We start from the raw sequence: 1153433 nt of genomic DNA, 5'->3' as shown, positions 1-1153433 counted from the left end.
GTGAAACGAAACGTTTCCTTTAAGAAAATATTTAAAGGCAAGGGGGCTATTAATAATATCATCTGCCTCAGTTGGTAGAGATATCGTGGTGTTACTGATTTTAATTGAAGTGCTTTCTTAGCAGAACTAATTTTGTAAAGCATTTCTCTAGAATAATCCAATTTTGCTCAGTGTTTATGGTTTTGACAAAGGAACAGGCAGGGTTTGTGTCAGTATTTATGGATGGTAGCCTTGTAGGAATTACACTGCCTAGAGGATATTGCTATAAATCTATAATGATGGTTGTTTTTGATTCCATCTTTAGTTTCTGAATTCTAGCCTTCATAATTAGAATTCCATATCATAAACTATTGGCCTGTGACAATTTTATTTTTCTTCTGGGATGCCTGGATTTTCTGAGGTATGACACGCTTGGCCCTCTGTGAAGGATAGAGGTCTTCATGGTTCCGAGCCAGATGTTTGAAGCCCACCTTCCTAACAGAGATTTGATGTGCAAGTTTGAGTGCTACCTTCAGAAAATCCGAATCCAAGCCTTTGTTGGATCCCTGAGGACAATTCCGAGAAAGTTACTACCCCTTGTGCTGGTTTCTCAGTGCTGGAGTATTCTCAGTTTCATAAGACTAAATAAATTGATAAATTCAGCTGATTCAGAGCGTTTACATAATCTTTCCAATGTCAACAGTCATTTAAATTATCCTAACTTTATACTGAATCTCCAAAATCCAATTACTAGCTAATAATAATTGTCAGTTTTAGTTTAAACCTTTAATGATAGGTCACCAGGGATGTGTAGCAGCAGGATTAAATCGCTGTAGACTGTAGCTGTGCCCAGCCTTAAATTACTCGCCTCTTATCTCTGGCTAACAGAGCCACTATATGTTTTGTCATCGTTTTTGCTAAATAGAATAAATGTCACCAAAATTAATTTTGTCCCCCTTAAATTAGCTTCTTAGTGTGATTTCTCACTTCAGTCAAAATTTATTTCTTCAAGAATTTAATTCCCTTCTTCATCTCTTTTATTTGAGACAGTGAGACTGTTTCAGAGCAAATGTCTTTTAATCACTGGCTGGGAAGTTTTGAGGCTTTCTTTTCATTAATAATTGCTGACCCTTTAGGGAGACTGTTGGAGGATATTTTTGTTTTATTTAAGCTATTGTATGCTTTTTAAGCAGAGTAGGCTGGATCTTTCTGAAAAGTATCCGAGAAAGTTCTGAACCTTGTTATAGACCAGGAAAGATAAAGTTACCACACAAAAGTACTTTTTTTCCACATAAGAGATTTGCAGGCAGTTTGCAATTAGGTAGTTTAGTTGCTTTTACAACTTTTTAATCATTTTCCAGTATATACCTCTGGCAATAGTTATCCTTTAAGTGAGGCATATGTTTGGAGAGACTGGAAGGATTTTTGAAGTTAAACTTCTCATAGCACACAAGAAAAATACAGATGGGCCACCTAAGTCTAAAATATATCCTAAAGACAGGATGATAGCACCTGTAACAAATTCTTTGGTCATCAAGGAAAGTCCCAAGGCATCAAAAGAGTTGAGGGAAGGGAAATTGTTTTAAAAAAGGACACACACAGGTATCCATTTCCAGAAAGGCAGTGTGAGGAGACCTGTGACCTGCTTCCCAGTGAAACAAACACAAATGGTGAGGATTATGAAAGAAAATTAACATCTCTGGATACTGACTTAAGGGAATACAGCAAATAAAGAAACATCTATTTGAGAAAGCCCAATGAAACTAAGACAATGAGATTCGGTGGTACTTGAATCATGACCCATTCCTTCCCTCCCCTCCTTGGCTTAGTTTGAAGAAAACTCCACAGTGAGCATGTGTGCCAAGAAGGTATGCATCCCTAGTCCTCATCTACCAGTCAAGAGATATGGTATCTTATTAAGAGAGTCAGCCTGCCTTCAAGCCAAATTGTAGAGGTCAAATTCCTGGTAAGCACAGCCATAACTGGAGGGGTTCCTTTCTCTACTCAATACCACTTATGGTGTAGATGCTTTATTCTAAGTGAAGCAGACTAAGAATACCAGGGCTGTAATAACTCTATGAGAACAAAAATCTAAACAAGAGGCTAGTAAAGTTACCATAGAGAACAACAGGAAAAAAGACAGCTAAGAAGAACTGTCCTGCATTCAAAATAGTCATTAAAGACTAGACTCAAAGATACTCCTGCCCATGTGCAATTCAGTGGCATTAATTATATTAACTGTATTGCACAAGCATCACCACTGTATATTTCCTAAACTTTTTCATTACCCTGAGAAGAAAATCTGTAATCATTACAGAATAACTCCTCACTCCTGACCCCCAACCCAGACAGTCAACAGAAATTAACCAGTAATTTACCAGAAACAAGAGACAAAAAAAGCCAAGTAGTGGGACATATTCAAAATGCTTGGAAATAAAATGCTTGTCAAGCAAGAATCTTATATCCAGCAAAACTATCTTTCAAATATGAAGATGAAATCAATACATTCATTTTGTTTACTAAACAAAAACTGAGTGTTCATTGCTAGCAGACATGTGTTACAAAACTACCAAGTGAAATTCTTCAGACCCAAAGCAGAAGACCCACAATAAATTCAAAACCGCATTAAAATACAACAGCAAAATAGATAATTATATAATAACAAATGATAATATAGATGCATATTACTTTTCTTTTCTTCTCTTAACTGGTTTTAAAAATAGTATATAAAATCAATGTAGAAAAATCTATTGTGTTTCTACATACTTGCATTGAACATTCTGAAAGTGAAATTAAGAAAACAATTATATTTAAAATAGTGTGGATGTGAGGATGGCACTACTCTCCCAAATTGATCTTTCAGATTCAATGCATTGACTTTCTTTCCAATTTCAAAACTTTCACAAAACTATAATAATCAAGACAGTGTGATACTGGCACCAGGATAGACATAAAGATCAATGGGATAGAATTGAGAGTTTGGAAATGAGCCATCACATTTACAGTCATCTTGAATGAATCAGTCAGTCCTAAAGGAAATCAGTCCTGAATATTCATTGGAAAGACTGATGCTGAAGCTGAAACTCCAATATTCTGGCCACCTGATGTGAAGAACTGACTCATTGGAAAGGACACTGTTGCTGGGAAAGATTGAAGGCAGGAGGAGAAGGGGATGACAGAGGATGAGATGGTTGAATGGCATCACCAACTTGATGGACATGAGTTTGAGCAAGCTCCAGGAGTTGATGATGGACAGAGAAGCCTGGTGTGCTGCAGTCCATGGGGTCACAAAGAGTCAGACACCACTGAGTGACTGAACTGAACTGATTTACAGTCATCTGATTTTTGATGAAGGTATCAAGACAATTCGATGGAGAAAAAATCATTTCAATAAGTATCATTGGAAAAATTAAATAGTCAAATGAAGTAGAATGACGTTGGAACACTTACCAAGATTTACTCAAAATGAATCAAAGACCTGGACATAATATCTAAGAGTGTAAAAGTCTCAGAATCATGTATAGGTATACATCCTTGTAGCCTTGGGTTAGGCAGTGGATTCTTAGATACAACACCAAAATCATAAGGGACAAAAGAAACAAAAATAAGTTGGACTTTATAAAAATAAAAAATCTGTATTCTTCAAAGAATACCATCAACAGCATGGAAAGACAGCTCATAGAATGGTGGAAAACTCTTTGAAATTATATATCTCATAAAGGACTTATATTCATAATATATAAAAAACATAACTCAGTAATAAAAGGCAAATATCCCATTTTTGAAATGGGCAAAAGATTTGAATAGATATTTGTTCAAAGAAGATACACAAATTGTCAGTAAACACACAACCAGATGCTCAACATTATCAGTCATCAGGGACTTGTAGTCAAAACCTCAGAGATACCAATTCACACCCCCTAGGTTGGCTTTAATTTTTTAAAAAAAGACAATAACAAGTATAGGCAGGATTGTAGAGGAATTGTAGCCCACATTCACTGTCCCTGGAAATACAAAATGGTGAATGTCCTCTGAAAACAAAATTGTTTTCAAATTACAAACGTAGAGTAACCTTGTAATCTTGCAATTCCACTCCTAGGTATATACCTAGGAGAACTGGAAACAGTTGCCCACTCAGAAAAATTTGTGCATGAATGTTCATAGATACGTTATTCATGAGAGCTCCCCTAAAGTGGAAATAAATGATGGAACTTGATTAAAAAATATTATCCACATGGTAGTGTATTTGACAATTAAAATAAATGAGTTATTGATGTATGCTATGACCTGGATGAACCTTGAAAACATTAAGCTAAGTGGATGAACCCAGTTACAAAAGTCCACATATAGTATAATTATACCATTGATATGGAATCTGTATAAATAGATTAGTGGTTGCCTACAGCAGAGGGGATTGGGAGAAAATGAAGAATGACTATAATGGGCATGAGATTTCCTTTTGGACTGATGAAGATGTTCTTAAATTGTGATGATGACTGCATAACTATGCATATGTAAAAGAACTTCCATATATACTTTTTAAAACAGTGAATATTATGCTGTGTTTATTATGTCTCAGTAAAGTTTTTATTTAAAAAACAGCTAAAATTTAGTCAGAAAACATCGATTTAATCCTCTATTTGCATTTTTCTGCCAGTATGACTTTAGACAATGTGCATTATTTGTAGGCGTTAATTTCATTATCTGTAAGACAATAGCTTGGACTAAAAAGTTCTAAGGAAAAACTTGATGAAGTGGGGCAGAGGAGAGGGGCTTAGTAAGGAGTTACAGTAACCAAGAAGGTTCCTCCCACACAGAGCCAGCTTCATAAGTCCAACCCATGTAGTCACAGAGGGCCCCTTACTCAGAAGGTCCAGTGCTTGGCTTAATTCTCTGTTGTTTCCATCTTGAATTTCTTATTTTGAACCCTGAGTCGTGCATTTTCATGAGGCACTGGGCCCCACGAATTATGTGAACAGTTCTAATCCTACAGGTAATGAGAAAGGGCTGGGGTTCCTTTAACATCCTGCAGGGTACAGGACAGCTCTGTGTATGGTGAATTAATTTCCTTGTCCTGAACACCCTGATGAGAAACACTGATTGCTAAGGAATGGTTGAACTCTGAAGTCCTGTGGTTTTTAACTAGCCTACTAGAAAATAATCTGAAAATTTCAAGCATAGCATGTATTCTTCAAGAAAATCACCTTGATTTATTTCATGTACCTAAAAGAAAAGTGGAGAGGGTCGAAGGCACTTAGGGGTTTTGTACCTGGTTTTGTTTCCTGAGATTGATGATATACCCTATATGAACCATCTATGCTTAGCCCTGCTTCTCTTCCATGAACTGGCCTGTCAAAATTTAGACAGTTATAGCATCCATCAGCTTGTTCTATTTCTGATATTAGGAGATCTCTTAAGAAATTCCCAACTTGGTAGGCTCTGTGGCAGAAGCAATTCTGATTCCCAGAGAATTTATTTGTCGTTGTTGTTGTTGTTGGGGTATAATTGCTTTCCATTGCTGTGCTAGTTTCTGCTGTGCAATGAAGTAAACCAACTGTATACATATATCTTGTTCCTCGTTTCCTATACATGTTCTTCCCTCCCCTCCCCTCCTCTCATCCCACCCATCTAGGTCACCTCAGAGCGCTGAGCCGAGCTTCCTATGCTGTGTAGCAGGTTCCCGTGAGTATCTGTTTTAACATGTGAGTGCACATACATCATCTCCCAGCTCCTCTCACTACCTCCCACACCCACCCATCCATCCTCTATGTTTTCATCTCTATTCCTGCCCTGCAAATAGGCTTATCTATACCATCTTCTAGATTCCACATATATGCATTAATATACAGTATTTGTTTTTCTGTTGAAGAATGAAATTCTAAGCTGATGGCTTTACTCAGGTTGTTTCACCTGATTTTCCCATTGGTCTTTAAGGTTGATTTTGATTATCCCAACTTTTACAGGTGAGGAAACAATCTCAGAAACTTTAACAGGGAAAGATTAGAAAAATATAGTGTGTCTTCTTTTTTCTCAACTGCTGTTAGATGAAATATGAAATCTGTAGCTAGCTCTTTCATTCACTGTCTTTTTCCCAAACATAATAGGTCTTACTAGAAGAATTGCTATTGGAATCAACTGACATATGATTATAATACTATTATACACTTGTACAATTGTAAAACCATACGGTGGTATTTTCATATTGCACCAAGACTTACTGTATGCCCAGGTTGAATATTTTAATACTGTATTTGGGACAAAAATACTGAATTGAAAAGTGAAAGATTTACCCACTCCAGCACTCTTGCCTGGAAACTCCAATGGACGGAGGAGCCTGGTAGGCTACAGTCCATGGGGTTGCTAGGAGTCGGACACGACTGAGTGACTTCACTTTCACTTTTCACTTTCATGCATTGGAGAAGGAAACGGCAACGCACTCCAGTATTCTTGCCTGGAGAATCCCAGGAATGGGGGAGCCTGATGGGCTGCCGTCTACAGGGTCGTACAGAGTCAGACACGACTGAAGCGACTTAGCAGCAGCAGAGTAGCAGAGTAGTATATTAGATATGGAAGAACTTTTAAAGAGCTCCAGTGCCAGCTCACACATTTCACCAATGTTGTCGAATCTAGGTAGGTTTAATATCTTACCTAGTTTCACATAATTGATGCATGATATTAATGACAAAGTCAGGGATATAATTATGAAATAAAGCAAATTCTGGATTCATTAGTCTTTCTAAACATAACCTTTCTCTCTGGTCAGTTATCTCCACTTGAACTGACAAGAATAACCAATTTGATGGCTTGACAGATTTCTTCTTTGGTAGAAATAACTTGTGTGAGATTTACACAGGATGTGAATATCGTGTATGTGTGAGTTGTAGCCTTTTGAGCATCATCTCAGTGCAGAGTTGTCTTCTTTGAAAAGGACTTCAACTTATATAGGAGAATCCAGGAAAAATAATTTCCCCACAAGTTAAAAGGACAGATTACAGACAATTCATGTGTGTTGAAGGAACAAGGAATTCTACCACTGGGGCAGGGATGGTAGAACTAATGGGGAGGAAATTGAACTAAAGTATTTAGAAAGGTTAGAGAAATGTTCTAATTCCTGCTAACAGACCAGGTTAGAGCCTTGTTTTTTTCTTACTGGCCTGTACTTTGGGGATTCATCAAGATGTGAAGAAGGGAAGTTTATACTTCACATGGATTTGAAACACTCCTTGCTCTCTCTCTTTTTTCTACAACTTTATTAAATGGTTAAAACCTGGTAGTTAAAACTTGTTGGTGCTTTATTTAGTTATACACTTTTTTCCTTTAATTCTATAGGACACATCTCTGATACTGTGTTTGATTCTAAGACTGTAGCCCTGGTAAGTTCAGCCTTAGGGGTTCCTTCTCCAGCTTCAGTGCAGAGCCTGAAATAACCTTTCCTCGGCCTGACTCCTTTGATGAGTGAACTTAGCACATTTATGACAGAAATAAAGACTGGCTCCCCCAACCCCCCCCCCCAGTTTACTGAGATATAATTAGCATATTACAAGTATTAGTTAAAGCTGTATAATATAATGATTTGATATTTGTATAAATAGTACCAGAGCAACTTTAGTTAAAATCGATCACTTCGTATAGCTACCATATTTTTTCTTGTGATGAAAACTTTTAAGATCTACTCTCTCAGCAACTTTCAAATATACAATACAGTAATGTTATCTACAGTCACCATGCTATGCATTACGTCACCAGAACTTATTCATCTTATAACTGCAATTTTGTCCCCTTTGACTACCTTTACCCATTTAGCCCATCCCCTAACACTTCCCCCACCTCTGGTAACTACCAATTTGTCCTTTGTTTCTATGAATTCAATTTTCTTAGATTCCACATATAAGTGAGATCATACAGTATTTTTTTTTTTCTGCCTAGCTTACTTCACTTAGCTTGATTTCCACAAGGTCCATCCATGTTGTTGTGACTGGAAGAATTCCCTACTTTGTTATGGCTATACAATATTCCATTGTTAGATACAATATACCATATATATCAATATATACCATATTTTCTTTATTCATTCATCCATTGATAGACAGCTTGCTTCCGCAATTTGGTTGTTGAAAATAATGTTGCGGTGAGTATGGAGGTAATGTAGTCATTTTATTTCCTGTGGTATATATCCAGAAGTAGAATTTCTGAATCATATGGTAGTTCCAGTTTTAATTTTTGAGGCATCCCCATGCTGATCCCCACAGTGGCTGTATCAGTTTATATTCCTACCCGCAGTATGCGAGGCTACCTTTTTCTCCATGTCCACCCCAACGCTTGATATCCTTTATCTTTTTATGACAGACATTCTGAGAGATGTGAGGTGATACCTCATTGCTGTTTGGATCCGCATTTCCCGGGTGATTTGTGATATCGAGCACCTTTTTATGTATCTGTTGACAATTTTTATGTCTTCCTTAGAAAAATATCTAGTTCCTCTGACAAATTTTAATTATATAGTGTGTTTTGTTGTTGTTTGTTTATTTGAGTCCTTCTTATATCTTGGATAATAACACCTTTTCAGATATATGGTCTGCAAATATCCATTCCATAGGTTACCTTTTCATTTTATTGTTTCCTTTAAGGTGCAGAAGTCTTTTAGTTTGATGTAGTCCTATGTATTTATTTTTGTCTTTGTTGCTTATGCTTTGGTATCATTCAGAAAGATCTTTACCAAGAGCTACATCAAGGAGCTTTTCCCTTACGTTTTCTTCTAGGAATTTCATGATTTCAAATCTTACTTTCAAATATTTCAAGTTAATATTTGTATGTGGTGTATAAGATAGAAGTCTTGTTTCATTATTCTGCTTGTAGTTGTCTAGTTTCCCCAACAGCATTTATTGACAAGAGTATTATTTCCCTTTTGGGTATCATTAACTTTCTTTATCTAATATTAGTTGATCATATATGCAGGGGTTTATTTGTGGGCTCTTTATTCTGTTCCATAGGTCGATGTCCTTTTTTTACGCCAGTCGCAGTACTGAATATGAATAGCATGTGTATGTAATAACAGGATATTTATACTCATTTCTACCTGTCCCCTGTGAAATTGCTATCATTTATTTCACTCATGCATATGCTATAATCATGTGTGAGTACATAGGAAGTCACCTCAGTGGTGTCCTACTTTTTGCGACTCTATGGCCTGTAGCCCGCCAGGCTCCTCTGTCCATGGGATTCTCCAGGCAAGAACACTGGAGTGGGTTTCTGTGCCCTCGTCCAGGGGATCTTCCTGACCCAGGGATCGAACCCATGTCTTTTATGTTTCCAGCATTGGCTGGCAGGTTCTTTACCACCAGTGCCATCTGTTAGCTTCTTTTAAGTCTTAAATACAGATCAGGTCTCCAAAGGTATTTTAGCTCTTTTAGGTCCTTTTCATTTATGTGTAAGTTTTAGAATTTGTCAAATTCTCAAAGAAATCCCTGCAGGGATTTTGACTGATGCTTTGTAGATCAGTTTGGGTAGCACTGAAATATTAATGATATTGATTCTTCAAATCCAATTGCAAGTTTTATATTTCCAATTATTTCAGTTCAGTTCAGTCTCTCAGTCATGTCCGACTCTTTGCGACTCCATAAATTGCAGCACGCCAGGCCTCCCTGTACATCACCAACTCCTGGAGTTTGCTCAAACTCACGTCTATCGAGTCTATTTAATTTTATTAAGGAATGTGTGTTTTCAATTTCAGGTCCATCCCTTAGTATTTCAAGTTTTTATGCTATTGCTTAATTTTAATTTCTGATTGTTGCTTTTATGTATAAATTCAGTAGATTTTTGTATATTCATCTTGTACATAACTACTTTTATAAACCCATTTTTACTTCCAACAGCTTATTTCTGTATATACTGTGTGATTTTCTATATAGATGGTCTTGTCTTTTGCAAAGGCAGTTTTACATATTCTTTTTGTTTCTGTTTCACCCCTTAAAACACTAAATGGTGAATAGAATTTGTAAAAGTGGCCTTCCCTGGTTCCTGATCTTAGGGAGAATTTTTAGTTCACATTTATTTTATTTAATATATATAGTGCTATTCAGGCTGTACATTTTTTCTTGAATGAACTTTCATGTTTTGTATTTACCAAAGATTTAGTTATTTTACTTCCTTTGTTGAAATTATTGGCATTTATAAAGTTCTATTATCAGTATTAATCTGTATTACTGTTACTTCTTTCATTCTTGGTATTGCTAATTTAAGTGTTCTCTCCTTTTTTCTGATTCAGTCTGACTAGAGGCGTATGGTTTTATTGATCTTTTTCAAGAGCATCTTTGATTTTCTTTTCTTTTTTTTTGTTCTCAATTTTATTAATATTTGCTCTTATTTTTATTATTTCTTTGCTACTTGCTTTCCTTTTAGTTTTCTCTTTTTAAAGTTTTTTTTTTTAAGTTAGTGAAAGTGAAAGTGAAGTCACTCAGTTGTGTCCGACTCTTTGTGACTCCGTGGACTGTAGCCTACCAAGCTCCTCTGTCCATGGAATTCTCCAGGCAAGAATACTGGAGTGGGTTGCCATTTCCTTCTCCAGGGGATCTTCCCGACCCAGGGATGAAACCCGGGTTTCCCACATTGGAGGCAGACACTTTAACCTTAAAGTGAAGTGAAAGTTGCTCAGTTGTGTCTGACTCTTTCTGACCCCATGGACTATACAATCCATGGAATTCTTCAGGCCAGAATACTGGAGTGGGTAGCCTTTTCCTTCTCCATGGGATCTTCCCAACCCAGGGATCAAACCCAGGTCTTCCACATTGCAGGCAGATTCTTTACCAGCTAAGCCACAAGGGGAGCCCTGAGTTAGAGGGGAAGGTACTGATTTGAGACCTCTTTTTTCTAATATTGATCTTTAGTCCTATAAATTTTGTTCTAAATAATATTTTAGATCCATTCCCCAAATTTTGATATATTGTTTTAATTAGTTTTTTAAATTTCCAGTTTGATTTCTTTCTGAATTACAATTTTATTTAATATTTTGTTTCTAAATATGTTCAGATTTTTCAGTTAGCTTTATCTTATTTACTTCTGATTTAATTTAATTTTTTGCCACATAGTGTACTTTTTCCATTGCATCTTTAAAAAACAAAAGCTCTCTCATTGACCAAACAATTTTAATTTTGATGGGGTCTAAAATATCACATTTTCCTGTTATGAATTGTGCTTTGGTCTCAACCCTATAAATTCTGCCTAGTTCTCTATGCCAAATATCTTTTGGGGAAATTAGGGAGTTTTATTACATGCTAAATTTAAGCTGATGATTCCCATTGTTGAATTTGTATACAGTATGAGGTTTTGAGGCGTGTGTTTGTTTGTTTGGGCTAGTGAATGTCCAGTTGCCTTCAGCATCTTTTATTGTAAGTTCTATTCTTTCTCCATTGAATTGTTTTGCTCCATTTAAAAAAAATCAATTGTGCATATTTGTGTGGATCTTTTTCTGAGTTGTCCATACTGTACCAGTGATAAATCTATCTTTCCAGCAATAATACATATTTCCATAATAAGCTTTAATATTCAAAAGAGTGACTTCTCCCATTTTATTCTTTTAAAAATTGTTTTAACTATTCTAACTCCTTCCCTTTTGGATAAATATTAATGTAAGCTTGCCTATGTCTATGAAGATATTTGTTGAGACTTTTATAGGTATTAAACCTATAGATCAGTTTAGGAAGAATGACGTTTTAACCACAATGGGTCTTCAAATCCATGAACATGGTATCCATCTCCAAGTGAACAGAATTTTTAAAAATTACTTCTTACAACTTTTTGTAATTTTCATCATAAAGATCTTTTACATATATCATTAGACTTATACCTAAGTATTTCATATTCTTTCAGCAGTTTTAAATAGCACTGAATTATTGAGTTTGGATTTCATTTATTCATTTTCAGCATGTAGAGAATGGTATTGATTTTTCCATGTCAGTCTTATACCTGCCACTTTATTGAACTCACTTATTCGAGGAGTTATTTTATAGATTCAGCGGGGCTTTCTAAATAGCCAGTCATGTTGTCTGCAAATAGAGATGTTTTATTTCTTCTTTTCCAGTGTATATACCTTTCATTGTTTCCTTGATTTGTTGCCTTTCAAGATTTACTTTTGAGTTTTGCTAGTTGGCACAAAAGCTGCCTTAATCTAGAGATAATTTTGCCCTACTGTTGAGCCTATATCCTCTGGGTACTCTATCGATAGCCCCATGATTGAATAGGTTTTCCATTCTAGGTGGTGGGAATATGAACTCTTCCCAGCTCTGTGTAATGTCTTGGGATTATTCCTTGTGTTCCTTTCAGGTGGTTTTCTTCCTAGATGCATGTAGTTGCCTTATACACATGCCCTGGTCAGCTAAAGACTTGAGGCTGATCATCTGCCATTTCCCAGAACTCTTTCAGTGCAGCTCTTTGCTCTTCAGTAGTCTACCCTTTGGATTTTAGCTAATTTGACCTCTTGCTCCTAGCACCACCTCTTCTATTCAGAGAAACTGTGGGCTCCACTTGGGTCCCTGTTTCCTGTTGTGTGACCTGGAAATTCTCTTTGGGCAGTAAATTAAACTGGAAATTACTTCATCTGTTTCCCCTCCCTTAGTGCAAACCGTCCAGCACTACCATATGCTGAATGATTGAAAACTCTTCTTTCATACATTTTGTTCAATGTGTTAGTTGTCTGAGGTCATACATTTTGTTCAATGTCTTAGTTGTTTGAGGTGTTGAGGGGTAAATTCATTCCCTGTTATCCTTCTTGATTGGATTTGAAAGTATCAGAAAACCCTCTTTTCACCCAGCATCTCCTTGATAGCTCATTGCTTATCGATTATTATGCTTCAAAGTCTACCATGTGCCTGCAAGCAAGAGAGATCAGCCAAGCCATCTTTGTAAGGAAACCTTAGTGTTTCCTTTGGGGGACAATGCCTACAGGATCTAAATATGGATGTTTGTTCCACCAAGAAGAATATGCATATCTGGCTAAGAAGTTTATGTTTAAAAAGGTCTGGGTGTACTCTGCTAAGTATAGAAACTAGAGAGAGCACTGAGTTGGCAAGCATAACAGAGAGAAAGAGGCTTTGATGTTGTATAAGTAAGTAAGTAAGCGTTAGTCGCTCAGTCGTGCCCGACTCTTTGCGACCCCATGGACTGTAGCCCACCAGGCTCCTGTGTCCATGAGATTTTCCAGGCAAGGATACTGAAGTGGGTTGCCATATCCTTCTCCAGGGGATCTTCCAGACCCAGGGATTGAACCTGGGTCTCCTGCACTGCAGGCAGATTCTTCACCAACTGAGCTAAACTGACTTTTAAATTATCTAAGAAGATATTCCCTCTATTCATTAACTTCCAGTTGGTGGTGGGTTGGGGTACAAGCTTCTTCCCTTCCAGTGCCCCGAACAGATTCATTATGGTGAGTTTGATGGATTATATGAGAAGAAGAATAATTTGAAAGAAACAAGTAAGTATTTTGATAACTATAATTATATCAGGAGCTTTAAATGGTCCCCTTTTCTTCACCCAATTCCTTAACAACACCCAACTGCAATTCCTGGGGTCGCAAAGAGTCGGACATGACTGAGCAACTGAACTGAACTGAATGGGAGGGCACACTTCCATGGCCCTAATCCTTTTCTTTCTTATAAAAAAAGTTCAACCTTTCTTTGTATATATTTATCTTATATATTTTAAGCAAGCAGATGGAACGCAATGTTGCCTACAGTCTTACAGCCCACATGTACCTAGGCCTATATTTATGGTAACACAGAATCCTGATCTGGTTTGACATTCCAGCATTATACAGGAGTTGCCACTCCTCATACCATTGTTTCTGGTGGGACCCTTAAAGACTAAAACAGAAAATGCTGCCTTTCTCAAGGCAATTCAAGCCCCACCCTGCCCTTCATGTCTTATCTTCCAGCCTGCCCACAACTACAACTCAAGTAAATCCTCCCTGGTTCTGTTCCAGTGTTGTGATGGTGAAGGTGTCAGACTATATTCTCTTCCTTCTACTTCCATCCTGTTTTTGAAGAGGAGATGGATCAACCAACTAATTTACATCTTGAACTGGCCCCAAATAATGTATTTATAGTTGGAACCAAGTCTTCGTGCTTTCTTAATGAAAACCATGCGGGGAAATAGAGGCAGCTCTGGAGCTGACATTGCATTTGAGTTAAAATCTGGCATCTCCACACCATTGACAAGTCTGACAGCTGGACCAGCAATCACCTCATCACATCTCTCAGTTGTGTCTCTCCTGGTTTTTGGCATCCTTCCTGTCTAAATTTTTATCAGATGAGCACTTTTCCTTGGCAAGCACTTTAAATGCCTTCAACTTGTTTTATCTCTGAACTGTTACCCCTTGCCCTCAGATGTCATTTCTCACATGTATGACTGGAGGAGATTCGGAACAAATTAGTTAAGAATGTAGCTTCAGAGAGCAATTCCCTTTGGCCTTCTCCCCCCCACCTCCTTTTTTTTTTTTTTCTTCCAGAGTATCAGAACTTCCTTTTGAGGAGAACTCCATGGACATTTATTAATTTCAGAAAAGCCTGCTGCATGGGCTTGTACAGTGGAATGACTGTTTGTGAGTTTTGATTGTGACACCTCAGGGCTAGCTCTGACTGTGCTCAGCCATCAGCATTGTTTTCTTTGGCTTTGCTTCATTCACAATAATCAAGGATTGGAGGCTGTGAGCAGCAAGGAGCAAGCCTCAAAGTCCTCTCATAAATTCCAGCCAAATACTATGTTTGGAAGCTCCTCAAGATTAATGACAACCCTCAGCTGTTTAAGGCTGATCTGAGACCCAAGAAGAGGTGGTATTCATGCTCTCTTCAGTATTTCCATTTGTAGAGATGGGAGATGGTCTGCAAGTCCCGAGGGCTGGAATGTGGGCCTGTACAGTGTGCCACCTGCCTGTGTGATCAGCTCCTCCCACCTGGCATGCAAAGCCCTCTAAAGTTTACCCCCAGTTTCTTCCTCTAAAAATTCACAGCTTTTTGTCAGCCTTATCAAGTCTTAGCACCTGCAGTAAACATAGCTGGAGTTTTTCTTACCTGATGCATTGGGAACTGAACAACGATGCATGGCAGTAATGCAGCCCTTTGAAAGCTGAAAAATGAATTGATTATTTAGTAAACAACAGAGATAATTAAAAAGAAATCCATAAAAGCTAAATAGATGGCTCTGTCTCTCCTGGGTCACAGTTTGTCCTGGAATTTTGGCATCTTCATCTTTGCATCTGTGCTTGCAGCTGAAATGACTCCTCCTTCAACCCTTGTTTTTTCCTCAGTTAGGGGAGAGACAGAGCAGAGAAGGCGATGGCACCCCACTCCAGTACTCTTGCCTGGAAAATCCCATGGACGGAGGAGCCTGGTAGGCTGCAGTCCATGGGGTCGCTAAGAGTCGGGCATGACTGAGCAACTTCACTTTCACTTTTCACTTCCCTGCATTGGAGAAGGAAATGGCAACCCACTCCAGTGTTCTTGCCTGGAGAGTCCCAAGGACGGGGGAGCCTGGTGGGCTGCCGTCTATGGGGTCGCACAGAGTCGGACACGCCTGAAGCAACTTAGCAGCATCAGCAGGGGAGAGAGAGATTGTCTGGCTTCCCTATGGAGAGGAAAAGACAGTTAAATAAGTAAGTCATTTTCCCCAGCCTATTTATAAGCCTTACAAGTTGATGCTGGGCAGGCCACAGCTCCAGAGAGAAAACAACAACAGTATCATCACCAGCAATCACTGCTGTCATCGGCAGCAGCAGCGTGTGCCACGCTTTTTAGAACATTTGTATGTGCCAGACACAATTCTTTTAAAAATAGTTTTATTGAGATATAATTCACATATAATAAAATTCACTCATTTAAAGTGTAACAGTATAGTTCTTTTTAATAGATTTACAGAGTTGTACACTTGTCACCATTATGTAATTTTAGGACCTTTTCCCTATCCCAGAAAGGAATCCCCTACTCATTTGAAATCACTCTCCATTCCCCATATACTCTCCAACCCCTGTCAACCAGCCATCTGCTTTCCATCTCTATAGATTTTCCAGTTCTGGATTTCATATGAATAGAATCATAGAATGTGGTCTTTTGTGACTGGCGTTGAATTTCACTTAGTATGATGTTTTCAAGGTCCATCTATGCTATCATATGCGTTAATACTTCAGCCCTTTTTCTAGATAATAATAGTCAATTTCATGAGTGTACTACATCTTCATCCATGGATATAACCTAAGCTGAGTTATCACCTAAACTGGGTTATCCAAATTAACATCACAAATTAATATTATGTACCTCCTGATATAAAGCAGTGAAGAAGCACCAGCATGTTATTCTTTTCAAATATGCGTTACCTTAATTTACTTGTGAAGAAACGTCTAAAAAGTCCACATTGAGGGATCTTTCATAAAAATAAATACCCAGTAACTTTTTAAAAATATGCCTTGTAAAACAAAGAAAGAATGGGCAGCTGTTCCAGATTAAAGGAAACTAAGGAGATGTGATGACGAAGTGAAATGAGTGACCCTGGGTTGGATCCTTTACCAAAAAAAAAGAATATTGGTGCAACGACAGGAAAATTTTGAGAAAGGTATTTAGAGGAGACAATTGTATTGTGTTAATGTTTGATAATTATGCTGTGTTTATATAAGATGTTAATATTGGGGGGCTCTGAAGGAATTCTTTTGACTAATTTTTCAACTTTTTGTGAGTTAGAAATTAATTCAAAATGAAAAAAATTTTTTTAAATTATAGTGCATGATATCTAACAAATCTCTAACAAGGTGAAATCCAAATGTCTATCAATTAATGGATGGATGAACATTCATGAACTGCAGCGTGCCAGACTTCCCTGTCCACACATGTTTATATCAGCATTATTCATAGTAGCCAAAACAAAACAAAAGGAAACAACCCAACTCCAAATAGATTGGTATATCCATACAATGGGATATTACTGAGTCAGAAAAAGCACTGAACTACTCATACACAAAACAGCATGGAAAAATCTCAAAAATATATACATAGTGGAAGAAAGTGTAAAAGTGTTCTTCGCTGTGTTATGTATGATTCATTGCCACCCTCTGGACTGTAGCCTGCTAGACTCCTCTGTCCATATATCTATTTGTGAGTTTTATCCACTTTAAAGTTGTGGTTTTGCCTTTGAATTTAATAATTATCCTGTCTGAGGATACTTTGAGACTATCTAAGTAGTCTGTTTCTCATCAGAGCCTCATCATCAGTCTTAGCATCTATTGGTGGTACTTCCCTGCAACAGTATTACTATGGTTTTGCCAAATGGTTGTTTTTCCACTTCCATCACTCCTTCCATATTAGTTAAAATTTTGCTGTAAGGAAAAATGTACTGTTCTCTTCTTACTATCTATGAATGTACCTATGTATCTTTATATTTACTTCATTATGCTCTCAGGTCCTTACTTTATCTATGAATTATAATCCATTACTATCTTTATTTTGTCAATTGACTTGTCTAAGATTTTCCCATTTGGAGACTCTTTCATTTGACCTTGTATTTTTTATGTTCTCCCATTATTTATTGTACTGTTCCTTATTTTTCTTCTTTTCTTCAGACTTATTTTTCTTGTCCTAACCCTGAAATTAACCATTTGCCCAAGGAAAACTGATTACTTTGACCGGATAAAGATATTTAGAAGTCATGGTGTGGACAGTATTCTATGCACTAATATGATTTTCTCCCCGTGAGTTAAGTACAATTACCAGCCCTATTTCCTGAAAGAACTGGGGTTTCACATAAACAGCACATCCAGTGTCACATGGCTATAGGTGGTGGAGCTGCTATTTGAACTCAGGTGTCTTCATGCTGATGCCCCCAGTTAAATTTAACTTTACACGAGGACTGGAAAATTTGTCTCTGAGCCTTCATATCCTTATCTTCAAAATGAATCTAATGCTATATGCCTCTCAGGGCTGTTGTGGTGACTGAATGCAGGGACACATGTGACATTGTCTAGCACAAGATTTGTTCCATATGAGCACTCAAATACTAGTTAAATCTGAGTTATTTACTTGGCAAGTGTGTGTATACACCAATATTGCTTTTATCTCTGAGGTGGAAAATATGCAAGTTACAAAAAGTAAAAATATATGATCCCTCTCCTGGATGAACTTGTAATTGAGAAGACAGAAGTATAATTCACAAAATTTCAGGTGAATGTTACAAATGCTGTGATTGGGGCGGTGGAGGAAGGGGTGTATAGTCTAAGATTCTGCAAAATGGAAAGCTTAGTATTACATAGTGGAGGCAGCATTTTTCAGCTGAGCTTCAGAGATGGTGGGATTTAAATAGTTATAAAGGAATACGAAAGGTGGGGAGATTGGCATATAGACTCAGGACCACCTGTTTCTACATCAGAAAAGAGTTTGGAGATAGGGGACAAAATTCACCTTCCACGTGCAGATCAGTCCTTCTGCAAGAGCATAGTCTTCCATGGGAAGGTGGCATCCATCCTATCAGATATCCAAAAGCTGTGGGCACCTCTGTACTTGCCTATATAGGTTTTCATATCCTACTGGCCTGATCAGTGTTGCAACACATATCATTGGCAACAATTGAGGGATATTTTAAAATGGGGACAGATGTTCTTAGTCAAAATTATTCTAAAATTTTGTAAAATTTTGCTGGGGTTTGTAGTGTTTGGCATCACAGCTGTTTTGGGGTCCAGAAAATTGATTTGGTGAAATATTTTTGAATACATGTCTTGGACCTCAATCTGTGTTAAACTGTGTTTTCATTGGTTTAGAAAATAAGTTTTTACATGATATATATAAAGATGATTTATTTTAACAGTTTAACTACAACTTGTAAATTGTAAATTCTGCTGGAAATTTTGAGAGTGGATACTTAATGAATTCTTTTGAATGCTCTGCAACTTCCTTTAACCTCCAGAAGCTGTTTACCAAATTTTGTTTATTGGAACAGGTGCATTTTTTCCTATGGATAGGTTTATAGACTTCACAAGATTCTCAAGGAGTTCTCAGAATATTTAAATACTACCAGCCTAGAGTTACACTATCTTGTATATTGGCCACTTGCCACATATGCTTAGGTACATGTAAATTTATTAAAATTCAATAAATTAAAATTTAAATTGCTCACTTGCACATTTCAAATGCTCAGGACTCTCATGTGGCTAGTGACTGTGAATAGTATACAGTACAAACATAGGACATGCTTTCCATCTTTGCAGAAAATGCTATTAGGCAGCATTGCAAGATGTTGATTTTCAAATGTTGGCATGCATCAGAATCACCCAAGTGATTGTCTCAAAAATAAATTGCTGCACTCCAATTTCAGAAATTCTGATTCAGTAAGTGTGAGAGTGAATGGAGTAAATATGAGTAAGTGAGTATGAATAGAGTAAGTGTGAGAGCAAGTATGTAAGTAGGGTTGAGATTTTAATTTCTTACAAGTTCCCAGGTCAGACAGATGTTACTATTAATAGTCTAGGAACCACTGGGGTAGATGAGGTTGACTGGGTTAGTGGTGGGTTTCATTTGGGTCATGAAGGAGACAAACTTCTACCATAAACTTTATATGGCAATCAAATCATGGGTCTGGACCATGCCCATGAGTCTATCTTTATTCTATATCCATTCAAGAGCCTTTGTATCTGAGTCATAATAAATAGACCAGACATGAACAAAGGAAAATAAGCCTTTTGGAATGTTTCCTTCTAAAGCTTATCTTCAGAAGAAATATGTATTTTATAGTGGCTTCCAGCTCGTCTAGAGTCTTAAGAGCTGCTCAGGCCTTGTTATGGAATGTTGTCATGTTACAAAAGAGAATGGTGTTTTTAGTATATAAGGCAAGAGACAGAGTGGGTAAGGACAAGGCCAGGTATGTGTTTGACTGCCAAGTCACTGTTGTTTCCGGGGGACAGTGGAGGCCTAGCTTAGGACTCACAGAGAGCATGCCTCTCCCTCATCCCCACCTTTAGCTGCAGTGTCATATTCTACCTAAATCAAAAACTCAAACCATGCTGGAGACTTGCTGATTATTTTCCTGAAGCTCAGGCCATCATACAGCACTAATGTATTATGTCTCTTCTTCCTTATGAGTCCAAACAAGACTTTAAGTTCCTGCCTGAGATAGGACGTGGAAGCTATTACCAATCAGATCTCTCTGGGATGTGAGTGATGAAGAACTGAGAGGACAGGTTTGTCTCCACCAAAAAAAGAGGCAAAGAGCATTCACCCACATCTAAAGCATCTTACAACCTTAGTTTTTAACTATTTTCTGGAATTTCTTGAAATTAGCCTGAAGTGGGAATGTCTAAGCAACACAGAGGGCTGGGTGTACAGACTAACAAGGAAAGGACGTGGAGGATCCTCATTTGTCAAGATGTTATGAGATGATAAGTGCAATCCCTACAAAATGCTAAATTTGATTAATTTGGGGAAATGAGAACTAGTTTATTCTTCCCCTGCTGGCGCTGAATGATGGTTTGCAGAGTTACTGCGTAAGCGAACAGAGAGTGGCAGCTTGACTGGAAAACATTGAGGCTGCTTTTGTGAAGACAGAATTCCATTAGCTCCATGATTCCTGGATGGTTCCCTTTTGGCCTTGTGGTGATTATAACATCCAGGTCACAGGTGGTACAGGCAGACAAGCTTAAGCCAAGATAAGTGATATTGAGAGGGAGAGACAGGGTGTGTGTGTGTTCGTGTGTACACACCCATGTGCATGTGTGTTGAGGTAAGGGGTCAGTGATGTGTTCAGTCTGGATTATCTCAAACTCAGACCCCTCGCTGAGTCCCTGGGCTGCTCAACAGGGATGGAAAAGAGATCCCTGAGCTGAGATTTAGGATCAGTCTGCTCCAACCACAGTGCAAAAGTAGCTGAGTGCCTCAAATCCTTTCATGTGTAAAGTTTCAGATACAAACTTGTACCATAAGGTTTTCAGGAGACTCATGTCAAAGTCCCTTTTTTCCCTTATCAGAGAGCAGAACAGTGAGCAGTCATGACTGGGATCGTTCTGTGGGTAATGAATCATTTCCAGAGAACTGCAGGAGGGGCTGATCTTACATGTGCCAGTGAAAGTATTAGTCACTTAGTCATGTCCCCAGGACTCTTTGCAACACCATGGACTGTAGCACCCCAGGCTCCTCTGTCCGTGGGATTTTCCAGGCACAAATACTGAAGTAGGTTTCCATTCCCTCCTCCAGTGGATCTTCCTGACCCAGGGATCGAACATGGGTCTCCCACGTGGCAGGCAGATCCTTTACCATCTCAGCCACCAGAGACGCCCTGGTCTTACATGTAGAGTAAGTGAATGTGGTGGGAAGGGCACACACAGGAAGTCTAGAAGAACCCAGTTTTAATCCTGCCACAGGATTTTGGCATGACCCAGTAACCTGAGAAAGCCACTTGATTTCTCTAGGGACTCATTCTTCACTTGTACAGTGAGGAAGACAGATTAGAGGATATTATAATTCCTTCTGGCTCTAAAATTCTGTTGCACAAATGGAAAACTCCTGATCACTATTGAGGTCTCCCAGAGTCTGTGACCCCAAATGTGATTGCCCACCTTTCCACAGCTTCAGCCAGTATCCTATCTGTGAGAAAGATCCTATCACTGTTACCTTCCTAATCTGTCCTTACACAGCCCACGTTTTCTATCAGTCCAGTCTTCTTCAGGTTAAGCTTTACAGTTCAAAATTTTTAAAACTATTAACCTGTTTTCCAGTGTATTCCTTCTTTGAAGACCAGGTTGTACAATAGGAAAAAAAATAACGCCTTTTGATAAAGCAGGAATGAGGAGATAACCTCCACCTGCCTTGCCAACATTGCCTCCCCACAGAGAGACAACCTCACAGAGATGACAGGGGTCAGAAAAGAGTTAAAACCACAGATCTAGAGGAAGACAGCATGGAAGACCAATGACAAGGTGATCGAAGGAAACATTTCAAAAATATTATCCTACCACACAAGTTGCTAAAGAATCTGCCTGCAAAGTGGGAGACCTGGGTTCAGCCCCTGGATTGGGAAGATCCACTCGAAGAGGAAATGGCATCCTGCTCCAGTATTCTTGCCTGGGAAGTCCCACGAACAGAGGAGTCTGGCGGGCTACAGTCCAGGGGGTCACAAAGAGTCAGACACGACTGAGCACACGTGCTTTGCTATGCTATGTGGATGGAGACAAATTCAGAAAAGACAGTAGAAGAAACACTTGATCAGAAACATGAGGCAGATGCAAGGAAGAAAAGATATTCTGGGCGAAGAGCTTTAGTAGAAGATAAAGCAAGAGTCACTTGTTGAAGAGTTCTCTCTGCCTTGAAAATTTGAAATGTTGTCAGGGCTATAAAATAGCAAGGGCTGTATATTCTACAGGTATATCTCTGCAAGCAGTCTTCTTGGGAGATCTAAGAAACAGACAGCAGAATTAGAAAAACATTGAGTAAAGTTCAGTTCAGTTCAGTCGCTCAGTCGTATCCGACTCTTTGCGAACCCATGAATCACAGCATGCCAGGCCTCCCTGTCCATCACCAACTCCCGGAGTTCACTCAGAGTCACGTCCATCGAGTCCGTGATGCCATCCAGCCATCTCATCCTCGGTCGTCCCCTTCTCCTCCCGCCCCCAATCCCTTCCAGCATCAGAGTCTTTTCCAATGAGTCAACTCTTCACATGAGGTGGCCAAAGTATTGGAGCTTTAGCTTTAGCATCATTCCTTCCAAAGAAATCCCAGGGCTGATCTCCTTCAGAATGGACTGGTTGGATCTCCTTGCAGTCCAAGGGACTCTCAAGAGTCTTCTCCAACACCACAGTTCAAAAGGATCATTAGCAATGGATAATAACGGTGAACTGAGACTATAGCTGGAGAATGAACATGGGAACAAAGATGTTATGAAAGATGAATCTGTAAATACCAAAGCTAATCAAAAGCTCTTGCAAGAGATTGTTTCCTTCCTACTTCCTTTCTTCTTTTCCTTTGTTTCTTAAATGTGTTTATTTTGTAAATGTTATGCTAACCGCATGCTTTCCAGAAGAAAACTTTTCCTGAGCTTTATTTTTATTTGATGATTAATTCAGCACCAATGGAAATTATAATTAAATAGATGCAAAGGCCTACCTAAGCTAACTAAAGACAAGCATCTCAGTAAAAGTCTCAGGTATCTGTACTTCAGCCAAATCAAGCCACCTAGTACCCAGTTCTGTTTTCTTAAATTCATTTTTATTGAAGTATAGTTGCTTTACAATGTTGTATTAGTTTCTGCTGTACAGCAAAATGAATCAGCAATATATTTACATATATCCCCTCATTTTTGAATTTCTTTCCCATATACATCACCACAGAGCACTGAGTAGAGTTCCCTGAACTATATAGCAGGTTCTCATTAGTTATCTGTTTTGTATATAATATCTGTATCTATAGTGTATATATGTCAACCCCAGTCTCCCAAATCATCCCAGCCCCACTTTCCCCTTGGTATCCGTGCTTGTGTTCTCTACGTCTGTGTCTCTATTCCTGCTTTGCAGATAAGATCATCTGTACCATTTTCTAGACTCCACATATATCGCTGCTGCTGCTGCTAAGTCGCTTCAGTCGTGTCCAACTCGGTGCGATCCCATAGACGGCAGCCCACCAGGCTGCCCCATCCCTGGGATTCTCCAGGCAAGAACACTGGAGTGGGTTGCCATTTGCTTCTCCAGTGCATGAAAGGGAAAAGTGAAAGTGAAGTCGCTCAGTCCTGTCCGACTCTTAGCGACGCCGTGGACTGCAGCCCGCCGGGCTCCTCCGCCCACATGTGTTATATGCGTCTATATGCAATGCTTGTTTTTCTCTTTCTGATTTGCTTCACTGTGTGCGACAGTCTCTAGGTCCGTCCACGTCCCTGCAAATGGCATCATTTCACTCATTTTCGAGGCTGCGTAGTATTCCATGGTGTGTATGCACCACACCGTCTTTTTCCTTTCCTCTGCTGATGGACATTTAGGTTGCTTCCATATCCTGTGACTGTAAATAGTGCTGCCGTGAACTTTGGGGTGCATGTGTCTTTTTGAATGAAGGTTTTCTCTCGGTATACGCCCAGGAGTAGGATTGCTGGGTCACATGGTAGTCCTATTTTTAGTTTTTTAAGGAATTTCCATACTATTCTCCATAGTGGCTGTATCAATTTACATTCCCACCAACACTGTAAGAAGGTTCCCTTTTCTCCATACCCTTTCCAGCATTTATTGTTTATAGAAATTTTTTTATGATAGTCTATAATTTTAAATTAGACCTATGACTCCCTGGTAGGATTTTCAGCTCGTATTTGTATTTATTAATGACAAAATAAATAATAAACATTCTTCATCAAAAGCGTGAAAAATACACAACATTAAGGAATAAAAAGAAACTTGTGATCCCACAACCCAATAATACTTCTAACATGTTTTCTCCCATTCTTTCTTCTACATACGTCTGTGTGTGCATATATTAATATTCAAAATGAAAACTGAGATTATCTTGCATATTGATTTTTATACTTTTTCTCACAATATTATATTGTGAACATGTTCCTATGTTATTAGTTCTCAGATATATAATTTTAATGGCTGTATTTGATCTTGTCCCTACTGTAGAATGTTTGAACTGTTTCTGTTTTTTGCCCTTTTTCTTATTGTTGCCCTGTAGTGGGTAGGATCAATATTTCACTTTCCCACTTGGTTCAGATATCAAGACTATTGATGCCACGCATGCACCAAGAGAATATGAAAACATTTATTACTTACATCATGAGGCTTTCTGACCCTGAGTGGGGAAGGGGCAAATGACTTTTGCTTTTATTGCGGCTAAGGATAGATTGGAATGTTGGTTCCTGTGTGCAGGCGAGGGCTCATGGATTTGAACTTCCAGCACCAAGGGAAGGAATACCTGGACTTTCTTATTGGCTTTCCCAGATGTGGGCAAAAGGAAATGGGGAAGGATGAGATCTGAATGCTTTCAGCTGCCTGATGGTGGAGTCAGATGACCTTACACATCAGAAAATCCCAAAGAATGCACTGAAAATCTACTAGAACCAATAAATGAATTAGCAAGATTGCTAGATACAGATCACTATACAAAAAACTTATATGTAATAAGCAATCAAAAATGAATTCAAAAAAACTCCATTTACCATAGTATGTAAAAGTATTAATTACTTAGGAATAAATTTAACAAAAGAAGAACAAAAGTTACACTACAAAAACTCAAAACACGAGAAATTAAAGAATACCTAAATGAATGGAAAGACACTCCGTGTTTATGGATTGTATGACAATGTTATTAAAATGAACATTTCCCCCTTCTTGATCTTCAGTTTCAACACAGTCTCTATTAAAAACCCCAGGTGGGTCTTTTGTGGAAATTGACAAGCTGATCTTAAAATTCATATGGAAATGAAAGACATCCAGAATAGAAGACACAGTCTTAAAAAAAGAAGACAAGGTTGGATTCATACTTCACAGTTTCAGAGTTTACAGCAAAACTAGTCATGAAGAAAATATGGTACTGGCCTAAGGATAAGCATGGCGATCAATACAATAGACCTGGGAATCCAGAAATAAGCCTTATATATAAGGTCAATTTATTTTCAACAACAACATCAGAACATTTCAGTGAGGAAAGAATAGTCATTTCAACAAATGGTGCTGGGACAGCACAATGTCCATATCCTAAATAAATAATAAAGTTGGACCTCTTCCTTATACTTCACTGAGAAATTAACTCAAAATAGATTGTAGATCAAAGTGGAAGAATAATATAAAACTATCAGAAGAAAACATAGGAATAAGGTCCTTGTGATCTTGGGTTAGGAAAACTCTTCCTAGCTATGACTCCAAAAGCACAAGTGACGAAAGAGAAAAATAATGACACACAATATCACTATTAAATGGGAGGATGGTAAAAAAACAAAAACAAAAACACAGCCGCCTCCTTCCTTAAGTACTTCTTGTATGATGAATCTTAAATTTCTGTAGACTTTTTTTTATTAATTTTTTTTATTTTTTAAATTTTAAAATCTTTAATTCTTACATGCGTTCCCAAACATGAACCCCCCTCCCACCTCCCTCCCCACAGCATCTCTCTGGGTCATCCCCATGCACCAGCCCCAAGCATGCTGCACCCTGCGTCAGACATTCTGTAGACCTTTTTAAAATCTATATTAGGCTATATGAAATATTTTAACCTAGGGAATAATGTTCCCATTTTGATCAGTGAAGTCTCATTTTCTCAAGCTGAGTTTAAGTATCAGAGATTTATTTCTTTTTCAAGTTATTATCCTTAGGTCAGAGTATCCATGTCCCCTAGAGAACTTGTGAGGACAGTGGGCACTTAGGTAATGGGGAGTTTAGATGCGGCAGTAGTTCCACTGAGGAAGGTAAAGCATACCTGTCTGTCCCCGGTTGTACATTTGATCACTCTTCTAAGAGTATAGTGTTCCTTTATATTTAGTGAAATCCCCAGTTATAGATGTAATCTGAGCCCCAGTGCTAGTTGAGGCCAAGGATGTTTGCCAATTTGTGCATCCCAGCAGAGATGCGAGTTAATTTAGAACCCATGTCTTAAAGACGCAAAAACCAAATCACAATCTTTTTAACTTTTCTATTGCTAAATTCTTTCAGGGAATTTTAGATTTCTAACTGGGTCAAATTATGGAATTCTATTTTAGTTTTCTCCACCCCTCACCTTTTTACTTTTGGTCTTTGATGCTGGATATACTTTCAGGAAATCGTCTTGACCTTGCCCAGTTTTACATAAATTATCTTCCTCCAGAACATGCCAATTCAGTATCATCAGGGTTAGGTGCTTCCCCCAAGGCAGTGATTTATTGGATGTAGAAACATTGCCTTAAGTAGTGTTTGAATGAACCATTTGGCATGTTGATGAGCCACAGCACTCAATATGATGGTAGTATCTTTATCAGTCAAGTTTGCAGTTGTCTGGGTGATGCTGTCCTGTGACTCTTTGAGTTGTAGGGATAAAGCATTCAAGGTCATCTTTTATGAGGGTCTGAACTATGCAATGCATGAATGTTCTTCCCCTGTAACTCTGAAGCTCAGATTTGGTTTTGGTGACAGAAACATGGGCAGCAGCAGTAGAGGCTTTTAAAGCTTTGTTGGGACCTAGTGAGTGATCTGTTTCTAGGATGTAGATCTCAGCACACTGCATGGTGGCTGTTCTTTGCAGGAGCAGTGTCACCCAATGGGCCTGTATACTGCACAGGTTATCAAGGTTATTTTTTCTCCTGATTATATAATAGGGGCCATGCCTGGTTGAGAGATACAGTCAGTGGTCTTGGGGTATGATGATTTTCCCTGAACAGAGCAAAAGTCACAGCTGATGCTGGAACTGAGATACAAATTCAGTCTGAGGTACAAAGATAGGTCTGGGCTAAGGCTACTTTAAGGAGAACTCCAATCTCTATTCCTGTCCATAAATACCAATATTGAAACTTTGACTTAGGTTGTTTCAATCTAAAAGAAAGACTTGTGGTACTCAGCAAATACAGCTCAAAATGTGCACTGGTGTGCTGACTTCAAAAATGCACACTAACCGGCAGGCAACACAGCCTAAAAACAAATCAAAAGCAAAAGAAGAAAGTCTCCTAGATGGTGGAGGTCATCACTCTGACCATCCGGCACGGAGGGCCAGTTGTCTTTTGGTTGCTCAGCAAAGGGCAGAACCAATCACCCCTTCCCATAATTGGATCCCATGTCAACACTCATGACACCACACATAGATCAAGAGGATATGAAGACATTCATTACACATGAGGCCTTCTGGAGAGAACAGGACAGGCATCCAGGCTGGCCCATTTGGCTTCAATGAAGTGGCTAGTTTTTGTTGTGGTTATCAGTAGTGTCAGAGAAAGGTTCCTGTATGTGCACCAGGGTTTGCATGATTTGAACTTTCCCACTTGGGCCCAGGGAAAAAGGAAACACCTGGGCTTTCTAACCAGCTTGCCTAGCTGTGGATCAAAGGGAAACCAGTCAAATATCAAAACTAGAGTCAGATGCTTTATTACACCATTATAAATAATTCTGTAATAAGTATCCTGGTGTACACATTCCCATGGGACTCCAAAGAAATGGACTTTCAGAAAACTGGAAATATGGAGAATAGGGTATCATTCAAATACAGTTGGCTACTGACTACTTCCCCACCTGTTCAAGAATCAGAAGAGTGCTATAACTAAAATTTCTCCAACATGGAAGCACATACATCAATTCTCCTTTTGGAATGATTGTGCAGAGTTCGAGAATTAAAATGGACTTTTCAATACCTTGCATGGACATATCCCAAGTACTAAATGTGCTCATTAGGGGCTCTGAGAAGCAAGAAATGCTATGCTGTGATGTGCTGTATCTGCTCCTGCTCTGTGTGGCCATCTCAGTTATGATAGAGTTTTTTAGGACATGGTTATTAAATTGCAAACTTAATAAAATCTTAAAGTTTGAGAGCCTGTGGAGGGTGTGTTTTTGCAATTCCATAGGCCACCTTCGGCTTCCCAGGTGGCTCAGTGATAACGAATCTGCCTGCTAATGCCGGAGACACAAGAGACTTGGGTTTGACCCCTGGGTCAGGTAGAACCCCTGGAGAAGAAAATGGCAACCCACTCCTATATTTTTGCCTGGAGAATCCCCATGGACCAAGGAGCCTGGTGGGCTACAGTCCATGGAGTCACAAAGAGTCAGACATGCCTGAGTTCCTGAGCTTATAGGCCACCTAAATTCAAGTTTACAATGTTTCTGAATATCTCCTTAAGCTAAATTTCTAAAAGATAAGTGAAAAGATCCAACAGTCTATCTACCAAAAATTTTTTGGGAAAACTTTATTAGTTAAATTTCATTATTTGGGGGCAGATTTTACCTTGAATTTAGTCCTATCATTTCCACTAACTTAAGTGTTTTTATTTTTGTGTGTGTTGAAAATAATGTGTATTAGAAAGCATAACAGACAAGGATCCTTAATACCATCCTCTTTAAGACATCTTGTTTTTAGATAAATAGTTATTGTGAATACATTTCTCGGTCAGCTAGAAATAGTAATTTCACCAAAGGGGGAAAAAATCAACAAAAACATTAAGCTGAAGTAGTGAAGGAAGTCGGTATTTGCCTGAAATCCAAACAGTGTAATGTAGAAATAAAGACTTGGACCTACCACAAGACAGGGGATATAAGCATAATACTCCTTTATTAAGTCTGGGATCCTCAAAATTTAATCAAGTGGTCTAGGTCTGTAGCACAGATCCGTTCTGGAAGAAAGTATCATCAATTTAGGCTATCAAGATTTCCACAGGTTGAGAAAAGGAAAATACGAGTGCACAGTCCAAAATTACCAAAGTCTCAAAAATATGTAAGCATAAAGTCACCAAGAAACAGAAAACTCCCAGTGACATCAGTTATTAGAATTACCACAATCTGAATGTAAAGCAATGTTGTATAAAATGGTAAAGAAATGAAATGAAACAGAAAAAAAACAGTAAGACTGAGATAACCAATTTGAAAATTTTCTATTTAAAATTTTTCATACAAAATATAATTTGTATATTTAATAATCAAATTGTATGAAATATATTAGATCATTGAAGGAAAGTATTCGAAAACTAATGAGAAGATCTTCAAACCACTTCGGCATTCTTGCCTTGCGAACCCCATGAACAGTATGAAAAGGCAAAAAGATAGGACACTGAAAGATGAACTCCGCAGGTCAGTAGGTGCCCAGTATGCTACTGGAAATCATTGGAGAACTAACTCCAGAAAAAATGATGAGACGAAACCAAAGCAACGCCACCACCCAGTTGTGGATGTGACTAGTGATAGAAGCAAGGTCCGATGCTGTAAAGAGCAGTATTGCATAGGAACCTGGAATGTTAGGTCCATGAATCAAGGCAAATAGGAAGTGGTCAAGCAGGAGATGGCAAGAGTGAACATCAACATTTTAGGAATCAGTGAACTAAAATGGACTGGAACGGGTGCATTTAACTCAGATGACCATTATATCTACTACTATGGGCAAGAATCCCTTAGAAGAAATGGAGTAGCCTTCATAGTCACCAAAAGAGTCCGAAATGCAGTACTTGGATGCAATCTCAAAACCAAAAGTATGATCTCTGTTTGTTCCCAAGGTAAGCCATTCAATATCACAGTAATCCAAGTATTCCCTGACCAAGAATGCTAAAGAAGCTGAAGTTGGTTCTTTGAAGATCTATAAGACCTTCTAAAAATAACACTGGCCCCCAAAATTGTCCTTCTCATTATAGGGGTCTGGAATGCAAAAGTAGGAAATCAAGAAATACTTGGAGTAACAGGAAAATTTGGCCTTGGAGTACAGAATGAAGCAGGGCAAAGGCTCATAGAGTTTTGCCAAGAGAACACACTGGTCATAGCAAACACCCTCTATCAACAACACAAGAGAAGACTCTACACATGGACATCACCAGATGGTCAACACTGGAATCAGATTGATTACATTCTTTGTAGCCAAAGATGGAGAAGCTCTATACAGTCAGCAAAAACAAGACTGGGAGCTGACTGTGGCTCAGATCCTGAACTCCTTATTGCCAAGTTCAGACTTAAATGGAAGAAAGTAGGGAAAACCACTAGACCATTCAGGTATATGACCTAAATAAAATCCCTTATGATTATACAGGGGGTATGACAAATACATTCAAGGGATTAGATCTGACAGACAGAGTGCCTGAAGAACTATGGATGGAGGTTCATGACATTGCACAGGAGGCAGTGATCAAGATCATCCCCAAGAAAAAGAAATGCAAAAAGGCAAAATGGTTGTCTGAGGAGACCTTACAAATAGCTGTGAAAAGAAGAGAAGCAAAAGGCAAAGGAGAAAAGGAAAGATATACCCATTTGAATGCAGAATTCCAAAGAATAGCAAGGAGAGATAAGGAAGCCTTCCTCAGTGATCAGTGTAAAGAAATAGAGGAAAACAATAGAATGGGAAAGACTAGAGATCTCTTCAAGAAAATTAGAGATACCAAGGGAGCATTTCATGCAAAGATGGGCACAATAAAGGACAGAAATGGTCCTAACAGAAGCAGAAAATATTAAGAAGAGGTGGAAAGAATACACAGAAGAACTATACAGAAAAGGTCTTCATGACCCAGATAACCATGATGGTGAGATCACTCACCTAGAGCCAGACATCCTGGAATGCAAAGTCAAGTGGGCCTTAGGAAGCATCACTGCAGACAAAGCTAGTGCACGTGATGGAATTCCAGTTGAGGTATTTCAAATCCCAAAGGTGATGCTATGAAAATGCTGTGCTCAATATGCCAGCTAATTTGGAAAACTCAGCAGTGGCCACAGGACTGGAAAAGGTCAGTGTTCATTCCAATCCCAAAGAAAGACAATGCCAAAGAATGCTCAAACTACCACACAATTGCAGTCTTCTCACACACTAGTAAAGTAACGTTCAAAATTCTCCAAGGCAGGCTTCAACATTGCGTGAAATGTGAACTTTCAGATGTTCAAGCTGGATTTAGAAAAGTCAGAGGAACCAGAGATCAAATTGCCAACATCCGTTGGATCATCGAAAAACAAGAGTTCCAGAAAAACATCTATTTCTGATTTATTGATTATGTCAAAGCCTTTGACTGTGTGGATCACAAGAAACTGTGGAAAATTCTTCAAGAGATGAGAATACCAGACCACCTGACCTGCCTCCTGAGAAATCTGTATACAGGTCAGGAAGCAACAGTTAGAACTGGACATGGAACAACAGACTGGTTCCAAATGGGAAAAGGAGTATGTCATGGCTGTATATTGTCACCCTGCTTCTTTAGCTTATGCAGAGCACATGATGAGAAAGCTGGACTAGATGAAGCACAAGCTGGAATCAAGATTGCCAGGAGAAACATCAATAACCTCAGATATGCAGATGGCACCACCCTTATGGCAGAAAGTGAAGAAGAACTAAAAAAGAGCCTCTTGATAAAAGTGAAAGAGGAGAGTGAAAAAGTTGGCTTAAAGCTCAACATTCAGAAAACTAGGATCATGGCATCAGGTCCCATCACTTCATGGCAAATAGATGGGGAAACAGTGGAAACAGTGACAGCCTTCATTTTTTTGAGCTCGAAAATCACCACAGATGGTGATTGCAGCCATGAAATTAAAAGACCCATGCTCCCTGGAAGAAAAGTTGTGACCAACTTAGACAGCATATTAAAAAGCAGAGACATTACTTTGCCAACAAAGGTCCATCTAGTCAAAGCTATGGTTTTTCCAGTAGTCATGTATGGATGTGAGAATTGGACTGTAAAGAAAGCTGAGCACCAAAGAATTGATGCTTTTGAACTGTGGTGTCGGAGAAGACTCTTGAGAGTCCCTTGGACTGCAAGGAGGTCCACCAGTCCTTCCTTTAGGAAATCAGTCCTGAATATTCATTGGAAGGCCTGGTGCTAAAGCTGAAACTCAAATACTTTGGCCACCTGATGCAAAGAACTGACTCATTTGAATAGACCCTGATGCTGGGAGGGATTGGGAGCAGGAGGAGAAGGGGACGACAGAGGATGAGATGGTTGGATGGCATCACCAACTCAAGGGACATGAGTTTGAGTCAAATCCAGGAATTGGTGATGCACAGAGAGGCCTGGCATGCTGCAGTGCAGGGGGTCACAAAGAGTCAGACACGACTGAGCGACCGAACTGTTACTGATGCTGAATGATTAGATGTAAAGAAAGCATACAAACACAACACAGAAACGCAAGGAGATAGAAAGACCGAGAGGGTATATGACATGGAGGCTAGGATGAAAAGGGTTTGCATTCATGAAGTCAAAGGCCTAGAGAGAACAGAAAAGAATTAGGAGAGGCATCTTGAAGAGATGAGAATTGAAAATTCCTCAAAATAATGAAAGGCATGAAAACATACAGAAAGCACATGAAAGAGGAGATAGTATAAAGTTTTCAAAGCTGCATCTAAACAAAATTATTACAGCTACAGAGTACTAAAAACAGGATGTTTAGAAGTTAACCTTAAAAGTAAATAGACCAAAAAAAAAAAAAAATCCCCTACAAAGAAATGACAATTAGAATGAAAGCAAAAGGCGAATTTCTCGCATCAAAATGGAAGCCAAGAATCACTGGAGTTATTTTTTCAGAAAACTGATAGAAAAGTAAATGTTAGCCTAGAACTTTATTAGAAGTGAAACTATTTTTCTAGAATGAGTGCAAAATAAAGAAATATTGACATGGAATGGGAAGAACTTACTACCAGTATAGTCATCTGAAAGAACTTTGAAAGCATGTACCTGAGAAAAAATGGAAATAATCCAGGAAGGAATATTTGGAATGATGTTCAATGTGAAAAAAAAAAACACATGTGTTTTAGAATCAACATGCTAAGGTCCCCTCATAGCATATAAAGCAAGTGTTTACATAAAAATAAGGGATAGAAAAATCTATATAATATTCAAAGATTTCAAAATATTTCTCTCAATTTGTCATAGGTCAAACAGACAAACACTAATGAAATAGAAAATCAATACCATTAACAATCTTGATATTTTTGTTCTTTTTAAAAATTTTTGTTTTTCTCTTTTATTGATATATAATTGATTTTCCATGTTGTGTTAGTTTCAAGTATGCAGGAAAGTGATTCAGTTATGCATTTCTTTTTCAGATTCTTTGCCTTTATAGGTTATTGTAAAATATTGTATTTTAAATAATTCCCTATGTTATACAGTAGTGTTTGTATTCTAATCCCAAACTCCTAATTTACCAGCCTGTAATTTATCCCTTTGGTAAACATAAGTTTGTTTTCTATGTCTGTGGGTCTTTTTATGTTTTGTGAATCAGTTTATTTGTATCAATCTTTTTAGATTCCACATATAAGCAATATCATATGATATTTGTTTTTATCATCTGTTTTCTTCGCTTACTATGAAAATGTCTAGAGCCATCCATGTTGCTGCAAATGGGGCTCATTCTTTTTTATGGGTTAATATTCACATATATATATATATACACATACATACACACCACATCATCTTTATCCATTCATCTGTTGATGGACACCTCATACATTTGGATGTTTTCAAAACACCAGAGCTCATAAAATAATAGAAATTTAAAACTCCTAATGATAATAAAATGATATGATAATTAAAAACATAAAATGATATTAACGGCATGCATCCGTTTGTAATTAAAAAAAAGTAAAAACTCTCCTGGAACAAGGAATTGAAGGGAACATCTTAACTAGATAAGGAGTGGCTACAAAAAATAACCAAAACCAGAACAAGACTACTACTGGTTTGTTCTTAATGATCAACAGTTGCAGCATTTGTTTTTTAATTACAAGTTTATTCAGTAGAAAGTAAATTGTCCTCCTAACCCAGACAGTATTTCAGAGGCAAAAAACTATCCATATGTGTTTAGGGGTAAGCCATCCCATAAAGCTGTATCAATTTAAACTTTTACCAGCAGAGTGTGAGAGGGTTCATTTCACTCAATATTACATTTGAAGTATGAACAGCTGTTTTAAAAAATATTTATCTTCAGCCTTGGGAGGCTGGAAATAGTTTATTGGGTATTTTTATTTTCTTGTAAACAGTTGTTTGTATTGTTTTCCCAGTTAGCTAAGGAGATGTTAGTAATTTTCATTTTGATTTGTAAAAAATATTTGCCATGTTAGCGATAGTAACCTTTTGCCTGTCTTGGAAAATAAATCTAAGACATCTGTGTATTTGCAGTTTGGGTTTTCCTTTTTTATGATGTTTTATTATGTAGAGACTTTTAAGCTTTTACATGGCCAAATCTGACAATATTTTCCTGTGTTATTTCTGCCTCTGACTTTATGCATATCCCTAGAGACTGGAGAGTCTCCAGTCACTTTCTGTTGTTATTGTGCAGTTATTTTTTTGAATATCTGGTTAGGACTACAGATTTATTTTGCCCCTTTAGCATTTATTAAACAGGTTTTCATTTCCTCACTGATATAAACTATCAACTTTATGATGGTTCAAATTCCTTTATAATAGAATCTTCTTTTTCTTGCTTTCTTTCTTGTACCATTAATCTCTTTCATTTTTTTACAAGTTCCATGTTTAATTATTGTAGCATTGTTATTTATGAGGCAATGATAATTCTCATCACCCACCCCATTCTTTTTCTTTATCTTTTTTCCTCCATTTTATTGGACACTTAGTGAAAAATTGCAAACATTATTCCTGTTCTTCTATTTCAAAATGATCTCAACTATCCTTTTTTTAATTTATTAGCTAAGTGGAAAGTCACTTCCTAAAGTTGAAAACTACAAACATAACCAATCCTTTTGATATATTATTTTTAATTTCATTTATCCCATATACTTAGGTAGAGCTGAAGTAGGATTGTAAAGTCAGAAATACATCTATTAGTTTGAAAAAGAGAAGGTCGAAAGGAAATAGTTACATTCTGACATAACCAAAGTTTTTAAAAATTATCCAGTGTTATTTGTCTAACACTATTTCTCCAAAGTATCTCGTCCACTCTAGCCAGACAAATCTCTTCATTATTCCTTCTTCAGGTCATGCACATTTCAAATACTTCGCTGAGAATATTCCTTTCCAGGGATAGTCTTTCTCTTCTTTCCTATGTATTAGTAATCGTTTCTTTAAAAAAAAATTTTAAAGGCCAAACTTTAGCTCCTCTAGCATGAAGCTTCCTTTCAATATTTATAGCTTTTGTCATCTCTTCTCTACAGTTTAAATATTTTAGAACTTTTTCTAATTATTGAAACAATAAAACAGACTCCCAGAACATTTGGTAAAGAAAGAATACATATTTTGTTAAGCTTTAACTCCCTATTTTGAGTTGTATATATTCCCTTACACTATTTTAATATGAATACATAGCTGTAACCTGGTGAACTTACAGTTTTGTAGCTTATTTTAGCATAGACTTAAGCTTCTCTCTGTTGCTTCATTGTATTCATTCTTACCGTTTTAATAGCCACCCAATATTCTATAGAGTCAGTGTACTATTATTTACTTAATCTTTGCTTTGCACTCTGTTCCTTATAACAGAAAACTCTGCAGTAAAATCTTTGTTGTGTAGTTTTCCTTTCTTTGGGAATGATATCCTTAAAATAGGAATCAAGAATTGAAATTAAAGAGAGAAAGCATACGAGTGCTTTCAGGTGTCAATATATGTTGTTGGATGACTTTCAGCCATCAGTTTTTTGTGTGTGCGAAGTTCTGGTATCCCAGCAACTTTGATGTCACTAGACATAAATATTTTTCTATAGGTTATTTAAGAGAAGAGGAAAAAAGCATGTGAAATCTGTTTGTCCCCGATTCTCCTTTGTATTAGTTAGGTTTCTTGAGTTAATTTTTGTCTCCCCAAAGACATTGTAAAGTCCTTGGTGAGAGTAGAGATAATAATTTTTGTTTATTCTTTATGACCTATATCCTCAAAAAAAAATGTAGTAAATGCAGTTGTCTTCAGTATTTGTTTCTTAATTGACTGAAACTTTAACAGAATTTCTTTTTGCTCCTCAAACTCAGGGTCAGTAGTGATAAATGCATGCAAATTTGTGGTGCATCATCTCCAAAATCAAACTGTATGCTAACCTCACCTAGAGACATTATGCTTATCCTTAGAAGTTAATTGAAATTTCCAGTAAACATGTATTTTGATTTTTTTTTCTTTTAGAATTTCAGATTCATTTATTCTAGCTGTTACTCAATTAACAAGGGGTAAGCTGTCCAAGCCCTATCATTTTCAGTGTTTGCCCATAGAAAGGTTAGGCAAAACACAGGGCTTTGCTCCTCTAAACCCACGATCATGGGTGGGATTCAAGAATAAACCTTGGCCCCACATGAAAGTAAAAGTCGTATGTGATAGAGAAGTACCCTGTTGCTGAGAGTTTGCACCTGTACTTCCTCCTCATTTTACCTTTGGTCTAGAACAGTGTTGGAGGTATGATAGACGGTCCATACACATGGCTTCATTGAATGGTTGAATGAATGAATCTGTGTGCTTTAGGTTGATTAGCCAATCACTCTACAAATATGTATTGAGCTCCTGTGAAATGCAAAGCCAAGGGTACTCATTACTGTGAAAAAAAAAAAAAAAAGATTAAGTTGACAGATCCTATACATAGCGGAAGATGGATCTAATGACCTTGAGGTTCTATCCAGTGCATTTTTCTCCAGTTCATGTGCATTCCTTTTGACACATGTCACATCCACAGGCCAAATAAAACTCTTCAAGCTGCATTTATATGATGTGTGATGATCCCACCCCACCCCCGCCACACATACCCATCTCCCCCAACGGCCTGAAAAGGAGTTGTATGATGAGGATTCTTAGTGCTGGCGACTCCTGGGTTGGGACAAGCAGGGCTCCAGATGGAGCCTTTTGTGGAGGGCTCCCTTTCATCCTTGGCTGTAAGCAGCCTGAGCTGTTATATTATAAATGAGTAATTTACAGCCTCCTCCCCAAGCTCTTCTTTGTAGGCTGTTTCATAGACTTTGTTACCAAAGGTTACCAGCATCCCTGGTGCCTTTGATTTTTGTGGACACTCTGGACCAGAGAAAACAGTTGTCGCCTTGAGCATCTGCACGTTGCCTTTCACACGTCCTGCAAGTGGGTACCTGCCAGTCCTCTTCCCCAGATGTCCTGACCATTGATTTTTCACTGCTCACTCTCGCAGTTATTAGCCAGTGTGAGGCCAGGATGCTTAGCTCTCCACTTTAATTATTCATCCTTATGAAGAAAAATTTCCCTTGCATGCTTTATCCTCCTCCAGCCCCGACCTGAGCGCACGGGGACTCCTCCTTCCTTCCCTCTCCGAGTGCCTGGTGTGTCGAAGGGCCTTTAACCAGGGCTCCCATTCCATTTATGCTTTTAATATGCATTTTGTGTTCTGCCAAGGGGGTCAGAAGGGCACATGGAGAAGCCAGATGGCTTACCTCTTCCCTCAGGAAAAGCACTGCTATTTGGTTGGGCACCTTCCCAGCGCAAGGCGGGGGAAGAGTTTCAGGGAGAGTGGGTCCAAATGCCACCGTCATCTGAGGGTGCAGCTCCAAGTTCCTCTCAGGCTATGCTTGTCTGTCCTCCTCTGCCACTTTCAGAAGTTTTCTGCCAGAAACAGCATTTTAGGAAATTAAAAAAAAAAAAAAAAAAGAGGGGTGGGGCGGGGAGGGAGGGATGGGAAAAAGCAACCCGTTTTATTGATGACCTTTGCTCAGACACAAATTTCTGTTATTTTTATCCGACTGAATTAAGAAACCATAATCCATGGATGAAAAGACAGTGGACAAACTCCGTGAAGCCATGAGCACCCCGAGGATGTATTTTTCCCCCCATTTCTGGTTTTTAATGTTCCTTCCTGGCTGCCGTTTCCCAACTTCAACTTTTGAAAAGCCAAGCAACTAGCCAGGCCCGGGGAGCTTATTTGTATGCAGCACAAATTTCGGAATCTGTTCTCAGCCTGTGCCGAGTGAAAAATGGCCTGCATTTTCTTGATAGCCCATGTGGTTGTAAAGAATAAATGGCTAATGAATTACAGATGAACATTGACGCAAATTAATCTTCCCGCTGTCCCTGGGTTATATGGCAGCCATTTAAAAGTTTAATCAATACACTAAAGTTGAAAACATGCAGGCACTGCAGTTGTTTGGATGTAATAAACATCAGAGGGAACCGGGAGGTTTGCACTCAGTCCATGTATCATAATGACAGCTATTTATGTTTAATGGACTAAATATTTTTTATTGGAAGGGAGCAAATGTCAGCTTAACTTTGTGAGCCCCGCATTCAACTTTCCTTTGAGGTTGGTGAAAGACGGCTGACGTGTCATTGGAAATGAAATGTTAAGGGGGGAAAAAGCGCAGCAGAGACAAAGCGAGGAGAAGGCATCATTTGGAGACGTGATACAGCGCAAACATTCTGCAGCAATTCATTAAGGAAAACGTAAACTCTGATATTTCTAATGTTGCTGTAAAATGGTTTATAGGAACAACCTTAATGGTTATTAGGGAAAACAAGTGCCCAGATCTGACAGATATGCTGTTCTGTGCAGGCTTTTGTTTGAAAACTCTTTACCAGGTCATATTTGCTGGAGATTTATAATTAGTCCTTTTTCTTAATGTGAGAAGTGGGGGAGAAGCAGCATGATGGCTCTCAGCCCTTGGATTCCACAGATCTTTCCTTTTGAATGGTGTCCAATGACTTTAAATAACCATGTGTTCTCTTTTGGAATACTTATATCTTAATTACTTTTCAAGTCGATATTTTGAAGCTCTGCTGTGAGTCTGGTAGGGCCATGGAGGCTAAAAGATAGAATGGACTTTGCCAGTAGCCGTGCCATCACGCTGGACAGAACAGGCTGAAATAAAAGGAGGGAAAGAGCTTTGTCTAAACAAACAAACAAGCAAAATGTGTGTGTGTGTATATACACACACAGTTCAGTTTTGCATTTTCTTTCTTTTTTCTCCCAAAGTAAAATTGACAAAGTATGTTATTCCTGTGGAGCATGGGGTACTGGAAAAAGGCATACACTTTATAAAAATAATTAGAAACATTTTAGACAATGGAGAGCATGTTTTTAATGTCCCTTTTGCATCCAATTGCTAAAAGTCCTCACTTTTAATGGAAGAGTTTTGAAGAAAATAGTTATCAAGGTGGAGCTGTGAGATACCTAGCTATCCAGTATTCAACTCTTTAAAATATCTATGTATGTGTGTGTATATATATGTACATATATTTTAATGTATAAGAAGATGCCATATGTATGTATATATGTACAGTCATGTATATACATGATGCACATGTACATGTGTGTGTATATATACATATATGTGCCACATGTGTGTATATATACATCATATATGTGGCATCTTATGCATTTATTTATATATTATATGTATACATTAAAAATTTTAAGGACAAGAATTTTTACTCTAACTGGGACTGATTCAGAAGAAATCAGTACTATGTGACATTAGGTTAGTCAATGAAACTAATGGATTCTCTGACCCTTCATCTTCCTATCAGCAAAATGATGAGATATTTTTCGTTCTGAAGACCAAAGCATCACTCACTGTTCACCACGATAATGTCCCACCCTGCTGCTTCTCATGCCTCCCTCCCTTGTGGCCCCTGAACTCTGCTTTATCTTTCCTCCTAGTTCTTTTTCTCCTAGGTGATTCATTTATTTGTCTGTTCATTTTGTGTTTCCACTGTGTTACTCTACAGTCCATGGTGTGGGAAGGAGAGCCGGAATGGCAGGAAGAAGGAACGTGATTTTGGTTTTTTGTTTTTTTTTTGCTTAGCTTTTAGAATTCCAGGGTTTTGCCCAGAGTAGGTTCTTATAACAGAGAAGGCAATGCACCCAACTCCAGTACTCTTGCCTGGAAAATCCCATGGATGGAGGAGCCTGTGGGCTGCAGTCCATGGGGTCGCTAAGAGTCGGACTCGACTGAACGACTTCACTTTCACTTTTCACTTTCATGCATTGGAGAAGGAAATGGCAACCGACTTCAGTGCTCTTGCCTGGAGAATCCCAGGGACGGGGGAGCCTGGTGGGCTGCCGTCTATAGGGTCGCACAGAGTCGAACATGACTGAAGCAACTTAGCAGCAGCAGCAGCAGGTTCTTATAAATGGCAGTTAAATCAATCTCAGGCATTTTATTTATCATTTTATTTATTATTTTAGTTATTATTTTAAAGGCAATTCTTATTTTGGGATCATCTGTTATGATTTCTGAGCAGTGTTAGTCTTCACGTTCTCAAAACAGCTACAGCTCTGCCTGGAATCATTTTACGAGTCTGGACAAGATGAAGAGGGCGGGTCTTTTCCTGCTCGGCATTCACTTTTTATTTGCAGGTAGACAGCTTCCTAAAGGCATCTGCCTATTCCTCATTGCCCATACCACATCATTGGAAGGCTGGAAAATCTAGTGTTTTAGTTTTCATACTCGTACTTCAGAGGAAGGTATGATAAAAGAGAGTCAATCCATAGTGTCTGCTTCATAAGGTAAATCACACTCTCCGTGTCCCTACAAAAGGCTTGGAAGTTTGTTAGATGTCCATTTGTAGAGCAATTTACATCATCTTTACAACCCCCTTGTTACAGAAGAGTATTTATTCACATTATTTTAGGCGGTGGCAGAGCTGAGATCTGAAGCTACATTTGTCTGAAGTAGAAACTCTAGGCCTTTTCTCTAATGCCCTGTTATTTTAGCTGCCATTTTAATTTCAAAATGAAGGATGGCAGGGCTACCAGTTCACAATGAGTATACTGTCTTGTGAATTCACTTAGTACACTGAGTCTCTTTCTTTGACAGTTAAGTAGGTGGCATCTTCTATTCTTTTATATTCAACCTTTGAACATTTTATACAAAATGGTTAAGAAGGTGGGCTCTGGTATCTGTCTTGATTCAAATCCCGGCTGCATCACTTACTGCCTAGAGCAAACTGCATAACCGCTCTTCGTTAGTTTCTTTATCTTTAAAATGGAAATAATAATAGTATCTACAGCATGAGTGTTTTCAGAGGATTAAGTGCTTAGAACAGTGTCTTGCACTCAATAAATGTGGCTTATTATTATCACGGTTATTATCCACGTTTACTGTCTCTGGTTTTGTCTACAAGATCACATTGAATTTTGAGGGGACAGCATCATGTTTTTATCCCCCTCTTCATTTCCCCAAAATGCTTAACAAGTTTCCAGGCACATTTTTACTGAGTAAAAACTCATTCTAGAACAACACGGCATAAGTTAAAATCCTTGTTCCTTTGATTTAACATCTCTTTGCCTCAGCTTCTAAATCTGAAAATAGGGAGACTAACACTATCTACCTCACAGGGTCATTGTGAATATTGGATGAGATAATACACTTAAAGTTTTTAAAGTAGTGTGTAATAAATAGAGAACACTCAGTGTTAGCTATAATTATTGTAATCATTCATGGATTACGAATACTCAAAGAGTGAAACACCATGGGATCTAATCTAATGTGTAATGATTCTAAAGGAAATTTCTCTCAGTCAGTTTAAGGTGCATGATTATTAATGAATAACCATAGCTTTCTGGTATAGCCGTGTTGAGTCTATCCTGTGATCCAGGACATGTGATACATATGGGAGATACAAAAATATATAAAACACAGTAGGAAACCCAAGTGGTGATGAACATGAGCAATGTCCACCCTCAAAAATAACTTAACACTTCCAAAGTAAAACTACCCTGGGATATAACTTTTTCATTTATTAAGCTAGCTAAAATAATCAAATAAACCATACTTTGTGCCATTGAATGGATTGGGTATATGGCAGTATGTTTTGGAAAACCATCTTGACCCTGCGCATTGAGGCTAGAAAATATTTAGATCCTTTACCTAATAATGCTACATTAGAAATCTGCCCAAAGGAAAGAATCTGAAATACATAAGCAAATCATCTTTATACATTAAAATGTTCAATGTAGTAATGTCTATAACATCAAAGCACAGAAAACAGTCAGTATCATAGGAAAATGCTAATTCTGACACATCCACAGAGTACACTGTTATATAGCATTCAGTGCTGCGATCCAAAAATCTGCAAGCAATAAATGCTGGAGAGGGTGTGGAGAAAAGGGAACCCTCCTACACTGTTGGTGGGAATGCAAACTAGTACAGCCACTATGGAGAACAGTGTGGAGATTCCTTAAAAAATTGCAAATAGAACTACCTTATGACCCAGCAATCCCACTGCTGGGTATACACACCAAGGAAACCAGAATTGAAAGAGACACATGTACCCCAATGTTCATCGCAGCACTGTTTATAATAGCCAGGACATGGAAACAACCTAGATGTCCATCAGCAGATGAATGGATAAGAAAGCGGTGGTACATATACACAATGGAGTATTACTCAGCCGTTAAAAAGAATTCATTTGAATCAGTTCTGATGAGATGGATGAAACTGGAGCCGATTATACAGAGTGAAGTAAGCCAGAAAGAAAAACACCAATACAGTATACTAACACATATATATGGAATTTAGGAAGATGGCAATGACGACCCTGTATGCAAGACAGGAAAAAAGACACAGATGTGTATAACAGACTTTTGGACTCAGAGGGGGAGGGAGAGGGTGGGATGATTTCGGAGAATGGCATTCTAACATGTATACTATCATGTAAGAATTGAATTGCCAGTCTATGTCTGACGCAGGATACAGCATGCTTGGGGCTGGTGCATGGGGATGACCCAGAGAGATGTTATGGGGAGGGAGGTGGGAGGGGGGTTCATGTTTGGGAACACATGTAAGAATTAAAGATTTTAAAATTAAAAAAATAAAAAATAAAATAATTTTAATGTAGTAGGCAAACATTTATTCAATAAAACAAATGAAAAAAGTGTATATATGAACTCATCAATATTTATGACATAGGGCTAGAAAAAAGACTAGAAGTCAAAACATCAAAAGGTTAACTGCATTTTAGTTCTGGGCATTGAAGTTATGCATGAGTTTTATTTATTTTTCTTTGTACTTTGTTGTTTAGCAATGAGCATATAGATATAATAAAACTTAAAAACAAAGTCCCCTAGAACAGTATGATTTTTATTAAAATAGTTCTAGAAAAAAAGTAGTGCTAATACAAAAAAAGGATTTATATAAGTTAGGAATTGTATTCAACTGCAACTAACAAACACCCTCAAATAGCAGTCGCTTTAATAAGATACTTTCATATAACATGAACCCCAGATGTATACTATCCATGGCTGGTATGATACCACTCAAGCTTGTTTATTTTTGTTCAGTGTTCCAATAGACCAGCTCCAACCTCTAGTTTGGTTTATGGTCACAATATTGTTGCTGTAGCACCAGCCTTTATTTCCATGTTCCAAGTAGCAGAAAGAAAGAAATATCAAAATAAGAAGGCTATTGCTCCAAAGCAAAGCAATTCTCTTTTAATAAGATGTGCCAGGTTTCTTCCATAACATCCTGCTTTATCTTATGCCCGCCATCAGTGAGCATGTTCCTTTGCTCAACAGCCTAGGGTGTCTGTGTGAGATAAAAGAGGAAGATGGATGTTAGGTAGCCGATCTTACTTTCTGATTTTATTTTCAACTCTGCCATTATCAGCAGGTTGGTTTAACTAAGTCTGTTGCCTCGGTGGTACCAAGGAACCTTTTCAATACTGCACCATAGGCAACCATTATCTTCAATTGTGCTTTGTATACAGGATGAATCCTATTTGCCCCTCTATGCCCCCGGTTTCTCTTGTGCTTTCATTTCCTCCCCTTTAAAATAGACATAATGAAATTTTTATTGCCTTTTAGTAGTGTTGTAAAATAATATGTTTTTATAATTGTAAAAGTCTTTTTGGAAAGGGTGACTCTGTTATGCAAATGTAAGTTTTATAAGACTAGTAGCTAATAGAAATTGAGTGCTCACTCCATGCTAGTCACTTTGGGGCTTTTTATATACAATATCTCATTTAATCTTAGGAATTAGATATTATGAATATCCTCATTTTTCAGGTATAGGTATTAAGACACAAAGAGATTTGAACCCAGGTTGTTTGGCTCCTGAGTCTATTACACTGGTTCTCAAACTTGAGTGTGCTTAAGGATCACCATATACTTATTAAAGATACAGGAATCTAGGATCAGAAGTCAGATTCTGCAGGTAGGCTGCCACTATACTTAGCTGGTCTCAATCCTACCAACTGTAAAGTCTTGATTTTCCAGCAGTGTGGCTGTGTACCTCAGAGACACACTGCTTCCAGCTCCCGAATTCTGCTCTAGCCTTTCCCTGATCTTCTCTGTCAAGGAGACCACATCCATTTGAGCAGCTCTTTGAGTAGCATGCCAAGTATCTGGGAAGCTTTGTTATTTCACTTGGGGAACAGAGCACTCACTTATGAGGCTACCCCTTCTACAGTATTTTGGGTACCTTCAGAAGTGACGAGACTTGGACCAATAGGTTTGATTTTGTGGATTGAATTTTCATTATTTTTCAAAGAGAATGTCTTTGAGGTCAGGCATGAGGACTGATGGACCAAGGAAAGATGAGCAGTTAGTTTCCAGGAAGATCAGGAGTGTATACCAAGCTTTCTTCTTGGCCCATGAGTGATAGATGTGCAATGAGAAGTTCTGTGTTTGCCATTGGACAGGTTCCTCAGGACAGAAGACAAGGACAGTGTCATTTAGAGATCTCAGGAGACTCATTCCCATACTGAATTCGGGAAGAATATCAGAGCAACTGAATTTGGGGAGCATTTTCAGTTCTTTTTAAAACTGTTCTGTCTTGCCATGGATAAAAACCATCAAGTCAAATCATATGTTGTGATATATTTGAGAATTGAGGGCTGTAGGGAGAGGGAATGGAAGTTATGGATAAGAATTTATATGAACTATATTTTAAACCAGATTGGTAAGCTTCAGGGAGAACACAAAGTCCCTTAAGGACTCACAGATTTGAATTCTGTTTAGATCCATTTTGTAGGCAATGTGTTAAAAAATGAGGGGGCAAGAAATGATACTAGTTATCTCATAAGATTGTTTACAGGATCAGGTGATGACATAATCCATGTAAAATGCTCATTACAGTGCCTACATATAGGAAACTCAATAAAGTTTGCTATGATGGTGATGAGAAGGAGGGCAAGGAATCTGCTAAGATTTTCTTCATAAAGTGTCTTTCAATTGAGGATTCCCATTGTCAACAGAAGCTATCTTTATAACTAGAAAATTCATTTTTAGAATACTATCATGACCCTGTATGCAAGACAGCAAAAGAGACACAGATGTGTAGAGCAGACTTTTGGACTCTGAGAGAGAGGGAGGGGGTGGGATGATTTGGGAGAATGGCATTGAAGCATGTATACTATCAGGTAAGAAACAAATCGCTAATCTATGTTTGATGCAGGATACAGGATGCTTGGGGCTGGTGCACAGGGATGATCCAGAGAGATGATATAGGGTGGGAGGTGGGAGGGGGGTTGATGTTTGGGAACTCATGTACACCTGTGGCGGATTCATGTCAATGTATGGCAAAACCAATACAGTATTGTAAAGTAAAATAAAGTAAAAATAAAAATTAAAAAAAAAATACTATCATGAAATGAAACAAAAGACTTTATTGAAATAAGCCCAAAGTCACAGAAACATTGCTCATTGCATACTTCGCTGGTGCATCAGTCCCTTAGGTGATCTTTGGTATAATGGAAGGAGCACTGAATTGTAATCAAAAGAACTGAAAGCTAACTGTAGCTTTTCATTATAATATTTGTGTCTCTTTGAATATATTAGCTACTCTTTCTAAGTCCCACTTTCTTCTTCTGTGGACTAGAGATAATAAAGCCTACCTAGTGGTCATAGTGGAGAAGGCAGTGGCACCCCACTCCAGTACTCTTGCCTGGAAAATCCCATGGATGGAGGAGCCTGGTAGGCTGCAGTCCATGGGGTCGCTAAGAGTCAGACACGACTGAGCAACTTCACTTTCACTTTTCACTTTCATGCACTGGAGAAGGAAATGGCAACCCACTCCAGTGTTCTTGCCTGGAGAATCCCAGGGACGGGGGAGCCTGGTGGGCTGCCGTCTATGGGGTCACACAGAGTCGGACACGACTGAAGCAACTTAGCAGCAGCAGCAGCAGTGGTCATAGAGAATATACAAATTGATGTATTTTAGAGTACTGGATATAGCGTCTTATACATAGGAGGTGATCAGATAAATAATCGATGGTGTGAAGGGCTATGACAGTTCTCCAGAATGAGATGTGCTTCTGGGGAACAGTCTCCATGTTTGGGAGCGGGCCTTGATGCAGAAGACAATTCTACAAAAACAAGATTCAGAACTGAGAACTCCCTTTTTAATGTTAGATTAGCTGGCCTAAGGACTTACTGTTGCATGTTTGGGGGCAGAGATTTTGCTATGATGTTCTTCTTAGTGTGAGAAAAAAAGGCTTCCAGTCCACATTATCACCAAACACAGTGCTGCTCAGCGAGTCCCAAGTATTTCCTGCCCTTAGGAATCTACCTCATGTTTTTCCAGTAAGAAGAAGTCTCTGCTCTGTACTGCAGCTATCAGGAACTTAGATTGTCTTTAATATCCAAAAAATGGATTGCTAGATATCAGACTACATGTGCCTATAGCATGTGAGCAAGGGTAATTCAGGAGGAGAAGATTATGCATATGTGAACTGAATAACAGGAGTGACAGTGAGTACCATATCTCATTCCTGATGGAGGGAAAGCACTCACCTTTTAATAGTGTGTTAGCTATCGGTTTTCTTTTTATAGGTGATGTTTGTGAGGCTGAGGAGTTTTTCATTTATTCCTTTATTTCAGAAAGTTTTCATTGAGATGAATAAATGTTGAATTTTGTTATTTTATCCTGCATTATTTGATATTATATACATTTTGATTGCAAACACCCTCTTCCAACAACACAAGAGAAGACTCTACACATGAGTATCACAAGATGGTCAACACCAAAATCAGATTGATTATATTCTTTGCAGCCAAAGATGGACAAGCTCTATAGAGTCAGCAAAAACAAGACTGGGAGCTGACTGTGGCTCAGATCATGAACTCCTTATTGCCATGTTCAGACTTAAATGGAAGAAAGTGGGGAAAACAACTAGACCATTCAGGTCTGACCTAAATCAAATCCCTTACGCTTATACAATGGAAGTGGAAAATAGATTTAAGGGACTAGCTCTGACAGACAGAGTGCCTGAAGAAATATGGACAGAGGTTCATGACATGGTACAGGACACAGGGATCAAGACCATCCCCAATAAAAAGAAATTCAAAAAAGCATAATGGCTGTCTGGGGAGGCCTTACAAATAGCTGTGAAAAGAAGAGAAGTTAAAAGCAAAGGAGGAAAGGAAAGATATACCCATTTGAATGCAGAGTTCAAAAGAATAGCAAGGACAGATAAGAAAGCCTCCCTCATTGATCAATGCAAAGAATTAGAGGAAAACAATAGAATGGGAAAGACTTAAGAAAATCAGAGATACCAAGGGAACATTTCATGCAAAGATGGGCTCAATAAAGGACAGAAATGGTATGGACCTCACAGAAGCAGAACATATTGAGAAGAGGTGGCAAGAGAATACACACAAGAACTGAACAAAAAAAGACCTTCATGACCCAGATAATCGCAATGGTGTGGTCACTCACCTAGAGTCAGACATCCTGGAATGTGAAGTCAAGTGGGCCTTAGGAAGCATCACTACGAACAAAGCTAGTGGAGGTGATGGAATTCCAGTTGAGCTATTTCAGATCCCAAAGGTGATGCTGTGAAAGTGCTGCACTCAATATGCCAGCAAATTTGGAAAACTCAACAGTGGCCACAGGACTGGAAAAGGTCAGTTTTCATTCCAATTCCAAAGAAAGGCAATGCCAAAGAGTGCTCAAACTACCGCACAATTGCACTCATCTCATATGCTAGTAAAGTAACACTCAAAATTCTCCAAGCCAGGCTTCAGCAATATGTGAACCGTGAACTTCCAGTTGTTCAAGCTGGATTTAGAAAAGGCAGAGGGACCAGAGATCAAATTGCCAACATCCACTGGATCATCAAAAAAGCAAGAGAGTTCCAGAAACACATCTATTTCTGCTTCATTGACTATGCCAAAGCTTTTGACTGTGTGGATCACAACAAACTGTGGAAAATTCTGGAAGAGATGGGAACACCAGACCACCTGACCTGCCTCTTGAGAAACCTATATGCAGGTCGGGAAGCAACAGTTAGAGCCGGACATGGAACAACAGACTGGTTCCAAATAGGAAAAGGAGTACGTCAAAGCTGTATATTGTCACCCTGATTATTTAACTTATATGCAGAGTACATCATGAGAAACGCTGGGCTGGATGAAGCACAAGCTGGAATCAAGATTGCCGGGAGAAACATCGATAACCTCAGACATGCAGATGATACCACCCTTATGGCAGAAAGTGAAGAAGAACTAAAGAGCCTCTTGATGAAAGTGAAAGTGGAGAGCAAAAAAGTTGGCTTAAAGCTCACCATTCAGAAAACGACGATCATGGATTCAGGTCCCATCACTTCATGGCAGATAGATGGGGAAACAGTGGAAACAGTGGCTGACTTTATCTTTTTTGCCTCCAAAATCACCACAGATGGTGATTGCAGCCATGAAATTAAAAGACGCTTACTCCTTGGAAGGAAAGTTATGTCCAACCTAGACAGCATATTATAAAATGCAGAGACATTACTTTGCCAACAATGGTCCGTCTAGTCAAGGCTATGGTTTTTTCCAGTGGTCATGTATGGATGTGAGGGTTGGACTATAAAGAAAGCTGAGTGCCGAAGAATTGATGCTTTTGAACTGTGGTGTTGGAAAAGACTCTTGAGAGTCCCTTGGACTGCAAGGAGATCCAACCAGTCCATTCTATCCTAAAGGAGATCAGTCCTGGGTGTTCACTGGAAGGACTGATGTTGAAGCCGAGACTCCAATACTTTGGGCACCTGATATGAAGAGCTGACTCATTGGAAAAGACCTTGGGAAAAAAAGATGCTGGGAAAGATTGAGGGCAGCAGGAGAAGGGAACAACAGAGGATAAGATGGTTAAACGGCATCACTGACTCAATGGACGTGAGTTTGGGTAAACTCTGGGTGTTGGTGATTGACAGGGAGGTCTGGCATGCTACAGTTCATAGGGTCACAAAGAGTTGGACATGACTGAGCAACTGAACTTGACTGAACTGATACCTTTTCAAGCAGTGTGATGAGTTATAGTTATTCTTGAATGTTGAACCAACCTTGCATTTCTAGGATAAGCCATTCATGGTCATGATATATTATACTTTTGATGTATGTTGACATACACATATTTATTATGGATTTTTATATGCAAGTTCATGAGAAATGTTGGTCTCTAGTTTTACTTTCTCACATAATGCTGGACTAATAAAACACATTAGTAAGTATTCCTGTCTCTTCGATTTTCTGGAAAAATTTTGTGTAGATTTGGCATTGTTCTTTTTTAAAGAGAAAGTTGACTCACTTGCTCATTTGTGCATTCATGTATTTGTTCATTTAGCAAACATTATAACTACGATTTAAATTCTAGGACCTGTTATTGGTTCAAAGATGAATCAAAGGGTTATAGATTCAAAGATGAATAAGTAAGCACACCTGAGTATCTCCAAGTTCAAGTAAATTAGAATTCAGTCAGTTCAGTTACTCAGTCATGTCTGATTCTTTGTGACGGCATGGACTGCAGCATGCCAGGCCACCCTGTCCATCACCAACTCCTGGAGTTTACCCAGACTCATGTCCATTGAGTCAGTGATGCCATCCAACCATCTCATCCTCTGTCGTCCCCTTCCCGTGCCATCTTCAATCTTTCCCAGCATCAGAGTCTTTTCAAATGGGTCAGCTCTTTGCATCAGTTGGCCAAAGTATTGGAGCCTCAGCTTCAACATCAGTCCTTCCAATGAACACCCAGGACTGATCTCCTTTAGGACAGAATGGACTGGTTGGATCTTCTTGCAGTCCAAGGGACTCTCAAGAGTCTTTTCCAACACCACAGTTCAAAAGCATCAATTCTTCGGCACTCATGAAGGTCTTTTTTGTACAGCTCTTGTGTGTATTCTTGCCACCTCTTCTCAATATGTTCTGCTTCTGTGAGGTCCATACCATTTCTGTCCTTTATTGAGCCCATCTTTGCATGAAATGTTCCCTTGGTATCTCTGATTTTCTTAAGTCTTTCCCATTCTATTGTTTTCCTCTAATTCTTTGCATTGATCAATGAGGGAGGCTTTCTTATCTGTCCTTGCTATTCTTTTGAACTCTGCATTCAAATGGGTATATCTTTCCTTTCCTCCTTTGCTTTTAACTTCTCTTCTTTTCACAGCTATTTGTAAGGCCTCCTCAGACAGCCATTATGCTTTTTTGAATTTCTTTTTATTGGGGATGGTCTTGATCCCTGTGTCCTGTACCATGTCATGAACCTCTGTCCATATTTCTTCAGGCACTCTGTCTGTCAGAGCTAGTCCCTTAAATCTATTTTCCACTTCCATTGTATAAGCGTAAGGGATTTGATTTAGGTCAGACCTGAATGGTCTAGTTGTTTTCCCCACTTTCTTCCATTTAAGTCTGAACATGGCAATAAGGAGTTCATGATCTGAGCCACAGTCAGCTCCCAGTCTTGTTTTTGCTGACTCTATAGAGCTTGTCCATCTTTGGCTACAAAGAATGTAAGCAATCTGATTTTGGTGTTGACCATCTTGTGATACTCATGTGTAGAGTCTTCTCTTGTGTTGTTGGAAGAGGGTGTTTGCTATGACCAGTGTGTTCTCTTGGCAAAACTTTGTCAGCTTTTGCCCTGCTTCATTCTGTACTCCAAGACCAAATTTGCCTGTTACTCCAGATATTTCTTGACTTCCTACTTTTGCATTCCAGTCCCCTGTAATGAAAAGGATATTTCTGGGGGGGTTTCAGTTCCCAAAGTTCTTGTAGGTCTTCATAAAAATGTTCAACTTCAGCTTCTTAAGCATTACTAGTTGGGATATAGACTTGGGTTACTACTGTGATATTGAGTGGTTTGCCTTGGGAGTGAACAGAGATCATTCTGTTGTGTTTAAGATTGCATTCAAGTACTTCATTTTGGACTCTTTTGTTGCCTATGATGGCCACTCCATTTTTCTAAGGGATTCTTGCCCATCTTAGTAGATATAATGATCATCTGAGTTAAATACACCCATTCCAGTCCATTTTCGTTCACTGATTCCTAAAATGTCAATGTTCACTCTTGCCGTATCCTGTTTGACCACTTCCAATTTGCCTTGATTCCTGGACCTAACATCCCAGGTTCCTATGCGATATTGCTCTTTACAGCATCGGACCTCGCTTCCATCACCAATCACATCCACAACCGCATGTTCTTTTTGCTTTGGCTCCGTGTCTTCATTCTTTCTGGAGTTAGTTCTCCACTGATCTCCAGTAGCATACCGGGCACCTACGGACCTGGGGAGTTCATCTTTCAGGGTCCTATCTTTTTGCCTTTTCATACTGTTCATGAGGTTCTCAAGGCAAGCATACAGAAGTGGTTTTCCATTCCCTTCTCCAGTAGACCACATTTGGCAGAACTCTCCACCATGACCCATTCATCTTGGCTGACCCTACATGGCAAGGCTCATAGTTTTCTTGAGTTAGACAAAGCTGTGGTCCATGTGATTAGATTGGTTAGTTTTCTGTGATTGTAGTTTTTGTCTCTCTGCCCTCTTGCCCTCTCTCAGCGCCTACCCTCTTACTTGGGTTTCTATGACCTTGTACGTGGGGTATCTCCTCGCGCCCCTACTGACCTTGGCACTGAAGTGATGAGCATCGGTTACATGGTGCTAGAGCAGCCCGCGGCTGAGAGGAGATACCCTACATGCAAGTTATGTTGAAGTGGGAATAATAATAATAATGAAATGATGGACTATGATGCAATGAGATATGGGGTGCTGGTTGTATAATGAATAGCGCGCAGGAAGAGCAAAGAAGAAGCCACCAATTCTGCCTGAAGGAAATCTAGGTTAACTGTCTAGATCTTTGCCGTATAAAGACCCGAGTTCATGTTTGTTGTTATTGTGGTTGCGACAGCTTTTGTTCCCTTTCCACAGCCATGCTGGCCTCCTGAAACATTTCACTGTCATCCAGGAGGTTACAAATTCATTGTTTTAGTTAATTAATGGAGGCTTTTGGGAAATTAGTGCTCTCCTGTTATTAATTTTCAGTTAAAGTTATCTATTGTGATTTCCATTTTAAAAATAGATGCTGTCTACTTGATTTGCTTGTTACTCTTTGGTAGTAAAATATAGCTATAATGGCTCTGTGGAGTTGTCAGTTATTTAAGTATTCATGCATATTTAGGTAAAGCCTGGATGGCTTGGAATTATTTTAACATGACTAAATGTGTCATAAAAATTTCTGCTCCAAGAGTATGCTGTAAATGCATATGCTCAATTTGGGGAACGAAATAGAACTTTAGGTTTCAAAACATAAATGCTTAGCACATATTGTACTTATTTTTCCCTGTATGTTAAGCACAATGCTAGGACCTCAAAGACTGCATTAGACACATCAGATTACCTACTCTCATGGAGCTTGGAATCTAGTGGATATTCATTTATTCATTAACCTATGAATATATACTGAAAGGCTTCTGGTGTGCCAGACGCTATTGACAGATGCTCTGTTTTGCCATACAGATGAAAAGATCCATATACTATTGTATCTGGTACATAGTCAGACCCTAACAAATACTTAACTGACTATAACATTACCCTTTCTACTCTCTATAACATAGGAAAATATTTTATATTAAGGAAAAATATGGAAGGAAAAACTGTGTTGTTTTTGCTCACTCAGATACATGTTTTCTTTCTGTTTGGGGACTGCAATACTAGTCTTCATTTCATTCAACCCTTACAGTTATATATGGTTAAATGAGTATGTTTTAGTCAAAGCAGCGGAGGTGGAGTTAGTGAAGGTGATGGTGTCATTTCTAACCAAGGCTTTTGAGAAGTGGCTGTGTGTCCTTCACTTTTTCTTCAGTGGGACTGATACATGTAGCAGGACAGGCTAGGAGATGGGAGAACTACAAGAATCAAGCATGGCAGAAGATTTCTGCAGGAACTTTCCTGAGTAAGGAAGATATAGACTTCTGTTGTGTTAAGTCGCTGAAATTGTAGGGCTTGTTTATTATAGCAGCTTGCCTAATTCTTTTAATATAGTAGTAAGACAGTTATAAGATGGCTCATTCCTGTAACAATTATGACAAATTGTCAAGGCATATTCAAGGTAGGTTATCATTTGCCAATGATAACAACATTATTCAGTAGCGGGTATTCCTCGAAGTTATCTTACTGGGCATGAGGGTTGTGTAGACAAGGATGATTATTCTCATTTTAAACATGAAAACTGAGGTTCATCAGAGTCATGTGACCTGCCAAAATTCTGAAGCCTAGAATACAGAAGAATCAGTGCCACTGAGATACTGTTTCTTATTACTGTCCTTTTACTCTCTACTACCTTCATTATAGAGTTACCACCTTTGTTATTATTTACCACCTTTGTCAGTGCAAATAAAACTGTGGTTTTGGGCCACAAATTTTAAATCATTATAACTAGGCTCAAACACATCTTTACTAATCAGAATAGGAACCATTACAATCAACACATTTTTGCCAATGAGAAATAAGTTTGCTTATTCCTGTAACATAAAAATCCATGCCTTGGAATTCAGTGAACTCTTGGAAAACATTTTCTACATCCTGCAATTGTGAAAATATTTTCCCTGCAAAAAGTTGTTGAGATGCTTGAAGAAGTGGTAGTTGGTTGGCAGGAGGTCAGGTGAATATGGTGGAGGAGGCAAAAATTTGTAGTCCAATTCGTTAACCTTTTGAAGTGTTGGTCATGTAACGAATGGTTTGGCGTTGTTGTGGAGAAGAATTTGGCCCTTTCTGTTGACCATTGCTGGCTGCAGGCATTGCAGATTTCAGTGCATCTCATCGATTTGCTGAGCATACTTCTCAGATATAATGGTTTCACCAGGATTTAGAAAGCTTTAGTGGATGAAACGGACAGCAGACCACTAAACAGCAACATGACCTTATTTTGGTGCAAGCTTGGCTTTGGAAAGTGCTTTGAAGCTTCTTCTCAGTCTAACCACTGAGCTGGTTGTCCACCAGTTGTCAGATAGAATCCATTTTTCATCACACATCACAATCTCATTGAGAGATTGTTCGTTATTGTTTAGAATAAGAGAAGACAACACTGCAAAATGATTGTTTGATTTGCCGTCAGCTCACAAGGCACCCACTTGTCAAGCTTTTTCACCTTTCCAATTTGCTTCAAATGCCGAACAACCATAGAATGGCCGCCATTGAGTTCTTTGGCAACTTCTTATGTAGTTGTAAGAGGATCAGCTTCAGTGATGCTCTCGGTTGTTGTCAGCTTCCTAACTTCTGATGACCAGCCACTACTTTCCTCATCTTCAAGGGTCTTGTCTTCTTTGCAAAACTTCTTGAACCACCACTGCACTATCCATTCATTATCAGTTCCTGGACCAAATCTGTTGTTGATGCTGTGAGTTGTCTCTGCTGCTTTACAACAGATTTTGAACTCAGATAAGAATTTCACTCAAATTTGCTTTTTGTCTAACATCATTTCCATAGTCTAAAATATAAAATACACAGCAAGTAATAAATCATTAGTAAAAAAAAAAAAATGAAGTGAGAAATGCATATTAATGTATAACATAATCACATCTACTTAAGAATATATTCCAATATCAAATGGCAAAGTTCAACACACAAAGCCTCAGTTACTTTTGCACCTAATATATTTGTATCTAAAATTATTGGAGGTTTGTTTTTACATTTTATCTATTTGCTTATTGCCTTTCTTCTGCCACTAGGTTGTAATGTCCATGGGCTGAGTGTTTATCCACCACTATATCACCATCCGTGAGAACATTAACTGGCACACAGTAGGATCTCAGTAAATAACTGTGGGACGGAAGAAGCATGACTCAGTAATCGCTAATAACCTTTATTACTCAGGCATATTATAATGCAAATTAAACACGAACCGTGTGCATTTTTGTGAATGTATGATGGCAGGAAGGAAGGAAAGAAGGGATTAGGTTGGTCTAGTATCGAATCAAAGTTTAAATTTGCTTGTTAAGTCTTTTTCTAATCCAGTGCAATGGTTCTCAAGGGTAACCTCCAAGATCAGCAGCATCAGCATGGCTAGGAAACTTGTCAGAAATGAAAACACTGGAGCCCTCACCCAGATCCACTAAATGAAAAGCTATGTGGGCAGCCCCAGTGATCTGCAACAAGCAGTCCAGGTGATTCTGAAACCAGAGAAATCAGTGATCTAGAACATACCTCCCACTCTTCCTAGTTTTCATGACGTTTAGTTTTTTTTTTAAAAAGCCTGGGTCAGTTTTCTTGTAGAATGTCCCACATTCCAGATTTTTATGATTGTTTTCTCATATTTGGTTCAGGTTTAACATTCTGGCAAGTATGAGAATATTTCATCATGTTGCGAAGCACATGATATTCAGCCATTGTTTTTTTGTAGTAAATGCTAAGATTGATCATTAGTGAACATGGTTATCACAATATTAATGTAATGTAAAGGTATATGTTCCCCTTTGTAATGAATAAGTAACCTAAATAGTGGCAATTCAACACTGTGTGAATATTTTCTTCCTTGAAAAACTTTCACCCAGTAGTTGTCACATCAATTGATAATTTTTGCCTGAATCACTACATTGGAGTGTGGTGATTTTTCTAATTTTGCTTTCTTTCTGCATTAAACAGTTGATGTTCTTTAAATAAGAGCTTTCTGTCTTTTCTTGCATTTATTTCTTTATGTGTTTAAGTATCACTATGAATTTAAATTTTTTAAAATTCGATGTGGCAAGTTAATTACTATCATTATTCTCTTTGATATTCGAATAGTGCCAAATTGGGTCAGAGCAAGCCTCTTCGAGCCACTGACTGTGTTCTTCTCTGCATTCTGGAACAAGATGTTCCAGGCTCACTTGTACATTTCCTGCCCACAAACTGAATTAGAAACCAGGGTTTCTTAAAGAAACCTGATTATTGGTAGAAAATACTTTTGGAAACCAGTATCCAGATGCTAGGTATCCTACATAAATATGTGCACACATGCATCCATAATGTATAATTTTTAATTGATTTCTTATAAATGCCCCAAATTTAAATTCATGAAGTCACCTTCATCTTCATCTTCTTTATCTTCATTTCCTTCTTCTTTTTCTTCTCCTACCTTGCCTTCCTCCACCCCCTTCCCTGTTTTCCTTCCCCTCCTTCCTCCATCTTGCTTCTCCTCTTCCTTCTTCCTCTCCTCCATTTAACTGGCATGGCCTCTCTATGATTGTTATTCCATATCTCCCTCTTTAACCACAGCCTTTAAAATTTTCCCCTTGAAGGACTCACATATTTAGACTGAGCCCACCCAGAAAGAACTGGGTGTCTGCATCCTGGGTCTGTGTCCTTAACCACTTCTACAAAGTCCCTTTTGCCGTGTAAAGTACATGTTCTGAGGTTCTTAGCACGTGGACATCTCGGGGACCATTTTATGCCGTCTACCTCTTCTCTCTCTGTTTTGTTTCCCTTTTCTCACAGTGAAAACTCTGACTTCCAACCACTTCAGTATATCTGCGCATTTCCTCTGCCCTACAATACATGCAGCGTACCTTGAGAATTGTAGCAACACTAACACCAATGACAGTAAGCCTGCAAAGTGACGCTCAAGCTTTCTTTTCAGTTTTGTTAGTGATGGCGGTATGCTCGGATACCTCTCACTCAGGTGTACGGTGGAAGGACTGTCAATTTGGTATATGGTTAGGTTCATTTCTGTTTGTACCCAGTTTTCAGGGTTTTTTTTTTTACCATCTTTTTAAAAAACTTTATTCATTTATTTTTAGCAGTTCTGGTTCTTCATTGCTGTGCTGGCTTTCTCTAGTTGCAGCAAGCAGGGGCTACTTTCTAGTGGTGGTACGCAGGTTTCTTAATTACTGTGGATTCTCTTGTTGCAGAGCATGGGCTCTGGGGTTCATGGGCTTCAGTAGGAGCAGCATGTGAGCAACTTATAGTCATGGGGCATAGGCTTAGTTGCTCCACAGCATGTGGGATCTTCCAGGACCCAGGATCGAACCTGTGTCTCCTTTGGCAGGCAGATTTTTTACCATTGAGTCACCAGGACGCCCCTTCCCATCCTTTTTGATTTACTATATTTTTGAATAAGCAAAATACATATATGTAAAGGGAGATATATCCAGAGGAGTCCCCTCCCAATATCCTTCCCCTGCTTTCACCCATCCACCTCATACATCATTCTTAGTAGTATATGGTTTATGCTTTCTGTGTTTCTTTTTGCAAAACACGTATGAAGATGTGTGTTTATTTTTTAATCTTATTTTACTCCTTTCTTACCTAAAAGTCTGTGTACATTTTTACTCCTTGCATTTTCACTTAGCCCTGTGTACTAAATCTGTTCTGTACCTGTATGTGTCCAGTAGTATATCCTGGGAGTCACTCACTATCACATGGGGTCATAGAAATTTTGAAAGGAGTAATAATTAAGCTTTTCAGTGTGCCTCTGTATTGTTTAACTTATAACAAATATAATATTTGTGACTTAACGTGGCTAAGAAGAGAAATAGATACAGAGAAAATGCCCTTTTTAATGCCTTCTGCTTACACACCTCATCACTAATCTTTTTTGTTCTTGTTTGTAGAACATTTTGTAGATAATGTTATTATGGAAAATTTTATTGCAATTATCTGACAAGTTATTGCCTTTCTGGCCTGTTAGTTGCTCAAATGTAGAAACCTCTCCCATTTCTTTCTTTCTTTCTTTCTTTCTTTTTTTTTTTTTTTCTTGCATTTTGGCTTTCATTAATTGCCCCTGACATATAGGGCTTCCCTGCTTACTGCCTGAAATTCTGTTAGAGATTTATTCAGTTGGTCTATTTTTTAGTGTGTGTATTTTTTAAGTAAAATATTTGGTCTGAAGTTATGGATCTCATTTCATTGTCAACTTCTGCCATCCTAATGTGAATTAGTTGGCAGAGAACTAGTTGTTTCTTAGAAAAAGTGTGAAAAAATGATGTGTACAGGTTTCTGAGAGAGGATAGTTCTGTTTTGAGAGTGGAATTAAAGCCCCCATATAGGCAAGAGGGTATATGACGTTCATGCATATTCTAGGAGCGAAGGAGACACACCAAGGAAACAAAAAGAGGGAAATGTAAAAAAATTATATCCATGTGTTAACTATGTGAGCAAAGCACAGGATAGCCAATATGCTTAGATGAAAATAGACATTATATTCGGTGGAACAGAAACAGCCTTCATAGAGAATTTTCTCCAGATGCTGAGAGGCTGAAGCCCAGAAGTTGACTCATTGCACAGGACAATTGCTACAACCCAGCAACTAGAACCTGACCTTTGGATTCCGCCGCACTTGCAAGAGTTGATATGCCCTTTCTCATGCTTCCAAAAGATACTTGGGGAACCAGAGACCCCACTTCCCTGAGTGTCCTGAGCTACCTCTCATCTTTGAGCTCATCAAAACTGGGCTGCCAACCTCAAGACTAAATGTACTACATCTCCATCCTTCCCGACGCCCTTCAGTCAGGTCCTCTGTATTTGTGGAGGTGCATAGTTCAGCCTCAGAGCTTTGTTGAAATTTCAAATCAATAAAGAAAAGTGAGCCAGTAAGAAGCACAGTATTAAGTGCCATCCGTATGAAGAGGTATACCCTCTACCACATTTCTGTCGAAATCCTGAGAAGTGTGAAGAGGCTGGAGCAAAGTGAAAACAGACTAAAAATTATGTCAGAGACCAAAATGCAGTAAGGCAACTGAATCTTTGGCAGTTAATCAAGAATTGCTTGACTTTGAGTTCTGATGTGGCCTAACGATGTCAACATATTCACACTAACACACACAGCATGTACATACACAACACACTTGTGTGTGAGATACACACAAAAAGGGCCCACACAGACAATTCTCAGCAGACACACAGAGCATGCACATAACAGTGTATGTACACGTACCATGTGCCCATGTGTAACTTTCATGCGCATAAAACACACAGGTGTGCATACATACATACATGCGAATTGGTTCTTAACTGGTTCCTGTAAAGATGTAACCCTTCCATCTGCCACCTTATCCATACATTTTTATTTTGATGACAAAAGTAACAGTAGAAGGGAGAAAATGTCTCCATCAGAAAATTCAGAGGGAAAAAATTCCCAAGACATTGTCATGTATTTCTGGTTATTTTTGGTGGGTAAGAGAATTATTTGAAAACAAAGAAACCTTTCACAAAGCCTCTAAAATACAAAAGATTTAATAACATTTACATCTGTGTATCAGCCATGTCTGTAATGCAAGTCATGAATAACACATAAACCAGAGCACGGAGAGAACAGAAGTGCTCACACATCATTTAAAATCCAACCCACCCCATCGTCGGTGGAATCAAATACACAGCAGGAGCAGTTCCAGTTGACACACACACAATATAGTCATTGAAAATGAAAACATATTAATTATGTTCCTAAGGTTAGGAGAGAACAGGCAGGATCCACTACCTGTTCAACTCTGTTGCAATTCTGTACTGAAATGTACATCATGAGTTGCTTCCTTATTTTTCTTAAGAAATTACAAAATGAGGGTTTGTGTGTATTTGTCTTGTTTTATTGTTTATTTGAAATCTGCACTTGCGGCTCTGTCCTGCCTCCTTGCCGTGCTGAAAATGGTGAGGGAGTTAGCGTAAGAAGATAGATCCTTGTTGCACTGAGTAACTTGCAAAAAAGGAATTCATTGTTGAGCAACAGTATTGTAAAACAATACCTGCATAACTCCACGTGGTTTATATGGAAACCCATGCTGCTGGAGAATAGCTGTCTGTTACCAAAACCTAGAGCACACCACACAGCAACATGTTTGAAACGCAGGGAAATCCTTTCATTCCAATTTGGAGAATGCTCTGGAGCCCAAATTTGGAACTGTACCTTTCTGGATCAGTTTACCTGGCTCCTGTGAATTTCTAGGTGTCTCCTAGACTCTCTTGTAAACTGTGAGATCCTCACATTCTGCAACATAGAAGCCTGTGGGGCCATGATGCAGAAGGACTTATAGAGGGATGTGATTTTTGTTGGGTGTTCACATTTGGTATTTGTTTATATTTATTCTCCCAGTGTTTACTTCCAAGAGTCAAGAGAATATTCAAATAATGTAAATTTTAAACCAGTACTTTTGTTGGCTGGCTTTTTTCCCCCCGAAGTATAGTTGATTTACAACATTGTGTTAATTACTGCTGTATAGCAAAGTGATTCAGTTATACATAAATATGCATTTTTTTATGTATTCCTATCCGTTATGATTTATCACAGGCTATTGAATATAGTTCTCTGTGCTCTAGAGTAGAACCTTGTTGTTTATCCATCCTGTATTATTCCTGGCTTTTGCTCCCATGTTTGTTGAGCAAACCTTTCCTCCTCTGGTTGCTCTTCCACTTTCTATCTCTAGGCCACCTTCCGTCAGTGCCAGACCATCTCTTGTTGCACCTGAACAGCTTAAGATGAGCTCTACAAATGTCAGGGAACCCCTTCCTCTTTCACTTTGTATCTCATTTCAGAGGGAATTTTCAAGCGTCTCATAGCCTTTGCTGCCGCAAAAGGTTAATAGTTCTCTCTTTTTTTATGTACTATCAATGGTCAATTTCTAAGGACAGTGTTTCAGGGCGAGTTGAGTGTAATTGCTAAATAATATAGTCATTCTCATTGTGAAAGAGTAATACTTTCATTCCGAACGCTTCTGCCTGCACGTGTGTCTGTGCGTGTGTACAGACAGGCATGGGTGAGACTTCCTCCGGGGAGAAGCCACAGTCGTTCCATAGGAGTTTGCACATTTAAGCATGTGGATTCTAAATGTTGCGGCACATCCTGGGCCTCTTAGGCGCTGCAGATTATGTATAATAGATGACCTGCATTTACAGAGATGTGTGCTATACAGATGTAAATGTTATTATAGCTTTTATATTTTATGTTCTTGTTGAAAGATCATTTTGTCTTTGAATAATATGGCCGTTCAATTTTTTTTTTTGGAGGGGAGGGGGTTATCTTTAAAAGAGGATATTGCACATCATATATTTCTTAAAAGTAATTTGGAATTTTAGGGTCTGGGATTGGGGCTGACTGATACGCTGCCATGATGAGATATAACCCCTGGAAAATAACAGCACCAGCACATGCCTGCATCTGTCCAATCTCATAATTCACTTTCACATTGGATTATGGATGTCTGCGCTCAGTGAGTCTATCTTCCCTTTAGGTATTATTTCAGCCCTTTGAGATAATAAGGAAAGTTTAATTGCGTTGTTAATTGATTTTTTGCACAACATTATTACCTTGATTGATTGCAGAGTTGATGAAAATGTTAGACACAGGCAGCGTGGAGTATCAGCCCGGGAAGGAGTGGGAGCCTTGTGGAGAATAGATAACCTTGATGTTAAGAGCTATATCCTTCAGATATGTCTTCCCTTGACATATTGATGGCCCTTGAAAAGGGAAAAGCTGATTGTATGCAGAATGCAATCATTAAACCCACTTCAGCTCGCTGTTGATTAATTTGTTTTTTCCTGAAGGATCTAGTTATAGGGAAGGCCTCACTTGTACCAATAGAAGCCATTTTCTAGGCTCTAGCCTGTATTCTTAACCCTCTGGGTGCAGAGGAATAATGAGGCTGGCATGGCCGATACAGGAAGATGGTCTCAGGATGTGTATAAGGTGGACTTGACCCTCACAAACATCCTCACCCTCAGCAGCACAACTCTTTTCCCCACCACAGTGCTTATTTCCCCTGAATACCAATTCTTTCAAAATGCCGAGGTCAGGCAGCCTTTTATTGAGACCTGGGAGTAGGATGAAATGGAAGCTTTGGATGCCCAGGAGGGCTTACTAACCAGGATTCCAGTGGTTTCTGGAGAGGACATGGCACTTAAGAGTTGTGTTGCACATTAGATAAAACCTTGCATAAATTTGCTCCAATGACTGGAGGATTTGGTTTCTTACTGGGGTGGGTGGGTGGGTGAGTGGGTGTGTGTGTGTGTGTGTGTGTGTGTGTGTGTGTGTAGGAGGGATTTGTATGTAGAAAGATATAAAGGGATTTTTGGAATCAATCTGTTATATTTTCAGTTACTCCTCTCTCTGGCCTTATATAACTCTTACCAAGAAATGTTTATTGAAAGCTGTCATGATAACTATAGTTCAGAGCCGTCCTGATGGTACCAAAAATCAGGTTGATCGATTGATTGATCCATTGGACTCCTGCCCTGTTTCCCTCTCCCAAACTCACCCCACTTCATCCATGGCTGACCAGTCCCGGACAGAGAGTGAGGCTTCATGGGGAAAGGAGTCAGCTTGGCCAGCTACAGGACAGAAGCTTGTAGGTGTGTAGTGATTCTAGAGAGCCCCTGTCTTCTAAGGAGAATAGCAGAGTCCCCCTTCTCTCCCCACCCCTACTACTACACATCTGGAGCATTCTGACTTCTTTTTCCATCTTCTTCCCTTTGTGGCTGTCCCAATATTCATTTAAAGCAAATTTTAATTGTAGAGAATTGTTGGAGACCTACCAGTAATTACATTATCTTCCTGGGGTCCTGAGCCCCCCAGGGGAGGTCACATGGGCTTCAGGGCAGAAGAGAGACAGCTCACAGGTCTCCCAGAGCCACGGTGTAGCCTGTAGATGGAATTCACACCATGGTCCAAAGCACAGTAACTCCCCAGTCCACCACATACCCCCTCCATTCAGAGCCTTTCTTCTGCTGAACTAATGACTAGCACTCAGGGAGTCTAATATCCACAGAGTCCGGGCCCTCAATTACTGTAATGGCTTATAATGAGATTTTGGCCAAGTAGCAGGTAGCAGGTTATTACTTCCTGCTCAGCGTGGGCAATGTCTATGCTGTTAATTTGTGTTGCTGAATGTGGCTCAGAGTTGGGCATCAAACTGTCAGAGCCAGATGTATTCTATTAGGTGGAAGGCTCACAGTAGCCCATGGGCAATTTTTTTTTCCAATATGGAGGCATGTTAACTCACCACAGGGTGAATCCTGATAAACTCAAGCCAGCCAAATAAAAGGGGTAATATTCTAAGCCATCAAAGTAGTATGTTCCAGAGACAGATAACACCTGGTACCACCCACTGTCAGCAATGTCTGTCTAACCCAGGCCGTTCCATTGATAGGCAAAACGTATACCCCTCTTAATACTGAGAGACTCTGGTGCCTTCATTAAGATCTAATGAGCCTGACTCTAATGAAGACGCTTATAATATGCTTTTCTATTGTTTACATTGTCTTTATTTTGGGCAAAAAAAAAAATGTACACGAGGTTCATATTGCTCTTATAAACTGTGTCCTGCTATTAATTTTTACTTAAACTATAGTTTCTTTGGCATTAGCATATATATATGCATATATGCACTTTTTTTCAAAGCAAGTTAGAAGATGAGGAGTTGAAGATTAGGAAGTAATGAAAACCATTTTGACATTTTGCAGTGAGAATTGCTAGTGCCCAAGAATTATGCTGTGCTCTCTGCAATGACATACTTCTGGTTATTTTTTTGTACTGGAAACTTCTTTCTGTTAGATCGTATATCAGCGGATTCCTTTTGTTTTCTTTTTGGAGAGAGCAATTCAGAGTGTCCTGGAATTAGGAAAGATTATGGTAATATCAGCACAGGAAAAGTTTGTTTGGATTCTAATGAAGGGCAGATGGAGGCTGGACTAACGGGCCCAAGAAGGAAGGTCTTTTCCTCAATTCTTGCAGTTTGAATTATGACAAACTCAGTTGTTATTGGGTCTGCTTAATTTTATTTGAGAGGTTCTTTTTTTTGCAGCTTGAAGAATGAAAAAAAAAAAAAAAAGCAACTTGTCTTTATTTTCAATGGCTCTCTTGAGAAATTTTAGCCTGAAGAACCAGACAGAACTGTGGATGCTTTCCCCTCTTTTGATGTGAGCTTTCTAATAGGAACAGACCTGAAACCCAAAAGCAAATTTCTGCTTGAGAGCAAAGCCAAAATTCCCATTCAAACTCTGCAGGGGGACCCCCGCTGCTCACATTTGTTCATATAAGATTCTGTCATTTTAGAGAAAAGCTAAAGACTTTCTGGGAAATTTTTTCTGCAATTTTTTTTTTCCTTATGCTTCATAAATTATGGTCTGTAAATTCAGTTCCAATCTACTTATCCAAAAAACTCTTTTCTTCTGTTAATGTAATCTGCACATCACTTAAATTTAAACTTTTGTGTTTTTCATTTTGTATTAAAGTGCTGGAGCAGTCTTCTGTTATTATTACTTTAGGTAAGGTTTGTTTTTAGACTGTTGTTAGGAAGACAGTAAAACCTCCATTTGCTAAAACTCGATACACTGGATTTTTATCTCTGAATTTGAGTGATCTTGATTCTACATGAAGAAAAGCTAATGTTAAAGGTTTTACTTTTTTAAAGGGGCAGGGGAGGGCCCTTTTAGATTGTCCTAGAACTTTGTTGCTCAAAGTGTGGTTCCGTAATCTGTAGCATCACGGCCACCTGGGAACTAGCAAAACTGCAAATTCTTGGCTCCAGCTCAGACCCACTAAACCAGAAACTTTGAGGCGGGGCTCAACAATCTGTTTCAACAAGGCTTCCAGGTAACCTGGGCTCCAGGGCACGTTGGAGAATTGCTGTTCTGGGGGCAAGCCATGCAGTTCCTCCACCTGCCAATGTCTAGGAGTGTGTATCGAACTCTGCGGTTCAGAAGTATCCTGAGATCCTTTCACCCATTCCACAATAACTGTCTATCTGTTGAGTATCTCAGGAAGCAAGGATGAAAAACTTGTCATCTCTGCCATTGGGGAGTTCCTATACAAAAAGAGGTCTTACGACCTTGAGAAATGTTCACCGAACAGTTGTCCCGCCCTAGTAAAACCTCTGAACTGTGTTATCCTCGCTATAAATCCTCATGGGTGGTCATCATGAGGTACCTAGTAAAGTACCTACGTATATATATATAGTAAAGTAAACTGTGAGGCACCTAGTAAAGACAGGTACTCAAAAACTCAAAAAAGGTTCCTAGTGAAACATGAGTTAATAAGATAATTTAATTAATTAACTGGAACTCAACATTTCCCGAGTGGCAAGTCAATCCCATGACTGTTATACTGGGAAAGTCTGAGGGAAGAAAGCATGAGAGCCATTTTATTTTTGCTTCACTGACCATTTAAGTGGACTCTCAGCTCACATGCAGAACCACGCCTGGACTCCACTTTCCTCTAGTCCATTAGACCCAGTCTTTGTTTACTCCCTTTTTCTGGTGGAACCCACTCACTTATTTGAATTCTAAAAAGTTGTATTTTAAAATACCAGCTCTTTCAAAAATAATGATATGTTCAAGATCCCTGGAAGTCCATGAATACCTCATTTCTCTTCAAGGGAGGTGGTCATTTGTTGCTCTAGGCATGAAAATAACCACTGGCCCATGTGCCAGAGGCTAGTGATGGGGGGCTACACAATGATCCAACAGGAGCTGGAATAAGTTTTATTTTTACTTGAGTCATTTCTACCTCTTTTTACTACTTTTTCATTAATTTTCGTTGGCGTATAGTTGATTTACAATGTTGTATTAGATTTAGGTGTACAACAAGGTGATTAAGTTATGCATATACATGTATCTACTCTTTTCTTTTTCGGATTCTTTTCCCATATAGCTTATTGCAGAATACTGAGTAGAGGTCCCTACCTATACAGTAGGTCCTTGTTAGTTATCTATCTTATACATAGTGGTGTCTGTGTGTTAATCCCAATCTCCTAGATTTGTCTACCTCTCTTTTCCTGGGCAGATACTCTAAGAAGGAAGACAACCTTTGGGTGGAAGGCAGCCAGGATTTGCATGGATGGAGCACACATGCTTTTTGTATGTTTTATTGACCCAGTTTTTCTTTAATTTTTATGTTTTTCACGTTGTTTTTTTTTTTTTTTGCTATCAAATGATGATTAGTAACTCCATGCCATTGAATGGCTTATTTCCTTGTATACATCCCTGATAAAAACAAACTTTTTCTAAGAAGTATGGGAATCTATCTGTTTATCTTTGCATATTTCTTTACATTTATACAGGTGATATGCAAATATCCCCAAACCCTGAGCCTAGAAGACTAATTAGAGCAATTGATGGGAAAGAAAATTAGTCCCTGAAATCCAGACCAGAGGCATCCAAAAGGAGGGGTGAGCAGTAGGAGGTGTCTGGTAACCCCATTCCCAGGAAGCATTCAGCACAGATTGAGCAAACATGACGTATTGATCATTACAGAACCTATAATTGGTGACCAAAAGCCCAGTGTGACTTTAATGGCCCTCCCCGAATCGTTGCCATCAGTTATTTATTTATTTATTTAAGAAAGCAGCTGTTTTTCCTAAATTCATGCTGCCCTCTAGTGGCCACACTCCCAACCTCACGTAAAAGGTGGAAAAGATGAATGTGGAAATCACGGTAGGGATGGCAGAGGTGATAAAGGGGTGAAATTTTATTTTTTTTCCTTTTCTCTCTCCTATCTGAAATATTTCTGAGTTCTTCAGTCAAAAACTTAATAAATAAAAATGAAGCCGTACCACGTGACCACTGTCCATTTTGACTGACAGCCTGGCTGGTGGGCTGTCCATCAGCGAGGAGCGCAGAGGGATCTTCATGAATCTGAACTCATTTGCATCCCATCTTGGCGTGCACTTGGAATGCAGCCCATCTCAGATCCATTAAACCCTACTTAGAATAGGGAGGTGGGGAGAGGGGAACACAGACCAAATACTGGCTTTACTCTGGTGGAAAAGTAGGTGTGAATCAGGTTGTGTATCTTTGACATTCTTCTATCCTAAGGGCAGTGTCCTATAATTCAGAGGGATTTGTCCTGGAAAGATAGCATTGCTGGGACTTTGGAGGTTCAGTAGTCAGGAATCTGCATTTGCACTGCAGTGGGGCATGGGTTTGATCTCTGGTCAGGGAACTGAGATCCCACAAGCAAGCAAGAAAGATAGCACTGTAGTCGTATCGTGTCTGGTCTGCTAGTGTGACCTTGGGGAAGCCCCTTAGAACCTCCTCTTGGTCCTTTACTGAAAATAAAGATCTTTAAATTCTGTCTCAGTGAGAATTCTTCAATACCTTTAAAGAAATACTTTCAAAGAAAGATTTCCTATTCTGTGTTCGAGCTGACTAGAAAGCACAGCAAAATAATCAAGTATCATAGGAGTGAATGAGTGAATCATTGTTTAGGAAGTCAGAGTGAAAACCATTTCTGGCTTCATTCTTAACTGGCACACACACAAAAATATGTAACCTGAAAAGGAAACTCAAATTTTGGGTTGCTGAGAAGATTTAGCAACGGTGGGTTATTGGTTGTTATTTTTTGTGTTTGGTTTGGTTTGATTTGGTTTTCTGAAGAGGGGATGTAATGGGAGCATGGAAATATTTACTGTGGCATTTGATCTCTGACATTTACATGTTCCTCTTTGATTGAAATATAGCATGTATTGAGGTAAGAGCCAATCATGTTACCGATGTTTAAACAAGGGAGCAAGGGAGCCCACACTCAGACCTGGGATACTTTCCTGTCCATCTCTGCCTATGCACACGACCCCCAGTACAAAATAATTTAAAGAGCATTGACATCTGAGGAAAAGCATGTTGACTGTTTCTCTGCCAGGATTCACATCATGGAAACATCCACCGCCAGATAACTTTTAAATCTGTCAGCTTCGTACTTCCTCAGTGCGGAGAGGACACTGAATGATCTGGTCAGGTCTGGGAAGGGCTGCAGCCTCTGCAACCTGGAGCACAGGGCCTGGGGGCTCACAGTGAGGCTGCGGGTCTGGTTACTAGGGATCCACTCAAAGGTGTGCATGTCTCTCAGGCCTGCCCCTGCTTTCATGCTTCCCACTAACAGGCTCTTTGAGGGAGAAACTGGCCCTGCATCTTTTTAATCCTCTCCTTCCTCCTTCTCTTCTAAAATGACAAGCCTCATTTCAGCTGCCCTGGGAGCCCGAGTGCATTTTCCACAGGCTCTGGCTTGTCACATGTCAACTTGTCTGCCTGCTCACGTGACTGTTCCTGCAGCCTCGTCAGGCTGGCGGGGGTGGGGAGGTGCAGCGGGGAGGGCACTAGCTTCTCAGCCTTGCATTCCTCTCACCTTCAGTAGTGATTTTGCTAAGATACTTTCCCCGCTGACTGGTTTCCTTCCCCAGCTTTTCTCTTCCTTACAAACACACGGGTGAGACTTGACAAGGCCCAGCATTTGTCTAAGGAGGCTGTATAATCTGTTCTCTCTCAGTAGAAGGTTTAACCTTCCTTCAGGCCTCACTGGAGCGGGCTGAGCATGTGGCCAAGTGTCCTTTTCTCAAAGGGAGGTGATGCCCAGCATTTGTGCCAGCTTTCTTTCAGTGTACAGATGTATCCCAACCTTTGATGAGATGACCCCTACTGTGGTTTTTCGGATGGTATTTGGTAAGAAGCAGAGGATTATAACCCACGGTGTAGATCCTCTTGTGCATCCAGAGTATTTACATATGTCCTGCGTACTCTTTCTGCTAAAAATAAATACAAACTGCCATTTACTTAATCCAGAATAAACTGACAGCAGCTAAACCTGCACACAGGGCAATTTATGATGGATGAAAAAGTGACCAAAGGTGTATATCTTGTCGGCATATTGAAAACTGCATAAATTCATGGAAAGGAATTAGCCTTTGTAGCAATAATGAAAACAAAATAAACCTGAAGTGAGCTAACGTGACACACAATACAATGTGTCGTCTAAACTTCAGCAGAGGACTGAATTCTTCCTGTCACAATTTACATCTGCAAAAGTTTACTCAAGGAAATGTAACCTTGTGCAAATTAATGACTTAAAGAGATTTAGAAGGTATAACCAGTAAAATTTGATATTTGCCAAAAGCTGGTGGACGATTTCACCTTAATGTACAAAATTACATGGAAAAGAATTAATCCCCTTTGAAAATAATTTCAATAAAAGAAAAATGAAAATGTTAAAAATAGAATATGGCTTGACTTTGAATTTAAAAATTAAGAAATTAAATTGATGAAATGTAGTTTTCTCTGAATAATTAATGTTTCCCGAAAGAAAAAGTACCAGGCTAGTTTGTGTTATATTCATAAGCCTTCAGCCAGAGCACCTTGGGGGTCAAAATGGCAGCATTCAGAGGTTCACCATGGCAAAATATCAGAGTCAGGAGAGCAGGGTGAGAATATCCCTCCTGGGGTTGATTTATATAAGAAAGGAGAAGAGATTAAAACAGTGCACTCATTTGAGAGGCTTGAGCAGCGCTGTTTGAGGTGGCCACTTCAGTGCTTGGCAAAGATGGCATGCCCACCAGTCCTGGGAGAGGAGAGCAGGAGCCTGGCTGCGCCTTCTGGAGTTTAGTGAGTGCTTCATCATCACGGCACCCTGCTCCAAGCCAAGACGCAGGTTACAGGCCAGGACTCTGGCCTGAAAACATGCTCAGATAGTTTGGGAGGAAGTCTCACTTTGTCTTCTCTCCCTTCCCAGGGGTCCGGTGGAGAGCCTGTCCCCATTTTATTTCCAACCTAAGACTTCCCAGATGGGTCTGCAAATGAAGGGAAAATATGCTCCCCACAGAAGGTGGACTTTGTCCTTCCTGCTTCCCCTAAAACTGCTCCCAAGCAACCCCTTCCCTTAATACCATTTTGAAATCTCTCTTCTTTTTGTTTTCTTTTAAAATCTTTTCTTTGTTCTTAAGTAGCTTATGCTGAAGGAGGCTGTTGTGCTTGGAGCCTGCAATTCTGCAAGCTCTGCTGAATCCTGTGTGATGTCCACCGTGGAGCCGATAGTCCATCACACAGGCTGACCTCAGAGTATTGCTCCAGCCACTTCTCAAGACCATAAAGCATAGCTGTTTATGCCTTCTAGTTCCCGGTTTACTTAGGACCTGCACAGAACAAAGGCCGAGGAATGCGCTTTCTGGGGAATGTCCTTTCCCCTGTATGATGTTTACAGCTCTTAAGGCTGGATGATAATGTTCCTTCAGTCCACTGCGCTCTCTCTAACCAGACGTCCTGATTGCTTTGTTTTTGTGGGAGGAAAGTGTTGAGCTTAAAAACAACATCAGTGTTGAGGAATTGAGGCTGTTGCCTTCTGTTACTTTGCAAATATTTAATCTGTGTATATTTTAAAAACATTTCAGATGCCTGTCATCTTAACGAAGGTTAAAGTATGAGTGTTTAACAACTGAAATTCCTCACTTTCTGGATTCTGTTTAAATTGTGTACAGATAATTTGAATGGTATTAAATTTATCTATTCAAATATTTATTGAACACCTCCTTAGTACTAATTACTGTTTGAAGCACTGGGTATTAGAAATTGAGGAGGAGGGATTATTGTAGAGGTGACATGTTCACACTATGGATAATGTCATACAGAACCTTCCATAATGAACCAGAAAGACTCTCCAAATATTCTTTCCATCTCTGGGCCCACCCACATCTTCACAATATCATCATCACTCTTCAGAGGCCACAAAGAGTCTGGTTCCTTGCTTTATCCATACAGATGGGAGAACAGGAGTTGAATGAGGAGTCCTCTGTCCCTTGCTTACACTGTAGCACTGATTGGAAGGTGCTAGTGATCACAAATAGATTACAATCTATTTGTCATTACACAGTTACACCTACATATATTTGTGATAATAGCATTTAAAGCAATGACTACCAAAACTAACATTATTAGTGATAATAAAATCTATACTTTCTCCATGTTATTGGTTCAGCCGGTATTCCATCATCAGGTGAATTTTTGTATGAGGAAAGACTATTATTCTTCCACAGCTAAAATACAAATGGTAGACCGTTTACTCTGATATTCAGTCTTCAGTTCTATCAAACATAGAGTTAGGAGACCCGAGCTATGTCAAAGCTAGGGGGACATGAGCTAATTAGTGGTGAGCATGTCCCAGCTCTAGGTATGAAATGCAGGGTGCAAGAAAGTGAGTGGAAATTCTTTCCTTGGGTGTTTGGAGGTCCAGCAGAGCTCCCTTTTATGTATTATAGGAAAATGGACTGGATGGGTTTCAAGAGCTGACTTAGTCCAAATCAAATTTTGATTAACAATTGGCTCTGGCTTCTACATCAGGCAGTATAGTACCTGGCATCCTTCGTAAGGGAAACATTCAGAAATGCTGAATCATCTATTTCACAAGCAAGGTGGAACTGTGGAATATCTGGCCCCTTGCCCTCATTTTACAAATGGGGAAACCAGCCCAGTGAGGGAACGTATGTGGGTATGTGTCCTCAGCTGTTAGGGGCCAAACTGGATTTAAATACAGGTCTTTCCCCACCTCCCCTTACTAAATAGATGGTAAGACAAGGCCATATGAGATGTCAGCAAGTCCTGGGGTGTTTGCTCGCCTCTGCAGGGTATCTGAAGATGTCCTTCCCAGGACACTTGGGGTTTTCCTCAGTCCTATCTATACCGTGGCCACACTAGTGCAGCCAAGAAAAGATGCTGAGTCCCAACCCCCAGGCAGCTCCAAAGTCATAACCTAACCTGCATAATTAGAACACCCATCCGAGTGTGGGGGCGGGGGACATTTTAAAGATAAAGGACCTCTTTAAAATAGATTTTCCCCGACATATCCTTTCCAGAACTAAAGTTTTAAGAGCTTACAGTGATGGCAGAGCTGGCTACTTAAGAAAAATTAGATTGTCTCATTTGGTAGGAGAAGATTCCCAAGGGGACAGGGGCACTGTCATTTTTCAGGGCTCCCCAAAAGAAACCCCCGCGCAGACTACACGTCAGCCTGATTCGTGGCAAGCCTGCTTCACTTATTATAGGCAAAGCCAGATATTTTAATTAGAAACACTACATACACCATTAAATGTGTTGTTCCCCATCTAGTCCCAAGGCATTTAGAGTTTGAAGAGATACAAACAAGTGAGTGCATTGCAGATGTACACAGAGACCACCGCCTACCGAGTCACCACCAGCAGCTTCCTGAATTCCAACCTCGGAGCGCCTCCCCATCAAAACGTTCTTTGCAAGCAAGCTGTTTCCTCCATAGTTTTCACAGCTTATGGTAGTTGCCATGATGGAGAAGGAAGGCCGGGGGAGAACAAGAGAGAGGGAAACACACAGTCACCGTGTCGCTTCATTTATGAACAGATCCTATTAGGTGACAAATAACCTTCATGACAAATGAAGTCTTAGGGCTGGCTTCCCGCCCCCACCTCCCCCCGCCATGTTAATGTTATTTACTTATTTATTTATTAAGCATGAACATCCTCTTTGGGGGCAGGGTTATCCATTCCCAGCTGTGAGCTCAGGTCAGCGGCTCAATGGAGGCTACCGCTTGGTCAATTTAAGCAGTCGTTGGCGATGCAAGTTCAGAAATCTCATCTGACTTTAACTGTCGCTAGCCGTACCACCTTTCTCCCCAGGGGAGCAGCAGCAGCTGGATTTCATTGCCGGGCTGCCAGGCTGTCCCTGCGCCTTCCTGGAGGAGCCCGCAGACTGAGGGCCTTCCTTTCCGGATTTTATTCAAGGTGACAGCTCCTCGCACCTTGGCGCTCTGACCACCTCAAGTAGCCAGGCTACCAGGGGGTATGAGTGTGGTCCTCCTGCAGAGTCCAAATTTAGATGGACTGAGGTCATCCTTGGGCCTCATGACCCCAGTGTTCTAACGGAACAGGGCTGCTAGGAACTTGGCCGGGGTAGCAAGTTTCGTAATGATGTCTGGGGAGAAACGCTGTGCAGGAGCAGGCAAAGAAGACCCCAAGTGCCGGGGAGTGATGTCAGCTTTTGTTAGAGCAGCAGGCAGTGTTAGAATCTCCTTGGCATAATACGGCTCTGGTATCTCTGTCAGCATCTCTGTTTTCTGTCACCGCACACAGTCCTGGGCCTGTCTCGAGCCCTGACAGTGTCTTTTCAGATCCGGTTATGCCAGCCCGGAGACTGGCTCTGCTCCCCACCACACAGCCCCTTTGTTTGAAGTCGGCCCTCTTGTCATTAACGCACTTGATGTCTATTTAAATCTGAGGGTGAGCGCGGTATCTGTTTTCCCGTCAAGAGATCACTGACAATATTAATACCTCATGTCCTTGCCTCATTTTCCAAGCTCTGACACTTTGCCACAAACTCCTGCCTTCACCACACAGCCCTTTCTCACCGGGGTGTCTGTAAACATTCTCACTTTCAGGCCCACAGGAACAGGGCAGGCCTTAAAAAGGACTTTTATCAGTGCCGACCAGAAGAAGGGCAGGGTTGTGCGTGCCTCAGAACACATCCCCTCCCTCCACATTACAGCGCACGTTCAGGAATATCCAGCCTGTTTCTAGAAGGGCAGTTGCTATCCAGGTTGTCTATAGGCAAGGTCTGCAGTTGAAGTTTGCCGTGGAGAGAGCGCAGAGAGAAGAAATTCAATCCCCAATGTGCTGGAGAGTTTCCTGCAGTAAATGCGCCTGCTGATGTTTTGTGTGTGCGTGTGTGTGTGTGTGTGTGTCTGTGTCTGTGTCTGTGTCTGTATCTGCCTTTCATTCTTTCACTCAAGAGAAAGACTATGTTCTTTATAACATCTGACAGCCCTATTCATTTCTTTTTATAAAACTTCTTGCTGTCCTGCTGCTGTAGAGAGAAATTAACATCCCATAGCCTCATCCGTCCACATTCTTGAGGATTTCTTGGAATCAGTTATGTTTAAGGAAGCCCCTTGTGGATTTTCAGACTTTTGAGACACTCCCACCCAGGCCTGTAGGGGGTGCTGTTTCAGGACTGCAGCCTCAAGAGCTATGCCCACACACCTGTCCGGGCTCTGATGACCATCTAGCACAATTCCAGGTGCTGTGTAATTCAGCTCAGTAAAGGGAACAGCTCAGTGTCAACAGCCAAAAGAATAATTTAGGCCCCAAGAAGGGTCTCAGGGAGGTTTCATCCAACCTCAGTGTTTCCAGGCACCAGACCAGTACTGGAAAGCAAAACTCGGGGACTGGCGGCCAAGGAGAAAGCATGCCCAGAGGTGAGGAGTGGTCCACAGTGAACTTTCTCAGGGGACCCTGGCAGGAAGCAGAGGTGATGACAGCCAGCCCAAGGCCCATTCTGAGGCCATGAAATGATGTCATCCTCTCTCGACTGCAAAATTGCAGAGATTCTGTGACCCCAGCAGTTCTCCATGTTGTCCCAAGTCATCCAAACCAAGGAACATCTGCCTTGTCTTTAGAAGTTTCTAAGTCATTTTTAATCCATGTTGAAGAATACAGTCTACAGTTCTGTAGTGGAGAAATATCTCCTGTTCAGTGACCCAAGTATTTACCACATAGGACTTCTGATGTGAAGAACCTGCTCGATTTTCAAGTGCTGATTTATCCCTGATGAATAGTAGATGGCGGTTGTTAGTTTCACACTATCAAAATAATGGGGAAAAACATGTATAGAGGTAACTATTTTTACAGACAGATTTGTATTTCATGAATTTATGTGTTATGGACACCTTTTTTTCTGGTTATGCACATTTCAGAGACTCAAGTACTATTAGTAATAAGATAATTCCATGAAACTGAGTTTTAAGTTAGTTTTTCTAAAATTAGAAGGAAAGAAACCAAAGGTAGCAAAAATCAAATTGTAGTTATAAATATTTTCATGTAAAAAACTGATGTTTTCTTAATAATCCTTCAACGCTTTCAAAATAGCTATAGCAAGTGATTGCTTATGGGTATTTAGGATAAATGATGAGTTGATTGAAAGATCTGACCTTATTCTAGGGGCATCATTTAAAGTCCTCTTATAATCTCTGTAAGAGAGAGAAAAGCTGTATATGGAGCCACAAAATTATTTAAAATAAAACTGAAGATGAAAATCAAGTGCATCCGAACCTGAGAGTATAGTTCAGGACCCCTGTAAGAAGAAACCATTCACTGTTGGAGGCACCGTTACTTTCCATGTGGCGTTTTGTGAACACCATCCTTCCTTAATCATCCATTATGTACTTGATGTCTGCTGTGATTTGGAAGCTTCTGTCTGGATATTAACAAAATTGATTCATGATAAAGGATTTGAAATTCCACATTCTAGAAGGATTGTTTTATATCTTGTGTTTGGGCTGAGCCCATCTTTCAATTCTTAATTTTCCATTTTTAGAAAGTCCACTAAGGGAACTTGGAGAGAGAATGAGGGTTTTGCTTTGTTTGGGGAAGTAACTGGCCTAACTAGAAAATTCTTTAAAATATAAACAACAGATCGTTCAGGAAAAATATTCTTCCTAGGAGCCTGTGCTCTGCTGGCATTTTATTTGAATGTCAACCCTGAGGACGAGGAAGTAGGGTCCTTCTCTTTGGGGGCTTAATCCATTTGCCACCGCCCATGGGCTTTGTGATTATATTTGTGCCATGCAGCACCAGTGTTTTCTTGCTATAATACTTGTGCCACCAGTAATAATTGTGTATCTTTTAATTTGCAGGTGTCCTGGGGAAGTGTCGCTATATTTACTACGGGAAAAACTCAGAGGGCAACAGGTTCATCCGTGATGACCAGCTCTGAAAGGCAAGTTCTCTATGCCTTAGCCAGTGACATGAGAGTTAGAAAAAAAAAAAAAAAAAAGCAGAAATAAAGGAAAAGCAAAATGAAAAGACAATGGCCTACAACCCTTCTCTGTGGGAAAGCTATGACTTTAGCTTTTGGTACCTTCTGCTGACTTTGCCAGGCCTGTCAGGATCATCCTTCTGCCTTAGACTGAGTGGTCACATAGAGATTGACGTGATTGCCCTTAAGCAGGTCTCATCCACTAGGGTGACAGACAGTGGTGGCGAAGCACCAGGGCTGACAGGATGAACACCATGATAGATTGCCTGGCCCCTCCACTGCTCACAGGGGAGCAGAGGTCACACCTGGGGCCTCCCCGAGCATGCTCAGTGGCTGTTGTCAAGTGCGGGAGACTGTGTCTTCAGCTTGCCTATCCTTCTGAGCAGAGATCCTTCTGATACCATTGTGCTGTGGGTTGATTTCTAGTGACAGAGTCAGTTTAGAGGAAGCCTCCCTTCTGTTAGTTCCCTTAAACCTTAATCTTTTGTATTCTGTAGAGTCCCCTCCCACCCCATCCTCATCATCCTTTAGCATATTTATCACGGGCAATTCATTTCAGTTTGCAGTTTTTTGAAGAACAGAAGAGGTGAGTTCTTAGCCATGTTGTATTTTTATGATGAGCTTTGTGCTCTTACAATTTGTTGTTCGGAGTAAATTGCTGTCACTAAACCTTGTCTTCGAAAGCATGGATTTTACCATGTTTTTGTTCATTGCTAAATCCTCTTGCCCTGAATACCAGGCAGTGTCAGGCATCTTTCCCAACACCAGATTCTATCCAAGGACTGTTATTTATTTATTTTTTAACCACATACCCTCCCAGCTATGTCTATGCCCATATGTGTGTTTGGAGCTTGCTTGCTCCTTTGGGTGCTATATAAAGGTAGTGAGATGATAAAAGATAGAGCAGGTCAGGAAGTTAAAAAGGAAAGTGGAGGCTGTTGAAAACACTCATGAGACCAAACAGTTTTTAATAAAAGGCACAAATCCTTTGAATTTAATTTCTCAGAATCTCTCAGAAATGAAATCCACAGCTTGTGAGATGGTCTTTGTATACCTTTGTTTATATTCCAGCCCTAATGTTACAAGGAAAATGAGCATGATCATGCTGGTTGGATGGCTGTAATTCCATGTAATATACTGGTGCACCAGTAGAGGATGTTTGAAAGGCTCTTTGCTCTTGACACAGTAGCATTTATGTTTATTTTTATTTAGACCAAGTGTTCATTGTCCAGGGTCTCCCAGTATTCAGTTAGTTTAAGGACAACAAAACATAAATGAGACTCGTGCCTATTTATGGATACCAAAAGACTAGAGAGCTGCTATGGTAAAGGTCTCTAAGTCTCAGAACCCCCGAGACACCCAAGAAGAGCCCGCTTTCTCTGTTCAAGTCCACTTCCATGGCCTCTGGCCTACTGAGTTAACACAGTCCCTGAATGACTTGCAGTGGTGTTGGCAGGAGTCCCTCTTGTAGATTACACACAGCATTCAGTAATCAGTTATTGAGACAAATTTAGATCAAAACCCTTAAGACCATTAATATTAGAGAATATTAAATGTTTGGCTTTATCTCTCAAATCCATTAATAACCAGAGTCAGGTATCCTTACTCTTTTTGACCTACAAAACAGCATTGAGATGATGCTTTAAATGGGCTGTATTCAGCCCCACCCTGGTTCTTTGTTTGAAAGCACCAGCGCACAGTTCGTCCGTGGCATATTACGGGCAGCCGGAGTCCTGTGCAAGGGCAGCTGGACTAGGCCAATGTCACGTCCAATCTTGTGGCACATATATCCTTGTCTTTATAAAAGGCTTTAACCCTGCCTCAAACAATAAAAAAGCACTTGTGAACTGACCACAGAATTTTTCCATCTTTATTTTTCTTACTTGTTTACTTTTCTTAATGTCAGAACCATTTGTATCATGCACAAGAATGTCTCCCTCAATGCGAGCTTTGGAGGCAAAAAATATTTTTGGAGCGAGTTATGGACCACATTGTTTCCCTCTCTTTGGGTTGTTTATTTTCTTTCAAAATGGTGTAATAACTTTCATTGAGATGAGCTTTAATTATAATTTACGTAAAGGCCTTAAAACGGTATATTCATCTTAATGATAGAATTATAGTGAGTTCTGTTTCTCTTAAAGAGGGATAATGATAACAAATTAGTGTTGGATTGTTTACAGTTCCACTGTTTGTTAAGGAAGATTTGCTGTGCTTGAGCGAGATTTTGGTCTGAATTGGCACAGAAGGGAGCGATGCGGCATGCTTAGCTTAAATCCCTAGGAATTTCCCAAACCTTGTTTTTCAAAGTAGAGAATTAGAAGGTAATAAATTTAGTCCAGGCTCAGACATACTTTATACCGCCTTTCGCCACTTGGTCTTTCTACTTTTGACCCTGTTCCACTGAGTTTCTTCTTCGGGATTGTGGAGCCGGGTAGCCCTCTGTCCTTCCAGAACACCCATTTGACTTGAGAGTCCCTGAAATAAAGGCCATCCTGGAGTCCTCTGTCGCCTCAGCAAAGGCAGGGCGGACTGTCTCTTTCCTAAGTAATGTAATTTTATAGAACAATTTGTTCCTTGGGGAATAATGTTTTTGATTGCGGGGAATCCTATTAAAAGTACAACTATTACAATCATTTGCTTTTACTTTTACCAGCCTTGCTCATAAACCCTCCATCTGTTTGTTGCTTTAAATAGAGGAACATTATAAGAGATTATCACTCGATCAAGCTGCACGTCTGAATGCTGTGCATTTTCACATATTCGTGTGTACTGAGGAATACAAGAAAGCGAGCCACAGATTCTGGATAAAAGGATTTTCATTTTTTGTTTGTTTGTTTTGTGTGTGTGTGTGTGTGTGTGTGTTTTCCAGCAGGGATGTATCTTGCACATTTTCAAGGGAAAATGTCTTTCTTGTTGCTTCTAAGAAGTAACCTGGCTGTCTTTCTTGTCTTTGTTAATATGCAGATCAAAAGCAATCCGCAGGGCTCTTTACATCAAAACAATGAGTGTTCGGTGGTTGTTCATCATAAAAGCAGCCTAAGTCAGATGTGCATTGCTGTCTAAAGCCCAGGGTGGACAACACAGAGTCCACTGAGACCCCTCCATTCTGCCCATACAGCACAGCTGATCCAATGTGACATTCACCATCTGCTTTTCCTAATTCTCTTTCCAAGAAGAAGCCTTTGCTACAGAAGGCTGTGAGTATGACTTGACTCTGGCCTCTATAACTTGTCTAAATACCATGCTGTAAAGTACCACGACTAAGACCTAGAAAGGGGAGGAACACTGGAAGGGCCCAAGACATGTTAGTTACTTGTTTGTGTGATGGACCATCAGCCTTTGATGAAGCAGTGTGTTATTTCTAGTACATCAGCAAATACTTAGAGGATCTCAAGAACATCCAAAGACAGTCACCTCTCTGAAATGATTATCTTGCTACAAATTTACCTGAAAATTTCCAGCAGTGGTAGTTCTCCTTTGGGTAATTATAATCCTGAATGTTAAGTTGCCACTTGGTGAGTGGGATAGGCAGTGTTATTACATATTAATGTGTTAGCATATGCTGGTTTTTTTCTAGAGTAGCATGGAATGTGGCAGCCTAGGACAAGGGAGGTTTCCTAAGAAAGAAGAGAAAATTCTAAGTTTGGAATATGTCTAGGGATGAGTGGCTAAAGTAAGAATGATGTAAGTGGTAATACATGGAATCATGGCAAAGGAGAGCTTGAAGCAGATCCTGGTGCAGAATTAACATGTGAACCTTAGTGGATAAGGATATACAGTGCTGAGGGAATAAGGAAAAGAAAGGGAAAAGACAGTTGATGCCAATTAGAAAACTTGCTGATGTTCAGCACAAAAATGGTGTTGAGCAGTTTTTTCTCATCAAAATGGAATCATCTTTGATCCGAGTCGTTTATATATGTTGGATCAGTTCAGTTCAGTCACTCAGTCGTGTCCAGCTCTTTGCGACCCCATGAACTGCAGCACGCTAGGCCTCCCTGTCGATCACCAACTCCCGGAGTCCACCCAAACTCATGTCCATTGAGTTGGTGATGCCATCCAGCCATCTCATCCTCTGTCGTCTCCTTCTCCTCCTGCCCTCAATCTTTCCCAGCATCAGAGTCTTTTCAAATGAGTCAGCTCTTCACATCAGGTGGCCAAAGTATTGGAGTTTCAGTTTCAACATCAGTCCTTCCAATGAGTGTTCAGGACTGATCTCCTTTAGGATGGACTGTTTGGATCTCCTTGCAGTCCAAGGGACTCTCAAGAGTCTTCTCCAACACCATGGTTCAAAAGCATCTTTTCTTTCTTTGTAGTCCAACTCTCACATCCATACATGACTACTGGAAAAACGTTGGATACTAATCCTTTATTGGTTATATCATTTGTAAATATATTCTTCCACTCAGTGTATTGTCCTTTCATTCTGTCAATGGTTTCCTCCACTGTGCAAAAGCTTTTAAGTTTTATTAGGCACTACTTGTTTATTTTTGCTTTTATTTCCTTCACTTTAGGAGACAGATTCAAAAACTATTTCTCTGATTTATGTCAAAAAATGTTCTGCCCAGGTTTTCCTCTAGGAGATTTGTAGTATCTGGTCTTATATTTTGAGTTTACTTTTGTGTATGATAGTAAAGAATGTTCTAATATAATTCTTTTACATGCAGTTGTCTAGTTTTCCCAGCACTATTTATGGAACAGACTGTCTTTTCTCCATTGTGTGTTCTTGCCTCCTTTATTGTAAGTTAGTTGACCATAAATGCATGGGTTTATTTCTGGGCTGTCTATTTTGTTCCACTGATCTGTGTCCATTTTTATGCCAGTACCATACTATTTTGATTCCTGTAACCTTGTAATATAGTCTGAAATCAGAGAGCATGATTCCTTTAGCTCCGTTCTTTCTCAAGATTGTTTTGGCTATTTGAGATGTTTTGTGTTTCCATACAGATTTTAAAATTGTTTGTTTTAATTTTGTAAAAAAAATGCATTTGGGATTTTCATAGGGATTGCATTGAATATGAAAATTGCCTTGGTAGTATGGTCATTTTAACAATATTAATTCTTCCAGTTCATGAACACAGCATATCTTTCCATCTGTTTGTATCATCTTCAATTTCTTTGATCAGTGTCTTAATATTTTTCCATACATAGGTCTATTACCTCTTTAGGTAGGTTTATTCCTAGATATTTTATTCTTTAGATACAATTGTAAATGGGGTTGTTTCCTTAATTTCTCTTTCTGATGGTTAATTCTTAGTGTGTAGAAATGCAACAGATTTCTGTATATTAACTCTATCCTGCAACGTTACTGAATTCATTAATGACCTCTAGTAGTTTTCTGGTGGTGGTGTGTTTAGGGTTTTCTATCTATAGAATGATGTCATCTATGAACAATTGTAGTTTTACTTCCACCTTTCCAACTTGGGTTCCTCTTCTTTCTTTTTAGTGCTTTGATTTTTAATATTTCTGCTACTTCCCTGGTGACTCAGATGGTAAACTATCTTCCTGCAGTACGGGAGACCTGGGTTCGACCCCTGGGTTGGGCAGATCCCCTGGAGAAGAAAATGGCAACCCACTCCAGTATTGTCGCCTGGAAAATTCTCTGACAGGAGCCTGGCATGGGGTTGCAGTCCATGGGGTTGCAAAGAGTCAGACACAACAGCAGCTAACACAATGCAACAATACTCTATTTAACTCAGTCTTTCATTAAAAAAAATGTACTCTTTTACCCTGTATTTAAAGTTTCTCAGGCTATCTATTATAGCATAATTGCTAGAAAAAAAAAATGTCCTGGGCTTGCAATAACTTATTTAAAACAATAACAACATTTCTAAAATATTTTAACTAATTAATTGGCTTATCAAAAAGAGTTGTCAAAAGTCATCCTAAATAGCCTGAAAAGTGTGTGTGTGTGAGAGAGAGAGAAAGAGAGAGAGACTTTAGAATCTGTGCAGAGAACTCCTATAATGACATTGTAAATAGCTTTCTAACTTGCCTGTGAGCTCCACAGTAAGTCAGCTTTTACTCACGTTACAGTGCTACATAGAAAAATGTATCTGTATCATACCTCATTAATTAATATCTGCTTTGTGCCTTCTTTTCTTATAAAACAGTTACCTACTTTCCGTGACTTGCTTAGGCTGTGGTGTCACAGAATCATGATGATTTTGGTTTTTCCCCATCTACAACCTTTGAGACCTAATTTGAACATAGTGAGACCACTGTTTAAAGTATAACAGAGCAGTTTTGTTTCAATTAGGAGATACCATTTTTACTAAGTGAAAAATAGTACATGAGTTATTTCAGAAAGTTTATATATAAAACTAAGTTTCATCAAAATACTATCCATATTTACCTATTTACAAAGTTTCATTCCCAACATCCATATTTGCCTATGTGCATATAAAGACAATCTCCCCCAAAACTCCATTATCTGCAGAGCCATAGTATATAATCCACTTTCTGTAGCCACATTAACTTTCTCTATGTTGCTCAAACATAATAAATGTAAGAGCATGCCTCCAAATGAAATACTCTCCTCTCCCTCCTTTAAAACTTTACTTGATATACCCAGCTGAGAATGATACATTGTCAAAGAATTGCACTACACTGTAAAAGGTTTGCACTTAAATAGTCCATGCATTCCTTGAAGTTTAAAGAGGTTATGATGGGTGGAGGTTACTATCATGAGAGTCAGTGTACATCTCTTCACAAATCAAGCTTAACTGCTGCCTAACAAATTAAATTTAACTGAAAAAAAAATTAGAATCTTAACTCCAATTTATTCAGTTCAGTTCAGTTCAGTCACTCAGTCGTGTCCGACTCTTTGTGACCCCATGAATCGCAGCACGCCAGGCCTCCCTGTCCATCACCAACTCCCGGAGTTTACTCAAACTCATGTCCATCGAGTCAGTGATGCCATCCAGCCATCTCATCCTCTGTTGTCCCCTTCTCCTCCTGCCCTCAATCTCTCCCAGCATAAGGGTCTTTTCCAATGAGTCAAGTCTTTGCATGAGGTGGCCAAAGTATTAGAGTTTCAGCTTTAGCATCAGTCCCTCCAATGAATACCCAAGACTGATCTCCTTCAGAATGGACTGGTTGGATCTCCTTGAAGTCTAAGGGACTCTCAAGAGTCTTCTCCAACACCACAGTTCAAACGCATCAATTCTTCAGTGCTCAGCTTTCTTCACAGTCCAACTCTCACATCCATACCTGACCACTGGAAAAACCATAGCCTTGACTAGACGGACCTTAGTTGGCAAAGTAATGTCTCTGCTTTTGAATATGCTGTCTAGGTTGGTCATAACTTTCCTTCCAAGGAGTAAGCGTCTTTTAATTTCATGGCTGCAGTCACCATCTGTAGTGATTTTGGAGCCCCAAATATAAAGTCTGATACTGTTTCCACATCTATTTCCCATGAAGTGATGGGACCAGATGCCATGATCTTAGTTTTCTGAATGTTGAGCTGCAGGCCAACTTTTTCACTCTCCTCTCTTACTTTCATCAAGAGGCTCTTTAGTTCCTCTTCACTTTCTGCCATACGGATGGTGTCATCTGCATATCTGAGGTTATTGATATTTCTCCTGGCAATCTTGATTCCAGCTTGTGCTTCTCCCAGCCCAGTGTTTCTCATGGTGTACTTTGCATATAAGTTAAATAATCAGGGTGACAATATACAGCCTTGACATTCTCCTTTTCCTATTTGGAACCAGTCTATTGTTCCATGTCCAGTTCTAACTGTTGCTTCCTGACCTGCATACAGGTTTCTCAAGAGGCAGGTCAGGTGGTCTGGTTATTGGCCAGACCTATAGGTTTACACTACAAATATTTTATGTGTCATATAGTATATTGACTTATCATATATTAAAATGGATTTTGCAATGCTTTTTCGGCAGTTTGGTCAGTGGACCTCTTAATGGGCAATATTTATTCCTGGATTCTTTGCTGTTTCATTCATACATATGTGCATAAGCACATATGCATATTATAAACATATAAATGTTTTCCCTAGAATTATTTTATGATATAACATTTAATCAAGCACAACACCTATTTTATTAAAGTACAGTAGTCAAGAAACTAGGCACACATAGGAGGACATTTGTGAGTGAAAATTGGGCTTAATTATTTAATTGAAAAACACTAACATTTGCATGTACTTCTTATTTCCTCCCACCCCTACTGGATCAGTGATTTCTCTAGAAATATTTTCTAAGTAATTCCATAGTTCAGGTTGCCCTCTCTGGTTTTGAAACTGACTTTAAAACCTATGCTAATCCATATCCAGAATGACACACTTGGGGATGCACTCACTCTAAAGATGTTTGCTGGGCACCTTCAATATCCTAGAAATTAGAAATAAAAGAGTAATAAGAGGTTGGCTTACTTCTGGATCACTTTTATCTGGAGGAGACTGATATCAGTTCAGTTCAGTCATTCAGTCGTGTCCAACTCTTTGTGACCCCATGGACTACAGCACGCCAGGCTTCCCTGTCCATCACCAACTCCTGCAGACTGCTATACATATAAATAATCGTTATATGCTATGATGGGCACAATGTTAAAGATTGCACGAAAGAACTACATGAATTAAGGCCCAGAAATGACAGTGAGAAATTAATTCCAGATGCAACCATATTCCCACCACATCTACAGTTAACATCTTGATCCCGGCTGCTGTCATTTCTCACCTGGATCATTCATCCCGACTCCACTGCTCACCAGTCTCCCGATTTTACTCTTGCCTTTCTTCAGTCTATTCTTCACAGGAAGTCAGTGCAATCCTTTAAAAAATGCGAAATCATAATCTGTGTCTCCCCTGCCCATGGTTTCCCATCTCATTAGAGTAAGAGCCACAGTCCTTTCAAGACCCTATATGGCCTTGTATGATCTGTTCTAGAGAAATCAATGTCCCAATGGCTATGAGAATGAAGCAAAAGTAAATGCAAATACCATTCCCTATCGCTCTCCATGCATTCTCCTTACTCCAACCACACTGGCCAGTACTGGACTTTGTACTCACCATTCAGGTCTTTGCTCAAATGTCAGCTCCTTAGAGAGGCCTTCCGAGACCACCCTATCTGAAGAAGCATTCCCGCCCCCCATTGCACTCCACTTACCCTGCTTAGATTTCCTCTGCTGCGCTTGTCACCCCCTGACATGTTATATATTTATGGAAGCGTGTATTTTTCGTCCAAATAAAGGGAAGGACTTGTTTTGTTCTGGGCTAAAGGATACCTTGCATGCACAGATGCTCAATGTATAATTGTTTTATGAATGAAAGAAAGAACGGTTCCAATACACAGAAGTCTATTAGGCTGTGTTTACAGACATATTGTTGCATATTAAACAGGATGAGTCTCTTTCATCAAAGAGATTTTCACTTGAAAAATCCACCCTCCCACTTTCTTTATCCTGGATGAAGCAAGCAAACTACTTCATTCTGTTTTAGAACGATGTAGAATGTGGAAACATGAAAAATGGGCAGTGGAAATGGGTTAACAAGCAAACAGGAAAGGAAGGTTAATGTCAAGAAGCAGAATGACAAGGTGATGTGCAGCTTGGATGGATTTGAGAAGGTCTGCCTTATAGGAGCTTCTCTAGTTACACCTCAAGCAACCAGCAGGCTGTATGAATTTGGTTGTGGACACACCTGGCTGTCTATATCAGAGACTGCATACCTGGAGATAGAAGGCCTTGTCATTCATTCAGTTGAAATTTTCAAACAGAATCTAATCTTTATTCTCAGTGTATAATTCTTATTTTTTTGTGATTCAGCCCCTAAGTCATGTCTGACTCTTTGCAACCCCATGGATTGCAGCATGCCAGGCTTCCCTGTCCTTCACTCTCTCCCAGAGTTTGTTCAAACTCATGTCCATTGATTCAGTTCTTATATATACTCACATATGTATGTATATGTGTGTGTGTGTATGTGTATATATATATATGTTCTTAAATATATTTATATATGTGTGTATATATGTTATATATACTTATATAATTCCTACATATTATATATACATATGTATATTCTTAGTATATAGTTTTTATATATGAAATGAGATTTAAAGAGAAATTCAAAGGGAGAGTAATATTATTTATAAAACAAACTCTTGTCAGACATAATTAAATTATTATTTATCCATGATGAATAGAACTAACACACTTTAAGTTTGTAGCTTAGCATCACAGTCTTCTCAAAACTTCAGATAGGTGACTGTAAATTAATGAGGTATTTTTCCTGTCAGGAATGAAGTTCAGAATTTTATGAATCTAATTAGGTAATGATAATTATCACTTATGCAAATACTGTAAAAACATTTTATAGCTATCAATTAATTTAATCATTCAACAATGCCATCAGGTCAGTGCTCTCATCCCCATTTTAAAAATAAGGAAAGTAAGGCCCTGAAGGGCTCAGTCATGAGACTGGGTCACATAATGGTGCAAGTGATAGTTGTTTAGTCATAGCCCACTCTTTGCGACCCCATGGACTGTATGTAGCCTACTAGGCTCCTTTGTCCTTGGAATTCTCCAGGCAATAATACTTGGAGTGGGTAGCCATTCCCTTTTTGCCTAGAGAATTCTATGGATAGAGGAGTCTGGCAGGATACAGTCCATGGGGTCACAAAGAGTCAGACACAATTGAGTTACTAACAGTTTCACATATAGGTAGTAGCTGTGAGTAGCTGTGAATTCCATGATGTTAATTCAAGCTCTCTAGGCCCAAAGTCCATGCTTTTCTTCACTGCAATATCTCAGTGAAAGGCATTCTCTTTGTAAAATTCACATTTTTCTGATGATGATGTTGCTCAAAACATGTTTGAAAGTCCTCTTTTGGAACAAATCTTAAAAGTTACAAAATCTTTAACAAGTGGTACTGGGAAAACTGGTCAACCACTTGTAAAAGAATGAAACTAGATCACTTTCTAACACCGCACACAAAAATAAACTCAAAATGGGTTAAAGATCTAAATGTAAGACCAGAAACTATAAAACTCCTAGAGGAGAACATAGGCAAAGCACTCTCCAACATAAATCACAGCAGGATCCTCTATGATCCACCTCCCAGAATTCTGGTAATAAAAGCAAAAATAAACAAATGGGATCTAATTAAAATTAAAAGCTTCTGCACAACAAAGGAAAATATAAGCAAGGTGAAAAGACAGCCTTCTGAATGGGAGAAAATAATAGCAAATGAAGCAACTGACAAACAACTAATCTCAAAAATGTACAAGCAACTTATCCAGCTCAATTCCAGAAAAATAAAGGACCCAATGAAAAAATGGGCCAAAGAACTAAATAGACATTTCCCCAAAGAAGACATACGGATGGCTAACAAACACATGAAAAGATGCTCAACATCACTCATTATTAGCGAAATGCAAATCAAAACCACAATGAGGTACCACTTCACACCAGTCAGAATGGCTGCGATCCAAAAATCTGCAAGCAATAAATGCTGGAGAGGGTGTGGAGAAAAGGGAACCCTCCTACACTGTTGGTGGGAATGCAAACTAGTACAGCCACTATGGAGAACAGTGTGGAGATTCCTTTAAAAATTGCAAATAGAACTACCTTATGACCCAGCAATCCCACTGCTGGGCATACACACCAAGGAAACCAGAATTGAAAGAGACACATGTACCCCAATGTTCATTGCAGCACTGTTTATAATAGCCAGGACATGGAAACAACCCAGATGTCCATCAGCAGATGAATGGATAAGAAAGCAGTGGTACATATACACAATGGAGTATTACTCAGCCATTAAAAAGAATACATTTGAATCAGTTCTGATGAGATGGATGAAACTGGAGCCTATTATACAGAGTGAAGTAAGCCAGAAAGAAAAACACCAATACAGTATACTAACACATATATATGGAATTTAGAAAGATGGCAATGATGACCCTGTATGCAAGACAGCAAAAAAGACACAGATGTGTATAGCGGACTTTTGAACTCAGAGGGAGAGGGAGAGGGTGGGATGATTTGGGAGAATGACATTGAAACATGTATACTATCATGTAAGAATCGAATCGCCAGTCTATGTCCAACGCAGGATACAGCATGCTTGGGGCTGGTACACGGGGATGACCCAGAGAGAGGTTATGGGGAGGGAGGTGGGAGGGGGGTTCATGTTTGGGAACGCATGTGCACCCGTGGTGGATTCAAGTCAGTGTATGGCAAAACCAATACAGTATTGTAAAGTAAAATAAAGTAAAAATAAAAATTTTAAAAATAATAATAATAAAAAAATAGAAGTTACAAATCATTCATAAAATGAGGCTTAGGGTGAGCAAAAAGAAAAAAAAAATAGCATTCCATAACTCTGTGACCCAATTCATTCCCTGAAATAAGTTTTTTAAAAGTACACTATAAATAAACCCAAGATACCTTCAAATGAAAAACATTTTCTATGATTTAAGATTTTTTTTGAAGCCTTTCTATGAACACTTAGCATAGTGACTTTAAAGAATTAATTGCCTGGAAAGCTCACATCCTGGTTTCTGCTTTCAGTCAGGAAATCATTAGTTATGTTGAAAATTTGGGAAAACTCCATCTTAGGGGATGGTTATGAATGGAGCTCCAGAACCTAAGGGCCAGCTTCTCCTTCTGTCCTGCTCCCTGCTTTGCTCCTTTGTCTGGCTTTCACTTCCTTCTCAGGTAGGGGAGGAAATGAAACTGTCCAAAGGCAGCTGAAGTGAACAATCACCGAAGGCAAAGGGGACTGCAGTGTTTCTTGAGACGTGAAATTTAGTGACTTTGTGAGATACGATGCATATGAAAGTGCTTTGCAAAATACAGTGATACCCAAGTATAAATAACTATATGGTGAACTTAAAAACTCTGAAGGCATTTTCAGAAAGGAAGTTTTGGAAATGTTTTAGGTGATCGACTTCATTCCTGGAGTCAGAGCAGTCTCTCAAGTTGGATACTTTGAAACAGACCAAAGCACAATATCTGCGTCATTCCTAGAGTGGGGACTCTAAAGTTAGTCACCTTTTTATAGCTGAGTCTCATCTACTCAGTTATCTATTGCTTGTAAGCTAGACCAATGTCTTTCTAGGTAATCACTCAGAAATCTCTTTCCCCTCCTGCTTCCAACATATTTCATCTGTTGTTATCTCTCTGACCCTAGACTCCTTGTTCTATGTCTGACATCAGTGCCACTTCTAATTCTGATCATTCATTCTCCTTTGGTTTTGCTAATTTCTCAGACATTCCTTCTGGCTTGACTCGTCTACCTTGGGCCTTGACACTTCTACCCAGACCTTTACTTTCTTTAAACCTTTGATGTCCCAGTTACCTTGGATAAGAAATTTCATTTTAGACTCCTGTAATCCCAACCCTGACTAGGTCATACCCCTTGGGGAAGATCGGAGGAAATTTGGACATCACTTATTTGATGTATATTTAAAAATCCTTCATCTTGTCAACACTCAACACTGGCTTAATTTATAACTAAAAATCCTAAACTGTGGCTTGAAGCTAGCCTCATTATTGCAGGCTAAGTTTTATCTCTGATGGTTTCTCTTATCTTTACATTTTCCCCATTTAGCTATTAAAGCAATTCCCAGTGGTTTTTAGTTCTCACTAAAATTGTTTTCCTCTCCTACACTGTTTGGCAGAAACTGGGAAAGACTACCGCCTTTTGTTCATCAGTGCCTGTATTTGCTTCTAATTATAAAGTGCTATTTCTCACCACCTAAGGAGGACTGAGAACTTGTGTTTCTATATGTGTATGTACATACATGTGTATTTATATACTTAATCTCTTCTTTTTACACAAATGGTTTCACATGCAATGTCCTGGACTGTCTTTTTTTTTTTTTTTTCATCTAACCTCCCTAAAGAACAAAATGGATGATGTGAGGGTCAGTTTTATGTGACAACTTGACAGGCCAAAAGTGCCCATGTTAAATGCTATTTCTGGATGTCTCTTTGAGGGTGTTTCTGGATAAGATTAGCATTTGAGTTGGTGGACTCTGAAAGTAGATTTCCCTTCCCAATGTGGGTGGGCATACTCCAGTCTATTGAGAACCTAAATAACACAGAAGGCAGAAGGAGAAATTTGCCTCTTTTATTTCTGCCTCACTACTTAAGCTGGACATCACATCTTATCTTGTACCCTTGGATTGAGCTTCACACCATTGGTTCTGCTAGTTCTGAGACCTTTGGATTTAGGCTGAATTACAGCACCTGCTTTTCTGGGTCTCCATGGCAAAGTTTGAACTTCTCTAGCTCGTAATCTCATTAACCAATTCTTCTTAATAAATATTCATCTATATCAATATCTTATTGATTCTGTGTCTCTGGAGAACCCTAATACAGATGGTATGCTGCTGCTGCTGCTGCTGCTGCTGCTGCTGCTAAGTTACTTCAGTCGTGTCCAACTCTGTGCGACCCCATAGGCGGCAGCCCACCAGGCTCCCCCCTCCCCAGGATTCTCCAGGCAAGAATACTGGAATGGGTTGTCATTGCCTGCTCCAATGCATGAAAGTGAAAAGTGAAAGTGAAGTCGCTCAGTCATGTCCTAGCAACCCCATGGACTGCAGCCTACAAGGCTCCTCCATCCATGGGATTTTCCAGGCAAGAGTACTGGAGTGGGCTGCCATTGCCTTCTCCTCAGATGGTATAGTATTGCTAAAAGACTCACTAAATCAAAAAGATATGATCATGCACGCATATATGTCTATCAGAATAGAGCCACATATTTTTAAAAACTGCTAGAACAGTATGGAGGGGAGGAAAAATAAGCAATTTTGGTTGGAAACTCATAGGCATGCGGTCTTCAGTGTGTTTCAAGTCTTAGTAAAATTTTAAGATTTAGTAACTCTATAAGTTTAAGTGCTTCACAGTTACACAGACATCATTTGTCAGAATAACTATTTACATTGTTTCTCCACTTATTTGTTTTTGTGGATTTGAAAAGTACATTTTTAATTTTAACTCATTTGAGTGCAGTGGTTTGTGATGGCACTTTTGCAGACAGTGGCTCAGTGGAGGAAACCTCTTGCCTGGTCACTTAGGTCACCTGATCTGTCTCTACTGGATTTATGCTCACAGGGTCACATTCAAACTATCTGTCATGTGCTCATCAAAACCTCCTTCTCTGGAGGACCTTGAAGCCAGAAATAAATGTAGTTCTTTCTATCACTGAGAAGCAACTGAGGATTTTTTACAAAGTTTGAAAATCAACTAGAGTGATGGGTAGCACAAGACAGTAGTTATGTTGAATTAAAAAAAAAACATATCAATATGTTTAAATAGTTAACTTTTCAGATAGTATCTTTATAAGGTAGTAGCCTGTGCAGTTCTGAAATGATTGAAGCTTAACCCTGCAGTAAGACTCTTGGGACTCCCTTAATACTCTAGATATAAAAACTTAACTTTAATGTGTTTGCAGAGCATCTTTTGTGAGTCTTTGGCTTACCGTTTTCCTTTATGGTCTTTTGATGTGATCAAATTCCTTAGTATTTATAAAATATACGTACTGGAGAGTGCCGGGGCTGTGATATATTTGACGAAATTCTTCAGTACCTTGAAATCATGAAGTTATTCTATATTTTCTCTTTAAAACTATAAAATGTTGTCTTTCACATTTAGGTGTTGTATCCATCCAGAATTTCCCAGGTAGTGGTGCAGTTTGGGATAGCATTAAACTTTTTGACTACATGGCTAGCTTATTGTTCCACTTTAAACGTTCTTTCCTTTTCAGAGCTATCTGTGACATTGCCAAATTTGTGTATATATGTGGAGTTATTTCTGGGCTCTGTTATATTCAACATGGGTAATTACCTTCTCTTGTGCCAATATTGCCGTCTACTAATTTTCCACTTGCTATAGCTGTGATTGTTTTTTCTCCTTCCTTTTCCTCCTCCCTCTTTCCTCCTTCCTTCCTTCTCTCTATTCTTCTTTTCTTCCTTCCATCCGATGATCTTCCACCTTCCTTCCTTTCCTCAATTTTATTGAGGTATGATTTATATACAATAAACAGTCCATGAGTTCATTTTAAGTTCAGATGAATTGTGCCAAATACCTGAAGCTGTATATTCACAATGCCAATCAAGATATAAAACATTCCCATTACCCCTAAAAGTTCCCTTATACTCCTTTACAGCCAGAACCCCCAACCCTACTCAATGACTCATTTATTTTTGTCATTATAGGTTAGTTTTGCTCTTTCATAAACTTAGCATAAATGGAGTCATGTAGTTCGCAAAAAGTTGGACATGACTGGGTGACTGAATAACAGCAACAAATGTACTTCTTTTGTGTCTGGGTCATTTGCTTAGTATTATATTCCTGAAGTGTACCTACGTTGTTGCTTTTCATTACTGAATGGCATTTCAGTATATGCAGATACAACAATACCACAGTTTGTGGCTCCATTTTCCTTGGTGGATGTTTGCCTTTTACCAAGTTTGGGGGTATTTTTTCTTATTCTTGGATACAATATAAAATTCACCATTTTAGCCATTTTTAAGTGTACAATTTAGTGGCATTAAGTATGTTCACCATCTTGGGCAACCCTCGTCACTCCATTTACAAAACTGTGTTTTACCATGCTGAACAGAAATCCCAAAGCTATTAGACAATAGCTCCCTGTTTCTTCTTTCCCCAGCCTCCAGTAAATTCATTACCCTTCCTGTCTCTGTGAATGTGCTTATTCTACGTACATCAAGTGGAATCATTAGAGTATATATCTATCCTTTTTGTGTCTGGCTTATTACACTGAGCATAATATTTCCAAGGGTCATCCATGTTTTAGCTGTATTAGAATTTTATTCCTTCCCTTTTTACAGATGAATAATATCTCATTGTATGTGTATGTCACCTTTAGTTTATTTATTCATCTTGCTGGCTATGTGCATCGCTGTACCCTTTTGGCTATTGAGCATGATGCTGCTATGAACATGGATGTACAAGTATCCGTTGAGGTCTCTGCTTTTAGTACTTTTGGATATATGCCTGAAAGTAAAATGACTGCATCGTAAGGTAGTTCTATTGGTTACCTTTTTGAGGATTTGCCATACTGTTTTCAAAAGAGTTGCACCATTTCCATCCACAATACGTAAGGGTTCCAATCTCTGGTGTTTTGGGTTTTTTTTTTCTTTGTTTTTTTTTTTTGTTTGTTTTGTTATATAATGCCCATTTAGTGGTATGAAGTGGTATCTCACTGTGATTTTGATTTGCATTTCCCTTATGACTTGGGACGCTAAGCACCTTTTCATGTACTTGTTGGCCATTCACATATCTTCTTTGGAAAAATGTCTATTCAAGTCCTTTGCCAATATTTGATTGGGGTTTTATTTTCTCATTTATTTTGAGTTGTAGTATTTCTTTATATATTCTGGATCCTAATCCCTTCCAGATATATGATTTACAGATACTTCACTCCAGTCTGTAGGGTGCCTCTTCACACCCTTGACAGTGTCCTTTGTTTCACAAAAGCTTTAAATTTTGGTGAAGTCCAGTTTGCCTGTCTTTGCTCTTGTTGCCTTTGGTGTCATGTCCAAGAAATTATTGCCAAATTCAATATTTTAAAGATTCTCCTTAGTGTTTTCTTCTAAGAGTTTTATAATTTTAGCTCTTTCTCTACATCTTTGATATATTTTTTGTTAATTTTTGTATGTAACAGTAAGGATCCAATTTCATTCTTTCACATATGAATATCCAGTTTTCCTATAGTCATTTTTTGAAGCAACTATTTGAAAGGAATTGTCACCCTTGTTGAGAATCAGTTAACCATACATGTGAGGGTTTATTTCAGACCCTCTCTTCTGTTTCATTGCTGAGTATGTCTGTTTTTATGTCAGTACCACACTGGTTGATTATTACTTTTGGTAAACAACTGTATTAGCTGGGTTATATGCTAAGAGTATGTTTAGCTTTGTTTAAAACTTCTAAATTATTTCCAAAGAAGTTGTATCATTTCATACTCTCAACAGCAATGTATGAAAGTTCAGTTATTATATTTATAAGCCAACATTCAGTGTTAACGGTCTTTTAAAATTTTAGCCATTATATTTCAAAGGTAGTGTTATAGTATTATAATTTTATTTGCATTTCCCTGATGATTAGTAATTTTGAGCATGTTTTCATGTACTTGTTGGACATTCATAATTCTTCTTTCATGAAATATCTGTTCAAATCTTTTAATTGGCTGTGTGTCTTATTATGATAAAGTTGTAAGAATTCTCTATGTATTCTTGATACAAGTGTTAGTCAGGTATGTGTATTGCAAATATTTTCTCCCAATCAGTCTTGCCTTTTTGATTTCTTAACAGCATCTTTCAAACAACTTAAAATTTTTTTCTCATTTTAAAGATAATTTCATACCTACAAAAATTTGCCAAAAAATAGCACAAAGTATTCCATTATTACTTTGTCATTTTCTCCCTTTCAGTTACTTTGAGTGACTTTTTCGTTCCTAGTTTGATAATACAGGAATTTTGATCATTGGCTTCTAAGCTATCTTCTAAATAAAAGCATTTAAAGCAACACATTTCTTGCTAAATACTGTTTTAGCTTCATCCTCACATTTCAACATGTAATGATTTTAGGTCATTCCTTTAAAAGTATTTAATAATAGTAGCTATAATTATCCAAGGAAAAACCAGGAGCATATCTGTGTAAAAGGCCTAAAAAAGGAGTAAGCTATTTTAAGAATAAAATAAAAGCAACTGGAAACTCCAGGGAAAATGTAAAACATTTAGAAAATGGCATTACTTTGTTCTATATTGAACCACAGTTACATAATCAAAATTATTTAAACAATAATAAAGGTCCTTACAAGTGACACTTTCTTCCACTATTTACTTCTGCTGCTGCTGCTAGGAACCTTTTTTTACTAAGGTAATTACTAAAGTCATTAACGTTCTTCAGGATGCAGTTAAATGCTGATCTTTCTTCATGAACTTATCTTCTATGTGGTGTCTTTGTAAGTCCACTCTTTAAAAAACACATATTTATTTATTTGGCTGCACCTTAGTTGCGGCACTCAGATCTTTTATTTTTTGTGTGTGTGTAGTGTTTGGAATGTTTAGTTGCAGCATGTGAGATCTTTTTTTTTTTTTTTTCTAGTTGTGGTATACAGAATACTTAGTTATGGCATATGGGATCTAGTTCCCTGATCAGAGATTGAGCCCAGGCTCCCTGCATTGAAATTGCAGAGTCTTAGCCATCGGACCACCAGGGAAGTCCCTGTAGGTCCATTCTTGTTCAGCTTGAGAATATATTTTTTAAATTATACATAGATTATTATATATATTCCACTGATTCTGATAATTTCTTCAGGAGTGTCAATTATAGCATCTTACAAATCAATAGTTTAATTCAATAAGTAAATAACTTAATAATAGCACTTTTAACCTTTTTAGTTTACTTGTCTAACTACTGTCTTTTCCACTATACTGTAACTCTTTCGGTCATAGAAACAGTACGATTCAGTTCCGGATTTCCAAAACTTAGCCCACCATCAGGCTCATTGTAACTGCTCATGCTTACTAAATGGATTAATCTGAAGAAACTTGATCTGGTTATTATGAGAACATGTTACTTTTTGGCTGTTTCCTCGAGAAAGGAGAAAAAAAGAGAAGAGTGAGAGAAGATGTGATTGAAGAGGAAAGGAGAATACTGAACACGTTTAATAGATGTCCCCTCTCTAAAGCACTTAAGCAGCAGCAAGCACACCCTTGGAGCATGTCTGATGATATTTCAGAGCCTCTCATCCCAGATCACCTTGCAATCCCAGGTCACAAGGTGGGAGCTGCCAGCAGTCCTGGTATTAAACCACCGCACTGGCTTCCAGTCCTCCTCTAAGTGAGGTGGCTTGCGGTGGACTAGCCTAGGGTAACTATGCCAACTTACAGCTGTCCTGTCCCTGTCTCCCTGCCAAACAGACTTAGATTTCAAGTGAGTAGTTTCACAAGCCTGCAAGGAATGGATATTTATAAAGACAAGTTATGTCGTGGTCATATTCACATAGCATCACCATCAGCTCAGCATCCAGGCAAACCAGTCATATCCTGTGAACAGTTTGCTTTACGGGATGCAGGGAGCTGGGCAGACAGACACATGGGGAAAATAGGGACAAAGGGGTCTGACCAACTTAACTACAGGGACGCATGCAACCTTTCTTCTTTTCATTAGAGCTTTTCTCAGAGGCACTTGACCTACAGTGGAAGGAGCATGCATCTTAGAATTGATGGATCTTGTTTTGGGTTCAGGGACTGCTACTTACTTTCTTGGTGTCCTTGAGCAAGTACCTTCCTATCTTCCTATCTCTGGGTCTGGTTTCCTTATTTGAACAATGTAAACCTCATAAAAGTATTTTGAGGATTATAAAGAAATAATGGATGTGAGCATTCTTTGAAAAATATAAATTATACTGTGCTTTTTCTTACTGGGATATGCCTCAAGGCCATTCAGCATATTGTGTTCAGCTGTTACATATATAATATTCAAGGGAAGTATTACCAAACCAGGAAAAATTGCTTGTGTTAATTACCAGTATGGCAGGAAGAAGCTTCCCGAATAGTTAGTTTTCTTGTTTGTTAACCCACCAGTCAAACATTATTGAACATGTCCTCCCCATCATAAAAAAGATTTGAGCGTGTACTATTCAGTTATCCAGACAACACTTATCACGTGCTCAGGTGAAAGACACTAGGTTAGCTCCCATGAGTGAACTCGTAAGGAAAAGGAAGAGAATCCACATTCAGAATCAGGTAGTTAGAATATGTCAAGGCTGCATTGGATAAGTGTTATATTTCTAGTAGTTTCTAGAATCACAACACATCGGACATGTATGCCTGTATAATATCTCACTTCCTTCAACTATTACCTAAGGTATGAATTTTGTCGACATTGTATTTTGATAACTAAAAAATATCATACTGCAGGAGATATTCTAAATATTTCAAGTAGATATAATTGTAAGAAAACTCTTCCTTATAATCACCATCTGGTCCTGTCTTATAGCCATGCAGTTGCTTCCTCTTATACTTGATGGTCACCACTTGGACATTTAAAGATGCCCATCATGCTTCTTCCTGCTTTCTCCACGATGTATATATATGGCCCCCAGTCCCTTCCCTCTCAATTCTGCTTGGGCTCTTAGGAGCCTGCTTAGTCTTTCCTATGTCCTACTCAGCATGTCAGATTCCACCTGGCCTCAGAATTCCAGAAGTGGTTCTACCAGGGCAGAATAGGATGTGACTGTAATCTCCATGCTGAGAGCCCTCACTGACATTTATAGTCATAGAGATACTGGCAAACCCTAAATTTGTTTTCATGTAGTGTATCTCCATTTCCATGTAAGTATATTCCCTCATTCTGTATTTTTGAAGTTTATTTTTCAGAACAACATTCACAACTTCACAGTTGTATATACTAAATTGTATTTTTAGATGTTGGCATAAGCTACCTCTAACACAAGTCATCTCCATTATAGTACAGTCCCCACTAGGATCAGAAAGAGAATGATTCAAAGGTTGATGCACAGTTTATAACTCATGCTTTGCCCCAGAGAGTTTGCCTGGGATTCACTTTTAATCACTTCCCACAGTTCTGTTTATGATGTCAGCGTTCTTAGACGTCCTACAGAAGTTCCCAGGACCCATATGATTTATACCACCAAGACTCTCCCATTAAAATTGTGAATAACCCTTTCTTCCAGGAGTCAAAAAACAATTAAAACTTGACATAGGAGTCAGATAGGGATAAAAATTGCAGCTTTATCATTGATATAATTAAATGCAAGTATGTGGAATGGCCCTGGTAAGACTGTACAGCCCTTTTGCCAGTTGGCTGGTGGAGGTGCTCTGTGCTCCTGTAAGCTTCCCTCCCTCCCAGCAACCAGAACGAAATAGGAAATCAGAACCTTGCAGGCAGGCAGATGGACAGCGTAGAGAGTACTCAGAGGGGCAGACCTGCACACACTAGGCTGGGGCACAGGTTCCCACAGCACGTTAACTCCTCTCTTGAGGTGGGGAGAGGCGCTTCTTCTGAAGAGTGACTGTCTGCATTTTCTCAGCCAAAGAGGAATACTGAGCGAGGGGGAGAAGGGTTCCCTCACATCTCCTTACACTCACACATAGGCGCTGAGTCCCTTTAGTGTCATCAACTGCAGGATGATGGGGCTGGCTTGTATGGGCGCAGGGACCTCTTCCAAGGCGACCTACTTGTCCACACTCAGGCCCAGGGGCCACTCCCCTTTGTCCATGGCCTGTGAGATTTTGTTTGCGGGGCTGACAGCCCTGACGTCAGCCTGGGAACTGCACGCATCTGACCCAGCACATCATTTCATCTCTGTGGAATGTCACACTCTGTGAGGGCCGGTGTTACTTGATGTTGGACACCTGGGCGTGGAGCGAAACATTCTGCTCCACGGCTTTGCTTTTCTCTCCATGAAGTTCCCGTCCTCCCTGTGCCACCCTGGGTGTGAGCCTGGTGGAAAGACCCCTGACTGAGATGGGGAATGTTGCAACTGACAGGCCCTCCATCTGCTCCTTGGGGTCCTTTTAGACTTGCCTGTTTATATTTCTCTCCCTTCCAGATTTCCCTTTTATCCTGGAGACAAAGCCCAAAGAGGCTCCTCCACTTTCACTATCACTTGTTATGAGTCCTCTTCTCTCTCCTAGGATCTAATAGTTCTATCTCACGTAAGCTACCTGGAAGCTTTTGCAATCTCCTGTTCCACTCAAGAATTATTAAAGAAGGTAGAATGTCATTTCAGTCTCCCTACTTGAGCTGTGTGTTTCTACTTCTTCACCTTCTAGAAGGTAGCCACCACCCCATCATACAGATGTGGCTCCTGGGTCCATTTGCTTCTTAGGTGTGGTGATTGAAGAAAAGCTTGGTTGTAGAACTCCATTCGCAATATTTGGAAGATCTGTTTGTATTAATTATCCAAACTTTCCCTATATACCCACCTACCCCCTCTTTTTATTTTTTATTTTTTACTAGTAATACCTTTATTCTTTTCAAAATAATTCCATAACCAGTATCTCATTTGGACCTCAAAAGGATCTCATGAGTGAGGCAAATCATGATTCTATCTTTCCATTCTATACTCCAGGACAGAGGCACAAAAAGGTGAAGTCATGAACCCAAGATTTAGGAAAGAGTGGGGGCAAAATCGGGACCAGACACCACATCTGGCCCGGAAGTCAGCACACCTACTGAATCTGGGTGTACAGACCTCACAGGGTATTAGCAGTCAGTAGGGCTGCGTGATTGACAAGATCCCCACGAGAAACCAGTCCCATCAGCCCCTAGTGGAATGTCCTGCTTTGAGAAGGCACATCCCCTGAGTAAATGGAAAGAATTATTTATTGTGGGGGAATAAAATAAAACTAAGCCAAATGAAGCATAGAAGGTTTGGGTGACATTTAGGTGGCAAGAGCCAGAGTTTAAGTGAACTGGAAACTGATGGGAGATGAGGCAGTGGAATGACACAGTTTAACTCTTTGAAACCTGTTTAGTGTTTTAATGGCTCAGATGGACTAAAGGAAAAACAGAACACTCAGTTAGTCGTTAAAGAACCCTGGTACTCTCTGTTAAATCCATTGGGAAAAAATTTGGATGGACCAGAAACAGCAGTTTCTCATTTACATATTTGTCTAAATTATGTTAATAAGAAAAAAGAGTGAATTATAGACACACATCCACACAGAGCTTGCAATACTGTGAAGCTTTGACTTTAATTAAGACCTGTGTTTTTGCCCCTCCATCCTTTATTAAAATGAAAGCATCATTAAAGAGAAGAAAAACAATAGACAGCTAAAACCTCCCACCAAGAAAACTTCTGCTATTTTGGATAGCTCATATGCCAAATTATTCCACTTTAATGGAAAGAAAAAACTAATGCAAAGGAATCCATGTGTACAGATGACTGGAGTGCATCCACCCATCTCCCAAAGCAGCACATTTCCAAAGGGCACGGATAGCCTCCTGCGATGCCTCTTTTGTTTGTTTAATTTCCTCACGATGCATCATCCTCTAAGGAGATGGGCCCAAGTTCTCCCTCTCTCTCACATTGTTTTCAAATCTAGTTACCACTGCATGCATTTCTAAATGACAGAGCGACTGGGTCTAAACCTTGACATGTCCAGCGAAAACCCAAACTGACAGTTGGAAGGGGCAGAAAGAGGAAGGCGCTGCCCACTCTTCCCTCATCCCAAATGTCAGCCCTTCCTTGTCCAGGCTGCCCAGGCAACCCTGATGAAGAAACGAGCAGACACTTGAAAGTTTCTGACAGGTGTCATGGGCACAGGCACTGAGAAACCAGGAGTGATGGAGCTTGGCGTGACAGTGGCAGAGATACTGAGGCTGGCTCCAGGACATGCAGAGTTTGGTGTCTGTCAGTTCCAATCCTTGTCACGCTCCTACTCCATAATGGTAACTGCAAACAGACAGTGCCAGCGGGAAGTGTTCAGAAAACTTAAAAACATCTTTTCCTGACCAAGTGATGTTGCCAAGCTGCAGTAATGTAGGATCAGCTACCCAAAGTGGGTGCACTCCAGCTAAGCATGTCAGAAGCGGGTGGCAGGGCTGATCATACTGGTGGGTTCACAATTTGCTTGCTGTCTTTCTTTGTACTCTGCCTTGCCCTCCAAAACTAGAGTCACAGTCTCCCATTCCTTTCCACATTTGTGCATGTGATTTTTGTTCTGCCAGCATCTTCCTCCACCAGTAACTTCTGATGACTCTTAATTCCTTGCCTATAATGATCTCTGCAACAGATCCTGCTTGATCTAAATATTTGGCAATCCTGCTCTTCTGACCTGGCTGGAGAGTGATTTATAATGAGAGAGGAGGGCCAGCTTCTTGGTAACACCATGCAAATAGTTTCATAAATATTGCTCCATTGCATTGCTTTGAAATATTACTTCTTTTAACAATCTGCAAAGTCAAATAATTGTGCTAAATAAAAATCCATGGCTGGGCCTCTCACCGAACCAAACTAACAGGTGGTAACCAAGCTCACCTGGTGGGAGAACCCAACTTGATTAACTCCAGCCCAGAAGTGATGGTTAACTGGCCTTAAGGCATGATAGATAATAGCAGGTGTGTGTATAATCTTTTACCTGCCTTCCAGCTTTCTAAGAGGGGATGTATTTATTTAATAGTTCTTAACCCAATACATTGGCTTGCGGTTAAGCATTTTCAAATAACATAAGGACTTTATAAGTGCATTTATTTAAATAAAATAATTATTTGACAAATAATTATTTGACCAAATATTATTTGACAAAAAGTCAGTGGCGCATGTAGTCTCTGAGTCTGGTTTCTACCGAAAATTCCACGGGGCCTCAGGCAGAGTGATAAATCAACCATGGTGCGACTGTCTCCCTCTCCAAATGCCAAGAGTCAATGCTGAAGTGGAAAGAGTTCTGGTGTCACAGTGATCCAAGGTGAGCCTGAAATTTGAGAATGGCAGGGGACCAGGCTAGATATTTTTATCACAAATTGCACTGTGAAGTGTCAGGATGAGTTTAGGCCACAGGTGCTATTATATCTTAGCTTCAGCCAATTTCTGCTCTGGTTTTGTGCTCGGTGACTGGAGGTGACCTTTTTAATAGAATATCTCCTTTCCAGGGGGCCTGCATGAAAACAGTGATGGTGTCAGCTTGTGTCACCACTCTTAAAATCTCCTCCTTTTCCATCTCTCCAGCTCATGTGTCTGCAGTGTTGACTCCTACATATGTTTTTCTAACCAGTTTTATCTTCCAGCCTCTAATTTTGCATCTCTGTACAGACGATAACCCCTGGAACACGTGTATACTAGGCTGAAGGAACATGCTTGCTCCCATCAACCACGTTCTCTGCTGGATTTCCTACTCTGTGGCTCTGCCCCTCTCCTTGGGGCCCTGCCTCCAAACCTTTGAAATCGCCTCTTCCTTTGCTCCCTAGAGTCAAGCAGTTATGCAGGCCTGTCAGTTTTTTCATATAAAACCTACATCTGCCCCCCACATTTAGTTTTGAAAGAATGTTTTTATAATTTGTTTTATAAAATTACACATGTTCATCATGAACTTTTCAAACAATATATCAAAGCATAAAGAAGAAAGACAAGTAAAACCAATTTTTTAAATTAAAAATAATATCCAAAATCATATTGTCCATAAATAGCTCATAAAATTAGATAACATTCTTCTAGATTGCTTTCGTGCACATAGATGAATAGACGGATGGATGGATGGAAAGAAATCTTACAAAAACTGTATTATGATACCCATGTTATTTTGACAAAAACATTAAATGTAATTTTATTTGATTTTGACAGGAAAAAGGTAAAAAAATGAAAATGAAGGGAATTGTTTGACTTTATTTCTTTATGTAAGAGATAAATGCCCGAATTATCTGAAGATGAAAGAAATGAGCTTACAACTTTAAGAGACTGTGAAAGTATTATTCTTAAAATTCCACTTCAATTTTCATCAGTAGTGATCGAATTCACCCTAAGGGAAGTAAAAAGGTCACCCTCTTATACTTCCTGTTGGCTGTTCATCCTCCACCTCCCAAATTTACTTACCAAGACGCATAACATTTGTATTCTGTAATCAAACTGTCCAGAGTTTAATGTCTCAATTCTTCATTTGAATTACTTGATTGCTCACACTCGCCACCAGTCATTTCTCTGAAGCTTCTCCATTTCTGTGTGTTTGTTTTTATTCTCTCTGCTTAGTGAGATTTGATTGTGCGGTACTTTCATCTAGAAAGAATTTCAGTGCTGCTTACATTGTGTTCTTCACTTGCTGAAGTCATACTTTCATACTGTAGCGAGATGCAGACATTGTACTATTATTTCTGACTTTTGAATACTATGTGCTTATAATGCTACATCATCACCGTTCCTTTTCATTAGCCTGGATTTCATCATGGTGTGATTTTACTCCTAACCCTGCCCCGACCTTTCCCCCTCAAAAGAAAAAGGACTAAAGGTGGTTATACACTCAAGTTCTGTCACGTTTGAAAATATCTTCAGTTTGTTCCTGTACTTGAATAACAACTTGACTCCTTACTACATTCCTAAATCTTGGGGCTCCCCCAACACACAATATTTATTGAAGATATCTTTTTCTTTTTATCCATTCTCAATCATTATTTATTTATTTGTATGTTTTTATCCCAAAGTCAATTTAAAGAATACAGAAAAACACCTAACAAGTTTGGTGTAATGACCAACATCATTTTCAGAAAATTTTAGCATGATGATTATTTACTTTAAATATCTTTACCCTATAAAATAAAACATACAGACTTACGTTGCTGTTGTTAGTCACTAAGTCATGTCTGATTCTCTGAGACCCCATGGATTGCAGCATGCTCGGCTTCCCTGCGGAGAAGGCAATGGAGCCCCACTCCAGCACTCTTGCCTGGAAAAATCCCATGGATGGCGGAGCCTGGTGGGCTGCAGTCCATGGGGTCACAAAGAGTTGGACACGACTGAGCGACTTCACTTTCACTTTTCACTTTCATGCATTGGAGAAGGAAATGGCAACCCACTCCAGTGTTCCTGCCTGGAGAATCCCAGGGACGGGGAGCCTGGTGGGCTGCCATCTATGGGGTTGCACAGAGTAGGACACAATTGAAGTGCCTTAGGAGCAGCCGCAGGCTTCTCTATCTCCTTCACTATCTCCCTGAGTTTGCTCAAACTCGTGTCCATTGAGTCGGTGATGCCATCCAACCATCTCATCCTCTCTTGTTCCCTTCTCCTCCTGCCCTCAATCTTTTCCAGCATCAGGGTCTTTTCCAGTGAGTTGGCTTTTCATATCAGGTGGCCAACGTACTGGAGCTTCATGTACCTCATCTTAAGTGTTCCTTGCTCATTTTATTTTCCAGTACTCTTCCACAGAGAAATCTCCTGTCCTTAATTTGGTGTTTTGCAAGTTCTATACATGTTTTTCCTGGCTTCCCTGGTGGCTCAGACGGTAACGAGTCTGCCTGCAATGCGGGAGACCCAGGTTCGACCCCTGGGTTGGGAAGATCCCCTGGAGAAGGAAATGGCAACCCACTCCAGTATTCTGGCCTGGAGAATTCCATGGAATTCCAGAGGAACCTGTTAGGCTACAGTCCATGTGGTTGCAAAGAGTCAGACATTACTGAGCAATTTCAGAGATACATGTTTTTATAGCATTCTTACATATGTATGTAGCTAAGAATTATGGATACATAGTATAATATTTTACAGACTGTTTTAGATTTATTTAAATGCTATCATAGATAATTTATCGTTCACACCTTGCTTTTCTCCTCCAGCATTACTTTTGCAAGATTTCTCAATGTCAGTACAAATAGTTTAATGATTTTCATATTTTTCCTGTTGATGGATATTTACTTTGTTTCCAGCTTCACTATGAAAAGTATTGCAGTAGCAAATAAAACTTGTTCATTTGTAGTCTTTGACATGTGTGAGAATTTCTTTACTATAAGCATTCAGAGGTGAATCTGGGGCCATGTGTAGACTATATGTGTCTTTAACTTTGATATTTCTAAATAACTAGATAAATTTCATATCACAATCAGGGCTGTATTTTACTTCCCAATAATTTACATACTCACAGGCCATTTAAATTGTCATTCCTTCTTTCATATATTCCCATGTAATAGATTTTAATTGATACCTTAATCTTAGTCTCTTTTCCTTCTCTGATGCTCCAGTGCTTAAGACACTATGCTTCCAATGCAGGGGATATAGGTTTGATACCCTGGTCAGAAAACTCATATCACACACGCTGTGTGGTGTGGCAAAAAATTAAAAAAACTAATTTGAAAAGTATTCATCCCTTTTACAATTTTTGAGTACTGACTGCCAAAGAGATTGAGCATATTTTCAAATGTTTAATGGCCTTCTTGTTTCTTCTTTTATGGTTCAGTTCAGTTCAGTCACTCAGGCGTGTCTGACTTTTCGTGACCCCATGGACTGCAGCACGCCAGGCTTACCTGTCCATCACCAACTCCCAGAGCTTACTTAAACTCATGTCCATCAAGTTGGTGATGCCATCCAACCATCTCATGAAAGAGGAGAGTGAAAAAGTAGGCTTAAAACTCAACATTCAGAAAATAAAGATCATGGCATCCAGTCCCGTCAATCACTTCATGGCACATAGATGGGGAAACAATGGAAGCAGGGAGAGACTTTATTTTTGGGGGCTCCAAAATCACTGCAGATGGTGGCTACCACCGTGAAATTAAAAGACGCTTGCTCCTTGGAAGAAAAGTTATGACCAACTTAGACAGCATATTAAAAAGCAGAGACATTACTTTGCCAAAAAAGGTCCGTCTTTTATGGTATAGCTGTTCATATCCTTTGCCAGTTTCTCTACTGGCTTGAGTTTTCTCTTATTGATCTTTAAGGGTACTTTATATAAGTTGTTTTCAATTCATTAGCAGTTTTATATGCTGCACATATCTTTCCTAATTCCATATTTTGTGTGATATCTTCTGTAATAAGAAACATTTTAATGTGTTAATGGTTGAATTTATTTTCTTTCTTTGTGATCTATGGTTTTTGTAGGAGAAACCAATGGCACCCTACTCCAGTACTCTTGCCTGGAAAATCCCATGGACGGAGGAGCCTGGTGGGCTGCAGTCCATGGGATCATGAAGAGTCGAACACGACTGAGCGACTTCACTTTCACTTTTCACTTTCATGCATTGGAGAAGGCTGTGGCACCCCAGTCCAGTACTCTTGCCTAGAAAATCCCATGGACGGAGGAGCTTGGTGGGCTGCAGTCCATGGGGTCGCGAAGAGTCGAACACGACTGAGCGACTTCACTTTCACTTTTCACTTTCACGCCTTGGAGAAGGAAATGGCAACCCACTCCAGTGTTCTTGCCTGGAGAATCCCAGGGACAGGAGAGCCTGGTGGGCTGCCGTCTCTGGGGTCACACAGAGTCGGACACGACTGAAGCGACTTAGCAGCAGGAGCAGCATGGCTTTTGTATCTTTCTTTAAAATCTTTTTGAATCATGAGGCTGTAAAGTTAATCATGTACATTCTTCTAAAATTTTAAAATTATGGTCTTTTGATAATCACAGCCTGAATTAATTTATTTTATATACAAATCTGGAACCATATTCTAAATAATTTAATATTCTGATCTTGTGAGAATTTTCTCTTGATTCCAAAAGTTTTATTTTTTATTTCTTTTTCTTGAACTATAGTTGATTTATAATATTGTGTTAGTTTCAGGTATACAACAAGGTGATTCATATGTTGTTGTTATTCACTCACTCAGTCGTGTCCATCTCTTTGTGACCCCATGGACTCCAGCATACCCAGCTTCCCTATCCTTCACTATCTCCCTGAGTTTGCTCAAACTCATGTCCATTGAGTTGATGATGTCATCCAACTATCTCATCCTCTCTTGCCCCCTTCTCCTCATGCCCTCAATCTTTCCCAGCATCAGGGTCTTTTCCACTGAGTCAGCTTTTTATATCAGAGGGTCAAAGTATTGGAGCTTTAGCTTCAGCATCGGTCCATTCAATGAATGTTCAGAGTCGATTTCCTGTAAGATTGACTGGGTTTGATCTCCTTGCTGTCCAAGGGAAGTCTTCTCCAACACCACAGTTCAAAAGCATATGTATTTATATTCTTTTCAGGTTCTTTTCAACTTTAGGTTATTACAAGATATTGAATATAGTTTCCTGTCCTTGTTGTCTATTTTATATACAGTGGTATATATCTGTTAATTCCATACTCTTAATTTATCCCCCTGTTTCCCCTTTGGTAACCATAAGTTTGTTTTCCATGTCTGTGAGTCTGTTTCTGCTTTGTAAATCAGTTCATTTGCATTATTTTTTAGGTTCCACATATAAGTGATATCATATAATATTTATCTTTCTCTGTCTGACTTACTTCACCTAGTATAATAATCTCTACATCCATCTGTGTTACTGCAAATGGTAATTACATCGCTCTTTTTTATGGCTAAGTAATATTCCCTGTATATACGTACCGCATCTTCTTTTTTTTTCTTTTTTTAATATAAATTTATTTATTTTAATTGGAGGCTAATTACTTTACAATATTGTATTGGTTTTGCCATACATCAGCATGAATCTGCCACAGGTATACACGTGTTCCCCATCCTGAACCCCCCTCCCTCCTCCCTCCCAGTACCATCCCTCTGGGTCATCCCAGTGCACCAGCCCCAAGCATCCTGTATCATGCATCGAACCTAGACTGGCGATTTGTTTCGTATATGATATTATACATGTTTCAAAGCCATTCTCCCAAATCATCCCACCCTCTCCCTCTCCCACAGAGTCCAAAAGACTGTTCTGTACATCTGCTTCTCTTTTGCTGTCTCGCATATACATACCACATCTTCTTCATCCGGTCTTCTGTTGATAAACATTTAGGTTGCTTCCATGTCTGTAAATAGTGCTGCTGTGAGCATTGGGGTGCATGCATCTTTTTAGAGTTTCCATCTTTTCTTGTCATATGTCCAGGAGTGGAGTTGCTGTAACTTTATTTTTAGTTTTTTAAGTAGCCTCCATACTGTTCTCCGTAGGGACTGCACCAATTTACATTCCCATCAATAGTGTGTGAGGATTTGCTTTTCTGCACACCCTCTCCAGCATTTATTATGTGAAGACATTTTGACGGTGGTCATTCTGACTAGTGTGAAGTTATACATCATTGTAGTTTTCAGTTGCATTTCACTAGTAGTTAGTGATGTTGAGCATCTTTTCATGTACCTATTGGCCATTTGTATGTCTTCTTGGAAGAAATGTCTCTTTAGGACGTCTTCCCATGTGTTATTGGATGTTTGTTATTTGATATAGAGTTGTATAAGCTGCTTATATGTTTTGGATATTAAGCCCTTGTTAATTGCATCATTTGCAAATATTTTCTCCCAGTCTGTAGGTTGTCTTTTCATTATGTTTATGGTTTCCTTTGCTGTACAAAAGCTTGTGAGTTTGATTAGGTTCCATTTGCTTATTTTTGGTTTTGTCTCTTTGGCCTTGGGAGACTCACTATTAGATTTTAATTGCTGAAATGACAACCTAAAGGGATCATAGTCACATAATTAATATCTCAATCATTGTTGCAAGATAGTAACAAAGATGATGGAATTGTGAAGGTGATTATTATAGACATGACTTCTTGTCAGACATCTGCCACATTTTTCTCTGATTGGAATTAAGAGTTGTGCATATCATCTCATAGACCTCTCCTGGTTAATATAACATAGCTAGTTGTTCATCTTCAACTGGGTTTTTTCCCTGACATGTTGTTTTACTCCCTGAATGTTGTTTTAAGTTTGGGCTAAAGTATGATCGGCCGCTTCTGCCATTAATTGTCAGGTATTAAAACAGAGGAGAATTTTAGGCAATGGTAATTCCAGATTATATGTGCGTACATACATGTGTATGTGTTGCTTTTTTTCTTTTGTCTTGGGAGCCTGATCTAAAAAAATATTGTTCTAATTCATATCAAAGAATGTTTTGCCTACATTCTCTTCTAGGAGTTTTATGAGGTTATGTCTGTAAACTGCTTTGGGTAGCATGGCTATTTTAACAATATTAATTCTTCCAATCCAAGAGCACGGGATATCTTTCCATTTTCTTGAATCATCTAAAGTTGGAAGACTATGATTTTTATGCTCATGTCTTTAATCAACTGAAAAGTGAGACTAGGCAGATTGGCAGGAGCTAAGAATCAGGTTTTTTTAAATATGGAAAAACAGTGGGAAACATTTTTCTTCCCCCACTAATTGTAGACTCTTTATTCTGTTACATTTGTTGACTTACCTATTCCTCGGCTAGTTGTTTGAATTACTGTAGATCTATTATTTTCATATAAAATGGGGTAAAACTCGAACCTGTTTTTCAGTAACCTGCTAACTGTTATTTACTCTGACTTTTGTTGGCTTTATATGGTACAAATGTCTTGTCCCACACGGGGACTTGTCTTTTTATCCTCTTAAGTGTGTCTTTGGATGAGTGAATATATTTTTATGAACCCTAATTTTCTAATCCTCTTTCATGGTTACTATTGTCCTTTCCCATTACAACATCTTTGCTGCATCAACATCACAAATATATGTTGATATATATTACCTTCTAGACGCTTTACTGTCTCACTTTTTATATTTAGATCTTTATTCCACCTTGCAAATCAACTATTTTTATGGTGGAAGGTACTGAGCAGATTTTTTTTGTTTTAATGCGTGAATATCCAGTGACCAACATCACTGATTAGAATGACCATTCTGTGATATCATCTTTGACACAAAGTGTCTCCATATGTGTAGGCCTGTTTCTGGACTCACTGTTGTGTTCCACCAATCTATTTGTCTTTCCTTGAACAAGACCACATTGTCTCAACTAATGCAATTATATAAAAAATCCATATCCATTAAAAAAGTTTTGTACTTCTTTTTTTGTCTTTAACATTATCTTCACTATTCTTGGAGAAGGAAATGACAACCCACTCCAGTACTCTTGCCTGGAAAATCCCATGGACAGAGGAGCCTGGTTGGCTACAGTCCATGGGATCACAAAGAGTTGGACACGACTGAGTGACTTCACTTTCACTATTCTTGGTCCTTTGAGATTCCATCTAAACTTTAAAAATCAACTCAAAATTTCCACAAAAAGCAACCTGCCAGAATTTTGATTAGGATTATACTGAATCTGTATATCTTTTTAGGAAGAAATTATAATCTTTGCCATATTAAGTCTTCAGATCCCTAATGATTATGTATCCCTCAATTTATTTTCTTCCTTTAAAATATTTCTACAGATCTGCACTTTTCTTTGTAAATGTCTTCCATTCCTTTTGTTAGATTTATTTCTATATATTTGATATTTTTATTAAATCATAAATTTAAGTTCTGCATTCAGCAGTACATTCCTGTTTTACTGAAAATTTTAAAATACAGAAATTGATGCTTAATTACTAAATGCTTTTTCAGCATCTGTGGAAAGAATTCTAAAATTTATTCCTGTAAGTCCATTAATACATTAAGTTATATTTGTTGTTCAGTTGCTAAGTCATGTCCGACTCTTTGTGACCTCACGGGCTGCAACACTCTAGGCTTCCCTAGAGCAAACTTCCGTTTCATCCTCTGTCACCCCCTTCTTCTCAATCTTTCCCACCATCTTTCTCACCATCAGGGTCTTTTCCAATGAGTTGGCTCTTAGCATCAAGGTGGCCAAAGTACTGGAGCTTCAGCTTCACCATCAGTCCTTCCAGCGAATATTCAGGATTGATTTCCTTTAAGATTGACTGGTTTGGTCTCCTTACTGTCCAAGGGACTCTTAAGAGTCTTCTCTACCACCACAGTTCAAAAGCATCAATTCTTTGGCACTCAGCCTTCTTTATGATCCAGCTCTCACATCCATACATGACTACTGGGAAAACCATAGCTTTGACTATATTTCTATATTTAAAATATTATGCCATCTTTGCATTTCTGGAATAAATTCCACATTTTTATATTATGTTATTCTTGTAATATACTTATAAGTTGAGTCTGAAACTATTTAACTTTAGAATTATCACTTGATATACATGAGTGAGTTTTTAAATGGTTTTCTCATTGCATTTTCTTCATTGGATTATGATACCAATGTTATGCTCACTTCATAAGATCAATTTGAATTTTCCCCTTTATTAATAATTTTAAATGGTTTATAGAGATTTAAAATTTTTTCTTAAAGGTTTTCCTATGAAACTTTCCTTATGAAATCATCTAGAATTGGAAGTTTTTAATAGTGGTGTAGAGGTAAAAGTTAATTAAAAACAAAATGGTAGATATTGAGCCCAAGCTTTGCATATTTACCCAAATACATGTACTTTCCATCTGTATTTTTCCATTTATATTTCTACCATGTAAATGGATAGGATTTGATCTTTAGAGTTTTCAATTCATTCTCTTCTAGATATTCTGTGATTTTAGTTTGAATTTTATATTTGACTGCTTATAGGACTTTATCGTATTATTGTTTTGTTATTAGTATTTTGTAATACTAATTACTGGTGTTGCATGATTGTGAGCATAGAACATTTTTGTTACTATTTAGAAATTTATTGGAAGCTTCAAAATAATCTTGTATATGGGTAAGCTTTCCAAATATTGTATTCCTTGAACAAAGGGTATATTCTTTATTTTCAGTGTTGAAGCTAAAAATATGTCAATTAATATACCTTCTAAGGAAAGGTGAATTAAGATCTTGGACTAGTATGTTTCTGTTTATCCATGTAGTTTTCACAGCTGTGATTTATGCTTCTGAATGCATGTAATCATAGTAGTGTATTGTACTTAGCCTGATAAAGTGACTTTTTCTTTTTTTTTTAGTTTTTTTTTAAAGATTCAACATTATGTATTGAGGTTGGCCAATCCACTCTCTTTTTATCTTTCTGGTTTATATTTGCCCTTCTTTTTTTTTTTTTTCCAAATTTTTTGTCTCATGTACCATATATGGAGCAAAGACTGGTGTTTTGCTTTTATTTTTCCCTATCAATGTTGATGTACAAATGTGTCATTATGAAAATTTTCTAATGATCAGCAAAGTTGAAAGACTTTTACAGTGAATGGCCTACAAGTTTCGCTTTTTAACCCAACCCAAAAGTATGTCTTAAGAGACAGATTTAGTTCATGTGAAAATATTGATATGTAAGTGCTTTTGGTTTATGTTATTCTATAGTTCACTTATTTGTTTATATCACTTAAATTATTTCAATATATATTCTTTTCTCTCCTTTTTGATTTTGTGATTATCTTGATATTTAGGAAGTCTTGTACTTTTGCTAGAGATTACTTTCATATCTGTAACTATATGTGAAAGTGAAAGTCACTCAGTGGTGTCCAACTCTTTGCGACCTCATGGATTATACAGTCCATGGAATTCTCCAGGCCAGAATACTGGAGTGGGTAGCCTTTCCCTTCTCCAGGGGATCTTCCCAACCCAAGGATTGAACCAATGTCTCCTGCATTGCAGGTAGATTCTTTACCAACTGAGACTCAAGGGAAACCCAAGCACACTGGAATGGGTAGCCTATCCCTTTTCCAGGGGATCTTCCAGACCCAGGAATCAAATTGGGATCTCCTGCATTGCAGGTGGATTCTTTACCAACTGAGCTATTAGGGAAGCTTTAACTATATATTATATCCTTAACCATCTTTTTTTTTGAATTATCTATTATTTTCTGTGATTGTCAGATTTGTGTGTCAACTTGTCTAGGCTATCATACCCAGTTATTTAATCAAACTCTAGTTTAGGAACTACATGAAAGGTATTCAGCAGATGTGATTAACATCTATTAATCAGTTAACTTTAAGTAAACGATTATCCTTAATAGTGTGGGTGGGGCTAATCTAATTAATTGAAAGGTCTTAAGAGCAGGAAACCTGACATTTTCCTGAGGAAGAAGAAATTCCCATTGTGGACTGCAGTCTTAGTCCCTATCCAAGAGTTTGTAGCTTGCCTTTGCTGTGGAGTTGTGTATTACAGCTTGCCTACCCAACTGTACAATTACAGAAACTAGTTCTCTGCTCTGTGTGTATGTACATATATATTTTCTCACTGGTTCTGTTTCTTTGGTAGAAATACAATGTCTAAAGTGGGCAATAAATAAGCTAGCTTTAATTTTTTTCTCCGCTTCCTCTGCTATCTGACTTTATGCAGTCATGTATTCTTCTTATCATTAATGTTTTAATGTTTTAATTTTATTAGAGTATAGTTAAATTACAATTTTGTGTTAGTTTCTGGTGTGCAGAAAAGTGATTCAGTGATACACATATTCATTCTTTTTTATATTCTTTTCTTATGGAGATTATCGGACAATATTGAGTAGAGTTTCCCCGAATATTGAGTAGGTCCTTGTTGGTTATCTATCCTATATATAGTATTGTGTGTGTGTTCATCCCAAGTTCCTGGTTTATCCCTCCCCACCACATTTCCCTTTTGTTAACTGTAGGTTTGTTTCTAATAAGTTTAAGTCTGTTTCTTTTTTGTAGATAAGTTCATTTGTATCTTTTTATTTATTTATTTATTTTTGTTGTTTCTTTTTTTTTCTTTTTTTATTTTTTTTATTTTACTTTACAATACTGTATTGGTTTTGCCATACATTGACATGAATCCACCACGGATGTACATGCGTTCCCAAACATGAACCCCGCTCCCACCTCCCTCCCCATAATATCCCTCTGGGTCATCACCATGCACCAGCCCCAAGCATGCTGTATCCTGCGTCGGACATGGACGGGCGATTCGATTCTTACATGATAGTATACATGTTACAATGCCATTCTCCCAAATCATCCCACCCTCTCCCTCTCCCTCTGAGTCCAAAAGTGCATTATACACATCTGTGTCTTTTTTGCTATCTTGCATACAGGGTCGTCATTGCCATCTTTCTAAATTCCATATATATGTGTTAGTATACTGTATTGGTGTTTTTCTTTCTGGCTTACTTCACTCTGTATAATCGGCTCCAGTTTCATCCATCTCATCAGAACTGATTCAAATAAATTCTTTTTAACGGCTGAGTAATACTCCATTGTGTATATGTACCACCGCTTTCTTATCCATTCATCTGCTGATGGACATCTGGGTTGTTTCCATGTCCTGGCTATTATAAACTGTGCTGCGATGAACATTGGGGTACATGTGTCTCTTTCAATTCTGGTTTCCTCGGTGTGTATGCCCAGCAGTGGGATTGCTGGGTCATAAGGTAGTTCTATTTGCAATTTTTTAAGGAATCTCCACACTGTTCTCCATAGTGGCTGTACTAGATTGCATTCCCACCAACAGTGTAGGAGGGTTCCCTTATCTCCACACCCTCTCCAGCATTTATTGCTTGCAGATTTTTGGATCGCAGCCATTCTGACTGGTGTGAAGTGGTATCTCATTGTGGTTTTGATTTGCATTTCTCTAATAATGAGTGATGTTGAGCATCTTTTCATGTGTTTGTTAGCCATCGTATGTCTTCTTTGGAGAAATGTCTATTTAGTTCTTTGGCCCATTTTTTCACTGGGTCCTTTATTTTTCTGGAATTGAGCTGCATAAGTTGCTTGTATATTTTGAGATTAGTTGTTTGTCAGTTGCTTCATTTGCTATTATTTTCCCCCATTCAGAAGGCTGTCTTTACACCTTGCTTATATTTTCCTTTGTTGTGCAGAAGCTTTTAATTTTAATTAGATCCCATTTGTTTATTTTTGCTTTTATTACCAGAATTCTGGGAGGTGGATCATAGAGGATCCTGCTGTGATTCATATCAGAGAATGTTTTGCCTATGTTCTCCTCTAGGAGTTTTATAGTTTCTGGTCTTACATTTAGATCTTTAATCCATTTTGAGTTTATTTTTGTGTGCGGTGTTAGAAAGTGATCTAGTTTCATTCTTTTACAAGTGGTTGACCAGTTTCCCCAGCACCACTTGTTAAAGAGATTGTCTTTACTCCATTGTATATTCTTGCCTCCTTTGTCAAAGATAAGGTGTCCTTAGGTGTGTGGATTTATCTCTGGGCTTTCTATTTTGTTCCATTGATCTATATGTCTGTCTTTGTGCCAGTACCATACTGTCTTGATGACTGTGGCTTTGTAGTAGAGCCTGAAGTCGGGCAAGTTGATTCCTCCAGTTCCATTCTTCTTTCTCAAGATTGCTTTGGCTATTCGAGGTTTTTGTATTTCCATACAAATCTTGAGATTATTTGTTCTAGTTCTGTGAAAAATGTGGCTGGTAGCTTGATAGGGATTGCATTGAATTTGTAAATTGCTTTGGGTAGTATACTCATTTTCACTATATTGATTCTTCTGATCCATGAACATGGTATATTTCTCCATCTGTTAGTGTCCTCTTTGATACCTCAACATAATAAAAGCTATATATGATAAACCCACAGCAAACATTATCCGAAATGGTGAAAAATTGAAAGCATTTCCCCTAAAGTCAGGAACAAGACAAGGGTGCCCACTTTCACCGCTACTATTCAACATAGTTCTGGAAGTTTTGGCCACAGCAATCAGAGCAGAAAAAGAAATAAAAGGAATCCAAATTGGAAAAGAAGTAAAACTTTCACTGTTTGCAGATGACATGATCCTATACATAGAAAACCCTAAAGACTCCACCAGAAAATTACTAGAGCTAATCAATGAATATAGTAAAATTGCAGGATATAAAATCAACACACAGAAATCCCTTGCATTCCTATATACTAATAATGAGAAAGTAGAAAAAGAAATTAAGGAAATAATTCCATTCACCATTGCAATGAAAAGAATAAAATACTTAGGAATATATCTACCTAAAGAAACTAGAGACCTATATATAGAAAACTATAAAACATTTGTATCTTTTTAAAAATTAGATTCCACATATGGGTGATATCATATGGTATTTGTCTTTGACTTATTTTGCTTAGTATGATAATCTCTAGGTCCATCCCTGTTGCTCTACATGGTATCATTTCATTGTTTTTTGTGGCTGAGTAATATTCCATTTTTTATTGTACCACGTCTTCTTTCTCCATTCTTCTATCAGTAGTCATTTAGGTTGCTTCCATGTTTGGGGTATTGGAAATAGTGCTACTGTGAACACTGGATTGCAAGTTTTTCTTTAGGGTTATGGATTCCTCTAGATATATGTCCCTTGAATGGGATTGCTAGATCATATGGCAGTTTTTTAAGGAACCTCCATACTGTTCTCCATAGTGGTTACACCAATTTACATTTCTACCAACAGTGTAGGAGGGTTATCTTTTCTCCATACCCTCTCCAGCATTTGTTGTTTGTAGATCGATGATGGCCATTCTCAGGTGACATCCCATTGTAGTTTTGATTTGCATTTTTCTGATAATTAGTGATGTTGAGCATCTTTTCATGTGCTTTTTGGCCATCTGTTATTAAATTTTCATGTCTGCGTGTTATTAAGGTTTGGTGTTTGTGTGCATACTTAAGAAAGCTCTCTCCTAAATATAACAAGCTTTGGGGAAAATGGAGTTAGGATCAGACCGTTCGAAATCTAGACCCTTGCCCAATAATCAGGCAGTCAATCAAAGATGTTAAGTTTTTAATAAATAGAGGAATGAACAATAAATACCGTATTAAAAAAAAATGCAAGTAGTTTGAGGGGAGGAAGTATGAGCAAGTGTTGCAGCTGTTGATTTCTGGAAGAAGGGCAGCAGTCACGGTGGCTGGGCAGTAACGTGCAGGAAGCCATCAGAGACAGCGCACATGGAAAAGGTGAGCCAAGAAGGGCAATAAGGAGTCGCTGGGCTTTAGGTTCAGTTTTGAACTCCTCTGGAACTTACTGCCATTCCCTTGTGATTTGAAATTTAACACTCTGATAAATATTTTCATGGATAAATGTGACTTCCTCAATATGCCAGCCTCATCACTACCAACTTCAAATCAGGTACATAGGATCTAATTCATGTAGCAGAAATAGGCCCTGGGAAGAACAGACCATACTTGATTTATGTGCTTTAAATGATGTCCTTTGATTTCTAGCTTTTAAAGATCAGCAGACTTTTCTGTCTCCCATTCCCCCCCCCCCCCGCCATTGCTCAATTGTCATTTGCATAATTTCTGTACTATTGTAGCATGTATTGTTTGCATTCTGTACTGTTATAATTGCCTATCTTATTTGTTTACTTTCAGTCCTAATTTTAGAGTTTAAGCTTTGTTATAGAATCAATGCTTAGCTATTAGATGAAAGAATGAATGTCTTTTTTCCCTCTGTGCCTGTCATGGGCTAAACATTTGTGTCCCTTAAAATTCATATGTTGAGGTCCTAACTTCCATTGCGATGGTATTTAGAGATGGGGCCTTTGAGAGGTAGTTAGGTTTATATGAGGTCATGAGGGTAAGGCTGCCATGGTGGGATTAGTGTCCTTATAAGAAGAGGGAGAGAGACCTGGACTCTAGTTCCCTCTATGATGTAGGAATACAGTGAAAGGCAGCCATCTGCAAACCAGGAAGAAAGTTATCACCAAGGGCTGAATCTGCCAGCACCTTGATCTTGGACTTCCCAGCGTCCAGAATTGTGAAAAATAACTGTCTATTGTTTGTGCCACTCAATCTATGTTATCCTGTTGTAGCATCTCAATTTGATTAAGTTAGTTACCCTCCCCATTTAATAAAGAATCTACAATAGCCAAGAGAAGGTACTCACCCCAAGCCCACATACACGTATCTATGCCATGTTCTGATCAAACCCTCTAGAGTTGTCTGCCCAAACTACCCTGAATTCACTTCCAGGACTTGATAAGAGCCAATATAAAGATGCATTACCTTTAAAAGAAACAAGAATATAACAGACTGCTGAGGTCCCAAGAGAAACTATAGCAGCTTACAAACAACAGAATGATATATTTAAGGTGCTAAAAAACAAACAAACAAAAACTGCTACCATGTAATTACATTATCATTGTTCATTTGCTAAGTCATGTCCAGCTCTGCAACCCCATGAACTGCACTACGCCAGGCTTCTTTGTCTTCCACTATGTCTTGGAGTTTGCTGAAATTTATGTTCATTGAATTGGTGATGATATCTAACCATCTCATCCTCTGCCACCACCTTCTTCTTTTGCCTTCAATCTTTCCCAGCATCAGGGTCTGAGAAAGCATCAGCTCCCTCCAACGAGTCAGCTCTTCACATCAGATACTTCACGCCAAAGTATTGGAGCTTCAGATTCAACAGCAGTCCTTCCAATGAACATTCAGGGTTGATCTCCTTTAGGATTGACTGGTTTGATCTTCTTGCAGTCCAAGAAATTCTCAAGAATCTTCTCCAGCAGCACAGTTCAAAAGCATCAGTTCTTCAGTGCTCAGCCTTCTTTATGGTCCAACTTTTACATCCGTACATGACTACTAGAAAAACCATAGCTTTGACTATATGGACCTATGTCCTCAAAGTGATATCTCTGCTTTTTAATACACTGTGTAATTCCAAACCTAACAGAAATATCTTTCATAAGTGAAGAGAAAAATAAAGATACTTTCTAGATATACAAAGATTGAGTGAATTTGCTATCTGCAATTCTGTGTTAAATAAACACTAAGAGAGCTCTGATAGAAGGGAAATAATCTGATGGCATGTGGCAAACCACACTGTGTCCATATGGTCAGCTTCATCTTAGCCTGGCTGTCCTGAACCCTCTCCTTTCCCTGTGACTGAGCAGTAACCTAACTCACAAGGAATGTGCCTACACCAGATGAGTTCCCCATCAGCTTCTACCTTTGGAATCTGGAAGAATGCCTTTTTCTGTTTCAAATGGCTAAATGGTCATGAGACCCTCAGGGAGAGGGAAAAATCTTTGGTTCCCATCTTGCAGACATGCTTCTCACTTGGTGAAAGTGAAAGTGAAGTCGCTCAGTCGTGTCCAACTCTTTGCGACCCCATGGACTGTAGCCTACCAGGCTTCTCTGTCCATGGGATTCTCTAGGCAAGAATACTGGAGTGGGTTACCATTTCCTTCTCCAGGGGATCTTCCCAACCCAGGGATCAAACCCAGGTCTCCCGCATCGGAGGCAGACGCTTTAACCTCTGAGCCACCAGGGAAGCCCCTACTTGGTAGCCCAATTCTATTTTTAGCTTTAGCCTGTTGTACCCCTTTCAGCTTCTCCAAGGACAGCTGCAAATGCCTTTGGATCACTGTCCCCTCCTCCTGCCTGTGTGTAAGTTCCCCGCAATAAACTTCATAATTATACTTTATGGAGTCGCCTCCTTCATTTTTTAGCCTCAATGTTTCTTCTCAGTTCAGAGGATATTATTCAATACCTCCACCTCCCAGCAGACGGAATCAAGGATATGTAAGAAGGAATGAAGAACACAAAGGAAAAGGTAAATAATTGGATAAACATAAGGGCAAACTAACTGTACCAAAAAAAAAAAAAATGTCTTGCAAGGTTACAAATATATACACAAAAGGAAAATGTATGATAGCAATACAGAAAACACCAAAGATACCAAGGAACAAACGGAGGTTAAGTAGTCTAAACTCAAAATTATCCAAGAAGAGGTGCAACTGCTAACTTATGTTGGATTCTAAATAGTGCATTATGTAATATCTAGGATAATCACTAAAAGAATAGAAGAAAAATTCACTTGTAGTAAGCAAGAAAATGAAGAGGAAAAAAATACTAAAAATATTTGATTAATCAAAAATGTCTAAAGCAAGGAGAGAAAAAGGAACCAAAAGTAGGTGATGCATGAAAAATATCATTAAGAGATGATAGATGTAAATGTAAATACATTAGTAACAATATTACATGTAAATTGCTTGTTGTTGTTCAGTTGCTAAGTTGTGTCTGACTCTTTGCAACCCCATGGACTGCAGCACACCAGGCTTCCCTGTCCTTCACTATTTCCCAGAGTTTGCTCAAACTTGTGGCCACTGAGTTGGTGATGCCATTCAACCATCTCATCCTCTGTTGCCCCCTTCTACTGCTGCCCTCAATCTTTCCCAGCACGAGTCTTTTCCAATAAGTCAGCCCTTCTCATCTGGTGGCCAAAATGTTGGAGCTTCAGCATCAGTGCTTCCAATGAATATTCAGGACTGATTTCCTTTAGGATTGACTGGTTTGATATCCTTGCAGTCCAAGGGACTCTTAAGAATTACATGAATATTTCAATAAAAAGGCAAATACTATTAGACTGGATAAAACCCCAAACCTAATGATATTATGCTTAAAAGGAACAGGACAATTTATAGAGGAGTTGAAAATCAAAAGGATGGGAAAAAAGATATGGAAACATTAGCCCTAAGAAACCTCATATAATATCATATAATGCATGAAGCATTACTAGGAGGAATTTTATAATGACAAAAACTTAACTGCCTGGAAGATAGAAAAACATTACATTTTTATGAACCTAAAAACTACTTTAAAATATATAAAGCAATAATTGAAAAACTAGAAAAGAGAAAGAAAGAAATCCATAAGTAAATATGGGAGATTTAACATACCTCTCTTCTGATAGCACAAGCAGACAAACAATTAATAAGAATACAGAATCCATTAAAAACAGAATTAACAAACATGAATGTAACAGAGGAATGAATCAGATAGTGACAGAATCACATTCCTTTCTAGTAAGTATGAAACATTTATCAAAATTTGTGAAAAGCTAGATTTTGAGGTTAGGGTCAACAGATTTCAGAGTTTCTCATCCTGGACACTATTAACATCTTGGACTAATTCTTTGCCGTGAGGGGCTCTCCTAGGTATGCATTATAGGATGCTTAGCAGTAGTCCTGTTCTATTTCCACTGAATGCTAGAACCAGCTCCCCTCCAACAATTTTGTCAAAAACGAATGTCTCCAGATATTGCCAAATGTGCTCTGGGATGAGGAAAAGTCAAGACTGATTTAGAATTTTCTCTTTTAAAATGCTTTAATGAGGCCAGTAATCAATAATAAAAGATTTCTGTAATGTACAGTTAAACAATACAGTTATAAATGACCATCAGGCAGATAATCAAAATGGAAATCTTGAAGTATTTCAAAATGAATTATAATGAAATAAGACATATCAAAAAGTATTCAGTGCAACTTAGGCTATTCTTAGAAGAAACTGTGTAGAATTAAATGTGTATATTAAATAGAAGAAAGTTTGAAAGTCAAGAGTGTGAAGGTCAAGACTCCTGACTTTGGCCAAAGGAGATCAGCAAGTCCTGTCCTCAAAAAACTGACCAAAATTGACAAAGCTGATCATGTCATCACTCTGGAATTGTACCAAAGTCATATGACAGTCTTTGATAAGCTGCTGAGCTTAGGACAACAACAGTAGGAGTCTGGCATGCAGGCTTGCTGCTAGAACTATTCTCACTACCCTCTCCTCTAACAGGTAATGGGATGTTGTGCCCAGGTGAGGCAGACCATGAGGACTAACACGGTTGAAGGGGGACTCCTTCCATTTGGGGCAGTGGTAACGCTCATGTTAAATGGAAATGATTTCTCTGAGACAAACAAATAGAAAGGCCAATGGCTTCACTCTAGTACTACAAGATTATAGGTACTGTGTGACCTTTAGTCCGTTCAGGTCAGCTGAACTGGTCAGTCGTGTCTGACTCTGTGACCCCATGGGCTGCAGCACACCAGGCTTCCCTTCCATCACAAACTCCCTGAATTCACTCAAACTCATGTCCATCGAGTCGGTGATGCCATCCAACCATCTCATCCTCTGTCGTCCCCTTCTCCACCCACGTTCGATCTTCCTCAGCATCAAGGTCTTTTCAAATGAGTTAGTTCTTCACATCAGGTGGCCAAAGTATTGGAGTTTCAGCTTCAGCATCAGTCCTTCCAGTGAATATTCAGGACGGATGTCCTTTGGGATGGACTGGTTGGATCTCCTTGCAGTCCAAGGGATTCTCAAGAATCTTCTCCAACACCACAGTTTGAAAGCATCAATTCTTTAGTGCTCAGCTTTCTTTATGGTCCAATTTTCATATCCATACATGACTACTAGAAAAACCATAGCTTTGACTAGATGGACCTTTCTTGGCAAAGTAATGTCTCTGCTTTTTAATGAGCTGTCTAGGTTGGTCATAACTTTTCTTCCAAGGAGCAAGCATCTTTTAATTTCATGGCTACAGTCACCATCTGCAGTGATTTTGGAGCCCCCCCCAAATAAAGTCTTTCACTGTTTCTATTGTTTCCCCATCTATTTGCCATGAAGTGATGAGACCAAATGCCATGATCTTAGTTTTCTGAATGTATTGTCCCAGCTGGGGCAAACATATTCTTGGCTGAATCTGTATATGTGCTCAGTGGAGACCCAAAATCTCCAAGCTATTTTTATGCTCCTTCCTTACTCTGAGGCTGCATACATGAACCATGAGTCTCAAAAGCGACTATAAGACAATAAAACCCAAGGCAGACTGAAAACATCCTGGATTTTTATTGCCTCCTATTTAACATATTTACATCATCCCTATAAGTCAATAATAAGACAAAAATGCAATTAAAATATAAAGTATTTGAATAGTCATTTTATCAAAGAATTTGTAAAAATGGCTAATTAGTACAAAAAGTACTTACTATTACTGTTAGAGAAATGTAAATTAAAATCACAATGAGATATCACTATACACCCACTGAAATGGCTGTAGCCAAAAAGAAATGTAATAACCAAGTATTGGTGAGAATGTAGCAAAAAATGGAAGCTGTGTGCATTGCTAATGATAATGTAAAATAATACAGAATCCTTGGATAATAGTTTGGCAGTTTCTTTAAAATGTAAAGGCAAATTTACTATATGATCACTATTTCTATTCCTATTAATCTATTCAAGATAAATAGAAAAAAATGTACTTTAATATTCAGAGCTGCATTAGTCATTAATTCCTGATATTTCTCATTTATGCATTCTTGCGTTTTTCTCAATAAGCCCCTAAGAAGGTTGATCAAGAAAAAAAAAGGCACAAATTGCAAATATCAGTAATGAATAAGGGGATGAAAATACTGATCCTGTTAACACAGAAGGAGTAGATCATGAGCACCTTGTGCCAGTAAATTTGAAAAACTTTATGAAACATTCAAATTTTTTAGAAAGCAGCTGACTAAAACTGACAAGAGAAGAAATGGAAAATATGATTATTCATATACGTGATAAAGAAATTGAATTTGTAATTAAAATTTCTCCCAAGAGAAATCTTCAAGCCCAAATGGCTTCAATAGTGAATTCTTTCTATACTATATGGAAAAGAGAATCAATAATAATCTTATATAAACTTTTCAAGAGATGATAGAAAGTTGGTATTACTCTCAACTTATTTTTTTGCAATAAGCATCCTTGACATAAAACATGACAAAGACATTAAAAGAAAGGAAAATTATATGTCAATCTCATAAGAAAGATGCAAACTGTAACCAAAACATTAGCAAATAAAATCTAAAGATATAAGGAGGCAAAATATATTACAATCAAGTTAGGTTTTTAAGTTTGTTTCAACATTCAGAAATCAACCCAATAATGGAAGGAAATTTCCTAAACAAAAGTGTCTGATGAAAATGTACAGCTAACACAATTTTCATGTATAGTCAACGGTTGAAAGTTTCTCTACTGAGATCAACAACAGAAAAATGCCACCTACCCCTACTCCTATTTGGCACAGTAGGTAAAGTTATAGACAGTTCAAAAAAGGAGGTAAGTGAGAAGATACAAGGAATGAGAAGTTTGGAAATTAAGAAATAAAACTATATTATTTGCAGATTATATTTTGTGGAAATTTCAAGAAATATCCACAGTAAGAACAAACTTTAGCATTAATAAGTGAATTTTGAAAGAATGCAAGAAACAAAGTTGATATAAATAATTATATTACTGTATATCAGCAACAAGCATTTAGAAAATGAAAATTTTAAAATGCCATTTAAAACAACATCATAAAACTTCACATTCTAAAGGATAAGTCTAATGAAAGATGTACAAGTTCTCTACACTGAAAAGTACAAAGAAATATTGAGAAAATTTTAAATAGGAGTAAATAAAGATAGGGATGGATATGCCCATGGATATATGGGATGGATATATCCATATATTGAAAGATGTAGTGTTGTAATAATGTCAGTTCTCTTCAAATTAATCTCTCAGTTTAACAGTGCCAAACAAATATAGACTATATCTTTGACCTATAGACTTATTTTTTTGTCACTGAAACTGAAAACCTTCTTCCAGAATTTATATGGAATGGTAAATGGCAAGAAGAGCCAAGATACTCTGGAACAAGAAAAACAAAACTTTATGGTACAGTTTCTTACAAAGTTTAGGTAATTAAAGCACACTGTACTTGTGCAAGGGTAAAATATAGAGTGACTTATAGGAATAGTAATATAAAGAGCGGGAGCAATTGCTCTCACAGGTAACAGTCGAAGCAGCTGGACCAAATTATCTGAAGGCATGAGAAACTGACCAGTGACATAATAAACACTGAGAGGAGCTGACTCTTGCTAAACTGCCTCTGCATCAGGTGAGCCCAGGTTCTCTTGCCTTGGAGTGTCTCCAAGTACCATCTTGTCCTTGGGTCTGGTGGTGGAAATCCACAGCCTTGCTGACTTGAGATGACAGGTGGCAGAGCCCACAGCAGCAGAGCAGGTGGGCACTGAAGCACTGAGTTAGGAAATGAAAGCCCATGTAAGGGCTGAGATCCACCATCTTACCAGGAAGATATAACATCCTAATTAGGTATGCAACTAACTATGGAGCTTTATTTTTTTATTTTTATTTTTTTAAATTTTAAAATCTTCAATTCTTACATGCATTCCCAAACTCCCTCCAAAAAATGTGAGTAAGCCCTAATCCAGTATTAAAGCTGTCCTTGTAAGACAAGGTAAAGAGACACAGTGTGATAGATATTTTAATAGTTGTTACCTTTGGAGGAGCAATGACTGGAATGGGTCATGAGGGACTTTGGGTGGTGCTAGTCAAGTTCTGTTTCTTGGTCTGGGTTGTGGTTATATGACATGGCAGCTTCCATGTTATGGAAAACCCACTAAGCTCTACTCTGTTATGTTTTGTGTAGTGTTCTGCATGTATATTGTATTCCTATAAAAATTTTAGTCCAGATATCTAACAATAAATAATATGCCTGTTGTCACCATACCTGCACAGTCCTTCACCATACAGTCCTAGAATTAATGTTGACTTCTAATACTGCGCTCCAAACCAGTAAATAGACTGATAGGTGATAGAGGATAGTTACATACACACATGGATGATAGATAAGTGATAGAGGATAGATAGAGGGATAATGATAGATAAATAAAGAGATAGATGATAGATAAATGAATAGTTGGATGGATAGATAGAAAGGCAGATACCCCGGGCTGCTTGGAGGGCACTCATTACTGCATGTTTGGGCCAAGAGAGAATACTTGTGATGTTGACATAAAGCAAGAATATCTTTAGCAGTTCCTGGCAAGAGTGTTAAAAAAAAATAATAAAGCAGTCAGCCTGAAGAGAAGGATGCTTTGTTGCCCTATGACAATTGGAGGTTTTATAACATAAAAAAGCAATTCTTACAAGTACTAAAATCTGTTAACCCATGAAACATTATAGAAAATGATAACGTAACCAACTCGTTTGCTTGATATCTAGTTTCTCCTCATTGTGTAGTTCAAGTGATAATTGTATACTACTCTTAATTTTTTTAGAAAAAGATATTTTAGGAAAACAAGACAAAACAACATAAAAACACAGCAAAAACCACAAACAAAATTTTTTTAAATGTGCTGAAATGATACTATGAGAGTATTGACTCTCAGATCAGAGGGTACACTTCAGGAATGACTGCTATGCATGCCTGAAGCATGGGCCTGCTGCGATCCCCTAGATGTGGGAAATTAACCATTTATTTTTGTGGTTAATGCAGCACATTTATGCAGCAGAGGGAAATGTGCTGGAATGCATAGCATTCATCACTTGCATCCGATAAGCAAGCAAGACCACAGTCAAGAGACCTTGTATCAGGCAGGTAAGGGTTAGGGAAGAGGAAGACAGGAGGCTCTTTTTAAGAAAAGGAGAGTGGCAAAAGCAGGCTTCTTGCAGCTGGCTGAATCCTCCTTCCATGAGGCACTGTTCACCATAGCTGTTTGCTCTGTGAGGGACTTAGGAACGAAGAAGCCCTTCTCTGTATCTGGTATGTGGGGTCAAGCTCTCGTCTTATGCTTCGTCAGAACATCATTTCCCATCCTTGACTCTAGAAAAAGCCATATTCTCTAGCCATGTTTGTTGATGTCTTCCACTCAGTGTTGTCATCCTGCTGGTCCACCATGCATGTAGATACAAGTTAAACCTTGCCAGTTAATAAAACCCTATTGCCATACTGAGGATGTTGCTCTCAATTTAAGTGTAAGAGGAGTCTGTTTAAAGTTTGTCTTGGACTACAATGATTTATGTTTTGCAATGAATACTCTGTCTCTAATGTGGCATCAGATTGTAGGTTCCATTAACAAATGTGGGATTCATCAGGGGAAGCTCTTTCAGAAGTCTAGTAAGAGATGGTTTAGCCTAGGATAGAGGTCAGCAAGCCTTTTCTGTAAAAGATCAGGTAATAAGTAGCTTATGCTTTGTCAGCCCTGTGATCTCTAGCAAAAGGACTCCACTCAACATAGCTATAGACAGCATGCTAGTGAGTGGGGATGGCTGTGGTCCAATAACCCATGATTCACAAAAGCAGGAGGTAGACTGGATTTGGCTTGCAATCTGAAGCTTGCTGACCTCTGGACTAGAATGCTAGTAGGGAGATAGAAGATTTTAAGAGATAGTTAAGAATTAATCAGGTCTTTCGCAGGGATTGGATGTGAAGCGAGAGAGGGGTGGCCACTGACTCACAGATACAAGTCCGCTTCCTAGAGTGATCCTGCTGCTGCTGCTGCTGCTGCTTCTAAGTTGCTTCAGTCGCAGAGGCCCTGAAAGCTGTGTCTCCAGCTCCCCTATCCATATCTTGTACTCATTAACTATTGTTTTGGCTGTTTTTCACATTTGAACACTTTTCCTAAGCTTCCAACTTTTCCACCTGTGAGTCGACAGCACCCTACAGCAGATGCCAGAAACTTGATTTGCCAGTTTCTCTTGCAGGGCTGGGATGTGACCTATGCTCCACTGACCAGATGCCCCTGCGTGAGGCTCTGATTAAGAAGCAAGGGACTCAGTAAAGCAGACATTGCTCTGAGGGGATACAGGGAGAGATGTTCTGAGGGCAGCAGTGACTGACATGCTAGTGACATGTCCTGACTCAGCATAAGGGTGACTGTGAGCTGCAGGGTCTGAGCCAAGTGATGCTCTCACTGATGTAGCCTGTGGTAGAAGTTGTGAGGTTCTCTGGTTTGGAGGTTCTCTGGTTCTCTCCCAGATAACTCTGTGAGTCACATAATGTCTTGGAGGAAATGTCTTTCCTTCTTGAACTAGCCAGACTGTCCTGCTGTGCATAGCCAAGAACCCTCATTGGTACCCTCCTTCATCTCTCTCAGTCCTTTAATCCAAGCAGAAGAGGATTCTGTGGAAATGCCCAAATAATCCCTTCCATGAGACATCTTTTGGCCGCATCGAGCCTTAAGGATTACCCAAGAAAATTGTTTTTAAAAACCTAAATGTACAAAGCAAAATCACTACCAATTAAGCATTGTATTGTACAAATTGAGAGGAGAAAATAAGCTTGAAATCAAGCTTTTGAGAATAAAATAAGGATAGCAATTGATAAGAGAAGAGAAGCGTGCTATAGGCTGGAAAGCACATACAGAGCCTCAGAAGCAGCAGGGAGATTTGTTTACATTTATATGGGGAGGTGGATCAGGAGGGGTGTGGATGAGCAAGGCCAGGGCATGCTACCAAGGCCTGGGATGTCATTGTGAGAGGTGGGATCCTCTCTCATAACAGAGCAATGTCTACAATCCAGTGCTTCTCTTTCTAGGCCTTTGCGACTGCTGTCCTCCCTGCCAAGAGACACGTCTCCTTATTCTTTATGCTGGGATGATCCTTCCTCATGGGATGGGTTATGTCATAGGTCAGGTATTCAGGGAACCAGATTCCAAGACCAAGATTTGCATGCAGGTTCCTGGGAAGTGTCCTCAGGAACTAGTCCTTATAAGGAAGCAAGAGGAGCAGGACTGGGCAGAGAAAGTAGCTAAACTGGATGGAGCTGTCCCCAATCCCATCAGCAGCTCTGGAGCTGGGACCTGCTTCAGAGTTGTCCTGCCTTGAGGCAAGGAACTCAGGCCTTGTATCCCCTTGTGGACCAACCACTGGCTGTAAGTGCTCCAGAAAAAGTATGTTTTCTTAGGTTGAGGATTTTTCAGCTTAGGGAGATTCTCAAGGATGGAGAAGGGGAGGATTAGTTCCTTGGCCCTAAAGTAAGGATTCTACAGACTGACTCCCACCCACCCTTCTCAAGTAGGTCCTGTGTTATTCTTTTTTATAGCATGCTATTATTTTTCCTCCTAGCACTTATTATGATTTATAATTGCATATTTATTTTTATATACTAGGTTACTGTCTATCTCTTCCACTAAGCTCTAACAATCGTAAATGTAAGGACCGTGTCAGTCATAAGTGAAAGTGAAAGTCACTCAGTCATGTTCGACTCTTTGCAACCACATGGACCATACAGTCCAGGGAATTCTCCAGGCCAGAATACTGGAGTGGGCAGCTTTTCCCTTCTCCAGGGGATCTTCCCAACCCAGGGACTGAACACAAGTCTCCTGCATTGCAGGCAGATTCTTTACCGGCTGAGCCACAAGGGAAGCCCAAGAATACTGGAGTGGGTAGCCTATACCTTCTCCAGTGGATGTTTCTGACCCAGGAATCGAACTGAGGTCTCCTGCATTGCAGGCAGATTCTTTACCAACTGAGCTATCAGGAAATGTCCCCAAGCCTCACTGTATCCCTAGCATCTAGCAGAGTGCCTGCACATAGTAGATGCTGAACCAGTATTTGTTAAATGAATGAGTGAATATAACAAAAAAGAAGTAAAGCCATAAAGCAGACATGGTTGGCATTGGTGGTTGGATCAGAGCAGCAGGTGGGCGTGCAGCCTAGACCAAGGAATGAGGGGCTGGTATTGGTCACCTGAAGCCCCCAGGAATACAGATGTAGAGGTCACGGTGAATGAGGTAGCAAGAGAGAGTGTGAGTCAAAGACGTACCTGGCCAGCCTTTGCTTCATGGAAGACCAGCCACCTTTGACTTTGCTGGCAATACTGAGGAGCTCACACTAACACGGTGTGAAGCATGAACCCTAGACCGGAAGAGCAATCATGAGATGCTTCACAGAGGCTGGTTCATCAGCAACAAATCTCCAGGGGAATGCAGAGGACTTCCTGTCAAAAGATGGCTCGTCTCTCATATCATGGGGCTGACTAGTGGTAAAATTAAATGTCAGCCAAATAACTTCCTGTGTGGGTGAGTGGTTTCTCAATCCGTTATGCATGTTCACGTGGCAATACACTAAGGGTGAGATCTGACATCCAGGCTAAGACACCAGGTAATTAATCAAAACCCTAATTCATTCCCACAAACCTCTGAGCAATGCATTCAGCTGCACGTTGCGGTTGATACAAGACTTTTATTCTAATGGGAGAGACTATACAGCTTAAGACAAGGTGAGGTGGGAACATGGAAGTCATGTCATTTCGGGGGAGGCGCCTTAAAGACTGAGGCCACAGGCCTCACACCCCATTTCACACAAACTTGTGCCGTAAATCACAGATTCAGCCTCCTACTTAGGGACATGTTTAAACAAAATATTTCAAAAAAAAAAAAATTTAACCAAGCTTATCTGCTAAGTCACTTCAGTCGTGTCCGACTCTGTGCGACCCCATAGATGGCAGCCCACCAGGCTCCCCCGTCCCTGGGATTCTCCAGGCAAGAACACTGGAGTGGGTTGCCATTTCCTTCTCCAAGCTTATAGACAGTGTAAATTCATAGCTATTATCAGCTTGGATATAAGACAAAGAATGGAAGAGGGGCTTTTCATTAAGCCCATAGCTCAAGCACTGGAGAGCAACTCTGGGTACCTAATTGGGGCCTTTTGATTGGAGGCAGTCTGAGCAGAGAAGTTCATGGTATATAGCCAGCACACACACCATGGGTTGTAGAGTGTTTGTGCTCATAATTCTTCAAGGCAGTGTCTGTGATTCACAGAATCACCATCTTGATGTCAGAAGAATAGGTGCCCAAAATGGTAGCAGTCCTAAAAATGTACTTTTCTGGACATGTTGACTTCCTAAGCATACCTTTCTAATGAGAGCGACACGGGCTGTGAGCATCACGGGCTGTGAGCATCACAAGGTCTGGGAAAGAAACTGAATGTCAAGGAAAAAATCAAAATGGCTTGATGTAAACTGCAGAAAGGGCTTTCCTGGTGGCTCAGAGGTAAAGAATCCATCTGCAGTGCAGAAGATGCAGATGCAGTCCCTGAGTCTGGAAGATTCCCCTGGAGAAGGAAATGGCAAATCACTCCAGTATTCTTGCCTGAGAAATCCCATAGATAGAGGAGCCTGGCAGGCTACAGTCCATGGAGCAGCAGAGTCAGATGTGACTTAGTGACTCAACTACAGAACAAACTGCAGAGATACCACTGAAGGGTTCTGCACGGGGTTCACGTAGCACCGTGGCAGAAGCGCAGGTGCTGAAATCAGACCTGCTTAAGTGCAAACGCTGTATCACCTTGGCTGTGTTACTTGACATCTCAGAATCAGTTTATTCATCAATATGATAGAGTGTTAAGTCCAATCTCAGAAGGACATGGGTGATGCCACACACCTATTTCATAAGAATGATAGATCTTATTATTTTTATTTTTACTGCTGTTACTATTTCTGCCATCTTGCCTAAAATAGAGCTATAGAACTGGGGCTCTCCTCTCAGCAGGTACCCCAGGACATGGAGCTGATCCAGAACCCCTAGCCTTTTTGCTGTCAGGCTCACGTGTGGTGTCTTAGCCTTAGAGCTGAGAGGTCCATTTCCACACCAAAGCTACCCTTTTCAGAATTCTGCTTTGAACGAAGTTTGCACTTGTCCCTGGAGACACGTAAAGGAGTGAGAACAACGGGGCTGATAATCACTGAGGGAAGAGACAGGAAGCAGGCCTCTCCCTGTGACATGTAGTGGAGAAGGGATTACAAGTGCAGCCAGGGCATCAGGGGGAAGCCTGAGGAGGTCAGAGAATGCTTTCTGGAAGAGGAGGACTCAGAAGGGTTTGCCTGCCTAAAAGTTGGCCCCAGCTCCATTGTGCCTTGGTGCCCCAGCAGGTTCCTGTGGGCAGCCCCTTTCCTGCCTTAGTCAGGTCTTCAGATCCCAGGTGACCCAAAATTCATCATTCCTTCAAGAGTCTTGCTCACAGGATACTTGCAAATTTGATGAAAACTTGGATGATTTTGACTCAAGTCACCCTAGCCAAGAGCAGTGGTAAAGCAGGATTTGAGTGGCCTGACAGCGCTGTGTAGGAAGCGTGGGAGAGTCACCTGTCTTATAGGCTTCCTGGTCCACCACACTGTTCCCTGGGTGCCTTGCCAGTTGCTGAAAGGTGCGCCATACATTTGGTACCCTGGCTCTGGGTCAGGAGGAGGTAACAGGTTGCCTCAAAGAGAAAGTTCCCCACTACCATGGTGCTCTTGACTTTGTGGATTTTGCTGGAAGAATGTTTCCCATGACTAGGGCAGGTACCTCTGAATCCTACAGCAAATCCCCTAGAAGTTGATTCCCCTCTCAGCTAGATCTTAGGCATCTCTTCATGAGGTTCCCAGAGAGGGACCTCACTTCCCTCCTCCTTCTTCCAATCCTTCCACCCTTCCGTGGGTGCTCAGGGTCTCAGGATAGCCAGGGCCTCTCCCAATGCGCCCACACTGCTAGGGCTGTGGCCACCCCCCTTTTTATTCAGGGTCCATGCTTCTCCATTCCTCACATCCTAGGATTTTGGCATCTTTCAGGGTAAGTGAGTGGTCTGATGCCAGCCAGAGTCTGGGAAATGAGGCATCCACCCCAGTGTTGGGCGTGGGAGGAAGTGGACGGGGATGGGGATGCGGCAGCAATCCCATTACTGGTTCCACAGGCAGCACTCGCCCCCTCGCCACATTCTCAGCATAGTTGCACTGGTCAAATATTATAAAATGATAGAGTACAACATGCCTAAATACATCACTGATTTGCCAATAATTGGTATCGGTGTAGAAGTCTAACTGGCGGAGCAGCCACCCGAGGGATTGATTTTACTGTCTAATGGTTGAAAGAGATGTTATCTTGATTAATTAGGAGTCAAAAACAAATGCATCTTCTATTAGATCTCCTTTGGCATTCACCGGAAAAAAATTCTACATGTGTCTCAAAAATGTTGGAAACCTAAAAGGACAGGGTGAGGAGGGAGCAACCCACCCCTTCCACAGCCTGTCCTGCAAGAAGATAACATTGTGAGCACTGGGCGAGCTGCTGGGAGCTTATCGACCCACAGGCAAGGGGGTGCCCATCTTTCTCTTCTTTCTAACTGCAGCCTTAAATTCAGAAATTAAAAAGAGAAGGCACCACTGAATGCAGAGCTTCCACTGGAATTGATAGGGTAGCCTTCCCGATCTTGGCTGGATGTCAGTGTTCCAGTTACCTTGCTATCCCAAAAACTGGTGAGCAATCAGGTGCAGGATTACAAAGGCATTCAGAAGCACCTAAGGGATAATTTCCAGAAGTCATGGATAGAATGCTGAATAATGTTATCCTTGAAGATGAGAGACATACGCATATCATCTGTATGATGGCTAAACTGTGGTCAAAGAATACTTGTACAGAAAATCCCAAGGAATTTAAAAAGAGAAATATTACTTGAGCATTTTTAGTGAACTTTCAAAAAATATTCATTGACTTTAAAATACCTCTTCATCCAAGATGATAAGCCATCATATGAAACAAAGCTATAATGAGGGTCGATTTTCTTTTGGATTTGTGAGCTAATTTCCAACAAGCAATCTACATTAGGTTGGTTTTTTTTTTTTTCTTTATGATCTGAAATTTTCTCTGCTCTTCAACTTGAACACTATCTGAGTTAGTGAAGCTGGAGGTGAATCTACCTGCCATGTAGGTATGGCAAAAGGCTGAGTTATGAGCACACTGGAAAATATTGTGAGCTCCCTGTGCCAAAATATAAGTGCTCTGCTATTCAGGAGCTGTTTGCCATTGGAGAAGTGATGTGATATTTCTAAACCTCTACATTCTATTTGCTGTCACTGGAGTTACTCAACAAATGTCCATTAACAAATATTTATCAAACTGAGAGACTACAATGAGATTCAAAAGGTGCCTGGTCCCTGCCCTTATTGGAGCTTAGTGGTAGCTGTGTGATTTTAAATGGGATGGTGTATGTAAGAGGATTCTGAAGTCTGTGATCTGCTTACTAACTGTAATATAGTATATATATATATTTTTATATATATATGTTCAGTTCAGTCGCTGTCGTGTCCGACTCTTTGTGAGCCCATGAATCGCAGCACGCCAGGCCTCCCTGTATAGATGTATAGTAATCACTAGATGATTTCTGTGTTCATCAGGCCTGAATTGAAGCCATCCCATCATCCCATGAGATGTTTATTCAAAAGTCTATACTACAGGTTTGAAAGACTGTCTGCCAAGTTAATTTCCTGAATTTACCTTTTTTAAAAGGACATTTTTCCTACTAGGAGAATAGTGTTTACCTGCAGAACTCAGATTAGAGAACAAGACCCAGGTCAAGGTCACCTTGATGAAGGCATCCTTCCCCTACAGCTAAACAGAAAGTTGGTGTTTTTTTTTTTGCTAATTGTCAGGACACTAGACTTTCCTTAAATGCTTCCCCAGTCTCCTTGCCATTCTTCAATTTCCACATTAGGCAGATCAGATTAAACCAAATCTTGACCTGAAGTTCAGTTTTCTCATCAACTGACAGTGCCTGGATGCCCACTTTGGGCTGGACTCTGTACCACGGGACAGGGACACGATGGACTCTTCTGCCCTTGTGGAGCTCACTGGTTTATCAGAAGGTCCTCAGAGAAGTCCCCACTTTCTCCTTTTTAGGCAATTTTGAGGAAGAGGCACAGAAATGAACCCTCAGCTGCTTGAGGATGAGGTGGGAACTTGTGTAATGATCTTCCCCTGCCCCACCTATTTGAGCAGCTGTACACTCAGTGAAAAGAATGGCCCAAGAAAGCTGCCCTCAGCACCACACAATTTATAGGCAGAGAGTGGTTTAAAGGAGCCAATTTTAAAAGCTTCATGTTAAATTTATGTGGGTTTTTCCAAGGAGTTTACCAGGAGAAAAAATATATATATAGTGTAAAATGTCCACAGTTTAGCTATTCAATTATCCCCTTCTTCCTCATGGGGAAGGGACTTCACAATGGGAAACCCCTTTTCGCTGACCCACTGAAATCATTCACTGAAAATAAGAATCTCAAGTTCCTCCCCAAAACGCTGACACATTTATCAGACCTGCTCCTGGGCAGGCCAAACTGACACCCCTCATCTATTCAAGTCTTTACATCTTGGTCCATTCAATGAATGGGCAGTGCCTATAACAGCCATGGAAACTCACACTTTTCTTCTGATTCTGATGGGATGTGTGTGTGTGACCATAGTTAATAGCAAGTGGCTTTTGATTCTTAATATGTTCCTCTTTTTGAGCAGAGTCAAGCCTAGCAACATAATTCCTCCACAGAGATCATTCATTTAAACATCTTTATTTCATGGAAGAGGAAACTGAGGCCTGGTGATGAAAAGACTTTTCCCAGAGTCAGCAAACAAGTAGAAGGGCCCTTAATAGGCCTGATTTCTGTGTCCAGTGAAACCTTACCCATTCTTTAAGACCCATTTCAAATCCCACTGCTTCTAAGATACATTCTCTGGGCCTTGTTTCGCCCCTTTGTGGGCTATACTTTCTCCTACTTGTTGTCTGGCTGGCTCCTTCTCATCCCTTAGTACTCATTCTCAATGACCTTCCATCAAAGAAGTCCTCTGTTGTTACCCAATAAGGATTAGATTACCAACCCCTCCACCCACCCACCCCCCCAGCTGTACCAGCTGGACAGTGAGTAATCCTGAAGTTTAATAATAATAGTAATGCTGGTATATAATGTGCTTAGTTGCTCAGTCATGTCCAACTCTTTGCGAGCCCATGGACTGAAGCCCACCAGGTTCCTCTGTCCATGGGATTCTCCAGGCAAGAATACTGGAGTGGGTTGCCATTCCCTTCTCCAGAGGATCTTCTCAACCCAGGGACTGAACCCAGGTCTCCTGCGTTGCAAGCAGATTCTTTGTCATATGAGCTCCAGGGAAGTTCCTGGTATATTATATATATATATATAAATTATATTAATACTAGTATGCATATCATACAAGTGTTGGCGTGTAAAGTCCTTGGCAGACAGCCAGCAAAGACAGATTTGACTTGCAGAAATCAAGGACAGGCTGGAACCTACAGACTGAACTGGAACTAAGGAGGACAGCCGGGAGCCCATGTTGGTCTCTTACCTCAGATAGACCTCCAGCTTTGAGGACCAGTGGGCTATAGGAGAAGCTAGCCCCATTTGTCAAGCTGGCCCTTCTTCCAGGCATTAGGAAAGCTGAAGTAGAAGACCCAGCAGGAGCTTGAGATGTTCTGAGCCCAACTTCTGTCCCAGACCACTCAGAGGAGCCAACAGATAAGTGTTAATGGGTGAGCTGCCTCCACTGACCTCCCAAGAGGAAAGGAACACATTCGCACCTCCACTGCCCTCTTCTAAATCTCAGAGGCCATATCTTATGTGGCCCACATTAGCCTGACTCTGTGAAGGGGAAGGAATTCTGGGAAATATTCCAAAGTAACTGAGTCCATACAATTGAAATTCACTACAGTGTCCTCTTCCCCCTACCTTATTGAATTGGCTTCCATAAACAGCCTTTTCAGCTGTAAATAAAGACAACAGCAAATTAAGGGAAGGATCCCAATGTACCTAAAATTGCCCTAAGAATTACACAGTCTCAAAGGCTTTCTAAGATCTTTCTTGAAATAAGCCATGTCCAGTGACTTTCCTGCTCCAAAACTCTTATTTTACCCTTGTTCTCATCACTCTACTTTGTAGCTACAGGACAGAGTTCTTTATTCATTTTTTTTATAACAGTTCTCAATTTCTGCCAACCAAACTTCGTCTGGGAGGCAGGTTGGGGTTATGTAGCAGATTTGGATTTTGAGAGCTAAGTCTTGCCCAAGGCTGAAGTGGAGGGCCTTGAACTCTAGCCTCCTGACTTTCCTCTTGACTGGGTAACAAAGCACAGATGAGCCTTTCTTTTCTGAAATGCCTTTGTCTTTTAAAAGGAGAATTCATTCTGTCCCCTTATTTTGGAGAGCACAAAACAGAGCAAAAGTCCCTGTGGCAGAAAATAAACTCGGTGGTATTTCCAAAGGGGAGTTACACTTTGTAACACCTTCCATCTTTCTTGTAAATATGTGACTTTCGTGTGCACCTAAGGCTTTGTGAAAAGACTCTACATGCCTGTTTCTGTGCATGTCGTATCTTCCAAATTAGCAGGCGTGCTCCTAAAGCAAGAGAATCCCATCGCTCCTGGTGCCTCCTCCATGTGTCACACACCAGGGTGCCCGCTTTTCAAAGCAATGCCTGATGGAGAGGGAATAAGGTGTCATGCCTCCAAAACAGTTTACTAAAATTGCATGCAGGCGAAACTTTAAACACAAGGATGATTCACACAATTAAACACAAAAGAGCTTTTGGATAAGAGGTGGCCAGGGAAATGATCCACCTTGCCTTTGAGTATCCCCCAAGTGACCCCCCAGAGCAACTGTACAAAGCACAAAAGACATTCCCCCAGCTTCTGTATCATCACCTGAGCTGCACGCGGTTGATGGTTAAGAAGAGCTTGGCTAATTCAGTCGGCTTGGTTCTCTCTGCCCTGCTCTGACTGACAGGCCAGGCCCCTGCTCATCCCTGAAAACTAGCATCAGGGAATGACATACAGTTTGATAACATAAGATGCTTAGGTTTTTTGGCTCAAGTGAGATGTTCAGAGCTAATAGCCCTGTGAGCTGAGTTTTAGCTGCGATCTGCACCTTGAGATATCCGTTATGTCTGGCTCAGGAAAAAGGGGAAAGAATGAGAGCTTATTTCTAGAAAGGTTTCCGATGAGCAGCATTTGTCATTGAAGGGGAAGATGGGTATAATTAGCTTGTCAGTCTAGTTTGGGCTGAGCAGGCTGTCTCTGCTAAAAAAGATGGACTAACTGCCATAGCCACTGACAGGCAGTCGATAGCGCAGCAATTAATGTCATAAATAATTCCAGAACCAATTACATCAAAATGGACTCGGAGCTTTAAAAAGGTACAGAATTCTCTTATTCTTCCTGCTAACAGCAAGAAACAGCTTTCATTTTTCTCTGTAATTACTTTTCATTGTATATAGCAATACAGCTGAGCTTTTTCTGTCCATATTTAAGCCTTGTCTTTCTCCCAGCCTCTTCCCCCACCGCCAGCCTCCCTCCTTCACCCCACAGGACAAGGCTGTTAAAGTCGATCTTCCCTGCCAGAGCAGTGGGGTGAATGTATAATCTTTTAACTTGGCTGTTGCTGGAGAACTCCAGCTACACCTAAATGATTAAGAGCCAAGTTTTCGAAAATGTCATGGACAATGACAGCCGAGTGCCCCAAACAATGGCATTTGGAAATGAAGACATTTGTGAAATAAATGGATTTGTCTTATTATTTTAAAGGTTGCTGTGACTTTGCTTACACTGAATCTATTGATTTCTTTTCCCCTTCTCTTCTTCTTCTTCTTCTTCTTCCCCTCCTCCTTCTGTGTAGCTGCAAGCATAGAAGCCAGGCCAAACTATTCCCTCTACACTGCAAGCGCAATTCAATACCACCCATGTGTGCTAATGGGCATTTTTTTTTTTAAGACGGACGATCAGTCTCTTTAGCATAGCATTTTGCTTAAAAGCTATTCTCTTGAGCTGTCTCAACTCTTGGTCTCGTTCTCTGTGCGTTATAGCACATATGTAGATAACACAAAGGCTATTATAGCCATAATCGCAACGACATAGCAGATACCACTGGTGCTAATAGTCTTTTTTTTTTTTTTTTTTTGCTCTAGCCCCATCAGTTGCTTCTCTGGCTGCTTTAGAGATAGGAAGGAGGGGATTGTGGGAAAGCAAATTACCGTAGTGTTCATTCACAGCTTTGTTCCTGGCCTGACAAACATTTCCAACTTTTCAGCCATGGTGGCATTCGCTCCGGAGGGACCAGAGGAAATGGCTTATGAAGCTCCCACAGCTTCGAAACCAGAAACAGCTGCTGGTGTCGCTGGCTGTTTGCTGAGTGTGCTCTGGCTTTGAGCTCCTGCAGCTGACGGCTCTCCCTTTAGCAGGAGGTGTCACTGCGGCGAGTGGTAATTACCGCGCAAGATTTTAGAGGACACGGGATAATTAGGCCAGCCCGCGCAGGCATAAACACTGACATTTACCATATTAAAAACTGGCGATGTTGGCATTTTCCTCCCTCCTAAGACCACAACAATAGCAACCTCACCAACAAAGACACATTTTCAAGAGAACAAAGGGTCTTTGCATTTGGGGGAGTTGGGACACCCGGTGTTCAGCAGTTGGTATGGAAGGGATTCTGCTGACCTCTTGGGAGAGGGTCTGGCTGAGGTTATGTGACTCACATCCTACCCTCATAATCCTTGCCCCTGGATACACAATGCCATATCCTAGGTTTGGATGATGGAGGAAGAGGTATATGTCATAAGTGCTACCATCCAGAGAGCACCTCTTGTCTTCCACTTCAGGTGGGATATTGGTAGACTTTCCCCTTCACCTTGATGGTTCCATGGCAATGACATTAGGTATATTTCCTGGCTCTTTGGCAAGTGACAGGCAGGAGGAAGGTAGGAGACTTCCAACAATAGTCCTGTAAAACCAAACCACCTCTCCATGGTCTCAAGCTGTAGGGATGCTCCTCACTTTCCATCCCAAGTAGAAACAGAAGAAATGCCACCCTCCCCAAATTCACTGCTCCCTTGGGTCCAGCTGAAACCACAGGAGGGGTCACCAGCCTGCTTCCACCTCTGAAGGGTACCAGTCTGCTGTTAGTGTGATGCTGTAGAGCCAGGACCTGTGTTTGAATCCCAGCCTGGCCACTTTCCTATGAAAGGACCCTGGGTGACTCCGATCTGCAGTTTTTCCCTTTATAAAATAACAAAATAGAACTATCTAGCCCATTGGGCTATTGCAAGGATAAAAACATATAGCCGTATATGTACAGCATTGTGCGCACTGAGTTTAGTAAAAATGATAGGAAGAATTTGATGAAATGATTTATGGTTGCAGAAGTTCATTTGCCCAAAGTAGGAACTGTGTTTGAGCTTGATTTTCCCAAGAAGAAAGAAGGCTCAATCAAGTCATGTGTCCTATGCTTGGGAGAGACGGCAGTGGTTAAGTGAGGAGCCTTAGATACTCTCTGGATGCGAGAACGGGAGAAATGTTTGGCTGGTGATGAAGTGGTGTGAGTCACATCTGCTCCCTCACTGACCCTGCAGATGTAGGGGAGGCCTTTCTTCAGGCTGAGACCAGACTCCAGCTTTTTGGATGAGAACTTCTCAACATGGTCTCTATTTTTAAAACATACTCCTGGCCATGGAGGCCTTCATGGTATATCAGAACGTTGGCCTTTTCTCTGGTGAGGGCTCAGGACCTGTATCCCCTGAAGTAGGTTGTTGGGAATGGGGTCATGGAGGCATGTGATCTGGAGGGAAAGGCACTGTGGATCTGTGGAAAGACCTGGAAGCCTTGATTTAGGTGGCTGTGTGCTAACTGTATCACTCTGGACAAATTACTTCAACTCGCTGAACTTGAATGTCCTAACTTATCAATAGGAGAAAATAGCTTGCCTCCACTCACCAGTGCTGTGGGCAGAATAAATGAGCCATCCCAAGTGAAACACCTGCCTACTAGATACTAAACCTTTTGCATATTCCCTTTCTCATCTGTCAGACACCTGGCCCATCTCACAAGGAGTTTGTGAGGATCTGGTATCAAATGTACGTAAATATGAAGTCATTTCTTGCTGTTATTATTCATGGTACCCTGAGGAGCTTTCTCTATATGGCCTTTGCCTCTTCAGGATGTCTGACTGCGTGTTCCTTCTCCTGATCAGGCAGCAATGCAACCCTTCTGGGAGATCAGCAGCAACAGATGCCAGCAAGCTGAACTGGAGATGGGTCCTGCTCGATTAGCTATATTTTCCAAATTAAAAATAAGCCCTGTAAATTTATTTCAGCTATTTTTAAATATAAAAGTTAGGCCTTAAGAGTGTTTTGGAAACATAAAAATCAGAATTTCCAGAATCTTATAGTGACTTGTGAAAGTCACTTGTAAAAGGATCACATATTTTAAATGGTAGCTCTCTTGGACAGTTTGGTCCCACTGAAGATAAGCATCTCCACAGGAACTGAGCAGATGGTTCAGCACCCATCTGTACCAAGCAAGAGTTTGCTTGCACAGGAAAGGTCAAGGCAAGATTTGTGGTTAAGCCAACAAGAGAATATGACCTATGAGCAGCTTTCAGCACTAGGGTGGTCTCTCTGGATTTTGTCTAATATGGTCCCAAAGCTGTGTTCCCTGTGGTTTTCCTTGCCTTACTGAGAGTTTTTTCTGCTGTTTGGTATCTTGGGCATCCATTCTTCTTCTCCTTTTTTCCTTGGCCTTGCTGCTGCTGCTAAGTCGCTTCAGTCGTGTCCGACTCTGTGCGACCCCAGAGATGGCAGCCCATCAGGCTCCCCCGTCCCTGGGATTCTCCAGGCAAGAATATTGGAGTGGGTTGGCATTTGCTTCTCCAATGCATGAAAGTGAAAAGTGAAAGTGAAGTCGCTCAGTCGTGTCCAACTCTTAGCGACCCCATGGACTGCGGCCTACCAGGCTCCTCCATCCATGGGATTTTCCAGGCAAGAGTACTGGAGTGGGTCCTTGGCCTTAAAGAAGCTGAATTCTTATCTACCTTGTAGGTATTGTGGGTTATTGGACAAGCACATAAGGTTTTTGAATCAAACAAACTTGAGTTTAAATAATAAACCTGATGCTTTCTTGTTCAACATTGTTGGACAAATTAGCCAATAGTCTTGCTATTTCTTTCCTTTTCATTTCTTTCTTGTTTTCTCTTCTTGGTATAATGGGTAGAGTAATACCTGCTTCATAATGTTTTAGGGTGGGTTACATAACATCCAACAAGCTAATCATGAGAGTAGTAGAAAATTAATATTTGTTAAGTCTTAGTGATATTAAGGAGAAGGAAATGGCAACCCACTCCAGTGTTCTTGCCTGGAGAATCCCAGGGACAGCAGAGCCTGGTGGGCCGCCATCTATGGGGTCGCACAGAGTCGGACACGACGGAAGCGACTTAGCAGCAGTAGCAGTAGCAGTGATAATAATACTAGTAGAAGATACTATGACTTACACTCTTACTCAAGTCACAGATAAAAATGATTGTAGCTAAAATCCCAACTCATTTTCTGACTTGAAAGTCCCTTTTGAAATCACTGTAAGATGTGTGCAAAGCACCAGGCACACAGTAATCTGGGATTACTGGCTTCCTTATTGTTTGAACTGGAGGACAGTCCTTAGGTCCTCACACTGAATTTTGGACTCACTTGAGACATCTGAATTCTGTGTTGCACTCTTTTTCCTCCCAAGGCACTTCCAGGGGGACAGATGACCTCTCAACACTGCTATTGCCAATGTTACTCTGTGGATTGGAAACAGGTTTAGTGGAGATGGCTGTGATGTTCCCAAAGAAGCATAGAAGTGGGTGGAAATCTTTCTAGCCCAGGGTCAAAGATACTGTAGAGTATTAGACATTTCCTAAACTCTCGTTTACTGGATATTCAGTAAACTCTGGTTTGTTTTATTTTCTGTATGATTCAGAAAGTACTCAGAGCCTACTTCTGCCCCCACCCTCAGCCAGTATCTCTCTCATTTTTCTCATCATCCAAGTCTGTCCCTTCTTAATTCTCCTGCTAATAAAAGTTTGTCCCTCTTGGTATGTTCCAAAGTTATCAGTTCTTCTTTCCTCTTGATTGTAAGACTGAGAAGCATAGGAAACTTTACCATTTGTATCTATTCATATATTTCTGCCTCTTGGAATAGTGAATGGAACTCAATGAATGGAACTCAGTAAATATTTGTTGAATGAATGAATGAATGGCTTTAACTAGAGCCCTTTAAAATTTCAGATGCTCAGAGAGCTTCTTTTCTAAAAATGAGGAAAACCAAGTTTTCTAAGAAAAAACAAAACCCAACCTCTGAAATTTCAGGTTAGATTTCATTCTCTCAAATGACCAAGCTCTTTTCTTGTCAGAAATGATGCAAGTGCCTCTACCTGGTAGGCTTTCCATAATCTTAAACAGCTGGTGGCTGACTTAAAACCACATTGTATGTCATATATATTCCTAATTCTGAAGACTAATAGAAAAGGCATTGTAGATATCTCTTCAAATATAGATTCCTTCAACAAAGCTATGTGTCATCTATAGATCTGATAAGCATGCCTTTGTTGTCATCATCCAGGTCTTTGTACAAGAAAAATATCAACAAAAACATTTTGAAAAGTTATCTTTTTGTATCACCTAAGATATAATACTTATAAGTATGTTAAATATAAATATTACTTAATATGAGTACTACCTACATAAATTTTCTGTGCTTCTTGACTAGGCAAAAGTTCACTTCTGTGGGGTTCTTTTTATTTTTTTAAGATGATAACTAGCCCCTTCTCACCATCACCACCCATAAATAATCTTATAATAGTCCATCATAAATACATTTATTTCTCTTTTAATAGAACCACCTCTCTGAATGGACACCCTTGAGTGACACTTGAGTTTATTAACCAATGAAAATATCACCATGAGCAGCACCCAAGAACAGGAGCTTGGGTATTATTGAGTAATGCATCTGAAGAATGTAGGCACAGTAATGAAGAGAGACAGCCTTTTTTTGAGCCTATCATTAATAAACAGAATGCAGAGTTGAATTCTGGGCTTTCGAATAGTCTATCTGCCACTTCTTATTTGACCCGACTGTGCTGCTGCTCTTGGATTTCAACCTGATTTTAACACATACATTCAAGACTTAAGAGACATCATAAAAACCAAACTTAGAAATTTTGTATTTCTTACACAGAAAAAAAAAACTGTGTCCAAGTTTGAAGAGTAAAGAAGATGCATTTAGTTGGAAGCTCTATTAAAAGGAGCATAGATTCAGGGAAGTACAGAATGTTCACTCCTCTGGTCTTGCAGGGAGCAAACATTTTAGACTTCTTATGACATAAGAGCCCTTAACCCAGGAGTGTCTAAAGCCAGTCATGTGAGCTTATAAATTGACTTGAACTGGATTTCTGTCTCTTAATAGCTGAAAAAGGCCTAACCATTTGATAGTATCAAATGGTTCCATGTTCCATTTAAGTTACATTATCTTTCTTACTTCTTTTCTCTTTCCTTGTTCAACTCACAGGAATATCTCATCCTTTACACCTTTAGGGAGTTTGCCATCTCATTTGTCACCATTTCATATTTTATAATATTGATTTTTATGTAGTTGTCTGGTTTTTATCAATACATTGCAAGTTCATAGAAAGTAAGATCCTAAACTCCTTTGAATAGTATAACTTCTTTGCACACAATAGACGTTCAGTTAGTATTTGGAAATGGGAATGAATGGCAGACATGGAGAAATTCACATGCCATAGGGTTAATAAAGTCATCACTCATTAGTTCATTCATTAAATATTTATTAGATATTTACTATATATATGGGAATGAACTTAGTCTGAAGATACATGTATTCTTCAGAAATGTCACAGATTCCTGGCATGTTAGCATGGATCATTCAGGAGAAGCTTTTGGAAGAACCAAATCTAAGTTATCATTTCATGTGCAAATACAGAATACAGCTCAGCCTACTGGAGAAAATATAGATACAAATTCCCTGTGTTTAATATCTGTCATTAAAATGACAGCAATAAAGCCTAAAACCCAAAAAGGGAAAATCAGCTGGGTCCTTATAGATTGTTGCAGCCAAGAGCAATAAAAACTAAATCAATCACAAATTGTGGCAATAGATAATTTAGCTGGTGCTGGAAATTAAATGAAAGGACATTTCCAGCATTCAGCCCCATTTGTGGGAGGATGAACATGCCCTCAGAATTCAGATGGACTTCACTGAACAGTCAAGGGTGACTACAGGAGAAAGACGAGAAAATTATTTAAATGAGATTTAAATTGCTTTGTTCCTTTATTCCTCCGAAGGTTGCCTTTGTTATTACATTGCAATATTTAGCCATCAAGATTTCTGACACACTGTGGGTTCCTTGGCATTTTAACCCTTGTTCAAGGGAAAGAAATGTAGCTCCCTGATAGTGGGCCTATAGACTGGGCAGCTAGAGCCCAATCATCAGCTTCTTGATAGGGCTGGTTCTGGAGAAGGGACTTTTGGTACAGAAACAAATATGGAGAGAGGTGAGGAGTACTCTTAGGAGCCAGGAGGTCTCTGTTCCAGGCCTGTTTCTGCCAATGTCAATCACAGGTAGACAAATCTGGGCTTCTAAATTGTCACTGGTAAAGGGAAAAGATCAAACTCAGTGGCCTCTTAGATCTTGTCTAATGGTTAGATTTTGTAATTCCATTATTAACAATCAGTATAAGTCCCAGTATCATGGCCTTGACCTTGAGAAGTTTGGCTACTAGACTGAGTGAATGCCTTGAGTTTAGGAACTGCTCATCCCCACCACCCCAGAAAACATTACGTCTAGAATTAATGGATGGATGAATGACCAATGGACAGTCTACCATTATTTGTGAATTGGCTCTCTAGTTCACTGCAGTATTCCCAGTGAAGGATCTTTTTTTTTTTTTTTTTTTCTTATTCCAAATACGGTATCACTTTTTCCTTTGGGCTGATGCAAGAATTTCTGCATTCATTTCTTTTTTTTTCTCTCAGTTTTTTATTTTTTAAATTTTAAAATCTTTAATTCTTACATGCGTTCCCAAACATGAACCCCCCTCCCACCTCCCTCCCCACAACATCTCTCTGGGTCATCCCCATGCACCAGCCCCAAGCATGCTGCACCCTGCGTCGGACATAGACTGGCGATTCAATTCTTACATGACAGTATACATGTTAGAATGCCATTCTCCCAAATCATCCCACCCTCTCCCTCTCCCTCTGAGTCCAAAAGTCCGTTATACACATCTGTGTCTAAGCATTTCCCCTAAAGTCAGGAACAAGACAAGAGTGTCCACTTTCACCGCTACTATTCAACATAGTTCTGGAAGTTTTGGCCACAGCAATCAGAGCAGAAAAAGAAATAAAAGGAATCCAAATTGGAAAAGAAGAAGTAAAACTCTCACTGTTTGCAGATGACATGATCCTCTACATGGAAAACCCTAAAGACTCCACCAGAAAATTACTAGAGCTCATCAATGAATATAGTAAAGTTGCAGGATATAAAATCAACACACAGAAATCCCTTGCATTCCTATACACGAATAATGAGAAAGTAGAAAAAGAAATTAAGGAAACAATTCCATTCACCATTGCAATGAAAAGAATAAAATACTTAGGAATATATCTACCTAAAGAAACTAAAGACCTATATATAGAAAACTATAAAACACTGATGAAAGAAATCAAAGAGGACACTAATAGATGGAGAAATATACCATGTTCATGGATCGGAAGAATCAATATAGTGAAAATGAGTATACTACCCAAAGCAATTTACAAATTCAATACAATCCCTATCAAGCTACCAGCCACATTTTTCACAGAACTAGAACAAATAATTTCAAGATTTGTATGGAAATACAAAAAACCTTGAATAGCCAAAGCAATCTTGAGAAAGAATGGAACTGGAGGAATCAACTTGCCTGACTTCAGGCTCTACTACAAAGCCACAGTCATCAAGACAGTATGGTACTGGCACAAAGACAGACATATAGATCAATGGAACAAAATAGAAAGCCCAGAGATAAATCCACACACATATGGACACCTTATCTTTGACAAAGGAGGCAAGAATATACAATGGAGTAAAGACAGTCTCTTTAACAAGTGGTGCTGGGAAAACTGGTCAACCACTTGTAAAAGAATGAAACTAGATCACTTTCTAACACCGCACACAAAAATAAACTCAAAATGGATTAAAGATCTAAATGTAAGATCAGAAACTATAAAACTCCTAGAGGAGAACATAGGCAAAACACTCTCAGACATAAATCACAGCAGGATCCTCTATGATCCACCTCCCAGAATTCTGGAAATAAAAGCAAAAATAAACAAATGGGATCTAATTAAAATTAAAAGCTTCTGCACAACAAAGGAAAATATAAGCAAGGTGAAAAGACAGCCTTCTGAATGGGAGAAAATAATAGCAAATGAAGCAACTGACAAACAACTAATCTCAAAAATATACAAGCAACTTATGCAGCTCAATTCCAGAAAAATAAAGGACCCAATGAAAAAATGGGCCAAAGAACTAAATAGACATTTCTCCAAAGAAGACATACGGATGGCTAACAAACACATGAAAAGATGCTCAACATCACTCATTATTAGAGAAATGCAAATCAAAACCACAATGAGGTACCACTTCACACCAGTCAGAATGGCTGCGATCCAAAAATCTGCAAGTAATAAATGCTGGAGAGGGTGTGGAGAAAAGGGAACCCTCCTACACTGTTGGTGGGAATGCAAACTAGTACAGCCACTATGGAGAACAGTGTGGAGATTCCTTAAAAAATTGCAAATAGAACTACCTTATGACCCAGCAATCCCACTACTGGGCATACACACCAAGGAAACCAGAATTGAAAGAGACACATGTACCCCAATGTTCATCGCAGCACTGTTTATAATAGCCAGGACATGGAAACAACCTAGATGTCCATCAGCAGATGAATGGATAAGAAAGCAGTGGTACATATACACAATGGAGTATTACTCAGCCATTAAAAAGAATTCATATGAATCAGTTCTGATGAGATGGATGAAACTGGAGCCAATTATACAGAGTGAAGTAAGCCAGAAAGAAAAACACCAATATAGTATACTATACAACACATATATATGGAATTTAGGAAGATGGCAATGACGACCCTGTATGCAAGACAGGAAAAAAGACACAGATGTGTATAACGGACTTTTGCATTCATTTCTAATGTTTGCTTTCTCTGAAAGGGGATTTCCGTTGGATGTTAAGCCATCTTTTCTGATCCATCCAATATGGGCTATTGGCTTTGTATTACAACATGCAAGAAAGAAGGGTCCAAGCCACTTTCAGGAGAAATGGATGGGGCGCAGAGGTATTCCAGCTACCTTTGAAGACCCTGAAGGCAGTATTTTAAGGAACAAAATGCCTGCCCCCTTCCATTGGCATGAAGAGTTGATGTAGGCCAGTCACATAAATACAGATGAATGAACTTAGATGAACGTGTTACCTGTAAGGTGGGAAGTCCAAGTGACGGGACAGTGTCAAGAACAAGGGATGAAGAGGACAGAGTAGAGGAGCGATTGGGAAGACTCCTTGGAAAGTGTCAGCTGATCAGTGGATTTTATAACCATGTTCAAGGCCATTCTAAAGGCCTCAAGAAATTTCTTTGGATATGAAAGTTAATATTTAGCAAACTATTGATAAAGGGGCATGGATAGCTTCTTGGAACTTTAGGAGGGAAACCCAGTTTGGAAACAGAAAACAAGTTAAGCTCTTAAACATCCTGACTTTCATTTCTAGCATCAGGATGCTACCTGTTTCTGGAACCCAGCAGGCTTTCTGTTCTTCTAGGACCCTGTTCTCTCTACCAACCTCCATACTCCTTTTTTCCTTTTTAACTTCCATTTCAAGTTCTTTCTAAAGCATAAAGATCTGCCAGATGTTCTCAGCCATCTCTTCACCACCTACTCCCAGAATTTACAATAATGACCAAATATTTGGGGAGCATAGCAGACTGAGTTAGGCATATTATGTGTATTACCTTAATTGACCCTATCAAGAGGAAAGTATACTTATTATCCTCATTTAAAAATAGGAAAGCTGAGGCTTAAAGAGCTGAAGCCAACTTTCCCAGTGGAGCTGGGAGTCACAGTCACGCATCCGAAATCCGGGCCCGCATGTTGAGCCCACTACAATACCGCATGACCTCTACTGTAATGATTAGAACTGGCCCTTCAGAAATAATCATCCACTGCTTGCTTTTGATATGGTTTTTATTTCTGTATCCCTGGAATGCTGTTTAGACCTCTTCTGCCAACCTGGCCCTAAGGTCTGTAGACCCATGCTCATGCCCCTGCCCTTCTTTGCTACGCCCCCTCTGTCCCCTCCCTTCTACAGAAAGAGCACAATGGCACCAGCATGGCAGGTCTCTCCAAGCCCGCTGTCTCCTTGGGGCCCTAACTAATTGCTTATTCAAGACCAATTTCCTACAGAATTGTCCTTTTGTCCACCTCCTTCTCTCTGCTAAGCTGTAAGAAGCCCAGGAGGCAATGTAAAATGATTAGTCCCCCTGAGTACACACAGCCTCAGCGCAGCTGGGCTGCAAAGCCAGTTTATTATCTTAAGAAGAGGATCTGGTTTAGCCTGAGTTTACATCTCATCTGCCTCCCATTCATTAGATGAGCTCCGGGGCTCAGCTTACATTGCATAAACTCAGCTGGTATGTATACAATGCCAGCAATATGGAGGAGGCTAACATGTGTTGAATACATCTACTGCATCTCAGGTCTCTGAAGGTCACTCACTAAAGTAATATATGGTGCTAGTGTTGGTGGCTGAAGGTCAAGTCATCTTGCTTTTCATAATGCATAAACCTGAAACTCACTCAGACACCAATCATATGACCTAAACCTTGGAACAAATATTTTACTAAGTAAATCAGTGAGCATGCTGGCATTTCTATTAACCTTCAATGCACTGCTGACAGAAAATGAATAATGATAAATAATAACTCAAGCCTGTAAATCATGCTTCGCATCAGAAGCAAGACAAAATGCTCATGTGTGCTACCATCTGTTAGGAGGAGAGCAGCGGGGACTGGAGGAGAAGGGTGGGAGAAGAGAGAGCAGGCTGCTAGTGGCTGGGGTAAGCACCTTTTGGATTCAGTAAACTGACCCAGGACGGGTAAGCCACTCAGAGCAGGATTGATGGGTTAAGAAAAAATCCCTTTTCCTCCCGTCTTCTATTTGATGGACATCAGTTCTTGACTTTGATCTGCCACCCTTGGGTCTTTCCTCTTTTCCCCATCTTCTGCCTCATTAAATCCATTTCCACTTTACCCACTAGGTTTCAGGGCCATTAATAAAGGAGCCCTCTAACTGAGCAAAACCCTCTTGGTGACACTCCTCTCTTCCCCTCCCTGAATCTCAGTTATAGCAATTGGTTTTCCTTGCCCCATGGGCAGGAGTAGAAGCTGAACCGTTGTCCCCAAGTGGTCACCCTTCCTTATAAACACCTTTGCAGAAGGAGGTCCCAGGCAGAAGGGCCTCCAGCCTCCCAGCCCAGAATGATTCACTGTGATTCCAAACAATTTGACACAACCCTAACCTGACCCCTAGGTCTTTACATGTGAAATGGTAAAGGTTCCATGAAATGTTTTCCCTGTAGGGAAACCCTCAGTTCATTTGGATGGGGAAGTTCTAGAAGTTGATGCTTGGCACCGAGGGGACCTCTTCCTGGGGCTTCGTTTGCTCGTCTCTGTCTTTCAGTGGAGCCAACATTTGCCAATTTATCATTGCCTTCACATGCATTCTGACCAAAAGCATGGTCTATGTTCAAATTTCTTGGAATAAAAATCCCCCCTTATCATTTTCTGCTGACCCTGGGGGTCCTGACCCTGGATTCACTGAGAAGCCTGTCTCGAGGTCACACTGACCCCTTCTCTTTGCCTTATGACCCCAGCCTGCCCAGACAACAGGCTGCTAGAGAGGAAGCCAGGACTTTCAACAGACTTTCCATCTCAGACCCCATGTTTTTCCTCCATGAGAAATGGGGAGCAGCCATGCCTGCAAAGGTGCCAGCTCATTGGGTTGAAAAGGATATTACTGAGCATAATGTGTGGCCCTGGGGCTCTGTCCATGCTGGCTACTTTGTGAGTTGAGTGTGTTCTTCTCCTTGGGAATTGTATAATCAAAGAGAGAACGCTTTCCTTTTATTGTCTGAAACATGAGTCTTCTCTGAATGCCAGTAATTTGAAGTCTTTCTGTACCCCTCATCAGAATTATGCTAAGTGATAATAACCCAGATAGTGTAAATGAAAGAGAAGCAGTGCCAGTTGCTCATATTTGCCTTGGCCTTTCCTTTACTAGCTTTTGGATCTGTTTCCCCATTTGGATTTGGGGCCTCAACAGCGAATCGGCAGAGAAATGCGGCTGAAGAGCACGGAGTGTTCAGTGGGAAATGTGCTGTGAAGTCCCCTCCACTCTGAGTAACTGTGGGCCTCACCCTCTGGGCCTCAGTTTCCCTTTCCATTAAATCGTGGATTTGTGTTGTAGGTTGTCTTATCACTGTCTGTTTGCCCTCCCTTTCTTTTTATTTCCTTACCATCCCCATTTTTTTAATTAGAGGGGAAAACACATGAAAGAAAAAAATGAAAGGAAAAGCAGAAAATTAGCATTTCCTTGGCTGCACATTTTGGTTATTAATATTGCAATTTGGAGTAATGAAATTCACAAAATGCAAGAGGTTTAAGGTTTTCCTGGTGGGGTGAACTCCGTCGCATAGTATATGGCTGGAATTTCAAGGTAAGGTTCATTATGCAGAATGCACAAAGTGGGCAAGCTAACAGTGCCGTAAACCCTTCACTTTTGCATGTCTTGACTTTAATGTTGCATTAATGTAGGTTTTGAGTTTTAATATGTTGTATAAATACAGAATACCTATTTGTAAGTATAGGCACCACACAAGGGAGGATTTTTCTGTTTTAAATCTCAGGCTTTGAAAGCCCAACTGTGTTTGCTCTCTGCTTGACTTTGTTAGAAAGCAGGTGGGAGAAAGTAGGGCAGGGTGAGTTACCTAGGAACAATCCTCATTTATGTCCAAATCCATTATGAAAGGCAGAGCCTCGTGTTTTGCCCTCACTGCAGTTTGCAGAGGATTTAGTAATGGAGACCGAAGGCTCCTGGGAGGGGAAGCTTCAGGATAAAGGAGAGATTCTGCTTGGCTCATCCCTGGCACCTGCCCAGGCCATCCCTTCCTTTGGCTCTGCTGATCGTCAGAGCCAGCTCCCTCTCTTGTCGTCTCTCCGATTAATGATGTTGTTCGCACTGAGCAGTGGGTGGAAGTCTCTGGGCAACAGAAAAGATGAGAGTAGTTGCACAGTTTATCTCTAGCAGAGGACATGGTAAATTCCCTGTGCTTTACATGGCCCATCAGTGAATGTGGGATGGATGTTCTCCAGGGGATAATGTTGGGTTCCCACTGTCAAGAACCTCCCAGGCCCTCAGCCAGTCTCACTAGGTGCTCTCCACCATCAGAGTCACCAAAGGGACTACTCTTTTCTCTGTTAGGGGACATAGTCAGTCTCAGCACTTATGGTTGTCTGATGGGAGGCCCTTTGACTCATGGCTGGGCTCCTATTGATCTTATTGGGCACGGACTGAGCTGGGTAATACCTTGATATTATAGGAGAGACTAGTATTGTTGGAGAGGCAGGATTGGGAAAGAGAGCAGAAGTAAACTTTCAGAACTCAAAAATCAAATGCTTTATACCCCAGGACTTCATTTATGAGCCCTTCTGCAGGACTCACCAATCTGCGCAGAGCACCATTCTGATGCACACCATGCCCCTAAGGTGACCGCATCTCGGCACTGTACATGCTTGAAGGCAAGGGTAGCCCTCAGGGAAACACAGCTCCTCCCAGATCTTTTCTCCTCTAAACTGCCACAACCTTAAGGCCTGTGCCCCTTCTAAGACGCTTGACACCTTTGCCTTGACCACTGGTTTACTCTATCTCCTCTACTTTCCTTTGAGGTCAGATTTTCTCATGTCATAATCAGTTGACTCAGCGTTTCTACCATATGCCAGATGCACTAATGGTAATGAACCCATCTGCCAATGCAGGAGACACAGGAGACTTGGGTTTGATCCCTTGAAGTAGGAAAAGGCAACCCACTCCAGTGTTCTTGCCTGGAAAATTCCATGGAGAGAGGAGCCTGGCGGGCTACAGTCCATGGGGCCAAAAAGAGTCAGACACGACTGAGTGACTGAACAAACACACACCCACACCCACACCCACACCTACACCCACCCACCCACCCACCCACCCACACACACACACACAGACACACACACACCCCCACACACCCCCACACACACCCACACACACCCACCCCCCCACACACACACCATGTTCCAAGCCCTTGATGGCTATTGTATCCATTTAATAATACATAAGACCATGGTCCCTGCCTTCAATAAAGGCTATTACATGAAAAAGGGGCTCACTCTTTGGGATGGTGCTGTGATAAATAGGCACACCCAAAGGGAGAAGAAATTCTCTCTGCCTCAGGCAGTGGAAGCTTGGAAGAATGAAAGTACATTCAGGGAATGCCAAGCAATGACTATGATTGTTACTTAGGACAAAAGGGCGGTCCCAGTGAAATTGAGATTGAAAAGTAGGTTGAGGCCTGGAGGTCAAGGGCATGTCTATGTCCTTGCACATTAACATTTGATTATTCCAAGACTGGAACTAGAGGCCTGAGGGAGTCTACATCTGGAGAAAGTCTTCACGAGACCAAGCCTGAGTCTCCTAGCATCTGCAGCCAAGCCAGGGCTACTGCAGTTAGCAAACTTATATGGGTGTTCTGAGGTCTACCTGCTACATTTTGAAGAGCATGTGAAATCTCCCCTTTCCTGAAATACTCTTCTATCTCAAAACTCAACATCATTGGTATTATTCATGTGGGTTCAAGTATGGTGTTCTGAAGGCATAGGTTAAGCTCCAAATATTTCACCTGGTGAAGACAACATGTTTTGATGTTACTTGTCATGAAAACCTGGGGCCGTTCCAGAATCACAAACCTAGCAGGCATCTCAGAACATCTGAAACTAGAAGATACTAAGTCCATGATAGAAGCCCTCTTGAAGGGAGTAGAAAAGTGGTTCTAGAAGCAAAGCTTACTCTCTGTCCTGACCTAGAACAACCTAGGTTCTCTCAGAGCTCTTCTTGCCTAAGTCAGAACTGAGGACTTGCACTAACCCACCTTGGGGTGTGTAAGTGAGGATTGAGGACTTTCACTAAACCACCTCAGGACGTGGGCTCTTGTGTCTTTGTGCTAAAAGGAAGAAAATTACCCTCTCTGTGCTAGGATACAGTGGCGCCAGCTGATACATTAGCATCCTGATCTGACATGGCTGTCAGAAAAATTATCCATGACCCAGAAGGGCCACACTAAAGGTGATTTATCCCCTTACTTGGCTTAGGCTGAGCTCTCCCCAGAGAAGGCCACACCAGTTAGGCAAAAAATAAGGCAAATTGTGTGTGTTGTGATGCCTGGTGTTGCCTGCTCCCCCAGAGAGGCTTACAAATTAATTTCCTCATCGTATCCTTATTCTGAAACCAGTTCCAAAATGGAAACCTCAGCACTTTATCTTCTTAATCTCTTATTCCCTTCTCATCCACTTTTTTTCAAAACAAAATTAAATCATTTAGCAACGATTTTAATAAGCACTAAAAAGTGTAATGAACCAGATAATGAAGAAGAACTCATATTATTTTCTTTATCTACTTTGTACTTAATTTATTTTGTATGTTTCCTTTGCATGCCTCTTCCCTGAGAGGCTTTTCAACATTAGGATTGTATTGTAGGTAAATGTTTCATTTAGTTGCACTGAAACCTCATAAAAAAACAAAAGAAAAGAAAAGAAAAAAATCCAGATTTGAAAGCTGGATGGACTCCTGTCCAGACCACCCAGGACAGGATTTCAAAGGTCATGCCCAGGACATAGTGCCCCCTTTTGGGACTTGGTGTCACCCAGGCCCCAGTGAATTCCCTCTCAAAATTAATCCAAATATTGGTCCCTCCTGAGACTAAGGAAGCCATGCTAATTTCTACTTTGAGTGTGAAGTACAGCTGGAATAAGAGGTATGGCCCATGCTGGACTGGACTTCTCCTAGTCTAGAGTTATGATCCTTGGTTGAGAGGGTCCAGACTAGGAGTTAACGGAAGCTACAGAATCCAAAGTCCAGGCACTCCTGTCTCCTAGCAGTTCTTCCACGTGGCTGAGCATCATTTGCCCATTCTCTGTAAGATGCTCATTACTATTCCATAACCCATTAAGCATGTAGATTAGGTAGGGAAATTAGGTGGGTATTCTTTTCAGTGGCTCCTCATAGGAATGGTCCAGGTGACGAGACAAGCAGAGTGGACTACCTAAAGACTACTTCTCTGACACTGCATCCACAGTGCTTACAGCCCCCAGAGTGAAGTAGACCAGCCAACCTGGGGATATTAGACAGAATGGATATACAGAATATACAGAAAATCCATCTTCCCCCACCCCAAGTACAGAGGATTTCCATTTAAGTGAAAAGAAAATACAAGTGTATTTGTTAAACCCAATCCCCAAGTTTAGTGTAAAGGAAAGTGGGAAGAGAAAAAATAAGAAGAAAAGAAGAAAGAAGGAAATTCACTTATTTAGTTGCACATCAGGACATTTTAGAAGGAAAAATACATCTATTAAATGGCAACAGGCATGATGCAGATGGCTCAGTGGGTAAAGAATGCGCCTGCCATCCAGGAGACACGGGTTCGAATCCTGGGTTGGGAGGAGAGCATGGCAGCCAACTCCAATGTTCTTGCCTGCAGAATCCCATGGACAGCGAGCCTAGTGGGTCACAAAGAATGTGACGTGACTGAAGCAACTGAGCGCATGACCCTGAAGATGAGATTGAGGACGAGGTTCCTGGAGACTGTTTAGAGTTTAGGATTACTAGCCTCTGGAAAAAAAAAAAAAACAGAAGGAAAAGGGATCAATGGTGAGAGATATTGGCCTCCCAGAGAGGCAATCTGGGGGTATGTGTGAGGAAGGGAATTCCTTCCTACACAGAATGAATCTGTGTAGGAGGAGGACCCTTAAGCTTCTGGACGCTAGGGAGAAGTATGGACTGAATGATAGATGAGTATCACTCGGCTCCCTCCGAGTCCCTCATGGAAGCCCGGGGTGGAGCAGAATGAGCTGTACAACCTGGCTATGAACCCTGACTTTGCCATGACGGGTACATGTTGATTTCTCAGGGCCTCACTTTCCTCATCTTCACAGCTGATATGGAGATTGGGCCTATCCCATGCCTAGCTCACCAGCACCACTGGGAATTAGACCCAGGACTGTGAATGTTGGCAGGTCCTCACAACCCCTGGGCTTATTTAGATGCATCCTGTGGCTCTGAGCCCATTCCTTTCACCCAACCCTCTTGCTTTGCTGAAGCTCTCCTCCTCCCCTGCAAACTCCTGATGTCCTCGGCTCTGTGCTAACAAGGGGTTTTCGGGAGCGGGGATGGATTAAAATGTAGTGGCATACCCTCATTTTGCGTCACCGCGTGTGTGACTAATAGTCATGGAATTCATGCCACAGATAAATAATTGGCCCTTCAGCCATCTTCCATGTCTTCAGAGACACGCAGCCATGATGTATCACAGCCACAGACATCTCAATGAGCATCGTCTCTAGATCATAATAGATCATGTTACATTTGTATATGCTCAGGAACATAATTTACTATTAAACAGGGCCAAGATCAGCTCCGAAGAAATTATTCTTCCGCAGAAGCGGACTCTTCGACTGCATTATATGCACGGTACGCTTTTTAAAATATTAATTATATTGTAAACTAAAGGTTTACTTTACCTATCGTAAATCTGAGTGTCTCTTCTTTCTGTGTGCCCAATAAATATACTTCTCATCAACTTTTAATTATGTTGTTTGCCTTATTCTGTCCTGAGGATGAGAGGGCATGCTAAATCATGGCCTTCTAATGTGGACTACAGCATAAGTTTAGTTAATTAAACCATATATTTTATGAGTTCTTGCACCTTCATCTTGTAAAACTATGCATTATTATGCTGAAGGGGGGGGCATAAAATAACATAGCAAGGGTGTTTTTATGATTGTTGTTGTTATTATTAGTAGTATATCTGAAGAGTCAGATAATTTAGAAAAAGTTGAATTGTATTATCTCTGTATGGTCCTGCTGCCCTCTGGACTCTAGCCGTACTTTCTTTCTGAAAGGTGGACATATTATCAAAAGGCCAGGATGCAGTTTTGAGATCAATCTCAGACCTGAGGATGAAACTCAAGCTTGTGGGATACAAACAAGGCAAAGAACAGCTCCCCAGATAGACTCATCCAACCCAATTCTTCTCTTCCTTTATTTTGTGCCTTTGGGCAAATGACCTTTGATATTTAGGAGCATTTCTCTCTTTAATTCACACAGAAAAATCATAGAGACTTAGAAATATTAACAGTTCTCATTCCAGATTTTAGAGAGGTTAGCTGTGGCTTCTAGCATGGATGTCTGAGGCATCCCTAAAGGTAGGAAGCTTGAGAAGGAGATGAAGCGATAGAGATCCAAAGCCCGATTGGGTGATATTGAAGGTCTGTCTCTGTATTATAGGTCAGGAGTTGCTGATAAGTAGAAGCTTAGGAGCCAAAAAAAATTGAGTTGAAATCTTGCTTTGCCATTTACTAGCCAAGTGACCAAGAAAATAGACACATGATTCCAGACTCAGTTTCCTCATCTGCAAATGGGGTGCATAAAACTACCCCTTAAAATTATTATGATGAGTGAGGGAGCAATGTCAAGGGTTTGACATAATGCTGATACATGTGTAATAATTGGGTTACCTGTTGCTGCTACTGCTGCTTCTACTCTTATTGTTGATATTCCCGGAATCTGTTAGGTCTGATGAGTGGCTGCACAGCCCTGACCTGAATTGCAGGCCCCCAGGACCGAATCTGCAGGGTCAGTCAATGGCTGTACCATAACACAACTTGACCCAAGCCGCTCTAGAGTGAAGACGGCTGACGCTGATAGCTAAAACTCTTGTTTCTGGCATATTCTCTATGTTCTCTCATAAGGCCATGTAGACCACTGATTTGCATTGTCCTGTAAGGTTCCGATTGCTCTGTCAACCATCCCTTGGCTACAGACTACTGTCTGTAGTCTTTGTCCTGACTTTCCCATGGGGACATGCATCGCCATCCTCTTCTCTGCAGGAGTAGAGGGAGGCCTGCTCAGAGAGGCAGAGGGCTGCCACCTCATTCAACAGAGAAGGTCCCTTTCCATGCCTGCTCCTTTATAACCAACTCCAAGGAATGTGTTGCCTTTATCAGCTACCACATTCTCCTCCCCTCTCTCCTACCACCAAAAAAGTAAATAAACAGCAGAAGCAAGATCTGTTTTATTTCAACTTTTAAAAGCCTTTGAAGGCACAGCTATTTGAGAACATTTTAAAAAGTGTTTCGTTCCTTAACTGCTGCTCAGGTGGTGAAGCCCCCCTCATTCTTCCCACAGGGAAGGGAAGAAAGGGAGGTTGTGTTTTATGGTTGGTTCAGGCTTTTCTCCTACCCCTCCAACCCACCCCCCTACCCCGGAGGGTCCTCCATTTGTGCTGCCCTCCAGGACAGAGTCCTCAGCAGAATGTGCAATAAACAAAGGCAGTGAGTCACAGCAACATGGCCAGGGGTGACTGGAGGAGCCTTTGCTCAAAGCCCCCTCCCCTGCAGGAATGTGGGTGGGGACCAGGGCAAGGAATTCCCAGAGGAAGACTTCTCGCCCATAATGGATTCCATATGCCCAGGGCTGAGTTCTGATATTCTCCAGTCCCGAAGCACCTAGGCTTTGATTTTTATTTTATTTTTGGATGGATGGAGGGATAGAATCACTATGCTTGGGCCTCAGATCTCAAGTCAACTGTTAGGCATTAAATAAAGTATTAAACACAAAAGTGCATTCTGCCTCCCCCACCCCTGAATGTGCCTGTGTGTGGTCTTACCTCCTCCTGCTGCCCTGAGTGACTCTCAACTCTCTTCCCTTTAGACTATCTGTATCTACCTGTTTTAAAAATTGCAGAGAGGTTCGTGCTCTTAACTATGAAAGTGTCACTTGCATCTCCCTCATCTAAGGACTCTCAAGGGAAGTTGACACTTTCCTCCATGTATCTTCCTGTGGATGGGATAAAGCTGTGAAGAGCAGAGGAGTGGAACGGAAGAGATTTCAAAGGAGGTCTCATATCTGAGTCAACGATTCTGGTCCAGTCAAGTAGCTGAGAGCATGAAAATCTAATTAGAGAATTTTTGTGCCTTGAACTAAATGTTACATAAGCTTCTCCCCTATTTGTTGCTATTTTGTAGAAAGGAAAGCAAAGAAAGTTATAGCAAGATCTACCCTGTTGACAAAAAGAAATTTTCAACCATGGTCTAAAAATCTGTAATGTAAAAGGCCAAGCAGGGGCTCCCCAACTCTATTTTTTTTTTAAATCTAATGTCAAGTTCACACCCCTTGATGAGTGTAAGGAATTTCAGTACTCAGTGACTACAGGCAGGGAACTTCTGAGAAGACATAAGCTTGAATCATCTTAGACTGAATCCATTGACAAACCCAAGAGCATCCGGATGGAGCACAGACCTGGAGCAATTCGTGTTTGATCTGATGGACTCCTTATCTCCGTCAGGACAGGAGGCTTTGCAGGAAAGCAGAAGCCAAACTAAATTCCAGATGGAGAGGAAATCCAAGTGTCACCCTGGGATGCCGATGATCTGGTTTAGTCATTAAGAATGCCACAGCTAACAGAAAGCTCCAATCTGAGCCGTTAAGAATTTACTAGTTTTGTCTCTCAACCCCTACTGCGGGAGACCCCTGAACCTTTATTTTCCTTCGAGGCTGTCCTGGGTTTTCTTCTTTAACATTGTCCCTGATTTATGGTACGTCCACATTTCCCTGGATAGTACCATCTTTTGAGTTATACATCATCAGGGTGACTCATTCTGATGATGTATGGCCCCAATACATCATCAGAGCTCCTTGCTCTGCCGTTGCACTAATGATATGTTAGTGTAATACATCTCCGGGCTGAGCTGCAGCTGTGATGGATGGTGCTGAGGGTGATGGGAGCCCATGGAGAGGGGACTGAGGAGCAGGCTCTGGGTAGGAACAGGAGGAAAATCAGTCAATCCCAAGTCTGCCTTCTTTCCTGGTACCAATGCCCATATTGAATTAGTACTGTGACATGCATCCTGCAACCTTAAAGAAACACAGAAGCATGTATTATCTGCAAAAGGCGTGTTGGCTCAGAGCTCATGCACCTTAGAGGTACCTTGGAGGTTTTATATATACACACCACCTAATGAAGAGGTAGGAGGTGTCTGTTGAATGGAACTAGGCAGAGGAGCAAAACTGAAAGCGAGCTCTGCTATAAGAACTTTTTTTCAGCAGGAGGAAAGTGAGTGCTTATAGAAGAATGCAGGATCAGAAAGCTGCTACCCTTACTCGTAACTCCCCAGTGGAGTTTGGATGGGAATGCCCTGTGGTTTCTCAGCTGCCTTTCTCTCTGCCTTGTTGTCAGTGCTTACTCCTGCCCAGAGCTTCTGACTAAGCTGTAAACTATTTGCCTTAAGGGAACTTTGAAGCAGGTGTGTTTGTTGGTGGACAGACCCAAGCGCTGGACTGAACCCATGTCATCCATTAAATAGCTGGGACTCAGTTTCCTTATCTGTAAATAAGATTAATAATATAACTCCCTAATAAGTAAAATAAAAATAACACAACCTCTTTTTGAGAGTTGTTGTGAGGGCTGTGGGGTGAACAGCTCTAAAGTGCTAGGACAGAGTATGGAATACATATTCACTAATATTAGCTGTTACTGCAATGACTGCAAATTTCATGTCCCACCCACTATAATCCTGTATATTCTCTTACTTGGAAGATGTCAGTGTACATTAATTTATTTAAGAAGTTGAGGGATTCTGCAGTTAAGAAAATGAAATGCTACCTCTAATTCTGATGGACTGAGTACCCTGACAAATCCCCCTGTTAAAATACACCTAGAATAGGGAAAATTACAACTAATACATATTTTTGAGCTGAAATTCACATAACAGAAAATTAACTATTATATAGTACAATTCAGTGGTATTTAGTGTATTTCTAGTGTTATATACCACCACCACTATCTAGTTCCCAATTTTCATCATCCCAAAAGAAAAAGTCTGGATTCATTAAGTAGTCACTGTCCAGTCTCCTTGTTCCCATTCCCTGGCAACCACCAATCTTCTTTCTGTCCCTATGGACTCAACTATTCTGGATTTTTCCTATAAATGAATCATGATAGGTAACCTTGTGTGTCTGACTTCTTGCATTTAGCATAATACTTTTGAGATTTATCCACATTGTAGCTTGTAATGGTACTTTTCTTCAAAAATTTGAAATTGAGTTGATTTACCCTGTTGTGTTAGTTTCAGATGTATAACAAAGTGATTCAGTTACATAGATATATATACATACGTATGTTTATATTGTATATGTATATATATATTCTTTTTAAAATTCTTTTCAGTCTTAGATAATTGAATATAGTTCCGTATGCTAGACAGTAGGACCTTGTTGTTTATTTATTTTATATATACCGATGTGCATCTGTTAACCCCAAACTCCCAATTTATTCCTCTCTCCCACTTCCGTTTTGGTAACCACAAGATTGTTTTGTCTCTGAGTCTGTTTGTGTTTTGTAACTAAGTTCATTTGTATCATTTTTTTAGAGTAAACGTATAAGTGATATCATGTAGTATTTGTCTCTGACTTTACTTGGTGATAATTTCTAGGTCTGCCCATGTTGCTGCAAATGACATTGTTTCTTTTTTATGGCTGAGCAATATCCCATTGTGTATATACGTGTCTTTACCCATTCATCTGTCAGTGGGCATCTACGTTGCTTCCATGTCTTGACTGTTGTAAACAGTGCTTCCCTTTGAACATTGTCATGCATGTTTCAAATTAGAGTTTTCATGTTTTCTGGATATATGCCCAGAAGTGGGGTTGCTGGATCATATGGTAACTGTCATTCTAGTTATTTAAGGAGCATCCATAGTGGCTGCACCAATTTGCATTCTAACCAACAAGGATCTACTATGTTGCATATGGAACTCTGCCCAATGTTACCTAGTGGACTGGATGGGAGGGGAGTTTGGGAGAGAATGGATGCACGTATATGTATGGCTGAATCCCTTTGCTTTTCACCCGAAACTATCACAACATTGTTAATCGGCTATATCCCAGTACAAAATAAAAAGTTTTTATAAAATAGTGTATATATGTCAATCCTGGGGCTTCCCAGGTAGCACTAGTGGTAAAGAACCAGGCTGCCAAATCCAGGAAACATAAAAGTCACAGGTCCAATTCCTGGGTCAGGAAGATTCCCTGGAGGAGGGCATGGCAACCCACTCCAATATCCTTGCCTAGAGAATCCCATGGACAGAGGAGTCTGGCAGGCTACAGTCCATAGGGTCCCAAAGGGCTGGGCACGACTGAAGCAGCTTAGTGTGTATGGATGCATGGCAGTCCCAGTCCCCAGTTTATCAGCCTTCCCCTCTTGGTGTCCATGTGCTTGTTCTCTAGTCTGTGTCTTTATTTCTGCTTTGCAAATGAGATCATCTATACCATTTTTCTAGATTCCACATATATGCATTAATATATGATGTTAGGTTTTCTTCTTTCTGACTTCTCTCTGTGTGGCAGTTTCTGGGTTCATCCGCAACTCTGCAAATGACCCAGTTTTGTTCCTTTTGTGGCTGAGTAATATTCCATTGTGTATACTCTTCTTTAGCCATTACACTATTGATAGACATTTAGGTTGCTTTCATGTCCTGGCTATTCTGAATAGTGCTGCAATGAACATTGGAGTGCTTGTGTTTTTTGAAACTATAGTTTTCTCTGAGTATATGCCCATTAACGAGGTTGCTGGGTTATATGGTAGTTCTATTTTTAGATTTTTATGGCAGCTCCATATGTTCTCCATAGTGACTGTCCCAGTTACATTCTTACGAACACTGCAAGAGGATTCCCTTTTCTTTATACCCTCTCCAGAATTTATTGTTTGTAGATTTTTTTTAGTAATGGCTATGCTGATCAATGTGAGGTGATACTTCCTTGTAGTTTTGATTCGCATCTCTCTAACGATTACTGATGCTGAGCATCTTTTCATGGGTTTGTTGGCCATCTATGTCTTCTTTGGTGAAATGTCTATGTAGGTCTTCCACCCATTTTTTTGATGGAGGCTTTTGGGTTTTTGATATTGAGCTGCATGAGCTGTTTGTATATTTTGGAGAGTAATCTTTTGTCAGTTGTTTCATTTGCAAATATTTTCTCCCATTCTGAGGGTTGTTGTTATTCATCATTTTTGGCTTGAATTATCAGTACTACTTTTATCTCATATCACTTTTAAGTGTCTGATTTTTCTCTTTCACTCTTTTTAAGATCTTTTGCCTTTAGTGTGGATACAGGTTTTATTATTGTATGTCTAATGTAAAGTTCCTACAATTTAGTAACGTATATTATGTCCTATATCTCTGAATTACATTAAAGAAGATTAAACATGATTATTAAAGAAAATCCCATGATGATATCAATAGTTACAGAAAAATCATTTGAGGAAATTAAGCAACTATTAACAAAAGGAAATAAAATGAGTCTTATGAGTCTTAAAATCAAAAAGTCTTATGAATAGAAGTGTTCCTCCTTAACTTTACAAAAAAAAAATCTAACAACTACAGAAAATAGCATTATAAATAGTGAAGTTAGAGTTATTCCCTGAAAAGGGGGAATAAGGAATTCACAATATCATCACTTCTATTTAATAAATGGTGCAGTGGAAAAAGGTTATCAGGATGGATATGAGGAAATAACATTGACAATAACATATTGTCTAATCAATTTACTGTAAACTCAAAAGAATCTAAAGATAAATTATAAAAATTAGTGAGAACTTTCCATGGTGGCTGGATATAAGATCCATATAAAAATTAATTGCATCTTCTATATCAAAAATAAACATTTAGAAGATGGAACAAAAATAAAAGTACACTATTTGTAATCATAATAATATACCTAGAAATAAATTTAACAAAATAGCTGTAATTCCTTGATACAAAAACATTAAAAGTAAATACTATAAGACATTAAAGAAACTTAAGCAAGTTGAGAGTATTCTTTGCTTATGAGTTGAAAGACTCAAAATTGTAAAGATGTCAGTTCTCCTAAGTTGACATTGTAGAATCAATGCAATTCCAATAAAAATTCCAATTGAGATTTGTTGAGAAACTTGATAATCTATTTCTAAAATGTATATAAAAGAACAAATGTGCTCAGATAGCCAAAACGCTAACTAAGGAAGATGAATAGGATGAGGGGACATTCTCTGTTAGATATCAGGACTCATTTTCAACCAAATAATTAAGGTATGTCGCTACTTTGAAGAGAAAGTTAATTTGGAAGAAAATACAGTCTAGACAGAATTCCGTGCATAAATAAACACTTGATAAATGCCAGAGGAAACATCCCATCACTGAAGAATCAGTAAATAATTGGTTCAGGGACAGATGGCTTTAGTTAGGGAAAAATGAACTAAAATTATTTACTTACCTCATCCCACACAATCAATTCCAGATGAATCAGATGCTTAAATATAGATATTAAACAATTAAAATTTGGGAGGATATATAAGAAAATATCTTCTTAAAACTGAGTTAGGCAATGATTTCTTAAACACAACTCAAAAAGGGCTAACCAAAAGAGCTAAATCCAATGACATTAAACTAATAATTTTGTTCCTCCAAGGACATCATAAAGAGAATGAAAGACAAGCCATAATCCTGGGAAAAGTGTTTGTGGTGCATGTAACCAAGATTAGTATCTGAAAAAAAAATAAACTAATCAAAATGTTTTTTAAAAAGGCACATTTTTAAAAAGAAAATAGTTGAAACAAACTCTAATGATCCTCCTCTCCCCAGAAAGATTGTTAGAACTAAGAAATGACGGCAACAAAGGAGCAGGATACAAAATCAGTGTACGAAACCACTAGCGTTTACATACGCTAGCAGTTATACAGCCAGAAAAGGAAATGAAGAAAATTCTGTCTATAAGAGAGTCAAAAAGAATAAGATGTTTAGAAATAAACTTAGCAAAGAAGACAAAAGACTTGTACAGTGAAAACTACAAAGTGTTGCTGCAAGAAATGAAAACAACACAAATAACTGAGAAAATATCCATGTTCATGGATTGGAAGATTTTATATGTTATGCCAATACTATCCAAAGTGACAGATTTAAGACAATTTCTACAAAGTCCCATTCGCATTTTTTTTCCCAGAAATATCTATTCAAGTTCTAGAAGAAAACATAAAGGAAAAGCTTCATGATACTGAATTTGGCAATGATTTTTTGACTATGACACCTAAAGCATAGGCAACAAAATTTAAAATAGTTATTAAACTTGGCTATATCAAGACTCAAAACGTATGTGCATCAAGGGACACAATCAACAGAGTGAAAAAGCAACCTACCGAATGAGGGGGAATATTTGCACATCATATATATAGTGAGAGGCTAATATCCTGAATGCATGAAGAATTCCTACAGCTCATAACAATAACAGCAATAAAATAACTGGGTTAAAAATGGACAAAGGACTTGAACAGACATTTCAAAGAAGATACACAAATAATCAAGCATATAAAAAGATGCTCAATGTCACTAATCTTTGGGATAATGCAAAACCGCAATAAGAAGATACATGAATAGTCAACAAGCATATAAAAAGATGCTGAATATCAATAATCTTTGGGATAATACAAAACCACAATAAGCTATCCCCTTACATCTATTAGTATGGAAATCGTTTTTTAAAGTTGGCAAGAATTTTAAAAACTTAAACTCTTGTACACTGTTGGAAGAAATGTAAAATGCTGTGATCACTATGGAAAATAGTATCATGGTTCCTCAAAAAATGAAAAATAGATTACTATATGATCCAGCAACTTTACTTCTGGGTATACATCAAAAGAGTCAAAAGCAAGATCTTGAGGAGATATTTGCACACTTGTTTGTCACAGCATTATTCACAGTAGTTAAAATGTGGAAGCCGAAACTCAAGTGTCCATTGATGGATAATCAAACTTGGTATATAGACAATAGAATATTATTCAGACTCAAAAAGGAGGTTCTGACACCTGCTATAACATGGATGGACATTAAAGAGATTATGTTAATTGAAATTAGTCACAAAAAGACAAATACTATCTGACTCCATTTATATGAGCTATCTAGAATAGTTGGATTCTATTAACAAAAATAGACTTGTAGCTGCCAGGGGCTGGGGAAAGGGGAAAATGGGGAATTGTTTTCTAGTGGGTATAGAGTGTCAGTTTTGCAAGATGAAAAAGTTTTGGAGATGCGTTGTACAATCAAGTATATAAATATCCTTGACACTACTGAACTGTACACTTAAAAAATGTTTAAAATGGTAAATATTGTGAGTATTTTACCACAATTTTAATGAGTGGTTAAAGGACTTAAAAAATTTCATAGAAAAATTGTTATAGTGAAAAGTAAAAATAGGAAAAATGATCAAATTAGTAATCAGGGATATGCAAATTACAACCACAATGAGAGCCCATCTCATACCCACTAGGTTGCAAAAATTAAGACATTTGACAGCACTAAGTGGTGATGGGATTGTGGAATTTGAAAACTCTTCATCCTAAAGTGAGTGAGCTTCCAAGCAAATATATTTTTCAGAGACTGTGTCTATATGAACAATTAGAATCACCCAAAGCAGCTCATCACCTCTCTGCTAGCAGCCCAATCTCACTCAATCCTGCAGAAGAAATACAGCCTCAGGCAGCAGAAGCAATGTGCTGAGCAGGCCAAACCCTGGAACAGAGACCCCACCTCTGGGCCACAGGACAACCCCACAGATGAAAGCCTGCGAACGCCGCATGGTGGTTGGGGCAGGTGGGTTGAGGTGGAGTGGAGTGCTAAAGGGACAGAGAGAACCCTAAAGAAACTAGACAAGCCCTAGAATGCCCTACCCAGTCACTGCTCCTGCGCAGGACCAGTCTTAGTTGCACATGGGAAACAGAAACTTTTCAGAAGGGCAGTTGGAAGCGTACCAAACTTTGTGGTACAGAACTGCCTGGGCAAAGACTTCTTGCTGAATTTAAAGTCAGTTTGTATACTATCATGTAAGAATTGAATCGCCAGTCTATGTCTGACGCAGGATACAGCATGCTTGGGGCTGGTGCATGGGGATAACCCAGAGAGATGTTATGGGGAGGGAGGTGGGAGGGGGGTTCATGTTTGGGAACGCATGTAAGGATTAAAGATTTTAAAATTTAAAAAATAAAAAACTAAAAAACTAAAAAATAAAAAAATAAATAAAGCTGAAAAAAATAAATAAAAAAAATAAAGTCAGTACTGTTCCTAGAGAGCACAGCAACATAAGCACTTTAGGAAGCAATGTGCTTTTATCTTGTCAAGTCAAACGTGCACATTACTTATGATGCAGGAATTCTCCTCATAGGTGTACATACTAAACAGTTTCTTGCATATTTTCACAGACGTCTTTTATGAGGCTATTTATTGTATTATTACTCACGCTAGCTAAAAACTAGAAACAACTAAATTGTCCATCCTAGTAGTATGGATAAATAAACAGTAATATTTTTACATCATGGGACATTAGCAGTTTCATGATCGATAGTTACGTATAATGACATAGATATATCTTAGATGTATAATGATGAATGAAAAAAAGCAATGGTATAATTCAATTTTAATATAATTACACGAAAAGCAAAATTAAATGTCTAATACACACACCCATGTGTGTATTGTATATAAGTAACATATGTATGGAGGGAAGTTGAGGGAAACAGGGAGGGATTCACAAGCTGATTCAGAGACAGTGGCATTGTTTTCATTCTCAACTTGATGGAGGTTCATGAGTATTTATTTTACTATTAAGTTTCATAGTTTGTATACGCCATCTATTCTTTTAATGCATCAAATATCACATATTTATGCACCTACTTTTTAAAAAGGAAATCCATTTAGAAAACCCTTTAACTAAGAATTTCCCAAACACATTTGAGGACAGAACATTCTTTCTAGGGGACTTGATCAGCATGAAGAAGTACTGCCCTTGGAATGCTCTGAGTGCCTGATTTGAGAGTAAGCTGAGCTTTATTAATGTGGTTTCCCAAGAGAGCAGGCGGAGACGATGTGTGGTTTTGCGTCTGCTCATTTCAACAGCAGTGCCACCCAGGAGGGGACCATGTTCAAACTTGCAGCTCTCCAAAAATGAGAGAGGAAAATATCTGAGGCAATGACAGATAATCCGAACCTGATTGTCCTCAGTGCTTGACTTCTTTATTTTACCTTCCTTGTGAGTCTAAATTGTTTGCTATTTAGAGAAACATCAGTTCACTCTGAAACAATAAGCGTTTTCCGCAGCTGTCCGCCTGAATCCGATCCATCATGTCCTTACCCACAGCCTATCTCTTCTTTCAAAACCTAAACTGTGAATGAGAAATTATGTGTAAATTGCCCGCCACACCTTCATGATGAGCAGCCCTGGTGTTTGAAGAGCCAGTGATGTCAGCCTCGTGCTGGATAAGAAGGTGTTTTGACTCTTTGATCAACATGTAACTAAAGAAACTAGTTAGGCACAGTCATCCTCCTCCTCTTCAGGAGAGCAGAAGGCCTCCAGGGAACATGGCAGTCATATTCTCTTGGCTGAACAGTCTCAGAAATCTGGTTCTTGGCCTTGTAACCAACGCTTACTCATTCCCAGCTGAAGTCAACAAATATCTATTGAGATTTATTGAGTGTTGGTTACAATTCTTGGACTGTGTGACTAAAGAAGAAAAACAGGAATTCGAAATTATCCCCTGTCCTCAAGGAAGTTAAATGAGAGACGATGGTGAAAAGGAAAAAGATTCTCATCTCTGCTGTGAACTTGCTGGGTGGGCCCAGGCCGCTCATTTTCTTTGTCTGAGCTTCTTTTTCTTTCATAAATTAAAGTGTTGGGATTGGATCATTTTGAATATTCCTTCCAAAGTTAAAAATTGATGCTTTTGTGAATCTTCTTGAGTAGATTAGACAAATCAGACAAATTTATGATTACAAGCCATGAAGGTCCTGTAGTGAACCAGTTCCTTAGGTTTCCCAACATGGAAAGATGTTTCTAACTCGTTCATGGTCACAGCTACAATGTAGGAAGATGGTGATCAAGGAGGAGGTGTGACTGGGTGTTCCAGAGGCACATCTGATCTTTGTTTAGGTTGTAATGTAGTCTGTGGGCTATTTCAGAAAACCAGTGGACAATGGGAAGTTGAGCTGACCCTCCTCCCTCACATTTCTGCTTTAGAAGGGTAGAAAAAATTGACCACATAGATGGAATTACATGATGAACTGTGTCCAAAGGGCCATGTTGCCAGAGAGAGTTTGCATTTAGTATAATGCAACATCCTACAGAGAATTAAAACAGCAAATGAAAAGGTCTCAAAGAATTGCTCTCCTCTTAACCACAGCCAGGGTGCTGGCTCCTCTTCTTGGCCTTGGCAACTCAAGAGCACTTATGTTCTATTACCATCTCACTTCCATTCTGCTAATATCCTCTCCTGAAATTAACCCGAGTGAACAGAAATCTCCATTTCCCGTTTATCCTGCCTACAATCATTTATGAGTCATGCTCATAGGACGTGAGACAGAGTGGGTAAGGAGAGCTCACTACGGAACACTTACGGAACACTTACAGAACAGTTCTAGAGGAAAACCTTGGGGCCTTATCCCCAAGCCTTGTGTGGGGACAACAGAGGAAAGTTATCAAAGATTGGACTTGAGACCATGTCAGCATCGGTGAGAGTATCAGATCCCAAATGACCTTTCCAGAGGTTTACTCTTCTTAAGTATTGAGAGGTGACTCAGTTAGCTACTGCTGTGTAACAAACTTTCCCAAACTCAGTGGTTTAAAACAACAATCATGTATTATTATAGTATGCATATCTGTGGTCAACTGGGCGTTCCTACTGAAGACTAGATTTGCTTCATCTCAGCTGGGCTTGCACTTGTGTCTGAAGGTTGTCTGAGGGCTTTGCCCTGAGCTGGGCTTTGTTGAGGCACCTTGGTTATAGTACCTTAGGATTCCTTATCCTCCTTGTGGGATCAGCAGGCTGGCCTAGGCATATCTATCCTGTAGTGATGACAGACGCCAACAAAACCAAGCAGAAATACACTTTATCTCCTGATGCCTACACTTGGAACTGACACACTAAATTCGTCATTCCATGGGTGAAAGCAAGTCATGGGTCTGAGCCCAGATTCAGGGAGTACGAACATAGACACTCCACTTCTTTAGCAGCAAGAATTGCACAGTCCCATGAACAAAGTGTACACGGAGAGAAAGGTGAAGAATTTGAGTCATTAATGAAAGCTACCACAGGAGCCTGGAAAGGGCAATGGTTTTTATTTTCATTTATTTATATATTTATTATTTGTTGATTGAAGTATAGTTTGCTTGCAATATTATATTAGTTGCAACTGTATAAGATATTGATTTGAGACTTTTATTGATTTTTCACCATGTAAAGTTAGTATAGTATCATTTACTATATTCCATACTCTGTATGTTATATAACAGTGACTTATTTATCATATAATTGGTAGTCTGTACCTCTTAATTCCCTTCATTTTTTTAGCCCATCTTCCACCCCCATCCCTTCTGTCAACCACTAGTTTGTTCCCTGTGTCTGTTTCTATTTCATTATATTTGTTCATTTGTTTTGTTCTTTGATTATACATATGCATGAAAACATACAGTGTTTGTCTTTCTCTGTCTGACTTAGACTTCATTCACTTAGCATAATACCCTGCAGGTTCAACTATGTTCTCACAAATAGCAAGATTTCATTCTTTTAATGGCTGAGTAATATTCTATTGTATGTGTATGTGTGTATATGTATATATGTGTGTGTGTGTGTAATTATATAGATAACACAACTTCTTTATCCAACTCATCTGTTGGGTCCTAATTATCCATTTATAGGTTGGCTCTGTATTCTCTGTTGAGTCCATCCTATCCATTCACCGGCTGGGTCCGTATCTCAACTATTGTAAATAATGATGCAATGAAAATTGGGGTGCTATATCTTTCCAAATTAGTGTTTTAATTTTCTTTGGTTAAATAGCCAAAACACTCTTAAGAAAGAAGAACAAGGCTGGAAATATCATGATCTCAGACTTCAAACTATTCTACAAAGCTATGGTAATCAAAACACCATGTTATTAGCACATACCTAAAAACAGACATATAGATCAACGGAAGAAAATAGAATTCCCAAAAATAAGCCCTTCCCATATGGTCAATTAATCTGCACCGAAGGAGGCAAGAATATACAATGGAGGAAAGGTAGCTTCTTTATAAGCACAGATTCTTGCAGGTGGATTCTTTACCAGCTGAGCCACAAGGGAAGCCCAAGAATACTGGAGTGGGTAGCCTATCCCTTTCTCAGCGGATCTTCCTGACCCAGGGATTGAACCAGGGTCTTCTGCATTGCAGGCAGATTCTTTACCAACTGAACCATCAGAGAAGCCCTTTATAAGCCGAGTACTTTTAAAAACATGATTGAAAAACTGATAGATCATTTTGAGGGTAAAATGAAAAGAATTCCTCCTCTCCAAGACAAATCTGTGGTATGTAAAATGTACTTGTGTCTCTGGGGTTTATTAATCCTTTGAGTCTATCCATGGACCTCAAATTAAAATTCCTGGCCCAGAAGGTCAACATGGCTGACTAAGGGGTGGCACGCATTTCCATTATGGAGAGAAAGACACTGCCGCCCAAGTGAGTCCAGGTGGTTCTCCAAGTTTAAGATATGCTAATCTATTAAGAACAGGGATTTTTCTATCAAAGAGTTGAAAGTTTTGAGATCAATAAGTCTAAGATTCAATGCCAAAGTATGTACAGAAGAAAGAGCTCTGTGTGGGTGGCTATTCTAGAATGTAGCATATTGACACTCTATCTTGGCAGTGTTTTCATTAAATACAGTACTTTATGAATTCTAACTTTATTGCTTCATTAGCATAGTGACAGGAAGTTATATTTCACTTTTCAAAATAAGATTATTTGTCTCTCCTTAATAGCCTACTGCTTCTGGAGAGAATGCAAGCAGCGAAAGGCAGTTAGGCCTGCAGAGTAGATGCCAGGCCTGGTTCTTGAGAAACAGAGCTCTTTTCAGCACTCATCACCTTTGCAGTTCTTATTTTGTGTCGTCACCTTTCCCTGAATGGTGAGCACCATAGAGAGTTGAACCTGCACCTGCTTCTTATTCCCTGTGGTATTTCTAGCATCTACACAGTATCTAGCACACAGTGAGAACTCAACAGATTTGTCAAGTGGTCAAAAAGAGTGTTTCCAAAGCCCTGGGAACAGTTCTTTCCACACAGTAGGCACCTTATTGCATATTAGCCATTTAAGACACAAACAAACCTATGTTTATAGCTGAGATCACTGTCCCTGGGTTTGGCTGTAACTTCATGATTCCTTGGGGAGGAATGGTAACTTGAAAATGTGGCATTATAATAGTATAATTTGGAGTCAAAAATTTTATAATGGAGCTAAATTCAACCAATGATTAAAATGCAAAATTTGAAGGCTGTTTTCCCACAGCGGCTTTTTATGATGAAAATATTTTTAAGGAACTTTTTTCTTTTGATTCTGTTTAATCAGGAAATTTTAACATGTTCTGTTTTACATAAAAAGTTTAACATATTATTAACAATAGGAATATTAATTGATAGTCACTGTGAACTATAATACTGTCTAGCCTTTGGGATGAACAATTAATTATTATCACTTTTTTGTTTTTATTTTAATTAAGCACTTATGCAGCACTTTACATATTTGATGTATTTTATAACCATTAATTACAGAATTAATGCACAAACATAAATTATACATGTTCAGAAAAAAGAATCATCTCTAAATTACGAATAAAGGAGCTGTTAAGTTTGCCCAGTATTTCTCTTTGGGGAGAAAACTCTCCCATACATAATTAGGAGGTTCAAAAAGCATTTTCCTATAAAGAATGACTGGACTAGTAAATGTTAACTAATTGTTTTGAAGAAGGACTTGTGGCAGATACTAAAATATAAGTGGTTTAACTTTTTAAAAAATCTGCTGTTTTCAGAAATGCATATTTTTAAGAGCTTAGTGTTTTCTAAGTGTGCCCAGTTACCCTTGTTCAGCTGAGTGATTAAAGGAGGAGTGTTTGTTCATTTTTCCTCCTCAGGAGAGGACTTAGGGAAGACAATTGCAGATATAAGATGGAGGGTAAGGTGCATTGTGCCTTTAGAAGCAGGGGAGAAACATGGGTTATGGATACAGAGATTTGCTTTGTGAGGATTTTGAGTATGAAACACGGAGAAGCAGGGGCTGAGGGCTGCTGAGCTGAGGAGTATCTATCATGAGCCTGACAGCCTACTCAGTGGACCCAGGAAGGAAAAGGAAGCTTCTCAGAAGAAACTGTGTTGATAAGGGATTGGCCTTGGCTGGTAGAAAACAGACTTTGGAACTACCCTTCATGAGATAATAAAAAAAATACTTTAAGAGGTGAAGTGTGGTCTCTGGAACAAGACTGTTGAGATCTGGTTATCCAAATGACTTTGAGCAAGTTCTTCCGCCTCTCAGAACCTCAGTTTCCTCATCTGTGAATTGGGAACAGTATCTCATAGGTTTGGTGTGAAGATGAAATTAGTTAAGTCATGTGAAGTGCTGTGAACAGTAGCTGATGTATAGTAAATTCTCGATATTAGTCATTTTTGTTTGTTATTCTTTGTTGTTAAACTAGGCAACTGTTTAAAAATGATGTACCAGAGTCCCTGTCATAAGACAGCTTCTTTGAGAAAGCTTTCTTTTGAAGGAACAGGGGGCATTTTGATTAAAGAAGAACAAACTTAGCAGGTTCAGATATCTGCAGGAAATAGAGTTGTTGTATAACCCCAGGCAGCAGATCTGGAAAATCTGTATTTATAGAAACATACAGTTCAGTACTTAGAACAGAAAACTCAATATGTTTATTCAATGGAAGAATGGATGAATGAGAAAGTGAATTTGTATGAGAAAGAACTTAAAATCACCGCTTAAAGAGAATGAGCCCCTTTCACTGGAGGTGGACAAAAACAGCATAGGCGAGAACAGTGACTAAGAGTTGGACTCTTTGGAGTCAGACTCAGTTTAAAATTTGGCCAATGCCATTTAACATCCATGTGGCCCTGAGGGTTTTACCTAACTCTTCTCAGATCTTGCTCCTTTATCTGTAAAATGTATATATTGGCTGTACCCATCTCATAGGGTTGTTGGGAAGCTTAAATGAGATAATGTGTGCATCATAGGAATTCCATGTCACAATCATGACAGCAATGAGGGTAGTTATTATTGTGGTCAGGCTGGGAAAATACAGGTCAAAGATATTGTAGATGGACTTGGGGGATCAGACCGGTGATGAGAATGACTTCTTGCTTTACTTTCAATTATAGATCCCCTGCTTCTATTTTCAGTAACTTATACTCTTCTACTGAAACTTTTGAGAGTAGAAAGTGTGAGTCTGTATGTTAAAGAGAGAGAGAGAAAAATCTGTCTGGTAATAAAGAGTACAGCTTGTGGTCAGGGAAAAGAATAACAATAATAGGCACATCTGAGGAGGGATTACCTATGTGACCCTTGTTTATTGGTGCTGCGCTCTATGTACTAAAGTAATCAACATAAGAACTAGCCACAAGAGATCAGAGGTCAAAAGAAAAGAACTAAGAATGATTTCCCAACAACTATGAGCTGACAAGCTCTGGGTCCCTCTGATTAGGACCATTCTCCATGGTCCTCCATTTTCAGCATAGGGTCAACTAGAAACACCTTCCTTCTCTTATTGATTTGATGCTTCAGTTCTCTTTGACACTAGACTCCAAGCTGAAACTTCTACTGCCGGAAGGAATCCCTTCATAAGACTGATACAACCTGTTATAGGTGGTCCTAGACCTCAGAACCCAGGTTCAGGATGTGAGGACCTAGCAAAGTTGGGTAAGGAAGAAATTTCTCATAGCCATATCAAGGCCACCACATTGCATAATTCCAGGAAGTCTCATTAATGTTGTGATTCTGTACTGCAGCCTCCTGGACCAACATGGCAGTCTCCAAAATTACTATGTACCCTGTCACCAGAGATGGTCAAGGGGAGGCTAGGAGACCAGAGAGTTCTGATGGATACACTGTTGGCTCTTGTCAAACCAGAACCTTTGGCTGTTAAACCATATGAAGACATAACTCTTTTCCTCCTTTGGAGAACTTATATCCTCTCTAAGGAGAGGAGTCAGTTAAGATATAGTCCATCATCAGCTATGATTGAATACAATCACAGTTCCACAGGTAGTATACTATGTATTATCTCATTTGAAATAAAATGTTATTTTCATAATCTGGCCAAGGCAGGAAATAGAGACTTTACCAATGATATTGCAGATTTTTCTTTGCTTGTTTGTTTGAGGGAAGGATGCTTACTAACAAAGTCATATCCTCAAAGAGAAAGAGAGATGATCTTTTCACACTTAAATATTTGTGTTTTAAAAATACAGATTTATAAGACTTAAGCAAGTGTAATCTGGCACAACCTCTGAATCAGAATCTAAGATATTGAGTGAAAAAATAAGAAAAAAAAAAAAGATAAAATGAACTTGTTCATTTTGGCATACGTTAACCGGATTTGGGAATGGAGCTCCAACATTCAAACATGAAGGTAGTACTTTCAATATGTGGAATTTATTTAGGGAGGCCTTTTGAGGAATTCAGTAAACTATGGCTTATTATTCGCAGAGAAGAAGGCGTATATATGTGAGTGTATTTCTGTGCCTGTAAATATCTCACACATACATATGCACATAGATGCTCTTACATACAGAATCTCCTTTGTGGACTCTGAAATTCCCGGATGCCACATAAGGAATTCGTGTGTAGAGTGACCGTCATTCCTTGGCAGCTATGCTCCTGCTCTTTCTAGGGTGACGATTTTACTTCTGCATTTTGTCCGGAATCTCCCCAAGAGTAAGAACTTCATTTTCCTTTCTAGCACCTTGGTACCTAGTGAAATGCCAAATATAAGCGTAAGTGTTTAATAACTTCAAGTCAAATGAGTAAATGTGGAAAAAGACTGATTCCAAAGTTAGACCCAGAACTAGCATTTTCTCCAGCTACCCCAAGCCTAAAGAAACAAAATTGTGGTTTTGGTATGCTTTTCTCCTCTCATAGAAGGTAATCACTGGAAAAACAAGACCTTTCAACAGTTCTGCTTGAAGGAGCACAGAGATTTCTTCTCTCTGAAAAGAATCTAAAACCTGATCCCCAAAAAGAGTTTTCAAAGCAGGAGAAACAGCCCCAAGCCTGCAAACAAACATCACAAAATGTCAAAATAAAACGACATTAAAGAGTGACTGTGCCAGGAATGCCAAGGAGCTTAAGAAAGTTGTCTTGGGTGGGTGAGGGTGGGGGTGGTTCTAAGGGAGGTCTTCCACCCAGTTCCCTGCAGTGCCCTGCTCACACGGGCTGAATTTTGGAAATGTTTGTTCCAGTGTTCACCTCCTTGTTCTTGGCCAGCTATGCCCTCAGCCAAAACCAACTGGGACACAAGGAATGTGTTCTGAGGGAGTGTGAATGTTACAACTGGCCCCTTTATGAGCCTTCCTGGAAGCCCGGCGGTGCTGCAGCCCCACTGCTGGGACAGTCCTTTGACGTGAACCTGGAGGCCCTTCCAGGCCATGCCTCAGCCTCTGGAAAGTGAAAAATGCCACTGAAACCACTGGGAGCAGTTCAGAGAAGACAGGGTGAGAATGCTGCCGTGGGCCAGGCCCCTTCTGTGGAAGGACCAGCACAGGGTCACTGATTTGGCATGAAATAAGAGAAAAGATGCCTACTGGTGGGTTTCAGTGAACAACAACGGGCCTTTTGTGGGGAGAGAGACACAAAGAGGGAATTCAACGTCCCAGCTGCCCAGATCTGCCCTTTTGGGTCCTGGCTGGGTAAGGCTTCAGTCGCCTAGGGCCAAGATGCTGACTTATTCATTGGTATTTCTCCCAAGATTGGGCTCTGGATCAACCCTTGCAAGGCATATTTGTGATTATTTGAGTTCTCAGAATCTGAAAGACCAAAGTTTTGTGGTCCATATTAAGCCTTGGGGAAATAATCCACTTAGTTATATGGTTTACTCCTCATTTATGAATTCAGTCAACATTAATTTAACATTGGGTTTGAACAGAAATGAGCAAAACTCAGTGCTTTTCCTCTAGGCATGTACAGTGTGGATAGGGGAGATGGATGTGGACCCAAGCAATTGCAGTGGCGAACATGGTGCTGTGCAAAGCCAAATGGGACACAGAGCAAAGGGTGCGAATTTCAATGATAAAAATCAAGAAAGCTTTAGGGAGGAGGAGGCGTTTGAACTGAAATGTAAATCGGATGGTATGAGAGGAAAATACCACATTCTCCACCCAACCTTCAAAAGTTCTAAGAGTAAACTTAATATATACACAATTATGTAGTTACAGAACTGAGATTTCCCTGGAAGAAACCACTGAAGACGCTGGTCTTGGATAATCATTTAATGCAATGATGACATACTGTTTGTCTGATACACCTCGATAGTGTTGCATTAGCCCATCGTGAGGAGCCAGCTGAGGTCTGACAAATACGACATCATCCCTGAGAAGAGAAGACACAAAGGCAAGACTTAAAAAGTGGCCACACTGACTTTCAGACAGAAAGTGTCCAGAGTGTTAGGTCAAGTGAACATCTTCAGGATCCTCAAGACAGTGTCTTTCAGCAGGATGGTCAGATTCACCCGAGTACAAATCCTGACCCTGCCAATGCTATATGCGTGATCTAGGGCAGGCCACAGGTTAGACTCTCTGAACCTGAATTTCCCCAACTGGACAATGAGTACAGTTTTACTCACCACACAGTGTTCTTATAAACAGTGATGCTTCAACTAAAGCAGTGACGCTTGAAAAGCACCTATCAGGCCCTCAGTGGAGGTTAATACCCCTCCCAACACGTCATAGAGTTATGCCTTGATAGGCCTGATTCAAGGTACCCATTCATGATCCCCGAATTATAGTGATAATTCTCTTACTTCTTACTCCAGCTTCCAGTGGTATGAAGTAAAAACCAAACTTCTTGGACCTGCGTACATTTCATTGTACCTGGACTTACAGCTAATTGAACTAAAGATAACCACAGGGAGGCTACAGTTAGTGACACCATTAGGTGCCCCACTCCCCTCATGCTGTCCCCTGTCCATTTCCCACCAGTCTATTCCCTAGATATTTTCTCAAGCAAGGGCTTTAAATTTGTCGATATGATACATCTTTACCACCTTTGATAGCCAGAAGTTTAAAGTAAAGATATCCAGGGGCTTTTGATTTTCACAGGCTTAAAGCAAGCTGTGGAAAAGACCAGAATTTTGTACGGTATTAGAGGAGTCTGTTCTCAGAGTGTTGATCCCTCGTTGACTACCGCATCTGTCCACATCACCCTGTCAATAAATGTTTTAGTGCAGACACTGCTGCCAAGGATGAGGGACCTGCTGGAGATAACTAGACAAGTGGCAGCCTTGATTCTTACAGTGTGGACCCTGGACCCCTTTTGTCGAACATGACGATACCCTGTGCTGCCTGATTCATGTGCCAGCAAAGTCATGGGACTCAGCGCAGACCTAATGGCTGGGTGGTGAATTGCAGGCTTGACCCGTCCTGCAGTTGAGTCTCATGCCCACTATAGTTTGGTATTTACCATCCAGAGGAGGATGCCACAGCTTTCCACAAATTCATGGAAAGATGCTATGGCTGGGATTGAGGAAGCCTGGAGGGGCTGGTGGAGCTGTGTTTGGTATAGTGGGATAGAAAAACAAGACAAGTGGTCAGAGTCATGATGAGGAGACATAGAAGAGGAAATGAAGGGTCAGAGCAAGCAATAGTTAAATAGGGAGGTGGCCAAGAGTAAGAAAAACATACTGCCATTTCTGGAGAGTTGTGGATTCTGTGAGGATTCTCCAAGGTGCTTGCCTGGCCTCTTTGAGGAGAAGAAAGCAAGATATCAGCTGTCTAATCAGAGAGGAAGAAGAACATCTTTGGCTTTTGTTTACAAAGTTCTCCAAACAGTCCTGAAGCCCAGTGTCCAGCTCTCGTCTGTCATTTAGCTCCAATCACGGGACATTAAACACCAGCCATGGGCCACATCGGTGCAAGAAGCAGAGCCATACATCAGACAGTGTCCTGCACATTTTGGATATTAATCTTGACAGAAAAATCTTTAGCATTGTATGGATTAGTCAATGTAAATTCATTAACTACTTGTCATGACTGTAATATAATCTGACCTGACCGTAAAGACTCGACAGCACGGTGTTAATCAAATCTATGCAGAAAACAACGCATTTCTGTTTAGACTCAACCCCTGCTCCTCTTGCCAGATCACAGGCTGGTGTTTCAAGGGAAAGAAAAGGGTGATCCTTCACACTTCCCTAGGGGTGGGGGGCCTTCCTACCTGCCCATGAGCATCACAAGCCATGACAATTTGAAGGCACCTCCCGTTTCCAGCAAACCTCACATCCTCCATGTAATGGAAGGCCGTCAATCTCCCGTCCCCATCAGTGAGAAGTTCACAGATAATAAAGCTGAATGTATTCTGCAGGGTTGAACATTTACTCCCAGGATGAGTCATTACCAGGGTTTAATCATGCTCATTAGCCAGCCATTACAGTCCTGTCCAGCTTTTCACTGCCAGAAATGAGAGCAGCGAGTGATTGTGGTTGGGGGCTGCACCCTACCTGGTGAAATACTCACCATCTGTTCCCAGTTGTAACTCCCTGTATGAAGCATCTTGGCTTATGGCTACAGCAGTCTTAGATCTCCTTATTTCTCCGGATTGAGCCAGGCCTGAGCCTGCCAGAACTTGAAACAGTAAGAATCGGACATTCACTGAAATCAAGGGCAGGCCAGCACCAACTTATCAATCTGGAGGTTTCCTTTTCAGCAGAAACACGCATTTTAACTTCTATAACTTGATACATTAAAGATCCAGTAGGAATGTGGGTTTGAAACAAATAAGCACAACTAGATTGAATAATACGCCTGTTTCTTTTCTGTTCTGGAAGCAACTGCCACTGGATAAACCAACATACGGCTTATAAATGCAGAGAGAGTGAATTTTTAAGATTTCTAATGTCTTACTATTTGTACACAATTCTCTGTTGCTCCCCAGTTGTACTTTGTCTCTGGACTGTTCTATGTTATACAAATCTATGTTCTATTTGAGTAGAAAAGTTTTGCTGAATGATAGAATATATTACATCTTTATTTTCTTACCTATAAATTGTGAATACAAGGTGATTTCATCCATTTCCATCATGTGTGTTTTTCTTTCTGTGCTTCGGTCTAATGCCCCCAAATATTCTGCCTGAATGTTACCTTACCTATTACCTTACCTTAGCCTTTTCAGTTATTACCTGCTAATTTAGAATTGTGTCTGTACCATAGACTAGCAAAATTAGTTAATTAAGGTTTTCGCTTTCCTTCCTTGTTGCAGCAGCTGTGAAATCTCTTCTTCCCACTTGTGCCTGTTCCTTAGACTCGGATTCTAGTCCGTGTTAATTTCAGTGGTGAGTTTTCCTGCCTTTCCTCCTTGCTCCTCATTTAAGCTCCTGTAGTGCTCAGTGCAGTAAAATGGGGCAAGTGTGTAAGCCCTTGACCTCTAACTTGATGGCCCCCCTTTCCAGTGTTAGAAGTCCAGGCAGGTGGTGAAATAGAGTATCTCAAACAGGGATGCTCCAGGGAAGAATTTATATATTCCTGCAAGTGAACAGGTAGAGTCTGCTAGTGGGAAGGAAGGGAAAAGTCAAAGAATGAATCAGGAAATTAGCCCCCCTGAGTGGAGAGCAGCCACAAGAACCTGAGCTCCACCTACAGGGATAGGATACCTCAGCAAAGCTGGAACATAGCTGCAGTTCCAAAAGAATGTGGTATTAAAGCACAATCTGATTGTTAGAACTGGGCATTTGGCCTCTGAAATGAGGTAACCAGAAGCAAACTCCACGCCCAGAGCCAGTGTTTTCTCTGAACATCGAGTTTGAGCTCTTAGTTACCTCCTGACCTAGAACAGAAGTCAAGAGCTCAAGTAGGGGACAAATGGCCCCAGCAGGCGACAGAACCTAGCTGTGAAGACTCCAAAATTAGTTTTCTTTCTTTGAGGACAAGCTGCATTCCAAGAGATAAATGTTGCAAAAAAAGCCATACTGAAACCCCATCCATATGGCTATGATTGCTGTGAGTTTACTGGGGTCATTGACACAAAAGTACCCCCATTTCTACTTTTGGCCAAGAATTGCCTCTCTCAATATTAAAATATGTTCTTAGCAAGAATCAGTTTTTTCCATATCTACTTTTTTCCCAGTGCCTATGGATTCTTAGATACTATGATTGACACCCAGTTTTTATTTTAAGGACAGTGCTATAATTAATTTTCTAGAGAAAACTTTAAGTTCCTCATTAAGAAGAGAGACAGAATTTTTTAAGCACGAGAAGGGAATGTCGAAGCCCTCATCCCTACACCTTTTACTCTACAGCAGACTCAGCATCCCAGTAGGACTAGGGGATGCGAGAGGTTGGGATGGTGACTAAGACATGATGGACGAGGTGTATAATGAGGCAGGTATGCTGGCAGCTACAGGTTGTGCCTTTGCACTTATGGTGTGGGTAGCTCTGAAATCAGACAGTGGTGGAACCCTATCACTGCACTCACTAAAGGGTTAACAAATTCATGGATGTAATAAGGCATTCAGAACAAGACCAGATCGTTTTTCACACCTGCAATTATTGTTGGTTGGCACATTTATGATTATCATTGTGATTCTTGTGTTATTCTTCATGGTTCCTTTGTTTGGCAGGAAGGTATTGTGGATGTGGCACCAGGGAGGGAGAGAAGCCTTTTTGGTAGTAGATCTTCTGGAATTAGCAGGACTTTCAGCAGAATCTTGAATTATTTTGGAAGCTGTTGAGGGAATTGGGAAATGATCCTGTTTAGGTACTGAATTCTGCAAGTGATATATTTTTTTTAATTAACTGAAGTTTCATTCATATTAGTAATAGAGTCACAGTGTTATGGAATGTTGAAATTCTTCCTTCTGCTCATAAGGAAACCAAGGCACAGAGGCAAAGTACCTTCTCAGTGGTTTGTTATGTTTTCTAACACTTTCTTAAAAACTTCTCACTTCTCACTCTGCACATCCATTCTCCTCTTGAGCTCTTTGATCATCTTTACGATCATTACTCTGAACTCCTTCTCGGGTAGACTGCCTGTCCCCACTTCACTTTGTTCTGGGATTTTATCTTGTTCCTTTTGTTCCTTCTTCTGCCACCTCTACTTGTCTGAGTTGCTATTAGTATTTTTATGTATGTGGTAGGTTAGTTATGTTTCTTGACCTTGGAAAAGTGACCTCGGTAGGAGGCATCTTATGCATCATAACTCTGCACTTGCCTCTCATCACCCAAGCTGTATGCTCTAGGGCAGGGGTCCTCAACCTCTGGGCAGTGGATTGGTACCTCCTGTCAGGTCAGCAGTAGCATTAGATTAGAATTAAAGTGCACAATAAATGCCAGATCCCGGGGTTAGTACCAGACTACTGGCAGGCAGAGCTGGTTCCTGGAGTCTGGCTGCAGGGCCCAGGGATCCCAAAGTCATGTCAGATTTTGGTGGGAGTGCCAGTTCTTGACACAGTTGCATAGAGGATTCATGGTGTCATGAAAGTCGTGTTGGCCTGTTAACGGGTAGGGCCAGGCCCCAGGTGGTTCCCAGGAGAGGTCTAGCCCACAGTGCCAGTCTTACTTTTCTTGCTTCCTGGCCTGCCTCCTCCTTGTGGTTGAGGCTGGCCTAGAGACTTCTGTAGGCTTCCTGACAGGTGGGGCCAATGTCTGTCCATTGGTGGGTGGAACTTGGTTTTGGCTCACTGTGGGCTGGACCCATGTATATGCACACACCTAGGGGCAGGTGTGGGCTCTTTATTGTTTAGCCTGTTGGCTGATGGGTGGGGCACAGTCCTCACTCACTTAGTTGTTCAGACTGCAGTGACCCAGCACTGGCACCTGGAGGCTGTTTGGTGGTGCCAGGCCTTGGCGCTAAGGAGCCAAAATGTTAGTTTCCAGTAGCAGCAGTGTTCATGCAGCTGAATGGCCCCCAACATGCCCGACACCAGTGTGCACATCCACAGCCACCCTGCCTCTCCAGGAGACTCTCCGCAACCAGCAGGTAGGTCTGGCCCAGGTTCCTATCAGATTACTGCTCTCACCCTTGTCCCCATGCCTGTGAGAGTTTGCACGTGTTATTTAAGAGTGAAGACTATTTCCTGTAGTCTTGTGAGCTCCCCAAATTAAGGCCCACTGGCTTTCAAAGCCAGAGGCTCCTGGGGCTCATGGAAAGTGCCTTCTTGTCCTTGCTGTTCCCAAAACTAGAGCCCAGGTCTTCTGGCTCCTGCTCTGAGCACTTTTCTCAATTGTTTTGTAAGGTGTGGGCAGGCCCTGGGTGCCAGTTTTTCTGCAGAGCCCAGCACAGCCCTGGACAAACAGAAATGCTATGTTGGACCTTGCCATGTGATCAGGTGTTTGATGCAAAGCCTCTGCAAAGAAGGCTCCTCATTTTCCTTCCACACCCCAACTGCTTAAGACACCTGATCGCTTCAGCGTAGCTTCCCCTGCAGCTCAGTCCTTGAGTCTGGAAACCTGTTCTCCCTTTCTGAGACCGCCTTCCCACGAGCTTGTCATTCACTTTCACTTTGCTTCTGGTGCCTGAGCAGTGTCTGGTGGTGGTGAAGGGCCTGGACTTTCGAATCAAGCCAGCCTACGTTCAGCGCTCACAGTTTAGCTCTGAGACCTCTGGCAGGTTATCTGACTGCTCTCAGTCTTGATCCTTTCATCTGTAAAATGTGGGTAGCAATGTCTATGTGTTTGGGGCGTGGGGAGGGGTAAGTGAGAATGACAGAAGATGATGTTTTAAATTGAATTAAGTTAGATGAAGTATGAGGAATGTCAGGCTCATGTGAAGTGCTCAGAATCTGACAGCTGTTAATTATAATGTGCACCCATATCATATGAGTGGTGGGGGCAGTAGGTGACAGAATTCAGTGCCCAAAAGCTATATATTTAAAGATGCCTCATTCTTTTTTTTAATCCTGTTTCCCGATATCTAGTATTCCATGTTGCCAATGAATTTTTCTCATATCATCTTGAGCTAAGAGTTGGGAATTCGGTACCATCCGTCATTTTTCCACAGTGACCGAGCATCTGCTCTATCAATCAAAGTGATGGACAATGGACCCCCTGCCTCAGCCTGCTTTCTTTGCAAAGCTGTGTTTGCTGGATGAAGGGTAGTTCACAGATGCTGCGATCTGAGGGTTCTAGGAGTGAGATATGACATTTGTCAGAGGTATGGGAGGGAGTTTGTCTGAAGGTCTTCCCTGAAGGCACAACAGGCTCCCTTGTCTCCCTCTGGAGGGAATCGCAGTCCAAACAGCAATGTACTTACGCCTCCATAGATATGGAGTTCGATGCTTATAGCAAGAGTGGGGCAGTGGGGGCTTTTCAGTGGCAAAAAGAGGAAAACCCTCCTTTTGCTGAGCCTGCATTTCCATGACAACACCCCATCCTTCCACTGGTCATCTATGGACTAACCACTTGAAAGCCATTCCTGTTCTCTAGTCAGACCTTGGGGCCAGGACTTCCGCTGGCTGCAGAGCCCAGGGGTCGTGACAGCCCTAATCGGAATAGCAAAGAAATATCACTTAGGAGACATCACCAAACACAGGAAATAAGCTATTCTAATAAATAGTGACCTTTACCTTTTTATGTAATTTTGTATTTCCACTTGAATAATGTGAGCTCCATGAGAACAAGGATCCCGCCCTGCCTTGCACTGATTTTACATCCATAGTACCAGGTATAGTAGCCATTCAGTAAATATTTGTGGAGCAAATGCTTTTCAGGCGTCCAGAGGTGGCCTTCCAACACTGAAGAGTTTATCATATGCTCAATACTGCTTTGTACACCTTACACAACGTAACATCTTCATGCCTCAGTTCCCTCATCAGTAAAATGGGTATAACTTTAGGAACGAGCGTTACTGTCACATGTTATAAATTAAGTAACTTCTCCTGGGTCACAGGGCTAACAAATGATGAATCCAGGCAATCCAGATCTTGAGTCTAGGGGCTGAGCTGACAAGGTCATAGAGTTACCTTCTTGGAGAAGTCCGTCTGGGCCTGCTACCCTTGTAGGTGCTTATGTTTCCTCGCCTTACACAATGGGCTCTGATAAAATAACATTTAAATGGCTTGGTAGAGTGGAAATGGGTACCAGATTACAAACTTGAGGGAGGAAGTTAATGCCAGCCTTGCCATGTGGCAGTCCTATCGAGGGAAACTCCGGATCATAACTAATCCAGGGCTTGTCCCTCTTCTCCAAAGCACACTTCTCTCATCCATCACAGACACAAGTTCTGAGCTAGACTAAGCTCCGCCAGGACAAGGGCTAAGTCTGTCTCATCCATCCTATAGCTTCCTTGCCCAAAAGAGTACCTGACCATACCTGTGGCTATAAACAAGTTTGTGGAATGAATGAATGATGAGATTACTATGTAATGGGTAAGGATTTTTTTTTTAAAACAAAGAGCATTGAGTGTAACTGTCCAGGGTTCAGGGAGGAAAAAAAAAAAAAAAAAAAGCCAGTAGACATAGTTTTCTTTTTTGGGGATTCAAGTTTTGAATCAGATCCCAGAACTCAGATTCCAGAAGAGATGACAAAAATAATTATCTTTAAAACTCATATTGTACACTGTGACTTTTCCTTGGAAATATTCAGTACACAATTTTGAGGATGCCAGTTGGGAGGGAGGATTTTCTTTTTCCCTAATAAAACAGTACAGACCACTTCAATTATCCTGGGAAAAGAGACGTTTGTTCTTCCCTCTGCCTGTCTGTGACTGGTCTTTGCCTTCCTCCTGAGGAACTATGGGAAAGAACGGGATGTGTCTGCTTCTTTCCTTTCCTCTAATAAAGTTTGTCATTTACTGAGAACTAAAGTGCTGTCCTCTTCCCTGCATGATCCGCACCCAGCCAGCCTCTCCAAGTTGGACCTCTGAGCCACCAGTGAGGAATGAAGCCCCACAGCCTCCCCTCTGCCTGGAGCCTTCTCCGTGTTTGTGTCCATGCAGGCCAACACGCTTAGCCGAAAGGGAAAGATCCCTGTTTCATGGCCCCTTAACCAGGCCCTCCTGGTTGTTTTCTGGCTCTCTGCAGATGGCAACAGCTGAGATCAAAGTTGGCCTTTCTCTTCTTTGGGGACTCTGGGGAGATACAGAACCCACCACAGCTAGCTGTCTCGGATAAGGGGGACGAGGGGGCCATCCCAGCATAGAGATACTGTTCAGTCTTGCTGAAGCGAAGGCGGCAGCCATGATGTGCTCACAGCACATAAGTGCCAGAGGGACAGGGGTCCTTATCTGTTGACTTTACTGATGTACCCTGCTGCTGCTGCTGCTGCTGCTGCTGAGTCGCTTCAGTCGTGTCCAACTCTGTGTGACCCCAGAGGCGGCAGCCCACCAGGCTCCGCCGTCCCTGGGATTCTCCAGGCAAGAACACTGGAGTGGGTTGCCATTTGCTTCTCCAATGCATGAAAGTGAAAAGTGAAAGTGAAGTTGCTCAGTCGTGTCCGACCCTCAGCGACCCCATGGACTGCAGCCTATCAGGCTCCTCTGCCCATAGGATTTTCCAGGCAAGAGCACTGGAGTGGGGTGCCATTTCCTTCTCTGTGTTTCTAGCATCCAATAAAGTTATAACCAGTCACTCTGGCACAGTGACTAAAATGCTGCCTCTGGAGCCAGGAGAGCTTGGTTGGAATTCCAGTTCTGCTATTTGCTAACGGTAAAGACTTGGCCAATTTCTAACATCATGCTTTTGTTTTCTTTTTTTTGTAAAGTGATAATATTAACAGTATTACTTCATAGAAGTTGTGAGGCTTTTAATGAATTAATGCACATAAAGCACTTAATGGACTTCATAGATGGCACCAGTGGTCAAGAACCTGCCTGCCAATGGAGAAGACATAAACACAGGTTCAGTCCCTGGGTCAGGAAGGTCCCCTGGAGGTGGGCATGGCAGCCCATCTTGCCTGGAGCATCCCATAAACACAGGAGCCTGGCTGGCTATAGTCCACGGGGTTGCACAGTGTCGGGCACGACTGAAGCAACTTAGCGTGTATGCACAAAAGCACTTAGAATGCCTTTCACATGCTTTGTGAAAATGAAGCACTCAATAGATACTCACTTTTATTTTTTAATTAAGAGTGGTACTTATTTTAGAATCTATTTTTATTTTTAAAAATGTACTTGTTTTTTGCTTGTTTCCAATTCCAGCAGTCTTTTACCAATAGTAACCTTTGCTTTTTTCTTTGGGAGCTCATCTCACCCTAAATTCTAAATCTCAGTGTTTCTAGTTTTCCCAGAGCTCCATCCACCCTTTCCTTCCCCAGTGCAGTGGGTTTATGAATCAGGTCTGGTCAGTAATTTCCCTGGTTCCATGATTGGGTCAGAGATGTATACCTGACCTTACTATAGACAGAAAAGTCGTTTGAAGCTTTTGTTGGGATTCCTGGGACAAAGGAGGAGACCTTTCTATACCTGACTGATCTGCAAAGATTTGACTCATTCTAGTTGTCCCACCTCCAGAAAGTTAGAGAGTGTTGAAAGCATCAACAAAGAAGAGCTGGACCAAGAGATAGAGAGGAGAAAGCTGGGGCCTTGATGACTTTGTTTGAGTCCTGATCAGCCTGTGCCAGGAGCCAGCAACATTCTTGGACATTTCCTTTTATGGAGTCCTGTTCAGATGATGATGGCTGCATAACAGTTGATCCTCAGTGTAGTAGTTTAGCCTGTAGAAGACTGTATTTTGCTCATGAATCTGCAATTTGGGGAGGGTTCAGCAGAGACACCTCAGATCTCCCCCACGAGGCGTCAAAGGTGGTAGTCCTTTGGGCTGGGGGCCAGGGAGTCTGAGGGTATTATGATTGATGCTGGCAATCAGCAGTGGGGTGGGGAATCAGCTCCTTTCTATATGGTTCCCTTCCTGTGTGTTTTCCTCATGAGTTAGTCTGGGCTCCCATCATCAGGTTCAGTTCAGTTCAGTCATTCAGTTGTGTCCCAATTCTTTGTGACCCCACGGACTGTAGCACACCAGGCTTCCCTGTCCATCACCAGCTCCAGGAGCTTGCTCAAACTCATGTCCATCACGTCGGTGATGCCATCCAACCATCTCATCCTCTGTCGTCCCCTTTTCCTCCTGCCTTCAATCTTCCCCAGCATCAGGGTCTTTTCAAATAAGTCAGTTCTTTTTTTTTTTTTTTAAATTTTAAAATCTTTAATTCTTACATGCGTTCCCAAACATGAACCCCCCTCCCACCTCCCTCCCCATAACATCTCTCTGGGTCATCCCCATGCACCAGCTCCAAGCATGCTGTATCCTGCATCAGACATAGACTGGCGATTCAATTCTTACATGATAGTATATATGTTAGAATGTCATTCTCCCAAATCATCCCACCCTCTCCCTCCCTCTGAGTCCAAAAGTCCATTATACACATCTGTGTCTCTTTCCCTGTCTTGCATACAGGGTCGTCATTGCCATCTTCCTAAATTCCATATATATGTGTTAGTATACTGTATTGGTGTTTTTCTTTCTGGCTTACTTCACTCTGTATAATCGGCTCCAGTTTCATCCATCTCATCAGAACTGATTCAAATGAATTCTTTTTTACGGCTGAGTAATACTCCATTGTGTATATGTACCACTGCTTTCTTATCCATTCATCTGCTGATGGACATCTAGGTTGTTTCCATGTCCTAGCTATTATAAACAGTGCTGCGATGAACATTGGGGTACATGTGTCTCTTTCAATTCTGGTTTCCTCGGTGTGTATGCCCAGCAGTGGGATTGCTGGGTCATAAGGTAGTTCTATTTGCAATTTTTTAAGGAATCTCCACACTGTTCTCCATAGTGGCTGTACTAGTTTGCATTCCCACCAACAGTGTAGGAGGGTTCCCTTTTCTCCACACCCTCTCCAGCATTTATTACTTGCAGATTTTTGGATCGCAGCCATTCTGACTGGTGTGAAGTGGTACCTCATTGTGGTTTTGATTTGCATTTCTCTAATAATGAGTGATGTTGAGCATCTTTTCATGTGTTTGGTAGCCATCCGTATGTCTTCTTTGGAGAAATGTCTATTTAGTTCTTTGGCCCATTTTTTGATTGGGTCATTTATTTTTTACATCAGGTGGCCAAAGTACTAGACTTTCAGCTTCAACATCAGTCCTTCTGATGAATATTCAGAACTGATTTCCCATCATGGTTACAGCTTTTCCCCAAGTGAACGTCCTACTCTTATACCCAGTGAAAGAGAGAATCAGGCAAAAACTTCATCCTTTTAATAGAAAGTCACTTAGCACCAGTTCTGTCATCTTGCTTTTTTGGAATACTCACAAAGCAATTTAGATTCAAGAGGAGGGGAAGGGCAATGTTCTGGAAAAGCATGTGGGATGGGAAATATATAACTGGCCATTTCTGGAAAATATTTGTGTCATAAGTCCTTCTTGATAAAGTTTGTTTTCCCCTTTAATCAAACCACAATGTTTATCATCTTCTGCTCCACATTTTGTTTAGGAAGAAAAGGAATATTGGGTTGTAGGAAAACCCAACAAGACTGGCATCTCAATAGATTTATTCAACTATTTATTCAACTTTTCCAGTCAAGGCAGGCTTACTCTGCAAGCCTTACAGCATGGCACCCAGGATATATTTGTGCAGACATTCTAAGCCTCTCAAAACATTTCTATACCCATGAAATATCTTGGCCCATCCAATAAGGCTGCTGCTGCTGCTAAGTCACCTCAGTTGTGTCTGACTCTGTGCGAGCCCATAGACGGCAGCCCACCAGGCTCCCCTGTCCCTGGGATTCTCCAGGCAAGAACACTGGAGTGGGTTGCCTTTTCCTTCTGCAATTCATGAAAGTGAAAAGGGAAAGTGAAGTTGCTCAGTCGTGTCCAACTCTTAGCGACCCCATGGACTGCAGCCTACCAGGCTCTGCCATCCCTGGGATTCTCCAGGCAAGAACACTGGAGTGGGTTGCCATTTCCTTCTCCAATGCGTGAAAGTGAAAAGGGAAAGTGCAGTCGCTCAGTCATGTGCGACTCTTAGCGACCCCATGGACTGCAGCCTACCAGGCTCCTCCATCCATGGGGTTTTCCAGGCAAGAGTACTGGAGTGGGGTGCCATTGCCTTCTCTGATCCAGTAAGGAGGTGCAGGTATAGTTGATTTTGAGTCACCCAGTTTAAAGATGAATAGAATTTGATAGCTAGAGGGAAAAATCACAATACTGTATAGTAGACTGTAATGATTTTAATAGATACCTACATAAAATTGCTATAGGCTCATAGATATTTGGGGGAAGTTAGGATGAAACAAAATGAAAGAAGCGTGTCTTTTTAATTTTTAGACTGACTTTCAAAGTCCTTAACATGTCATTCACCACCAGGGACTAAAGCACAGACTATTCTGAGCCAATTGGACCCTGGAATGTTGTCTTCTAAGACCCTCTTGCTCAATTCTGATGTTCCTAGGAATGTTATTTGAGAAATGATGGCATTGCTAAAATCTTGGAGGCAACTACAAACCTTTTGAATTATTTTTTCTACTTGTTTCTTTTTTTTTTAAATAAGATTTTTTTTATTATTATTTTCTCCCGCCTATTAAATTTCATAGATTTTGTATAAACACTCCACAAATGGTGTCCATATGAGAATGACATCTTCTGATTTATTTGGGGGAGTGACTGCTATCTTCCTGGGTGGGATAATGTCTTTCATCTGTAGAATGTGAGACTCTATGGTGTGTGGTAACACTGACATGCTATTGAGCAAGATAAGTCTTTCTGCCACCAAGAGAAGTGCCTTTTCCCAATTCAGAGGAGCTCTGATTCTTTTTGACAGTCTCATGGGCACACTGTGTCTGGTATATATTTCCCGACTCTGGAAACTGGATCTCATCCTTCAAACCGGGACTTCTTTTTAAAGACAACACTATGAGCCGACCAACAAATAGTGGATATCCCCTTGTCTTTCATGGCAGTGTTGCTTTGCTAACACACATTTGTTGTTCTCTAGCTTTTGTTTGCTTGGAACTTGGCCTTGTTGTGATTGGTTCTCCTAAGCAGAAAGGAGGGTAAAGCAATTCTCGAAATGTTGGCTTCCTTTCAACTCTCTTCACTTCCCAGTGAAGTTCCCTCGTACTTGCTGCCCTCTGAGCATTCTTATCAGGAAACTCCTCTGTGGTTTCATGTGGCATTCGGTACCTATTGTTGTCAAATATTTACAGACTGCCAGCACTCAATCCATGACATGGAACGGATCCCAGCTAGATCAGTCTAGTGAGCATCTACCCAACTATTTACAATTCTTTTGTCGTGGGTTTCTGATGGAGAGAATATTACAAACAGCAGGAGGAAATCTTATCCACCAGCTGACACTGAAGTGTTACGTTGTTCCAGATATCTCTCTCTTTAAGAGAAAACTCAGCCCAGTAATACAGAGGTCTTTAGAAAAGAGACTATGGTTCTTAATTAGATCTCCTGGGTGATGATAATTGAAAAGGACAAGGAAGTAAACAATGGGCAGAGAGGGATGATGTCTGAGTCCAGCATTACTCAAACTATTTACAATTAGCATCCATTCTGGAGAATATTAATAGTCATTAGTTGAAAGAGAAAGAGGTTGTTTTAGTCAGATGAATTTTTTAAAACTGCCATTAAGAAAACTTTTTAGTATAGGACTGAGCAAAACCCTTAACAGTGGTCCCCAATCTTTTTGACACCAAGGACTGCTTTCCTGGAAGACAGTTTTCTCATACATTGGGGATGAGGATATTTTTGGGATTATTTTGGGATATTTTTGGATGATTCAAGCACGTTACACAAGAGAAGACTCTACACATGGACATCACCAGATGGTCAACACCAAAATCAGATTGATTATATTCTTTGCAGCCAAAGATGGAGAAGCTCTATACAGTCAGCAAAAATAAGACCAGGAGCTGACTGTGGCTCAGATCATGAGCTCCTTATTGCCAAATTCAGACTTAAATTGGAAAAAGTACAGAAAACCACTAGACCATTCAGGTATGACCTAAATCATATCCCTTGATTATACAGTGGAAGTGAGAAATAGATTTAAGGGACTAGAACTGATAGGTAGAGTGCCTGATGAACTATGGACTGAGGTTTGTGACATTGTACAGGAGACAGGGATCAAGACCATCCCCATGGAAAAGAAATGCAAAAAAAAGCAAAATGGCTCTCTGGAGAGGCCTTACAGATAGCTGTGAAAAGAAGAGAAGTGAAAAGCAAAGGAGAAAAGGGAAGATATAAGCATCTGAATACAGAATTCCAAAGAATAGCTAGAAGAGATAAGAAAGCCTTCCTCATTGATCAATGCAAAGAATTAGAGGAAAACAACAGAATGGGAAAGACTAGAGACCTCTTCAAGAAAATTAGAGATACCAAGGGAACATTTCATGCAAAGATGGGCTCAATAAAGGACAGAAATGGTCTGGACCTAACAGAAGCAGAAGATATTAAGAAGAGGTGGCAAGAATACACAGAAGAACTGTACAAAAAAGATCTTCACGACTCAGATAATCACGATGGTGTGATCACTCACCTAGAGCCAGAGATCCTAGAATGTGAAATCAAGTGGGCCTTAGAAAGCATCACTATGAACAAAGCTAGTGGAGGTGATGGAATTCCAGTTGAGCTATTTCAAATCCTGAAAGATGATGCTGTGAAAGTGCTACATTCAAGATGCCAGCAAATTTGGGAAACTCAGCAGTGGCCACAGGACTGGAAAAGGTCAGTTTTCATTCCAATCCCAAAGAAAGGAAATGCCAAAGAATGCTCAAACTACCGCACAGTTGTATTCATCTCACATGCTAGTAAAGTAATGCTCAAAATTCTCCAAGCCAGGCTTCAGCAATACGTGAACCATGAACTTCGAGATGTTCAAGCTGGTTTTAGAAAAGGCAGAGGGACCAGAGATCAAATTGCCAACATCCGCTGGATCATGGAAAAAGCAAGAGAGTTCCAGAAAAACATCTATTTCTGCTTTATTGACTATGCTAAAGCCTTTGACTGTGTGGATCACAATAAACTGTGGAAAATTCTGAAAGAGATGGGAATAACAGACCACCTGACCTGCCTCCAGAGAAACCTATATGCAGGTCAGGAAGCAACAGTTAGAACTGGACATGGAACAATAGACTGGTTCCAAATAGGAAAAGGAGTGCATCAAGGCTGTATATTGTCTCCCTGCTTCTTTAACTTCTATGCAGAGTACATCATGAGAAACGTTGGGCTGGATGCAGCACAAGCTGGAATCAAGATTGCCGGGAGAAATATCAATCACCTCAGATATGCAGATGACACCACCCTTATGGCAGAAAGTGAAGAGGAGCTAAAAAGCCTCTTGATGAAAGTAAAAGAGGAGAGTGAAAAGGTTGGCTTAAAGCTCAACATTCAGAAAATGAAGATCATGGCATCTGATCCCATCACTTCATGGGAAATAGATGGGGAAACAGTGTCAGACTTAATTTTTTTGGGCTCCAAAATCACTGCAGATGGTGACTGCAGCCATGAAATTAAAAGACACTTTCTCCTTGGAAGGAAAGTTATGACCAACCTAGATAGTATATTCAAAAACAGAGACACTACTTTGCCAACAAAGGTCCGTCTAGTCAAGGCTATGGTTTTTCCTGTGGTCATGTATGGATGTGAGAGTTGGACTGTGAAGAAAGCTGAGCGCCGAAGAATTGATGCTTTTGAACTATGGTGTTGGAGAAGGCTCTTGAGAGCCTTGGACTGCAAGGAGATCCAACCAGTCCATTCTAAAAGAGATCAGCCCTGGGTGTTCTTTGGAAGGAATGATGCTAAAGCTGAAACTCCAGTACTTTGGCCACCTCATGCTAAGAGTTGACTCATTGGAAAAGACTGTGATGCTGGGAGGGACTGGGGGCAGGAGGTGAAGAGGATGACAGATGATGAGATGGCTGGATGGCATCACCGACTCAATGGATGTGAGTCTGAGTGAACTCTGGGAAATGGTGATAGACAGGGAGGCCTGGAGTGCTGCCATTCACAGGGTCACAAAGAGTTGGACATGACTGAGCAACTGAACTGAACTGAACTGAAGCATATGACATTTATTATGCACTTTATTTCTATTATTATTACATCAGCTCCACCTCAGATCATCAGACATTAGATCCTGGAGGTTGGTGACCCCTGCCTTGATACATTAATGTGTTTATGCATCTCCAAAAGGAGATAGTCCAAAAGGACAGTGTTCTAGACATTTCACATGAATTTATTTAAATCTTCATAATTCCATGAAATAGGTAATATTACTATAACTCATTTTACAAATGGGAAAGGCAGGGCACAAAGATAGGACAATTCTTGCCCAGAATCACTCAGCAAATTGGTAGTGGAATTAGAAATTAAACCCAGGCCATCTCACTCCAGAGCTATGGCTTTGACCCACTATGTGATGTGTGTGTTCACCCACTCAGCCATGTCAGACTCTTTGTGACCCCATGGACTGTAGCCCACCAGGCTCCTCTGTCCATGAAATTTCCTAGGTAAGAATACTGGAGTGGGTTGCCATTTCCTCCTCCAGGGGAACTTTCCCACCTAGGAATCGAACACGTGTCTCCTGTGTCAGTGAGCGAATTCTTTACCGCTGCGCCACTTGGGAAGCCATACTGATTTTATGAGTATTGAAGAGAGTGAATGCACCATGAGAGTTACTTCAAGGAAATGAAAAAGCATCTCCCTTAAAATGGTTCTGCAGCATGTGTCAAGGAAAGAATCGGATGGAAAAATACCTGTACTTTTTCATGTGATAATCACATTCCTGACTCTTTCTAGTGATACCAGCTTCTCCCACTTACATCACGTCCTTAAGTGTGCAATGCGTGGCTTATGAGAGCACGTGTGAATCCTGGCTCTGTACCAGGTGGCTCCTTACTGACCTTGGAGAAAGGTCCTGTTGCTTAAGATGTTCTTAAATGATATTCCAAAGTTTCATGTGCTTTTTAAAAGATAATAGACTTTGTTAAAGCCGACTTAGGTTTTCATAAAAATTAAGCATGAAGTATTTACAATTCCCATGCACCCCCTTCTTCCCACTCCCATAACCAGTTTTTCCCATTATTAACATTGCTGTCATACATTTATTAGAATTGATGAACCAATATTGATATATTATTATTAATTAAAGGCTATAATTTACTTTATGGCTCACCTTTTGTGTTCTGTAGGTTTTGACAAACGATCAATGTCATGTATCCACCTTTACAATATTATGCAGAATAGTTTCACTGCCCTAAAAATCCCTTTCTTCAATTGTCAACCCTTCTCTCCCTAGATCCAAGCCCCTGGTACTATCTTTGCCAGAATGGCATATAGTTGGAATCATATAGTATGTTGCCTTTGTAGATTGTATATAAATTTAAGATTACTTCAAGGCTTTCACAGAATGGTAGTTCATTTCTTTTTATTACTGAATGACATTCCATTATATGGGTATACCATAGTTTCTTGATCCATTGACATTTTGAAGGGCATCTTGGTGCTTCCAAGTTTTGTCTGTTTGAGTATAGCTGCCATAAACATCCATGCACAGGTTTTTCAACTCATTTGGGTAAATAACTAAAAGTGTGATGATAAAATCATATAGGAAACTGTGAGGCTTCCAGATCACCTTCCAAAGTGATTGTACTATTTTGCATTTCCATCAGGAATGAATGAGAGTTCCAGTTTCTCCACACCCTTGGCAGTATTTGATGTTGTCACTGTCTTAGGTTTCAGCTAGTCAGGTAGGTGTGTTGTAAAGGACTGTGATGCTGGGAAAGATTGAGGGCAGGAGGAGAGGGGGAGGACAGGGGATGAGATGGTTGGATGGCATCACCGACTTGATGGACATGGGTTTCGGTAGACTCCGGGAGTTAGTGATGGACAGGGAGGTCTGGCGTGCTGCAGTTCATGGGATCGCAGAGTCAGACATGACTGAGCAACTGAACTGAACTGAACATCTCACTGTTTTAATATGCATTTCCCCAGATGCTGAACATCTTTCATGTGCTTGTTTGTTATCTGCCTATCTTTACTGAGGTCTATTCAGATCGTTTACCCATTTTTAAATTGGGCTGCTTTCTTACTGGGTTTTAAGAGTTTTTTGTATATATTGGTTATGAGTCCTTTATCAGACTTGTGCTTTGAAAGTATTTTCTCCAAGTCTGTGGCTTGACTTTTCATTCTGTTAATAGTTGCCTTCATGGAGAAGATTTTTTAAAGTTTTAATGAAGTCCAGCTTGTCAGTTTTTCTTTCATGGATCATGGTTGTGATTGTTTTTTTTTTTAAGTCATTGACAAACCCAAAGATTTGTTGGTTGTGTTAGTTTTATGTATGTAGCTGTAATGGTATTTTGTTATGGCTTAAATTTGCATTTCCTTTGTGAATAATGATACTGAACACCATTTTTGTGAGCTCAGCCAACTCAGTCATTTTTTGTAATGACTTTTTCAAGGTACTGTTCAAATAATTTTCAAATTTTAAATTGAGTTGTTTTATTTTGAGTTGTATAAGTTCTTTACACACTTTGGATGTGTGTATAGTTGTATATTCTGTAAATATTTTCTCATCGGTGATTTGCCTGTTCCTTTTCTTAATGTCTTTTGACAAGCAGATTTACAAATTTGGTAAAATCTAAAAGAAAAAAAAGTAATTGACATAGCCAATGTGTCACCTAATTTCTCCTACATTAGTTTACAGGAGTCTCATATTTTTGGATTTTGCATTTAGTCTGTGATATATTTTTAGCTAATTTTTGTGAAAGATGTAACATCTGTGTCTAAAGTCATCTTTTTTCCATGTGAATATCCATTTGTTTCAGCACCATTTGTTAAAAAGACTATACTTTTTGCATTGAATTGCCTTTGCTTCTTTGTCAATGATCAGTTGACTACATTTATATGGATCTATTCCTGGGCTCTCTATTCTGTGGCATTGATCTGCTCATTATTTCACCAATAACATACTGTTTGATAAGTGTAGCTTTATAGCAGGTCTTAAAATTGGGTGGTATGAGTGTTTCCAATATCTTCTCCTTCTTTGATATTGTATAGGGTATTCTGGTCCATTGCCTTTCCATATCAATTTTAGAATCAATTTGTAGATATCCATGAAATAACTTGTGGGAATTTTAATTCGTATTGCTTTGAATCTAATAGGAAACCCTGACAGCTCTACAATATTGAGAGTTCTTATCCATGAACATAAAATATCTCTCCATTCACGTTGAGATTTTTTTATTTCTTTTATTAGTGTTTTATCATTTTTCTCATATATTTTATATGTATATTAGATATTTGTGTATGTGTGTGTATGTAGTATATATTTTGTTAGATTTATACCTAAGTATCAATATTTCTCTTTCTTTCATGGCATTGTAAATGATGTGTTTATAAATTAAAATTTTAATTCCAATTGCTCATTGTTGGTATATAGGAAAGTAATTGGCTTTTTTATATTAATGTTATATTTTGTAACCTTGCTATAATCACTTGTTAGTTCCAGGAGTTTTTTTGTAAATTCTTTGCAATTTTCTACATAAAACATAATGTCAGCTGCAAAAGCAAAGTTTTTATTTCTTCCTTCTCGATTTTATACCTTTTATTTTCTTTCCTTGTCTCAGTGCATTAGCTAGGAATTCCAGGATAATGTTGAACAGAGTTGGTTAAAGCAGGCATCCTTGCCTTGTTCTGATATTATGAGGGAAACTTCTAGTTTCTCATCATTAAGTATGATATTAGCTGTAGGTTCTCTGTGATGTATAGTTGTGGAAGTGCTCCTCCATTTCTATTTAGCTTGGTGATTTTATCAAGAATGGGTGTTGAATTTTGTCAAAACTTTTCTGCACCTATTGATATAATCATCTGATTTCTTTACCCTGTCAATGTGATAGATTATAATAAATGACTTTTGAATGTTGAACTGACTGCTTACCTGACATAAATCTCATTTGGTTGTGCTGTATAATTCTTTTTATATATTGTTGGGTTTAATTTGCTAATGTTCAATGAGGATTTTTGTATCTGTGTTTTATCATATATATTTTGTCTGTAGGTTTTTCTTTTTTTTAATGTCTTTGCCTGGTTTGGGTGTTAGGGAAATGCTGGCCTCATAAAAAGCAATAGGAGGCATTACCTCAAAATGTTTATTTCTGTATAAGGTTGAAGATAAATGGCCCAATTTCTTCCTTAAATGTTTGGTAGAATTCCCCCTGGTAAAACTATTTGGACTTCACCAGTGAAATCATTTTGGTGTCAGGAGTAAAGCCATTTGGGCCAGGTGCCTTTTGTTTTAGAAGTTTACTTATTTACTTTACAACCACCACCTATTTCACCCTTCCTGTGGCAATCACTAGTCTTTTCTTCCTGTCTATGAGTGCAGTTTTTTGTTTTGTTTTCCAGATTCCACATATAAAGAGTTCATACCATATTTGTCTTCCTCTTTCTTGCTAATTTCACTTAGCATAATGCTCTCAGAGTCCATCCATATTGTAAATGCAAGCTGTCCTTTGTATTGCTAAATAAATATATTGCCACACAATATGGTGTGGATATATATGAATATATATCACTTTTCCTTTATGTGTTCATATATATGTATTTCTTTTATTCACTTATATACAATATATATGAATATTTATCACAGTTCCATTAAACATTTCATCTGTGTATAAACGCTTATGTTGTTTAGCTTGTTTTGGTATCTTGGCTATTATAAATAATACTGCAATAAACTTGAGGTACAGATATATTTTTGAGAGAAGGATTTCATTTCCTTCAGATAATATACAGAAGTGGAATTATTGGACCATATGGTAATTCTATTTTTAATATTTTGAGGAAACCCAGAATGTTTTCCATAATGTCTACACCAGTTTATCTTCCTACCAACAGTGTACAAGGGTTTCTTTTTCTCCACCTCCTTGCCAACATTTGTTACTTTTTGGCGCTCTTACAGATTTGAGATGACATCTCTTTGTGTTTTTAATTCACATTTCCGTGTGTTTCCCATTATTCATTATTTTAGTTTCTTTGAATAAGTCTATTTGAGTTATCTATTCCTGTTGGTGTGAGTTTTGGTATCTTTTATAATTCAAGGAATTAGTCCATTTCATCTCAAGTGTCAAATTGGTGGGCACAGAGGTGTCAATAATACTCTTATTATCTTCTTAATGTCCATGGAATTAGTAGTAACGATTCCTCTTTTGTTTCTAATATTAATAATTTGGGTCTTCTCTTGTTTCTTCTTGGTTAGTGTGACTAAATGTTGTCAATTTTATTGACAAAATGAACAAACTTAAAATAGTTTATTTCCTATTTTGGCAGCGTCAGGCCTTAGTTACCGTGCATGGGGTCTCTGTTGCAGCATGTAGGATCTCTTGTTGCAGTGCGCAGACCCTCTAGTCATGGTACACGTGCTTCAGAGCCTGAGTGCCCAGTAGTTGCAGGTCCCAGGCTTAGGTGCCCTGTGGCATGTGGGAATCTTAGTTTCCTGACCAGAAACTGAGCCTGTGTCCTCTGCATTGCAAGGTGTATTCTTCACCACTGGACCACCAGGAAAGTCCCAGTGAACCAGCTTTTGTTTTCCCTGATTTTACCTGCTGATTTCCTTAGTTCAATTTCATTGATTTCTGTTCTAATTTTTATTTATTCTTCTCTTCTTATTTGGAGCCAGTTTACTCTTCTTTTTCTAGTTTCTGAAGGTGGAAGCTTCAGATACTGATTTTGGTCCTTCTTCTTGTCTAATCTGTGTGGTTCAGTGCTATGAGTTTCCCTCCAAGCACTGCTTTTGCTACATCCCACACACTTTGATAAATTGCCTTTTCTCTCTACCTTCACTTTGGAAGATTTCTGTGGATATATCTTCCAGTTCACTGATTCTTCCTTTAGCTATGTCCAGTCTACAGATGAACCCTTCAGAGACTATCTTAATTTTTATGACAACGTTTCTGAATTCTCACATTCCTGTTGATTTTTCCCTAGGGTTTCCATAGTTCTGTTTATATTATCCGTTTGCTCTGTAGTCCACCTATTCCATTAGAACTGTAGCATGTTAATCAAAAGTTATTTTAAATTCCTGGTCTGAGAATGCTAAATTTCTGCCATAGTTGAATCTGGCTCCAATGCCTGCTTTGTCTCTTAAAGCTGTGTTTTGCCTCTTCACATTTTTTTTTAATGATTTTTTGTGTATAATAAAATTTTTTGTTTATAATTAATGTGATATATTGGGTTAAAGAAAGTGAGGTAAATATGCCTTTGCTGTGAGTTTCTGTGTTTATCTAGCTAGAACTTAGGCTATATTTGCTGCTTGTTGGAGCTGTAGGTATTAGAGACTAATTTATTCTCTTTTATTCTTCTTTTTGCCTTCTCTAGTTCCTCTGGGTTCCCCTCAGTAAGTCAGTTTAGTCACTCAGTCATGTCCAATTCTTTGCCACCCCATGGACTGCAGCACGCCAGGCCTCACTGTCTATCACCAACTCCCAGAGTTTACTCAAACTCATACCCATTGAGTTGGTGATGCCATCCAACCATCTCATTCTCTGTTGTCCCCTTCTCCTACTGCCTTCGATCTTCCCCAGCATCAGGATCTTTTTCAAATGAGTCAGTTCTTCCCATCAGGTCGCCAAAGTATTGGAGTTTCAGCTTCAGCATCAGTCCTTCCAATGAATATTCAGGACTCATTTCCTTTAGGATGGACTGGTTGGACCTCCTTGCTGTACAAGGGACTCTCAAAGGTCTTCTCCAACACCACAGTTCAAAAGCGTCAATTCTTCAGTGCTCAGCTTTCTTTATAGTCCAACTCTGACATCCATACATCACCACTGGAAAAACCATAGCTTTGACTAGATGGACAAGACTTCTTAAACAAACTCTTAAGCCTTGAAGTTTGTTTCCCTGTAAAGCACTGTTGACAATACAAGAGTCTGATAGATGTGGTAGAAAATGTGGGCATCCTATAGTTCTGTAATTAATTCTCACTGTTTGAGTGAGACTGTGGTGTGAACTGTGACCTTCAGAAGAACTTCTCAGCTTTTTCCCCATTAGGTGTACCAGGAAGCCTAGAGCAAGCTGTACCTGGGCAATTCCTTTCTCCTACAATGAAGGGTAGATGTGCCTAGAGTTGGTTATTTTCCTTCCTTTAAGTCTTTCTCTCTGGTAAAACCCACATCATTAGGCTCTGATAAAATGTTGCTTTTCTTATGCTTTATTTATTTACCTATCTATGTATATACTTAGAAGTATAACTGATATATAGTTTCAGGTGTACAACACAATCATTTAATATTTGTGTATATTGTGAAATGATCACCACATTAAGTCTAGTTAACATCTCTCACCTTACATAGTGGTTTCTATGTAGCACCGTTCATAAAGGACCTCTTTTAGGGAAGTCCTTTTCATTATTTAGTTAGTTTTTATTGGGATATACTTGCTTTACAATGTTGTGTTGTTTTTTACTCTACAGCAAAGTGAATCAGCTCTATGCATACATATATCCCTCTTTTTAAAAACCTTCCTTCTCGTTTAGGTCACCACACAGCATTAACTAGAGTTCCTTGAGCTATAAAGTAGGCTCTTTTTAATTATCTGTTTTATACATAGTATCAGTAGTGTATATATGTCAATCCCCATCTCCCAGTTGATCCTATCACCACCCTTTCCTCCTTGGTATCCATATGTTTGTTCTCTACATCGATGTCTCTATTTCTGCTTTGTGAATAAGATCGTCTATACCAATTTTTTCAGATTTCACATATATGTGTTCAGTTCAGTTACTCAGTCGACTCTTTGATACCCCATGGACTGCAGCACACCAGGCCTCCCTGTCCATCACCAACTCCTGGAGAGTACTCAAACTCACGTCCATTGAGTGGGTGATGCAATCCAACCATCTCATCCTCTGCCGTCCCCTTCTCCTCTTGCCTTTAATCTTGCCCAGCATCAGGGTCTTTTCAAATGAGTCAGCTCTTCACATCAGGGGGCCAAAGTATTGGAGTTTCACCTTCAGCATCAGTCCTTCCAGTGAATATTCAGGACTGATCTCCTTTAGGATGGACTGGTTGGATCTCCTCGCTGTCCAAGGGACTCTCAACAGTCTTCTCCAACACCACAGTTCAAAAGCATCAATTCTTCAACTCAGCTTTCTGTATAATCCAACTGTCATATCTATACATGACTACTGGAAAAACCATAGCCTTGACTAGATGGGCTTCTGTTGGCAAAGTAATGTCTCTGCTTTTTAATATGCTGTCTAGGTTGGTCATAGCTTTTCTTCCAAGGAGCAAGTGTCTTTTAATTTCATGGCTGCAGTCACCATCTGCAGTGAAAATAAAGCCCAAGAAAATAAAGTCTGCCACTGTTTCCACTGCTTCTCCATCTATTTTCCATGAAGTGATGGGACCAGATGCCATGATCTTTGTTTTCTGAATGTTGAGCTTTAAGCCAATCTTTTCACTCTCCTCTTTCACTTTCATCAAGAGGCTCTTTAGTTCTTCTTCACTTTCTGCCATAAGGGTGGTGTCATCTGCATATCTGATATTATTGATATTTCTCCCCACAATCTTGATTCCAGGTTGTGCTTCTTCCAGCCCAGTGTTCCTCATGATATACTCTGCATATAAGTTAAGTAAGCAGAGTAACGATATACAGCCTTGATGTACTCCTTTTCCTATTTGGAACCAGTCTGTTGTTCCATGTCCAGTTCTAACTTGCTTCCTGACCTGCATATAGGTTTTTCAAGAGGCAGGTCAGGTGGTCTGGTATTCCCATCTGTTTCAGAATTTTCCACAGTTTATTGTGATCCACATAGTCAAAGACTTTGGCATGGTCAATAAAGCAGAAATAGATCAAATTGCCAACATCTGCTGAATCATCTAAAAAGCAAGAGAGTTCCAGAAAAACATCTATTTCTGCTTTATTGACTATGCCAAACCTTTTGACTGTGTGGATCACAATATATGTGTTAAAATATGAATTTTATTTTTTCCCTCTATGAGAGTCTCAGGTTCCATCTGTGGTCTCCACATATGAACCAATTTTGTTCCTTTTTATGGCTGAGTGATACTCCATTGTGTATATGTACCACATCTAGCTTATGCAGCCTTCTGTTGATGGACATTTAGGTTGCTTCCATGTCCTGGCTGGGCTTCCCGGGCGGTGCTAGCAGTAAAGAACCCACCCACCTGCCAATGCAGGAGATGTAAGAGACAGGGTCAATCCCTGGATCGGGAAGATCCCCTGGGGGAGGGCACGGAAATCCACTCCAGTGTTCTTGCCTGGAAAATCCCCATGGAAGAGGAGCCTGGTGGGCTATAGTTCATAGGGTTGCAGAGAGTCAGATATGACTGAAGTGATTTAGCACAGCACACAGCACATGTCCTGGGTATTGTAAATAGTGCTGCAGTGAACACTGGGGCTCATGTTTCTTTTGAATTATGGTTTGTTTTTTTTTTTTTTTTTTCCTGGGTATATGCCCAGTAGTGGGATTTCTGGGACATATGGTAGTTCTATTTTTAGTATTTTAAGGAACCCCCATACTGTTCTCCATAGCGGCTGTATCAATTCACATTCCCACCAACAGTGCAAGAGGGTTCCCTTTGCTCCACAACCTCTCCAGCATTTCTTGTTTCCATATTTTGTGATGATGGCCATTCTGATCAGTATGAAGTGATAGTTCATTGTAGTTTCTATTTGCATTTCTCCAATGAATTAGTGATATTGAGCATCTTTTCATGTGCTTGTTGGCCAATCTTTTGTCGTCTTTGGAGAAATATCTGTTTAGGTCTTTTGCCTGCATTTTGATTAGGTTTTTGTTTTTTTGATATTGAACTGCATGAGCTGTTTGTATATTTTGGAAATTCACTCTTTGTCAGTTGCTTCATTTGCCAATATTTTCTCCCATTCTGAGGATGAACTCCCTTATTAGGTTGAAGAGAATAAGCAGAACAAAATATTCTGGGAGTATTTCAAAATGGTTATTTCTTTACTTCTATTACCCACCCACTCCCACCAGAAACAAGAGAATGTTTCTCCAAAGTACGTCCTGAGAACCTCGTGAGGTCCTGGAGATAAAAGTCCACAGAAGTACATGGTCATTCCACTTAAGACTTTGTTTCTCATACTAGTCTACACTGAGTTTATAGAAAATTTTGAGTTACACTCTAAGTATTCCTACCATAACTGGCTTCATTGACAATTTCTATTCCTGGACTTCTGCTCTAAGTAAACTGTGATTCTATGTATCTACCTCCCTCCAGTTTTCAGGGCAATGATTTATTCTATGACCTCCATTCTCTGATGACTCAAGAAGTGTTGATTTTTCACTTCAGTAGCTTTTTACTTGCTGTGAGGTTGAGTGTGGTAACTTCCAAATTCTTTACACGTCATACCAGAAGCTAGAAGTCGATTTCATATGCTTTAGAGGAGAAATATTTCCCGCATTCCATATGCTGTCTCTTTGGATTAATTTTCCTGCTTCTGCACCTTCTCTTGTGTGGAAATTCTCTTACCACCTGTAGATAATGATAAACATTTAGTACTCATTCAAGGTCTGGATCAATTGATTCTGCACCAATGCCCAGTAGATTCTCTTCACAGAAAACATTTGTAGTACTTATTCTCTATGCCTTTTCATACTGTTCATGGGGTTCTCAAGGCAAGAATACTGAAGTGGTCTGCCTTTCCCTTCACCAGTGGACCATGTTTTGTCAGAACTCTCACCATGACCCATCTGTCTTGGGTGCCCCTTACAGGGCATGGCTCATGGTTTCATTGAGTTAGACAAGGCTGTGGTCCATGCGGTCAGTTTGCTTAGTTTTCTGTGATTGTGGATTTCATTCTCTCCGCCATCTAATGGATAAGGATAAGAGGCTTGTGGAAATTTCCTGATGGGAGAGACTAATTGAGGGAAAAACTGGGTCTTGCTCTGATGGGCGGGGCAGTGCACAGTAAATAAAGACTTTAAAATTTAAAAAAAAATAAAATAAAAAATAAAACATTAAAAAAAAATTTTTTTTTTAATCTTTAATCTAATTTCCCACTGAAGAGCAGGGCTATGTTCCCTCCCTGTTGTTTGACCTGAGGCCAGACTATGGTAATGAGGACAATGGTGACCTCCTTCAAAAGTTTCCATGCCACACTCAGTGCCCCAGACTCTGCAGCAGGCCACCGCCAACTCACCCTCCACGGAGACTCCTGAATACTCACAGGCAAGTCTGAGTCAGTCTTTTGTGGGGTCGCTGCTCCTTTCTCCTATATAAAACTTTCCTATGCAAAAAAGAATTATGTAAGAACTATACAAAAAAGGTCTTCATGAACCAGATAATCATGATGGTGTGATCACTCACCTAGAGCCAGACATCCTGGAATGTGAAGTCAAGTGGCACTTAGGAAGCATCTCGACAACAAAGCTAGTGGAGATGATGGCATTCCTGTTGAACTATTTCAAATCCTAAAAGATGATGTTGTGAGAGTGCTGCACTCAATATGCCAGCAAATTTGGAAAACTCAGCAGTGGCCACAGGACTGGAAAAGGTCAGTTTTCATTCCAATCCTGAAGAAAGGCAATGCCAAAGAATGTTCAAACTACCACACAATTACACTCATTTCACACACTAGCAAAGTAATGCTCAAAATCCTCAAGCCAGGCTTCAACAGTATATAAACCATGAACTTCCAGATTTTCAAGCTGGTTTTAGAAAAGGCAGAGGAACCAGAGATCAAATTCCCAACATCTGTTGGATCATTGCAAAAGAAAGTTCCAGAAAAAACATCTACTTCTGCTTTATTGACTATTATGCCAAAGCCTTTGACTGTATGGATCACAACAAATTGTGGAAAATTCTTAAAGAGATGGGAATACCAGGCCACTTTACTTGCCTACTGAGAAATCTGTATGGAGATCAAGAAGCAACAGTTAGAACTGAACATGGAACGACAGACTGGTTCCAAATAGGGAAAGGAATACGCCAAGGTTGTATATTGTCACCCTGCTTATTTAATGTATATGCAGAGTAAAAGTGAAAGTGAAGTTGCTCAGTCGTGTCCGACTCTTTGCGACCCCATGGACTGTGTAGCCTACCAAGCTCCTCTTGTCCATGGGATTTTCCAGGCAATAGTACTAGAGTGGATTGCCATTTCTTTCTCCAGGGGATCTTCCCGACCCAGGGATCAAACCCAGGTCTCCCTCACTGTAGACAGACTCTTTACCGTCTGAGCCACCAGGGAAGTCTACATCATGTGAAATGCCGGGCTGGATGAAGCACAAGCTGGAATCAAGACTGCTGGAAGAAATATCAATAACCTCAGATATGCAGATGACACCACCCTTATGGCAGTAAGCAAAAAAGAACTAAGTAACCTCTTGATGCAAGTGAAAGGGGGTGGCTTAAAACTCAACATTCAGAAAACTAAAATATGGCATCTGGTCCCATCACTTCATGCCAAATAGATGGAGAAACAATGGAAACAGTGGCAGACTTTATTTTCTTGGGCTCCAAAATCACTGCAGATGGTGACTGCCGCCATGAGATTAAAAGACGCTTGCTCCTTGGAAGAAAAGCTATGACCAACCTAGACAGCATATTAAAAAGCAGAGACACTACTTTACCAACACAGGTCCATCTAATCAAAACTGTGGTTTTCCCAGTACTCATGTATGTCTCAGAATTAGACTGTAAAGAAAGCTGAGTGCCGAAGAATTGATGCTTTTGAACTGTGGTGTTGGAGAAGACTCTTGAGAGTCCCTTGGACAGCAAGGAGATCCAACCAGTCAATCCTAAAGGTAATCAATCCTGAATATTCATTGGAAGGACTGATGCTGAAGATGAAACTCTAATACTTTGGCCACTTGATGTGAAGAACTGACTCATTGGAAAAGATCCTGATGCTGGGGAAAATTGAAGGCAGGAGGAGAAGGGGGTGACAGAGGATGAGATGGCTGGATGGCATCACCGACTCAATGGACATGAGTTTGAGTAAGCTCCAGGAGTTGGTGATGGACAGGGAGGCCTGGCGTGCTGCAGTCCATGGGGTCACAAAAAGTCGGACACGACTGAGTGACTGAAATGAACTGAACTGAACGGATTCTGTATACCAACCATCTGACCCAAACTTCTCTTTTGCTTTGACTTTTTCTGATTATTTTGTGACCTGATATTTCAAGAGAGACATGTAAAAGCCCTTAGGTGAAATATTTTTCCATAATGTCTTAAACCCAAACTTTTTGGCCAACCCAATAAAACAGCCTGAGAATTGATGTGATTCCTTTTACCCTAAGGGTCTTCTGAGACCTTGCTGAATGAATTCAGAGACAAGAGAATTCATGAATTCTGACCATAAAGGACGTGTTCTCCCTACCTCTCAATCTCAAGCTTCCAATCACCCATAGGGTGATTTTGTAAGAATAAAAAAAGACATTCTTCCCTTAAGAGGTCTACTTCTAACACTCACTTATTAGCATAGTAATTTTATGAGAGCAAGGTACTTTACTACCATCTGCAAGGAAATGTAATACGTGCACATCTATGATGCTCACCCTGTGAATGGAGCCTTCTTGGATATGCATGTACAATCTGCGCATCCAAACCGGGAGGCCCTGCCTCTGATTGCTTAAGACATTTAAAAGGGATTCTCAGTCAGAACCATAAAAAAGCAGACCTCCGAATCCCTCTTATTAAATTCAAAAGCCACCAACATTTTGCTTCTTTAAATGTTCTTTTTATGCTCAATTAAATCTCTTCTCTGTTCATTTGACTATTATATGTTCTTCAAAACCCAGCCTAAGTCCTATCTTCTCTAAGACAATTTCAGTAACTCCTGCAAACCTCATTGTTCTCCCACATCTCTTAAAATCTAAACCACTAATCTACCCCATAGAGTTCATTATATATTGTCATGTCTAGTTCAGGATTATGTTAGAAATGTTAGCTTTTACTCTTAAGGAGGTTGGGGTGGCCTGAGCACAGAAACAGAACTTTTTACTTTGTCTTATGTCCTCCATTGACTTTATTTGGAGGCATTGGGTGGTCTTTTGGTAAACACATTCTAGTTGGATGATAGTATCATTAAGAGACAAATGAACTGTCTCCTAAACTTTTGTTTCTGTAGCCTTTCATAGTCCACCCCTTGCATCTCAGCTATAATTAATCCTCTCCATTTTTTGCAATTTGTACCTGAATAAAGACATAAACCACGAAAAACACACACTACCTTAGATTGAGAGTGGGAATGAAATGACCACAAAAATATAAAATAAGGAAAGGGTGGTTCATATACATTTTTAGTGAATTTTGGGGCCTTCTTTTTTGTTCGTTTTTTTACATTTTTATTGGAGTATAGTTGATTTACAATGTTAATTTCTGCTATATAGTTATACAGGTTTCCACTTTTTTAGATTCTTTTTCCATATAGGTTATTGCAGAGAATTCAGTTGAGTTCCCTGAGCTAGAGTAATAGGTCCTTATTAATTATCTATTTTATATATAGTATCATGTATATTTTGGGGATTCGAACTCCTGACCTCCGGACCCTAGACTGCCTGCCTGCCTAACCGCTACACTACAGTCCTGGAAGATGATGCTGTGAAAGTGCTGCACTCAATATGCCAGCAAATTTGGAAAACTCAGCAGTGGCCACAGGATTGGAAAAGGTCAGTGTTCATTCCAATTCCAAAGAAAGGCAATGCCAAAGAATGCTCAAACTACCACACAATTGCACTCATCTCACATGCTAGTAAAGTAATGCTCAAAATTCTCCAAGCCAGGCTTAGCAATACTTGAACCTTAGCAATACTGATGTTCAAGCTGGTTTTAGAAAAGGCAGAGGAACCAGAGATCAAATTGCCAACATCTGCTGGATCATGGAAAAAGCAAGAGAGTTCCAAAAAAACATCTATTTCTGCTTTATTGACTATGCCAAAGCCTTTGACTGTGTGGATCACAATAAACTGTGGAAAATTCGTCAAGAGATGGGAATACCAGACCACCTGACCTGCTTCTTGAGAAACCTGTATGCAGGTCAGGAAGCCACAGTTAGAACTGGACATGGAACAACAGACTGGTTCCAAATAGGAAAAGGAGTACGTCAAGGCTGTATATTGTCACCCTGCTTATTTAACTTATATGCAGAGTACATCATGAGAAACACTGGACTGGAAGAAACACAAGCTTGGAATCAAGATTGCCGGGAGAAATATCAGTAACATCAGATATGCAGATGACACCACCCTTATGGCAGAAACTGAAGAGGAACTAAAAAGCGTCTTCATGAAAGTGAAAGTGGAGAGTGAAAAAGTTGGCTTAAAGCTTAACATTCAGAAAACGAAGATCATGGCATCCGGTCCCATCACTTCATGGGAAATAGATGGGGAAACAGTAGAAACAGTGTCAGACTTAATTTTTTTGGGCTCCAAAATCACTGCAGATGGTGACTGCAGCCATGAAATTAAAAGACGCTTACTCCTTGGAAGAAAAGTTATGACCAACCTAGATAGTATATTCAAAAGCAGAGACATTACTTTGCCAACAAAGTCCGTTTAGTCAAGGCTATGGTTTTTGCAGTGGTCATGTATGGATGTGAGAGTTGGACTGTGAAGAAGGCTGAGTGCCGAAGAATTGATGCTTTTGAACTGTGGTGTTGGAGAAGACTCTTGAGAATCCCTTGGACCGCAAGGAGATCCAACCAGTCCATTCTGAAGGCGATCAGCCCTGGGATTTCTTTGGAAGGAATGATGCTAAAGCTGAAACTCCAGTACTTTGGCCACCTCATGCGAAGAGTTGACTCATTGGAAAAGACTCTGATGCTGGGAGGGATTGGGGGCAGGAGGAGAAGGGGACGACAGAGGATGAGATGGCTGGATGGCATCACAGACTCAATGGACGTGAATCTGAGTGAACTCCAGGAGATGGTGATGGACAGGGAGGCCTGGCGTGCTGCGATTCATGGGGTCACAAAGAGTCAGACACGACTGAGCGACTGAACTGAACTGAACTGAACGTGTATATGTCAGTCCCAATATCCTAATTTATCCTTTCCCCTAGTAACCGTAAGTTTGTGTTCTGTTCTACACCTGTGACTCTATTTCTGTTTGGTATTAAATAAGTTCATTTGTACCGTTTTTTTTAGATTCAACATGTAAGTGATACGATACTTATATTTCTCTGACTTACTTCACTCAGTATGACCATTTCTTTTCCATCCATGTTGCTGCGAATGACATTATTTAGTTCTTTTTTAGTTCTGAATAATATTCCATTGTCTATATGTGCCCCATTTTTATTCATTCCTCTGTCAGTGAACATTTAGGTTGCTTCCATGTCCTGGCTTTAACAGTGCTTTAGTTGAACAGTGAAGTGCATGTATTTTTACAAATTATGGTTTTCTCTGAACATGTACCCAGGAATAGGATTGCTGGATCATATGGTAGCTCTGTTTTTAGTGTTTTAAGGAACCTCCATATTGTTCTCCATAGTGGTTATACCAAATTACATCCCCACCAACAGTGTAGGAGAGTTCCCTTTTCTCCACTCTCTCTCCAGCATTTATTTGTAGACTTTCTGGTGATAGTCATTCTGACTGGTGTGAGGTGACAGCTCATTATAGTTTTGATTTGCATTTCTCTAATGTTGAATATCTTTTCTCATCTGTATGTCTTCCTTAGAGAAATGTCTATTTAGGTCTCTGCCCATTTCTTTTATTATTGTTTTTTTTAATTGGGCTGCTTGAACTGTTTGTGTATTTTGAAGATCAATCCCTTGTCAGTTACTTCATTTGTGATATTTTCTCCCATTCTGTGGGTTGTCTTTTTGTTTTGTTTATGATTTCTTTTGCTGTGCAAAAGCTTTTGAATTTCATTAGGTTTCATTTTTTTGCTTTTATTTTTACTACTGTAGGAGGTAGGTTAAAAAAAAAAAACTTTATGTCACAGAGTGTTCTGCCTATAGTTTCCTCTGTTTCATAGTATCCAGCCTTACATTTAGGTCTTTAATCCATTTTGAGCTTATTTTTGTGTATGGTGTTAGGGAGTATTCCAATTTCATTCTTTCACATGTAGCTCTCTAGTTTTCCCCACACTGCTTATTGAAGAAACTGTCTTTTCTCCATTGTATATTCTTTCTTTGTCACAAATTAATTAACCATAGGTGCATGGGTTTATCTCTGGACTTTATATCCTGTTCCACTGATTTCTATTTCTGTTTTTGTGCCAGTGGCATGCTGTTTAGATGAGTATAGCTTTGTATGTATTCAGGGAGCCTGATTCCTTCAGCTCTGCTTTTCTTTCTCAAAATTGCTTTGGCTATTCAGGGTCATCTGTGTGTGTGTTCATACAAATTATAAAATGTTTTCTTCTAATTCTGTGAAAAATTCCTTTGACACTGTGAGAGAGATTACACCGAATCTGTAGATTGCTTTGGGTAACTTCATGATTTTCATAGTATTGATTCTTCTAGTTCAAGACTCTAGTCTGTCTCTCCATCTGTTTGTGTCATCTTTGATTGCTTTCATTAGTACCTTATAGTTTTCTGGGTACTTTTGCCTCCTTAGGTAAGGCTATTCCCAGGTATTTTATTCTTTTTGATGTAATGGTAAATATGATTGTTTCCTTAATTTATCTTTCTGATCTTTTGTTGTTAGTGTATAGGAAGGACTACACAAGATTTCTGTGCATTAACTTTGTATCCTTCAACTTTACCAAATTCATTGATGAGCTCTAGTAATTTTCTGGTAGCATCTTTGAGATTTTTTTATGTATAGTATCATGGCATCTGCAGACAATGACAGTTTTACTTCGTTTCAAATTTGGATTCCTTTTATTTCTTTTTCTTCACTGACGGTTGTGGCTAGAACTTCCAAAACTATGTCTCGCTAAGAGGTGAGAGTGGACATCTCATCTTGTTTTTCACCTTAAAATAAATGCTTTCAGTCTTTCACCACTGTGGATGATGTTTGTTGTGGTTTGTCATATATAGGCTTTATTGTATTGAGGTCAGTTCCCTCTATGCCTACTTTCTGGAGCGTTCTCACCATAAATGCATGTTGGTTTTTGTCAAAAGTTTTTTCTACATATATTGAGATGATCATAGGGTTTTTTTAGTTATTTTTTATTATATTTCTTTTAGTTGGAGTATAGTTCCTTTACAATGTTGTGTTAGTTTCTGCTGTACAATGAAGTGAATCAGCTCTGTAAACATATATCCCCTCCTTCTTGACCTCCTTCCCATCATCCCCCATCCCATTCATCTAGGTCACAGAGAGCTAAGCTGAGCTCCCTGTGCTATACACTAGGTTCCCAATTATTTTACAAAGATTATATGGTTTTTACTCTTCATTTTGTTCATGTGGTGTATCACATTGATTGATTTACATATACTGAAGAACCCTCACATCCCTGGGATAAATCAAAATTGATCATGGTCTATGATCTTTTTAATGTGTTGCTGAATTTGGTTTGCTAGTATTTTGTGGAGGATTTTTGCATATATATTCATTGGTTATACTGTGATTTTCTTTTTTGTGGTATCTTTGCTTTTAATGTTGGGGTGATAGTGGTGAATGTTGGGTGATAATGTTGGGGGGGGGCGTGTTCCTTCTTGTGCAATTTTTTTTTTAGTTTCAGAAGGATAGTGTTAACTCTTCTCTAACTGGTTGATAGATTTCACCTGTAAAGTCATCTGGTCCTGGACTTTCGTTTGTTGAAAGTTTTTAAATCACAGTTTCAATTTCATTACTTGTGATTGATTTGTCCATATTTTCTATTTCTTCCTGGTTCAATCTTCCTGTACCTTTCAAAGAATTTGCCTGTTTCTTCTAGGTTGTCCATTTTATTGGTGTATAGTTACTTATAGTAGTCTCTTATGATCCCTTGTATTTGTGTGGAATTCACTGTAATTACTTTATCATTTATAATTTTATTGATTTGAGCTTTGCCCTCTTTTTTATCTGATGAGTCTGGCTAAATGTGTCAGAGAACCAGCTTTTAGTTTCATTCATCTTTTCTATTGCTTTCTTCATCCCTATTTATCTCTGCTCTGATCTTTATGATTTCCTTCCTTCTACTAAGGGTTTTGTTTGTTCTTCTTTCCCTAGTTGCCTTAGGTGTAAGATATGGTTGTTTACTTGATATTTTCTTGTTTCCTGAAGTAATATTGTATTTCTGTACATTTCCTTCTTAGAACTTCTTTTGCTTTGTCTATAGGTTTAAGATCATTTTGTGTCTTCACGTGTTATTTGTCTCTAGATATGTTTTTATTTCCTCTTCGATTTCTTCAGAGATCCATTGGTGTTTAGTAACGTTGTTTATCCTCCATCTGAGGAACTGTGCTCCTGTCTTGCTGGATTTTTGGCCTGAGGCTTTCCAGCACTGGAACCTGTAAGCTGTTGCGTGCGGCCAGGTCTTGGTGTCAAAATGGGGACCTTTAGAAGAACTTATACAAATCAGAAGCATGGTGGCTGTGATGGACCACATGGGAGCGCGGTGGCTGCGACGGACCTCATAGGAGTGTGGCTGAGAGGAGCTACCCCTCGCCCAGGGTCAGGGGCAGCGACCGAGAGTGCCAGGCTGCAACGGCACAGGAGCGGCCTAGAGGAGCTACCCCATGTCCCAGGTCAGGGGCGGTGGCTGAGAGGAGCAACCCCACATCCAAGGAGCAGCAGCTGCACAGGCCCAGGAGGGCCGGTCCTCCACCTTACGGTCAGGAGGGGCAGCCGTGAGGAGATACCCCTCCTCCAAGGTAAGAGAAACCAAAGTAAGACAGTAGTTGTTGCGAGAGGGCATCAGAGGGTAGGCACACTGAAAGCATAATCACTGAAAACTAGCCAATCTGATCACATGGACCACAGCCTTGTCTAACTAAATGAAACTAACCCATGCTGTGTGGGGCCACCCAAGACGGATGGGTCATGGTGGAGAGGTCTAACAGAAGTGGTCCACTGGAGAAGGGAATGGCAAACCACTTCAGTATTCTTGCCTTGAGAACCCCATGAATAGTATGAAAAGGCAAAATGATAGGATACTGAAAGAGGAACTTCCCGGGTCGGTAGGTGCCCAATATGCCACTGGAGATCAGTGGAGAAATAACTCAAGAAAGAATGAAGGGATGAAGCCAAAACAACAACAACACCCAGTTATGGATGTGACTGGTGATAGAAGCAAGGTCTGATGCTGTAAAGGGCAATATTACATAGGAACCTGGAATGTCAGGTCCATGAATCAAGGCAAATTGGAAGTGGTCAAACAGGAGATGGCAAGAGTGAATGTCAACATTCTAGGAGTCAGCGAACTAAAATGGACCGGAATGGGGGAATTTAAGTCAGACGACCATTATATCTACTACTGTGGGCAGGAATCCTTTAGAAGAAATGGAGTAGCCATCATGGTCAACAAAAGAGTCTGAAATGCAGTACTTGGATGCAGTCTCAAAAACGACAGAATGATCTCTGTTCATTTCCAAGGCTAACCATTCAATATCACGGTAATCCAAGCCTATGCCCCAGTCAGTAGCACTGAAGAAGCTGAAGTTGAACAGTTCTATGAAGACCTACAATACCTTTTAGAACTGACAACCAAAAGAGATGTCCTTTTCATTATAGGGGACTGGAATGCAAAAGTAGGAAGTCAAGAAACACCTGGAGTAACAGGCAAATTTGGCCTTGGAATGCAGAATGAAGCAGGGCAAAGGCTAATAGAGTTTTGCCAAGAAAATGCACTGGTCATAGCAAACACCCTCTTCCAACAACGCAAGAGAAGACCCTACACATGGACATCACTAGATGGTCAACAGCAAAATCAGATTGATTATATTCTTTGCAGCCAAAGATGGAGAAGCTCTATACAGTCAGCAAAAACAAGACTGGGAGCTGACTGTGACTTAGATCATGAACTCATTATTGCCAAATTCAGACTTAAATTGAAGAAAGTAAGGAAAACCACTAGACCATTCAGGTGTGACCTAAATCAAATCCCTTATGATTATACAGTAGAAGTGAGAAATAGATTTAAGGGACTAGATCTGATAGACAGAGTGCCTGATGAACTATGGACGGAGGTTCATGACATTGTACAGGAGACAGGGATCAAGATTATCCCCATGGGAAAGAAATGTAAAAAAAGCAAAATGGCTGTCTGAGGAGGCCTTACAAATAGCTGTGAAAAGAAGAGAGGTGAAAAGCAAAGGAGAAAAGGAAAGATATAAGCATCTGAATGCAATGTTCCAAAGAACAGCAAGGAGAGATAAGAAAGCCTTCCTCAGCGATCAGTGTAAAGAAATAGAGGAAAACAACAGAATGGGAAAGACTAAAAACATCTGCTTTATTGACTGTGCCAAAGGCTTTGACTGCATGGATCACAACAAACTGTGGAAAATTCTGAAAGAGATGGAAATACCAGACCACCTGACCTGCCTCTTGAGAAATCTGTATGCGGGTCAGGAAGCAACAGTTAGAACTGGACATGGAACAACAGACTGATTCCAAATAGGAAAAGGAGTACGTCAAGGCTGTATATTGTCACACTGCTTATTTAACTTCTATGCAGAGTACATCATGAGAAACGCTGGGCTGGAAGAAGCACAAGCTGGAATCAAGATTGCCAGGAGAAATATCAATAACCTCAGACATGTAGATGACACCACCCTTATGGCAGAAAGTGAAGAGGAACTAAAAAGCCTCTTGATGAAAGAGCAGAGTGAAAAAGTTGGCTTAAAGCTCACCATTCAGAAAACGAAGATCATGGCATCTGGTCTCATCACTTCATGGCAAATAGATGGGGAAACAGTATCAGACTTTATTTATTTATTTATTTTTGGCTCCAAAATCACTGCAGATGGTGACTGCAGCCATGAAATTAAAAGATGCTTACTCCTTGGAAGGAAAGTTATGACCAACCTAGATAGCATAGTCAAAAGCAGAGACATTACTTTGCCAACAAAGGTCCGTCTAGTCAAGGCTATGGTTTTTCCAGTGGTCATGTATGGATGTGAGAGTTGGACTGTGAGGAAAGCTGAGCACTGAAGAATTGATGCTTTTGAACTGTGGTGTTGGAGAAGACTCTTGAGAGTCCCTTGGGCTGCAAGGAGATCCAACCAGTCCATTCTGAAGGAGACCAACCCTGCGATTTCTTTGGAGGGAATGATGCTGAAGCTGAAACTCCAGTACTTCGGCCACCTCATGCGAAGAGTGGACTCATTAGAAAACACCCTTATGCTGGGAGGGATTGGGGGCAGGAGGAGAAGGGGACGACAGAGGATGAGATGGCTGGATGGCATCACGGACTCGACATGAGTTTGAGGGAACTCCAGGAGTTGGTGGTGGACAGGGAGGCCTGGCGTGCTGCGATTCATGGGGTCACAAAGAGTCAGACACAACTGAGTAACTGAACTGAACCGAACTGATACCAATCAGTATTCCCTGGGGCCTCTATTCTTGCCTCATAGCAAGCTACAGCCAATCCCTGCCCCCCTGCCCCAGGAAATCTCTAAGACCCCTAGGTAGGTCTAGCCCTGGTTCCCTGGAGGTATTGCATTGTGCTGGATCCCAGTGCACATGAGACCTTTTGGGCACCCTCCAAGACTGGAATCTCTTTATCCCCCAGCCCTATGGAGCTTCGGCACTCAAGCCAAATTTTAGTGGTTTTCTGTCAAGGCTGCCTCTCACAGTGTCTGCCAGTATTTATATACACAGACACACATGCAAACATACCCACACTGCACTGGGTCCTGAGAGAGGTTATTTGCAAGAGATAAAAATGGATTCAATGCAGTGTATGCCCTCAAGGAGGCTCTGAGTCTTGCTGGTGCAAAAACCAAACTCATAGAGTACAGTGAGTGCAGGAGAGTAAATGTGGTTTAAGTGGTGTGCAAGAGCTCATAGGAGGGAGAGAAGGTGAGCTAGAGAATCAGAGGGAAAGGGGCTTTGACCTGGACAATGAACTCAGAAGTTTATTTGGAAAAAAGAATAAAAGAAAGTATTAATGATGGGCATGGAAAAGACACTGGAAGCAAAGACACAGTGAAGGGAGGTAGAGAGATGTGCTGGATTCCACTAGCAGGTACATTTATAGTAGCACTGTGAAGATAAAGGAGACGTGGAAAGAGGTCAAATTTTTAGAAAGTTGGTTCAGTAAGTTGTATCTTAGAATACTTTTTATTTGAACGTTCTGCAATCCCAACTCAAACTTGCTTAAGTTAAAAAAAGAAAAAAGAAAGGGAAAGATGGAAGATGGATGGAAAGGAGAGAAAAAAATTTACTAGTGTGCATATCTTTCAGTTCAGCTCAGTTCAGTCACTCAGTCGTGTCCCAACTCTTTGAGACCCCATGGACTGCAGCACGCCAGGCCTCCCTGTTCATCACCAACTCCTGGAGTTTACTCAGACTCATGTCCATTGAGTCAGTGATGCCATCCAACCATCTCATCCTCTGTCATCTGCTTCTCCTCCCACCTTCAATCTTCCCCAGCATCAGGGTCTTTTCAGATGAGTCAGTTCTTCACATCAGGTGGCCAAAGTATTGGAGTTTCAGCTTCAGCTTCAGCTTCAGCTTCCACTCCTTCCAATGAATATTCAGAACTGATTTCCTTTAGGATGGACTGGTTGGATCTCCTTGCAGTCCAAGGGACTCTCAAGAGTCTTCTCCAACACCACAGTTCAAAAGCATCAACTCTTCAGTGCTCAGCTTTCTTTATAGTCCCACTCTCACATCCATACATGACTGCTGGAAAAACCATAGCCTTGACTAGATGGACCTTTGTTGGCAAAGTAACGTCTCTGCTTTTGAATACACTGTCTAAGTTGGTCATAACTTTTCTTCTAAGGAGCATGCGTCTTTTAGTTTCATGGCAGCAGTCACCATCTGCAGTGATTTTGGAGCCGAAAAAAATAGTCTTTCTCTTTCCACTGTTTCCTCATCTATTTGCCATGAAGTGATGGGACCAGATGCCATGATCTTAGTTTTCTGAATGTTGAGCTTTAAGCCAGCTTTTTCATTCTCCTCTTTCACTTTCATCAAGAGGCTCTTTAGTTCTTCACTTTCTGCCGCAAGGATGATGCCATCTGCATATCTGAGGTTATTGATATTCCTCCTGGCAATCTTGATTCTAGCTTGTGCTTCATCCAGCCCAGTGTTTCTCTTGATGTACTCTGCATAGAAAAATAAACAGGGTGACAGTATACAGCCTTGACATACTCCTTTTCCTATTTGGAACCAGTCTGTTGTTCCATGTCCAGTTCTAACTGTTGCTTCATGACCTGCATATAGGTTTCTCAAGAGGCAGGTCAGGTGGTCTGATAGTCCCATCTTTTTCAGAATTTTCCACAGTTTGTTGCGATAATAGCTTTAGGTGTACCTGGATCCAGGTGTTTTAAGGTAGCATCAAGAATGTCGTTCTCCAATTTTAATTGCATCCTCTTCTCTCATTATGACTAATGACCACCAACACTTCATATTTCCATTGTTAATTCAGCAATCCCAATGGAAAGGGAGCTTCACTTTTATAATGACCCCAGCAAGTGATGCCGTGATTGTCTCACTGGATAGATTCACTCCGTGTGTCAATCTCTGCACCAGTTACTGAGGTCAGAGGGACAAAATGCTTCGCTTGGCTCACTCCCAGTGTGCAATCATAGAGTCCCGGGATAGAGTCAGCTATACCCAATCCACTGAATCTAGTGTAGGGGAAGAGAAGAGACAGGTTTCCAAAGAAAACTGGAAAGCTATTTCCTGAAGGGACATGCATGCAGGGCAGAAAACAATGAGACAAACCGCCTGCAAAGGCCTTAGAAAACTCGGCCGAGGGCAGCTTATGAAGTAGACATCAGTGAAGAATAGCTAGAAGCCAGAGGGAACAATTTAAAGACACCTTGGAGAGCACAAACTAGACAGAACCCTTCAGGAGAGTGTGTAGCGTGGAGGCAGGCAGGCTTCATAGCAATGCAGCCCCAGCACCAGTACTCTGAAAGCATGATGATATTCAATAGACTTTGCTTTTACTGTGGTCTCTTACCTTCACTATTACAGAAGTCACTAGCTATATGTGGCTATTTATATTTACATTATGTAAAATTTAATTAATTAAATTAAGAATTCAGCTCCTCACCTTCACTGTGCACATTTCAAGTGCCCAGGAACAACATGTGGCTGATAGCTACCACATTACATAATGCAGAGCAGAACATTTTCAGCATTGCAAAATGTTCTAATAGGTAGCATTGGATTAAACTATCGCTTCCATCACTTCAGTTAATTTACCCAAGAAACATATGTGCTCAGACATCACAGTTTTCTTTTGTTTGCTGGCCAATTTAAAATAATGGGAAAAGGAGTAGAATTATTCTGCTTGTGATAGACCCAATATAGAATCTCCGATGAAAGGCTTAAGTTCAAACCTGAAATTCAATTAAAAATGTTGATTATCTATGCGTTGCTACACTTATCCCCCTGTGTGCTCTCTTTTTCTCTTCCTCTAAGCATGTCCTGTCAAGTTGGAAAATAAATTGTGACTATTGGAAGCCAGTCAGGCTGATTAACAGACACCAATTAAGAATCTATTGAAAGGAACAAGCGTGATGCTGGTTAATTCTGGCTTTGGGACTCCATGGCCTTCTATTGGGATTATGCAGGCCTCCAGCAGGGTTTAGGATAAGGCCTCCAAATCCTCTGTCAGCCACCCTCCAGGCACCCTGGATGCTCCTGATGACATCAAGGGAAGCCTGGTGTTCCAGGACTGATTCTTGTAGTTGATGAAAATTATTTACAAACACTACATCCTGAAACTGTAACATATGTTGCTTATCATAAAGGAAATCTTATGGCACATATAAGATGTCTTTTTGATTTTATGAATGAATTGGAAGTGTTTTGAAGCATCACTTTACAGGCAAAAGGGAATGGGATGGTAGCCATCATAACCAGACTCTATGCCAGGGTCCTGACAACAAAAAACCCTGTCATGTAGGAATTCTACCCATTGTTACTGATGAGGAAGCTGAGGCTTAGTGAAGTCAAGCAAGTTTACAGACATTTCAAATGTTACCATTAAGTGGCAGAGACGGGACATAAACCCATCATTGTCGGATACCACCTTATACTCCAGCAGTGTTTGTGCTGTACAGACAAGAAAGCACAGCCTTCGACTGGGACGGCCTCCTCCGCAGTATCAGAAGTCTCCACAGGCTCCATCTGTAAAGCCTTAAGAATTTGAGCAGTGTTAAAGTTTCAAGTTTTTACTTTTGTCATGGGCCTATATGTGGGGATCTTGGCCCATTTCTTGTATGCATGTATTCATTGAATCATTCTTCCAGCAAACAGTTATTAAGAATCTAATTGTGTATCTATATGTTGGGGATATAGAGATGAATAAATAACGCCTTTCTGCCTTCTAAAGCTCAAAATATCCTATATGATATAGACACATCAATAAACTATTACAAAGCAGGGTGACAGAGGTAATGAAAAAAGGAAACATAGGGTGTTCTGCAGTGGCATTCCCCAGGTAAGAGGAAGGGAGGAGCAGCCAGTGAGGGGAGGCATTGTGGGGAAATTAAAGATAATAACAAAAGCAACTAAAAGTTACATTTCTTTTTTTAATATCTCCATGTGATGATAAATTCTAGGCAATGTCAGCAATAAAATTCTCCTTCTTTCCAAAATAATTTCTTGGTGTAAATTCTAAGAAATTGCTGATATTACGGTCTAGTTTAAATAATATATACATAAACAAGAAATTGGCACATTTTTTATGCTTTTCCTTTAGGAAATACTTCACTCAGTGGCGACCCACTCCAGTACTTTTGCCTGGAAAAGCCCATGGATGGAGGAGCCTAGTGGGCTGCAGTCCATGGTGTCGCTAAGAGTTGGACACGACTTAGCAACTTCACTTTCACTCTTCACTTTCATGCATTGGAGAAGGACATGGCAACCCACTCCAGTGTTCTTGCCTGGAGAATCCCAGGGACAGAGCAGCCTGGTGGGCTGCTGTTTATGGGGTCTCACAGAGTCGGACACGACTGAAGCGACTTAGCAGCAGCAGCAGCATCTGTAAGTTAATTCAGAGAACTCTCAGTTACACCGTCAACTCACTACCCCCAACTCCTCCATTCCCCAACACACACCTGATGCACTCACTGCTTCCCACAGTCAGTTCATAACAGTATAGATGCCTTCTCCTCTGATGTTGTCTCCACCCTCTATAGTACAGTGTATTCCTGAATTTAAACAATAGATTCCGAATAAGCACAATGGTTGGGAGGATGACAGGACAGGTTATTTCCTGCCAAATGACCTCTTATTTGATTCAAAATTGAAAACAAAAACAGTAAGAGTTTGATTACAAGTAAGAAGAGATTTTAATTTCTACGTGAAATCTTTAAAGATTGTGTACAAACCTTTGAAATTGACACCTGTTCTTTTAAAATTTTGCATTGTTTTTAAACTAGTGAACACAATAGGAAAATAACAATTATAATATTATGAATTCTTATGCAATTTCAACTGAAAATAATTTCATCATTTAGGAGAGGTGCTAAAAAGTATGCTCTATATTATCTGATACACTAGGTCCAGCACTGGTCTTGTGGGTTCGGAGGAGGAGGCTCCTGAACCTCCATAGACTCAAGGGAGCTCCGTGCATTTGAAGAGTCGGAGATGGTGGAAATCTAGGCTAGGTGTTGTGAAGAACAAGAGCCAAGTTTGATGAGGCCATCAGGGACCAGGTAAGGAAGGCCAGAGGCTCAGAAGGTTTTGAACAAGGAGGGAATTGGTTACATTTGTGCATTGAAAAGTCCATTGAGAAGTATGACCACTGGCAGCAGCCTAGTATTTTGTCATTTTACTTATCAATTTTTTTACTTAAAAAATTCTAGCAACTTATTTTAAATTAATTTTAGGCTTACAGTAAAGTTGCAAAACGACTTTTCAAATATTCTTTGCCCAGAATCCCCAACAGTTATATTTCAGTAGGACTGATTCAATACTACACATATAATATACTACTGTTATCTGATCTATAGACCTGATCTGAATATCACCAGTTTCCCACTAATACCATTTCTTTTGGTCTAGTATTCAATACAAGGTATCACACTGGATTTAGTTATTATGCTTTTGCTTAGTATCTCCTGGAATTTGGGACAGTTCCTTATTCTTGCTTTGTTTTTCATGACCTCAGCACGTTGAGAAGCACTGACTGTTGATTTCATAGCCTGATCCTCAGTGGAAGTTTGTATGCTGTCTCTTCATGATTTCTTTCTGATTTTATTTTTTTGCAGAAATACTGAAAAATTGATATTTTCTTCCTTTTAAAACATATCAGGAAGCACTTGTTGATTTGTGACATTACTGATAATGTTAACATCACTTTAAGGGGACATATGCTTGCTTTCTTCACTGTTCAGTAGTTCAGTCACTCAGTTGTGTCCGACTGTTTGCGACCCCATGAATCACAGCGCGCCAGGCCTCCATGTCCATCACCAACTCCCAGAGTTCACTCAGATTCACATCCATCGAGTCAGTGATGCCATCCAGCCATCTCATCCTCTGTCTTCCCCTTATCCTCCTGCCCCCAATCCCTCCCAGCATCAGTCTTTTCCAATGAGTCAACTCTTCGCATGAGGTGGCCGAAGTACTGGAGCTTCAGCTTCAGCATCATTCCCTCCAAAGAAATCCCAGGACTGATCTCCTTCAGAATGGACTGGTTGGATCTCCTTGCAGTCCAAGGGACTCTCAAGAGTCTTCTCCAACACCACAGTTCAAAAGCATCAATTCTTCAGTGTTCAGCTTTCCTCGCAGTCCAACTCTCACATCCATACATGACCACAGGAAAAACCATAGCCTTGACTAGATGGACCTTAGTCAGCAAAGTAATGTCTCTGCTTTTGAATATACTATCTAGGTTGGTCATAACTTTTCTTCCAAGGAGTAAGTGTCTTTTAATTTCATGGCTGCAGTCACCATCTGCAGTGATTTTGGAGCCCAAAAAATTTAAGTCTGACACTGTTTCTACTGTTTCCTCATCTATTTCCCATGAAGTGATGCGACCAGATGCCATGATCTTGGTTTTCTGAATGTTAAGCTTTAAGCCAACTTTTTCAATCTCCTCTTTCACTTTCATCAAGAGGCTTTTTAGCTCCTCTTCAGTTTCTGCCATAAGGGTGGTGTCATCTGCATATCTGAGGTTATTGATATTTCTCCCGGCAATCTTTGATTCCAGCTTGTGTTTCTTCCAGTCCAGCGTTTCTCATGATGTACTCTGCATATAAGTTAAATAAGCAGGGAGACAATATACAGCCTTGACGTACTCCTTTTCCTATTTGGAACCAGTCTGTTGTTACATGTCCAGTTCTAACTGTTGCTTCCTGACCTGCATACAGATTTCTCAAGAGGCAGGTCAGGTGGTCTGGTATTTCCATCTCTCTCAGAATTTTCCACAGTTTATTGTGATCCACACAGTCAAAGACTTTGGCATAGTCAATAAAGCAGAAATAGATGTTTTTCTGGAACTCTCTTGCTTATTCTATGATCCAGAGGATGTTGGCAATTTGATCTCTGGTTCCTCTGCCTTTTCTAAAACCAGCTTGAACATCAGGGAGTTCATGGTTCATGTATTGCTGAAGCCTGGCTTGGAGAATTTTGAGCATTACTTTACTAGTGTGTGAGATGAGTGCAATTGTGCAGTAGTTTGAGCATTCTTTGGCATTGCCTTTCTTTGGGATTGGAATGAAAACTGACCTTTTCCAATCCTGTGGCCACTGCTGAGTTTTCCAAATGTGCTGGCATATTGAGTGCAGCACTTTCACAGCATCATCCTTCAGGATTTGAAACAGCTCAACTGGAATTCCATCACCTCCACTAGCTGTCTTCATAGTGATGCTTTCTAAGGCCCACTTGACTTCACATTCCAGGATCTTTGGCTCTAGATGAGTGATCACACCATCGTGATTATCTGGGTCGTGAAGATCTTTTTTGTACAGTTCTTCTGTGTATTCTTGCCACCTCCTCTTAATATCTTCTGCTTCTGTTAGGTCCATACCATTTCTGTCCTTTATCGAGCCCAAGTTTGCATGAAATGTTCCCTTGGTATCTCTAATTTTCTTGAAGAGATCTCTAGTCTTTCCCATTTTGTTCTTTTCCTCTATTACTTTGCATTGATTACTGAGGAAGGCTTTCTTATCTCTTCTTGCTATTCTCTGGAACTCTACATTCAGATGCTTATATCTTTCCTTTTCTCCTTTGCTTTTCGCCTCTCTTCTTTTCACAGCTGTTTGTAAGGCCTCCCCAGACAGCCATTTTGCTTTTTTTTTTTTTTTTTTGCATTTCTTTTCCTGTACTTATTATTTTTTTCCACTCTGAGTATATTGTGTGGTGATATTTTGAGATAATATAAATATCCTGTTTCTGTCATACTTCCACCCACTAATTTTAGCATTCACTAATCAATTTTGCCTGAAACAATTTTTACTGTGATATTTCTCAAATGATGACTTTCTATTTCCACAATTTCTTCTACATGACTTAGTTGGAATTATGCTATAAAGAAAAGCTGTCTTATTTATTTGTTCATTTCAGCATATAAATGTATAAATGTACATTTATATAAATATCAGTATATATAAGGATAAAGCCATGGAGTCTTATTTTAATCTATGGGTTATAACTGATTACTGTCATCATTTTGTTCCCTAAAATTTCCTAGATTTGGCCATTGGAAGCCACTTTATGTTGAATTCTGAGTCTTTGCAACATTTCCTAATGTTTTTATTGCTAAAACAGCATATATGTATTGTGAGGGCTTTTTAGGGAAAAAAAAAAAAAACCCACAGAATTTGGATATATTAGGTCTCTTTTTCCTGTTACTGACAGATGACTTGATATTGTCTCACAACTCTAGGATACTCTTTTGTGTCTCTGCACTTCCATTCTTTTTTCTTCTTATGTTTCATTTGGATAATGACTTATACTTCACCTTAGCTGATTATTTCCTCAGCTGTGCCAGTCTACCAATGAGTCCAACAAGAGTGCTATTCAAGAGTGCTATTACCAATTTTTCTTTCGAGGATTCATCTAGGAATGGATATTTCCTATAGTTTATTTCTTCCAAAATTACCCATGTTTTTATTCTTTTGAATGCTGCTTACCAATTTACTGGACCCTTTGGCATGTTAATTATATTTATGTTTGATTCCCTCTCTGATGTTTTCAACATCTGGTTTACCTTTGAGCATTATCCTGCTGCTTGCCTTCTCTCTTAGCAGTGGGTGCATTTTCTGCTTTTTAGCATCTTGTCATTTTTGATTGAATGGCAGACATTGTGTATAGATCAGTTAAGGCTGAGGTAAATAATATTTTTGCCTAGAAACAGGCATATATTTCTTCTGGCAAGCCATTGAGGTGTTTAGTCAGTCTAGTTAGGTCTTGAACTGAGTTTAGGTTGTATTGTTATATATAATGTATTCCATCTGTAAATCCTTTAGCATTACCTGTGTGTAGGTTGGAGTCTCTGTCATGGGATAGCATGCTTTAACTGTCAGCCTTTCCCATGCACCTGTGCAAGAATGATTTCTCTCTGTGCTTTTGCCATTCTGTACTTTAGTAACTTCTGGTTATATCTGTGTTATTTTCTCTTGTGCTTTCTTTTAGTCTGTTTTCTTATATATTTTTTATATTTTTGTTGAGCTGAATATTTAAGGTTTTAACTTTCATTGTTTCATTTTTATTTTGAGAGTATTTTTGGCTATTCAGTTTCTGAAAATCATTGCTTTAAGTGTATCCATAGATTCTTATAATCAGTGTTTTCGTTATCATTAATTTTTTAGATTCTGTATTTTCAATGTGTACTTTCCTTTTACATGAGGTAGTGTTCAATTACAGGTGGAAGGGAGTTTGGAATTTTTTATTTTCTCAGTGATAGCTAAGTGCTCATTGGTTTCTTTGCATAGTAATCAGACAGTAAGTTATATTTCTATTTTATGAAACATATTACTATTTTCTTTGTAACTTACTGCTACTGCTAAGTCACTTCAGTTGTGTCCGACTCTATGCGACCCCATAGATGGCAGCTCACCAGGCTCCCCTGTCCCTGGGATTCTCCAGGCAAGAACACTGGAGTGGGCAGCCATTTCCTTCTCCAATGTATGAAAGTGAAAAGTGAAAGTGAAGTCGCTCAGTCGTGTCTGACTCTTGGCGACCCCTGCAGCCTACCAGGCTCCTCCGTCCATGGGATTTTCCAGGCAAGAGGACTGGAGTGGGGTGCCATTGCCTTCTCCATTTGTAACTGAATATGAGATCAATTTTTTGATGACCCATAAGTCATCAAGAAGAAAGTATAATACATGCTTTGTTATCAGTGTGTGATGTGTGTCTGTGTTATCAGTGTAAGACGTGTATATATTCTTGAAACCATAAGGATTTTTCTTTTATCTTTGAAGTATAATAGTTTTATATTATTATCTCACTGAGATAATAATCCATGTTTACTTTCCCAATAATTTTATGCATCCTTTCAATATGTAGATTTAAGTTTTCTTTTGTTTCTGGAAATAGTATTGAATTACAGTTTTAAAATATTAAGTACACTAAATTACTTTGGTTTTCTTGCTCTGGCCATCCAATTATATGTATGTTCTTTCTTCTTTGCCTGTTTCCCATTACTAACAGTTTTTCTCTGTCTTTCTCCCTTCTTGATGTATCTTATTTCCATTATCTTGGATATTTCCTACCTTTATTCCATACCATTTATTAAATTTTCATTTGAATCTATTTTTTGCCTGAGAATCTTGCAGTTTAGCCTTAATTTCTGAAACAACTTTGCTTATTTTAATCATTTTATTTCATTGGTTTGATGGACCATCCTTTCTTTTTTTTCTAATATTTTTGTTTCTGCCTTTTGGATTTCTGATTCAAGGTGATTGTTCATATTTCCAAAGGCTTGCTCATTTATATGTAATTAACTCTTCAGTGTTGTTTTGCAAGTTATTTCTACTTTATGATTATTTTTGAGGGAGAATTTATACCAGCTTGATTGAGTTGACTCTTCCTTTCTGATCCATATTAAAATTTGTAATAGATTCTTGTTTCCCATGGATTTTTTAAGGATTTGATAATATTTAGGTTTCTAATTCAGTGCTGCCCTCTTCTGCCAATTCTGAAGTCCATTTCTTTAGTGGTGTGTGTGTGTGTGTGTGTGTGTGTGTGTGAGAGAGAGAGAGAGAGAGAGAGAGAGAGAGAGAGAATGGGAGGGAGGCAGAGGGGTGAGGAATATGTCCATGTCTTTTATTTTTTGTTAGTCTTTTCGTTTTGCTTGTTCCCTTCCAAAGCTCTAAACTTTTCCAATTTGTTTCTTTTCTCCTTTTCTGTTTGTCAAGGGAATCATCTCCCTTTCCTTTTGTTGTCCCTCTCCCTGAAGCCATGCCTTTCGAAAGCTGCCATTTGAAATCGTGTGTACTTTTAAGCATCTTTCTTGTCATCAATAACTGTATTTGTCAATAGACATTTTTAAAGTACTTTCACACTTAAGGTCAACTTTCTCTTTTCGGCTGTGGTTTTGAGAAATCTTTGGGTACCTTTACCTCCCACCTCCTCATTTTCTTATAGTTGGTTTCAAACTTGTCGGCTTTGGGTAGGAGTATGAGTGAGAGATCACCAAGATTCGATGAGTACTATTTCTCCGGTTATTGTCAAGTTTGATAATCCTCTGTGTTTTAGTTATGCTGAGATTGCAGGGTTTATGTAGCTTCATTTGTTCCTCTTATTGTTCTTCCTTATTTTTATAGGATATATTCAAAGTGTAGACCTAGCGAGCTGCTGTTATTTTCAGCTCTCCTGAAGTCCTCAAAGTGTCACTGTAGAACAGCAGACCGGTTTTATAATCAAAGATTAAAAAATGTTGAGGTTCTATGGGTAGTATACCCAAACCTATACAGCTCATCAGTGACAAGATCTGACAATAAAGTAGTTATTTGAAAGCAAGTGTTCCATTAAGCCTTTCTTCCCACACTATGGAACCTTCATTGTTTTGGTGGCTGATTCTTCTCTGTAGAAACAACTAGACTTCTGCATGATTGTCCCTAAGGTGGGTTGTAGGATGGTTTTCCCTATTCACTAAGTGTACCAGGCCCCCTCTCAGAAATGTGCATTTTGGATCTTTTCTAGATTCCATTCCTTCCATACAGAAGAACATCTGTAATAATGATTTCTGCCACAGATGCTGAAGTTATAGGATATAGACGCATGCCCAGCAGGACTCAAGACCAGTAATGAAAGCTATCATTTCTGATTTTTCTCTGATGCTTTCTCTGATTCAGACTTTTTCCTTTTTTCTTGCAAGGGGGGATGGATTCTCTCACTCTCACTCTTACTCTCCCCCCGGCAGCATTTTATGGAGTATGATTGAGTAGGTCAGTAATATAAACTGATAAGTTGCATAGAAATGTAATGCAAATATAAAGGTAGATTTCATCAAACAAGTTTAGAATGGCTCCAAGTTTTAAAAATAGTTACAAATGGACTTGTCATCAAACCTCAATTTAGCAGCAAACATGACAACAAAATAGAATACTGTCTTAAAAACGTGTCACCTGTATATCTGCCTTGCCCATCATGTCTATTATAATGTCCTAATTTCAAATAAATATTTTTTTACCACTTTAGGTCACATATGAAAATTTTCATTTAGTCGACACAATTGCCAAACCCCTAAAATATGTGATATTCCTGTTTCCCCAACTCAGTGATTATCATCCACATAACTGTAGTATTGTTAGTAGCTGTGGTAATAATAATGATAGATAGCTTTTATTGAGTACTGTATGTCCAGTGGGTTAAGCACTTTGTTGTTTAATTTAATCATCATAAAAATCCTGTGGAATGTTTGTATTCTGTAGGCCATGCCTTTCCCTAAGATTGCTATAAAATATCTTTCTTTTCACCAAACTTCTTGGAAGAGTCTCTACTTCACGACTTTCCTTTGCATTCTCATAGCATGTGGCTCAGCCCTCATTCACTCTGTTGAAACTTATCACCAATAATCATCTTATTGACCAATGAAAGGCTTCTCTTTATTTCTTATCTAGGTGGACCTTTCCTAAAGCCTTTGATATTGTTGACCACTCAACTTTTTATGCAGTTTTATTTATTATTATTTATTTGTTTGGCTGCATCAGGTCTTAGTTGCGGTACATGGGGTCTTCATAGCAGCATGGGATCTTTCTTTGGTGCTCAGCTTTCTTTATAGTCCAACTCTCACATCCATACGTGACCACTGAAAAAACCATAGTTTTGACTAGACGGACCTTGTTGGCAAAGGAATGTCTCTGCTTTTTAATATGCTGTCTAGATTGGTCATAGCTTTTCTTCTAAGAAGCAAGCATCTTTTAATTTCATGGCTGCAGTCACCCTCGGCAGTGATTTTGGAGTGCAAGAAAATAAAGTCTTTCACTGTTTCCATTGTTTCCCCATTTATTTGCCATAAATTGATCGGACCAGACACCATGATCTTAGTTTTCTGAATTTTGAGCTTTAAGCCAACATTTTCACTCTCCTCTTTCACTTTCATCAAGAGGCTCTTTAGTTCTTCTTTGCTTTCTGCCATAAGGGTGGTGTCATCTGCGTATCTGAGGTTATTGATATTTCTCCCAGCAGTCTTGATTCCAGCTTGTGCTTTATCCAGCCCGGCATTTCTCATGATATACTCTGCATATAAGTTAAATAATCAGGGTGACAATATACAACCTTGACGTACTCCTTTTCCTATTTGGAGCCAGTCTGTTGTTCATGTCCAGCTCTAACTGTTGCTTCTTGACCTGCATACAGATTTCTAGGAGGCAGGTAAGGTGGTTAGGTATTCCCTTCTCTTTAAGAATTTTCCACATTTTGTTGTGATCCAAACAGTCAAAGGTTTTGGCGTGGTAAAGCAACTCTTTTGCTTTCTCAATGATCCAACGGATGTTGGCAATTTGATCTCTGGTTCCTCTGCCTTTTCTAAATCCAGCTTGAACATCCAGAATTTCACAGTTCATGTACTGTTGAAGCCTGGCTTGGAGAATTTTGAGCATTAGTTTGCAAGCATGTGAGATGAGTGCAGTTGTGCAGTAGTTTGAACATTCTTTGGCATTGCCCTTCTTTGGTATTGGAATGAAAACTAACTGACCTTTTCCAGTCTTGTGGCCACTGCTGAGTTTTCCAAAACTGCATCATCTTTTAGGATTTGAAATAGCTCAGCTGGAATTCCATCACCCCCACTAGCTTTGTTTGTAGTAATTCTTCCTAAGGCCCACTTGACTTCACACTCCAGTATGTCTGCCTCTAGGTGAAAGATTACACCATCGTGGTTATCTGGGTCATGAAGATCTTTTTTGTATAGTTCTGTATATCCTTGCCACCTCTTTATATCTTCAGCTTCCGTTAGGTCCATACCATTTCTGTCCTTTATTGTGCCCATCTTTGCATGAAATGTTCCCTTGGTACCTCTAATTTTCTTGAAGAGATCTCTGGTCTTTCCCATTCTATTGTTTTCCTCTATTTCTTTACATTGATCATTGAGGAAGGCTTTTGTATCTCTCCTTCTTATTCTTTGGAACTCTGCATTCAGATGCAGAGTAAATTTACATTCAGGTTTGTTCTCTGGCCCTCTACAAAAAAAGGAAAAAATTGATGATCCTTGCTTTTGGTTATTGAAGAGTATACTTAGCAAATGTTACGTGTAATTATATATATATACACACACATATATATATATATATATTTTTATCTTTGATATCACTGTTTTAATTCCTTCTAATTTGTTCACACTAGAGCCCATGACTTTAATTGCTTCAAGAAGAGAATGTTCCAGTAAGTGAGGAAAAAAAAATAATTTCTATTCAAGAGTCTCTTACACTACTCATTTCCTTCCTCAGGAGTTCTGTTCTGCCATGAGACACTTCTCTTATTTTGCTAAACCATTGGATGGTTTGGAGAAAGAATTGCTATGAAATCATAGTCTTAGAAGATTTAAAATAAGGCAAAATGTTTCTCCAGGGAAATATATTTTGGAAAAAAAAAAAAACTCTGTGTATTTATGGCTTTCTTCAACCCTGATTTATAAGTCTAAAATAATCAGCTAGAGCCACTGGAGAGAGTAGGCTTCCTGGCTGATGCAGAGAGAGGCATATTCAGTGAATGCCTTGTGTCCTTACATGTTGCTTTGGCAGGGTGTTAATGGGATTACCCACGCTTCATTTGGACAAGGCTTGGCCCAGAATGCATATCTGGATCATACCTGAATACTAAAGGAGAGATTCCTCCATCATAAACATCCCTGAGCCCCTGCATTGATGTTAAAACCTTGGATGCCTTTGTTATGGCCCTTAATTCTGTTAATCGCCCTAGGTAAAGATTAGCTGCTCTTGTCAATTTAATTCAGCTTCAAACAAAGCAACAAGGTCACTATTTTTTCCCCTTCTCTCCCTCTCTCCCTTTCTCTCTCTCCCTCTCTCTCTTTGCCAGCAAACAGGATTGAGTTGTCATGTAGCTCTAATAGGCAGCGTGGGGAATCGTTAGTCCACCTCAACGCCCTGACTGATGGGCACTTCACTTCAATCATCTGCCCGAGCAGTAGTGGCCCAGTACTATTGACACTGTGTCAGCTGCAAGAGAAGATGCCTTAATCGGCCTCGACACCCTCTGCATTGATTTGACAAGTTGCTGTAATGACCTTCTTGTTTTTCTGAAGGATTACTGTTTACTCAGGAGGTGCTGCTGACTAAATGTACTGCATCGTCATGGAAACGCTGCTGGTGGAGGCTGCCTCCCCACCAGGACTGGGTGGAGGGTGACATTGATAGGAGACTCTGAATATTTCAATGAACTGGTCTGTCCCAATAGTACTAATTCCAGCCCATTAATCAGACCTGCTCGAAAGAGCCAACTGGAATTAGGGACCAGCCTTGTCAGGTCCCCTGTAAAAGACAGTTTGCTACAAAACTCATTTTTCCCCCCAGAATCCATGTTGAGGTTTACTTATAGTGAGAAGGCACTGTTCACTGTGGCTACCTCCTGAGTGCACCTGGAAATTATGATCATTTACATATTATTGAAGGAGGCTGCTTTCTCCTTCACAGACACACCCTTGCATTAGAAGAAGGGACAAGAATGGAGGAAAGGAAACAATACCTGTAACTGGCAATGTGTCAGCACCGTTACCTTTATCAATAAGAATTGCTCTATAAATGGTAGCTCTTGTTATTATTTTATTTCATTGATTCTAAGATAGAAAATGTGCACCCCTACCATTCCTGAAATCAAGCACGTCTTATAAATCAATCTGCACATTTGTTGTCAGCCAGGTGGCACTTCTGACACAGGAGAAAATGTTCCATTCACGTTTTCTAGTAAGAACAAAAACAACAGCATCAAAGTCTCTTAGATTCAATATTGCAGATTTTTGCAGTGAGTGCTTTATACAGATTACTTTTTTGAATTTTTAGCAAAACTCGTGTAATTGCATATTGTATTTGGCTGCAAGAAACAAGAGCCCTGTCTGCAGAGGACTAAATGCAAAAGAATTTATTATTATTTTTTTTTCTCATTAACAAATCTAGAAGTAAGAGTTTGTTGGCATTGTCTCGGCAAGTCAAGGATTTTGGATCCAAAGTCTCAGCAGTTCTCTTTATCTTTTCCTTGTGAGTCCAAGATAGCTGCTGAAGTTAAAGGCATTGCATCCTAACTGCAGTTGAAGGGAGGAAAAGGGGAAAAGAGTGTAGCTCTCATCGGCCCCCTTCAAAAGGATTCCTGTACATCACTCTTAACCATTTCCACCATCTTCCATCCAGTGGTAGATGAGGGGTAAATCTCACCTACCCTTCCTATATTCAAGAAACGCTGGGTCTTTTAAAAATCATGGCATGTTTGCATCCCTACCAAAACTGGAATTATTGTCACTAAGGAAAACGAGCAGGAAGGATATTAAATAGGCAACTCTAATGTATCCTATGGAGAAGGCAATGGCATCCCACTCCAGTACTCTTGCCTGGCAAATCCCATGGACAGAGGTGCCTGGTGGGCTGCAGTCCATGGGGTTGCTAGGAGTCGGACACGATGGAGAGACTTCACTTTCACTTCTCACTTTCATGCATTGGAGAAGGAAATGGCAACCCACTCCAGTATTCTTGCCTGGGGAATCCCAGGGATGGGGGAGCCTGGTGGGCTGCCGTCTATGGTGTTGCGCAGAGTTGGATACAACTGAAGCGACTTAGCAGCAGCAGCAGCAGCAATGTATCCTATGAGCAAACTATAAGTATACATATGCCCATTGGACATATCATGAAATGGAAGCTTAAAGAGGTTAAATGATTGAAGCTTCACAACTGTCCCATGAAAGAATATTAAGAATATTCTTATTCCAATACTACAGATAAAGGGTAAGCCAAGTTAACAGAAATTAGGGAATTTGCCCTCAGTATCACACATCTACCTTATTCTAGAATTTTGGCACCATGTACTATACCACAAGTCATTGTAGGGAAAGCTTTGATTCAATGGCAAGACAGCTTGAAGATGGAAAGAGGAACTTGCCTAGGAAACATGACTGAGACTTTGTTTTTCTTCTTCCAGCGATTCAGCCAGTGGTCATGAGCAGAATCTATTTTGTGGTTGCGTGTGATTTGTTTGATGTCTATTAAGTGAGCACAGAACGTCTGGCTGCTTTTCCAAGACTCTTGAATGGAGACCATCTGCCCATTTTTACTGCTTATTTTGAGGCTTATTGGCCATGGGAGTGTTTTATCTCTTGGGCTCCTGTTGACTCCTGACTTCCCTGGCAAGTCCTGGGCAATGTCAGCTATAAATTAAAGACTACTTAGAGGAAAAAAAAAGGAAAAGAAATTGAGACCTAGGTGGAGGGTGAAGAACTGCAGAGTCATGGTGAAATAAGGAGAGATGACCATATGAGGTGATCCTGAGTCACGGCACCTGGGTGGGTAAGGAGAATTCAAATTCCCCTTTCCTATGAAAGCTAGGCTGAGCGCCAAAGAATTGATGCTTTTGAACTGTGGTGTTGGAGAAGACTCTTGAGGGTCCCTAGGACTGCAAGGAGATCCAATCAGTCCATTCTAAAGGAGATCAGCCCTGGGATTTCTTTGGAAGGAATGATGCTGAAGCTGAAACTCCAGTACTTTGGCCACCTCGTGGGAAGAGTTGACTCATTGGAAAAGACTCTGATGCTGGGAGGGATTGGGGGCAGGAGGAGAAGGGGACGACAGAGGATGAGATGGCTGGATGGCATCACGGACTCGATGGACGTGAATCTGAGTGAACTCCGGGAGTTGGTGGTGGACAGGAAGTCCTGGCGTGCTGCGATTCATGGGGTCGCAAAGAGTCGGACATGACTGAGCGACTGAACTGAACTGATGAAAGCTACTCTTTCCACTCACACCCCAAGCCCCAGCACACAACATCACATGTAGTTCTGATGGGGCTGTTTATACTGAAATTCCACTTTTAGTCCCCTGGTCCTAAGCTGTGCTCTGTCTCCAGCTAGATCTGGAATTTAAACAAATACAGTGATTAGTCCAGGGATTGGCAGTGTGAACCAGGTAGGGCCATTTAGAAATCTCCCTGAGATTCTAACTCTTAACAGTGAAAGAATGTCCCTGTCTTTTCCAATGATGAGCCATTAGTATAAAGATCTAGAGATTCTAATACTATCTCTCAATACTGGGAAGAGAACTTATCTGCGAATGATACAGTCATTCAGCAGGGAATGAATCCAGACATGGCTACATAGCCAGAGCCCTGAAAATGTCGTTGAGCCCCTGGATCTATCATTGCCTGACCTGTGACCTATTTCAAACTAAGTTAAACAAAGGAACAGCAACCAAAGAAAAACAGCAAGAAATCTGTCATCTGGTGTAACTGGAAAGGCTCTATCACTTTTGATAACAGTGATCCTGACTAAGACTCTAGGAATGAAGCACCTTGCTAAATAAAATCAACTAAAAAGTTTAAAGAAACATAATCAAGGCAATAATCCAAGACTATTTGAAGGACAAATAAGGAGTGAGTTGAGAAGAATGACTGAAACTAACTTTGAGAACATGGAAGGTGAGATATTGCTTTTCTTCACACAGTGAATGTATACATACAAGTACATATATGAATGTACGTACATACACACATACATATATTTGTATGTACACAAGCATATGTACACAAATGGACGTATATACCTTGTATTATTTCATGGATGTATGTGTCTACGTACAGGTGTATGTAGGTGTATATACAGTTATTTTTCAGATCTATTTAAGTGCTATTGTGATTGAGTTGATAGTACTTATAGACAAATCTGAAATTTCTCCAAGGTCCTTTTTATCATTTTCTATAAGCAACAAATAAGAAAAAAAAATGTTCCTACCCCATTCACAAAAAGGTCAATGAATTTTTTGTGGTTTTCTATGGTTTAGCGGCTAACTGAAAATTCTCCCCATCTCTTACCCCCCGGCAAGAGCTTCAGAAACAAAAGCTGATGCAGTGTCCCTAGTTCTTAAAGCCCCTCCTCCAGACTTTTTCCTTTAATGAGTTTAAAAATTCAATAATAACTATGCATATGGGAGTAGAATCCATTGTGTCATCCTTGTTTAAGTGTTTCACTATTAACCTCTTACATTTATAAATATTTTCAAGGGAGAGCGCATGCATATTTCATATGCCATGCTGAATGTGCTTTCTACACAGGTTGCCAGAAGGCAAAATACAAACACATGAAATGTTCAACTAGATCACATGCAGCTCAGTTAAATAAATACTAAGATGACAGACTCTAACAGTAATTCACTATAAAATTGTTAATAGACAGTACATTGTCTGTTATGCCCAAATTGTGTTACCAGTGAATCAAATTAAAGGGTGAAGAAAGTTAGATTTGTGTGTCACTTTAAATTGAAGCCTGCTTCAAAATGCTATCGAGCATAATGAAAGAATACCTATAGACCATCCTCTGTTGGCATGGTAATGTATTAAGCTAAGATAAATGGGGCAGTCATCTGAAGCAGGAACTAATGTTGACCAAACCAGCAGTTAACAAGCTGGGTACCTGACATATATCAGATTTTGAAAGACAGAAAACATTAACAGTCCTGCTGATCAAGAACTGATGAGGGTTTTTTTTTTTTTTTTTAAGTTCACTGGGTCTTGCTAACCACATATCTAAAAGAAAGAGTCTCTATTAAAAATTTTTAATTTGTCATTTCATGTATTTATTTTTGGCTGTGCTGGGTCTTCATTGTCGTGCAGGCTATTCTCTAGCTGCTGCAACCGGGGCTACTCTTTGTTGCTATGCACAGGATTTCTCATTGCAGTGGCTTCTCTTGCGAAGGAGGATGAGTTGTAGGGCACACGACGGTAGTTCGTAGCACGTGAACTCTGGTTGTGGCTCAAGGGCTCTAGCGCACAGGTTCGATAGCTGTGGTGCACGGGCTGAGTCGCTCTGTAGCACGTGGGGTCTTTCCTAATGAGGCTGAAGCCATGTTTCCTGCATGGGCAGGCTGATTCTTTTACTGCTGAGCCTCCAGGGAAGCCCAGAGTCATTTGACATGAAGGCAAGTCGAATTTCCAGAAGTGTGGTATCACTGTTTGTAGTAGCAGGGTTTTCAATGGTGGGGAGGATTAGACCTCATTATCCGTACCACCACCTCATGCCACCACCCCAGCTATGTCATCTCAGCATAACAACCAGATGGCTTAAGTTCCTCAATGAAGTGTACGTCTTGGCAGGAGAAAAGAAAATTCAAACTGTGATTTATGTTTCAGAGCTTAAACGATGTGGAAATTTCTGCTGTTGTTATTATTTCTTGATATTTGGGGGTTCTTTAGTCTGCTTTTCTCAGTTTACACCTTGAAAGATTTGTGCTACTCTACCATTCGAGGCCAAAATGCTATCTTATTCAGAGAGTAGGTTAGTACCATCATGCCTCTGCTGGACCACAACCATGTCTCCTCAATGGAGTCTTAGGCCACAAGCCTGGGAGGAAGGAGCTGACCTTCAGTGCCCCAGTGCTGCCCATACGTTTCCTTCTCTGACCCCTTCTCCCCGATCCAGTTTGAGTGGTCTCCACTCCTCTCTTTTCTTTATGCTATATTTCACTTATTCGTAATGACCACATACTGAGGTACCCAACTCACATTCTACCCCTAAGCTGCTGCTAAGTCGCTTCAGTCGTGTCTGACTCTTCGCAACCCTATGGACTGCAGCCTACCAGGCTCCTCTGTCCATGGGAGTTTCCAGGCAAGAGTACTGGAGTGGGTTGCCATTGCCTTCTCCGTCTACCCCTAAGATGTGCCTCCTAAAATTTGTGTTGTCTGTTTGTGATTGGGACCATACAGCAATTCCAGAGACAGTGTGTGTACATATATATATATATATATCTACCTGTATGAGTCCCAAGGCAGCTGTGACATGGACTGAAATGAACTGGTCAGTGAATATCAAACTGAACAAGTGTACATCTGAGTGATCCTGGACATGTCTGTGTGTGCATGTGTCTGTCAGTCTGGGGAGCATAAAGAACAGTGACCTCTGTGCTGATGGAGACATCTGTCAGGGGCTGAGATATATACCTCTCTGCTCCCCCAACCCAGCCATGGATAAGTAGATACCCTGATAAACCCCTCTCTACACACCTGCATTCATGAGAATTTGATAGTTAACAGATAACCTTTCCTGCATATAGTAATACACGTGCGTGTTAATAGGAGTCACATGGTGATTGGATACATTGGTGAGAATGCTAAGATGGTAGGATTTGGAACCTCTTAAGCAGCCAGTGGACCTTCCAGTTCGTCTCAAAAGCATCTGCAGAAGTAGTCACCTTTGTGATCTCTGTAAAGAGCTGGGTCTTACTGTGGACAAAGCCCCATCATTAAGCTGTGCATGTTTTTCTCGGGCAGCAACAGAAACATGAGGTCAGTCCAGCCTGGGGCAGTTTCTCTCCAAGAGAAGATGGAGGAAGGACAGCTAAGTGACTGGAAATTTGACTTGCCTTCATGTCAAGAGATACCTGCACCTTTTGGAAACAACAAACCCTTTGTGGTACCTCAGTGGGATCATCAGTGGGGCATGGCCCTCTCCTGGATGACGTAAGAGCTCTGTTATGTTTACCTGGCCCCTGAAGGGCCTCTGAAGCATCACCTCCTTTCCCTCACCAGCTTTACACTCCTGGTTCTGCCCATCATATCCATTTCCCCAAGTGGCATCTGCCTATTGCCTCCAGGTCTGTGGAAATTGTCTCCGTCTGCATCTTCACCTGGAAACCTCTCACTGACAATCTAAGTCTCTGCTTCTCTTCTCTTCATACAATACCATCTCAAAACCAGTGGTCCTTAAAACGTGCCCCCCCCACCTCAACTCCCCAGACCATCAACACTGATAGTGTCTGAGAGCTTATTAGAAATGTAAATTCAGGTGTGCTTGTTTATCTTTTTAAGAGTATGGAAACAAATAACTGTGCAGTTCCCATTCATTGTGAAGTCTCAACAATCAGACCCATTGTCCTTCAGAGCTGGGAATGTGCCTGTTCCTGCCTGTTCTTTTGTGTCCAGGTGTTGTTGCTGGGGGAGGTTCTGAGCCTGACTGCGGGGGAGCTCAGTAAGTGTTTATTGAAATGAATAGATGATTTACAAGTGAACGGGAAGCAGAATCATAAGGCAGTAGAAAGTCCAGGCTCTGAGGCAAGACTTTCTCAGAACAAATCCTGGCGCCTATATTCCTGGTTCTGTGGCCCTAGACAGTTACTTAGTCTCCTTTGCTTGTTAGCAAAAGAGGCATGGTAGTGGTGCCGATTCTGCAGGCAGTGTGTGGATCTGATACATTAACACTGATAATACTTTGAACAATGCGTGTCATCTAGTTGCTGCTGTTATTGTTTAGTTGCTCAGTCGTGTCCAGATTCTTGTGACCCCATCGACTGTAGCCCACCAGGCTCCTTTGTCCATGGGATTTCCCAGGAAAGAATACTGGAGTGAATTGCCATTTCCTTTTCCTGGGCATCTAGTAAGCACCCCCTATTGTGAGTATTAATTAAGAAGGATTTTAATTCTGACATATTCCTGTTGAAGGATTTCACTGGATTTCCCCATAGGATACTTGGAATTAGAATCTGGAATATACATACAGACAGTCTGTGACTTATGATAGTTCGACTTATGATTTTTCAGTGTTATGATGACGTGAAAGCAATGTACATTCAGTAGAAACTATACTTTGAATTTTTCATTTTGGTCTTTTCCTGGGCCAGTGATACGTATTGCAAGACTCTCTCAGGATGCTGGAAGTGGCAGCCATAGCTCGCAGTCAGCCCCGACTGACAACCAACACACTGAGAACCACTCGGCACCCAGGCAACCATTCTGCTTTTCACTTTCAGTGCAGGGTGCAGTAAGTTACTCAAGAGATTCAGCACTTGATTATAAAATAGGCTTTGTGTTAAATGATGTTGCCCAACTGTAGGCTAATGTATGTGTCCTGAGCATGTCTAGGGTGGGCTGGGCTAAGGTACCATGTTCCATCAGTTGGATATGCTAAATGCATTTCAATTTGTTATGTTCTCAACTCATGATATATTTATAGGGACATAACCCATCATAAGTCAAAGAAGAGCTGTATATATATTATCTTCTGATTCTATTTCTTGGCACATCTCAACACAGTGTCTGGAGAAGAGCTTTATTTGGTGATGTCATTTTCTACCCATTAAGTGTTTATAAATTTGAGACGGAGTTGAAGAGAACAGAATTTGCTGAAGTCCCTCTTCCTCGCTTTTCCCCTCTCCTTTTCCTCAGCCCCCATCTTCTTTTGGGCTTCCCTGGTGTCTCGGTGATGAAGGATCCACCTGCAATGCAGGAACTGCAGGAGACGCAGGTTCAATCCCTGGGGCAGGAAGATCCCCGGAGGAGGGCATGGCAACCCACTCCAGTATTCCTGCCTGGAGAAGCCCATGGACAGAGGAGCCCGGCGGGCCATAGTTCATAGGGTCGCAGAGTCGGAAGCAGCTTAGCACACATGCACCCTCTTTTCTCTCCTATTTCCTGCTTTTCCCTTTCTTTCCTGCTGTCTTCCTGTGCCTCTCTCTGCCTCCCCTTCCTCCTCTGACTTCCTCCTTTCCTTCCTTTCTCTCACCCGGATGCTTCTGGAATCATCACAGTTGGTTTCTGCCAAAACCATTAAATGCCACAAAATATCTGAAATATTATACATGACCCTTAACAGCCCTGATGAACATGCTAGGAAAGTGTCCAGGGAAAAGAAACATTGTTGCAACTGAAGTACTCAAAGTTATCTTTCCACTCTACCTGAAATTGAACTTCTTTGCTGTTCTTTCAGCTGAGAACATCTTGTTACAAACTACCCCCAAAGCAAAGGCCGGAAGGGCTGCCTGGGGACCACTTGGGTACCACCTGGTATCCCGGCCCACCAGCAGAATGCCAGTCTCACCCGCCTTGCAGAGCAGACCGACCGCAGGTCTCATGGCTGCTCTCTTACATCAGATGCTTCATTCACCCCTGCAGCTTGGAGGGGGCCTAAAATGGAGAGTTCATGATCCCCCTGTGTTCAGAGGCTGAGTATGCCCCTCACGTGTACTGAGGAGAGGATTCTGATGTTTGGTGGGAGGTCAGACACGATGACCTCAGAGATCCCTTCAAAATGGAAATTCTGTGATTAGGGTCAATTCTTAACCTCCGAACTGCTGAAGGTAACTGGAATTCTGCTGGACGGTGAGTCACCCCACCTCAGCCCTCAAACCACAGAGGCCGTTTTTTAACAGTCAGCATCCCCTCAGCCCTCTGACAGTCATCCAACACAACTCCTCTGAATTCCACCTTAGCTCTGTGCTCTTTCTCAGATATAAACAGTAAGTCGAACACGTCTCTCTGAAGTGGCTGCAAAGATGGGGTGTTGCCCAGCCAGGCCGGCTGATTATGGCCTTTTGGTTCAGATGGGGGGTGGCTCAGCATAGGAGTGAGTGATGGTAACAGTGGACCCTGCCCTTCCTTGACTCCTGCCTCAGCAGAAAAGCCCTCTCCTCCTCTTGGGGGTGCATCCTCCTCCCTTTTTAAAAGTCAAACCGAATTTATACCCCCTTTTCTCTCCCAGCCAAACAGGTGACTCCTGCCAGGCCAGGAAGAGAAAAAGGGCATTGTCTGCGTCTACCTCCGGCTCCACTTCATTTCATTGAGCTCACGCGTTCCCTCTTCATGTCACTGAAAATGTTATTTATCGATCCTGCTGACAGCGGCAGTAAATAGAGCCCAGGCTGTTTTACATCGCTGATGAGAAGGCAGGCTCCATAACTCATCAGGCCCAATCTGATTCCACATCAGTCCTCTTCCCCTTTTTTCTCCTCTGTATCTCATTACAGAAACAGGAATTAATACACATGGGCAGAAGAGAAATGAGTCCGGCTGCTCTTAAGGCTTTTGTGGGAAAGCAGACATCCTCAGTGGCTCTTTAAGAAAAATGGACGGGGTCAGCCCAGTTGCTCACTGTGGACCATTAGCTGTGCCCTGATGATAACAGACTGAGGGGTCCTCATACCCTTGGCCTGGAGCTGAGATTTGGGGATTAGCATAGAGATGGCTTCCCAACCATTCTTTTTGAATCTCAATGTACAGCTATGGCCCAGGGATGCTATGAACTGTAAGATAAAATGATGCATTTTCTTGGAATGCCTACTTTAGATTTAAGGAGTAAATGTATATTAAAATAAACACAAATATTTTAATGTGGGGTTAACTCGAATGGACATGGAGTTTAGTGTGACACTTCAAAGAAATTTCGCTTTTGTGATGAGTTCCATTGGAGCTATGCTTCAGACCGCAGTGGCGAGCAATCCCTTCATCCCTTCGTTCTGGCTTTGGGCCTTCTCAAATAAAACACTTCCAGAAATGAGCCAACCTATTCATCCTACTCTTCCATCTTTTAATGTGTATTTATTTGGCTGCATCAGGTCTTAGTTGGGGCATTCAGGATCTTCACTGCAGCCGTGGCCTCTCTAGTTGTGATGTAGAGCGCTCAGTAGCTGTGGTCCTTAGGCTTAGTTGCTCCGCGGTATGTGGGATCTTTGTTCCCTGATCAGGAACTTCTGCAAACACCATCCTTACTTTGTGTTGAACCCACAGTAGTAGACAGTAGTCTACTCTGAGACAAGTGGTACTGAGTGGAATCCGTGCTGAATGGACGGTGGGAACCCTGAGATTATTCTCCAGGCCTATCCCTTTGTTGCTGGACTTCAGGCACAAAGCTCCCCCTTGCCCCAAGCTCACTATCCTCCTCTGTTAAATGGGGTTGATGATATCTGCCTGTCTGAGCCTTTGTGAGCATTCACTGAGACAGAGAGAGGAGCTTTGCTTGTCAGTAGTCTTGTACCTGGGATTAAAGCAGTATTAGAACGCAGAATCAGCACCAATCACTTTTCTTTTATCTTTTTAATATTTATTGATTTGTCTGTACCAGATTATTTAGTTGCGGGGTGCAGGATCTTGGTTGCCACCTATGGGATCTTTCAGTTGTGGCATGCAAGATCTAATTCCCTGACCAGAGATCAAACCCAGGCCCCCTGCATTGGGAGCAGGAAACCTTACCTGCTGGATCCCCAGGGAAGCGCCAATTTCTAATGGCAGGTACATCATCATCATAAGGGCATGTGAAAGGACTACGTGTTATAAAATGTCCCACCATGTGAAACAGAATTCTTGTCATTATTGAGCACCCGCTAACTGAATTAAGGTCAGGCACGGAGACTACTCTGTGGAAGTACAAGAGGACTCTGATCTAAGGAAATCCATGTCTAACTGAGAAAAGTAGACAAATGTCACAATGGGCAAGCAGTAGCTAGACTGTGCAGGTGAACTGTCTGTTCAGACTCTATAATAAAAAAACAGGACTATCACTGAATGGTTATGAGTGTTTAGTATCTTCTAGGCATTGTCCTAAGGACGTTGCTGCTAAGTCGCTTCAGTCGTGTCCGACTCTGTGCAACCCCATAGACGGCAGCCCACCAGGCTCCCCCATCCTTGGGATTCTCCAGGCAAGAACACTGGAGTGGGTTGCCATTTCCTTCTCCAAGGCGTGAAAGTGAAAAGTGAAAGTGAATTCACTCAGTTGTGTCCAACCCTTAGTGACCCTATGGACTGCAGCCTACCAGGCTCCTCCGTCCATGGGATTTTCCAGGCAAGAGTATTGGAGTGGGGTGCCATTGCTTTCTCCACCTAAGGCCATTACCTGTAGTTATCTCCACTAAACCTTCTAACAAACCTCCAAAATGTATCTTCATTTATAATGAAAGAATCCAGGCTTAACCAGATGAAGAGGTTCTCCCATGACCCTGCAGTGTTTGCACCAGATTTGTTTGACTTCAGAGCCTCTGATGAAAAGGCTTTCTCAGGGAGCTGTGACCATGCAGGGCAGGGGTGCATGAACATTGCCAGATAAGCCCAATTTTGTTCACTTTTATCCTCTGGGCACTCGGGCTCCTCAACCCATCATTGTGCCTCAGGTTCTTCATTTGCAAGAGAAAAAGGACTGACTTAGTTGATCTCAATTCTGAGACTCTGGATATACTTGTGAAAAGGGGAACTAGACAGATTAAAGTTCAATCTATAAAAGCTTGTGATAGGCTTTGAAAACGGGCATGATACAACCCTAAACTAGGACTTGGTTATTTCTCAGGAGATGGTTCCTTTAATTTTGGAAAAATAGATGCACAATTCATCTACTTGTTTGAAATAAATTTTGAACTTATGTGTGTACATGTATGTACATACACATATATATTCATATGTAAAATGTTTATACATATATATTCATATGTAAAATATAGGTGTTTATATATATATGTACCACATATATAAAAACTATCTATGTATATGTATACAAACACTATCATTATTATTGCAACCTTTATTAACTTGCTTGAATTTTAGGTTGACTCTCCCTCTCCTATACTCAAAGTTTAGAGCTCTGAGTATTGAGATATCTGAAAATCCTAGCTTTTATTCCTTTATTTGCCATCTTTAGAAGTTACTGCTGCTTGTTTTCTTAGCTATTTCATAGTTCCTAAGCTTTGCTTAAAAGTATTTCTAATTCTTCACATTGAAAAGTGGATTGCAAATGCAGTTTAATATGGAATGTTTTGTACCAAGAAAACTAATGCCCCGTTTTCCCCCCTAATGAATGCCAAAATCATCACAGACTCAAGGCTCATGAATAATGTATATCATCCAATTAAGTACAAATGCTGTTCAGTTCTTGCAAGTGGTATGTGATACCAGTTCTGGCCTTAGAATGGGCACTGAGGCTAGGGATGGAAGAAGGGCTTGGGGACTGTTGTGGTTGTGTGCCTGTGTGTCTGACAGCTAAGCCCCCACAACTTGTCATGCTCGTTACATCCTGAGAGCTAAATTTCCCATGCTCAAGTCCACGGAGAGGTGTTTTTTTTTTTTTTTTTTCCTAACCATAAATAGAACTTATCTTAAAATTTTAAATCCTCAGGCTCTAATGGCCTGGGAGCTCTTGTCTGGTCATGCCCTCTGCTTGTGAAACCATCCCCTCTGATTGGCCAGCAGACCCTCTCCCCAAGCTGAACTGCTTCAGGGTCACCCTCTAGAGGCTGACCCTCCGAGGGAGATGCACCAGTGATTCTTTGTCCCCAAAGAATACACGTCACTCTTTTGGCTCCTGACCAAGATGTCCTTCTCACCAAGAGATCTTGGCAACCCTTCTGAGGCTGCTGATTTGGGTATTTGTTTGTTTATTTTTGTTTTAGCATTTGTTTATTTATTTGCACACAATGCTGTGGTCAGGAGCTTGCTACTTCTCCAGGGAAGTTGTCTACAATGCATCATTGAGGCAACAACATAACAGTTCACACTGATCATTCCCAGTGGTCTGCCATGGAGATTCCAGAAAGCATGAACTGGGTGTGTTCTTTATCTTCCACTACCAAAAACACAGAGCCCGGAGGACATGATATCAAATCAGCGCTTTCAGACAGCCAGTAAAGGTGATTATATATCTGAACCTCAGTTCCCTCATCAGAAATAGCAGACAGTAACTAACAAATGTTTTATCCACGTGGGTGTATAGAGTAAAAGCGTTGTTACCTATAAATCCTGAAGCCTCGTGCAAATGTTTGTAATTACCCTCTTCGCTATGAGTGTATAGACATCCCCATTAGGACTTCATGACTGGACATGACAAATCTCCAGGACTTGGGCTCACCCAAGTCGGATTACTGTTCTTCATAAAAATATTCATCTATCAGGGTTTCCATTTGTAGCTTTTAGTTGTGCCAAATAACAGAGCCAGCCAGCGGTTTCTTAGAATTACACCGTCTAATAATGAATGCTGGAGACAGAATTTTTTTCAGCCTAAAATCTCTTCTTATAACTCAGGGTTGATGAGTGCTGCCCTACATTTCTCGATGGATCCAATTTAACACCAGACGAAGCAGTGACTCAGACTAACTTAAATATCTCAAGACGAGTTTCACCTTTTCCTCTGAGGCCGTATCAGTTCAATTGCATAAGTGCAAATTTATTGAAAGTGGTTTGGTGCTTAGCTTTCCTCTATTGGCAGTAATGGAGTTTAAATTTATAGCAGGCTGATGAATTTCAGATAAGAGAACCATTACCTTACAACAACATTAAGGAAAAATATATAACTCCAATTGCTGAACCTCAAATGCGTATTGTTTGAATGAGGGGAGATGGATGAGGTAGGCTGACATTTGCAAATGCATTTCCTCTCCATCCTCATGGTGCTAGCCCAGGAGTTTGAAAGCATGGCATGTTCCAGAAAGGGCTCAGGATAGTTATGCATTACAAGTGCATTATAACAAAATAGCAGAAGTAGGACATGATCTAGAGGTGAGGAATTTTTCCTTCTCTTAATTAATATAATTGGAGGTGTCTTTTGGCAATGGACCAAGGCTGTCACAGGGCTTGGGTGGTTCACTTGGTACTTGTGACATCCTCTCCCATATGTTATTTTCCTTTTATACTGGGCTTTGTCTTCCCGCAGGGTGGAACTCTGACATTATATAGACTAAAATGAAGGACGCAGTACTCGTGTGAGGTCCAAAGAGGCCTGGGCTTCTCCATTTTCTTGAGACTTCCAGTATATGGGGGAGGGGGAGAGGAATGAAACTAAAACAGCTTTATACAAATTATACAGCTTTATATTTATATGTTGTATTTTTAAATGTTTATGCTGAGTAAATGAATTCTTTACCTTAAAAAATATAATATTATTTGCTACATTAAGATTATCACAGAATTGATAAAATGGGGGCTAGAGACAATAGTCTCGCACAATGGAACACAAATTTTGGGTTGTGTGATGTACTTTATCTTTTCCCCATTTCTGTCATGCATCTTAGAAATTGTGTGAATGACATCATTTAGAGATAGTCTCTTTTTAAAATAATTTATTTTGATGGTAGTTGATTTACAGTGTTTTAGGTGAACAATGTGACTCAATCATACATATATATCTATTATATTTCAGTTTCCAGGACAGGTTATTACAAGATACCAACTATAGCTTCCTGTACCATACAGTAAGTCCTTGTTTATCTTATGTAGTAATGTGTATCTACTAATCCCAAATTCCTAATTTATCTCTTTGTCCCTTTCCCCTTTAGTAACCATAAGTTTAATTTCTAAGTCAGTGAGTCTGTTTCTGTTTTGTAAACAAGTTCATTTGTATCATTTTTTGAGATTACACATATAAGTGATATCATATGATACGTCTTTGTCTGACTTACCTCACTTTATATGAATATAAAGTCTTAACATGAGATGCTTTGTGGGTTTGTGTGTCAAATAACGCTTTCTGCTTTTCCATTTCCACCTCATTCCCCTATAGACCATAGCTTTCCAAAAAATTTCATTCTTGGGCAGGTTACTTACTTTTCTGGCTCTTGTTTTCATTGATAAAATGTATGTGTGTCTGAGGCAGGAGTAGATGTATGGGGGTCCCCAGCACCACCAAGTTGCTGGTGGTAAGACCCCAAATTTCCCCAGGATGAGAGGGATTTTCCCAGCTTTTAGAGAGAAGGTCACTTCAATCCCCAGGGAAACCCCACTTGGGATGAGTTCTCTGTGGTCCTCTCTCAGTCCAAGGCCGCTTCTTTGCAGTTCATGTTATCCATGGGGGACCGGCCACTACAAACGCCCCAACCCTTCTGAGAAGGGAGCGGCTGAGGAATGAGCCATGAAAAGTGTCATTTTATTTATTTTATTGATGTTTAGTTGACTTACAGTGTTGTTATTTTCACGTGTACAGCAAAGTGATTCAGATAGGTAGGTAGGTAGATAATTCTTTATCCATTTCTTTCCCCTACAGATTATTACCAGATCTTGAGAGTAGTTCCCTGTGCTATACAGGAAGTCCTTATTGATTATCTATTTTATATAATGTGTATATTTTAATCCCAGGGTCCTAATTAATCCTTGCCCACCCTCACCATTTCCCCTTTGGTAACCATAGGCTTGTTTTCTATGTCTGTGAGTCTATTTCTGATTTGTAAATGAGTTCATTTGTATCATTTTTTTAGATTTCACATAAAAACGATATCATCTGACATTTGTCTTTGGCTTACTGGAATTAGTATAGTAATCTCTAGGTCCATGCATGTTGCTACAAATGGCACTGTTTCATTTTTACGGCTGAGTAATGTTCCATCGTATATATATACCACATCTGTTTTAGGCATTCATCCATTGATGGACACTTAGGTTGCATCCGTATTTTGGCTGTTGTGACTAGTGCTGCAGTGAGCACCGGGGTGCATGTATCTTTCGGAATTATGGTTTTCTCCAGATATATGCCCAGCAGTAGGATTGCAGGATTATTTATGGTAGTTCTATTTTTAGTTTTTAAGAAACCTCTGTACTGTTCTCCGTAGTTGCTGTACCAATTTATATTCCCACCAACAGTGTAGGCACGACCCCCTTTCTCCACACTCTCTCCAGCACTTATTATTTGCAGACTTTTGATGATGGCCATTTAGAGTATTATAAGGTGGTTGCTACCTCTTTATAGTTTTGATTTGCACTTCTCTACAAAATAGCAGTGTTGAGTATTTTTTCATGTGCCTGTGGGCTTTCTGTATGTCTTCTTGGAGAAATGTCTATGTAGATCTTGTGCCCATTTTTTTATTGGATTATTTGGGGTTTTTTTAATACTGAGCTGTATGAACTCTTTGTATATTTTGGGAATTAATCCTTTGTTGGTTGCATCATTTGCAAATAGTTTCTTCCCTTTCATAGATCGTCGTATTATTTTGTTGATGGTTTTCTTTGCTGTGCAAAAGCTTTTAAGTTTCATTAGGTCCCATGTGTTTCTATCAACGAATATTTAGGTTGCTTCCAAGTCTTGGCTATTGTAAATAGTACTGCAGTGAACACTAGGTACATGTATCTTTTTGAATTATACTTTTCTCCTGTGTCATTTTAGACACCACTCCTCTGACCTTTGTCTCAGCACTGTGGGCAGGGAATGGAAGTTCTACACATTCAGTGTCTTTCCTGTTTGGCTTGTAATCTCTGTCCTACAATACCAGAGTCAGCCCAGCACTTCAAACACAGTTCTCTTTAAGAGAGAATCTTCAGTTTTCTGTAAATAATACCAGAGGGATTTGTGTAGAATGAGACATTCATTTTGTAGTTATTCACACAGCGCATTTGAAAGAAAGGGAACTGAATTCAGTTGGCTGGTGGTTTATTATGAAAATAACTGGCTATTAACTGACCTCAGGAAAGTTTGAATGAAGTTAAATAGTCAAACACATGATGTTTTGCCAGCATTTTTTTCAGCCAAGAAACAGCTTTTGGTGTGGCCCAGTCTTAGAAAGGTTGATACTGTCATTCTAGGCCAGAGCAACTGACTCTGGTCCCTTGTTATAAAAGCCTGTTAGAAAACACCCAGACTAATGTGGCCTTGGGGGGAAGATTACATTTCAAGTGCAAATCGCAGAGCAATGTCCATAGCTGATCCAAGAACATCGATTATAACTTTAATACGGAGCCTTTGAGGATCTAACAGTAATCCCAAGCTGTTTGTTTTTAACATAAGGCACACATCAAAATCATAAAACTGAAAGTGACCACAACTATCATATTACATTTTGATTCACAAACAGAACTTTGAAAATAAGAGATTATTTAGTTCAGCTTTCTTATTTTACAGATGAAGAGACTGCGACCTATAGAAAGGACCCACGTGCCTCCCCTGGGGTAGATATTCTAGTCCCATCTCCTCTTTGTAGTGTCTTGCCTGATAGAAATTGACATTATGGAGCTTCATGAATTAGGAAGAACAGATTACTCTTTTTGGTCCTATTTTAATTTTTCTCAAAACTCATAAAATATCATTAGAGTGCTTTTTAAATTTTTCTGGAAAGCAGGAAATCGTAAGATTGATAAATAGTTTAATGTGAACCTGATGGCTTGATTAATTAATCACCAAGCTGAGGAACCACTACAATTCATATGTCAATTCAGACTATTTTCGGGAAATGATTTGAATCAATTGCTAATGAAATTGAGAAATTTAGGAGCCACTTTCTGACTTCCAAATGACAGGGCTCATATTTAACTCAAGAGACGTGACAGTTAATGACAACATAAAAAGTGCCATGAATTATTTTCCAGATCATGGGAAAATTACAGCATCTCCCCATTGAAACAGCTCGCAGCTCATCAGCATGAAAATAAACAGCCTTAATCACATGCTAAGAAATCTTCGATGCTGTTTAAAATCTAGGTTCCTTTTTGAAATAAACAAAGACCATAATCCTCAGGAATAATTGTAATATTTCATAACGTCTTCCTTAATACAGAGTGATAGATGAACCTAGTCTAACGGATCTTACTCCTGAAACCCTACAGAAAAAAACAGTATGGATCATTGTAATTAATAAATCTAATTACTTTAAATCCTTATACTAGGTAGAGGTTAATTTCTCTTCCCTACTTTAATTCATAGGCTGAGGTTTCCAACCCTGTTTATGTATAAAAGGGCTTGCTTTGTATATCTTTCCATAACTTTTCACTTCTAGGCAGACTCTTTAATGAGCTTAACATTACATCGAGATATAACAAGACAGTTGTTATGTGTTAATGAAATATCAGTGGCAATGGGAAAATGCACTGATCAATATTTAATCTAATTAAGGTGTATACAAGGCAATATTATGTAATTAACTCAAAAGAGCATAAGTGATACATGCATGTTTAAATTTTTATTAATATATTTGTTAAGAATTTTTACATCATGCTGTTTTATGGGCTTACTTGAGAGATATAAAATTAAAATGTTTGTCAAGATGCTACTGGAGCAAGTATTAAATGTGGCTCTTAATCATCTTAACAGTCTTTAAGGTTCCCGTGCAGTTCTGATAGTCTCACTAAGGATGAAAGATGAATTTTCCAACAAACAAGAGTCCATATATAAAACCTTTCTGGAATGGTCTTTTAATTTTTTTTTCTTCTAGGTTCTCATGCTGCTTTGCAAAGAGAATGTATAACAGGATTTGTACAGGTAAGAAAATTTGAAATATGTTTACTATTTTTAAGAATATTCTTTAAAGAGCTATATGTTGCCAGGGAGAAAATATATGGAACTGTAAATATCATTGGGTTACTCTACATATATCTTTTGGGATTTTAATACCACAGCCTCACAAATTCCTGTAGAATTGCAATTTGTGGGGGTGAATTTTGGTGGGACGGTGATTATGTATCTCATACAAAGAGCAGAATAGACTGTTATGATTTTCTACTTTCCAAATATACAAAGCTGCGATATGGGGAAACACTTATATGGGATCTTGAAGCAAATCCAGAAACAGGCCGCTGTGCATAGACCTTGGCATGGACGGTGCTGTGGGGTGTACTTTTGTGCTGAGTAAGAACAAGTTCAAGGTTACAAAGTCTAAGCTCCTTGTTAGGTCACTTTGCTCAGAAAGTTTGTAGTGTCTCATGGTTCCCTAAACCCTGCAGGCAAATCTAGCTCTTGAACCAGAGAACCATCTACTTAAATGTACTCATTTCATGTGCAGATATAATAGATGTGGTTAGAGACTCTTTGATTGCTGTAGCTGCTGGAACACCAAAACTATAGGAGAATTTTTATCCAAATAAATGTATAAAGACTGACTGTGGTTGCACAGTGACCTTACTCTAAAAGCTTTCATTGCTTCCCTCCATCCTACCATTTTATTGTGGAAAGAATATTGGAGTCACTGGGACAATTTATTGTTCTCATACATTCCTGGTATGTATATCTTGCCTAAACGTTGGGCTGGCATTTCTGTTTTTATCTCTGTGAATGAGGGAGTGAGGGATAAGTCATATCTTATGACTCCCCATCTCTCCTGTGAGTGATGATAACAACAGGGTGAGTCATCATATATTACACACACAACGTATTTTTCTTCCTCTCTCTTGAGAAGGGCTGCAAATGCTGAAGATGACAGTTAAGGAAGATGAAAACTCCATAAAAGGTATGGGATAAAGATGTTCCAAATAGAAGTAAACTTTTAAATACTTGTGTGTGACTGTGTTAGTAATGAAGCCATTGACAGGTGCGTGGCAAGCTAACAAGAATGGCTGAAAAGGATTCCCTTCCCCCCTGGGCTTTTTTCACTGTAGTTAGAATCATCCTGAGTCCAAAATTCTTGTTGTGCTAAAAACCTTTTATAGCCAGACAGTTTTTAGGCCTAAGCAACTCTTAAGGTGAGCAAGGGAAAGATTCACAGTGTCCTTCCTTGTGTAGGCTCATGTCTGAGCCCATCATGGTGAGGCAGGACAACCCATCTTGGAGTTTGTGAGGGAGCAGGAGGACTGACTAACCCAGATAATCAAAAACTCCCCTACCTCATACTGTCCCTAGAAGGAAATGTGCAAATGAGAATTCTGGCATTTGATTACCCTTTTCATATCAAAACTGAAAATTTAAAGGTTCTTTGCCTGTAAAGGAACAATTGATCCTTCATCTTAAGGCAAAGGAAATGAACCAGCAAAGAACACAGCTAAACTCTTTAGGAGAGTTTTCTAACAGAGTCATTTCTAAATTTGATGTGATAAAAGTATTCCAAGTGGCCTATTACCCTCAACTCTTAATTTGCCAAGAAAAATGGTTCTTTAATTCCTCTGTCATTTCTGAGCCTTTCTTTTTTATCAGCTTTGTTGAGGCGAACTTTACATACCAAACCAAAAAAAAAAAAATCGCGAATTTTCAACTTACAACTTTATGAGTTTGGCAAATATGTAGTCATTTAACAACAGCAGTCAAGACACAGAATAATTCAATCACCCCTACAAGTTTCGTCCTGCTCCTTTGCAGTCAATACCCTTCCATGACAGTTAGAGGCAACCACTGATACTATTTCTGTAATTTTGCCTTAACTGGAATTTTATTCTTATGGAATCATAAGATTGTCTTTTGTGTTAGGCTTCCTTTACTTAGCATACTGCTTTTGAGATTCATCATGCGGCTGGTTATTTCAATAGTGTGCTTTCATACTGGTGAACAGAATTCTTTGAATGGATATGCCATAATGTTTAATTCACCGATTAATATATTTTTGGTTTAGTTTTTAGCTATGAAGACTCAGGCCCATATGAACATTTGAGTACAAATCTTTCAACAGCCCTATGTTATCATTTGCCTTAAATAAATAGAATTGGAAATGCTGGATCAAATGGTAACTGTGCATACATGCTGTCATGTCCAACTCTTGGCAACCCCATGGACTGTAGCCCCCCAGGCTCCTCTGTCCATGGGAGTCTCCAGGCAAGAATACTGGAGTGGGCTGCATGCCCTCCTCCAGGGGATCTTCCCAACATAGGGATCGAACCTACATCTCTTGCGGCTCATGCATTGGTCGGCAGATTCTTTACCACTGAGCAGCCAGGGGTACACAGAAGTGGGAATGCTAGGTCGAATGGTAAAGGTAAGCGTGAGTGCTTAGAAACTGCCAAGATGTCGTTTATAGTGACCATATAACTTTGTACTCACACCAGCAATGTATGAGAGATCTATCTATTTCAGATCTTCACCGAGACTGAGTTTGGTGGTCTTTTCATATATACCACGCCTTTCTTTTTCCGTTCATTTGCCAGTGGGAATTTGGCTTGTTTGCATGCCTTGGCTATTGTAAGTAGTGCTACTAAGAACACTGAGATGCATGTATCTTTTTGAATTTGAGTTTTCATCTTTTCTAGATGATTGCAGGATCATACAATAACTCTATTTTTATTTTTTAAGGTGCCCCATACTGTTTTCCAGGCTTCCCTGGTGGCTCAGAGGTTAAAGTGTCTGCCTGCAATGTGGGAGACCTGGGTTCAATCTCTGGGTTGGGAATATCCCCTGGAGAAGGCAATGGCACCCCACTCCAGTGCTCTTGCCTGGAGAATCCCATGGATGGAGGAGCCTGGTAGGCTGCAGTCCATGGGGTCGCAAAGAGTCGGACACGACTGAGCGACTTCACTTTCTATACTGTTTTCCATGGTACCTGTACCAATTTACATTCCCAGTAACAGTTTAGGAGTTTTCCGTTTCCTCCACACCTTCTCCAGCATGTATTATTTGTAGACTTTTTGAGATGACCATTCTGACTGGTACAAGGTGATATGTCATTATAGCTTAGATTTGCATTCCTCTAATACAGTAAGCCCCCTACTTAGAAACTGTGGAATTGTGAACTTTCAAAGAGGCAAACATCCATTCGCATGCCCAATCACATAAGTTAGTTCACACGTCTGGCATACACTGCCAGAGGCAAGCACCCTATACGAGCGATTGTGCTTTTGTGAACTTTATAGTACTGTATGTAGGAGCACAGAATCTTTATTTCAAGCCCAGATGTCCGGAACCAAGCATAAAAGCAGTGGTGATGTAGCTGGTACTACTGTACATGTCAAGGCACTTTGCTGTAGGATTAAAAGTGTCTTAGGGTTGGTTTTTTTTTTTTTTTTTTTGTATTATTTGTATTTTTTTTGTATTATTTGTATTTTTGTATTTATTTTGTATTATTTTGTGGAAAGTATTATAAACCTACTACATTACAGTTCCTATACAGCTGACTGTGTTAGTTGGCTTTCTAACTTCATTGGACTTAAAAACATGCTCTCAGAATGGAACTTGTTCATATGTAGGGGCTTACTGTAATTAGCAACAGTGAACAAATCTTTCATGTGCCTATTGGCCTTCTGAATGTCTTCTTCGGAAAAATGTCTATTTAGATCTTCCACCTATGTTTTGGTTGGGTCACCTGTCTCTTTGAAATTGAACTGTTTGAGCTGTTTGAATATGTTGGAGTTTAATCCCTTGTTGGTCACATTGTTTGCAAATGTTTTTTCTCATTCTGTACGTTGTCTTTTCATTTTGTTGCTTCCCTTTGCTGTACAAAAGCTTTTAAGTACCATTTATTTTTGTTTTTGTTTCCATTACTGTAGGAGATGGGTTCAAAAACTATTGCTGTGATACACATTGTAGAGTGTTCTGCCTATGTTTTCCTCTAGGGGTTTTATAGTATCCAGTCTTACATTTAGGTCTTTAATTCATTTTGAGTTTATTTTTGTAGATAGTGTTAAAGAATGTTCTGATTTTATTCTTTTACATGTGGCTGTCCCATTTTCCCAGCACCACTTTTTGAAGACACTGTCTTTTCTCCTTTGTATATTCTAGCCTCCTTTGTCATAGACTAGGTCTAAGGTCCGTCTAGTCAAGGCTATGGTTTTTCCTGTGGTCATGTATGGATGTGAGAGCTGGACTGTGAAGAAGGCTGAGCACCGAAGAATTGATGCTTTTGAACTGTGGTGTTGGAGAAGACTCTTGAGAGTCCCTAGGACTGCAAGGAGATCCAACCAGTCCATCCTAAAGGAGATCAGCCCTGGGATTTCTTTGGAAGGAATGATGCTAAAGCTGAAGCTCCAGTACTTTGGCCACTTCATGCGAAGAGTTGACTCATTGGAAAAGACTCTGATGCTGGGAGGGACTGGGGGCAGGAGGAGAAGGGGACAACAGAGGATGAGATGGCTGGATGGCATCACAGACTCGATGGACGTGAGTCTGAGTGAAGTCCGGGAGTTGGTGATGGACAGAGAGGCCTGCTGTGCTGCGATTCATGGGGTTGCAAAGAGTCGGACATGACTGAGTGACTGAACTGAATTGAGGTGACCTTTTCTGTCCTATTCCATTGATCTGGTTTTGTGCCGGTACCATACTGCTTTGATCACTGTACCTTTTTACTGATAGTACAGTCTGAAGTCAGAAAACCTGATTCCTACAGCTCTGTTTTTCTTGTTCAAGATAGTATTTTATAGAGATTGTACTGAGTCTGTAGATTGCTTTGGGTAGTATAGTTAACAATATTTTTTCAGTACAAGAATGTGGCATATCTTCCCATATGTTTGTGTCTTCAATGTCTTTTACTAAGTCTCCTACAGGTTTCAAAGTACAGGTCTTTTGCTTCCTGAGTTAAGTTTATCTCTGGGTATTTTATTATGATTTATGCTTTTTGTGTTTGCCAAAAAAGCTTTGCTTAATTCAAGGCCACTAATGTTTCTTCATATTTTTAGTTAATAATTTTAGACCTATGATCCATGATGAGTTATGTGTGGTGTGAGATTAGGCTTGAGGTTCATTTTTTCCAATATGAGGTCTAGTTGTTTCAGTACTATTTGTTGAAAAGGAACTTCTTTCATCCACTGAATTTCCTTGGAAATATTTGTTCAAAATCAATTAACCATATAGGTGCAATACTATTTATGTAGCTGTCTATTCCATTAAACTGTATGCCTATCACACTGTTTTAATTACTGTAGCCTAATAGTAAGTCTTGGAGAAGGCAATGGCACCCCACTCCAGTACTCTTGCCTGGCAAATCCCATGGACGGAGGAGCCTGGTGGGCTGCAGTCCATGGGGTCGCAAAGAGTCAGACACGACTGAGCAATTTCACTTTCACGTTTCACTTTCATGCATTGGAGAAGGAAATGGCAACCCACTCCAGTGTTCTTGCCTCGAGAATCCCAGGGGCGGTGGAGCCTGGTGGGCTGCCATCTCTGGGGTCGCACAGAGTCGGACACGACTGAAGCGACTTAACAGCAACAGCAGCAATAGTATGTCTTGCTAAGTTGCTTCATACACTGATGATTTACACTTTCAGAATACGCTTGACTGTTCTAGCCTTTGTATTTCCATAACTTTAGAATAAAATTGTCAATGTCTTTAAAAATCCTGCTGGGAATTTGATTGAGATTGCATTGAGGCTCTAATTTTGTAAAATTGGACACTAACATTTAGTCAATCTTTAGATGTGTGAACACTGTATAATTCAGTAACATTTTTCAGTTTTCAATGTATTCATCTTTTATAGCTTGTCTTATATTTATCTGTAAAAATTTCATGTTGACATTGCAAATGGTACTTTTAATTAATCCAATTATTGATTGTTGGTATAAGATCTCCACCCTGCGCAAGTGCGGGCGGCTGCAACGGCAGAGAAGGAAAAGGCTACCCACTCCAGGATTCTGGCCTGGAGAATTCCATGAACTGTATAGTCCATGGGGTCACAAAGAGTCGGACACAACTGAGTGACTTTCACTTACAGTATATAGAAATACAATCAGTTTTGTATGTGAACATTTTGTCCTGCCATCTCACTAAAGTCACTTGTCAGTTTGCATAGCTTCATGTTTTATGCAACAGGTCTTCATTCCTTTTAAATCTGTTTATTTAAATAAACAGATTCTTACCTTATTGCACTAGTTAAGATTTCCTGTGTGTGTGTTAGTCAGCCTGTCGTATCCAAATCTCTGTAACCCCATGGACTGTAGCCTTCCAGGATCCTTTGTCCATGGAACTCTCCAGGCAAGAATATAAGAGTGGGTTGCCATTTTCTTCTCCGTAAGATCGCCTAAACAACATTAAATAGAGTTGGTGAGATCACATATTCATGTTTCCTATCATGGACATAGAGCATTCAACATTACGATGATGTCTGCTATAGGTTTTCATCCGGTTGAGGAATTTTCTTTCCTACTGAGAGAAATTGAAAAAAATGTAAATAATTGGAGAGGTATATTATATTCATGGACCTGGAAATGCTAAAAAAAAAAAAAAAAAAAAAACCTCGGAAAACTTTGAAAAGTCAGAGAGCTTATGCTATCTGAGTTCAAGATTTGTTCTAAACCTACAGTAATTGAAATCTGTGATGTTAGGATCCAGGTAGAGGGAAAATGAAATAGAATAAAGAAACTAGAGATAGATATCAGATTAGTTTATCTTCAACAAAGAAGGAAATATTAATGGAGAATAAATAGCTGTTTTAACAAATGATGCTAAAAAAGTTAATATCAATATTCAAAAATGAGAAATAGTCAATGTCATGTCTTACAATATTTTAAAAAATAATAAATTGGACTTTATCCAAATTAAAGACTTCTGCTCATCAAGTAAATGCCCTCTAAGATCTGAGGTTTTCTAAGATGTTATATTTTCAAGCAGAAACCTTCACCAATTTACTAGACACACTTTCTAGCCAGAGACTGTCATATGGAACAAATTTAAACTGCAGACCATAGCTCAATGAACAACGTTTTTATTTGTGAATACGTGGCAAATGAGTTGCTTCCTCAGCTCTTTAGTCTGTGCGCTGTTTTCAAATGTTTCAATGTGCTTCTGCTGCTAAGTCGCTTCAGTCGCGTCCGACTCTGTGCGACCCCGTAGACGGCAGCCCACCAGGCTCCCTCATCCCTGGGATTCTCCAGGCAAGAACACTGGAGTGGGTTGCCATTTCCTTCTCCAATGCATGAAAGTGAAAGTGAAGCCGCTCCGTCGTGTCCGACTCTTTGCGACCCCATGGACTGCAGCCCACCAGGCTCCTCCGTCCATGGGATTTTCTAGGCAAGAGTGCTGGAGTGGGTTACCATTGCCTTCTCCGTCAATGTGCTTCTAGACCTACCGTTATTTTGTCAAAATCGATGTTTCCTCCTCTTTGATTTTATTTATGTGTCCAAAACATAAACTCCAAAATGTTAACTAAGAAGGAGGTGCAAAATAGTGAATGCATCTTCCAAAGAGTGAGCTCTACCCTTCTCCACCAAACAACACCTACTCTGAAATTTTCTCTTTGCTCCGTGGAGAATACAATAAATTTGTATTACATCAGGTATTTATTGGCTTTAAAATTATTATCTCACAAAGTTCTTTACTTATTCAGTGTACATAGTTATTATCTGTGAGATTATGTGGGGTCTTAACACTTAAAATGAAGCACATCTAATTTTTCCCATTCCCAATTGATGGAGAAGGCAATGGCAACCCACTCCAGTTTTTATCTATTTCAGCTTTAACATGTAAAAGAGATTACAAGCCATCACTCTTGACATTAGAAGAAAAAGCTAGGAAAAGTGAAAAATAATAAATGTTCTTAAACTTCTCAAAGAACTGGGGTCACAGGGCAAACTGACCCTTTAAAATCTGGAGACATTGGTTACATACAGAGTGATACAGCACTAGACATTTGCTTACCTGAACGCGAAGCCACCAGAAGCCACAAGTTGTATAAATGTTCCTTTACTAGTAATTTTGACAATTTGCTGTAAGCTAAGTGGTAACTAGCTTGATTAGGATATTCCTGGGAGCTGCAGTCAAAGGAGACTTTGGGGATTTTCTTCCAGGAACTCCACAATTTCACACAGTATGCGTTCAGAAGAATCTCCTGTGGCTCTGATAGGGGAAGCGCTACAAGGGTAACCCTCTCATTTTCTTCTCCAAAACAAAGACTGACAATCTGCAATACATGAACCATGAATGTCCAGATGTTCAAGCTGGTTTTAGACAAGGCAGAGGAACCAGAGATCAAATTGCCAACATCCGCTGGATCATCGAAAAAGCAAGAGAATTCTAGAAAAACATCTATTTCTGCTTTATTGACTCTGCCAAAGCCTTTGACTCTGTGGATCACAATAAACTGTGGAAAACTCTGTAAGAGATGGGAATACCAAACCACCTGACCTGCCTCTTCAGAAACCTGTGTGCAGGTCAGGAAGCAACAGTTAGAACTGGACATGGAACAACAGACTGGTTCCAAATAGGGAAAGGAGTACATTAAGGCTGTATATTGTCACCCTGCTTATTTAACTTCTATGCAGAGTACATCATGAGAGACGCTGGGCTGGAAGAAGCACAAACTGGAATCAAGATTGCCGAGAGAAATATCAATAACCTCAGATATGCAGATGACACCACCCTAATGGCAGAAAGTGAAGAGGAACTAAAAAGCCTCTTGATAAAAGTGAAAAAAGAGAGTGAAAAAGTGGGCTTAAAGCTCAACATTCAGAAAACTAAGATCATGGCATCCAGTCCCATCACTTCATGGCAAATAGATGGGCAAACAGTGGAAACAGTGGCTGACTTTATTTTTCTGGGCTCCAAAATCACAGATGGTGATTGCAGCCATGAAATTAAAATACACTTACTCTTTGGAAGGAAAGTTATGACCAACCTAGACAGCATATTAAAAAGTAGAGACACTACTTTGCCGACAAAGGTCCATCTAGTCAAGGCTATGGTTTTTCCAATGGTCATGTATAGATGTGAGAGTTGGACTGTGAAGAAAGCTGAGTGCCAAAGAATTGATGCTTTTGAACTGTGGTGTTGAAGAAGACTCTTGAGAGTCCCTTGGACTGCAAGGAGATCCAACCAGTCCATCCTAAAGGAGATCAGTCCTGGGTGTTCATTGGAAGGACTGATATTGAAGCTGAAACTCCAACTTTGGCCACCTGATGCGAAGAGCTGACTCATTTGAAAAGACCTTGATGCTAGGAAAGATTTGAGGGCAGGAGGAGAAGGGGACAACAGGGGATAAGATGGTTGGTTGGCATCACCGACTCGATGGACATGGGTTTGGGTGGACTCCGGGAGTTGGTGATGGACAGGGAGGCCTGGCGTGCTGTGGTTCATGGGGTCGCAAAGAGTCGGACACAACTGATTGACTGAACTGAATACTGAAACCTTATCTCACATAGGGAAAGAGATTTTCTTCCCCTTGTAATCCTTTCTAGGATTAGTATTTCATCTAAACAGGGGAAAGGAAACATGAACAGGGACAGTTTCAAGGAAATATATCAGGAACTGGGTACAAGGAAGATGGGAGGAGCTATATGCCTTGAAAAGGAATAGAAACAGAGGTGAAGGCCACACTCTGAGTCCAAGTTCCACTAAAAGGCTTTCTTACCTCCTCTGCACCCAGCCCCCACACCAACAATCAGTGTAGCAGAGAATTTACAACTGAAAATCTGTATAACACAGACCCCTCTGAGAAACAGTGTAACGAGAAACCTTAAAGCCAAAGAGGAAATAAATACTCACACTAGAGAAGTCTGGACTCTCTAGCCCTTATAGCTACTGCAAACATTAAAATACAGCCCAACGCATGTGTAGATTACCATAAATCCTGCCCCCTACAGGTCTGTTTCCTGCAGTGACTATTGACACTTGTCAACTTTGAATTTTTTATTAAAAGGCATACTAAAAGTCACAGTTTGGGGAGACTTGGCAATCATAACCACATTCAGATATGTGAGTTAACAGATAAGGCATTTCAAATAACCATGATTAAGATGTTAACAAATAGCATGTAAGATTAAATGGGTAATGTCAGCAGAATTGTAGAAATTTCAAAAGAAAATGTTAGAAATCAAAACAGTTAAAGAAGGCCTTCAGGAGGCTCATAAATAGACTTACCCTTAGTTAAGCAAAGAACTAGTAAACTTGAAGATAGATCAGTAAAGACAAAATTAAAACACAGAAAAAAAAGAACAAAAACCTGAGAACTGTGTGTGTGTGTTACAACACCAGAAAGAATGGGGCAGAAGAAATGTTTGAAGTAATAATTGCTGAGATGCTACCAAAGTTATTCCCAGACACCAAGCCACAGATTGCAGAAGTTCGGAACACCAAGCAAGATAAGTACAAAAAGCAACCACATCTAGACTTCTTATTGATACGTTTACCTATAGGAAAACCAAAGACAAGAGAAAATTCTGAAAGAAACTAATGAAAGAAGAAAACCTTCCCAATATTGGGAACAAGGCTATGAACACAGCAAACGTCTCGTTGGAATCCATGCAAGCAAAAGCAGAATACTGCAAAATATTCTAAGTGTTGACAGAAAATGACCAACGTAGAATTCAATGTCTAGCAAAAGTATTTTTTAAAAGTAGACGAGAAATAGACTTTCTAAAACAAAAACACAGCAAGTTTGTTACCAGCAGAACAGTCCAATTAAAAAACTAAGAGTTTCTTCAGATAGATGAAAATTTTCTAGATCAAAAACTTGGATCTACCTTAAGAAAGGAAGTGTGTCAGAGAAGGAACAAAGGTAAAAATAAATATTTTTATTATTCTTCATTCATCTAAAAGCAATGAAGTAGTAATGTACTGAGTAACTGTAACTTATGTGTAAGTGAAATATATTACAGAAATTTCACAAGGGAGAGTTGGAGGAATTAATACTCTGTTAGGTCCCTGCACTATACATGAAGTAGTATAATGTCATTTGAAAGTTGATTTATATTGTTAACCTATATATTGTGAGCCCTAAGGAAATCACTAAAAACATGTTAAAAGGAAATAAAAATGATATACCAAGGGGAGACAATTGAGAACAATGGAGAATCATATAAATTATCAATTAAAAACCAAAGAAGACAAACGAGGTCAAAAGAAGCAAAGAACAAATGTGATGTTTAGAAAACAGTTACAAAGATGGGAGAATTCAATCCAACTATATCAAAAGCCACTTATAAATGGACTAAACAATTAAAAGCCCAAAATTGTCAGACGAGAGAAAGAAACCTAATTATCTGTCATCTAGAAGAAAGACATTTTAAATATAAAGACTGCAGATAAAGGAAAGCAGTGGTAAGTGATGTAAGATGCTTAACATCAAAATTAAGCTGGAGTAACTGTATTAATTTCAGATAAAGTAGACTATCAGAGATAAAGAAAGATATTACATAATGATAGAGGGAAGTCAGTTCTCCAAGAGCACACCAAAAATTATAAACCCATTGCTACCTAACAAAAGAGCATCAAAATGCATGAGGCAATAATTAATAGAATAGAAAGGAGAATAGATTAGTCTGCTATTATATTTGCAGACTTCAACACAACTCTGTCAGTAATTGATAGATTAGGCAGGCCAAAAATCAGTAAAAACGTAAGTGACCTGGACAGCACTATAAATCAATTTGATCAAATTGACATAAATAGAATACTCCATCAAAGAACAGGAGAATACTCATTTTTCTCAAGAACATGTGAAATAGTCACCAAAATAGAATGATACACTAGGCCATGACATACATCTTAACATTTTTAAAAGAATAGAAATCATGCAGAGTATGCTTTTAGATTACTACAGAATTAAACAAGAAGTCAGTACCAGAAAGATAGCTGGAAAACACCCAACTATTTGGATATTAAACAGCACACTTCTAATTAATCACTAGGTCAAATAAATTTCCAAGAAATTTTAAAATATGTTAAACTACACAAAAATATAACATGAAAATGTTCTTAGTGATTTATAGCATTAACTACTGACATTAAAAAAAAAGAGAGAAATTTACAGTTGATTTCCGAAACATCCACCTAAGGAAACTACAGTAAGAAGAACAAATTGAACCTAAAGCAAGCAGAGAAAATAAATTATAAAAACTAGAGGAGGGATCAACAAAAGTTAAAAGAGGAAAACACACGAAAATGAATAAATCAAAGTGTTTATTTGAAAAGATTAATAAAAGTTGATAAGGCTCTACCCAGCCTGCACCTGAAAAAGAAAAATGATGCAAATTACAAATATCAGGAATGAGAGAGAGAGCATTACTACTACTCTCAAGGACAGTAAAGGGATAAAAAGAAGTACTATGAACAACTATATGTCCAAAAATTTGATAACAGATAAAATGATCTACAAAGGTCCGTCTAGTCAAGGCTATGGTTTTTCCTGTGGTCATGTATGGATGTGAGAGTTGGACTGTGAAGAAAGCTGAGCGCCAAAGAATTGATGCTTTTGAACTGTGGTGTTCGAGAAGACTCTTGAGAGTCCCTTGGACTGCAGGGAGATCCAACCAGTCCATTCTGAAGGAGATCAGTCCTGGGATTTCTTTGGAAGTACTGATGCTAAAGCTGAAACTCCAGTACTTCGGCCACCTCATGCGACGAGTTGACTCATTGGAAAAAACTCTGATGCTGGGAGGGATTGGAGGCAGGAGGAGAAGGGGACGACAGAGGATGAGATGGCTGGATGGCATCACCGACTCAATGGACATGAGTTTGAGCGAACTCCGGGAGTTGGTGATGGACAGGGAGGCCTGGCATGCTGCGATGCATGGGGTCGCAAAGAGTCAGACACGACTGAATGACTAAACTGAACTGAAAATGATCTGTCTTAAATTATAAAAATTTCCATATCTCACTTGAGAGATAGATATTCTGAATAGTACAACGTAACTATTAAAGAAACAAAGTTCACTATTTACAAATTTCCAAAAATGAAATCACCAGGTCCAGGAGTTTTACTGGTGAATTCTATTGAACTATTAAGGAAAAAATGATACCAATTCTCCACAGTATTTTTTAAAATGTTTTCTTCATGAGGAAACACATCCCAACTAGTTTTCAGTTCAGTTCGGTTCACTCGCTCAATCGTGTCCGACTCTTTGCGATCCCATGAATCGCAGCATGCCAGGCCTCTGTGTCCATCACCAACTCCCGGAGTTCACTCAGACTCACGTCCATCGAGTCAGTGATGCCATCCAGCCATCTCATCCTCTGTCATCCCCTTCTCCTGCCTTCCATCTTTCCCAGCATCAGGGTCTTTTCAAATGAGTCAGCTCTTTGTGTCAGGTGGCCAAAGTATTGGAGTTTCAGCTTCAACATCAGTCCTTTCAATGAATATTCAGGACTGATTTCCTTTAGGATGGACTGCATGGATCTCCTTGCTGTCCAAGGGATTCTCAAGAGTCTTCTCCAACATCACAGTTCAAAAGCATCAATTCTTCAGTGCTCAGCTTTCTTTATAGTCCAACTCTCACACCCATACAGGACCACTGGAAAAACCATCGCCTTGACTAGGTGGACCTTTGTTGGCAAAGTAATGTCTCTGCTTTAAGTAATAAGCTGTCTATGTAGGTCATAACTTTTCTTCCAAGGAGCAAGCGTCTTTTAATTTCATGGCTGCAGTCACCATCGGCAGTGATTTTGGAGCCCAAGAAAATAAAGTCTGTCACTGTTTCCACTGTTTCCCCATCTATTTGCCATAAAGTGATGGGACTGGATGCCATGATCTTAGTTTTCTGAATGTTGAGTTTGAAGCCAACTTTTTCACTCTATTCTTTCACTTTCATCAAGAGGCTCTTTAGTTCTTCATTTTCTGCCATAAGGGTGGTGTCATCTGCATATCTGATGTTATTGATATTTCTCCCAGCAATCTTGATTCTAGGTTGTGCTTCATCCAGTCCAGCATTTCGCTTGATGTACTCTGCATATAAGTTAAATAAGCAGGGTGACAATATACAACCTTGATGTACAATCTTTTCCTATTTGGAACCAGTCTGTTGTTCCATGTTCAGTCTAACTGTTGCTTCCTGACCTGCCTACAGATTTCTCAGGAGGCAGGTCAGGTGGTCTGGAATTTCCATCTCTTTAAGGATTTTCCACAGTTTGTTGTTATTCACACAGTCAAAGGCTTTGGCATAGTCAATAAAGCAGTAGATGTTTTTCTGGAACTTTCTTGCTTTTTTGGTGATCCAACAGATGTTGGCAATTTGATCTCTGGTTCCTTTTCCTTTTTCTAAATCCAGCTTGAACATCTGGAAGTTCATGGTTCACGTACCGTTGAAGCCTGGCTTGCAGAATCTTGAGCATTACTTTGCTAGCGTGTGAGATGAGTACAATTGTGTGGCAGTTTGAGCATTCTTTGACATTGCCTTTCTTTGTGATTGGAATGAAAACTGACCTTTTCCAGTCCTGTGGCCACTGCTGAGTTTTCCAAATTTGTTGGCATATTGAGTACAACACTTTCACAGCATCATCTTTTAGGATTTGAAATAGTTCAACTGGAATTCCATCACCCCCACTAGCTTTGTTCATAGTGATGCTTCCTAAGGCCCATTTGACTTTGCATTCCAGGATATCTAGCTCTAGGTGAGATAACCACACCATCGTGGCTATCTGGGTCATGAAGATCTTTTTTGTATAGTTCTGTGTATTCTTGCCACCTCTACTTAATATCTTTTGCTTCTGTTAGGCCCACACCATTTCTGTCCTTTATTGTGCCCATCTTTGCATGAAAAGTTCCCTGGTATCTCTAGTTTTCTTGAAGAGATTTCTAGTCTTTCCCATTCTATTGTTTTCCTCTATTTCTTTGCACTGATCACTGAGGAAGGCTTTCTTATCGCTCCTTGCTATTCTTTGGAATTCTCCATTCAAATGGGTATATCTTTCCTTTTCTCCTTTGCCTTTCACTTCTCTTCTTTTCTCAGCTATTTATAAGGCCTCCTCAGACAACCATTTTGCTTTTTTGCATTTCTTTTTCTTGAGGATGGTCTTGTTCACTGCCTCCTGTACAATGTCTGTATATAGTTCTTTAGGCGTTCTATCAGATCTAATCTCTTGAATCTATTTGTCACTTCCACTGTATAATCGTAAGTGAAGTTGCTCAGTCGTGTCTGACTCTTTGCGACCCCATGGATTGTAGCCTACCAGGCTCCTCCCTGCATGGGATTCTCCAGGCAAGAGTACTGGAGTGGGTTGCCATTTCCTTCTCCAGGGGATCTTCCTGACCCAGGGATTGAACCCTGGTCTCCTGCATTCCAGGCAGACTCTTTAACCTCTGAGCCACCAGGGAAGGATTTGATTTAGGTCATACATGGTCTAGTGGTTTTCCCTATTTTCTTCAATTTAACTCTAAATTTGGCAATAAGGAGTTCACGATCTGAGCCACAGTCAGCTCCCAGCCTTGTTTTTGCTGACTGTATAGAGCTTTTCCATCTTTGGCTGCAAAGAATATAATCCATCTGATTTCGGTATTGACCATCTGGTGATGTCCATGTGTAGAGTCTTCTCTTTTGTTGTTGGAAGAAGATGTTTGCTATGACCGTGCGTTCTCTCAGCAAAACTCTTGTTAGCCTGCTTTGTTTTGTACTCCAAGGCCAAATTTGACTGTTACTCCAGGTTATCTCTTGACTTCCTACTTTTGCATTCCAGTCCCCTATAATGAAAAGAACATCTTTTGGGGATGTTAGTTCTAAAAGGTCTTGTAGGTCTTCATAGAACCGTTCAATTTCAGCTTCTTCAGCATTAGTGGTTGGAGCATAGGCTTGGATTACTGTGATATTGAATGGTTTACCGTGGAAATGAACAGAGATCATTCTGCAGTTTTTGAGATTGCAGAACTGCAATTGGACTCTTTTGTTGACTATGATGGCTATTCCATTTCTTCTAAGGGATTCTTGCCCACAGTAGCAGATATAATGGTCATCTGAGTTAAATTCACCCATTCCAGTCTATTTTAGTTCACTGATTCCTAAAATGTCAGTGTTCATTCTCGCCATCTCCTGTTTGACCACTTCCTATTTGCCTTGATTCATGGACCTAACATTCCAGGTTCCTATGCAATATTGCTCTTTACAGAATCAGAGTTTACTTCCATTACTAGTCACATCCACAACTGGGTGGTGGTGTTGCTTTGGCTCCATCTCTTCAGTCTTTCTGGAGTTATTTCTCCACTGATCTCCAGTAGCATATTGGACACCTACCAACCTGAGGAGTTCATCTTTCAGTGTCCTATCTTTTTGCCTTTTTATACTGTTCATGGGGTTCTCATGGCAAGAATACTGTAGTGGTTTGCCATTCCCTACTCCAGTGGACCAAGTTTTGTCAGAACTCTTCACCATGACCCGTCTGTCTTGGGTGGCCCTAGATGGCATGGCTCACAGTTTCATTGAGTTAGACAAGGCTGTGGTCCATGTGATCAGATTGGTTAGTTTTCTGTGATTGTGTTTTCAGCCTTTCTGCCCTCTGACTGAGAAGGATAAGAGGCTTATGGAAGCTTCCTGATGGGAGAGACTGACTGAGGGGGAAAGGGTCTTGTTGTGATGGGCAGGGCCATGCTCAGTAAATTTTTAATCCAATTTTCTGTTGAAGTGGAGAAGGAAAGGGCAACCCACTCCAGTACTCTTGCCTGGAGAATTCCTTGGATGGGCAGGATTGAGTGGCTTCGCTTTCACTCTCTGTTGCAGGGCGTTGCTGTGTTCCCTCCCTGTTGTTTGACCTGAGGCCAGACTATGGTGGCGATAATGAAGATAATGGTGACCTCCTTCAAAAGGGCCCATGCTTGCCCTGCCACGCTCCGTGCCCCCAGTGCTGCCACAGGCCACCACCGACCCACGCCTCTGCCGGAGACTCCTGGGCAAATCTGGGTCAGTCTCTTGTGGGGTCACTGCTCCTTTCTCCTGGGTACTGGTGCATACAAAGTTCTGTTTGTGCCCTCCCAGAGTCTGTTTTCCAGTCCTGTGTAAGTTCTGGCAGCTCTATGGTGGGTTAATGGCAACCTCCTCCAGGAAGGCTTATGCCAGCCCCAGGTCTGCTGCACCCAGAGCCCCTGCCCCCGCAGCAGTCCACTGCTCACCCGTACCTCCTCAGGAGACACCCAAACACAGTTCTGTCTCCGTCTCTGTGGGGTCTCTGGGTCCTGGTGCATACAAGTACGTTTGAGCCTTCTGAGAATCTCTGGCGGCTATGGGGTTTGATTCTAAATGCAATTTCGCCCCTCCTACCATCTTACTGGGGCTTCTCCTTTGCCCTTGGATGTGGGCTATCTCCTCAAAGTCATTCCAGCACTGCATAGCCACCAGTCAAGTGCTTCAACCTGAGCCCCATGCAAATATCTCAAACACAGATAAAAGATTTTAATAAAATATGAGTAAATTGACTCTCACTTCAGTTCAGTCGCTCAGTCGTGTCTGACTCTTTGTGACCCCATGAATCGCAGCATGCCAGGCCTCCCTGTCCATCACCAACTCCTGGAGTTCACTCAGATTCATGTCCATCGAGGCAGTGATGCCATCCAGCCATCTCATCCTCTGTCGTCCCCTTCTCCTCCTGCCCCCAATCCCTCTCAGCATCAAAGTCTTTTCCAATGAGTCAACTCTGTGCATGAGGTGGCCAAAGTACTGGAGTTTCAGCTTTAGCATCATTCCTTCCAAAGAAATCCTAGGGCTGATCTCCTTCAGAATGGACTGGTTGAATCTCCTTGCAGTCTAAGGGACTCTCAAGAGTCTTCTCCAACACCACAGTTCAAAAGCATCAATTCTTTGGTGCTCAGCCTTCTTCACAGTCCAACTCTCACATCCATACATGACCACTGGAAAAACCATAGCCTTGAAGCAACTGACAAACAACTAATCTCAAAAATATACAAGCAACTTATGCAGCTCAATTCCAGAAAAATAACCCAATCAAAAAATGGGCCAAAGAACTAAATAGACATTTCTCCAAAGAAGACATACGGATGGCTAACAAACACATGAAAAGATGCTCAACATCACTCACTATTAGAGAAATGCAAGTCAAAACCACAATGAGGTACCACTTCACACCAGTCAGAATGGCTGCGATCCAAAAATCTGCAAGCAATAAATGCTGGAGAGGGTGTGGAGAAAAGGGAACCCTCCTATACTGTTGGTGGGAATGCAAACTAGTACAGCCACTATGGAGAACAGTGTGGAGATTCCTTAAAAAATTGCAAGTAGAACTGCCATATGACCCAGCAATCCCACTGCTGGGCATACACACCGAGGAAACCAGAATTGAAAGAGACACATGTACCCCAATGTTCATCACAGCACTGTTTATAATAGCCAGGACATGGAAACAACCTAGATGTCCATCAGCAGATGAATGGATAAGAAAGCTGTGGTAGATATACACAATGGAGTATTACTCAGCCGTTAAAAAGAATTCATTTGAATCAGTTCTGATGAGATGGATGAAACCGGAGCCGATTATACAGAGTGAAGTAAGCCAGAAAGAAAAACACCAATACAGTATACTAACACATATATATGGAATTTAGAAAGATGGCAATGATGACCCTGTATGCAAGACAGCAAAAAAGACACAGATGTGTATAACGGACTTTTGGACTCAGAGGGAGAAGGAGAGGGTGGGATGATTTGGGAGAATGGCATTGTAACATGTATACTATCATGTAAGAATCGAATCGCCAGTCTATGTCTGATGCAGGATACAGCATGCTTGGGGCTGGTGCACGGTGATGACCCAGAGAGATGTTATGGGGAGGGAGGTGGGAGGGGTTTCATGTTTGGGAACACATGTACACTTGTGGTGGATTCATGTCAATGTATGGCAAAACCAATACAGTATTGTAAAGTAAAATAAAGTAAAAATAAAAATTTAAAAAATAAAAAATAAAAAAAAAGGAAAAACCATAGCCTTGACTGGATGGACCTTAGTCGGCAAAGTAATGTCTCTGCTTTTGAATATACTATCTAGGTTGATCATAACTTTTCTTCCAAGGAGTAAGCGTCTTTATAGCTAACACTATAAGATACTGAATACTTTATTCCTAAGTTTTGGACCAAAAAAATGATGCCCTTTGTTACTACTTATGTTGAATGTTATAAAAGAAATCCCAGGTAGTACAATAAGAGAAAAAAATAAAATTATAGAGCTTGTAAAGATTAAACTGTTCTTATTCACAATCACATGTCTATGTAGAAACTCATAAAAATCAAACCCTTGGAATTAAGAGTTTACAGGATACAAGGCCAGTATGCAAAAGTCAATTACTTTCCTTTATATAAGCAAAGAGCCAGTTCATTGGAAAAGACCCTAATGCTGGGAAAGATTGAGGGCAAGAGAAGGGAGTGACAGAGGATGAGATGGTGGGATGGCATCACTGACTCAAGGGACATGACTTTGAGAAAACTCAGGGAGATAGTAAAGGACAGGGAAGGCTGGCATACTGCAGTTCTTGGAGTCACGAAGAGTCAGACACGACTTAGTCTCTGAACAACAGCAACGACATAAGCAAAGAAACAACAAATTTAAAAAAATTTAAAACACCATGTAAATTAAAAAAGTATGTACAGGATCTATATGTATAAAACTATAAAACACTGAAAAGATAAATCACAAAAGATCTAGATAAATGAATAAATGTTTGACATTCATACATTAGAAGTTTCATAATTGTTGGTTCTTTCTAGCTTGTTCTGTAGAGTTAATACAATCCCAAAGTCCCAGCAGCTTTTTTGGTAATTAATTCTAAAATTTATAGGGAAAATCAAAAGACCCAGAATAGTTCCAAAATACTGAATCAAGAAGAACAAAGTTGCAGTGATCACATACTAAACTTTAAGACTTAATAGCAGGAGGAGACAAAATGTCAGTGTAGAAGGACTTGCGCTCACCTCCTCTTGTGAAAACATCGAAGTCACACCTAACTGCAGAATAATCATCAACAAAAATGACTCGAGTCTACCAACAAGGATATGCTACATCCAAAGAAGCCACAACAAGGTGGTAAGAAAGGGGCTCTCTTGATAGAATCAAATCCCATACCAGGGTGGGTGACCCACAAACTGAAAAATAATTACATCACAGAGTTAATCCTACAGGAGGAAGTTTTGAGCCCCATGCCAGGCTCCCCAGCCTGATGTTCGGGCATGGGGAGGAGGAGCCCTCAGAGCATTTGCCTTTAAAGGCCACTGGGGCTTGAGTACAGGAGCGGCACAGGGCTGGGGTAAACAGGGAGTCAGCTCTTAGAAAATACGCAAGGTTTCACATGCACTGAGACCCAGGAAAAGCAGTGACTCCACAGGAGCCTGGGACAGACCTACCTGCTGGTCTTGGACAGTCTCTTTTGCAGGCAGGGATTGGCTGTGGTTTACAGTGGGGACAAGGACAGTGGTGTAGAGGACCCAGGGACGACTCCTCAGTGTGAGCTCTCCCAGAGGTTGCCATTTGGCACAGAGATGGAGCACCACCCACTGCCAGCAGGCTCCAGTGCTGGGAAGCCTCAGGTCAGATGTCCAAAAGAGTGAGAACACAGCCCCACCCATCACCAGAAAGGCTGTCTAAAGTCTTCCTGAGCCAACAACTGCCTATCAGAACACCTCTGGGATTAAGCCAATAATACAGACAAGCTAGAAGAAATGGACAAATTCTTAGAAACAACCCTCCAAGACTGAACCAGGAAGAAATAGAAAATATAAACCAAGGCAATCACAAATAACTGAAATTGAAACAAACAAGAATACTGGAGTCGGTATCTTATCCCTTCTCCAGGGAATCTTCCCAAGCCGGGAATCAAACCGGGGTCTCCTGCATTGCAGGCAGATTCTTTACAAGTTGAGCTGCCAGGGAAGCCCAAACTAAAGTCTAAGAGAAGATAAAGTCTATTCCCCAACCAAAGAAGCTGAAGTTCAACAGTTCTATAAAGACCTACAAGCCCTTCTAGAACTAACGCCAAAAAAAGATGCGTTTTACATCATAGAGGATTGGAAGGCAAAAGAGGAAGCCAATAGATACCTGGAGTACAGGCAAGTTTGGCCTTGGAGTGCAAAATGAAGCAGGGCAAAGGCTAATAGTGTTTTGCCAAGAGAATGCACTGGTCACAGCAAACCCCTCTTCCAACGACACAAGAGATGACTCTGCACATGGACATCACCAGCTGATCAATGCCAAAATCAGACTGATTATGTTCTTTGCAGCCGAAGATGGAGAAACTCTACACAGTCAGCAAAAACAAGACCAGGAGATGACTGTGGCTCAGATCATGAACTCCTTATTGCAAATTCAGACTTAAATAAAGAAAGTAGGGAAAATCACTAGCAATTCAGGTATGACCTAAATCACATCCCTTACGATTAATACAGTGGAGGTGTTGAATAGATTCAAGGGACTAAATCTGGTAGACAGAGTGCCTGAAGAACTATGGATGAAGGTTCATAACATTGCACAGGAGATTGCGACCACAACGATCCCCAAGAAAAATGAAAGAAGCAAAGTGGTTGTCTGAGAGGGACTTAGAAATACCTAAGAAAAGAGAATTAAAAGGCAAAGGAGGAAAGGAAAGATATACCCATCTGAGTGCAGAGTTTCAAAGAATAGCATGGAGAGATAAGACAGCCTTCCTAAGTGATCAGTGAAAAGAAATAGTGGAAAACAATAGAATGGGAAAGACCAGAAATCTCTTCAAGAAAATTAGAGATGCCAAGGGAACATTTTATGCAAAGATGGGCACAATAAAGAGCAGAACCAGTATGGACCTAATAGAAGCAGAACATATTAAGAAGAGGTGGCAAGAACTATACCAAAAAAAGATCTTAATGAGCTGGATGTGCATGATGGTATGATCATTCACCTATAGCCAGACATCCTGGAGTGTGAAATCAAGTGGGCCTTAGGAAGCTTACTATGAACAAACCTAATGGAGGTGATGGAATTACAGCTGACCCATTTCAAATCCTAAAAGATGATGCTGTTAAACTGCTGCACTCCATATGCCAGCAAATTTGGAAAACTCAGCAGTGGCCACAGGACTAGAAAAGGTCAGTTAGTTTTCATTCCAATCCCAAAGAAGGGCAATGCCAAAGAATATTCAAACTGCCACACAATTGCACTCATTTCACATGCTAGCAAGGTCACACTCAAAATCCTCCAAGCTAGGCTTCAACAGTATATGAACTGAGAACTTCCAGATGTTCAAGCTGGATTTAGAAAAGGCAGAGGAACCAGAAATCAAATTGTCAACATTTGTTGGACCACAGAAAAAGCAAGAGACATCCAAAAAGATCTACTTCTGCTTCACTGACTACACTAAAGCCTTTGACGGTCTGGATCATAACAAACTGGAAAATTTTTAAAGAGATGGGAATACTGGACCACCTTACCTGCCTCCTGAGAAACCTGTTTGCAGGTCGAGAAGTAACAGAACCGGAGATGGAACAGCAGACTGGTTCAAGATTGGAAAAGGAATATGTCAAGGGTGTATATTGTCACCCTGCTTATTTAACTTGTATGCAGAGTACATCTTGTGAAATGCCAGGCTGGATGAAGGACAATTTGGAATCAAGATTGCTGGTAGAAATATCAATAACCTCAGGTATGCAGATGACACCTGCCCTCAATCTTTCTCAGCACCATGGTCTTTTCCCATGAGTTGGCTCTTCACATCAGGTGGCCAAAGTATTGGAGCTTCAGCTTTGACAGAAAGTGAGGAGGAACTAAAGAGCCCCTTGATGAAGGTGAAAGAGGAGACTGAAAAAGCTGGCTTAAAACTCAACATTCAAAAAACTAAGATCATGGCACCTGCTCCCACCACTTCATGGCAAATAGATGGGGAAACAATGGAAACAGTGACAGACTGTTTTCTTGGGCTCCAAAATTACTACAGATGGTGACTGCAGCCATGAAGTTAAAAGATGCTTGCTTCTTGGAAGAAAAGCTATGACAAACCTAGACAGCACATTAAAAAGCAGAGATGTTACTTTACCAACAAAGTCCCGTATACTCAAAGCCATGGTTTTTCCAATAGACATGTATGGATGTGAGAGTTGGACCATATAGAAGGCTGAACACCCAAGGATTAATGCTTTTGAACTGTGACATGAAAATTAATGCTTTTGTAGTCCACAGTTGGACTGCAAGGAGATCCAACCAGTCAATATTAAAGGAAATCAATCCTGAATATTCATTGGAAGGACTGATGCTAAAGCTGAAGCTCCAGTACTTTGGCTGCTTGATGTGAAGAACTGACTCATTGGAAAAGACCCTGATATGGGAAAGACTGAGGGCAGGAGAAGAAGGGGATGACAGAAAATGAGATGGTTGGATGGCATCACGGGCTCGATAGACATTAGTTTGAGCAAGCTCCAGGAGGTGGGGAAGGACAGGGAAGCCTGGCATGCTGCAGTCCAGGGGATCGCAAAGAGTCAGACATGATTGAGCTACAAAACTACAAAGGATAAGATGACTTCACAGGTAAATTCTACCAATCATTTAGAGACAGTTAGTACCAATGTCTCTGAAACTGTTCCCAAAAAATTGCAGAGGAAGGAACCCTCCCAAACTCATTCTATAAGGACAAAAATCACCCTGATACCAAAACCAGGCAAAGATACCACAATAAAAGAAAATTACAGCCCCATATCACTAACACAGACATGAAAATTCTCAACAAAGTACCTACCGAGCAAACCAAATCCAACAATACATCAAAAAGAACATATACTATAATTAACTGTGACTGATCCCAAGGATGCAAGGATTTTTCAGTATTTATAGATCAATCAGTTTGTTACACTACATCAAAAAATTTAAGAATAAAAACCATAGTATCATCTCAAGAGATGCAGAAAAAGCTTTTGATAAAATTCAACACCCATTTATGATAAAACTCTCTCAAAAGTGGGCATAAAGGAAACCTTAACATAATAAAGGTCATATATGATAGACCTACATCTAACATCATACTCAATGGTGAAAAGTTAAAAAACATTTCCCTCTAAGATCAGGAACAAGAAAAGAATGTCTACTCTTGCCATTTTTATTTAATATAGTTTTGGAATTCCTAGCCATGGAAATCAAAGGAGAAGAAAAAAGGAATCCAAATTGGAAAAGAAATAAAACTGTCACTGTTTGCAGATGACATGATATATATGATACATAGAAAATCCTAAAGGTGCTACCAGGTAACGTCTAGAGCTCATCAATGAATCTGGTAAAGCTGCAGGAGACAAAATTAATGCACAGAAATCCCTTGGATTCCTGTACACTAACAATGAAAAATCAGAGAGAAATTAATGAAACAATCCCATTTACCATTGTAACAAAAATAATAAGATTCCTAGGAATAAACCTACCTAAGGAAGCAAAAGACCTGTATTCAGAAAATTATAAGAGGGAGGCCTGGCGTGCTGCAATTCATGGGGTCGCAAAGAGTCGGACACGACTGAGCGAGTGAACTGAACTGAACTGAATGACAGAAATCAAAGACAACAGCAATGAAAAGAAATGCCATGTTCTTGGATTGGAAAATCAATATTGTCAAAATGACTATACTACCCAAACTAATCTACAGATTCAGTGCAATTCCTATTAAATTACCAGTTACATTTTTTACAGAACAAAACATTTTTAAATGTGTATGAAGACTCAGAAGAGCCTGAAGAGTCAAAGTAATCGTGAGAAAGAAAAATGGAGCTGAGGAATCAGGAATCCTGACTTCAGTATTCCAAACAGTATGGCGCTGGGACAAAATCTAAATAGTGGTCAATGGAACAGGATGGGAAGCCCAGAAATAATCCAGTGTGCCTGTGGTCAATTAATCTGTGACAAAGGAAACAAGAATATACAATGGAGAAAAGACAGTCTCTTCAGTAGATGCTGCTGGAAAAACTAAACAGCCATGTGTAAAGAATGAAAGTAGAACACTCCCTGACACCATACACGGAAGTAAACTCAGAATGGATTTAAGACCTAGATATAAAGCTGAACACTGTAAAACTCCTAGAAGAAAACATAGGAAGGACTCTTTTTGACATAAATCACAGCAGTATCTTTTGGGATCCACCTCTTAGAGTAGTGAAAATAAAAACAAAAATAAACAAATGGATCCTAATGAAACTTTTGCTATGCTTTTGCATAGCAAAGGAAACCGTAAAATGAAAAGACAATCCACAGAATGGGAGAAAAATTTGCAAAGGAAGTGACCAATAGGGATTAATCTCCAAGATATACAAGCAACCCATGTGGCTCAATATCAGAATGGCCATCATCAAAAAGTCTACAAACAATATCTGCTAGAGAGGGTGTGGACAAAAGGGAACTCCCCTGTACTGTTGTTGGAAATGAAAACTGGTACATTCATTATAGAGAACAGTATGGATGTTCCTTAAAAAAACTGAAAATAGAGCTACTATATGATCCAGTAATCCCACTCCTGGCATATATCCTGAGAAAACTATGGTTCTCAGGGATGCATGCATCCACCGTTCATTATAGCGCTTTTGACAGTAGCCAGGACATGGAAGTAACCTAAATGTCCATTGATAGATATGAGTGGATAAAGAAGATGTGATACACACATACACACAAACACACACGATGGAATGTTACTCAGCCATTGGAAATGAAATAATGCCATTTGTAGAACATGGTTGGATCTAGAAATTATCATACTACTTGAAGTAAGTCAGAGAAAGACACATATCCATCACCTATATGTGGAATCTAAAAAGATGATACAAATGAACTTATTTATAAAACAAAAACAGATTCACAGACTTCAAAAACAAATTTCTGGTTACCAAAGGGGAAAAGTCAGGGAAAGGACAATTTCAGAGGTTGGGAGGCTGGAATTAACATATACACACCACTGTATACAATGTATAGTCAACAAGAACCGACTATATTCTGCAAGGTACTCTGCTCAATCTTGTGTAATAATCTATATGGGAAACAGAACTGTAAATCAGTGGATATATATGTAACTTAACCAGTTTTCTATATACCTGAAACAAAAAACATTGTAAATCAAATATACCCTAATATAAAGATTAAATTTAAAAAAGACATAATATGTCTTACGCTTCATTTTAGAGACAGTACAGTTTTGGTGAAAAACACATAGATCAATGGAAGGGAATAAAGATACCACAGGAACCTAATCATCTGACTTTTGACAAAGATGCAAAGGTGATTAAGTGGGGAAAGAATAGTCTTTTCAACAAACTACTGAAACTATTAGACAGCTCTCTATATAGACACAGATCTCACAACTTATATAAAATTAACTCAAAATGTATACAGACCTAAATGTTAAATGAAAACTATAGAACATCTAGAAGAAAACTAGTATGATATTCACTGGTTTATGACTTTTTAGATACAAAAACACAAAGAATAATCCATGAAAATATGACCCCAAGTTAGATATTATTAAAATTAAAAACTTGCTCTGTGAAATACATTGTTAAGAGAATGAGAAGCCATAGACTGCTAGAAAATATTTGCAAATTACATATCTAATAAAGGACTTGTATCCAGAATGTACAAAGAATTCTTAAAACTCAGCAATGAAAAAAGAAACAGTTTTAAAAGATCAAAATATTAAGCACACCAGCAAAATGGATATGGAAATGACAAGCATATGAAATAACCCTCAATATCATATTTCATTGTTGTTGTTTAACCATTTAGTCAACTTTTTTGCAACCCCATGGACTGTAGCCTGCCAGGCTCCTCTGTCCATGAAATGTCCCAGTCAAGAATACTGGAGTAGGTTGTTGCTTGCTACTCCAGGGTTCTTTCAGACCAAGGGATCAAACCCACATATCCGGCATTACAGGCTGAATCTCTACCATATGTCATTAGGGAAATGAAAATTAAGACAATAATGAGATGCCACCATCAAAACAATGAGATATCACTACACACCTATTAGGACAGCTAGAACAAAACCCAAGACAAAGTCTGACCACTAAATGCTAGTGAGGATGTGGGAAAACACGAGCTCTCATTCATTGGAAACACGTTGTAAGGTTTGTGTTTGTTTTTCAGATAAAGCATATTTCAATTGTGGTAAATATACATTATGTAAAATTTCCCATGTTGATTATTTTTAAGTGTGTAGTTCAGTGGCATTAACAGAGGATGTTCACGTTATTATGTAATCATCACCACCATTCATCTCAGGAACTTTTTTCATCTTCCTAGACTGAAACTCCATATCCATTAAAAATTTATTCCCCATTCCTCCCTCCCTCAAACATCATTCTCCAATAAAGGAAACTAGGACTTCCAAGAGAAATGACAGTTTTGAAAGCCGAAGCAAGAATATACAGGATGAGTCTGGAGCATCTCATAGTGTCATAAGGTAAGGAAAAATAAAAACCAACAGGATATGTCAGAGGGACATAGAAGCAATAGAAAGAGCTCCGAATGTCCTAAGCTGAAACCTTGAGCAATAAAATAAATAACATGTATTAGAATATAACCCAGTGTATAGATCTAAACCTAAATATCTTTGAGCCTATAGTGATGTAATAAATAATTTAATTAATAAGAACAGGCAAATCTCCCATACAGAAGAATTCCTAACAAAACTACCCTCTCATGAAATAGGTGGATCGTAATTCCTCACTCCCTTAATTGTGGGAGGGACTGACTTCCTTCTAAATAACACAGTATAGAAAAAGCCAAGGACTAACTTTACAGTGGAGAAAGTTGACAAAACTGCCTCAGCCATGTGATTAAATTTCGCATCTTGAGTGATAAGTCATATGGGTAGCGTGTGCACTTATGATGTGATAAAGCTAGCGCTTTACGGATACTGTGGTCTTCTAAAGACCTGGAAGTCCTGTTTAATCATGAGGGGGATTAAAAAAAAAAATCAGACAAAGCCCAATTGAGAAACATGCTTCTCAATACCTGACCAGTATTCCTCTAAAGTGTCAAAGTCATTAAAAACAAGAAATATTTGAAGAATTGTCATACTCTAAAGAGCCATTATTCTAGACGGCATCCTGGGACAGATAAAGAACAACAGGTACAAGCTAAGTAAACCTGAGTAGTTTGGATTTTAGTTAGCAATAGTGAGTCAATATTGTCAATCAGTTTTTAAAAACATGCTAATGAAAGATGACTAGTTCTGTTCTAGAGCATGAATGATTAAGGTCTATAAAACATGACACAGTAATACTAACTTTCTGTATTCAGCCCTCAGAAGTTTAATAAATGCAATAAGCTATCAAAAATATTTGATCTTTTCTTTCTTTCAGAATCCCATTTCTCATTTCCTCAAGGTCCAATCCTCACAAGCCAGGACTATTCAAGCACATCCCATAGTCTTTTGTACTGTGACCCAGTTAAGCTGAGCTATTGGTTTTCCTACAGCTTTTCCTTCCAGAGATCTTTGTGAAAGCTTGAACATTAAGCTTTGTGAAATGACTCTGATTCTTCATTATCTCTGTATCTTGCTCAGTGAAGGACATGCAATCCTAGAACTGATTCTAGAATCCATTTCAAAAACAAGGGAAGAGAGAGGAAATGACTGCAAACAATATGTCCCTGAAGTTTCTTCATTCCCAAGAGGATATTTTTTACCAGATGAAGGCATTGTAGATTACATGAAATTAAAAGACGCTTACTCCTTGGAAGAAAAGTTATGACCAACCTAGATAGTATATTCAAAAGCAGAGACATTACTTTGCTGACTAAGGTCTGTCTAGTCAAGGCTGTGGATTTTCCTGTGGTCACGTATGGATGTGAGAGTTGGACTGTGAAGAAGGCTGAGCGCCGAAGAATTGATGCTTTTGAACTGTGGTGTTGGAGAAAACTCTTGAGAGTCCCCTGGACTGCAAGGAGATCCAACCAGTCCATTCTGAAGAAGATCAACCCTGGGATTTCCTTGGAAGGAATGATGCTAAAGGTGAAGCTCCAGTACTTTGGCCACCTCATGTGAAGAGTTGACTCATTGGAAAAGACTCTGATGCTGGGAGGGATTGCGGGCAGGAGGAGAAGGGGACGACCGAGGATGAGATGGCTGGATGGCATCACGGACTTGATGGACGTGAGTCTGAGTGAACTCCAGGAGATGGTGATGGACAGGGAGGCCTGGCGTGCTGCGATTCATGGGGTCGCAGAGAGTCAGACACGACTGAGCGACTGAACTGAACTGAACTGAAATTGGAAAAAGCCATGGATAAGATCCTTGAACAAGAAGTGAAGATCGAGCCCTATAGAGATTACATGACTTGTCCAAGGTCGTAGTTTGTTAGTCTCAGAGAAGAAATAATGCATTTTTCTAAAATAGGATGCTTCTCACATTTTAGGCTTTTAGCAAATTTAACCTTTTCCATACAGCTGTTGAGATAACCTACTGGTTTTACAAGCTAAATCAACACAAGGGACATAGCTCAGAAAATGCCCCCAGACTGCCTCCCTTTTCATTATTGAAAACCATGAGATGAAAGTCTTTAATAACTCACTGCACAAGAGGACCATTACTGTCAGCATATACCACTCAGCCATATATTATAGCTTTTTACTTCTCCACACAAAATTGCTTTGAAATTTACATTTGCTATAAAGGATTTAAGTCCATCACTATTAATTTTCTTCTACAAATTATGTTTAATTATCACCTCTTTCTACCTAGAAAGAAGCCCCTCTTGTACTGCCATCTCCATATAGCTCTCAAGAAGAGTGTCCTCAGCATGAATCTTTGATGGTGATTTTACACTCCTTACTTGCCCTTCCTTGTCAAGCGCACACAGCCCACTTAGAGATATGGAAATGAACTCTTCGCCTGGCTCTGCATTTCCTGCATACATATGAAATCTGGTCTCCCTAAGCAGGAGGAAAAAGGAACATTTTCCAGCTTTAGCCTGTGGAAAATTAGGCTAGAAACATCCCATTTTAAGATTCAAAGCAGCTTTGAAAGTCCATCCGTGATTGATTGCTTAACAGGTCATATATTACATCTAATCTTTCTGGTGCTTCAAGAATCATCTTATTTCCTCAGTTTTGGAGCCCTAGAAGAAACTAGTTGAAGAGTTATAGAAATCCAAAAATTGTACTTTACTATTTTTTTCCAGTTAATTTCTGTGCTTCCTTACTACACGGTAGCATATAAATAGCATAGGCTTCGGAGTTAGAAATACTAGCAGTCCAATCATAACTACCAAAAATTTACGTAACTTCAGGCAAATCACTTATCTCTGAGCCCCTGTTCTCTCAACCTTAAAGATAAAGCCATCTTAAGTTTAACTAAGATTAGCATGTATTATGTTTGGCACATTCAAGGGATTCAAATGCTAACTGTCCCCTTCCAGATTCAGTGCAGAAGTATTTTTGTCTGTAGTCAATCTTCTGTCTGCAACTGATAGAAACTCAACTCAAACTAGCTGAAGCTAAAATGGAATTCACTGACTCACATAACCAGGAAGTCCTGGCATGTTTCTGACTTTAGACATAGCTGGATTAAACTTCCCAAACAGTGTTGCTATGGCTCTTAACTCTGTTGATCTCTGCTGGTGTTGCTCTGAACATAAGCACTAACCAAAATGACTGGCAAAATATAAGTTACAGATCTCCAGCCCCCTGTCTTACTAGACCCTCAGTGAAGAAATTGCCTCCTACTAATTACATATCAAGTCCAGGGCAGATTCCAATTGGCCTTGCTTGAATTGTGTACCTGCCTCCAATCCAATCATTGTGACCATGGGGAAGGGACAATTCAGTTTGGCCAACATGGGTAATGTCCTACCATTGTGGTAGAGAGCAAAGTGGCATGATTTATAGTCTTAAGATTAAATGGAGTTAGGGGCCCTGAAGAAACCAGAAGAAGGACTATTAAAAATAATATTGAAAGAAATTAAAGAAATGACAACTATAAATCAATAAATAAGTGCTTGGCGCCTTTATTCAAAATCTGATTTTCCTTTTCACTCTAGGTTGTCTTGTTTGGGGATCTACAGTCTATGTCAGGGATTAGCAAACTACAGAGACCAAATGTGACCCACTACTTGTTCCGTAAATAAAGTTTTACTGAAACCCAGTCATACTCTTTCCTTACTGTGTTGTCCATGGTGGTTTTGACACTACACTATCAGGGTGGAGTAGTTGCAACAAAGTTCACAGAAACAGCAAAGCTTAAAATGTTTACTCCCTCAATCTTTTCAGGAAAAGTCTGCTGACCCCTAATCTATGTCACAATAACAAGATAACGAGGCAGGGAAACATGCTTATTTAGAATATTTACTTGAAATAAAATAGAAATATTGATGACAATCTTACATAATTTGCATCCACAATCTGTTAGAAGTTAGAAAAATGTATCTTGTCCAAAAAGGTATCCTTCACACAGTAGATGCTCAGTATATATTTTTAATACATATTTAACAGCACAACCATCCACTAAATTCACTCATGCTCCCAAATTTGTATCTATCCGTAAAGCATCCTTTTCCCTCATACTCCACTTCGTCCATAACTTTAAATCCTCTTAGCTCTGCCTTCATGATACATTTCAAATGCCTCTACTTCTCTCCATCTTTCAGCTCCATCTGTAGTACAAGCCAACACCATTTCTTGTCTAGACTAATGCATTCATTTTTAAAAAATTAATTTATTTTAACTGGAGACTAATTACTTTATAATATTGTGGTGGTTTTTGCCATCTGTTGACATGAATCAGCCACGGGTGTACTTGTGTCCCCCATCCTGAACCCCCTCCCACCACCCTCCCCATCCCATCCCTCTGGGTTGTCCCAGTGCACCAGCTTTGAGTGCCCTGTGAAACCAGAATTGAAAGAGTCGCGTGTACCCCGATGTTCATCGCAGCACAGTTTATAATAGCTAGGACATGGAAGCAACCTAGATGTCCATCGGCAGACAAATGGATAAGGAAGTTGTGGTACATAAACATGATGGAATATTACTCGGCTATTAAAAAGAACACACTTGAATCAGCTCTAATGAGGCGGATGAAACTGGAGCCTATTATACAGAGTGAAGTAAGTCAGAAAGAAAAACACCAATACAGTATATTAATGCATATATATGAAATTTAGAAATAATGGTAACAACAACCCTGTATGCGAGACAGCAAAAGAGACCCAGATATAAAGAACAGACTTTTGGACTCTGTGGGAGAAGGCGAGGGTGGGATGATTTGAGAGAGTAGCATCGAAACATGTATATTACCATATGGGAAATAGAGGACCAGTCAATTCAGTGCATTCATTTTTTAAACAGTCTCCCTGCTACTGTTCTTGTTGAAGTAGCAGAAGTAATGCTGAAGTAACATTGAAGTAATCCCTTCAACACCCAAGAAGGAACCTTTTAAAAACAAATCAGATACTATTTCTTTCTTCCCTACAGCCCTCCAGGGATTTCCTACTTTGTTTAGTCTGAAACCCAACTTCTTGTCCGTGGACCGAAAATCACTACGTAAACTGGTCCCTGCCCACCTCTTAACCAGATTCACTATAGCCCTTCTTCCCCATTACAACTATGAAAGACTCGTTTGGTTCCTAGAATATACCATGCTCATTCCCTCTTTAAGAATTTTCCTGTCCCTCCTTCTGCCTGGAACTTTCTGTTCCCATCTCCACATGGCTGGCTGATCTTGCCTAGTAATTCAGGGATTCAAAAGTCACCTCTTCATTGGAATAAAATATATTGTTACATAACTTTTATAGAATACATTATATTGTAGTATTAGAAGTTATGTGGTGTTGAAGCTGAAACTCCAATACTTTGGCCACCTGATGCAAAGAGCTGACTCATTTAAAAAGACCCTGATCCTGGGAAAGATTGAGAGCAAGAGGAGAAGGGGATGACAGAGAATGAGATGGTTGGATGGCATCATCGGCTCAATGGACATGAGTTTGGGTGAGCTCTGGGAGTTGGTGATGGACAGGGAGGCCTGGCGTGCTGCAGTCCATGGGATTGCAAAGAGTTGGACATGACTGAGCAACTGAACTGAACTGAACTGAAAACTTATGTTCTGTTTTCTAACTGATTACCACATAAATTATGAGGTTTATGTTATGTGTAATTACAAAGTGATTGACATCTATAGCCTATTGCTTATGACTAATCATCATATGTCAGTAGCCTGACTTTCTAACATGATCTTGGTGGTGATTGGAGTGATATGAACATGATTATATATGCTAGGCAAATGACCATTAATGAAATGTAGCAATACAATATTCATATATTTTCTTATTTTCAAAGACTTTGACTAACTGTTTTATAATGAGCTCTAACTCATTTACAAGTTTTGTGAGGTTGCTGTTGAAGTTGACAATCATTGGCTAAAATAGATTTGACACTGACATGTACTATGAAAACATGTTTCTATATCCAGTTTAATAACTCAATGAAGCTATATATTTTGACCGAAGAGCTTTTGATGTCAGGTAATGCAGGCAAAAAAACAAACAAACAAACAATCCTTCATCATGATCAAAACATCAAGTCTCATAAATCTCATGTCTTTTTAGAATAATGTGAGGCAGGAGGTATTTACAGGTTTTCCGTTCTAGGACATAGTTTTAAATGACCCTGAATATGACCTCGATCTAACAGGGTATTAGCACTACATTAAAAAAAAAAAAAAACACTTCTGTTGCACTATGACTAACCTCTGCTGATTCATAGTTATTCTGAATAGCCACAAGTTGAATATATTAATGCTGGTTAAAATTGAAAAAAAGTGAAAGTGTTAGTCGCTCAGTCATGTTTAACATTTTGCAACCCCATGGACTGTAGCCTGCCAGGCTCCTCTGTCTGTGGAACTCTCCAGGTAAGAATACTGGAGTGGGTATCCATTCCCTTCTCCAGGGGACCTTCCCAACTCCAGGGTTAAACCCAAGTCTCCCACATTGTAATCAGATTCTTTACCATCCAAGCAACCAATCCATACCCTTTAGACACAATCCTTCCAGAAAGTACTAGCCACCTTACTGAGTATGTCAATCCCATATTTGTCCATAAAACCATTTTGAGGTCAGTCAGTCAGTTCAGTTCAGTTGCTCAGTTGTGTCTGACTCTTTGCAACCCCATGAATTGCAGCACACCAGGCCTCCCTATCCATCACCAACTCCCGGAGTTCACCCAGACTCACATCCATTGAGTCCGTGATGCCATCCAGCCATCTCATCCTCGGTCGTCCCCTTCGCCTCCTGCCCGCAATCCCTCCCAGCATCAGAGTCTTTTCCAATGAGTCAACTCTTCACATGAGGTGGCCAAAGTATTGGAGTTTCAGCTTTAGCATCATCATTCCTTCCAAAGAACACCCAGGACTGATCTCCTTTAGAATGGACTGGTTGGACCTCCTTGCAGTCCAAGGGACTCTCAAGAGTCTTCTCCAACACCACAGTTCAAAAGCATCAATTCTTTGGCACTCAGCTTTCTTCACAGTCCAGCTCTCGCATCCGTACATGACTACTGGAAAAACCACAGCCTTGACTAGATGGACCTTTGTTGGCAAAGTAATGTGTCTGCTTCAATGCCATTTTTAAAAAATCCAGATACAATGTATATATATGCTTGATCTACAAACAGTATCAGAAACAAGAAATGGGATTTATCTGTCAGAATTTTTCTTGGTGACCCCACCTTAAGTCCTGGTGGGAACTGCTTTCTCTCTTCAGTACTCATAAAGCAGCTTATAATTTTCATCTAAAATGTCTCAGATCAAGAGTGCATCATGCTTTTCAAGAAAACCAAATGCTGCCTCTCTCTTATTCTCTAGCACATCTCTTAATGTTAAGGGATCTTATTTGGAAGATGCCTTCATAGTTCAGCATGTAAGGGCAGCCATTAAGGAGCTATGCACTCAAGTAGAACCACAACTGACCTCCTACCATCTTGCTAATTACCTAGGGTGTTAGTTGCCGCACACTCAGTACCAAAGACTTCAGTATGAAAAAACATTTCTTTAACCAAAAAGACCAAAGGAAAAGTGAGTTTTACCCATTATATACATTGTTATGATAGAGAAGCGTCAAAGAAAGACATCTAGATATTCAGGGGATCAGCTCCAGGGTGGTCAGTGGCAGTGGTGAGGCCAGGGGGGCCCTCCACCCCTGGGCATCTTCCAGCATGGGCTCCAACCTTCCCCGGAACTTCTTCCCGGCCACTCTACCAGGGCCTTTGCCTCGACCCCTGGCAGCATATTAACTGACAGCCAACACCCAGTGAAGGTTTACACACTCAATGAGAACCAGTAGTGGGACAACCAGACCACCAGACATGTCATCCAACTGTGTTGAGTGGCTGAAGGACATGTCCCTGCTGGTTAGGAACTGACAAAACATGGTTCACTGGAGAAGGGAATGCCAAAGCATTTCGATATTCTTGCCTTGAGAACCCCATGAACAGTATGAAAAGACAAAAAGGTATGACACTGAAAGATGAACTCCCTGGATCAGTAGGTGCCCTATATGCTATGGGAGAAGAGTGGAGAAATAACATCAGAAAGAATGAAGAGGCTGAGCCAAAGTGAAGCCAACACCCAATTGTGGATGTGATAGTGATGGAAGTAAAGTCCGATGTTGTAAGAACAATATTGCTTAGGAACCTGGAATGTTAGGTCTGTGAATCAAGGTAAATTGGAAGTGGTCACATAGGAGATGGCAAGAGTAAACATTGACATTTTAGGAATCAGTGAACTAGAATGGACTGGAATGGGTGAATTTAGTTCAGATGACCACTATATCTACTACTGTAGAAAAGAATCCCTTAGAAGAAATGGAGTAGCCATCATGGTCAACAGAAGAGTCCAAAATGCAGTACTTGGTTATAATCTCATAAATGACAATGATGTTGGTTTGTTTCCAAGGCAAACCATTCAACATCACAGCAATCCAAGTCTATGCCTCAAACCACTAATGCTGAAAGACCTGAACTTGAATGATTCCATGAAGACCTACATGACCTTCTAAAACTAATACCAAAAAAAATATGTTCTTTTCATCATAGGGGACTGGAATGCAAAAGTAGGAAGTCAAGATATAGTGGTGTGTGTATCAGTCACTCAGTCGTGTTCAACTCTGTGACTCCATGGACTGTAGCCCACCAGGCTCCTCTGTCCAAGGGATTCTCCAGGCAACAGGACTGGAGTGGGTTGCCATTTCCTTCTGCACAAGAGATAGTGGAGTAATAGGCAAGTTTGGCTTTGGAGAGAATGAAGCAGGCAAAGGCTAATAGAGTTTTGCCAAGAGAACATACAGGTCATAGCAAATACCCTCTTTCAATAACATAAGAGACAACTCTATACATGGACATCACCAGATGGCCAGTATAAAAATCAAATTGGTTATATTCTTTGAAGCCAAAAATAGAGAAGCTCTACACAGTCAGAAAAACAAGACCTGGAGCTGACTGTGGCTCAGTTCATCAGTTCCTTATTGCAAAATTCAGGCTCAAATTGAAGAAAGCAGCAAAAACTACTAGGCCATTCAGTGGTCGGATGACCTAAATCAAATCTCTTATGATTATACAGTGGAGGTGAAGAATAGATTAGAGGGACTAGATCTGGTGGAAAGAGTGCCTGAAGGAGAACTGTGGACAGTTTCATAACACTGTACGGGATGTGGTGACCAAAACCATCCCCAAGATAAACAAACTCAAGAAGGCAAAATGGTTGTCTGAGGAGGTCTTACAAATAGATTAGGAAAGGAGAAATGAAAGGCAAAGGAGAAATGGAAAGATATATCTAACTAAATGCAGAGCTCCAGAGAATAGCAAGGAAAGATAAGAAAGCCTTCTTAAGTGAACAGCACAAAGGAATAGAGGAAAACAGTAGAATGGGAAAGACTAGATATTTCTTTAAGAAAATTGGGGATACCAAGGGAACATTTTGGGAACTGACTTCCCCAGTAGCTCCTACACCTGCACCGCAGAAGCCATAGGAGATAAGGATTCGATGCCTGGGTCGAGAAGGTCCCCTGGAGGAGGGCTTGGCAACCCACTCCAGTATTCTTGCCTGGAAGATCCCATGGACAGAGGAGCCTGGCAGGCTACAGTTCATAGGGTCGCAAAGAGTTAGACATGACTGAACCGACTTAGCATGCACACGCGTAAGGGAACATTCCATGCACAGATAGGTACCATAAAGGACAAAAAGGTCAAGGACCTAACAGAACCAGAAGAGATTAAGAAAAGGTGGCAAAAATACACAAAGCTGTACAAGAAAGCTCTTAATGACCCAGATAACCATGATGGTGTGGTCACTCACATAGAGCCAGACATCTTGGAGTGTTAAGTCAAGTGGGCCTTAGGAAGCATCACTATGGACAAAGCTAATGGAGGTGATGGAATTCCAGCTGAGCTATTTCAAATCCAAAAGATGATGCTATTAAGATGCTGCAATCAATATGCCAGCAAGTTTGGAAAACTCATCAGTGACCACTGGAAAAACTGACTGGAAAAGGTCAGTTTTCATTCCAATCCCAAAGAAAGGCAATGCCAAAGGAAGTTCAAATTACCCCCACAATTGCATTCATGTCATATGCTAGAAAAATTATGCTCAAAATCCTTCAAACTGGGCTTCAACAGTACATGAGCAGAGAACTTCCAGATGTACAAGCTGGATGTAGAAAAGACGGAGGAACCAGAGATCAAACTGCCACCATATGCTGGATCATAGAAAAAGCGAGGGAATTCCAAAAATATATCTGCTTCTGCTTCACTAACTGGCTAAAGCCTTTGACTGTGTGGATCGCAGCAAACTTTATAATATTGTTAGAGATGGGAATATGAAACCACATTACCTACCTCCTGAGAAACCGGTTTGCAGGTCAAGAAGCAACAGTTAGAACTGGACAGGAAACAATGGCTCATAATTGGGAAAGAGGTACGTCAAAGCTGTATATTGTCACCCTGCTTATTTAACTTATATGCAGAGTACATAACACGAAATGCTGGGCTTGATGACTCACAAGCTGCAATCAAGATTACCAGGTGAAATATCAACAACCTCAGATATGCAGATAATACCACTTTAATGGGAGAAAGTGAAGAGAAAGTAAAGAGCCTCTTGATGAAGGTAAAAGAAGAGAGTGAAAAAGCTGGCTTAAATTTCAAAAAAGTGGAAACAGTATCAGATTTCATTTTCTTGCACTCCCAAAGTCAATGTGCACAGTGACTGCAGCCACGAAATTAAAAGACACTTGCTCTTTGGAAGAATGGCGGTGACAAACCTAGGCAGTATATTAGAAAGCAGAGACGTCATTTTGCCAACAAAGGTCCATGTAGTCAAAGCCATGGTTTTTCTAGTAGTCATGTATGGATTTGAGAATTGGACCATAAAGAAGCCTGAGCACTGAAGAACTGATTTTGAACTGTGGTGCTAGAGAAGTCTGGAGAGTCCCTTGGACAGCAAGGAGATTCTAAAGGAAATCAGTACTTAATATTCATTGGAAGGACTGGTGCTGAAGTTGAAGTTCCAATACTTTGGCCACCTGATGCAAAGAACCAATTCACTGGAAAGGACCTTGATTCTGGGAAAAATTGAGAGCAAGAGGAGAACGGGGTGACAGAGGATGAGATGGGTGGATGGCATCACTGACTCAATGGACATGAGTTTGAGCAAATGCCTAGAGATGGTGAAGGACAGGGTAACTTGGCATGCTGCAGTCCTTGGGGTCACAAAGAGTCGGGCATGACTTAGCAATTGAACAATAAGATATTTGGGGAAAAACCTTAGCCTTGTCACTACATAGCATTTGTAGCATTTTCCCCACCAGGAAGTCTCATCAGGTGATTGCTTGATTGACATGAACTGAGAGCAATGTGTCTATCACTTGCTGATAACTGCAGAGACAGAGATTTAATGGTAGACATTCCTGGAATTTAAGTGACGTGTGTGCGCGCGTGTGTGTGTGTATGCATGCAAATATGTAACCAGTTTGGAGCAGAGAAGAAGAGAATCACTCAATAGATTTTGAATCCAGTTTCCATAAATGGATCAAAGGAAAATTGAAAAAAGCCGGGCAAGTTTGTTTGTTTGTTTTTTTGCCTCACCTCTATTGCCTCTCCTTATATGCTCTAGCCCCTCTTTTCTCCCAAGGCCTGGATTGTGTTTCTCCCTAGTGGTTGCCTCAGTTTCCCAAAGACCACTTCCAAACCCCATACACAAAACTTTGTGCTTCTAATTTTTTAATGATAGACTCTTAGAAACGAACTACTAGAAAAGGTTGTGAAAGCAATTTTAAGGACTTTTCAGTTCAGTTCAGTTCATTTCAGTTGCTCAGTCGTGTCCGACTCTTTGTGACCCCATGAATCGCAGCACACCAGGCCTCCCTGTCCATCACCAACTCCGGGAGTTCACTCAAACTCATGTCCATCGAGTCAGTGATGCCATTTAACCATCTCATCCACTGTTGTCCCCTTCTCCTCCTGCCACCAATCCCTCCCAGCATCAGAGTCTTTTCCAATGAGTCAACTCTTCGCATGAGGTGGCCAAAGTACTGGAGTTTCAGCTTTAGCATCATTCCTTCCAAAGAAATCCCAGGGCTGATCTCCTTCAGAATGGACTGGTTGGATCTCCTTGCAGTCCAAGGGACTCTCAAGAGTCTTCTCCAACACCACAGTTCAAAAGCATCAATTCTTCGGCCCTCAGCCTTCTTCACAGTCCAACTCTCACATCCATACATGACCACTGGAAAAACCATAGTTTTGACTAGAGGGACCTTAGTCGGCAAAGTAATGTCTCTGCTTCTGAATATGCTGTCTAGGTTGGTCATAACTTTTCTTCCAAGGAGTAAGCGTCATTTAATTTCATGGCTGCAGTCACCATCTGCAGTGATTTTGGAGCCCCCAAAAATAAAGTCTGACACTGTTTCCACTGTTTCCCCATCTATTTCCCATGAAGTGATGCGACCGGATGCCATGATCTTCATTTTCTGAATGTTGAGCTTTAAGCCAACTTTTTCACTCTCCACTTTCACTTTCATCAAGAGGCTTTTTACTTTCTCTTCACTTTCTGCCATAAGGGTGGTGTCATCTGCTTATCTGAGGTTATTGATATTTCTCCCAGCAATCTTGATTCCAGCTTGTGTTTCTTCCAACCCAGTGTTTCTCATGATGTACTCTGCATAGAAGTTAAATAAGCAGGGTGACAATATACAGCCTTGATGCACTCCTTTTCCTATTTGGAACCAGTCTGTTGTTCCATGTCCAGTTCTAACTGTTGCTTCCTGACCTGCATACAGATTTCTCAAGAGGCAGGTTAGGTGGTCTGGTATTCCCATTTCTTTCAGAATTTTCCACAGTTTATTGTGATCCACACAGTCAAAGGCTTTAGCATAGTCAATAAAGCAGAAATAGATGTTTTTCTGGAACTCTCTTGCTTTTTCCATGATCCAGCGGATGTTGGCAATTTGATCTCTGGTTCCTCTGCCTTTTCTAAAACCAGCTTGAACATCAGGAAGTTCGCGGTTCATGTATTGCTGAAGCCTGGCTTGGAGAATTTTGAGCATTACTTTACTAGCATGTGAGATGAGTGCAATTGTGCGGTAGTTTGAGCATTCTTTGGCATTGCCTTTCTTTGGGATTGGAATGAAAACTGACCTTTTCCAGTCCTGTGGCCACTGCTGAGTTTTCCAAATGTGCTGGCATATTGAGTGCAGCACTTTCACAGCATCATCTTTCAGGATTTGAAATAGCTCAACTGGAATTCCATCACCTCCACTAGCTCTGTTCATAGTGATGCTTTCTAAGGCCCACTTGACTTCACATTCCAGGATTTCTGGCTCTTGATGAGTGATCACACCATCGTGATTATCTGTGTCGTGAAGATCTTTTTGGTGCAGTTCTGTGTATTCTTGCTACCTCTTCTTAATATCTTCTGCTTCTGTTAGGTCCAGACCATTTCTGTCCTTTATCGAGCCCAAGTTTGCATGAAATGTTCCCTTGGTATCTCTAATTTTCTTGAAGAGATCTCTAGTCTTTCCCATTCTGTTCTTTTCCTCTATTTCTTTGCATTGATCACTGAAGAAGGCTTTCTTATCTCTTCTTGCTATTCTCTGGAATTATGCAGATGCTTATATTTTCCTTTTCTCCTTTGCTTTTCTCTTCTCTTCTTTTTACAGCTATTTGTAAGGTTCTCCCCAGACAGCCATTTTGCTTTTTTGCATTTCTTTTCCATGGGGATGGTCTTGATCCCTGTCTCCAGTACAATGTCACAAACCTCATTCCATAGTTCATCAGGCACTCCATCTATCAGATCTAGGCCCTTAAATCTATTTCTCACTTCCACTGTATAATCATAAGGGATTTGATTTAGGTCATAGCTGAATGGTCTAGTGGTTTTCCCTACTTTCTTCTATTTAAGTCTGAATTTGGTAATAAGGAGTTCATGATTTGAGCCACAGTCAGCTCCTGGTCTTGTTTTTGTTGACTGTATAGAGCTTTTCCATCTTTGGCTGCAAAGAATATAATCAGTCTGATTTCAGTGTTGACCATCTGGTGATGTCCATGTGTAGAGACCTTATTACATATTGCCAAAACAGTTTTCTATTTCTTCATCTCAGAACTGAGATCTGTAGTTACAAAGTTTAACTCCCAGGACTGAGACCTCAAGACAGTTCTTTGAACTTGATTTTACTCTTTCTTCTTGGAAGTTGTTGCCCATGAATATAAGGCTATAAACCAATAAATCGCTTTCATTGTTAGCTTCAGAACTTTTCTGGAAACAAAGTTTTATGAATAATTAGCTTGCCCATCTAGATAAACAGAAGTTCTTGTGAAAACAATAGATTGTTCACATGAGCAAACAGCTCACATATCAAACTATTTTTACTTAGAACACTTGCTTGAAGATCCTTATCTTGCAATACTCACCAGTCTTAAACTCTTGTATCATATTTTGGCCATTCCTTATCAAATCTTTAACACTAAAGCCTGCCTTAAACCACTCAATCCTCAAACTGTATAGATTTCTACCCATGACCACCCTCTTTTGAGACATAACTAAAACTCTCGAGGTTTGCTTTCCCTTACTGCAGTAGGTTTACTCAAGTTAGCTTTGCTTAAGACTCAGTGTATTCTAGTGACATTTTGGGAGGTCAAAGTCAAAACATCCAACAAATATGTATTAACTCTCTTGTCTTTTTGGCTAGATACAGGGGATTCAATGCAAAGTCAAAACATCCAACAAATGTGTATTAACTCTCTTGTCTTTTTGGCTAGATACAGGGGATTCAGTGTTGGCTAACTGTGACAACAGCCCATGTAGTCCTGGGAGGAAAAACATGTTAGTCAGATCATTATAAATACATACATTCTGACTGTGATTAGTGTCACGTGGCAGAGAAGGCAGTGGCACCCCACTCCAGTGCTCTTGCCTGGAAAATCCCATGGATGGAGGAGCCTGGTAGGCTGCAGTCCATGGGGTCGCGAAGAGTTGGACACGACTGAAGCGACTTAGCAGCAGCTGCAGTGTCATATGGGCAAGTTATAAGGTGATGTGAGAGCAAATAACTAAATAATGTGACAACTTTCAGGGAGAATAAGGTGAATGCACTGAGCAGGTAACGTTTGATCTGAGACTTCAAGGATGAAAAAGCCTCAACTAGGAAAAGATGCAAAGAAAGTGGTAGAGGAAGAGAAAGAATGGAAGGGAAAAGGGATAAACAGGGGAGAAAGGGAGGAGCAAAGGAAATGGAGGAGGGGAGCTGAGGAGGGGGCTAAGAAATGAGGAGGAGGAGTGGGAGGGAGGGAAGAGACAGGAAGTCTCAGAACCCACTAGGGGTACAGAAAATCTGTGTGAGAGCAACTGGGGAAAAAAAAAAAAATCCCCTCATCCTAGAACAGAGAGCAAAGGGAAAGCAATATGAGATACAACATATAGGCATACAGACCAGAAAAATCATACAATTTAACCTTCATCCTTGAGTATACGAGAGTGTCAGCTTTACCGTATTATCACTAACATGAAGTATTACCCTATGTTTATCCTTGCCAATATGATACATGAAAAATATTCTACTATCTTAATTTTTAATCCTTTGTTTACTGGTGAATATACAAATAAAAGTCTTCCCTGGTGGCTCAGATGGTAGTCTGCTTGCAAAGCAGGAGACCCAAGTTCGATCCCTGGGTCAGGAAGATCCCCTGAAGAAGGAAATGGCAACCCACTCCAGTATTCTTGCCTGGAAAACCCCATGGATGGAGGAGCCTGGCAGACTACAGTCCATGGGGTCGCAAGGAGTCAGACACAACTGAGCAACTAACACTTTTTATACAACAAAAAGCCAGTTTAACATTTTTATTTCCTCCATTATAACACATCTCTTCATTTCTTGACCTCAATATAACCATTGAGATTCCTGTTTCTTACCTATTTGAACAGAATTTTATATATTGTGATCTTAGCCCATCAGCATAAGTTTTACAATATTCCCCCTAGTTCACTCTTGGTTTTTAATCTCCGTATTGTTTTATAAAGACATAGCAGTTTATTTTTATGCACCAAATACATGAACTTTTTCACTTGAGATTTTTTCTTTGCTTTTCTACTAAGAGTTTTTCTTAATCCAAAGAGTTAATCACCTAAATATTTCAAACAGTTTTATAATTTGCATTTCTACATTTAAATCTTGAAATATTTGGTATTTATTTTGGAGCATATCGTCTGTTAGGGATCTAAATATACTTTATCCCCTTAATAAGTTTCCAGTGATTGCAGAGTCATTCGTTGACTAATCTTCCCGTTCTCTCTTTACAAGTCCTTGATATCTCCTTTATCATATTTTGCCTTCTCAAATACTAGCTGGAAGCTTTTGCAAGGTCACCTATTCTACTTTGTTTATCCCTGGGGCCAGTGATTTAATTATTTGAATATTAGACTAAGTTTTAATATCTGATTGTAGCCTGTCCCAGCCCTCACCTGGTTATTCCTCCAGAAGCACTTTAGAATAACAGCATCAAGTTCTGAAGAAATAAATCCTTTTGAAATGTTAATTTGGAGGTTGTTAACAGGTCCACCTTCTTATATTCGAATGCCATTCCAGACACTTCATGTAAGCACATATATTATTTAGCCTGCTAATTGAGGCTTCCAGAGCCATAATTAGATATACTAACACCCAAAGACCTGCATTTGAGGTCAGATTTCACGACTTTCAGCATCTACTTAGGGGTGCCTTGTGATAACTTCTGCTTCCCCATATAATAGATGGTGGTCCCTGTGCATTACATGAAGCTATCGCAAGGATGAAATAATGTATGAAAAGGTTTTTGTGAGCAAGACGTCAAGATAAGTGCTAGAGTCTGGAGCTAGGCTAGTCCATCCTCTTGTGGCCATGACTGCACCACAGTTACACCAACCTCTTCATCATCTTCCCTGCCTTCTTCATCCTAAAACCTTCCCATTGTCAGGATCAAGTTTTGTAATTTTTGTAATTAATATTGTAAAATCCAATATTGCAATGCTTAAAAAGGACCACAGTATAATCAGGCTATAAAGAGAAGAGCCTAAACAAACACCTGAAAAGATGCTCAACATCACTCATCATCAGAGAAATGCAAACCAAAACCACAATGAGGTACCATCTCACACCAGTCAGAATGGCTGTGATCCAAAAGTCTACAAGCAATGAATGCTGGAGAGGGTGTGAAGAAAAAGGAACCCTCTTACACTGTTGGTGGGAATGCAAACTAGTACAGCCACTATGGAGAGAAGCATGGAGATTCCTTACAAAACTGGAAATAGAACTGCCAAGTTCAGTTCAGTTCAGTCGCTCAGTCGTGTCCGACTCTGTGACCCCATGAATCGCAGCACACCAGGCCTCCCTGTCCATCACCAATTCCTGGAGTTCACCCAGACTCTTGTCCATCGAGTCAGTGATGCCATCCAGCCATCTTATCCTCTGTCGTCCCCTTCTCCTCCTGCTCCCAGTTCCTCCCAGCATCAGAGTCTTTTCCAATGAGTCAACTCTTCGCATGAAGTGGCCAAAGTACTGGAGCTTCAGCTTTAGCATCATTCCTTCCAAAGAAATCCCAGGGTTGATCTCCTTCAGAATGGACTGGCTGGACCTTCTTGCAGTTCAAGTGACTCTCAAGAGTCTTCTCCAACACCATATTCAAAAGCATTAATTCTTCGGCGCTCAGCTTTCTTCACAGTCCAACTCTCACATCCGTACGTGACCACTGGAAAAACCATAGCCTTGACTAGACGGACCTTTGTTGGCAAAGTAATGTCTCTGCTTTTCAATATGCTGCCGTACGACCCAGCAATCCCACTGCTGGGCATACACACTGAGGGAACCAGAATTGAAAGAGACTGTGTACCCCAATGTTCATCACAGCACTGTTTATAATAGCTAGGACATGGAAGCAACCTAGATGTTCATCAGCGGATGATTGGATAACAAAGCTGTGGTACACATACACAATGGAATATTTCTCAGCCATTAAAAAGAATACATTTGAATCAGTTCTAATGAGGTGGATGAAACTGGAGCCTATTATACAGAGCGAAGTAAGTCAGAAAGAAAAACACCAATACAGTATACTAACGCATATATATGGAATTTAGAAAGATGGTAATGATGACCCTATATGCAAGACAGCAAGAGAGACACAGATGTTAAAAACAGACTGTTGGACTCTGTGGGAGAAGGCGAGGGTGGGATGATTTGAGAGACTAGCATTGAAACATGTATATTATCATATGTGAAATAGATCGCCAGCCCAGGTTCGATGCATGAGGCAGGGTGCTCAGGGCTGGTGCACTGGAATGACCCTGAGGGATGGGCTGGGGAGGGAGGTGGGAGGGGGGTTCTGGATGGGAACACATGTACACCCATGGTGGATTCATGTGAATGTATGGCGAAAACCACCGCAATGTAGTAAAGTAATTAGCCTCCAATTAAAATTTAAAAAGAGAGAGAGAAGAGCCTAAAAACAAACAAAACCCAGGGGCCTCTCAGATGGTAAAAAATCTGCCTGTGATGTGGGAGACATGGTTTTGATCCCTGGGATGGGAAGATCCCCTGGAAAAGGGAATGGCCACCCACCCCAGTATTCTTGTCTGGAGAATTCCACGCACAGTGGAGCCTGGCGGGATACAGTCCATGGTGTTGCAAAGAGTAGGATACAGAGAGTCACGAAGAATGACTAACACTTTCACTTTCTCAAACTGAAAGAGCTTGAATTTGAGGATATGGAGTTTTTTCCAAGATCAGATGGAGAAAAATGATGGTTTCCTGTGTGTTCATTCTATGTGAAGAAATAAAGAGAGATGGGTCTGCCATGGGGTCAAGCAAATAGCTAATGGAAAAAAAGAAAAGAGGAACAGGAGAGGACCCTTTAAAATTCATCCAGGCCCCCTCATCTAGGTGGTAGAGATGAATTTCAATGAGGATGAAAATCCCCACTCTTTCCTAGATGGGATCTCTCTTCCTCCAGCCCAGAGTGCTGTTTGCCCAGGTCCAGACTTACAGGAAGGTAGATCCCAGAGAGGCCTCTCTGAAGGCACAGCCACCCTCCCCTCCTCTGTGGCTGGGCTCCAGGTTGTCACACAGCCCAGCAAACCCCAACAAGTTAATTTGTAATCTTAGGAGGAAAATGATGGTCGCTCTGCGTCTGTCACCGAGCACTCTCCCTGCCAGTTTAAACAGCTGATTAGTTAGCACCACTGGAATCGATCCGCATCAGTTCCACCTGCATGCACCCACCAGGAACCACTTTATTGTAAATCAATCATTCTGCAAACATCTCACAAAGGGACCAGGATTGCTAACAAGCCGCCCCTTCCTGCTCCCGCTTGGAAGCGCCCAGCAAAGGCGACCAACATATATTCAAAAATTATCTCTTCAGGTTCTTTTGAGCCTGAGCAGGGAGCAGAAAGGCAGAAGAGGATTGAGGCTTCCTAATACAAGCACATGCACAAGGTGGTGGGTTTGTCTCTCTGGAATCAGGGCCAGTGTTTGTCCATGCCCTCCCTTTTAAAAAAATAAAAAAGTGTCTGGGCAAAAGTTTTGAGTAGACGTTTCACAAAAGAAGAAATATGGATGGCTGGAAGGACATGAAAAAACATTCAACATCACTTGTCATCTCAGAAATGTAAATTAACACCTCAGTGTTAACACCACTACCAGAAAGGCTAAAATTAAAAAGACAAACACTTGATGTCAGTGAGGATAAAGAGCAAACTGAACTTTCAAACATGGTAGGTGAGAGCGTAAGATGAGATAACTACTTGGAAAAAAGGTTTACAATTTCTTAATAACACTAAACATATATATACCCTATCACCAACAATTTTACCCCTACTTATTGACCCAAAGTAAATGGAAGCATATGTGTTCATGAAGACTCATGCACAGATATTCACAGCCACTTTATGCTCAACAGCCAAAGTCTGGGAACAGCCCAGGTTAATCATAACCAGGTGAATGGATAAACAAACTGTGGTATATCTACACACAGGGAATAATACTCAGCAATAGAAAAGGAATGGATTACTGATACACACAACATGGATGAATCTCAAAGAAGATTATCCTGAGGGAAGAAACTTGCCCCAAAGAATTATCTACTCTTATGATTCCATATATATGACACTCTAGAGTGAACCAAACTATTCTATCTATAGAGGGGAAAAGATTGCCATATTGGATACCTCTGGGGAGGTGGGGTCATAGGTTGACTGGAATGTGACGTGAGACTTTCTGGAGTAATGTTTATATTTTATACCATGATACGGGTTTGGATTCCACAGGTATGTGCAGATGTCAAAACTCAGTGAAGGGTCCACTTAAAATTTCTACATTATATTGTATGCAAACTTTACTTCAAAATTCAAAGGTAAAGAGATACATAAATATTAGATTTAAATAAGGATATGTATGCTGAGGTATTTTGAGTGAAATGTATCAAAGTCTGCAACTTATTTAAAATGTATTAAAATAAGATGGATTGGTAATTGGACAGAAGGATGGACGGAGAGATAGATGTGGCATAAAGCAAGTACAATAAAACCTAATAGGGGTGAGGGGGTTATTCACTGTGAAATCTTTTTTACTTTCTGTATGTTGGAAATGTTTCATAATAGTATATTGTGAAGAAAACGAGAGAAGAGAAAGAGAGTGTCTTCCTCACCTGGTCAGCATTAATAGCACACCAGGGCTTTGTGCCTTGTCAGAGTGTTCCCACAGGTCTCTAAAGCAGTCTTTACCGTATCCATTGGCTAAATGAAATTATTACATTTTGACTACCCAGAAGACGAAGCTGCCAGGTATAACACTGGAAACACACTCCTTAGTGAAAAAAAAAAAAAAAAAGTGCAGGAAATACTGTAATTGGTTTCCAAGAGCCTTCTATAAAACAAGTTCAAATCTGTAATTAAGGAGGTGGGACAAAAGCGTTTTGTCTGGAGATATTTTCCCTCTGCCTCTGAGGCTTCTGCGTGAATCTCAGAATGTGTGCAGGAAAGATAGAGAAAAACTGTGCTCCCATTCTGGGTAATGGAGAGCTCTGTTGTTTGCATTTGGTTAGAAGGCATGAAGGTAAGTCATCTGATTTTGCCAAATATGGCCCAGACAGCCTCATGCAGGAGCCAGTCAGCTCATTTGCTGACAGATGACTGCATTGTCAGCGCTGCGTGGCTGGGGGTGACTGTGTGATGCTGATACTCCCCTATAGACCTGGCATCAGAAGGCAAGTTCCGGGTGTCATTTGAGCAGTGGAGAAGAGGAGAGCCGGACTGCAAGGGCCTGTCGCCCATTGCCTGTGGCCACATTGACTTGGGTGGGGGTTTGTGGAGGCACAAATAGGAGAACTGCTGGCTTACCGGGGAGACAGTTACAGTAAGGCAGTGTTAGGCTTCAGACATTACTCTCTGTTGCTTGGCTACTCTCAACCCCCCATTCAGGCTGGATATTCTTGTTCTGGGCATGGGCCATAACTTATCACAGTAAGCACTATAAATGCAAGTTATGAGCAAGTCTTTTTAGGCTGAGCAAGTACATCTTGAGGATTCTTTTAAAGAATTAAGGCACAGGGTCCCTATACTTCTGGGTGGTTATCAAATATTTCTAGGCCTTAGCTGTCTCTTGTTAGAATAAGGATGATACTGCCAGTTTTTGCAGAGTTATTGTGGCGGTAAGAATAATAAATGTAAAGTGCCTGTAACCATATATAACTCATAATAACTGCTAGATAAATCATATTTGCATATATATGTGCATTTATTGAATAATTAACATATGCATGTGTAAAATAAATATATACACACATATAGCTGTAGTAATTATTATCATATGTAGTTATAATCAGATGAATGAGGGCTGCAGGTGAATTATCTAGATATATGAGTATCCTTTTTTTCAGAAGTAGGCAACTTGGAAAGTAACGTTCTAGCAAATGATTCACCTCGAGATGTTTGGTAAATTTTACTTCTACCTGACTCTATTTTAAAGCTATATATATCATAGTAATGAAACTTATGAGCTATTTAATACTCCATGTAGAGCAAAGGTTAAAAGAAACAATTTTCTGTGACATACATATTAATAGTAATAGATTGGTAGAGGTGGTTCTGATGTTGATAGTAATAAAAAATCCACAAAGTGTTTCCCAGTTTAGCAATGTATGTTGTTTCAAATCGTTCTTCTAAACATGTTAAAATCACCAAATAAAATAACATGTAATCTTAATTCTACATATCACAGATAAGCAGATTGAGAACTCGGGAAAATACATAACTTTAATCATTCTTTCATTAACTATGTTTGATAACCCAGCATGTGCCCAGCCTAGTGCTCTGAGTTTAGGGCATAAAGAGGACTAAGTCAATATAAGTGTGGATAGAGGATTAAAATCTAGGTAACATATTGTTTTTCCAGGTCCCATCAGATACATCCCCAAAATAAAAGTCTTCAGCTAAAAAAAAATGTGAATTTCAACCCTCCTACATATGCCCCTGATGGAGATTTGTAATGCATGTGGGCATATTAAATACTCTAAGTTTTAGGAGAAGTTCACTAACACTTCACTTCAATTATTTGACCACAGAATCATTTTGCCAGCAAGACATGTGTTGATATAATTTGGAAATTCTGTGCTAGAAGAGAACAGATGTACACACACATGTGATAACATGCGATAAAGGCTGGGACAGGTTGGTGGCCTGAGCAGCCTGAAAACAGAGAGGATAGGGGAGTCAGATCTGCCTCGCTCTGTTAACCAATGGGTCAAGGAAGACTTCCACATTTGAGCCAAAGTTCTGTAGCCAAACGATGGAGGTACCAGGACCATCCCAGAGCACCTTGAACTAGACTACAGTGCTTCTAAGAAAATACACATACTTTATAGAGATACTCCAACAAATACAATGTTTTTAAGGCTTTTGCTGTCTTTGAGAAGTTCAGCATTGACTTCCCAATATATAAAACAAAGAGATTGAACTTGGTCATTTCTAATTGCATGCCAGCTTTCCAGGATCCTGTGCTTTAACTAAAGGTACACACATTCTGCAGAGTTTCATTAAAGGCCAGTGGCCTACAGGTCAGCAGAGCAGGGCATTCTGCCCCAACCTCAACCAAGTTGAAAAACCAAAGCTCTTTACAAAGAGGTTGAACTCTTTAATGATGAAATGTATTGATTTAGGCTGCAGAGGATAACAGATCACATCATAACAGATATAATGAGAAAGAAGCTTCTAGGTTAGATTTGATTGTAATATAGGCTTGGGAAGTCAGAAAGCCATAAGATAATCGCTTTGACCTCTCCACTGATGAAGGACTTCATCATACCAATGGGTAACTCTGGGTTACTCTAGAACCTAGAGTTCTGTTCAAAAGAAAAACAAAGAAGAAATAGACTCACACACATAGAAAATGAACTTATGGTTACCAAAGCGAAAAGCATGGGAGAGGAGAGAGAAATTAGGAGGTTAGGATAAATATACTATATAATAAAATAGGTAAAAAAAAAAAAAAAAAAAAACAAAGACCTAGCGTATAGCACAGAAAACTATACTATTTTGTAATAACCTATAATGGAAGAGAATCTAAAAAAGACTACATATACATTATACATACATACATACATACATATATATATATATATATATATATATATATATATATATATATACACACACACACACACACGAGGAGGAGTAGTTTTAGTCACTCAGTCATGTCTGACTCTTTGCAACCCCATAGACTATATATAGCCTGCCAGGTTCCTCTGTCCATGGAATTCTCCAGGCAAGAATACTGGAAGTAGGTAGCCATTCCATTCTCCAAGGGATCTTCCTGACCCAGGCATCTAACCCAGGTTTCCTGCATTGCAGGCTGATTCTTTACTATCTGAGCCACTATATATATATATATATCTGAATCACTTTGCTATACATTTGAAACTAACACAACGTTGTAAATTAACTATAGTTTAACTTAAAAAAAAAAAGAAATACAAAAAGAGGTGTATGTGTGAGTACCTTGTAACCCCACTTGTATAAATAGCACTCTCATGCAATCATCCTCCCATGTGGGTTTCACAGAGATCACTAGCATATGGGATACCTCCTTACTCAAACTAGAGTCTCTAACTCCATGGGTTGAATACAGTCTCAGCAATTCATATAGTTAGAAGAAGATAAAAAGAAGATGGCAGAGTCAGTGAATATTTTAGAGAGATTCTTGGCCAGTTAAAGTATGAGGACAAAGACGTAGAAACGTGAATGGCCTCCAAATTTCTGACTTGAGCAACTTTGCAATTTAGAGAACAATTTTGTGTGGGTTTCACTAATAATGTAGTGCTGATATCTTTAATTAAAATTGGCATTCTAGGACTTCTAACAAGTAAACTATTGACAGAGAATGAGGTCTGATTTTCCTGACCTAGCAAACAAGGTCTGGATAGTATTTGCCTCATTCTGAAAAGCGTCCTTTGCATGCAAATGCCCTGTGCATTCACATTATTAAATTCAAAATACAGGGAAAACAAGTTCATTATAGAACCAGATCTGAGGCTCCTTAAAGAAACAATGACAACTTCTATGAGTTAGGGTTAATGTAAACAATAATATCTGTCACACTGAATTAATATTTTAAATATGATTTGTATTGCTTTAAAAAATTTTTTACTAAATTTTCAAATCTGCTCTATAGCTCACAGCTTTTGTTTTATTTTATAGTTAAGGAAGAGCTATATGCATAAAGATTTCATTACTAGTTTTATATTTATACATTTATAGAAAATTTTATTTAACACATATAACACCTAATATATGACAGGTTATCTGTTTTTAATGCTTTGCCAAACCTAATCCAGCAACACATCATAAAGATCATGTGCCACAACCAACTTGGATTCACGCCAGAGTCACAGTGTGGTTCAACTTTCATAAATCAATGGGATGCGTCATGTCAACAAAAGACAAAAACCACATGATAATCTCAATAGATGCAGGAAAAGCATTTGATAAAATTTAACATCGATTCATGATTAAAAAAAAACCTTATGAAGGTGGGTATAGAGGAAACATATCATATCACAATATAATAAGATATATTCATGACAAACCCACAACTAATACAGCGAAAAGCTGAAAGCCTTCCTGCTAATATCTGGAACAAGACAAGGATGTTCACTCTCACCGCTTCTCTTCAAACAAGTATTGGAAGTCTTAACCACAGCAATCAGACAAGAAAAAGAAATAAAAGGTATTCAAATGGATAGGGAAGAGGTAAAATTGCCATTATACAGAGATGACACGATACTATATATAGAAAACACTTAAGTCTCCACACAAAAACTACTAGAGAGTTTGGGATTAGCAAATACAAACAATTATATATAGGATGGATAATCAAGAAGGTCCTACTATATAGCACAGGAAACTATATTCAATATCTTGTGATAAACCATAATGGAAAAGAAAAGAATATATATGAGTCATTTTACTGTGCAGCAGAAATTAAATGCAATGTATTTTTTTAGAAAAGAACCTAATAAAACAAATATTAGCTACTTTAATTCTTATAACAATATTATGAATATAGCTATTATTATCCCCATTTCACAGATGAGAAGACTGGGGCAAAGAGAGTTCAATGATTTGGTCAAGGTCAACACAACCAATAAATGGTAGATCTAAGATTAGGTTTGAACCCAAGAAGTATCACTTTTGCATCTATGCTCTTATATAACATTAATAATTCAAGATAACAAAGGAGGATCTGTGAATTCTTTTAATATATTACTCTAGTTTGAGAAACACTGTCACAGACCATTTGATCCCTTGAGCAGAATGTAAAGAAGATTCAGTATAACATCCTTCTTTTTAGTCAGAGGGAAAGAGGCAAGTATTCTTTGGAGCTATTTATTTGTTGCCTGATGGACAGGGAGGCCTGGTGTGCTGCGATTCATGGGGTCGCAGAGTTGAACACGACTGAGCGACTGAACTGAACTGAACTGAACTGAATGTTACTCCAGTTATTTCATAGTCTGAATTTCCTATTCAGTTTATTCAAAGAAAGGGTTAGTGTCTTTCTGTCTCCAAGGACCTTAGGACAGTACTACACAGACTACAGAATTCACCACCATTTAAATAGGCTTGAATGAGATTTAGATTAGTTAGGGACGTAACTGGCTAAGAGTGACTGGGACACATTCCTCTCCTCTCAAGCATCACAGGAGGTCCTTAATATGAGACAGCACTGGCCTACATGAGCCACTGAGTTGACCCTAAATATCCACCCATATCAAATGCCCATTTCTTTCCTCGTCCTTCCCCATGACCTGGAGAACTGCTACAAAGATGGCAAGACCCAGTACAAATGCTGTCTCCCTCCTGCCCTTTTCTGTGAATTAAGGCAACTTGACTTGCTGATTCTTCTTGGCGCCCTCACTACACTCAGCATCCCCCTCTGTTGCTACATGTCTTATTCTATAGCGCAATTAGTTTTATTTGTTTCAATGACTGGGTCCTCTGGGGCAAGGACTATGCCCCATTTGCTTTTGCCTCTTTGCTTCTAGCGTTCTCGGCTGAATTCTGTCCCAACCCCCAATATCTCCAAATGTAACTGTATTTGGAGATAAGGTCTTTAAAGAGGTAATTCAGTTGGAATGAGGCCATTATAAGGAGAACAGTTGCCAGATGAACACACACAGAGGAAATGCCACATGAAGACACAACCAGAGCTCAGCTATTCTCCAGGAGACTGGCCTCAGAGAAAGCCAAATCTGGAGCACCTTATTCTTGGACTTCGGGCCTCCAGAAACGAGGAAAAATAAATTTCTGTTGTTTACCACCTCATCCGTGGTATTTTGTCATGGCGGCCCTAGCAAACTGATACAGTTAGTACAGGGGGGTCGCATACGATTGGTGCTAAAGATACAGGTGTGTATGTATTTGTATTTATAATTTCATTTGTATCTATGCTTAAAAATAAAAGTGACTTGTCCAAGGCCAAGTAAACTGGTAAGAGATTGTGAACAGAAAACCAGTCCTTTGTTCATCGAGCTCTCAACCCTGCTTTCAACCCCAAGTTTCTGTGATGATATGATTCATGTGATTTCCAGTTGCTGTGAACTGACTGAAACCACCTACCTTGGCCAGGCATCATAGTAACCATTTACATGAGTTATTTTATTACAGGAGATCCTGGTAAGGAACATGGAACTAACAATCCAACACCAACTGGAAGAATTGGTAATGGTCAAAAGGAAATGCCATATGTCCTACCAATCTCCCAGAAATCTCCTTGCTGGAATCCATCTTGGCTGAGCAAAGTGTGTACCATCAAGAAGGACCTTGAGCCAGAATGATTGGCCAGAGGCAACCTGGAAACTAATCCCATCACCATAAAGCCTGAGACTGAGCAGCCCTCCTGGGATCCCTCATCCTCCTGCTCTCCGCCCTTCTCAATAAAGTCGCTTGCTTCATCAGCATCTGTGTCTCCTTGGACAATTCATTTCCGAGTGTTAGACAAGAGCCCACTCTTGGGGGCAGGAAGGAGTCCTCTGTCCTGCAAAATGAGGACCTTCCAAGAAGTACAAAGTTTTAGTTGTGACGTAATAAACTGGATTAAAATTTTCTTACATTTTTGGAGAAGATGCCTGATTGTTTCAATTAGGATCGACTGAAGTAAAGAACAAAGCAGCAAAGTGTGTGTGTGTGCACGCACGCACACATGCACCATCACACCACATGATTAAATTTATCAGAATCCTCATGGGCCCTTTTTGGAACCATGATCTCATTCATACTTTTAATATTTCCCCCCAATAAATGTTTATACTTTAAGCAGCCACTGGAGACAGGAGGTGTGGAAGGCTATGATAACCCTCGAAGAGTTGAAAAAGAGATGGAAAATCAGCAAATGCAGACATCTGGGTTCCCGGCTGGAAGCTAGAGCCAGGACAACCAAATGCCTAAGGCCTGACTCAAAGGAGGCAGACATGGAGAGAAACATTCGGAGACCGAGATGTGGGAGGCAGCACAGCCCATTTAAGGATCTTCTCCTTAGCCTGTGGCTGAGTTCTGTGCTGCCCTTTCTCAGACTTCAAATGCATTCTAAGTCCTACACTGCATGCCACTGAGTCTCAGTAAGTATGTGTTGAATGGATGAATAAATCAAAGGAACTGATTTAAACTGGGAACACACTTTAATGTTGATTATAGGAAAAGGAGGTGGGCTCAAATGCTACTAGCCCACAGTATAGAAAGCAATTCAATTACCAACACTAACAGACAATAAACTCAGGCTAAAATATGGCAATCTGATGAGACAGTTGGCTGCAACAACTTTGCCTTTCTTGTCTTAGTTTCTCCTTTCCCTTTCCACCCCCCATTGACTATTTGTAAGCACCACAGCATGGTATCCCAGCTTTTTTTGCCCCCTGAATCTCCCCATCACTGTGTGGGCTATGGGAAGCCTAAAATGGCTGATGAGTCATTTGTTTTTCTTTTTCCTTCCCGTATAGTTGAATAACTCATATGGTCTACAGGCTTAGGTATTTGGCATTACAAACACTGCCCACACAATGAATGGGTACCTTATTTGTTGAGAACTTGGAAATAGAGTTGGGAAGGAGTTTAAAGCACTGAAAGGCTAGAATTTGTCCTGACTCCCTGGTGGTTGAGTAGGTCAGAGAATAAATGTAACCTTAAGATTTCTGGGTCCCTGAAAACAGGGCAAAGGCATTCAGTCCAAGGGATTAGCAAGTCTGTTAGTTAACACATGAAAATTCCTTCACAGTCTTCCCTGCAGGAGGTCAGAGAAGGGGTAGGGAAGAGGGATTAGTTGCTGGGAGGAGAACCAAGAGGAGAAAGAAGGATGCTGATTTTTAGACGAAAAGAGAGGACAAAGTCAGACGCACGTTGGGATCTGTCTTTTGGATGATGCAGGGTAGGATGGGGCTTTGATCTATATTTAGTCCCCAAAGCTCAGAGCTGCACGGCAACCTTTGTTATGCAAGAGAGACTCATGTTGGACACCAGAGCAAGGGCAAGAGAGGACGGTGGGAGAGAATTACAGGAGGGAGATGAGGGCTCACAAGGAGGGGGCTACACGGGGGAAGGGGAGCCCTCTCCTCCCCTCCTTTGTGAATATACAGACAAGTCCATCAAGCCCGTGGCAGGCGGCAGTGATGAGAAAGATACATAATATGATAAAGCGTGGTAGCAGGCATGTGTGATTGAACAGACCAATGAAGAGATAACATTTGAAAGCTTTACTGCTCGGAAAGCTGTTAGCAAGCTGGTGTCCCCTTCATCATGTTTAATTTTACTTTTACTACCCTTCATTTGCTTTGACGGGTTGATGTTGCCATGGTGCGGTTGGAATTCTCATAAAAGTGCTGTTACCCTTTCAAGATGGCCATTTTTTTCTAGGGTTTATACCACATTTTATAGTTATGTCAGAAGGTTTACTTGGTTTATGAATTCTCCAAGCTCTAAGATTGCTCTCAAAAAACTCCGGGTTGCCTTCCATTCTTGCCGGTTAATTTGTGATCTTTTCACAACAGTCACATCTTTGGATGATGTCCCGACATAATTAGAAATACACACACACACACACACACACACACACACACACACACACACAGAAACCAAGCCCAGTTTTCCGAGGTCGTAAGTCCCTGAATTTGTGCAACTGTCTATATGTGTCTGAATATTGCTTTTGATGCATAAAATGGTAATAAATAAAAGAACTATGACCAACTATAAAATCTAATGATTAATATGTAACCATATAATGATGACTTCTTGATTTCCTCTCTAACAGTTCAAGGCTGGTAAACCATGTGAGAGGAAAACACTATTAAATCCCTGAGAAGCTCAGGCTGTAGGTTATGACTAAGCCTTTGAGTAGGTCTTCAACTTCATCAATGAAAACAGTCTATTCACTTATTTAAAGAAATTTAATTACTCATCAGATCTGTGTCTAAGAATTTTGGAAACCGCAGGAATTCAAGGCATAGTGTACCATCACGTGTGAGAGGTCATCCAAACCAAGACTGTCAAAAGCAGCATATAATTACAAGACAGTATGCTAAAATCTTTTATGTAAATTCAATGAACTGGAATGTGGTTTTATGTTAAGATTTGAGGTGAGACTTCAGAAATATATTTTAAAGCCCATCTTTCAGGTATATCCTGGTCAATAAATATTTAGTCCATTGTTTCCACATTGCCTTGCAAGGCCTGAAATATGGAAGCAGTTTAGAGACACAGCAAACTATCCATCTAGCTCAGCGTCCTATGGGTGCTCTAACTAATTACCACAAACTTAGGACTCAAATTTATCATCATAGAGTTCCAGAGGTTAGAAGTGCAAAAGGGGCCTCACTGGGCTATAGTCACATTGTCAGCAGGGCAGCATTCCCCTGCAGGCTCTAAGGTAAAATCTGTCTCCTTGCCTTTTCTAGCCTCTATAGGCTGCCTGCATACCTTGGCACATGGTCCCTCTCCTCCATCTTCAAAGCCGGCAGTGTCCCCTGTCCTCTGACTGTTCTTCCAGTCACATGTGCTTCTGACTTTCTCCTCCTACTTCCCTCCTTCACTCTTAAAGACTCTTGTGATTACACTGGACCCACCCAGATAATCCAGGAAAGTCTCCCTTTTGTAAGGTCAGCTGGTTAGCAACCTCAATCCTCCCTGCAAACTTAATGCCTCTTTGCCATGTATAATCACATGTTCACGGGTTTGTGGATTAGGACATGGACATCTGTGGAGGGGGGTCTTTATTCTGCCAATCACACCATCCATGTAAAGACAGCAAGCAAGTCAAAGGACTGCTTCAAGCAGTGTGGAGAAGACTCCCACATTAAATTAGAGCTGAACTAAAGGACCAAAGGGCAACTTTCCAGCACAGGGATCATACGACACTTGAAGACTGTACAAGGAACAAATCTGTGTTTAGCTTCCTCACTGCTAAAATGGGTGCAGTAACGTTTTACTACCAACAAGCAAGAGTTTCAAACACTTCAGAGTGTTGAGCTTCCAAACTGTAATCATACTTGGTCCAATGGTATGCACATTTTTAGGGATCTTGATACTTTCCAAAATGGCAGCATAGTTGCTAACGTACATCCCAAGGAACGGACAATACAGGACAGACAAATGAAACTACTGATGCCCACAGTCCATGCCCACAGTCCATGGTTCTTAAGGCATGTAGTGAAAGGCTTAATGATGCACAATTTTATATATCATGGCCAATAAATTCAAAGGAGTTAATTTTACAGTGCTCAATGAAACTCCAGAAAGAAAAAAACCTGTTTCAATTATTATGTAGAAAAATGGCTTAGGATGTCAGAGTTCAGAGAAATTTACAAAGTGCCCCATGATATTCATCATGTGGTAATTTTTATGACACACAGCTCCCAATTACAATGAGATTGAAATCAAACCTCTGGGTGGGACGTAGTTCACTTATACCAGTGAACATATGTACCAGACAAGTCCATTCAATGCATTTATTCAACCACATTTATTGAAAGTCAACTATGTGCCAGGCCTTGTTCTAGACACTTGTGATACATCAATGAACCGAAGGGTCCTGACTTCATGGGGCTTACATTCCAATGGAATAGAGGTGGCTACTGCTGAGTAACTACTGATTAAGGAAGGCATACTTAGAGCTGATTCAACTAACCCTAACTTGACCATAAATAAGGCTATTGTGTGTGTGCTAAGTAGCTTCAGTCATGTCCAACTGTGTGACGCTATGGACTGTAGCCTGCCAGGCTTCTCTGTCCTTGTGATTTCCAGGCAAGAATACTTGAGTGGGTTGCCATGCCCACCTGCAGGGGATCTTCCCAACCCAGGAATAGAATCCACGTCTCTTACATCTACCTGCATTGGCAAGCAGGTTCTTTACCACTAGCACCACCTGGGAAGCCCTTAATTAAGGTTAGTGAGTGAGTGAGTGAGTGAAAATCTCTCAGTCGTGTTGGCTCTTTGTGACCCCAGGGACTATACAGTCCATGGAATTCTCCAGACCAGAATACTGGAGTGGGTATCCGTTCCCTTCTCTAAGGATCTTCCCAACCCAGGGATCGAACCTAGGTCTCCCGCATTGCAGGTGGATTAAGCCACCAGGGAAGCCCTAAATAAAGTTCGAGACCCAGCTAAATCACGCCTAGACTTCTGACTTCCCCCCACCAAAACTGTGAGATGATAATTCTATAGTTTGTTAACCCACTAAGTTTTGTGAATAACATATTCCTAAGTTATCTCCTAAAAATGTCCATCCTTTAAACTGAAAGTAATGGTGTAAATTGCTTTAAACTACTCAACATCACCTTTTTTCTGGAAATGCTCTGCTCTCATCACTTGTGATTTTGATGAGCCCGGAAATCATGACTCTTTCCCTTGACTGTGAGGGTATCATCCTACCCCCACAGTCAAGGGAAAGCATTGATGCGTTTAAACTGTGGTGTTGTAAAAGACTCTTGAGAGTCCCTTGGACTGCAAGGAGATCCAACCAGTCCATCCCAAAGAAAATCAGTCCTGAATATTCATTGGAAGGACTGATGCTGAAGCTGAAGCTCCAGTACTTTGGCCACCTGATGCAAAGAATGGACTCATTGGAAAAGACCCTGATGCTGGAAAAGATTGAAGGTGGGAGGGGAAGGGGATGACAGAGGCTGAGATGGTTGGATGGCATCACCAACTCGATGGACATGAGTTTGAGCAAGCTCTGGGAGTTGGTGATGGACAGGTAAGCCTGTCATACTGCAGTCCATGGGGTTGTGAAGAGTCAGACATGACTGAGTGACTAAACTGAACTGAATCAGAATCTTTTCCTTGTGATTTAAATATTAGCTTAATCAGAGAAGACACAGGGGAATATAAGCTATGTGGTGCCATGCCACAATACGAAGAGGGCCCAGGGAGGTGGACCCACTGCTGCAACCCCTGGAGGAGGCTTGGTTACTTCCCTTGCTGTGGCCTAGTTATTCTACTCTCCCTGTCAGTCCATGAGCCCCCAGGATCCTTCCAACAAATTTTCTTCTCCCTCAAACAATGATTTCAAACTTTAGTGGGTGAGAGTCCATTTCTGTTGCTTAGAAGGGAGAACCCTGAGAGTCAGACACCAGACGCATTCAGCTGGTGATTGCATTTCGACCATAAAGAAATCCTGTGAGGTTTTCATCGTACTTTGTTTGATGGGCCCCAAATAAAAACACTTAATGATGAAACTGTAGGGAGCTTAGTCCCCGTCTAAAGTAAACTTATTGCTTTTTAGGGAAGCAAATTTAGGCTCATAGTGAGACGGCAACCTGCCTAAGTTGCCACAAGGAATTATTGGTAGATTCAGAACAGTTTTATATACTTTAGGTCACACCCATATCAATAGCCAGGAGACCAAAAGAGTTGCTATTTTAAATTCTGAGAGAAATAAGGCAACAGTGTAACTTGAATCACTATATAGGAAAAGATTCCATTTCGAGCAGTAACCATGATGATCACACATATGTAGGTAGTAGTAGAAATGGAAAGGAGCACCTATAACTCATGATTCTGTCCTTTTTAGAATGATTTTGCTCTAAAAAATGGGAAGGGGGCTATTAATTAGACCTTGGCCTTTCATTACTTGTATGAAGCTTGGCCAAGCCTTGAAACCACATTTGTAGTGGTTGACCTTGGAATCATATCTATTTCTAGTGGATGACCTCTAGGATGACTCCCATTGGTTCCCCACCTTCCTGGTATGCACACCCTTGTATAATCTCCTCTTGAGTGTGAACTGACTGGCCTAGTGACATATTTCTAACCAATAGAACATGGAAAGGCAATGTGATAACACTTTTATGATTAGGTTACCAAAGATTGTGACTCTGTCTTGCTGGCCTGGATGAAACAAGCTGCCATATTGGAAAGGCCACATAGTAAAGAACGGAGGGTAGCCAACAGCCAGCAAGGAACTGAAGTCCTCAGTCCAATAGCCCTCAAGACACTGAAGACCAATAGCAGCCAGTGAGTAAGCTGGGAAGCAAATCCTACTGCCTTTAAACCTTGACTGCAGGCTTGCAGGAGACTGTCAGATCAATGTACAGTACAGATCTGTACAAGTACAGATCAATGTACTTTCCAAGCTGTACCCGAATTCTTACCCCCAAAAAAAACTGAGAGACAACAGTTTTGTATTTTTTTAAAGCCACTAAGCTTTGCAGTACTTTATTACATAGTAATAGATTATTTATACAGACCTTGATGGAATACAATTTTTTGCTCAGTCCTGGGAGACTAAGGCTTTCTTATCATGGTTACATAAGAAAGGAAGTTGGGCTATGGGTTTTGAACACAGTCACCCTAATGGCCCCCGTGCATAGCAGCAGGGAGTGCCTTATGTCTGTTAGAGCCAACTAACTCTAGAGTAACTAAGGACCGTGGATCAGGGAACTAGAAGTGCAACACATCTTGAAAGAAACTTTTACCACACCTTGAAAGAAACCGCTGCAAGAAAGAAAAAGAATCAAATAGCACCGGTAGGAGAGAGAGTTTTTGAGATATAGTCAGTCTCACCAGTGCCCTTAATTGCACATTTTATTTCGTTTTAGCCAACTGGCAGTTAAACACCATTTTAATTACGTTAGCACTGGAAGAAGAAGAGCACCTAGTTTGAGTTCCTTGTTCCAACTGCTGTTCTTAATTGCCTTTTCATTCAAGCCAAAGACTTACAGTGGCAGCCACAGCCCAGTTGGAAAACAATTCATTGTGTCAGTGACTAGGCCTCATAACAGAGCACCTTAATAAGGCCAACTTCTGTACTTCCTGGCTCCCCAAGATGGATTATGTTCATAGTCTATTATTTGAACAAGGGTATCTGACTTATGGCAAATCTATCTGAAACAGCATTGTAGTACTGTATTTTATCTTTAAGAAATGTATTTTATAAAAGTAAGATATTTACTTCTGTTGCAGGAAGGAATTTAAGCAGAAAAATATCTCTCTAATGTTTGTTGAATCATAGGAGAATGATGAGGGGGAACAGAGTGATACATCAACCAACTAACTTGAAAAACTCAGTTGTATTTTTATTTTAGGAAGAAAGGCTGAGCTAAAGGCGCCCTATGGTATTGCATGAAATACCTTTCTTCTTTCTCCAAGTCATGCATATCACCCAGGAATCCACAAGGGTAGCATCTCTGTTCTCTATTACTTAAATTTGCACAAGCATGCGATCAATTCTTCTTTCCCATTCCTTCCTCTTTAGGGCTTGTGAAAGGAGTTGAAATTTATAGTCTTTGAGGATGGCAACCTTTGTTTGGAATCATAGAATCGCAGACTGTAAGAACCAGCAAGGACCTCAGAGATTATCTGGTCTGACCTTCTCATTTTACAAGCAAGGTAACCAAAGCCCTTTAGTGAAAGACCTGGCTGTGATAGATGATTTTAACAACACCTGTAGCCCTGAACTGGGTGAAAACCAGGGTCAGGATCCACACAGAGCAAGGAAATCATACATGCCAGGTAGGAGTTTTAACTTCATCTTCATTTTTCCTTCTTCTTTGAAGGAAATTAGAACAATAGTAGAGGGCCAGAGTCACACAGACCCTGGGGTCTGTTTGGCTCACCCACTCTCTGACTCTGTGACCTTGGAAAAGTCACTTGACGTCTCAATTTCAGCCTTGGTAAACTGGGAGAAAAGCAAGGTATGACCAGTGTCTTGGGTGGTGGTGAGAATGACGCAATCAAATGTATGTAAAGCTCTTTGCACAGGACAAGAGCTCATAAAATGTATGTAATTATTATTAGCTTCCACTAGTATTATTGGAAAAGATACTGATGCTGGGAGAGATAGAAGGCAAAAAGAGAAGAGGGCAGCAGAGGATGAGATGGTAGGATGGCATCACCAACTGAATGGACATAGACTTGAGCAAATTCCGGGAAATAGTGAAGGACAGGGAAGCCTGGTGTGCTGCAGTTCACAGGGTCGCGACGAGTTGGACACGACTTAATGAGCAAACAACTAGTATTATACCGCCTTGACTGTGCTGACCCTTGCCAATTAATTTTACCTGCTGGGCCCCCCCCCCACTTTGGGCACATATAAACTGAAAGAATTTCAGCATTGCAACTCTTTTGATCTTGGGTCATACTCTTCCATTGACCTCAGTTTGAAAGTTATCTCCTCAGCCTTGAACGGTCTCTCCCATCAGCTCCCACCCTAGCTACCTCTATGCCACTGGACCACAAGTACCTTGAGGGTAAAGCTCACAGCTGACCTTTTCCTGTTTTTTGCTCAGACCTAACACAGTGTCTTTGCCTCCTAGGTTCCCATTTTAAATAAAAGCTTTGAATTTTTATTGCTTCTAGAGACAAGCCAAGCTGGACAGCTTCGTGCAGATGCAAAAGAGAAGATTCTAGCTAAATAACAGCTGAGGATAATATAAGAGAGCTCATAATTAGTGCCAAGAGTTCTGGGAATAGCAGGCTATCAAACGACACAAGGCTATGGGAAAACTGGTAGGTGAAATATGAAACAAGAACCCAACCAAGTCATCAATTTCAGACTTGGGGTTGAATAGAAAGATCAGTTTTATTGGAGGGGGAGTCTATCATGGGCGGTTAGAACAGGTTTAGTGGTGGAAAGGGATTCACAAATATTTATTAGTTATTTTTAGTCACTTATCCCTGAGGCAAAAGAAGCATTGGTGCCTTAGTTGATTTTTTTTAAGTACCTGAACTGTAGCTGCAAGCATGAGGATCTTTAGTTTACCAGCATGCCTATTCCACAGAGTAGCCCCGCTGTGATTTTTCACACTTCTTTCTTGCCTTCCACAGAGTTTCCATGACAGGCAAAGGTTTTGGAGAGAACAAAGTGCAGTGTGTCCCCTGTTGTCAGGACTTAAATTTTAAATCTTTCTTGTCCGCTCAGTGTGGTAGCCGGCAAAGAGTCTTTGTCAGGGAAAGGTCAGAGGCAGTTATTAACACAGAGTGACAAGTGTACTTCAGAAAACAATTGCCCTCATCCATCCCTACAACCTTCACAGAAGCCTTTGCTGACAATCTCTTCATGTCTATACAGTGTCAGCAAGACATTTAACAGCACTTTGTTGTCCGTCTTGGCTCTCTCAGAAGTATGACTGAGAGAGCGCAATGTAACTTGGGAAAATAAAGGAGAGAAAGAACATTTTAATCTCTGGCCGGGTCAGTTCAATGCCACTACAGTGAACATTTTTTTGTTTTTCCTTCTTGGCTAGCAAGACAGAGCCAACTCTAGGTCATAGCCTTTGAGTTTGAGAGCTGGGAAGAGTTCCACTTACCCCCTGAGGAACCCCAAAGAACTCCAGGAATCTGACCCTGTGACCAGTGCTGTCTCTATGGGACCTATTCTCCGTCACTCTCACTGCCTGAGATCTCAGTTACTAGTGGACGTTCTTGGTTTCTTGGGACCCCAGTCATGCCAACCAATATGTGGCTGTGATTTCTCAGCACTGTGCATCCTGGCACCGTTTGATGTTCTCTGCCATCATGAGGTTTAACTAAACCTGTCTTGAAAGGATAAATCAATGGATTTCTCTAGACTTTTAGGACTGGGTCAAAATGATGAAAGCTGAGAGGATACTTTGTTCTACAGATGATGGAGAAGCAACAGGGTTAACCCTTCTTGAACAGTCTATGTGTAAGAGAAAGGCTGCTGCTGCTGCTAAGTCATTTTAACTGTGTCTGACTCTGTGAGACTCCATAGACGGCAGCCCACCAGCTCCCCCATCCCTGGGATTCTCCAGGCAAGAACACTGGAGTGGGTTGCCATTTCCTTCTCCAAAGGATGAAAGTGAAAAGTGAAAGTGAAATCGCTCAGTGAAGTCATGTCCGACTCTTCGCGACCCCATGGACTGCAGCCTACCAGGCTCCTCTGCCCATGGGATTTTCCGGGCAAGAGTCCTGGAGTGGGGTACTATTGCCTTCTCCGAAGAGAAAGGCAGTAATGCAAAATCTCACAGCCTTCTATGACTTTGAGTTATGCATCTGGGTCCAGCTAAACAGGGATTACAGATGCACAGCAGCACACCGTATTGATAATGTCCTGTCTAAATATGTGTCTGTGTGTGTGCAAACATGCCTGTGATATGCTCATGGTCCCAAAACCATGTTCCCAAAGCTTTGCGTATGAAGGGAGGAAGAAGACTGAAAGGGTAAAGAGGACTGAGATGGGAATTATTGGCAGTATTATTTTTCATAAGTTCCCAAGTCAGGTAGTGATCATGAATCACCAATGTCTGGTCCAAATATTGCTGCTGCTGCTGCTAAGTCGCTTCAGTCGTGTCCAACTCTGTGCGACCCCATAGATGGCAGCCCACCAGGCTCCCCCGTCCCTGGGATTCTCCAGGCAAGAACACTGGAGTGGGTTGCCATTTCCTTCTCCAATGCATGAAAGTGAAAAGTGAAAGTGAAGTTGCTCAATTGTTTGACTCTTAGAGACCCCATGGATGCAGCCCACCAGGCCCCTTCATCCATAGGACTTTCCAGGCAAGAGTACTGGCGTGGGGTGCCACTGCCTTAGTATGAGTCAAATCCCTCTTCTCAGTGGAGGAGGGCCTCTGTGGGGGCCTCTGTGTCTCTCTGTTTTGTTAGCATGCTGCTACTACAGATTCCTGAACCTGGCCAGCCCTGTCTTAGGTAGATTTTATAGAAAGCAATTTCCCCTTCAGATTGATGCTGAAGCTGATGCTCCGAAACTTTGGTCACCTGATGTGAAGAGCCAACTCATTGGAAAAGATCCTGATACCGGGAAAGATTGGCAGGATGAGAAGAGGGTGACAGAGGATGAAATGGTTGGATGGCATCACCGACTCAATGGACATCAGTTTAAGCAAACTCCAGGAAATAGTGAATGACAAGAAAGCCTGGTGTGCTGCAGTCCATGGGGTTGCAAAGAATCGCACCCAACTGAGTTTCTGAACAACTTTCCTCTTCAGAGCCTATAGAAGAAAGGAAATCTGCTCTGGAGAGCATGTTGAGACTGAACAAAGCTGCAGCATGTGATAAAAAGATGAGTTCCCCAGGAAAATCCCCACAGGCATGTCACTAGCTCTATAATTAATATTGTCCTCATCAGGGGATGTACGTTGCCTTTTTCCAGCCTTTTGGAAGGAACAATATATGATTTGGATATTTCCCTGCTATTGACATATTGGCATTTCAGCTTTTAAAAATTTTTAAAGAAACAAGTAGGAGTTTACAGTGCTGGATACTTAATAATCCTGGAAGACAGCTGAGGGTTGCATGGATGCATATTACGTTTTTCCCCAGGCTTCTTTAGGCCGTTAAATGTACCCCAAGCACTTCATATAGCAATTTCACTTATCTATACTCAGATAAGAAGAAGGAGATGGCAACCCACTCCAGTATTCTTGCCAAGAGAATCCTGTGGACAGAGGAGCCTGGTGGGCTGCCATCCATGGGGTCACACAAAGTCAGACACGACTGAAGCGACTTAGCAGCAGCAGTAGCATACTCAAATAATAATTGCTGATGAGGTGGATTTTCATGGATTTTCAATAGATGGGGTCAAGAATTTAAAGTCAAAATCCTTACCACCCTGATTCCTTCCTAAAGATTGGAACTTTATTGCTCTAGTGTGGTATACAGAGCTGATTTGTTTCATAAGGCTTTGGTGTCAGGGACCATAATTTCTTCCAAATCTGCAGAGTGATATGTTTTGCCAAAAAATGGGTTCATCTTTGTTCTATCTACAAGAATTTAGACATAGACACTGCAGGCAGAGGTCATAGTTTTTAAATCACTTTTCAGAGGTGTCATTGGTCATCGCCTCTCATTAGCTCCTTATTCTCTAATTGATTCTGAACCACTTCAGGTCAATGGCAGGAATTTGTTTCCATTTCCGATCTGGAGGGTGCCAAATGAGAAAACGCTGAGTTGAGGTAGGATTGAAAAGTTTACAGCAAAATTCAAAGAAATTTGTCTAGTTTGCAACAATGTTGATGCTGTGATGGCATCATTTTTTATTCGACTTTTTAAAGCAATGAACTTGTTCCTGTTTACGAAGTTTAGACTCCACTTCTTACACATTAATGATTGTTTGTTTGCTTTGGTTTGGCGTAAACACTGAGACCAAAACCAGGAATCCAGTGGCTGTGAGAAAGTATGTAATTTGGGGTGTTGCCGAGTCTAAATAGTACCCAATTCCAATAGCACTGCATTCCTCTATTCTTGAAGATGTTATCACATGCCACGGAAACCCAAGGCTTCCACCCAAGGTGGTATCTGTTGACACTGGTCTGTCTTGGCACTTGAAAGCAGGTTCATAGCAAACATTCTTGACCATTTTATCTGCCATCTGCTTTCTAGCATTAATTGAAGTTATTCTCCCTCACACATATTTTGAGTGAAATTGCATGTAATCTATACATAAATTTAGAGAAAATTTTAAAATGGTGAAGATTGAAACTTTTCGAAAATAAACACAGTGTATCTCTCGATTTATCTCTCATGTCTATTAATAAAACTCTTTTATACATGATGTTCTAAACCTTTGTTGCTGTTGGGAATTACAATTCTTAAATTGCATTTTTTAATTGGTCATTATCAGCATGTAGAACTCATTTACTAATTTATGACTTAATCACTATTTCTAAAAACTATTACTACTTTTTATGTTGATCTCCTATTTAAAAATATGTTACTTATAATAGTTTGTAGATTCTCCTGAACTTTTTACTGTAGAACAAAAAATTCTCATAACAGGGTTTGCCCCCTTTCTTTCCAATAGTTATACTTTTTGTTGCTTTTTCTAAAGCCGCAACAAGATTGAAGCCCAAGCGCCACAACAAAAGATGCTGCATGTCACAGCAAAGACCCCACATTCACAACTAAGACCTGACACAGACAAAATAAATATTTAAAATCCTATTATAATATTACTAATTGTATGTCAACATATTTTTTAAGAAAGAAAATAAAATTTCCCTTTAACTCCTTGAATACATATATCATTACTTCTTTTAATATATGTATAATAGTTGCTTCAGAGTTCCTGCCTGCTAAATATAACATCTGGGCCAACTTAGCTGTTTCCTATTTCTATATCTTTTTCCTTGACTGGGAGCTAAACTTGTCTCCATTTTCCCATATCTGGTGGGTTTTCATTCTCTATTAGATACTGTTGATAATACTTTGGAAAGATTCTAGATTGTATTATATTCTTCTGCAGAAAGTTGCTTTTTATTCAAGTATACAGTTCAATTCTGGTATGACCTAAATCAAACCCCTTATGATGATATAGGGGAATGAGAAATAGATTCAAGGTATTAGATCTGATAGACAAAGTGCCTGAAGAACTATGGACTCGCAACGTTGTACAGGAGGCAGTGATCAAAACCATCCCCAAGAAAAAGAAATACAAAAAGGCAAAACAGTTGTCTGAGAGGCCTTACAAACGGCTGAGAAAAGAATAGAAGTGAAAGGCAAAGGAGAAAAGGAAAGATATATCCATTTGAATGCACAGTTCCAAAGAATAGCAAGGAGAAACAAGAAAGCCTTCTTAGGTGAACAATGTAAAGAAATAAAGGCAAACGATAGAATGGGAAAGACTAGAGATCTCTTCAAGAAAACTGGAGATACAGACACCAAGGGAATATTTCATGTAAAGATGGGCACAATAAAGGACAGAAATGGTATGGACCTAACAGAAACAGAAGATATTAAAAAGAGGTAGCAAGAATACACAGAAGAACTGTCCAGGAAAACTCTTAATGATCTGGATAACCTTGATGGTGTGGTCACTTGCCTAGGGCCACACATCCTGGAGTGTGAAGTCAAATGGGCTTTAGGAAGCATTAATACGAATAAAGTTACTAGAGGTGATTGAATTCCAGCTGATCTATTTCAAATCCTAAAAGATGATGCTGTTAACATCCTGCACTCATTATGCCAGCAAATTTGGAAAACTCAGCAGTGGCCACAGGACTGGAAAAGGTCAGTTTTCATTCCAATCTCAAAGAAGGGCAATGTCAAAGAATGTTCAAACTACCGCACAATTGCACTTATTTCAATGGCACCCCACTCCAGTACTCTTGCCTGGAAAATCCCATTGGGGGAGGAGCCTGGCAGGCTGCAGTCCATGGGGTCGCAAAGAGTCGGACATGACTGAGTGACTTCACTTTCACTTTTCACTTTCATTCATTGGAGAAGGAAATGGCAACCCACTCTAGTGTTCTTGCCTGGAGAATCCCAGGGACGGGGGAGCCTGGTGGGCTGCCGTCTATGGGGTCGCACAGAGTCGGACACGACTGAAGCGACTTAGCAGCAGCAGCACATGATAGGAAGGTCATGCTCAAAATCATTCAGGCTAGGCTTCAACAACACGTGAGCCAAGAACTTCCAGATGTACAGGCTGGATTTAGAAAAGGCAGAGGAACCAGTGCTCAAACTGCCAAAATCCACTGGATCATAGAAAAAGCAAGGAAATTCCAGAGAAACATCTACTTCTGCTTCATTGACTATGCCAAAGCCTATGACTGTGTGGATCACAACAAACTGGAAAATTCTTAGAGATGGGAATACCAGACCACCTTACCTGAATCCTAAGAAACCTGATGGAGGTCAAGAAGCAACAGTTAGAACCCAGACATGGAACAACAAACTGGTTCAAAATTGGGAAAGGCTACATCAAAGCTGTATATTATCACCCTGCTTACTTAACTTAGGTGCAGAGTACATTTTGTAAAATGCCGGGCTGGGTGAAGCACAAGCTGGAATCAAGATTGCTAGGAGAAATATCAATAACCTCAGATACACAGAGGATACCACTCTAATGACAGAAAGTGAAGAACTAAAGAGCCTCTTGTTGAAGGTGAAAAAGGAGAGTGAAAAAAACTGGCTTAAAACTCAACATTCAAAAAACTAAAATCATGGCATCTGGTCCCATCACTTCATGGTAAATAGAAGGGGAAAAAATAGAAATAGCAACAGACTTCATTTTCTTGGGCTCCAAAATCACTGCAGATGGTGACTGCATTCATGAAATTAAAAGATACTTGCTCCTTGGAGGAAAAGCTATGACAAACCTAGACAGTGTATTAAAAGGCAGAGACATCACTTTGCTGACAAAGGTCTGGATAATCAAAACTATGATTTTTCCAGTAGTCATGTATGGGTGTGAGAGTTAGGCCATAAAGAAGGCTGAGCACGAAAGAATTGATGCTTTCAAATTGTGGTGCTGGAGAAGATGCTTGAGAGTCCCTTAGCAAGGAGATCAAACTAGTCAATCCTAAAGGAAATCAGTCCTGAATATTCATTGGAAGGACTGATGCTGAAGTTGAAGCTCAAATACTTTCGCTCCCTGATGCGAAGAGCTAACTCATCCTGAAAAAAACCCTGTTGCTGGGAAAGATTCAGAGCAGGCGGAGAAGGGGACAACAGAGGATGAGATGGCTGGATGTCATCACGGACTCAATAGACAGGAGTCTGAGTAAGCTCCGGGAGATGGTGAGGGACAGGGATGCCTGTCTTGCTGCAGTCCACAGGGTTGCAAAGAGTCAGATACAACTGAGCGACTGAATAACAATAACTGTTTAATTATGGGTCAATTTGATTTTATATAGGCTTAGTTTTGTACTTTCTTGGGGAAGACCTATGAAAATCCTAATCTCTTCTTTAATTAAAAAATTTCTACTTGGAAGGACTCATCTTTCAAACTCTGCACTCTCTATAGATTTGTGTCAGGTCTTGGCTTTAAACTTTATCAGGGAAGATTAGCGTAGGCCCGTGTTCTTAGGTTTGACCTTTTTGGTATCTCAGTTGGATGCGTGAGATGGCAACAAGGAGTTAATGAGAACTTTTCACTACAGCTGAACTTGCTTTGTTCCTAGATTTGCATGACCTCTAGTTTCTTTGTTCTAGTCTCATCTCTGATGAACTTTTCGGAAATCCTCCACTTGTCTTGAGCAAATATAGTCCAACACTTGGTCACAGACTTCTAGGGAATTACTGTGCATACCTATGGGGTCTCATCTCTGCACAGCTTCCTCCTATCTAGGATCTTTCCCACAGACTTCAGCCTCTTCAGCTACCCCAAACCCTTATCTCCACCTCCTTGATTCATCAGGATGACTGAACTTGCTTTGAAGCTTAGCTTACTGCACCATAATCTAAAACTTGCCTTCAGGCAGAGGGCTAAGACAATCATTAAGTGTAGCTTGCTTCAGTTTCTCTTCTTCAGGGGTCAGTCTTGAGCTCCCTGTTGTCCAATGCTTTATAAACTTTTGTGGGGTTTTTGTGTTTATTAAAAATGAGAAGGCAAATTCAGCACCAGTTTCTCTAGCATAGTTAAAAGCGAAATCCAGATATAGTATTTTTTTTTTAATTCTAGAAAATTTTTTGGATCTTTTAAATAGATTCTAATACTCTAGCGAAATTTTCCTTCTTTTACTTTGGCCATCTTTATCTCTATTGTCTTGAATAAATCCATCACATCGATTTTAGGACTTTGTCACCCAAAGCACAATGGATCTATTTCTATTTTATGCATTATTTTCTCTTTGTTTTTGGTTAGATGGCCCTGTATTTTAGTCCTGTATTTACAAAAGAACTAATATTCTTTTGAATTGATGTACAACAAAAAATTCAAAAATCTTAAGTTCACGATTAAATGAATTATTACCTATGTGTATAACAGCCATTTAGATCAAGATAAGACTATTTCTGGATCCTGGAAGACTTGGTTATGCTTCCTCCCAGTCACTAGTCCCCTACAGTTAGTCGTTATTCTAATTTTCTGTCTCTACAGATTAGTTTTTAACTTTCATATAAACATTTTTTGTACTCTTCTGTGCCTAATATCATCCACTTTATGATGTCTTTAGATTCATCCATGCTAGCCTGTGTATCAATAGTTTGTGTTTTTCCCCATAGTGTGTATTATTCCACTGTCTGAATTTACCATGCATTACTTATCCCATTCTTGGTGGACACAACAGTTCCTTCCAGGTGGGATGTTTAATTGTAGTTACTATGATTATTCCTGTATATTACTTCTGATAAATATATAAGCTTTCATCTCTACTGGGTTCATATCAGAGAGTAAAGTCATTGGGTTATAGTGCATATGGAACCTTGGTTTTAGAAAATACTTCCAAATAATTTACCAAGAATTTTATTCTTATCACTGTAGAATGCTCTCTGGAAACTCTCAAATAATCTTGTCTTATGCGGGACAGCCCAGTTCTCTCTAACAGACCTTCAGGGAATCCCTGTACATAAGGCATTCCATTTGTTCCACATCCTTTCTAACACCTGATATTATCAGGTTGTTTTAATTTTAGCCATTCTCGAAGGTATGCCAAAAAGATCCTCCTATCTTGGAAAGGAGGATATATATATATAAAATAGTATCTCATAGTGGTTTTATTTTGCATCCCTCTGATGACTAATGATTTGAGCACCTTTGTACACTTTCCTTTCTGTTTACATGTTCATGTCCAATTCCATCAATTTATTTAATGAATATATAACAGAAATGTAGACATCCAAGCTGACAGTAACTTCTTATAAAGAATTCCTTTCCCTTCACAGGGAAGGTAGAGTGGAATTTAAAGTGATGATTTCTCTTATAGGTGTTTTCTGGGTTCCTCTGACTATAATCCTGTGATGTGAGAAATATACATCTTCCTCCAGGCCTTTCTGCAGCCTTATTTTGTTGGAGAACTCCTCTTCCCAGGCCTCTCTGCTGGAATCCTGCCACAACTCTAAGAGGTGCTCAGTGGTCGTGGTGGGTTAGTCACTAAGTTGTGTCCAGCTCTTGCAATCCCATGGATTGTAGCCTGCCAGGTTCCTCTGTCCATGGGATTCTCTCGGTAAAAATACTGGAGTGGGTTGCCATTTCCTTCTCCAGGGAAACTTCCTGACCCAGGAATCAAACCCAGATCTTCTGCATTGTAGGCAGATTGTTTACCAACTGAGCTATGTACTCAGTGGTAGAGTTCTTAAATGGTCCCAGGTTCACTCTTTCCCCTGAAGACTTACTGTTGATCCATGGGAAACACACAACCCCATGCCTTGTCAGGGGCAGGGTTATTTTCAAATGCAGACTTACTTTTACTTTCCCTTGATCCCAGTGCTCAGATCAGCAGCCACACTTCTTTTCAATATTCCTCAGACATGGATCTGACAGTGGTCAAACTCCAGGGGCATATATCTATTCCCCAGGTGGTTTCCCATCAGGCATTATGCTATGGAGAAGGTATTTCCTCTCCTTTATTTCTTAGGACTCATAGCCCAGCTTCCACCAAAGAAATCCTCAGAATCCACTCTTGACAATTTTATACCCAGAAAGCGGTTGAGGGTTTCAAGGGCCATGAAATCAGCTCAGTTATTTCCCTTGAAGATTTCCATTTTGGTGTGTCAATTTACTTTAAAATTTAATATCTGTGATACTGTCATAGGCTGAATAACCTCCCTGCAAATGTTTACATGCTCATGCCCAGAATTTTTAAAATATGTTACTGTACCTAATAAAAGGAAGTTTACTGGAGTGCAGAACCAACATGGCATAGAAAGACCCTGAGCTCATCTCTCATGAGCACTCCAAAACCATACTACCTGCAGAACCACCATCAATGAAAAAAACTAAAACTTACCTGGAAAGATCTTCTACGTCTAAAGACACAAAGAAGGAACCACAGTGCGATGGGTAGGGGTGCAGACTCATGATATAATCAAGTCAAGTCCCATACCTCCAGATGGGTGACCCACAAACTGCAGAGGTTCTGCAGGAATGAGTGTTCTGAGCCCAGTGTTGAGTTTCTTCAGCCCGGGGGTCCTGCACAGGAAGATGAGCCCCCAGAGCATTTGGCTTTGAAGGCCAGCAGGGCTTAATTTCAGAGGTCCCCAAGGACTAGGGGAAAGAGAGACTTCGCTCTTGAAGGGCACACACAAAATCTCACATGCACCAGGACCCAGCTTAGAAGCAGTGACTCTATAGGAGCCTAGACCAGACCTTCCTGTTGAACTTGGAGGGTCTCCCTGAGGGTGGGGTGGGGTGGCTGTGGCTCACTTTGGGGACAGAGACACTAGCATCAGCCATAACTGAGAGTTGGTTCTACCACCTGGAAGAAGCCGGGGCTGGTGGGTGCAATCTTAGAATTCTTCCTCTACTTCATTTGCACCCAGACCTGGCCTCATTCCACAACCTGTAGATCCACAGTGGTGAGATTACAGGTATCCTCCACGTCTCAAAAATTTGCTTTACATCGCTCCAATTTTAGGAAAGATCCTACTTAAGTATCATTTTTCAAAGTGAAAGAAATCCGAAGATTTTTGCATATACAGAAAAGGTGAAAAACACAGATACCATCAGCATTTGTTTTGCAGCAGGCCCTTATAGAGGCATTGCTCACCCCAGGCCATGAGAGTGGTACCACCGAGCTCCTCCAACAACTATACTCCACACCTCAGTGTCAAGCTGCCAGGGCCTTGAACTGTATCTGTGAGCATCTGTGCTTCATCTCCACTTATTTAGTGCATCAATTTGCAAGAGGTGCCTCAAGGTAATAGCTGTTTCACTTTACACATTTTGGCTCATGAAAAATTTCATAGGCTGGCTCTACTTTCGGATAGTGGAGGAAACCGGTATGCTGATGTATGGGGAGATACCAGCGTAGGCAGCAGTCATTGTTTTGAGGTCTCTGAAGGCCTTAGGTATGTTTTCAATAATTCAATTACCCTGGTTTTTCTGTAGAAAGAATGAAAAGACAAAGGATTTCTCATGTTCTTGCCTAGGCCTGCCCTTGGCTAATTGCATTTGGGCCGTTTCCTAATAACTCTCTTCATCATTTGTCTAGAAAAACCTTTAAAAATGCATCCTCGTTGTGTGGAGATATTTTCCTAAATATGACTGCCAGGTAGCCTATTAAAAGCACTTCAAACCTGTGTGTGTATAAATTTATGTATGTTTATATGTGTATGTCCTATGCACATGTTTCATGTATGTTTGTATATACATGTAACACTTTGCTTCTTCCTACCTCAGCTACTCACTCCCAGTGTCACACTCTTAACTTTTGAACAATCTACTAACTTCAGAATCTTTCTTATAGTCTGTTCGAGAAACTGTTCTATATTTCCAGTCCTCACTTTTAAAATTCCTTAGCTCTCATCTGACCTCAAAAGTTCAGTCTCCAATTCATGAATCCTACCATTGTCTCATAATCCTTTAGTTCTCTGTTCTGATATTCTCTCTTCATGCAAGCAAGAGCCTGTCATCTATTACTATAATTCAGTGTTTGCAATCGCAGGAGTTTACAAGGGCAGGCAGAAAACACAAACAAATGCAACAGGCAAGACAGAACACGGCAAGAATGTATACAAACGTGGTGAACCAAACTGACTGTTCTATCAAAAGGAATTCAAATGCCTAATTTTAATACAATAGGCAAGCCAAGTAAATCTGTCTCCAGGCTAAATGTGCCCATTCACCTCTTCCCTTATTTCCGTTTATTACTATCCTCTAAAACCTCAACTTTTGTTGAACTCACTCTCTGCTTTCTCCGTGTCTGCATCCAAGTTGCTTCAGATAGAGAGGAGAAAAATCATACAATGAGGCTGACCATTGACTTTCAATTCACAATCACACCGTGAGGCAGGCAGGAGCTCTGAGCAGCCATCCTCCCACACTCCCTAGAAGGCTTTCTGTTCTGCTGTCAGAGGTGACAATTTCACACTTTCTCCTCTCCATGTATCTACTTATTGAGATGCTTTTAGCTGCAGTAATAGTCACAGTGAGATTTATTGTGAAATAAAGTTATAAGAAAGCCCCTCTCTAACTTCAGTTACTTGTTATTTCTTTCTTTCATTGCTGTCATTATAATCTACAATTACTTGGTTTTACTTACTGATTTTTGGTGTGTGTTTTTTTTTTTATTTCCCTCCACCAGAATAAAAACTGCCTGAGAGTCTGAAGCTGGGAGGGATTGGGGACAGGAGGAGAAGGGGACGACAGAGGATGAGATGGCTGGATGGCATCACTGACTCAATGGATGTGAGTCTGAGTGAACTCTGGGAGTTGGTGATGAACAGGGAGGCCTGGCGTGCTGCAATTCATGGGGTCGCGAAGAGTCGGATACGACTGAGTGACTGAACTGAACTGAGAGTAAAGACCATGCCTTTCTTATTTATCAAGTAGCTCCAATGTCTAGAACACTGGCTGCCATAAATTAACTCAATAAAAATTTATTAAATAAGGAATTGACAAGGTTCAACATATGTGAAATTCTAAGAAATTTAGTAAAAGTGTTTCAGATAAGATTAAAAACAAGACTTTGCCAACTTTGTTCTACCAAGGGACAGAAAATAAACATTTTCAGCTTTGTAGGCCATACAGTCTGTCATAATTATCTCATTCTTCTGCGATAGTGTAAAAGCAACCGTGGTAATACACAATGAATAGGAGTGTCCAGATTTGGACCACAGTCATCATTTGCAAACCCTTGATCCAGATGAACAGATTCTTTGTACAAACCAAAATCCTGGGCTCATACGGGAGCGGACGGGACGCGTGGTGGTCTGGCGGCACGTTGGTTAGCAGGAAGAGCTGGGCCCCTCTGTCCAGCCTGACCTGGCAGTGGGCCCTGGAGGACGAGGAACAGGAGCGAGAACACCGTGGCAACTCTGGAACCTGAGATTCACCACGGATGACAAGGACCTGCCGGCCCCCGAGAGGCGTGAGGTGGAGAGAACTATGCAGGCAGCTCTGGACGGAGGGTCGGCAAGCAGAGGGGCTTGGAGCAGAGTCCATATGGAGGCCAGCCAGCCAGCACGGCAGCATGGGGAGCAGCAGGTTCAGGAGGGCATCAGACCTAGCACCAGCATGAGGCTCCCAGCCAGATTGGTCAGATTAGGCCCGAAGCTGGAGCAATACCTCTCAGCCATACAGAGATCAGAGTCTGTCAGGTATGCAAACTGATTCCACACTGAGTTCCCTGTGGCTCCCGTGGATGTCACCAGCAAGCATCACCTCTTCTAGAAGGAGCTGGTGGGCCAGAGCCGAGAGGGCCCAGCCGCCAGCTGCAAGAACTTGGAGCTCTCAGAGGTGGTGAAGTCACGGCTCAACCTGTAGATCAGCAGGACCCAGGAGTCAGCACAGCAGGGCCCACAGAACCAGGAGATGCAGAGGGAATTGGCAGCTGGCAGGAAGCCCCAGTGGAGGAAGAAGCCAGAAGCCCCACTGGGTGCCAAGAAGATCTCTGTGGAGGAGAGAGCTGTCTCAGGAAAGAGGGCAGTTCCAGACAAAGCCAGTGACCTAGAGAAGAGACCGGTATCTGAGAAAGCCACCATCTTCGAGAAGACCCCAGTCCCCAAGATGTAGCCGGCCCCAGGCAGGGCTATGGCCCCAGTGCAGCCCCAGGACTGGGAGCACTCGGCCTCAGCAGAGTGCCCGTCCAGCCCCAGGAGGCAGTGGGGCGCTTGGCCTGAGAAGGAGCCTGAGTCCTCGGTGGGGCCTCTGCCCCAGGCTGACGGCCTCCCACCCATCACTCTGCAGGTGAGGACCCCCAGCACAGAGGTGGAGGCCGAGGCCCCCTCACCGACATGGGCCTTGCCTACCTTGAGCAGCACCCTACAGTGCTGCAGCCCCCGCACCATCTCCTTCAGGATAAGCCCCCAAAGAGACAGCTCAGAGGCAGCCTTAACCCACCGTGGGTGTTCAAGAAGTGATATATGCATGCATAAATTACATCTGTACTATCTACTGAGCAGCATATCAGAGGGATTGAGGGTGGTAGACACTAGAACCAGGTTACTCTGTTTAAGTCCTGATCTTCACATATGTATTTTGTGACCATTGGTAAGTCACTACCCTCTCTGCACTTCTGTTTACTCATCCTTGAAATAGAGACGAAAATACAGTCTACGTCACAGAGGTAAATGAGGATTAAGTGAGGTATGTGAAAGACTTAGAACAGAGCTTGGCACCTGAATACTAGGTGTATTGCATAAACGTAGAATAGGTTCTTGCAAACAACTCTGCATACATAGTCACATACCCTTCTCACAGAAGGCTGAGTATTATTTCCATTTTATTATCTCAGGGATTTAGAGACACTAGGAAAGATTCCATGGTCACACAACTAATAAGTGATAGTATTAGGGGCAGATAAACACATTTAGAAATAAAAAGCTCTGAGAAGAAAGTACAATGTATTTCTCATCTGCAGTATCAACTCAAAAATCAGTTCACTTCAGTCACTCAGTTGTGTCTGACTCTTTGCAGCCCCATGGACTGCAGCCAGACCTCCCTGTCCATCACCAACTCCCAGAGCTTTCTCAAACTCATGTCCATCGAGTTGGTGATGCCATCCAACCATCTCATCCTCTGTCGTCCCCTTCTCCTACTGCCTTCAATCTTCCCCAGCATCAGAGTATTTTCCAATGAGTCAGTTCTTGGCATCAGGTGGCCAAAGTTTTGGAGTTTCAGCTTTAGCATCAGTCTTTTCAGTAAATATTCAGGAATGATCTCCTTTAGGATGGACTGGTTGGATCTCCTTGCAGTCCAAGGGACTCTCAATAGTCTTCTCCAACACCAGTTAAAAAGCATCAATTCTTCTGTTCTCAGCTTTCTTCACAGTCCAACTCTCACATCCATACATGACTACTGGAAAAACCATAGCTTTGACTAGAAGGACCTTTGTTGGCAAAGTAATGTCCCTGCTTTTTAATAAGCTATCTAAGTTAGTCATAACTTTTCTTCCAAGGAGCAAGCATCTTTTAATTTTTGGCTGCAGTCACAATCTGAAGTGATTCTGGAGCCCAAGAAAATAGTTTGTCACTTTTCCCACTGTTTCCCCATCTATTTGCCATGAAGTGATGGGACTAGGTGATGGAATTCCAGTTGAGCTATTTCAAATCCTAAAAGATAATGCTAGGAAAGTGTTGCACTCAATATGCCAACAAACTTGGAAAATTCAGCAGTGGCCACAGGACTGGAAAAGGACAGTTTTCATTCCAATCCCAAGAAAAGCAAAGCAAAAGAATGCTCAAACTACTGCACAATTGCCCTCATCTCACATGCTAGTAAAGTAATGCTCAAAATTCTTCAAGCCAGGCATCAACAATACATGAACCATGAACTTCCAGATGAACTTCAGGCTGGTTTTAGAAAAGGCAGAGGAACCAGAGATCAAATTGCCAGCATCTGCTGGATCATGGAAAAGGCAAGAGAATTCCAGAAAGACATCTACTTCTGCTTCATTGACTATGCCAAAGCCTCTGACTGTGTGGATCACAATAAACTGTGGAAAATTCTGAAAGAGATGGGAATACCAGATCACCTGACCTGCCTGTTGAGAAATCTGTACGCAGGTCAAGAAACAAGAGTTAGAACTGGACATGGAACAGACTGGTTCCAAATAGGAAAAGAAGTACGTCAAGGCTGTCTGTTGTCACCCTGCTTATTTAACTTATACAGAGTACATCATCAGAAATGCTGGGCTGGATGAAGCACAAGCTGGAATCAAGATTGCCAGGAGAAATGTCAATAACCTCAGATATGCAGATGACACCACCCTTATGGCAGAAAGTGAAGAGGAGCTAAAAAGCCTCTTGATGAAAGTGAAAGAGTGAAAAAGTTGGCTTAAAGCTCAACATTCAGAAAACGAAGATCATGGCATCCAGTCCCATCACTTCATGGGAAATAGATGGGGAAACAGTGGAAACAGTGTCAGACTTTATTTTTTTGGGCTCCAAAAATCACTGCAGATGGTGACTGAAGCCATGAAATTAAAAGACACTTACTCTTTTGAAAGCAACTTATGACCAACCTAGATAGCATATTAAAAAGCAGAGATATTACTTTGCCAACAAAGGTTTGTCTAGTCAAGGCTATGGTTTTTCCAGTAGTCATGTATGAATGTGAGAGTTGGACTATAAAGAAGTTGAGTGCTGAAGAATTGATGCTTTTGAACTATGGTGTTGGAGAAGATTCTTGAGAGTCCCTTGGACTACAAGGAGATCCAACCAGTCCATCCTAAAGGAGATCAGTCCTGAGTGTTCATTGGAAGGACTGATGTTGAAGCTGAAACTCCAATACTTTGGCTACCTAACATGAAGAACTGACTCATTTGAAAAGACCCTGATGCTGGGAGAGATTTAAAGTGGGAGGAGAAGGGGATGACAGAGGATGAGATGGTTGGATGGCATCACCGACTCAATGGACATTAGTTTGGGTAAGCTCCAGGAGTTGGTGATGGCCAGGGAGGTCTGGCGTGTTGCAGTCCATGGGGTTGCAAAGAGTCAGACACGACTGAGCAACTAAATTGAACTGAACTGAAGCAGGGTGATAATATACAGCCCTGACATACTCCTTTCCCAATTTGGAACCAGTCGGTTGTTCCATGTCCAATTCTAACTGTTGCTTCTTGACCTGCATACAGATTGCTCATGAGGTAAGGTGGTCTGGTATTCCCTCTCTAAGAATTTTCCACTGTTGTGATCCACACAATCAAAGGCTTTGGCATAGTCAAAAGCTTTTTTTTTCCTGGAAATCTCTTGCTTTTTCTATGAGCCAACAGATGTTGGCAATTTGAGTTTTGGTTCCTCTGCATTTCCTACATCCAGCTTGAACATCTGGAAGTTCATGGTTCACATACATTGAAGCCTGGCTTGGAGAATTTTGAGCATTACTTTGCTAGTGTGAGAAGTGTGCAACTGTGTGGTAGTTTGAACATTCTTTGGTAAAATTCAAAATAAAGGTAGCTAATATAGATTAGGGTCTGCACAGGTTTTAAAATATGGCTGCAAATACCCCCTTACTAGGAGGAATCCCCTCTTCTTGAATCTAGGTGGATTTGAGACTACTTTAGCCGATTAGCACAGTGAAAATGACACTGTGCCTCTTCCAAAGGGCTGCTCAGCTTTTGCCTTGTTCACTGGCACATAATATCTCAGAACTCTGAGCCACCTTGTAAAAATTCCCTGATGCCCACATTTCAAGGATGTCCAAGTCAGGCTCCTGCCATAGGGTCCTTGGGGCTGGAGCCTGGAGATTCATGAGGTCACAGAGAGGGTGTGACTACTGGTTGACTTGGAAGCTAGTCTTATGCACTTGGAGGCACCTCACATACTCCCGTCTTGGAATGTCCTTCTGTCCATTGTTCCCATAGTGGGAGGTATTCCAAGGATACAGCCTTGAGAGACCAAGGTGTTTTTGAGACCATCTGGACTGACTATTTGACTGAAGCCAGGGACAAGAGACAAGCTGGCAGAGTGGAATACCTGGGCTCACCTCCTCTCACGAGGACACGAAAATCACATCTAACTGCTGAACAATCATTAACAGAAAAGACTGGAACCTACCACAAAATATTTTGCACCCAAAGACAAAGAAGCCACAATGATAAAATAGAAAGTTTATTTACATGATATAATCAAATTCCATACCCATCAGATGGGCAACCCACAAATTGGAAAATAATCATATTGGAAAATAGATATATTTTCCCACAGGAGTGAGTTTTGAGCCCCACACCAGGTTCCCAGCCTGAGGGTCTGGCATTGGGAGGAGGAGCCCCCAGAGCTTTTGGCTTTGAATGCAGGAGTGCAGGAGCTCCGTGGGAATGGGAGAAACAGACTCCACTCTTGGAGGAGTCACACAAAGTTTCATGTACACTGGGACCCGAGACAAAGCAGTTGACTTCATAAAAGCCTGAGTTAGACCTACCTGCAGGTCTTAGAGGATATCCTGGGGAGGTGGGAGTCAGCTATGGCTGGCTCACTGTGAGGGCAAGGATGCCGGTGGCAGATACTGCATGGAATACTCATCAGCATGAGCTCTCCTGGAGGTTACCATTTTGGCAGTGAGACCAGGCCCCACAAAACAGCCTGCAGGCTCCATATCTGGGACACCTCACACCAAACAACAAACAGGATAAAAACACAGCCCCACCCATCAGCAGACAGGCTGATGAAAGTAGTCCTGAGCCAACACAGCCCTTGACAAACCCTGCTCAGAGGGATAAGACCTAGCTCCACCCACCAATGAGAAGACACCAGTCTTTCCCACTAGAAAGCCTGCGCAAGCTCCTGAACAATCTCACCCACCAGGGAGCAGACACCAGAATCAATAAGAATTATAATCCTGCAGCCTAAGGACAGGGAACACAAACACAGAAAGTTAGACAAAATAAGATGGCAGAGAAATTTATCCCAGAGAAAAAGAACAAGATAAAACTCCATAAGAAAAATTAAAAGAAGTGGATATAGGCAATTTGCCAGAAAAATAACTCAGAATGAAAGTAAAGATGATTCAGGGTCTCAGAAAAAGAACAGAGTCACAGATGAAGAAGATACATGAAATGTTTAATAAAAAGCCAGAAGTTTTACAAAACAGATGAACAATGCAATAATTGAAATGAAAAATATACTATGAGAAATCAATATCAGAATAAATAAGGCAGAAAAATGAATAAGTGAGCTGGAAGACAGATTGATGGAAATTACTGTTGCAGAATAGAAGAAATGAAAAGAAATGAGGACAGTCTAAGAGACATCTGGAACAACATTAAATGCACCAACATTTGTACTGTAGGGGTCCCAGAAGGAGTCGAGAAAGGGAAAGGGATTGAAGAATATTTGAAGAGATAATAGCTAAAAAATGTTCTTAATATGGGGAGGGAAACGTTCACTGAAGTTCAGGAAGAAAAGAGTTTCATACAGGATAAACCAAGGAGGAACACACCAAAACACATGTTAATCAAAATGACAAAAATTAGAGAAAGAGAAAATATTAAAAGCAAGAAGGGAAATGCAACAAATAACATACAAGGCAATCCCTATAAGGTTATAAGCTGATTTTTCAGCAGAAACACTACAGGCTAGAAGGCAGTGGGATGATATAAAGTGATGAAAGGGAAGAAGCTACAACAAAGAATACTCTGACCAACAAAGTTCTCATTCAGATTTGACAGGGAAATCAAAAGCTTAATAGCCAAGCAAAAGCTTAGTGAATTCAGCACCACCAAACCAGTTTTATGCAAATACTAAAAGAACTTCTCTAGTTGGGAAGAGAAGAAAAAGAAGAAAAAGATCTACAAAAACACCTCACACCAAACAACCAAAAGGGTAGAAATTGTCCCATACAGTTAAGAAAATGGTGATAGGAACATATATATTGATAATTACCTTAAATATAAATGGATTAAATGTTCCAACCAAACCAGCTGAATGGATTCAAAAACAAGACCTATATATATGCTGTCTATCAGCACATACAGACAGGGAAATATACAGACTAAAAGTAAGGGGGTGGAAAAAGATATTCTATGCAAATGGAAAGAAAAAAGCTGGAGTAGCAATATTCATATCAGACAAAATAGTTTTGAAAATAAAGACTGTACAGTCTTTATAAAAAATTAGGAGACAAGAAAGGACACCACATAATGGCCAAGGGATCAACCCAAGAAGAAGATACAACAATTTAAAATATTTATGCACCCAATGTAGGAGCACCTCAATACATAAAGCAAATGGTAACTGTCAGTAAAGGGGAAATCAACAGTAAAAAAATAATAGTGGGGTATGTTAACACCCCTACTTGAACCAATGGACAGATCATCCAGACAGAAAATCAATAAGGAAACACAAGCTTTAAATGACACATTAGACCAGAAAGATTTAATTGATATTTATAGGACATTCCATCCAAAAGCAGCAGAGTACTTTCTTCTCAAGTGCAACTTTCTCCAGGACAGATCACATCTTGGAACATAAATCAAGCCTCAGTAAATTTAAGAAAATTCAAATCATGTCAAGCATCTTTTCTGACCACAATGCTATGAAATTAAAAATGTAAAAACACAAACACATGCAGGGTAAACAATATGCTACTAAATAAACAAGAGATCACTGAAGAAATAAAAGAGAAAATCAAAACATACATAGAAACAAATGACAACCCAAACAATGACCCAAAACCTATGGGATACTGTGAAAGTAGTTCTAAGAGGGAAGTTTATAGCAATAGAAACCTACCGCAAGAAACAAGAAAAATCTCAAGGAAACAATCTAATCTTATACCTAAAGCAAACTAGAGAAAGAAGAATAAAACCCAAAGTTAGTAGAAGAAAAGAACTCATAAGAATAAGAGCAGAAATAAGTAGAGACAAGAAACAATGGCAAAGATCAGTGAAACTAAAAGCTGATTTTTTGAGAGGATGGATAAAGCTGATAAACCTTTAGTCAGACTCATAAGACAAAAAGGGAGAGGACTCAGATCAATAATTAGATATGAACAGGAGAAGTTACAACTGATACCACAGAAATAAAAAGGATCATGAGAGACTACTACAAGCAACCATATGCCAATAAAATGGACAAAACCCAGAAGAAACGGACAGATTCTAAGACTCAACCAGAAAGAAATGGGAAATAGAAACAGGCCAATCACAAGTAATAAAACTGAAACTGTGAGTAAAAATCTTCCAACAAACAAAAGTTTAGGACCAGATGGCTTCACAGGCAAATCCTATCAAACATTTAGAGAAGAGCTAATACCAATCCTTCTCAAACTCTTCCAGAAAATTGCAAAGGAAGGAATACTCCCAAGTTCATTCTACCAGGCCACCATCGCCCTGATACCAAAACCAGGCAACAATATCACACACATAAAAAAATTATAGACCAATATCACTGATGAACATAGATGCAAAAATCCTTAACAAAATACTAGCAAACAGAATTCAACAACGCATTAAAATGATCATGCACCATGATCAAGTGGAATTTATCCCAGGGATGCAAGGATTCTTGAAGAGACACAAATCAATGTGTTACACCATATTAACAAACTGAATAAAAACCATGTAAGCATCTCAATAATTACAGAAAAAGCTTTTGACAAAATTCAACATGAGTTTATGATAAAAATGTTCCAGAAAGTGGGCATAAAGTGTACAAACCTTAATGTAAAAAGGCTATATATGACAAGCCCATAGCAAACACGATTCTCAATTGTAAAAAAACTGAAAGCACTTCCTCTAAGATCAGGAGCCAGACAAGACTGTCGATTCTTGCCAGTACTATTCAACATGGCTTTGGAGGTCCTAACCATGCACTCTAAGAAAAAGAAATAAAAGGAATCCAAATTGGAAAAGAAATAAAACTGTCACTATTTGCAGATGACATGGTACGCCACATAGAAAATCCTAAGGATGCCACCAGAAAACTACTGGTGCTAATCAATGAATTTAGTAAAGTTGCAGGACATAAAATTAATGCACAGAAATCTCTTACATTCCTATACACTAGCAATATCAGAAAGAGAAATTAAGAAAACAATCCCATTTTCTATTGCAACAAAAAGAAATACTCAAGAATAAACTTACCTAAGGAGGCAAAAAACCTCTACAAAGAAAACTATCAATATAAAATTCTGATGAAAGAAATCAAAGACCATACAAACAGATGTAGAGACATACCATGTTCTTGGATTGAAAGAGCTAATACTGTGAAGATGATGAGACTATCCAAAGCAATCTACAAACTCAATGTAATCCCCATGAAATTATCAATGGCATTTTTCACAGAATTAGAACAAAAAATTTTATAATTTGTATGTGGTGTGTGTGAAGTGACAACAAAGTCACTTCAGTTGTGTTTGACTCTTTGTAACTGTATGGATTGTAGCCCACCAGTCTCCTCAGTCCATTGCATTCTCCAGGCAAGAATACTGGAGTCGGTTGCCATTTCCTTTTCCAGGGGATTTTTCCAACCCAAGGAGTGAACCCAAGTCTCTTAAGTTTCCTGCATAGGCAGATGCTTTTTTTTACCACTAGCGCCATCTGGACCCTAAATAGCCAAAGCAATCTTGAGAAAGAAAAATAGAGCTGGAGGAATCAGGTTCCATGATTGCACACTATACTACAAAGCTACAGGAATTAAGCCAATATGGTACTGGCACAAAAAACAGAAATACAGGTCAATGGAACAGAATAGAAAGCCCAGCGATAACCCTCCACACCTATGGTTACTTATCTATGACAAAGGAGGCAAGAAAATACAATGGAGAAAAGACTGTCTCTTCAATAAGTGATGCTGGGAAAACTGAATAGCTGCATGTTAAAGAATGAAATAAGAATGCTCCCTAATAGCATACGTAAAAATAAATTCAAAATGGAGCAGAGACCTAAATCTAAGGCCAGACACTATAAAAAGTCTTAGAGGAAAACACAGGCAGAACACTCTTTGACATAAAATCAGGGCAAGATCTTTTTTGACACACCTCCTAGAACAATAATTGGGCTTCCCTGTGGCTCAGATTGTAAAGCATCTGCCTGCAATGCAGGAGACCCAGGTTTTATCCCTGGGTCAGGAAGAGCCCCTGGAGAAGGAAATGGCAACCCAGTCCAGTACTCTTGCCTGAAAAACTCCATGGACTGTCTCCTGAGGAACCTGGTACGTGACAGTCCATGGAGTCGCAAAGAGTCGGACACGACTGAGCGACTTCACTTTCACTTTTTTCCTAGAACAATAAAAATAAACAAATGAGACCTAATTAAACTTAAAAACTTTTGAACAGCAAAGAAAACCATAAACAAAAAGGCAGCTTTCAGAATGGGATACAATATTTGCAAACTAAACAACTGACAAGCAATTAATCTCCAAAATATACAAACAGCTCATTCAGCTCAATATAAAAAAAACCAAACAACCCAATCAAAAAAATGGATGGAAGACCGAAATAGACATATCTCCAAAGAAGGCATATAGATGACCAATAAACACATAAAAAGACCAATATCTCTAATTATTAGATAAATGCAAATAAAAACTACAATTAGGTATCACCTCACATCAGTCAGAATGGCCTCATCAGAAAGTTTACAAACAGTACTGGAGAGGATATGGAGAAAAAGGAACCCTTTTACACTGCTGGTGGGAATGTAAACTGACACAGCTACTATGGAGAACAGTATGGGGTTTCCTTAAAACACTAAAAACAAAACTACCATATGACCCAGAAATCCCACTCCTGGGCATATATAGAGGGAGAAAACAATTATTCCAAAAGATACACACACCCAATGTTCATTGCAGTCTTATTTACGATAGACAGGACATGGAAGCAACCTAAATGTTCATCAGCAGAGGAATGGATAAAGAATTTGTGTACGTATATACAATGGAACATTACTCAGCCATAGAAAGAAACAAAATTGTGCCATTTGGAGAGAGAGGGATGGACCTAGAGACTGTCAGAAAGAAGTCATAAAAAGAAAAACAAATATATATTAATGCATGTATGGAATCTAGAAAAATGGTACAGATGAACCCATTGGCAAAGTAGAATAGAGACACAAACAGAGAACAAATATATGGACACCATGTGGGAAAGGGAGGAGGGGGATAAACTGGGAGATTGCGATTGACATATATACACACCACTATGTATGATATAGCTAATTAGAACCTACTGAATAGCACCGGGAACTTTATTTGTTGTTCTGTGGTAACCTAAATGGGAAGGAAATCCAAAAAAGAGGGGATATATGTATGCATATAAATGATTCACTATGCTGTATAACAGAAACGAACACAAATTTATAAAGCAACTATACTCCAATATTAAAAAAAAGAAAAACTTAATGACAAACTATGCAAGCGTATGAATAACCATATCTACCACGAGATTATACAAGTGACCAAAATGTGCATGAAATGATGGTCAATATTATCACTCATTAGGGAAATGCACGTCAAAACCACCATGAGATACAACTGCACACCCACTAGGATGGTGCTGGAAGCCAGTGTGAGGAATCCCGCCCGTGACAAGGTCATGAGGAAGGAAGCTGACATACGCAAGGCGTGCTCAGACCTCAGGGACCCCTCTGGAAATTCCTAAGCATGTACCCCAACAAAAATCTGCCGGCTTTTGTGCTCTGCTTTTCCACTCTTCTGACATTCTCTGGAAAAAGTCAATTCAGGGCTTTAGTCTTCTGCATTTGAAAGAGTGTTTCAATCCAAAAACCCCTCCGATGGCTTTCTAGCCTGCCTGCAGGACTCGTACAGCTGCCCCTGTGATTGTTTGAGGCCTCCTGACCGCAGGAGGCACAGGAAGCTTAAAACATCCTAGGAATGTAGGGGCTTCCGAGGAGTCAAAATCTTTAGAATAGGACTGATTAAAAGTTTCATTTGTTGAGTCAATGCTTGCTGCCAAATTTTCATATCCTTTATTTTTAGATATAGTTGGTATATAGAAAAACAAGTAGTAGACCTGGTATTAGCAACATTAGATCTTTGAGTTAAGTACCTTCTTTGTTATAACCCACTGCACCTTTGTTCTATAGAGATGTAACTTTTTAGTGCTTTAAGGAGATGCAGATTAAAGAAAAACACTTCAGGGGAAACAAAATTAACATTCATTAAGGAAGAGAGCCAAAAAGTGTTAACAAGCCTCTTGGCCAGAAGATAATGTAAATCACCTGAGACATTTTGTATACAAAATGATATACAGGAAGAGTCTGGGCTGTGAATGCTACGTAATTTTTGTGTTACCCGTTGATCTCCGTGTTTCATCAAAAGTATAAAAGGCCTTCTGAACAATAAAGGATGGGACCAGCTTCTCGGACCAGTCTCTCGGCCTGGTTTCTTGGGAATCTGGCTCCCCCCGTGTCTCTCTCTCTTCCCCTCCCTCTGCTCTTTAATTTCAGGCTGAATCTCCACCTGGGGTGCGGAGGCCTGCCAAGTCTACTTACTTGCCCTGGCTGTTAAGACCCGCGCGAAAGGGAGCCTAAGGTGAGGCACCCTTAGATATTCAAGTGAGCGTCGGTGGCCCAACGTAGATGGTGCAAATTCCTTGTCTGGAATTTTATTGGTCTTCCAATAAACCAAGCTATTCAGCCCTCTTCCTCCACTTAATCTTATTACACTATAGTTTTTTAATCTAATCTTATATCAATCAATAAACAAGTCTTTCCACGCCAATGCCGTCCACCCTTCGAATTCCCTGGATCCACCGGGGCTGGACCCCAGCAGGATGGAATAATCAAGAACACTGGAAATAAAAAGTGTTAGCAAGGATTTGGAAAAATTGGAATCCTCTTATACAACTGACTTGCAGTAATGCAATCATGGTGGTAAACTCTCTGGCAGGTCCTTAAGAATTCAAACTTAGACTTTCCATATGACCCAACAATTCCAGTCCTTGGTATACACCCAAGAGAACTGAAAACATGTTCACACAAAAATATTATCCTCAAATGTTCTTAGTACCATTATTCATAATAGTCAGAAAGTAGAGACAACCTAAATGTCCATCAGTTGATCAATTTGTAAACAAAGCAGTCATGCAATGGAGTGTTACTCATCCATGGAAAGGAATGGAGGGTTCACACTGCAACATGCTCATCCTCGAGGACACTATGCTACACAAAAGGAGTCATACAAAGTCACAGCTGCTATACAACTCCATGCATATGAAATGTTCACAACAGGCAAACCCAGGAAGTCCTAAAGTAGTTAGTGCTTTTCAGGTAAAGGAATAATGGGAACTGAAAGTGACTGATACGAGGTACTGGGTATCATTTCTGAGGTGATGGAAATATTCTGGAATGAGATAGTGGCAATGTTTGAACAACATTGCACATATACTAAAAACCAGTGAATAATAGTTAATACAACTAAATTACATACTGAGTCGTGCATTTTTAAATGTTGGCATTTTAGGTATTAAATTACATCTCAACAAAAACTGTAAAATAATAAACATTATCAAACTAGAAAAGACCAGAGTGAAGTATCACCTCACACTGGTCAGAACGGCCATTAACACAATGTCTACAAACAATAAATGCTGAAGAGAATGAGGACAAAAGGGAACCCTCCCACACTTTCGGTGGGAATGCAACTTGGTACAAGAATTATAAAGAACAGTATGGGGGTCCTTCAAAAACTAGAAATAAAACTACTGTATGATCCACAAATACCAATCCTGGACATACATCCGGAAAAAATCATACTTTGAAAAGATACAGGCACCCCAATGTTCACTGCAGTGCTATTTACTATAGCTAAAACATGAAAGCAACTTAAATGTCCATCAACAGAAGAATAAAGATGATGTGATACATACCTACGATGGAATATTACTCAACCACAAAAATGAATGAAATAATCAAAAAGGATCTACTGTATAGCACAGAGAACTCTAATCAATAATCTACAATAACCTATATGGAAAAAGAATACAAAAAGAATGGATATGTGTGTATGTATAGCTGGGGCTTTCCTTGTGGCTCAGACAGTAAAGAATCCGCCTGCAATGTGGGAGACCTGGGTTCAGTTTCTGGGTTGGGAAGATCCCCTGGAGGAGGGCATGGCAACCTACTCCTGTATTCTTGCCTGGAGAATCCCCATGGATAGAAGAGCCTGGTGGGCTCCAGTCCATGGGATAGCAAAGAGTTGGACACGACTGAGCAACTAAGCACAGCACATATGTATAGCTGAATCACTTTGCTGAACACTGAAGCTAACAACATTGTAAGTCAATTATACTTTAATATAAAATAAAAAAGTTAAAAAATGGAACGCCCTAGCCACCTTGAGAAACCATACACAGGTGTGTGTAAGTCAATAGTCCCATCTGAGCCCACGCTGGAGTCATTCCTTTTCAGGGACCAGACACGTAAGTTGAAAGTCTTCAGTTCCCAGTAATGGAGTAACTCAAACATTTAACTCTTCCCAGCTAGGCCCCACGTATCATAGAGCAGACAGACCATCCCTACTATGACCTTCGTTCTTGAACCACAGAATACATGAGCATGATAAACAATTGGTGGCTTATGTGACTAAGTTTCAGGGTGATTTATTATCACATAGACACACAGAAGGGTCTTTTCCCAGATTTTCCTAAGCTAGAATTATAGTTCCATTTATCAATACTGGTCTTCCTCCTACATTTCAGTGGCCTCGCTTCAAAGTCTTCTGAGTTGCCCAGCATTAGAAGGAGCTGGGATCTGAACCCAGAAGTCTTCCTTTGGAGCAGGGCTGCTGACTTTCACACACTACAAGCAAATCATTTCATTTTGGGGTCAGTTTCCTCTTCTAAAATGGTGAGCCAAGCCTGCTTTGCAGGACTGCCATGAGAATCATATGATAACCATGGGCATAAAAGTACTTTCAAGGAATTTAGATTTCAGATCTATGGCAAAAGACCTGGGGCAGAGGGTAGTTTTAATCTTCCTGGAGTTCCAGTCTTAGAAAGAAGCATATTTGCCCCAACAAATCGACAGTGCTGATGCCACAGCCATCAGAAGAGCAAGCATGCTTCTCACCATACACTGGGGGCTCCTGAAAGGTCTGCATGTGAACGTACGTATGTGCAATTGAATACCAAACCAGTCTGGTGATTTTGAAACAACTCAAGTGTCTGACATGAAAGCAAGTGACAGTACTTGGAACCAGGGCCATGAAATGCAAGTACATTGCAAATCACTCAGTCGTGCTGTCAAGGGAATCATAGTCACCATATATATTTTCTTAAATGTAGTTTCCCAGCAAACCTTTCATAAAATTCACGACTGTGGCTGACCCCTGCTGCACGCTTGCCTCCACAGCCTCCCCTTTCCCCTCCAGCGTAAGACACCTGTGGCTGATTGGCTGCTGAATCACCATTACCAGCACCCTTCTCCCTTTCTACCTCCTTGCAGATGGTCCTCAAAATTGATGCTTGCCATCCCAGCTTCCCAAGCAGCTGGGGTAGCCAGTGTCTGTGAGGATGACGCAGAATCATTTGGGAAAGGTCATTTGTAAAATATTTTTCTTTTCTGCTACAAGGGTACATAAAGTCAGAGAAAGCCAGCGCAGGCTTTCTCACTTATCCTTCCTCCTGCCTTGAATGCATAATGGATGCAGCTGCCACAGCCTCCATGGGACAATGAGGGAGACCCCAAAAGGGGCATCTGCTTTGATTCCTTTGAACCAACCACTTTTCTTTGGGGAGCAGGGCAGAAATTCCAATTCGTGTAAGCCACTGGAGCTATATTTTTTCACTGGCAGATGCAGAAAGTTCTAATATAAAACTTGTGTCATGAGCAATTGAAGCCTTGTCCTGTGTAAGCAGGTAGCTTTCCCTTCCCTGACCTTTGTGATGAAGGTAAAAGCCCTTGAGCGGAAAGTCACACTAAGAGGCCATGGGTTTCTCCGAGTCTGCTGGCCCAGGACCTCACGAACAGTCCCTTCCGTAAAGTGTTGCCACTCTGCTGAGAGCACTACCAAAGCCTCCCTGGGTTTCTTTGGTTCCTAATTCCAGCGCCCTCCCATCCTCTACACTGAAGCCACAGAAGTCTTCCCAAAAGCAGATGTCCATCCAGGTACTCCTGCTGAAGGCAGCGTGCCAGTGCTTGCTCAGAAACGCCTGAACTTCCCCGCTTTGCTGAGAAGACTCGCCCTGACCTGGCCTCTGTGTCCCTCTCCAGCTTCTGCTTCAGCCAGCTCCTCTGCAGTCTCCCCCCTTTATTCTTAGCTCTTCAAACTCTCAGCTTGAATTTTAAAACCCCTCCTCTGACTCTTCTAATCCCTCTGCCTGGGTACCTCAGTCTCACCCAGACTTCTCTGCAGTAGACACACACACTCTCTCTCGCTCTCACTCTCACACACTCTTTCACACTCTCACTCTTTCACACTCTTTCCATACTCTCTCTCACACTCATTCTCTCTCACACACACTCTTTCACACACTCAATCACACACACTCTCATACTCTCACCCTTTCTCACAGTCTCTCTCACACACACTCTGACCCTTTCACACTCTCCCATACTCTCTCACACTCATTCTCACAGTCTCTCACACTCTTTCACACTCACACTCTTTTTCACACACTCTTTCTCTCACACGCTCTCACACTCTCACTCATTCACGCTCTCTTTCTCATACTCTCACAGTCTTTCTCACACACACACTCTCGCACTCACACTCTCTTTTTCACACATCTCTTTCACACTCTCTTTCTCATACTCTCTCACACACAGTCTTTCTCTCACACACGCACACTCTCACTCTTTCACACTCTCTTTCTCATACTCTCTCACACACACACTCTCTCACAGTCTCTCTCACACACTCTCACACACTCTTTCTCACTCTCTCTCTCCATAGCACCCTACACCAGTACTTGGAGCAGCAAACACAGAATACAAGCAAATACCTTTCCCACAAGATGGTAAGCCCCCTAAGGACAAGGCCTGCATGTATCTTGTTCTCTGTTGTGGTATCAGCACAGGTATTCTGATCAACTTCTATGCACCCCACTGGTGTGGGATGATTCCTTCATTCTAAACAGTAGGTGGCTGAACATACACCACCAGACGCCAGGCAGATCACTAGCCACATGTACTCACAGAGAAGAGGAGGAGGATGCTGCAAGCCAGGCAGGACCACGCGAGGATTGTACCTGGGAGCACAGAGAGCCAGCCACGGCCTGAGGAATCGGGCTTTGCAGTGAAGGGAGCGAGGTAACCCTTTGTTCACATGGAGGGATGTGATTGGCTTATTTATATAAGTTCACGATTTGACAGGGAGGTGAAACTTATTAGGCTGAAGACCAGGTGAAGCACAGCTGATTCTGCTGATTGGGGAACTTTCCAGGGAGCGAGGCTTTCCTGCTGGGCTTGGAGTGGGGTTGTAGGTGGCTAAGGGTGGAGCAGAGGGAGGGCGTATATACAGGAACAGGGAAATACAGCTAGACATTGAGGAGCAATGAGCCTCAAAGCTACTAAGGCATCCCTTGACATTTTACATTTTATAATACAAAAGAGAGAAGAGGGGAAGAGAGCAAAGGAGGGAGGAGGAAAATTTCTTTTCATAGTCTGGCTTGGCTTGATTCCTATTTTAAGATCAAAAGTTAAACAGGGTGACTTTTCAATTACCACCTGGAGTTAATTATTGATTGACTGATCCCAGCTGCAGTCCCAACCTCCTTTTTCTGCGTCTATTTCCCAACCAGGTCTGGTCATGTGTCAAAGTGCTGGTCAATGGGACACGTGTAGAATCATGCTGTGGGATTTCTGGGAAAGTTTCTGCTGCTTGATTTAGGCAACGTCCTCTTCTCCTTATTCTTCCTACTTAGTTTCTGCTGGAATGTAGATATGATGGCTAGAGCAATAGCAGCCAACTTGTAGCCATGAGAAATAACCAGGAGAATCATAAAGATGTGAGTATCTCAAATAATTTACCTTTTATTTATTACTTTTTAGGAAGTTTTTGTGTAATTGGGTTTTACTTTTTTCCATTTAGGATTTAATTATAAATATTTTTCTATGCCGCTAAATAGTCTTTCTAAGTGTCAGTTAAATTGTCCACATGGCAAGAATGAAAATAGGAAGTGAGAAATAGAGTCATCAGTAGGGAAAGCTGTAAAGCGTAAAGTATGTTATGTGGTTGCAATCCATGATGAAGCCACGGACACCGAGTCGATGCAAGGCACCTGTTGCAGGATGCCTGCCTACAATGGTGGGAGTGGATACAAGAGAACTAAGGGACCCTTTTCAGCTAGATAATCCTACTTTTCATTTTTCCTAGTTATTTTGCCAACTTTTGTGTAATTTAAAACTATTTCTACATGAAAAAATACATTTTAAAAATTGCTCTTACTGAAGTTGGTGGGGGTAGGGGTGGAATTGCCCTATATTCTCTGTTCAGGTGACTTGGTGGTAAAGAATCCACCTGCCAATGCAGGAGACACAGGAGACTTGGGCTCAGTCCCTGGGTCAGAAAGCTCCCTGGGAGGAGGAAATGGCAACCCGCTCCAGGTTTCTTGCCTTGGCAACCCCATGGACAGAAGAGCCTGGAAGGCTACAATCTATGGCGTCACAAAGAGTCGGACACAACTTAGAGACTAAACATCACACAGACACCCCACCACCTCTGCCTCTTTCTTCCCGCCCCCAGTGGCAGCCATTGAGAAGGCTCAGTGGATGTTAAGGGATCATAGAACAGCCCACATCATTCCTCTGAGCAAAGCCAGGTAAGGGCAATTCACAGTCTTCTGAGAATCTGAGGAAATCTACTGACCCTCTTCTTAGAGATTAAAAAAAAGAAGAAATGCCCACATAAAACTGCTCACAATTTCAGAGGGTTAGAATCTCACTTTAAAAACTGTAACACTGAAAATCAGGGGCCATAATTGCCACTTTCTCATCTCTTTCTGCCTCTTTCCCACTACTCTTTCTCTCTTATCCATCCACTCCTTACAATTGTGTTCTTGGATCCCAGCCTATGGCTGAACATCCAGACAAGCCAAAGGCTTCAGGAAGTGCAGAGGCAGTCTACAGCACACTTGCCTCCCACCAATGAGGCTTGAAGTTGCTTATGTTCTACAAGAGTTAACAATTAGAGATGAAGAAGTACGGTAAACATTTCTACGGGTGGTCCCCAACTATGTTGATCATCCCATAATCCACAAGGGAACTCTGTCGCCATCCAGGTGTGATGAACCAGCGCCTTCACACAACTTCCCCCCCAGAGTCTTCATGCTCTAGGGGACTCCCCACACTGTAGAATATGCCCCCCTTTCTTTGGAATAGCCATCAGGAACTCACCTCTTCCTCTCCTTTCTGGGCTTCATTCTGCTTTTCTTTCTTTTTTTAAAATTTATTTATTCATTTTTAATTTTACTTTATTTTACTTTACAATTCTGTATTGGTTTTGCCCTCCAAGGATTCTATTCATCTTTCATCAGGCCTCACTCTAACTTTGTGAAGTGAGTTTTTCCCCCTGCATTGATCTTCATCCAGACTCAATCTCCAGCTCCTAATTTGCTCTGGGCTCCTGTGCAACTATATTTCTCCATGGGTAAAGTCAAAGGTAGAGATTCATGAAATAACTGGCAAAGGAAGAAAGACTACCAAGTAAATGAAAAAGAAGCCAAGACCTAAACTTGATAGAACAGACAATAAGTACTGCTGATTTCAGAGGAAAATATAATTAACCAGGACTGTGTAAAATAGGGTAAGTGTCACAGTGATGCCTGGATTTAGGCAGAGAGCCTTAAAGCTTCTACATCTGTAAAGCTTAACTTGTGTTAGGAAACAGCAACCTACTCCAGTATTCTTGCCTGGGAAATCCCATGGACAGAGGAGCCTGGCAGGATGCCATCCATGGGGTTGCAAGAGTTGTACACAACTTAGTGACTAAACCACCTTCACCACCACCAAATATCTCCCTGCACAAGCTCTTGTAATCCTCACAGTATCTCAAGGGAGGAATTATGCTAATTTTGCATATGAGGAAACAATCTCAGAGATAGTAAGGAACTTAATTTCACAGAGCTGCGATTTGAACCCAGATCCTTCTGATGCCAAAGCTTTTATAGGACTCCAGAACCTGTGACTGATAGAGCCTGGCACATAGGAACTGCTCTACCAATGTTTGTTAAATGAGTGAACAGAATGAATAAATGAAATAGTCGTGTGAGAATGAGAAAGCTCATATTTGTAATGTGAATTACACATCCATGGTGGAGGGGGGCAGTTTAAATGGAGGAAGCGGTTGTTCAGCTACTGGATCACTGCTATTTACTGAGCGCTTACTACGTGCTAAGTGGTTTAACACTCTTCAGGACAATCCTCTGGAAGTCAGCAGAAATATACTGAGCATGAGACATTTTGGCTGGCCCTGTATTGGGCCCTGAGGATGGCAAATTATTATCAGGCATCCTCAGGCCATATGTAGAAGAAAGATGTGTAAAATGCTTCACACCACAGATAGGGCTATCTGGGGGTTTAATTTACCTACTCTCTTCTCACCCTCCTCAACCATGAGCAATCCATCAGGAGTTAGGTTTCTTTGGCTGTGGGGGTGTTAGGGTGATCCATGGGTTCTGAAAATAGTTGGAATCCACCCCCCTTTCCCAGTTCTCACAAACTCCTTGTAATAGACTCCATATAGCATGAGCAATTTACAGTATAATGAATTTGTTTTATTCTGGTTCAGTCTGGGCCCCGCGGCCCCCGGCTGCCTTCCTATTGTTTCATTTACTCCTCAGCCACTCTTATCTTTGCAGCCATTCCCTCCAGCGCTCCTGTTTCTCTAAGGTCATTCTAAGGACAGGATGTTGCAGTGGGCAAGATGAGTTGTGAACAAGTGCAAGCTGGGTGTGTGTTGGTGATTCTCTCTCTTCTGGGGAGCTCTCTGAAATCTGGTCCATAAAGAAAAAACATCACGTGCTCAAGATTGAAAGCCCAAATTCCGATTTTGAGGTTGGTGTCATTCAGATGAATGCCCCTGAGCCCAGGCACAACAGAGCAGTTACTGGGAGAGATACGGTGATTCAGCGTCACACCTCAGTGAGCTGTAACTCACCAGGGGTGGGGGAGACATTTTTGTAACCACTAAAATGTGTAAGGCCAGCCTCAGCCCTATATATCGCGGTTTTCCACAATGGCTGTTTCCTGGAGAATCCATCTCTTTCACCACGGGGTGCTAGGAGCATTGAGAATTAGTCAGTTTGCAATACTGGCCTTGTTAACACTTGTGGCAGAACATTAATACAGGATAATAGTCCTCACATGGGTGTTAAATATTTGCAGTGTGAGGGCAACAACTTTGAATCTCAACTCACTACATTTAATTAATAGTAACACTGATGGTGGCACGTAGGAAGATGGACTTCTCAGCCTTCTTGTTCAGACAGTATAAACACTCCCATACAAAATGCTTCATTTATATGTGAATGCTAAGTAAGATTAGCTTCTAATTATTTCTGGCACATGCTCTTTAGTGCCAGAGCCTTTAAGTCACAGCGGTCAAAGGGTAATGCATCATAACAGGTTACAACATCCCGAAGGACTTCTTGATTGACATAAAAAATTTTTTTCCTCCAACTGATTGACACTATGGCAGGTGTGAAGTGATGGCCAAGCTTCTAGATGTCCATTAAAAGATCTCAAATCAAGGAGAATGTGACTTCAATAATTAGCTTCCACATTTGAGGGTTGAGACCAGCTGGGCTATACGTAGCATTCTTTTAGGAGTTAGGATACCTCAGGAATGGTGGGACAGTCTTTCAGTTGAGTGCCAACAACTTGAGAAAAATTTCTAAAATTTCTGGAGTTGTCTTTTTTTTGCAGTTTTTTGTTTGTTTGTTTGTTTTACTTTTCTGGAGGATCATAAATTGTAGTAAAGCAACAGGATGATCTTGAGCAAGAAGTAGGAAATTTGCCAATAAGAATTTTCCTTTGTCTTTGCAGAAACCTTGTGCAAACAGATGGGAAATGTGTTTACCTTCAAACATTAGAGCACGTATTTCAGCCACTCATTGGGAAAATGAGCAGGTGTTGGGTCTCAGGAACTGTAACATACTGTAACCAAACGGGTATATTTGGGAACAGTTGCAGGCCTGGCACCTCACTGTGTTCTAAAGCTCTGTGTGCCAGGATGACAACACTCCCTTGACCTTCCACAGCTGGTCTCCCATTCTCCTGCAACTTGATCTACATCACTGCTTTGGTTTGGAGAGAAGGTCTTCAAATTTATGTTTGTTCACTGGAACGTGGGAAGTTTTGGAGGCAAGAAATCCATGGATTTGAAACCTGCTCGCCTCTCAAAAACTCCTGGGGAACAAGGACCTGGATTTTCCTGATGTCTGGGACAAATTAGCCAATAAGAAGCAGGAAATAATACTAAGTAAAGATGATTCAAACATCCTGGAAAGGAAACCATTATTATTATTATTTTGCTTAAAAATTGAATCTAGGCATACCTGTTTAATGTGTGCAATTGAGTTAACAGTTCTTAGTCTTCTTGCTTTCAAGTTCTCTACCCAACTAGACCAAATAAAAAGTCAGTGTTTCCTAAGCATGCTGATGCTATAATCAAAAGAACAAAGGCTTTTCAAGGAGTTCAGTTTGCAATCAAAGAGTAAGATATAATACATATACCAAATGATGAATCCTTAGTGCTAAAGCACTTGGAATCTGCATTCACCAAGGGGTGTGGAAGTACAAAGAAGGAAAGGATTAACTCCTCGGGGAAGAGAGAGTTGATCTACAAACTCAAGGAAAGCTTAACAGAAGAGCTGATATTTAAGCTGAGCTTGAAAAACGACTATGATTGTGCCAGGTACAACATAATGGGAAAGTGAAAATTCCCAACAGCATGCCCAAGGGGGACCCACAATATCATCGTCACCCAGCAGGATGTGCCAGGAGGGCAGAAAGGAAAGCAGCAGCAAAGCCTCTAAGGGCATATCCATTCACTCAGGAACTGGTTGTTGAGAATCTTCTATGTTCCAAGCTGAACTTGGATAAACACTTTTGTGATGTTGTTTTTAAAAAGAGAGAGAAACCTCAATTAAATAGAATCAGGAGACCAGAGGGGAAGCCCAGCAGGAAGAAGAAAAACTCTTTTTTCCTGGCAGGCACTTGGTTGATGAAAAGCTATGAACTCTTTTACTCTGGTCCCCTCAACTTCCTCCTTCCCTCTATAAAAGAGTTCTCCTTTTCTTGACCTGCAAAGACTTGGATATGGCTCATCATGGCTCACCATGGTTGCAGATGCCAAATTGTAATTATTTGCTGATCCCCAATATATCCATCTTTGTTGGAGAAATATCTGGCAGTCTATTTGCTTTTAGTTAACATCTTGGCAGCCTGTACAAGGAACAGAGAAGACCCTCAAAGGCTCCAGCTGGTGAGCTAACAGGTACAATATCCACAAGTGAGCCCATTGTCACTCACTGCTTTTCTCACCAACCCTGAAGTCTGAAGGTATGTCTTTCTTCAGAATCCCAGTTCATTCCCTCTTTGCATTTGAAGCTCTCCAGACTTCTTTCAGGATCTATTTTAAGGTCTTTCTGGTTAAGGTCTTGTTCTGTATGCAATATTCATTTGGCACATCAGTCGGATTTCAAAATCAAAAAAATTTTCAATGGAAGCTGAGAAGCCATCAGTCCATTTCTTTAGAACAGAGGTTGTTGTCTGCAACCTGGCTGAAAAAGTCTTTGACCTGGCTTCTCCAGGACCAAGCTATTTCCTCAGAACTGGCTGGTGTTAGCTTGCAGACTGTTTGAGTTGCAAGCTGTTGAAATTAAGTTGTTTGTGCTGTAAGCTGTAACCCTAACTCTATTTGAAAGTTGCTCTTTTACTCTGGAGAGAAATTTATGAGATATGGAATTTCAATTATATAAATACTTTCAGGGCAACTCTCCTATAGAGACTCGGACTTCTGTGTTGGCTCAGTGATAAGGAATCTACCTGCCAAAGCAGGATACACAGGTTCGATCCTTGGTCCAGGAAGATCCCACATACTGGAGAGCAACCAACCCTGTGCACCACAGCTATTGAGCCTCTGCTCTAGAGCCTGGGGGCCGCGATTATGAAGCCCATGAGCCACAACTACTGAAGCCTGTGCTCCCGAGAGCCTGCGCTCCGAGACAAAAGGAGCCGCCGCGATGAGAAGCTCGAGCTCCACAGCTGGAGTGGCCCCACTCACAGTGACTAGAGAGAAGCCCAGGATCCAGCAACAGCCCAAAGTGCAGCAACAAGGATCCAGCCCAGCCCCGAATAAATAAACTGCAGCCCTGGGCTTCCCTGGTGGCCCAGTGATGAAGAATTTGCCTTGCAATTCAGGGACCACTGGTTCCATCTCCGGTCCAGGAAGATCCCACATGCCATGAGGCAGCTAAGCACCACAACTACAGAAAGCCTGTGTGCAAAGCAAAGAGCCAGCACAGCCAAAATAAACATAAAGAAATTAAAAAAAATGTGTTAAAAAAGTCTTTAAAACCACAGTCCTTCCTCAGGTGCAGTTCCAAATAAACGGACCACCCTGAGCAACAACAATTTAGAATATCAATGAACATTATGGGGAACTTCTGAAATTCCTAAACTTCATTTCCTTAAAACCAAATTGGATTACAATAATTTTAAAATTTCCAGAACAGAGTGGAATGCCTATTTTAATTGATAGTTTGAGGACTCCAAACATTATCAAGAGCCTAAAATTGCCTTTCTATAGAGTAAGATTTTAAGATTAACTGAAGCAAACAAACAATTAAAGAAAAATAAAATGCCTCCTGAAGCCCCGGACTCCTCTTCTTGGCTTGTGTGTCTCAGGTTCTGCCTCCAGCACCATCTGGTATCTCTCCTGGGCCCCCATGGCCAGGCTCTACCTCTGGAACCATCTTCATCTTCCCTGCCTATGCATCCTCTATACCCTAAATTCCCCTGGACTAATTTTCTCATCAGAACTTCCCCTTTCCTATGAAATTGTCCCCATTCCCTCTTCCTTTGAACTTGTTAGACCCTATCCCTTTAAAAATAAGCCTTCTGGAGAAAAGGGAACCCTCTTGCACTGTTGGTGGGAATGTAAATTGATATAGCCACTATGGAGAATAGTATGGAGATGCCTTTAAAAACTAAAAATAGAGCTACTGTGTGATCTAGTAATCCCACTCCTGGGCATATACTCTGAGAACACATAATTCAAAAGGATACATACACCCCGAAGGTTCACTGTAGCACTATTTATGATAGCCAAGGCATGGAAGCAAACTAAATGTCCATCAGCAGATGAATGAATAAAGAAGATATGGGGTGTGTGTGTGTGTGTGTATCTATATCATATATATAGGAATGAAACTGGGTCATTTGTTGAGACATGGATGGACTTGGAGTCTGTCATACAGAGTAAAGAAAGTCAGGAAGAGAAAAACAAATAACATATATTTATGCATAAATGTGGAATCTATTTTTTTAAAAAGGTACAGATGAACCTATTTGCAGGGCAATAAAAGAGACACAGATGTGGAGAAGGGACCTGTGGCCACAGAGGGGGAAGGAGAGGGTGGGGTGAACTGGGAAAGTGGCACTAACGTGTATACGCTGCCGTGTGTGAAAGAGCCAGCTAGTGGGAAGCTGCTGCAGAACACAGGGAGCTCAGCTCAGTGACGACCTACAGAGGCGGGAGGGAGGTCCAAGAAGGAGGGGATCTGTGAACACATATAGCTGATTCACTTTATTGTACAGCAGAATCTATCACAACACTGTGAGACAACAATAATCCAATTTAAAAAAAAAAAGCCTTCTGAGGATCTAGATGCTAAACCCTTTATTTTTTATATTCCTTGGATTGAAGCTGGATGGGGAGCCATAGTCAAAGATTTTTCCAAAGTAACTGAATATTTTCATAGATTTGTTTAAGGACTTAATATAGTCATTCAAACTTATCAGCCTAGTCTCTCTGAATTATACTGGCTAGCTCATGTGCTTATTGATGAAGTCAGGGATCAGTGTTGGATGAAAATCACTGGGAAAGTCCTGGAAGATCGCTAGAATTTTGACTGTTTAGCTTACTAACGTCTGTCACCAAGGCCAGGCAATTGCTAGGAGACTTCATCAAGCAATTCCTAGAATTGTCTACAGCCTGTTGTTGGAAGAGAATTCAGGCTTGCACACAAAAATCTTATGAACCTGTTTATGACTATTATAACACCACTGCAGACAATTTTTAAAGAAAACTCTGGTCTTCCTTCAGGTGTTGATTCTACCTGCATACCTTTCAAACTATGCTTATTATTGGGCTGAACTGAGACATTCTCTTCCATTAAAAAGAACCAGGATGGAATGGTAAACTATGTCCATTCCAGATTTTACTTAGTTTGGCAAACCAGCTCCCTCCCACTCTAGATGGGTCACCCAGATGGAAGATCACCAACATTCTGGGTTTTTCAACTCTAGCAGATGAAGCTTCCCAAATAGAACCAAACCCTTATAGCTTCTGCTATTATTGCAAAGAACCAGGACATTGGGAAAGAGATTGTTACAAATTTTAGTGTTTCAGGTACCTTCACTCCTCTAATGAACATTAAAAAAAATTATTTTATAATGGAGTATAGCTTATTAACAATATTGTGATAGTTTCAGATATACAGTGGAGTGACTCAGCCATAAATAAATATACTTGTATCCATTCTCCCCTAATCTCCCTTCCATCCAGGCTGCCACATAATATTGAGTTTTCCATAATATTGAACAGAGTTCCCTGTGCTATGCAGTAGGTCCTTGTTGCCTACCCATTTTAAATCCTAATCAGCCTTTCCAACATCCCCTCAATTCTTATGCTAGGATTCTGAGGAAGTACAAGGCTCCTCTCAATCCTTCCTCTTAATTGGTTTGGGGAAACACTTCTCCAGGATGGGAGTGAGTCTATTCCAGTCCTAACTGACACCAGAGCCACACACTTGGTGCTCAACTCCACTATTATAAAGCAGTTCCTGCCACTGAGTTAAAAACAGTTCAAATAGTGGGATCTCCATTGTGCTTCAAGAGGTTCCTGTCTTTGAGCCTATCCCATTTTATTTAGATCCTTTAAGAGATACACAACTTTTTCTCTTTTGTTCTTCAGCGCCCATGAATTTATTAAGCTGAGATCTCTTAGAGAAGTACCATGCTAGAATTTCCTTCTCTCAAAAGAGGAAACTATTCCAGAACTTGGTAGCCTGCAACGCAGGAGACCTGAGCTCGATTCCCTGGAGAAGGGAATAGCTACTCAATTCAGTACTCTTGCCTGGAAAATTCCATAGACAGAGAATCCTGGTGGGCTATAGTCTGTGGGGTCACAAAGAGTTGGACACAACTGACCAACCACATGAATTAAATGACCCTTTGACATCTTTTTATTTGTTCCATCTTGGACTGTACTAGAGCTGATTCTGAAAACACTGGCAATTTGTCCCTTATCAAATCAGGTACCTTAAAGGCAAAATTAAGGTGCCTTAAAGGCACATTCCTTAAAGGCAAAATCTCCCAGGACATTGGCAAAATTCACAGTGTGAATCCCATCATGATTCAAATTAGATCCCTCAAACCTTCATCCGAGGATTAATCAATAGCCAATGAGTAAAGAAGCCTTCAAGGCATAAGGTCCATAACAGGAGACTACAAGGCTCAAGGTCTCATTTTCCCTTGTAACACCCTATTTCACTGGTGAGAACACTGACTGCCAAGGGTGGAGGTCTGTCAAGGATCTCTGAGCACTAAGCCACACTGTCGTCATGGACACCCTGCTGTCTCTTACACTCCTGTGTCACCGGCGTCCATTCCCGCTGAAAGTACATTTTATACTATTGATCTATGCAATGCATTCTTTAATATTTCAGGTGATGCAGCTCAAAAATAACCTTTTGCCTTCATTTGAGAGAAAAAAATTCATCTGGACAGTAATGCCTCAGGGTTTTACTGAGAGTCCTTTGTATTTCTCACAAATCCTAAAGGCCAATCAGGACAATATAAAGCTCCCTAGAGGCTCTATTTTGTTGCTATATATGGATGATTTGCTTCTTTGCTCTACTTCTCAAGCCTCCTCACAGGAAGACAGTGCCCACTTGTTAAAACTTTTCGCCTTAGAGAGATATAGTCACCAAATAAAATTTTCAGTCTGCGTTAATGCTGGTTTGCTATTTAGGGCATCTGCCATCAGAGTTAGAGATACATCTAGATCCAGATAGTCTTCATGACGTCTTAAATTTCCCAAAACCCACAACTGAATGTCAACTATGAAGTTTTCCTGGGCTATTTGGTTATTGCCAAAATTGGATCCCAAATTTCTCTCTTATGGCCAAAACTTGCTATGTTTTTGCCAAACAATAACAACAATAACAACCATGACAAGCTATGACAAACAGTGTGTTGAGAAACAGAGACATCACTTTGCTGAAAAGGTCCGTATAATCAAGGCTATGGTCTTTCCAGAGGTCACGTATGGCTGTGAGAGCTGGACCATAAATAAAGCAGACTTCCAAAGAATTGATGCCTTTGAACTGTGGTGCTAGAGAAGACTCTTGAGAGTCCCTTGGACAGTAAGGAGATCCAACCAGTCAGTCTTACAGGAAATCAACCCTGAATACTCACTGGAAGGACTGATGCTGAAGCTGAAGCTCCAATATCTTGGTCACCTGATGCAAAGAGCCAACTCATTGGAGAGAACCTGATACTGGGAAAGATTGAGGGCAGGAGAAGAGGGCATCAGAGGATAAGATGGCTGGATGGCATTACTGATGTAATGGACATGAACTTGGGAAAACTCCAGGGGATGGTGAGGGACAGGGAGGCCTTGCATGTTGCAGTTGGGGTCGTGAAAAGTTGGACATGACTGGGTGACTAGGCAGCAACCCTGACCCAATTTGATGGGGAAAACTGGACAACATAGCTTTCTAGGCCTTAAAAGAGGATTTGATGAACCCACCTGCTCTTGGGCATGGCAATTATCACATTCCATTTTTCCTTTTGTATATGAAAAGGATGGAAAAGCTCTCATGGTACTCACCTGAAAACGCAGGGACCACCATCAACCCATATGATATTGTAGTCAGGAACTGGACTCTGTGGCACTGGGACACTGCCCTTGCCATAGAACCATTAGGACCAGGGCCCTTTTGATTAAGACCTCCAAGAAATTGTGGTGGGATCCCCTTTAACCATGTTGTACCTCATGTGGTGGAAGCCCTCCTGAATTCTCATCACACTCAACATCTCTCAGTCAGCCCCCTCGTTACCTATGAAGTCCTTTGGTTAACTGCTCCTCACATAATCCTTTTCTATTATAGTATCATTAACCATGTTACTCTTCTCCCCTCCATCACTAACTAACTTCCTCATGACCGCTCACCACTGACAGATCACCTCCTGACTCCTCGTTTTGACCTACAGGAAGCTCCTCTGCGTAAACTGGCTTCTCCTGGCTCACTGATGGTTCTTATTGAAAAGGCGACAATGGCAAATATTGTACCAGGTATGCGATTGCAACTTCTTTTGATGCTGTTAGGCAGCATCTGTACCTCTGGCTGTGCTGTGCCGAGTCACTTGGTCATGTCTGACTCTTTGCTACCTCATGGACTGTAGCCTGCCACACACTTCTGTCCATGGGAATTTTCCAGGTGAGAATACTGGAGTGGGTGTAGGGGATCTTCCCAACGCAGGCATCAAACCCAGATCTTTCGCATTACAGGCAGATTCGTTACTGTCTGAGCCACCAGGGAAGCCCTTCAGCCCAAAAGGCTGATTTACACACTCCTTTAAAAAAAAAATTGATCAGTTTTATACCTAACCTCTGTATCTTAGTCTAACATTCTGTTTCTTTTTTTTTTAACCCCCTTGCCTCTAAGTACTTCGGATAGTTTATTAGCCTTGCCACCCTACTGGTTCCCTTAGTATTTTTTAGTTGCTCAGTTGTGTCCAACTCTGTGCGACCCCATGGACTATAGCCCACCAGGCTCCTTTGTCCATGAAATTCTCCAGGCAGGAATACTGGAGTGGGTTGCCATGCCCTTCTCCAGGGAATCTTCCCAACCCAGGGATCAGACCCAAGTCTCATTGCAGGCAGATTCTTTACCATTTGAGTCACTCAGTATTTTTAAAATTTTATTATTGGAATATAATTGCTGTGCGTTAGCTTCTGCTGCACAACAAAGTGAATCGGCTCTGTGTATACAAATATCTCCTCCCTCTTGAGCCTCCCTTCACCCACCATCTGACCCCTCTAGGTCATCACAGCACTGAATTGTACACTCTTACAAGGGCTAAAAGCCAAGGACAAAACTGCCAGATTTATACAAATGGTAGATATGCTTTTGAAGTAGCTTATGATTTTGGAATATTGTAGAAGCAGTGTTGCTTCCTTATTTCCCACAGAAATGAAATTTAGCACTGCCCCTGTGTTCGGGAATCATTGGATGCAATACTTTTCCATGTCACTTTTGCTATTAGGGTACCAGGGCATTCTACACTTGACTCTCTGGGAACTGAAGGAACTCACCTTGGTAGTATTTCCTCAAGGAATGCCGCCAATAAAAGGGATCTCCAGCAGCTAAACCTCTGTCATGGTTCAGGGGGATCTTTCCTCAAATTATATTTTAGAAAACTAGCTAGAGAAGCCAAACAATTGGTCCCAGAATGGAACAAGAATAGAAATTCAACAAAAACAAGAATGGAAATTCGACAATTGTTGGTTTGATAAAAAGAGCAAGCTCTAGTTTAATCCTAACCCAACCCAGTCCTGCCAGAGACTAAAATCCCTGCTTCTCATCACTGCACATCCATTAATTAACCACCAGTCTATGGACAAAATCACAGAATTCACAAATCAATATTGATGGGGAAACACTACCATGGCCGCAAAAGGTCCTTACCTCTGTGGTTCCTCAGGGAAGTTGGTACTACTCTCAGACACGTGGCCGTTTGAAGTCTGGCAAATGGATTTCCTACAACTCCCTCAGTCTCATGTACATAAATATAGTTTAGTCACTGTCTAGACTGAAGACCTTCCTTGCAGACAGGCTACTGGCTCTTTGATAAATAAAGTCCTTATGGAAGAAATGATCCTTACCGGTGGAACTCCTCTGAACTTCACAGTGATCAAGGAATTCATTTTATTAGCCAGGTTCTTGGAAAAGTCTGTACTATTTGCCCAACTTTATAGCACTTTTATTGTGCTTCCCACCCTCAAACCTCTGGTTTATTCTATTGCACTAAAGGTATTATTAAGACTCTATGGGAACAGTTTGTAGAGGCCCTCCAAATACCTAACCCCCAAAACAGTGCCATTGGTCCTTCTAAATCTCAGATTTACCCCTTTTGGGACCCAAACTCTCACTGTTTGAGACAGTCAGGATGCTCAATACACTTGGTTCATTCTTCTTTTGATCCATAGCTTATAAAAGGAGAGATACTACAACAGTATAAAGGCCTAATCACTTCTATTAAAAATAACCATACCTATCATAGTGGAGTCAGAGAAAAAGAAATAGTGTATGATAGCCCTTATATGTGGAACTAAAAAGAAACTATGCAAATGAATTTATTTACCAGAGAGAAACAGATAGACAGAGAATGAATTTATTGTTACGAGGGGGCAATGGTGAGGGGATAGGATAGTTAGAAAGTTTGGGATCTATGTGTACACACTGCTGTATTTTAATCGAATAACCAGCAAGGATTTCCTGTGTAGCACAGAGAACTCTGCTCAATGTTATATGGCAGCCTGGGTGGGAGAGGAGTTTAGGAGAGAATGGATACATGTATATGTATGGCTGAGGTGTTTTGAAGTTCACCGGAAACTATCAAAACATTGGTAATCAGCTATACTCCAATATAAAAAAAAAGTTTAAAAAATAATAAGTATAATCAGTCATCACCTGTTATACAAGAGATGTTGCTAGGGAGGAGATGGAGAAAAAAATAACCATGCTTTGGTAGAGCAATCTTTTCACAGCGCACTCTGTGTAGACCAAGAGCTTAAGCATGACACCTTGCATCCTGGAGGTTTTGTCTATTGGAAAAGCATCTCCAGAGTTAACTCTCCTCAATCTTGCTGGAGAGGCCTCTATCAGGGACTGTTAATGAACCCTTAGGCCATCAAACTACAAGGAACAGACTCTGGGATTCACATAGCACACTTCAAGACCACACCAAACCCTGACTGGCCTGCAAACCATGCAGTGACCTAAAGGTACAGATTTCCCAGGGCTGAGCAGATGACATCTGAGGAGATAGCTTTCCCAAGATATCCAGGCCAGGCCAGTTGGAAGTTTGCCACCAAATTTTTGACAATGATATAACACTTCATTGATCTCCAACGTCTATAATAAAAAATGCCTGACATTTTCCCCTCTTCCCCTGTCTTGTCACTCAAATGTGACCTCAATAGTTTTCCGATCTATACACTTTCCCTGCAATGTGAGACACTACACCAATGAAAGGTCCTTTCTGGCATTGAGGAACTACTGAAACTGGATAAACTGACTCCCCATTACAATGCTTTTAGAAAAATCTTGATTAAAAGGGGAAAATGCTCGAGAAAACCATTATTGAAAAATACACATGTACCCCAATGTTCATAGCAGCACTATTACAATAGCTAGGACATGAAAGCAACCCAGATGTCCATTGGCAGATGGAGGGATAAATAAGATGTGGTACGTATTTACAATGGAATATTAATCAACCATAAAAAAGAATGAATTTGAGTCATTTCTAGTGAAGTGGATGAACCTAGAGCCTGCTATACAGAGTTAAGTGAAGTGAAAGTCGCTCAGCCATGTCCAACTCACTGAGACCTCATGGACTGTACAGTCCATGGAATTCTCCAGGCCAGAAACCTGGAGTGGGTAGCCTTTCCCTCCTCCAGGGGATTTTCCCAACCCAGGGATCAAACCCAGGTCTCTCACATTGCAGACGGATTCTTTACCAGCTGAGCCACGAGGGAAGCCTAGAGTGAAGTACGTCATAAAGAGAAAAACAAATATCATATATTAACAAATATATATGGAATTGGGAGGGTAGCAGGCAGGAAGGCTAGGGGTCCCCAAGTGGAGGAAATGGACTGCAAGTGTTCCCCTCTCTCTCTTAAGTGGCAGGAGGAAACAAACCTCAAGTGTCAGATATTTTTCCCCCCTTCTCTATACAAAATTGAAAGCTTAGTTTTTAAAATTCTGTGTTGCTACAACTACACCTGGTTCCACCAAAACTTAATTTTCTCAAACCTTGAGCTAACCTCTGTGTTTTTCATATGGAAATGTTTTTCTTAAGCTATGTTAATGAAACTACGTATGTGCTTGGAAACCTGCCTTTCTTCAAGATTCATGTTAATTGTTTTATGGCTCTGGATGATTTACTTTATGCAAATGCTATCTCAAAATGTGTGTTGTGGGTGAGGGGTCTGGTGCCACTCTCTCAGTTTTGAGATACTTCCTGTCTTAATTAGCAGCTTGCTAATAGGTATATAACTTCTTGCTATAAACTAGCAAGGGGGGAACACTTTCTGCTCCCTTCTGATGTCTATGTCGGAAGCTTTCTAAATCTCTTTTGTACTTTAATAAAACTTTATTGCACAGAAGCTCTGAGCAATCAAGCCTCATCCCTGGCCCTGGATAGAATTCATTTCCTCCAGAGACCAAGAATCCCAGTGTCTTTCAGGGCTCATAGCAACAACCTTTCAGGATCTAGAAAAATGGAATTGATGAACCTATTTGCAAGGAAGGAATGAAGATGCAGATTTAGAGAATGGATTTGTGGACTTAGTCGGAGAAGAAAGGAATTGGACCAGTGGAAAAGCTGGTAAGAAGTAGCTGTATAAAACAAGCCCATCACAGCCTGGTGCTCTGTGACGACCTAAAGGGGTGGTATGGGGGAGAGGGGGAGAAGGAGTCTCAAGAGGGAGGTGATATATGTATAATATGGCCGACTCATGTTGTTGTATGGCTGAAACCAATACAACATGGTAATCTTCCTCCAATTAAAAAATAAATTAAAAAAACAAGAAAGGGGAAAATGTAAAAACAAACAAACAGAAACCTCTATTAGAGTCAAGAGAGAGAAGCTCTCATACCCTGTGAGGCTAGCAGAGCCCAACAGGAAGAAAAAAGATGCCTGGCAAGAAGTCAGCCAATCAAAAGCCAGGAGCTCTTTTATTTACTATAGACTTCCCAACTTCCTGTTCCCCTCTGTGAAAGTGCTCTTCCCTTGCCATGCAAGGACTTGCACGTGGCTTGCCATGGTTGCAGACCCTGAATGGCAATTCTCTGCTGATCTTAAATAAACGACATATGTATTTTCAAAAATGCCTCAATTGGCTATTAATATGCACACTGAACTTTACAAAGGACTGTTATGGAAATAAGAAAAGAAACTGACCAGACATGAGTAAATTGGGCTCAGGTGAACTAAAGCATGTAAAGTAGCCCATCATCACAATTACCAGATTCTTAACATGAGCTTGGAGATAGAACCCAAAAGAAGGGAGACTATGTTGATCCAGAATACGTGAAATTTACAGGAGCAAAAGGTGAAGACGATGACAAGACTACGGAGAGTAAGAGGGTGCAGCTGATTTGACGGAACCACGTTAACCACACAGTTATGCAGAAGTACTTGCAGAAATGGAATGATGAATGGGGAGTCTTATCCAAAGTTGAAGGATTTAAGGATGCTGTTCTGTCCCAGTGCCACTTTCCTGCAGTGAATGACAGGAGAGGTGAAGGGAGATGGTCAGATAAAGGTATGGTGGTACAAGTAGGTTGCTGAAGCGGAACAGAGGTAAATGACAGTGTTCTACTCACAATTGATTCCCTGCTTCTCCTGATATAACAAGGAAGTCTGGTCACCAGCAATATAGGGACAAATTACTGGTAAAACAAACAAACAAACAAACAAAAAAACTCCCATCCCCTTTCTGTAATTTCTTTATTGGTTTTATTCATCCATGTCTCATCTCTCCCTACCTTCCTCATATTCTAGTGTTTCCTGAAGGTGAATAAATCTGCAATTCAGCTCCATCTCCCCAAACTGCAAATTAAAATGGAGCTTCAGGATATGCATACACACACAAGCCTTGATTTTCCATGGAAGATTATTTCTTCTTTTGCCTATCTAGAGAAATCACTTGACTTCTATGTGTTGCGTTAAGCCACTGTCATTAACAACAGTGGTGTCATTTTGACATGCTCTGTGAGGCAGCGGTCACTTTGAAGTTGAAAGATAGAACAGACATGGATAAATAGTACTCTGAGCAGACTGCTATTGCACCATTATTGCCAGCAATTATTTCACCAAGTGACATATCTGATAAAAAGTCAGCCACCTTCCTTCAGGAAGTGTCTCAGTAGCTTCAGCTAGGCACTTCTGCCTGATTTTTTTTTAATGGACAGAGCTTATTAATTCTCTAGCTGGAGGTCTGTGCTCCCTCTTCTTTTGGTTCTGTCTCCATTTCTGGAGATCAAGGTTTTAGATCCTGGCTTCGTGGGAGCTAGCATGGATTCAAGGCTAGTTCCTGGGATGGGACGTGTAGTGCCCTTTTGATCGGTCCCTTCCAGGTTTCCCTTTTGCGCAGTTCCTCTTCTGCCTGTCGTAATCCTTGACAGCTTTCCATTTCTGGCTTTGGAAAGGCAGATGTGCTGGCTTAGAAACTAACGGCTATGTCTAAAGAAGACAGCATTTGCTGGGCTGTGATTTTGATCATCACGTATAGCATGACGTGCATGATACTGCGTTAAGCAAGGCTACCAATATTAACTCACACAATCTCCATAATGATGATTGGAGGTACTTATTATCCGTATTTTGTTCAGACAGGGAAACTGAGGAACAGAGGTGAAACAGAGGCCAATAGCTCATGGACACCAAAGCAGGATTCAAATCCAGGCACTTTGGTTACGGATTACCCAGCTGCCTTCCTGGCTGTGCTGTACTCGGTGGACGATGTGACCTGGCGTCAGTATGGGAAGAGGGAAATACAGTGCACGTAGTGATGAGTTAGAGGGGATGAAATTGGTCCAATCACACAGGCCACTATGGCCGGGACTGGGACACCTGGCTCCTGATTAGAACATTGTACAGGGGAAGGCCTGGATGTCCCATTGATGGGGAGGTAGTTCCAGTGCCAGAGATGGAGGATTGAATCCATGCCGTGAGCCCATGTAGCTGAGAAACATTCAGGAGTGGGGAATATGACCTGAGGCTGGGGTGGTTGTGTCAGAGGCTGGGAAGAGAGCTGCTGGCAGATATTCCTTGGAGCTGGCTGTCTAATGGTTGGTTCTGTAGCCACAACGAGTGGGCCTCCATTCAAATGGGAGTTTCCTGAAAGTCCTACATCTCTTCTCCAAACGTGATGCCAAAGGTAGTCAGTACTTGTGCGCAATGTCTTTTTTTTTTTCTAACAAACTTGTTATTTAGATTGAATTCTTGCTTTAAGCAAGAGTAGCAGGACCTGAGGATTTTTCCCATGCCAGTTCCCTGCATGGGAGACTGTGTGGTCTAATCAGATGGCATATTAATGACAATAGTGAAGGTTGAGCACTCTCATCCCATTATCTAGAATTGAGGACATGTGCCTTATAAAAATAAGCAGAAACCTCAGTTAAAATGGTCAGCAGTAGATAACTGGCAAGAACCTACTGTGTAGCTCAGGGAGCTGTATTCAGTGTTCTGTTGTGATCTAAATCCCCAAAAGAGTGGATATACGTATACAAATAGCTGATTCACTTTGCTGTATGGTAGAAACATAACATTGTAAAAAAACTATACTCCAATAAAAATACTTCGAAATAAATTAATAAAATAGTGTTATAGAATGAAAAAAAAAAAAGTGAGGAGGCCAGAAGGGGAAACTGTCATGTCCTACAATGACAGAAGAGTCCAGCTGAAAGAAGAAATGCTGCTGCTGCTTGCCTGGCAAGAGCTCAGCCGATGAGAAATGCCACAACTCAGCCAGTGAAAAGCCACTAGACTTCAAACTCTCAGTTCCTCCAATGGACTCTCTCAACTTCCTCTTCCCCTTTTTAAAAAGAAGTTCTTTTTATTTTCACTGGGGACTTGTTCTTGACTTGCCATGATTGCAAACCCTCAATTGTTATCCCTTACCGATCCCAAATAAACCCATTTTATTTTTTGCTGGAGAAATAACTAGCAGTCTACTTGTTTTAGGTCAATAGTCTTTAGCCAGATTTCACTATAAAGTGGCAGAATATTTCTACTTCCTCACCTCTTTCTTTCCTTTCTCTGTTCCTGCTAGGTGGAAACTGGTCTTTGGTAAAATTGGCTAAAGAAGTGGATTATCATCTGAAACTTTTAAATTTATGTTGAACACTAGCAAAATAAAGTTAATTCATAGTATAGGTATTTCAAATTATCAGTTCATTTGAGGTTTCGGTGCATGTATCATAATTCCCACTAATTTTTTAGCATGGATAGAAAAGGAGAAACATATTAAAGAGTTGAAGTTTCAAGAGAGTTGAGAAATCAAAGCAAGAAAGTCATTGAGTTACAAGGCAAATGTGAAGTCAAAGCTTCACAGTGAAAGTAAAACAGAGTTAATCCAAAATCTTTGTGCAACAAAAAGTAAGCAGACTAGATAGGAAGGGTATGAAGAATGTATTATACCCAAAGAACAGGAAAATCAGTTTATCATCAGTCTTGGGATCTTGAGGCAGGAGGGGGAGGACAGTGGAATAGCTGTGGGGTAAAGAAATACAGTGTCTGCCAACCAGCACTGAGGGTCATCTGAATCCATTCTTGCTTCTTGTGGAAAAGTCTTGCAATTTTCTTGCTCTTTGGGACCCTGTTATCCAAGGAGACACTCTAGCTCCTGATCTAGGGGTGGACAGGATAAGGAATATGTGCCCTCAGACTTTTCTTGGAACAATCATGAATGACAAGTTGCACAGCTACTCGATTATAAGCCTGGAGCTGATGTTGGCCATTTTTCCATCACAGTGGGAGAGCTTACCTGTTAATAAAGTCAACCCAGAGGAAAGAGGAGTCTAGAGACACAGAGACAAAATTCTCGACACCATCTGATTATGTGAATTACACTCCACCTGAAGACATTAACCCTGGACTTTCAGACCCATAAGCAAATAGTTCACCCTTTATGTTTAAGCTTGTCTTAGTTCTATTTCTGTCCTTTGCAACTAATCCAAACCTGCGCTTACTCCCTTAAGACCATACGAAGTTTTATAACTAAGAGTGTTTTCTGTTTCTGTCTCAGAATCAGGAAGATACACCAAGAATTACTAGGAAACAGCATTTAAAGTTTCAAGTGTTGATAAGCAACAGTATATACTGTATAGCACAGAGTATTAGAGCCATTATCTTGTAATAATCTTAAAAAGAGTATAATCTGCAAAAATATTAAATCACGATGCTGTATACCTGAAACTCACATAATGCTGTAAATCAACAATACTTCAATAAAAAAAAGCTTCAGGGATTAACAAGCGTTCTCTTCAAGTGTGTATGTGGTGTTTAGCCGTTCCAACTCTTTGCAACCCCTTGGACTGTAGCCCACCAGGCTCCTCTGTCCATGGGGTTCTCCAGGCAAAAACACTGGAATGGGTAGCCATCCTCCTCCAGGAGACATTCCTGATCCAGGGATTGAACCCGTGTCTCTTGCATGTCCTGAATTGGCATGCATATCCTTTACCACTGTGCCACCTGGGAAATCTTTCTCTTGAAAGTACCAGATAGCAAATATTTTAGGCTTTACTGAGGCAAAACTGAGAACAGTATTTAAATACTTATATAGCTACTTAAAATGTAGCCATTAAACTGTAAAAATCACTCTTAGTTCCTCTGCTGTAAAAAGAAAAAAAACAAAGTCAGGTTCCTTAATTTAGCCTGCTGGCCCAAGAAAAAAAAATGGCACATCTTACTTTGAATATTCTTTCTGTTTCTGCTTCACAGAAGAATGCATTCTTTTTATTTTCATCCTTCAAGACTCAGCACAATGGTCTCCTTATCAGGGAGCTTCCTATGAGCACCTTGGCTGGGTCTGTTTCCTCTTTTACGCTCATAGTCTACCAAGCTCATAACTTTTATTTTATTCCTTCATTATGCCTTCACACACTTTGACATTTTTAAAATTTTAAACTTCAGACCAAAAAATGATATAAGTTAAAATACACATGTGTGTAATGTGTAAAACCAAGCATAACACTTAATGTAGTTCCAATATATTTGAAGCCCATGTCGTATATTTCCAAAACATGTTTCCTCCCTCCTCTACAGGTAGCTACTATTCAAAATTCAGCACCAGCCATTCGTTTGCATTTCATTATAATTTTATACAATCTGCAATTAATCCTTTTTAGGTGAATCCTTTATATGTGAGTATAGCATTGTTAAATATGTTTAAAACTTTGTATAAAATATATGGGTTCTTCTAAAATTTGCTTTTTTCCTTTTTCTTTGTCACCTCAAAATTGTGTCTGTGAGTTGTCAAAGTTAATTTATGTAGTTATAGTTCATTAACTTTTACGGCTCTATTGAAATATATTTGATGAATGTACCATAATCCGTCCAGTTTCCTGTTGATGGACGTTTGTAGTGCTTCCAACTTTTTTCACATGCAAAAGCGTGCTGCTCTGAAAGTATTTTGCCTGCCTCCTCGTATCCTCCATCTTTGACAGTACCTCTACAGTATATATGCAGAAGAGGAATTGATTTGTGGTACATTATGTTCATCTTCAAACATACCTGAGCCTGCTATGAAAGTGAAAGTGTTGGTCACTCAGTCTTGTCTGACTCTTTGTGACCCCATGGACTGTAGCCCATCAGGCTCCTCTGTCCACGGGATTCTCCAGGCAAGAATACTGGAGGGCATTGCCATTTCCTTCTCCAGGGTATCTTCCTGACCCAGGGATCGAACCCGGATCTCCCGCATTGCAGGCAGATTCTTTGCCATTTGAGCTATCCGGGGAAGCCCAAAAGTGTACATCGCTCAGCTATGTCTGACTCTTTGCGACCCCATGGACTATATAGTCCAGGGGGACTGTATTCTCCAGGCCAGAATGCTGGAGCAGCTAGCTTTTCCCTTCTCCAGGGGATCTTCCCAACACATGGATCGAACCCAGGTCTTCCACATTGCAGGCAGATTCTTTACCATCTGAGCCACAAGGGAAGCCCAAGAATACTGAAGTGAGTAGCCTATTCCTTCTCCAGTGGATCTTCCCAACCCAGGAATCGAACCAGAGTCTCTTGCATTGCAGGCAGATTCTTTACCAACTGAGCTATCAGGGAAGCCTGAGACTGCTCTATTTCTACCAAAAAGTGTACCAGTTACCTGACTTAATAGCATCTACAAGTATTTACTCCAAACCATTACTAAAACTTGGTGTTGTCAAAAAGAATTGGTTTTACAGAGAATTTCAAACATATAAAGAAGGAACAGAATTGTATAATAAACCTTATGTATCCATCACCCAGTTTTAATAGTCACTATCTCACAGCCAATCTTGTGGTAGGAGGGGTAGGCTCATGATAAACTCAATTCCCATCGGACTCCTCAGTGGTAGAGTCTGCAGGCTAGTGCAGAAGATGCAGTTTCGATCCCTGGGTTGGGAAGATCCCTTGAAGGAGGAAATGGCAACCTACTCCAGTATTCCTGACTGGGAAATACCCTGGACAGAGGAGCCTGGCAGGGAGAGCTACAATCCATGGGGTTGCAAAGAGTCAGACATGGCTTAGTGACTAAACCACCACCGCTGCCCCCGCCACCCTGCGGTAGATGACCACAAACTGGAGAATATTTTAGTGCAGAAATTATCTCACAAGAATGACAGTTCTGAGCTGCACAAGAGGCTCCCCAGCCTGGGGGTCCTGCACCAGGAAGACAAGCCCCCAAGAAATTTGTTTTTATTTTTGGAAACCTGGTTTTGAAGGCCTGTGTGGCTTCACTTTGGGAGCCCCACAGGACTGGGGGAAATAGATACTTCATTCTTAAAGGGCACACACAAAACCTCACACACACCCAGACCCAGGGCAAAAGCAGTAATTTAATAGGAACCTGGTCCAGACCTACCTGCTGGTCTGCCCTCTGGAGAGGCAGGGTGGTGAGGTAGGGGGCTGAGTCTCATGCTGGGGACACAGACACTGGTGGCAACCACATCTGGGAGCTCCTTCTAATGTGAGGAAACTGGTGCTGGTATGCTATCTTGGGCTCCTCCCTTTTGCTTATTATCTCTGAGACCCGGCCCCGCCCACCACTGCTGGGATGCCTCACAACAAACTGGGCAGGGACATGGCCTGTGCACAAGCAGATAGGCTGTAGCTATTTCTAGACCTGATTCAAGACATGTCCCTGCCCACCAGGGCGCCAGGACACAGCTCCGTCCCCCAGCCTTCCCACCAGGAGGCAGACACTGATGCAAGAAAGCCATACTTTCCCCATCAGGCCATACCCTACCTTGTGACCAGCTGGGCCTTGGCCCTGTCTGCTAACAGGCCAATACAACCTTAGGATAACCCCTAGACCCTGCACTCAACTGTATCAGAAGCTAGCCCCGCTGTCCCCCCAGCAGAGATCTGATACCAGCTCTGGGACCACTGGGCTCTGTAACCAGACTCCGGGACCCAGCTCTGCCTGCCAGTACTCTGGCATGAATCTAGGACCTGGCTTCACTTACCAGTGTGGGGGCAACAGCCCTGGAGTTTTCTGGACCCTCACCTGGCCCACCAGTGAGCCAGCACTAGCCCTGGGCTCCCTGTGGTTCTGCCTTGTGACCAGGCCCCAATAACCAGCAGCTAGCAGCATCCCCACAAAGCAGGGTCCATAAACCAACCTGGCTGAGGGTATTTAAAATTAAGAGATCAGAAATTTTAAACTGTCATGGATATATATGACTGCTGTACAAAAACCTCATGGTAACCACAAACCAAAAATCTATAATAGATACACACACACAAAAAAGAAAAAGGAATCCAAACGTAGCATTAAATATAGTCATCAAATCATAAGAGAAGAGAATCAAAGAAGGGGGAAAAATAAAAAGACCTACAAAAGCAAGTCCACGGCAATGAACAAAATGGTAATAGAGTATACACATCAGTAATTACCTTAAATGTAAATGGATGAAATGCTCAACCCAAAAGATACAGAGTGCTTGAATGGGTACAGATACAAACATATGCTGCCTACAGGAGACTCACTTCAGATCTAGAGACACACAGACTGAACGTGAGGGGATGGAAAAAGGTATTTCATGCAAATGGAAGTTAAAAGAAAGCCAGCAATAACAATCACTCCAATGTTCATAGCAGCATTATTCACAGTTGCCAGTGTATTAGTGTTGTGTGCTCAGTCGTGTCCTACTCTTCGCAACCTCATGGACTGTAGCCCGCAATGGAACTCTGTCTGTGGAGTTCTCCAGGCAAGAATACTGGAGTGGGTAGCCATTCCCTTCTCCAGAGGATCTTCCTGACCCAGGGATTGAACCCAAGTCTCCTGTGTGCAGGCAGATTCTTTACTTTCTGAAGCACTAGGGAAGCCCAAGGTATGGAAGCAACCGAAATGTCCATCAATAGATGAATGGATAAGAAAATCTGATACATATACTCCCTGATATTGGAACAACATAGCCATACTCACTACATCTTTTCTGTTAAAACACTATCCTAAGAGGTTTTCACTAAAGCAATGAGGCAAAAAAAATTAATAGAAGTATAATAGTTGAAAATAAATACTTCCATGTTGCTAGATATAATTGGGATTGTGTACATAGGACATACAAAAATAAAACCAAATTATTAGAATTGATAAGTAAATTTAGGAAAGTCACTGAATATCTGGTCAATAAACCAAAATGCATATGGATCTCTATGTAAGAAAAACAAAAATAAAAACTATGAATTAAAACAATGAATCCATTTAAAGTCACAAGAAAAAATACTAAATACAAAGTCATAAATATCTTTTGTCACTGTATTTGTAGCTCACCAAGGCCCACAACAAACATTTCGTCTTTGAAATAGATAGCTTTCCTAGTCGTTCTTCCTGGAATATTTGGAACAGGTTACTAAAAATACAAATATTTCTTAATTTTCCCCCTCTGCCTCCTGCCCTTCCTTCATGATCATTGTTTATGGCTTGGGCTAATTTTCTTCCAAATTTTAATATACGTATAAATATATCTAATCAGTTAACAGTAATGGAGTCCTTCTATACATTATATTTTCTCCCTGTATGTAGTATGGGCCAGGAGTCAGTAAAAGGTAAGATAGTAAATAATTTAGACTTTACATGCCATACAGTCTCTGATGAAATTACTCATCTCTACCATTTATGGCAGGAAATCAGCTAGAGATGATACATAATGAAAAGGTATTACTATGTTCCAATAAAACTGATTTACAAATAGGCCTCAGGCCTTTGTGATACCATTTGCCAACCTCTGATAAACATGAATCTACTTCACCCTTTGTCCTGAGTGTCCAGTACTTCACCAAATGAATGAATACCTTCGTTTAACTCATCTCTCATTCATAGAAATCTGCAACTGTTTCTGTTAAAAATCCTCTCGGGATTTCCCTGGTGGTCCAGTGGTTAAGACTCAGCACTTCCAATTCCGGGGGCATGGGTTCGATCCCTGGTCAGGGACCTAAGATCCCACATGCCACACGGTGCAGCCAAAAAGCAGAGATGGAAACCTTCTGAACCAAGTACTGCTTATCACCCAGCTGGGTTAGCTGCCGCTGGCTCTCCCTCCTCCTGTGAGCACACTCCCCGCTCCCTGCATTGCACTGGCATTTTACGCCTGCGGGCTGCTCCTGGGCCTTCATCAGCTGACATTACTAGTAGTTCCCAAGCCAGCTGAAACATGTGTGCTTGTTATCGTAGCATGCCCCTGAGGTAAAGAGCATGTTAACCAAAGAAACAGAAGGACCAGAAAGAGATCATTGATCCTACAAAGTTAGTTACTTTTTGAAAGAAGTGATTAAGGTAAATTGCTTTTTACAAAAATCTTTTAAATTAGAAATGGATTCACTGACGTAGGAAACAAACTTTTGGTTACCAAAGAGTGGGAAGGGATAAATTAGAAATGAGGGATTAAAAGATGCACCTTACTATATATAAAATAGATATACAACAAGGAACTACTCTATCGCATAGGGAATTATGTTCAATATGTCGCAATAACCTGTAATGGAAAATAACTCAAGAAAGAATAGCTACATATAGATCTATAGGGGTATACCTGAACCGTTAGCTATGCACCTGAAACATTTTAAATCAACTATAATTTAAAATTTAAAGAAAGATTATTTACAAAACAGACCTGTCTGTTAGGTATGAGTAAGGCAATTCAACAGACTGAAAAGTGGGAGCGTGAGGTGGGCAGTGAGAAGACCCCCACTTTAGCTCTTGGATGGCACAGGTCAAGCTATGGTGAACGGCCATGGTGAGTCTGGGGCAGGCACAGCCCTGTCTCCTCCTTTCACAGTTTTCAGAAGCTGGCCTGGGCAGGACAACTGTCTACCCAGTGCCCCCACCTTGTCCAATCATTCTTTCCAGGTCTCGGTGGACCTCTTATCTCTGATTCTTGGCCTACATTTTCAGACTCTTTGAACATGAAAGGTGAGTAAGCATAAGATCCTGTTTCTTCTCTCAGAGGCCCGATCCATTAACATTTAAAATAGTCCTGAGCCCATATTTACATTTTGATATCATTCATGCTTTATTTCCTTTCGCACCCTATTCTGTTTCCCCACCTCACCCCCAGTTTTTCTTCCAGGCAGAATCTATCTCATCTGACGTGGCAAAGCAGTTAACATTGATTCTGGTGAAAGGTCTACTTTGATTTTTGCTACAGGGAGATTTTAACACAAATTCACATATATTGTTTTCTCAACAAATAGAAAAATACACTCCACATTCACTGTGCTGTGTATGCCAAGCCTGCTATCCTGTAACTCACTGTCTCCTCACTTTTATTTGCTTTCTCCATCACTGTCGATCTCTTCCTAATACTTCATCCTTTATGCAGACTCCTTCTTTGGAGCCGAATTTGGCAGTGAAGTTTGCCGAACTAATGAGAACCATATGCTCTGCAATTACATTCCCCAACAACGTTCAGATTTGTTAGCAAATATTGGAGAAGGCAAGTTGAGAAACCAGAATCCAAAGGCTGTCAGGAATTGGCACATTCTGACAGGTGAACCTGCTTTTGCTGGAAATGAGTTCCAGTTTGGGCTAGTATTGGCTTATGGAAAACCGGGATTTGTTTCTCAAAGTATCAGTTAGTTGGCCGACCGTTCTTGAAATGGCTAAATGCTTCTCTCATGCCTTCCCATTGGCATACCATACTAGCCCCTATAGGTTAATTTTTAATATGTGACTATTTCCTGTTGATTTGTTGGTTCTATTCCTCCCCAGACTAGAGACTGGAGTCATGATGCTACTCACTGTTGTATCCCCAGCTCCCAGTAGACGAATGTGAACATAATCACTATTCAGTAAATACAGCTCATAAACAAATGAGCTCATCTCTCGAATATATTAAGTGCCAGTCATCATGCCCGTTACATACATACAACTTGAGTGGCTTTTCTCCATTCTCAGCTCCTCCTCTTCTTCCAGGCTAGATCAGCCTTAAGTTTGGGAGTCCAGTCTCCCTAAAACAGTTCAGACTTAGTATTCTGAAGATGATTGAAATCACGGCTCAGAGACCACAGCATCAAGTTTTAAGAGATTTTTGTTTGTTTTGTTTTGTTTTGCCTTGTGATAAAGTTTCATCGATTGCTCTGTGGGGGTGAGCACGGGGTGGGATGAGTGAAAACGTCTGATGGTTGTCTGGATATGCCAAATGCATGGGAAAGGGGCACTGTTTTGCTGTGCAGGTATCAGGAAAAGAGTAAATAGCTTGGGTACAAGTGGCTGAAGACACATATGTTCTGGCTTCCCATGGGCTACCCAAAAGCTGTCCATCTCTTTAGCAACCTGCATGCTGAAGGTTTCCACAGGAGCGTGTGTGCCCTCTGGCCATGGTGTGATGCTGGAGGGACTGGCTCCTAGGCACCACGTCTAACGACAGAGGCTCTTCCTCTCCTCTGCCCTCCGTTGCTGTCTTGGGCTGGTACCTACTGACAGTCTCCTGGGAGGTGCAGGGCTGTTTGCACGTGAAGCTGCAAAGGCAATGGGAAGGGCATTCCCATGGCTCCAATCAGTCCACACCTCTGCCGTCACCAGAGAGAGGCACAGCAGCCTGATGGGGACCCCCAGACTCCACTCTCCCCTCCCCCACCCCGCCCATGAAGTGTGGGTGCTGGAGACAAAAGGCACGCTCGCCGATTTAGAACACAAATACATAAATTTTTAATCTGCGAAAAATACAAAATGAAACCATGTACAAGTTATGTACAAACCCTTTTTACAAGACAAGAGAGTTATCACTGGTTGTTACAGATGACAGGGTAGATCATTTCAGAGCACCAGCATTTAATCTCTCCTCCGATTTGGTTAGGTCCTAGTAATCCGCCATCAACATCATCATGCCAACGGTCAAACATTTGAAAGACAGATGAATAAGCCACGCTCTTTTTCCTTAATGAACAAGTAGGCTGACCTCTGTGTAAGCATACTTTTCTTTTTTTCTTTATCCCCTGAAGAAACATTGAGTGTAGGTTTTGGTGTTAAGTAAGGGACGGTTTCTTTTCAGCATCTGGGGGGTGGGATGTGAGCCAGAAGTTTTACGCAGGATGTGATTGTGCCACCTGGGAATGGAACGTTTTTAATTAGGATTTCCAGGCAGACCTTGGTTTATGTTTGAAATGTTGCAGTTCTGGTCGAATGTGTCAGGCTGTACTCAGTGGAAGGCAGGGAGGGGGCAGGCTGCTCTGGGGTGGGGGGATGGGGTGCTTTGGAAATGGGGCTCCATCAACCTTGGCGGGGCTCCCCTACCTGCCGGCTGCCTTCTCACACTGACCCTGAATCCCAGCTGACAGCCGCTCCGTTTGCCCTGGCAGGCACGTGTCGGTGCCGTGCGTACATTTCCATCTAAGATTCTGAGCAGCGGGCCCAGGCATGCTTCCCAAGGCAGGCCCACTGAAGACCTTCGGAGTCACTTCTGTCCCTACTCTGCCAAATAGCAAGGTGGAGGAGAAGAAACACAGACATCCTCAAGGGGATAAACAGACCAAAGGAAAGCTTTTTAAATTTGAAATCTACCTAGAAATTAAGGTTGGTTTCACCGAGTCAAAGACCCTCTCTCCTCTTGCTGTATGTCCAGAAAAGCCACTGAAGCAAGACTGTCGGTTCTGTTTCAGCAACGCTGAAACCAAAGCCGCCAGGATGTGGGAACGGGGGACAGCGGAATGACAAGCTCAGGGAGGCAACAGGGAAAGCACACCTCAGGGTCCCTCCCTTTGGGTCCTTCTCTGGGAAGAGTTCCAGTGGCCTAAAAGTCCTGTGCAAGCTCCCTACGGCATCCAAAGTAACACAGAGCACAGCCCGACTGCCTGCCAGAGCCAGGCACCCTGACAAACTCCACAGCAAACACGCAATGTCCCTGCCCTCTTCAACTGAGTCCTTTTACTTCTTACTTCCAAGTCACTGTCTCCTCCATCTCCAGCCTCATATATGACCCACCCTCCCTTTCTCTTAATGTTTCCATCTCTATTAGTTCCCCTTTTGCTGATTCTGGAGTAGCTGAGATCTCCTTTCCCAGCAGCTTCTACTTTTTTTTTTTCCTTTTAGCCCGTAAAAGTACAGTTGCCCTTGCCACATTCTGCTGCCTTCGAAAACCCCTCCACACTCATCCTTCCTCCTTTAGAGACCCAGCCACACTGTGTACATATCTCTGTGCTTCTGATGTCCAGATCCCACAGGACCTGCTGTGACCCTCTTCCCAGCTCCATTTTCCTCCATGCCTTTCGACTGCCAGACCTGCCTATATAGATAACGTTCAGCTTCTTCCACTTTGAACTAATTAATACAACAGTTCTCAGCTACCTGCATTCTTTTCTGTTCCTCCACAAGTTTCTTGTATTGAGGTCCAAATTAAGTGTTCCTTTCACAAAGGATCATTCCTAGGTTCACAACCATTGCCCCAACCCCCAGCCCTCAAACCAACCTCTGTACTGCCAGCAGAGCTTCTACAGCTATGAGTATCAGTAACACTTATTTGAGGAAGGTAGGACTTCACATGCCGAGTTTTCACTTGGAGTTTGTTTGAGTTGGACGCTCTGACTTTGAGAACTCCATGCTGCTGAGAAAATGTTCAGCATATCTGCCCTTGATGACTTCCAGGAAGAAGTGACTTCTCAAAACATACGATCTAAAAATGCACAGGTTCATTTTTGCACAAGTTCAATTCATCACTCTTTGTTTAAAACACTGAGTGACTTTCCATGACTTTCTAGATGAAGCCTCAACATCTTAGCTTGGCCCTGAAGACAAGTTAGTTTCTAGTGCCTCCTCTGAAGTCTCATCTTTGTTTCCCTCCGCTTCCATAGAGAATGGACAGATTCTGCAGTGGAATACCATGTCCAATTTGAATGACTGGTTTAGTCACTTATAAGGTAGGGTGACTCATATCCCAGTTGGTTTGTATTTTTTTCTCTCTTTCTACCCCTCTGCCTTCTTTCGCCCCTTCTTTTTTTTTAAACTGAGATTCTTTTTGACAAAGAAAAATGGTAGAGAAATGTTAGAAATGTAGCAAAGAAATACCTGGTTTACTAATGAGAAGGAAAAAAAAAAAATCAAATCAACAGAGGACAGGAAATGAAGTGAGAAGTAAGACTAGTAACAGACTAGCAACTTCCTAGTGCCTGGATTCATATCCAGAATCTGGGAGCTGTGAGCCTCTAACTACATATTGGAGATATGGGTTAGAGAGGAAGGGATTGATGGAAATTGAGCCAATAAAAAAGGCAGGCTGGCATGAAATTGAGAAGAAAATCCTAGGAATACACAGAAAAATCACATCAAAGTGACTCAGGTGACTTTAAATTTTGAAATTTGTATTTTGACCCTAAAGAGATTCCGAAATGTAAAGCAGAGGAACAAATCTAACTACCGTGTGCCCAGAGTGGAAGGGGCACCACCCTCAGGAGCCCTGCTTGGGCAATGCTGCAGGACGGACAGAACGGGGTTTTCTCCATGCTCCCACTTTTAACTCAGATCACATCCTCTCGGATCTGAAAAGGACCTTAGGAGTCATCTAGATGAATCACTTTCATTTACAAATGAGGTCACTGAAACTCAGAGAGTTTCAAGAACATTTTCTAAGTGTAGAGCTAGTTATCTGCAGATGTAGCTTGTTGAACCATCATAATTAAAACGTAAGTAGGAAACTTGGATTCTTTTGCTTTTAGACATGAAAACATCCCCAATGTTATTGCTTTCTCACTTTCTTCCCTTCTAACCCTAACCAAACAGTTCTAATTCCCTGTTTGTTTAAAGTCCTCAATTAAATTTTTTACAAAGTACATCATAAGATGGCCCAGGCTTTGGAAGGAAAGAGCTTCTGGGTGTTCCGTGTATGCCTTAGTCACAACCACTTTTACTGAAGGTGTTTTATCTTGGCTCAAGACTATTTTAAGGTACAAAATTGCTCAGATGAAACTGCGAGTTATCTTAAGGAAAAAGATGATGATGATGCTTTGATAAGTAGGTGCTTTCTGCTTTTGCAATAGATTGTTGGAGAGTCTGATTCCCAAAGCACTTGAGTTATTAATTTAGAAAAATGGCTTTTCTGGAATCCTAAAGTGGGATGAGACATCAGAACCTTATAACACAGACTATACTAATGATAGCCATCAGTGGTCTATGCTGAATGTAGCCAGGAAGAGGGGTCTGTCAGAGGGTGGTGAGGACTTCCTCCAGGCCAGAGAGCTCACCAAATAGAAACAAACCAGGAAGCTCTGGCATTCCTCCAAGCCCTTCAATGATCTCCTGATCTTGTTTCTGTTTTCGTTTCACTTTCCATCTACCAGGTATGAGTTTTTGCCAAAGGAGCCAACAACCAGCCATTTTATAGATTTCCTTTTTTTAAAAAAAATGCATAGCTGTGTTTTCTGGCCCCTAACAATTCATTATGAACAAAGGCAAAACAGCATGACTTTGCTCTACCTTAGAAGGAAATGGATTCTTGCCAACTGAAGGGAAGCCCTTGGCTTTAGGAAACTATCTTTGCCATTTTGATTTGAAAAAAAAAAAAAGTTTATATTCAGACCTCTAGTTGTAAAGAGCATGGAGTTTGTACTTGCGTTTCCACTGTGCCTCGGTTTGGAGAGATGGGGAAGAGAGGGCAGCGGGCATGGGACATTGTGGCCTAACATTCTCTAATGGAAGGACATTTAGGTGGTGGCCATCACTGCCTGCCAGAGGAGACCAAATAGTTAAGACAAATTCAGAAATGGTTATCAAGTTATCAGTAACCCACTAGGGTTCATGAAGGAAAGAAGAGCGTGGGTTGATGTACTAAGAATGTACACGAAGGTGACCCCAATGCAAAATTATTATGTATAATAGAAGAAGTCCTAGCTTTCAGAAAAGTTGTTAAATCTTAGCAAGGGATCCACCCCCACAAACCCATTTAACTTCTGTTGGAAACCAAGAAATGTGTATAAGCCTGAATAGAGACTGCTGACGTCATTTTAGTCTGCTGAGTAGACTAGTGATTGGTTATAAGTAGTTTTTAAACAATCCAATTGGACATACAGTATATTCACAATACTTTTACAGAACTATTTCTACAAAATGTGACGACAGGGTAACCACAGTCTGACAAGTCACTTCAGGACGACGCCTACAAGGTGGAAACACGACATTGGCTCTGCAGGGACCAGACAGAGTTGGAAGCTCATTTTGCCTATGGTGGTAATTGGAGTACTTAGTGGACATGTTACCATGATGGTTTCATTGCTTGGCTCTGATCTGATTTGCAGTAACATAGTATGTGCCACGGGGTCATGGCCTAATGGAAGAGATAGCATGGGACTTCGGGGGGATATTTTGGTTAGTTAGTTTTGGGTTTTTTTTTGAGTGTCCACAATTAACATTTTTAAGAAAATAAAAATCATACTCATGCTGCTCCAGAGACCCTGATGATTCTATCAAAGACTTATCATTTCGAAGTTGAAAATCGTTTGGAATGGAATGATTGCTGGGATGCTGGGACACTGAGCATGCAAACACCAGAGCTCAGACACGTCAGAATTGTGTCTGATGGCTAGAGAAATCTTTTTTGACCACAGTTTGAAGTGGCTGATACATAAAGTTTCATCGCTGGTAATTTTCGAAGGCCTTTTCTAATAGCCTGTATTAAGTGTATCTGTAGCTGTTCTTGTGTTGTTATTTTTAGGTTGCTGTAACAAGTTTCTGTGTTTTGTCCCAGCAACTAAAGGAAAGCCTGCAAAATTTAGATCTGGGCAAAAGTCGTCTCCTCAATCATAAAACTTTTCTGGCTTTTACACAAAAACTCAGTGCATCGCATATATGTGTTATCCCATCCTATTGTTAAGTAGAACTATTAATTGATGTTTACAAACTTTCAGGCTAAAAGCCCTGGACCTGGGAGATGGGGAGAGAGTCCACCAGACCTTACCAAAGTTGAAATTACTTGCTTGGTTGGTTTGGAGGTATGAAATGAGAAGCATAACAGCAGGTAGGAGTCCCCGCCATTGGGACAACAAACAGAGAAATGTCTTCTGTGCATCTGGTCCTCAACTTCCACATCCCAGGCATGCTCACAACCCTTCTGGTATTGTTAGTTGACAGGGTAAACCCGATCTGGCATTTGTAGAAAAGCTGCAAGAAGGTCTTCCCTTTAAATATACGAACAAAAGGATAAGAAATACAGGATGAAAACTAAAACTACAAAAATATGACTTTTGAAAGTGAAAATTAAGTGTTTCCATTTATTAAGAGCTGGTGTCAGTGTAGCCAAAATACACATCCATCCAGGAAATTCACCTGCCCCCTTTTGTCTTTTTTTTTTTTAATTTACTAAAATACATGTTTACATTATTGGGTCATTTTAAAATTGTCTTAATAATCCAGTATCCTTAATTACAAGTAATTGTGGTGGTGACCATCACTCTCCTCAAAGAAAGAGATAAAGAAGAGAAATAATGCATTAAGGAGTCTGGCCACTTAGGCATTTTGATTTTGCATTGTTAGACATAGGGAAGATATTTGACAATGAGAAAAAAAGAAAAAATATATATTTTCTTTCTAATAAATAAAAATAATTTAAAATGCTAGAGGCTATACAGGACTATTTTAGTATGTTCATTTATAAATGAAATCATTTTCTTTTCCAAAATACATGGAAGCAATATTCAAGGCAGACAAGGAGAAAGATCTGTCTATTTTTCTTGCAATTCTTGCTTATCCTAACGTTTCCACCAGTGATTCAGCATGTTAAGAGGAAGAAAAGTCACGTCACCATTTATGAAGTTTGTCAGGCTTTAAAAAAAATAGTTCTGGTCTCCTGGGAGTCAACATTCATCTTCAACTTCTCTGATTGGTGGAATCAAGCTGCTTGTGGATTTATATTGGTTGATCTGGTTAGCCATGTGGGTACTCATGGGCTTGATTTGAATGTTTCTGGGATAGGCATTATCCGGTTCATCTGTAAACCATTTCTTTTCTGCTAAAGGGCAAAACGGATAGAGAACAAGAAGGAGAAATTAGAAGCTTAATTAGTCCTAGGCCAAAGATTTTGGAAAGTTCATTGAAAAATGCAAAAAGGTAATCAAGAGAAGCTGACAGTGAGTAGTTGCTAAAAGAGACGGCAAGTGTAGGGAGAACCCCAGAACCTGAAACATACCTCTGTAGCAAGTGACGAACCAACGGGCTATTGGGACCTGGAGGCACCAGGGGTGGACTTCAGAGAATAAAGAGGGGTTGGAAGATTAACTCTGGCAGTGTTCTCTGGGGTTCCTTTGGTGGCCTGAAAAGCTTTGGTGGTGAGGAGATGACGAATATAACAAGAATTAGGCATGGGTGTTGCACCTAAAGACAGACTTGTGCATCCATTGATTTGAGTGGAGATGAAGGGTTACTGTCCCTTCCACAGACTGAGATCAAGAATCCGCTGCAGGGTTTCCTCCTCCCAGCCTTTAACTGGTTTTGCTTGTACAAGCTCACTTAGAGGTATATCTTAATTACAACACTCCTTTATTTCTTCTGAAGCCAGTTTTGGGAGTCTTAAAGTAAGCCCACAGATTTTTGCTGGCCAGTGAGGGTGAAACATTAGATTAGCAACCAATGTTTTAAAAGGCTTTTGAGATGGCTTTAATTTCAATAAAACTCTCTGTTGGTATGGAGTTATGAAAAGAATTCCTAGTGGCACTATCTTAACTGACTATAATCACCCAAGCTGTCAACAAGGGAGCTTGACAGAGCCTTGGCATTTCATTCTCACCCTAGATCCAGAGATGGCTGAAGAGAATGCTGAGTCAGGGCATTCAGAGGCTGGGGTGAGGATGAAATGGCCTAGCATCCTCCCGGCAGTTAGTGCTATTTCACAAGACTCAGCCCTTATCCCTACCTCTTTTTGCACTGGAATATTCTGGGAAAACAGCCACGTGTATAGATACAAAGTAACTGGGGCAAACAGTGCATTCTAACTTGAGAATCATATGCCTCATTTTAGTGGCTTTTAGGAAAAGCAAAGAAAAAGGAAAAAGCTTTCATGCATGCCCACTGCTATAGAGACGATGGCCTCTCTGGCCTCCTCTTCTGTCTTTCAGAACAATTCATAACTGCCTTGTCGGTGGTCCTGGCTGGATATGTTAACAAAATTGCTCACCTGGCTTGATCCTGATAGAGGACCATGTGTATGTGTCCCTGTATGGCTAATGGTCTATGGGTCCGACACCTACGATCAGCTCCTGACCACTCTGCTTGTCTCTCCTTGGTCCATGCTTCCTCTTGCTGTGTCCAGGGCCCTGGGTCCCCAGTGTAGACACTAAACTAAGTTGAGCCTGGAGAAAGCTCACTCACTACCCTTTGTTCAGCAGCTCGGTGTACCCCCTCCTCAGGAAACTTCCTGCCTCTTGCATCATTCTCCACCCCCCTCTCCTTCCTGCACTGGCTCTCTCACCTATTATAATTAAGTTCACTTTGATTTGAACAGATTGGACGATAGGAATTCATAATGCTACATCCTCACAGTGAAGCTAACTGATTAAGTGCTTTAAATTATTCCCCCTGACAGAATGATAAAGTTACAATCTGTTCTGAGATGATCTACAGCTTGCCAGACTCCTACAGCTTCTTTCTACATTCATTTATCTTTTTGTCAAGCAGAGTTTTTTTTTTTTTCCTCCTAAGCTTCAATTCCATAGATCTTTTAAAGTCATCAGCACATCTGAATTATTAATGAGGCTTTAGAGGCAAGGTTCCTGATGGGCTGGTTAAAAAAGGTTGTATAGAAATCCGGGACTATGTACACATCAAAATAATTTCAGCTCCATTTAAAAAACCATTTAGTTGAAGTGAGACATAGATGAACCATTACGCATTTGTGGAAACCAATTTTTTTGTGATCTATGATTAAACTAACCTTTCAGAGAGGAGTAAAGTATGATGGTTATCATGTTTTAAAAGCATTGCCAGGCCGATGAAACAATTTCAAACTCTGACTTTTTCCAATGGTTTGTGTGTAAGGATGATTTTCAGAAGAGCTGAACCCAGTGTCTGTGCTGTTTGCCTGAGCTGCCCTTGGTTTTGGCTGTACCCTTCTGTGGACTGATTTTGCAAAAGGATTTAGTGCTAGGTTGGACATGCCAGGTTGGAAGGGAGAGTGAACTCTGCTGATGGAAACGAGTAGGTCTTCTGGGTGAAAGACCTAAGACAGCTGCAATTTGCTGAAATTTTTACAACTGGTGCAGAGAATAATTGTTCAGAATTTAGTCTTTACAGTTCAACTCAAAGTTGGCATTTTGACCTTTCACGGCAGAGAGAGTATCAATTTCCTTCTGCTGTCTGTAAGAAAGAGAGCATTATTTCCCCATTTAAGTGCCTTTCTCTCTTTCCTTTTACATTTCTTGCCATAAAAATAATCTAAGCAGAGTCATCCCTGTGTTGGCCATTCAGCTTCTGCACAGAAAGGAGTTGTTTTAAAGCATATCCTGGTGATGAGCCTGAGAAACAGGCTTTTTAATTCAGGTGCCTTGTAAGATATAAACAGCTGTGTTGTTGGAGACTTGGTTAGATAAGATGTTGAAGACATGGAAACAGATGAATGCTAAAATGGGTAGGGGCAAAGGTGCTTCTCCCAAAAGGCTTGATAGGAACCACACTTTAATGACTGCCGGTCATTCTGCTCCAATGGAGAGAGCCTTGCTACAATGACACTTTGGGTTATCGAACTTTCCAAAGAAGGAGCTGCATCACTGGGTGCTTACAAAACTGGCCATAAGGAAGAGTACTCAGGCAAGGAATTCAAGAGAGTGCTGGAGTGGTCCAAGGTCAATCCAAAGCCCTGAGCTGGTCTCCTATTCCTGTCATATCCCACAAGCCAGAAAGATTTCTGGGGGCTTTATTTTTATCCCTAGAATGAGAAGGGCAATGGATCTGGTTTTGAGGCCCTCCTCCCTACCAAAGAAAAAGAAATTCATTTGTTAATAAGGTCTTGAAGATGTGGTACATGGTGTCATCACTGTGAGTAGAATGACTGACGTGCCTCAAGTCAAGGAAGAAGTGGCATTTCAGTCTGTGACAAGCAGGCTGATAATAAGATCAAACCCAGAAAATAACTGCAGAGAGTCATGACCCTGCCACTGGGAGGCATCACCTATCAAGACCAGACAGGCCACAAGCCATCCACTGCAACCAAGGAGATGGCAGAGGACCGCGGGTAAGGCCAAGGGCGTCTGGCTCGCTCACATACTAATTCCTGGCTCTGAGTGGGTTGTTACATAACTTATCTTAACTTCAGTTTCTCTTCTGTAAAATGAGGCTAATGATCTTTCTAATGATGTTGTTTGGATGAAAGGGGTTAGTGTCCATGAAGCACTTATCTACATACACGATACGTCAATGGGAGCTGTTAAGGCTATCAGTATTATTGGTAACATTAGGGGGCATTAGAGCATAAAGTTCATGGACTTTAGTTTTAAACACCTGTCTGGTATTTCCTGGCTGAGTGACTTCGAACAAATCTGTCCCTTGAATTCTGTATCTTTCAGATGGAAATACTAACTGCATCTACATCTGAGGCTGTCTGGAGAACTGAATGAGTTAATGTACATAAAGTGCTTAGAAGAATGTCTGACACACGGTAAGCACTTGGAGGGTGTTAGTTTTTAGTTATGGTTAGTTAACCATGCATAAGGTTAGCATGAATATGAGTACTCTCAGTGCCAAAGGACATAAGAATAGGTGATACTTGGTGTGATTACAGGGGTGGAGATTACAGTGTGTGATTACGGTGTGAACTAGGGGTGGAGAACTGAGGTGTGTAAACCTGGGTGCTGCCCAGAAGACTGGGGATTGTGCAGCAGAGATGGTGAAGAAGGATTTGACTGGATATCCCTCCTTAGGAAGAGGAGGAAAGGAAGGGGTGACAGCATTCAGGGGTGCTTGTGTCTTTGAAATATTGGCTTTCAACTTGGCAGGTGCCCTACCCCACCTGCAAGCCATCTGTGTCTTCCATTGCTACTTTCATCCCTGACATTTGAAGGTCTAGAATAAGGGTCAGGACTTCCTCCAGCCATGACGGATCCCAGAGGAGTGGGCTATGGCAGAGAGGGGCTCGTGATCTGGGCTGACGTAACTGCTGGGTTTTCGGCCAGCTGTGGGTTGTCAGTGCTGTGGGATCTGGCCTTTTCTCTCAACACTCCCAGGAGAAGAGCACATGAAAGGGGAGATGATGATACAGCAAAGGTATGTGGAATAATTGGGCCTTTTCTTGCTATACCACTAGCTGAGGTTGAAACAGAAAGGGTTTGAAAGGGAAAGATTCCATTTGGATAGAGATAATAATTGAGAACAGTAAGAGCTAACAAAGAGCTCAATCCTTCAAAGGTAATATTGTGTGAGAGCTTCTGAGAGCTAGTCTGGCCTTCACCCTCTGCCCAGCAGACCCCAAGGCCCCAGTGGACCCCACCCACCCCTACTGTCTCCTTTCCTTTCCATGGATAAAGTATGGCTCGAAAGGAAAACTGCAATAGAATCAGAGTAATTTTCCCTTATAAAAGCTGTCTTGCTCCTTTGCAGTTGTCCGGTGTGACCCCTTTTAACTGTAAGTCTGATGCTGGCGTTCCCTAAGCAGAACAACTGCTCCCTCCTGGCACTCCATAACGACTGACTTTCACTCCTCCCTTTCAAGTGGCAGGGGAATAATCCCTCTTACCTCCCTAGGTGATGGATGTACAACCTCCTGGTGGGACATAGTCTCTACCAGGTTAGTGACAGGTGCCCACATCTACTTCATCATCTTATGGCAAAGCAGTGATGGGCTGAAAGAAGCTGATTGAGACACTGATTTTTTTTTTTTTTTTTTACCCTGTCTTGACTTCTGCAGTCCCTGAAGTTTCTGCACCCTCTTCTTTCTCCTTCAGGAGCCTGTTGCTATAGAAACCTGGCAGGTTGATTTAATTGTCTCTATTGGGATACAGACACCTTTCAGCTTTTCCCATGCTGAAGAGGAGCCAGTCAAAAGGTTTTTCTGGTCATCTGGGATCTTGATGATGCTGGCAGAAGGCACAGTCACGTCTCTCCTCTCACTGAACTCACAGGACTGTTCCCTTCTCTCAGAAGCTGTGTACTCAGCCCAAGAAAGTGCCAACGGCATGATTGCACTATGAAACACCTCTAGGCATTCCTTGGATTGTTGTAAGATAAGCCAAGGAGGTGAAGATAATTTATCTAATGACTAAAGATAGAACAATATTTAAGATCAATTTATTTCAAAAATACTTATTGAGCACATATTGAGAATAGGGTTCTGGGTCATAGCCTGAATGGTCTTCCCTGGTGGCTCAGATGGTAAAGAATCTGCTTGCAATGCAGGAGACCTGGGTTCGATCCCTGGGTCTGGAAGATCCCCTGGAGAAAGAAATGGCTACACACTCCAGTATTCTGGCCTGGGAAATCCATGGACTGAGGAGACTGGCAGGCTACAGTCCGTGGAGTCACAAAAGAGTTGGACACTACTTATCGACTAAACAAACTCAGAATTTGAAACCTCTCCTAATCATGGTAGAAATGTCACTGTAAGGGTCCAAGTCTCTCTCCATCCATTTGAACTGGCTTCAGGAAGGGGCCTGGGTAGCAGCCATTAGGGATGTTGATTTCATGATCACCTGAGTGTTGAAGCTGAGGTTTCACTGGGCCTCCTGGTCTATCCATTTACTTAAGCTTTACCCCTTTCAAAGCCTAAAACAAATTGAACTGAATGGCTTACAAATTGTTTCTCTTTTAGAATGGTGCAGATAATTGAGTTTCTAGCTGTTGTTCTCTTTAAGTACACATACTTTCTCTTCAAATAACCTTTAACTTTCCACCCTGACCTACTTATTTTTTGGGTGGGGAGGGGGAAGAGGAGAGGTATCACATGAAAACCTTGAATACCTCCTTCCTAAGAGAACCTGAAAGAAGGATGAGAAGTTTGGGAGTCACATGGAAAACAATGGAAGAGAGTCTTCATTCAACTGAGGAAAGAACAATATAGTAGTTGGACTCATAAAAAACAGAAGTAATAATGATACCTTTTTCATCACTGAATATATCATTAGCCAAGTACAATTAGCTTTCAATTGTATGCCTGAAGTCCAGAGAACATCCCCAAATTTCACTGCAAGTCAGTCTGTTCCCACTCCATTCCCATCACAAGATCATCTCATCATAGCTGCTAACAGATTGTATAGAAAACGCATTTTGGATTTACTTCTTTCTATCTGCCCAATCTCTGGTTGGGATTTCACAAATGTCTGAAAGGCAGGTGGGAGAAGAGACCCAGGTAATACAGAGGCTGAATCATCAACCCCCAGATAACTGGGTATGGGCTATTGGGGTGATACATATAGCTGAACAGCTTTAATTTGGGAGTCATTCTGATCCAACTTCAAGAAGACCAATTTTTTTTTTTTTTTTTTTTTTTTACCATTAATAATCCTCCTGGTTTAAATCAAAAGGAGGGCAAACTATTCACCAAGAAGCAGGTTTGCCAAGTGGAAGAGCTGCAAATGTTTTCCAGAAAAGTTTATCACTTGGCATTATCACTTGATTTAGTTGGTCTTGCCAAGATAAACACAGAGATGTGGACAGACTGACGGGTACTCGGTTGGGGTGATGGTAATGGGGGGAGGTGGAGGAAGCTGGGTTTCTTGATGGGAAAATGCTTTTGGACTTGGAGCAAGGTACCAAGGTGGGCAGGGAGGCCACGTGCAGATTGAAAGGCAAGCCAGATGGAGAGAAGTTCCCCCCAGATTACCCAACCCCAACCCCAAGAACATCAAAACAAACTCTAAGGGGTCTAGCAGTAGCAGCAGGACAGCCTCATTGCACTGAGCAATTTAGAAAGTGGAGGAAGGGGGAGAAGAAGGAAGGGGAGAGGAGGGGAGGTGGGGAGGGGAGAAAAAAAAAGCAAAACGAAATAAATAAACCCACAAACAGAACAATAAAAATAAAAATAAACAAACCAATAACAGAATAAAATTTGTAACTCCTTTTTTTTTTTTAATTTCACAAAAGTTTTCACAAGGACAACGTTATAGAAGAAAACCCCCAGCAGTGGCTAGGTCATGCAGAACCATTAATTGTCATACCTTGGCCCATTCTATTCATCCTTGTTGCACTTTAGAGAGAGAAGTAAGCTATGTGAGTTTTACAACGCTTTTAAACTGTCATATTTCCTGTTGAGCACTTTAACTGGCACATTCTTATAGTTATAAATGTTCTGAGGGCATAACTTTATAACCTCCTTTGCAAAGAATGCATGAATAGCTCTTCATGATCCAAACCTAGGGGATATGTGTGTGTATGTATATATATACATATACATATATACGTATATATGTGTATATATATAATTATATATAAAAAGATAGTTGTATGTAATGTATAAATCAATACACAGGGACAAAAATAATTTGAAAAAATCTTCCACTCATAGGGCTTTTTAATATCCATGTATACAATGACTGCCCACTCGAATACTGATTGGAACACTGCCTTGCCCTGTCTTGGGTGTGGGGATGGAGATTTTGACTAAGCCTCACTATTTCGTCAGTAAAAGTGCTTGTCAATTCACACAGCAAGCAGATCTCAAAAACTATCATGCTTGGGGGGACAGGGGATTCAAAATCTAAACCCAAAACATTCACCATAAAAACACCTTTTTAGAGATGGTTACAGCTGTGACATTTTCCTCCCGCCCCTGCCAACACCTGTGCTGTTCAGTGAAATTTGTTTTCAAATAAACATTTCAAATATATATATATATAGCAGCCCAAGGCTAGTCCATCCTCACAAGAATTTGATTATGGTGGAGTTGGCCAATATTTAAGAACTACTGTACTTTGCCTAAAGCATGGTTTGCATGCATAAAATATCTGAAAACTGTATCTTGAAAAAAGGGTATTTCTCTACTTTTTTGCTCATGCTTACTAACTGTTTTAAAAAAGAAAGAAAGAAAATGAAAGAAAAAAAAGAAGTATACCAAAATGTATTTGGCTCACTGTTGCACTCTTTTTCTTCTCTCCCATCTGTTAATGACAAGGGGTCCTTCTCTATGACTGTCATTCACCTGCCTAAGTAGATTGGCTACGTTAAAGAAACTGACGATGAGGAATTTCTCCCACTGGCTTTCTGCTCTGGAACAGCCAGCATCATGCAGCTGTGCCAACAGTTGAAGCTGGCTTTTGTCTTTGTGGAGTCAACTGTGGCTTGATCCTCCTACATTCTGATTTATTTAGCATGCTGGCTTCTAGAAAAACATGATCCGCCGCTGGGTTTATCTTCCGCTCTCTCTACCACGGCCCCAGCCCTTGCTCCTCCATGGCACTGGGGCCCTAGCTGATCAAACAAAGGGGAGTAAAAAGGTCCCCAGAGAATGCGTGGAAAAATACTTGCTCTTTCCTGAGCATTATTTATTCTGTACATAAGGTAGGTAATTCACCTTTTAAAAGATGTGAAAGTCCCAGGAAGGCAGTTTTTAATGACTTACATCTGATATTTATGATACATATGGCTTTTCATCCCAAATGTCAAAAGTGAGAGAAAAAACATAGCTATTCATATGGCAGCATAAGGAGACAGAATAACAATATGCAATCAAACCTCTTTTCACTTAAATGAAATGACTTGCATTTGATACATCCAAGAGGGGAATACTAGTCTTTCTGCCACAGTAAGAGTAGAAATGTTCCTGTAGACTCTCAAAGGAAGTTAGCTCTGGGACAAAAGGCCTTGGTGAGTAACTAAAAAAAAATCTCCGATGTTCTAACAAGCAAGTGCATTTCATCACCTACCCAAATGGCAAAAGACTTTCAAATGCTTTGAGATACTTCGGCCCAGAGAGTAGAAACAACCGGTAGATATGTTTCTGTTGCTTTTGGGTTGCTTGTTTCAAATACGTGTGTGCGTGTATATATATATATATATATATATATATATATTATTGTGTATATGTAAAAAAAATCAAGAGAAGGAAAGAAAGGAAAGCAACAACAAAATTAAAACCCAAAGCACCCTGATAAAACTGATACATCAGAATAAACTTCTCTTCTACGCTAACTAAACTTGCTCTGCATACCTGACATGGGGATCACAAGCACTCCCTTCTCATCTGTGAACTCATTCCTGCAGTGAGCTATTTATGTCTGGAGCCATGCCTTTGGGTTATTTTTCCCCTAGAATCATAAATAACTTTTGGTCCGTCTGCTTATTTGCTGTTGTGCTCAAGGGTTTTATGGTGGTGGAATAAAAATGACAACCACATGCACACTATCATACATATGCAAATATGTGTAAAAAAAAGGGAGGGACTACAGGGGAAAATGGGGGAAGTTACTGTTGGAAACACCCACTGGGGAAATGAGTGGCAGATACAGTTTCACACACGGAGGCAGTGGATACACACATCAGAGCCGCTCTTCCTGCACGTACTTCTGTTTGTCTCGGGACTCCCGGGACTTGGGCCGGTTCTGTCGGTTTGCCGTGGATGGGATGGAGTGGACGGAGGAGCTCTTCTTGCTAGAGGACTGGGACGAGTGGGAGGAATGGGAGAGGCTGGCCCGGGACTGGCCGGCGTTGTGGTCAAACTGCATTAAGCAGAAGATCAGGTCCGTCGGCACGAGCTCAAACTCGTACGGGGGGTTGGTGATGACATACCTGGATGCGGAGAGCAAAGAAGTCACAGAATGAGGATAATGTGGTGGAGATTTCCCCTCTCTGAACCAGACCAGGTCTACCTGAGGATCCCAGCCAGCCCAAGGCCTTAGACAGTATCTTCGTAGTGGAATCTGTTTAGCTCCACAGAGGAAGTCAGCCCTCCCAGAGATTCCGAATTGGCTCTAGACAAGCGAGAAACAAGCAGTACTTCCTGCGGTCTATACACCCACTTCAGTACAGCGTCCAGTTCCCTTCCGATCCTGAGACGCACAAGCGCAAGCAGGAGGCTTCAAGGGCTGCACTGCATCTCCCATCCTAGACTGTTACACCCATCTCATACCCGTATCGCAGTATCTTTGCTTACCACCATCTAGCAGAACCTTAGTCCTCTCTCCCTCTTTATCTTTTAAAAATCAACGTTGGTGAAGGATTTCACTAAATGGAAAGCTATAAGACACCTCCCTGCCTATGTGTCCCTCAGGCTTTAACTGTTCTCCTCAAAGATCACCTTTTTCCCTGATTAATAGCAGATATGACTAAACAATCACCATTTCATTTCTAGTAATGGATCTCAAAAGTGTGGCTCTCAGGCCAGATAGACAATGTAAATTCTTTTTTGTAGCTGATGTATACTTGATTTACAGCAAGGTGTACAGCAAAGTGATTCAGTTATATATATATAAATATATATATTTCATATATAATTATATATATATTTATATAAAATTATATATATATATCATCCATTATATATATAACAGATGAGTCTCATATTCACCTAACTTTGAGAATCTGCTAGACTACAGAAATTATGTTCAATTCTGGCTCTATTGTATAATCTCTGGGCATTCAAACTTCATATTTTATATATATGAAGTTTTATATATATAAATATATATATTTATATATTTATATATATTATATACAATATATATTTATATATAAAACTTCATATTTATATATATTTATAATTTATATGTGTATATATATATATTCTATTTCAGATTCTTTTCCATTTTAGGTTATTATAAGATATTGAATATAGTTCCCTGTGCTATACAGTAGGTCCTTGTTAAAATGCAAATTCTTAAGCAACTCCACTCAAGTCCTACTGAGTGAGACACTCTGGATTGCGGATCAAGCAATTTGTGCCAACAAAGGTCCATCTAGTCAAGGCTATGCAGTGGTCATGTATGGATGTGAGAGTTGGACTGTGAAGAAAGCTGAGCACCGAAGAATTAATGCTTTTGAACTGTGGTGTTGGAGAAGACTCTGGAGAGTCCCTTGGACTGCAAGGAGATCCAACCAGTTCATTCTGAAGGAGATCAACCCTGGGATTTCTTGGGAAGGAATGATGCTAAAGCTGAAACGCCAGTACTTTGGCCATTCATGTGAAGAGTTGACTCACTGGAAAAGACTCTGATGCTGGGAGGGATTGGGGGCAGGAGGAGAAGGGGACAACCGAGGATGAGATGGCTGGATGGCATCACCAACTCGATGGACGTGAGTCTGAGTGAACTCCGGGAGTTGGTGATGGACAGGGAGGCCTGGCATGCTGCGATTCATGGAGTCGCAAAGAGTCGGACACGACTGAGCGACTGAACTGACTGAACTGACCTGAACAGATGAGTCTCATATTCACCTAACTTTGAGAATCCGCTAGACTACAGAAATTATGTTCAATTCTGGCTCTATTGTATAATCTCTGGGCATTCAAACTTCATATTTTCATTTCATACCAGTTAAGTCAGGGTAATCAGAGTACTTTTAAAAAGCACCCCCAGAGGTTCTACTCTGCAAGTAGGTCTGAGGAACACTCATCTATCTCATGGCACTGTTTCCTGAGGTATATTATACAAACATACTGACTTTGACAATTCTAGGATGTACTTTTAATTTTAGGCTGCTGTGAATTTAGTTTAGAACTGTAATCTTTTTTCTGCTTCAGGCAATAATATACAGTTTTCTTTAAAATAAATATATAAAGTAAAAGAGTGAGTCAACTGAAAAATACATTAAGTAAAAATATATGTGTCCATGAAAATAGAATATATATATATAACTGAATCACTTTGCTGTGCACCTGAAACTAACACAACATTGCAAATCAACTATACTCCAATAAAAATTAAATATATATATATGTGTGTGCTTGTGTGTGTGTGTGTGTATATATATATATATATATATATATATAGAGAGAGAGAGAGAGAGAGAGAGAGAGAGAGAGAGAGAGTGAGTGAGAGAGAGAGCTTCCCAGGTGGTGCAGTGATAAAGAATCCGCCTGCCAAGCAGAAGACGCAGGTTCAGTTCCTGGCTCGGGAAGCTACCCTGGAGAGGGAAATGGCAACCCACTCCAATATTCTTGCCTGGGAAATCCCATGAACAGAGGAGCCTGGCAGGCTATAGTCTGTGGGGTTGCAAAAAGTTGAACACTATTGAGCAGCTAAACAACAATGACAGGTATATATGTATGTGTGTGTGTGTATATATATAGGTATCTATAGATACATATATATGTAGGTATCTATCTGTCTATCTATCTATCTATCTATATATGCCTAAGACAGGGCAAAGGATCCATTTACCTTAAACAGTAGCAATATGAAATATTTCTATGTGAGATACCAACAGAATTATCCCAGTAGCAGGAGTTTGGAAGACATGTTTTCCTTCAGACTTGTGTAATTAGGTGATAGATGGAACTATCCCATAAAACTTGAATTCTCCCCACAATGTCTTTATACTTGCTATTGTAATTAAAGAAAAAAGCATCCCATAACCACCACCAAAGTCAGCATTGGATTTAATATGGGCAGAGCAATTTGCATGTTGAGAACACACATGTAGACTTTTGCCCTCATTGTGGGAGACAAGAGAGGGCATTTCTGTCTCTGCCTTTGGGAGGGCAGAGTGGAAACATACTCACCTCTTCGTGCATTGGCTGGGGGTGCTGAGGTGAGCATCTCTCAGCCGATAAATTCCAAAACAAAGCATATTGTATGTTTTCAGAGCTTTGCAGAACAGATCACCATAACAACCACCATCCTGGGAGACAACAAAAGAACAGAGAGAAAAATCATTGTTATTTGCCTGAAAGTAAAGGTCCTGGGAGTGGGAGGGAAGGGCCTTTTCATGAAAGCTCATATTAGTGTCTCCTGAGTCGGAAGGTCTGTGCCGAGGACCAGTGGCTGAAGAAGTTAAATGTGCTTTATAGCCTACACCCCAATGTTGGTGACTTTTTAGGATCAAATAAGAATGGGTTTTCCTCTGGTTCTCTCCAGTTTTCCATCTGCAGGAATGAGAGCTCTAAGGAGCTGGTGCCTCTCCTTACTTTAAGGTATGATATAAGCTTGAAAGTCTCAGATGTCTGTTTGGCTAAGGAGAAGAAATCAGCTCTGCAAAATGTTGATGATGTTTAGCCCCAGCTCAGTTGCAACCACAGTGATCTGACCGTGTTGTCAAAACTGCTCAAGTGATAATTAAAATCACTACCAGAAGAAAAGACCCCACCAGGTACTATGGTGACAGGCTCTTTCAGAGAAGGACTGTGTGAAAAGCACAATTTACAGACCTTGGAGATGGCAAGGGTGGAAGAGAATGTGTTTCCCCAGGAGCTGGAGGTCTGCAGGCTGAATAACTGGGATTCACAGTTCTAATCAGTTCACAGTCATTTGCCAAGGGTCTGGGGCCAGATGAGGAATGTGAAAGCAAACTCATCCAGAAGCACTGGCTTCCTGCAGCCAGCTAGCTTCAGGTATTAACACAGGAAGGGCACCAAGGGCTGACTTCACTGGGAATAAAGTGACTCCATCTGTCCTTCCTGTTACTGAAACTGCCAGATGGGCCTCATGCTAGAGAACATGACTGGAACCAGATCTTACCGTTATTTAAAGTCTTTGTTCTTTTAAAATGTTGTTGTTTAGTCGCTAAGTCATATCCAACTCTTTTTGCTACCCCATGGTCTGTAGCCCACCAGGCTCCTCTGTCAATGGGATTTTCTCAGGCAAAAATACCGGAGCAGGTTGGTTGCTATTTCTTTCTCCAGGGAATCTTCTCAACCCTGGGACTGAACCCACATCTCTGGCATTGGAAGGCAGATTCTTTACCACTGAGGTGTACCAGTGAGTAAATGATAGATAAAAAGAGCCACTAGCTATGGAGATGACCTTTCAAAGAAGCTCTAAGTCTAACACAGATTTTTGTCCCTCACCAAACTAAAACATGGTGCAAATTAGCATCACGGTTTCGGAAGTCATGGAGAAAGTGACCCTTTCCTTGGCTCCTTCTCCACTATTTGGACTTTCTGGGTGACAGGCAGTACTGTTCATACAATAGCTTACTGGCTCCTAAGACTACTGGTCCAGCCCTTGAATACATTCATGGAGTTGGGCTGGGAATAAAGGTCAATTAACACTTCATACTTTTGCCAGAGTGCCTGAAGCAGGCTGGTGCGTGGAGCCCAAAGGGAGGCCGGGGTCACCTCTGTAGCAGGGAGGGCAGTGGGGGAGTGGCTGAGTCCACATCCAGAATTAATAGCCCGCGTGCATGTGTGCTAAGCCACTTCAGTCCTGTCTGATTCTTTGTGACTCTACGGACTGTAGCCCACAGGCTCCTCTGTCCATGGGATTCTCCACGCAAGAGTACTGGAGTGGATTGCCATGTCCTCCTCCAGAAATATAATAGTCCACAGGAGCTTTTAAAAAACAGTGATGGCCAGGACTCTGGGCCTGACCGTGACATTAGTGGTTTTCAGAACACCATAGCTTATTATGTGCCTCTAGACCCACTGGCCCAACCAAGTATCTCATGTGGATTCTTTATGTCTCTAATTCCAGACTGAGGTCTCCTAATTCTGAGGCTGGAACTAGTCACTTTCCCCTAGCCCCGCTCCTCGCTGCAGAGGTGGCCCGTGCCTCCCTTTGGGCTCCACATTCCAGCTTGCTTCAGGCACTCTGGCAGACCAGTTAACGTGCAGTTGGGGTTAAGTAGCCCTGATCCATGCTAAGACCTGCAGAATGGGTTCCCTAACTTGTGTGCATCTGAAAACACCTGATGCCTCCCGTCTTGTGGCAGAAGATACTCTAGGAGAGTCAGTAAGCGCATGGACTCTGAAGCCAACATTCCTGGTGCAAATTCCCTGACAGGGCCAGTCCTCAGTTTCTCTGAGCCCCAGTTTCCTCAGAGCATCTGATAAGAGAACCTATGCCAAAGGGTCACCGTGGGGATTAAATGAATGAATCCATGTAAAGAACCGAGCCTGATACACAGTAAACCATGAGCATCACCTCTGATAGCTCTTTTCATGTGGAAAGAACCAAAGGCAAGGGTCTAGCCTGACACATTCAGATCTGGTCATTTCCAAATAACAGGCTCAGGTGCCCTCTGCCCCCTGAACTCACCCCCAGGTCTGCAAAGGGCCCGTCCAGCAGCGCTAACTGGGCCACACGGCAGCGGTCCCTGTTGGCCAGCGTCTGGGGGGTGCTATAGCCCCCACGGAGTGCATTCTCCTCGGCGATCAAAGCCTCCAGCTCTGGCGTGGCTCCTCCAGTCACCAGGGTCCGTATCAGGGTAAGGATGTTGTCATTGAAGTATGTCTGGGAAGAGATGGGCGCAAAGTCCTTTAAGCACACACCCTAAAGTCACGACAACCGACATTCAAATTACAACTTCTCTTGATGTCTCCTGTTTAAAGTTCTGGCCTGTCTCTTCAAACAGTTTTATGTGGGAAGTGAAGACAGCAGCCTCCAATTATTTCATGCTTTTCTCTCCTACTTGGTTCTGCCACGAGAGCCTGACTTTAAAACCTGAAATTCAATGGATTTTTATTAAAGGGCTAAAATTGAAATGGTTGGTGTTTATCATAATTGGTGCTAGTAGGGATGTAAATACGGCTTCCTCTCCTGCTTGCTAAGGGACTCTGGGCGTATGTAACAAAATGCAGCCTGACCCAGGCAGGACGGCCTCTGAGTTTCTGCAACCCACATGCCAGGAAGCTGCTTCCCCCGACAATGGGAGAACTTCTCTCTTTAGAATGAGATGCCAACAGCATCATTAAGGCCATGCGTTCAACAATTTATCACATATTTTGATAATAGGCTAAACCGGAAGTTTCTGTTAATTAAATATGCCAGATAAGTGCATGACAAGGTGGATACCCTGGTATTTTTGTCTTTAAGTAACCTCTGTGGTCTGAGACGAAGATAGCTTATTAAGGAAGTTTCCCTCAATGTGTACATTTGTCTCCCATCTGAAACATAACAGGTCTGTCAGGAACAAAACAATAGGAGTTTTAAAAAATTAATAGGATGTCAAATAAAAGAGCTCAAAAAGGCATTTTTCACACAGCCTAATTCAAGGGAAATCTCAGTTAAGGGTCTGTTTTCCATTTTCCAGTGTAAGAAGAAATCAAACAGGCTAAATAATATCAAGCTAAAGTTTGCCTGTGGCTTTTGAAGATGGATGGACCTTTTGAAGCAGGTTAGGCAAGACAGCTGCATTTTTACTTCAGCAGTTTTTTTGGACAGTTCACCTGGTAAAAATCCAGTGGGTAACAAGCCAGGTAAAGGATGAGTTCTCTACAGCTTGGCCATCATGGTTCTATGTCTCGGAGGAGGTTGCCTAATCTTTCTGGGCTTTGATTTTCTCATCCGTGAAATAAGCACCATCATTAAGATCAAGTTTATATGCAAAGAATTCCAGGAGGATTTCTGAGTTAAAATCGTAGCTGCTAGTGAGGCTAGAATCCCTAGGTTATTGAAGTACTCACAAAAGCACCCAAAGTGATGCAAAATCTCAACAGCAACAGGAAACTAGGAATGTGATTCAGAACCAATCAGGCCCTAAGGAGAAGGTATCATCTGCCAGAGCTTAGATGCCCCCTGGGGGGCAGAGAAGCTGAATGAGAACAAATATAGCAGGAACCACTGCTGGTGTGGTTAAGGGGTGAGAGGCAGGCTAGGGGTTCAGCGCTGACCTCGCCACTTAGTAGCTGCATGACTTTGGAAAGTTATTTCTCAGTTTTGTGCCTCAGTCATGATCTGCAAAATATAATAGAGTGGGTTACAAGGACTATATAACTGATACATGTGAGGCACTTAGAAAAGTGTTTTGTGCACAGGGAGCACTGAGAAATACTTTCGGGACTGATATCAGAAACTCAGGCCTTTGTCACCTACTGTTTAGTACACAGAACTCTGCTCAATGTTACATGGCAGCCTGGATGAGAGGGGAGTTTGGGGATGAACAAATAATCATAAATGTATGGCAGAGTCCCTTTTCTGTTCACCTGGAATCATCACAACATTGTTAATCGGCTCTACCCCAGTACAAAATAAAAAATTTAAAAAAGAAACTTGGGCCGTTATTGATGAAAAGACAGGTCAATTCATGACCAATTTTCCCTTTCAAAAAGTCTTTTCTAGCTTTTTTTTTTTTTTTTTGGTGGGGTAGTGGGGTGGGGTTGCAAACCAAGGCCATTCATTTTACCCTTGAATCTGCACTTCCCAGACTGCCTCCATGCTAAGATTCCATTTAGACTTAGCAAAGACCCAGCAAGGGTTAATGGGGACTAGATGCTGAGCTGTGACCAGAGCCATGTGGGCCACCACAGGTGAACTCTCATGGAAACTGGTTCAGGGCACACATGTAAAAACTTTTCCCAAAGTCGTCAGAGGTAAATTGTCTTCTATATAGTTCAATAGACCATCGTTCGAAGCAGAAGCCCCCTCAGCTCTGTGGCACATTAAATGAGGGAGTGCCAGACACAGAACTTTGACAAAGGCCTTTGTGCTATAATTACCCTTCTAGATCAACACCCAGGGAGGAGTTCGCCAGCGTGCGGTATGGACGGCAGAACACTAATGACCTCATGGTGAAACACAGACCTCTGTCAAATGTACAGACAGAAATAGCTACTATAAACATTTTTTAATATTTACTGGAAGAAGTAAAAGAAAAATTGAGGAAGCATACGTTTTAGCATCAGAATCAATTTTAAAAAATAGTATCTCTAACAAACAAAAGATCAGATGATAAGAAAGCTGACTTCATACAACTTATTCAATTCTTTTAAAATGTAAGATATTGAAATTTTTAAAAAATATAATTTTAAAATGCCTGATAAGGATCCAATGCGTTTTCATGATAAACACACTCAAAAAACTAGAAATGGAAGGGAATTTCCTCAATCTGAAAAAGGACATATATTAAAACATCAGACTTATAGGTGAAAGATTGAAGCTTTCCTTTTACATTAGGAACAAGACAAAGAAGCCAGCCCTCACCACTTCTATTAAGCATAGCACTGGAGGTCTTAGCCAGGGCTAGAAGGAAATAAAGGTATCTATATAAAAACTGAAGAAGAAAAATTATCTCTATTCAGAGAGGACATGACCTTGTATATAGAAAATCCTAAAGAATCCACTAAAATAATATTCTTGGTAATAAATGAATTCACTAAGATTGCAGAATACAAAACCAATCATTTGTGTATCCATGCACGTGTTTATGTTTATGAAAAACATAAAAATGAAATTAAGAAAACAATTCTAATTACAATAGCATCACAAAGAATAAAATACTGAGGAATAAATTTAACCAAGGAGGTATAAGTTTAATACACTGGAAACTAAAAAATATTGTTGAAATAAAGAAAATCTAAATAAATGGAAAGACATCTTATTTCATAAATTGTAAGACTTACTATTCTTAAGATAGCAATATTCCCCCAAACAATCTATAGATTTATTGCAATTGCTATCAAAATCCCAAAGACCATTTTTATAGAAGTGAAGAAGCTCACTTTAAAATTCTTGTGAAATTGCAAGGAACCCTAAATAACCAAACCATCTTGAAAAGGAAAAACAAAACTGGAGGACTCACACTTCCTGATTGTGAAGCACACCACAAAGCTACTATAATCAAGAGAGTATGGTATTGCCCTAAGGATAGACTTATGGACCACTGGAATCAAATTGAGAATCCAGAGATAAACTCATATGCTTTGCATCAATTGATTTTTCAACAAAGTTTCCAAGATCATTCTACAGAGGAAGAATATAGACTCTTAATCAAATATTGCTACCACAGCTGGGTATCCACATTCAGAAGAATAAATCTGGATCCCTACCTCACACCCTATGCAAAAATTAATTCAAAATGGATTGAAGACCTGAATATAAAAGGCAAAACAATCAAACACTTAGAAGAAAACATAGAAGTAAAGCATTATGCTTTTGATTTGAAAACTGATTCTTAAATATGATACCCAAAGCATAGGCAACAAAAGAAAAAAATTGGTAAATTAAACATCAGAATGAGAACTGTCTGTGCACAAATTACACTATCCAGAAAGTGAAAAGAAATCCTACAGAGTGAGAGAAAATATCTGCAAACCATATAACCCATAAGGACCTAGTATCCAAAGTATATATTTAAAAATATTACAATTCAACAACATAAAGAAAAGTAACCCAAATTTTAAAATGGACAAAAATGAGCAAACTTTATTTTAAAATACCAGTGAAATGTATTAAAACATGGAATTTTTGAAGAATATATTATTATCAAACAATGTAAATTCAAAAGTAATTCTTGAAAGAAAAAATATGACATAAAATTATCTATCAGTAATCATCAAATCATTTTTAAAAGTCAGAAAAATGAGGTAGGAGAAAGGAGGATGGAAGTAAAGACACATGTAATCTCCCTGATCTTATAAAGGAAGAAATCAAGAACTACTAAATTTTCTAGATAATAGTATAAGCAAAATGTAGCTTCAAATACATTTATAGAGTATCTGGTATCCACTAACTGGAGTTAAAAACAGAATATATAATTTGCAAATCATTAGAGAAAATAAGCATACAAAAATAGACCAATGCCCAAGGATAGATAATAAAGGACACAATTATCAAAGCATAAAGTATAATGCAAATTTTAGCATTATAGATTATATAACTAAATATAAATGAACTAAATGATTTGATAAAATGCAAAGCTCTCAAACTTGTTCAAAAACTAAAATCAAAATCAAACTCTGGTGTCTTCAGAGACAGGAAAACACACACACACACAGAGCAAAGGAAGGTATATTTAAAGGGAAAACTTTTAAAAAATTTAGTATCAAATTAACTACATGTTCATAGTTAAAATTTACAAAAAGTATATAACATTTATGGAGAAAATATTATAACTAAAATATAGACAACAAAACTAATTAACCATTATAGTAAAATAAATACGGACTGAGAGTCATATGTAAAAGCGATATGTGAAATATCATTGTGCTTCTTGTTTTCACAGCTCAAACAGGCCAAAAGCATAAGGAAATGAAGGATATAATAATATGGGTACCCCAAACACAATAAAGTTATTTTCCCAGGCTCAAAAAAAAAAAAAAATGGGCATTTAGTACATTTGTGCTAAACTTTATAACATTTTTAGTTAGCTTCCAAGTAATGCTAATAAATCATGATCAATGGCCCGAAGTATAAAATCTCAATATACATACTAAAATATTAGATGTATGGCCTATATTTTAAAAATAAACATAATAGTAGAAAGAAAAGTAAATAACCCAATACTTCAAACTTCTTTTAAAGTATCCTAAATAATTACAGATCAAGATGGAAATAAAACTCAAGAATATAGAGTATTAAAAAATTAAAGACTATTTGAAAATAACACACAAAAGTGTCATGGATTGAGGCCAAAGCTACGAATTCAGAACCTTAAATGCTTTTATCATTAAATATAAAAGAATGTCAACTAATAATTCTTAAAATAATTGTTTTTGGTTGTCCTTTTTTATCTGAGAAAAATAGAAGGTTGAAATAATAAAGCATCAATTAATGAAGTAGCAAGAGGATATTTAGTACTTGATAAAATTACATAAATTACCTCTGGAAACAGTTTATGAAACTGTCCTTCAAAGTTTTGAGAACCATACTCTAGTAGTTATAAGGAGTTAGCAAATCAAGGCCATGGGAAGAATGTAGACTGTCAGCTGTTTTTGTTTTTTTAATAAAGTTTTATTGAGATGCACACATGCCCACTTGTTTACTAATGGTTTTTGTGCTATGATGGCAGAATTGAATACTGTCAACAGAGTCTATATGGCTCTCAAAAGCCTAGAATATTCACCATCTGTCCCTTTATAAAGAAGTTTGCTGTTCCATTTCTTAATACAATAAGGAGAGCATGACACACCCCGGAGAAGGGACGTTTACTCAACAAATGATTCAGGGGAAATTGCTATCTGGAAAATGTTTTCAACAATATGGAAATGATTAAATAAGTAATGATATATTTATGTGACTTACATTGTACAGATATTAATATTATGCTTTCAGAGAGTATTTAACGGCATGGTAACAATTACATGACATAATATTAAAATATATTAAAAAAGCAGGATCCAAAAATCACTAAGATCTAAAACTCATGTTAAAGTACAGACCTCCAAAGATATATAGTCATATAAAAATATTTAATATTATGTAAATACTAAATATTTAGTACCTCAAAATTTGACATGGAAATTAATTCCTGGTAACAGAATTCTGATTCATTTTCATTTTTTTCCTGGAATTCATTTTATATATTTCCTACTATGAAAATACATTTACTTAAATTTCTAAGACAGAAAGCAAAGGGAATTTATACAACTCAGTAGCAAAAAAAAAAATAAAATAAAATTGATTAAAAAATGGACAAAGGAATGGAACAGACATTTTTCCAAAGAAGATATTCAAATAGCCAACAGGTACTTTATAAAAGATGTTCGACATCACTAGTCATCAGGAAAATGCAAATCAAAACCGTGGTAAGACATCATCTCATACCTGTTAGAATGACTACTGTCAAAAATATGAGAAATAAGTTTCGACAAGGTTGTGAAGAGAAGGAAACCTTGTAAACTGCTAGTGGGAATGTAAGCTGATACCGCCACTATGGAGAACAGTGTGCTGGTTCCTTGAGAAATTATAAGTATAGCTACCATATGACCAAGCAATTCCACTTCTGGGTATATATCCACAGGAGAAGAAATAACTATCTCAAAGAGCTATCTTTTTCACCCCTGTGTTCACTGCGGCATTGTTTACAATAGCTAAGACATGGAAACAGTCTAAGTGTCCACTGGGAGATGAACCGATGAAGGAAACGTGGTCTATACTTACACAATGGAATATTTAGCCGTGAAAGAAGGAAATCTTGCCCTATGCAACAACATGGATGAATTCTGAGAGCATGAAGCTAAGTGAAATAAGTCAGAAAAATATAATTTATACTCTCACTTATACGTGAAATCTAAAAAACCCCCGATCCTATAGAAACAGAGAACAGACTGGTTGTCACCAGGGGCAGGAGGTGGGGGCTGGGAGAAATGGGTGAAGGTGCTCATAGGATATAATTAATAAATTCTGGAGATACAACACACTATAACACTGTGCATAAAGTTAACAATACTGCACTATACATTTGAAAACTGCTTAAGAGAGTAGATTTTTACAGTTCTCAGCAACAGCAAGAAAAAATTGTACCTGGGAGGTGATGGATGTAGTAACTAACTTTACTGTTGTAATCATTTCACAATATATACACACATCATTGTACACCTTAAACTTTATAATGTTATAATAATGATATAAATCAATGATATCTCAATAAACTTGGGGAGGAAGGGGGTAAATGTTATAAATGGTATAAAATGCTGCTGCTGCTGCTAAGTCACTTCAGTCGTGTCCAACTCTGTGCGACCCCATAGACGGCAGCCCACCAGGCTCCCCCATCCCTGGGATTCTCCAGGCAAGAACACTGGAGTGGGTTGCCATTTCCTTCTCCAATGCGTGAAAGTGAAAAGTGAAAGTGAAGTCACTCAGTCGTGTCCGACTCTTTGCGACCCCATGGACTGCAGCCCACCAGGCTCCTCCGTCCACGGGATTTTCCAGGCAAGAGTACTGGAGTGGGGTAGCAGTAGCAGCAGGGAAATTCCATGGACAGAGGAGCCTGGTAGGCTACAGTCCATGGGGTAACAAAGAGTCGGACACAGCTAAGAGACTAACACACTGACAGGATATCTGATGACTTCTCTTGTTCAGGAGGCAGGATTTAGGCATAAAATCTATAGAAAAATTCCCAAAAGACCATATGCATTTACATGGTTATAGACACAAGTTAAAATTATAGATACTTCAGAACTACCACCAACTCAGTTGAAGGACCCCCTAAGGAAGATGATAATCACTGCTCACCAAAGTGCAAGAGACGGCATGTACACACCAGTGATGGTGGTGCAATGGTATAATTGTTTCTGGGGGATAATCTGGCAATAGATACCAAGAGTTTTAAATATGTTCATATTTGTTTAAAACCCAGTAAGTTTACCTCAAAGTAATGTTTCTTCTTGCTCAAAGATTTATGTACTATAATACTTATCACAGGGTTAGTTATTTTTATAATAAAAATGATTAAAAACTGAAATGCCCCACAATAGATAATGTTTATCAAGATTCTGGGACATTCATATGTTTGAGTCTCAGGAAGTCCTACATGGAGACCTTACAATGATTCCCAAGAAAATGACATGATTAGATACTCTGATAAAAATACTAAGTCTGAAAAGGAAAAAAAACCCAAGATATAAAACTGGATGATTCCATATTTATCTAACCATCTGGAAGGAAATATACCAAAATACTAGCCAGGCTGATCTTTGTGTGTTGGGAATATGGTTTATTTAAATTTTCTTCTTTATACATATCTGCACTTTCCCAAGTTTCCCATGGAACATGAATTCATTTTCTAAGGAAAGCAGCCGATGGTTCTTAAACAAAGAACACTCCAAGTTCTGCTTTGCAACAATAAGTCAGGAAGGTCAACATGAAAGGTTATTGTTTTGTCAAATCTTTAAGATTTGACCTTAAAGTGTTTCCCTTTCTGTGCTGAAATCAGTTACACTGAAACAGCTTAATCTTTTTGATCAATCAGTCACTGACATTTATTGAGCACCTACTAATCCCTGGCTCTTGGTTTGGACCGAAATTGTATGCTATTCCAAAAGTGTGTCACTTTCAAAATTGCCCATCAAGGGGTATAATTTCAGGGTGGGTCAGAGGGTTTCAGAGGTCCCTGTACAATTCTAGAACCACTCACAACATTGAACACAATTCTCTGGCCCCTGAGCTGGCACTGTACCCCAGATCTCTCTCCTTGATTTTTTCATACAGGCATCAAGGAGCGGAGCCATAGGTAACAGTCTCTGCTGTGACGGAGTATAATGACGCCTGTCAGGGAGCACTCTTGCTCCCATTTTGGTGCCTCAGTATTCAGCTGCAGAGAAGTCCTCTGACATTACATACAGGTGTGCTCTGAGCACGTTTCAAGGTCTCTTTGTGATCTGAGCAACTTGGTGGAAAGACAATGCTTCCCCTGATAAAAGATGTCCAGTCGTTCTGGGGGGGGCAAATTTCTTTATGGGCCTGGGGTACCACTCACAGAACATAGACAGGTCTGCCATTAAGCATTCCATCCAGTGCTTTCTGCTTAGGAAGTGACAGTTTAAGCATCACGAGGGCAAACCAGGTGCTAGGACTTCAAATGCCAGTTCAAAGACCATTACTGTGGAGGATGCGGCAGCTAGAACAAACCCCTCCACAACTCATCTGGCCCAGAAGGCATCATTCTTTCCTTGGGTAACAGAGACACCAGATGGAAGAAACACAGAATTCTGTAACACACAGGTGTGTGCCTTAGCCTCCTAAGCTTTTGTACTCCCAGTCTTTCCTGCGCTCTGCGTGGGCTTGTTCACTATACTTGTGCAAGAAGGCTTGTGAGGAAGTCTGGCATGGACTCTCCAAACCAGGCAGGACTAGTCTCCAGGAATGCTTTCAGGTCTGACTCTTTGCAACCCTATGGACCATACAGTCCATGGAATTCTCCAGGCCAGAATACTGGAGTGGGTAGCCTTTCCCTTCTCCACGGGATATTCCCATCCCAGGGATCAAACACAGTCTCCTGCATTGCAGGTGGATTCTTTACTGTCTGAGCCACGAGGGAAGCCCAAGAATACTGGAGTGGGTAGCTTATCCCTTCTCCAGCGGATCTTCCTAACCCGGGAATTGAACTAGGACCTCCTGCACTGCAGGCAGATTCTTTACCAACTGAGCTATCAGGGAAACCACTTTCAGCAGAAGTGAAGTGAAGCGAAAGTCGCTCAGTCGTGTTCTACTCTTTGCGACCCAATGGACTATATAGTCCAGGGAATTCTCCAGACCAGAATACTGGAGTGGGTAGCCTTTCCCTTCTTCAGGGATCTTCCCAACCCAGGAATTGAACCAGGGTCTCCTGCATCGCAGGTGATTCTTTACCCACTGAGCTGTCGAGGAAGCCCTCATTTTTGGCAGAAGCCTTTGCAGTGGCTGTTCCTGTGTCACATGTTTTTTGGGGCCCTAAAGAGAACAGAATTCTCCAGGGTTCTGCTCAGTGCCTGGGATCCAGACACGGGTGTAATCTGAGTAATATGGGAGTCCCTCTCCCCAGTGCCAAGGTCCAGATTCCACGTCTGGTCTGGGCAGACTTTCACCCAAGTATGGCAACATGGCACCCCTAGATCTGTGTACAGACTTCAGAATTTAGTTGCTATTATTTAAAATCCCTTGCAATAGCTATGACAATAGGAAAGTTGCCTAACTTTTCTGGGTTTTGGATTCCTCATCCATATAACAGGGATTAAAAACAAACAAACCCAGATTATTGGATAGTGTTAACTGAGATACTTTGTGTAATTTTAATGAACAACAAATTCGGTGTTCTCAGTCATGTCTGACTCTTTGCAAGCCCCTGGACTGCAGCCTGCCAGGCTCCTCTGTCCAAGGGATTTTCCAGGCAAGAGTACTGGAGTGGGCGCCATGCCCTCCTCCAGGGGATCTTCTCGACCCAGGGATGGGACCCGTCTCCTTTCTGTCTTCAGCATTGGCAGGCGGGTTCTTTACCACTGTGCCACCAGGGAAGTCCATCAAATGCTCAGTAAAGGGTAGCTTATAAAAAGAGCAACCAGCTGACAATGCAACCAGTTTGGGACACTGCTTTCTGCATTCTCAGCTCCAGTATCAGCTGGCCCAGGTCACTTGAGTGGCCCCTTAGCTTCTAAACTTTGGGGAGTAAACCCAGAAATGCTAGGGAAAGGACCAGCGAGTTACAACAGGAAAATCTGAGCCCACAGCGCCATCTAGCCTGTTCCATGGAGGTCCCTCTGCGCCCATGTCTCCAACACGCTGGAGCATCTTTCTCTTTTTTATTTTTTTTAACTATAATTACCAGAGCTTATGTTTCACAGTTAATGCTGTCAAGCCTTTTAAACTAATTGGTCTTTTATAGAAAATTTAACTGAAAATTAACACATCTTTTAATAACATTGCCTTAACTTTAATGGCACTTTGCCTTTCGTTTATAATTGCTCTAAAATTGTCATTTTCCATGTCATAGCTGCCATTTTTTATATTTGCTAGTTTTCATGGTGTAGATTTTTATTTTTGGTATTTTTCTTTCATGAGGGATGAGAACTATTCGATCTTTTTTTTTTTTTTTTTTCCTATCCCAGCCCTGCCTGGCCTGATTATGATGGCAGTGTTCTGAGTTCATCCATCATGCCCACAGTGGTGCTGGCTCACCTGCCACAGCGTGGGTCACGGGCTGCCTGCCTCCATGTGAACAGTCTACATGGTGACTCTGGAATGGAGTTCAAGGAGGAGAGGCATAGAGGAGGAATTTGTTTATGTAACTAATATCACAGGGCACTGGGCCGCCTGAGAACTCAGCCTTTTCCATAACGCACCTCAAGGGTTCAGCACTTCGTGCAAGTACAGTTTACAAAGTAAACCGTGTGGTTCCCTCTTCCAGAAGGTCCTCTTCTCCAGTCTTAACAACGTAAGTTCAGTTATTTCTGGCAAACAGAGAAGTCAGCTCTCTGCCTCACAAAGCTAAAGATCCTCACCCTCAGCTGTCCTCCTCTGGTTTTTCAGTGTAGTTCTCCACAACCATTCAAACTATTTTGTGTTCTTCAAACTAGTTATCCCTATCTGCTATAACTCAGGTATCCACTGACATGACTGGCACTAGGTGGTGACTACCCATTAGAATGACAGTTCAAACCCCAAGAGGGCATGGGACCACAATCATTCTTCTTCCAGCAAATACTGGATCCTCAGCATGAACAACAGTGCCTAGGCTTTAGTAAGTGCTCCAAAATGTACTGATTAATAACACTAAATGCATATGGAGCTTGCCATATTGCTTTGACTGTGTGGCTCACAACAAACTGTGGAAAATTCTTCAAGAGAAGGAAATACCAGACCACCTTACTTGTCTCCTGAGAAGCCTGTATGCAGGTCAAGAAGCGACAGTTAGAACCAGACATGGAACAATGGACTGGTTCCAAATTGGGAAAGGAGTACATCTGGGCTATATATTGTCACCCTGCTTATTTAACTTATATGCAGAGTACATCATGCAAAATGCTGGGCTGGATGAAGCACAAGCTGGAATCAAGATTGCCAGAAGAAATTTCAATAACTTCAGATATGCAGATGACACCACCCTTATGGCAGAAAGTGAAGAGGAACTGAAGAGGCTTTTGATGAAGGTGAAAGAGGAGAGTGAAAGAGTTGGCTTAAAATTCAGCATTAAGAAAACTAAGATCATGGTATCTGGTTCCATCACTTCATGGCAAATAGATGGGGAAACAATGGAAACAGTGGCTGACTTTATTCTTTGGGGCTCCAAAATCACTGCAGATAGTGATTGCAGCCATGAAATTAAAAGACGCTTGCTCTTTGGAAGAAAAGCTATGACAAACCTAGACAGCTTATTAAAAAGAAGAGACATTACTTTGCCAACAAAAGTCCATCTATTCAAAGATACAGTTTTTCCAGTAGGCATGTATGGATTTGAGAGTTGGACCATAAAGAAGGTTGAGCACCGAAGAATTGATGCTTTTGAACTGTGGTGTTGAAGAAGACTCTTGAGAGTCCCTTGGATACCAAGGAGATCAAACCAGTCAATCCTAAAGGAAATCAGTGCTGAATACTCATTGGAAGGATTGATGGTGAAACTGAAGCTCCAGTACTTTGGCTACCTGATGTGAAGAGCTGACTCATTCGAAAAGACTCTGATGTTGGGAAAGATGGAAGGCAAAAGGTAAAGGGGGCAACAGAGGATGAGATGGTTGGATGCCATCACCAACTCAATGGACATGAGTTTGAGCAAGCTCCAGATGGTGAAGGACAGGGAAGCCTGGTGTACTGCAGTCCATGGGGTCACAAAGAGTCAGACAAGACTGAGTGACTGAACAACAATGAACAAATCACTTTACAACCTTAGCTCATTCAGTCATCTCAACAGTCCTATGAGGTGAGTGAGTGAGTGAAAGTCGCTCAGTTGTGTCTGACTGCGACCCCATGGACCATATAGTCCATGGAATTCTTCAGGCCAGAATACTGGAGTGGGTAGTCTTTCTCTTCTCCAGGAGATCTTCCCAACCCAGGGATTGAACCCAGGTCTCCCACATTGCAGGTAGATTTTTTACCAGCTGAGCCACAAGGGAAGTCCTCCTATGAGGTAGGTACTATTAGCAGTCCCATTTTACAGATGAGAAAAATAAGACTCAAAGAAGTTAAGGCTATACAAACAGTAAGTGGCAGTGCTGGGATCCACATGCAAGCATTCTGGCTCCTGAGGCCCTCATTTTTTTGTTTCTAGGGTAGGTAACTCAAATTGAGGCGAGACTAGGAGAAAGTGGGGGCTGTGTGAAAAAGAAATCTAAAAACCCATGTGCCAGTTTCACCAAGAGGCTTCCTTTCATCTTTCACATATGTATGAGCAACAAACTGGATGATTCTGAGAAATACATTTCTTGTGATCTTCTTCTCAGAGGCATATATCCATAAGCATACTTTTCCCCTCTCATCATGTGTTTCTGCTGTGGGTTCACAGGAGAAAGCCAGGAGGATATCATCGCTATCTGTTCTGGGAATGCACGTGATGAATCAGAACATTGTTCTTTTTCACAAATGAAGCAGTAAGCAGCAGGAGTTGAGTTATGAAGGACAATATTCAGGGAATGTTTAGACACGTGATTAAATGGCAATTTGGAGAGGAATGCTAGAGAAAGGAGATCATAGACAACTAAACAGATGTGTGTACAGACGTTGTGATGTTGCTCATGAGCAAGTGCCTGAGATGGAAGCTTACCTCTGGCTCCTGCTGTTTGGATTCTCACTTTCTCAATTTATATTCCAGTTACTGCCTTGGTACTAGATAATCCTGTTTTTTCATAAATTACAATTGTGGTGGAAGGCTAAGAAATCAAAAGCAATCCGTTATCAGAAGGTCTAGATCCAACTGGGTCTGTTGAACCAGATCCAATTTGAGACCTCACTGTGGAACTTGCTTATCCCAGACAAGGAAAACAAAGCCTGGAATAAGTGGACAGGCATTCTGTTTTATGACTTGAGAAGTCACAGCAGTGGATCAGTTAAATAGGTGTTGCCTCCACACTTAAACCAGGTTGACTCACATTACCGCCTAAAATCATATTGTCCAAAATAATAATAATGAAGTGCTCTGTACAGTTCTGGACCCTCAATAAATTATGCTGCTGCTGCTCATTACAATGGCGTTACTAGATTCCTGCCACCCCTTCTTCCCAGGGTGGCATTCAGAAGAAGTGCTGCTTTGCTGGCAGGCTGTTGTATTCCTACATACCTTAGCCATGCTCTGTCAAACATTTCAGTTTGCATTTCAAAGGAGATTAGAGACAGATTTTTTTTTTTTAATTTCACACTTTGATTTCTCAGCTGAGTTTCCAAGAACTGACACACTAGTGTTGCTGTAGAGAGAGCCATGTACCTCAAATCTAGGGGTACCCCCACTCCTATCCCATGTGCCCCCTTGACTGTGTGGAGGTGAAGTTCTTGAGTCCGTTCATTCCTTGTCACCCGGGCTGGTTTGCTGGGTGTGTGGCCTGCATTGTTGCCCAAAGTGCATGCTCAGAAGAGCCCCTCATTTGGTTCAGTGCCCTGCTGTCATCATTTTGAAATTCTTAGTAACTTATGGAAAAGTCACCTTTCAAATTATGTAGCCGGTCTCACCTGGAATATCCTGCATGTTTGATCTATAGGAGCAATTTTGTAAATTTGGATTTTTAAAAAAATTTGGATCAAGTATTTCTGAAAAAAATCTACTATAAACGGTTTCATCATCTTTTTTTTTTTTTGGTAAATGCTTAACACTTTTATTGAAACCTCATTGTCTTTTTGTGAGAACAGTCTTCTGAAATCTGTCTGATTAGGATCAGAAGTAAAATGAAACTTCTGAGGAGCTACCAAAATCTGTTTGGTAACTGGATTTGGAGAGTGCGTGGCCTATTACAGAGAATACGGCACCGTAATGAGCATATCCTGCTGCTTCCATCAGGCCCTCTGGCCAGTTTGGGGAGTTTGCCCAAACAGGGCCCAACAGGTAGAAAGATGAGGCTCAGTATCCTCACACCATCAGAAAGGTCATGAGCCCTGGGAAACCAAGATGGCCTTCTCTAGGGATCTCTTGCTCTCTCTCCTCTTTGGCTTGGCAAGTGGTGAGATGGCATGAAGCCCAGTCAACCTTAATTCAGATGAATGTTGCTTCATGTTTATTTTTAAATGCATAATTCTGATTTTTCACTAAGATATGCTAGTAGTTGGACCACATTCAGGAATATAGAATAACTTAAATTAGTCTTAAAAAGCTTTATGATTTTTCTTTCCTCAAATAGAGGTCCTTCTGGGATTAGTTTTAATGAATAGATGAGAATAATGCATAATTAGCACATCAGTTGTTTAACACATGCAGGAGAATAGCCTTCTTAAGCTCTTGAAGAAATGTATGTATATAAAAACTCTCTGGGCTATGTTTACGGTTTTAATGAGTCCAATAAAACTCTTTTTTGTGTATGTGTGTGGATTCTCCAAAGGTCAGTTATTATCTAGCCTATGTCGGTATTTTTACAAATGGTGAAGTTGAAAATTCCAAAAAGAAGACTTTTCTGTATAATAAATAAAGCCACTCAGTGGGAACGCTTTATAATCCCCATTCTAGTCTGCTTTGCCTTTTGTAGTTCAAGACAGCTTCTTTAAGATGGTACCTAATATTTTTTTTAATTTAGATATGCTGGGTCTTAATTGTGATATGCGGGATCTTTAGTAGCTGCATGAGAACTCTGAGTTGTGACATGATGGAGCTAGTTCCTTGACCAGGAATCGAACCTAGGCCCCCCAGCATTGGGAGGGCAGAGTTGAAGCCACTGGACCACAAGGAAAGTCTCAAGATGGGACCTTTTTGTCATTTGATTCTGGTCTCACAAGTGAAAACACAAATGCCTTGAGTGTTCGATGCATATCAAGTTATAAAAGAAACTGAAGATGCTCTGGATCCCTCGGCCAGCCCACCATCCTCTCTCTGCCGCCAGTCCACTCCTGCCCTGTGGCAGAGCCCGGCCAGGCCTTGCCTCCCACCCGCTCCTCTCCCAGGACTCCATCTCTATGGCTGACAGTGACCTAGGAGTCACCCTTGACTCTCTGACACTCTGTCCTCTTCTGCCTTTTGCTTTATTCAGTCTGTTCCCAAGTCCTACAGCTTTTGCTGACAAACACCACTCAGACGCATCCACCTCCCCCCAGCTCTGCAGGCTCTATCCTACTCCACAGGGCAGGACAGCCCCTTTCTCAGACTTCCTGTGGCCATCTTGCTTCCTAAGCCACCCTCCACACACCTGCCTGGGCAATCCCACAAAACATAAACCTGATCACATTACTTGCCAACTTAAAACCCTTCAGTGCCTCTTCACTGCTGTCAAGAAAAAGACCAAAAACGAGAGATGGGTTTTGAGGTCCTATGGGTCCAGCTCTGCCTTTCCCCCACTTTCGCTCCCTCAGGTCCTGCTACCCAGGCTTTCCCTATCTCCTCTGAGCCTGGCAGGTACCCTTCTCCCTAGCGGGTCTTTCCCTTTACTGTCCTTCTTTGGGGGGTTACTCTTCCCCACAAGAGCTCCCCTCTCCATTGTTCAGATCTTGACATAAAATAGATACTCTTTCTTTGGAGAATTCTTTCTCTAGTTTCGAGACTGGGTCAAGCGCTCACCTATATTTACTCATAAGTTTCCTTGCACTTTCAAGAATTTATAATCAGGTGTTTATCTGTGTACTAGTTAGATTAACAGCATCTCCTACCAGATGGCGAGTTTGGATGGTTCTGCTCTCCAGTGTGGCTCAAGCTCCAGCCCATGCCCCTGACGCACTGGAGGCACCCCATCCCCACATCCCTGTGTCCCCCACTTACTGCGCTCATGAGTGAATCCAGGACACTGACGGCAAACGCTGTCCCACATGCAAACGGCTGCGTGAGGTACAGTTCTGTGTCGGGGTCATCGTCATCGTCTTGGTCCAAAAACTGAACATTAGTATCGTTCACTAGGAAAAGTATAAAGTAGGAGTTAGCTTGAAAAACTACATGTGGGCAGTAAAGTCCGAGGTTTAGAAACACTGGGGTCACTGGAGAGGAAAGAAAGGCATGGGAGAAGCTGTCGATGGAGCTCAGGGTAGGGGTCGGTGGGACTCAATGGACTGCTCTGAGGCGCTTGCTCAAGGTTCCCAGACCTGGAGAGCAGAGACATCAAGTGGATATGCTCCACGGCAAGCTGGTGGAGCTAGGGTACACTGGTGTTGGTCAATTCTTTGGTATAGCTTTAGGATCATGATGAAAAACACTCTGAAGTGTTTTTTGGTAGCCAAGTCCTTTGAGAAATGGACATCGTTCAAAGATGAGGAGCCATGAGTAGCCATGCTGGGATGGGAAGGTTAGCCACAAGGAAAAGAAAGCCATTTAGATAGGAGCATAGCAAAGAAACTAGCAAGGGATCCGCCCTCAGGCACCACCATGCCTCAGGCATGGATCTGGGTGGTGCCTGGTGTCCAGCCCTGAATCCAGGCCCACACCCAACAGATCCTGTTCAGTATAAAGGGGACTCCAGGTGGGATGTACCCCTGGCTGTCTCGGGCTGCGGCTGACAAAGACTTGCTCTGCGTCCCAAGGTGCACAGGCACGCCCGCGTTCTCCCTTTCCCCTTCTAAACAGCTCAATCTTTTATGCGCTTCAGCTCAAGCAGACACGGCGTTTGCTGTTGTATTTCATTTCCATCTGAGGATTCCTCAAGGCCTCCTCTGGCATGCACGTGCAGACTGATTGGTTGTGTCACTGAGATGTCTTTAACTTATTAAAAATTAAATGACAAATTAATTTCCATTCCCATCTTGGCTTCAGAAATTATCAGTTTTGCAGAGCAAGTAACGGGGAGGGGGAGGGTGTGAGGTGGGGGAGGAGATGAGCACTCGTGATTTCTGGAATAATTATCATGCTTTTAGGAAAAGAATAGATGAGGTTTCCTTTTTCTGAATCCTTTCTAAAGCTGATTCTCTTTTCTAGAGTTATTGTTTTAATTTTTTTTTTTCCAAAAGGAATTTTTGAGAGAACTTTTCTTTTTTAAAAAGCTTTTATTTATGGTATGAAGCAGAATAAATGATAATAGGATAAAAGGCTGGGCATGGAATTATTTTTAAATGACAGCATCCTGTTTCCTTGGAGAAAGATCCTAAAGGGGAAAAATTGTTGCTCTCTGTTCTTCCAAAGTTTATCATGTCTGGCTCCCCATTGTCTTAGCAGCACTCAAGTTACAGGCTAGTGAAAATGCAAAATCCAGGATCTAACAAGTGGACTCTGATTCAGGCTTTGTCACTAATTCTCTTGAGCAAAGCATTTTATCATTCTGCACCTTAGTTTCTTTCTCTGTAAAACGGGGGGACTATTAGCAACTTTCCTGATAGGCCGTTAGGAGGTTCCCATGAGATTCTCCTTGGTGAGCCCAGTTCAGCATCTTGATAAATAGTAGCCTTTCTTGTGATCTCATGAAATTATGAAAATTCCCAGCCTCCCTCTGCCCCTCTCAGAAGACACAAGGAAGGCCTTGCTCAAGGATCCTACCAGAGTCACGTGGAAGCCAGAAGTATTTTGTGGGTCCAGTTTAGAAGACTAAACTGCTTTGTGAATGGGAAAATGTGAACTCAATATTGTATTGGTTTTGCCATCCATCAACATGAATCCGCCACAGGTACACACTTAGAGCTGAGGAGGGCGTGTGCATGGACCCTCCCTAAAGGACCTGTTGGCTACCTCTTCTCAAGATGATGGGGAGGGTCTGGTTCTAGACCTGACAGATGGTGAGATTGTCAGCCAGTTAGGGATTCAAATCTTTGGGAAAAAACTCCAGGGCACAAGCCCACGTTCAATATCCTAGGCACCCTTCTGGGTTACCTAGCCAGTATTACCTGAAACATATTTCACAGAACAATAATTATGTGGGTGTTAAGAGATGAAAACAATCACCCCCAAGCGCTGGTAATCAAATTCAACCAAGAAATGGATTAAAGAGCTTCAAACAAATTTCCTTCATGTGGACCTTCTAGAATCCTTTGACCTGCTAACATCAATTGGGACTCAAGTACACAAAGACTGGAACACACTACCCAGTTTAACGAGTTTGTTTGACGTTGGCACCTTTTGTGTTTTGGAACCTGTCCTGGTGCAATGCAAAGACATCTCAGAATAAGTAGGTAGACAGTAAATATTTGTGTGGATAAGGAAGGTGAGGTGGTCAGAGGATGATGGTCTAACTGCCAAAAGTGGTATGCCCAATAGGAAAACTGGTCTTAAGGCAGAGGGTGAAGGTGAAGTGAACACATGGAAGGTTCTCTGGGTTCATAAAAGAAATCTGGTAAGGGACAAAGCCTTTAGGGTACTCAGTTATGCTGACTGAATACTTGAACTGTTGGACAGATTGGGGTATCAAGCCTTTTCTTTTCTACTAGTCGCAAATCAAGATATTCCAGTTATTTGGCAGTGCATCAATTCCAAACAAATTCCTGGCATTGATGATTTTGAAACACTGCTGAATTTTTCTGAGACAGAGATGTCTGGATGAATCTTCCACCTAGAGGTCTGGGCCACACAAGCTCCCTGGGTCTCTTACCTAAGGTTCTGAGAAGAGCAATACACCCCTAGGCTTTTAACCAACTTCTCCAAACCTGAAAAAGACACCTGTCCTACTGTTAGAAGCATAAAATAGTGTGCTGCTCCTTGACCTGAGTCAATTTGTCCTGAAAAATAGCCCCATCGACAATAATACAGTGCTGAATGGTGGACGATTTATTCCTTTGTTTCCAGACACCTGGCAAGCAAGATTACTGTGTTAAAAGCCTGCTCTCTTATTTTGAAATATATTTTGGGGCCAAGAAAATGGCATGTGAGTTTCATTTGTGAGCCATTTGAAGGCAGGTGCTCCCTACCTCTCAATTCACCCTCCACTGAACAGCACTTGCTGTCTTTATCTAGAAGATCAATCCCTAGTTCTGAGACCTGCTGCTGATGGGTGCTTTTCATTGAGTTATTAACCAAGTTATAGGGAATTGTGGAAAAGTTTGACAAATGCCGTCATGACCAGAGCCCTTCATCTTCTGGATGAGTCCTCTCTGAATCTCCCAAGGAGGACTCTGGGCCAGTGGGGTGGGGGTCAGAGTGCAGGGCTGGGCCTTGGTGATTGCTAACCTCATCCTCTGCGTCCTTTCTGAAGACCTGGCGTTAGCAAGAAAGGGTCCCCTAGGAACTCGCTGCTTTTATGGCTTCAGAAACCAGAGCTTCTGAGAAAGGGCCAAGTAGGGGGGAAAAAAAAGGCAAATAAAGTCAGAATAAAGGAAAATAAACAGCTGCAGGGAAGGCACCGTCTTAGGTTTCTTATCTTAAAATTTTTATATTTCTCCTTTGACTTCCTCTGAGAGTTGTGAAGACATGTCAGTCAAACTGACAGTGTGTTGGAAGAGGAATAGAAGGGAGAAGGTGGGAGGAGGAGCAGGGGGACACATAGGGGGAAAAAAAGAAAAGGCCCAAGCTAAAGGAAATGAATTAGAGCAAAGATGCTTTGGAAACAACTGCCAGGTCAGATGGGTGTGATCAAAGGTTTACTGATGCTGTGCGGGGAAAAAAATCATTAAGAAAGGCCAGAACAAGACAGTCGATTGCAACCAGAGCCACAAATAAAACACATTCAAAGCAGTGCCATGGGGTAGCCGTTCTGCTACAGCCGGTGAAATAAAAAACAAGCTGGTGATAGTCGGAAACACCAACCACAAACAAAAGGAGATACTGATGTGAAAGAAAACAGTGCTTCTTACCCAGTTCGGTTATCATTAGAATGTGAGTCCCACTGTTTTTTTCCTGATTGACTGATACCAAAGGCAACTTGCCAGGTTTAGCTAATTGGATACAGCATTTAGGGTTGGGGAAAGGCAGCGGAGGAAAGTACAAAAAAAGAAAAGAGTGAGGGAATAACAGAAAGCATTCTGAAGTAAAGGGACCCAGGACCATAGGTAGTTAAGTGTTTATCTTCAGGGGAAGAGACCTTGTAGCAGTTTTGCAAATTCACAAATAATCGCAGGAAATGCCAAGGCCAGGTTAAAAGCTGGATCCCACCGGTCAATGGTCGTGGCCCTCAAAACCCTGTCATTTTTCTGAACCAGCATGACAGTCACTGAAAATGCCTTTTAGCTGAAGAGTTTAACTAGAATAGATTAAATGTAAAATTATCACACATCAGGCCAGTGTTTCTAAGCAGTTCTCAGAATGGGATTGGCTTAGACCTGAGGCTTTGTACCTCAGGGGAGGTAACTTCCACAGACACTTCCAGTGAGAATCACTGGGAAAAAACCCTTGGACTATACCTATCCTCCCTTCCTCCCCATTCCCGAATGTATGTCCCAGTCTCCAACCCATCATCTCATGACTCTTTGCAAACAGTGACCAGCACGCAGGAAACTGTCTATTCATCTCAGAGGAAAGATGGATCAGTTTTCCTTTGGGTCATCTGCCACATTTGTAAAAAAAAAAAGCTTCCCTGGTGGCTCAGACGGTAAAGCGTCTGTCTGCCTGTAAGGTGGGAGACCCAGGTTCGATCCATATTTGTACTCATACTCTTCTCCAGTGTTCCCCTAAAAAATACTCGTACTCCCCCCAAAAAGTACACCATTAGAGCCTACCACAGAGAGCTAAGAGACAGGCCAAACTCCTCATATCCTGCATGGTTGGAAGAGAGGACCAAAAAAATCCACCCAAAGCTGACGTTCACTCCTACCTAGTTCAGTGATGATGGGGATGTTGACCCCAGTCGTGATGGAGGGCTGGCGTAACATCCCATGTACCGGGCTGTTATCTGGTGAAGATCGGTCCATTCCTGGAGGTGTGAACCCTAGTGGGAAGGAAAGAAAAGAAGGAGAAAAATCAAAACCATGCAAAACTTGGAAATAATGAGAGTACAGTATATATATGCAGTTAAAAAAAAAAAGCATTATTTATAGGTCAAAAATTAACACTCCCAGGATAAACTCTGATGAGTTGTTTTCAAAAGAACAAAGTATGAGACTATTATAAATAATTCTAACCCACATTGACAGATCCCTAAAAACCAGTCTCTACACCAGTTATTGGTCTTGCTCACAGATTTCTGCTCCCTCCACACAGATTGCACCTCTGTGCTTCTGAGAAGTTGGACATGACCGTGTAACACAGGAAATGCTCTGGCCCATGAAAAGCAAACAGACCATGCATATCATCACTCCTGGTATAAGTATTTGACTTGCCATCCCTCTCCCCAGGCTGTGGCAACAGTGAGAACATGGGTTACCATGGAGATGAAGGCTGGGCAGCAGCCCTGGAAAATAACCCAGACACACAAAGCATTCTGAGTGAAAAATCAATCTCTGCTGCTTTAAGCCACTGAGATTTGTTTTGTTGAAGTTTGTGCTGTTGTTGTTACCACAGCATATCCTAACCTATCCTGACTGTTATCTTAAACCAAATGATTATTTATTCTCTTGCCAGTGAGTGACTTAAACCTGGGTTCTGCCCAAGAGAAAGTGGGAGGAAATCTGCCTGGGGCCTTTTAGGAAGTCTTTCCTTGCCCTTAAAAAGAATCATATGAGAAGAGATTCTCTTTTATCCACTGGGCATTGCTTCTGTGCCTGTAGTGAGTGGAACTGTAGCAGACACTTTGTAACTTGGGTGGGAACTAGCCAAGGACAATCCAGCTTAATGAGCTGGCTGAAGCCAAAGATAAAAAGTTTGAAGGACAGGAATAGTTTTCCTTACTGCCTGAATTAACCAGCCCTAGAACCAAAACCAACTAATCTCAGGATTTCTTTACTACATGAGATTTTATACATTTATAAATGAGGTTATAATATGAAATGCATAATATATATAAAGAGATTTCATATATATTATATACATAATAATGAGATTGTTGTCATTGTTCAGTCGCTAAGTCATGTCTGACTCTTTGTGACCCCATGGACTGCAGCACACCAGGCTTCCCTGTCCCCCACTGTCTTCTGGAGCGTCCATTTATGTCCATTGAGTCAGTCATGCTATCTAACCATTTCATCCTCTGCTGCCCCCTTCTCCTTTTGCCTTCAATCTTTCCCAGCATCAGGGTCTTTTCCAATGAGTCAACTCTTCACATCAGGTGGCCTAAGTATTGGAGCTTCAGCTTTAGCATCAATCCTGCCAAAGAATATTCAGGGATGATTTCCTTTAGGATTGACTGGTTTGATCTCTTGTTGTCCAAGAGACTCTCAAGAGTCTTCTTCAGCACTACAATTTGAAAGCATCAATTGTTTGGCATTCAGCCTTCTATATACTCCAACATCTATACATGACTACTGAAAAAACTATAGCTTTGATTATACAGACCTTTGTCAGAAAAGTGATGTTTCTGTTTTTAATATGTATAGGTTTGTCATAGGCTGTATAGGTTTGTCATAGCTTTCCTTCTAAGGAGCAAGTGTTTTTTAATCTCATGGCTACAGTCATCGTCCAGTGATTTTGGATCCCAAGAAAATAAACTCCATCACTGCTTCCACTTTTTCCTCTTCTATTTGCCATGAAGCAATGGGACCAGATGCTGTAATCTTAGTTTTTTAAAATGCTGAGTTAAACAATGATATTTTATATGTGTATATTTATGTACTTTGTATTATGTATTAAATATTTACATATATATACATATACTTCCCATGGCGCAAGTGGTAAAGAATTCCCCTGCTAATGCAAGAGCTGCAGGTTTGATCCCTGGTCAGGATGACCCCCTGGAGGAGGAAATGGCAACCTACTCCAGTATTCTTGCTGGGAGAATTCCATGGATAGAGGAGAGTTGACAGGGTACAGTTCATTGGCAGGGTAGAGTTCACTGGCAGGGTACAGTTGCAAAGAGTCAGGCACGGCTGAGCACACATATACTATATATATATATATTTCCCCCTTCTGTTTAAGCCATACTGAAGACTTTACTTGCAACTGAAATAGTCTTGGTTGATGCATATGCTACCTTTTTAGAGTGGACCCTTGAGCTTCCCAATGTGCCTGACGCAAACTTCACATGGTAGAACGTAGATGTGGGCACGGTAAACAGAAGAGTAGCCTACTTGGTTTCTGATTTTTGCAGTTTTGGCTTTTTTGGGTTTCAGACCGAAATCTCAATACATATTAGAATGAGTTTGGCACAACCGTATCTTCAATATAGGGAAGGTGGGAAAGCATCCCAGCTAGGCCAAATGGCTGCCTCTTTAGTGATGTATGTAGCCATACAGACATGAGACATTATTTTCTTCATACACTCATTTGGTGAAAATTAATTTTACCAAGTGAAGCCTGTGGCAAGTGGCACCACCAGCACTATGCTGGCCACCATGCCCAACTTCCTCCTCCACCTTCTAGAACAGGCCGACAGAAGTTCAGTTCAGGTCAGTTCAGTTCAGTCGCTCATTCACTTTATCTTCTCTGCCTTTGGTGGATGGCTACCTGGGCTTATCAATGGATTAGGGAATTACAAAGTCACTTGCTAATTTTCCAAGAACAAAATTTCAAAGATGATGTGACCCGGTTCCTTACTTACTCAGGAATGTGACAAGATTGGGTTGATTTTGGCATTAAGACATGTGTAAATCTGTATCTACCAGAAATGAAACGACAAGTGCATGTAATTGCCTGTTGTTTTGGAAGTGCATCTTGCCTGAGATGCCAGAAAAATATAAAAGACTTTTACTATTTTCTGCTCTCCTGTATATAAATATCATCCAACTGAGTGCCATACTTTCAGAAAGAAAAAAAAAAGTTCCACTTACCATTCACTCCCTGATTGCACTTAATTTTATTCTTTATATTGATACACTGTGCACAGGTAAGTAATTTTGAATGACAATATAGGGTCCGTCTTTCTAAGCTTTGGAAAGTGTTTGTTTTCAGCCATCCACATAACCAAGAACATGCAATTGAAATGCTACCTGTTTTCTTCCCCAAGAATAGTGAAGGGGAAAACTAAACTGTTTTCATCAGAAGTTTCATTCAAAAGCATGAAAAACTGCAAGTGACAGCTGTGCAGATTCAGTGGATGTGACGTTTTTGAATTTCTTCAACTTGACAAGTAAACACCTTAAATCGGTAATGCTATATGCATAATACATGGCCTGTATTTTGACATCCATCATCAAATGCTGACTTGAGAAAATACGGGTTTGTACATCAAGGACTAGCACCCATAAAACAGGGAGAAATGCAGGTCACACGGTATTAGGAAAACTGTATTTCATTACAGAACCTGCAACAAACCAAAGCATCCTTTTATTTTATCTTATTTAAAGATTCCATTTTCAGCTGTGAAAACACTCAATTCCTTTGCATGAAACCTTCATTTAGAAATGACATGCTTGCCTCTTAGGCTTCTTTCATCTTGCTTTCATTTTCCATTTTCCCCTTCAGTCACCAAGCCTGGTTCCATTAGCATCTGCAACTGACAAACTATGGTGGATGTCCAAAGACATCTCTCCATTAAAGGTCTTTTTCTCTCCTACACGTGACCCCAAGAACGAGGTGCTTTTGTTGGAAAGAAAACTTCAGCAACGATAATGTCACTTATTATTTGCTACTTTTATAGCCACATGTTTGTGGGGAGGGAGGTGGGAGGGGGGTTCATGTTTGGGAACGCATGTAAGAATTAAAGATTTTAAAATTTAAAAAATAAAAAAAATTAAAAAAAAAAAAAAGAAAAGAAATAGATTTTACTTAATTTTTTCAACCCTTCCTGGAGAGTTGTGTTAAAGAGGAACAGAAAGTATTAGCGTTGTTTCTTTATTACAGATTCTAATACAGGAAAATTGTGGCTTGAAATGGCAGGATTGACCCAGATTCCTGAAGTGACCTTGAAAAGAATAGAAAAGCAGGCACTTTCCTTCCTAAGGGATGAGTGAATTTGGCCTTTGGTATCATTTGTTGGCAGCTACCCAGCAGCTATTGATCAAGGGGCAAGTCTAAGTTGTATCCAGTTCTCTGATTGTCTTGCGCCTCATCCCCTTGTTTGCTGCAGTGGATAACACCTTTGGTTGAACTTTAAGGCCCTCCACATAAAGCAGTTCTCTGGTCCTACACATGAAAGTCCTTGCACATGGAGTATCCTCCAGGGACCCTGATCCACACCTAAAGGATAGTGAAACTGGGAAACGCTCCTTCCGTTAGCTGAACTAACACTCAGGAAGTTAATTTTAGAAACACACTCATTTTGCCAGAAGAGATGATGAGGAATGTTCGCACTGGATGGATAGAATGATAAAGCTCTCAATCAGGAAAAGATTCAAGTTAAGTAATCACAGCCACAGCCCATGCTCTTACCAAGACGGCCTCCTGGTTCTTTAGATGTGTTCCCATTTCTCTCTGTTGAGTGTGGACATGAGAGGCAGGTTCTGGGCCAAAGATAACTTTAAAGACTACCTAATCTCCTTACATTGAAAGCCCTGCCCCATTTCAATCTTCAGGTGCAGATATGATGGGCTTACATTAATTGTTCTATCCCTTTGACATCAGGCAGAAATGGGCCCAACATTGCCCTCTGCCAAGCATGCTTCCTCCATATGCTGTAGAAGAACTTTAGGTTAAAGCCTGAATTTTCTATATATTTAAGCATCCCAGACTGTCTACAAATTGCCTGGCCCACAAAGAAGGAATGGAGTGGAATAGGTAAGAGCATGTGCACTGGAGTCTTAGGTTTAAATTCTGGCTCATCTACTGATAAGAAATATAACCACAAACATAGCACAGACTCTCCAAACCTCTGTATCTTTGTCTAAATTTGAACTACCTCTTATACAGGGCAGTTGTGAGAATAAGATGAAATAGTATGTTCAAAACATCTAGTACAATGTCTGGTATGAACCAAAAACTTTAAAACGTTGACTACCAATGTTACTATTTTACCAAGTACACAGTAAATATCTGTAGCAGCTTCCCCCTTCCCTATGGATAAAGAACTGAGGTAGCTTTTGGTAGAGATTTTTAAAAAAGAATTTTCACATTGAGGAAAATCCTTAAAAAATTAATGGGAACATTAATTAGTTAACATTAATTAGCATTAGTAGTGTGAACATATTTTAGTAGAAATAATCAGACCAATTCAGTGATTAAAAATATGGCCTAAAATATTTAAGGAAGGAGTATTTTGGATATCAGATGGCTAAGATTTTTTTAGTATGTTGAAAGACTGGTGTCCAGTCTCACGAAAGAGAGCTTCTTAATTCATTATAGCAACTGCAAGGTCTCTGGAGTCTTCTGTTTTCTAGACTTAATTTCTACTTCCTCTATTTATTTAAGGACATGAACTTTCCTATTTTGCTTCCTGGGCTTTTGAAATGGTTTTCACTACTCTCTACATTCTTTTCTAACATTTGTGTCCTCAATCACATACACCACTGTTGGGTTCAGCTCAACAAAATCTGTAGTACTTGATGTTCTTTTTATGACTGGTTATTCATTGGTGAGCAGCACTTGGTCTGTATCAGGGAGGTTACTGGAAGATTAATTGACCTCTAGTTAAATATGACAAGGGCATTTCTGTTTGGATGGCTTCACGTGAAAGAATTTAATACAAACACTTGGCCTATGCCCAAAAGGTTCAAGGAGGAGAGACTCGGTAATAGCAAGATTATTAAGGTTTCATTTTTTAAAGTAACTGTTTTGGGTACCGGCTGCATGTATGCATAAAGACGCAGCATCCAAGGAGCATCCGTGGTTACAAGCAATCACAGGCTCTGACTCAGATAAGATCTACCAGAGGGAATGGCTAGAAAAGGGTTCCAGGGTAATGAAGTTGTGAGTACATTCAAAAATGAGAAAGACCAATGTCATGTTCCTTATAGAACTCAAAGCAAAGGTAAGAATGTTCTAGATCTAGACTAAGATAACTGAGAATGAAGAAGGCAGGCTTAAAGAGAACCTTAAGGAAAAAATAGTAAAGTCCAACACTTACTGAGTGTTCAGTATGTACCAAAACCTGCTCGTGTTTCAACTTTCAGTCTCACCAACATCCTATCCCTACAGATTGGGATTATAAGGTGTAGCTCAGTCAGTAAAGAGTGCCAGCAATGCAGGAGACTTGGGTTCGATCTCTGGGTCAGGAAGATCCCCTGGAGAAGGAAATGGCAACCCATTCCAGTATTCTTGCCTGGAGAATCCCATGGACAGAGGAGCCTGGCAGACTACAGTCCATGGCGTCATAAGAGTCAGACATGACTAAGCGACTGAAATACCATGTACCAAAACCTGCTCTTGCTTTCACTTTAGTTCTTACCACCATGCTATCTAGATAGTGCTGTATTACAGATGAGGAGATTGAAGAACAATGAGTTAGGCAACTTGCCCCAGAGGATACATCTAGGCCTGCTGCTGCTGCTGCTAAGTCGCTTCTGCTGCTGCTAAGGCACTTCAGTCGTGTCCGACTCTGTGCGACCCCACAGACGGCAGCCCACCAGGCTCCCCCGTCCCTGGGATTCTCCAGGCAAGAGCACTGGAGTGGGTTGCCATTTCCTTCTCCAATGCATGAAAGTGAAAAGTAAAAGTGAAGCCACTCAGTCGTGTCCGACTCTTAGCGACCCCATAGACGGCAGCCCACCAGGCTCCCCCATCCCTGGGATTCTCCAGGCAAGAGCACTGGAGTGGGCTGCCATTTCCTTCTCCAATGCATGAAAGTGAAGTGAAGCCGCTCAGTCGTGTCCGACTCTTAGTGACCCCATAGACGGCAGCCCACCAGGCTCCCCCGTCCCTGGGAGTCTCCAGGCCAGAGCACTGGAGTGGCTGCCATCGCCTTCTCTGACATCTAGGCCTAAGCAGATAGAATCTGCACCTAGGTAAATGGACTCCAGGGCCTCCTCTAATGGAGGCCCTGGCATATTCTTTCTTATTACATACCAAAGCTGAGCTGAGGGGTTTTTTCACAGGCCACCTCATTTATTCCTCATAACAAACCTATAAGGAGAAGGCAATGGCACCTCACTCCAGTACTCTTGCCTGGAAAATCCCATGGACAGAGGAGCCTGGTAGGCTGCAGTCCAGGGGGTCGCTAAAAGTCGGGCACAACTGAGCAACTTCACTTTCACTTTTCACTTTCATGCATTAGAGAAGGAAATAGCAACCCACTCCAGCATTCTTGCCTGGAGAATCCCTGGGACAGAGGAGCCTAGTGGGCTGCCATCTATGGGGTGGCACAGAGTCGGACACGACTGAAGTCACTTAGCAGCAGCAGCAGCAGCAGCAACCCTATCAGTACAGGAACTGCTAATACTACCATTTCGCATATGAGGAAAATAAGATTCAGAGGAAGTCAGATAACTTCCTTCAGCATCCCAGCTGGTAAGTGGCACATCTAGGGGGCTATAGCCAGACAGTCTGACTTCAGAGACCAAGGATTAGCGTGTTCCAGGCTGCCTTCCCTCCGTGTGTGATGGCCTCTGTTTCTGTGATGGTCTCTCTTTCTCACGTGCCGAGCTTGGCAGGCAAGTTGGAAGCCTGAGCCAGTGTTACTCTTTTATTGTTTTCACTTTTAAACAATAGCAGATAACAGCTGGGACCCACTGCAGTTATGCTTAACTTGCTTTGGTATGGTAGCATGCACAACTCAGTACATATAATAAATGCTTTATTACAGTACTTTTCCGTGGGGGAAAACACAAAGTACTTTCTAAATCTTCCCTGGTTAAATCCCCAAGCTTTTCCAGGGAGAGAGGGAGATGGAAATTCTTATAAATCACCTCCCCTAAAATAGATGGAGAAAGGAAGGTAAGTGCCTCCCCCGCCCCCATAGATTTAACATAAAGGAATTGGTTCAAATGGTGGGGCAAATTATCTTTTATTGTGTGCATATAAATGATGGTTAGAAATCCATATGCTACGTTAAACTAGGGAAATAAATTAGGCAGAGTCATCTAGGTTTGCTGAGACAGGTATTCAATATGAAGTTGTAAAAGGGAAAGATCACCATTAAAAATGATCTATAAAGACATGTTAAAATCAAGAGAAACATCTCATATTACATCATCTAGGAGATGAATTAAATTTCCTGTTAATGCCAGGGGAAAAAAAAAACCCAAAGCCAAATGTCAGATGAAGTGAAGATCAATAAAAATATTTTGATAAGTAAATGCAACAATGTTATTTAACACATGATTGGCAACCACTGAAACATAAATTATCCAAATTTCCCATTGCTGCTTATGGGAAAATTATGCAGATTAGAACTTGATTAGGCTTATATCATGAGACTCAATTTGGACTTTTAATCTATTAAGCTCCAATAAATGAGGCATCTGAATAGCTCCCCTGAGCAAGTACAGTAATAGCCACAGCAGTCATTTTTGCAGTATGTATTCCAACAAATTCTTCAGCAGCTGAAGTAAATTCCATATATAGAAGCATGATTGCTTTTTAACTTGTGGGGGGGAAAAGTCCACATGCATAGGCTGATTAGGAAATAGATTTTTTTTTTTTTTTTTTAGAAAAGTCTGCAAGAGAAATCTGGCCAAGGGAAAACCCCAGTTGAACCTTGTAATATTTTTTCATAGTCGTTTTTAGTGGTTTTCCACAAAGTTGGAGCCCTGAGTCATGACAGCTAGGAGCTGACCAGTGTTGACTCAATAAAAAATGATTATTTGACAAGGCAGCAACTTCTCCTGACACTGGTCAAAGGCTACTCTGACCACTCTCCACTTAGAAGCAGAAGATGGTGCTGGCCCCCGACAGGTTACTGGAAGTCAATACTGGGGAAGAAGGGGGATGAGAACACCCTTGCTAGTTTCAACTGTGTTATTTTTGCTTTATTCCAAGAAACTCATGAGCTTGGAGCTGATAATTCTTCCCTACCTAGAGCCTAAAGTCAAAGTTTTATAAATTATATTAATAGAGAGCTCTGAGAAAGCTACACCAGTTGGGTCTCTTTTTGCCTCTTTGCCAATCACTCTGTTAGAGATGGAAGAACTTTGGAAACCCTCTAATCATTACTTCTGTTTTACAGATGGAGAACACTAAAGCTCAGAGCAGAGACGTTACTACGTCCAAGGTCACGGACCAGTTGGTGGCAGAGCCAGAATAGCTGATTTTGTTGTTACTTGCTCCCTTTAAACCTTGTCTGAAGGAAAGTTATGACCAACCTAGACAGCATTTGAAAAGCAGAGATATTACTTTGCCAACAAAGATCTGTCTAGTCAAGGCTATGGTTTTTCCAATGGTCAGGTATGGATGTGAGAGTTGGACTGTGAAGAAAGCTGAGCACTGAAGAATTGACGCTTTTGAACTGTGGTGTTGGAGAAGACTCTTGAGAGTCCCCTGGACTGCAAGGAGATCCAACCAGTCCATCCTAAAGGAGATCAGTCCTGGGTGTTCATTGGAAGGACTTATGCTGAGGCTGAAACTCCAATACTTTGGCTACCTCATGCGAAGAGTTGACTCATTGGAAAAGACCCTGATGTTGGGAGGGATTGGGGGCAGGAGGAGAAGGGGACGACTGAGGATGAGATGGCTGGATGGCATCACTGACTCGATGGACATGAGTTTGAGTGAACTCTGGGAGTTGGTGATGGACAGGGAGGCCTGATGTGCTGTGATTCATGGGGTCGCAAAGAGTCAGACATGACTGAGCGACTGAACTAACTAACTAACTACATGAGAAACCCATTCCACAGTGTTTGGTATGTGTGTGGTGGTGGTGATGGGGTGTGTGTGTGGAAACTCTGTTCCCACCCTGTCTACAACAGTGGCAGCAGGAAGCCAGGCAGTCTGACTCCAGGGCCAGCAAGATCGACCCCATCATCCTGGACATATGGCTAGTGTCCAAGCTGGGGCCAAACTGTTTTCTCCTCAAGACCTGATGGAAAAGATGTTAAAGAAGGATAAAAAATATGAGGCTGTTGGTGACCATTTAGCTCACCAGGGGTCAAAGGCAAGCAGAGGTAAAGAAAGTGAGACAGAGCTCTGACATAGGCTCCTGGGCTCAAATGTGCCCAAAGTCAGAGGCACCCCAGTTATAACACTTTCTTTTTATTTAAGCCTTTGGGGGTTGGATTTCCACTACTTGTAACAAAAATGCCAAAACAGTACAGTAACTGAGAAAAATCTCTATTTTTTTCTTGGTAAAAGGGTGCATGAATGTCTGAGTTTCTATTGAAACAAGTGACTGTATCTTCACTGAAGCTTTCTTGTTCACTTCCAGTGACCAGGGATGAGACCTGGGTCAATACTTCCCTCTCCATTTCTTTATTTATAATCGGCAACATTGATATTTTTAACAATACCCTTTTCTAGAGACTGTAATTAATGAAAGCCTTGGGAAGCTGCACAGGGTACTTAATCTTTTTTGGAGTTTCTGCTTGGGTCTAAATTAAACCAAAGGAAACTGAACCAACCAACCAATCAACCAGCCAAAGTTCTCCATAGCTATTTGCCCATGAAGTTTCGTAAGATATAATCAGCACTTAGGTCTCATGCACTGAAACAAATATGTTTGCAAGAGTTGTCTCTCTAAGCAGTCTCTTTCCTTAAACTTAAAGAGCTTACTCTTGTTAATAATACCTGTCTTTCAGAGGGGCTGGTGTAGAAAGGAAGGGAGAAAAGGAGAGAAGGAATGAAGGAGGGAGGGAGGAAGGAGAGGAAACTAGCTACAACTCAAGCACAATTAAGACCACAGATTTGGAAAGAAACTGAATATCCACCTGGTCTACCATCTTCATTTGCACAAAAGTTCATGGTGTCTTGATGAATTTTCCACACCTTCTCAATCACTTTTTACCTCCTCCAAATTCATCTTACAACTTAAAAATAAGACATACTTTGGCTGTACAGATCAAATGACTTAACATCTGACATACCCTTTGGCTTAAAAAATTTCATTTCTAAAAATATATGTAGAGCCAATATTTCTGCGTATTAAAGATTTGGTTATGTTCTTCATTTGTAGTTATTAAGTAACAATGTTATAATGAAAACAGCATGGCTATCCAGTTTTAGGAAACTGATGTCAAGTCTGCATCCACTAAAAATAATGCAGAAAATCATTTTATGCATGGAAAAAATGGCCATGATAAAATTGTATGGGGGCAAAAAACAGGTACATACTATTCTGTGTGATCCATTTTAGAGGAGTAACATATTTATATCTGCAGAAACAAGACTAACATTAACTTTTTTATGTCCGAATGCTAAAATGATAAGCAATGTGTATTTGTTTTCTCTTTGTTTATGCATAGTTGCTAAATTTTGTAAAGTAAATATGTTTTATTTGTGCAAGGAGGAAAAAATTACCAAAATTATAAATTAATGAAAGAAAAAGCATGAAACCTCACAACTTCATGTCATCTTCATGGGCTGAGAACAGTTGATTGACACAGTGGAGGGACTCATACTACTGAGCTGTATCAATCCTAAAAAGGTCATTTTGATCTACTTAAATTTGGGGAAAACAAGATTCGGGGATAGATGTGACCAAAAGCGACAGATTAAGAGGCTTTAGGAAAACACTGTCAAAATAAGAGTTTTCAAGGTTCCCAGTTCTCTACTATTTCAACTTCCTACCATTTTATGAGCCATTCAATCTCAGAGCAAAGGATGCTGAGAGCTTACATGGGTCCAAGGCTTCCTTGGTGTCTCAGATGATAAAGAATCTGCCTGCAATGCAGGAGACCCAGGTTTGACCCCTGGGTCAAGCAGATCCCCTGGAGAAGGGAATGGCTACTCACTCCAGTATTCTTGCCTAGAGAACTCCATGGACAGAGAATCCATAGGTTGCGAAGAGTTTGGGCATAATTGAGTAACTGATACTTTCACTTTTCAAAGAACCCCTGGAAACGTATAGCGCTCTGTTCTTTCAGCCAAAGAGAGGAGTGGTTAGAGCTGGTTTCTAACACGGAAGAGTGGCACTTGCTGATTCCCATCCCTGCTCCCACCAAGTCTTAACCACCTAAGACATGCTGTCCCCTCGATCTGCCCTCAGCTCAGTTCCCACCCTTCCTTCACCACCTCCAGGAAGCCTACCTCGACCAGCTTTCCTCCCGCTATGTAGTTACTTCATAAAGATATCTTCAGCTGGACTTTTTCCTTTTCCTTTATTCATTATATTAAAATAAGAATTACTACTGATTATTTACCAATTACTATATACCAGCGGTTAAATTTGTTTTAAGTATCTTTCATGTTCTCTTTTCATATAGCCATACCTATTGGATTCATTTCAATATGGCATGAACTATATCAGCCTTCTGTATCATTATTATTATTGACCTACATGGAAAATTCTATTGTTTCTACTTTATTATTATTATTACTTTTTAGTTCCTTTTCTGGACCCTCCCACTTTGCTGCCATCACAAGGGACAAAGGCCATTTTGCCAGTAACATAGAATCTTCTCTTCCATGCTGGATCCCATTTCCAGTAAACTAGAGGCATACTATGCCAGGGAAAAGGCAGATGTACACATTGTGAGGCAGCGATACAGAGTGGATACTAGTAAAACACACAGAAACCCTCATGCTGCCAAGACTATATACCGTTTTGTTTCCATTACATCAATTTTTTCTCCCACTTTTGTGAGCATTAATCAAAGAAATGCAAAGAGCTCATTAAAGTGATAGATTGACTGAAAATGTAACCACCTTCACATTATAAACAGTTTCTTTATGTTCTCAATGCTGTGGGCTTTGTTTTTCAGCATTTGTCATGTAGTTCAAATGTCCTTTTACATTTAAAACACCAAATGCCAAATGGGCCCCAGTTGTTTGGTTTAATACAAACCAATGGCCAGCTAAGCAAAAACCAGGGCTAGGAAATCACGAGCAAACTAAAACACCCGTATCTTAAGCGCCCAGAAAATTAAGTAGCTGTAAAAGATGGATTTGCCAAGTAGTCCAAGGCATTGCCTTGCAATTCAGGAAGAACAGAATCCCATCACTGACAACTCTCTGCCAGCTGTCTCCGACAGGTTCTAGAGACAGGACGCCTGGCTGGGGATAGCAGCTAAGGTTCCAAACATTTGATAGTCGTTTAAAAGAAAGCACTGTAAATGTTTTCTTTGAAGTTTTAAAGGCTTTCCTGCATATATGTTGATGCTGGCAGCTGAATATGTAACTGGGATCTGGCATTTTGAGAGGGCGGCATTCCCCACACACAGATCTTCACTAAAGAAGGGGCTGACTGGTGCTAGTTTGATTTTGAACATCTCTGTTTACGCCATGATCAATATCCTTGGACCACATCCTGAAATGAGCCCTAACACCACGGAACTGGAATTCTGCAGTTAGACTGCTTAGGTTGAGTGCTGCCTCCTTCAGCTTCTAGTTTTGTGATCTGGGGCAATTTAATTTTATGTCTCAGTCTTCTCATCTATAAAATGGAAGCGTAATATGACATGAAGATTAAATGAGTTAAATAATACAGTTATATAGCACAGAGAACTCTGCTCAATATTACATAACTACCTAAATGGGAAAAGAACTTGAAAAAGAATAGATGCATGCATATGTATACCTGAATCACTTTGCTGTACGCCTGAAACTAACACAACATGGCTAAGCAACTAAACTCCAATATGAAATTTATAACACAATAATATTAATACAATTAATAATAATTCAATGTATATTATTATTATTAATATAAAATTAAAAGTTTGAAAAATACAGATAAACTGCTTGCAACAGTGCTCAGCACAGAGTAAGCACTTTATAAATACTACTTTATTTTTGATGATGACAATGTCAATGATAGAGTGGTGATATTGACAGAAAAACAGAGAATCAAAAGACATGGGTTTTAGCTCCAGGTTATCCCCTAAATCCCTGTGAGAATTTAAAGAGATTCAACATGTTACCTAAACTCAGTTTGCCCATGTGTAAAACTGGGGCAGATAAAGCAATGGCTTCCCAATGGCTTCCCAATGGCTTCTGGCTCTCAAAAGTCTATCATCCTAATTCTGGGGAGCTGTATGCAATATCAGAAGCATGACAACTGAGTTTGATCACTCAGTATTCAGGAATGTCTGCAGTCATTCCTGGGGTCATCTTTTGAAAAAGTGAGAGACAGTAGCCTTCCCTTCTAGTATCCTGGCATATGTGCTGTGTGCTCAGACACTCAGTCATGTCTGATTCTTTGTGACCTCATGGATTGTACCCCACCAGGCTTCTCTGTCCATGGATTCTCCAGGCAAAAATACTGAAGTGGGTTGCCATGCTCTTCTCCAGGGGATCTTTCAGACTCAGGGATCGAACTCGTCTTTTATGTCGCCTGCAATACTTCACATCAAAAACACATCAGTACAGGCATATGAGAGACACGTACTAAATGCACGTCGCAGCTCTAGGCATGAGATAATATGGGAGTAGCCCATAAAGCTAGTCCTCCCTCCAGGAGCCCTGCATCCAATCCACTCATTAACACACAGTCCGGTTTCATCTCCTGTCATGTGATCACAGTCAGAGAGGCCACTCTGGTCCTCAGTTTCTTCATCTATAAAATGGGGATGACTCTAAAGTTTCTTTCAGCTCTGAAGTTTGTCTCTTTTAAGACCCTAAATTTAAAAAATTAGCTCCTAAGAAACTAACAAGAAGAATCAAGAGGATCTCTTCTCAGAGGCCCTCACACTTTGTAGAGTAGATCCTGCATTTCAATTCTGTTTTATACCTCTGCCAGGAGAATGAAATTTCAGTGCCAAACCAATGAGAAGGATGTACTTTCTCCAAAGTTGCTATAATGGCTGAAAAGGCCATAAATAACCATTTATTAAACAAACAGTGTGGGCTGAAGGAAGAGAAACTGCCACAATTAGGCCCCTGGGGCCTGCAGGCACAGTACAGAACAGTGGGACTAGCTCATAATCCTGGCAATATGTTATCAGTTGTTCCATTTTCTTGAAGTTATCTTCATAATCAAGATGCTATCCCAGTCATTGTGGGCTTTAGAACTATTTTTAATTTTAATTTAAAGAGCAATTAAAGAAAGACAATGGATATGCGGGATAATAAAGTAAGTGATTAGCAGCATGCAAATGACAGAGGCTTAATGATAATATGGTTCTAGTCTCCAAAGGGCTTGTTGAGAGAAAGCCCTTTCTACATGTGGTTGTTCAGCTAATGTGTCTCAACCCACAATTACAACATTGCTGACACCATTAACCAGTGAAACAACATCACTTCGAGAAATCCTTGTTGTCTCATTAAAATGGAAAGGGTCAGGTAATTTACCAGCGTTGTATGTCTAGTTTTGTTGTTGGTAATTAGCGAACATTACCCAGCATGGACTCCCGCTGGGAGCTGGAGAAACTTTGTGAAATATTAAAGAGGGAAGTCTTTATATTTCACTGGAAAATTGAAAAGAGGTGCAGTAATAGTCTCCCTGTCACTTCTTTGCACTTAGGAAAAGGAGGGAACAAGTCGGGACTCTAACATGGAGAGAAATGTCCAGCCTGTATCAGGAAGGCACTACCCTAGCCTGTATCAGGCAGCATACTGGCCATCAGGGTCTGTGTCCCTATGAAAGGGGGTGGGGAGGAAGGGAAAATTGCAAACTACATCTTCATTGTTCTGACTGAGGTTCTCTGAATTAAACTCCTTGAAATAGAGGAAAGGGGCTATAAAAAGTTTTCTCTCTGGAACGCTTTAATGATTTAAATAAGCACCAGAATTGTTTATTCAAAAAGTTATTTATATATAGTTTTAAATGTAGAGATGGGGGAAATATATCTCAGGGCCCTGACTTCCTGCCTTCCTGCTTCCTAATGAAAGCCTCTACAGACACTGGGACTGAGACCCCCGCCCGAAACGCCAGCCAACACTTGGGTGTGTTGTCAGGAAGCAGAATGGTATCTTATTCTTTAAATGGAACTTTTGGAACATAAAACACATTCCAATAAATGTGAACAGAAAATTACGAATTCATTAAACTACTTTGGTATCTTGTGCAATATATAATATTTATATTCCGACTACTGTAAAATATGCTTTAATATCTTTAGGCAACTATAAGGACTTAAATATTTATAAAATGGCTAAAGATAAAGTATGGCCCTCTTATTCCTACATACAGATGATGTAAGGCGTGCAATCAAAGACAATAACACTCTCTGCCCATTTGTCATCTTAAAGGAGCCGATCAACACGCCATCCCTCGTGTACCATCTACATAAGAGTTGTTGCCGACACAGGCAACTCCAGAGGAGTTTGAGCCTTAAAAACTACCTAGAGTGCTATACTTCACAGAAAACAGGGCTTTCTGAAAATGGAGACAAAACAATAAATTTGCAGGCAAAACAGCTCCAAGAGGGGCTTCAATATACTGCTGTATTTATCTCTGGGACATCTGGGAATGGGAAGCATTTTGATTTAATATTTCATAACGTACAGGCAATTGCTTCCTAGCATGGTATATAATTAATGTTCATAAAAAAGAGGGCTTTAAAAAAATTCTTCAATATCCTAAATGTAAATAGATAAATAAATAAGTGGATAGATAAATAAATAAGAGACACACCTGGGCTGCCTTTAGAAATGTGGAACAGCCTTATATAATCCAATAAGAAGAAAGGTATCTGAATTTATAAGCACCCAAGGGCCTATTAAAAGTAGGTTTATAGATTAAGTGTGAAACTTCAACCCTGACGTTCTCTCATTATTTACTGTCCTTCCTTGTCATTAGAACCAGAGTCTGATTGATTTTCAAAAATTTCCCATTTCCTCTGCCGATTAGGCATTCTGAAAATTACCTGCCCCCACCTGCCTTGATCTCTCCCATGCACACTCCCCTACTTTATCTCCTCTGCTCTTTCTGGACTGGAATAGAGTAAGGCTGGAAGTTCAAGAGTCAGTTAGGTGCCCTCCAAAATTCCCAGATATCACCCTTAGGAGGCTGCCAGTCCATGGAGATTTGAGCTTAGTAACTCTGCAGCCCTGCTAGGAGGCTCAGATAGCCACTTTGCATAAAGAAGAACAGAGGCCTGTGCTTCTCAGCTCTAGTTGCCCCTTGGAATCTCTGATGCTCAGAGTCTGACCTAGTCGCTCTGGGATGTGGCCTGGACTTGGCAGAGTTAAAAAAGTCACAGAGTTGATTACAGTGTGCAGCTAAGGTGAAAAGACCTTAAAGGCCTGGTAAATTTCTTGAATGCATATGCAAATATTTCTGCACAGACCTATGGCAGGGGTTCGCCTGGAAGAGGGCATGGCAACCCACTCCAGTATTCTTGCCTGGAGAATCCCATGGAAAGAGGAGCCTGGTGGGCTACAGTCCATGGGGTCACAAAGAGTGGGACACGACTGTAGTGACTGAGCGTGCACGCATGTGGTGGTGGTGGTGGGGGTTTGGAGGGGCACTAGGGAAGGGACCCATTATTTTATTAGGCACTTAAAAGGATGCAAGACCCCTTTCTCAATGAAGAACAAATCATTCCCTGGGGTCTCAGGCTGAGAGCCTAAATTATACTTTTTGAAGAAAAAACAGGTAAAGGAGGAAGGCTGGATAAAACCTACCATCTCGCTGGAGCAGCATGGACTCCACTCAGCCAGCAGCAGCTCTGGATGACGTCATTCCACCCAATCGCCAGCGCTCCTCTATAACCAGCTGCCACAGAGCAGCCGTGTGTGAGGGCGTCTATCACTGAGCGGAGGCCCCGCCTTTCTGCTTCCTAAAAGAGCTCCACTGAGGGATACCACACTGCCTGTCTGTGAGGGAAAACTCCAGTGGTCTCAATCAGTCTGCCTCGTTCTTCTTCAACACTCTGTAGGCTATTGTAAGTCTCCCTAACCTTGATGGCTCACTTCCCAAAGGGGTCTTGGTTTCCACCACTATCAGTGTCCCATGCATATCTACTGATGAACAGAATTAACAACAAATCTGGTTGATGCAAACAAATGGCTAACCCTACCTTGCTAATTGCTATTTTGAGTGAGCAAATGAAAGAAAATGAAAAATGATCAAATATTAATAGCAAAAATAGAAGAAAACAACAGAATGGGAAAGACTATAGAGATCTCTTCAAGAAAATTAGAGATATCAAGGGAATATTCCATGCAAAGATGGGTACAATAAAGGACAGAAATGGTATGGACCTAACAAAAGCAAAAGATATTAAGAAAAGGTGGAAAGAATATACAGAAGAACTATTCAAAAAAAGAGCTTAACGATTGAGATAATCATGATGCTGTGATCACTCACCTAGAGCCAGACATCCTGGAACGTGAAGTCAAGTGGGCCTTAGGAAGTGTCACTACGAACAAAGCTAGTGGAAGTGATGAAGTTCTGATTGAGCTATTTCAAGTCCTAAAATATGATGCTGTGAAAGTGCTGCACTCAATATGCCAGCAAATTGGCAAAACTCAGCAGTGGTGACAGACTGGTAAAGGTCAGTTTTCATTCCAATCCCAAAGAAAGGCAAAGTCAAAGAATATTCAAACTACGGCACAATTGTACTCATCTCACACACTAGCAAAGTAATGCTCAAAATTCTCCAAGCGAGGCCTCAACAATACGTGAACTGAGAACTTCCAGATGTTCAAGCTGGGTTTAGAAAAGGCAGAGAAAGTGAAGTCGCTCAGTTGAGTCCGACTCTTTGCGACCCCATGGACTGTAGCCCACCAGGCTCGTCCATCCATGGGATTCTCCAGGCAAGAGTACTGGAGTGGGTTGCCATTTCCTTCTCCAGGGGATCTTCCCAACCCATGGATCGAACCCCAGTCTCCCACACTGCAGACAGATGCTTTAACCTCTGAGCCACCAGGGAAGCCCAAAGGCAGAGGAACCAGAGATCAAGTTGCCAACATCTCTTGGATCACAGAAGAAGCAAGAGAGTTCCAGAAAAAGATCTACTTCTGTTTAATTGACTATGCCAAAGCCTTTGACTGTGTGGATCAAAACAAACTGAAAAATTCTTCAAGAGATGGGAATACCAGACCACTTTACGAGTCTCCTGAGAAATCTGTATGCAGGTCAAGAAGCAACAGTTAGAACTGGACATGGAACAATGTACTGGTTCCAAATTTCGAAAGGAGTAACATCAAGGCTGTATATTGTCACCCTGCTTATTTAACTTATATTCAGAGTACATCATGTGAAATGCCGGCCTGGAATCAAGATTGTTGTACAAGCTGGAATCAAGATTGTTGGGAGAAATATCAATAACCTCAGATATGCAGATGATACCACCCTTATGGCCGAAAGTGAAGAACTAAAGGGTCTCTTGATGAAAGTGAAAGAGGATAGTGAAAAAATTGGCTTAAAATTCAACATTCAAAAAATGAAGATCATGACATCCAGTCCCATCACTTCATGCCAAACAGATGGAGAAACAATGGAAATAGTGACAGACTTTATTTTGGGGGGCTTCAAAATCACTGCAAATGGTGATTGCAGCCATGAGATTAAGAGACACTTGCTCCTTGGAAGAAAAGTTATGACCTAGACAGCATATTAAAAACCAGAGATATTACTTTGCCAACAGATGTCTGTCTAGTCAAAGCTATGGTTTTTCTAGTAGTCATGTATGGATGTGAGAGTTGGACTATAAAGAAAGCTGAGCACCAAAGAATTGATGCTTTTGAACTGTGGTGTTGGAGAAGACTCTTGAGAAGACCCATGCAGTCCCTTGGACTGCAAGTAGATCAAACCAGTCAATCCTAAAGGAAATCAGTCCTGAATATTCATTGGAAGGACTGATGCTGTAGCTGAAACTCCAATGCTTTGGCCACCTGATGCAAAGAACCGACCCATTGGAATAGACCCTGATGCTGGGAAAGATTGAAGGCAGGAGGAGAAGCAGATGACAGAGGATAAGATGGTTGGCTAGCATCACTGACTCGATGGACAGGAGTTTGAGCAAGCTCCAGGAGTTGGTGATGGACAGGGAACCCTGGCATGCTATAGTCCATGGGGTCACAAAGAGTCTGACACAACTGAGTGACTGAACTGACTGAACTGAATAGCAAAAAGGCTAATTGTACTTGATCTCTAACTATACCCTTGATACTGTTTTATATCCATCCACTCAAGCCATGTATGGTTATGAAGGTCAGATACTGAGCAACAGCTTCCAAGTGGGCATCACTCATACTGTGGACACATTATATTTGCATATTTATTACGATGTTTTTTTTCCCAGCAGATGGTAGAAAAGCATACTGTTCAAAGATAATCAGTGTATTATGAGAAGTTTTCAACAGATGGAAGTAAAGTATATCAAGAAAGAAGTGACTTTTTCTGACTCATGTAAAGGTAATATATGGACTAGAGAAAGTCCTGTATCTCATTTATATCTCAAAGAAATTTGATGAACCAGGTACAGTTAGTGTTCTCAATGAGAAAACTGAGGTACAGAGAGGTTAAATAATTTGTCCCTGCCTAGTAGGTAACAGAGCTGCATTCAGATCAGAGCTTTCCGTTCTAGAGCCCACACACACCATGGTTGACTTGACTGCACAAGGCAATCTCTAAAGCCCTTGATGCTTTATGAAACCACTCTGCAGTCATCATCTTCTTGGATTCACACACAGTCCCTCAGGATATTTTGGTGGTGCCACTCTAACAAACCCCATTTCTGGGATGAAGAAGTGAAATCAGAGTGCTTATCCAAAGTTAAATGCCACACGACTGACATAAGTAGGATTTAAAACTTGGTTTCTTGACCCTGCACAATGGCGTCACCCCTCTGACAGTCCACCTGAGATTCACCATTATTGTGTTCAGTCGCTCAACCATGTCCCACTCCTTGTGGGCCCCATGGACGGTGGCCCACCAGGCTCCTCTGTCCACGGGGTTCTCCAGGCAAGAATACTGGAGTGGGCTGCAGTGCCTTCTCCGGGGACCACACTGACCCCGGGATCTACCCTGCATCTCTTGTATCTCCCACATTGGCGGGGGGATTCTTCACAACTAGCGCCACCCGGGGAGCCCTCACCATCAATAAGCAGAGCAACAAAACCCGTCTGCTGGACTGCCCCTGCCTACTCCCCACCCAGGTGATAGAGCACAGTTGGCTGCCCATCAGCTGCTGAGAGGAGACAGCATCTATCTCCACGTGGCCAGGGAAGCTCCGAGAAACCATTCCAAGCCCCCTAGAGCAGAAAGTAGAGATGTTTTCTGGATGTTACCGAACTTTGAGGCTTTCAATGCTACAGCCTCCTCAGGCCTTGGGCTGGTACAGTGGAATATACCTGCAGTGAGGCTAGTAAAATGTTGAGGATCAGGAGCTATTAGCATAGATTAAAACAATGGGATGATTTGCACTAGAGAACTCTTAGACAAGTCTGACCATGGCTCTTATTAACAAGTTCAACATCCTTGATCTTTGGGATGCTTGCCCAGTGCCCAGCTATCAAATGAATGGACAGTGGCTGAAGCCTGGAAGGAAAGGATGTAGTATTTAACAGAGGGATTGAACTGCTTTATCTCATTGGAGGGCAAGCTAAGGCAGAGCAGTCTGCAAACAACAGATATGGGGATTAAATCATGTATCTACTCACTCCACCAAGCTTTACTGAGTATTTACTAGGTGTGAGGTGCTATGCTAAGCATTTAAATGCCTGACAATGCAGGAGAGGGGAGGTCAGCAAGATGCTAGAGAAGGCCATTCTTCGAGAGCCTATCCAAGTTAACAGTGATCTCCCCTACAATCATTTTCTTTGACACTCTGAGATCTTTAAGCCCCTCAGCTATGTCATCAGTAGACATATAGCCAAGTGCCCTGTTGTGAATAAACTTGACCTTTCCTGCGCGTATGCCTTTTCTCACTTTGCCCCAGCCCTTTCCATCAGCCTGCAGCCCCTTTACTTACAATAATCACACCTATTTTTAAATTCAACTCCACTGACTCCGGAGCATCACAGCCCAAAGCAACTAACGCCTTCTCATAACACACTGTGTGATGATGGCCATGTGGTACTTAGGATATCCAGAAGAAACTCTTTACAGGAGATATGTAACAAGATGCTCAATGACTACTCTACTGCTTTTCCAGTGGGGTAATAATTTCCTCCAGAACATTCCTTGAAGTATAACCACTCATACCCTTAAATATTCTGTCAGTCCAAACCTTAAGTCATTTATAAGTCACTTGACTTCTTTGCAGGGCCATTTTTTTAAAAAAGGAAATAAAGATTTTAGGACTTCACATGAGTTTTTGCCTATAAAAGGATAAGTAATGAAACTTCCCTGGTGGTTAGGTGGCTAAGACTATGTGCTCCCAATGCTGGGGACCTGGGTTTGATACCTGGTCAGGGAACTAGATCCCACATGTTGCAATCAAGATCAAAGATCCTCAGTGCTGCAACTAAGAACTGGCACAGCCAAATAAATAAGTAAATAAAAAAGTTTTTTTTAAAGAAAAGGATAGGTAGAGACAATACACAGGATAATTGTACCTGTGTAATTCCTGGGTAATTCCTAGGATCATTTGATAGCCTGAGGCATGCATGCTAATGGTCTCATTCATGCCTCAGCAATTACAAAGGACTCATACCATGCGTTTTGCAAGGTACTCTGGAATGTTCCAGCCCTCGTATCATTAAATATATACATTCAAGTTGTGTCTTACAATTCACTGTACACATCTATGTCACTTCTGCCTAGAAATCCCTATAGCGTCTTAATGGCATGGACCACGGAAAGAGCAAGGACTAACCTCAGGCAACTTAGGAAACTAATGCTCAGGTAAAGATGCTCATACAGAATCTCATCAGGGGCTTCAGTGAATCAGTGAAATGAGAAGATTTCTTTTATCTTCTTTGATTATACAACCACTCTTTCCAATGCAAATAAATAGGAGGAAAACAATAGAATGGGAAAGACTAGAGATCTCTTCAAGAATATTAGAGATACCAAGGGAACTATTCATGCAAAGCTGGGGACAATGAAAGACAGAAATAGTATGGACCTAACAGAAGCAAAAGATATTAAGAAGAGGTGGCAAGAATACACAGAAGAACTACTCAAAAAAAGATCTTCATGACCCAGATAACCACGATGGTATGGTTATCTGGCTCACCTAGAGCCAGACATTCTGGAATGCGAAATCAAGTGGGCCTTAGGAAGCATCACTAAGAACAAAGCTAGTGGAGGTGATGGAATTCTAGTTTAGCTATTTCAAATCCTAAAAGATGATGCTGTGAAAGTGCTGCACTCAATAAGCCAGCAAATTTGGAAAACTCAGCAGTGGCCACAGGACTGAAAAAGATCAGTTTTCATTCCAATCCCAAAGAAAGGTAATGCCAAAGAATGCTCAAACTACCACACAATTGCACTCATCTCACAAGCCAGCAAAGTGATGCTCAAAATTTTCTAAGCCAGGCTTCAATAGTACATGAACCAAGAACTTCCAGATGTTCAAGCTGGGTTTAAAAAGGCAGAGGAACCAGGGATCAAATTGCCAGCATCCACTGGATCACTGAAAACGCAAGGGAGTTCCAGAAAAACATTTACTTCTTCTTTATTGACTATGCCAAAGCCTTTGACTGTGTGGATCACAACAAACAGTGGAAAATTCTTCAAGAGATGGGAATACCAGATCATCTTACCTGCCTCCTGAGAAATCTATATGAAGGTCAAGAAGCAACAGTTAGAACTGGACATGGAACAATGGATGGGTTCCAAATTGGGAAAGGAATATGTCAAGGCTGTATATTGTAACCCTACTTGTTTAACTTCTATGCAGAGTACATCATGCAAAATGCTGGCCTGGATGAAACACAAGCTGGAATCAAGATTGCCAGGAGAAATATCAATAACCTCAGATATGCAGCTGATACCATCCTTATGGCAGAAAGTGAAGAACTAAAGAGCTTCTTGATGAAAGTGAAAGAAGAGAGTGAAAATGTTGGCTTAAGACTCAACATTCAGAAAACTAAGATCATGGCATCTGGTCCCATCACTTCATGGCAAATAGATGGGGAAACAATGGAAATAGTGACAGACTTTATTTTGGGGAGCTCTAAAACCACTGCAGATGGTGATTGCAGCCATGAAATCAAAAGATGCTTTTTCCTTGGAAGAAAAGTTATGACCAACCTCGACAACATATTAAAAAGCAGAGTCATTACTTTGCCAACAAAAGTCCATCTAGTCAAAGATATGGTTTTTCCGGTAGTCATGTATGGATGTGTGAATTGGAGCACAAAGAAAGCTGAGCACTGAAGAACTGATGCTTTTGATCTGCAGTGTTGGAGAGGACTCTTGGGAGTCCCATGGACTGCAAGGAGATCAAACCAGTCAATCCTAAAGGAAATCAATCCTGAATATTCATTGGAAGGACTGATGCTGAAGTTGAAACTCCAATACTTTGGCCACCTGATGCAAAGAACTGACCCATTGGAAAAGACCCTGATGCTGGGAAAGAATGAAGGCAGGAGAAGTGGATGAGAGAGGATGAGATGGTTGGTTGGCATCACTGACTCAATGGACATGAGTTTGAGCAGGCTCCAGGAGCTGGTGATGGATAGGGAAGCCTGGCGTGCTGCAGTCCATGGGGTCGCAAAGAGTCGGATACGCCTGAGTGACTGAACTGAACTGATTACACAACCACACTTTCCTCCTATAGGACAATTTATCTGGGCCATTTTTCAGCATAACACACACCCTGAAATCCTAGATTCTGAGAGCTACAGTAATCTGTTCATTCTCTGCCTTCCATAGAAAATTCCACCTGGAAAGTGGGATAAGTAGATAAAACCTGGAAACATATTTCTGAACAAAAGAAAGCAATGTCTGGTTCAAACTTTCCAGCTTCTTTCTGACAGCTTCAAAATCAAATGTATATTAACAGGAAAATAAGTTCAACAACTATATTGTTCACAGAGGCAGGTAAGAAGTCTTCTCCCATCTCTGCTCTTGTCTGTCCTTGGGTACCAAGAGGGTCCTAGTGTCTCTGATTGCTGGGGTAGAGAGAGTCAGGGTCACACAAAATGAGGATGTCCAGAGACAAGAGCGTGCAGAACAAAGTTAGCCCTTGAGCACAAGAGGCAGTTTGGAAATCTGGTGTGCCTTGAATGCTTTCATTTCCCTGAATGCTTGTCCCCAGGGATGCTTCCATGAGCCCGAAAAGCAGATGGATAGATTCAGGCCTGCTTTCATCAGAACACTTGTTCTCTTTTGAGAACAGACTGATGTGGTAAGAAAAAGCACAGGCTTTGGAATCAGACAGTTTGAGGATCTGAGCTAAGAGGCTCTGGTCAAAGTGGCTGTATTTTCCCGAGTCTCAGTTTTCTCATCTATAAAATAGAAAGAAATCACATCTGCTTGAGCAGGTTACTGGGGGGATTAAATGAGATATTGTCTATGAACGTGCGTGGTACATGATTCATCTGAAGATAAAAGGGGGGATTGTAGTGTTTTTAAAAAGAGCATTAACTAGGCACGTGAGTTTTGAGTAGCTAAGCAGCTCATGCAAGCCTGATGCTGGGACAATGAGTTCAGCCACACCCCAACACCTCCCCACATCTGTTTTCTGTCTCTGAAGCTCAGATTTCCTCTCACTGCAATTGTCCCAAGCTGGGCACAGCTTGAGTCAGGAAGCAAATTCTGCTAAGCAGGCCATTGGAAGGAATAAGTGATACTGTCCATTCTGACTTTCTCTTCCCCATTTCCACTCGCCTAATTAGACCTCCTTTTACGGAGGGTCTAAAAGCCTCCATAGGTTCAGAAAGTATCCCTCCTTCCTCGATCTCCTGTTACAGATTGTGATGGTGGTGGTTTTTCCTTGTTTCCTTCACTGTCAATCAATTGCCAGAATAGTAGATGGCAGCCTTCAGAGCATCTCTCATGTGGTGAAATACGCTGTGTAGGAAAAATTCTCCCAAGTTGAAGTCATTTAGAAAATGGCTGCAATGACTGCTTTGCTGAAACACATGTGCCCCGCTGTGCTGAGATCCATCTCATGATGTCCACGCAAGAAATGGGATGGGGCAGGCCCCTTTCTGTACTTGAGACCCGCTCAGAGCCCTAAGCAGAGTTTCTTTATTGTTTAGTAAGCTCTTTTAATGAAATGTACTCCTCTTATTATAGAGGACTCAAAATAAGATCTAAATCACAAACCAATAAAAGAAAATTATTGGGCTGGGTATCTAAAGTTACTACCTAGAGGCTACTCCAGTGTGGTATTTATAAATCTCTAAACAGTTAAGTATAATTGTCTTTCTGGTTTTTGGGACGGAAGCCAACAGCCATTTCAGTTACAACTGAAGAAAAATATTTTAGCGCTGAGCTTTGTTCGTTTGGTGGGTATAAAGAGAAATGGCTTCTCCCCCACCACCAGTTCAGAATTGAGAGAGAATATTGTGGTAATGAAATGTTATATGGGAGGCTGAGAAAAAGGCTTCTCTGGTTTCAGGGAGGGAGAATGTGTATGGGATATGTGTATAGGTACACTTGTAAGCAAGAGAAGTCCTGGTGTGCAGGGTGGGAGGGGTGCTTGGGGGAGGGGAGGAGGGGAGAAAACTGGAAAGAGCAGGTGTTCAGGGGCGACATGGGAGTTGAAGATGGGGGTGGTCCGTCAAATTAATGCAAAAGCCAGATGTGCAGCTGCTCACCCCAATGCAGGCCACTCCCCATCTTAGACACAAAGACAGGGCCATTCTGGAAGGGCATGGAAGTTTCCACGAAGAGATCTGGTACGACCCCAATTCTGCCAAAGAGTGTAGCTCTCCTTCTGGAGGAAGACCTTCTAAAACACAGAGCTCTATATCATCAAAATCAAGAAAATAACAGAGACCCACAGTCATAATGGACCACAGAACTCATCTCATTCAATTTCCCTGCCGTCAAAAAGATCATGCCAGGAACTTGCCTTTGGCAAATGGTCACGTGGTGATAGGACTCTCACCATCGTTTTAGGCAGCCAATTCTGTGCTGGACATGCCTTTCTCCTGCGAGGTTAAAATCTGATTCTCCTTAATCATTAGCCATCAATCCTGGTTTTGTTCCATGCAGCAGAGGCTAAAATCACCCTTTCAGGCCCTAGCCTCATTCTCTTAACTGCTGGGCAAGTGACACGTAGCCAAGCATTTCCCCATTCTGGTTGTCCCCTTGGCAGCATTCCCTGTCTGTCAATGCCTTCCTTCAGATCTTCATAGCTCTTGACACACTCCCTCTCAGACCAGCCAGGATGAAACAATCACTGCTCCAAACAAACTGCACCTCTATCAGCAAGGTTTATCCAGCCTGTCTTGACTAATTATTTGAAACTTAATGCTGAGTGGTCTTCATTCCATTCCATTCCATTCTGTGGATTTTGTCCCATAGTTCCAGTTTAGGAAGCTCCCTTTTGAATCCGGACTCCTGTTGTCCAATATAATTTAGAGATCTCAATTCATATGATCTCCCTCATATATAAAGCAGAAGTCACATTTTCTTCTCTGGAACAGTAAAAGCTATCTCAGACTTTAGGATGTACCCTGTGCCCCCAATTAATGCTGGCTCTCCAAGGACTGCAGCCATACTTCCAAAGAAAAATGTCATTCCCTACTTGAGGCTCTTAACCTTTGCTGAAATTCAGACAAAGGAGAGTATCTGCTTCTACATGGATATTACTTAGTGTAACTGTGCCTGAGGGTCATGGAGGGCTGAAGGAACCGCAGTGTGTGTGTGAGTGTGCACGCGTGCATGGGTCTCAAGCTTGTGTGCCTGCTGGTGTGTTTATGTTAGTCCATTATAATTTTTTTAAAACTTGTGGCTATAAGGAGGCATAAAACATAAACACATCTATTTAGAGGAAAATAGGCAGTGGACGTTTGTTCCTAGTTTGTGACCCGTGTTCCTCCTTCCTCAAGGACATTGAGAACTCAGCTCAGTTTGTGACTCTCTGGCTTCACCAATGGTTTCCTCTGTCCTTTCTAATTTGGTCTTCAGATTTCTGTATTTCAGCTTGCTTTCAGGATCCTCTCCCCTGAGGCTCTTCTCCACTCCTAGAACATGAGCAAGGGGGTGGATCTCTAAGTGTGACCCTCTCCTGGATTCAGGATTTCATTTCCACCCACCTTCAGGCCCACCTGGACTTTTCCATTGAGCCCATGCAGAAATGAATCATAACTGAAACCCAACACAACCAACTGACCAACACTGCTTCCTCCTACAGCCAGTCTCTCCTTTCCACAAGCTTCTTCTCATGCATGGGCCCTGGCTTCCATCACCAGGAAGGAAGCTCGCATTCATTCATGGAGTCCGTTTTACCATCTCATCTCACATGAGATTCTCCCCTTCTTTTTCTGATTCAAGGTTCCTGATCTCCTCCTGGGTAACCACTGCTCCTACACAGTATCTCTGCATCCTCTTCTTTCCAGGCAAAACAATGCTTCATACGACTGCCAGGTCAATCTCTCTAAAGCTCAGGTCCGATCCCATCACTCTCTTGCTTTGAAATCTTCTGTAGCTCCCTAGTGCCTACTGAATTACTTATAACTTCCTAACTCACAGACTCATAAAAAATTATTTATAGCTTCTTAAGTAAAATAAAAAAGTTCTTCAATGCCCAACCCACTCTTCAGCCTCATGCCTCCCTGCTCCCTAATACATACACCGTGTTCCTGCCAAACTGCACTGACTGCTGTCCCTCAAACACATCCCCCTGTACCGCTCTCCTCCTTACTGACATTCTGCTCTCTGACCACAGCCAGTTCTATTTGTTTCCAACTACTGAAAGCCTGTGCACTCGCACTCTTTCCCAAAGTGTCTCTCAAACCCACTCTCTTTCTCTTCTTGCCCCCAGTGTTAGCCTCAATAGATGGTAATTCTCTCACAGGAATCAACCGGCATCCTGAAGAAGAGTTATATATTTGCTAGGAAGTTGCAAAGACTGAGAATGAGCATTATGACTCTTGACTCCTCAAGAGTGCCTGCCGTGCACAGTCTGGGCACATGACAGATGCTTAATAAACGTTTGTAGGACTGAATTGACAACTTCAGGACAGATAGCATGAATCAGACGAATGCAAAGTATATAACAGGAAGAAGAACAAGAGAGGAACCCTAACACCAACAACCGAATTTAGCCCAGGCGTGAAAATATACCCCCTCCATCTTCTTGAAGAGATCCAGACACTGGGAGAAGCATGCTGCTGGCTTTAAGGTAAGTAATGTTGCTATTCAATAGCTATGTAGTCCTAGATCTCAGCCCTGCCACCTTTCAAAAGCTGTGGTCAAGAAGAAGGTCTGTCTACTGAGCAACTAATATCCTTACCTTGGCATTTTGAAACATACGACAGAAAGCAGATGACAAACATAGCCAGTTGGGCAGAAGACAGAGCCTGATTGCCCACAGCATTCCCTCACCCCCTTTTTCCACTTGAGGATTTTCAGTGCTGGGAAAGCTAATGATCCCCCAAAAATATACAAAAGGAAGACTGTAGACCAACAGGTCAAGACAACATGCATGCGTGCTTAGTTGCTCTGCTGTGTCCGACTCTTTTCGACCCCAGGGACTCTAGCCTGGTAGACTCCTCTATTCATGGGATTTTCCAGGCAGGAAGTATTGGGGTGGGTTCCCATATCCTTCTCCAGGGGATCTTCCCCAGCCAGGGTCATATCTGAGTCTCCCGTGTGAACCTGCATTGGCAGGCAGATTCTTTACTATTGAACTACCTGGGAAGCCCTATCAAGACAACAGAATTGTTCGAGAGAAACAAAGTGGTTTAAAGGTTAGGATTTCAAGGAAAGCAGGAGATTCAGGTTAAAATTGTTACTTAGCTTCTCTAAGCCTCAGTTTCTTCCTTTTTACAATCCAAATGGTAACCTTCTTATTTCATGCATCTCCTCTGAGGACTGACAAGAGGAGTGGTTCTGGACAGTGGTTCTCAACCCTAGCTGCACCTGGGAAGCATCAGGGAGCTTCAGAAACTCCTGATGCACAGGTTATGCAACCTTCCACCAGCTAAATCACAATTGCTAAGGGGCAACCCAGGCGCAGATATGTATATATATATATATATATATATATATATATATATATATATATATATATATATATATATATATATATATATATTTAACATTTTTCAAGTGATTACCACGTGCAGCGAAAGCTAGAAACTGGTGCTCTAAGAAATACTTATTGTCTTGGTTGACAAAATACCTACCACAGAATGGCAGGAAATGTTCATAAAGCATAAGCATTATTATGGTTGTTGTTACCAGGGTGATGGTGGTAGCGATGGTGCTGGTGGTGACCAAGGGATCTTTGCTTTGGGCTCAAAGTCCTTGTGGAGGAGAACTGTTTTCAGGGCAATACCACCAAGCTCTGTTCTGGCTCTGCAAGGAACACTTCATTCTCTGAGGTCATCACATATTCCTCTCTCTGTTCAAACCTCCCACCCTTTGGCTCTCCACTTTTTACTTCACAGTCCTGTTCTTTGACCTCACAGGGATTTGTTTCTTGCTTCATTTTTGGCCTATCTGCCTCCAAGCCCCCTCTAAATCCAATCATCTCCTTACATGTTTCCCATGATGTCTGCGCTGACCCTTGATTACCATCAGTTCCCTGTCCAAACTGTCCAACTCCTTAACTCCTCAAGGAAGGCCAAGCTGGTTGCTTCGTAAAGAAAGGAGGAGCCATCAGACTGAAGCTTCCTTCAGCTTCATCTTCCCCATCCAGCCCTCTGACTCAGAGGAACAGGAGTCATTCTTACCCTTTTAAAAGTCACCTGATCTCTCCTGCTTCTCTCTGATTTCCTCTTTATCATTTAACAACTCTGTCCTAGAGCTTCAAACTCTCTCCCTCTTTGGGGCTTCAGCCTAGTCTTATGTAGTAACAACTATGGCGTATTTTTTCCTCTTCTAAAAACAAAAAGGAATTCCTTTCTTTGAGCTCCTCTGAACTATCCCATTTCTCTCCCTATCTCCACTTGAAAGAGTAATAAAGGGTCTCCAAATCTTACCTAACATTAAGGCTTCCGCCGCCTGAATGATGGCTTCTACCAGTAACAAGCTACAGCAGCTGCTCTTGTTAAGATCATCGGGAACTTCCTGAGGGTCAAATGCACTGCTGTCATTTTTAGGCCCTTGTCTATTTGACTTTTCTGCAGTATCTGACAGTGCTAATCACTGTTTCCTTTCAAATCAGTTCAGCCCAGCAAATTCTTCTGGCATGCCAACGCTCTGTCAGGTCCTGTGCTTAGAGAAACTGGAGACATGAAGATGAGCAAGATAAGGAAGAGTCCTTGTTTCTCAGAGAGCCCAGAGTCTACTCAAGAAAGCACGTATTGGGACAGACAATAAGGACACTAGATGGTGGCTCTGGAGTTTATTCAACTCTCTTCTCATTTACCTTCCTACCACCTACTCCTATTCCCCTAAATCTTTGTCCTCAGCCCTCTCACTGGGTTCTCTTCCTCTGTTCGTCCCTTCAATGTTGATGCTTCCCAACGTTCCATATGGAACCCTTTTCTCTTAATTGCCCTGCTTGTCTCCCTGAGAAATATCCATCCTCAAGTCCTGTACACTGTCTATCACCAATGGCCCCCAAGTCTATAATTTCAAACCTAATTTTATCCTTATAACCATATGTTCTTATTTCTTGCTGGATATTATGCAGAAAATTTCAACACAAATGAACCAAGACAAAATGTTTACCTTCTCTCCCAAGCCTGTTTCTTCTTCTGGGTCCTTTGCTTAATCACTTTTACATTTACTCAATGGCCAACCTTGAAATGCATTCCCAATTCCTCATCCTTGCTCATCCACACTTCCTTCCCATCAACCAGTCTTCAACCTTCCTTCCTATCAACCAGTCTTCAACCTTCCTTCCCATCAACTGGTCTTCAACGGCCGTTTTCTCTATTTCAGATCTATCTCAATTTCTGTCATCTTCACAACTAACATCACTAACCTGTCCTGTCGGACCTCATCTGATCCCTTCTAGTCCGCTGAAGCAGTCTTCTTATGTAGCTCATGCCACCATCTCTTTGCACCTCTAAACCATGGTCATATTTTTGCTATCATCTTTTTAAAAGATAGATTTAATCATCACATTTGTATAAATCCAAACACTTAGCAAGGCAACAAGCCTATACTTGAGATCTGCACTGTTGAGTTCGGTATTCATTTGAGTTCTGGAAGCTATAGTGCCTGACATATAGTGGCCACTCACTTACTCCTCTTTCTTTCCCTTAAAACTTACTCTTACTAGAAGGTTAAGCAGGAAGAAACTACAGATGCTCATTTCATAACTAGATATAAATGCATAATAGCAAAAACCTAAAAACAGAACTACTACATAATATAGCAATTCCACTCCTAGGTATACATCCAAAAAAAAAACCACAAACACACACTAATTCAGAAAAATGCATGAATCCCACTGTTCACAGCAGCATTATTTACAATAGTCAAGATATGGAAGGAACCTGAGCATTCACCAAAAGATGAATGGATAGAGAAGATATGGCCCCAACACACATACACACACACACACACACACACACATGAATATTAGCCATAAAAAAATTTAATTCTGCCATTTGCAACAACATGGATTGACCTAGAAGGTATCATGCTTAGTGAAATAAGTCAAAGACAAAAATAGTATGTTATCACTTACATGTGGAATATAAAACATAAAACATGTGAATGTATACAACAAAACAGAAACAGACTTAGAGATACAGACAACAAACTAGTGGTTATCAGTCAAGAGAGGAAAGAGAATAGGATAAGATAGGAATAAGGGATTAACAGACATAAACTGCTGCTGCTGCTGCTGCTAAGTCGCTTCAGTCATGCCCAACTCTGTGTGACCCCGTAGGTGGCAGCCCACCAGGCTCCCCCGTCCCTGGGATTCTCCAGGCAAGAACACTGGAATAGGTTGCCATTTCCTTCTCCAATGCATGAAAGTGAAAAGTGAAAGTGAAGTCGCTCAGTTGTGTCCAACTCTTAGCAACCCCATGGACTGCAGCCTACCAGGCTCCTCCATCCATGGGATTCTCCAGGCAAGAGTACTGGAGTGGGGTGCCATTGCCTTCTCCTAGACATAAACTACTATGCATAAAATAAATAAGCTATAAGGATACATTGCAGAGTACAAGGAATAAAGCCAATATTTTATAATAACTTTAAATGGTGCATCATCTATAAAAATATTGAATCACTCTGTTATACACCTGAAACTAATATAACCTTGTAAATCAACTCTACTTTAGCAGCAAGAAACACATAATGGGAAACTCAATCGCATGATCCTTCCTTTCAGGGTCTGACTCAAGCAGCTCTCTGAGAATAGACCCTTCCTCCCTCTGCTCACCCTCCACTGAAAGATCAGACTCTGTTCCTATCTTTTAGAACCACAGGGAGAGAGTCTGGCAAGAGCCACTGTTGTACCAGCTGATTTAAATTGAAGTGTTTTCCCCAGATAAATGTGTGCTAAATAATACACCAGCTCTCCAGCCAAAGGGAAGTGACAGGCGCTCTGTAAATAAAGGCACTTAGTTGCTGGTAAAGAGCTGTAAAGTGGTTCTGAGCTGATGTTTGCTGACCAGCAAGAAGCGGCTTCACCTGCTTTATATAATTGTCACTGCAGTCTTGCCTGCTGTATATTAAAACTGCATCTCATAGACCCAACTGTCACATTGGATATACTGTCCAGCATACAGTATGCCGCCTTTCTCTGTAATTGTTTCTGACAACCAGCCATCACATTTCAGATCTTTTCAGAAAGTATCTGGTCCTGAATCCCTATGCTGGCCCAGTCCTGACACCATGTGGGCTAGAACAGTGACACAAAAAGGGAATGTGAAAAGAGAAGAGGAAAAAGAGCTTTTGTGAGTCTAGGAGAGCAAGTAACACGCAATGTCAAGTGTCTGGACACAAATCCCAGGGAAGACTCTGCCTCCTCAATGTTAAGACACATCTTGTTTCATTTCATGTTGGAACAACTTGCCGTAAGGCTGCATGAATACTGTGGCCTCAGAGGACACATGTCTGTCCTGGGTCCACAGTTCTGACCTGCTATGTTCTGGAGAGATGGAAACATAACTCTCAAGGTGAGACAAAGGAATGGATCTCATAAGGACTACAAAATAAAGAGTGAAGAAAGTGGGGAGTGGTGATCAACCTCAATAGCTCAGTTGCGTCCAACTCTCTGTGACCCCATGGACTGTAGCCCACCAGGCTCCCCTGTCCATGGGATTTCCCAGGCAAGAATACTGGAGTGGGTTGCCATTTTTTCCTCCAGGGCATCTCCTGGACCCAGGGTAATTCCAATCCACTTGGAGCTTGGTCATGCCAAATGCCCAGATGAAAGGTAACAAAAGTATCTGAGACCAGGGGGCATTCTAGTGGGTCACCGGGGTCTCAAGGAGGGGGAACAGTTGGCATCTCAGTTTGTCCATTTGATCCCATGGACTGGGATGAACCCGAGAAGTGGGCTATACAGTGAGCAACCAGAGGTGAATTTATAATACTCACCCATCAAGGAGGAGTGACTTCCTACGTTGATAGCCACCACAGGGCCACTGCTTTTAGAAGGTCAGAGGGTCATCAGGGAAGTGTTAGAAGATCAAGAACAAGAGAGGAGCAGGCGGAATAAGAAAGCAAGGGGGAATATGGACTCAGTGAGGCTACAGCTTCAACAGTCCTTCATTAAGAGTTAAATGAAATGCTTGCTGGTTACTGGGGGATGTACACTCCACTCCAGTGCCAACCAGGAGTCTCTGAAGACGACCACCAGCCATAGAGCACATCCTCTGCCTCTTCTGGGGTGTGTATGTGTGTGTATTTGTGTGTATGTGTGTGTTTACACAAAAGAAGAGCCCCTCTTTATTGCAGAAAAAAAATGAGTTCCCTTATTCTTCCTTCTCTCCTTCCAAAATCTACTTCTCTTGCTTATTGCTGTGATAAAAACAGTAAAGAAGGCTTTTGAGGTTGAGTGTGTATCTTAGAGGAGAGGGGAAGCATTTTTTTTAAAACCAGTTAGGCCATTAAGTAGGATCTCAGAGTCTGGGAAAAAGTTTAAGAGAGCTGGAAGGAACACCGACGTCAGATGCATATGTGACTATACTGTATGTCAGGATTCTAAACTAGGACCTTGAAAATCATGATTACTGAATAGGGAGGAAACTGGCATGCCGGGGAAAGGGAGTCTTTTCCTGCCCACCTGCCCCCCAATTTGGTTCCTTCTCCACCTGAAGGGAGCACGTCCCCTGCTTCTACTTTTTTCCATTCCCTCTGCTAGTTCCTGCCAGGAGAAGAGGGGCATCTAATTGGGTTGGGTCGTGTGTTCACTGGACCCCATGCTATTAATGTGAACATTTATTATACCTTAAAGTACTGCACACAGTCACCTGGGGATGCTGTTAGGATGCAGATTCTGACCAGGTAGGTCTGGGGGTCATGAGTGTCTGCATTTCTGCATGGTCCCTGTGTGATGCCCATGCTGGGGTATAGGTGGGAAGACACGCAGTGAAGATCGACTCCTTGAAGGCAGAAACCAAAACCTAGCTTGCCTCTTCCTTCTCCAAAAAGACAAGCTCACTGCTTCCTCTCATCCTTTGTCATCTCAGCTCCCTGAGCAGGCTGTGCAGGAGGCGGGAAAGAGTTTAGGCTCTTTCTTAGGGCCTTGGCACATGTCCAGCAGGCATGACTGAGCAAATGGAGACCAAGATTTGAACTGGGGGGCAAGGCAAAGGAGGGTGGAGTGGAGAGGCCAAAACCAAGCTACAGGCTGTATCAACCAGGGTATGTCAAGAATAGAAGCTGTTCTGCTACAGGTAAGAGGAAAATTAGAAGCTGACACTGCCTAGAGAAGGGCTGGAAGAGCAGCCAGAGAGGCCAGTATTATCCATTTCACTTGCAACGCCAAGGGGGAAGTTCTTCTGAACCTCACCAGAACCTCAGGACCCTCAGGGAAACTCGCACCCCAGTCTCCATTTCAAGTAGCAAAGTCAGCGCTTGTCAAAGTTTCCGCTGAGAGTGGCTTCGAACCTTGCATCTGTTCGAGGTCTGGCTATAACTGCCTCCCAAGAATGAAGGCTTCTTCTTCTCTTCTACCATCTAGATAGGCCCCAGAGTCCGCTCTCATTGGTAGACTCCAGCCCAGAACCGTGCAGGTAAAGGGATTCTAGGAACTAGTGTTCCTGGCTTCAGTGCGATGTTGAGGAGACCTCAGAAGGGGGCAGTGGTGATGCTGAGTGGCACGTGGGCCGAGGCTGCAGGATGGAGCGTTATCATACCACTAAGATGGTGCTTCATGGCCCAGTGGCTACAGTTCTCATGGGCTGTGCACCCTCCCCCTTTACTCTCGGGGTGCTTGTGTTCAGGTCCCCATCAGGCACCCAATGCCACCCAGCCAGCAGACTGTGTGTGACAATGATTTTCCAGCTCATGGCAAAGCCACACAAGAGGTGCTACTTGGCAGAAAATACTTCCCATCCTATCCTGTCCAGGCCATGACGAGTGAGGTTGTTTGTTGGAGGGTTTCAGCAGTGCTGCTTCTCTGAGACTCCTAGACAACATCTTTACTTGTTACCATCTGCCCAGGATCCCAGAGCAAATGACAAGAAAGACTGGGGCAGAGCAGAGATGGCAGATGTGTCGTTTAAAGCCGTCGTGCCTCCTACAGAGAACGCTTTCCGGGCTGACAAGTGTCACCTCTTGCTAAATGACTTTGAGTGTCCATATAGTCCTCACTCTCCACAGACCACCATCCCCTGATCAGTTGATAACAATGCAAAGCTTAACATCCCCATGCAGCTCTGTCAATGGCAAAAATATGTGTCAAGCAGAAACACTGGAACTGTTTGGCCAGCATCGTTTCGGTGCTCTGACATTTAGCTGGCGACCTTGGTCGTGAAGCCACTGTTTGGGAAGGCTGAGGGGGTGGTGTTTTAAAAGCTGGATTATTCTCGGGAAGGCAGTCTATTGCGAGTGTGGGTGTTCAGGTCTCAAGCCCGCTTCCTGGGCTGGCAAGAAGAGGCAGGAGATGCCCCTTTGAAAGCTGTGGCAGCCACAGCAGGTTTCACTACCAGGCAGGCTGATGTGAGCCTCTTTGAATTACTGAGTGAAGGATATCCCTCTTGCCAGCCCCTGTCCCCTGTAGGCACAGCAGAGAAGTATTACAGGCTGTCCTTACCTTGGGAATTAGCCTGCAAGACCCCGATGCTGTCATCAAACTGCATAGATTTGATGTTGAGTGACGCCAAGATGCATTCCTTGTCCTGCAGCGAAGTATCATCAATATTATTCTGATTGGCTGACAGGATAACGCACATGTCACAGAGGTTGATGTTGACGGCCCTTAAATCAGCCCGACTTAATGGCGTACCCTTTGGCATAGAGGAAAGAGAGAGAGAAAAAAAAAAATGGAGAAGCAAAAATGAGACTGAGGGACGAGAGGGAAAGAGGGGGAAAAAATAAAAACAAATTAAAGATTGAGCCGGAGCTCTGGGAAATTATTTAACAAGTATCTTTTTTATGCCTTGACATTAAGCTGGCCTAACTACATTCAAGGGAATAGGAGCTGTGTGCTAATCTAAAGGGTAGTTGGTGCTGATGGCAGCATTTTAGGCTTGCTCTCAATACTCAATCAAGCTATTACTAACTAACGAGGGAGAGGAATAATGCCAGGGTTCTACATCTTCTTCCTGCCTGGAAATTGTCTTGATTTAAGTAACTGTCCTGTGGCAACCTCTGGCTTTCAGAATGTAACAAAGGGGTAGATTTCAAATGCCTGTTTATTTAATAGCAAGTCACTTCTGTCTCAGGCAAAAAGACAGCAGGTCCAACTAGAATTTCCAAGGCGGCCAAGGGGAAATAGGCAGGGAGCATGGTGTGATGAGGTGGGACTGAATGCAGCGCTCGATTTGGAAGAGGTGGGAGAGAGGGCAATTAATGCGCATCTTGCAAAGGGCGGGTAAAGCTTCACGTCATATCATTTCACTGCATATTTTCAGCAAAAAAAAAAACCAAGGAAGTCGAGTAATTGTCCAAGAACATAGGCATGGTTAAATACACCATCAGATAGATTTACAGTGGAAGTCTATATAGTAGCTAAAAGGACTGAAAAAGAGTTCTCCGTGTAGGTACTGCTTTGGAAGGATCTCAAAGAGAGAGGAGCAAGTAAAGCAAACTAACACAAAACAAGTTCTAGACAGTCAGAAAGTATGATTTCATTTACGTAAAAAGACACCCACAAAACAGAACTGTACGTGCATGAGTGTATATACAAACTTTCAGAGAGAAAGTTCAGAAAAAGTACACACTAAATTAATAACAGGAATTACCCCAGGGAGGGGAACAAGACTGGAAGGAAAAGTTTGGTTTTGACTTTACATACTTCTTTTCTGTTTGAATATTTTATAACAAGAACGTATTTGTATATTACTGGAGGAATTAAAAATAAATAAGCCAGTAAACAGATTTTTTTGAAATGTCCCATAACAACAGAAAACAATGGGGAAAAAATAAAAACAGATCAAGGAGGGATGACAGAGAGGTCATAAATGCAGCCACTGATAAAATATAAGGGTTAGGATTGAAGGAATGGGGCATGACCCCCACATGCTCTGTGTCCTCATAGAGGGCTATGGCCAAATAATCTGGCCATCCCACGTAAGAATGCCCCACAGGCATCATTTTGGAGTTCACGGCCAGCTACCAGCCTCCCTCATCCTCCAGGCTGGATCCAGCTTCTGATGTGCCTTCATAGAGATCCGAGTTACCTTCAACTCACTGAGCCAGTAGGGAGAGGGTCTGCCAACTGCCTTTATCTCTGGATGCCTTCCTCTCGTTCTCCTTCCTGGAAAGGGGACTTTGAGAATACTAGACTTGGCCACAGAGATCAAGGCCATCAGCCCTCTTTTTATGACTCAGTGGCAGTAATGATTCTATTCTCAGTCTCCAAAATATTGCTTCAATGTGAAATTATGGAGGAAGAGGCCTATAGGGTGGGGAAGCTGCTAGTTGCAAGCTCTGGAGCAGGATCTTTTGAGAGAAGAACTCTCCCCTCTTTTCCTGGGGTCTTTGGTGCAAAATAAGTCTGACCAACTTCCTGAATCATTTCACCAATGCATAAGCTTCAACTGCTTACATCCATATTCTTTTAATTTTCACCTTGCAGAAAATCCAGCAGTAATTGTGATATAAGACAATCCCTGTACAGCTGTACACACATGATTTCAAAACTCAAGTAATACAAATGACATACACAGAAACACTTTGTGTTTCTCTACTTGTGCTAAGTTGCTTCAGTCATTTCTGACTCTTTGCAACCCCATGGACCACAGCTCTCCAGGCTCCTCTATCCATGGGATTCTCCAGCTAAGAATACTGGAATGATTTGCCATGCCCTCCTCCAGGGGATCTTCCTGATCCAGGGATTGAAGCCACACTTCTCAAGTCTCCTGCATTGGCATGTGGGTTCTTTACCACTAGCACCTTCATGCATTGGAGAAGGAAATGGAAACCCACTCCAGTGTTCCTGCCTGGAGAATCCCAGGGAGGGGGAGCCTGGTGGGCTGCCGTCTATGGGGTTGCACGACTGAAGTGACTTAGCAGCAGCAGCACCACCTGAGAAGTCCGTGTTTCTTTGGGATGGCCCTATATGTGGGGCCCTGTTTAAGGAATGAAATAGGTGAAGAAAAAGGTGAGGACCCATTTTGTTCAAATATGCTGTCTTGAGTGTGCTAAATTTTGGAAGGTTTGGAAAAGGAGAAGCTGCAAACATGAGAACTAGTTCATATAGACATAGGCAGATGAGTAGACGTGTGCAAGGGCATGACGAAGGAAGCGCTCACAACAAACATCCATACATAGCAAGCATTATACACAGACCACCAACATATACATGGACTCCTGTATCCCAGAAAAACAATAAGCCCTTTACAAAATACTCTTATACCCCAGTCTACTGCTCCCAAGGACATGTAGGAAGGCACATGTAGGAAAAATAATGGTGGAAATATATAATCACAACTATCATGTTCCTGAAATTAGCAAGGTATATCTCTGCATATGCTCTTCTGTGTAAGACTATTTGCTTTTCTGCAGGTGACTATTTTTCACCACATTGTGTTCATCAAGTCAGTGAGTTTGGGGTCCAGCATTCAAAAGATCTCTGTCTATATTTTTCTCACTTATTTATACATTTATTGTCTATATTAACTGTCTATTGTGCTAGGTATATATAAGGATACGTGGTAGCTACAAATGGCATTGCTTGTGGATAGATTTTTGTCATCCTTATTGAATTATCTTACTTGATTCTTCCCCTTTCTGAGATTCTAGAAGCTAATAACAGAAAAAATGAATTTTAGCTTCAAAAGTGGGGAAAAATCCAGACTTCTTGAAATATAGAATCAAATTTGTATTCCTCAGTTTTAGGGATACGAACTTCCAAGAAAAATGTTTGGAGAATAAGTAGCATTTGCATGGATTTGTAGCTTGAAGAACTATAGGAAAGGTTAAAATGTAAAGTGCTCTCCAATTATTTGGGAATTTATAGAAAATATATTGATTACTAATTAAGGAAGTAGTTACATGACTCTCAAATCATGAATCCCGTGCCCTCACATTAAGTTGTGGAGTCCGAAACTGTTCCTTTTATGTTTTATAATCAATAATATCACAGGCACACATGGGCACAAGCGTGTTCACATGCAATGGCATGAAAACATTACAGGGTTTCTAAATGACTATGATGGAAGGAGGGGTTGGCCAGCAGAAGGGGTTGGTCCTCTGCACAGCAGAAATAAAAATTCTGTTAAATACATTTAGTTAAAAACAGAACAAGATAAAATAAGATTTCTCCAAGCAGTTATAATGCCATAAATAGAGTGATAGAAATAGTTCCATATGTAAATTGCACTATAAGCATTATAATACTGCAAAGCACTGGGTTTGGGTAGGTAAGAGAGAAAGTGTTTAGACACTGATATGGTTAATACATTTGATACCAGCTAAACTCCATGTCTGGTGAGCGACTGAACTTGGCTGCAAATTCCTTTTAATAAGGTCTCTCAGGGTTTGGATATTGCTAGACAGAGTGTAAGGGAAGGGCTGAGTCCTCAGGCCCATAACCAGATGAAGAAGCAGAGGCATGATCAAAGCTACAACCATTATATTCATCTGGGATTTCTCTTTTGTGAATAAAAAGGAGAAAACAGCATTGATAACGCGACCCTGGACTTACAGGCAAGATGGAAACCTTGGGGAAGTTATGCAGCGTCTCCCATTCCCGCTTGAGGTACTCGATGGAACCCACAAACACAATGTGCTTGAGCTCGTGGTAGTGAAAGTTGCTGGCACGGAGTGGCATCACCAGGTTCCGAAGGCCAATCAGGGCAGAACTGACATCGCCAAAGATGCAGACCACCACGTGGCCGCTCAGGACGGTCATGGCAGCTTCACTTCGGGTCTGCCGAGGGAGAAGAGCACAAGCATTGGAACAGAAGACCCCACGGGGTTGTGGAAGGGACGAGAACATCACTTTTGTAAAATAGCAAGTAAACAATCACGGAGTGCTTACTATGTACTATTACTTTTTATTCCTTCAATGTTATATTCATGCCATGTGTTAATCACTCACTCATGTCTGACTCTTTGCAACCCCATGGACTAAAGCTTGCTAGACTCCTCGGCCCATGGGATTCTCCAGGCAAGAACACTGGAGTGGGTAGCCATTCCCTTCTCCAAGGGGATCTTCCTGACCCAGGAATAAAACCTGGGACTCCCACATTGCAGGAAGATTCTTTACCATCTGAGCCACCAGGGAATACACACCTATAACTCGAGTATATGTATATAAACTATACTGATGTAATAAATATGAAGCCCGTGGGGTTGCAAAGAGTCAGACACGACTTCATGGTTAAACAACAAGACAAATATATATTCACACACATCACTACTTTCTTTTAAAAAATATTTAAGGAAGCTATGCCATACATACATATGGACAGGATTCAGGGGGAGAAATAAGAAAGAAGAGCAATACTGACGTCATTTGAAAAAGGAAGTCTTAGTTTCCAGGAAATTGTTGATAAAACTGTTTTCCTTTGTTGCTGAGATGATGATAAAATAGTCAGACTCATGCTGGCCTTGGCTCAAGAGACGAGTTTTGAATTCGAGACTCATCAATGGGATCTCACAGGACATTACTACATCAGAAGGTAGAAAATGATACCCAAAGCCAGGGGCTAGCAAACTATGACTCACAGGCCAAATCTAACCCACTACCTGCTTATCTCCGGCCAGTGAGCAAAAATTGGTTTTTATGTTTGAAAATTATTGGCAAAAAAATCAAAAGAAAAATATCTTTTACTACGTAAAAATTACATGAAGTTCAAATTCCAAGAACGTTTTATCACAGCATGGCTGGTCTTACTGATTTAGGTATTGCCGATGGCTGGTTTTACATTACAGAAGCAGAGGTGATTAGCTGTGACAGAGACCCTATGGCCAGCAAAGCCTAAATTCTTTGTTATATGACCCTTTATAGAGAGAGTTTGCTGACCACTATCCACTGCTGCCTTAGGGTTTCCAGGGACACAACTAGAGTGACCACTTGTGTTAAGTCATCAGAGGAAGACTCCCAAACAACCACGAGAAGGATCATAACAGCAAGAGCAACAGGCCCCCATCTTCCCCCAACTCCAGGCCTATAATTCACAAAGGAAACAAATGAAAGAATAAAATCACCAGTTAAAGCTTCCCAGGACAATTAAACCATCAACCCCTGCTGGCCCCTCTGCTTACTGCGTTCGTGCAAAGAGCAACCCAGGAGGCCAGTTGTGGGTCTTCTCTGCCTCTCTTTCTGGTCCAATGCCTCCCAACTTCCTTTCTTCCTCCCAGTCCACCCACTGCATGTCTGGAAGGCCCCATGTGGCTTACAATGCTTTGGGGAGGCATATTAATGTCCACTGCACATATCAAACTCTGCTCAATTTAATCTCTGGAATTGACCAGTGTATTGATTGTTTAAATGCCAATATTGCAATTCATGACAATGTCAGGGTTATTATAGCAACCCCCAAGGAGAGGAAGAAGCTAGCTTTTACTCCCTGATCGTTAGAATAAAGCAGAGGCTGTCACCATTATTGGTTTCTCTCTGCAACAGTACAGGGACATCTAAGATGCAGGCCATAAAACATGTCTTATAAATGGTGACCAAGGAGAAGCCACTAGGGAGTCACATCCCCATCGCTGCTTCATGGATGAGTGAGTTATCTTGGCTGGATGGAGCATGCACGTCTAGGTATCAGCAGCAGAGGGTCAACCTGTCTGTAATGTGCTGTGATGGGACTCCTGATCAGTTTTATTTGGCCAGGTCATTTGGGAGGCTAGCTCCCTTCAGGAAGCCTGGGAAATACAAACTAAGTTCAGAATAGGGGCCGGAAATCTAGACGTGGAAGCTAGGGAAAGCACCAGTTAGCAGACTGGCTGTTCACTGTGCTAATCCCAGGAGCTTAGATCTGGTGTCCAACACACCAGATCCTCAGACTAACCAGAGCAGTATCACCTGGAGAACCTGGTAAAGACCCCAATTCCCAGGATGTAGCCCTGGGGAGACTGATTCAGTCAGACATGAGACCCAATGGAGAAACTACTCGAGTGTATCTTCTTTTTCCTATGTATCCTTCAAGGCCTAGTCCATGTGGGGCCTTCACGGCCATTAACCCCTTCTGAACTCAACCTGTTTGTATCTAATGAGATTTCCCTGGCTACTTAAATACATGCTAGAGTGAAACAACATTTTGTGTCTTGTCACGCTTAGTTTTTAATATATTGTTTCATGGTACATTATATCTTTTAATTAGATGGTCATTTTCTCAAAAATGATAGCCATCTCAAATTTTCTAACTCCCAAAGCAGGTAGTGTCCTACATCCACAAACAATCCTCATGTAGCTGGCTCTTGCAAGCATTCTCATCTCTTTGGGAGGGTTATTTGACAAAGGGTTTTTTGGACCACACTGTCTAAACAGCACCTACAAGTCCCTTTCTAGCCCATGCATGTGTGGGTGCTCCATTGCATCTGAGTCTTGTAACATGGACTGTAGCCCTCCAGGCTCCTTGGTCTGTGGGATTTCCCAGAAAAGGATACTGGAGTGGGTTGCCATTTCCTTCTCCAGGGTAGCTTCCTGACCCAGGGATTGAACCCATGTCTCTTGCATCTGCTTTATTGGCAGGTGGATTCTTTACCACTGTACCACCTGGGAAGCCCCTTCTAGCCCACATTGCTGCTGTTGTTCAGTTGCTAAGTCCGGTCTGGCTCTTTGCAACCCCATGGACTGCTACAGCATGCTGGGCTTTCCTGTCCTTCACCATCTCCTAGAGTTTGCTCAAACTCATGTCCATTGAGTCAGTGATGCCATCCAACCACCTCATCCTCTGATTGCCCCCTTCTCTTCCTACCCTCAATCTTTCCCAGCATCAGGGTCTTTCCCAATGAGTCGGCTCTTCACATCAGGTGGCCAAAGTTTTGAAGCTTCAGCTTCAGTCTTTCCAGTGGATATTCAGGGTTGGTTTAGCCCACGACCTCATTTTTTTTTTCTTCATAGCATTTTATCAATATCTAAAATGTTATTACATAGTCATTGTCTATCTTGAGATCTGATCTTTGTCCCCACTAGAGTACAAGAGCTATGAGACCAGCTGTTGTCAGGGGTTGTATCTTTAGCAACAAGAACAAGTGTCTAACACGTAACAGGTCTGTTATATAGGTTTTGTTAAATGGTCCTATTTTTCAGATGAGAGAAGTAGTAACTCACCTCATTAAACTCTTTGGTGCTGGTAGGGTGCTTTGAGTGTCAGCCATGCACTTCTCAGAATTATCTAGGCAAGCCATTGAAAAAGCTTGCATCCCGAAATGTCAATCCAGCTTCTGACATGCCCCAAGGTGGGTAACACCAGGATGAGTTTATATCCCCAGAGCAAAAGTGGGGCAGATACACCATCAGAATATAAACAAAAGCAGCAGCTTTGTAATGAGAACCATTTGTACTCCTTGGAAAGGGTTAGTTCCTGAGAATTCTGACTTTCTATGCTTTTGTCTGCCACTTTCACACCTCCCAAACAGCCTCCAGAACAGAGCTGTATTGGTTCTTAATGCTTGATTATAATTAAATTGAAAACTCACACACATATTCAGATAAAACACAGGGAAAAACCTAGTGGATTAGAGCACAAAGGCATTCTGAGGAACTGGAACCTTCCTTTCTTAGGAACAGTGGCCATAACATCAGCAATGATAGGATTTTCCTGGCTGACATAAAGGAGCAGGCCTCAGCAATCTGAGGATTAGAAAGCACAAGGGAGGAAGAGCCTTTCCATCTGACCTTCCTGATTATTAATCCATTTTGCATGGATTAGCAAGACAATAAATGGGTAGGAAAGCCGATGTAGGCGTAAAACCTTAAGCTGTTAATCGGACAAGTCTAAAGAATAGCATGGATTATTATCTATCCTGACATTCCTGAGACAGACCAGAAGAAGCCCACTGCTGCTACTGAGATGAGTCAACCAGGAAACAGGGCGATAAGCTCCAGCCTTTCCGAGGTGGATCATGGTCATCCTTGCTGTCATCAGCAAGTGGGATTTGCCTGCCTACCTCGTGAGCTAAGAAGGATCACAAATATGCAAATATATTATCTAGAAAGATACAAGACACTATTATAAACAAACGATGATACAGGTAGCATTCAGATTTCTTCATGGCATTTAATATATAATAAAAATAGGTAAGTTTATGGAGGCCTATGTTGAGTTTTAATCTTCACTACAATTCTATGAGTTAAGGTCATTCTTATCCTATCTTCCTACATATAAGTGACGAAGTGCAAATCCTTCAAGGGACTGGTCCAAGGCCACGCAGCTAAGCACAGGCGTGCTCTGGCCTGACAACCACGCCTGCAGGGGTTATGGTACATACTGCCTCCCTCGATGGCTTTCACACCCTAAGGTAATGAGCCAATACATATTCGGAGATCAAAAATTCCACTCTTGGGTCATGCTCTGATATGAGTTCTAGCTGCTTCAACATATGTCCTGAATATTAATTACCAAAAACAATTAGGGCCAGGAACAAACACCCCACCACCCAGCTAGGAAAACTTCATTCACAGCAAATATAATTTGGGACAGAAGCGGATGGCACAGATTCTGCAACCTGTCACTCACCAGGATGACTTTCTCTATCTCCTTGGGCGCACACCAGTGAAACATCCCAGTAGAGTCATATTTCTTCACATTGGAGTCCATGTTGTCAATCTGATCATTGCCAGGAATTAACAAGGGGTCATGCCTGGGGAGAAAAGCACAGGAAAACCTAAGTGGAAAATGTGATAAATTATAAATGGAAAGTGCCCCCTGAGTTACATCTCAGAGGAGGTGGGAGAAGCGGAGGAAGCGCTTGTCACTGAAGGCCAGCCTTTTACTTGCAGAACCCATCCTGTGAAAGATAACTGCCCCGAACCCCCATCACCTCCTGGACATGCAGGTGACCTGTGCTGGGTGGTAATTCCGCCTTTCTCTCCCATTCCCCTTTCTCTACAATGGACTTCACATCACTTTGTGGATTCAGTCTCCCTTCTTAGGGATGTCTCACTCCTTCTATTCTCATTTACCAGCTATCCAGTCTCTCCATGACACACACACGCGTGCACACCCAAAGGGTTGTTATTAGCATTGGCAATGAAGAGGAAAGAATAGGAATAGAGCCTCATGCTGACTGACTGGCATGAGGATGGAAAGCCAATTACTCGCTCTTTCTGACTACAACTTCTGACGTGATGCTCTTCGCAGTAAAAGCTTTAACAGGCTGCACTTTAAATATTTTAGCAATTTGCCCAATCAGATTTTGCTCTCCCTGGCTGAAGCCCTTTAAAGATTCAGCAGCATGTCACTTCAGAGCAGATTGACTACCAAATGCCCACATCTGGAATACATGATTTCAATACTAAACAACGCCCTCTCTCCTTGCCTTGACAACTGTATTTGCACGCACTGTCCAATGCTGCACTGCCCCCACCTGCGCCTTCACCTCCCACCTGCCACACTCCCTCCATAGAGGAGAGCCTCGAGCTCAGAGGCATCTTAATAAACTTGTCTTGAATTCTCAGAGCTACATTCACTTGCTCTTGCCTTATTTACTGGTGGAGAAAAAAGATGTCTCTGTAGAGGCCTCCCCTCCAGCGGACTGGCAGAGCCTTACCAACGACCGTACGAAATACAATAGAATCAGGCAGCTCTAATGAGCTTACAGCATAAGAAATATAAATCCTGCATCTTGGCCCGTATCTGTTGTCTACATTCTATCTCTGATAGAGATTCTGGACCTGCATTTTGAGGGAGGTATTTGAGTGTCTAACACAATGACCATGTAAAATTAGGATAGTATCCCAGGCATTGCTACCTATCTGTACAGTGGAACTATTTCTCCTGAATAATCTCATCAATTTGAAATAGAAAATATAAATAAGTTGAAACATCAAAAATTTAAAGTTATTTTACCTTTTGAACCATCTATTTCAAGCGTAAAAGTGAACTTTCAGTTCTTAACATTTCCTCCTCTGAAATTTCTCTGACGTTTCTCATCTGTATGTTTGGAACATAGACGGTATAATAGCAGTCCCTCTGATACGGTCCAGAGACCCAGAATTGAACATTTAGGATTCCTACCACGGCCCTCCTAGCAGGCCTCCCAATCCCACTTAAGGCTGCATTTATTTATTCCTGCGAATTTTCTTTTAGGCTGCACCAAATGACAAATATTGTGCAGGGCAATCCTACAAAGTTATCTTCCATGAACATGCTAGATTACTACAGGAACTGTCATATCTGATCTTAAAAGGAGAACAATCAGCTTGGAATAACATCTCAGTACCTGGGTTGCTGCAAAGTCTGGAAGTGTCGTAAACCAGCAGGTCACCTTTCAAACACTGAACTCAGCCCCAAATGCTAAAATAAAGAGGCAGTTGCTGATAAGAATGGGTTACAGATCATAGCAAGAGAAAACTTGAATATTTTTGTCCTTGAAGAATTTTTTAAGAGTTCTATAGATATCCACTACTCACCATAAAGAAGGAGTCTGAGAAAATGAACAGAATAGATTCTTTCTTCCTAGCCCTAGAATGTATTTTAGTTGGAAGAGAGTCTTAACAAATTTTCCCTGAAGATACGGAGTCAGTTTGTTTATTGGTTGGAGAGGAAGTATTATCTCAAGGAATACTTCTGAGTATTCCTGCCCCCAATATTCAGGATTTATATTCATATAATATTAGAAAGCAAGCAAATGATGTAGCAAGCTGGCCAAAATTCCTTTTGGAAAGTATGTGCCTTGAAAGGGAGGAGTTACATTTTGATTTCCTATCTTTCTTGGGAGGAATCATCCCTTGGTTATACTGGTCTCCAACTCTCATCTTAGAAATGTAAACAAGCAAGCCTGATGATCAACTGCCCCTCAATGAGAAGAAAAAGACAGCTTTTTAATGTCAAGCCTCATTAACTAGGGTGAGGATTTGGGTACCCCATGTATTATTTGACACTAGAGCTGCAAGCCAGGATTTGTGCTGAAACATTTAGAAGCATCAGGGAGGTCTCAGAGGTAAACCACGTTGCACTCTGTGCTTCCTGCAAGCCTCTCAGCCTGCCCCAAGATCATTTAAATATAAGTCATCCAGGATGTTCCTAAAAGAAGATCATCTGAAGACTGTCAAAAATCTCCCTGAACAAACATATTTCCTTTTCTGACTAGTCATGGTACCTTGGTTTGACCTTTGGTTTCTTGAATCAGTAAAGCAACCAGTAAACCTGAACCCCCTCTTCTGTGCCAGGAATGGAGGAGACTATAATGATGAAGGCTCCGGCCCTTGTTAAAGAAAGGGTTATCATACACTGAGAAAGAGAGAAAATGCCCACCAACAGTGGTGATAACACTGCAGCAAGTGTTATAGCAAAGTAATGTACAAGGTGGCCTGAGAATACCAAGAAAGTTGTCAGTTGCCTGGTATTTGAGTGATCAAGGAGACCTTCACAAAGAAGGTAACATTTGCTCTGAGCCCTGAAAGGTGAGAAGGAATCTCAGCCTATTAGTCATGATCCACTAGAAGCCATTCAGAGGACTGAGGCCCCAAAGAAGATCCAAACAAAAGATGTTATCTTGGAGATGTTGTATTGCCTGACCTAAGGTGCAGAAGACTCAGGCCAGGCTCCCAAGTGGCACTCAGACGTGCACTGGGAGTCAAGTGGAAGAGATAGGTTCAGCTGATTGAATGTGACCGATGGAGCTCACACTAGGGTTTGGATAGAGCCCAACTCAAGTTTCCAAAACAGAAGAATGTCATACAAATGGGAAGTATTTTTAAAATGACATGAGTTGTTTCCCAAGGCAGTAGATCACTCATCATTTGAGACATTCCTAAGAAGCTGTGGAAACAGAGGGGATTTCATTGTAAATGTTGGGTGAGCCTCGAAGATCTTTAAGATTTGAAGCACTGTTCTCTCAACGAACAAGAGGTGCCTGGAGAGTTTATATTTTTTAACCACTAGTGAGTATCAATAGGCTGGAGGGCACGCAGTAAGCATAGAAAAGTTGTTTTTGGAGCAAAGATGGAGGATAAGTAGCACTAATCCTGAAGACTGATAACTAGAACTACTCCCTATTAACTAGATTCACCAGATGTCTGGGAGGAATCTTAGAATGTGAATGAGAATCTTAGCATGAGACTCTGTCACTACTCTGGGCCAGACAGGATATGTTTCTTCACCATGTCTGTTCCTGCATCAGGGCAAGTGACATAGGGTGGCTTAGGCTACTGAGAGATCTCTGACATAGGTGAAGAGTAAAGAGTCAGTCATTCCACAGGAACTTCTGCTCCTTGAGCATGTCAATCAACAGTGCTTTAGTTAGGGGAGGCCCAGGAGAAGAATAAGGCAGTTTGTTATACGTGGAAAGGAGGACCATCAGAAACCTCCCCGAACAGAGAATCTCATCTTTATTAGTTTACAAAATGAGGAAGAGAGCCACTTTTACAAGTTCTCAGAAAACTCTTTTAAAGACTTAGTTGGAACCAAGGACCAATCCTAGATACCGCCCTTTGCATCTGAACTATCTTATATGCTTCCTCAACTCACAAAGTAATCCCAACTCCCACCAAATGGACCATAATTGATTCAAGGCTCATTTGTTACTTACCACCTACATGCCTTGTTTTAGGGTGAAACTATGAGGGAAGGATATCTGCTGTGTAGTTGTTACGGACTAAATTGTATCCCCCTCCATCCCACAAAATCTGTATGTTGTAGCCCTAACTCCTAGCATCTCAGACTGTAACTGTATTTTGAGATATGCTCAAAATTAAAGAGGTAGCACAGTTAAACTGGAGTCACTAGGGCAGGCCCTAATTCGGTATGATTGTTGTCCTTGCAAAAGGAGGAACTTCAGGCAAGCACATTCAGAGGGAAGAAGATGTGAAGTCACAAGGAGAAGAGGCCATCTACCAGCAAGAAGAGAGGCCTGAAACAGATCCTTCCTTTATGGCTTCAGAAGGAACTAACCCCTCCAACAGCTTCATCTTGAACTTCCAACCTCTAGAGCTATAAGAAAATTAATTTCTGTTGTTTAAGACACTCAGTCTGTGAACTTTGTTATGGCAGCCTGAGCTAATTAATACAGTTGTGTACCTTGAATAAAAATGGGCACAATTGACCAGATGTCACTCCATTGATCACCCCGGCTGTCCTCTTGCACCTTAGGGCTCAGCTGTTCATTCAAAGGAAAGAAGTATCCTGCCATCAGTTTAGGAATACATGGAAACATACCAGAAATACACAGTATCTTCACGAGAGAGTTTGGGCCACATACATCCCCAATTAGATCTGCTCTGCCTGGGAGGCTTCCTGGTCTTTAACTTATGCATTTGAAGATCAATACCTCTGACAACCCCATCCAAAGAAAAAGAAGAAGCCAAGATACCAACCCGTTAATTTGTTCAGTGGAACCAAGAGAGCTGATCCTCCAAGGGAGTTTTTGGAAGTGGATACCACCGATAGAAGAAAACCAACTACTTCTTTAGCATAGTGCTTGTGTATACTGGCTTCAGAGCCAAAATGTTTGTCTTCAAATTTTGGCTCATCTACTACTTGCTACATTGTGCAAGTTTCTTCATTTGTAAAATGGCAGTGTTCAATGTCATCATTAACTAACGGTTTCAATTTAAGGACAGTCTGAGTAAAGACATGGTGTGCACCTGGCACAGAGCATCCCTCACTAAATGTTAACTACTATTATTCTTATCATTCTTTATACTTTGCTTACACATCACCAGACAGTCAATACCGAAATCAGATTGATTATATTCCTTGCAGCCGAAGATGGAGAAGCTCTATACAGTCACCAAAACAAGACCGGGAGCTGACTGTGGCTCAGCTCATGAGCTTCTTATTGCAAAATTCAGACTTTAATTGAAGAAAGTAGGGAAAACCACTAGGCCATTCAGGTATGACCTAAATCAAGTCTCTTATGATTATACAGTGGAATACTGTATAATCTATTTGTAATATTACAAATAGACTCAAGGGATTAGATCTGATAGACAGAGTGTCTGAAGACCTATGGATGGAGGTTCATAACACTGCACAAGAAGTGGTGATCAAAAACCATCCCCAAGAAAAAGAAATACAAAAAGGCAAAATGGTTGTCTGAGGAGGCCTTCCAAATAGCTAAGAAAAGAGGTGAAAGTCAAAGGAGAAAAGGAAAGATATACCCATCTGATTGCAGAGTTCCAAAGAATAGCAAGGAGAGATAAGAAAGCCTTCCTCAGTGCTCAGTGCAAAGAAATAGAGGAAAACAATAGAATGGGAAAGACTAGAGATCTCTTCATTAGAGATACCAAGGGAATATTTCATGCAAACATGGGCATAATAAAGGACAGAAACAGTATGGACCTAATAGAAGCAGAAGATGCTAAGACGAGATGGCAAGAATATATGAAAGAACTGTACAAAAAAGATCTTAATGACCCAGATAACCACGATGTTGTGACCTAGAGCCAGACATCCTGGAATGTGAAGTCAAGTGGGCCTTCGTAAGCATCACTACAGCAAAGCTAGTGGAGGTGATGGAATTCCAACTGAGCTATTTCAAATCCTGAAAAATGATGCTGTTAAGGTACTGTACTCAATATGCCAGCAAATTTGAAAAAACTCAGCAGCGGCCACAGGACTGGAAAAGGTCAGTTTTCATTCTAATCCCAAAGAAAGGCAATGCCAAAGAATGTTCAAACTACTGCACAATTGTACTCATTTCACATGCTAGCAAAGTAATGCTCAAAATTCTCCAAGCTAGACTGCAACAGTCTGTGAACCAAGAACTAGCAGATGTTCAAGCTGCGTTTAGAAAAGGCAGAGGAACCAGAGATCAAATTGCCAATATTTGTCGGCTTATAGAAAAATCAAGAGAATTCTAGAAAAACATATACTTCTGCTTCATCAACTATGCCACAGCCTTTGATTGTGTGGATCACAACTGTGGAAAATTCTTAAAGAAATGGGAATACCAGACCACCTTACTTACCTCTTGAGAAATCTGCATGCAAGTCAAGAAGCAACAGTTAAAATCGGATACGGAATAAAAGACTGGTTCCAAATTCAGCAAGGAGTATGTCAAGGCTGTATATTGTCACCCTGCTTGTTTAACTTATATGCAGAGTACATCATGCAAAATGCCAGGCTAGAAGCACAAGCTAGAATCAAAGTTGGTGGGAGAGATATCAATAACCTCAGATATGCAGATGACACCACCCTTATGGCAGAAAGCAAAGAAGAGCTAAAGAGCCTCTTGAAAGTGAAAGAGGAGAGTGAAAAAATTGGCTTAAAACTCAGCATTCAAAAAAACGAAGATCATGGCATCCAGTCCCATCACTTCATAGCAAATAGATGGGGAAACAATGGAAATAGTGACAGACTTTATTTTGGGGGGCCCCAAAATTGCTGCAAATGGTGACTGCAGCCATGAAATTAAAACATGCTTGCTCCTTGGAAGAAAGGCTATGACAAACCTAGACAGTGTATTAAAAAGCAGAGACATAATTTTGCCAACAAAGGTCTGTATAGTCGAAACTGGTTTTTCCAGTAGTCATGTATGGATGTGAGAGTTGGACCATAAAGAAGGCTGAGTGCCGAAGAACTGATGCTTTTGAACTGTGGTACTGAAGAAGACTCTTGAGAGTCCCTTGGACTGCAAGGAGATCAAACTTGTCAGTCGTAAAGGAAATCAATCCTGAATATTCATTGGCAGGCCTAATACTGAAGCTGAAGCTCTAATACTTTGGCCACCTGATGTGAAGAGCCAACTTTAGAAAAGACCCTGATGCCGGGAAAGATTGAAGGCAGGAGGAGAAGGGACGACAGAGGACGAGATGGTTGGATGACATCACCAACTCAACGGACATGAGTTTGAGCAAGCTCTGGGAGATGGTGAAGGACAGGGAAGCCTGGCGTGCTGCAGTCCAAGGGGTCACAAAGAGTCAGACACGACTGGACAACAACAACAAAGAATCCAGTCATGTGTCTGTAGCTCTTATAATGGTGGAAAGGAGACAAGAAGGAGAGAGTGGTTCCATAATAAAGACGGGTTCTCCTACTATTCCACTGACTACTATATTACTACCATTGCTACTAAGATGAACAGCCCTCCTGGGTTGAGCTCTTACAAATGTTGCTGTGGTAAGACTTTTACCTACATTTCATGATGTACTCATCACAACGACACCAGCAGTTTCTGTTATTACGCTCCATTTGCATGGATGGGAAACAGAATGTGGGTAAGTATGTGGCTAAGATAACACAGCTAGAGGGAAGAGAACGAGGCTTTGCCGAGAGAAGTCTTCTTAACTGGAAGTCAGTGGTGCTTGGTCCCTATCTCAGGCCTTCCCACTTGCAGGAAGCAGCTGGGTCATGTTCATTCCCCACGGCAGTACCCCAAGCCGCAGTGCCCTATGCTGCAAAGAGAGGAAAAGCAGCATGTCGGGCAGTTATGAAATGCACAGCTGGCGTGAATAATCAGTAGAAAATTTCCCCATGAGCCCCTGTCAGGACAATGTGCTAAGGAGAGCCTCAATAATCAATTAAGGCTAGACATGCTTTTGTCTTGTCCTGATATCTGAAGACTGCATTTAGGAATACCCACATTTTTATAACAACTGAGGTGCCCCAGTGAGAAGCCCCAGTGAGTTAAATTTTTCATAGCTATGCTTCTTGAATCTCAGCTCATACCTCCATAGTCCACAGCTAGAAATTAAGCATGCCTGACTTCAAAAAAAGAATAAAAGATCATTGTTTTGAGGATTTACAGAGCAAGGAATGCCACTTGCCATCAATTAATCTCAGGAAGCGAAATAAATGCCCAGCTACAGCAGACACACAAAAAGCTTGCCTTGAAGACAACAGCCTAAAGCAAAACCACAAATCCCTTCTCTAGCAAACCTGCTGTGAGGAAGCTGGCATTATATTTTAAAGAGCACAGTTCCCCTAAGAAGAGAATCTGAGTTTTTTCCTGTGGCAGTGGGTTCTGTGCTGGACTTCAGAAATTTATACTAAAGTACAAGGAACCAAAACCAACCAACCAAACAAAAGGTATTAAAGAGAAAGTTACCACATGGCTTTTAAATTGTCTCCTTTCCTTGCTTGATTTTCAAGACCTCATTTCTACTCACATGATGCAGCCTTTCCTATCATTACAGGCATCCCATCTAGATTGAGGCCAATCCTGCGGCGGTCCTCCTGGGAAATGGGAGTCTTGATAACATTGGGTGATTTCTCCTGCCTTTGTAGGCCTTTCATCCCAGTGGTGAGAGTGATTTTATTGAGTATCTATTATGTCCCATAGTAAGGGTATCATGACATTTCTGAAGCCTCATAATTTGCATCAAATGCTCCTCCTGAGCTGTCCTCCTCCATAACCTCAGACAGACATGGCTAGGAACTCTTACAGAAGTGAGATGATCTTTCAGAGATAATAATTTGCATGACTGTCTTATCCATTAGTTGGTGATGTTCTTCAGGGCAGGGAACTCATATTTTACTCTCCCACACATTTCTGGAACCCAGCAGAGGACTTAGTAGATGCTCAATAAACAACCAAGTACCAAGAGAAACTGATGATGAATGATCTCTAGTCTCTGACTATCTCTTCAACAGAGTACTCCAGACCTTCCAAGCAGACCAGAAGAAGTCCCCAGAGAAAGCCCATTCAACTTCGATTTCCTATAACAGTTTGTTTGGGGAACAGTCAAGGCTCTTGGGCTGTTTCCCACTTTACAGGAACAGCGTCTGTAATAGGGCATGGTGATTGGGAGGAAGACCCTATGTCTGTAACCATTCAAGCTACCTGGAAGGTACCCAGAGCCAGCTGCTGTAAGTGATCAGCACAAAGTACTCATGTTTGATGTCCAGTGGTGGTCAATACAGATGTTCTTAACTAAGCAACTATTTAGTGCTCCAATGCCAGGTCTGAATATTTCTGTGAGAAGGGGCCCCATTACATGAAGTTTCTCCCACTGCTCTGATTCATGTAAGGAGCAGTTCTCAAAGTGTGGCCCCACACCAGCTGCCTCAGCATCACCTGGGAGCTTTGAAGAAATGCAATTCTCCAGTGAAGCCCAGACTTACTCTGTCTTAACAAGATGCTGTATATCCCTCTGACGCATGCTTAAGTTTCAGGATCGTTGTCAAGTTTCACCCAGATCGATAGGCTTTGTGGTTCAAGTCAATCCTATTATAGTTAACATCTATTTGGAACATACAGACTGGAAGGTTATAGTCCTATTCAACAAGGACAGGACCAGAGCAGGACCATGGAAGGGAGTCAGTGCAGAGTTGAAGGAGATACCTCACGTGCCTCACTCTAGTCCCTGCTTTTCAAATGGAGAATGCAGATTTGGGGACAAAAGCAAATCCAGGTCACCAGCTCTGACTCTCTTTCTGTGACTCTCTGGAACTTTAGGGGTTGTGTCAACATTTGATCGAAATTTCTAACCCAGATGCAAGTGACTCTCTCTTGCTGAACTCTATCTCCAAGAGCTAATCAGCAAATAAGCATAAAAAAGTAAATGAAATATTCATTCTTATTAAGTACAACATATAGTTCAGTTTTTTACCCTCCTTGGTTTCCATCACTTTCACGCTACAGAAGGCAACCTGGCAGGTATTAACTAAGTCCTTCAGAGCCACATTCAGGAGCAGCAGGTCACACACACGCCTCTCTGGCTGCACCAGTCAGAGATGACTGGAGGGGGTCTCAGGTGGTCTCCTCTAAAGGGGCCATACTTGGGTTTTCAGTACCATAAATGGTTCTAACTCAATGGATCTGCCTCTTTCTTGGGTACATTTTATTTCTGGGTGGGTTCTATTTCCTGCTATGTTGCAAGGATCCTGACTTTGAGATTCTGGCTCCAACCTTAATTCATCCTTCACCACTGCCTCCACCATCCTGGATAATACTCATCTCTCCTGAGACACGGCTGCCCCTGCCCCCACTCCCAAATCCCACCAGATAGGCATCCTGGGAGCCACCTTGAGAAAACCTTCAGGCCACTCTGGCCACACTTTCTGTATCTCTACTTGCACTTTTTTTTCCCCCTACCCAACAAATAAGCAATCAAGAACTGTTGCTCCTGAGTATGTCATCTCTTGCTAGGCAGCCACTGTTCTCAGAGGAAGAAGGAAATTCGTGCCTTTATGTTTGGGAGACAAGCAAGGAGATTTGACATGTTCTTCAGTCCTGGAGGAGAGTGGACAAGATGCTCTTGAAACCAGGGGATGGGATAATGACCCTCTGCTGTGCATGCTCTGTGTCTAGGGAGCTGTGTCCAACTCACCCCAGCCCTGGGACGGTGAGACTCACCATTTCTTTCCTCTCCAGTCCTGTGGGGGCCTGTCACTTGTGATTTGTTTGTGCATTAAGAGGTGAATTTACTCAGCTAAGCTGTCCTGGCTTTCCTTCTTCATTCTTCCCAGTGGATGGAATTGTAAGAATGGCATTCTGTCTCCAACTCTGAGTGGACTCAGGCCACTTTGCCATTTTCTGTTACTAAAACCTTTCAAGCTGGCAATCCTAACAGAAAAGACCCAGTGAGAGGTATGAATCAAAAGGGAAGGGATGGAACTTAACAAGCAGATGAGTTTATTTCACTTAACAATCTGTTAGTGCCCACAAGGAGGATAATCTGTTTTTCTCCAATCATATTTCCACTTTCATTCAGAAAACAAGCCGCTCATGTTTCCTGGGTCTTAGGATATGAAGCTCCTTTCACAGTGTTCAGTTTATCTCTGGGGCACTGTCATTTATCCTCACTAGCCTGGCTGGGGGCTATCTCTTTGTGGAAAGTGTCTACTCAACACACCCTGGGTAGATCCTCAGGGCCCATGGCATCTCATCCCAAGTCCCCCAGCACCTGAGGGAAGTGGTGTAACTGATGTAGGGAATGCTATGTCCTTCTTGGGAAGATTGTTTAGCCCACATCTGGCCCACGGTTCGACAGCAGACCCTGAATGATTTGGTACCCAAAGGACTTTGGCAGAGGCCAAGGCGGGGATAAGCCTTCCCTTCACACCTCTGAATTTATGTATCATGTGTCTCCAGAAGGCCCAGATGCAGGCTTCTAAACCCTTCCTTATGCCATCATCAGTGATCCTCTCAAAACACAAGTTAGGGTACCACTTCCTCAAAAACCTGCAAGGTTCTAGCCTACGACAGGAAAGGCCTTCATGACTAAGTGCTAGAACGCTCTCATATTGTCAACTCTAAGAACCTCTTTCTCCAGCCACTTGCAATGGCCTAAGCACTATCCTTTTGCCTCTAGCAGGTGCAGGAGTGAAGCAGTAAATAAAATGGATGTGGAAACTAAACCATTTAGGTTCATGTCGTCCCAATTAGGTAAGACTTGTTAGATTTACAACTCTTTATATCTCTGTGATTCAATTTCCTTATCCATAAAATGAAACAGTGGCCCCTCCTCATGTAGTTACAATTCCATGAAATAACAAGCATAATGCTCTAGAAATGATGCCTGGCACCTGGTAAACAGTGGACAAGGGTGGGTAGTGCTATTAGTCAAGAGTTCTCCTCAACCTTCACAGCCCAGGCTCAGCCTCCCAAACTAGAGGCAATGAGGGCTCTCTGTTCTCACAGCCTGTGTTGGTGGGTCACCACCCTGCCCTTACTTTATTTTGCTGTATATTCTTGTCTGTCTCCCACATTAAACCATCAGCCTTCTGAAGACAGGCCTGAGTTCGATCCCTGAGTTGGGAAGATACCCCTGGAGAAGGGAAAGGCTACCCACGCCAGTACTCTGGCCTGGAGAATTCCATGGACTGTATAGTCCATGGGGTCACAAAGAGTCAGACACGACTGAGTGACTTTCACTCATTTCACTAAATCCATATACTCTGAAGACTATAACCCACTTTATTTTCATACCCTCAAAGACCTGCAACATCGTGAGTACAGCAGATTCTCTCTAAACCTTTCCCAGATAAAAATTAATCCGAGAAAGGAAACAGAAGTGGGCAGATGAAAGGCATAACCTTTGGGGGTGCATTTGAGGACAGAGCAAAGGAGCCAGGGCATCTTCCCCATACCAGTCTATCCACTGAAGATATCTTCTCAACAGCCAAAAAGCATCTGTGAAGGCAACCACTTGAAGGTGGTCATGAAATAAAGTGAATGTGATTGTACATGGGGCTGGAATTCAGAGAATCCAAGAATCTCCTTCAACTGTAGTCAAAATGGTGTCCAATGAGCTTTTTTTTCCCTAGAAAGTCTTTCTAGATAGATTTCATAGAACAGTCAATGGGTCTGTGTACATGCTAAGTCACTTCAGTTGTGTCCGACTCTTTGCTACCTCATGGGCTATAGCCCATCATCCTCTATCCCTGGGGATTCTCCAGGCAAGAATACTGGAGTGGGTTGCCTTGCCCTCTTCCAGGAGATCTTCCTGACCCAGGGATTGAACCTGTGTCTCATATCTCTTACATTGGAAGGGAGGTTCTTTACCACCAGCATTACCTGGGAAGCCCTAATGGGATCTGGCAGCACCCTAATGAAGCCAGAACACTCTCATATTGTCTACTCTAAGAACCTCTTTCTCCAGCCACATCAAGCCACTTGCAATGGCCTGAGCACTACCCTATTCCCTCCAGCAGGTGCCGGAGTGAGGCAGTGAATAAAATGGGTTTGGAAACTAAACCATGTCGGTTCATATCTTTCCAATTAGGTAGGACTTACTAGAGTAAGATTCCTTACTAGATTCCTTACTAATTAAGAACCCTTGACTTGGTTATTCAGAGACAAAGTGCTTTGCTCTAGAGCCTTAAATGGAAGGAAGACACAGCTTTCCTTACAGGGCACACAGACACTGAGCAGGGAGAACCTGCTTGGTGATTTTAAAGGGAAGCTAGGAGAGGCTCCTTGAACCATTCCATGTTAAGAGACCAACACTGAGAAGAATAACAGGGCCCCGGTCACCTCCTCAGTCCACTCCCTTGCGGGATTTGAAGCCAAAGGTCTCTATCAGGACGCACAGACCCCTGACTTGGAGCACAGATGCTTGCCATTGGCTCGGTCTGGTTGTGAGGGCTGTTTTCTGAAAAAACATACTGCCCCAGGATCCAGACACACCGAGCAAGGCAGCTCATCTAATGATGGTGCAGAGAGAAGTGACGCTCGGAAGCCAGGGTAGGCCTGCTACCAGAACAAAGGGGAGACAAAGACCATTAGTACGGAGTCCCTGCTTCAGTTCCTGCTGGCAGATGGCTTGCAAGGACCCCTCACGCAGGAGCATGTGTTACTTGCAGAGGCCACAGTGGTAAATTAGAGCCTAGCCTGGCCCATTCTGGGCTCTCCAGTTTCTCTCGGAAAGTTTCCTATCACTGCCCATAGGCCACTAAAACCTGCCTGCATTCAGAATGATTGATTCTGCTCAAGCAGCAAGACACAAACTCATGTCGAAACACCACTTCAAATGAGTCATTAGCCTCCTTTATGGATGTTTCAGGTCATAAGGAATAGGACCTGCGAGTCCCATCTCCTGTAGAGTAGATAGGGAGTGTTTGCAGATGTGGTTTGGGGTGGGTGGGTGGGTGGGGGGGACTCTGTTTCCTGTCAATCAGCAAGATGAAGCTAGAAAAAAATAAGCCCTGGCAACCTCATGGCCAGAGTTGGTGATTCAAACCCAACCACCCATGGGCTCTTCATTCCTACCCTGGAAATGAAGGGCAACAGGGCTCCACAGAGTCTGTGGAGTCTCCACGGACAGACTCCCATCTTGACTCTGTAAAGAACCCGGAACACAGAAAGTTGCAGTCAAGGAGAGGAATGTCGAAGACTTTCTGACGTGTCATGGGACAGCCCGTTCCAACTGAGCACCGATTGAGGTCGTCATGGGCTGGCGGGGTAAAGAGCTCCAGTAACAGCAGCCCCAGCAATAGCAGCAGCCCAAAGGCAGCAGCACCAGAAACCTGAGTTCTGTAGCTCGGCAAGTTTCAGCTCACCGCCTGACCCACGTTTAGCAATTCTGATGTACCGCAGAGTAGACAGCCCCAGCCCGGGATGACTGCCTCCCTCAGCCCCTCTCCGACAGGCAATGAAAGCAAGACCCACTTTGAAAATTCTCCCCCATCATGCAAACTGACACAGGCGTGCTTTTCAAAAACCCACAGCCAATCTGTTGATCATTACTTATTTACAAAGGCCTCGGGCAGAAAGTCCTGTAAAAACCATGCTTGATACGGTATATACTAGCTTTTTCTGCTTGTGGAAAAAAAGTCCCCCCAAGGCTACCTCAAACCATCACTTTCTATTGCACATAAAATGTAGCGTGTAACACTAAAGTATTTAATATATAGGGTATAATATATCTACAGGAAAGGCATTTGTGTAGAAGTATGTTACCCCGGATTTGGTAATTTGATGTTTTGCTGAAGGCTACGACTTAAAAAAGCTTCCACCTCATACAGAAGACCTGTCATCTTGGTACCCAAGAGCCAACAGAATAAAGAAGTACCCTTAAGCAGCAAAACTTTGACACAGCTTTGAAGCATATGAAAACAGTATAACTCCTCAGAATTATTATTACTCAAGATCAAAGAAAGGAGCCATACTTTACATAGCAAACAGGGACAGGGAATTTGGCTCCAAAGGTTTCAGATTTTTCAGACTTCTCTTTATTTATTTATTTGCTTCTCTAAATTTAGGCAAAAGAAAGCGCCTGGGCTTCTGTCTGTTTTCAGTGGATAAAACTATTAGCATGAGATAAGGCGATCACCTAATGGTGAGTCAATAGAGAATGGATGGGAGCATGACAAGTGGCATTGGAAAAACAAGGGCTTGGCAGTGGGCACGTTTTATTTCTCCTCATAAACTGTGAACAAGCAGGTAAATCAGCAGCACCCAAGCAAGACTGAGCAAATGGGAAACAGGAAGCACTGAACAGCAAGAGGGGATTGTGACGGAAAAGGACATGGGGCGGGGTGCGTCTTCTGGGACTTGCGTTCTCGACCGCATGAAGAACTTGCCCTGTCTCCAACCTAGAAAGGTGGCTGTGGAGAGGCAGGAAGAGGCGAATGCTAGGAAAAGGTGGGGAGGGAGAGGAATTCATCCTGATTTTTGTATCAATCATCAAAGGGAGGAGAATGGCGAATGGCAATGAGAAGAAGAAAGCACCATCAAGATGGCAGGTGTTTCCATGGCAGGGAACATTTAGGGAAAGCAGTGCAAACCTGAAATCATTCCTGTTTCACTGAGATGCTGGAGAGTGAGGGTGATGGGGGAAATAAGCACTAGTATTGGCAGACGAATCAGAGACAAAAAAAAAAAAAAGGGAGAAGAAAGATGAAGAGGCCAAGAAGAGGAACCAACAGAAGTCTATTGAAAACTGGCTTCACCTGCCTTTTCCTAGAGGAAGCTGCAGTCAAGATAAAGAGAGGGGAAGAAAGGAAAGAAAGAAGGGAGCAAGGGAGGGGGCAGAGAGAGGGACAGAAGGAGGGAGGGAAGGAGAGAAAGAGAGCAAAAGAGTGCGCACAAGCTCTATTTCATAATTAATATTGCTTTTAGCCTGAGCAGAAGCGGATTACTTTTGAACTTTGCTTTGGCAAGTCCACAGATTATCAGACTTTTTTATCAGTCAAAATCAATTAACAGAAATTTGATTTCAATCGACAGGATAAAGAGAAGGTAATCTTCAGGTTCATTTTTGATTGTGATGATACATCTCACATATGGCCTTAAGTACAGAAAACAGTCCTCGGAGGGACTCCAGCGGGAAGAGACTTGCCGGAGGCAAACTAACCACACGCGCCCCTCTGATTGGCTGCTGCCGTCATTAGTGCCACTGTTGTTTAGGAACTACACATAGACAGGGCATGGTGACAGCTCAGACTTTAAAGCCTATGTATTTTTCAAACAGCTTTTCAAACTGTTTTTCATGACAGAATTTTTTCAGCTCTATCATTAACTGCTGACAAGCTGACAGAATAAATACTCCAGCCTTTAAGAAGCCATCTAACGATCTCGTCCCCTCCTCCCCTGCGAGCTTGCTAGGGAGGGGAGCTGCTGGGCCCCTGAGGGTTGGTGGTGGGGGGGGGGGCGGCGATGAGAGGAGATGGAGCAAGAGAGGGACCCGCCACCAGGGGACCCGCTGCACAGCCCAGGCCCCCATCCATCCTTACCTCATCAGCTTGGGCGAGGTGCTGGGTGAGTTCCGCATGCCTCCGTTGCGCTGCTTTTTTTTGGGTGACAGTGTCGACGGCTGCTCATCTTCAACTGGAAATACAGGCAGCTCATGAGATTATGAACAGTTTGAGGGCAGACTGTGAAATACAGGCAAGATATCAAAGGACACACACTTACGGCTCAGTCACTCACTAGGAATTCGTGGCCGTGTCTTAGGACCCAATGACAAAAATAATCAAAGAGCCCGGCTTAGAGGAGGTGAGAGCATCACCTCTCAACACTCTAGCATTTGAACATGCACTTTCAAAGACTAAAACAGTTTATAAACACCCTGCCAATAGAAAGAACAGAAATTGCAAAAATATGGATGTATATATATATATATGGGAACACGCCATCATTCTGCTTAGAATTCATTTTTGTTCCTTTGCCTTGCTGGATGACCAAAAATCGCAGCAGCATGAGAGCTGCCAGCTGGCTGCTTCTGCAAATGAACCAACAAAACCGGTTCCTAATTCCTGCACGCCAGAGGAAAAGAGCCTTGGAGAGGCAAGGACTGGAGGCCTTAACAGCCAATGTTTCAATCCATCAGGACTGGGAACATTGGTGGGTTCTGGCCCAAGAATCCCAGCCCAATGCAGCTCTTGTCCCTCCACCTCCCAGGAGAGAGGGCCTGTGGAGCTGTGCATGTGGGGTCCTTTCTCAATTCATTAAGACACGAGAAAGGGGCTGCAAGCACCCAAACGAAGGAGCAGGTTGCCATTGAATGATATCTCTGATGATGCGGGGGGTTGCAGGGAGAGGAGTGGTGGGCAGGAGAGCAGGGCAGCAGAGACTATTGGAAACCACAGGTTGTTTTCCAAATGTTTAAACCACACAGATCGCTAAGCAATGTGAAGCTCTGCTCACAAACAACACAGCATACGCTATTGCTTTTGCCCAAAGACACCCACTAATAAGCTCTGGAGATATAGTAGCCTGCATCGTGCCTCTTTTTTAAGAGAGCTGCTTCATAATTAGCAGATGCATACCCAGCCTGTCACCCAAGGGCACCAGCAGCAAAATCCTAGTCTTCCTCTCCCCACCCCCATGATTCAGGCTAAAGCTGTAATGTCAAGAGGGAAAAACAGGATCCTTGGATTCTTATTGTTGACTGCAACACAGACTGGGAGGAAGCATCCCTGAAACTCAAAATGACATGCAGTTACCTTAAAGCTAAGAGGAGAAATATTAGCAGCGACAACATCAAAAGAAGCTTGATAGGTGTTAAAGGTGCACAAGGCTTAAGTGGGGGAGGAGATGCCATCTCAGCTGCTTGATATTATCCAGGAAGACCCATATCAGAACGTGCATGATATGGTACTTCTCTGAAAACACTAGACACATTTAATTTTATGATATATGGCCTCAAAGAGTTTATAATAATCCAGTGCTAGTGTTAGTCACTCGGTCGTGTCTGACTCTTTGCAACCCTATGGACTATTGCCCGCCAGGCTTCTCTGTCCATGGGATTTCCCAAGCAAGAATACTGGAGTGGGTAGCCATTCCCTTCTCTAGGAGGATCTTCCCAGTCCAGGGATCGAACCCAGGTTTCCAGCACTGCAGGCAGATTCTTTACAGTCTGAGTCAACCAGGGAAGACCATGATAATACAACTACCCTCTAAATCTGCTTCCAAGTATCACCCTTGGTACACTCCTTTATTCTACTGTTAGTCTGAGGTTGTCTAACTTTTGGCTGACACAAGGAAATGGAACAAGAATGTAGCTGGAAGTGAGAGCGTGACTGGAAGAAATAAAGGCAGATCAATCACCTGCAAGTGCCCTTAGCCCTTACACTCTGTCACCTGCTGCTCCCCCTGCACAGGCTCCCCTCCCCCACCCACCCCGCCTGCCTCAGGCCCAGGCTCAGGTTGTGACCGTTATCAGTCACTTAGGTCTCCAGGAAGGACTATGTGGCTGGAAGGATATCGCATCTTATCAGAAATGAGTATCCACAAGCAAATCACAGAGACTAAACAGCACTTAAAAGATTAAAGGAAATAAATACAAGCCACACAAATGGTATTGAAAAAAATCACTTAGAGGTGATATGCATCTCTCAGTAAGCAAGCAGGCACTCTGTTCTAGACCTGCATTTATCTTCCTTTCATAGGAGAGGGGCCAGGCATCCCAGGCAATGATGGAGTAGAAAAGGAGTAAGATTAAGAGACAGAGAGAATGTGTATGGGTCTAAGTGTACTTTTGCACTTTCCCCACCTTGGGATGGGGTAGAAAGTCCTGCGCTGACTACCCATGTAATACAAAGTCATCTTTTAATATGGGCCACTTGCAAGGGTTGTATTTTGTTCAAGATGACCTGGATTAGTTGAGTAGCATGATGCACTAAATAACACATGTGCATGTGAGTTGATCTAGTAGGAGGTGGAAATTCTTTTCTTCTTATCACACAAGCCTTCTTATGGTTAGGATGAAATGTCCAGAAATGTTTTTTACCTACCCTAGGCTAGCTTTATTCAAGCCCACCAGATGTTGCCACGGTTTTGTCCAATTACACAGTAAGCGTGTGTTTGTAGGAAGTCAGAGTCTCCGGCATTTCTGCTGGATTCTTTTGCTTAACTTTACTTTCCTCATTTACACTGGCTAATGATACATAACCCTCTCTTGTTAAGTGCCCATTAACCTGGCGCCTGGTCTATCTGTGTACCTGCAGTGATCTTCAGATGGAAGACTTGCAAGTTAATACTTGTTCGCCAGCTCCAGGGAAACACCCAGTTCCGGTGCTAAAGTCAGGCCTCCTACTATGCAAGGAAACGATTTATTTTCATCGCAACTCAGAGAGCTCATCCATCATAATCATACTGCATTTAAACTGGGATTTGTTCTCTTAAATGAAATGCATGTTCAAAGGTTTCCTCGTATACTGGAAATGCAGATCTGTTCCCTGAAGAGATGGGGCAGGGTAGGTGGGGGTGGGGGGCAGGGAAATGTCTCCAGCTTAAATATACGAATGCTGTGTAATGGAGGCCATTACACGTGGCTTGGATCCCACTAGAGGAGCCGCGATCACTTCTGCCTCCTAAGTAGGATATAAACCATATTTAATTATTATCCTTTTATATGGATTCCATCAATTTCTGCATATATAAGGAAAGCAGATTGAGGAAAACTTTTAGTTAAGCTATAAAATATAATTTTCATTTCGTGGCTTCTGTGACTACATGAGAGGAATAAAAATTGAATTAAAAAGGGAGACTTACTTTGGTGAAAGACAAGTATCAAAGGAATGGGCTACTACCTCATGCCAACACACATGTCCAGGTTCCCAGTTAGTCTGGTTTCTGGCTAATTATAATACACCTCTGTCTCCAGCATTTCCACCAAGGTCCTCCTGCTGCGGAAGCAGTAGGAAGATAAGATCTTTTAAAGGAACCTGACTTACCAGCTTCTTTAAAACACAAACAAGTTCAGGAATCCAATGTGGAATTTTTATAGGCGCTGAACTCCATCCAGTCTCTGAGTACTCATAAAATTCAAGGGCTTGTTTTTGCACATCCCTAAGTATAACACTTAATGTGCTGTTGTAACTTCCCAGTGCTCGCTTGTCTAATAGGCACTGAATCTAACAGTTTTACAGTTTGGGAAGACTCCGTGCTAGAAAAATGTCAGGCAAATCTAATGAGCCTTCAGATCCCTTGGTTTGCGCTGGAGTTTAATTTAAAGTTACAATGATGTTTTAACATGTTTGCTTATACTTGACTAAAGAGGATTCATTATTTCAATGACATAACCTCCAGACAATGTTCTGGGAATTGATTTAAGATGTGGTGGTAATTCCAACAGCCTTAATGCAGAGCCGAACATCTGTAACAACATTTTACTCAACTTTTCATCGGCACTCTTTTCTAAGCAAAACCAAGGCAACGTCTTCCAGAAACACTGGCCAGAACTCCGGGCTCCCTTCAAGATGATCATATACTTTACTGCATTTTTTTAAAAAAGAGAAATCCCTTGCTTTATTGGCCTAGCCAACTTGTAAACACTGTGTCAAGGTTCATCAGTGCCTCTCCATGGGCACTTTGAGTAAAATGGGGCAACAACTTCAGCTTGCCTACATAGTCCAGAGCTGACCCAACTCTCAGCTCCAGCCTGGGGCACATTCCTTTGTCCCAGTTTCCTCAACAGGGTTTAGGGGAATGATGCCCTCCGAGACTTAAAGGTGAGTTTGTTGGCTGCAGTTAAAAAATAGTTCAAAGCAAATAAACTCGGAAATGTAATAAAAGGCAAACAACCCATAAACATGAGTCAACTGGCTATCTCCATTACGTTATTAATCACCACATCTGGCGAAACCCACATCTGCACACACTTAGCAGATCATTAGTAATGTCATATTCACACTGGAATCACTCAGAGTAAGAGGCATGCAAAGTGGTTTGAACGCAGAGGCATAGAACTAACAGGGCTTCCGACTGGAGTCCTGTGCAAGCTGCTAGTTTGAGGGGAGGGTAGTTTTAATGATTATTTATCATTTTGTATGGATTTTCTCTTTGGCATTTTGCTGCCCAACAAGCTAGATGCATGCTGAAATCCACAGTAGCACATCTTCCTTCTCCCCCTGAGCTCAGCATGTTAAGGTAGAACATTAAGGGGTGCAGTTATTAAAAAGTGGGATAGATTCCAGAGCTCCTTCACCTGGCTCGGTCACAAGCTGAGAATTGTGAGCTGTGTTCTTGAACTCAAATGGGTCTTTGGAATAGCGTGATCTAGCTCCAACCTTGACTGCCAAACAATAACAAGAAAAGAAAACTGAAATTAATCCTTTGTGAAATTTTTCATTGGAAAAGCTCCAAACCAGTTTTCACACTGAACAAAATTATAGTTTTAAATTAAAATGGAAGTTTCTTCCCTCACAGCTAAATTGCAGGGTTTTTCTCTTTTCCCCCCCAATGACTTCTTGAAATTCTTTTCACTGCATTATTGTCATTGATGTCAGATGGGATAATGTGTCAGCAGACAATCTTGCTTGTGTCATCATTTCCCCAAATATACAGAGTTCCTTTCTCCCCCCACGATATATACACAGACACAGACAATTCAGTTTTGCGGAAAGACCAAACTCATTATCTTCCAAAACCTGCTAAAATGCATCCTACTGAATAATCATTAGAGTCCAAGTTATCAACCCTCAGTGTGAAACTATCATTTTCATCTCAAACCACTGGCTTGGTTAGCTCCCTTGGTTGTGAGATCGCTGCTTAACTTGCATTAAACGCCAGGGGTCTGCCACTCCTAAGAAAGGGTGATGTGTCGGTCGCATCTCCTTGTATGGTGAGTGATGTCAGTGAGAATCGGATGTGTGTTTTCAGCCTTTCAGGACGTGAATGTTGTTTTACTAAAAATGGCAACTTATGAAATTGTGGGACTAGAGATTGAACAAGTGTGCTTCCTGTTTCCTGGGTTTATCAAACTTCCCTTCCTCCCAAGAAAAATCAAGTAAGTTGTAGTAGTACAGTCACTTTTCAACAAACTGATTCATGATAGATAAAACTCTCAGGCTGATTCAACCTCTCTATAGGACGACTGCCTCAGACTTTCACTAGGAAATCTGGGCTAGCAAACTCCAAGGTCTTATAGTGTAGCCAGGAAAAAGAAATCCCTGATTTGCAGCACATAATGGCACCTGTTTTACAAAGAGATGTTTCCTGTCTTACAATTATAGACCACCAGAACCCTGGCTGTCTGTCACTCAAACCAGACGGGTGAGAGAGTATGAATGTTCCCAGAAGCAATGAAGGCAAAGTAAGAACAAGAACAACAAACGCCAGATAAATAACCCATCCTGTGAGTCTGGTCCTATAACTGCTAAAAAGGAGCACTTAATGATTGTTTCAGGATAAATCTTGTGGTGGGAATGTTACGTGCCATCAATGAGGCTGAGCAGCTACAATAAAGTAAGACTGGCATCGGAGCCAAGTTCTATGCCTACAAGGTCAGCAGGCAGCTCAAGAACACGGGGAAATTAAAGTGGGTGATATCCTGGAAGTAAGAGTTTCTGGTCTGACAACCTAGTGTGTGCGTGCATGCGTGCGTGCATGCGTGCGTGCATGCGTGCTCAGTAGCATCTGACTCTTTGTGACCCCATGGACTGCAGCCCACCAGGCTCCTCTATCCATGAGGTTTCCCAGACAAGAATACTGGAGCGGACTGCCATTTCCTTCTCCAGGGGATCTTTCCAACCCAGGGATCAAAGCCACATCTCTTGCTTGGCAGGGTGCTTCTTTACCACTGCGCCTTATTTCACCAGGAAGTTTGGTGAAGATTTTGCAGTATTATGGATAAAATCAATCCCCCAAAAGCTGACTTGTTTTGAAACATCATGGTGAATATTAATACAGAGATCATTAAAAGATGAAGGCTGCTCCCTACCCAAAGCAATGTGAACACTAATAATATCACCAACACAATATACATAACTCTCTACAACTGGATAATCACTTTACCATGTACAGTATCAGGCAGGATCATTTTACAACTGCTAGCTGAGAAACAGTAAATACATTTATTTGGAAAACCTAGAGGATGGAGGCTGGAAACAACAATGACCTGTTACCATGCAAAATGAGGGTGGGAAGTCCCCAAGCTGCCTGAGTCCAGGCGCGGGGAGCAGCACCCCATGGGAGAGTGAGGGGTAGGGAAGGGGAGGCCTGTTAGAGCTTTTTCATTTCTGGCTTTTGTGGAGCTAATAGGAGAATGGGGAGGGAGACTTTAAGGAACAATGGGTTATGTAGAAGTTAATCATAGGGTATATTTCTGACTCTATTCACTGCCTAGGAAACCTGAATTGTGTAAGTTTGAGGCCATCAACACAGAGTAATGAAAGAATTCAGCTCTGCATGGGAGAGAGAAGAAATACTATATAAATATATTAACAGAATCCGCATGACCTGGTTTGTAATGTTCTCTACAGAAATACTGTGGCCTAACAGATCCTCAAGAATCAAATTTGGTGGAGTAGATGTACCTTCTGTACCGACACACCCCATCTCAAACCATAGCCTCCTGTTCTATATGCATCCTGGTTAGGGTCCAACATTCCCCAGTCGCCTCTATCTAGAATCACAGCTCAAATACCTTTACTAAAAACCTGACCTGTCATTACAACTTGCCCAGCACTCTTGCCCTGCTCAGTACTCAGTAGACAATTTCTCTTGGCAATCCAGTTGCCTTTGGTACTTTTCTTTTTTTTTTTTTTTGGAATAACTGTCTCCATCACCTCAAGGGCAAAGAAGGATCTCAAGAAAAGATTACCATGTATAAGCTTCTTAGAGATGAAGACAGAGAAAACAAGGAAAGTTTAAAAGCAAATACACAATGGAAATGAGAACTGCAAGAACGTCTTTGAAATTTCACTATGGAGTTGGGAGTTGGGAAGACAGTAGAAGAAAACTTTTACTCTGAATCAAACAAAGAAAGTGTATAGGAGTTCAACCAAAACAGCCTCTTCTCAACTTCCCTCTCCTTCTCTGCTTGCTACTCCCAGCGCCAATATGATGGTAAAAGCTTTGAGGTCAAAAAGTGTGTCTCACTTCTTTCTGAAACCCTGACACATTGTAGTACATGTTTTGTGGGGACAAGCTTCAAAATAAGGATGAAATCTGCCAAGTTCCTGGCACCAACAGCTGCCATCTTTCTTTTTATATTTCTCAAGTTCTGGGATCAGCAAACTATACTGTGGAACATATTTATGTAGTGCTTATAAGCTAAAAATAATTTTTACATTTTTAAGTGGTTGAGGAGAAATCTAAGGCGAATAATATTTCATAACACATTGAAATGATATGAAAATTTCAGTAGCTCTAAATAAAGTTTATCACTACATGGCCACAGTCATTTGTTTACCTAGCATCTCTGGCTGTTTGCACTCTACAACACAGAGATAAATAACTGCAATTGAGACTGCGTGGCCTGCAAAGTATAGCGTATTTACCCTTGATAGCAAAGGTTTGCTGATTCCTGCTCCTATCTTCTCACAGTTTCCTAGCTTTCCAGTTTTCAAAAAGGACAATGCTCTTTCCAATCTGCCAAGATAGCCAGACAATGAAAGCAACACATACGGAACTCACTTCCAGTGCACAGATGTGGAAAAGCCAGGAGGGAAGTCAAGTCAGGAGGGAAGTCGGGAAGGATGGAAGTATAAATAGTTTAGAGCCTCCAATGTCCTTCCCACCACATCCGCTATTTGTCTGGCAGGCTTCTTTGCCTTGGGGGAGACCAGCCAGGTGAGTTTCTCATTTTCCCATGCAAGCTAAGTTAGAGCCCTCCACCGTGCACTTTGAGAATCAAGGCCAACCACATCCACCATGAGCAATTCCTCGGAGCTGTCAGTGTGTGCTCCAAGTCCACCCGGCAAGAGCCCATCCAAGACAACAGATTAACCATTAGACTAGATATGTTGAAAATATATAGCGTCAACCTTTCCCCAGCTAGCTCAGAGCGATATATAGATGATTATTTCAACCGTCAGCTGCCGCATAGATTTAAACCCCTGCACAATAACTCCCGGATTCATCTGCCCCTTGTCAAACTTGCACAGCTTTACTTGGAGGATACGTGGTGTGGCAGTTTCACTGTGAACCCAGAATGATCCAGACGGCTGCTGTCTTTTTGTTAACAGGAAGCCAAACTGATGAGTTTGTAATGCATTTCTTATCAAAAGTACTTTCAGAAGAGAAAATGTGCCCCATACATTTGGCTAGAATTTCACATCAACTAGATTATGGGCTTAATCAGAACATCTCTGTGATTTTCTTGGGGAAACAGGTAACTTCTGCATTCATCCCATTCAAGCCACCTTATGCCCATAAGAGACGTATATATGAATTTATAATTATTCTTGATTCTTCCCCCTCCTGCAGTATACTTAATAAAAATCATCAGCTGGAGTCTACGAAGCTATGGTGCTTAATAGGTTCAAGCGTGCTAGTATATTTTTTAAAGTTAATGCTGTTCTTTTTGAGCTGTGTGTCTGAAATGATCATTGTGAATAAAGGGATTGTAATTTTCAACTCAAATGTTTAACAAAGACAAAATGAACCGTAATGGAATTTATGGAGTCTGTGAAGGAACTCTCTAATATGGTTTATTATCGAATAGATTTGGATTTACTGTAGGACAAACTGGTCTCTCTGAAATGTATCAAGAGAAAATGCCTGGAAGGTGCTGAACACTGTTCCTGGAACAATTCAAGTGCTCACAGATGGCAGAGCTGCCAGTTGTGTTGTGTTTCTTATTCTAACCCCTACTGACTTCTGAAATTCAGTGCTTACATGCCAACACTAAAATCACTATTTGTCCTGCCTTTATTTGAAATTCTAAGATTTTATTCATCATGCACTTTTTTGCATTCTGATGCTTTAGAATACTGCATGCACCTATTATTTATCTTGGGGCTTCCCTGGTGGCTCAATCAGTAAAGAATCACCTGCAATGAAGAAGATGTGGGTTCAGTCCCTGGGTCAGGAAGATCCCCTGGAGAAGGGCATGGCGACCCATGCCAGTATTCTTGCCTGGATAATCCCATGGACTGAGGAACTTGGCAGGCTACAAGCCCACAGGGTCACAAAGAGTCGGACACGACTGAAGTGACTGAGCTCACATTATTTATCTTGATGACTAAGGTTTTTGGTGACTTCTTAAATTTGGTGCCTCAAGCAAGCGTCTCATTCTTCCCACTCTGGCCACAGCCCTGCCCGGCCATTTCTCAAGAGTGTTCTAGGTACTGGACTCTGCCTGTGGTTATAGAGAAGTTATCTTAATTTGCCCTGCCTGTGTGTATACATGCCCCCTTGTTCGGAACTGGACAGGCAAATGTAAAATATGACTCATTCTTTTGATCACTTCATGCTGTCTGTATAAGACTGTTCAGGAAAATCCTTGCAAGAAAGGCTTCCTTGTGGATTTACAGATTGTCAGACACCCAAAGGAGTGGAGGAAAGATCATGCTGCCTCCGGAATCTGAGATATGCCACCAGCCCAGGGTGAGAAGCAAAGGGTCAGGCCTCTCCCGGACTTAATTTCACACCTCACATCAAATTCTCCTGCTGAACACAATGTGTATTTACATTTCCACTTTGAGGCAGAAGTTTCTATTTGCTTACATGTGTTGACTCAGTGGTTACCTTCCTTCTCTTTTTGTTTTTCCTCCCCCTAAACGGCTTCCAGTAAACAAGACTGGCAGAAGATGTCAATCAGATTTTCTTTTTCATTTTCACTTTGGTATTTATGTCTTCAGAATTAATGCTTGCCCCAGTGATTCTATTTGAAGATCAGCCTAGAATCTAATTGTGTGTATGTTAAATTATTTTCTAAACCATAAGATGCTGTACAGATAAGGACCATTATTATTATTAATATCATTATTATTATTGGTTCATCCATAAACACCATATCTGCCACTGAGCCAGTTTTGTCAAGAGCCCCCTAGCATTCTAACATGTATTCCACATGACTGCTCTCTGAACCTCAGATAAAGGTAAAATGCATGGGTTTTTAGTGCAACCCAGGCACACTGCGTGGCCTGATGAAGAATGCCCTGCCAGAACACTTTAGAAATACTGTATGCTTTTAACCTTGGGAGGTGAGGACCAGTCTGGATTGTGACTTTACACTAAACATAGCATTTAGTATATTTCCTAAGGGCATAGTCACCTTCTAAAGATGTTCTCAAACTATAAAACCATCATCCGTATTCTACTATAATTTATCTTCAGACACAGCCCCTGCAACATTTGAAATTGGTAGTGCACGGTAGGACATTGCTGGTCAACACAGAGCAAGTGGGATGCAGGCACAGGGCTAGACTGGGTTTAGGCATGAGCAGGCCTGACCCTCCTTGGGCTCAAGGCTATACTAATAATACCAACCCAGGAGCACCCAGGTCTGTGGACTTCTCCTCCAGATCATTACTGCCAGAAGTCTGTTAGTGAGAAGAGCATGAAGACATGGGTTTGTGGAGTAAGGTGACCTGTTCAAGTCCTAACTCTGATCTTCATTAGAGGTCTCATCTTACACAAGTTCCTCAACACCTCCAATGTCACAAGATCCATGCTGGACAGATGAGAACACCAAGATCTGGAGATGTTGTGGGCTTAAGTGAGATAACCAGTGACCATATGCTGAGGACAAATACTGTCTTGGTGTGCTCTGCATAGCACCATCCGGCTGCTCCATCAGATTTTATATGTAGGACAATCTTTAAAGATTATCTGTAAAAATATGGATTTTAACTGTTTAAAAACCTTGCAAAAGACTGGACTCCCATCCTAGGAAGGTAACTGTCTCACAGGACATGAGCTCACCAGCTCCTCAAATACCCCCAGGCTGCCTCCTGGACCCCCAGTCACATGGCAGGTACTCCATGTCAGCATCTCGGGCTCTGACTCCAGTGACACTCAAGTGTGCTATTCCTGAGACAAGGAGCATTGGGATGGAAGATCCCTCTACATATATCAACTACTACTGAGCTGCAATGAGGATAATGGTTAAGCACACAGGCCTTGAAACCACTCTGCTCGGTCTGAACTTGAGTATCTGGTAAATTACCTAAATTCATTTTTCTCACCTATAAGCTGGGAATAATCTTTCCTCACGGGGTGGTGGTAAGGATAGATTGGAAAAAAATGAAGAAAAGGGAATAGCTTGAAAAGTGCTAAGAAGAGTTCCTGGTAGGCTCTTGATAAATGTTACCCATCATTATTATCTTGGCTTTGAGAAGTCAAAGTAATTAGAGCTCTTTCCCATCACAAGGCCAATCTGCTTTCTTCTGATTTTGTTCTACTCAAATGCATTCACAGACTCTCCTCTTTTCAAAGCAACTGAGCTGGTATCCAGCCACTGGAATGGGGTGAGATTCACCACTCCACCCCCATTCTCTGCGTCCTGTCGACAGTCACCTTTGGCCCATATTTCATATGGCCCCAATGAACTGCTCAGGTCAAAATAATTAGGCTATGCCAAGTGTCATAAAAACAAGAAAAGCCAGAAAATGTTTAAATGGGCCTCAATTGAAGAAGGCTGGAACCATTCAGAGCAACAACAAATGAAAGTCAGATGGAAACATGGAGAAACCCCACCGTTTGCTCTAAATTACAGGAAATTCATGTTGCCTGATTGTGAGGGGCTTTTCCTTGGATTTCTCGTGGGAGGTCATGGGATTGGGGCAAGTGCCTGGGAGATGATAGGAGGGGAAGGGGGATGATGAGGCAAAGGGGTGGCGACTCCTCATCTGTTCCTTCCTTTCACCTCCCTACTCTAACCACCCTTCAAGAAACAGGTTAGCTTGCTTCTTCAAGCGAGCCTTCCCAGATGACTGTAACAAGGTGGAATCGTTCATTTCTTTAAAAGTCCCTTGGCACTTCTCATCTCACACCCCTTTGATTATCTTTATTTTTTTTTGCATTATAATTTGTTTCCCATTTTCCATGCATTCTCCCCAACTAGACGTGTAAGTTTCTTAATGCAATCTACAAATCTCTGAATCTCTTATAGTGCTGAGCCCCTAGTAAAGTTTCTGAGAAATAACTCCTAGTTACCAAGGAGGTGTCATTGCATAGGGAAAAAGCACAGCCAAGTGGTGAGGAGCCCAGCTCTAGGTCCAAGCTTAGACTCATTGTGTATCCTTGGCAAGACCCTTCCCCTTCTGCAGGACTGGCATTAATTAAGCATAGGAGTTTTTCAGCTCTGCTTTGTAATGGTTCTGGGCTTAACCTTCTCTTCTGTTACTTGCCAGATATCACAGGAGCCAGCCATGGACTGAAGGCCTCATAACCCTACAACCACAAATAATTATCCACAACTTCCTACCCAAAGACTCAACCCAAAGCACGAAAGACTAGGAAAAGCAGGATTTCTGGTCCAAGGGAAATGGTTCTCAACTCCTCCTTTCAATAGAAGAAACTGGAGAACTCTACAGAACACCAAAGCAATTCAACACAAATCCTGAGGGATCAGAGGTTAGGCATTTCTTTTTCTTTTTTTCCAAAATCTTTTTCAAGATGTACAATAAAATAGATCCCCAAGTCTAGCTGGAGTAACAAGCCAACTGTATTAAAGTTATCTGTAATTGGGTAAAATTCACAAGTTGTATGAAATAACAAGGTTGCATGATAATATCAGGTGAGGGCTAAATGATACCCTCTAGAGAGAAAGGGTGAAAAGGTCTGGGAGGTCAGGGAAAACAAGGCTGGAAACAAGAGTTGGATGGAGAGAGATGTCAGCCTCATTCACCTGTGTATCCCCAGAACCAAACACAGGGCCTGGCATGCTAGGGGCACTCAAGCTGTGATGCTGAATAAACCAGGGGTGGGAAGAGCATGCTGGGTGGGGAGGTGAGCTGGAGCAAAGGCAAGGAAGTGAGGGGTCACTAAGCCTAGGGACTAAAGGAAAAGCAGTTTGGCTAGAGTAGGAAGGTTTATTTAAAGGCACATTTGGGGGACATAGGAACACAGATAGTATACAGGCTTTGAAATCCAAATGGTGGGATTTGGATAATACTTGGTGATAATCTGAATCCTCTGGAAGGTATTTTTCCTTTGATTTCAATACTCAGATCCAGAGAGGACAGTATGAGGTTTGCATTCTGGAAAAGTCTATCAGAAATCCCCATAATTCAGTTTACTTTCTTTCTGGCCACTTAGAAGTTATAAAGGTTCAAGACAAGATGCACACGCATGTGCACAGAATTGATAAGGAAGAGGCCCCTGGCAACGGTCCAGGTCTATTGGAGGCCTTGATTTTACTCTAGAGAGTGAAATATTTCACAGGAAAATAAAGTAATTTAATGCCAGGGAAAGGGGTCCTGTGAAACCCACAGGCTGCTTCCTCAAAGCCCAGCCAGGTAAATCTACCCTTGACCCTGGGTGGTTATTTCCTGTCTTCAACTATACATGTTGATCCCAGTCCATAGAAACAGAACTTGAAGCTACAAAACTGATTGCAATCAATACTTTGAAAAACATTTGCAACAAAGCCAGTGTTTTCAAGTGGATTCACTGAGAAGAAAATGTTGCCCCCAATCCTATACTTCATGGTTTCACCTAACCAATAACACTTCAGGATTTTCTCTGCCAAAAGCATATAAGTGGATAAAATAAGAATGTATATGATGTCATCTGGATCCTTAACCCACACCCCTTTAGATCAGTACGCCTAGAAAAAGTTTTTTTAAAAACTCAAAAGAGAAAAATTCCTATAGGATTCCCAAAATTAATGGTTTCAAAGTTCTAAATTACAAAAAGAGTAAAAAATATTTGCATTGAAATGTCTCCATAGTCTGATAGATAGCATTTGACAATGAAGAAAATAAACCCAATATATAAGTCATCCTGGAATGTATTTTAATTCCCCCCTTACATAATCTCAATAAATCCATTAGCTCCTAAATAAGCCATGTTTATAGCAAACACCCTGTAAAAAAGCAATACTGTAGATTAAGGAAAAAAAAATAGTAAAAATATGTAGTTATGTCTTTAAACAAATTTAAAAGATTGAAAAATTACCTGTGGGTGGATTGAAAACAAAAAACAAGAGTAAGTTTTACCTGTACATTTGTTTTTCCCCCCTCACTGTTGACAAACTGATCAGCCTTTGTGTGGATAATCTTATCAGAGAACAAAACCAAAACACCCTCTGAGCCTGTTTGTCAGAAATTTAGTACTGGCCCAAGGAGGAAAGCAACCTTCTTTGGTTAACTTGGATTCCAAAGTAATTCTCGATGAAAGAGCATTACGTTAAAATCATTTTTATATAGCACATTAATCCAGAACAAAAGCCCCCTTTATAAAAATGACCCTCATTATCCTGGTATGGAATGAAGCCTAGGGAATTAATTTGTATAAATAAACATTAGTTAAGAATTAGACTTGCTGCATAACAATGATCAGATGGCAGAGGTAATCCAGACTTAGGGGTGAGAATATGGTGTTGCTTTTAACAACAGCAACAGTTATTTAACTAGGACTTGTTCCAAATGAGACTTAAATCAAGCAAGTTGGATTTAAGGAAATCTTTGCAGTTTAAAGGTGTCGCCTTATTTGAGGGCTATCTCCTCAACAAAAAAACAAATGAACATAGTTTTAAAAATTCATTGCGGAGAAATAAAGGAGAGAGAATCTGTAAAAGAAAAAGCAGGGAGTGGACGGGCGAGGGTAGGACCTAGAGTGAGCCAGGAAGCTTTCATTTATAGAAGAGCAGCGCCACCTGCTGGTAGACCGGCATTTCGAGGCCCTCTGCAGTGTGGGGGCCATCATCTATCTTGCAATCTATGCATAAATATACAGCAGTATTTTTCAGCTGCTGTTATACATAAGAATTTTATTACCAGTCGGCAGATTTCTAACACACTGGTTGCAGTTTAATAATCCTCTATTACCTGAAGTATGGGTTATATAAAAACCTAGAATGTTAATTGTTGACAAACCAATTCTAATACGTAAAGCGCTGTAAGTCACCCAGTAAATATTCAAATAAATCAAAAGGGATAGCTCTTTTTCCTCTAACAACGTGTTATTAAACACCACAACTTGATCACTTATATAAAAATAATGTTCATACATTTCAATGTACTAAGAAACAAGGAAAAATGCATCATAATCTTACTAATGGAGAGTTTTCCCTTCATTTACAATTTAGAGGAAAATGTTTTTGCAGGGAATACTTTTCTTATCTTTAAAAACTGGACTTAAACCAATGTGTCACTTAGGGAATTTTCTCATATAACAAAACCTGAGTTATAAACAACTAAGATTGCATCTATAAAAGGTTATATTTTTTAAATGGCACTATAGGAGTCACAGAACATGTAAGTCACTGATAGAGTGAGAAACAGTACCTGTCATTTTTTCCAGGAAAAGATCATACAAACGTGATAGCAAAGGAACGCAATAAAAGGAAGAAACAGGAATGTGATTGGTGACTCTGATTATATCAGCAAAGGAAACTGTGAAATAAATTAACACCCAAGCACCCAGGAAAGGCATATTGCGGCTTTACTGAAAGTGATCGGTATGTAACAGAGAAGGCTGGTGATTTTGTAAGAACAGAAATAAAGTGTAGGCTGTGAAATCTGGTGGTGATAACTAATGACCGCACTACTTACAACTCTGATTTGATCTCTAACAGAAAAAAATAAAAAAGCACTCTACAGGATAGATGTATCCAATATGAACCGAATTTTTCACTTGAAACGAAAAAACCCCAAATGGGATCAAAGGGCCCCAGAAAATGAAAAATGACACTTCCTATGTTGCTTTGATTTGATCTCAAGCCAAACGACCATGCTGATAACATTCCATAGCTTAAGAAGAAGCTTGGATTATAATGGGAAGTGGGTGAGTGCCACTGCCCATTCAGCTGATGGGAAGCCTGCTCTAATTTCAAAACCTTATTGAGATTTAATCTGTAACAACTACAGTGAAAAAGAAGCTGGTCCAGCAACCAAAGGGGCATCCCTTAACACACACACACACACACACACACACACACACTCAATTTTGTTATTTCTGATGGGAACTGTGGAATCCCTCCACATTCCATTCTTCCACCTAAGTTGGGTAAGACATATGTGTAAAGAGAATCAAACGTCAGAGTGCCTCCTGTAAGCCTACAGCATCTCCAGTTACCTATCAAAAGGGACTTGAGGAGGAGGGTCTCGAGCATGAGCAGAGAGCATCTTCTCTCCCGTTTCAGCTGGTTCCCACTCATGGGGAGAGACAGTGTTGCCAGCAGCAATTCCAGGCAGATGTGGAGGCTGTGTGGGACTCTGCAATCTGGGGCTGTCGAGACTTGAGTGGGTCATCCAGTGTATTAGCACAGCGAGAGAAGGTCCCTGCAGCTGACTGGGGTCTGAGTGATTAAAGGTACAAGCCCTGCCTTCAAACCAGTTGAGACAAATTCAATTAATGGGGGATCAGAGTTCGATGAAAGCAGCTTGTTTGAGTCAGAAATGTACTGCAGGCCTGAAGGGCTTTGTGAGGTTACTCCAGGAGTGAAACAATGGGTTTGCCATGCATTCCCAAGTCACACCTCGACCACCCAGACTCAAAGGCCTGAAAACACAGAGAAGGGACTGTATCAGCATCCTCAGATCTACCGCGGACTCCAAACACTGAGCCCACCAGAGAAGCAGTGGAAGAAAGAAGAAACAGTGGTCAATTCTGGATCCAGCTCTTCAAGAGTGCTCCAGCGGCCAAAGGAAGCAGCTGCTCAGAAGCAAATGTTTTGGCCAAGATGGCACGAGGAAACGAGAAGCAAGACCTCTAAGCTCAAGCTCCTCTTGTCTCTTGAGATTCGTGCCCAATAAACTGTGGAAACATAATCCCAACACCGTGTATATGTTATTCAGCAAGTCTGTGTTGAATCCCTACTGTGTGCCTTGGCTGCTGTGAGTAATACACTGGGAATCCAAAGACCAGTGAGAGTTGTGTGTGCTCATCGTTTATTTCTATAAAGCTCAGCATGAAAACTGCTCTAAATGAGGCTTATAGCAAACTAGATGTCCATCAACAGATGAATGGATAAAGTAGTTGTGGTACATATAGACAATGGAATATTACTCAGCCATAAAAGGAACACATTTGAGTTCATTATAGTGAGATGGAGGAACATACAACCTTTTACACAGAGTGAAGTACGTCAGAAAGAGAAAAGCAAATATCGTATACTAATGCATATATACATGGAACCAAAAAATGGTACCAATGAGCCTATTTTCAACGAAGGAGTGGAGGATAGAGAACAGACTTTGAACACAGCAGGGGAAGGAGAGGGTGGGATGAACTAAGAAAGTAGCATTGATATATATACACATTGATATATATGTGTAAAATAGCTAGCTAATGGAAAGCTGCTGCATAACATAGGAAGCCCAGCCTGGCACTCTGTGATGACCTAGAGGGATGGGATGGGGTGGGTGAGAGGGAGACTCAAGAGGGAGGGTGTGTGTGTATATATACACATACATACATATATATAGTTATGACTGATTCACACTGCTGTATGGCAGAAACCAACACACTACTGTAAAGCAATTATCCTCCAATTTAAAATAAATAAATAAATAAGGCATACAGGAACTGTTAACAGAATTGGAGAAGATGCATCCATCTGAGGGGGGTGGGGCAGTGAAGAAAAGTCTTCACAGAGATGGCCATATTTGAACTACGTGTTTAAATCAGGAGTTTTTCTGTAAAGGTCAGGTAGTAACTATTTTACTTATGCTCTCTGTTGCAACTACTCAACTTTGTGGTTTTGACTTGAAGGCCGCCATTGATAATACGCAAATAAATGGCTATGACTGTGTTACAATAAAACCTTATTTACTAAAACAAGGAGAAGGGCCACAACTGGCTGGCCTCTGCTTTAAAGGATCGGTAAGCTTCTATCAGCTAGAAAAGCAGAGGAATCACAGGCAGGGGAAAAAGTTATAGAAATGTGTATATAATGAAAACAAGACATTTTTTAAAAGAAAAGTTAAATGAAAGATACATGGAGAATGGAATTAGTAAAACAAGTTGAGGTCAAACTGTGAAGGGCTTTGAAGGCTGGAGGTCGCCCTATTGAAAACAAGAAGCCATCAAAAGTTTATTATTTTCTCCTTTAAATGGGATAACAACATGATGGAATCTGTGCTTTAACATAATAAATGTAGTGGCAGTTTAGTAGCAAGAGAGACTAATTAAGTGGAGGGCAGCGGTAGTCTAACAGATGAGAAAAAAAAATGAGGGCTTGAGGTTAGCAATGCCACTAAGAAGAAGAAGAGAGGGCTTGAAATGTAATCTGGAGATCAAACTAGATGGCTTGGCCATCAGTAGGATGGAGGAGAGAGCAGGATCACAGGACCCTTAGGATTTCAAAATGTGTATCAATACTCACTCAAGCCATTTCTAGACTGTCCCCACATCAGGTCTGCTCAAAGAAAGAGGCAAAGGCGGGGTGTGGGTATTTGGTACTATTGACCCTGATCCTTGCACTAATCTTACTAACAGGGAAATCAACAAGCAGAAGAGCCCAACTGCTTGTAAAGAAATATGGAAGAGGTGATGTTATGAAAACTCAACACCACTCAGGCCTCAAAGATCAGCTGAGAAGCTGAGACCAAGATCACCATCAAGAAAAGAAATTTTGATGGAATTTAACAGGAAAGAAACGTTCTCTCTCCCAGTCCTCTGTTCCCCTCGTTTGCTCTCCAACCTTGTTCCAAAAACATACTGAATTCACTGTCTCTACATCTACTTTAGAGACAGAAAAGTCATAAGGCAACTTCAGCAAGATAAAGAATGACGAGAAGCAGAGTCACAGTTGGTCCGTGAGGTCCTATTACTGTCTCCCTTTTTCAGAAGAGGAAGCTAAGGAATAGAGAGGTTCTAGAGCTGGTGCAAAGGCCCATGAGAGCAAGGGATGATGTCGACTCTGGGACTACCTTGATAAAATAAGACAATGTTGGTGCCTTGAGAAGTGTAAGGACTTACACATGCATAAGGCGTTATTCTTATGGTAGCAATCAGCATCTGCCAAACATCCATTTGGTGAACAGATCAAAACATGACTGCATCAGGACTGTTCTCTAAGTCCCCAGAAAATGTACAGATCTCACCCCTTCTCTCTTTTTCCCTGCCTTAAGGTTCCCAAGAATTTCAAGCTTTAATTGCCAAGGAGATCAGTTAGTTCACTACACAGTGAGTGGGAATAGCTTGGGAGTTCCCTGCTATAATGCAGAGAAAAGACAGGAGATGTTAGCCTATCAGAGACCCATCTTTGTGTTCAGGGGAGAATTCTGTGAAGGAGCAGCCCTTCCCGAAACTAGCACCTTGCATATTTCACGTCTACATCCCCAGGCCTCCAGGCCACGTGACCTGAGTCTCTGCCTCCCCCCTGTCTGCGTTCACAGCAAGCTTCATTCTGTCATTCTCACTGTGCATCTCTTTTCTCTGCAGGTCATGGTACCTCCTTTTTCAGCAACACCTGTTTAGGGCTTGGGCTTTGAAGAATCCCTGTGAATGAGTTCTCTCAGTTGGATATGTTATAAGCCATATGTGGAAACTGACTCATCTGCACTGAAGAAATGACCAGATCAACCTTGACAAAATGCAGAGAGCAATTCAAAACCACTCAAAGGTAAGGGAATGCTTGGTATATCCTGAGAGAGCTCTGTGAGCAATGGAGAAAGCTCCCTGCCCACTTCTTACCTTGAGCAGAACACACAGAAATATGATACAATAGAAAATAATCCATGAGACATGAAGCCTTCGGACACTTTAAGGTGGGAGGAATTGTCATTCTGGTGCTGTAGGATAGGATTTGCCCACCACAAGTCAGTGTCAATGATCTTAAAAGTCATGAAGCGAAAGTGTTAATCGCTCAGTCACGTCGGACTCTTTTCAACTCTTTGGACTGTAGCCCAGCCTTCCAGGCTCCTCTGTCCATGGAATTCTCCAAGCAAGAATACTGGAGTGGGTAGCCATTCCCTTCTCCAGGATATCTTCTAAAGCCGGGGATAGAACTCAGGTCACCAGCATTGCAGGCTGATTCTTTATTATCTGAGCCACATGGAAGCCACGAGTGGCCTTAGATGTGTCTCCACATTTCAGCAGGTTGACCAGGTCACCTACAAATAGTCACAGCTCTCTACAAATGGGCCCATTTCTCACATGACCCCACCTGATGCATTATTATTTTTGTGTCACCCTGACTCGCATGAAAATGATCAAGTTCATCAAAATTAGTAAAACTGAACGCAAATACCACAAGTCCTTGATTTTCTGGGACAAACACGCTACATACATGAGCATACTTCGTATGGTGGTGTCCCTGTCTTTCCTCATTTGAAACATTGGTGGGTTTTGGCTACTGTGATTTCTTTTTTTTTTTTTTTTTTTGGTATTTGTTTCTAGATCTTCTTTCCCAGTATTGAACTTTCACAAAAAATATGGATTGTAACTCCTAGCTGATGATCTTTCAAGATCCTTCACTTATGTCCTAGTTTTTCTTGTTCTTGCTGTATTATTCCCTCTGAATCTTCTTGTATCCTGATTGTGGGGTATGAGAAGATTGTACACCACACACACATTGCATCTGTATACCTATATCTGTATAGACGCACATATTATATTGTAAGCGGCTTAGAAAGCTTGAGGAAACTTCCAGATCTGGGGCCATCTGGCTTCGGGCAGACCATCTATCCCTTTAGCCGATGGCTCAGACTCTTCCATTCATTCATTCCTTCATTCATCAGATATCTACTGAACTGGAACCCTTCAGGCCACCTCCTATTCAGGTATTCTCGCCAAAACACAAACTCAGCCAAGAACGCGAGTGTAGTATATTTCTGACCCTGGAGGGAAGGCAGGCAGTCACCCAGGTCTTTTCTTGACTGAGTGGCAATCCAACTGGCTCCAGCCCAGAAAGCTGGCAAGGGCCCGAATGGAGATTACATTCAGGCAAGCAGTCGGCTCCACTCCCAGAAGACAGCCCTTGCTTGGTGGTCTACAGAGCGCCCCTGTAGCTACCATCTTATGTGGCTCCAGCTCCGAGGAGCAGTCTTTCTCACTTCACTTCAAAGTCTTTCAGTGTAGCTCATGGTCCCCGACGCAGACAGGCCTCAAAAGCTTCCACTTTGTGCACAGGGTTTCCTCTTCAGGAGTATTTGTGGAACTCATCCTATCCTACAGAACGGGATAAAACCAGGACTTTCCGTTTTATGAGAAGAGGTTGGAAGAGTTTTCCTTTTGCTATTTCCCTTGGTGGTGGGAGGGTAGCTCCTCCTATGGATGACCAGATGAAATGGTCAGAGAAGGAAGGCCACTTTGGAATCTCCAGACCCTTTTTCCCCAGCTCATCTGAGCTAGACATCAGAAGAATGCCTCCTCAGAACAAAAATCTAGGGGTTTGTCTGGAAGCTGTCTGCAAACAAGGCACTATTTATCAAAAAGTCTTTTTGATGCTATCTGAAATTTCAACTGTGTGGATCTGACAACGCTGAACTTGTTTCTGTCCATGCAGATTCTCTTTGAAAAAATGTTTGGCTGGAGAAGCAAAATTTTGGTAAGCAAATGTGAGGATGGATGATTCCCTGGTTATCTAGGTAATTCAACATGATGGAGCACCCAGTGGTTAAGACTCTGCACTCCCACTGCGGGTGGTGCAGGCTCAAGATCCCTGGTCAGGGAACTAAGATCCCATCTCATGTAGCACGGCCAAAAAAGGAACAATGCTGGTTTAGGAGTAGACCTCTGAGAGCATGGCATTCTCAGCATGCACGCTCTACCACTGCTTGAGAGCTCAGGATTCGTGTGCTTTTCTGTGCTGTTTCAACTACCTTTTGGGGTTGAAGGTGTGCATAAATCCTCCAGTCCTGGATGCTCGCATACACACACAGTGAACTCAGATCAAATTCATGTGCACTGAGAAATGAAAAAGAAAAGAAAATTGCACCATGGTACTCAGAAATGCCACACGACTTCTTGGATTTCGTGTGGCCATACTTCACAGGAAATGTGTTTTGTATTTCCACTGGAGTCGGATAAGTGGTTGGAAATGACAGTGGATTCTCAGTGAATGGGACGTGAAGCACTTGATTATTTTCTTCCCTCCATAGATGGAAGGAGACGTTCTGTCTTCCTGAGAAAGACGGGGAGAGAAAGAGTTGCCTTGCCATACACAGGGATTTTTAAAAAGAATTCCCAAGAGCTCTAACGGGAGCCACTGCAGGCAGCTTGAGCCACGCCCCTCAGAGCTGGTCACACGCCCCTCTGGTGGCCCTCCTTGGCTTTGCTTCTGCTGCTCAGCCTGGGTCAAGGCCATTCATGCCAGTGATTCAGAGATGCCTGGCTCTATCCCCATCGACACACTCAAGACGTGGGTCTTGCTGGAAAATGGGAGGCTGGTCAGGGAGGAAAAAGAAATACTGATTCGAAAAAGAAAATTGATGGAGTGGATCCCCAAGACCAAGAGCAGTGGAGGCGACCCAGTAGGTCTCTAGTCCCAGCCGTATTGTTATTGTCGTCCAGTCACCAAGTGGTGTCTCTTTGCGACCCCAGGGACTGCAGCATGCCAGGCTTCCCTGTCCTTCACTATCTCCTGGAGTTTGCTCAAACTCATATCCATTGAGTCAGTGATCCTATCTAACCATCTCATCCTCTGCTGCCCTCTTCTTCTTTCCCAGCCATGACTTCAGGAAATTCCCTAGAAGACGACTTCACAGAGCCCCAGTTGGAATCACAATAACTGCTGGGTCAGCTGGGGAGAATTAAGCTCGAGAAATTCAACTAATGTGGAATTCAGCCACTTCAGCGCCATTAATTCAAGTTTCTTTTAAAAGGATTTAATTTCTTGGAATTGTATCTGGATAATGTGCTTCAGCTGTGAGTCCTAGAGGCTGTTAGATTGAGTCTTCCTTCTTTGGGCTTCTGAGGGGAGCTTGCTCCCTCCTCCTCCTGGCATAGCCCCAACTCACTGGTCTTCTTCACTCTCACAGAGGGGTTACTCAGGACCTCCTCAGGCCCAGTCCTTCCTTCCGTGGCTGCCATTGAGGTCTTCCCAAGACAAAGCCTCTATGGCCCATTCCCCTGTCAAATACCTAGAATGCTTTCTATGCTAATAAGAGGGCCCTACTCAACCTGTGATTTTTCCATTAGTCATGGACAGATGTGAGAGTTGGACCATAAAGAAGGCTAAGCACTGAAGAATTGATGCTTTTGAACTGTGGTACTGAAGAAGACTCTTCAGAGTTCCTTGGACAGCAAGGAGATCAAGCCAGTCAATGCTAGAGAAAATCAACACTGAATATTCATTGGAAGGACTGCTGCTGAAGCTTCAATACTTTGGCCATCTGATGCGAGGAGCTGACTCACTGGAAAAGACCCTGATGCTGGGAAAGATTGAAGGCAGGAGGAGAAGGGGGTGACAGAGGATGAGATGGCAGCATCGACTCAATGGACATCAGTCTGAGCAAACTCTGGGAGACAGTGATGAACAGGGAACCCCAGCGTGCTGCGGTCCATCGAGTCACAGAGAGTCAGACACAACTGAGCAACTGACCAACAACTCACTCTTGAAGGCTCTTCTGTTGGCACTCCCAGGCACAGGTCTCAAGCTCCAGCCAAACGGGGTGGCCAGCTGTTAGGAGGCACCGGCCCCCAGCCTCTGCTGCCACACCCTCTTATGCTGAGGCAGGACACTCTCTGCCTCCCATTCTCTGAAGCACATCTGAACTGGTCCATCCTATGGAACCTTTCCTCAGCTGACCAACAGGAGGTGGCCTCCAGGCCCCTACACTGCCCTCCCTCTCTCACAACAATCTCCACACTACCCCCAGCTTGCAGGACTGGAATCCTCGTCTTTCTTCCCCTTCCTTGGAGACAGACCGACCTATCCATCTTCTTCAGTAAGTCAATCTGTTCCACAGGCTGCAGAACTAACCATCCAGCCTGACCTCAAATCTAGCTCCACCACTGACTCACTGTGTGACTCCTGGCAAGTCTCTTAACCTCTCTGTGCCTCAGTTGCCCCATCTGTCAATGCACAGATGTGTCCATTTCCAGTTGCTTCAGCTGAAAATAAAGATTACTACCTCATGGTAAGGATTAATATTTGTAAAGGGCACAGAACAGCGCCTGCAATGCAGAAAATGCTACATGGCTGTTCAATTTAACAACAACAACAAACACACACGTATACACATACCCCCTTGCAGTGTTAGCAGAGTCCCTTGCATATAGCAAGGGCCTCCCTGGTAGCTCAGTGGTAAAGAACCTGCCTGCCAATGCAGGTGACATAAGAAATGTGGGTTCGACCCCTGGGTCAGGAAGATTCCCTGGAGGCAGGCATGACAACCCACTCCAGTATTCTTGTCTGGAGAATCCCATGGACAAAGGAGCCTGGCGGGCTACAGGCCACGGGTCACAAACAGACATCACTGAAATATATAGTGAGAGTAGATATTATACTAAGGCTAGTCTTAATGTGAATCCAAGTTAAGCAACTGGCCATTTCCCAGCACTGCTACATAAACAAGCCTTGGTTCCCAGATGATGGAAGACATCTACACTAAGAGAAGAGGTGTCAGCGTTGCTTCAAAAGGGGAAAGTGATCTTGCAGCAAATCTTAGTAGCCCTCACTCTTCTTCCCTCCTCACCAATGAGTATGACTTGTTTGTGCTCTCTACATCCACTCTATTCTGAAAACAGTTCCCATTATGCCATTCTGTGCTTCATCGCTTGTAGGCTTAAACACAAATCAAAGAGACCCCAAACGCTGAGAACTTTCCTATAAGCATGCTGGCAAATGTCCTAAATCTGTTGGGCCAGATGACAAACGTCCATCTCAGATCAGGGAAGCATCCAACTCACATGATGGGCACCATATGAGAAGAGAAGTTCCCAAAGCCTGATTGAGACCAGAGCGCTCAGATCAACTGCTCATTTCCGTCTGGATGGGATTTGCAGTGTAGCCCGGGCCGCCGCCCTGCAAGCCTCTCTCCAGTGGCTTTACACCATCCTTGGTTTGATGCTAATTCAAGACAATGCCTCATCGCATCACAACAAATTAGCCACAGACACGTGATAGCAATCAACTCAGGGGGCTGTCCTGAATGCGGGCTGGGGGATTCCCTGTCTCCACGAGCCGCACGCTCCCACAGATGTTTCTAAAAGCCTCTTCCCAGAGGCCCATTTAGAGAGAAATTAAACGCAACTTTGACTTAATTAACGTTTTAAATGATAATGAATACAATGTAGATTCATAGAAGGCATTTACATTGTGTTGTAAAATTGATAAAAATTTAATAACTCTTTGTTAATAAGTTATGTCTCCCCAGACCCATAAAAGCCTAAGGCACTGCAAACTCCAGCCTGGGTCTAATCCAGGCTCCTGGTGCAGGTGGAGGAGGGAGGCAGAGATGGACTTGACATTTGCTCCAAGCCTGCTCTAATTCAAACCTCTGCTTGTTCATCAGGACTTTATTTCATACAGTAAAGGTCAGGATTTGGGCTCAAGGCACAGCCTTGACAAGAAAGCTCAAGTGAAAGGCGGGCTGGCCCTGGCATCTGTCGCCTGTGATAGGGGAGGAGCGGGGAGATGGCGAGCCAACTGGCCACATCTGCCCTCCACCATGGAGGTAAGAGGCAGAGCCCACTGCCTGGTGGTAGGAGCTGTCAGGGTGAGTATGGTGACAACTGGCCACTGTCCTGAAATAAAAATGCAAACATAATTTCCATGTCACCTTGCATAAGGACTTCTGTTTAGCTTCCTTGTGGCACACATGCCAATGCCTTTTCCGGTTTGTCCTTGAAGAGCCCAGTCCCTTATTAAGGCATCATACGCCTGGGAAGCAAGGAGTCCCACACAAAGCTCCCTCTCCTCTCCTCAATCTGGCCATTCTACTTCCTGTCTCCCAGCTCTGTTTCAAAGGATTTCTTTTAAAAGCTTGGTTGCTGTTTGCCTACTGTTCCCTTTCTCTTTCATCCACACGTAGTGCCTCTTCACAGCATATTTATCTTGAAGAATTTGATGGCACTGTTTTTGAGAGAAAGAGGAGAGCACATCATGGTCCCCAAATGCAAGTCAGTTGCTTCTAGACCTGTGTCATAATAGAAAAAGCAGCTATTTATTACAAATAAAAAAATGATTTGTATGGAGATGTCCTTAGAGATGGACAATTAAAAGGGTTCATTTCGAAGGAAACTTTGCCCAAACATGATGGTTGACTAATAAAGTGCAAATTGTCTTACAGGGAGCTGACCACTGTAGGAAAGAATATATTGCATCACCCTGCTGCTGAATGTGGCTACCAGAAAATCAAGGGACAGACGTGGGCTTCTGCAGTCTTACCTTCTACCAACAAAAGTGCCCTAAGATTCCCACTGAGGTCCATTATGCATGGAATGATTAAATGGTTTCCCAGGCTGAGTTGCTTTCCTGTTTTTCCCTTCCTGTGATGAAGTGCAAATAGCCAAATCAGGGCACATGGGCCAAGCCTAAAGAGGTAGGGCAGAAGCCGAAAGTTGCTGTAGTATTTGTAGCTGTAAACGGACACTGGGGAGAGAGAGAGGGATAAGGGAGAAAGAGAGATTCCACCAGCAAGTGTGAATAAATGGGAGACACTGTGGACCCAGAATTAATGGGTTTTAAAAAATACAAGGCAAACCATGATTTATATTGATTTGGGCTGAGTGTGCTTTGACTGTCCTTTTCCTTTCTACTGCTGATGGTGGTCGTGGGAAAAAAGAGCCTTTGGTTTCAAGGTCTAGAGTAAAATAAACAAAATTTAGGATTGGGGAGCTTGAGGAAGTCACCCAAAACTATACCTACAGAAACTGACTGAGATAATTATGTGCTGTTGATTTTTAAAGGCAGCTTATTAAATTAGATCTCCCTGCAACAGGCATTGGTGACAGTCAGCATCGAGTGTGTCCTATTTCAGACACTCTTCTAGAGCTATTTGCACCCCTGCCCTAGTATCTGATTTTACATACTTCAAAATGTCATTAGTGCAGTCGAGTGACTTTAGTTCTACTGACAACATTAATTCTCTGCCTGTACAAACCAAAGTCTACTTTGGATAAGCTGATTTTTGTTTATTATCTCACAAGACTCAAGATTACACTAAACTGATTTTGGTATTTCTCCCGTCAACCTAATCGTATTGGACTTCTCTTGACCAAACCATTAGAGTTGAATGCCTCCTTGTATTATATTTACACCCAAAAGAAAAGTTGTGCACCATTTAAAATTAGCTACAGCAATGCACAAGTGGGTGTATGTAATTGTGCAGGCTTAAACTATTAGTAAATTGAAAGGCTAGTGTGAGTGATCATACATGTGCTCTAGCTGAATCTATTTCTGAGTGCAAGTCTAAAGATCTATTTCTCTTTGAGCACATGATTAATTGTTCATGCCAGGGTTACTGATGGTTGCAGCCAGTACCATGTCAGGCAGACCTCAGCAGGTCTGAATCAACAGGGTCTTATATTGTCACTGTATCATAATTTGGATTGTCCCTTTTCGATTAGATTTAACAATCAGATATCAGGCAAGGCTGAAATAACAAGAATAAATTCTAAACAGAGAAAAGACACTATTTTACAAAATTATATGGAAGAGAAGTGGAACCGATTAGAACTTCAATCTATATTTATGTGTGTGTGTGGCTACTGTCAGACATATATATGTATGTTTGAGAGTACTAGAACATAGCTACTTGTGAAAAGTCTCGGGCCCATACCATCTGAGCATCTTTTAAGATAGCTGGTACTTCTGTTTAGGATCAGGCAAAGTAGAAGCAGAATCAGAATGATCCAAAAATGGTGCACAGCAATTCTAACCCAGCATATTGCATGGTTCATTCCTGCCAAAAATAGAATAGTCTCGTGATGCGTCCCTACTGGTCACTCCTTGTCTAACTGTTCTGACATTGCTTGTTAGGTCTTTTGTAAAGAACTCTTCCTTCTCTGCAAGTCTTTTTGTCAGCACGGTGTTCACGGACATCTCACAAGTTCAATAGAAGGAGACATCTGTGAGAAAAGCATGTGACTTAACAACACAGGGAATGTGTAAAGGGCCACACCTCCAAGGAGAGGTCCACGGAGCAGGCAGGCCCTGCTGTTAGGAGGCAGATTTTTAAAACTGTGTGAACACTTTTAATATATCGCTGCTCCTCTGGGAACTGGCTACTTCTTTTCCCACTTCAGAAAACACATAATGGGACTTTGCGTTTCAATTTAATGTCCCTTGAAAACAGAAATCTTTCCCCTTATAAGAAAAAAAAAAAAAAGTAAAGAGGTAGAGGAAAGGCAAAAGAGAGCAAATCAGCGAGTCTCCAAAATACACCGGCTCAACTAGGAAACTGCGACCAAAGCAAGCTCCATAATAGTATAATGACCTTTAATGACTGTCTTGGGAAACAATACAGCCCCAGCATAAAAGACAAAGGGCAAAACCCATCATGGTTCTGCTGACAGTAATTCAAGATGATTTTCAGAACAACTAAAGAATGTAAGAGAAGTAATCTGATCCGCCCATCTGACCTCACTTTGATGCAAGGGCCCTTCTGCTGCCATTTCTAATTGTCAAACCCTCTACGTCTCACATCTGTTCATATTTAATGAAAAGCCCACTCTCACCACTGCTTTTTGAGGCAACCAGCCCTGTCCAATGGGCACCACCCAACCCCACCACTAGCTAGGGGAGGCCGGGGATTGCTATTGGAGCTCTGCCAGTGGAATTCTGCATAGACATAGACATCCTTTAATTGGAGAAGAAGGGCTTACGTGGGCCCACAGAGGGGCTCAAATTGGAATGGATTTTTCTAACTTATTATTAATGGTCAAAGGTGAGTGGACTCACACAGGGATGGATGAAATCTGCTTTTGTTTGATGGAGTGACGACGGCGGGGAGGCTAATGAAACAGAGGAGGCAAACCGCCCCCCTGAGCTGTCAGTACCAGTTACGCCTTTGACATACAGCCCAGAGCACCACATTCGCAATAGTGGGGCTGATGCTGGATGCATAGAAAGACAACAATCTCATGCCCAGGATGTTTCTGAGTAGGTGGGACAATCCCACCCTTAATTCTTCTCCTGGTCGCCATCAATACTTGGATTAAATTGCAGAGCTGAGAAATCCCCCCAATTATGGTTTTGCCTGCATAAGATGGAAATTGCACATACTAGGCATCATGGGCCTCAAGCAGGGGACATAGATTTGCTGTGATTGGTAGAGGCGGCCAGTGCCAAGACATGACCACAGGCCTGAGTTTAGAGCCCGAGTGGCTCCTTCCTTTTCTCCACTTGATCTCTGGCCAAGGTTTTAGAGCTCGGTGGTTACTTCAAAATAGAAGTTGTGCCTTAGGTGGGTAACCAAGGGGGCTGGTGCTTACATTTGCTGCCATCAGTCAAAGAGACGTGGTCAAACTGGAGCTCACTAGAGCTCACCCCTCCACCACCCCTCCTGCCCAGCTCCTGTCTTTGAACCTGGTGTCCTGCCACACATCACAAACAGGTTCTTTGCATGGTTGTGACCCAGTTCACCACCATGGTGTCATATGAACTGGAGAGATCTGTGATGAGAAGAATGGAGTAAGGCCACATACTGTGGCATCTGAAGATTTCAAAGGAAATTTCCTTTTGAGGATGTTAGGCCACTGTGATTGGGACAGTCCAAAATTCCTCTCACACTACATCTATTCAGTGCCACTGCAAAAACAATTAATCCTGTCCCTTGGCACTGTTGTGAAGAAGCAGTGAATCACAAACCAGAGGCAATGATGATTCTCTGGTCCTAGATCAGACTTTTTCAAAGGCTGCTAAGACTGCTCCCAGCACAGATAACGTCTCAGACCTCAACTGTGAGTTCAAATATCAGCACCGGGCTTGCCACACTCCGATGTGTACAGTGGGATGAGGGCTCCCTCGGCCCAGGACACCCCATGGGCCACAGCCATACAAGCACATCATGCTGGGCTCACCTTCAACACTAGCATGTAAGCCAGCTAACTTCGCATGGGGATAAATTCTCAAGAGCGAACTGCTCTTCCCCCCCCCCCCCCCCCCGCACCCCGGTGCCAGTATGAAGTAACTGCTGCTGGTGAAAATTTAGTTGAACCAGCTCTGGGCACTTAGAAGAAAAGATAATGGATAATATGGTTACCAACAAATATGACGGGTGCTTCCAAGAGGAAGTGATGAACACAGATGGAAGGATCAGCTTCTACCATTCATGCTACCTAATAAGGTGACAGCCACCCTGAAGGTATCCAAGTCCTCACGCAAACCACAACCTCCTCTGCCCTTAGAAGAGGACCCTCAGTGAATAAGCTGGAACTTTCAGTAATATCACCTACGAACTGTTTCAGTAAAACACCAGCAAAGTCCACGCTGAAGGCAAGGAATGGGGGTGTGGTGAGGCTCAGACGTGCCAACTGCCACTATAAGACCACGAGAGACTCTGTAACACCTCTGAGCTTGTGGGGGGCAAAGACCGACCCCAAGGACTGCACAATGGACACAAGGAAACCAGGGAGATTCTTGGCTTATGATTCTTGCTGTTATTCAGAATCACCATTGTGACAAGACAGCTTAGTTAAACGGGGGAAAAGGGCAGTTAATAATGAACTGATCCTTTGAAGGAATCATCACTGGGAGAAAAAACTCTAGAATCTACCAGCCTGTAAGGGTTGGCAGATTCAGAATATTCTTTTTCAGAGCATCAGGAGGCAATCCGGTACTAGAGGAATGAGATACAAGTTAGGGAGACACTGTAAAGAAAAAAACAACAAAAAAACCCATCTGCATGGAAACCCTGTTGTAGTTTGGAAAGTATCTAAGCTCACTAAAAGCACTTTTATGCCAGAGCTGGCTTGTTCTCTCTACATCGTTTTCCTACCTCCTTTCAACCCAATCCAATGTCTAACGCCTTTCCCCAAAGAGTAAGGCATACATTTCCATGCATCTCTGTATCAATTCAGCATCTGATGTGCTGTCATATTAATTTCTTTAAAGGAGAGAGGAATAATGTCACTGGATTATAATATCACAGCCTGCACGCTCTTACAAGAAACGCAAGTTCACAGAACAGGGAGGGAAGCCTCCCCAGCACAGAGGGGGACACGTCACCACACACAGCGGGAGGGAACACAGCGCCACGGGCACGCCACGAGACGGGGATGACGCCACGGACAGCACAGACATGGGACTCTGTGTGTTGGGGTTGAACTTACAGGCACGGAAAGTGGTGGAGCAATCACTAACAGAGAGAGAAGAAAGTGGGAAGGCTCTCTCAAGGGTGTCCACGTTACCACGCACACGGCCTGACATGCACGAGCAGTCACGCTCAGAACGTCCGCAATCAAAACAACATGCCCGTCTCATTCTCTTGTAGATGGACATCTTGGCTATAACCACAGGGGTCGGATGGGAGGAGAGGAAGAGCGGTAGTTAATGGCAAAGTCACACACAGCGAGGCAGCTGGAAGGGAGCTGAAGGGATTGAACACAGGTCTTAGTTCACATTAACAGACTTGACCCAGAAAAAATAAAATGCAGAGAGATGGTTGGTAACAGTTTGGTTGTACATCGAAAAGAGCAGAGAAAGTATCAGTGGCCTGTCGAGTCCTCCAAGGCTGCTGCGTATTATTTCTCTCCCCTATGTAAAGCAAGTGACCAGAGGAAGGGCGTGGCTGATGACCATAGTGTTGTTGGATAAGAAGCAGCACATGTTAGAGACAGCAAAAACGTAACCAACATTTTTTTCCCCTGGCATGATGAATATAGGAGGACAAAATAAACACACAGCCAATCAATTAACTCCTTATGGGTACAATAAATGTTTTTTTTTTTTTTCTGCAAGATGCAAGAATATCTAATATGTAGGCTTTCTAATTTCCATCCATTTCTGGGCATTAGGCAGAGGCCGGGACAAGCTTTCATCAAATTAGATGTGAAACGATTACATGTTAATATCGAATCTGAGGATGCCTCTGTTGAACTTCCCCAGAGTGAATTTACATGATGCCTATAGGAATTTAAATGTACTCTTGACAGAACAAATATCCAAATCTGTCCATGTAAGAAATGCAGCTACTCCAGGCGAACGCTGCATATTTGACATTAAAAGCATTTCACAAATAAGAAATCACCAGAAGCATATGAGATGCTGGTCTGTTGAAATGCACTGAGCTACTCATGGGTGTATTTTCTGCTTACAGCTCAGAGAATGAAAATCGCATCTGCTTTTCTCTCCCCACCCACCAAAAATTCAGAAAGCTATAGGGTTATTGGTTAACAATAATTTTTTCCTATACAGAAAATATTGGCTAGCATAGATGAGAAATTATAAAACATGAGATGAGAGAATAGATCCCACGTAAAATATCTTACTGAGATCTGCATGAGGCCTTGAGAGCTTGTCTTAAGCTACTATCATAGGTTCGGCACTGCCTGGGAATCCAACTTGAGTGCTAATCCACAAAACTTGTTGGACCCCACAGTTATAGTTCTCAAGGCGCTTCACCTCCACCCTTCAAGCCAATTTAGATTTCAGTACAACGAGAAGCTTTTGTACCTCATTTTGATGCTACAGCAGGCAAACATCATGACTTATCCTTAGCGCATGCCTGCCTGCTCCTCTCACAAGATGGGAGAAGAATTCATGTTTATTCCAAGCATCACAGCCAAATAGTCAGCTAGATTGGAGAGGTGTTATTCCCTGTGCCCATACGTTTCATTTTGAAAGTCATTTTTACCCCATTTTTTTTTTCTTAGTGGAGAAATGGTTGCACTCTTACTTTAAAATATGGCTCGTGGTTTTGCCCTCTTTGAATGTTACCGTCACCAGGAAGAGAGGTTTAAATCTCTCCAATGGGTCAAGTCCTGTTCTAAGACCTTTATGACTTGCCATCCAGTCTATTTGTCAAGCAGGGAGAACGTTATGATTGTGAGGAACAGGCACTGGGGGAGATGAATGAGAGATCTCTTCAGCAGCAACTCCATTCCCGTGATCTTGGCTCACACTTCTAGCGACAGGTTCTGTTAGCATCCTAGCTAGCCAGTTGTTCAGGTCATCACCATGCAGCCCCAGCCCTGTTCGATGCGTCATTCCTGAGCTTAGCTTTTACAAAGAAAAAAAGAAAAAAATTCCACTATAGCATTTGAATCAGAAGAATTTAGAAGGCACGGTATGATTGCCCAGACACCCCAAACAGCAGTTGTTGAAGTCAAGAAAGGGAAAACAGTCTTCGGTGGAAGACATGAAAATCAAGTTATTTTAAATGCATCCAGATCCGGTGCCCAACTCACAGACCACTTGCTTGTTTTTTCCTTCTCAGTTCTTTTACTGGAAATATTGACTTGTTATTTACACAGAGGAGGGAAACGAAGATGATTTTTTGTTTCGCTGTAGATAAATTGTTTTGAAAAAAAATTTTAATCAAATGCTGTAGCAGAAGAGAAGCCCATCAAACTCTGAAATGCTATGCTTCTCATTAGCAACAGTGCCTGGTTTTCGTTTTCATACTGCCATTTTGGGTTCATACACAGTAATAGACTCTGACACATTTATAGGGAAAAAAAGTTCTTATATGTATACTGTCTTTAAGGACAAGGGGAGGGCGGAGGGGATGGAATAACTTTTGAAATGGTTTTGTCAGGGGTAAACCCATCATAATGGGTGATTGAAACCTCCTACTTGATAAGAGTTCAGGAGGAAACACAAACTTCAAATCAGTGCCTCTCGGGGACTGTTTGCAATTGTTACTGTTAGCTCTTCTGGAGACCATGCATTGTTCTAAAATTTCATAGTGTTAGCATGCAGGAACAGGCTGAAACTAGTAATCAAAGCAGCAAAAAGAAAAAGAAAAAAAACTTGTGCTATAAGAAGATTAAATGTTAATTGTCAGCACTCACATTCCAAAGCAGCATATGCATAAGAAAGAAAACATGCCATTTCTCGTCATTCCTTCCCAGTCATCAGTTTTACAGTCACACCAAATCCAAAAGAGAAATCTCAGGAGACAAACAAGCACCGCCACACACACACAAAATCAGCGAGAATGATCAATGAGAGGCTGAAAGACAAGACAAAAACAGTTAAAAAAGACTGAGCGCCACACGCTGATAGACCTTTGTGAATTACAGCGTCTAGACCACCAATTAGGAGGTTGGCACTTTTGCTTTACTTCTGAAATAGTCCATTTTCACTGATCCCCCATCGGGTGTCTTCACCTATATACTTCTGGGTCCACTTTGTTAAAAGGTAAGGCCCATTCTGACCTCCTTCTGGTGATTGTGATTCATCGAGCTTGAAGGATGTTATGTCCCAGCCAGGAAGAACCTTCCACTGGGCCATGTTATGAGTCACAAACAGGCTCTTTAATTAAAAATGGATGAGGGTGCGTCTCTCTGGTAGTAGCCGTTCCAAGAGAAGTAGATACTCTGTGTGTAAAATTATACTTTCAAGTTGTAAAATAAAATTCTATCAAAATTAAGTCATGGATCTCCAACTTTAGAAAACACCTTCCTTCCTCATCCTCCTTGACTCTCTCTCTCTCTGCTTCCTAATCCTTTGTTTTTGTTTTAGTGAATTGAGGCTGTTCAGAATTAACTGGTGTTTATTTCCATGTCTCCAAGACTGTTTCCTCTTTTAGAGCTGATGTAGGTTCGAAGGTTAATTTCAGATATCAGAGTGCCACTTAAAACTCCCAAGGTTAGGTTTCAAAGGGCAATTGTGAAAGTTTCAGTATTTATTTAAAACAGAAGTTAAGTTTCCTATCTACTCCCTGGCCACATAGAGTGCCCTCTCTCCTTTGGTGTTTGCTGATTTTCTTTTTTTATCTAGTCACCTAATGCTCTCTTCCCCAATCTCCATCCTCAGAAAAGGGAGTTTTCCACAGGGTCTCAATGGTAATGCTAAGTAGACCTGTGAGGACATCTAGTGGATCTGTGTGGAAGAGCAGCTAGTTAACAGACCACCCAAACAAGCTGGGTGAAGATGCTGCGTGCCTCTAAGAATTGAATCCTGCGGTGCATTTCAACTCAATGGCTTCTCCCAATCCACAGAAGATTTTTAAGGAAGAGCCAGGATGAAAGCGAGAGAGGTTCCAGGACAGGGTCCTAGAGTGGTCAAAAGTGGCAGCTTGCATGGGCTGTGCAGTCATGGCCCATAGAGCAGGACCGCTTCGGCACCGGCTGGCTGGGTCTCCTTAGAGCCCGTTACAGCTTCTTGAGACAGGGAACAGACAAGAGTGTCGTGGAGAGGTGTCCATGATGCGGCTGCATGTCATTCCATTTCAGCGTTCTTGGAACTTTATGCTCAATTAACTGTCCCCATCGGCTGGCTTAACTCTGGGAAAGCAGAGAAATACAAGCCCCTGGAGACGCCGTTTTCTCTTTGGCCCACATCATAAGGTTCTTGTTCTTGGACTAGTGCCACAGATTCAAAGAGGTTGTGTGGTTGCCAAGAATTAGACCCTAGGTCTCACCTTTCTCCTCTAAGAACTTTGTCCTAGCAGTTTTACAATTTGAGAAAAAGCTGTTATGTCCTTTCCTTCACCACGATGAAGTGCACATTCATCCAAGACTTCCATTATGACTTCCTAGTGCTATTTTTAGAGACAAAAGCATTTTCCGCATGGACATCTTCAAAGCTGTTTATTCAAGTGTTGAAAACTGGAAGATTTCTCAGACATACTCTTGGACAACTTTTCCTATACGTGCAAAGGTCTCGATCATGCAAAAGGAAACCTGTAGAGAAGGGGCCGCTGTAGATTAGCTTGGTTACTGCTCTTTCCTTGTGTCAAGCTGACAGTCAGTTGTCAAGTTCAGGTTCTCTGCTGGTTAGCCCTTCAGAGCCAAGCTTGGAATGGAAGAGGGAGTTGGACTCCATCCCGTTCTCACACCATCTGCCTCCTGAATCAGCAACCAAATTGTCAGCCAATTTCCAATTGTAGAATCTTAATTTCCAGGGTGGGCTGGGAGGGGCAGGAAAAGCAGTGCTCGACTGAAAGGCTCAGGTGGAGTTTTCCAACTGCTGGGAAAAAATATTGTAGGTTTCAAATGGAGCAATTCGAGGCAAGACTGGAGTGGAAGAAAAAACAAAACAACAAAGCCCTGCTCTTCAATCAGATTGCAACTTCATGTTTAAAATCAGTCCAATGAAGGATGGATTATTTGCTGAAGGCAGAACTCTAGAGCTGCTCCTCGTATGCTTGGCAGCAACTAAAATTTTAAGTCAAAATATCCATGGAAGAAAAAGTCCACTGAGGTGTAAGATGGAGGCATTTGATGGAACGATGGAAATCCGAGAGCATTCTTTCAAGTCCTATAAACGGGGAATGATGTCTTCACTTGGTGAGATTCTCCAACCAGCTTCTGGAGGGAGGAGAAAGACCTTCCCAGGTAGTTTTCCAGGAATGGAAAGAAGGGAACAGAAAAGCTGGTTAATGATAGCAGCAGAGAGCACGCTGAGCTAGTAGGGTGATCCTGCCCTGAACGCTGTACGGTGGCTGGAGAAGACAGAACAATTTGGCACTAGAGTTGTTTGCGGACTGACACCATGGTTTCCCTCCACTAGATACAGTAGGCAGCTTGGCAGGAAGGAAAGCTGTCCATGTCCTCAAGCCATTTTTCAAGATGTTCTGCAGATAAAGGGAGCCATGGAGCCAATTCTGGCAGAATTTTGCCCCAAATTGAAGGTCACTTTTGTTTTGTTGGTACACAGAGTATTCCATATCCTCCAACGACTAGCCCAAACCCGATGCCAACTTTCTTCTTCTTCTGCAAAGGAGTAAGGGAGAGCCAGGTGCAGAAACATCTCCTCCACATTCCAGGGCTGCTGTACTGAACTGGTCTATAGGTTGGGTCTCTTGTACATGAGTAAAGATGAATGCTTGTTGCTGGTGCCATGGAAAGTAGCACTGTTCGAAGGCATGCATGGAAACACTGGCCTGAAAGGTCATCATCAATTACCACATCTTGCTGGGAGAGATGGTCCCATTCTTTGAGCAACTTAAGGCTCAAAGACTTACATTTACTCATCCAGGCTTCTACACAGCTCATTAATAAAATGGAACATATTCTTTGAGCCATCCCATTCTGCCTTAAACAAGTAAGCAGATCTTGCAAGATGTCTAGGTATACAGGAACTAGGTATGTCCTAGTGGGTATTGCTGAGGGAGAAATTTTATTTTAAAGCAAAGGTATTTCACAGACTATAGAAAATAATTACCACTGTGGAAATACTTGTCTCCAGTAAGGCAATTTAGGTACTTACAGTCCCAAAGTTGGGTGTCCAATTAATTCTCTCTCAAGCACTTACTCGTGTAGAGAGGCTCGTATGGTGTAATAAATATATCACCCTCTATATATCTCTATGCTTATATATAAAAATGTACATTTTTACATATAAAGTACTGGTACATATCATATATATATATCTCAACATGGGAATATATATGCAGCATATGTGTTTCCTTCAGGATAGGAATTCAAGCTTAATAGTAGAGGAGACCAAGTATAATTTATCAAAGGCAAGCATGACAATGACCTCCAATTGATGAGGCTTCTAGAGCTAGTGGTAATTACCTCAGCCGACTCAGTGTCCGCTCAAGGTCCCTGAGACAAGGCCTTCAAGAGAAACACTGTTGTCAAGGTCTTATTTTCAAGTGGAAAAATAAGACAATGCCAGAAGCTGGCAAGAGGTTGGCAGGGAGGGGGGAGTATGGGGGGCAATGGAAGGGGTGGGAGGTGGATGAACAGAGAGGGGTTCCCTGCTCGCAGGGTTCTCCAGCTCCAGGCTACTCTGCAGACCAAGTTGGGGCATGATGTTACTGCTACATGCAACATGAATACCAAAAGAAAAAAGAAGCTGCAACTGTACAGAAAATAAAAGAAGTATCTCTTCTAGAGAAAGACAGGGGGAACTGGACTCTGGGCTGCTGGGAACCCGTTTTACTCACAATATATCACTACCAGTGTGCAGTTAAAATAGAGTAGGGGCCGTATTCCAAGGCAGCAATGAGAAAAAAAAAAATAAATCAAAAATATGTCAATGATTAGAAGTTAAAGAAAATTCCTTCAAAATACAGCAATTTAGAACATGACTTGTCCCCTAGGAGTCCACCTTTTGGCAAACTTTTAGAAGCTGGGGGAGAAAAAAGGAAATCATTAGACCGGATTTGTTACACAGAAAAAGAAAATGAGTAAATAGCAGATTTTGAGAACTTGCTCCTTGGCCAGACAGCTGAATTTGACTCTCTTCCTGGATGGAGAACTATGAAAAAATGGGAAAAAATGCAAAAGTTAAACTATACTACCACAGAATTTCCAGAAACAGAGTGTCCACACTCAATATTTCTCCAGGTGGTATGACATAAGACGTTTAAGACTGAATGGAGGTGAATGGGGACGTTGGGGATGGGGTGGGGAGATTTAGAAAGGGAAAAGCGAGGTTGGGAGGGGAGGGTTAGAAAACAATAAAATCCAGAGACGTCATCAGCTCTGCCCTCCCAGAGACATATCATTCCAGGATGAATTATTAATACTAGGCCTACCAGGTTTGGACAATGGAGCGTGGGTCTGCTGCCCTCTCCAACTTAGGGTTACAGCCAATGTGTATTCAAAGGCAGGAAACCACCCCGACTTGCATACATTATTAACACTTCTAGCTCCTTCTAATAAAAGTTTCTTTGCAACCCTAATCTATCTCCCCCAATTTCCTAACCTGCCCAGTATGCCCAGGGAAGTTCAAGTTTAATCATTCATTTTATTCTAACCACCCTGCACACATATGCATCGGCTGCTACGGCCTTTTAATGAGGAAGAATGGTATGTGGACAGTTCTGACCGCTATCAAGCATTAGCCTCACAGCTGAAGGCCTCCATGAGGCCCTCGAGGGGAGAAGGGTGCAGAGAGAGGGAGCGAGGCCCTATCTCACTGCTTGGCTCTGCAGGGACAGTCCTTTTGTAGCAGTCTGTGCTGCCCTGTAGGATGGGAGATCATTCGATTCACTAGCTGAACTGATGTTAAAGGTAATGAGAGTAGAATTATTTCAAACAATTAGGTCCCTCTGTCTCAAGGGTGAAGCTAAAGCCAGCTGCTGCTTGCTTGCCTGGAATCAAGATGGAAAGATATCCTAGAGGTCAAATCTTCATTTCCAGGGACTTAAAAACCTGACTGCTGGGTTCCACGTCAGTGCCCAGTGAGGAACATGTCAGCATCCAAGCAAGAGTCAGCATCCAAGCAGAAGTCATTCCCTGCCATTTCCATTCTTGGCTCCCTAGAGCCTGTTCTCTGTCTAGTCACCAGGGAGATTTTTTAAACAAGAATGGATGATATCATTAACTTGCTGAAACTCTTGCAATGGCTGTATTTATTATAGGAATAAAACCCAAGTTTCTTCCCATGGCCCCTGCCTGACCTCATCTCCTACCAACGTCTCCCTGGCTCCACCAGCCACACTGGCCTTCCTGCCTTTGCTCAAACACCACCAACTTATCCCTGCCTCTGCCCATGCTGTTTACCTGGACTGGATCTCAGCTTCAGCATCATCTCCCAAAGAACGCCTTCCAGACCTTTCTGGCTAAAGCAGCATCCCCTACAAGATCCCTCACACTCTCAGGTCTCCTCTCTCTGCAGAGCACTTGTCTCTCTCTGAAGGTATTTAATTATTTCTATCTCACTGCTTATCTCCATACACCAGAGTGAAGACTCCAGGAGGGCAGGGATTGTCTTATTCACTGCTCCCTCCCTGGCACCAAGAATCGTGCCTTGCACAAAGAAGGCACTCAAACACATGTGAATGAGTGACCAGCAAGTGAAAGGCGCCTTGCCATTTCACTGATACCCCATGGGGCCAGATTCTCTGGCAAGTATCTAGTTAAGGGTTATTGGCATTAAGACTCTCCTGCATTCCCCAAACCCCTCCACTACAAGGGTTTTCTGACAAGGGTTCATCCTATCCTTTCTCTCCCATGTACTTCTGCCTTGGGATGTTGTGTTCCTTCTGATGGAAGCGATCCAGGCAATGCCTGGTCAACTGAGCTGTGTTTCTATGTTTCCAAACAACCGAGCTGAGCCGAGTGGATGTACTGCCCAGTGAGAAGGGCCTTTTGAGTTATGGAGTGTGGGGGACTGGATGAGAAGTGAGTTTGTTCTGTGTCTTTACAGGATTTTAGATGCTCTTCCTGGTAGGCTGTCAGAATTAGAGAATTCTTAGGCCCCAAGAAGTTAGAGGTATGGATACTCTGCATGGTGAGGTGTCAGAGATGGGTAAAGGAGATCGTGTGTTAAGTCAGTAGACCAAAGCTGCCCCAAGCTTGGGAATCAGCCCTAGAATGTTTCTGAAGAAACTTCTCTAGCCCAAGAGTGCTTCCCAGGAGCGTTTGCCACAAGACTGACATAAGCCCATGTGTGTGCTTGTGAAAAAGCGTTGTGTGGGGTGATCTTTCATCACTGGGTTCTTACTCTTCAGACCCAAGATCACTCACCCTGTCCTTCTCTCTTCCAAAAAAGACTAGGGAACAGCATCAAGATAGGTCTTCAGGTGAGCCTGAACCCCTGTCTGTCGGATCTGTGTGATCTCATCAATCTCATCCTCCCACTAAACTTGGAGCCTCACTTTCCTCTTTCTGTAAAATGGGATTAATAATACCCGCTGACAACTACGCAAGGTTATGCTGAAGATCAAAGACAATAATGATCTTAAAGAGCTCAAGAGCTCTGGAAACATTAAAAACACCACGGGAAGGAAGGAATCACTATTGCTGTTTTCTCCAGGGTTGTGAACAACTTCTATTAAACAATGCAATGTAATGACTGCAAGCTTTACGTGACGCCCTAGTGCTTTAGGTCAAGAGTTCACCATCCACCATTCCTGATTTAACATATCCTCCTCAAGAAGTCCCACTGGCTGCTTTGAGCCCAACCTAATCCATCCCAAACAGCAATGGTGTTTGAGGTTTGGTCACTAGGCAATGGTATATAAAGTTCACTGGGGATGACCAAGTTCTTCCCTTAGGCCAGTCTGAAGGTATCACAGCTGAAAACTCTGACCTCTGGTAACCAATCCAGCAAAGATCCCAAGTGGAAAGAGAGTCAGCTCCCAAACCCTCAGACTCAGTTTCCCTTCAGCCGTAGCACAGCCACCTTTACAATTGACAGCCCCTAGTCCACTGAAAATCACCAGGCGAAAACACTCCCTCCTCCAGGGCCTCGGCTGCCCTCCATCTCAAACATAGATCGCATTTACTGTGTTTGATGGACACAGCTACCTAGGCATCCCTTTAGAGTCAAGAAGTGGGGATTAGGCGTGAGGCTCACACCGAAGTGTTGATGGTGGCGATTTTCCATCCTCTGCTCTGCTCAAGTGAGGACAAGCATTTATTTCATGTCTCTTTAAACTGTGGGGTGAAACATAAACATATTCAAGAACCCTCTTGATGTTTAGTGTTTCTTTAAAAAGAAAAGGAGAAGGGAAATGAATTGGGGAAAAAGAGGAAGGAGAGAGGGAGGGGAGGGGGAAAGAAACACTACTTACGCCGTTTGCAGCCGCATTTTTTTATCCTTTTGGGATCCGTGATGTCATCATGACAGGCCTTGCAGTAAAAAAATGCCCTGGAGAGAGAGAATGGAAAAACTGACACATTTCATAATCCACCCAAGTGAAATGAGGACCACATTTCCTCCACCATGGTGCCAAATTAATGAAACACGCCAGCACTAATTTCCTTTAATCTTCTGAAAGGTTTAGACATTCATAGACGGAAATGTTTGTTGCTAGACCATTTACTTCAAACACAGGATTCTGCAATTTGAGTTAGTGCTTCTTTTCATAAACTTTTATTTGAAAAGGAGCTGGGAGAGGGTTTGCTGACGTGACACACCACGTCTGCCCTCCCTGCTTTCATTTTGGAGAACAGCCCTCAATGCTACTCATCAGAACACTTGGGCAACCAGCTCTGGGCCCTCAGTGGGAGGTTAAATACATCCCTGACATCCCCATGGTCTGATCAAATAGGTATGAAAAGGGCACAAAGATGACATTCCTCAGTCAAATAAAAATATCAGCCTTGTCACTGATATTTGAAAGCACATTCTCTTGTCAGCCAAGGTAAGCAAGGTTGAAGAAGAAGGGAAAGTCGTGGGGGTCCTCTGTCAAATTCCTTCCGGGATTTCATAGCCCATATTTACTCCCAAACAGGCCAGACTCACTCCCACACTCTCCGGACCTGAGAATACTGCATCAGTGAAGGTTTTCTTCATACTAAGGAGCACAGTTCATTTGACCCCAGGGATGGGTTGGGTAGAGGGTGTTATAGGGTTAGGGTAGAGGACTAAACTTGGGTGGAAAGGTGACCCACAGGCAGCAATCAACAAGAAAATCCCCTCAGGTGACTCAAGTGTCAATATGTGATTACAAGGTGCATTGGCTGTGTTGGAGATATTCTGGATGAGACAAAGCAAGGTCACTGGAGCACTGTTTAAAATGTACAGGGCCTGGAAAAACAGCACTGGGGGCCTGTATCCTTTCAGTACTGGGGAGAGGGGTGGGTACTGTGATAGTGATAAAATTCACCGAAACAACCTTCTGAATAAGGAGACTAACAAAATTTCTGGCTCACCACCTTCATCACTCCCAACATGCAACTGAACGCCAAGGATAAACATGGTCTTTCCTTGACCTAGACTATAAAGAAACAAACACATTTCTTGACCATGTTATTCTCAGTTCCTTTTTGTTTTTCATAGGACTTCATTTATGTTTGGCACTGGCTGGAAACCAACTTTAAGGCTTTGGGATCTGGAAGAGATTGTGTAGATCTTGCAGCCGAAGTCCCTGGAACTCAGTGTCCTCATCTGTAAATCGAGGAGGTTGTCATGATCTGCCCAAAGCCATCCTGTCTAGACCTTAGCCAACTCCAGGACTTCTAAAGTCAAGCCCAAAGCTCTTTCTACCTTAGCAGCTCAGCCACTGGTTAAAATGCCAGTTCTCAACCATCTTGCAAAAAACAAAAGGTAGCTGATTGCTTGGCTGAGTGACAGTGTGGCTAAGAATCCAATCAGTGATGACTTGCCTTGAAAGGGGAAGGACAGGAAAGGAGGAAGCAATTTTTCTTTCACTTCCCTTGGACATTTTCTCCCCCATTTGATGTTTCTACACATAATAATAATTGTAACAAAAATGCATTTATAGAGCACAGATTATAGCCCAGGAGCTGTTTTAAGCATGTTATAAGCATTAACACATTAACATATTTGATTCTCAAACAATCCTTTGAAAGAGATATGATTATTATCTCTGAATTACAGATAAGGAAACTGAAGCACGGAGAGGTTAAGTGGCCTGCCCAAGGTCACAAAGAGAAGAGTAGCAGAGCCCAGATTGGAACTCACACAGTCAAGTGGCAGAGCCCAAGGTCTTAACACATCTCCACTAAAGAGATGGTGAGACAATGATGGGTCTGAATAGATGAGTAAAAAGGTAAAGTATGATTATTTCACGAATTAAAGCTGGATTCTGAAAATGAAATATGCAAAGGGCCACACATGTAAACTTAATGAGTGAAATGGGGGTGCAGGGGCCTGTGGTGACCTGGAGATGCACTCCCCCAACCGAGGGCAGAGTATCTAAGCTCCAGCTGATTCTTGCTAAGAGGCACTTCTCTGCACTTCCCCACCCATCTCTGCCTTCCATGCTCACCTGGCAAAGCCCTGCCGCTCAGCAGACCTGTACTCAAGCAGCTGAGCCTTGCTGGGGAAAGGGACACACCTCTGTGCCAACTGATTTTGCTTTAAATCCACGGTTGTGCATGCCAGGGGCCTTTTCACACTTCTCAGGATCCCCTGCCTCATACCTCCTCCTCCCTGTCAACCCCCTCGCCACTCCCTCTCCTCCTCACCGCACCCCTTCTCCAGTTGGTGACCTTGCCCTATCCATCATCAAGACCAGATCTGCATTCTGCAAAGCTGGCCTTTGGGTCTCCTTGTCCTCAGGTTTCCTGTCGTGTTTGGCCAATGGGAGGGGCCGGCAGGAGATTGGAGCGTGAACAGTGGTAGGAGTTGGCAGTGATGAGATTCCTTTACTGAAGGACCGAGCTCCTGCCAGCAGTGTCTCCTACGCTGCAACCTTTCTCTCCACGTTCTGACAGCCCTCCTTTGAGTCTGAAGATCCAGGGCTAAGAGTGGCTCCAGTCTGTTGTGAGCTCTGAGGTGCTTTTTCATCCCTTGCTAGTTTTCCTTAACTCTGTGCCCACAGCTATACATGGTCCCTTCATAAAACTCACCTCCCTTTTCCCATTTAAGCATGTCATTTGTTTCTTGCCAGGACCCTCACTGATACAGCAGCCACCCAAATGTACCTCTCCAGCCCTCACTTTTTCCCAGAATGCAAGAATCTTAGGTCCTACTGGCTGTATGACATCTCGATGTGTATGTTTAGTGCGTATTGCCTGCTTATCCTAGTCTGGATAAAATTCTTGATTTCCTACCACCCTGAACTTGCTCCTTCCCTATTTACCCTATCTTGGTAAGATGGAGCCATCATTCCCCTCAACAGTGTAAGTTCCAGGTCTAGGCTCCATTCTTGATTCCTCTTTTTCCCCTCACTTCTTATATCCAGTTCATTAGAGGGTCCTACGGACTCTGTAAAATGTATTCTGAGTTGGTCTTACTTCTTTCCACCTCTACTCACCTCTTGCAGCAGCCCCCAAGTCGATGGGCCTCTTCTCCCTCCACCCACTTACCTCCCATTCTCTACCATCCAGATGAAACACCTTTTACTACATCATCTCCAGCTTAAGACCATCCATGATTCCATGTAATAACACAGCCTCTGTATAAAGTCCTATGGAAGCCAGCACCTGGTGTTCCCTCTAACCTCATCTCACCCCCTCAGTTCCCTAAACACGACAAAATTGTTACCACCATGTCTCCTCTTCCCTTCTGATCCCTGTTCAATGGATTCTTTTTCATCACCTCCATCTCTGCTCAAATATCTCTCCCTCAGAGCAGCCATCACTTTAGTTCAGTTCAGTCGCTCAGTCGTGTCCGACTCTTTGTGACCCCATGAATTGCACCACGCCAGGCCTCCCTGTCCATCACCAACTCCTGGAGTTTACTCAAACTCCCGTCCATCGAGTCAGTGATGCCATCCAGCCATCTCACCCTCTGTCGTCCCCTTCTCCTCCTGCCCCCAATTCCTCCCAGCATCAGAGTCAACTCTTCACATGAGGTGGCCAAAGTACTGGAGTTTCAGCTTCAGCATCAGTCCTTCCAATGAACACCCAGGACTGATCTCCTTTAGGATGGACTGACTGGATCTCCCTGCAGTCCAAGGGACTCCCAAGAGGCTTCTCCAACACCACAGTTCAAAAGCAGCAATTTTTCGGCACTCAGCTTTCTTCACAGTCCAACTCTCATATCCATACATGACCACTGGAAAAACCATAGCCTTGACTAGACAGACCTTTGTTGGCAAAGTAATATCTCTGCTTGTTAATATGCTATCTAAGTTGGTCATAACTTCCTTCCAAGAAGTAAGCATCTTTTAAAATTTCATGGCTGCAGTCACCATCTGCAGTGATTTTGGAGCCCCAAAAATAAAGTCTGACACTGTTTCCACTGTTTCCCCATTTATTTCCCATGAAGTGATGGGACCAGATGCCATGATCTTTGTTTTCTGAATGTTGAGCTTTAAGCCAATCTTTTCACTCTCCTCTTTCACTTTCATCAAGAGGCTTTTTAGCTCCTCTTCACTTTCTGCCATAAGGGTGGTGTCATCTGCATATCTGAGGTTATTGATATTTCTCCCGGCAATCTTGATTCCAGCTTGTGCTTCTTCCAGCCCAGCGTTTCTCATGATGTACTCTGAATATAAGTTAAATAAGCAGGGTGACAATATATAGCCTTGACGTGCTTCTTTTCCTATTTGGAACCAGTCTGTTGCTACATGCCCAGTTCTAACTTCTGCTTCCTAACCTGCATATAGGTTTCTCAAGAGGCAGATCAGGTGGTCTGGTATTCCCATCTCAATAAAGTATTTTCCACACTTTATTGTGATCCACACAGTCAAAGGTTTTGGCATAGTCAATAAAGCAGAAGTAGATGTTTTTCTGGAACTCTCTTGCCTTTTCCATGAGCCATCACTTACCCGCAATCTAAATCAGTGACAGTTGCATTAATTCTTTGCATCATGAACAAACAAAACTGCAATTCTCTCCTCCCTAGAATGTGAGCCCATGAAAGCAGTGTCTCCTCCCCACTGTTCACCACTGCTTTCCTGGCAACTAGTACAGTGTTCTCAAAAGTGAGTGACCTGCAGATGTTTGATGAGTGAAGGAGTAAGATAATGCTTGGAGGGTTTCACCCCTCTTTTCCTAAAGCACTGCATCTGAAAGTTTCTCGGAGCTACAATCCATTAACTTTTTCCCAACCCTTTTTTGCAACAGAGGGTGTAAACTCAATACTAGATCATCATAATCTACTTTTCCATTTTAGAAAACTTGTTTAGTTTCCTGCAAACCTCCAATGTCCTTTCTGTGGTTTTCAGTTCCCTAACTGACAGCATTTGCTCTTGACACATCACACACCACGGAAAATTACAGGCTGGTGTTGAGGCTGATTGTGTCAGCATGTATTTGTGAACACCATAAAGCACTGAAATGAGACATATTGTACTCCCTAACACAGGAGGTAATTTGTTTTTTGGACTGCCTGGTATCTGTGACATTCATTAGTGAGAGATGCAATAGGAAATAGAATTACATAAATAGGAGCTTCATGTTATATTTGCTATCTGGGAGGTACATGCGATCAATGGTACACTGTGTGCCCCCAGCCCCCTAGGCATGCTCCAGCTTTTGTGTCTTGTGTCTGGTCAAGGGATCAACCTTCTCTCCCAGGAGACCTGGAGGGGCTTCAGTCCCACTTAGCCTCGCTTTCCTCTTGCAGGTGACCCCAGTTTGGCGGGTATTCCTAGAAAAGGTGAGGTTCTGTGAACTGGATAAGGAGCTTTTCCTCTTTCGCCTGAATAATGACAATCCTGTCCCAATTTGCAGAAGTAAATTTAAGTCATTAGATACCTCAGTCTCTAAAGGAGTTTTTTCTTTAGCTTCTACACCCCATTTTTTTTTCCTGAGCTTTTTTTTTTTTTGGCTGTACCACAAGGTATGCAGGACCTTAGTTCCCCAACCTGGGACTGAACCCATGCCCCCTTCATTGGGAGCATGGAGTCTTAATCACTGAACCTCCAGAGAAGTCCCCCTAAAAGCTTTTATAACTAGTAGGGCTAGTTTTTAAGAGGGGATGAAGAGGAAGAAAATAAGTGCCAGTTGTCAAATCTCATAGGTCTGTGCTCAACATGGCAGATTCACCTCTTGGCAAATAAGAATGTAAGCTTTGGAATGGGACTTACTGGTTTTAAACCCTGGCCCTATGACTCAGTAGCCATGTGGCTTTGGATGAGTTAATTAATCTGTGCCTCAGTTTCCTCACATGTAAATGGCAGTAGCAATGCTCCCTGTCTCACTGTTGAGAGGATTAAATGAGTTGATCAATGTTTGGTATCTGGAACTTAGAACACAGCTGGTGCACGTGGAACTCTGCATACAAATTCACGAGTGTTTCTAACTGTGGTCAAAAATTTCCTTAGAAAAGGAAAGACCAGTTCCAGTTGGGCTCTGCCACTTGCTTATATGCTGCATCAGTTCAGTTCAGTTGCTCAGTCGTGTCCGACTCTTTGCAACCCCATGAATCGCAGCACGCCAGGCCTCCCTGTCCATCACCAACTCCCAGAGTTCACTCAGACTCACGTCCATCGAGTCAGTGATGCCATCCAGCCATCTCATCCTTGGTCGTCCCCTTCTCCTCCTGCCCCCAATCCCTCCCAGCATCAGAGCCTTTTCCAATGAGTCAACTCTTCGCATGAGGTGGCCAAAGTACTGGAGTTTCAGCTTGAGCATCATTCCTTCCAAAGAAATCCCTTCAGAATGGACTGGTTGGATCTCCTTGCAGTCCAAGGGACTCTCAAGAGTCTTCTCCAATACCACAGTTCAAAAGCATCAATTCTTTGGTGCTCAGCCTTCTTCACAGTCCAACTCTCACATCCATACATGATCACAGGAAAAACTATAGCCTTGACTAGATGGACCTTAGTCGGCAAAGTAATGTCTCTGCTTTTGAATATGCTATCTAGGTTGGTCATAACTTTTGCATGGCCTTGTACAAATCATTTGTCTCAATTTCACAGATGAGGAAACTGAAGCCTGGAGAGTTTCAGAAGACCAACCTCACCAGGTTGTTTTGAGGGCTAGCAACAAAGACTGTAGAATACCCAGCACCAGCCTGACTTTGAATAGGAGCTCACTGGATGAAGACAATATTCTTATGCTCAGTGGCTAAGTCGTTTCTGACTCTTTGTGACCCTATGGACTGTAGATCACCAGGCTCCTCTGTCCATGGGACTCTTTTAGGCAAGAATACTGGAGTGGGTTGCCATTTCCTCCTCCAGGAGATTTTTCCCAATCCAGGGATCAAACCTGTGTCTCCTGCATTGGCAGGCAGATTCTTTGCCACTGAGCCCCTGGGAAGCCCAGTGAAGACAATAGGCTTAATAGAAAAACGACACACCTGAACAATTAATCATTTATTTAAGATATTTTATGTGACACTGTCCTTGAGCTGAGTGACCTTTCTGACCTTCTGAGTCACATTTTTCTATCAGTAAATTTTTTCTAGTTCACAGGCTAGAATCAAATATAATAATACTCCATGGTATTCTGCAGAAAGCCCCATGATTTCCTGGGCTGTTTAAACAGGTTTGAGAATATGAACAAAAGTGTCATGAAACATTGAGGCCAATGAAATCCTGGATTGTACCTACAGAGGCTTAAGAATTAAACCTGACAAAGTCAGCCACTTATCTAGAAAGGCCACCGATTGAAATACAGCCAGTTTGGCATGTCATCTGAAATTAATCCAAACTTTTTTGAGATTCCATTTGACACTTAAAGTAGAAAATGGAGACTTCTTGAGTAAATTTGCCTGGATAATGTTAAGAGCACTAGATGAGGGGCCATTGTCCTATGTTGTCCTGGGTCATCAGGAATTGGGGTGATCGTTAACAATCGCTTAATCTCCCTGAGACTCAGCTTCTTCACTTGGAAAATGCAAGACCAGGTATCTAGGGTCTCCTAGGTCTAAAATGTTACTATTCTAATTCAAAGGTATGGAACTCATTGTGTGATGAGGAGTCCATGGAAGCATGTCAAAGCACAATCCTTTTTTCCTAAGGTTCAGCACCATCTGATGGAAACAGACATGTTAAGCACTTCTGGGGTTAGGGCCCAGTACACATTGAAAGCATATCTCAGTGCATGGAGATAGGTACAGCTGAGCCAAAAAGGAAGGCAAGTGAAAATAAACTCTTACCTTTTAACTTCTTTGGCATCACTTGCGATGAAAAATCCTAAAGTACCTTCTTGGATCTTAAGATGGTTTCCAGGATTAATTAATATACTGCTCAGTGAAACAAAAACAAACAAAAAAGATGTAGTTATGAGGTCATGTTCTGAAGAAAACCTTAAAGGCTACACCATATTGTTAACTTTATAGGGGGCCCACTAGTCTAATGCTTTCCCCAAAGATTTTGTCTAGAGCCTGATCTCCACGGCCCTACACATCTAATTGGATGATGCCATCATAAAGTTCTGCTGCCAGGTTCCCAGGCTGGCACACTCCCAGTTGCAGATATCAAAGCAAATCCAGATTTTAGGGCTGAGTTTGTACAATGGGATTGCCATGGGCTTCTGGTTTGAGGCAAAGTTCCTAATCATGTATTGTTTGGGAAATTACTGTTGATGGTGTTATTGGTCTAACAGAGCTATGGCTACACTGATCTTCCATTAGATGGCAGGGTATTAATGGGACCCCTATATGCATACAGAAACATACATGTATACACACTACATATTACTGCAGGGAATGGTACGGGATGCCTGTAACCAATGTAGAAGCAAGTGGAATATCTGCATAACATTGATACGGACCTGGAAGTGGATTCCATGTGCAGCCTAGGTAGAAAGAATTGCATCTACCCTGACAATGAGAGAAAAAACAAAAAATGCCAGCAGTTGGAAATACTTAATGATTCCAGTCTGCTGTTTACAAAAAGGTATGAGAGTGTTTGAATAACATATGTATCTAGTATAACCTGATTGGGGCCAACTTGTAATTAGAAAAAACAAATGCAAATTATCCCTAAAAAAAACTTCCCCCATGGGGAAGTTTTATAAACCTAAATATACACTGTCCTGTTTCAAAGTGGTATAAATAGATTAGCTGACCAAGCTGTGTTTGGACTGACAGAAGAGATAAATGTATCCTAATCTAATAAATGGATGAAACAAACAAACTTAACTGTCTTCAGATCAAAAGCAGAATACAGACTATTTTACACAGAGACAGAGATGAGGCTTTGAGCTTAATGGACACAGAATTGAGGCATTGTAAATGCAGCAGAGTTATTTTTTGATCTGAAAAGTTGGTGTTTATGGTAATAGATGTCTGGAATCAGGCTAAAGGAACTCCTCCACTGTCTAAAACAATCCAAACGGAGGATGGCATTTAAGATGTCATCTTTTACTGCTGGTAAAACCATTCCAGAAAAGTGCCGTGGCTAGCACAGCAAGGCATCCGTAGCAAGACAGGAAGGACCCAGGTGAACTTTTGTTCTCTTTGGGGAACTCAGAGCGGATCATTATTGCAAAATGTTTGCAGTCACAGAAGCATCGACTATTACCAGTAACAAGGCCTGACAGGAGGAAGCCAATCCTGTGAGGTCACTGTGATTAACACTAAATGGCAGCAAGTGTCCATGAAGATTTGAGTGTTCTGCCCTAGAACCATAGGCAACAGTGAGATTCCTCACCAGTCAGGAAGCAGCAGGTCACACTAAAGCAGTTTGCAAGGGGCAGGAGCTCCGTACAGGCACCTCCTGAACACACCCTTCAACTACCCTTCACCTTGGTGTAGCAGCCCTCTGAGTTTTCACCATTACAGAGGAAGAGGGTCAGAGCTTATGACAGTTTCGATGGGTCCCTGTTTCGAAGTCAGTTAAATGGGATGTTTTAGAAAAGCAGAAGGCTGGATTTTGCACACTTTCTTATCCTCATGACTGTGCTGTATGGCAGTTCTTCCATGCCCTAGTTCGGCAATAAGAAATTGGGTCCAAATTCCAACCCCACCATTCAGTTACTGCCTGACTTTGGGCAAGTTACTAATCCTCCCTACAACTCAACTTCCTCACATTACAAGATGAAAATAAGCATAGTCTGCTTTACTTTTTTCAAAGGATTAAGGGAGATGATGCATAGAAAGCTAATGTATATTAGCTTTTCTTATTTATTATTGCAAAAAAAGCCAAAAGTGTATTTCACTTTTAATGAAATCATCACTTTAGCTGGCCCTGTAGAATGGAACATAGAACTTCATACCAAAATACCATGGCCATAATTAGATAAAGTTATTATAGGGAGAGGAAAATGTACACTCCAGAATAATATTCAGGAATATACAGGAAAATTCTGGAGTTTAAAGGAACTAATTTCTTGAAGTTGAATAAGCCTACATTTTGATGTGTATTCATATAAGGATGTAAAAGCTTCTGAGTGAAAAAGAAATCCTATCATAGTTTTAACAATGCAATTCAAAAGAGGAAATTTGACACTCATCAATGTCTAGGTGACACATAGGAGCAAAACAAGCCTCACACAAAACCTGTTTCTTTTTTTTTTTTTTGCATCATATGCTTCATTAATTGCACTCCAGTGATCAAGCCCATTGTGTCATGGTTCCTATCAATGGAAAGTTTCTTTTCATTTCCTTTGTTCTTTAGCAACAGTGAATAAGAATTGGTGTACAGTGAGGATTTGGGACTGTCATTCTGAAGACAGCAGGTTGAGATAATTTATTACAGCCTTCAAGCTTGCTTTAGCCAAGTCAGTGCGGCGGAGAGGAAAGCTTTTGGGCCCTGATGTCGGGTACATTAGTGTTCAAATCTCAGTTTTGATGCCTGTGTTGGTTGAGCGAACAGGTGTGTGTGTTGGACAGCTGAGCTCAGGTCCTGGCCTTGGGCATGGACCTGCTGATAAACCTCACTCTCCTCATCTGTAAAAAGGGGGGAATAATTGCTAGCTTATAGTGTCACAAACAGAATTAAAGTACATACCATACATATTATGTCCTGAGTGAGGGGTCACAAAGCAGGTCCTTAATACATGGTCACTATTATTAGTAAGCAAGGTAATGACAACAACTAGACAAGATGCAGACAATCTCTCAGAGCATCACTGCTCTCCATTTGATCTTTGGTGCTAATAAACTACCTAGGAGGCATCTTACTGGTACTGGAAGACCTCTGTACTGACTGAGATATCCAAAGCATTTTTATCTCCATGCCATATCTGGAGATGGGCTCATCTGGACCAGCTTTTGGCTGCACAGTGGAGTATCTCCCTGTTCCTTAAACCTCATGGCTGATTGTGTAAGGCACTGTAAGCACCTCCATGGGCATCACTGACCGTGCGACTCTAGGATGCCCTCTTGTTCTCTTTTGGACAGGAGGAGAAGCTTCACATCATCTCTGCGTGACAGCCAAGGCTGCATCGTTTGCAGTATCCTGCTCAGGCTAGGGCACCCTTCTGGGTGGGAATCAAAAGACTGAGCTCAGCTCTTGAGAATAACGAAGGAAAGAAATCTAGATACACAAAGAAGTTTGTTGTGATGCATTCCACTCATAGATTTAAGGGTTTGGTAAAGAAGCATGTGCCCCTGATTTCAGGGGACCATTGCATATAATAGTTCCCATGTAAGGGTACAAAGTTTTAAAGTCTCTTTAAGGAAACCTATTACTCTTTTTGATATTTTAGACAGTGAGTCTTCTATCCACATTCCAAATCTAGAACGTTTAAATCCATTAAATCCTTTCTTTGAAACTATAAAAAGATAAGGATCCTAGACAGAAGTAACTCTTTTTGCTGCCAAATGCTTGCTACCCTTAGAATACGCTATTGACCTTCTAATGGGAATATGTAAATCTTTCCAAAGATCTTTGATCTCAAAAGACGTTAAGTTTGTTTGGCTTTTATGGCTGCCAAAAGTCTCCCTCCTCGTGCCTCACTTTAAAACAGGCTTTTGCTCCAATTTTGTCTAATTCACCAGCTTATCAGAGATAAACGTCAAGATGTGTCTCATGAAGAATCAAGGAAACCTCTAAGAAAAAAAAGCCTAAATACCACTTAGCAGAATTCCAATAGGGACATCTTCTTGGCAGGGGTGGATTTTTTCTTAATTCAAGGAACTATAAATGATTCTCTTTTTCTTCTATGACCTTGTTAATTTCAACTGAAAACATTCAGTAACAGCTGGAGGCAAAGGGCTGGTGTGACCCCTTCCCCAAGGATTCTTACTCTCCCTCTCTTTTTCCTAGTTTTGTATTTAGACTTATTTTCTAGTTCCTTATACACCCTATGGAGCAAATATTTATTTTCTGTAGGGAAACCATAATTAAATAAAAGACTGAAAACCATAATCCTATTTTATTTACTTTTATAGGCAAGTTTCTCATAGTAATCAGCTTAAAGCCCTGCCTGCAACAGGCACATTTCAACTCTCTTGAATGAGTGAAAACCATAAGCAGTGGCCTCAGTTACAGAAGTGTCTCTTTCCTTCTCTAATAAAGAGAAAAGTAGTCACAGATGTTCTTCCAAAGACCAAGGTGCAATTCTCACCAGTTGGGTACCAAAGGAGTGACCACACTCCTGGGGATTTGTTGCTTGATAGCAAAATGATTCGGAGAAGGCAACGGCACCCCACTCCAGTACTCTTGCCTGGAAAATCCCATGGACAGAGGAGCCTGGTAGGCTCCAGTCCATGGGGTTGCTAAGAGTCGGACACGACTGAGCGACTTCACTTTCACTTTTCACTTTCATGCACTAGAGAAGGCAATGGCAACCCACTCCAGTGTTCTTGCCTGGAGAATCCCAGGGACGGGGGAGCCTGGTGGGCTGCCGTCTATGTGGTCGCACAGAGTCAGACACGACTGAAGCGACTTAGCCGCAGCAGCAGCAGAACGATTCGTTCCCTTTCTCCACCACTTACGCATAACAACGGGGAAACATCTAGTTATCCCTTCTTCAGTCATCATAAACTTTACTTGGTCACTATTTTTGGAGACAACCAAGGATTAGTCATTCAACTGAAACACATTTTTTTAAAGCGAACTTTTTATCCATTATGGATAAATATGACAGGTGTGTATTTCTCTCCTCCCTCCCCTCAATTTTGATAGGTGTAGCGTACCATTCCCTGAGCAATTACAAAAAAATATCACTCACATGAGAAAACAATTTGTACTTGATAACATGGTAATTATATCTGTGTCTAGCAAGCTAATGGGACTTCATGAACTAGGGCAAAAAGATAAAGACGTGTAGCTCTTTAGTTCACGCTGTGCCCAGATGAATCGTGCCACTGGGGGGTGGTCTTTCTGACCACATAAGGTCACAGAGATTGCTATTGGGTGGGACTTTGTTTGACCAGTGGTTGCCCTGCAGTTTATGGGCTATGTTCAGGCACAGTCTAAAGAAACCCCAAATCACAAATCTTATTGACTTTCTGGAACTTTTCGTTTCTTCTCGGGTTTAAAATATATTCTGCTAGCGTCCCACACAACTAGACACACACACTTTTCCTATGAAATGTATGTAAGGGCACGGTGGGTATTCCATGCTTCGACATGTTTGAGCCCAATTCACTTACACAGAGACAGCATAATAAAGATTGCTCCCAGCTGATCACACTCAAATGACCACCTCTGTGGTCTGCCAATGACAGCGGCAAGGACTTGTTTAGCCTGAATCCATCTCAGTAATTTTAGAAATGTCATTTTAAAATCTATTTTGCACATAAGGAAACGAGTAGCGTTATGGGATGGGAAAGAGAGTTCGTTTGGGAAGGATATGCTGGATATTTGGTTCTGGGAGCAAACCGTGTCACTTTCTGATACACTTCAGGACAAGCCATGCCTATATCACAACATGCCTCACCACAAGATAAAAGGGCTCAAAGGCCAAAAGCCAACAGCTTAGGTGCAACCACTGTGGGCCTTTGAAGATGCAAAGTGTTGCAGTAACTTCTTGCAGTTGGATCATATCAATAATACCAAACTGACAGGAAGCCACCTCTACTCAAGAGAATCACTGAAGAATCTGATTTTGGAAAGAGTTTCAGATAGATAGACACACACACACACAATTACAAACAAAAACACGTAACAGTGATTACAACCACAGAACAAAACAACTCTAGAGAAGATGAACAAGGAGGCATCTCAATAGTATGTTTTCAACAATACTGTCTTGGAGAAAACAACACTGCAAATATAAGCCCAAAAAGTTGGAGGGGGAACAAAAATCTATCGATGAGGATTTGGTCGTGCTTCATGCAACATAAAAAGCAGCAAAACAGGGTGAGGTCACATGGTGAAAACTGAGGTACTTCACATTGAGAAATACGCCCAAACACATTGGGAAGAAAGAGAAACATGAGTTCATCGCAATAAACAGTACTCATTCAGTAAACCAAATGTGATGACCTAGCAATTGAGTAGCAGCATTCTAAGTCTGTACTGAGTACTGGCCCAGGGAGAAAGTACATCAAATGTTATCATCAGAATTAGCATACGGAAAGAGAGTTAAGCGTAAGGGCTTGGTCTCTGTTTTGTGGATAAAAGGACACAGATTTGTCTCTACAAACTGGAAACCGGACACAGGGCAGAGGAGGTCACCGGGAACGTGGATGTGGTATGCAGACAAACGGCACCAAAACACATCAGGACAGGACAGAAACAGACACCAAGGGCTGGAGAGACCCGTTCTGCTTTATCAGCTCTACTAGCGTTTGTTCCCATCGCTGGTGCCATGACTGAAAACAGGATTGGGCCTTTGTTTTGTGTAGGTTTCCTGCAAAGAAGTTAGTGCATGATCCAAAAGAATCGCCAAATCAAACAAGAAAAGCAATATGCTACTTCCAGTTTTTATGGACTCTGGTTGGAGAGAGGTTTGTATATAAAAACACATATATACACACATATATATAATATATGTATATACGGGGTTAGACAAGGGAATGAGATTATATATATGTATACACATATATATAATCTCTATCTTCCTGAATTCTTGGCAAAGGGTTAGTCCTGTGGTTAGACGTGAAGACGGAGGGTGGAAGTTGGGAGGAAAGTTAACGAAGAGAGCATACCGCTTTCGGCTTCTGCAAAACGACAAGAAAAGAATTGAAAATCAAACAATTGGATAATTAATTGACTGACACCAGAAGGAAAGAAGGAATAAAACCTTTGTTTCAAGTTATGTGAAGGATGCATGTGAAAACAAGGTTTTCTGGCAAAGCATGGGAACAGTATCATGGGGGTGAAGCAGCAACAAAGGAGGCGGTTCACACAGGTCAGAGGCACGGGGCAGGGGTGGAAAAAAAGAAGGGGGGCGGCCCTCTGAATTTTAGCACCCAGTCACTTGGGAAATGGGAGAGGAAGGCAAATGGGACATTTTTAAATGAAGAACAAAATCAAAATGATTATCTCAGGAAGGGTCAGCAGCTCAGTTCTTTTTAACACGAATATTGTGTGTGAGTCCTGTGTTTTCTTGGAGGCATGATCCACATTCCCTCCAACAAACCTTTTTCCACAAGAACCAATGTGCTTCCACACTGAGACCAAGCCATGTTTGAAGATTAAAGCTGGCAGCTATAGACAGAAAGCTAAACCCAAGTCTTACTGGTTCTTTTCTCCCTCTTCTGAAAAAGGAAATTCTAAAAGCTTTCTGTATGTACAAATATGGCTTTGTTGGAGCATCTATCAAATAAAAGATTGTGCCTTCAGGGAGAGCACTGAGTTATTTTTCTTAGAACGGTGACAGCGGATTCACATTGAAACCTTTAACAGTCTTTCTCTCTCCCTCCTTTGTGACCAAGAAGTGGCAGGTGGGAGATGGCTGGTTAAGGTACAGGGTGCAGTCTCCTGCCATGGAATTATTCCAGAATGGCTGAGAAACACTCTTCAGCATCACCCACATGATGACATTTTTTCCCTTAGAGATGCACAGAAGTGATAGAGAGCACTAAATTATACAAAGATTTACTAACTTGGCAACATGAGAATATCATTTGCAGAAACCCAGGATACACATTTTCCTCTACACAGGTACAGGGGTATATTGGCAACAACATGGGCAAGCAACAATCCCAGAAACATCCACTTTATCTGTTGAACAGCAAATAGCCAAGAACTCTCAGGTGTTTTGCAAATAATATTCTTCACTTTGGCAGCACAGAGAAGAAAAACGTTTATCTACATAAATAGTTGTCAACTGCTAAGACTATGGTCTACCATGTGATCACCAAATCTACCATTTTGTCTTCCTTTTGGTGGATTTGGATATTCAAAACTAGTTAATATGTGATCAGATTGACTTTGTGAGCAATCTGATCTTGTGGTTAAGGTAACAGAGAACATTGGATTGACTGGCTTACAATCCAGTGTTTGATTTTGTTTGTTTGCTTGTGTTTGGCTCATAGAGACACGGGCTACATATTTGAAAGTCTGGCTTTATTGAGTCATGCACTCAGAAAATGGAAACTTCTTGAATGATGATAGCAGGAACCTTCTAGTCTTGCCCTGCAGTCAGTTAATAAGGCATATGTTGGAGGATATTTCCACCATTCCCATAGACACTTACAGGTAAACTTTTTAACATGGATGTCAGTTCAAGGGACATAAGCCTGAGCACTTCTCAGTAAGCTCTCCTTCTTCTAAAGCTATTGATAAGAATTGAGGAGCAAAAAAAAAAAAAAAGAATTGAGGAGCAAAAAGTCATCTCTCTTTTATCTGTAATGCATCCAATACTCCAACAAAAATTCCTTGTTAATGGCAATGCTTCCTCCTTCCAGCACAAACTCATATATTGACTGGAGTGTTATCTATTTTGACCAGACCCGGTCCCTCATCAGTCTGATTTGCACATAATTAAGTACAAAATAAATAAATAAAGAGGGCTCCTGCCTCCAAGCCCTGTTCTCTGGGCTAATTTACATGAAGCTGATATTTTGCCACCTGGATTTCAGTTGCACCGGGAGAAACACATATGGTACACAATAGGCTGCTTGTAATTTGGCTCCAAGAGAGCTGTGATCTCCCATCACGGCTCTGCCCCATGCCTGCTTTGAAGGAGGCCAGAGTCCATCTGCTTTTTGCTCACAGCAGTAAACACAGGTTTAAGGACAGAGTCTGTCCATCATTTTATATTTATATTTTATATTTAGTGAAAAGTGTAAGTTGGTGTGATCAGGTGGAGATCTGGATGCCTCATTCCTTTCCCCTGGAGAGGCAGTCTCTCCAGTGGGGTTTGGGATGCCAGGTGTCTCTGGGATAGAAGTGGCAGGGTATAGTTAAATACACCTTGAAATGTGACTTCAAGTCAGAGAAGTGTTGCATTAGGATTCCAAACAAATAAATAACACGTTAAGAAAGAAGTGAACTGAATGTTCCCCGCCTGCATGCTCACCATCATAAATGTCAGCTGGGCGCTGGGTCATGGCGAACTTACCGGCTCTCTCGATTGGCAGACTTGTACTCAATGGCTATCATGAGAAGCTTGAGCTTCACAAAACACAGCCTGCAATGAGACAGAAAGTGCTTCCCAGTCAGTGGTTCCAAATGACCAGAGCCACACAACAAACACTGTTACGACCTTTCCATCTCCTGATGCGGTCATTATCCAAGGGACCCCTATTCGACAGTCTGTGTGCCAGAGGGAGAGGGCTAGGAGCCACACCTCCGCATCCTCCCCATTAAACTTGATTTCTCACAAGTGATAAGGTGCTGAATGTTCAAAGTGCAAATTGCACTCAGGTCTGGATGTCTAGACACACACCCCAAGCAGGGATTTCTGTCTGGGGATTTATGCTGGGCCAGATTCATTAGTTACTCGGTCGGGTAGTAAAATGTTAACTGCAGGGGGAGGGAGGTATTTGGAGCAGCTGGACCTGTTATTTGGATTCCATTTCGGTCTTTTGTACAAATGGCTCATATTGTTGTTCCGAGCAGACCCCTGTGCGCTTGGAATGATGGTAATAACCCTTAGTCTCCGCGTAAGTGCCCAGCACATGATGACGGGACCGCGACTCCTGGCTCCATCCAAGCTCTCTCACCGCATCTGCCGGGCGTTCCTACCCGCAGCCCAGACTGCACGGAGGCCGGCTGGCTCCTGCCTCCAGGTCTTCACCCACACGGTTCCTACCGCAGAAAGCCTCCTCTGCTCCCAACCCAATCTCCAGGCCCAAGTCAAACTGGACCTTCCGTGTAGGCCTTCTCAGACTACTGTCACGCTCTGATTTTCTGTCTCAGAGCACCTCCAGCACCTTGTGTGCAACCACGTCGTTTAGCCTTTCGTTGATTTTATCCCGGCTGTGGCTGCCTCCTACTGTTTCATGGTCTGAACTTTATCTCCTCAACAAGTGCAACTTCTTCAAGAGTTAGGGACTTGTTTGGAATTCCCCACAGTACTGTACATTGAACCTGCTACAGAAAACTCAAGAAATGAATGAGTTCTGCTTACTCATGTTCAGTTCTAAGAGAACAGAAAAAAAAGTTCAGTAAAATACTTATGCATAAAGATGCTCATGGAAGTACTAATACACAGTAAATTAAAAACAAAACTGAAAGTAACCTAAATGTCCAATAAAAAGGCAAAGATAAAATAGCATACAGTATAGTATTTGCATTCAAAATGACTTTTTGAAGAATACTTCAAGGTAGATCAACGAACGTTATTTTGTAGGTACAAAGATGTAAATAACCTAACACAGTGAAAATATATATTTATAAACTCATAGAAATAAAAGCTCACATAAACTAACAAAGAATTATACACATTATGTATCACAGGTTTCCTAAATGGGCATTATCACTCATGCTTTAAGGATTTTTAGATAGAAAAACATTGGTCGACTGACGGATTGAGAAATGAGTTGATGGTTATTCAGCTTTAGCATTGTGATGGGGAGGAGGTGCTGGGTCACAGGTCAGGCTCTTGGTGTTCTCATTTCATCCCCATAATATCCCTAAGAGGGAGATATGACCCCAGTTATTCAGACTTCCATTGGTGTTTCTGGGCTTCCCTAGTAGCTCAGATGGTAAAGAATCTGCCTGCAATGTGGGAGACCTGGGTTCGATCCCTGGGTTGGAAAGATCCCGTGGAGGAGGGCATGGCAACCCACTCCAGTATTCTTGCCTGGAGAATCCCCATGGACAGAGGAATCTGGTGGGCTACAGTCCATGGGGTCTCAAAGAGTCAGACACGACTGAGTGACTAAGCACACACTGATGGCTCTGTTTTACAAGTGATGAAACTAAGGCTCAGAAAGCCCATGTAACTTGCCCTAAGTCCCCAGCTCATACCTGGCAGGATATACAACATCTTTGTCCCCAGTGAAGCCTATTTTATACTGGGGTAGACAGGCAATGAGCAAATATACCAGTGAATACATGAAACCTTTCCAGATAAGGACAAATACTGTGCAGAAAATAAAACACCTAAGAGGTTAAAGCAGAGACATTACTTTGCCAGCAAAGGTCTGTCTAGTTAAGGCTATGGTTTTTCCTGTCGTCATGTATGGATGCGAGAGTTGGACTGTGAAGAAGGCTGAGCACCGAAGAATTGATGATGCTTTTGAACTGTGGTGTTGGAGAAGACTCTTGAGAGTTCCTTGGACTGCAAGGAGATCAGCCCTGGGTGTTCTTTGGAAGGAATGATGCTACAGCTGAAACTCCAGTACTTTGGCCACCTCATGCGAAGAGTTGACTCATTGGAAAAGACTCTGATGCTGGGAGGGATTGGAGGCAGGAGGAGAAGGGGACGACAGAGGATGAGATGGCTGGATGGCATCACCGACTCGATGGACGTGAGTCTGAGTGAACTCCGGGAGATGGTGATGGACAGGGAGGCCTGGCGTGCTGTGATTCGTGGGGTCGCAAAGAGTCGGACACGACTGAGCGACTGAACTGAACTGAACTGAACTGAAGAGGTTAAAGAGTAACTAGGGAGGTGTGCTATCTGTGATGGTCCAGGGGGTCCTTTCTGAAAAAGTAAAACAAGAGCACAGAGCGCTGGAGCATGGTGATCAGGGGCAGGCAGTGAGGGGATCTGGGCAGAGAGCTTTCTAGGGAGTGGAGACGGCAAGTGCAAAGGCCCTGAGGTAAAAGGGAGTCGCAGTGTTTAAGGACCAGCACTACGGCCAGTGAGGCTGCAGCTGAGTGAAAACAGCAACAGTGACAGAGCGAAGTGACAGCAACCAGGTCAGGGAGAGAGGTGGGGACAAGGTCGCGAAGACTTCGCCGGCCACAGCTAGGAATCTGCAGCTTCTTCCAAGTGGACTGGGAGGCTCTGGGTTGGTTCTACACAGAAAGGTGCCATCATCAGATGCACTGAACCTGTGGAGGCGCTGCTTGCAGGTAACGTGCTGGGGAAGGCCTCCGGCTCTCTGGTGGGAACAAGGCCAGCTGTTCATTCCTGCCTAGGAAGCCATGGTCCCCCATCCTGCTTTCAACAGTCAGATTTCAGAGGACCACTTGCATCCAGGCACTTTGGGACTCTCCCGGTGATTTGCGGGTTTCCTGATTCCTGCCAACAGACTCGAATGACCTGGGCTCTGTGCTGATCATGCAGGTTGCTGAAACACCAACCCACATATCCAACTACAGCTGGAAAAGCGCTCTTCCTAAGTTATGTTTGATAGAGCATCACACTAACACACACCGTTTATGGGGCTGTTACCTCTGGAGCTTAAATTGTTTAAAATATCAGATGGCTTATGCAATATTTGTTGAAATAAATTACCAGATTAAGTAACCACTTTTTAATGTAAATAGCAACCCAGAGCCAAACTTGAGGAGAAGGCTGATCTTAACTCAGTACAGACCATGAAGAGGTTGATTTGCTGAAATCCTTCAAGCCATAGCCACTCCCATTTGGGATTCTGATGCTTCTTGGAATCAAGGACCTAAATTGCTTTAATGACCTGATTGTATTGGTGAGAAGGGAAGAAACAGTTCATAGTTAGGGTGAATCATGTCTGCCTAGCTACTACAATACCATTTTCCAACTCTATATAAAAAGAAAGCCGCTTTATAACTCAGAAAAGTCATTAAAATCTACATGGCTTTGTACATATTCCTCACCTAGCCCAGGGCGGACCAGCAGATCTGAGTCTTCTTTTGTAACTTTCAAATCCATATCTAAAATGATTCTATGTGGCCGTAGAGAGGCCTCTTTGAAGAACTCTTGGACTTAAAATAAGCCTTTGTTCACTGGCCAAAGGGACTAAGAAGGCAGGGACTAAGTGATACAAACAAAGTGATCACAGGGAGATCCTGGCTTCTGTGTGCTTGGTTCCAAGCCACCTCAATAAAGCAATATCACAATAGAGCAAGTCACATGAAATGTTTTGTTTCCCAGTGAATGAGAAAGTTATGTTTACACTATACCATGTCTATTAAGTGCACAATAATAGCATCGTGTCTAAAACATAATGAACATACTGTAATTAAAAAAAAAAATCCATTGTCAAAAAAACAAAACAATTTCAAGAGTGACATCAAAGATCACTAATCACAGATCATTATAACAAATAGAATAATAATGAAAATGTTTGAAATATTGTGAGGATTAGGAAAATCTGACACAGAAAGATGAAGCAAGCAAATACTACTGGAAAAACGGGATAGACTTGCTTGAATAGGCTTGCCACAGACCTTCAATTCATTAAAAAAAAAAAAATGCAGGGTCTGCAAATGGCAATAAAGACAAGCAAAATAAAAAGAGGTGTGCGTGCAAATGCAAACAGTGTCACAACCATAGATTTTTCAGACTCAAGCACTTCAAGATTGACTGGCCCTGCCCTTCTCACACAGAGGACAAACTGAAGTTCAAAGAGGGAAAAGCAACTTGTTCAGGGTCAAGTGGCATTTAAGAAGAAAAGCCAAAAGCAGAAATCAAGCAACTTGTTCAAGATTAAACAACTTTCATGTAGAAATGTCAAAAGTGGAAACTGAGTCTCAGTGCAGTGTGCTACACAATTGCTTCTTAATAAAGCAGAGGAAATGAAGCGGTTGCCAAAAGCACAAAATGCAGACATATGCTGTTTGGTCAGTACAGCGTTTAAAAAACAATAACAATGGCAAACAAAACACCAGAATTAGATACCAATAAGTGACTTCATATAAAAGCTAGCTTTCAGTTTTCCTTGAAAATCAGATCTGGCCATATTAGAGCTGCATTCCATACGGCTAAAAGGGACTGGACTTTCAAAGCACTTACCCCTCTGGACAGGACATGTGCTCTCCAATGTGCCACAGTCCCCATCACTCCCTAAGGCCCCGGACCTCCTCTTTCTAACTGTTGCTGTCTGTCCCCTATAGACACTGTAGTTGTTCAGTCGCTCAGTCGTGTCTGACTTTGCGGCCCCATGAACTACAGCATGCCAGGCTCCTCTGTCCTCTCCTGTCTCCTGGAATTTTCTCAAATTCATATTATTGAGTCAGTGATGCTATCTAACCACCTCATCATCTGCTGCCCTCTTCTTTTGCCTTCAATCTTTCCCAGCATCAGGGTCTTTTCCCATAAGTTGGCTCTTTGCATCACGTGGCCAAAGAGTTGGCGGTTCAGCTTCAGTAATAGTCCTGCCAATGAATACTTAGGGTTCATTTCCCTTAGGATTGACTGATTTGATCTCTTTGCAGGCCAAGGGACTCTCAAGAGTCTTCTTCAGCACACAATACGAAAGTATCAATACTCTGGCATTCAGTCTTCATGACGATCCCAACTCTCACATCTGTACGTGACTACTGGAAAAGCCACAGCTTTGACTATATGGACCTTTGTCACAAAGTAATGTCTGTGCTTTTCAATACGCTGTCTAGGTTTGTCATAGCTTTCCTTCTAAGGAGCAAGTATCTTTTAATTTCAAGGCTGCAGTGACTTGTCCGCAGTGATTTTGTATATCACTGCTTCCACTTTTCTCCCTTCTATTTGCCATGAAGTGATGGAACTGGATGCCATGATCTTAGTTTTTTGAATGCTGAGTTTTAAGCCAACTTTTTAACTCTCTTTTTTCACCCTCATGAAGAGGGTCTTTAATGCCTCTTTACTTTCTGCCGTTAGAATGGTATCATCTGCGTATATAAAATTGTGATATTTTTCCTGGAAATTTTGATTCCAGCTTATGACTCATCCAGCCTGGCATTTTGCATGATGTACTCTGCATAGATGTTAAATAAGTAGAGTGACAATATAGAGCCTTGACGTATTCCTTTCTCAATATTGAAGCAGTCCATTGTTCCATGTTCAGTTCTAACTGTTGCTTCTTGACTTGCATACAGGTTTCTCAGGAGACAGGTAAGATGGTCTGATACCCCCATCTCTTGAAGAATTTTCCACAGTTTGTTGTGATCCACACAGCCACACGCTTAAGTATAGTCAATAAAGCAAACGCAGATGTTTTTCTGGAACTCCCTTGCTTTCTCTATGATCCAACAAATGTTGGCAATTTGATCTCTGGTTCTACAAATCTTGAGTAATTTACAATTTACACTGGAAACAGAACTACATCTTTCCCTGTTTAAAATGACAGTTTTTCGTTAGTTCCTGCCACATAAAACTGGTGAAAGTCAGGGTATAACCTCTGTTGGGGTCCAGGAGGAAGGGCAAATCAAGGTGAGTAAACAGTGGGTGGCATGTGGTCATACGTGTTTACTTGTCTCTCTGTCCTCAGACTGAGATTCTTCAGTGTACGACATATGCTTTGTCTCTCTGGCATTTTTCAAAGTGCAAAGAGTACGCTTTCAGTAAATGCTGATTAAACAAAAGTATGAAACAATAGGAACCAAAATCTCATGAGCTGCTGGAATGATCCACAACAGATAAAGTGGTGAACTAGACAGAAAAGGATTAGAAGTGAGTCTAGAATCATGAAACAAGATGCTTTCTAACCTGTGGGTTAGAAGCAGACAGGAAAAGAAAGGTATAGAAGGAACTAACAACAGAAATATGCTCTTGGAATCTAATGTTTGCCTTCAATCTGCTGTGACTTGAGGTAAGCACAATTCTAAGGTACAGACAGTGATTTCTCCTTGGAAACCCCCACAGATCCTGTTACAAAAGATGTGCCTTTGGACTACTTAGAATTGATGTCCTAAAATTAAATATTTACTTGCATCATTTGACACCATTTTTTTTGTAAAGCAAAATAGGCTTTGCTTATCTCATCTTCAGAGTCATTCTTATGGCTTGAGCATATACAGACCTGGGGTGGGAAGAGAAAGGAGGCTTAGTGTGAGGGAAAGAACAAGAAGGAAGCCAGGAAGCTTCCGCATTGAGATATACAAGATGAAATCATCCATAAGATAGCAAGAATTCAATTCTTGTTTTCTAAAATAAAATGTCCCAATATGTTCAAGGCAGGAGGTTGCCAGTGGTTGCAAAAATAATTACAGGGGAATCAAAATGAATTCTTTTTTCAAGGGGAAAAAAAAAGCACTACTTGTCACAAAAAGGTCTTAAACCAGCAATCTGCAATAAAACTGTTGTAATAACAAGTTAGATTGCTTTCTTGATAATTATTAAGTAGAGGTCTACCAAATTTGACAACATTATACAAAGCCTTTTTTTTAATTTTAACTGCCAACATCATCTGTTAACTACAGTAGTTTCAACCCAGATGTTCCTGAACAAAGGCTCTTAAGAATTAGAGTCCAACTGTTTCCACCTACCCAGAGGGAAATAAATTGTTCTTGCTATTAAATCAGCCCCCTTGACTAGAAAGACTGCTTGCTTGTATGAATTAAGCATAGAAACCTGTTGTAGAATTGATACTTTCTAATGTGTTCAGGGAGGGTATGCAAAGATGTTGTTTGGGGCTACTGAAGATGATTCACCCAGGAGTGATGGGGCAAGGACAGAAGAGGCAGCTTTCACTATGCCCTCCAAACCTAGCTCCACCCTGATGCGCCAGCCTCTGTTCAGTTGTCCAGAGGCACCCTGGGAATGTCAGGCTGATACACGTAATCAGAGTAGATGAGGCTATGAACACTATGCAATGGGAAACCAGATCTTTAGGATCTAGGGGCGAAAACGAAGAGAAAAAAGAGAGATGCACATTTAGGAGCTCTGATTTAAAATGATAAGCTCTCAAAATGAAAACATCTAGTTAAAGAAGGTTTGAACCAGTGGGATTTGTGAGACTCAGTACCAGGAAAATGGAAGTGATTTAAAATGCTCATGAAAAATGTTGTTCAGATTTCCCAGTAGCTTTGATAAAGATGGAGTGGGGAGGCTTTAGAATACCCACCTTCAAACATACCCAAACTCACAATATTTCTACTGCACACCTAAGACACTTGAATGTAAATATAATTATATTCTTTCATGTGGGCATTTAACATCTGCCTAAAAATCAGTAAGTGCATTTTCAGAAAGCATCAGTAAGTGCATTTTTAAAGAAAGCTTTGCAGGTATTATTCATCAGGAATATAAAACATAAACTGTGTGTTTCTTATGTGCATCCAGCATCAAGTCAAGTCCAGGCATTTTCTGGTGGACTGCCTCCCTAACCTGTCCTGTAGAGAATTCTAGACTTGTCGTTGCCTCTGTAGCTTTTAAAAGTCTTAATAGATTTTGTGGTCACTGGTTTATTCACATATTGAAGGATCGCTAGTCAGTTTCTGAGTCCCTGTAGTAGAAATAATCATCAATGTTGCATTCCTGTCATTATGTGCTCAGTCCTAATTATAATACCCTCAGATAATTGAATGAATAGGGCTGGTTCTTCAAGGAAAAATATTTTTTAAAGATGAAACTTGAGCTTCTCCATAAATTCTCACAAAATGTTCATTTCTGCAGGCTGGCTAAATAAATCTATCACATAACAATAGAGCCTACTGACTTCTTTCTGTTCCATGTTCAAATTCTGATGTCTTTCTCTAGAAATCACCTCTAATGATTTCACAGAACTCAAGTTAAACTAACTGTAGCTTTCACTGGGCAAGAGACCCAGCTTCCTCTAAAAAAAAAAAAAAGTATGTATGAATAGCTCAGTCATCTCCGGCTCTTTGCAACCCCACCGACTGTACCCTGCCAGTCTCCTCTGCCCATGGAATTCTCCAGACAAGAATACTGGGGTGGGTAGGCATTGCCTTCTCCAGAGGATCTTCCTGATTCAGGGATCGAACCCATGTTTCCTGCATTGCAGGCATATCCTTTACTGTCTGAGCCATCAGGGAAGTTCCAGCTTTCTCTTTGTTGTTGTTGAGTCACTCAGTCGTGTCCAACTCTGAGACCCCATGGACTGCAGGCTGCCCTGTCTTTCACCAACTCTTGGAACTTGCTCAAACTCATGTCCATTGAGTCTGTGATGCTATGCAACCATTTCATCCTCTGTCATCCCCTTCTCCTCCTGCCTTCAATCTTTCCCAGCATCAGGGCTTTTTCCAATGAGTCGGCTCTTAGCTTCAAGTGGCCAAAACATTGGAGCATCAGATTCAGTATCAGTCCCTCCAACAAATATTCAGGATTGATTTCCTTTAGGATTGACTGGTTTGATCTTGCAGTCCAAGGGACTCTCAAGAGTCTTCTCCAACACCACAGTTTAAAAGCATCAATTCTTCAGCACTCAGTTTTCTTTATGATCCAACTCTCACACACATATATGACTACTGGAAAAACCATAACTTTGACTACATGGACCTTTGTCGGTAAAGTAATGTCTCTGCTTTTTAATATGCTGTCTAGGTTGGTCATAACTTTCCTTCCAAGGAGCAAGCAGCTTTTAATTTCATGGTTGCAGTCACCATCTGCAGTGATTTTTGGAGTCCAAGAAAATAAAGCCTGTCACTGTTTCCATTTTTTCCCCATCTATTTGCCATGAAGTGATGGGACCAAATGCCGTGATCTTCGTTTTTTTGAATGTTGAATTTTAAGCCAACTTTTTCACTCTCCTTTTTCACTTTCATCAAGAGCCTCTTTATTCCTTTTCACTTTCTGCCATAAGGGTGGTGTCATTTGCATATCTGAGGTTGTTGATATTTCTCCAGGCAATCTTGACTCCACCTTGTGCTTCATCCAGCCCAACATTTCACATGATGTACTCTGCATATACGTTAAATAAGCAGGGTGACAACATGAACCTTGACATACTCATTTCTCAAAATGGAACCGGCCCATTCTTTCATGTCTGATTCTATCTGTTGCTTCTTGACCTGCATACAGATTTCTCAGGAGGTAGGTAAGGTGGTCTGATATTCCCATCTCTTTAAGAATTTTCCACACACAGGTTTTTGTGATCCACATAGTCAAAGGCTTTACTGTAGTCAATGAAGCAGATGTTTTTCTGGAATTCTCTTGCTTTTCCTATGATCCAACAGATGTCGGCAATTTGATCTCTGGTTCCTCTCCCTTTTCTAAATCCAGCTTGAACATCTGGAATTCCTCAGTTCACATACTATTGAAGCCTGGCTTGGAGAATTTTGAGCATTACTTTGCTAGCATGTGAAATGAGTGCAATTGTGTGGTAGTCTGAACATTCTTTGGCACTGCCCTTCTTTGGGATTGGAATGAAAACTGACCTTTTCCAGTCCTGTGGCCACTGCTGAGTTTTCCAAATTTGCTGGCCCATATTGAGTGCAGTACTTTAACAGCATCATCTTTTAGGATTTGAAATAGCTCAGCTGGAATTTTATCATCTCCACTAGCTTTGCATTTGACTTCGCCCTCCAAGATGTCTGCCTCTAGGTGAATAATTACACCATCATGGTTACCTGGGTAATTAGGATTTTTTTTTTTTTTGTATAGTTCTTCTGTGTATTCTCACCACTTCTTCTCAAAATCTTCTGCTTCTGTTATATCCATATCATTTCTGTTCTTTTTTGTGCCCATCTTTGAATGAAACGTTCCCTCGGTATCTCTATTTTCTTGAAGAGATCTCTATTCTTTTCCATTCTATTGTTTTCCTCTATTTCTTTGCATTGTTCATTTAGGAAGGCTTTCTGATCTCTCCTTGCAGTTCTTTGGAACTATGCATTCAGATGGGCATATCTTTCCTAGCTTTCTCTAGGCAGTCTTAAATTTAAGTTTCCTCAAGTGGCTTCCCTGGAAAGATCTGTCCATGCCAAACAGCCCAGGATGACAGCATGACTTTTTCAGTGTTAGGGTCCCTGAATGCCTGTGGATGAGGGAATGGAGAACTACACCCTGCAGCCCTCACAGTGTTTTAAACCAGCATAGAAGCCTCCAGGCTGGTACCCAGGCTGCAGTGCAAAACTCCAGGTAACATCTGGTTAGAGTTCCTCAAGTCACCCAGGCATGAAATACTCCACATCAAATATGACTTTTAACTGTTCCACCAGCTACAGGGGGACACAGAGAAACACGCAGTATTTTAAACACATCCTTTGTCCTAACCCTTCTGAGCTGTAAAACCGGATACAATTAAGCATCAATTAAGCATTTATATTTTGCTAGTGAGGAGTGTTACATTTCACAGGGGATGACTGACTGGCTAATCTGCCCACCGTGAACTTTGGAACCTGGCACACAGTGTTCCTGCAGTACCAACCTGGGAGCGTGTGGCTTCCTCCACTCCTCTTTCCCCCATCTTCCTCCTCTGCCCTCATTTTCCTACCTGGAGGTGGGGTGAGTGCATCCTCTCATTTGCTAGTTCTCATGATAAAAAAAAACACTATCACAGTTTCTCCATGAAAACATCACGTCAGAAGAACTCGGATTTGTCTCCTTCTCCCATCTAAAGGGGAAATCTATTTGTTCTTGTTGGAAAATCTCAGATATCTAAGGGCTGAGAGAGTTTTGTGTGGCTCTCAGCCTCCTAGTTCCTTACCGCTTAGAATTCCCTCTTCCCTCTCTTTATTTCTTCTCTGAACCCAACCTCCATACAAGGCACACCTCAAGTGTCATCTCTTACAAGAAGCCTCTTCTGCACCTCCAGCCTACAGGGACCTCCCTGTCCTTGTAGCTCTGTCTCAGATGCCTGGTTGTGAGCACTCGTCAAACACTCATCAATGGGCGTACTCATCTCTTTCTGAGGATGGGTATTGCTTTCTTTGGCCAGACTGCCAACTTTCAGAAGGCAGTCGCTGTAGGGAAACAAAATCCTTTCCCTGGCATTTGAAAGTATTGGTATTAATCTTTTAAAGAGTATGCATGCATACTAAATCTCTTCAGTCATGCCAGACTCTTTGCAACCTATGGCTCCTCTGTCCATGGGATTCTCCAGGCAAGAATACTGGCGTGGGTTGCCATTCCCTCCCCCAGGGGATATTACCAACCCAGGGGTCAAACCTGCATCTCTTACGTCTCCTGTATTGGTAGGCAGGTTCTTTACCACTAGCGCCACCTGGGATGCCCTTTAATGAGCACAGCAAAAGTGAAGTGAAGTTGCTCAGTCGTGTCCGACTCTTTGCGACCCGTGCAGTGTAGCCCACCAAGCTCCTCCGTCCATGGGATTCTCCAGGCAAGAATACTGGAGTGGGTTGCCATTTCCTTCTCCAATGAGCATATATTTAATCAAATCTAATTGCAGATTCTTCTAGAGACAGCATCATGCCTACACACTGGCAAAAATATCCCAAGATAATTAAATATCTAGCTGATTAACTGGCTGGTGACTGAGGGTAGAGTTTTCTAAACAATAGAGTAAACAAAACTTGGAAATGCCAGGATATATTTCTTTCTTTCTTTGTGCTTACAGTCTATTCAGTGGGCCAAAATAGAAGGATGGTGGCAAGAAGGCAGCAGAAGAGGGGAAAAGGACATTATCTGGTACTGAGAAAAGTCCCATCATTTTGATTTCAGAGACAGTCAGGCATCCGACCATCTAAGGTCAGGCAGTTGGTAACTATCAAGAGAAGGATAGGCAGAAATCAAACATCTTGTCCAAATCACATATCCAGCAAGTCGTTGATCTGGGGTGTGACCCTTGCAGCCCCACAGCTCACACTTCATGATATCACCAGCACCCTACTATTCAAACTACTCAAAAACAGGACCCTGGGGTGCAAACATAGCCTCATACCCTAGCCCCTGGCTTCCTGTAGGCTTGGCTGGCCCTGGCCATCTGCACCCTCCACAGTCCTTTGCTGAAGAAGATGAGGAATATGAGGGGAAATGGAGCGGCTTGTTTTCTGATGTTTAGAGAGCAGTGGATGGCACCCTCTCCTTCAGATCCCCAAAACTCCTCTGCCTTGACCTTATTCCCACACAGACCCAGGGGAAAGCCAGCCATGCAAAAACCAAGGGCAGGTGTTCAGGAGTTGCTGGTCCTTAAAAGGAACATGTTAAGGGTATTCTAGGAACGGCCACCATGATGCCCTCAAGGTGAAGAGGTATCTAGCCAGCTGTATCCTAAATTTTCTTTCTCTGCATTTGGTGCTTATCTGAAACTGCTTTATGATCCCCAGTGGACAGAGAGCATTAAAGGGCTCAGTACCCCCATGCCTTTTTCCTATTCTGATTTGGATTAGGTGCAGAGAGTGGGGAGAGCAGCCGCAGGTTGCCTGGCATGGTAGTGGGTAGACTCACTTCTAATGTCCACAGAGATTGCAGAATACCCTTTCATGAAAAAGGAGAGATGGTAAGGAAGCTGCCAGAAAGACACAAATGTTAACATTAGCTTATAAGATGTGGCCCACCTACAATTCTATGATTTGGCTAAAATCAAAGAAAAGCATCCCCATAGCTAAGCCCAGAGTGGGGTAGTTTAGTCTCTAAGTTGTGTCTGACTCTTATGCCCCAGTGAACTATAGCCCACCAGGCTCCTCTATCCATGGGATTTTCCAGGCAAGAATACTGGAGTGGGTAGCCATTTCCTGCTCCAGGAAATCTTCCCAACCCAGGGACTGAAGTGGAAATAAGAGGTTATTTCAGCCTGTGTGTGGAGGAATGGGGTCTGTAGGGGTTTTGAGTCATCAGACTTTGGATCAGAATCACCTGACTTACTTGCAAAACAAATGCAGATTTGGGAGGCTTATCCCAGATATAAAAATCTAGAGATGGAGTCTAGAAATCTCCCTATTTAACAAGCTCCCCAGGAGAGTCTTAATTAGCTAGCCTTCAGCTAGCAGCTCCTCCAAGCTGTTCTCAATTGTGTAAGGCCCCAGTATTAGAGGCCTGGCTCTGTTATTTGTCTGCTAAATGTCTTTGGAAGGGAACACCAACATCTGAGTCTCACTGTCCTCCTTTACAAACCAGGGATGGTGATATCACACCATCACAGGATTGTGGTGAAGATTCATTGAGAAAATGTACATGATATTTATATTTAGAAATGATATTGCATTTTGTCTAAATTATTGTTTTTGGAACAAAGCTGTGACTTCTGGTGATGCGCACGTGGAGGCCAATGGCTCATGCAGGTCTCTCCTGAGCCGGAGAAAGCATCACTCCGCTTGAAATGCTTAAAAGAGTTAACCTCGGGGGCCTCCTGCCTTTGCTCTCTTCTTTCCACATTCTGTTCTCTTGGGGAATGACCTCAAATTTCACCTATTAATCCTGCCTCTTTATCTTTTCACTGCATGACTCTCCCAGCTTCTGAGAAAACTCCAAGCTTTCCGGTGTGGTGATCCTACCCTGCAAGGGGGCACTCCGCCAGCCCAGGGGAAGAGCAAATTTATTTCTTTTCATGCTTCAAGACGTTATTGGCTGCATATTGTTTTAATGCCGTGCATAATTACAGAAACGGCTCTGAAAATCTGTATATTTTATCTGTGTTTTATTATACCCGGAATATTCCCCAATTCTTTTTCTTTTACATGAACCAGCTGAAAATATATTTTGGCATCCTTTATGTCATCTTGAAATTGAATAGCCAATTCTTACTGTAATGAAAATACTTATGCGCCAGCCCAGTGATATACAGCCCCACACTCTAATTACAGCTGTGCTTTAATTAACCTGAATTGAAGAGTCTTATCATTAAACTGCTGGTAACTTTGAGTTATGGCTTTTCTTTAATTTAAAGTAGAAAACACAGATAATTAAGCCTCCAGATAATCAAATGCTTGAGGAGAGCTTCAATGTTTTGGGATGTTCCTAAATCTCATTAAATGTCCTTTCTTTATTGATTATTTCTGCCTCTGTTGTGTCATTGTGTTAAAGGAATAATAGCAGTAAGTTGAGCATATTCTCACTCACAAGTTTTTCATCACTTTTTTTTTTTTTTGTATTCTAGAAGCTGTACCAAGCAAATACTAAATTCTCTGACAACAAGGTATGTCTAAAGGATTTTCTCCTTCTCAGAACATGTTGTCAACATGAAAATCAATCAAGGGGAATATTTACAGACTGGTGTCCAGTTCTTGAGCCGGCTCCAGTGGGCAGAGAAGTTTCACACACCCACTATGTCAGAGAGGGCTAGCTCACCCACGGAGGAGGCCAGGCCCCGATGTAAATGCAAATTTGGCCAGTTTAAGACATCAGGGAGGGGAATGATCCTTCACTAAACCCCTCCTTACAGTGAACTGGAGCTACTTAGGCCTCAGTAGAAATGCAGGTCCCATGTTGGTTTATCAAATTCTCAAAGGAGGTTGTTAATCTCGCTTTTATGTGAAAAACCATTTCTTTGAAACATTGGCGACCAAGTTTGAAGAAAGTAAACACTGTGTAGGACAAATATGTGAGTCAAGCTGACCCCAGAGATACCCCAGCTGGAACTTCCAGACAGAGCACTCTTAAACCCCCAGGTTAACACTGTTAAAATGAACTGCCTCAGTTCCCAGAAGCAAAAATGAGAAGCAGTCGAAAAGCAGGGGGCCGGGGAGGGGGGCAGCATTGGGGGCCACAGATGAATGGACTTCCAAGGGAGCACTCAGGGTGACACCAGTCAAGTCAGGGAGGCTCAAGAGCCAAAGAAGGGGCTTCGCATAGTCCCCCGTCAGGTCCCCAGTGCCACAGGGGACTCCAGGCCCTGGCAGGTCTGCTGTGCGCTCAGACCACCCCTACATTAGACAGAGGAGGCTTCAACTGCCTTTTCATAGAACCAGTTTCTAATACAAGTCCTAAATCCTCCTGGGCTTTCTATCCTAGGCAGTCCATGTTCCAAGGTAGAGAAAACCCCCTGGGACCACCTCAGGGCTCCAGGACCCAGTGCCTCTGAATGGTTAACTCCTTTCTACGGCGGAATGAGAAATAGCTCTCAAAAAAAGGAACACATGGGAGTTACAATAGGGCATCCATTTTCAGAAAATAACTCCTTTGGAATCAATTACCTATTCGCTTTTCCAGTCCATTTAGCATTTAAACTTCCGCATTGAGACAGGGTGAGAAATCTCAGTAAACAGTCAAACGATTTTGGATTGCTCAGGGTCTGGGCCCAGGGACAGGCAGGGTGCACCTGCTGTGCTCACTGATGGAAGCCACTGACAGGTAAACACCAAGCTACTGGGTGCTCTGGCCCCTCTCTGCTGTTCAGAGAACAGAAAGCTGTAAGGAGCCCAAGAGTCCCCAGGACTGTCCTCAGGTCGTCTTTTCGAGAAGGTGGCTTTGGTTTGCAGGCATGCAGACAACACAAAGGAATCTCTTCTTCCTCAGCCCAATGAGTTCCCAGATTTTCCTGTTTCGTCACAGTTTTTATCAGCGAGACTGAGTTTATTAAAGTCTTTGCTACAGTGTCAAAGGATGGGCCTGCATGTTGCAGCATTCCCAGTCTGTGTTTTCATGGGGACCAAGCATCTGTTTGAATTCTGTCCAACATCTGAGCTTCCAGGTGGGGAATCTGAGCCATTGTCCTGGTGAAAGCTTCTTGAGGTCTGGGACACCTGGAGCTCCTGACATCACAGCCCTTAAATGATCACCTGTTCTACCTTAAACGGTCATGGAGGCTAGGGCTACCCCTTGCTCAAATCCCCCCTGTAGAGCCAGTAGAAGGAGACACTAAGGCTTTTTATTGTTATAATGTGGCAGATGTCCATCTTGAGGCTAAATTGCTCAGGACTATTAAAAGCCTCTTTGCATACATTTGGCTCCATGTTCCCTCAGCAAATACTGAAAGCACTTTGACCAGCAGCTTCTCTAGCATCTTTATGATCTGACTTGATTGAAAGAAATTAAAATTTCTTTCATCAAGGGGCTAGCACGACTTGGTCTTGCCCTGGTAAAATCAGAGGCACGGATTCGTGCCACCCTTCATACAAGTGTCTATATCACAGGGGCATAATTCAAGACATGCAGGGAAAACTGCAGTTTATAATTTAGTGCATATGAAGGATCCAAGCCTAAGATTCTCAGAACTGGGGGCGGGGGGAAGGAAAGTCAGCAGAAACCCCCAAAGCAGGGGCCATATAAAGACCAACTTTCCCCTTCGTTGCAGAAGGCTGAGCACAGGACACTAGTAATTGTCAATGGCCACACTGTGCTGGCTATAGGTGAGATATTTTTCCTGCAAGGGACACAATGAATGTTCATGAAAGCCAGAGAGCATATGGTTAATGGTCACTTACTCACAAACAGTAGGGAAGGACAGACCCACGAAGGCACTGGAGAGATATTCTGTGTACATTTCATTTGAGACTCCTTCCAAGTAGTATTTCTGCCATGTGTCTTCCTCAATCTAAGGGAGAAGAACATAGGAGAAGGGTTTAAGATAGGATAATAGACTGTACAAAGGAAACCAGGTTGTCCCATCTGGCAAACAAATGAATTGGTTGGGCAATGGTGACTCGCTTCGACAACCAGGAACACAACCAAAGGGCCACGTGACGCTTTCCATAGACTAGCTAACCACTCTAGAGCACCACAGTTTCCAGTATGATTTCTAAGAATGTGGAGGTATGGGCACTCACCACAATTGGTACACTTTTTTGAGAGCAATTTTTAATTGTTACCAAAATTTACAAAAGTGCATACTCTTTTTTGTTGTTGTTTAGTCACTAAGTCACATCCAACTCTTGCGACCTCATGAACTGCAGCACTCCAAGCTTCCCTGTTTTTCACTTTCTCCTGGAGTTTGCTCAAACTCAGGTCCATTGAGTTGGCAATGCCACCCAACCATTTTATCCTCTGTTGCCCCCTTCTCCTTCTGCCCTCAATCTTTCCCAGCATCAGGGTCGTTTCCAGTGAGTCAGCTCTTCACATTAGGTGGCCAAAGTACTGAAGCTTCAGCATTAGTCCTTCCAGTGAATATTCAGGGTTGACTTCCATTAGGACTGACCGGTTTGATCTCCTTGCAGTCCAAGGGACTCTCAAGAACCTTCTCCAGCGCCACAATTTAAAAGCATCAGTTCTTTGGCACTCAGCCTTCTTTATGGTCCAACTCTCACATCCATACGTGACTACTGGAAAAACCATAGCTTTGACTATACGGACCTTTGTTGGTAAAGTAATATCTCTATTTTTTAATACACTGTCTAGGTTTGTCATAGCTTTCCTTCCAAGGAGCAAGCATCTTTTAATTTCATGGCTACAGTCACCATCTGCAGTGATTTTGGAGCGCAATACTCTTTTTACACAATTCCAATATAAGTATTCATAGCAAAAAAAAAAAGTATATAAGTATACACATACATATGTATAAGAATATCCTTCTATCTGTAAAAAATCAGAAACCACAAATGGTAAGTTTATACCATTGGATACAGGAAAGCAATTAAAAATTATGATGAAAGTTTCTTCATAGAGAAAATTACATTAAAAGACACATTACTAAATAGCATATATAGTCTGTTTCTATTTTTAAAATATCCTATAATTAACTAAATGTTTGTAAAGCCATAGAAAAATACAGAAAGCTCTATACCAAAACAGTAACAGTTGTTATCTTTGAGACATAGAATGACTATGAAATACAGAAATATATAGATTTCTGTATAGTCTGAAGGCTTTTTCAATAAGCATTATGTATAACACAAAACAATGTATCTATTTTTGCTTTGGGGAAAAAGTAAATTTTTCCAACCCTAACTTGAATATCAGTAAAAGTTAAATGTAGTTTCAGAAAGGTCTCAATCCCAACTTCATTTAAATGTCTCTTTTCCATAATTAATCAAGTTCAACTGGTTTTCCCAACAGCCCTCTTCATGCTAGGCATTTCTGGAAGGGATTTACCATGGCGTCAACCATTTAAAACTATATAAAGTGAATAGCAACAAGAACACTGAGCCCCTCTGGGACCTTGGGGATGTCATGGATTCCCATGCCAGGAAAACAAGCAGTCTGTGTGGTTCCTGGGTATCTGTAAGCTGCCACCTCCTAAGTTCACTTCCAATGGAGGTTACATTAGGGGAAGGAAGAAAGAGAGCTTCCCAGCCAATCAGGGAAGTGACTCTTAATAATGTCCTGCACTGGTAATGAATGAAACGTATCTTGCTTACGGCTCAATAATCAGTTAACTGGGGGAGATATAAGAGACTTGGAAACAGTAGGAAATGCACACCTACTATCTACTTGGTGACACTCTGAAATACAAAAGCGAGGAATCATGTAGAAATAAATGGACTGCTCCCTGCTTCTCTGCTATTTGTCTGCTTTGTGCTAGGGCTGGGTGATTAAATCATGTGGGTTAACCCCATTAGTTTGAGCTGCTTCTAACCTACTCTCACACATTAGACATGTACTACGCAGTATTGCTGGGTATGTTTATTCATCTACACATTAGTTTTCCCTAAAGTGGGGTCTTTTAAAAAAAGAAAGGATTCAACCTTTTCTATTGCTAAATTTTATGATTTACTTAAAATTAACTGCTATGTGTTTAGCTAAGCACAAACTTTTTAATCTCTCCCATTCACAAGACTTCAATTTATTTTTTCAAAAACATATTCTTGACTTCATAAGCAAAGGTCATCAATGCTAACTAATCTGAAGAAAGCTTACTCTGCATTAGTAAATAGTTTGAAATATATAATATTTGGGACACTATATTATCATAATTTTTATTGGTAAATAGGATACTACCTGATAGATTGCCAGTTATAAATCCTTACAGTTGAATTTCATGGGCAAATAGTTTTCTTGAAGTAGAATTCAGCTTATTCTTTTAGCAGGGATATTCCTTTTATAATATATTGCTTATGTTGCTAATTTAAATATTCTACTTGATTTTTTAAAATAATGAAAATATGAAACTTTATCTTAATTATTATTCATTATTGACACTATTCCTAAATTAATATGGTTTTAATTTGGCTCTTTTGGTTATGATCACTATTTTCATGCTTTTATGGCCGAATGGAACTACCCTTGAGACCAAATTTTATTGTAGGTTCATCATTAAAATTCTTAAATTTAAGTAGAAACAAATTCTTTGTACAGTATCACTATTACTGTTTTTTTAAACTTAGCATACATTTTTTCATTGATTCATCCTTTCAGCAAATATTTATTGAGCATATTCTGTGTCTTAAGAGTTGTTCCAGTTACTGATTGAATTTTATTTAAACTGGCATACTTTTCTATTTGCCAGAAAAAGCACAACATATACCTAGAAGCTGCCTGCAGTGCAGGAAACGCAGGAGGACCTGCGTTCAGTCCCTGGGTCAGGAAGATTCCCTGGAGGGGGGCATGGCAATCCACTCCAGAAGGGGCGACAGAGGATGAGATGGTTGGATGGCATCACTGACCCTATGGACACAAGTTTGAGTAAGCTCTGGGAGCTGGTGATGGACAGGGAGGCCTGGCGTGCTGCAGTCCATACGGTCACAAAGAGCTGGACATGACTGACAGACTGAACTGACTGAACTGACAGACATGTGCAGATTCCCACATGGTATTTACAGTGTGAGATGGAGCAGCATTGAATGGACAGTCTAAAAGCTGAGGAGTTTAATGTCATTGTCATAACCCTTTCAGATTTCTATATCTTTAACACAGTCTCCTTACTGATAACAAGTTTTTCAGGTTCTAATAAATGTCCCCACAAAAAAGAAAACCCCACTGAAAATGGTTAAATGGTAAAATGGTAAATTTTATGTTGTATGTATTTGTCCACAATTAATTTACAAGATGATACTATAACATAAGAAGAATCAGTAATTATAGTAAACACTTACACCTTTTAATCCTTAAGGGCAAGAATGACAAGTTGTGACCGAACAATGACAGGAAAAGGCCAATCACATCAGGAGAGTCAGGGAGCCAGCACCCAGCCTTATGACACTGGAGCATGTCACAACTGAGACAACAGAACATCAATCTTAACCCCGAGGCAAGGGCTTCAGTTACCCCATCGTATCAAAGTTTACTTTTGTAAGCCTCAAGCATGGCACCTTTCACTTACTTTGAAAAGAGCCAAAGCAAAAGTCCACGTTCCTTTTACTTTTGTCAGCAGTAATACGGTATATTATTAGAAAGGGAAAAATTAGTATGAGATACATTGAGTTTAAAACTTGGCACTGTTCAATGACAGTGAACAAAGAGATCTAGAGAGAGTACAGTGAGTTACTGTCATCATGAGTCCCTTTAACAGATGATAAAACAGAGGCACAGAGAAGTAACCCACCAAAGGTCACAAAGCCAATGAGTGGTATAAACAGGATTCAGAGCTCATGCTATTAACCAACCCCCAAATTATCTCTTGCTAGAGACTGAAGAGGTAAATGTATAAGGAAGCAATGGTACTAGGATTTTGGTGGACTACATATAACCTAAGAGGAAAATACCAGAACAGAAGCTCCTCAAGCACTCAATATCTTAAACCCTGGAGCCCCTGACTTTGTCAGAAGTCAGTGAGAAGTATTATTGATTTTCAGTTGAGCTGAAAGGAGAGTTCAGGCCTCCTCTCAGAGCATGACGACATCATTTCTATTCTGTAAAATGGAACCATCCCAGCCTACAACTTCTTTCCTGAAATAGTACATGCTGTTCTCCACATTTGTGTTGTCAACATATTTTTAACTGTAATGTGAATACATACTTTCCAGCAGAGAAATGGAGGAATGGGAGCAAAATGACTTAGGTAAAGGTGCCAAAATTAATTTGCCAGCCATTCAGCAATCAGTCAAAGGCGAAGCATTTCCTGAGGCAGCAATTTCTCCTTTGGCTGTCACATCAAACTCCTGCTGCTTTAGAAGATCACCTAGCAAAGCTGAGCAGGTGATGTGCTCTGGGTCCTTATTCATCAAATACTCACAGATCTTCAGTGAGAAAAGAGAACCGAGCCGTGGGCCTCGCTCGTCCACACTTCTCATGGTCTTATTTATCTGCCCTTCATTATCCAATTTTTCAACCAGCCTAGTTCAATCCCTTAAGTAAATGGTCGTACACCAATCCGTGGGCTGATGGCTCCATCAAAAAAGGTACCATCCAACTGGAAACATCAGCCTTGGCTCTGGGGGAAGTAACACCTTCTTGATCCCAGATTCTGCATGTGTTACTAACGGTGGGTCAGTAATGGCACCTTTTATATTTTATGCTTTCTCTGATTAGAGTGAAACTGTGTTTCTCTAATGCTAACAACCCGGTGAATGTGAAAAATCAACCTTCCCAGCTGGGGTATGTTATGATCCCTGTGATTTCTGTTTCCAGTGAAGAGTCTGAATAACCATGTTGATTACAGCTAAATAATTTTGCAAAAGTCTGTCCCTATCTCCAGAGTCATATAAATGATTCCAAAGACTATCATACCTCAATCCTTATTTAATTGAAAACAAGTACATTGTTTTAATCCAAATATATGTTATGTTGTGCACATCAAAAATAATGAACTAAGAGGAAATTATAAAAACCAATGACCATTATGTTAATAGCTGCAATAAGAAGAGGTGAGTCATAACAAACACACCAGCATCACCTAAAATTGAGAGAAGAAAGCTATTGTAATAGCAGGTATTTATTACATTTATGATTTTTTTTAAACCTATCCAAATTCTCAGTATTTTTCCTTTAAAAGATGCACAGCTTTCAATCATAAGTCTTTAATTAGAATTAACTACATCTGAATATTTGTGCATATAAATTATACTTTATCTCTGTCCTTTGTAATGTAACAGTATAAAACACAGTGCTGAGATAGGAACTGGCCAGTGTATCTTTAATCCCACAAAACATATTTATTCCCACAAAAAAGAGGGAACCCCCACAGAATGTGTCAAGCTCTTAATTACAATTAAAAAAAAAATGGGATCAGCATTGGTGGGCTCTAGGCTGGTTACTCAGAGGAGGCAATGGCAACCCACTCCAGTGTTCTTGCCTGGAGAATCCCAGGGACGGGGAAGCCTGGTGGGCTGCTGTCTATGGGGTCGCACAGAGTCAGACATGACTGAAGCGGCTTAGCAGCAGTAGCAGCAGCTCAGGTCCTCATGGGTGCCAGAACAGAGAATGCCTCCCTGCACAGCTTTCTAGGGGTGGAAGAAACACGTGATACAGTTGAAATGACAGGAAAGAAGCAGAAGAGATGGGAAACCAATGGTGATTTGCACCTTTTCAGAATATATCTCTCCTCTGTGCCAAATTGCATATCAACGCTGTACTTCTTGGATGCGGACTCAGGCCGGCTGCCCTTCCTAGAATGGCATTGGATTTCAGGGACCCCATAATGATTTGGCATTCCACCATTATGGCCTATTTCAGATTGCATTTTCCAGAATGAGAGGATAGGAGCAAAGGATCTCAGATTGTCCAAAGGCTTCGGTATAATGTCAATTAAAATACATTATTTGGGATTTGATGGAATGCCAGATAATTGGTTGCTTCGGCATTGAACGAATAAATAAACAACTCCAAAGATAAATTTTGGGGTGGACTTGAGCCAAATCTCTTATTCCCAGACTAGTGGACTGCAGACTATCAAATGAGATTTCTTCCATCAGGCATTATGGGAAAAAAAAAAAAATCAGTCCACGTGAAGTTTGCAGAGAGAGGTTAACAGACCACAAAGTACAGGGCATTTCCCACCTCCACACCCCCTCCCATGTTACTCCAGTTCAGGTTATTTCTGAAAACACAAAGAATGCCAGAGGAACTGCAGTTAAAGGAAGAGTTAGCAGAAAGAGTGCTATGAGAACTTAAAAAAAAAATTACTACTTATAATTTCAGAAAATATCACCTATGTGGCAGGAAACTAGTAATTTTTTCAATATGTAGGTTTATCTACCCTTTCCTTCTTTTCCTCTTCAATGCAGAAAAGGCATTTATGCTTAAGTGATGTCAGACCTTTTTAAAGATGGGCCTATTCACTATCTGTCCAAATAGAACTTGGTTTTGCAATCCTGATAATAGTTAAGAACATTCTCATTTGTACTTCAAATAATAAGGCTCTTAAAATACTACTAAAAATAATTCTCATCTGGGTAGCGCAAGCAGCAAGTGAGTGTTCTCAAGCAGACACCTGCCAAGCAATTCTCAGAAGAGTAATCCAGCCCCTGGCAGGCAGGGTTTTCCAGAACAGCCTCTCAACCCATTTGGGGTAAGAGACTGGGTTTTATTTGTATTTCTAATATTCATTGTTTGGCAGACTCAAAGTTCTGCAAAAATCTAACAGAAATGAATTTCTAAAAAAAAAAAAAGAATAGATAAGAGATGCAAAGTACAAGTCCAAAACTTTTATCATTAGATTGAACCAATATAAAATGAATTTGTCAAAGATTTAGGAACTTAGAAGTTCTTAAGCACTTCCTCTCATTTCCTGTACTTGACTTTTCCTAGAGGCAAACAGTTCACAGCACCCATCCACAGACTGCATTTGCTGTTACACTGGTCCCACTCTATCTTATAAACCTTACTTCTCACAATTTTCCCCAAATTCCAGTAAAGCGGGATTATTCCCAACCAAGATTTCCCCAAAGTAAACTCAACAGAACTTGCTAACAAGTGTCACCTTGGACACAAGAGAGTGAACAGGGAGTCCTGTTAGTCACCACCAAAATGTAGGTTTTTTTAAAGGCAGAAAAATTCATCTAGTGCCTTGAACAGTGAATGGAACACAGCAGTAGCTCAATATTTGTTGAATGGATGATGAAATACATTTGGGAAGCAGTGGATTTCACAAAGCCAAACTGGGACTTTTCTTAGTGCTATGCAAAGTGAGTTTTAAATCTCCATAGCAGGAAATGTGATACTTAGTTACAGAATCCTTTATTTTAAGGAGGAACTGGTGGAGACCAGGATGCTATTCTTAATATTCTCTCTCCCTCATCTGCCCACCACTTTGTTGCCCTGATTCTACGGTCAGAATCCAACTCTTATTGTGAAATTCCCATCATATGCCATCTCACCTGTGTGGTCTTCCCTGGGTTCCCCCATTTGATGTGCTCTGTCCTGCCTTAATAGGAACACAGTCATGCCCACCTCTGGGGAGCTTGGGAGGGCTAAATAAGTTGATGGATAAAGAACGCTTAGAACACTCCCTGGCTCACAGGAAGCACTGAGTACACATTAGTTATAGTTAGCTACCATCACAGCATCTGAGACTTCTAATGACTGGCAAGAACTATAATAAAGTGGAATTTGAAACACAAGCTCCTGGCTAATGCATTCAACTTTGTATCTTCTAGAACAAGCAGCATACTACCCTATCAGGTGCTTATAAGAAGTGCTTAATTAATATTTGTCTACTTGAACTGAGCAAGACAAAACTGGAGGAAGAGAGACAAAGAAGTCTAATTTTTCTAGGCATCCAATCACAAGTCAGTACTGATAACTTCATAACATTTAGTGTAACCATAAAAGAAACCAATTTGTGCCTCTGAATGCTGAAAAATTCTACATTCTTGGTATGTCATAGGCAATGTGTATAATTGGGTGATTTTTAAACTTCCCAGAACTTACTGAGCAATACATTTTTGGGGAAATTTTGTCATCACAGAACATCTTGGGCTACTTAGTAAGTGGTTTATGATTTTCTAAATCTTAGATCCAATACCTTAGAGACTTGGCTATGAAAGGAAGGACTCTCAGGAACTGGTGTATTTGCCACCAATCTAATAGAAGTTCTTATTCTTACTAGCTACAGTCCCACCACTCTGCCTGCAAAAAGGAGCCCTCTTTGCTCTGTCCCTGACTATGCTCTCTTTCCCAAGTGATCCAGCCCTCGGTCTTCTTATTTTACTCTCTGAATTTCAATGTAGGATCAAATAACAATTCAGCAGGAAATAGAGTCCAGCAAAGGCTGTACTTGGCAATCCCATTGCTCCTAAAACTGAGACCAAAAACAACTGTTGGCTATTAATTAACTAACTAATTAATTAAGAACTGGGAGAAAAGGAAGGAGTTAGAGAAGCACTTGAATCAGCACAGGAATCATAAGGCTGCTTCTGATGAGACAAATCACTGGAGAATTACCTATGCTTTTAGAAAATCTTTAGTATTTTAGACAGTTTGGGGAGAATCTCACTGAATTCACTGATGTTAATACAGGATAATTTCTTACCAGTGGGCACATTTAAGGCTGTGAATCCAGTGCTTCCCAGACTCTGATGAAAATGTGTTGTCTGTAGTCCTAGAGTAAGGTCTAAGAGCCTACATGTATAACAAGCTCACAGATCGATACTCCCCAAACATGGACCATACTTAGAGTAGAAGAGGTACTCCCAAAGAGAGTGAAGAACAGGGAGCAAGTATTCCCCATCATGCCTTTGAGGACCAGGGAATCAATCATGGCCTAGCAGATTTGAGTAAGAGATGAAAAAGGGTGCTTTCTACAAGTATCACTAAATACTGGAGCCAGTTACAGTGAAAGCTCATGGATAATTAAACACAAGATGGGTATCCCAGTGTTTTGGTTGTTGTGGTCATTAGTCTAAACAATATTTCAGGAATCCAGATTTATCTACGTAGTCTCTCTCCATTGATCCAGGGACCCCAATGATAGCTTAGTCTCCATTTCAACGTGGGCTGTGTAAAGAGGGAACAATGACATGGCTATATTTAATTCAATTAAAATGACACTTTCAGAAAATGGCTCTAATTTGTATCCCTAATTTTTATTTAACTTTTCCATTTTAGGACAAAGTGTTGAGTGTGAGAATAAAAATGCTTGCCAACTCAGTCCTGTTTTAGTGACAGCAGATTCTGGATACTTATGTCTCCCATCGCTGTACAATACGGCCTAATAAAGTCGGGCCAAAGAGACTAGATTTCATTTCAGAGCAAAGGGTTTCAGCCATAAACTTTGGCTTTCTGGCTGAACAGAGCCATTCAAGCCACAAGCATAAATTCTGCTAGTTTTAGGTATCAGGATGATTGGGAAGCCAAATGGGTTATTTGCGAGCCAGGTATCCAGGGCAGAGGCACCCGGTTTATTGTGTATTCATTGTTATCTAGAAAATCTCTTGCCAGCTAGAGAATATTTTCACAGGAAGTTAAAATGACTTCAGAAATTCCCCTCTGTGGCTTCCTAGAGTGGATTTTGGGCCTCATCAAAAAGACATTTGGTTCAGAGATTGAAGGTGGACAGCTTATAAAATTGCTTAGGTGTTTAGCTGGGCTTAGCAGTTTCTTTTTAAGAGGAGCCCTGATCCCGAGTGCAGTAGCAAGGCAGGAAGTAAGGCAGCACATGCAGCCTCTGAGTTCAAATCCCATCTCACTGAATGCCCCAGGCCAAAGTGCATAACCTTTTCTAGCCTCGATCCCCTCACCTGAAAAATAAGAACAACAACAGTATATACTTCTTAGGGAGATGGATGGAATGGAGTGATCCCTGTAAAGCACAAACGTGCTGCTAAGTTACTTCAGTCATGTCCGACTCTGTGCGACCCCATAGATGGCAGCCCACAAGGGTCCTCCGTCCCTGGGATTCTCCAGGCAAGAACACTGGAGTGGGTTGCCATTTCCTTCTCCAATGCATGAAAGTGAAAAGTGAAAGGGAAGTCGCTCAGTCGTGTCTGACCCTTAGCATGCACTGCAGCCTACCAGGCTCCTCCATCCATGGGATTTTCCAGGAAAGACTACTGGAGTGGGGTGCCATTGCCTTCTGCATAGTACCTGACAAATAGCTAATGTTTGCTGAGTGGTTCCTATGTGATAGGTACTCTGGTGGTTTAATCATATTAAAAGATGGCACTTATTGGACGTGTACCCTGTAGATGTTCTATCAATGTTCTAGCATTATAAATAATGAATGTTCGTGATGGTAATGATGTTGGTGATCGTGATGATGCTGATGCTATTGATGATGATGGTGATGATGCCGGTGCTGGTGATTATGAGGAAATCTCTATCACTCACACAGAGGAACATAGCAAGTTAGATGCAGGGCCACTGATTCATGGCTTAGCTGCCGGGAAAAAAACCTGGAACATCACTAATCATCCAATGATCCCCTGGATTGAGGAGAAAAACTAAGTACCTTGAGTATATCCCCTAAAGATAGCAGTGTTCCCTGGAGGTCCTCCTTCCTCCTCCCCTTCCCGGGTTCACTCTGAATAGATAGGATGATAAGGGAGACATTAGGCATTTGGAAGAACTGACTGTCTCCCCAAATGGGAGAAAGGTCATATGTGATCAGAAAGGTCATATGTAATCTGATATAGAAAGACCCAGTCTAGTCTCCTGAAAGGACCCCGAGACAAAAAGACCCTGATGAGTTGACTGGATTAGCTACTTCTGGTTTCTGGGCTTGACTTCTGCCCACATCCCTCTACGTAGAGACTTACTAGATTCTACTCTTGTTATAGTTCAGTATTCCCAGAAAATTTCCAGGATGATGTCATCTAGTTGGTATAAGATGAGAAGAAAAAGACTTGTGACTATTTTTTTTGGTCAAGGAGAGGTCTGTCCCTATGCTCATTGGTCCATGAGCAAGTTCAAGTCCATCAGTTCAGTTCAATTTCTCAGTCATGTCTGACTCTTTGTGATCCCATTGACTGCAGCCCACCAGGCCTCCTGGTCCATCACCAACTCCCAGAGTTTACTCAAACTCATGTCCATTGAGTTGGTGATGCCATCCAACCATCTCATCCTCTGTCGTCCCCTTCTCTGCCTGCCTTCAATCTTTCCCAGCATCAGGGTCTTTTCAAATGAGTCAGCTCTTTGCATGAGGTGGCCAAAGTATTGGAGTTTCAGCTTCAACATCAGTCCTTCCAATGAACATTCAGGACTGATTTCCTTTAGGATGGACTGGTTGGATCTCCTTGCAGTCCAAAGGACTCTTAAGAATCTTCTCCAACACCACAGTTCAAAAGTATCAATTCTTCGGTGCTCAGCTTTCTTTATAGTCCAACTCTCACATCCATTCATGACTACTGGAAAAACCATAGCCTTGACTAGATGGACCTTTGTTGGCAAAGTAATGTCTCTGCTTTTTAATATGTTGTCTATAGTATATATCAATACTCCAGGCAGGACCCAGGAGGTTGCTATACTCTCAGATTTCTCCATAGGTGACACAGCCCAGCATTATAGCTGTTCTTCCAGAAACTGCCACTGCAGGGCTCTGTCCTGGGCAGGGCTGCTCTTGCTAGTTGGAATTTCATTACATATGGGAAAGAACAGTCAGCAAATCTCCATTCACTGAGATACCTGGGAGAAGCCAGACAGGCACACACAGGTTTCACATGTATATGCAGATAAAAGCTTCTGGCTTTGGGGCAGGGGTGGGTTTTGACAGAGAACTGAGGGATTTAAAGGACCCAGTGTCACTTAGGCTAATGAATAATGCTGCAGTCCTAGAAAATGCATTCAGGCAAATCATAAGTAATCTAGGGCGGGCTGCCTTGACACCACCCTAGGGGATAGTTTTAGATAAAGTTCACCCCTCTGTATTCTCCCACCAGTGGCCCAATCCTAATCCAGTATCAGGTCTCATTGCAAACCCAAACCATACCACCTTAAGAAGGATAAAGAGGGTGAGTGCCATCATATATTGGTAATTTTTCAACAGTCTGTTAGGCTCTTCCACTTCTTACAGTGGGTAGTAGGAAGCCCAGAAAGCTTAAGCAAGTAGTGCAAGGTCTTACAACAAATCATGTTCTAAATCAGAGACTTACAGCCACTCCCTCTAACCTAGGCCTCTGCCCACCACACCACTTCACAATTCTGTTCACATTCCGTGAGTGAGGGAGAGCAGGCAGGGTGAGGATGCGGGGGCACACTTGAATAACAGCACGTTCCATGAATCTACTTGGACAGGGAGACACCATCCAAGATTTGTGGATAATCAAGTCTAATACTTCATCCAAATTCTGAAAGAGGCCCCAAATATTCCTCTTTCTCTGGTACTTTCCTCACTAAATTTAAGGAGAAGAAAAATATACCCAACCATTGAAATAAAAGGACTTCTCATTGCCAACAAGAAACCAATAGAAAGTCCTTAAGAAATGATATTTATTTTGTCACAGTCTATGCTATGCTATGCCACTTCAGTTGTGTCTGACTCTTTGCGACCCTTTAGACTGTAGCCCACCAGGCTCCTCTTATCCATGGGATTTCTCCAGGCAAGAAAACTGGAGTGAGTTGCCATGTCCTTTTCCAGGGGATCCTCCTGACCCAGGGATTGAACCCGTGTCTCTTACATTTCCTGCATTGGCAAGCAGGTTCTTTGCCACTAACACCACTTGGGAAGCCCCATTGTCACAGTCTAGGGGGAAAAAAAGAAACTGATTAAATCCACTGTCTGAAAAAGAAATGCCATAAATATGGAGGCTCAGCATAAACAGACTTTTCTTGGCAGACTGATCACAGCAAAGAGCTTCTGCACACCAAGGTCAGTGGGCATAGAGCTATATGCTAGTTCCTGGTAGGCAGAGATACTCTACCTGCCAACAGGAAAAGGAAAAGGGAGGAAGTGATATCTCTCACTTATATACCATCAGTTAATTCCATTCACTTCCTGGTCTACTTCCAAACCCCTAGCGTACGCAAAGCACAGTGTTGAGGCAGGACCCCCATATTTCTTTGTACCTGAAACTCTAATCAGTGGGCCTGCATCATTCTTGCTACCATGGGATATGTGTGACAGCTAATGATAAAAACTACAAAAATTATACCCAGTTGAAAGGTTTTATTACATGGTGTTTTTCAAGATGGCAGATGGATGCCTAAAATGATCTCAGCATCATTTTACAGGTGTCCCAAAGTTTCTCTAAATCAGCCAAATGAGTCTGAAGTGGAAACAGCTACCTCCTATTGTTCTACCAGGAAATGCATAGGATTCCATTGTAATGCAGCCTGCCAGGTTATGTTATTCATAGTCACTGATGAAAAAGGCTGATTACCTCAAACTCACCCCTAAAGACAGTGACTGCTGAATATGCTAAAAAGATATGATGATGATAATGATGACACTGCCTTAGAGGCAGTATTCCCCCTGGTCCAGCTATAAAGGACAAACATAGAATATCATTTCTAAAGTGATATCTGGGTTTCTGGCTCTGTATAAAATAGAATAAGGACATTCCATCATGTGTCTTTCATTGAATGCATCTATTAGACCCGGAAAAAATGCATACAGCTGATACTTGAAGACTCTGAGAAATAAACAGTAAGCAGCTTAGGAGAAACGACCAGAATTGGAAGTACTATCTGGTATCCTCTAGCCTGACTTCAAGGAAAACCAAAATCTGTAAATGAAGACAAGGATATGAAAAGAGAAAGCTCCAAGAGAAGCTCTTGCTCTGACTCAAGACCAGTAGAAAGGGTTCTTAATACTCAGAGGAAGAGTGGGGAAAATCATGGCTTAGGATATTTTTTCTTTTCTTCTCTTCTCTTGGACCCCAACCCCAGTGGTGGCAGTAGCAGTAGTGGCAATGGGAGATACGAGGAGGTAGGAAAAACTTTTCTGGCCTGAGGATCTGAGGTCCCAAGAGAGTCTCTCTTTGTTCTCCCCCTGGTTTGCCCAGGTGAGGAGCCCCAGCTTTCTGGTCAGAGGATAAAAAAGAAGACCCCATGGAAGCTCAAATTCCCCTGGAGATCACAGAGAAAGAGAACTTAAAGTAGCTCCTTACAATTAGTTATGAACTCCTGGGCTTACCCTGAGCTGTGCAAGGAAGAAACTGACCCTACACAGTATATATAGATTTTGAAAACCAAAGCATAAACTATCACCCAGCTTGAGATTGATGTGGGACACATCCAAATAGCCCTGTCAATGTTTTGAAAACTCAACTCATATTGGAATTACAGCCCATAATAGCTTGGTCAGGACTTGCAGTCTAAAATAAAACAGGGCAATTATACATGCTACCATAAAATTATCAATGTGTTTGCAAGATTTAAACAAGACCTACTACTAACCCTGGGGTTCTCCATTTCTTCTTTTTCTAGTTGCTTTAGGTGTATAGTTAAGTTATTTATTTGATTTTTCCCTTGTTTCCTGAGGTAAGCTTGTATTGCCATGAACCTTCCCCTTAGCACTGCTTTTACTGAATCCCATAGGTTTTGGGTTGTGTTTTCATTTTCATTTGTTTCTATGCATATTTTGATTTCTTTTTTTATTTCTTCTGTGATTTGTTGGCTATTCAGAAGTGTGTTGTTTAGCCTCCATATGTTTGTATTTTTAATAGTTTTTTTTTCCCCTGTAGTTGACATCTAATCTTATCACATTGTGATTAGAAAAGATGTTGAATGATTTCAGTTTTTTTGAATTTACCAAGGCTAGATTTATGGCCCAGGATGTGATCTATCCTGGAGAAGGTTCCATGTGCACTTGAGAAAAAGGTGAGATTCATTGTTTTGGGGTGAAATGTCCTATAGATAACAATTAGGTCTAACTGTCCATTGTATCATTTAAGTTTGTGTTTCCTTGCTAATTTTCCATTTAGTTGATCTATCCATAGGTGTGAGTGGAGTATTAAAGTCCCCCACTATTGCTGTGTTACTGTTAACTAGAAAAAGAAGAAATGAAGAACCCCAGGGTAAGTAGAAGGAAAGAAATAAAAATTAGGGCAGAAATAAATGAAATAGAAACAAAGGAGACCATGGCAAAAATCAACAAAGCTAAAAGCTGGTTCTTTGAGAAGATAAATAAAATAGACAAAACATTAGCCAGACTCATCAAGAAACAAAGGGAAAAGAATCAAATCAACAAACTTAGAAATGAAAATGGAGAAATCACAACAGACAACACAGAAATACAAACAATCATAAGAGACTACTATCAGCAGCTATATGCCAATAAAATGGACAACTTGGAAGAAATGGACAAATTCTTAGAAAAATATAATTTTTCAAAACTGAACCAGGAAGAAATAGAAAACCTTAACAGATACATCACAAGCATGGCAATCGAAACTGTAATCAGAAATCATCCAACAACAAAAGCCCAGGACCAGACAGCTTCACAGATGAATTCTATCAAAAATTTAGAGAAGAGCTAACACCTATCCTACTCAAACTCTTCCAGAATATTACAGAGGAAGGCAAACTTCCAAACTCATTCTATGAGGTCACCATCACCCTAATACCAAAACCAGACAAAAATGGCACAAAAAAGAAAACTACAGGCCAATATCACTGATGAACATAGATGCAAAAATCCTCAACAAAATTCTAGCAAACACAATCCAACAACATATTAAAAGGATCATACGTCATGACCAAGTGGACTTTATCCCAGGGATGCAAGGATTCAACATTTGCAAATCAATCAATGTGATACACCACATAAACAAATTGAAAGATAAACACCATATGATTATCTCCATAGATGCAGAGAAAACCTTTGACAAAATTCAACATCTATTTATGGTAAAAAAAAAAAAAAACAAACCCTCCAGAAAGCAGGCATAAAAGGAATATACCTCATCATAATAAAAGCCGTATATGATAAACCCACAGCAAACATTATCCTCAATGGTGAAAAATTGAAAGCATTTCCTCTAAAGTCAGGAACAAGACAGGGGTGCCCACTCTCACCACTACTATTCAACATAGTTTTGGAAGTTTTAGCCTAGCAATCAGAGAAGACAAAGAAATAAAAGGAATTCAAATTGGAAAAGAAGAAGTAAAACTCTCACTGCTTTCAGATGACATGATCCTCTACATAGAAAACCCTAAAGACTCCACCAGAAAATTACTAGAGCTAATCAATGAATATAGTAAAGCTGCAGGATATAAAATTAACACACAGAAATCCTTTGCACTCCTATACACTAACAATGAGAGAATAGAAAGAGAAATTAAGGAAACAATTTCATTCACCACTGCAAAGAAAAGAATAAAATACTTAGGAATAAATCTTCCTAAAGAAACAGAAGACCTATATATAGAAAACTATAAAACACTGACGAAAGAAATCAAAGATGACACAAATAGATGGAGAAATATACCATGTTCATGGATCAGAAGAATCAATATAATGAAAATAAGCATACTACCCAAAGCAATGTATAGATTCAATGCACTCTTTATCAAGCTACCAATGGTATTTTTCAGAGACCTAGAACAAATAATTTCACAATTTGTTTGGAAATACAAAAATCCTAGAATAGCCAAAGTAATCTTGAGAAAGAAGAATGGAACTGGAGGAATCAACCTTGCTGACTTCAGACTATATTACAAAGCTACAGTCATCAAGACAGTATGATACTGGCACAAGGACAGAAAAATAGATCAATGGAACAAAATAGAAAGCCCAGAGATAAATACATGCACCTATGGACACCTTATCTTTGACAAAGGAGACAAGAATATACAATGGAGAAAAGACAATCTATTGAACAAGTGGTGCTGGGAAAACAGGTCAACCACTTGTAAAAGAATGAAACTAGAACACTTTCTAATATCATACACAAAAATAAACTCATAATGGATTAAAGATCTAAATGTAAGACCAGAAACTATAAAACTCTTAGAGGAAAACATAGGCAAAACACTCTCTGACATAAATCACAGCAGGATCCTCTATGACCCACCTCCCAGAGTAATGGAAATAAAAGCAAAAATAAACAAATGGTACCTAGTTAAACTTAAAAGCTTTTGCACAATGAAGGAAACTATAAGCAAGGTGAAAAGACAGCCTTCAGAATGGGAGAAAATAATAGCAAATGAAGCAACTGACAAAGAATTAATCTCAAAAATATACAAGCAGCTCCTGCAGCTCAATTCCAGAAAAATAAATGACCCAATTAAAAAATGGGCCAAAGAACTAAACAGACATTTCTCCAAACAAGACATACAGATAGCTAACAAACACATGAAAAGATGCTCAACATCACTCATTATCAGAGAAATGCAAATCAAAACCACGATGAGGTACCATCTCATGCTGGTCAGAATGGCCGTGATCCAAAAGTCTACAAACAATAAATGCTAGAGAGGGTGCAGAGAAATGGGAACCCTCTTACACTGTTGGTGGGAATGCAAACTAGTACAGCCACTATGGAGAACAGTGTGGAGAGTCCTTAAAAAACTGGAAATAGAAGTGCCATACAACCCAGCAATCCCACTGCTGGGCATACACACCAAGGAAACCAGAATTGAAAGAGACACGTGTACCCCAACGTTCATCGCAGCACTGTTTATAGTAGCCAGGACATGGAAACAACCTAGATGTCCATCAGCAGATAAATGGATAAGAAAGCTGTGGTACATATACACAATGGAGTATTACTCAGCCATTAAAAAGAATACATTTGAATTGGTTCTAATGAGGTGAATGAAACTGGAGTCTTATTATACAGAGTGAAGTAAGTCAGAAAGAAAAACACCAATACAGTATATTAACACATATATATGGAATCTAGAAAGATGGTAATGATGACCCTATATGCAAGACAGCAAAAGAGACACAGATGTAAAAAACAGACTTTTGGACTCTGTAGGAGAAGGTGAGGGTGGGATGATTTGAGAGAATAGCACTGAATCATGTATATCACCATATGTGAAATAGCCACCAGTCCAGGTTTGATGCATGAGGCAGGGTGCTCAGGGCTGATGCACTGGGATGACCCTGAGGGATGAGATAGGAATGGAGATGGGAGGGAGGTTCATGATGGGGAACACACGTACACCCATAGCTAATTCATGTCAATGTATGGCAAAAACCACTATAATATTGGAAAGTAATTAGCCTCCAAGTAAAATAAATAAATAAATAAATAAATAAATAAATAAAATGGATAACCAACAAGGACCTACTGGATAGCACAGGGAACTCTGCTCTATGTTATGTGGCAGCTTGGATGGGAGGGGAGTTTGGGGGAATATGGAAATATGTATGTGTGGCTCAGTCCCTTTATTGTTCACCTGAAACAATCACAATATTGTTAATTAATATACTCCAATATAAAATAAAATGTTTAAAAAATAAAAACAAACAAGACCTAGAGTTTTATAATAAAATTAGCAAAGTGTCCAGAATATAATAATAATAATAATAAACTTGGCATATGAATAAATAAAAAAAAGTCTCAACTTGCATCCAATGCTTATATGGCACAAATATTAGAATTATCTAACAAGGGCCTTAAAGTAGCTAGTATAAAATCTTCCAATAACTAAGAACACTTTTTTTAAAGAACTGAAAGACAGAAAGCCTTAGTAAAGAAACAAGATAAAAGAAAGAATCATATGGAAATTTTAGAATTGGAAAGTGTAACAACTAGCACACTCACTGGATAAGCTCAGTTGCAGAGATGAAAAAGGAAAGAACCAATAAACTTATTGTTGCTTTACTCACTAAGTCATGTCCAACTCTTTGTGACCCCATGAACCGTAGCCCACCGGGCTCCTCTGTCCATGAGATTTCCTAGGTGAGAATACTAGAGTGGGTTGCCATCTCCTTCCCCTGGGATCTTCCTGACCCAGCAATCAAACCTGCATCTTCTGTGTCGGCAGGCAGTTTCTTTGCCACTGAGCCACCAGAGACTGCAAAAATGACTAGAGGCTTAGGGCCCTGTGGTATATTTAAAAGTCCAACATTTGCGTTATCGGGATCTCAGAAGCAGAGCAGGAAGAGTATGCTGCAGAAGATATATTTGAGGAAATAATGAATGAAAATGTCCCAAACTCTGCCAAGGATGAAGCTAGAAATTCAAGAATCTCAGTGAGCCCCAACAGAATAAATCCAAAAAAATAATGCTTAAACCCAGTGTAATCAGATGACAGACAACTAAATACAAAAAGAAAATCTTGAAAGTAACCAGAGAAAAATGACTCATTACTTACAGGTTAGCAATTCCAATGACTACAGATTTCTCACCAGAAACAATGGAGGCAAGAAGGAAACAAAACAAAAATTTTAATTACTGAAAGAAAAGATTTCAGCTTGATTTCAGCTGGAATCAAGATTACCAGGAGAAATACCAATAACCTCAGGTATGCAGATGACAACACCCTTATGGCAGAAAGCGAAGAGGAACTAAACAGCCTCTTGATGAAAGTGCAAGAGGACAGTGAAAAAGTTGACTTAAAACTCAACATTCAGAAAACTAAGATCATGACATCTGGTCCCATCACTTCATGGCAAATAGATGGAGAAACAATGGAATGTTTATTTGGGGGGACTCCAAAATCACTGCAGATGGTGACTGCAGCCATGAAATTAGAAGATGCTTGCTCCTTGGAAGAAAAGTTATGACCAACCTAGACAGCATACTGAAAAGCAGAGACATTACTTTGCCAACAAAGGTCCATTTAGTAAAAGCTATGGTTTTTCCAGTAGCCATGTATGGATGTGAGAGTTAAACTATGAAGAAAGCTGAGCACTTAATTGATGCTTTTGAACTGTGGTGTTGGAGAAGACTCTTCAGAGTCTCTTGGACAGCAAGGAGATCAAACCAGTCCATCCTAAAGGAAATCAGTTCTGAATAGTCATTGGAAGGATTGATGCTGAAGCTGAAACTCCAATACTTTGGCCATCTGATGCAAAAAACTGACTCATTGGAAAGACTCTGATGCTGGGAAAGATTGAAGGCAGGAGGAGAAGGGGACAACAGAGGATGAGATAGTTGGATGGCATCACTGACTCAATGAACATGAGTTTGAGCAAGCTCCAGGAGTTGGTGATTGACAGGGAAGCCTGGCATGCTGCAGTCCATGGGTCACAAAGACTCAGACATGAATGAGTGACTGAATTGAACTGAAATGAACTGAAAGAGAAGATTAGTCAACCCAGAATTCTGTGTCCACCAAAAATATCCTTCAGGAATGAAGATGAAATAAAGACATTCTCAGATGAAGAAAAATCGTTTATAGGGAAGACAGAATGGAAATGATTCCAAGGGGGAAGTTGGAACATCAGGAATGAAGACAGAACAACTGAAATGGGAAATATTATAGCACTGTCTGATGGAGTTTTCAACAACACAACTACAACAAAAATGGGGAGGGTAAAGAGATCCATAGGTTAGTAAGTTTTCCACATTACACTGGTATACCACTGAATCTAAGAAGATCTGGAAAGTTAAGTATGCACATTATCCCAAGGGTAATCAGTTAAATACTATATAAAGTTATATAATAAAAAAAATACTACAAATAAAATGAAATCTAAACTGTTTATAAGAAGAAAATAAAGAGGAAAGAGGAGAACTAAAACAGAGGAAATTCACAGAAAACAAATAACAGAATATTAGATATAATCCAAACATATCTATAACTATGTTAGATATAAATGGTCTAGAGATTCACAGAGTAATTTTTTAAATGATCTAAGTATAAGTTGGCTACAGGAAAATCACTTAAAATTTAAAGAGGTAGTTTGTTTCAAAAAAAAATCATCAGAACCTATATATTTCTTCATCAAAACATTAATCAAAAAGAAATCTTGGATGGGTCTATTAAATCAGATCTGAAATCTACTGGACTTTAGAACAAAGAAAATTGCCAAGGATATAGAGACAAAATATAATAACAAAAAGTTCAAGTCATCAATAAAATGCAACAATCCAAATATATATATATACTTAGTAGAGTTTCAAAATTCACAAAGCAAAATTTGACAGAACAAACAAATCCAAAATTATAATTGGAGACTTCAGCATTCATCTCATTGTAATAGGTAGACTCAGTAGACATAAAATCAGCAAGGGTATAAAACTGAACACCTTCAGCCAACTGGCCCAAATGAACATTAATAGAACATTGTACCCAACAATAGCAGAATATTCATTCTTTTTAAGCTTGCATTCACCAAGATAGATCATATAAAATACACTTTAACAAATTAAAAAGAATCAAAATCATACAAAGTAGGTTCCCTTACCATAATGGAATCAGACCATAAATAATAATAGAAATATAACAGGAATAGCTCCAAATACTTGGTGATTGAGCAACAAACATTTAAATAACCCATGGGTCAAAGAAGAAGCCTCAAATGAAATTATAAAATATTTTAACCATATGAAAATACATCATTTCAAAAATTGTGGAATGTACCTAAAGCAGTTCTTAGACTGAAACAGATGGCCTTAAATGCTTACACTAAGAAAGAAAAGTCTCAAATCAATAACTACACTTCGTCTTTAAAGTTAGAAGAGTAAAATAAACCTAAAGCAAGCAGAAAGAAAACAGAAAAATAAGGAAAATAATACAAGCAAAAACTTTGAAAAGATCAGCAAAATTTATGTGTCAAAAAAAGAAAGGAAGAGAAGAATGAAGGAAAGAACAAGACAAATCTAAAAATCAAGAATGAGCAGAGGTCATTTTATAGACCTTATTATAATGACCTGAAGACGTTAAATGGACAACAGAAAACTACGAACTTATATATATAAATTGAACAACTCAGATTAGTTCAACTAATTTCTATTTTTTAGAAAGTTCAAACTGCAACAACTCACCCAAGATTAAATAATCTAAAGAGATTTTTAACTAATTACATTAGTCTTTAAAATTTTTTGGTAAAATAAATCTAATGAATTCTACTATACATTTAAGGGAGAAAAAAAAAAACCCCACCATTTCTACATAATCGCTTCTAGAAAATAGAAGGGAAAGATTTCTCAACTTATTTTATGAAGTCAACTTTACCCTGATACTAAAGACAGACAAAGATCATATAAAAAGTCTATAAAAAATATCTACTCACAAACACAGACATAAAAAAATGCTCATAAATATATTAGGAAATCAAATCTATATATCTACCTGTAGGTATATAGCTATAGAAATAGATAACAGACATATATAAATCACACTATGAGCAGGTGGGTTCTGTCTTGGAATGTACAGGGTCTGGTTCAAACTTCTCAAATCAGACAATGTAATCCACAATATTAACAGTGTAAAGAAGAAAAGCAACATGATTTATCAATTGATACAGGAAAAGCCTTTGGCAACATTCAAAATCCATCTACAAAAAAAAAAAATTAAACAAAAAACCTCTCATTATATTATGAATAGAAAAGAACTTCCTCAACCTTAGGAGAACATCTACAAAACACTTACAACTAATATTATACTTAATGGTAAAACAATGAATATTTTCCCCCTAAGAGCAGGAATAAATCAAAGATGTCCACTCTCACTCCACCTATTCAACATCCTGCAAGAAGTGCCCACTGGTGGAATATAGTGAAGGAGTCAACGTCAACATAGAAAAATAATGTTTACTTCTACTTACCACCAATGAACAACTAGAACCTGAATGTTTTTAAAACACCACTTAAAATATCTCCCCCCAAGTGTAATATTTACATACAAACCTAACAAAAATATAGAGAATCTATTTGCTGAAAACCACAAAACAATGATAAAAGAAGTTTAAAGACTATCTATCTAAGTAAATGGAGACACCATGTTCAAGGATTGGAACAGAAGTTCATGAATGCTAATGTTCCCCCAAACTTTTATCTATAGGATTAACACAATTCCAACCAAAATTAGTAGGTTTTTTTTTTAATAGGTATAGAAAAGCTGATCCTAAAATATATATGAAAAGCCAAAGCACTAGAATAACCAGAGCAGTTTTGAAGAAGAACACATTTGGAGAAATCACATTACTGATGGCAAATTTTAAGCCACAGAGGATTATTCCCAGATCTAAAAACCCAATGGTATTTATTTGGTTGGATTTTGAAGGTACTTGGGGCTAGTAGCTCCTTTCTTCCTCCCATTTTTTTTTCCATTTGGAATGGGAATGCCTATAACTGTTATGGCTGTCCTGCTATTATATTTTGGAAGCAGAATACCTGTCTCCTAATTTTAAAGATCCATAGATGCCCTGAAAACACTTCAATTTTAGTCCAGAGAAACTGAATTCAGACTTCTGGCCTCCAGAAAAGGAAGAGAAAAAAAGTCTGTTGTAAGTAACTACCTTCGTGGTAATTTATTATAGCAGCCAGAGGAAATTAATACATGTGGTTTCATTTCTCTTGGGTAGATACTTAACAGTAGAATGGCTGGATCATATGGAAACTCTCTAACATTTGGAGAAAACCTCTGAACTTTCAAAATTAAAAACGTTACCTGGGAAAGACAGTGTAAGAAAATTTCCTTTCTTCTTCTCAGCACTGTTTAGCTCTTCTGGATCTCATGTCCTTTTATTGATATGATCTCCATGTTGGAAATCCAGCATCTTCATTCTGACCCACTGATACCCTCCTTTAGAGGGTTGGGACTATGGTTTTTAGCTTTTTTACATCCCCGTTCAGCAAACTGGTCATCATCTCCCTCCCTGGATCCAATGCATCACTTGACTTGAGCAACAAATTCTCCCAAATGACAAGGCATTATGGTCTTATCAGTCTTGCCTGGCTCTTTTCCATACTAAGGTGCCATGGAGGGAATGAAGGGAGATACATGAATTTCCCACCTTTGAAAAATATCTTATTGTTCGTATCATGTATTTAGGCATGCTTGGAGAAACCTAGAATACTACTTTTGCAAATACTGCAAAGTGATTTCTGTTCTTAGAAGCCATTACTTTGAATACAAAACCAAGCAGTGTTTACGGTTAAAGCAAAGTGTAATTGTCAGGAAAGTACTGAGTGAAGAACATAAAGATCCAGCAGCGATCTGGTCTTTGAACTATCATTCCCATTGGCCATCTTCTATTTTCCCTTCTCCTGTTTCTTCCTACCCTACAGATTAAATGAAAGTATTTTAACTGAAATGCATATCTTCTAAATTCTAAAGTACTATGCACATTTAGGATGCTATGGTAACTTTAACGATCTTGACAAAACAGCTCCCTTATCAAATCAGTGGTGGTTTCTTCCTTCACACCCCTAGATATGTAGAATGGTCATCTCAGAGGTCCAGGTCCCTCTCATCATTACTCTGGGCATAGATTTATATTTGATACCACTTTATGGCAGGGATAACCAAAAGCTTTAGTAAGGGAATCTGAGATTTTATTCCTAATAGTTTAACAGCATTTTGAGATTTTTGCTTGAAAAGTCAGTGATGGTGGTTAGCACCCATAAAACCTAAAAGTTAGAAATTGTAGTGGGTGGGGGGAAGGTGAGGAAGATGTCCAAGTGTACTCAGAAATGCACTCAATTAATTAAAAGCCAATAATCTCTGAAAGAGCTTGTTTTGATGTTGTACCAGAGGCTTGGTCAAGAGGGCCTTCCTTCATGTTAGTGACAATATCCTACCAGCTGATAAGGGCCAGGAGGAATGGCAGCTTCTCCTGGGTTTCACACTGAGTCCTGGCCACTGCAGTTTCTGGGGCTCCATCCTCAACGGGCACAGGGCTTTGCATATTATGTAATCTCTCTATGTTACTTCCCCTTTGCTCAGCCCTTGCCAAGAGCCAAATAAAAGAATCCATATGTGATTACAGCTATAAAACCAAAAGGAAAATATTAGACAAAAATATCACATGTTGGGGTTTCTAAGTTTGTTTTACCTTTAATGCTAGGCAGACAGTTTACACAAATCATTTTGCTGCAAAGTAAAGAATAATGAATTAAATGTGTTCCCTGTCACCATCAATCATGTTCGTTTGCCTTTGATTGACCAAACATATAAGACACATGAAATGACTTTCTAATCATGTTAGGGGGAAGAAAAGAGGGAGAAGGGGAGAAGATGGGGAAAGGGCGTTTCAACCTTTTTTATTTTATTCAGAAATTCCATTGACATTTTCTGGCAATCTTCTAACACGCTGTATGGGCTTCTCTTTGCTAATAATGTTTGCCTTGAGAATTTGTAAAGGTCTGAGAACTCTAATTCAATGTTCTAGAAATTACCAGGGCCAGAGGGGAACAGAATCCCTGTTAATAGTTCATAGATTAATTTTCTCTTCATTTGAAATCGTTTCCAGGGAAGTTGTTCTGCATTCAGGTGGGTGTTAGTCATCTTGGGCAGAGTCAATAGCAGCGGGGGAGGCAGGTAGAGCCCCTCATCTAATGAGATTAAAGTAGGAATGGAAAGAGGGTACACAGTGATGTTGACCCAAATGAGATACTGAAGTTCAGCAAATTCATTTCAATTCATGGGCATGTATTTTGATTTGTGAATTTAAACAACACACTGACTGGATTTTCTGGCAGTCAAAATGGTTTATAACCAAATCTAACCAGACTCCATGCATCCTCACTAAGCATTATAAAGCTTTGAATTTCTAGTTTATATATGGAGTCAAAGCTCTTTAATTTGGCAAAGGAACCACATATAGTAGCAGAGGAAAACGTTTTCAGCACCATAATCACCTCAAATTTTAAGTCTCTGCTGGTCCTGCCCCCACCCAGCTATCTGTAGTAAATGCTGGTAAGACAAGGATCAGACCATTCATTCATTCAAAACGCATATATTGAGAACCTACTGTGAATCAGATGCTGTTCTAGGCACTGGGGAGAAGCAAGCAGCTCTAGGCTTCAGAATGCTTACACTGTTTCTGGGAACAGAGGCAATACACAATAAACGCCATGGAGAAAAACAAAGCCAAGACAGTCAACAAGGATGTGGATATATGGGGTGTGGAGGGAAGGGGGATGCGCATTTTGAAAACGCAATTCGGATGTGTTTCTCACATGGAAGCTTTATTCTCCCCATGAAGCCTAAGAGAGCATATAGATCCTTCCTAGAGAATGAGGTAAAGTAGGACATCTAGCCCTTGTAGGGACCCTCAGAAGCTCCACAAAAATTTGTGAAACTTGGTCACTTTCTTCCTGTTTTTCCTACATTTTCCAGGGAAACTGTCGATTCATAAAGCATCCCTTTATTACGTAAAGCATCCCTTTATGTATATATATCCCTATGTATACCATCTTCATAGACAGGAGAACTCAACATTGTAGAGATGTCAATGCTCCCCCTAAAAAATCCCCAAAACAGACCCACACATACACTGTCATCTGGCTTAAAAACAGTGGTTCCTAGGGGTACTAATAATGTACTGTTTCTTAATCTAGGCCCTGGTAACACAGAAGTGCAAGTTTGTGACTATTTAACAAGTTGTCCATTTATCAGATGCACACTCTGATTTGTATATTATACTTTAACTAAAAGTCTGTTTTTAATCCCTTTTTTAAAATGTGATTTTAATGTTCTAGAAAAAGGTCTCCCTGAGAAATTAACACTAAACAAGGACATGAAGGATGTGATAGAGGGAAATCAGAAGCTATCTAGGGGAAGAACATTCCCGTCAGAGGAAGCAGCCAGTGCAAAACTCCCGCTGCTGCTGCTGCTGCTGCTGCTAAGTCGCTTCAGTCATGGCCGACTCTGTGCGACCCCACAGATAGCAGCCCACCATGCTCCCCCGTCCCTGGGATTCTCCAGGCAAGAACACTGGAGTGGGTTGCCATTGCCTTCTCCAATGCATGAAAGTGAAAAGTGAAAGTGAAGTCGCTCAGTCGTGTCCGACTCTTAGCGACCCCATGGACTGCAGCCCACCAGGCTCTGCCATCCCTGGGATTCTCCAGGCAAGAGTACTGGAGTGGGGTGCCATTGCAAAACTCCTAGATTAGCTAAATGGAGTGTGGATGATGTTAAGGAGCAGAAGACCTAGGAGACAAGGTCTGTGAGGCCACAGGAACCTGATTTCATGGGACCTATAGACATTTGTAATAACTTTATCCTGATGAGATGGGACACCATGGAGAGATTTATGCAGAGGGGTGACAGGATCTGACTCATGCTTAAGGATGCTGTATGAGAATAGACCAGAATAGGAGAGGGATAAGGCAAGGCAGGGAGGTCAGTTAGGATGCTGACCTATACTTTAGGAGATAGATGATGGTGGTTTAGATATGATAATAAAGTGGAGGTAATGAGAAGCGTGCAGATTCTGGGCTTATTTTGAAAGTTTAACCAAGTGGATTCTTTGCTGAATTGAATATGGTGCATGAGAGGAAGAAAGGAGCTAAGGGGGAATCCCAGGACTTTAGCATGAGCAATGGGAAGGATAATCTTGTCAACAGTGCAATGGGAGAAGATCAGGTTTACAGAAAAAGAACAGGAATTCAGCTCCGGATAGGTTAGGTCTCAGAGGAGATGAAACATTCAAATAAAGATGTTAAGCAGCAATTAAACAAACAACACTGGGGTCGGGTTCTGGATGGAGATATGAATCTGGGAGTCATCTATAGGACTTATGAGAATAAATGAGATTACTGAGAAAGTGAATATACGTGTATTAGGAGCAGCTCTCCACTGGTGACGGATGTCTGTAGAAGTCCACTGTTAAACCACTTGTGATCAGGGAGGCGTCGCTCTTGGGTATGGAATAAGCAACAGTTTGCATCTCACTATCTAACACCCCAAGTAGGTTTACTTTGCCAAGTGAACCCTCTTCTCTGGCACCATTAGGATTTCCTCCTGGAACAGAAAGCTGCTTGGATCCCAGCCTTATCAGTTGGAGTCTTGGCCCCATTTCAGACACCCTGTCACCCACCTCTCTCCCAATCCACACAGGGTTGAGCCCTGCTTCTCACATGCCTCCCTCACCTAGATGAATACTTCTGGTTTCCAGAGCTTACACACCCATCAGCCAATAAGAATTGCTGGCTATCTCCCAGAAGCATCTACTTAAGTCAATCAGCTTCACCTCCTGAATAGGCCATGTGTAATGTCATTTCCTTCTTGAGAGCCTGTTCATTTTCCTACCTTGACTCATCTAAGCCTAAGTTAACCCCTCACCTGTTTTAATGCCATGACTTCTGCCCCTATAGAGCTGACCAAAGAGAAAAGCCAACAAAAGCCACACGATAGAACTGTGCAAACATGTGCCCAGACATCCCAGTCAGAACAGAAGCTTCTTGAAGCTTATGAGTACCTCTTAGCCATAAGGATAACAGGGTTATTACCACACTGCTTGGAATATGGTAGGTGCCTGGGGAATCTCTATTGAATCAAGAGTTCCCATAACATAAACTCAGAAAGCTAAGGTTCCCTCTTATTGTTTATCTTATTTCTTCTAGAAATACTCAAGGATGGACTTGGAACCAGCATTCCTGGTTTGACATGTGAGTTTGCCAATTCCGAGCTTTACTTTCTCTCATAAGGTGCTAAACTTTCCTTAACCCACAGAACCTGTCCCTGTACAGAGGTAATGAAAATAATGCCAAGTTTGGGTGGTTTGTGAAAATTAAATGAGACAAAGCCCATACTGCATTTAGCATAGGGCTTGGCACATAGTTAGAACCCAAAATAGTCTAGCTATTACTAAAGATTCTTGATTTCTATTTCCATCTCCTAAACCATAATGTTTTTATATATGCATACATACAAACACACATATATACATAAATATAACCCAAAATAAAGGTACTGAAAACAATTCCCTTGGCTACAATTAGTACTTGGACTCTGCACTGCTGACAGTTTATCTCAGTATGACAATGGCAATACTGAACAAATGGTTTCTACATATGGCAGAGTCCACCTCGGCCAAGATACAGTCTGAGGGACTTCCCTGGCAGTCCAGCAGCTAAAAGACTCCACACCCTCAAAGCAGGGAACTAGATCCCACATGCCACAGCTAAAGATCCCACATGCTACAACTAAGTCCTGGCGAAGTCAAATTAATAAATATATATTTTTTAAAAAGATACAACCTGAATAACATGGGCCTGATTTCCCTAGTGCTTCCTTATTCAGAAATAGACAATGTGATAGAAGAAACTGTTATGTAATCAATCTTCAGTAAATTTCACCCATAAATTCCAAATCTTGTAAAACAGGGAAAACAAAAGAAGTGCATCATGTGTTCCTCCAATTTCATAATCGATTTATTCAAATAAGAAAAAGTTATGGAATACATACCATGTTTTAGGCTGTGCGTGTGTGTAAAACAGTAGATTAGCAGAGCTAAAATCATCGGTGATCCTGAGAACAAATTAAATGTGCTAAATTCGAAGGCAGCATGGATTGAAAAGAAATATCAAGAGTTAATCACTCTCTAAAATACAACACCCACACACATAATTCAGCATGCCCAAGGACAGCTAATCCTAGTAAAAATAATAGCACAATTCACAAAGACAGCAGGTCAAGCCCCAGCTTGAAACCAGGTATTTTGAAGACAAAGTTTAATATTACATGGCAAAACTCTAAAAAAAAATTTTTTTTCTAAATCAATGGATCTTAATTACATCCAAGTGAGGATGCCAAGGAGAGGATACACGTGGCCACTTATCCATGGATGAGGCAACGGCAGATAAGCTAAGCAGTTCATTTGTCTTGGTCGGTCCAGAAGATGTTAGGAAGATACTCATTTGAACCTGACAGGCAGGTGGTAGGAGATCAGATAGCAGTCAATGAACAGGATGTTCTGAGCCCGATTGATAACGTAGATATTGACAAGTCACAGGAATCAGGGTATTTGCCTGCACTCCTTCAAGGCATTCAAGGGTGAGAACTGGGTCCTGGTAGACAAAACGCTTCACCTGCATCGTAAGCAACAAGCTGCTGGGCCACAAGACCCCTGAGTGACCAGTCTGAGCTGCTTTCATAAAAGGTACTGACTTATAAAGTTAGGGTGGATTTGTTCAACAAATCCCAGCACACAAGAAACTACACAGGCCATGTCTTGAAGGTTAAGTGGAGCAAATTAAGGACAAATAGTCAGAAATAAGTCTTTAACAGCAGTTAGGAATTCTTAAGGGAACTTGAGGGCTTCCCCAGTGGCTCAGAGGTAAAGAATCTGTCTGCAATGCAGGAGTCACAGGCTTGATCCCTGGGTCAGAAAGATCCCCTGGAGGAGGGCATGGCAACCCACTCCAGTATTCTTGCCTGGAGAATCCCATGGACAGAGGAGTCTGGTGGGCTACAGTCCATAGGTGTCAAAGAGTCAGACATGACTGAAGCGATTTAGCACACACACACACACACACACACACACACACACACGGAAACTTAAGGAATTCATTAACCCCAAAGATATAAGCTTGGAGAAGGCAATGGCAACCCACTCCAGTGTTCTTGCCTGGAGAATCCCAGGGACGGGGGAGCATGGTGGGCTGCCGTCTACAGGGTCGCACAGAGTCAGACACGACGGAAGCGACTTAGCAGCAGCAGCAACAAAGATAGAAGCTAAAACTATAAACAGATTCCCCAAAAGTTTAGATCAATTCAGAGGAAGGCTTTCAGGGGCAATGACTTGGCACCCTAGGGCAAAAGGTCTTTGAAAGTGCCCTTGCTGAAGGGATAAAGAGGTGCTCCCCTATATTTTCTGGTACCCCGGGGGTGGGTCTCTTTGGTATCTTCCATTTATCACCTTCACGGTCAGGCTTGGCTTTTTGGCCTCATGCATTCCGAAAGCCTGGTGGACAGTCACTGTGACACATGATTCCTGTTTCAGTCTTGTCTTATCTTCTTTCAGCAGGGTCAGGCTACAACGGATTCCACAGGAGGAAGGAACAGACGTCATATCTGTCCAGGGCTAGGAAGAGGGTGAGCTCACACTCCACCTTCAGCTTCCAGACATGCTAAGCTTTCTCAAGGGATCAGGTCCTGCCGAAGCCTCATCCCACCTCCCTCCATCCCTAGAGGCCTGCCTCTCCCCATGGAAGATACACTCTCTACCACAGGACCCAGGGGACACTGCACAAGGAAGCCATTTCTGCAAACAGTAATCCAGGTATAGATTTTCTTTTCCATCCAACACCCTAAATAAGACTTTGTGACCCCTGGAATGTGAGACAATATATAAAAGATGCCAAAGAGAGCATCATTATGGTGTTTATTATGACCTAAAAGAAACAAGGATCTGGAATGTGGAGGATAAGAGATAAGAGCACGGAGACAACACTGCAGAATTGGGAGCATGTGCTTCAGATTGTCCTTATTTCAAAAGAAAAAAGAAAAAATATCGTTTGCTATATACACTTGTTATATACAGGTCATGTGCCTTTGCAAATTCCATCACAAAGATCACCTGAATGTCAGAAGGTGAAGATCATATTCAAAGAGCTACCTCCGAACATGGAGGGGTTGGCCCTGGACACAAATAACACGATAACATGACCCTGGGAGGGAAATGTGTTCTGAGTTATACCAGGGCCCGACGAGGCCTCTTCCGCAGGCTCTTCCCAAATAGGAGCTTGGCAGTGGGATTAGCAAGGGCTGGAGGGGACATCCTTGGCTACAGAGGTGAGGCCCTTTAGGGTCTTGAGGAAATTTGGACAGAAGTTCTTTCTCCCTGCTGGTAATCACACTGAAGGATCAGTGTCACATCCATTTTATTAATTTTCTTGACAGGCAGATCTAGTTTCCACGCAGGCACCACAAAATCAAAACATACGCATGTCAAGTGCCCCATGTGGGGTGGGGCCCTGCCAAGGCCGTGTTCCATCAACACCAGGAAGCAGAGCACAAGTCCCCAGACCATGTGTGCTGGTCCTGTGGGTAATTCCCTGCTGGAAGAAACCACCAGAGCTTTGGACAAGCCAGAGGAGCTCGCTTGGTGACAGTCCTTTATCCTGGTCTGGACTCCTTGTGTTGAGTGCAAGGGCCCTGGGAGACGCCAGGCTACATCTGGCTTTGGGGCTTGTCTCTGAGTCCAGCCACAAAGACCTCCCTGCTGCCTCTATTTGCCTGCATTCAGTTGTATCCAGGCGGGGACTGGCAGCCTGGATTAAAGGAGCCATTTAAAGAAAAGCAATGTCCTTATTTGTGAGCTGGGTCTGAGCCAGGATTCTGCAGAGTTGAGGTCTCTGGGCACATAGTAAAGTAAAGGATATTTTCATCAAGGCATCTGTCACTAAAGTGATTGAAAGGACTCCAGGATGATTTGTTCTTTTCTGTAACGTTAACTATAAATTGGCTAAATAATGTAAATGAGTTGGGCAGAGAGTGTGAAGTCTGAGATGAAAATCCTATTCTAAGTCACACAACTTATGGATGCTGAGGGTGAGCCCTGACAGGGAGTTAGCTCATCACCTGCATCCCCATCCTCCCTACCCACCCCTGTCTCTGCATCCAGGGTCACCACCAACTGCTGGTGGTGGAGGCAGCAACAATGGCAGCAAAAGGCTAGAGAGTTCACACCTTCGATTTCAGAGTTTCTGGCCCTTTTGCAGGATCTCCTAGTGACTGACTCATTTCCTACCTCAACCATTAGCAATTCAGGAAGTGGAATGTAAATAAACGAATAACAGGGAGGGGAATATAAGGCTAGATCTTGAGCTAATGGCCACCAATGCCAAATCAAGGAGGCCCAGTCTAGACAGGATTTACTGTGCTGGTTTGCTACCTTGTCTGTCTAGGTTAAGCAATCCAAGGATAAGGATCACCAAGAGCTCTCAAAGCCCACTTAGCAGAGTCCTGGGTCCTCAACCCAATGTCCTAGAAACACTCCTCGCCTGGCCTGTGAGGACAGAGTTGGGTCTTCCTTTTTCTGAATTAGTCCAGTGGTCAGGGGCCACCTTAGGGACTTTGGAGAGGCTGCCCAGTCATCCTAGGGGGTGAATTGCTGACCGCCCGATGAGTATATCCAGACCGCCCATCTCATGGTGTAAAGGGCCCTGTGGCCTAGAACTCAGTTCCTCCCTTGACTCTTCATTCAAACAACCATGGCATGTCGGCCCTGCTGGCCTCCTTGATTGTGCAGAAATAAATAAATGAATTATGTTGTTGGGGTTTGGGCTTCAGCACAAACACATGGTCTGCATTTATCCGCACAGTGAGAGGTCCAGCAGCCACTTGATGTAAAAGAGCAAAATGATAATTCTTTTCTTTAGGCGCTCTGGTGCCATATGGAATGTATATAAATCATATTTTTGTTTTAACAGCGGAGGCTTTGTTGATAGATAAACATGTGGTTTATCTAAAAAAAGAGAGAGGATCGTGCTTTGAACAATCATTTAATGGCCATGGATGTGCCAAATAAAAATAAAAACATAATTTTGAAAGAAGCTGGCCTTGTGCCCAAATCTGTAACAAGGAATTTCTCCTTAACCAGAGTGGTTAAAGCCCGTCGATCTGTTTTGAGTTTAAGTTGTGCTCTCTACTCAACCCCACGACAAATTGAATCCGGGGCTAATGCGCTCTAATCGGACGAGACGTTACCTTTATGAATGACCTCATGGAGAAGAGGTTGGCGAGCATGGTGGAGAGCCCTTGAGCCAGGCAGCTCTGGGCGATGAACCCCAGCTTCAGTTCTGCAAGGCAGATTGCATCATCCCCCTCTTTCCAATTCCAGCTCGGGATGTTTAGCAGATGGGCCTGCGGAAACAAAAACAGGTATGAGACCTCACTTTGTTAAATGTTCAATTGTTTAAAGTCTCCTCCGGGAAATGCAGCATTTCCCAACTGCTCAGGGTCATCCAGACTCCGCCTTCCTTTCCCTTGCCTGGGTCTGGCGTTTCCTGGTTTATTCAGTTCTTCTGTGCATTAGATCTCAGTCTCCCTGCAACTCTGCTTTTGCACCTACCAAGTACAAGTCTTCCCCTTGGGTTTGTCACTGAGCCAAACAGAGTCCAGAGAGAATTTCTTCTTGTGACAGACACGTCAACCTGTGTGCTACTAGAATGTCTGGCTAGGTTGTTCTAGATTGGTTCTCCGAAAAACCTTAAGACTGTCAGACGCGCGTATATTTTAGATTTCTGTTTTATCTGCCTTCCCAGATTTCTTGCTCTATGGCTCCTGAGCTTGAGTGGGCATCCAAATCAACTGAAGGATTTACAAACTGCCACCCTTGCCCCTACAGGTTCTGACTCTTTGGGGGTGGGGTAAGGTTGGAGAATTTTCATTTCTCACAGGTTCGAGGTAATGCTGAGCTAGGAACCATTTTTTGAGACGCGCTGCCCTAAATTATCAGGCATGTCACAGTGGAGACATGTTACAATCTCTTGCAGATGGACTGATCCTATTCACCAGTGAGGTCAGACCCTGAAATGAGGACCCAGTGGCATAATTATCCAATTATTTTTAAGTGGCATGAAGCAGAGGGCCAGAGATAAAACACTAGATGAAAGAATTAAGGCTCAAAAGTTCTCCAGAGTTGGAAAATGGGCCGAAGAAACAACCAGAAAAGATTCAAAAGGCCTTAATGTCAAGTACAGCACTTAGGTTTAAAAAAATAAATTATATAAATCCAAAATGAGAAGCCCTTTTTTGGCAACAGATATGAGGGGACAGGAAAAAAAAAAGTGTTTGGGTAAACTAAAAATCTCCAAAAGAGGCCAATCTGTGACAGATTACGGAAAAATCCAACGGTAGTTCGTCAGAAACTGTCTCCAGATCATGGGACATACGAATGTCCTCTTCTGCTGTGAACTGGCCAGGCTACTTCCCCAGCAGTTGATCCAGCTGTCAGATTAAAACAGTCAGATTTAAAAAGAGAAGTTGACAACTGAATAACTCCCAGAGAAAAATGACAGGCTTTAAGACGAGACATGGTTCCTAAAAAAACATCTTTTGAAGAACAGTTAAGGGAGCCAGCAGCATTCAGCCCGAAGAAGCGCCACACCTCCAGGAAGACAGGATGGTTAGCTGTACATAGCTCAGGTGCTGCTGTGATGAGAAGAGACCAGGCCTGTCTTGCTTTGGTCCAAGGGCCAGAATTAGGAATGACTGACTGGTGTCTATTATAAGAAAGAAGCTTTTGGGCTTGTTTCATAAAGGTAGTTTTTAAGGATGTAATTTGCCTAATCATTGGAGAAAGTTACCTCCAAAATTGCAAGGTCTTTGTCCCTAAAACTCAGCATTTCTCTAAGACTCAGTAGATAGACTTATGCTCTGCACAGGAGGCTGAGTCAGGCCCTTCTAGGCTTCTATTAATGCCAAGACTCTATGGCCCTGAAATGACTATTTCTCTCCAGGTATCAGCAAACACAAGGAGCACAAAGGAGGAGCCCCTTCACCTTCAGGCCAATATACGACAGGCATGTTACTAGAAAGAGAAGACCCCACTGTGGGGCCACGACCAAGTCCAACGGCTCCAAGCCTGGCCTTCAGAAATACCACTCTTGTGAAATTCCCTCCTACAAAATCCTGTTCTGTAACAAACTTGTGAATCCTAGCCCAGCGGTGTTTACTCCTGGGAAAGCTGACTGTATCCTCCCCAATGAAAGCAGTTAAAATAGTCCCATGTGTGGGCTATAGCAGATGGGAATTTCTGTCAAGCTAAGTATCAGAGACCTTCGCACATCACAGACTCAATTCCATTAATTACCCTGCCCTTTATCCCATTTCTCTCCCTATACTTCACTGGCTTAAGAAGCCCATTTTTCCCCTTTATGTCCCTGGCATCATAGAGAATACATCAGGCTAAGTAGAAAAACACTCATCTGCACAAGCATCATCTGAGAAGAATGAGGAGAAATTAAATCTAAGTCATGAACAAATAAATCATCAAGTGTGAAAGGCGATATGGGTGGTCCAAGCCCCAGACAGACACCATGTGACCTTCATGGCACCTTCAAACAAATAAAAAAATATTTTTAAGATGGTCTCTCACATCCCCATGTGCCAGTTTTAGGATTTTAGGTCTTGGGTTCCTCGTGTACCCATCTGGTATTGAGTTCCTTAGACATGTTGTTACACAGAAATGGCAAGTTTGTGTCACTTCTCAGCCTTATTTGGTTATCATATCTTCTCCAATTGTGAGGCAGGGAGCCACCCAGGGACCTGCTAAAGGTTGGAAGGACTGTGTTCACATCCCCGCCCCCGCACACAAAAAGAGACTGATCTAGGAATTCAACTTGTTTGCTTCTGGTGACTCCATATTTTTTCATTTTAGGGAAAGGTGGGTCCAGTGGGAGATGCCAGCATATTACTATGTAGGAGTCTAGAGGCAAATCCTTTCTCATCTGGAAAACCAGCCCTGCTAAGGCAGCAGGATGAGCAGGACCAGTGCTTTCCTCTGTTTGAGATGAAAGGAACGTGAAAATAGGCTGTTCTGGAAACCAGAACAAACAGATTCCAGCCCCAGTACCATCTCTCACTACACATTCAAGTTTGGGGAAGCCACCATGATGAAGAAGGTCATCTCAGAGCAAACACTTAAACATTTCTGCTCAAATATAAGGATTTACAGTGAGAAAGCTCAGCGAACTTCCATCTCCATTGGGCCACTGGGACTTGGCTTCAGGTCATAGACAAAGATCTCTTTTTCTAGAGTCTGCTGGGGACGTTTTAAAAGTCCGTTGATAGTGAAATCATCAGGAGTGATATTTTTCCGAGATGTCATAAACCATCCTTTCCTTCAAGAGTTTTAAGCCATTTGCACTCAAATAAGAAAAAAAAAAAACAACAACCCTGCACCATCTCCTTTCCGTGTTGGGGGATGGTGAGGTTGAGGGTTTCTCTCCTTGAATTCTACTGGGGTAAACAGATGGACTTTGGAGACCCTCAGTCCTTATGTAAGTCCTACTCAGAGGAACCACAGTTTGGTTCAAATGCCTGTTACTCGACTGAATGAGAGGATGGCAGTTAACAGTTCTGCCTCTTAGTTCACTGTCTGCCAAGTGACCATGAGTTACACCCATCAGAGATGCTCTGTCTGAGACAGAACTTAGACCCACAGTCTGCAGTGACACTGGGATACTGAAATGCACAGATGGTTAACTGAGGGTTAAATGAGATAATGGAAGTCAAAGCTCTTTTAAAGCTGTAAAATATGACACAAATATCTGAGATGATGACAAACTCAGACCCAGTTTTATATGGAAAGAAGACCACTTCCCTACATCCCTAGATCCTAGAATACCACCATCAACAGATCATGGGGAAATGAAGTTCTTCCTATTTTAAGGTTGGTATTCAATTATGGAATTAAGTATCCTCTGGAATATGCTGACAGTCATGTAAGTGTACATGCATGCAACAGGTTCTTTCCCAAAAGCAAGTTTGTTTTGTTTTGGGTTTTTTTGAAAGCAAGTTTTAATGGATGGAGATCTATTGGCATCTAGTTGTGGGTAAAGAGAAAGTGCTAAGAAATGAAGAAAAGTAATATTATAAAGGTAGCTAGGAGGATCTTAAAAAACCAGCAAAATTGTAAAGCAAGGTGAAGAATGCCTATTTGCAATTCTGCAAGGAATGAGATGGCAAATAATGACCAGTGGACTTCCTGTTCTTTCTCTACAAGAGGAAAAGGCAACGAAAAGAGCCCTATAACAAAGTCACTATGCCCCATTCACTCTCACACATACTACGAGAACAAAGTCTTATAAGTGACTTTTCCTAAGTGTGAAACCCAAATAGATCGGGGTGGTTCTAAACAAAGTGTGTTTTAAGCAATTAATCGTTGCTTAAACATTGATTTGATGTGTTCATCACTGTTTCTGAATAATGACAAGGCACAGGCTGTAAAAGACGTTCAGCTTGCCCTGGTCATGTGACTACTGACCAGTGGCATCTGGACCCTAGGTCCACAGAACTACTTCTGAGTTTGACAAGAATCACAGAACTGAAATTCTCCTTAATTCCTTGAAGATGCTATATCAGCACTCATTGGAAGGAGAAGAAAAGGAACTGACATCCTTTTCTAAACAGACAACATTCATTTTCCTATTCAATCTAAATTCAGCCCCAAATCTAAACAATGGCTTAAGGCACTCCCACACTAAATGAAATTTCAAATCACAGAGGAAGGAGGGAGAGTTCACAGCCTCGAGAGTTTTCACCAGCCACAGTCTTGTTCATAAACTTCACCTCCACCTACAGGGGCTGCTGTCTAAAGACTTCTCCAGATTGGTGCCGATGGGTTACCAGCATCCTCACTTTCTCTTTAGTGTCCTGAGGTTTCCAGAGACAAAGAAGTCACTGTGACTTTGGGTGTCCACCACCCAACCCACTGGCTGGAGCCCAGTATAGTCTGCAGGGGAACCACCTGGGAGGGCTGGGTGGCAGTGGGCCGTGGGCAGCATCCCAGTCACTGCCAGCAGGCTCCGGTCCACAATACCTCCGACGGGCTTCCACACAGCGAGAGGGGACAGCACTTGCCAGCAATTAAGAAATAATGGCACGGCACTGGCACATTTGGCAGAATAGAGTCCTCTCTGGGTCACCTGACTGCCTATTTCGTAGGGAATATGGCCCATAAGACGGGACAAACGCTCACTCACAACCCAGCAGGGAGTCATTCTGCCCAGACAGGACACCTGGCGGCAGGTACTGAGCAGCCTCCAGTTTCTCAAAACTGGTTCCACATCAAACACAGAGAGACGCCACCTTCCCTCCCCCAAAGCTGTTTTCCTTGGAGTCTCCTGACAGCCAAGCAAAGGAGTATTGCCTCTGAATGAGAGACAGGATTGTGGTTTATGGAGAAGGAATCATAAGGAAAACAGCGTAGACTCCAACACTGGTTTTCTTTCTGATCCCCTCTAAACTGTCACACTAGGAAAATCCCTTTATGTTTAATCTCTGGAGAGCCAGCTGTTTTCCTGAATTCAACTGTGCACATTCTCACCTTGAGTTTGAGAACTCCGTGTTCCACATTCTCCACCCCATGCACAGTCAATCCCCCCAAGTCCACCTGGTCTCAGGGAGAAAAGTGCCCTCACTCACCTGGGGCACTCTCCACCGTGACTGCAAAATCCCTGAGCACATACCATTTCCATGCGGGCTTGGAGGAGTCAGGCCAAGTGCTCACCAAGCAGTAGGTATTCGTTAAATACCGATGGGAGAAATGAGCGCAGCACACAGGAGCGGAGGTTGTTGGAATGGAGTCTAAGGACATATTGATATTTCTGAACCCAGGGGACCAACAAATGTTTCCTGAATAAATGAGTCACTACGTGAAGACGTTTCCCTCCAGGGACCACCTGCAAACAAGGTGTCTGGACTGCAGCAATGTCCTGGGAGGCTTTCACCCGTCACTCCTCCTTCTCCTGGTCTCTGGACGGCACCGGTGTGTGTGTACATGCATGCGCACACACATGTGTGCAGCTGGACCTCATGCTCATGAGAGCTTGGACCCCGTCTGGCCCTCTGAGCCTGGGACAGGTTGCTGCCCTACCTTATTGTGATACTGCAGCATCTGAGTGATGATCCTTATCTTCGGGTGGTAGTTCTTTATGGAGATGACTCTGAAAGAGAAGAGAACAAAAGCTGAGCCCGGGTCTGCCTCACCCTTGGAGTCTGATGGGGAGATTAATTTGATTACATCCAAATGCAGTGACTATGGGGCCAGCAGCCAGGGCCTTCAGAGGGGCTACAGGCACCGGGCCAAGTTAAACTGTGTTTCCACCACCATATCCCATGGTCGTGTGAAAAAGAAATCGCAGAGCAGCCATAGACATGAAAGAAGAAAGAGATCCTGTGATGCCGTGGTGAGGGCGTGCGTGTCCTGGGCATGGGGGGTCTGGGGCAGCGTGTCACAGGCTTACTGCCTACCTAGGCATCTAAATAAAGCAAGTTCTACTCGTGGGGCCAACAGAGGTTTGCCATCTCACATACCCTAGGGAGGAGCCCAGAAACGATTTGCTCTGAGTTCAATATTCCAAGTTAACAACACGAGGCAACGTGACAAATCAGACAAGCAGCTGACAAATGATTCTAATTGCCACGCACACATGGCCACTCTCACAGAAATGGTTTCTGAGCAGGACTCTTAGGAGGGGATCCATGACTCAGCCTTTGATAGTTAATAGCATCTAGATGACGACTTTGATGCTGGTTAGATAAGTGCCAAGGCCTAGAGGAGGTCGTGGTCTGCTGGAAAATTCCCCCGAACTGCTCACAGTCCATATTTAGTATTAACCACTGCCTGCCCCATCTCAACCCTCCCTTCTGTTCCCCATAACAGTCATGATGCTGAAAGGGGAGGGGCTGGGAACAGAGGACTAGAAACACCTGCATACTGGTCCCAGCTGCTATACTAACAAACGGGGTGACCTCCAGGAAATCCCTGGGCACTCTGTGACTGTTTCCTCATCTGGACACTGGGGGCAAGGGTACCTGCTTTATGTATTTCACAGGCTTTGGTATGAGCAGCACATGAAAAGCCAGATGTGAAAATGCTTTGAAATCATTAAAAGCTCTCTCCATGTGTAAGTTATGGTTTTTGTCATTACCAACTCTGTCAGAGGTGACATTGTACATTTCCTTCTGTGACAAGGAAGGCTAAAGAATGGAATTCCACAAAAGGCCCACCTCCGAAGCCTAATCAGAAATGCAAGTGCATTTATCATGACCACCCCCACAAACTCCCCACCAGGAAGCGCTCTACGCTTCATCCCTTTTTGTGCAAAGATGGAGAGAAAACAGCCAGGAAGCAGCTTTGTCTGAAAAGCGACCACTTGTGAATTTAGGAAATGGATCATGCAGAAACCTCTCCCTGCACAAATTCACCCTGGGCTTTTACACTTGAAGGATTTCATTTTATTTTTGAAAAAGTGTTGTGTTGGCCCATGCTTATAACTCAAGGACTTTGAGCCTCTGTCAGCTCTCGGAATTCAGTTCACAGCATCAGCCAGTTTTCTGCATTAGCTCATTTCAAACGGATCTTTGACATTTTAATTTCAGAAGGGGCAGATTGGTCTCATTAAACTAAGGAGAAAGGAGGATTATACAAATAAGGGAAAGACAGAGCCCATTTTTAACCCTGAGCTTCCCACTTCCTTCAGCTGGCTGGGCCTTAGTTCTGATTCTGGTCAGCGGACGGCTTAATCACACTTCTGATAGTACCTTCACTCAGTCATTTTTATGCCTTGGCATAAGGTGCCCTATATGTCTTCATGTTAACCCTACTGTCGTCAGGACTTAAACAGAATATTGTGAAAAGAAATGCCCACTTTGAAACTATTATCAATTATTCACTTTAAAAAGTAAAATAAAAGGTAGTATCAGCCCCAAGTTTCTCTACAAGGTCAAAACATTAAGCTTCATCTTCTTTTGGTTTTCCACTTGACATTTTGAAAAACAGTATTCTTTAAAAGCTATAATTTTATCACTTTAAATGACACAAAAATGTGAAGGCTAGAAATGCTAGCTCAAGGAAACAGTCAAGTGATGCACCTTAAGCTGGGGCCACTGTGGTCACTTGGAGCTGTGACTGGTTAGGGGACAGGCCCAGATGTGGAAGCAGGTCCCCATTGCACCAGTTCCCTGCAGCCTGGGAAGCCCCATGCCTACAGCAGTTTGCGCATTGACTCTCTTAAGATGACTGCACTACGCACACTGTCAAAGAAAAGGGAGCAGAAACAGCACACTGGGCCAGATGCCACTTGCCAGACACAAAGACCAGATGCCGAGAGGAGGACGGACGTGCTCCCGAGGAATTCCACCCCCTCAGTGATGGGAAAGTTCATGGCCCTTGGGACCACTGAGGAAAAGCCAAGCCACGGAGATGCGAGCACTGTAGTGGTGCAAAGGCAGCTTCCCTAGCCTCCACCCCAGGTAAATTCCCAGGACACAGGAAGCCAAGCTGCAGGGAGAGGGCGATCTGGGTCTAGACCCAAAGGATGGCTGTTCACAATTAGCCAAGAGTTCCTGGGAATCTAGTGGGAGTGAAATGTTTCCTCTTAGTTCATCTCTTCTCCAGAAGATTCTCTTTATGATCCCCGCCCAGTTCTCTTAACTACTCTGCAATTTATGCTCCAGTTGAGAAGAATCCAAAAAGAGCTTTGACTGTCTGGAGCAAACTATCTTATCTTTCTGGTAACTGCATAGCCCCGAGATGTCTGGAACATGGGTCTATGCAAAGAAAAATACGGAATAATTTTCTCCTGAAATGATAAAAAAAACAATAAGGAACAGAAGTTGGCCTGAAAATGGGCTTAGATGAGCCCAGCCTATTTACAACAAAGGCAGTGGGCAGCGTTTTCCAAAGACTGACCACCACTCCCCCACCCCCACCAGGAGGCACTCTGTTAAAAAAAAGGCAGGGAGGGGATTGTAGTCAAATAGGTTTGAGAAACTCTCTACAGAACATTACCTTAGAAATTCATGTGAGTATTCAAAGCACTGAGGAGGCTTTCAGTAAAGAAAACTATTTCATTTGGGGAAACTGGTTGAAACAAGCCAATTGCTCAACAAACCCCTCTTTGTGGGAGATATTAATCAGTGTGCTGTGGATGCACTTGGAATGCTCTAACATGGGGCTCCTCATTTGCAGCCGGACAATTTTCTGCTACGGGGGCCATCCTGTGCATTGTAGGATGTTGAGTAGTAACCTTGGCCTCTATCCACCTGGCATGAGCGGCACTGTCCCCTAACCAAGAACACTTCCGGATATTCCAAAAGGCCCCCCTAGTTTAGGCATCTTCCCAGTGAAATCTATCTTTCCTTTGCTAGTCCTGCACCCCAAGTCTGGTTGTGAGCCCTCATATCTTTTAAGGCTGAGCTTTTGGTTGGTGATGCCTTGTGTCATTGCCTTCTGCACCCATCACAGCCTCAGTTCCCCCCACCCTGGGCCTATGCAGGTGGTGAGCTAAGGTGGCTAATGAGGAAAGAAGGTCCTGCAGAGACAGTGCTCTGCAGAGGGACCCAACAGAACAGCAAGTGGCCACGGAGCACCCAGCCCAGAGCCCTCCCTGCCTCCCTGAGATTACCTCATGATGTTGGAGGCATCTTCGGCATCAGGGTCTGCGCAGTACTTATTGGCAAGGATGAGGCACGCATCTGCTGACTCTATCTAAGACACCAAAGAAAATCACAGAACACAAAAATATGAATAGCCATCCTTGGTTGCAGTCTCTCTCTGCTGACAGCTCTGGGGGAACCTGGTGCTTTGCAAGGAAAAGAAAAAATAATAATCCTGAGAGATTATAGTTTTTGTCAAAAGTGTAGGTTGCAAGTTCTTGTTATGGTATAAACATTTCATCTTGTTGCTGCTGGAAGGGACAACGTGTACCTTGGTAATTACACTTTTCATTTTGCCTAGCCTCTTACACAGAAGCTTTCTGTCTTGAGGTAACAATTAATTAAGGCTTTCAGTCCCTCTCCACCTACTTTCCCCACCATCATCCTAACTTTTCCAATCGGGAAGTGGTGTTAGGCGGGTGAAACCCCTTCTCTCAGGCTACCAAGTTAACTGGGTCATTGAGGATTCAGAAATTTAGACTCTTAAGTCCTTCATCTAACCTTTTTTTCACATCTTAAATGCGGAAGAAGAAGAAATGAGAGCCCTAACTCAGATAACGGCTAAGTACTGTTTAGTATTCAGTTAGCATTCAGATATTCAAAAGACAACAAATCTGAGTGTGAAATGATATGTTACAGATGACCTTGAAAGACAACCTAAAGACTTAGCTAAACATGTGCCAACGGAAACTTATTCCTTTGAGAGGATCACAAGTTGTGCTAAGAATTGCTTGCAACTAAATCAGGTCCATGGACAATAATTATTTCCCCCAAGCTCTCATAAGATTTCACATTAGACATAACTTGGGCCATGTCTGGATAATAGTAACTAGACTCTGTATGCGAAAGAATTCCCATGCTGGCTCTGGTCTGTCCTACTTGGGATGTTGTGCTTACGACAGCCCATTTCTGCATTTGGTGGGAGGGCATGGTTTCCTCCATGGTATGTCAGAAGTTGTCTCCAGTTTTCTTTCTTTCATAAAGCAAAGAATTTGCCCAAATTCTTTTGACTTATTCATGCGTGCCAATTACATTATTTACTGAATTATGTAGTGACCGCAGTAAGCACTGAGATGTCAGTGGATTCAGAATATTAATCTATCCCCATTGGCATGCAAATACTGAACATGCTTACAAAATCCATATAAAATGAGTAAAGCAGTGGATGCCATTTTGCTATATCCCTTTAGGCGTGTTTAGAAGAAGATTCTAACTTAGTAGGCTCTAGACAGAAAGACTAGCTCATTACCAAGTGCTGCCAGATATCTGCATGCTTAGTTTTACACCTTTAGTCTTCGGTGAGGAAAAAAAGGAAGCTCAAAATGTTTGATGGCTTGGGTAAACTTTATTTTATACTTTCTCCTTAATGTTCCTTCCTGATATAAATAACAGATTTCAGAGCTACGCTGAGTGCAATTTAAGTATTCAAAATGGGGATGAGTTGATTGCTATGTCATGCATGATACCACTGAGTCCACACAACTGGTCTGCTTCCCTTAGCAGCGCTGATATTGAGGGGCCCAGTGATGTCTAGCATGTTATGTACAAGCAGTCCATGTATGGAATGCTCATAGCTGGTCTACCAAGTGCCAGCAGAACAAAGTCCTGGGACCAGGGCAAGGGTGATATCAAGGTTGGTAGCAACTGATTTATTTTCTAAGGGCTTTGGAAGGGACTCTTGGCCATGTGAGGAGGCATGTCCTGTCACCCCAGAGTCACACACCGCCTGGATGGAATAAAAGCAGAAGCCACTCCTTCCTTCTTACCTTGACTCTCGCGAGATCATGCGGATTGAGGACTGAACCCTGATAAAACTCCACCTGGGTAAAATGTCGTTTGAACAGAGCTTCCAGCTCCAGGTTAGGGGAGATGCTGTGCAGGGAGAGAAGAGACAGCTGTTAATATAACAGGGTCAGGTATTCAGCCTCCATGGCCTCCCTTCTCTCCAATTTCCACAGAGAGAGAAAAGGCTTTCACCTTCAGAGCACCCTCTTTCTTGCCATAAATAAGAGGCTCACACTGAAGAGAAGTAAAACCCCAGCCCAACTGAAAATCAAAACCAGTACCAAGCTAAAATGAAGAGTTTCACAACCTTTAGAGTCTGAGGCCCATGCGGCAAAATGTCAACTTCATCACAAATGGAATCCCTACTTTTTAACATTGTATTTCACTCACTGTTTTCTTTTATTGATTGGTTTATTGTCTCTGTCGGGCCTCAGTTGCGGCACGGCGGGGTCGACCTTGCTTCATGCAGGACCCTTCTTTGTGATGCATGGACTCTCCTGGTTGTGGTGCACAGACTCAGTAGTTGCTATGTGTGGTATTAGTTGCTCCACAGCTTGTTGGATCAGAGTTCCCTGACCAAGGATCGAACCCCTGTCCCCTGCATGGCAAGGCGGATTCTTAACCACTGGCCCAGCAGGAATCACTATTTTATGAATGAAGAACAGAGGCTGTGACATCAGGGATCAGCCAAAGGTCTTCCTGGCAGAGCTTCCTGCTGTTCCTTTCACCAAAAGCCTTTTCCCTCCTTTTCCACCTCATGGACTTCTCAGCCTCAGAAACTGGATCCAAAAGAGTCTCCTCTGAGTAGACTGACACAGGGTCAGTCCACTCCCAGTATTGTTTTTGATTCAGCATGTGGACACTATTTATCCTTCTTAGCCTTGAGCTACACCCTGCAATCTTTCCCATCCCAGGACAAGGATTAAAACATTGGTTAGCCTATCCATTCATTTATTAATTCTTCAGAAATGAGAAACACCTAATCTCTGTTAAGTACTTCACTAGGCCCTGGGAGATCACATTCAGTTAGAACCTTCTAGGTGCCAAGGACTGAGTTAATCAACTCTTGCCTAACATAGTACTTAGCAATGATGATAACTGCTAATGTTCTCGAGCATTTGCTATGCAGCAGCCACCATTCTAAGCACTTGACAAATATTAACTCATTTAAACCTCAGAACAACTCTCGAGGAAGGTATGTTATTAACCCACAGCTTGGAGAGGTTAATTAACTGGGCCATGGACGACAGGGCTGACGATGATAGATGCTGGGGACACAAAGGTAAATCCTAGCAACTGAAGCGTTAGCAGCCAGCTTGTCGATCTGGACTAAAGCAACGGGTGAGAGAAATACATCTGCCTGTGCAAGTCCAACCGGTCTTCCAGATCTGTTACAAGCAGGGCCTTCTTCCAGAAGCCTGCCTGCCCTGGTAATACAAGGAGTGGTGGTCTCTCCCCAGTACAGATGTCCCGTGTGATTCTGCCATTGATTAAACTGACGTCAGTACATCAATAGAACTATTTCGTGCTCTAATTGCTGCACACGTGCTCATTTTGAAATGCCCAAGGATGGCTTGTCTTCAGCCTTCCGCATGCTCAGCAGAGGATGGGCCCCACAGCTGGTCATCAGTGGCTGAGCAGTTAATCGGGTCTATGGGTTGAGCTCCTGTGTCCACGGTGTGCCCAGCCCTTTCAGAACTTGGAGAAGTCAGTGAGAAGAAGGAAAATGCTGGTGCTCAAACATGGTTGCCAGTTCCATATTCACAGTGTCAAAAGGAAGGAGATGTACAGGATAACTGCAGGGAAGTCAACCTCAGTGAGATCTCAGAGCAGGACTGAGTCCTGGGTGGTGAATAACGAGTGGAGCCAACACCAGCATGTGAGCTTTGTCCCTTGGCAATGTGGGGCTAAGCCTTGCCCCATGATGACCCCGTCTCCATAAAAGAGGAAGACAGTGCCACCCACGTGAACACGCCTGCGTTCTCCATCTCTCCATCCCTGAGGTGGGCTACCTTTTACCTAAAAGGGGACCAGGCAAAAGATCTCAACAGCACTGAGTGGAAGGGAGATATCTTGGTTTCCTCCCCTATAAAACAAACTTGATTAAGTCCTACCGCCTAAGTCCGCTGTATAGCCTAATATATTTTCTCTCACATGGTAACAGCTAACATTTACTGGGCACTTACTGGGTGTCGGATTCTCTTTATATGTGTGCACGCTACGTCGCTTTAGTTGTGTCCCAACTCCTTGCAACCCTATGGACCGTAGCCCTCCAGGCTCCTCTGTCCATAGGATTCTCCAGGCAAGAATACTGGAGTGGGTTGCCATGCCCATCTCCAAGGGATCTTCCCAACCCATTGAACCTGCATCTCTTACAACTCCTGCATTGGCAGATGGGTTCTTTACCACTAGTGCCACCTGGGAAGCCCACCTCTCTGTATACTTGGAATGAATTTGCTTTTCATTCTGATAATAGCCCAAGATGGTAGGTAGAAACCATTCTGAACTTCCCATCTTATGGATGTGGAAACTGAGGCCCAGGGACTTAATTGGTTCGGGATTTAGTTGAGTCAGGATCCAGATCGTCCTCTGAGCTGAGCATGCACTCTTACTCCCTCTTCTGATTTAAGGAGAGACTATGGTGACCAGCACTGTGTCCTAAACTGAAGGTTCCTAGGAATGACGGCCGTTGTTACTGTTGTTATCGCCTTGAACCCTGCTTCCTGTTACTTCTGTGTCTTGCTTGGGCACTGTGTTAGTCCTACGTTCATAAAGAATCCACACCAGACACTGTGGATACACGTGGACTGCACAGATCCAGACAGCTTCAGGGACAGTAATGATGTGTTTGACCAATAATGAACCTACTGCCATTTGCCAGAGAGAGTCACCTCCACAGAGGCAGGTGCCACTCTTATCACCGAACGAGTGGGTTGCTTCCTTCCCATCGTTTCTAGGACATCCTCTCCAATAAGCCCAGCAGAGACGGTGGCTAAGTCAACTCTGCCCTGCCCCCCAGTGCCACCCCCACATCACCCCACCTACAGACACTCAGGGGGGCCCCCTTGTGCTGCCTGGTTGGGTGGAGGGTCTCAGAACTGTGGGGGCCTCTTACTTGTGAAGGAAGACGATCTCCACATTGACATCATCCCGGTCCTTGTGCAGAAAGTCCTTCAGGAAGTTGGAGACGCTCTCCAGTGTGATGTGTCCGCAGACCACTATGTGCCTGAAGGGGAAAGGCCAGTTAGATGAGGCCATTCCAGAGATGCCCTGGCACCCGCCCCCAGCAAGACAAGAGAAAAGCGCACAGCTGCAGGGAAGCACTCATGTCCTCCGAGGAGACTTGGTAAAGCCCAGCTCCCTTCCCCAGAGGGCTGTGAGGCAAAGCAGCAGGGCCAGACGGTGCTCAGAGACTCCTCGACAGAAGAGCATACGGCTTCTCACCCGATGCTACACAAAATCCTATTAAAAGCCCAACTGCTTGGCCAAGTGGTTTTATGCATTTAACAATAAGTGACATTATGCTTGCGCTTAAACGCTGCATTATCAAGCCCCTTGCAGATTCATATCTCTCCCTTTCTGCCCACAAAGCGTCCTCCCGGGAGATTTACCGAATGAGTCTTGGTTTATGACATAGAGCTTATCAGGTAATGAGATAACAAATCTTGCTGAAACGATGATTTTGTGTGTAAGAAAGCGGACTTTTATCAGGGTGGCTAATGTGCGGCTTGACACGTTATGGGCTCTGCTGGCCATAAGCAGTAAAAAGGAAATTTTGCATTTTTCTGCCATAACTCCTCCGACAATGGGAGCATGTAACACTTTACAGTAAGTGAGCATCACTCAGGGCTAAATGTGGGATGGGACACCTATGGAATCTGAGATGGTGCTGCAGGCAGGCTGTGCATCCCCAGACAGCTGCTTCCTTAGGGTGCCTGAGATTTCCACAAGAGACAAAGGAATTTACCTTTGGACAGGGGATGAGGATGGAATGGTCTGCCTTTGTTTCGGGGTGCTTTGGACTTGTCTCCGGAAATAGCGGCTCCCATTGAGGAGATGAGCCCATCTTCCAGGACTCCTGGAAGAACAGTCCTCACCCCCCTGCACCCCGCCAATATCTTTGGCTCCTGGACCAATCTGACTTTGACACCGGCTATACTGTGACCTCTTTCATTCGCTATCTATGATGCTCAATCAGGAGTAAGCTCTTTGATACAAAACTATCAAAGAGACTGCGGAGATGAAACCTGCCAGCTTCTAGTAAAGAGACTGTAGCAAAAGGCTCACTCAGCCCAGGTCCCTGTGCCTCTCATGTTGACGGTGACAGAGGCTGACTCCCTGGCTGGGCTTTGAGGCATGGGCAGGTGGTGAGCATGAAGCACAGTAATTTTGTGGGAGAAATTTAGAATGGCCAGGCCCCTTGCACTCCATAATTGCTCTGTGCACATTCCAGTAAGGCAGAGAGCTCATTGGCTGGAGGCGACTCCTAAGAGGAGGCGGTGATGATCGCTTATGCGATGTTCCATTAGATGCCATTACAAGAGCCTGCCCTTTCGGTGTAATTTGGTGCTTGACTAAGTATGTGAGAATAATACGGTAAACTCATTGGTGAAAGGATAATGATGCAGAACAAACAGTAAATCAATAATATGCGCCATGCAGTTAATAATATCGCCATTATGGACTGTTATTGTTACGGTGCTGCACTGAGCGATCGGGCAAGTGGAGGCCCTTGTTGGGGCGGGGGGTGTCAATGGGCCTCCTCAGAAGAGACGTTTTAATATAACCACTTGACTCTCAAGCCAGTACCTGCTAGGTTAAGGGAGGTCCCCTGGCCACTGATCCCAATCTGATGTCCCCAAATGCATATGAGTAACTCCCTTCTGAAATGCACAGTATGTCAGAAAACATGATGCAAATTGAACAACAGGATTATACACATTTTTGTCGGGTCATATCTTGAAAAAATGATTCTTGCGGCAAATGCGCATTTATATGGACAAAAGAGGCTGCAAATGAATGTGCATTTTCTGAAAAAGATTTCTGATTTTGAATTTGCCAAGCATGTTCAGAAACTGACCAAAAAAACAACATCTCCCTCCTAATCTGACATCTCCACAAAAGACAACAGGGCTGTTTGGAGGACAATTCTAATGCTTTCTGCCTACAAACTTCCATGATTGAGAATGAGGCCAGAATGAATTCAATGTACGGGCACCTCTGCCGGACAGATGGGTGAGTGCAACTCTTCCTGATAGTAAGGTAGGTTTGATTCCCTGCTCTGCCACCAAGGATGTGTGTGATTCTGGGCACGCTACTTATCCCCATTCAATAGATGAGGGAGCTGAGAGGTTAATACTACCCATCCAGCCTCCTGCACCAGGCACTGCAAAGCTCAAAGTTCTTTACCCGCGTAAGCCTGGTTATCATTCAGAGCAGGACTCAAATCAATGATCAGTCCAGGGAAATGCCAGAACATTCATCCTTCCCTATCTGTACGCAAAGAACCGAATGAACATCTGCCAGCATTCCTTCTTCCTCTTGTGAGATCATTCATCTCTAGGACAGATGTGTGAGAAGCGGAGGGGAAGGAGGTGAGTCCATCCTCTCACCCTTGAATCAAAGACTCAGGCAGCTGATTTATTCAGCCTTAGAAAGAGTCAGGGTTCTCTTAGTTGAAAATGTGCTGGGTACATATAAAATATATTCCAATGCAATCAATATTATCCCCTAAGCCTTTAATTAGCTTTCACCTCTCTTAAGAAGCAGACAAATGTTGGCAGGAGAGGGGAGGGAAAAAAAAAAAGGGGCGGATTGACTTTTCTCATTTGATGCTGGCCTATCCAATACCATTCTAGACAATTGAAAAAATATATATCTTTAAGCTACAGCATGATTTCTGAGGTGGAGAGCAGTCTTTATCAAAAAAGGAAGAAAAAAATCTCCCTTCAACATAATTGGTATTTTTGCTCAGGAAAAAAGCAAGATTGATTGAAAGCAGATTGCCTTTTTGCCCAAGAAGAGTTATTAGGTACATTATCATGGCAACCTTGGAGAACCCATATTGTTCCAATCTGTCCTCTATCTGAGTTGAAGATTTACGGCTTCCCCCTTTTGTGCCAATAATCATTTCCCTCCACTTTGTTTTCCATGCAGTGGAAGTTATCAGGGAGCCCACATATTGAAAATGTTTGAATGCAGTTAGAACTGATGGGTGGGGTGAAGCTGCCTCTCTGACTCAGCACCTGCATTAGGAGATCTGCTCCTCAACAGCCCGTAACTGAGGGAGTGAGCGCCAGGGGCCCTGCAGGAGTACAGGGAATGGACGGTGAACTGGGAAACATTCTTTTTCCAGTAATATTTTCAGGATTCTTGAAAATTCCAGAGGCACTAGTTTGAAGAAGGCTGTTATTGCTAGGGAGAAGAGAAGCAAGAATGTCTCATACCTTCAGTGACTAAAAATATAATTGAATATTGTGCGATTGAGAGCAGGGTGTGCCCTCCTTGGAAGCATAGTGATGGTTGTTCACCGTGTATGATTTGAAGAACGTCAAAAAGTTCCTCATCCAAAATTATCTCTGTCGGGTTCCTTGACACCTACAAATCTACCATGTGAGATTCATATGTTGATAGCCCTGTGTCAGCTCAGTTCAGACACTAAATAACTAAACAGTCTTGGGCAAGGTACCAATTCTGCATTTTACAATCATAAAGTCAGAGTCTCTGAGGGGTTGGAGCTAGTACCTGATTCATGAGGTTATCTTGAGGATTTATTTAAATAGACAATACATGTGAAGGGTCTACTAAAGAGTCAGGGCCATTGTAAGCATGATTAAACGGTAGGATTCATGTGATGTCTGTAAATCAGGATGTAACAGATATGGAGTGCTCTGTAGCTCCTGGAGTCTCATCTGATCCTCAAACAACCCCACATTCCTACTCTCTGCATCTTTTCAAATAACCTCTCCGAACCTCAGTTTCCTTAAGCCACATGCCTGACATCTCACCGAAGGTAAAGTCCCTTGCCCAGGACATGATCCGGGTCTCTAACTCTCTCACAAAGACAAAGGTGAAGACATGGAGAGAGAGCAGAGGCTTGGGTATTTCAGCCTTTACAACAGACAGGAATAGGTCAATGAGAGGTTCCTTCAGACATACAATGGAGGGGATATTGGAGGGTCCTCCCGGGACAGGAGAGAGGCCCTCACTTAAAGCATCGTCGCAGCATGGTATCAACAGATACTAGCTGCATCTAGTCAGCCAGGCCGGCAAGCTCAAGACAGCAAAGGCTGAATGACAGCAGAAACTCAGAACCAAGTTGTTAATTGAAGGCATGCAATTTGGCAAGCCAAAGGGCTGCTGCTGCTGCTACGTCACTTTGTGTCCAACTCATAGCGACCCTATGGACTGCAGCCTACCAGGCTCCTCCGTCCATGGGACTTTCCAGACAAGAGCACTGGAGTGGGTTGCCATAGCAAAGGGCTGCAAGGTGATGTAAATACTACCTTTATAGCATTTTATACTATGTCCAGCCCAAGGATCCCACAAGAGAACAAAAAATCCAATAAGAGATTCACTGACAATAGAGAACATTCAGGAACATTGGCTGTGAAGGGCTCTAATGCTCTTCCCATCTGTGGCTCTGGATTCAAACTTTTCAAGACTACCAGTAATCTTAATGATTGATGTCATTAAGGGCCTGGACACTTGGTTTGTGAAGATGGCTAACAAATCACAAACCATTTCTGGTGGAATGACTTCTTTGGTTTTTAAAGTTCTGTCAAGTCCTATGAACAACTCTTTCTTGGGATAAACTAATTTTAGCAGCTTGGATTAAAAGATCCATTGAAGTCAGATACATGAGGAAGCATCTTAAATGCTAAAATAGTAGTCAATGGCACTTCGTGGGAAGAAGTTACTCATCCATTGTAAGAAAGCATGCCTGGTTTGGATAAGGGCTCCAGAAAGAGGGGATGGATTGAATTAGAATGGGCAACATGGAGCAGGCTTGGCATCAAGGGTGGAGTGTGACTTCATCAGAGGAATGATGCTTGAGTATTACAGGCTCTATCACAAAAGTGCTAATTGCTTATTTCATGGGCACATCCTCATTCAATATTTCCCTCCCATTAAGACACATCTCCACTTTCGGAATGAAATCCCACACAGTGTCCTCACTCTCACTACTCTCTTCTTGGAGACGGGCCAAGCATGCTGGAATGCCCCAGTGGAGTTGGAAATTCAATTTTAGAACTCAGTTCCACTGGTGTCTTTCTGAATGGATCACTAAGGGAAACTGACTTATGGCAGAAGGTAGAAGATGAGGACAGAGACGGGTCTCCCAGTCAAAGGTTCCAGCGAATGAGGCATCTGGAGATGGAATGAGGTTGAGTGTAGCTCAATGAGAACCAATGTCTACACCTTTTGAAAGACTCAGGTAACGTTTCTTAAAGCCAGTGGCCTTTGAAAAAGAGATCTGCAACAACGATAGGCTCTTTTCCACGTCCTCCGTCTATCTTAGCATCAGGACAGCCCTTGGTGAATGTTTAGTCTGCTGTCTGCATTATTTCAATGTGGAAACCGAGGTCCAGAGCTCAGTGCAAGGTGAATGCCGGAGGAAGGGCAGACCTATCCCCTTGGTTTGATGTCTGCAATACCAAAGAAGCTGATGCGCCTGAAAGGAGCCTGGGCTAGGACTCAGGAGTCGGGGGACCTACGCTGTGTGACCTGGGGCCCAGTCACTAGAAAATGAAGAGACCCAGACTGCTGAGGCTGCACCCACTCAGTATTCCAGCTCTCTGCCCCACCCTGTTCACACCAGCCTATCTAGTCTAGACATCTGCCATAGCTTCCCAATCCAGTTCCCTGTTACCAAACCCCCACTCTAAAAAAAATTTTTTTTAAAAAGCTCTCAAGAGTGAGGACTGAGAATCTGACTGCATCACTTCCCACAAGGGCAGGGAGGTCTCAGATCTCTCTTCAGCTGAGCCTCACTCTAGGAAGACAATGTAAAATGCACAGCTCTGGGCTGTTTATTTTTTAAGATACTATATCCATTTTTACTGGAACAAGTATAAAGAACTTAAAAAACCCATAGCTATCCTGTCACAATAAATCATACAGAGTAAATTGAAAATCCTATACAGCTTTCCCTGAATACATTGCGCTCACTTTGTCAAAGAGGTAGATGAAATGTGGCGTATATTGATCTAGATGTCTCTGTAAAACTATAATATTTATATCAAATACATATGCTAGAATCTTTCCTGTCTCTCTGCTGAGCCTTCTAATCATGCTTGGCTCGTCCTCGCTCTCACCCCCAACACCTCCCACTACTGGAGACTGTGTCTGATGGGAATGAATTTTAAGAAGGACTTGTCAAGGGAATTCTGCAGCATTTTATCACATAGATGGCAGGGGTGATAAAAGACGGCACATCCCAGATCACACAGTGGTCAGTACCCAAAGTTCACGTTGTCCCTCCTATGTTGAACTGAAACCATCAGGGTTAACATAACTCTCTCTCCAAGACTGTCTCTTATGAGAAAGAGATTCAGGAAGGTTCTGAGTTTTCTATTGTTTCTCACCTGGTAGTGCATCCCCTGATTCGGGGCATGTCCTTTAGAGCAACTATTACCCAGATTTCCCCTTAAGGCTCATAATCCCATTGCCTGAAGGAAGAAGGGTAACCCTAGTCCTGCCTTCCCACTGCCTCTTATACTGGGAGCCCATCCCAAAGGAACTGCCTCCCAGTGGGATGGTCATCTTCAGCAAACAGCTGCTAACTCTGGGCTGCCCTGAGACCCAGCTCAGAACCCCTAAAACTTTCTGGGCTCTCAAGAATTAACTGTTGATCAGTGGACTGGTTGGCGAAGTATGCTTGGCTTGGACACTCTATGTCATGGGACGTGTAGAAGACATTTTCTAGTTAGTTCATTGCAAGCCTGCAGGTCATTGGCTGATTCTGCCACCTCTGACCTATCACTGTGTCTCAAGTTTGTAAGAAAACAGTGCATGCAAACAAGACAAAAATGAAAACAAAACAGTTGTGAGTGTGTATGGAGCTCAGGACCCCATGGTTTTAACCATCGCCCATTAAAGAAGATGAAAAAACAAAAGCAAGCCAACAACAACCAAAAAAAAAAAAAAACCCCAAGGAGGTTCAGAGATAATTGTCTACCCAGGACCCACATCTAGCACTTTGCTAATCACAAAGGAAGGGAATATCTTCTCCCCCCCCCCAGTGAGGAAGAGAATAAAGTAATCATCTTATCCAGCTGTCAATAGAGCTGTTCTGGAGGAGACAGGCTGTTTGGTTGTTTCCATAAATGGGGGCAGAAGGCTGAGCAAATAGATTCCAGCAGTGTACCAAAGGCACCTCTGTAAAACACAGCCCCAAGGTCAGAGGACAGACTACTGGCAGTCCCAACAGAGAACACTGGGATGCCCTGACCGGACCAGAACTTTCTGCAGAAAGAGGGCACATCTCATCCTACACAGACAGTCAGGATCTAAACTACCCAGAGGGATCTGTATCTGTACCTCCATCATCCCAAATCACAATTAGACCTCCACAATTATAACAGGCATGAAAGAAAGTGAAAGTGAAGTCACTCAGGCGTGTCTGACTCTTTGCGACCCCATGGACTGTAGCCTGTGAGGCTCCTCTGTCCATGGGATTTTCCAGGCAAGAGTACTGGAGTGGGTGGCTATTTCCTTCTCCAGGGGATCTTCCCAACTCAGGGATTGAACCCGGGTCCCCTGCATTGCAGACAGACGCTTTACCAGGAAAGCTGAGCTACCAGGAAAGCTACCAGGCAAGAGGAATGGCCAACACCTTGTGTAGCTTGTTGCCAAAAAGGAACCTCAACCCAAGCCTTAAAAATAAATACTAAGAACCTCAGAGCAGGAGATATTGACTGTGTTCCAGTCTAACATGCACCCTCCTTTCAATAGCACCTCATTTCTTAGGAAAAAGTAAAGTAGTCTACATCTAAATTTCAAAATGACATCAAATGAGGGAGTTCAGGGTTTAGTAATTAATTTTTGATCTTTATTCATTGGATTTGGCTATAGAATGAAATCTGCAGTTACCTAAATGTATAGATATTTTTTTAAAAAAAGATTTTTTTGATGTGGACCATTTTTAAAGTCTTTATTGAATCTGTTACAATATTGCTTTTGTTTTATAGCTTTTGGGCTGCAAGGTATATGGAATCTTAGCTTCCCAAACAGGGACTGAACCTGCACCCCTTGCACTGACAGGTGGACTGCCAGCAAAGTCCCTAAATGTACAGATTCTTAAATTAGGTGCTAGGTTTGTTTTGGACACACAAACATTCACGCTTGTGTGCACACACACTTTTTTTTTTTTTTTTGGTAACAATGTCTTCAAAGTACTTACAAAGAAAAATGCAATGATCGGGACCATGGTGAGGTCCCAGTTCTCTGGTTGTCTAGAATGGCATTCATGCTAAAATTAAGCATAAACCTAAACCTTGGACTGGGGAAAGGAAGGAGGGACATGGGAGTGAGGAGGGGAGATGCAGATAAGCCTGCTTCCGCTGCTTGTCCGCATAATGAAGAAGCCACCCCTCCACCCCTATCTGGAGCATAGGTTCTGTCCAATCTAGAGAACAACACCTCGTTTTAAATTTGGGGAGCCACTCCTCCCCAATCAAATACAGTCTTGGGACCTTCAGTCATGGTTCCTGCCCAGACTAGGACAAGCAGTGCTATCCAGTCTTAAATGAAGTGACACTAAGTTCATGGTGGGAACTGACTGATCCTCATGGTGAAAGCTTGTGAGGACTTTCTCTGAGTCTCTGCTTACTGGACCCCAGTGCTGCTTCTCAGCCTCACCTCTGTCCTTTCTGGCATCTTCAGCTTTTGTCTGAATGCTGTAAGATACTTAAACCTTCCAAAAAAAAAAAAGCCTTTTCTGCTGAAGTCAGCAAGAATAAATTTCAGTTGCCTACAACCAAAGAACTTTAATTGTAGATTTGTTTACCTTTAGTTTCTCACTGAATTCTCACAATAACCCAGTATGCAGGTATTATTAGCACCACTATTATGGTTTTATCTCTTTCCTCCTTCCTTCATGGAAGAGGACTTATATAGCTTCTTAAGCAAGCAATTCTATAATTTTCCAAATCTCATAAATAACACTGGTCCTTCCTTGTGTCTCTCTACAACACCCTCGCCCTTCTGCCTTTTATTCATCCATTACTGCAGGGTTTTGTGGCCTTTGGTCATTTTCAGTAAGCCATTCTTCCTTTGACCTGATTCTTCCAATTTTAGGTGGTTCTTTGCAGTAACAGAGAAATCCAGGCACTTGAACAGCATTTTCCTCTATTCCAATCAAATCAGATCTGCCTGTTTCCACTTGATAATGCTGCTTCTGAACACAAGGCACCAAGAGAAGAGAAGATGAAAGACAAGATCAGCTACACCCTCTGGGGATGAAGACAGAACAGAGGGAGAATGAGTCCAAGCAAAGAAGTGGTTCTTAATTTTGCCTGGAGGAGGGAAAGTATGCTAGCTTTGATGTGCAAACTGACTCCACTGCCTTCCCAAATACCCCTGCATGCCTCATGGCCCTAGAACAGAAACTGTTGGGATATGGCCCTCCCATAACAACAATTAAGTTGACATATCCTGACACATCCTTGGGTGTGGCCTCACTCCTCAGCCACACCCAAGGTTGTTGCCCCTGCTAGCTGTGTGCTGCTAGCCATCCACTGTAAGTAGACCCAACACCCTGAGCCTCCAACTTCTGTCTGACACACACACAAGTACTGGGAGAAGTCCACAGGTTCCAGAGCTTGATAAGGCATAAGACACCACAGAGGGATGTTCGCTAGATTGGAAAGGCCCAGAACTCCACGTGGCATTAGCAGCCCCTCTACTTCCTGAATGTCTCTGCACCCCTCTTTTACAGGGTCCGTCATTAGATTTGTAGGTTTTTAGGTCCACAAGTCATCTCTCTGTTACCTTTGCCCTAAACTACTCCAATGGAGACATCTACCAATGTGAATTATCTAATGCTTTTAGGAGCATTCCCTCTAAAAGGCTTGCAGTCTTCATGATTGCCTTATACCTTCATGATTTTATTGAACGAAATTCTTGCCAAAAGAGCATTTCACAGAGACAAGGCTCCTCTGTAATCCAGCTTCTACATAGCTGCCACTAGCTCTTGGGTGGTTCTGATTGATCAAAGTCTCAGGTAAGGCGCAGGGGAGCAAGAATCATATCTTCTTGCTCATCCTTTAACCCACAGCACCCAGCACAGTGCCTGGAACATAACAGGGCTCAAATAATTATTAGTTGAGCAAATATATTGGGATGGGAACTTTCCTAAATCTGTTCTATATACTAGCTAGCATTTGCCTTTGAAGTCAGTGGCTAGGGCCATAAAACCTCTCACGAGATGGGCATACATCTATCTCCGAACATGTGTCCTTATTGACAAAGTATTGGAGGTGAGAGAAGTTTGCTTTTACTGACAACTGGTACTCACATTTGAAGAAGCCCCTATGGTTTGGGGGGTTATGCAATACCAGTACCAGATGTGGAGGTGCAAACCCTGAGAGGCACAGAATCAAGTTTCCATGAATTTCATGCTGCATCAGCTTCTAAAGTTCTTTTATAATAAAAAAGAGACACTGGACTTGGCCAGTTAGAAGGTTTCCTGGTTTATTTTTAGTGTGTGATGGCAGCAGTGGGATGAAACCCCAAATCTACTAGTAATTGCTTTGCACAACTCCGGGAAGATGGCTATCAGAATGAATGACACAGCGGAAAGAGAAAACACAGCGCAACTTAGCCTCGGAGGGTTGTGTTTGTCCTTTAGATTTAGAATCTGCCCAAAAGTAAAACAGGAGAGTGAAAAAGTTGGCTTAAAGCTCAACATTCAGAAAACCAAGATCATGGCATCCAGTCCCATCACTTCATGGGAAATAGATGAGGAAACAGTGGAAACAGTGTCAGACTTTATTTTTGGGGGGCTCCAAAATCACTGCAGATGGTGACTGCAGCCATGAAATTAAAAGATGCTTACTCCTTGGAAGAAAACTTATGACCAACCTAGATAGTATATTCAAAAGCAGAGACATTACTTTGTTGACTAAGATCCATCTAGTCAAGGCTATGGTTTTTATAGTGGTCATGTATAGATGTGAGAGTTGGACTGTGAAGAAGGCTGAGCGCCAAAGAATTGATGCTTTTGAACTGTGGTGTTGGAGAAGACTCTTGAGAGTCCCTTGGACTGCAAGGAGATCCAATCAGTCCATTCTGAAGGAGATCAGCCCTGGGATTTCTTTGGAGGGAATGATGCTAAAGCTGAAACTCCAGTACTTTGGCCACCTCATGTGAAAAGTTGACTCATTGGAACAGACTTTGATGCTGGGAGGGATTGAGGGCAGGAGGAGAAGGGGAAGACCAAGGATGAGATGGCTGGATGGCATCACTGACTCGATAGATGCGAGTCTGAGTGAACTCCGGGAGATGGTGATGGACAGGGAGGCCTGGCGTGCTGCGATTCATGGGGTCGCAAAGAGTCGGACACGACTGAGCGACTGAACTAAACTGAACAAGGATTCACCCAATCAAATGTGAGGTTAGGCCGAAAGAATCTTCAGGGATTATAATTAGAAAAGTTATATTCAGAATTCTTTTTCTTTAATGGAAGAAAGAATATATGAGGGCGAAAGTCAAAGTCTGAATATGACTTTTTATTTTTTAAGGTACACAGTTCATCTCCCACCTACATGTCTATTCTTGTTTTCAGAACAATAGCTGGAACATTTTGACAAGTGTGTGGAAGGGAAGAGAGACAGCAGAAAAGTGGTGGGGGGTGGGGTAGGGGGGAGACAAGCTTTCATTCCATTAGTATTATCAGGAAATAGATTTAATATGCATCCAAGTCTCTCTAAATAGAGCTCCAAGTTTGAAAAGGACTGAAGACGTGGCTTATAAGAATCCAAAGCAGATGCAAAGAAAGAAGTGCCCACATCCACACCCATAAAGACCCCTCTCATTGGAAAGGAATACCTGGGCCTTTACATGATATAGCATCTAATAACACTCGTTTTCAGTATCTGCCCCTTGGTACTGAATTTCAGAAGTAGTCAAGGGGTCATTTTTCCAAAGTATTAGGGCAATCTCATTTTTTTTCTTCCCCCCAAAGTTTAATGCTAATCAAAGCAGAATGCCTAATCAGTCCAACATGGCCTGTCAACTTGAATTATCTGTTTGTCTTCCTATTTACTGTAGCCGTCTGTCCACAGTTCTTCATATCTCTGTGAAGATCAGTTATTGGGGCCTGTGTTTTCTTCGGACTAGAATGGCTACCAGATGATCCTTCCTGGTGATATGTTGACGATTTGCTAATTTATGGCTTTTAAAATCTAGGAATCTGAAAACACTGCTGAGAGTTTAGGCTGGGGATCACGTGGGCCCCATGACTAGAGGGCTGAACAGCTTACTTGTTGAGGGATTGAAGTTTGCATAAAAAGCAAAGCAGCAGTCACATTTCAGCCAGAGGGATGTCTGTGATGCAGAAATCTTAGAAACACCATCCCTCCTAGGAATAGCACCCCATTCACAGGCCGAGGAGGAGGCGGGGGAGTGTTGTCTGCGTTACACACGGACAGGAAGGAAAAGGACATGGGGCTCAACCCAAGACAACACCCTAGGAATTAACCCCACATCCTATTTCTAAGGACTGGGGTCAGACCATCTCAGAATGAGTAGAGGAGAAAGTATTAGTGTAGGAAGGCTCTGACCCCTGGGAACCAAGATGGAGGTTTACACAAGCTCTGAGTTTGAACTCCCCAACCACTTTGGCAGCCAGATAATGTAATGTATTGCTGAAGATAGATGTGGCGAATTTGAAGATTTTCATGAGCCTGTACAATGCATCTGGCATGTTGCAAGCACTCAGAAGACAGACATAGATGAGATGAAGATGAAGGCAGGACTCACATTAGTTCTTTTGAGGGGCAGGAAATGGACAATGGGGGTAGATTAAATGAGTTTTTTTAAAGAAATAATCCCTATCCTGGTGCAGCAGGACATTTAAGATCCCAATTCTTTTTTTAAACGATGGTCTAGAACCAGATGGGCAAAATCTGAGCAGTGGAGACAGTGGAATTTCATGTTGATACAAAAGAGCTGGGCAGGAGGGAATAGAATGTGGTCTCAGAGAAGAACGAAAGATGTGAGGGAGATGAAGGGCTTATTTCTGATCAGAGGAAAGACACAAAATTAAATGACCTCATCATCAAGAAGCAGGATGGCCTCCCCTGGTAAGCCAGTGGACAGCAGTACTGTAGGCAAACGAGGGCCTGAAACACAAATGAGATTTTTAAAGACCTAGTTCCTTGGAGGTAGTACTAAAGACCAAGAGTGGCAGGAGGGGTTCCCATAATATTAATTTTAAAACCTAGAGTGTTAGTGCCCCTCTGTCTAGGCAGTAATGAAAGTTGTTGAGTAGGCCGTAGCAGCCCTTTCTCTGGGGCGTCACCTCCCTAGACCACTTTATCCCTGAAAACCATCCCTGTTTTGCTCTATAACAGAATCTTAGATCATTCTTGCTTGTGCGGCATGTATTAAAATCTGTACTTGGCATTTCCTTTCACTCCTACCCTTGCCATTGCCTGTCTGCTTCCGGACATGTAGCCTCCACGTGACAGATACCACGCATAGCTGCCTGGCATGTGGTCCTGAGAGAGGGTCACAGCCTGAGCAAGTGAGCCAGTGGCGGTGACAGCGAGAGTGGAGAGCGAGGCAGGCAGCTCACTGTGCCCTGTGTTCTTCATCCTTGCAATTCTGTTCTAAATCATTGAATGCTTTATGAAATATGAGCACTGACATTAAGGACGTAATAAAGTACTCTGCTTCATCTTTAAATGGAAAAGCCTGACAAAGTCTTGACATTGTTGTTGTTCTTTAGCCATGGGGGACTCTTTGCAACCCTATGAACTATAGCCCGCCAGGCTCCTCTGACCATGGGATTCTCCAGGCAAGAATACTGGAGTGGGGTGCCATGTCCCTCCTCCAAGGGATCTTCCCAACCTAAGGATCAAACCTGGGTCTCTTATGTCTCCTGCATTGGCAGGCAGGTTCTTTACCACTAGCGCCACCTGGGAAATTCCCTGATAAAGTTGGCCAACCTCTATGGTATTAAGGCGGCTTCTTACAACCCTGAGGCCACACCTAGATTTGAAGGTAGACCACCCAAACTCCTTCCAGGAGGACACTGCCTCCTGAGGGTCAAGATTTTCACTCAAAGCTATGAAATAAACCCAGAGAACCCACCCAGGATTTTCCAAGACGGGCAACTGCTATTCAAGTTCCCACTGACAGTTAAGAGACCACTATTACGGAAGTGCCCCCAGCTCTGCAGACCAGCTGGGGAAGAGAAAGGCACAGGCAGATATGTTTGCCAGGGCAAAGAAGGCCCTTCTTCAGATGACAAGCAGGTAGGCTGTGCCCAGGAGAGAGTCCAAGTCTGGCAGATCACGACAATCCCACCACAGCTGGCCCCCTAGGAAATGACCTCCCCAGGAAGGATGGAACCAGGAAGCAGCAAGCAGAAACCCACAAATCTCATTTTGGCCAGTGATCTTTCTGCCCATCCTTAAAAGCCCCTCATTGTTAGACATGTTCAAGAGGTAAATACTTTGACAATCTAACCAAATGAGAAAAACTAGGAAGAAATGGTTCTGTCCCCTCTCCACCTTTTTGTCCTTGACCCTAGGGCCAGGCTCCTTAGAGGCACTAGATGAGTAGAAGGGGGAGAAGGGACCAAAGTGATGCTCAGGCCTTTTCCTTCCTCACCATCTTATACGCAGTGTTCTGGCCCCACTGTGGGCAGAGGTGGAAGAAAAGTTAGTGACAGGATCACTGAGTTTAGAGCAGAAAGGAGTCTCAAGGGATGATCTAGAGAAGTGGCATGGCCCAGTGGAGCAGACTGCACCCAGGTTAAGGTCCCAGATTGACCCTTTACTAGTGTTGTGATGTCAGGCAAGTCACTGCAAATGCAGATGACGGTGACAGCTTCCTCGCAAGGCTGCCGTGGGGCTGCAGAAGGATGGAAGCACCTGTAGATATTATCATTGCCACAGAAGCCAGTCACAAGACTTGGGATCTGTTGATTCGCGCTCTCATTTCCAGAAGTATGTGGCACTCCTCCACCTATATAAGGAGGTCTAAGAGAATCCACTGTACATTTCTGTTTCACAGACAGATTTCATGAATAGGAGTTAGAGCCTATTCATGAAATAGGGGTTCCCCAGCTAGAAGGGGACACAGACTCCTCACCCAGCCAAGGACACTCCTCCCAGTAAGTTACATTCAGTTCTTGGCCCCCTTTCCATATTCCTCGTCCTCAACTGTCCATCCTTCTCTCTATGTCCTCTGAGCCTTTAGCTACCAGGAATCAGTAGAACAATCCAAACCCATCTAGCCTCCTATCTCCCAACCACTTGGCCTGGGGCTGCTTCAGCTTCAGGCCTCAGGAGCCCCATCCTGGGAAGCCCATTGTCTGGATGGCTCCCCAGTCCAGCTGGCTCTGACAAGGGGGTTACCGCAGATGGATTCTTCTCCCTGGCTGATTATTTTCCATGGCCCTTGGCCATGTGACCTCAGACCATGATCTTGTCAGTTCTCATAAACTAACCAGGAGTGGGTTGAGTCACAAGCAGAGAGGAAACCTCTGGGGAAAACAGCAGGAGCTGTGGGAGGAAGGAGAGCAAGCTGGGATCCCAAAGGCCATGGGAGCCTCACCCGTCCACTCTACCACCTCTGAGAGGCTTTGAACTTACAGGAAGGGAAAGAAGTGGAGACAGTGGCCTCGAGGCAGGCTGGGCTACAGGAGGGCTACTCTTCTGAATAAGATCTAAGGTCTCAGCCCAAAGAGACTAATTGTTCCCAAGACCTCAACTCGAGAGACTACCTGACGAGATACTGATTAGACCTTTGGTTATTGACCAAGTCCCTATCTTAGGGACTACATCATAATGGGTAAACTAGAGAATGACTCTCCTTCTCACACTCACACGCACACCCCTATATCTACTGTTGGCTCTGGGTGTCCTGTAGGAGGTCAGGCCAGGGATGTTGATTAGAACGTGAAAGTGAGCAACTGTGAGCCCTGGATGCTGTGTTCCTCGTGAGGATGTTCTGGGGACCCTACATGAACTGTTTCTATTCTGCCAACATAGATTAGAACTGAAAATGAGGTGCCACTGAAATTTTCATATTCTCCAAAACCCTGAAATTGAGTGTTGTGTGAACAAAACACCATGGTTCTCTACCCAAATTTTTTTGACTTTAAATAATCTTTCAATTTCCAACTCACGTGTCTCCACGGCTTTGGGTCACGTGTTACCTTGAGTTCTCTGACAAGTCAATCGCATGTCAGAGAAGTTATATTCCGGGCAAAATGCGTACACATAAACAAATCCCTTAACTATGTATACGTTTAAGTTACTTTCTGGGCATCCATCTGATGAAATCTTAGGGAGAACTGATACATGGACATGTGTCCATGGGTACAGCACATATATTTACGCACACACAAAAACAGAGGGCGAAACCACTCTTTTAAGTACGAATTCTATCTCTCAGCAAAGTTTAGCTGCTTTTCTTTTGCAAATGCATTTAATTTTATCTGGAAACTTTTTGACGTTAGATATAGAACAACTGTAGTTTCTCATTATGTTTGCTGCCAGAATCCATGCTTGGTTGCTCAACTAAAGGCCTTATATTGCTAATTACTACCACATGCCCATATCCCAAGCGAAAGAAAACTTATTGATTCTGACAGCCCATTCTCTCAACACTGAATTCCAAATGAAAACTCAAATTTTGGCCAAACATAACATTTCATCAATCTTGTTCTACTGACTAGAAAAACAACATCAAACAAAGGGTGCTAATGGCCCTTTATTACCGTTCCTTTCCCAAGCTTATATTTTCTGATGAAAGATCTAAGTGACCAAAGGGCTTCTTTAAACTACTTAGTAATTAGCTTTTGAACCAGGAAACAATGCGTAAAGTAAAGCGAACAGCCCCAGTACTGATGACAGAACCTATTTTCTGTCCGCAGGGTCGGGGGACCTCAGAGACCCAGAGGAACATTAAAGGCGGAGTGTGCATTTCCATAAAGGGAGAAGAGAAAAGAGGAAAGACCAGGGTAAAAGTAGTGATAAAAGATGATGGAGATGGAGCCAGAACAAAAGCCACGGGAAGTCTGTGATCTAAAGCCTTCGACGCGGGGGTTTGAGCAGAGGTGCCAAGGCCAAGGGACAACCGGATGGGACTGGAGTGGGTGAGCAACGTGGGTCTCAGGGCCTCATCTGGGTCACCCGTCAACAAAAGCCCCCCGCCAGCAGGCCCACCCACACTGGACTATGGCAGCTATTTAGGAGGGGAGAAAAAAAATGTACCTGGAGTGAGAGTCGGGAAATATTTTCAACACAGACATCAGGGCAATTGATTTTACTGACATTTTCAGGGACGGTGAGGGAGAGGGGAAGGCTGGCTGAGACAGTGGCCTGGGGAGGACATAAAGGCAGCCCATGTGCCCCGAGTGCCTTCTGCTTTATGGTGACCTGTCCACACCTTCAAGGCAGAATGAACCGAGAGGCTGTTTTCCTCTTGGCATGGAATAAATGACCAGAGGAAATCTCTGGACTTATTTGGCCTTTTGGATCTAACCAATGGCCCAGAAATCGGAACAGCTTGGTTCTCATCTCATCCAGGGCTGTTAGATAATAGGAGGAGGAGGGCTCCATCAGAGGGGAGGTGGGAGAACGGCTGCCTCTCCGGAAAAGACGCCAACTGGCCTCCTCTGTCCTCCGTGCCTTTGAAAGGAAACGGGTGTCCTGTGGGTAGTTCAAGAAAATGAGTCCTTTTCCCCACCTCCTCATTTTCCAAACAGAGGACTGGACACCTGAGCTCAGGATGCAGGGGGACCACTGATGGGAGAAGAGGTGGGCTCCTTCCAATGTGACTGTCAGGCAAGGAGGAGGTGGTGGGTGGAAACACGATGCTACTGCTTTTATTTTTCTCTTAAAGAGCAAATAGGCTATTCAAGAGTTCATTTGAAAATGCATAATCATGGCTGAATGTGTTGTTGTATAACAGAAACCAACACAACACTGTAAAAATTAACAAATATGTATTTAAATTTAATCAAAAGCTCTGGCTCAGATGGTAAAGAATCTGTCTGCATTGCAGGAAACCCAGGTTTGATGCCTGGGTTGGGAAGACCCCCTGGAGAAGGGAATGGCAACCCACTCCAGTATTCTTGTCTAGAGAATTCTATGGACAGAGGAGCCTGGGGGGCTCCAGTCCATGGAGTAGCTAAGTCAGACATGCCTGAGTGAAATTTTTTTAATGTATGGGATAAGAACAAAACAAACAAACAAACAAAAAAAAACCCCCTAATTCCATAATAGGAACTTCCATGACTGGGGAAGGGGCAAAGTGATAAAAATATTCTGTATCTTGGTCTGGGCAGTAGTTACTGGGCATGTACACAGGTACAAAATCCTTGAGCTGTACATAAAGATGTGTATATCTTACTCTATGGACGTTAAAATGAAACCAAAACTCAAAAGCAAACAAAATTCAATGCTCAACAAAAGCTTTGAAAGAAAAACAGTACAGAATGCAGTCCACCCTGCCTCCCTCCAATCTTCGCCTTCAAGACAGAGCAGTCAAGGCCTTATATCTACTTAGGAGTAAAACTTCCAGCTGACAGCATCACCACACACTGACTGTGACGCTGACAAAATGATGTGAGCACAAATCGAAACAGTCCCCGAGAAGAAAGCATTCACGTATGGAAAGCCAGACAAAAGATGCGTCAGGAAGCCCGCGCAGTGCCCTGATAATACTATAAACATATTTCTTGTCCAGAAGGAATTTCAACTGAGTAATGAGTCCCTTTGAAGACCAGCTTTGTGCCTCCTGGCTAAAGAGACTTGGTCTCCTGGTGACCAGCGTGCCAATGTGACCTTGATCTTGCCCTCCTTAGGACTTCCCTGCTGGAGTATGAGCCCATGGTTTGGCTACACAAAAACCTCATAAGATGGCACCTCTTTAGTCTTAGGGACCAGAATGTAATCAATCATCTAATTAATATAAAGAATGAATAAACTGGGCCTACACATTAGGGATCAGAATAGAAAATATGAGTTCAGTAACACATGGACTCCTTCCAGGACAAATCTATTATGTCTCTTGGAAAGATGGGTGGGGAAGAGAGTTGTGAATGGGAACAGGTCTCAGCAGTTTATCCTCGTGATAACTTGGAGGGGTCATTCTGACATCATGCCCCACACAGAATGTGGCCCTTCAGGTGGGGTGTAAGGGGGGCAGGACTCGGCTGTCACTGCCAGAGGGGCTCTGAAAGTCACTCAACCACATCTCTTCTGATGCAACTGACTTACTTTCTGCCTCCATGTTTGTTAAATGTCCCGCCGAATTTATTCCGATTCAGGATGAGAGCAGCAATTTCGGGCACGTAGCGGGCAAACATTGCCTACATGCATGAAACAAAGAAACAAGAGCCAAAAAAAAAAATGGCATGCAGAGAGGATTCTACCGCAGTGGAGGCAGCAACACCTCTTGGCATACTTACTTTCTTCCACTAACCGCACTATAGGAGCCCCCGTATTTCTTGCGGTTTCCTATTAACTCTATGATTTCAGGGACGTAGCTGGCAAACATGGCCTGAGAAGAAGATAGGAAACAGAAGAGAGACTAAAAAGACAGGCCGGAGAAAGGGAGCGACCTCTTCAGAAGGGGGAGGGGGGAAATACTAAGATCTGGAAACACAAAAGGGCTAGAGCTGCAAAGGTACGTATTCATGGGCTGGATTGTATTTAAAAAAAAAAAAAAGCAAGCTTCTGAAGTTACACAGGACAAAAAACAAACATTAACCAACCTAGACAATTAAAAAAAAAACAGAAAAAATCAGTTAAGAAAAATGTAAAGGAGACAGGAATAAATAAATTGACATCTAGCTCTACTAGAGAAATAACACACACACACACACACACACACACACACGGTCATTCATAAATTTACACACAATTTTAAGAGAAAACCTTTCTAATTAAAATTCAAATGAGAATCCATGCCTTTATGACTGATTAAAGACAATAAACACCAAGAGGAGATTTAAAATATATATAAACTTTTCCATTAAAAAAAAAATCACTAAAAAGCACACAAGGTAAATTTAGGAAATCACACGGGAGGAAAGAATAGTGAGGAGAAACACAAATCTGCCATGTTTTGTCCAACAAACATTGTGCTTGTGGCTGGATAATGAGGTCGTGTGATCTGCAGGGACCTCACGGTACCGTAGGAACGCGGTGAGCATGTACACACCACACGTACATTTACATACATTTCTCAAATGTATATGCCACATGCATACAAAACAGAGAGTGCGTATGCATGAGATAAACGCATGTGTGGTGTACATATGCGAAAGCTGTGTGTGAGTTTAGGTTTACCTTACACACATCAAAAATCTAAACATCGCATGGGCTACTCTGAAAGACAAAATGCAGTCCCCGCCGATGAGTAGCCAGAAATCCCCCTTGAAAAGTACATGGTAACCCACCGAGATGATCTGCATAGCCCAGAAAAGCAAACAGTGCGACTTTCTGACTTAGAGAGTGAGGTCGGAAACACCCACCCCTGTCGCTCTGCAAGGGAGCTGTGGTCTGTTTGCAAAACCACACTCAGCTCACGTGGTGATGTCCACCTGGGGACCAGTGGGCTCTCTGTCCTCCCGGGTGGGGACCCTCCTGTTTAGGCAAGGGCCCAGCCACAGCGTTTGTTGGAAGTTTGGGGAGGACCGGGATGGGGGTGGGGAGCTCTTGAAACCGCAAATTGTCTACAGTATCAACATTATCTTCCGGGTCAGGTGACAGCCCCGTCCTTGCAGAATATCAGAGGCTGAATTCCATTATGAAGGCACAGACCCTCTCACTTGATAAGTGAGCATTCCTTTCTTAAGACAATTAGGCTTGCTCCGGGCTAAATGGCCGTCCCTCACAAGGACATGGTGCCTGGGTCTCAGGGAAACAAACTCAGTACTCAAACAAAATAGGCAGAAAAGGCACCGTGGCATTTGGGATTGCCTTAACTGGACTGTAATACTAAGGCGGTCACTTGCTTCTAATGCAGAAATACAGGCTCAAATACACAGCCTTCAGAAAATGGATAATAGAAAATATTAATGATCACAAAATCAACATTGTAAGAAAGCGTTTTTACCAGTCCCCCGAGGATGAAGAAGACCATGAAGAGACGCCCGAGCGTGGTTTTTGCATAAACATCCCCGTAACCAACAGTGGACATGGTCACCATGAGCAGATAGACACATTCCCAGTAGGTAAGAGCCTGGTTGTTTTGGAAATTTTCCCATGGGTCCCCTGAATTCTCCACCTAAACCAAGGAGACAGGGGAGAAAAAGGAAAAACATTATAGGCGTAATAAACCAGGAACACCACAACTCCAGCATCTAGGCTACTTTTGGATGTTATCTTCAATCGCAGGAGTTTGCTGCCCCAAGTGGAGCTCTGTAAGTTGGGCTCACAGCCTCTGAACAGGTAGTCGAAGAAGTGGAGTGAAAGCCACATACCCACGAGGCTGATGGGGGCAGAGAGGGAAGGAACTGATGTACATACCCAGAGTCCATTTTCTTCTCATTGTTAAAGATCTGAGGCCAGCAGAATTTTAGGGCACTGCCTCTGGCCGTGTGTTATAGCATTCTTTTCCAGGAAAGAGCCAGAGAGTCCTGCCCTGGTCTAGAGTTTGCTCAGTCCCAAAGAAATCCTGGACCCTCCCACAGAAAGCCTCCTCCTTTCATCCTTTTGACCAAGGAGATGCCTGGGGGACTCGCCTCCTTCAGATTATGCGCCCAAACCCTGAACAGCATCTCTCAGAGTCTGACGAGGCTCTCCCTGCTTCGCAGAAGATCAGGGACCACTCTGCCCTGCAAACTGCAGTAGCCTCCCTCGGGAGCACAAAATGTGAGCTCAGGAGAACTATCCCGAACCGTACACTCTGTAGACCAAGGACCAGCAAGCTTAGTCTGTGCAGGGCCAGACGGTCAATATTTTCGGCTTTGCGGCCCATAGGGTTTCTGCTTTCTGTGGGGACAACTCATCTCTGCAGGTGTAGCAGGAAATCTCTCAGAGGCAATGGGTGTGGAAGGCTTCTGCCCCTAACTTGTGTCAGTCGCTCAGTCGTGTCTGACTCTTTGCAACCCCATTGACTGCAGCACGCCAGGTTTCCCTATCTTTCACCATCTTCTGGAGCTTGCTCAAACTCGTGTCTTGAGTCGGTGATGCCATCCAATCATCCATCCTCTGTTGTCCCCTTCTCCTCCTGCCTTCAATCTTTCCCAGCATCTGGGTCTTTTCTAATGAATCAGCTCTTTGCATCAGGTGGCCAAAGTACTGGAGCTTCGGCCTCAGCATCAGTCCTTCCAATGAATATTCAGGGTTGATTTCGTTTAGGATTGACTGGTTTGATCTCCTTGTAGTCCAAAGGACCTTCAAGAGTCTTCTCAAACACCACGGCTCAAAAGCATCAATTCATCAGCATTCAGCCTTCTTTATGGTCCAACTTTCACATCAATACATGACTGCTGGAAAAGCCATAGCTTTGACTGTATGGACCTTTGTCAGCAAAGTAATGTCCCTGCTTTTTAATATGCTGTCTAGGTTGGTCACAGCTTTTCTTCCAAGGAGCAAGCCTCTTTTAATTTCATGGCTGTTGGAACTATCTGCAGTGATTTTGGAGCCCAAGAAAATAAAGTCTGTCACTGTTTCCATTGTTTCCCCGTCTGTTTGCACGAAGTGATGGGACCAGATGCCATGATCTTCTCTTTTTGAACGTTGAATTTTAAGCCAGCTTTTTAACTCTCCTCTTTCATCTTCACTTGCAGTTGCCCATCTCTACTTTAGATTCACAAAACACTTCCTGTCCTCCCATCACCTATGATCTGCCAACAAATGTGAGGCAGGTAGGAGAGATTTTGCAGAGGAGAGGGGCGCAGCCTTACCATACACCCAAAGGCCAATGCCTGTGACCTGCCAGAATGGTCCCTGTGGATGGCCTGCCCCAAGCCTCCCGCCAGCCCGCCAGCCTGCCTCTGCAGAAAGTTTCCAAGACCTGGCCTCTTTCACACATCAGTGCCTGTCCTCAATGTGCCCTTTCTCGTGGAGGTTTCCTGGTGAAGCAGAATGTACTGGGTTGGCCCAAAAGTTCATTCGGGTCTTTCCATAAAATGTTATGAAATGAACTTTTTGTCTAACCCAGTACTTCACACACCAGTAAGGTGAGGTCACTGCTGACTGAAAACAACCAACTAACCCTCCATATCGGTGCTTTTTGACATTTGGCAGAGTTAGAGTGATTATCTAAGGGTGATTTCATCCAAGAATCCCATCAGCGTAAAAGGGTGGGTAGGGTTGGGAACCATCAGATCCGGTAACTGAGTGATAGCTCAGAAGTTTTCCTTTGAATGCTAATCACAAAAATCCCAATGGGAGGTAGGTAACAATGCTTCCTTGCATCCATTAAGAAGACTGAAGCTCAGCAAGGGAAGGGCAACTTTACTCAAAACTTCCGTTAGATGATGCTCCTTCCAGGTGTAACAGTTTGTGTTTGTATGAAGCACACATCTCAAAATAGCTATACTCTCTAAAAGCAGGCAGAAATCTGCCCTGGGACTGTGAGTACAGCTTGACTTCACAATATAAGGCTTTCAGTGAGTTGTTAATTTAAAAGAATTAACATTTTTGAGATGTTAATTGACAGGTAATCAAGCAAAAGAATCAAAGAGGACTTTTTGTACAGGGGAGTGAGTGAAAGCCACTCATTTGCGTCCGACTCTTTGCGACCCCGTGTACTATACAATCCACGGAATTCTCCAGGCCAAAATACTGGAGTGGGAAGCCATTCCCTTCTCCAGGGGATCTTCTCAACCCAGGGATAGAACCCAAGTCTTCCACACTGCAGGCGGATTCTTTACCAGCTGAGCCACAACGAAGCCCTTATAAGGAGAAAGTGAAGAGAAACTGAGGAATCTGTTATTTGTTACTTACTAAGAGATGTGTGGCTCAGCTGGTAAGGAATCCACCTGCAATGTGGGAGACCAGGGTTCGATCCCTGGGCTGGGAAGATCCCCTGGAGAAGGGAATGGGTGGGTAGGGTGGGGAACCATCAGATCCAGTAACTGAGTTAAAGCTCAGACGTTTTCCTTTGAATGCTAATCACAAAAATCCCCATGGGAGGTAGGTAACAATGCTTCCCACTCCAGTATTCTGGCCTGGAGAATTCCATGGACTACATGGTCCATGGGGTCGCAAAGAGTCGGACACGACTGAGGAACTTTCACTTCACTTCAAGAGATGGGGATCAGACTTCCAACCTGGTCGCCAACCTTTTCCAGTGATTGCTTAGGAAGCACCGCCATCTTGTGGTTTTCCGGGGTTATTGCAGACAGAATAAAAATTTAAAAAATCTACGGAAGCCCCTGCCCCAGCTACACAGGTGAGATGAAAAACACAGGTTTAGAGTGTGAACATGACTCACCATTTGGAACTAATTTGGGGTAAAAGGGTTGGAACCTAGACAACTTGTGTGGTTGTTTTTCCTTTTTATGCATTCTCCAGCAGGGCTGAAGTTTGTCTCCCAGGTAATAAAATGCCTTTGAGAGGGTTTTCTTCCAGAAAAGTCAGAACGGAAGCATCTTCAAGGATACTTACCAAATGGATGAACCCGGCTGCTGTGAGCCACGTGCTGATGAAAATGGAGAGCAGATTCACCAGCTTGATGGAATTACTGTGCAAAAGAGACAAAAAGCAAGATCCCCAAGTTACAGAAGACCTTGTTGGGAGTGGCTTCCAGAGCAACAGCGCCCCTTTAAGGAGGAGGCAGCCCACCCCCAAGCCCCCAGTGTTCCTGCGTTATAAAGCAGCAAATGTAGTTCAGGCTGGAGCCTGTAGGAAGATGACATCCGAGTTGCTGAAAGGAGTCCCTAAATAAACCCCTCTGGTTGTTTAAAATTTTTTTTATTAATATTTACTTTGAACATTTTTATGTCTACAGAAATAGTGAAAGACGGGTGTAATAAACACTGAGATGCCCTTCACCTAACATTTTGACACATTGGCTTTATCTGTATATTTTCTCTCTCTTTCTCTTTTTTTTCTGGATGAAACCATTTACAAGCACGTTGTAGACATCACGACACAACCTTATAAACTCTTCAGCGCTCAACACCTAAGAAGGACACAATGTAAAATAATCATAGTCCAATTGTCCTACCCAAGGAAATTCACACATTCAGTAATGTCATCTAATATTCACTCCCAAGCTAGATTTCTGCAGCTGCTCCAAAACGAGGCTTATTGACGCTCTCATGTTTTCACCCTAAGGAAGTAAGAGATAATAATGTGCTGCACTTGACTATTATGCGGCTTTAATCTAGGAGTCAGGAAACTTTTCTAACAAAGGGACAGACAGTAAATATCCAGGCTTTGCTGGGACATAAAGACTCTGTTGCAACTATACACAGGAGACCTGTAAAGGAATTAGTTGTGGCTGTGTTCCAATAAAACTTTATTTACAAAGACAGGCAGTGGGCTGACTGGCCCATAGGCTATGTATTTTCCATTCGCTGCTTTATTCTCCTTTAATCTGTATATAACACGCCCCACCTCCGCCCGCCCCCCCCCACACCCCCCACACACATACACACACCCTTTTTATTATGTCTTTCTGTGATTATTTTATTTTCTATGCAGCCAAGCCTGCTATTATCCAGAAAGTTCCATATTCTGGATTTGTCTGCCTGTTGCCCCCTGACAAGATCCTGTTTCAATACATCTGTTGCGAATACCTGCCTGGGATGGCATCACATCAGGAAATTTCAACTGTTACACTAGGTTCAGTCGCTTGGTATCTGTGGGAGCCCCAGGTGGCACCACTGAGAGGCACCAGGTTCCCTTTGTAATCAATATGCCAGCCGGGGAGTGGGACTCTGGGGCTATAGGCATATCCTATTCCCTAGCAATCTTACACCTAAAAATTTCAGCATCCACTGGTGTTCTTTGAGAAGATCAACTGGAACTCACTAGATATCTAGCTCTCTGAGAGTAGAGGCCTTGTCGGCCAGAAGCCGGGGAGTGGAGAGTCCCTGGCACACAGTAGGGCCTCTAAGAACTTGCACAGAGTGAGCTGGTCTCCCCTCTGCATTCTTCCTACCTGCCTTCACCCCGTTTACTCCCACTGGCTGTACAGCTCCTCAACCACTGCTGCCAGGGGGTTGTTCCCCTGTCCAAGGGCCCTCTTGGACTAAAACACTATGTCTACACTGCCTCCGTCCACACCCGCTGAAGTTTCAGATTCTCCCACCACTATTCTTCTACATAAACTCTTGCAACTCCTATCCAAGCCAAAAATATCTGCCAAGTCTTTGTTCACGCTATGACTCAGCTTGAAAGCCCTCCCCAGCTACTGAATATTTCCCTTTCTCCAAAGCTTGGTACAGCCCGTGCCTCCTCCTTAAAGCAACTCTACCCACTGGCAATACAAGGCGACCTGTGGCTCTTTCATCTCCAGATAATCATTGGACGCCAATCCCACTCTCTTAAGCCATCGCTTTTACACTTCTAGTTGACTCTCTTGTGTTCCCAACTGCATCGTGCAGAAAAGAACTCTATTTTCTTTTTCAGTCTTCCCAGAGGGGTGTAACACTGCCCACAGGCTGGTTCAGCCCATTGGACTTCATAGATTGATCTCTGACCCCTTCCACCTCTTTCTCAAGGGAAAACGAACGACTGGAATTCTGAGAGTTTAAGATCAACCCTAATAAGAATGGCTAGCACAGCTCTCTCACAGGATTTACCATGCGCACTGCCATGTTATTAATTCATCTAATCTTCATGTATATTAATTCATCTAATCTTCATAAAGACTCTATGAGTTGGTCCCAAGGTTAAGAAACTGACCCAAGTTCACACAAGCAGGAGGCAGCAGAGTTGGGATTTGAACCCAGGCAGTTCAGCCCCAACGACTTCCCTTTTGCCCACTACATTGTACAATAAGAGTCACAGACTGGGGTCCACCAGAAAGTCCTCCTTGTCGTGAAAGCAAAGCTGTGACTCCCCCACACTCTTGCATAGGATATGAAGAGGGTCAGAGGGCACTGCCCCAGAGAGGAGAGAGGTTACCACCATATCCACTGCCCAACCAGTTTCTCAAGGGGAGGCCAGAATAAAGTAAAAGCCTCCTCTGAGGTACATCAACACTGCAGAGTGAGAGACTCACGAGGAACATGCAGTCAGTAGGAAAGAAAGAGATCTCAGGGATGCCTGTGTTGTTCAGCTTCTCAGAAGATAATTAAGTGCCGAAGTGACTCACTTACATAGTCCTGGATGCTGGAACAAAGCAGTGTCCCAACAAGAACCGTGCAGAGCCCTCTTGAGATATTAAAACTATGGGAGTCTCCAGGCCTCATGGTGCTTTGGAAAATGACCTAATATGGTGATTATTAATCTCTAAGTGATTGTCACAGTGATATTAATAGCACTTAAGGGAGCTCTCTGTTGTGTAGAGAACATTTAATCATTGTTGCTGAAAGAGTCTATTAAGCACTGAAATCTGATTATTTTTATGGCATCTGCATTATTACAGATCCCCAGTATTAGGATTTGCTTTTCAAATTAACCTCTATGACCAGGCAATCATCTAAAAGCTCTATGCAAGAGATACAAGATTACCTCTTGGTGCACTCTCTCCATATTCTAAAATTGAACCTCACCAGGTTGCAAAGAGCTCCCTGGAAGGAGGAAAAGGGTCGCAGGGCAGGTCTGAGGGCTCTGCGTGGACACTGGAGATAAAGACTTGAGGGCCAAGTCCAGAAGTCTGGACTGAACCCTAAGGGCCTAAGGATGAGAGTGATTGGAACAATTCAGATTCTAGCATTCTCGTGATAAGGGATAAAAAGTGTGATCTCTGCCTGATAGCCTAACTTCACTGTTGCGTTTTCTGTTACTGTTTCTGGGACCCTGGCCCATGAGTTCTCACTAGCCACGAAAGGAGATTATGAATCATTATACACGGGCAGACACAGAGACCATCCTGTTTTTACAGATCAGAGACCTTTCTCAGGACTCCGTAGATACTGGGGGAGAAAGAGAAAGAGAGAGAGAGAGATGGTGTGTGTGTCTCTGTAGATACTGGAAGAATGAACGTCCATCTCTTTCTAAGATCATCACTAAAAGCATAGAACCACGGGGGTTATCTTTGCTCAGTGAATTTACCAGGACATGTTTTGGTTGACACTGAAAATGTCAGCCTCCTTCCAGAGAGAAACACAAATTCGTCCCAGTTCCGGTTGATTAGTATCTTCCCCTCTGCTTCTGGCTGAGAATACAGATAGGTACCAATGTCTTTAGTTTGTTTCATTGTTACATTTGCCAGGCAGGTGTGAAGCCCCCTCAAAGTCAACTGCACTGTATCCCACAGGGACGAAGGGACTGAGCTATTAAGACACAAGGTGAAGCCAATTCAAGTTCTGTCAATTCTACGCCTTAAATATAGTTCAATCTCTCTCGCTCTTCAAAGGCCAGTCCCTGTTACCAATGCCTGGACAACTGCCCCCCTGACATCTAAACATCAATGGCTTAGATGTTTCAAACCCACCCACCTTCCACACAATTTCCACGTGGAATTCATGACATCTGAGAGCCTTCATGATGTGGCCTCTGCCTGCAAGTCTCTGTACTGAATACTCTTTTAAAGGACTTTAAACTTGGAGCCATTTCTGAGGCCATTTAGGTAGTACAGTGGTTTCAGTTTCCAAAATGTAAAAAAAAAAAAAAAGTGTGTTGTTTAGGTAAATGATGGTAAGTATTGTACATACCATGGAATACTATGTGGGAAATAAGTGACATGCTAGAATAGTTGTTGTGGTTGTCTAGTCACTAAGTCGTGTCCAACTCTTTGCGACCCCACAGACTGTAGCCCGCCAGGCTCCCCTGTCCATGGGATTTCCCGGGCAAGAATATTGGAGTAGGTTACCATGCCTTCCTCCAGGGGATCTTCCTGACCCAGGGATTGAACTCACATCTCCTGCACTGACAGGCAGGTTCTTTACCACTGAGTCATCAGGGAAGTTCCTCCAAGGGCTCTCTTCTCTCACTTACTTTCCTTTTGCAGCTGCCGTGACTGGAAGTCAGCTGCACCCTCCCTCCCTCTCACACGCCCAGTCTCCAGCCTCACCAAGATGACACCTGTCTGTCTACAAGGCTTACTGAAGACACCTTCTTTGCCTTGAAAAGATCCTTGACTGCCCCTCATTCAAGCTGAGCCTTACTTAACTATTCTCCGCTATGCCTCCCAAGGTCTGCATCCCAGTACCAACCATAGTTGGCTCTCCCTCCCTCAGGGGCTCTCAGAAAGCAGAACTCAATCCTGGCACCCTCTCACTGCTGCACAGATGGGTGCTCAATTCGGGCTTGAACTGACCTACTCACATGGTTGTGACCATAAGCCAAAGGAAGTGGGACAATTCCAAGTGTGAGGCTGAGATGGAAACCATCCTCCAATGACAGAGGAGTTTAATTCCGTGGGAAGTGGGATGCTGGGAAAATGTTTGGGGCTTAGGATGGCAGACTCCACGGTAGCCCGCCACCTCATGACTCTCCCAACTTAGAAAGTCACCTCTTACCCTCACTCATCGCTTCAGTTATTCCCCTCCTCTGCACTGGGAGAAGGAACCGCCTTAATTGTAGAGTTCTCAGGAGGACTGTTTCCCCAAGGGATGCCAGTGCTATTTCCTACATCTAAAGGGAAGTTTGCACCCCCTCCCCCACCCGCCAAGAAATGGGAAATTGGTGGATCTCTTGGCAAAAGCTCAGAAAAGGATATTTAAACAGATGGCTTATCATTCTCCTAAGTCCAGAAAGGATTTGCATGGAGTACAAGGAAGGTGAGAACATAGTTCTTTCTGTGTTATTCCTCGGAGTGATGGCACCTTCTTAAAATGCTGGGGTCCCAGGATTAAAAGACTCCTGAACAAGTAATCACGAAACAGGGAGACAGAGGCACTCTACCATGTTAGACAGTGTGGATAGCTCCACATAACACCATCCCCATGAGTGTCTCTTAAGTACAGCCCCTGTGATCGGCACTGGGTCCTCACCAAGTCTACCTTTAAAAACCAGTGTAGCAAATATGATATAGGCAAACCTGAGGGATGGCTAGCTTTGTCAATCATTTTAATTTCAAGAGTAATATGGGTCCATTGCACACAAGAGTCATAACATGGTAGAAATGAAGGTTACTGTCACTCAGAAGAAATATGAAGACTAACAATATTCATCCTATATTAATAGCAGTACACACAGTGGAGCACCAACAAATTCTGAGCCCAGGATTATGAAAGTAAGGGCGCTGGAACACGCTGTAGAAGACGTCCACGCATTCGATGCTCATTTTCTTTTCAACTTGACTAACAGAAAGTGAATTTATTCCCCCATTCACATAGACGAATAGTTAGCAAGGGGAAATCAATCTGGAATTAAAACAAACAAAAATAAACGAAAACCACTAAGACCCTAAGAGGAAAGCCAATAGCCTGTCACACTTGTTGGAGGTGACATATTCCGGAAGTTGAGTCCCAGCCTCAGTTACTGGGAAAACAATGCTAAGTCCAAGTTCCCCTTGCCCCCCACCCCCCGCCCCGAGTGCAGGTGTATTAATTATAAATCACAAACTCGGAGGTGTCCTGTTTTTCATCATTTATCAAACACGCTAAGGCCAACCGAAGAGGAAATGGAACATTAGCAGTGAGTTTCTCAAAGTGTAATTTCCTATGAGAGAAATTTATGACCTGTACTTATTCTCCATTAAAAGACGTCCAACCTCTTTTATTAGTTTATTCATCAAGGCCGCCCTGGTTTCAGGCCAGCTCTGAGAACCTGCAGGTCATCAGGAAAAGGGTCTCTGGGGAATTTTTTTCTCCTGGTCCAGTAGTGTTTTCCAGATCATAACACAGTTAACAGAAGTAGTCATGGTGCCTTCAGCAGGAGGTTTTTAGGTATTCCCCAGAAGGCAATTCACAGAGCAAGCCCCAGGGGCTACACGGGCTATAAAGTGAACATCTAGAATGTACTTTGAAATGAAATGATTTTCTGTTTGCCGTATGAGGTTTGTGATCGCCTCTCAAAGAGCATTGCTTCCCCTGCTTTTATAGCCAGGTTCAATTTCTTATTTAGTGATGTAATAAAGGGGTGATTTAAAACCTGTGAGCAAGGACTTCCCAATCAGTGAGTAGACCTATCCCTCACCCACTGTGCTCCTCTCTCCCCGATGCTGTGGCTGGTGCCCAAGCAACCCCACGTGGTGCCCCCAAACTGTCTCTACTCCCCACATACACGGCCCTTTCTCTTCTCTTCACCACAGAGTTCCCTGCCCCACACAAGATCCAACGCTAGGCTCTCCCTGGATTTCTGGATTGGAGCATTGTCTCTCTGCACAAAAGAACACTAATTTTATCGTAATGAAAGCAAATACACCTTATATTTACAGCTTAGCACTGGGGACCAGAAGGAGGAAAAAAAAAAATAGGAGAAAGAACATCTCACCTTGTTTTCAGGATATTCAGAAACTGTAAAATTTCTGAAAACTGGATCAGCCTGAGAGCTCTTAAAAATCTCAAACCTGGAAAGAGAAATGAAATTAGAGCTGCGTTATTTCCAATGTGTAGTTTTAATGGCCACACTCTGCTGCTGGATTTCGAGCTGCCAAGGTTGCGGGGACACGAAATTCCTGCAGAAGACTGAATCACCCAGTACCTTGGATGTAGTCCTTCATCCTGATCTTGACTGGCTTAATCTCAGCTGGTAACCTGACATTCCCATTAAAGGGGGCCTGGGTGGAGCCACAGCAGAGGGCTTTCTGGTGAGGAGAACCCAGTTCACTGAGCTCTCTCGTGTCCATCTCCGATTTAAAGCTCTATGTCTAAGTTACATGGCTGTTTGAGAGGATTCTGTCTCTGAAAAATACTGGGAATAGCTCAGCGTAACCCTTGTGCTAAGAGCAGATTAGGAACAAATCGGATAACCTCACCTCTTTGGTGAATTTCTTTTCAATTTTTATCTTCAGTCCTGATAAAATGAAGAGCACAGCCCATGGTGTTATCTGTTTCCCACAAAGTTCTATATTTTCCTCCCAATCAAAAAAAAAAAACAAACCTCAAATCAATAAGATCTCACACCCCATAACTTCAGGATTCAAAACTTCTATAATTCCATTTTACTGAATGTCAAGATAAACGTTTCTTCTTCAGAAATCAGCAACCTCTCTTGAATGAAGAAGAAGCAGTGTTTCTACATGCGAAGAGAGAGAGGGAAAAGGGGAAGGAAGACCCAACTGAAGATTCAAGGAAATACAAATTATTGTTGGGTTTTAATAGCCATGAGTAAAATGTATTTCTGTTGAGATCAAATTAGCGAGTCAAAAGCAATCTGAGTGGCACAGGACTTTGAAGCTTGGCAGTCTGGCAAGAGTACTGTTCACAAAATACTGATTATCGCAGCTCTGGGACACTTTCCACATCACACCTGCTCTCAAGGGGATAAGTTCTTGTGCGTATTTTCTGAGAGCATTTTATTAAGCTGCCCCATATGTCATGCGTGGAGCTGTGCACAGAGTGGGCTGAACTGTGAATGGTTAGCTCAGAGCCAGTGGGTGAGACTTTATTTGGCGCCTTATCTGCGGCAGCAAACGGGGAAGGTGTACAGAGCAGAGAGAAGAGGCTGTGTGATTCTCTTATGACCCCAGGGTGAATCAAGGAAAGAAGACAGATCGGAGGTGTTCTCCTAAATGGCTCCACACTGGGCCCAGATAGACGATTCTTCATTCAAGCATAAGGTGAAAGAGAAAACTAACATAAAGCACACAGACAGAAGGACGAAAGGATGTGGCTCAAAAGGAAAATTTCTCATCTAAAAGGATTTAACTTCATGGACAGAGGATTTTTCAGAAAACATTGGCCTTCTGTTCTGAATGATATTCATCTTACTTTTATTAAACAAGAAAGTGCAGAGATGAGAAGGGATGTGGATGAAATAAAAGGCTCCAGAGCCCAAAACACAGTCCTAACTGAGCTGATGAAAGGTGGACTTCACACTGCTGAAAACTGACGCAGAGGGCAAAATGGAGGCGCCGTCTCACGAGGCAGAGAACACAAGAAAAGGGAGGGGAAAAGATGAAACGTAAGGGAACAGAAACGAAGTGGAGATTACAGAGACCCAACCTACGAGTGAAATGTGTTCCAAGGGGAAGTGCAGACAACACGCAGATCATAAATAATGGCCAGGACATCACAGGAGTGCAAGGCAAAATGCATGACCGGCTCTGTAAGACTGACACCAAGAAATCGCTTGTTCGTATCCTTCAAATTGTAAGCATTAAAATAAATGAAAATATTTAAAAAATCAAAGTGATGAGGGTGGGGGAGAGGGTTACAATTAATGCAACTAAGATTTCATTATATATCAGTAAGTGTTAAATGACAATTGAGCAAAACTCAGAATTTTAAAACAAAGAGAGTCTGACCCAAGATTTTTATACCCTGTCAAGTAGCTGTTCAACAGTAATAAAGGCAACAAAAAATACTTTCAAATATCCAAGTTTTCAGAAAATGTACTGTTTGTATGAAATGTTTGCAAAGATGTTCTTAAGTCTTATTAAATCACAATGGGCAGAGGGGCAGGCTGAAAAGTGAGTTTTTAAAATAAACGTTCCCGCTGGTTCTAAGCACCCAGCCCAACCTGGATGGCTGATCTGACTCCAGCATCACTGTCATATACCGCTGGGAGATAAAATAACACATTCAGAAGCTCGACATGGGCAAGGACTGGCAGTTAGCACTGAAACCAGTCAGGATATAAGGATGTTTCAGTAATGTGTTAGCCACTGATAATTTCATCCTGAAAAATTTGTGTGTGAGTGAATTTTCATTTATGGAAACAAAAAAAACGACCCACACTTTCGACGGCATATCTTTCTTTATCGTGAAGCAATGCCTTTTGTCACCTATGTTATTTGTTGGTCGCTTGTCACATTTTAAAGCAACTCAGAAAAATAAGTGTGTGAAAATACAGGTAAGGAAAAAAAGAATGCAGCAGTCACTAGGCCCTGTCCTCTCGCTGGCTGCAAACTGGAGACCTGGGTTTGAGCACTTTCCCAAGGACAGCAAGCAGGAGGACACTCTAGGATTAATAATGTACGAAAGAGGAAAACAAGCTGATTCTCAGGAGAAGAGGAGAGCCCAGGATGGAGACGCAGGGCAAAGGTCTCCCTGTCAAAGGGGCTCAGGGTGATGCAGAACCAACATTCTCACATACTAAACAACTGTGGGCTTTGGTTACCTGACCGCCTTGTGCTGGTCACCATCACAGCACGAGGCTTCACTAGTGCAAATGAGAAAAAATATTCTACCCAGGTTAAGAAACAAATCAGTGTTGGGACTTCCTGGTAGTTCAGTGGTTAAGAGTCTGCCTTGCAATGCAAGGGATGCAGGTTCAATCCCTGGTCTGGGAACTAAGATCCCACATGCTGCAGAGCAACTAAGGCCATGTGCCACAACTAACCCCTGAGGCAGCCAAGATGAATAAATAAAATAAATAAATATTTTTAAAAAATCAGTCTACATGCTCTCCTCAGATTACGCTAGACACTCTGGAGAAATGCATGGTCTGGAGTGTTGATCTTCCAGGCCACATATCACAACAGCTCCCTAACTGCTTTCCCCGCTGGACACTTTGTGGTCAGTCCTCAGCAAGCAGCCAGAGAGCCTGTCACCAGCTAAAATGGGTCATGCCGCCCCTCTGCTCAAAATCCTCCAATGTGCCCATTCCACAGAGAGTAGAAGTCAAAGTCCCTCAAGGACCTAAAGCAAGGCCAGTCTTAATTCTTTCCAGACCTGCTGACCCCCTCCTCCCTTTTATGCTGTTAATATCAATACTTAACCTCTCCTCTGAATGTCTTCCTCAGTGAACCTGCCTCAGGGCCTTTGCACACACTCTTCCCTCTGCCTGGAAAGTTGTTGCCCAAATGGTGCACTCACTCACCTCGTTCAAGTGTTTGATCAGCGTTAACTTTCTCAGTGAGACCTTCCCTGGCTATGCTGTCTAAAAGCACAATTCCCCCTACAACCCTACCCACCCCCAAAAAACTCTTCATTCCACTTGCCTGTTTGACTTTTCTCCCCAGCATGAAGCACAACTACTTATTTACATAATTCACCTTCTGTCTCCTTATCCATAGCGCCACCTCTAGGAGGAGAGGGAATGATGTTTATTTTGTTCACAGCTGTATCCCACATACCTAGAATAGTGCCTGGCATAAGGTGGATACTCAGCAGATACTTGCTTGAATTGAACTGGATGAATCAGACTTCCGAGAAAGAATTAGACAGCAGAGAGCTAAAGATTAGCTGCTCCACTTGTGGAACCCTGAGATTACACACTGTCTACTAGAGGGAAAAGCCATGACCTCTGAAGGTTCACTTGACAGAGGCCAGGGCTGGCATTTAGGAAGTAAGAAGGAGCCCAACCAGGAAAGAGCCTTGACCCACGGTCATGCTGCTGAACCCAGAGAGGTCCTGAAAGAGAACGGACAGCAACCTCACATTCCATAAGGAGGCCAAGAAAAGGAAACAGTGGAAAGGGCAATGCCTAAGCGACAAATATTCATCTCCTTTGCTTTATGACATTATATTCTTATAATTTAGTCTATATAAGTTAAAATTTCTCTGAAATAAAATTATATTTTTAGGAGACAGAAAACAGCCATAACAGAGTTGTGAAGAAAATGAAATGTTAATTATGCCCTCCAAAAGTCTACATTGTTTCACGAGCCAGTTCCTTTAAACTATCCAAATACAGTAAACTTCTCTACATACTCCCTAGTATATACTTGAGTAGTAAAAATGGGCTTTTCTTTTTCTGTACTCTGTATTGGTTAGGAAAGGGGCATTACCTAGACATAGGTACCCCACATATTAAAAGGAAAAAATGGCAAGCTCATCACACTAATGACTAACCACAAGAATCCTATGTAAACTCTGAGACTGTATTAAATGAATAGCAAGCATGGGCAGTAGAGGCTGCTGTGGGGCGCAGCCCAGATCCTTTTTCCAGGGATCTTTATTCACCACTGGCTCCTGAAGAGTGACCTTGCCCACAGTCACACCCATCACCAGGGTGGCCCCCACGGCTGGTGGATGTGGGGACAAAGGTCTGCCACCTCGCCTGGGTCTGGAGCGATGCTGAAGGGCTCTCCAGCTGCAGGACTGCAGGGGGGTGACGAGGCCTCTGATGCAGCCGCACGGAAGCCTAGCCCCCCTCCCAGTCCTAGCTGCCTTCTCTCCCAGTGATAGCACTGAAACCTGCCCTGGAGGCAGGGTCCAGAAGCCCAAGGACTCTGCAGAAGCCTGCTGAGCACACTGGAAATCCTAAACCAGCAGTAATTTCATCACATGAAGCTGTGGAATTGTGAAGCAGCACATTACTGTTCACAATTTCAAAGAAGAGTAAAGAAGAGAAAATAGAAAGCTGATAAAGATTCACACACACACAGAGTACATAGCATTCCTGTTACTTTCAATTATTTGGCGAAATGATGATGTTGGCAATGAGGTAAATCTATTATGATTGATCGTATGTTAGTTTTAATTACTTCTGCATGCCTAACCCTTTAGCTGTATCTTATTTAATTCACAGAACATGAGAAAACAGCTAAGAATAAACAGACAAGAGAGTGTGTCCGGTACACACTGTGTAAGTAACACAGCCAGATTTCATTCCACATTTGTGTAATGCCATATAGCCCAAGCTTGTAACCACTGCCCTGAAACAGGCGTGGTCGGCCAACCGGTTCCACTTGTAAATATCAGCACTCAAGTCCGCACTTAGAGCGCTTGTGATCCTCCTGCCAAACTCTCCCAACAATTCACATTTCCATCAGAGGGGAAACGCTCTTTGCCTACAATCCCACCAGAGTCAGTGTGTTGATAAAGAAAAGACAAAAGGAAGGAAATAAAGAGAAGGGAGGAAAATAATGAAAGTAGGAGTCTCAATTTGACAGGCGCCAACCCCAAACAGAGGGGCTTCCCAGGTGGCACAGTGGTAAAGAATCCACCTGCCAATGCAGGAGACACGAGAAGATGTGGGTCTAATCCCTGGATTGGGAAGATCCCCTGGAGGAGGACATGGCAACCCATTCCAGTATTCTTGCTGGGGAAATCCCATGAATGGAGGAGTCTGGGTGGGCTACAGCCCATGGGGTCACAAAGAGTTAGACGTGACTGAGTGACTTGAGCACGCACACATGTAACCCCAAACAGAGTTTATTGCTGTTTCATTTTGTTTTTCTAAGTTAACAAATGAAATTAACTGTGTTCTCATAGAACCATTAATTGTTTTACTTTCTTTTTCAAAGTGGTTTATAGTAGTCTCTGCCAGATTATCTGTGTACTCATCTTATTACTATATTTGAACTGTCATAATGAGAATATATGTTGTATATTTTCTCCCACAGTTCACCATTCTTTTAACTTTGCTCAAAGTTTTTTTTTCCCCTAAGTCTAAAATTTATTTAAGGTGTCTTTTCCCCCGGAATTCCAAAGTTTGCTATATGGTCAAATGTATCAGACTTCCAATATTGTTTCTTTGATATTCAAAAATTTCCATTTCCATCATAAAAATAGATTTTTTTAAAATGCATGCACATTTTCCCTCTGTACTTTCAGGGTGCTGGTTCTGAACCTTGGCTGCATATCTAAATCCCCTGGAAAGCTTTAAGAATTATTGATACCCGGGTCTCATTTCCTTCTCCTCAATTTTGACTTGATGGGTCTGAGGTACAGTCAGGCAGAGGGAATTTGAAAGCTCTGAGATGATCCAAATGAGCCATTATGGTTGAGAAGGATTTCAAACTTTTTCTATAAATGGACGGATAGTAAATATTTTAGGTTCTATCACAACTACCCACTCTGCTGTAAATGACATGTAAATGAATGCATGTGACTATATTCCAGTAAAATTATATGCAAATAAATAAGCCATGGAGCCTAGCTTGCTATGCCAGCTTTAGAGACCAGCTATTTAAATTCCATGTGCACATGTATTATCTAGGGTTTGTTAACATTCACACTCTATTCCTTGAGTCTGAAGTGGCGCCTGATGCTCTGCAATCCTAACCAGCTCCACGATGTCACCGATGCTTTTGGTCCAATACCACACCAGTTATGAGACTGCACGTCGTGCTTCCCAGACTTTGCTGCCATTAGAATCACTTGGAAATTGTGGAACAACACTGGTGTCTGCCTCCCACCCTCAGATATTCTGATTTAATCGGCCTCGGTGACAACTTGGGTGTAGACAATTCATATAACTCCCCCCTCTTGAAAGTCCCCTGGACTGCAAGGAGATCCAACCAGTCCATTCTAAAGGAGATCAGTCCTGGGTTTTCTTTGGAAGGACTGCTGCTAAAGCTGAAACTCCAATACTCTGGTCACCTCATGCGAAGAGTTGACTCATTGGGAAAGACTCTGATGCTGGGAGGGATTGGGGACAGGAGGAGAAGGGGACGACAGAGGATGAGATGGCTGGATGGCATCACGGACTCAATGCACATGACTTTGGGTGAACTCCGGCAGTTGGTGATGGACAGGGAGGCCTGGTGTGCTGCGATTCATGGGGTTGCAAAGAGTCGGACACGACTGAGCGACTGAACTGAACTGAACTGAGATGATTCTAATGTGCAGTCAAGTGTGCAAACCACCCATTTAGGGTATCTTTTCTTTTGACCTTTAACTTGCAAATCCATCTTGACATATTTATTTATTTTAGTTAATAATGTGCCAAAGGGACTAGACTAAATTTTATTTTTTCCCCAAATAGTTGGCAAGTTTCCTTTTCCCTTAGTAACCATTTGAATATTCTAAAACCAGTAATATATCCATGAAGCACTCTGCCTCTTCACTTTTAAAGAACATACTAACTATAAACTAGAAGAAATCAGCAGCACAGTAAGAGACTACTTATAAAATAATACATTCAGCTCAAGATCTTAGGAAAAAAGTAGTCTTTACAACCCTAGAATAAAAGATGATTTCTACTTTAGTGTTTATACTTGAATAGTCAAAGAACTAAAAAAGATTAAAAGTGATAAAAATTGTCAAATCATTTTGCGGGGGTAAAAAATAACAATAATAAAACAAAATAAAAACCAATAAAGCAACAGATAGAAAAGGAAATCATGTACAATTATGGACTAATAAAACTTGAAATCTGCAGCGAGAAGGACGACTTTTCAAAAACGTAAATTTTGTAAGTTCATACACACAAAAAAGAAAATTACAGGATAATAATTGAAACATAAATTGAAATTTTTTACAGATCGCTTCCCCTCAGAGACTTTGTTCCCATATAATTTATTAAATTTTTAAAAACATGTACATTTTATTGAAATTCTAAACTATTCCATAATACACAAAAAGATGCAAAACTTTGAAACTTGTTATAAGATAATCATAAACCTGGTACCCAAAACTGCCTCTCAAAGCACAAAAGTAAAATAATCTCCCTAAGATTAGTGATACTAAAGTTCTACATAAAATACCAATTATATCTAATTCATCCCTGAATTATAATAATAACCTAGAGCATTGTGGTTAAACTTAACAAATTGGACAGAATAATTTATCTCTGCCTCCTCTCAAAATCTCATTAAAATAATACTAATAATAGCATAATACTGAATGGGGAAAAATAGCAATATTCCATGCGGGCAAAATGAAAGGGAGAAACACTATAGCATGTATGAGAAAATCACAAACTGCTAGTAGATGAAAAGTGTATATTCTGTTGGAAATTTCCTTGACAGAGCTCAGAAACCTAACTTAACATTTGTATAACATATATAGGTAGAAACATATATGTCTATACTAATTAAAAAAATATATCAGAAGTGTCTTTGGTCAATAGATTTGATAAGGAATTTCACAAAGATTGCTGGGGTCATTCAGTTCAGTTCAGTCGCTCAGTTGTGTCTGATAGAGAAGGAGAAAGAAACTGTTCAAAAGATAAGATGAGGTGACTGACATTGGGAAGAGGGAGGCTGAGACCTTCACTGAGAGACCAGGGTACCAAATAGGAGCAGCCAGGACAAAGCAGTAAGTGTGAGCTTTTTAGTCATCAAAGCAATATTGCACGAAAGCTGGTGACTCTAAGAAGAAAGAAATTGTCTCCACAGCTGCAAGACCAGTTACTGGAACAAAACACACTTCCACATCCCCCATCACTCTTCAGACTAGGCACATTAAGCAAAGACCACACTTGAATAGAAGCTAACAGACAAATCCCAAATCCAAAAAAAAGAGCACAAAACTAAGAATCACCAAATATTTGAGGAAAGTCAAGCTTTCCTTGAAGAAAGGTACACAGTCTAGCAAATTTCTACTTAATGCTACATTAACAGATCAACAATTTTAGAAAAAGCTTGATTGAAAAATAGAGAGTTGTGAGAAAATATGTTAACTCAGCAAGATAAACTTCAATTTTAAACATTAAAATGTTAAAATGCCAACTATTAGGAGAAAGGACACAGTTGCATACAATCTAGACTGTCAAGCAGAGGCCTCTTCATACAAAGGGGAGAAGGAATGAAAAGTACAAAAGGGAGGTTCAGAGACAAGGAAGACAGGTGTAGAATTTTCAGCATTTATGTGATTCAGCTTCCAGAAGGGGAAAATAAAGGGCAGCAGAAAGCAGGAAAAATTCCCTGGCAGTCCAATGGTTATGACCCAGTGTTCCCACAGCTGGGGAACTGGGTTCAATCCCTGGTCAGGGAATTAAGATCCTACAAGACATGACGTGCAACCAAAAAGAAAAAGGAAAGCAGGAAAACTTTCAAACATTAAAATAAAGTTTCCCAGATCAAAAGGATGCCCTACATCTTCAGACTGGAAAGGTCTGTTAAGTGTCCAGCAAGCTAAATTTCAAAGGACCCAAACAGAGGCATATTACAGAGACATTTCAGAACCAGTTCAAAGATATATACTCCCAAAGCAATGCAAATCAAATTATTGTCAGAATTCTCCTGGCTGCACTGGATGTAAGAAAACAAAGGAAAGATACTGTCACAATTTTCAGGAGAAATTATTCTGAACTAAAAAAGATCGGTAAAGAATCTGCCTGCAATGCAGGAGACCTGGGTTTGATCCCTTGGAGAAGGATATGGCTACCCACTCCAATATTCTTGCTTGGGAAATCCCATGCACAGAGGAGTCTGGTGGGCTACAGTCCATGGTGCCGCAAGAGTCTGACAGAACTTAGCGTCTAAACCACCAACAGGTGAGGAGGGCTAGCACAGGAAGGAGCTCCCGAAGAAGCAGTAGAATCTGGAAGAGAAACTGCTGAGTGACCCTGAATGTTCCTCCTGAAGCTTTCTTTTTTGGACTTCCCTCATGGCTCAGATTGTAAAGAATCTTCCTGCAATGCAAGAGAGTCAGGTTCTATCCCTGGGTTGGGAAGATCCCCTGGAGAAGGGAATGGCAACCCACTCCAGCATCCTTGTCTGGAGAATTCCATGGACAAAAGAGCCTGGCAGGTTACAGTCCATGAGGTCGCAAAGAGTCAGACACGACTGGGGTGACTTAGCAAGCACAAAAAAAGATATACTTAACCAGCTGAAAGAAAAATAAAATAAATCCCAAAGAAAAGTGAGATACAGGAAGCAATATGGGAAAAAAGTAAAAGTAATTAGTTTATGTGTTGATTGAACATTACAAAAACTAATAAATAATAATAATGATCTAAAAGTAAAATCTCAAGATGACACCATGTGAAAGATGGAGGAATGCAGGAGAGAAGGTAAGAAAGTTGCACTAAGGTTCTAGTCTTGCTTCAGGAGAAAGTACTATTAATTATAAACATTAATAGAAAAATTTAAGTATGTGTATCAAAAACTTCAGAGTTCTAAATCTCAGTGGGGAAAAAAGAGCAAAAGAATTTTATCAAGCCAATTAAAGAAAAACAATTGTGAAAAAAGAAAAGAGTATATTAATTAGTATTAATAAAATACTATTGCATCAGCAAATACAACCTAGTTATATTAGTAACCACTACAAAATTGAGTAAGTTAAAATTAATCTGCTAATTAACATACACTCAGATAATATAAAAAAGCAATAATACATTCCACGCGAAACTCACTGAAAACAAGGAAAGTTGGAAATGAAAGGCTGAAAAATATGTACCAGACAAATGCTGACTAAAAAAAAAAAAAAGAAAAAGACTGGCGGGGGCAAACAAACCAATAATGATATCATATAATTTGGCAGCTACTGTGAAAACGTAGAAAATAAACAGTAATACTTCGTACTGACATGAAGGAACAATTCGCCAGGAATATGTAACACTGAAATAAACTTTACACAACTAAGACTATATCTTTGAGGTTCATATACAACAAAATCTGGTAAGAATGTATCAAACAAAAAACTGACAATGTCACATCACAGTGGGGAGACCCTAATGTTCACTTTTCAGAAACTAGCCAAAACAGAAACACAAAAAATGTTCAAATAACATTTAATTCCTTTGGATATATTTGTACATCTCTGTCTGGGTGGATGGATAGATGGACACATGCATATATTATACCCAGTAAATTAGGAATACAATGTAGAATAGCAACCTTTGAACAGTCATGAAACTGACTATGTATTAGGTCACAAAGAAATTTTACCAAATTCCAAAGTACTGAAATCATATAGGCCACATTTACCACAAAGCCCTAGGATAAGAAAAATCACAAGAGGAGAGGCAGAAGAGATTATATAGAGAAGCATTTAATACATGATAAAGAAGTCATCACAACTCATGGAGAGAAAAGCATTATATAACAATAATGAAACAGCTGGTTAACAATGAGATTAAACAGTCACCTCATCCCACAATTGAAATCACATTGAGATTAAAATTAAATGTAAATAAAGCCATAGGAAAACTAAAGAAAATAAAATTATATACTTATTAGCCCTCTACAGAAAGCAACAATTTCTAGACTCAGATGTGACAGGAATCAAAAAAATTTTAAATGTCACCATAAAAATATCAAAATTCTATATGTCAATAAAAGAAACGAAGAAGACGATCTATTAGAAAAATCAAATATTACATAATAAGGATAAATTCTTTGTAATGTCAAAAGGATGCACCACATCAGTAGTCCATAAATAGGCAAAAAGTCATAAGCAGACTTATCATGAAACAGGAAATATAATTAATAAGCAACATTAGAAATTATTACACTTGATTGAAATAAAAGACATGCCAATTAAAAATGTAGTGACTTTTGTTTATTCTACTTAACTAGCAATATGGATGGAGGAGCCTGGTAGGCTGCAGTCCATGCTAAGGGTCAGACACGACTGAGCGACTTCCCTTTCACTTTTCACTTTCATGCATTGGAGAAGGAAATGGCAACCCACTCCAGTGTTCTTGCCTGGAGAATCCCAGGGATGGGGGAGCCTGGTGGGCTGCTGTCTATGGGGTCGCACAGAGTCGGACACGACTGAAGCGACTTAGCAGCAGCAGCAGAGATCCCTCTACAAGGAGACAGTCTTATAATATGATGGGGGAATTGTAAGTTGATATAGCATTTTTATATAATATCAAACAGCACTTTCAGGGGCTTCCCTGGTGGCACAGTTGATAAAGAATCAGCCTACTATGCAGGAGATTGCCTGCAATGCCAGAAACCCGGGTTCAATCCCTGGGTTGGGAAGATCCCCTGGAAAAGAAAATGGCAACCCACTCTAGTATTCTTGCCTGGGAAATCCCATGGACAGAGGCGCCTGGCGGGCTACAGTCCATGGGGTTGCAGAGTCAGACACAACTTGCGGACTAAACCAGAAATAGCATTTTCAGAAAATAATTCCACATTATAAATCAAAGTAATTTCATTTCTAGGAAAGAAGCCTAAGAAAATATAAAAAAAAATATGGAAAGATGCTACAGAAACAAAGATGTTCATTGCAAAATTATTCATTAAATAAGAAAAACAGAAAGCAGCTTGCTATCTAAAAATAAATCTTCTTAAATATAGCCCCTCTCTTTTTAATGGGATATTATGGTCAAAAAATAATGTAGCAACACAGAATATGCTTATGATACAACGTTAAAGTAGATACAGAAAGTATAATGGTGGTCACCAAGGGCTGAGGAGTGTGGGGAAAGAGTAGCTGCTTAATGTGTCAAATTTGCAAGATGAGAATATTCTGGAATCGGTGAAAATATTCACAATAGTGCAAATATGCTTAACACTACTGAACTGAGCATTAAGATGGTTAACATGGAAAAGTTTGTTATGCATTGTTATCATAATAAAAAAATAGCAAATTGGAAACATTTAAAAAATGTAAAGCGTATGTACTCTCTGATAAAACTATGAAAACTATAGGTATATGAAAAATAAAAACTAGAAAGTGCATAAAATAATGACAGAGTTATGACACCAAGGTAGGATCGAGTTTTTTAAATTATCTATAATTATATAAAATTCCTATTTTATGCATAATTTTTTGTTGCTGTTGTTATAAAGTTAATGGCAAGTCAAGACTGAGGACAGGTCTTCTGATTATGAGCTCTATATCCTTCTCAAAAATTCAGGAACCCACAGCCAGTGGCTCCAGGCAGGGAGGACCGCTGGCTACTGCTGGTTCTTCAGAGTGTCACACTTGGCACCTGGGACCTGATCCTGAGATCCAGTGCCATGTAATTTTAGTGTTGCTTGGCCAGAAAAGTTAAGGGATTTAGGACTTCTTTCTCAGATGGATGTAGAATTTTATACTGACAGAGACTGAGGGACACGCAGGTAAATGATGAATCATTCACCAAGCAGGGTCCCCACCATCCCAGGGCAGAAAGGACTCGAGCAATTTCTGTAAGCAAGGTCCCACTGCAGTACAAGACTGAGAAAACACAGAAGCAAGCATACCCCAGCCTGGGGTGGAAAGTCGGCCAGGGTTTTCCAATTTGCTGTTTTCTATTCCCTTTAACTTCTTAATCTTTAAATCCAAAAAGCTGAAAGGTTCAAATAAACCTCTGTCATTTCCAATCCCTCCGCCCCCACATAAATCCCAAAGAGCAATTATTTTTGTGGTGTCTGACAAGGTCAAAGTCATCTGGCCTTGAAGCTTGAGAGCTTACACTAAGGATAAGAATCATCGGGGTAAGGAGGGACAGACCCAAGCCCAGGGAGACTTCTCCAGGGTGGTCCCTGCACCCTGCTCGCATCCTTGGGTACCACCTTCCATCCCTCAGCTCCATCACTGCCCGGACCAAGTTCTCTCCCCACCAACACAGAGAGAATCAGAGCCTCTTTTTTCCTAGCTGGAGGAAGAGGACTGTCTTTCCTGTTCTCAAATGCGCCTGGGATTTTGTTTCTCCAGTCCGAATTTGTGTTTTATAAACAGTGCTTGCTTGTCTGACCTTTTCAAAACTTTTCCCTCGATAATTGCTCAGGCTGTTCTGTACCCTACCTTATCCCAGTCCTGCTTCCTTTCTGACAGATACTAAACATCAGTTAATATTCAAACTGGAATTCTCTCCTATTCATTCATTTCTTCATTCCTTCATGCATACACATGCAGTGAGTTCCTCTCTGCACCAGTCACTCGCTGTCTTAGACCCTGAAAGCACAGAGATGAAGCTGCACTTTGAGAGTCTTCTATTTGAATACAGGAACCAGAAAGGAAACATTTAAAATAAATGAATAAACAAATAAGTCTTGTTGATCCACCTCTTAAATATATATGTTTAAAAACTCATTTTTTTTTTTTTTTCGTTTTCCAACGCCAGAATCGTGGTCCAAGCCAGTGTTACCTCTAATTTGGCCAGCAGCTTCCAAGCTGGTCTTCACTTTTATTCCTTCAGCCCACCACCCCCCACCATCCATTTCCTAGAAGCAGCCAACATGTTCTTTGCAGACATCAATCAGATCACAACACTCCCCGCTAAAAGCCCTCAGGTGGCTTCCATCTCTCTGGAAATGAAGTTCAAATTCCTCACCCTGCTCTGAAAGCTCTCCATGACCTAGTCTGTACACATGTCATCTCTTCTCTCCCCATCCCCACACCTTCTGCAGCGTAACTCTGCTCCAGAATATCTCCCAGTTTATACTCAGCTCAGGGCTTTCCCTTCCATTCCTTTCTGGAATGTTCTTCCCCTAGATCATTGCAAGGCTGGCTCAACTGACACTGCCTCAGAGAGGCCTCTTCTAGCCACCCAACCTGGACTCCACCTCCCATTACACTGTTCTTTTCTACAGTATTTATCACAATCTACAGTGATCATACTTGCTTGTTTATTTGCCTGTCTTCCTCTAGAGAATGTCAGCTCCACTGCAAGAGCACCCCATCCCCCTGTTCACCACCATGTCCAGCATCTTCCCAAACAGCGATGCCAGGCACACAGTCAGCACTCACTGCTGAAAATGAATGAATTCGTGAGAACCCCTTTCAAGGGTAAAGTAACGAGACTAAATACTAAGTTAAAGCTGTGGTTTTACTTCCTTGACTCTTTCTCAGGAAATGCTCTATTTTCTCTCAGCTTAATAATCCCATCATTTGCACTCATCTCTCTAGCAGCTTTAACATTGGCCCCTGGCAATGCTGGGTGTTATAAAGCACAAAGTAGTTCTTTCTTGACCTGAAGAAAGAGGAAACAGAACAATTTGGTCCGCAGATCTAGGGTCACAGACATGGGGGCGTGAATGCTTAGATTCCAAATGAAGTTCATGCAGATGTTACAGCTCACAGAGGTCTTTTATGCCAGTTCTAATGAAAACGATTGACTGGGACTCACCTATCCCTTGCTTGCTAATTGGAATTTTGCTCTACATAGTTATATAATGCAGAGACAGTCGAGCTGGGCCCATTCACATCAGAATCTTAAGCTGGGTTTCAAAGGGACTATACTTCATTTTAAAGAAGCTGCTTGTAACACTAACCTTTCTGGAAATAAAAGATATCTCTTCCTACGACTGGAATTTTTAGATCCAGAAATGCAAAGTTAAGCCATTTATTTCAAACCCCCATACATTATAGATGTTCGAATAAAACCAAATCCCTACTGGAAGGCAGTTGAGACAAGAAAATCTGCCAGAGAATATTTCTTATGATCTCTGCTGGGTGAGAATACTGAAATACCAACCAAGACAGGCAAGAAAGCATTACCATGGCCCGATTTGAAAGCAGAAGAAAGCAAACCAAAACAGCATTGCTACCCCTGAAAAAAAAAAAAATACTGTCGACAACTTCAAATGCTTTTCTTAAAAAATGCTGACTCACTGTAAATTATTATCACTTAATAAATAAAAAAGGAAGCTGTTTCTGTCATTTGCCAAGCTTTCTCCAACATTTCTAAAATATATTTTTTAATAGCTCAAAAACATTTAGTCGCTCTAGAGACCAGTTATATTCATCTAAGAAGGACGGACCAGGTTTCTGCTTGGCCCAGCACATCTGTGCTCAGGGGGTATGCTAAGCACAGAGGAACTGGAGAAGCCTGTCACCTGTCCACTTGTCCACAGAGAGGCCTCTTCTTTCCTGGGCAGCCTCTCAGAACACAGGATGCTTTTGAGGGGATTCTTACCCCAAGAGGTGCAAACTCTGCAGCAAGACACCACTGACTGCCTGAAGCTCTGTGGTTCCTCCTTCTCAGCAGCGCTGGGCCCAGACCTCACCCGGAAGCCGTTTTGGAACAAATCTCCCAGGGACTTTTTGCGGCGCCTGGTAGGTCTGTAGACCTCTGTGTTGGAGCTGCTGGGTGGGTAATGGTAGACCAGAATCTTGCTGGAGATCATGGTGGAGGCAGAGAGCTGGGCTGGGCTCCAGGCTCCCTTTAATCACTTGCCCAAGCTGATGCTCTAGACCTGTGTTTCTCTGACCTGTGCTGCAGACAGGTCCTCAAAGCCAGCCCAGTACAGCTCACCAGTATCTATGTTCTCCCTTACCCACCCGCCAAACTGCAAGAATCTCAGAGCATCAGCGACATGAAGCACGTCAGAAAGGCAGTCAGGAGGGGAGGGAGGCACATGCTGATCCATGATGTCCTACAAGCTGATCCATCAGCTTCATTCTGTAAATTACCACATAAGCTCCTTTGGACATGATTTAGGGTAATGGAAGGAGGAGAGGCTGTAATTCCTCAAATCAGGGGGTAGGGAATAGAGTGTAGGAGTTTGGGTCCCTGGGCCTTTTTTTTTTTTTTTTAATTTTAATGATCCTGTCTAATGATGGAGAGCTCAAAGGAAGGGCTTCTTTATAGGATGTGATGCCCAACTAGAGAGAAAAACCAATGGCCGCCTCCTCCCATCCCACCTCCCACTACCAACATAACCCCAATATTCAAATCCTCTGCTAATCCTTTGCATAGGACTGAGGCAGAGAAGAAACACTGGTCTGAGTAGAGGCAGACAGGAGGAGACACTCTTGTTATGCCCACCCCCAACCCCCTCGCTCCACTCTCTGTCTTGTACTTCTTAGCATCTTTCCTCGTGACCGGGGGTGGGCCCCTCTATCCCCCAGGGCACTAAGTGTAAACAAAGATGTAGGAGGGACAGAAGGAAAATATGAAAACTAAGAACAAAGAAATATCTAGATTCTGTAACTTGTTAGTCAAGGCTCCCCATAACCTGATCTCTACCTGTTTTTCCACACTGCCTTCTAGCAAAACTAATATTATTAGATGGAATTTTCAAAGAGAACAACTTATTTCTCTTCAGTGTAGACTAGTGCGTTTACCCAATCAGGATGTCTCAAGGATCTGTTATGTGCCAAGCATTGTGATAGGAACTAAGTATTAGCTTCCAACAGGAATAGTACAAGTCCAGCCTTGATGGTGCTTATCATCTACAAAGCGAAAGAAGCAATATAAAGGTTCTATCACAATTTTAAGAAATTAGTAAGGAAAGGAAAGGCATTAAGTAGCTAGCTATGTGAGTGTGTGTGTGGTGTAGGCACATGTGTAGCTGGATGCGTGTGTGTGTGGAATATATTATGATGCGCCTATCAGAAGGGGGTCCACATTAATTCTGAATCCTAATGGTTGACTAGCAAGCAGATGGATAGGTGAGAAGAAATAAAGGTTGTGGTGAGGGGAATTTTTTCAGCTTGTGTCAAAACATAACAAATATACTAAAGAGTGAAGAAAATGATCTGTTCCTTTCTAACACCCAGAGTCCTCTAAAAATGAGAGACGTAACTACAGATCCCACAAACATTAAGAAGATAATGAAGGGCTATAATGAACCCTGGGGCTTCCCAGTGGCTTAGGGGTAAAGAATTCGCCTGCCAAGCAGGAAACACAGTTTCTGGGTTGGGAAGATCTGCTGGAGAAGGAAATGGGAGCCTACTCCAGTATTCTTGCCTGGGAAATCCCATGGACAGAGGAGTCTGGCAGGGCCAAAGTCTGTGGGGTCACACAATAGTTGGACATGACTCATGACTAAACAACAAAAATGAACAATATTATGGCTATAAGTTTAAAAACTAAATGAAATAGAAAACTTTAAAACAATGACATGAGAAGAAACAGAAAATCCAGACAACCATACATCTGTTAAAGAAATCAAAACTTCAATTAGAAACCTCTCCACAAAGAGAAAATGGAACCCTCCTACACAGTTGGTAGAAATGTAAATCGGTACAACCACTATGGAAAAAATATGATGGTTCCTTAAAAAACTAAAAATAGAGTTGCCATACCATCTAGCAATCCCACTCCTAGGCACATACCCAGACAAAGGATAATTAACTCAAAAAAATACATGCGCCCCTATGTTCACAGCAGTGCTATTCACAGCAGCTAAAAGATGGAAACAGCATAAACATCCATTGACAGATGAATGGATAAGGAAGATATGGAACATATATACGACTGAACATTACTCAGCCATAAAAAGAATGAAACAATGCTATTCACAGCATCATTTGCAGCATAAACCTAGAGATTATCATACTGAATGAAGCCAGAAAGAGAAAGACAAATACCATGTGATATCACTTATATGTGGAGTCTAAAATACAACGCAAATGACTTTATCTACAAATAGACTCACAGACACAGAGAACAGACATGTGGTTCCCAAGGGGAAGAAGGGTTGGGAAGGGATGGACTGGGAATTTGGGATTAGCAATGCAAACAATTACATATAAAATGGATAAATAACAAGGTCCTATTGTATATTACTGGGACCTATAGTCAGTATCCTGTGATGAAAAAAATGGAAAAGAATATGAAAAGAGCATATACATATGTATAATTGAGTCAATTTGCAATATAGTATAAATTAACACATTGTAAATCAACTATATTTCATCAAAATAAAATTTTAAAAAAGAGAACTTTAAAAAAAAATTCTTCTCTCCAATAAACTTTATTTTGAGGGGAAGAAAAATCTCTACAAAGAAAATTTCAAGTCTAGATGGTTTTCACTGGAGACTTCTACCAGCATTTAAGAAGGAAATAATATTGATATTAGATAAATTCTTTTACAGAGTAAAGGAAGGGGAAACAATTCCCAAATTGCTTTATGATGTCAGCATAGCCATGACTTCAAAACCCTACAAGGGCATTACTTAAAAAAAAAAAAAAAATTAACAGACCCATACACCTCATCAACATAGGTACAACGATCCTTAAATATATACTAGTAAAATTAATCTATAAGTATGTAAAAAAAATCATTTATCAAGACCAATTGGAGTTTATTCCAGGAATATAAGACTAGCTTAACAAATGAAAACCAGCAATGTAATTTACCACATTAACACGTTAAAGAATTCATATGACCATTTTGATAGATGTCAGGGAAAAGTCTGACAAAATACAACACTGTTTTCTAATAAAAACTATAAGCCTACATGTAATTAAGTGTGTTAAGACAGCGTTTTATGGCCTAAACAAAGACAAACTGATTAATGAAAGAGAAGAGGCCAGAAATAGACTCACATGTATACAGAAAGTTGATTTACAACAAAAGTACCAATGCAATCCATTAGACAGGGGGCATTTCTCAATAAATGGTAGTGGAAATTTTGTATATTTATAAAGGGAAAGAAATGAATCTCAACTCTTTTCTAATAATATACACAAAATTAGTTTGAGAGGGATCACAGACTTAATGTAAAAGCTAAATATAAATCTTGTAAAAAGCAGCAATGGCGAGGATCTAGAGGACAGTGGGGTAGGTAAAGATGTTTTAGGAAACAGAAAGCGCTGTTTTAAAAGGGATAAACAGCATTAAAATGTGAAACTTCTCATCAAGACACTTAAGATCATTAAAAGATAAGTCACCGATTGGGATAAAATATTTGCAATACGCTTATCTGACAAAGAACTTGAGGAAATGCACACTGAAACCTCAATAAAACATCACTACAAATCCATCAGGATGGCTAAAATTTAAAAGTTGACAATACTAATTGTCAACAGAGAAACAAAGGAGCTACCACTCTCAGACATTAACGGTGGAACTGTAAAATGATACAGTGTCTTTTGAAGTTAAACATACATCTATCCTACAAGCCACATATAAATCTCAAAAACCTGACTGTGAGTGAAAGGGGTAATACACAAAAAAAGAATGTCCTATCTGGTTCCACCTAAATGAAGTTCAAAGGTAGGCAAGAATAAGCTAGAATGGCAGACATCAGGATAATGATCACCTATGTTTGAGGGAAGAGGGCAGATATTGAGAAGAAGGGAGCATGAAGAAATTTTCCAGAGTCATGGAAATGTTCTGTATCTTGAGATAAATGACAGCCTATTTCACACTGCTGCATACATCTGTCAAGACTCACTGAACTGCACCATTAAGGTCCATGTGGTTTATGGTATGCCTAACATACCTTACTGGAGAAGGCAATGGCACCCCACTCCAGTACTCTTGCCTGGAAAATCCCATGGACAGAGGAGCCTCGTAGGCTGCAGTCCATGGAGTCGCCAAGAGTCGGACATGACTGAGCGACTTCACTTTCACTTTTTACTTTCATGTATTGGAGAAGGAAATGGCAACCCACTCCAGTGTTCTTGCCTGGAGAATCCCAGGGATGGGGAGCCTGGTGGGCTGCCATCTATGGGGTCGCACTGAGTCGGACACGACTGAAGCGACTTAGTAGCAGCAGCAGCAGCGACATACCTTACCAAAAATATTGAGAAAGCCTGCCTCCTAGAAGTCAGCAGAGGAATTCAAACAGAGGTGTCTAGTACAACTTGGGGACCACTGATCTTGACGTCTCACACACAGGTCCTCTGCTTTAACCCTCTAAACTCCCTCCCAGCTCTGAGGGGACAGGATGGAAGGGAAACCCCAATGACTACAGAAGACAACTGTTTTAATGGACAGCAGAGGATTTGCACCCAAGCTGTACCGTGATAGCCGAGGAGTAAAACAAGTTACGTGACCCATTCCCCTGCCCCAACCCCAGAGCCTTGCTTTCCTCATCTCTCAAACAGAAGGGTTCAAACTACTTCACAGGCGACTGTCTAGATTAAATAATATCCCTGCACAGAGATTGACACGAGGTGCTAAATGACAATTCCCAAACCAATCTACCCTAGTCTTAGGGCCTAGCCAGACTGATCTATCTCCCACCCACAGACACCCTATCATTAGCAGGCAAGATGGCCTCCCAGCATCAATAATCAAACCCCTTCCTCTCTCCACAGAACAGGTCTGCCACCTTCTTCAGAAGACCCCATTGATGTGGCCTCTAGAGCCAGACTGCTGGAATTTGGGTCCTGGCATCTCCATGTATGATCCACATGCTCTTGGAAAATTTCCCAAACTCCGCCTCAAGTCCCTGACCCTTAAAATTGGGGAAAACGTCTCAAAATAAAACTGTCTGCCATAAAACAGGGTTTTTTAATGATAATTTTTTTAATATTAAAAGAATTCTATGCAAACATATGCCTGTGTGCTTGTTCAGTCATTCAGTTGTGTCCAGCTGTAGCCCCACAGGCTCCTCTGTCCATGGGATTTCCCAGGCAAGAATACTGGAGTCAGTTGCCATTTCCTCCTCCAGGGAATCTTCCCAATACAGGGATCAAATCCACACTTCCTGTGTCTCCTGCATTGGCAGGCAGATTCTTTAACACTGAGCCACCTGGGAAGTCACGCAAATATATGCACACACTCAAATGAATTTGGTTGCATTTTTCTGGGCATCTAAGTATTATGAAAAATGACCCTGAAAAATGGTCCAGTGTGTCCCATGGCTGCTACCCTATGGGATTCAGTAAGGGTTTTGTTTCTGAAGGCCCACTGTTGCCAACACGGAACATCATCCTTGATCAACAGAATGGGGTTGGGGGTAGTGAGGGAATCAGTAAAGAAAATCATAGGAATATTAATCCATTCTTTCAAAAATACTGACCAAGCATTTAACTGACACAATTGAACCCTTTGGTGAAATCAACAAATACCTAATTCCCTAGATTCTATACAAACTGATGTGATAGCACATTTATTCAACTACAGATTTTAATTAAGCACCTGTTGGGAAGCGAGGCAGATTTTGGACCCAGAACGATGGGATACAAATTTCAGCTCTGCTATTGCTTGGGAGTGAACATTTGCAAATTCCTTCAACTCACAGTATCTCAGTTTCCTCAACTATAAAATGGGAATAGTAACAGTAACCTACCTACAGGGTGCTTGTTAGGCATAAAACAATGTATCTATAACAGTTAAAGTCATCCTTGGTACATACTGTTAATGAGTGTGTGCTATTACTATAACTATGAGTCACTTACTGAGCTAAACACACTGCTGATGCAAGTATGATTAGTTATAAATCCGTCCCCAAGGAATCAACCCTTTTGTGGAGCAGTTTATGCTCTACAATTGTATTTAGCTGGAGAGGAAAGATGACTACCTATATACCGTATTTTAGCAGAAGACCCCCCAAATGAATACTTTTCCCCTCACTCACTCGCTAATGACTGAAATTTTGCCGTTAGAGCAGCAATATTACATGGTAAGAATGACCTAAGTATCAGATAGATGTGGGTTTGAACCCTGGCTTCCTTCCTTATGCACTGAGAACCTCGGTGCATAAACCCAGGTTTATGGGTTTAAACCTGCAAGCTTATCACTTCAGGTTTCATAAAATATAAAAAAATAACTTTGCCTCTAAGGGGTTGTGAAAGTAAATTGATTTAACATATGTTTTTCAATGCCTAACAGAGAATATGTCACAGAAGCAGTGCCCATTCCTGGTCTCTGAAGTCCCCATACTTGGTCCCTCTTCCTTGACTCTTATGATCTGGTCCTATTAAAACGCATGCCTGCCTAGGAATCATAATCCACAGGTTAGAAATAAGGAATTGTTGGGGGTGAAAAAAAAACTAGAGTATTACCTGGGCATGGGGGAGGGGAGAGGGTGCAGAGAATAAAGAAGAAAGGGGCAAATTGTGAACTAAAACCAACTCCACTTGTAGGCAAGTCATGGCCCTATCTTCACTTGGCAAAAGAGCCAGCCCCTCTCTTAAGGATGGATTTATGACCAGGTACATATTATTTGTACTATAACTTATTTCCCAAATGCCAGACTATTTGAATGAAGTGTCTCCCAGGTCATCTCCCCACAGCCCTACTCTTTTAATATTGGAGATTTGAAGTTTGTGGTGTTTTCAGAGGCCTCAAATTACAAGGAAAAAGGGTCCTTTGCTTTGGTCTCTGGTTCTGCTATTCAAGAAAATTCTGCCCGATCTCCAGCCCATCTGCCTCCCTGCACTGTACACCGTCTTCCTGCATCCCTCCCTCCCTTCTTTTCCTTTCTTCCTTCTTTCCTTCTTTCTTTCCCTCCTTCTTTTCTCCTCCTCTCCCTCCTTCTCTTCTTTCCTCCCAAGAACTAAGCATCTAAGGGGCAGAACAGTCTGAGATTCAGCTTGCTCTGCCCTCCCCAGCCTTCTCATCACCACCCACTAGCACTGAACTTCCTAATCCCTGCAGTTTCCTCCACTTCCGAAATCACAGGTTCCGTCTGTCCTGACACACCACGTGATACTACAGACAAACAGATCCAGCTTCATCCAATATCCCCTTCTCTTTCTCAACATGAAAACCTGAGCTCAACAAAGAGAACTGGCCTAATCCTCCCTAATCCTATGTCCCAGGCTGAGCCCCCACCGGGAAGCTGACACATGGTCTGTGCCTCCCTCTTGCCTGACATTTGGACCCAGAGGGGACAGATGGCAGTTCCTGGTCACTGAAGTACACGCCAATTTGATTTTTGAGGTCTGTACCCCTTCCTACTGCAAGGAGAACCCAAATCAATTTGTTGTTGCTTAGTTGCTAAGTCCTATCTGACTCTGCAATTCCATGGACTGTAGCCTGCCAGACTCCTCTGTCCATGGGATTTCCCAGGCAAGAATACTGCAGTGGGTGGCCATTTCCTTCTCCAGGAGATCTTCCTGACCCAGGGATCCAACCTGTGTCTCCTGTGTCTCCTGCATTGGCAGGTGGATTCTTTACCACTGAGCCACAGGGATGCTCTGAATCAGCTTATGTGATCAGAAAACATTCAAAACCTACATAAAGGGATAAACTAGGACAGGGCACCTGCTTTCTGGAAGTAGAGGGGATGGATGCCACCAGGCACCTGCCAGCAACGTGGCAAGAGTAAGGCTGAAGAGGCACCTAGGGCACAAAATTTAAGGAGGTACCACATTTTAAGGCCAACTCCACCTTTCATTGCCCTGAGAATGAGTACCTCCTTAAATTTTGCACCCTATGCCTCTCGCCTCATCCTAGTCCCAGCTCTGGCACCTGTAATGAGTCCATTACCAAGTTCCTCTCTGAAATTGGCTCTGCATTTATTCGGTCACCTATGGCAAGAGAGAAACATACCAGGGTTGTGATTGTGAACTGGGAAAACCTATAAAGTCAATTCAGAGATCCACGTTGTCCTAAAATTAAGTTCAAGCAGAATTTCTGTGCCAGAGGCTTTGAATAAAGTCTGAGGAACACCGTGAATTATATCTTCAATTATAGTTTACAAAGAACAGAGGCATTTCCTCCAAACAGGCTCTCTTGATTTACCTCTCTATAAAGGCAGAAAGCAGAACACTGAATCTCAGGTCAGTAAAAACATTTTCATAAGGGCCTCAGGTGCCTTCGGGATTTGGCTATGTTTAATTTTGATGCTCAAAATTAATTTAAGGTAAACTCAGAGGATGAAAATGAAGTGTTTGGTTTGGGGGGGATTAATTTGCCACCAGCTATGCTTTGTTCTGATGCTTTAAATTAACAGCAGGATAAATTTGGATAATTGAAATCAGGGGTGGCAACATTTTTTCGATGAAGGGCCAATAATAACTATCTCTTGGGCTTTGTGAGCCACACAATCTTGGCTGAAACTACTCAACTTGCCCACTGTAGTGCAAAAACCAGCCACAGACCATAAGTAAGAAAATGAGCTTGGCCGCCTTCCAATAAAACTTTATTTCAAAGATAGCTGGAGGGCCAGATTTAGCCTGCAGGCCCTAGCTTGCCAGCGTCTGATTTAATGACATTTTGGAGGGAGGAAGGAATAATTTGCCAACAGGTGCTTTTTCAAGCTAGTAACTCTTGGTATTTCCTTCTGTTCCCTGTAACACTCATTGCAGTGTCTGATATCATGCTGGTTTTATTTTCCTAGCCTAATTCATGTATTTAGACATCATTTTGGACCATGAACTCCTCAAGATCCGGGGTTGTGCCCCTCTTCTTTGTGTATAATCCGTAAAGCACAGCCAGGCACATTGCTTTTGTTTAAAATGATTTTTCCCTTGATGAACAAGGGTGATTCACATCCCTGGTTTTGATACGCAAGGAGCTGGAAATCTTCTTAACCTAAGAGGAGAAAAAGTTTCTACCAAAGGATGGACTGTCATGCCCTTCTCCACGTGCATCATGTTTCTAGTAAGTTCTGAATAAAGCTATGCTAAAGGTATAAACCAATTTGTCCAGATCAAAAGCAAGTCCCACTTTGTGATTCCAAAGTCCTTGGCTCACGTGCTTTCATCAGCATATTCTTCCAAAAAATAAATAGCAACATAAATTATGTCTCTTTCTGCCCATATCCTCAGTGTCCAGCATATGGTAATATTTGCTAAATATTGTGTTGAAGAAATGAGGAAATGAATATAAGTTGGGCTTAGCTCATAAACCCTTTGTTCTGCTCAAAACCTTTGCCAACTGGTTCAGGCAGTTACAGTATCTATTAGGCAAGACCTTGAGCTGTGGGGCTGCCCAGTTCAAATCTACATTTAGCACTGCTTAGTGGAATAATCCATCTCCAATCTCAGCCTACATCCCCTAACCCTGATTTGTCCCTGAGCACAAGGAGGTCCCTGATATGAGTTTGAATGGCAGGCTTCATTGACCCCCACCAGTTCCATGGGCCTCACCCATCTCTGCCTATAGGCTCTGAGTGACAGGAGCTGAGGACTGAAATCGTCATCCTTTCACAGAACCAGGGCAGAAGGCACAAAACCATCTGCTTAATGGTCACGTGGCAACAGATAGCATCTCAAAAGTCCTTACAGTATATTACTTCACTGATGAAGATGGATCACACTTAAGCAGCGATTCTTGATCTCTACGAAACAGCTCATCCACAGCAGGACAATCTCAGAGATAAGAAAAACAGCAGCAAGCTGGTCTGGGACTATGAAAATGCCTGCCGAGATGTGATTTATGTGAAAATAAATAAGGTGGGTCACTCCTTTATCATCAACAATTAGTGGATTCTTCCTGCCACAGACAAACTGAGGATGTAAACAGACAACAAACGCACTTGCATTATTACTTACGCTGTTTTTCTTTACCAATGGCCTGCCTGAAATGTGGGTTTGCAAATAAAATCAACCCACTATTATTCTGCACTGATTTTTCAATTGGGGGGGGGTGGTGGGTAAAAGAGGACAGACAGTCTTGCCCTCTTCTTCCATCAGATACCTTCCTTGTGGCTATTTCACTGACTGCATGAGGGGACAAGAGAGGAAATCAACGGGAACCAGTTTCAAACCCAGCAAACCAAGGGGAAGAACATTGATTTAAAACATGAATTAATCAGCAATAATTCACAGCATCCCTACCATGTTCGGTCCTTTACAGGGAGCTGTTAGGGCCAGAAACATTGTAAGACATGTTCCCTCCTCGAAAGGAGCACAAACAATAGCAAATAAATAAATAAAAGCGAAAGTGAAAAACAGCAAATAAATAACCATTTATTGGAACTGACTATGAATATCTTAAGAGTGCTGAGAGCAGGGTTCACAAGGCAGAAATCCAGAGATGATGTGAAAGCGATACATTGTTTGATAATGCAGACTTCCTGTCAATAGAATTCTTATGTCTGAAGTGCTGAGAGAGGGAAGAAAAAGCATACAGACTTAAGATTTCTGGTGGGTATGGAAAGAATGTCTGTACGAAAGTTTGAACTAAGTGGGTTCTAGTTTCAGGAATGTTCCAGCATACCCTGTCACCTTAGACAAGTCATTTTCTCTCCGTATGATTTAGAATTCTCACTTGAGGAAAGAAAGGAAGGAGGAGGAGGGAGGGAGGGAGTGGCAGGCAGCAGAGGGAGGAGGAATCAGGAAACGTGAAGAATTGGTAGTAGATAATCTGAAATGTTGGAGAAGGCAATGGCAACCTACTCCAGTACTCTTGCCTGGAGAATCCCATGGATGGAGGAGCCTGGTAGGCTGGTAGTCCATGGGGTCGCAAAGATTCTGACACGACTGAGCGACTTTGCTTTCACTTTTCACGTTCATGCATTGGAGAAGGAAATGGCAACCCACTCCAGTATTCTTGCCTAGAGAATCCCAGGGATGAGGGAGCCTTGTGGGCTGCCATCTAATGGGGTCGCACAGAGTTGGACACGACGGAAGCGACTTAGCAGCAATCTCTAATGTCTCTTTCACATCAAATTTCTGTTAATTATGTCTCTGTGCTTCTAGAGGTCATTCATGAACAAAGAAAGAATATTTTTTAAGTTGCCAAAAAGGAAAACTAAGAATCATTCTCATAACTCTATAGTTTCTGAAGCTACTCGGTAACCATGAACAGAGGCTACTGTCTGCAGAGCAGGGACTCACTCCTGTAAACTTCCACGTGTCTGTCTTAGAGCCTGCCTGCCCAGCTGGACCAGATGCATTGGATGCTGGAGCTTATTAAGATGCCTAATTTCCAAATGATCCCACTCACACCAGGAGGACAGCTTTGGAACAAGTGTTACATCTCAATGGCCTCACCTTATGGAACAGTTTCTTTTTATAAATGCTAACTGCAACTCATTAATTGAGAAAGATGTTACACTGAGCAGGAAAATCATTGAGTTGGGAGAATCTTGCAATTTTCTCCAGCACTTATCATGAACCAAAAGCCTTTAGCTGATACATTTTGGGGTGGCCTAAAGGGCAGTATAGGAGCTGAATATCACAGCTTCTGACACAGGGGTCTGATATGAAAAAGGCCTCCTAGATTAGAAGGGGTCAAGCATCTATGCTTAGAGAGTATGTAGAGTACTCTGGTTAAGGGCAGAGACTCTGAAGACAGGTCTGGACTAATTTATTTCTGTTTACTGTTCAAGACAGAAGGTTCTTTTTTCCCTATCATCTCAGCATCTAGGCTAGTTCCAGGCATATATTAGGTGCTCAATAAATTCATTCATTTAATTTAAATCCTGGCATTACCATTTATAACCTGTGAGTTGGGCTACCTTATGCAACCTCTTGGAGACTTTCAATTTTTCTTTTTATTGTATTTTTGTTTTGCCTTTTTTGTGTGTGTTGGGTGGGGGGGGCATGTAAAATGAACTATTTCAGTTTGGCTTTCCCCAAAGCAAAACATGAGAAAAGAATTTGGCTGCCCGTTATTTATTTGGGAGATGATCTCAGGAAACACCAGGAGGGGAGGGGAGACATTGGAAAAGGATGGAGGAAAAGGCAGCAATGAAAAGTTATCAAGCAAGCATCATGGCGGACTATGTAGAAGGCAGCATTCGAAGCTCTCCACTGGCTGAGGGGACCATTAATCCCTAAGTGCTCATGACCTAGAGGCCCCCAGGCAGGCTTCAGTGACTGGAGAAAGACCCCAGGCAAAGACATGCTGATGCTGGCAATTCAAATTCCAGCCACCTCCACCTGCAGGATAGGTAAGAGGAAGGGGATGTGGATGGGAGTATCAACAGGGTCTGTTCACCAAGGAATAAGAAAACCTACCTCCTGGGTTGTGGAAAGGCTTAAATGAAACAGTATACAGAAATGATGTTGTTGGTTTTAGTCACTAAGTCGTTTCTGACTCTTTGCAACCCCAGGGACTATAGCCCACCAGGCTCCTCTGTCCGTGGGATTTTTCTGGCAAAAAAAACAATGGTGAAGTGGGTTGCCATTTTCTTCTCCAGGGATCTTCCAGACCCAGAGCAAACCTGCATCCCCTGCACTGGTAGGCAGATTCTCTACCACTGAGCCATCTGGGAAGCCCACATAGAAATGACCTGGCGATAGCACTGCTCTCGGTACTGTGCCTCCACTTCCTGAGGGCTTGTTCCTGCTATGTGAGAGCAAGGAGATGCTGCGGCTCTCCCCTAACACCCCTGGAAGGCCATGCCAAGCAGATGGACACTATCCCAAGGCCATCAGAAGAGGTCCAGAGAGGTGCCATGTACTGTTCTTGGAAACTGACAATGAGTACCAGTATATTAAAGGCTCTGAGAATTCCTGCAGTTAAGAAATCCTTGAATTAAACTAGAAATCGCCAAAGTTACTCAACCATAGTGCTCTTTTTCTGTAATGCTTACCAACTTTCTCTGTAATGTAGAATTCCATGAAGCACATTTCAGGAAAAGAAGGCCTGAGACTGATGAATTTTACCTAGGAAACCATTCTATAATTTTTTGCTCACCCACCCCCACCAAATTCTGCTGACAAATATGATGCTTGCTTCCTTCCACCCAAATCCTCTGATTTCACCTCCTTTCTTGGTGAACTCAAACCCACACTGATGATTCCCTTTCTTTTCATTTCTTAGGCTCATGCTGGTATTAGCTTTCAATTTGAAATTACTCTTTCTGACACCCATATGTTCAGCTCATGCCTCCAAAGAAAGGGCTCCTTGCAAGCTGTCTGAGGTTGGTCGGTGGTTACATCATCCTCCTTTAACTGGCAGTTACCTCCAGTCCTGGCTCTGCCACTTATTACCTGCGAGAGATTAAATAAACTTTCCAGTATCATTTGTAAATGGGAAAATGACTCCAGCCCATAGGTTGCTATAAAGACTGAGTAAAATACAGCACAAAGTATCCAACACTGTGGAGCACACAGCTGACACTCAATGAATGTCACCTGCCTCTCAAATCTCCTGCGTGAACCCCTCCCACAAGGATCCTGACTTGAGTGCTTATTGACTCATAATTGTTATGTGAAGAGAAAAATGGATGAGAGCAGGTAGGAATCGTGCCTGAATAAATCAAGCTATTTGGTGATTACCTATATCTATATGGGCATAAAGTCTGCCTGCTACTTTCTGAGCTCTCAAAAGTGTGTGACTCCACTCAAATCCTCTAACACCAGAATAATCCTGTGAAATGAAAAGTAAGGTATACATCAGTAGGTAGGTTGTTATTGTTCAGTCACCAGGTTGTGTCCAACTCTTTGCGACCCCATGGACTGCAGCACGCCAGGCCTCCCTGTCCCTCACCATCTCCTGGAGTTTGCCCAAGTTCATGTCCATTGAATCAGTGGTGCCACCCAGCCATCTCATCCTCTGTTGCCCCCTAACTAGTTAGGCAGGTAGGAACAGAAAGGCAGATGATTGATTGGTAGGTAGATCTATTTTTGCACAGCTATCTGTAGGTACATAGATAAATATTTTGTTCAATAACTGTATGCTGAGGGCCTGTTGGTGCCAGGCATTATACACTGTTTTGTGTAGCAATGAATAAGACAGACATGATCCTAAGCCTCAAGGAATTACCATCTAGAGGGACAGACAGACTATAAGAACAACCAACCGACCAACCAAACAATTACAAATTGCTACCCGTGGTCACAAAGCAAACAAACTTCTATGGGGGCCATATTAGAATGTGGCCAGCCAGACATACCAGGCCTTTCTAAGGAGGTGAGAGATGGGTGAGAACTGAAGGTGAGGAAGAGCTGCCCCAGGTGAAGCAGCAGGCACCTCATCCAGCGTGGGGAGGGGCAGGTGCAGTGTTCAGAGCCAGGAAGCGGTGAGGACACCTCCTGCCTGCGGTTGGCGGGGCTGGAAGAGGGAAGGAACACCCAATGGCAGGCCTTGGAGGCCATGTGGAGAATACTGGGTTTTAGTCTAAGAACAAGGGAAGGCATAAAAGAGTTTAAAAGCAAGTGAATGACATGATCAGACTGAAAGAGATTTGACATTTTAAAAGATTCCTGAAAATGGTTAGAGAAGGAAGATGCCTGGGAGGTTCTTAGAACTGACTTGACCACCAGCTACATACTGGTCTCCAAAAAGCATGATTTTCTAATAAGAGAAACACTTACAGTGGGTCAGATACCTTTGTAAGCATTTTTAAGCAACTCATTTCATTCCCTCAAAACTATATAAGAGGGGGCAGTAATTTCTCCCCATTATACAGATGCAGCCGTTGAGGCACAGAGAGGTTAAAGTTTGCCCAAGCCCACCCAGCAATTAGGTGATGGAGCAGGGTTCACGGCTAGGCAGTCCTGATCCTGAGGTCAGCAACACTCCTGCACTGTTTTACTTCCCCTAGGTCCATGACTGGTAGCCGCTCAGGCCTCCTCTCCCTTTTCACCCCTCCCACCCGAGAGATTTCATCCTGTATAATCCTCAACCTCAGCTCAAGGATCTTCCTTCCCCATACCATCATCACTAAACCTGTAAGAAGAAGCTGTGCAAAAACAGGACCTCGGCTAAGTATCTCACATCTTAAAATTCTTAACTAAAACCAAATGAAAATGGGAACTCTAGTTCTAGAAAAGAATATTATAAAACCTTGACAAATTACAAATAATAACATAACTAATCTATGAGGGGAAAGGATGTGGGAGGAAAGGTAAATGTGGCAATTTTCACTCCTTTCACAGCAGAAAGTTCATCCTTATTACATCAAATTAAAAAATAAAGTTAAAACATGACTCTACTTCCACCAGTTTTCCTAACTGCTTTCTCCTAATCATACCCACAGCCTTAAGGAACTAAAAGTTACCATGTTTAGCAATTCCTTCACTTCAATTTTTCCTATTATATTCAAATAAATTTAAATTTGACATTTTTATTTTTAAAGCAGCCTATGCAGTATGAGCTCATTTCATATAATTTCTGTTTGTCTAACATTCATCTATCTAATACACAGAGATGTCTAAAATGATCTTCACCTAATGTTGTCAAAAATTTTATGATGCTTTAGTTTGATGTATTCTTTGCATTTTCTCTGTTGCTTCCATTTCTCTTAAGTGACAGTGTGTCATTTTTATAAAAATTATTTTAAAAATATTTTGGAAGGATATAATTAAGCTATCTCGACTTCTTTTTCTCGACCTCATAAAATAAGATCTTCATGTTGGAATAAAATAAGAGCTTATCTTGGAGGGACTGGAAGCAAGTTCAGGGTTTCTGGGGAAGCAACATGCAAACCGAAATCAAAGCCGGTTATCCTAAGGTCAAGTTCCTCAGGGATGGCCAAAGGCTGGAAGGTTCTGAACAGGACACTGCAGTGTCCTCCAAGCCCCAGTGCCCTGCCCGTCATCCTAAGGTCAAGTTCCTCAAGGATAGCTAAAGCCTAGGAGGCTCTGAACAGAACATCTCCGTGCCCTCCAAGCCCCGCTGCCTTTAATGGGAACAGCATCCTGGCACCTTCTCCAGGACCAGTGCAGTGCGCCATAGCCTCTGGTCACCTGCATCCCAAATGGCCCAGCAAGGTCCTTCTGCTCAGCAACGAGCTGCCTCTATTATCCTAGCTTCTGGTGCCCCATGGGTCGGGGGCAGGCAGGAAATGAGCTAAGGGAGAAGGATCTGGCTAGAGAAGCGTGTGGTCACATCAAGGGAGTACAAACAGGCCCTAGCCAGGCAAGAGACCAGATTTTTAACAAGCTCAGAGAAAACAATCAGGAATAAGTGGAAAGACAGAAATGAGACTAAACAAAAGAAAAAGCACTGAGAGAGAAGGAAGTCTGAGTCAGGTCACTGTCCTTGAGACTCTTCACTGAAGTAAAAGGGCTGTGTGCAACGAGAGGAAAACCAAACAGGCAGAACAAGGGAAAAATAATCCGAGCCATAGGCTCAGGACTAAAAGAGGTATTTCCTTTGATCTTTACAAAAACTCCCTGAGGTAGCAAGGGCAAGAGCTCCTGTCCTTTTTACAGGTGAGTTGCTTAAGGTCAACCAGACTGGCAGGGGCCCAGCCTGGACCACAGCGGGGTCTCTGGACTCAACTTGCAGGGCTTCTCACCCTTGATTACTGGGCTGTGGGCTCTCCTCTGCCATCACCTTCTCACAGAAGGAAGCCTTGGATGGATCCGATATTTCCCACAGTCCCTGCTCCACAGGTCCTAGCCTACTCCTGGCTCCTTCCCTTACACCTTCACAGGGATCAAAACCATACTGACTCAAAAAACATGTTGAAAAAATCCCATTTATGGTTTCCTGACAAGCTGTCCTACAGAAACAATTCCCAGAAAAAGTTAAGTTTCTTGCTTGGGTTTAATGCAAGTCAAGATGAAGCTTCGGTAATGCTTAGTATAATTTCATGGGAAGAAGGGGTTCGAGGGGATGGCTCTCTTTAGGAGACAGTGGGTAGGATTCTGTGTTCTGGATATTGTAGCCCAGCCCCAGTGAATAAGTACTGTAAGTACTCCTCATACCCCCACCCCACCCTGCAAGAACTATGTCAATAACCTTGACCCACAGAACACCGCCCCTCCTATCACTGCAGGGTTAGATGAAAGAATTATACGTTAAAAATAACAACACTGTATAAATGTTCTGCTGTGCGAGTATTTCCCCCATTCCTTTTTAAAGCAACTGACTTGGTACCTAAATCACACTGTATGCTAAGGACTACACGACACAGCTGTGAATTACAAGGTCACAACTGTGCCAGCAGTTTAAGAAGCTACCATAAGCCATCTAAGGCCTGAAGAGAGCTCTCATACATTTTGATTTTTTCCTAAGCCCCCAGAATGGCATTCTAGCTCAGTTTTTAAAATATATGACATTTCTTGCTTTTATATTAGGAAAAAACAAAAACAGTCCAGTAGCTCCATCTCCTCCCTTTCTTCTTTTCTTCGACTATATCTCTGCCTTTACGCTTTCTTTAAAAAAAAAAAATTATTTATTTAGCTACACCAGGTTTAAGTTGTAGCATGTGGGGTCTAGTTCCCTGACCATGGATTGAACTCAGGCTCCCTGCATCAGGATCACAGAGTTTTAGTCACTGTTCCACCAGGGAAGCCCCCTCTCCTTCTTCTTACATTACTGTCCCATATCTTTTGTTCACTCATTCATATATTAATTCGCCTAACAATGAGGGTTTCTTTTACTAACTTCACGAAGACCTAACATAGTGCCTGCAGCACAGTAGGTACACAATAAAGGTGTGTCAAGTGAAACAAAACGAAGTGAAAGGAAGGAGGGAGTCAACAAGTAAGCGATGAATTCCATCTACTGTGCATCTGTAGGAGGTCGTCAAAGAGAAGGAACGGAATAGGGTTAACAGGGAAGGCTGTCCTTGAATTTCCTGATCTTTCTCAAAGAGGGCTTCAACCAGCCTGCCTCACTGGGAGTAAATCCATCTGAGTTGCTTTTGCCACCAGCGCAGATCCATCAGCTACCCCGCCCCCCACACACACATACAAATACTCAGAAATATCCACTCGTCTACTTGCTGGCTCCCCAAAGAAGCAAGCAAACTCCTCCCCCAGCTTACCTTATGCTCTTTTCTGGAACACCGCTCCCCTTCCACTCTGCTGAGTCAGACTCCAGCTATGCTTTAAGGCTCAACTCAAATCCCATTTTCCCAGCAAGTTCCCACGGAACAGGCACATCTCTCTGCTTTTAACAGCCGCACAAAGGGGGCTCCCTAACCAGAGAATAATTCCCCTCATCTAAACACAAACTGGTCAACAGTTAGGAAAGCAGAGCCATGCTATGGTTCTCATATCAGAGCAGGGAGGTGACTGGAAAAAAGAGCCTTAGCTGCAGCCCTAGCCATGTCACTTTCCAGGGGTGAGACACGGGACCAATCACAGACCTCTTGGAACATCCTTATCCACACCTGCCAAACTAGGGAGAGAAAGAAGCCCTGCTCAAAGAGTTGGTTAAACACAACAGCATTCACAAAATGCTTTCATGCAGCGGGACAGTCAGAGAAACGTGTTTCTCACAAAGACACACCAATGGAAGCCATCCTGCACAGCCCAGTCTCTGTTTGTCATCGAGGCCACTCCTCCCTATATACACTCCTTCGGCACTGCGACTTCTTTCAAGCTGAGAATTGAATACTCAAGCAGAAGACTCAACAACTCATAATTCAGGCCTGCTTTCATTCCTGCCACCAAATTCCGCAGGGAGCTGCCACCTTGCTCTTGACTTACAAGCCTATTTTTCTAGGAGGCCCAGTCTCTCCAAGGCTCTTTCGTCCACTCGGTAAGGCCGGCCGCGGGCTTGGCTGGTGCCGCCTGATGACGGAGACATTGTCTGCCCGATCCTCGCCCACGTGATGGTCTTCAAGGACAGATGTGCAGTAGGGACATAAACAGCAGCTGTTCTGCTGATGCCGCACTCATTCACTCAGGGCAAGGTGAGCAGGACAGGAAGAATTTGTCCATTTGGACCCACCGGTGTCTTCCACTGCTTTTACTATTAGTTACTGCCTTGTGCTCAGACCAGATACCTGATCTGAGAAAGTCAGGCACATAGGTTTCTATCATTTAGTTACTCTCTTCCTAAAAGCTGAACTCAATGATGTGTGTGTAGACATGTGTGTGTCTCATGCAATCAACATATGGGTAACATGTGAATCAAATCAAGTAGAAAATGTGTATTTACATTTCAATGCACATCTTCTCATGGCTACTCTCCAGTGCTATTATTTAACTGTTTATGTATTCCTCTGCTCTACACAACCATCAGTACACAAAGTGAAAGCGTTAGTCGGCTCAGTCATGTCCAGCTCTTTGCGATCTCATGAACTACAGCCCACCAGGCTCCTCTGTCCATAGAATTCTCCAGGCAAGGATATTAGAGCGGGTAGCCGTTCCTTTAACCAGGGAATCTTCCCGACCCAGGGATGGACCCTGGGTCTCCTGCATTGCATGAAGATTCTTTACTGACTAACACTTTCACTTACTAATATGTTAAGATGTAAATTTAACCCAATTACTTATTTATGGACAAATTTTACTCATTTACATATTTATGTATAAATGTGAGGGTATACTGATATACATTTTACCAACATATATTTAAAATACACTAGGTTCAATCCCTGGGTCAGGAGGATCCCCTGGAGAAGGAAATGGCAACCCACTCCAGGACTCTTGCCTGGAAAATCCCACGGACAGAGGATCCCAGTAGGATGCAGTCCATGGGGTCGCAAAGAGGCGGACACAACTGACGACTTCACTTTCACTTGCATATATTAAACTATATTTAATATATGTTAATCTGTTATATATATTGTTATATGTGCATGCATGCTAAGTTGCTTCAGTCCTGTCTGACTCTATGTGACCCTAGGGACTGTAGCCTGCCAGGCTCCTCTGTCCATAGGGTTCTCTAGGCAAGAATACTGGAGTGGGTTGCCATTTCCTTCTCATTGTTATATATATTGTTATATATCTCATACTCATCAAAGACTTTAAGACTTTACACTCCTGTTGAAATGGGTATTTTTAATTCCCCCATTCATAACCAAAATAAGCTACTCTAGGCTGAAAGTGTGTTTTATGTTGTACAGTATCCCATGCAAGGCAGGTGCAGAGCTAAGATTAATACATTATCTGTTGAATCATGTATTAATCTCAAATTGCATCCCCAAATCCTGCTTTCTCTACCTTTTTCCAGGCTCTAAGAGGTACATGGAGTCTCCTCAAATTGTTATTACTTTGGTCCCAGTTAAAAGCACCCAAAACCAGCACTCTGAGTAGCCGCATTCCAAGTATCCTTTTATGTAAAATGAACCATAATCCTATAAGCGAGGAACTGTAAAACTGACGGCAGCAGGGGAATTACTCCCCCATGCAGATAATGCTGTGGACCCAACGGTTCTAACAAGCAAAGAAAATCTCTCAGACAATTAAGCTGATGTTTAAGGCCATTTGCTCTGAAATCCCCAAAAGAATTTTGAAAGGTGCAAAATTGTTAGTGATGGAGAAATAAACCATTAGTTAGAATATAATAGATTATTGTATTAAAACTGGCCAGAAACAGACAAACAAGAAAAGTATTATGCAAAACCTTTTAGTGTCTAACCTTATGTTACCTGTATCATTACTAATATTTTCCTGGACGACTTTTCATTGTCAGAAATTAAGACAGAGTTTTATTGTTTTCTGACTACAATGGACAGATAGTGTCTTTGCCTCTAGTTTTGATCACGATGGAGACGGAAAATCCAAGCCAACTGAGAGGAGCTAGGAATGGTTTTTTCTAAATACTTTTACTCCCTAAGGAAATTATCTAAAAACTCAGAGAAAGACAAATATCATGTAATATCGCTTGTATGTGGAATCTAAAAAGAAAGATACAAATGAATGCATTTACAAAGCAGAAATAGACCTATAGACATGGAAAAGAAACTTGCTGTTATCAAAGGGGAAAGTGGAGAGGGTGTGGATAAATTAGGAGTCTGGGATTAACATACATGTGCGTGTGTGCTAAGTTACTTCAGTCGTGTCCGACTCTGTACGACCCTAGGGACTGTAGCCCACCAGGCTCACTCTATCCATGGGCTTCTCCAGGCAAGAGTACTGGAGTGGGTTGCCACGCCCTCCTCTAGGGGATCTTCCAGACCCAGAGCTCAAACCCACGTCTCCTGCACCTCCTGCACTGCAGGTGGAGTCTTTACCACTGAGCCACCTGGATAGTCCCCTTCACATACACACACTGCTACATATAAAATAGAGGACAAACAAAGACACACTGCATAGCATAGGGAACCCTACTCAATATCTTACCCTGACCTATAACGAGAAGGAATATGAAAAAGAACATATATGTATTACTGAATCACTTTGTGCTATACTGGAAACTAATACAGGGATTTCCTGGTAGCTCAAAGGGGAAAGAGTCTGCCTGCAATGTGGAAGACCCAGGTTTGATCCATGGGTTAGGAAGATCCCCTGGAGAAGGAAATGGCAACCCACTCCAGTATTCTTGTCTGGAAAATCCAAATCAACTATACTTCAGCAAAAAAATAAAATGTAAGAAAAAAATAGAAAATAAAAAACATAAAAAAATAAAAGTCAATGGAAAGGTTATTTTGGGGGCCTCTACCTAGGTTTCCCTGGCGGCTCAGACGGTAAAGCGTCTGTCTACAATGTGAGAGACCTGGGTTTGATCCCTGGGTTGGGAAGATTCCCTGGAGAAGGAAATGGCAACCCACTCCAGTACTCTTGTCTTGAAAATCCCATGGATGGAGGAGCTTGGTGCAGGCTACTATACATGGGGTTGCAGAGAGTCGGGTACGACTGAGCGACTTCACTTCACCTAGACTTCCATGACAGCTCAGTTGCACAAGAGTCCGCCCACAATGCAAGAGACCTCATTTCAATTTCTGGGTTGGGAAGATCCACTGGAGAAGGGATAGGCTACCCACTCCAGTATTCTGGCCTGGAGAATTTCAAGAGTCAGACACAACTGAGAGACTCTCACTTCACTTCACCTAGATGAGAAATATCTGGAAATTTTAAAACAATGGCTCTTAACAGAATTTGTGAAATTTGCATGGAAAATAAAAACAAATTCCATTCTGCAGTGGGCAAAGAATGAGAGAGAGAACTCTCAGGAAGTTTTTGAGCACTAGCGAGGCAAACTGACAGTGCGAAAATCACTCCATCTATATGGATTTTCCAATCTGAAAATGGAGAATGTTGGAAAGATGCTTGTGACATTTGAAAGCTGTGGGCTGCAAATCCCTAATTAATTCGAGAGTGCCTCCCATATATTAATGAAGTGGACGGTGTGGTTCTTATTTTCTACGCAGTCATGACTCATCCTTCAGAGATCCGACCTGCTGAGGGTAATGATCTTGTCTCTACACCGGTGAATAATCATCATTCTGGCTGCCAAGAGAGGCTGGTCATTCCAAGTCTTTCCCCACTTCTTTCCCCAAAGAAGAAGAGAAGTAATTATTCCTGTTTTACAGACACAGGAATTAAACCTTATGATGAGAACTCTCTTAAAATTCACCAAAGAAGGAAGAACAAAAGATCCATTTACCCTCTCCGAAAACACATCCTCCTTCCTATTGTCTGTGAGGGGGATGGTACCATTCATGAGGGGACATCCAAAGCAGTCATTCTAGACTTTTTCTACCTCCCTCATCCTCCACACATCCATCAGCCACAAGGCCCAGCAGGATCTTTTCCCTTAATATTTCTCTTGATCTCCCCAACCCCTCCATAACTCCTGCTTCTGCATTAATGAACACAAGACTTCTCCGCGAGATTCTGATTCTCAAGCAGACCCTATCTCCAAGCTAACTCACTCCCTACTTCTCTCCACAGGGTGCTCTCCACATGCTTCCCTGGAGACTGTGGACTCTAAAAGATTTTCAGAGACAGTTCCAAGATCAGATGTGCACACTGCAAACTACTTCACCCAAGACCAAGTCCTGGCAGATACGATCCCTTCCTCCTAGCGCTGCCTTTCCAGGCCTTTGTCATCACATCTACCTGAAGGAGAGGGATTTGGGGCCGACAAAATAAACCGCTTCCGAGCCTTTCTCCATGTGGCTCCTTCCTTGTCTATTTCTAGGCATCGTTCAGACCATGATGTAAAGAACTCCATCTCCATGAACAGAGCTCATGAGCCTTTCCCTGTGCTGAGCTTAGGTCACTGCACTACAAATGTTTACTGCATTTTTATTTTTAAAAACTTTTTAAAACTTTCCCTGTGCTGAGCTTAGGTCACTATAAATGTTTACTGCATTTTTATTTTTTAAAACTTTTTACTTTATATTGCAGTATAGTCGGTTAACAATGCTGTGGCAATTTCAAGTGCACAGCAAAACGATTTAGTCAAACATAAACATGTGTCCATTCTCGCCCAAACTCCCCTCCCAGAGAGGCTGCCACACAACAGTGAGCAGAGTTCCCGGTGCTCTAGAGGAGGTCACTGCTGGTTATCCATTTCAAATATAGCAGCGTATTACACTTTTATTTTTTAGAAGTATCTTCTTTAATTAGATGCTAAACCGTCTGAAGACAGACACTGCATCTTATTTCTGTTATATGTACATTGGTTGGTACACAGCCTGGCACAGAGCAGGTCCTCAACAAATGCCTGAATGGAAGAACCAATCAATCAATTAAAAATCTCCTAAAACCTTTACTCTAACCATTAATCTACTCCTATATCAGGGGATGCTAAGCTATAGCCTGCGGGCTAAATCTGACCTTGTACCTCTTTCTATACAATCTTCAAGCCAAGAGGTTTTTTTTTACATTTTTAAATAATTCAAAAATATTACAATAATATTTCATGGACATGAAATTAGATGAAATTAAAATTTCAGTGTTCTTAAAAGTTTTAGTGGGATATACCCAGGCCCATACTTTCACGTATTGTCTGGGAGAACTTTTCTGCTGGAAGGCAGGGTTGAATAGTTGTGACAGAGACAGCATGCCCATCCCCATAAAGCCTAAAACATTTAGTATCTGACTCTTTATAGAATTTTGCTGATCCTTATCTTATAGAATGGAACTTGGGCAGCCTTACCATTTTATTATTTACTTAATGAATATTACCTTTCCTAAATTATTCATTCCCTTCTCTAACATGTGTATAGGTGACCCAGATGCAAGACTGTGTACATAGCCTTACTACAGCATATCACATGGTATGGTAATTAGCTTCTTATGTTAGGCTCCTCCTCTAGGCTGGCTGAGTAGGGACCTTGACTCCTGGTTCAGTGGGAAACATGATTTATCCATCTCCATTTTCCAGCCCTCATCCTTTTGGGTTTTTATTTAGTCTGAACAAAGAATCCTTGGTGGAATAGAGAAAGAAAAATGTTCTTCCCTTTGGGGTAACTATTGTTTCACTGTTAGGAATTTTAGACAATATCAGTGAATGTGTACAAATTACTAATTCTGTGGCTATTCTCTGAAATGGAACTTTTTAGTGCACTTAAAATTGTTCTAACTAGAGCTGGATCATTATCATTATCAAGTGTTTTGGAGGGTGCTAGGGATAAAAATAATTAGGACCCAAAATAGGTACCTGCATGGTGAGACTCATAGTCTGGGTCTGGAGCAGGATAAAGAGACTAAGAAATAACCTTCCAAGCACCATTGTGATGACAAGTCTGATGGGTGCTAAGAAAAGGCACGCAGGCTGACTTACCATTATATACTGATAGTTACTATCATCATTACAGATTTTCAAATCAGTGCCCAAACTGTACAACACCAAGGTGGATCTCTTTTTCTCCTTTCCCCCTTTTCCTGCCCCTAGACTTTGTTTCACAATCTGGTTTCACTTTCAGACTGACTTGTGACAAGCTTCTGCTCCTTGTGTGACACTCATAATCCCAGTGTGGAGAACAAAGCCTGACCCCTGAGAGGCATGCAGGCGTCAGTGCTGAATACAGGGAAGAATTAACTAATTAGGAGAAGAAACGTGGGCAAATTCCTCGGCATCCCTGGGCCTCAGTTTTCTCATACGTACAATAAAGGACATGTTGTTCCCAAGTCCCTCTGGTTTTGCTCTCTGCGATTCCTCACATCCTGAGAGCCAGCCCCCATCTGGCTTTCTGATTCACTCATTTCCGTGGACATAAGGCAGCCTCCGTCTGCCTCTGCAGCCTGATGCATCGTCTCCTGAATGACACATGAACTCTGCCCAAGGCGATGCGGCCCACACCAATCCATTCCACAGATCACTGCTGACAGAGCACAGGGAATATACCTTGGGGTTTCAGCCAAGGTCTGCTCAAGGTCTTCAGCATAAAGGGTGGCCGGGCTGAACACACACCAGCAGAGAAGAGAGACGACGCGGGCTTCATAAACTGGCCCATGAGAGCTAGGAATCATGAAGATTTTCTTTCCACACACTTTTAGATCACAACTTTGACATGGGCGGCTATTTTAAAACACACACAAACACACATGAATCAGCCCCCGCTTGTCCTCCTGGACACACACACAGACACACACACATTAGTGATTGTTTTTACAAGATACTGGAACCAATGGGGCTCTCAAAACCTAATTCCAGGATGACTCCAGAGCTCTTTCCCCACTGGAAGCTGTTGTTTTCCTCCGCTACCTACATCCTATGGAAGCAGTTTGGTCAAAAGGAGATTTCCACCCATGGGTACTTGTTTTCCTTGTACTGTGAACCATCTCCTTCGACAGCAGACAGAGCCAGATAACTGAAGTGCCCCTTCACCAACCACAAAGCACCCAGGATTTCTGTTAGCCCTGGAATAAAATGGCCAACTGCTCCAATGCATTTCCCCCTTGAAAACTCCAAATTTTCCATAAGGCAAGAGGGCAACCAGAATTCTGCTTTTCTTTCTGTTGTAGCTCTCACTCCTTTATGGTTTCTTCCCATCTTTTTTTCCATCTAAAATATATATATTTTTCCAACTTGGCTGAGATAGTCTAGCTAGAGAGTCAACAGAAATGACATAAATGTCATAACAGGAGGAAAAAAAAAAACTTTCTCTTTCCTGAAATGAGTTGATGCAACTCACGATAAAAAAATATTCACCATTTTTTCAGTCTCTTTTCATATTATTCTGCATCTACGAGAGGGACCGAAAGCACATTATATGAAAAGCTCTACTCTCTTTTATAGAAATGACCTATGAAACCCACCCAATGGTAATCAATGGTAATATTCTGCCAACTCACCTCCCAGGAGGAAAGAATGAAATAATAATAGTTACTAACACAGCAGCGTCTCATTTCAACCCTGCAGTTCTGTTTCATGTATCAGTGCCGCTATGTTAAAGTATATGTATTATGACTACACTCAAGTTTATTAATAAAGCTCCTATTTCTGTTTAGGTTTGACAAACATGTATATTCAGAATCTGTGCATTCTTTCATTTTTGGAAGCTAGCAGCTTGATGTACAAAAAGGAAACTGACAGATCTTTTCAATATTTCTTTCAAATCCCAAACCAACTCAGTCAAAAGATGGGAGGAAAATATCCTCCTGGGCCTAACAAGGTTATATAGACAATTGAAGATGGGCCTTCCCTTTCATGAAACAGATAAGATATTCACTCTGGAATCAGGCTAGAATTTCTCTCCTTGACCTGCCCTGGATATCCACTGAGATTTGGTTTTTTAAGGTGAGTGGTTGTAGCACATGCTTAGCCTAAATACATATGCCGCCTTCTCAAAATCCTAGCTATTGCACTGACTGTCATCTTTTGGGGGCTCTCCACACAGTATAGAGACTCTCTGAGGAATGGGTTATCTTTTCGGCATTAAAAACGTTAACACCTCATTTCAGCCAAGGTTAGTTAACCAGGATTCAGGAAAGAGCCGATTCTGAGGACAGCAGCTCCTGTGGCGTCCATTCCTACTTACCCTCACTAGGGGGCAGCACTGCACAGCAAATCTTTGCAGAACAGGGACCTGGAAAAGGCAGCGGTGCTGAAGTGAAGGGCTGCAGAGAGCCTGAGTTGCTGAAAGGACAGACCATATGGGCAAGCGAGTGCAGGGAAAAGTGTGTGGCATCTGCATTTCTCACAGGTCCCTTTGTGTTTGCAGTCCCTGCCTCTTCACCAGACTAGGAGTGCTTTGCCTAATGGGAGGGAAGCAAATGCGTTATCACCTGAGATGAAATTTAAAAAACCCAAAACTCAGAATAAGAGGTCTTCAAACAATGTACTCATTGCTCCAATAGCCATAACATTTGGGAAAGGATTTCTGACTTGGTTTGCAAAGTCAAGTTATGATGTCTTAAGCTACCTAAGATGTTCACCCACCATATTAAGAATATTTAGTTGCGAATCTGCTATAACCTGGTCAGCGACACCACGTCATGGGCTTTGTAATGATACAGGTCAAGACATGTCGTAAAAGGGAATAAAGTCTGAGAAGACCATTTTGAACAAAGAAGACACCAAAACTCCTTGTGTCCCAAGCAGAGAAATAGCCTATATCAGTTTCTAAAAGGCAAGTGGCTGTGGTCAAAAATAATTGGTCCAGAGGAGGGGAGGGGAGAGGAGGAAGGGGGATGGACAAGAGAAGGAGGAGGGGAATGAGGAAAGCGGGGTAGGGGGGTGCAGAAAGAGAAGGGGAGGGGGAGGGGAGAAGTTGCCACTGAACATGGGAAGGTGTCAATACAGCAAGAATCGGTCAAAGAATCAGCAGCTATGCTTCCTTCAAGAAAAGTATTCACTCTGCAGCTAGAGACCTCCTTTACCTGGCAGGCTTCACTCATCTGTCATCTTCCTGTCCCTGTAAACATTTGGGTTTACAACCTGGGCTCTATGGACTTGGCTTTCCCACCTTAGGGGAAAGACAATTTACTCAGCTTAAACTCCAAGGCCAACACAGCAACATATCACAGTTGTTTCAAGGTTTGTTGAGTGGATAAGAGAAAATAAAAATAATAAAATAATGGCCAATATAATAGTCTCTTAACTAGGGCTGAGATTAGCATAAGGCAAATGAAGAGCCCAGTGAACAAAATCTAAGAAGGTGCTGGCTTTTAGGGTGACTACCTCCTCCTAGCTCTTTTCACCACATGCCAGCTTTGCTTATGAGCCTTATCTCCCTGAATGGGTTTTTGAAGATTTCCATCTCTCATCACATATAAAGGTTAGTAGTGAACAGAGATTGAGTGTGTGTGTGGTGGGCGGGGGGCTGGTGAGGGGAGAGGCGCCTGCACGTGCACTCCATCACTCAGTCATGTCCAACTCTTTGCACCTATGCACTATAGCTCACCAGGTTCCTCTGGAATTTTCCAGGCAAGAATACTGAAGTGGTTGCCATTTCCTGCTCTAGGTTATCTTCCCTGTCCAGGGATCGAATGCCGCGTCTCCTGCATTTCCTGTATTGGCAGACAGATTCTTTACCACTGCGCCACCTTGGCAGCCAGAGCAGTGATTACCTAGTAGTAATTAAAAGCTCGGGCTCTGAGATCACAAAGTCCTGAGTTCAAATCCTTACAGTATCACTTGCAGAAGTCATACTGCTAAGGAGACGGTGCACCTCCCTCAGTTCCAGGTTCTTCTTCCTCGCAGGGCTGTTAAGAGGATGAAATGAGACAGGTGCAGAAAGAGCTTGGGCTTTTACCTGATACAGAATACATGGTACCTCTAATGAAAAGAACAACAGCAAAAGCAAAATTTCACATCATCACTAGAACGTCACTAACTGATATCAGAGGCAAGTTCATGCCTCGTTTATCAAAACTGATTATTAGTTTACCATGTGCAAAACTGCACGAGAACTTTAGAGGAATGTACAAGGATATAAAATGTAGCTCCTGATCTAGAGGGGTCAGATCACAAGCTTTCTGTAAAAATCCAGGTAGTAAATTGTTTACAGACTTTGGGCACCATTAGTCTTTTGCTGCCAAAGACAATACGTGAATGAATGGCTGTGGCTGTGTTTTAATAAAACTTTATTTACAACAGGCAGCAAGCCAGATTTGTCCATTCCAGATCTAGTTTGATAAGCGAGGACTTGTAACATTCCTTATAAAAACACAGCCAATATCCGAAGATCACCCATGCAAGATTCAGATGTTAATGGTTTTAGAAGAGGCCAGATCTTAACTGGTTGAGTTCAGGTAAGTGTTTAGAGAGGACAGCTAGATAGCTAGTGTTTAGAGAGGACAGCTCCTAAGTCATGGAGTCATGGAGTCATGGAGTCACTGGTCTGGGGTGGCACTCAGTAGTTCTGGTTGGAGAAAAGAGGGGAGAAATTCGTAGAGAGGCAGACAACAGGAGTGGAAAGGGAGGATGGATAAGAATAAGGGTCAAAGACTGCAAGACTGAATTTTTACAAAAAGGAACAGTTTGCTGTGCCCCTAGTCTGTCCAGGAGGCTGTTTTTCAATCCGCCCAGGAAATAATGAAGTGAACAGTACCCTTTGTGGGGTAGGTTGCTAAATTTTCATCTGGGAAGACAGAAGTTGAATTTAGTCATTGTCATATGGGAGCAAAGCGGTGTCATGCTGGTATTTGGTATTTATTTCTAGTAATACAATGTGTTTCATTTAAAAATGGAGCTCCGCTCATTTGCCTATTACCTGCCCTTAACTTTTGCCAGGAGGCCAAAGTCTAGGCCTGGGCATCTTAGTATCTCCAGGTAGGATGACTTGGAAAGAATATATGCTAAAATAAATCATCCTGGAGGGTGAGGAGAGGCAGGCCCTAAAAGAATCCTTCCCTGGAGAAGGGAGCTGAGCTACTGTATCCCACAGGAGGGAGAAGGACAGGCTTGAGGGAAAGGATGAGAAATGAACCTGGGATCTCTCTCACCACCTCTTCTTTCCAAATCTCCAATACATCCTCAATTTTCCTTAATGAGCCAACTCTACGCCAGTTCAAGGGAGTCTAGGAAGAGATATTAACCCAAACTGGCTCTGGGAGAAATATGAGTGACTAATAAACACAAACAAAGGTCCTTATGTCACTAGTAACACAGGACTTGAAATATCTTAGCACAGAGTCACACATGAATGATCAGAGGTCTTTCTAGAGAGGGCCCCTCTGTTCAAGCTGAAATTATAATGTGGACTATAATATGTTGGGTATATCTCATGATATAAATGATTCTGATTCTAATTCAACAAACATACTAAAATAAGGGATTACAACAATAAAGAAACTGATATTTTGGTACATAAAGATAGTGAGGTTTATTAGAATACAAGAATCCTGGAAACTGGCAGAACAGCCAATACCAGAAGTCAAGTTAGTCTCCTACGAGGCTGGCCTAGTGGCTCTCAGTGTGTGCGTGCGTGGGTGTGTGATCAGTCGCTCAGTTCTGTCCAACTCTTTGAGACCCTGTGGTCTATAGTCCGTCAGGCTCCTCTGTCCACGGGATTCTCCAGGCAAGAATGCTGGAGCAGGTTGCCATGCCCTCCTCTAGGGGATCTTCCTGACCCAGGAATGGAACCTGCTGCTGCTGCTAAGTCGCTTCAGTCTATACGACCCCACAGACTGCAGCCCACCAGGCTCCTCCGTCCCTGAGGTTCTCCAGGCAAGAACACTGGAGTGGGCTGCCATTTCCTTCTGCGATGCATGGAAGTGAAAAGTGAAAGGGAAGTCACTCAGTCGTGTCTGACTCTTAGCGACCCCATGGACTATAGTCCACCAGGCTCCTCCGTCCACAGGATTTTCCAGGCAAGAGTACTGGAGTGGGGTCCCCTTGCCTTCTCCGAGGAATGGAACCTACATCTCTTGAATTACAGGTGGATTCTTTACCACTGAGTTACCAGGGAAGCCCCTCAGGGTGTGACCCCAGACTAACAGGATCAGCCATTCCTCTGGAATTTGTGAGTGAGGCACGTTCTCAGGTCCCAACCCAGATACACTGAATCAGAAACTCTGAGAATGGGGCCCAGCAAGCTGTGTTTTAACCATCCCTCCAGGTGATTCTGATGCACGCCAAAGTTTGAGAACCACTGATCTATTAATATCCAGAATATGTCATGTGAGTGTTCCAAAGCAACTATCCTTTATCATGATCAAAGGCTCTGACTCAGTAGATCTGGGAAGGGGATCACATGTACTTGCTCTCGTTTCCTAAGGTTTTCAGGCATCCAGCTATGTTTCTGATTACCACTCCTGTGGGGGGCTTCTCAAACCTGGCTGAACACTGGAATTAACCAGGGAATTCTTAAGCATTACCATGGCTGAGTTCTACCCCAGCCACTCACACTTGGTCTGAAGTACAGCCTGGCTTGGCTCAAAGTTCCCAGGCAATTCTCATGTATATTGCCAAGTTTACTATAATATACACTCATGTACACTAATACATTAGTGTATCTAATATACAGTTCAACATGTATTAAAATCACCTGGATAATTCATTAAACCAAATTCCTCAGCCCCCCTGCACAAAGAATCTATAGGTTTGGGTACGGGCCCTAGAACTTTCACTTCTAAGGAATTCCCAAGTGATGTGCTAACCGATACCACTCTAGAGGAATCTGCTTACTTTTTAGATGCCTGGGATCTACTTTGGGCTGGGATGGCCAACTTTCTATCCTCTGTTCCTCCTCCAAACTCTTATGCATTTATCATTCATTCTTCCTTATAAAGTACCCATCCAGTTAAATTAGCAACATTTTTAAGGCAGAGCTATGCTCTCCCCATCTGTGGGCCACTCATAGGAATCAGTGAGTTGCACTCAGTAGGTATTCAGGTGAATAAGTGCACAAGTGTCTCAGCACCGCGTTCCAATGCTTCTTTTCTCCCTGCTGGGTAAGCTAGCCAGGCCAATCCATCAGGGGCCCTGATCTCATCAAGAAGAATCGAGACATCTATTTTTCTTTTGAGATGACGGGAAGGTAAATATCCGTCCAGTCCTAGAGATTTAGGTTGCTTGGGGAGACTGTTCCAATAATACCCCAGATGAAGTACAGCCATCTGGAGAGTGTTTGGCATCGATGGAAACCTACTGCTGAATTTGTTCCTGGAAGACATTCATTTTAGAATGTTATTTCCAATTTGGCACATCACAGAGCTGTACAAGTCAGAGAGGATTTAGAATCCCTGCTACCTACAGAGGGCATCTTATTTAAAGCATGTCCCTGACAAAGCAATATCAAGAAAGCACAACTGGAAATCTCCTACAGGAGAATAATCTCTCTACAGCTATAGCAGCTACTGGGACAGCAAAGCTTCCTAAAAAAAACCCTAAACTTTTATCATTGCACTTTGCTGGGGTTGCCTTCTTCAGAGCCCAGTCACAGGAACAGAACTTACTAAGACCATTTCTCTTGTCCCACAACAGCAATCCAGTCTCAATGCCATTGCCAAGATGCATGGAGCCACTGAGGCTTCCCCCACCCCACAAAACAAAAGCTCAGGCAAAGAGTAGAGCCCAGAATCTCTAACAGGATGGTCCATTCAAGATGGACTAACAGCAGGTAGCGCCGTGGTGAAGAATCTGCCTGCTAATGCAGGAGACACAGGAGACTTGGGCTCAGTCTTTGGGTCAGAAAGATCCCCTGGAGCAGGAAATGGAAACCCATTCCAGCATTCTTGCCTGGAAAATCCCATGGACAGAGGAGCCTGGATGGTGGCTACAGTCCATGGGGTCACAAAGAGTCAGACACGATTGAGCACCACCACCATAGCGCCAAAAGCAATAGCATGGGTTATTTCTACTTATTAGGGTACTCATATGGAATAAAGCAAGAAGCTCAGAAGAGGGGGCTGAGTACTTTGGAAGTAAAAAAAAAAAGTTTAGAAAAGTACTTTGGAAGCTGGTAAGTTACAGAAATTATCATCAACTCAATTTTTCCAAAGAACAGAATGAGTTACTTTGCTTCTCAATTTCCTTTCCCACGGGAGAACCAATCAATACTGATAGGGAGTCTCTCTGCCTTTTGCCAGGGGACTGGAGCAAGGAAGGAGCTGCATTTTAGTCTTCGATCTTATTGGACAAGACTGCTAGGCTAATTTTTAAGGTGTAACTATCGTGGCCACGTACACTTATATCTTGAGCATAGTACATTATTAAGAAACACGGACCTTGAAGGTAGATTGTCCAGGTCCAAAGTCACTGTCACTTACCCACTCTGTGACTTTCAGCAAGCTACTGAATCTCTTCACGCCTTGGTTTCCCCCTTTATAAAATGACACCTATTTCACAGCATCATTTGGAATACTACCTGAGATAATGGTCCATATGTACATGACATACATACATGTACATATACAGATAATATGTATAATATAAATGCGTAATATGAATGCATCCATCTCTACTCTGGTTACAGAAGAACTCTCTTTTACAGCATGTTCTTTCTCTCCCCCCATTCTCTTTCAACCTCTCTCCACTCCCAAAACACATCTGACCCCAAAAAGAGAAGCTAAACAAAATAACCCCAAACTTTTCATTTTCTTTATTATTATTATTTTAAATAAAATCAATGACTACAGGGAAGAGTTTGCTTCGAAGGCTCTGAGCTTTAGAGACTCTACATGTAAGAGTTAAAAGTCCAGCAATCTCAGTTTTGGAGTAGGTGACCTCTGGGGACTCTCAAAGGCCCTTTCTTCCAGACCTTGGGCACTGTGACCTGGAACCCCCTTGGCCATGGTGGTTGAGTCAAATTATCAGCTGCCAGGTACCTTACGGCAGGGCAAAGTCAGTCTGCCCTTCCCTCTGCTAACCATGCACTGCCCGCTTGAGGGTGAGCTCATTCGTCCCCCTTCCCTCTTCTATCAGACTTATCTCACGCTAATCCAGCAAACTCCAGGACAGTCCTGTAGGGGGAGCCAGAGTCCTTTCTTTTCAGAGCTTAAAAGCGCGTTCAGAGTTCTGGAGATAAAGGTGGGGCTGGAGCCAGGGCCTCTATTACAGTTTTTTTGCCTACACAAGCCTTAAGTGCATTTAATTCAGTTTGGGTAGGCTAGTGAGGGGTTTCATTTCATTCACCATATTAATGAATTCCCTAGCATCCATCTAAGAAAGCTATTTAATTCTTTTTGATACAGACTTTGTACCATTAGTATCCTTCCACTAAAAATAACTTCAATAAACATTTGCTAAGCTTCCACTGCATGCAAGTGTCCCAGCTGTACAAAAAGTGAAAAAGTTCATAGTACTTTCCATCATAAGACTCACATTCTGTGCAGTGGGGTCCAGGAGAATTTCTATGATGATGGAAACTTTATATCTCCGCTAATATCTTAGCCACTAGCCATGTGAAACTCTCAAGTATTTGAAATGTGGCTAGCATGACTGAAAAATTGAGTTTTTACTTTATTTAATTTTGATTGGTCTACATATAGATAGTCAGATGTGGCCAGTGGCTACCCTATTGGACAGCATGGTCTAGACTGGAAAACCATGCTACTTAAGACTGGTCCCCATGATCCCCAGGCCAGAGTATCTGCATCCCCTGTAGCCTGCAGAAAGCAGAGTCTCTGATCTCACTCTATACTTCCTGAGTTAGAAACGGCACTGGAATAAGATTTCCTGGTGTCTCATCTGCACATTGAGTCTTAGGAAGCACTCTTCTAGGGAAGCATCCATTCAACAGTCATAGAAGATATATCTCTTCTATATCTATATATATCTCTTCTATATATGTACATATATATGTATGTGTATATGCAAGTGGGTCTCTCAATCTCTCGCAGTTCCTCAGAGTTTTTGATTTGTTGGGTCTGGGTTGGGTTCTAAGAATCTGTGTTTCTTTACTGTGCTTTTAGATGCAACTGGGGAGTGTTAAAAAAAAAAATGCTGAGCCTGGGCCACTGCCTGCCCCTTAACCTAGATCCTCCAATTTAATTTGTGGGAGGTTTGGCCTGAGCATCGAGAGTTTTAAAAGCTTTTCAGGGATTCTAACGGACACCGAATATGAGAACCTTCCCAGCACAGCCTAGGACAGTGGTTCTCAAAACTGGGTGGATGTCAGGATGACCAGGAGGGCTTATAAAACACACATTGCTGGAGTTTTTTTATTCATTGGGTCTGGGGTGGGGTCTAAGAATCTGTGTTTCGAACAAGTTTTCAGGCAATGCTGATGCTGCCTGCTGGTCTGGCAAGCCACTCACTCAGTCATTTTTCTTCAAAGCACAGGTTTTAGAATCAGACTGACCTGGGCTGAGCTCTCGATCCACTATTTACTACCTGAAGAAGTTAACTAATCCCCAAACCATAGCTTTTTAAATTGTAAAACTAGATTTTGGGTTGCCGTGAATGCTATTAAATAACTGAGGTAATGCATATGAAGTGTTGAGCCCAGTGTCTGCTCTTAATAAGCAATCAAATTCATTATTCATTATTATCATTAGTGTAAGAAGAGATACCCATTCACTCATTCATTCAATAAGCACAGACTGTGTCAGGCACTGCTCCAGATGCTGGGAACATGGCTAAAAAGACCCAAAACAAAACAAGATGGTCAAGGTCTCTGCCACACTATCCATACGACTGGACTTTTAACTGAGAGGAGAAAATGGACTGATTATATAGCTCTTACAACACAAATCACAAGAACGAAGGAAGTAAAGGTCAGGGGAGAATTCGTACCAACTGGGAGAATGGGGAAGCTTCACCCAGGAGGTAGGGTTAGAGCTGTGTATTCATGCAGAGAGAGAGATGACATTCAGACTGAAAGGGAAAAACTCACTCCTGAGGCAGGCGTGAGGGAAGATGAGCAAGACAGATGCAGCCTGGAGGGGCCAGGGCGGGAAGGCTAAGGAGAAGGGAAGCAGGCAGGTAGGACTGTGTGCTGAGCACTGCCTCCACTCTCTGCCTAAAATCACACCCTGCTTTTGTTTTTTAAATTTCAGTATGCTAAAAATTACCGAAGTCTAGAAAGTGAAACCAGCCAAATGCTTTCATTCTTTTTATATATATATATATTTTTTTTAGTTCTTGGACTTAATTTTTTAGGAAGTATACTTTTTAATTGGAATATAATTGATTTATAATGCTGTATTAGTTTCAGCTGTACAGTGAATCAGCCGTAAGTATACATATATCCCCTCCCTCTGGAGGGTCCCGCCCACTCTCTCCCACCCTCTCCCACCCTACCCCTCTAGGCCCTCTAGGTCATCACAGAGTGCCAGGCTGGGCTCCCTGTACTATGCAGCAGCTTCACATGAGCTATCTGTTTCACACGTGGCAGTGTAAATATGCCAATGCTGTTCTCTCAATATGTCCCGCGCTCTCCTCCCCCTGCTGTGTCCTAAGTCCATTCTCTACATCTGCATCTCTATTTCTGCCCTGCAAATAGGTTCATCAGTACCATTTCTCAAGATTCCATATATGTGTGTGTGTGTATTAACATATATTTGTTTTTTTCTTTCTGAATTACTTTTGCATGACAGTTTCTAGATTCATACACATTACTACAAATGACCCAAATTTTGCTCCTTTTTATGGCTGAGTAGTATTCCATTGCATATATTTACCACAACTTCTTTATCCATTCATCTAGTGATGGACATCTAGGTTGCTTTCATGTCCTGGTTATTGCAAATAGTGCCACAATGAACACAGGGGTACATGTGTCTCTTTGAAGTACCATTTTCTCAGGGTATATGCCCAGCAGTGGGATTGTTGGGTTATATGGTAGTTTTAATGAATGCCAAAGAACTGATGCTTTTGAACTGTGGTATTGAAGAAGACTCTTGAGAGTCCCTTGGACTGAAAGGAGATCCAACCAGTCAATCCTAAAGGAAATCAGTCCTGAATATTCGTTGGAAGGACAGATGCTAAAGCTGAAACTCCAGTACTTTGGCCACCTGATCCAAAGAACTGACTCATTGGAAAAGACCGTGATGCTGGGAAAGATTGAGGGCAGGAGGAGAAGGGGACAACAGAGGATGAGATGGTTGGATGGCATCACCGACTTGATGGACATGAGTTTGAGTAAGTGCCAGGAGTTGGTGATGGACAGGGAAGCCTGGCATGCTACAGTCCATGGGGTCGCAAAGAGTCAGACACAACTGAGCGACTGAACTGAACTGATACTAGTTTTCAGTGTTTTAAGGAACCTCCATACTGTTTGCCATGGTGGTTGTGCCAATTTACATTCCTACCAACAGTGCAAGAGGGTAAGGCTTTTATTCTTGACTACTCTCCCCCAATGCAGAGGGTAGTCAATGAAGGTCCTGATATGAACTTCACCTTGCCTTTTGTGGGGTTCTTCAAGCAAGGGAGGGGTCTTGGGACCACATTATAAAGTGGATGGATGACACAGAGACTCCTGGCACTTCAGTAAAGCCCCTGGAAGACTGACTGCTAAAGGGGAGAGTGTCTGACCCGACACATGGTTTTCCTTGGAAGAATGGTGACAGGCCATTGTGCCTCACTCATCTGGTACTCTGCAATTCCATTTCTCTCCACCCTTAAGTAAACTCCCCCAAAATCAAGAAAGCATGAGATGTAAGGAAAGAGGGCTTTTAAGCAAATGATATGCAAATTAAATAGGTTCTTCTTCTCTAGTACAGCCTCAAAGGAAAGGGAACCCAGACCTCTCTAACTTGCTTACATACAATGATAACAAGCACATCTATCTGGTAATTCATCTGTTCCCAGGAAAAGAAAGAAAAGACCCAATGTTCCATAGAAATGCAGGGAGGAGAAAGTCTCAAGCTCCAAACAAGATCTCCCCAAGGGTCTCCTCCCATGATAAGCTGGAAAAATGCAGAGTCAAGGGCCCAGAGGGCCCTAAATGCCTACAAGAGTTTATGGACTCCAACGGACTATGGAGAGCCACTCGCCGGTCTGAACAGCACATTGGTCCCAGCTCTAAATTTTTCTGGCTGTCTATGACTTTGGGCAAGTGACTCACTCCCTCTGAGCCTCAAAAGTTCCTATTTGGCAAAATGGGAATAATAATAATAATAATACCGCTTTCGGTAGGCAGAAAGAAAAAGTTAAGTTGCTCAGTCATGTCCAACTCTTTGCGACTCCATAGACTATACAGTCCATGGCATTCTCCAGGTGAGAATACTAGAGTGGGTAGCCGTTCCCTTCTCCCTTCTCCAGGGGATCTTCCCAACCTAGGGATCGAACTCTCCCACAGTGCAGGCAGATTCTTTACCAGCTGAGCCACAAGGGAAGCCCAAGAATATGGGGATGGGTATTCTTTCCCTTCTCCAGGGATCTTCCTGACCCAGGAATCAAACCAGGGTCTCCTACACTGCAGGTGGATTCTTTACCAACTGAGCTATCAGGGAAGGCAGAGTAATGGCCCCTCAAGAATATTCATGTTAATCCCCAGAACCTGTGAATCTGGTAACTTACATGACAAAAGGCAATTCAGGTAGCAGGGGAATTAAGGTTGTCAATCAGCTGACCTTGAGATGGGAAGGGCATCCTGGATTACCCCCCAGTGTAATCATAAAGGTCTTTAAAAGTAGAAGAGGGAGGAAGCAAAGAGAGGCAGAGAGGGAGGTGGCAACAGAAAGCGAGATCAGAGAGATGCATTGTGAGAACTCCGCCCTCTGTGGCTGGCTCTGAAGATGGAGAAGTGACCACAAGGAATGTGGGTTGGTTCTGGAAGCTGAAAAAGGCAAGGAAATAGAATCCTCCTTGGAGCTTCCAGAAAGGAGCACAGCCCTGAAGATACTGTTTTGGACTTCTAACCTACGCAACTATAAGATAATAGATACGTGTTGTATTAAGGCACTACATTTGCGGCAATTTGTCACTGCAGCAACAGGGCGCTCTCTGTCTGGCAGGGTTGTGAGGCTGATCTGATGCCTGGCAAACTGTAAAGCTACTTTCTTATCTCGGGTGGTATTACCATCCGTGGGCACCTGCCATTCTCTGGACGTGGTAAGCGCCTCTCCCTGCAGAATGCTCACTTCTTCCTGCTCTGCCCATCTCACTGAGCATCACAAGCCTCAGCTGGGCCCCAGCCCGTTGCAGAAGCCTCCTCTCTTTCCTCTGCCCACGTGAGCTTTCTCCTCCGAACTCCCACTGCCCTGACAGCCCGGACCTCGCAATTTCGGACGTAATTATACAGCGGGTAGTGCTACCTGCTGTTGCTGCATGTGTGTTTATTTCGGTTCCAAAACTAAATTGAAACCTTGGTCTCAAACAGGAACTGTGTTTCATCCTGTCGTTGTTTTCAAGGACCTGTACTTTTTTTTTTTTTTACAGTCCTGTTTTAACCACCTTTGACACAAAGAGTCACTGCTCAGGCATACATTTCTAAGCAGATACTCAATCATTTTAATTGTTCCATGACTGGACACTAACTCATTTTTCTATTTTTTTAGCAAAGTTTTCTATTTTCTAGCAGAGTTTACTAAAAGGCCTAAGGCCAGGTCTGACACAGACTAGGGAAGCAGGTTCAGTTTTTGACCAGTGATTGGAGCTCCTCGTCATACCCTGATCTCAGCAGTCAGAGAGGAGGTGGGCAAGGTTGGAAATCACAGTAAAACTAGGAAAGAAGGCGGCCAAGCATGTGTCCCTCTTACTCTAGGACTGAGCACACAGCAGGTACTCAGTAACAGTCAGTTAGATGACTGACTGATGTCTGTATATCATTTTTTCCTCTACCGTCTGCCTTTAATTCTGTAAGATGCCCCTCAACAAAGACATATCCATAAACCAAGGAGGTACACCCACTGACCCACGCTGGGGACATAGTTCCCACAAGAATGAGAGAAACAGACAAAAGAGTTCTCCCCAGAGCATGTTTTTTGAGTCTCAAAATAAGATCCATCTCTCATTTCAAGGTACATTTATTTTAGGGAGGCAGGATAAGGGTTTTGTGAATAAGCTGGTGTGTGGGAACAAGAATTAAAATAAGCATTGACTTGCTGCCTGCCGACGTGGATGTCCTCACATCCCACTGCCTTATTTTTGGTTCCATTCTGGTTTGTTTTCTTCTCTGGGGCTTTAAAATATGACAGGGAGGTTAGAAAGAAAGGCTGTGGATAACCATGGCTTCTGTTCACAAAGCTGGTCCCGTGTGCCTGGTCACTTGTAACACTTCACCGAATCCCCACTACACTCATCTCAGGTGAGTGCTATCATTATCCCCATTGGAGAGGCGAGAAGACTGAGTTTATGGCAGGGAAAATGACCGTGCTCAAAGCAACCCATGAACAGTGGCTGAGCACAATGTGAACTGAGGCGGTGGAGCCCGAAACAGGGCTCTGAGCCAATCGGCTCTACTGATCAAGGACCTGCCCCCAGTCTCTCTCTCTCTGTTCAGGCGGAGCAGGCCCAGCCCCCGGGTTGCTAGAATAGTCTGAGACTCGGGAGCCTCCACGCTAGCTCTAGTTCTAGAAATTGGCAGTCGATAAGGGAGACTGAGAAGAGGAGCTACGAGCTGTGCGTTTTTAAGTAAGACCTCTTCCCCTCCCTGCCTGCCTGAAGCAATAGGATGAGTTAGAGAGATGCCAACATAAAGCACTAAACGTGGCTCAGTTATTCCCAACCCAGTCCTCAAAACCCCAAACCTCTCTAAAGGGTCAGAACAGAGGCAGAAGAACAGCATAAGAAAACGGGCATGAAGTCAGACTAGATTTTGGGTAAGGAAGGCCTTCCCCTACTCCCAAGCTACAAAATCCTCAGGAGAGAGAGCTCCTCTGAGCCTGCATCTCCTTATCTGTAAAATGGGAAAATAATTCCTACTTTACAGGTTTGCTCTAAGAACCAAGTTCACATATGCAAGGGTTTAATCACAGGGCCCAGTGCATAGCACAACCGGAATAAATACTAGCTGTTTTTATTAACAGACTGTCCAATGGACTAAGATGATGCGTGCAAAAAAATAAAGACTGTACTATATAATATGCAAACATGTGTTAAGAGTAGGAAGTCAAATGTGATGCAAGTTATGCTCCAGAAAAGGTAAAGGCAGGGGATGTGATACTTCACTTTTTATCCCCCATGGGGCCAGCTGCAGCACAGTCCTCTGCTCTCGGCTTCTGAGGTGTTAAGGAACCCACTTGCCAATGCAGGAGACATAAGAGACGCAGGATCAGTCCCTGGGTGGGAAAGATTCCTTGCAAGAGGGCATGGCACCCCACTCCAGTATTCTTGCCTGGAAAATCCTATGGACAGAGGAGCCTGGCGGGCTGCAGTCCATGGGGTCATATAGAGTTGGACATGACTGAAATGTCCAACACGACTTACCGTGGGCTCAAGAAGCATGTCAGAGAAGGCAATGGTGCCCCACTCCAGTCCTCTTGCCTGGAAAATCCCATGGACAGAGAAGCCTGGTGGGCTGCAGTCCATGGGGTCGCTAAGAGTCAGACACGACTGAGTGACTTCAATTTCACTTTTCACTTTCATGCATTGGAGAAGGAAATGGCAACCCACTCCAGTATTCTTGCCTGGAGAATCCCAGGGATGGGGGAGCCTGGTGGGCTGCCGTCTATGGGATCGCACAGAGTCGGACACGACTGAAGCGACTTAGCAGCAGCAACAAGCATGTGCAGATTTGGGACAGACTTCAATTTTCCTGCATTTTGTCCTAAACCTCTGCCAGCAAAGGCAGTACTTTTCATTTACTAAGAGGAGGGCAGCGCTTTCTGAAATGCCCTACTTAATAGAATTATTCCTTTTACTTTATAAGCCACATCTCATGGGAATGTTCATTTTATCTCTGGCAGCTCATCAGAACAATAACTGTTTCACGGTGCAATAACCTATGTATTAAATCACAATGGGGACCTCCTTGAAATATTACTATACTGAATTCTCTTCCATAATAGGCAGACCAGTTTTGGATTTCACCCAAGAGGCTTAGTCACCAAAGAACCAAAAGTATTTCATTAAATGTGTTTTCTCCTAAAAGAGGAGAAAGGTTATTAGTAGTTATTATTATCTCTTAGCCTCAAAGGTTGTTGGTCTTTGTTTCCAGTTTCAATAGCACTTGAATCCCACAGAGGTGGAAGCTAAAGGGCCGCAGTCCATAGCATCACAGAGTTGGACATAATTGAAGTGAGTGAGCACTTATGCTTCCGAACATACTATATAATTTACTTATTTATTAGGCTCTTTTTTTTCTGTTCTTCCCCCACTGCAATGTCGGAGGGTGGGATGCTGCCTACTTTATTCACTGTTGTTTCCTAATCATATGGAAAATGTACCTGGCACATAATAGCTGCTTTATAACATTGTTCAATTCATGAGCAAATTAAAGCATATTTTAGAGCATTTTTTTTTTGAAAAGCAACTACAACTGAAGCAAAGCATCTCTCACTACTCTTCTCTTTTCCGTCCCTGCCCCTTTTTTTGTTTAATTGAAGTATAGTTGATTTACAATGTTGTACTCATTTCTGGTGTACAGCAAATTGATTTATCAGCACACGTGTGCTAAGTCACTTCAGTTGTGTCAGACTCTTTGCAACCATGGCCTGTAGCCCGCCAGGCTCCTCTGGATTCTCCAGGCAAGAATACTGGAATGGGTTGCCATGCCCTCCTCCAGGGGATCTTCCCAACTCAGGGGTCGAACCTGCATCTCATATCTCCTGCGTTGGCAGGCAGGTTCTTTACCACTAGTGCCATCTGGGAAGCCATATACATAATTTTTCATATTATTTTCCATGATAGTTTATTACAGGATACTAAATACAGTTCCTTGTGCTATATAGTACGTGTGTGAAAGTGAAAGTAAAGACGCTCAGTCATGTCCGACCCTTAGCAACCCCATGGACTGCAGCCCACCAGGCTCCTCCGTCCATGGGAGTCCCTGAGTCATGTCCAACTCTTTATGACCTCATGGACTGTGGCTTGCTAGGCTCCTCTACTCATGGGATTTCCCAGACAAGAATACTGGAGTGGGTAGCCATTTCCTTCTCCAGAGGATCTTCCCGAAGCAGGGATCGAATGCACGTCTCCTGTATTACAGGCAGATTCTTTACCACTGAGCCACCTGAGAAGCTCTGCGCTATATGGTAAGCCCTTGTTATTTATCTATTATATATATAATAGTTTGTATCTGCCAATCCCAAATTTCTAATTTATCCCTCCCCCAACCCCCTTTCCTCTTTCTTCCCTTTTCCTGTTTGCACAGATAGATTTTTGCTAGATCAGAACCCCTCCAAAAGTCAGAATGACATCATCCACAAAAAGGAATGGGTTTTTACAAGATCTAAGTCCTCCTGATGGTGACTATTCAGGGAGACTTTCACTCACTCAAAAAAAGGAGACCTGGCTCCACACCAGGGGTGAGCCCTGCTAGCTGCAGAGTGGAGATGTCTCCCCCGCAATCAGGAAGGGGTCCCCTCCATCTTCCAGGAGCACAAGGGACCCTGACATCAAATTCAGGTTTGGAAAGCGCGTGGACTGGAAGGTAGGTTAAGTCCAAATCCCCCATTTTTCCAGTGGGAAAACTGAGGGTCCAGAAAAGTAGTGTCTGTTCAAGTGCACAGAGGAAGTAGAGCCCAACCAAGAAGAGAAGGAAGATTCCTTTTCTTCCTCCTCCCTTATTCTCTTTTCCCTTCCATCCTGCTCTCTCTTTCCCTCTCACTCTCCCACTCTCTTCCTTCTCTCCCTCCCTTTGCCTGCTTGGGTGTGTGTGTATGCGTGCGTGCGTGCATGCGTGTATGTGTGTGTGCTGGTTTAGAAAGAGCTCTGGCTAGCAGTCCATACATAAGTGTGACCCAGGTGGGTGGGTGTGTGTGTGTGCGTGCGTGCATGTGTTGGTTTAGAAAGAGCTCTGGCTAGCAGTCCATACATAACTGTGACCCAGGTATGCTGGTGATTAATTTCACTAACTTCCTGTCCTCTACAACAACCAAGATCCCAAATTTTCTCAAAGTGCCCATGAACAATGCAAGAGGTTTAGAAATTTTCTGAAATGAAAGAATCTTCGAGATCATCTAGCCCAACCTCTATTTTATAGGTGAAAAACAGCAGGTAGAGGGAAGAAAAGTGACTTCCTCACATCACAAGGCAGGCTCAGAGCTCAGCTGAAACAGCCAGGATCTTGGGCATCAGAGCCACGAAAGGACACTCAGAACGCTTCTCACTTGGGTGTCTGGCTCCAATGGTCTCACCATGCTGGCCAGAAAAATCCCACCTGAGAGAGCACATCTCAGATCAAGGGCAAAAACATTCCCCTTGAGAAAGTAAATACGACTCAAATGAGAAAACTAGCAGAAAATAGAATCCACATGAGAAACACACATACCTACATACATGTATGCGTTACTGCACACACCATATACGAAAGATTCTTGTTTTAAAAGTACTTGATACTAGGTAGAATGAAGTTACAGGACTAGCAAGGACATCAAAAGTGCTAGCAGAAGCATATTTTGACACAACATTTTTAAAAAGTTATCTGTTAACATCTATAAACTAAAATACACATACTCTTTGATCCAGCAAGTCCTCTTCCAGGAACCTGGAATTCTCTCTAAAGCTAGAACTGTATGGATACATGGATGAGAGTGCTTACTAAACCACTGTTGATAGCAGAAAAGTAAACAGTCATGTGGTGCATCATTTGGGTGACGGCTGAATAAATGCGCTGGAGCCATGTATGGGATTTTGTACAACTGTCATAAAACGAGTCATTACAGAGCTGAAGGGACGGCCGTCACTTACCAGCAGTAAGAGAGTCAACTGCAGTGTGATGTGACTGATAACAATGATTTCATATGAAGACCACCACCTCTAACACTGTGATGTGTGCACATCTGCGTTTGCTGGTGGTGAAATCAGCACAAAGGAAAGATGTGGAAGTCTGTAACTCTAAGCATCCTGGGGAGACGGTAGTGATGGATGTGGGCGGAAGAGGTACTTAATATTTTCTTTATACATCTTTCACTATTGATGCTATTATATATATATTACTTTGAAGAAATAGGTTAAGACCAAAAATCTCTGAAAATAAAGACAGAGGGAACCCACAAATAGTCCTCCAAGTCCTATTTCAGCCTCCCCTCTTCCCCTGTAGACTTGTGACAGCAAGAACATTGTGAGGAAATTCCTCAGTGTGGCAAAAAGAACCCAACAGCTGCCTCTCTAAACCTTTGGCCCCTTGACCATCCTCAGAGTTAGTTACTTTTCCCACTAAATTATCCTAGACTTGATACAGGAAGTGACCTGTCAAGCAAACACAGGAAGTGAGGTGTGAACACAGCTCCAGCAAAAGCTCCTCCATTAACACCGGGAAGAAGCTGGATCTTCCTCAAGGTGAAGGTGTCTTATCCCACCCCACAAAGGAGCTCACAATTTTAATTAAACCACACAGGGTCCAGCCATCACGAAACTGTGAAGCAGACAGAAGCTAACTCTGGCAGGCAGGCCTCCTGGGGCACCTGAAGCAGTTACGTGGAAAGCTTTGTGCCCATTCTCTGTTGAATGAAGAGTAAGAGGACCGTGAATGTAGAGGTTCTGGCTGGACCATGATGACCACTGGGCTTCAACAATGATAGAACTGCATTCTCTGAAGCATCCACTGTTCACATTCTTCTTGGCCAGTGCTTGCTTCTGAGAGAAAACTCTCACCATCAACTTCTAAAACTCTGAGCGTTGTTCACAAAATCCAGGAAGGTTTCTTTCCATGCATTCTCAGACCTCCAATGCATCCCAGATGCACCACCTTATATATTTCAGCCATGGCTCAGGAGCCAGCAAAAAAGAAGGGAGAGAGATCGACTTACCAAGCCAACTTCTGTTTAAGTACACAGACACAAACACAGGGGGGACCGTGAAGAAATCTACTACAGAGTTCACTTCAAGCCAGAACCATAGCTTATCGTTGGCTGCAATAAACTGGGGGAAAGAAAAAACAAGAGAGAGAGAGAGAAAAATGAGAAGCATGGTGCTGGCATGCAAATTACACTCTTTCTCCCCCCCACCCTCCCAAAAAAAAAACTTATTTATTTTTAACTGAAGGCAAGTTGCTTCTCAGCATTGTGTTGGTCTCTGCGAAACATCAAGATGAGCCAGCCATAGGTATACATGTGCCCCTCTCCTTCTTAAGCCTCCCCTCCACCTCCCACCTCTTCCCACCCTTAAATTCTAGAAAGTTGATTCTGATGAACCTATTTACAGGGCAACAATGGAGATGCAGATACATAGAGAACAGACTTATGGACACGGGTATGGGGGAGGAAGGAGAGGGTGGGAGGAATGGAGAGAGTAACACGGAAGTATATATACTACCATATGTAAAAGAGATGGCCAGTGGGAATTTGCTGTATGACTCAGGGAACTCAAACTGAGGCTCTGCAACAAACTATACTCTTTCTTCCAAAGGGTACATTTCAGTTTTTCACGGGGGCCTAGAGGGAGATGTTATGTTCTTATATCTACGCCAGTCCCTTGCTATTTCTGCCTTAGAATTTGGATCTAGTCCTTTCTAGAGAGTGACTATATGCTCTGAGAGCCTTGGAGAAAGATCAGGGCGTACATTTTTCTGTGGTTTTCAAGAGCATCAGAGGGCAGTTTGAGTGACCTCACCTTTCTTAAAGTCTCTACTGTAAATACTCATCCACACAGTCTGTGTATAGGTCCCTTTATAGACATGGTTTGGATAAATCCTCCACGCCCTCAATTCTGCCAATCCACCCCCTTGATTCAACCCTTACAACTCACTGTTCTCTCAGGATTCAGTTAAGTGAGCACTGATGGACATAATTTTAAGAACGGAAGGTTTTTCCTCCTGTTTAAGGCAACCATGCATTCGTGCGTGAACGGATGAGGAACAGTACACCAGTAAGGGTGTAATAGTCCTTTCAATCCTTATTTCTCCTGCTCAGAACAAAATTAACATATATACAAGGAAATGCTGACCTAAGGAAAGGGCTCTCTCACAAAATGAAAATCAGAATTCGGTCTCTCGTCTCCCCTGCAAACACTGGGCTTCATCTTGCCTGCGGGAGCAGATGCTGATGGGGAATGGTCCCTATGTACAAGACTCACGCGCTCCACTGTGATACTGGGCAGTGTCATTCAAACTTACCCGCAAGCCAAAGTAGAGAAGGAAGAATACGTTGAAAGCCATGTCGATCTGTAATGTGAAATCTTTGTAGAAATTCTGGCAGGATTCTATTGGGCTATTAGACAGGAAGAAGAGAAAAGCAAGAGGTAAATGAAAAGCATCATCACATGTTCCACATCGCTGTGCAGTGACGGTGCTTAGGGAAGAGGACGAAATGAACGTTCAAAAAATAAAACATTTGGTCTTTATATCCCCTGTGATCATCAAGCAAGCATTGCCAAGGGGTCTTTCCATTCAACCATACAGTCTTTTGTTCTTTGTTTTTGTCATCTGATACATGTATTGTTTCCATCATCATTCAACAGTTGAGCTAAGAATCTAAAGAGGATCATGCAGACACCTTGAAGGAAGGACAAGCAGAAGAGACCAACGAATTCCTCAATTTCATATTAACCCTTAAAGAACTGACTTCTTTCTTTGAGAGGACACAAACCTAAGCTAAAAAGCAGTCCCTCCCACTCTCCAGCACGTTAGAAATGAAGTCCATTTTCAATTAAACACAGTAGTTGTGTTTTGGACCTTTTAAAAGCCATTGGTTGATTAATGATAAAGGACCAGGAGCATCTCGGGAAAGCCGTGGAGGAGAGGCTCCTGGTGGATGTTCTGGTGAAACTAAATATGGACCTTTCTGCAGCACTCTGATCTGGGGAAGAAGCATTGCCCAACTGGTAGAATTCAAGACCATTAAATCAATCTATTGAAGCAGTACTCTAAGGGTTAATTTTTATTTCTTTGGCATGCAGGTTAATTGCCCTTGTGTGTGTCAAGCAGCAAATGCGAATCCCCAGCACATTCTACTTTGCTCGAGAGGAGGCAGTTCAAAAGGGTACAACTACACAAACTGGTACGTGGCTTCCATGTGCTTCCCTGCATCAAACTGATCAGAGGATCAGAGTGTGAGAAGTCCCAAAGTTTGGGCTGGATGGGAAGTAGGAAAGCCTCATAAGCCTTTCAAAGCTGTGAATGAAAATGTATAGGACAGTGTCATCAGTAAGCCAGTGGAACCACTCAGGCCAGGAATGTCAAGAAGGAGGGAACGGATAGGGGAGGATGGGGAGAAGTAAAATACTTTCCCCAGATGGGAAGCAACATGGACCTCCAGGGTGGGAGAGGGCTAACTTGAGAGGTGCAGGATGGAGGATTTCCAAGTATCACCACTTTGGAAATTGCTGCACACAATACCAGTTAGTATAGTTGTACTTCAGTAAGGACAATTCTTGGTTGTTCAACAGGCAGGAGTCTGTGCAGTACAGATACGCAGGGCCCACTTAAAGGGAGGGTGATTCAGTCTGTGGGACTCTCCGATCGTGTTACATGCACTGGATTTATCCATTCTTCACCTGTATGACAAGTCAAACATGCCGTTTGTCATCTCCCAAATCACATGTGTGGAAAACCCTACAGACAAGCCTGAAGAGGAATCTACATTTGCATTCACAAACTAAGCAGACTGAACGGAAAACGAACACTGCAAACCATTGGTATAAAGGAAACGGCAAGTACTCAGTTTTCACTAAGGTAAAGGGGGAGGAAAGACGGCGTGGAATTTGCTTCCTCCAATGATGAAAGCAGGCAGGAGCAACAGAGACTGGACACCATAGCCTGCCACTGCTCTTGGCCTGCTTTCTTACTCAGATTCAATGCAAAAAAGGAGAATCCAGGACAGGAGTTAACAAGTGACACTTCTGCAGTCCTCAATCTATGATGGAATTTTGTTCTGTTTTAAGAGCAAGACCCACAGGGTCCCACAAGTATTAGAGTTCTTTGCTACTCTAGGTGCAGTGGAAAGAAGTATATGAACTAGGTTGACCAGAAGTCCACTATTGATCCCAAGGGATGAGGAGACTCTGTATCTCTATACTATGTAGGTTACAGGTATGATGTGCTACCAAAATATTGAAGAGTAAGTGGTATATGTGTGGGTGTAGGTGTGGGTGTAGGTGTGTGCATAAGAGTGAGCAAGAGATTGAGGACGGGGGTGGGGATCCTGCAGGGAAATACAATTTGTACTCATGTCTTCCCTTGTGCCAGCAGTGACTTAGCTGTACCTTATAAACTTGTCCATATCAAGATTGATGTGTATATTACCAAGGGGACAGAGATGTCCCAAGTCTGTTATGGAAAACCCACTATCACTTCACCGAGGCCAAATGATCACCTTACTTATTGCCCTCACAATAGTCACTGGTGGCATATTTGGGGGTCCTTGTGAGTTCCTTAACTCCTATTAATTTCATGGCTTCTGTGATCAACTGCATAGTAACCTGGAAACACACTGAGTAGGGGAAGTATTTGCTAGGCTGTGGGAGAGAATGGGACAGTGGGGGAAGAGATGCTAGCTCAATACCATTGAAGACATTTTGGTTCAACATAAATGGAAGCAGATAATTAAGAGAGTATAAGGAATTAGGCTGTAGCAACTAATTTCCACTATCCTTTGCCTTCCTTGTCATTTTTGCTGCTGCTGCTGCTAAGTCACTTCAGTTGTGTCCAACTCTGTGCAACCCCATAGACAGCAGCCCACCAGGATCCCCCGTCCCTGGGATTCTCCAGGCAAGAACACTGGAGTGGATTGCCATTTCCTTCTCCAATGCATGAAAGTGAAAAGTGAAAGTGAAGTCATTCAGTCATGTCTGACTCTTAGCAACCCCATGGATTGCAGCCCACCAGGCTCCTCCACCCATGGGATTTTCCAGGCAAGAGTACTGGAGTGGGGTGCCATTCATTGCCTTCTCCAGTCATTTCTGCTACTTCCTCCTATATTGCCCAACCCCAAAGGCAGCCATAAGAGAGCTTGATGGTAAAGAACACTATGCTGAAAAATATACCTCTACAACACCCTGATTTACCGAAAACAACGTTGAAATCATAATAGACCTTTTCTCTGGTCTTTCAGAATTTTAAAGAATTAATTTAATCATCCTTTTATATCATTCCTTGAGACTTATACTTTGAGCTGAAATAAAAAAGGGAGTAAATTATGCTGCTGGGGCTGGCAGCTTTCCCTCTGGCTGAAGCTCACCAGTAATATGAGCCACTCCGCTAAGATGAAGTAGGAGAGAGACAGGAAGTTCTGAGATGGAAGAGGCTGGCCCCTGGAACCCAGATAGGACCAGAGTGATCAGTCTATTTTCTATCCCTCTCAGCTCTTTCCTGGTGGCATGTGAGCCCAAGGAGAAAGCTCCTGCCTCGTTTTCTCAAGAGAGATCAGAACTGTTTATCAGGATCCCCTCTGAGATAAATCCTCCAAGTGCCTTTAGTCCACAGACTCATACATCAAAGACCACAGAGCAGAGACTCTAAAGCCCCATCATTTCATTCCTCAAATGGAAACAACCCCCAGAGAAGTTCATTGATCTTATAAAAAGAAAACACAGAATTCAACAACAAAAGGGTTGGCCATACTAGCCAGGATTTATTTCCCTCCCAACGAGACTTTATCTTAATGATTAATGCTCATTGTAGAATGGAGAATGAAATATAAACTATTCTTCCTTTTTGTGTTAAATAGAGTTCCTTGTCTAGAAGTTTTAGGAGTTAGAAATCACTTTTTCTTCTTCCCTACAAAGGGAAGTGACTCTGAATTACACACTTAAATTTGGATTGCCATTCTGATGAGGCATGCCCACATTAGAATAGGATTTTTGTAGATATGTTGCCAACAGATAAAAAAGAAGGGTTTTAAAAACTGAAAAACAAAACAAAACAACACTAGTCCAGTGGTAGAGCTGACTTTCTGTCAATTGTTCTTGGTTAACTAGTAACTTACTAATTAGAGGACCTAAGATACTTGGTAAGTTGTTAGACTGTTAATTACTAGGCTCCTACAGTCCATGGACCAAGCCTGGTACTAAAACTTTAGGCAAATTTAGCATTTTGATCAGGACACTGTGATCGGGGCACCTTCAAAAGAACCTCAATAAAAAGCTCCTTCCGATGGGATAAACATTCAATGTAGAACAGAGACTGAAATACAAACCTCTGTTTCCTCTTGACCATCAAGTAAGCATATTCTTAGTATTCAGATGCCGCTATAGAGGAGAATGAGACTGACCAAAGTGGGAAATATATCTGTTTCTCCACCTATTTAACAATACAGATGAAGACCTTTGAGCAGGAAGATCCAACAGTCCTTGAAGACTGACTTAAGAACTTGTCTTTCCAAAGCATGAAGTAAGCAGTGACTGCCCAGGTTGTTTTTCAAAGGGTAGGGGACTAAGGACAAAGTCTCACTTCTGGCAGTTGTGATGTCTGGACTATCTCCAAGAAGGAAGTAATTGCCTCTCTTCTCAGCCTCTACACTTTTCCTAATGTTTTCTGAAGTCTGTTTCCCTAACTCTCTGAGCCTGGCTGCCCAAACCTTTCAAAATATTTCCCCAGAACCATGTTTCTAAAACTTTAGCATGTACCTAGAGGGCTTGGTAAAACACTGGTGGACCCCATTTTTCAGAGCTCCTGATCCAGTGGGTCTGGTATGGGACCCTAAGAATTTGCATTTCCCAGATGCTGCTGCTCATCCAGGAGCCACACTTTGAGAATCACAGCTCTTGAAGAACTCTTCTGCAACTACACAATTAGGGATAGGTGTTGCTGCTCGAGGTGATTCCCATTCAGACCTGAATAAAGAGGATTAAGCATTTGGGCCCATCCCTGGACAACCACCTGTCTACTACTTAAGTGCTGTGATCAAGGGGTTAAAAGGAGACCTTCAGTTTCAGATGTGAACAAGGTGGGTGGGGGTGGAGCGGAATTAAGACAATACAGGGAAGTAATTATTGGGTTGGCCAAAAAGTTCATTCAGGTTTTTCTGCAAGATTTTATGGAAAAACCCAAATGAACCTTTTGGCCAAGCCAATAAATACACCACCACCATGCAAGCTTCACCAATGACATTCCAGTTAACAACCAGAGAGTGCCTGAGGAGCATATTTTTTGTTTAAGATTAGAAGGAAAAATAATGAGGGTTGGATGGGGAGAGGTTATGGAGACTGTCATTTATAAGAGATAAAGAAATGTTAAGCATCTTAGGAACAACAGCAGCAGCAGCAGACATTCGAAAGGATTTAATAAACAACTGCATGAGAGGGAAGGGACTAGCTGAGGAACAAAATAGCACTTTGGGAAATAATTTCCAACATTTACATTCTCCTCACTCTTGTGGCTAGTCCCTTTTTAAATTGGATGAAACCATCTCAATTCCCACCAGGATTATGGACCACGGGAGTTCAGGCCCACAGAACTGCAGACATGAATGAATACAATAAGTTTAATGGTTCCAGACTCTCCTCCTAGTCTCACCTCTGCAATGTTGCCAGATTAATTTAATTAAAAGGTGTCATCCACCCACCACTGCGGCTCTCTCCTGCCTCATGCATCAACTCCAAGTCTGACTGAGAAAAACCTCTGAAACCCAGCCTCAGTCTACATCTCCTGTTTTATTTTCTACCAGGCTCCAGGCCAAAGCTCTTCCTACCCAGAGCTGGTGCCTTGGCCACTTCATGTATGTGACTCTCTTATTCCTAATTCTAACTCGATGCTTTTGCTGTGAACTCTTCAAATGCTCCTTCCTCTGAGTTCAGGTCTCAGGCAGTCTTCAAGGCCAACCAGAAGGCACGCCTTGGCTTCTGCCATCGCTGAACTTCCCCATCTTGAATTCTCATAGCACTAAGAAAGAGTAAGGAATTCTAAACTGCTTTGGAATGTTGGTTCTTACTCAATATAATAATACTTGGCAACTGCATAGAGTTTACACATACTATTGCACTTGTCCTCACAACTTGGCAAAATCAAGTAGCAGATATTTTGGTCTATTCCTCATTTTTCATACAGAGAAGCAGAGGCTCAGAAACCTACCCAAGATCATGCAGCTATGCGGTAGAGGTGGGATAGAAAACCTCAGTGCCCTTCTGTCATACCACCTCCCTTCTCCAGACCGATTGCAGTATCCTTGGAGAGGAAGAAAGAAGCATAAGGCATAGTATCTGCCATCCACAGGGCCTGGCATGAAGCTTATATAAATCAATAGGAGTTGACAATGGGGGTGTGACTGATTCATGGAGGAGGTAAAACTGTCCTAGAAAAACATGTATGTGTTTGTGGAATGTTCTGGGAAAATTCAGAGGAAGCTGAACTGTCCAAACTGTATCTAACCCTCCTCTGTAAAGACTGACATGTGAGATATTACTAATCCCCAAAAGGCCTTCCTGGGACCCTGCACAGTCGTGGTGTCATGGAGCTTGACCTTAACTGCTGAGGTAAGTTCCTCTGCTTATAGAGAAATAAATCTAATTTTCCACAGTCTTAAAGATGGATACCTCTATTTTCTCTCAGCCTCTCTTATTCTAGAAGAACAAGAATGCATACAGCAATGGGTGATAATCCTTAGATACTGTTAATACTTCTAATCATGGATTAGACAATGAATAAGTTTTGCATTCCATTCAATCAAAATATAGAAAAGTTAATCATATAGTCATGGATATTAAGAAACCTATCTGTGATGAAGAGGGAGTAAATCTAAGTGAACTGTGATTTTTTAGTATTGTTAGGATATATGGGATAAGTAAAATGCTTTGGTTTTCTTGCCCACAAAATAGAAATAAAAGCACCCAGCTAATCAGAATATTTGAGACCAAGAAATTTTAAAAGGGAGGCCAGACGTTACAATATACTCCAAATTAGAAATCAATGTTATTGTTCATATAATTTTCTGTCTCACAAAAGAGACCTAAAATCCATGCACTATTGAGGCTCCCTCCTGCCTCATGCATCAACTCGAAGTCTGGCTGAGAAAACCCTCTGAAACCCAGTCTCAGCCTGTATCTCTAGTTTTATCTTCTACCATGCTCCAGGCCAAAGCTCTTCCTACCATGAGCTGGTACCTTGGGTCTCTTGCAAGAATTTTAGGTCTCTTGCAAGCTAATCACAATAGTGGATTTTGTGAATGGTCTAATACTTACTAGTCAATGATAAAGCAAGAATCTTTATGTAGAACATGGTCTTCTAAACTAGACAGCACCTCAGGAGTGCCCAGGTCTTGAATGGATCCAAGGTGAAGGCTTTCTATCTGTTTGCTTTTCTCAGTGTCAAGGCAATCGCTAATCTTTCCAATTTTGGTGCTTTGGTGTTTATACTGGGTGGGGTACGTATTAAGTAAGTTGTGTAGTTTTCATGAGTTTAACCAAACAGAAGTTGACCTGTTCTGTTCACCGTCATGGTGACTTTATCATCGAACATCTTGAAGTTGTTACCTTCTAAGATATTGTTACTGTTGATGGGTAAATGTGCTCATTTATTCATTCATTTATTCAACACTAACAGTAATAATAACATCAGAATAGGCCCTTTGTTTCATCTTAAAACACTTTTCTTAGATCTTGCAATGGCTCTGATGTGCACAGAAAACATTTTTTGTTACTTGCAGTACTGCCGTACCATGATCTCAAGCCAGCTGGTTAAATGGCTTTGTTGGGAAATCTTCGGTTATGGGTTTGTATCAATCGGCCTATTAATCTTTCTGACAGCAGCAGGCTTCTAATTATGCCTCTGCTCAACTGATGAGATGTAATCCAACAGCCACAAGCATATGCCTCATTAGGGTCACGTTGAAATGAATTGGAACAAATGGAGAGGTAGTATATAAACCCTCACTACTCGCTGGAATCCTACATGCTCTGTCTTCTTGAGCTTTGAGTGATCCGAGAACCTTCAACAATGGTGGCAGTAGGCTTCAGTGTGGCTGTACGGCTCAGGGTGCCTACCCGAATGCTTAGCCCTAATAATTAAGCATTCTTCTGGAGACAAAGGAAGTGACACAGATTGCTGATGGAGAGAACAAAACATGTCAGTTCCTTACACACTGGATTCTTCAGTGAAACACACAGACAATTTGCTTTCAGGAAACCCCTGTCACTTTCTTATGGAGCTCTTCTGAATTTTCTCACAAGATTTCAATATGCTATCTGAGTTTAGGTTTTCTTTCTCATCTTTGTCTCTCCCGTCTTCTAATCCACTAAAGCACTTAAATAAGTAAATCAGAAGTGAAATGTGGGCATTATAAATTGACTTCAAGAGTGGTTAGCAGTTGGGTAGTTTTAGACTTCAACAGAAGAGTTAAGATACCAACTCTCCCTTGCTAGCCATACAGAATGGTGAGCACATGATCTGACCTTTCCAAGCCTTGGTTTTCTCATCTGTAAGCTGGATATAAGGCACAAGCCTCAAAGGTTGTTGTGAGAATGAAATCAGATAATGAGTGAAGACTAATTACTGAACAAGTGATAGTTATCTTAAAAACAAAGATAGTAGTAATGATGATAATAAGAAATGTTTGTAGAAAAATGCCCCAAAAGGCAATTATCCAAATGAACAAAAACAGACAGAATTAGTTATTTCACACTCTTTTTTTTTTTTTTTGTATCTGCTTTATTGCCTCCTTATCAGGTGTTGCAATATAATTCAAATGCCCATTAGGATTTGCAGTGAGCTGACATCTGGTGTGATTCTATATATTACAACATTAAATTTGGGTAACATTGAAAAACAGAAACACCGGCAAAAAGATATTTCCATGAAGGCAGTCATACAAGTCTCATAAATACTAAATAATTAACCAAGATTTCCCAGCATAGAAGACCATGAGTCACTTTAATAAGGGGCCACAGGACACGTGTATTCTCCTTTTTTCGGGTCTTGAGCAGAGGAAAGAGTTTCATTTGCCTGGATGGCTTAGCATGGATCTGGAGGAAAGGGAGGGGGCTGAACCAGTCACAGGTCTTCTGAATATCTCTTCCAATTCTACGTCCATAAGATTATGTATTTCTTCAGTGCTGGACTCTTGAAATGATATCCAAGACAACCTACCCACTAATGCTTGTTTTCTGCAGTTTATTTACAGACTACAATTATTTCAATCATAGTTGTTACCAGAGTGGAATTACTATTTGTCTTTGCCAGAAACTTTTATGTAATAAATCAGAGTTAAGCTACTGTGTTAAACAAAGTCTTGCCAAATGAGCACTGCCTCAGTTTTCACCAAACTGTCTGAAGAGGCTGATTGAGTGATTCTTACTCCCTTGTTTCTCTGCCTCCACTGACTCGAGTCAGCTCCTCTGCAGCGGAGCTCCTCTTATTTTTCCGGTAGAGGAACGTGATGGAGTACATGGTTGAAACAGCCCTTGGTGCACAGACACTCACACAGAGATACTGCGAAACAGAGTTCTTCAAGGGCTGGGTCAGTGAACCACGCACAGGCGTGGGGTGGCGCCCGTGGATGGGCACACGCTTGTGCAGGTACCACAGCCTTCCAGCAGCATGCCTGCTCTCTACCCAACTCCAGCTTCACTCTGGGACCATCCACAACACCAGACAGCCTGGATGAGGTGATTAGAAATGGGGAGAAGAAAGGGGGAAAAAGAAGTCCTGGGTCTGCATGGAGAAGAAAGAATTCAGACATAGTGCCTGGCAGAGGGGAAAGGGGATGGTCAGTAGCGCCTCTGACTCCTGGAGCGCTATTCCGCTCATGTCTACAAAAGCTTAGACTTGAGGAAGGAAAAAATGAGCAGTCATCCCACCACTGCCTTCTGCGTCCAACGCCTTTTTATTTTTTTCTGGGTGTTAAACGTTTCAACATGTTTTAAGAGGCCCATAAACAATCATTTCTAACTAGTAATAACCAATCATCAGCTTTGAGACACCGGGGAGCAATTGTCTGGTGTGCCTGCTTCTTAAAGAGAGAGCAAGATTGAAGAATAGCCTGGGATAGTCTCAAGGCACTTCAGCCTCAAGGTTGCCCACAGAAGAAACTCTCTGGATTGCCAAAGTCTTCTAGAAAAAGCATGAGCCCTCTATTTACAAAAGCTGGCTCATCGGGGCAAGGTTGAGAAGGTGGGTTGGGATTTCCACTGTACAACAGGTTTTCAAATCATCGTGGAATCTCTTTCGGCTATTATTGGATATAGACTTCAAAATTCTTCTCTCTGACCCTTCTTCTTATATTTGTCTTAGACACTTCTTGGTCATTCATTTGTTTCCTACTTATTCAGCTTATGCCATATGCTTCCATCACTATCTTCCTCCCTGACATAATCCTGATGCACCTGGACAGCCTGACCTTGGCAATGCCTCCTTGCTATGGGTCTACCTGCCAGGATTAGGGTGGCGAAGCCTGTACTGGGTACCAGCCTGGCAGTCTCACTTGATACATTTAATAAGGGTGCATGAAATAGCTCCCTTTCCTATTCTCTTTGACAAAACTGAATATTCTATCAGCAGCCTAAAAGAACTACTACAGTTTCAACCCTGCTATTCACCCCAGCCACATCAGGACCCAAGCAGAATGGCAAGCACTCCCCTCAGTGGTTTCATTCAAAGGGCTACCCTGATGAAGAATGCTAACACTGAGGGCCTGCCTGGCACTGACTGTTGGCGGTCCAAGGCCCTTTGGGGGACAGTAATGAGAAAAAATAATTATTTAAAGAAACAGCTGCCCCCTTTACCTGCAACTTGGCTTTGAAGAATAGAAAACACTGTCACATAACATATATCCTCAACACCAGGACCCTGACATTTGTTAAAAGCTACATACGAATTTTAAGTGATACCAAAGTATAGTGATAATAGCTTTGTTTCTGACAACCTGAGTTTTTTTTTTTTTTTTCCTCTTTCATTTGTTTTTTGGTGTTTGATTTTTAAGAAGACACAGAGAAAGACCTGGTACAAGTCTTTCTGACATCTGGCATACAGAACAATTATACCTTTATTACAAGGAAATAAAATAGCTGTGTCTTAGCTCTGTCTTTGGCTGACAGCTGAGGCATGAAAGTTTCGCAAGTATTCCTATTTAGGAATTTTGTTGAGAGCTCAGCAGCCTCACAGCCAAAAAGGAGAGTCTGAGATGTTGCCGATTAGAAGTCTCGAGTCTGCTGAGTACAAAGCAAGAAGAGTCACTCCTTAGGAATGTTATAAAGTGACCTGGGCCATGGAGACCAACCTCTCCATAGAAGTTGCCTTAGAAACAAACCATCATCACTAACAAGGAAAATGGTAACTTGTTAAATCCCATGATTTTACAACCGTATCTTCAAGTATACGTTCTTTTATACTATCCTTAACTACTTCATGAAAACAACTTATCTCTTAGAATATTTCTTTATCTTCATTTAGTTTTCTTAGCATTGGAAATCACTTATTTATCAAAATAGTCCTGCTCATGCCTCAGAAAAAAAAAAAAAAGCTCTTTCTATCCTATCAATCAATGGTGCCCCCATGATTTTGGATCCAAATTTAGTAAAGAATACCATGAATGACATGTTCTATGGGGCGAAGTTTCTTTTCTGCAGGTCCTCTTTTCAATTATATTGCTACATCTTTGATTTTTCCTTGAGAATTGTTTTCCCATCACTATAAAACCATCTATGGGAAGGACTCAGGAAGACCCTGGAAATCTGATTCCTTATAATCTTCTCCTTTGTCTCCACGAATGGACCCACTTATCCTCCCACGGTGTTGGGTTTCAGAAATTCTTTCATTTTATCCAGGAGCACTGTGGTGTTCAGAGAAAGAGGAATTAGCCTCTTTGCTGAAGAACCTAAAAAGAAGGATCAGTTGTTGCATTTACAAACCCCCAGATAAAAGCCCTGGGCAAGTGAGAGCATTTCAGCATGCTGGGGGGCAGCATCACCTGCTCTGCACAGGTCTGTCTGCACAGTAATGCCATCTAAGCTCCTTTCAGAAAGGGAAAGGCCTCCATTCAAAGGACCTTCACACTGGTGACCAAAAGGACATGTTGTAAAATTCTAAGCTAAGCCTATTTACATAGGGTGACTAGGGTATGTTTAATAAAACAGGAGAAAATAGAAGTATGGTAAGAGCTTCAATCTACTAAATCCCCCAGATATAAAGAACTCACGATTCATGAGGGAAAACTAAAAACAAGATACAAAGCCTTCAATTTTGTGTTATTATGACTGCTCAGCACATAGTTTTAATCTAAGGGGTGCCGCCAAGCTAGCACTGCCAAGAATCTCTAGGAATTATTATTCTTACCCTAGGATTATCAGAAGTCTGCTAATGCCCACCTGTCATCCTACTCAATTTACAGCCACTGAAATCTAAAATGTCTCTATTTATATACCATAACAAAAAACTCTAGTAAGAAAACAGTTTCTGACAAGTACGCTTTATAAAAGTCCATTCTGAGAATAAAAGGGAGTGAAAAAGAGGAAACAAAACCTGCTTTTTTAAAAAAAGAACACATTTAAAGAAAGCCCTAAGGCAAAATATATTTCAAAGAGAGACAGCGATTGCAATTACTAATTAATAATGCAAATACAGTGTCAACATGTTTCAATGGCTATGATCGTCCTTTTCAGTGCTACCAGTCCACATCTTTTAAAGTTGAATTAGTGGTATTCCTGTTAATACAATAATCTAAGAGAAAGATCCATGATCCCAGGATGTGTAGCTTAAGAGGTATTTTTTTAATTAGGTATATAAATTTAGATCTAAGCAAAAGATTAGATCTAAATGATTAGATCTAAGCAAAAGCAAATGAGCTAACACTCTTCAGAAAAATGTGATAAGGTATTGTAACTCTGGTCACTTTGGGCACATCTATGCAGAGGTGGGCATCTGTAGGACTGTAGGTAAAACGCTATTTGGAAAAATGACTCTCACTTCTAAATTCTTTGTCATTAACTTTTGCTCAGCCTATCCTTAACAACAGCAGATTCATTTCTCTTTCCCAACTTTCTAGGCTTGATCTTTCAATGGACTGCGTGGCCTTTGTGATATCACAGCAAACTGGGGGCCCTCAATGATAGGCAAAGAGAATCTTAGATCCTAGGACTTCAGTGTATCAGAATGTTCGCCGCTTCGATTCCATGCATGCACCCAGTGCTTACTACATTCAGGTCCGGGCCTGGCGGGGAAGCATGTGACATGCATGGGCAGTGCAGGGAAAGGATCTGGTTAACCTGGAGGCGACAAACCGAAAGGGTGAGGTTGCATCATGCAATGAAAATCACAGCTTGGCCTTAGCTGCCATGCAGAAAAGACCTACATCAAAGAGTCTGCAGTGCGGCTCCTGGGTAAGAGTCGATATGAGAGAGGTGAGTTACTTCAGCAATGAAAGACACAGGCAGAAAAATGTTCAAACCACTCTAAACAAAACACTGTCCAGAGCACTGGCATTACACGCGAGGAGAGGCAGCTCTGGGGCCAAGGAGGGGACAGACAGAGCGGGGAAGTTGGGGACAGAACGAGTCGTTACTCAGATGAGATGGTGTCCCTGGCCCACCCAATATATGCAGGTCTTTTTATAATGTATGTTGCATTGAACAAATAACTCATTGGACTCTTTAACATCATCTGTAATTATCAATTCAACGCTTTGAAAATTCAGGAAAAGCAAGGCATTGGTTACATGAAGATACACACCATGATTTCCTGGGTTACTGTTCGTTACAGATGCAGAGCTGAGCTGGTCAGATAAATATAGATGGTTAAATGACAAAATCCTTAACATACTAATTACAGAGCTCACGGTGACTTCCAGTGTGAAGCATATCAAAGGAACCCATCAGTTATGAAAACTCGGGTAGGTGCAAGGGTAGGTAACCCTGTGCTACTATGTATGATCCCCGAAAGCCACCTATGAGCCTGACTTTAAACCCACTCCTGAGGGGAGCAGTCTTTTCATCATCTCAGCATGCACAACAGGTCAGAAGTGAATTCACCCCATGTGTACCTTGACCACTTCACAGAACCTTCGTTACAGGTGAGATTTCCTAAAGGTGTTTCTATCAAAATCAGTTGAATAGCAAAAACAATAAAAACAGAAGTTTAAAGTTGCTTTTAAAGAAACAAAAATACTACTGACTCAGCAGGGGCCTATCATGCCCCTCTCTGATATCAAGGCCACAGGCGACAGGAATGATCACTGACAGATTGAACACAACTCAAAGGATGGTGCAATCTAGCCCCAACTCACACTTTCTCTCTCCTGGTTCTGACCAGAAATAGTAGTCCTCTTAAAATGTTCTAGACACATGAGCTCAAACTTCACCTTCCCTGCACCTGTGATTACAGCCATGAACGGGCAGGGCATGCCCTCAAGCTGACACGCTCAGAGAGAGCTGGACATCCGCCAGGATCCCTGGAATGTGTGGACGGGGACGGATGCCGGTAGAAATGAAATCCATTTTCCTCCCAGCACCTCTCCTCATGCCTCAAGGTGTAGCTGTTGCCACTTGATTGCAATTGATTCCATTTTATTGATTACAAACTTGAACATTTAAGTTGAATGTTTTCTAAAAACACTACAGTTTTGAACAAAACTATAATAGTCTGTAATTTGGCAATTTTCTCGGAGGTTTTCCTTCTGTGACCTGCACTCTGCTGGTTCCAGGGACACAGACTGATATTCTCTAAAGTAACTGCTACCCGGCTCTTAGCAGACACTCAGGAAATGGTCAGGTACAGTTGGGAAGGCATCACAGTGGGGCAGCCCCTGGACCATGATCTCATTTCAAAAGATAATGTGATAGGTCTGTGTTCTTACTGTGAGTTTAGCTAATCATGTTTTCTTTTTCACAAAGTCTGAGGGCAGAGGGTTCATTTTCTTCATATTAGCATTTGTACGCCTGTCCTAGCTTCATGGAAACTCCAAATTAGAATGAATTTGGAACAAATGAAAATCCACCAGACAAGCATGATCACATGGTCACAATGGTATATAAACAAAACGTGCCTGTTTCTGCTTCATCATCTGAGAGTACCAAGTCCCCACCATCCTTCTACAAGAAAGTTAAGTGAGCATCGAACATTCTGGGTAACTTCTAAAGGGAAAGTATACTATCAAAAGTGGTGTATTTTCCCTCTTGCTATCTTGACTCAAACCAAAAGAAAACTACACAGTCCCCTCCCCAGAATTAACATTCTTGAGCAACTTTCTGAGAAACCAACTGGAAAATCACAAGAGATAAGAGCTCCGACCGACGTTCCCAAGTATCTTCCCCAGCAACTCAGTATCTCTGCTTCACCTCCTCCTGCCCAAACCTGTGTTCCAGCCAAGAAGTAGTGACGCCCAACTGTGTGCACGCCCATATGCGCCCATCCACCTGTGGTATCAGATCAACAGGACACAGTGAGAAGAATTTTTCTGTAGATAGCAAGTTTCCATATTGATCAACAGAAGTGACCAAGGTTTTATTTGGAGAGGCTAAAAAAATGATTTAAACAAAAACCCACATATACCGTATTCACAAGTAGTCAACTAATTACAATAGTTTTTAGTGGGATTTTAAACCTCAATCTGCCGTTTTGAAACAAGTACCGTTTTAAAATTCATTAATGTGACCTTATGAAAACGTTGGTGTATATTTTTCAATTTATTGATCTTTTTTTAAAGTTTGGCTTCTCTCAGTGGCATTTCTTTGTACTGATGGAAGAATTCTGTATTCTTACTGGAGAGGTTAAAATATAAAAACATGCAATAAAATATCCTCAAACTATACAGGAAAAAAACCAACAGAAAGCTAAAAAAGGTAGTATGTGAGTCAGCAATATTGTACCGATGTCAGTTTTCTGGTTTAAATAGCATACTATAGCTACGTAACATACAGTACTCAACATACGGTACTCTCATTGGAGGAAATGTGCTCAGTAACTTTGTATTGCTTTTGCAACTCCTTGAAACTATTTCAAAATCAAGTTATAATAGCAAAATAATCAGTTATTTTTGGTTGCTTGCAGTTATCTCACCCAGGTGTCAGGCAGGTATTCTATTTACGGTGATCAGTTCAGTTCAGTTGCTCAGTTGTGTCTGACTCTTTGCGACCCCATGAATCACAGCATGCCAGGCCTCCCTGTCCATCCCCAACTCCCAGAGTTCACTCAAACTCATGTCCATCAAGTCGGTGATGCCATCCAACCATCTCATCCTCTGTTGTCCCCTTCTCCTCCTGCCCTCAATCTTTCCCAGCATCAGGGTCTTTTCCAATGAGTCAACTCTTCACATGAGGTGGCCAAAGTATTGGAGTTTCAGCTTTAGCATCATTCCTTTCAATGAACACCCAGGACCGATCTCCTTTAGGATGGACTGGTTGAATCTCCTTGCAGTCCAAGGGACTCTCAAGAGTCTTCTCCAACACCACAGTTCAAAAGCATCAATTCTTCGGCCCTCAGCTTTCTTCAGAGTCCAACTCTCACATCCATACATGACCACTGGAAAAACCATAGCCTTGACTAGACGGACCTTAGTCAGCAAAGTAATGTCTCTGCTTTTTTAATATGCTCCTTAAATATATATATATATATAAATTGATTTCTTTAGAAGTCATTTCTTTGGCACCTGTTGTCTGTGTAGTAATGTGTTCAACTCCAAAAGATACAAAAGAGGTACAAGAGAAGCTTGCAATGCCCATCAGTATTAACCAGCTTTCTCCCTTTCTCAGAGGAATATCAATTGAGGCAGAGATGTTGTTTATCCACTATGCAAATATTCACAGACGATCCCTCAAGACAAAATCAACTGTCAATAGACATAGGTCACTAATGTGATAGGGAAACTCCTAGATTAACCAGCAGGAATCTCCTCAGGTAAGCAGATGTTGGATGACGAGCTTTGTTGAGTGATGCTGCTCATGTTATGATGATCTCCCCTTATTTAAAGCTGCTCCTGGACTAAGCTATCCTTTTGTTTGTTTTTTTTCATCCTCATTTCCCCTCCTGGAGCTCAATACTTCCCATACTAAGGAGCCAATAATTGAGACCTGATTAATTATGGTACAAGGTGATATGAAGAGATCAGTTCAGTTCAGTGGCTCAATCGTGTCTGACTCTTTGTGACCCCACGCCCCACTTTCCTGTCCATTACCAACTCCAGAGCTTGCTCAAACTCATGTCCATCGAGTCAGTGATGCCATCCAACCATTTCATCCTCTGTCATCCCCTTCTCCTCCTGCCTTCAATCTTTCCCAGCATCAGGGTCTTTTGCAAGGAGTCAGTTCTTCGCATCAGGTGGCCAAAGTATTGGAGCTTCAGCTTCAGGATCAGTCCTTCCAACGAATATTCAGGACTGATCTCCTTTAGGATGGATTGGTTTGATCTCCGTGCAGTCCAAGGGACTCTCAAGTCTTCTCTAACACCACAGTTCAAAAGCATCAATTCTTTGGTGCTCAGCTTTCTTTATAGTCCAACTCTCACATACATACATGACTACTGGAAAACCATAGCCTTGACTAGATGGACTTTTGTTGGCAAAGTAATGTCTCTGCTTTTTAATATCTTGTCTAGGTTGTGCATAGCTTTTCTTCCAAGGAGCAAGCATCTTTTAATTTCATGGCTGCAATCACCATCTGCAGTGATTTTGGAGTCCAAGAAAATAAAGTCTGTCACTGTTTCCATTTTTTCCCCATCTATTTTCCATGAAGTGACGGGACTGGATGCCATAATCGTCATTTTTTGAATGTTGAGTTTTAAGCCAGCTTTTCAACTCTCCACTTTCACTTTCATCAAGAGGTTCTTTAGTTCCTCTTCACTTTCTTCCATAAGGGTGGTGTCATCTGTGTATCTGAGGTTGTTGATATTTCTCCTGGCAATCTTGATTCCAGCTTGTACTTCATCCAGCCCGACATTTCACATGATGCACTCTGCATATAAGTTAAATAAGCAGGGTGACAATATACACCCTTGATGTACTCCTTTCCTGATTTGGGACCAGTCTGTTGTCCCAGTCTAGTTCTAACTGTTGCTTCTTGACCTCCATACAGATTTCTCAGGAGGCAGGTAAGGTGGTCCAGTATTCCTGTCTCTTGAAGAATTTCCCACGGTTTGCTGTGATCTACACAGCCAAAGGCTTTGGTGTGATCAATAAAGCAGAAGTAGAGGTTTTTCTGGAATTCTCTTGCTTTTTTCTATGATCCATCAGATGTTGACAGTTTGATCTTTGGTTCCTCTGCCTTTCCTAAACTTAGCTTGAACATCTAACAAGACCTATGAAGAGATACTTAGATTTTTTAAAAATAACCTAAAACACTTTAGGAATGAATTTATAATTGTAGAATTATAAAATTCTAAATTGCAATTTAGAAAGAGATATTTTGGAGTAAAGGTTTTTGCAGAATCCTCCAAGTCACCCAAGCGTAACTATCCACTCTATCTACCAAAATGATGTTGTCCTAGGTCATTCTTCTGGAAGTAAACTCAAGCCAAAGTAAGGCAGTAAAGATAGATCCTTAAAATATCAATGACTTTTCAAGAAATATGTCATCTGTTTTATCTTTCTAAGATGTTTTCTCTAAAACAAAAGAAAAATGGAGAAACGCGCAAAGAATAAAATCTCCTGGAACTGAAGCCTCACAAACGAATATCCAGGAAGAGCCAATTCAATCCTTACTGAAATAGAAGATGTGGCCCTGCTGTTAACCTAACACTGTTATTACCTGCAGGTGGTTTGGGCTTATGAAGCGTCTGAAACTTCCATCTTTCCCTAGTTGTTTAAAAGACAATCAGAACAGCTCAAACTGGAAATACATGAGTTATTCAAACCATTCCCTGAGGAGCCAGAAGCTCCTACTATGAAAAAGGTAGTTAACTTAACTTAACTGTGTTCTATATATATTTTAAGAATTTTTTAACCAGTGGAAGACAGAAGACTCACAGAACTATCCAGCATCCATAAGAATGAACGCCAGCTAAGAAAGAATGCTCTGGTGAAGTCAACTGTCTCTTTCATGCTGGTGCTATTCACTTGAAAGCTCTTTCTCATTCACCTTGGAACACAGCTCAGTGGTTACCTCCTCCAGGAAGCTCTCCGTAATCCTTCCCTCACCTGGAAGGAGGTTAGCCATTTTCTGGCTTTCCCGTGCTTCATGGGTGTTTTCACTGCAGCACTCCTAACTCACTCAGTGGTCATTCATTTGTTTTCTCATCTCTCTCCCTTTTTTACTATAGATCGTGAGTCCCCTAAGAGAGACTGTGGGGTCATTTTTTTGTATCTGTGTTCCTGCTAGCAGAGTGCCCAAGAAGCAGGCCCTCAACAAATGTTTACGGAAGAGGAGAAGGATAGAACCAAGAAATGGATGGATCTAGGGACAATTGATCACAATCCATTAGCACCTAGATGAGTTGCCAAGGCTTCTAGAGAAACCCCAACCTCTCACTTAACTTTAAATGGGCCCAGAGCTCCCATATGGACTGAGAACTTAACAGTGCGACAATAACTATTGTAGCCATGATGTTACTACAATGCCTAGTGGATGCAGTATCCGCAAAAGACTAATTTATGGAGGCCTTCCATGTCCCATGAGAGTTACAGGTTATCTCCCCTAAGATGTATAAGGAGATTTTAAGCCTTAGAATGAGACTGATCTTGGAGATAGCAAGGTTCACCACTCAGTGAGGCCAACTGACCCACTGGCTGTGAAAAACCAAAGCTCCAAAAGGGACACAGGAGATTTTGAATCCTATAATGGGAAGGATCTCCACGGGGGCATTGATTTCTCTGTGTCACTCAGGCATCCCCAAACGAAATGCCTAATGCCAGATTAAACCTCATTTCTCTCAAACTAATGAATCGGTATTTTTCTCTTCATAGAAGGATTGTCTTCTGTCATACGGAGGCCAGGATGAAAAGAATACATAGAGACGACTGGAGTCTCAATTCATTATTCTATTTTTTGTGCTCTAGATTAAGAAGGTGATCCAAACTTGGCATTAGCATATTAGCAGCATAAACTGAAAATCTAGAGACGTCAATGCAGGTCACTCTGTCTGATCCACTTCTCTAGGAACCCAGTAAAGCGTTGAAGTAACAACAGACACAAATTGAGGATCTCTATAAAAACACAAAGCGGGGGGGCAAGAGTTGAGATGAGGATTTGAACCCGAAGGGTGTGTTTGCAAACAGATCAGTCTTACTGGATATGCAGCAACACTCTCTGCTGCTGCCGCTAAGTCGCTTCAGTCGTGTCTGACTTTGTGTGACCCCATAGACGGCAGCCCACCAGGCTCCCTCGTCCCTGGGATTCTCCAGGCAAGAACACTGGAGTGGGTTGCCATTTCCTTCTCCAGTTTGTGAAAGTGAAAAGTGAAAGTGAAGTCGCTCAGTCGTGTCAGACTCTTCGCAACCCCATGGATTGCAGCCTACCAGGCTCCTCCATCCATGGGATTCTCCAGGCAAGAGTACTGGAGTGGGGTGCCATTGCCTTCTCGTAACAACATGCTGTACTATTCAAGTAATGCTGAATGCAATGCAGTCTAAACTTTGAAAAATACAATAACATTTAATATAGTCTTACATCGATGAAGATGGGGCCTATCACAGCTACTCCTCAATACTGCACATCTGGTAAAGGTCCACTTAGAGACTGTCTCTGAACCAAGTGTTCAAATCATTTAACACTGACTTTCCCTTTAATTTGTCCTCTCAAATCAGCATATATTTTGATGGACAGCTCCTTCTAGCCATGACTCTCCCTGAACAGTAAATTGATTTTAAAAAGTCAGGATTATCTTCTAAAATTATATGAGATTTCCCCCCCCCGCAAAATTAAGCTGTCACTAGCTTCTGAAACATTGTGCTTTGTGTAAGTAATTCTAAAGACAATCTGTAGTTATGCATGAGCTAACAATAGTGAAGCAAAGACATGATATTCATTTATTATGAGCCGCAGCAAAATTCTATGAATCAAAACACCACTTTGGTTCAGACAAAACTATGAACAGCATGATATCATAGTGTGAACAGAGCAAACACAATAAACGGATCCATTTAGTAAACCCATTTGCAAATGAGCCAGTTCCACCATAAAGAGGGAGAACACTGGTTTAATTTCAAGCTTAAAAACAATCCTATTAAGTATAAAATACTTGTCTGCACTGAGAAAAAAATATATGTATGTATGCGTGTATGAGTGCTAAGGCCATTATATTAGAACAGCATCACCACTGTTTAAAACTGGAAAGAAAAAAAAAAGTCTTAATGTCATTGTGTCCTAACTCTGTTAATTCAATAAAAAGGATTTTTAGAATTATCAGTCTGACATTGAATTCATTGCTTTTCAACTTGATAGAGATGTTTTAAAATCCGGTGAACGGAGTTATAAGGTTTCAATGAGTTAAAATGTGACAAGCACTTAGACAGTCACTGGAACCTAGTAAGCGCTCACTAGTTTACTTCTGTTGAAGATGTTAAACGTGAAGCCAGGAGCCAGGCCTCCATCTGCCTTGGGTAGGTTTCGCCGCACACTGGGCCACCTCTGCTTCTGAGTTAAGTTTCCTACTCCACATACCACTCTCTCTTGCCCACCAAGATCCAGTCATAAGCATCTTCTTTCTGTCTCCCCAAATCCCCATGTTTTTGTCCAGTCATTGAAATGCAAGCTCCATGAAAGCAGGAAACGTATTTGTTTCATCCTTTGCTTCATCAGAGCCCGAACAGTACCTTGAACACAGTACATGGTAGGACACAATAAACTTTGCTGCATGAATAAACAAATAAGTGGAGGCCCAAAGGGAGGAATTAAAGGACTGAAAAAGGGGAGGGAGGAAAGCAGCAAGTGAAGAAAAGAAGAGGAAAGTAAGAGCTAGGAAGAGCGAGGGAGAGGGAGAGGGGACTGAAGTCCTAGATCGACCTCAATAAGATTAAGCCTCTGGTTAATAATAGTGTTTCCCTTGTCACACCATGATTATTAGCATGAGATTGCTGCCACCTCACTTCCCATGTATATATGACGTTCGTACCCACATCAAAGGCTTTTCATCTCTCTTATTCCAACCTAAGGAGTTTCTTGATAATTTAACAGTCTATAATATATGCACCTGGAAAGATGTTTGACACCTAATTTTTGACTTACACTTAACTACATACTTCCAGTCTCACTGGATGGCAAAACAGAACATTTCCTTGTCAACTGCTTTCCTAGGTTATGTGAAGAAGAAATTGCCAGGCTGCCCCAAAGCTCATCTTGTTATGTTCATTAATAAAGGAGTGTCCCAAAATAAATTTGAACCCACCCATGCAAATCTCCCGTACTTTGAAAGTATGCTTACAATGATGAATTATCCAGGATTCCACAGATATTGGTATATAACAGGATGTATCATCTCGGACTTAAGATAAAGAACTCTGGATTCAGACCAGGAGCTCACATTCTGGTCCCAGTTAGTAACTGCGTGACTTCAACTAAGTTATTTAAATTTGGTGAGGCTCCCTTTCTTCATCAGTCAAGTGGAAAACATCACAATAGTGCTACTGAGTAATACAATGAGATCAGTTCGTCAAGGGCTTATCTTTGCACATAGTAAGTTCTCAATAAATACAGAAACCACTTACAGGCCTAGAGAGAGAATATAAGGACTAATGTCCGAATCCCTTAATGACAACAAGTTAAGTGGGTGCCTGACACCCTGATTTTGGAAGGACTGATGTTGAAGCTGAAACTCCTATACTTTGGCCACCTATGTGAAGAACTGACGTATTTGAAAAGACCCTGCTGCTGGGAAAGATTGAAGGTGGGAGGAGAAGGGGACGACAGAGGATGAGATTGTTGGATGGCATCACCGACTCAATGGACATGAGTTTGTGTAAACTCTGGGAGTTGGTGATGGACAGGGAGGCCTGACGTGCTGCAGTCCATGGGGTCACAAAGAGTCATACACGACTGAGCGACTGAACTGAACTGACCCCCTGATTATCTGATACATATTGGCTGAAGGAATGGCTGCTTCCTTGTGACTGGCCAGGTGGGGGCCCTCTCTTCTTTTCTTTGCTGATACCTGTTAAGGTTGTGTGGTGCTTCTGTGCTTGTGAGATGCCTTTTTGCAGACTCTTTTCCCTTGAGCCGATTATCCCAGAATTGCATACTAACGGTAGAAGCCTAGGTGGGGCAGTCTCTGTAAGACTCTGATGCTGGCTCCTTCTCAAGCCTTTAGCCATCAGCACAGTGCACTTTAATCTCTGAACTGGCATTTCTGGTTAGAAGAACAAACCAGGAGTGGCTAGTGCTGGGCCAAGAATCTGGAGTGCAGATTATGACAGTTCGGCAAGTTGATTTGTGCAAACAGCTTATGTTTCTTTGGCTTTCATTTAGAAAACAGCTTTGGCTGCTTAATATCAGCACATCTTCCATTTCACACACTCTTAAGTTTCTGAGGGTGGAGAGTAGAATATCACACTGCTGCAAACCTGCTGATCAGCACTGCTGTAACCATATTGGAGCTGGTGGGTTGGGGAGATGTAGAAGAGAGATTCGGAGAAGGCAATGGCACCCCACTCCAGTACTCTTGCCTGGAAAATCCCATGGATGGAGGAGCCTGGTAGGCTGCAGTCCTAAGAGTCGCTAAGAGTCAGACACGACTGAGCGACTTCACTTTCACTTTTTACTTTCATGCATTGGAAAAGGAAATGGCAACCCACTCCAGTGTTCTTGCCTGGAGAATCCCAAGGACGGGGGAGCCTAGTGGGCTGCCGTCTATGGGGTCGCACAGAGTCGGACATGACTGAAGCAACTTAGCAGCAGTAGCAGCAGAAGAAGAGAGATTTGGGCTCCAAAGTTCGAGCATGACTCCACTCTCTTAATTTCCAACATAACTGTACAGCCCTTTCCATAGCTGAGGGTTGAACTTACCTCCCTGGTGGATCAGACAGTACAGAATCTGCTTGCAACTTGGGACACCCAGGTTCGATCTCTTGGTCAGGAAGATCCCCTGGAGAAGGGAATGGTCACCCACTCCAATATTTTTGCCTGCAGAATCCCATGGACAGAAGAGCCTGGTGGGCCACAGTCCATGGGGTTGCAAAGAATTGCACTAACACTAGAAACTAGAAAACCTCCATGCAGGACGGAATGCCCACCACAGCCACATAGAAAGTAAAACACATTGCTGGGATTATCTAGAAACCAAAGGACAGACGAATATGTCTAGGTTAAGGTCCCTTAGATTCCACTGTATATATGGAGGCTTCCATAGAAGAACCCACAAGAGAAGAAAATGCATGAATATGCCTTTGTTTAGATATTAATGCAAATTTCCCTCCTCATTTGTGCTACTATTAGCTATGCAGTTTGTTCATTTTTAATGCACAGGCAAGAGCTAACCCAGCACACTGATCCCCCAATCTGACCTGCAATAGCATTAAGACTTATTTTTATAGCAGTGTCGACTACACGCACCAGCCATTATGTGTACGTTTGAAGTAATCCTCATCCTGTCAACCACTGTAAGATCCCAGAGCAGATGCTAAGCAAGCCTGGTGCTCAGTGGTTATGCAGTACTCAGCCAAGCCCAGCGGATAATTTTCCCTAAGTATACATGTGCTTAAATGGCACCTACCAATTATATCTCTTTGTTGGAGCACAAAGGCGGCGAGCCCACCCTCCCAGATGGGAGCAGTTCCCACCTCCACAAAGCACTCCCTGCCTCTCCTGTCTAGCAGCCCCAGGGTAGCACTTTTCCCGGACACAAGAGAAGCTGGGAACACTGTGACATTTACCACTGTTCTCTACTCTGGCTCTGAGACGTGAGCCAGAGGAAACTTACTTTCAGACATGGCCACTCCTCTGGGGTATCTCCATAGAAAGAAAGCTGGCCCCATGTGATACAGCGACCAGTTCAAGTAGACCTCGGCACCCCAGTTCAAAACTACCCAACTGCCCGAGAAAAGGCAAATGAAAAATGATAATGAGTGCCATATTTATTCCATAATCCATATTCCAAATATAGGCTATCTCCTCTATTAACCTCTGGTCTCACAAGTCTTGAAACGACCAGGCTCCTGTCTCTAAAGTTCTAACTTCAAATAACACTCTCAGGATGAGTTTGATGAAACAAAATTAAGGGTGAAGGAAAGCAAAAGTCACAAATGCCAGAATGGAGCAGGCAAGGAGTAAGGTAAGATTCAAATAAATTGGAATTGTTCAAATTTGTTTGATTCTGGGCTCTTTAAGTCATATTGCAGTGTTTTTAATCACTAAATGTCAAAATTGCTATAGTCTCTCTCATCAATCTCCTCCTCTTTGCTCCCTCTTCCTCTCTCCCCTTCCCCCTTTCCTTATTAAAGAAATAAAAACTACCTGCTCTTAAAGACACGGCAGAGGCAGATAAATATTCTTGCTTTTGACATCCTTAGTTCTTACCACCACACTTTGTTAGAAGAAAAACAGACAGGACACTTCTAAACAAGGGGCTGCCCTGCCATGGTTCTCAAAGATCTGTCCCGACCACATCATTCCTTTCACTTGCTGACTGGTTTCATAAGCCTTCTTCCTTCTCATGTTTTCTTATCTTGTTTTTGGGGCAATTGCCAATGTAGGCACAGTTCTGGATTTTATTTTAAGTAATTTGTAGTTGACTATCGTTTATTTGTGCAATTGGTATAATTAAATCTAATTACATAATTGGTGAGAGCTTGAGTAATCACATAATTAGAATGTACAATAATAACTGTTGAAATCCCATTGTCATGACATGCAATGATACAATTATGATGTGCAACAATGTGGCCTGATTCACAGGGCACCCTGCAAAAGAGCAAAAAGCTCTGGTCCTACATGCGTGGAATGCAGCTGAGGTTGGAGACCAGGAAGGTAGCTTTCAGCATCTAGGCTTGCACTTTCTATTCATTTTTCTCTTCTTAATCAAATCCTTGATGTTTATGTTCTATGCAAATTGAAGGCAGCAGCAGAAGAGGCCTGGAGAAGGCTCATGTGAGGGTAGAGGCACCCACATCTCCAAGGACAGGTCACCCAAACAATCACCCTTAAAATATTAAAATAGGAGCTATAAGAGACTATCTTGAATTTCTGAAACTTTGATTCCTGTACATTGATATTAAATTTGAAGTTGTATTCAAGGCACAAGAAACAGGGTGGCAAAATGTATCCTGATCACACACACAATTACAAGCGGGCGCAAAGGGAACTAAAAACCCAACTCCTGGCTCACGGTCTTCCCCATCCACGCCACTGCCTCTCTTCTTGTAATTACGACACGGACGGATCATCAGAAGAGCTAGCCTCTCAGTTCCCTGCTGTGCTCACACCTGTGACCTCTCCCTGTATGGCATGCCCCCCGCCCAACCCATGGACACCACTCTGGACCTGGCCAGTGACAGCAGCTATGGCATGTCTGATACCTGAACCCCAGCCTCTTACCTCCTGGGCTCACTCGCCCGAGTCCCCACTGGCATCATTCTTCAACCTCAGGGAAACCTCCGAACCCCCAGCCCCTAGCCAGCCATTCGCTCCTGCCTCACCTCATCTAGCCTAATTTCCACAATCCAGCCTTACCATCTGGAGCCACCCTCCATCCGTAACAAAAATGCTCCCCATGATGGCCTTAACTCTTCCTCTGCTCTACACAGGCTCCTGGGCAGCAAAATTTCCTGGATAAAAACTACACGAGTGAAATGACTAGGTTCACTTTACACGCATGATCTCATAAATCAAACTGGCACTCATTATTAACCGACAAATGGCTATTTCTCTTAAAATGGTTTGTTTTCCAATTTCCCATTATTCATAGTTTCTCTTCCCCCTGTAGCCTCTCATATGCTTTTCTGCACCATTATCCTCAACTGAAGGTCTCACTTCATATTGTCATTAACAATAATACATGACATCAGATCAAGTTTCACTCTTTCCTACCAGCAGCCCTCCACGCCTGCACCCCCAGGCACCCAGTCCCTCTTCTTTGCCTTCTCATTCAGTGGAGCAGGTTCCTCTCCTCCTACAAAAGGCCGTGCCCTCCTTGAATGCTCTTTCAGCTTTGTTCCGTCTGTGCTTCCTTAGCTATCTCTCCGTCACTATTGGAACATGGGCACGAAAATATATACTTGCTCAGATATCTTCCATCGCATAAAGCAAAACTTCCCTTGAGCCCAGATCCCACTCAGATTCTCACTTCATTGTCTCTACAGACAACTTTCCAAAAGCGCTCCATCTTGGTCCCCCCTCTCCCTACCACTTGCTAAGTCTGCCCCTGTCAGGGATACCAATGACACCTGTGTAGTCAACTCTGCAGATGACTGTGAACCCTAGTCCTCCCCGGTATCTCAGTAGCATCTGGCAGTAGACCATCTCCTCCTCCCTGAAAAACTCACATCCCTTGGCTTCCATCATCCTACCCTCCTGGGTCATGTTCTTTTCTCAGTTTCCCATCCAGGCTGCTCCTACTTTTCCAAGCCTCTAAATGTTGGCAGCCCTCCTCCCTCCACTCTGGGCCACTTTTTCCTCTTTCCTCTGCATGACCCCACCCATTCCCATGAGTTCAAAATCATATTTTTACTTCCTGATAGTATAACTTCAATTCTGAACTCATTCATGAGAAAAAAAACCCCAACATTTATCAAACAAGTGTTATTGGCTGGACACTAGCCTCATAGGTGACTTTGACTTTGAACACATCATTCATTTAATCTTCTACAGCTACCCTTCAGGATAAGCATTATGCTCCATTTTACACAAGAAAATGGGCTGTGGAAAATTCCCATTGTTAGTACCTTGCAGAGCCAGGATTCTAAGCCCTGTGTCTAAGCCTTTTCTCTCCTGCAGCATCATAAATGAAAAGTTCAAAGTGAAAACCTTCAGAGCAGAGGCCTTCCTTATGCTGGTGTTATTGATGTTTTAATAAAGCCTCCTTTCTCAGTATTGGCTATAGAGGTGTAGGGGGCTTCCGCGGTGACTCAGCAGTAAAGAACCCATCTGCAATGAGGGAAACACGGGTTTGATCCCTGGGTCAGGAAGAACCCTGGAGGAGAGCATGGCAACTCACTCCAGTATTCTTGCCTAGAGAATCCCCATGGACAGAGGAGCCTGGCGGGCTATAGTCCATAAGTAGTCGGTCTGCAAAGAGTCAGACACGACTGAAGTGACTGAGCTTGTATACATAGAGATGTAGATGCCAGATCAATCGCCACCATTTCATCCCCCACTTTTTCCTCGACCATCTCTTTCCAGCAACTGGTACATACTAAAGAAAGGGGAATTATGATTCATTTATGATCCACTTATTCAATTATGAAGATTGTTTCTGGCCATTGTTGGGCTTCCGACACTTAATTTGTGGGTTTGCTATGAAGTCTTCCAAAACTGTAAGGATACAAACACAGAGATACTTAAAGATGACACAGAACAAAGCAGAAAATGGAAAAAAAAAAGTGGTATGAAGTACAGCGGTGCACCTCAATTTATGCTGCAGGTGTTTTGCTGAAAATTATGTGTAGATCAAATTGATTTATAAACTAAATCCTATCATAAATTCAACAAGAATACTGTGATAGAACCTTGGGATGGAAATTTTTATAATGAGAAAAATCCTTTTGTGTTGGGGATAGTCAATTCCCAATCTCCATTTTGAATTCTGGTTTTGTTTCTTTTTTTTTTCAAGGGGGGGCTCATCTCTACATAAATACCCTGTAACTCCCTTGGATCCTTAATGGACAGGAATGTCATGAGACCAAGAGAATTTTAAAAGACTCTGAAAGTATGCCCATCTACCCTATTTATAATAGTAATTTCCATAATGTTTTAATGGGAGGGATGCAGGAATGCTATCTGAAAAAGGATGAGAAAGTGTAAGCCCTGGGTAAGATTCTAGGACCACCGCTGGAGGTGATGAGATGGAAAGGCTTGGAGAATAAGAGCACCTCCTTCAGATCCCCCAGAAGCTATGAGCCCTTCTCTCTTGACAGCTGAGAGGGCTGTGATGGAAGTTGAAGGAGTATAGCCCTCTGTCCCCAGGTGACACCTATGACTGCCTTGCGCTTACAAAGTAACAAGCTCCCTGGTTTTCCTCTATAGTCAAAGGTTACCAGCCACCCATGTGGTTTTTCAAAATCAAAAGTACTGCATTAAAAAAAAAAAAAAAGACTGTATCTTCATAATCAGTGGAATCAAAAGATCTGAAAGACTTGTTTCATGTTCCTACTGGGGATTTACTCACTACAGTTGAGTGCGTGTCCCCTATAGACAAGTGACCCAGTCCCCACCACTCCTTATTGGATTACATCCCACCTGATTCCTATGGGCATTTTCTGCTCAACCCTGGAAGAAGGAAGAAGGCCCTTCAGAGCTAAGCCCCACCCTGTGGTTCAACCACATCATGAGAGAGGCAGTTCAGCTTTGCCCATTCCCACCAATAGCCCACAAACACCTATGATCTCAAAAATCTTGCTCTACTCTGGGTCAGATTTCAACACTTCTAAGACTGGGTTTTTGTTTTTGTTTTTGTTTTCCTTTTTGTAAAAAAACAACAGTTTTTTTTTTGTTTTTGTTTTTGTTTTTTTAAGATCCATCCCCAAATCTTTCACACCCTCTGCTCTTGAAGTGCCTGCCAGGGTCTCTCCGTCTAGTGATCATCATTACTCTACATGGCTGCTGTCACCAGAATCAGCAGTGAAACCACGTCTCCAAAGCTTCTGCTTCACAGACATGCTTAATAAATTAACTTTGTCCTTTTAGAGCGCAGAGCCTAGAGAGGAGCACCGATTTTGTTTCTTCTTGCTTTACGTCAGCACAATATAATCTGAAAATCATTCTTCAAAACGAACCCTACCCAATACACTCATTTCTTCAAAGCACTATTACCAGAAGCTTAATCGACAAAGGATGCAGACACTCGGGCCCGCTGTGCCCAAACTGGGAGGTGGTGGATGGAGACGTAAACCCCATACTCAGGCAGGCCTGGCACCTTGGGTACCAAGATGAGTGACATGCTGCCCCAGGCCTTGTATCTCAGGCACTGCCTGAAGCCACCCAGGACAGGAGAGGTCAAGATCAACATTTTAAGGGTTCTGACCCGCTACAAGGTTTCTCAGCAACCACAAGTCTTAATCCGTGTGGGAACTGCCAAGACCTGCTGATCTGTTTCTTGTCACTGGGGTTATGACCACTGCTGCGAGCCCTGATGAACACGAATGCCCCACCCAGCACTGTTCTACGCACACCGGCTGTATTTTCTCATCCTCAAGACAGCCTCATTACCATCAGTGCCTTTCTATAAGGAGAACCTGAAACTTAGAGTCTAAAGGATAATAATAAAACTAGAATTCTTTAAGAACACTGTTCTAATCCTCTAAACACAGCAGGCACTGTTCTAAATGCCTCCATATGCTGGTTCAATTAATCCTCATAACAGCCTTAATTGTGTTACGATTTATGTCATTATCTTCCTATTGTAGGGGAGGAAAGTGAGGCACAGGGAGGAGGCCAAAGCCAAGCTCACCAAGCCAGCAAGTGATCAGGAAGGATGCGAACTCAGGCAGTTGGCTGTCAAAGCGGTGTTTTAATCTCTAGCCTGTTTGGTCAAGGTCATATACTGGTCAGGGTGAGAGCAAAGTGTCTACTCCATGTGGTCAGAATCTAGACCCACAGCATAGCCATGTGCTCTGCAACTTCTCAAGATCATTGCAGTCAGGTCTCCTCTGCAGTTGTCTCCACTGACTGACGCAGAGGCTCTGGGATGGACGCTCTGCCTCCTCAGAGCCAGGCTGAAAGATCTTTCCTAGTCTCATTTATTTGTGAAATCTCAGGAGAACCGCTAGCAGAGGAGATAAGCCATATGAAAGAATTCCGTGTCATGATGGCGCCTTTTACATGGGCCACTCTCATAGTAGGGGACCCTTTCAAGGTGTCGTCTCTAAATACAAGAAGCAGAATTATATTAAGTTTCCTTCCTAGGGGGTTGGAATTCTATCTAGTACTGAAACCTGATAGCTCAGTTGGTAAAGAATCCGCCTGCAATGTGGGAGACCTGGGTTCGATCCCTGGGTTGGGAAGATCTCCTGCAGAAGGGAAAGGCTACCCACTCCAGTATTCTGGCCTGGACAATTCCATGGACTGTATAGTCCATGGGGTCACAAAGAGTCGGACGCAACTGAGTGACTTTCACACATCACACACTGAAATCTAAAACTCCCCAAGCTCTTGGGTCTAACCTTTCTTACCCTCTTTTAGCCATATATTCCAGTTTCTGTGGAAAAAAAAAAAAAAAGTGTGCCTGAAGACATATAACACACCCACACTCACAACGTTACCTGTTTTCCCTTTCAAAGGAACTAGAAATTCCGGGCTCTGAGAAGCCTCTAGTGGCCTGTGACATGGTCACAGGCATCTGGGTCCTACAAACACTGGCCTGAGGAACACAATCAAATCATCAGCCACTCACTCCCAATGACATTAATAGAGAGTGGATGGGGGAAAGTTTATAAATCAGGATGAATCATTTGGTTCACCCAGGGAAAAGATAAATAAACCAACACTCCAATTAATTTTAACCTGAAGAAGAAAGTGCTTGTGAATGGTGCTTCAGCCAAGTCCTTAGGGTCTGAACAACCTTAATTATTCACAATGCAAATTGCTTCTACTGCTTGTTGGATAATTCCTTAATGCGGTCTATCTTTCTTCCTCTTCCCTTCTCTCATCCCCTCTGCATCTTCCCCTCTCCTTTCTTGCTCTTTATTCCTGAAGAACCAATAGGAAATTTCTGGAAAAGGCCTTCCAATCACCCAATTGTTTTCTCCAAAAACTATTAATGAACCTTTTGCCTTCTGTATCTTTGGCCACGCCCCAAGGAATGTGGAATCCCAGTTCTCTAACCAGGTATCAACTTCAGTCTCCGGCAGTGAACGCACCTAGTGCCAACCAATGGACTGCCAGGGAATTCCCACAAATCTTTTAATGACGTTTTCTAACCCCTAATCAGCTTATCCTGACATCCCAAGGCTCAAGGAGGCCTAAATAATCCACAGATGAGGTCCACAGCCCCTTGGACTGCTGGAAATGGAGTGCAAAACTGTAGAGTCTAGCTGTTTCCTGACTCTCTGCCTATCCAGGGGTCTACAATTTTCATAAAACTTTTCAGAAAATCTATGTTCCCCACCACCTTCCAAAAAAGAGCATTAAGCATTAAAGAACTACTCCATACCTACCTAACCACTGTATCATAAGGACATTTAAGATGCAGAATGGAAGAGTCTGGATTTTGGAGCCAGGCAGACTCAAATCCCAGCTCTGTCAGTTACAAGTTGCATGAATTTAGACCAGTGTCCTAACTTCCCTGAGCCTCCTTTTCTCATCTCTAAAATGATGATAATCACATCTTCATTGCAGGATTATTGCTTGATTAAACAAAATAATACATGAAAGTACATAGCATTCATCTACAGAAGAAGCAAAACAAAAATCTTCTCTACAGGAGAAAAAAGGTATATCTAGGCTCATTCGTGGTAAACTTGCTCTCCTGTCTTTGGGAGGCGCATCCCAGGCTTTGTTACAGATAAAGGTCACTGCTCTAAAGAGACAATCAGGCTGGGATGGTCCCTAGGAAATCCACAAGAATCAGATAGTAGGAGACATCTTTTCTGAGCCTCATATTAGATTGTAATTCCTTTTATGGATCTCATAGTGAAATGCCCAATCTGAATTAAAATAAACTTCCAACCTTCTGCTTCCCCACCCACTTTAATCTACTGCCCCTGCGCCCCCCAACATGGTAAGCAAGGTCTGAATATTTCAGTCGTGTAAAATGTGAAGCTGTATCACTGTAAAGACACTAGCGTGAGTTGGGGGAGTCTGCACAGCCAGTCGCCAGGGGTCCTGCGGCAAGATTCGCATCTCCTCCATCCCAAGGCAGCACGGTCCTACCTGGGTCAGTTGACTCTCTGGGGTGAATGCCAATTGAATGATTCTAGATCCTTTGGCTGCTGGGGCTTCCAGGACAGCAGCAGTAGATTCCAGAAATATCTTGATTAGTTGGCTCCTGTTTTACTGGCCAGATTCCAGGGAGAGAGGGCGAGGAAAACACTGGGGATAAGAAGACCCCACCTCTGCATTTCTGCTTCCCAAAACAAACTTGTCCTGACCGCCAGGAAAAAAACAAAAAAGTCAACATCAACCTTCAGCCTAATTAGCTGAGACTAGGTCAGGGACTGGAACTGATGACTATTCTCTAGATACTTGATTTTATATTACAAACTGGATCCGGTGTGCGCTACTGCAGAGCTGAACGGCATTTAAACACCTATGGCATTTCTCTTTGGCTGTGAGGAACTGTAATTTGGAAGCCCCTTATGGTGGTCACAGTTCTTTCTCATCAGACCATGTTGTGACAGAGACTGTGTCAGTTTTCTGGATTACACTGACCCTGCCACTTGCTCATCTTATACTTCTCAGGTGATCCTTGTCCACTCGTATTGTCATCCTTAAAGTGCTAATTATCAGCCTCACTCTCCAGCTAAAGAAACCGTCTTTAACAAAACAAGTTTAAAAGAGAGTACAGGAGAGTGAGAGCCTGCCTAGAATAAATCAAGAATGAGAACCACGTGCTAGTGGTGACCTCCTGGGATACTTTCTTGACTGGACATGCATACGTGGTGGCAGGAAACGCAGAAAGCAGAAGGGTCAGGCCAAATGTTCTAAGAGCCACTGCCGGGGGAATACCATGTTTCCCTTCCTTCCTCAGTTCTAGGGGTTGTCCCCTGACCAAGGGTCACTTCCCTAAGGCAGCACAGTTTCACAGAGAGTGAGCTTAGGCAGAGGTCATGGACAAAGGGAAGAGGAGCACCTTGGTGATGCTGACTCACTTGCAGAAAGAACCAAACAGTCCAATGAGCCAGAGAACCGGGGCAGTAAGTATACGGAAAGCGTCACTACTTGGTATATCCACCTGACATCACACAAGTTCCAGAAGAGGGCAGTCCTTGAGCATACCAGCTGCCTCTCCCAGCACAAACCTGGTGCCCACAGAAGGATTTGGATAGCTTTTTCTGCCATGCCTCTGCTATTGGCCTGCTGCTAACACTGGGGCACAGAGCTCTCCAAAGGGGAGCTTTCCATGAGTCAGTCTGTCTCAGTCTCAGCCTCTGCCTCTCTTCTTTGGCCATATTTGCTATACATGTGGGATGTTATGGTTCCACAGACCCAGACACACCTGGGGTTCTGCTCACCTAAGTGCTAGATGAGTCTGTTCCCAGAATAGAAAGTCAGTGATCCCAAGCTCCATTCTAACCAACAAGGCATGGTCCAAGTTTGTGACTCTTAATCCCAAATTGGGAGAAGAGTCACATTCCTTCTGAAAGGTTCCTAGAAGACTTTTGATCCCACATGACAGTGACTCAGAAAGCCTGTTTTGAAAACAGAGCTGAGCACATGGGTATGCGGGTCTCCTCTCTGCATACAGCTCCCAAGTCTCTGGATCTAAAGGGAGCATACAGGGAAGCACATCTCTTTGCAGGGCCTCACACCACTAGAAAGGCTATGGGGTAATCCAACGTCTAGAGCCTGAGCCTAGAGGATGAGCCTAAAGACCAGGGAGCCTTGGGGAGACTCAGCACCCAGTTCAAGCATCAGCTCCCTAGAGCAGCTTTTCTTCACCCACCGAGTTGCTGATTGCTCCCTCCTCTTATGCCCATCCTGCCCTAGACCCACCTCTGCTGGAGTACCAATTAGAGCATCTAGCCCTGGAGCTGGAGCTCCTGAGACTCAGATGCTGGTGCTGGCCCCATTATCCACCTAAGAAGCTTGTGACACCCCAACAGTTGGTCACAGACAGCTCACAGAGCTGGCCTGGGCTGTTGGCCACCATGTAACCACCACTAGAGAGACATCGTGGCCCTCCTCCTGTGACTTCAGGAGGAGCCTAGGGACTAAGACCCAGGAGGCAGTCAGGTAGCCGTGGTGGCCACATGTCCACAAAAAGGAGGGTAGCAACCTCCTTTGAAACCGAAACTGCTGAGGTCCCATTCGCAGCTCAGACAGCACGCTGGACCCCTCCCAAGGGATCATTATCTCAGTTATCTCACCTGGGCCATGACTAAACAACGCCGTGGTGCTACCGCTGAGACCCCAGATTCTAGCTTGGAGGTAACGTCCTGCTGGTGCCCTGGGACTTCTGTTGCCAAGAGATATAAGACTATCAGGCAGGAGGCCCACGTTCTCCCAGAATCTAGGGGAGGAAGGAGGGCTCTGAAAGGCTGGAATAGGCATGCTCTACCTGCCCTTTGTGATTTCAGACATGGTATTCAATCTCTTTTGAAATGCCAAATCATACTGAAGGAGCACACGCTATTTTTATGATTTTTCAGGAAGGGTCACGGACTAATAAGAGGTTGAGAACATTGCCTAGAGGGTCCATGCCCCCGCTGAGTACATAGTGCTGTTCTATTTATAACTGATATTAGTGGCCTTACTCCTAACATGGCAACAACAGCAGAATCCAGAACTAGCAGATGTATCCACCCCTGCAGACTTACTACTTCTTCTCTCAGGTCTCGAGGATTCTGGATGTTCAGCTAAAAGGTTGTTCACATCAGGAAAAAGGAACTGACCAAATGCACAGTCCAGAAATAAAGGTCTCTGGCCTTCTTTTGTCTTCACGTAGGAGATACCCAATTGGACCCATCCTGCCTGAAGACCCCAGCATCCCACACCCCTCCTGCCACCCCGTCCCCAAGCAGGAGACAGCAACAGAAGATCCCCGGCAGCCACAGACATGTGTCAGGGTGATTTGGTGAGATCCAGCGCTGAAAGCAATTTCTTACTCAGAAAATCATTTATCATGCACAGTCTGTCGAAAACAATCTCATTTCAAACCCTTCCCAGGGAGAGAAGAACTGACAACTAGCACTAAGTAATCTACAGCATGGCCACTGGGAGTCATTTATCTTTCCTTCTCTCAGCCCAGGACTTGATGCATTCAGGAGAGGAGACGACGGGAATGAGTCATACCAACTCTGAGGACACCCGTTCACCCTGTAAGGAGGGGCTTCAGATAAAAGGGTGGGATGCTATATTAGGACTCCCGGGTGCATAACTGGAAATTTCTTATTTTCTCCATTTTACTAAGTCAATGCCCAGAAAACAATTTTAGTATCCTAAGAGAGAGTTGTACCTCCCTCATTGCAAAATATGCTCTTTTTGTACTTTTAGTTCATCTTAAGAGCTAGAATTCTCCTTCTTAAGGAGTAATTAAGGAAAAGCTGGTTGCTTTTTCTATATAATCTGACTTTCCTTTTGCCTAGGGCAGTGTTTCCTTTGCCAGACCATAGCATGGCGTTTATGGCATATTAGATCATTATTCTGTGCATGCCATTAGCACTGACGTCAACACCCTGGAAACAGACAGACTATCAAGCAATTTGAGGTCCATCAAGAAAAGCAGAAGGTGGAAAATTTTTCGTTAAGTTCCTGGCATTTTTTGGTAATTAGTTGCAGATGAGAAAAGCGATCAATCACTTTCCTTGCAGAGTGTCTGACTAAATGAAGGTTCAGATTTTGAGGTTCACTGGGCCCACAAAGATGCCTGTGAACTTCAGAGTTCCATCCTTTTACAGCTGTGATCAACCAGTGACTTGGAAAGTCCTCCGAATGCAAATTATGACAGGGATGCTAACTTCCTAGGAAGCAAATTAAAACAGAAACACCTTTTTAGATGCACCAGTTCTCAGAAAGATTTGCGGCACAGATACTTCATGACTGTAGCGATTTTGATTCTGAAATAAATCACAAGGGTGTGTGTATGATCTGTTGCAGGATGAAACGGTGCCAACGCTGTTTTCATTTGCTATCATTGTCAGAGCATCTGAAATCCTGACTTTGAAAGAAATAATATGTAATTTTGCCCAAGACAAATGTAGAGATTAAAGTTAAAAATCTGGATTCAAATCCTCCTTGTGCCATATCCTAGCTGCCATTTCCAAACCTCTCTGTGCCCTGGGTTCCTCACCTGTTACTGGCGTGAGTTGCCATTTCCTACTCCAGGGGATATTCCTGGCCCAGGGATCAAAACCAGGGCTCCTACATTGCAGGCAGATTCGTTACTGTCTGAGCTTCCAGGGAAGCCTTCCTCGCCTAATGTTAGGGGGGTAATACTGGTGCCTACCTTACAGGCTGCTATGAGGATGAACTGAGGTGACGCAAGCAGCTTAGCACAATGCCTACCACAGAGTAAGTGAGCATTTCATTAAAAACTTTCTGGAAAATTCTCAGCCAGAGATGAAAAGGTAGGCCAACTGGCCAGTTTCCTGGAGGTCAATGTATAAGATGCCCAAGAAATCACTAGAAACATAACAAGATCAAAAAATGGGATTTTCAACAAGAGTACTTACCACACATGATTAGGAAGAATGCTGGAGCAAACCACTTGTGAGAAGGTAAGACTCTGTAAGGATAAATTCAAAGACCAACAGAGGGTCTCTGAATGCCTGGAGCAAGTGGCCAGGGCCTTAGGGGTATCTCTGTAATAGTTTCCTTCCTCCCCTTTCCTCTCTTCCCCAACAGGAAGCTCAGTCTCTTCACTAAAGAAGTATGTAACAAATTATAAAGAATGCCAATCTGCAGGCATGAACATTTATTAGCCTGTCCAGGTGTCTCCTTGGTCTACCATGCTCTGAGCTATTTGGGCACTGGACCTAAACACTCTCTCTGCTCTTCTCATTCTCTCTCATTATTTAACCACCCATCAGTGGTCAGAAATTCCAGTTCAAGCCACCTGTAGTCAAGTCACAAGGCATCTCCCTCCACTGGGGCCAGACTCCAAGGGAGAAGTGACCCTCTGCACTCGTGTGAAGACTTACAGCACTTAAGACCAAGAAAAGAAAAATTCACTATTAAAATATTGTTGGGACCTATCAGTGTTATTTAGAAGGTGTGGCTGAAATTTTTCTGTAGGGATGTAAGTTTATATCGTGAATGATATAAACAGTTGCTGACTTTTCCAAAGTTAATATAGCAGCCTGTGGTCCACAGTTTTTTTCATTTTGCTTGAATGATAAGAAGGCTATGGTCTGATCAGTAACTACTCCAAGTCCATCCTGAACCATGGACACTGTGGAAAGTAAACCAAAGGTGGGTCATCCACCTGGAGAATCTCAAAATCAAAAGGTAGCCCAGTTTATCTTCCTGATTTCATCATGAAGATTTATCTCCTTCACCCCCATCAACAGGTATACACAGAGGATCAGTTCAGTAGAGTCGCTCAGCCGTGTCCGACTCTTTGCAACCCCATGAATCACAGCATGCCAGGCCTCCCTGTCCATCACCAACTCCAGGAGTTCACTCAGACTCACGTCCATCGAGTCAGTGATGCCATCCAGCCATCTCATCCTCTGTTGTCCCCTTCTCCTCCTGCCCCCAATCCCTCCCAGCATCAAAGTCTGTTCCAATGAGTCAACTTTTCACATGAGGTGGCCAAAGTACTGGAGTTTCAGCTTTAGCATCATTCCTTCCAAAGAAATCCCAGGGTTGATCTCCTTCAGAATGGACTGGTTGGATCTCCTTGCAGTCCAAGGGACTCTCAAGAGTCTTCTCCAACACCACAGTTCAAAAGCATCAATTCTTCGGCACTCAGCCTTCTTCACAGTCCAACTCTCACATCCATGCATGACTACTGGAAAAACCATAGCCTTGACTATATGGACCTTAGTCGGCAAAGTAATGTCTCTGCTTTTGAATATGCTATCTAGGCTGCTCATAACTTTTCTTCCAAGGAGTAAGTGTCTTTTAATTTCATGGCTGCAGTCACCATCTGCAGTGATTTTGGAGCCCAGAAAAATAAAGTCTGACACTGTTTCCACTGCTTCCCCATCTATTTCCCATGAAGTGATGGGACTGGATGCCATGATCTTCGTTTTCTGAATGTTGAGCTTTAAGCCAACTTTTTCACTCTCCTCTTTCACTTTCATCAAGAGGCTTTTTAGTTCCTCTTCACTTTCTGCCATAAGGGTGGTGTCATCTGCATATCTAAGGTTATTGATATTTCTCCCGGCAATCTTGATTCCAGCTTGTAATTCTTCCAGTCCAGCGTTTCTCATGATGTACTCTGCATAGAAGTTAAATAAGCAGGGTGACAATATACCGCCTTGACGTACTCCTTTTACTATTTGGAACCAGTCTGCTGTTCCATGTCCAGTTCTAACTGTTGCTTCCTGACCTGCATATAGGTTTCTCAAGAGGCAGGTCAGGTGGTCTGGTATTCCCATCTCTCTCAGAATTTTCCACAGTTTATTGTAATCCACACAGTCAAAGGCTTTGGCATAGTCAATAAAGCAGAAATAGATGTTTTTCTGGAACTCTCTTGCTTTTTCCATGATCCAGCGGATGTTGGCAGTTTGATCTCTGGTTCCTCTGCCTTTTCTAAAACCAGCTTGAACATCAGGAAGTTCACGGTTCACGTATTGCTGAAGCCTGGCTTGGAGAATTTTGAGCATTACTAGCATGTGAGATGAGTGCAATTGTGTGGTAGTTTGAGCATTCTTTGGCATTGCCTTTCTTTGGGATTGGAATAAAACACAGAAGATAGATATATTAAATTTTCAATTGTTAATTTAATCAAGCATGATTTGACAGGGACCTACTGCAAAGAGGGCACTCTATGATGAAGTCCAATACCAAAAATAGTGAGAGTTTAAAAGCAGATTATTTGAAATCCATCCCATTCCCATTACTCGCATTCATTGTTGAGAAAGAAGATCATTTATTCAGTCTACTATCTTCTAGGCACATGGAATGAAGTGGCTCATTATCTTCACTCAGTGCTAAGGCAATATCATGGCCAGTGTACAGATAAAATGGTCCAGACATACAGAGATCATAATTTGCCCAAGGCTGCACTCCTAGAAAGAGGCAGACCTGCGCTTCCCACATTGCCCTGCTGGCCCACTCCTAAACCTGTCATGGAAGATGGAGCAAACTGCCTCACATGAACCAGGGTGGGTATCAAACGCTGAGCGCGAGCTGCTTCTACTCTAGAAATCAAAGAGGAATGACTATACGCAAACAGAAACAAAAACAAAAGAATTGAAAATAACAAGTGTTGGCGAGGATGTGGACAAACCGCAGTTTTCACACCTTGTTGGTAGGAATGTAAACCTGTACAGCTACCATGGAAAATACTTTAGTGATTCCTCACGAAGTCAAAACTGTTAGATAACCTAGCAAGTCTACTCCCAGATATAAAAGAATTTAAAAAAGGAATGAAAACAAATGCTTGTGTACAAGTGTTTACAGCAGCAATTAGTCACAATAGCTAAAAGGTGAAAACAACCCAAGTGCCCATCAGCAGATGAAAGGATAAATAAAAGGGGATATATCCATACAACGGGATATTATTCAGCCATAAAAGGGATGAATCACTGACACAGGCTACAGCATGAATGAACCTTGAAAATATGCCCCGGGAAAGAAGCTAGACACAAAGGTCATATCATTCTATTTATAGGAAACATCCAGAAAAAGTGAATCCACAGGGACAGAAAGTAGACCTGGAACTGTCAGGGGCAAGGAGGACAGGGAAGCCGGAAATGACTGCCTAATGGGTATGGGGTCTCCTTTTTAGGTGATGAAATATCTTGGAACTAGACAGAGGTGATGACTGAATAACAGGAAATAAACTGAATGCCACTGAATTGGACACTTTCGTATGATTAACGGCTAATTGTATGTTATGTGAATTTTACCTTAATTAAAAAAAAAAGACAACCAAGGGTGGTAAAGTGTAGAAAATGATCCCTCAATTTCTCTATCCCATTCTGTCCTCTGTGAATGAGGAAACGGAGCCATGCAGACTTGCCTAACCTACAGTAAAGTCCTACAGTAAAGTTCCATTGGTGAACTTCACTGGGATTAGAAATGAGCCCTCTGTCAATTAATTTAACACAGCTGGACAATGCAGCTGGATATTCCTGCTCCCCAAGGGCACTAGAGGGAAAGGAGAAAAATATTAAGGGAAATATATCTTCTTCAAGCATAACTGATTGTATCCCAACTCCTGTTTCTCTGGCTCAAGGCTAAGGTTCTCCAGGAAGGCTTTCTCCATCTCCAACCCAGGGAGAGAGGCCTTCTATTTCTAGGTAAGCACCATGCTTGGAGAATTCAGCATCATGAAACACTCTTGACTCTCCTCAATAGAGTGATTTACATGCTCAGAAAGAATCTGTTTCATTTGCTTTTGCTTGAAGTAAAGTGGATAATCTCTATTAACAAAATGATTACTGCTTTAATTTCCAGAGCTCTCATCCATTACTGAAGCCATGCTGTCTCTAGAGAAGAACCCTAAGTAACTTGGGTTTTAACACACCCAGGATTGATGATTTACTAAGCCTGGGCTTTAGCTGGGGCCAAGTGACTGGAGAAATCATGGTTGTTTTATCCATTATTCTGCTGACATCAAAATCTCATAATAACCCAAAACCCTGAAATGACACTTTTCTCTCCTTTACTATTTGTACATGTGACTAGGAGAAAATTATGCTTGATGGACATGTTTAAGATACATACATTCTCAAACAGCTTCTTTCCTGCTTGCTCCGATCTGTTTCCACTGAACAAATCTGGATTGGCCTGAGAAGTCATGAGGTGCAGGGCTCATTCTCTCCGCGCTGGCTTGGCTTTCTGAAGTGTGTGGTTTTTACGTCATCGCCTTGAATGCAAGCGTGTGCATGTAAAGATTTATGAGTGCGTGCATGTATACAGTGAATACTTTTCCCTGTTAAAGGTACAGTGAAATTGATGGTGGTAACACCCTGCTGCCCAGCTCCCTGAAAGTTTGTGGTCTTTAGGTCTGCCACTAATCCTCTCAACATTTCTACAGACTGGAACTGAAACTCTGGTCCTCTAGGAGGAAAATACGAGTTATTAAGATTCACAGCCTAGAAGTCATTCTTGAGTTCTATTTTCAACTAAACAGCACGTTCTGGCCATGACACCCCATAGTATGTCCTCACCACCTCTATCCCTCCTAGCCCAAGAGATAACCTTCTCAGCTGGGACTAATGAAACATCAGCCTCCCAAATATTCTCTTTGTGAGATAAAAATCTTGGGCCTTACACTCTATCATTTGCATCATAGTCAAAAGTACTATTTTTGACAACAGCTCTATTGAGTTACGTACCACACAATTCGCCTATTTAAAGTGTACAGCTCAATAGATTTTAGTATATTCAGAGTTGTGCAACCATCACCACAATCAACTTCAGAACATTTTCATGACCTAAAAAAAAACCCTCTGTGTCCTTTAGCTGTCAATTGCCAATCTTCCCACTCTATAAGGCCTAAAGCTAACCCTAATCTATCCTCTGTCTCTATACACTTGCTTATTCTGAACTTCAACATGAATAAAGTCATATAATCTGTAATCTTTTAGGACTGACTTCTTTCACTTAGCATAATGTTTTCAAGGTTCGTACATGTTGCGGCATCTATCAGTACTTCATTCCTTTTTATGGCCTAATATTCCATTGCATAGATATACCATGTTAGATTAACCCATTTGTCCATGGAGGAGCATTTAGGTTGTTCTCATCTTCTGGTTCTCATAAGTAATGCTACTGTGAACATTCAGGTACAAGTTTTAGCTCAGTCGCTCAGTCGTGTCTGACATATATTTTCATTTCTTTGGGGTATATACCTAGGAGTGGAATAGCCATGTCTTATGGCAACTCCACGTTGAACTTTTTGAAGAAATGCCAGACTGTCTTCCAAAGCTACTGTATCCTTTTACACTTCCATCAGCAGTTTACAAAGGTTGCAGTTTGTCCATATCTTCACCCTTGCCAACACTTGCTATGAGCTCTCTTTTTTATTACAGCCATACTATTACGTGCGAAGTGGTATTTCATTGAAGTTTTCATTTACAATTCACTGATGACAAATGTGTTGATGAATCTCTCTTTGGCTCATTGTTTCATTGTCTTTTTATTACTGAGTTGCAGAGTTCTTTATGGAGTCTAGATACAAGCCTCCTATCAGATATACAATATGCAGATGTATTCTCCCATTCTGTGCTGTCTTTTCACTTATTGATAGTGTCTTTTAAGAAACAAAGGTTTTAAATTCCGACGAGGTTCAATTTACGTATTTCTTTTCTTTTCTTGCTTATGCTTTTGGTATCCTACTCAAGAATTAACTGCCAAATCTATTGTCACAAAGGTTTACTCTACTTTCCCCTAAAGGTTAACAGTTTCTGCTCTTACGTTAGGTCGTTGATCTATTTTGAGTTAATTTTGACTATGATGTAAGGTAAAGGTCAAACCTCATTCTTTTACATGTACCTATACAGTTGTCCCAGCATCTTTTTAAAAAACATACTACTCTTTCAACAGTGAATGATTTTGGCACCTCATCAAAAATCAGTCAACTATAAATGTATGGGTTTTATTTTGAACTATGAGTTTTAGTTTGTTAACCTATACATCCAGAATGACTTTCAAAAGTAGAAATCACATGATTTCTCTCTCAATAAAACAGCTCACCCCCCATCACAAATCACACTCTGTTCCAAAGGTTCTTGCCCAGGGGCCACAAATTCCCAAGAGGTCCTAGGATAATATTCAGGAAGTCCACCAATTTGGATGAGAAAAGTTACACCTTTACTTTTATGAACCTCTAACTCAGATGTGGCATTTCTTTATATGTACATAAAAATGTGAGCAAACTAGAAAACTATTCATCATACTTCTGACTTTGTTTGTTAGCAATAAACCCCCCAGATATTCACATGGAGGATTATAACTGATGCACATATCTCAAAATATCATTTACATTAATCCTACTTTAAAATTATAGGAGTGTATTAGAACCATTGCTCTTGATCTTCATAATAATGCACTAATCAAGAGGCACATTCAACAATGAACTTTTTTATATTATGATAACGGTATTTCAATATTATTGGTTTTCTTACAATCCAGTGTTTTTATACTACGCATTTATAAATATTCTGAGAGATGGGGTCATAGTCTTCACAAGACCACCGAAGGACTCCTCAGCACATAACAAGCTAAGGAATCCCAATTTTTCCATTACTAGTTTTACCCTCTCCACAACAAGGATCATCAAGTTAAATTATTTATTTTTTGGTTGACGTGTTTATTGCCTGCATTCCTCTGACACTACAATTGGTTAGTGCCTAGTACTTAATGTAGCGCCTGGCATATTATAGCCACTCAATAAATATTTATTGAGCTAATTACTGAATCATCAGTCATTTTCTAAACAAGAGTGAAACCATCATCTTAATGAAAACAAAAATTACTCATACCAAGCTAGTGATGTATAATTCATACTGAAAATAATTTCACATTTATATTACCATCATCAGATTTAGTAAGTGCCATTGTGTCCTCTGTCCTGTAGCAAATGCTTTATGTTCAGCGTCTGCTTTATTGTTCTCAGAACTAAGGAGCCAGAATCATTATTATCCATATTTACAGTTGTGGAAATAAAGGCTCAGAGCAGTTATATTCTTCCCAAGGTCACAGAGCTAGTGAGTAACAGAGTCAGGATTTTGTAACCAGATCTACCTGCCTCCAGATTATCAGTTTTTTGGTTGTTTTAAAAAAAAAAAATAAAAAAAACTACAAGACACTTGTAGGGGGACTAAAATAGGAATTTCAGAGAAAAAGCAGGGGATATTCCTGATTGTCCAGTTGAGAAAGCTGAGATCCTGGAAAGTTAAGAAATATGCCCTAGGACGTAGAATTTAGCAGAAATTTTCAATAAAACCGTTCTTTCCACTGTCCTGTTTATGAGCCAGAGCAGAAAAACCCCTCAGCAAAAATATAGCAAAACTAGGTGCTGATGGATTGCCTCACATGAAAGGATGAATTTTTGAAAAGGTTTATTTTGCAAGCACAATTAATACTAATAGGCATTAAGCTGAAGTCTGTTCTTTGCTTTCCTGGGGTCCAGTTTGCTTCTCTAAATATTAGGGCTCGGCCTCATTCGGGACATTAAGCACTTCATTAAGCTGAAATCCAAGTTAATTTGATTGCACAATTACAGACTGTCCCTGGCTGGGGATTGTCTCATTTGTCAGGTGGCAAGGGGGCAGCATGGCCTGATGAAATGCCAGATCCACATTTTATCCCCAGCTTGAGGTCTCGGTGTTCTCCGGTTTTGACCTCATCAAGCCTTATGGTAAGGAAGTGAAACTGGAGCAGGAAGACAGATGCTCTCCTTACCAAATCTGCTGAGGGCACCTGGAGGCCCATCTACCAGGTCTGCAAAAGGACAGGGCACTGGAAGACTGTGGTCACTTTGAGATGGCAGCAAAATGGGGTCAAACCAGGGGCCCCCTGTGCCCGGGGCAGCTCAGTCGCGCGAGGAGCAAGCCTCCAGCAGCCCCCTTCCTCACCCCTGTGCCTAGTCTCATTTTTACCAGCTGCAGCCTCACCAGACAAATTATTCAGCTTGGGTGTAGGTGGGTGCTAAGGAGATGGATAATCATGTTCAGTGGTGATTTGCTGACATTAACAGACCCTGGAAACACCACATCCTGTAAAGTAGTATTTCCTTCTCCTCTGCTATTCATGGATGTAGTCAAAGGACCCACTCCCAGCCTTCTCCAAGAGAGACCCCTTCTCCAGCCAGCCCAATCCCTCCACTGACTCAGCTGCAAAGATGTCAGCCTTGCCCAAGAGACGTCTGCCCTTGGCCATCAGCTGCTGGGAGGCAATCTCTCAGCCCTTGGGATGTCATATCTGAACAAAGTCTTTTGAGGGTCTTGGGTCAGCTGGGTAGGAACAGTGAGATTGGAAATAGAGAAAGGGTGGTAAATCACATGAGAAAGTCCAACAACGTGATATATGGTGGAGGCTTTGGGTCAGGTGGAAGCTGTCAAGCTCCAACGTGGCTGAAGAAGGTCAGCCAATATAAGTTGATGTGATTGAGTCCCAGTAAAAACTCTGAACACCAAGGCTCAGTGAGCTTCCCAAGTTTGCAGAATTCCTCACATGTTGTCACACATCAATGCTAGAAAGGTACCATGGTCATGACTCCAAAGGGAGAGAACAGTGTGGAAGCTCTGTGTTTAGTACTTCCCTGGGTTGATCTGCCCTGGTTGCCTCTTCCCTTGGCTGATTTTAACCTATACCCTTTCCTTGTAGTAAATTGGTTGTGAGCATAACAGCGTTCAGTGAGTGCTATGGTCCTTCTCACAAGTCAGGGGTGGTTTAGGGAGCTCCCTGAACTTGCAGTTGGTGTCAGAAATGAGTGGTCCTGTGGACAGCTCACCTTCCCCCCCTTCTTCTGTATCATCTAAGCTCCACCCATGCCTGGGGACCCAGATCCAGTCTTCTTTCCTACCTGAAGATGTCCTAAACTACTGCAGCCCAGAAAGCATGCCCTCTTCTGGACTTAAAGCTAGTGTTTCTCAAACCACTTTTTAGCAAAACCCAAATGAAGAAATATATCTTACATCACAAACCAGCACACACCTATGTTTATATATTATATAGCGATCTGTGTACATAATTGAGAGAAAATTTTCATATGATCAACATTGACCTTCCCAAGCAGTATTTTTATCTAAGTCGATTCAATCTCTTTAAAAAAAAAAATGCTTACTGTGTCCCACTCTATTGCTTTTACAAATTAGTAATGAATTGAGACTTGCAATTTTAAGCAACTCAGGTCTTGCCCACTACCTCAATAATTAACCACATGGCTGCTTTGTAATACATCTTGTTTTTTTCCCTTAACTTAGTGTTTACACCTTGTCCCTTTAAAGAAATGCTTAAAAGTTTCAAAATAAACCTCACAAGGGAAACAACAATATTTGATACATTTTTGGCCACATTCATGCTAGGCAGCATACTTAGAGCTTTTACACGCATCATGTAATTCTTTCCGCACACTACCCCAAGGAAAGTAATATCATCATCCTTCATCACCATTTTCACCCCATTTCACAAGTTTGGAGAGGTTAACCAGCTTGCCCAAAGACACACAGCAGTAAAGAGGCAGAGCAAATGAAGCCCAGGAAGGCCAGATCCCAGAGCCTGCTGCTAACGACCAGGAAGTACTGTCTTTCCTTTTCACTCATTCTCATTCCCAGCCAGAGCTCCCAGCTAACCCTGCTGCCCCTCAGTGGACAGGGCATTCATACACACATGAATGCCGAGTCCTGGCCCGGTCGGCTCAGGGAAGAGAGAACTGGCAAAAGTTTCCTCCTCAGTCAATGCTCTTTTTAAGCAAGGGTCAGGAACCTTCTGCCTGCATGCAGCCCCACATGCAGGCCTGTCCGTCACGGTTCCCCTCATTCATCTCCAGGAAATCTCTGTCTTCCAGAACTCCAGTCACCCCTGCCTGCTTCTCCCCACCCCTCCCGCCTTCCCCGCACCAATTCAATGGTCATAGTCGACCAGCGTGGAGACAGGTTAAGGCAGCAAGGAATCTGAGGGAGGCAGGGAATTCAAGGGAGATGGGGCTTCTCCAAGAAGCTGCTCTGCTGTTCTCTTGTCAAACTGGTCTGAAGATAGGTTGTATGTGTCCACAATGATCCCCAGTGACTCTCCAGTAGTAGGGAAGAGTCACAGTCTCGCAGAGAGGTGGCAGCTGTTTTCTGCGTCTGTTTGGGCACCCCAATGATGCCCAGGTCCTGTGCCCCAGAGCTGTACCTCAGAAGGAGTGGTTTTGACTGGAGATTATTTGCATATTTGACTCATAGCTCAAGGAGGAAAACTGCCCCTAAAAACAGGTGCTAACTCAATGCGTAAGAGAGGCAGAACACACAGTGTTTAGGCTCTGCCCTCTAGATTCATCTCACTTTACATACTGCTTCCTGAGTTGCTTGGCATTAGAGGAATAGCTGGGAAGTCTAGGGCCTCCCTTCCCTAGTCACATCAGCATTGCCCCTACGTTTTCAAGATTTCAAATGCAATGAGGGAAGGGGTTTGACCCAAGGAGAGGTATACACGACAGACAGACTCACACTGAGACTTGTCTTGTATGCCCAGGAAGGGGAGGGTTCCCAATCAATCTTGACTTTGGGTATGAAGACTGCCCTCTGCCATGTGATCTTAATGGCAGGAAAACAAACAAACAAACAAACAAAAAATGGAGTGAGTGAGCAGGTAAGAGTACCCTAACAGAGCAGGAATCCTTAACTTGGGTCCACGGACTAACCTGAGAATCCCTGACAAGCAAAAATTCCTATAGCACTCATCAAATCCCCCAAAGGGTGCTTGACCCACAAAAGAACCACCACCATCACGCACGGCAATGCACACACGCTTTCTATCATTTGGTTTGCTGCAGCCCCCAGCTCTCACCCATTTGTGCCTCCTTCAAGCACATACACACCCTTGCACAAGACACACAGGCACCAAGTACCCTCTCCTTGCCTGTCTCCCAGCCTCATCACGTACCTGATAACAGATCGTGCTCGAAGGCACAGACAGGCTGCATGGCTCAATTATTAATGCTACTCTTTACAGACCTTGTCTTATTATTGCTGTTCATGCTATTAGGAAGAGGGAAAAATCCTTAATGCAGTCCTCGCCCATTTCCTCCCGCTGCTAGAAGAAAAAGCATGTGCCAGGTGGAGCCACCTAATAGCATCATGTTTTCACCTTTCTCTGCAGACAGTACCTGCAGTTTCCTCTAGGGCATCAAGATCAAGTGTACCTCCAACCGGGCTATGGGCTCATTTTCTGTGGGGACTGGGAAGGCAAGGTAAAAACACCAGCTCTCAAAGGAAGAAATGGGGACTCTGAATAGGATGTCTGCATGAACAGGAATGTGGATACAGTATGTTAACAGGTCGACCCTGGAGCCCTACCTATGGTTTCCTCCTGAGAGAATCACAATCAGTGAAAAATCAGGAGATGGAGCCACAGCTCAGACTTGAGACTATATCTGGAGAGGAAGGTACAGAGATGCTATGCTGTATTTTGTCCTTGAAGGGGTCACAGTGTAAGAATTTCATGAGCTGCCCCTAATGCTCAGCAAATCGGGAACTTTAAGGTTGATGAAACTACACCCAGGGTTTATCTATGTTAACCCATGCTTTCATACCAACATATGTTAAAGATTAAACTAAGTTTCAAATGTGTCCATTTAACCAAGTAAGTCAGAAAATAATCGTGAGCAATTATCACTGACACACTTAGTATAGCCAACTCTCTTTTGGTGAAGTAATACACTAACAGAACAGACAGATTTGGACCTTTATTTCTTATAAATAATCTGACAATTTAAGGGGGTTATGTTCGTTTCCATTTATGTCCTGGAAAATAGACTCTTGTGACTTAGCAACCATGTTTAAAAAGCTCTTGCAGTTCTTAAATAAACAGAGTGTATGTTTATGAGGTCCTAACGATGTTATTTTCAGGGATGACGTAGACTTACTGATATGTGTCTTTGGGGATTTACAGTAAGTTGTGGGTGATTTGTTGCCGCAACATACAGTATTTGTCTAGAGAAAGGTGGACATTCACTTATGCAGCGTTTGGAAACATGTTAAATGGGAAACAAGCTGGGGCTTGTTCACCATGGAAAGAGAAGGGCCCCTTTTTGGGAATCAGAAGGCCAAGAGTTAAGAATATTTTCTGGCACTCAGGGACCAGAGCTAATTCAAGACCAGAAAGAGAGACAGTTTAGAATAGAGATTGAAAACGACCTACAGAGATGTTTTGTTTGGCCTGTAGAGTACTTTTACAAGTGGTAGAGTCATGGGCAATATTTTAAAACTGGTGATTCAACATGAAAGCCCAGTTTCTTCTCTTTTCCTTGAAACAGGGAAGATTTGCCCGCACAAGTCTGCATTTTTACTTGGGGACAATCAGTTGGAAAATTATTTCAGGGATGGCTCAGGCTCTCGGCTCATCCTGGTCCTCACATATCTGCTAGCCTCATTTCTAACATCTGCCCACCCCTTTCCGCTTGAGCCTCCACGCCTCAGTACAGGAAATGTTCTTTTTTGACTGTGGCACTTTCAGTGAACAGATCTCTTATACTGGCAAGACTCATTTTCAGATATAAGGATGGACAAAGCACATGCGTCTTCAAAACTCAACAGAAAAGCAAGACTATTAGGTTTTTTTTTTTTAATGGACATATCTATAGGGGTCATTTTTATTAAATGATATAAAATGACATTACTATTTCCCAAAGCCAAGTCATAAGACATGGTTTGAAATGGAATGTTTGTTTTTATTTTCTCATCTGAAACAATTAGATGACACCGGGAGGGCTGTGGTATAAAGCATCTGTCTCTGGGCATGTTTTCTTATCTGCGAAATTTTCCAGACGGTTGGGGCTGACAGGGAGGGAGGGAAGGGAGCCAAATTCTCCATCAGGCGCTGCAGACACAGTGACGAGGGCCCACCATGCTTCCAGCGACCCACAAAAATGACTGAGTTCCAATTTCTTCAAAATCAGAAGAAAAAAAAATAAGAATATGTCATAAGGACTCTAGCCTGGATTATACTTATCTTTATAGAAAAACAGTAGTAAACTATAACTTTTAGTATTCTTTATAGAGAAATGGACTTAAGAATGCGAAAGCACCCAGAGCCCGTGGAAATCACAGGGCAGCCCTCCAAGCAAATGCTAGTCTCCAGGCCAGCATCTCAGGTGGAGCCGTGGTGGGTCTGCCCACAGCCCCGCCTCCTTAGCCATGACTTTTGTCTCCCACCTCCCCTATGGATGCTCTGTGGCACATGGCAAATTCATACATGAGGCCCCTGTAGGGAACGTTACACCCAGACCTCAGTTTCAAAAAGCTGGAACAGATGCCTTTCATCCAGTCCTTTCTGGAAATTTCTAAGTAGAAGTGTCCAAAGGTTTTTCACCACACACAATTGGAGAAGAGTATTACTGCCACCAGGGACAGTTTGCTTTTCCGATTCTGTTCTGCCATCCTGAAAGCATTCTCAATTCTTAATCTCAGTGGCCAATTTTGAGGCAGGGCTTCACTGGACTCAGTACATACTGAAAAGAAAATCCAAGAAGCCCAAAAGCACGTGCCATAATAAGAGCCCCTTTTATGGATCACTTGAGTTGGTAGGGGGGACTGAGCTTCCTGTTTCCTCAACACAAAATCGCCCCAGAGCCAAGCACCCTATAAAACCCAGCTATCTTTTCAGCTTCTGAAACTTTAGCACTTGTTGTTAACAAAGCTCATTATTAGAAACTGATGATATATAGCCTAGGGATATCTCACTGGTTATCTTGTTTTGTTACCTTATTTTTCCTATATTTATGGCCGTCCCCTCGTGAAAATATTTATAATTTAAAAATCTCAATGGAAAATATCTAGCTTCATACATAGTATTTGAAAACACCAGTATCTAGAAAAATACCTCACGTACAATCAGTACTTAATAAGACATCTATTGCTTGATCAATGGGCTTCCCTGGTGGCGCAGATGGTAATGAATTTGCTTGCAATGCAGGAGACTCAGGTTTCATCCCTGGGTAGGGAAGATCCCCTGGAGAAGGAAATGGAAGATCCCCTGGAGACAGAAATGGCTACCCACTCTACTATTTTTGCCTGGAGAATTCCATGGACAGAGGAGCCTGGTGGGCTATATTCCATGGGGTCACAAAGAGTTCCTGATTGATAGCTTTAAGTTAGGTACATGGCTTTCAGCCCCATCTCTGTTATGATGATGAGACTGGGGGCTAATCCGTCCATGCTATACTTTCCCATCCATTTATAAGTGAGACAAGACTGTCTCTGATATACACACGTGTGTGCACACCCACACACAAACATATACACTTCCTTCTCCCAAATTCTGGGAACAGTGACATGTATATCCAAAAAGTCCCAAGGGCATCCTTGCTGCAAGGGACTCTATTTTTATTCCACAAATGACTCATCACTGACCAGGGTCTCCCCAAAGCTTCCTTTTGTCAGGCTGTCAGGAAGAAGGACAAGAGGAATAAAAGAAGAGGCAGAGGTCACATCTCCACTCCTGTCTGCAGCCCATAAACCCCATGATGAAGCTGTACCAGTCAACACCACACCTCAGAACAGCCATGGTTGTGTTAAGCATGCGATCTCCCCCTGCATTTGGATCAAACTGTTCTGAACTCTAATCTTTCCCTCCAGCTGGCTTTCATACTGAGCTCTCAGCAGTTGCTGAATGCATGCCTGGCTGCAACTTTAGGTAAAGGACCAGAGCTGGGCAATGGGGAGACGATCCAGCCCTCTGGTGGTATAAACACACACTAGTTGCAGAAGACATAAATAAGTAACTGGGTCTGAAAGGGAATGCATCTTCTTCATTTGCCCTAAAACAATTCTTCTCTTTTTTTTTTTTTAAGCCAGAGGCCTAAAGGAGGGTCAGATAATCTGAGGTTTTCTTTTAAATTCCAGAGAGTAGTGAAAAGAGAAGAAATACTTCATTCTAATTTTGCTGAGTCGAGTACATATGGATTTATAGACACAGTTACCAGATAGTGTTTTCACAGAGGAAACAAATGAGCAGTGGGGCAACATGTACTCAAAAGTTATGTGTAACAAATTCCAAACAGGCCAGACCAATGCATTCAGCCTTGCCAACCCGCCACAGCAGAGCTGGACTCCCACCTCCTCTCTGAAATAGTACACACGCACGCACAAAAAGAAAAAGCAGGATCTTAAATTGAAAAAAACACTCAAAGCCTCATGCCAATGAGAATGAAATAAACCAATCCCAAGCACCCACCGGGCTGGGTTTGCTCTTTTCCACCTGGGATTATCTCTGTTCTTTTCCACATCCCTAACATTTCCCCCAAGATGACAGCCTGAAAGTCCAGAATTGTGTAAAAAGTCATTATTGCTTCTGCTATTCAATGGGTAATACTGTCACATCTGTATCTTTTATTTAGAAACCAAAAGATCAAGTAGAAAAGAGCCTGGCCTGGGAGGGAAGGACTTTGACTTCCGGCTCTAGTTCTGTCTGTGGTTGGTGGGGTGACCTTAAGAAGGTCACGTAGCCCTCAGTCGGTAGGAGAGGATGCTGAGGCACAGAGAACAGTGAACTCTGTTCCGGGTGAACTCTGAAGCCTCGGCAAGTTCCAGCATTTTGCTCTAAAGCTGTCTTTTGCAGCAAACCTGGAAGGTCTAGCTCCATCTTTTCCCACTCCTAATAGCCCTTGATTTTTGCCTCAGGAAATGCTGAAGATGAGCAGTTGCCTTGATGTTTCTAGCTGCTATTGCCCGTGGTACCTCTGCATCTCCTACACAGTGAGTAGCAAGCGAGAAAGCCTAGACCCTTGTACAGGGTGAAGGATGGAAGGCACAAGGTCGCTTACCCTCTCAGCATATTCTCCACCTGTCTTCTCTACCAGGCTTACAGCCCACTGATATAAAAAGGGCAATTTGCAAAAACCATGTCTGAGAATGGAGGGTTGCTATTAAGGTTAAATTGCGAACAGGACTTCCCATTGGGAGTTATTTACAGCCTCTTTGCCCCTAAGGCGTCTCCTCTCCCCCAGCCCTCTTTTTGTGGGCTGGCCCCTCCACCATCTGACACGCCATTCTTTCAACAGCTGCTGGCTCTCCTGTTGTGTTCCCTTCACAGATGTGCAGCGCTATTCTGAACATCCTGCCCTTGAACTTTCCCTACCCATAATTTTCCAAACCAAAGCCTGGCAATAAAAATGTCAGTGAGGGATGGAGAAAATTGAGGGGAGTATTTAAAAAGGAAAAGGGAAAAATAGGGAGATGCTTCACACACACAGGGATCTGTGTTGACTTCCTCCACAAAGGTTTAAATGCATGCTACGATGTCTTGAAAAGGGCACGAAGGTGGGGAGCTGGAGCCAGTTTCTCAGAACGTTACCTAGAAAGACCAGGTTCCATAAAGGAGCTGGGTCCAGAATAAATGGTGAGCTTCCTTTGTGGTGCCACAGGCTGCCCAGCTGCTCCTGCTGTGGGGATGGGGGGTGAGCTACTGGCGACAGGGAAAGTGGCATTCATGGCCCTTTACAGGTTCCAGCTACTGTTGTGGGAGTAACGTACATGGTCCTCACAGGTCTGCCAGGTGCCTGCTCGAGGTCAACACCTGTGTGTGTGATGGGCAGTAACAAGACCAGAGCTGGAGGCTAGATATCTTACATGGTTTCGAAGACCTACACAGAAACCCACTTGGAATCAAATTTTCCTAAAGTCAACCAGTTTGATGTACACACAGTGCTCTAACGAACTCTGAAGCACACAACGCAGAACTGTAACAGATTAACTCTATCCTGAAACCCTCTAAAGAGATAAAAGAAACTAATGGGGAAGCAGAGCCTCTCCGGTTATCTCCTCTTAACCTGCCAAATAACAAGCTCAGAGGCCTAGGTAAGGATGGGAAGGCAAAGGGGCTAGAAAGCCAGGGAAGAATTCAATTAGTGGGAGGGGTCTTTAAGAAACAATCAGCTTTCCTTGTTCTTTGCTAACTTGATCTTATTCCATCACAAAATGCTGCCTCGCGACTGAAAGAGAAGACATTCTTTTTTGAGCCATAGTTTAGAAAGAAATGAATCAAGGCTCAAACAGACATCAGACAGTGCATGGTCCAAACACCCCATGTCCCATTGAGGAAGCTCACAGGACCCTTGTAAGCCTGGCTGCCTTGCAGACTTGGCCCCAAAGGTGCGGAACAGGGAGATGGAGAAAGAAACAAGAAACAGATGAGTTGGCAGGACAAGGCGATGTGAACTCTCCTGTAACATCTACTGAACCCACGGAGACACTTCCACATCTGGAATTTTACTCCTTAACTTGGAAGTGAGGTGACTTTAGACGTGTGGATTCAAATCCACTAGCTACGTGGTTTCATCTGTAAAGGGAAAAAGGTCACAGTCCCCATCCTATCAAGTTCTCAGGACAATTCAATGAGACTGCACATATAATTAATTCTGAAGGCTGCTAAGTCACTTCCGTCATGTCCGACTCTGTGCAACCCCATAGACGGCAGCCCACCAGGCTCCGCCGTCCCTGGGATTCTCCAGGCAAGAACACTGGAGTGGGTTGCCATTTCCTTCTCCAATGCATGAAAGTGAAAAGTGAAAGTGAAGTCACTCAGTCATGTCTGACTCTTAGCAACCCCATGGACTGCAGCCCACCAGGCTCCTCCATCCATGGGATTTTCCAGGCAAGAGTACTGGAGTGGGGTGCCATTGCCTTCTCCGAATTCTGAAGGGCTAGCACCATACCTCAGCACACAGCCCAGGATCAGTGAATGTTCCTCCGCCCTCTCTCTCCTTTTAAGGAGAATTTCTAGGCAAAGGGATTAGAGGCCTGGCTGTGTAAAGATTCAGGTAGGTAGGTAACTAGCCAGTTCTACTAAAGCTCTGGGTATCCCCATTACATCAATGATGCCCGTGCTATTTTTAGAGACTATGAAAACAGTCTGGTCAATTTCTACTGCAGTCTAGTTTTCCCTAACCATTACCTAACCATAAGCAATTTGGCCATGTGGAAAATATTCATCGTGATCACAAAGAAGTTGTCTCGAATGAATGAACTGAATATAAAATGAATGAATAACTGAGTACAAACAACATTCTACGGACTGGGGGAAGGCCATTTTCACATCGTAACACCACTGTTTTCCTGGAATCTGGCCCTTGGATCAGATGTTCTCCAAAACACATGCCGCTGTCCCTACCCCCTGCTGCCTAACGTCCACAACCCTCCGGAACAGCACTTCTGACACCAGAAGCAGAGAGCAAAGACCGATGAAATCAGCAGGTGCCCCCCACTGTGCACCAGCCATTCTGGAACAGATAAAGTCATTAAGGAAAATTTTAACAATGCATAACCTTTCAGCCTTACTCTGCTCACGGCAGGTAGCCTGCCTTTTTAGAGACACAAGCCAGCAGTGAAGTTACCAGTGAGCAGGACTTGACCTTCATTTTCAGTGTGTGCAACGTTAAATATTCATAATCCACCTAACTGCAACGCAAGAAGTAGTGGAGTTTACACACGAATCGAAGGAATAAATACCTTCACACCGGTTGTGTCATCTTCCCAAGAATGCTCTTGGAAAAAATGCAAATACCCAGGCCCCTGAGTCTCAGCCTCAGTTCCCTTGGAATTCTAGAAGCAGCAGGAACTTATACATTATGCACTCCGTGGATCCTGCCCTCACACTGACATCTTTGGGTCTTTTTTTTTTTTTTTTAGAGAGAAGAATTACTGTTCCCATGTCAAAGGGAGGAACTAGACAGGGATGGGACCAGCAACAGTGACATTATCACCCATGGGAGGTCTAGGGGCACTTTTGACTACGTTGTGCAATTTTTTAAAAAATCTTTGCTTCACAGATGATCAGAGTGTGTAGGAGTAAAAGGGATGTGGGTATGGAGAGACATCAGAATTAGGAGCTGAAGCGCCTTAAATCAGGTACCTTTTAAAAAATGAAAGTCATTAACAGAGTCAATCCTAAGAGTGCTCATCACAAGGAAGAAAAATGGTTTTTCTTTAATTTTGTATCTATATGAGATAATGGGTGTTCACTAAACTTATTGGGGGTAACTGTTTAATGACATACATTAAGTCAAATCATTATGCTGTATACCTTAACTTACACAGGGCTGTGTGTCAATCATACCTCAATAACACTAGGAGGAGAAAAAGAAGGAAAAAGAAATGGAGTTCTCTGGGACAGTATCTGCCTCGTGTGGCCATTTAATGTTTTGAGGGGAGGTGCAATTACTGTGTGCAATGGGCTTAATGCTTCTCTGTGTCTGTTCAGGAACTGACATCTGTGTCCATCCAATCATTGGGTGGAACATCTCCCTCTGCTTGGGTGGTTTCTTAAGAGACTGTTGCTGGGGTAATGAAACATCTTAACACAGTTTCATGTATAATTCTCTTTGGCTTTTCAGACCAGGAGCTCTGAGCACAATCTGTCCCAAGCAGATAGTAATCACTTGAGGCTGCACAAGTGATTCTCCTGTGGTGACCACTCTAAGAAAATTACACTTAAAGAAGGGCTTCCCAGACCCCTGAGTGAAAAAGACCTGTTTGAGGCTCCATCTTGGCTTAACAATGGAAAAAGAAAGAAGTGTAGAAGTCATCTTTGGAAATGACTTACCCACTGCTTCTTGATGGTGCTTACTGCTTTGAAAGGTTAAGAAGATCATAAACCCACCAATGACGACATTTATCTGAACTGCCTGTTTATTCATACCACCTGCACTGACGGTCCTGCCTTGACACCGAGTCAGCCACGATGACCAGTGGAGCCTGATTTCTATGTTAATGTGTATTTCTTGCATGATTTAAAGGGCCAGGTGCAGAGACCCACACATCTTGAACTTGAGCATCCCCCAACATTTTGGTTAAAACTCACTCAGACAAGCCATTTTATGGACCATTCATTGTCTCCCCAATTAGGTTCACACAAGGGAAAGCCTATGCATTGTCTTTCATTTACTTGAAGGCTATAATAAATGCTATAACTGAAATTCATCTGAAGAATACGAGGCACTTTTTTCCAGGGTGATGATTTAGCGTAACTTCCAAGAGATGCTTAAAGCTCTCTTTCCAAGATGCCCAGATGGCCAGCCAAACCATGAGTATGTAAAACTGGTGACAGTTTTGAATGAAAGGGATGCATTTTAAGAATTTATATTCTGCTTTCTTACTCGCTTTTCATTTGCATCTTATATGTGGATAGAACTTTTTATCTTGCTTACTATGCTTAATTATAATTTGTCTAATGGACTTTCTTTTTATTCTTGGGAATGAATCTGTGGCTTATCATGGAGGTTACCTTATAGCTTCTGCTTTAATTCATCCCCCTACTTACAGGGAGCATCTTTGCTGACTTTCCCCAGGAAGAGTAGACCCTTGGTATCGACTATACTGATGAGGTCACCCATAGACAGACTCCTGAGGTTCGACTTCAGAACCCGATGCAGTAATTCCAATGAAAAGTAGAAAGGGCTACACAAATAAACATTAGACCGTCTTATAAACAAAGCCTCGCTATGCCAACCACACAGTTTAGTGACAGAAGAAAGACTGAAGTTAGGATGAGGCTAAAACAGTCCCCAGGGAGAGTGAGGACGGTCTTGGTTCTAAGATTCTTGGCACTTTCGCTTGGAAAAACTGAGCACAGAACCAGAGGTCTATCCATGGAATAGACTCTTTGCAAGTCCATGAAGAAAACCAGAACCAGAGAGGGTTCCCAGGGCTGGCTTTCCCAGGCTCAGCAGAATCACAGCTAAATCCAAAGGAGACTGAGGTGGTGCAGGGGGCATCCAGGAAAGAGGGCTTTGCCTTGGGGAATTCTATTCCCTTCTATCCTTTCACATGGAGCTGAGAACAACACACCCAACAGAGCCAAAGACCACTCCACAGTGGACACTGTTAAAAAGGACACAGTTCAAATCAATTTTACAAGAGCATTTTATTTCTGAGAAATACAGAGGAGCCAAAAAGGAGAGACAAGGAAAGAAGGCGCCAAGGTCCTTCTGACCGATCACCCCATTCCCTTCCACGTAAGGGTCTGCCTGCCTGGGGCTCACAGACTACAAGCCTGAAACTGTTTCCTGAGCCCTGGCACGGAAGCTGACACAGGGTGCACTCCAAGACTTTTGAGAACACTCCTCAGCCCTGAGGGAGAAAATGCAGAAATAAGACAAGCGGCTCTAGAGGATATTCGGTTCAATTCAAATATGATCCAGAATTCTGAAGAGGAGATATTTAAATGAGGCTTACCTTCAATGACATACCAGTTGGAGTTTTCCAAACTTAAAAAGCTCTTCTCTTTCTTGGCCAGGAAGAGCTGATGGAAAAGTGCATGGAATCTCAATCCTGGAGAACATTTAAGAGTCCACCTGCAGTGGGCGAGGGCAGTCCAGCCTTGTGCATGTAGATGGGCTTAGGACTGCTGATACTCCAGGTATGGCCAATTCCCAGAGACAGGTGATGAGAGGAGATGTTTTCTTTATCTTCCCTGACATGATTTTGGCTCAGCACCCAAATGCACAAAATCCTTTGGCTGGTGACCAGTAACTCTGAGAAATTCAGAGTTTAGGCATGCATGAAATTACTACCATCCCGAGCCACAGAAAAAGAACACTAAGCTCAGAATTCAGGCACACCAGGCTCTGAGCCAAAAGGGACACCAAGTAGGTTTCCTCAGATCAAACTCTAGCACCGAGGCGTACTAGGCTGAGAGTTCAGGGAATCAAAAACACTCTCACAGTGGACAATGCAGACAAAGAGCCTAAGGCCACCATCAGGTGTCAGGCTCATGTCCCCACAGAAGGGAGTCAAACCAGCTCAGCTCCAGTTTCCCAGATGCTGTCAATTTCAAGCCTGCAACGGAACAATTGCAACAAATGACGTACCAGTGGGAGTGGGGGCGACACCTGCAGGAACCAGGGCAGAACTGGCCACCACTGAGCAGCTTTGCTCAGCGCCCTCTTCTGCCTCAAACAAAACCTTTTCTCTGTGTGACACAGACAGACCCCACCCAGAGCACCAGTCCCCTCAGCTGGCATCCCAGGCGTCTGCATGAGCGTCCACTCTAGGAATTCTCAGATAGCCATGGGCCTCCACTCTGGGAGTTAACACAAACTCCTCTGTCCCGTCTCCTTACCTTCACAGGTCAAGAAGCACCAGCCAGCGATGCTTCAGTTGAATATTCAACTACCAGTGCAAAGGATGGCATCATGCTTTCTAAGCTGACCTCCAAGAAGAGTAAGGCATTGGCAACCCTAATAAGGAAAGGATTCTAAACCGCCACGGCAAGCATGGCTCATGCCCTCACTGGTTGGACACCATGACCCTCTCAGAGGTTGCAAATTCACATCAGAGCCCTCTTGACTTCTTTCCACCTTCAGCGCAAATACTGCACCAGGAAACAGCTATTTTAAAAGCAGTAACAGCCAGCGAAAAAGCTTGATGACCCCAGATTCCTCTCTCACCCTCCTAGGACAGTATAATCAAAGTAATCTTTCTCATGAGAGCTTGCTTTCCCGTTCAGAAAATTAACACAGACAGCCCTGCCTTCCTCCAAAAGTCTTCCACACTCAAGGAGGCTTTTCCAAAGGCTGGTGTTAAAGATCAGTGTAAAAGTTTGTGATTGTTTTAGAAAAGAGGGCAAGAAAACATATTGAATACTCACTTTGACGAATCTATGAAGTATATTACAAGTGCACCAATGCTGAGAGCAAAGACTAAGACAACCTGCAAAAGAAGAGAAAAACGCCGTCACTTAAGAGCTGACCGCTGGGATGTTTACTTATTTATTTTGTGGAGCACCCACCTGCAGCTTGGAAACATGGTGCTTTCGGGAGCCTGCTTAGCAATGTCGTCCCCTTGCTGCACCCACAGACCAACCCCCTTGCTGTTGGCTCCTCACATCACAGTGGAGAGCAACCTCGCTGCTGGCCAACAGAGGTCAGGGCAGACTTCTGTATCCCCTGGCACCAGGTTTTATCTGGCCCTGTTATCTCAGAGTCCGACTTCTCCACAGCTGAAGTCAACAGACCTCAGTGGGAAAAGAGCAGGTAAAAACAACTGCAGTGATACAGTTTTTCCTATTATATGTAACCTAGGCCCCAAAGGAAATCAAAGATAGGGATATCAACTTTTAACAGCTTTGCTGAGATAATCTGCATACCATAAACACTCCCATTTTAAGTGTACAATTCAATAACTTTGAGTAAATTTACCAAGTTGTGCAGCCAGTATTTCATCCACTTTCAGAACATTTTCAACAGCCCAGAAAGATCCCTCATGTCCATTACATTTAATACCTGTTCCTACCCCCAATCCTAAGTGAAGTGAAAGTGTTAGTCACTTAGTCGTGTCCGACTCTGCAACCCCATGATTTGTCCATGGAATTCATTAGGCAAGAATACTATAGTGGGTTGCCATGGCTTTCTCCAGGGGATCTTCCCAACTCGGGCGTCAAACACGGGCCTACTGCATTGCAGGCAGAGTCCTTATCATCTGAGCTACCAGGGAAGCCCAATCCCTAACAAACAATAATTTACTAACAAAAAAAAAATAATAACAATTTACTGACTCACTTTCAGTTTCTATACAAGAAATTTTAATCAAAAAGCACAAATTTGGTGTCTGTACAAATGTATATACATGCGTGCTCGTATGCATGCATATTTATATCCACTGCCTCTGTGTGTGTGTGTGTGTGTGTATGCGCGCGCGCGTGGTTATACGACTTCTCAAGTGTCCTGGAGATAGTTTAAGTGCAGGAAGCCAACTTAGGTAATATGATCGGCCAGGTATATGACAATCCTTGTTCTTCTTTATACTTTTCACTCAAAATTAATCACCATGGATTCAAAAGACGGTTTTGGCATCTCCTTCAAAGAATACCTGTCACGCTAAAGTCTATCAAATGAATATGTAGCAGATGAGGCTGATGCTGATGCTTCTGTCCTCACTCAACATTCCAATTTATTTATTCTTTCATAAAGGAGACTAGGAGTGCAACTAAAAGGATGTACAAAAATAAAAAAGATGCCAAGAGCCAAGAATGAAGTTTGAGAACAAAAAATAAACAACACCATCACATACAATGCCTGAGGCGGGGGTGGGGGTGGCCTGTAAAATAAGTACCTGGCAGATGTGCTGATGTCCTAAAGGGACTGTGGGGTGAAGGGTGTCAAGAGGTGTCGGCCTCCTCAGCCTATCTACAAACTGACATCCCCGTAGCATTAGCAGGTGGATGGATGTGAATCTAGGTTTACATGATGATGAAACATAATTGAGTCATGTGTGTGTGTGTGCACGTATGCATGTGTCAAATAGGCTGATAGAAACTGAACTCTGCATACATATTCACTTAAAACATTATAAAGTTTTGTGGAGCTATGTCCATTCATTCCATGGATGGTGGGCTACAAAGCAGACAACTGACAGCTGAAACAACCAGACGTTATAAAAGGACTGCGTACTTTCACAGCATCTGACGAATTCTCCTTAGGAAAGGAAGCATTTAAATAATACACTACTGGGGCTATCTTTATTCTTCCATTTTGTTTTCAAAACTAAAACAGGCTCCAGTTGAATTGAAGGAAACTCCTGCAGTCTGTCAGTAATGACCCACGGCCCAGGGCTAATCCCCCTGCCCCGCCCTCGCTCCGCCCCGCCCCTGCCAGCAGACTCACTTCAGTCCCCTCACACATTGATTCATTCATTCCTTGCACGGTTGTACATAAAAACAAAAACACCAACGGGCCTCTGCTCTTCCCTCTATTATCCGAATGAGGCAGCGAATCAAATAGCTTAAGATTAATTTTGATCTGTGCTGCTATTTCAGAGACATAAGCAGTTAGTTCCGGGCCCTGACCTCATTCTCATAATGCTGCAAAGAGAAGGGGCGTGACCACATGAGAGGGAAAGGCCCTGCTCTTCATTCATAAACAGTTGACGCAAGACTAATTTCTATCAATTTTTCTGTGCTTGTGTGTGTGCGTGTGTGTGTGTGTGCGCACCTATGAGTGCAGAGCTTCTGTCAGAGTGGCTGTCCAGGCCTAGGCCATTAAAGCTGGAGAGAGGATGAGGGGAAAGGATGGGAGACACAGGAAGAGAGGAAGGAAAGAGGAAAGAAAAAGGAAAGGATAAAATTCTCGCAAGTCGTTATCTACATCATTCTGAAATAAGCTCAATATCTAAGCTCTCCTGCAATGGTGATGACTTCCCAGCATCAGGGCAGAGGAGGTGGGGACAAAGTAGCCGACACTAATGTATCCAAGATACCCCAGCTTGGCCTCTGTGATGTGGAAAATGTGTAGCTTATTTAAGCAAATCAGCCAGTGAGTGACTGGAGGGGAGCACTCTTCCTAACCTCTTCATATGCAAACTCAAGTATCAGCATTGCTGTTAGGATCAGGGAGAGAGAAAAATTCAAAAGCTCCCAGGAGCTGAAGATTCTGAGAAGTGGACCTATTCCTGCGTCCACATGTTCAGCAGGAAGGCTTTAAGACTTTCTCTCAATGAGGTTCTGGGTGTCCAAACTGCCCCACCCTGCCATCCCCCACCCACCTGCCTCCAGATACAGGTGGGGGGAGGATCTGCTTCTCTCTGATCAATTGCCTCTATTGAGGCAACCAAGCATGCAATTTTCAAACTTGCTAAGTGGCTCTTTGTCAGGCTTGATTACACTGTCATCCCAGATCCAGGTGCTGCAGAAAAGGAATCAACCCTTTGGATGTGGCCATGAAAACAGGAACCCAACAGAGATGAATCTTCACCAGGGCTCCAGCAAAGGGCTAGTTCTCTCGCGCATCTTTCATTGTCTGAGAACCCTACTCTAAATATGAAAAAATTCAGTCCAACTACACAAAATGACTAGATTTTAGCCTAAGTGGTAATGGTTATGTTAGAGAGTACACCCAAATATTCATCTAGGTATTTATTTCACATTTGCTATGCATAAGGCCTTAGGAAAAATGAAAGATGCCCACTTAGAGTCACAAAATAATGCTCTTTTTCTGGAGAAACACTTAAATAGATGAATCCTAGGCTATTTTGTAAGTCAGGAAGCAACAGTTCAGACATGGAACAACAGACTGGTTCCAAATAGGAAAAGGAGTACGTCAAGGCTGTATATCATCACCCTGCTTATTTAAGTTATATGCAGAGTACATCATGAGAAACACTGGGCTGGAGGAAGCACAAGCTGGAGTCAAGATTGCTGAGAGAAATATCAATAACCTCAGATATGCAGGTGATACCACGCTTTTGGCAGAAAGTTAAGAACTAAAGAGCCTCTTGATAAAAGTGAAAGAGGAGAGTGAAAAAGTTGGCTTAAAGCTCAACATTCAGAAAACGAAGATCATGGTATCTGGTCCCATCACTTCATGGCAAATAGATGGGGAAACAGTGGAAACAATGGCTGACTTTATTTTTCTGGCCTCCAAAATCACTGCAGATGGTGACTGCAGCCATGAAATCAAAAGATGCTTACTCCTTGGAAGGAAAGTTATGACCAACCTAGATAGCATATTCAAAAGCAGAGACATTACTTTGCCAACAAAGGTCCATCTAGTCAAGGCTATGGTTTTTCCAGTAGTCATGTGTGGATGTGAAAGTTGGACTATAAAGAAAGCTGAGCACCAAAGAAGTGATGCTTTTGAACTGTGTGTTGGAGAAGACTCTTGAGAGTCCCTTGAACTGCAAGGAGATCCAACCAGTCCATCCTAAAGGAGACCAGTCCTGGGTGTTCGTTGGAAGGACTGATGTTGAAGCTGAAACTCCAATACTTTGGCCACCTCATGCGAAGAGCTGACTCATTTGAAAAGACCCTGATGTTGGGAAAGATTAAGCGCAGGAGGAGAAGGGGACGACAGAGGATGAAATGGTTGGATGGCAACGCCAACTCGATGGACATGGGTTTGGGTAGACTCCGGGAGATGGTGATGGACAGGGAGGCGGGGGTCACAAAGAGTCGGACACGACTGAGCGACTGAACTGAACTGAGGCTACTCTGCAATTAGTGCTCAACTGTACGGTATATGTAGAGTCAATATATAGTAAGATATTGAGTAGGTGGTCCATACATAAATGGAGTAGCTAGGGAAGGGAAACAATAGGAGTTCTTGTCTCAACAGACAGTTCTTTCTCAAAGCTTCCCTTCTTCCGACATGTTATGGCTACTTTAGTATCTCTTCAGTGATGAGGAGGGCTGATGGGAATTCCTCCATGAACTTCTATAGTTCCAGGGACCAGGGCCCTGCAGCCCAAGGGACGTGGTAAGATGAGACCAAGAAAAGCACAAACATTGATATCAGAAAACACTTGCCCTTCAGCAGCTGAGTCACAGAACACTCCTTACAGTGAGCACGCACTTCACAGAGAACCATCCCAAACAAGAGTGTGTGGACACAGCCTGACACACGGGATGAGGCGAGTTGTCCCTCTCAGCATAGCTTACGCCTGCCACGAGAGCCCGATCAGCCTTCCTAACTTTTCAGGCTGCAGTCACCAAATCACCTGGACTACCTTGTGTAGTGCTAATTGCTGTATTCTTAGGTTTACTGCAAACACCCATATGCTGTGTTGTGGTAGAGTCCTGAGTGATATTTACATAGCACCAGATTCCTAAAAACAAAAGCGGTCTGATAAATGTCACCGGAACAATGGTGCCCGTGAGTCATCTATTTTCAAAATTCCAAGATCAAACATGACGTGTGTTTGCACAGAAGAACGCTAGGAACATACACAAAGAGTGTACTAAAAGAATGTCTATCCCCTAACACCTGACCCCAGGAGTCTGATGATCCATGGGGAGCAAAGAGATGGAAGCCACAGCCATTTTCATGGTGGAAATTCTAGCGGGCCCTGATGACCTTCCAAATGTCTCAGGAAGTGCAGAACAATGCAAAGCAGTATGACAAAGCACGTGAATATCCTCTCAGGTCACCAGAACTCCCCAAGGAAAAGACAGGCCCATGGGTGTGGTATGGAGGAGAATGAAGCTGGAAAGCTGGCTCTTCAGATACGTTGTCTGTTCTTGAACCTGGTTTTCAAGCTGTCAGGTTTAGGCCCAAAAGCTTTGAATCCACATCTGAGGCTACACAGGCCTTCAGACATGGATTTGGAGCAGAGTTTCAGGAAGGTGGCTGCCACTCCAATCTGATCACCCAAGGAGCTTTCCTTGAAACAGAGATGCCCTTACCTCACCTGGGGAACAGAGGGTTGATAGCTGAGGGGAGGAGAAAACTGGGTATCTCTATTTTTAACAAGCTCCTCCAGTGAATCTGATGTGTGGCTAAGAATGGGAGTCATTGAATTAAACCCATTAGGGAAAATCACTTAGCTCAAGTCAGAGATTAATTTACAAATGTCCCCTTAAACAACTGGCCCATTAGAACATATGTATGAGGCCTGCAGGCTTTGAGAATCGTGCAAGGAGTACTCTAAAAAGTACAGAGAGGAGAAGGCATTAATTCTCTCCTGAGCAGCTTTTACACATTCTGCTCAGCTCATGGCAGAACAAATGACCCTAATTAATGATTCTGCATGTCTGATAGGGGCCTAGCCAGCTACTGGCAGCAGCGACCCCTCAGAGAATGAACAATTTTCGATATAGGATCCCAAAGGCACATTACTTTTTTTTTATTATTATTGAGATATAATTCATACACAATAAAATTCACTGTATGTTAAAAAAAAAAGACGTAAGGACTTCCAAAGCAAAACAATCTGGGGACGGTTTGTTTATGAGGATAACATCATTCTAGCATCCAAATTATAATGTTTGGTCTGGCGAATTTAACAACCCTACAATCAACCTTTATTGAACTCCTCTACAGAAGGCCCAGAGGGAGAGAGAGGGATACAGAAAACCGAAATTGCTAAGTCAGGCCTGATCTTTGCCCTCAAGGATCATGGAATCCAGAAGTTTAAATTGCTCAGGAGTCCTTGTGAATTTTGTAAATGCAACACATATAAATAGACCCTTTTGCAATGTCCAAGGAAGGGGAGGGTGGCTAGAAGTAACACCACTGCCAACTCCCACAGTGAAACGGGAAGAAGGGAATGGAAAACCAACGAGGAGGGAGAATTCCTGACATTCCAGGCCCACTTGGCTGGCCCGGGGAAGGACAGGCACCAGCTGTATTGGGTGTTTGGCACAGGACTCCAGTCAGGAGACCCTCCTGGGTTTGAATCTCAACTCTGCCACAACAAGCAACACACTCTTCAGCATATCATACAACGTCCCTGGGACTCAGCTTTCCAATCTGTGAAATGGTGGGATCGCAACAGCTGTATCCAATGGGGACCTTGATAGGTTACTCTAGATGGTGAAAGAATGAAAAACATTTGGCTTGAAAAGGTGGAGCTCTTTTATGCCAACTGCATGTCCTTTGTGCCTAATTATAATTCAGCATGATGTCAACAGTGTGTGACACTGATCTGTGTCAGAGAGGCTTGCTTCCTTCAAAACACCACAAGCGAGGACTCCACGGACACGCAGGTTCAGAGTCTGCATTTCCAATAGCACGGTTAGTTGTCCCTGTAGCTTTTCCTACCACAAAACTAACATCCTAGAGCCAGCCTCTGCCATCTCCTGGCTCTGCCACCTTCATGCCCAACCCTGCCATTGTTACAGGGCACTGAGTGGTGGTTTGCTGCAGCCCCTCTCCTCCTGCCTCTGTGATTCTCTAGAAACTCGTTTCTGCCAGTTTTACCCAAAGAAGCTCACACCCTGAGTCTCAATGTTTTCTCAAGGGAGAGGGGGATGGATTTCTTTTTCATCACTGTCTGGCAAGATTAGGAGTATATTTTTCTCATCCCAGAACTATTAGTGGTTCTCAGTAGAAGACATCATCTTGCGACCAAAAAAGGTGTTTTTGTTATTTTAAATAACAAAAGATTTGTCAAGTACAAAACCAATATTTTGACAGTGCCAGTTAAACAGCTGAAGAGCCCCCTAAGTTTCCAACCTAACATTCTGGCACATTACATCAGACTCATGCAAGTGCTTACACAAAAATGCCATAAATGGGTTCACTGGAAACCAAGACTCCAAACAATGGCTGAAGCATAGACGTAGTCAAGATCAAAGATAGGAAGGAGGAAAAGAAAGCTTTCAGGAGTTGGTAATTAGAATTACAGCATTAAAATAAAATACATGGGACTGCCAGATAAGAGTGAAACTGTGATTTATTCAAATGTAAGGAAACCTAGTAAAAACACCTGTGATTTTTGAGGGGATTCAAAGGTGGTGTCTCAAAAAATGCAATACATGAAGTGTAGAATGAACTGGATTTTCAGGACACATAATGGAAAATTCCAAAGGCCTCCCTCAATTACTGCAAACGACTTTCACAGCTTTTGGTATGAAGAAAAACATCCTTGGCACAGCTTAGAAGACCCTGAAAACTGACCATTTTCCTCCTCTCTGACTTTATCTCATACGCTTCCCCTTTCTAAACTCCAATTAATAGAAACTTGAGTTCTTATTCACACATGCACACACACACACCCCAAGCAAAGGGTCTTTGCACAGGTACTCTCTTTCTCCTGGAAGACTTACTTCCGCTCAGGCTATTCCTCATTCAGATCTCAACTCCACTGCCACTTCCCTGCTCACATAAGGGGAGACGGTCTGCATGAGTACAGTCTGTACCTGGTGGCACTTATCACAGGGGCAATCTGAAATTGTATGTTTCTTTGTGTAATCATTTGATTAACTCCTCTCTCCTCTACTGGAATGCAAATTCTATGAAGACAGGGTCCATATCCATTTGTACTCATGACTAAATTTCCAGGAGCCAACAAAGCATCTCAATCAACATTTGTTCAATAAAGCAGCACAGGGAGAAAAGACTGAAGAATGAGCTGGAGACTGGGTGCAGTGAAAGCGAAAGAAAGCCAGAAGATAGGAACCCTCACCTAGTGGGACTCCAGAATTTAAAGTCCTCCCTGCAATGGCAGCGTGTGGGAGCCCTGCTGAAGGGGAGTGGGGCTGAACAGCATTGCAGCAAGGAGGTGATCTGGGATGCCCAGGAGCCAGCTATGACATTCAAGTGCACAGACTGGAAGGTGATGGCCAGAGGGACCTGGAGGTAGGTAGATGGCAGCAGTAGGGAGAGTGAACAGAATGAGGATTTAGTCAGATGGCCGGGACCTCAAGAGAAAAGGTTTGAACAGCATGGAAGAGGCAGTGGAGGACCAGAGTGTCCAGTGATTCCTGGGCTATAAAGAAACAAGCCATCTCCACACAGAAAAGTGGGGGACACTACAACTCCAGGGAAATCCAGTTTGTTAGGAGTGTTACATGAAGAGGCTAAGAATTAAGATTAAGGCAAGGATTAGGAAGGAACCCTGCAGAAACAAAGGGTAGCCCATGTCCTGAGGAGGTGTGATACGGAATAATATCAATGTACAAATGGCGTTAGTCACTCAGTCATGTCCGACTCTTTGTGAAGCCATGGACCGTAGGCCACTAGGCTCACCTGTCCATGGAATTCTCCCGGCAAGAATACTGGAGTAGGTGGCCATTTCCATCTCCAGGAGATCTTCCCAAGCCAGGGATCGAACATGGCTTTCCCACACTGCAGGCAGACTCTTTACCCACTTAGCCACTAGGGAAGCCTTGTCCGTGAATATATGTGCATGTACTGCGTTCTAAAAATCACCGTGGACAGTGACTGCAGCCATGAAATTAAAAGACATTTATTCCTTGGGAGAAAAGCAATGACAAACCTAGACAGAATATTAAAAAGCAGAGACATTACTTTGCCGACAAAGGTCCATATAGTCAAAGCTATTGGTTTTTCCAGTAGTCATGTATGGATGTGAGAGTTGGACCATAAAAAAGGCTGAGTACCGAAGAATTGATACTTTTAACACATGGTGCTGGAGAAGATTTTTGAGAGTCTCTTGGACAGCAAGGAGATCAAACGAGTCAATCCTAAAGGAAATCAACCTTGAATATTCACTGGAAGAACTGACGCTGAAGCTCCCATACTTTGGCCACAGATGCGAAGAGCCGACTCATTGGAAAAGACCCAGATGCTGGGAAAGATTGAATGCAGAAGGAGAAGGGGGCGACAGAAGATGAGATGGTTGGATGGCATCAATGATCAACGGACATGCGTTTAGCAAATTCCAGGAGACAGTGAAAGAGAGGGAAGACTGGAATGCTGCCGTCCATGGAATCGCAAAGAGTCGGACACGACTTAGCAACTGAACAATGCCAACAATGTACACATACACAAACACACATAAGCAAATTGCAAAGAATCCAGAGACAAAGGGACAGTCCACAGATCAGTCACAAATGCTGGATCTCTACCAATATTAATTAAGCAACTACATTCCCAGCAACGTGTCTCTGTCCATTTTCATATTAGGTAGTCATTTCAAAACGACTGTAGATACAGAGAAGCCCTGGACAATAATAGGGTTCCTTCTCAGTGTAAGCTAAGAACACATTTAATATAAACTATGTGTCTGCTGGAAAACAGACAAATTAAGTACAATAGTGGGTTTTCTAGAGAGGGTGGAGGAGAAATTGATTAATACAGTAGTATAGAGGGGCTGGGTTCTCCTTGGTTTGCTATGTTCTTCAAAGAAGAATCTGGAATGTAAGTGATAAGTCAACTGCCTCCTCTCTTCTGCTCTGAGGATCCATGTTGGGGGCCAGTTCTGTGAACTTATGGAGGTTAGTGTCCTCAGCTGTCACAGGAGGATCATCTGTCTTATATCCTGGATTTTACTGACCATACTCATCTCATTCTGTGCAACTTAAAAATACAGAAGAGTTCAATGTGTTCCTCTAAGGTCTAAATCTATTACAATTGAAACAAGAAACTGAAATGATGGAAAGCAATAGTAACAATAAGACAGAAAAGTTTCCCTAAACTGTCTTCTTCCTGAGAGTTGAGGTTTAATGACATTGAAACTTTAGGTCACTGCATCATAAAATTCAAAAGGTTGATTTCTGCATATTTTTACCAATGGCATTAAAACTGATGTCTTAACAAACAGGACAAAAATCTTCCATTCGAGGCCTAAACTTTGAAAGAGCTTTCCTGTCTAATCACTGGAAAATCCAAGGGAAAACCTTCCATCTGCTTGTGGAGTTTCCAATTTTGCAGCTAATGAGCTTTTTAAAAAATTGTTTGGCTTAAAAGCATGTGAGTTTGGCCAATTGGACTGTTAATTTAATTAGGTGTACAGGATGAGAAAACCTCTGGGGCACTATCAGGTCACCAGTTGCCACTTATTGTCACCAAAGACTAAATTTATGGCCATCATGCGAAGAGTTGACTCATTGGAAAAGACCCTGATGCTGGGAGGGATTGGGACAGGAGGAGAAGTGGACGACAGAGGATGAGATGGCTGGATGGCATCACCATCTTGAAGCATATGAATCTGAGTGAACTCCGGGAGTTGGTGATGGACAGGGAGGCCTGGCGTGCTGCGATTCATGGGGTCACAAAGAGTCGGACACGACTGAGTGACTGAACTGAACTTGCCCAACTTTTCAAATTTTGCCAGTTTTTATGGTATATTAAAGACAAAAATAGAAATGAAAGCAGGGACTCTAACAGATACCTGTACACTCAAGTTCATAGCAGACAAAAGGTAGAAGCATGCAAGTGTCCACTGATAGATGAATGGATAAACATGATGAGATCTATGCATACAACAGAATGTTATTCAGTCTTAAAAAGGAAGGAAATTCTAGGGGACTTCCCTTCTGGTGCAGTGGTCAAGATTCCATGCTTCCAATGCAGGAGGCATGGGTTTGATCCCTGGTCAGGGAAATAAGATCCCACATGCTGGGCAGCACAACCAAAAAATTTTTTTAAAAAAGAAAGCACAAAGCAGCAATTTATAGCCATAGCTGATTATTATGGAACACTGCATATATTGGAAATTCGTTGGACATTAAGTCACCCTTCAACCAATGAGGTATCAAGCATAAGCCACTACTTTGAAAGAGAAGTCAAACATCTGGAATACGTAGAACAGCGCAGAAAAATTCGTGAACAGGAAGAGAGAGAAATGGAGCTGGAACTGGAGAAGAAAAAAGTCAAACGTTTCAGAAGTCAAAAGAACAATTGGAGGCTGAGTTGAAAATGGACTACGAGAGTTATTTGGGACTGGAGAAGAACATCCTCAGCAATCTGGGTCTAAGCAAATAGAAAGAATCAATGTCATACATGGAATTAATATAGAAAAGTTTTCTGTAGAGGTGTTTTGGGGGTCTCTTGGACTTTTCTTTTTGCTCACTATTTTTCATGTAAGGTGAACTAGCGAACTAAACATTAAAAAGATTTACTTGCACATATTAAAAAAAAAAAAAAAGCAAATTCTTGCACATGTTACAACCTGGATAACAATTGAGGACATTCTGCCAAGTGAAATAAGCCAAACACAGAAGGACAAATTCTGCATGATTCCACTTATCTGAGGTACCTAGAATAGTCAGATTCACAGAGACAGAACTGGGATGACAGTTGCCAGGACCTAGAGGGGGTGGGGATGGATATACGTGGTTTAGTGTGTATAGAGTTTCTGTTTGTTCTTCTGTAAAGGGCTGAATAGTCAATATTTTAGGTCAGCAGGCTACATGATCTCTTTTACTACTACTCAAGTCCGATACCATAGTGCAAAAGGCAACAGAGACAGCACATAAATAAATGGGAATGGCTATTGCCAACAAAATTTTACTTATGAAACCAGGGGATAAAAAGAGTTTCTGTTTGTGTCAATGAAAAAGAAATTGACAATGATAATGTTTGTAAACACTGCTAATGTACTTAAGCCACAGAACTGTAATAGCTAAAATAATATATCTTATTTTATATGTATTAAAGGAAAAAATGGAAGAAAAATCCAGAGAACTTGCAAGTGGAATCCAGCGCTATATTTATATTTCAAATCTCAAACTTAATCACCTTCTCAGGGGGATACAAATATCTCTACTTTCAATAGCAGTGGCTATCTCCAAGAAACTTGTATTCCATACATAAGATTCTTTCCTCTCTGGGATGTTTGATCTTATCCCTTAGTTAATTCAAATTTCTCCTTTAGATTCCAGAATCTCTCCCCATTTAGCCATAGAGACCTTATATGGGTCCCTACCTTCCCTTTCTTCTCCCATCCTCATCGTTAACTGATACACAAAGTGGGCTATGACTTTCTTAGGAATCAGGGGCTAACTGCTGAACCCATTCTAGAGATTCTAATTCTGAGGATCTGAGGAGTTGAGAATTTGCATCTTTAAAGATCCAAGTGAGGGCTTCCTTGGTAGTTAAGACTTCCTTCCTGTAGTTAAGACTGCCTTCCAAAGCAGCTGGTGCAAGTTCAATCCCTAGTCGGGGAGTTAAGATCCCATATGTCTCATGGCCAAAAAACCAAAACATAAAACAGAAGCAATATTGTAGGAAACTCAATAAAGATTAAAAAAGAAAAAAAAGACCCAAGTGATGCTGAGGCTCTCAGTGTAACAGATGCTGAGAATATTTTGACCCTATTTTGAGAATCCCTGCTTTAAAATCCTCATCAAATAAAAAGTTTTCCTTTTCAGGACATTCTTTCTTTTTGAATATGGATGTAAAAACACCTTAGATTAATTATTTTAGGTATGCACTATTTGCACAAAATTCCCTTAAAATATCTATAAAAACATACTTCAAAGACTTCTGGAAGGGAAAATAAATGGCTAGAACTCTATCTTGAAACATTATTCAAAACCACTTTCACACTCTAGTTCGATGAACTAGACAATGCCAGAAAGATATTGTTGTTGTTTTTAAATTAAGGTGATATATCTTGCCCCATAGAAAGCTACCTCATGAATTTAGATATAATGTCACTACTGCTAATAAGAAGACTGAGTGCCAAATAACTGATGCTTCTGAATTGTGGTGCTGGAGAAGACTCTTGAGAGTCCTTTGGACAACAAGGAGATCAAACCAGTCAATCCTAAAGGAAATCAACCCTTAATATTCACTGGAAGGACTGATGCTGAAGCTCCAATACTTTGGCCATCTGAATGCGAAGGGCCAACTCACTGGAAAAGACCTTGATGCTGGGAAGATTGAAGGCAACAGGAGAAGCGGGTGACAGAGAATAAGATGGTTGGATGGCATCACTGAGTCAATGGACATGAATTTGAGCAAACTCTGGGAGATGGTGAAGGATAGGGAAGCATGGTATGCTGCAGTTCATGGGGTTGCAGAGTTGGACACGATTTAGTGACTGAACAACAACTGCTAATAAAATGATTAAAACCCTCATTTCCAATATACAGGCTTAGCTATCTGAAGTCCTAGTTCCACACAGGAGTACAGATTTGTAAAGGCTGAGGAGACTTGGTTTCCAAAGATAGTACCAAATGGAAGATGGGAGCTCATCAATAAATGTGCAAAAGAAAAAGCCCTCATAGCCTCTAAAACAAAGAGACCAAAGGCTGTGGTTCTGTGCGTTTTCTCCCTGGAAGTGTCTAAGATAGAGGGAGGCCAGAACAATGCCTTCTGTTTGGGCTCCACCCCTGCAAGAACTTTCTGGAGGTCATTTGGGTGCCCTATCTTCATTAGAATGCAGGCCTGCTTGGCAGCATCTCTCCAACAGCAGTCACTTTATCATCTTGAGTCGCTATTCTAGATTTTGTTGTAAATGCTATTCAATAACACAGGATGGTTGAATGTTTTTAAGCCTTGTATCTTTTTCCTTTTCTTTTTTGCCTATTTCTACTACTGAAAAATCAAGCCACTCAGATGCACGTGGAGTGACAACTCGTAGTCTTTCGTCCAAAAGTACCTTCCTCTGCTGCTCTGTTGAGGGGGCCTTGGAAGGAGCCTGTGGAGATGGCAAGCATTTTTTCCTGTTCTGTACTAATCACTAGTTTTCTTCTGTCTCCCAAATACAATTTCCCTGAGGGTATAAAGTGTGCTGTTCACATCTGAGTCCTCACCATTCCCTTATTTATTCCACAAAGATGTAATGAGTACAGTAAACATTTCCTGCTGCAGAGCAAGCTTTGCACAATGCCTGGACTTACAGCAGAAAATAAAAACGGGCCCTGCCCTCATGTAACTCTTTGGTAGAGTCAACCAGCGGTCACATGAATGAATGAGAACTGCACGTGGTAAGAAGGGCGCTAAAGAGGAGAGATGAGCTCTGTTGATTGTGGGGTCCGTGAAGATGTCCCCAAAGAAGAAGGATGAGAAAGAATTAACTACAGTAAGATGAGCATTTCACACACAGAAAACAGCACAGCCTAAGGTTCTGAGCAACCATCCTATTTGTGTTTGCTGAGTGAATGGACGGACCAAGATGGTGCTACTCACTCAGCATGACAGCTCGAGGTAAGGGCAGAGGAAACACTGACTGCACTGAGTTGAATGAAGACCCACTGTCCTCAGGAAGAAAGAGGGTAACTCCATTCTGCAGGTGGACAAACTGAGGCATGGGGAGCTTAAATGCCTTGTGCAATAGGCAGAGCTTTAATGAGGCATAATTGACAAAATTATATATATTTAAGGTGTACAACATAATAATTTGATATATATGTGCACTGTCAAAATGATTACCTCAGTCAAACTAACACATCTATCCCCTTATATAGTTACCATTTTCTTGTGTGTGTGGTGAGATCACTGAAGACCTATGCCCTCAGCAAAGTTCAATATGCAATACAGCATTATTATCTATAGTCTACATGCTATACACTGTGTCTCAAGAAGCTTTCATCTTATAATTCAAAGCTGTACTCTTAGACCAACATCTCCCCCAGCGTCACCCAGCCCCTAAAAACTATCATTCTACTCTCTCTGCTTTTGTAAGTTAGATTTTTTTAGGTTCCAGGTATAAGTGAGATCATGAAATATTTGTCTTCATGGGTCTGGCTTATTCCACTTAGCAGTGTCCTCCAGATTCAGTCATGTTATTAAAAACTGGCAGGATTTCCTTCTTTTCTGTGACTGAGTAATATTCCACTGAAGACAGACATTTACATACATTACATTTTCCTTATCCGTCCAACCATCAATAGAGATTTCAGTTGTTTCCACATCTTGGCTATCATGAATAATTCTGCAATGAGCATAGAGGTGCAGATATCTCTTTGATTCACTGAAGCTGTTTGTTAAAAATACACTTCCAAATATTCTGATTGGACCATTTGCTGCCACCTGAACATCAGAAGCCTGAGTAGTTTCAGCAAATTGGTCCTTGGCTCTGCAGGGTCCTTTGAGCAAGCACAGCCATCTCATCTGTTGCTTCTTGGCACCTCTGGGTCCAGGTACAGGGTTTGACCCTCAAGTATTCAGATGGATAGACAGCTGTTTCTTGCCAGTGGCAATGCAGGCCTTGTTCAGTCCTTCCCAAGAAACAGGCAAGAGCAGAAGGTATAAGTTGAATCTGGTTCAGAGATCCCACAACTCAAACCAAATCCACATCTTTCTCAGCAAAATGAAGGTCATGTAAACGCATGAGTTCCCACAAACTCCTAACTTGTGTCACGACCTTGGCAAAACTTTAGTAACAATATCATATGTTGATCCCTGAGAACCTGGGACAAGAAACAGGATGGAGAGGACCCAGAAGTCCCTGGAGGACCTGTCACTGGGGTGATGGCTCAGTGTCCATCCAGACACAATAGCTAGTTCCTATCTGGTCAAGCACCCTATCCAGTGGCATGAGGGCGAAATGTAGGCCAGCACCATGCAACAGAAATAGAATTCAAGCCACATTTGTAACTTTTAACTTCCTAATATCCATTTTAAAAAATTAAAGCAATATTCACATTTTAAATATTTCATATTTAACTGAATATATCCAAAGCACTTAAGGACATTAAGAGGAAAAGTGAAAGTAGCTCAGTTGTGTCCGATTCTTTGCAACTCCATGGACTCTACAGTCCATGGAATTCTCCAGGCCAGAATACTGGAGTGGGTAGCCGTTCCCTTCTCCAGGGGATCTTCCCAACCCAGGGATCAAACCCAGGTCTCCCGCATGGCAGGCGGATTCTTTACCAGCTGAGTCACAGGGAAGCCCAAGAATACTGAAGTGGGTGGCCTATCCCTTCTCTAGCAGATCTTCCCAACCCAGGAATCGAACCGGGGTCTCCTGCATTGCAGGCAGATTCTTTACCAACTGAGCTATCAGGGAAGCCCTATTAAGAGGAATGTAACATTCAAAACAGAGCCTCAAGGACTTTGTGGTATTGCAGTGACTGTGTTGGGTGTATAAGCTGTGTTAGTAGTCTAGCTGGGAAGATAAAACATATACACAAAAAATAATTAAACATATATATTAAATTGTATGGAATAGAGTGTCCTCAAAATGTGAAAAATGATATGTGCTTTGGAACATCAAGCAAGGAGAAGCAGGGAAATCTATACATCAAGGAGGAAATTCATTCATTCACTTATTCATTATGTCAACATGAACCCGGGTCTCCTGCACTGTAGGCAGATTCACCAGCTGAGCTACCAGTGAAGCTCAACAGGCAAGTATTATTAAAAATGATTAATGAGATACTAAACACAACCTGTGCACCCAATACACCCACTTCAATACCACAATGTCTTTTGTGACGCCGCAATTGTTGCATTTAGTGAAAAGCTGTCCCACTAAAACAACAAAGTAGTGCTTGGCAGAAAAACATTTTGTATTGCCTTAGTTTTGAGTTTATATGAAGATTAATTGAGGTTAAATAAAATTTGAAAATGCAGTTCTTTGGTGGTACTAGCCACATGTCGAAAGCTCGATAGACACATGCTATCACTTTCACTTTTCACTTTCATGCATTGGAGAAGGAAATGGCAACCTACTCCAGTGTTCTTGCTGGGAGAATCCCAGGGACGGGGGAGCCTTGTGGGCTGCTGTCTCAGGGGTTGCACAGAGCTGGACACAACTGAAGCGACTTAGCAGCAGCAGCAGCAGCAGCAGCAGTATGCACTGGATTGGGCAGCACCCAGATGGAACATTTCCTTTCTTGCAGAGAATTCTTTGGTGTAGCACAGCTCTAGACTTTTAAACAATTAGAAAAGGTCCCATTCTTTTTCTACCAGCCCGGATGACAATGCTTGGACGTATCCTGAGTGATATGGATGCTCCCTCCTATCATGGCAAGGAGCCTGAAGGTTAAGGGCTAGAACTGTGCACTCACTCACCACCACGTGACCTTGAGCAGATCCTGCTCTGTGCCTCAATTCCCATATCTGCTAGAAGGGAATAAGAAGAGCAGCTACCTCAAAGAATTATGAAGATGAAATAAGCTAATAACTGTAAGACACTTAAGTCTTTACCTTTACCACATAGTAAGTGCACTATAAACAGATGTTAAAGAAATAACTTTTTAGCACGATGTCCACTGATTGGGCAGTAAGCACACTGATACAGTGCATTCCAGGATGCTCTTACTAAAGACGCAAAAAATATCTCTCACCTGCCAATAGCTACTAACCTCCTAGATGGCAGTATCATTCATTGATTCACTCAAGGAATATGTACTGAGTTCTTACTTTATACCAAGGACAGCAACCTCAGGCTCAGATGTGTTCCAGATTGTGAGTCCCTTTCCCATCCTCCAAACTATATCCTCCTAGCTCTCCAAGGCCAGGATAGAATGCCACCCTCTTCAGGCTCCCTTCCTTATCCAGGTCTGAGCTCAGGTAGGCTCCTCCTAGAAGCCCTTCCTGACTGTACTTCCTAAAGCTGTGTCATGGGTGTGCAAGCAAGCAGGCCTGTGCGCACAGGTACACACAGCCTGCCCCTTACACCACTCATATCCTTTGTTGGCTTATCATTCCCTGCAATTACTTTGCCTGTTTACTTCTTTACTCGTTCACTGCTTACCTAACCTCAAGAGAAGATAAATTCTATAAGAGAGACCTGGTCTGTTTTGTCCTTGCTACACTCCTTGACACAGATCAGTGGCTGAAAAATAGTAGCTGCTTTATGTAAAATTGTTGAATGAATTCCCCCCTTGATTATAGATTCTCCTGCTTCTTCTAGCTTGATGTTCCAATGCACACATTTTTCACATTCTGAGGACACTCTATTCCATACTACTTGATAGAGACGACCAACTATTTTTGCGTAAATGTCTTGTTTCCCCAACTAGAGGTCAAGCCCCTTGAGGCTGCGTACTGAATGTTACATTCCTCTTAATGTCTAGCATAAGGCACACCCTCAGTGAATACTTGTTGATGAATGAACGGGAAGGACAAAGCACAGTCCCTAAACTAAATTTTTTGGTCACACAGAGTGGACTATTTCTACAAATAATAATTTGTAAAATGAAGTAAATATATATATGCACACAGCTATATGTGTGTTATGTTTCACATTCTAATTAAAGGAAGCTATTTTTACAACTGCTTTCCAGTCCAAGAGTAAAACTGTAAAGAATAATATTAAATGTTAGATCATTAAGTCGGCTTTCTTTAATTATATGGCAGTGTTTCAAAAAAGCTTTGAGTTATCTTTAAGATTCTTTGCCAAGGGTACAGCACGCTACATTTAAAACGGCATTTATCTTAGTATACGCACTTCTACTGCAAATGATTTGTTCCAACAAAGCAAATCCTTGGCAAAGAGCTGCCATTCCTTTCAAACCCCCTATCAAGAAGAGATCCATGGGAACATTATAAGGACCAGAGATGAGAAAGCTTGGGAATTTCTCTTTACCAGAAATTACCAGGATACACTTTTAATAGAAGCATCAGTGTGTCCACCCTCTTCAATTTCCAATCGTATGACACTTATTTTTTTGTAAATATTTTCTATAAGATAGCTGCAAGTCCTCAGAACTTATAATAAAAGCTTAAGGATAACAATATACATGCATATTTCCTTTCTCTCTCTTTCATTCCCTTTCGTCCATTTTTCTTCTCTGTTTTTCTAAAACCGAAATCAGGAGGTCAGTCCCATTTGTTCTTGAACAATTAAGCGCACAGACCAATCATTTGAAGCAGAAAAAAAAATCCCATAAAGGCTAAATTATGTTCTGATGTACTTATTACATGAAGAGTCTATTATGATTAACTGTTATGCATGGGAGATGAATTGAATTCACATTTATGCACCTCATCTATTCCTAGAGAAAAGCAAATAAAAATTTTATAGCAACCTGAAACGTTTGTGAAAATGGATCTTAAAAAAGATCAATACCATAAGGTTTTAATGTCAAATTGAGACCAGGGAAAAGATGGTCCACAGCAAGGGCTCAATTTCTAACAAAAAAAGTAAAGAGTTAATCAGGTGAGCAGAGGAGAGCGTGGTCATTCAGGTGGAAGCTGTTGAGAAAGGAGCTGGCAGAACCCTGGTTAAGCTAGTAAGGAATAATGGGCGGAACTGGAGGGCGGGAACAGTTCACCTGTGATTTCATTTATCCATGCCTCTGTATTGACCTCCTGTTATATTTGAGATAACACTTCCAGCAGAAGGGACATCACATAGAACAAGGGACAGACAGAGGCCCCTTTCTAGAAATTATTTTTGACAAGATATGCACAATGTGCTGTTTACATGTGCATACAGGACAGGGAAGGATTTTTATTCATTTAGATTTTTACGTTGCCTTTCTCTTGAGTACTGAAGGTTTACCTTTATGATGACACCTAGAATTTCTCTAGGCTTTGTGAGATTTGCATTGCAACAAGGAGCTTCCTCTCATGGAGCCTATCTCATCCTTTCTCCTTCCCTCTTGCCATTATTAATCAGGGGATACAGTTAATGACCCTGACAAATCATAAAAGATTTCTCCTAACTTCTTCAAGTGTGACTACCCTGGTCAGAGCCTGCAAGTACACCCAGCTGTGAACCACGTGCTATTTATAGGCTTAAAACCCAGGCAGAATTTTATCACACACGATGAAAATGCCAGCCTCTCACAGGACCCAGGATCTGAAACAAATCGCTTCTTTCCTAAACCTCCAAAGGATGCCCACATGGTTCCTCCCAGATATGTGTTTAATCAGAATCCCCTTCTCCCCTGCAATCAAGGAACACACAATTACTGAGCTAATCATTTAAATGATGCTAGTGAGAAACAAAGCCATTTTCCTTGTTAAAAATGTGTTTGCTGTCCTATCCATTTATCTGTTTTCTTGGCAGTGCTCTGCATTAATTTATTGCTCAATAAAGCACAGACACCAGCAGACTTGCTGAGCCATGCCTAGTAGAAAGCCCACTATTTCATCCTACAAAGACAGCCTGCGAGCCAAAGGCAGAAACAAAAGTGCACTGGGCCTCACCAACCCTGGCTGGTTAATCCTGGCTCCATTTACTCTCCAGAGACGCGAAAAGAGGCAGGTGTACAGCACTGGGGAGAAGGCAGCTGACTAAACAGTTATCGATTGTCAGAGGAAATGGAGTTAAGTTTGGTCTGTGAGCCAAATGCCATTGGGTTTCCTTTCTGTTGGATGGTAAACCTCACTGTCACAAGCGATCTCGTGGTGAGCTCTGATGGGAGAGAAGCTAAGAAGGGAAATGATGAAGATGAAGACGGGGTGGGACTTGGCTTGCCAAGGTGTCTGTCATTCCAGGAGATTCTCCCTTTAAATGAAAGTGATGCTTGTGGCTTCCTTTGCAGTTAAGGTACAGGGACTAACCACAAGGCTACTGTTCAGATCTTTGCTTCATTGCAAAACCTTGGCCATGATTAGCCTGCGTATGGAAGGGTTTATCATCTAAGAATCTCTTTCATGGGTGATCACTGGATGATCAGGTATGGTCAACCACATAGACACAGGTACTTTCTATTTGAAGGCTTTGACCTCAGAGAGCCTTTATCCACTAAAGATTCATCAACAGAGAGTTGAAGGGATGGCCACAAGTGACAGGATTCCCTTCCAGACTTCTTATCGAGCACCAGTCTAGCAGGAGGTTTCCAAGGAGACTGAGCCCAGGAAATCTGGGCTCTGGCTCAGGAGCCTAATAGTGAAGGAAGATGTTTCAGAGCCAAGAAAACTGAGCACCAAGGGTAATTCCAAGGACTCAAAAGAGTCATTGTTAACTTTGATCATCTTGTCCTGGGCCTGAAGTTTAGGGGAGAAAACAGGGACCGAGAGAGGAACTGATTTGTGCAGAGTCCTTCTCTGAGTCAGTGGTAAAATTAGGAGGATGGATGACAAAGAAGGAGGGGAAATGCACAAAGGGTCTGCCTTCAACTCAGTGGTTGCTGCCCCAGAGAGGGCACACCTGGCCAAACTACTCACAAGCAAGAGACACAAAACCATAACAAAACCCACAAAACAGATGGACACCCTTCCTCTCTGCAGGCAGTTCTCAGCAAGCTACACTGTATTATCATTACTCAGCAGAAGTACAACAGGGAGAAGAGAGCCACATATAACACTGTCACCAGGAAAGAAAAAATGCTAAGGGAGGTCCCGCACGGGCCCAGCTCCAATCCATGCAAGCAACCCCGTTTCTGCACCTTGCTGCATTAATAGTAAACGTGAGGAGATGCTGCCTTCTGTCTCTGCCCAAGGGGGCCCTTGGTGAAGGCACAGGAAGGCAATGAGAAACACACTGAGTTTGCAAGGTCTTCAGTTCACCAGAGAGAGGGGGGAAATGCCAGCAGGGGTCCTCACCGCCCCAGTCACATGCCATAGTCCTTTCGCCTCTGAACCTTTCTCGAAGGGTGCCCCCATGCACACTGTCCTCGTCGCTCTCCTCCACAATCACACACCCTACCAGTCTGTGTAGCCCTGTTCATGAACCTTCCTCTAGCCATTCCTGTCCCCACGACAACATCCTCTTCTGAGTGTGGACAATCTCATTGGTTAACTGGGCTGCTTTTCAGAGCAGACACGGCAGACATACACAGAATTTGTACCTGCTAAGTACTTTTATTTAATAAGATGATCACTTCCACAATCAGACTGCTTGGGACCTGGGGTCATCCTTTATATGCCTCCCACCATGTGCCTGGAGTAAGCTCTGAAACTAACATGCAGATACTGCAAACAGAATCTGCATCCAGGTCGGGAATGACAGCCTCAGAGTGCCCCCCACTGCAATGGGTGGACAGAGGACATGAGAGAACACTCGCTGACCTCGCATAGGCAACACTGACCGCGGAGAGGGGCCTGGGGGTCAGGAGACCTGGTCTTAATCCTGCAGATACCACAGGCATACGGCTCATGGATGTGAAGTTTCCTGCACATATCCAGGTTTAAGTGGTACTCACTTCCAAGGGTTTGTATGAGGAGTGAAATCTGTGTAGGATACACAGAGATCAATCCAGGAACTCCCTTGAACCAAAACCACAATGAAAGGCTAGTGACAGCCTGATATGGGAGTATACTAACAACATAATAACCCTATAATAACTTAATATAACAAATATAAAACTGATGACATAATAAATTAATAATAGAGTATTACTAGCAGCCACCATATATATGATATATATTTTGTGCCAGGCATTCTTCTAAATATTTTACTTGTAATAACTCATTTAATCAAACCAAAATATTTTAGAAGATAAGTACTATTACTATCATATCCACATTATAAGCTGGGAAACTAAGGCCCAGGACCGTTGGGTCATCAGCCCAACATCCCGCAGCAGTTAAATGGCACAGAGGTGATGTTCTGATAACCGCTCCTCCTTCCTGAAACAGAAGCTGGCTGCATGGTTCATCTCCTCTCTTTGGGTCTCTGCCGTGAGATCTGTAAAGATGTTCTCAGCAAGCAGTCCCTGCCAAATAGAGAGCTCTGACTTCCCCTGGAAAAAGCCCTCTGTCCCCCAGGGGAACAGAGGAGGAGGTGAGAAGCTGCTATCTCAGTCTATCCCACCCACCAGCAGGGTTTGCAGGGCTGGGCTCCAGGCCATATCTTAACAGGAAGAATCATCCCTGGACCTCTACGCCAGGAGCACAGAGTCCTAGCCCCACCCAACGAAGAAGGTGCCTAATGCAAAACGCAGAGGTGGCACCTGGTAAGCTTTCCCATGATGTGGCCAAGTTCTGGATGAAGGGACTGTCGACTAGCCGCTGAGTTTTTAAACTTCTGAATGATTTATGTTGTCTCCACAAGCAGAGGAATTATTAATAGAGGAAACGATCGCACTGTCCACGTGCCAACCCGACAAAGAACCTGGGACCACAACACGGACACCGGCGCCCAAGATCTGCCCCTGACAGCCCACCTCCATGAACAGGGAGTGTCTTCAAAGTGAGGGTGATATTCCTCCTCGGGCTTATTCTCTGTGTCCCAGAATCACCACAAAGGGCCTGATCACTGTTCACCACATAACTGGCTCTACCCTTTAAATACATTCAACAGATCGCATTTCTCACCACACATTGCACCAAACTGAGTTCAAGGCACCAGATTCTTCCACTAATCTACTAACGAGTCATCCTAATTCTATGCTTGACTCCAAGCACTATGGGTCACTGGGCCAGTATTGATTTTCAAAGCTGCCTGAGAAATTGACAGTTATCCCTGTGGAAATGAGTTGTCAAGTCCTTTTGGTTTCTAAGGGTCCCTCCATGGGACAAAAGGATGTTGGAGATATTTCCTTTCCATCTAAACAGTTGAAAAAAGGTTATAGCCTGCCATTGAAGGGTGGCATCACCAATTCAATGGACATGAACTTGGGCAACCTCCAGGAGATGGTCAGGGACAGGGAAGCCTGGCATGCTGCAGTCTATGAGGACGCAAAGAGTCGGACACGACTTGGTGACTGAACAACGAACAACCCTTTGGTTAAGCAGTGCCATCCAACTCAATCACACAGGCCCCAACACCATTCAAAAATAAGCATGGCTTATTTCTCAAGTCAGTCTTGCCGATCATACGTGTATGATCAGTGCGCTTTGACCTTTGGGACAGACAGTCTGCTTAACTCAGTGCACATCTAGCCAATGCAATTTGCAGTTAAGAATTTGAAAACAGTTGGCTCAGCATCTGTGGTAACTTGGGCTACCTGCTAGGTGCTGTAGAGAACAAAAGGGAGACATAAAACATGATTCTCTCTTAATGAATACATAGGTCCCATGGGCTGACAAAATGAATACTCAACAAACAGCCTGACAATCAGATTGCGTACAGTTAAAAGGAACTATCGGTAGGAGAGATAATAAAAGGCTTAGGAATTGAGAAGCAGGTGATCAGTGTGGCTACAATGGCTGGGGAAATAATCTATCAGAAGTAACAAAGGTGATAAATGCGAGAAATGTAATCCTAAGTGCACTGTGTCCTGTAAAGCAAAAACATTCAGGGCACTCGATTAAAATGCTGCTGCTGTTCCTCACTCCTGCGTTTGTCTGGAAACCACAAAAAGAAAGTGAAAGTCACTCAGTCGTGACTGACTCTTTGCAATCCCATGGGTTCCTCTGTCCATGGAATTCTCCATGCAAGAATACTGGAGTGAGTAGCAGTCTCCAAAATCTAGCCTCATCCGAGCATTAGGGAAACCTGTCATGGTGATGAAGATAAAAAAAAAAAACCCTCCCCACCACCATATTGGGTCATCCAAAGCAATTCAGGAGCTAAAGCCAGGTACAAGGGATTGGATGTGGTACAAGTTAAGAATCGTGTGACTCAATTTGTAAATGAATATATCCTCAGCTTCCCACGTGGCACAGTGGTAAAAAATCCTCCTGCCAATGCAGGAGATGCAAGAGACAAGGTTTCCATCCCTGGGTCGGGAAGATCCCCTAGAGCAGGAAATGGCAACCCACTCTAGTATTCTTGCCTGAAAAATTTCATAGACAGAGGAGCCTGTCCATGGGGTCACAAAGGGTTGGACAGGACTGATCACGCACACACGTGACCTCAGTCCAGTGGGAAAATTGAAGGACAGCAAAGTTACTAAAGCTGCACAGCTAAAAGGAAAATAGCCTTCCAGCCACTATTCTCTATCCCATGGCTAGTCCACTTTGTTAGTAGAAGCTGATTGAGTAGACACACCACACATGAAACTGTGAGTGTTACGGACATTCCTAAATCCTTTTTCTCATAGAGTAAAAATGGACCTGAAGACTCCCTGGTGATTTATAGGAATGGAGTCAATTCTAGGCTCACAGATCTCAGAAATGTTCCCTTTTTTATTTTTTGGAAGCTTCAGCATTTTCCTTTCTACCACCTGCAGCACCAGGGCAGGAGAGGCTTGCCTGGTAGAGCTGAAGAATTCCATTAAGCTGTGACAAGACTAATTTTGACTTTATAGCAAGTCTTCTAAGACAACGTGACACTCTACTACATTTAGAATAATTATCCCATCGACTATTTACTTAAACATTTTAAAGGAAAGGAAAGAAACTGAGGTGGGTGTTTTAGGCTTTATTCTAACAGATTTTTTTGAGGGTAAATAGAAAAATCCCAAAGCAGTCACTGAAAATATTTAATCCCATGATGGGGGCCTCACTTGCTACAGTGGAAATTAATGATAGAGAGAGAGAGGCAATGGAAGACAAATTGACCCAGCAGGAATACAAAGGGCAAGCCTGGACAAATTAATAACACCACTTCCCAGCTAACTGGTACTTTTCATCAGGGAACCTCAACGCACTTTACAGAGAATACTTATTTTCCTGTCTCAGAGAGGCAGGGAGATAAATGGCAAGCCCAAAGGTCACATAGGAAGTGTGTAATGATTTTGAGAATAAAATTCAGCCTTATTGCCCAGTCTCTGGTCTAACAGGTTCCTCCCTTCAAACTCCCCTGTGCCTTTCACTCTTGTTCTTTCAACCAACCACAGTGTCTTTGAAAACATCCCAATTCTTGTTCCTCTAACAAAGGACACTGTACACCAGGGGCCACTTGAGACCTAAGAAAACATTGTCCTCATCTTGGAATCTAATCTATACTCACCAATGTCCCAGAGATAGCATGAATCACCAGTGGAGGGGGAAATGTGTGGCTCCTTAGAAGAAGATGCATTGTCAGACCCTGGAGAACACCCCTTTGTGTTATCTGATTCTGATTGTATGGAAGCCACTTTGCAATTCTGTAAATTGTAGATAAGTGATAGCAATGCAAATACAAGTGATAGCAATGCAAATACTTCTTGTCCATAGACATGCAAATTCTGTCCTGTCCAAGAGAGGTCCAATTGACTTCTCCCTCCCCCTGTGGAGAAAACAGTTTTTGCACATTTGCACATTCATTCTAATATTTCTGATCTACAAAATATGTCTGTTCTTTTCAATAGGTTATAACATCTGCCTGATTCCCTGATTAGGAAATAGAATAAAATCTTTAGCATGTATTCATTTTGCTATCTGACAGTCATGATTTTACCCTTGTTGTGAAAATTATTTTTTAACACCAATTCAACCACAGAAATGATGTACCCCAAAGTTAGAAACACAGATGGGAACAGCATGAGATGTCAGAACTCAGATGAGAACCGATGAAAAAAATAGAGAGGTTGAAAATTCCTCTTGCTCATGGTACAGCTGTAGAGCTCTAAATATTGGGTTGATCAAAAAGTCTGAGTTTTCCATAAAATCTTAAGGAAAGACCTGAACAAACTTTTTGGCTAATCCAATATAGATTAAGGGATGTTTTTCTTTGGGGAACAAATCCATAAATTTAAAAACCCCTAGGGACTTCCCTGATGGTCCAGTGGTTAAGAACTGCCTTCCAAAAATAAAAAAGACTCACCCTCCCAATGCAGAGAACACAGGTTCAGTCCTTCATCAGGGAACTAAGACCACATCTGTTGCCAAGCAACTAAACCTGCACCTCAAGGCTATAGTTTTTTCCAGTGGTCATGTATGGATGTGAGAGTTGGACTGTGAAGAAGGCTGAGCACCAAAGAATTGATGCTTTTGAACTGTGGTGTTGGAGAAGACTCTTGAGAGTCCCTTGGACTGCAAGGAGAGCCAACCAGTCCATTCTGAAGGAGATCAGCCCTGGGTGTTTATTGGAAGGACTGATGCTAAAGCTGAAACTCCAATACTTTAGCCATCTCATGCGAAGAGTTGATTCATTGGAAAAGACTCTGATGCTGGGAGGGATTGGGGGCAGGAGGAGAAGGGGACGACAGAGGATGAGATGGCTGGATGGCATCACCGACTCGATGGACATGAGTCTGAGTGAACTCCGGGAGTTGGTGATGGACAGGGAGGCCTGGCGTGCTGCGATTCATGGGGTCGCAAAGAGTCGGACACGACTGAGCGACTGAACTGAACTGATATATATAAAATATCTGAGGATCCAATATTTCATCCTCTATCTTATCACTACCTAAATCTTAACTCAAATATAAGCCATGTTAACTGGGTCCAAGAACTCAGCACTGACAAATGTCGATTGACAGGGCAGTCCTGCTAAAAACCTAGACACAGTTTTATAAGGGTTAGAAAAAGCCCCACCACACCCCACCCTCACTGGATGAAACACAGTCCTATATTGGAGTTTATGGTTTGGCATATGGGATGCAGATTTTATGTGAGCCCTTTCTTGTGCCTTCAGCTGGGTACCTCTGGGCAGTGCTCAACCTATAAAACTGTACTCAGTGACCCAGACAGAAGGAATACTCACAGCCCAAGACCCAGAACCATTAGCAGGACAGTACAGCTAGAGAATGGCTGCTGCTCAGCAGGGCAAGAGAGAAACCGAGAGGCCTATGTCCAAGCTGACCCAATCAAACCAGACCACTGAGATCCAACAGACAATCACTAACTCTGTGGCACCCTGCTCCAACCACACATAGGACTGGCTGACAACTGCCCCACGACTGGATGCTTTCCCTGGGGGCTGGGGGTGGGCGGTGGTGGGGGAGCCGTTCAAGAAGTAGTTCAGCGGCCATAAAAAGGAATGAAGTGCTGATATATGTTGCAACGTGGATAAAATTTGACATCATGATGCTAAGTAAAAGAAATCAGGCACAAAAGATCACATATTGAATGATTCAATTGCTATTCAGTGTCAGAACAGACAAATCTATAGAAATAAAAAATAGACTCATGGTTGTCTAGGGTTGGCGGATGGTGCGGAGATTTGAAGGAGGTTCCCTAAGACATCCCAAGCTGTGTGCCTGGGTTGTGACAGTGATAATGATAAGACGATCATCGGGCTTTCTGGGAAGGGAGACTGCAGTGCAGGTTCACAGGAAAGCTGGCTTCATTCTCCCCACGCTTATTACTGGCTAGCGCTGCCTCTATCCTTTAATATGCTCTTAGAAACACATTTTTTATTACTATCAGAGCCGGTTTGCCTCAATTTTTTCCACTTTCCTTCCACCGCTAAGACCTCATTCCTCACCCCCTTTATTCTTTGCTTGACAGATGGCAGAATAGAATCTGTGCAGACTGGGTCCCTTCACTGTCCTGACATCCAGGTCAGGCTCCAGCCCCCTCTACAGCTCAGCCACAATAGCCTGTCCTCAGTGACTCAGGTCTGCCTTCCGCCACTTCCCACCAGGCTCAGGCAAATGTGACTGCTCTGTCTGAAACATTCTCTCTGATCCTCTTCATCCAACTCCTTTCTCATCAGGTCACTTATTCATCCCTTCAGATCTCAAGCCAAGGGCCACTCTGGGGAGCCTTTCCTGATCTTTAATCCACTGGCTCTCACAGCAACACTTCTCTCGTGTGTGTGTGTCGGGGGGGGGGGGGGGCGGTGTTCGTGTGTGTGTGTGCGTTCACACAGGCAGAGTAGGTGCATTTGAATTCTCTAAGTTAAACTCACACATGATCAGATTCTGTTGACCAGATAATGGTCAGGGAATTGGAGGAGGACAGACTCCTGCTGTGGAATAATTTTCGCCTGTTTTGCCTTTCTCCATTGCCTCCCAGTCTGCAGCCTGTAGCAACAGACTGATAAGAAACACAAGTGGCCCCAGGGCCAAACACATTCCCACCTCTGTCAGGATGAGCTTCCTTCCCTACCTTTGGAATCAGACCAGGGAGAACAGAAGTTTGGAACCATGTTGAGTGGAAAATATATAAACTTTGGAGCACATAGGCCTGAGTTTAAATAGCAGCCCTTTCCTTCTTTGTTTGTCATCCGCTTACTCATCTGTGATGAGGGATGAATGAAAAGAAACAATGGCTGTGTGTACAGCCTGGTCTCTGCAACACTGGTGAGCAGCTTGTAAATGTCTGTTTCCTTTCTTCACTCACATCTTCTTTGTTCTTTATCAATAATTTCAGTAAGACTTTATTTCCTCTTCTGGGTTGTCTCCAGTTTGTCTAGATAGAACTTAAAACCACCACTGTCTGACTCGAGGAAGAAGGGAAAAGTGCTAGGATTCCATTTCCCTATCAGCCAGTGCACTGCAGCCTGGCAGTCCCGCAGCCCCAAGGAAACCTGAGTGGTCCCCCACCTATCCAGGATGCTGCTCATCAGGAAAGTGACTCATGGTGTACAGACTGACTGGGACGGACAGCCTCCTCCCTGTAAAGCTCTTGATAAATCCCAGCAAATGCCAGGAATGCTCTGGCCCCTTCACATACTTGTCATATTAGGTCAAAATTAGAAGTCACATTGGTGAAAACTGAAGAAAGATGATGGAGAACAGGATTCCTTGACACTGAGGGCAGAGGGAGAGAACATGCTGATTGTCCAACACTTCCAGCCACTTTCATATTCCAGAAATACTTAACTGAGTGCTTATTATGTGCTGGGCACAGAGTGAGACGCTGAGGATGGACATAACTGTAGCAAAAGCTAGACTGCAGCTGCTCTCAAGGAACTCAATTGATCAACATAGGTAGACACTCATCCAGTAGTCACCCTCAACAAATGAGTGAACCCAAACGGAGATAAGAATGTGAAAGAGCACAGCAATCCCCCGGCACTCCAGTGGGTAGGACTCGGCCAAGGGCCCAAGATCAATCCCTGGTCGGGGAAGTAAGATCCCACAGACTCCACGATGAAAGAAAGAGAGAGAAAGAGGAAACGCGAGAGAAAGAGAGAAAGGAAGGAAGGAAGGAAGGACACAATTCTAGGAGAGCAGCTAACAAAGGAACAGGGTGAAGGGAAGTATCCCAAGAAAGTTGCACTTAAGTTGACTTCAAAAGGAGTTGGAAGTGCTATCCATGTGAAAGATGTATGTTGGAAGGGATATGAGAAAAAGAGAAAGAATTCTCCAAACAGAAAGAACAGCATGTTTAAAGCCCAGCGACAGCAAACAAAGAGAAGGGTACAAAGTCAACGTGACGGAGCCCAAGCACCGAAGGGAAGAATGAAACCTGGGGCTTATGACGAGGACCGTTCCTGATGACTGGAGGAGGCGACTGGGGGTACACTCTGGGCTAGAAATATACCCCTGCAGTAAGTGCCTAGAACTAAAGTACCGGGACCAAAGTCCTGTAGGCCTCTTGGAGAGCAGAATAAAATGCGACTGAAGACAGGTTGAGATTGACCATCAATAATTTTTTTACAATTCTCAAAATGAGCAGGGTTAATACAACCATATTAAAATGTTAACATTCAAGCAGAACCAACTTAAAATATATCTTTGACAAGGCACGCTTTTGTAATTTTTTCAGGGGAGATTGTTAAGCTGAAAATGAACTAAATGGCAGCGGTATTTCTCTGCAAACATATGTAATTGCCTTTTAAAGAATTCTCAAATGAAGGTTACAGCAGTGAGTGATAAACATTCATTTATTTCTCACAATATCAGAGAATGGGACCAGTATTAACAAGCTGCCTTTTCCTGTTTTTTTCTAAAACGGTCTCATTTATCGTGAGTTTCTGTAAGCATTAACAATTTGTAAAATGAGTTAATTATATTCTTGGAGGTTTAATAAAATCTACCAACTTGAGTAACATCCTGAAGCTCTTGAAATTTACCCACAACAAAAAAGGAGTAAATGCATTTAGCTGAGCAGAACAGCCCGTATATTTATAGATAGCATATATTATCCTACAATGGCCAAGCTAACTATATAAGAACACTGCTGACAGATTCTCAATCACGCTAAGCTGCAAAAGGATCTCTCCTTTAAAGTTTAAAAAATGTTCATGTCAATGTATAAATACTGACAGAGCGCCAAGCCAAGCATTCCGAATCCAAAGAGTTTGGTGGTTCAGACTGAGAGAGAGAGACAATGATCGAGTTGAATCGTTGAAGAGCAAAGCGGGGATTTCAAGACCATCCATTGATCTTTAACAATCATTGGCATGGGGGAAACAGGGAAGGGACCGTGAAGCAGAGGTGAGAATTAAGATGCCCCATGGATTACATACAGGAAGTCTTCCCTGGTGGCTCAGAGGTTAAAGCGTCTGTCTCCAATGCGGGAGACCTGGGTTCGATCCCTGGGTCGGAAAGATCCCCTGGAGAAGGAAATGGCAACCCACTCCAGTATTCCTGCCTGGAGAATCCCATGGATGGAGGAGCCTGGTAGGCTACAATCCATGAGGTCGCAAAGAGTCGGACACGACTGAGCGACTTCACCTTCATGACTGAGCGACTTCACCTTCAGCTGTTAATTTTAGGTTGGTGTTTTGTCTCTCTCTCTTCTTTTTAAATGTTTTTGTTTTTTTTTTTCCCTCACTAGCAACTCAGTTTGGCAACAGGTAGTAAACTGAATGGCTCCAGTTTTCTCTTGGTCCGTGTCCCTGGTCATTTGCCTGAAGTGTTACTGGGTGTGCAACGGGATGTGGGGTAAGGGTGAAATACCAGGATCTGGAGCCCAGTTGCCTATGTGCGAATGTTGAGTCTGCCCTCTTCCCAGTCATGTGTCTTTGGAAAGTCAGCCACAACCACATCTTCGAAACAAAGAGACTGAAGCAATACACACCTCATGGGGTTGTTGGAATGATTAAGTAAGAAGTACGAAAGATACTTAGCTGTAAAGGTTAGTGATCAGCGTCCCTCTGCTGGAAAGAGTGGCAGTATTTACAAGGTGGGAGAGGAGCTCGTCCCCATCTCCTCCCCAGCCCCCTGAAATCATCCTCGATGGAAGGGTCTCTAACGTCCATCACATCCTATCCCAAGAGACAGCATGTTATAACTGGGTCCCACCTGCACAATTACTTATAAATATGTTTCTCTTGAAACGGCATCTTTCTAAATTTGTTTCTTAAGTGGATCTTTATATTACTGCCAGAAATGGAAAGCCTGCCTTACTTGTCATAACTAGGAAGGAACCATAAACATACAACAACAACAACAAAAACATCATCCAGATTCTCTTGATACTGTTACCCCAGCAAAGACTCAGAGCTTGAAGCTGATGACTGCAAATTAGAGAGGTCCCAAAGAGACGACAGAACCAAGTGGACGGCACACGATGTAGAAGGAAATGCACCCTCTCACCACGTGAGTCTGCATCATCTGATGCTGGGGCGACCCGCCATGTGAAATCCTGGCAACGTCCATCTCACAATGTCATCTAGAGTGATTTCTGTCACAATTTGTGGGGGTTTTATGGATAAACAAGCAGTGTCACATGGCAGGTGAGAATAATTCCAATATTCCCTTGGAAGGAAGGTTCCCGATGAATCCTAGCCCATTCATTTCTAGAGCAGCAGAGTGAGACATTAGAATTTGTGAAATTTACAGACCTGTGAATTCCCCTGGCAAGCAGCAATGCATCAGCATATATATATATATGGGAGGTGGGCTACTTAAATTACATGCATCCTCAAATCAGACCCCCATCTCTCTTGAGGTTAGACTTCTAAGTTGATGGATCCTATTTCCCATCTCTGCCAATCATCTCTATCAATGCCTTCGACCCAAATATCGTGTGAGTCCACCAGTACACATGTCCTTTAAAACACCCCAAGTGGGAACCACTACCCCTTGAGGATTAAAGTAGACGTGTAATCACGTTTCATCCCAAGCTACAGCCATCATCTAATATAAATGCCACAATCACTTAGGAAGGGTGTCTGTACACTGTAAATAGCAGGGGAATAGAAGACGCTTTCCTGAATCAGCCTGCTCAGCAAATCTGAACTCATTCAGTCACAGATCCAGCCAATTCACGCTTCAGGGTTTGTACCACTCTAATAAGATGAATGAAAAAGCAAAGACATACACATGGAGGGAGTCCCTTTGCTGTGCATGCAATCAACTTCTGCTTCATGGGAACGTATTACACAGATAATTCAGAAGCACCCGACAAACGATCCGTGCACTTCTGGAGTCTGCCCCAGGAAAGCACACACTCTCTATGTGCACAGAGAGGCGCTTAATCCATGTTAGTTCCTCCTCTCCTGCCTGTCACATTCGCTTTAGCAATGATGGATGATGTTGTCTCACCCAGAAACTCCGTCAGCAACAGGAAATCCCAACCTGGGATTCTAAATTTGACCACAGATCATTCAGATGGACAATGGGAGTTATCTGATTTGTGGACTAAGCAAAAGCCAAAACCTTCTGTGCATCCAAGAAAATGTATTTGTAAGTCAAAGGCATTTATTTCTTAGATGGAAGCTGGCATGAGTACTGTCTGCGAGGAGAGGGAGAGAGAGAGGTTTCCTGGAAGGGGGTGGCAGGCTGAGCGCTGAAGCACAGGAACACGTGTACGAACTGAAAGCACGTCAAGTGCTTTTCCCCACTCCCATCACCTCACACATCAGCTTGGAGGGCTGACAGGTCCCTGATCACTCAACAGGCAGGCAGCAAACTCTGAGGGCAGAGGGAGTTAACTCGGCCTTATCTTGAGCTCCTCTATTAACAAACTTGTCAACACTTAACCAAGTTGTTAGTCACTGGAACAACTGGATGGAAAGAAATTTGTGTCCCAGGGAGAAACAAGTTGACCCAGATGGGGTGGCCCATGGGATCAAGTGGCAATAAACTCTGTTATCTCTCCTAGTCAGCAAACAAAAAGCTAAGTAAACACAGATCATTATGAACAGCTCCACATATCACATATGGTGGTCATTATGCAGATGAATAAGCACCTTAAAAATACACTTAACCTGAAAACTCCACCGGAGTAAGTGACTTCTTTCACTAGTGACTTGGGTTTGTTGATCTGAAAATTAATTACTCTTGTCTTGACAAGGCATGAGCGGACAAGTTAATAGAGAGTTCCAGTTAACCAAGTATCCAGTTTACACAGATCATCAGTTGTCTGCTTTGCACTGGGAAGAAAGGGATTAAGAGCCAAGGGACATCTCTAGTCCTGGTTCTGCCACTGGACACATTACTAAGCCTTTGTAGATCTCAGCTTTCTTCTCTAGCGTGTGAAACTATTAGACTGATGAGCAGTTTTCAATCTGAATGTAGCAGCACTCTGGTAAAGAGCCCAGATATAGTCTTCAAAATTAACTTATAACAAAACACTGGCATTTATTAGTTTCCTTAAATGTACTGACTAGCGAAGGAGACACTATTGTCACCCCCATTTTACAGACAGGAAAACCAAGGCTCAGAAAGGTCGACAACTTGCATTAGGGTCACCCAGCCAGCCAGAGGCCAAGGTAGGACTTGGAACCCATGTGGTCTGGCTCTTAACATCTCCACTATATGCCTCAATAATGGTTAATAGCAGGTATTTGTTGTTTAGTTGCTAAGTCATGTTTGACTCTTTGTGACCCCATGGACTATAGCCCACCAGGCTCCTCTGTCCATGGGATTCTCCAAGCAAGAATCCTGGAGAGGTCCTCCTCCAGGGGATCTTCCCAACCCAGGGACTGAACACCTATATCTCCTGTGTCTGCCAATGGTCAATCAGTTTTAGCCAGTCAATTGACAGACTGTCAGCTATAGGAGATTTGAAACTTGAGATGAAAGTCTATTCTCACCAAACCAATTCAACAGGGTTTTGCTTGCTTGTTTTCTTGAGAGACCAAGAGATGGGATTATATAACACAACCTGAGGCTGTGTCACAAAAGTGAACTCAATCCACTGGCTAAACCAGAAGACAGATTGATAGGCATCTGCTGACCGGAAAACATGCTGGTTCATGCAACTTAGCCATGATTCCTTGGGGCTTTGAGAAAGCAGACTGCAATATGCTCACTTCCCTTCTGGCAGTACCAAAACCTTGTCTTGAAGCAGTGACAATCCTGGGCCTAAAACAGCTGGGAGGATCTTGACAGGTTTATCTCCTCCAGCTCCTGGGATGTCCCCTGCTAGCTGTCAGATTGAGATCACCAAGACAATTCTCTCAATTACCTCTTTGGCAGGCGATCACACCAGAGCAGCGCATTCTCCACCCCGAACCCAGCAGCCTCCTGTCCCCATGCAGACAGCACATTGTTCTGGCAGAGCCCAACTCCAGAGGTGTGGGGCTCCTGAAGGCATTCATGCGGTTCCTGCATGAATATGGTTGGTTCCTCCATGTGGTTGGTCACCACAACCACGTGTGGGCTGTGTTTGAGCAGCCCCATGGCTCCAGAACACTTGGCTAAGCGGATAATATTCCAGCAGGTACCTGGAATTCCAGCCAGCCTCCCTCCAGGCACACAGCCTACACTTGACTTATGTAAGAGAAATGGACAGCAGCCAGAAGTTACTAAGGGCCTCTTAGGTGTCAGTGTCTGGGACAGAAATGAAGGTCTCAGAGCTGTCTACCAGTCCCTGTTGCTGATTTCCTAAGTGCTCCTTTAGAGAACCACTCAAATTCTTCCAAGCTTATACAGGACTGATGCTGATGCTGGAGCTCCAATACTTTGGCCACCTGATGTGAAGAGCTGACTTATTGTTAAAGACCCCGATTATGGAAAAGATTGAGGGCAGAAGGAAAAGGGGGTGACAGAGGATGAGATGGCTGGATGACATCATCAACTCAATGGACATGAGTTTGAGCAAACCCCAGGAGATAGTGACAGGCGTGCTGCGGTCCATGGGGTCACAAAGAGTCGGACACAACTGAGTGACTGAACAACAATAAAATGAAATGATACAGGATGAGTATGTACTTCAACCAAAATAGGCCCATAAGAGAAGGCAGCCTCAAAATATCACATACTATGGATTCTACTCATCTGATGCTCAAAAAGACAAAATTATAGTGATGGGAGACAGATCAATGGTTGCCAGGGGCTATGGGTGGAAGGCAGGAGCTTTACAGAAATAAAGGGACACGTGTGTGTCCTGATTATGAGGGTGATTACAAGCAGCTATGCATGTGCTAAAATCCCTAGAACACAAAGAAGCAGGGAGCCCATCTTACTGTTATGATGTGGGCTTCCCTGGTGGCTTAACAGTAGAAAATCTGCCTACAACGCAGCAGCCACAGGCGATCTGGGATTGGTCCCTGGGTCAGGAAGATCCCCTGGAGGAGGTCATGGTAACCCACTCCAGTATTCTTACCTGGAGAATCCCATGGACCAAGGAGCCTGATGGGCTACAGTCCATGGGGTCGCAAACACTGAATCGACGCAGCACACACATAAGCAACGTAAAAAATAAAAATGTGGAAAAGACCCATGAATAGGTTTTCTTCCAGAAAATGACTTTTCTGCATCATTTTTTTTTTTTCTAATTTGAGTCATACTTAGAATACTATTGATTATCTCACACATTTCAATGGTTACAATTGCAGGAGGGATGAAATAACACATGAAAATGATTTTAGAGTAGAAAGGACAGGGAAGATGTCATAGGCCTGGTAGTGCTTGGAGAAAGAAGTCAAATTAGGCTTTACAACCTCCCGTTAGACAAGGGTTTGAGGGCCTGGGTGCCCCCAAGCCCTGCAGCCAAGGGCCGTTGCCCTTGGAACTTCATTTCCTTCATGTGTGGAAAGAGGCGTCTAAGAGGGGATTATTTCTTTGTGCCCTTCCATGCTATTTCACAATTCCTTAAGTGCACAGACCCATAATTGAGAGTTAGTTGTTTTCCTTTAATACTTAAAATAGAACAAGTTTGTCCTTTAAAACTGAAAGTACGAAGGTTATGAATGAAAGCTGATGAAATTCTGGTCTTGTGGGAAATTCCACTTTCTGACAGTCCTAACAGTGCCTCTGACAAAGGAAAACACGATGACTCTGCTTCTGAAGAGCAGGGTGCAAAAAACCTCAACCAGCACTCCTCAAAGCCCGGAGAAGCCTGCGTCATCCGCAAGCTTGACTAAGCCCCGTCCTGTGAATTGATCAGGGAGAGGCTAACTGCTTGGAAAGCTGCGGCGTATTTTTTAGCAGTGTCTCATGAGGCAGACTGGGAGTGGCTGTGGAAAGATGATGAGATTCGACACGCAGGATGTTCACCAGACAACATTTTTAAAATACACCCTTCACCTACCGCCATATTAGCGATTTAGACAGATCTTGGAAAATTACACATATACACTCTCCACCACTCTCCACCAGAACCACATCTTCCTATGCATTTCTTTCTCATGAATTTAGTGCCAGCCCCCATGAGCTGCCACCCTCCAGCCTGCAATTCAATTGAAGTAACTTCCAGAAATGTCCTAATTACAGCTGGGCACCACTAGTACATTAGAGTCTGAAATAAAAGTCTCTGGACTTGAACCTGCAGAGATTTCCAGTAATAAAAGGTACTTAGGAAGTTTTGATAAAGCACCAGTCAACCCTAACACTTAAATGGGGAAAACTGTTGCAGCTCAAAATTCAACCCTTGTGCAAAACTCTGAGGGCGAGGCAGCAAAAGGCACCACCTCAGCAAAAAAGAAAGAGCAAAAGAGGAAGTAAAGACAAAGGAAAAACATGTACTCCACAAATTACTCACATAAATCAGTGTAGGCAGACTACAATTATTTTTAAAGGAAGAAAACCCTTAAAGACAAATTCATAGAAAACCTACAATTACTCCTTTACCAGGGAAAAATGTCACAACAACAAGGAGATATATTAATAACTGGTCAAACACTGCCTTTGTTCCAACCAAATCCTTCCATGTCAGCAGGAAGAAATCTGAAAATCAAGGCTGAGGCTGGTGTGAGCCATGGGTAGAACCTGGAATAGGGGCCACCTGGGCCACCTCCCAGTTTGGCTGGGGTAGGAGAATGGGGCTTCCCTCATGGCTCAGACAGTAAAGAATCTGCTGGCAATGCAGGAGACCCAGGTTCGATCCCTGGGCTGGGAAGATCCCCTGGAGAAGGAAATGGCAACCCACTCCAGTATTCATGCCTGGAAAATTCCATGGACGGAGGAGCCTGGTAGGCTACAGTCCATGGGGTTGCAAAGAGTCGGACACGACTGAGCGACTTCACTTCAGGGGAATGGGAAAGGAGCCTCTGGTGTTTCTTTCATTATCTCATGTTCCTTCCAAGGCATTCCACACTCCAGACAAACAGCTGTTCCTACAAAAGTGAAAGTGAAAGTCACTCAGTCGTGTCCAACTCTTTACAGTCCATGGAATTCTCCAGGCCAGAATACTGGAGTAGGTAGCCTTTCTCTTCTCCAGGGGATCTTCCCAACCCAGGGATCAAACCCGGGTATCCCACATTGCAGACGGCTTCTTTACCGGCTGAGCCACAGGGGAAGCCCAGATGTTCCTATGTGTTCAATCAGTTCCCCAAGGTCACCAGATAGAGATCATAGGGAATGTGGGATTCAGCTCTCGTCCCTTAACAGCCTGCAGCCGTGAATAAATCCAGGATGCTGGGAAGAGTCTCAAACGTCACATAGGAATGAAAGTTGAAAACTGTCTTCAAAGGAATTCCTCAAGTAATGCAACCCTGCGTATATAAAAGCATCAGCAGGCTCAGATTAAAGGACTCAGGAAAGAGAGTTATTTTCAGAAATAAAAATCCTTGTCCCTTCCTCTTGGCTAGGGCAGCAGAGAGAAAAGAAACACCTGGCATGGAACCCATCTGGGCCACAAGGAGCAACGGTCAGGCACAAGCCCCAGAGCTGCTCCCTCTTGGGTTCTGGCATTTTAACAGGGATCCACCCTATGAGAAATGATGTCAGGAGTGATTTATGTGGACTCACGTATGCCGCTCATTCATCCATTCACTGCTTATTGAGGACCTATTAAGTGCCAAGGGCTTCAAAGATGCTGGTGATGGAGCAAGGTGCCAGTCACAAGGGTCTTCTTGGATCTATTCCCTGCTTTTCCCCTGCTGTGTTTTGGTGACAGGGATAACCTCTGCAGGCTATACGTTTCCCTGGGGGCAGCCTTGACAACTGGCTCATAGCTGGCTCCAGCCAGTGGGAGCACTGGGGGGAGCTGGAGGCCAGAGGGCAGGAGAGCTTGCTTCTCTGCTGACAGCCTCCCTCTCCCTCTCCTCTCCCTCTCCTCTCCCTCAGGTGGTGCCTCCAGCAGCGATGGGATCTCCTCCAAATCACCACCTCCATCCCTGGACCCTCCAAGCCCAGGTTCCCTTCTCTTTCTAACCTCTGGGTTTCCCTGAGGTGGCCTAGTTGACCTTTCCACTCTTCCTAAACCCAGGTACCTAGTTCCCCATACTCAATTCCCTCTCTCAATCCACCCTGTTTTCCTGATTGGATTCTGACTCCTACAGGCATTGAAGACGACTAACCAGATCCCCACCCTCTTAGAACTTATATTCCAGTGGGGGGAATCCCAAAGGGCAAGAAAACAACAAAATAAACAAAGAAATAATAGTTCTTGACTATGTTAAGGGTTATGAAGAAATTAGCAGCAAAGTGGCAGGAGTCGGGGGCACAGGGTGTATCAAATGGCAAAGACACACCTCCCCAAGATCTGAAGAACACAGTAGAATCCACCCATGAAAGGAAGGGAAGAGCACTCAGGCAGAGGAAGGAAAATAGAAGTACAAGTGTTAGTCACTCAGTTGTGTCTGACTCAGAGACCCCACAGACTGTAGCCTGCCAGGCTCCTCTGTCCAGGGAATTCTCCAGGTGAGAAGACTGGAGTGGGTAGCCATTCCCTTCTCCAAGGGATCTTCCTGACCCCGGGATCAATCCCACGTCACCTACATTGCAGGCAGATTCTTTACTGTTTGAGCCACCAGGGAGGCCCAAACAGCATGACAGAGGTTGAGGTGCAACAACCCGTGCGGTGTGTGTTCAGAGTCAGAATCACTTTGGCCAAGGTCTAGACAAGGTCCCTTACTTGTCCGTAGAGACAGAGATTCTCAAATCCCCCTCCTTCAAATTGCTTCCCTGCCCAGATATATCACCCCTTCCAAGAGACAAATAACCATTGTCCCAGCCAACCTGCACAAAGAAGGACAGAGGGGACAGCCACAGCTCCTGAAGTGTGGGTTTTGGTCCCCCTGATAACAGCTCTAATGTGTTCTGAGGTCAAAGGAGAGGAGAGGTTAACACGTGTGTGCATAGTAGCCCGTCACTCAAAGGTCTTAATGAGCCCTCCCTCCCTTAACCATTTTGGAAAGTTGCCAGCGGAAAGATAAGCGCACCTCAGCATACCCTCACATGCTGAGGTGGTCCACCAGACTGTCCAGACTCTGGGGCTGAGACTCTCTCCCCTGCCTCCTTGGACTAGCAGAGAGCTGCAAGCTTCCATGCTTTGCTCTGCTTCTCAGTTGTTTCTCTGCTACATCAGCCAGGCTCTCTCTCATTTTTCTCAAAGTGGCAAAGGTATGCTGCCAAGCAAAGCTGAGGGAAAGGAGAAAAATAGAAATGTAGTCCCCATCGTGCTTTCTTCCCTGAAATGCTACTAATCTGGCATTTAGGTTGTTTGCTCCTTTCATCAGAATGCCATTAAGAAATCTCTGCCGGGTTTCTGTACACAGTTTTTCTCTAATGAAGCATCAAATCTCTTTCACAAATAATAGCTGTGTCACACCCAAGCACTCTGGCCCCCGCCAACCAGCGGGGCTGCAATCCCCAGCAAATGCAGTGCCTCTTCCAGGGCCATTCCTTCCAGAATGGCCAGCCACCCGGGCCCTTGAGTCAAAGTCTGGAACCTGTCTGGCTCTGGCAACTTGGAGAGACAAGAGCAACCAGTGGTTTTCAAGGAGACAGTGCTGTGTCCCTGGCACCTGACATAGCATCATGGAAAGTGACCCTTTATGAATATACCTTTGAATGTCCACATCCCTCCTAGTTGCAACTCTCGGTCCAAATCTGCCCCCCAGCGAAGAGACTTGTAAATCCTGGACTGAACCCCTGGATAGTACGGGTGGACATGGTCAGAAACAATCCATAATGCAGTGGGCCGGGAGCAGTCAGTGCGGGTCACAGCAGGGCCCTGCTAAGCATGACATTTAGCTACACCCAGAGGCCATGGTCTCCAAGCACGCATTGATATGCTCCTCTTGGAAGGCAATGTGGCGACAGCTATCTAAGTTTAAGATGTACATAACCTGGCACCCATCAATGACACTCATTGGGGATTATGCCATAGATAAACTGGCACACATGTGCAAAATAAAAAAAGTAAGACAGTACTTGCTATAACATTGTTTATTACAGCAAAAGATTACAAACAACCATGAGGTCTCTGAACAAGGGCCCGGCTGGTTGCGTATATTCTGATATACCAATACAATGGAAAACTATGTAGCTGTTAAAAAGGGTGGGTATAGAAATCCTGCTGTGAACAGATCATTAATTGTACCATTTGCAGAGACGAGGATAGATCTAGAAACCGTCATACAGAGTGCATTAAATCCGAAAGAGAAAAACAAATATTGTATATTAATGCATATATGTGGAATCTAGAAAAGGGGTATAGATGAACCTATTTGCAGAGCAGAAATCGAGACACAGATGTACAGGAAAAACGTATGGACACCAAGTGGGGAAAGAGAGGATGGGATGAATTCAGAGATTGGGACTGACGTACCTACGCATACTAGAATCTATAAAATAGGTAACTAATGAGAACAGACTGCACAGCACAGAAAACTCTACTCAGTGCTCTCTGGTGACCTAAACGGGAAGGAAATTCAGAAAAGACGGGCTATATGTATATGGGTGAGTGACTCACTTTGCTTTTCAGTAGAAACTAACACAACCCTATAAAGCAACTCTACTTACTCCAATAAAAATTTTCACAAATGAAATACAGTAGTGTGAAAATGAGCTATCATTTGTGTTTTCAAAAATAGGCAGTTATACATATATACACATGTATGCGTGCATGTATGTTTATATACTCATCGATTCTCACTAGAAGGGTACACTGGAAAATAAGGATGAACACAGCTTCCACCTCTGGGAAGAAGAAATGGGGAAACGGAACACTAGAAACCAGGGGGGAAGACGTATTTTTCAGTAGTTTTTTTTTTTCTTTACAATTTCTCTCTTAAAAATATTTTTTTAAAAAGAGCAAATGCAATGCTCCCTGAGGCTTTGGTGACTAAAACAGAGAAATCATTCATTGGAAGTTGGGGTAGACAGGATAACCATCTCCCAGAGACATCCACATCTTAATCCCCAGAAACTGTGCATGTTACCTTACACGACCAAAGGGCCGTTGCTGGTGTGATGAAATTAATGCTCTGAAGATGAGGAGAGGGTCCTGGACTATCCAGGTGGACATTAATGTAATCACAGAGTTCTTATTAAAGGAAAGCAGGAGGCTCAGAGTCAGAGAAGGAGATGGGACAACAGGAACAGAGGTCAGAAGAACGTGAGGAAGGGGCCATGAGTCAAGAAATGCAGGTGGCATCTAGAAGCTGAAAAAGCAAGGAAAAGGATTCTCCCCATGAGCCTCCAGCCTGGCCAGCACCTTGATTCTAACTCAGTGAGACGGATTCTAGCCTTTAAACTTCCAGCATGGTGAGATAATAAATTTGTGCTAAGACATTAAATTTGTAGTAATTTGCTATAGCAGTGATTGTAAACTAATACAGACGCATACCTTTAAAACAGTCTAATTGCTGTGTCAGAGGGGGGACAATCAGACAGGCTTACTGCAAGTGGTGGCTCATTGGCCCTGACTGATCCTTCTGCTGGAGACAGGTTTTCCATAACTGTCAGTTACAATAAAGTCTGATGGATGACAAACATCTCCCTTAGTCAGCCTGCTACAGCAGCCCCCCCAGCCCCACACACGAGTAAACTTAGCATCCATCTGCCCTAATTGCTACTCTCTCAACAGGACGGCATCTCTCCCCTAACACGTGTCGATCCCACTTGTCAGGCAAGAAGAAAACAGATGAGAGGTCCTGCTTAACAGGAGTTATAAAACGCAAGAAGAACGTCCAGGGGGCTCATGTGGAGAAAAACACAAAGCTCTTTCTGGGGCCCTGGTATAGCCCATTGTGAACCTGAACTTCCCTCTGCCTTGGAACCATTCGGCTGACTGCACCCAAGACATCTCAGGAGGATGTAGAATGTTTTCAGAAATTAAGACCACCCCCTACTGTGTGACTGAGGACCTAGTTTCTGCCAAGAAGACTTTGCCAAGATACAGAGGAAACTATGAGAGGTAAAGTGTGTAACCACAGCCTCTGGCTTCCAGAGAACCACAGAGCCCAAGACAGAGTCCCATCATCTCCTGTCCCAAGAATAGAGTCCAAACAGGTGGCCTGGTCACACCCAACACAATGTAACGTGGAGCCAAATCTCTTGCCTCGATTGACATTTCACCTACAGGATGCTGTCACCGTAATTCTTAGATATCTTAAACACAAGATTATTAAAGAGCTAAAGATTTAATAGCAAGAACCTCAATGGAAACATTATAGCTATTTTTCCCCCCTCTGTTTGAAGAACACAAGCCTTTATCATGTTCTTTCATTCAAGTGACAGCTTTACCCAAGCCCTGGGGTTGCAGTGCACGGCTCTGCTCTGGTGATTTATAACCCATTGAATCATCATCTCATTAAGTCAGAGGAGATTAGTATGTGAACCTATTTTGTAAACTGTGAAGCACCACACACAGGTCTGGTGGCAAGACTAGTTAAGCCCTAAATACACACAATTAATCTGGCGGCACAATAAGACAGATGGTAGACAGCCTTTACCTATGTGAAGAGGGGAAAAAAAATAAAACCCATTTTCTTGTTCAGCCAGGTTGTATCTGCTCTCCCATCCCTCAGCCTCTTTATTGCCAGGATGATCTGAAAACCACAGGTGTGGAGAAAGGAAAATGCGCTTCCTCTCTTTGTTAATTTCTCCCGTCTGGACTCCAAGAGGGGAACACAAATGAGGAGACCTGGGCATTAACTGGCCCCCAAATGAACGCACACAGTAGTCCCAGCCGTGACACCAAGTGATGATGACTAACCCTCAGGGCAGCAAAATCAGTATCCATCCCAAAGGCCTTTGGCTTACCATTTCCTCCCAAGGCAGGCCCTCAAAGTTGTTGAAAAAAATTAGCAACATCTACTCGTGATCCAGACCAGCAGCATGAATTTTCTCGTAAGAATTCAATAACAGTTGTAACCCGGTTCAGTTTGGAAACCAGAGAAAGCTTGTCAACAATGAGAACTAACTGGCTACAGATGCCCAAGAGTGAGGAGGAAGGCGCTCTCAGAGGGGCCTCAGAAATAACCAAGAGGACTTCCCTGTTGGTACAATGGGTAGGAATCCACCTGCCGATGCAGGGGACAGGGGTTAGATTCTGGTCCAGGCAGATTCCAGGAGCAAGCAAGCAAGCCTGTGCACCACAGCTAATGAAGCCCGTGTGCCCTAGAGCCCACGCTCCACAAGAGAAGCCTGTGTACAGTAATGAAGACGGAGCACAGCCAAAAACTTAAAAAAAAAAACAAGAAATGTATTAAATATGCATACTTAGGCACTATGAAATATCTTGTAATGAGTAACAGACATGTAACTCTACTGAAAAATTTAAAAAAAATCCCCAGATGCTTTTAACACCCATCTGAGTTCAGGCCCTACAGAGTCAGGTGATCTGCCAAAGGTCCCCTCAATTAAGGCTCCCTGCCACCCCCTGCCTGACAGTCGGCAAGTCTAGAGAGGAGTGGGCCTCAGCATCTAGGGCTGCCCTTTCCAGTGCTCACAAAGCCCCAGCCACTCTGGGCTTCCATTGTGTATAGGCAGGGAGGACCGTCTGTAGGAGGTCCTCACCACGGGCAGCTGAGCAGAGATGATCCTCAACACCCACTCTCCAAGCACCAAAGAATCTGTACCCAGAGCTTCAGATGATGCTCCCATTTGAGGAGTAACAAAGCTGTCTTTGAGCAACAGATGTGGTGGCTGTTGTAGCTCTTTCCCCGCAAATATCTGCCCTCCAGCGAGCTCTACAGTCACACAGGCTTATGGACAGGGGAGCCTGGGGGCTTTCTCATCATGCACTTGCCGAGCTCGCAGACTGTGATCATTTATACTGCATGCTTTTGGGGCTGTGATATGGTCTACACCTTCCAACCTTCACCCACCCCCACCCTCCTTACTGCTGCCACCCACATCCCTCATTTAAACATCATCATAGTGCTAGCTAGACGCTGCACCTGTTGAGTAAACATTCCTCCTAATCTGAAATTCTCCCCAAAGAGCCACATTTTAAGGCTTTCAGCGTGGGTCTTAAGGAACTGCCACTCTGGCAGCCCAAATGAGCAGCAAAGAAGACCTCCCTTACCAACCCGGTGTCTGGATTTCCCATCTGGCCCATGCCTGGAGCTGCGTAACCCTCTGGCCCTCCTCCAGCGAGCCGCAAAATGTGATTTCATATTCTGGGTCCAAGTGGACACTTTCTGAGAAGCCAGCGTAACCCATCAGGCTTTGGAAACGAGTTTAGGTTGTTTTTATACTTTCCATTACCCAGGTTGCTCTGGAATGCAGCTCCTAAGGGGTGCAGTCTGCCTTCCCGTCAAGGAGCTTAAGAAAAGGGGAAAACAAAGGAGACAATATCTGTGCCAGAGGCCTGGGGTCAGGAACGCAGAGCTGTCTGTTTCTGTGGTTCCCAGCCAGCCCGCCACCCTCCTCCATTTCCACAGTGCTTGTGGATAGAGCAAACTGTGTGGGAAAGCAGAGACTTTCGTCCTGAAAGCTCAGTCGCAAACACCCCAGAGCTAGAAGGACCTCAAGTTTCTTCTGCCTTGTCCTTGTCCATCAAACAGGTCCACTGCATCCTCCATGAAGCTGTGCACAGAGGTAAAAAAGCCACCAGAAAGGTAGGCAGAGCCCCGCTCACTTCCACCGGCTCCTCTCCGAGGGCAGGGCTCCACCATCTCACACCGAGCCCCTGTGGAATTAGAAGAAACAAGCCCCTTGAGCTCAGGGCCTCATGCCCTCTGGCCAGGTATCCTTGTGCAGCACACAAAAGGAGCAACTATACGGTACAATCCTGCCTCATCAAGGGAAAGCCACCTCCCCGGGCTCTGGAGTAAGAAAGAACCCCGGAAAAGTGCAGCTTTGGCTCTCATTACATTTTCTGGACTACTTCTGAAGACCAAAGTTCAGTTCAAATCCCAGTTCCGTCACCAATCTGTTCTGTGACTTGGATCAGCTTATTTAACCTCTCTATTCCTTAACTCCTTCCCCATAAAATGGGAAAATGGTAGCACTTATTTAGTAGGACTCTCGAGAGGATTAAATGAGCACATGTATTTAAATCACTGTCTCATTATGTTATCAGATCAATTCCAAGAGTCACATTTTCCAACACAGAATGATTATGAAGCCAAGATATATTTTACCTTCAATGAATATTTTAATACATACCTAATATAGCATTTTCTTCTATGCCTTTCATCCAAAAAAGCAGTTATTAAATTGGTGGTGCATCTTACTAAGCATTATATTTTAGAATCAGGGAAAGATAGGAAGGAAATATTTTCATGACCATTTCATGCACAGCAACAGATGCAATGTTCGTTCAAGACTCGCCCCTTCTTGGGGAATTTTGCAGCTTAGTTCCATGCCCCTGGGGAGAAAGGTGCCACCCTAGCCAGCACCTCCTTCCTTCCCCAACCCCTGCAGACCCTTTTCCATGCTCTCAAACCCAAACCCTGAGAAACCCTGTAGGAGGAGCAGGGTGTCCAGTGGTTACCCACCCTGACTGCTCCCTGGGATCCTAGGGAACTGGGCCACCCTAGAGGTTCTGATTTAATTAGTGGGAGTGTGCCTGTAAAGCTCCCCAGAGGATTCAAACAGAATGCAGTCAGGATTGAGAATTATGGCTCGACTTAGTCTCATCACCATATGATGTCTGAATCCACCCAGGCCTGACAGTTAACAATAGCTGGCAGCCTCCTCCCTAATTCCAGGAGAATGGAAGCGCTCACTAACTTAGGTCACACAACACTACGAAAAAAGACAGGCTCTTCCTCAGGCAGAGCCTTTGTTGTTTTGAGATGAGGTGAAGTCCTTAAAGGCATTTTTAAACTCAGAAATGAGGAAACCTACCCTAAAAAAAAAAAAAAAAAAAAGATTCCTTCTTTCTAGCCAGCTAAGCTGAGATACCTGGGTATTAACCTACTTTGAATTTTGACTTACAAATGATCTAATTCTCCAAATCAACCATGTTGAGAATGCGAGAGAACTTTAATGCTGGCTGGATGCCGTAAAAAATGGTGACTGGTAAAGATAATTGTTAGAGGCCAATTTCTTCTAACATGTTAGGTGAATCGGTTTCCAGGTAAACTCGATCCACTTTTGAGGGGTTCTGCCTTCCCTCTTCGGAGAAGGCAATGGCACCCCACTCCAGTACTCTTGCCTGGAAAATCCCATGGACGGAGGAGCCTGGAAGGCTGCAGTCCATGGGGTCGCTAAGAGTCTGACACAACTAAGCGACTTCACTTTCACTTTTCACTTTGATGCATTGGAGAAGGAAATGGCAACCCACTCCAGTGTTCTTGCCTGGAGAATCCCAAGGACGGGGGAGCCTGGTAGGCTGCCGTCTACAGGGCGACAGAGTCGGACAGGACTGAAGCGACTTAGCAGCAGCAGCAGCCGCCTTCCCTCTTGCATCCATGCCAAGCTTTTCTTTCTATAACACACCTTGTTTCCCCTCCATGTTCTCTTTTCAGAGCTACACTCCAGCAAATTATAAACGTTACTCATTTCACCGACCACAGAGATACTACCCAACGTTGGAGAATTAGTATGAGCTAGCTTCAACTGCACTTTAATTGACCCCCTAGAGGGGGTGTGCATACAATTCCACGTGTATCCAACATTAGAAACTCTGTGATTGGGCAATAAATGTTTAATTCTCTGAGAAATTGGCAAAAGCTACACGAGTCATCCAAGATGCTTTTAAATCACAATAATGGGAGCACCTCACAACAGCTTAATGTTTTCAACCAGTCGGAAGGTAGAGTCCCAGACAGCCAGGAGAGCTCGGTGGCAAATCAAAGCCAATTAAAGTTAGGCAGGGTGGCCTCTCATCCTGGATTCCAAGGCCTGGGAGCGAGGTTGCAAAGGGCCAAGTGGAGAAGAGCTGCTGAAGGCACACTGAGCCAGGAGGAGGGTTGGGTCCTGCCTATACTTTCCCACTGAACGTCCTTGTCACAGTCGCCGGGAGGCAGGTCATAGCAGACCTGGGATTCAGTCCTGCTCCCTCTGATTTCCAAGCCTCTTCCTACAAAATGGTGGGGCAACTTGCTCCCCATCCACAGATCCAGACCTGGGGAACACGGTGTTTCGATGATTCCAGGAGCTCCTGGTTGAGAATTCTGGGGTTTTTTTGCATCTTTGTATTGCTCCCCACCTACACTGCTCCTTAAGCAACAATGTCCTGTGACCAATCTTGTGTATAAACCCTCATTCCACCACTGAGAAGCTGTGTGACCTTGGGCAAGTTATCTAGCCTCTCTGACCTCAATTTCTTCATCTTCAAAATGGAAACGATAATACCCAGGATGCAAACATTAAATGAGCTCACCTACAGTGATGGATTACTGCTATTCCCTTCACTGGCTCTGTCTTTCACTGCTCCATTATTTACCTTTTCAAAGGAAAGTGTCTTGTAAACCCCTTAAGGGCAAGTCTTGCTTCTCTTTTATCCCCTCAGGGCCTAGTTCACTGTAGGTGCTTAATAATCATTGTCTTATTCTATATTTGGAAGTCTAATGAGGTTATTTTTCTAAACTGAAGGGAATTTTTTTTAAAAAACAAAGTTTGCATTTTTATTTAATTTAATTAATTAATATCTTTATTTTGGCTGCGCCTCAGCATGGCACGCAGAATCTTAGTCCGCCAATCAGGGACTGAACCAGTGGCCCCTGCGGTGGAAGTATGGACTCTTAGCCACTGGTCCTCCAGGGAATTCCCTAGGGACTTCTGACAAACTACTAAAGCCAACTGTAAACCCCATCCTATAAAAATCCATAAGAGAGGTAAGTCAGTCGAAATCTTAAGTTGCCACTAGGCTCCCACAACTCTGCAGTGTGGACCAAAGAAGGCACATTCCCTCCAATGCTAGGCTCTACCTGCCACTCAGTGTGACCTGCAGACCAGGGGGATTGGCACTCCCTGGGAGCTGCATAGAAATGCCAGTGCTTGGGCCCACCCATAAAAGCTGGGGCTGAAAGACAGAGGCTATTGCAACAAGGTGACAAGACAACCTTTATAAGGCTTATGAAGCTGTGGACCCCAAGTTCGACACCCTGACTGCCCATCAAAATCACCTGAGAGAGACTGTAAAGATACTAAGGAGCACGTCCCACTCCCAGAGATTCTGATTTAATTGTTATGGGGGGTGGGGGGTGGGGGTGGGGATGGAGGGCCCAGGCACTGGGATTTTCCAAAGTTCCCTGATGTGCTCTGACATAGAACTCTCGCCATCAGTCCTCCTTGGTCCACACCATACCACTAAAATGTCTTGGCTGCACAGCTTTCTATTTAAACAACTGGCTTCTAAAAATCTCAATTTCAGGACTTCAAAGACTAGCTGTAAAACTTTGGGCAATAGAATTTTAGCAAACACTTATATAATACCTACTTTATTCCAGGAACTGTTTAAGTATTAATATATGTTAACCAAAGAGTTTTATCTGTTAACAACTCTAAGGCACAAGTACTCATACTGTCCACATTTAATATATGAAAAAACTAAGGAACAAAGAGGCTGAGTAAGTTATCCAATCTAGCAAATGCAGACTCTGAGCCCACGTGGTCTGTGCTCTTAACCATTATGCTAATACTGTTTCTTTATCAGCAACAATACTGAGAATTATACTCACTCAGTCCACTCATTTTCAGATCTGTGGACTCCAACACATTATTAGCTTTTAATATTATATTAGTTTATCATCCTTTCTTATTTTCATGTCGGAGATAACACTGGCAGTTGTCTTCATGCCTGGACCCAAAGAAATAACAAACTAAACACTTCAGTCTAATGCTAAGGAATCAATGGGACATATTGATGGGCCAAAGGGCCATAAAAGATCTATGAACTCACACCTCATTTGCCCTTCTCACAGAGCTGACTACCTCACTACTCAGAAAGATAGGAAGGGGGAAATGCAGAAGGGAATGTGGGAAAGAGAAAGAATGAGGCCACCTTCTTTACCCTGTGAGAATCTTCCTCAACTAAGGAGTTATCTTAGAATGACTGAATGTTATTAGCAAGGGACTGAAAAAATAATATTATCCTGCCATCTGTTATGCCTTAGATATAGCTAACAAGCATGTCTTAGAGACTCTGAGGTCTCTGGAGAGGACCCCACTCAGGACCCTCATTCACAATGAGTCTTATCTCCTACCTTCACCCCCACAAGAGAAGGAACCTGAGTGCTAGGGTCTCCACACCTTCTCTCCCCTAGTCCTTCAGATCTCAGCATTCAGTCCCTGAGGCCAGGAGCAGGGAATACTGACAGCCAACTGGGGAAGGGCTCTCTCCTTGTTTGCTTGGTTCTTCCAGACAAGGTCATTGCTGCAATGGTAAAATGACATAGGGAGGACATTTTGCGGTAGGTACATGGTCAAAGAAATATTTGCCTTTGTCTTAAGTCACCCACAGGTGAGTTACTGGTTGGAGCTGCCTGATCTGGTTCTTCTGGTCCCTGAAGGATTAGTACTTGAATCCAGCACAGCCCCAAGAAATTAACGTTTGCCCAAAGGGACCTCAGCTACTTAAAGATGTTGCTCCTGCTTTTCTGGTTCTAAAATGAGTGGTAGAGTAATTTCCAGAAATACCAATTTATGTTTGTGCTCCCTATGGGCTGCTCATATCTAGCAAATGGATTTTAGGAGAGAATTTTTGTAGATGGGAAAATATAGGTAGCTTGATGACAAAGGCTTTTCTGGTTCAGTGGGGTTCATGGAAGAGATGGTGGTGGAGAGGACCTTTGGGAGCACCACGGAAGAGAGACAGGAGAAGACGAAGGAGAAGGTAAGCAAGAGATTCACATCCTCCTGGTGGCAGTGAGACAGCCAGATCTCAGACAGGGTGGCTTCATGGGCCCCTGGCGAGGATGTACCACTGGTACAAGTTCCATGTCTGTCCAGAGACTCCTACTCCCATGCTCCTTCGGCAGCACAGGTGAGGCAGAGGCCCAAACCCAAAGAAACTCGATGTCACAACAATTTCAGCAAGGACCAGGTGGGCATACATTAGTGACCAGATGCCTGTGACTGGGTGTTTCCTTAGACCCAACAGCTTTGACCAACCCAGAGGAGGGGCAACTCCTCCCAGCAAACATGTGGAGGAAAACTTGGTCACATTTCAGTTGATTAGAAGATTAAAAATTAGAAATGATTTTGTTTATACATCTACACTGGTAAACTGAGTCACCCACTACAAGTGCTAGTTATGGATTAACCAACCATCCCATGTCCACTTCCTGCCTTGAAAATTTCCATCCATCAGGTCCAGCTACAGTGCTATGTCTTTCACGGAGCCCTCCCTTATCCCAAGCTTGTAAGGTTCTCTCCTTCTGCCTATGCCACGCAAACCATAAATTACACTCCACCTCGTGTAAATGTGGCATTATTTCTATGACTTCAACTCAGTTCACCACTACTTCCAAACTCCTGGAAGGCAGAGCCCATGACATCATTTTTTCTCCTTCTCGGCCTAGCGAAGGGCTAGGCCTAGGGCAGATGATCAACAAGCCCTAGGCTGATGGAAGGAACAGAACCCTGCTCGAAACTTGAACAGAAGGTTCTCTTTGGAAAGTGAGCTGGGGCAGTGTGGCCCTGAAAGGTCCTTTTCTCAAAAGAAGCTGAGTTCTTGCAGACCCCAGAGACTGGCAGGACTGCTGCACCTTAAATGCAGCATTAGGGGAAATGTCATTACCTCCCTCCTCTAATTGCCCAGAGAGTTAAACCACAGGTAGACCTCATCTGGACATGGGCAGGCTGTGGGCAAAGCCAAGTACAATTTCCACAGTAAATGGGAATTTAAACTAAATGTTTAAAGCCCCTTCTCAAAGGGAAGTCCAACCACCACCACCTAAAGGACCTTCCCTCCCATCCCTTGCACCTCTGCAGCTCCAACCTCCCATTTGATGCAAAGACTCCAGAGCCACCTGAGGCACAGATGCCCCTAACTGGGTCTCCAAGATAGAACACATTCAGGCAGAGAATGAAGACTTCAAAGAAGACATGGTAAAGGCAGATGTTAGCTCACCTCTGCAACAGCTTTTGGAGGAATGCCTCCAATGACTGCTCAAAACACGGAGGGGGAGCCCTCCAGGTGGAGGGTCCAGGAGTTGGTCAGGCAATCAGAAAGCAGGTGTATCCAGGGCTGTCTGGACAAGGCCTCCTCCTCCTTCTAAGGGGTCTATCAGCACAAGAACAGAGTCAACACTGTTTAACTCCAATACTTTGAGTCTGTGTTTGTCAAACGAGGACGATTAACAACCACGAGAGGCTTTCTCATGGATGATCTTGCCAAATTCCTCAAAAATCTCAAGGCGTGGAGACGAGAAGACAGGGGCCACATCTGCCCACCGCAGGCTACACTGTCTGGGCCTGGCCCAGTATCAGCACATGACAGACACTCAACAAATATCAGCAGAAAAAAATAAACATTCACATTTTAGCGATGAAGACATTTTACCTTCTAAGCTTAAACGACTCGCCCAAGGTCACAGAGCAAATTAGGAAACTTGAGTTCTAATCTCTTACTTGCCATTTTCACTCAGAGACCTAGGTAGTTATATTCTTGAAGCCGTGATGAGGAGGAGGAAGGGGAGGAGGATGCTAACGGTGGTCTCTGCAGCAAATGCACCCAGTGATGGTGATGTACGGGCCCTAGAGATGCTTTTCTCATGTAACTCATATAGTCCCCACAGCAACCCTATAAAATAGGTCCTGGTATGCTCCCCATGTACAGAGAAGGAAAATGAGGTCTGATAAATACAAATAACCTGTCTAAGGTCAGTAGGCAAGGAGGCGACAGAGGCCGTACTGTAAGAATGGCTCCATCGACAGATGCTGCATCAGGCGACCTGGGTTTAAATCCCAATAGAGTCTTGATTTAGAATCCTGTGCTCTTTCTCCTACTTCACTCTGTTCTCCTCTTGCCAAAGACCACTGTGGTTCAAGATCCCAAGGAGGAACGCCCTAGAAGTGACTGCTGCTTGGAAGCCAACATTGGGTGTGATATTAGGACTGTGAGCATGGCGTGTTAGAGCCAGAAGTTACCAGCGAGCAATGCTTCCCAGACTTCACTGTGCCCACCGACCAGCTGGAGAACTTGTTAAAACACAAAAGGTTTGGCCATCCCCACAGAATTCTGAGTTGGGGAGCTGGGGTGGAGTCTGAGAATCTGCATTTCCAACAAGTCACTGAGTGATACTGCTACACAGACCACACTTTGAGTCTCACCACTTTCAAGATCAAATCTGTCAGAATCTGAGATGAGAAGGAGAATGCTAATGGTAGTATCAGCACTGCCTAGGACAGGACCTAAGACAGAATCTGGGATCAGAGAGGCTGACTAATTTGCTCAAGGTCACCCAGCATGTTAGTGACAGAGCTGGGACCAAGTGTCCTGATGCTTAGTTTATACTTTTTTCCTACTGAACCAGGCTTACTTCAAAACAGCAACAATCATAATCATATTATTACTTCTAGTTCTTTTTGAATACCACGTGCTTTTCCTATTTCATCTCCTTTATCTTTACAATCAGCCTTTGAGGTTGGGTGGGGGCAGTGGTCAAGATTTACAGAAGAAGAAAGGAAGGGCAAAAAATTAACCAATTCAATAAAAATTGGCTCAAGATCACAGGCCAAGGTGCAGAACTGTATCCCACCTGGTTCTGTCCAACCCAGAGCAGCTTCTCCTTAGGCCTCCTCAAGCTCTCAGAAGCGAGGCTTTCTCCACCAAGAGTTGAATGGGAGATTCCACACTGCCACTTAGCTAGCAGGAAGGAGGGCCCCCAAAGACTAGAGTAAAATTAAAATAATACGACAGTGAACAAAACTTTTTTAATGTTTTTAAACAATTACGGCTAGGAAGAGAGCTAGAGGAAAGACACTGGAGTCCCAACCACTCAAAGACTACTTATCCTTCTCTTTCCAAAACCTTTTTCAGAGGTTGAAGGCCTGGGTCCACATCTGACACCCCACACAGCTCTGTAAATCCTGTCCCTAAGAGTCCTGGCTCTCTGCAAATAAATTTAATAGGCTGCAAACTCTAAATGGGTGATTACAATCTATAAAGCAGCCCATAAAATGACATCACGGGGATTCATATTTATTCTCTCCCACCAATTTCCACTATAAATTTGCCCGGTTTATGAGTCAACATAGTTCCTTCTGCTCTGCGTCCAGGCACAAAACTCATCTAAAGGAGAAACATCTGTCCGAGTTGCCTGGAGTTCATTTCAGTTTCCGCGGTTCCCTGGCCTGCCAGGACACACATGGCAGGAACCTGCGAGGAAGCTCTCAAAACTCCAAAGGCTCCAGCACCTCTGTACCCATGCACCGAATCATGCTGAACTGCAGGCTGGAGCTGGGTCCTGAGCCAACAAGATGGGGATAGGTCCTGCCCTCAGGGAACTTGTGAGGGGTCAGGAGGAGGAAAGGAAGGGGAAAACAGACATCAAATGTCAAACAAGCAAACAAACTAAAACCTAACACATGGTAATTCATGAGGTGCTACAAAGGAAAAGTTCAGCAAGCTGAGGGGTCTGGAATGAGAGGTGCCCTCTTGGCCTGGTAAGGGATGAAGCTCATGAAGGATGAACAGGAGGGAGCTAGGCCAAAGGCGCACAGAGAAGGAGAGGAGACACTCCGAGTACAGGGATTCATGTGTGTAGAGGCTGGTTTTTTGTTTTTTCGTTTGTGAGATCTTAGATCCGCCTGCAGTGGAAGTGCAGAATCCTAACTACTGACTGCCAGAGAACTCGAGGCCAGTAGTTTTTTGTTTTGAAGTTGTATTAAGAGAAGCGCACAGAGAATGACAAAAGTTCTGGAGCAGAAAATACGTGATAAGGAGATAGGATTTTAAGTACAAGGGGGACAAATGAAGAGCTTCTTAAAGGGAATTAACATTATTAGAAAACCATTTTTATTTTTTTTATTTTGTAATGTAAGTTTCCATGTGACTCTTTCCATATATCTTACCCTCTCCTCCCCTCTCTCCATGTCCATAGGTCTGTTCTCTATGTCTGTTTCTCCATTGCTGCCCTGTAAATAAATTCTTCAATACCATTTTTCTAGATTCCGTATATGTGTGTTGAAAACCATTTTTAGAAATGTCCCCTGGCCTCTGTTGGAAGAATGGATTGGATGGGGATAGGGGTGTGATGAAGAGGGAATGTCAGGTTTTTAGATCATGATCACTGTTGTCAACACAAGAAGTGTTGGGGGCCTGAACTAGGTGAGGAGCAAATGGACCACAGAGACACCGAGGAGGTTGGGCTGATTGGGGTCAGCCTCAACCTGGGCTCCATTGGTGCTCAGCACGACACAGGGCACTGCTCCAGGGAGTTGCACAAGAGCTAAATGGCCATCAGTGACTTGTAACATACTTTGAATGCAATCTCATTAGAGTTGGATTCTAATCCAGAGTCATAGCTGGAAACCACTCGGCAGCCAGTTTTGGTACTGAGTCAAGTGACCACCTATCCAGGCCACGATGGCACTTGTACGGCCAATCCAAGCAGTCCCCAAGCCAGGTGAAACTCTCAGCTTGCAAAACGAAGAGGAAGAGCCACCCTCCTGCTATTAAACCCAGGCTCCGTTACTGCCTCAGGCTCAAGTGCGTCAAGCGCAGAGTTAGCAGAAGGGACATGGCCCCCCTGCAGTAGGTCCATTTTCCAATCAGCTGTGCAGGCCTCTGGTTTTATGCCTCATCCAAAGCCAATCATTTCCAGACTTCAGAAGTTTCTCCCTCTTCTAAACTCTAAGAACATTTACATTGGTCCTACATATATCTATCTTGCTTCGATTCAATTCATATCCATAATTTATACTGTCTTATTTTGATCTACAATTGAAACACTTATGAATCATATTTCCCCTAAAGACTTTAAACCACTAGAAGATAGGTATAGTATGCCCAGCAGCATGATGTCCCATGGGAGTGCCCATATCAGGGAACGGAATTAAAGCAGAAGACACTGTTGGACACTGGACACCAATGGCTATTGTGACACCACATGAACTGGGAAAGGCGAGTAGGAAAACAGGCTCAGAGCACTGTGCTGTCCACAGCTGCTCTCATGTACTGCCCAAGACGGCGGCCACTCCCTAGGTGACAGTGGCTTCCCTGAGCAACGGATCTGAAAGGAGATCCAACCAGATCCAGTCATCATTTTCACACACTATCCAACCGAGTACCATGCTGAGCACCGCCCAGATGAAATCACTACTTATAGGTTTTACTTAGAGCACGATCACAGGTCAATCCTTTCCACGTCTCACCCCCCAATGGAAGGAAAGGCCTTGTTCTCTCTTACTCAGACATTAGCTGGGCTTGAAGAGATGCATCTCCATTTCTTATTGCCTGCTGTGATTCCAGGTAATTCCTCTAAGTGCACTATTAAGTCCCAGCAGCTGTTCCAGATCCCGGCAAAGAAGAAGATTCCGGCTGCTGCGTTGTCGGAGCTCAGGAAATGAAGCAGGCCAGCTGGCAGCCTCCTAGCCCTGAGATGTGGCCAGAAGGGCAGCCCAAGGGGTCGCTTTATATACAGGTCTCTCCACCACCACGTGTACCTCTTCATGCTATGAGCCTACTCTGAGGCTGAGACTGAGAAGCTCAAAGCTCTGGGCCATTTTCCTCTGAGCTACCCAGCTGTGTTTATCCCTGAAAGCCCATGAGAATGACCCCAGAATTTACACGGAGCCCCTACCCACAAAGCAGCCTCAAGTGTTGTAGAATTGCCCAAGGTCAGTCAGCTGGAAGGCAGCAAAGTCAGGATTTGAACTCTAACCTTGGGTATGCCAAAGCATCGGGCTTCGCTATCCTACTCCAGTCCCTACCGTCCCAGGAGCCACTGTGTGTCCCTTACCCAAAGGAGCCTGGCCATCTCAACTGTCTTTCTTCCCCATCTGGGCCAATCACAGGCCAACCCAGTGCATAAACATGGTTCCCACATCAGCATCTTTGCACCTGCCACTTTCCTCCAGAAGGATTTTTCCATGATGAAATGATAGAATTTGCAGCCAGCAGAGGGGACCGTAGATACACAGGCATATACAAACACATTTATCTCATAGCCTCTTGGCCTGAATAACCCCCTCCAGGTGTTCCTATAATCCAGACGCTTGGAAGGCCCATCAGCAATTCCCAGACAGCAGAACAAGTTTGTCTAAGGAATTTACATTTGAAACAGGTTCTCTAAAACCTAAGCCAAGCAGGTATCTTACCAACAGTAAAACTTCACCTAGCATGTGGGTGAAAGTTCACCCCCTTGCCCAGGTGAGTAAGAAAGAAAGACATCAATGCTTTTCATTTCCCCAGCACTCCGATCCCGGTGTAAAATATGGGGCAGGGGACCTGGATGGGAGACCTCACCCACTCTCACTGCCTGGCTCCAGTTTTCCCAACTGGTGCCTGCTATCTCACCCCAAAAGCGTGCTTTCCCCTTATCCGCCTCCCATCCAAGTGACTCAGCAAGCATGTGCTGGGGTAGGAGGGTGCTACACAGGGTGGGGGCTGACTCTGTTCTAATTCCAGGCTAAAGGAACAGCTTCACTAGTGGGGTACACAGTGGGGCTGGAGAGGGAGGTTCCAGATTTGTTCCAGATGACTGGGACGGCCTGGGAAAAGTCCCTGCCCGCTCTCTGGCCCAGTTTCTTCATCTATATTTCTCAGGCTAAATGCTCTGCAATCCCCTGACTCAGCCAATGGTTCAATTATCCATGCACCAACAACTTTCCTTCCTCTTTCTTCCCTCCTGGAGTAAGGAGGCAGGGCATGAGAGTTATGGGTTTAGGGCTGAATTGTATTGGTGTATGAGGTTGAATTTGAGCTGGGTCTTCCTTGATGGGCGGGATTCAAAAAGGCAGTGAAGGCATGGGTGGGGGTACCAGTGGCACAAAGACATGGATGTGGGGATTTGCTTGGCATCTCTGAAGGTACCACCAGGGCTCATACTTTAGATAGGATGCGCTGGTACCACCAAACATCCTTCTAAAATACTGAAGCCTTTTGTGTTGGTTGGCAAACAATCAATGGCCAAGCTCCACAAACGTCCTCTCAGCTGCCCCTCCTGCTCCACTTCTCGGTACCCCCAACAACCCTATCATCCAACAACGAAAAGGTTAATAGTCATACTTCAGGTCTTTTTTTAATATTTATTTTTAATCAATGAATGCTTTACAATATTGGTTTGATTTCTGTCATACAGCAACATGAATTAACCATAGGTGTACATATGTCCCCTCCCTCTGGAATCTCCCTCCCTATACTGGATGTATTGATCCAAAAGGTGCCCGCACCATGGCACCCACCTCCCCAGGCCAAAAAACACAGCACCTTGGGTTGAGCATCACTAAATCTCAGGTGCTGTGTTAGGCATATTTGTATGTATTACTTCCTGTAACCTACACATTGACCTCTTTTCATGAAGAAACTGAATCTTGGAAGAGTGAAGTGGTTTGTGTCCAAGGTCATTTTACCTATGAGTGGAAATGGCCAGACTTGAATAGTGACGAATAGGCCCAAGTTCACACTCATTTCATAAAAATCCCAGCTGCTTCTGAGAAGCGCTGGACCACAGACAGAGAAGCTTTGGAGGCAGCGGGAGGAATTTGGCCCTGCTATAAGGAAGATGGTTTTAAGATCAAGAATTGTTAGACAGTGGAACAAATTATTATGTGGGCTGATGAAGTCACCTTCTCCAGAGTTTTATACACAAGAGGGATTAGAATAGGCTTGGAGGCAGAGGGATGGATGAGCTGACCTAATAAGGCCTTTTCCAACCCCTGAACTCTTCTGTCTCACACAAACATGAAAGCCTATCGATTTTTAAAGTCCCAACTTAACTCCTGGCACATTTAGGAGGTTTAACTATGTCTGAAAGCAAAATAAATTGTTTTCTTTTTTTCTCTTTCCCCCAAATCCAACTCTTCATTTTAAATATTCTTCTGGCAGGTCTGACAAACAGAACCTTCCAGCCAGAGCTGCTGTCAGTTCAAAAGTTTAGTACTGGTATCTGAAGACCAAACTCAGCTCAAGGCTGAGCTCTTTCTAAAAAGATTCTTAAATCCTGTTAGAAGTCACTGACAGAGGGGACGCTGATGTAAGAAAGCAAAAAGAATGGCACCAGGCACTGTGGCCCACTTTGCTAAGCCTCCACAATTTATGTTAGATGAGTTCCTCCAGTTTTCTTGCCTAGAAAATACAGTGACTGGCCGTGGTGCCCCCAGCGAGGCCTAGCAGCAGAATCAACATCAGCACCTGTTAAAGCAGCTACAGTTAGTGGGGAGAGCAGCCTGCTCATGCTCTGGGCTGGTTTCCATGGCAATAGATGCTTCTTCCTCTCTGTCTCCTGGCTCCAGGGAAAGACAAGGACACCCAAGAGAAGGTGGTGGCAATGAGCGGGAGGAGAAGTATCAACACATCCCACTTTCTCATAGCCCACGTAGCTGCCACCCCACATGCTGGCAGTGACTGCCCTCAATGACTTTAGGCAAGTCACGCCCTAGCTCTGGACCTCAGTCTGTTCATTTGTAGAGAAGGGGCTGGACTACAGGTGATCCAGCAAAACCTTTCTAGATTCAAAGCCACAGAATTCAGTGGCTTATTGAACCAGGCCAGTCTCTGGGAATGGCCTCTTGTCTTGTAGACCTCAGTGTAAAAAAACAAATACAGCATTCCACGGGACAGGAATCAATTTGTCTCATTCAGAGGCTCAAGGCTTATTCGTTCCCTAAACCATGCTGCCTCCCTGACAATGGTCTGCTCTGGAGATCATCTCAGTGAGCTTATCTCACATGTCTAGGGTGCACGGGTCTCCTGGGGCTCACTCAAGCCATGGTCTAGTAGCTTAGTGGGAATGTCAACCCACCCAGCCATTTGCATCCCATCTCAATGACATTATTAAGTTCAAACCTCAAATTCAGCTCCCTAGTGATGGCCCCTCTTGTGACTATGCAAGTGAAGGAACTTAGGCAAGAAGAACACGTAAGAGGTCATTCTATTCAGTATGGAGAGTGCCAGGGTGAGCTGACTGCAGGAGTGTGAGGGAAGCCCCAAGGCAAAGCAGGAGGGAGCCCGAGTAGAAGCAGGGGGCCAGGAACTCCAACAGCCCCTTGGGTTTGGGGAAGTATCTGTAATTCTGGCTGAATGACCTAAATGAGAGGGGCCAGCATGTGATGAGGGTAAAGTGGAACAACAAACACGGAGGAAGACTGTCTGGAGGTCTGAGGACACAGTGGTGTTTCCAGAGCCGGACTGAGGGGAGAAAAGGGAGTTCTTGGGTTGGAGGTACAATCCATGTGCCCAGTGCTGACTTTCTTCAGAGTGGCAGAGGCTGAAGGGAGAGGGTAACGGCCCTTCCTGAGAGCCATGGGTGGTCACTTAGCCCTCCCCTCGAGCCTACTGGAGAGGTGGGGGTGGGCTGATTTGCTCCCATTTTATGTATGAAGGATGAGTAACTCAGAGTCACGGAGTGATGGAACGTAGGCAACCAGCTGCTCCTTTCCAGGAGAATACAGTCTCGCAGGGCAGTAAACTGATCATAAAAAATTTGGCACGTGACTCTAAACTGACATGTGGCCACCCTATCAACTGCCCTCAGAAGTCCAGAGCAAGGGAAGGATCAACCCTGACTGGGACGTCTAGGATGAGACTCTCATCATGGTGTGGGCGGGGCGGCCTTAAGGACCATCCAGTGCCCCCTATTGGACCCAGTTCACCTCTTACCATCTGGCAGATGGTTAAACAGAACATTTCTAGTATTCGAGTCAAAGAGTCCTTCCCTAGCATAAGCTGGTCCACATGAAAGACATCTGAGCCGTCTTGGGCTTGCCAAGTGGCGCAGTGGTAAAGAATCTCCCTGACAATGCAGGAGATGAAATAGACGTGGGCTCAATCCTGGCTTGGGAAGATCCTCTGGAGTAGGAAATGGCAACCAGCTCCAGTATTCTTGCCTGGAAAATTCCACGGACAGAGGAGCCTGGCAGGCTACAGTTCATGGAGTCGCAAAGAGTCGGACATGACTGATCGACTAAGCACGCACACACACTGAGCCATCTTATTTTGTTAGTCCCTGCAAGTCAGCTCACAGGATCAGTGGTCTCCTTAGGAAATCAAGTATTTAGGGCTCCCAAGAGACTGAGAGGGAAAGGACCGCCTCAGCCAGCCTTCGTTTGCTAATATGTGTTCGTGGTGAATTTATTTTTTAACAGCAGCATGTTAAACTCTGCTATTGGACTAAGACTTTTGGGCCAAATAGTTCACTCAGTAACATCAAGGAAAATGTGCTGGAGATGAAGTTCAAGGGTCCTTCCTCCCAAGGGTAATGCAGGGCAAGCAGCTCTTGGGACTCTTATAACCTCATCAAACCTACTAAGTGTCCCTATTAACTTTAAACTCCTTGAAGGCAGGAGCCATGTTTTACTTACTTTACATACCTCACATTACCATAGCCTAGCACAGTAGCTGGTAAATAATAAATGGAGTGAATGAGCAAATGAATCAATAATTGATTAAAAGCAGATGGTTTTCAGTCAATCAACAACGTAGGGAAAGCAGCCAAGATGCTGGAGTAGAAAGAAGACCCCGAATTGATGTCCTCTCACGGGCACACAAAAATCACAACTATCTGTGCAACAAATCTTCGATGAAAAAGACCAGAACCTACCAGAAAAGATCTTCCACAATGAAACTCAATAAAGAAAGGCCACAAGGAGACTGGTAGGAGGAACAGACGTGCGAAATAATTAAATCCTGTGCCCTCTGGGTGGGCAACCCACAAGCTGGAGAGGTTCTCCCCACATTGGGCTCCCCAACTCCCCACCCACCGGGGGCAGGGGCTGGTCCTGCACCTGGGGGACGAGCCCCCCAGAGCATTCAGCTTTGAAGGCCAGCAGGGGCTGGTCCTGCACCTGGGGGACGAGCCCCCAGAGCATTCAGCTTTGAAGGCCAGCAGGGCTTAACTGCAGGAGACCCCACAGGATCGGGGCAAATAAAGACTTGACTCTCTTATTTTTATATTTTTGGTGAAAAAAAAGAACCATTCAAAATTTATTCTCCAACAGGCAGACAGCATCAGCAGGTAAAAACTACAGGGGTTTCTCTGTAGATGATACATTCACAAGGCATTATTAAGCTTAACAAGTGAGAAAGTCTTTGGTCTATTTTCTGTAACACTATCCGCTTCACAGTGTAAATAAGTACTATTATTGTGTTCACTTACAATTCCAGAAGGAAAGGCACAACTTGGCAAAAAAAAAAAACCAAAAAAAAACTTTTTTGGGGGGAATCCTAAAGTCAGGTGCAATTACCAAGAGACAGACTTGAAAACAGCCATGATCCACTCTTCAAAACAGAGGGGCAAAGCCTTCTCCGCCCAGAAATGTGGGTCTTTCTCCTGGCTTGTTAAATCTTTCAAGAGGAACGCGTCATCGTCTGCTTAATATCTCATAGACAAAAGGGGGAATTAAGAAGCAAAAAAAAAAAAAAAAAAAAAAGAATCACGACAACATCCTGAACTTCCAGCTGCTCCCATCAATACATCAACTCTTAGGTTTAGGACACGGTCTAGGAACACTTCACTCTTAAAGGGCGCACACAAACTTTCACAGCCCCCGGACCCCAGGGCAAAAGCAGTAATCTGATAGGAGCCTGGGCTAGACCGACCCGCGGGTCTTGGGGAGGCTCCTGGAGCGGCGGGACAGGCGCAGCTGCATCTCACCCTGAGGGCGTCAGTGCTAGCGGGGGAGTGGGGAGGGGGCGCATATTTGGGAGCTTCTACCACAGACGCCCCTGCTGGCTGCAGCTCATTAGCAGTACCTGTTACCTGGCCCCGCCCACCAGCCTGAAGGCACACGTGCTACGGCATGTAAGGCCAAACAACTAACTTGGCGAGGACACCAGCCCCACCCATCAGCAGACAGGCTGCCTAAAGACTAAAGATCACACCCGTCCCTAGACACACGCCAGCCCACCCGAGGGGCCGGGACCCAGCTGCACCCAGCAGGGGACAGGCGTGGCCCCGCCCACCAGGGAGCTTGCACAAATCTCTAGACCAGCCTCACCCAGTAGGGGGCAGACTCCAGAAGCAAGGAAACTACACCCGCGCAACGCAGGACACGCTCTAACCTGGGACCTGCTGGGCTCTGACCCTATCCACTAGCAAGCCAATGCAACCTTCCTGACCCCCTAAACCCCATAGCCAACTGTATCAGGAACCCACCCCCCTAAACAATCTTAAAGGAACTTTAGGATCTTTGAGCCCTGCAGCCAGACTCCAGGAACCAGCTCTACCTATCAGTAGTCTGGTACTAACCCCAGGATCTGGCTTCACCTGCCAGTGGGTGGGCAACAGCCCCAGAATCTTCCAGACCCTGACTCTGCCCACCAGTCAGCTAGAAATAGCCCTGGGGACCCTCTAGGATCCAGCAGCCAGCCACCAGGCACCACTAACCGGCAGCATCCACGCAAGGCAGGCCTGGCAACCAACCAGACTAGGCAAAAAAAGAAAAGGCCACAACTAGAACAAGATAATTATGGAAGGAAAAGAATCACCAGTAAAGGCAAATACACAGTAAAGGTAGTAAACATTCCACTCAAAGCTAGTAGGGAGATTAAAACAACTTTAACTAAGAGCCTGCTGCACACTGAATTTAACACCCGAATACAGCGCTGATTTATACTGGTTTTACAGCATTTGAGGTGGAAAGGGAATCTGAATGTAACCTAATCTGGTGGGGTTCTTTTTAATTGTAACCCATTGGTGGGTCATGAAATTGATCAACTTAATGAGTTCTGACAAACATTTTATAAATACCATGGGAATGGAATGGGTCAGAATGCATCACATGCAATAAAAGTAAGCATACTGGGTGTATCTTGTCATAAGTCCAAACCCACTAACAAATCCAACATCCATCCAGTGGCTTCACTACCTCAGAGCCTACATCTGGGATGTGCGATTATCTAGCCTTTCTAGATTCCTTTTGTCCTAGGAAATGAATTTCATCCAGAAGTTGGCTGTTACAGAGAGTCTGGCTGTGGGGATTCCAACATGGTTCAGAACAAATCACATCAGACACACCCACATGCCCATACACACAAACCAAAATACAGTTTAAATGAAGCAATACTACGAGTAATATACTGAGATAAAATAATATTTTATCTCATTCTTTTTCATTTTTTTTAGTGATGTTGGTGATGACCCATTAACTACATTTCACAAGCATACTAACACATCATGGACTATGATGTATTGCTGCTGCTGCTGCTGCTGCTAAGTCGCTTCAGTCATGTCTGACTCTGTGCAACCCCAGAAACAGCAGCCCACCAGGCTCCCCCATCTCTGGGATTCTCCAGGCAAGAACACTGGAGTGGGTTGCCATTTCCTTCTCCAATGCATGAAAGTGAAAAATGAAAGTGAAGTCACTCAGTTGTGTCTGACTCCTCGCGACCCCATGGACTGCAGCCCACCAGACTCCTCCACCCATGGGATTTTCCAGGCAAGAGTACTGGAGTGGGGTGCCACTGCCTTCTCTGTATGATGCATTAGGCAGTGCCTAATACTCTGAAAGTGGCAGAAAGGGGCTAGGGGAAGAATTTCACATCGATCCCCTTTCTTTTCATTATGTTCATCTGCATGCCCATATTTGTGTGTAAAGGAAGCTAACTGCCCAGTGAGCTGGAGCCCGGCCACTCTGGGGGCTCACAAAGGAGGGGTCACAGTCCCCTGCTCCCTCCTACTGCCCCTGTGGGCAAACTCACTGACAGAAGACAACGTGAGTCTTTTACGGAGCATGCTAATGGCTATTGCAAACACATAATTATTCTTGGTTCTCTTGCTGATAACAACAGGGTAGCCATCACGTGTTTCCTCTTAAGATTTGAGAGCAAAAGCATCTCAAAGATTAAAACTTAGAAGCGAAGTTTGAACGGTGATTCCCCCCCAACCCCACTGACCCAACTTGGAAGAACCTGTCTTTGGAGAACCAACTTAATCAAATAAAGTGGAATCAATTTACTGGAGACATAATCCAACTTGCAATAATTGTCCTAGCTGGTTTATATCACGGCTGTTCACAAGGACATGGTTCATTAAATAATGAAGTCTTCATCAGACTCTCCTTCACTGATCTCCAGTGCTTCTATCCCACACCACCAAAAAATGCCGCCTTCATTAGTACGCAGTGCCACCAATCACCAGTGGGGTAATTGGGGGAATTTATTTTTATGACACTCTATTAACTAGACATCATCAAACGAACAACGAAAAGCCATTGTACTTTCCCCAGTGGAGAATAGCACCGCTAGATAATCACGCTAGACTGTGGGTTCCTATGAGCAGGGGCCACATCCTTTCATCTTTCTATTCCCAGTCCTAAGCAAAATGCCTGGCATTTGGTGGGTGCAAGATAAATATCTGTTGACTCAAGAAGAAAACATCTCCAGTGTGGGATTCCTAATGGCTTCAAAAGAGCGATGCTTAGAAGTCTGGCAGCAATGAACATTTGGTCCCAAATCATATCCCCTTCCTTTCAGGTTTGTTAATTTTCCACTTGACTAGACCAAATTGTCCAAGTTCACATGGAAGCAGACGGGACTCTCAGAATCCCCTCTGGCCAACAGAAGGTTCAGCAATGATAATTTTGCTGTCTTCAAGCCCAGAGGCACTGTTAACCCCTCTGGGTGGTGGAAAACCTATGCCAATCCCAGCATTTTGGAATAATTCCACTGTTAAAAGAGGACACGGGAAGCTGGGCTGCTGAGAAGTAGCAGTGACCTTGTAAATTTCCTCAGGTGTGAGAAGTCAGCAATCTGGTTTACAGGGCATGGCAAGGAAGACTTGCTCTAAAACTGGGAAGATTCATGGCTTAAATAGTTCAGACCAACTCAAATGTATTCCAACACAGATGGCCAGACCCAGCCCTAGAGTTTCTGATTCAGGAATTTGCACCTTTAATAAGTTCCCAGGTTGATACTGCTCTTCCAGGCACCCCACTTCGAGAAACATTGGTTGAGACTGAGGATTATAAACACCACTCTGGAGCCAGCTGGCTAGGTTTGGGCCTTGAAGTCCACCACTTACTAGCTTGTGGCTTTAGGCAAATCATTTAAACTCTTCCAGCCCTGTGATGTCAAGTGTCAAAAGAAAGCACAAGAACATCTTTCTCCCAAGGTTGGTGTGAAAGTCAACGAAGAATACCCCCTGCTTAACAGGTAGAAAGGGCTCCATTAAAGTTACTCGAATATGGAAGAGAGGTGGGAATACAGTCTGATGGAAAGACTATTCGACAGGGGAGCCAGATATCCATTCCAGTTCTAGCCCTGCCACCAGAGACTTACTGTGTGATCCTGGGCACGTGGCTTGTCCTCTCTGGGCTTCATGCCCTCATTAGTAAAATGAGGGCATGTGACATTTTATAATGGACTGAGGATGCCTTTGAGCTAGAACGATTCTAAAGCATTTTGCTCCTCCATTCAGCTCCATACATCAGATCAGCCTCTCCAAACACTCCCTACCACTTCCCACTGCCAGGTCGTCAGCAGGACAACTCAAGACTGCCTTGGACTCATGACCTGATCCTCTGCCCTGGAGTCCTCCCGCTTAGCTATACCCCATCTGACTCAGCTAACACAAGCTAAAAGCCCCAGTTTCTCAGCAGTTCAACCTGGCATTTTTCTTGCTGAAGCTCTATTATACTCCTCCAAGATGTTTTTCCTCCTTCCATCTACAACAAGCTCCACTCACTGATAATTCTTTTATGGTGGCATTCTAGACTGGAAGATGAACGGGGGTACATGAATACGTTCAGAGGGGACAAGTATGGTTTCATCCAGAGTGCTGCATTCAAATGGGTATTGGAGGGTGAGGCATACACTCTGAGAGAGAGACACAGCTCTGAGATTGATTTTTCACAGCCCAGTTTGGGGGAGGGACCTAAAGGAGCTTTGAAGTCCAAGTTCCGCATTGAAGATAGAAAACTCATTTCTCCTCCCCACCTACATTTTCATCAGCCCCGTCGCAGGCTGCTGCACTAGCTTTCTGCTAACAGCTGATGACAGAGAAAGGGCTCTGGTTGGCACAAGGCCACTGTGCATTTTGCTTTTATCAGATGCTGACAAAATTTCCCCATCAAGGAAGATAAATTCGAGGTGATATTAATAAACCTCCGAATGCAGAGATCAGATCTGGCTGGCACTCTTAATGATCCCATCAGCGGCAAGCCATTTCCAGCCTGGGGAACCCAGAAGTTTATGATTCTGTGTAAGGCAATCTGAAGGCTGGCATCTCTTCGCCTGGCTCTTGGCGGAACCTGGAGCCCAACTGGGGCTCCAACTGGAAGGTGGGGCTCCTCCAGGCCCCCAAGTGAGGTAGGAGCTGAGAGAGGAGGGGCACTGATGAAAAAACGCCCAGAGTAAATGTCACCGGGCAGTGTTTTGCACCCAGAAAGTGCTAAGCGTTTTGTACCTATCTTCTCATTTATCATAAGCTGAATGACGGAGGTGCTATTTTTAGGCAAGGACGCTCCCACTTAGAGGGGTTATCCTTAGCAATATCAGTGTCATCATACTGGCTGTCACTTACTAAGTGCTTTCTGGGTGACTGGGCTTAGGATTTTGTCTGAACTGTCACAAGTCTACCAGCTCAGCCCCATTTTTGAACTGGAACTTGAGGGGTAGAGAGGTTGGATGTGTCGCTGAGGTCACAGAGCAAAGATGCTCAGTGGGCACCAGAATTCACGATTGGATTCCAAAGTCTATGCTGCTGTGTGTTGCCCTCATCACAGAGTACTGCAGGAACAGCACCAGAGGGGACCCTCCGGCCTCAGTCATAGCACCCACCACTCCAGGCTTCAGCAGATGGCTCACTGTGCTTCCACCTTCCTGGAGGAAAGCTGTGTGCAGTCATGAGCCATGTCTGCCTGGAGGATGCAGCTCAATGGCTACTGTAGGGCCTGGCACTTAGTAGGCATTCTTTAAATGCTCAATATACAAGTAGAAAAATGGGACGTCCCTACACACATCCCCTGGTGGCTCAGTGGTAAAGAATCTGCCTGCAATGCAGGAGACCTGGGTTCGATCCCTGGGTTGGGAAAATCCCCTGGAGAAGGGAATGGCAACCCACTCCAGTATTCTTTCCTGAAGAATCCATGGACAGAGGAGCCTGGTGGGTGACAGTCCAAAGGGTCCCAAAGAATTGGACACAATTGAACAACTAACACACACACACACACACACACACACACACTTACATCCTAGAAGACTGCAAAGGTACCTCACTCCACTCTCCTTTGGGAGAGGTGAAACTTGGCTCAGAGAAACGTGAATTTCAAGTTCACTAAGCTTGGATTGAGGCGGTGAGAACATAAAAGAAAAAAGAACCCAGCAAATCCTGAAGGGGAAAGCTGGGCCCTGAAGCAGCCATCTTCACAGCAAACACTTCCTTTCACAGCACAAACACATCAAAGTCCTTAAGTCCTTTATTGATGCTACTCTAGTTAATCTTCACAATGACCCCATTTTACAGATAGAAAAAGTGAAGCACGGCAGGACTGAAGTAGTTGCTCAAGCGTCCACGGGTTATGAATAGTAGAGCTGGGATTCGAACCCAAGCCATCTAGCACCAGAGTCCATACTTTGGGTGTCTCCACTTACTATCTGCTGGCTATGGCTGCGTGCAGGGGTGGGGAACCTCAGGGGTCCAGAGAGCCCACCCCACCAGGCCTCAGGCTCAGGCTGAGAGGAGAATGCTCTGCAAAGGCAGCAGCTGGAGGTTAAATTCTGAGTAATTAACATGTTTATCCATCATAGCAGAATTGTTCCCCAGAGAATTCAAGTGTCATTTCACTGTGCCTTTAATCCAGGAATGCTTTATACTGTGTCTTGCCAGCAAATACTAAGGGGGAAGGGGCTGGCAGCTCCTTGACGCAACAAAGAGGGAGCTGGGCTTCTGTCTGGACCCGGTGGAGGATTACCACCGGGCCTGTTCTCAAAGAACCCGAGCTAGGGATGTGGGGGCAATGTGCGTCTGCTTCAGGGGTCCCAAGTCTTGGAGCAAACAGCACCCGACTTATAAGTCACACTCAGAGGCCGAGTAGGGACTGCACAGTCATGACAGGCAGAGACTCCGGACCTGGGCCGGGTTCAGTCCTGGCTGTTCCACTTACCAGCTGTGTCACCTTGGCAAGTCACTTCTTTTACTGCATATATAAAATGGGGATAATAATAGGAATCCCTCCTAAAAGCAGCCCTGAAGTCCAACACCTGGTACAAGTAATTTATCTGGAAGACAATCCAGGGAAACAACGTGAGGTGTAAGTAAGTGAGACAGGCAAGGGAGGGGACCCGTGCTGGGTGCAATGAGCAATTATTCCCATAGTGGTCCCTGTCCCTCCAGGGGGTCTTCAAAGGGGGTGTCCCAGTGAAGGTGAGAGCTGGGTTATCTATTCCACTAACCCACCCATCATTGCTAGAGGGTCACTGCTGGCGCTTCTGGCCTGCCTCTCTGCCTAGAGACGAGCACCCTAGGGCAAGAGAGGCAGGGAGGCACCTGTGTAGATGGGGTCTACCTTCAGGATTCACCCTCAAGCAACCCCTGGGATTGGGCGAGGGGATATGGGTGGGCACAGGAACATCTGCTTCGGAGCAGGTAAAGTAGTTGACATAGTGCCCGGTAACGGAGGAACACTCTGCCTTAAGTGCCAGCTTCTGTTATGGTGATGATGATTGTGATGCTTATCATTACTACTTCTGGCCTTGGGAGGACAAGCAGGAAAATGAGCTATCCCAGGATAAAGAAACAACAGCTGATGAGATGGATGCCCCTCCTCAGCGAGTCCAGCCCCTGCTCCCACCCATCACCTGCCATGAATCAAGGGGTATCCTGCTGAGAGCAGACCCCCTCCCCCGGCCCCTCTGTGCCCTGGGGGAGGCTCAGAGAAAGACCAGCAGCCAAAGGTGGGTGGTGGCATGACATTCAGTAGGTGGGGAAGCTGGAGGAATACAAGGATTTCTAGGCTGCCAGACTACTTGAGCAGAGAGTCTGGGGACCTGGAAGACAGAGGCTGGATCCTGAATAAATAGACACAGAGTCCAGTGACACGGATGAAAGGCTATTCGTTGGTTCACTGAACAATCCTGGCATACCATCCATCTTTCCAGCATTGTGCTAGGTACTGGGAACGAGGAGGTGAATCAAGATACTGCCCATAGGCTGGAGATTGCAAAAAAGACAGAGGAGGGAGAGAGACAGGCATGAAAGAAGGAAACTAAATGTCTCCTTGAGGAGGGATACCTAAGTGGGCTCTCGCCTACCCGTCATCGTTCAGTCTTCCTCAGGACTCTTCTCCGTGTAGCCAGCCACACCTTTCAATGTGGACACCCCAACACCACCACCCCACTTTTATTCATGCGCTGATATAACACACTTACATAGAGTGATCGCCTGCATTTGCTAGTGCTCCAAGAGCTTCGCAAAATATGAATTCACACCAGCCTTATGAAGCTTTACAGAGAAGGAAAAGGAGCTCAGAGAGGCTAGTTAACTTGCCCACAGCCACAAAGGCAGGAAGGGGAGAACGGTCTGCAGTCAGAATCCACTCTCCTCTACCCCTCACCCCCATCCCACCCCCAGCAGAGCCTTCCCTGCCTCCCCACCCTTCCAAAGCTTGCAGCCTGCTATGAGCACCCCTCACCAGGGGGTCTGACAGCCCCACCCACCCAGCCCTTGGGGCCTCATCGTGTTTTATATTTCACATGCCTATGTTTTGTCTCCCACTAGTTTTTAATCTACCTCAGGAGGAAAACCACACTGTCAATTTCTGTGATTTCCTAGAATAGCATAAATACTTCCAAGTAATAACAACTCCATTCATCCACATGAATGCAAGCTCCCTGAGAGCAGAGACCTCTTTATCTGTTCTTCACTCTATGCCCAGGGTCTGGTGGAATGCTTGGAACAAAACAGACACTCTGAAAATACTGCTGATGATTGAATGAACAAGCATGTTTAGTTGCATTTATCACATGCCAGGCATTGTATCAGAAGCTCCATATGCGTTATCCCACCTTATCATCGCAGATGATAGCAGGAATGGATAAAGTCATAAATATGTGCGTAAAGGAGTGAGCAATAAATGAATGAGGAGGTAAGAGAAGGAAGGGATTCCAAGGACAGCCTCTTGTCCATTACCCTCAACACCCAGATATTTCACTCCACTGCCTCGCATCCTCCAACCAAGTCCTGTTCCAGGGCCCCTGCACTGCCATGTGCCTCCCAGCATATCAGTGGAGTCACTCTCCAGAGTCGAATATCCATCGGCATAAGCAAGAACAGTCGAAGAAGCTTTCTGTTTCCCACTTGAAGAGCAGTGGGAGCCTACACTGCTTTAACAGACTTAGAAGTCAAGGCTGGGTGTGGAGTGAGGAGAGCTGCTCGCTGAGTGAAGAGCTTTTCTGGTCCACCCAACATCGTCCTCTGGCTGCAAGCCTACAGCATGGCTTCAGAGCTCAGGGTAGAGAGGGATGGACGTATTCACTCACTCATTCACCCACTAACAAGCCTCAAGCAGTGGAGCACCTACTGTGCCCAGAGTAGTTCTATGTTCTGCAGGGGACATGCATATAAATAAGAAACGGTCCTTGACCTTGAGGAATTTATGATCTAGGAGGAAAAACAACAGTGATATTAGCTCAGATGTCGGCCATCTCTGGTTTATCCAGTACCCGGTGCCATGTATACAGCCTCTGCTTTTGCCCTGAATGACTTATACCCTGGATGTGGCACTTGTTTGAGGCCTCCCCTCCTGCCCTACCCTCCAACCCATGCCCTCAGACACAGGCAGCAGAGACCAACACAGACTGTTGAAGATTTCACAGGTAAGGTGGAGAATGGATTTAAATCGAGCACCTCAGGACAAGTGGGTCTCATAGCAGATTTTGAGTTCACCCAGTTTCTTCAAGGCCATGGTTCGACCAAGGATTTCTTCCCCAACCCTTCCCCATATAGCCCTTAAGGTAGAAACATGGGCCTAAGAAGCCTAAGTCTCTCACTGTCTCTCTAAAAGCCCCTTGACCCTCATCCTCCCACTAGATAGGGGTTCACCTCTATGGACATCATTAGGCATATTTATAAATATTGCATTTTTTTCCCTTTTCCTGGGCAATTGGTAGTATATCTTCTAGTCTCCTTTGAAGTTATGTGTTGCCAGCGGTTTGCTCTGACCAATAAATCATGAGCAAAATGAAGTCTGCCATTTCTGGATGGAAGCTTTCCATCCAGAGGTACACCACTGTCTTGAACCAGGATGATCCTAGAAGTAAATGCCAAGTTGGAGTTTCTTTCAGCTTGGTTCACTGAGTGACTTTAATAAAGAGTCTTCCCTTCTCCTCCTTTCTGTCCCGGTGATATTATATGTGGAAGGAGCAGGAAATAAACCTTTCCTGTGTTATGCCACTGTTGGGGTTGTTTGTTACTGTAGCATAGCATGGCTTAACCTGACTGATGCAGCCTCTTTGATACAGGACAATTCAGCCCTGCCTTGATCTACAGGCAAACTCATACGCAACTAATTCTGGTGCTCACCATTAAAAAAAGATCCTCTAGATAACAGAATCCGCACTCTGCAAAAGGAAGTTGATGGCGTCTTTTGATAGCTAAAGCATTCTCCTTGAGGTCTCACCCCTCATTCTCAAGAGACATTCATCAACATATTTTTTTCCTAAACAAAATGGCAGATGCTCCCATGGGGAATTCTGGAGAAGGAGCTTCTAACTGGCACAAAAGAAATACGGTCTGGTAAGTGCCATGAGAAAATGGGTGTCAACACCACGGGGACACAAGAAATAGTGGGACTTATTTGGATATGAGATACCTGTAAGAGGGAGGTGATATCCCCAAAAAACTCATGAAGGTTTTTCTGCAAGAAAGGAAGGAAACAATTCCCTAAGAATTGAATCTGAATGTGACTCTGAACTCTGAAGCTGATGCCTGGATCCCAGACAAACTTGCAAGAACAGAAGGAAGGAGGTGCTCTGGTGGCTTTCCAGTGGCCTGTGTCACTGGGCCAAACCCCTCTCACTACACAAACGTCAGAGCTTTGGCAGGCCTGCCCGCTCCTGCCATCCTCCAGGTCACTCACCAGACCAGGATGCATGAAGGAAAGCACTTTCTGATTTGGATTCTGTCTTGCTTCTCTCTCCTCCTTACCTGCCAACCCCACTACATCTGAGACTAAGCAGACAGATCATATGACTTACGTACAGCCTGAAAGTTACTGGAAAAACCTGAATACAACTCTAAAACATTCAGGAAGCCTGCGTTTAATGTGAAAGAAATCAACCTCACAGGACTTTTATGATACACCAAGGCAGGAACCCACGATCTACCCTGAAAAAATCTGGACTGCTCATAATCCAAATGTACTTCATTGTCCAAGGACAGTGCTCTCGGGCTGCCTGGGGCCTCCACTGCAGCCTCCTGCTCACCTCCCCCAACCCCTGCCACACTCCATCTTTAAGCAGCTCTCCACCTGATTTCCCATCCTCCATAAGATAGATCTGATGGGAGAGGAGCCAGTTTAACTGAGCCAGTTTAACTCACCACCTCTGACAGATGCATCAAAATCACAACTGTTTGCAGAACAACCATCGAGGAAAAAGACTGGAACCTACCAGAAATGATCTTATACAACTAGAGGCATAAAGAAAGGACCACAAGGAGATGGGGAAGACGGGTGGACTCGTAATACAATCAAATCTCATATCCCCAGGTGGGTGACCCACAGACTGGAGAATAATTCTAGTGCAGATGTTCTATAGAAGTGAGAATTCTGAGCCCCGCACTGGGCTCCCCAGCCTGGGGAGTCCTTCACCTGGAAGGTAAGCCCCCAGAGCATTTGGCTTTGGAGGCAGCAGGGCTTAATTGCAAGCAGCCCAGGACTGGGGTAAATAAAGACCTCACTCTTAAAGGGTGCACACAAAAACTTCATATGCCCCAGGCCACAGGGAAAAAGCAGTCATCAGATAGGAGCCTGGGCCAGACCTACCTGCTGGTCTCAGAGACTTGTGGGGTTGGTTGGGGCTGTGTGTGTGTGAAGCTTACCCTGGGGACACAGACAGTGGCGACAGTCATGTTTAGGAGTCCCTCTGCCTCAGTAGCTGGCACTGGTGGTGCCATTTGCTTATTAACACCAAGACTCGGCCCTGCCTAACAATCTGTAGGTGCCAGTGCTGGGACATCTCAGGCCAAACAACTAACTGGGTGAGAACACAGCCTCACCCATCAGTAGACAGGCTGCCTAAAGACTACACTGCTCATGCCAGCCTCTAGACATGCCCCCTAGCTGTGGCCCAGCCCACCAGAGGGCCAGGACCCAGCTCCACCCAGCAGGGGATAGGAATTGATCCCTCCTACCAGGAAGCCTGCACAAGCCTCTAGACCAGCCTCACCCACCCAGGGGCAAGCTCCAGATGGAAGAAAACTACACCCCACAACACAGGCCAGACCCTACCCCTGGGGCCAGCCGGGGCCTGGTCCTACCCACTAGCAGTCCAGTGCAAGTTGCTGGACACCCTGGCCTCATTCCCACTGGACACCCCAGCCCCACACCTGGCAGTGATCTGACACAAACTCTGGGATCCCTGGGCCCTGCAGCCAGACTCCAGGAGCTAGCTCTGCCTCGCCAGTAGTCTAGGACTAATTGGAGAATCTGACTTCACATATCAGTGGATGGGCAATAGCCCCAGAATCTTTAGGACCTTGACTTTGCCCACCAGTCAGTCAGCACTAACCCCAGGGCCCCCTGGGATTCCATGACCAGCCACCTTGTGACCAGGCCTGGAACCAGCAGCGAGCAGCATCCATACAAGGCAGCGCCTGACAACCAACCAGACTAGGAACCAACCAAGTCTACAGACCCCGCACAGCCAGCCTGCCACAACAAAAGGGCCCACACAGCCCTCTTAGGGGGAGCCCCTAGAGCACACAGCTTGCGTGACGAAAGGGGAGTGTACAGCTAGAATGCACAGGACACCTCCTACAGACGCCACTTCTCCAAGGTCGAGATACATAAAAACACCTGCAACTCAAATAAAGGTGGCAGAAGAGTATGTTCCAGACGAAGGAATAAGATAAAGCATCAGAAAAGAAGTAAGTGAAGTGGAGGTAGGCAATCTACCCGAGAAAGAGTTCAGAGTAAAGATTGTAAAGACTATCAGAAAGCTCAAGAGGAGAATGGATGCACAGAGCAAGAAGCTAAGTTTTCAACAGAGTTGGAAAACATAAAAAACAACCAAAGAGGATAAACGCAATAACTGAAATCAAAACTAGAAGAAATCAATAGTGGACTAAATGGTGCAGGAGAACAGATCAGTGAGCTGGAAGACAGAGTGGTAGGGACCACTGCTGCTGAACAGGAAAAAGAGAGAGACAGGAAATTAGGACAATTTAAGAGACCTCTGGGATAACATTAAGTGCGCTAATTCCCCTTTATAGGGTTCCCAGAAGGAGAAGAGAGAAAGACTCTGAAAAAATATTTAAAGAGAAGAACCGATCTGATGGTATCCATTCTCTCCGGTGTTTTTCTAAAGAAATTTCAAATTTATGCTGTTAATGACTGACAATTTTGCTGTCTCCAGGAAGGAATTAGGCACATTACTCACAGTGGAAATTTTTGCTGTGTGATGGATCACAATGGAAAGGAGACCATTCTGACGTCATGATGCACAAAAGTCCTCTTCTTGGGTACCTTACCCTAAACGTCATTCTATCATATACGCCAAATAGGCCTCTTCCACACAACTCCGAGAATACCGCATGAGTATCCATTTCTAAATAAGTGACCTTTGCCCTTGTCAGAGGAGAAAGGATCAAATCAGATAATTCTGCTACACAGCAAAATTCTCCTGAATAGGAAACTGCTTCTCCCACAGATAGAAAAAGCTGGAAGAAGCCCAAATTCTGAGGATACTGTCAGTGAAAACACACACAGATCGTAGCTAGTTATTCACCAATTAATTCTCAGCTAGCTTTGTCCCATGGAGAAGGAAATGGCAACCCACTCCAGTACTCTTGTCTGGAAAATTCCATGGACAGAGGAGCCTGGTGGGCTACAGTTCACGGAGTCTCAAAGAGTTGGACACGACTGTGCGACTAAGCACCGTTTCAAGTCATCCAGCAGACAGAATGAGAAGATATTTACAAGTTGTGTGCATTTCAATTAATACTTTTAGACATCATGAGTGTGTAATTAATACTTTCAAAGAACACATCCACACCAGATCAGGCGGTGTTGTTTTCTGCCCTTGTCCATATGCTGGTATTTTAAATTCCTTTCTGGAAGGAAGACAACAGTCCTAAGTTTTTTTCTTCTGTGGCTCAGAATAACCATGCTTTTTCTGCTTCAGTAAATCATTACTGCAGCTTGAAAGGGTTCCTAGAAAGTTCTGGTTCCATTCAGTCTTTAGGAGGAGGAGATGCAGTCTACAAATACTGAGAACTGGAGGCTTCAGGCATAAGGGTAGTTGGCCTCCAGATGATGTAAAGTCCATTAATCAGGATAAGTGAAGCTACACTGCACTAACAGAGAAACTCTAAACTTCCCCAAATTTACCTTTTCATCATTTACTTCTCACTCATGCAAAGTCACTTTGGGTCTGGTGGTTCTCCAGCATAGCTTCTTTAAAAGAGATGACTCAGGAATCCAGGCTGGTTTTATCATGTGATTCTACCATCTCAACACACAACTTCTGCCATCACCACGAGAGGGCAAGAGAGAGCATAAGGAGGCAGGAGAGGCTTTCCGTTGACTCGGCTGCATCATTTCGGCTCACAGACAAACCAGCTGCAAGGGGCTTGGAGGAGTGGGAAAATTCATGGCTATTTGGTGGCCATTAAACGTCTCTCTACAATGGTTATCACTTTGCAGTGTTGGGACACTTTATACCTACTTAGCAATTCTTGAATTCCAGTCCTTAGAGTCTGTGCTCCAAGCTCATTATGAAATCACCACCAGAGGTGACAAGGGGATAAAGAATGTTGTGCACCTCATCAGCAATGTGGCACAGCTGTGTTTATTTGAATCCAAGGATCCTTCTCCTTGTTCTCTGGGTGTCCCAGAAGTGTCGCTTGGAACCACCACTTGTGCTTTGCAAAGAGAAGATGGGCCAGAGAAATCACCTTGAGCTTTTGATGAGAGCCCTGCTTAAGACAGACCAGAGGCATAGCCTTGAGCTTTTGATGAGAGCCCTGCTTCTCAAAAAGAAAATAAAAGTTGTCAGGCAGGGGGTGGGAGTGAGGACTGGCTCCACTGTATCCATACTGGGAGGATTTTATTGCAAATTTTCCTCTGCCTGGGAACCACTAGATAAATGAGATCACTGTTTCCAAACCCTGGAAGGAGGACTGAGATGTTAAAAATATATAAAGCCTCTAGAAATTCTAATTTAGTCAATGTAAAGCAGTTCCCAGGAATCTGCATAGTAATAAACACCCTAGATAGTCGCAATAAACAATCATATTTGGCAGCCACTGCCCTGGAGGAAAATGCAAGTTCACCACCAGTAGGATCGATTTATTCAGTCTTAAAATGATAGCCAGGACCAAGCAAGTGGCTGAACCAAACTAAGATCAGCAGAGCACTGGGCTCCTATCAACCTCGGACGGAAGGCAAAGGTCTGAGGCTGGTGTTCATATTGAGAACAGGCTGGTGCGCCACAGAAATAACTGGTCCTCTCATTTGGAAACCAAAGCTCCTAGGAGTTTGATTTTCCCTTTAGAGGCAAATGGGAATCCCTGGCAGGACTGGAAGAATGGTTCTGAGGTGGGAAGAGGTTCGAATGAACAAAGTCTTTGTCAAGGGTCAGCTATGGCCCTTCCTTTCCATACCAACTTGTGAACCTCCCTGGACGCGGGCCCATGGATGGGTCAGAAAGAACAGCACTTTGCTCTGGACGTGTTTGCTGCTGCTTTTGGCTGCACTATGACCTCTTGGCAGCACATGGGCTCTTCATTGATGTGCTCAGGCTTTCTCCAGTTGGGGTGTGCAGGCTTCTCCTTGCAGTGGCTTCTCTCCTTGTGTAGCATGGGCTCTGGGGCAAGTGGGTTTCAACAGCTGCAGCTCATGGGCTCTAGACCAGTCTCAGTAGCTGTGGCACTCAGTGTCAGTTGCCCCACCTCATGCGGGATCTTAGTTACCAGGCATAGAACCTATGTCCCCTGCATTGACAGGCATAGTCTTAACCACTGGACCACCAGGGAAGTCCCTGGGTTGGCTTTTTATACTCTCCCTAAATGCACTCAGGCCCATCCCTTTTCAGTAATATAATTTTACAGCAAGAGAGTCACCATGCACCTGCTAAGCTGTGAGAGGGGTGATATGAATGTAGAGATAGCTTTGGAAAGCTAACAGTGATAGCTCAGAGATCACAAAAATGTTGTGTAACATTAATGTATTTATATATATATATATATTTTCTATTTCTCTCTCCTGCCTTGCATACTACTGCAAAACTCAGAGGTCAGGTGTCATATCAGGCCTGTAGGATTCCCCTCATAATGCAGAGTGAGGGGCCTGGGGCCTGGGGATTCAGGGGTAGGTGTGTTCTAGAGCTGAGACTGGACGCAAAGCAACAGAACCATCCACTGGCCTATAGCTGTCATGGGTAAGGCCTGGAGGCAATTTCTTCTGTATTTTTTACCTTTTAATTTTATATTAAGAGTATAGCTGATTAACAATATTGTGATAGTTTCAAGTGGACCGCAAAGGAACTCAGTCATACATATACCTGTATCCATTCCTGGAGGCAGTTTCTGGACAGGACATTTTGTGAGCTTCTTGGTCCTGAAACAGATATTCAGATGCCTGCCAAGATCCAGTTGCAATAAGACAAGGAGATAAGAAGCAATATCTTCTCTGAGGATTCTGGGTGCAGCATGGGCATTGAAGAAAAAGGAGTGTTCCCTCCTCCTAACACTCCAGACTCTCCATGGACCACTGCAGGCTTCTGGAGTGGATGCGACCAGAGGAAGTGGCGTGCATTGGATACTGCCCACGCTCCAGACTGGCCCATGCTCCTGCACCAGCAGGATGGCAGCTTTAGAGTCAGGGAGATATCGCATCCTTCCCAGTTCTGGAATTCCCAGCTGAGAACACTGCAAAATTCTCCAGGTGCCTCATCTTTTAAATGGGACCCACTGGATCCTGCTGAAAACTGAATGATACAATACAATTAAATAACCCAGTACTGAGTCTGGCACTTTATAACCATCCAGATCTTAGCTTCCGAAGTTAGAATGGGATCCACCCCTCCCACCTCTCCAAGCCACCGGGAAGATGATAAAAGGGCAAAAGCCCTGAAATACTAAAATCCATGTATGGCTACGTAGATGATTTTTGTCATGTTCTTGGCCTTCCTGAATGCATACAGCAAAATTTCAATCAATGCTCTATCCTGCCTGGAAATGGTTTCATTAGTAGCTGGAAAGCCAGGCCAAGATAGAAGCATTTTAAGGTGCCCAAGTTGTCTGGGCTGGAACTGCAAATTTAGGGTCATCAAAGAAGGAACCAGGGAGAAGCGGACTTCTGAACAAATCACTATAGGTCTGGGGTGTGTGTGTGTGTGTGTGTGTGTTTGTGTGTGTCTCTGTGTCTCTGTGTGTGTGTATGAGAGAGAGACAGAATGAGAGATATATTAACTCTGAACTGATCAGAAGCCTGCCTTTCATTATCATGCTGATTTAAACTGCCAAGACTTCAGCTGGGTCAGACCACTGAGGAGGAAAGACAATAGGAAAACAGAAGGTGACTCAGGATGCAAACTCCTCATTGTTGCAGCGCGGTGAATGGATTCACTCCTTTGCTAAATGTCAAGTTAATATTTCTCTTGGCACCAGCTGCGTCCCTCCCCTCCTTCCCCCTACAGTGAGGCTGGTCTCCCGGAAGCCCGCCCTTTGGCAGCCGCCCAGCCTCAGCACTGGGATTTGAGGAGGGCGGGATGGCTGGCTCGGTGAACACACAGGCCCCCAGCTCAGCTGAGGAGGGGCAGCAGCCTTTGCGTGGAGTAATATCCCCTGTTGGCCTCAAGCTCTGGCTCTGGGGAGCTCTGGGCTTCAGGATGCAGCTCTGGCAGCTGACCACACCGGGGAGTAACACAAACAGAAGTTTTCCCTGCGCTGCTCGTAGGCAGGGAATAGACAAGGAAAGAGAATGACCTTCAAGGCCAGTTACCAGTTGGAGCTTTGTGCTCCCTGCACTGCCCCTACAGTCTCCAGGTTACCCCCCACAGGATCAGCAGTGTCTCCCCAAATAGACGACCCACCCAGGTCACCCCCTAACTCAGAATCCTTCCCTGGTTCCCTCTGGTTTTCAGTATAAAGCCCCAACCCTCATCAAACCACTGAGGACTGAGGTTGACTCCATTCCTCAGAATTCACATGGTCCCTTCACTCTGCTCCTTGCCCAGACCTTATCATCAGGGTGACGGTTGTCTATTTCAGGGTCTTCTTCCCCATTCTCCAGTGCAGGGTCTATATCTCTCACCTCTGTATGCCCAGTGCCACCTTGCATTTGATGGGGCCTGGTCAGGGAATGTGCTCAGTAGCACCTAGAAGGTCATCCATTCATTCACTCTTGCAGACCATGCTACACATTATTTCCCCAGTCTACCTTCCACCCTCACTTTGAAAACTATTCAGGCACTCCTCACTTTATAGAGGGTCCTGTCTACCTTCTTCATTTTCACCATCCTAATCAATCTTCGTGGCTTAGCTCAAGGTCCCCTGCAAAGCTCACCTCTGTGAAGCCTCTTCATTGTTCTGTTTTTTTCTAAGCATCTATTGTACCTGATTAACTGCATCCCCATGTGGAGCTTCATAATGGAAGCTTCTGTAATAGTTACTTAACTCCTCTGGACCTAATCTGTAAGCATGGTTGATAATAGGTTTGCTAAAAGTTTTAAATTAAGACACAGTATAAATAAAGCATGTAGCACAGTGCCTGGCATACAATAAGGGTTCAAAATAGGCTAATTCAATGATGATATCTTTCTAAATCTCAAACTCTAGATTGTCAATTCTCTCTTTGAAGAGAAGGACCATGGCTTTCTTTGTCTTGACAAACTTCCAAACATGCAGCCCAATGCTCTACTGTTGGTGGAAGCTTTATTGATAATATTAATGTTATTATATGTTACTGATTATTAATTGTGTTTGCACGTTTGGTAGCATAGAATCATGGAGAGAGCATTGGATTAGTAGTCGAACACTGACTTTTGATTTTGCTTGTTTGTTTCTTTTGGCTACATTGTGAGGCTTGTGAGATCTTTGTTCACCTAGCTTGGGCCCCCGGAAGTGAGAGTGCTGAGTCCTAACCACTGGACTGCCAGGGAATTCCTCCAAACATTCACCCTGAATGATTTCAGTCCGGTTTTCCCACTCTGGGACTCAGGTTCCCCTGCTGTGTAGAAAAACATTTTTCTGGAAGGATCTGAAGTTCCATCTCGTAATGATAACACAATTCAGTGGTTATTAATGAGACTAGTTGACACCACACTGAGCTGACCCTCCATCCATATGTGTCATCCCTACTCACTATGCCTTCACACAAATGCAAATACACCAGTGGGGAAACATAGAAATGAGGATTTATGTCGGCCAACCAGAAGAACACCGGTCCTCACTGCAACAGGCAACTGTTTTCTGTTTAAAGGTTACTCCAGGCAGCATCAGGGTTGACATTCCCTCTCACAGCAGTGGGTTAGCAACAGATGTTGCAGCAAAATGATCCTGACTGGAGGTGCTTATTAACCCTTCTGCACGGCACACCCATCTTTGCTTCTGGGCCCACGCCTCATGACTCTTAAGGCAACTTAACCTGCCACCCCTGGCTTCTAGAATATCACTACCCTCCTGCTTGGGTCATTAACAGAACAAAAGACTGAGCATCAAATCTTATCAAATATAATAACATCTCCTATATTTCTGCCCAGAAAAAGGTTATACCTGCCCTTCTATTCTGAGGATCTCATGGGAATAAATACAGGATGACCCTAAGATTCAGAATATGAGCTCTATTCCACTGTTTATGACCTAACTGAATTATCCTGAGCAATTTACTTAGTCTCTCTAATCTCATCTTCTTCATCTATAAAACTGAAATAGATATCCATGTTGCCTAGGACTGTTGTGCTTGTGGGGGTTAAATAAAATAAAATATGCAAAATACCCAAGGCACAATCTGGTTTATAACAAGCACTCAATAAATTTGCATTGTCCTCACCCGTGATATTGAAGAATGGGCAAATGCTTATTTCTTTCTTTCATTTTTAGAACCAACCACATTGAAGGATAAAAATCTCAGGCAGGCAGGCTTCAGTGTAAAGCAAAGGGTCAAGTCCATCAAGTCCCAAGAAGGCCAGAGAAACCAGAAAGGGGCTCATTACCCACTTTGCAGATTACCCTTGGAAAATATTTTAAGCATTGTGCACTCTGATGTCAGCATGTGGGTACTCAGACAACGCTACTGTGACTTCCTACGAGGCTTTGAAAAATGTCCCATGGAAGAGAAACTGAGCCAAGGACATGAGTATAGCGTAGCTAAAATGCTTGCCTGCTCCAACACCCGGGCCCTGTCCGTGGTCCTGAAAGAGACAAGTGGCAAAAGGCAGGTAGAAAATCGTGACTTCCAAGAGATGGACAAGGCAGAAAGAGAGACTCTTTGGAATTTTGTTCAGATACATGCAACTATTGAGAATAAATGTTTTTTGGCTCATTAATTGGGCTTCCCCACCTATTGTGCTCCTGATTCTAAACTTATCGTCAAAAAGAACCTCACAATGCATACCAGAGCTAACATAAATTACTTGGGGAATCACCGGCTCCCCTCTGCTGGCCTGGATAATAAGAAATTGAACAACATGAATCTCCTATCCTGAAATGAGTTAATTTTTCTCTTCTCTAATTTACCTCCTGCAAAGAAATGGCAGAGAATATTCATTAAGAGTGAGCCTCTGGAATCAAACTGCCTGGATTCCAATCCTAACTCTTCACCTATCAGGAGGTAATTTATTTCACCTCTTCATATCTCAGTTCATTCATCTATAAAAGTAACCATAAAAATAGCACTGAGTTCATAAGTTTACTTAAAAATTAAATAAGTAAGGGATATAAATTGCATAGAAAGTACACTGTAAGAACTCATTAAGTTAAAATTATTATTATTCATATCATAGTTTTTCATTGTTATTATTATTCCAAGTCAGACTTAACAAATATGAAAGCTTCTTTATCCCTCCTGCATCCTGATTTGCATGATGCCTTTCACTCTGCCTGCTCCTATTATTGCCTGCTTCTATCTCCCTCTTGAGCAAACTGTGGAGACAGATCAAGTAAGAGATGGGAAAGTTTGTTTACTCACCTACCCACTGAGTTCAACATAAAAAATGCTCATAAATGTCTTAAAATGAAAGACAGACCCATAAGGGCTACAATTCCCCTAAAAACCATGGAGAGCTTAAGGGCCCTCAGTCCATATGACAACAGAGCCACTCTTAACCCCATGCTTGAGACCACCCTCCACTTGCTTTTCCATCACTCTGTCAGCTTCCAGAGCAGCTCAGCAGGCTCACAAAGCTTATACAAGCTGTGCGGATCGCAAAAGCCCGGGCTCCAATAGCTTGGCTCCGGTGAAGAATGCTCAGTCTTCCCAGCCCCTGACCGAGAAAGTTCAGCAGTCAGGATGGAAGACAAGCAATGATAGTGACCCCATTTGATTCTGAACTCACAATACTTTCTTAAACATGGCCATGCACCTTACTATCTTCAATCTTCTTAACACCCCTCCAAAGCAGACAATTAGTGTCATCCCCACTATACAGAAGGGGCTTCCCAGGTGACGCTAGTGGGAAAGAACCCTCCTGCCAAAGCAGGAGGCATAAAAGACACAGGTTTGATCCCTGGGTTGGGAAGATCCCCTGGAGAAGGGTATGGCAATCCACTCCAGTATTCTTGCCTAGAAAATCCCCATGGACAAAGGAGCCTGGTGGGCTATAGTCCATAGGGTTGCAAAGAGTCAGACATGACTGAAATGACTTAGCATGCAACACATTATACAGAAAAGATCACTGAGGTCCACAGATTGATGTGATTTTCTACAAGTCACACAGCTACCAGTGAATGGCAAATTCCAAACAGCCCAGGCTGACTGTGCAGGGAACAAGATTTAGTGAGAAAAGCATGGGAAAGCAGCCAGGGAGAAGTCTGAATCCCAGTTCTACCTCTTATTAGCTGAATGATGTAGAAAAGGTGAGAACCTATGAGGACTCAGTTTTTCTCATCTGTAAAATGGAAATAGTAGCTTCTTTTCAGAAGGTTGACAGGTAAACAAAAATGTGGCATAGAGATGGAGGTAAGTAAGGAGACATCGGGGTCATTATCGTCCCTGTCAGGCTAGTTCAGTCCTCTTTCCAGTGTCCAAAGCCACGTGGAATCAGACTAAAGGAGACTGTAACAACGCTGGCTTCAGACAAATGCCAGTATCCTTTTGTCCCCTCCCTCTCTATCCTCTCTGATATACCTCTGACCTGCCGAAACAGCAAAGAGTTCACTTATCACATGTGACTTATCTGGAAAACTTTTACATCCCATACTGACCTGGCTCACCCCACTTGGCACACTCCCAGGCTCCTCGCACTGACTGGCAGCAGATTTGAGCATGAGGAATATAATAACTAACAATTTAGATAACCCTGAACATCCTTTTATTTGGTTTATACAATGTGCCTTATGTTATATGGCACCATGACAACAGTGGGGCAATGAAACACACCCACTTCCATAAACAACTCTTTCCACCTTGACTGGAACCAATAAGGGTGAAATGATACTGCTGGAAGAAGCAAAAGCTGGAATCAAGATTGCCAGGAGAAATATCAATAACCTCAGATATGCAGATGACACCACCCTTATGGCAGAAAGTGAAGAGGAGCTAAAAAGCCTCTTGATGAAAGTGAAAGAGGAGAGTGAAAAAGTTGGCTTAAAGCTCAACATTCAGAAAATGAAGATCATGGCATCTGGTCCCATCACTTCATGGGAAATAGATGGGGAAGCAGTGGAAACAGTGTCAGACTTTATTTTTGGGGGCTCCAAAATCACTGCAGATGGTGGCTGCAGCCATGAAATTAAAAGATGCTTACTCCTTGGAAGGAAACTTATGACCAACATAGATAGCATATTCAAAAGCAGAGACATTACTTTGCCGACTAAAGTCCGTCTAGTCAAGGCTATGGTTTTTCCTGTGGTCATGTATGGATGTGAGAGTTGGACTGTGAAGAAGGCAGAGAGTAGAAGAATTGATGCTTTTGAACTGTGGTGTTGGAGAAGACTCTTGAGAGACCCTTGGATTGCAAGGAGATCCAACCAGTCCATTCTGAAGGAGATCAGTCCTGGGATTTCTTTGGAAGGACTGATGCTAAAGCTGAAATTCCAGTACTTTGGCCACCTCATGGGAAGAGTTGACTCATTGGAAAAGACTCTGATGCTGGGAGGGATTGGAGGCAGGAGGAGAAGGGGATGACAGAGGATGAGATGGCTGGATGGCATCACCGACTCGATGGACATGAGTTTGAGTGAACTCCAGGAGTTGGTGATGGACAGGGAGGCCTGGCGTGCTGTGATTCATGGGGTCGCAAAATCGGACACGACTGAGCGACAGAACTGAACTGAACTGAAGACAGAGGCAGTGAAAGGCATTTGATAATATTTAAACACTGAAATCCTCATTTTTAGTTAGTAAGTATGGCAATGATCAAGAAGATAGATATTCTGTCCCCTTCCCCTACATTGCCCTACAGAAGGCTGCAAAGCCTTAAAGAAATAAATTTTGGATTATCTGAAAATTTTTGGCTTTCTTGGCTATGTTGGCTTTTCCAGGCTGCCATTTCCTCTCATTCAGTGGATAATCAAAAAAGTCTGTAATTAATTAAATGATATCATGAACACAGATGGGATTTACTCAAGGCTACAAATATTCACAGCACCAGGTGTATTTTTCCAGGCTCCAGAAATACAGAGGACAGAACACAGCAGGTGGTTGGCAGGTGCATCAGAGAGGATTGAGGGGGAGGGGGCAGTAGGACACTGGCATTTCCTAGAAGTCAGTGTATGTCACTGCCTCCTTTCACTAAACTCTGGACACTTAGCTCAAAGCTGAAACCCAAAGAGGGCACAGGAGTCAGCCAGGGGAGGAGAAGGGGGAAATGAGAAGGTGCCCTGAATCAAAGAAACACGTGAGCAAAACTCTATTTATCAGAGAACTTGGCTTCAGTGCAGCCACGCAAAGATGTGAGGTGGTAAGCAAAAAGTGATAGTCCATAAATGCAGTCACCTACCCAACACAGATCATTGCTTGCTCAAGAGCTGCAGTGGCTCCCAGCTGCTGCCACCTGCTGCCAGAAGGGCTGGTTCCAGGTGAGCTGTTCTGCCCTGGGTCCTGGGTAATTTGCTGTGTCTCCTTCAGGCTCAGCCCTGAAACCCCACCTCCTGCTGTAACCCTAGCTGCCCCTCCACCTGCCTCCCAGGGTGGCAGAATGAACAACTCCACCATCTGCTTCCCTCCCCAGAGCACCAGATATTGAACACTGGGGATTTGTGGGGTCATCAGGCAGAGCTAGGAGAGTTTGGGAGTGACAGGGAATTATAAACACATCTGTGAGGTGGCAGCAAGGAAGTCAGAAAAGACAGGTTAGATACTGAGAGGAGAGAGAAGTGGAAACCACAGAAGCATGTGGCTCTCAGAAGAGTCATTTAGTCAGCTTCATCTTAGCTTCCAAATTTCAGACACACTCAGAGAGATAATGGATTCATTCCGTGATGAGTCTCTGTGTTAACCTTGCTAAAGATAACTTTTCTAGTTTTGAAGGTGAAGTTAACAAAAGAGCGATTCTTCACTTTTGACCAATGGGGCTCTTACATAAAGAATGCAGACTCATCAGCTATGAGTCAAATAAACATGTTTTTTTTCATGCTGTTTCCTGTCTGGAGTTCCAGAATGGCTTCACTTGGTCAGGGTGGGTCTCAACTCTGCCAGCCCATCCCACAAAGGGAAATAGTAAAGGCACAGGTGATATATAAGGTAGGATGTGAGTCTTAACACCTTAGATTGTCCTGAGCAGAGGATCTGTTGGTACCTCTCTTAATGGACTAAATGGATGAGACACAACTTCTACCAAGAATAGCCTGGGACCTTTCAAACCACGTCACTCCAAACCAGCCCTGTGCTTGTAGTTCAAAAATAAACTCCATGCCTAAATTCCAATTACCACACTGCAGTGAAATTGCACCATTTTTAGCCCTCAACTCATTTTGGGTTCAAGATGATAACAAGCGCCTCACCACATCTGCTTGCAGATGCAGGCCTCTTGAGAGGCGTCTCCCCAGGCAACAGCTCCAGTTCATCCTGCGTTAGAGGATATTTCCGAGAAGCACTTGTGTTACCTGAGAATATGATGGAGTCACTCTGCAGCTGCTGAAGTGTTGCCTAATTGAGGATCTGCTTTAAAGAGGATGAGGGTGTGATGTATAATTGGCACATTTCTCATGCTTCGGAGACTAAGCTGTGAGCTCCTTGGGCAGGAGAACCCTTAGCTCACCACTGCCAGAAACATGCAAAAGGGTTTCGACACATGTATCTGTTGAATGAATAAATGAATCAAAGACACGCGATGTGAGGTGAATGATTGAAACAAGACGATAAAGTGAGTCCCAAGAGACTTGCTCACCTTCTTTAGAACATTGATCAATGGCTATTTACTCAATTGAGCCCCGCGGAAGATTCCCAAGTCATCCACACGACCCCACCGCATGTTCTCTCCTTTGCCTGGTTTTGTTTTTCCCCAGGCTGCTTATTATGCTATCTGACCTATATACATTTTATCTTGGAAATGTGTTTATTTTCACACATGGTATACGGTCCTAAGAGCAGGGACTTTTATCTCATTCATCCACCACTGCAGCCCTATTACCTAGTACTGGCCCATAGCAACAGTTCACTATTAATCACAAGACTTTTAAAAAATGGTTCTATCTCGAAACAGAAATGACTGGAGATATTTCTGCTCCATGTACCAAGGATCTTTATATGTGTAAATTAATCAAGCAATTAAGATGTACTTGAGGATCATTATTCTACGAAACGTAACTGTGTCATCTTGCAGGGTTCTTCAAACCTTTGCATTACAGTCCCAACATAACATTTGAGCTTTTATTATATCAACATCATCTCCATCACCATCATCAAGGACAACTACAGAGAACACCTACTACTTCCTGCTGAGTACAATATGTTTTGATAATAGGTGTTTGGCAGACAGAAAATGAACAGGATATTGAAGTCCCTGTCTTCAAAATGTCTATCTGTAGGAAACATTAAGAGACAATTACATGTATATGTGAAACATATACTGCCGAAGGAGAGGTTAAACCAGTGCTGTCTGATAGAAACAGAATAATGTGAACTACATCAGTTAAGTTAAATTCTTCTAGTAACCACATTAAAAAGTAAAAAGAAAAAAGTGAAACCAATTTTAGTAATATTTTACATAACCACAGTAGATATTATCATTTTAATATGCACCAAATATTTTAAAAATTTGTGTCAATGAGATGTATTATTTTCTTTTTTGTACTTAATCTTTGAATACGTATATGGTACATGTGTAGGAGAAGGCAATGGCAACCCACTCCAGTACTCTTGCCTGGAAAATCCCATGGACGGAGGAGCCTGGTAGGCTGCAGTCCATGGGGTGACAAAGAGTCACACATGACTGAGTGACTTCACTTTCACTTTTCACTTTGATGCATCGGAGAAGAAATGGCAACCCACTCCAGTGTTCTTGCCTGGAGAATCCCAGGGACGGGGGAGCCTGGTGGGCTGCCATCTATGGGCTGCACAGAGTTGGAGATGACTAAAGTGACTTAGCAGCAGCAGCAGCAGCATGGCACATGTGTGCGTGCTAAGTCGCTTCAGTCATGTCCGACTCTGTGTGTACACGACACAGCACATCTCAATTCAGACTAGTCATATTTCAAGTGTCTAACAGCCACGTGTGGACAGTGGCCACCAGGAGGAACACCACTCTCTTCCCTCCTTTCTTTCTCCTCTTTCCTTCCCTCCCATCCCCCTCTGCCCACCCCTTGGAAGCAAGGATGATGGTGGAAGGGAAGCGTAGGCATCCCAAGAAGAAAAGGAAGAGAGTACCTAGTCCTGCCCACAAACCCTGACTCCACCGCATCTCTTGCCTTTATTCTCTTAGGTACAGTTAGGAAAACTAAAACCCCATCCCAGCACTAATGAGAGATCTGGGTCTTTGCCTACAAGCACTAACCCAAGGTTCCTCTGATCTCTAAAGAACAGTACACTCAGGCTTTAGGCAACCCTAGGGAACTGGAACTATTCCCAGCTCTTGCATGCATCAGACTTACCTGCAAGGAATTTTTAAAGTGACAGAGCCGCAGCCATGCATCCCCACATCTGATTTAACTCGTCTAGACTGAAGCCTGGGGATTTGGGCCCATGTGAGAGGCTCCTAGGTGAGTACAATGGTATTTCGGGCTGAGACCTGCTGGGTTGGAAAGCAGAAGGTACAGAGAAGAAAAGAGGGAGGAGCAGCCTGTTTGCTACAGATGCTATTAGCTACAGCGCTCAGCACTGCACTTTAAGTGCATTTGTTTTTTCATTTGCTCCATTTATGAGATACATACCCCTAGGAGATATGCATCACTAACCCCATTTTACAGATGAGAAAACTGAGGCTCTGAGAAACAAAGTGACTTTTCCAGCATTGCACAGTCAGCCACTGGCAAAGAGAGAACTTCAAACCAGGTCTGACCCCAAAATTCATGCTCATCCTTTATCTGCCCTTGTCTATCCTTCTTTATCAATCCCACCGCCCCCTCCAGTCCCCGCCCCCAACCTTGGTACAAGGTAAGAAACTGGGATGGGAACAAGAGGAAGAAGGTAACATTGCAGGAAGGGGTTGGGGGCGGGGCGGGTGGAAGATAGAAAAGAGAAATAGAAGGAGATGCATCCGTAAAGGAAGGCGTCTCTCCTAGAGGGCCACTGTTTCCCAGGAGACTCTTGCAACTACAAGGAAACTGAGCACGGAAAGAGGCAGGGAGGGCAGCAGTACTTATCGCTAAACTTATCTGGTATCATGACAATGAGGAAGATGCCCCAGAAAAAGGAGTCATTATCTGACCCCCGCAGAGGAGCCTGCCTTCATTCACCAATGCATAGACTGGAAAGATGGCCAACAACGAGAGGAGAGAGGATAAAGGGATTGCAAATAAAGACATGCTCTCTCAGAGTTCTTACTCTCAAATCACCAAGCAGTGAAAAATTAACTCAGGGCTATTAAAAAAAAAAAAAAGAAGAAGAAGAAAGGGGAGGGGAGAGAGAGAGAGGGAGGGAGGGAGGGAGGGAGGGAGGAGGCAGGAGGGAAGGAAGAAGAATCTGGTGATACTGGAAATCAGTCTTGCCTGACAGAATTTAAATTGAATGTCTCTGAGCATGGCCCATAATTTTTTAGCAAAAGTAGAAGCTATTAAAGAGTCGGTGCGCAAGATTAAAATTTAGAATGCTGTTTTAATAATAGTGAATTCTACTCAGGTTCAAATGGCTGTCATTTTTAAGCTCCACCAATTTGAGCATATTTGATGGATGGCGTTGGGAGCTGATGGGAAGCCTGAACTTGAAAGGTCCAGCTCAGCTAACACAGCCAGAGAGATGAGCTTCTATCTTTAAGGAAATAGGCTGACCTTGTTAATGCGCCAACTCTAAGGCTGCTTACCTACCTGTTCAATAGGACAACTAATACCTGCCTTACCTAAAGGAACAGACAGAATAAAGGATGAAAGAACGACTGTCAAAAGCAAAGTACTGTGAAGGAATGCATCACAGACCTGTCATGTGTGTGGCCTGTGCTTGCCACTGGTTTGCGGGCCATTTTTTCTGGAAGGTTCCTCAACCCCATTTTTAATTCCTAATTTAGAGAGTCGATCAACAAGCAATTGGACTAGTGCTAGGACAGAGGGATGCCCAAGGTGTTCTGGAAGCCAGAGGGAACTTAACTCATCTGTCAGCTTCAGAAGACCCACCACCCTGAGTGACTGGGGTTCTGCTCTGTCTACCAGCACTGTGCCTGGTACACAATGTGCGGGTCCTCAGTAAGTATCTGTAGGTCTCTTCTCAACATAGTCCTTATTCCTGGGAGTTTTAACTTGGGCCAACAAATATTTTGTTGCTCTTGTTCAGTTTAAGTCATGTCTGACTTTGTGACCTCATGGACTGACGCATGCCAGGTTCCCCTGTCCTTCGCTATCTCCTGGAGTTTCCTCAAACTCATGTCCATTGAGTCAGTAATGTTATCTCACCATCTCATCCTCTGCCACCCTCTTCTCCTCCTGCCCTCAATCTCTCCCAGCATCAGGGTCTTCTCCAATGAGTTGGCTCTTCGCATCAAGTGGCCAAAGTCCAGATTCTAGTCCTTCCAATGAATATTCAGGGTTGATTTCCTTTAGAACTGACTGGTTTGATCTCCTTGCTGTCCAAGGGACTCTCAAGGGTCTTCTCAAATATTTACTGAACAGCATAATATGGGCATTAATAGAGAGATCAATAGAGAAACTAGAGGAAGAAAACATTTCTCCCTGATCTTGAAAAATCAGTTTAATATCTTCATCATTCATTATTACCATTGTGGTCATCCTTAGAGTCTTTCACAAATATCTCCTGCTTTTCATGTGGGTTATATGCAGGATTATGTTTCCTTGTCCCCTTTGAAGTCAGGCTAAGCCAGGTAACCTACAACGGCCAATGAAATGTCAGCAGCAGTGGTGGGAGTCACGCCTTGGCAGAAACTTACAGAGCTGTGCACAGTTCTCCCCATGCTCTCGTCCCCCACCAGTGGAAGCATATGAGAAAATAAGGCTCTGGGGGAAAGACAATACAGGTTCCAGAAGCCTGTACCATATAAAGCATGGAAAGCATATGCACAAGGGGGAAACATGCCTTTGTGGCGCCACCCCACTGAGATTCGGGGGTCGTTTGTCACAGAAGCCTTTTCTCATTGACCATCATGTCCAAAAGGGCCCATGTAACTATCTGTCCACTGCAGAGGTACCTCACCCTGTATGGGAAAACAGGAGAGGGCTGGCAGGTCTTTGGCGAACAAGGAAAGAAGATTCTAGTCTTTTATTCTTTTGGTCATAGACTCTGCTACTTTCTTTCAGAGATTTGCTCCACTGGGAAACTCCAAAAAGACCAGTTAAATTCCAGAATCTTCTGAGTGAGGAACCCCAGATGCCTGCCCTTTATGTTATCGTCTCCTGCCCTAACCTGTGAACCACATTGCCTCAAGGCCATTGTGCTCAGTATCAGAGCTGGCTTCCTGGCTGAAGACCATGTTCCAACCAGACCTCAGAGAATAAACAGGCCTCCCCAGGGCTTCCTCGCCTTGCCTGGGAGGGCTCCAACCTGGGTTCCCTCAGCTCCCTGGTAAGATTCCTCATCTCCAGCCAGAGTCCCATCTGGGCCCTGAGCCTCCTACCTTCCTGCTATTCCCACCACCTGGCCTGCCTCCCCGTCTTATTTCTGGGTCTTCGAGGCCTGTTCCCAACCAGCCCCTCCAGAAAGTGTCGCCACAGACTCCAGTCCATCCTGCTCCCCACCCCACCAGCTCGAAACCATTTGACACTTGGCTCCATTCTGTCACAGCGGTAGCATTACCTCCTTCATCTGGGCAAGTTGGGGTTCTTCAAGGGAGGGGTGAACCTCTTAATTGTGATGCCCTCAGTTGTGACCTGTCGGGTGAGAGCGTGTCTATGAGGCACCGCCTTGGTGCCTGGCATAGAACAGGTGCTCGAGAAATGGGAGATTCCTTCCCACTCCCCTTCTGCACAAGGTCTAAGCATAGTGGGTGAGGCCAGTCCTTCCCCTCCCCCAAGGAAGCCCATATGTGACCCCAGAGATGTGTCTACTGCAATATTCTTGATGGGGACATATCTCCTCCAAGGGGGCAAACACGGGTATTGGGGGCGGGGGTGGTAAATAAAAAATAAAACCCCACTCCTCTTGGATAAAAGCTTAGATATAAATACAGTACCTAAACAGATATACTGTATATCTACGATATTAAAATTTCATTGGGGGAAGGGTAGAGAAGATGATTAGGGAAAAAAATGCAAAAAAAAGAAAGACTCCACAGTCAGGGAGTAATGAAAAATTGGCTGAGAAACCCTGGTCTGATATTACCTCCAATCAAAACACAGGCAGCCTCTCTCACACCCAGCTCAGCCGAGCCTCTTAACACCTGTCTCTTACATTTCCTCTCCCATGTCTCTTCCAAATCAATAATACGATCTTTTTGAAACTCCTGTCAAATCCACATTCATGCCTCCTCGGCTCCCTTCCCAGCCTCTCCCTCCTTCACTGATCTAATCTGCCGCCTCTCCTGGGATGTGAGCCGTGCAACAGGCTGCAGAGAAGGCAGGCAGTGGAGAGCTGAGAGACTCCAGGCTCGGTTTTCCAGACATGACAGACAGGATAGAGTTCATCGCCACCTCCAGCAGCAGCAGGGCAGGAAGGAGCTGAGTGCCCTGGCCTCCCCTACCCCTGCCATTTGCCACTACCTGGATGAGGCTGCCAGTCCAGGCTGGCCTGCAACTTCCATGGGAGCTAAAGGCACACCCTCTTGGCAGGGGGTTGTGGGCAGGGAATGAAGCTTACCACTGGCTGTGGGCTTCACTGGTTTGTTGGAATATTGTAGACACTGCAGTTAGGCTTGCCCAAGGTGGATTTCTACCTGTCCTAGAGATTTAAAGGCTGCCTACTCACCTCACTGTAGCTTTGAATGGCCATGTCATATACTCTGCATGGGAAGAAGGCTGATAAGGAGAAGGAGACAGCTTAACCTGATGCTGCCCTTCTGTTCTTCCCAAAATACACAGTAGTTCTGATGTCGCCCCTTCTTCTTGCAACCACGAGGAAAAGCCAAAAGAATCTTGACATTCTAGAGAGGTCGACCTTGTCATGATACAATAGCTGAACTGGCAGCAGCAGCCCCCTACGTCCAGACTTCATTATGTGTAGAAGAATGGTGCTCTCTGTTGGTCCCCTGCTGCTGCTGCTAAGTCGCTTCAGTTGTGTCCGACTCTGTGCGACCCCATAGACGGCAGCCCACCAGGCTCCTCTGTCCCTGGGATCCTCCAGGCAAGAATACTGGAGTGGTCCCCTAAGGCATCCTAATAACACGAGGTCAAGGGTGAGATACATAATGGTCTCCCATCTGCTTTCTCTGCAGTCTCTAGACCGGTATATCTCTACTACAAAAGACAGCACCATATGTCTCTCATCGTGTGGGCCTGCAGTGGGGCTCAGAGGTGCTCTGCCACACTGGTCATACTCCCAAGGTCAAGGCACTTCTGCAGGGGGATAAGTATATGGGCTGTGCAGTCAAGAGAACCTGGGTTCTAGTCCTGAGCTCCCACTGAATGCTGTGTGACCTTAGATAAGACGCCTGACCTTGCTGAATGTCCTCTGCCTTTACTACAGAAAACAAAAAAAAAAAGTTGAGAATAGTACTTATACCATCCTACATTGCTAAGGTTAAATGAGCTACAAGACACAAAGTGCTCATCTTGGCGCCTGGAACCTACTCGGTACATACTCGATGGCTATAGTGACCATTTTCTATCCTTCTTCCTGTGAGTCTGTCTGTCTTGTTGTCTGGCTCTTTTCTCTAGTTTTCCCCTCCTCCATTTCTCTGCAGGTCTCTGTGTGACTCTTCCCTTGCTGGTCCCCCGCTCCCATTCATTTTCACAGTGGAAGGATGTGGCAATTTGCCTGGTGTTCCCAGTCGCTGAAGACTTCATTCCTTGCAGGCAAAGATCCATCCCCACACAGGCCAGGCCCAGGCTCTTATCACTGCTACTAGGTTTGGCTGAGGCTCTGGACTTGGCAGTGGGGGAAGAGAGTGGTACCCAAGCCTCCAGAAGCCCACTGTGCCCTCCCTCTAGAGTGGAACCTCTCAGGTGTGGCTCATGCCCCAGGAGATTCTGCTGGAGCAGCTGTGAAGAGCCAGAAAGGACTTGGAGGTAGTGCCCCATTCAGCCTCTGAACTGAGACCAGACCAAACTGTTAGTGCTTCCCAGGACCTCAGGGCCCCATCCACACAGGGCCAGGCTGATACTGGCCCCTGGGAATTCACTGAGGACAGGAAATGTGTCCACTTTACAAACCAAAGAGCAAACAACTCCAAGGAAATGGTAGGGGAAAGGTTGGCTTGCTAACTTTCCAGAAGATGTGCTGATGGAATCCTGCCCTTCTGCAGATCAAGGGAAAGCCCTTCCCCAGCTCTCAGGCACAGTTCTTTGGATGGCAGTCCCCAGACTCCTTGTGTGTCTAAATGATGTGAGACGGAGGAGAGCGGAGGGCTGGCTTCCTGTGGACAGGTTGCTGAAGGATCAGGGTATTTATTGGAGAGGGGATGCACTGGTGAGAGAGAGAGGTCAGCTGCCCCTCACCAGGAGTCCCACACCCTTCGAAGCTAGATTCAGCAGCTCAGTCTGGAAGGATCACAGTGTCACAGAGTCCATTCCCAACTCACTTTCTGGCCTGTGGGGAATTCCTGAGCAGAACTCAGAATAGTGTGGCAAGGAGAATTCCTTCTTTCCAGAAGCTTACTGCCCTCAAAGGGAAGCAAAACCTACATAAACTAGCCCACCCCGCAGAGACCCCTCTCCCTGCCTGCCTCTCTAGGCCTCCCCTGCACCTCAACTTCCCCCTTTAGTAAGGGAGGCAGCTCACCCATAATAAAGAAAAACAGCCAATCTCCCTAAGCTCCTACCCTGTGCCAGCAGTTTGTTCTAAATGCGTTTCCTGCACTAACTCACTGATGACCAGCTCAAGCCAACCCCAGACTCGAACACACAGACGCATGAAGGGCTGGCCACAGGAACACTTCCTGCTTGGACTCACTTAAGAGCAAAAGGTGCTCTTATCACAGAAGCCAAGGCTGCTTGCAGACTACAGAGGTGACACGAGGTAAATTCATTTCCTTCCTGTCAAGAGAGACTCAACAAGGGTATAATCAGAGGCTAATGTGTGCACCTGTGATTGGGCCCATCGCAGGGGTGGCATGTAATTGAACATGTTCGCTGTGCCCAGAGGAGCATGGTGAAGTCCCATCACTGCAAAGTGTCACTATTTTGGTCAGCGTTCCTCAATTTTTAATAACATTATGGAAATACTGCTGAAGGTCAGGGCAAGGACAGCGCCTTGAGGATGTGGCCTCTCTGAGCCATGGAGAGCTTCAACCTTGAGAAAAGGACCTTCTGCCCACATCTGGGTCAGTCATTTTTCCCAGGGATCCTTTCCCTAGACTGAGTGGGGTCTAGGGACCAGGTTTCAGTGTGGCTGTAACTTCTTGCTGAATGGATCCCAAGGGCCTCCACCCCCCGCAACACCCCCCCCCCCCTCCGGTGAGCACTAAGGCCAGGCTTCTTGGTTACTGATGGGGCTGCCCAATGGGCAGACCCCTCTTCTCCACTGATGACTGGTAACAATGACAATTCTTGTGCTGTGCTAAGTCACTCCAGTCATGTCCGACCTACAGACTGTAGCCCACCAGCCTCCTCTGTCCATGGGATTCCCCAGGCAAGGACACTGGAGTGGGTTGCCATGCCCTCCTCCAGGGGATCTTCCCGACCCAGGGATCGAACCCATGTTTCTTGTGGCTCCCGCACTGGCAGGCAAGTCCTTTACCACGGGCGCCCCCTGGGAAGCCCATAGCGTCTTACTAGCAGTTAAGGCACTTCTCTGAGCCATTTGCAGCTCACTTGATCTGGAAAACAATTCTAAGGTACTGCTCCTCTCAGATTTCACAAATAAGGAAACTGAGGTATGGATGAACTTGGCTAAGGTCACACAGCTGGCACGTTGTGTTGAGGCCCTGGCAGCCTGGCTCTGCAGTGTATCATCCTGACCACACTTTCTACCGTCTATTGAGTTCCCTCGTGGCTCAGCTGGCAAAGAATCTGCCTGCAATGCTGGAGACCCGGGTTCTATCCCTGGGTCACGAAGATCCCCTGGAGAAGGGATAGGCCACCCACTTCAGTATTCTTGGGCTTCTCTTGTGGCTCAGCTGGTAAAGAATCCGCCTGCAATCCGGGAGACCTGGGTTCGATCCCTGGGTTGAGAAGATCCCCTGGAGAAGGGAACGGCTACCCACTCCAGTATTCTGGCCTGGAGAATGCCATGGACTGTATAGTCCATGGGATCGCAAAGAGTCGGATATGATTGAGCCACTTTGACTTCAGTGAGTCAGCACAGGGACCGGAGAAGCAGCAGGTGGCAGGGAGGTGCCTCCCTGGCAATTGGCACTCATTCATTCACAGTCTTTTTTCTTTCCACTTAAGAAAAAAAAAAAAAGTAAATGAAAGATTCTTTAAATTCTATGGTGCTTTACAATTTTCACAAGTTTCACACACATGATTTCTTATAATCCCCAAATAACCCTTTTTCCCCACACCTATCTTGTCCTTCCCACTTTCCTATCCCCTCTCCCGGGAACCACTCATTTGTTCTCTATATCTGTGTTTGCTTTTCTGTTTTATATATTCACATTCTCACTGAGCATCCTCTTTGCCCCAGACTCTGTTCTAGGCACCGAGGAGATGGTGATATATAAATAGATGGAAGATTACAGTCTAGTGAGTAGACAGAAATACATACATATATGTACATATATATGTATATATACACACACACATATATATACACACTCAAATAAGGTAATATCATAGAATGGCAAATATGAGAAAAAAAAATAGAGCAGGGATGTCAGATAGAGTGATTAGGCAGGAAGAGGTGTGGGAATTATTTTAAGAGGGGAAAAGTTAAAAGAAACAGGCCTATCCAAGGCTGACTAATCCATTGACGGAGGTTTTTGAAAGCCTACAAAAATACAAGGAGTAACATGTCCTTGAGGCCCAGAGAGGCCAGGAAGTTAGAGATCAATGAAGACAGTGGATTGGAGTCCACTCCATGCTCCCACTGTGGGGCCCGGGCTGACGGAAGCCCTGCCACCTTGCACTGGACTACATGGGTATCCTCTGCCTCCTGGAAGTGATGCCCAGCTCCTAGGTTCCCACATCCCTCCTAACTGTGGGCTCTGGGAAAGATACAGGGGCCACTGGAGCAACTGGTGAGCTTTCCTGCCTCAGCCACGGGCCCAAAGGGGACATGAAGGGAGACAGCAGAGAGGCATGAGGGCTCTCGCCCTGAGAGGCAGGACCCAAGCCAGGAGGAGTGGAAAGCCAGCAGTCTAGGAGCTGCGAGTTAATAGATTTCTCCGAATGAGTGGCCCTTCATTCTAATTCAAGGAGGTGAGGGGATCAGGTGAAGGAAGCCAGGAGAAAAAGAGGATTAATCCATCTATCAGAGACCTTTGGAACTGAAAACATGAAAAGATGAATTCATTTGTGAGCCATAATGATTCACTACCGGGAGAAATAATTATCTTGAAGCTTGTTTGGCCTCAGAATCAATCTTTATTTAACTGTATTTATTTTGGGCTGCTCATCCTGCTTGCCTCTCTTGGAAACTCAAGGAGGGCTTTCTCCCTCCCTCGTGTGTGTGTGTGTGTGTGTGTGAGAGAGAGAGAGAGAGAGAGAGAGAGAGAAATTCCAAAAGCTTGCTAATTTCATGGTTTTCAACAGAATGATCTTTGTGTGGGTCTTTCCCTCTCCCCTTGTCCTATGTGTTAGTGATCCGCACCTCTAATCACTCACTTCCCAGTATTCTCTTACTTCTTTAAAGCACTTTTCACTATTTTCAAATCTATCAGTTTATTTGCTTTTTAGATAATCTGCCTCTTCTACTGGAACAGAAGACTGGTGAAAGCAGGGACCCTGGCTATCTCCTAGATAGATCACAACGTCAGACCAATCAACAGCCGTGGAATAAACAAACAAGAAGATACTAGCAAACACAGGAGCTCATGATCTCTTTTAGTCTTTCTTACAACCCCAACTTATTATTATTGACTATGCCCACTTTACAAATGAGATAACTAACTGAGGAACAGAGAATAATTAACTAACTTGCTCAAGATTACAAAGATAGCAAAATCCTGCACCAGGATTTGAACTCAGACAGTCTGGCTACAGAATCGTTGCCCCACTGACTTGAGTTTTCAAGAAATGATTCTTGACTGAATGAATAAATCTTGAATAAATTACTGCCTTGGCTTTCCTGCTTCCCTTCCCAGTGTTACTTGTTTTTAACTTTTCCTGGACCCCCCTACACATCTGGCACGTCCCTAAATTCTCTACATGTATGATGCGGTGGAACCCTCAACCTACTCCGCTCTCCCTGGCACAGGTCCCAAGTCTGACACTTAGAACTGTACCTCATTCTCCAGTTTAGGTCTCCTGGCTCCCCATTACCAGCTGATACTGCCCTGATCCGAAATCATGGACCTAGTTCCTTCAGAAAGAAAAACCAAAGATTCAGGGGGATGTGCCTCCCCGGAGAAGCACGTGGCTGACTGTGGGTCTGGAAGACCTTCTCTCTCTGTTCAGAAACTAAATCCAAAGAGATGAAGTTATAGGTTTCATGCCCGTGTCCACCCTTCAGGCTGGGGAACAGAGGCAAAATGAATACCAGTTGCTAGAGGCCAGGACGGGAGGGAACGAAGGAAGAGAGTGCTTTTCCAACTAAATTGGCTCTGAGAGTAGACAAGAACCAACATGAGTTATTAAGGAAGCATCATCATACAACACCGGTCTTCGACTCCCAAGGGAGCAAGCCCTCCCCTCTCTCTTGCAGCCCCCCTGGCTGACTCTATGAGTGGTTATGAGTGGTCCTGCTTGACACATCCATCACCAGGCATCAATCTCATCCATCAGGCTTTATGTCCATGCCTGGAGCAGCACTTGGCACACAGTGGGTACTCAGTCGATGCCGGCTGGATCAACGAATGAGGGAGGCACTCCCTTTCTGCCTTGCCTCTGCCTTCATCCCTCACCCCCATGGCTGCACAGCTGTACCTATCTCCATCCCCACGGACTCAACTCTTGGTCACATTCATGTACTGATTACCCTTGGGTATGTACTCCCATTCCCCACAGGAATGTTTACAGGACCCTGAGTCAAAGAAGGCAGAGTAGGGATATCCTGAGGAAATGTGCTTTCATTGAGAGACAGAACTTGCTATTCTCCACAGCCATCCCTGGAACATGAGAATACTACGACAGTTGATCTTCCCAAATTGCGGGTCTTTACAGACGCAGGCCAACAGCAAGTGATGCTCCACTGAGCAATTTAAAGTCCAATTGTACAAAGCCGAGTGTGCTTTCTTGTCTAGGAAACAACAATGTTCCAACTGCTCAGCACATCCAAGTGAATACTCCATTAATAACCCAGACTGAATCTTTCCCTGGACTCCAAAAGCCATAGGAAAGCCGTGCTGGTAACCTCACACTGTCCCTTGTGTTCCGTTCTCCCTCTTGTTCTAGTGTCTTACATCTGTATCTCTGGTCATTTGTTTTGTTCTTGTCTTTCGAGTTGAAGGGCATCCATGATTTCGAAATCATTAACTAGAATTTACCTGGAGAATTCAGATCAAGAACTTGTGCCATCCCTCTTTCTCTCTCTCTCACTGCTCTACAATGCTTGGGTTCTTCCTCGATTAACTGGAAGACTGTCTGGGGACTTCTTCAGTTTGTCTTGCTAGAAGGGTCACTTCTGGTCATTTGGATTGTTAAAGAGGTCCACTGGGATTTCTGGGTCTTGTGCTGTGGCACAGATTATGACCCAGCCGAGAATGCATATATGAATGAGCCACCATCTCTGACTGAACTGTTCAACCCAAGACCAGAGTTGGTACTTCCTTCCTGGAGAAACAGTATTAAACTTCTGCTTTATTCTCCTGCCCCAGGAATGCCATCTTCAAGCCCAAATGACAGCACTGTCCTACAGAGACAAGATCAAAGTGTCCACTGCCAGTCTGCCCTGCTGAGGGTCAGCACCAGCCATGTAAGCACATGGCCAAAAGAAGAGGAATGGGGAAAGAGTTTCAACAGAGTAAGGCTGCTGGGGTTTCAATCTCAATTTCATAATCTGTGGCCTTAGGACCTTGACCAAGTCAGTTGATCACACAGTGACTCAGTTCCCCCTCTGAAAAATGAACAGTACAGACCTCCTGGTGGTGTCAAGAAGATTACATGAGATCCTGCATGGAAAACATCCTGAAAAGCTGATTCAGAGCATCATTGTGAGCTGGGACTTACTGAATACTGACGATATGCTGGGCCTTGTACTTGACACTCACACCCCATGTTATTAGCCTCACTGTGCACAGATGACATGGATATTACCTTTTCTATTTTAAGGGAAGGAGTTAGGGAAGGGAGGAATTCAGATCTGGACTGAGGGCTCCCTCGCCATATGAGGAGGATCCACGAGGTGCTGACATCAGCCTCCTGTCTCTGGGGCCCCATAAAGGGCTGGTTGACAAGCAGCTCTACAGAGATGCCGGGGATCGTGGACTTGGAGCCACTGAGTCTTCCATGTGTTGTGTGACTTAGGACCAGCCTCTCTACTGCGCAGGATGTTTTGCTTCCTCTGCCATAAAAAGAGACAACAGCAATTTCCTTGCAAGATTGCCATGAGGCTTAAGTAAAACAATGGTGCTTTGCCATCTTTCACTCCTAGGTAAGATATTCTTACACTATGCCACACTCTGCGATACCAAAAGAAAACAATAACAACCCTCAGCACAGTATTAAAAGACTTTTGTTAGTCAGTCATTCATGTCCAACTCTTTGCAACCCCATGGACTGTAGCCCACCAGGTTCCTCTATCCATGGAATTCTCTAGGCAAGAATACTGGAATGGGTAGCCATTCCTTTCTCCAAAGACTTTAGAAGAGTAATAATTAATGAGATGAATAATAATAGCTAACAAACACAGGCCATATATTTCAAGAGCCAAACTAAAGCACTTAACTGTCATGACAATGCTATACTATAAAGTAGGCTGCTGCTACTGCTGCTGCTAAGTCGCTTCAGTCGTGTCCGACTCTGTGCGACCCCAGAGACGGCAGCCCACCCGGCTGCCCCGTCCCTGGGATTCTCCAGGCAAGAACACTGGAGTGGGTTGCCATTTCCTTCTCCAATGCATGAAAGTAAAAAGTGAAAGTGAAGTCACTTAGTCATGTCTGACTTCTAGCGACCCCATGGACTGCAGCCTACCAGGCTCCTCCATCCATGGGATTTGCCAGGCAAGTTTCATCATTTCCCTTTTATCGACAAGGAAACTGAAGCGTGTCCTGGTTAGGTGACTTGCTCAAGGGCACAAAACCAGATGCTGAAAATTTACAGGCTTGCAATGCCTTTGGATACATGTGAGCTTTATTCAAAGAAGGAGTCAGTCCAGGACAGCAACATCAGGATCCCAACCTCTCGGGCTCCCTGGGAACCACTGGGTAATCAAAGGCAAACTTGTCCAGGTCACTTTACTCTAGGACTTGCATGGTCTTTAAGATGTAAATGTGCATGCAGAATCATCAAGAGGGAAATAGAATATGCAGCCTCCCCAGAATTGGAGGGGGACTAGTATGCCCCAAAATATAATTTCAGAAATATGCATCTAGGTCATTTACTCCAGATACAACAGTTCCATCAGCTGTTAGCAAAACTGAGCATAATGCCAAAAGAGAGAAAAGGGGAAATGAATAGTCCAACTTCCTTCATCCTCTGTCTTCCGTCCTCTGATCCAGCTCTGTAGAAGTGTGTCTGCCTGCAGGCCTGGATACCCACAAGCCCTACACTGAATGAAGACTCATGGAGGCCCCCAAAAGTCGTGGCAGCAGGAAAAGGAGGTCAGTCTGGCACAGTCCTGGGAGGCAAAGGCTCTGGCCAGAGCCTGCTGGGAATCAATGGCCTGTTTTTAACACAAGCGTGACATTCACCTGCGATGTTGGGACTCATTGGTGGGAAAGAAGGAGGCTTTCATATCCCTGTTTTTACCACAGTAGGCTCCAGAAATGTATTTCAGTAATTCCCTTAGCTGATAAGTATGAAAAAGAGAACACTGAATATTCCAATAGGGATCTGACAGAACAGGGGCACGTTCATTAGCTGCTGAATTTCCCAATGACTCCTAGAAATTGCCACAATTAGACCAAATTAAATACTTCCGTTCCAAACATAGGCAATCATGGATCATTAGGGTATATCTCCGCACTGCTGACCTTGCAAAGGAAGGTCCTAGAATTCCAGAAAAAGCAGCATCTCCTCCCTCCTTGCTCTCTCTGAGCAAAGCTAAAATCCAGTGCCAAATTTCTTGAAGCTGCTTCTAAACCAGGATGGCTTTTCATAAGATTCCTAAAATTGAATCGGCCTTTGAGGAGGCGTTCCTTCAGTCTGCAACTCATGTTCTTCATGTAAGCACTGGAATTCTCCCTCATCCTCCACTGGGTGGGCAAAAGGGTAACATCCACACCGCATGGCTATGGTGGATATGGAGACGTGGGATGTCATTCCAAACCCACTGGGTGAGTCAACAGGGAAACTGAGATCAATAAAAAAAACTTTGTTCCTTTCCTCTCCACCATCAGATCTCCCCTGTAGGAAACTGACAGGCAGTTCTTTGGCATACAGAGTCAATCTAAAAATCACTAACGAAGTTTAGACAAGAGGTCACAGCTTTCATCTTTTTTTTTCTCATGTTCAGAACAAAAACAGTAATGATATTTTATGGAGCATGGTAGTTAACTGGTTTGAAGAGAGAAGCCAGCCATTCAACTGACTGGATCTACAATCAACATTTTCAAAGAGCTTTCATCTTCTAGTGAGCCCTACACATATTTATTTATATACCCATTTCACAGGCGAAAATACTGAAGAATTGGCAAATGGGACTTCCCTGGTGGCAAAGAATTCAGATTGCAAAGAATCTACCTGCAATGCAGGAGATACAGGTTCCATCCCTGGGTTGGGAAGATCCCCTGGAGAAGGGAATGGCAATCCACTCCAGTATTCTTATCTGGAGAATCCTATGGTCAGAGGAGCCTGGTGAGCCACAATCCATGGGGGTTGAAAAGAGCTGGACATGACTGAGCAACTAACACTTTTCACTTCATTGGCACATGACATGTTACAGAAACAAGAGGCCCTGGAAGACAGCATTCATTCATCCTTGTACATAAGCCAAATACACCCACTAACACCATGCCTGCGGTTGTCCTATTTTTGGCAGCAGCGTGAGAGGCCAGATAAGCATGATGGATCTCCTGAGCCTTGGTGGAGACCACTGCAGAGCCGTCCAGATTCCCACACCTGAGTCTGCAAAGCAAGAGGAACTGGAGCAGCCCGAGTGAAGTTCAAGATAGGCTGGAAAACCTCCTGAAGGCCTTCACAGCAGGCTCCCTGAACCACTTTGAAGACAGGCTACTTGGAGGCCAGTGCTCAAAAATTCTAACTGGCCTAGGAACTCATGAGCTAAGTTCTATGAGGATAGGCTCTCCTCTAGAAAAAAGCCTACAGAGAATCTAGACCCTACCCCACCAGTGACCTCAGAGGAGCCCCTTCCCCTGCATCCCTGCCATGACAGACATGCCTTGAACTGGGCCAAGCAGCATGTGGGTGACTCTCTCCTCTTCAGCTGCCTCCCCGTTGCTGGGGCAGCATTAGGTCACTGTGAGGAGCAGAAATGATGTAAGGACTTACTGAGTGATGCTCCGGATCACTCATAGGAGACATGGGCTAACTCAGAGGCTAGAGGAAGGCTTAGGGGAGCCGAGCACCAGTGATCAGGGCCCCACCCTTTCTTTCCCTTCAATCATACTCCACCCTTATCTGTACTGTATGTTGGGTTCTAGCTATGATGTCATTTGAGCAAAGATTTTGGAGAAGACTCTCCACTAAAAGAGTTTAAACATCACTAGGATAATGTTGCAAGGGGAGGGAGGTCTCACAATGATACGTTGTTGTTGTCGCTGTTCAGTCACTAAGTTGTGTCCACCTCTTTGTCACCCCATGGACTGTAGCATGCCAGACTCTCCTGAAGTTGCTCAAATTCATGTCCATTGAGTCAGTGATGCTATCTAACCATTTCATCCTCTGTCGCCCCCTTCTCCTCCTGCCCTCAATCTTCCCCAGTATAATATTTTTACAGTATTGTAAACCTTTAAAGAGCGTTCTCAGTGAGAAGAGCCAAGAAAGTATCCTTGTAATGTCACCACTCAACCTTGGAACACGAAAGGTCAAAGAGTACCAAAAACACGACCCAAAAAGATGACCCTCGAGCTGAAATTCCCAGGATGCCACAATTAACTCATGACTATGAGGACATTTGGGGAAGATTATCCTCTTGTTCTGACACTTCTGGACAGTTCTACAGATATCCTCCACCAGACACCAGCCTATTTGGTAGGCCTGTCATAGACAACCTGTAACACAATGAACCTCACACTCACCAGAGGCTCCAGGCCATGCAGGATAAGACTACTTCAGGCAGGACATCAGCCCTTCCCTGCACTGGGTTCTGAACCTTGGATCCCAGACCTCAGAGGCAGCCCTGGATCCTCCCACACTTTCTTATTAGCCCAGACAGCCAACACTCTCCTCTGCTTTTCCTTCCTCCCAAGGACAGAAGAATGCAGAACCTTTGCCCGAGGATGTGTATTAAGCTATGTAAACTGATTAAATCAGTCATTTTCCAAATTAGGTCTGGTGGGTCCCCAAGAGATCCACGGACTTTTTTGCAATATTCATGCAATGAGGTTTATCCCCTTGATCTATTGAGTCATCTATTGACAGCAATCCAACAGCAGCAAGCATCATTAAAAGCAAGTCTATTCATTTCTGGTGTATGCTTTTTCAGAAGAATTAGTGGACTGGGTTGTCCACAAGCAGCTTTGCCCACCCAGTAGTCAACAAAGATGTTATAGTTCTGACTGGACAGGAATATTTACTAGTCTAACAGTTTTTCTGACCCCCTTTCTCTAATATAAGCGAGGCTCTACATTGGCTTTCTGGCTACATCAACACCAGTCACCAGTGGATTGAAACACATGTAATATGCTATACAAGTTCATTATTTACATCAGGTAACAAAATATACATTTGTATTTCTCTCTAAGAGAAAAATTTCCATAGTGGTAGAATGTTTATATTAGATCAGGGAACAATAGTCCCTCATTCCTCCTGTTTTACAGGGGGTTGAAAATTGCAGGGGAACTACATGCAGAGTTAAAAAGGGGAACTGTTTAATATTCATGCCTGGTATTTTGTAGCTAAATGCTAACACCCATGTGCCAGTTGCCACTCCTTTTCTCCCTCATGCTAAATGCTGTCCCACACAACTCTCTGTATCAATGGAAATGTTCTTACTGTGTCATGCAGGATGGTAGCCACTAGCCACCTGTGGCTATTGAACACTTGAAATGTGGCTAATGCAGCTGGGTAACTAAACTAGTAATTTCATATAAATTTAAATAGCCACACACAACTAGCGGCTACCATATTAAACACTGGACTGATCTGGAATTCAGGACCTTGGAGAGAGTCGTGGTGGGGGCGCGGGTGGTGTTAGTGTGTGCACAAGACCTACCATAAATCCCTTCAGTGGGGTGTTTTACAACCCTGAAGAAGACACAAAGATCACTCATCCATGTGCCAACAAATATTACCACAAACTTTCTTATACCACACTGTTTTCCAAAGAACCCGTCTGTCTTTCCTGAAGTCACCCATCAGTGGGAATTCCCTGGGGGTCCAGTGGTTAGGACTCTATGCTTTCATGGCTGAGGGCCTGGGTTCAATATCTGGTTGGGGAACTAAGACCCTGAAAGCCAAGAGGCACAGTCCAAAAAAAAAAAAGAAAAAAGAAAGAAAAGAAACCTATCTGTTCTTCCCTTAGAAGCCCCTTCTCCCCTCTCCCTCTCCCCCTAGTAAAACAGGTTTTTAAGCCTTTGTGCATATGTGTGTGTGCTCTGTTATATCCAACTCTTTTGCAGCCCCATGGACTGTAGCCTGCCAGGCTCCTCTGTCCATGGGATTTTCCAGGCAAAAATACTGGAACAGGTTGCCATTTCCTTCTTCAGGGGATCTTCCTGACCCAGGGATTGAACCCTCAGCTCCTGTGCCTCCCAGATTGGCAGGTAGACTCTTTACCAGCTGAGCCACTGGGGAAGCCCCTTATAAGCGTTTAATCTTCACCATGTAACATGTTCATTACTTTTTTTGGTGGGTGCCTGTGAGCACAGAAATAAACTTTTTCTCTTGTTTAAGGGAAGCACATGCGCGCACGCGCGCACACACACACACACACACACACACACACACTGCTCTTTCTCTAGTGAGCATTGTTTTATGGTCAGGGACTGAAGAATATCCACAGTGGGTATCTGAGGCTCCAGCTTCTTGCAGCTCTAAGGTCTCATCAAAATAAATTCCTCAGGGTTCCCTCTGGGAAGCACAGTTCTGCATTCATTAGGAAGAGGAGCACATATGCACAGAGAAGCAACAAAAGGCACAGACACACGAGGGGCGAAAGAGAGATGCAACCTTGGAAAGTGCCAGATAATTCAGAAGGCGACAGCTCTCCCTGACTTAGCTGGAAAGCCAAATGCCAAATGGGAAACAGCAGTCTCTTCACGTCCCTGGAAAACAATCTCCTGAATGTGAAATTAGAACTTGGTGACTATTTCCTGATCCAGCCCTTTGTATTTTTCATGAAGCTTAAAGGAGATTAATGGGACAATCAGGATATTACAGATGAAAACCACATGCATTTCAAAAGAGGCTGTGATAAATGGCTGAGAAGTCTGCAGACTAGGTGGAGACAGGACAGAGAAAAGGTGGGAACTGGGAAACTCCTCTCCGTGGGCCCTGCCCAGCTCCCACTAGGACACCCTGGGAAGGCATTCACCCCTATCCTGAGACCCACTGGACAGAAGAAGCAGCCCCGTCATTGAGCAGTGGTGAGGTCCAAGGGGGAGATATTGGAAGCAAACATCCCCAACATGAGCAAGTTCTACTCCAATGACTCACGTTATTAAGCAGTTCAATCAGCATAGTTATTATTAATAATGGCTAGCATTTATTAGGTGTCTGCTATAGCTCAGGCACTATAGACGCAATGACTCTAAGGCTCATAGCAGTCCAACAAGACATGTAAGACATGTCTAATTGTCCTTAGTGCTTGCGCTCACTTGCTGCTGTTTTGCTTTTCACATACTAACTCATTTAATCCTCACAACAGCCCTATAATGTGGATATTATTCTCATTCTTATTTTATAGAGGAGACAACTGAGGCCAAAGAAATAAAGCGAAAGACCTCACCCTCCCAGGTAGAACAGATGGCCACCTGACAAAAGGACACAGCAGAAAACAACCCCGTGAATGAAAGATTAGAACTTGGTGACCATTCCTGACCCAGGTCTAGTAAATGGCAGAGCTGGGACATGAACCCAGGTGAGACAATGAGTGCACACTGAGGCTCAAGGTCCAGTGGAAGTCAACTTACCCACCATCTTGGACCTTTTTGTTTATGTCATGTCATGTTTATGACCTTTATCAGTTTATGTCATGTCCTAGGGCTATGCCATTCTTTTAAAGGTTGTGCCTTGCCCCCTTCCCTCCTGTTTCATAGTCACAGCTTGAAGACAGGCTCAGGCTCAGACTCAAGACAGTCTGTCTACAGTTGGGATTCCTCACCTCCACATCACACCCATACTGCCTCTTAAAAAAGTGATGGCACCACCAACTTGAAACTGGGCCTGCCCACCTCCAACTACTCAGCCTCTCTGGAGCCACCCTGCCTTGGTTATAATCCATGATCTGCCATTTTCTGGCTAATAGCCTTGGATGTTCCTTCTTCTCATCACTGCAAAACATCTTGGGAAGCCCTCTTTTTCGCCATTCTATGACTGAGAATAAATTTAGTTCCTCCACTAGGAAGGGGAGAGTGGTGGTCTTGGAGGTTGGGAAGAGTTTTAGAAAATGCTGTCAGTTTTCTTTTTAACCCTCTTATAGGAAAGACATTCTGATGATGGCCTCAAAAATTAGTTGCTATGAAGTTCTAGACCATTCCAGGTATAATTTACACCTTCCTACTCACAGAACCCTGGTCTGCCCACAAAATTCATTATATTCTAAGAGAGAGTGGGTGTCCTCAGATCAAGTCAAACCGAGCTGGTCAGAGGACAAACTAGGATGAGACAACAGAAAGAAGAAGTAGTTTGTGGCTGGATTGCCCAAGGTTGGGCCTAGAGTTAGAGCATATAGATTTATGAGCAGTGGGTATATGCTACCTTCCCTGACCAAAAGATAGAGCGTGCACAAGCTTGAGTTCTGTAGAGAACATTCTTTACAGTTTTCCCAGAATCCACTGTCCACTTCCTTCTTCCACCAGTCCCCAAAATTCCATTTGAGGATTCATGTAGTTCCAGAGAGACTGACTCCATCAGTGGTGCTGTCTCTTGCCACAGCAATGAGAGCAGGGCTGAGCGCCAGTGACCTAAGCCAGTCCCATCAGAGTGGCTCTCAGGTCTCTGGCTGGGAAAGTTGGAACAAAACCACCGTTCCTTCCAGGTGGGTGTAAGCAAGGAAGACACAGTCCTAGAAGACCTGTCAGTCACCTTAGGGCTCCAAAAGGAGCTGGCCTTTGATTGAAAAAAAAAAAAAAATCATTGCATAAGGCAGAATGGGGAGATGGAAGAAACCAGACCCTGGGTGAGAGTACTCAACCAACAGATCAAGGCTAGCCCAGTACCAGCCCTAATTCTGTGATTTTTTTTAATGAGATGAGACACTAAATCCCCTTTATTGTTTAAGCTACCTTGTATAGTGGTTCTTCTTTGCAAAGGAAAGCATCTGAACTAATACAAATGTATATCATTTTGGTCTTGCAGTAAAATGGGAAGGCAGAGTCCAAGATGATATTACATTTCCTGAAACTAGCAGCTCCAACTCATACAAAACTCATGCATAACTCAGTTAAAGGACAAATTCCCTCTGTACTGTATCCTCATGGGAAACTCCTACTCACTCATCAAGACCTAGCTCAAATGTCCCTTTCTGCCTCCAAGACTACACTCAGGCAAAACTAATCACTTCCTTCTATTTTATTTTTTATTCCCATAGAAGCATATTACTCATTCTTTTATGTAACTACAAACGCACAGCAGTTCCTTACTGCTCAAGGGCAGAGAACATGGCTTATATATCCCTTTTCTAAGCATCAAGCCCAGGCCAAGACCTAAGCATTCTGCCTGCTCCAGGCTGAGTGGCCTTTGACGGGTCACAGAATACTCTGACCCTGTTTCCTCCCCAGAAAAACAGGGCTAAGTGTGCATCTCACAGGATTTTGGGGGAAGATCAGACTTAATGTTTATAGAGCATATACACAACTGCCCAGCACATAATAAGTACTCGATAATAGGCAAGTATAGGTATGTCATAAAAATGTGTTCAATTAATAAAATTAAATAATTTCAAATGTAAAACTGAATGGATAGATGGACACAGATGGACAGACAGATAGATAATTTTTAAAATCTCCAATAGTTATCAGCTCTCAACTGATAGTTTAAAATTAATAATAATCATACTGGGTGGAAGGGGTTTGTTAGCTGCAGTTGGAGAAGAAGTGTGGACAAAGAAATTGCCTTGCCTTATACACACCAGATCAACCTGGTATATCAAGCTCTGCATGCTCAATTTCCAATATCTAGAAACAAGATGGCAGGACGGCACCAGCAACTGAGATAGTCTGCAGACATACAAACAGGAAGACATTGCCTAACAGGATCAGTCGGCAAACACAGACCAACCCAGGGTTGGCCCCTCAAATCTATCTGACCAAGGCATGTCATAGTGGATAGCTATTTCTTTACCTGCCTAGCATACATGATCCCTCTGGTAAGAAAACAATCCCTCACTCTCGATCTCTGTGGTTCAGCGAGGGCCCCGCCCTCACTCTCCAGTTCCAGGAGTGGGTGTACACCAGTCTGACCCAATGAGACCAGCAGACCCATCTTCCTGGCCATGGTAATTGGTTCAAAAACAAGCGTGTGAACCAACCTGTTCTAGGAAGAGTCAGTTTTGGTTATTTTTGCTGGAACTTCTGTATTTAAAAAAAGAAATTGCCTTTTCACTGAGAGTTAAGGGTAAGAAGTGAATAGGAAATGCATTTGACTCTGTTGCAGAAAGTATGAAACCAACACAGAGGTACCAATGAGATATGGAAGGTGAAATGGAGTGAACCAGGAAGAACAGGGACTTGGAGACATCCTTCAGGTGCCTGGGGTCAGCTAGACAGAAAGCCAAACCTAACCTCTGAGGTTTTCAGTTACCAGAGTTATCCAATCCCTCCTCAGCCTTTCCTTTTTATTTTGTGCTTAAGCAGCTTGAACCAGATTTCTCTCATTTGCATACAAAAAAGTCCCAGATGATACATGCACTCATGCTGGAAAGACTTTCCATCCCTTTGCTCCCAGGATTTGCACCCTGACACTCTTGGGTTTGGGGAGGGTCCAGAGAGGGTCTACTTGGCTCTGCTTAGGTAGAGCTCACTGAAAAGGAGACATGATAAATTCAGCCTTGATTTAAAAATCTGGTCTTATAGGTTCCATTCAGCACTTCTTCTTCTCTATCCCATAGGTTTCTCTTGAGCTGAATAAAGAATCTTTTATAAGTAAACATCTCTGTTTATCCAGCAGAGCTCTCCTCTTTATTGGAAAATGCAATTTATTTTAAAAATTAAATTCCCCATGGGATGCAGTCATTTAAATTAAGGGAAAAGCTAGTATTTCAACTTCAGCTTGCTGTATCCAAAGGGATGTTTTATGGATTCAAGAAACTTCCAAATTTATGAAGATGGCCCTCGGGTTTACTCCTGGGTTCAGATTCTCTTCATTACTTAAAACAACGTGCAGAGGATGAATCACAAGTATAATCTGAAGAAATACAGAAAGAACCACCTATGAACTCAAAGCTTAAGAAAGAAAGAAGAGGGACTTCCCTGGTGGTCCAGGAGCTAAGACTCCATGCTCCCAATGTAGGGGGCCCAAGTTTGATCCCTGGTCAGGGAACTAGATCCTACATGCTGCAACTAAGAGTTGGCACAGACAAATAAAATAAATAAATACTTTAAAAAAGAAAGAAAGAGGAACTTAAAGATAAAAAGCAAGATGAGGTGAAGTGGACTGGTGTCTCTGAAAATATAACGTCCCAAAATCAGCTTAGAGTCCAAGAGCTGCGGGATGATCAGATGCAGGATAGAAAGAAATGCTTTAGTTCCCAAGTCTCTTTTCCAAATGAAACATTTAAGCACAAGATTTTTAAGATGAGCAAAAATATGTAAGTAGAAGAGCTCTCTCCAAGATGGGGGCAGTCTAAGGAGGAACAGTGAGGATCAGCTGAGAACCAGCCCCCAGGACTCCCTGCAGCCCAGCTGATAGTCACAGAACCAGTGCTCCCCCCATACTGTTCTCCATCCCCACCCCCAACTCTAGCTGAGAGGCAGCCGTGCTCATCAGACATTCTTCCAGGAAGCTTTCAGGATGAGACAAGTCTTCCTCCACTGGAATCTTCTGTAGGCACGCATGGTCAAGAGTAGGACTTCTCTTACTGACCTTCTACAATAGATCTGGTTAAACACAGGTAACAATCTCCTTCCCCACTTTTCTACACCCACCACTGCCACTACTCCCCCTCAGCAGGATGTTAACTCTGAGCCCGTATCTCCCCAACCCTCCCATCTGGAACATGGCAACAGGACAGTTCCTAGGACCTAACAAATGATTGCATGCCCCCCTGCCCTTGGACTCATCTCTTCTTTTCCCTCTTAGAGGCCCCAGGGACCTGGCCCTCCAGCGTCTTTCTCCAGACAGCCCTCTTCCTCCAGGAGCCTACCAAGGAGGAGGACACTCTCTTCCACCCTAACACTCAACCTAGACTTCTCTAAGACAAGTCCACAAACACCTTTGAGGATTATTACTGCTACATCCACATGGAGGGAGTGATAAAGTACCAAAACCTAGACTGAGTTTATAAAGAAAGATGAAATATTCTACATCATTATAAAATATTTGCAGGACCTTCATATACTTAGACATGAATGTATGCCTCCTTCTTCTCCTCTCATCCCACCACCTCATCCGTCTCTTCATCTGAGTTGCTTCATCTAAATCTTGTTTTAAAGCCATCCTCAAGTTAAGCCTCCCCTCGTTTAGAATATGAGCAGCCCATCCTCCGTTCCCCCTTAATACTAAAAGTAAGCCCCATTTTCAATATGTGCCCACACCACTTCCTTAAGTTGTCACTCCTGAAGGTAACAGGGGCCAAGTGAGGCACTTCCTCTAGAAAGACACATTCATATCCTGGAGGAGGTGATCTTCTGTGTGTTTTTCCCATTGTGCTCAGGATCAGCCATTCAAGACTTGTTCCAACCTGAAAGGCAGAAATGTGTTTACTGCCCAGCAGGTGCTTACAACCCGCAATTCTGCAGTGAGAGCCTTCTTCACATCTCCTGGGTGCAAATCCTCTTGCTCAAGCCTGTTGGGCATCACAGCACACAGAGGTAACCTGGTCCTGTACCTGCAGCGTGGGAGCAGCAGGAAGGCATCCCCAGCAGGAGGAAAGGCAAGTAAACGAGGGGGCAGTGTCTGAGCCAGGGTGGCAATGACATGGCTGCTGCTGCTGTGTGAGTGTTTCAGCGGGTGCTGCTTATTTGAATGTGGCATCTGTCAAGGCTCAGTGAGGATGACAGATGTCTCTCTGCTCCAGGAACAAAAACCCCAGCCTGTGGGGGTGACACAGACGGGCTCAGCCAAATCAGACTGGAGAATCATCAGAAGACAGCGTGGAGGGATCCAGAATCTACCGCACACCTGCTCCCCTAAAAAAAGCCTGTTCTCATTATGAAACATGAGAAGTGCCAACTCCAGGAACAAGTGTGCGTGAGCCTAGGTGGCCTCATTCATTACCAGATGAACTGCTCATTCAAGAAAGACTTGAGGTGTACCCAGGCAAGGGCCCCTCACATACTCAACCCTTGAGTGAGCTCCCACGGGAATCTCAGCTCCAGGGGTGACATCATTAAGCCAATGAATTGAGCCTCACCCTAAGTCAGCCCTAATTCTGTGCTTTTCAATTGCATAAGACACTTAAAACTACATATATGCTCATTTCTGCACATCCAGCACCTAGACGAGCACCCATTGTTGCTCAATGGCTGACGACTGAATAAACAAATCAAACGCCAAGGAGGGAAAAGCAATGGGAAGCAAAGCCATAAACCAGAAACAACTATGGGCAAATGATAATAAGGATAATTAAGAATTCCCACTACAAGGAAAGGGAAAATAATCTGATCTAAGTATGCAAGAGCAGAAACTTACTGTGTATGCTGAATTATGCCAGTGGTATTTTAAATATTTCACGGGACTAAGCACAGAAGAAGAGATCATCCTATGCTTAAAAGAGTTCTCAGTCTTATCTTAGAAAAAATGAGAAAGACATGTATAAAGTTGTAGGGAGACGGTGATGTAGCTGATGTTCCAGAATAAGGTCTGGAGCCATGATACTGGGCAGGCAGGGAAGACTTCCCACAGTGAGTGGGCCTTGGAGGAAGGATGAGAGCCTGGCGGAGAAGCAGGGTAGCCACTGTAGACAGAGAGAGCAGATTCCAAGAACTGTCCCCTCTGTAGGCCCAGGGGCCAGAGAACTGCTGGCCTACCAGTCCTCCCAGAGATGGGGAGGCCCAGCTCCTTGTGGAGCATAAGGCTTTGTCCAGGCTAAGGAAGCCCTCCTGATTCAGGTCTCTGACGGTCTCAGGCAAGTATGGAGTCAAGGCTAGCAGCATCTCACTTCACCTTGACCTCTGAGGCACCATGGTGGGCACTGTGCCCCCCTCAGGCCACTCGAAGATGGATATTTCCCTGAGCACTGGGTGGTGGGGATGGGCATCCTCTTCACTTTTGCAGTCTTTAGTCTTCTTTTTCCCTTTTTTTTTTTTTGCTTCTTCTCACCTTCCTATCCATTTTCCAGATGTGTTTCTCAGGCCTCCAAAAGAAAAACTAGGAGTAGCTGGGTCCGGCTGCCTCGAGCCTCTTCATGTCCAGCACTTTCTAGAGTCTGCAGCCCAGCTCAGACAATGGCACACAGGGGGCTCGGTGCAGACATGTGGGGGTAGGGGGCAGTGTGGGAGGAATTAAGGAGCCAGGGCATTAGTATGGTCAGGGGTCTGAGCCTCCTCACTGCCAGAAGGGGGAGCTGGAAGGATCTGAAGCCCTGCCACTTTCAGGGGGTCTTCTGAGTAAGTGACCCTGGGGCTCCCTGAGTCATGGGTCAGAACACCCCAGTGGAAAGAGCTGGGCTTGGGGTCAAAGAGATGTGGGCATAAACTGCGGCTTGGTCATCTTCCCGCTGTCTGACTGCTAGCAGTCACTCAGCCTCTCTGAGTATTAACTTTCTTATCTATAAAGTGACTATCATGCCTGTCTCGCAGGGATATTCCTAGAATTACATGACATGGGGTCTACACTGGCACAAAACCGGAGAGTAGTAAATGACAGCTAGTTTGACTATTACTGGAATTACAATCATCACCATCATTATCATCAAGGTTAGACACATCTCAGACCAGGCCCCTGGCTGCCCAACTCTGAATCCAGAGCCCTTCGCTCCAGCAGACGTGAAGGCGAAGGTGGCCCTGAAGTGGAGCAGGCCTGGAGGAGTCCCAGTGTGTGCCCCTAAATCCCAGACCTCCCCCCCAGGGAGGTCACAGTGCCACAAGCCTAGGATTCCATCTTTGCCCCAGGAGCAAGCCTTGGCTAGCCCTGGATATGCCAGTAGCAAAAAGCAGGAAGGCACAGCAGGAACTAATGAGATTCTGAAAGCATGAAGATTAGAGACAATTGGGAGGGTGTTGCCACCTAATTGTTCCAGCACCTCCCACTGCAAACGGCAGAGAAACTGCAAGGAGGAGGTGAGAGCAGGGGGAGGAGAGCCGGAGGGGCCGGAAGTCCCACCGCTGGCTTCAGCTGGGAGCAGCTCAAGGGACTCTTGAGGCTAGGTAGGACAGAGTGACCTCTGCTCCCTACCACTCATGTGGTCCATTTTGGGGGCCAAGAGATGCATGCCAGCTAATCCTCAGCTTTAAGGAGCAGGGATTAGAGGGTCCAGATGCACGCCCAAGCAGGGAGCAGCACACCCAGGCACTCCCTCAACTGTGCAAATGGAAGCGGGTGACGTGGGCTCAGGAAACGTCGTTTCTGACCCAGCCCAGGCAAAGCGTGGCCTGATTCTCAGTTCCCTGAGAGCTGAGCCCACTTGCGGCTGAGCTAGGACCAAGGTCTCCCTCAGCAGGCTACTGGCTGTCCGTTCGCACCTTAGCCTCCTTCCCTGTGCTCCCTCCTCCCTAAAGAACTTCCACATCCATTAACTCACACCAGCGCCCAGTGGGCTGGCAAGGGCAGGCCAACGAGACAGGCATGCTGACCCTCCTTCACTGGGGAGAAAAGGACAGCCCACTGACAGGCCAGAGGTGACACTCGGATCCTCCCAATCCAATGCCCCTTCACTGTCCCCTTCCAAGGACAATGTCCTAGCTTCAGGCCAAGCTTGGCAGGAACAGGTCACAGACCCTCTCCCCCACATTACACACATACAAGAAGTTGGTATGGTCTAAGAGACAACATAGAAAGAGCCAGAAGGATCTGTACCTTGTGTCTTAGTTTGTTCAAACACCTATGACAAAAATAAGCTGCACACATTTATTTCTTAGAGTTCCAGAGGCTGCGAAGTCCAAGATCAAGGTGTCGGCAGGTGTAGTACACAGTGAAGGACTGCCTCCTGGTTCACAGACGGTCATCTTTTTTTGTGTCCTCAATGTGGAAAGGGTACAGCAGCTCTCTGGGGGCTCTTTTTTAAGGGCACTGATCCCAAGAGGGCTCTGTCCTCATGCCCTACTCACTTCCTAAAAGCCCTGCCTCCAAATACCATCGACGGTGGGGAGAAGATTTCAACATATGCATTTGTGGGGTGGGAGGGACACAGACATTCAGTCTATATCAACCCCTTCTTGCCCATGTGAATTCGGGTGCGTCATGTAACCACTCTGAGTCTCCACTGTTTTATCGGAAAAATGGACCATCACTGGGAAGGATAAATGTGCTCGCCTGAGGAAAGGCCGGAGTCTGGAAGACAGCAGACTCTGAATAAATGTGAGAGCTCCTTCAGAAGGATCATGGCCACCGTTCCTCCTCAGACCTGGCTGCCCTGCTTATAGGGCAGCTACAGCCTTGCAGGACCTGGGAGCCACTGCCCCTCTGCCTGAGTCACCCTTATCTCATCTCTGCCACACCCACTCTTCCAAGAAGGGACTCTCCCCTGGATAGTTAGCTTATAAACAGATACGCATCTGTCCAAGGGGCTTTTGATAAATGTCTCCCTGGACTCCTTGCAGATATAAAGAGAAGGAACATTCAGAAAAAAAAAAAAGTCGCCGCTTGTCTCCAGGCCAAGCCATTCCACTGATCAGGCTGCAGTGGGCACAGAGAACACATGTCCCCTTCAGAGTGTTTAGGGTCAGTGAGAGGAGGAGAGGGACACAACTGACTTAGTTTGAATGACCTTTCTTTTCTTCCCCTGAAAAATACAGGGTGAGCTTCCTTAACCCAGTTTATTCCAGCTGATGCCACCATTCCTCTTCCAATCAATAGTAGAATCAAATCACCCAGCTGGAATTATCCAGTTCAGGCCACACAGATAACAACCTTCTGGATTCTCACTCCTAGGGAGTCCCAAGACAAGGGGAAGTCTATGGCTTCAGTCAGGCAGAACCATACAGAACCCAGAGACTGCAGCATTTCTGAGTTGCCCCCAGCTCCATGAAAGACCAGAGTCAGGGGGAAGCAAAGACTATCAACAAAGGCCCCCACCCTTGCCTTCTGCCAGCCCTCAGCACTGAGTGCATGAGCTCTTCCCGTAAGTAGGCACTGTATTCTTAGTAACCGTTTATTCAGTCCAACTGGGTCCTAATAACTGGAATCACATTACTTCTTTGCTTAAAACCCTTCTACGTCTTGCTGCAGCTCCCAGGATAAGATAGCATGCCCGCGTGCTCTTACCCTTCTCTCTCGCTGCTTTTTAGCCAGGCCACTCCTTGCTCACTACACTCGGATCCCCCTGGCTTTATTTTTCCTTCCTTGAATATGTGCACTCAGGAATGGATATGTGTACTTTCTCTTCTTTGTCCAGTTAATTCCCACACCTTGCCTCCCCTTCTGGTCTCAGCTCAAAGGCTGCTGCTTCAGTTCCTTAACTACTCCCCAGGACAAGTTGTCCCCACCAACTTCTCTCTTCCAGGTCTTTTAAAAACAGACTGATCAATATGTATGATTGTACATTTCTAGGTTCATTTTCCTCTTCTTCCCTACCATGTAAGCTCTAGGACACCCAGGAAAATATCTGATTTTCTCTATTAGCTCTCATAAGATCTGATGCCTAGCAGATTCTCAATGATCTTTGATGAACACATGTGTTCCTTTATTCATCCCACTCTTTAAATTCTGACTTCACATTTAATCAAAGAGCTTCAATGAACCATGAAGTAAGAAACCACTGTCTACTGAGCACTGTCCTAGAGAAATACATGAGCTCATTTGTATTTGTAGTTAGTAATGCTGCCATTTTTAAATGAGTAAATCCTGACTCCAAGAAGCTAAGTAACTTTTATAAGTCATAGAACCAGCAAGTGGCCAAACCAGAATTGGAAGCTCTGGCTCATAACTACTTTCTTTTTCCACCATATAACAGAAGTGATAATCACTTGGGTGCCCGGAATGAATGGTGAGCAAGTCTTAACTGTGTTTGTCTCCAACCCTCTAGCAGCCAGGATTGGCCCCAGTGTGGCATGGTTCCTCCACCACAGCAGAGGGGGCTGCTTGGACAATGAACTAGAATTGGCATGTTTACCTGCGTCTGATTAACCAGAGTTTTCATTTGACAGCAGTTGCTGAAATAACTGAGGCTATAAATAAATAGGAACTGGGCTAGAATCTGAACCTGCTTTCAAAGCAGGTTTCCAAAGGAGCTACACAAAATCCAATCTGCTCAGGGGAAAAAAATGGAACAAGGGAAAAAATGCTTTCATCTCTGTGGTATGTTAACTAAGGATTAATTGAGGTTGTATGCTGCAAGGAAGCTAGTGTTGAGAAGTCATTGTCAAGAAAACTGAGGTGCAAGAACCAACTGCATAGAGGAATCATCTAAGGTTATCAACCAAAACCACAACTGAAGGCAGTGACTCTTGGAGCAAACAACAGAGGCATGAAACGTCTCACCCCAATGTCTCAACCTAGGAAATAGCTCCCACTTGTCCTGCAGACCCCTGGCTCTTCTCACTGCCATCCTTGGGCAGGCAATGGCAATTCACGGACATCTTCCACTCCCAAGCCTTGGACAGCACAGATACCATTTCCAGGGACCTACTAGAGACAAGGTTTTCATTGATCTGTTCAAGATCCCTCAACAAGGTAGCTGTCAGCGGCAGGAGGACTGAAGCCTGAATCGTTTGACTCTAATGAGCCTCTCATTCAACACTGGGACTTTCATGAGGACCTCCTCTAACTGGAGGCAGAGAAAAGACAATTAGGAGTAGGTGATAATATGGCTTTCTGCAGGTTCACCACTTGACAAAGTGCCATCATGTACTTGAACCTAAACTTGACGGTCACATGTGTGAGTTTGCAGCTGACTACCCAGTAGAGTGCTGAGAATCTGCTCCCTGAGCTTTGTGTGTCATGACAGTTCCGGCCACTTGATATGCCTCTCATGGGGACCCTGGGGGCTCTGGTAGCTGAGAAACCTGCTTCCGCCTTACTCTTTCACTAACAAGCGCTACGACCTTAACCTTCCAGGGTCTCGTGATTATTACCTGCAAGATACGGAGATGAACCTCTGCCTAGGATCCCACAAAAAATATAGGTATCTAAAGAGCATAAGACACAAGAGCTTTGAGAAAAGTAGAAAACTCTGACAGATCATGCTTAGATAAATAACGCGGCATATCCTCCTTAGATTTTCCTAACCTCTGGAGCTAGTTCCAAGGAAACACTTTGCAGCATGTTTGTCACCAACAACTTATGAAGTGTTTGTTCAAGGCTTTTGCCATATTTCAATCAGGTTGTCTTCTTGCTGCTGTGTTTTAATATTTCTTTATATATCCTGGCTATATACGAAGTCCTTTGTGAAATATGTGATTTTTAAGTATTTTCTCACAGTATGTAACTGGTCTTTCCATTCTCAAAATAGTGTCTTTCACAGAGCAAAAGTTTTTAATTCTGACCAAGTCCAACTGATCCATTTTTCTTGTATGAATTGTCTTTTTGATGTCATGTCTAAGACCTCTTTGCCTAACCACAAGCCACAAAGATATCCCCCTGTTTTCTTCTAAAAGTTTTATAGTTTTACATTTATATATGTGGTCCATTTTGAGAAAATTTTTGTACGAGTGTGAAGTTTAGGTGGAGGTTTTTCTTTTTTTTTATTTGGGATGTCCAATTTTTTTAACTTATTTCTAGAAAATATTATCCTTTCTTCGTCAAATTGCCTTTAAACCTCTGTCAAGAAACAATTTTGATGTGGGTCTATTCCTGGACTCTATTTTGCTCCATTGACCTACATGTCTATTTCTTTGCCAATACCACACTGTCTTTATTTCTATAGGCTATAACAAATGTTAAAATCAGGTAATGTGATCCTTCCAAATATATTCTTTCTCAAAATTATCTTAGCTATTCCAGCTACTTGCCTTTTCACAGATTTTAGAAATTGGCTTATTTTTACCTATAAAAAGTCCTGCTTAGATTTTGATTTGAAATCTGTAGAGAAACTGAGGAAGAGTTGACTTATACGTCTTTACTTATAAATCTTCCAGTCCATGAACATGGGATATCTTGTCATTTCTTTAAGTCTTCAGAATCTTCATTTTAACAAGATCTCCAGGTAAACTCTGAACATCAGAGTTTGAGAACCACTCTGCTCCAGAGTAGAAATCACAACAACGTCCTCTGGGAAAATTTACAAAACATGGCTGTCTGGATCCCCTCTGGACCAACTGAGTAAGAATATCTGAAGGTGGGGCTTCCCTGATAGATCAGCTGATAAATGCAGGAAACCCAAGTTCAACACCTGGGTCGGGAAGATCCACTGGAGAAGGGATAGGCTACCCACTCCAGTATTCTTGGGCTTCCCTTGTGGCTCAGCTGGTAAAGAATCTTCCTGCAATGCGGGAGACCTGGCTTTGATCCCTGGGTTGGGAAGATTCCCTGGAGAAGGGAAAGGCTACCCACTCCAGTATTCTGGCCTGGAGAATTCCATGAACTGTATAATCCATGGGGTTGCAGAGTCAGACACAATTGAGTGACTTTCACTTTCACTTTCATCTGAAGGAGGGCTTAGACACTGGAATTCTCTTTTAAGTCTCCAGGTAATTCCAAGCGTCAGACAGGTGTGAACCTCTACTCTAGACTAAGGTGAGGGCTTATGAGAATCTGGGCTCCTGTCATCCTGGCTGATGTGCACTAAGTCAGTCCGATTGAGGCCACCGGTCCACTGCTTCTCAGCCCCACTGCACTTCAGAATCGCCTGAGGATGGGAGTCATCTCACTGAGAAGTTTTAAGGAACAATTCCGACTGATGGCTTCACCTAACTCCTTCTATTGGCCTAACGTGTTTCCTATACTTGAAGACTGCCTTCCTCTACCCACCCCAGGAAGTGGAGCAAGATTCCAGAAGCCCATCCTCTTGCTGCCTCTTATCTTCACAGATCTCTCTGGAAGTTACTGAGGCAGCAGGAGACGGAGGAGAGAGACAGCATGTGTGGGCACGAGAGAAATGTCCAATTGCATAAGTCTGATCAATAAGATCCATGACCCAAAATACTTAGGGAACATCTTTTGCTTTCACATCCACCTCCTTCCCCTGCTGAGTCAGAAAAACAATTCCATATTTGAGAGAAAAACCCTCCTCTAATCTCTAAGGGCAAACTGAAGTTTGGCTGTGTCTTTTTCGGTGGCTCCTTGTAAAGGTTAAATGCGTGTCTCAGCTACGGCAAGGTGGGACATGACACATTGGTCCCCCAGATATGAACCAATCGGATGTTGCCTGAAGAGAGCTCTGTTTCTGTTATCTTTTAATGGATTTGGGGGAGAGAGGAGCTGATGTAGATAAAACAGATGTAAAACTTAATGCTTCCATTTTGGATGGGCACCAACCCCAGCAAGCCAAAAATAGACATAGCGCATCAATGATATTTCTCTTTTAAGCTGCGGGTCCTTTGGGGAGTTTGCAAACGTTCATAGATTGCAGAAAAGCAGAACGATGGAAACAGTAGAAGCTGCATGCTAGGCCCCCAGGTTGGGGCCTCAGTGACAGCCATGCAGGAATATCTGCTTTTTAGACACTCTGAACCTATTTCCTACAAAAAGCCCTTCCAAGAATGATAAGAGCACATTCTCTCCTGCAGGGCGGCCAAGCTCATTCTCAATACTGCTGCCACTGCCTATCTGAAGATGACACATTTCTGATTCCTAGTTCTTTCTTTGAAGCTAAACGTTCAAAGACCTTTAGCATCATAAAATCCCAACATATGAACACTTCAATTGCAGAACCACGGCACGCTGAAGTTGAACCAGGCAGGCCCTAAAGTTTCCTCTCCTGCTCTTCTGTGAGAAGGTGGAAGTGACCTATCCAAGGTCACACAGTCAGTGCGATACGGAACACAGTGAAGGACATCGTGTGGCCAGAGGAGAGGTGGGGACCATGGGAAGGACTTGGCCTGTGCAATCGACTGACCTGGGTTCCAAGACCAGCCTTGCCATCGATCAGCTCTGTGACCTTGACCTTGAACAAGCAGAGTCACAGCATTTTCTACTTTGCATGGCAACTTGGCAAATTAGGAGAAGTCATGAGAATGTGTATGAAGCGGCTGACACGTGATGGGTACTCCATAAACAGCAGGAACTTTTATAACTTGACCTCCCAGTTCCTAATTTAGTGCTCTTTTCTCAAGCCCATCTTGTGAACCATTCCAATAGGCCCAAGTGTGTTAAGGGTTAGATCTCCTGCCCTCCTCACATATACAGGACAATACCATCCAGGCTTCTTTAGAGACAAGAAAGGAAACTGGACCCTGACACCTCACAACCTTTGCTTCAGTCTTCTGTTCTGGGGCTGTGGTTCCTGGTTGGGCTGAGCCCTGCTAGGTATTAATTGTGACCCCTTGTCACAGCAGACATGGCCCTAACTCTGAAGCTGCCTGCTTCTTGCTCAGTTCTCTAGGTCAGCATCCTCCTCTTCCCTCTGCCCTGAGGTACCCAAGCAGTAAGGACCTTCATTGACCACACTGCCTACAAAGAAATGATAAGATGGAGCCCTGCGGGTCACATGGCTATTTGCTGACCCACAGAATGACATTTTTTTTTTTCATTTAGTTGACAACATGCAAAAAAAAAAAAAAAGCAACAGACTTCACCAAAATGTACATTTCTTTCTTCCCTTGAAAATTCACAAACTGGTCACATGGCCACATCAGCCAGAGCTCCAGGTCAGCTGCTCCCTCTCTGACCCTCACTCCACAAAGCATGGCCCCCAGCAGGTCCTCTTTCCTCACGGCATGGCCTCCCTAGCTCATAACAGCATCTGAGTTTTTAACCTGATACAACATGGACCCCAGTACTTCTGCTGGACATTCATGGTTCTTCACTACCTGACCTATCCCACCTGTTCAAACTCTTCTCCCAGGAACCCTGGGAAATCTCCCTGCTTCCAGGCCTCTCCTGGGAGCATTCCCCTGCCCAGAATGCCTCTCTTCTCTTTTGTTTACCCAACCCAATCAAGAGGGCCTCCTCTCCAGAAATTCTTCCTGACTACCCAAGCCACCAAGAGTTCTCCTCCCCCAAAAGCCTGGAGCCAACAGCCTTCTTACCCACTATCACACACTGTGGCTTTTTCCTGTGAGTGTGTCTCCTGTTTCCCTAGCTGAACTGTAAACTTCCTGAGACAGTTACCAGTGCTTACACTTGCTCCTCTTCCCTAGAAGGCAGTTGCAGGCTCTGTAGAGAAAAGCTTTTGGCCAAAAATGAATTGTTTGGTCAAGGGTTATCATCCATATCATCGCTGAGCTAAAGGTCAAGCACTCATGTCTCTCCAGCCTGACTTGTCTCCACACCACCCCACCTATTACCCCTTCTCCCAAATGTACCCAAGACCCCAGTCTCCTGGAAACACTCCAGAAGGACTAGGACTTGTTTTCTATGTCACCAGTAAGGGTTCCCATCTCCTCCACTCCCTACACACACCCCAGGGTCAAACAAAGAGAACTTGGCACACATCTAAAGCTCAACAAAGATCCACCCAACAGAAAGCACCTTACATTTTGAAATGATACAAATGAACTTACTTACAAAACAGAAAGAGGCTCACAGACTTAGAAGGTGAACTGAAAGATGTTGGGGGAGGAGAAATTGGGGGAAGAGATACTTAGGGAGCTCCAGACGGACATATACACACTGCTATATTTAAAATGGATAAATTACAAGGACCTCTTGTATAGCACATGGAACTCTGCTTCATGTTATATGGCAGCCTGGATGGGAGGGGAGTTTGGGAAAGAATAGGATATATGTATATGTATGGCTGAGTCCCTTTGCTGTTTACCTGAAACTACCATAACATTGTCTGTTAATTGGCTACACATACATGCTAAGTCACTTCAGTTGTGTCCAACTCTTTGTGACCCTGTGGACCATAGCCTGCCAGGCTCCTCTGTCCATGGGATTCTCCAGGCAAGAATACTGGAGTGGGCTGCCATGCCCTCCTCCAGGGGATCTTCCTGATCCCGGGATCTAACCTGTGTCTCTTACCGTCTCCTGCGTTGGCAGGTGGGTTCTTTACCACTAGAATCACCTGGAAAGTCCTTGTTAATCGGCTATGTGTGCTGTACTATGTCCAATACAAAATTAAAAGGTTTTTTTTTTTTTAAAGAACCTTACTTTTTATTCCCTGTACCTTTGCACCTGCTGTTCACCTGGTCAAGCAGAGTTTTCTTTTTTTCACCAACCACCAGATATGGGGCTTGGAAATTCCATATCTAATGTTCTTGTCTTGGTTCTTTCTCTGCCTCCCCTCTGCCAACTCATCCCTCTGTCTAGGCTCCAGGGCACTCTTCTCTTGCCTGTCCCAGCCACTGCCAAATGGTGGTGCCATTATTTGCACAAGTCTGCATCTCCTATGGATGTCATGTTCTCCCAGTGCTGGGACTACATGACATTCTTCCATGCACCTGCCCAATGCCAAGCCACATACGAACAGAACTAGCCCGCGAGGGAGGTATGATGAGCCTTATTTTGCGAACAAGGAAATGGTAGCAAAGACCCAGACTCTATGCATGGATCAGGAGGGCAGAAAGGAGGAGGAGAGGAATGAGTTTGATGAGAAGACTTGGTTCTATCATCAGGATTAAAGGAAGAACATTCCTTCAATGTCATATTTGGGGCACTGTTTGACAGCTGCCCAAAGGAATAGCTAATTATACAGGTGAAAGCCCTTTTATCTGATTTGTCATTTACTTTCAGTGAAAGGCTCAGAGTCTGTCAAGTCGCACGATCACTTGACCAGTAGAAATGCAAATGATTTCTGTTCAGTAGCAAAGATAATCCCAAAGTTTATGATTTTATGGCCTTGTAAAACATTAACTGGTTTTATATTTAATCTGGCAATCTCATTCCAGTGTTCTTTCCTCAGTGCATATGTAACTCCATTTCGCTACTTTGCTGATCCCCTCATTAGAGAGCTAAAGGCAATTTTTGACATGCGCACATTCTATATTTGAATGAGTCACATTTTTAACTTCTGAAAATTATATTTTGACACTAAGCCTGCCACCAACTCTGAAAGTGTGGGCAGGTCTCTCCCTTCCCTCTTTTGGATTCAGTTTCCTCATCAGTAACATAAGGCAGTGAGTCTAGATGGGGAAATACAAGCCCTAGAAATTTTTTATTTTAATACATAATCTTCAAAAGAATAATTTTCTCACAGGGTTGAATATTTTACAGAGTTATTTCCAAAAATAACAACAGCAATCACTAACACTTATCCCATCTCAGATATTAATATCAAACGCTATCCCATCAAATTCTCACACAATGAGGTAGGTGCTATTGTTGCTGGTCCCACTGACAGAGGAGGTTAAGAAAGCTGAAACATTGTTGCTGTTATTTTAAATCAGGAAACACTACTTTTATCCCTCTATGCATATTTCCTTCTATTTATCTCTTCACCAGTCTACTCACACAGCCAGCCAGCCAGCTGATAAAACACAAACACGATGCCCACTTTCATACTGCATCTATCTAACTGACTGAAATGGCAGTTGGAAGAGGCAGCTATTGCTTCTGGCTGGTGGGTTCAGGAAGACATTGTGGAAGAGATGTCATTTCAACTTTGTTCCTAAAGATTCGAGCAGGGCTATTTAGAGAGAGGTCACACAAGCATCCTCAGCAGAAGGAACCCCTGGTGGCAGAAAGGACCAGGGGCTGGGGGACATGCACAGTGAGCGGGGAGCACCGGGGCAGCTGCTGAGGACGGTGCAGGAAGGGTGGATGGCGGCAGACGGAGCTGGAAAGAGATATTGATTGGTCCTGATGTATGTCAACGTCTTACTGAGCATCACGCTAAGTGTCCTTCATCTAATGCCTCCCCACAATCATCAAGACCTGGAGTACTGTGCACAGTGGTAAGTTGGCCAAGGCAAACCCTTCTCCAGGGCCAAGGCTGGGCACTCCAAAACGACCAGAGTTCTACACCCTTGGATGGCAGAGTGGTCAACAGCCACAGAAGGAGATCTGCTCCAAACTCTAGCCTCCCTTCCGGAACACGTGGCCCAGAGCTAACTGAAGCTAGCTTGAGCTCACTCTGCAAGCAGTTGTCACAAGGCACTACATCAGAAGACTCCCAAGGCCCAAATATTTAACAACCAGAACACTCCCTCCATCCATCAGTGTGGTAATTCTATCCAAGGGGGGACAAACCTACTGGGGCTTCTTCTCTGGCCTGCTCATTTCTTATAAACATGCCAGGGCCATTTATAGCTCACAACTCACTGCTCTCTAAACATTTACACATTTCTCCCTCTTAATACATCCTTGACCACTTGATTAACTAGTAGGTGATAGAGGCTGGACATCAAGGCCTTGGGACCTTTGGATTCTGTCCAGACCTGCTTTCAAATCCTTTCATGCCAGTCTCCCCCCTTCAGGAAACATGGGGATCACTGGTCTCCTTCAGCCTTGTTGATGCCTTGATCTGCCCCACACCCGCTTTCACACTTGGCGGCTGGGAGGACTGCTGGCAGCCTCTTCAGGGTTTGCTAAGCTGCAAAGAGCTGCCTGGACCAAGGTCACGCCCTTCAGAGGCTGCCCAACTCCTACATGACTGATTGGGGTGAGGAAAAAGAAGCCCATTTCAGCTCATACCAGGGCAATGCTGGCAGACCATGTGAGTTCCAGCTTTCTCTATGGGACTGGGTGAGGCTGCAGTAGGACTGCCTCACAGCCCAACCTCTGTGAAATCCTGGCCTGCTCCCCTCCATCCTTGGACTTTGGTCTTATGGACACTCTCTGATAAATATCCCTGAGAAGCATGCTCACCTGGCCTCCGTATCTGCTTCCCGAGGATGCTGAACGACACAAACTCTGAATTTGTTGACTGAACACATGTCAGAAACAAGACTTCTTACCTGCTAAATCCAAAGTAACCCGAATCCCACATGCCCAGACAGCATGTGGTCCCGGAGCCTCTAGATCCTGGGCGCTCTTGCTGCTGGCATGGTCAAGAGAGCAGCGTAAGCAAAAAGGCACATGGTGGGGTGGTGCTCTGACCACCCTGAAGGACCCTGATAGAGATAGACCCTCTCTATCAGAAAAGGCCACAAGGTTCAATTTCCCTGGGTAGCTGGGATAGTCAATCCTGGGTGGAGAGATAAATGAACCAATGGAATACCCAACAGGGAATGTTGCACCCAATCTGCAATGGGACAGCATCGCCCCATCCTTTTTTTTTTATTATTCCAGGAACCACTGAGGACTTTGAATGGCTCAGATAAATGTAAATGATGAAGGATGGTCACCTCAGGGCCTTATGTGGAAAGTCACCTTGAGGGAGAAGAAAGCTTCCATCAATATCAGAAAAGCCAGATTTTTCTTTTTTTCCTAGAAGATAAATGGCTAATTTCAAAATAATTATTTTATCAACTGTTGTATGTTTTCTTTTTAAGTTAACTTTTTAAAAAATGAAATGTTTCACTTTTTAAATGAAACATTGGGACATTTAGATGTAAAGTGCCAGTAAGTTAGCTCTTTTTTGGCAGTGAGGTGAGGGATAGAGAGGGAGTTCAGAGAATCCCCAGCATTTAAATGGCTTAAAAATCTGAGAAAAACCAGCATAGTTCTGAGAGCACTCTGTCGTCATCCACCGGAAGCAATGCTGATCACCACAGCCCCAGGGTGCCTGGGAGTCGACAAGCGGTGAAAATAAAATGTGCTGACTCTCCCACCCAAAAGGAAGGGTGCCACAGGGACACGAGCACGTGGGGAGGGTGCCGCTTTTCTGTGCTCCTATGTTTGTACCTCCTCTTTGCCCGCCTCCCATCTCACAAGCGCCCGGGGTTTGGGCCAAAGGCTGAGCTAGGAAGAGCTTAAGGCACCTGCTTTTGTCTTGACTCTTCAGGGAGAGGAAAGAGAATCTGCCTTTTGCTAAGGTGAGGCCCACAAAGCTGCTGAGTTGACCCCCCCACCCCGACCCCGCCGAGTGCTCTGCTTTCTACTTTGAGCACAGTGGATAGGATGAGGACCCGTCAGTGGTCCAGCAGCTCGGCGGACGGGATGACACCTACCTCTGCCATGTGCATTCAGGGAAAAGCCTTGGCTCCCAGAGTCTAGAGACTTGAACTAGGTCAACTGTCACGGGTGATTTGCTGTCGTATGTCGCAAGGCACGTGACATACCCTCTTTGATCCTCAGCTTCCATGTTGTGAAGAGAGATCTTAGTTCCAGCCTCCTGACTTCCAGGGTACTTGAGATGTTCAAATAACAAATAAGATAGCATATGATAGAATACCTTGACAAGTGAATATCAAGTATATGTAAATATGAAGCACTCTTATCTTCATCATAAACCAACTAATCTATGGTGATCACTTGGCAGGAAGGATGTAAGGAGGTAATTTCAAGACAGAATTATTATTCATTGTAGGATTATTTGTGTAATGTTGTAAGTGACAGCTCTTCACCCCATCCCCGGATTCAAATTAAAAGCCTCATTCCATGGCCTTTACGCACACATTCATTCTCATTGTTCAATTACAAACACTGAGATGAGATGCTGATGACATCCTGGGTAATTGTCTGGTTTCTATTCAGAAGTTCTTGGTTCACGAGCATTGTTTCATTTGATATTTGGGGAATAACTAGGCCTTCCCTTGACACTTTAAAAAAACAATAAATGTTTAACAATTTCTATGTTAAACTGAGTAATAAATAACCAAGAAAGATAATGGACCAAATTCTGTGGTTAATAGAGAACTGTGAAGCTTCCTCCCCACCCCCATCAACTGTCCAATAGGGAATCAAAATATTCTTCTGATACTAATTAAGTTAAAAGGCAATTTAATGTTTTTGTATTTAAAATAGAGACCGACTAAATCATCGAAAATTTTAAAATTAAAGCCTAAAACTCTTTTCTACTCAGTAAGCAATAAGAACACACTTGAATTCTTTTTTCATGGGCATTTGAGGGATACTAATAGGCTCAGAGAGAAAAGGAAAAGTAAAGAAAACAGCTGGATAAATACCTAAGAGGAGAAAACAAGAGTGATACAAAAGAAAAAAAGAGAAATGGTTACGAAAGGCATCTAGGATGGAGACAGAGGAGAAAATCAGACAAAAGTAAGCAGAAAACAATCAACCCAATGAACAACAACAGTATAATGAAAAATAAAGATAAACTCTCATAAAGCAGCCTCTAATTTTGGACCGTTAACACCAAAAGCTTTGAAAGCTATTTTACAGATTTAGAATGACAGGAATTAAAGAGTATGTAACCTCTTGGTAACTACTTCCTTAATGAGATAAAATCGTATCAAGACTACATCCAGCTCAAGGCCAAGTCTCTCCTCATCCCTGTCTGATAAAGGCCATGCTATATGTTTCTCATGTAAAACATTTGATGTCTATGCAGGTCAGCATTTTTATCAGGGCTTCCCCTAACTAAGGCAGGTGACTTAGCCTCCCCATACCACAGTGTCCTCACCTATAGGGTCATGGAATGGGAATGAACATAGTACTTACTTCATGGTGGAGATGTGAGGGTTGAAGACATAACACAGGAATACCTGGTACCTTGCTGCTGCTAAGTTGCTTCAGTCGTGTCCGATTCTGTGTGACCCCATAGACGGCAACCCACCAGGCTCCCCCGTGGCAAGAACACTGGAGTGGGTTGCCATTTCCTTCTCCAACGCATCAAAGTGAAAAGTGAAAGTGAAGTCACTCAGTCGTGTCCGACTCTTCAAGACCCCATGGACTACAGCCTACCAGGCTCCTCCGCCCATGGGATTTTCCAGGCAAGAGTACTGGAGTGGGGTGCCTTTGCCTTCTCCAACCTGGTACCTTAGGTGGCACTTAATAAATCCTTAATAAATATGAGCATCTGTTATTAGCTAGTGCTACAGTTCACTTTAGATAAAGAAAAAGAAGGAATGTGTGTGTATAGATTTTTTTTTAAGTATTTTGGATATTGTATAACATCATCTGAAAGCTCTTTCTGTATTAGCTTGAAGGTGTCACACTCAGAGCCGTGCCTGTCTCATACTCTACATGAAGAATGAAGAACATTCTGCATTTTGTTTCCTACATCTCCTTCTCACCTCTGGCTTCCGCACCCAGACCTCAGGCTTGGTCAGCCCCCAAGGCTTTTTAGGGGTCAGCCCCAAGTCTTCTTAAAGTCTTAGTCCAGCCTGGACTCTTAACTGTGAGAAGCACTTCTCTTATTTCAATTCTTCATTCAGGCCGTGGTTCAACCCCAGCATCACCTCTGTCTCCTTCCTTCATTTCCCTCATAAAGGAATCCTTTTATCTAAAGCCCTTAGTTTGGCTCCTTGAAAAAGAGTCTCTTCTTGCATTACTTTCTTGCTCCGCCTACCTTTCCAAAGAATGGAAGCACCTTTTAGGAACCTGCCAAAAAATGCTAGTCCTTCTTTCTCTCAGTGTCCTACACATGAACCCTCAAATACTCATACGCAAGTCACAGGCCCACATTCAACTCAGAGCTTAGCCCATAGCAGGCTTCTGTGTTCACAGCTTGGATTCCAGCATCCCTTCATTTGGAAGACCTGCTCCTCTTCCTCCAACCTAGTGAAACCTACTGGAATTTGATAGGAAAAAATGCCTTCTCTTTTGAGGGAATGATGCTCTAAGCATCCACCCTGTGTACTGTTTACATCAAGCAGTATAGTGGGCACCATGATGTCTACTTCAAAAGAGCTCAAAGTTCCAAGACTTATGACATCATTGCAATTCATTATTTATAACTTAGTATAGGACAACTCTGTGCTGTTCTGACCTTAGAGTCTCATTTGGGGTAGAAGTGATGGCCCTAAATCTCTCTAGAGACTCTGAATTAGCTATATCTTTGAAGCCCATTAGCTCTCAGCCCCTCCTTCAACAGATTCATTCATTCAACACTGACTGTCCTCCAGCAAGTAGATGCTAATGATACTGCAGTGATCCAGGCGGACAAAATTCTTGCTTTTATGGAGTTAGTAGGAATTCTAATGCAGATGAGAGAAGATAGATGATAAACAAAATACTGAACAAATAATCAAAGTATATAAATACTATATTAGAGAATTTTAAGTTTATAAAGAAAAAATGAAAGATGCAGAGAACAGAAAACCAGAGTAATTTAAAACAGAAGAAACTTATTGGGGTGGCCAAAAAGTTCATTTTTGTTTTCCCCTAAGTTCTCAGAATGATTGAAAGTTAGAGAAAATATAAGGAAAATGCCTTCAGAAAAATGATACTAATTTGCCGTGTAAAAATGGCATGTAGCCTGCTCCCTCCAAGCCTGTTTCCTTCTCTACAGTACTTTGTATGGTACCTTCTAGCACTGAAATTTTATTTCTCTAAGTTGTAAGTAGCAATTTAAACTGAGACTAGAGTTTGCTAAGACCTAATTACTGTGATCTAAGTTCAATGACATAAAGAACACTCCCACATTCCCCAGAGGTCTCCCCAAATCCACCATGTGTATTCCTGGTCCCAAACAACTGTGAGGGCAATCACAAATTCACTGTGATTTTATTTTCTTCCACTGACTCAGAAATAACTTTAAATGCAGGTCCTGCCTTCCCTCAGACACCCTCCTGATAGGGATGATCCTAAAAAGAGTCAGAAAGTGGACTCTGAGAGCAAGGATGCTGGGCACCCTAGCTTCAAGCAGCAGCTCATTCCAGAGCCATTGGCTTGACTCCAGTGAATTCAGACCTGATAAGGGGGCACCCAACCAAGGGTTTCTTCTTCTGGATCTTTTATTATCCTCTGTATTTTCCTCAGAACTGATACAAGGCTCAGGAGGAGGCCCTTCGTCTCGGAAGAGTCATCTTGGGACCATCCAGAGAAGGAAAGCCATCCATCAAGTGCTCATCAGCCGTAACTGATTAAAAGCTCCCTTTGGGGTGATTCCTCTGCTTCTCAGAGTCAGCGCTCTGCCTGCTGGAGGAGCTTTGATTAGCAGGTTAGGAAGGGCCTGAAGGCCCTGGAACAGCCACTGGCCCCCTGCAGTGTGATGAGAGCTGAGCCTTCTCAGGTTCTTCCTATGGGCCAGACACAGTTCTGAGTGCTCTGCATATGTTAGCTCACAACCCTAGGAAGTGGATTGTTACTGTTATTCCCATAATACAGATGAAGCAAATGAGACCCAGTAAAGCAGCCTGTCCAAGCTCATTAAGTTTATAAACAGGAGAGAATAGCCTAGACTCTGTGATTAACCACAAATGCTATGGAGCAGCCCTATCAGAAGAAATATCATACAAGACACATTCATAATTTTAAGTTTTCTTGAAGGCATTTTTGGGACACTTAACTGATTTATTTACTAGTTTATTGATTGATGTATTTAAATCTGTAGATATTTAAAGACAAATCTTTAAATGGGAGGCCCCTGGACAGCAAGATCAAACCAATCAATCCTAAAGGAAATCAGCCCGGAACATTCACTGGAAGGTCTGATGCTGAAGCTGAAGCTCCAATACTTTGGCCACCTGATGGGAAAAGCCCACTCACTGGAAAACACCCTGATGCTGGGAAAGATTGAGAACAGGAAGAGAAGGGGGTGACAGAGGATGAGATGGTTGGATGGCATCATCGACTCAATGGACATGAGTTTGAGCAAACTCCAGGATATAGTGAAGGACAGGGAAGCCTGGAGTGCTGCAGTCCATGGGGGTCACAAAGAGTCGAACATGCCTGAACAACTGAACAACAACTGTTGGAGGAGGAAATTTCTAAATTGCTTTCACCTGAAGCTCACATACATTGTTTTTCTTGTACATCTTTTTTTTTTTTTTCTCTCTTTGGCTGCCCCGAGCAGCATGTGAGATCTTTGTTCCCCAAGCAGGGATTGAACCCATGTCCCCTGCCTTGGAAGCACAGAATCTTAACCACTGGACTGCCAGGGAAGTCCCGTTTTGTGCATCTTTAAGGCTGCAATGTTGGCTGCCCTTTCCCCCCTCTTTCTTCAGAGAACCCTGCTTCAGGGATGCAAGTGACTCACCACAGAGACCCTGGCTTCACTCCTCGGTAGCCCTCGGCAGTCTCAGCCAGTCTCAATGTTGCATTTCTTCACCAGCAGTTGGTATAGAACCAGCCATGTGACTCAGTTCTGGCCCAGGAGATAAATGGGGAGGTGTCCTTGGGGCTTTTAGAAAAATGGTCCTAAGAAAGAGGCCTGAAAGAGATGGTTCCTTTCCCATTGGATAATTTTTTCTTTTTGCCATCTTTTAACTACAGTGAAACATACAGTGTAAGATTCATGTTAACCATTTCTAAGTTCAGTGGCGTTAAGTACATTCACATTGTACAATCATCCCCCTATCCATCCAGGAGCATGTTTTTTTAAGTCAAAAGGAAACAGGTGAAATTAATTTTAATAAGAGCTTATTTAGCCTAGATTAGGTTCTGGTGAGACTGTCCTAAATACTACCCTTTCAAGATACAGTCAATATAAAAATTATTATTATCAATAATATTTTGGAGTCTTCCTTTCATGTTAAAATTTTGTACTCAGTTTTACACTTATAGCATATCTTGATTTGGACTGGCCACATTTCAAATGCTCACTAGCCACCTGGGGTTAGTGGTTCCCATGTGGACAGCCATATCCAGTTCCTCTGGTCCACGCACACTCAGCCAGCCCAAGGCCATCCCCAGGGGAGAACAGTAAGCCATCTGTTTACGTATGCACATCACCACCACCTCTCTAGGGCAGTCTGTGATTCACTGCCAGACCCTACATGGTGTCTGACTCTAACAGTCCTAGATCGGCGTCTCTGAGCCCCTCACCCCTCAATTGCCATCATCATGATGACGTCAGCACAAGACCTAGGCTGGGAAGGACAGCGTTTCCTGGTGGGGCAAACTTTGCGTCTCTGGCCAATTCACCTGTGGGTCCGTGTCCAAACTGTGAGGGTGGCCTCAGCAGTGCAGGTGGAGAAGCACCTACGTAGCCACTTGAGCACCCCCGGGCTGAGCCAATGATAAACAAACACATGCCTGCGTGGAAAGAAGGAAGCGTGTGAGCAGAATTGAGGCAAGCGACGGTTGCCATGGAAACCAGCCAGCCTCGCTCCAGACTTTTCCCTGATGTCTTGATCATTATTCCGTGGCTGATGAAGCCCAGTAGATATGAAGCATTGTCCCTGTACCTACGGAAACCTTCCAAATGGTCGTGTTATGATCAAAGCGGATTAAAGAAGGAACAGTCATCATCACATCCACCTTTCGTCCTAGGTATTACCCAAAGGATTAGAAAATAAAACCATCCTGGCCTCAGAGATAAATGCCTGGAGGGCATCAAGGTAATACAATAGAGATGAGGTGGATCCCAAAACAAAAATGCTAAAAATGCTTGACTGGACAAATGGTTATGGCTTCAGGGGGTTACCACCTTTCCAAGCTGACTGAGAACTCATCCTGTAAAGCACATCCTTGGTCTGATCTCTTCCCAGAGCCATGGGTCTTCAGGATGGTCCAACATAGTCTTTCACACATCCATTTACTCCTCAGTCATTCATGAATGAGAAGCACCATGGCACAGCAGAAAGAGTCTAGAAATCCAGTTTTAAATTCCAATCCTGATGCTTATTGGATGTATTTTCTGAACTAAATTATTTTTTTAATCTTTGTAAATCAATTATACTTCAATGAAAAATTTAAAAATGAAAATAATGAAAAGTAAAATATTTTGCGCTGTGCCCTGGTTTTCTCATCTGTAGCATGGGGGTGGGAACAGAATAATATATTTGTCACTTGTCATCCATATAGTCATAGTCAACGTTCTTAGATATTGACTTAAAGTTATATCTTTTCCCCTAGACTGTGAGCTCCTTGAATATTGAAACCATATCTCATTCCATTTGGATCATGAACAAACTGCCAAGCAGATAGCCTGGTACTTCCAGATACTCAATAATATCAGTTGGATGAAGAAGTGACAAAGTGCTTTCCCTCTTTTAATTTCATTCTCACAGCAATCTGGTTCAGGATTATTTTAGCCCAGTGCAAGACAAAGGAGATTATAATATTAAAATACATGCTTCCTGTTCTCAAGGTATTTACCATTTACTGTATTTAACAAACAGTTTATATAATACTTGAGGTCTGTGCCAGCTACTGTTCTAACTACTTTATAAATATTAGCCCACTGAATCCTCATAACACTTCAATACAAGGTTAGGTGCTGCCTGTAGGACTATCACTGGCCCAAGGTCTCATGAGTACATGGCAGAGCAAAAGTCAAATTCAGCTGGTCTGGCTGTACAGCCAGTGCTCTTAACCCCTTGGGCAATGCCTTGAATAGGAGACACAGATCACCTGCACAGTATAAAGAATGTACAAGAGTGATGGGTTACAGAGGAGGCGAAGACCCCACATTGCACTTTCAAGAGGAGAACGGTTTGAACACACAAGAACATTGGAGAAGAGAAGAAAGGCTGGCTGGAAAGCAAGTAGAAGCCAGATGATGGTCAGCGCTGACTGTCTGCATAAACAGTTTGGGCTTCAGGCCATGGGATGCCACTGGAAGCCTCTGAGCCACAGAGGAAGCTAAGCAAAGCTGGCTTTAAGGAAAATTCATCTGACAATGGCATGCAAGGCAGACTGAAGGGAGGAGATGGGGCAAATGGGGAGAGTGACATAGTGACTGATATCATGGGTCAAGGAAGAGATCTCAGAGTCTAAACCGGGACAATGGAGGCAGAAGCACAGAGGGCAAGTCCACTGGACATGGCTTCTGCCATGATGTAAGATGTCTACATCAGCTTTCCACCAGATCACTCAAATTAGAAACAAGTTCCAGGAAGCTCTTACTGGGTACCTTCCCAGCCATCCAGACTGGCACCGGGGCAACTTACAGCACGGGTTTCCAGAGAAGGTAAAACTCAGAGCTCTCCTAAGGAGTGCCTGGAAATGTAGGCTGAGCTCTTTCCATGTATATGCAGCTGGTTACTGAAGCTAAGATGGCAAATTCAATCATGACAAAGAATCCCAGGCATTTCAGAGGTGAAAGGCAGCCTAGTACATTGAACTGCTGTCCTGTTATATCACCCTATCCATCACCACCCAGCATCTCAACCCAGCCTGGGTCTTACAGCTAGTGGAACTTTCTATTCCAATTCCCATCGCAGAAGAAGTAAGGAGCGAAATGAGGAATGGGTGAGGAGAGTAGGGGTGAGTTACGGCTCAAGGACGTGACTTGTGAGTTTTCTTCCAAGATCTACCAATTGTCTGAAATCCTTATCTATCCTCAATGCTGCATGAATTCCTGGGGAAGGTTCTCTCTGACATCAGAATGAAATAGATGCCAGAGAACGCATATAATAGGTTGACTCATAAAACTGGTGCAGAGAGCTTTGCTCTGACAAAAGCTAGAGTCTTCCTTATTATTTATCTATCACATCTGAAGCCTTGGAATCCCATTTTCATCTTGATGGAAGCGATAAAAGCTTAGCAAACCGTTATGGCTCCCAGGTTGAAGCTGAGGACTCTACCCCCTGTTCCCACCCAGCAATGCTTACAGACTTTTCAATTCAAAGTCAGGGCAGAAATTGCTTTTGGTCAAAAGCAAAATGTATTTATCTTTGTAAGCAGAGTCATTAAGATGTGAGCATGAATACCTGAAGAGATAAAACACAAAGGGAGAAAACAGGCAGAAATAGAAAGCGAGGCTTCTGAAGCTAGAGAGAAAATGATGACACATCAACCCCCACTGAAAACTTTTTATGGTGCAAGAGAGTGGGGTGTGGAAAAAGGCATCTTCAGAGATTGGGAGAACGGAACCCCGAGAGTGGGCCAAGGGGACAGCGTTGCAGTAGGAGGGCTGTGATCAGCCTGTGCTCAGTGCTAAAAGAGCTTTGAGAGGAGACCTAATAAAGGGGAAATTTTTGCTTGCATTCCTGCTTGTCTGTAGAATCACTGTGGATCTGAAATCCACCCCCTCCACTTCTCCACACACTGAAGAAAGTCTCCAGATGGAAAAATCTGAAACTAGGCTTCAATATGAAAAAGAAAGAAAACAAAAAGCTCATCCAGGAAGCTGACAGCTTTCTCCTCCTCTAAGATCTAACCTATGGAGCTCCAGTATCAAATATTAGAGAGAGTCAGGAAACATGGGTTCTTGTCTGTTTGTTGCTTAGGACTGACTGCGTGACCTTGGACAAACTTCACTCAAATCACTTAAAGACTTTTTGGAAAATGATCTAGAACAGAGGTAGCAAAGGCATAACAAGGCCGAAAAATCACTGGCACTGCCACCTCCCAAAACATTGCTCATGGCAGACATCACTAATCAATTCTGTAGAGTAGTAGTCCCAATTACTCTGCCGCACAGCCTTGAATCTTCAGCAAAGCCAACCAATCTGGCCAACCAATTAATCAGAATGGGCCCTGGAGATGAAACCTGTTCACCTTCCCTCAACTAAATCTCTTCTAATCCTTGAATTCCAGAGCTATAAAATGCTACATGTCACATATATTCTCATTACAGATACCCTTGAAAGTGGAAGTCACTCGGTCATGTCTGACTCTTTGTGACCCCATGGACTATACAGTCCATGGAATTCTCCAGGCTAGAATACTGGAGTGGGTAGCCTTTCCCTTCTCCAGGGGATCTTCCCAACCCAGGGATCAAACCCAAGTCTCCCACTTGCAGGAGGATTCTTTACCAGCTGAGCCACCACGGAAGCCCAAGAATACTGGAGTGGGTAGTCTATCCCTTCTCCAGTGGATCTTCCTGACCCAGGAATCAAACCAGTGTCTCCTGCACTTAAGGTGGATTTTTTTCCAGCTGAGCTACCAGGGAAGCCCTCAACTAAGATCGATCTTTCTTCTTTTCCTTGGCCTTTTTTTCCAAGCCCTAGCAAGGCTAAGGCAAGGCTAAGCCAAGGCTATAAAGAAAAAGACTGGCTGGAAGAAACAGACTGGCTGGAAGGCTCTTCCATTACACCCATGTCTGAAGCTCCGAAGGTGACCCTGTGTATTTTTCTTGGGCCTCTTTACCTTAGATTCCCTCATTCTGCTAAAAAGCTCCTCCTAAGGCCAATGTCCCCTCTATCCTCTTAAGGATTTCATCAAGGTAGAGAATTCCGTTCCTTTTCAAATGCTATGAGATCAAGGAAGAAAAGACAGCCTGGGGAAGTTCAAAGACATTTAATTATTATCCTCAGTTCTTTTGAAAATTATTAAAGAGCCCAGAATTAGAAATTCAGATTTCCTCCAGATCCCTGAGAACAAACATCTCACTTGTAAATGGCTTAATGTGTCTGTTTAATGTACACAAAATTGTCTTTCAGGAAAGCGGATTGTTTTTCATGTCATTTTGCATTTCTAAAATATACCACCTATGGCAAAAGGATTGAGATTCAAGGTCTGACAAAATCCACAGCAGAAATAATTAGCCCCAGAGGCTGTGTCTGAGAGTTAAATGAAAGAGAATCGAGTTACTTATTTATTTCTGTTCTATCTGGACCTCTCCATCATAACCTGGGGAAGAGGAACTGTATCTTTGGAGGCTGGAAGGGTATTTTGCTGTGTCGTCTCTCTGAGGTTGATTTGGTGGAGAGAGCCCTGAGCCCCCAACACAGCAACTCCTTCTGGTCCAGAAAGCTATGAAAATCTGCTTCAGCAATGTAACTTTCTAGGAAAAGCTACCAGAAAATTCCACTTGTTTGCAAAGTTTGCACAGATCAGAGGAACAATGATGTTTCATCATTTAGCATTCAAGAAAGGGCTCAGTCCTTACTCCCAAGGACATGGACGGTCTTTTCTTGAACTAAATTGCAAACATCAAAACAGATGGCCAATTGAGGGTCTGTTGTGGTTATTTTTTCAAGTTCATCAAAGAAGTTTACTGAAAATAACGCTTCATTTAGGGGAAACTCTGCAACCTCAAACCCACTAAGAACCTCAGTATCCACACCTTTGCTGTAATTTGGAGGCTAAACGCCTGGCAGCTCCTGTCAACCCCCTAGGTGTATTGGGTATAGGTATATTAGGTATATAGGTATATCAGCGACCTTGCTCCCCAAATGAAAAACGACTCTTGCCATGGTACTGTCTCCTCGCTCCTCAGCACCCCTTGGGTGTCTCTGTCGGTCATGACTTTAAATAAATGTGCCTCTTATGAAACGTTTACAGATATCAAGAGATGGAGCTGCCTCTGCCCTCTGCCCAGAAGAGGAACAGACTTCCAGAAACTCTGGGACTTTCATTGGCAGCAGTTCCTTCAAAGCAATGCAAACAGCCAAGGACAGAACCCATACCTCCCTGAGGGCCTCCTCAAGAAGGCTGCTCCATGGGAAAGAAGGCTCTTCAGTTCAACTTTGGTGCCAGTGGGCTTACCAAATCAGAACGTGACCCCTCAGGGGTTTCCGACTCTTGGGAGATAACTAGAGGAGGGATTTCCAAGACTGAAGAGGTTTACAGGACGCTTCTTCAGAGAGCAACTGGTCCCCCTTCCTCCTACCCAACTCCACGGCTACAGGCCCTGCTCCTCCTGCCACCTCTTCTCTCTCTGCATATGGTGATGCACCTGGAAAGGAGTCCAGGAGGGAATGAATCATAAGAGATGAGAGGGAGGCAGAGGCCTGACAACACAGGGACAGTTTTTGTTTTTGTCTTAAATGAAGTGCCAAGCCAGGGCAGGGCCAGGAGAATGGGTCCTTGACTATTTTCTGCATCCCTCCAGTTTCTCTGTAAGCTGAGAAAGGACTATTCTTTCTCCTTTTCCAGTTCCCCAAGTGCTGAGCTCATTGCCAAATGCACCACTTGCTGCCTTTGCTGAATAAAGGACAGTAGAGGAAGTGAGAAAACACAGAAACATTTTGAACTGCAAGGGAACAGACTATTCAGTTCAGTTCAGTTCAGTCACTCAGTTGTGTTTGACTCTTTGCAACCCCATGAATCGTAGCACGCCAGGCCTCCCTGTCCATCACCAACTCCCGGAGTTTACCCAAACTCATGTCCATCGAGTCCGTGATGCCATCCAGCCATCTCATTCTCTGTCGTCCCCTTCTCCTCCTGCCCCCAATCCCTCCCAGCATCAGGGTCTTTTCCAATGAGTCAACTCTTCACATGAGGTGGCCAAAGTACTGGGGTTTCAGCTTCAGCATCAGTCCTTCCAATGAACACACAGGACTGATGTTTAGGATGGACTGGTTGGATCTCCTTGCAGTCCAAGGGACTCTCAAGAGTCTTCTCCAACACCACAGTTCAAAAGCATCAATTCTTCGGTGCTTAGCTTTCTTCACAGTCCCCCTTATTTTATCCATGGACACACCAAGACCTTGAAAAGGAATGGACTTATCCAAGGTCACCAGAGAGATTATGGCAGAGCTCAGATTAAGAACACAGTGTTCCGCTGTTCACCATTCTTCACATGAAAGGAAGTGATGATAACCTCTGCTCTCATATCCCAAATCGATCTTAAAACCCCATCACCAATCCCCAAGGCCCAGACAGGTACACTGCACGAAGCTAGGTCAGTAAACTCATTTCCTCCTTCCTGAGGATGTAAGCTTTCTTCCTGGAGAGGCTGAAGGTGGTTGAGAAGCCAAACTGCCCACCTCATGGCTTGGAGAGACAGTAACCTCATGGCAGCTCCCGCCGGAGCCCACACACAGGGGCCTGTGGGAACAAGCAGCCCCTGAAACCAGCCGCTCTCCACTGCAGGAAGTTATCTGTCACTCCCGACGCACAAGCCCTGGCAGAAGGTTCTGTGAGTACCTGACTGACAGAATTAACTCCAGAGAGATCCAGCATGTCACAGGTTGCCCCTTCCCAGCAGGATTCTGCACCCTACCCCTTCCTGGGCAAGTTGAAGCCCATAGGCTAACAGAACCAGCAGGTCCCTGTGGAGGTCAGGGAGCCGTTAGCTTCTGCCCTGTGAAATGCTACCTTTCTGTCATTCGGCTTTCATTGCAAGCTATTTTTAGTAGAAGCAAAGCCAAAATTTGAGGGAGAGTGATGTGGGAGTAGGGCCTTGTCTTCCTCTCTCCTTTTCCGTGAGCTGCTTGCTCCGATTCCCTGGGGACAGTTGCTTCCTCAACAGCCACCATGAAATGAAGAGGGAAAAAAAATGCTGAAAAGAGAAAAATGGGAAAATGGGGAAAAGATAAAAATTCAGCCTCTTCACTAAAAGCAGTCTGGGAAGGTGAAGCTTTTTCAACCTTTCAGCTTAATGGGCTGGATCCTGGCTTTTCCATAGGTACAAGAAACCAGAATGCCTAGTCCATTCACTTTCTGGATTAACTCACCTCCAGCAAACAAGGAAGGCCCAGAGGTCTGCTTGCCCAGGGAGGAGGCAAGTTCACAGGTAACCTGGATGTCCTCAGGTAAGATCTGTGTCCCCAGAGGCTTGTGAACCAGGAAGCGAGCTTCCACTCAAACAGGCCCCTGGCTCCTCAGCTTCGTAGAGCCTTCCATGTCAGCACGGGGCCAATTTTGTGAACTACAGTTAATTAGATGAGCAAAAAAGACAGCCCCAGTGCTTAAGAGGCCTGGGTACATTTAATTGAGTTTTCAAGTGCCCTAATTTCCTTAAGAAAGCCAGAGAAGTAAATGTCCTGTCCTAGTTCCCTCCACTACTCAAACACCTGAGAACATTTTCCACAATTAAATTTTTAGGGCAAATTTTCTGTTGTTGTCATTCTTCTGAAGTAGTCGTTTTTTCTGGGAAAAGCCTCATTCTGAACCCAGACCCTAAAAACAGGGCTTTCAGTGTACCAATGTGGGATGTTTGGGGCCCGGAGGCACGAGCCAGTCTGCCTCCTCCTAAACATAGCCTAGTAAACTAAACCTGGAAGCGTCAGCTCGTGTGTGGTCCTGAGTGTGATTTTCCAAACACGTGTTTCCTGGCAATGACAATGGCTGGCAACTCTGTCATCATCATCTCTATTTTTGAGTCTTCCTGTTCAACAAACTTCTTCACAGCTGAAATGGAGGCTCCAAGGAAAGCCTCAGTCCACCAGGTACTTTCCTGACAAATAGGGACTGCTAAACTGTGAGCATTTCCCGAAGGCCCTGGGGGAAAGGTGCATGAAAAAGTGTCCCAGCGTGAGATGCATCTGGTGTGTGCTCAGTCATGTCCGACTCTCTGAGATCCCAAGGACTGTAGTCCAGCAGGCTCTTCTGTCCATGGACTTTTCTAGGCAAGAAATACTAGAGTGGGTTGCCATTTCCTATTCCAGGGAATCTTCCCGACCCAGGGGTTGAACCCATATCTCTTGCATCCCCTGCATTAGCAGGCAGATTCTTTACCACTAGGCCACCTGGGAAGCCCTAGATGCTGCTGCTGCTGCTGCTGCTGCGTCGCTTCAGTCGTGTCCGACTCTGTGAGACCCCACAGACGGCAGCCCACCAGGCTCCCCCGTCCCTGGGATTCTCCAGGCAAGAGTACTGGAGAGGGGTGCCATTGCCTTCTCCAAAGCCCTAGATGGTGGGCTCCAAATACAGATGTTCTGTCTCCTACAGAGCCTCCAGGGGGCGCCAGCTTTTACTAACTATGAGGGAGAGGGGGGAGGGAGAAAGGAAGAGTGGGAAGGAGAGAGAGTGTGCCAGTTTAACATGAATCATATATTGTTAAACTCAGGCCCCTTGCATCCAGCCACAGAAAGACATGGGACATGTGATCAGGATTAGAAGAGGTGAGTCTCCAGGCCTGTCTGAGGATGGATGGAAAGGTCACAGGCCCTGATTTATCACCAAACTACTTCAAGCATCTTGCCACCCAAAAGCACTGTAAGAAAATGCAACAAAACATTTTCACTTTCAACACCTGGGATGATTGCACTTTGCAGACTTTGCTAGAAGAACCCCTATGTGTCCAGTACCTTGAATAGCGTCTGACACCTCTCAGGTGCTGCAGGAGTGCTTGAAGGAATGGGTCAATGACTCGGAGGAGAGTCCGGGCATATACAGCAGAACCTGTGTCCTTCTCTTCTGGTGACTTAACACACCTTCCTGCATCTTTCCAACAGATTTGGGGGTGCTGCCTGCCAATGGATGTTAAAGACACCTCCCTAGGTCGGAAGGTACTGACACGCCTTCTGAAACCAGCCCTGTGTTCATCAGCCTCAGCCACATCCAGGGAGGACTGGATATGGGGACCACAGTGAGCACACTTGTCCCTCTTTCCTCAAGATTCATCTGTCAGCCTGCCAGGGTGTTTTCTGTGACACACGTGCCTACAATGTACAGTTCCCAGGGAAAGCCCAGCCATCCCTCCGGCCCCCAGCCAGCTCAGGGGCTGTATGAAGTGAGAATTTCCTGGCTGACTTGACAGTGAGGAGTCAGGCTGGCATGAGCCAGCTTCAGAAATGACAGGGCCTGAATTCTGTGCATGGACCAAACATCATTGGCTGGCTGGACCCAAACCTGGGCCCTGGAATACTCAGACCCTATTTAGATGGGCATGCTCAGAGGTGGCTCAGCACTCTTAGATGACGTCTGAGTTTGGCAGTGTCTGAGGACTCCTCCATTCCTGTCACAGGAGAGGATTTACCCTCCACTCCCTGCCCCTGTGAGTCTCCACACCATCATATTTCCTCTGTGTTATGGTGACCAGGCTCCATTAACACTAACAAAAATAATAATAGCAAATGCTTATAGCCCTAACCACATAAAAGGCACTATTCTAAACATTTTACATATGTTGCTGCATCAAATCCTCCTAACAACATGAAAAGGCAGATGTACACTGCTACATTTAAATGAATAACCAACAAGGACCTTACTGTATAGTACATGGAATTCTACTCAATGTTATGTGGCAGCCTGGATGGGAGGGAGGTTCAGGGGAGAACAGATCCTTGTATATGTATGGCTGAGTCCCTTCGCTGTTCACCTGAAACTATCACAACATTGTTAGTTGGCTATGCCCTAATACAAAATAAAAAGTTAAACATTAAAAGGCAGAGACTATTATTACAAAGAAAGGCAATGCCAAAGAATGCTCAAACTACCACACAATTGCACTCATCTCACATGCTAGTAAAGTAATGCTCAAAATTCTCCAAGCCAGGCTTCAGCAATACATGAACCGTGAACTCCCTGATGTTCAAGCTGGTTTTAGAAAAGGCAGAGGAACCAGAGATCAAATTGCCAACATCTGCTGCATCATGGAAAAAACAAGAGAGTTCCAGAAAAACATCTATTTCTGCTTTATTGACTATGCCAAAGCCTTTGACTGTGTGGATCACAATAAACTGTGGAAAATTCTGAATGAGATGGGAATATCAGACCACCTAATCTGCCTCTTGAGAATTTGTATGCAGGTCAGGAAGCAACAGTTAGAATTGCACATGGAACAATAGACTGGTTCCAAATAGGAAAAGGAGTACGTCAAGGCTGTATATTGTCACCCTGCTTATTTAACTTATATGCAGAGTACATCATGAGAAACGCAGGACTGGAAGAAGCACAAGCTGGAATCAAGATTGCCGGGAGAAATATCAATCACCTCAGATATGCAGATGACACCACCCTTATGGCAGAAAGTGAAGAGGAGCTAAAAAGCCTCTTGATGAAAGTGAAAAAGGAGAGCGAAAAAGTTGGCTTAAAGCTCAACATTCAGAAAACAAAGATCATGGCATGCGGTCCCATCACTTCATGGCAAATAGATGGGGAAACAGTAGAATCAGTGTCAGACTTTATTTTGGGGGGCTCCAAAATCACTGTAGATGGTGACTGCAGCCATGAAATTAAAATATGCTTACTCCTTGGAAGAAAAGTTATGACCAACCTAGATAGCATATTCAAAAGCAGGGACATTACTTTGCCGACTAAGGTCCGTCTAGTCAAGGCTATGGTTTTTCCTATGGTCATGTATGGATGTGAGAGTTGGACTGTGAAGAAGGCTGAGCGCCGAAGAATTGATGCTTTTGAACTGTGGTGTTGGAGAAGACTCTTGAGAGTCCCTTGGACTGCAAGGAGATCCAACCAGTCCATTCTGAAGGAGATCAACCCTGGGATTTCTTTGGAAGGAATGGTGCTAAAGCTGAAGCTCCAGTACTTTGGCCACCTCATGTGAAGAGCTGACTCATTGGAAAAGACTCTGATGCTGGGAGGGATTGGGGGCAGGAGGAGAAGGGGACAACAGAGGATGAGATGGCTGGATGGCATCACTGACTCGATGAACGTTGAGTCTGAGTGAACTCCGGGAGATGGTGATGGACAGGGAGGCCTGGTGTCCTGCGATACACGGGGTCACAAAGAGTCGGACACGACTGAGCGAATGAACTGAACTGAACTGAACTGAACTGAACGGATGAAGAAACTGAGGCACTAGAAGACGAAGCAACTGGCGCAGGGGGAAAGCCCTAGAGCTGAGATTCAACAGAATGACCACAGAGGCTGTGTTCCTAACTGCCCTGCCATACCACACAGAGCAGCCCTCCACGTGCCAAGCACCATAGCATCCCTCCCCAAGGAGGCAGGTCCCAGGGAGACAGGAAAAGCAGGACCTGGTGATCTGGGGGTGCTAAGTGCTCCACCTGTCCTTGCTGGTTCCAAATGAATGAGACACCAGGCCAGATGGGGAGCAAAAGAGAGTAGAAGCCCCAAATCAGATGGTGCTGGATCAGCCCCAGGGCAGGCTGCTGTCTCCCAGTCCAGACAGAGAAGCTGAACCAGAGCCAGTAGACACAAGGGAGAGCCTGAGCGCCCTGCTGTATTCAGCAGGCACCCACTGCCTGGGCGCCATATTCGCTCCTGTGTGCTGGGGAACACCAGCGAAGGCATGTGCATTGGACGGATGGATGAGTGGATAGAAATGGATAAACAAACAGATGGACGAGACAGAAGAACAAAACAGGCACCTACTCCTGGCAAAAGCCCCAGTGGAAAGAGGCAGCAGCGTAAGTACTGGCCACCAGAGCCCAGAGGCTGCAGCAGCCAGGGATGAACAGCCAGGATGAACCACTGCTCCTGGGCCAGAAGGCTCTTCCTTCCCCCAGGATTCTCTGGGGATTAATTTCTGAAAGTCTCCTTTATTTTCATGGGGGAGGGTAGAGAAGCCAACATACCAGCTAGCAAATTTAATAGCTGCTCTTTGCAGAATGTGCTGGAGAGGCAGGCACACACAGCCTATGCCCCGCAGATTGGCAGCAGAGTTCAGTGGCTGGTATGGCTGAGGCACTTGGCCTGCAGGCCTGGACCAGGGGCATCCACGGTAGGGACCAGACACTGGGCTGCCAGGCTGGGCCCGGGGTGCGCTGACTGCAGGGGGATGCAGGCAGGTGGGGCCCAGGAGACAGAAAGTGATCCTGTTGCACAGTTCTCAGAGATATTCCACTGACCACGGGAAGCGGAAATTCCTGTGCCGAGTCAGCTGTGGGATTTGGGGGCCTGCCTAGCTCTGTATCCCTCTCTCTCCTGCATCATCTGGTTGGGCTTGTGGAAGTAAATGTAGAGGGTCTCTACAAGCAGGGACTGGATGGTACATCTTATCTATTGCCTTGAACCGTGGGAACAAGTCCTGGTGGCCACTCCGAGTCCTGTTGGCCACAGAGCAGAAGGGGAACTTGATGGTCTGGTTTGGGAGTCACCAAATGCATTCTGTCCAGGACCCAACAGTAACTCCTCCAGGGTGGTGATTCTCGGACTCTGCGGATACTGTTCAATTCTGCTGTGGTAGTGCATTGCAAAAACACCCATAGACAACATGTAAATGAGAACACGGCTGTATCCCAATAAAACTTTATGAACACTGAAATATGATTTCACATCATTTTCATACGTCACAGAATAATCTGTTTATTTTTTTTAAAGCCGTGTAAAAATGTAAAAACCATCTTGAGCTTGTGAGCTGTATGAAACAGGCAATGAGCCAGATTTGGCCCATAGGCGATAGCTGGGGTAGGTACAATTTTCCCAAAGTTTGTTCTCTGTGATGCCCACAGATGCTTCATGGGGTAAGGGTTCTATGGTGAAACAGGAGTGGGAAATGCTGGGCCAAAGTCTTTCTTACTGCAGGACTTACACGGTGATACCCATTGTACAATCTTGAAAACGGGACAAGAAGTCTGTTCAACTTCCAGGGAAGTATGTTTATTCTGGAGCATCTCCTACATCTAATTTTCTGTGGACCCCAATTAATGAGGATGAAATCTGGCCAACCATCAGCAGCAGTGCCACCAATGGAAATCCAGCCTTTCTTTGAACATCTCCAGTGGCAGACAGCTCACTACTAACCATGGGTTCCTACTGAATTCAGTGACTTCTCTGACTTGTTTTCCCACCCAGTGATGCTGGGTCCCAAGTAACAAATCTAGTGCAGTCTAGCGCACCCTTCACCACAGATAAACCTTTATGTTTAATAATATAAATAAAGCTTTCCTCGTTTGATTTACTGATTCAAACACCAAATATAAACTCCATTTATCCACCGGATAAAATAAAGAGTTGTTATTAAGTCATGGGGTATGGAAGTGCGGCTTACCACTCAGTTCCTTTAAAAAGAAGACTCACTTAGGGGAGTTAAACGCAAATAAAATCTCAATTTACTCCCAACTGCATGAAAAGCAGGATATACCATTTCACTATGGGGGCATTCTTACTTTAAAAAAAAAAAAAAAGCCTATGCAAGCCAAGATCTGTCTGCTACATAGGGCGTCATCTGTAAGGGATATAGAAATTTTATGTACATTTGTCTAAAATGTAAAAAAGGGGGATAGGGAAGGAGGTGAGGAAGAGAGTGAGACGGAAATGTGAGGTATGTGACTCTGCCACCAAGCACCACTGAAAACACAAAGTAGAAGATGCTGATGAGAAATGTCACCAGCACCACGAGGCACTTAAAGGGAGAAATGAAGTCAACGGTGTCACCCATGTGATTACGCTCTGCCCAGGTGCTCTCCATTTCGCTCAACTGGTCCGGTTTCAGGTACAGTCAGCACAGCAGTGAATGCACCTATTTAACGCTATTAAGCCAATAGGATTATTTCTCCCTGAAAGGCTTGTTACATATTTTCTATGGGGCCCTAGGAGATAAGGATAGAATGGCCTAGGCTATGTATACTATGCTAATGTAAAATGACACATGCATATATTTAGGAAGATAAAAGGAAAGACTGGCATTTTTCTTTCTCCTTATTTCAACAAATCACTCCCCAGACAGTAAAGCAAGTAGAATATATTTTCAATTCATGGATTAGATGTGTCTGTTTCCTGGAGCAATATTTAAATATAGCAGCATGGGAATATGAGGTCAATAAGCAAAAGAAAAAGAGTAATTCTAAAGGCTCTATCTTTGTTCAAGGAGCTGATAGATATATTGGCAAAACCAGGCTTTGAAGCGAGCACAAAACACTGAATCTATAAAGGGGCTGAGCAGCTATACAACCCAGCCAGTGTAGACTGGGCTTACGCCTTGAGGTGAGGCCATGCTTGGCCACAATACATAGTTTTTCTAGGAAAAGAGTCACTCTGAGATTGCTGTGGAAATTAATATGAATATTCAGAAACAAGGTGCTAATGGAGATGGTGGTGTTAGTGGGTGTGTACCTATATCTATCTCTATAACTCTATATGTCTATAATTTTTCCCATTATAAATGCATTCACTGGTACTGTCACTCTTTTTTAAAAATATATATATATTTATTTTAATTGAAGGTTAATTACTTTACAATATTGTATTGGTTTTGCCATACATCAACATGAATCCGCCACAGGTATACACGTGTTCCCCATCCTGAACCCCCCTCCCTCCTCCCTCCCCGTACCATCCCTCTGGGTCATCTCAGTGCACCAGCCTCAATCATCCAGTATCATGCATCAAACCTGTATTATATTATCTTAGGGAATTCCTACCTAAAATTTTTCTTTCAATTTCTGCCTCTCAATTTCTTTGTTTATGAAATACGACGTTGAACTAGACCAAGAATCAGTAAACTATGGCCCATGAAACAAATCTGGTCTCCCACCTGTTTTTATGAATAAAGTTTTATTGGAACAGAGTCACACCCATGTACTGTCTGTGCTGATTTCAAACTACGGTGGCAGAGCGGAGTTGTGACAAAGTCTCTCTACAGCTTGCAAAGCCTAAAATATTTATTAGCTAGCCCATTACAGAAAAACTTAACCCTGACTTAGACTATTTCTAATACTAATGTTGGCTTATAAATCTATAAAGTACAACCAAACAATATAAACAAAAGCCTTCTCTGTGTGCTTCTTATCCTTTTTATTTATATATAGGCATACCTCACTTTATTGCACTTTACTGATACTGCGTTTTTTACAGATTGAAGACTTGCGGCAACCCTACCTTGAGCAAGTCTATAGGTGCCATTTTTCCAACATCATTTGCCCACTTCAGATCTTTGTGTCACATTTTGGTAACTCTCTCAATATGTCAAATTTTTCATCATTTTTTAGGGTGATCTGTGATCTTTTGATGATAGTAAATGACTCACTGAAGGCTCAGATGATTGTTTGCATTTTTTAGTAATAAAGGATTTTAATTAAGTCTCTTTAATTAAGATTTTTTTTTTTTAAGCCTCCTGCATTTCAGATGGATTCTTTACCAGCTGAGCCACAATGGAAACCCAGGAATACTGGAGTGGGTAGCCTATCCCTTCTCCAGCAGATCTTCCCAACCCAGGAATTGAACCGGGATCTCCTGTATTGCAGGCAGATTCTTCACCAATTAAGCTATCAGGGAAGCCCAACATACGTATAATACATTATTTTAAAAAACATAATGCTATCGCCCAGTTAACAGGCTCCAGTATAATGTAAACATATTTTACATGTACTGGAAAACCCAGAAATTCATGGTCTCTAGCTCTAAAATGACTGGCTCTATTGTGATATTCACTTTATTGCAGTGGTCTGGAATTGAGCTTGCAGTATCTCTGAGGTCTGCCTGTACTGGCTTATTCTTAGAAAAATTTCATTTAGTTCCCCAAACTCTACAGAGGACATAACCACACACATGTAAAGTTCAAATAGTAGGCAAAGGGGAAATGAGAGAAGAGATTCAGAGATGAAATTGGGAGGATGCAAATACAGAATGTTAACCCTGAGATGCTGTGTATATTCAATGGCCCATGAACTTGCCTCCCAGCAATCACTACAGAAGAGGGGCCAGTGTCCCTTTCCCAATTTAGAGCGTTCACTGGAGGTTAACCAGAAGGACCACAGCAATCCTAGCACAAAGAACTATTTACCCCGAGTCTGTGCTTAAGCAGATAATATGAGATGTAGTGAGAAGAGTCCCCAGAAACACCCAAACAGCTGGGCAGCATCTCACCGGCATTCACTGTGACACTGAAATGTCCCTCAGCATGGACCAGCTCCAGGTCCCAAAGTGGAACTGATCATCAGTTCTCCCAATATATTCCAAACTTTTGAATTAAGCATGCACCAACATTCTAATCAGAAGATAGCAAGTATTTTTGCTTTAAGAGAAAGATAAGAAAGTAGTCATCCTTAAGAGTCTGGGGGTGCACTCTGATACAGAAACCCTCAGCCATCACTCTAAGAGGACGCCCTACGCAGCCTGGATGTGAGGGAACTTTGGGGAGAATGATACCTGTGGATGTATGGAGGAGTCCCACTGCTGTCCTCCTGAAACTAGCGCAACATTGTTAACTGGCTCTATTTCAATACAAAATGAAAAGTTAAAAAACTTTTTTTAAAAGAGGAGGCCCTATGAGGTCTCACTGTTTCTGTAAAGCTAAGGCTGAGACACAAGACAAAGATGGGCTATTCTGAGACCTGGTCATCCAATTGTTAATAGAATTAACAGTTAATTAAAGCACTGGTAAACGGTGACCCTCATTTCTCATTGTTTACACTGAGCGCTACAATCTTTATCTAGTTTAGCAGCGTGAATAATGCACACGCTGAATCCCTGGTGCTCATTGCCCGCTGCCCGGTGCCTGGAATAATGCCTGGTGCAGGTGAGAAGTAAATACTTTCTGAATGAACAGTGTGCTTGTCTGAGAGATCCGGACAACCGGTGAATCCACAGATACGCCAAGGCTGTCTTGGACAATCCTTCCCCGGTTGGGCCTTCCCCGCCTTGCCTGGTTTTGAGACTCACCTGTGACAATGAGACAGGTAAGGGCCCAGATGTGGAGGCCAAGCTCCTGAACTGTGCATCAAGGAAAACAAATTAAAAATTGAAAAGGAAAACTGCACAGCCGGTGTCTAGTCTCCCTTGAGTCCCATTGTTGCAAGGATAAACATTCAGACAGTTCAAGACAAACACAGCTTTGGGTTCTGAAAAGGGAGTGCTGCTTCCCCTTGCATGCTGAGACTGCAGTATGAAATCTCTTCCCTGCTCAGAGCAAGGACCTGCCTTCCCTAAAGGAGAGGCCTGCTCTGAAGGTGCCACTTGTACTCAGAGCTTCCTGCTCTTCAGGCAGTGGGACTGATCCACCCTGAGTGCACCTGAGCAGCCCAGGCCACCTTTTCTCCCAAGAGACCTTTGGAAAACAGCTGGCCTCATGGGCAGTCCCAGCCAAGAAGGCCTGAGCATGCCAGGCTAGTCCACGCAAATGTTAAGAGCATCAGAACAAGCAGCCTCAGGACCTAATTGGGCTCAGAGACAGTCATGTCACAGCCAAAGCAACAGATGACAGTGGCTTCGAAAGATGGCATCATCTTCAGATGGGAAGTGATGGCACAGGAAGAGCACTGGATGGGGAGTCTGGAGGCCTGCAAGTACCAGCCTGGCTCTGTCACTTCACTGCCCTTCCTAGGCCTTGATTTTCTCAACTGTAAAATGGACATAAATCCACTGACAAGACTGGCTCTGTGGCTTCCTCATCATGCATCCCTATAACAAAATGGGAGCTATGGAACAAATTCAACACTGTCCTTGCCCTTCAACCTGATCACAACACCTAGGGCTTAGCACAGTGCCTGGCTCCCGAGAGGCTCTCAGTAACGTCATTGTCAGCAGTAGTATCTGATTTTAAAAAGTCTTAAAAAACAACAACAACAACAACACATGATTACATTGACATGAAATGTCCAGTATATGCAAATCCCTAGAGATAGAAAGTATATTAGTAGTTGTTAGGGGCTAGGGATGAGGAAATGGAGAGTGACTGCTAAAATAGGGTAAAAGGTTTCCTTTCAGGGTGATGACAATTAGATAGCAGTGAAAATAATCCTCAATAAAAATGGGAAAACCCCTCAATAATAACAAACCAATTAGAGATGGGGAAAATATTTGAATAGGAACTTCACTCAACATATACTGATAGCAAATAAAGATATGGAAGGATGTTGATATTTAAACATGGGTAGCCAAGATCTTCAGGGGATCTTCCCCACCAAGAGATCAAACCTGGGTCTCCTACGCTGCAGGTAGATTCTTTACCACCTGAGCCACCAGGAAAGCCCCAAACATAGGGAAGTACAAATTAAAACCACACTTAGATATCACTACACACTGCTTAGAATGCTATAGTTTTAAAAACAAACTGATATTACCAAGTACCAGCAGGGATGAAAAACAACCAGAACATTCATACAGTCCTGGTAGGTACAGCTAATTTGATAGTTTCTGGCGAACTTAAACTTAACCAGAAAGCAGAACAATCCAATTCCCAGATATTTACCAAACTGAAATCAAAAATCATATTCCCATGAAACTTTGAAGTAGAAGTAGAAACAACCCAAGCTGGTAGATGGAAATACAAGCGGTGATGCATCCGTAAAATGAATGATTCCAGTCCAAAGTCCTTAGCTCAGCATCTGAAGACCTGACAAGCTGTCTCCAACCCACGTTCCTAGTTTCACTGCCCCTCAGGCGCCTCTGTACTGCCAGCTCCATCCTCATTGCCTAGCACACCATGGCCCTGATCTTTTCCTGCTGCCCCCTCACTGTGGAATCATTTCCTCTCCCTTAACTTTTCAGGATCCTAACCCACATTGCCAAGCTCCACTCAAATGCTTTCCGTTTTATTAGGCATCCTTCTCAGCTCCTGGCCCACTAAGTAGTCCCTGTTTTCAAGCTCAGCTATGTTTTTATTTTTTATGTTGTCTCTATCATCAAATGTGCTCAGTTCACCTTGAAATAGACGTTTCGGCTCAAAGGCTTTCCCTCCAATGAAGCCCTGTGAATTCTTCCTTGACTCCCTGCTTCCCCACACTCAGCCTCTCCACCACATACACACTCACATAACATTTGTATTCAAAGCATTTCTCCTCCAGACATCCCTTCAATACCTTCCAACCATGGTGTGATGGAATTGGGATTATTCATTATTTTTCACAGAGATGATAAAACACCTGGCCTAAAGTTGGTGCTCAGTATCTCTTAGCTGATGAAGATAGATAGAATGGTCCTAAGGGACCACACTGAAGCAGCAGGCATCATACTGTGCGACCAAGCTGCCTGCAATTCCCTCTCCCTCTCATTGTACTATACACGTACAATGCACTACTTCCTTTTCAACCCAGGTGAATGCACAGACCCAGACTCCAACCTCCTTAAATTTCCCACACAGAGTCTACTCACACCCAAGTGTGAGAAAATAATAGAGACTTTACTGAAGACTCTAGAGGGGAGATGAGGGTGATGGTCAGACAACACCACCCACAACAAGCCACCTTCAATTCCTCACGAGACACTCAGGGCTTCCGAGCCTAAGTCCCGCCAACCCAGACCAGCCACCTCCATCTTCCTCCACACAGCAACTGATCTCACCAGCTTCTCTCTCCTCCTTTCCATAACCTCAGCTTTAAATGTTCCCACTTTCTATTTTGCCACTACTTACCAATAACATAATCTATGACTCCATAACCAAAGTCTTCAGAAGGCACAGCTCCTGGTGGTCCCTCAGTTAACAGAGCCCTGTCGTCCTTGAAGGCTGTTTGGCCACCAGTTTGGTGATTTGAACATGACATTTAGTGACTTACTCCTTTCCTCAAGCTGTGAGTGAGATATTTATCAAAAATATAATGTAGAGTTCTCCCCAAGGATTCTGATGGGTGAAATTTCACCATCTCCCAACATCTGTGGTCACCTTCTCACTGAGTTTTTGCCATGAAACATCAAGAGTGATGGCGTCTATCTTTCAGCATCCTTGCCTGATCTCTGATACTCTGTAGCCACCAGGACATCCCCATTCATTCTATGTCTAAGCCAAATGACTCTTGACTGAACCCCAGCATCAGGACAAGGAAGGACAGCCCATACAAAACAGCTTCAAGAATCACAGGGAGTTATTTAGAATGTCACATCCTTCTCAAGGAAACTCTTGACTCATCAGACCCAAGACAGCTGGCGGTCAGGGCTACCCAGGGAAGAAGCCCAACCATGGCATGAGGCTGGTCTGACCAGGTGACCAGCTCATGTCTGTTTAGCCACAACTTTCCCAGTCTTTGCACCAAAAGAATCATGGTGCAAAGGTTCCCCAGGCAAACAGAGATTACTGGTCACTGCAGGCTTGTTCCACCCACAATAGTCATCAAGAACCAGGAGCTCATGAAGCCAGTTAATGAAGCCTAGCTCCACACAAGCAGATCAGAGAGAATGCAGTAAGTGCACAGAGAAGGCGAAGCATGAGCCTAGGCTGCAGGTGGGGCTGAGAACAGCCACCGCAGAAATAAGGTCACACAAGCAATGCTCCAAGCATGGGACCAGCGGTCACAGGTGGGCTGCCGCTGAGTTTCATCACCAGCAGGACCGAGGGTTTCCAGCACGGGCACGATTCTGATCACAGAGGGCGGGATTTCTGAAAATTATGGCGGTCAGAGGACAACAGTAACATCTTCAGAAGGCCACCAAACACAGACATGTATACCTGAGAATGCGCAAGCAAACACATACACTCAGAACTCACCAGATCCCATATTTATAGAGCCTCTGCAGAATTCTGAGCACACATGTCTCTGATCCTTTCTTCTCACCAAGATAGTCAAGCTGTATGTGTGTGTCTGTGTGTGTGAGAATGCACACCTACTCTGCTAGCAGAGGAAATGCTCTACATCCTTCCCAACAGGCCCTCTCTGCCCCAGACGCTGGCTCACTCTGCAAATACCCGCCCCCCACGCCACCCCACAGACCACTGGCTCAGATGTGCACAAAGACACCAGTCTCTCCATGATCCCATGTAAGCACTCACTCTTCACCCCTGCCTCCCAACAGCCAATGGTCTAGAGAAGACGGACTGAGACACCACATCCCCATAAAAGCAGAGATCGTGGACCAGACAGCAAGCCCCCTCATGTGAGGAGGGGACCAGGGACTCACCAGGACTCTGCCGGTCAGCGTCTGGGCAGATATCATCACCCCTGCCCAGTCTTTCACGGAGGTCATCCAGCCGACCTCGGCTGCCACTGTCTCCTCTTTTTCATCCACTGGCTTGAGAGTGCCATCCGCCTGGCTTGAGCCATTGTTAATCTTCTGGGCCTCCTGGCAACAGAGAGAACAAGGATTGAGACGTGGGCACCAAGAGGATTTAAAAAACATATTCTACCCAAAAGAATTAAAGCCAGACGGACCCCTGATGAGGTGGAACTGGTTTGAAGGTACAGAGGTCAGGAAGAAGGGATGGATTATGGCTTTGATTGTCTTTTTTAATCTTTTTTAAAAAGAATCTTGCCTTTGTTTCCTCTTAAACTATTTTTGTGAAAGAAAGAAGAATGAAATTATTCTCTTCCTATTTTAAAGAAAAAAAAAAAATCAAAAAGCTCAGGAGAGAAACCATCCTGTCTAGGATGAGAGTGGCTAGGAAAAAAGTGAAGTCGGCATTCTATAATCTCCACCTGCCCAGCCTTCATACCCTTCTTACAACTACACCCTATTTTCCGAAGGAAATCTCCATCTTCTCATTCAGTCTGCATGGTTCAAAAGGGCCTAAAGGTACACACTGTCTCCAGGAATGGAGACTGGTCAATCAGACCAGTCTATCCCTTTGGCAATAGCAGTTGGGCCAAGGATGGTTATGTGAACTATGCTGACCCAATACAACTCAAGCCTGCGATTTTGCTGAAAATAGTAAGAAAGGTTACCCTTCTCTGAGAATGAAGCTAACACAGAGGGAACTAGGAGAAGTGATAGAATACTAATGTCATCATTGGAACACCTGGATCCAGCTGTACCTGAAATCCACCACAGACTTTTTCAGACAGGAGACAGTAAATTCCCCTCTTGGCTAAAAATGTGCTGGAGGAAACAAGGCTGACCTCATCAGATAACTGAGCCTCTCATGAGCCCCTAAACTGCATGCTTTTGTACATGCTCTGTCCTCTGCCTAGAATACTCTTCTTCCACCAAGGATCATGGCTTACCCCCTCACCTCCCTCAAGTCTTTGCTTCATATATTACCTGTTCAATCATTCTTCTCTGGCTACCCTTTCAAAATTCCAACCATCTCCTAATGATGCTGCCTTTCTGTTTTATTTTTCTACAATGCACCTAAAACTTGTAACTCATTCCGTAGATCTCTTACTTATTTCTTTTATCGTCTGCATCCTCCAACTGCTGAATCCTGAGTGCCCAACAGAGAGCCTGGTATAAAGCTGGCTTAATAAACATGAATGAAAGAGTAAAAGAGGTTATGAATGTCATCCCCTCCCTGACTATGGAGCCCGAGCTTAAGGGCTGCCAAATAAAATACAGGAAACCCAGCAAAATCTGAATTCCAAATAAACAACAAATAATTTTTCAGTTTAAGTATGTAAAGATATTAACTCTGAATATTCACTGGAAGGACTGATGCTAAAGTTCCAATAGCTTGTCCACCTGATGCAAAGAACTGACTCACTGGAAAAGACCCCGATGCTGGGAAAGATTGTGGGTAAGAGGAGAAGGGGGCAACAGAGGATGAGATAGTTGGATGGCAACACTGACTCAATGGACATGAGTTTGAGCAAACTCAGGGAGATAGTAAAGGACAGGAAAGCCTGGTGCACTGCAGTTCATGGGGTCGCAAAGAGTCAGACATGATTTAGGGACTGAACAACAACAAAATATTGCATGGGACATACTTATACCTAAAACACATTCATTTAAAATTAAATTTAAATTTAACTGGGCCCCCTACTCAAATAACCACTGAGATTATTTTTGCAGACATGCTGCTGCTGCTGCTAAGTCACTTCAGTCGTGTCCGACTCTGTGCGACCCATAGACGGCAGCCCACCAGTCTCCCCCATCCCTGGGATTCACCAGGCAAGAACGCTGGAGTGGATTGCCATTTCCTTCTCCAATGCATGAAAGTGAAGTCGCTCAGTCGTGTCCAACTCTTCGCGACCCCATGGACTGTAGCCCACCAGGCTCCTCTGTCCATGGGATTTTCCAGGCAAGAGTACTGGAGTGGGGTGCCATTGCCTTCTCCTTTGCAGACATAGATGTTTCGAAAAGATGTCAGCAAAATTATGGTCATCATTTAAAATGCTAGAATCCATTAACAAAACAAACTGACCCTGGGGATCATTGTAAATTGGAGTGAGGAGGAAAACCCGAAGGCAGAGGTAGAAATCTTCGTCTGTGAGGGGGTGGAACAGAGGGAGGAAAGGAGAGCTGGGAGGCACTGAATGAGTCATCCTCCTGGGGACTTGCAGGCAGGCAGGAAGCTGCTCCTGACGCTTGGTTCTCCCCCGCCAGCCACCCCTGACTCAGGGTGTTGGGAAGCCAGACTGAGCATCAGGTACACCAGGCATTCATGCTTAATTTCCAAGTGTACTGGGCTTCCCAGCACTGGAACAATCCAAAAGGAGCCCTGGGGTGGGGGCACAGGGTGGGTATATGTGGGGGCTGCTTGATGATGTCTTTGGAGCCAGCTACCCAAGCCACCTGAGGCCAGGCCCAATGGCCTGTTAGGGCCCTGAGCCTTGGCCATGAGGAGGCTGCACAGGTGGGTGCCCAGGAAGGGACAGAGACGCTGATCCAGGGGCAACCACTAGTGACTGAAGGTGTGGATTCAGCCACTCTGCCTCAAGGGACCTTCTCTGGAAGACTGCCCGCCCTATAGGTGTTGCTGGGATTAAACAGTGCCCAATGGCACACGATAGCACATGTTTTATTAGCTAGTCTCACCACTTCCTGTGCCTCCTGGAACCACAGACACTCTAGCAGTGCTTCTTAAGCTTCTAGTGCATCACCTGGAGAGCTTGTGAAGAAATAGTGCTGAGGGACTTGCCTGGCGGTCCAGTGGCTGAGTCCACACTCCCAACACAGAGGGCCTGGGTTCAATCCCTGGTCAGGGAACTAGTAGACCCCACATGCTCCAGCTAAAGATCCCTCATGCCACAGTGAAGATGGAAGATCCCTGTGCCACAACTCAGACCCGGTACAGCTACAGTGCTGGGCCTCACTCCCAAACCCCCATTTCTTAAACAAGTTCCCAGAAAATGCTGATGCAGCTGGTCTGGGAACCCCAGGGTGAGAACCACTGCTTCTAATCACTCTGGCCTGACTTGATCATCCCTGCCCTGATATGAACTGAGATGTGCATCTTAACCGCCAGCTTGATCCCAGCTTCTCCCTCTGCCCACACAGGGGAAAGATCAGGGCAAGGCCCTCAGATCAGAGGCTTGTGTTTCCTTTTGAGCAGCGACTCCTGGAGACATCCCTGAACTAGTCCAGGGCCATGACCTGGAGGACTAGCTAGCTCTCTGCTCCTCGATCCTGGGGTACAGACTCCCCAACCACTGGCTGACTCTGGAGGAGGCAATCGGCATGCAAGAGGCTGGGAGGCAGGGAGTCCTCCCCAGACACAGTGGTTTCATTGCATCAATAATTCAGAGTACAAGAGGTATATGGCAGATAACGCTCTCGTGCCAGCCCGCTTACCTATTGTTTTACAAGGCATTCATTATTTTAATTACTTTATGATAGGAAAGGAAAAACACAGACTAAAGGGAGATAATAGTCTCATTATTATTTGCTTACACTACATGTTGTGAGCATAATTATGTGTGGGAGACAGGACTTGAGGGGGTGATGGCTGGGGGAACAGGGAGACGGGAACACCACAAAGCCTGATGCTAGGCCGCCGGGTTAGTGTCCTTGGCCTGAAGGGAAAGTCCTGCACCTCTGACCTCACTCTGGCCAAAGCTTCAAAAGCAGGTATAATCCCTGCTTCCAGAGAAAGGGGGCAGAGGCCCAGAGAAGTTAAGTGGCCTTCTTGGGTACGTATAGGGGTGGGAGTTGGCGGAAGAGGAAGGGTACGGAGCAGAGTCCAATATAATAGTGATTAACCATCATTCATCAAGCTAGAGCTGGGTGCCAGAAACTAAAAATTGTGTCTCTTCTGCATTATCTTCCTTAGACCTAGCAGGTGAAATTATCCCCATTTTACAGACAGGCCAACTGAAAGCAGGTATTTATCAGGGGAAGGCTCACAGAGCCTGAGAACTCCAGCAAACCCATCTGGACTTAGGTCTGCTCTGCCATGTACAAGCTGGCTACCTCGGGCATGTTAGTCCACAAGCCTCAGCCTTCCTCCATGTAAAATGGGGACTGACAGGCAGACCCCAGGAAGGCGGTGCAAAGCTTATGTGAGATAAGCAGTGCACAGCACTTAGCACAGGGCTAGGGGTGTGGCAGTTACAGCTGGCGTGGCTGAGCACCCACTGACGGGACAGGCTGGCTCCAAGGGTATTCAGTGCACTTAAAACTAAGCTATCAATTGGAGGCCCTGGGAGGGACACCAGACCATAGTGAAAATAATTACAGAAGATAAACAAGTATAGGTTCTAACAGCTATGAGGCTTTAACTAGGAAATGAGCCCCCAGGAGATAAGGCACCCAACTTGTGGAGGTTCCAGCAGGAGCTGCGTGGCACTCCCCCAGGAGCGGGGGTACGGATTCCTACACAGGCAGCCCTGGACCCAGACCCTCTACGCTCCATTAGATCAACTGCCCTTGTGATGAGGAAACTGAGGACGAGAGAGAGGTGGGCCCCTGGGTCCCAGGACACTGCTCTCTCCTGTGCTCCACGACAGGGAATGGGGCTTTGTTCTGAACGGCAGAGTGGGTGTCCTTCCACCTGCCACTGCAGAGAGGACCCAGTTCCTCTGTCAGGAGGACTCAAGCTGGGCCAGACAGGCTCCCCCCTGGTGTCAGGAGTGAGCTGGCCCTGATCCCTGCTCACCGTCTAAGAAATCATGGTCAGGTGGGGTGGAGTATGATAGGGGTGGTGAGCGTGTGTGTAAGAGAGAGAGCTCTGCCAGCTACAGGCTCCAGCTACCCTAGCCTCAGAAAGATCATGAGATTTTCTAAAATGAAGAAAACGGTGCCTTGGAGGGAAGAGGGGAACAAGGAGGAAGGAGAAGAAAAAAAAAAAAAAAGACCAGGTGGTTCCTGGGAGTATCCTGGAAGGTGGAGGTCAGGCCGCAGCTATACCCTCCCACCAACCCAAGGAAAGGGCTCCATTTTGCCCTTTCTCCTACCAGAGTCTTGTGTAACAGAAGCCACGGCTTCTGGGGGCAACACAGGACAGTTCTAATCTCAGTGCCTGGACTAGAGGACAGGGCAGGCTGCCTCCAGGAGGCTGGAGGGACCCTGGGGAACAGAGTAGCTGGCAGCCCCCTGCCATCACACGCCCACACAGGCAGCTCTCAGCTCTCATGGCCTGGGCCTGGGCACGCGGCCTCACCCCTCCTATGCCCCTTGCGGCCAATAGCCCGACTAGACCACAGTCACCCGCACAATACTCACTGTCCAAAGCACGTATCTGTTAGATGATCGGGCATTTCCTGCGAACCATCAGGTCAGAGACCAAAGCCTGACAAGGGACCTCGGCCGTGACTTTGGATGCCAACCCCATCATGGAATGGATAAGGACACACAGTGCCTGGGGTTGGGGGTGGTCCACAGGCCCAGTTGCCCAGTGCCACCCTGCCCCACCCCATATCCACTGAGCTAAGACACAACCCCCCAGCGAGCTCTATTTCCCTCCCCTTTTGTTGCGCCTGATGGGATGATTCTGCCACGTCTAGCCCAGGGAACCCAGCACTCCCAAGCAGATCCTTGCTCTGCCAGCCTGCAATCTGGAGTCCTCGTGTTCCTAGGACTGCAGAAATCTCCACCTGGTCTGATGTGGGGGCCCCACAGAGCAACACTTCTCATCTTCAAGGGGCTCAGCTCTCCCCAGCAGTGGGAGTTGCCCAGGCCTAGCAAGGGAGAGTAGGCCTGTGCTAATCCCAGGACCTCATTGCTTCCGGTCCTCTGGTCCAGGCTGTCTCTCTCTCTCTCATCCTTCTTACACTGGACCCGGTATACTGGGAGCCTTGAGTCTTCTGTGTGGTAAGAAGAGCTTATCAAAAGATCCTTAAGTTCAGCTTTTCTGGATGGCCTTGGACAAGCCATTTCATTTCTCAAAACCCCTTCTGTAAACATAGACGTGTCCATATAATATGGTCAGGCAGCGTCCAGCACTTTCTGAAAGTACCATTTTTTTTATGAAGGGCGGGCAAAGATGGCATTGAGGCTCAACTCTCAGATACCCACCTGTCACAGGCAGGGCCTGGTTATCTCCCTGGGCACAAACAGGATATTGGCACTGATAGGTCCTGCCAGGTGGCCTGCTGTGCTGGCCACACCCTCTCTGGGAGCATCAGCCACACCTGCTCCTGCTCAGCTGGACTCATTCACCTCTAGGTGCCAGGTGCCAAGGCCACCCTGGGCACCACACCTGCTGGCTGACTGCCTCAGGGAAGGAGGAAGTTTCCAGAGTCACCTTGCTCATCCCCACTGAGGCCACCTACCCCCTGCAAAGCTCCAAGTCTGTCTTAGGTTTAGTTAACATTTCAGTTGGATCTAGGAAGTTGTTTAAGCAGTGATCATCAGGGAGAAAAGCTATGCTTCAAAATGTAAGTCCTTTTCATCCCACTCAGAGGACAAGTCAGAGACGTCACACAGTCCAACCCACCCGATCTGGCCTGCTTCTGCCAATATCCTACAAGCCTCCCACTCACCCCCCTCGCTCGCTCAGCTTCACTGGCCTCTTTGTGCTGTCAGAATGTTCTAGGCCCACTACCAGCTGGGGCGATGGCACTGGCTGACTCCCAACACCCACCCCAGATAGCCACGGCTGCTCCCTCACCTTATTATTCATTCAAATCTTCAACCCATCATTGAGAACTCTCTTGCCACCCCCTTGAACGTGACACCCCACTCCTCCACCAGTCCCCTACTCTATCACCCCCATCTATGTTCCATGCCTCCCCGAGTATCTCCTCCACGATCTGGTAACTGGCATACTGTAATCATCACTGGTTATAAGCTCCATGAGGGAAGCATTTCTGTCTCTTTTGTTAACAGCTGTGTCCTCAACAATGAAACATTATAAGCTCAGAGTAAGTAAGCACTTGATGCATCTTGGTGAAAGGTAGGAAGGAAGGGTGAAGGGAGAGGGGAGGGAAGGAGGGAGGGAGGCCAGAAGGAGATAAAGGAGGGAGAGAGGGAGAGCTGTAGCAGATGGGAAGTCAGTCACAATATCTAGAACAAATAATATTACTAATAAGTAAGGATGATAATACTCAGAAACAATACCGCCGTTTCTGAACATCATCACCGTGACTCTATGAGGCAGGTTTCAATGCACTCATTTGCAGACAAGGGCTTAATCAGCTGGCCCAGGAAGACACAGTCAGAATTTAAACCCAGCTGTCTGACACCAAAGAGAGACAAGCACCTGAGCTGACTTCCTCTCGGGGATAATGTGTGCGGAAGGATTATGGACTATTGCGAAGGGCCCAGGAGAGGTTTGTTACCATCAGAACACTCAATTTGGCCCATGTCTGGGTACTGTGTGTACCACAGAGACCCTTCTTCAAGGCTCCTGTGCCTTAAGAGGGTGGTTAAATCAAAGACAGAGGAACACGGTGCCTTTCTTGGCCAAGAACCAGCTTGGAACCCTAAATCACCCTTCACGGAGCAGAGTGTCAGATGGGAAATGAACATGGCTGAGTTGACAGGCTGTGAGCCCTGCTGCTAAGCAAGAGGCTTTCTATGCAGATGCTGCCAGAGGAGGAGACATCTTCCCTTGTGCAGTCTGCATCCCTAATAGGGCATCCTGGCCTGATGCTGCCAGGCCTGGAGAGCCTCTGGGGCGGGGCACTGTCCAAGACCAGAGCACTTCCCATTCCTGGGAGACTCATGTCTGGACCTCTCTCTGCCCAGGGCTGGTGCTATGGAGTACTTCTTGGGTGCTCAACATCCAGAAGGCTGTAGGGGAAGGGAGGACCCAGAAACCTCCATCTGCCCTCCCCTCATGTCTCATAGTCCCACTTCATCCTCGCATTACCCTGGTCGACATCAGAAAGCCATTTCTCGTGAGCCTGCATTGATGGATCCTGCTTCAGTCTGCCTGGAACCCCCGCCCTCACTCTTCCCCAGCATCAGTCCTCTGCTCCATGCCCTCTCTCACCCAGAAAAACTGAGCTAGCAGCCTGGCAGGCAGCTGCCCTCAGCTGAGCACAAAGTAGGAAACCAGAAGTTCTTGTCTCCTGTCAGAGGGTTGGTAGCAAGGCTCAGACAGTAAAGAATCCGCCTGCAGTGTGGGAGACCTGGGTTGGGAAGATGCCCTGGAGGAAGGCATGGCAACCCGCTCCAATATTCTTGTCTGGAGAATCCCCATGGACAGAGGAGCCTGGAGGGCTACAGTCCATAGGGTCACAAAGAATCGGACACGACTGAGCAACTAAGCACAGCACAGCAAGGCTAAGGGCTCTGGGATATGAGTTAGGAAGCCTGTATTCTAGCCCTGGCTTTGCCAGGCACAGGATGTGTGGCCTTGACCAGTCACCCAACCTCTCTAAGCAAAGTAAACAGAGTCCCCATCTGGGAACCGATGGGGAGTGGTAGGTTAGATCCATAGTTTTCTGTCCCTTAAAGGCCAGCATTGTGTGTTTTATCAGGTGCCTTAGGGGGGTAGCAAGTGGCAGCAGAGAAGGCAAGGCCTCCAGGCCCTGAGAAAATCAAATCACCGTGACATTGAGCATTTTCACCTATTAAGGTTCTGGGCTAGATTGCACCTGAGTGAAGGGGTTTTCTGCAGGAAAAAAAGTTTGAAATCTACTGAGTAAAAACCCATAGGCCCATTTTAGCTTTTATAAGACGCTCTGTTTCGTGGTCAATGTGCTGACATCCTATGCTGCAGCCTGGCCCAAGACCCAGAAATGCCTGAACACCACACCTATAAACCCACAGGGCTCCAGGACACCCTCACAGACTATCATCTCGACCCTCTGCCACAGGTCTCCACCAGGCCTAAAGGCTGGGGAATCTGCCCTCCAGCCACTCCCACTTCTTCCAAACAGCTCAAGAGGAAATTGTCTCCCACCCCCTCCTGCTGGCCCCTACAGCCTCCTTCACATCCTAGAAGGATGGCCCAGCCGCAGGATTCTCCCAGGTACCAATAATCCTGCGTATTAGGGATTAGGCCGATTACCTCGAGCACCTCAAGCAAATAAAGCATAATCCCACCAGCTGGGATTTTCATAGGGTTTTGCAAAGAGAGAGGAGGAAGGAGGTGGGCACCTGAAACTGGGCAGGTGGGGGTGGAGATGAGGCAGGATTGGTTTCTGCCCTTGGGAAGTTCTAATCATCCAACCTGCCCCGGGTAGGAGGGAGCTCCCCCTGCACCGTGTAGCCTCATCAGCCCCCCAGGACCCAGATGTATATGGGGCACCAGATGGTAAAGAATCTTCCTGCAATGCAGGAGACCCAGGTTTGACCCCTGGATCGGGAAGATACCCTGGAGAAGGGAATGGCAACCCACTCCAGTATTCTTACCTGAGAAATCCCATGAGGAGCCTGGCTACAGTTCATGGGGTCGCAGGCAGTCAGACATGACTCAGAGACTAACACTTCCACCTTCAACCTATCCGGCAGCTATTTCGTCTGTTAACTACAGGTTACATGTCCAGGGAAGGAGCGGCCCGTCCACAGAAACAGGCTGCAGGAGCTTAAAAAGAAGCTCGGACAAGGCCAGTTGCTCTGGGATGTCAGAAAACCATCGCATTGCCTGGGTCTCTCTGCTGGTTGTGAGATAACTCATCGTCACGGGCATTTTTAGCTCTGGCTTCCCAGGTACCTTGTCCAGAGTCACACTCCTAGGAGCCCACCTGCATAATGTGTGAAGACATAGGTCGTCACGGAAGGGAAAGGGTGACAGCAGGAAAGGGCCCGGTGCTCTTTAACAAGTCGCTTACCATTCTTGTGCCTCAGGTTTCCTTGCTTCCAATTCAAAGGGGCCTTGGAAACACTCCCCGGGGTTCTGTCCAGCTCTGAAACCTTGGCCTGACCTTGGCCTCTGGACCGTGAGTCCTGCGCTTCCCCGTGTCCCAGCAGCGTGAGACGCTGGGGAAGCACTGGGGTCCTTACTGGCTCTTCTCACATTCAGCACTGCGCACCTGTCGCCTGGGGACTGAGAGGGCCAACTGGCTGTTAGGAAATCCTTGACTTCTTGTCTCTACCAGCCATGTTCTCTCCTCGGCAGTCTTACACCATCTTATTTAATCCTCACAACAATCTTGCAAGATAGGAATGTTACGAGCCTCACAGAGGATGGGTAATTTTCAAGATCACTCATCTTTTAAGTGGCAGAGGTGAAATTTTAATCCAGTCTATTCTAAGACCAAAGGCCATGTTTTTTTTCCTCTTCCTTGCTGCCTCCGGATAGGCAAAATGTACCAAGAGGAGATGGAATCTCCTTATAAAATGCTGCTTATTACTAGCATTGAAACAACTGCCTTATACCCTATGGCTTTTAAATAACAGAATTGTATAATACAGACATCTGGTTATAATCAGTCATGTATGGATAGGATGTTGGAAAAATGGTCTACGGGACAGGGTGCCAATTAGGGAATAGGGTGACCCATTAGACACTATATCCCATGGTGAGATGTGCCACACTTGTTGCTTAAAATTAATGAGTCAACCCTGAACTTTCAAGACTGATGCTTCCATCTCAGCCTATACACCATGTTTGCAAAATAACGATCTTCTTCTCAATCAATCAGTTTAACAAAATGGGGACAGAGAAGTGACAGTCCAGAGTTCACTCTCTGGACCTCAGAGACTTGGAATTGGATTAGCAGAGACCTCAGCTCTGACCTCTCAGCCAGAGGGGCCAGGCTGGGCCCACAACAGCCTGCTCACATGCAAAGACACGGCAGCTGAGCTACCATGCCAGTCTGAGGGCAGCCTGCCCTGTCCTGGGAAAAGGACTTAAGAATCACAGGCACAAGAAAACCACCACAGGGGCCCAAGTCAGAAGACAAAGATCACACTTGTTTTCCAGTTGAGGAATCACTTGTAACCACAGAAGGCAGGTCTGAGGCAGGACCAGATATTCAGAAAGATTGATAATAGATACACAATTTTCTGAATGCCTTGTATTTGCTTGGTGAATCCTGTTAACAAGATTGTAAGTTAGGCACTATTGTGCCCATTTTAAAGATAAGCAACTGAGGCACTAAGGCTGTCTGCAGGTCTATGGCTAGTCCAGTCTTATAAATCCCACTTAGGCCTATATGCTCAATACAAATCCCTTTTCCCTGTAGGAAGAATCTAGCACTGTTTGGGAAGGCAATCCAGAGAGACTTCTTGTTTCTGGGAGAGCACTCAAACCCCTTCAAAAGATTTGTTTCTTTTCTTAATGGAATGCATCTCAGAGTCATAGATCTGTAGATATCAGAGCTGCAAGGGACCTGAGAACGTGTATAAGGCGGGTTCCTTCCCTTTAGAAAGAAGCCTGGGGTCATAGAAGGGTAGAAGCTTCTTCAGGGAAACACAGCTTGTTCACTTAAAAGACTGAGTAGACCCTCCCCCCGATGGCGAAGACACAGCACAAAAGGGTGGAGGCACAGGGGGTCCTTGTCCCCAGAGTCCACTTCCTGACTTCCCCTCGTACCAGCTATACAACGCAGTACAAGTCCCTCCACTCTATCCAGCATCAGTGTCCTTTACCCAACAACAGGTGCACAAACACCGTCCTCAGAGAATATCTATGAGGATCAACTGTGATGATGAATGCAAAGTAGGTGCGGAGAGCACAGGGAACAGTGTTATCAAGTAAGTGCCAGAGTATGCACTTGTGTGACCTTGGACAATGACCTGCCCAAGGTTCCGCAGCTCATAGAGGGCCCATCAGGATGGGAATCCAGATTTTTCTAGACAGTAAACCCCATCTCTGCCCTCTTCACCAAAGTAAAGGCCAGCTTTGTTTCTAGTCAAAACAGACTGGATAAGGATAACTAAGACCCAGAGGAAATCCAAAACCTTCATTTTCACAAAAGAAGGCAGAAATCTCCATATCATAGCCCGGTTAACTTTTATGACTCACGTGAGTAGGAAAAAGGCAAATGGAATAAAAACAAGAATGTGAACTTGATTGGGAAACAACTGAATCCCATCCAAAGGTATGGAGTTTTGACATCTGAAGGACCAGTTCATCTGGTTACGGAGGTCCTGGGCTCCTCTTCTCTTCTACCTCTCCCAGCTCCTGAAAAGCAGCCCAGGGCAGTTTGGAGTATCCCCACTTCGAGAGAGGAGTTGCTGAGAGAGAGACAGTGGAAGGGTCAAGAGGTGAAAAGCAGAGGAAGGAAGGGAGCCCGTGGCAGATTGAGCATCAAGGAGAGGATCTGGTTCCCCTCAGCAAAGCATCCTGCGAGGCTGGCTCTCCGGCGCTCTGGTCCCGTGGTCCCCACCCACCTGGCCACAGAGCAGCGCTGCTCCACGATGGAGTTTAGAAGTGGAAAGCAAGAGCGCAGTGTAATGTGTGTGTGTGGCAGTGAAAAACACCCAACTCTCCTCCCCAAGGGAGAAATATCCTTTTCTTTGACATTATGTCATCACTCCTTGGTTGGGTATTAACATGCCCTTTGAATGAAATGACAATGATGCTAGAGCTGGCATTTGACAGGTTCTTTCTTGCTTGAAAAATAAAAAGCTAGCAACCCTCTGAAATGCTCTATGATTTTTAAAGATTATTGAGTACCCAATGGAAACTCTATGGACCACTCCCCTAGTCTTCATGCTACAGATGGGAAATTCAGGCCCAGAGAGGTCATAGTGACCAGGAACCCTGGGTGTGTCTGTCACAAACCCCCAAGGGACAGCCTTGGGGCCAGGAAAGATAGGACCCAAGGGATGGAGATGAGGTCCCTCAGGGCTCTAACAGCTCAGCTGGAGCAGGTCCCGAGAGCGGAGGGAAGGGAATGCATCAGTATTCAGGGCTCAGGGCCATACCATGGAGTCCTGAGTTCCCAGCCCACTCTGAGTTCGGCAGCACCCCCCTGCTTCCACAGCAGGAAGTGCTCAGAACCTAAACAATCTCCCTGGAAACAGGGACACTGTTTCTGTGGCCCCAAACCATCATTAAAAAGGCATCTGGGAAGAATGTATTTACCATCAGAGAGCAAGTGGGCTGAATTGCTGATGGTTGGTTGAACAATGCCCTCCAAGTCAACAGACAAAAGCAACGTGGAGTAAAAAGGTGACTGACTGGTGAGCAAAGTCCCTGGGAATGCCAAGGGAAGCAAATTCCTTTCATCCCCTTAGCTTGCAGTATTCTTCCTCATAGCCATTACCACTGCCCAACCTTATACCCGGGGGCACTTATTCCCCTTCAGTTTCCATGAGAGGGTAAGAGCCCACCCATCTCCACTAGAGGGTATGCTCCAGGAGGGAACTGCCTTGGCCAAATCTGCTCTTTCCATATCCCCAAGACCCAGTCTTCAGGCCTACTGGCTGCCCTCCCACTCCTAACTAAGCCCACTCCCCCACCAGCTCTCTCTGGGAGGGCTCAGTCCTCGTGACCTCTACAGCTATTCCCATCCCAGGAAAGCCCTCTGCATTTCTCTCCGCCCATCTTCATTGTGCTCCATCAAGCCCCAGGAGCCCAGTGATGCCATCTCCCTATGACAGACAGCCCTCCATGTCCTAACCCCAGTGCCCACAATCCACTCCTCTCTCTCAACACCACATGGGCCCTGGCTGGCAGCCTTAGCTGTCTTCTCATCCATGCATGTCAGAATGCCCCAATTAGCCTGAAAGAGCCTTGAAGTCAAGGTCCATTTTTTCAGATATCCAGAGTGTGTGGCAGACAGCAAGGGATGAGCAGGTATGTATACCGAATGAGTAACCTAAAACACGGCTCAAGAGGCATTGGAAAAGCAAGCCCTTCCCTGGGCACCACTGACATCCTGGCCCAACCAGGCCAGTTTCCATGACTTGAACAGAGCTGCTGGCTCCCACACTGCTGTTCCTCCGAGCAGCTACATTTTCAAATACAAACACCAAATCCCAAACAAGAATAGATGTCATGGGGCTTCTGAGAGGCACATGCCTCACTAGGCACGTCAGTCAAAAAAAGATGAATGTTCTTGTTTACAAAAGGATCTGCCCCGTTCCAGGAAAATTTCCACCACAATTTAGGACCTAACCCAATACGTGCCTATAGACCTCACTGACTGAATATTTTTCCACCTCTTCCATTTGCTGAACTTGGATGGGGTTTGGCTTCAGGTCAAAAGAGCTGTTGCAATAAAGGCCATTCCCCCTGCTCCAGAGCCTTTCCCAATGGGAAACATGACCCCTATTCAGGAAACCAAGGCCCAGCAAGTCAGAAAGACCTCAGGAGGCAGAGAGATGGCCAGGTGATCAGGCATATAGATACACTCAGGACCCAGTGATGTTAAGTGTGAGGACCCAGGCACAGATTGCTGGGGGTCTGCAGAGAGGCCTGTCTCCCTGTGCTCTGAGCTTGCAACCGCCTCGGAAGCCTGGCTGGGCTCTGAAACTCCAGCCTCCTATGCCTCTGGGTTCTCACAACCCTAGCCTGGATCTGGATTTCCAACATAGCAGCCAAATGCAAGAGAGTCTGGCCTGACTGTTAGTGTGAAATAATAACAATAATTCAACAGCCGGGGGAGAGGGGAGGGTTCTTCTATTTCTACTGTGTTCTGACAACTGCTTCTCCTTCTTCTACTGCGAGTTGGGAATGGCCAGCACCCCAGCCCTGCAAAGCCTCCACTCTCGACTTGGCACCCCTGAACCCATCAATCTCCTCCCTGTGGCCTGGGACCCCTCCAACCCTGGACGTCGGGGAGAGGCTCAGCAGCTGTGAGAACCTTCTTTCTCGGAGAAGGTTTTTCCAACATTATATCAGGTTTCCTTCTATCCCGGCTTGTCAGCGGGGGACTCTTTTGCCTAACATGGTTGAAGAATGTCTTAGAAACTGGTGTGATTCAGTCTGGCTTCAGATGAGGTTTTCCACCCAGACAGAACACACCGAGCGTCTGGACGTGGCGGCTCGCTACCCCCGGGGCACCCACACCCTTCCCCTGTCTCCAGACCTCGGTCAGGAGGGCACACTTGACAAAGCATCAGGTCCAGCCCAAAGATGAAGTCAGAAAGAGAGTCCACAGGAAGCTGAAGAAAAGCGTTTGCAACCCACAGACTTGCAAACACAGGGGCCTCCCTCCCCACAGGAGCTCTCCCCACCCCCCAATTTTCTGAATTTGCAACTCTAATTGCAGTGCACCCATTATAAACATTGGAGAACTACTGGGGTGAGTGATTCAAGAACTGAAATCTCAAAAGGCACACACACCGTTCTCCTAGAAGACAGGGCAAAGCCTTTCAGCCTTCTCTTCCGATGGAGATGGCTTTTCCCCTTACGCCTGTTCAGATGGGCCTCCTTTCACAAACACAAACTCTGATGAGAGAGAGGCCCAAGACAATTGTTAGAAAAATCAGCTTGCAAAGATGTCTGAAACCTGCGCGTCATGTTTGCTAATGAATGACTACTGAACTCTTGCTCTTAGTTCTGTAACATTCTCACCTAAGGACCCACAGCCTCCCCTGGACCAAAAGCAGCATTCATTCTTTCCTCCCATAGTGCTCCATCTACAATACTGAGGTGTGGCTGGATCAGGAGGATGCTGGGAGGAAGCTAACACAAGAGAGGAATCTTCTTTTAAATCTCAGGAGCTTCTTGTTAGAAGTACATAAAAACTGCAATGAGACAAGAGCCCTACAGGACGGGAGCCCCTGTCTGAGTGCTGTGGCCATCACCTGAGCCACAGCACTGTGAGCCCCATGTTTCCATAACAACTGTCAGTCTGGCCCCTGGAACTCATGGAGACCAGACCTCCTTTGTGTGGGCTGCTCTGAAGAAAGGTCAGATTGTTGCCTGAATACCAAGGTTCTGTTTTTCTTCTCCTTCTGCAGCTGCTTTTCTGACGGGTGGCTGGACAGACAGAGTTGTTACTAGCATTCCTCGGCACTGATGCATCAGAGGTGAGAAGCCAGGTAAGGAGAAGGGACATGCAGAGAAGCTCCTGGGGACCCCGGCACCATTCTATTCCTTGATCTGGTTGGTTACATGGATTTTCTCATGATCATTCACTTTTTTGTTGTACTTTCATATTTTATACACTTTTCTGTGTATTTGTTTTATTTCACAATTTTGAAAAGACATCTAAAAAGAAATCAGCCAAACTGTTTTTAAGGGGCCTGTCATCATCACCCACCTTTATTAAGTATCTTATGGTACATGACAGAAGACTCAGACTGCAAGTAACCCTGTGTCACAGCCCTGAAAACAGGACCAAGAACCCAGAAAAACCTCATTAAAAGCCCTTGTATCATTTGAGGAAATATTTGCAACTGATGTGACCAATAATCAATTAATTTCCAAAACATATAAATAGTTCATACATCTCAATATAAAAACAAACAAACAAACAAATCAATCCTCAAAATGAGCAGAAGCCTAAATAGACATTTCTCCAAAGAAGACATTCAGATGGCTGACAGGCACATGAAGAGATGCTCAACATCACTAATTATTAGAAAAATGATAATAAAAAAAAAAAAACAATGAGGTATCACTTCACATTGGTCAGAATGGCTATTAACAAAAAGTCTAAAATAATAAATGTTGGAGAGGGTATAGAGAAAAGGGAACCCTCTTACTGTTGGTGGAAATATAAATCAGTGGAGCCACTATAAATGACTGTATAGAGGTTTCTTGAAAAAAAAAAAAAAACAAAACAAAAAAAAACTTACAGTTGCCATATGATCTGGCAATTCCACTCCTGGGCATATATCCAGAAAAGATGAAAACTCTAACTCAAAAAGATACATGCGCCTCAGTGTACACAGCAGTACTATTTACAACAGCCAAGACATGGAAGCAACCTAAATGTCCATTGGCAGATGAATGGATAATGAACATGGAACATTAATCCGCCATAAAAAAGAATGAAATAACTCCATCCGCAGCAACATGAATAGAACCAGAGATTATCATACTAACTGAAGTCAGACAGAGAAAGACAAATATGATATCACTCATATGTGGATTCTAAAAATATATCTACAAATGAATGTACAAAATAGAAAAAGACTCACAGACGTAGAAGACAAACTTACGGTTATCAAAGGGGAAAGAGGAGAGTAAATTAGGAGTTTGGGATTAATATATATACACATTACTATATATAAAACAAACAACAATGATCTACTGTACAGCATGGGGAACAATGTTTAATATCTTATAATAAACCATAATGGAAAAGAATCTGAAAAAGAATAGATATGCACTTGTGTATGTCTGTATAACTGAATCACTTTGCTAAACACCTGAAACTAATCCATGCATGCTCAGTCATGTCCAACTCTTTGCCACCCCATAGACTGCAGCCTATCAGGCTTCTCTGTCCATGGAATTTTCCAGGCAAGAATACTAGAGTGGGTTGCCATTCCCTTCTCCAGGGGATCTTTCTGACCCAGGGATCAAACCTGCACCTTTTGCGTCTCCTGCATTGGCAGGCAGATTCTTTACCATTGAGCCACCTAGGAAGCCCCTGAAACCAATACAGCATCGTAAATCAACCATACTTCAATAAAAAGTTATTCGTTTTGGAAAAAAAAAAAAAACACCTCACAGTTTTGAGGGGTAGGCACCACCCAGAAGAAGAATGCCAAAGCAGAAGTCAGAAACAGACACAGCCATGGGATGAATGGGCTAGGAACCCCAGAGGACTTGATAATACAACAGTCTGCTGTTGGATAAAGGGGCTGAGCCTGTAAACAAGGTGATGGGGAGGGGGTGTGTTTTATTGTTTATACTTGCCTCAGGAGGTCATGAAATGAGGTAGGCAGGACCCCTGGCCATGGAGAGAGAGAGAGTCTTCTCTTGCCCTGCAGATTTACTCCTGAGAGTTGCTCATGGTCTCAGCACAGCCTTGATTAAGGTGTCAAGAGTGTTAAATCAGTCAGAAGCCTAGGTCAAGTCCCATGCCAGATCAGGGGCCTCTGGACCACGTTTTCACCTTCCATAAGCTTCCACTCATCACTCATTCCAGCCACACTGCTTCCTGATCCCTTTGCTGTATACATACCTCATACTGTCACAAATACATTGCTTTGCTCCTGTTGGACTAATTACATTTCTTTCCAAATGCAGGACATTATTCAAAACTGTTTAAAGGCACCTCCACCATGAAGCCTCTCCAGATCTCTTAATAAGAATTAACACCTCTCAATGATATTCTCTCAACCCTTACTCTCTGTCCCCTCACAGTATTATTTGTTCCTCTGTTTATCAGCCCTCAGTATATTCAAGCATCCATCATCCCTTCCAATTAAGAATCCTGAGGTCAGAAACCTGGCATATTAATTTTCATATCTATAGAATATATATAGGGGCACATCCCTCGTGGCTCAGAAAGTAAATAATCTGCCTACACTGTGGCTGATCCAGGTTTGACCCCTGGGTCAGGAAGATCCCCCTGGAGAAAGGAACGGCAACCCATTCCAGTAGTCTTGCCTGAGAAATCCCACAGAGCAGTCTTGCTACAGTCCATGGGATTGCAAAGAGTTGGATATGACTAAGCAACTAACACTTTCACCTTCACAGAATATATATATATTCTGTGAAATATATATTATACATTCTTTAGAATGTATTGTATAAAATACATTGATTATAAATTCTTATATCTATAGAATATAAATATATAGTCTGGACAAATACATACCTATATCTGTAAATATCAATATATAATAAGAATATGTATATTCTTATTATTACATCTATACAAACAGATTCTAAATAAAGATAAATATATCTCTACATCTAGCACTGAGCCTAATGGATATGTAGTAGGTGTGCAGCAAGCAATCAATGCTCATTAGTAAGTCAGGGTCTAAGAGGATGCAGGCCCATTGTGTAGAAGGCCATCACAAAGCACACAGGGTTTGCATTGAATCTATAGATTGCTTTGGGTAGTATACTCATTTTCACTATACTGATTCTTCCAATCCATGAACATGGTATATTTCTCCATCTATTAGTGTCCTCTTTGATTTCTTTCACCAGTGTTTTATAGTTTTCTATATATAGCTGTTTAGTTTCTTTAGGTAGATATATTTCTAAGTATTTTATTCTTTTCATTGCAATGGTGAATGGAATTGTTTCCTTGATTTCTCTTTCTATTTTCTTATTATTAGTGTATAGGAATGCAAGGGATTTCTGTGTGTTGATTGTATATCCTGCAACTTTACTATATTCATTGATTAGCTCTAGTAATTTTCTGGTGGAGTCTTTAGGGTTTTCTATGTAGAGGATCATGTCATCTGCAAACAGTGAGAGTTTTACTTCTTCTTTTCCAATTTGGATTCCTTTTATTTCTTTTTCTGTTCTGATTGCTATGGCCAAAACTTCCAAAACTATGTTGAATAGTAGTGGTGAAAGTGAGCACCCTTGTCTTGTTCTTGACTTTAGGGGAAATGCTTTCAATTTTTCACCATTGAGGATAATGTTTGCTGTGGGTTTGTCATATATAGCTTGTATTATGTTGTGGCATGGTGTGCTGTGATTCATGCGGTCACAAAGAGTCGGACACGACTGAGCAACTGAACTGAACTGAACTGAATGTTCCTTCTATTTCTGCTTTCTGGAGAGTTTTTATCATAAATGGATGTTGAATTTTGTCAAAGGCTTTCTCTGCATCTATTGAGATAATCATATGGCTTTTATTTTCCAATTTGTTAATGTGGTGTATTACATTGATTGATTTGCAGATATTGAAGAATCCTTGCATCCCTGGGATAAAGCCCACTTGGTCATGGTGTATGACCTTTTTAATGTGCTGTTGGATTCTGATTGCTAGAATTTTGTTAAGGATTTTTGCATCTATGTTCATCAGTGATATTGGCCTGTAGTTTTCTTTTTTTGTGGCATCTTTGTCAGGTTTTGGTATTAGGGTGATGGTGGCCTCATAGAATGAGTTTGGAAGTTTACCTTCCTCTGCAATATTCTGGAAGAGTTTGAGTAGGATAGGTGTTAGCTCTTCTCTAAATTTTTGGTAGAGTCAAGCTATCAAAGGTATTTTTCACAGAGCTAAAGCAAATAATTTCACAATTTGTATGGAAATACAAAAGACCTCAGATAGCCAAAGCAATCTTGAGAAAGAAGAATGAAACTGGAAGAATCAGCCTCCCTGACTTCAGGCTCTACTACAAAGCCACAGTCATCAAGACAGTATGGTACTGGCACAAAGACAGAAACATAGATCAACGGAATAAAACAGAAAGCCCAGAGGTAAATCCATGCACCTATGGACACCTTATCTTTGACAAAGGAGGCAAGAATATACAATGGATTTAAGACAATCTCTTTAACAAGCGATGCTGGGAAAACTGGTCAACCACTTGTAAAAGAATGAAACTAGAACACTTTCTAACACCATACACAAAAATAAACTCAAAATGGATTAAAGATCTAAACGTAAGACCAGAAACTATAAAACTCCTAGAGGAGAACATAGGCAAAACACTCTCTGACATAAATCACAGCAGGATCCTCTATGACCCACCTCCCAGAATACTGGAAATAAAAGCAAAAATAAACAAATGGGACCTAATCAAACTTAAAAGCTTCTGCACAACAAAGGAAACTATAAGCAAGGTGAAAAGACAGCCTTCAGAATGGGAGAAAATAATAGCAAATGAAGCAACTGACAAACAACTAATCTCAAAAATATACAAGCAACTCCTGCAGCTCAGTTCCAGAAAAATAAATGACCGAATCAAAAAGTGGGCCAAAGAACTAAATAGACATTTCTCCAAAGAAGACATACAGATGGCTAACAAACACATGAAAAGATCCTCACCATCACTCATTATCAGAGAAATGCAAATCAAAACCACAATAGGGTACCATTTCACGCCAGTCAGAATGGCTGCGATCCAAAAATCTGCAAGCAATAAGTGCTGGAGAGGGTGGGGAGAAAAGGGAACCCTCTTACACTGTTGGTGGGAATGCAAACTAGTACAGCCACTTTGGAGAACAGTGTGGAGATTCCTTAAAAAACTGAAAATAGAACTGCCCTATGACCCAGCAATCCCACTGCTGGGCATACACACTGAGGAAACCAGAATTGAAAGAGACATGTGTACCCCAATGTTCATTGCAGTACTGTATATAATAGCCAGGACATGGAAGCAACCTAGATGCCCATCAGCAGATGAATGGATAAGAAAGCTGTGGTACATATACACAATGGAGTATTACTCAGCCATTAAAAAGAATACATTTGAATCCGTTCTAATGAGGTGGATGAAACTGGAGCCGATTATACAGAGTGAAGTAAGCCAGAAAGAAAAACACCAATACAGTATACTAATGCATATATATGGAATTTAGAAAGATGGTAATGATACCCCTGTATGCGAGACAGCAAAAGAGACACAGATGTATAGAACAGTCTTTTGGACTCTGCGGGAGAGAGAGAGGGTGGGATGATTTGGGAGAATGGCATTGAAACATGTATAATATCATATATGAAATGAATCGCCAGTCCAGGTTTGATGCATGATACTGGATCCTTGGGGCTGGTGCACCAGGACAACCCAGAGGGATGGTACGGGGAGGGAGGAGGGAGGGGGGTTCAGGATGGGGAACACGTGTACACCTGTGGTGGATTCATGTTAATGTATGGCAAAACCAATACAATATTGTAAAGTAATTAATCTCCAATTAAAATAAATAAATTTATATTTTAAAAAAAAGCACACAGGGTCCAGCACGAGGGCGATGAGTATCACAGAAAGCTTCTGCATCTCAAATCACTCATTTCCCTCTACCCACACCTTTTCTCCCCAGACTGACTGCTAGGCTTCATGATTAATAATAAGGTATCTGCTTTTGCTCCAGTGCCCCATCTGTCCTCCACACTAAGCCAGAGAGATCTCACAAAGTTTACATCACTTCTATCATCCCTGTGCTTAAACTCTTCCATGACTCCCCACTGCTCTCAGGATCAAGTTCAGCATCCTCAGCATGGCCTTCAGGGATGTTCTTGGATGTCTGGGTTTTGCCTTATATCTGATCACGTATGAAACCACGCTCAGCCTCACCTTCCTTATTCTCCAGCCGTACTGGGCTTTCTTCCCTTCCTTCCATGAGTGGGTCTCCTTTATGACTCATGGATTTGCATGTACCATTCCCTGAAACAACCTTCTCCACGCAGTCATATTCTAGACTTCCCACTCAGACTTAAGCTCTCTCTCCAGCAAGCCTTCCCTAATGGCCCCTCCACCTCCACTGAGTGAGGACAGCTCTTTAATCATGTGGAGCTTTCACTCCTCCTCCGGAACACTCAAGGCATCCACAAATACTTGCTCACAGCCTCTTTGCTTCCATACAGCAGGAGCTGGCAAACTGTAAAGGGTCAGCTAGTGAATATTTTAGGTTCTGGATATATGGGTGCTCAGACTTGTCTGACTCTCTGCTACCCCATGGACTGTAGCCTGCCAGGCTCCTCTATCCATGAGATTTCACAGGCAAGAATACTGGAGTGGGTTGCCATTTCCTTCTCCAGGGGGTCTTCCCAACTCAGGGATTGAACCCATGTCTCCTGCATTTTCTGCATTGGCAAGTGGATTCTTTACCACTAGCACCACCTGCGAAGCCCTATTTTAGGCTCTGCAGGAGCCTAAAATCTCTTTGGCAACTAATCAACTCTGTCATCACAGAACAAAAGTGGTCAGAAATAAAATGTAAACAAACAAGAGTGGTTGTGTTCCAATCACATTTTATTTATGGACACTTAAATTTGAATTTCATAGAATTTTCACATTTCATAAAATATCCTTTATTAAAAATTTTTTCATCTGAAAATACCTTTCTGAGCTAGTAGGCCATAAAAAAAAAAAAAAAAAAACAGATGGCAGGGCAGACTTGGCCCACAGCCTGCAGTTAGCCAGCCCTGGGACAAGTTCTCAGTTCCATGGAGAGAGAATCTATGTCTTCAGTGCTCTATTCCCCCAACACAGGGCCTGGTTCTTAGAAGATGATTCATAAAAAGTTTGCTGAATGCCTTCATATGTGGACGAGAGCAGTGTTTCCCAGTGCGTACTCTACAGAATGCCAGTCCAATGGGATACTCCGTACAGAAGGACTTCTTTTATCAATGAAATTTGAAAATGCTACTGTTTCCCTTCCTGGAAATTTTCAATGTTCAGTCCATTAAGCATATCAAAAGCTCAGAGCTAGTCACAGAACTTGTTTGACTTAGACCAAAGAACTATATACTTTTCTCAAAAAAAGATTTTTTGACATAGACCATTTTTTTAGAGATGCTCCACAGCATATGGGATCTTCCAGGACCAGGGATCAAGCCTGTGTCTCCTGGGCAGCCAGATTCTCAACCACTGAACCACCAGGGAAGTCTTTATTGAATGAGTTACAATATCACTTCTTGTTTTATGTTTTGGTTTTTTGACCCCAAGGCATGTGGGATCTTAGCTTCCTGACCGGGGACCACATTCACACCTCCTGCACTGCAAGGCAAAGTCTTAACCACTGGGCCATTAGGGAAGTTCCAGAACTTTTTCTGCTGCTGCTGCTACTGCTGCCAAGTCGCTTCAGTCATGGCTGACTCTGTGCGACCCCATAGATGGCAGCCCACGAGGCTCCCCCGTCCCTGGGATTCTCCAGGCAAGGTGGGTTGCCATTTCCTTCTCCAATGCATGAAAGTGAAAAGTGAAAGGGAAGTCGCTCAGTCATGTCCAATTCTTAGCGACCCCATGGACTGCAGCCTACCAGGCTCCTCTGTCCATGGGATTTTCCAGGCAAGTGTACTGCAGTGGGGTGCCATTGCCTTCTCTGATTAATATCTACTTTAACCCAAAACATCTTCCAGCATCAACAGGCAACCCCATCTGAAAGCACTACAGTAAGAATAAAAGGCAAGAATGTAGAATAACCCTTGAACCACCCAACAGAGGTAGCTGAGCCCCACCCTAGAGTTTCTGGTTCAGTAAGTCTGGGGTGGGGCCTAAGAACTAACATTTCTCACAAGTTCTCAGCTGATGTAGATGCTGCTAGTCTGGAGACCCCATCTAGGGAAACACAGATCTGGAAAAAAAGGATATTCAGAGCTTAAGTCCTCTACCTGCGGTTTCCTCCTCCTTCCAGGAACCTGATTCCCAGAAGAACCCCAGCTTGTTCACTTCTTCATACTGGCAGAAGAAAGCCTGATCCATCTCTCCAGCGTTCAGGCAAGGTGTCTATACATAATGGGTTGCACTGCATTCCCCACCAAATAGGGTTATGTGCTAAACCCCAGTACCTGTGACCATGACTTTATCTGGAAATAAGGTCTTTGGAGATGTAACCAAGTGAGCCCATAATTCAATATCATGTGCATCCTTATGAAAGGAGAAGAGAGTAAAACAGGGAGGAGGAGGCCCTGAGAGGACAGAGACACAGGAAGAAGGCCACACGAGGATGGAGGCAGAGACTGGCGTGTTGCAGCAGCAAGCTAGGGAATGCAAACAAGGGACGACCACCCTGGAAGCTAGAGCGAGCGAGGACAGATCCTCCTCTACAGGTTTCAGGAATACAGACCTGCAAATCCTTGATTCTGAACTTCTGGTTTCCAGAACGATGAAAAAGCTAATTTCTGTTTATTTAAGTCATCCAGTTTATAGCACTTTTTCCTCTAAATAGGGTATTTCTCACTATTACAGATACCCACCTCCCACCACCTCAACACACACAAAACTCAGCCAAGCTCCAACCAAGCCCTAAACCTTGGTGAGGGTCCATGTGAACTTCAAGGGAATGATGGGCCTCTGCTCACTGATCCTTCTGTCATCTCTGCATCACTGCTAGCAAGGCAGTATTTGAACTGGGGTCTCTCTTTGGAAATTAGATTATCTAATTAGTATGATGTTTTGTTGGATTCCTGCCCCAGGGCTGGTTTTGGCCAAAAGTATGTGATTGTTTTCTAGCCTAAAAAAAAGAGAAAAAAGGAGTCAATGAATAAATTAAGGAGACTTGGCTTTGCCCATGCTTGCTCGACTGGTCCCGATTCTCACTGGAAGACACTCACAAAGGGCTTCTCACTAACAAATAAAGAGTTTCTTCTCCAGATCTGAGCTAGAAATGACTTCTCTAATTGAGGGCTTCCCTGGTGGCTCAGACGGAAAAGCATCTCCCTACAATGCAGGAGACCCAGGTTTGATCCCTGGCTTGGGAAGGTCCCCTGGAGAAAAAAATGGCAACCTACTCCAGTACTCTTGCCTGGAAAATCCCAGGGACGGAGGAGCCTGGTGGGCTACAGTCCATGGGGTCCCAAAGAGTTGGACACAACTGAGCGACTTCACTTTCACTTTTAATCGACACAGAAACATCCAAGCAGCAGATATTTTCATAGTCTGAGCACCTTGGTTTTAGTCACAAATTATACCCCTCTTGGTTTTGAAAAATAAGGGGTATAACTTTTACTCTGAAAAGAGGCAGACACTGTTGTGTACCCGATACCTTAGGACGGCGCCAAGAAGGGAATGTGGACACAGCGTGTCACTGTTGATGAAAAGAAAGGGGACGCCAGGGGATAGGGACTCTGTATTCTCAAGCTCAGAGGCCACAGAATAAAAATGAGAACCAACCAAATGCTTTCCTTGCCTCTCCAGTCCACGCTAACCCAGGGCTGCCTGCTCACAGAGTCAGTGTGAACTTGGAAAGCTTCAGATATTTCACAGGTAGGTCAAAGCCATGCTTTCTGCTGCAGCAGGTCAGATTTTCAGGATGCTGTTCCCCCCCCCCCCCCAAGGCCCTTGAAAAATAAGAGAGGGGTCTGATTCTTTGAGATGGGCACAGTCCCTCCCCTCCCCAAACCTGGGAGTTAAGTGTTCCCTCCCTCATCCTTTCCAAGGCCAACATCTAATTTCGAATGTTCAGTCAACCAATGAACAGAATGTTAGTCTCTGTCCGGGAGAGTGGACTTCTGGAACGTCAACATCTCAGCCTCTGACTTAAGAGCTGAGAATTAATCTAGCCAGAGGAATGCCACGCTGTCACAGAGGACAAACAGTCCCGGCTTTGCTGATGTGCCTCATCTTTCGTTTGCTTTGTTTTATAATCTGAACTTGCCGCACAAACTGCAGCAGGTTATTTAACCCTTCGAAAACTCAAGTTCCTGAGCTGTAAGATAAAAATGATCAGAAATGCTTGGCAAGGGGGTTGTAATCCTTCTCATCCTCACAACTAGTACTGATATCTCCCGTTCTGCAGGTGAGGACCAGGGGCACAGAGAAGTCAAGAAACTTGCCCATGGTCACACAGCCAGGAAGCAGCCAAGCGGAGCTCAGACAGGCTGTCAGTGGGCATTTGCTCTCATCACGGGGATCTTCTGTACCTCCATAAGGGGTTAGAAATGAAGGCCAGTATTCATTTATTCACCCAACAATTTACCTTTGCAACACGCACAGAAGGAATGCTCACAGGAAGTTCTTAGACAATAAAAACAGCCTCTACTTCCAGGGTGTAAGAATTAATAAGAATGTATATTAATAATATATTAACATATAGTATTAATAATACATATTAATGAATAATATATGTTCTTCTTATGTGTTTATATGTTTTATATTATGCTCAGTCGCTCAGTTATGTCAGACTCTTTGAGACTCCATGGACTGCAGGCTCCTCTGTCCATGGAATTTTCCATGTAAGAATACTGGAGTGGGATGCCATAAACATATATTTATATTTATTTAGACTCTATATTCTATAGTTATAGATCTATGTCTAGCACTGTGTCTAGTGAACATGCAGTAGGTGTGCAACAAGCAATCAAAGCTCACTAATAAGTCAGGGATCAAAAGGATGTGGGTCCGGCACCCTGGTGGGGCAGGCGGGCTGCCCTCCAGCTTTGCCCAGGTGGCAGGACTTCCGCTGAGACCAAAACTGAGATCCTGGGTTCCCTGGAGCTGAGCCAGATAACTAAGCACCCTAATGATTCCAGCCCTTCTCGGGGACCTTCCTCCAAAGGCAGGAGAGCCTTTGAAAATGCACGGGTTTCTGCTGGGCCACGCTTCCTGTTTGGAAGTCTCTTCAGTTCAGCACTTCAAAGAGGAGCTGCATCTGTCACGGGCTCCCAGCCAAGGCGGGGCCTCACATCTCAGACTGAGAGAGGATGAGCCAGGTGTGGGGTACAGCAGGCTGCTGATAACTCCCAGACCCCAGCACAGCCCCCAGCAAGGCTGTCTGGGGGATCCAGCAGCTCCAGAGCCATTGGGAAGCCAGGTCTCCCTGTGGCTGGGTGAGTTACCCTTCAGGGAGGGCTGGGGCACTCCACAGAGCCAGTGTGCTTCAAAACCCTCCTTCTGCCCAGTGGAGAGAACAGACCCTTTTCTCTGGGCCAGGAAAGGACCAAACCAGCCACATCTTCAAAGAAAGTAGAGGCAGGTGGCAGGCCAAGGAACAGGATGCACCCTCTGGTTCAAAAGCACAGATCTCAGAACCAGACCCACCAGGGGCTGGGGCCTGGCTTGGTCCCTCTTTAAGCACGCCATATCACCATCTGAGAAATGGACATAAGAAGCCCCACTTCCCTGGACAGAAGGACATACATGGGAGACTCTGCACAGTGTCTAGAATATTTTTATGATGAGAAAACAGTAGTCATGGATGATCACATTGGAAAGACGATGGAGTTGGTGATGGAGAGGGGAGCCTGGTGCGCTGCAGTCCATGGGGTTGCAAAGAGTCAGACACGGCTGAGCAACTGAACTGAATGATGGGAAGAAGAATATTAGGGAAATAATCATCCAGGCCTGCTCTAAGTCTTGCCTTGATAAAGCTTCCTGTTAGGCTCTCAGATAAAGCTCATATGCTCACCTTTTTGTAACAAGTGTCAGCTACTCAGTCATATCCAACTCTTTGCAACCCCATGGACTGTAGCCCACCAGGCTCCTCTGTCTGTGGGATTGTCCAGGCAAGAATACTGGAGTGGGTTGCCATTCCCTTCTCCAAGGGATCTTCCCAAGCCAGGGATCAAACCTGAGTCTCCCACATTGCAGGCAGATTCTTTACCATCTGAGCCACCAGATACAACAAACACACACATACATATATATATATATATATGGTGGCCTTGGGCCAGGCATTGTTCTGAGCATTCTGTAAATACTAACTCAATCCTCATAATAATTTCACACAGTGTGTATCGTTCTTATGCCCATTTTACAGATGAGAAAATTGAGGCACAGAGAGATTAGGTGACCTACCCAAAGCGGTGAACTATAAGAGATAGATTTGAGCTAGGATTTACATCTGGGCCGGCTGCCCTGGAGATCATGCTTTTAGCCAGAGCTACATTGCACTGCTCCGTCATTATTCTTGTAGACACTGCCTATGACATCCCCTCACTTTGCTGGATAGAGCTGTTCTCTTGGACTGGAAAGGAAGAACTCAAGGTCAGCAGGGACCTCCTCTCTAACATCATGAAGCCCCCAAAACACCAACAAAGCCCAGTTCAGAGTGGGCTTTCAGCCAACCCTTGCTGAGTGACCTGCCAAGACCTGCTGTGTCCTTTTTCCCCTTCAACCCACCCACCAAGCAAAGATTCAAAGAGCACACACAGCGTCCCTGTCTCTGTAGCTGGCGGCCTGCCCAACTCCCCTCCTGGGTGGTGCTTTCAAATTTGTAACCTTCACCCGCAGTAAGAAATTTATTTTCCGGTGTGACTCACACACATCTAGTATATAAGTAACTGCAACAAAGGGCTCATGAAACAACATCTAACCTTATTACACGGGATGTACTTTCTTATCCTTTCCTTTTTTTTTTTTTTTTTGCATTGGTTGTGACCCACTAAATTGATTTTATGATCCACTTATGGGTTGTAGCCACGACCTGAAAAATTCCTCTTAGGTTATTTCGGTTCTAACAGGTGAACATGTAATTTCTGAGCACACAACAATCCCTCCTGAAGCTGGAAAGCCCTGTCTACTGCGTGTGAGCAGCATGGTGCTGTCACACTCTGGGTGGTCACTCTGATCCTCCCCAGAGCCCTGAGCCTGGCTGGAGCACTGAGGTTGTGGAGACTGGGTACGAGCTAAGGACCTGAATTCAAATCAGCACTCATGGGAGGCACAGAATTAAGAGTATGGCTTCAGAGTGTGCTGGAAAAATGAGTTGAGGTCTGGTTACAACTTGGGTGGTTCTTAACCTCCCATAAGTATCAGTTGCCTCACCTGGAAATGGAGATTGTTCACTGCAGAGGGTGGCTGAAAGGGTAGCTGGGAGAGTGGATAGAGGATGGTTGGGTGGAGGGTTGGCAGCGGGCTGGGTGGGTGGATGACAGGGTGGGTGACTGAGTGGGTGAATAGGTGGGAAGCTGGGAGGGTTAGCTGAGACACAGAAAGCACGCAGCAAAGTGCCAGAACCTGTAACACCGAACGGGTGCTGACTGTGGTGGTGGGAGATTGTTGCTACTCCCGACACCTGACCCAAAACCTTATAGCGCCTGCTGTCCCCCTCTCTGTGTCTTGTAGTTGCAGACTCTGCAACCTTCAGAAGAAACAGCAGCACTTCCCTAGAACATGGTTAACACTCAATAAAAGTCTGAACCAATTAAGCAAGAGGCTGGGACTTATTCATCCAATAAGTCACTCATCACTGAGTGTTTTTTTGAAAAAGGTGTTTCCTACAACCCACTCCAGGGCCAGTGGCCAGTAAAATTTGTTGCATTAATTTCACTCATTTGATCTCATTTGACATCTCTGGACACAGGACAATGCACCCCACCACCTAGGATGGAAAAGAGAGGGGACAGCTTCCACCATGGCTTCCTCAAGACGCTTGTAAGTTACCACTGGTGACAGAGCTGGCCTTGCTAAGCCTGCTGATCCTTGCCTACACAGCCTTCCCAGGGAGAAACAAGTGTCTTGGTAAATGGCTTATGCCCATGAAGATAACAAGGCTCCCTGTGATGAGAAGAAGCACAGGATTGATGGGGTAGGAGGCAGGCAGGAAGTGTATATCCACCTTGAGTTGTACTGTTCATGTGGCCCAGTGGTGGCAGGGACTCCTTAGAGGATGTGTACCTCTGAAGCCCAGAAAAGGAAGAGATGCTACCAACAGTCTACCTTGAGCCACAACAGGCTGAACTCCCTGAAGCTGTATAGGGGAGCATTCACTTCTGTGAAAGGCTAATTAGTCACGACAGTGCCACGCTTCAGACATAATTGCAATGGTCCCATCTGGGTCTCTGTGGGTCAGCTGTGATGGAATTTGCATTACGTATTATGTTTTGGTTACTAGAGGACAATGTGTGTTTGGAGAAGGGGGTGTGGTCAAGAGGAAGCACAAAAAGCCAGAATATCTTGAGTATCTGTAAAACCCATCTCTGATTTTAAAACTTCATAAAGATGATGAATCTCTGTGAGCTGAAGAGTCTTCTTGGAATCTCAGCACTGTCTGTGGGAACGGCTCCTGGCAGGCAGTGTGGGCTTTGAAATCCAAGTCTCTCCGGCAACAGAGCAGAGTGAGCTCCCCCAACTTGGCCACTGAGAGTGGAAATAAGACCCAGGAAAGGGAGACTCTGTGTTCTGCTCACCTGGCCACCAGCCCTCGTGCTCCCAGAGATGCAGACCATGGTTATGGATATACGGGTACATGGCTTGTGAGCCAGGAATATTCAAGTATCAACAAGGATAAAGCAGAATGACCTCATCTCTCCTGCCTTCCAGAGAGCAATGACGTGAAAGGGCCAGACATCCCCCTGGGTAAACAGGTGCACCAAGTTACGGAGTGTCATCAAAAGGCCCACTCCCCCAAACGTTAGAGCTGGGAGGGGGAAGGCTACTTTAGGGACCACCTCATCCAAGGTTTCTCAACCTCGGCACTAATGACATTTTGGCAAGGTAAATGCGATGTGGGCATCTGTCCTGTATGTCTTAGAATGTTTAACAGCATCTCTGGCCTCCATCTACTGGAGGCTAGTAGCACTCTTCCGCCCTCCCCAGGTCATGACAACTAAAATGTCTCCAAACATTGCCAAAAGCCCCCTGGGGGCAAAAATCATGAGGGATTGAGGACCACTTATCTAGACGAGTGGTTCCCAAAGTAGATGCGAAGGAACATTAGTTAGTAGGCTCCTCTCCAACCCAAGTATTCCATGATCAACTAAGTTTGTGAATCACTGCCCACTGAACCCCACTGCAGTGATTTACTGTATTATTGGACTGGCCAAAAGGCACATTCAGTCTTTTCCATAACATCTTATGGAAAACAAAGCTCTTTTTGGCCAACCTCTTAGTATCATTATATTAAGGACCCTGAAAAGTGCCATAGTAAGTAGAAACCTGTCTAATAACTTTAACTGTTTAGTGATCTTTCTCAAATAAGATGCTTTTATTATCTGTTTACATCTTTCAGAGCTAAAGAATATCTTGTGAGATTTTTATATGTACATGTGTATGCAGGCACAATACACCAGGTAACCTTTCTCCCATTGACCAGAGGAAAGGAAACCATAAGCCAGTCTTGTTCCTAAGTCCCATTAACAGATGCGGGGCAGAGCTACGCCTAGAAGCCTGGAGCCCTGAATCCTAGTCCACCTCCTTCTGCACAAACAGTTTGGGTGCTAGCCACAGCAAAAGTCCATCTTCTCACAACCATGCCACAATATGGTTCTACCAACACCACTGAGAACGTCCCCCTGGAGAGCTAAAGCTAGTGAATATCAGCACAATACTCCCCGGAAGAACAAACCAAGCAGGCACTTTCTGCAGGTGAAGTCGAGGAGGACCTCACAAAGGTAATGGCCACAACCATGGAGGATACAGGCAGGAGCCAGCTGCTCAACATCACGTCCACACATGCCTCCCCAGCCCACCCAGTGCAATCCCCACCAGAGACGCTTAACTCATCTCTATCTTAATACAGTGCACCTTCATATCGGGGCCGCCACAGAGTGGGCTTTGATAAAGTTTGGAGTGTGCTAACCCACAAAGGTCAAGGGCTGAACCACCGAAGTGCCTTGATTACAGTTCACAGGTCACCACTCCTCTCTGCCCTCTTCACACTTTTCTTGCATCACGTTTCATCTTGGCCTTCTGGGCTGCAGAGAGAACGACTCCTTCTAGAGGCAGCAGCTTTCCCCTCCTCTGAACCATCCGCTGTCCATCTCTGCACTTGCACCAATTCTAAGAGATACGATCAATTTCTAACTCATATCAGTCGACCCGGCATCCCTCCTGGAGGCAGTGTATCAAGGCACGTTTGCCAAGCAGATGTAACAACTGATCATTCACCCTCCTGGTGGTCTCGGCTGCCCAGACTGAGCTCTGGAGGGACCACAGATTGGCTCTCATTCTTGGATTGCAAAACAATCAAAATAATGTTAAAAGGGAAACTACTGATGGCCTGACATTCTACGATTTTGCACGAAGACTGAAATATAACTGCACCTCGAGACCTCTGGGGTCCCAGGGATACTCTTTCAGTCCTAGGGAGCAGAAGAGGATCTCAGGGATTGCTCCTGGCCCTTTGTGACTTTCCAAGCAGAGGGCGTATAAGCACAGGGAGTGGGGAGGGTTCCAAGCTGGAGGGAAGGCCTGGGACCCCTCTGCTGGTTTACCTCGGCTCCAGCTAGTCTGAAGCCTACAGCAGTAACTGCAGGCCACTGAGCAGATGCTGAGGGCTCAGCCCCAGGGCAGCTGCAGCCAACGGGTGTCTCAGCAGCTGCAACATGAATACAGCAGCAACTGCAGACTGCCTGCAGCTTCCCCCCAAAGTCTGTGCTGTGGAAACAGACAATCAGTGACTAGGAGGCCGGGACCTTGGATCAAAAAAGCACACAGCCAGCCCCTCCCACTTGCAGGATTCCAGACTCAGAGCCTCATCTTCACTCTTGCTTTCTCTTTCCTTTTCCCTAGTCAAGTTACTAGGGTGAGGTCATGCTTACCAAGAAGCCAAAGGGACATTGCCTCCTTCGGGCTTATTTACCACTTCTCACAAAACTCACAGAATCACCTCCTGTTCTTTCACTTCATGAGCCTATTTTTATTGCCACTGTGCTAGGTGCTGGGCCTATGGTGGTGAACAAGACAAAGATAACCTGCTCACTGGTTAATCATATTGTATTATGATACCTGCAAGAAATTCATCCAAAACAAGTGGTTGTCCTGATTTAACTTCCTCATTTCACACCAGTGTAACTCAAGCCCAGTCATCCAGGGTCAGATTCAAAAAACTTTAAAATGGGAAGAGACTTTGGAGATTACTTTCGGTGTCCCGTGCCACACCAAGGAGCAGTGGTGACATCTGGAAATAAAGAGACTTACTTGTCTGTCCCCAATCCCTTTGGAGCTTCCCAGGTGGCACTGGCAGTAAAGAACCCTTGGCTGATACAGGAGTCGTAAGAGATGCAGGTTTGACCCAGGGGTCAGAGAGATCCCCTGAGGAGGACATGAAAACCCACTCCAGTATTCTTGCCTGGAGACTCCCATGGACAGAGAAGCCTGGCAGGCTACAGTCCATGGGGTTGCAAGGAGTTGGACGTGACTGAAGAGACTTGGCACGCATGCATGTAATCCCTTTGAAAGGCCAGTGAGAAAACGGAGCCCCGCACACTTGAAAGGCCCCACATACTGTCCACGGGGAGGCAGTGGTCCTGCCAGGCCCAGGAGGCAGGGAACCCAAAGTTTCTGACAAATCATCACCAACTGTGTCACCATCACAGTGACATCAAGCCTGAGTGGCACCCAGTGTTTTAGCTGTCCCAAGCCTGGAGCCCAGGCCACAGAGATAATTGCCATGCGGTCAGGGCCACAGCCAGCCAGCCAATGCCTCCCTTTTGGGAAGATCCACTAAATGTTTTGTAGCACCAACATGCCACTGCCTCCAAGGGTCCCATCCCTCATCCAACTCAGGACTTGTGTGCCCACATCACCAGCTAGCACAAGCTTCTTCCTGCTTCCCATCCATACAAACACAGCACGTGCCTCGCTGAAGTAACACACAAAGGCAAGCCTGAGAGCTGTGTGGACCCCTGAGGAGGGTGGGGGACTAGCATAGCCTCTGATATCTGTAGTAACGCCTAACTCTTAAACTTCTGGACAACTTTCCCCATGGCAGAAGTGACTGCTAGGAAATCAGCTGCACCAGGATCAGCACAAGCCCATCACTATCTGCGTTAAATAGTTGAATAATAATGTGCTGAGGTCCCTGTGAGGAGCATGGGGTGACAAGGATGCAAAAGATGGTGCCTGGCTTCCCCTGCTCTCCATAACTAGAGAGAAGTCTGAGCAGCAACATAGACCCAGCACAGACAAAAATAAATAGAAATTATTATTATTTTTTTTTTAAAAAGACAGTGCCTTCACCTTCAAGGAACTATCTGGCTGGTGGAAGTTACCCCAATGTGACCTATCAATGGTGAGGTCAAAAATGGAGTCGAAGTCAGCAGCTTGGGGAGCTAATCCAGGAGAGGGATTCAGCCAGTGCCTCCTAAGCCACTCACACCTGCCCACCACACACTCTGCCCCACTTACGTGCTACCTGCACCATTCACTTCTTAAGCTTTTTCTTTAAGCAGACTCATGTTTTTAATTAAATATATCTCAATAAAACCTTAGAACACTGCTATATGTGAAAAACTGGTATAACTCATGGAAAAATAGAAGATAACTTTCAAAATAATCACAATGCGAAACAAAACCAGGTCACGAAATTCCAGCCAGATGCCATTGCTGACAGAGGCTCTCAGCCAAGGCTGGCCATGACTTTGTTCAAAGGGGACAAGGCAGAGTGTTGAGAAGTTTTCAAAACACCAAAGTGATAAACTTCCCTGGTGATCAGGTGGCTAAGACTCCGAGTTCCCAATGCAGGGGGCCCCAGGTTTGATCCCTGGTCAGGGAACTAGCACCACATGCTGCAAATAAGAGTTCGCATGCCACAACTAAAGACCCCACACGCTGGAATGGAGATCGAGGATCCCAAGTGCCACAACTAAGACCCGGCACAGCTAAATAAAGAAATGCATATTAAAAGCAAACACCAAACTGAGATACTCGACTTGTGATAATCAGGACTGGAAGAAAAGTGAAAAAGGACTCTCCTGTGCCCGATGATTCAAGGTCTTATCTACGTATCACTGGAAGGTGCCAAACGCACCCATTGTGTGCTTCCTGTACTTGGAGAAACCTGAAGCCTGAATTGTTTCCATCAACACCTAGAATCAGTAATACCATAAGTTTATGGCTTAACATCAAAGTCAGGCATGAGGATGTCAGACAATGCTCAAGCAACACGGGGCTGCTGGTTGAATTAGGTTTCCAAATGTTCTGCCCTCCCTCCAATGTTAAATATATCCCATGGGTTGCAAATCAGGACAAAAAAGACCAGAGTTGGGAGAGAAAGAGCCCAGCTCACCCAGCTGGCAGCAACAGAGTGAAGAATCATCAGTCTTCAGTTGTTTGGGACCCAGAATCCGGAAGGAAGAGAGGGCTTTTCAAATGGTTTTGTTCTCAGTTTTAGACCATGAGTGGAATTCCATCAGAGGACCCCCAAGAAGTGGAGGCAGTGAGTCAGTCTTGGCAGGTGCAGAGCATGTCTGAACCAGGAAGGGAAGGCAGATCTGGATCCCCTAGAGGAGACTAGCACCATGACCCAGTCCAAAGTCCATTCCTAAGGAAATTAGGAAGACCCCAGCAAAGCTGGCCTTCACAAGCTACATACCCAACTGGAGAAGAGTTCCCAGAATTCCGGGTAGAACTGGGCAAAGAAAACTCAACAGGGTAAACCAAAGGCTTACCAAAGTTAAAAGCTAAATCAGAGTTGACTGTTTACAAGAAGATTCTTCCCTCTTGAAAAGCAATCCTTTGTAGGCTGAGCTTCCCTGGAACACTTAAGTGTTTGTTAACAGATTATTAACTCCTTGGCAGGTTCTCAAGCTCTAAAGAAAACTTGTAGGGAAAAGAAGAGGGAAGGATGTGGAGTCTCTGCTCTGTTTGCCAGGCTTTTTGCTTGTGCTTCATATCCCGCGCATGCGTACTAAGTTGCTTCAGTCAGTCATGTCCAATTCTTTGAGACCCCATGGACTACAGCCCACCAGGCTCCTCTGTCCATAAGATTCTCCAGGCAAGAATACTGGAGTGGGTTGCCATGCCCTCCTCCAGGGGATCTTACCAACCTAAGGATTGAACCTGAATCTCCTGTGACTCCTGGACTGCAGGCGGATTCTTTACCACCAAGCCACCAGAGAAGCCCTTACATACCGTATCTCCTTAATTAACCCTCCCAGCAGGGTTAGGAATGATCAGCTCCATATTATAGAAAAGAAAACTGAGCACAGAGAAGTAAAGTAACTCCCAGAAAGTCACACAGCTACTACAGCACGAAAAGCAGTGGCTGTTTCTAGCAGCACGTAGCATGGCCTTCCCAGGGAAATGCGATTTGCATAACATTTGCATTTTATGATGACTGTGTACTAAAATATGTCTTCTGGCATATAATTCAATGACTGTTTCAAAAGTACATACATACATTCTAAGAAAGCCATACACAGTAAAGATGACTATTTGGAACGTATAACTTATTATGAGTCAGAAGTATCAAAAGAAAATTATCTGATTATACCAGGCTAGAAAGGGAGAGGGTTCCTGGTGCTTAAAACTCTATCATTCCAGTCATATCCAATACACACACACACACACACACACACACGATCCCTCAGCTGAAATGTTCCGCTTGAGGAGATGGAAAAGCAAGGGCTAGACAGGTGTTTCCAGCTCATCCTTGATGCTGAGCTTCTCCTCTACCTCCAAGGATCTGGAACTTATCTGGCAAGCCAGGGGGCAGAATAGAGAGCTCCATTACCAAGGGTGGGCCTGGGATGCTTTCTGAGCAGGATCAGGCAACTGTATCCTCCTGCAGGAGATAAACTCTGAATGTAGGATGGAAGCATTGTGTTATAAACTCTGAATGTAGGATGGAAGCATTGTGCTACTCAGCGGTTATCAGCTGGGGAAAGATAGAAGGAAAGGGAAAGAAAAAGACAGAGAGGGGAGGGAAGGGGAGGGAAGCAGGGTGGAAGGCAGGAAGTCAACCTAAAACACATTGTCAGTGGCACAGGGTAAAAGAAGAAGAGCTTTTCAGTGACTGAAGACATTTTTTTAAATGAAAGATAGGGAAAGCTGCTACACTAAGCTGGTGGGATTTGGGTTGGTTTTTAAAATGGCAAGTTCCTATTAAATAGGTTTTTCAACAGGTAAAATTTTGGAGTGAAAAGGTATAGGAACATTTGTGGATAGAAAATTCAGAGCAATTCACCAAGGGCAACTTGGTTTGTGGTAATGTCATACAACAGGCATATACACACTTCCTAATGCAACTGTTTAGGCCCCTGAGAGCCCAAGCCAAGGCCCCCTGAAGTAGACATGGGATTCCATGGAGATTGAAGCGGGCTTCTGGTGGCAGGGCCTAGAAACCCACAGAGGGAGGGGTTATAAGACACAGAGCTAAGAGACGTACGCTGGAAGCCAGGACCATGCTCTGTGGACAAAACAGATGACCCTGGGCAAGTTCCTTAATGTGGCTGGCCACTGGCCACTTCCTAAAAGCAAGAGGCTACACGCACCAGCGGTGACAAACTCAAACGCTTTAACAAGTTAGGCTGGGGACACAGGACGGAAAGGGTCAGCAGGGACTATGGTGATCTAGAAAGCGCCTGCCCGGGCCAAGGAGTCAGCAGATCCAGATCACTGTCAGGTTCGATGCGGCCAGATCAGATGCTGGAGATCCATACCTTCGTGTTGATACCCTTAATCTTTCTGTTAGCATTTATCCAATTTTTCCTTTTCCAGTTAGACACCATGAACGTGGCGCAAGCCCTGGAAGTGTTCTCCGGATTAGATGTTCAAAACGCCCTAGAAGTGTCGCGTGTCAAGGCGGGTGGGTATGCGTCCCCTGCTTTATCACTGCACAGGGCAGGCAGCGTGGGCTCTCACGGCTCTTCCGACACGCCACTTCTGTTAGAGCAACTGACAAGAGAAAAAGGCAACAGAAAACTCCCAGGTGCCTCTGTCTGAGGTCCCTTGACCCCAGGGAAAGGTGACAAAATGCCTGGCTGGACCACTGACTCTGCCTCCTGACTCAGGCTGTAACTGGGCATCTGAGCATCCTGCCTGGAAGGGCCCTTCCCATCCTGCACTTTGAATCTGTGGACCAGCTCAGAGCTTCTCTAATAAACATCAGCATCCTGCTTTTCTAACAAGCTCCTGGGTGATGCAGCTGTTGGTGGTCCTCGGGACCACACTTTGAGGAGCAAGGCAGCACTTGCATAACCTTCTTTATCTCCTGCCCCTTTTCTCTCTTCCCGAGGCCCACAAGCAAGTCTCCTCTGACTGCCAAATTCCTTTCCCTCTCAAGCCATTACCCCAGTTCTCTCCCCAGGTTCTAATAAGCCTTCTGCAAACTAGGTCTAGACTTACCTCCTTGACTTCTCTACCACCTTCCTCTCTACTGAAACCCCTGCTCTGGCTTCTCCTCCCGTCCCACCATGTTCCTAGAATTATTCCTTCAGGTCACCAATAACCTTCTAATTGCCTAATTCAATATCCTCTTCTGAGAGCCCATCCAAATGAAGCTCTCTAGTTGATAGTAACAATGATATTTATCAGTTGGATATTAAGTGCATCAGTGACTGTCCCAAGTCTTTGCCTAAGAAGTACTTCAAATGCATTATCTTATCCCCTAAAATATGTTCTATGATTAGCCTCACTTTTACAAATGAGGAAACAGGCTCAGACAGCTTACGTAACTTGTCCGAGGTCACATAACTAGAAAGGAGCAGAGAGGGGATTTGCTACTTGGGCAGTCAGCTACAAAGTCCTCGCTCTCCCCCCGCAATATGTTACTACGAAAAATTTCAAACAAGTAACAAGGTTGAAAGAATTTTACAGAGAACACCTGAATACTCACCACCTAGATTCTACCATATACATAGTATTAGTCGCTCAGTCGTGTCCGACTCTTTGCAACCCCATGGACGGCAGCCCACTAGGCTCCTCTGTCCGTGGGGATTCTTCAGGCAAGAATACTGAGTGGGTAGCCATTCCTTTCTCCAGGGAACCTTCCCAACCCAGGGATCGAACTCACATCTCCTGCGTGGCAGGCAGATTCTTTATCACTAGCACCACACATGGGTTTACCATGAACATCATTATATTTCACTGTATGTATTGCTTTATCACAAATCTGTCTGAAAGTTGTCGTCTTTGGCTCTATTTGAAAAGCAGCCTACAAAACACTTTTAAGGCTTAGCTCAGATGTTACAATTTCTGACCCTGCGCCCCTCCCCCACCTCAACCGCAAACGTCTCCTGGGTTTGGGATGGGGCAGCAGGAAAGGGGTGTTGATCCTGGAGGACCTATGTAGCTCACCATACCACATGTCCCAGCCAGCCTCTGATCCCTCTCCTGGCACAAAGCAGGGAGGGAAGGTGTTTGAGAATAGTTCACCACCTTGAAATGCCTCCCCAGGCCCTGAAGGGTCTTTCAGAAAGTGGCCAGGGGAACATGAGGGCAGGCAGTGTACAGGACAGGGAGCCATGCCTCCCTTTGGAGGCCTTTGACCTGTTCAAGTAGGATGAATGGTACCCGTTGGCTCTGATGCTTTTTTTTTGTTTCCCAGGTTCAGGAGGCCTCAGGCTCCATCACTAGACCCAGGAGTATGATGGGACGCATCCCAGGGTCTCCTTGCACACCTCGAGGGGAGGCCATTCCCATAGAACATGCTGTGAACAATCGATGTGAATGACCCCCCGGAGTCCTGTAGGCTGGTGGCGCCTCTGCCAACCCCAGCCCATCTGCTCCAGGGAAAAGGTGTTCAAGCATAAAATAACAGCTTTCTCTCAGTGCCTCTTGCAAAGTAAAGCCCCCTCAAGGGGGCAGCATATGAAAAGAAAGGTCTCCCCTTGAAGCGCTGGAATCTCAGCCCTGCCACCTCAGGCTCTCCATCGCTTCCTACCGTGTGACCTTAAGAAACCCCCTACCCTCTCTGGGCCAGGGCTTTCTCATCTGTACAAATAAGAGGACACCAAATAAAACAAATAAGCAAATCTGGCCCATCTGTTCTGTCCATAGCAGTGGGCTGGGGCTGGGTGGAAGGGAAATGGGCATACGAAAGATCTCAGCAGACACTACCATGCCCTGTTCTAAGCCCTTTTTTGCCTGTATTAACTCACTGGATCCTTCCAAACTCTATGAAGTGGGTGCAATTTGTATCCACATTTTATAGGTGGGGAAACTGAGGCACAGAGAAATGAAAACTTTCCTAAGGTCATATGGTCAGGAAGAGGCAGAGCAAGGATGAAACACAAGAGGCTGTGAATCTGCATGGATGAGACCACCACACCCAGCTGCCTGCTGGAGAAGTCTATGACCCTCTCTGTACCTTCCCACAAGCTTCAGTTCAGTTGAGGTGGCAGGACAAATACGAAGATTTAAATGCTGATGAAATATTTAAATAACACTTTGAGATAATAGTGGGGAAGACACTGCCAGGCATAACATGATTAATTGCCAAATGAAAGTGTTCAGACAGAATTGCTCTAAAGGTCCAGAAAAAGAAGAAAAATGTGAGATCATGCCGAGATTGGAGGAATCCCAGGAGACTGGAGGTGAACTGGATTTTGCACAATGAGAAGGATGAGAACGGGCAAAGAGGAAATGAGAGGGGATTCCAGCAGAAGTTAAAATTCAAGAGGTAGCCCGCCCCGCCCCCCCCCACCCAGTTCTAGAGAAGCAGAGAGCCCCAGATGACTGAAGGTGGCTTAGGAGAAGAGGGTACGATGCTGCTGGAAAGGTGAGCTGAGGCCAGGCCTTGGATGCCAGGCTGTCTGAACTTGACTGTAGGTAACAGGGAGCTGTGAAGGGTAGGAGCTGCGGAGTGAGGATAGAGAGGGATCTTTACCAGAATGCCTCCAGGTGATACACTGCATACGCTGGGAGTACTCAAGGGGGATCTCAGTGAATCACAGACATTGGCCAAGGAACTCTGGGTCTTGACAAAGCAAAGCAAGACCCAGCTAGGGAGGGGGACACCTGAAGCCTTCTGCTGGGCTTTCTTTCCAGGGCTGTTAAGAGCTGAGCACACTGTTCAAACAGGGAAGCAAGCAACTACGATCCAAATAGCCCCCCAGGGTCACACCTGGTGACAAAATTTTTTCTAAATGCTATTTTTAATCCTTCTGTTGACCAAAAACACACTGGGAAGAAATGAAGCGTGAACATCAACAAGAGGCTTTCCAAACTCTCCTCTCTCCTATTAGCCACGTGGCGGCCCCGCAGACTCACCACATGGCCCACCAGCCAGGCGGCCCCTTCTGGTCCAGGACAGGAGGATCTGCTTACTTATGTGCTGACTATAAATAGAAGGCTTGAGCAATAGGCTGAGATTTGTTCTGTCTCTTATAGCAAGATAGGGTCCCACGGTTGGCCAAGTGAGGGTTGTGGGGGCTCACTCACTCCGTCAAGGCCACAGGAGCATAAGTTCGGAACAGCTTGGAGTCCGCTGCGGACCGCCCTCTGCTAGAGAGGCCAGCAGTGGAGGGGACTTGGCCACTCACAGTTCTTAGAGGGGGCTGTGGGGGTCGGAAAAGAGGTGTCCCGGGAGACTAGAAAGGCCCATTTTCTCTGAGGTGTCTCCCTACCCATGGGATCAAGATCTGGCTCCAGCCCCCCCAAGGCCATTCCTCTTTGCTACCCACTGTACCCATGTCCACCCTGCACTCTGAGTCCCACCGACTCCTAGGCTACAGCAGCCACCCCAAGTGTGAATTCCCCAGACCAGACACAGGAGGTGAGACAAACGAATATTCAAGGGCAGGAACACCCATCCTTGGTTCGCAGTGCCAGCAAACGGAAGCCTGGCACCCAAGGCCCCCTTCCCCTCACCACCTGTGCCACCTCCCAATGCCATCTCCATTGTCACTCCTGCCCCACAGGTCCTCTCATCCTCCCAGCTGGGCTTTTTGCACTCTATGCATTAGCCCTCTCTTGCCTCAGCTCCTAGGTTACCCACCCAGCCCCTGCAACCTCAGAGGGACCCAGGACTAAAATCAGATGAGCCTGGCCTGGCCTCCTGGACCCGCTACTTCACTAGCTGTAAGACCTTGGCCAAGTGACTTAATCAGTCCGTGCCTCCATTTACTCAGCTGTGCAATGGGCACAATAGTGTGTGGATCTCCCAGGGTTCCTTATGAGGATGAGCAAGAGAACACAAAAAGGGTATCTCCTGGAACCTGGCACATGGCAGGGTTCCCTAGGAGAGTCGCTGGCAGCTCTCATCCACATCTAGCATGCCCATGTGTGCCCTGACTCAGCATTGTGGGTGGCGGACCCCCCACCACCACCTCGTCCCCTCCACCACCCAGGGGCATGGCAGGAGGCAACAGGAATCAGCACTCTGTACTTGGGGCTCCAGCTCCTGTCTGGTGAGAATCTGAACTCATTTCCCTAAGTGTCTGACGACTGCTATTTACCCCATCATTGACCCTCCTCCTGTCCCAGTCTGGGGAGGCTTCGGGGGTGGGGGGGGGGGCGGTGGACAGAGCAGTGTGCCGCACAGGAGACCAAGGTGTAGGGAGGATGTTCCTTCCTAGCACATGTTTGGTTTTCAGTGAATGTGTCTGCCCAACCGATGCCATGATGACAGCCCAGGGTCAGCCAGGATCCTGAAGAGGACAGGTGAGGACAGGTGCGCACAGAGACATGGGCAACCAGGCCAGAGAAAAAGCCCTGGAGGCCACCAGTATCCCACGGAGGGGCCAGACCCCCTCCATAGGCATGCTTTCCCACAGGAAAGGTGGTCCCAGCAAGCTCCTGCTGGTCTTGAAGCCCCTGCATCCACAGACTCTGCCAAAGATACCTACTTCCTTCAGACCCATCACTAAACCCGTGATGCACAGCCACTTAGGAGTGGTGGTAAGCCTTGGAAAATTCTTCTTAGGGTAGTTCATCTAGGTTGGACTTGATAAGAGCCAGAGAACCAGGAGAGATACCTACCCAGAGAGAATGGCAGCCATCAGGAATGACAGCCTCAGTTCACAAGGAATCAGGTCTGCCTGGCCCTGCACTGTCTCTGAGTTGGAACATGAAGGGACTGGGGTTTGGAATCAGAGACCAGAGTCAAATCTTAGCTGTGCCACTTCCTAGCTGAGTGAACACTGGTAATCTATTTAACCTCTCTGAGCCTCAATCTCCTCATCTGAGAAATGGGACCAAGAAAACGCCTTCTACAATAGGCTGCTTTGAGAATACAAGGATATAATTTCAAAAGCGGACAAGCACAGAGCTTGCTTAATATGGCTGGAGACTTTCCCGCCTGTGGAATTACTGTGGTGACTCGTCCAGACTGCCTTCTGCTCTGGGGGAAGACTCAATCCTGAGAGTTACCCAATGTTTCACTGAAGTTAATTCTCCAAGGATGAGCAGCAGGGAAGAGAACGACCTTTTCCGTCTCTTCTTCAAAAGCTTCAGGCTGCCGGATGAAGAGTGGTGTAGGTGGCCAAGCTGCTAGATCCTTAAATAGCAGCTAATGTCTTTGATTGGAATTACTAATGAAACAGCACCTGTTAGCTGACTCGGAGCCACCTTAATCTGCCACATGGCAGTTATATTCACTATTGTATCAGCTGGTTCGTGAGATATAAAATGCCATGTGATATGCCTCGGTCATCTCCATGCTACAAGGGGGAGACCGTCCCCAGGGTGGTATCAGTCCATGTTCCCAGCTGCTCTGGAGGTTATCCTAGGGGCTTCCCAGACAGTCCCAACAGCACAAGGACTCCTTGACCCAGTGAGTGCTGCTGAGACTGGAGGAAAATCTAGGCAGCCTGTCCGAAGGCAAAGGCTGCCCCTGAGCGAAGGGAAAGCCACCCTACAAGGGTTCCTGACTTCCCATAGCGGTCACCATGGCCAGGACCTTGAAACACCTCGCTAATTAGCACAGGGAATTCTCAGCTCAGGCCATGAGCAAAAAGGTCACCGTCACCGTTGTTCCCAGGTCAGGAGCAGCACATGTAAAGCTAAAAAGGCCCCATGCCACATTGTGAGATTCGGTTTCTATAGCAACCCAACTGCAGCTGCAGGAGCACCTATGAGATGCCCAAGGCTTGCCTTAAACAGACCCACAGTGCAGAAACCAAAGGCAAAAACCACCCAGCAGTATTTAGAGACAGAGAACAAGCTTTGTTCAGGTTCAGAAAAACCACAGGGGAAAAAAAAAGGAAAAAAACGTAGCGAGTATCTCAGAGTTCTATCAAGGCAAGCTCCAAGAATATCTTGTGTGCTGAGCTGATGCAGGCCCCATGGGTTAGCTGAGCTGTGTTGGGAGTTTAAAGGGAAACAACCCATTCAGGATCTTCCACAGAAAGATTCTCTCTCTCTCCCCCTCCCTCCCTTTCTCCCTCCCTCCCCACCCCTCCCCCAACCCCATGTACAATGCAAGCACATATGGAAAATTAAAAATATATCAAGGTTCCTATGATTGATTTCTAGATCAGAAAAAAAAAATCAGTGAAGGGCCAATTTCAATAAGACCCTTTAATGAAAATTTCTATTTAACATTACCTTCGGACAGTTCCATCACTGTACCTGTAGAGTAACTGTTATTTCAGCTGTGCAACATTTCCTAAGAGAGCTCAGCATTTAGCAGGAGGGAGTGAGGGTAAGGTTGAAACCCAAGCCCCATGCAGGTACAAGCTGGCACACTTAGCAGCCAGCAGTCTGGCTCCCTGATGGCCGATACGGAACAGCTCAGGAAACTCAATCCCACGCGGCTGCACTGGGGACCTGCCTGCTGTCCACACGTCACTGTAATCATCAGTCAAGGCTGAGGGAAGTTAGCCACAAACAGGCCACGAGGTTACTCTATCTCTCCTCCTTCATCAAATCCCAAAATACCATGATGGCACCCAAGCAGGGCCTCTGAGGATGTGCGAGAGGAAATCCAACTTTATGAAACAGGGACTCTTAGGTGTGGCCCGCATCAGCCAAGGGTGAGCACGGCCTGGAGAACCAGGGGAAGGCAGGAGGCTGGAGGAGGACCAGGGAAAGAGGAGGAGGAGAAGGATGAGCAGGAGGGACCTGGCTCGGCCCTGGGGAAGCTTTTCAAGGGATGACACTTCTGTTCTCATGCTCTTTCCTTACCACCCCTGATGTCTCAACAGCCTGGCCAAGGAGACCTCCCAGATCACAGTGAAGCTGAACCAAGTCACCACTTACCAAGATGCTTTCATTCCAGAGCTGACTCAGGAATGAAAACAACCAAGCCATCAGGCCCAGACTTTTTTCATCTGAGGGGCTTCTAGATGCCCAGCAAGTATGATTCCCTGGCTGGCAGCTTCTCCCAGATGCTGGTAAGAGGACAAGGGCTACTTCACAGCTGGGAGTTGGGGTGCTCTATCAGGATCCCCCCAACACCTTCCTCAGAACAGCCATTAACCAAAATGGGTGGCCAGGTCAAGGACATGCTCAAGGCCCTGGTCTGCTGCCCCAGCGGTCACCTCCACCTTCACTAGTGATGAGCCCTGAAAATCCAGGCTCTGCATCAGAAAAAGCAGATAACCTCCCCGGGGACCCAAGGTGCTCGGGCTGGAGGACATGGAGCAAAGGCTATCCTGGGGCACTCGGGAAGACACATCCCATAAAGGGGATGGGAACAACAGGCTTCAGAGGATTGCTAGGGAGCAAATACCTGGGAGTGCACACACAAGAGGTACCTACAGGCCGTTTCTCAATGACAATCAGTCTCTGCCTAGACATCCAAGCCACAGTGACTTTCATTCTGACTGTGGCTCCACGTGTGCTCTTTTCCTACCTCCACACCTCTGTCCACACCATTTTACTCCCCTGGAAGCTCTCCCTGTTCCTTCATGACAGCCAAAGGCCAAGGTGTTCTTCAGGGTTCAGGCAGAGCTCCAGGTACATCCTCAGCTGTGCCTGCCTGTGGGATGCCCTGGCCCCATCCCCACAAGGAAGGAAGCACTGCCCAGCTCCAGGGAGGGAGGTCAGCTGAGCCCATCAGGGTCAGCCTCAGTGGCAGGGAGTAACTTCATCCAAGATCATGCCCTTCCTGGGATCATGAGCATCTAGGGATGCGAGGCCCAGCCCTTCTGGGCCGATGGAACCGACTCTACTGGGCAACATTCACTCCGAGGACCCTGCTGGGCTGGCTGAGGCTTGGCGGAGTCCATATCACCCTCTCCTCACCCCTCTGGCCACTCCTGCCTCTGGCCCTCCTTTCAAGGGAGTTGATCCCTAATAAACATCCTATGCCAAGGTCTGTCTCCAGAAAGCCCAGTCCACATCAGTGCCCATGCTCTCATTTCGTGCCTGGCCATTAATATTATAACCTGGTCTCTCCCATAGATGCTCAATAAACATCTGGCAAACAGATAAAAAAATAAAACGGAGAAGGCAATGGCACCCCACTCCGGTACTCTTGCCTGGAAAATCCCATGGGCAGAGGAGCCTGGTAGGCTGCAGTTCACGGGGTCACTAAGAGTCAGACACAACTTCACTTTCACTGTTCACTTTTCACTTTCATGCATTGGAGAAGGAAATGGTACCCACTCCAGTGTTCTTGCCTGAAGAATCCCAGGGCCGGCGGAGCCTGCTGGGCTGCCGTCTATGGGGTCGCACAGAGTTGGACACGACTGAAGTGACTTAGCAGTAAACAGATAAAATAATTTAATGTTTCCACCTGTTGAGGGAGCTCTCACGGAGTCCACCCCTCTTCCGGTAGCTACTGATTACGTAGACAAAATGCTGCTGAGGCTGACCGGTCAGAACACTGTTACAAGAAAAGGCCTTCCTCTGGCTCCCCCAGAATCACAATCCACCCTCACTCTTTCATCTCACACTAGCAGCCTGAGGACCACATGGGATGTTTTGGACCCTGGGATCCAGAACAGTGGTCAGCTGGGCCCCCAGCCTTCTCAGTGATGGGTCATCCTTCTTTATCCTGGGCTGTCGACTTCAGTGGCATCTTCTCATCAGCAGCGCTTCCACTGGGTGCAAACTGCCTTGTTCACCACGACACTTGAGTAAAGATGGCACAACAGCATGGTAAATGTCAAAAAAAGTTATAATGAGAGATGCTGTTAAAAGAACCCAAGGCTCAGTGTTACTAAAGATGTGTGCAGAGTTTAGTGTCATATAAATGGTAGGGTTTATGGTGTCACGCCTACTGTTTTGAGCAGGCTGACTTCAAGGGGACACTCGGTGAGTGCCCATTCGAGCTGGGACTTCTCTTGCCTTATTCTTCTTAATGCCTGCTTTCTCAGCAATAGTAATCCAAGGCGTGTCTATCCTAATAATGGAGTGATGATAGCCTGCTACTCAAGGGGCCTGGACAACCACCCTACAATACAAACCGAAGCCCAGTGGAACAGCTGCAGCTCCCCAAGCTGCGGGAAACACCATCTCCTGCTTGGGGAGCTCACAGCATGGTGATTCCATCAGCTCAGATTTAAAAGCAATCTTGCAGAGAGGGACCAGTGCTCATCAGAATAAGCGGATTGCTTTTTAGCACGATTTCAGATTGAGGCTGTGGATCACACATCACAGAGAGCAGCAATCCATCACTCAACAAAGATGGTAATTATAACTGTGGCTCCCCCTGGCCAGCGGCTACCTCTCCATACACCCGTTTTCTTCTTACACTATCCGACAAGGTAACTGCTGGCACATCCAGTTTGCAGATGAGGAAACCATATAACTGATCCACCATCACACATCTTGGCAGTAACAGCATCTGAATTCAAATTTAGGTCCATCCAGTTCCCAGTCTGGCTCTATCAGGGCTTACCTCTGAGTAGAGATGGGAAGTTGAGGAGGAAGGGGCGCATTTTATTTTTCACTTCTGTGTTGTTTGAATTTTTTTAATAAAGAGCAGGTCTTCAAGTATTACTTTTTTAATCTTCAAAACATCAAAAGGAACTTATGGGTCAGAAAAATGGTCCTGTTTCTATAGGAAAAAAAAGTATCATAATTTGACAGTATCTATCAACAGCTATAACATTTCCTTGCTATAATATTTCTGTTTCTGGAAATCTGTCCTGAAAAAATAAGCAGGCGGGGGGCAAATATTATATGTAAAGATGTATTTATTTCAAAGTATTACTTTTAATAACACACTGGAAAAAAACTATATGTTCTAAAGAGAATAGAGATGGGACATCTACATGATGGTGCCACTTAAGATATTATTGAAATATCAGTAGCAATAGGAGGAAATGTTCATTATGGATCTCTAAGGGTGGGTGTGTGTGTGTGTGTGTGTGTGTGTGTGTGTGTGTTCAGTCACTCAGTCGTGTCCGACTCTTTGCAACCTCATGGACTGCAGTCCCTCGGGCTCCTCTGTCCATGAGGTTTCCCACGCACAAATACTGGTGTGGGTTGCCATTTCCTTCTCCAGGGGATCTTCCCGACCCAGGGATCGAACCCTCATCTCCTGCACTGGCAGGTGGATTCTTTACCATCTGTGCCACCAGGGAATAAAGCAAAAAATAAGCCTTAACTAAAGCTAATACATGCATTTCCCTCTCCACATCCCTCCCCACATCCCTCCCCCCACCCCATGGAGAGATACAGAATAATCTTTGAAGAGCAGATACTTTTGGAGAAATGTTTCAGGGATTCAGATGGATGGATGGGCAGAAAACTTTTCCTTTGCATTTTATATCTTCATGAATCATTTTAATATTTGTCACATATGCTACTTACATTTTAAATAATAAATATATTTTAAAGCTTTACGTATAGTAGGATCCAATCATGCTTTCAGAATAACATTACATTTTAATAATAAAATACACCGGAATATGATCAGTGCGCTGCAGAATTATAGATGATACTGCTTTCGCTTTATGATGCTTTTATTTCCTGAGTTTTATATCATAAACACATAATTTTATTATCATAAGAAGCCTCTTTTATTTCAGCTTTAAGACAGTCTTTTAATACAAGGATGTACTGCCTCTAACAGAGCTTAAAAATTTCAGGGTATCACCAGTCATGTCCTGCCCCAAACCCACACTTTCCTGAGTGCAGAGGAGGAAGGGAGCCATCTGAGACCCACGGCAAGAAGCCAGCTAATGTAGCAGGTCCAAACCCTTATTGGCTTAGCCTCAAATCCCAGCTGATGCCACTCCTCATCAGTCCTGGGCCCCTGGAATATAAGGGCCACCTGACCTAGAGGAACCCTAGAATCAAACAGGAAAGCATCACTCTTTTTTTTTCACCCTGAGCAATACCCTACCTGATGGACAACATTAGGCAGTTGAAGAAAAGAACCACTGAAGCCTGAGGTAATCTGTCCACCTGTGAGAGGTGGCATCAGCTCCACGCAAAGCACTGGAGAGGTCAAAAAGATGACCTTGACCTAGACCTCGACCCGACGCTCAGCTGAGGGTGCAGACCAGATAAGGATGTAGGAAGACATGTAACTAACTCAGATCCCAGAAATAAAGTGACCAGAGCCCTAACGTCAGAAACACAGATGGGGCACAACTGGAGTTCAGAGAAGGAAGGTCACTTCCAGCCTGAAGCAGGCAGATGGCTTCTGGAAGTCGTGGCCCATGAACTGAGTTACACTCTGGGCATCCTCAGTCAGAGGCCAGGCGCCCACCCGCCTCGGCATGGGCCGTCTCCACAGTGTGAGGACCACATGTTCTAGCGACTGGCCCCTCCCGTTCATGGGCAAGGATGCCAGCCATCACCATATCCACAGACCTGTGTGTTTGCTTTTTTCTTCCTTCCCAGGGCATATACCTCAATTACAAGCCTGCAGTCAGCCAAAGCTTGTGTACTTTCACAAAATGTTTCTGAAATTCACAAGTCTTTTCACCACAGGGAACTAGGCCTAACAAGTACTTTCTGCGGAACACCCCTGACTCTGACAAAACACCCCAGTTAATGTCATGTCTCCTTCCCACCAAAACTTTGCTAACAGCAGTGAAAATCAAAGCACAGACTCTGTATTTGCCTGGTGCTCTGGACACGAGATGGCCTCCCAAGAGAGCAAAGTGCTCTTTTACTAATAACAAAATTCAGCAAGGCTCTTCCCTCCTTTCCCACCCCTACCTTGCCACAAGAAGGAGGAAGTTACCAGACTCCGATCTTCTCCCCGCCTGTTGCCTCCTCCCACCCTGTTCAGTCTGGGTCTCCCATGCAAAGGGGTAAATCTGGTCACATCTCAGACAGGACCACAAACAGGACCCCAGATCGGTGTCAGATCACATGGAGGGAGTCAGACTCGAAGGACAGAGTGAGGCGGCTGCACAGGCGGGCAAAGCGGTGACATTTAACCAGGTTCTTCTCTAGATGGAGACGGAGGTGGGAACAAACTTTTGGAAAAAGTTTATTAGACAATAAAGTAAGTGCGTTAATTTAATTGGAGTGTGAAAGACATTTTGATGGTGATGAGGAGGCGAGGTGATGATTTATTTATAATCGACAAGGTTGTATCCCTCCAGCTACTGGAATAATTATATACTTTAGAAACGCACACTCATTGTGATACAAAAAGCCCCTCTATACAGTGAAGATGGGGGCCATCAAGGGGAAGTCCTGCCAGGGAAGCTGCCGTGACACCACCATCCTCTGACAGTGCCATTGCTACAAGAGCTATTGGCCACCGGCCACCACTAACCCCAACTATAAATTAGGGACTGAATACTCTCTCAGTTCCCTTCTAAAAAATGAGGCCTTTTCCTGGAGTAAGTATCTAGTCTCCATCTGCTTCTGGGGATGTTTTCTTATCTCAGTGCAGGGACAAAGAAGGATTCTTCATCTTGTATCTGATCTTTTGTTTTTGTTTTGCTGAACTGAGTTGAAGTTACAGCTCCTGGATTCTCCCTAATTAAGATGCTAATGAAGATGTTGGGCAATAATGGCATCTCACTGAAGGGCTGGCAGAACCGAGTTCAAACCTGAGATTTGGGAAATATCCTTTATCACCCTGCAATTTCCTCATCTGGAAAACAGGGATACTGGCACCTGTCGGACTGGGTTGCTATAAAGACAAAACCTGGTTCAAGGGAAATCCTGGTATGTACTAAAAATTCATGGCTGTGACTTCAGGTGAAAGAAGGCCTACATGTTGACACTGGCTCCTTAATAACTGGTGGGTCCGGCTTGTTCTGTTTGTATGGAGACCAGGTTGGCACCTGTGACCACTGCTTGCATCTCCAAAGGTTCACAAGCACTCTGCTTAACAATCCAATCAAAAATGTATTCCCAGGGATAAGACACAACATCATTAGAATAGAAATTCCAAAACTCAACTTCTAACACCCACTAGAAATACGAGCTAGAATGAAAAGTTCCAGAACACTAGAGGTATTCTCCACAATTCAGACTCCCCAGAGGAAGTAACAGGGGGTGTATTTCTCTCCTCTAGTGAAACAACTAAAAAAATCAGGTGTGATATTTGAAACAAGAGTTTGCAGACACTGGAGCTCAGACAGGGCACGACAGTGACCTCTGTGAAACAAACAAGGTGAGCCCATGAATACCCCAGCCTTCAGCCTGGGGAGTATCTGGGCCACAGCTCAGAGAAAGGGGCCCAGGCAGAGCCCAGGGGTCTTGCTGAGTTGAAGAATCAGAGTTGGGATTCCAGGGAAGCCCAGGCACCTAGAGTTCACAGGACAGAGCACCAGAGAGGAGAAAGCTGCCCAGACAACACTCTGAGGATCAGCAGAGAGACCTTCCTGAGTGTTCAGCTAAGTACTGAAGACTTAACACCCAAGGTGGGGGACAGAAACACCCTGAAGGTGCACAGAGAACAGCCCCTGGAACTCACGCGGGGCTGGGAATAGGCCATGTCCCACCAGCCAGAGCAGGAAAGTCCAAAAATCGAAATACTGTTATGAGCTGAACTGGGTTCCCTCAAAAATCCCTATGTGGAAATCCTTAACCCTACCCCCTTACCCCATGCATCTGAACACAGCTCTATTTGGTCATTAGGGTAGACCCTAATCGAATATGGCTGATAGCTCCAAAACTGTGAAAAAAATAACTTTCTGTTGTTAGGTCACCCAATCGGTGATATTTCATGGCAGCTCTAGCAAATTAATCCAGGTAGTCAGACTGGTACTGCCTCTGTAGTGGGAAAAAATTAGTCCTAGATTAAGGAATCTAAGGGGTTCCCAAGTGGTGCTAATGGTAAAGAACCCGCCTGTTAATGCAGGAGACTAAGAGATTCAGGTTTGATCCCTGGACCAGGAAGATCCCCTGGAGGCGGGCATGGCAACCCACTCTAGTAGTCTTGCCTAGAGAATCCTATGGAGAGAGGAGCCTGGAGGTCTACAGTCCACAGGGTCGCAAAGAGTCGGACACGACTAAAGTGAGTTAGCATGTACGCAAGGCATCTAATAAGGCTTGAAAGCAAGACCCAATGGAGAAAACTGCTTCCATGTGACTTAACTGCGTCCTAGAACAAAGCTCAAGATTATTTATAGAAGTACTAAAATATCCAGCACCTACCAAGGTAAAATTTACTATGTTTGGCATCCAATCGAAAATTACCAGACATGCAAATGAGCTTGGAAATACAACCCATAATAAAAAGAACCATCAGTCAAAAGACTCCCCCCAGCAATCCTACCATCACAGCCACACTGTCTTTCAAGACCCTGCCAAGGAGCCCACCTGGCCTCAGAAATGCAGTTTAAAATGAGTCTCCAATTCCCTGCAAGAGACTTGCTCTATCCTTTTTCATTCCAAAGAGGGTCATTCTAGGTGATAACAGACAGAAAACAGAGAAATGCTCACTTTCTGTTTCGTTTCTTTGCTAACAGTGTCATCTTTCCTGAGGAGTGATACTATCCCCTTTTGTTCATCATCTAACTCTGGGCCTATTGTTTTACAAAGGGCTGTGGCTATCTTTAGCTGTTTTTAACAGTTTTAGTTCATTTTGTGTTTCAGCCTAGCCTAACCTCTTTCGATCAGCCCTAGCTTAGGTGATTCTTCATCTTGCAACCATTCACCTTAACTTCCTCCCTGTCACTGTTAATACATATTAACTCTAGCTCCTTCAAGTCATAAGGTTCTAGAATAATATACCAGCTTTGATCCTTTTCCATGATGCCTCACTGAAGCAAACAGATAGTGCCTACTATGTGCCTGGCAGCAGTTTCAAGCCCTGTATCCCTCCAGAGCCATCAATCCTGAGAGACAAGACAGATAGGTATCACTCCCCCCACATTAACAGTGAGGAAGCTGAGGCCTTTAAAAGAGACCAAGTAACCTGCTCCAAGTCACATAGCTAATGAAACGTGGAGCCAACCCAGGACCCCCAGAATCAAGTCTCTTGTGGACATGTCTTGACCACTCACTGTACTCACAGCCCTAAACTGGCCACAGCAATGGGTTGGAATGCCCTCCCCCGACCCAGCCCACTCCGGCCTCCTCAGAATTTCCCATCTGATGTTTGTTTGCAGGCCAGAGGATTAGTAAATTTTCTTCCCAGTTCATTCACATGCTGTAGGTTCACACACACACAAAAAAAAATTAAAGTGACCTTCAGCTAAACCTACACCTGCCCTCACTGCTAAGGGGACAGGGTAACATCAGGCAGGGCTGAAGCATCCAAGATGAACTCAAGTGGGGCATGGGGCTGCTACACACAGCAATCAGAGACCCTCCACCCCTCCCCTCCCGAGTTCCCTTCAAGGACACTTCCATCAAGCCTGACTTGCACGGAAGGCCTGCCCCCCATGAAAGGGCAAGCTGGAGAAGTGACCGGCCAGGGGCCAGAACAGAGAGAAATGCAATTCCCTCCCCCGCCACTGCTGTGCTGGGTGGAAACTGGGTCAGAGCCGGCCAGCCCATTCATTTAATCCAAACTCCCCCTCTCCATTCAGCTTTTAGTCTTCAGAGCTTTCAGTCCAAGGAAGCATGATTTCCTCTGCAACATCAACAAAACAAATTAAGCCCATGCTCTTTGATCTCAGAGCTTTTGTGCAGTGGATGGCCTGAACAGAAACAATCCTCCATCCTCCTGGCATCTCAAAGATACCAAAAAAAAAAAAAAATCAGCCACTGTGTCAGGAGGCAGAATGCCAGCTTCTAGCCACCTGCCAGACACACTGCTGAGAACGGGGCTTGGCTAAGGAAGGGGTGCTTCACCACCCATTCACCCATTAAAGCAAGAAGATCCTACGTGAGGCAGAGCCTGTCAGACAAGTCAGACTCTAAGGCAGGAGCTCTCCTTCAGCCCATTTTGTTGCTGTTGTGCTCCCGCAGCCCCACTCCAGGGCCTTCGCACTGGCTCTTACGCCCATCAAACATGCTTTCTCTCCAGATTTTGGAAAACTGACTCCCTCTTATCCTTCATCTCCTAGCAGAGGCCTCCCCCATCAAAAGTAGCTCTCATACTCAACTCTAAATACTCTATCCCGCCACCTTGTCCTGTTACCTTCTTGGCCTTTATCACCATCAGAAATTACCTAGATTGACTATTCTGTTTATTTTCCAACTCTATCTCTACCCCATAACAAGATGGATATCATCTATCTTGATTAGCAATGTCTCCCCAGCAGTGAGTTAAAATGCCTGGCACGTGGTGGATGCAAGGCACATGCTTATTGAATGAGGAAGATTGAAGGAAGAAGAAGTGGGTTCCCTCTCCAGGACCAGCTCTCTCCAGCATCCTCCGCACCCTGGGCTGTGTACCTGCTCCAGGATGCAGATCGATGCATGGCTGCTACGGGCTGCAGGAGCATGCTTGTGTGCTTGAGCTCAGGATGGCTGAAGAGACACATGGCTGGTTCTGGAGAAGCAGGGAAGGGACTTTCCCTAATAGGTTTGCTCAGCCGGGATGATCGAAGGACAACAGCCCGTTAGCAGAATGTCTATTATAGACACAGCTATATATACATATAGATATGCATATAGGGACCACGAGAATAGGAAACTATTTCCTAATAGGCTCCTAATAGGAACCTGTCTGTGCCCTTGGATTTCCCATTCGTGAGAAAAGATGGTTGGATTATTGATTATGCTGAATCTTTTTGTGGTTTCAGACTAACTTGAGAATCTGAAGAAAGATACTTTTTTGAGCAAAATGCACAAGCATATATAGAAAAATAGTGCCTGCGCTTCCTAGAGGTGCACAGACTCTCTGAACCTCATCCACAGGTCCAGGATGAGAGCATCTCACCCTAAGGCTCTTTCTCAGGCCCCCATGGTAGTCGTCTGCCTGCTTGCCTTTGGACCCAGCCTTGAGCCCCCCTCTACACTCCCCTGACTCCCTTCCTCTGCTAAGTCTTGTCAATAGGAATTTCCAGGTAAAAGACTATATTCCCTGTAAAAACACGAAGGAAAACCAGTGTACTTCTCCCCCTCTTGCCAATCTGCATGGTGTCTCTCCTGAATCTGGGCTGCCATCCCTCCCCCAGAGACCCCTTCCTCTGTGGTCCTGCCCCAGCCAGCAGGCCTTCCACAGTGGCCCCATCCACAGGTGCTGCTGGATCCTGGGCTCCAGGAAGCCAACTGCCCCCTGTCCCTCCAACCTGAGGGATGCTAGCAGCTTCCTCCTATTGCCATTTCCTGGTTACCTCTCTATTTCCTGCTTGACTCTGGATCTCTTCCAACATCTCTATACCCAGCTCCCCATAGAAACTCCATCCACTACACTCACTGGCAGGAGCCAAGATTTCCTGAATAGTCCCTGACAGATGTGTCTCCCTCCATCATGGGAGGAAGTTCTGGAAGGCTCTGAACTTCAAGAGAGGCCAGTCTGAGCTGAAAGAACAAACCCCTAGGAAGTCCTAGAAGACAGAGGGGAAACCCATACTACCAGCAATGCCACTCTGCTGTTCAGTACCATTTCAGGAAAAAAGCTAAAAATTAAAAGCCTCACACTCACCACCTAGTTAAACTATTTACAGCCTTTTTGTGGACAAGGGGAACAAACTGAGGCTCTGAGCAGCCATCAGTTCATTGTGCCCCTGAGCTGATCTAACAGCAGCCAAGATGAGTTTTCCCAGTGTTTCGGCTCAAGAGCTCATGCTAGCTGCTGAGTGCTCCCTGCCAAAAAAGATCTAAGCATGCAAAGACAGGCTCAGGCGCCCCCATCTAGGGAGGCCTGGGGCAGGCTGGGAGCCCAGTCCTGTAGCATCAAAGGCACACAGTGTCTGGATCCTGTCATCCATGCTCAGGCATCCTTCCACCCAGGAAGCGCAGCTGGGACCCTGCACCCGGGAACAGCCCAGCACAGGAGAGCACCTTACAGTCTCACTGTGTTCACGTCTTTCAATGAACAGCCCCTTCCATGAGCTTCCTCATTCCTTCCAAGCATTCTACAAGACAGGTAGAGCAGACATGCAGATGGGATTGGCCTCACTGAGGACTGAGGCACAGAGAGAGCCAGTGACTTGCCCAAAGATACACAGTTACTTTGAGGCAGAGCCAAGTTTGGAACCCAGAGCAGGGAATGACTTCAACTGCCCTGCCATGGCTTGCACACAGAAACCAACATAAACCTCAACATTCCATGTATGAAGTTGGATTCCACCAGACACTAATCCAAAGTGGGAATTTCAGCGCAAGCTGAATCAGGAAAGTACTGACATTCAACCACTTTTTCAACTAAAACAAGGGGCAATTTCATAGGATTTGGAGAAATGCAAATAGCCTCTGATCTACAATGTTTCAACTTAAATGATTTTTAAGTTTACAATGGCGCAAAACCAAAACCATCTGGCAGAAACCATACTTAGATTTTGAACCTTGATCTTTTTCTGGGCTAGCCAGGTATGGAACAACACTCTCTCGTGATGCTGGGCAGCAGCAGGGAACCACGGCTCCCGTCACCCATCCACTCACAAGGGTAAACAACTGACGCACCTACCATACCCAGAAAAACCACTCCGTTTTTCACTCTCAGTACAATATTCAATAAACTACATGAGAGAGTCAACATAAAGCAGGATTTGTGTTAGCTGATTTGCCCAACAGTAGGCTGATGGAAGTGTGCTGAGCGCAATGAAGGTAGGTTAAGCTAAGTTGCAGTGTTTGGGTGGTGAGGCGCATTAAATGCATTTTGGACTCAATTTCACAGTGTATTTCAACTGACAATATGTTTGTTGGGCTATAATCCCTGGTGGCTCAAACTGTAAAGAATCTTCCTGAATGCAGAACTGGGTTCGATCCCTGGATCAGGAAGACCCCTGGAGAAGGGAATGGCAACCTACTCCAGCATTCTTGCCTGGAGAATCCCACGGACAGAGGAGCCTGGCAGGCTACAGTCCATGGCGTCATAAAGAGTCAGACACAAGTGAGCTTTCACTTTTCATTTAAACCCCATCATAAGTCAAGGAAGGCAAAACGTCAAGGAAGATCTGTACTTTGTTTGGGTGGCAATTCCAGGCGAAGAAGCAGTCGGGGAGTGGGCAAGGTGAGAGTCCATGCAGAGTCTGATGACAGTTGGGACACCAAAGGTGGTCAACAGACTGGGTCCTTCTGGGGACCTCTGCGAGGCACGGCAGATCCGCCCTGCTCACCAGGGCAGGCGCCAGTTACATCTCGCTACTTTACATGACAATTAGTTAAAATTAAAAACTCAGTTCCACAGTCTTACTAGCCACATTTCAAGAGCTCAGTTGCTGCCTGTGCCCAGCAGCTGCCATATTGGACAGCACAGCTATAGAACATTTCCATCATCACAGGAAATTCTGTGGGGGCAGAACATGCCTAAAAGCTGTTCCATGTGAGAACTAGACTCTGGGGTATTTATCCTCCCATCAGAGTCTCTGCCTGGGGCTGCTCGTGGGGGTCTGACCCTGGGCACCTCCAGTTGATCTGGCTCACTGTGGCTCCAGGAAGCGAGGGTAGGGGCATGGGAGGCCCTGACCGCATCTGCTAGCCTCACTGACCCCTCCTGCACAGGACTCTCGGCTCTTGTGGAAGGTCCTCTGCATTCAGGCATTTTAACAGCTCCTTCCTGATAAGACTGTGGTCCTGGAATCCTCCTGCCTAAAGAGAAGCCTCTCTCCCTGCACAACTGAGAAAGACACATCCCAGGCCTTCTGTGCATTTATGATTTATGGCAGGCAAGCAAGACAGACGACAGCACGTGGCAACTGAACAAACACTGACCAATAAACCAAATTAGGAAGGCTTTGTGCAGAAGCCCTTGTGAGCAGTGCCCAGCTAATGGTATGCAGCTGTCGCCTATGAGAAGTAGCTAAAACTTAAAAGATACAGTTTGGAGATTGATATTCCCATTAGGCAGGCTAGTCCCTGAATATTCACATTATAGCAATTTCTGAAGCAGAGCTCAGAGACATCGCTGCCCTTGTCCAAAGCCAAGTCCAAGTCTGGCAAGGTCAAGGCAGTGCTCTGAAGCCTGGCACTCAAAATTTTCTCGGCCTGTTCTCCTTCCCTGAGGGGCTGCTCTCAGCTCAGCACAGTGACCAGGGCCCAGGCCCTCCGGAGTCCAACCACCTGGGTTCACACTCCATCTACTTCCTAACTGTATGGAGTTTGGCACAGTATTTGATATCTCTGAATTCGGGTTTCCTCATCTGTAAAGTGGGCACAATAATACCTTCTCAAATTATGAAGATTAAATGAGTCCATATTTGTAAAGGATATAGAACAGAGTGGTAGACTTTTTCTGGAGAGAACCAAATAGTATTTTAGGCCTTGCCAGCCATATGGTCACTGTTCCAATTTCTCAACTTTCCCCTGGAGCCCAATGCAACCATAGGCAATATGTAAATGAATGGGCGTGTGTGTTCCAATAAAACTTTATTTATAAAGTCAGGGGGTGGACAAGACTACCTAGCAGGCAGTTTCTTAGCACAATGCCAACCTCTATCTTAGAACAACACCTGCTCTATAATATGTGCTATATTAATGCTTGTTAAATGAATGAATAAAGTATGCGCCCTCCTCCCTTTCAGATCCTTCTTGCATTGTTTCCTCTACCTCCCACTCCACTCATTTTTCAAGGCCAAGCTCAAGAAGCTTTCCAAGGCCCACCCTCTTTTCTCAGCCTTATTCCCCAGAGCACTGTGCTGGCTTTTCTATCGTGACACCTGTCCCAGTCTGCCATTTGCAGAGTGACTTGTTCAGTTGCAGAATTTAGTGGTCCCTGTAAGATGAGAAGATGAGCCAGGGTCTTCCTTTTATAGGTAGGAAAAGGAGGCCCAGAGAGGCCAAGTAACTTTTTCAAGGTCACACAGTGAGGATCAGGATCAAACATTGGGTGTCCTGAGTCTTGGGCTTAGTGAGGCTACTATCCTGGGAGGGGTGTGTCAATTCCTCTGCTGTCCACCTACTGTCTATTGCCAAGGGCTGTTGCAGGCTGATTCAGGGCTGTGCTGTCCCTCCCCAAGAGGCTCTCTCCTTCCTGCCCCAGCTCCCCTTCAAGCAGGGCACATGCCAGGCTGGGCCCCCACACTTGACAAATCTGGTGCACGCTGAGTCGGCCGTGCCTCCAGTGTAGGCCAGGCACAGGCTGAATGCAGTGGGGCTGATCCTATCTGTCTCTCCCTCCTCTCACTGCACCTGTGAGTACTGCCCAGTGTCTTCTGCGCAGGAGGAACATCCAGGATAGACCCAAACAGCGCCACTCCACACAGGACATGCCCCTGTCCATCCACAACCAAAGTACCCGGGGCAGACTCCAGAGCTGCCTGGACCTGGGGCTTTGGGATGTCTCCACTGTGAGGGTGGCTTTCAAAGTGTCTCAGACCAAAGTTAGCCCACAGACACACAAATTCAGACACATACACTCACACATGTATTCACACCTACACACACACACACACACACACACAGACATTGAAATATAGATGTATCAATGCCAAAGAATGCTCAAACTACTGCACAATTGTGCTCATCTCACATGCTAGCAAAGTAATGCTCAAAATTCTCCAAGCCAGGCTTCAACAGTACATGAACCGTGAACTTCAAGATGTTCAAGCTGGATTTAGAAGAGACAGAGGAACCAGAGATCAAATTGCCAACATCCGTTCAGTCATCAAAAAAGTGAGAGAGTTCCAGAAAAACATCTACTTCTGCTTTATCGACTACGCCAAAATCTTTGACTCTGTGGATCACAACAAACTGGAAAGTTCTTCGAGAAATGGGAATACCAGACCACCTGACTTGCCTCCTGAGAAATCTGTATGCAGGTCAAGAAGCAACAGTTAGAAATGGACATGGAACAACAAACTGGTTCCAAATCAGGAAAGGAGTAGTCAAGGCTGTATATTGTCACCCTGCTTATTTAACTTAAATGCAGAGTACATCATGAGAAACACTGGGCTGGAAGAAGCACAAGCTGGAATCAAGATTGCCAGGAGAAATATCAATCACCTCAGATATGCAGATGACACCACCTTTATGGCAGAAAGCAAAGAACTAAAGAGCCTCCTGATGAAAGTGAAAGAGGAGAGTGAAAAAGTTGGCTTAAAACTCAACATTCAGAAAACTAAGATCATGGCACCTGGTCCCATCACTTCACAGCAAATAGATGGGAAAACAATGGGAACAGTGTTTCCACTGTTTATTTTCTTGGGCTCCAAAACCACTGCAGATGGTGACTGCAGCCATGAAATTAAAAGACGTTTGCTCCTTGGAAGAAAAGTTATGACCAACCTAGACAGCATATTAAAAAGCAGAGACATTACTTTGCCAATAATGGTCCATCTAGTCAAAGCTTTGGTTTTTCCAGTAGTCATGTATGGATGTGAGAATCGGACTATAAAGAAAGCTGAGCGCCAAAGAATTGATGCTTTTGAACTATGGTGTTGCAGACTCTTGAGGGTCCCTTTGACAGCAAGGAGATCCAATCAGTCTATCCTAAAGGAAATCAGTCCTGAATATTCATTGGAAGGACTGATGCTGAAGCTGAAACTCCAATACTTTGGCTACCTGATGCAAAGAACTGACTCATTTGAAAAAACCCTGTTGCTGGGAATGTTTGAAGTCAGTAGGAAAAGGCAACAACAGAGGATGAGATGGTTGGATGGCATCATCAACTCAATGGATATGAGTTTGAGTAAGCTCCGGGAGCTGGTAATGGACAGGGAAGCCTGGCATACTGCAGTCCATGGGGCCAAAAAGAGTTGGACATGACTGAGCAACTGAACTGAACTGATGCACACATTAGCCTAAACACACAGGCTCAAATATTCACAGACATATGCACACATATAAACACATATACACACAAACACTGAGATATAACACACATGAGCACACAGGGACACAGATACATGCACACAGTGACACAAACATGCACACTAACATAAAGATACATGATAGTAGCATTTACATGCAAACACAAATATGTACGTGCAAAAAGACATAAGCACACACATATACACATCACACATATCTCTGCACATGCCCAGATCCTGACACAGATCAATACACATTGTATACACATGGATGTACACACACACACACATACATGAACACACTGACTGATGCTTTTACTTTTACAGCGTGCTTTCCCAGGAAGCTGTCTAAGGCCCCTGAGAACAAGACTGTGCCCTGTTGATGCCCTGCCAGAGACTTGAACACCCTTAGCATCCTGCCCAGTACTGTGAACACAGCTGGCGCTCATCTTTAATTGGTGGAAGAATGGGTGGAATTGTCACATCCAGGGGCCCTGGGTAAAGGGGCAGAGCTTTGTTAAGAAGTCTCAGCTGCTGGCCGTGTCACCCTGCAGCTTTAAAGCAGTTCTCTGCCCCCAACCCACGGAGGCTCCACCAGCCCCGCCAGCTGGGAAGCCAGTCTGCCTGTTGCTGGCTTCCTGGCAAGCGCTGCTCATTAACACCTCCACCCGAGGTGGCGGAGACCTTATGAAACTCAAACCAAGTCATTCGGCCACTTGTCTCGGGCTGGAGTCAAAGGTCCCCTGGGGTAGGAAGAGTGTGGCAGAAACCACAGGCTTAAGTGGCCCTGGCCTCTGTCTCCCAGCATGTGGGTTTTCCAGCCGAACTTTAGAAACAAAATCAGAGCCAGGAGCTCATTCTGCCTGACGGGACCCAGGACATGGCCCCCACCTGGCTTCCTTTCAAATCCCAGTCTTCAAAGCAGTGGCTCGGGGAGAGCCTGGCTCTGCTCAGCCTGGGAAGATGCCCTTCTGTCCTGACTTCTCCCCGGTGGGGAGGTGAAGGGTTGAGGAGCCCTCTTCTTTGGCACCATCACCAGGCATGGCCCGAGCTTGCTGACACCCGCTCTGGGCCTCAGTGTTTCCGCCACCTCTACCAAGTGGGGCGGATAACCTCTCCAATCTGAATGATAGGATGTAGCATCGAAGAACAAGGACTCTGACCTCTGGATAGTTGGGAAGGAGGAGGGGGCAGCCTGCAGAAACTGGAGGAAGAACACTCCTTGCTGGCACCTCCCCACTGCACAGAAGAGCTGCTCTGCAAGTTAAGTAATTGATGGAGCACACTCTAAAAATACAAACTAGGTTAGCACTCAAGGTGGTGGACTGCTCCAAGAGGGAGTTAATTCAGGCATCGAATCTCCCTGGAACGGGGACTGTGAGCCTAAAACAGCAGGTGTGTGAGCCAGGGGGGGCCCCCAGAAACTGACTGAGATGTGACGTTCACTGCAGCCCCAAGCAAGAAGGAACCGGAGAAAATGGGCCAGGAAGCACGGGGGCAGCAGCCCAGGCCCTCCCCGCACAAGGGAAAGAAAACTCAGGAAAGAGTCGAGGGTACAGAAGACAGTAAGGAGGCGGAGGAGGTTTCACACAAGAAGAGGGCTCACTCCCACTTGACTGGGCTGCAAAGACCTCAGCCTCCTAGCTCTATGGAACCCCCTGCTACTCCAAGCCATGTCCACAAAACAGTGGCATCAGCACTGCCTGAATCCTGTTAGAAATACAGAATCTCAGGCCCTACCTCGGACCTTCTCATCTGCATTTTCACAGGAGCCCCAGGAGATTCTTGGGTGCATTAAAATTTGAGAAGCACCAAATTGGGTGTCAAAACCCCTGATGCTGGCTCAGCTGTTGTCATCAGATTTCTGTGTGATTTTATGGAAACCGCTGGACCTTTCTGGGCACTGGACTTCCCTCATCTGGACTATGAGGCTTGTTTCTCTCTCATGGGTTCCAGGAGTCTCATGTCAGATCCCCCTTGAAGAAATGGGAAGGCTTTTACAAATAATCATTCCTTTCCTGGGCTTCCCTGATGGCTCAGCAGGTGAAGAATCCACTTGCAAGGCAGGAGACATAGGAGATGCTCGTTTAGGACCTGGGTTGGGAAGACCTTCTGGAAGAGGAAATGGCAACCTACTCCAGTATTCTTGCCTAGAGAGACCCATGGACAGAGGAGCCTGGCAGGCCACAGTCCAAAGGGTCACAAAGAGTCAGACACGACTGAGCATTCACACACACACGGATTTCATTCCCACCAGGCCACTCTTTTTCAGCTCTTGACATCTTTGGTGCACAGAGAGGGAGGTCAGGAGACAATCCTTGCAGGACACACTGAGGCCAGGAAGAGAGCCTCCTAATTTCATTTTAAACCTTAATGGAAAAGAGGGCGAGTGGGTGAGAAAGACACAGCTCTTACTAACAGGAAAGCAAAAAATCTGAGGAATGCTAAGTAAACTAGAGCATTCCATCCAGAAATCCCAGGCCTGACATAGACCCTTCATGCAATTCAGGTATCACTACTGAATACCCATTTGAGAAATGAGGCTTCCTAGGCTCAGAGAGGTTAAATGAGTGAGTCAAAGTCACACAGCCAATGAGAGGCAGGGCCCAGAAAAGGAGCTGGGCTCCCTGCCTTGTAAGGCAAACTCTCTTCAGGACTTCCGGGTACCGTGTCCTTGGCAGCCAACCCAGGCTGGTGTGCAAACAAGAAGGAGAAAGCCATTCTAATATTGGTCTGAGTTGAACAGAATTGAGAAGATAAATCTGCCACGGGAGGAAATTACATCAGAGGGCTTGGATAGAAAGTCTCTAAATTATTGCTTATCTGGTTTCATTAAATGCATAGCTTCCTTCCATTAGCTCCAGGTGCTGAGATGACCAAGCACCTGTCTTCTACACAGGCCTGTGGTTGTGTGTAAACCCACAGGGGAAGAGAACAAAAGGATATGGCACAAATTCTAAACCAAAACCAGACGAGAGACAAGGACACCCAAAATGGTATACACACACACTAGCAACCCAGAAGTTAAAGTCCGAGGAGGGCAGGCTTGGGTCCTTCTGGTCCTTACCTGGAGACCCAAAACAGTCTCTGATGAGGTTGGTAAGTAGCAGAGACCTCAGCAGAAACAAAGCTCTTTGCCCACGGCTTGTTTCCAAGAGCACTAGGGGCAAACTGCTTGGTCTTCCCGAGCTGTGGCAAGGGCTCTTAGGCTGGAGATTCAGCCAAGGGTAAAGCTGGCAGCCACTGGCCCAAGGGCACCAGGAAGTCTACAGCTACAAGCACATTCCAACACAAATGGAAAGAAAGACATGCTGGCCAGGCCCTCCCTTCTGGCTTCAGGATGGCACCCCTGTCCCTGGAGCTGCCTTGCTTTTCCCAGGTCTTAGGAAGCATTGTGGTAGCATGGAAATATTTGTTGGCTGAGGTTGGGGTGGGGGTGGGGGTTGGAGTTGGAGAAGCCTGAGTTTGAATCCAAACTCTGCTACTTACAAGCTGTACCCACCTTGGATGAGTCACTTAAATACACTGAGCCTCAGCTTTCTCATCTGTACAGTGGGGATGATAACAGTGTCAGCCCCAGAGGGCTGTAGGGATATAGATTCTGTATATAAAGCATCTTGCTGGCACCCAGCAGACAGCAGGCATTGAATGAGTGTCGATACCCTCCTCCAATGTAAAACAAAAACTTTTCAGGGGTGTGCCCTTCCTGGGCCTATATCATATTAAGAGAGTGGGCCAGCCCCTGCCAGGTTCCCAGTTCTATCCCTCAGCCAATGACAACTACAGGGGCACTGCCCACAGTGTGGTCACCTGGGGCTAGGCAGTCCACACCTGTGGAGATGTTCATGGGATGCTGGGAGAAAAAGAACAGACCCAAATCAGCCCTGGTAGGGAAGACCACCCCAGCAAGTATTCTGGCGGGGTCTCAGCTAGCAGGAGGGGAAGTCAAGCAAAGGCACAGCCTTGGCAGGAGCAGCAGAAACTGACTACAGCTGCCGAAGATGGAAGCAGAGATGGGCTCAGGGCTGATCCGTCATCCCTGGCTCAGAGCTCCCTGCCTCTCTGAAGCTCAGCTGCCTGTGCCTCACTCCTCACACTACCAAGAACAGGCTCCTCGCACAGCCCTTCCCCTCCTTCACCTGGTCTCCTCAACTGGACAAGAAGCTCCCCATGGGCAGGGGAAGGATCAGTTTCACTGTGGTCCCCTACAATGGAGCAAGCCATGTCTGTGTCATCTGATGGATAGCGGTGATGGTTTGGGCAAGTCACCCAGCTATCTGACTGACTCTTCACCTCCAAAGGAGACTGACATACCCACTCACCTACCCTCCCAGGGTGTTAGAAAGCCCAAGTGACCTTATACAGTCATTCAACAAGCATGCATTGCGAACTTAGTATAAACCACATGCTGTGCAAAGCTCCAGGAGAGTAAGAGTGAGAAAGACAGACAGGGTCTGTCTGCAAAGCTCTGTTCTCAAAGAGCTTACACTCTAAGTGAGAGACAAAGATCAACCAAGCACACAAACATAAATATCATGCATGTGTTCAATTATGGCAACTTTCAAGAAAGGTGTCACTGTGGTTTATAATCAATCATTGACGGCTTCAACAGCCATAGAAAGAGCTGCGCATGAGGCAGGATGACTCTGGCTCCAGGAAGACAGTCAGGGGCCAGAAAGGTAAGAGAGAGGAGAGAATATGAGCAAATAAGCCATCTATGCAAGAGAGATCTCTATGCTGCGATGCCCCTTCACAGAACAGAGGGCATTCATGTTATGACACATGGAATGGAGATGCCTACCAGGGAGGTGAGCGATCACCTTCGATTTGGAAGCCTTGAAGAAAGTGAAGCCTAAATCACAGAAATAGGACTCACAAGAAAAGAGGGAAGAATGGGAGAGAGAGGGACAAAGGAGAGAAAAATAAAGGAAAAGGAAGAGCGGGGGTAGTAAATAAAAATAGAGAAAAGGGAAACTAGAAAGACAGAAATCTGCAGGAGGAAAACCCAGCTGGAAGAACACAGAGCCTCTCTCAAGATCTCAGGGTGACCTCTGGGCGAGACTGTGAAGGACACCATGTGATAAGCGATTGCCACCTCTGTTTGACAGGCGTTGTCACTTCCCATGGCTCCTGGCCTTATACATCCATTTGTTAAAACAAATCTTACATCACAGAGGCTATTTCTTCACTGCTGGTAGGACAGGCTCCACACCAAATAAATATACGTTAATCAAGTCCTCTTGATTGATTGCGTTTTTCATGATGGAAGGTCTGTCTCCCTTGCAGTCATCCACCAGAAGGGTGGATGAGTCATGTTCAGTGGATATCATGTCTGGTGACTAGAAGACCCAGGGGCTCCAGGTGCCATCGAGGATGATCCAATAGGGTTGCAGACACTGCAGTCAGTTTTGCTTAATATTCAGCCACAGAATCGAGTGGCAGAGCTCTTAGTCACAGCATCAGAGTCGCAGGGATGTCTGGAGCAGCTGGAGCCCATAAAGGTCACCTTTTCCTCCAATACCTCCATGTGCAGATAGGAAAGTTAAGTGGGAGGCATTTGACCTTCCCAAGGTCACTGCTGCTTCCTGGTAGAGTTGACACCAGAACCCAAGTTTCTAAACTTGGGAGGAAACAGAGCATAGTATTCTAAGACCAGAGACTGGGGAGTCACAAAATTTCAGAAAGTCTGCCTGAAGCAGACAGGGAGGTGCTGAGGCCACTAGCCAAGTTCTGCATTCACCGGGGACCTGGAATTTGGACCTCAAAGCCATCCCTGATGAGGTTATGTTTGCATCCAGGGAGATGCAATCACAGAGTGGATAAAGACACCACTGCTTGTCAAGTTCAGGTTTCATCCTCAGGGCTTACCAGATCTCACTCTTGTAATACTCTAGGGATTAATATTAAGTTTACATATTAAGTAACTGCCCTTTGAATATCATGATCATACTGTACTTGATTTTTTTTTAAAGCGCTCCTTTATTTAATTCATGGAAACATTTAAAACAGATCACAGTTTCCATAACCTTGCTTTGGCATGTCTTCATTTTAATTTTTTTTTTTTATGGACAGAACCAGGGGTTTCTAGAGTCAGGCTGCCTGAACTATAATCCTATAGCCCCGCCATCTCAGGCAAGCTACTTTAGCCCCTCGGTGCTGGTAGTGGGCTGAACTGTGTACCGCTCTAAAAAAATTCGTGTCGCAGTCCCAATCTCCATGGCTCAGAATGGTCTGTGTTCAGAGATAACATCTTTAAAGAGGTGATTAAGCTAAAATGAGGCTGTTTGGGGGCAACTCCAGTCCAATATGTCGGCTGTCTTTCTAAGAAGAAGAAATTTGGACACGGACATGTACAGAAGAAAGACAATGTGAGGACCCAGGGAGATGGGGGCCGTCTAAAAGCCCAGGAGAGACACCTGGAATAGATCCTCCCCTCACGGCCTTAAGAAGGAGCCAATCCTGCTGACACCTAGATCTCAGACTTGCAACCCCCAGAACTGTAAGAAATTTTCATTCTTATTGTTTACACCTCTCCCTCGGTGGTATTTGTTACCGCAGCCTAGCATCCTCACTTTTCTTACTGGTCAATACTTGGGCCTCTTCATAGAGTTGTGCCGAGTGCCCAGCTCCTGGCCTTCTGCAGGCAGCCCATAAATGAATGCTCCTTACACTCACTACTAATGAGGAGGCTTAACCCCACCTGGTCTCGGCAAACTGTCTCCTCTCACCCTTCTGTGGGAGCAGAAGCTTCTCAGGAAAGCAGAAAGATAAATTCTGCAGGCAAGCCCAAACTCTTCACAATCCGCACCCCACCCCCACCCCAATGAGATCTTCAACCCAGATATCCTAAAGCAAAGCAGTTTGAATCCCCAGATCCACATTGATAGGACCTCCCTTCTGCTCCTCGTTCTCCTCTAGCTGTCGCTCCCAGCAGTCTGAAGACCTGCCTGTCAACCCCCACCCTCTCCCCACCCAAGACCACGGAGGCCCCAACAGGAAGCCTGATTCTCCCCCACTTTATCCAAGTTAGACAATGCAAAATGCATCTCCAGAAAACAGAGGTACAGGAAAACAAGCACACCATCCCAATTCCCAGGCTAAGAGAATCAGAGGCCTGGCCTTCCAGTGTATTGGAAATGGAGGGTTTCTCTATTTTGTGATGAGCTGGAGGGCTGACACAGCTCTGGACAGTTCTCCAGCTACCCAAGGATAGTCCAGCCTATTAGCCGCAGTTTGAGAGAAGTGTGTCTCAATTTGTCTTGAAGAGGCCCTAAACCTAACAGTCACCAGAGGGAACCCTTGAGGACCTAGAACAAGTTAAATGACAGTGATGGAAAACGTCCCCTAGGATGAGAACTTACCTCAAGCTGAGTGAGAAACCACCTGGGACAGGCTACCATGAGACCCAGCAATTCCACTACGGGCCATATACCCAGAGAAAACCATAATTCAGACAGATACATGCACCCCAGTATCCTCAGCAGCACTATTTACAACAGCTAGGACACAGAAGCAAACCACATGCGCATGAACAGTGGATAAAGATGTGGCACTCAGAGACAGTGGAGGGTCACTCAGCCATAAGAGGGATGAAACTGGGCCGTTTGCGGAGGAGTGGATGGACACAAAGATTGTCATGAAGAGTGAAGCAAGCCAGAAAGAGAAAAATGAATATTGTAAATTAATGCATACATATATGGGAAACTTAAAAAATGGTATCAGTTCAGTTGCTCAGTCATGTCCAACTCTTTGCGACCCCATGAATCGCAGCACGCCAGGCCTCCCTGTCCGTCAATATCTCCCGGAGTTCACTCAGACTCGCGTCTACCGAGTCAGTGATACCATCCAGCCATCTCATCCTCGGTCGTCCCCTTTTTCTCCTGCCCCCAATCCCTCCCAGCATCAGAGTCTTTTCCAATGAGTCAACTCTTCACTTGAGGTAGCCAAAGTACTGGAGTTTCAGCTTTAGCATCATTCCTTCCAAAGAAATCCCAGGGCTGATTTCCTTCGAAATGGACTGGTTGGATCTCCTTGCAGTCCAAGGGACTCTCAAGAGTTTTCTCCAACACCACAGTTCAAAAGCATCAATTCTTCGGCACTCAGCCTTCTTCACAGCCCAACTATCACATCCATACATGACCACAGGAAAAACCATAGCCTTGACTAAATGGACCTTAGTCAGCAAAGTAATGTCTCTGCTTTTGAATATACTATCTAGGTTGGTCATAACTTTTCTTCCAAGGAGTAAGCGTCTTTTAATTTCATGGCGGCAGTCACCATCTGCAGTGATTTTGGAGCCCCCAAAAATAAAGCCTGACACTGTTTCCACTGTTTCCCCACCCATCTATTTCCCATGAAGTGATGGGACCAGTTGCCATGATCTTCATTTTCTGAATGTTGAGCTTTAAGCCAACTTTTTCACTCTCCTCTTTCACTTTCATCAAGAGGCTTTTTAGCTCCTCTTCACTTTCTGCCATAACGGTGATGTCATCTGCATATCTGAGGTGACTGATATTTCTCCTGGCAATCTTGATTCCAGCTTGTGCTTCCTCCAGCCCAGCGTTTCTCATGATGTACTCTGTATAGAAGTTAAATAAGCAGGGTGACAATATACAGCCTTGACATACTCCTTTTCCTATTTGGAACCAGTCTGTTGGATGATCTCATTTGCAAACCAGAAATAGAGACATGGAGAACAAATGCATGGATACCAAGGCAGGGCGGGATGAACGGAAAGGCTGAGATTGACAGGTGTACATTACCGATACTAAATAGATAACTAATAGGAACCGACTGTATAGCCCAGGGAACTCTACTTAATGCACTGTGGTGACTTAAATGAGAAGGAAATCCAAAAGGGAGAGGATATACGTACATGTATGGCTGGTTCATTTTGGTGTACAATGGAAACAAATATAGTGCTGTGAAGCAACTATACTTCAGGAAGGGCTTCCCTAGCAGCTTAGTCAGTAAGGAGAACGTCTGCAATGCAGGAGACCCCGGTTCAATCCCTGACTTGGGAAGATCCCAAGAAGATCTCTTCTTGGGAGAAGAAAATGGCAACTGACTCCAGTACTCTTGCCTGGAGAATCCTATGGACAGAGGAGCCTGACAGGCTACAGCCCATGGAATCACAAAGAGTTGGACACTACTGAGCCACCACCACATACTCCAATAAAAACTAATTTAGAAAAAAAAAAAGAAGGGGCACAAAGACCCTCAGAAACCAATAAGGCTTCCAGGGGAACCACCCGGGAACCCGGAAGCTTGGCCCAACTGTAAAACCCCAGCACTGCGCTGTCTCAGCGAGTAGCAAGAGATTTGGTGACAATGGAAGCTTCCAAACCTACACGGCATCGGTGATAAAAATTAAGGTCATTTAGAAACCCAGAAACTAAAGCCGGTCTGCCTCTGAAGGGAATTGTAATTTGTTAATGGGTTTTCCAGCTGATGGTTGGGGAGAAAGATAGCAATTCACAATGGGTCTGACGCCAAAAATAGGGCCACGCAAGCCAGCAAGTCTCAGAGAGTTCTTTTGTCTTTCTTCAATTGCATCAAGAACACGCTGTCCGGGGACGCAGATTTCTGCACTCCCCCACCCCCGCCCCCCCCCCCATTTTAATCAGCTAATAGCAGATGAACACCTAGTGATGCTGCCAAGGATCTCTTAATCCCATCAGTCACGGGGAATGAGGGTACAGAGGGCAGGTGCCTCTGGTGCCTCTGCCAGAGGGATGCGGGATTTGGCAGAAACCCCAGGGGCCAGTTTCTTCACTCGTCACCAGCGGTTTGGAGGGAGCCAGGAAAGAGAAGCAGGTGCAGTTCTCTTCCTTGTGCTTGCTCTGGGGAGGACATTAGCAACAGAAGTATGCTCACTTACCCCACATATGATTATGGACTACACTACAATGACTCAGATGGACCCAGTCCCCAAGCTCGTGGAGCTGATGGTCCAGCAATGAAAATGAACCTGACTGAGCAAAGCAAGGAGGGGATGCCGCAGAACCACGTTAACAAAGCCCTGCACTCAGTGCTGCAAAGAGAGGACCGGGGGTTGTGGGGAAGCACCCAGAGGGAGTCCCCAGGGGGGTCAAGAGAAGAGTTTCAGACTTCCCTGGTGGGACAGCGGACCAGAGTCTGCCGGCCGATGCAGAGGACACAGGTTCTATCCCTGCTCCAGGAAGACCCTATATTCTGTATAGCAACGGAGCCACTGCACCACAGCTACTGAGCCTGCGAGCTCTGGAGCCCATGCTCCACAATGAGAGAAGCTATCACAGTGAGAAGCGCACAGAAGGCAGACAAGAGTAGCCCTGCCCTCTGTGGCTAGAGAAAGCCCATGCAGCCACGAAGAACCAGCAGAGCCAAAAACAGAATAAAACTTCTCTTTAAAAAAAAAGAGAGAGAGAGAGAAGAGCTTCACCCAGAAACGTAAACCAAAGGCCACCCACCTTATCCTGAGTGCCCAGAGCTGCTGAGAGGCTCGGCCACCACCTGAGGCCTCTAGGCCTGACCCTCCTCGGGAACAATGCCCATGCTCACAAGGGTGCCTCTATGGTGAGGACAGAAGAGAAAAACCCAATTTCTGAATCTTATTTTTAGCTGCAAGCCAAGCAGAAGAGTAGAAAGAAGCCACTTGACTAGAATCCTGACCACACAGAACGAGTCATTTAATCCTTTTTAAAAGCCTGTCCATGGGATCTGCCATCTAGCTGGCATCTAACTTGGGAAACTCTCATCTCATTTCAAATGACAGGAGTTTCTCTAGAAGAGCCACCAAAAGCCATTTCCCTGAGAAGTGCAATTTCTAGCCATTTGTTTGTCCCGAAACTTGGACTCACACCCACATACACAGTTTTCTTGCCTTTAACAGAAAGCAGAGCTTTAAAAAGAAACAGAGAAAAAGTGGGTTTGGGACAATCAGCCCACTCCTATTATATATGAAGCTTTTACAAAATATCCTCTGAAGTCTGATTTTCCCACACTTGAAAACTAATTTATTTCTTTTTGCTTCATTGTTGTTGCTAGGCACTAAAATATAAATATCTGCGCACACCAAGGCAGCTTCGCAATTTTTCATCAGTGACATTTGTGGGGAACTTTGAAGCTTGTATGTGAGTATTGACCAGCATCATAGTGTTTCAACCTTAAAACTACAAAAGAAGTAGGGAGAAGCTGGAGATCAGTGAAGTGAGGACGCTCACTCAAGGTCTCAGGAAGGGTTGGTCAGCAGCAGAGCTGGGTCTCAAGTGTACATAATCTAGTGTGTGACACTGTGAGCCAGGGGACACAGTCTTGCATAAGACACACCCCAGGCTCCTACCATTAGGGTCACTTATAAGTGTAGCTGAAGGGACTCCATCACTCTTGGGGTGGGCAGAGTGGAGCGTGCAAAGCAGAGCTGCCCAGGTGCTCATTTCCCAGAAGGATCACACGTCAGGGTGCCCAGGGGCATGGTGCTGCCCCTCACCTGGGTCAGACGCCCACTATCAATACTCAGCCTCCCTCTTTCTCCTCACCAAACCAAGAGCACAGGTGCCTGTGGAGTGATTTCTCTTTAGAAGAAGTCTGTTTCCCCCAGAATACCTCAACAAAGGCCAGGTGACTACAATTGGCCAAGTTTCATCTGGACCCAGAACTGGAGCAGTCCCATGAGGCAGGCATTCGGGAAGGTCCTAGAGCTCAGGACTGAACGTTTATTTACATTTTTCAAAAAGCCGAAGCGGAGCTGTATTCTGAGAGGGGCTGCTAAAGGTGAGGTGGGGCCTCGGTCTGGAGCAGTGACAGCCAGCAGATCTTTAGCCCTGACTCCAGGGACTCTGAAGAGCTGTCAAATGGGGGGACGTGTTCTCTCCAGCTGTGTGGACCCAGACCAGCTGCACAGAAGATGTAGAAGGAAGTTCCCTCCCACTTTCCTAGGACAAGATGGGCCTCTGGGATAGAACATGGGTAGCATTTAGAGGAGGTTGGATGGTCCCTCAACGGGGACACATGCAGTGGGACAGGCGTCAGGTGGAAGGGTGGGTTGATGGGACCTTGTGAATATCTTCCAACCCCGAGAGTTTCCAACTGGGCAGAATAAACACAAAGCTCCCGGGAGACCTCCTGGTCACCTGACTGCAGGGCTCTCCTCTGGACCTAAAAATAAGATTCCCAGAGTCCTGATCCAAATTAGATCCTTAATAATGTGTCACCATGGCTATAAATATGTCTGTTCTAGAGCCAGTTAATCTGATTATATTAATCAGCTACGCTCCCTAGAAGGACTACCAGCTCCCTTGCCAGCCCCGAACACGTGCATTCTGAGCAGACTGGGTCCTCCCGTCCTCACTAAGCAGGTCCACTGAGCAGGCACCATGGGGTAAACGTCAGGATGGTCACGGGTAGGCCCCTCTGCTTTCCCCTCTCCAACACCCCTGGGACACTCATTCCATTTTGGGATCTCTGCTCATCATTCACCAAGACCCCCATAAAGATAGGGCTGAATACAAATGGATAAAAGGTGTAAAATCAGACACACCAATATGAGAAGTGTTAGGGCCTGAATTTTCCCCTCAAATACCTACGCTGAAGTTCTAACCCCCGAGTACCTCAAAATATGACGGTATTTGGAGACAAAGTTTTTGAAGAGGTAAGTGGTTAAAACAAGGTCACCAGGGTGAGTCCTGAGCCGATCTGACTGGCATCCTTACAAGAAGAGGAGATGAGGATACAGACACACAGAGGGAAGACCCCGTGAAGACAGGAAGAAGATGGTCACTCACAAGACAAGGAGAGAGGCCTCAAAAGAAATCAACACTGCCAGCACCTTGATCTCAGATTTCTACCCCCCAGGACTGTGAGAAAATAAATGTCTGTTCTCTAGCCACCCAGCCTGGGGTGTTTGCTATTGCACCTTGAGTTGACTAACACAGGACGTGTGCTGTGCGCCCTGTTTGGAGACTTCAAATTCTTTGTTTTCCCTTCCCTCAAAGATCACCCAACCAAAAGTCTTGTACCTCACTTTCAGCAGTGTATGACCCCTGCTGGAATGTCAAGGAAAGAAGGGCAATAGGGTGTAAGGGAAAGGGCACTAGGTCTCTGATCAGGAGAGCTGATCATTCCAGGCTCTTTCAACACGCTGTGTGGTCATGGGGGCTTCCCGGGTGGCTCAGTGGTAAAGAATCTGTCTGCCAATGGAGGATCAATCCCTGCGTCAGCAAGATTCCCTAGAGAAGGAATTGGCAACCCACTCTGGTATTCTTGCCCAGGAAATCCCATGGAAAGAGGAGCCTGGTGGGCTCCAGTCCATGGGGATGCAAAGAGTCAGACACAACTTAGTGACTCAACAACAACATGTGGTCACGGAGCCACTCGGTCATTTACCTTAGCCCTCATTCCAGCATCAGTTAGCTGCAACAGCTGAGCCAAACAACACTGAAGCATCCCTCCAGCACAAACGTTCTTGCCTTTCAACTTTAAGGCTTGAGGATACCAGCTAGCAAGGGCAGCTTTGGGGCACAAGCTCCAGGGGGAGAGGCCCGGCAGGCAACACAGGACAACGGCAGGAGAAGCAGCGGAGGTCGGGGGTGATGCGACGGGGCTGTTGGGCTGCCTCCTGCAGCTGGAAGCTTCTGTTTCTGACCGGCCCCTGTCCCGTTTCTCAGTTTACTAGCTGCACAGCCTTGGGTACTATCCCCACATCTTGTAAATAAAGTAAACAAGAGTGTACATGCAGTATACCGATAAAACATCCAAGCACACTCCCCATTACTAATGGACAAGAAGGAAGGGCACACTCCTAGGGGTATCTCAGGACTAACACCCGAGTCTCTCTGAGTCCCCACAGGTGACTCCCTGGAAGGCAGCCCGAGTCTTCAGTCAGAGTAGGACCTGGAGCTCCCATCTTCTCCCCAAGACAACCTTGGGCACCAAACTGCTGCAAGAGCCTAAAGATGCTTCAGGAGACCAGCCCTGTGAGGGATGAGACGTGAAGACACTGTGATGTGCCTCTTCCTTGAGTGTAAGGCTGCAGCAACCGTATGGCAGGACCTCACGCGTGCCTAGTCCTCCGCATTTTACATGTGTGTGCATGTGCGCTTTCAGTCATGTTTGACTCTGCGATCCCATGGACTGTAGCCCACCAGGCTCCTCTGTCCATGGGATTTTCCAAGCAAGAATACTGGAGTGGGTTGCCATTTCCTCCTCCAGGAGATGTTCCCAACGCAGGGATCGAATCCATGTCTCTTGAGTCTTTGCATTGGCAGGCAGATTCTTTACCACTGAGCACCTGGGAAGCCCTTGCATTTTACACAGAGTTTACCAATACTATGACCTGGGTATTGCCATTGCCACTTTACAGTTGAAGAAACCAAGGCTAGGGAGGTTAAGCAAGACAATGAGGGAGGGTGGGGAAAAAAAAGAAAAACATGGCTTAAGCTCTGATCTTGACTTTGAACAAAGTTATTTTATATCTTGGTATCAGATTGCATGCAAATGAAATCACATAGCTGACTCAGCCAAAGTTACTATGTGATCTGAGGGCTCCAGCTCAGAACTATTTCTACAATTCATGGATTCAAATGATCTCAGAACTGGTAAGGCCCTGGGCAAATCACAGCTCTGATTCCCTCGGTCTACAGGTAAGCAAACTGAGGTCCAAAAATTTCGCTGCCCACAGTCCCACAGGCTCTGGCCAGGCTAGGGTCAGAGCCCAGGGGTCTATCCCTTACCAGTGGTCTCCAACCTTTTTGGCACCATGGAAGTTTCATGGAAGATAAGGAGGGGTTGGATGGATGGCGAGGGCTAGAGGATGGTTTCAAAATGATTTGAGTGCATTACATTTATTGTGCACTTTATTTCTAATCTAATGCCACCAGGAGGTACTAGTCTGTGGCCCAGAGGTTGCAGACCCCAGCTAGACACTTTGCGCTGTCCATTTGCCTTGAAAATGTTCCTCTTTAGAAACCAACAAACCACAAAAGAGCTTCTGGGACATTTGCATTGGGTCCCAGGGAGAAGTCGCCATGCCTAGGCCCCAGATCCGGATCCTTGCTCCAGGCTGCACTGCTGGCCTCTTGCAGCGACTTTCAGGAGGACTGCAAATGTGTCAAGTGCCCCTCTCGCAGGATAAGGCTGCTGGGAGACGCTCAGAGGACTGGAATTAGAAATTCTAATTATTAGAACTCTCGGAATGCACCAAAGGACAATTTATAATTAGCACATGTCAAAAGGCCATCCCCAAAAGGGACGCAATAGAACTCAGAAAACAAAGATGGTCCAGAGAGGGATCAGGGAGCCCAGCTATTGGGCCCCCCCACCCCTCCCTCCAGCCCTACCAATCTACCTCCCATCCCCCCACACCCCCTGGTACTGGCCTCTCTCCTGCTGCCCTGCCCCTGCACCAAGTGTGGGGTCCTTGTCCCCCTGGCCCTCCACCCTTTGCAGCAGAGGCACTGCCACTGTTCTGGAAGTCTTTCCTTGCAAGGATCCCTCTACTCAGGACCCAAGCAGATCTAACCCCAGGTCTTGAGCTGGTTAGAGGCTTGCGGGTCCTGCTGTCAATGGCTGCAAATAAAGACATAATGACCAGCCTCTTTGCGGGGAAGAAAGCCTCCATGGGACAGAAAATATCATCATTGGCTGCACAGCTGCCTATGTCAGGGCTGCCTCCTAGCTGGATTGCTCTTGTGATTAAAGCTCAAGAAATACCTTACCCCCAGAAGGGACACGGACAGGCCAGCATGGGAGGAAAGAGAAAGCTCCTTCTTTCTTACATATGTGAATGAATGAATGAATGAACGACCCGTCTGCAGAGTTACAGGCCATAAATATTTTCTTGAGCATTTCCTGTGTGTTAGTTCTAACACTTGAGATTGAGGTGGAAAAGTAATCAAATATGCAGAAATAAACCATGAGCTTGCCCTAGAGGAATTCCTATTAGCACACACTTGACAGGTTAAAAACAAATTTTTTTTTAAGGCATACCAAGATAACTGGCCCCTGGAGGCAGGGACACCTGGTTTCTAGGGAGAGTTCCTAGCTGTGTGACTTGCCTCATGCGGTGCATTTATCCGTCCTAAGCCTCTATCACTTGCTCCATGGAGATAACGCAACCTCGATTAACCAACAGGTGTTGCTATGGAGAACACATGATAAAATGCATGGATATAAGCCCTTCGGGATGTGCATACAACATAACTCATTATCATAACGTGAAATGCAAAGAGGATAGCAAGAAAGATACCTGTGCTTTTTCATCTTCACTGGTCCTGCTCAAAAAGGCACTCAGTTCTTTGGACCAATATTCCCAGAGAAAGGCAATTTATCAGGCTATCACGTCTGTGCCCACCAAGGAACCTTTGCAATGTTGATTTCTTTTCCTGCCTGATGTTTGTTGCCCATAGGAGAAAGAATGCCTCAATACCCAGGAGTAACAAGAAGGTTTTACTCCAGGAGCAAATATCTGAACCCCATTTGTTTGGCAGTGAGCACTGTGTTAAGAAGGACTCTGAGCCTGTGTCATGGCTTAGCTTTAAAGAGCATCCTGATAGGTTAAGGGTATCTTTTATCAGGAAGGGATAGGAGGTGGCACCTTGTCATTTATGACAGTGGTACCTCACTCAACCACATTCCTTGTTTGTTTTTATAACTGGATTCACAAGTCATTCAAGAGTTAGCTGAGTATAGGTCAAAACCCTGAACCAGATTCTTCCCTGTGAATTGTTAAAATTAAGTTCTCTGACCCAGGAAAGCTAGAAGCATAACCCCAGGGAGAAACTGTTATCCTTAGGAAATTAGCTATCTCTCAGCCCCTATTTAAATGCGCAAGCTTGCCTCAATCATGCTGTTTATAAACTGAGAATAATATCTCATAAATTCGGGTGCTATCTTCTGGGTCTAGAGAATGTGGCCACACAAAACCATACAACTAAAATATTCTGCAGGTACCAGATACCCTTTGAAAAGTGAAAGTGAAAGTTGCTCAGTCATGTCCAACTGTTTGCAACCCCATGGACTATACAGTCCACGGAATTCTCCATGGACTGTAGTGGAGTGGGTAGCCTTTCCCTTAATTTAATACCCTTTGAAAAGCCTTAATCTAATAGCCTTAATTTAATACTCTTTGAAAAGTGAAAGTGAAAGTCACTCAGTCATGTCCAACTCTTTGCAACCGTATAGTCCATGGAATTGTCCATGGATGGACATGGAGTGGGTAGCCTTTCCCTTCTCCAGGGTATCTTTCCAACCCAGGCCTTTATTTAATTCTGTGGCATCTTTTTAAAGCCTTTGAAGATTTCTGTCTTCAGTGTTTCTCAGGACAATGCAATCTCTGAGTTTATCATGGGCTTAATGTGGTAGGAATTACCCTATACGTCCAAGATCTACTCTGCTCGAGTTTTAAAGGTGACCTCTCTCTTGATATGTCATCATTTGGTGAAGAGTCTTCCTTCCTAGGTTGCTCTGCTCACCATTTCTGTGCTAACTGCAAACAGAGCTGGGCTGCAGTCAAGCCCCAAATCAGCTATACAAAAAGAGGGCTGAGCTAATGACCGCTGTGATCCCCACCAGAAGGGGAAGGGGACAGGCTCTGTCCAAGCCCATGAGCATCATCTGTGGACCAGAAACACTCCAAACACAGCCTCAGGGAGGTACCAGGAAAGAGGGGCCCTTGGATGATCTTACATTTCCAGTACCAACCACAGACTACTAGAGGCAGGAAGTGGCTTCAAACCCATCTAGTGACTACAGCTGTGGAAACTGAGGCCCAGAACAATTAACCTGCCATGGTCCTATCATAAGCCAGGGATAGTGGCTACAGATAACAGTATCACAAAACTTCATGTTCTTCAGTAGTTCATCTATGTGCCTTTTTGTACTTCAGATGGTTTCCTCCCAAGTCCTCTCATAAGATTCCCGGATCCAAGCATCTAAAAGCTCTTCTCTCAAGGCTGAAAAGCACATCTTGTACATTATACAAACTCAAAGCTTTTTAAATAAGTGAACAAATGAAGTTATATATATATATAATTTATGTATATAATTCTGTAGAAAGATATCCAGTCTAACTCTATGATTATAGCAAAAAAAAAAAAGGAAAAATGAAAGGAGAAATATGAAGAAAAGGGGTGACTGTCCAAATCATGGGATATAAGTCATTTAAAAAATGTTTATAGAGTTTCCATAACACATGGAAATGCTGATAATATGCTGATGTTAAAGATAAAAGCAGAGCACTAAATTGCACGTACTCTATGATCTCAGCACTATAAAGAGAAATGAATGGTAATATTGTTAGGAGAAAATAAAGCAGAATGTGAACAGTAGTAGATGTTTCTGATGTGATTATGGATGATTTTATTTCTGCCTCTTTGCACGCTTCTGTTCTCTGCAAATAACTTGCACTGTGCCGGTAGGACCTCCAAAGACAGCAAGAGGGGACTGGGAAATGAAAAGAATGTCCTCAGACACTATGCACCCTTGTTGGGATCTGGAAAGACACAGAATTTCTCTCTTCTCATATAAAGCAGCTAATGAAACAGAGACACAGGTGCTGGGCAAGGAGGCAGGCTCCCCCACAAGCCCCATCCACCAAGGCCAGCCGGTCACTCCTGCTCTGGACATTGGCAGCACTGAGCAGGTGCCGCCTTAGGACATCTCTACCCATGCATTTGTCGTTGAGGCCAGTACTAGCTGCTGTTGAACCTTTCCTGTGTGTCTCTCTTGCTTCCCTTGACTGCACTGGGGGCTCCTCGGGTGGCGGGGGATATCCCTGCCTGTCATTCCTGTGCCCTCTCCCAACTCAAGCCTGCAGATTTTTTCAATATTCAGCACCTCGAGTCTCAGGAAATAATCTGCTCATTGACTGACTGACTGGCTGAATAGGCGAACAAGGAGAATGGACCCATGGGGCAGATAGAAGTCCAATGCACCTCCCTGAGGACCCGCTGACCTCACCCACTAGGACGCCAATGGGTATCAAGCGTGACGTAGGCCTTTGCCCTCGGCATCGACGACGAGATCGCAGGGCACTCAGACATCAGGATGTGTCCCTTCCTTCCCACCAGACCTGGGCTGGCTACAGGCCAGTGAAAGGGAAGGGCTGGCCCTGCTGCCTCCCATCTGGCCACAGAATCCGGTTCCAGTTTCGGACCCACACGAGGGTCTGCTGCGGTGACCCAGGGCTCCAGCAGGCAAATCCCAGATGTAAAGCTCCTGTCTGATCCCATCCCACTCACCAGGCACCCTCTTATACTCTAGCAGAGCAGATCTTCCAGCTGAGTCAAAGGCACTCTGACCCGGCTGGGTTTACTTTTGCTAAACTATTAGAATGCCCCATGCAAATAAGGAAATGGCTCCTTAATGTCCCCAGGAGCAGGGCAGACAACAAATGCAGGCCTGGGGCAAAAGATTATATCTGATTTGCATCTCTTTAGCCTAAGTCGAACTCAAAGGTGCTACATACTTGGAGACAGTGGGCTGTGGCCCTCCTCTCTAAATTCTTCTGAAACCACTGGGACTTCTGCAGGCTTCTCCTAAGTGCTGGGCCCACACCTCACCCTACCTCTTGGTAAAGCCTTCCTAATAACTCCACCTCTAGTGGCTTCAACTGTTAGGAACCTTTAACTCTCCCTGCGTGATGAACATGTTAAGACACACAGATGTACATACATGGATAGTGTATACATGTTCTTTCCCCAAAGAAAGCATATTTTCCTTAGGCGGTGTCCAATTGTTAACGAATGGACCCAACAGCCTTGAATGAATGAATGGACAAAAAGTAGGCTTGTTAAAGGACTGATCAACTGCTAACTCCAAGGAACTGCAGGCAACAGCCTACAAAGCAGGCCTCCAAAATCATGCTTTCCTAAACCCCAGGAGATACTCAACTAAATCGTGGAATTATAAAAATAAAATAATAATGATAGTAAAAATTTCTTAGAACCTACCAGATGCCAGGTATGAGACATTTTATATATATATCACACAATCATTTTTTAAGTAAGGTGGTATTATTATTATTCCCATTTTACAGGTAAGAAAAATGAAGACTGAGGGCTACCCAAGGTTGAAGATACTGGAATCGGGATCTGTCGGGACATTGCTTTATCACCTGGAAAGCACTGCTGGTCTTTCAGAGCTGCCCTTCTTGAATACAACATGGGCAAAGTCCAAAACTTTAGAGTATAGAGTTGGTAAAGACACATGGAGCAGGTGGGTTCACCAGGATGCCAGCTGTTCCTGGGGATAGATCCCAGGCAGAAACTAGCTGGCCTGACTTGCCTTTTGCTAAAGTGCTGAGAAGACAATTCCCATCTTTCAATTTTATTTAATCAAAGCAAAGAATTCATAAGAATCTGCAAGCATTCATTCATCAGGCAGTTAAATATTTGATAACCCTGCAGTTGAATTTTTTATGTCTCAGTGTGTGGCGGGAAGCATTCCCAGGGAGGCCACTGCTGACCTTGGGACAAAGCAGTGGCCACAGTAGACAGGGCAAGGCTCTGTTCTATGCACGCTCATCTGCCTTGACCACAATAAGAGGCTCCATCTGGATCCCTGGGCCAAAGAGACACAGCTGCTGTTTTCTGAGTTCTTAAAAAGAGAGTCTAGAAAAGGAAAGAGAGGTTATGGAGAAGGCAGGCTGAGGGCCTGGCAAGGTCAGGGAGGGACCCAGGTGACCCCGAATGTCCAGGTTCCAGGAAGAGGAGGCAGCCTTCTCCTGCCTCTTTCCTAGGTCACCTAACCACACAGTGGAGAAAGCTTCTGGAAAAAAAAAGTATGCCTGGCAAAAGGCCAGTCATCCCCTCCATCTCGCTGCCGACTGACAGCGCCAGGGGAACATTCTGGACTTTTTCCCCCGTTTCCAGCAACACTCCTCAGTCACAAAGGACTTCATTATGCTCCTTCTAGCCCTCGTGAGGCTTGCAAATCTACAGAGTAGAAGAAGAATTAGGAGGTATCAGTGCTTCACATCCTCAAACAGTTTTCTCCAGGGCTAGAGAGGGTCTGTCTCCCAATCCTCTGCTTCTCATTAAGGTGAAATTCCAGCAGATTTTGCCTTCTCTACCCCAAAATGCTCAAATCTCCTTTCAATTCCCAAACTGCCCCCAACTCACCCCCAGAGCCCCTGTGAGGGACACACACACACACTTCTTCCTCTCTGCCCACCACATGGAAAGAACTGGTATCTAAGCCTTCAGCTGGTCCCCTCAGGTCAACACCCATCCAATTAACTTGCTCAAGGGTTTAGAGGGGCCAGGAGAGGAGACGCCTGCATTCCAGCAGCCAGCAGAGATTTCTGTTTTAATTTCTTTTTAATTGGCTGTACCACTAACGGCATATCAGGACTCTCTCCTTTCTGACCCTTCTCCCCTCCGCGCGTACAGGAGAAGAACGTCCCGACAGTTTGCCAGGAAGGGAGAGAAATGCCACTGCTGAGGCCAACTCATTTTTCCCGCTGTCCTTATTCATCCGCAGCCTAATGAGGAGCCGTGGTTGTGACATCAGCCCTCACCTCATCAACAAGCGGCTCATCGAGGCAGGCGAGCGGGAGGAAACTGACATGCCTCTCCTCCCAAGAAGAGCTGCTGCCTCTGGATGGTAACTCCCGGGGTGGAGGGGCCTCCTCCCCAAGCTTTCCTGCTCCATCTCTGCTCTGCACACACCCTCTCAGGGCCCTTGGCGCTCTCCGGGGAGGACAGGAACCTTCTAGCAGCCCGTGCTGGCCCGGCTCCAGGCCTCTCTGGAGATGGATGTGTTGTCATTGGACACCATCACGGAAAAAGAAGAGGGAGTGTGTGGGCAAGGGAAAGCTGTTTGCCCATTTCCCTCATTTAAGGATCTGGTGAAATTATGAGCAAAGCTTATCTCTGCGCTGGGACAATTCATGTTGCAAAAAAAACAGCACTGAGACACTTACAGGGAGGAGGCAATTTATTTGATGTCTTGGCATGGTCACCCAAGCAATTACTGTAATGGCAGAAGGACATGCTGGACAGTCACCACCACCCTCCCCTCCTCCAGGAAGCCAGGCAGAAGTTTCATGGCTTGCGGTTGACATTTTAATAAGTTGAAGACAGGATTTGATGGATAGGATCAGGGTGGGAGGGAAGTGAAATGGTAGGGAGAAAAAATAAAGTGGTCCTGGGGGCAAAAAAGTCTTCTGTGACCCAGCCTGCAGGTCCTCCATGGTGAGATTTTTCACTTTTTCTTTTATTATTTTAGAAAGCAGATATATCTTCCCAGAGGACAAAATACGAGTCACCTCAGTAAGTAACTCCCTAGAAATTTCTTTTATTGGATTATTTTGCAAACTATAAAGCACGTCAGTCATTGGATCCTGTTAGGCTGGTGTGGTTAAGCACGTTTTATCAAGAAGGAGGTCCACTTGCCCAAGAATCAGAGCTAGTGAGGGAAGCAACTTGGGAACCAGATGTTTCTGGGCCTCCTCCTTACAGAAGCTGCTACCACCCTCATCGCATCCAATTAACGGGAAAAACAATACCTGAGGCTGGATACTGAATACTTCTATTTGCTCTGCATGGTACTAAGCTGCTGCTGCTAAGTCGCGTCAGTCGTGTCCGACTCTGCATTTTACATTAATTATCCCCTATTTCCATCTTCATACTAAAGTTGGGAGAGAGTTGTTAAAACCCTCGTTAGTCAGATGGGGAAACCAGGTCTGCGAGGAGACCATTAGTAACTTGCCCAAACTCACAGAAGCAGCAGGGACAGAGCCAGGACTCCAACCCCATGCTCCTGCCAGGGTATCTCAGTGGTTCTCACTTTTGCCCACACATCAGAATGATCAGCGGCAACAAGGAGTGCTGGGCCCCTACCCCGAGTCGCTGATTCAGGGAGTCTGGGGTGAAACCTAAGAGCTTGCATTTCCAACAAGTTCCCAGGTGATGCTCAATGCTGCTGGTCTGGGAATCCCACTTTGAGAACGCTGCTCTATCAAACACTGCCTCTCATCACTCATCAGCTAACACATTCATCCTGTTAAGAGATACGGCACAAGTGTGCAAAGTGTGACAGCAGGAAGCTACCTCTGTGTTGCACAGAACTGCTCTCGAGACTTGTTACCATAAATAGGGTACACACCATCCGTGGAGACACTTAAGTACCATCTGCATCAGTTAAACATCAACAGAGGGATGTTCTAAGCCAATTTACACTGAAAACCGCTCTGTTACTTTTTTTTTTTTTTGGCAGTGCTGTGTGGCTTGCAGAATCTTAGTTCCCTGACCAGGGATTGAACTGGCACCCTCTTCATTGAAAGCACAGAGTCATAACCACTGGACCACCAGGGACGTCTTAAAACCCACTCTGTTCTTCATCTGGACGTCCCCCTGCTGAAAGAGATTCAAACACCTATCCTCCAGCCAAGAAATTTCATTATCATTAAAACACTTCTTCAGAAATATGGCAAGCATTCTGGAAGAGCAGCTCCCATCAGCATATACCCCCATGTGTGTACATATATATATACATACATCAAGAGCCATACCATATGAATATTACATACACTGTAATATGTACACAGAAAGTCACTTAAAAAGCTCACAAAAATAGAAATTAATATTTTAATATTTTCCCCCATATTCCAAAGGACAGTTTTATACATCCTACTTTAGAGGGTGTTGGCCTAGAATGCATTGTTCTCCCAGATTCAACTGAGAATCTGTCAATTGCCCCCATCCCTGCTGAAGAACCACTGTGCCTGTGGTTCAGCAAAAATTGGTTCTTGGGAGACAAACCACGCAGAAGTGCAGTGGAAACGCAAGCCTCTGGAGCACGCCTGACTTCCCCTCAAAGAGTTATCCCAATAAGCCTCCAGTACCTCACAAGTGCACCACCAGGAGCTTTCAGCCAAGGCTTCTTGATTGCACAAGTTATTTCTCCAAAAAAGGATGAGAAGCATCAAGGAATCAGAGAGAAGACAGCAGCTGCCTATAAAAGCTGTGTCTTCAGAGCACAGAATGGGAGACTGAGCCTCAGTTCTGGAGGCTGCGGAAGAGAGAGTACCAGATCAGGAGTCAGGGAGCAAGCCTTGGAGTCAGTCTCCATCAAGAATCGTGGCGAGGCTTGAGGCATGCTCTGTCCACCTCTGCCAGGCCCACCCTGCCCACCTCGGGCACCAGTGTCTTCATCTGTCAGTTGGGGTACAGGGTGACCAACTGTCCTGCTTTGCCCAGGGCTGATTGAGGGTTTTCCCAAGATGCCAGACTTGCAGTGCTAAAACCACAACAGTCCCAAGCAAACCAGACGGTTAATCACCCTAGGTGTGGACCATGTACCAGCTCTTGGTGAGCCTCAGTGTTTATCAGCCCCACCCTGATCTCTGCTATGAGGTGTCCTGGGAAAGCAGGAGGGAGTCAGTGCCTGTTCTCAGGGGCTTTGCAATACTACTAAGACAGAGTTATTGCAACAATAGTAGTAGTAGTAATCAGCAGCAGCATTATCATAATCCAAACCAAATTAAATGTCCACAGCAGATCAAAACAGAGGTTGGAAAGAGGGGCTAATGTAGGCTGTTGCAGCCAGACACACTACGGAGGAAGCCAGGGTCCAGGAGGAGCAGACAGGGCACAAACCCGAAGTGTAATTTCCGCCTTCATCTTCCTCCCATCCCCACATCCCACCATCGTCTGGAGCAAGACAGGGGAACAATTAATCCCGGCGCTGGAGTCTCATGGAATCCAAACCTGATGCTGCCCTTTTATTTTTGGAGCAATTTCAGTAGTTACTGAAATTCTCACAGCCTCAGTATTTTCTTTAAAATGAGGAAAACTTCACCCCTCACTTGGAGAGTTGTTTTCAAGACTGAATGAAGGAACACAGGCAGAGTGTTTCAGAACTGTGTCTGAGGGCATGCACTCCATCAATATTGGCTGTTTTCACCTCTGTTGACCCTTTTCAATCTATTATAAACCTACACATTATTTTGCCAACAAAGGTCCGTCTAGCCAAGGCTACGGTTTTTCCAGTGGTCATGTATGGATGTGAGAGTTGGACTGTAAATAAAGCTGAGCACCGAAGAATTGATGCTTTTGAAGTGTGGTGTTGGAGAAGACTCTTGAGAGTCCCTTGGACTGCAAGGAGATCCAACCAGTCCATCCTAAGGGAGATCAGTCCTGGGTGTTCGCTGGAAGGACTGATGTTGAAGCTGAAACTCCAATACTTTGGCCACCTGATATGAAGAGCTGAGTCATTTGAAAAGACCCCGATGCTGGGAAAGGTTGAGGGCAGGAGGAGAAGAGGACAACAGAGGATGAGATGGTTTGATGGCATCACCGACTCAATGGACATGAGTTTGGGTGGACTCCGGGAGTTGGTGATGGACAGGGAGGCCTGTCCATGGGGTCGCAAAGAGTCAGACACGACTGAGCAACTGAACTGAACTGAAAGGTGTTTTTAAAGGATGGTACTCTGCACACAGCAAGAGATATTATGAATAATTTTGTGATGGATGATGGAGGGAGCAGGCTTCGCTCTGTTGCTGTCTGCTACTCCTGAAGTCAGGGAGGACACAATATGAAGGAGAAGTCACAGAGAAGGCGGCCCCTGGCCCTGGGCAAAGCCCAAGGGTCTCTCCCGGCCCTGTTCAGAATAAGGAGCACACTTTCCAGCTGGAGCTCACAGCTCCAAGCAGTTACCACAGAGGGAACCTCCTCCCTCTTCAGCCCTGCAGGGTGTAGAGAAAGAAAGTTACCTGGGTCTGCTGCCCCTGCTGCAAGGGTGTGTCCCCTCAGGCCAAGACAGGTCCCAGCTAAGCATCGGCTCAGGACCACTTCCGGCTCTTGGAAATGAGCTTTCTAAGAACATGGCAAGTTTCAAGACTCTTGCAGGTGAAATGTTCAGCAGTATTTCCCATGATTTCAGGCAGTGAGTTGATGCTGGAGACCAGAGAGGGTATCCTCCTGCTTAAGCTCGTCTCTATCCAGGTCAGCCTGAGAAGTGGGCATAAATAATCGAATCCAAATCTGTAAGCTCCTACACACATTTGGGTCTGAAATTCCACCACTAGGCAATCACTTCTTTGATACTGATATCTCCTCTTTAGGCAAATGCTTTTTTTTTTTTTTTTTTGGTTGCCTACCGTGTCCTCAGAATTAGAAAACATTTTAAAAAGGAAAATGGAAATTCACTTCAGCCTCTTCCCTGAGGGTTCCTACAGGTCAGCTGGGGAGACAAACCACACAGAATTGCAATACACAGAGAGAAGGAAACTCTATCATGCTCGCCTTCAAAAAGATCCCTCTCAGCTGCCCTTCTACACCCCTATTGCACTTCCCACATAGCACTCCAGCAGAAGCAAATAGATCAGTTGGCAATTGTTTTTAATGTTCAGTTCCCTTTTGTACTGTGGGTTCCCTGAGGCTGTTTTTTTTAACATTTTACCCCCAAACTTGGTGCATGGGATATAGCAGGTATTCAATTTGTCTGATTAGTTAATGAATATTTTAATAAAAATAAAACTGAAATACAAGGCATTTGAGAAGGGCCATCATTTAAGCTGGTGACCCTCAGAGTATGGTGTTGAACCAATTGCATCACCCAGGAATTTGTTAGAAGTACAAAGTCTTGGTCCCTACCCCCGAACTCCGGAGCCAGGAATCCTGAGTTGGGGCCGGTCTCTGTTTTAACAGTATCCAGGTGATGCTGATGCCCACTCAAGTTTGAGAACCAGCGACCTCAACCTTTATCATCAGATACTTTCTACAAAATAGCATTACTGTGCTCTTCTCTTCCATGTACTGGGTCACATGCATCTACACAGCAAAGTCAGGTGTATCCACTGGTCCTCAGGAGGCCCATGGATGTCCATAAGATGGCAGGCAATGTAGTAAACAAGTTACCCCTGAAGACCCTCAAAGGCTGTTCCTGGTCAACATGAAGAAAAGCCACCATCAAGGCCATGGTCAACTGATCACCCTTCAGGAATGGCCGTGGAGATGAATTCCCGCATCAAGAAGCTGCCCTGGGGAGAGGGACAGGCGGCATCCTGACACCCAGCAAGCCTGGACCTTGGGTGGGGAGGCGGAGGGGATGGAGCAGAGTAGCAGCTGACCCTCTACCTGCTTTGCAGCCCAGTGTCTGGACTAGCAGGCAAAGATGCAGAATCAATAGAGAAGGCAGGACGTGTGAGGTCAAGAGGACGGAGCAGCTGGTCAGCATCCTCATGTCACCTCGCCTGTTAACAGCCTCCACCTCTAAGCCTCTTCTGAACAGAGGGGCTGAGGTCATAGACTGGCAGCAGCCGGGCCCACCAGCTCAGAGGCAGCTCTGTGGGTGCATCCTGCCCTGTCCTCTCACGGAGCTGTCCTCTCCCCTGAGCTGCTGCAGCTGCCCAGCTCCAACCCTGCAGGCAGACCCAGAGTCCAGGCACCAGGCACAGAGGGCACCTCAGTGCTGGAAGGCGCTGTGGCCCAGCCAAGGAGCCAGTGCCCACAGCCCTGGCATGCCCCGGGCGGTGTTCTCTAGAAGCCAGTGGGATGGGCAGGACCCTGCTCCTGGTTCAGAAGCAAAGTTGCCAGGACTTCCCTAGACCTGGTGTTCCAGGAACACAGCTCACTTGCTGACACTTCACTTAAACTCTTCGGTTATAAAATAGGACATCTCAGCCACCCTCTCAGCTTACAGGCCATTTCCCTGCAGCCCAGCGTGGATGGCCAGTCCCTCCCAGACATCTGTGGGCCAGAGCTGAAGATGTCAGCTCCATGCTCAGGGCCACCCTCCCCTCCCCTGTCCATCTTTCCCCTCCTGGCAGAGGGGTCTCAGAGCAATGCCAGAAGCCTCAGGCAGGGATAGAAAGGTCCCACAGCCTGTGTGTGATCTCTAGATTACAGGGTTTCCGGGTCAAAGCAAGATGCCCACCTATGTTTTTAACTTCAGATAAACAAGAAATACTTTCTTATTAATTTATTAAAATAGTATGTCCCAAATATAGCAGAGGACATACACAACCAAAAGTTCTATCCTGCTTATCTGAAACTCAGGTGTAATTAGGCATTCTGCATTTTTATTTGCTAAATCTAGTGACCCTTCTCTATTAGCTAGGTCTAGAATAGTGAAATCTGGCTTTCTCAAATCAGAAAACTTAGGAGACCACAAGAGAAAGTGACTTGAAAGTAATAAAGTATAAAATAAGATCTCAAGCATGATTTAAGTTGATTATTTGTTTCATACAATGAGATGAAGGCACTCAGGTATAACAGGAAAAGCTCTGGCCTCTGGTCAACCAACTCAGTTCTGGGTCCCAGGTCCATCTCAGACATTATGTTGGGAAGTCACTTTCCCGTGCCAGAACTACTGACATGCTGGTCCGGATAGTTCTTTATTGTGTGTGTTTGGTTGGGGGCCGGGGGGTGCTGTCCTATGCATTGTAGGATGCTTAGCAGCACCCTTGGTCTCTACCCTCTAGGTAACAGAAACATCACACCCCAACTGTGTCCAATGTCCCATGGGGTGAGACTGGGGGCGCAGTCAAATTCACTCCTAGTCAAAGATCCCTGAGTTAGAAGACTATACATCCTGATGTCTGGAGCCCCTGCCAACTTTAAGAGTTAACAATTTTAGGGCTTTACACATGGGTTTCTGGAAAAGGTTTCTCTGAAATATCCTGCTCCCATAAAGAATCTAACATAGGATGTGATTTACCAAGGTTTCACTACATGGAAACTTTAAAAAATGTACTCTTACCTCCACCCACACTGGCATTCAAACCTTAGCCTAGCTGGCTTCCAGTAGGTGACTCTGGCTTTCTGATGCCTTTACAGACAGCCGTGGCTGGATAATACTCAAAAATGAAATGACCAGCCCCCTGACTGAAAGCAGTGATTATCAGAACTTCTCAGCAGACACAGTTTTTATTAATACTAATATAACTAACGCTACCAATATCTACAACGTGTGGGGCGCCTTCTACACAGCAGGACCACCAAGGCACTTTGGATCCAGTCTGCCATTGAGGAGCAGAATTGCAAAGAATCTTGAGAGGTAGGGCGGCCTCATTGTAATCCTCACAATAGCCCTTGGAGGTCAGTACCATGTGGATTCACATTTAATAGCTGGGAGAAAAAAAGGGGGGTTCAGAGAGCTTATGCAATTAGCCTAAGGTCATGAAAGCCCACCTGCCTCCAGAGCCTGTGCTCCTTCTATTATATAAACATTCCATCACATACAGGTCCCTCCAGGAAAGGGGAATTCCCTCCTCCTGGGCCTCCATTCCTGCTCAAACACTCCTAAGGCTCTCGCCTCCAGGACCCAAATTTCTAGACGATACAAGGCCAGCAGACACAGCGATGCCGCCAGCGTTCCTCACCTTGGACCACGCAGAACCCTGGGCCCTGTGGAGCTGCCGCACACACAGAGCACGCTGGCTTGCGAACGTTTCCAGGCCTGGCTTTCACCAGGAACAGCAACTCCAGTGCCAGGCCCACATAAGGCACTCAAAAGATGCTTGCTAAGTGAGTCACTGAATGTGCTCTTCAAACATGGGGACACTGAGGCCCACCTCATTTGATGCAGTTCCAACCTAAGGGAAAAACCAGCTCTGGCTCTCAAATTCCCTTTGCCCTGCATCCAGATTCCCTTCAAGTGCCCACTCACTTTGTTTTTATAACTCTTCAAGGACACTCTCATTCCCTTTGTATTATGAGTGGAAGGAGCACTGGTGGCCCCTGGGGGACCTCGTGGACCCAAGGACTAGAGACCACTAAAGAATTCTAGAGCCTCAGCCTCGAACCAGAGTCTGGAAAACTGTGCGTCTGTGCCCTCAGTTACTAGGGCACCTTGAGTGGGGCTGCCTGGCTGCTCCGTGGCCCAGTTCCCCCTTCGGAGTGCAGGCTGAGCGAGGTTCCCCCCACGGTGTGCTATTATTACTTGGCACACTGAGGAATGAGGCTGCTGAACAATGAGGCCACCCTGCCCCCCAAGATTCTTCAAAATTCTGCTCCTCGGGGCAGGACAACCAGGCAATGTAGGGCAGCAGCCGCTCCAATTAGCCAAGGACTGGGGGTTGAAGCGGGCATCACGGGGGTGAGCCGGTAAACAGGGTTCTGGGACACCCAGTGACAAAAGGAAGAACCACAGAACAAAAGGGTGAAAACTGGGGGCCTCATCTAGGAGGAAATGAGCTCAAAATTCTCACACACACACACACATATACACACATACATACTCCCCAGGGTGTCTAATTTTAGTAGCCATTCGCCCCAGCAAAGCACTTTGCAAGCAGTTATTTTGAGAAATGCTATTAGCCACTGGGATATTTTTAATGCCCCTTGTGGGACAGGCATGTGTGACACAAACAGCAGCTGAAAGGCAATAAGCTTGTAGCCTTGGACGTGTCCAGGACCTGGGGGCCAGCCTCTTGGGATAGCAGATGGAGGGACTGGGCAAGCATCCCACATGCCCTGCTGGTCCCTCCCTTTGTGAATACCGCTCTGTTCATCAGAAATGGGCGCAGATGTGAATGAATGAGAAGTCGCCCCCATCCATGACAGCCCAACAGCTAATGGGCCAGCAGAGTCTGAAATGAGCCTGGCATCCCTCAGAGCCTCCCCACAGCTCACAGGTCATAATTCCCAGCCAAAGTCCCCAACCTAGCTTCCCAAACCCAGCATTCCCACACAAACTCTGCTCCTGGCCCCCTGGCCTGCTGGCTCTCTGCTTTCCTACCTCCCCTACGTTTGCCCAAATGGACACCCTCAACTTGGAACACGTCACCCCCTCTCTCCTAATCCAGCCACACAGAGTTCCATGCTCTAAACACCTAGAGTAAAAGAGCTGTATCGGCCTGTGGGTGTTCTGTATGTGACAGCTTGCATTTTTGGCCACCTGTGCACACACAGGGCTTCCCCATGGCTCAGACTATAAAGATTCAGCCTACAATGCAGGAGGTCTGGCTTCAATCCCTGGGTCGGGGAGATCCCCTGGAGAAGGGAACGGCTACCCACTCTAGTATTCTTGCCTAGAGAACTCCATGAACTGAGAAGCCTGGGGTACTATGGTCCACAGGGTGGCAGAGTCGGACACAACTGAAGCGACTTAGCACACACGGGCACATACATGTGTTTCTTATTGAAAGAACTGCTACCATGTACTGAGTGCCTAGGGCGCACCTGCCATCCTCCTTAAACCCTCTACGAAGCTCAAAAAAGTCTCCTAATGTAGGGAGTTTGGGATAGACAGGTACACACTGCCAAATTTCAAAAGGATAAACAACAGTGACCTCCTGTAGAGTACGGGGAACTGTGCCCAGTGTGATGTGGCAGCCTGGATGGGAGGAGAGTTTGAGAGAGAATGGATACATGTATATGTTTGGCTGAGCCACTTAGCTGCCCACCTCAAACTATCATATTATTATTACCTGGCTACACTCCAATATAACTTCCCAGGTGGCGTTAATAGTAAAGAGCCTGCCTGCCGATGCCAGAGACATATGAGACAGGGGTTTGATCTCTGGGTTGAGAAGATCCCCTGGAGGAGGGCATGGCAACCCTCTCCAGTATTCTTGCCTGGAGAATCCCACGGACAGAGGAGCCCGGAGGGCTACAGTCCATAGGGTCACAGAGTCAGACACGACTGAAGTGACTTAGCATGCATGCATACTCCAGTATAAAATAAAAAGTTTAAAGAAAAGAGAAAGAGAAAGAAAATTCTCCTAAAGGTCTCAGTTGGTACCCTCACCATCCCAATTTTAAAGATGAGGAAACTAGGAGGTATGGGGGAAAGATGACATAAGGCAAATTGTCTCATATGCTGGTCTTAGCGGAGGTTTAAGGCACAGATCTGGGGCCAGATCGTCAGCATCAAACCCCAGCTTCGCATCCTGGAACCTTGGACAACGCCTCCTAACCAGTCTGTGCCTCTGTCTTTCCCTGAGCTCCTGTGTGAATGAAGTGACTAGTCCTTATAAAAGCCCATTTAAAGGCACCTGGCACCCGGCAGGCACTGTCACGGGGTCAGCTCTGATCACTGCAGCGGAGGCAGTGGGGGGGTGGGCACTCTCAACTCCTATTTCCTGGGTCCTGCCAACATGCCATGTGCTCTGCAACTGCTCGCCAAGACCTTGTAGAAGTTTACAAAGAAATTAAGTTAAAAGAAATGAAATCTTTCGCCTCAGAACAAAGCTAGTAGACAGGAATTTGACCGGGTACCCGAACACCAGTCTGAGTGTGTACTAGAGTCTTCCACTGGTCTTGTCTCTCTGGAAACGGTAACTGTGCTTTCACAGTTTCTGGCACGGGGTTGGGTCCTTTAAATGGACTCAATGATAACTCTCAGTTTCTAGCAATGCTTTCTAAATGGGGGGCCCTGGGTGCAAATCACGAGCCCTGCCCCTTCCCGGGGTTGGGCAGGGGGCTTCTCATCCCCTTCTCTACCTGTCCTCAGGCAGACGTGGTGCTTTGAAAGCAGATGGGAGGCTGTGGAACACTGAAGAAGCTTCACCTTGGGCCAGGGCCCATTCAGATGGCAACGAGCTGCCCATGGGGACCCGAGGCCCAAAGGTCAGGAATTTGGGCCGTGCTGAAGAAGCCCAGAGTTGTAAGGCATCAAGCGTGAGCTGGAGGCTGGATGGCAGAGAGAACGCAGCCCCAGCTGAGCAAGTGAATTATGTGTGCGGTTCAATTTTAGGCACCAGGCAGATGTGTAAAGCTCATCACCCTCCTGCAGTTGCCTGCAAAAGGCCACACGTTGATATCACACCCGTCAATCAGCACAGGAGGGGAGTGTGTGCCCCAGCAGGGCTGGGAGCACAGGGGCTCAGCAAAGAGGTTACCACTGTCCCTGAAGGTCCGTGGTCTTAGCCAAGGACGTGAGCTTGGCTCCTATGGAACACTTTTGTTGCTATTCAGTTGCTAAGTCATGTCCGAATCTTTGTGACCCCAGGGACTACAGCATGCCAGGCTCCTCTGTCCTCCACTATCTCCTGGAGTTTGCTCAAACTCATGTCCATTGAGTTGGTGATGTTATCTAACCATCTCATCCTCTGTCGTCCCCTTCTCCTTTTGCCCTCCATTTTTCCCAGCTCAGGGTCTTTTCCAATGAGTTGGCTGTTCACATCAGGTGGCCCAAGTATTGGAGTTTCAGCTTCAGCATCAGTCCTTCCAATGAATATTCAGGTTTGATTTCCTTTAGGATTGCCTGGTTTGATCCCCCTTGCAGTCCAAAGGACTCTCAAGAGCCTTCTCAACATCACAATTCAAAAGCATCAATTCTTCAGCACTCAGCCTTCTTTATGGCCCAATCCTCACATCCAAACATGACTACTGGAAAAACTGTAGCTTTGACTACATACTTTCGTCGGCAAAGTGATGTCTCTGCTCTTTAATATGCTGTCTAGATTTGTCATAGATTTTCTTCCAAGGAGCAAGCGTCTTTTAATTTTATGGCTGCAGTCACTGTCCACGATGATTTTGGAGCCCAAGAAAATAAAATTTGTCACTTCTTTCACTTGGAACATTAAGGGTAGCCTTTAACACACAACTCTGACATGGTGCCCATCAAATCACACATTTCCTGTGAGCCTACTTTGCGCCAGGGAGCCGCTGTGCCTAGTTCTGCTTTTGAAACACTGAAGAGATCACTCCAGCCTAGAGTCTTGGTTTCCTCCCCTCCATGAAGAGGATGAGCTTGATCAAACACCCCACGCAGGCCAGCTGAAGGAGGCAAGCCCCAGGCCATGCTGGCTTCCCCTGCGTACAGTGAACAAGACAGGGAGAAGCTTCTGCCCTCGGGGAGGCTGTGGGTAACAAAAGGGATGGAATCGAACACTGAAAAATCAATACAGGGATGGAGGAGATACGCAAGATTGACCACGTCTCTCAGTAGAATGGGATGAGCATGGCAGAGACTATGAAAGCCAGAGAAACTCACCACATCATGCTTGACCTTAAAAGGTAGCCTCTATTTAGTCTGAGTGTCTCACTAACCAGACTGCAAGCTCCCCAACAACTAGGTCCTAGCTTTCATCTCCCAGCCCCTCTTGAGCTTAGGGCCAAGGGCAGGCTATGAACTGGCAGCCTCTGCCCATAGGAGCTACCTGGATCCCCCGTGACTCAGAGAGCAGCTTCTGATAGCCAGATTGAGAGGGCTTATCAGAAATGAACTCCTCAAGGGCAGGAGGTCACATACATGATCCCTTGACATCAGTGGAAGCAGTTTTCCAGGGCATGGAAGAATGGGGTCTGGAAAGCTGGGTGTTAAATTTCCTATGATAAACCATAATGAAAAATAGTAGAAAGAATGCATGTATATATATACATATATATATAATAAATATACATATAACTGAACCACTTTGCCATACAGCAGAATTAATTTAAGATTATAAACTATACTTCAATTTTTTAAATATATATGAAAAGAAAACAAAGATTGTATTTCCAAATAAGGTCACATTTATAGGTACTAGCAGCTAGGATTTCAGCATCTTTTGGAGCAGACATAATTCAATCTGCAATACTTGGGTTCCCTAAAAAAAAAAAAAAAACACGTTTTTTTAAAGCCAAGTTGGAATTCCTAACATTACTAATATACTGGGGCAGAGCCCCAAGAAATAGGCTAGATGTCTGAAAAAACTTCCTGGCTCTGTCCCAGCCCAGGCCTTTGTGGCCTCGTGTCTGTAACACTAGACGGACTCCAAACTGGTTGCCCTGACTTTGGTCGTCTCCTTCCTGTGCCCTCCAGCCTCAGGCTGCCTGACTCTGAGTCATAGCATTGAGTCCCAGCCCTATCATACCACTGTCCTGCTCTTCAAGCCCCCGATGGCTGCCCACCACCCAGAGGACACAGCATGACCTTCCCCTGTTACCTTCTGCACCCCTGGTGAGCACACTAACAAGAACATGAGCCAACAAGTGCCCTTGACTTCTTGGGCCCTGTTGTCTCATTGGTGAAAGGGAGAAAACACAAACTTCCCGGAATGCTCCCCTGAGATGCCCAGGAGGAAGCCCAAGCCAAGGCTTGCTGCCCTAGAGGCTGGTACACGTGGACACGGTAGCTGTGCCTTGGCCCAAACCCAAGGGGCTGGGCAGAGGATGGGAAGAGACCTCAGGCCAGACACAGCCTCAGAGGGCTGCTGAGCCACTCCTGCCTTACTCCCTGTGGTTTCTCACGGAAGGCTGCCAGTCTCTGGAAGTATTCCTCCCTGGGAAGCTCGCTGGTCCCAAGGCTGCCTGAGACCATCCAACAGAGAGGCTCAGCAAGCATCAGTCTGATAAAGACGCAGAGCCCTCCTTGGAGGCCTTGGAAGAAGGCTCACTGGGGACGGACAGCTTTGAATGGTACATAGTGCTCGATGTGTTTGCTTTGATGACTCTAACCCACCTCCTCTTCTTTGGCCCAGGGCCCCTAAATTATCTCTGAAGCAGCTGTACCCACCTGACCACATGGCCTAGCCAGCCCATCTTGGATCCCAGACCCTCCCTGACCATCTCACTGACAACAAAATCCCATCTATGTGTTACCCTTATCATCAAAATCCTCACAGGGGGACTTCCAGCGACCTGAACACCTCATGACTGTTACAAAGAACATTTCAGGGACTTCCCTGGTAGTCCAGGGGCTAAGACTTCATGTTCCCAATGCAGGGGCCCCAGGTTCAATCCCAGTCAGGGAACTAGATTGCCCATGCACCAACTAAAGATCCTGTGTGCTGCAACAAAGATCCAGCACAGCCAAATAAATAAAATAAATAAAAACAATAATTTAAAAAAAAGACTATTCCAGTAAAAGCACCCTTCAAGGAAGAGATATTGAGCAACTTGCCAGACCAGAAGGGACCCAAAGCAGCACCGTGCTAACTGGCTCTCTTGATTTCACAAAATAACATAAGGAAGCTCTGAACATTCTCATTTTACAGGAAAAGTAACTAGCATTCCAAAACATTGAATGGGTTTCCAGGAAGAGAGTGAAGTAGGGGCCTGATGCTACCCACTGCATCTCCATGGACTTATTTCCCTCCCGCTGCCTACTGGCTGTCTTTACCTGGTGTCCCATGGGTACCTCAAACTCAGCCTCTCCAAACTCATTGTCTTCCCCTCCTTGAGTTTCCTGCTCCCCTTCCTCATCAGCCCCCTACCCTCTGACCTTGCTCCCCTGGATTCTTCCTCCTCACAAGGTCATCAGCATCTACTGTGTTGACAAAGCAAACAAAGGGACCAGGGCCCCCACCCCCAAGTCTTTACAGAGGCCAATACATGGCAGTAAGAAGCATCTCAGGGAGCAGACCTCAAACATGCCTTGGGAGTTAACCACCGACCTGACCATATACCCTCCTGGTTCTCTGTCCTCTCATTGGAAAAACCCCACCATCACACCTAATGAATTTTCTGAAGGCAGACAGAGCCTAATTACCTACTGTCATTTATACATATCAACGTCCAGTGAGGAAAGATCATCCTTTCCCAGCCTGGGAGCCAAGGCTGTTTGCTTATCACATGGAATGCCTCTGGAGTGTCAGGTTCCTCAGTAGAAGTGACTGTCAATCAACTAAACCTCAAGGAAGTGAGCGTGCCAAGCACCAGACCCGGATGGATTTGGAAATGGTACACCGAGTCCGGGCCCCGTGAGAATGAGTGAGCGCACACAATCAGTCTGCGCCTGACACCACTGCCCTCATCTCCAGACAATGACTCTATGCCACATGAGCATGTCCACCTCTGGGTTCCAGAAACCCCCAGACAGGCTTCTACATCCTGAGTTCCTGGCCCGAGAGTGATGTGTAAGGAGAGCGGGCAGAGGACCACCTCTTTATTATAAAGTCTCTTAATCTACTGAAACAGACCTCAGTTTTGCCTGACTTCGATCCCCAAGACCCATGCTGCCAGAGTCGTAGAAGCTGTGGCTACAATGGACTTATCCAACTCAACGCATCAAGTCCAGAGGCCATAGTCTTCTTCTCCTGCTAAGACTGAAGATCTGAAGTGGGGAGAAAGGGAAAAAGTGGAAGAAATAAGTAGAGGAGAAGTCAGGCAGAAGCAGGGACCCATCCCCTCCCCACATTCAGGCACGTAGGAGGTAGAGGGAGAAAGGCCCTCCAACCAGTCTCAGAGGGAACCGTCCATTAATGAGTCACCATGGCAACCCGGCACAGGCTTGTGATGCCCTTCACGTCCAGATTCCTGTTAACATAAGCAAATGAGGACTATAAGCCTGGGGAACTTGCACAGCTCAGGAACCAGGCACAGGTGCCATCCCTGTGCCAGAAATCTAGAAGAATCTCTGGGGGGAAAGTGATGAGGAAAGAGAGAAGGCAGTGGGCCCCTGGGCAGACGTGCTTCTTGAGAAGTGGCAGAATGGCTGTGCAACCAGGAGCAGAGGACATCAAGACACACACAGCAGAGCTGCCCAGACTGAAGGACTGATCGGGACGTGAGCCAGACAAGGTGCAGGCAAGCCGCATACAACAGGTTCCTCTCGTCACAAAGGAGCCTCAGCACAGCCCTGGGAAGCCCCGGGAATCACGTGGCAGATACACCAAGGAGAGAACTGGCTGGGGGCAGGGGCTTGTTCCTGACGCGGCAGGTGGCAGCTCCAGGAAGGAGCGCGAGTTCAAGCACAGTTTGTACCCGGCACTGTGGCCAGGCCAAACAGCAAGCCAGATGCAAACAGTTGGCTCTCGGTGCAATAGGCTCACCAAACTGGGGAAGAAATATCACAGGGATTAAGTTTCCCTTCTGGAACAACTCAGAGCTCGAGCTCATGAAGCCTGGCCTTACAGCCCGCTGGATCTTATAAGACCACATTTCAGCAGTCCGTGCTCTAGTGGAAAAGCTGAGAAGATCATTCTATCAGCTGTGAGGTGGACAGAAAAGGGGACCCAGAAGAACTGACCCTCCTGACATACGGGCAAACACTGTCCACATTTATGGATGAAAAACACAGGAACCTCCCACCGGAGTTGTGAAAACATTCTTCAACCCAAAAAGCTGAGAACACGGCACTCAAAATTAAGAAAAAGATCTGGAGATGACATCCTGGCTGGGAAGGCATCGTATCAACATGGTTAAGAACACAAACTCTAATGTGAAAACTGCATGACCCTGAATTCCAGCCCCAGCACTCACTAGAGGGTGAAGCTGAGCAAGGTTCAACATCTCTGAGCATCTGTTTCCCCAGTCTATCCAGTGAGTGAGGACACTCGAAGCACAGGCCTCTCAGACTTGTTCTAAGGATTATATGGGGTAAAGCAAGCAAATGGTTATTAGCACTGTGCCTAGGGCATAGTTCCCGGTACCTGAGAGCTCCTATGATAACTGAAGCATTAAGAAACCATCTCTTCTCCGTCCGCAGTAAAAGTTAAGGGAACTTCTGAAATCAGATGTGTTGTGCAGGACAAGTTTAAAAAGCACTTCCAAAATGAAGAAGAAAGATGTGAGCAGAAATACTGTGAGATCTAAGACTCTTCCCTGGTGGCTCAGATGGTAAAGTGTCTGTCTACAATATGAGAGACCTGGGTTTGATCCCTGGGTTGGGAAGATTCCCTGGAGAAGGAAATAACAACCCACTCCAGTCCTCTTGCCTTGAAAACCCCATGGACAGAGGACCTTGGTGCAGGCTACTGTCCATAGGGTGGCAAAGAGTCAGGCACGACTGAGCAACTTCACTTCTAAGCCAGCAGGTTATACAAAAAGATGACGCAGTGAAAGGACAGACAGACAATCCGGAACTGAATTGAAAGCCTCTGAAAATTCCAGAAAACTTGCTAACAGTAAAGACAGAACTAGGTCTGAAGGTCAAAATGCTCACTGATAACTGGGTACATGCTTATTTATTTATTTCATGATGAAAATATAAACACCTCCAAACAAGATGGCAGGTTACCTATGAAAGAAACAAAACCAAGGCAGGTATCTGACTTCTGCAAAACTCAAGGACAGGGCCAAGCTGTCATTCACATTGGAAGATACAAAGTGCAACCAACAAGTATACATTTTTCAGGAAGGCTCCACTGGTGTTAAGCTTTTCCGTTTATGACCAACACATTAATCAAAATAAGGAATTCAATAGTAGGGGATGCCTGTGGGAATAAAGATCTGGCAATGAATACTCACCCTTAGGTCTAAGTAACTGTTATAACTGTGACATATCACTAACCAAAATGAAAATTAAAAATAACACTTCCTTAAAGGGAAGATAACCATGTAAGAACTGTTATAACACAGCAGAGATTCAGAATTACATAATAAAAGCACAAATGTAACATTTTACAGGTAGGGGGGTGAAAAGATAGAAAAGCTTCAAGTTATTTACCTTACTTGGTAGGGAGTCAAGAGAAGCTGTTTCATTCTGAACATTAACCATTAGCAAAATATGGTTCAATAACTTTAAGCATCTGAGAAACAACAAAGGTAGAGCTGACATTCTTAGTGAAAAACTATGAAACAAAATTTAAAGTGGCTCATTTGAGCAAGACAAAGGAGTCTACAAAGAAACATTAAAAAAAAAAAAGAGAAAGCCAAAATATAGGCACTGTTAGAATAAAACACACACACACAAACATATATATACTATAAAACATGGTGTAATGTATGGTGAATAAATATAAAATTAAATCATTGAAAGGACTGATGCTGAAGCTGAAGCTCCAATACTTTGGCCACCTGATGTGAAGAGCTGACTCACGGGAAAAGACCTAGATGTTGGGAAAGATTGAGGGCAAGAGGAGAAGAGGCCAAGAGAGGATGAGATGGTTGGATGGCATCACTGACTCAATGGATATGAGTTTGAGCAAACTCCAGGCAACAGTGCAGGACAGGGAATCATGGCATGCTGCAGTCCATGGGGTCACAGAGTCGGACACGATTTAGCAACTGAAGAACAAGACTTTTTATAAGAAACGTACCCTAAACAAATTGATAGAATACAGTTAAAATGAAAAGAAGGGCCAAAAATATATTAGCAAAAATCAAGTCAAAGAAAATAATGCCATATTGGAGGTGTCAGTATCCAAATAAAGAGATTTTCAAGGAAAAAAAAAAGAGATTAGACAATGCAAGAGGTTTATATTGAGAAAGCATATACGCCAGAGTGAACATCTGGGAGCAGGGACTTGATGAACTGAGTAGGAAAGCATCAAAACATACGATAGCAAACTGCCAAGAATAAAAGGAGACAAGTGACAGGAACGCAGTAGCAGTGGGCGAGCTGACCAAACCGCCATTGCTCTGTCATAAATTAAACTGGCCCAACCTGAACATAATTCTGAATGATTAGAGGATGGCACTTGTGGTAGGAGACTCCAACCCTTTGTTTCACAGGCAAGGAGATGGGATGTGGAAGATAAGTACAGAATAGCGGTCCCAGGTCCATAGCATCAGCATCGCCTGGGAACTTCAAAGAACTGCACATTCTTGGGCTCATCCCAGACGCAATCAGAATCAGCAACTGGGCGGGGGGTGGGGGGGGGCAATGATCCAGTCCTCCAGGTGGTTCAGATAACAAGTTTAAGACCGAGAGTCACTGATGTGGTGATTGAGCCCACAGACTCTCAGGGCCAGGAGCACTGAACCCCATTTAATTACTGCTGGGTGACTTCTGACAAGATGCTTAAACTCTCTGTGCCTCAGGTTCATCATCCACAAACTGAGAAGAATAACAGCACCTCCCTTCTTGAGATGGCTGTGAGGACGGGATGAGGTCACCTCTGTAAAGCACTCACAGTGCCTGCAGTGAGATCGCACAAGGACGGCCCTCGATCTGATTCAGGGCCACATGGCAGAGCTCTCCCTTGAAGCCTGCTGCTCTCCCACCTCCCAGCTCAGTGAACCTTCTTCTGTACCAACTCCTCCATGCTCGTGCCCTAGAAGGATGTGCCGCCCCTGTGAGAATAAACCAATGCCATCTCATGGTTGGTCCCTTGCCTTCCGCATGAGGCAGCACCATAATCCCGTCCTCGACTCTCTCCAGCTGCAGCTGATGCTGAGTGACTCACTGAGCTTGTCATTTCAGGGCCTCCGTCCCCAGCCCACACCGCCCTCCATCCCTGCCTCCCAGCCCCATTCTTCCTCCCCGGGCACCTCTGCAGAGCTAGGCAGATGCAGACCAAGACTCCAGGTGCTGGTTTCTGCAGAGGCAGGAAAGCCCACACTCAGGGGAGCCCCAGGCACGTGCCAGAACACAGCCTTCGAGTGCTAAACAGGTGCTACCCCAGGGAGGTGGGGAGCTAACGTGGGCAGGCTAAGGCCTCAGGCCACACGGCAAATTCTGTGTCCGCAAACAGAGCAGGGTCAGGCACATCTGAGTTAAATGAAAATGTCCCAGGAGGCAGGAGACGCTTTTTCTACTCATAAAGATGTAATTCAAATTTGAGATACAGCAGGGATTTCACTGTTGCTGTGTGTCATCACAATGAGACCATACACCTAAGCACCTTAGAGCTACAAGTGCCCTAGAAATAACCAGGGTAACCCCCTCCTCTGGCAAGTGAGACCCAGCAAACAGAGAGGCTCGGGGGCAGCCCCAAAGTCACACAGCAGAAAAACCTAACAGCTGGGACTAAAACACACGTCTGAGGATGCCAGCAGCTTCTCAGTGCTATCTCAGGCTGCCATGAAGCACAACAGCTGTGGTGCCTGGGAAGAGCGGGGGAAAGTCACGAAAGAAGTTTCTACCTGACACTTCCACTGGTGATCACGCTCTGACACCAGAAACGCCTGTCCTCCACAGCTTCTCACATGAGAAAATGCCTCCATAGTGCTTCATCTCGAGTTGGATGTGCCAGGGAGATGGGAAGACTGAAGCCAGAATGCTTGAGTAAGCTGCCCCTGAATCCTTTCTCAGCTTATTTCCTCCACTCAAGATGCCTGTCTCTCCCTGCTACCTGCCCTAAAGAGCCTCTTCCTCCAGGTAGAGGGTTCCATGAAACCCAGAGTTTAGTTTAGGCTCTTAAAGACAAATTCAGAAAAGCCTGGTAGCTTTATTTCACATTGAAGAGGTCATTAAATTCACACCATTTTCATAAGTAAGTTTCTCAGAGGTACTGAGCACATCCTCTAGGCTCTGGCTGCCGCCCCCCGCCCCATGTTAATGGATCTGCTTCCAGCATCTGGCCATCAGATAACAGCCCAGTAACTACCCTGAGCCGGGCACTGCTCCAGCAGGTGAGGCTGTGAGGGTGACTCAGGCAAATCCCTGCCCGCACAGAAGCTGGCATTCTGTAAACCATTTCTCAGAAAACCCAAAAGGAGCTAAGGACTGGTCCATCTCCATGTTGGAATTTCAGTGGAAGGTGCTATGGGTTCCTTCAGTGCAGAGAGGGTCAGTTACAACGTATCAAGCATGGAAAACCTTTACTTATTTAACAAGTTGGACTGAGGGCCAGAGTAGGTGACTTGCCCAAGGTCACACAGCCATGGAACATTCAGCACACCTGAAAGGGGGGTGGGGTACAAGGAGGGGACGATCGCAGATCACAGGGTGCAGAGGTGTGGCCCAGGAGGGTCTCTCCATGAGGGGTACCACTGAGCGGCATCATCAGGTGACGTGCTCCCAGTGGTCCCCTTTGGGGTGATGTTCCTGCCTGAAAGACGTTTTTCTCATATCGATCCCCACAGGCTTACACTGCCCTGGCTATGTCATTTATTCCACATGGACTTTTCAGTCTTACCATGTTTCCAGCTTTTATGTCTCTCCTCTGGAAAGATGGAACACAAATGTCCCTTCTCCCATCATCCTCTGGATCCGGGGTCTATGCTGCTGGAGGGATTCAAACCCAGCTCTGTGCACTCCTTAAGTCTAATCCTTCATCACAGTCTACACTCTGCCGGAGATCAGCCACGGGGTGGGAAGGCAGGCAGTGATGGGGTAACAAGCAACCAGATGCGAGGGGTGCTAAAAAGCCAGATCACTGCAAACTGCTCCATTACAACCTCCACAGCTACAAAACAGGAACACCAACTTCCTACCTCAGAGCTGGGGCTGCCCAGAAGCAAGGCTTCTGCAGGTAAGGAGTTTCTTTAAAGTGTTCCATTTTCTCTTTTAAAATGCCTACATATTTGCATTACTCCCCGTGATAACTGTGATTGAGTATTAAAGAATATGTATTCCCAAAGCCTCGAGAAGGGCTGTTTCTCCAGGAAAATATGCCATGTTTATACTGAGGCTCCTCGCACTCCCCATGAGGCCCTGAGTTGTGTGCTTCTAAAGCTGGGAAATGCAGATCCGAGAGATCTGGGTCCCCTGAAATTCCATGACCATCTGTTCATTCATGCCATCCGCTCATTGATTCACAGCCTGGAGGAGCCCCAGGTTAGCGGCAGGCGGCTGAGTCAGCAGCTCTCAAGGCAATCACCTCTTCCTCCCACTCATGAATCACTAACCCGCTGCCCCTTGCTACGTGCCTGGAAATACACAAGCAGGCTTAAGTGAAGTGGTACCTGGACAGCAAGTTGTTACCAGCAAGAACCAGTCCAAGCGGGGTCAGGGCAAACAGCAGAGCAGGGTGAAAACAAAGGCTGGGCCCCACCAGACACCCTCAGTCACCTGCACATTTACTCATGAAACACTATGGCATATTTGCCATGCACAGGGCACGCTGCAGTGGTGATTCAGATCTTCACAAAGCTCAAGGAGGTAAGACTAGCATTCAGAAAACTAACAGAAGGTCCAAAAGTTTTAGTGCTTTAAGAGAGGGAATGGGGGAGGAGAGTGCTAGTTAGAGGAAGGAGAGATGACTTCTGGACTGAATGCCCAAAATTGAAGCATCCTGGAAGAGCTGGCTTTGGCTCCAGGCTCTGAAAATTAGTAGAACTGAAGGGTTAAAAGACAAGGAAAAAAGGACAGAACATCCTACCACACAAGGCAGGAAATAAAGATGCAAGGACAGGGGTATGGAGGGGAGGGCAGACAGGGGTGAATTATGGAGATCTTTGAACACCAAGAAAAGATGTTTGGGCTTTTTGTTTTCCTCTGGCTAATGAGGAGTCAGGAAAGAGCATTTGATGAGGAAAGTGAAATCATCAGCTAACATTTAGAAAGTTTAATTGGGCAGCCAGATGTCTGACTCATCAGAAATGAGAGGTGATGGGGCCATCTGGAAGACTACTGCAACAGTCCAAGCAAGCAGCAATGAACAGTCCAAGCAAGCAGCAATGGCAGCCTGAACTAGGCAATGGAGAGAAGGAATGAGCGCAGAGAAGGACTGGGAGAGAACTGGCTAGGATTTGGCAGTAGACTAGAAAAGGCACAGAGGAAGCCAGTCCCTACCATGCTGCCTGGGAGAGACACTCTCTTTCTCATTTCCTCTTAGGAACCAGTCGAGTGACTCCCCTTCCCTCTTGGGTGAATTCAACCACACTGGCGCATGTGGGGTTAGAAAGCTAATTAAGACTTTCTGCTAAAAGTTCTGAAACAGTGAGCCTCCTTGGACAGACCTGACCACCAGGCCCACAACTCATCCTGTTTCCTTCTAGCATCTCCACATCCAAGGGGTACAGCTCAAGGGCACCCCACCCCCTCCCTGGGTATGGTTAAAGCCAGGAAACACATCCTTTTAAGCACACCTCCAAATCAAAAAAATGTTTTGGGGGGCCTTATTAGGGCTTCCTACACCCAGAGAGAAACCAAGGACACAGAGTTGATGTTTCCAAGTATTGGCAGGGGGTGGGGGTGGCGGCTTTTTAATGTGGGGAGAGAAAGGGAGAAGGAGAGAGAGAGATGAAGACAGAGGTCTTCCTCCAAACCCTGCAGCTCCCAGCATCCCCCAGGCTCAGAATTGTAAGCCCCTCCCACCACTCACTACAGAGCTTAATTCCAAAGAAGCCAGCCATTCATCCCAGGCCGGTGTTTATGCTGTCAGCTCAGTATAAAGAGCAGTACACTAGTTCCCAAATGGGCTAGGGTAGATTTCTACAATCCACCAAAAACATCTAAAACTTAAAAAACAGAAAATGCTTTGCAGCCTCTCTTTTTCTTTCACTCAAAAAAGAAATGACTGTATGGAACATCATAGGATAATATACATTCTTGCAACCTAGTTTAGTTTCCTATCAAACAGAAAAATGTCCATGAGAAAGTAGGCACTGTTTTCTCACTCCTTAAAGTGTAGTACCAGAGTAAACTGGAGAAAAGCAACACAGAGATGGCTTTCAAATGTTCCCCCCACAACCCTGAAGTAAGATCAAAGGGCTAAATCAGGAGGTTCAGTGAACCCCATCTGACTGGCTCAGCAGACTGCCGGCACTGCCCCAGCCCAGAGCTGGGCTGGCAATCAGCCCTGATAAAAATCTCTAGACTGGAACCACAGCACCAGTATCAAAGGATTATCCCTGAACTGGCTGTTCTTTCCCACTCCAAACCCCTGGCTGTTCAGAGCGCTAATCAGCCCTGTCTCAGCTCACTAACTAGGTGACCACTCGCTGCCCAAGAGAAGAAGGCCCAGGCCAAGATGCAGCTCTGAGGTCTGCAGGGACCAGGCTGCCTCTCTCTCTGCATCCTCCAGGCTCCCTTTCAGGAAAGGAGGGAAGCAAATGGGAAAGAAACACTCCTCACACCCTGTGGGTGAGACAGCGTGAAAGCAGCATGATCCTTCTGGAAAGCGACCTGGCAACGTGAACAGAGAATCTTAAAAGTATGCACCATTCCACTTCTAGGAGTCAGTCCTAAAGAAACAATGTGTGATGTGAATAAAAATGGACATACAGATGTTGGCATAGCCCAAAACAGGGAAAAACTGAAGCTAACTCAGAGGACCAACCATAGGGAGACAGTGACACAGGTTAGCCATCTGTTCAAGTAGAATGCTATACATCTACTTGAAAAACAAATATGCATCATTTAAAAGCATATTTTCAAAGAACTATCAATGAGATGGGAAAGGATCTCTATATGCATCTAAATTCATAGAGAAAAGACTGATATGAAACATATCCAAATATTAGCAGCAATCTTCTCTGGGATATAATAATTCCTTTCATCTTCATGCTTTAAAAATTGTGATCAAATACAAATACCATAAAATTTACCATTTTAAAGATCTTTAAGGGGACAGTCCTATGGCATTAAGTATATCCACACTGTTGTGCAAACACCACCACTAATCATCTCAAGAACTCTTTCATCTTCCCCGACTGACAAGCTGGACCCATTAAACAACTCTATTAATCCTTCCCCACTCCATCCTCACTCCAGTCAACCACCTTTCTACCTTTTACCTCTATGAATGTGAAAACTCTAGATATTTCATATAAGTAGAATCATATAAATGTTAGTGCTTTCGTAACGGGCTTATTGTAACTGGCATCATATCTTCAAGGTTCACCCATGGTTACAGCATGTGTCCAAACCTTTTTCTTTTAAAGCTAATACCCCAGTGTATACAGCACATTTTGTTAATCCGTCCTTCTGTCAACAAACACCTCCACTTTTCGGCTATGCTGAATAAAGCTGCTGTGAACATAGGCATACAAGTTATCTGTTTCCGCCTTTGTCTGCATTTCTTTGGGGTATACACCTAATAGTGGAATTGTGGGGTCATATGGTAACTTTATGTTTCATTTTTTAAGCAACTGCAACAGCAGCTGTACCCCTTTCCATTCCCACCAGCAATGCACAGAGTTTCCAATTTCTCTACATCCTCAACTCACTGTTTTTCAGTTTTTTTTTTTTTTTTTTTTTTTAAAGAAAAGGCATCTTAATTAGGAATGCATTTTTATAGTTTTTTGTATTTTCAGAGTTTTCTTCCAGGAGCATGTGTTATATTTAAGACAGAAAAGTAATTAATGCTGTTTTTTTAAAACTGTGCTGAAGAATGGCTCATCAAATGCTGCCCACCCCATCTATTATCAATGCTGCAGGGCTCAAAGCCTCCTCCAGCCTCCTTCTTCACAGCATCAACTCACAGCCAGCACTTGAGGTTCTGGTTTTTTGCTCTGAGAGTGGCTCCTGCCTTTAACCCCCTGCAAGCGTCATGAGGTCATACAGATGAAGAAAGGGATACAATTTGGGGTCCACATAGTCTTGGAGTGAAATCCCAACTCCACTACCTACCAGCTGTCAGACAAGCAATTCCACCCCTCTGTGCTTCAATTTCCTCATTAGGTAACCAAGACGGATGAGGTCAGTGCCTTAAGGCTGTAGGGCCCTGCACTCTGCCTGCCATAGAGGAGGTGTTTGATTAAAAAAAAAAAAAAAAAAATCCCCCTTCATTTCTGGAATCATTCGTAGCTTCTACCACAGGAAGGAACACCGCATACCTACGAGTAAACACTGCTTAATTGACTGATGGAAACTCATCAGTGTGAAGATTTCAATTCAAACACTTATAGCTCCCCCAGAAGCCTCCAGGGAGTGCAATGTTTAACAAACATCAGTCCTGGGATTGGCTTGCACAAAAAGGATTCCACAGTCAAATAAGTGTGGGAAACATAAACATTAGTATCTCCAAAAACAGCAAAAGAGCAATCAACAGTTTTGCGGTTGTTTAGTCACTAAGTCATGTCTGACTCTTTTGTGACCCCATGGACCATAGCCCACCAGGCTCCTCTGTCCATGGGATTTCCCAGGCAAGAATACTAGAGTGGGTTGCCATTTCCTTCTCCAGAGGATCTTCCCAACCCAGGGATCAAACCTGCATCTCCTGCACTGGCGTACGGATTCTTTACCACTGAGCTGCCTGGGAAGCCCAAGCAAAAGTTAAAGGTCTGCAATAAGGAAACCCACGGTTCTCAAACATAGTGATCACAGACACCTGGCCTAACATCCACTAACATCACATGGAACTAACTTTGGGAGATGATGCTCTGGTCTTCCTCCCACCTGAAACATCCAGCCTTGGATTTCCAAAAGCAAACTCCAGCTAGTCTATTGGGATCGATGTGGATCGGTGGTCTCCAAACTGACAAAGCAGGAGACTCACTGGGAGGATTTGTTGAAACACAGAGGGCTTGATAGACTCCAGCCTCAGATTCTGACTCAGCAGACCCAGGGTCAGGTCTGAGAATCTGCATTTCTAATACATTCTCAACTGAGGCTGATCTGCAACTCCAGGGACCTCATTTTGAGAAACACTGACAGGTTAAAAAACAAAGCCTCATATACAAGTTAAACAGCAGATGTAGATGAAATCTGTCTACTCTCTGCAAATTAATCAAATCTTCTTCAAAACTTGAACCATCCATTCTCTTCAGGGACATGTTCTTAAAGGAAGCATTTCATAGATGTTTAACCAACAGACTTTGGGATCAGAAAACAGCATGTGCACAGACCCCCACTCCCACCACTGCCTGGCCGAAGGAGCACAGACAAGTTAGTAAAACTTTCCAAGGTGCAGCTTCTTCATCTGTAAAATGGGGATGATAACAATGATGACACAGAGCTCAGAGAAACTTCTGTGAAGTCAAAATAAGGTATGCAGGGTGACTGGGAGCATACCTGGCACTTAGTAGGTGCTCAATAAATACTAGATATTCTTTCTGGTAACTTTGTTCTTTAAACACCTGACCTGGCGAACAGCTCATCACCCGTGTGCTGTCTGGTGGCTGAGAGATGCCATTTTTCACTCTCACTCCCAGCCTCCACGTTGCACGATCACAGGGCACTTGCTGCCTCTGGGGGCCCCATCTCCCCTCCCAGGCTTGTGGTACTGGACTGGACACCTGTACGTGAACACTTGCAAATATCTTAGTGCCGGCTAATCATTATCTAGAGATAAACTGAGTGTGTCAAGGGAGAGCAGCATCTCGTGTAAACCTCATGCTGCCCACAAAGCTGGCTCTCTAAGGACAGAGGCTGTTCAGGATTGAATTGTGTCCTTCCAAAATCAGCACACTGAAGTCCTCAGCCCCAGGACCTGAGAACATGACTATATACCAAGACAGGGCCTTTAAAGAGGTAATCAAGTTAAAATGAGATCATTACAGTGGGCCCTGACTCACTATGACTGGTGGCCTCGGAAGAGGAGATGAGGACACAGACCTGCACAGAGGGAACTCCATGTGAGGTCACAGGAGAAGGCAGCCACCTGCAAGCCAAGGAGAGAGGCTGCAGGCAGAACCCACACTGCTGACACCCTGATAGCAGACTTCAAGCCTCCAGAACGTGGAAACATCAGCTTGGGTTGTGTGAGCCACTGTTGGAAGAGGTCACGGAGAGGACACAACTGCTGGTTGACCCGTGAGCTGGACCCGGGCAACCAGAAGCTCCTCATTTCCTCCTCTGTCCTTAGAATGAACATTCTGCTGCCATTCCCATAGTGAGAGCTGCTCCAAGGACACAGCCTTGAGAGAGCAAGGTGTTGCTGAGACCATCTGGATGGTGTATGTGCCTGAACCCAGTTAAGGCCTCCATAGATACTTTAAGATTCCAGTGGGTGGGTGCAGAGATGTACCCAAGGCAAGCCTGGTTAGTAAGTTCCCTTGCTTATATAATCTGCCACCTATCAAAATGGGGTGCTCTCTCTTTCTTCCATCTCTCCTTACCCTCCATGTACAGTGGCTGGTTTCCAAACTAACAGCCACCCCAGTTAGTGGTTTTTGTTATGACAGTAATAATACTACAGTGGCCACAGGGACGTTCCCCACTCCTGCTCAGGACTCAGTATCACACTATGCAAGACAGAGGTAGGAGGTCTCCTGAGACACCACAGCTGGGAAGAGGAAAGGGTGGGTTCTGGTGGCAACTTTTAGTGGCTGCTTAGTGGCCAGGGGACAAGTCATGGGTACTCTTTGAACCTCCGTGTTTTCCTTTCTCTCCCTACTAGGGCTGCTGGAAGGATGGAGATGAGTTATCTAAAATGAGCCTTGGAGTCCAATCCATGGTCATGCCATTAGCTTAGCAAGATAAGTGCAGGAACCTCCTAATAGGCTCTCCGCTTCTCCTCCTGCCCTTGTGTCCTGGCCTCACTACCGCAACAGGAAGCTTTTAAAAACGTTCATCAGATCACATGCATAGCTACTTAAACTCTTCCAATAATGCCCCATCACACTGAGCAGGAAAGCCAGACTCTGCACCATTGCCTGCAAAGCCCTACAAGAAAACAGCCACTGCCAGCCTCCTTCTCTCTCCCCTCTCTCATGCTTTAAATTCCATTTGGAGTGGCTTCTTAGCGGTTTCTGAAACAAGCCAGCTTGTTCCTACCTTAGGGCCTTTGCACTCCCTGATCCCCCTACCTGAAAGGCTTTTCCCTCAAATTTCCAGCTGGTTGGGTCCTGTCTCCTTCTCAGAGAGGCCTTTCTTACTCATCCTAAAGAAAATGGTATCACTTCATGCTGTTGTCTCCCTAGATGTTCTGAGCAGTGGCTTAGCCCCACCTCCTGAGAGTCAGCACCCTTGTCTGTTCAGGGCTGCCTCCCCAGCACTTGTCCAGAGCCCGGAAGGCACTCAGAAAATAGCTGGTGCCTGAAAGTGCTTTGTAAATTGTAAAGTGCTACATAAATGTGAGTGTCACAAGCACCGACCAAGTAATTCAAAGAAAAATGGCATGGAAAAGGAAAGGGAGGATGGACGATTCAAAGCGGGAATGCGGAGGGACTTTAAATGGTGATTTAACAAATAAACCAAGCAACCCATTTTCTTAAACATATGAGGCTTGTGAGCCAGAGAAGCACAGATCACACTGACGATTATTCATTTATTCTAGTCAGGCTTTATCTGCTCCACCCAGTCATAGGAACCACATAAATTACAGATAGCCACAGTCCTCCCGGAGCCAGGCAGCAGAGCCCCTCCTTGGGGCCGCCCGGGAGGGGACCCTGGCCTGGCAGCCAGGCTGACTCACCCTCATCGCATTAGCCCTCCTTCCTGCATCTGGGCCTGTCTCACTGCTGCCTGCCTGGGGCCTGCGCTCCCACAGCGGGTGGGTCTGTGATTCACAGATGGCCCATCACTCCCGGTGCCAGCAGAGCACCAGCCGAGCCTATCTTTAGAAGTTCTGCAGGCTGAAAAATCAATTTGCCCACCTGGCACCCGTGCCTGGAGCCTCCCTGCTAATATCAGCGGCAGGCAGCGTGTGGTTCCCTCCCACCGCCCTTGCATTCAAAGTGTGGAGGGCCTGGCAGTGCCACCTGATGAGACTTCTGTACCCAAAGACACACTGGCCCGCCCTCAGAGTTAGGCCAGGCCTCACCCAAAACCACAGGCCAACACTAGACCTTGGAAAGCACTGGCAAGGAGGAAGCCGATCACTCTGGGCCCTGGCTGCCCCTCTGGCACTCTCCCCAGGTGGTCACCTGACGCCCCATCCACAAGTGGTCATGCCACAGCAGCTTGCCCAGGCACTGCGAGCTCTCTCCCCTCCTCAGAGCAAGGACCAGGGGGCAGAACATGACTGTTCACGGCAGTACAGACTCAAGAGGCCAGTTCCCAATGCAGTGCCACCTCCCGACCCACTCCTAGGCTTCCCACTTACTGGAAATGACATGCGAATCCAAGAAGCCAAATGCTCGGGGGAGGGGGTGACCATCGGGTTAGACCCTGACCATATCAATCCGGTCTTATTCCTTCCTAGAGAGATTCACTGGGAAACTGGCTTGGTGAATGGACTGCAGGAGAGGACAGCTAGAGGGCGTAAGAGAGGAGGCAGGGCGGCCCTGGCTGTCCCCACCCTCTGCACCTGTGAACTCTCTCTCTGCTCCAGCTTTGAGAAGGACCTCTGACCTTCACCTCTTGACCCACATCTAGACACCATTTTTACAGACATTGGGAGATTTGGCTTATGTCTTTCAACAGTGCAGTCTAGAGCCCTGCCCACTCCTGCTTCTTCCCATTATTCCTGATATATAATCACATCCAGGTCAAAACAACTGGGAGGGGCTCCCTCCTACTGACTTCTAGTTGAGAAATGAAAATGACCCGGAAGAGTCTGAGGGCTCAGTCCCTGAGAACTTGCAGAAGTACAATCCTGTGTGTGTTTCCTTGATGCAAAAAAAGGGTGCAAGCTTGCCCATGTGCCCCTGGGAACCAAGCTGCTGAGGCAAGAAGGGGGCTCTGGGCGGGAGGAGCCCCGGCTGCTCTCCCCCAATCATCGCCACAAGAACACAGGCCCCCGAGTGTCCATCTTCCATCTTTACTCAAGGAAAGCTAGACTGACCTGGGTTTTTATCTGAAAAACTGTTTGTAAACCTAGGTAATTAATGCAAAAAGAGAAATAACCCATAAAACGGTAACCCTTGCAGACCACCATCCTGTCCTCGCTGAGAGGGAGAGGGGGGTCCATCCACAGGTCTGCATCTTCCTCTGCTTCTCCCCAGGAAACCCTTCCCGACCTGCCTCTCGAACAGCAGCAGCGGCCAGAAGGTGAGATCAGACCGATGAGACAGGAACTCTAGCTCCCACCACGTTGAGGAGGGAACCAGGACAATGACCGGTAGGGATGGGGAGCAGCGTGGGTCAGGCACTCCCAGTTGGGCACTGGGGAGGGGAACAGGGAGCCCCAGGGCTTGTCCCACAACAGCGTCAGCTTGCTTGCCTGGTGAAGGATTTTACACCTGTCTTGTTCCCTTGTTTGCCCAGCACAAACAGAGCAGGAAGGCAAGAGTAAACAGCACTCCTGGAGCCCCCAACTGCTAGGAAGCCTCCACCAGACACTGTGCGGGTGGCATTTCCCAAATCTTTGTGGGTCACCCCTCTGCCTGCAATGTCTTCCCTCTTCTTTCCTCTCATTCAAGGCTAGCCCCTCTCCTTCCTGAAGATTCTGTCAACTATCAGCTCCTCCAAAGAGCAGCCCCCTCTTCAGTGCCCTGCCGCCAGCCCTGGGTCCACCAGCCTGGAGAACATCTCTCTTGGGCATGCACACTATTCCTGCATCCCACTGGCCACTTCACTAGCCGGGAGCTGCTCCAGGGTCTTTCCATCCGGTCATCATGGAGAGCTCAGAACACAGAAGCAGCCCCGTATAGAAATGAAGCATGCAAAGCATCAAGGAGCAAAGGTTTTCTGAGTTCCAGCCCTCCCCAGTCCCCTTCACAATCCCTCCTTCCCCCAGCACTCATCCTTAGCATCTATCTGCTCAAAATTCAACCTGCCATAGCGCTTTTCTCACTGCCTTGCATAAATCAGCACTTCCTCATCAGAACTTTTCCCCTTTCCCTCCTTTACTTGTCCATTTGCACCATCACCACCTGACTTATCCTGTTTACTTAAAGATCCTGTGTATGGTCTGGCTCCCCCCTAGAAAGCAAATCCCCGAGCGGAGGGCCTGTGTCTGCTTTGTTCTCTGCAGTGTCCCCAGCGCCTAGGACAGTGCCTGCCACACAGAGGGGCACAGTAAATGTCTAAACGAATGCAAGATCCTCTCAAAAAGCAGTGCACAAAGCCAAGGCCTCAGAGACCCTGAGAAGCGGCCAGAACTCTTGCCTCTTCTTCCTCCTCTTCCGCTATCAGTGAGCAGGACACCTGCAGAACTTTCCATCTCTCAGGTCTCATCACATTTCTGTGACTCAGATGCCACAAAGCAGGTCAGGAACCCCTTCTGTGTGAGTGCAAGAGGATACAGTGGGGCGCCCATGTGAGGGGATGGGGTGTAGGGTGAGGATCTGAGTGTGCAGAGGTGGACTGAGGAGGACAGGGTCCTCCAAGGAGGCATGTTTGGGGAACTGCAATGTGTGAGCAAGTGTGCAAGTTTGGGAAGTGGAAATGTTCGGGCACAAGGGAGTGGAGTAGTGGCAGGGGGGCGGGTGGTGGTTGGTCGGGGACCTGGGGATGCAGGTAAAAAAAAAAAAAAAAGATGAGGGGGAAGAGAAGTAGGCAAGCATGTGTGGGTGTGCACACAAGTGTGAATGCAGGGAAGGTGTGTTGGTGGCTGGAGATGTCGGTGCTTCCTCCTGCTGGTGCAAACTTCAGCTGGAGAGACACAGTGGGGATGAAAAGGGTTCTGCCCTGGGTCCTCAGAAAGAATCCCTCCCTCCCTTTCCTGCTCCAGATCTATATCTGTATCGGAAGGAGCTAATATAACCAGAACCCAGGCCTCCTTTATTAAACAATCGGAAGGCAATTACACAGCAGCAACCGGGCAATCAAGTCAGCCCCTCCGAAACACAGGCTAATGCTAAGCACGGGTGTCTTCCGGCTCTGTGGGTGTGGGGTCACCAGCACCCACCAGAAGGAGCCCAGGCTCCTAGTGATTTTGCACCACACAGAGATCTGGATCCCTGGAGCTTCCAGGAAGCAACAGAGGCACTCGGGCAGGGTATGGGCACGTTACTACCAATGCACAGCTAATAAACTTTGCAGACTCTGGAAACAGCCAGGCTCAGAAGGGCGGCGACCTGCCGGGTTTTTGGCTGGACTGGGGCTCACGGGTCCCTTCCAGCAGGCCAAGACACGATGCCTACGTGGAGGGGGCTGCAGACAGGAGGAAAAATGCAAGAGGCTGCTTTCCAGAACCCAGGTTATGCGTTCACTTCCGCATAACCTCACTCAGCACCCATTTCTTCCTGCCTGATTGCTGAGAGGGAGCTCCGTGGCCACCTAAGGCTTGGGGCTTCCAGGTGGAGGGAGCGGATCCATTAGGAGAGGAGACAGGTTCGGCTGCCTCCCCACGTTGCCATCAGGGTCAGCAGGTTGGGGGGTCTGAACTCCGCCGTGGCTCCCCAAGACAGTAATAGAAGCAAAATGGGGAAAACCCAACCACGGTGGGAAGCCACGTGCACTTGTATTAATGCACTCTCCGCGGAGATCATCTGCTGGTTGCTAAGCACCGGCCGTACACACAGTTACTATTAGAAAGTTAATCATGGAAAATGCTGAGGTCTCTTTCCCCCGCCCGGCATCTCACGACTCCACGCTACAATTTCATCTTCCATATAACGTTACCGGACAGTGCCACTGGCTCTGTCCGCTCCCTCGTCCTGGGCCTTTGTGACCTTTCCATTCCCTTCAAGCTGCACGCCACGTCAGCCCCGCAGAGCTCGAAGACTCGCTGGCCGGGGCCTGGCCTGGACCAGCCCACTGAGATTTTCCATGCAGCCGCACAGCCAGCAAAATGCTCAGGGGGGATTAAGACAACTTGCTCCATCACCCAAGATGCTTTAGGGAAAGGAAAAACAGCACCAGCTCCACCTTGGCTGCAGAGGAGATCCACACACCATCTGTACCGGAGAAGAAAGGCCAGAGCAAAAACTGCTTCTCCACCCCCAACTTGCAAAGCAAGGATTAACTCCCACCCTGCACTTGCTAAAGCTCACCAGAGATGCTAGTCATACTAGAAGGTCAGCCTCATAAAAGGCTTAGTCCTTATTTGTCAGTCAACACCCCAGGGAACAGATAATAAATTGTTTTTGTTTTATGATTATTTGTGGGCACTGGTTCTCATTTCTTTAGCCTAGATAACAGGGAGGAGAATGCAAAAAAGTATTAAGGCTGAGTGTTCTGCGATGGCCTAGAAGAATGGGCTGTGAAGCAGGGAAGGTCCAAGATATATGTATGGCTGGTTCACTTTATCGTACAACTGAAACTAACATAACATTGTAAAGCAATTATACTCCAATTAAAAAAAAGAGAGAGTATTAACATCCCAACCAAGGTCACCCCGCCTGCTGCCTCTCTGACCCAAAGACTGAGTTACTGAGGTATTGTGGCTTTTATTAGTAAAAGCAAGAACAATAAATACCATGAGTGCTTACAAAGCCAAGTAATTCTGCTAATATCTCAACAGCTACAACCTTCCTTGGTGAAACATAGAATGAGAATTATTTTTCCCCTATAGTTCAAGCTTGGGGTCTTCTGACAATGTAAGTGTCTTCTTCTTAGTGACACTAAGAAAAGGGACTTGTTCAAGGGGCTGGATAGTGTGAGGTCTGGAGCTGGCTTGGGTGGGGTTCCCAGCTCTACCAGCTATGTGACCTTGGGCAAGTCCCTTCATCTGGCAGGTTCCCACATCACACAGAGTCAGTGAGGACTCAGCGAAAGGATGCACATAGAGGGCTTGGCGTGGCGTCTAGTACAGAGCAGAACTCCCTAAATATTAGCTCCTATCATAAGATATTATGAATTAATATGAGTGTAATACCATCTCAAGCACAATGATGTGATCTCTTTGGTCCCCATGCCATCCAGGGATGGAGATTAAGATGATATGTCCTCCACTGTCCCAGAGGAGGCCACTGGGCATCCCACACCATACACTCCTCTGCTCCTGGGAGCCAGCTCACCACAAGTTTGTTCCCACACCCTCCCTCCTATCCTTGACTAAGAGCAACAGGCAGCAGCATCTCCATTTTAAAGAGATAGGCTGGGCGTCCCTGGTGGCTCAGTGGTGAAGAATCCGCGTGCTAATGTAAGAAGCAGGGGTTCGATCCCTGATCCGGGAAGATCTCACATGCCGTGGAGCAATAAAGCCCGTGCGCCACAGCTATCAAGCCTGTGCTTTACAGCCTCGGAGCCGCAGCTGCTGAGCTCACCAAGGCAGGTTAGTCAACAAGGACCAAGTAAACAAAGAAAATAATTACAGATCATGATAGGGGCTTTGAAAGAGCCAAAGGGGGTGCTGAAGTGAGTAACAAAAGCATGCTGCAACATTTGTTATATCTTGTATTTATTACATATTTTCTGTTTCTCAATAGATGAAGCTCCTCAAGGACACTGACTTGTGTCTGTTCGCTACTACATGCCATGTCCCTAGAATAGTGTGCATGACACACAATACATATTCATTGACTGAGCATTGCTGGATGGTAGGAAGGCTTCTCCATCCCAGTGGTTTTAAGCTAAGACATGACAATGAGAAGGAAGCAGCATACAAAAAGCAGGCAGAACAATAATTCTAGCCATAGAGAACAGCACATGCAAAGGCCGTGAGGTATGTCACAGCATGACATGGTTTGGTTTGGTTTTGTTTTCTGTTTCACTGCATTTTTATTTAATTTGATGTTTTTAATAGGTATTATATTTACATATAGAAGCAAAACAATATAAAAGTTATATACCAAGAGTATGGTTCCCACCCTCTTCTCTCCTCCCTATTAAAACACTTTATTAGATTTTTAAATTTACCTTCCAAGTTTTCTTTATTGGCATGTTCTTTGTGGACAGGATTCTAGAGGCTGATAATGCCCAGGATAGACTGACACTTTTTTGACACTCTCATCCAAAAGCAACCCTTAAAAAGTCACAGGAGACACCATCCTCGACTCAGTAAATCTCTGAGCCCTATCCCCTGCTTTCCCCTTCCACATCCTTGCTCTCAGCTGGTTTCCTCAGTTTCCATCCTGGAGCCTCATTCCTGGTGACAGCAAAGTTCAAGGTTAGAGGCAGGAACCCTAGTGCTGGGAAGCCAGGTCTCAACCCCAGTTCAGCCACTTACTGCTAGGCTGACTTGGGGCAGGTTACTTAACCTCTCCCTGCCTCAGTTCCCATTTTGAAACCAAAGGTATGAGAGAATCAATTCTGAGAGCAGTTATAAGGGTAAGGCAAATTAAAAGATAAGTTCTTCAGTCAGTTCAGTTTAGTCGCTCAGTCGTGTCTAACTCTTTGTGACCCCATGAATCGCAGCACGCCAGGCCTCCCTGCCCATCACCATCTCCCGGAGTTCACTCAGACTCACGTCCATCGAGTCTGTGATGCCATCCAGCCATCTCATCCTGGGTCGTCCCCTTCTCCTGCCCCTAATCCCTTCCAGCATCAGAGTCTTTTCCAATGAGTCAACTCTTCGCACGAGGTATCCAAAGTACTGGAGCTTCAGCTTTAGCATCATTCCTTCCAAAGAAATCCCAGGGCTGATCTCCTTCAGAATGGACTGGTTGGATCTCCTTGCAGTCCAAGGGACTCTCAAGAGTCTTCTCCAACACCACAGTTCTTAGCTTTAGTCAATGACACACAGGAGGCACCCAGTAAATGTGAGCATTGTCGGTATCTATTTTAAGCATCATCATTTTTATTATTAGATTCCCATTCTCTGTTCAGCCCACTGGGAGTGATGATACTCATCCACTCCAGTACCACATCCAGATTCCCGAACACCTGAACCCTCTTGCCTTAAGGGTGGTTATCAGCCAGATATGCCCATCCCAGATCCTAACTCAATACACTGACTTCTGGGGACCCTAAGAGGACTCAGGGCTTCCCATATGTTCCCATAAGCCACTTCCAACTGGCTCCTCGGGGCTGCCTCTGGTTTCTTGGAGCAAAGTAGGGGGTTTTTTTGATCCTACAGAAAGGTTCCACAACCACAACGGACACTTGCACTTGCCCCGGCTGACGTTCTTTCCTTTAACTTGTTAAAAAAAATACCCCCAACATGTTCGCCTTTTCAGATTGCCTCTCCTCCCCCTCAACACCCCTCACCTCCCCGCAAATCCCCAGTAGTTTCAAAACTAAGTAACTGCTGGGAATTGTATTTAAAGATGCTAATTTAGACACACACGTCAGACGGTGCTGAAATAGTTTTCTTAGCAACAGCCCCTCACCCACACCTTACAGCTGCTGCTGCCCAGGAGCAGGGCTTGAGGAAGCCTGCAGGAGAGCAGGATTTGGAGGCAGCAGAATTTGAGGAGCCCAGTTTAGGGTCTGCCTCTGGCCTCTACCCTTGGAGGGCAATCTCCAAAGGTTCAAACTCTGCCAAGCCGCCAACTGCATGAGAATGGTTCTCAGGACAACCAATTATTTAGGTAAACCCACTGTATCACATTTTGAACTTACAGAACTGCTAAGGCAGACAGCCCTAATTTCCTGTAACAAACCTCCATCTTCCTTTTGACTCAGCTTCACAGATTAAATAGCAGAACTTACCCTCAAAACATAGTAAGACTCCTTTCCGTGTTGTTCACATCAAAATGTAAGCATGAGTTCCATCAGAGTCACGTCTCCAAATGATGGGGACAGAGTAAAAAGGACAACATAAGGGATTAAATAGTTAATTCCACCAAAGGATTGTCAGTAGAAAAAATATGGGAAATCCCTGTAAATTAATGATTACTGAGGAAAGCATGTTTGCTTAACCACAAAACCATGCCACAGAAACACGCGACATGCCCCAAAACAATAAAGAATGGTAGCAAGAGGCCCACATCCTGCCCAGTGCACTCAGTAAGTTAATGATCCCTAGAACATAGTCCGGAGAAGGCAATGGCCCCCCACTCCAGTACTCTTGCATGGAGAATCCCATGGAGGGAGGAGCCTGGTAGGCTGCAGTCCATGGGGTCACGAGGAGTCAGACTCAACTGAAGCGACTTAGCAGCAGCAGCAGCAGAACATAGTCTCTGCGCATATAAAAAAATAACAATTTATGGAAGTGCTTATTGTACAGAGACTTGAAATATTTTTTACAGTCCTGGCTTGATCATATAGGAACAAAAACTCATCTGCCCAACCTACAGGAGGAGCTGATGATGGAAACATGCCATCTACTCAAGAATGAGAAAGTGGTCTTCCCCCTCTCCCCACTTCTCCTGTGATTATAAAACGGCAGCCCACTAAGTTCTCGAGGCACAGCACCCTCTCACCAGCCTGCTTGTAAGCCTCACAAGTGTTCTATTCTAATAAATCCCTTTTTATCCGTCACTTTGCCTCTCACGGAATTCTTTCTGTGCTGACACATTAAGCATGGAGGCCCCCACCCCGAAACTCCACCTAACGGTTTCACAAGTGGCCGAGTAACATGCCCCCCCTTTACAAGCTCTCCTGAACCTCCCTCACCAGCCTCAGACGGGAGCAGTTTTTCCCCCTCCCATCTCACAACTCTTCTCTGATATCTCACTTAGGTGGCAAGTTCAAGGGCAAGCACATTTTGTCTCCCTCTGGACTGGCACATCCTTGAGAAGTAAAGCCATGTCTTACTTGACCTTGGATCATGTCTCCACTGCACTCACATCTCAGATAAACACACAGTATCTTGTCAAAATGCCTGGAGCATAGTAAGTACTTAATAAATAGTTATAGGTTCCTAAGGTAAGTCATTTTATAAATCCAAGAGAGGAGTCCACCCATTTGAACAGTAAAAAAGGAAAGCAACACTGGTATTATGTAAGATTGCCTGCAGTTGATCTCATTTGTAAATATGGCTTTTCATATGCTGAGTTTTCCTTAAAAGGGGGGTATATGAATATGCATACAAAAAGACAAAGACAGTAGCTGGGACACAGGAAATGCAAACCAGGTAACCCCTGCATGGGAGAAAAATTCCCCCAGTCTGATGATGAGCAAGCTTGACATGACAGTATCAGAGGGTAGATTCTAGAATGCAGAAATGTTCCAGAGAGAACACACTCATGCTTTGTATCTCAAGTGTTGATTTCAAGAAATTCTGAAGATGTTCTGTTTCCTGATTACATGGGTGTGGTCCATTTGCTTAGATGTCTGGACTTTATGTTATTTATGGTTACTTTTCAAGCATCATGTTACAGTTCAACTCACAGTTAAAAAAAAAAAAATGATTAAACCACATTTCCCCCCAGTGAAATTAACCTTCACTATCCAACTGAAGTCAACATGAGAATTGGATTTGTTTTATAAAAATTCACTGTGTAGAGAGCTCAGCTGTTACCACCTCTAAAGTAAGATAGGTCCCCACTGCACAAAGGTGAGCAGCAGCACCACGTGAGATGCCAGAAGGGAATGTGGAATGCTTGAGTAATAAAACAGATGCAGAGAACTTTCCATCGCACAACAAGAGGAGAAGCGCTGATGGAACTCGCTCTCCCTTCGCAGACCAACTGGGCTCAAGAATCCAAATGCTGGGAAAGTCAAGAAGGTCCAAAAGACACTCTATCAGAATAATAAGAGGGCTACTTCTTTCTCCTCTGGGAACCTTCAAGTATTTTGGAGTTTCTGACACTCTCAAGATGGCACAGAAACCAGAGCCTGATTTTAGAAACCTTGACACGGTGAGCGGGGCAGGAGGGTGGTGATGTTCTGAGTGCTGAACGATTTAGAGCCCTGGTAACTCGGTTCTAGGGGAGAAAACGAAAGAGCCAAGCACACTGAGGCAGCTGTGGGTTGCTTTTCTGCTTTGTTTAGGGTGGCACCCAGGGCCTGAGCTAGCTGTCTGCCAGCTACTCCCCACCCACATTTTCTGCAATTGGCATCAGACCACAATAGACAGCTAGAACCTCCTTGACAATGAGAGAAGGAAGGGTTTGAGGAGTGCCTTGGGGGTTATACAGGAGGCAAGATTAGGACACACTTCCTCTAGACACTGGGGTCAAGGGCAATCATGGATGACTTTCAGGGATATGAGCTCCAGGCTTTCTCAGCACCGATGAGCTGTACCCACATCAAAGCCTGATGCCAGGTTTGTACCTAACCATCAAGGCCACATTCCCCAAATGAGGCCATGCGGGTTCATTCTCAGGCAGGCAGGTGGTTTAATATTTTCCTTTGGACCATCTTGTCCAAAGAATCACTATCATGACTTAATTTTATCACCATCTTGTGCAGGTTAAAATAAGAAAATCTGCATTTTCTAGCCCTTGTGTAGCTTCAATTGATGCAACTGGACACTCATTTATGGAGTGCTTATTGTATTTCCCGATAGCTCAGTTGTTAAAGAATCCACTTGCAATGTAGGAGACCCCAGTTCGATTCCTGGGTCAGGAAGATCCGCTGGAGAAGGGATAGGCTACCCACTCCAGTATTCTTGGGCGTCCCTTGAGGCTCAGCTGGTAAAAGGATCCACCTGCAATGTGGGAGACCTGGGTTCAATCCTTGGGTTGGGATGATCATAAAAGAATCCACCTGCAATGTGGGAGATGTGGGTTCAATCCTTGGGTTGGGGCGATCCCCTGGAGAAGGGAAAGGCTACCCACTCCAGCATTCAGGAGGCCTGGAGAATGCCATGGACCGTATAGCCCATGGGGCTGCAAAGAGTCAGACACGACTGAGCAACTTTCACTTTACTGTGTTCCAGAATCAGCTGCAAGTCCTTAGAATCAAGAAGTAAGAACAGGGGGACTTTCCTCATGGCCCAGTGGCTAAGACTCCACACTCCCAATGCAGGGGCCCCAGGTTTGATCCCTGGTTAGGGAACTAGGTTCCACATGCTGCAGCTGAGAGTTCACATGCCACAATTAAAGATCCTGTATGTCTCAACTAAGACCCTGCACACCCAAATAAGCAAATAAATAGAAATATTTTTAAAAAAGAATATGAAAAATAAGAACTGTCTCCAGAAGAGATCACACATCAGCTTTGACTACACCTTGATGAGTTCAACTTCTTCTCTGGTGGACACTATACTTTTCCTCATAACACCCAGAGAATGCAGAGGTACAGGCTCAATGGTGGATCGATACATTCACTGAATGAAAATGCCAGGCCCCACAGATAGTTTCCAGAAGGCCTGCCAACTCCTCTCCCACCCTGGGTTCTGGTGCTCTTCCACAAACTGAGTAACATCAGCCAGAAGACCCCACCCGCCCGCAGTGCCCACCCGGTCGGAGCCTGGCTCTCACAGTGGATTGGGTGACTTTGGGCAAGTTGCCCCAACTCTTGGGGCTCAGTTTCTTTATCTATAAAATGAAAGGATTGGGGCAGATTGTCTCTACTCCCCTTCTAAGTTCTAGCATTCCAGGATGCCCCATACATTCAGGTAAATGGGAGCTGTCTTTCGCTACTGATGGATGCAAGAGACAGCTGCACATCACCCCCTCTGCTTTTTTAGCCTGGCCCTGTTTTATCAGGTTCCTACTGCTTCCTCACATTGTCCCTGAGGCCTTAGGCAAGCTGAGCCCATTCCCTCTCCAGCTGCTAGGTCCCACATAATCAATATCAATGGGTACCCCCATTCCACTTCCACTGACTGACTCAGGGGCAAGCAACTGGCCTACTTCTGGTCCATGAGACACATAGAAAATGTGAGGGAGGGGCTTCCAGGAAAGGTTTCCTCTCTTTAGAAAGCCTCACCAGAAGGGATGGTCCCCACCCCCTGAACATTGCTATATCCAGATGTGATACCTGGAGCTCCTGCAGCCATATTGCAGCCATGAGAGGAACCAGATCTAGGATGAAACTGCCACTAAAGACAGCAAAGACACAGGAGTCAGGACCTCAGACATCACTTGGCCACAGAGCCAGCCACGCTGGAGAGCCCCACCTCCACCCCAGCCACCTCTGTTCTCCTTATGGGAGATACACTTCCTTACTGGTTAAGCAGATGCAAGTTAGTGTTTCCCATTACCTGCAGCCAAAAGTGCCCTAACTAATTTGAAAGAATAGATGCATTCTGAAGCAAACTTAACACTAAAGCGACACTATATAGAGCTGAATCTTCCTTCAGTGTCTAGGAAAACACTAGAACACCATTTGGAGGGAGGTTATACTCTCAAGTAAATCCCTGACACTTCCTTTTCTTCTTCATAAGCCAACAGCATCCAGACATTTGCACTGTGTGATTGCTTGGTTTCTCCAAATATTCCAACAAGAAAGAGCACTCTGACTTGCCCTTGTCCGTGGACACAACGGAGCACAGCCATGAACTCAATCACAAGAGCAGAAGAGTCAAAACCGGCACTTTGAACAGATGATTCTATGCTGGATCAGTGGTTTTGAGCTTTCAAAGTACTATTCATTTTTGTTTTACCTCTAAAAGAGTCCCAGATTTCTCAATCAGCTTACTGGCTAAGATAGATTTCAGCAAAACATCAGGGAGAGGACAGACGTAGGCATATAGGTTTTCTCCTCTCTCTCTCTCTCACTCTCTCTCCCCTCCCCGCTCCCCAACTTCTCACCAAGGTAACAAAAAAAACAATAATTAAGTTGATGAGCATTAACTGGTGCTACCAAGCCGCAATAAAAAAAACACCTCCCGGCTTACACTGCCATTTCCTTTTTAAACCCTTCGGGGGCATTGTGTGCAAATATAGTAAACAGCATTAGAGGGAAATAATGCCGCACATACTTCTGGGAGCACGTCATGTCCCTTTAAGACAAGGCCCACTGTTCAGTTCCATTCTAGGCCAGAGCTCCAGTTTCAAGCCTGCGGTCCCCTTACTGCCTCATGCAGTATTAATAAGGCCCTGGCACGCTCCCAGATTTGCATTGTAAACCATAATCTGGGCCATCTCCCACACAACAAACTGGTTTGGGGCTCCCTCTTCATTTCCCAGGAGGGCTTTCCCCCCTTTCCCCAGCCAGGCCATCCCTTCCTCAGGGTCCTCCACCTTCAGCTTCAGCAAGGGGAATATCATGGGTTCTGAAACAAGCCCAGCGTGGAGTATCCTCAGTAAGTGCTGCTAATGCAACACCCGATGAAGCACACTGCTCTGCGGACTGCCATGCAGCCTGGGAGCGGGGGAGCTCAGACACCAGAGCCCAAGCCCAACTCAGGGTCACCTCTGCGGCAGCCCTGGAGGAACCATGAAAACCCCCAGGCTGAGTGGTCCCCTGGGTTCCCCTCAGATCTGCTGAAGGAGCACTTTCTCTCTCCCCTTCCCAACCCCACCTCTATCAAACCACAGGGCAGGGGCTTTCTATGGTATTATTTCTAGAAGAGATCACAAACCATTTTCATTCATTTAGGTTGGCCCAAAAGTTCATTCGGGTTTTTCTGTAGGATCTTAGGGGAAAAACCCAAAGGAACTTTTTAGCTAACCCTATTATAAAAGGAAAGGTGGTGGTGAGGCTGGCAGCAAGGTGGGTGGAGAGAAGACAAAGTGGGAAAATCAAGGGTACAGCTGAGTGGCCCCCAGAGAGAGAAGCCTCCTGTGGGCTTCATGCAGCACAGATAGCCACCCACCACAATTCAGGAGCCCCCACCCCGGGCTCAGCCTGTGGCCCTGTCTGTGCACGCTCTCATCCTGAGGTATCAAATGGTGTTTCAGGGCAAGACTGGGCTCTGCAGGCAGGCCGTCTGGGCTCAAAACCCAGATCCGCTACTCACAAGCTGTATGAGCTGGAGTATGATGCTAACACACTCTGAGTCTCAGTTTTCTGGGGACAGGAGCAGCGCCCACCTCCTGGGGGTGACTAGTGAGGATGCAAACCCCTGCCTGGCACATAGTCGTTGTTCAGCCCATCTCTCAGAGTTTGTATATGTCAACGCATGTGAGCAGGGCATGGCCCTGAGCAGAGTATGGGGCCACAATGTACCCTCAAGAATCCTGCCAGTTCCTCGATACATTAAAGACAGAATTACCACTGTAACCCAGCAATTTCATTCCTAGGCATATATCCAGAAGTATTAAAAACAGGTGTTCAGATAAAAATGTGTACACAAACATTTATAGCTGCACGCTTCACAATAGTCAAAGGCGGCAACAATCCGAAAGTCTACAACAGAGGAAAAGACCAATAGAACATGGCATATCCACACAAACACTGACTGAGGGAGCTGGGCAGGAGGCCGTCCCACACCCTGTGTCGTTCAAGCCTGCAGAGGCCAGACCATCTTCTAGAGGAGGAAATGCAGGCCCTGGGAGGTCAGTGGCACCCCCAGGTCACACAGCTAGCCTGAAACACTGCAGGGACAAAAAGCCAGCACTTACAATTTTGAAATTCATTTCCTCTTCTTCCTATAGGGTCTAAACAGTTAGATCTCCAATCCTCTCACCACAAGGAGAAACATAGGCCATGCTGAAGAGTAGATCCTTATGGTCCTGGACTTACACGTGTTCACTGAAAAAACATCCACCACCTAAAAGTTAAGCACTGTGTTTTATTCAGAGGACTCTGGGGACTCAAACCCAGGAGGCACCTCTCAGATAGTTCAGGGGGACTGCTCCAAAGAGGTAACATAGGGGCGTTTGCAGCAATGACCAAGCAGTCAGAACATCAAAAAATTGCTATTAAAGGAAACCAGATATCTCAAGTTACTGAATTTAGCACTATTTCTATGTATGGGAAAATCCAAGAGTCTGGGTTCACTGAAATCATTCCTTTGATATGCACCTTAACTATCTATGGGCTTCCCTGCTGGTTCAGTGGGTAAAGAATCTGCCTGCAATGCAGGAGAACCAAGTTCAATTCCTGGTTTGGGAAGATCCCCTGGAGAAGGAAATGGCAACCTACTCTAGTATTCTTGCCTGGGAAATCCCATGGATAGAGGAGCCTGGTGGGCTACAGTCCATAGGATCACAAAGAGTCACACAGGACTGAAGGACTAATACTTTCACTTTCACTTAGCAATCTAGGACCAGTATCCTGTTCTTTCCAATCCTGAGTTCCCTCAGGTTCACCCTTGGGGCAATGGTAGCAGCTGATGATTGCAGCACCCTTTGCTTCTTTGTTGCTGGCAGGCAGGCAACATTTTTCATCCACACACAGCTAAGTCTAGGTGGGTCTTGTTCTAAGAGCACACTTCCAACAAAGAAGCAGCACAGAGGAAAGAAAGGTCTTCAAGGGAAACACTTAAAGGTTTGTCTCAGCCATTCCACTAATTATTTGTCTGTCTTTGAGTAGGTATATTTCTGAGTCCTTTTTTTGGTAAAATAATTTTTTAATCACTAAAGTCTACTATAAAATGGAGTAGACTGTCTCCAAGACCTCTTCGAGCTCTAAGGCTCTAATTTCATAATGATTAGCACCTGCCCTGGAAAGATTTGGAAAAGTGGCCACCTGGTCCTTATTTAGGATGATGACACACAAAGCTGAGCTACCCGGCAATTTTTCTGAGTGTCTCACACCAGCACCCTACATCTCCCCTGCCCCAGGAAAAGACAAGAAAGCAAAGATACACAGACTCTGTTCCCACCATGTACTCTCCATGAGATTTGGAATATAACAGAGCTGGGTAGTACCCAAAATTCTGTCCAACTCATCCACCTTCCCAATTCCAGTCTCCCTGCCCTGCACAAAAATTCACTGCTCATCTTTCCTGAACTCAACTTTAAATTGTCTCGCTTTTTGTAAAATTAGCATTGTCCTGAGCAATAATATCTGTGAAAGCACGAGTTCTGATGTGCCAGTTCTATTTTTTCACCAACGTATTCAAATACATAACTATAATAAGAAATCTGTCTGGGTCCCACCTAAAAGCATCCCACGGGTGTGGGGATGCTGCAAAACTCAGCTTTCACTCACTCTGTTTTCACCAGCAAACTTCTTAGAGTCCATGCTGTTTTCTACCACTGACAGAAGGTGAACAGATGCGCAGGGGAGGCTCATATTTAAGGTGATACAGCCCAAAGCACCATTGCTGGGCTCCAAACTCGGGTGTGCCTGATTCATTAATGCCACTCTTGTAAGCATCCAGCTCATCTACAGCCTACAGGGGTGCATAAAAAGTCAAGAGGTTGTAAATAATGCTGATGACCTTTATCACCTATTCTACCTAATCCTGTCCTAAGTACTTGACAGCAAGATTTTCCATGATAATCTGAAACAAGAGTAATTCAGCTATGCATAAGCCAAACGGACAGCCAAGAGCACTGGGGTGGAGGGCAGCATGGGCAGCCCCTCACCCACCCTGCCAAGGTCACAGTTGATTCCCCATCCGGGCATCGCTAGGCTCAGGCTGTCCCAGTCTCAAGGCTGCACCACCAGCCCTGCCAGCCTTCCTGAAAATGCACAGCTTGGTCACAAGGGACTCTGGCTGAGCCCGTGTGTGACTCAGCACACATCTATCAGGCCTCCTGGGGAAAACAATGGCAAGACTACTCAGGGCTGACAGTGTCATCTGTGAATGAAGAAGTGCCTGAGTCTTCACACACTAGGCCACCAAAGAAAAGGGCTTCCATCCCAGCCTGGAAAATGTAGGAACTGGGAGGGCCAGTGCTCAGTATCATCTGGGCTGACCGCTGGTAGGACAGCAAAAGAAAACCAGAGCCAGGCAAGGGCAGTGAGGGGCTTGCCTGCAGACAATTTGGCTGTGTCAAGCCAGGTCCGGGCAGAAGGGCCCCTGTCTCAGGCAAGAACCTTGCTCCTGGATTGCTACAGCTCCCAGCGGTCAGCATCCCCATGTTCAGTCCTTCTCTCAGCCACAGTGAGTGGAGGTAATTGTCAATTACAGAGCCATCCCCTAAATTCAGGGATCAATGAAGTGTAAGTGGAGAGCCCAGTTACCCATATGATTTTGACAACAATAACAAAGAAAAATGAAGAGGAAAACTACCCAGCTCATTATCCCTCTCAAACCGTTTCCAGTAACAAGTCAATATGCACCAGAAATAATCGCCTACAAAAAGCAGCAATTGGTAGGGGAATGCACTGAATTTCAAGAAGGAAATGGCAACCTATTCCCGTATTATTGCCTGAAGAATTCCATAGACAGAGGAGCCTGGAGGGCTACAGATCATGGGGTCTTAAAGAGTTGGACACAACTGAGTGACTTTCACTCACTCATGCACTGAACCGGTGCTGGGAGAGAGGAGAGGCTTGCCGTGCCTTATAGCATGATGCAAACCCTGCCGGGTGTCATACAATATGTCAGCTGCAGAAGGATCCCCCAAGCAGGCATGTGCTAACTCATCATTTGTCTCCATCGAGATACCTCTGAGCCTCCCCATGATGTCAAAAGGGGCGAATTGTCCCCTGCAGGGCAGTGGGCTCTCTGGACCATCTGATCAAGTGAGGAGGGCAAGAGGCCAGCAGCCGATGAGGGTCTGACCAGCAAAGGGAAAGACAGATGTCCCCCATACAAAGCAAGCTTCCACTGGGTGGGAATAACTGAGGTCACTGAACCCTGAAAACACCTCCTCTGAAATCCCTCTGATGGGTACCAAGTAGGGTTTTTCCCCAACCCTGACATAGGAAGAAGGACTATTCCCTGCTTGGGCTTTGGTTGTGGAGAGAACTGCCTGTTACTTGTTGACAACCAAGGGTAGAAATACCAGAGGGGTAAATATGGATGGAAGGGTCACAAGGGTGCGACTGCTCTTGCCACTGTGCACCCACCTCGACTATCTGTAAAACAAAATCTCCAAGAGGCATTCAAACCTATTTCTGCCTTAAAGAAGAAAGAACCCTTCTCTCTGTCACTCTATCCACCCCAGGGCTGGCCCACTACAATGCCAAGCACTGGCCTTGGGGAAGGTAACTCCTGCCAAGGGCACACTTGAGCCAGGCAGCCATGTAACCCCAGGCCAGGCTTCCCATCAGGGAGTTATCAGCCCTTCCCCAGTTTCCCCTCGGTATGACAAATTCCCAGCCCCACTGTGCCCCAGGAAACCATCTTCAAGAGAACTTGGCTCAAAGATGATTGCTTGAGCTGTTTTTTTACTTGGATAGCCAAACAGTACAACACTCTAAATACCCCACTCAAGAGAAAGGCTAAGAAATGGTGGTACAGCCACACTGGAATAGCATGCAGCCGTAAAAAATGTTTCCAGCCTTATAAGAGCACAGATCTGTTATAGTTGGGGGAAGGGGGAGGCCGCATACAAAACTGGGTAAAGAGTGCAGTCACAGCTAAGGAAATGGAAATAATTTGAAAATCCATACAAAGTAAAGAGGCTTGAAGGAAATATACCAAAAGGGAACCAACCAGAGACAAGGTCCTTCCCCTAACTATGTTTACGTGTATTTATAATAGTAAAATATAAATACTGCCTTTGAAACACATCTCATTTCTCAAAAAAGAACATATACCCAGAAAGATCAGGAATCTTGGCATCAAAAGATCTGTGTTCTAGGTTCAAGTGTGTTTGCTACCAAATGCATGTGACTTTAAGAAATGAAAAGCCCTTTGTTCTATTTCTCACCTACAATATATACTTAGAGCCTACAACCTACACCTCCAATCTATAACATTTGCCTGTGAGCTACACCTATAACTTACAACCTACATCTACAATCAATAACCTATACTTACAGCCTACACCTACAATCTACAACCTACACCTACAATTCACATGAACAACCTATACCTACAATTCACATGAGCAACCTATGCCTACAAGCTATAATCTACAACCTATATCTATAACCTCTAACTACAAATTATACTTACAAACTATACCCATACCTATAACCTACAACCACAACCTATACCCATACTTACAGCATAAATCTACAACCTTCAATTTTCAGGGCTGCTATTAGGAGTTTGGAGATTACCCAGGTACCAAACTTTACATGAAGATGTTACATGAAGGTGAGGCATGAAATCGTTATGATTACTTGAGATCTATACACACACACACACTTCAATATCAGCAACATGTCAGTGCACTAAGTGAATCTTGATTCCAGAAGGAAACGCTAACATACCAGAAAATTCCTATCTGGGCTCAAAGGTCTAAATGGCCGCCATGTGACTCCTGATTACCTACTTGGCACTTCTCCTCCCATAACTGCAAAAAACTAAAAATTACTCAGCATCCTCTTTCTCCTGACTGAGAGCTTCAGAATTGACTCAGTTATGCCTGAACTCTCTCAATCACTTGTTCCCCAACTCCCCCTCTTCCTCCTTCTTCCTTCCATTCTGCTTTAAAAACAAGAAATATATACTTTAAAGAAAAACCCTACCTAGCCCTAAGAAACTGGAAACAATCTGTTATTCAGAATATAACAGCTCCTAAGGATCCAATAAGAGTTTTGGTGGCAATGCAGGTTCCACTGTCACCCAAATCATCACAATGGGCCATTCAGACTGTAAAACGCTGCCTGACCCTCCCAGGGTGTGAACATTCTTTATGGCTCTCCTTCACTCTAATTTTTTGGCGAGGCTCAGAGGGAATGGAATGGGCTTCCATTATGATGATGGATGAGTGGGCTTCTGGCAGAGCAGGGCCTTTGGGAAGGCACTCTACACACACACACACACACACACACACACATACTCACACAACTCTAGACCCACTCTACACCATACATATACACAATCCCCACCCTGCACTCACACACACACACCATTTACACACATTCACATAACTCTAGACCCACTCTATACCATACACATATCCAATCTCCACTCTACACACACATTGTCACACATACACACCATTCAGACAGTCTCATAACTCTAGACCCACTCTACACATACACATACACAACCCCTATGCTTATACACACACTTACACACACTCAAGACATAAGCTACACTCTACAACCTACTCACATACACTGAAACACACACTGTATACATGTGCTCTACCCTACCCCCCGCACACACACACACACTCAGACTCACCCTTGGCCACCAGCTTCCAGGAGCTCCCACAGTGGTCTTATGGGCCAAGACTCCTTGCCAAGCTCTTTGGCCACTGAAGCAATGACCCCTAAGACTCTGGCCCCTTCCAACCCTAGAGTCTTCATTGGTATCATTAACTCTGAATCCCTGCCTTACTCTATAGTTAAGCAGACCTGGGTTCAAATCCCAGGTTACTAGCTGTGTAGCCTAGGCAAAATCACTTAACCTCTCTCAACCTCAGCTTCCTCATGTTTATCTGGGAGCATGCATATCATATCAGTTCAGTTCGGTTCAGTTCAGTCGCTCAGTCGTGTCCGACTCTTTGTGACCCCATGAATCACAGCACGCCAGGCTTCCCTATCCATCACCAACTCCCGGAGTTCACTCAGATTCACGTTCATCGAGTCGGTGATGCCATCTAGCCATCTCATCCTCGGTCGTCCCCTTCTCCTCCTGCCCCCAATCCCTCCCAGCATCAGAGTCTTTTCCAATGAGTCAACTCTTCGCATGAGGTGGCCAAAGTACTGGAGTTTCAGCTTTAGCATCATTCGCTCCAAAGAACACCCAGGACTGATCTCCTTCAGAATGGACTGGTTGGATCTCCTTGCAGTCCATGGGACTCTCAAGAGTCTTCTTCAATACCACAGTTCAAAAGCATCAATTCTTCAGCATTCAGCCTTCTTCACAGTCCAACTCTCAAAGAGCATGCATATACTCCAGGGCTAATATGAAGCCACTTCTCAGCAGCCCAGCCAGATCACGAGTCCCCAGTCTATGAGCCCCCAAGTACACCAACCCTGGTCCCTCTTCCATGGACCCCTCTGGACCTTCCACAGCCTAATGACTAAAGGGTTAAAGCCTGACTCAGCAGGATCCCACTCCAGTTATACCAGCAACATCCAATCTGATCGGTCCATGCCTATAAAGGGCTGGTCGTCAGGATGCTGATTCAGTGGTATGCTGGATCCTACATGAGAAGGGGTTAGCACAGGGCCTGGCTCCACATCTCTGCTTAGCACAAGTTATCTCCAAGGCTGGGCTGCTTGGCCAGCACGTCCCTGTTCCTGCAGAGTAGCGACCTGTCTCCCCCATACCTCCAATTGTAGTCCTGCATCTACTAGTAAGGTGGCTGAACAGATTCAAATACAGGCTGGCCAGTCCAAGAGGATCCCTGGGAAGAGGCTGGGGACTGTGACTTCCATCCATATCCCAGCTCCCCCAACCCTAGGAAAGAAGCAGATAACTCCAAGACTCCCTCTTCTCTTTAACTCTCTCCCACTTCCAGAGCCTGCAAAGCCACTGTCTCATCTGCCGTCCCAATTTCTCTAGCCCAGGTAGCAAGGGCAGATGTTACTAGTTTGTACTTTACAGATGGTGAAGCACCCAAATTAGAAGGCTTATCCAAGATCACACGATGATGGAGATGGGATTAAAACCTAGGTCCCATCATCTACTCCTGACCCCTCATCTACTAAAATATCTGCATTTCTAATTTTACAGGTTAGGGAACAGACACCCAGATGGGATAAGTGAGTGGCCTAGGACTTCCCAGACAATATACTATGGAGGTAAAGCAGAACTGAGGCTTGCGGACCAGAACTCTGTCCTCTCAGGGGTTGATCTAGGAGACATCTTCAGGGATGAGACCAGCTCTGGCAAAGTCCTTCATCCCCCCACATCCAGGTTCCCCCCTAGGGTTCATCAGATCCAGGCACTGGGGAACCACGGGCTGAATGCCCAGCCATACTTCTCAGTTCTAAGCTCAGTCTGTGGGCATCCGACATGGGCACTGCCCTCTCTCAGAGTATCTGCAGCACCATCACCTACCCCTGGGAACACTGTGGCCACTGAGCAAAAACAGAGCAAAGTGCACTGCCAGCCTGGCCCTGCTTAGTAATCTGCCCTTTGCATTGCCAGGTAGCAGTGGGAATACAGCTGCAGTACCTGATGGTACATCTAAAAAAAGCCAGCTGAGGGGGCCCACAGACTCCCACCTGTCCTCTCCCACCCGCCACTCCTGGAGATTGGCGAAGAGCTGCTGTTTCTCTTTTTCTCCCACCCCAAGGAGATCAATATGTTGTGCAAAAACAACTCCATCTAGCAAAGCTCTACTTTACACCTACCTCCATCTGGACCATCCCTCGCAGCATTCCGCTAATTCACCGATAATTCCTCGCAGAATCATCATGATTGATTTCCCAGTGCTGAGTTGACTCCTGCCTGGCTGTGCCCCAGCCAGGTGGTACTGAGAGCCGCCATCTCCATGCTCATCCCACAGGAGCTTTGGGTCAGGGGATCAGGGCCAGAGGGATACTCCCCCAGAAATGGCTTTCAGAGGAACAGAGTAAGATGACAAGTCAAAATGAGGATGTTTGAAAAGGGAAGTTCAGCTTGGTTTCCATCAAACTGTGGCCAACTATGGAACACCTACTGTGTGTGTGCTAAGCACTTGAAAAGACTTATCTCACTGAATACTCAATGTAACACTTCGTAAACGAGAAGACTCCAGCAAAGAGATGTTGTCATGAGCCCAGACGCAAAATGCACCGAGACACAGTGCTCTTTCCTAACAGACTCTCTTTCGGGAAAACCTGTCACTGCTCAGTGGTAAAGTATATGTCTGCAATGTAGGAGACGCAGGAGACATGCGCTCGATCCCTGGGTCAGGAAGATCCCCTGCAGGAGGGTATGGCAATCCGCTCCAGTATTCTTGCCAGGAAAATCCTATGGACAGAGGAGGTTGGCAGGCTACAGTCCATGGGGCCGTGAAGAGTCAGACATGACTGAAGCGACTGAGCATGCATGTCACTATTCAGACTAGAAATTCTTCTGAATAATTTTCATCATGTTCTGCTTCTTGATAATGCGCTCATGGATAAAAGTGATGCTCAGCAGCTCTCTGGGTAAAATGATGATATTAATATTAACCGTAGTGTTGGCAATAGTAAGAGGAGAACTAGTTGCTGGAAATTATTATGCATTTTAATGACTGTCAGGCACTTTGCTCAATCTTTTCTATACAGTATTTTATCAATAATATGGTATCACTCCCAGTGTTCCTAGAAAAATTTTGGTTAAATATGTACGTTAAAAATGTTCAGAAGAATCACTAAGAGAATAGAACATTATCTCTAGCTTGTGAACCAACAAAGGGGAAAAGGAATGAGTGTGAAACCAGGCATTGCATAGGACAGGAAAGGTAAAAGAAGACCAAAGAAAAAAATTGATCAACAGAAACCTAAAATCAAACAGTGGGGGAACACTCGGAAATCACGTCAGCAATGATAGTAAACGTGGTGATGGTTCAGTCGCTAAATCATGTCCGACTCTTGTGACCCCATGGACTGTAGCCCGCCAGGCTCCTCTGTCCATGGGATTCTCTAGGCAAGACTACTGGAGCGGGTGGCCATTTCCTTCTCCAGGGATCTTCCCGACCCAGGGATCAAACCCAGGTCTCCTGCTTTGTAGGCTGATTCTTTACCAAAGAGCCACAAGGGAAGCCCCAATAATAAACATTAGCAGATTAAATTTACCTATCAAGAGACAGAAATTATCAGATTGAGTTGAAAAGTTGAACAAAATTTAATATGATTATAAGAGACATGTCTAAAGTAAAACCTTATTAAAAGGCTGAGAATAAAGAGACAGTAAAGAATATACCAGGCAAGCACTAACCCAAAAGAAACTGTTATAACATGTAGTTAATGTCATTCAAAATTAATTTGGGTCTTCAAAACAACCCTCAAAATGGCAAAATAAGTCCTTATTTTGCATACGAAGACGGAGGAATGGAGAGGTTAGGTTACTTGCCCAAGATCACTCAGGCAGTAGGGGCACAAAGAGGACGCATGCTCAGGTTTCTATTACCCTAAAGCCCATGCTTTCAACCACAACACACTAGTGTCCTAATGACATTGTGTGGGGAAATATTTAGTGGGTGGAAAATACATGTTCCATTACCAAGGCCTGGAGTGTAAGTAAAGGCAATAGAGAAAGGGCCATGAGTCACTACAGAAATAAGAACAATCCATTGATTCTCTGGGTTTCTCTAGTGGTGCAAGTGGTAAAGAACCCGCCTGCCAATGCAGGAGACTTAAGAAATTCAGGTTCAACACCTGGGTCAGGAAGATCCCCTGGAGGAGGGCATGGCAACCCACTCCAGTATTCTTGCCTAGAGAATCCCATGGACAGAGGAGCGTGGCGGGCTACAGTCCATAGCGTCGCACAGAGTTAGACACGGCTGAAGAGACTCAGCACAGCACAGCAGTGGTTCTCAATCCTGGCAGCAGGTTAGTTAGCAAGACCACCAAGGAGAGCTCTCAGCAAAGGCCAGTGATTTGGGTCCCATTCGAGACCAATTAACATAGCATCTCCAGGGGTAAGACCCAAGCCATCAGTATTTTCAAAGCTTCCAAAGTGACCCTAATGCTCAGGCAGAGCTGAAGACAACTATCCGTAACACAGACTCAAGTACAGGTCTCCTAAAAGATAGAGGATACTGTCAGGTCACTGCGGAAAGCAGAAATGAGATTACCCTCCAAACTCATCCCTCCTACCTACCGTTCACAAGAGAAATAATTAGAATAAGAAGAGATATGTGACCCCCTCCTCAATGAGGGGAAACCACGTCTGAGAATATCTGGGGAAAGAGATGACAGAATCCCTGTGTTAACGCCCCCTCCCTGCTTCTTAAAGAGAACAGAATGAATCACAGAATCTCAGGGGTGGAAAGAACCTTATAGGAAACTTTAAAAGGATCCTACACTTGGGTGATTGTTAAAACTGTCTTGGAAACTTTGTTAAAATACAGATTTCTCTGCCGCATCCCTAGGGCAATCTGACTCTATGTTTCTAGTTGAAGCATGGGAAAGAGCATTTTTCAGAAGATACTCAAAAGAGTCTTCTGGAGAAAGATAGCACAGTGGAGCCAGATCATAATATTCCCTTTCTCAATAATTAGGCAAAGAAAACACAAAAAAGAAGCAATATCATAACAAATCAATAAAAACTTTTTTAAAATGAGGGGGGAAAATCAGCAGTGATCAACAAGGAATGCCTTCTAAAGGGGAGACCTGAGTGAGGGTCAGAGAACAGTATTTGGGAGGTTTCTGTCAATTGATTTTCAGTCCATCCTAAAGGAAATCAGTCCTGAATATTCACTGGAAGGACTGATGCTAAAGCTGAAGCTCCAATACTTTGGCCACCTGATGTGAAGAGCTGACTCATTGGAAAAGACCCTGATGCTGGGAAAGATTGAAAGCAGGGGCAGAAGGGGACGACAGAGGATGAGATGGCTGGATGGCTTCACTGACTCCATGGACATGAGTTTGAGCAAGTTCTGGGAGTTGGTGATGGACGGGGAAGCCTAGCATGCTGCAGTCCATGGGGTAGCAAAGAGCTGGACATGACTGAACGACTGAACTGAACTGGGAGGTCTCTGTCCCACCCCATCCCCCAGAAACGTCACTGGTGAGGCCAAAATCAGGAAACTTTTCACTAATTATTACATGTCGGAAAAAAGCAGACTATGTCTCAGTTCAGTTCAGTCGCTCAGTCGTGTCCGACTCTTTGCAACCCCATGAATCGCAGCACGCCAGGCCTCCCTGTCCATCACCATCTCCCGGAGTTCACTTAGACTCACGTCCATCGAGTTGGTGATGCCATCCAGCCATCTCATCCTCTGTCATCCCCTTCTCCTCCTGCCCCCAATCCCTCCCAACATCGGAGTCTTTTCCAATGAGTCAACTCTTCACATGAGGTGACCGAAGTACTGGAGTTTCAGCTTCAGCACCATTTCTTCCAAAGAACACCAGGGCTGATATCCTTTAGGATGGACTGGTTGGATCTCCTTGCAGTCCAAGGGACTCTCAAAGAGTTTTCTCCAACACCACAGTTCAAAAGCATCAATTCTTCGGTGCTCAGCCTTCCTCACAGTCCAACTCTCACATCCATACATGACCACTGGAAAAACCATAGCCTGTCTACATTGCTGTTTTTCCCCTTTTCTGACTTGATATGGAAAAAGTTGAGGCGACTAATCAGAACTGCTAGGAAGAGGGCTGTAAAGCAGTGCTATGGAGCGCTGGGGTCCCTCCCTCTGTCTCTCTCATAGAAGTGCAGACTCCAGGGCTCAATGCCTAACTAAGGAGATCATCTAAATGTCAAGGGCATCTCCCCATGGAAGACGGTACATCCCCCATGGGCGGAAGGAACCCTGGAACAGGACACTTAGCAAACTGTCAAGAGAGCAGCATGCAGCCCTACCCAAAAGAACACGCAGCTCTGAGCCCTGACCCTCCCAGATTCCCACGTTCCCTACAGCGGACATCGGAAGTCATCTCAAACTACAGCTCAGACACCAAGGCAGAGACTTTGAGTAAGCTCCAAAAAGAGTCATAAAGCGTTTGCCCACAGGATCAGAGCAATTAGAAGGATCAGACAATGCTACCCAAGTTCAGCATAAGCAAGTTAAAAAATATCATGGTACTTGTATGTATACAGATACTACCGGTGAAAAATATGGGATAAAGCATACAGAAGATGAAGAATCCTGTCTTGATAAAAACAGAACCAAAGAAACAGGAAACTTCCAACTAGTGTTTAATACTGCAGCAGACATTAATCAGAATATATGTTCAATAACACAAGAAAGTTGGACGACAAAGAAGTTAGATCAAAGAAAACAAACTGAAGACCAAAATAACAGCACTTCAGATTGCTGAACAAATTGGAGACAGAAATAATACATGTGAAAACTGGATTCCTACATAGGGGAAAGGCTCGAGACCAAACAACTTTGGAACTTATTAAATATCATCAATCTTAACAACATAAAAGCAATACTCTTACTAAAATAAGCCAGAGGCAGAAGGTAAGATGAAGAATATGAATGCTAGAAAGAAAAATAAAAAGAATATGAGTGCTGATTTCTTCATCGTTTAATGGTATGGACTCAAAAGTCTAAAATTCTAAACAGTTAACAGACAGTGAGTCACTCTGTGCAGCAGAAATTAACGCAACATTGTAAATCAACTGTATACTTCAGTAAAATTTTATAAAATAAGAAAGTAATGACTCCCACCTCTTAAAATTTTTCATTACCTTAGTGAGATCTTTTAGAAAATTATCTGTTTCAATGGAGAAACATTTATCCAGAGCTCAACATTTCCTTCCAATGTGCCCTATTGGAAAATTAAGCCAAAGAAATTAATACTCTGTTAACATCAGGATGATCCTATTATTCTAAAATTATTCCTGCCAATCTATGATCTATGCATCCTTCTAGCTGTATATACCCATAGAAAGATTCTTTAGTGATTTTTCTCCTCCTGTTCAAGAAGGTTATTTTGAGGTTGTGAGATTATGAATTATTTTTAAAATTCTTCTCTGAACACCAGTGTTGCTTGAGTTACTTGCAGTGAATATTTTCAAAAACAACTGTTATTTTTAGAGATGGTTTAGATGGGACAGCCAAGTTTGCGGATCACTGAATCTACTCAGTGGTGATTTCTAAATCTCACCCAGATATCTCCAGACAGCACTCCTGAAAAGAAGGCAGCCTCCCAGCTGTTGCCAAAATCTCCAAGCTTAATGATGCACTCACTACCTCCCAACTGTCCCATCCCACTGTAGACCAGTTTGATTTTATAGTACAACTAATTTTTCTTCCTATTGCTACCCTTGCTATCATATGTCCTAGCAATAATGCCCACTCTTCACTGAATTGCCCTAACCATGTACTACTCATATTCTTCTACACCCTCCTTTAAATCTTCAGAGTGTGAGGTTATGAAGCTTCATTACAGTTCTCCCATTTTCCTGTTGAAGAGACTGAGGCCCACAGAAGTAAATTTTCCTGAGACTCCCCAGCTAGTAGGTGCTAGATCTGGGCTTCAAGCCATGTTTTTAATCAAAATGCTTTGCTAGAAAGTGATGCTTTGTATTGATCCAATATCTACCTTACTCTGTACTGTGGGGACACACCAAAAAAGTATAGAAATAATACATAATAATCCCTTTCCAAACAGCACTGCTTTCCAATATAGGAAAACAAAAATCACATGACCCTCATCTGCCCAGCCTTCCTCCCAGAAGCCATCCCACAGCAGGTGCAAAAGATACTGAGGGAAGTAAGTCAGAGAAGGAGAAATATCCTATGACATCCCTTATACGCAGAATCGAAAAAGAAATTATACAAATGAACTCACTTACAAAACAGAAAGAGACTCACAGGCTTAGAGAATGAACTAATGGTTTCCAGGGGAATGGCGTGGGTGGGAGGGGGAGGTTGGGGGGCAAGGATAGTTAAGGAGCTTGGGATGGACATGTGTACACTGCTATATTTAAAATGGATAACCATCAAGGACCTGCCGTATAGCTCATGGAACTCTGCTCACTGTTATGTGGCAGCCTGGATGAGAGGGGAGCTTGGGGGAAAATGGGTACATGTATATGTATGGCTGAGTTCCTTTGATATTCACCTGAAAACATCACAGCAGTGTTAATCAGCTATACCCCGATACAAAATAAAGTTCAAAAAGAAAAAAAAAATTTTTAAATACGGAGAAAAGAGATGGCATTTTCTCCTGGTCTGTGATAAACCTCTTGAATGATGAATTTAAACAGAATCAGGAAGTTTCCAAGATGCTCCTATCTAGACGCTATCATTTCAGCTCCACTTTGAACAGCTCCTAATAGTTGGGTTCCCTGGGAAGATCTCCCAAGAGACTTTCATGCCACAGATGACTCCTAACTTCCTGGGTTAATGGACGGCTGTAGTGATGTGGGTCAAGTAATTTATATACGGCACAGATGTGTACTATACGCATTTTTCAATTTATCTTCCCAACTATATTTTTTCACAGATTCAATTCGTATTGAAATGAGTTTCTACTCCCCTAACACATGTTGGCTGGCAGTGGGGGGAGGGAAAGTAGGATGAAAACGTTAAGCAGATTTTCCACCAAGCCTGACTCCTCCCAACACCGTCACCCGTCACCATCACTGGGAGCTCGCAGGGCTAGGAGGATGCTGGGGGCTTGACGGGGGCCTCCCTGGTTTATAATCACTGAGTCTAACTTTCACACGCAGATGGGACAGGCCTTCCAGCGGGGCAGTGCACACGATCTGGCACCTCTGTGCCACAAGCCACAGGCAGCTGGGCACAGGGGCACCCCAGGCCTTGCCGGGAACACTTTCTCCCAGGACTGCGCACTTCCCAGCAGGGTTCTGTTCCAGGGAAAGATTCCACGGCCCTGGTGTTGCGCACAGGCCAGGAGGCCTCCACCAAAATGCACACCTGTGTTGGCAGCAGGGCCATGGAACAGGGCCTGGAAAACATCGGCCCATGCCTCAGCAAAGGAACAGAGGCCCAGTATAGCTCAGCCCGGACCGAGCTGGGCTGCTGACCCCACTACCCTGTCCTGAAGTCCTCTCCGGCCGTGTCCTTGATATCACCTCCGTGTCCTGAAACCCCAGTGCCCACACAGAGCCCTTCACTTTCTCCTGGTGGCTTTCCTCCAGGGGAAATCAGAACTCACTTCTCCTGGCCCCTCTGTCCCTTGCAAGGGAGCGGGGGACACACAGTGCCACAGCCCAGAAGGAAACTCCGCAGGGAATCAGTCAAAAGACAGACACTAAAATTACATTTTCTCACTCCCTTCTCATTTGGAGGGAAGTCTGTGTGAGGCTGGCTGTGATCACGCACTCTCTGTGGAAGTGAGAGAACCATCTCGACGGCCTCCTCCTCCTCCTGCTGTTTCTCCTCGTTCTGTCCCCTCTCCAGGCCTGCAAGGCCTCCCTCCTCCACTGAACCCTCAGCTCACTGCCTCCCACTCACTTCCTGTGTGCCGGGGGGTCCTGGCTTCCAGAGACCTGTGGAAAGCCGTGGTCCACCAGCCAGGAAAGGGTGAGCGTGGCCCCTGCCCTACACAGATATTCAGGATACAGGAAGCAGGGGAAGTAGACAGTGTTTGGACAGAAGATACCTCACACAGGAGAAGAACAAGGGAACATTCCAGCCTCCAAGAGTCTATAAATACTTTGGTACAAGGTCCAAAGCTAGTACCCTCTTCAAAACCCCAAAATATATGGAGTCCCAGGCCACTCCTATCACCTTCTTCTGGGAAAGTTCACACAAGAAGGTTATAGCTCAAGATTCTCAGACACGTATGTGTTCCTTCTCCAAGTGCTGCCTGGCTCCCAAACTGCCTGAATGTATCCATGAGAAAGAGAAAGGGACAGGCTGACTCTGAGAAATGCTTGTCCACCGTGCAGTTGCTGGCCCCTTCAGGCCTCCTTCACATTTCAAAATATTACTGCTAGGTGGTTGTTATGGAAGCACACAGACAACCTCAAGGATGTTGAAACAGATCTGGATAGTTGAACCAAACCTGACTCTTACAACTAAATTATTGTGTTCCTTTATAGGGCATCTCCCTGGTAATGAATCCTCCTGAAATGCAGGTGATCCAGGTTCGATCCCCCGGTCAGAAAGATCCGCTAGAGAAGGGAACAAAAACTCACTCCAGTATTCTTGCCTGGAGAATTCCATGGACAGAGGAGCCTGGAGGGCTACAGTCTGTGGGGCTGCGAAGAGTCGGACACGCCTGAACAAGTAACATTTTCACTTTTCACAGGGCACCCACTGTATGTACCCACCAACCCCCATTCAGTCCTCAGCGACCATGGGGATGGCGCCTCCATCCTCTGGTGCAGGTGAGCCCAGAGACGTTAAGGATCTTGCCCAAGGCCATTATTTGTAGTGTCCAGTGGTCAGTTCATCAATTTAGTGCTAGAAACCACACCAAACATTTCCCCTAATGAGTGCCCGTAACTCCACAAAGAAATCCAGCCCAGCCTGGATAATCCATCAGAGCCAAGGAAGAAAAGTCCTCTGTCAAAATGAAAGATGCTAATAGCAAGGGTGTTTAGCTGCAAGCATTCAAATTTCCATTAAAAAACTCCCTGTACAAAGATGAAGCTGAAAAAAATCATACTGAATCTGCCTCTTAGAAGCCAGTACCTCCTGGAATCAGGACTTCTACTAAAGAGCCCTCCTGCTTCCCCACCGACCTGCCATCCCCACCCTGACTTATTAAGGAATCATGAGGGCTCAGAAAAAGGAATAGAACTGGTCAATTATATTTTACTCTACCCACTAAACCTGAAATATTATGCCCAAGCTCTGACAGCTCTTGACTTTCATTTATCTTGGCTTTAAGAAGACAGGGAAGGGGTATGGAGCCAAAAACCCAAGTGTCTGAGCATTCATAGTAACTCAGCTTCACCCAAGCCTGGGCTCCCCAATTCAGGCCCACTACTGCATGGCTTTTCCAGATCACTAGAGTTTGGGGTGACAGCCAGCCTTTCCGCACACAGTAAGCCTTCTGCATGGAAAGGTACTGTTTCCAGAACCACCCAGGCCCTCTCCTGAGCAAGTATTCTCACAGAGGGGTTTCAAAGCAGAGACTGGTAAGTCAACATGGAATTGCCATCCCCTTGGGTGAACTGACACAGGCAGTACCCAAAACTTGCAAGACCAAAGGAAATGGGTTGACTCCAAAGACAAGTCAGCAAACTAACAGCCTATGGACCAAATATGGCCCAGTGTTTGTTTTGGTAAATAAAGTTTTATTAGAACGCTGTTATGGTCCTCTGTTGTATATTATCTGTGGCTGATTTCATGCTACAAAGGCATGAGTTTGAGTAGTTGCAACAGCATAGCCAACAAGGTCTAATTTCCTATTTTACTCTTTATATACAAAAAAATATTTTTTTTGCAACCCTCAATTTAGAAAAACCTTCAAAAGTGGTTGGGGCTATTTCCTGAGACCTTTCAAGAGCAAATGATATCTCTAGAATATAACTGATATAGTTCTGCATGGAGGAAGAAGGATGGAAAAAATATCTCTGGAGGGTCCTTCAAGCACCATCAGTTCAGTTCAGTTCAGTAGCTCAGTCGTGTCTGACTCTTTGCGACCCCATGAATCGCAGCACGCCAGGCCTCCCTGTCCATCACCAACTCCTAGAGTTCACTCAGACTCACATCCATCAAGTCAGTGATGCCATCCAGCCATCTCATCCTCTGTCGTCCCCTTCTCCTCCTGCCCCCAATCCCTCCCAGCATCAGGGTCTTTTCCAATGAGTCAACTCTTTGCATGAGGTGGCCAAAGTACTGGAGTTTCAGCTTTAGCATCAGTCCTTCCAATGAGGACACCAATAAAGGGACCAGGTGCCTGATCCTCAGGGCCTCAGGTGACAGCAGTCCTATTCACAGAACAACAATGTGTGAAGAATGGGAAACCCTCCTACACTGTTGGTGGGAATGGAAACTGTCACAATTGTGAAAACACAGTAGGGAGGTTCCTTAAAAAACTACTAATAGAGCTGCCATACGAACCTGTAGCTGATCTTTAGGTTTTTTGAGGAACTTCCATACTCTTTTTGGGCTTCCCTGGTGGTTCAGATGGTAGAGAATCTGCCTGCAATACAGGAGACTCGGGTTCGATCTCTGGGTCAGGAAGATCCCTTGGAGAAAGAAATGACTCCAGTATTCTTGCCTCTGAAAATTCCTTGGACAGAAAAGCCTGGCAGGCTACAGTCCATGGGGTTGCAAAGAATCAGACACGACTGAGCAACTAACACTTTCACTTCACATGACCCTGTAATCCCACTCTTGGGCATATAGCTGGAGAAAAACATGGTTTGAAAGGATACGTGCACCCCAGTTTTCATTACAGAACTATTTACAAGAGCCCAGACACGGAAACAACCTAAACGTCCATCAACAGAGGAATGGATTAAAGATGTGGTCCATATATAAGATGGAATATTACTCAGCTATTAAAAAAAAAGGATGAAATAATGCCGTTTGCAGAAACATGGATGGATTTACAGACTATTATACTAATGGCAAGCCACTCCAGTGTTCTTGCCTGGAGAATCCCAGGGACGGGGGAGCCTGGTGGGCTGCCGTCTATGGGGTAGCACAGAGTCGGACTCGACTGAAGCGACGCAGCAGCAGCAGCAGCAGCAGAATACTAAGTGAAGTAAGTCAGCCAGACAAAGACAATTATCATATGATATCACTGATATGTGGAATTAAAAAAATACAAATAAACTTATTCACAAAACAGAAACACACTCACAGAGACTTCAAAAACAAACTTATTAGTTACCAAAGAGGGAAGATGTGGGGAAAGGTAAATTAGGAGTTTGGGATTAATATATACCTGCTGCTATATATAAAATAGATAATCAACACGGACCTACTGTACAGCACAGGGAACTATATGCAATATTTTATGATAACCTATATAGGAAAAGAATCTGAAAAGGAATGGATGCATGTATGTGTATAACTGAATCTGAAACTATCAGAATGCTGTATACCTGAAACTAACACAATACCGTAAATCAACTGTGTGTGCCGGTTGCCCAGGCGTGTCTTACTGTGACCCCATGGACTGTAGCCCACCAGACGACTCTGTCCATGGAGTTCTCCAGGCAAGGATACTGGAGTGGGTAGCCATTCCCTTCTCCAGGAGATCTTTTTGAACCAGGGATCAAACTGAGGTCTCCTGCATTGCAGGCAGATTCTTTACTGTCTGAGCCACTATACTCCAGTAGAAAATAAAAATTAAATTAAAAAATTTTAAGTTAAACACAACAGCCACCAGTATACATCTTTGGGAGGTCAAACCAACACACTTGGAATGACCACACATAAGGAATTATGCCAAGATGAGAGAACCATGTACTCAAGCTTTGGTTACCATGGTTAGAGGAAAATGGTGTCCCCTTAAAACTGGTATCTTGGTGGTAGCAGCAAGAAGTGAGAAATTCCCCAAGAAAAAGGTAAAACTGGAGAGAAAGTTACTGACATTCAGAGACCGCTGGGCCACTTGATGTATTTTTCTCCATCGCCAATGTAGGAGGGTGAAAGTGCTAGTTTATCCAGGGAGATAACAGCTTCACTTTCAGGAGAGGAGGATGGTAAGAAGGGAGAGAGGATGAAGAGGAAAGACTTAAGATTCAGGGGCCATGCAGGGGCCCTGACCCTAGCCATCCAACAGACTGTCCCGAGCCAGGCAGTGGTGCTCCTGGCTGGTCTGCTCACCACCAGGGCCAGGGTAGAGTGAAGAACACAGGAAACGAAGGCGGAGACAGAACTGCCTCTGGCAGAAGTCCGGGTGCATCTGGTGGGGAGAACAGGGGTCGGAAAAGACGGAGGACCGGCCCAGCTCCCCGGCAAGACTGGACCACCTCTCCCCAGCGGCTCCCATGTGGCTCCAGCTGGAGCTGGGTCGCGCAATGCCTACGGCGTAGACTCGAGCATGCGCGCCATGTGCCTCAGCATCCGGAGCTATCTTCATTCTGCTGCTGGGAGCGCTGGAAAGCCCCTGGGGCCTTGGACCCCTCTGGGACCTTACACTGTTCCCTCCTGCCTGGCTGTCTCTTGTATCTCTCAGAGGAACATACCGCTGTGCCATCAACGCACTGCTCAGCGTGCCTGTCTTGGCGCTGTGACCTCGTGGAGACCCACAGAACAGAAGGGCTAGAAAAGGCTTTGGAAAACACTCCCAAACAAGCACCTTATGCCTCTCCTTAGGGACCCATGCCTATGGAGAAATGAGGCTGCAGAGTGGCAAGGGCTGAGTGGGCTCCTTGTGAGTACATTTTCCCAAATGGGGCACTTTTAAGGTAAGACATTGACGTAACTGTTAAGTCTGGAAAGGAAAGATCCTAAAACAATGTGAGAATAGAACCCTGAAACAAGCAGAGAGCACAGTAGTCCATGGTGGGGGGGGGTGCCATTTTTATATGCTGCCCCCTCCAATCCAAGCATGTCCCAACCTCTGCTCCCCAACCTCTGCCTCCCAGAGGTAAGGCTCCAAGATTTTGGTGTTGGCGATCAGCATAGTCACTCAGGGGTCAAACTCATAGAATATAAAATTGACTCAAAGATGAAGGGAGGGAGACCAAGATGGTGGAATAGAAGGACATGGAACTCACATCACCTATAAATACATCAAAAGTACATCTACATATGGAAAAATTTTCACAGAACACCTGCTGAAAGCTGACAAAGGATCTCTTATACAAGCAAAGCTGCAAGAAAAGCACATACGTAACTGGGTAGAACAAAAGAGGGGAAAATGTAGGGAGGACACAATTTTTATAATGAATAAAACACACATCTTGGAAGGACAGAATGCCTTGCACAAGTTTATGAAGTGTTTTGCACAATGTGGGTGACTCTGGATTTTTCTGCTATATTTTGAGGGAAGAGATGGGGGGAGGGCTCATTTACCTTTATCCTTCTCTCCCCTTAAAGGGCTTCAGTAGAAAATTCTTAGAAACACCAAATTTCTTTCTTTTTTTTTCCAGCTTCTTTGAGAAATAATACTAACCTACAATACTGTGTAAGTTGGACTGTCTTGCTGTACACCCAGTCTCTAATGGTCCTATTTTACAGATGAGAAAATGAGACCCAGAGAAGGCAGAGAGTAGAAGCAGACTGGATCCCGAGCCGCTCAACCCCATGATCAATGCTCTTTCCAAGAAAGTATCACCCAAATTTAGGAGCCCCACTCCACCAGGGCCAGGAACTGCTTCCAATTTAACTCATCCTGCCCAGTAACTGGAACAGCACACTATAAGACACAGCCTCAGTTGAATAATTCTAATGGGCACAGTGATGCTCGGAGATTCCAGCCAGGGCTCAGCGGATGCCACAGCCTTGATTCTTCAAGGAAGACCCCTTTCCCTGAGGATGGCATGTGTGGAGCACTGAGGGAGGACCAAGACCCTCCAGTCCAGCCTGGCCAGCTCAGCTACTCCAGTCTCACTATGATGGCAATGTGTATTTGGACGTAATCCTCTCCTTCCGGGGATAGTCCTGATGAGTCCCACAAAGCGGACACCACGGTTTTCAGCTTGCAGATGCCTTCACAGCCCAGTTACACTGAAAAGCCAGAAGTGGTGAGGAGGTCAAATGCCAGCAACAGAGGCCTCCCTGAGGCATCACACGGGTGAGCACCACAGAAACAAGCATTACAAGGAATTCCCCTGATGGGGAGGGGAGGGCACTCAATCCAAGGAAGCAAGCTGGGGGCCTGCGGGGAGATGCGGCTGATGAGCGGAAGGTGCAGGATGAGCAGGACCCTTCCTCACATGCCAGGTGACTTCAAGACACAGGCACAGGGCCCTTGGTGCTTCTTGGGACCTGACCGGATAAAACTCAACAGATGAAGGGTCGTTTCTGACTCTTATAAGAAATGAGTATCCAGCACTGAAAACACCACATATCTGGAGAATTAAAAAAAAAAAAAAAAAAAAAAAACAGATACGTAGACCTTGGAGAAATAACCTGAAAATCAGAATCAAGGAAGGGTCAACCTCTCTTTTAACAGAAAGAAAAAAACATCATTTACTAAAATGACACTTCAGTGACACCTGCTTTCTCAACCTTCTCTTTCTTAACTGAATGCAAAAAAAAAACAATGGTAAAACTAAGTTCTGCTGGTTCAGCCAACCTAACGACAAAAAAAAAAATAATAATAATAATCCAAGAGCCTCTCATAGCTGTAAGCAGAGTCCTATGCCGAGTGTCTTCAATTGTTCCAAGATCCCAACCTCCAGGCTGGAGTTAAGAATGATGTATGAAGCAATATAAAAACATCATTTTCCATTTGGCACCAAGAACTTGGTATAAAGCTTCGGATGTTAAACTAAACAGATGAAAAGGGAACAGTACAGAGATCCAAACTCAGCTCCCCCGTGCCCTTTGCACACACATACAAGCCAGAGCGGGACATCCAGAAATGCAGGTGGTCCCACAGGAGTCAGGAATCTGGGCTGTGTTTGGGGGCTCCAGTTCTGTGCTGGAATCAGCGAGGTCAATTCCAACGAACTATCACATTCTTGAGTTACTACCCAAGAATTCACTTAGGCAAACACTGATATTCTATAAAGAATCAGTAGCAAAACACAGGGTTTCGAAAGCATTTGGAGCTGCTCTCAAACAGAGTCGGTCGAGAATCCAGAGTGAATTTGTGCTGTGCCCAGGAAAAGAGTGTGTGTTTCAATTCGGGGTTCCAAGACACTTTCTACCACCTACCATCTGGGGAACTTGGGACCAATCATCCAACCTCACTGAGCCTGTTTCATCTTCTTTAAAAATAGAATGAGAGCCTTCAAAGTGACTAGGAAGAACTAAAAATCATAATTCAGGGGCCAGACCTCTGTCACCTCAAAAGTGCTCCTACAGAAGTGGTTGTGTTGTTGATGAGGAGGAAGGTGGTGATAGAGTGAGGCAGAGCCTCCACTCCTCACTCATCTTAAAGCCATGATTACGCTGCATCAAGTGGGACCAGGGACCCTGGAGATATGGATCAGATCCATCCAGAACTCAGGCTCGAGATGGCCATGGACACACTCAGCCAAGAGCCCCATACCTAACACCAGAGAGCCATCTTCCATCAACACCCAATGGTCATGCTGCTGGGATACACATCAGTGAGCCAAAAACACCCTAAGAAAACACAATCGCTGGAGCATTTCCCCAGCTCCAGCTTCTGGCTCGTGGGCCACAGGCACAGTCATACCCCAGTACCTCCAACCCATCTCCTATGTGCCCTGCCAGGACCTAAACCGAAAGTCACAGAGGCAATCAAGCATACGTTCTCTCTGATGGTCCTCTAGCTCCAACAGCTGGTTGGTTGCAGACTAAAATAAATAACTCACTCAGAAAATTCTGGCAATTAAGTCTGGCAAAAGAGCTGGAGATGGACATGACATACACTAAGTGAAGAGCAGCACAAGAGGCAGGTTTCCGGGAGGTTGTGGAGAGCGATGCAAAAAATTTAGCTCCAGAGCTGTTTGCAGGGAGTCAGGGGCTCTGGGCTCATTATTTCAATCTTGGCAGCTGTCAATCACAGCCAAAATGCAGCTTAATCTTGCCCTAAAGCTTTCAGAAGCGCTAGGAATCAAGGCCCACAGTTCGCTCTTTGATGTTGAGTTCATGAGTTACGGGCATTCACCAAGTGGGAGGGCGTAAGCTTCTCCTGTATGACGTGTGTCCAGGGCATGAAGGATGTGCAGATAAATACAAATACCCAGAGAGCCAGAGGTGAGAGAAACAGGTCCATAATATTAGCCCAACTGAGTTTACGGGAAACAAGTATGCAGTTTGATACTGTTTATGTGGTGAAAGCAAGACTCTTGAGCAGTAACAGAGAATGTAATTCTCATCCCCTTTAGGGCTTCCAAGATGAACTGAAAATGTAGGAGAAAAAAAACACTAATAATGTGCTATCAGAAGGGTTGGGAAATCTGGCATAACCCCTCCCCGATAAAAAAAAAATAAAAATTCATTGTCTGGCGAGGTTCAGAAATTCATCCTGGGGCTTCCCTGGTGGCCCAATGATTAAGAATCTGCCTGCCAATGCAGGAGACACAGGTTCGATCCCTGCTCCAGGAAGATCCCACATGCCTTGGGGCACCCTAGAGGCCATGCTTCGCAACGAGAGAAGCCACCACAAGGAGAAGCCTGAGCACTGCAATTCAAGGGTAGCCCCTGCTCGCCTCAGCTAGAGAAAGCACACACACAGCAGCTAAGACCCAGCGCAGTCAAAAATAAATAATAAATAGAAAGAAAGCAAGCCTGCCTGCGAAGTGATTTTTTTTTTTTCCTCGTTACATCATTTTCTGAACAAGTAAGCAAACAACCCAGACTGGAATTAGAGAAAGACGGCACCAGTCAAAGGAGGCATTTAGATGTTTGGATGAGAAGAAATGCTAAACAATCAAAATAGTGATTAAATAATAATCGTTTCTTTCCCCTTGTGCTGAATAATCTGCAAAGCCTTCTCAAGTTCTCAGTCTCACTGGGTCTTCGCAACAAAGCTGTGAAGCGGGCATTCTTAGTCCTCCTGGTTGGGATAAGGAAAAGGCTTCTCATTTCTCTAGGTAGTAGGTAACTCCCGGAATGTTTGTAATTCTAGTCTTTACAAAACACAAGAACACAAAGGAAGGACAGGCACCAGGAGTCAGGTGATGCCTGGGTGGCACCTCCCTCAGCTTGCGGGCTTGCAGAGTCAGGGGTGTTCTGAAGACCACTCTCCTCCCAGCCGTGAGCAGACAGCTATTCCATCAGATCTACTGGACCATAATGATGTCGGGGAGGGAACCCATCAAAGCTGTGGGACACAGCAACTGAGACCTCAGACCCACGATTTGCCAGCTTCCCGGAAAGCCCCACAGTGTCCCGGAAAGTGTCTCAGATGACAGGTGTCCTGAGGGAAAGAAGCCAAGCTTCTGGCCAGTTCTAGGAAGATAGGTTGCTACAATACTGCTGCTGCTGCTGCTAAGCCGCTTCAGTCGCGTCCGACTCTATGCAACCCCATAGACGGCAGCCCACCAGGCTCCCCTGTCCCTGGGATTCTCCAGGCAAGAGCACTGGAGTGGGTTGCCATTTCCTTCTCCAATGCATGAAAGTGAAAAGTGAAAGGGAAGTCAGTCACGTCCGACTCTTCGTGACCCCATGGACCGCAGCCTACCAGGCTCCTCTGTCCATAGGATTTTCCAGGCAAGAGTACTGGAGTGGGGTGCCATCGCCTTCTCCGTGCTACAATACAGCTGGTGTTAACTGGGGACTTTTTTGTCCTTAGGCATGCCCCTCCCAGTCGAGAAAACTGCCACATCTCAACAGCAACACTGGGACTCCAAATAAGATCACTGCCCATTCATATGGAAGACAGCAGAGGCCCAGCATATACCTAAGAAACAGAGGCTGGGAAGTCTGGGTCAAGCCAGGCATCTCGACAGAAGTTCTGGCACAGTCCCCACTGGCTGAACCTCAGGGCCTCCCCAAGCAATACACTTTCTAATGAGTCCTTCTTCCTTTAGAGTATTTGTGACCTTAGATGGAGATCTGCTGATGCAACTTTATCATATGACAGCAGTGGACGTTCAGGCTCCAGTGCCACACCAAAAATGCGGTGACTGACTTGAAAAGGCCTGATGGGCTATTTTTGCCTGGGACTTCCAGCCCTAAATATCTAATAATCCTCCATGCCCTTGGTCAGCCCAGCCCCTGTCAACACTTAGGAGGCATTCAGATCACCCTCAGCTGATCCTAAGAGGTGAAGTCTCATGGTGGTCTCTTTAAGACAACTGAAGGCAACAGGTCACATGCACAGGGTTGAAATTCAGATGTCTGCACTGGTGCAGCGCTACCAGTGTTAAAATATTGAAATATTTTTTACATGTTAGTAAGCAGCTTCTGTCCCAAACTCTTGCATGCCCACCACCATGACTCTGATCCCTCTCCTGTGACCCCAGACCTCCCCGTGATTCAGCAACTCCTAAGTCACCACCTGGTGGGATGGGGGATACCTCTCCAGAACCAAACTAGTGCCCAGGGTGTGCAGCTGAGAAAGGATGTGAATCCCACCCCCACCTCACCTCCCACCCCCACCTCACCTCCCACCTCCAACATGTGCCCTACCCATGGTGCTGCAGCTGGGTCACACTGGTGGAAAGGCTGGAGGCGACAACTCTGCTGAGAACCAGTTGGGACCACACTACCTACTGTTCTCTTCTTACAGCTAGAAATCCTAACTTCATTCCATTGGGACTGAGCATTCTGGAGAAGGACCTATAACCCTACCCAGATCGTCACCATACTTTGGAGTCTACATGTTAGTTGCCTAGTCGTGTCCAACTCTTTGCAACCCCATGGACAGCAGCTCACCAGACTCCTCTGTCCATATTATTCTCCAGGCAAGAACACTGGAATGGGTTGCCATGCCCTCCTCCAGGGGGTCTTCCCAACCCAGGGATCAAACCCAGGTCTCCTGCATTGCAGGAGGATTCTTCACCATCTGAGCTACCAGGGAAGCCCTTGTTTTCGAGGAAAAGGTCAAAACAGAAGCAGCAGCTCCTGGCTCCACCTCTGCAATTAAACATCTGGTTGGTATCACCCACTAAACATTTCACACAGTCTCTGGTCCAACACCCAGAAGGCGCTGCTCCCCCGACTGCTGTCCCAACAGAACCGCGAGGGCCCTCAACTCTCAATTAGCCTGGTGTTTTCAAACTGCAGACTACAACCCATGTGCAGATCATAGAATCAAGAGTTCACAACTGGCATTTTTCAGCTGAAGCAGAAAACCACCTAGCAGCCTAGAAAGCAGAAAACATTGCATACAGAGTGCTACTGCATGAAACTCTGAATTACATACCTGGACGGGTGTGCCGGGTTGAAAAAGAAAATGAATCTCTTATTGTATAGAGCTTGCAAGCCCCTGATCTAGCTAAGTCCACCCTAACAACGATGAAGAAGCTGAGACTGGAAAAGCAGCATGACCTGTACCAGGAGTGTGTAAGTGGCTTCCGGTCCATGCAGGCTGCAGCCTTCACTTCTCTTCTAAGCAGGTCTGACTCTGGACACAGGTGTCGGGTTTCCTGGATGCTAAGTAGCTGGCTCTTCAGCCATCCAGAGTGGCACTCAAGTGGTCTCTAGTGCGCTGTGACTTCCACCAGCAGACTAAACCTTGGCACCGGACCTCCTGACTCTGACCAGGATGCTCTGAGAGGAACACACTTCTTGGTCCACCAGACCCGCAGCCAAGCTGGGGCTGGCAACGGTTTGAGCCCAGCCTCCACCTTGAGCCTCCTATGAACTTCCAAAGTGCCTAATGACACCAGCAAGCTGGGGGACCACTGGGCCCAGGGCCTTCCTCAAGTGGAGACTCCAGAAAAGCAACCAGAGCTCTTTATCCAGCCTCCCTGTCCCCACACGTGCACCCCGCATCCACTGGGAAAATGAAGAGTGTGTGACCTTTGGAAGAGCCTAAGACGAGTGAAAGGCTCCTTCTGTTAACATCATCTCACTCAATACAGAGTAAAGCCCTATGACAAAGGTGCATATATAGCACTTCCCAGGTGGTGCAGTGGTAAAGAATCTGCCCGCCAATGCAGGAGACAGACAGATGTGGATTCGGTCCCTGGGTTGGGAAGATGCCCTGGAGTAGGAAATGGCAACCCACTCCAGTATTCTTGCCTGGAAAATTCCATGGGGCCGCAAAGAGTTGGAAATGACTGAATGACTGAGCGCGAACACACACACACACACACACACACACACACACACACACACACACAGCTATTCCTTCTACAATGTTTATCCTATTTTAAGCATTTCATATCAGTTCAGTTCAGTTACTCAGTTGTGTCCAACTCTTTGCGATCCCATGGACTGCAGCATACCAGGCCTCCCTGTCTATCACCACCAGCTCCTGGAGCTTGCTCAAACACATATCCATCAAGTCAGTGATGCCATCTAACCATCTCATCCTCTGTCGTCCCCTTCTTTTCCTCCCTTCAATTCTTCCCAGCATCAGAGTCTTTTCCAGTGAGTCAGTTCTTCACATCAGGTGGCCAAAGTATTGGAGTTTCAGCTTCAGTATCAGTCCTTCCAATGAATATTCAGGACTGATTTCCTTTAGGATGGACTGGTTGGATCTCCTTGCAGTCCAAGGGACTCTCAAGAGTCTTCTCCAACACCACAGTTCAAAAGCATCAGTTCTTTGGCACTCAGCTTTCTTTATGATTCAGCTCTCACATCCATACATGACTACTGGAAAAACCATCGTTTTGACTAGATGGACCTTTGTCAACAAAGTAATGTCTCTGCTTTTTAATATGCTGTCTAGATTGGTCATAGCTTTTCTTCCAAGGAGCAAGCGTCTTTATGTTTATCCTATTTTAAGCATTTCATATATTAATATATTATTCAATCTCACCCTCAGCTCAATAAAGTAAATACTATTATAATCTCCAGGCCTTCCCTGGTGGTTCAGTGGTAAAGAATCTACCTGCCAATGCAGGAAATGAGGGTTCCATCCCCGGGTCAGGAAGATCCCCTGGAGAAGGAAATGGCAAACCACTCCAGTATTCTTGCCTAGAAAATTCCATGGACAGAGGAGCCCAAGGGGCTACAATCCATGGGGTCACAAAGAGTCAAGACATGACTGTGCGACTAAACAACAGTTATAATCCCCACGTTGCAGGCAATGGATTGATGTAAGAAAGACTATGTGACTTGCTCCCTCCACCAGGTGGTTAGGGGTGTGGACTGAAGACCCCCTGCAGCGCCAAGCCTTGTAACTGTAGGAGCTGCCTCGTGGGGAGGTCCAGATGCTATCAGGGAAGGAGCCAGAGGGAGGAAGGCATTCACAGAGCTTAGGGAAATGGCTATTTTAACCAGCAGGGGCATTTTTAAAAATGTTATCACGCTTCCCTGGGGGTCCAGTGGTTAAGACTCTGCACTTCCAGTGTAGGGGGCCCAGGTTCAATTCCTAGTCAGACAACTAAGATCCTACATGCTGTACAGTGCAGACAAAAATAATAATAATAATAATGATAAATGTTATCATTTTGACCATTACAAACAGCCCAGGCAAGAAACAGCTAATGCTCTTACTTGAATCTTTGAATTTGGGCTTGTTAATTACAGGGTTGGAGATCTGGAAAGGACCCTAGGGCACACGTGATTCAGTGCACTCATTTTACTGATGAGGAAACCAAATCTGCTACGTGAATTATCACACTCAAGGTCACACAGCCAGTAAGTGACAGAAATGAAATGAAAACCCAGGGGGCCCGGATTGGGGTTTTGAGGGTGTGTCCATTGTCCCTGCAAAATTAATAACGTGTTGATGTAGATGTCTAGAGCCTGGTCCACAGCTGATAATGCCATATCCTAACAATCCTGGGATCCTAAAAGAGGTCAACTGCCCAAATTTCCACCAGAGACCTGGCCAGCCTCCGGAATATTCAGACTTCTAAGTAAGTACCTGAATTTTGTGTGACTGATTTCAGCACCCATTGAAGGCGGCTTCTAAATTTAGAATTAGCATCGGAGACAGTCTGTTGCACAAAAGTATACTTCCTCGGGAAGATGTTGTCAGAAACAGTAAAATCGAAATACATAAAACAGTTTCTTCATACCTTAATAATACTGAGCTGCAAAAATAGAGTCTCTTAAATAAAACTCTAATCATAATACCCTTCAAAATTAACTACAGTGTCAAGGACTACACAGAATTTTTTTAAATGAAAATTCAGAAGTGTCCCATCCTTATTTTCTCATTTGTCAACACAATTTTCTAGACCTGGCAGTTATTTCTAGACACCTGTCATTACCCCGTCTAGAGATTTAGCAATTAATCTTTTGGGGTACCAATCTGCACTTTATGTGACAAAAATCACCTTTGAAGAAGCTGAAGCTTCTATTAATTTTAATCACCTCCTCTTTTGCCTATTTCAATTAGTTGCTGATATTCAATCACACACATCTCTCCTACACTCTGCATATTCAGTTGGACCTGGAGGAGGGAGAGGGGCTTTCACAGAGGACAGCTTAACCAAGGAAACACTGCAAAGCAAAAACGTAGTGGGACTCACAACTGACATTTCCATGCAACCTTCCATCAAAACGCCTTATCGTCCATTGCCAGAACACATGGAAAAAAAATTACTCTTATGCCCTGAAATTTTCCATTCTTGATCTCAGCCCAAAGGTGACTTTCTTATTTTTAAACTTGAGCAAAAAAAAAAAGTTCAACTATTTTTGATTCATGCCTGGGCTAAAGAAACACACTTCGTTCTTGTTAAAGCAAGGTAAGATTTTTTTTTTAACACGTAGGTAGCTCAAACAGCTAAGCTTCAAAAGCCTAAGCATTCCAACCAGCTAGTGTTCACAGCAACAGCACCTTCACTATAATTGCAAAACCAACAATCAATTGCCAGGTTGAAAGGGAGCTGGGTTTCCATTTTCTATATACCTTGGCTTCAGCTCCGCAAAATAAAGAACCACATGGAATTCTGAAATTTTTCAGCTGAGTGGTGGAGCCTGAAGTTTTTTTTCCCCCCTTCTCTCTGGGTGCTAAGGAAACTCAAGAGCTCGTCCAACTCCAGGGAGAGGTGGCAGGTTTCCTGACTGCCCCTGTCCCCAGGCCTTGCTCACCTGCTCTCTGCTCATCCATCCTATCCAAGTTCAGCCCCCCTCGTCACCAGCCCTCTATTCCTTCTAGCCTAGCTCCATCAGCTATTCCCGGTCTCCATATAGGACAAGAAGGAGTGCCTGGATGACAAGAATTAGGAGAACAGTGCACCCTTTATCCTAACCAGCCCGGGTTACCCCACGTACCTCTCCGCTCCTTAATGGATGCTCTGGGTTTTGGGTGCAAGAGTCTCCTCTCCACTCTCTCATCCTCCTCTAACACACCTGACACACACTGCAGGCCCAGGGGAGAGCCCACGGCAAAGGGAGTGCGTCCATCCATCCTCCTGTGGGGCTGTGCAGCACACATGTGGTAAGACACACGTGGCAGGCCCCAGCCCTGGGTCTGCCACTTATGAACTATGTGCCTCTCTGCAAACTGGGGCTGGTCAAGGCTGTCCTGCCTGTCCCCTACCATTGTTATGAGAATCAGGAGAATCACAAATATGAGCATGCTTTATAATCAGACCCCAATATAAACACATATTCCTATTAATAGGCATATGGTGCAGTAGTGTGGTATGTTCATTTAGGATAAAGTCCAAGAGATACTGGCAATAAAAGAAAGGAAATTTTTCAGGGCAGAAAACAAGGCGCTGAAAGAGAAGGACAGAGGCTAGGATCTGTGCAGCTCCAGGACACAGTGAATGCTCAGTGATGGAGCAATCAGAGAGGGCTTCCTGGAAGAGGAGGCTTTATACACAGCTTGGAGTAGCTTTCACCACACTGATCAAAGGTGCTTTCCTACATGCCCCTACCCTAGACCAAGAGCTCTTCAAGGTCAGGGGACCTGTTTTGTATGTCTCTGTCTCTCCCTAGCCTCTTCCTGCACCATGAGTGCTGAGTGAATGAAAAATGAATGGAACCCTGAATGAACAAGGAACCTGAACACCTGGGGGAGGAGGAGGGAACCCCAGTTAAGAACAGATGTGTCTTGAGGGCTTGCTCAGGGCACTCTGTGGCCCAGGCCAGGTAGAGTGGGGTTTGGCAGGGGCTGGTTGTAAGGGGTGGGACAGACGAGGAAGATGAAGTTGGAAAGGCAAGTCAGGGTCTGAGGGCAAAGGGCTTGACTTTGAGGCAGAGCTCAGGCTTCTGCGCCCAGACGGGAGGGAAGGGAGTTCAGGGTGACATCATGAAATCAGCATTCAGGAGATTAATCTGGCAGCTGCGCGCAGCGCGGCCTGGAGAAGGCAGTGAAGTAAACGGAGCGGAGCAGCCAGAGGCAACTGCAATAACTCAGGCAGGTGCTGAGAGGGGCCAGGATGCCTCCGCCTCCCCCGCCCAGTCACGCTTCTGGCAGCACCAGCTCTGTGACAGTGGGAGCGCCGTCGAAGGCCGCGCTCGGTGACTGTCCTCGCTGGGCTGGACCTCAGATGTCCTCTAGTCCCCCGCCTAACACCGGCTTCCTGCAAGTGGTCACCTTCCCCCTCCTGAGTCCCTGCAGCGCTGAGCCAGTCCATTTTTAGATGACAGCTCCCATAGTACGCGCTCCCTGAAAGGAGATAAACCGTGAGGAGGCAGGGAGGCAGAGACAGAGCTTTCTCTGTGGAGCACACTTCTCCCAAAGTGGCGTCTTCTCAACAACTGAAGGTAATAGGTTCATGTGACAGCTAGGACTGTGATAAAAAGGGGGAGAGAAAAAAGCATGCCAGAAAATGCCGGTGAGTTCAACAGATATTAAAACCATGCCGAGAAGCATTGGGTTGGCCAAAAAGTTCGTTCAGGGTTTTGCACCATCTTACAGAAACCTGAACACACTTTTTGGCCAACCCAGTAAATCCTGCTGGTTAAGACTTGGGGGAGGGGAGCTCTGATGTCATACTACCTTGATTCCATTCAGCCCCTATCACTTACCAGCCTGTGACCTCAGGCCACTGGATTCTTTGTGAGTTAATTACCCCATCTGTGTGTGTGTGTGTGTGTGTGTGTGTGTGTGTGTGTGTGTGTGTTCTCAGTCGCTCAATCGTGTTCGACTCTTTGCAACCCCATGAACTGTAGCCCACCAGGCTCCTCTGCCCATGGGATTTTCTAGGCAAGAATAGTGGAGAGGGTTGCCTTGTTCTCTTCCAGGCGATCTTCCTGACCCTCATCTCCTGCATTGGCAGGTGGAATCTTTACCACTCTGCCACCTGGGAAGCCTAGCAAGGAACTAGGGTACACCATGAACAACAGATTCAGGGGCCCTGCATCAGACTCTGGGGAGGAGGCCCTAGAGACTGTTAAACTTGCTCTCAAAGAGATTCCAAGGCATACTAACACTTGAGAAGGCCATGTGCGAGGCTTAAGTTGATTCTATTCACATTATTTGGCAGAGCAATTAAAGCGATGTTAATGATCATTCCCACCCAACTGAACAGTCGCAAGAATGAGATGAGGTGATAGGGACAGGACTTAGCACTAGGCCTGATGGATAGGTGCCCAGTAACCCATAACCATTAGAGTACCATGCTGGAGGTTGTCTGCTGAAGCATAAACTCTCCCTAACACCCAAGGCTTATGAGCAAGTCCCGTGCACTGCAGCTGCTCTACAGCAGGTGTGGAGGTGTGAGCGCCTCACCCCCACTGGAATCCCAAGATGAAATGTGCCTCCCCACAGCTCCGATTCTCTCATCAGGGGACACACAGACCCAGTCGATGCCTCTTCCGCATTCTAGACCTTCAGATACGGCCAGGCAGATGCTGCCTCTCCTCAAAACAGTCTGTCCTCTAAATCTCTGCATTCCTCTCTTGCTTCGTTTCTCTTACATTCACCCACTGCACAGAGATGATGAGGCAGCAGAGACAGGGAAAGAAGGAGAAAATAATTTTTAAATGGAATAGCAAAAGAGGGTCTTGAAGAGTATTGCCCAAACGGATCCCATGGGTTCTAAAGGTCTGTTTAAATGGAATCCCACTAACAGAAAGCTGCAGTCCTCTGGGGAATGTCCCTGAATACCACCCCCAGGAGTCCTGCCCCAGGGAAGATGGGGGCTTCATGGCCCCCTGGTGTCCAGGGCAGCCACCTGAAAAATCCCGCAGTAGAGACAATTCTCGCCATGCACAAATGCTGTGGGAAGCCTTTGAAAATAAAGTTTCCAGTTACTGCTGGCATTTCCTGCATGTCCTGCTGCTGGCTGCAGCTGTCCCACGGAAGGCAGGTGACATCATCCGCAGGCCTGACCGTGCTGAGTTCCAAGGCCGGGCTGGGCCTGTGTCACTGCAAAGGGGGGACCTGCCATTTCCTCCCTGAGGCCGGCGCTGCTCAGGTTCACAGCCGCTTCTCCTGGGTAGAATTCCACTGTCACTATTTTGACTCACACCAGAAAAGGTCCAGAAGTTTTCCCAAAGTCCAGGACAACCCCATTTGACAGTTCCTAAAATCTTACTCTGTGCCAAGACTGTTCTGGGTTCAGGCAAGCCCAGATGAGACCTACCCCCCAAATCCTCACTGTACTCATTTCCCAGAGCAGAAAAACAAACAAAAAAATAGTCTTGCATTTCTCTGCCAAAGAGAAAGGGAAGGGGAAGAAGATTAAAAAGAAAAGAAAAAAGGAGAAGGAAAAGAATGCATGCGAAGAAAGTGACAAGAGGAGGGAGAGGCGAACGGGGAAGGAGGGAGAGGGAGACAGGAAGATGGGGACGCTCCTGCCCGGGTGCCTCCCATCCCCACCTGCCCCCCACAGTCCAAGGTGCTCGGGCCCTGGGACAGTCCTGGCAGGCCTCCTGCTGGGAGAGCTGACCAAAAGGACAGGAGACAGGATGCCTGCAGGGTGCTATAACAGAGTCCTGAAGTAGAGTTCAAGTTCAATGCAAAATTCAGATTTCCCAAGGGCTGGGATTAAGTTAATTGGGGATAGGATTTGCAGGCTGTATCTGACCAAAATCCGTATCTGTCAGCATATTAACCACACTCAGGCCCGTCTCAAAGTCAGAACCGTGCCGTCCACCACCACCCTGGGATGGGAGACTTAGCCAGGGCCTCGCTACCTGGAACTGACCCCCTCTGGTTGGCAGTCTGACTTTCAGTCATCCCAGCCCCCTCCTTATACAGCCCCTAGCTTCCAGATGAATGTGTAGCTCCTGAACACATACAAGTCCCTGGGGGAACTCTCAGTGATTATGACACCGTCCCTTCATTCATCTGAGGAGCTAATTTAATTAAACAGGAAACTGCAGGACCCTTCCCCAGGGAGAAGGAGGTGGGAAAGAGATGCAGTCTCCAGAATCAAAGGAGGAAAAGGGGATCAAGACTCTTGTAAAAACTGTCTAGTTGAACCCTGAGAGCAAAACTGTGGGGTCAGATTACACAAGAGGAAGCCAAGAATCTGAGAAGTTAAGAAGTAACCCAAAATGTCACACAGTCGTGAAATGAAAGATTGCCTGGGTTCCATATCTGTTTTCTTTCTAATGCAGTGTGATGCCTTCAATGGTACATGTGTGCATGCAAAGTCGCTTCGGTCGTGTCCGACTCTGCGACCTATGGACTGTAGCCCACCATGCTCCTCTGTCCATGGGATTCTCCAGGCAAGAACACTGCAGTGGGTTGCCATACGCTCTTCCAGGGGCTCTTCCTGACTCAGGGACCGAACCCGAGAGTCCTGAATCTCCAGCATTGCAGGTAGATTCTTTACTGCTACTGGGGGAGCCACCAGGGGAAGCCCCCTTCAATGGCACAAAATTGTGCAAGTTACCTTTTTTAATGTTGTTCTTGTTGCAGTCTTATTCAGAATTGCTATCTTGATGCTTCTAATAAGAAGAACCAGTGACAGCACATACCTTACTGCTGAAGACGGTGTGTTCAATTTCAGTTATTATATTTTTCATTTCTGGATGTCCTATTTGTTTTTTCTTCAAATATCTGTAGATCTTTAAAATTAGTATAGTGTTTCCTGTTCATTTTTTCCAATGACTTGTTTTACTTTATTAACATTTAAAGACATTAGATATCCCATTGGTCTTGTATCTTAAACCCTTGTGGGTCTGATTCTTTTGCTTGTTATTTCTGCTGACTTACATTTATGAGGACTTGCTTCTTCGTCCGCAACTGAGGGTAAAAACTTGTGTTGGAATGGCTGGGTTTTATCTACAGAATCTTTCAGAGCTTGAACTATGAGTATGGGGAGGGAGATGGGAGGGGGGTTCATGTTTGGGAACGCATGTAAGAATTAAAGATTTTAAAATTAAAAAAAAAAAAGAAAGTGAAATTGAAAGTGAAGTCACTCAGTCGTGTCCGACTCCTTGTGACCCCATGGACTGTAGCCCACCAGGCTCCTCCATCCATGGGATTCTCCAGGCAACAGTACTGGGGTGGGGTGCCATGAGAATGTATATAAAGCATCTATCAATGAGTGGAGTTCACAGTAAAGCTTTCAATAAATGACAACAAAAACTAAATAAGCAAATATTTCTGAAAGAACTATTTCTTTTCTCCTACTCCCTGACGATTCTCATTTGACTCTGACAGGCACAATGTGACGCTACCAACCTCAAATTATATCAGATTAATTTCACAGCTTGGGGTTTCTTGGGACACACAGGTAGTACAGATTCAAAGCTCAACTGTGACCTTAGATCTATGTTCATGCGAATTTCCACAGGAGACACTGTTTCATTCTCCTACCCACCACAAAGCCGAAGTCAAAACAGGTTAAGTTCCCTTGTCTGTTTCCTTGGCTCTCTCTTGGCAGGTGTCTGTCTGCTGATTACCTGTTCCTTGAGGATGGAGCGCCCCTGGAGGGGCTGGTTTTATGCAGAAATCTCATTTCCAACATCCCACCCAGCAAGCGCCTAAAGTTTGTCTCCTGGGCCTTGGGAAAAGCCACACTTTGAATCCTGGCTTAAAGTCTGACATGCCCTCAGCCTGATTTCTTTTAGACATCTCCAAGTATTTCTCAGAGCTTGCATCTGTGCCATTTCCTGCAGCTAAATGAACACTGGGTATGCCTTCCTCTAGTCTCAGGAGCCCAGAGTTCCCAGGGCCCTTGAAGGTATAAGCTTTAAAAACTTTGAAGTTCTGAAGGCTTTACTGGGAAAGAGAAAACGCTGCAGCAGCAGAGAGGTTTAATGACCTGCAAGACTAATAGTTAGAAAGAAAACTGCACACCAGCATGCAGTCAGCAGTTTCGAGGAAGCGGGCAGCTGAATATTTTAAAGAAGGAAGAATAAAGAGGAAGGAAACAGAAAAACAGAGCAGAGGAGGTATGAGAAGAGTCTACAATGAATGTAGAGACATTCCTCTCACTCTCGTTTTATTTAGCTTCCTTATTCCTCATCTGTGGCTTAGCAAAACAGAGTGACACATTTTCAGCCTACGCACACACACATACGATGCGGGCCTTTGTTCCAGTTGGAAATGAGTGCAGGGTTAGAGACTACAATTCAATTATCTAAGAAACCACACCAAACACCTTGCTTATACCTCAGGACCACTCCAGTTTCCCAAATGCTTTCATAGCCATCGGTCACGTCTCCCCCACAAAACCCTCTGAGCTTAATTTTGTAGCTGTTAACAGACAACTTTCTGCTAACTGGTCCTCTGCACTTTCTGCCACCTGGCACTCCTTCCCCTCAATAAACATTCACTGATTAATCAGTAACACAGTCACACACACACGCACTCACACACACACGTCAAATATATCTACAGGTCCACAATGCCTTTCCCAAAAACCTGGGGGCAGGTGTGTTTTAGAAGTCGATTTCAGATTTTAGAAAATTAACTGTGTTCCTGTGGGGTTTGGACCACATGACCCAGCCACATACACTCCCATTTCTTCAGGGAGACTACCCACTCTTCACATTGAGCTGGATGAACAAAGATCATCATTAGTCCCACATTAGTTCAGGGCAGGTTTGCCTCCAGATTATGTAAAAAACTTTCACTTTTCAGAGCTTTGGGAATTTTGGAATTGTGAACCAGGGACTGTGAACCCAGATAAATGAGTTCTTTCTCAAAACGCCTACCCTGGAATCCACCATCCCCAAATCTTGAGACTAGGCCTCAGAATCCACACTCTGGTTCTCAGAAGGTGCAGAAAAGATCAGCCACCTGGAGAGGTACCAAGTACTTGGATGAGTGTTGGCCAGAGAGAGCTTGGCAATTTTTCAGGGAGGCTGTTGCTTCCCAGTCTCTGACTGGATTTCCTCCACTCAGGCTAGGGATGCAATGAAATGAGTCTAATCCAGCAAGCACAACACAGGGGAGAGCATGGCCATCGAGCAAAGTACAAGTAGTACTGCATTCTGAGATGATGTGGGCTTTGTTATGGTCTGCAGCGCAGCTCAGAAAACTCAAGCTTTCAGTAATACTGTACTAGAACTTGTCTAAAATCACAGCAGCAATGTCTACCTAGCTGAACCACAGTTGCTCCATTTTGACCTTCAAATGCATTCCCCTCAATGGACAAAGCAGATGTATAGTACATGTCTGACGGGCCACAAAATAGGCCACTCTGGTCAGTAAAGTTTAAGTTAAACCATGTATAAGCCAGAATGACTTCCCCACACTTCCGCATGTGAAGATTTTCCCGTCAATCTCCCTTCTGATTGCAAGTCTTTCGACAGACCAAAGTATAGGTCCCTCAAAGCCGGGATGAGTGCTGCTTGCTTGCCCTGGGGCCAGATCACATGCTCCTTGGCCATTTGCTGTTGATGTTTAGTGGTTAAGTCGTCTCCAGCTCTTTCACGACCCCATGAACTGTAGCCCACCAAGCTTCTCTGTCCATGGGATTTTTCAGCAAGAATACTGGAGTAGGTTGCCATTTCCTCCTCCAGGGGATCTTCCCAACCCAGGGATCAAATCTGCGTCTACTGCTTGGCAGGTGGATTCTCTACCACAGAGCCACCTGTGCTAGACCCCTTTTATATTTGCCTAGTTATTCATACTGAGGGGGAACCAATCAGATATTGCAAACAAGCTCAGAGGTATGTTGATGGGAAAACATTTTAAAGGCTATATATTTTATCAGTCATACCAAATGGTGAACACTGTACGTGTGTTTTCAGCAGCAGACTCAAAGCAAGCAGTGACATGTGACATGAGCAGCTATACTCTATGACAACTTCACTGAAGAATTCTCTCTCCATCCTAAACATCAGGGCAAAAATATGGCCAACACAGTAACTGTCACAAATACAGACCTCAATCAGCAGAACTAGAATTTAATATTCATTGAAACAGAATACTTTTCTCTCTAAAGTTACCCACATCTCCAGCAAACAGAGCCAAATTAAGACTAATATATTTGTAAAAACAAATCTGGTCAGTTGACCACATAGCTTGCTCCAAACTGCCTGTGGTGAAATTCCTCAGAAGGCATCTCAGACTGAATTCCCAAAAGGCCTCTCAAAGTCAGGAAAATCGTGCCGAAAGCCTGACATGATGCTCTTCCTTGGTGGGTGTCTCTCTTTGAGAGGTCCCCAAAATATTAAAATTCCTGCACATGCCAGGAGACAGTCTTTCCCATGCACCTGGGAAGGCTGCTCAGAACTCAAGCGGCTCCAACTTCTGGAGGGAATAGGAAAAAAGAAAAGAAAAATGTTTAAATTCTACCCACAGGTTTGGTGTACCCAATCAATATTAGTCTTAACTAATTTGAGGGGAAGAGCTTCCCTATATATGGAAAACAGATCAAAACCAGTTATATTCCAGACAAAAACCATAAAGATTATAACCACACTGACCACTCCACTCAGCAACAATCCTTTCCCCTTTTTATGAAGCCATCAGGTTTTCCGTTAGGATTCTTTACTTTCTTACCCAGTTCAGCAGTATAATCTGAAGTTGATCAGAGATCTGTACTTATCAAAAGGTCTCCTTATGAAAGTTCTTGAAGATGAAGCACTTTTGCAGAAGTATCAAAGTACAACAGCTGTCTACATATGATAAAAGACTTAAAAGAGTGGTTAAACACCTGGTTACAATGTAATTGATAAAGCAAACTTGGCTAGAATAACTAGGAATATAACTGATTATAACTTAACACTTAAAAAATCTTAATCTCTGGCAAAAACTAAGAAGCAAGTAATTGTTAACTGTTTGTTATACCAGCATCTCCTGTTTGGAAAACTTATGCTTTAGCCTTCCTCTCCTATGAAGGCAAAGGCAGGTCAATTTAGACCCATCCAGCAATGCATGTTTCAATATTTTATCCTATTTGAAATAACCCAGCTAGTTAATGAATTCTCTTCATTTAACTTAGCTTACTTTCAAGTTACCAGTGTCTAGAGAGACTATCATTGACAGACATTCCCCAAACATAATTATATAGGTTTCCCGAAGTTGTACAATGTTAAAGGATCAGCCTGCCAATGCAGGAGACACAAGAGACGTGGATTCGATCCCTGGGTTGGGCAGACCCCGCGGAGTAGGAAATAGCAACCCTCTCCAGTATTTCCGCCTGGAAAATTCCATAGACAGAGGAGCGCGGTGGGCTATAGTCCATGGGGTCGCAAAGAATCAGGCACGACTGAGCAACTGAGCACACAGCACAAACATCATTATCCCTGTAGAGTTTTAAAAGACTTTTCTCATTTTTCTTCACCCTAAGAGATCACCTAGGATCTTAAATTAAAATTCCCAAGATTCCAGGTAGATCATTTGCATCTCAAAGGCACAAGAACAAAAACACCAGTTCCTTCTAAAAAGCTGGCTTAACCAATTACAAAAGGCTCACTTTGATACAACAGCAGAGTCATTAGGGGTCCTTGTTCTCCAGATCTCTTGGAGGCCCCCATTCATCAAGGACGGCCGCCACAGGGCCCCACATACAAGCAGACAGCCGCCGTGGGTTTCCCTTGCACCCTTTGGGCTCTATGTTTTCGTGAAATCTAGCAGAACTCCATGGTCCCTCCCCACCATGTCCTCCACCTGCCTTCTGTCTGTAGAAAAATTTTTGCCAAAGAAGAAGTTTAATCAGAGTAGTGAGAAAATACAGGAAAAAAGCTTTCAAACAGGACAAAACAATAGTCAGTAGCATTGTCAAGAACCTTCAGTTCCTTCTCAAGGGCTACAGATAATATTCTGAGCCAGTCCATGAGCTGTCTTACAGAGACGGAAACCCCCACCAGGTGGAGAAGTTAAGTACACTATCACCACACTCTAGCCATGATAAAAGTTGCCACAATTCTGAGAACTGGCATCAAAGCAATGGGAACAACCAGCCCTGGAGCTGAAGATTAACTGTACTTAAAACAATCAAGATGACTCTGGTCAAACCATCACATGACCAATTTCAAGAAGACTGTCAGAGCTGATGGTCTTCTTTCTACATGTAGCTCCCTCCACCTATAAATGCTATTGTCTTCTGGTTTAGTGGCAGGGAACCAACCTTCGGGCAGGAGTCTACCCTCCCCTCGAGCTGCCCAGCCTCTGAAATAAAGCACACTTTCCTTTCCGCCAACCATGCCAACTGGCTTTTGAGAAGTGAGCAGCCAGACCCCACCTTCAGTAACATTAGTGGATGGGTACCCCGGGATCACCTCTACAACTCTTGGACCCCAGTTGTTAGTGGACGGCCCTCACAGCTTTCCCTTTCCCGGAAGTCCTTATTTCCCAACATCTCGGTGCTCAAGGGAATTTCCTCGGTCTCTGGGCTAATCCCACCAATTCTGGGCCTATACCCACAGGCCTACAAGCCCTGTATTCACTTAACTTCAAGACCTAAGGAAGAGCCCAGAGTCCGAGACAGAGATACCGATGATTTAATGGATGGGAGGGCAGGGTGTGGGGTGATTTGCAAGCCTGAAGCGAGGTCCTGGAGTGACACCCCATCCTGCATGGCAGACAGCAGGGAGAACAAGGCAGCAGGCTTCTCTCTGGGGGAAGGGAAGGGGGGAGGACACCAGTTAAAGGTAATTGATACCAGGTGGCCTCATCAGTTACTAGGGAAACTAACAGAGGGACATATCCCTCACAGCCTCTTTAATAAGTTACAGGTGGAGATGCTCTGATCTAAAGGTTACAGCAATTTCTAGCTGGAGATGGGGCAAGCTTGTAGGCAAGTCAGGTGAGTAGGGTGTAGATGAAGCAGGGGATACAGAGAGCAAGAAAACAGCCATCTTGGATGGCCAGATCATACACTGTGGTAGATAATTCCCTCTGAACCTTTCCAGAATGGATATCCTGTGGCTTATTTTTCTGGTGTTACATAATCCAGGTATTCTGAATTAAGTCATTCCCAACCGGAAAACATGAAGAGGTTTGACTAAACCTTTTGTTTTTCAAGATGTGCTTTAACCACTGGGACCTTATTTTGAATTTTGTCTTTGCTGCTCACTCACTATGATTCCTGGGCATGTACCTACCTAACCTCTGGGTCTTGGTTTCCCCATCTGTGACATGCAGAGGTTGACCATCAGAAACCCCTGAAAGCAAGAGTCACACAGGACTTTGCGACTGGAGAGCAACAACAATGTATTAAAACAGGAGAGATAACAGCACACAGTTTACGGGGTGGTTGTTGAAGATCACAGGAGGTAACACGTAGAATAGCACCTCCAGGCACACGAGAAGTACCATGTAATCTCATCTTTTAACATTAGGTTATGATCACATTCCGCATTCAGTTTCGAATCTAGCATATAATGTACATGCAGCTTGCCCCTTTGTAGTTGGAACTAACGGCTATTTCCATGAGCCCCTAGGTGCTGGCAACCATAACTACCACCCTTCTTCCTGCCTCGTCCCAGCCCTTGGAGGCTTGGCTCGCCCCTCCATAAATCACAACCAGAACTCTGTGTTTGTTACCTAGCTTCCTGGGAGACGGGCAGTGGCATAGCAGAGGGATTACTCTGGGTAAATATTTCTGTAAACTTCATTCTTGCCACCACCAGTGCTCAGAGCAAGTGGGCTCAGCTCCCCAACAACCCTTCCATCTTATTCAAAGGGAGCTGGAATGGGGCAAACTTCATCACCTCCCCAACACTGAGCAAATGGACCTCACCAAAAGCGAGCCCCAGAACTAGGCACTGGAGGCAGTGAGGGGCAGCTTGCACTGGGCTCTCAAGGAACTAGCCATCTCCTTCCCCAAAACAGAGTTACTGCAGCAAGCAGGGGATCGTCCTCACAGCACCTACTACTTGGGTCAGCCAGCCACCCATGACAGTTCTACCCTTGAGGCCATAGCGGACATCCAACCCCGCCTCCCCTCAGCACAGTGATCACAGCCGCACCTTCCGGGAAGCCTGTCTCCTGTGTGCTTTCCCAGGTCTCAGACAGCACATGACAGGCTCTCCCTGGCTCCAGGAGTTATCCTACACAATTCTACCCAATTTACAGTTGGGAAAACTGAGACTTAGTACATGTGCCTAAAGCACTGGTTCTCAGTCCTGGCTGCACGTGAGACACCAGGGGAGCCTCTGATGTCCTCAAGGCCCTGCCACACCCAGATGCTCTTCGTGACCCAGGTGTTGCCTTCGTCCTTTTTTTTTTTTTTTTTTTTTTGCCAACTGATTCCAGTGCGCAGCCAGGACTGACAGCCCTTGCTCCTGGTTATCAATCTCAGTGCTTCAGAGCCTCCTGAAAGGCTGGCCCCACCCCAGGGGGTCTCATTCCCCACCTCTGGGGTGGAGCCTGAGGATTTCCATTTCTAACAAGCGAGGCTGATGCTGTTGGTCCAGGGAGAAAAATTAGTGCTCCCCAATGACCCAGGGAGAGAAGTTAGCCTTTGAGAACTCACGGCCCATAATAGCCTGAATGTCCTCAGCGGTGGATTGGTAAGAGTGGCTGCTGGCTTACGGAGCACCGGTCTACAACAGGGCTCCTCCGATTTCCATGTCCACAGCTGGCATCTTGTTAAAAAGCAGACGGGGGGCTCAGTAGGTATGGTTGGTACCCAGGCTGCATGCCTGGACTACTCTGCCTAAATCCCAGGTGGGAGCTCTGCCCAGGCCTCTCCCTTCAAGCAGGCCCAGGGCCCAGCAACTCGCCCTTACCCTGACAGAGGTCAGGCTCCTTGACACTTGTACCTGATATCCTTGCTCTGAGGCACAGGATAAAGGGAATAGGGTCCCTCTCCCGGGAGCACTCCCAGGTGTCCTGTCCCTACCTCCATGCCCCTGGCTTCTCCATACAAAGTGAACCATTCCTGTCCCTTTAGCTCTTCTTGCTACGTCATGACAAACACAACTCCCCACTGGGACGTGCTTCCTAGGTGCCCACTATGTGCTGTGTCCAGGGCTAGGCACACAGAACCCAGTTGGGGCAGAAGGACAGAGACACAGGAAGCAAAGAGCATTGTTAAGACATGGAACAGGAAGTGCCCAGCCGTCCAGTGGTTAGGATTCCACGCTTTCACTGCTTTACTGCCAAGGGCCAGGTTCAATCCCTGGTTGGGGAGTTAAGATCCCACAAGCCACATGGCATGGCCAAAAAAAAAATAACTAAACAAAATTTTTTAAAAAAGAGAAGGTGCCCTGGTGCCCAGGAGGAGGGGCACTAACAGCTAGACAATAAGAACCGCAAAGGAAGGTGACTCAACTCTCATTTTCAGGCTATTGCCCTCTGTCTGCCCCATTCTCCAGGGGGCATAACTGCATCAGCCTGGAGATGCTGTGTCTCAGCCAAAGTCACCGGAGAAGAAGAGAATTAAAAATAATAAATTACACTGTTTCACATAACTGTAATAGGCATTGTGCTAAGTGCTCTACAGATATTATCTCATTTAATCCTGCTAAAACTCCACAAGATGCTCATTATTTACCGAAGAAGAATGGAGACATAGATGGGAGATAGCATGCCTGATGGAAAGTAACAGAACTGAAATTTCACCCACACTCTTAACTGTCAGACAGCCCTATGTCACCAAAGGCTGGGAGGGCCCTAGACCCAGTGCTCCTCCAAGATCAAGGTTTACACACACGATAGTTATTTCTGGGCAGGTGGAGTTTGACTGTCCTCATGCCATCTCATACAGTAATAAATAACCAATAATTTTCTTATTCTTAAGATACAAAGCTTTTAAAAATAATATATGTATACACACAGAGATTAATATATATGATGGGATAATTATGTATTATAATGATTCAATACTTATATAAATCTTTATATAAAGTACATATGCTCGTTTAATTTTACATCATCCTTATTATGTACATATTATTAAGACCTTCGTTTTATAGATAAGAAAAATTGAAGGACAGAGAGTTTGAGTAACTTTCCCAAGGTCTCACAGATATGAAAAGCCAAGAATTGAACTCTCAGAGCCTGGTGCCCAAACCATGCTCTAGACTCCGCCTCCCCCCACTGGCTTCCTCTGACTTCTCTATAAATTAAAAGCAAAGTTCAAGGCTTCCAGGTGCTTTCTGTGCCCCCAAAGGCTGAACTCTTTGTAGGTACCTTGATAAGTGCCTACTAATAACCGAACAGGTGCTTCCCATTCTATTTATAGCTACCAGCATGGCCAGTGGGCTATAATTAGCACAACCTCGGTAGGACTGGAGCTAAATTAAACCAGCTGGATGAGAGGCCAACAGCTTTGGACAGTGCCTCAGGCCACCTACAGCCAAGAGCCCCCATGAGACCCAGGAGGAGTCTCTTCCAGGAAGCATCCTGCCTCAGCCAGTGGGCCTCTCTCTTGAGTGGTGTGTGGATCCACAGGGTTTCCTAATGGTTTCTCCAGGCCTATCTCAGCTTTGGGGGCTGATTCCTCCCGGTATCCCACCTAAAAATCTAAAAACGAGTGATCTCTTTTTCTGAGCATCCAGAGTCCAGGATTCTGGTCCTGGCTTGGCATCTGATCATCCCAGTGACCTAGGGACCCAACTTCTCTGGATTTCAGTGTTGCCTCTTGAAATGGAGAGGTACCGAGTCTGCAGCAGTTGGTTATATCTCGGGGTTGAGATAAATGGCTGGAGCATAACAAGCCCATGGTGGATACACTACTATCCCCATTTTGCAAAGGAGGAAGACTGAGTACAATCTGCGTAGTCACACAGGTCCCTGCACTTAGAAAGGCCCCACACTTGGTTGAAGTCACCACCTTAACAGTTCTCTGAACGAGGGGCTCCCATGTTCACCGTGCACTGGCCCTTACAAGTTATGTAGCTGCTCCTGCTGAAAGGCAACTGGCTCAGGTCACATGGCTCACTAGTGACCCCAAGCATCAAACTCTGACACCTGCCTGTCTGACCACGACATAGTTAGCAATTACATCTGTGAAGTGCCTGCCTGATTCCAGGTTCTAGAAGGCAAAGCCAGAGCAGATACCAGGATCCACTGGACACTCAAGCCTGAACAAAGGCTCAGTGGCCTGGGCCAATCAGCCCTGAGCCCAAATCTCCTCCTCCCACTCTCTCCCTCCGTGGGGAGCAGGCATCCCTCCCCACACGGCCATCCCATTTATTCCATGATGACCTTGGTGGTGCCTGGGAACAAGGCATGGGGGCCACAGGGAGGATGGCCTTGGAAGGCCCACCAGCCCCATCCAGTCTGGCCCTGACTACAGATGCACATGCCCCTTGACCGGTGAAGGGAAAACTTTAAAGAGCATCTGAGTTTAAGGAGGGGTAGCAGAGAGCCACGACAGAGACCGGTTCTACAAGCCCAAGTCCCTCTCCCACATCCGGGCAATGAAGGGAAAGTAAAACCTCTTTTTGAAAATTCAGTAAACCAAGAGACATGCCCTTGGGATATGGTGCTGAGGCTCCTCTTCTCATATTTTTCAAAGGTTGAAGAGATTGGCAATTTCTCCAGCAAGATCAAACATGTCTTAACCCAGCCTCACCGGGGCCAATGAGGGGGTCTTTCCTCAAGGTCATTGACACAGACACTGAGCCCAGTACATGGCCCTGGAGCGAATGGGCCTGGGGTTGATCCTCCCCAACCCCCAAGTCGGTCAGACAGGGTTTTTATGGGGCATAAACATGTTAATATGCATGGAATAAGAGCCTAACAATCGCTAACAATTAATATTAATATCATTCTCTTCAAGCTGGAATTTAGGAACCAGAGGAAGCGTGCATGCAGCAGGAAGCAGCCTCTGCTTGGCCCTCCAGCGGTCCCCTCTGAAATCCCCAAGACAAGCAAGCAGTGTTGCCCTCTCTCGACCAACTGCAAGGAAGCACCTGCCCCCACCAGGACACCCATGAGGGCAGCCCTCAGAGCTGTGCCCCTCTGGGGGGCCTTGACCTGAGCCGTTGAGGTCTTGGCAGACACCCAGGTGTTTGGTTCCATCTAGCTAAGATGAGACTCTCAGCCGACTTTATTTAACAGACTGTGACTGCTGAGCTACGGGCATGGCCCCAAGGCAGGGGACAAGCAGCCAGCCAGGGAGGCCCCACTTCCCGTGTGTTTTGTCCGCACCCATGCCTGGCCACCAGCCCCATCTGCCAATTTTCAGGGCAAAGGTGACTCTGGCGAGGTGAGAGGATTCCAGCATCTCCATCCCCTCCTGCTTCAATCCGCAGCACTGTGGGCCTCCAACCATCCTCTGGCTACAAATATTACTCACAGGCCCAGGACCGTCATGGTTAATAGGCATCTTCATGCCCAACTCACGAGCAGGGCTACTCCGGCTGACCTCTGACCACTGAGAGCCTGGTCCTCGTGGTTTTGCCTGCTCCTCCTTGGTCTTGACCCTTTGCCTCTGCTCCCTGGACTCCCAGGCTGGGTTTCTTCCTTTCAGCCTCATGATGGCCTGACCACAGCTGCCTCCACGCTGAGCAACTGAAGATCATCAGAAGTCAGGTTACTGTATCACAGAACGAAGGATGGGGACACAAATGGCCACTGGAATCCAGGGCCTGACAAACTCAGGCTTACTAGAGCCTGGGTATCATTTCTCACACAGGGACATCAGTGCAGAATGTAGGATCTCCGGGGACTGGTTAACACCCAGAAATTCTAATCCCACAAAGAAAATGGCTCTACAAGGTTTGACCTTGGAGCCCACGCTAATTTTCTAACATCTGATATCCGAGTAACGATAATAATCAACTTCTTGACCAAAAAAACCCATCTTTGATGGAAGCTGCTCCACCATTCTCTGATCAGTGACTTAACTTTCCACACGGGCAGAGCAGGGTCAAGGTGAGCCCCAAGCTGCGGGATGATCTCCTTGGCTCTGTGGCAGAAGAAATGGGTGCTGCCTCTTTATTCTTTGTGGTTCACACCGACAGCCCATCCTTGTCACCTGTCTTCCAAGTTCAGCCTCAGCACTGGCTCAACAGGAAAGGGCAACGCATCCAACCCCACTTCCTAAAGGCCTGGTCTCCAGCCCTCAATCTTGACCACACCCAGGGAGGAGACACTGGGGAGGTGTATATTTAAAAGGAATTTTCCATTTCTGCAAACCACTCCAGCATTCTTGCCTGGAAAATTCCATGGACAGAGGAACCTGGCAGGCTGCAGTCCATAGGGTCACACAGAGTCAGACGTGACTGAGCGCGTAACACTCACACATATATCTTTTTTCAGATTCTTTCCATATAGTCCTTACAGAGTCCTGAGTAGAGTGTACGCAGGTCCCTGTTGGTTGTCTATTTTGTATGTGGTTGTGTGTATATTGTTAACCCCATCTTCCTAATTTATCCCTCCCCTCTCCCTTCCCCTTAGGTAACCATAAGTTACGGAAGTGACGTCTGCACACCCATGTTTACTGACTCATCATTGGTAAGAGGCCACATATGGAAGCAACCAGGTCACATTTGCTAATGTCCACTTTTGGGGGGGGTTGTTTGGTTTTCAATTCTCTATGCCTTGCACTGTGTGCAAGCATGGGCTGCACTCAGTAAATGATTCCTGACCTAATGAATAAATGACAGTAACTTTTCTCCACTGAAAAAAATAAATAAAAGGAATTTTCCATTTCTGAAAAGCCAAGTCTTATTCACAAATGACATATGTTGCAAGGACCTGCTTTATGGGATAGGATGATTAACTTGCTTCCTCTTTCATTTGTCATGCTTTATCATCCTTTACCAAGGACCTGACTTGGTGACAACTGGTTGATTTCTTCAGGTACTTAGCTTCGTTACAAAAACTCAGAGGGTATATCTTTGGTACTTTGCATGTGTGTGTACTAAGTCACTTCAGTCGTGTCTGACTCTTTCTGATCCTATGGACTATAGCCTGCCAGGCACCTCTGTTCTTGGGATTCTCCAGGCAAGAATACTGGAGTGGGTTGCCATGCCCTCCTCCAGGGGATCTTCCTGACCCAGGGATCCAACCCACATCTCTTGCACTGGCCGGTGGGTTCTCTGCCACTAGTGCCACCTGAGAAGCCTTTTGGTACCGTACCAGTCAGCAGCTGAAGATCAGAGAATTGCTGTCAGTCTACAGGCTGGTTCTTTTGTAGTCCCTGAATGCCTTGGGGCAGGTTTGGGCTCCACTATCCACTGCGTCTTCTCCCAACAACAAGCACCAATACATGAAAGGAACAGTCATCTGTGAACAATTCTTATTTGCTCTCCAGTCATAGAATGTGGTAACTTGAGTTGCACAATAAATGTTTGTAACAATGGAAGTGCTCCCTGGAGTCCGTGCTGTGGGTCATTCAGTTCTAGCCTTTATCTCTGAAAGAGACACCAAAAAGTGAGTCGGGAGAGGGTTTGACCATCTACTATCACTTCACAGGTTGGAAGTTTAACCTCACCCTTCAGACCCTGAGAAATTGTTCAGAAAAGCCAGCACTCCCAGGTCCTCTAGGCACACCACTGGCTCCATCTACATCCCCAGCATCACATCCAGCTCCCTACATGCACCCCACACTCCCGCCTAAGAGGAACTGGCATTCTTCATTCCCTACACTGCCCAGTCACTTACCCACTCCAGCCCTTTGCATTCTTCTCTCACCCAGAAGCATCCCCCCTAACCTTCTCTGAGCTGTCCCTCTAAAGCCAGAAGGTATGCTCACTGTCTCCTTAAAATCTCCATAGAGCATCTTTGGTACTCAGCCTACATTTACCAAGCTCAGGTCACTGGACAGTGTGCTGGATAATGGCAGGACCAAAAGGAATGAACCGTATCCCTGCTCTCAAGCCGCTCACACTCTGGCGAGGAAGGTGAGCAGACAGGTGAAACACTGCATCCTGGGAGAGAAGCGGCAGCCTGTGGGGCCGCAGCCCAGACCACAAGCTCCGCGTCAGCCTAGCACTCGTGAGTCCTGGCATTGTGACATACCAACTGCGTGAACCCAAGCAGCTCACTTCACTGCAAGCATCTAGGTTTCCTCTTCTATAATTTGAGAACAAAGATGATTCTTACTTCTGTGGGCAGCTGTCATGATCAAATAAATTAACACAATTAAAGACAACATTTATTATTCTCAATAACGTCTGTAAGGAGTGAAGGTAAGCACAGGGAATATTACTTGGTTTTGTACCAAGCTCTTATCTCATTCTTCTCACTCGAATGGAGCTCTAGTCACATAACAGGCTCTCCAAATATATTCATTAACCTGCCTCGAACATGCTCTGCATGTGAACACCTTTCTCTCTTCCTTTTACCTCTCTCATCTCTGTTTGCTTATAAAATACATATTCTTCAATGATGGGCTCAGATGCAACCTCTGTAAGTCAGCTTATGCGCTTCGCTTCGTGAGTCCCCGGATGAACAGCTTTCCCGCCCTGTTTTCAGATATCTTCGGCATCCAAGAACACAGGTCTTCACCACCTTTAGTTACACCCTTCTGCGCAGGTGCGCTACATGTTCCTTGAGGGCAAAGACTGAGCTCACTCCTGCCTTCATTCTTCAGCACCAAGACCCCAGGGGTCGAAAGATTTCAGCAGTGCTACTTCTGCTGGGGAATACGCCAACATTCCTTTCTGAAACCTCCTTCTCAAAGTACATGAGCCAGACTGGCCTTCTGGAACCTCATTTTCATCAAAACTAGAAGCCAATTTGACCAAGCACACTTTCTATCGCCATGAAATTGAATGCCCAGATCAAACAGTCTGTTTATCAACACACATCTTCTATCTCCGCTATATAATAAGTGCCTCAATTTTCATGCAACACTCTTTTGAAATCAGTATGTAACGCTCTCCACTTATAAATCTAAAACCAGTCAGTTCAGAACGCTAGAGAGATTGCACGCCAGACTGTCTTCACTCAAACACCAGGCCACGTGGTCACTCCACTGAGCTATTCCCACCCGTGCTCCTGGTTCTGAGGACGACAGAGGAAAACTGATTCGAGCAATCAGACACAGGGTGCAGAGTCTCATGTTTGACAGCCTCATCTTGTGCTCCATGTGAAACATGTCCTGGATCCTGCGTGAACTCCCCTCCCCACCACACACACACTGCTGTCTATGTGCATTGGAGCATAGCCAAAACCCCTAGTTTCTAGCAGGCAGTAATCCGTGTTCCATTTCATGAACAAACAGGGGTGCAGTAATAAATTAAATGATTTGAGCCCTCATCAGTAAATAGTAAACATTACTCTTTATTAAAAAGCTAATAATCCATTCAATTTTTAATATTTATTTGGCTGCATCAGGTCTTAGCTGCGGCATGTGGGACCTCTAGCCCAGACTCTCTAGCTGTGGCCCATAGGCTTAGCTTCTCTGCAGCATGTGGCATCTTAGTCCCCCAGCCAGGAATTGAACCCACATCCCCTGCACTGCAAGGCAGATTCTTAACCACTGGACCACCAGCAAAGTCCTCCCATTCAAATTTTTTTTAATGAAGCAATAAGCCTTAATATAATACGTTGAAATAATTAAGCCTAATGTTAATGGAGTGAAATCATGAGTGAGGGGAGAAATCAGTTCTAAAACCTACATTTTTTCCCCCACATAAACACGCTGATAAGGAAACAACAGGAGGAAAAAAGTTTTTATCCACACGCCATCAGAGCACTTATTTGTCAAAGGCAAGGTTCCTACATATGCTTAAATGGCTGTAAATATTTAAAGATGTATAGAGAATTCTCCTAAAACAGGCCTCACTGTTGACTCCTTGTTCTGTTTTTATTTAATTGTTTTTGTTGCTTTATCTCTTTCCATTACAGACTGAGAATTGCTTATTTCAGTTAGAGAGTCCTAGCCAGGACGCAGGTTTATAACCCTGATGGGTGGTCTATAAAGCACTTCTCAGAGTATGACAACATGTTCTAAATAACCCCACACAATGATTCTAAGCAAAGCACTGTTTGCAATTATTTGTCTGAAATATCACTGTGCTGCCACATCACTGAAAAGAAGACACAAACACCACATCTGCCTGGAGACCCAGCACCGAGGCTGAGCTGTCACACCTGGTGGAAGGCAAAACCCCCTTCTGAGGCCGCTGAGGACTGGCTCGGGTAAACAGGCAGGAGAACTCGCCGGGCGGAGATGAAACATTTGCACTTCTCTCTGAGCATTTTAAACAGGAACGCGAAACTCATTCTACAAGCTGAACCCCTTTCTACATTCTTCAGTGTCCAAACAAGCTTTTCCCTGGCAAAATGCACTTCTATGGCTTTGCATTATTGGGCTAAGTCAAAGGGGGAGGGAAAAAAGGAGCTTTTGCACTTTTAGTAAGATAAAAGTGAAGAGGACAGAGCTAGGCAGACACACGGGATCCTGCCTGGTGAGCGCTCTCAGGGGCTGAGTTTCTGGGTCTGTGCTGCTAAGCATGCAGGACTCTAGAGCCATCTTTTGCAGAATCGGTAGAAGGTATACATCAGGCCGGCTTGCAGGGATAATCCCTTGCTTTATAGAGCCTGTTTTGCTTTCCCGAGCACTCTCCTATCTTGTATCGATCAACAAGCAAACATTTACAGAGTGTCTCCCAGATGTAGGGCCTGCTGAGGGAGGTAATCTCACCAACAAATCACCTCCCAGCCCTAATCCTCATATAAATGTGCTACTTTGAAAAACAACAACAACAACAACAACATAAGACCCAGCTCTGCCATCAAGATGATTCCAGTTTATTTGGGGAGAAAACAGAGTCCCAGCAAAAGACAAATATTGCTGTGAAGCACTCTATTTTAACTTAGCATTCCTCAAACTTGGGTCACCATCATAACCACACTAGGAGATTGTTAATGACAAAGAAGTCTGGATTCCCCCCAACCCCAGAAGATTCACTTGCATGGATCTGGGGGGTCTGGGCTTCCACTCGTTTTATTTATTTATTTATTTTAACAAGCATCCATAAGGATTGAAAAATAGCAACAAAAAACACTACACTGGGTGGGTAAACGATAGTTACTCAGGCTGGTTAAGGTCAGATGATTCCAGCAGAGTTAGCATAAAGGGATCTGCAAGACCAGAGAGCAGAGAAGCAGAAATGGGAGCGGGCAGGGCCTCAGGGAAAGATACAATAAATATGCAGAAAATTCTGAATGCAGCAGGTAGCACTGAAGAAGTGGCAGATCAAGGCAGACAGGCAGGTCAGGGTCAAAACAAGAAGGATCAGGAATATCTACTCTATAACACAGAGACTGTTCAATATTCTATAATAACCTGAGTGGGAAAAGAATGTGAAACAAGAACAGATACATGTATATGTATAACTGAATCACTCTGCTGTACACCTGAAACTAAATAACATTATTAATCAACTATAATATAAAATGTAAAATAAATTTTTTTTAAAGAAAAAAGGCCAAGGAAAGGGTCATGAATGAAAGGCCCAGTGAGTATTTTCATATGTAAGCGGAAAAAAAAAAAAAGTCACTGAGAGGGTGGTACCAGGGGAGCAAGGGTTTCAGTAAGAGAAATCCAGTGCTGAGCTAGGTTAGAATCGTCAAGATCAGAAGCTAAGCCAACAGTTCCAATAAGATTTCTAGTATCCTTCTCTAACCTCACCATAAATCAATGAACTCAGTTTTCTATAGAGAGAAAGCTGGGGCACAAAATGGTCCAACAGCCCTGCAAGCTCAATCAGGTGACCAAGTGACCAACTGCCTTTCAACACAGATTTACTGAGCACTTACTATTAGAGCACAGAAGATGCAAAGGTGAATGGAACTCCATTCCTGCCATCCAGAAGCTCACTCTCTGGTGCCAGGGCTGGCAAACTTTCTCTACAAAGGGCCAGATAGTCAAAATTTTGGATTGTGTAGGCTATTGGGTCTCTGGAGCAACTACTCACCTCTGCCACTGTACTGCAAAAGCAGCCGTGGCCAATACATAAACAAATGGGCACAAATGTGTTTCAATAAAACTTTATTTACAAAAAACAAGCAGTGGGCCAGATTGGATCTGCAGGCTGTAATTTGCTAATCCCTGATCCCATATACAAATACTTACAAGAGAGGTCTGCTATAAAGCAACTTTGGTTCATAGACAAAAGAGAGAGCCATTTGGTGACTGCCCAGGGATAGCTGAGGAGGTGACATCTCAGGAGAGATACCCTTTCAAGGTCTTGGTTAAGATGACAAGGATGAACCAGAAACACCCTCTTGTCTCAACTGTGGTTCTGTTTGTATAACATGCTGCCTTCCTGCCCAGGGTGTTCCAACAGCACAAGCAATACTGCCTCTCCAAGCTTGCTGATGCCCGCCCCCACCCCCCTTACCTCTAACATCAATTGCTGAATGTCCCTTAAAGGTACTGAAAGTCCTGAATAATTCTGGAAGCTTAAACACTCTCACACACATATGTAAACATTCCTACCATCACTGTGTCATATATCCAAACATAATTTAATTATTTATCTCCCTAAAGGCTTTCTTCCTCGTTCAGAATTTCCCTTTCCAAAAAGACCCCATCTGCTTCCACAGCAGATACTCTAGAGAGATGGAAACATTCCACCTGACCAAGGGCCAGCCTCAAGGAAAACATGGAGTCAGGAAGAAAGCAAGGGTGGCCACACACCTCATCTGCCCCCGCTGAGCTGGTGCCAGACGGGAAAACAGAAATAGAGCCACGGAGCCCAACAGCAACACCTCCAAGGTTGCCAGCAGGCAGCAGGCACAGCCCAGGCAAATAAACACATCCAGAAAGCCTGTGCACCATGGGCCGAGTCCAGGCCTCAGAGTGACTCGATCCAAGCCAGCCAAGGTCAACTCTTGTCAAAGGCTGAGTCAGACTCCTCTTCTGGGGGCTCAGACTCCCCTGGCTGAGATTGTTCACGGAACCAAGAAGGCCAGACAAGGCCACAGTGAGGTAAGAGGTCAATGGGATGGGGCAAAGGCAGACAAAAGGCACCACAGTGTGCTTGTGATGGCTGTGTGTGGCTTGATCCCCACAAGTGTAAACCTCACCCCACTCCAGCCTGACCTCCTCCTCCATGAGGCCCTTCCAGTTTCTGCTCATTGGCAGTTGCCTCCTTCTCCTCTGAACACCTAGAGCCGTGGTTCTCCAAGTGGGGTCCCTGGACCAGCAGCATCAGCATCACCCAGAAACTTGCTGGAAATGAAAGTTCCCAGGCCCCACCCCAGAGCAGGTGAACTGGAAACTCTGCAGGTGAGACCTAGCAATCTGTGTTGTGACAGAGTCTGCTGGGTGGATCTAAAGCAGGCTGGAATCTGGGAACCAGTGACGCAGGCTTCAGACTCCAAACCATTAACCGTCAGCAGCACGGCCAGTGGCCCTTCTCGGGCATCTTCCTGGACGTTCAGCCCATAGGGAATATACATGAATTTGAGAGCTTCGATGCGCAGTGCCCAGCAGAGGGTTCCACAGCCAGCACATGTTCAGCTAACACGTGTGGAGTTTTATGAACTTGAGCTCATCTACCCCCATCAGGTTATAAAATCACAGAATCTGAGTGATGGAAGAGGACTCAGGGCACACACACCCCAGCGGCCCACCAAGGCTCTGCCAGCACCTGGCCGCTCTGGGTTTCTCTCATTCCAGATCAGATGCCCAGCTAATGCTGGGGAGTTCACCACCTCAGCTGTCACTCAGCAAGTATCAACGCAGCATGGGTGCCAGGCACTCCAGTCGGGGCTGGGGTACATCAGCGAACCAGACAGATCAGGATGCCTGCTCTGGGGAAGCCGGCAATCCAGTTCAGGGGGAGACCCATTAGACAGTAAAATAAAATCAGTACATATTACCTACAGGAAGATACAAGACAAAACGTGGGGATACTCTGCAAAAATAAGTGGCAAAGCTCATCACAAATGTCCAAGACACAAAAGATGAAGCCACGTCACAAACTGAAAAGGACCCTGCAAAGGAAAACCGGAGTACATGAACTAATCAGTGACATTGATAAGAGGTCTGTAAGTGAGTGGGTAGCATTACACCAAAGTTCAGTGCTTGGGTTCCAGCCTTGCTCCACTCTGTGGGTACTAAGATGTGAACATCAGGGGAAGCTGGGTGAAGTGTAGACAGGAACTCTCCATACTCACTTCCAACTTTTCAGTATATTTTGGATGGTGAATCCAGTCCAGAAAGAGAGGTCAAAGTATGGGGGCAGTGAGAGGTGCGTGTTGAAATAGAGGGGTCCCTGTAGAGCTCATCTAGAAGGTGACATGCGAGCAAGACCAGGAGGCAGTAAAGGGTTCCACCAGGGAAGAAATGAATAAGGAATAGGAAGCCAGAGTCAGTTTTGCCAGAACTTCCTCCCACTGGTCCCTATTCTATCCAGAGTAAGCCTGCTGTCCTTTGAACACAGAGCATCCCCGAGTCTTCTCTCCAAAGGGGGCCTCCCTGTCCTGCAGTCACACCTCCTGAGAGTGCCTGGTGGCCAGCATTCCCTCCCCACTCCGGGGAAGGCAGAAGGAGAGCCACGAGGTCAGCAGGGGCTGATAAAGACCTAGGTCAGGAGCAGGGGCACCTCTTCCTGCCTTTATCTGGAATTGCCCCGGTCTCCTTTCCTTGCTGCCAAGCCACTTCAGTTCCTACTCCCTTCTTTCTTGGACCCTGTGCCCAACCCTCTTGGCATCTGAGCTTCTTCTGTGAGCACTGTCCGAATTTGCCCAGAACCTCAAGCAGTGGCTCTCTGAGTGGGGTCAGTGTGAGCAAGCGGACATGAGTCACAGCAGCAACTCCACCTAATGACTAAGGATAAATGTCCCACCCAAAGCTCCTGGTTTCTAGCCTCTTCAAAAGCACAGGCTATCATAACCTGAAAAGCAAAATCGCCCACTCTAGCATGGAGAGTCTGAAGTCTCAAGCTCAGAGCACCTCATACAAGTCCCTTCCCTCCATGTATGTTTCACCACATACAAAGTAGCAAGGTTGGATTAGTTAATCCCCAAGATTCTTTCCCGAACTGACAATCCATGATCATTAAGTACCAAAGGAAACTGCCCTGTAATTGCAGCTTTGTAGCAGCAATGAGAGCTCCGACCCCAAATGAATCACCACCATTGCAAATAGCAGTTGTTACTATTAATATAATACCTTATACTGCAGCATGCTTTTCCATTTACAAAGCACTTTTATACACATTATTTCATGTGACCCTCGTAAGAATCCAATAAAAGTGATGGGAAAGATGGTATTTCTCTTGCACACATTTCTTTTGCACATATCAATTTCAGTGGCCATTCAACTGGAGCAACAGTGCAAAGCCCTGCACACTGGCCTCTTAACACCCCGTCTTCATTCTGTAGCTTGCAGCTATATTTGCTACCTTGAGGATCCACACATCCACCTATGACTCTGTCCCTAGAGGCTCTGACCAGGTTAGTTCAGGTCACTCACCCTACAAGGAAACCCAGGTGCCCACCCTGGAGAAGAAAGCATACACAGTGTGCCCGGAGCCACTTGGCTCCCTCCATCCAGCAGGCTCTTGGAGGCACAGTCCTGACTCAGAGGGGAGGTGACAGCATCATCCCACATTTGTTTCCCTGCTGCTCAAAATAGAACAGACGAGATGTCACAGTTCACATGCTGATCTCACTGCAGCATCAAATGCTTCAAAATAATTAAATACAAGGAAATGGGAGTGTGAAGAAGAGAGCTCCAATTTCCACGTTACCATCAGGCAAATGATAGCAAAGGGACGGCAGACGGAGTCAAGGGGAGGGACAGCCCCTCTGCAGGCACCAGGTGAGCTCCAGTTCCGCCCTACATGGGCCACCTTGGCCAAGCCTCCCTACCGGTAGCAGTGCAGTCACCCTTCACCATTCGGCTGGTATGGTCAAAGGGTAAGAACCGTCATCCCCTCTCTCGCCACACACCAGGGTGGGGGATACGCTCAGACCAGCCTCCACTGTCCCCTCACCAAACAGTCCCATTCTCCCAGGCACAGAGGTTGGCCCAGGCATGCCCAGCACGGGTGACCGCTCTGTGTTGTGTCAGAAAGGGCCAGGCAGGTGACAGCTTTGTTCTTGAGCCCACTGTCCCTGCATCTGTGTCAAGACCTAAGTGTCTCACCTTGCATAGGTGCCAACGTCTCTAGGCTGTGACCCACTCAGCTCCGAAAAGGGGTTAAAAACATCCACCTTACCGCTCCCTCACAGAGCTGCCAAGGGACAGAGTGAGATCACACTTGAGAAGACAATTCGGAAATGCAAAGTCCCACATGGCGCTCAGAGATCTTGGCACACCAGGCACCTGGGGTCAGCACCAACCACCGGGGGCACATGCTGGCCTCCACTGCCCAGCCTCCCTCTGGTCAGTGGCGTGTGGGCAGGGCAGCTGGCCCATGAAACCTTCCCCCACACAATCCCCTTCTCTCTTTTCCACTCTGGCAGCTGGGGACACAGAGGCAGCCTCTGGGGACCCAGACAGTGCAGAGCCATGGACAGAAGGAACCTGGATCATTGACCAGACACTTGGGGCGTTGCCTCATCAGGAACACCCACTTGGGTGTTAATGATAAATGTCATGGAGGTGGGAGGTGTCCATTATTGTGTTAACAAAGTTGGTGGTCATTGGAGATAGTAGGTAAATCACCCGGACCCGTGGAGTCACTGCTTCAAAAACTCAGACAATGGAGTTAGTTGCAAATTCAAGCAAAGGGAGCAAAATGTTATAGCAACAGACAGCCAAGTTTCCTCATATTTCCTCCAACCCATGACAGGATAAAAACGAGGCCATACAGGAACTTCCCTGGCAGTCTAGTGGCTGAGACTCCACACTCCCAAGGCAGGGGGCCCAGGTTTGATGCCTGGTCAGGGAACTAGATCCTACATGTCAGAACTAAGACCCGGGACAGCCATATAAATAAATAAATGTTTTAAATGAGACCATAAAAATGATGTTCTCAGACTGATGGACACCAGGGTCCAAGAGTTCTCTGTTATGGAAGAGTTAACCAGTTTGAGGAATAGTCAGTACACATACTTGCCCAAATGCAACCAACCATGACTGAGTTTGTGGTTGAGACCTACTTCCTTTTCGCCATTGCCTAGATTTTCACTCCTGACAATAAAGATGACATGGATCAACCTCTAAATAGTCAGACAGATTAGGTTATCCAATCAGAGTGTCAAATGTCCTCATAATGTGGACACACTGTGCTGGAAGGGGCCAGAGAAGGGACTAATAATCCACCAGGAAAATAAAAAGGACAAAGGATCTGAAAGACAGTAAACAAACATAAAACAGAAACATCTCAACTGATGAAATGTCTGCCCTGACTCCTGAGAAATAGATACAAAATGAAACAGCAGTGAGACACATCTCATGCATCAGCTTGGCAAACTCAAAACGTGTGACAAGACCCTGTGTGGCCAACGGCACTCTCTTGGATGGGGACACTGGTTCTTCTCCAGAGGGAAGTCGATTTCGTAATATCTATCAACACATAAGTGGCAAATCCCTTTTGATTCAGTGGCTCTGCTTCTAGAAATCTACCCAGCAGATATCCTCATACATGTGCCAAAAGACTCCTGCACAAGATGACTCATTGTTTGAACTGGGACAGATAGGAAACGGCCTAAGTGCCCAACAGTACGACTCACCCAAGTACATACAGCTATAAAACAGATGAGAAGTCAACTTTGAAGTTTACAAGATCCCAATGGGAATGTTGGGGGGTGGGGTATGGGGGTCAAGCACACACCCACCACCGTTCTACCCACATGCGCCAGGCGCATAAGATGAGATGCTGGGAGGAAGCTTTATCCTTAAGACGCTCCGGGAGCACGAGTCAGCACCCCGTGACAAGGTATGACTCTGTATCCATGCTGCTCCTCAAAATAAGCTGCTGTGCTTATTTTCAGCGTATGGAAAATCAACCATAATGCAAACAACACAGCAACAGCTGTGTTTTCATCCTCTTGGTGATCCTGACGTCACAACCGTCAAATGCAAGCTCCCCAAAACAGCAAATGATATTGTTCCCGGCAGCACACTCCGAAACGCTACACACCTTCTCCCGAGAGAGAGGATTCCAGGGCTGGCCTTTTTTTGTAGGTGTGATTTCCCCTGTTCTGAGCAGCTATTTAGCAACTTGCGTACAAAACCATCTGAGTCTTAGGAACAGTTCCATCATAGAAAGCAGTCACACAGCCTTTCTGGAGAGAAATCGAACACTGTCTATTAAAATGAAATATACACGTGCCCCCGACCTAGAAATCCCACGCTCCAACAGGGAGAATAGAAGCACCAGAATGGAAGGCAACATGTACAAGGGTGTTTATTACAGTACTGCCCTAGTGGGTGAAAAAAAAAACAACAGCCTGAAAGTCCATCAGAAGAGAGCAGCTGACAGCGGGGAGAAGGAAGAAGGAAGGGGCAAGAAAGGGGACAGGGATTAAGAGGTACAAAACAGTATGAATAAAATAAATAAGCTACAAGGATATATTCTACAGCACAGGAAATACAGTCAATATTTTACAATAACTTTAAATGGAGTACAATCTATACAGGTTTTGGATCCCTATCTTGTACACCTGAATCGAATACGGTATTGTAAATCAACTATACTTCAGTAAAAATTAGACATAAGAAAAATTAGAAAAAAAAAATTAAGAGAATGGCTAAATCAAGCATGACATGAATATTTGGCAACTGTTTCTTTTTTTCAATTAATGTATTTATTTTAGGTTGAGCTGGGTCTTCGTCACTGCACTCAGGCCTTCTCTAGCTGCTGCAGTCGAGGGCTACTCTTCGTTGTAGTCCGCAGTCTTCTCATTGAAGTGGCTTCTCTCGTTGCGCAGCACAGGGTGCGTGGGCTCAGTAGCCGTGGCGCACAGGGTTAGTTGCTCCATGGCGTATGGAATTTTCCTGGACTAGGGATCGAACCCGTGTCCCCTGGTCTCTGTACAAAGTTTGCCTTCTCAGTAAATTCTACCCTGACATCTTCATTCAAAATTATAAAGGGGGTGGGGGACTTTTTTAGCTTTATTTTTCTCAATAGAACTTAGCATTGGCTGACACTTTAGATATCTCCCTAGTAGATATTTCCTCCTTCCAGACGATAAGCTCCATGAAGGCAGGGATTTTATCTCTGGCTCACTGAGTATCCCCAGCATCTAGCACAGCGTCTGTCAATCCCACTGAATGAAGGGAAAACCTGTTTGCACCAGGAGGAATGACTGGCAAAATGCATATGAGGCTTTCACCACCGATGGGGTGCAGCTACAGAAGACAGCTGTCAAAGAGGAAATAAGACCACCTTGTCTTCTGTGATGTTTATTCCCCCAGTTGCAGTGAATGTATGTTATTGTTATAACTGTTGCAGAGGCATTGAATAAAATTAAAAAGTAAAGATGTAAATCAGACTAAGGGGAAGCCGTGGAGGGTTGGGCAAGTCAAACTGGAGGGAGAGAGAACCCAGAACACACCCAACAACTACTGCTGGCCTCTGTATTCCCTGTTTCCATCTCAGGCCAGGCACCCTCAAAGCGAGCCCCACCCAGCATGTCACACACAAGTGCTCTAGGAAGGACAAGATGTTGCTCACAGAAGAAATCACAGGGACCTCCCTGGTGGTCCCTGGGCTAAGACTACCCACTCCCCAAGGGGACCTGGTTCATTCCCTGGTCAGGAAACTAGATCATCCCACAGCCACAACTAAAGAGCAAAGATCCCATATGCCACAACTAAGACCTGGAACAGTCGAATAAATAAAAATAAATATATATAAAAAGAAATCACAGAGTACACTCTAACACAAACATAAATGCTTCTGGACCATGGCTCCCACAGAGCCCTGCCTCTGTCAGGGATGAGCAAGGCGAGACCAGCACGTGAAAAGGATGAGGTCTGAAGAGGGCAATCAGGGAGGCAGACCAGGGAAGGAGCACGGAACTCCCCGGGAGGCCACGTCCCAGTTCTGCCCCCGATGCACAGAGTGACCTTGGGAAAGGTCAGTTTAACCTCTTGGAACCACAGATTCCTCCCCTGTGAAAATCAAAATAAAGCCACCTGTCCTTTGTCACACTGCACACAGACAAGGAGACAGTCACCGCTATGGATGCCACATGGATGATGTCAAAACCCCTCACTACACAAAGCCCTGGTTTCCTCAACTTTGTTTTCCAGTTTTTTGCCATTGGTCTATGGGAAAGCTATGTATTTTCATACATACATGACCTTTGGTCACTTGGCTGAACTCTGTCGCTTCTAATAATTTATAGATTCAGAGTCTAGGATTTCCTCTAACCAGATGGTCAGATCACCAGCAAATAATTACGCTTTTATCTCTTCCTGCCTGTTGCTCACGGCTCTCTTGTGTTTCTCCTGTCTTATTGCGTTGGCTCAGATCTACAGTTCAACAGTGAACAACAGAGGTAACACTGGGGATTCCTGTCTTACTCCTAACCTGAAGGGAATGTGTCCCATGTTTATCTAATAAGAATAACATTGGCTGCAGATTCTTGTACGTATCCATCACCAAATTTTAAAAATTCATTTCTGTGCCGAATTTGTGATGTTTTCTCATAAAATGCCAACTGCATTATATTTGAACGCTTTTCCAGCAATTAAAGAGATCATCACATGATTGTCTCCCCCTTAATATGCTTTTGATTTTCATTTTAACTGAGGTATAGTTGATTTACAATATTGTGTTAGTTTCAAGTATATTGCATATCAATAAGTGTGTGTGTAATCTTCAGATTCTCTTCCTATAAAGGTTATTACAAATATTGAACACAGTTCCCTGTGCTATACAGTAGGCCCTTAATGTGTTTTAACAGAGGCCTGGACTCCCCAAGCCAACACTGACTTTTCAAGGTCAAGATCAAGCCTCTGACCCCAGTCATAATGATGTCTTTCTACCTCAACTCTAGAGCTCTCCTAATGGCTGCCTTCTCTCTTCAACCCTACAGCTCCCTAAGTTAATCTCCTCCACCTCCATCCCAAACACTTACCAGTTCCTAAAATGCCACAGGCCTTCACCTGTACGAAGGGGATGTCAAGACAAGGTTGAATGTCAACCCATCTCTACGTCATGAAAATTCATCCCCCATCCCACATCCCATGGGACGAATTTTCATGATGTAGAGATGGGTTGACATTCAACTGTGGGAAGGGAACCAATCATATGATTTTCTCAAGATGAACAGCTCATTATTGTGATGTAAACACTGCACCCTCCACCTTGGTGCATTTCAAGATTCTCAGAAAACTATTCCAAACTGGAGAGAATACCTCGGGTCTGGGATTGTAATCAGCTCTCCACCCCCAAGGGTATATAAACAGAGATGGGAATGCCCCCCGCAATATTGTTATACTAGGGAGTGGCCCAAGGTCTCGCCATCTGTGAAGTGAGAGAAACAGACCAATCGAAAGGAAAAGGAAGAGCAGAAAGTAGGATGTATTGAGCATTTCCAAGCAGTCTATACAAATTTCCTCCTGGTCCTCACAACAGCCCTTTTAGGTGTTAGGATGCATAGAGAGGTTGCTCACACACACACACACACACACACCTTGTTCAAGGTGACAGGGCCCAGGTGTGCACCAGGGCTCTGCTCCACTCCTTACACCTCTTCCATTCCGCCACCCTGCCCCCTGCGACAGGGTGTGAAACCGTTTGTTAAGCTGCCTAACACAGCGGCAGCCACCTAATGAGTAGTTAATGATTCTGCCCAGACTGAGATGGTCAAAGGTCCCTCCTGCTGAGCAAAGGCAATTTTCTCCTCCACCAAGCCACGGAGAGACTTCACCCTGGCCCTTCGTGTACAAGAGGTCTGACCATGAGGCTGTTATGGCCAGACCTTTCCACCTTTCCAAAATAAATTCAAACATGATCTCACCTAAGCATCACATCTCTTGACAGAAAGGGTCACCAAGGCTCACAAGTGAAGGGTCTGCCCAAGGTCCCACAGCTACACCAACAAGTTCACGACCAGGGACACCAGGAACCATGATCTCCATCCCAACCAAGGCCTCGTGGATGAAAAGAAAGGACAATCTCAAATAGGTCATCGAAGAGCAGCTACAGTTAAGGCTATGTTCAAAGCCAAGTTTGTGCTGTAGATGAGTGGGTGATAGGCACTCCATAACTGTCTGGCAACATGGATGAAGAAGCAGACAGCCCATGGTTTGGCCTATCAAGCACAAATGATGCCATTACCTTAGACTCAGATGATATAACCTTTAACCCTTGAAGTATAAATCTATGCCTCTTTTGTAATCTGGGAATCAAAATATCTATTGGTAGCTCCTTCCCACCAGCTCCAGGATGAAGCAGCTCCTGCATTTGGAAGTCACAGTTTAGTTCCAAATGTATCTTTATTGTCAGAGGTCATCTCCACGATCCCTCCCCTCCCCACAGGCCCTGGCAAGCATCAAGGCCACCTCACTGGCCAGTGACTCAACCAGAAACTATGGGAACCTCAAGGCAATTTCTTGGGCTTCAAGGACATGGCCAAAGTCAAGCGGGTCAAGAGATGTAACAAATTATTGGGACCAAGAGCCAAAGCAGAAGGCATAGACCTTGCTAATGCTTACATATCCAGGAAGAACTGAGTTCCCAGCAAGCAACAGTAGATGCCCAGCCCCTGTTCCTTTGTTTGCAAGAAGACTGATGCCACCTAAGAAACTAACCTTGCTTCTCACCAAAACTATACCATACTAAGGGACACCGAGGAATGAGACCATCCTTTATACACTTCACCATTCCAGTTGACTGATGGCCTTCTGGATTTGTTCTAACTTGTGAGGATAAACTCACCAGTATATGGCAGCAAAATCTGATGGCATCTCCCATCTCCACCTGGGCCCTAAAGCCTAGGGTAGGAGAGAAAGATGCCCTTGTGATATGAATGTCCTGGGTTCCAGTGACTCTCATGTGTGTTGCAGACAGAACTGCTCAAAGAAAGGATAGAGGCTCACTCTTACAGCATGACATGGAGATCAGAGAAGTCACATGCTGTATGATTCCATTTATATGAAATAACCAGAACAGACAAATCCTAGAGATGGAAAGCAGTCTAGTAGCTGCCAGACTGGGCAAAAGGAGACAAAGGGGAGTGACTGCTCAGGGGTAAGGGTTTTCCTTTGGTAGGGTGGCGACAAAAATGGTCTGGAATTAGATGGCGGTGATGGTTGCACAGCTCTGTGAATACACTCGAAACCAATTTAAATGGGTAATATTTATGATATATAAGTGATGTCTCAATAAAGCTGTGTGATTTTAAATGTTGATGGTGGAGAGGAAATAAAGTGAGTGCACCAAGTTAGGAAGTGCTTCTCTGCCTTACATCTGACCCCTACGCCAGGTCCCCATCCCCTCAGCCCTTGGGGCAGTCCCGTAGCTGTGGGACCAGCATCCTACGTGCTGTTCTTCGCTTGTCGAGCCCTCAGCAGGCCCCTTCTGCCAAGCAACCATCCTCATCCCTGCCGTGGACTCAAGGCTTCTAAGCAACCAAAGCAGGCATGGGAACATTCTCACAACAGTCCCAGGAAACACCTCTGGGAATAGTCATTCATCTGGTAGAGAAGCTGGCTGCTTGGAGCCCAGGAAGGGGGAGGGCATGAAACCAGAGAGACAGCCACCTTCCTCCTAGGAGAAGCGGGAGCTGGCAGGAAGCGAGACCCCGAGTTCAGTGGCTGACATCATTATCCGTGTTCTTCCAAGCTGTGTCGAAGGGAAAAGTACAGTGTGAGGCTGCAGGCAGGACAGACTTCAGAGCAAAACAAATGAGGCAAAGAAACTGCTAGAGGTTCCATTAGCAAGACAGCAAAAAATTGGATTCCCCTATTCCCCCGTTGCCCTTGGGGCCCCTCAAATTGCTAAAAATAAAGCAACAGGCCCTGGTATTTGTGATGCTAGAGTTCTCAGGAGTCCCTCCAGGGCCAGCCTCCCTCTGGACTTCCTTTGATCATCCTTGCCTCCCTTTCTCTACCACTTCAGCATGGATTTCCACAGCACAAGGAGGGGTCCGGGAATGAGAAAAACACTTCCACTGATCAGAAGGCTGAGAGAGATGTCCCACCACAAGGATGTGATGTGGTCTAGAGCTTGAGAATCAAACATGCAGATCATCAACCGAGCATCTATATTAGTGGGGGTGGGGGACGGGGGATGCAGATCCATTCAGTGATTGAACACCCATCCCTACCCTCTGAGGTCCTGGCCGCTTTTACAGGAAGGAGTCATAAATGGGTGCTGGGGGCTTCTTCAGTGGTCCGATGGTTACCAACCAACACAAGGTTACCTGCCAACACAAGGACATGGGTTTCCATCCCTGATCCAGAAGGATCCCACGTGCCGTGGGGCAACTGAGCCCGTGAGCTGCAACTACTGAGCCGCACGCCCGAGAGCCCATGCTCTGCAATAAGAGAAGACACTGCAGTGAGAAGCCCACGAACCACAGCTAGGGAGCAGCTCTTGCTGCAACGAGAGAAAGCCTGCATGCAGCAATGAAGACCCAGCACAGCCAAACAGAAATAAATGAACAAGCTTTCTAAAAAATGACAACTCCTTTACAAGTACAATCTAGAGCTGAGTTAAAACAAAAGTGAGTGGTGGGGGAGAACAGCTGGGGCAATATGTAAGCCTGAGCTCATGCCCACCCTCTCCAGTTACACAGGAGGGAGCACCACCTCCTGCTCCTCCCATAGACCCCCACACTCATGCAGAACCAGAGTCTCTTGGAGAAAGAACAGCCTCAGAACAATACAGCTGGGTGATATGTGTGCACACTTCTATCGGGCTGCCTGGCTTCCAATCCCAGCTCCAGCCCTTCCTACCAGGGTGACCTTGGACAAGGTACTGAACCTCAGTTCTCTATCTCTAAGTGGATGATGCAATATTTCCTACCTCACAGAGTTAATCTGAAGCTCTTACAAAAGTGCCCAATGCATAAAAATGTACAATAAGCTCCAGGTGTTATTGGGGACCCACTAACAGTGTCTCTCTAAGGGAGCTACCAGCACTGGGGGCTGGGCAACTTTTGTCCGTCCGGGGCTGCCCTGTGCATGGCAAGATGCTGACTCTTCCCAGCCCCTGGGAAGGAACTGCTGCTGCTGCTGCTGCTAAGTCACTTCAGTCGTGTCCGACTCTGGAAAACCCCAGAGACGGCAGCCCACCAGGCTCCCCCGTCTCTGGGGTTCTCTAGGCAAGAACACTGGAGTGGGTTGCCATTTCCTTCTCCAGTGCATGAAAGTAAAAAGTGAAAGTGAAGTCACTCAGTCGTGTCTGACTCTTAGCGACCCCATGGACTGCAGCTTACCAGGCTCCTCCGTTCATGGATTTTCCAGGCAAGAGTACTGGAGTGGGATGCCATTGCCTGCTCACAGTCAAATAATGCTCCTTTAGACTGGGTGGCAGTCAAAGCAGCTGAGTGGGGAGGACAGGATTCACACCATAATTTGTGTGACCCTAAACCCATGCCTTTAACCCTCCACCAAACTGCCTCCTGTAAAACCACAGTGGACACAGAAAGTCTTTCTGTCAAGGATGGTGAGAAACAGAAATAGGAATTGAAATAAAATAAGCCTCTTCAAAAAAAAAAAAAACGATTGGCAGTCATCATTCATTTTTAAAAGTTAACACATTCTACTTTTCAGGTCTTTTGAGGTTACCTGAGGTCAGAGTGCAGAAACCAGGCAGTCAAGCCCTTCCTAAAGATTAGCCGATGGCTCTCATGGGAGGTGGGCACCTGGAAATTCAAGGCTTTTCTCTGAGGGCCTCAGGGTGACTGGAAACCCTGGGTCCTGGCTTTACTGCCTTGGTCCTCCCCAGCCTCCTTCTTTCACAGGCGGCTAGGAGCCACCCTATGCCACCACAGCCCACAGATGCTCGGGGACACCCCAGAGGGCTGGTTCCACCTGCGGTGTGGCTCCAAGAACAGTGACCCATAAAACAGCCTGGAGGCTGAACACGAAGGAGCAGCCGTAAAAACGGCGGTTCTAACTGCGGCCACCTGAGCATCTGGAACAAAGAAGCCGCAGAGGGACGCCCCCCTCACCAGGACCCCACCCAACTGCTGCCCGGGCACACGGGATGGTTCCCGGAGGCCACCTGGAAAAAGAGGGCCCCCTTAAGCTGCCAGGGGCTGTACGGGAGGCCCTCCTTCAATGAGGTCAAGCAGATGATGCAGGAGAGAGCTGGCACCCTGCCCACCGCCGGGAAGGACTCCGTGAACAGCACCCTCATCTTTCCTAAGCCTAAAAGCATGCCAGCAAGGTGGGTGGGATTCCCACCTTTCAGATCAGGAAACTGAGGCTTGGGGAAACGACACAGCTAGGAAGGCACTGCCTTGCGCCTCAAGCCAGGTCAGTCTCCAAACATGGGCTTTGCCCACCTTCTTCTTCCAAGGTGGCCCCTAGAGAGGCTGGATGGCAGGGCTTCACAGCTTGTCCACCACACACACACACACATACACACACACACACACACACACACACACACACACACACACACACACACACATACACACAGGGCACGTGGGCTTCTGCTGGGACAGGCCTCTGTGGAGTCTCAGGGGATTGAGCCCCAAGCAGCCTGCCCACACTCTGTCATGGCCAGGGGAGGGGGCAGGCACCATCTCCCACTCCCCTTTCTGGAAAGCTTTTCCACATCCCAGGCCAGGCCCTGCAGGTCCTGGGGCTGAAGAAACATGACAATGTTAACAGAAGCAGCTCACTCTTAGGGTGCTTCCTAAATGCCACATGCTCCCCCACATTAGCTCACTGCACAGGCGCACACTCCATGAGGAGAGGCCCATTTCACAGAAAGCCAACACATACAGATACGCAGCTTGTCCAAGGTCATGCGGCTGTGAGTGGCAGGGCCAGAGCTGAATCCACGCTCCCCATGACACCACCCCCACTCTGGGGACACAGCCACAGATGCATCCACTCACACCACCTTCCAGCCACACTGTAAGGGCTGTGGCCTGGGTCTCCTCCTCAGGATCTACCCTCCACCCTTCCCAAGGCCCCCTGGCCTCCCCTGACACCTCTCCCTTTGTCCCTTTGCAGCTAAAACTGCTAGAAGGCCAGGCTGACTCTAAGTGGGGCTCACCCTGTCCCGTTGCCATTCCAGCTGTCAGTAAGGAAAGATGAGACAGTCGAGTACCAGCCCCTCCTCCAGAGAAATGCTCAGACCCCGAAGGCCCTTGACATGGCACCCTCCTTAGAAGCAAGAAAGACACATTTGCTTCTGGAAGTTGCCTTTTTCCTAAGGCCTTTCTGGAGCACCAAGTTGAGAGGTACCGAGCAAATGGCACCGCTCCATCACGGGTTCCCTTGGTGACCTGGAGCCCTCCTTCTCTGAAGCAGGCAGAGCCATCTGGAATTTACCATGTTCAGCCAACAAACTCTTGCGAAGGGCCATCTTGGTGTTCCAGGGCCACCTTGGGCACACTGACCAAGGGGAAGACCCTACAAGAACTCTGGGCAACGGCAGTGGCCTGGCCTCATGCTCTCTCCCTGTGACTGTCTCCAGTAAATTACCCTGGCCAGCTTCGAGTCTGACTCACCTGACCTGACAGGTGATGTGATGGTGGAAACACAGGCCTGGATGATGGACTTGGAAGCTGGAGGAAGGAGCCAGAAGACAAGGAATGCAGGTGGCCCCTGGAAGCTGCAAAACGCAAAGAAAGGATGCTCCCCTTGGAGCCTCCAGAAGCAGCAGCCCTGTGAAGCCAATTACAGACTTCTGATCTCCAGAGCTGGCGGAGAATAACTTGTGGTGTCTTAAGCCACTGAATGTATGGTTATTTGTCACAGCAGCAATAAGATACTGATACACACACTCAGTCCACCTGAGGAGGGAGTGCACTTTCTCCAGACTCAGCACCATACTAGCCATGGGAGGTTAAGCCACGAGCATCAGAGACCCTTTGCTGCCCTCCTAGGGCTTTGGTCTGTTCCCCTCCTCTGTCTGCCCTCCCAGGGTCCCTGTGGTCTGGACTTCACTGTCATCGCCTCTCTCAGTCCTTCCAGCCTTGCAGCTTCCAGCCCACTCCCTCCATGAAGTGTCACTGGAGCCATGGAGATGTCAAAAAGTACCAACCCCTCTGCACTTTCTTTGCCCACCCTGGCTGGCCAACACCTCTCTCCTTAGGACTCACTTCTGCAGAGAAGCCTTCCCGGGGCCCTGCAGCAGATGAGAACAGACCCCTGCCACATTCCATGGTCCTCTATCCCACTCTAGACTTCCATGTGTGTGTGTGTGTGTGTGTGTGTGTGTGTGTGTATAGTTGGGAGGAAAGATCTAGCCACAGCACAGAACCTTCACCGCAAAGTCCTGGGGTGGCATGTTCTGGCAGAGTTGGGAGAGGGTATCGGGGAAAGTGCCCACAAAGAGGAGATGACCTGTTTCATCAGGCCCTGACAACAGGATTATTTGGCCCTGAAGGGAGGGATGGTGGATGTCTTGTTCACTCCTGAATCCCCTCCATGCCCACCATCCATCGTGGGCACTTTCCCTGATACCCTCTCCCGACTCTGCCAGAACACGCCACCCCAGGACTCTGCAGTGAGGGTTCTATGCTGTGGCTAGATCTTTCCTCCCAACTGTACAGACTCCCTGAAGGCAGGAGCCTCATCTTCCCCTCGATCTACACTCACTGACAGACAGGACTCGGAGCTCCCAGGGTCAAGTGGCATTGGGCGCTCACCTAGACTAGGACAACAGTCCCAGGATTCGGTCGACAGCACGGTTAAAGATAAAGAGCATGAAAGTCTTTGAATGATCACATTCTTTAAAAAAAAATAAATAAAAGCAGCTGATTGGCACATTCAAGACTAAATCAGAAATAAGAGCAAGTCTCAGCTCAAGTCTCAGAACACAAAAAGAGATAAAGCCCCAAACAGATGCCAAAGCCTTCAGGGAGGACGCTCACCAGGACCTTCAGACGGTGCCCAAACCCTTCCAGAGCAGAGGATGCGGGTAGAGTGCAGCCCCTATGAGGGAGGAACCACTAGGGCAAAGCAGGAACAAGGCGGCAGAGATAACCATCTCCAACTAGAGGACACCACCGAGTCCCACCCTCGGGCCTCATGCCTCCTGCTCCTCAGCCTGGAGCACGTTCTTCCCCCCAATTCTGCCCGGGTACCTCTGTCCTCAAGCTGATCTCAGCTCGATGACACCTCCTCAGGCAGGCCTTCTCTGGCCACCCACCAAGGGAGCCCCTCGAGCACCCTTGATCCCATCCCCCAGTTTTCTCCGGCAGGCCGCTGGAAATAATTCATTTATTGATTGATTGTTATCTGCCCGTCCCTGCTCCCAGCCCAGCCTTCGTCCTTCCTGTCCTCCCAGGACTTCAAACACTGCCTGGTGTTTGAGAAGGCGAATGATTCCTCACTGTCCAGATCTGGAAGATACTGAGATACAGAGGCTCCCCCTCACAGAGCCCCAGTCTGATGGCTCCGCAAAAAGTAAACAGCCCACTGGTGGAGACTTCCTCTCTCTGTCTCTTTCTCCCTCTCTCTTTCTTGCACAGAATCTCTTTCTTCTCCAGCCAGCCAGCAGCACTGCCCATTTAATGATGGTTAAGACAGGAATGGAGAATCTTGAAGTTAAGCAGAGCAGATCCCAGTCAAAAGCAGCTCGCTGGTTAAGTGAAAGAGCCAGACACAAAAGGCCATGTGTTACGGGATTCTGTTTATATGAAAAGTCCAGATTAGGCCCATCCACAGAGACAGAAAGTAGAGGAGCCAGAGGCTGGGAGGAGGGGAAATGGAGAGTGACTGCCTAGGGGGTTCAGGGCTTCCTTTCGGAGGGATGAAACTGTCCTGCAATTAGATGATGGTGATGTTTGCTCAACTGTGCGAATATACTACTACTGAAATTGTACGCTTTAAAAGGCTGAATGCTCAGTTAAAAAAAGAAATGGGCGTGCATACTCCGTGGTGTTTCTTTGTGACCCGATGGACTCCAGCCCACCAGGCTCCTCTGTCCATGGGATTTTCTAGGCAAGAATACTGGACTGGGATGCCATTTCCGTCTCCAGGGGATCTTCCCGACCCAGGGATCAAACTCACATCTTTTGCATTGTGAGGTGGATTCTTTACCACTGCACCATTGAAAACTGCCACGGACCGGGCATGCAAGCTCAGAGTCAGACTGTCCAAACTCGTCTCCTCATTTGAGCCACGAGCTGTGTGAACTCTGGAAAATTACTTGGCCTCTCTGTACCTCCTCCACTTCCTTCTCTGTAAATGGGGGGTAATAACTGTGCCAACCTTGAGAGAGTGTTGTAAACATTAAATTTGACCCTGATATGTAGGGGACTTTGGTTGACATCTTTCCAAGTGTCCATCTTCCCCTTTTCTTGCAGACCCTATTTTCCATTCAGGGATCTTTAAGGTTCCGACTGTACCACCTGGCCTCAACCTATCCAATTCGACTGACCCTGGGGACCTGTGCAAGGTATGCTAGTGCAAAGATGCTTTATTTTCTGCCATGCATGAACATAACAGCAAGTGTACTCTGGAGCTGTGGCAGCCATACTGGAAACCAGAGGCAAAGCAACCTCGAGATCAGGCCACTTGTAAAGAAGGTAGACGAGAGAGACAGAAAGAAACTGAACCCTCGGAGACATCATTGAACCCCCGGATCACACTTCACCTGAAGTCCCTTAAATTCTATGAGCAAATGAAGTCCCTTAAATGTTTAAGCATTTCTGTAAAGTTGTCATTTCTGCTACTAGAAATCAAAAGCCTCATAACTGACTCAGCTACATAAAGTCCTTCATTCTGGATCTGGCACATAGCAAGGTCTCAAAAGTGTGAGCTACTGTGATTTTTTTTCTAAACTTATCCTATACTATTCACCAGGGTCGATGTTCACCCAGACGCCTAGAGATGAATACTATTGGCTTATAACTAGATATTGGCTTATCACCTTATCATCCAATTCCATGTCCCTGTGATGGCAAACCACAGCCAACTTCACCAAAGATGCTAAAATGAGTGCACACAACAAGCACTCCTGGGGTGATAGGACCAGGTGAGCACGGGGAGGAGGATGAGAGAAGAAAAAGGCACGTTACCATAATCCAACAGAGGGGATCAAAGTCTGCAAAACAGTCAAGCATGCATTTGCCTCCTTACATGATTTAAGCGATTCTACAGTAAAAGCTAAATGTGGTCAAGGAAGAAGGCGGGAGTCCCAGTGGCTTTCTCCTGTCTCCTGGCTCCCTCTGCTCCCACACAAGGGCCAGATCCAAACATACCCCATCGAAGAACATATGGAGGAGACCACACATCAGGGCCCAGCAGCAGGTCTTATTACCACAGACCCCAAAGACAAGGCACATAGTCCACAAATGTGGCCAGAGACAGCACCTCCAGCAACATGTGCACAAAGCTGGCTAAACTGTTCAAGGAGTCTAGTCAATTTCCCTTCCCTTAATTTCTTTTCTTCTTCCCTCTTTTCCTCCCAATGCACTAGGAATATGATGCATGAAACAATTATTCTTCAGAACCCAGGGGCAGGTGGGAAGCCACAAATCCAGAGAAAGCAAAATGTAAGTGGTGCAGAAAGAGACCAAGATCCATGAATATTCATCTTCCTTCCCCTTCTGATGGAAACTGATTTGAGAAGGATCATCGAGCTCCATTTCCTCTGAATTCCGCAGAGGAATTCACGGTCGGCTTCTCGTCTTTCTGCCTGAACACAGAACATGAGGACGGGTTCTCGCTTCCAGAAACTGGTGGTTACACAGGTATGTATTTACGTGACTGAAAATTCACCCGCCTCAATATTTAAGATCTGTGTGTGCCCTGTGTGTATTTAGACCTCAATTTTAAAAGTGAAAGTTAAAAGATTGGCAGGTTGATTCTCATCCTTCAAAGCATGTTTCAAATGTGACATTCTAGTGGGGAGAGCCTTCCTCTCTCACCACTGAGAATAAGTCCCTGCCTCCTCACCTTGCCCTGCACACATCTCTGACATAGCTCCTGGCCCCAAACAAAACAATGAAAGTGAAGGGTCCTCTAGAGGCTGTTTGCTCCCAGTAAGACAAACCTGGGGCTGATTCATTTCTGAATCTGCTGCACGAGGCAAAGGCTTATAGTAATTGTTTATTGTAGGCATAATTTCAAATGGTCTGGAACTTTGTCCCACACAACAGGACTGGAAGCTCTCAAGGTCTGTGTCTTCCAGCTCCAGGGACATCTGTGTGACCCCAGAGGGGTGAATCAACCTCTCTGAGTCTCAGCTCCTGAACAGCACCCGCCCTTCAAGGATGCTGTGAGAATTTTATCAGCTAACCAGTCCATTCTGAAGGAGATCAGCCCTGGGATTTCTCTGGAAGGAATGATGCTAAAGCTGAAACTCCAGTACTTTGGCTACCTCATGCGAAGAGTTGACTCATTGGAAAAGACTCTGATGCTGGGAGGGATTGGGGGCAGGAGGAGAAGGGGACGACCAAGGATGAGATGGCTGGATGGCATCACGGACTTGATGGATGTGAGTCTGAGTGAACTCCGGGAGATGGTGATGGGCAGGGAGGCCTGGCGTGCTGCGATACATGGGGTTGCAAAGAGTCGGACACGACTGAGCGACTGAACTGAACTGAACTGAAGATGTAGTAGCCATGTATGGATGCGAGAGCTGCAACATAAAAAAGGCTGAGCACCAAAGAATTGATGCCTTTGAACTGTCATGCTGGAGAAGACTCTTGAGAGTTCCTTGGACAGCAAGGAGATCAAACCAGACAATCCTAAAGGATATCAGTTTTGAATACTCATTGGAAGGACTGATACTGAAGCTCTAATACTTTGGTCACCTGATGAGCTGACTGATTGGAAAAGACCCTGATGCGAGGAAAGATTGAGGGCTGGAGGAGAAGACAGCAGCAGAGGATGAGATGGTTGGATGGCATCACTGATTCAATGGACATAAGTCTGAACAAACTCTGGGAGATGGTGAAGGACAGGGAAGCCTGGCGTGCTGCAGTCCATGGGGTCACAAAGAGTTAAACACAACTTAGGGACTGAACTACAACAAAGAGGCAAGGCAGCAGCTCAGAAGGCAACGCATTTCAAGCTCTCAAGAAATAGCAAGGCCCCTGCCCCAACCTTCTCCCAGTCACAGCGCAGGGTTTAAAACTTCCCAGGAGCAGCCCTACCTGGGGTGCTCCGTGTCTCTCCCCAATACATGTTCTGCCTACGTACAGAACTCAAAGCCAATCAGGCCCCAAAACAATGCTTTCGTCTAAAATCAGACCCAGTGGGGCTAACAGCAAATCAGGAAGCCCATGGGAGCATTTGGGCCAACCAAACATGGATTCTTTAGGGGAGGTGGTTCAGGCTACAGGCCAGCTCACACAGCAACCTCAGTGCACACCTAAGGCCTAATTAGCATAAATAGATGCTTCAACTCTCCTCTGTTCTGTCACTCCCCGTGTGCAACAAAAATTATCATCTCTCTGTTCTCTGACAGGATGTTTGTGTTCAAGCTAAAATTGCTTTCTCTGTCCAATTTGTGGTAATTCTGTTCGGCATAGTGTGATGAGGAACTTGGCTCATCTCACCAGAGCTGGTGGCTGGCCTGACAGAGGTCCCTTCACACAGGGAATGAAAGGAGGAGATGGGGCCGGGGGGCGGGGAGGGTGGAGAAAAGGACGAATTTGTCATTTTACCAAACATAAGCCAAGACTGTCTGTAGGAAAGAAGCAGCCGTCTGACACTCAGACACACAGAACACACAAAACACCTTTTCTTCTGGGGAAGTCGGGCGTGAGACACTTCAGGACCCCAGGCCAAGCCACCGGAAAGCAGGGTGGGGAGAGGCTTCCTTTGCACCCACACCCTGCCACCGCCCGGGGCCTGGATGCACGCCGGGTCTCGTCCTGGTGAAGGTGTCCTGAAAGGTTCAGGGGATAATTAAATACCCTCAGTGCTCAAGAAGCCGCAGACAACAAAGAGACTCAGTGCCCAAAATATAAATGTAGCCAGTGTGGACTATTAGTCAATTCATCAACAAGAGTCTATTGAATGCCCCTGTGTTCATTCATTCGGCAAATTCCACCAAGCGCCCACGTTGTCTCAGGTTGCGTGCTTGGTTCTGGGGATACAGAGGGAGGTGAAGTTCACAGCTCAGCACCTGCCAAATCCTGAGTGATCCAGAGTTAGGAGCTTACGATCTAGCCAGGGAGCCGGATAAGCGGACTGGTCTCCATCCCAGACCTAACTCAGCACTTTGTGTGGGGTGACTTGATGGTGGGCCTGAATGTATCTGCTTTGGCTAAATGACATCATTCCACCTGGGTCCACACTAAACACAGTGGCCACTATCAACTGACTAGTTCTCACATGCCGGGTAGAACGTTCTCCATGGTCTTCATCTTACAAGCCAAGGAAGCTAAGGTTTAGAAAAAGCAACTTGCCCAGGACCATACAGCCCATCAGCGGGGAAGGCAAGAGCTGCGCCCAGGTCCTGGGTCCCAAATCCCAGGCCCTCCCCATCTCACCGCATAAGTGGAGGAAAGAGCACCCATGTCAGTCTCTCACTCAGCCCCACATCTACTGTGGATTCCCCCAAGGAAGCAACACCACAAGGGATACCCTTGGATCCTCTTCAGAGCCCAGCCCCATAGAGGACAAGTTGCCAGAGAACAAACCATTTGCTTAACTGAGGGATTGTGGCAGAATCAACTTGAGCTAAGAGGGGGTGGAAGGGGGAAAGAAAGACGATCCGGAAGTTTTCCTGGAGGAGCTTGGTGTACAGAGGATGTTTTTTGATGCTTCAGAACACATAATCCCCAGTGGAGGAAAAAGTCCCAGGACAAATAGTAGATGTTACATAAACCTTAAATCAGGCACCTGGCCTGCCTCAGTGGATCAGCAATACATGTTCCTCGATGGAAGAAACTCAAAGAACAGGTAAACCTGGTGTAAGTCAGAAGAAGAGAAATATCAGATATTAAAGTATACATATGGAATCTACAAAAAATGGCACAGATGATCTTATTTGTAAGGCAGAAATAAACACAGTCATAGAGAACAAGCAAATGGATGCCAAGTGGGGGGGGGAGTGGGATGAACTGGGAGACTGGGATTGACATGCATATACTATTGATTCTATGTATGAAAAGATAACCAATGAGACCCTACTGTGCAGCACAGCGGACTCTACTCAATGCTCTGTGCTGACCTAAAGGGGAAGGAAACCCCCAAAAGGAGGCATATATGTATATATGCAGCTGATCCACTCTGCTGTACAGCAGGAACTCACGCAACACTATAAGAAGGAAAAATAAGAAGTAACCCCAGCAAGGAAGCTGAGGCTGGAGAAGGGCCTTCTTCAGGGCCCTTACAGCCCCAAAGATCTCCTGTCCATTCTTAGCCCACTGGGCCCCTGAGGGCATTCACAGGATGAAAAGGCTGCTCAGGACAGAAAAGAGATGGGCCTACCAGACTCAATAGCCTCTTCGCAGACCCTCAGCCTTCTGGAAGAAGCACCTCTGGGCCTTCCAACACCTTCCATCTCTTTTCTCCCCTTTGCTATGATCTCCGTCTGTTTACCTTCCATCTCTTTTCTCCCCTTCGCTATGATCTCCATCTGTCTGAGGTTGAGGAGGGGGAGGGGCTGGTGCAGGGCAGAACACTTAGAGCCAAAGCCAAATCCTTACAAAAGCACCAGAGGCCCACAGGACCATCTCATCCAGCTCTCATTTGGTACTCACCGCTGGCGCCTGGCTACCAGGCTCCCTCTAAGGGTCTCTGCCTCCTCATCTTCCTGGCATCCTCATCCAGGGCTACTGATGGAGGAGAGGGATCAAAATAGCACTCCATCTCTTCATAGCAGGAGCCATCTGTTAAGCACCTAAGAGGCACTAAGAGCTCAAGGTGATTGTCTCATTTAACCTGCACAAAAGACCCTACATGGCAAGTATTCTCAGTATTCACATTCTACTGCAGAAGAGAGTGAGCTTGCCGAGGATAACTGGCCACAGCTACGGCGCTAGTGCAAGGTAGAGCTGGGACCCAAGCCCATCTTTGTCCAAATCCAAGGCTACATTTAAAGAGACAAAAGTCAACACTCAAAACGTGTGCTCCCCCTCTGCGGTGGGGAGGCTGGTAGGGGAATGACACATTGGCTCCAATGCTGCCAATACTCAAAGCATTTCTAGAACTTTTCTTTGGAAATCGCCTACAGAGGTAATTTACACACCACTCAGAACTTTCAGATTCTTACGTGCAATCATAATTACACATTTAGGGGACCAGAAATACCTTACCCACATTGGCTTCCTCTCTTATTCATTATACTTGCCTGCACACTCCCTTGGACAGTTTTCTAAAATCAAATTGACTTTCAAATGCTGAGATGTCACCCCAGCAACACTCAAAAGAATGTACCGATGCTATCACCAGCCTGTTCCCAAGGAGAGACCTTCACTTTCCAAGTAAGGATGAAATCATTTGCTCTTTCAGTCCTGCATTTATTTGAGAGGAATTTTGTGATGCTGGACACTAGGTTACTAAGGAAACGGAGATAAACATAAAAAAGACCCTATCATTTTGGAGTCCTCAACAAGGGAATGATATTTCAGGCAACTTTTGCACAGGGCTTTCAGATGCAAAGATGGACAGCATACAGTCCCAGGCTTCAGTTACACTACATTCCAACATGAGTACAGGCATGCCAGCCATCCTTCTGGAAATGGAGTTACCACCTAGAAGGTGATTGTAACAGTAAGAGTCAGTCTCCCAAAGGCGACCAAAGTGAAATAACAATATTAACTAACAAGTATGTAGCACTTGTACCGGATGCTACTCTTAAGCAATTAACACACATTATCCTCCCAACAACCACATAAAGTAACTACTATTACTAGTCCCACTTTCCAGGTAAGTAAACTGAGGCTCTGAGAGTTTAGGCAATTTATAAAAGATCTCTTAAGTCTGCAAGGAGCAAAACTATGATTTGAGCCCATGAAGTCTGGCTCCAGATGGCACGCTCTTGCTAACTACACCGAGCTAACTGGAACAAGAGGTGCTGCCCAGATGAACACGTGTGTTACGGCCCATTGAGTTTTAAAAGAGCAGCCACATCACTCACGTTTCCTCAGGTTTGATCCCTTGTTGTCTCAGCAGTGAACTTTTGGACTCACTCTGCTAAACATGACATCTGAACTGGATGGAATGGGCCAAAGGGAAATGACATTTCCTGTCCCATTTCGCCATGGGGCAGCGAGAGAGCCAAGAGACCGGGGAACCAACCTCTGCCATCCATTCCCCTTCTGCTTTTGATATTCCAATCAAAGAGCCCCATCAAGGTATAAATTATACTCAAAGCAGGAGAGAGCTGAGAAGACAGTTCTTTCACATCAGAGGGAGGGCAGAGACAGCCCCCTGCCCCGCCCTTCCACCCCTTACTCTGGTGGAGAATAGGGGCGTCACCTGGGGACAGTCGAGATGGCCTGCTCTTCCGTTTTCTTTGGAACCTGGGGGAAGGAGGCATTTAAACCCCTTGGTCCATTTGTTCCTGAAGGTGTTTAAGAAGCAGAATAACTTATAAAATGAAGGCAGGGACAAGAATGAGGAGAGCTGAGGGAACCCCAGAGCAGGGGAAGAAGTGGCTAAGACTTAACACTCTGAAGCCAGAGTACTTTGAGTTCAGATAAGTGACGTCCCTTGGGCCCATGCTATACCCACCGCAAGCCACAGCGTTTGCTCAGCTACAAAATGAGGCTAATGGTAATAACATCTACAACACGGGCTTTTTGAGAGGATCATGTGAGAAAAAGCAGGTAGAATGCTCAACGGTGTGTGTGATACCTAGTAGCACCCTGTGTTAATATTCAATATTTCTATTCTGAATATTCCATCTTAACACTGAGTATTAATATTCAGTATTAACACCCAGAGTGGTTATTGGGTCATGGTCATCGTTAATTATGGCACAGCCAGCTGCGGACGGCAAAAACCCTCACCCCGGAGCCCCGTCTGGCAGCTGAGCACTCTCCAAATCCACTTCCTACTCCTCCTGGGAACACTACATATCCCAGGATGCCTTGCAGTTAAGGTACCATGTGAAAGTTCTGACCAATGGACCGTGTGGGCAGAAGTGATGGGAATGATTTCCAGGATCACTTTCACACAACCACACCTCACAATCCCTACTTCCATTCCATATCTGTCAGATGGGTGCAGAGGATTCAGCAGAGACCTTCAGTGCCCCTTTGAAATGGAAGACCCACAGACATAAGGAGCCAACCCTGGGAATTCCTTGGCAGTCCAGTGGTTAGGATGCCACGCTTTCAGTGCTGAGTACCCAGGTTCAATACTTGGTCAGGGAACTAGGACTCCACAAGCTGTGGAGCGGGGGAGGGAGGAGGGGCAGGGGAGGTAGAAAAAAGGAACCAGCCCTGAATGATTGCTTGGAACAAGTCCCTTACCCCAACCCCCAACACCCCACACACACTATCAGTGGTACTTTATATGAACAATACATACACTTCTGTATTAAGCCCTCGATATGTTGAGGTTGCTCATTACAGCAGCAAACTAGTCTTATACACAGAATTAATCAAGCCTCAAGATGGATGCACAGGCCCCTCTTAATTCAATGCTTCCACGACCAGAGAATCTAGATAGAGTAATGTGGTCAAAGAGAAAAATTAGTTTATCTGTGACTGGTTAGGTGTGGAAAGCATGAGGAAGAGCCAGAAGTAACTCAAAGGAGCAATGGAAGAACCACTAGCCTAGAAGAAAGGGGACAGCCCAGCAGCAGGCTTGTGCTCACGATGGGCTCCGTCCTTCATGACAACAGCGGCGGCGGCTGCTGCTGCTGCTGCTGCTGCTACTGCTGCTAAGTCGCTTCAGTCGTGTCCGACTCTGTGAGACCCCAGAGACGGCAGCCCACCAGGCTCCCCCGTCCCTGGGATTCTCCAGGCAAGAACACTGGAGTGGGTGGCCATTTCCTTCTCCAATGCATGAAAGAGAAAAGTGAAAGAGAAGTCGCTCAGTCATGTCTGACTCTTAGCGACCCCGTGGACTGCAGCCTACCAGGCTCCTCCATCCATGGGATTTTCCAGGCAAGAGTACTGGAGTGGGGTGCCATTGACAACAGCGGAGGTCAGCAGAAAGACCATGGTCCCTGAAGCCAAGCAGACCAGAGTCCACGCCTGCGCATGATTTACGGAGGGAAATAAGGCTCTCTGAGCTTCCGTCTCCACATACATACAATATGGACAACATACCCGCCTCCTGTTCTGCGCCACCATGCTGATTATCTTGGAATCAGCCATGGTGGGAATATTTACTGACAAACGCCACAAACGTATCCACAAATGCTACAGATTGCGGCTTTCTCGCTAGAGGTTAAACAGGTACCAGCACATCCCTAGACAAACAGGAGACAGAGGTCAAGGAGAGAGAATTCCACGTAGAGCGGATGGCGTTTGTGAAGGCCCAGGGGTATAGACACAGAAACTTTAGCAAAGTGAAGGAAGTCCTCTACGGCTGGGTGCAGAGAGCTTGGGAAGAAATCTAAGAGCAAGCCAGAGAGCAGGCAAAAGTCAGAGTCTGTGGAACGATCACCCTTTAATAGTTACGTGTTCCAGTCATCTAGTTCTATGATAAAACAATTACCTCAAAATGCAGTGGCTTGAAATAGTCACTTTATTTTCTTTATGATGGATAAGTCAGAAACTCAGGGAGGATGAGCTGCTGGCTCAGCTCTGATTCATATCAGCTGGAGCTGGACAATCTACTTCCAAGATCTACTCTGCCCACCATGTCTGGTGCCTTGGTGCTCCTTGGAGAGTCTCTCTCCCTCCACGCGGCAGGACATCCCCGGGCCTCTCCAAGTGGCCTGCTCTTCTCAGAGCATGGAGCTCTTAGGGTGGTCAGGCTACTCTGCATGAGCCTGAGTCACGCTTATGGCCTCTTCTGGAAGATTAACCCAAGGAAGCAGGTGGAGTGCTCAACAGTGTGTGATACCCAGTAACACCCTGTATGCTTCCTTCTCCAGGAAGCCACGAGGGAAGCTGCAAGGGTGCTTCTGACCATGTCTTAGAAGAAGCAAAACCATTCCCACCACATTCTACTGATTACAAGCAAGTCACAGAGCCAGCCCTGTTTCAAAAGTGGGGCGGGGGGCACTACCCAAGAGTCTGAACAGCAGACTCATGGCTTACTGGGAGCTTCTCTGAAGACAAGCTGCCACACTGTTATTGATCAGCCAACACCTGCTGCCCACTCCCTGGGATCACCTGGAGGAGGCACAGGAGTTCAAAGAAAGGAAAACCACCAGCCGTGTCCACAGGGAGAATTCGATGGATGATGCTCACACAGGATAGAGGACAAGGTGGGGCTAACAGTGGAGACCAAGCCTCGACTCAGGTGAGCAGAGAAGGCTTCCCAGGAAGGCGAGCTTCCCAGCACATGAGCCAGGCTTGAAGGATGTGGGAGGCAGCGTGGAGTGTAGGAAGGGAAGGAGCAGACCATCTCTGAGGCCACTGCCCAGCCTTCTACCACATCTGGACTAGCCATGGGTGGGGCCAGGCCATCTCCACCATTCCCAGTCCAGGCAGGTGGCCCAGACCTGGGCACTCTGCAGCCATGGCCAGACAGCTCTAGAGCAAAAGTAGCTCCTGCCCATACCAGCCCATCACCAGGCCCATGAGTGTGCCCAACATGCTGGGGCTCGGCGAGGAGCAGTGGACTGTGGACCTGTTTACTCTGGCCTGACCTCCTCACCCAGAGCCAGCAGCACTGTGACCAGCGGAAAGGCTAGTTACGCAACCGCCCCCGTAGCAGCCTGCCAGCCTCTGAGGCCCGGCCCGGCCACCGGGCCTGGTAGCAAGACTGCTTCCGCCTAGCCGGCCAGCCTGGACTCCCACAGCCGTTTTCCGTACAGGCACAGGATGCTCTGCTGACAGACACCTGGAGACAGCAGAGGCTGCAGGAGGGAGCTAAAAATAGCACAGCTAGCAACGGAGGGCTTTTCCAAATCCTAGGGGTCCTGTTATTCCTCGCCCACAGACCCACATGGGCAGGCCCCCAAGCTTTCACCCTTCTCCAAAGCTCAAGCTAAGAACAAGCATGGGAGGCCTCCTACGTCACAGTGCTCAGAAGTCACAGAAGCAGCCTGTCCTGGAGGCCAGGCCTCGGGATGGGCAGGCTGGGCCCACTTTCACAACCCCACAGCCCCAGCGGACTCTCTCTGGCCACCCCAACTCCGACCAATTCTCTGTGCTGTCCACCTGTTTGGACTCTCGGATTCTTAACGTCTCATACTTGTTTGGCCTTGAAGAATTGTGGACCTCATGCTGCGTTTTTAACTTCACTTGTATTATATTCACTCAGCCAGATGTCTAGAAAAGTCACACATATGGACATGTGGGTTGCACAGTGCACAATTCCAGGGGCATCATTCATGATTGTAATGGCAATGGTACCCCAGAACCGTGCAATGTGGCTACCGGTGCTGCCAGGGAGGAAATTACGTCTTACACAACCCTGCGTCCCTAGAAAAAGAATGGCCACACTGATAAAGATTCGTGGACTGACCCATTCGTATCTGCTACCAAATATTCCGTGCATGGGGTTTGGCAGGCACAAGGCCACAATGTCCAGTGGTTAGAAAGAAATCCATAATGTGATACAATACTGTATTTTCAGGCCATGGAAGTGAAGGGAGCAAGAGATCGATCTTTCCAAGGCAAGGGAAGATTCACAGCCACTGAATAAGTTACCACTACCTCCTTCTGAGTGTGCAGATTAAATTCTCTGGCCCACCGACATTCAAAACGCACTTTATTTATAGCAGGCCAGGGAATTCAGAGATATTTATTTGCTTTTCATAGAATTTCCTTTCTTTTAATAACACAGTTGCAGAGCTTGAGATATGAGCAAATAGCATGTAGGGCATCATTCCACATCAGGATGCTTGGTTCAGAGTCTACTGAGAAGCCTCTGCTGGTGGGGGTCAAACTATCTCAGTCCTCCACACACTCCTGAATGAGTGCCCCTGCCCTTCCCACACATAACTCTCAAGGGGTTTTGTTTTTGTTTTTTCAATTTATTTTTTAATTGGAGTAAAATTGCATTACAGTGTTGTGTTACTTTCTGCTGTACAACTATGTGAATCAGCTGTAAGTACACATCGATCCCCTCCCTCAGAGCCTCCCTCCCATCCCTGCCCCACCCCACTCCTCCAGGTCATTACAGAGCACCGAGCTGAGCTTCCTGCGATACACAGCAGCTTCCCACTAGCTATCTAGTTTACATTCCCTGGTAGTTCAGCTGGTAAAGAATCCACCTGCAATGCAGGAGACCCCCGCTCGATTCCTGGTCAGGAAGATCCCCTGGAGAAGGGACGGGCTACCCACTCCAGTATTCTTGGGCTTCCCTGGTGGTTCAGATGGCAAAGAATCCGCCTGCAATGTGGGAAACCTGGGTTCGATCCCTGTGTTGGGAAGCTCCCCTGGAGGAGGGCACGGCAACCCACTCCAGTATTCTTGCCTGGAGAATCCCCCTAGACAGAGGAGCCTGGCAGGCTACTGTCTATGGGGTTGCAAAGAGCTGAACACGACTGAGCAGCTAAGCACAGCACAGGGTATACACGTCAACGCTACTCTCTCAATTCATCCCACCCGATCCTTCCCCTCTGTGTCTACAAGTCCGTTCTCTACATCTGCACCTCTATTCCTGCCCATTTGTCAAGAGTTTTTAAAATACATTTGAATTCTGCATCCTACTCCTAATAGCTTCTGTATATGTGTTAATATTAAAACTATGTTTTTATCCAAAACTTCCAGGAAGACTGACGATCAGAAAAATGCCCCAATACGTATTCGATGCCTCCACCTACACCTCATGACAGGGATATGGTATATTTGCCCTATTCCATATGTGAATGTCATCGCCGCCCTGCAGTTGTGCAGTGAGCAACGTGCACAGCTATCCACAGCACACCTGCCTGCTGGGCAGAGAAAAGGTGCTTAGCCCACTGACCAGCAAGGGAAACCAAGACAAGGAGAGAGTCAGAGGACTAGATAACCCTTAAGGGTCGTTTCTATCCAGATAGCATAGACCTTTCCGAACTTGTCCAGGGGAATCTCACATTTTATCTAAGGACGGTGACTGCCTCTCTACATACTACATCCTCTCTTCAGTCCTAGGTCTTCAAAGTTTCCTTCGATACGTGGCAGGGATGAGCGGAGCAGGGCCCACCTGCCACTGCAGGGCTGGTGACTGTAGGTGGACAGTGCAGGGGTTGGACACATGGGCTGCCCTGCCCACTGCCTGGATTCACACCTGGCTTGGCCCTCACTACCGTGTGACCCTGAGCAAGTCACTCCACCTCTCCACGGCCCTATTTCCTAACCTGAAAAGCGAGCATGAGAACACTGCCTCTGTCTCTGGGTTGTGGCGAGGATTCAATAATATAACGAGCTGAGGAACCATCAGGCACACAAATGCTCAAAGTTTGTCACCCAAAAAAGAAACAGAAAATTGCATCCTCTATGCCTCAGTCTTCGAATTTGCAAACTGGGAGTCACAGAAAGGTTCTCTCCAGGACTTCCCCGGCGGTCCAGCGCTTAAGAATTGCCTGCCAATGCAGGAGACACGGGTTCAACCCACATGCTGCGGGGTAACTAAGCCACAGCTACTGAGCCCTCGTGCCTAGAGGTCACACTCTCCATGTGCGAGAAGCGCGCACACCACAGCTAGAGAAAGGCTGCGTGCAGCAACCAAGACCTGGCGCAGCCAAAAATAAATTAATTAATTAATTTTTAAAAAATGTTCACTCCACAGGACTGTGCTGAGGTTTAAACAACGTAATAAACATAAGGAATTTTAAAGGAGTGCTTGATGCTATAGGAACTACTTTTAAAAGTTTCTTAAATGTTTTCCCTAAAAAGCCAGTTACCCCAGTTCACACAGAAAGACTCAGCAAAACAAAAGCACTGGTAAGTGTGGAGGTCAATGCAATGTCTGAGGAGGGAGAGAAAAGACCAAGAGAGAATGTTTGAGAACAGGTGCTGTTTTCTACAACAGGTGTAGACAGGATGTGCTAACAATGACAGGTCTCTGTTCTGAGCGAATCTCTCCAAGGTCAGGAAGCAAAGAGGGGCAGGGGTGAACAGGCATGGTGGGGCGGGGAGGAGAGAATGGGAGGGCTCTCTCGCTGGGTTTTCTTTTCACCATTAAAACTGCTGTCAAGCCTTGCCTAGCATTTAAATAGCATCATCCCTGGAGATAGCTGCTTCAGTTTCATTACAGTCTGTGTTCATAGAGTACAAATAGAAACCTTCGTGATTTTATTAGTTTCCATGCAACTCAGGAGAGATTTGCATGATAACATTTCAGTTCCTGACTTAAAGAAGGGTCCAATTAAAAACAGAGTGCTTGCATCGCCTGTCACTGGAAAATGAAAAGCTTCCAGAGCTTTCAAAAAAATCTCTGTCCTAACTGGCTCATGGCCAGAAATCAACTATTCAGTACTACAGATAAGAAAACAACTACAGTCTTCAATTTTTTAGTTTTGTAAGAAATACTTTCAGGACGCCTGCAACCCTCCAATAAAAGTTAAAATATAACAGAAAATCCAAGGAAAGTATTTTTGTCCGGGCCTCATCAAGTCCTACATCATCACCAATTCTCTCGATAAAGCCCCCACACTACCTGGCACTCTGGATCTGTGAAGTATTAACAGAATGTATCTGTGGCAAGTTAAAATTTAATGCATGGCCCTGGTAGCATAATCTGATTAATGTTATATAATCTAAGAGACTATTCAGCAAGTTCTGATGCGCTGGCTGTGACGGAGGGGTGGCATTTCAGAAGTTACTGACTCCATCGGACACTCTCTCCTTTGCCACAGACACTGTGGTCATCTTATCCCTGATTTTGGCCACTGGAATGCCGTGGAATACGACTGAGATGAACATTCTCGCTTTGGAGTTGTCTTCTGGGGTGAGTTAAGGAAAAGCAAGAAAGTAAGCATGACCTCCTCTCTAATCAGATGTTTCTTTTTATTCCCAACCTCAACAAAGCCAGTCTATCATAGTGGACTGTTTATAGTCTAGTCTGTAATCTAAGTCCATGGGGTTGCAAAGAGTCAGACACACCTTGGCGAATGAACAACAGCAACAACCATAGTCTAAGACCTTTTCAGCCTTTCCCCCACACCAGAAATTAGAACAAAAACTTCAACAACAGTGTGGCTACGTCATTTGAAGTAACAGCACAGTCATAAAAACCTATTTCTCAGACTCTTTTTTCTTTTAATGATAAGTTTCATGGTATTTCCAATGGGGCCTATGTCCCCAGACTGTAATTCTGAAATATGTCACCTCGTCAAAATCAATATGGAAGTTCTGGGGACAGGTCAATCAAATTTCACTCTGGGGATTCATAGAGGAACCAGACCTGCTCCCTGGACCCACTGCCTTGGGTAAGTTAATCGTAGGTTCTTTATCAGGTAAAAATGATAGCTCTAAAATCCAATTTAAGAAATGGCTGTCCATTAAAAAGAATGAAATAATGTCATCTGCAGCAACATGGATGGACGTAGACAGTGTCATGCTGAGTGAAGTCAGTCAGACAGAGACGCAAAAATATCCTATGACATCTCTCATATGTGGGATCTAAAAAGAAATGATACAATGGACTTGCTTATAAAACAGAAAGAGACTCACAGACTTAGAGGATGAACTTATGCTTGCCAGGCAGAAGGGATAATCAGGGACTTTGGGAGGGTCATGTACACACAGCTATATTTAAAATGGATAACCAACAAAGACCTATTGTATCGCGCATGGAACTCTGCTGAATGCTATGTGCCGGCCTGGATGGCGGGGAGGGTTGGGGGAGAACACATCCATGTGTATGTATGGGTGAGTCCCTTCACTGTTCACCTAAAACTACCATGACACTGTTAACTGGCTATACTCCAGTAAAAAATGTTTTTGGTGTTAAAAATTTTTTTAATTTAAAAAAAATAGCTGTCTACTGAAATCTCTCTGAAATGAATCAGAGAGCATGTTTCACACAAGAAAACTAGGGCTCAGAGACAATGACTTGCCTAAGATACCATAGCTGCTTACATGTCAAAATCAAAAACACACGTACTTCCCAGACAGTCCAGTGGTTAAGACTCCGTGCTTCCAATGTAGGGGGCATGGCTTCCAGAACTAAGTTACCACATGCCTCAAGACCGAGGCAAAAAAATAAAAAATCCAGTGGCCTTTAACTTCACACACTATCGAACGAGACTCAGCGGCAGAAAGAGGGCTGCTGGGTCCGCCCTTCTGCTCTCACTGTGGGTACCATCAGGGCCAAACAAGGCCAGCCAGGAAACTTCTCCTGGGACTGCCTGTTACCAGACCTCGGAGGAAAGATATCAGCTGCCCCACCGACAAACATGAGCAGCACGGTCAAGAATGTGCTCAAAGATAATGATGACAAACTCCAGGAAGTGGGGTTTAGAGGGATTTTCTTCCTTTCTTAAAAAAATTTTAACAGTGGGAAAATAGACATAAACTTAACCATCTTAACCATTTTCAAGTACACCATTTGGTAATATTAAAGTGAAGTTGCTCAGTCGTGTCCGACTCTTTGTGACCCCATGGACTGTAGCCTACCTGGCTCCTCCATCCATGTGATTTTCCAGGCAAGAGTACTGAAGTGGGTTGCCATTTTCTTCTCCAGGGGATCTTCCCGACCCAGGGATCGAACCCAAGTTTCCCGCATTGTAGGCAAACACTTTACCATCTGAGCCACCAGGGAAGTCCTTTTGGTAATATTAAGTATATTCATATTACCATGCAGAACCTTTTCATCCTGCAAAGCTGAAATTCTATATCTATTAAATAACAACTCCCTCACCTCCCCACCCCAATAACCACCATTCTACTTTTGTCTTTAGGAATTTAGGCACCTCATATAAGCAGAATCACACTGCATTTTTCCTTCCATGACTGGCTTATTGTACCTCGCATAATGTCCTTGAGGTGCATCCAGGTGGTAGCACGTGTCAGAATTTCTTTCCTTTTTCAAGCTGAATAGTATTTCATTGCATGTACGTACCACATTTTGTTTATCCATTTATCCATCTTTGGACATCTGGGTTGTTTCCACCTATCATGAATAACGCTGATATGAACAGAAACACACAAACGTCTTCTCTCAGATATGTATCCAGTGGTAGAACTGCTAGGTCACGTGGTGGTTCTATTTTCAGTTTTTCTGAGGAACCACCCAGTGCACCAGGGTTCCAATTTCTCCACATCCTCACCAACACTTGCTGTTTTCTGGGATTTTGACATAATAGCCATCATAATAGGAATGCTGCTGCTGCCAATGCCTCTTTGTCCTGCCTACATCTTCTACAGTGAATATATACATACTTAGGATTAAGGACAAAAGTACAAAACACAAACTGAAAGAGAAATCTTACGGGGAAGACAGGGTAGTACACAAACATTAAGAAATGGATTTCTTTAAGACAGGCAAATTACCGACTTCTCTGATGGGCTCAGCTCAAGACACCATTCCTGTATTCTTCAAGAATCCTACCACCTGGTCAGCTGTGGCTGCCACAATCTATGGGAGAAATGGTCATAATTCATGAGCAGTTAAAACAATGCTGCTAAGCACTATGAGGAAAGCGCTCCCAGATGCACAAAGAAGGCAAACAATGTATTAAGCAGTGGCCAGCTAACGTTGGTCCTGAAAATCCTCAGCACTTGGATGAACCCTTTCATCTTCCAGATCTTTCCTCTGAGTCTCAGGTCCCTTATCTCTGAGCTCTCATTTGCTAATCATTGTTCATCTACTTTTTTCCCTTCCAGAGCCACAAAAAGTCTACTTTCCAAAGTCAAGTAAAGAGAAAACTAGTTCATACAGCATCCTCTCCCAAAGAAAAGAACCCTGCTCCTGCGTAAACAGGTGCACAAAGAAGAAAAGCCCCCAGAAACCTTATAACCCCTGGCGTCTGTGTCACAGGGCCGCACACACCTCACATCAGCAGTTAATCAGAAGGAACTTCTCACCTGAAAAGCTAAACTCTTCCAAGAGGGAAAGCACGCTTTCCACTGGTCTTTATATCATTCTGCACACCTTGGGGGTGAGGTCACTTATCATGATTTATTCATTAAGACAAAGGTGAAGGGACCAAAAACAAAATCCACCCAATTACATATTTATCTAACCTGCAGTTCCCAGAAGAGAAATTCTGCATTTCTCTGTGTGAGCATCTCCTGCTCCCCACTGCCCTCCTCCACCCTCCCCTCCTGCATGCTCTCTTTCTGCTCTGATTTGTTTCTGCTCAGCGAAATAGGGAGAATGACAGCAGTGGCATAGAGAAGCCCAGAGGAGAAGAGATAAGATGAGCAGTTGGAGAGGAATAATCTTCAATTCTAGAAGCAGCTGTATTTAAATGTTTCAAAAAGAGGCTCAAGATCGCTGTCTGTTCTCCATCCTAGCCAACACCTAGAAAGCAGAGTCCAACTTGTGCTTCTTAACAAAGGATCCACGCTCCACATCTGATTCCTGGCATCACCCCCAAATCACATCTGCTCTCAGCCAAGCCCAGCACTAAACTCTGAAAGAAGCTGAACTTTGGGAATGCCAGGCACGACCCAGGGACAAAGAGGTGACCTGATGGCTTAGGGACAGCCACATCCTCACCCGCAGCGTCCAATAAGAAACCAACACAGGGACTTCCCTGGTGGTCTAGTGGTTAAATATCTATCTTGCAATGCAAGGGACACCAGTTCAATCCCAGTCCGAGAAGATCTCACATGCCACAGAGAACTGAGCCCACGCACCTCAACTACTGAACCTACACGCTAGAGCCCAGGAGATGCAGCTACGCAAGCCTGTGTGCCTAGAGAAGGCCCCGCAATGAGAAGCCTTAAAACGGCAATGAACAGTAGTACCCACTTGCCGCAGCTAGAGAAAACCCACAAGGAGCAACAGAGACCCACCACAGGCCAAAATAAATAAATAAGTAAATAAACCTTTAAAGAAAATTTTTTTTAGTGCAAACTCTGGGGAACAGGACATGGGGAAACCTCACCACTTCTGGGGAAGAGGGACTAGAGAGTTATGAGAAAGAAAAAGAAAGTGGCCTGCATGGTAGCAACAAAGTCAAGGGAATCCTACATCTCAAGATCATTGCTGACACCTAAACCTAAACCAGTCCCGGGCCTTTCTGGACTGGACTGAATCCAAAATCCATCACCTACCAAGACGTGTTCTGTATGTCCCAGAAACACCCCAGAAGCAAAGAGCAGCTAGTGCAAGGAAAAAGACCTTTCCATTCAACGGTGGGCTTGTGCTCCCACGGAATGGTGACTTCAGAAGACCATGAACACCCCCGTCTCCTCTAAAGATGGGGCAGAGGGCTCCCAGCACTGCCGAAAAGGAGGTAGGAACCCGGCCCCAAAGCACCTTTCTATGCTTACAACATCACAATCCCACATGCTTCTAAACTTGAGAGATCAAGCCCTTACTTGCTGTCCTGCAAACTTTAGTCCCTCTGCTCCTGGACTTGGCAGGAACCACTAGGGAAGAAGGGAAGTCAGGAAGAGGATGGAGAGCAGGAGAAAGAGGGGAAGGGAGGAACATGGAAGTTCCTGTTAATTACCTTTGAAAGGCCCAGAGTCAACCGGATCTGGTCCCCTGGATAAGCCTAGTAGGGAGGCCAGTGAAGCAGCACAAAGAATACAAAGTAGATGAGATGTTTTAAATAATTTCTCTTTGGGCCACATAAAGAAACATTAGTCACAGGTAATGAGATCTTATACAGAGATGATTCCGAGGCTCAGCTTGACAATGTTAAGTAGATCCATTCTGGACCCAGAGTGCCAATTACATTTCCAAACTGGCAATTAGACACAATGCCCCAAAGACAATCACCAAATAATGTCCCAAACAAAGCAAAGCCCATCTTCGGGCAGCCATTGTTTTGAAGCTGTCCTTCCATCCCCTGCCTGTCTCATACAGCTCAAGAACAAGAGCTCATCATGAACTAATTCTTATTACCCACCGGTCAGGGGAGACCAGGGTGGCATGAAAACTTAAAATTCAGAAGTGACTCAAATATCATTTTGTCACTGAATCAAACCTATCTCTTTCACTCAGAGTTTCTCCATAGCTTCTAAGGAATTACCCTAAAGAGCAGCAAACTCTATTTGTACCTATAACATTCCCACACAGCTCCCCCCATGCCCACTCGAAACCACTGTGGGAAGGACCCACCCAACATACACGTTTGCTTATATTTACACAACTCTTCCTGCCCTCAGACGGGTTTGCAGGCAACTCAGAGACCAGACACGTGTGTACTCATAAGAAGATAACTGAATTTTTCCCTCCCCTCCATCAAACAGACTGATCTTATTTTTCTTCTAGCACCTATCTTGGTTCCTGGAACACAGGATGCACTTACTACGGAACAAAAGCAAAAACAACAATAATAATAACCATAAGATTCATCTGAGGACTGGGACTTCCCTGGCGATCTAGTGGTTGGGGTTCCATGCTCTCAGGGCAGGGGATGCAAGTTCAATCCCCAGTCGGGGAACTAAGATCTCACATGCCGTGCAGTGCAGCCAAATTAAAAAAAAAAAATTATTTGAGGACCTACTGTGTGCCAGGCATCATGCTAAGGCCTTCATTTAGGCTGAGCATCTGCTCAGGATGAATGTCTATTCCAGGCTCTCCCCTTTGACAGCGGAACAACACAGAAAGCACATCTCCAGGAAAAAGCCCCTGACGGTACCAGCCGTGAGAAACCCGACAGTAGGGTGAGAAAAGGAGCTACTTCCAACGGCCCCTGCTGGAATTCCGGAGGAGTACCCCTGGAGGGCGGAGGAGCTCAGGGCCACCCATCTCTCCACGCTCAGTGGCAGGTCTTGAACCCAATCCTCTCACACTGCGCCCTCTGTGAGAGGGTTTGCGAAAGGCCCACCCGGGGTCTCTATGGAAAATCAGGCTGCAGTTTTGCAGCCCGCCGACTTCAAACAGTCCAGAGGGCCTGGCCAGCAGCAGGCTTCCCGGAGCTTCACCACAGAGCAGCCCCCACTCCACCACGAGCCTCTAATTTTGCAAGAGGGTGGTTTGGCTGAGTTGCCATCCTGGACTTCGGAAAGTCTCACCCCTTGCAGCGGGACCCACTGGCAGGAGGGAGAGCCTGTGGGCGACGCTCGGACCGTACCCCACACATCTGCAGGACGCTGCCCTGGCCACCGTGACCCAAGCTCAAACCAAGGGCGCTGTGGGTTCCTTGGGCGCAGACACACCGAGAATCAGCTTTAGCAGCAAGGGTCCAGACTGAACTGCAGCAAGGCAAGGAGGCCTGAGCTGAGTTTTCTCGAGCTGGTTGTCCTGGCACAGTGAACCTTCCTCTTCTCATCCCTTCCCACTGCTGAGGAAATGGGAATTTCCATATTTTAAAATAGCCCTGTCTTCAGAGAGGGACTGCCCGGAGACTAAGGAAGGGACCGGATACTTGCTTCTCAAAGCGTGGTCTGCCCAGCACGGGTGTCTCATGAGAAATGCAGAGTCTTGGGCCCCACCCTGGACCTTCTGAGTCAGAATCTGCATCCCACTAGTTCTCCAGGTGACTCGTGTACATATTAAGGTGCAAGAAGCCCCAGGAGCAAACAGACTGATGCTCCCTCCGGCCTTTGGAGGAGATCTGACACCCCAACTGCACAGCCCTGGAGCCTTCTCCCCAGAGTGCACACCTCGCCTCCGAGGCTGGGCCCCCGAGCATCCTTGTCTGTGTGCTCAGGGTCAGCATTCCACCTGGTGCATTTCAGGGACTTCCCTGCTGACCCAGTGGCTAAGACTCTGCACTCCCCATGCAAGGCGCCCAGGATCCATCTCGGGTCAGGGAAGTAGATCCCACAAGCTGCAGCTAAGAGTTCACCTCCCACAAAGAACAGCGAAGATCTGCAACTAAGACTTGAAACAGCCAAATAAAGAAATAATTTTTTTTTTTTTAAGGAAAGAAGCATTTCATAAAAGAACAGTCTCTTGATCTGCTCCCTGCTATGCACAGGAAGGCTCTGGGAGGTCAGAGGTCCAGTGGGAGGCCAACCTTGCCTGACCTCCAGACAGGGCTCACAGAGAAAAGGGTTCCCCGCAGGGTTCCAGGAGCTGTGGCATTGTGGCACCAACACGGCCCCTCTCATGCAAACCACAGGGGCATCCCGGCAGGGGCACCACAGCTCTGACGTCCCAGGAAAATGGTGTTGGCTACTGTGATTCACAGGCTAGCACGGCCACTGCCACTGTGAGCAGGGACACCCCGGCTGCCCACACTGGGAAGGAGGTCCTGGCGCTGTAATCCAATGCCAACCTGACTGCTTCAGCACCAGGCTCCTCTCGCCCTGGCCAGAGAGAGACCCAAAGCAAGAACTCCCTGTAGCAGCCACACAGAGGACGTCCCCATCCAGGAAAGAAGGCCCTAGTGATCCCTGCTCTGGGAGTTCTTTCTCCCCAAGGCCACACACTAGGGCAGCTCTTTAGGCCCCTGGGCATCCGGGAGCAGGGCCAGAACATGGTTCGCAGTCACTGGTATCCTCCTAGGAAAAGCTATAAAGTGGGGTCCCCTAGAGTACCTATCCCAAGGGGCTGTGCTCTGCGACGATCCCTAGCGTACAGATGAGGAGACTAAGGTACAAAGCGGCAAAGTCCTTGCCCAAGGTCACAGGCTGACTCTGGGATGCTACCCAGTGACCCTGACACCTAGGCTGAGCTGCTCAAAGTGAGTAAGGCCAAGGGCAGTTTACGCAATTCTTCTCCCGCGGAACTTCTCCCAACCTGAGATGTGTCTCTCCAAGGGCCCGCAGCTATGACAGCTATGGCAGAAAGTCAGCTATGTCCTGACTTTCCATTTCGTTTCACAAGGTAAATTCAAGGCCATGTGCTCCACAGAACACACTGGAGGAAATACGGCTCTGGGGACCATCAGGGTAGAGCTGGTCTGGGGAGAGGGCACCCTGGTGGGGAAACTGTCGCAGCCTCAGGGGAACAGGTCTGTGAGCACTGGACTGGGGATAACAGGGGTGGAATTCATCCCTTCTCGAGGGACATTAGACAGCCACGCATGGCCACCAAACCTTTCACTTGCTCTAGGTCTGCAGCTCCTGGAGCCACACGATGACGAGGCTCATCACTCTCTTCCCCACCATCAAAGCACTAGCCAAACTGCCAAGCTGTCCTCCACATCCACATCCATGTCCAGGGAGCCTTCCCAGGCTGCCCCTCCCCCACCTGCCAGACTTGCAACAGCCAAGAGTCATGAGTTCAAACCTCAGTCTGACCCCTAACTGGATGCTTACCCAGGGACAATCGACTTCAGGGTCTAAAGGTCCCTTTTGGTTCAAAAGCTCTATTTGTTCTAGTTAGTGTCCTTCTAGGGTCAAAAGTTCAAGGACTTACGGAGAAAATTTTAAACTCGCCACCTTGTGAAGCCATGAGAGCTCCCATTGACAGCCCTGCTAAGCGACAGGCATTTCCTGGGTGGTATATACCCAGTACTGTCCCTCCTTATGAGAAACCTACAAAGGAAGCATCATCACGCTCTTCTTACAGGTGAAGACAAACAGCTTAACAGGGCTGCCAGCCACAGATGCCCAGGTAACAAGCGTGGGCTCTACGATTTGCACTCGGGTCTGTCTGACTGCAGTGTCTCTTTGGAAGCGTGCATTTCCACAGGGAGAGCCAGGAACAAGGAGGAAAAGCTCTCAGGACGAGGAAGGTCACCTGCAGCTCCCCGGTGCCTGGGACCTGAGCGCTTCTCCAAGGCCAGCCTAAGTGACGCCATCAAAGCGGAGCATCTGAAGGTCGTCCAGCGCCGCCGATCTCCAGGAGGAGATGAGGCACCAGGGCCAATCTGGAATCAAGAATTCTGAGGCTCCGAAGCTCCAGCCCTGATTGGACGCGCCAGACCAGACCCTGGGTAATCACCAAGCCGTAATGGGATCTGATGTTTATATTAGTCACGAGCCTGACAGAGAAAACGTGTTGTTTTCTCAGACACAGCCATGGAGACAATACCTCCATAATTCATTCCGTGCAGACCAGACTTGATCGAACACAAACTTCTACGAGGAGGATGGCTTGCACGGAGAACAGGGTGAGTCTATGCCTGGCCATGTGAGGCCCCTCCCAGCAAATCACACCACCGTAGGAAACTGGCCTCAGTTTCCCCAGGCATTTAAAGCAAAGCAGCCTGTGGGCTGGAGGAAGAGCAGAAGGTGGAAATAAAGACACATAAGTGCTCTGAAGCTGGAGAATTACAAAACGTATCCTAAGCTAGAGACTTTACCCACAGATCACCAGCTCCTTCCACCGTCCTCCACTGAGTCCCAGGCAGGAAGAGGCACTAGCACTCACAGAATTCAGTCCCATATTTCACACAGCAGGACAGAGACCAGAGAGACTCAAACCACTCCTTCAAGGTCACACCCTTATTGAGGCTGCCAGAGCAGCTCCTTGTTCACTACAGTCTGCGGCTGGCTTCGACCTGGACACATCACAGCCAAGTGAATGGAGGGCTCTGATGAAACCCATCAGAGAAAAAGACCATGAGGTGAAAAAGTACAGCAAAGAATATAGTACCAGAATGACTGTGCCCAAGTTCCAAACATCGAGAAAACGGGATTCTTTTTTGTCTTTTGTTCCCTAAACGTGCCACTCTTTTCAGAACAGTGAAGTCATTCACTATTTGAGATTCGGAGGTCAGAGGGACTAAGGATGAGATGGCTCTTGGTGTACACCCAGTTTCGGGTTCCTCTGATCAAAAAGGATGATACAGTCCCAGAGGCCAAATGCTGTGATTCCAGAGCTGCAGCTGAAGCTTATTCCTCTAGAGTTTCAGACATGGAAAAGACCCTAGCTGCAGGTCAGACCATCTTGGGGCTAAATTAGGATAAGGGTGAACAAATCTGAGGGCTGGTAGAATAGTGAGGAAAAGCAGCCTTGGTTTGCATGGGAAGCTCAGCACTAAAATAATTATTCCAAACTGAAGCCAAGTGCATTCTTCTGAACGGCATCTTGACAACTACTAAATACTTGGAAAGCAACAAGAATGAAGAACAAAAAAAAAAAAAAAAAAACAGAGAGAGACTGCAGCAAAAATACAGACCTCAAGGGTAGAAAGAAAAGTTTATAAAAGGCCTAAGTAACTACTATTGGGCAAAATGAGATGGCTATACACACTTGTTTAATTTAGCAAATCAAGGGGCCAGTGATTCCAGGCATGTTTTTAAAAAGGACTCTAAAGATGCAAAAAGTAACCCTATCTCACTCTATACTGGCCTCACAACTTCCCAACCAACTGCAAGCATCTCTCTTTCCAGGCTGATTCTTTGTAGACACTTCCGGTCATGTCAGCTTGGCATGCATTGGAGCTTCAAAATATAGCTTGATATAAAGGGATTGTTCTTTTATAATGATTGTTGCCAAAAAACTGTTTTCTTGAGAAAACTTACAAAAGCTATGCTTGGTCATCATTTAGGAAAGAGACTCTTTGCTTGAAATATCCAATCAGCATTTCATCACAGGCACTGCGGTAGCACTGATGTACCTCCTAGAGTAAAAAGACTTCAGAAGCTGCGTTTAAAACCCCAGGATCACAAAAACACTGAAACTTATTTTCACTCACTGAAAAAGAGGTTCTCAGTATGATCAAGCCTGCCCAGTTCCTGAAAGATAAGGAGGTCATTTAAAAGTTCACTAAAATCAGTCTAGAGAACATTTGAGATTTGTACGACTCTTTTCTTCCCCCCAAGGGTAGTCACAGAATCTCCGTAAAGGAAAAACATTCCCAGACTGAAGACTGCTGGGGAGGCAGAGGAGAGGGAATGTGTGAATAAGAAGACTCTATGAATAAGCGTGGGTTTCCCAGGTGGCTCAGTGGTAAAGAATCTGCCTGCAATTCAGGAGCTGCGGGTTCTATCCCTGGGTCCGGAAGATCCCCTGGAGAAGGAAATGGCCACCCACTCCAGTATGCTTGCCTAGGAAATCCCATGGACAGAGGCGGCTGGCGGGCTACAGTCCATGGGGTCACCGCAAGAGAGTCCGACACAACTTAGCAACTAAACAACATCAACAACGTTAACAGGCGCCCAGTCAGGAGGGCTCGGCAAGGGGCCAGGTCTGGGGGGGGCCTCAGGGTTAGGATCTTGTATAACCTGCTGGCTTCTCTGGAATGTGGGTGGTCTTCTACCTTGACAAGTAAGGAAAAACTGCTACGGCCAAGAAGGTAACTCCAGAGAAAACTGGTTGGCTAACATCTGGAGGTCTCAGAGAAGGAGGAGGAGGGACCGGATGATGGCTTTTATTTTTCTCCCTTATTTCCAACACATCAGTATTTTCCAAAACACAAATGTGCTGCCACAAAACACAGCTGAGCCCCAGTACCCGACAGGATGTATAATTAATGATCAGGAGAGAAAGAGAGAGCTTCCTTTCACCCTTGTGTGTAACCTATAGCCCCTGTCTTACCTGCTCCCTCTCAGAAGCAATTAAGGAGGCTGCTACAAGTTGCCATGCCCTGTGGAAGTTTGCGGGGTCCTCAGACTAACTTTATTAGAAAAGACGTGAGCATTCCCACCGAGATGGGCTTCTACCTTGCACCGTCCCCTGTCCCTCTCTGATCCCCCCTCCCTCTGAACATGCTAGCACTGGTTAGACCCCTAGATTAAAACGTGGTCTAAACAGAAAGCATCTCGGTCACTCTTTTTTTCCCAGTTCTTTTTTTATTCTGCAGTTTTCTATGAAAAGCTGCCCCCCCCCCCGCACCTTCAGCCAGTGCGGGGGACGGGCGGGTGGGTGGGGTGGAGAGAGGACATCTCTAGGGACACGACGCGACAGACCAGGCATTCAGCCTAGCAACCGTGCATAAGGTGTAGTGAGCCTGGGTGCTGGTGGGCGTCTCTGCGCCAGGAATAGCCGACATCCAGCCACCTCAACAACGTCGGGGAGGAGGCTCGCGTGAGAACCGCGGCCTTGGCCGGCTCTCGGTGGTCCACCCCCCGCTCCAGTGCCACGCTGGCGGTGGCATTTTCGCGGACCTAAAGGCAGTGGCCTGGGGGCGAGAACACAGATGCCGAAGAACGTGGAGCGGGGGTCAGTTCCAGGAGAATATCTAAGAGTCACAGAGGGAGGGGATGTCAGGCTTGCCACCTCGCTACATTCCTAAAGCGGCAGCCTCCGCGGATTGCCTCTAAAAGTGGGATGCTACTCCCCAACTTTCTCTCGCCCCTCCAGGTGCCCCACGCCCTCTGGTCATGTTCCTCCCTTGGGATTCCCTAGTTCCAAAAGAGGTCCTCCCTTGCCTGTAGGATTTTCCTTTTCTGATTCCACCTCCCCAACAGGTTTCTAAAGTGTGAGTTGTGCTCCCTCTCGCCCACCACAAGGAGCCCAGCCCAGGCAGGTGAGCCGCGCGGAAAGCTCACCCACGGCCCCCAGCTTGTTCGGTGCCCGCCCGGTCGGCTCTCCCTAACTCCGCACCACCGGCCCCGAGCGGCGCGCGTCCCCCGTCTCGGCCCCAGCCGCTGCCGCAAACAACCCTATAATAAATTAAAAGGTCGGGATGGGGCGTCCGCGTCCCGGAGCGCATCCGTTGGGGGCAATTCCTCACCCTGGGTGCGCCGGCCGCTGCCCCAGTTGGCGGGCGCCGGGAGAGCGGAGGGAAGGGAAGACGGCGAGGGGCAGGCAGGCAAGGATGGAGGGAGGCACGGCGCGCTGAGGGGCAAGGAGGTGGGCTGCAGGGGACGCCGAGAAGCGGCGGGGCTGGCGCAGGGAGGAGGCGCCCGGGGCGCGCGTTACCTTCGTTTTGCCCCCGCAGTGGCAGCAAACGGTCCACAGGTACTTGAGCGTCCTCCAGAGCAAGATGATGAAGAGGCCGCCGAAGAAAGTCACCATGGAGGAGGCCAGGAAAGCCCACCACATGCGCTGGCCCCGGCTGTCGCACGGCACCTCCATAGTCACCGGGATGATGAGCGCATCCATCTTGGGCTCGTGGACCGAGGACGAGGACGAGGAGGAGGAGGAGGAAGAAGAGGAGGAGGAGGACGCGTCTAGGCTGAGATGGTTCGCGTGGATATTGCTGCTCATTCTAAGACTGCTGCCTCCGCCGCCGCCGCCGCCGCCGCCGCCACCATTTGCCATAGCTAGCAACGGGCAGCCGGCGCAGGGGCTCGGGGGAGCTCCTCCCGCCGCCGGCACCACCCCGAACACCCATCAACAGCCATATTGCTGCTACTGCTGCCGCCGCGGAGCGCGAGAAGGGGGCGGGGAGGCGCCTGGGCTCGGGGCGCTGTGCGCGACCTGGCGGGGTGCGCGGAGATATATACAGCGGGCCGCCGCCGCCCGCCCTCCCTCCCCCCGGCCGCCCGCCCGTCCGGGGGGGAGGGGGACGGAGCGCGCGGGCAGATCCCCTCCCAGGCCCGCGCCCCGCTCGTCCCGGGCTGCGCCGGCCCCGAGCGCCGAGAGCGAGGGGGCGCCGCGGGCCGCCGGCGCCCGGGGTCTGCGCCGCCCCCGGGCCCGCCCCGGCTCTGCGCGCCCGCCCGGGTGCCCTCGGCTCCGCGCCGCGCCGCCCGCCGTGCGCCACGCGTGTGCGCCGCGCTCCGGCCCGGGACCCCTCCCCGCACGCCGCTCGGGCTGCTAGCCCGCCGCTCTGGGCTTATTAGGCGGCAACTCGTTAATAATGTCTCATCAGCCCCCTCGCGGGCACCCCCGCGCCAGCCCCTCCTCTCCCGGCTGCGCTCGGCTCCCGCTCTCCGCCCCGGTGTGCGTCGGGCCGCGGCAGGTTCACCGCGCCTGGCCCGCCGCCGACGCCGCTAGCCCGTGCTCCCGGGATCCCCGAGCCGCGTCGCCACGCCACTGAGCCTCCTCGGCCTTCGTTCGATCTTCCTCTCCGCTTGCTCAGGCTCCTCCTCGTCCCCGTCCTCGCCTCCCGAGCCTCTTCTGCGCGCTCCCCGCAGCCGCCAGCAACAGCAGCTGCAGCAACTGGAGCCGGCGCGGGCTCAGGCCGCCCGAGGCGGGAGGGGAGGAGGCTCGCCAGGCTGGCTCGCCTCAGCTCCGGGCTGGGCAGGGGGCCGGCAGACCCCTTGGCGGCGGCCTGGCACGCACTCCTGAGTCCCAGTGCGAAGGGTACAGAGCCCCAAACCAAGGCGCAGGACCCGACACCTCTCTCCAAGGTGCTGCGCCCCCAGCCGAGCGCCCTGGAGCGCCCGAGGAGGACCGTCGGGCGCCCGTGGCAGGCCGATTTCCCCAAAGCAGACCCCGGTGGGAGGGGAGAAGTAACCAGCTGTTGATTGCACAGGCCGGACGCCCCAAGATGCTCGGGCTTCAGGAGTGAGGAGGACCTTTCTCCAGGATACACACCCTCGACCGACCCCTATCCATGCCTCCCTGTCGAGGCGACGGGCTCTCCCTGTCGCCTTCTTAGGTGCCCCGGTCCCCCTGCCGGCCTGGCGCTGGCCTGTGTCCTTTGACAGCAGGTGGTAGTTTTTGCTTGTTTGTTTGTGTGTGGCCTTTTCCTTGTTAAGCGACAGAGGCTGCCTAAGAAAGTAGCCAGAGATGGGCCGGGGAGACCTGGTCTCAGGGACAGTGCCAACTCCTAGAGACAGCAGAGTTCCCTAAAGTCACTCTGCGTTTATCCAGCCTCAGCCTCCATCGTGTGAGCAGCGCAGCTCAGGTTCCGTTCAAGGCCACCTCTCCCCACTTAGGATCTACCCTTCTCCCCACTTAGAGGTGAAGAAGGCATCCGGGGTTGTTCAGCAGCCGCTGTGCCTTACCACCAGGGGAATTCTCCTCTGATGCTCCCTCTGGACACTACCCTTCCTCCTGCTGCTAGCTGGACCACAGGTTTTTCCAGCGCTAATTAAAAGTGAGATGATCACACTCTCCCCTCATTGCCCACAGTGGTTTCCCCAAAGTTTCCAGCTCATTAGTTTAAGCCTAATTGGAATTCTCAGGTTCCTTTCAGCCCTTCCTGTGGTGAAGGCCGAGTTAGCATCCTTCACGGTATAAGCCTGTGCTGTTTCTGCCTGAGTCAGAGCTCAGCCCCTCCCCTTGCCCTTGGAGGCCCTAGGATGCAGGGCAGGCTGGGGCAAGGGAGGGCAAGCTGGGCAGCGAGATTCAAGGGGGTGTTTGAAGCTTCCTTCCTTGCTCTATTCACAACACATTTATTGGGCTTGGGACCCACATCCATTAGAAAAGTTCTCTGTGTTGAGAAACCACTCTGAACACATTCCTGCTGCACCAGTCCCAAGCATGCAGAGGCCCTGGGTCCTTTCCAGCACTGGGTTGAGGGTGTCAGCCCCAGAAATTCTACAGGGATGTGCAGGAAGGTGGTCACAGCCCAGAGGGTCCTTGATTTATTGAGTTGGCCAAAAAGTTCGTTTGGGTTTCCCAAATGAACCTTTTGGCCAACCCAGTATTAGCTTTCTAAGTGGCTATACTTTGCTGCCTCTGGGTCTCAGCATACCAGTAAAGTTAAGGACTTTCCTCAAATTTTAGATTTGAAATTTAAAAGCAAAACACATAAGGATGAAAAGAGCAGCAAAGGATGGAACTGTCTCCCCAGTGGAATATGAAACCCCCAGGATGGATTCCCTTTCCTCACATAATTAAGCTTCTGCAGACCAACGAATCCCCTCCAGGCCTTGCTGGACTTTCCCCATAGTCTGGGTTCCCCTCAGACACCAGCCGGGGGACGAGGAGCAAAAGGCCACCAGTTGCTGTGACTTCTGTCACCCCAACTGCAGAATCTTCACTGGCTTTCTCCTCCATCATCACCTTCATCATCTCATCATCCTTCCAGGTGCTGGGAAGCCCCTGAGGCATCATCTCCTCTGCTTCTTTTCATCACTTGTCGTCCCTGTGCTGATTAAAGCTTTTTGAGATTTCTGTGTTAGGCACAACCCAGACTAGGCAAGATCCTCAGAGATGCTCACCATCAAAGTCAAGATCCTGTTCTTCCTACAATCTCCAGCCCTTACCACCTCCTGCCTGGTGGGCACCAAATGAAAGAGTGCCTCCACCCACCGGCATCCACCAGAAACAGACCTGATCAGGCCGTGACTCAGCTCTCTCCCTACTGCCTTACCAACCACAGATTTCAGAAAGCCTGGCACCTGGCCCCACCAATGTAGACCTCACACTTAGAGGGAACCTCAAGTACCCCTACATTCATTGTGTTTTCTCATTTGTAAATTGAAATAGCAACAGGAACTGCCCTGCTTACCTCAAAGAATTGTTTGTAAGGATGAAAAAGACAACATACAGATCTTTGTGCGTATGTTTCACCTCTTGTAGGTATGTCTGCAGGCTGGGAATTGAGGGCCAATGAACGAGAACGAAAAACCTTTACAAAAGTAGAATTCCAACCTCTCCCATTCTGAAAGTAATATTGTGACCCAAAAACAAACAGCCAAACTCAGATCAGAGCTTCTGAACCCTAAGCCAGTCCGTGTGTGTGTGTGTGTGTGTGTGTGTGTGTGCGTGTCTTGTGGGGGGAATGTGGGCAAAATTGTCGCTCCCTGACCCACACTTCTGTGCTGCACCCCACAGCCCCTCAGCTGGGTTGAGAACTGAGGCGCAATGTCTCTGCCCTGTGCTACAGCCATTGCACAGCAGCCCATATGGCCCCTGACAACTGGGCATGAGCAGGTTCCACGGCACGGCAGGACCACTCTGAACCCTGACATGCACGCCTGCTCGCCGCCTTCCCGCTCCCTGGGACAGCCTCAGGAATGTGAGGGCTACGGAGAAGCACCTACAAATTGCCCCAGTGCATTTCACCTCTTGTAGGTATTTCTGCAGGCTGGGAATTGAGGGCCACTGCACAAGAAGGAAAAGTCTTTGCAAAAGTAGAAATTCCAACCTTCTCTGTTCTGAAAACAATACAAGCCACCTGTTTATTTCTCATCACATTTATAAACTTCTCGGTGAGGGGGGCAGCCTCTTCATGTGGGAACATGTGTCCATGGAAGCTTACAAAGCAAGTCCAGGCTTCACATTTCTAAATTATTCGAATCTGAACAATCCCAACCGATTTAAAATAAATAAACAAAAGTCCATAAACAAACTGAAAAGACAGAGAAACTAAAGTAATAGCCAAGGAGAACAAAGAAGCTTATCTACTTAAATGTAGACCCAACATCATAATGGATGTACATTGGATTTCATTTTTTTCAGGCCTAGACCCCCTTCCCATACTCTTGATGTAAATCTGAGTGATTCCGCTCCAGAGAAGTCAGATGGGTTCTGTAAGGGATTTAGCGCCCTCTGGTGGCTCTCTCTGGCAGCACATGACATTATTTTGTTTCAGTTCGAAAAGGGGGCTTATTAAAACAGAAATTTAAGATATGAAAATCCCAAAAAGAAAACTCCAGCTGTAAAAATATACAACCATAATAATATTAATTATCCATCTGTCAGCCCTGGTAGCATATGCACTGTTCTGATGAAGGTGCTAACAGAGCTTACATTGTTACCATGATTTCTAAGCTGTAACTACTACTGGGAAAGTGATCAGTTCAGTTCAGTTCAGTTGCTCAGTCGTGTCCGACTCTTTGCGACCCCATGAATTGCAGCACGCCAGGCCTCCCTGTCCATCACCAACTCCCGGAGTTCACTCAGACTCACATCCATCGAGTCTGTGATGCCATCCAGCCATCTCATCTTCTGTCGTCCCCTTCTCCTCCTGCCCCCAATCCCTCCCAGCATCAAAGTCTTTTCCAATGACTCAACTCTTTGCATGAGGTGGCCAGAGTACTAGAGTTTCAGCTTTAGCATCATTCCTTCCAAAGAAATCCCAGGGCTGATCTCCTTCAGAATGGACTGGTTGGATCTCCTTGCAGTCCAAGGGACTCTCAAGAGTCTTCTCCAACACCACAGTTCAAAAGCATCAATTCTTCAGCGCTCAGCCTTCTTCACAGTCCAACTCTCACATCCATACATGACCACAGGAAAAACCATAGCCTTGACTAAACGGACCTTAGTCGGCAAAGTAATGTCTCTGCTTTTGAATATGCTATCTAGGTTGGTCATAACTTTTCTTCCAAGGAGTAAGCGTCTTTTAATTTCATGGCTGCAGTCACCATCTACAGTGATTTTGGAGCCCCCCAAAATAAAGTCTGACACTGTTTCCACTGTTTCCCCATCTATTTCCCATGAAGTGATGAGACAAGATGCCATGATCTTCGTTTTCTGAATGTTGAGCTTTAAACCAACTTTTTCACTCTCCTCTTTCACTTTCATCAAGAGGCTTTTTAGTTCCTCTTCACTTTCTGCCATAAGGGTGGTGTCATCTGCATATCTGAGGTGATTGATATTTCTCCTGGCAATCTTGATTCCAGCTTGTGTTTCTTCCAGTCCAGTGTTTCTCATAATGTACTCTGCAGAGAAGTTAAATAAGCAGGGTGACAATATACAGCCTTGACGTACTCCTTTTCCTATTTGGAACTGGTCTGTTGTTCCATGTCCAGTTCTAACTGTTGCTTCCTGACCTGAATACAGATTTTTCAAGGGGCAGGTCAGGTGGTCTGGTATTCCCATCTCTCTCAGAATTTTCCACAGTTTATTGAGATCCACACAGTCAAAGGCTTTGGCATAGTCAATAAAGCAGAAATAGATGTTTTTCTGGAACTCTTGCTTTTTCCATGATTAGTCATGTCCAACTCTTCATTGACATGAACTGTAAACAACCCCATGAACCCCATGAACTGTCGCCCACCAGGCTTCTCTGTCCATGGAATTCTCCAGGCAAGAATACTTCAATGGGTAGCCATTCCCTTCTCCAGGGGATCTTCCCAACCCAGGGATTGAACCCAGGTCTCCTCCATTGAAGGCAGATTCTTTACTGTCTTAGCCACCAGGTAACTCATCATTCCTTAAATTACCACTGTGTTAAAATACTATTTAACTTACCTTCTTTACGTCAGTCCTTATAATCTCTTTGTAGCATCAGAACAGACAGTGGCTATTCTCCCATTTTACAGGCAAGGAAACTAAGGCTTAAATCTATAGAGTCGTCACAAGAAAGAATGCGCTTTTGGAGAAATTTATCTCTTTGTGATTTATAACAAAGGAATAGGACCACTGCAGCACCATACTTAAGTATGGGGCCTTTGGATACCAAAAGGGAGCACTGGTCCCCAGGATGGAGAGAGGGACTCAAATAACAAGCTTTGAAGGGTTTGTTTACTATAAATGTTTTTTTCTACTTTACTACAAATATCTTTTTCTACTTATAAGAATAACTCAGACTCCTAAAGTTTCATAAAATAATATAAAATTCACCTAGAATGATCACCATCAACAAGTAACCATTATTAATATTTTTATATATTTCTTTCACACATTTTCTTGGGTGTGTATTTTTGCAAAATTAGGATTAGATCGAACATCTAATTTTTACTCTGTTTTCCCTTAACATTAAATTGTAAGCATTCTCCTTTGTGCCATTAAATATCATAGAAAGCACTTTGTTTTTCCATGAAGGGTTCTGTATTATATGCTGCAGCTGCAAATCTGCCCTCTGAAGCTTTCAGTTCTTAATGACAGCAGAGATTTGGGGTACAGGGTGGAGTTAGACTGACATGTGACTGATGGGGTGCAAGTGTGAGTCTGAGGGCGCTGGAACACAGAATTTTCCCAGTGTAGCTTAATTACAAGAAAACATTTAAAAAATAATTGAGTAATATTCTATTTCATGGCCTACTGCTGACATTTAGGTTATTCCAAAACTTCATCTTTTTAAATAAGTCCTAAAGCTTTGTCAGTGATTCATACAAGTCAAAAAGACGCCCTGAAGATTTCTGCGGGCATTCTTATATCATAGACCCAGCGCCTGTCTGCCAGGCGGGCGCAAGTCCAAGCCAGCCTTCCTGTGGGTTGCTTCCCAGCCTTGCCCCACATCAGGGGCTTCATATCAGCCAGTTCCAGGTGAAAAGTTTGGGGGCTAGGACAAAGAACCCAGGGAAAATTCTCCCCTCTTCTAACACACCAAAGCCAATGGCTCTGAGGAAAATAGTGTCTGTGGTCCCACCATACCTCCCTCAATCACTGGCCCCAGTGCCAACCAAAGAATGTAGCCTTCATTCCCCTAAACTACATCCATGACTGGGGCAAAGGAGGCCCAACTCATGGGCCCTGCTCTGCTTAGAACCCATCTTGCACTTTCATCCCATTCGACTTTTGGAAATTCCTACCTCCCTTTCATCTCTGCGAGCAGCGTCACCCCACCAGAACACCAGTACTATGGACCTTGTCTCTGGGACATAGGCAGGACAAAAATTCACCCACCTGTTTTCACAGTAGGAAAAAGAAGACACCAAAGGAAAGAGGTCGTCCTCAGTACTCTACACTTGTTCTTCTGACTCTCAGACTGATAGACTTTCTCATCCTCTTCATGGAAGGCCCCTGATAAGATATTTGTGAAAGCTCTGGTTCAGGCTCTGTTTCAAGATCGAGTCTAAAACTCAACTCCTTATCACTTGTGCCCCAAGGTACTCCACTGACTACATTATAAAAGGGGTGCAGGAACTTCCCTGACAGTCCAGTGGTTAATACTCTGCACTTCCAGTGGAGGGGCACAGGTTCAATCCCTGGTCGGAGAACTAAGATCCCACATGCTGCAAGGTACGGCCAAAAGAAAAAGAAAAAAAACACAGATATATAAAAATAAAAGGGGTGGACTGTGCAGATGAATCAAGGGATTTAATCCTGCCTCTAACTAGAAACTCTTGCCACTTTGGAAAAAAAAAAAAAAAAAAGACAATGTGGAAATCATCCGTCCCACTTATAAACCCTCTTGAGAAATAAGGAGAAATGAGTCAAAAGTCAGGCATCTCTGTGGCTTTCATTGGCTTCTAATTTTGACTTACACTGTTGGTGTCTGTTTTTACCATAACATTATCCAAAGCTGGGTCCCTTTGTTTCACACTGACAGCTGGCGCCCTTGAAGTCACATCCCTTCTTCAACTTTAGCATCTATCCCACGCTTGCCAAACTTCCTGCTTCCCAAAGGTGAGATAATAATTTAATGGCCTAACAAATTATAAACCATGGTATTTTAATGAGAGGTAAGGCTATCTGTGTGAAACCAAGAAATTCTGCTTTTGCAACATTTCTGCAAAAACAAACAAAATAAGACAAAACTCCAATCCAGCAATATCCTGGGAGTCAAAGAAAATAAGCCATTAAGGAAACAAGCCTTCGAAAACTGAAAGCTGAGTTCAGGAGGGAAATTCATTGCAACTTTTTATGGAAGGAGCTTGCCAGGTTTCAGCAGAAGGCTGTTAGACGTTCAGCATATGTGAAACATTGTCCTAGGAATAGTGTTAGAGGACAAGAAGGCATGGAAAGTCCTCACCACTGGTCGGGACCTGAGTCCTTGAGTCTGCCACCAGGGGGAGTTTTGCACAGTTGTCCTACTAATCCAGAGAGAGCATTGTGCTGATGGCTACCAGTCCAAACACAGAGAGGAGCGACCTCTGGCTTTTCCAGGTGCTGCAGCTGTTTGGGGGCATCCACTGAGTGCCCCCCCACCCCGATCTTCCTCCCTGGGGACTTCTGACATGGGCTTTTATGATCACAAACTTTGGATACTTCAAATACTTCTAGAAAGATATCTTACACTATGCAGGTGTGACAGACCAGACTGTTAGAGGCAGATAATCCCAGGCACATGGCTAAATCTTTGCATTCAGAAAGCCCCAGGGAGCCCCAGGATGCTGTGTTAAATATATTTCCTGCAAGGCGCTGTTCTGGATGGGAGGTTTAAAGAAACATCCTTTGGCTTATATACAAAGTTTGTTTCTGAAAACAAAATTTGTTTAAAAAACAAAATTTTGTTTAAGAAACAAAATTTTCATTTTGTTCTTCCCTTCTTGTAACACAATAGAAAGCTGTGAGTTGAACAAAGTTAACACACAAGCTGCCCGAATCATCTTGGGAACTTCCCGGGTGATGGATGGATAGTCACAGACTTGCAGCTTTTGTTTTCACTTGCTCTTGACTCTTCTCTGAAGGTCTGTCTTGGTGACACTATACTGAGACACACTGGTGGCTATGCATAAGTGGCTTTTACATTACAAGGTAATACATACTCTGTTTAACAAAGTACAATGGCTCAGATGGGAGTTCCAACCCCCTTTTCACTAGTGTAGACATTCAGTGGTTTCATAATCTGGTGGCCCATTGGAATGACTTTCCATTAAACTCAATGGGAGAGACCATTTGAGTCAGAACTAATCTGAAGACTGAACAGGGTTTATCCCCATGCTGCACTGCCCGCAGGGCTTGCTACAAGGACACGGGTGTCATCAGCACGAGTTGGGAGCCGAGGTGACAGGCAGAGAAATGCCATGTGGCCGCACGTGCCCTTCCTTGGATGGCAGTAATAGTCATGATTACCCACTGGGAAATCCCATGGACAGAGGAGCCTGGTACGCTTATAGTTCATGGGGTCGCCAAAGAGTCAGACCCAATGTAGCAACAAAACAAGGAGTACACCGAAGAGGTCAGGGACCATAGGAAGCACTCGACATGTTGCTAGGTTTAATGCAAACGTTTCTGCCCATTCTTAGATCACCTACACAACTTATACCAGAGCATCACGCTCCCTTTACTACTACTTAATATTTGTCTCCAAGAGATTGCATTTACTTACTCAAATTTATGTCAAGAGGATATTCTATGACCTTCATGGAAAACCAGCATTACTATGGGCAGAAGACAAATTAAACAAGAACTAAACATTTTTAAAATAAGATAGAATACAAACATGGAAATAAAGAATAAATAGAAGGAAAGCGTGAAAACAGACATTAAATAAAATAAATAAAAACAATGTTATCAAATCAGAACTTGATATTATCAACAGCCAGCCCTTACCCTGAGGTCTGGACTTCCTTTGCTTAAAGGAGAAATTGGTGAGTGATAGAGATGTGTTCGGAGAAGGCAATGGCACCCCACTCCAGTACTCTTGCCTGGAAAATCCCATGGACGGAGGAGCCTGGTAGGCTGCAGTCCATGGGGTCGCTGAGGGTCGGACACGACTGAGTGACTTCATTTTCACTTTTCACTTTCCTGCATTGGAGAAGGAAATGGCAACCCACTCCAGTGTTCTTGCCTGGAGAATCCCAGGGATGGCGGAGCCTGGTGGGCTGCCGTCTATAGGGTCGCACAGAGTCAGACACGACTGACGTGACTTAGCAGTAGCAGAGATGTGTTACAGTCATGCTGACTGTCTCTGTGGCAACTGGATTTGAGAAAGGATTGAGCAGGGCCTGACTCTGTCACTGAGTGCCAGGATGGAAGATGAGCTAAAGTCAGCCTGGGTACTGCCTGGGGCCATATGGCTTATCCTTTGAGAAACCCTGGGCTTTCCTTCTTGTTTTAATTCTAACAGGATCCCATAAGTAAGTGTTACTCTTACTTTACTACACAGATGGGGAAACTGAGGCTCAAAAGGTCACGTACCCACCTCATCCAGAGTCACACACTGCTGGTATTTGTTCCGAGCCCTCCTGGGATCAGCAGCCTCGTGGTCACCCAGCCCTCAGCACTCTCCCGGGACCATCCTAATGCCTGAGCTGGAAGGATTCTAGAGACCATTTTCTCTGACTTTTTCTTTTGAAATGGAGGACTGTGAGACTTGGAGATATTATGTAACCTGCCTGATCTTCATTCACTGGCATCTGAGCTGAAGTTGGAGTCCAAGCCCCCTTTCTTATCTGTGCCTTTCCTGACCTCTCAAATGCCACCTGGGCAGCAGATGGGCCTGCTGGGGGCCTGGGGCTGGTGAGCTTCCCTAGCCATCATCCCCTCTGCTCCCAGCAGGTCTCAGCAATCCCTTCTGGCTGACCTTTCTTTAAAATGCTGATCTGGATCTCTGAGCCCCATGGGGCTCTTTGTTGCATTGAGAGCCCACTGCCAGGGGGGCCCCCACAGTCGATTAGCAGAGAGGACCTCAGAAGTCCCCCGGGGCTTGCGGTAGGCACCCCGGGAGTTTGTCCCCACAGCATCGGGGCCTCTGGGCACCCTACAGGGGCTGGGCATCCCAGGTACCCCAGGAAACACTCCCCAGTGGGGAACTTTAAACTCAGCAGGTGCATCTGGCTGCCCAGCTCTTCAGCCTCTCCCTAGAGCCAGGATGCTTTTCATGAACTGTAAGCTCAAGGAGCTTTGAAGAGCCTCTGTGGGACGAGTCCTGAGGCTGCAGGCAAGCCAGGACCTTCTCAGGCATGGTGGGGTGAGGGACGAGGTGGAACGGGGTGTCATGCTGTGTCTTTGGAGAGAGAGAGGGCGTTGGGAGGTAGGAGAGACAGAAAAGTTCACAGAAAGCAAAGCGCATGTCCCAGGGGGAGGGATCAGGAGAGCAAAGAAGGAGGGGAGAAATGACAGGAAAAGTTAAGAAGGCAGAGGGAGAGAGACAGCAACAGAGAGAGAGAGAGAGGCAGGAAGAGGGAGGCGAAGGGAGAACAATGAGGAAACCGGAGACCCAAGGAAGACAGACACGCAGCTGCTGGGTCGGCGGCCTCTGCTGGGTGCTCCACTCACAGGCAGCCTGCAGCCATAGAATACAGGGGCTCTCAGACTTCTGCAGTAAGAAGATATTCCCTTTATAAAGGAAAGGCACAAAATCCTGGTGGCGAACTCCTGGCAGTGAACATTCCCACCACCCCCACCCTCCCAATGCCTATCTCTCTGGGTTTTCTCATTTCCCAGGAGAATAAATACTTGAGATGCTGGGTCTACCTGCAAAGCACAGGCCCAAGGAGACCCTACAGCTTGGACATTCCAACCCCAGCAAGTCTCAGGTTCTGCAGTGGTTGAGGGTGAGCCTGGGCTGTGTGTGCAGGAGGTGGGGACAAGGGAGGAGTCCCTCCCTTATGTGGTCTCTTCTCATCACCGAGATGGGGATGATAATAATGGGACTCAGCATGATCAATACCTAAAAACTGTCACCCTGCCAAGGGAGGGTTCAGGCAGCAACTCCTCATCATTGTATCAGCCAGCAGGATGACATGCTTCTCAAAAATCTCCACCAGCCTAGCCTCCTCACCAGAGAAAGTGCCCAGGGTGCTGGTCCCTCCCAGTGACGACTTTAAAGCCCAGGGAGGAGAAGGGAAGGAGAGCATCTCACCCTAACACATGCTATTCCACCGCTCCAAGGCTCAGCTCCTCAACTCTACAAAGGAAAAAAACATGAGTTGCTTACTAGGCAAGTATTTACTAAGCACCCACCACATGCCATGAGGCCTTCCCTGGTGGCTCAGATGGTAAAGAATCTGCCTGCAATGCAGGAGACCTCAGTTCAACCCCTGGGTAGGGAAGATCCCCTGGAGAATGTTCTGTTCTGGCACAGGATACATCTGGGTCACATTTCAGCTCTGCTCCTCTCTCTGGCTGTGGGGTATGGGTTACATTTCTTACCTTCTTGAATGGCAGTGTCCTCATCTGTATATTAGGGAGAATAGAAGTGCCTCCTCAATGAGATGTTATGAGGATCAAAGGAAAGAA

General features: G+C 43.5%; 2 protein-coding genes and 1 pseudogene across 33 annotated transcripts in view; 1 reads left to right on the top strand and 2 right to left on the bottom strand.

Moving 5' to 3' along the window:
• The window catches only part of LOC102181000, a 128958-nt pseudogene extending 60862 nt beyond the window's left edge, over positions 1–68096 (bottom strand).
• The window catches only part of C28H10orf11 (chromosome 28 C10orf11 homolog), a 1150860-nt gene extending 1074672 nt beyond the window's left edge, over positions 1–76188 (top strand). The window contains exon 7 of the mRNA XM_018042510.1: positions 76026–76188. Coding sequence (XP_017897999.1) covers positions 76026–76105 — 80 coding nt within the window. The 3' untranslated portion in view covers positions 76106–76188. The remainder of the gene's footprint in view (positions 1–76025) is intronic.
• On the bottom strand, positions 372702–1141429 carry KCNMA1 (potassium calcium-activated channel subfamily M alpha 1). Of its 32 annotated transcripts, none has more exons than XM_018042422.1 (31): positions 1140723–1141249; positions 914574–914735; positions 757879–757940; positions 697997–698090; positions 696693–696804; positions 634734–634809; positions 627846–627921; positions 624343–624513; positions 622691–622782; positions 603152–603262; positions 600018–600123; positions 598221–598303; positions 594686–594755; positions 588793–588948; positions 555027–555136; positions 538075–538143; positions 535715–535726; positions 528827–528913; positions 520938–521014; positions 517359–517367; positions 510628–510801; positions 478857–478950; positions 462312–462435; positions 457325–457549; positions 453269–453461; positions 415966–416079; positions 411069–411199; positions 394097–394291; positions 391624–391742; positions 388470–388694; positions 372702–379002 (listed from the first exon to the last, which is right to left on the bottom strand). In XM_018042422.1, the coding sequence occupies exons 1-31, from the start codon at positions 1141062–1141064 to the stop codon at positions 378978–378980; spliced, it is 3696 nt and encodes a 1231-aa protein (XP_017897911.1). In that variant the 5' UTR covers positions 1141065–1141249; the 3' UTR covers positions 372702–378977. The 32 variants fall into 32 exon arrangements, with proteins under 32 accessions (XP_017897911.1, XP_017897887.1, XP_017897915.1 ...); XM_018042398.1 differs by lacking the exon at positions 510628–510801 and adding an exon at positions 415010–415090; XM_018042426.1 differs by lacking the exons at positions 510628–510801; positions 517359–517367 and adding exons at positions 386129–386157; positions 483554–483640 and having other exon boundaries at positions 372702–378999.

Source organism: Capra hircus, chromosome 28 (genome assembly GCF_001704415.2).
Source record: "Capra hircus breed San Clemente chromosome 28, ASM170441v1, whole genome shotgun sequence".
NCBI classification, from domain to species: domain Eukaryota; kingdom Metazoa; phylum Chordata; class Mammalia; order Artiodactyla; family Bovidae; genus Capra; species Capra hircus.
Note: the sequence above shows the minus strand (reverse complement) of the source record. Positions and strands in the feature narration are given on the sequence as shown.

What these genes read in the sequence shown, in the direction of transcription:
- KCNMA1 (XM_018042426.1), bottom strand. Translation starts at nt 1,141,064, where the DNA reads ATGGCAAATGGTGGCGGCGGCGGCGGCGGCGGCGGCGGAGGCAGCAGT. An exon ending in TCTTCATCCTCGGGGGACTG is followed by an intron (nt 622,783 to 624,342) that starts GTAAAAACGCTT and finishes TCTTCTTCTCAG; the next exon opens with GCCATGTTTGCCAGCTACGT. An exon ending in GATGAATAGAATGGGCCAAG is followed by an intron (nt 379,000 to 386,128) that starts GTATGACAATTA and finishes GCCCTTTAGCAG; the next exon opens with AAAAGAAATGGTTTACAGAT.